At 55.5% G+C, this 1,135,679-nt stretch overlaps 10 protein-coding genes and 1 non-coding gene across 38 annotated transcripts in view; 8 read left to right on the forward strand and 3 right to left on the reverse strand.

The window, feature by feature from the left end:
* The first annotated feature begins 42,725 nt into the window (after nucleotides 1-42,725).
* On the forward strand, nucleotides 42,726-119,451 carry ANO1 (anoctamin 1). Of its 7 annotated transcripts, none has more exons than XM_027580751.2 (27): nucleotides 42,726-42,893; nucleotides 50,671-51,003; nucleotides 60,842-60,940; nucleotides 61,726-61,877; nucleotides 63,323-63,377; nucleotides 65,963-66,014; nucleotides 68,227-68,292; nucleotides 68,782-68,837; nucleotides 70,620-70,661; nucleotides 75,071-75,135; nucleotides 75,890-76,024; nucleotides 79,823-79,983; nucleotides 91,556-91,638; nucleotides 93,790-93,801; nucleotides 94,404-94,475; nucleotides 96,794-96,871; nucleotides 97,753-97,827; nucleotides 99,781-99,982; nucleotides 100,090-100,201; nucleotides 101,023-101,080; nucleotides 102,933-103,033; nucleotides 103,669-103,814; nucleotides 106,283-106,435; nucleotides 110,909-110,961; nucleotides 112,652-112,836; nucleotides 116,325-116,430; nucleotides 118,203-119,451. In XM_027580751.2, exons 1-27 carry the CDS (start codon nucleotides 42,786-42,788, stop codon nucleotides 118,443-118,445), a joined length of 3,003 nt encoding a protein of 1,000 aa, XP_027436552.1. In that variant the 5' UTR covers nucleotides 42,726-42,785; the 3' UTR covers nucleotides 118,446-119,451. The 7 variants fall into 7 exon arrangements, with proteins under 7 accessions (XP_027436552.1, XP_027436553.1, XP_027436555.1 ...); XM_027580752.2 differs by having other exon boundaries at nucleotides 42,734-42,893; nucleotides 93,793-93,801; XM_027580754.2 differs by lacking the exon at nucleotides 96,794-96,871 and having other exon boundaries at nucleotides 42,734-42,893.
* A 9,704-nt stretch (nucleotides 119,452-129,155) lies between these two features.
* FADD (Fas associated via death domain) lies at nucleotides 129,156-137,229 on the forward strand. Its single transcript, XM_027580234.2, has 2 exons — nucleotides 129,156-129,582; nucleotides 132,134-137,229. Exons 1-2 carry the CDS (start codon nucleotides 129,297-129,299, stop codon nucleotides 132,508-132,510), a joined length of 663 nt encoding a protein of 220 aa, XP_027436035.1. The 5' UTR covers nucleotides 129,156-129,296; the 3' UTR covers nucleotides 132,511-137,229.
* A 27,480-nt stretch (nucleotides 137,230-164,709) lies between these two features.
* On the forward strand, nucleotides 164,710-250,190 carry PPFIA1 (PTPRF interacting protein alpha 1). Of its 5 annotated transcripts, none has more exons than XM_027579922.2 (30): nucleotides 164,710-164,902; nucleotides 166,132-166,395; nucleotides 201,318-201,419; nucleotides 201,771-201,935; nucleotides 202,583-202,657; nucleotides 203,018-203,119; nucleotides 203,286-203,507; nucleotides 204,996-205,142; nucleotides 206,472-206,606; nucleotides 207,558-207,632; nucleotides 208,011-208,094; nucleotides 211,052-211,183; nucleotides 212,477-212,539; nucleotides 213,685-213,764; nucleotides 216,719-216,854; nucleotides 219,049-219,272; nucleotides 220,011-220,242; nucleotides 225,282-225,433; nucleotides 226,333-226,505; nucleotides 226,689-226,782; nucleotides 232,558-232,639; nucleotides 232,746-232,946; nucleotides 234,587-234,649; nucleotides 235,156-235,182; nucleotides 240,522-240,697; nucleotides 240,783-240,880; nucleotides 242,853-243,028; nucleotides 243,676-243,744; nucleotides 244,978-245,143; nucleotides 248,842-250,190. In XM_027579922.2, the coding sequence occupies exons 2-30, from the start codon at nucleotides 166,132-166,134 to the stop codon at nucleotides 248,865-248,867; spliced, it is 3,741 nt and encodes a 1,246-aa protein (XP_027435723.1). In that variant the 5' UTR covers nucleotides 164,710-164,902; the 3' UTR covers nucleotides 248,868-250,190. The 5 variants fall into 5 exon arrangements, with proteins under 5 accessions (XP_027435723.1, XP_027435724.1, XP_027435725.1 ...); XM_027579923.2 differs by lacking the exon at nucleotides 207,558-207,632 and adding an exon at nucleotides 247,563-247,633 and having other exon boundaries at nucleotides 164,711-164,902; XM_027579924.2 differs by lacking the exons at nucleotides 234,587-234,649; nucleotides 235,156-235,182 and adding an exon at nucleotides 247,563-247,633 and having other exon boundaries at nucleotides 164,711-164,902.
* Nucleotides 187,017-187,153, forward strand: LOC113915611. The gene has a single exon (XR_003517757.1). It is a non-coding gene; the product is annotated as a small nucleolar RNA SNORA42/SNORA80 family (small nucleolar RNA).
* A 10,328-nt stretch (nucleotides 250,191-260,518) lies between the features above and the next one.
* On the forward strand, nucleotides 260,519-292,031 carry CTTN (cortactin). 3 transcript variants are annotated; one of them, XM_027579836.2, is made up of 18 exons: nucleotides 260,519-260,648; nucleotides 264,699-264,796; nucleotides 266,736-266,822; nucleotides 266,929-267,002; nucleotides 268,681-268,810; nucleotides 272,262-272,372; nucleotides 272,950-273,004; nucleotides 273,743-273,853; nucleotides 276,443-276,553; nucleotides 277,058-277,168; nucleotides 277,991-278,101; nucleotides 279,375-279,430; nucleotides 281,903-281,972; nucleotides 284,063-284,211; nucleotides 286,575-286,664; nucleotides 288,728-288,872; nucleotides 289,616-289,687; nucleotides 290,821-292,031. In XM_027579836.2, exons 3-18 carry the CDS (start codon nucleotides 266,736-266,738, stop codon nucleotides 290,955-290,957), a joined length of 1,620 nt encoding a protein of 539 aa, XP_027435637.1. In that variant the 5' UTR covers nucleotides 260,519-260,648; nucleotides 264,699-264,796; the 3' UTR covers nucleotides 290,958-292,031. The 3 variants fall into 3 exon arrangements, with proteins under 3 accessions (XP_027435637.1, XP_027435639.1, XP_027435638.1); XM_027579837.2 differs by having other exon boundaries at nucleotides 260,595-260,648; nucleotides 264,703-264,796; XM_027579838.2 differs by lacking the exon at nucleotides 277,991-278,101.
* A 21,261-nt stretch (nucleotides 292,032-313,292) lies between these two features.
* SHANK2 (SH3 and multiple ankyrin repeat domains 2) lies at nucleotides 313,293-817,700 on the reverse strand. The gene is given in 29 exon segments (XM_027580403.2): nucleotides 313,293-315,245; nucleotides 324,835-327,244; nucleotides 328,634-328,654; nucleotides 329,524-329,635; nucleotides 330,744-330,874; nucleotides 336,956-336,976; nucleotides 338,368-338,376; nucleotides 338,668-338,748; nucleotides 339,325-339,460; nucleotides 454,116-454,240; nucleotides 455,920-456,002; nucleotides 489,103-489,178; nucleotides 562,329-562,442; nucleotides 570,011-570,180; nucleotides 582,139-582,454; nucleotides 635,490-635,556; nucleotides 675,758-675,835; nucleotides 685,182-685,298; nucleotides 695,936-696,024; nucleotides 696,027-696,059; nucleotides 696,062-696,101; nucleotides 697,124-697,215; nucleotides 697,218-697,274; nucleotides 718,662-718,770; nucleotides 720,931-721,002; nucleotides 723,983-724,186; nucleotides 742,791-743,004; nucleotides 791,451-791,551; nucleotides 817,320-817,700. Coding segments are annotated over 27 exon segments (5,541 nt in total). The 5' UTR covers nucleotides 742,998-743,004; nucleotides 791,451-791,551; nucleotides 817,320-817,700; the 3' UTR covers nucleotides 313,293-314,674.
* Nucleotides 817,701-854,258: 36,558 nt separating this feature from the next.
* On the reverse strand, nucleotides 854,259-854,725 carry LOC113915455 (U6 snRNA-associated Sm-like protein LSm3). Its single transcript, XM_035723108.1, has one exon. It carries the CDS (start codon nucleotides 854,723-854,725, stop codon nucleotides 854,417-854,419), a length of 309 nt encoding a protein of 102 aa, XP_035579001.1. The 3' UTR covers nucleotides 854,259-854,416.
* Nucleotides 854,726-948,465: 93,740 nt separating this feature from the next.
* On the reverse strand, nucleotides 948,466-966,120 carry DHCR7 (7-dehydrocholesterol reductase). 5 transcript variants are annotated; one of them, XM_027578763.2, is made up of 10 exons: nucleotides 964,313-964,402; nucleotides 960,758-960,883; nucleotides 959,978-960,106; nucleotides 957,450-957,553; nucleotides 956,689-956,911; nucleotides 955,121-955,211; nucleotides 954,138-954,351; nucleotides 952,123-952,327; nucleotides 951,187-951,318; nucleotides 948,466-949,809 (listed from the first exon to the last, which is right to left on the reverse strand). In XM_027578763.2, exons 4-10 carry the CDS (start codon nucleotides 957,545-957,547, stop codon nucleotides 949,345-949,347), a joined length of 1,428 nt encoding a protein of 475 aa, XP_027434564.1. In that variant the 5' UTR covers nucleotides 957,548-957,553; nucleotides 959,978-960,106; nucleotides 960,758-960,883; nucleotides 964,313-964,402; the 3' UTR covers nucleotides 948,466-949,344. The 5 variants fall into 5 exon arrangements, with proteins under 5 accessions (XP_027434564.1, XP_027434565.1, XP_027434568.1 ...); XM_027578764.2 differs by having other exon boundaries at nucleotides 964,275-964,354; XM_027578767.2 differs by lacking the exons at nucleotides 960,758-960,883; nucleotides 964,313-964,402 and adding an exon at nucleotides 966,031-966,120.
* Nucleotides 966,121-966,352: 232 nt separating this feature from the next.
* Nucleotides 966,353-1,005,287, forward strand: NADSYN1 (NAD synthetase 1). Of its 3 annotated transcripts, none has more exons than XM_027578761.2 (22): nucleotides 966,418-966,694; nucleotides 968,927-968,987; nucleotides 970,736-970,852; nucleotides 974,552-974,605; nucleotides 975,096-975,185; nucleotides 979,960-980,011; nucleotides 983,451-983,539; nucleotides 983,666-983,783; nucleotides 984,172-984,303; nucleotides 986,171-986,245; nucleotides 986,966-987,090; nucleotides 987,590-987,638; nucleotides 988,038-988,140; nucleotides 988,544-988,712; nucleotides 989,695-989,830; nucleotides 990,526-990,632; nucleotides 995,648-995,779; nucleotides 996,278-996,347; nucleotides 998,751-998,879; nucleotides 999,315-999,491; nucleotides 1,000,601-1,000,700; nucleotides 1,003,570-1,005,287. In XM_027578761.2, exons 1-21 carry the CDS (start codon nucleotides 966,610-966,612, stop codon nucleotides 1,000,649-1,000,651), a joined length of 2,121 nt encoding a protein of 706 aa, XP_027434562.2. In that variant the 5' UTR covers nucleotides 966,418-966,609; the 3' UTR covers nucleotides 1,000,652-1,000,700; nucleotides 1,003,570-1,005,287. The 3 variants fall into 3 exon arrangements, 2 of the variants coding, with proteins under 2 accessions (XP_027434562.2, XP_027434563.2); XM_027578762.2 differs by lacking the exon at nucleotides 1,003,570-1,005,287 and adding an exon at nucleotides 968,567-968,718 and having other exon boundaries at nucleotides 966,561-966,694; nucleotides 1,000,601-1,000,844; XR_003517349.2 differs by lacking the exons at nucleotides 996,278-996,347; nucleotides 1,003,570-1,005,287 and having other exon boundaries at nucleotides 966,353-966,694; nucleotides 1,000,601-1,000,844.
* Nucleotides 1,005,288-1,025,358: 20,071 nt separating this feature from the next.
* Nucleotides 1,025,359-1,038,048, forward strand: LOC113914511 (USP6 N-terminal-like protein). 4 transcript variants are annotated; one of them, XM_035722944.1, is made up of 9 exons: nucleotides 1,025,359-1,025,451; nucleotides 1,026,249-1,026,318; nucleotides 1,027,007-1,027,092; nucleotides 1,028,104-1,028,143; nucleotides 1,028,429-1,028,497; nucleotides 1,028,857-1,028,928; nucleotides 1,029,319-1,029,428; nucleotides 1,032,069-1,032,189; nucleotides 1,032,480-1,032,539. In XM_035722944.1, exons 2-8 carry the CDS (start codon nucleotides 1,026,253-1,026,255, stop codon nucleotides 1,032,163-1,032,165), a joined length of 540 nt encoding a protein of 179 aa, XP_035578837.1. In that variant the 5' UTR covers nucleotides 1,025,359-1,025,451; nucleotides 1,026,249-1,026,252; the 3' UTR covers nucleotides 1,032,166-1,032,189; nucleotides 1,032,480-1,032,539. The 4 variants fall into 4 exon arrangements, with proteins under 4 accessions (XP_035578837.1, XP_027435598.1, XP_035578838.1 ...); XM_027579797.2 differs by lacking the exons at nucleotides 1,032,069-1,032,189; nucleotides 1,032,480-1,032,539 and adding an exon at nucleotides 1,037,955-1,038,048; XM_035722945.1 differs by lacking the exon at nucleotides 1,032,069-1,032,189 and having other exon boundaries at nucleotides 1,032,480-1,032,528.
* A 59,481-nt stretch (nucleotides 1,038,049-1,097,529) lies between these two features.
* The window catches only part of OSBPL5 (oxysterol binding protein like 5), a 53,526-nt gene continuing 15,376 nt past the window's right edge, over nucleotides 1,097,530-1,135,679 (forward strand). For 6 of the 7 annotated variants that reach the window (XM_027579872.2, XM_027579873.2, XM_027579874.2 and 3 more), the window contains exons 1-6: nucleotides 1,097,530-1,097,652; nucleotides 1,126,839-1,126,995; nucleotides 1,129,186-1,129,268; nucleotides 1,133,985-1,134,065; nucleotides 1,134,351-1,134,452; nucleotides 1,135,442-1,135,645. In XM_027579872.2, the coding sequence (XP_027435673.2) occupies nucleotides 1,126,860-1,126,995; nucleotides 1,129,186-1,129,268; nucleotides 1,133,985-1,134,065; nucleotides 1,134,351-1,134,452; nucleotides 1,135,442-1,135,645 (606 nt within the window). In that variant the 5' untranslated portion in view covers nucleotides 1,097,530-1,097,652; nucleotides 1,126,839-1,126,859. Of the gene's footprint in view, nucleotides 1,097,653-1,126,838; nucleotides 1,126,996-1,129,185; nucleotides 1,129,269-1,133,984; nucleotides 1,134,066-1,134,350; nucleotides 1,134,453-1,135,441; nucleotides 1,135,646-1,135,679 lie in introns of those variants that run through there. The other variant, XM_027579875.2, reaches the window with a different exon arrangement.

Here is a 1,135,679-nt window from a genome sequence, read left to right on the forward strand (position 1 = left end):
AGAGTTTTCTTCAGAATGATAGCCATTGGGGAGCACTGCCTCACACACCTGTCTTTCCCTTAGAGGGAAACTCATTCGTTTGCTGGGGCCCCCACAGCAGGCCCCACGGACGGGGCTCACACGACAGACACTCACTGTCCCCGGTCCCGGAGCCCGATGCCCGAGGTGCAGGCGCGGGCAGGGCAGGGTCCTCCCGAGGTCTCGCTCCTTGTGTGTGGACGGCCCTGCTCTCCCTGGGTCCTCACAGGGTCGTCCCTCCGTGCGAGTCTGTGTCGTGATCCCCTCTTCTTACAGGGACCCCGGCCACACTGGACCAGGGCCACCCCGGTGACCCTGTTTTACCTCTGTAAAGACCTCATCTCTAAACATCCACCTTCTGAGGTGCTGGGGGTCTGGACTCCATGATAGGAGTTTGGGGGACACAGCTCAGCTGTAGCAGGGAGGTGTCATGTCAGCCGTGCAGCCAGGCACCCCAACTGCTCGCCCACGACCCAGCGTCCTCACATCCACCTACCCGGGGCTGCTTCTTGATGCGCGTGGGTTCAAGAAGGCTGCAGAACTGACTCCGCACTGCACATCCCCAGACGCGTGAGGGCCCTGCTCCACTCTCTGCGTCCCCGGCCTGTTTGACTGTCGTCTGTCTTTATAATGAGCGTTGTCGTTCGCACTGAGGGTGAAAGATCCCTGAGGGCAGAGGCGGTCTGTCCAGCTCTCTGCCACGCTCCCAGTGCCTCGACGTGCGTCTGCACGTGGTAGGTGCTCTGTGAGCTTGTACTGAATGTACAGGGAAGGTGCCCGGTGCCACAGGGCAGTGGAAGGAGTGTCTGGTGTAATATGTTGGGTGAATCTCAGGAAGGCCTCCTGGAGGGAGTGACCTTTCTGCTGACGGCTCACAGCATAGGTAGGAGTGAGTTGGGCAGAAAGGTATAGGAAGGGCATTCCAAGCAGAGGGAACAGCATGCGCTGAGTCCTGCAGGGGCGAGACCAGATGGAAAAGCTGAAAGATATGGAGTCTGGCTGGAACAGAGCAGGTGAGGGACGATGGCTGGATGGAACATGACCTTCAGGACTTGCATGGGTTCAGAACGTTCAGAGCCTGGTAAGCTAAGCGCTGGCTTTGGGACCCACCCCCATTTCTGTCTGTCTGACCTTGCAGCTTACAGAGGAGCAACCTGCCGTGTGCGGGCTGCACACACACCCAGGGTCCAAGGACCAGAGCCTCCTCCCGTCGCCTCTCTGGTGCTGGGGACATGTCTTTCATCCATTTTCAAAAAATTCTTTTTCCCCTTTCCATGTAGCTGGAAGGCCTCGGGTGCCTCTTCTAAGGAAATACGTCACAGCAGTGTTTTTTAGGTGTTTCCAAATTTTAGCACTTTAAAAGCATAAATATTTAAAGAAGTCCACTATTTGCCTCATCGATGAAAACCTCAGAGATGTATTCTTAGATCATTTCCTAAAAATCGGCAGACCGCAGAATGCTGACTCATTCCTGCAGTGTTCACACACCTCAAAGTTTCAGTAGATGGCCACGATAACACCGCAGTAAGCAGAATTGTTGCTATGGGAGGTATTTTTACTGGGGATTGATGTTCACCCATCCATCCATTGGTTCATAAATGTATCCACTCATACATCATCCATCTACCCATTCATCCATCCATCCACCTGCCCACCTACACAACCATCCATCCACCCATCCATCCACCCACCCACCCATCCATCCACCCATCTATCTATTCATCCATCCATCCACCCACCCATCCATCCACCCACCCACCTGCCCACCCACACATCCATCCAACCAACTATCCATCCATCCATCCACCCATCTGTTTTTCCATCCACCCATCCACTCACCTGCCCACCCACACATCCGTCCACTCATCCATCCATCCATCCATCCATCCATCCATCCATCCATCCATCCATCTATCTATCCATCCGTCTATCCATCCATCCATCCATCCATCCATCCATCCATCCATCCATCCATCCATCTATCCATCCATCCATCCATCCATCCATCCATCCATCCATCCATCCATCTATCCATCCATCCATCCATCCATCCATCCATCCATCCATCCATCCATCTATCCATCCATCCATCCATCCATCCATCTATCCATCCATCCATCCATCCATCCATCCATCCATCCATCCATCTATCCATCCATCCATCCATCCATCCATCCATCCATCCATCCATCCATCTATCCATCATCCATCCATCCATCCATCCATCCATCCATCTATCCATCCATCCATCTATCCATCCATCCATCCATCCATCCATCTATCCATCCATCCATCCATCCATCCATCCATCCATCCATCCATCCACCCGTCTATCCATCCAGCCATCCACCTGCCCATGCACCTGCCCACCCACACATTCATCCAACAAACCATCCATCCATCCAACCACCCATCTTTTTTTCCATCCAACCATCTACCCACCGGCCCACCTACACATCCATCCACTCATCCATCCATCCATCCATCCTTTCATTCACAACAGGCACTGTGGTCTCACTGGAGAATAAGACAAGTCCTTGCCCTCAGGCAGTTCACCGTCAAGTGGGGAAGACAGACAGCAGGCAGCAATATTTCATTTATTTCCAACATGGAAGTGAAGGAAAAGGCAGGTGTTTTGAGAGTTTACCAGCTTGGGATCAGGAAAACCTTTGTAAGGAAAAAACGTGGTTAAGCTGGAACCTGAAGGACTGGTAGGAGTTTGCCAGCCAAAAAGGTGAGAAAGTGTTTTAGGCAGAGGGACCAATAAGTGCAAAGACCCTGAGGCAGGAAGGTGCTTGGTGTGTCCAAACAGCTGAAACAAAGTCAGAGTAGCTGTGGCCATGTGGTCCAAGGCTGGAGAGGCCAGTGGGGGCCTCCATCATGCTGCGCCTTCAAGACCACACTGTGAATTTGATCTTAAGAGCAGACGGGAAGTGAGAGAAGAATGGCAAACAGAAGAGGATTATAATCAAATTTGCCTTTTTAAATCAAGTTTGAATCAAATACAGAACACATGGAGAAAAGTACACATCCGGGTGCATACATAGGGGTCAGCTTGGGCCACCATAATAAAACACTGTAGACCGGGCAGCTTTAACAACACGCATTTATGGTCTCTGAATCCCGGAGCCTGGAGTCTGAGATCCAGATCCACAGGGATCAGTGTCTGGTGAGACCTCTCCTGCAGACAGCCGCCTTCCCGCCTGGTCCTCACATGGCCTTCCTCCGTGCAGGGGCTGCGAGCGAACTCTGGTGTCTCTCCCTCTTCTTACAAGGACAGTGTCCTTAGGACTAGAGCCCAGTGCTTTTCACCTCAGTTAGACTTAATCTCCTCCTGAAAGACTCTTGCATCCAAATGCAGTCACCTTGGGGGTCAGCGCTTTGGCATGTGAATGAATCTGTGGGGACCTGATTTGGTCCACAGCAGGACAACTCAGTGGAGTTTCACAAAGTGAACAGGTCCCCCGAAACTGGCACTCGCATAGAGGACAGGCATGTGACCCCTTCCAGCCCCCGCCGCCCCCAAACCGTGCCTTCCAGTGCCGCACAGAGGTCTGCCCGTTTTTAACTGGATATCCGTGGAAGCGTGCGGCGCCCCCTCTTTGGTTTCTGGCTTCTTTCACGATGCGGACGTGTGCCCATGTTGCTCCGTGCCATTAAATTCATTCATGTCATTCCTGCGCAGTGCATTTGTGCGTTCCACCGCTGCGTGCCCGGCGTGGACTGCTGCGGCCATCGGGAGCAGTGCTGTCTGGTCATGCCTGTGTGGCTCCTTTGGCGAACTGGGGGCAACGTTTCTGGCAGGTGCACGCCCAGGAGTAGAACCACAGGTTCACAGACGAGCACAGGTGGAGCACTAGTGCGTTATGCCTCGCTGCTTTCCAAAATTGCTGCATCAGCGCCGTAAGAATGTTCCGGATGCTCCACATCCTCACCACCTAGTTGCCTTCTTTTTTTTTTTAAGATTTTAGTTATTTATTTGAGAGAGAGAGAATGAGAGATAGAGAGCATAAGAGGGAAGAGGGTCAGAGGGAGAAGCAGACTCCCCGCTGAGCAGGGAGCCCGATGCCGGACTCGATCCCGGGACTCCAGGATCATGACCTGAGCCGAAGGCAGTCGCTTAACCAACTGAGCCACCCAGGCGCCCCCTAGTTGCCTTCTTAAAGATCACTTTGGCGACCGCGTGGAGAACAGGCAGCCAGGGTGGGGAGGCCAGAGTTGGGGGCCAGAGGAGAGGGGGTGGTGGCCGAGGGGACCCGGACACACAGGCTGACGGCAGTTTGCAAGCCTCGTGCCCCTCGCTCCGTGTGCCTAATTCCATGAGCCGCCCCACTGCCGTGGAGGAGGCGTGAGCCGCTCTCCATCCCTGGGGCATTTTTGCTGTCCGCTCCTGGAGCTGTTGGTGGGGTTTTGCTGTTGTTGGGGACTGTTTTCTGAAAAGTCTTGAAATCCTCAAGGCAAGGAAAACGCAGGTTCAATGCTAGTGAGTTAGTTTCTTGGAAATTTTTCCCTGTCTTCTTTGGCCCAATTGCTAGATACTGATTTAATGAGGACTTCCCATGGGCAGGGCATTTTTTGGAGAAATATGCCCCCTGCCCTGAGGGGCGCTGTAATGCAGAGGGGCGCTAGGACATGGCCCCTGCTAAGGGTGGGTGGGACCTCCCTCGCTGCCCCTTGTGCGGAGCCCGCTGTGGCTCTGGGTCCTGGCAGCGCCCGGCCATGGCTCCCCACATGGCTCATGGGGCCACCCAGACACCCAGACAGCGATTGCTGTCCTTGCTCAAGCTCCGTCTCCCCGGCTCCGCCGACCTCCATCGGAGCTCACTGCCTGGGCTACCAACTGACCACCAGGAAAGAGGAGACCGTTGGCATCTTGTGATGCTCCTGAGCACCGGGGCGCAGAAGGACCTGGTGGGGGGGGGGGATGGGGCAAGGGCCAGACGACCCCACCGAGCTCAGGAGACGTGTGCACGGCCGCCCAGCCCGGAGGACGCTTCCAATGACGGGTGGTCCCCTGTCCCTTCTTGTGAGGTGGTGGGAGGATGACGGAATGTCACCTTGGAGCTGTCTGCTCTGATGATAATTAGAGGATGTATGGCTCTATTTCACCGCCCCTCCGATTTGCATGTTGGCAACAATAAGATGAAGTAGAGGAGATGCTCTGGGGAGCAGTGAGTGGTAGAGAATTGCAGTTGTCGGTCTGCACATTTGCTCCTGGATTTGGAGATGGAGGGAGGAGGAGGTGGTCTGAGCCCCCTCCATCCCTCTGCCCTACTTCAGTGGCTTGATTTCTCCTGGAGGGTGGAGGCGGACTCAGGATGCCGAGATGGAAAATGGTACGAAAGAGAGGAAACTAGGACACGCTCGGGCCCTGGCCTGCTACCTCCGTGCCGGGAGCTCCCGGGAGAACAGGGTGCCTGTAGATGGCAGCCTCGTTTGTCTCCCTGGACGATTTTCTGCCTGGGCCGCCAGCCCTGCAGAAGAATTGGGGGGTGGGTTGGGGGGGGCGGGTCAAGGCCCAGGCCAGGCTGGCTGCGCCCTGGACCCCGCAGGCAAAGGAGAAATGGAAGGAGCCAGCTTTTGGCTTCTGGCTTCTGGTACGTTCTCTTAGTGGTCAGGCCACGTCCTGGCCGCCCACCCCAGGGCCACCCTCTGTCCCCGGAGCACCCTGCCCTGCTTTCTCACTGCCTCTCACACTATACATCTTATTCCCCACTGCGGGCAAGAGTTTTTGTCTGCTGGGTTCACTGCCTGTTCTCTTGAAAGACGCCTGGCCCATCTTTCAAGCCCATCAAGCCCCCCCCCCCAACGATTGAGCCGACGGGTCCACAGTGCGCCTCGGGTCCTGGCAGGCAGGGGGGCCTCGCCGGCGGGCGAAGGCCAGGCGCCCGACCGCACTCTCTTGGTGTTCCCTCCCCCCGCCCCAGCAGCACAGCACAACATCTACACTATGAGTCATAAACGCAAACTCTTGGGGGCCGAAGGAGATTCTTTGAGAGCTCTGAGTCTGTTTCCCATTTCAGTGACGGCTTTTCCACATAAGAGCACATGTGCCTGCGCACCCAGCGCCCAGGGCCTCCGGGTGCTCGCCGGGTGCCCTGATCCTTCACTTCCCTCCGGAGACGCCAGCTCCAGGCCCCACGCCATGGCACCCGGGCCGGCTGCACCATGTGCGGACCCACTCCCAAGCGAAGATGCAGGGTGCTGCCCACGGAATACGCTGTGGCTCAGTGCTGTTGCGTGGCATTGTGCGCGTGTGTGGCAGGGAGACCTGTCCCTGCCTGGGAGCTGGGAGGGCTTCCTGGAGGAGGTGTGCCATTGCCATTCACGCATTTATTCATTCATTCAACCAATTCTGAGAGCCTGTTCAGAGGCAGACCTGTGCAAGTTTGTGCAGCAGCAGTTAAGCAGGGATTGGGGCGCCTGGGTGGCTCAGTTGTTAAGCGTCTGCCTTTGGCTCAGGTCATGATCCCGGGGTCCTGGGATGGAGCCCCTTGCCAGCTCCCTGCTCCGCGGGAAGCCTGCTTCTCCCTCTCCTGCTCCCCCTGCTTGTGCTTTCTCTGTGTCTGTCTCTCTGTCAAATAAATAAATAAATAAAGTCTTAAAAAAAAAGAGAGAAATTAAGCAGGGATGGAAACGGTGTGCCCATTCTCATGCACCTCAAGGCACAGAGGACAAAAAGACTTCCCCCCACCTACCCGCCCACAGGCATAAAATGTGAGGAGCGTCGTGCAGGAAAGTAAAGCAGGAAAACCATTATGTTCAAGGAGCAGAACTCCAGCAGTCCAGCGGGAATGGGCTCATCCTTTCCACCCACCCTCCGCCCCCCACCACTGCTACCTTCAAACCTGCTCTGGGTGTGCTGGAGCCCCGCTCACACCCGCTCACGCCTGCTCACACGTCTCACACCCGCTTGCCCCGCTCTCACCCGCTCACGCCTGCTCACACGTCTCACACCCGCTTGCCCCGCTCTCACCCCCTCACGCCTGCTCACACGTCTCACACCCGCTTGCCCCGCTCTCACCCGCTCACGCCTGCTCACACGTCTCACACCCGCTTGCCCCGCTCACACCCGCTCACGCCTGCTCACACGTCTCACACCCGCTTGCCCCGCTCACACCCGCTCACGCCTGCTCACACGTCTCACACCCGCTTGCCCCGCTCACACCCGCTCACGCCTGCTCACACGTCTCACACCCGCTTGCCCCGCTCACACCCGCTCACGCCTGCTCACACGTCTCACACCCGCTTGCCCCGCTCACACCCGCTCACGCCTGCTCACACGTCTCACACCCGCTTGCCCCGCTCACACCCGCTCACGCCTGCTCACACGAGCCAGACGTGCATATCCCTTCCTGTCCCGGCGTTCGGTGACATCACACGGGGAGCTGGGACCCAGCCGCGGCGAGGGGGCGAACGGCCACTGCCACAAACCGCAAACACTTTCAAGGCGATCTGATTCATTGTTTCCACCCACCACTACCTAGAACCGGTGCCTCCCAGCCCCCAGGGTAATTGTAGAGCAGGGCCCATGACTTTCTGGTCACTGTCATAATAAAAGCTTTCCCAGCTACGTTTAGTCACAAAAACTGGTCTCAGGAGGATAACTCGAACGTCCAGTCCCATGTAAGACTTCGCTTAAAAGCATGTTTTCCTTCCACCAGCTGGCCGGCCTCGGGTTGGAGGCCTGGGTGTGGGGAGGGGTGCAGCTGCCCTCCCTCCCTTCCCCACTGCGCTTCTCCCCCTCTCCCCACCCCACCCTGGGCCCCCAGGACCCCCCAGGGCCCCCCAGGACTGGGGTGAGCGGGGAGGGGGGGTGTCACCCAGCTGAACTTAAAATCTCCAGGCTGGGGTGCATGTTTGAAGCTGACTCTTTTGAGGGTTTTGTAGACCCAGTTGTAATGAAAACACCCCACTTGGACCCCCACCCCCGTCCCGAGCATCGGCAGCTGATAGCAACACGCAGGATCCCTTCACGGCGGGCAGGCTCCCTCCTAAAGGCCCACTTCCCACCCCCAGGCACCTGATCCACTCGTCCTCTCTGCTTCCATGTCCCCACTCGTAGTGGGGGGGAGCCCCCACTCAGCAAAGCCAACTTCTAAGTGCAGGTTGGTCACCCCACGCCCCCCGAGACTCCTTGAGTCTCCCCTGAGCCTCGGGCAAGGAGAGGCACCCCTCACTCGTCAACTTTCTCCCAAGAAACTCCCTCTCCTTGCTCACTGTCACTTCATCTCTGTTAGAGCCTCGAGGTTAGTGTCCAGCTCAGGGTCACCGAACTGGTGCTGGTCACCTTCTCGGCAAGGGTCATTAGGCTCGATCAGAACTAGACACCCAAACAAACGATTCTCCTCGCAGGAAAAGAGGGCAAGAACTGTCTCTCCTAGGAAAACATGCTAGCTCCTTAATATGCTTGGGGCATGATTTCTCTGAATGGCAATAGCTGCTCTTTATTAGGAGGCATCCTCGGAGCCGGGTGTCGCATGAGTGCACCTTTACAGACTTGTCATGCATTAGCGCCAGGGGATTCACACCCATGGAGATTAGTGCTTATTTTTCAGAGACGTAAGATGACTCGCCCAGGCTCACTCGGCTGCTAAAAGGGAACAGGATTCGAACCCCCAGCTCCCCGATTCTCAAGTCAGTGCTTATCCTCACCACGTCGCTATAGAATTATGCAGAAAATAAAAAAAAAAAAAAACAATCTGTGAAAAGATCAAGAAAGATGATAGGACTTTCAAATGTGTGGAATGCCGTTGTTCCACTCGGGGCCAGGGCTCTGGGCTTCGATGGGCATTTCAAGTGTCCGGGTGCCCCGTCTGGCCAGGCCGTGGGCAAGGCCCCGGGGTCCTCGCCAGGTGCTGTTTTGACCTACATTTTCACCCTCCCCTCCCCGTTTCTTTTTTAAGCTGTATATAAATTGCAGTTTTTAGAAAAAGGAGGGTTATTTTTTTTAGCTCTATCAGAAGAGATTAAACAGAGGCAGAATGGAAAATAAAGTATATTTTTAAATAAACCAACCGTTTGGTTCACATTGTCCCCCGGAACCTCTGTCCATTTAAAGCAGCTTCATTATTCTTAATGCGTCCACTTCCTCAGCCCGCTCCCTTGGTTTTCCCATGTTGATCGGCTGAGAAATCCCAGTGGTGAGATATATTAAATGTGGTCCAGTGGCCGGGCGAGGCCTTAGGAGCCGGGCTCTTGCCCAGGAGGGCTCCAGGGACGCAGGGTGAGAGCCCATAAAACCGTGACCCCACGGGGCGGGTGGTGGAGCCCCGCCGCTTCCCACCGCGTTGACATGGAAAGCGTGTGAACTGGATCCCAAAGAGCGCTCAGAATATTTTAAACCCGAGCTGCCATCACATGAGAGCTGGTTGCCCCAAAGACAGGAATGTCAAAACAACAAAAACAAAGACAGGGAGACAGAATCGAGAGCAGGTGTGTTACCCTGTGTTCTTAACAACCCAAACTGAGAGAACGCTGCTTCTCCCGGAAAAAATTTCCTCCTCTTCCTGGCCCTTTGACATTCCGTTTCACAGCAGAACAGCCAGAGAAAAGCAAGGTTTTCCGAGACTGGCGGGTGGATGGCCTGGTGGAGGGGGGCGCAAGACACCAGTTTGCCCTTGGGGACTCATTCAGAGGGGCTCTTCGTCTCCCTTAGCCTCTCCATTTTAACTAAAAGACTATTCTTCAGTCAAAAAACAAAACAAAAGAAAAAAATCCCATGAGGGTAGGGACTTGGTCTGGCCTCCTAGGAGGCTGCTCTTGTGTCCCCAGCACCCATAACAGAGCCTGGCACATAGTAGGTGCTCAATAAACGCTCAGTGAATGCACACGTGGCAGGATCCTCTACTGCATTCCTTTCCCCCACGCTGGGACCCGTTCACACTTAGGGGGTGCAGCAGGCAGAATAGTGGCCTCCCTAAGAGGTCCACGCCCTAATCCCGAGAACCTGAGAAAATCTTACGTCTACGTGTCAAGGAGAAATTAAGGTTGTAGATGGAATGAAGGTCGCTCCACAGCTGACCCTGAGAGGGGGAGATTATTATTCTGGGTGATGCAGGTGGCCACACGGGGTCCTCAAGCGTGGAAGAGGGAGGCAGGGAGGTCAGAGCCAGAGGAGACAGGAGGCAGAGGTTGTGGTGGCCATGGAGGAGGGGCCCCGAGCGGAGAGCTGCAGGTGTCCTCTAGAAGCTGGAAAAGGTGAGGAGACAGTGTCCCCTCGAGCCCCCAGAAAGAACATGACCCTGCCAATGTCTTGCTGTGGCCCAGTGAGACCCATTTCAGACTTCTGACTTCCAGAATTGTAAGATATTGAATGTGTATTGTTTTCAGCCCTGAAGTTTCTGGTGACTTGTTACAGAAGTCCCAGGAAACTCAATAGGATTTGGGGGCAAGGGCTTCCAAGGCTCCATAGTCCTGCATCTTTCGGCACTGATTTCCTGCTTCCTGGAAGACGGCAGCCCCTGCTCCTGGCCTCTGCAGCCGACCGGCTTGGGGGAGCCTGGATTAGACCAAGTGGAGTCAATCTCTTCATAGCCCATCTTCTTGCATATGTGAGGGATGCCCAGAAGGAAGGGGTGCAGTGCAGGCTTTCCCAAATTTGGGGGAGGTGGTGGCACACAGGGGTCACTTTCTTTTCCTCCAGGTGTGGGATTGAACCCAGCCCTGAGATGGCCCAGTCGCTGCCAGCGTCAAGGCTTAGGGAGGTGGCTTTTGTTCTGTTCCGGTTTCAGAGTCACAGACTCAGGCCCAGACTGCAAGACGTCGCATCTGGGAAGATCTGTTTATTTTAAGAAATACCAAATATTTAAACCATCACTAAATGGCTTAAAATAATAAAGGCTCTGTTAATGAACTCATTTGGAACTTTCCTCCCCAGAATTTGCATAAGAGTATGTGTCTACCCAGGCCATCTGGGGGCACCTCAAAGGAAGACAAGGAAGAAAACTGGCCTGCAATTAAAATTTGTGCTTTAAATTTGGGAGAGTTCACCAGAAAGACTCTGAACAAGAGAATGCAGGTGGTTCAGTGTGACCTACTCAGGATCATTTGGGTTATAAGTGACAAAAAACCCCATCCAGCTTGAGGCATAGCTGGATCCAGGGGCTCAATGTCTCCAGAGTTCCATCTTTCTCCATCTTGTGGCTCTACTGTTTTTTGGGCTGGGCCCACCTTCAGGCAGACTCTCTCTTGGTGGCCAGGTGACAGGTATACCTTCTAGTCTCCGCCCTTTGCAGCCCCAGTGGATGCTCTCCAACCAAGGGTTCCAAGGTTAGCTCTGATTGTCCTGATATGGGTCTGTGACCATCCCTAGGTGAGTCACTGTGGCCCAGGGCATGCTGAGCTGTGACCGACCAGAAGCAGTCTGCTTCTGAACCATGTGGGTTAAGAGACCATGCTGGTCAGGAATGGAAGCTGGGCAGAGGACCTTCACACTGTGGGCGGGGTCCGCCCCATAGAGAATAGCTCCTCTTCAAGGGGTTCCTCAGTGAAACTCAGTGAAAAATCCACAGTGGCCAAGACTTCTCACCCCTGACAGGTTTGATGCTGTGCCAAAAGCATCATCTACTTTAATTCTTGCAACAACGCTGGGAGGTCAAGGCTCATGGTCCTCTTCCCAGTTCACAGTGGAGGAAACTGAGGTTCAGAAACCTCAGTTCTGACCCAGGACCCCAAGTTCTTAGCCACCACCATTGCCAGCACCTTGTCTGAGCTGTGTCTGTCCAGGGTGGTGCACAGAAACCCAGGCGGGGCCGACAGCCGTGTTAGGGTTGGGTGTGCCCATGGCCAGAGCTGCTTCCACTGGGGAGGAAGACCTAATCTGAGCAGGTTCTCTTGGTTCATAAATGGAGGGACTTGTCTGCTCCTCCCGCAGAGACCACGAGGGGCCAGCAGCAACCCACACAGGCACTCAGAGGTCAGCAGGCAGGGGACAGGCAGCTGCAAGAACTTGGCACCGCGATGCTGGGCTCGCACGACAATGGGAAAGCATCAGACAGTCCCAGTTGGAGGGAAAAAAGACAGACAGCTAAAACAAAGGCTTCTCCGGGGCTGTTCAGGGAAGCAGACAGGCCAGAGTGGTATTTCAGAGCCCAACTTTGGCTTCAGATTGAAATTCCATGCCCGGTTCTCTTCCTCATCAGCTGGATGACCTTAGGCAGTGACTTCATCTCTCTGAGTCTCAGGCTCCTCATCCAAACAAGGGCATATGACAGCATATCCAACCTGTAAGGTGGTGGCAAGGATTAAACAACATCCAAAATCTTAGCACCGTTTCTGACATGCAGGAAGGACTTGATATCTGCTGGGATGAGGGTACTGATGATGGTGATGGAGATGATGGTGGTGATGGTGGTGGTGATGATGGTGGTGATGGTGATGGTGGTGATGATGATGATGATGGAGATGGTGGTGATGATGATGATGGAGATGATGGTGGTGGTGATGATGATGGTGGTGGTGATGGTGGTGATGGTGATGATGATGGAGATGGTGGTGATGATGATGATGGAGATGATGGTGGTGGTGATGATGATGGTGGTGGTGATGGTGGTGATGGTGATACTGATGGTGATACTGATGGTGAGGATGGTGATGGTGAAGGTGGTGATGATGGTGGTGATGGTGATGATGATGGAGATGTTGGTGGTGGTGATGATGATGATGGAGATGATGGTGGTGGTGATGGTGATGGTGGTGGTGATGGTGGTGATGGTGATGATGATGGAGATGGTGGTGATGATGATGATGGAGATGATGGTGGTGGTGATGATGATGGTGGTGGTGATGGTGGTGATGGTGATACTGATGGTGATACTGATGGTGAGGATGGTGATGGTGAAGGTGGTGATGATGGTGGTGATGGTGATGATGATGGAGATGATGGTGGTGGTGATGGTGATGGTGGTGGTGATGATGATGATGGAGATGTTGGTGGTGGTGATGGTGATGGTGATGATGGTGGTGGTGATGATGATGATGGAGATGATGGTGGTGGTGATGATGATGGTGATGATGGTGGTGATGGTGATGGTGGTGATGATGATGATGATGGAGATGATGATGGTGGTGGTGATGATGATGGAGATGGTGGTGATGATGATGATGATGGAGATGTTGGTGGTGGTGATGATGATGATGATGGAGATGATGGTGGTGGTGATGATGATGATGGAGATGTTGGTGGTGGTGATGGTGATGGTGGTGATGATGATGATGATGGAGATGGTGGTGGTGGTGATGGTGATGATGGAGATGGTGGTGGTGGTGATGATGATGATGGAGATGATGGTGGTGGTGATGGTGATACTGATGGTGATACTGATGGTGAGGATGGTGGTGGTGAAGGTGGGACAGCCTGACATCTCCAAGTGTGATGGCAACACCCTCAGTTGCACCCCCATTGGACACTATGGGCTTTTCCTGCTTTGTTTTTCTCCATAGCACTCATCGCTTCCAGACAAATCATACAGCAAGTGGTTTACACTCTGTCTCCACCACTAACTCGTAAGCCACAAGGACATGGGAACTGTTTCCTCGGCACGCAAAACAGGCTTTGCACATAGTAGGACCGCAGTGTATAATGAATCAATAGCAGTTGCCATTTCTGTGCCTGGAAGGAACGATGCAGACAGATCTGGGCAGGATGAACTGCTCGGGCCCACCTGCAGAGGATGGGTCATTCCCAGGAATGCTTTGATTCAGATGAACTTCTCATTAGGGGAAGATGGGAATTAGTGCTCACCTTTAGTTCAAAGTGGTGAAACTCCCACTGTTGCTGCACATTTTTAAAGTGCCGTCGTAAGCACACCGTGAAAATCCTCATCTCTGTATCATGTCATTTTGGCATTTGTGTTATTTTAAGTCATCTGTGTTTGAACCCCCGTGTTTTTCATTTGTATTTAAAATAATTAAGTTAATTACATCCGTGGAGTTAAAAAAAAAGTGGAAAGTATTTTTGCTTTCTTAAAAAATAGATTATTTCATTTAAGTTCAGGTACTACCCATTTCCTCTGTCAGAAGAAACACGTCTGAATAAGTAAGTTTACCAAAGGCAGACTGGTATGTTTTAAAACCTGTTGGGTGTAAAAATGAAGCGTCTCTCAAAGACAGACCTGCCACGTTTAAACTTCAACGACCTTTGAAAACTAACAGGCTGTGCCTACAGTTCAGTGTTTACCTTATGGGTCCTTCGTAGGTCCGTTCTCCTCCCAGCCCAGCCACGATCCTTCTCTGTTCTCGTTTCCAAAATGCTGAGCGAAGAGTAAGGGCAGGTGCGTGTGCCCTGAGTCCATGTGCATGCGGGTGCGTGTGCAAGTGGCATGTGTTTGGCAAGGTTTTCCGTATCCAGGGCAGCTGGAACCCAGCAGGTGCCCCTACTTCTTTGCCTTAGTTAGGCTGTTCCAGAAGTTTGCAAGATACAAGAGGATCCAGAATTTCATTGAATCAAAAATCCTTAACTGGTGCAGTGATGTTTAAAGAAGAGGTTGGTTGTGAGGCATTTCGTTTTGTTCCCCCACCAGAGGAATAAGTGCTGGGGGCCCCGGGCCTTCCTGTCCATACAGGCTTCAAGTTTTGCAAAGGCAGGCCGGTGCTGCCTCTCCCCGGCAGCCCCCGGGGCTTGATGCATGGAAGGCGGCGGTGCCGGGTTCTGGCAGATGGGTGAGCGAGAGGAGCACCTCCCGCGTGGTTTGCGTCCCCCTCCAAATTCACAGGGTAGGTGCTCCTCCCCCCGCACGCAGTCCGCTGGCTCATAACGTGGAGTCAACACCATGAGCTGGGCCCAGGTGGTCAGCTTCCACTTGAGGGTGGGAAGAGGTTCCACCCAGGGGCCCACAAATGGGGAAAAGTGTGCATCCAGAGCCCTCAGCAGCCCCTTCCATGGCTCATGGGCCCAACAGCCTATGGCAGGGCTTCCTAGAGCCAAGAGCCCACTGGAGCTCCTGCCGGGGCGGTGGGGGTAGCCTCCCCCGTCTCTCCCAGCACACGGTACTGACCGCGGGTCGGTGTGGCGCAGGCCTCCGAGAGGGTCTCCGGGTGCTCCCGCGGGGACTGTGGACTGGTTTCCTGTGGCCACCGGAAATGACCACAAACAGATGGCTTCAGCCACCAGAAATCTGTTCTCTCACCGTTTTGGAGGCCAGAGCCCCAAATCAAGGTGTCTGCAGGGCCATGCTCCCTCGGGACCTTGGAGGGCAGAGAAGTCCCTCCTAGCCGAAGGACCCAGAAAGTTTCACGGGCCCTTGGTGCCTGTGGCATCCAGAGGCTGGTTATGGGGGGTGACGGGAGGCAAGCATGGGCAGAACCCAAGGTCAGCTCAGGCACCACCATGCCAGGAGGGAGAGTCAACTTTCCTCCTCTCCTGATCAATGCGGTGTCCAAAACCAACATCAATTATTCATCATAAAAGGAAAAGGGAGGAATCATGCCGTGGTTTCTGCCCACCCTGTCTGCCATTTATTTTGTCGTCTCAGCTGCAAGGGGGGGTGCGAGTCCTGCTTCTAGGGACAGACCTGGACAGAGGTTGTGCGCTGAAGGGGAGAAACCTTGAGAAGATGAGCAGGGACAAAGATATTCTTTCCAAACCGTACACAGAAAAAGGTCGTGTTTTGGCACAGCAATTGTGTAAAGTATTGGGGCTTTTGCATTTCATAGGGTGTTAATTCAAAGAGGTGGAGGGAGAGCTCCGGGGCCCAGCAGAGAACGGGACCCCTAGGTGAGCCCTTGCGGAATTGACAAATGTATCATTCCACCATAGCCCAGAGCCAGAAGGGGCAGGATAACAGGATCTAGGGGCCTTTCTCAACTGAATGGCCTGATGTGAGGGGCCTTTGGGGGGGACTCAGGTGCTCTCAAAAGCTCTGATGGCCCGGCACCCAGCAGGCTGGACATCCTGGGTGAGCCTTCTCGCTCTCCCTGTGCCCAGGCAAGCCATGCACAGAGGGGTCCTGCTTTCCGGCCAGCCAGGACATGGGATGGGAGCAAGTGTGTTAGGTCCAGGAATACATGAGGCTTGTGTCCACTTCCTGTAGATTTTGTCACCAGCTAACCGTCGGCCCAAAGTTACAACACCCAAGGGCAGACTATGGGATGGGAAGAGCGAGGGGTAAGTCCCTCTGCCACTCAGGACGTACTTATGGATTATGACCCTACTGTGTGAGTGTCCTGGGCTGCCCATGACCAAAGACCACAAACTGGGGGCTTAAACCAACGGGGATTTATCCTTTTGTGGTCTGGGGGCCAGAAGTCCAAAATCAAGGTGTTGACAGAGCCATGGTGCCTCCAAAGGCTCCGAGAGAAGATTCTTCCTGCCTCGTCCAGCTTCTGGGGGCTCCAGGCATCACGGAGCTTGTGGCCTCATCCCCTCAACCTCTGCCTCTGTGGTCACATTGCCTTCTCGTCTTCCCTGCATCTGTCCTCTGTGTGTCTCTTATAAGGACACCTGTCATTGGATTAGGGTACACCTGAATAATCGAGGATGACCTTATCTAGAGATCCATCAGTTAATTATATCCCTAAATCACATCCCTTATTTCAAATAAGTCCATATGCATAGGTTGCAGGGGTTAGGATGCGGACATAACTTTTTTTAAAAATATTATTTATTTATTTTGAGAGAGAGCATAAGAACAGGAGGAGGAGGGGCAGAGGGAGAGGAAGAGAGAATCTCAAGCAGACTCCCCACTGAGTGCAGGGCCCAATGTGGGGCTCAATCCCAGGACCCTGAGATCATGACCTGAGCCGAAACCAAGAGCCAAATGCTCAACTGACTGAGCCACCCAGGCATCCCTAGGATGTGGACATACCTTCTGGAGCCACCATTCAAGCCACTCCCCCTGCCCACTGGTACGTGAGGTGTAGTCAGTGACTCTTCCTCTTGGGGATGAACACAGAAAGGGCTGAGGACCATTGTCCTCTTCTACACCAGCTCTGACATTTGAGTGCACTTAGTTTCTGATGTGTTTTCTCTCCCAGAGGGCGGGAGCCACGTCTTAGGCGTGTTGGTGTCCCAACATCTAAGGCAGCGATTGGTGATTTGCAGGCATTAAATAAATATCTGTTCACTGAATAAGTGAATGAGCAAATGAATGATTTATAAGACTCCTTCTCTCTCTCATCTGTCACCCTTAGTCCTGCCATCCTACCTGTGAAGTGGCCCCAGCTTCACAGGTGTCCTGAGGATGGCGCTGGGCGTCCTGCCCTGACTTCTGTCTGGCGTAGGCGTCTGGGCCCATGTGGCTCCTGCCAACGGAGATGTGCGCCAAGAGGGGAGGAGAATCTGGGAGAGGTGCCTGTGGGACACTCGGGCAGAGCCGTCAGGGAGGTCTTGGGAAGGAGAGGTGTGGAACTGGAGAAGAATTTGGACGTGGGGGTAATTAACATACAGGGGAGGCTGGGACAGTGGGTGAGACATGATTGCCCAGAGGAACATGCAAAATGAGAGGGTAGAGGGCCAGTCCCACATTTGGAAAGCAGGAAGGAGAGAAGGAGCCACAGTTGTCTGACCGGGTGGCCCAGTGGGAAGAGTGTGTCTTCCAGGGTCACACAAGCATGGCTGAAACCCGCCTCCACCGCATGTTAGCTCTGGGACCTCGAAAACTTACCCAGCCTCTCTGAGCCTCCGTTTTGACTTCGGAAAAGGCTTTTTGAAGACTAAATACATCCAAAGCATGTAGTGAAACACTTGCCAGATAGCACCATACTAGCTGATGTCTGCTGGGTGCTCATGAGGGCCTGGGCTCTGTGCATCATAATCCAACACTCACATCAACCCTGGGGTGAGCACAATTCCTTCGACTGGCTGGTGAGGACACGGGACAGTTAAGAGTGGTTATAAAACTTGTCTACAGCCACGGAGCTCATTTCGTGGCAGAATATTGGATTCCAGCCCTGGGAAAAAGCAGGGAGCTGTTCTCGTGTGCAAAAGCAGAGGGGGGCAGGTAACAATGGGGATGTAAGTGTGCACGCTGGTACAGCCGCTCAGAGTCCGGCTAAAGGCCCTGGACTGGGGAAGGTATTCTGGTGACAGCGGAATATGCAAGGACTCAGGACCATGTTCCATCCAGAACGATCAGGAGAAGTGAGCAGAGCTGCCTTGAAAGATTTGTGAAGAACAGGGCCATGAACGAGGTGTGAGATTCTACAGGCCTCAGAGAGCATAACACAGCAGAGCAGGCGAGAGCTATAAAGAAGCAGTCAGCAAATATTTAATTGAACAGAGAAAGAACTTTCTAAACATCACAATGCTAGGGGCTCGGTCGGTGGAGGGGGGACATCTGCCGAGCATGCGTGAGTCTTTGGCCAAATGCTGATCTTCCCAGACATGAGACAAAACTACCCGAGGCTGGGGCAAAAACCCACCAGAGAGCACCTCTGAGGACTCACGGGTGTCAGGGAATAGCTCATGTGCCCCCCAGCTGCAGTGGGGCATCCCGTGATACATGGGGCATCACACGGCAGGGTCGTCTGAAGGGTGTCACCTGGATTCAAAGCTGCTTTGCACCTGCACTGTCAAAGCATAGGAGCAAACCTTGAAGACATTAAAGTGATCCTGAGCAACTTAACTACATGCCAGGACAGAGTCTAACACTAATTAAAGGAATAAACAACAAAATCCAGCATCCAGCAACATAAAAATGCAAAGTTACGAAGCAAGCAGAGAAGCAGGAAAATATGACGCATCACTAGGAGAAAAAAAAAATCGATCAATAGAAACAGACCCAGAAGTGGTAAAATGTTGAGGTAAGAGGATTAGAATGGTAAAACAGCAATTAACAATATGCCCTGTGTACTCAAGAAAGTAGAGGGAATCATGAACAGATGAGGAATAGAATGAAAGGTTGAAAACAAGACCCCAGTGGAACTTTTGTGGTTGGAAAACACACAGAATGGGATTAACAACAAATAAGATACCACAGAAGAAAAGATTAGTGACGTTGAAGATGTACCAATAGAAACTCTTTAAAGCACAGAGGGAAAAGATGGAGAAAAATACACAGAACATCCGTGACTTGGAGGGTGATATCAGGTGGTCCCACATACAGGTAATGGAAGTCCAAGAAATAGAGGGGAAGGGGACAGAAAAAGCATTTGAAAAAACAATGACCCGGAAGTTTCCATCATGGGTGCAAACCACAAGCCCGCAGATTTACAGAGTTAATAAACCCCAAGCAGAAAAAACATGAAGGAAACACACTAAGGCGCATTATCATCAAACCACTGAAGACAGGTGGTAAAGAGAAAATCTTAAAAGCAGCCAGAGAAAAAGGACATAGTGTGTGCAAAGAGGGACAAAGTTGAGAGTTCGTAGACTTGTCACCAAAACATATGCTTTCAGGAGGCAGTGGGGCGACATCTTTAAAGTATTGAAAGAAATTGCCAACCTACACACCCAGCAACAGTATATTTCAAAATGAAGGTGAAATAAAGACTTTTTCTGAGTAACAAAAACAGAGAGAGAGTACTTACCAGCAAACCTGAACCATAAGAAATGATAGAGGAAATTCTTCAAGCAAAAGGAGAGTGAAAATGGATAAAATTCAGAAACACAGGCAGAGATGAAGAGCACCATGATTTACAAATAATAACCAGTATGTGGATTAATATAAGAAAATTTTCTCATTTTTAAAATGTCCTTGGAAAATAATTGACTGTTACAGCAAAAAAATAATAGTAATTTATTATTGGGTTTATGGTATACATGGGGGTAAGGTGCTGGACACAGAAGCACAAAGGATGGGGGACGATGTGGAAGTATGTTGCTAAACTATACATGAAGTGGTAGAGTAGTATTTGAGGGGAGACTATTCTAAGTATAAAATGTATATGTGAACCTAAGAGCAACCACTAGAAAAAGTGAAATAAAGTGATAGAACTAGGAAGTCACTAATAGAGGTAAAATGAAATTATACAAGTGCCCAACTAATCCGGAACAAAGTGCATGCCCACAAAACATGTAACAAGATGGTAGATTTATACCCCATGTTGATAATTACATTGACTATAAATGATCTATACAGTCCATTTAAAAGGCAGAGATTATCTATTTGGGTCAAACAAACAAACAAACAAACAAAACAAGACCTAATTGAATGTTGTAACAAAAGGGACAGAGACATAGCTTGAATTCCAGGGCTCTCAGTGGCCAAGTCCAGAATGACAGGAGTATCAAAATAAATAGTACAGAAACAGATTATAATTCATAGAGTAACAGCAAGCCATGTGTCCATGGAGTGGGGGAGAGAGAGAGAGACCTTTCTTACAATTGAATATGAAACTGTTAATACAGAAGTAGCTAATGCTAATGTTGGTGGTGAGAGTCTGATGAACGGAGTCTTTACACGGTCACAAGTATCTCCCCACCAATTTCCTACTGATTATCAAGGAAAAACAGTGGCTGCTCTGTATTCTTTGGAACTGTTAAGATCAAGAATGCCGGGGGGCACCTGGGTGGCTCAGTTGTTAAGCATCTGCCTCCGGCTCAGGTCATGATCCCGGGGTCCTGGGATGGAGCCCCGCCTCGGGGTCCCTGCTCAGCGGGAAGCCTGCTTCTCCCTCTCCCACTCCCCCTGCTTGTGTTCCTGCTCTCGCTGTCTCTCTCTGTGAAATAAATAAATAAAATCTTTAAAAACAAAAAAAAAAAGATCAAGAATGCCGGAGAAAGGCTGGGGAACTGTTCCAGATCAGAAGAGGCTGAAGAGAAGTGATACCTCCATGAAGTGCTTGGTCGTGGGTTAATTCTGGCTCTGCAGGGGAAGGCACTGAACGCAGGAGGCTTGGGATGGGATGCAGTCTGAACACAGACTGGGGACTAGGTGACGTCATTATCAGTGTAGAATGCCCGAATTTGGCAACAGCATCGAGGTGATAAAAGACACTATCTTTATTCTTAGGAAATACTAACATGCAAGCATTTAGTCCCCAACTCACTTTCACATGGTTCAGGAAAGAAATAATTGGCACTCCCAGTCCTAAGGGGTGCTGGACATAGAGGGGTACAAGATGCTAAGGTTTTCATTCATTTGGGGACGGGCCCTTGGAGAGAAGGGAATGCTCCTTACCTCACCATCCAGTCTTTTCTTACTCTAGGCTCTGCGATGTCTCCTGAGGTGACAGTTCAGACGCCAGGTTCAGGAGAGGGACAGGGAGTTTGCTTCCCAGATCACTGAGGTCCTGTCTTGGAGTGGGATCGGGCATGATACCAGCTAACATGGCCATGCAGGGAAGAGCGAAAAAGCTGAACACGTGAGAAAGGCGTGATGAATAACCATGAAAACAAGCTGGCGCTCACTGGGTTCTACAGGAAACACCCAGGGCTGGCCAGGCTGCTGTGGCCAACTTTCTGTTCTTTTAAATGACATGATAGCTACAATTTTACACTCAGTTGTCTTGGGACTGTCTTATTTCTGTTGTGGCCCTAACTTGTCAATAAAAGTGATGTTTCTATTTTAAATGTCAAAAAAAATTTTTTTTTTAATGACGTGGAAGCACCTGGGGTCTGCTGGGGCGCCCTGGGGTCAGTTTACGAGCTGCTAATTTCTTCAGCCATCGAGCATCGGCATGCAAAGTGTAAGCAGGACACAGTTTGTCACCTGACACCCATCCCAGAGACCGTGTCCAGAAGCGTGCACCTTGGGACCTCTGGATTCCAGACAGCTCAGCAGCACTTAACTGGGCAAATCAACACAAAGGGAAGGTTATGAGTATTGCAAAAGCGGGTCAGACATTTGGAGGATAAAAACACAACAGGGCTTATTGTGATTTCCAGCTTTTCCAGGAATATGGCAAATTAAGAGGAAGGAGACCACCGGGGATCCTGTGAGAAATGGCTGATTCCAGGTCCCAGGGTGGGAAAGGACCACTATGTGCCTGGAGCGTCTGGTTGCACCAGCTCGTGGCAGAGAAGCGCTCAGAGCTTAAAGGGTGGGCCCGCAAGACGCGGGGGCTGCCTTTGGCCACAGAGGATGTCCCTAGGGCCTCCAAAAGAATAATGATGTCATGCGGTATCCTGGAAGGGATTCTGGAACCGAAAACGGACATTAAGTGAAAGCTAAGAAAATCTGATTCAAGTGTGGACTCTGTTTAATAATAAAGCATCTAATGGGATCATTAATTACAACAAGTGTATCCACTAATATAGAATGTTTATGAGAGGGGAGCCTAGGTATGGGGTATCTGGGAACTCTGTCTTATCTCCTCGATTTTTCTGCAAATCTGAAACTATCTACTAGAAACAGCAACAAAAAAGTAAACATATGGAAACACAAGAAGGCTGGCCACAGTAGACTGAGACACATCAAAAATGCAAGAATCATGGAGCGGGGAGAAAGGGAAAGAAACCTAGCAGGGGGGAGGCCAGGATGTCGCAGCAGACCAGACAGAAAAACAGACAAAGGAACCCCTTCTCTGCACTCGGGACAGAGAAAGTGGACCAAAGAAGGACTTTTCACTCAGAATAACTTCTGTTTATCTTTTGGGTCTCTGGAGACTTTTTTCTCCCCTAAAAGCAAAGAGAGAAGACAGCATTTTCTGTCCAATTGTTGGAATTGTAATGATCCTTCCTTGTAATTCAGCATTCCTGTGACACTCTTTAAAATAATTTTGTTGATTGTGTGTGACATCGTCATCATAAATAAAAGCTGCAGGTAAAACTGGGCTGTGGAGGGGTGGACGCAATTAGAAAACCCCCTAGGTGTGAAGACTCAAAAGGGTTGCATTTTTTCACCTGAGCTGCAGCCAGGCCAGCTGAAGGAGAGGGAGCAGGGATCTTCCCCTGGAGTCCCTGGGATTTTACTAGCAATGCGCTTACAGGCAGTTCCTGGCTGGTATGACACTTTCTGAAACAAATTGTATCTTTGTGGAATGAATGTTTTAAATAATCACCAAAGCCAGTTTCCAAATACTCCAGCTCACAGGAATCAAATGAAAACCTCCCCAGCAGAAGTTACATTGAATCTAGGTATCCAAATTAAAAATAAAATAGCTTTTCCAAATATTTTGGTGAAAATAGAAACTTTCCGTTTTATGAGCTATTATTTTTGTCTTCCATCTGTACGCAAAGTAAAACAAAATATTAACGTTTAATTCCATTTTATTTCAACTGTTTAACTTTGCCCCTGAACTTTTAGATAAACATTTACCCGATGGATGAACTAGTGGATTTGAATTTTTGAGACATAGTAAACATTTTCCTATTTAATAATCTATCTAGTTTCTATAAACTGAATCGATTTATTAGATGTTTTAGCTTCTTTTAAGGTTGAATAAAGTTTAAGGTTCATGGAGAATGTTGTTTTTTTTTTTTAATATACCCGTTTCTATTCTATTCTTCCCCATCTTGCTTCCAAGGTGGTCATGGAAGTGCGTATCTTGTGTATTAAAAAAAAAAAAAAAAAGACAAACTCGTGTGTAATCAAGTTTTTGAGGCGAGGCAATGAGCTGGGTGTGGCTTATTGATTACATGTGAGATTGAAGGTCGGGAAATCCAAGACTTGAAATAAACTTTGCCCTTGGTTCTCCTCCCCTCCTTCTCCCCCCCCCCACCCCGCCCTCCCTCCTCCCCTCCCCACCCCCAGAGGTGGGCACAGACGGGCAGTTACCTCTCCCACCACTAGGTGCTGTGCAGCACCTGCTGGAGATCTCCACATTGGCAGCTGGTCTCTGCTCACCAGGAAATGGTACACCTGGGGGCCTTGTTGCCACCAGAAAGTGGACCAACGGGATTCTGGGCGCCATGCTTGCCAGTGGAAACAGGTTCTACTTGAATGTCGAGGGCTATGCCTTGTTTCTTCGTGTTTTTATGTGTGTCCTGTGAACACTTGGGCATATGCTTCCCGGACAAGCAGGATGTTTTTTTCCTGAACCATGACTATTCTTCACAGCGATCACCACTGCTGACGGCTTCTGACTGATTCCTGGTGGCTTGTGTTGAGAGTTGGCTGCGACACCTGGGAGGTGGAAATCCAAGGTCCAAAATGTGTCAAAAGCCCAGCTCAGCAGAGTAAGCCAGGACCTGGCATGAAATAAGATCAGGGAGCTCATATCACTACCTGCACCTTCCCAGGGCTCCTCATGTCACCAGCAGAGATGCAGGTGTCCTGGGGGCCTCGCACCTTGGAACTTCGGTGTGGCTGTTTTGGCTCTTTACAGCTGGGTGAACTTGGCCAAGTCACTTTGCCTCCCTCTGCCTTGGTTTCCTCATCCATCAAATGGGGATAATAGTCCCTGCCTAAAGGTTTTCTCGAAGAGGACCAAAAGAGTGGGTATGACGTGCAACACCTGTCACATAGTTGGTGCTGAATAAATGGTGGTTTGTTCATTCACTCGGCAGGTGGTGCTTGGAGCGCCTGCTATGTTCCAGGCACTGTTGTGGGCACTGGGGTTGGGTTTTTTAAATATTTGTGTTGAGTTGTCCTCACTAGACAAAAGCTAAAAGGTAATGGTAGAGATAGCTAGTCCAGGGAGGGAATGAATGAATGACGAGTGAGTGAGGAAAGGATGTGCCCACCTAGTCTTCTACAAATATGCATCTATCTGTGCTTTAAGCAACAGATGTGGCCCCTGGGCTGTTTGAGGTGTGGTCCCTCCATCCCTGCAGAGGACAGTCCGCATTCTGGGGCAGTCACTTGAATGTTACCTGGAGATTTTCATCCTGGACCCAGTCCCTTAAAATGGAAACCCGTCCGCCGGCTGGGGAGAAGTTGCTCGAGTCCGTAGCAGGTGTGATCACACAGCTGTTTCTGCTCCTGTGACAGGGTCTGAGTTGTGGTGGCTGCGCTGTTGACATCCGGGGGCCATGGCTCCTGCTTGCTCCTCACGTGGACCCCCCTTCCTCTGGTCCCTAGTCAGCCCCAAGCCCAACCCCATGTCTCCTTCTTCTGGAGCCTTCTTTGACTCTCCCCAGCCCTGGTGCTTCTCCCCTTTCTTGGCAACCTCTGCCCATGCCCCCCACCCGAAGGGTGCATTGGTGCCCACCGAGCTCCTTGCCGGGGAAATTGTTGCCCCACAAGCTGTGGGCCTGGGTCCTCTCTCCCAGGAAGCTCCTCGGGGTGAGGCCCACACTCTGCACCTTCTCCACCCATCTGGAACATTCAGGAACAGTGCACCCGGAAGGTGCCTTGCAGATGATGAGTACGTAAATGAGCATATGCCTGAGGTTCACGGCTCTGCCTCCCATTGGGGGTGGTTAACTTTGGAAAGCAGAAAGCACGCAGTATTTGTAGGTAGGAGACCTGGGCTCGAATCCTCCTCTGCCATTCACTGCTGTGTGACCCCCAGCGAGTTCATTCACACCTCTGACCTCGTTCTCATCTGTAACACGGGGATACTAGCAGGGTTAAGGGAAACTAAGAGGGGGGTGTCTGGAGGTTCTTAGGAGGATGGGGAAGTACCGCATGGCTGATAACCAGCACCAGCATGGTGCAGATACACCCAGTTCTCCTGCTGCGGGCGATTCGAGTTGTTTCCATTTGGGGCTGTGATGAACAATGCTGCAGAGAATGCTCCTGAGCTGGTCTCTTGGTGAACTCACTCATGCCCTTCTGCTGGGTGCCTGCCTCGGAGAGACACTGCAGGGCCCAGGACACACCCGAGTTTCCCTCGGTCCTTGCTGCCCGTTTTCCAAAGTGGTTGTGTTGGCAGGTGCAAGCCGTCCCTGATGTGTGGGTTGTGAGGTTTAGGCTTGTTTGTTTCGTTTTGCTTTGCTCTGCGTGTTCTGGGGAGTGCATAGCAGGATCACTCGTGGCTTTAATTTGCATTTCTCTGAGGAGTGATGGTGGCCATCACCATGTCGTGTGCACACGGGCCACTGGGAGTCTCTTTTAAGGAAATAATTTTGAATTGTGTTGTCTTTCTCTATTCCTTTGTAAGAGTACTTTATGTATTTTGGATACAAGTCCTTTGAGGTGATAATATGCGTGGCAAGTGTCTCCCCCTTCCACCCACCCCCCATCCATGGTCCACCTTGTCACTAGCTTCGTGATTTCTTTTCATCAGCATGAGTTCTCAATTACAATGGAACCCAACATGTCTATCCTTTCATTTTGGGGGACTGTTTTCTGGGCCTCGTTTAAGAAGTGTTTGTCCACCCTGAGGTCATGAAGATAGTCTCTCATGGTATCTTCTGGAAGCTCTGTTGTTTTACTTCCCACATCTGGAGTTGGCTTTGTGTGAGGCCCCTCTCTCTTCCTGTGATGGTCCTCACCCTTTGCTGGCTCCACACCGTTTACTGGCAAGATGGTCCTCTCTTCCAGCGTAGACTTTCCGTCAGTCAAATAACCGTGTGTTTGTCGGTCTGTCCCTGGAACTCCCCTTTGCTCCATGTGTCCATGTATCTCTCCTTGAACAGTCCTCCGCTGTGCCACTGGTGGTAGCTTGAAGTCTTCCGGTCACCGAGAACACGTCCCCTAGCCTGAACCCCAAATTGTTGTGACTGTTGTCGGCTCTTTGCATTTCCAGGTAAATGGTAGCATCCGCTTGCCAGTCTTCTCTATCCTACACACACACACCTCCGGACCGTTTGGTTGGGATCACGCTGAAGCTATGGATCAATCAGGGGAGAACCAACAGCTGTAAATATGGAGTCTTCCAGTCCACAGACACAGAATGTTACCCCACCGATGTACTATCCCATGGTTTTCTTTGTTGAAAGCATGCATGTCTTTTGCTTGTTCTTAACTGTCTAATTTTTTGATGCTACTTCAAAAGGCATAAATTTTTCAGATTCTGTTTGTTCCTAGTGTATGGAAGAATGTTTGACTTTTGAATGTTAATCTTGTGTTCAGGGACCTTGCCCAATTTATTTATTAATTCTGATCATCTGATCGTGTGTCGATACTTCTGCGTTCATCAGAATTATTAGTCTTTCCACAGAGCTGAATTTTAGGTTTGTTAATTTCTCCACGACACATTAGTTTTCTAAATCACAGATGTCCACACTTATCTGCATTATTTGGCTCCTGTGTTACGTTGATTTGCTGTTTTTTTCTAGCTTCTTGGTACGCACACTGAAAATCACGGATTTTCAACCTTCTTTCTGATTGTGTGCATTTTAGGGCCGTCCAGCCGTCTTCACCCGCAGGCTCAGCTGCATAAGATGATACGGGATATCGCCTCTTTGCCTCTCAGTCTTCACTGTGATGTCTTCTTTGGTCTGCAGATTATCTAGAGGAGCATCATTTGATTTCCAAACATTGGAGCCCTTTTTTTAGTTGTGTTTTTGTTACCAGTCTCTGTTTGTTTCCACTGCCCTCAGAGGACAAGAGCTCGGTACTCTAAAATGTGTTGAGACTGTCTTTACGGCCCAGCACGGGCCACTGAGGCACATGGTCTGCGTGCACTTGGAAAGTCCATATCCCATAGTTCTAACACATTCTTCTGTCTGCAGTCCTACCATTTGTGGAAGGCGTTAAAGTTCTGCAGTGACTGAGGATGTATTCCTTATTTCAGCTCCGTCGGGTTTGGTTTCATGTAGTGTGAGAAGAATATAATTGACAATTGCTGTATCTTTCTGCTGAGTTGGTGTGCCATTACGAAACATCCTTTTTCATCTCTAGGAAAGCTTCTTGCTTTGAAATCTACCGTATTTGATATTAGGATAACTGCACCAGCTTTTAATTGTACTTACATGGTCTATACTTCATCCATCTTGCAATATGTGAGCATTTAGGGTCTTTATATTAAAGTGTGTCTGCTGTAGATAGTAGAGAGCTGAAGTTTAAAAAAAATGTAGCCTGATAATGTTGTCATTTCATTGGGGTATTTTTTTTTAAATCTTTTTTTTTTAAAGATTTTATTTATTTATTTGAGAGAGAGAGAGAGAGAAACAGCATGAGAGGGGAGAAGGTCAGAGGGAGAAGCAGGCTCCCCGCCGAGCCGGGAGCCCGATGCGGGACTCGATCCCAGGACTCCGGGACCATGACCTGAGCCGAAGGCAGTCGCCTAACCAACTGAGCCACCCAGGCGCCCTTCATTGGAGTATTTAGCCCATTGATACTTAATATAATTGTTAATGTACATCTGGATATATACCCACCACTTACTCTTTGTTTCTTATTTGTCTCATTTAGTGTTTGGACTTTTTTTTACCTCCTTCTTTTTGATTAATAAATTCTTGTTTAATTCCAATTGTTCTTTGATTAGACAGCTAGCTAGCTGTACATTCCTTTATTCTTTTTCTAGTGGTTGCACCAGAAATTATGAAATGCATCCCTGGCTTTTTAGAGTCTGTCTTAAAATCGTGCTTTTACCATTTTTGAACCTTAAATGCCTTTCACTTCATTTATCTCTCTTCCCCTTTGTTTCATTTTTGTTGTGTATTAATTCTATTTATATCTTAATCCCACAGGATGTTATTCTTACTGGTTTAAGCAGTGGTTTGCTCACGCATTTGCTCTTTCCAATGTCCGTCCATGATGCTTCCATTTGGGGTTCTTTCTCTCCTGAGGAAAAAATCCCCGCACTGTTTCTTTTAGTGCGCGTCTGCCGGCCGCAGATCCTCTTAGATGTTGTTCATCTGACAATATCTTTATTTTACCTTCATTTTTGAAAGATATTTTCTCTTCACACAGAATCTTAAGTAGGTGGTTGTTTTTTCCAGCGATTTAAATGTGCCCTTTTATTGTCTTTGGCTTCCACCAGTTCTCATTTCGCAGGAAAGTCAGCCATTAGTCCTATGATTGATCTTTTGAAAACATGCTTCTTTTCCTCTGGCTGATTTTAAGGATTTTTTTTCCTTGTCCTTCATTTCCACCAGTTTTCCTATGAGCTGCCTATGTGTGGTTCTCTCTGTCCACCTCCACTTGAGGGTCAGAATGCTCCTTGTGTCCGTGAGGAGGGAGACCTCCCCTCCCTCTCTTCCCCCAGAACTCCCAGCACACCTGCGGGAGGCATGGTCCCCAAAACTTGTGTGTCTCTGTCGGTCCTCTCTGTGCTCCAATTTGAGGATTTTCTACTGGCCTCTCAGTTCACTGACCTCGTCCACTCTCCAATTTGCTGCTCTGCCCACCTTCCGAATTCTCGTTTGGGGCTTTAGAATTTCCGTCCGGTGCACCCTGCAGATTCCAGCTCTCCTACTGAAATTCTCCTTGCTTTCATTTGGATTCTCCAGCAGGTTAACGTACGAGTCTGATAACCCCCAACACCTGGGTCTGCCATTGGTCTGTTTCTCTTCTCATTTGTTTGTTGGTTGGTTTTGCTTGAGTTTTAATTATTTGACCCTGCCTCCTGGCACTTGCTGTAATTTTTCATGGAAACTTGGATGCTGTGCGTGATAAAGGGGATGGCTCTGGCCCATGCTCACCTCTTCCAAAGAGGATTTTCATGTCTTTAGTGGGCAGAAACGGACAGATCTGCTCGTTTCTCTCGGGGTTGGAGATGACTTGAGGCTCGACTTTGGATTTGGGGACACTGGGCTCCTGAAACATGGCCTTTCAGGGCTCTCAATTGTGAGCTGGCAAGTTTATAAGGACCCCCGCATCCCGAGGCGCCCCAGACTCCAGACTTGGCGTGGTCGGACAGGAGTGAGGTGGGGTGGAATGGCCCAGAAGTGGCTGTCTCTCTGCCGCCTTGTCCAGCATCCCCTCCTTGGGGCTTCCGTGGACTCTGTGCTCCTATCGATCAGGGGTTACTGGTCCAGCGGCATCACGGTCAGCTGTGTGCATGTCTGTCCTCCTGAGATTAGGGGGCCCCAAACCTAGCTGCCCTCTGAGCCCCTCAGAACGGCTGAAATCTCTGAGTGTGAAGACCAACATCTATATTTTGTAAAGCTCCCCAGGTGAAGCAGCGGCTATCCAGACCTTCACTTTGTAAATATCGGCCAAACTTTGCTGGGGTAGAAAAGTGCCATGGGCTGGAGGGCACCTGGGGCTTACTGTGCATTTGTTGAAATAAGAAGGGGAGGGAAGCATTCTGCAGGAAAGCGGATCCCAGCCGCTGATCCCACCGGAGCGGCCCCAGCTCTGGTGACCAGCGGCCTTGCAGCGAGAGCGAGAGCGGGCATTTTAGCGGAGTGATGTCTGCCTTTCTTCAAGATGAGAGTAAATTTATGTCAACGAAGGTCTTATCCCTCAGGCATTACCCTTTGCCTGGAAGCCCAGCCTTCCTGATATCTCACCCTGTTTTCTTGGTGTCTGGTTACCCGTGATAAGGAGAATGCCTTCACCCCATTGTGATTCTGCACCCACCCACCCACTTCCCCAGAACTCTGTTTGTTCTGGGGAAATACGACCTGGTCATATCAGGTCATTTCCCCCTCTTTGGGTCATTTTTTGTTGAATCAGAATTGGGCCACGGCCAAGACGAGGGTGTGACCTCAGCTGGCTCTGGGCCGGCCCTGGGGTGACCTCCCACCCCCACGTCACTGCCCCCTGGCCTCTGTGAGCCGGCTCCAGTTTCTCTCCTCCGTCTTGCTTCTTTCTCTTCTTTTCTGTTCCCTTCTTTGAGTCCTCCTTTATTTTCTCAATCTGGAAGCAAAAGCCTTCCCACTTTGGAGGATGGATGAACGCGGTGGGGCGTGGCCCGCTGACGTTCCCTCCCCTCCCCCCAGAGGCTGTTTCTATGGTGGGCGTGGCCAAAAGGGGTCTCCCGCCCCACGGGCAGGTTCGTGGCTCGCGGAGGGGGGGCACTTATGAAATACCACCCGGAGTCCCTCCCCGCTGCCTCGCGGGCTCCCTGCATCAGGTTGATGGGGTTGGAGCCCCAGCCCGCAGGGGCAGGTCTGGACACTCAGTAGACTCTGCGCCCGCGCAGCTGAAATGGGGGGGACCACGCTCAGTCCCCTACTGTCAGGAAGAACCCCACGACCCCCCTCCCCCCAGTGCTGGTTCCCTGGCCTCAGACCCGCAGATGAGAAGGAAATCTTCTCCAAAGGCCAGATGCTTATCTGAGAGACAGGTTTCTCCATCCCCATGTCGCCGGTTGTTGCTCTAAACCATTTCTCCTCCCTTGTTCTTGGTTCTATTTTTGCAGTGGAGAAATTTTTCAGATGGACACCCAGGACTGAGATGAACTTTAAAACTGCCCGCAGGGATCAGACAGATGCTGGCCCCTTCCCTGCTTGTGCTGGTGGCCAAAGTCAAGGCACTGGGCAGTGAAGGGCTGGCCCCTTCCCAGCCAGCCCAGCAGGAAATAAAAGGTTTTCCTTGTCCTCCTTCCCCCAAACGCCTTCCTCCTTCCCTTTCCTTTTGCTGTGGAAAGTTCTTTCCCTCTCTCCACATCCTTCATCCCCACCAGTCCACGGGCTTGATGCCAGTTGCCCTGTTTGCTTATTAAAATTATTTGGAAGAGAAAAGTCATTTACACCTTCGTATGAATTTGATCAGTAGTTTGCCTTTTCTTAGGATGTTTGCTTTCTGGGTCAGTGAAAAGCTTAGTGCCGCAGTATAGACATTCAGGGTAGTTACAGGAAACAGGGGTTAGGACAGGAGGGCCTCCCCAGAGTCCAGGCACTCATGCTCGAGAGCTGCTAACCCTGAGTCCTGGCTGAGTCTGCCCACTGCCCATGTTCCAGAACAAAGGACATGGCGGAGAGTGATTTGTGGCCCAACCAAGACAGGGCGTGGAGAGAGCTGGGGCTGGGCCGGGCAAGGAGCGGACGCACGGAGCTTCACAGGACAGCTGATTCTAGTCTGCGACGTGGTTGCTGCAAAGGAGTCACTGTGTGGAGCCCAAGCGCGGAAGCGGCTGGTTTTGGGGAACAGGTTCCCCAGGGGCAATCAGCCACTTCTGGAGTCCTCAAGAGCTCTGTGCTCAGTGTCATTAGCGGAGGACTTGTACGTTGTTGGGGGTCCCTGGCGGAAGTGCACAGCCTGAACCCCCTACTTCTAAGCTCCTCTCCAACCCAGCAGACTCGGAGCCCCTGCAGCCCGGCCCGCCCCTCCGAGCTCCTCCCGGCCTCTGGGCTGCCGCCGGGCTGTGGTCTCCACCTGGAATGTTCCTCCCTGGACCTCCTTTCTCAGGGCTGGCTCCTCTCAGCATACCGGCCTCTGCTTGGTTGTCCCCTCCCCAGAGAGGCCTTCACCGCTACCCGCCGTCCCGTACCACCGCCCACCGATATTCCTGCTTGTTCTCTGTCTGCCTCCCCGCCGTGTGTATGCCCCGCCGGAGCAGCGGCTCGTCTGCAGGGTTCACCCCACGTCTCCAGCCTGGCGCTCAGAGATGCTCGGCGAAGGCATGAATGTGCACCGTGTGAAGGAATGTGTGGCGAGAGGCAGGGCTGGGGCCCGAGGCAGGCCCCAGATGGCTGAGTGCTCGTCCTGTTCAGCCACATGTGAATCTGTGACAATTGTGATGATAAGGGGCTCTCACAAGCAGGCCCCCAGGCGCTCGGCTCCGCCCATGCCATCAGAGCGGTGACCCGTGGGGTGCAGGCACCCAGCTTGCGTTACGTGCGGAACCCATGCTAGGTGTCCTGGGTCCATTCCCACCACCCCAGCAGCCTGCCTATTATTTGGACCCGGACCCCAGAGCCTACATAATTTGTTCAAGGTCACCCTGCAGGCGTACAGGAACTTGGAGGGATTCTCTGGAAAGTTCCATTCCGATAGATGAGTTAACAACACTTCTCGAAGTCCCCTGGGAAGGTCTCTTCCATGGGCATTTATTGAGCACCTGCTCTGTGTCAGGCACGTTGTATCTTCCTGTCCTTGGTGATTTGGGGTGGGGCTGGCAGGGGCATCCTGATGTTGGCCCTGCTGCTGATGGTGGCCTGGGGAAGACTTCTGGGGAGTTTAAAATACCTCCAGGTGCAGAGATGCAGGCCAGGCCACCATGGTGACATTCTTCTCCCCAGAGGGTCGGGGGACCCCAGGGGCTACCCGTGGCACAGCCTCACCGTGGTCAGGCGGGAGGAGGCGCTGACTCCAGCTGAGCCCTGTCGTCCGGCTCGGGAGCACCCGCTCACCCCGAGGAACATGTGGAAGGGCCCAGAAGCAAGGAAGGGCCGTCCGATACCCAAGGGAGGCCGCTTTGCTGCTGGTGCTGCCCACGCTGGTCACCTCCGTCTGTAAGGACCTTGCTCTGCAAGGGTGCCCCCTGCTTGTGAAAAGAAAGCACCAACGCACATCGTTACAAATCCTTGTGTTTGTATCAAGACGGAGTCCCTGTTGCCGGTCCCGCTCCCCACCCCCCTCCAGCAAGGTCTCTCCTGAGTGGCTGTGAGTGCCCGCTTGCAGCGAGGCCCACGCTGGCCACCTGTAGGAAAGTGCCCGTCCCACTCTCTGGGCGCTCCCGGGCCCCTGCAGCCTGCTCTGGGGCACCCCGTATAGCCTCCCCAGCTCAGGTCAGCCGTGTCACGCGGGGTCATGGGTGGCAATGCCCCAGAGACAGCCATCTGATGGATGTACCCGCAGCCCTGCCCTCCCCTCCCGGCCCCTCCATCTCCCCCACCCTGCTGCCCACCTGGCTCATGCCTCCTCCTCCTGCAGGCCTTCCCCTGCTTGGAGCAGCTGTCCCCTCCCCGGCAGCTTCCTGGCTCCCCATGACTTCCCAGGGCTCAGCTGAGAAGCCACTCCCTCTGTAGGACCTTCGTGACTTTTCTCTCCCAGACCCTTTCCTACTTCTGTAGCCCATCGGTTTTGTTTTTGTTTTTTACTTCCCCGGGTGACTGTAAGCTCTGCATCTGTGTCCCTTTGTGTCTATGGCTCAAGCTCAGGGGCAGCTCTTAGTAGGACCTCAGGAACTATGCTGATGGCCCCAGCAGAGGGCGAGGGTGCCGTCCGCCTGGAGAGCCCGGCCCCTGCGCCTCCCCTGGCCAGGGCTTGTCAATGGTGCTTTTGCGGCAGCCAGGCCAGGGGCCTCCAGAGCTTTTCCTAGCTGCTCCATCAGCTTGAAAATGTTAAGACGACGACTTCGTCCTCCTCGCTCCCAGGAAGAACACGTGTGTGGAGATCTCACAGCCTCCAGTGACAAAGGCATAGGACAAACCCCACACAGGGGTTGTTTTGAGTCCGATAGAAGCTGGCCTGTCGGTACCAGTCCTCGCCCCGGCCCCCAACCTGGGGCTAGCATCCGGGGACCCTGGTGAAGTACACGTTATTCATTCATTCGTAATTTTGACAAACATTTTTACAACCTGCTGAGTGCCAGGCTCCACTAGGTGCTGAGAATGCAGCACGGAGGAAGATGCACAAAAGCCCACTCTCCCAGCGCAGAGAGAAAATAGGGGACAGGGTGACAAACGGACAGGTGCCAAGGGACAGAATCCAAAGAGGCAGCTTGGAGGCGAGGGCCAGGGGAGGCCTCCTGGAAAGGCGACATCTGACCTCACTCCCGTGAGGCTGTTAGCCAATGTCTGCTCTGTGCTGAGGGGGCCCCAGCAGTCGCCTTTGTTTGGGCCCCAGCGCCGTGACCCAGAGCTCCTCGCTCGAAAGCTGCCCTGCATGTCATGGGTGCGGCAGACAGCTGTCCAGGTCTGCGGGCCGGGAGGCTTTGCCTGGCCTTTCTACGGAGCTTTCCCAAGGGCGGGGTGGGGCTGGTTCGGCGTCCCCCCGGACAGCAGAATGTCCCCACCACCCCCGACAGACTTGCCTTACGAAATGATTTAAGTGCCTCCGCTCACACAGGACCCCGTCCATCTCTGGGCATGATCCCGAGTTTCTCTTTCCCTCTGTCTTCCTTTTGGAAGGAACTGGGTGCTCCGACGTCCCCCCTGAGGAGGGATGGGATCTGCTTTCTCTCCGGAGAGGTGGCAGGAAGGAGCCCCCGGAGCAAGGAGGGGTCTTAGTGCTGAGGTCAGAGGTCCGGCTCACCTCCAAATGGGGAGGAAAAGCAGAGACGAGGAGCAATGGTTACGAAAGTCACAAGGTGCTTGCGCTGAGACTCAAATGGAATAAAAAACAAGTGTGTTCCTCCCCCAAGGATTCCCTTGCTGCTTAGGGGTGGGTGGGGGAAAGAGAAAAAAAAAGCGGAGACATAGGGTTTTCCAGAAAGTCTGATTTCACACATAGCAGCCCACACACAGGGAGCAGGGGTGCTGAGCCGTGCTGGAGGCAGGGGTGCGGGCGCCTGGGAGGGGGCGGCCCTGGGGCCCCCTGGGGTGGGTCCGACCACAGGTCCTGGAGAGTCCGGGCAGAGTGTGGGGCCGTAGCCGGCGTAAGCTGCTGCGTGGATCTCAGAGCCACTCATTATGGCTACGTGAGGGAGGAGGTCACGCACTCTGGTCCATCTCTAGCCCCGTAGGGATCCCTTGGTCCCTGCTTGTCTGTGCATGTGTGCAAGGGCGAGTGCGTGTGTGTGCACGTGTGTGTCCTTACTAACCACACGGGACGGGGAACTGAGAGCAGAAGGATGGATTGCCGTTACGAATGCATTCTGCAAGACAGACCTCGGTGCTAGCGGGGACTCTGTCGCTCGCTGTCCCCGGCTCCGAGCAGTTTACTTCTTAAGGGAAAAGGCTCAGGGGCCCACACTCCTTGACTGACAGGCTCCCGTCTGTGCCTTTTTCCTAGATCCCTACAGCTACTTTTGGTGTCATTTTCAGGCAGGAAAATCTAGGGCCGGTGACTCACGCAGGGTAGCCTGGAGCTGACACCCTAGCCAAGGGGGTGAATTGTGCAGTTGATGGGACAATAACGTCTGGGGAGGGAAACAAAGCTGGGAAAGGCATGAGCAGGGTAGAGGTAATGGGGGGGCGGGCGGGGAGTGAATACGTGACACAGGCCTCTCCCTCTGCTCTGCCCCTCACCCCTGCTTGTGCTCTCTCTCTCACTCTCCCGCAAGGGCACGAGTGAATGAATGAAGGTGATATGAATGAATGTGCTCTCTCACTCTCCCGCAAGGGCACGAGTGAATGAATGAAGGCGATATGAATGAATGAGGGAGTGAATGAATCGCGGGTAAGCAAGTGAATGAATCCTCCCACCGGCCAGCGTGCTGCTGGCCCAAGAGCTGCAGTCACGAGCCTGAGACACCTCCTCCGGGGTGCCCACCTCCTTGAGCATGGGCCCGCGTCCAGGAGTCCCGAGGGGAGGCAGCCGGGTCAGATGCCCCCACCCCCGCGCACATAGCCCGGCTGGCAGCCTGTCGTGCCGTGTGCACTCTGGTGAGGCTGACACGGGGACCCGGGGAGGACGCCCTCGGGTGCACAGGGGGATTTGGGGTCCGAATAGAGAGCTCTCACCTCCCCCCACGTGAAGCCTGCGTGACCAGCCACGTAGGCTCTGTCAAAACCTTTACAAAGGTGCCTCCGACCGGCTCCTAGGCAGAAGCGGCCTCCTCTGCAGCGATGCTGGGGGCACGGAGAGCCAACAAGTCGGCCATTCTCCCTTGAACAATGGAAGAGCCCCTTGCAAGCCCATGGGTGACAGGGTGCGTTCGCGTGTTCCGTAAGATTCACGCTTTTCCTGCTGACGAGACTCAAGAGATTCATTCGGGTTCATCACAGAAACCTCAGGAAAATGTAGAGCAGAAAGGAACCGCCATGCAGTACAGGTTTTCTTTAGCAGTAATCACAGCCTTTGGAGCTAAGCCGTCCGATGAGTCGCCCCAACCCCGGGCGGCTCTGAGCCCTGGGAGCCGGCTTGCCTGAGCCCAGACGAGCTATCCGTGTCAACTGCACCCCAGATTGCAAACAGGTAAAATGCCTCATTAGTCGTTTTTATAGTGGTTACGTGTTGAAAAGATAGTATTTTTGCATAGTAGGCTACATTAAATATTTTCTTAATTCTGCATCATGATTTTACTCTTGTACTGCGGCTCCTGGCACGTCCCAGGTTGCTCGTGTGGCTCACTTCGTGATGCCGCTGGTCAGTGCTGTTCTTCGGGGTCCGGGAACCCCCTCCTTTCAGACGGAGAAGCTCCTTCAGGAAGATGAGGTCTGAGGCGCCAAACCTGGAGGAGGCTTAGGTCTGATCCCCAGAGTTGGGTTGGGGAGACCCGCTGATTTCTTGGGGAGGCCCCTGCTTCATTTGTTCATTTGTGTGTCCCGCAAACCTCGGACCATCGTGCCCAGACCGGCAGGCCCTGGGACACAGTGTCCACGCGGGGGAAGCTTGCAGCCCAGCAGCTCCACTGTGGGATGGGGACCCCAGACCAAGCAGAGGCCCAGACACAAACAGAAAGAAGCTGGCATGGAGCCATGCACACTTGGAGGCACGACCAGACAGCAGGGTTTCCCGGGAAAGGCCATTCACGGTCCCACATAAACCTGGACGAGCTTTTATTCCCATCTGGGGTGCCGTCCCGCAGGAAAGAAGGAGGATCACCCCATAAAGACACCTAAGCCTTGTGCTGTGTCCGGGGAGCACCGGCTTTGCCTGATCCTCGGGGGAACCGTATGAAGCCACACATGTGCAGGAGGATTCGCTCCAGCTGTAGCCAGAGCCTGCGAAGTCACGGTCCAGCCTCCCTGGAGCTGGGTCTTTGGGGAAATTAAGGGCAGTGTGTGGTCACTGACCCCAGGGGAGCCACACGGCAGGTGTGACACACTTACACTCCCAACACACACACGCGTGCGCATACCCACACACGCGGAGGATGCAGGGCCGTGGGGCAACATGGGGGAGACGTTCACACTCTCCACAGCGCAGGGATCCTGACTCCCATCCTGGCGGGGCCTCACCGCCTTCACCCCGAGCACCCCGTCCTTGTCTGTCCAAGGCGCCATCCACAGTCGGGAGGAAGGCTCAGGGGACAGCAGTTGAGTTCTCCTTGGGGAGATGGGCATCCCTTGGTCTTGTGGGGAGCTCTGGCGAAAGAAGGTCGCGAGTTCTCTGAGCCGGCTGGGCTAAACCTCTTCTCTTCTCTCAAGCCCTGGGAAGAAGAGTTAAAGCAGCAAAGGTTTCTTTCGAGGCTTTCCTTTTGAGAAGCAGGAGCCATGACGTGGAGTTTCCACACTGCTGGGCAGGGTGGTCTGGCGGCTGGCTCGGCCCGCGGCCAGGGGGGCGCGGGGGGCTGTCTCTGTCTCAAGCCCCCAGAGCGGGCAGCGTTTCTGATGCCCAGGCATCTATCAGGGGGATTAATGCCGTGATTCCCGGAGGGGCGCTGGGGAGGAGGGAGCAGTTTGAGACTCAGGCTGGACATCCCCCCCACACACACACTTCCAAAGAAAAGACCCTGGGAGGCGGGGACATCTGTGTGAATCCACTTGCAGATGGTTGTAATCACCGTAAGAACTCGAGTTAATGTTTGTAGAGAGCTTAGCACGGTGCTGGCTCATAGCAAGGGCTGTACCACTGCTCGTTAAATAAACACACACAGGGATATCTGTGGTGTGCCAAGGATGGGAAGGGGGCGAAGGGTAGAAATAAAGCAGAAGACGGGACCGTGGAGCAGAAATGAGCCTGAGCGCCGGGACGGAGCCGGGAGCAGGGACAACAGAACAGAGCCGGACCAGAGAGGCTTCCAGGAGGAGGTGACGGCTGGCTGAGGTGGCCAGCTTCTAACCCAGCCAGGGGTGCTTTTTGGGTTCTTAGGAATTCTCAGAGGGCAAGAATGGGTTAGCAAAACACATGAAGCATCTGAAAACACTCTGAAGGAAATAACGCCCAGGGATTCCGTTGGGGGAAAAAAAAAATCCCCCAGACAGAGCTTCATGCTTTGGCTATGCTCCAGAACTTTGGGCTGGAGGTTTCCATGCCCGTGGAGGCTCCCTGCCCGCTGCTCGGGGTTCTGACATCATGCGAGGGAAGGAAGTGACAGGAGTCCCGTTCCTGCCCACCCTAGCTCGGTTTAACGCCCCCAGGCTTGTCTCCCCCAGGGGAGGTTACACCCCCAGGTGCTTTTGGCACACGAGGTCATAAACCTGTTTGGCATCGTGTCCTCCCCACACGGGATGCCGCCGGACACTCGCAGGGGTGCCGAGCCAGCGTGGGGGCAGGACCGGGCCGTTGAGCTCACAACAGCCCTGACTCATGAGCAGCTCACTCCTTCCATGCGGTCTTCCCCACCCGGCTGCCCCTGTGAGTCAACACCTTATTTAGCACCTCTGAGTGCAGAGATCCGTACTGGGGAGAAAGCCGGCCTGTTGCAGGGATGGCGCAGCCTGGCTGTGCCCCATACTACCCCTTCCACCAACTGAGAGTAGCCAGGGCCACCTATGAATTTTGTGAAACCCAAATCTCTTACCTCCTATCCCTCTAGTTCTGTGTGTGCGTGCGTGCACGCATGTGTGTGTTGGATTCATGGAATGAGCCCTGGTTTGGACTGTCAGGAGACCCAGATGGAAAGCCAGATCTGCCTCTTGGCTGTGCCTGAAGCCAGGCCCATCGCCTCTCCGGGCCTCTGCACTCCCATCTGAGGATTTGGGCGATAAGATCAGCCTCCCGGGTCTTCCTGGAGAGTGCAGGCAGGGGCCGGAGGTAAGCCTAAGAACAGTGGCTCTCCACTGGGGGCGATTTTGCCCCCTGGGGACAGCTGAAATATCTGGAGACGTTTGTAGTTGTCGCTCTAGGAGGGAGAGGTGCCCCTGGCATCGAGTGGGTAGAGACCAGGGATGCCGCTGACCATCCTACAGGGCACAGCCTGGCCCCCGGGACAGTGATCCAGCCCCAAACGTCAGCAGTGCCATGGAGAAGCCCAGCCCCGGGGCACCATACTAGACGAGGCCGTGGCTGGAGTTATCCCTGACCCGGGGCTCACCACGGCCTGGCCAGGCGGAGGGCCTCATCCTGCCTCGCTGTCTAACGCTTGGTTTGTTCACCTTTTCGCCAGGGCCACCGACAGCCGGGGGAGTGCTGGGGCACGCGCAGCTGGCCAGGGCACAGAGAGAGCAAGACATTCCTTCTCGTGGGCAGGCGCAAAGAGGGGAAACTGATGTTGGGAAGCGCCCTCCGGGCCTCTTACAAGGGAGGCTCTCTCGTGGCTCGGTCCCCTGTGTCCCTTGTCACCCTGTGCTTGTACTCCTGGCGATTATTACAATGCCAGCAAAGACATAAAAGCGTAACAGCGGCTAACATCACGATAGCACGAGAGGGCAGCACGGTGGCAAGTAGGGTGAGCCATGAAGCCCAGAACTTCCCCTAATAAAATGTCCCATTTGCACTGATGAGGCTGGTTTTTACTCATTCATGAGCGGGGAATTAATCCTCTTGGTGAGATCTGTCCCTTTGGGGTTTTAATGATGAGAATCACTGAGTCCAAAAGCAAAAAGGGCAAAGCTGATGCAACAGTATTTCTAGAGGGCCAGTTTAGAAGCAATTAGCGACTCCGAGCAGAGACACAGTCCCGACAGGATGGCCCACAGGAGATGACGTGAGGCAGGAAACCAGCAGCTGAAATCATCACCAGACCGGGGAGGCTTTAAAGTTTCAACTTTGGGGAGAGCTCGGCAGAGAAGAATCCCATTGCCCTGCTTGGTTTGGGGGAATGTTGTTCTTACTTTTTGGTCCCTGAAATCCCAGGACCCACGCAGTCCCAGCCCAGGTCACAGTGCCCCGGGGATAGGATCCACCCCTGCTGGCCTGTCCTTTCTGCTCTGTGCAGAGGCCACCCTGCAGGGCCCCTCCGCCTGCCAAAGCATCTCCACGCTGTGCACCTGGGAGCCTCGGGGGCGGCAAGAGGACGCAGAATACAGGGAGAGGGGCAGAGCAAGGAAGTGTACCGATACGTAGCAGGGAAAGTGATGCTTTACGAGCAAGCTGGTGTCTGGATCCGCCTAAGTCATAAATCACAGAAGCAGGTGAAACCGGCTTCTTGGGCAAAGCCAGAGCAGGGAGGTCGGCACCGCCCTGCCTGAGGGATTGTCCCCCAATCTGCAGCAGCTCCCAGAAGGGCTCAGGCACCAGCCCCCCTCCAGAGCCCTCTCAGTCAGCAGTCCAGGCGTTTGGGAATGCCAGGGTACCTGGAATTGAGGAATCACCAGTTTTGCTCCTTTTTCACAAATCATTACCTCGGAGACTTCTGCAAGCTCCTTTGTCACTTGAAAATAAATTTAGAAAGTCAGTGCATTACGGTTACACAATCTTGGTTGTTTACCAACAAGGATAAGAGAATGAAGTTACATAATCCTGTGTGTGTGTGTGCGTGCGCGCACGTGCATGTGTGTGTGTGTGCATATGCCTCTGTGTGTGTGTGTGTGTGTGTGTGTGTGTGTGTGTGTGTGTGTGTGGTGTGATTCTTCCCAGCCTGGAAAGCTCAAACTGGCCTCAGCGTGGCAGAGGCCATGGAGGGCTGTTTGTGGTGAGAACTTGGCCGGCCTGGCACACTTCTCCAAACCTGCACTCGCCGTCCAAGATGCAGACAAAGGGTCCTTGAGGGCCACTCAGCGCCCACTGGCAAGGCTCGCCCCAGGACAAACTAATCTTACTACACCTCTTAAAATTCAAGAGGTTCACAAACTTGAGCCTAAATGACGGTGAGGGAGAAGGGAAGGTCACAACAATGACAAGATGACAGTAACAGTGGTCCCCACCACCCAGCCTCCCCCGTGCCAGCTGCTGAGCCCCAGCTTCACGCACACTGACGCTCACGGGAGGAGACGCAGACTCTGTGAGGCTAAGGACGCCTGACCCAGATCACAGGGCTGGAAGGTGCCAGAGCTGGAGCCAGACCCCACCCCATCAACCCCATCCCCATCCTGTCTGATTCCAGAATCCACCCTTGGACCCAAGACATGCTGATGGCATCAGCACCTTGCAAGACAGCTTTATGATCACTTCTGTAGGCCCGGAATGTTCCTCAGTGACCGTTTGACAAGCAGCCATTGGGCATTGAGTAGATGAACCCAGTGCAAAATGGGTAAAGGAAGCTCTGTGGTCGAGGTACAGACCGGTCCTTGGGCTTAAGTGCTTCAGTGAGGGGCAATCCAGGATGACTGCCTGGAGGAGGTGGCTTTCGGTGCACACCCCAAAGACCTAACAAGATGTAGGGAGGCAGAGGAAAAGGAGACTTTATTCCCACTGGGCAGAGTTGCCAGGGTGGCCCCTGGGGGCTACACCTGAGCGTGGCTGCTCCTGGAGACTTGTGTCATCCTCCTGCGGGGATGGTGGATTAAAAACCCCCCTGGGGAGCACCTCCCATGGGCCAGGTGCCTGCTCATTAGGGATGAAAGCAATCCAAGTCACTGGTCCGTCCCTCAGGGAGGGAGTAGAGCGACACAGGAGGAGTGCAGGCAGCTCTGCATGAACCCCAGGCCCCTTCCTCGTGCCCCTCTGCAAAGTGAGGCCCACGAGCCTGGTCACGGGACAGGAAGCTTACATAAATGGGGGCTCAGAGAGACGCGTACATGGAGGAGCCACAGACGGAGCAGGGCCAGCTGGAGAGGGTGGGCCCTCAGGAAGCAGGGGACGCTCCCTGGAGGAGGTCAGGTCTGAGTGGCAGCAGAAGTCCCCCAGGTCGAGGAGGAAGGGGCAGAGAGAGCATTCCCACGCCAACCTCTGAAGGCTCCCTCCCCTGCAAGGTGACCTGACACAAAGTGCGACGTTTGGAGACTTTTATTAAAGGTGGGGGCTGTTGGAAGTTTCCTCCCTGGGTTGCAACCTTGGCCACCCTCAAAAACTCCAAGGGGCACTTTCCCCGGTAAAAATAAAACCTGGAGGGGCCGCAGGCATGGAGCGCTTTCTTCTTGTGTTTAAAATTTCTTTGGAAAGTCTGAGCACGCGGCCGCCGCCCCTGCCCCAGCGCGCAGCAGCGCCCGGCCGCCCGGGGCCGCAGGGGGGCGGCCGCAGCGCGCGGGGCGCGGGCCTGGCGGGCGGGCGGGCCGGGCGGGCGGGCGGGCGGGGCGGGAGGCCCGGCCCCCTGCGAGCGCGCCAACGCTGCCCGGTCCGCCCGCAGAGGCCGCCGCGGCCGTGGATGCGGAGGGCGCGCCGCCCGGCCGGCCCGACGCCCAGGCGGCCGCGATGAGGGTCAACGAGAAGTACTCGACGCTCCCGGCCGAGGACCGCAGCGTCCACATCATCAACATCTGCGCCATCGAGGACATCGGCTACCTGCCGTCCGAGGGCACGGTGAGTGCGGGCGGCCGCGCCCGGGAGGGAGGGAGGCCGCTCACCTGCGCCGCGCGCGCGCGGGAAGGGCGGGGCGGAGGCTCGCGGGGTTCGGGGCGCGTGGGAGAGGGCCCACCCGCGGACGAGGCGCCCCCGTCCCCGGGGGCAGGAGGCTGAGCGTGCCACGGCTGGGCCCCGGGTGGGACGCCCCCTTCCCGTGGGTGCCGGTGGGCTCGGGGCAGCGGGGTGGGGGTGGGGGTGGGGGGATCCGCGAGAGGTTGGCGGCCTCCGCGCCCCACCGCCCTGCCATCCTCCGGCGACAGCCGCGCCCTTCTGGGGTTGGACCCTCCGGCGACTGCCTCACCTGCCCGGGAGCACGGAGTTCCCAGGACTCCGTGTCCCGCAGGGGACCGCTCAACGCCCCGGGGAGCAGGGGGACTCCGGTGGGTCCAGATTTGTTTCTGCGCAGGTCCAGTTCCCTGCCCGCGCCTGTGCCTGGTGCGCGGGGAAGCGGGTGCCAGCTGGCCACGTGGTTGGGGACCCCTATGCGGGGTCTGCTACCCCCACCATTCCCTACGGGGCCAGATCCAGAGGGCAGAGGGATCCTTGGAGGGCAGAACTGGCCAGTGAGGGATTTGGCTTAAAGTTAGAACAGTTTGCCTCAGGAGGGAAGGGCTGAGAAAGGGCCCCCGCAGAGGCAGAGGGGACCCCAGGGTGCTCAGTCTGGACCAGAGAACAGACTCCTTTCTCCCCCGCCGCCTTCCCCCACAGCAGCTGTCTGAGGCCCGGGCCTTGTTTCTTTGCTCTGACCTCGCCAGGATCCAGGCCTGCCTGTGCAGCCTCAGGACTGGAGAGCCCGGCCTTTGGGGAGGTGCCTGCGGGATGGAATCCTGGCGGGGTGGCTAGCTGTGTTCCAGGGAAGGCAGAGACCCTCAGGCCCTGCACCCCTTCTGCCGCCAAGCTCGCACAGAGATGCAGGGGGGCATTGGGAACCAGTGTGGATTGAAAGGGGTGCCTGCCTGTGATCGATGCCGTTGGCCTTCAAAGCTCAGAGCCATCATGTCAGCCAACACCGTGTGCTTGCTGTGCGCCAGGCCGCGGGCACCCACAGCAAACGAGACAGGGAAGTGTGCCCATCTGGGGCTGGGGGAGGTGGTGATGGAAGGGGGCCTGGGACAACGGCAGAGGGACACTTCCATAGCAGCCGGCCTGCGGCTGAGGATTAGCTCGCTTAATTTTCACAACTCTGTAGGGTCCGTGCTGTTTCGGCCAGTGAGGCCACTGAAGCCAAGAAGGGAGCCACCCACCCGCTGGGTGGAGAGCTAGCAGGGCCAAGACACAGAAGCAGGGGGCCGTGGGCAGCCTGCAGAGGGACGGACATCCTGGAGGAGAAGGAGCTGGTTATACCCGTAATGGGGGTTGGGCGGGGCCTCTCAGACAAAGACATCTCCCCTGGGAAGACCCAGAGGGGGGAATGTGGGGACACCAGTTAGAAGGCACGAGAGATGGTGACACCCAAGGAGATGGAAAGGAGTGGACATTCCAGAGGTAGATGGCATGCGACGTGATGACGGGGTAGACCTAAAATAAGGACTGGAGCCCTTATCAATGGTCTCTGGACTTGTAGTTCAGGAACCTGTTGCTTATGTGGATCCAGAAACTCTCTGTCTTCCCCAACCCCTGGCAAGGGCCACGAGGTCTGCAAAGACTTGGCCCTCCATTTGAGGTCTCCATGGTCTGGAAACACATAGACAAGCCCCGATGAGACTGTTGACTCTTATTTTGCACACAACCCTTACTGTAGGGAGGTTTAGGGGGCTGTGAATCGGGGGCACTGATCGCAGGAAGGACGGGTGGCCAAGCAGTGTCCTGCCAGGCAGACAGGAAGCAGCAGCTCTAGGAGCAGGGGGCCTGCAGGGCAGGCAGCATGATGGAGACAGCCTCCAAGGGCATCCCAAGCACAGCTCAAGCCAATAATTGTTGCTCAGTCATTACCCTGAGTCACCCGGTGAAGGCGGCTCTATGCAGGCCAGAGGGCGTGGGCTGTGTTTCAAGGAGTTCCCAGACAGGCGTCCATACGTGCCCCTGTGGTGTCCGTGGAGTTTAAGTTGGCCATCGGAAGTCCCAATCCCACGCAGGGATTGCATTTGCCAGCCAGCACCCCGGGGCCTCTCCTCGACCTGTCATTCCCAAATTCAAGGATAAAAATCACCTCATTGTTTCTGCACAACAGGGTGCAAGAAATGACTTCAAAAGCCAGGGACCAGGTTGAATGCAATTTATTTCACTGAGTTTTCTTTGTGTTTATCTTTGAGAGTTTCTACTTTCTTCCTGATGGTTGTCAGTGGCCCTGATCCGTATGCCCCAACAAGCTCAGACACCCCAGAGAGGAGTACCGGGTGCTGACTTCGGCCTATCTGCAAAGGAAGAGCACCTCTCTGTTTATCGGCAAGGGGGGACGACCTGTTTATAGGTTGTGGGGTGTGCCTGAGGAGCCTACATTGATTTGTAGTGCCGGTGATTTGATTTTACGATTGGGGGAATGAGAGTGAAGTTCCAAAGTGTGTTCAAAGAGTCCCCGAACCCGAAGAAATGTTGCAGGTTCCTGATTTCATTTTCCCCATCTTAGGAACAAGGGAATGTAGCAGATTCTCTGAGCATGATCGTTTAGAGGTGTCCCGGCTTTGGCTATTTCACACAAACATGTGACTTCAGCTCCTGGAGCTCTGGTTCCAAGCAAGAAGCCAGAGAGACAAGTGCTGGTTCCAGTCCAACATCCACGGTGTGGACACAGGGTTCCTTCCCCTCCCCTCTCAGAGCTGGGGAAGGGAGCCTGGAGAGGCAGATGTGGACCCGACGTAGACTACCCTCTCGCTGCCTGTGGCGTGGGGGTCAGTCCCGCTGCGGAGCGGACCTCTGTCCCCTGACGCCCTCCAGCGTGACCTCAGGAAGCCTCTTCTCTTCTACCGTATTTCCCGTCGTCCTCAGGGAAGCTCCTTCTGGGAGCACGTCCCGCCAAACACTCCGGGATGATCCTCAAAATACTTTCAGATCTCCCATGAATCATGTCTGCTCAAGACTTCTGTGACTCCAGTTGAGGGGACGTTTTTGTCCCCACCTTACAGATAGAACAGCTGAGGCTCAGAGCTGGGGAGCGTTGTGCTTAAGTTGCCGGCTGGGCTGGGCCTAGGCCACGGTGTCCTCGATCTGGTGGCCCCTGCCAGGAACCGTGCAGAGCCCAAGCTTCTGTCATTCGTGTGTACGTACATGCATTCATTCATTCTATAGCCACGTCAGAAAGACGGACAAGAGGTCCCCTGCCTTCAGGAAAGGGGCTGAGGGGCCACCTGCCCCTTTCTTAAGGATACGGTACGGAGAACATTTTGAAGCTTTTTTCAAGCTTTTGAACTGGAAAGTTATACATAGGGTCTAACCGGCATCCTTCCTGCTGCAAGTTAAATCGTTATCTCTTTGTCCTGTCCTGCACAAGGAAAGCACCCACTCCACTGCTCCGTGGAAGGGCCCCAGAGAGACACACGGCCACCACGGAGACTACCTCTCTGGCTCCCCCGAAACCCAGCTCAGATTCACTCTCCAGACCCTGGGCTCTGCCTCGCCTGTGTACGGTGTGGTAGAAAGGGACCCCAATCTTTCTGTTTAAAGGTTGCTAACCCCTTACACTTACTCAGATAGGATCGCCCCCATTTTGTAAACTAAGACCCAAACAGGGAAGCACCTTGTCCAGAAGCACAGAACAAATCAGGGACAGAGCCAGGCCGGGGAGGGAAATGTGGGACTCTCACGCCAGGGCGCCAGAGCTTTGTGCTGCCTCCTGCTGGCCCCAGAAGCACATCCAGCTCCCTTGGTCACTTAACAATCTGGATCCAGCACTGCCACCCTCTTTCACTTGTGGTCCACTTTGACCAGGAGATTGTCCTCCCCTAGTTCTTTATTTGTGCTCGTCTCAATTCCCAGTTAGAGCACACTTCTCTTGGGGGTTCATCACATGCCAGGCCCTGTTGTAAACTCTTTACATACAGAGCACGTTTTATTCTCCAATACATGGAGGATACAGAAGGATCAAGAGATTATACTGCGCACCTGGGATGGCATAGCTGCTCTTGGAATACGAATGGAAGGACAGTCATTGTGGATGAGGCCTCTGGGCCACCACCGCGCCCCCGGGGGGGAGGGAGATGTTTAGGGGATATGTCTGCTCTCCCCCAGGCTGTCAGGCCCCAAAGGCTCCTGAACGGGCCCCAGCAGACAGGTGGTCATTGTTCAGTTTTGAACCTGGCAACCTTTTCCTGTCTCACGATGGTGGAGGGTTTTTGGCTGTCCCCCAGAGTAATTTCCCTGCCCTCTCACATGATGGGTTCACTCTGAATTTCCTTCCCTCTCGCTAGGGGGTTTTTGTCCCACTTTGTTCAATATCAGCCATTATTCCAGCCAACCACGGGCATGTATGGGGCCTCCACCAGGACCAAGCCCTCCGTGTGTGTGTGTAGCAGGTTCTAGATGGAGGTGTGTTAGGGGCAGTCCCTGGCCCAGCTTCAGGGACCCCACCACCCTGCTTAGGGGCCCCTGTGAGTGAAGAGCTTGTGAATAGATGTTTTCAAGGCAGCCCCGGCCCAAGTGACCTGCACTGGCCAGAGGGGGCAGGGACCTCCAGAGCACTGGGGAGGCAGGATCTGTCCCCTGCCTGAGAAGCTAGGTAGGATCACAAAGCACAGAGAAGGGAGGCAGGGCGTGCAGGTGGGGAGTGCAGTGTGCGCAAGATCAAGGAGCAGGGGCGAGGATGTTCTGACTCCAGGTAGTCCCGGGGCAGTGGGGAGAAGAAGCTGGCGAAGGTGGTGCAGGCGGGAGCTATACATGGACGCCTGGCCCCGCTCGGATGATCGAAGGTCCCCATTTGGAAATAGGGATGAGCCCCTCGCAGAGGCACTGGCAGTCTGGGTGCCCAGGAAGCAGGTGTGCTCTTGCACCCTGCCCGCCCGGAGACCACGCGTCCACCTTGTCTGACCGCCTCCCGAGCCCTTGCCCTGCCCGGCAGCGGCTGCTTTCCCTGAGCACCCGCGGTGTCTTCCACACGCAGCCCCGGGTCTGGCTTTCCTGCCCACTCCCCCGCCGAAGGAGGGAAACCGCGGCTCCCCGTTCCCTGACCTTCCTGTGGTATGGAGGAGAACCAGTGCTTGTTGGCACTGGGATTGAGGGCGGGGGGGGGGCACAGTGTGGCCCCCAGGGGCCGGTCCTGCAAGTTCGAGGGAGCATCCACCCCGTACGGGCGTCCTGTGGCTCGGTCAGTCGTCCTGGCCACCAGAGGGGCAGCTTACATTGCCCTCCCATCTTGCAGAGGCGGATGGCGAGGACCAGAGCAGGTAGAGAATCTCTCCCAGGCCTCCTAGCTGGAGCGGGACCAAGCCCAGACTTATCTGAGGCCGCCCACTGCCCCACATGTCCCCTCCGCTCTGACCTTACCTCCTGGCTCTGGGAATGGTTGAGGCAGGACTCCCCCTAGCTGTGTCCTTGGGCACGAGCCCGGGAGAGGGCTCTTGGGGGTTGGCCGGAGGGGATTGAGCCCTGGTAGCACGGGCTGACCGCTTCACACATGTGAGCCCCACTCTCTCCGGGTCAAGTAGACCTACCCATGCTGCCCGCTCACCGGGTCAGGTCTCAGTGAGAGGACATGCCCCTTGCTGAGCAAGAGTGTTACCGTGGGGGGTGGGCAGCGCCCTGAGGGTGCAGACGGCACTCAGGGCTGGGCTCAGCCTCCCACCCATGCTGTAACCCGCCTTGCCTCGTTGGGCCTCCGTGTCCTCCCTGACAAACAGGAGAACCACTCTTTCCCACCTCTCCTGCAACATGACCCTGCAAAAGACACTGGGGTCTTCCGTGGACAATGTCCGGGGCTGGGCCTCCCTCCTCCCCTTCCCCCCGCCCTACACACCCGAAGTCTCTGGACGGACACCTGTAAGAGCGGGCCAGGGGAGCATCTGCACTGCGGGGTCCCGTGAAGACCACCAGAGCAGCACTGGATTCCGTGGTACCGTGGGTGGGCGTGGATGGCTTGCATCCAGCCGCCTGCCAGCTCCAGGTGCTGGTCATGCCCTGTCAGGCCGTGAGCGTCCTGAGACCAACCAGGGAGACTGAGATTCAGGGGAGCGACTCCCCCTCCCCCACCAGGGGTGAAGGCATCCAGACCCCACAAAAGGCCGTGTCCAAATGCCCCTCTCCCTCCTTCCCTGGGCAGATGCCGTATTGCAGACATCCCCCCCACTTCGCCTCTTTCCCTCTCCTCTCTTCCCCTGCCCCTGAGCCGGACATTTGGAAAGGTACCTGGTCAAATGGGGTCCCACCCCGAGGTGTCCTTGTTGCACCTTGGGCCTAACCTAGACGACCAGCCGTGGAGTAAGGGACCCCTGCTCCTTCTCCCAACCATGCATACAGCGCTTTGGAGCCCCTCGCAGCGGGGGCAGCCATCCAGGGCTCCAGGCGACCCTGTGGGGAGACCCTCCAGGCACAGCTCTGTCCCCCCAGCCGTGGGGCTCAGGGCCTGCCTTTAGCCACAGGCCGGCCTCACGCTCCGTGGGGGAGGGCCTCATTCTCAGATGACCGTGCATCTCTAGGACTGATAGCAGGAGTGGGGCGGAAGCCAGGGGATCAGGGGCAGGACGTGAGGCTCGGCTCTGAGGGCCGTCGGTGGTGTGGAGTTGCTGGTTAGAATACTTCCAGCATGATGTTATTTATTTTCTCTTATTGCTGAAGACCAGCTTGCTGATTAACCTCTCTGCCCTCGGTAACCAGCAAAATCCCACAGGAGTTCTAGAAATTCGGGTTTAGCGTTACCAGCAGCCATGCATGATTGCAACTGTGCAGAGGTCCCAGCTTTTCATGCGCAGGCCCAGATTTCTATCTCATTGGCCCCCCAACCCCCCTAGGCAGATAAGGAAACCTGGGCCCTGCCCCTACCTCTCGGCCCACCCCCCAGGGCACCCTCTGGTGCAGGAGCAGGTGGAAGCCACGTGCAGGGCGGGGAATTAATACCCAGGTGTGGGTGGATGGTCACCCAGCTTCCTCACCCTCTGGGCACCAGCAGGTTGGAGCCCAGCTGCCCAAGGCAGTGACCCTCTGTCGGCCCCTCCCTCTCTGCCTGCCCCCCCCCCACCCTCACTCTGGCCCCTGAGACCACCTCTCAGGTAAACCACTGAACCCAAATGCTCAACTCGGGGGCTGCTTTTGGGGGAACCCAAACTAACAAGCAGCTAGCTAGTGGCCGAGCTGGAGCCAGGTCAGGTGAGGGCCATCGTGGGCCCATGGCCATTTTGATATGACGTTGCCGTGCATGCTGGCCATTGAGGGTTGAGATTTGCAGGTGCAGAACCTGAGCTCGGCTCTGCGCTGCCCGGGACCCTGTGGGAGTGAGTAACAAGCACTTCTGGGAGTGGGGAGAGGGGTGGCCTTGCAGCTCTTCCTATTTTGCCTTTGCAAGCGGCCTGGTCCTTCCCAGCAAGCCTGATGCAGCTCCATAGAACCGGGGGCCCTTCTGAGCAGTGAGGCTCCGGCTTGGCCTCCACGTGTGATTGTGGCACATGTCTCCTTCTCCAGATGTCAGCTCCACGAAGACAGGGCCGCCGTGTGCACGGCTGTCCCAGCCCGGGACGGTGCTCGCGCGGGGGGGGCGTCCGGCACAGCTTTGCTGAAGGCGGGCGGGGTGGGTGGAGGAAGCGGTCCGGTTCGGACCTTGCTCCCCTCCACAGGCCCGGCCCTGACGGCCAGCGATTTGTCTTTCCCACCACAGTTGCTGAACTCACTGTCCGTGGACCCCGACGCCGAGTGCAAGCACGGCCTCTACTTCCGGGACGGCAGGCGCAAGGTGGACTACATCCTGGTGTACCACCCCAAGAGGCCCTCGGGCAGCAGGACCCTGGCCAGGAGGGTGCAGCACAGCGATGCCGCCCTGGCCGCCCGCGGCGCCAGGCACGACCAGCCCCTGCCGGGCAAGGGGAGCGTGGGGGCGGCAGGGGGCCCCGAGCCCCCGGTGGACTACCATGAGGACGACAAGCGATTCCGCAGGGAGGAGTACGAGGGGAACCTCCTGGAGGCCGGCCTGGAGCTGGAGCGAGACGAGGATGTAACTATCCCTGCGTCCTGCGGGCTTGGGGGGGTGGGCGCGCCCGCCGGGCCCCGCACCACCATTTCCAGAAGCCGGGCCCCGCACCACCATTTCCAGAAGCTGGCGTGGGGAGGGGCCCTTCTGGCTTTGCCGGTGCTCCGAGAACGGCTGACGGAAAGGCTGCTCCTGTTGAGTTGGGTAGTAACCGCTTATTGAGGTTTGGGGTTTGGGGAGCCCCAGACCTGCGCCTGCCCCCGCCGCCACGACATCTGCTCTGGAGGAGGTTAAGGCCTTCTCGGCAGTGACCTCCAGGGGCACGGCACTTCCTGCTCTGGTCACTTCCTTTCCTGGGAAGACGTGCCCCTGCCTCCTGGGAGTCCTCTTGGTGGCTGACCTTGGCCCTTCTCAGGGCCTCGGTTTCTCAGTCTGTCAAGTGGGGAGGTTGGCCTGGCTTGATCCCCGGGAGGCCCTGCTGCTCTGAAATCCCCTGACCATCACGCTGTTTTCAGGAGCACCTGTCCCTGGCAAAGCCTGAGAATCTTTCGAAGGAAAGTTTTCTGGGGAGAGTAAAGGGCTGACTCACTGGTGCACAGTGCTGCCTGGGTGGCGGAAGGCTTGGCAGTGGTGAGGAGGGGGACCTGGGCAGTCCCTGGGACAGGGGGTGCTTCTCTCAACCTGTCAGCAGGCTTGCTGTGCAGTCCGCTCCTTCACCTCTCTGTGCACGAGGGCGGGGGGCGGGGCTTCCTGCCGTGAGCATCGCAGGACACGCCCATAGCCCGCCACAGTGTCCCTGTGCGGACTAACCAAGAATCGGGGAGTCTCTACACCACAGTAGGAGGGTCAGCAGGCTGCCTGGGGGAACCCTGAGCCAACTGCAGGTGTTTAAAGTAAACTCTGGTTTCAGTTTGCTGTTTCATCGTGGAGAACCTCCATGCCCTTAAATAATGAACACTTTGGATCCGGTGATAAGGATGCCCTTGGGGTGCTTCGGCCAGCAGGCCAGTCAATGAAGGAGCTGGTGTGAGCTCTTTTTCATGGCACGTTGATAGTACCGGACCTGAATGCGCCCAGAACTGCTCAGTGGGGCCTCTTTCTCCGCAGACCTAGCGGCCAAGGGGTCTTGTGATGCACGCAGAGTATTTCTCTGGGTGGCCTTCTCCTTCCGAGGCTCGGTTACCTGGCGGATGTGGATTTCTGCTGCAGGAGTGGTCCCCGTCGGGGTTGCGAGGGTGTGCGAGCGTCGATGACCAGGCAGGTCCCGGTGAGGCTGCAGGGTCTCTCCCGCACACATGTGCGGGTCCTTCAGGGTCTTCTGTGACCTGACACTTGGCCCCTCGGGAGAGGGGAGCAGGCAGGTCTCTGACTTAAGGCATGGTTCCGCCCTGCCAGCCCCCTGCTTTTTGTGCAAACACTGCGTCACTCTGCAGACTCTGCCCCAACTGTTGACAGTTCACAGCTGGAGGAAGACACAGGCTCCGTCAGAGTCGGGAGAGGCCGCGGCGCCCCCGTGCGGAGCTGTGAGCTTGGGCTGTGGTCTGCACCTGCCTGGTCCGCTCCCTGAGGGATGCACTATCCGCTCCCCTCATTCTTTTCCCACGACAGCTTCAGAGCCCTGTGCTCGGAAGGTGCCCCAAAGTCTGGGAATTCACACTGGCCCTGGACAGATCCCAGAACCTCTGCCTGTCCCTCTGAGACCTGTTGGCAGCTCAGGCCTCAGTTTCCCCTTCTACAACATGGAGATAACAGTAGTATTTACGTCACCGGGTGATCGTGAGTAAAGGGCAAGGTGCTTAACATGGCAGATTCTCCTGGGGTGTTGTTAACATCAAATCATATATTACGGTTCCTATGGAGGGGAGAGAGAAAGGAGCCTTTCCAAGTCCAACCAACTGCAACATCCCACATACCTTTCTTGATACTCCATCTTCTCAACTGTGACTTGGAAATAAAAAGCCAACAAACATAGAGACAGCGGTTACTGTCACCACAGAACATCCAGATTTCCCAATAAGTGACCCGAGAATTTCATTGATAGTTTGGTTCTGTAGCTACAAGAGGCTTTCCAGCAGTTGACTGGGGCCATTTTAAAAACCAAAGCAGTACGGTGCACAGCTCCAGTCTCCAAGGTGGCTGAGGCCGGGGCTGAGCCGCACCTGCTGGAGTCCGGCGCGTCAGGAACTGCTTTACGAGGGCCACTGTAATTCCCGAGCTTTCATCTGACACGAACAAGGCCCAAGGCTGTTGGAAAAACCCTCCGTCTGTTGCAGCCTGGTGCTCTCCCCGCCCTCCGAGAGACAGGCAGGACCAGAACCTGGTTTAGAGGCAGCCTCCGAGGGGTGAGCACGGACCACTGCCAGCATGATTAACAGCTCATGGCTGTCGCCTTTATTTCGGGGAGAGATGCCCTGGCTAATGAACCATTCCCGGGGGTGTGCTCCGATTACAAGGAGTAGAGGGCTTGCAGTTTTGGAAATAGGAGAGCCCGCAGGAGAACCCAATTGCATCATCTTACCCGGTTTGAAGCAGGCCTGGGGCTTATGTGCACTTTCCTGGGGAGAAAGATCCATGCATTCCACCAGATACGCCGACGCTGGATGAAGGTGGAGAATCAGTCTTTAAAGCGGGGCTTCTCTGCCCTGGCGCCATTGCTGTTGGAAATTCAGCAGCAGCTCTTCCCAGTAGCACCCCAGGCTCACGATAACCAAAAGTGCTCCCAGATATTGCCAGATGTCCCTGGGAGCCAAGATCGCTCCTGGGTGGGGGGGGGGCCCTCTTGAACTCTGCTGGCTCAGCCTTCTGCGGCCATGACCAGGCGCACAGAGGTGACCTGCCTTTGCCCCTCAAGAGGCCAGTGGGTACGCCAGGCTGTGCAGCTCCTGGGCAGAGTGGGCCGCCAGCCCCACGCAGACGGGGCGTCTGTGTGCTTGCCTTTGACCCGAGTCTGGAGGTTTATTGTGGTGAAGATGTCCTGTGATGACCCCTGGAAGACCCTCCAGACTAAGGGCACAGGGCGGGCCGGCTCTTACTACACCAAATGGGTAGTGCCCTGGGGCAGCCATAGCGAGTGACCCCAGGTCAGGGACTTAAAGCAACCCAAATGGGGTCTCGCACAGTTCCGGACATCAGAAGTCCAAATTCCAGATCTCCACAGGGTTGGGCTCCTGCCTCTCTCAGCTTCTGGGGGGCTCCAGGTGCCCCTCCACCCTCGGCCTCTGTCTCCAAGCGGCCACCTTCTGTATGTCCATCTGTGTCTCTTCTCTTCCTACAAGGACACCAGACGTCGGACTTAGGGCCTGCCCTCCTCCCGTGTGACCACGTCTTAATGTGGTTATACCTGCAAAATCCAAATAAGGTCCCGTTCTGAGGTTCTGGGGTTAGGACATGGAAGTCTCTTTGGGGGGACCCCAGTCACCCCACCACAACAGCTGAGAGTGCACTGGAGTGGTTCTGTCAGGACTGGGGTGGCTCACGCAGGGGCCCCTGGAGGTGCCCACCGAGGTGCAGGCAGCGACTCGTGGTTGGGGGCACATCAGCGCAGGTGGTCTGGAGGGTGAGGTCCAGTCTTGGGCAGGCTGCCCTGCTGTAGGGCCCGGATGTGCCCAGGAACCCACAGGGGGGTCCTGTCAAAGCGCAGGCTCTGACTCAGCGGGCCTGGCCTGGGCCTGAGCTGTGTTCCTAGCCAGCTCCCTGGGTGTGCGGTGGCTGCTGAGCCCGGACCATCCTTGGAGAGGTGAGGAACGTGCAGGCCTCTTCCCCCCTGAGCCAGCAGAAGCATCGGCAGAGACGGGCCCACCCGTGTCCACCCAAGTCCTGACCCACCGTTGGGTACCCCAGAGGTAGCCCCACACAGAGCCCGGGCCGAGAGCCCGCAGGGCAGGGGAGAGCCACTCTCACTCATAACCCACGGGTACAGACAGATAGAGGTTGAGCCCGGACCGTGGGTCCCCCATCCTCCCCCTCCGCAGGCACCGTGGGCTCAGAGGAGCCCAATTTGAAAACTGCTTCCCAGACTCCCCGAAGAGAAAGACCTTGGGTGTCAAAACCGGCTTTGGTGCCTCCCTCCAGGGGGCAGCCCTGAGCGTCGATCTCACGCATGAGGGCCCAAGAGGGGTCCCGTGTCAGAGACCCCGGGACAAGATGACAGGAAGTGACAGGAAAGGAGGAGAGCGTCTCTCCGTCCGTCCCTCCGACCGCCGTGGGGGTCAGCTTCCGGGCTTCCCGCTAAAAGGAGGAGAGCATGTTTCCTTGCAACTGAAACCAGCATTTTTCAAGTCTGGCCTCAAAGCCTGCTGGACATTATTTATGTCCGTGGGTCACTGCCGAGAAGGCCACACACCAGAATCCCGGCTGTGTGTGCTGGGGTGGCCAGGGCCCACCCTGCCCCGAGGTTGAACTTGACCCCGGCTTTGGCAGAACTGTTGAGGCTCCGGACTCTGGGACCCTGTCAAGTCTGTTTGCTTTCATGCTGCCGCTCGGGGCTCACCCCTGCACCCAGGCCGGGCCCGCTGACGTTTTCTTCGCATTCCTGCCCCGGAGCTGGCGGGGGCCTCAGGCAGTAAGTGTTTCCCATCTTTGTTAGCGTGGATGTTGCTTTTCAAACACCAGTGAAGGGGAGCGGCTTTTGTTTCCAGACCAGGCTTCGGGGCGCGCAGCGGGGCCATGAGGCCGGTCTCCGAGGCCCCTATGCCCTTCAGACCCGCTCGGCCACTTCCTGGCAGCACAGCCTGGGAGCAGGTGGCTTCCCCTCTCTGGGCCTCAGTTTTCCCACCTGTGAAATGGAGGAGGTGATGGTACTTCTCTCCCCTGGGGGTGCTGGGCCAACGCTGGGGAAGTGAACACCTCCTTGCCCGCAGCCCTTGGGTTCAGGCTGCTTTTCCCAGCTTCCCTCCTGCCGGACGGAAATCAGATGGCAAATCTGGGCTGGGCAGGGCCCCCTAGTATGTGGAGACCCCTCGTGCACCACGCGGATGCCAGGTGACTGTGGCAGGTGGTGGGGAGTATTGCCGGGGGCACAGGAGAGGGAGGGGCCGGATTTCTTGCAGTTGCCAGCAGGTGTCCAAGGCAGGGGTCCGAGGTGGCTCTGGGGTCTGGCTAACTGTGGTGACAGGCACGGCCCTCAGCATTGGAGGGGCTGGAGGCAGACCCTCCTCACTGCCCCGGGGCATTGTGGGTGGAGGTCCTCGACTTGAGAAACCTGAGGTCCAGTTCTGACATCCCCATGTGTGAAACCAAACGATGGCAGATGGCCCGGGGAACTTGTGGGTTTGGAAGCAAACCCCCACCCCGTGCTGTGTGGGCTCCCTATCCCTGCTGTGAGATGGCGGTCCAGGAACGAGACCCCGTTTACAGGTGGAAAGAAAGGGCCTGAGGCTCTTTGGTGGAGCAAGGAGACCAGGGCCACAGGGCCCAGCAGGGGTGGTCCTGCCTCATGTTCTCTGCCCTGCAGCCCGTGGTGTGAACCAGTCCCCTGGGCCACTGGGCCTTTCACATAGTGGGGTGTTAGCTCGTCCTGAAGCTATGATTTCTCCATTCATAATTTCACCATTACACATTCATTTCTTTGGCCTTAAAGGTCTTATGTCTTATGTGTGTTCTGTTGAGGCTTTTATATACGCCGCCTGGCTTCCTTTGGGCTTGTCTTGGTTTTGCGGATGCACACTTTTAAAGTGAATTCTGGACATTCTTTTAAAGGCCGTGTCTTTAAAGCACCCCCAGAGACCATCACACGGCTCCCCTCGGGTGCCAGGGTTTGGGGATAAAAGCTTTGGCACCCAGGTTGCCGTTCTGATGTCCTCCTGTGTCCCCAGGCCTGTGGTGTGCCCGGGTGGGCTCTTTCTGGCTCATCAAGACCTCTGCCAGCTGGCTGTTAACCCTTTGGTGGCTTGGCGTAGTGAACCACGGAGGTCACAGAGGTCAGCACATGCTCGGGCCGGATCTGTTCCTTCCTGGGGGGCCCCCAGGGTGAACCTTGCCGGCATCCACGGCCTCTTCCCTCAGAGGGGCGGAAGAGCTTCGAACACATTCGTTGGGTGTTTAATGCTCCTTACAACACTTTTTTATTTCTGGGAAGTTCTGTTTGGTCCTTTTCCAGATTGGCTGTGTCATTTTGTTAGTGGCTTCCTGTCCTTTGCAGGACCTTTCTGTCCTGACGTTTATTTCTTTAAACAAGGTAAGCATCACTGGTTTGTGAGTCCCCAGGCTGAGGTGGCCCCTTGTGCTGGCTCTCCTCCTGGTGGGCCTGGCCCTGCTGCCCTGCCCTGCCCAGAGGGGGCCCTGAGGCCTGGGAGGACGGTGTCCTCGTCCGGAGAGGCTTGGGGCTTGCGTCCGTCACACATCTGAGGGCATTACAGCTGGAACCACCTTGAGCCAAGGTCACAGGCTGAGGTCCCGAGACCCACTGGGGCCGAGGAGTTTGGAGGCCAGGACCCTTCAGGGTCACTTCTACCTGCTCCCTCTCCTCCCTCCCCCTTGTCCTGCTCTACTTGGCAGCAGTTGCCCGTGTGTGGAGGAGGAGGGCCCTTTCTGGGGGTGTCTGGGAGGTCCAGCTCCACGGGGGTGGTCCTGGGGCTGCCTGGGAGCGGCCCCCACCTTGGTCGCTGTTCTGAGCCCAGCGGCGCCCTGTTCTTCCCTCTGGAGCTCCTTTGAGGCTGTGATATTTATTTTCTTTTATTTTTTGTCCCACATCCTTTATCGTTTCTCACGGGAGGGTAGATCTGAGTCCTCTACCTGCTTGTCACAGAAGCAGGACCGTGAATGACTGTTTTCTGGTGGTTTATTTGTCATGTATTCCTTCAGCATGTCAGGCGGGGGCCTGGGGTGTACAGATATCCCCGCCCGGTCCTTGCACACCTTCTGGGCCTCCCGCAGAGGCAGCCTCGGTTGGGTCCCCAGCTCACCTGAGCCTTGAGCGTGGCAGCAGCTCCACGAGCATGTATGAGGCCTGGTTGTCCCAGTGCAGGACATGACCGCGCCTGAGTGATAGAAGCCAAGAGATTGGCGCTGAAAACACAAACCCTCCCACAGGGCAGCCCTGACATTCCAAGGGCGCGGCTGCGGAGGCCTCCCTGGTGGCAGCGGCAACCTGGGCACCCCAGTTCCCTCAGTCAGGCCTGCGCGGCAGTCTGAGAGGTGCCCAGGTCGTGAAGCGGCCGGTGGGCCCGCAGGGGAGAGGAGGTGGTGCTGCCGGGAGCTCTCCGGGGAGCCAAGGGCAAGCAGAAACGGCCCACGGGTGGTCTTCACTGTTGCAAACCTTCCAGCGATCCCCAGCCTGCGCCTCAGCCGCCACAGGGGGCCGTGGCCAGACGATGGAAGCACGTGGTCCAGCCCATGGACTCAGGATGTCCAGGCCCACGGGTGGCCGTGGGGATGTTGGGGGGAGGTCCGGGGGTGCTCAGCCACTATGAATCCCCTGTGGGGGTGTTATGTTTGCTTCGTTTGTGACTTCCTTCTGAAAGGAAAATGCCAGAAATGGTTCTGGTCGGGTCACGGTTTTATGAGTTGGGCTCAGAATGGAGGCTTGAACACCCTCCATTTGTGCTGGGTAAGCTCCTGGCCAGGTGAGCACGCTGCCCATCCAGTTGGTGCCCGGGGGCCCTGCCCCTGCCCCTGTCCGGCCTGGCCCTCCCGGCCTTCACCCCGGTGGGTCTGTGGCCTCCCAGGTAATTCCACATCAGGAGGCCCAGACTTGGGGCCAGACTCGCAGCTCTGGGTGCCTGGCGGGGGAAAGGGGGATATAGCCTTCTCGTGCTTCCTTTCCGCTGGGGGCGGCTGCGGTCAGGCCGGGCACCACGTTTGAGAACATCCCGTATGTGTTTTTCCCGAACTTGTCCCACGACCCCTTTCCCAAATCCCGCCAGATGTTTCCTGGGAGAGACCTCGTTGCTCACGTAAACAGAGGAGCGTGTTTTCCCAGGCAGACCGGCCACAGGCACCAGCTCCGTGACCACCGGCAAAGAGAAATCTCCATGGGACTGGGAAGGATATATTTTGGGTCTTTGTGTGTGGGTGAGCAGTGCCCAGAAATAGACCTGGGTCTGGAAGGGGGAAAGGCAGGCTCTGCCGTGCGTGGGCTCTTGACGGTCACGTCTCCCTGCTCCAGGGCGCCCCATGAGATCGGCCCCGTGCCCGGTTGTCTCCTGGGCCGGGGACGCTGCCGCCTCTCAGATCCTGGTGCCCTCCGGGGCTTCCCTGAGCTGGGGAGGCAGCCTCAAGCTTGTTGGCCAAGGGTGACCACGCACATAAGCTGGCGTGGCCTCAGCTGCCCGGTGGCCAAGGAGATGTGGTCCGGAGCAGACCCTTCCTGCCAGCTGGGGGCTGGGCGCCAGGGCCCCCCCGACTGCGAAGCAAGTCCTATACTGCACAGATTTACAGATGACGGAATGGGCTCAGGGAGGTCGAGTTACTTGCCAGAGACACACAGGGACGGGACAGGGTGCCGACTCAGGCCACCACATCTCAAGGCTTTATCTGGTGCCCACTGGACCAACCCCTGGAGGGCAGCAGGAGGATCTGGGCTCCCCTCTCCCACAACCCCCGGGCTGGGTCCTCCAGCTCTACGCTGACATATGTCTGTCCACAAGCCTGTGTGCTGTGTGCCCAGCCCTGGGGACTCCAGGCTCCCCACAGTCTGCCCCGCACCAGCCCACTTCTGAGCCCTCACCCATCGGGTCTCTGCCCTGAGCGCCCTGGTCCTGGCTCGTTCCTTGGAGGCAGCTTCAGGCCCCAAGATCCTGGGCTCATGCTTCTTGGAAGCTCCTCTCACGGTGTAGACAGGCTCCCTGCACAAAGCCCTGCAGGGCTCTGAGCTGCAGATTCAGGGCCAGCACGGTGGTGCCCAAAGCTGTGTCCACCGGGCACCTGCAGATGTGACCTTGTTTGGAAGAAGGGTCTTTGCAGGTGTAAGTCAAGGGTCTCTGGGTGAGATCACCTGGGATTTAAGGTGGGCCCTCAGTCCAATGCCAGGTGTCCTCAGAAGAGAAAGGAGAGAGAGCTTTGAAACAGGGGAGAGGCCACATGGTGGCAGAGGTGGCTGGAGGGGCGTGGCCACAGCCCAGGGACACCTGGAGCCCCCTGCAGCTGGAAGAGCCAGGAAGGACCCTCCCCCTCAAGCCTCCAGAGGGAGTGTGACCATAAGGACACCTTGATTTCGGACTTCCAGCTCCAGAGCCATGAGAGAATGAATCGTTTTAAGCCAGGTGGTCACGTGTTACGGCCGAACTAGGACACCGAACCAGGACACTCGTCTAACGAGCTGGCAGAGTGTGCCTCCGCGTCCTCGCTCCGGAACGAGGACAGCGGTAGGGCCCACCCTGCAGGCTCGTGGTGAGGACCAAATGAGCAAGCACACAGCAGGGCATGGAGTGTGGGGCCTGGTGCTTTGTGAGCAGCCCGTGGGTCTCCACCTCCTCGCCATCGCTGTTCCCACTGTGACCGTTTGTGGCTTTCGTCCACATGTGGAGCGTGTGCCCTGGGTGGATGGACGCTATGGGAGTGGAGGCCCCGAGCAGGACTGGGCCTCATGCTGCGGCAGCAACAGAGGAGGCCTGTGGGCCTTCCTCACCCCTGCTTGGGGACGGGAGCTGTTGGAAGTTCCTCTTTTGTGGCAGTGCTGTTTGCACTTCTGCAAGCTCCCCAGGTGTTTTGGACCCTGGGACTCCTTCTGGGCCCTTCTGGCTCCTCGCCACCGTGCAAGGGGGAGAGTCTGACAGCGCCATGAGGCGGTGCCAGGAGGGGGAGCGAGGGGCCGCTGACAGCAGCCCCGCAGAGTGGCTGCCCTGTAGACCCAGGTTGTGCCCGTGGGGTGATGGTTTCCGACCCAGGGCTCTCCATGCTGACTGAGGCCTTCTCTCCTTCCTAGACCAAGATTCACGGGGTTGGATTTGTAAAGATCCATGCACCCTGGAATGTACTATGCAGAGAGGCCGAGTTCCTGAAACTGAAGATGCCCACGAAGAAGGTTGGTGCTTCTGTGTGGACGCCGAGGTCCATGCACCGTGCAGATGCCCGGCAGAGAGCGTTGCCAGGAGGGGCTCAGTGGGGAGAAGCCGAGTGAGCCTCGGCGTCACCCCCTGGGAGGGCAGTGAGCCCCCACGTCTTGATTATGGAGGGAAGCACACGGCCCCAGGGGGTCTTCGGAGATCCCAGAGCAAACCCACCGGGAGAGGGTGCGGGCAGAGGGGTCAGGGGAACCTGTTACAGATACAAACATGCAGAGACTTCCCGCTCTGGTTATTCCCACTCGTGTTGTCTTGGCTAATTAATCAGACTCCTGAACACATTGCTTAGCTTGCTGGGATTTTTCTTTTTAATCTCTGAACGCTTCCGGCTGAGAGGCAGTCTGACAGTGTGTTCCTGAGCTCAGCAAGGGTCCGTGTTTTCCTTCATGTGCAGAAAGGAAAGCAGGGGGGCGAAGCCGTTCTCGGGGGACAACCAGCCCCTGGCTCCTCAAACCCACTGAGCTCGTGTGGATTGCCTCTTTTGAAACAAAACAAAGTCCAGAGGCAGGTTTTCTGGGATGTGTTGTGATTGCATTTTGGAGGGGTTCTCTTCAAACTCAGGAGCTGGGAGTGTTTATCTGGAAACTGGGCGCGGAGGGGGCACTCTGCCCCCCGGAGCTCTGTTCCCAGGACATGCCATCTCAGTGGTGTGGGACAGTCCTATGACCTTCTGAGAGTAGATTCCAAGGGTCACGGCCCAGCAGATGACGCGGATGCGCCCCCCCCTGCCCGATCTGGTCTGCAGCTCTATCACATTAACGAGACCCGTGGCCTCCTGAAGAAGATCAACTCCGTGCTCCAGAAAATCACAGACCCCATCCAGCCCAAGGTGGCGGAGCACAGACCCCAGACCACAAAGAGACTCTCCTACCCCTTCTCCCGGGAGAAGCAGCACCTGTAAGTGGGAGCCCCCCCACCCCTCCTGGCTTGCCCCTTCCCGGAGGGCCCTGCTGTGTGGACCCCACAGTGTGGTACATGACATGGGAGATGCAGCTTACAGGACAGTCCCCTGAGGCCAGAGATGCTCTCCGTCCCCCCAAAGAAGTAGGGGTTTCAGCCCCTGAAGCACATTCTCAGAAGAGCTTATAGCTCTTGAGCATGGAAGGGGTTCGAAAATGATTTCCAAGATTACTGTTAACTGAGGAATTACGGGGTGAAGAGTCTCGTCCTCCCGCTGGGGACATTTAGGAAAACGTGCATGCGGCTTGGCTTAAAGCCCCGAAGCAGGGACCTGGGCATCTGCCCCGTCCCACCCAGTTCTGTCCCTCCGGGGACGTGTTCCAGTGAGAGGGTCTGGTTAACCAGGCCTCCTGAAGCTGCCGAGCTCTGGGAGGCAGGAACTAAAAAGCAGCCGCAGCTGGAGTCCTGAGGCTCCAGGGACGCGCAGCCAGCAGGGTTGCCTGGCAGGGCTGCCCCTGTTCTAGAACCTTCCCTCCTACCCTGCTCCCGAGGGCAGTGGGTCAGTAGCGGCTGCAGGCCTCCATGGGGCCTCACTGGACAGAGCTGAAGTGTGGGCAGTGGTGGGGACAGAGAGGGCCTGGGCTCTGGGACCCAGAGGGACACGGATGACAAGCGGGGGCGGGATTGGGGGGGTCTCCAGGATGCCCCTAGTCTCACGGGAGGTGGAGAACTGTTTCTCAGCGCAGAGCTGGGGCTTCTGCTCTGGTAAATGTCTTAGTCACAGGGCAGGGGCCAAGCCTGCACTCCGCTGTTATATCCTCCCAGGGATCAGAAATAAGATGTTTTTAAAAAGCAGCCCCCAGCCCAGCTCCTTATACTGGCTGCAGGACGGGGGCTCCCAGAGCGCCCTCCTTCTAGGACCCCCAGCGCCCCGGCCTCCCTTGCCCCTGCCCCAGCTACCTCCCTTGGCACCCCCTTGCCAGGCCTGGCTTACCTCCAGGCTCCGTGGGGACGGAGCCCCCCCTCCCCAGCTGTACCCTGAGTGCCTTGGGCACTGGGTGACCTCTCCCAGAGACGTCCCTCTGCCCTCAGGACTGAAACTGTGAAGTACGGGGAGACTGTCTTCAGTATTGGCAGTCTGATGGTGGGACGGACAGCATCGTCCCCATCCCCGGCAGCGTTGACGCAGAGACCAAGGGCATCATCAGAGGGAAGCAGATCCTTGGGAGGGAGGTGTGGGTGTGCAAGCCTCCCGGAGGGGGCTGGGGGAGTGACACAGACTGTTCCAGATGCCCGGGGTCAGGGCACACCTGGCGTTTAGAGGGAGTTGCCCAATGTCACGGTCACGGCTCACGGGGACCGTGTGTTTTCCCAGGGCCTTGGAAACCCAGAGAGCTGACTCCAGTGAACTGTGTGTCTCTTTCTTCCCAATATTTCAACAGATTTGACCTGTCTGACAAGGATTCCTTTTTCGACAGCAAAACCCGGAGCACAATAGTAAGTATCCCTCGTGGGAATCGCTGGCTCACCAGCAAGGTGGCTCCGGGGAGAAGCGGTTGATAATTTCATTTCAGCAGAACTCCTCCAGGTGGAAGCTGGCTCTAATTGTCTGTGACAGTGATAATTAGAATAATAAATCAAAGAGGCTGTGGGGGCCCCAGGGGAGGTCCCCAGTCCTCCTCCGCAGGAGGAGGAGAGTCAGGTGGAGCTGCAGGAAAGGGGCAGGGGGACTCCAGACCCCTCAGCACCTGTCCCTGGCCTCCCTGCCCTGGCCCTTAGTGGGGCTAGCGGGGCCCCGGACCCGGAGGTTCCCACGCAGGCAGGCCTGGCAGGAGTGATGGGGTGATGGAGGCAAAGCCATGTGGGTTGGGGCAGATTTCCGGGGCTGTGCCAGAGGAGCAAATGGAAGTTCGAAATCTGACCAGGCCACCCTGCCCTATTCAAGGTATTGGTTTAATGTTTATCCATCGGCCGCCAACTTGTCCACCAGCCAAACTGGGCCGTGCACGGCTCAGGACCCAACTTTTATCTGCACAAGAAATTAACCTCACAGCCAAGCTCCCCGCCCAGAAAGCCCAGCCTGGAGGAGAGAGGTGTAGGGCTGTGGGGTGGGGGGCAGCCACTTGACCTTGAGCAGATAACTGCCCCTCACGGCCACATCTCCAGGCTGGCAGGTGGCCAGGGGCGGGGATGGTGGTTCAGGTCGCATTGGTGAAGGGGGCTCAGGCCGCTGCTGGGAAGGCAGGTCGGGGTCCCATCTGCCCCTCTGTCCCCTCCCAGCCTCATGACCTGGGGAGGCACGGAGCCTGCATCAGAACGAGAGAATGGTTCTGGCTTCTAGCTCAGGGCAGCGGTGCACCTCCACCCAGGGCGGCCTGGGCACAGCGCGGTGATTTATATTACCTGTGTTACTGATTAATCTTGGCAATTAAATCTCATCATAATAAATAAGAAGGAACTCGTTTATGTGAAAACATCAGCCAGCTGGAGTGGCTCGGGGCTGACAGGTATCCATGGAGGGAGCACCTCCCTCGGACATCGACCGCTTGAGAGAACCATCCAGTTTCACTTTGTCTTCATTAGGAGATAGAGAATGAATGTGTGCCCCAGCCTTTCACATGATCTGGGGCTGCCAAAATGCTCCCCAGAGGCACGGGGCAGGGAGCAAATTCGTGAATTCACTCTTGCTCTTGCTGGGGGCTGGGGGGGAGTACATATGTGAATGGAAAGCTCTAGACCCCGTCTCACTGGGAATCTGCTATAAAATAGAGTTCAGTCCATGATCGCAAGTCACACAAAGCAGTTCTATCCATAAGTACTAACTGAACGATCCATTTTACCTCTGGGGGTCGGGGGGCCTCTCTCCCAGAGACCTCGAGGGCCGGTTTGTAAACTGGCCGATGCTCCGGAGAAACTGACAGTTCAGAACTTTGTCCTTGGGTAGTCAGGCCCCATGGTCTTGGCGACCTGACAGCATCTGGCTTTGGGGTGAGGTCATTCTAGGCAAAGGCGTTCCTTGCCTCCTTCCCCACACTCCTGGCGTCGGGGTCGCCCAGTGTGCAGGTGGGTAGGAGTCAGGATCAGCAGGAAGGGCAGGATGTGTTGGTCTTGGGACTCCCACCTTCAGCCTGTAGGCGCGAGGGAGCCATAGAAGGTTGCAGAGCAAGGTTTAGGATGTGGTCAGATCGGTTCGAGCGGGATGATGGCCAGCTGTGAGAGGGCAGGTGGAGGCAGATGTGGGCTTACAGGTGGTCATGAACGGGGCCGTGACCATGGCTGGGTGGGAGGCGGTAGTTCGGGAGAGTCAGCAAGGTCAGGATGGGGCCCCCCAGTTAGATTCGGGGGTACCGGGGAGGGGTCCGATGGCCTGAGTGGCTCATTCGTGCAGTTATTGGTGGGAGGGAGGGAGGAGGTAAGGGGTGCCTCTGCGGAGGAGGAAGGTGGCACCCTGAGACAAGAGCAGAGTGGGAGGGCAGAGCAGGGGGGTAGCAGCTGCCCTACAGCCACTTGGATCTCGGGGACCAAGTGCTTCTAGCAGAGGGAACAGCGAGGGTGAAGGCCCTGGGCCTCGGGAGAGGGTCTGGTGAGCGAGCGGAGCAGCGAGGAGGCCGGGTTGCTGGGCCAGGGCCGGACGCAGGAGAGCAGGTGCAGGGCCGGCGGGTGCCACGGGCAGCCGGTGCGGAAGCCGAGGGCTCGGAGAGAGGATCGCTGCTCTCTCGCTGCCACGGGTCCCGTGGCTCTGAATCCCAACTCCCTTTCCAGCCGGAAGGGAGGGTGGGCCCATCCCACGGGGCGCAGCAGACAGCTCTCAACCCCAAACAGCACGCCGTGGTCGGTGCCTCTCGGAGGGAAGTGAGAGATGCGGGTCCTCCCCTCCTGCCGACTCCTCCCTTGGACCAGCACACCCTTGGCGCGGGGGACGTGCATCCGTAGAAAGGCTCGCCGTCCGTCCTCAGAGGAGCGCGGGCGGCTGTCGCTGGTCGCGCTCGACCATGTCCCCTTTCTGGCCGCCGCGTGACCGTCGCTGCGTGCCCTGGCTGCCTCAAGTAACTGTCTGCCCCTCCTTCTTGTCTCTGCAACAGGTCTACGAGATCCTGAAAAGAACAACGTGTACCAAGGCCAAGTACAGCATGGGTGAGGACATTGCTGGGGCCTGAGCTCAGCGCTCCCCTCCCAGCACTAATCTTGCCTCCCATCACCTCCGTGGGAGGCGGGCAGCCGGTTTGGGGGTTTTTAGAAGGTTTTGATTTAAGCCGGTGTAGCTGCCAGGCGGGAGAACTGCTCCAGGACTGCGGGGCCGCTCTACGGCGGTGTGTCAGCCTCTCCCTGCAGAGGTGGTGAATCTGGCTGCTGGAAGCTGGAGGGGTGACCAAGGCGCCGTCACCCTCTGTTGACCCTTACGGTCCAGGGGGAGGGCGTTAGGGTTCCGGCCGGGGGTGATGGCCCAAAGCAGCTCCCCGTGGCTGGGAAGCAGCCAGGCATGCACCCAGCTTGGAGTGGAAGGCGCCCCGCCGGGGACCCACAGAGCTCCACACCGGGCCTTGCTGAAAGGCGCGTCCTCGGCAAACACCCCAGTTCCAGAACCTGCCACAAAACCAGCCCAGCTGGGCACCTCGCGTTCCGGTTTATAGCACACACCAAGCCACGGATGCAGAATTTTCCCGACCAAAGTGTGTCAAATCGAACCCCCACCCCCACCCCAGCATGGGTCCCCCGCCCACAGCTGCAGGCTGAGGTCACCAAAACCAAACACTTCAGAGCAAAGGAATGCCTTTTGCTAGGGTTCCTCCTTCTTAAGCTTGCGCACGCCCCGCTGAGAGCTGTGCGTGCCCTCCAGGGCCACGCAAGGGGTCGGTGCATCCGGGACGGAGGATCCTCGCACACTTGGCTTCCTGCAGAGGAGAAAATGCCTGCTGGGGCCGGTCGGAGAGCAGCAGGGTAGGGGAGTGCTGGGGGCCGGGGTCAGGCGGGCTGCAGGTTCCCTGGCCGGTGTGGCCGATGGCCAGTCACAGGGGCCTCTTTCTGGGCCTGCAATCTCTGATCCCGTGTCCTAAGTCGGTGGGAATGGGGGGGGGGGGTCCCATCCAGGGGTCAAGAGGAGCCCGGGAAAACTGTCAACCATAGGCCCGGCCCACCTTAGACCGAGCGAGAGCCTCCAGAGTGGCCCAGGTCAGCAGAGGTGGGAGGAAGTGTGGCTCCTGTTCCAGCCTCAGTCGGCCTGGAGATTCCCTGTAGGGTCCCTTCCAGTGCAAACCTGCATGGTTGCACTGAAGGTTTGCAAAGAGCCCAGGGTCTGGGGGCTTCTCAGCTAGAGTTGGTCCCTGCTCTGGGTCGTCTCCAGGGGCGGGCATCTCTGGTGAATCTGGTGACAGAGCAGATAGATCAAGGGTCCTCGTCTGCACCCCCACTTCACCTCGGTGCCTTGCCTGAAAGCCCTACTCACCTCCAAATTCACTCATTCAACTTGTAGCCAGTATTGATGGATTCTGTCACCCTCAGGGGATTTATGTTCTGGGGGAGGAAATAGATAATAACCAGAAAAGGCAGAACATCATCTTGTGGGGGTTAGGAAGGCTGCCAGGAGGATTTAGGAACAACGATCGGAAAAGGCCTTTCCGAGGAGGAGACATTTGAGCAGAGATCTGAAGAAAATGAGGGGTCCAGACCTGTGCAAAGGCCCTGTGGCAGCACCGTGTTGAGAGTGTTCTAGCAACAGTAAGGAGCCAGCGAACCTGAATCAGACCCACATCCACTTTCATTACAGATGAATTTTCATGCACGTGGGCTTTAGCTGGATGCTTCCACCTGTCTCTGGTTTGGATTTCTAAGCATCCCTCGGGTACCCTGGTCATTCCAGATCACTAACAGAGAAGATGATCTGTTTTTAAGTGGAGCTCAGGAAGACACTCTCCCACCCTTTCCCAGTGGCATAGTAAAGGGTGGGCCGGCTAGGCCACCGAGAAACCTACAAAGCCTCTTCGGCCGGGCTGAGGGTTCTGTGACCAGCAAAGGGCTCCTGGAGACTCTGGAGCAGCACTGGCCCCCGAGGGCATGTGCGAGATCAGGCTTCCAGGAGCCCCCATCCCCACGTGTGGCCGGCTCAGCCTTCCCTCCCCAGCACGGTCTCCTGGGGCCGGGCGCCGAAGGCACAGCTCCGGGTTCTGGGAGGCGCAGGTGACTTGTGTAGCGTGCCCAGTGCAGGGCCTGGGGCAGCTGTCAAGGCCGTGGCCACTGCTCCACCACCCCCCAGGCGTGCGGACCGCCATGAGCCAACGCTTTCTCCCCCAAATGCAGCTTTGGTCCTTTCAGACGTTTTCATGTAACTAATAGCCCGATGTACAAACAGGGCAAGGAGAGGGAAGAAAGAAGGACTCTGCCCTTTTAAATAAAAGGCGAAAATGTAGTAAATACGGTAAGTGCCTCCGCCCCCGCCCCGTGGGGCCCGCAGGCCTCCCCCTCGGCTTTCCCAATCAACCTAAAATCTAATTCCAAATTGTATGTGTGTTTTCCGACACATCAATTTTCCCACCCGTATTTTTCTCGTGATTCAGCTTTTCTAACCACTTGAAATCCATCTTTCTAGTCTGTAGGCTTGCCCTCAAGCAGGTGTGGGTAGTTGGTGAATTGCAGGCTCGGGGGTGCCTCCTTCCTCCCAGGCGTAACTGTCTCTTGGGGTTTCCTCTGTGTCTTCCTAATCCTGCCGATAGAGCATGTTTTTACCGTCTCCTAGTCGAACCCGGGGAGGAAACGCCAGAAAGGTGGCCTGGCTCTGTGCAGCCGGGTGCAGCGGGCTTTGAGAAAATTCTCGGCGACAGACACGGTCCTGGGACTGCTCTGTTGGCAAAGAGAGCGGCAGGAGACGTACCTGGTCCGTAATCCTCTCTCTCCCTTTATTTTTAAGGTATCACGAGCCTACTGGCCAATGGCGTTTACTCGGCCGCCTACCCCCTGCACGATGTGAGTAACCTTGACAAAGCACTCGCGCCTGCGTCATCGAACGCCCCAAATCCCCGCGGGCCACACCCCCAGGGAGCTCTCATTATCCTGCGGTCTCGGCTTCCTGCTTTGGCTCTCCTGTAAATGTCAGCTGCACCCAGGCCTTCCTGGCCAGACCAGGGGGGACCAGGCCCTTACACCCAGGGCATCTTTTCTTGCAGAGCAAGCCCACCGAGGCAGGGGCGTTTGTGGCAGGAACCCTGCCCGGGCGGGGTGTAAACCTTGTGGCCGGCCAGTCCACACAATGTCCCCCCCCCGGCCTGGGTCTCCCTGGCCGCCCCGCCCTGCCCCCACTCTGGCAGAGTGACTGGGACTCTGCATGTATCTATTTCTGCAGAGCAAGCGGCCAGCTTCCTGAGCTGGATCTCCAAATCCCTCTGGTATCCCCCGACAAATATAGCCTGTGGCCACGGCCGCGCGTTGGCTCCGTTGAGGTGCAGAGGGATGATTCTCTTCTTGTTGTCTCTATGGAAACGGGGGCTAGGGTTCAGCGGGGCACGGGAATGCACTGTGGGGCCCGAGCAGTGTGGGAACCCCAGACCGTGGGCCTCTGGAACGTTCCAAATGGGTGTTGCCCAAGGACTAGGAGCCACGGAGCAGGAGAGAGCAGAGAAGGGTGGGGCAGGGAGTCAGGGCACCCAGAGTCTAGTCCTGGCCACGTTCCCCTGCGGCCCCGAGTGGAGGCAGCCCCTGTCCCCTCTGTGCCTCGCGTCCCCATCTACAAGTGGGGAATGGTTCCCAGCAGGCGTCCAGAGGGAGCAGAAGTGAGAGGGCTTCCAGTATGACCTTGGATTGGAGAAACCCAATTGCCAGAACAGCAAAGGGCCATCCCTTCAGACCCCTGACTCTGACCTGCTCATTCACTGTGGGGAGCTAGGGTCCAGTGACCGAGCTTTCCCACCTCTGTGCCTTTGGGAATGCTGTTCCTTCTGCCTGCATGCTCTTCCCCCACTCCCCAGGGCCACACAGAGCCCTCCTTTTCCCCCTGCACGGGTGACTTCTCCCTGCCTCCCCTCCCCCCGGCCTCTGAGGTTCCCTGTCCCACAAAAACACCACTGTTTGGCCACCGTTCCTTGGTCATATGTCTCATGAAAGCCTTCGCGCTTGGCATTTTGTAGGTGCTCAATAAATGCAGTGTTGATTTGGGGCGTGTGGAGTAAGTTGCCTCGGCCAGTGACCTGCTGGGTTTTTAAGGGTAGGGCTCAGACCTCACGTGTCCCGGCCAGTGGTTCCGGCTGAAGGGGCCTCAGCCACCCTCCATCACCCTCCATCAGTGGGTGCTCACCCGCCCCACAGGCTCCAGGAATGCAGCCCCCCAGCCCCGCCCAGCCGCACTCACAAACTTCTGGGCCTTTCACCTGGTGACCCCTGCTAGATGTCAGGGCCACTTTGCTTCTCTGAGCCTCAGTGTTGCCATGTGTGAAATGGGAGTGTGGGTGCTCGCTGATCTCTGTGCACAGTGACCATAAAACCTCGGGCCCTCCGGGGGCCCTTGGGAGTGAAAGGGATTCCCACCTGGCAGGGCCAGATTCTGGGGCCTCCCGGCAGATGGGACAAACATTCACCCTATTGAAACAATGCAGAGGCTCCCGCCAACCTTCCCTGTCCCATGACTGGCTGCTGACTGGGGTTATCCTATCTGTGTTCGCGAGCGTGGCTGGTGCTTACGTTTGGAAGCATTGCGGATTTGAGCTCCTTGCAAGGTCTATCAGGTGGTGATAGCTTTCCTTTTCTCCTGAACAGGGAGACTACGAAGGTGAAAACATGGATTTCAACGACAGAAAAGTAAGTGGATGTAGAGCAGATGGAGGGCCGTGGGCGGGGCGGGGCTACGCGGTGGCCCATGGGGCAGCAACACTCCGGCCCCACGTCTGGGGGGACAGGGCAGAACTTCAGCCCGCTGGTGTGCACCCACCTCTCTGCATCTAAGAGGTGTCCGGGCGGGTTTTGGGGAACGTGTGAAAGCGAGGGTGTGTTTCTCTACCTTGGCCTTCCCCGCCGGCCCCAGAGAGCCACAGCCCCCTCCACACACTGGGGAGACTAGTGGACGTGGTTCAACCCTGTGTTTCTCAAACTTATTTGACCTGGAGCCCTTTCTCATGGAAAGGGTATTGAGCTGGTGTTCCTGGGGTTATGCCTCCGAGACACCGAGTGATCTGTTTATGGTTCAGTGCTCTCCCTGATCCTACGTACCTAGGCTCCCTGCGTCCCCACCCCCACCATGGCCACTTCTCTGTCCTCCTCACTCAGGAAGGTTCTTCTCTGCCATCCTGCCGTCCTGCACACAAGCCAGTGTCTGGCTTCCAGCCTCTTCCCCGCGCCCACTTTGCCCCCCCTCCCGCTTCCCAAACAAGTGCAGACTTCCTCCAGCTTGGGTGGGGAACAGACCTTCTGGACCCATTTTTGCCCCTCAAGAGCAGATCCTTCAGAGGCAGTGGGTAGAGACGCTTCCCTGGGAACCTCACAATGGTCGCCTTGTCCCAGATCTCGGGCTGGGAACCTCTGTGTATGGAATGTTCTCCATTCCTGCCTCCCGCCAGCCCCCCATACATGTTTTTAAACCTCTGGTACTGGATACAACTTGCCTGCCCGGGAATCCGGCTGAAGATGCTATCTGATTTAGCTCAAAAATGACATATTTGGTTATTTTTAGTGGAACATCTGGCATTCGTCTGAGACCCAGTGACTTGCAGAACCCCCCCCCAACCACCACCCAATTCAGTCCCACTGGAGAAGCACCATTTCCTCCCCAGGCCTGCCTGGGGCAACTCTGGCCCCAGAGTCCATCCTCCTTCATGCCTTTGGGCCCCTGTGCCAAGTGTCTGGTGCCTTCCCTCCACAGTGACCCCCTTTCAGGCCTAATTCACAGGCCACTGTGGCCTTCTTCCCACCCGCCTCCCTGTGCACCAGCCACGCTGACCACCTCACTAATCTGAGACTACTCATCTGGTGGTCACATGCTGCCAAAACGATCTCATTCACTTACTTATTCAGGAGCTACTTACTGGGCACCAGGCCCAGCAAACATGGCTCTAGGTTTGTCCAGACCCACCTGTTCCCTCTGCCTGGAATGCTGCCCACCCTCCATCCCCCCCATGCCCACTGAATTTAATGTACCAGCTGTGAGTACCAGGCCTGGCCCATGGGGGTAGTCCAAGAGCATTGGATGGATGATGGATGGACGGATGGATGGATGGATGATGGGTAGATGATGGGTGGCTAGATGGGGAGATGGATGGATGGGTAGATGATTGATGGATGGATGACGGGTGGCTAGATGGGGAGATGGATGGGTGGGTGACGGGTGGCTAGATGGGGAGATGGATGGGTGGGTGACGGGTGGGTGGGTGGACAGATGGAAGGGGGGGAGAGAGTGAGGAATGTTACAGGTAGGTGTTTGGGTTCTAACTCAGAGCCTTGGAGAACTTCTCATTCTCCCAAGTGGCTCCATCTTAAGTGACCTGGTTCTGAGTATTTTGCCTTTCCAGCCACAAAATTGGTGGCTCCCCCACTATTGGTCCCACCAGTGGCAGGGGAGTCCCCAGTGCCTGGCCCTGGATATGTCACAGGATGGAAAGGGGAGTGCAGTGAAGCCAAGGCCATTTTCCTGTGCCGAGCAGGAGGAGCACACGTAGGAATATGCTTAAGCAAAGAATCAGGCCAGGGCCAAGGCTGAGCATGGTCAGAACAGTCATAGACACTCGGGGCCCTTGGGAGTGGGAGCGTTCCTTCGTCCGGGGACATGGAGCGGGGCAGCTACTCCAGACGTGGATTGAGTTGTCTCCATCCCCATGCTGGGCTGAGAGCCACAGGACCCCGACCTGTCATTCCCTCTCTCCCTCCTTCCTTCCGTAGTTACTTACTGGAACCCTGTTATCTGCCCCAGGCCCTGTGTGAGGTTCTGGGCATAACGTGGACCGGGCAAACCTGGCCCTCATGGGCCTCCATTCTAGGGAGAGACGGCAAGGGGCAAGTGCATACACAGTAATTGAGGACAGAATCTGTGCCGTCGCGGGCCTGCCCAGCCGTGTGGGCCCAGGTGGGAGGTCTGGGCCGAGAGGTGCCGGTGGGTTGAGCCGGGCTCCCTCTGAGGTCTGGGGCCACTGTGCCCCGTTGGCCCACCCCAGGGCCTGACACCTCCCACCCTGCTTGCAAGGCTGAGGTGCACCTCGGAGCTCTGCCAACCATAACAGGGAAATCTTGACTTTGACTTCTCCACTCTGCCAGCTGCAGGGTGATTGATGTTCCCTTCTTGGCAGGAAGAACGCTCCACTGAGGTAAAGCGGTTGTGCAGAGAGCCAGGGTGTGTACCCCCAGCTGTCCCATGCACCCGTGAACGGTGGGCGCCAGCCAGCGTCAGTGGGCAGGCCCGGGAACGCAGGGGCCCGCGTGACGAGGCCGTGCCTTTGAGAAGGGCCTTCTGTCCCCCAGCCCAGTCTCGGACCCCCTCTTTCCCTCCCTCCTCCCTCTGCCCCCCAGCTCTGGTACGCCTCCTGGCCTGCGTGTGCTCAATATCAGCAGCTTGATTTCGATGGAGGGAGGAAGCTGCCCAGGTCAGTGATGGCCGCTTTGCTTTTCCGGAGGTGGTCTGTGAGCTCATCCAAGTTTGCTGTTTGCAGAGTGACACTGGGGGCTTTTCGTTGTCCGTGTAACCAGGCCTGCCTAGACGTGGCGAGCCCCAGCGCTGTGGCTTTCACGAGGCACAAGCCCTTGGGGATCCCCTCTGACCCGGGAAGAAGGACAGTCTCCACCAGAATAATGGAGGCCACAGGCTCAGAGAAGAGGGTCTGCCCTGGATGCCCAGCAGGGCTCAGAGGGGAGGGGGCCCTCCCAGGAGTTAGGACTCAGACTCAGAGCCCAGAATGCCCGCTGGAGGTCCAGCAGAGCCCACATTCCCGCCCAGGAGTGGTGTCCTTAACTCCCGCCTCTCTCCTCCGAGACAGAGGGGGGCCCCCCATGCACCCCACTTCCTCCAGAGGCCACCCACCAGCAGCCAGCCTTGCTGGTAGTCCTTCAGGACGTGGACCCTGCCGAACACATCCCGTCGTGGCACTTACAGAAAGACATAAAGTCAAAAGACAGCTCATTTTAGAGATCAGAGCAGATGTGTGTGTTGACTTTTGAGGAAATACAGCACTTGTGTTCTGCATACTATTTCTCAGAGCTGACTCCCTGGTCTGTGGGTGCAGGACTCCTCCCAGCGAGCCTTCGTGCACACCGTTAATTTTCGGAGAATTACCTAAAGATATCTGGTGCACATAAAGCCCTCAGCTCCGGACTGCGGGGAGGTGGGGGCAGGTGCATCTGTCAGCATGGGCTGCCGTAGAGGAATACGCCGGCCAGAGCCTAAACCGCAGGGAGCTCGTGGGGCGGTCTCCCGCCTGCCTCCCTCCCGTTCCCCGTCTGATGCCGGCAGGGGCAGGCGGCCAGGCACAGGGGGTCCCAGCTGTGTGACTTAGGCTTTGAGTTAAGGCTGGTGAAGCATCATTGACCCACATGGGTGGGATTTCTCTCTTAACATCACCAGTCCCAACATGGTATCTTTCTTAGGACACTCTCTGCATGTTCGTACAAGGTTTTCGATCCATCAAGCTCATTACCATCCCTGCCCAGAGCCCGGGGGGTAATGGGGCATGTGTAAATTTCATTTATTTCACTAAGCCGTGTTAATCAGACAGCCCATCTCAGGAGAGTTTGGAACGCCTTGCCACTGGTATTTCTCTGCTCCAGAGCGTGGTGGTCTCTGTCCTTTATAAAGAATGACACGGCGTCTGACAGGGACAGCCGAGAACCCTAAGTGGAAAAGTCTCACAGGGTCCAGCCATTTTAGATCAATTCCGGATCAGATCATGAAGAGCGAGGCTTCCATAATGATTCCAGAAGCTTCTGTCGCGTCTAGCCCGTTCTTACTCTGGTGTCAGCTCAGCTCCTACCGCCGATGGGTTCTGTGAGACCCTTACCGGAGCTGAAAGGTTCCTGTGGGTCTCCCCGGTCAGGACGGAAGCCCCGGAGCTCGGGGCTGTGTCCGCCGTGCTCACCTCTGGAAGCCCGGTGCCCCGCATGGTAGCCGGCACACGGCCGAATCTCAAGAGCTCTTTGTTGAATGAATGAATGATGTCCCTGTGAGCTGAGTACACCAGATCTGGGAAGCAAAGCTCCATTTCCACAAGCCCTCACCACTTGCTCTCCCCCAGCTCCTGTACCAAGAGTGGGCAAGCTACGGGGTCTTCTATAAGTACCAGCCCATCGACCTGGTCAGGTAAGAGAGGACCCCAGGTGCGAAGGGGTGGGCCTGGCTGCTCCGAGGCTGCAGGGGGCCAGTCCCTGGTTTGGACCGCACTGAATATTCAGCACCTGGGAACCTGTCTGAACGTGAGGAGCTTGGGAAGGGGGCCCCAGGTCCCCCGTAGGCCCGTAGACTCGCTGGCGGATGGGCTCTTTCCATCATGTTCACCCTCTTCTCCTGAATGCCCAGCCCCACTCAACCAGCTGGGTGGCCGGTGGGGCTCCTTGCATGGCTGGGTTGAGGGGAAGGAGAAAGCTGTCCTCTCTCCCGGGGCAGGAAGGGGAGCAGATATGTGTCCTGTGGGGAGACCTGCGGACTAGAGTCCAGCCCGTGAAAATTATTAACCCCCTCAAGGCACCAGAGATGCTGAATGTGAGGAGGGCTGGTTCTCTTGGTGCCTCCAGGCCGGAGTTCATTCCAGCTCTTACACTGAGCCGGGACTTGGGACAGAGCAGACGACCTCCCAGGCAGCCCACTGCGGACCCCCCCCCCCCGCCCCGGGCCTGGGCCTCACAAACAGAATGGCCCACCTTCCCGGGGTGCAGAAGGGCAAGGGGCACCCCGCCCCTGACGGCCAGGTCCAGAGCCCCCACCCACTCAGTCCTGCTTGGGAGAAGCCGGGGCCCGGTTCGAGCTGCTCCTTGCCGGGCAGGGAGGTGCCACACATCCTGCATGGGTTTGCAGTGAGCATAAGCTCGTCTCTGTTTGGCTTTGCCCTGCGGTGCAGGAAGTACTTTGGGGAGAAGATTGGCCTGTACTTCGCCTGGCTGGGCGTGTACACCCAGATGCTCATCCCCGCGTCCGTGGTCGGCATCATCGTCTTCCTGTATGGATGCGCCACCGTCGATGAGAACATCCCCAGGTAGGCGGGCAGCCCCTCCCTGCACATGCCCTCTGCTGACCGAGGAGCTGCATTCCTCCGGCAGGCCCTGGCCCAGCAGGTCCTTGAACCTGCGGGCCACCCCCCCCAGGGGGTGCGGAGCGCCGTCTGAGAGCGCAGACGACGGCTTTTCCAAAGCACAGACGCCCGGGAGACACTCTCTTGTCCGGAGGATGACGTAAAATAAGCATCCAGCTCCTTTTCCTTCTTGGGAGGTTTTTTGCCCTCTTTTAAATGAGTTTCTAATTCTTCAGTGACAAGGAACTTCAGGTCTCGTGCGTGGACTCCGCCCACTGGGTCCCTTTCTCCACGCTGGCTTCCCCTCTCCCTGTGGCCCCGGGGGGCTTCGCAGGCACAGGGCTGATGCTCCTGCTGCGGTTCCTCGAGGGTTACGTCAGGCATGGGGAGCTCTTGGAAGAAGGCCGGGGGCCCCGAGACGGCCTGGCCTTGTGCTGGGGTGTGGTTCTCCCAAAGTGGCAGCCAGAACATGAGTCAAGCAGCGGGAGCCCGGAGACTGTGGTCTTCGGTGGGCACGGGAGTGTCCTGTCTCTTCCTGCCGTGTGCCAGGGCCGCGAGCCCTGAGCCAGAGGTGACCGTGTTGTGTGTTCCAGATGACAGGCCCCTGCCTCGGTCAGGGACGCTGCTGCCTGGCCCGCCGGCCCTGCCTGCCACAAGCGTGCAGGCTCTCGGGGAAGTCCAGGGACATCAGTTCGATTATAGCTCTTACGACTCAGCCCCATGTCTCCAAAGCAGAGCCGCGGCTTGGAAAATTCATCTGTAGTCCCAGTCAGTAAGATCAAACAAGTCTCTCACCTGGCCAAGAGACCGGCTTATTACAGCTCCACAGCACAGAAAGGCCATATCCGGCAAACTTCTGTGTAAATGATGCTTTGATGCATGAGTAACACCTAAAATATTTCCACCCACCCGGGATCGAAACGTTAAAGGAATCTGGCTTACGTCCCCTCCAGGGCTATTTTGGGCACAGACAGAGCAGAGGAAGCTTAGTCCCCTTGTTGCCTAACGTGACATGAGACCATTGTGCTTGGGTCTGACGGTGGCCATCAGGGTAGCCCAGGTGTGATGCTGATTTAGTTCCAAAGCCCCAAGGGATGGTGACATGGCAAGTGGCAGGGGCCCCTGGGGGCTTCACCTCCCTTCCTCCCTCCCTACCCCACCCCCCCAAGAGGTAGTGCTGCCAGGAGAGCCTCAGCCAGGAGGCTCTGCCCGGGCACGTCTGCACAGCCAGGGCGCCGAGGTCCCCGAGGCCAGGCCAGCGCCACCACGTCCTGACATGTGGCCAGGGATGTGAACCACATTCACGGCGAATTCTGGACGCCCGTCCGACCTTGGCCTCGGCCGCTGCCCGGTTAGCGCCTTGGGCGAAGAAGGAGGTGTGTGTCCCCCTTGGAGTCTGATCCGTCCAAGTCTGTAGGGAAGCCGGTGGCCCTGCCCCTCGAGGTGCCGCCTGCCACTCCAACCCGGCCCATCCCCTCCAAAGAACAGACCTCCCATTCCTTGTCTTTATTTTGGCTGTGGGTGATGAAGGGCGAGGCAGAGGGTTTAAAACCGGCAAAAAAAAAAAAAAAGGCTTTTTATCTGGCTGGCCTTGTTTATGCCAACGGGGAGGCGGGCTGGGCGGCGGGCAGAGCTGCACAGTCTGGCCCCTGCCCCCCGCAGGGCTCTGGGCCCCCCAGCCTCTGGCCAGGTCACTGGGGCCCCAGGCAGCATAGAGACAGTGGGGGCCATTATCCGTGCCCCCCACACCTGCCACCACCCAGGAAGGGCCCTCAGGAGAGAGGGAGCTCAGCGAGGGGCAGGAAATGGACCGTTCATGACAACTGTCTGTGCTTGGTTACCCCCAGGGTAGTAACAGGGCTTCATGGGCATTCCCCAGTTTCCCCAGTGTCCCGACAGCATGGGCGCTCATTCCCAGCAGCCCCGTTCTACAGATGGGGAAACTGAGGCCCAAAGAGTTTGAGTCACCCCCCACCCCCCAACCACACAGATTACAAATGGTAGAGCCGAGCCCTAAAGCCCAAGCTGGTTGGCTCTGGGGTCCGCACAGCCCCACCGCCTGTGTGTGCCGGCCCTGCTCCCGCACACACGCACGTGCAGGCACGCGCACGTGCACTCACTTCCCCAGGTGCTCCGAGGCAGCAGCCTCCTTGCCACGATCATCATTCCACCTCCGTGCCTGACAAAGTGCCTGGCACACAGTGTTTTCATAGCGTAACTGTGAAGAGAGCCAGAATGCCCAACTGGCTGACACAGCGGGTCCCCGAGAGCCTTTCAGCAGGTGTCCTGCTGTGGGCCAGGCATAGCTGTGTGCATAAGTTCATGTGCATCCAGAAATAAGAAACAAAAATAACCCCCCCCCTTCAGCCTCTGGGAATGAGCACTCCTGCCTGGGGTCTATTTATAGCTCAGTGTCTTGTCCAAGTTAGCAGGAGGAGAAAGTTCAGGGCAGGTAGAGCTGGAAGCGCCTTACTCTGGCTCCTCTCCTCATCTCCCAGAAGGAGAAACTGCGTCTGAGGCTAAAGGGCCTGGCCAGGGGCACAGAGGGCAGGAATAGCCAAGGGAGGACCCAGGAGCAATAGGTGAGAGCCTGCGGTCTCTGGGCAAGTAGACGAGAGCCGTGAAGGAGCATGGCCCAGTCCCCGCTCTGCTGTGTGACCCTCAGCCACTTACTTCCCCTCACTGGGCTTACTTCTTCATCAATGAAGATGGGATTGTAATAGTCCCAAAAGCTGGTCCGGGCCAGGTGGACGCTCTTGCAGGCTCCTGCTCACACAGCTGACAGCCTTTGAATTTCGGCGTCTTCCAGTATCAGCAGGAGAGAGCCTGAGTGCCAGGGTGCTGGTGGAGGAGGGGAGGCGCTAGGCATCGTGCCCCTCCCCTCTGGTCCCTCCACAGCAGCCGGGCTCCAGCCCCAGACTGCATGTCTGCCCAGCAGGATAAGAACCTGTGTTCAGCGGGACCCACTGTCCCGGCCAGGCACCCCTCGGCTCCTGAACGAGCCCTGCGCAGTGGATGTCCCCCACTCCAAGCTGCCTGTCGATGTGTTCCTTCCAGCCCAGCTACCTGTCTCCCCTCTGCGTCCAGAGCGCCCCGGGAGGCAGATACCTGGGCAGCCCCCAAGGCCAACTGCCCCACAGCATCCCCACCAGGGCGAACGAGCCTGTATGCACCGTGCCTAGGACATGCAAGGGCACAGGAGGGCACAGCATATTTGTGGCTTCACCTGTTCCTCTAGCTGTCTTCCGGGGCCTTTTAACGTGAGCACCTGGGCAGCTCCCGCTATTAGAACAAGCCCGGACAGCACCCGACTATTAGAGGAGGCTGGCTGCCGACTCCCATACAGGCTGGGAGTCCTGCTGCCTCAGGTACCCACGAGAGGTGAGCGCTGACATGCCTCTCTCGGGCCACACCCAGGGTCGGCTGCGGAAATTGCAGACCTTGTGCAAAATGAAAATGCAGGAGCCCTGTCCGAAATCCTGAAGAATTTTAAGGCGGTAACAAAGAGGCATGAAATCAAGCCAAGGCCCTTCCTAGCACAGGTCAACCTGGGACTGCACGTACCACCTGTGTCTGAAGCCAACCCTGGAGAGTGTGGGGGGATGTGGGTGTTGGATGCAGGCGGCCGGCAGGCCTTCCCAAGGTCACCTCACCGCCCCCTGGCTTGGCACCAGCACCCTCTCCCACCCCGGCGTGGCTCCTAGTGCGGAGTCCCTACACGTCCTGGCCCTGGGGACCTACAGGCCGCTGTCTGTCTTCCAGCATGGAGATGTGTGACCAGAGACACAACATCACCATGTGCCCGCTGTGCGACAAGACCTGCAGCTACTGGAAGATGAGCTCGGCGTGTGCCACGGCCCGGGCCAGCCACCTCTTTGACAACCCCGCCACCGTCTTCTTCTCAGTCTTCATGGCCCTCTGGGGTAAGCAGAGCCTGGCCGCCCTGGGTCCGTGGGGCAGGGGTGACTTCGGCTGGGCTCCGACGTGGCCTGCCTTCCTCCGTGAGATTTCGCACGGCAGCGTTGGCCAGGAGTGAGCGTGGGAGGGAGAGAGTCGGGGGAGGCGACAGCCCGTTGTGTCTGCAGGTGAGGAGGCCCTGGGCTGTGTCCCGGATGCAGACTGGTCCTCCTATCTCTGCCTTACGAAAGGTGGAGGAGGGTGCTTTGCTCTTAGGAGCAGGCCCGCTTTCCTGGGACCAGGATCATTGACCCAGGAGAGCCCGGCAGCGCTGGGAAGGCCCTGGGCACGTCTCTCCTCGGGTCCTCGCAGCGCCCCTGCAGGCTCCACGTGCCCACTTTACGGGGAAGGACGCCAAGGCCCAGAGACAGCTGATGGGAGTTTCCCAGGGTCACTCAACTCCTGATGGAACGTGCGGTTTCTAGCGCCCATGCCCTTAACTCCTCTGCCACCCCAAGTCCAAGGCACACGGCTCATCCTTCAGGATGCTTCCCCCCTGCGGCACCTGACTCAGACACTGGGGGCATGAGAGGTGGGTGAGTGGTGCCTGGATGCACTTCTGCAGATGTTCTTGGATTATCAAACTGGCCCATTCCCTCCTCTGGGGCCCTGTGTTACCCCTTTGCCAGGGGAGGATTCAGGATTCGGGCCCTGGGCAGCAGCGTGCAGAGCTGTCCCATGGGTGCCAGAGCCCCGGGCCTTGCCCCCAGGGACCCCCATCTAGTAGGAGATGGAGCTGGACACAGAGAGGGCACAGGAGCGAAGGGTCAGGATGCCTGCGGAAGGAAGTCAGGACGGACTCCCTGGAAGAGGTGTGAGCCCCTCGAGCGGAGTTCTGAAGATGTTGAGGGCAGAGGTGCTGAGCATTTGCGGTGCGGGGACTCAGTGTAGAAACGGAGGGGCCTGGGAATAGCCCTGCTGCTGGGTCTCGGAGTCTCACATTGCTGCTGAGGGGCCTCTGCCCGGCTCTGCACACACAGCATCGACCCTGTGCTCGGTGGGCGTGCGACGGGCAGTGGTGGGCTGAGAAGCTGCTCGTTTTGCACATGGGGACAGAGGCTGCCACCGGTCAGCCAGGCGTGTACCTCTTACCGGTCAGTGTGATCTAGACCTGTGAGGATCGGGTCACAGAGATTTCGGTTCCGGTGCTCCATTGCCGAGCAGAAACGTTGTCAGTCTCGCACCAGAACCCTCAATTCGGGAGGATGTTTCAGAACCGCAGAACTCTCGAAGTCGGGACCCGGGCTTCCCAACTCGGCAGCTGCCCCGGGGAGGCTGGAGGCTTGGGGAGGTCTGTCATCACGGGAGAAAAGGGACCACGGAGGCAGAGCCAGCTTCCGTGGCAGGACAGGGCTGATGCCAGAATCCTCACCGGGCCTGAGCCGGCCCCTGCCCAGCCGGACAGCCTCCCTCCCTGCCCAAGGCGGTCTGTTCAGACTCGTGGTGTTCGAGCAAACTGTCAGCGAGGAGAGGGGGCGGCAGGTGTCCCTGGGGGGCTGAGGGTGCTGCCTGGCCCGGTCTCTCTGGAGCGGGGGGCTCAGGGTGGGCCGAACCTGTGTGGTTTGGAGGCGGGGGTGCAGAGGAGCTAAGAGGTGTCTCGGGAGACCCAGGAGGGGCGAGGAAGGCTGAGCGGCGGGACTGGTTCCTCAGTCACATTTCCACACTTGCTGGAAACCGAGTGGGGTGCGACAGGCAGGGCCCACCAGCTCTGGGACGGGTCCTGCTGAGGATGTGAGCCAGAGCATCTCCCCTTAGATGCTTGGCACCGACCACCCCACCCACCCACCCACCTTCCAATCTAGAGAGCAGCTTGGTGTCCTTAGCAGGAGCCCCTGCCTGTGGGTCTCCTGCCCCAAGGCCTCGTGCCCCAGGCCCGGCGCTGCAGCCCCCACCTCTGGCTGCTTGCTCGGGGGGTGGTTCTCCACAAGCACCCTCCACTGGGCCCCTGGCCATCTCTCCTGGCCCCTTCAGGGTCCGTGGGCCCATGTGGCTGCCAAGCCAGCACCCAGCAGTGGTCCGTAGGATGACCCGTGAGCAAGGGTGACCTGGCAGTGTTGGACACCTAAGCTGCCAGATGGCGCGGTGCCCCTCTGACTGTCAGCCCGGGCTGCCCAGTGGGCGTTTATACCCTCGGGACTCAGGCTGTGGCTCTCCCACCTCACCCTGTCATCCCTGGAAGTCTCAGCCTCCTGGGCTGTGAAGCAGGTGGCAAGGGTCAGAGGTGCTGGCTGCAGAGCCTCAGCCCGGGCTGAGCACGTAGCTGACTCGGTAGGGCTCCTGCACAGTCATCACACCCACTGGTGGCACTGCCTACCACGTGGGGCAGCGTGAGACGTAAAGATGTATGTGACTGTGCCTGGCCGTGGGGGGTCGGGGGTTCATCAGCCAGTTTTATGAAGTGCCCGTGCTCAGGGAAGCCCGGGAGGCAAACTGATGATTCCGCTGCTGTTGGAAGCTTACAATCCAGGATTCAAGCGGGAGCAGCATGTGCAAGGGCCCGGTGGTAGGCGTGTGGGACCTGGTGAAGGAGCCTGCCAGGGGCAGGGAGGAGGTGGGAAGGGTGCAGGGGGATCCCAGAGACCCAGCAAGGCCCTCTGGAAAGAACTCCATGTTCTCACCAGGAGGAATCAGAAGCCAGGGCAGTCGGCCTATGGTATCAAAGGTGTTTTTGTGTCTTATCCTTGAGTCAGAGACAGCAGGTTTACGTAAGAGGCAGCTTGGGAGGGAGTGGAGGGAGGTCTGACCAGCTCGGATGGGGACAGCGGCCAGGGGGCTCTTGAGACCAAAGTGAGCTCCGTGGCAGGTGTTTGGGCCAATGGTGAGAAGCCGGGATATCCCGAGGGGAGCACGGGGGTGGGGCACGGGGTGGCCACAAGGGGAAGGGGGCTGGTGGGAAGGACCAGAGCCACCTTCAGGAGACCTTGTCACCTCCCTCCCCAGCCCTGGGCTCCCCGATTTTGTCCCACCCATTCCCACTTGCCCCATGGGAAGCTCTAAGAGGAACTCAGCCCCCAGACTCCAGACTCCAGGCAACTACGCCTCCAAACCGAGGGCCCCCGACGGGGAAAGGACATTTTGATCATCACAAAGGACTCGGGCGCCTTGTTTCCTCTCTCGCGAGGACCATTCCCAGGGTGAAGAAGCTGGCAGGCGTGGCTGAGCGGGCTTCGTGTGAAGCCCGGGGGTACAGTTCCAGCCCCCGCCCCACTGTGAACCGGGGGTCTCGGCCTCCGGGTGGGGAGGAAGCAGGCCCCCTGCGTCGCCGGCGCACACACGTCCCCTGCGACCAGCCCCCCCCCCCCCCGCCCCCCGACAGAGTGTAACTTGCAGGTGCGCGGCCTGTCTCCTGGGCCAGGCACCACTCAGGGCCGCCTCTCTCCTGCGCGGTGAGGGAAGCCAGCTGTGGCCTGAGCTCGGTGCAGAACCGTCTCAGGCTCTAATTACCGGGCCTCCAGCTGAAAGCTGTCCGTGGCGAGTCGTGCTGCTGAGCCCTGAAAGCTCCCTGGGCTTCCGGCCATCGCAAGTGTTGTCTTGAGTACTAGCACCTTCGCTGTCCCCTGAAGGAACGTGCGCGGGACATGCGTGGGGCGCGGCACTTCCTTCTCAGGCCGTCACCCCAGAGTGGACGCAGGTCGTGCCCAAGTCTGACAGGGGCGGGTCTGTCGCCCCCCCTTACACCGCAGCGGTCAGGAGGGGGCGGGCCAGTCTTGTCCCTCGCTCGCTGGGCCCGGAATGGCCCTGAGTGCCTGCAGCCTGTGCACACTCGGATAATAGAGAGTATCCGGGACTGTCCGTCCACCCCGGCTCCCAGGAGCTCCTGCCCAGACTCACCCAGCCCTGCCCTCCCTCCCGAGTGGCCGCGGCTCTGGGCTCATCTGTCCCACTCGTCGGAGCAAAGGGTCTGGGCCCTAAAAGTTTAAAACCCAACAGCCTCCCCGTGGTTCTCACACTCGGTTTCCCACCCGACAGGACGGTTACCCCAGGATGAGGGTGCAGCAAGGGTGGTGCCTGGACACAGCGCCCTCGCTGGAGCTCCCTCTCAGGGGCCCACCCCACACTTGCCCGCCCCTGAGCCGGTCCGCGGGTTTTGCACGATGCACGCCTCTCCTGCCTCACCCAGTCCGGCTTTGCTTTAAAACGGCAGCAGCCCTTTTACCCATTTTTCCATTTGGGGGTTCATCTGTGGGTTTGGGGGAACACGGGAGTTCTGCTGAGAAGGTTTGAAACCTCTTTTCTCCAGCGAGGACCGGGGAGCTAGGAGAGGGACTTCGCGGCAGGTGCCTCGGGGGGTTAGCGGCGTCAGCGCACACGTATTGGCAAGGACAGGCACTTGGGAGCCACGGATTGTGCTGAACTCTGCCTTGCGAGGTGCAGGCCGCAGAGCGAGGAGGCGACACCTGTGTTCCAGGACGGCTGCTCAGAGCGGGAGACAGACGCAGGCAGAAGTAAGCATAGCCTCACAATGAACGCTGTCGTGTCTCTTGGAGGGCAAAGGCAGTCTTCCGAACGAGGCTGCGAGTGAAACTGTAGGTCACCAGCTCAGCACAGGGAGGGTTTCCAGCAGTGAGCACTGTGTCGTGCTAGGGAGGTGGTGAGCGCCCTGCCCCGGGAGGCATTCAAGCTGTGTTGGAGGACCGCTTGCTGGGGCTGCTGATCTGTGTGGTTCCACCGCCTGCCCTCACCTCTCCGGACCCTGTGTCCGCCGGGAAGCACCTCCGAGCCCCCCCACTGCCCTCTGCTCCTCATTCTCAGCCTCCCTGGCTTCCTCAGGACCTCAGCACTGGTCAGCTGTCCCCTACCCCCCAGCCTCTCGGGTCTGGGCCCAGGAAGCTCCCAGCGGAAACTGAAAGACCTGCTGGCTGGGTGCACAGCCTCCCGGGTCCCTGCCCCGAGCCGGGAAGGCTCACCAGGCAGCCTGCTCGAGCCCCCAGTGGAACTCAGCTTGCACAGGCTGCCGGCTTGACGCTTGGGTCCGAGCCGATACTCAGCCGGGTAGCCTCTGTACCAGGATGGGCGGCTGCGGGGAAGCGGTTAACGGCGCCGCCAGGTTCTGGGCCGGACCCAGGTTCAGACCTCTTAGCCCATCACCTAGCAGCTGTGTGACCTCAGGCAAGTGGCTTCTGCTCTCTGGACCCCAGGTTCCCCATTTGTAAAATGGGGGTAATAGTGCAAGCCGCCTGGAGCGGTGCCGGGGCCTCGATGGTGTTGTTCCTTGTGACATCCTTGGGGCCGTGCCTGGGGCCGGCGGTCACGTTGTGTTAGCTGTTACGTCGCTTCGGTGAGTGCTTGCTTATCGGAAATGTGAGAACAGCCTGGACCGAAGGAGGCTGGGGCTCAAATAAAACCCTGTGCTTAGGGGCCTCTGTCGGATATGTCCCTTCTCCCCCTCCGGAGGAGAAGACCCGCTTCCCTTACCCGAACCCTGCGCTCCGCCAGGCACTGTGCTGAGCATCGTAGGTGTGGTGACTCCTTAATGCCCCCAGTGACTGTAGGAGGCGGATAGCTTTATTGCCCCATTTGACAGATGAGCAAATCGAGGCAACTTTCCCAAGCTTACACCAGCACTGAGAGGCAGAGGCAAGACTCGAGTCCCAGCACTCTGGTTCCCCAGGCCCCGTACTCGGCCGCTTGTCCCTCCTCCCTCTGCCTACATGGTTAACCGGCTCTCGGTGACGTGCCTGCTCGACACAGGCCTTTCTTACTCCTGATGGAGGACCTGGACAGCTTCCTCATCTGTCCCCAAACACCCCTCTCTCCCCTCCAAACCCACACCAAGGGCTGACTGTGTGTCAGACCTTTGGGCAGGAGCCTGCAGAGGTGACCTCAGCGACGTGTCAGTAGCCCTGGAGGGAGGGTCGGTCGTTACTCTCCGATGAGGACACTGCGGCACAGAGAGGGTATGGCTTGCCCGAGATCACACAGCTACCAGATCTGTAGCAGACCCGACAAACTCTGCCCCAGCCCATCGGCTTCCCAGATCTAAACTAGCGCTCTGGACACCTCTCTCCCTGCAGACGTTTTCCAAGCTCTGTTCTGCGCCTTCCTGGGGGAGCAGAGGGTTTCCTGGAGCCGGTCGTGAGGGGCTGGCCGGCAGGGACGCCGCTCAGCCAACCAGTACCGCAGGGACTCATCAAATGCTGTGCGCCAGCTCCTGGGTTTGTGCTTTATTGAGCACCTACTGTGTGCAGAACAGCCCTTCCTAACACCCCGTCCTTGAGAGACAAACGTGATTCCATCCCCCCAGGATGTAGGGAAAGGGGCAGATCTGTGCCTCTGCTGGTTGCCCCCCCACACACACACCTCCTCTAGCTTCGCTTCCACCCTAGGAGACAACAATGCACCTGTCTGTCAAGTGCCGAGTTCAGTCCACACACTCTCATTTGGGGGAAAAAAATAACAAAAAAGCCAAACAGCTCCCGTGAAGCACTTCCTTTGGGAAAAAATTATTATAAATAAAAAATTATTATAAATCAAGACAGAAGCAACAGGAAAGAGCCTGCGGGGCTTGGGAGGTGGTGATGTGGTCCAAACCCAGCCGGCAGGCAGAGGGAGAGGGGGACGCCCCCTCGGTCCCCGGTGCCCGCGGCTGCACAATCGCTGTCAAGCATAATTATTAGAGATCTCAAGGTCGGTTTCCTTTAAATCCCTTATTCAGTGATTTGTTCATAGCCCTCCAGGGGATCATTTTCCCACTGGTATGTCTTCTTTCCTGTGTCCTTTCTTCTCCTGTCCTCCAGCTGCTGACGTTTCCGCGGGCACAGTGCCAGGGCCCTGGACCGGCTGCGGCCTGCACGGGGAGCGGGCGGGGTGACCAACCCCAGGCTCCAACCTCGAGTCTGCTCCCCAGTGGGGTCCGCTGGCCCGGGCACTGACACGTTGGTCCCAGAGACACCAGCTCACTGCCGCCTGCGATGTATGACGTTTCAAAGCCTCAAATAAGGTGTCACACAAAGCAACTTTGAGCCCCGTTTAGCTATTTGCTGGGATCAATTTTCTGAAATTATGGCATAATAATGGGGTTTTAACGGCTTGTCAGTTCCATGCAGAACAAAGGAGGTTGCTTGATTTGAGCCCAGCTGCAAGAAGCTGCAGGAAGGTGGCTCCAACCTTAAGGAGACGGTGGAGGTGTGGCTGAAAGCCCTCCCGGGGCCGTGCCCAGCCGAGCACCCCGAGCCAGGTGGGGGTCTAGCGAGAGCTAGTCTGGGGTTCTTGCTGGAACTCAACGGCCAGTGGCAGCTCGCAAGTGAACCCTTGTTCGCAGGGCACATGACGAGGGTGCCTGGCGACCCAGCAAGGCCTTGGTGCCTGAACCCCATCTCTTCCGAGAGCCCTTGTCGGTCCTGCAGCTCCCAGGGGGAGGCATCTCTGGTCCCCCCTCGGAGGAGGAGATGTGTGCGGCGAGCAGACGCTTGGGGTGTTGGGAGCCAGAGGTTTGAAGCTGGTCTCTCCTCTCAGGGACGGCATGTCAAGGAGGACGCGCCCCTGGGCTGGCGGAGTGTGAGTGGCCGAGCTCTGCCTGCCCCCAGGGCTCCGGGCGCAGGAGTGGGTGGCAGAAGTGAGACAAGACAAGAGGCAGATGGAGGGAAGTAGAACAGATGATGGCTGGGTCAGTGCTTCCAGACCCTTGCGTGCGTACCACCGGCCTGCCGGGCTCGTTGGGAAGGCAGATTCTGTGGTGCCCAGGAATCTGAGTGTTGGCCAGCTCCCAGTCTGCCTCCTCTGGCCCCGGCCTGTCTCAGTGGATTTACCAGGAAACATTCTAGCGGTTCCATATCGATGGAACCACACCCCACATGGCCCTTTATCCTATGGTCAGCCTCTTAACCAGACCCGGGAGAGATCCTTCCACGGGAGCCAGGCCCGAGGAACGCGCCTCCGTGGGGCTCCCCAGTGCCTCTGCGGGTTGAGCCGTGGAGTGCCCCAAGCAGGGGCACAGTCGTCAAGCCGCCTGTGCAGACGGGGCATCAGGGGCTGCAGAGGCCAGGTGGTCCTGTGCCCGAGGCCACACCTGGGCGTGATCCAGGGTCGACCCAGAGTCCGGCTCTCCCACCCGCCGCCTCTGAGCTACCCTACAAGAATGTGTTTGTCTAACATTGTGTTGTTGAAACAGATGTTTGAGGAAAGAATTATAGCTCAACCACCTGCTTCCGCCCTGGCCCGGACTTCCTCGTAGGTGTCTGCTGCCCTCTGGGCTCTGGATGCGGGGGCCCCGGCCTTGTCTCTGGGGCCCCCTTGTGTGGTCATCGAGGCTGTTTCTTCTGTATGCTGACCAGGCTCGGCCCACAGCTTGCCCTCAGGCGGGGGGGGGATGCCACCACCCCGGCCCCCGGCCAGTCTTGACACCGGAAGTCCTGGGTCCAGGTTTCTGCCACTTCTTAGCCGGTCACCTGATTGTGCAGAGCCTCATTTTATGCATCTGTAGAAAGGAGTGCGTTATCCCCACATGGAGGGCCTGAGGCTGGGACGGAGAGGGGGCATGCAGAAGCAACCCTCCGGCAGGGCCTCCAAGGAAAGCAAGGAAACCAGCAGGACCCACCGCCGACCACGTGGTTGGTATGGGGGTGGGGGCGCAGGAGCGTAGTTGCAAAGGACGGACACACGGACATTCACACTTCCTCCTGCCTTTACCCGGTCCCGTTACTCATGATGCCCTTTGAGCTGAAACGCGGGGCCTGCCCCCTGGGCTCAGCATGAGCCTTCACATCTCCACTCCTGCTGGCCAAGCCTGAGCTCCATGACCGGACCCCTTTACTCCAGAGCAGGCATGCAAACTCAGTGCCACGGAGTCCAGCAGTGGGGCGTGGTGGGGTCTGTGGCCAGGCGGAGAACGTGCACCTGAACCGTGACACCCAGAGGGTCTCTCCTCCGCTCCAGCCTTCCGGTACCAATGCTTCTGATTTTTAAAGAAGCAGAAAATTAATTATTTTATATAACACATCTTTATTTCTTAAACACAATCAAGCCAAACGAGGCTTGGCCGTGTACCACCTCCACTCCTGGCCACCAGGCTCCAGTCTTAGCCCTTGGCACAGATCCCTCTGGGAGAGGGTCCCCCCCATATCTGCCTTAAGATTCACAGTGCACATGCTAAGCAAGTGTGCCTGGGATCAAAGAGCGGCTGCCCAGCTGTGTGACCTTGGGCAACGTAGTCAAACTCTGTGCCTCCCTTTCCTCGTCCATTAAATGGCAATACAGGTTTGCTCTAATCGTCAGACTACTTAGTATGACTGTGGTTATTATTCCCTTAAAGAACATCAAGTTTCCGTACGGAGGACCAGTCAGTGCAGTGGTTACGTGTAGGTTCTGGGGCCAAATAGAATTCGGCTCAGATCCCAGGCCTGCTCTTAACCTTCAGTTGATGGCCGTGACATTTAACCTTCTGAGTCTCGGGGGTCGCTTGTACATCCATGAGCAGAAATCATCCCTACTGCATAGCGTCGTGGCAAGGGTCAGGTTGCCCGCGTCGGTGAATCCCGAGCAGGAGTGCGGCCCGTGGCAAGCCCTCATTATAGGGTAGCTGTGTTATCACACCACGGGTGGGTGAGGGGAGGGCAGGTGGCCCAGGAGATAGAGGTGGGGGAGGGGGAGGGCGAACGGGGGGGCAGGGACAGGGCAGGTAAACCGGCCAACCCCTGGGTGTGTGCAGTCAGCCCTCCCGCACCTTCCTGCTCTCGCTCGGCCCCAGGACTGAGAAGAGGGGCTGCCCGGGGCTGGCAAGGCCAGGACAGAGAGAAGGCGGGAGGTGCCTTCCAGAGCAGGGGTCAGGCCGACCTCTTCCATCCACCGCAGTGGCCAGAGGACATGTGGGAAGAGGCCGAGGAAACCCCCTCATGTCCTGCTCCTTGGGAGGTGGTGCAGCCGCAGACCGGCCTGCTCCCCGGACTGCTCCCGGGCCCGGCTTCTCCACGGCGGGCGTCTGGCCCTGCTGCCGTGCTCCCCATGGCACTCCTGCTCGGTGCCTGTCTGCTGAGTGCGCACTGGAACCCCACAGAGCTGCCTCCCTGCTCCCTTGCTTTCCCATTTCCCGGTAGGTTCTGCCAAGGGGAAGGCCGGTGGGAGGTCAGAGGGCGACCAAGGGGCGGACCAGGGTACCTCTCCCCACCTCCCCGTTTCCCGGCCTCTCTGGCGGAGCCTTCACCAAGCCTGTGGTTCTGACATCCGCAGGAAGGCCCTCACTCCGTGATGCTGGCTTCGCCTGGCTCCGGTGTACTGTGTCCCAGCAACCGGCACCACGCTGGCCTCCTGCTGTCCCTAATCCCCGGCCCTCTCTCCATCCAACCTGGCTTCTCCGCTCCCGCACGGTCGGGGCGGCCGGTCCCCAGGATTCAATCACCCCCACTCGAAAGACCTAGAGAGGCTGCCGTTCCCTGGCCGGCCCGGCTGGCTGGGCGGCTCATACTTTGGGTGCGCCTGCTGTCCCCAAAGACAGGAGATCTCGGGGGCCCTGTTGTCACCTCTCCTTCACGCAGAGGGGGGCGATTCGGACCGACGGAAGCTCTCTGAGCCCAGAGATGAGCCAGGCTCACATGCACTTCTTGCCCATTCCAAAGCTGCACCCGCTCCTGGCGACGGACCCCGCTGCTGGGCGGGAGCCAGAGCTCATCTCATTCCATCTGGACGTCACCGCTTGTCAGACAAGCCATTTGATTGCTCCTCCTGTGACGACTGTGAGGTTTCAGTAAGATCAGGTGATAGCTCTTCCAACGGTGTGGGCACCTTCCCGCCCAGGGGCCCTGAGCTCTCCTTAACGACAGGACCGCACCTGTCCTGAGCCCCCACCCTCAGCCTCTGCCGACTGTCCCTCTGGCCGGGGGAGCCTTAATATTCACCGATTCAGCCAGTTGCATCTCCACAGTTGTGTGCTCACGGGAGCCGTGCCCTCATCTGGTGAGCACTCCTAGCACCTGCCTGTGCTGGGCTGTGTGCCGGGAATCCAGATGGACGAGGCGGCGTCCCCGCCCCACACACCAGAAGGGCCCCTGGACCGGGAGAGGGGACACCGTGAGCGAGCGAGGTCCCAAGAGGAGTCGGGTTTTCTCCCGACGCTGAGGGGGATGATCGGGGGCTTCCTGCAAGTGGCAGCACTTGAACTATGTTGAGTCTATTGGGGATATGAAGCAGGATGTAGCAGCCAAGAGAATAGCTCGACAGCCAGACTGCCTGCAGGGACTTGAAGCTTGAGTGAGCGGCCTTGGCCCATGCCTCGCCCTTTGTGACCTCAGGACCCCCACCTGTGACCTGGGGTCCTCAAGATTGATGGAGCAGGATGTTAGGAGCACGGGCTCTGGGACCAGGCTGCCTGGCCCCTCACCGGCTGGCTGAGTAAACTTGGCCGGGACTTGATGACCCTGGGCCTGTTCCTTCATCTGTAAAATGGGAAGGTGAGCGTCCCTGTCCCGTGGCGTCTGCAGGAGGGCAGAACAGGTGGACTGGTGTGAAGTTCTTGGTCGGGCATGTCGGTACCTCACGGGCCAGATGGTGCCGGAGACGAGAGTGCCCCTCCGTCCTGGGTAACTTTGCTCTTTCTCCCGCCTACAGCCGCCACCTTCATGGAGCACTGGAAGCGGAAACAGATGCGGCTCAGGTACCACTGGGACCTCACAGGCTTCGAGGAGGAGGAGGTGAGCAGGCTCGTCCCCGCGCTCCCCGTGCCCTGTCCCGTCCCCCCGGTACTCAGTCGCTGGCTGCTGCCAGGGTGACCTTTTGGGGTCCGCTGGAGTCTTGGATCTTGAAGCTCCTGTGGACGCGTGCCCAGACTTGCCACGCAGACCCCTGCACATCGGGCACAGCCTGGCAGGTCTGGGAGGGGACCGCTGCCACCCCACGGCCAAGGCCCCGAGGTGGCCATCAGCCTTTGCCCCGGGTGCTGCACCCGCGCCCCCAGAGCCCGCTCTCCGCCTGCAGAGTTTCCTGGAGCCGGGCCTGGTGGGGAAGTGTGAGCGAGGCCTTCCTAAGAGGAGGGCAGCCAGGTGCTGTGCGTCTCTGTGTGCCAAGGAGAGGGGCGTCCAGGAGCGAGTGGCCATCGGGCTGGCAGGCGGACCCCAGCCCCAGGGCCCCTCAGGAGAAGCCTTGCCACTGCCCCATCCCCAAATCACCGGCTCCAGCCAGAATTCCTGGGGATGAGAGGGAGTAAGGAGGAAGACAGCTGTGGCCCAGAGCAGAGCTGTCAGGGGTGGCCCCTTGACCTCTACTCACGTTTACGAAGCACATGCTCATTTTTTATTTTTATTTATTTATTTTTAAAGATTTTATTTATTTTGAGAGAGAGAGAATGAGAGATAGAGAGCACGAGAGGGAAGAGGGTCAGAGGGAGAAGCAGACTCCCCGCTGAGCAGGGAGCCCGATGCGGGACTCGATCCCGGGATTCCAGGATCATGACCTGAGCCGAAGGCAGTCGCTTAACCAACTGAGCCACCCAGGCGCCCCTCATTTTTTATTTTTTTAAGTGAGCTCTACCCCCAGCATGGGGCTCAAACTCTCAACCCTGAGATCAAGAGCCGCACATTCCACCGACTGAGCCAGCCAGGTGCCCCCACCCAATGCTTTTTTTGAAGAGAGCTCTTGGGCACTTTCATCGTGACGTGGAGATCTCTTCCGCCGATTTTTTTCACCTTCCTCTTGCATGGCCCCCCACGACACATTCCCTCCTGGGACTGAAGGGCCGGGCACTCATCCGCCCAGGAAGCCGGTGTGCAGGCTCTGTCCCGACAGTGTCGTCCGTGGACGAGGGAGCGAGGGTCTGCCGCGAGAGGCGCAGCGGCTTAGCGACGGCAGACCTCGGAGGCCAGGCTGCAGAGTGCCCACCCGAATTGCCACCACCCTCGCCGTGTGACCTGGGGGAAGCCTCTGGGTCTCAGTGTCCTCTTGCCTCTCCTAAGTCCTCACTCGGTGGGGCTTGAGGGGCTCCTAAAGGAGCAGGAGGTCTGGAGCAGGGCCCAGCAGCAGCCAGTGCCCCAGACAGGTCACCCAGCTAGCCCCCTCCGGGCGCAAACTTCATCCACAGCAGGTCCCGCCGTCCCGTTCCACAGGTGGCTGCGTCCGCCGCTGTCCACCTGCGGGCGGCTCTTTAGGGGTGTGGCCACGCGCGGACCCCGACTCTCTGCCCCCAGGGCCCGGTCTGGGTCAGCCATCCACCTGGCCAAGCCGCCTTCCCTGTAACTGTTTCTATTAGAAAGATTCGAGTAGAACAAAGAGCAGTTATCTTATTATTTTAGAAGATTTAGAATGTCCTTTCCACCGTGTGGTCGGGGCGGGAGGGTCCCCTTTGTTTAACCCCCTGGGGGCCCCTCCCGGGATCTCCTCCCCCTGACGGCTCAGGCGCTTGGTTTTGGGGTGGTGATCAGAGCCGTTGGACACGGGTCCCCGGCGGGCCCCAGCAAGTCCCCCGAGTGAGCCTCCTGCCCCCCGTGGCTGGCCAGGGCCTCCTTGGGGAGCTGGTGACTGAGGGGAAGCCTCCCGGAATCTGAGCCCGGGGCTGGTGCCCGGCGCAGAGGGACGCCTGTGTCCAGCGGGCCGGCCTGTGGGCCCTTTCCCTGAGTCTCAGCCATCGTGCCCTTGGGGGCCTCCGGAACCCACGAGCCGCAAACGTGACCCACACAGTGGTGACGTCAGCCGGTCCCGGTTCCCCACATCCACCTTGGCCCCTGTGTCCATCCACCTTCTTCCTAGTTCTCAAGAAAATGAGCTCTAGAGGATGCAGCCTGTTTCTTACAAAAACAACACAAAGTAATGAAATCTTTTTGTTTTTGTTTTTACGTCCTGGTTTCCCGAAGGAGGCTGTCAAGGTTTGGATTGTTTGTCACTCCTCTATCTTCCTGTAGCCTGTCTCCCCGGGAGAGGGGCCTTCTCGCACACCGACCCGTCTGTCTGCCACGCGGCTCCCTGCAGCTCTTCCACCACGGGCAGGGGTCTCTGCTTCTCCCCCACCTCTGGGCCTCTGGTATCCCTCGTTCTTCTGTTCCAGCGCCCTTCACTGACCACCTCTGGGCTCCCCCGAGGCCTGATGCCTCTGGTCTGCCCGCGCTCGCTGACACTTCCTGGCATCTCTTCGACCCCCACGGCTCCTGATAGAACATTCTCGGGGGCTAGTTCGTGGCTGGGTGTTCACCATGAGAATGTGGGAGGCAGGGCGGGCAGCAGCCTCGCACAGACTACCTGCCTGCGGGACACGGACGCCAATGGGCTAGGGTTCCCAACCAGGGGGAGAATCCCGGACGGGCTGTGGGCGGGGGGTCCTAAACTGAAAATGATACAAGCAGCCAGCTACGAACTGCCCCCAGAGGGTGCCCAGGGCCAACGTAAGGACTGAATTTGTCATGTGTGCTTATGTCGAGGGCCTTAGACTCACACTTAACAAGGCTTCTCGCTGACTTGGTTTCTTTCACAGGACCATCCCAGAGCCGAATATGAAGCCAGAGTTTTGGAAAAGTCACTTAGGAAAGAATCCAAAAACAAAGAGGTATGGTGGCCATTGCCAGTTGGCTTTCCCAGCAATAAAACATTGTATGCACACAACAGTATAGACCAGGGCTCGGCAAACACCGTGTGCACGCGACAGTATAGACCAGGGGCTCGGCAAACACTGTGTGCACGCGACAGTATAGACCAGGGGCTCGGCAAACACTGTGTGCACGCAACAGTATAGACCAGGGGCTCGGCAAGCACTGTGCACACACAACGGTGTAGACCAGGGGCTCGGCAAACACTGTGCACATCAACGGTATAGACCAGGGGCTCGGCAAACATCATGCACACTAACAGTATAGGCCAGGGGCTCAGCAAACACTGTGTGCTCATCAACAGTATAGATCAGGGGCCAGCCCCCAGACAGGGGCCAGAGCATAAATATCTGAGTCTGCAGGCCTCTGTCAGAACTACTCAATTCTTTCTGTGGCTCGAGAGCGTCCATAGACAGCAGGTGAACAAATGGCCCTGCTTGTGTTCCAATAAAACTTTATCTATAAAAACAAGTAAGGGGCCAGGTGTGGCCCACAGGCTGAAGTTTGTCCAACTCTGCTATGGGTCTCTCTTCTTGATCTGTCCTGAGGGTCTCGCAAACCTCAGCCAACATTTCACCATCAAGAGCCAGGTAGCTTTGCAGCTTTTTTACAGGACACTTGACATTTTATTATGTCCACCCCTTGTGTTTGATGTTGAATTGTGAAATAGAAGGGTCTGCCCCACCAGGTCCCTGAGCAAACAGCCAACTCCTTGTTTCCCTCAGAGATGTGGGAATGAGAGGGAAATGTTTTGTGATGTTCTGAAGATCACCATCTTTTAATAATAAGCGATTTTCTTTCTCCCCAAATCTGTCATTCAAATTGGCTGTCTTATGTTCACAGCCTAAATTCTGGCAGACTTCTAGAGGTTTTTAATGAAGGTGTCTTATATGCCCTGGGACAAGCACGGAGCGCCCTGCTCTCCGGCAGCCTCTACCTGAGGCTGGGGAGGTTTGTGTCAGTCCTTGAAGGGTGGGAAACAGACGCTCCCTGAGCTGCCCCCCCACCCATGTTCACATTCACACCTCAGCCTCTGGGGCTGATCAGGCAAACCTCTGGGTTTATCTTTCTTACTATGTGGCACACAGGCAGGGTTTGCTGGTTCCAAGTGGCCAAGGATTGCAACTGCCAAAATCCCATCTGGGGGTCAAAGTGGGTGCACCACAAACTCCCTCTCCGGCCGCAGCTCCTGGGACGTGGCAAAAATCCAGCTTCGTCCTGCCTCAGCCAGGAAGGGGGTGCACCTCCCTAAACAGCATCTTAAGAGTCTGAGTGGCACTCAAGCCTGCAAATAACGACAAAGCATGAACAGCCGCCCATCCCCGTGCACGCCACCTCCTGAGCAGGCACCCAGCGGCCTCGGACCACCCCGTTAGACCCTCTGGACTTTATTCGTTCTCCCAAAGGGAAAGGCGTGGACAGCACCGCCTCAGAAGTCCTGCAGGCCTCCCCTGTGGGCCACTAAGACCTGTGTCCAATGGAGCATCCTCTGCCCCCAGCCTGTGTCAGGGTATACGGCCCCTGAGACAGTCCATCCACCCCATGGCTTTATGGTGGCTCCTCTTAGCGTGAGCACGGATGAGTATTTCATTCTTCCTTAAGGAGAAAAAGGCTCTGTGACACATGTCGGTCCATTTAAGTCCAGACCTTAACCAAGCCCGAACAGCACATCTGGCCAGCTGTGCCAGGCGCACCCCCCAGACTCTGCCACCCCACCTCTCGGCTGTGATTACCAGAGCAACAAGGGTACGGGGTTCCTTTGTGCAGTCCTCTGGGGGCGTCTGGCGGGCCATACCCCTCATCTCCTCCTCTGTGTCACTTGGCTCCCAGCTTTAGTTTTTGGCTTTAATTTTTCCCCTGGCAATGGTACCCAATTCAATTGCAAAAGAGGAGACCCCCGCCTTAGCTGGCACGTGAACCTGCCCTTCTAGGCGTGGCGTCCTCCGTGTCTGTGTGATACGCACCCTCGAAATCACAGTGGCCGCCTCACGGGGTGGGGGGCGGTTCAGAGCCCCGCCAAGCCTTTCCCCGGGGGAGTCGGCCTCAAAAGCCCCGTCTCCCGTTCCCAGACCTTTGCGCCCCCCCTTCCTTTAGAACGTGGGCGTCTGCCATCTCCCATGGGTTTCAAACGCCCGCAACCCATGTCAGCCTTGGTGGCCAGCAGAGCGAGGGCGAGCCCACGGCCACGGGGACACGCTGGGGGCCCGGGCCCCGCGGCTCCCAAGCCTCGGCACGCGTCACCCCACGGTGCTCTCTTGTTCCCTCCACCCGCCCTCAGAAGCGCCGGCATATTCCAGAGGAGTCAACAAACAAATGGAGGCAGAGGGTTAAGACCGCCATGGCGGGGGTGAAATTGGTACTTTTCTCTTTCGGGGGCAACGCGAGTCTTGACTGTTTGCAGACGATCAAAGTCCGTTGTGTTTTTTCCTCAACAAACTCTGAGTGTTGTATTATTTTTTTAACATCCACGTCCACGCTTCTTCGCCTTTCTGCCACACCCATGGAGCTGCGACGTGTGCCGAGATGTCACTGCATGGCTTCCGTGGGTCCATGGGGGGAGGAGCGAGGGGGAGGGGAGCTCGTGAGACGTGCTTGTCACGCCTGCCTGTGCGTGCTTCTCAGGCTTCCCGCTAACATGCATGCCGCCCGCCCCTGGAATGAGTGGCCTCCGGGGTGCCGCCCTCGTCAGAGTTCTCTGTCCTAATGCATGCGTCTCCGCGTTTTAAACTTCCACCCCCATTCATTCTGGAAAGATCCTTGCTACGTGGCAATCGGCGTTTTAACTTGTAACGCTAGTTGCTTGTTTTAGCTTGCCCCGCTCAGGAAAAATAACTATTATGGTCTGGGTGGCAGAGGGCAAAAAGATCTCGGATCTTCCAGCCTTCAGGCGAGGTTTGGGCCGGACGCAGGCGTCCCCCAAGACGCGGGGCTAAAGGTCTGATTTAGGAAAGCGTTTGGCACTGTGATGCCAGGGACGCAGAGGAGTCACGTTTTCAAACACGCGCATTGCTACTGTTCCCTGGCATCATGTGGTAGGTGATGAGACGAGACCCCAGACCCTTCCCTGGATGCTAGATGTGTGCTTTCACTCGTCACCTGCGGGCGTGTTTTCGTAAAGGTGTTTCCGAGTGTTTCTGTTGTCCGAGTGGTGCACGCGCACACCTGCCCGCGCGCACACGGTCTTCTCTCCACCGTGACGGGTCCCGCCAGATGACCCAACGTTGTTTCATGTTGCAGACGGACAAGGTGAAGCTGACCTGGAGAGACCGGTTCCCGGCCTACTTCACCAACTTGGTCTCCATTGTCTTCATGGTAAGTTCCAGAAGTCTGAGGTGGGAGAGATCAGGGCAGCCCAGGGGGAGACGGTGTGCTGCTCATCTAGACCAGAGTCAAGCGTCAACGTGACATTGGCTCTCATCCTAGGCTGTGGGGTAGGAGGAGGTTCCACTAAAATGGGAAGGGGCCCAGGAGTCTGCAGAGACTCCAAGGTCCCTATAAAAATGACTGGCCCCTTGTCCAGCCTGGGAGCTTTAAGTTAGAGTCCTGCATGGCCCCCCAGTCCTGTGGCCTGGTACCCAGGGCCTGGGGTTGGCCACCGTGAACCAGGGCCTTAGCCTGTGTCTCCCTGGGTCCCCACAATCCCGATCCCACCCCCTCCCACTGATGAGGAGACAGGCCGCTGGTCTGGCCCCTCTCCCCAGGCCACCAGGCCGGAGGTGGTGGGGCCAGGTGCCAGTCAGGCCTCTGCCCCAAGGGCCCCACTGCTCTGTGCGAACTCCACCAGAGGCAGGGGCTTGTCTTGGTTTTCCCTCATGGATGAAGCAGTCACAGCTCTGCCCCCCCTCACTCCCCCCTGCCAGGAGCTTCATTCGCTGAGCAAATACCGGTTGAGCACCTACAATGCTCTCCGCCCATGTTCCTTGTCCTGAGAATGCCAGGGTGAACCCACCAGCCAGACCCCTGCGGCCCTTTTAATCCAGAGGGGGCATTGCCCGCTGGAGGTCTCGCCTGTCGTGGGGGGCGCACCCACCCTCTGGCAGGAAGCAGGGGACACCTTCCTTACTGAGTCACCTCGGGGGCCGGCCGCCCGTCTGTACCTCCGCATGCTGGCACGAGGCCGCCTCTGAGGCCGGGGTGGTGCCTTCCCCTGGGAGGGGCCCCTTGGCAGGAGCAAGGGAGTTTCCAAGGAAAGCCCTCATTCCCGGAGCTAGCCAGGGAGTGTGGTCAGGGTGTGCCTGGGCTGCCCGAGCTTCCTGAATGGGGTGTGGCCACCGTCAGGCACCCACAGATGCGTGCAGAAGAGAAGGGGCCGGCCCCAAGTCTAAGACAGGAGCTTTCCTAGATTTCTGATGGCTGCAGTCTCCCCCGGGGCTGAGGCAGCCACAGCCTTTCCAAGCCGTGACCTGAGACGCAGCGCAGGCCCACGCTGCAGCAGGAGGGTCCCAGGAGCCGAGAGGGACCATCCTAGCAGGGCAGGGCCTGCTCTCTGCACCCCAAACAGGAGGAAGTGACACAGGTCACACAGAAGGGAATGGAAGGAGCACAGAGCCTGGCCTGTGCTGGAGTCGGGCGTGAGTGACAGCCGGGCACAGCCACCCTCCGTCCTCAGTGCGTCCTGGGGTTGGGGTCTGCCCGCATCCACACCCCAGTGCGGGACCGTGTGAGGACGAGGTCGTCTCCATGAGTTAGGGCCTTTGAGGAAAAGGGGAAGAAACCCAGGCAGACAGACCGCTCTGCACAGAATAAACTCTCCAGCCGAGCCAGAGCCCACCCCAGTCTCCCAGGTAGCCACCAGCCCGAGCTTTATGGAATGTTCTCGTCCACCCGTGGGTTTGGCCAGATGAACGATGAGCCAGGTGTGTGGGTGGCTCGTGAAGAAACTGGGAGAAGAGGCTCCAACTGTCTGTCCCAGCCAGGCCTGCAGCCCTACCCATGCCCACCCGCCTGTAGACCAGCACTCCTCCTGCTCAGGGCCACCCATGTTTTGGGGAGAACCCCTCCGCACCACAGTCAGCCTGACTCGCACAAGCCAAGCCAGTCCCTCGGGTTTCGGCCACTCGGTGCCCTGTTGGAGTCAGGGGGCAGGAGAGAAGGCATGGTGCCCTGCGGCAGGTTATAGCAGAGATCCTGGGCATGTCAGACTCGGTGGACTCCCCTGGTCAATCCCAGAGCCTGTCCGTGTCGGAGCCAAATTGCTGCAGGGTGGCAGGGGAGCTGGGCTCAGGGGTTTCTGATCGGACCTGACCGGCCCTCCTCCCTCTGCAGATTGCAGTGACCTTCGCCATCGTCCTGGGAGTCATCATCTATAGGATCTCCACGGCCGCCGCCTTGGCCATGAACTCCTCCCCATCCGTGCGGTCCAACATCCGGGTCACGGTCACAGCCACCGCGGTCATCATCAACCTCGTGGTCATCATCCTGCTGGACGAGGTCTACGGCTGCATAGCCCGCTGGCTCACCAAGATTGGTGAGTGCGCCTCCCTGCTGTGGGGCCTTGAGCTGCTCACTTACCTTCTCTGAGCTTCCTTCCCGTGAGAGCTGAGTACATGGTCACGTGCATCTCACTCCCTCTAGAGGTTCCAAAGACGGAGAAGAGCTTCGAGGAGAGGCTGATCTTCAAGGCTTTCCTGCTGAAGTTTGTGAATTCCTACACCCCCATCTTTTACGTGGCTTTCTTCAAAGGCAGGTAGGGACCGCGGTTACTGAAACTCACTGCGTTTCCTACCTCGTTCCTCCCGGGGCAGTAGAAGGCTCTCCTCCCCATCTCCCAGCAGCTGGGAGGCCCTGGGCCCAGGGCAGAGTATTCAGAGTGGCTCCCACTAACACTGCGCTCATGGAGGGGCCTGGCTTCTACAGGGGGTCCAGAGCAACGGGGACCCCCTCAGTAGGGTGGGATGGATGAAGGGGATTAGGGCCCCAGGAGTAGGTATAAACGGCACAGCCGTGGCCAGCCTGGTGTTCCAGGCTAGGAGTGGGGTAAACTCCATGCCCGGACCCTCTGAGCCACCCTGGGCTTGGAGGGGCTTGTGGCCCACCCACCAAGACTCCCCATCACCCTTCCTGCCTGGGGCTAGCAGGTCTGATCCCAGAACCCCTCTGAAGGCTTCTTCTTCAGCACCATGTGATTCAGTGGCCATCCTCCCACACCAGGGTTCCAGAGCCCCCCTGAGATCATCCGTGACCACGGAGCAGGCCCTCAGAGGTCTCCACCCCCCCCCCAGCCTGACGAGGCCATGGCAGGTGGCGCGGTCTGCGCTGGGCAGCTCTGCCTCCGTCCCCACGCCCGCCGCCGCCACCCCGGCCCCCTTCCCTCTTGGCTTCCTGCTGAGGTCCCATCTTGTCACGCGTCCGTGGGTCTGGGAGCCCCCGGAACACACGCCCACAGCACACCACAGTGGTCGTGTCTCAGGCGCTGGAAGCCTGGGGGCGCGCAGAGCTGACTGCAGCCCCCACGTCGGGGTCTCCCCGCGCTGCCCCTCCCCTCCCACTGCCCCCCGCTCGTTGCAGGTTCGTCGGACGCCCGGGCGACTACGTGTACATTTTCCGTTCTTTCCGGATGGAAGAGGTGAGCGCGTGCTCCCGTCCTGCGTTCCTAGGTCCGGGCGCACAGCAGACTTGGGAGAAGCAGATGTCGCGGACTAGCGTCTCCCTCCTCGGTGGGGCGACCCTCTGCTGCTGACCCGCTGCTGGGGCGGGGCTCTGATCTTATTTGGTGCGTCCATATAGCGTTACCCTGAAAGGAGAAAGTCTCTTCAGACTCACCAAAACAAAAGACTGACCCGTTTGATTTTTTGTTTGTTTGTTTTCTATAAGATCTTAAGTGTTGTTGTTGTTGTTTTTCGTTAAGATGGATTAATGAGGACAAGACAAAACTCAGCTTCATTCTTTTATTATAACAGGGGAATGAATGCCCACCTCTCTCCCCCTAAATCAGTGCTGGTGACCTTTGACTTCTGCTCAGCCTCTGCGGCCCCTGTGGGTCTGGTTAGTGCATCGGCCACTGGACTTGCTCCAACGGCCCCGCCAGACCAAGCCGGGGCTTCGGGGCCGCCAGGGCGTCAGGTCTCAGGGGAACTGGTCAGCATTGCCAACACCCAGAGTCATGCGGCTTACTGGAAAATAAGGGGTGGGTCTTCTGATAAAGATCCTGTGAAATGGGGTAGAGAGGATTGGGGTGGGCTTCAGGTACAGGGTGATCTGGCTGCCCAGGGCACAGCCAAGAGGTTCAAGCCCCTGAGGGCTGGACCCTGAACATCCCAAGACATGAGCCTCACCCACAGGAACAGATGTTTGCAAGAAGCCATGAAGTGCTCTCCCGTTTAGGTGATCTTGGCCTTTCTGTAAACAATACTATGTCAGATTCTTTAATGATTGGAGAGAATGGGGAAATGCCTCTGTAAAATAGAATGAAGCAGAGAACGTCATTTTTTTTTTTAACGAAACAGAGGCTTTCCAACATGAAATTTGTGGGTAACAGTATAAAAAGTTTTTTCTGGTCCTGTAGAGGGGTCAGCTGTCCCCAGAGGGACACCCAGTGTCCCTTGATCTCCAGTCACTCGGTCAAGTTAAGCCTCTGGCCCGTCCCTTGCCTGCCCACACCCAGCCTCAGGCAGGGGGTGCAAGCCCACCAAGGACAGGGACGTTAAGCCTCAGAGGCATGGCCAGCCACCTCACCATGTGGCTTTCCAACTGCACGGGCCCAGGCTGTCACGGCCATACAGGGCCCGTGGATAGGCAGCAGTGCGTGGGACTGGGCAGCGGCCCTGGGGGAGAAGGAGGAGCCCCTAGATCCAGCCCCACCACTGCCCACTCCCTGGCAAAGCACTCCTCTCTCTCAGCCTCGTTCCAGCCCTGACAGCCTGCAGGCAAGGTGCAGTAGCTTCCTGGGACCGCTGTAACAAAACACCCCAGAGCAGGTGGCCTGCAGCAACAGAAACATTCTCTTACGGCTCTGGGGGCCGGAAGTCCAAAATCAAGGAGCCAGCAGGGCTGCACTCCCTTCGAAGGCTCAGGGGAGGTTCCTCGGGCCTCGCTCCTGGCTTCTGGGGGCTGCCGGCACCCTTGGTGGGCCTTGCTTCTGGCCGGGGCCCTCCAATCTCCGCCTCTGTCTTTGCACGATCTTCTCTTCTCTGTGTCTGTGTGTTTCCTCTTCTTATAAGGACCCCAGGCCCTGCCTCAGGGTCCACCCTGCTCCAGTATGACCTCGTCTTAACTGGGTCACATCTGCAAAGACCCTTTTCCAACTAAGGCCATATTCTGTGGTTCTGGGGGTTAGGATGGAGACATGTCTTTGTAGAGGCCACGTTCAACCCGCAGCACCAGGGCTGACCTCCCGTCGCTGGGAGCTGCGGTCATCTCTCCAGGTGTCCACCATGGGCCAGGGCCGGGGTCTGATGCACCTGCTCTCTGTCCCACAGTGTGCCCCGGGGGGCTGCCTGATGGAGCTCTGTATCCAGCTCAGCATCATCATGCTGGGCAAGCAGCTCATCCAGAACAACCTGTTTGAGATTGGCATCCCGTGAGTAACGTCTGGCCTCGGGTCCCAGCGGAGCAAGGGGGAGATGGGGCCCCGGGGTGCCCTGAGGGCTCTTGTGGTGGTCTGGGGGACAGGTGAGGTGGGACCTGGGCCAGGCCGGGGCATCAGGAGCGGGGAGGGGGTGGGAACAGAAGGGGAAGGCAGGGCATAGCCACCCCATGGTGCACGAGGAGAGGATGGGGGCCCAGATGACCCCCTGCTCTGCGGCAGGCTGAGGATGCGGGGTCCTGACAGGCACCCTGAGACACGCATGGCCGCCCCCTGTGGTTGGCAGATGGAGCACCTAGAGGCTCCGCTTCTTGACCTTGTGCGCTCTGAGAACGTGTCCCGATCCCCCTCCAAGGCAGCCAGCCCACTGGAATGACCCCCACCCCGCCCCAAACCACTACGTCCGCTTGGGCCTAGCTGACCCCTGACCCTGTTGGCCCTCCCCGCACCCATTTCCTTATGTCAAAAACCAAATGATGACACTTGACCCCTGCCTCCTGGGGGGAGAGCACAGGAGATCAGCAACAGAGAAGTCCAGCTCAGAGAATTAGAAACACAACTTGGAGGCGAGGGGCCCTAGCGCCCCTCTTCCCGGACCCCCAACTGAAGTGACATCATGTTTCCCTCAGGAAAATGAAGAAGTTCATCCGCTATCTGAGGCTGAGGCGCCAGAGTCCCTCTGACCACGATGAGTACGTGAAGAGGAAACAGCGCTATGAGGTGGACTACACGCTGGAGCCCTTCGCGGGCCTCACCCCAGAGTACATGGAGATGAGTGAGTGGCGGCCGGAGGGGTCCCATCCTCGGGGCGGGGCCGGCTGCAGCCCCTTGCACAGAGCAGGCGCTCAGGAGGTACCCAGGGATGGAGCCTTGGCACCAGCAACTGTGTCGCTGGACAGGAGGATGCCCAGAGGTGGCCCATAACTCTCAGGGGGGTACCCCAGAGAGGACGGAGATAGGGCAGGTGCAGCCCACACGGCCACCTGGAACCCCCCACCCCTGCCTCCTCCCTCTCCTCACCTCCTGCGGCCATTCCAGCCACACTGGCCTCCTTGCTGTTACCCAGACTCCCAGAGCTCGTGTCTGCCACAGGGCCTTTGCACTAGCTATGCCCGGCCTGGAATCCTCTCCCCCTAATACCTGCATGACTCACTCTCTCCCTTTCTCCAGGGCTGTGCTCAGGACGTCCTCCTTCAGAGGGGTCTTCCTGACCACAGTGTTTAAAAGGGGCAGCCCCTCCCCTGCACCACTGTGACCCTCTGCCTCTCCCCCTGCTCCGATTCTCGTCACCAGCCTGAAATATACCTTTACCTCTACCTCCCAGCAGAATGGAAGTTCTGTGAAAATAGGACCTTTTTTCCCCTTCACTGCCATACCCCTACACCTAGAACAGATCCAGGTATATCGTTGGCGCTTGGTACATGTTGGCTGAGTGAACAGATGAGCAAGGGGGGCCAAGAAGACCCCTGCAGAGGGGTCCCAAAGCATAGGGCCCCCGGCCACCATGGACAGCACATTTTAAATGCTGGCTCTGGGGCCCACCCCCGATCTCTGCAGGGTGGGACTTGGGACCTTGTACTTTTAACAAATACTTGAGCAAACCCAAGGCCTCCTCTGAGTGTCGAGGGGCAGGGTGGCCCCATGAGCACTTCCCTCCTGCTGACCCAGTGGGTCCGTAGAAGTCACACCCAGCGTCCCAGATGATTGTTCAAGAAGCACCTTGCCGTTGACTCAGAAGGAAAAGAATCTTAAGACTTTGAAAAATGGAAATAGCATTGTGTTCAGATGACATTGTCTGTTTTCTCCTGGAACGAAATCCAAGGTGAACCAGAGGCGGACAGGCAGCTCCCTCACCCCTGCGGACCCCCGTGGACCCCCGTGGGCCTGCTGCCTCCCTGGCTGTCTGGTCTCAGCCCTGGGGCCCAGGAGGAAGGCCACCGCTGCCTGCCTGAGGCCAGTAGGAGGGCAGACACAGAAGAGCAGCCTGGGATTGGCTGGCAGACAGAGGCCCCCCCCCCCCAGATTTTAATTTCTACAGTGGCTGGAGGTCGCATCCCGCTTTCCTGTTGGGCGTGGTGAGACTCCTGGGCCAGGCCCCTGCCCACCCAGGGAGCAGCCCACCCTGTGACCCAGCCCTACCCCGTCGCTCAGGACACTCTCCTCGAGGACCGACTCTGCCGGGTGCCTGGAGCACACAGTGCCGGGGACTGACGAGAAGCGCAGCCTGGAGTGCCCCGGGCCCGGGCCATCTCCAGCTCCCCTCTCTGCTTCTCGGCTTGTCCGCACAACAGGAGGCAGCATCACTCGGGAGTGAGGACCCCACAGCCTCAGGCTCAGCGGCCCACGTGGAGCCCAAAGCCAAGCTTATCCGAAGCCTCCATCCCCGCCAGAGCCGCCTGCAGACACGACCGTGTCCACAGAAGCATCCCACAGAGGCCGGCGGGGCGAGCGAGAAACCAGCAGCCCGGCTCCCAGACGGAGGCTCCCACGGAGCCCCCCACCGGCGGCTCTAACAATGGCCTCACTCAGCCCGCCAGGCACACAGTGACATTCCGCCGGCTTCCTTGTTTACCACCTGGCAGGCAGCGAGAGCCCTGGGACAGGCTGTACGGTTCCTGAACCGGCCTCCCCCATGCTGCTCAGCAACCTTTACCTGACCTCTCCCGGGAGCCCGGCTCTGTGCTGGCCGCAGCATCCAAGGTCCAAGCCCCAGGGCCGGCCTGGTGACCATGAGGATGGTCCGAGAGGGGACACTGAGGGGGGCCAGATTGTCCTGGACGGTGGGCTCCGCCCAGCTCCTTCCCTGAGGTCCGACGGACACGCAGCAATACTGGCAGGCCCCCCAGGTCCCAGGAACCCCCCAGGAGCCCCCCACAGCTGCTTGAGACCCTTGCCAGCCCTGCATGGGGTGACCGAGGCTGGACCTTCATGCTCATGGGGGGCCTTTTCCCCATCACTGATGATTATCTAAGATTAGATATATGATAAGTGACTGCATGCTCGTTATTCAGGAGTCAACAGTGGGGTCCCGAGCGAAATTTGGAACGCTCCCCACAACCCCCTCCTGGCCCAGGGTCACCTGGGGTCATGGTGGGTGCATCCCAGGGTCCCTTTTATGCAGGTACAGGGGTGCATCAGAGGCAGGGAGCCAGCCAGACCCCGCCCACCCGTGTGCTCAGCTTGTGGCACGTGGGGACCCGCCGTGGCACTTCCGGCGTGCTGACCGCCCTACTCCCCTTGCAGTCATCCAGTTTGGCTTTGTCACCTTGTTCGTCGCGTCGTTCCCCCTGGCCCCACTGTTCGCGCTGCTGAATAACATCATCGAGATCCGCCTGGATGCCAAAAAGTTCGTCACCGAGCTCCGAAGGCCAGTGGCTGTCAGAGCCAAAGACATCGGTGAGTGACTCTGGGGAGCTGGTTCTGGGCACGTGCTGGGTTTGGGGGAGGTGGTCCCGCTCCCCAGAAGCTCGATCCAGAGCCGGCAGATTGGGGTCAGGCACGGGGTCCCCATGGGCTCCTGGACGGAGACTTGGGGGCTCGGCGTGGGGTTGGGAGACCTAGAGGCTCCTTTGCACCCTGACGCCAAACCCTCCACTCCTGAGAGAACATTCCGGAAAGTGTCAGTGCCTTGGGTGTCTGAACCTCTCGTCAACCAGCCGCACTAGGAGGTCCCCGAGGTGCGTGCGCTGAGGTCCTCGGCACCCCGCCCTCCTGTCCGCGTGGCCCCAGAGCACAGACAGAGCTGATGGGTGGGAAGCTCGTGTTAGGGGCTGAGTGGGTGCCTTTCCATGCAGTGTATCATGTAGTCATTCGACGTCCACAGATAGGAAAGGGGGGAGGAAGGAGCCCTCTCAGCGGCTCAGGAAGAGCTCTGTGTGGCTTGCCCGGAGGGTCAGGGCTGAGAGGGTTCGAACCCCCTGCCAGCGAGGGCTTCCTCATCACTGTGCGGGGGAGGCCTGTGCGGGGGAGGCAGGGGTAGAGGGACGGGGCACTTACTGGGAGCGCGACACCTAACCGTCTGGTAGAGGTATCACCAACGGGGAAGATCATCTCAAAGCGAGTCAACCTCATTCAGCCGGGACCCAGTTTTCAAGGTGAACGCAAAAAAGTTTATATTTAATCTTGAAATGAGATGGCAAATGCAAAACGACATTGATTTGAAGTCCTCTTTGACACGATTTTCACTGGAACGGCCCATCTGCACTGGTCAGGGGAAGACACAAAGATTGATGTGTTAGGGGTGTTGTTTGTCATTTTCCCCGAGATGAAGACAGGATGCCAGGGTGATAGGGTGTCAGCAAGGCAGACGTCATCTTGGTGAAAGGTGGCGGCTCCTCCAGCCCTTTGCCCTGGCTCGGCCTCGTCAGAAACGCCCTCGGCCGTCCCATGCCGCCTGTGTTCGTGGGGCTCCCCGGTCCGTGGCCGCCCTGGCCCCTGGTGGCACCGGGTTGAACCCTCCAGAAGTGCCATTCGCACCCTCACGCGTGGCCACGTGTCACACGTGTCGGTGATTCTGTCCGGTTTACCGCAGTCCCCGTTTGCGCCGTGGCGTCCGTGGAGACTCCTTCGGGGCCTGGCTTTGGGACGGGCTGGGGAAACTTGGTGCTCCATAGGGAGGGGTGCCAGCCAGAGCCGGGGCTCAAATATAGAGGTGTGTCTGTCACCGTCCGTCTATCACCCATCTGGACTGGGTGACCCAGACGATCGGCAAACTCTGCAAACAGACGCCCTCCCGGCTGGACTTCCCTGGAAGATTTTGCTTGTGATTTTAAGCGGTTTTTAAAACCCCTGACCTCACTGGCCCTCTGAAGTCCCTTCTGGCTCCCAGGAGCCTGATTCTGCCTCAGCCCTGGCTGTGGGGCGAGCCCCTTGCCCCGCACGCCACACCCCTGGGTTTGCTGCTTCTCCGGGTCTGAGCTAAGCTTGGGGATTCCATGGTCTCTGTGGGCCGCGAGGGCATCCTTCTCACCCGAGGCTAAGGGCGCTGAATTTGGGCCCCAGGCCGCATTCACAAGCCCCCTCCCCAGGTGAGCTCGTCATGCCCTGCTCTGAGAGTGAACCCCAGAGGGCTGTGCGTGGCCTTGATCGCTTCCTGGGCCTTTCGGCATCGGGTCCTCCAAGGAACCTCTAGAGGCTTGGGCAAATCTTCCGTCCCATTTTCCCGAGGGGGAGACCAAGGCCAGGTGGTTACCAACGCTGAGCTGGAACCGGAGACCCCACGCCCCCAGCCCTCCACCCCCGGGGACCACCCGTTCCTGCAGCGCCTCCACAGCAGACGGTCTGCCCAGAGAAGCTTACGTTGCACACCCGAGGCCTGAAAGGACAGGGGTGGACGGGGCGGCTGGCCAAGGCGCTGCCTGGACAGCCCTTGGGGATTCTGGAGCCCTGCGCCCAGTGAGAGTGTGGCCTCCCAGTTGTCACTTTGCCCTGACAAAGACCTGATTCTCAGGCGCCCAGAGGGCCCCGGGCGAGTCTGCGGTGGGTGTCTGCTTTGGCATCCTTGGCTTAGCAGAGCCCGCTTCCCCTGCAGCCTCGTCCTCAAACCTGCAAACCTCCCGGCCCTCCGTGCCTGTTGCGGGCGTGGTCCTTCCCACCACCGCCTCTCGCCTGCGGCTCCCCTTCTTTCCCTGTTCTTATGGGTCGGCTGCTCACTTCCTGGTTCCTGTCTGGTTGGTTGGAGGCATAATCTGCTCTTCTTTGACTGTAACCTTTCTCTGAACAGGCCTTTGTATTCCTCCTGTGATCCGTGTGGGCCCCGAGGGGACGCCAGGCCCCGGGGGCCCCCACAACCCGCACCCAGGGCGCCAGGGGTGGCTGGGGGAGGCTCCGGCTGGGAGGGGAGGCGTGGTGAGGCTCCGCTCCCTGCCAGTGGGAACCCGGCCCCACCTTCCCAGCCCTGACCTTTGACGGCTGTTTCACAAGCTTCCTGCGCTCACACTTGCTCTCCTGAGCCTCCCTCCCGCGTGAGCAGCCTCTGCCTGCGGTCGGCTCCTGCACATGGGCAGGCGAGACGAAATGCTTCCCTGTCTCGTTCTTGGAAATGGGGTCTGGTGTCCCCCGGGGACAGCAGAGACACCTGGAAGAGGAAGACAGCTCCCTCCCCCCCTTGGAGATTCGCACACAGGCACCCTGAAGGGTTTCCTCTTGTATCTGGAGACCATCGGAGCATGGTATGCTCTGCAGCGTGCGTCCTAATAATGCAGACGGGGTTGGGGGGGGGGGGGCGGTGACAAGACTCCCAGAGAGGCTGAGCCCGAGGGCCGGGGCTGGCGTCCTGGTTTGGCATTTTTTGAACAAGACCCCAGGATTCTTGTGTGGGGGTCCCACGGGGGATCTCGGGGCTGGACATAGAAACGCCCCAGGGCCTGTGCCGTAGGCTCTGCCCAGGGCTCCGGGAAGCTCTCCAGCTCATCCCACAGCCCGGCCTGGTCTTTCCCACTTCCCAGGCTCCCCTCCCTCCACCCATCGGCCTGTCAGCGGGGCAGTGGGTCGAAGACCCATTTCCTTCCCTCATGCTGCGCTCAGGTGGCGCCGCCTCCCCCAGGAGCCCTCTGCCCGGGCTCACCCAAGCCCCTGCGCCCTATCCCGGAGGTCTCAAACCCAGACCCGGCAGGGCCTGGCGGCAAAGAACAGAGCCACAGTGCACGGCCCGGCCTGGAGGGGGCGCCACGGTAGCCGTGGAGCCAAGCCAGCCCCATTTGGGAGCCAGGCTCTTTCAGAAAAGGCAAGTCCAGACTCTTAGAAACACATCATCCTGATTTGTAAACACCAGTCAGCGTCTGAGCCTGCGGCCTCCACTCTCAGGCCTCACGGGCCTGTGCTCCTGCTGTCTGCAGATGGGGGCCCAGGTGGCCCCCCAGCGCTCACGGCTAGGGCAGAAATGCCCACGTGTAGCTTCCCCGGCCGAGGGCCGAGCAGCGGTCTCCGCCCCGGACAGAGGAACCCCACCCTGCCACACTCTTCCATAACGACGAATACCAGATGCTCTCCCACCCTTTCTGGGAAGTGCTGGTTATCCCCATCTCAGCTGGGTCGGGGGCAGGGAGAGACCACCCGGGGCCGGGCTCTGAGGCCAGCAGTGTCCGTGACACGTGCCCGGCCTGATAGGGCCCAGCTGAGCCGGAGGAGGGGGTCAGGCAGGGGCCCTAACACGCCTGGCCTGCTCTGGGCCCTCAGATAAGGCCCTCCCTCCCCGGGCCCTGCTGGCCTCCTTCTGCTGGGGAGGCCAGGGGAGGACCGCCCATTTGTCTGGCTGCTGTGTGGTGAGACCCCTGCTCACCGGGAATTGGGTGCAGTGCTGGACCCCGGGGTGGCAGAAACGGGGGGCACCCAGACAGGAAGTGTTCTGCACCTCACTGATGTCAAGTTGTTATGCTCAGGTCGTGACCCCAGCATCCCCCACCCGGGGCCCTGGCATTGCTCTTTGACCCTGACATACGTTTAGGGGCCTGTCCCTAAATTCTTCTAGCACCGGAGGGACGTGGCAGGTCCAGGACACGGAAACCTCATGGGCTTGGTCTCCACTTACTCTTACGTGGACCCTTCTGGGCAGGAACCGCATCCAAATTGAATGTTTGTCCCTCTGGAAGGAAAGGTTTCAGGTTCACCGGAGAGGGCGCAGAACCACTCAGGGAGCAGTTGATTTGAAGCACCCCTTTTAGAAGCTACAGTTTGCCTCCAGACTCAGCTGCTGAGCCGGGAGCAGCCGAGGCTCTGTCATCAGCCACGATCCCCCCCGAGCTCCAGAACCTCTGCTGATTCCCACACATCTGACCACCAGGGACGGGACCTGCTCGCCTGCTAGCTGGGGTTCCTGACGGCCTGGTGCCAAGCCATCCTGAAACTGTGCTTCTCTCCCCGCCCCTCCAGGAATCTGGTACAATATTCTCAGAGGCGTTGGGAAGCTGGCCGTCATCATCAATGTAAGTGACGTCGGGGGCCTCTGCTGGACAGAAGTGCCCGTTGGGCTGCCACGGGGCTGGGCGCCCCTTCCAGGGAAGCCAGGTGGGGTCTCTGTCTCCAGCTTCCGTGCTGCCCCAGGCTGGCGAAAGCATCTCCTGTTCAGACATGTCCCTTGGTCATACTGAGGCATTGGGACGAGCTGTGGGTGGGAAGGACAAATTCTCCTCAACCTTTTTCTATAACCTTGAGCTAAATTCTCCAGCACGCCCACCCTGGCCCCTAAGTCCACTCCCTCCCCCAGAATCCTGAGAATATACAGAGGGAGAGAGGGAGAGGCAAAGACAGGGAAAGAGACAAAAACTCCTCCCTAGCCATCAGTCTGCTCTTATTTTTAAAAGTTAGCCTCGTCCCTTTATGTGAAATACATGCCTATTCTTTAAAAGTTCAGGAAATGCAGAAACACGGAGACGAGGGGGAGAAGCCTGCCAGCCCCCTCCGACACACACACACGCAGCTTGCTGAGGCCTCTGCTCCCCCACCAGCCTCCTGCCCGGGCAGCCCTCCTCCCTGGCACCTCGTCCACACCCTCCTGCCACATGGTGCCATCCTCCTGGCCTCTCCTACCCCTGGGCCTGCAGGTTAGGGGGGCGGTGGCGCCTCTGTCATGAGAACCAGCCCTCTGCCTTCCCTGCGGCCGCCCATCCAGGTCCGCGTGACTCTTACGGGGCCTCCGTCGCCCTGGGCTTAGCGGTCTAGCGGTCCCTAGCACATGCTTCAAAGCCAAGGCTGAACCCCAGCCATGCGAGGGAACATCAGACAGCCTCGGAGGTCCGCAGTGCCACCGCCCTTGTGACCCCCACCCCTCCACCTGCAGGCTGAGCCTGAGCCCCCGGAAGCTGACCCCTTGCACGCAGGCGGCTGATCCCAGGAGCAGACACAGCCTGGGGCCTGCACGCCCGCGATGCTGGGTCTGGGGACTGGGCCCCCACAGCACAGGAGGTGAAGCTCAGCCCCAAAGAAGAGACTTCTCGGGGCCCTGAGACACTGCCTTTCCTGCTGGGGGCAGCCTCCCTGCCCAGTCCAGGCTCGGAAACCCCTGTTAAAGGACTGCGGTGGGCAGAGCGTGCATCCCGCAGCAACAGCTCCTCATCCTGACCTGGGCAGGCGGGCGCAGGGCCCAAGGCGGGAGGGCACGTTTTGATCGGGGGTCAGTGCTGGGGACGGGGTGCAGCCGTCTGGAGCACAGGGGTGCTGTCAGCAGCTGGCAACCAGCTAGACCTCTCATGGGAACAACCAAAAACAGCTAGCATTTATTGAGCCTCTAGAATAATCCAGGCCCTTCTACGCTCTTTGCATGTCCCCAGAGACGGCTCTGGAATAGGATGAGCTGAGTCAGAATATCATCTTTCCACTCCCACGTTCCCTTTCAAGTATGCCAGGAAGGTGAAGCACGCAGAGCACAGAGCGGTTAGGTGACTTATCCAAGGCCACACAGCCAGGGAGAGGCAGCATTTGTCCCCAGGCCTTCCTGCTCAGGGGTGACCTGTTCCCTGCGCCCAGGCCCTCCCAACGTTCTGGTCGCCTGCCGACTCGTGGGCAGAGTGTCACATGACCAGACCCCAGGGCCAGGGCCACCCTGGCTCCCTTAGGGCGTGGCCCCACCCACACCCACCCGGGAGTCTGCACTCACCGCCCTGTCTCCTGGCCCAGGCGTTCGTCATCTCCTTCACGTCCGACTTCATCCCTCGCCTGGTATACCTCTACATGTACAGCGAGAACGGGACCATGCACGGCTTTGTCAACCATACCCTCTCCTCCTTCAACGTCAGTGACTTCCAGAACGGCACAGCCCCCAACGACCCCCTGGACCTGGGTTACGAGGTGCAGATCTGCAGGTATGGCCCTCGACGTCCCTTTCTGAAAGACACGTGTGGGTTTCTGGGAAAACCCCTCTTCCAGCAAGGATTCTTTCAGGGGCAAGTCACAGAATAGCTCAAGCTTGCTTCAAGGAAAAAAAAAAAAGTCAGGGTCTCAGTAGGAAGTGACTTATTAGTTCCTGTCATTAAGAAGGCCATGATAGCTTCAGGCATGGCTGGATCTGGGAGCTACAGTTTGCCCTCAGGCCCCTTCTGGCACTGCTTCCCAGCTTTGCATTCCTCCATGGTGGCACTGTGTTCTGGCGGGCAGTGAAGACGCCCTGTCTGCTTAGCTATCCCAGTGACAGAGTGTCTTCCTCAATAGTCAGCAAAAATCAGGGTTTAATCTCACTGGTCTGTCGTGGACCACGTGCCCATCCCTAAATGAAACCCTGTTGGCGGGGGTAGAGGCTAGAGCTGGGGCGTGTGCCCGGATGTGGGGTCATGGTCAGAGAGTGAAGAGGTCCTCAGGAAAACGGGAGTGCTCTGACTCGGGGAAGGGGTACTGGATGCTGGGCAGGCCAGCTGAGATGGCCAGACCTGTGGGGCCCCAGCTGCTGGCCAGACACTTGGGGTGTGCAAGGAGCACCCCAGGAAAGATGGAGGCGGGGCTGGGCGTGGGAGGCAGAGCTGGGCCATTCCCTGGGCCCCTTCCACTTGCGCCAGCCTGGGTTAGGGTCTGGGGACCCGGGACTGGCATTGTCCCTGCTATCCAGGGACCTCGGTGGAGATCGGTGTTAAGGGGGGATCGTAGTTGGAAACCCGGGTGAAGGGTGGACGCAGTGGGGTCACTCCAGGGGGCAGGACAACGTGGGCAAAAGCGCGGAGGTGGGAAGCAGTGTGCAGTACTCCAGCGGAGCTGAGATTCAGGACACAAGAGCTCAGGGGCCAAAGTTCACGTCCCAGAGCCCGCACGGTAAAGCCCGGTCCCTCCTGCCCAGGGAGGCCTGCTGGCTCCTCCTTGACACGGAGTTCCCTGAGGCTGGCTGGTATGTGTCTGTCACCTTGACTGAGGAAAGGGGAGTGGGGCACCTGCTAGTAGGGTCCAGGGTACCTACCAACAAAAAGTAACTTGCAGCGACGAGACAGGCCCAAGAAATGGGAAAACGCTCGCCCCGCCCCCCGGAGCCGTTGGAAAAGGGAAGCAGGCGCCCCCCGCTCGGGTGGCTCCTGACCGCAGCGCAGACAGCAGGCGTCCCCACTGGCCCTGAGTGACCCCGGCACAGGCACACGGTGTTCTCTTCCGCATCAGGGCGGGGACGGCACCTGCTCGGGACCCAGGAACGATGGGAGCCGCGTCTGCCAGCTAGACAGGGCGCTAACACCGCAAGGCCTGCACCCCAGCCCGGGTCCAGCTTTCCGGATCCCACCCACATGCACATAATGGGACCGAAAATCACAGGGGAGGCCCGGAATGGTCCGCTCCCAGCTTCGGCGTGGTCACCTCGGAGAGGGGATGGCCTGGGGAGCCAGAAGTGCAGGGGAGGGGGCTCCACACACCCACCCCCATCCCTCAGCAGACGCACGCTCCAGGCTGGTGCAGACAGGCAGCCCCCCACCCCCGGGTTTCCGCCCGGGACCCCCACACCTCCCGCGGCACCAACACTTTCCCTGCATCATCTCGACGCTCCACGCTAAGCGCTCAAGCTTGACCTACTTTGCTAAAGATCCTTTTTAGAGAAAGAATAGTTACAAGCAAAGAAGGCAAGAGATGTGTGGTCATCTTATTAGGAATTCCTCTGCATTGGTATTTACAGGGTTAGCCTCGGCTTCCGAGAACCGGACACTGGGTCCCAGACATTAGCTAAGGAAGCAGCTCCGTCCCATGCATCAGCCCAGGGTCCTGGCCACGTGGGGGAGAGGCCAGGCTGACAGAGCCGAGACCCATTTATAAGTGTCCCGTAGCTTTTACCCCCACAGAGTCAGAAGACCGTGGATCCGACCACTCTGCTCCCTGGGATTCGGGCTCCAGCCAGGCCCTCCCCCGGCCGTTGGCCAAGATCCAGCAGCGCAGGTCTGGGAGCTCCAGGCCCTCAGCAGCTGCGCCCGCGCAAGCTGCCTCTCATAGGAATCGGTGGCAGGAGGCACGGCACCCAGCCTGGCCTGGGGAGGTGGGTGTGTGGAGACCCAGAGCCACTCAGAGCTTCAGTCGCTGCCGGCTACCACTTATGTCTGCACTGAACCAGGTGCTCTCTCATCTGAGCCCCAGAGCCACCCCCAGAGGGGGCATTATGATCCTCCCCAGGGGCACGGGCAGGCTGGGTACCAAAGCTAAGCAAGGAAAACATAAGATCGTCTCTGATCGAGGTCAGTGCCGATGGTGGGAGCTGGCCTCTGGACAGGTCTAAGTGGGCTTTGAGGGATGCCTAGGAGTTTGCCAGGTGACCCCCCCCCCACCCCAGTGCAGCAGGCCATGAGCACAGAGAGCAAAGGGAGGAGCGAGCGTGCGTGGCCTCTGACGCTGGGAGAACAGGGGCTGCCTGTTCCCATCAGAGAGCAGGTTGTACAAGACTTGTGTCACTCTGCAGCTGGTGCCCAGATAGGATCGTTCCCAGGGAGGCCGATCCTATCTCTGGTCTGGCAGCTTAGCACCCCGCAGCTCCTCGGAGGCTCCCATCCAGCTCCCTCTAGGAGTAAAGCTCTGTGGGTGAGGGACCCTGTCGGCTGCGTGTTCCTGAATGTCCACCCCTGAAATGAGAGCTGGAATGTAGTAGCTGCTCACTAAATGCTTCTCATGTGACTGAGAGGGTGCCAGACCGAGGCCCAGAGGGGCCAAGCCACCGCACGAGAACACACAGCAAGGTGGTCACTGGTTCTGGGGCCAGGCCAGGGCTGTGCCGCCAGAGCCAGGTGTCTCCTCTTCTGGTCCCCCGCCCCCACCACCGGACCTCAGCGGCCAGCAGGGGTGCACCTACCACCCCAAACCCAGAAACTGCCCCCACTTCAAAGCTTATTCTGACAGCTTTGGGGAAGCTTTTCCCACACGTCGCCCAGGATCAGCCCCATTAAAGCCAACAGCATCCCCGGAATTTGGGGCAGAGCCGGAGGGCCTGGGTAGAGACAGGACCCCGGGTCGTCATCCTCACCCCGCTCCCACAGACTAGGCATCTCAGGACCTCTGGAAAGGAGGGGACGGGGCGCTCTGGGTGGGGGGACACCATGTGCTGGCAGGGCAGTGGACAGGAAAGCAAGGAAGATCACCTTCCGTAGAACGAGGGCCGGTGAGGGGGGTCTGCGGGGAGGGTGTCTGCCCCGGGAGGAAGGCGGCGGGCAGCGTCTACGCTGATACATCAGGGGAACGGGCGGACGGGTGTCGTGTGTGGATGAGGCGGGAAAAGCCGAGAAACTGCTGCCGGAAGAGAGGAAGGAGGCCGGTTTTCCCGCTGCCAGCTCGGAGCCGCAGGGCGCCGGCCAGCGTCCCCAGTTCTGCTTGAAGACCCCCCGTCGATTCCTGTCCGTCTCTGCAGGTACAAAGACTACCGGGAGCCCCCGTGGTCGGAGCACAAGTACGACATCTCCAAGGACTTCTGGGCCGTGCTGGCGGCCCGGCTGGCTTTCGTCATCGTCTTCCAGGTGTGACAGGCCCCATTTCCGGAAGGTTTGAGAAGCGGGCACCGAGGAAGCGCTCTGAGCCCAGAACGGGGTCAGAAGGCAGCAGCTGGCCCACGGTGGGGGCCTTGGGAGGCCTGGAGGCCTGGCGAGCCCGGGCCCTGTGCGGGGACAGGTCCCAGGAAGGCAGAGGGAGGGCCTGGGCCGGCGCCGACGGAGGGACGTGGACCTCTTCGGGGAAGGCGGGGTTAGTTCGATGTGAGTGGTGTTTACTGAAGGGGACGGGGAGGAAGGGAGCCCCGGCTCGAGTTCTCACCGTCTCTGTGTGGCAGGAGACGTCCGAGGAGGACAGGACCGGTACAGGCAGGGGGAGGGCAGGGGGCTCCTGGCCAACTCCAGCCCCCAGCCCGGAGCCAGGGCACCCAGCCTCACCTGGTCTCTGCGGAGGGGACGGCCTAATAACTGAGGCAAAAGTGATCCCCAGTGCCCAGGACCCGAGACTGGGGACCAGACTGGTGCCTGTAGCAGCTACAGCCCCAGAGCTGGAGGAGCATCCTCAGCCATGTGGGCCCCGCCGAGGTTCCGTTCAGGCATGTGTCCCTCACATCGGAATCCCAGGGACTGGGGTCAAGCCCCATCCCTGCCCTTTACAGAGTGTGGCTGTAGGTGGGACTTCGACCCCCCCCCGACGCCCTGCTGCCTCACTTGTCAGCTTTCCATCACCCTCTGCAGTGGGAACAAGTGTTTGGGGCTGAGTTTACAAGAAGCAGAGCCTGAGACAAGGATTCAGTGCAAGTGGTTATTAAAGGAAGCTCCCCAGGAGAGGGGAGGGAATGCAGCAGCAGAAAGGGAGTCTCAGCTGGAGACAGCCTTGCCTGATCCTGCGGGGAGCTCCAGAGCATGAACCCCAGCGCACACACGGGGTTGCCTCTCTTGAGGCAAGAGAGCGCCTTTGGTCTGCCCGTGTCGGCTGGGCATTGGCTGTAGTGTGTTCAGACCAAGAAGAGGAGACGGGGTTGGGGGAGGGGTGGATTTCCGTGGAAAGGAGGCAGCTGTGAGCATCAGCAGCCAACACTGGCCATAGCTGGGGTCTGGGAGCACCAGCCAGGAAAGGCGGTCCGGGGGGTGGGGGAGGCAGGCGGGTACCAGCGCTGTCCACCAGGTGACGAACAGCCAGATGTGCTAACAAGGGATCACTGGACAGAAGTTTTAAAAACAGATTTCAGTTCTTCCGTAAAAACCAATCATTTGCTCTCCGTGCACTAGAAATTTCTCCAGGGAGGGAGCGGACTTTCAGGGTGGCCCTGGGAGGCCTTGCAGGCTGGAGAAAGGCCTGTGGCATCATCAGAGACTAAGTTCCACCTGGCTATTTCTATTCTAACTATTCTCTTTAAAGCCCAACACCTGTTAGATTTGGTGATGCGTGACCAATCCAATCATCCCTTAAGCTTCCCAGACCAGGGAGTCAGAATTATTCAGAAACTTGCTACTCACTGAGCTCCAACGCTTTATAGAAGTCAGCAGCCGTCTCTGGAGGGCCTGCTGGCTGGTTTCCTGCCTCACTTATACCTTGGGGGAAACCGAGGCCAAGGGAGCCCAAAGTGTGTGTCTGGGGTCGCAGGCTAGGAGTGACAGGATGGGTGCAGTGGAGGTGGGTGCGGCGGAGGTGGGTGATGGGGAGGGTGGGGGGGATGGTGGGGGTAGAAGGCAGGTGGGGGCGGAGGAGGGTGCAGGGGAGGTGGGGAGCATCTCCTGCTGTCCCCCTCCCCACCCCCACACACTGACTCTCCTTGCAGAACCTGGTCATGTTCATGAGCGACTTTGTGGACTGGGTCATCCCAGACATCCCCAAGGACATTAGCCAGCAGGTGCACAAGGAGAAGGTGCTGATGGTGGAGCTGTTCATGAGGGAGGAGCAGGGCAAGCAGCAGCTGCTGGACACGTGGATGGAGAAGGACCGGAAGAAAGACGAGCCATGCAACAACCACGGCCCCAAAGCCTGCCTGGACAGCCCCGAGTACCCCGGGGGCGCCCTGTAGCCGCCCCTAGCCTCCCGGCCGACGGGCACCCTCCCCTAGCCAGGCCTGGTGGCTCCGGTGTTCGTCGCAAACCTGGAAGACCACCTTCTGATAGGACAACATTCTTCTGTCTTTTTTCTGTTTTTTCCTTCTTGTTTTTGCACAAAACCATATGCAGGGAATTTTTTTATCTTTAGTATTCAAGGTTAATCGAAATGATCGCTGGGGTTAGGGTGAGAACACACGGGAATGCGGGCACTTTGCAGAAACAATTCTTGGGAACCGCCGGTCTCCTTTGCAGTGGAAGGTGAACAGAGGCCTCCAGAAAGCGTCTTCTCAAATCCGCCTGAGAGCCTTTAGAGAGATTCAAGATGGGGTTGCAAAGCGTTGGATAAACGTCGTGCAGTCTTGGAGGGAGAGCGGAAAATCCAGAAGGCTCACCTGCCACCAGGTCGGAAAAGTCAGCTGGCTTTTCATCTTCTGTTTTTTGTTAGTTCAGAAACCGGGAGACATTCCGGCCCGAAGGAGAGGTGCCCTGGCCCTGTCCCTGCAGACGGCCTGTGAGCTTGGAATTTACTCTTGGAGAATCTCGGGGCAGCAGGTGTCCCTCAGAACAGCGGGTGACCCGCACCGTCGGGGTCCCCACCGTCGGCTGCACACCTGCCCCTCCCCCATGAGCCGGCCTCAGAACTGTCCATCTTCTTGGTGGGGCAGAAAAAAAAAAGAAGCAGAAGAAGAAAGAAAAAACCAGGTGGACAGAAAATGAGCAGAGAGAGAGGACCCCAGAGACATTTCTGAAGATGGCTTCAGGTTCCATGAAATCTTAAGGCGTCGGGAGAACATTCACAGCTTTAGAATATTTATTGGGTTTTTAAAATAATCAATTCTAGGGTGGATTTGCGGGTTTTTCTCTGTCGCTCCAAGGTGGAAGGAGTTTATTTTATTAGTTAACCAAATATCATCGCGAGGAATTTAAAACGCTGTTACTACCAAAGATTTTTATTAATAAAGCCTTCTATTTTGGTAATACTTCTCTATATTTTTACTTACAGGAATGTGACTGTGGGACAGTTACAATTTTAAAGCTTGTAAAAACGAGTCTCACAGATGGCGGGAGTGATCTAAATTTGCAGCCGTTATACTAACCAATTATCTGAAATTTCTCAAGCACCAAGCGAAACCTAAAAAACGTTTCATCGAAGGGAGAGAAGAGAAACGGGTTTGCCGTGAACGTGTGGTCGGCATGAGGGCATCCCCTTCAGCTGCCAACCCTGACCCTGACCGCCGTCTGTAGGCGTTTGCGACAGTCGGGGGGTCTGACGCTTCTAGTTTCTCTTGTACAGTAAGTAGTTGGAAATGGGGTTTTTGTATATAAATATTGTATTAAAAATTAGGTGATGACCAAAAATCCTTTTATGGAAACCATTTTTTTTTTAAAGTGAATGTACACAAATTCACAAGGACCGTGACTGAACCTTCCTGCAGCTAAATAAATTTGGGTACACACTGTGTATCCACTGTCTTCACTCGAACGCTGTCCATGTGACCTTCCCCGCAGGAAGCTCGAGGGGCTGTCCCCAGAGCGCCCTGGCTGAGCTGCAAATTCGGGAGGTATCATAGGCGTCCACATCCCTGCAGCGCCAGACACGTGAATGGTTTTGGATGCTCCTGGGACTTCATCATCTCTCTGTGACTGTGTGTATGCGTGCGCTTGTGTGTGTGTGCATGTGTGGACGCGCGGGCTGTGTGCGCACAGGCGTGCACTGGGTGTACCCATGTATTTGCATGGGCACGTGTGTGTGCATGTGTGGACGCGCGGGCTGTGTGCACAGGCGTGCACTGGGTGTACCCATGTGTTTGCATGGGCACGTGTGTGTGCATGTGTGGACGCGCGGGCTGTGTGCACAGGCGTGCACTGGGTGTACCCATGTGTTTGCATGGGCACGTGTGTGTGCATGTGTGGACGCGCGGGCTGTGTGCACAGGCGTGCACTGGGTGTACCCATGTGTTTGCATGGGCACGTGTGTGTGCATGTGTGGACGCGCGGGCTGTGTGCACAGGCGTGCACTGGGTGTACCCATGTGTTTGCATGGGCACGTGTGTGTGCATGTGCGTGCACGTACCTGCGTTTGTGTTGGGATGGGAGTCGTGCTCGTACCTTCCCAGCACCCTCTTCCACGATCCTCAGATTCCCACCCCTGGTCCCGCCAACCCAACACGGTAGCACTTAGGATTCCGTGGACCTAAAATGTCCCCAACCCTCTTGGGGACGCACCTAGAGTTGCCAGTGTTTTTGTGGGGGCAAGTGGGGACGCTTTTTCAAACTATCACCTCTGATCACCACCATTTCACGAAAGAAAGATATTTTTCACACCCAAAGCTAGCAAAGCCGCGCAGCCCTGCTAGCTGGGGACATTCCTTAGAAGCCTTCCGGGGTGATGCCTCCTTGCCCATCTCCAGGACAAGGGAGAGCTTTGGCGCCCCCTAGTGCTCGCGTTCCTGCGCCCTTGAGAAAAATCTCAGCAAAGCTCAAGCTCGCAATGTCCTGGTTACCCGCTGTCAAGAATGCCCTTCTAAAGTTTTGGAACTGCTTCCTTAGTCCAGACATGAAGGCAGCACCCGGGGGCAGCATCACAGGGACCTCCCCTCTCCATGGGTCCTCCCAGAAGCCTGTGAGGGCCCGTTTGAGAGATGAGCAGCCTCAGAGTGGGGAAGTGACCTGCCCGAGGTCACAGGGCTCCTTAGCACCTAAGCCAAGACTGGCACCCAAACCTTGTAGACATTCGTTCATACAACATTCAAGCAGACAGCAGTGGTCAAAACAGACCAGTCCCTCCTCCCCTCAGGCAAAGACTTCTTGCAGAGGGTGTGAGATGCTTAACCAGAAAATGGACCCCAGAACCAGATAGTGTCAGAGGAAGAAAGAGATCCTGATAAAACAGAACACGGTGTGACAGGGTTGGTCAGGAAGACCCCTGGAGGCTTGAGCAACAAGGAGCCAGGATGTCAAATCCTGGAGGAAGGCAGGACAGATCAGGCAGCAGAAGGGCGTGCAAAGGCCCTGAGGTAGCAGTGTGCAGACAGCTGACTGGAGGGGAGGGCGTGGAAGGAGGCAGGAGACAGGGTAGACGGGGTAGCCAGGACCAACTCACACAGGGCTCCCTGGCTACGTGGGGACTTCGAGCTTGGTGGCAGATGCCACAGCGGAGACTGGGTGGTTTTAACCAGCCCAGTGATGGGATTTGATTCACCTTTTGAGGTCATGGCAGCTGTCGGGGGCGGGGGTGGATTGCAGTGGGATGGAAGGGAAGTCAGAGGGGGGTGCTGCAGAAATTCAGGGGGCAATAGTAGGGCTTGGATGATGGTGGTGGACGTGGGTGGAGGAAAACCAAAAGATGATGTCACAGAGACCTGGGATCTGGCCGTGGAAGGACCCCCGAGATCAGCTGGTCGGCCGGCACTGCTATGTCAGACTGGAAGAATGAGGCCCAGAGAGGGTCAGGGCTCCACGGTGGTCACACAGCAAACCGGCGACACAGCCGTCTCTCGAACCCAGGCCCCACGGCCCCCAACGCTGAACATTGTCTGCTATTGGTCCCGGAGTGGTGTCGTGCCTGTCCAAAGATGACAGTGATGGGCCATGGCCTGCAGGGGCCTGAGGTCTGGGGCTGTGGGGCACCTGTGCTGGCATCTGCTTTGGGGATTCTGCTTCCCTCCCCAGGTGGAGGCTGCCATGAGCTGCATCCAGCCCAAGACAATCTCCATTTGATAGGTTCAGTGTTGGCTAATTTTTTTTAGTTGACTTAAAATATAAAAACCAGGCAAATCTACATAAAAACCCAGATTTGAATGTTCTCTTGAAAGTTCGAGCCACCTGGGCGCCTGGGTGGCTCAGTTGGTTAAGCGACTGCCTTCGGCTCAGGTCATGATCCTGGAGTCCCGGGATCGAGTCCCGCATCGGGCTCCCTGCTCAGCACGGAGTCTGCTTCTCCCTCTGACCCTCCCCCCTCTCATGCTCTCTCTCTCTCTATCTCATTCTCTCTCTCAAATAAATAAATAAAATCTTTAAAAAAAGAGAAAAGAACGAGCCACCTGCCAACACAGGCAGCTTTTCAGCACGTCACGTCCTCACGTGACAAGCCTCAGGCCAGGTTCCAGTCCTGGGATCCAGGACCAGCCGACAGATTCCCTGGAACAGAGCCTAGCCAGGGGGTGTGCCTGGGATAGGGCTGTCCCCACGCCAAGGCCAGATTCAGAGCCCCTAGTCCAGGGTGCCCACCTCCCCAGCCCCCACACACATTCACATACAGGTTCCCAGGAGGCATCTGTGTGCCCCTTAAAATAACCCCCTACCTGTGGTGTGTGTCCCCATACTCAGGCAACACTCATTTTCCTGTTCATGTTTTGTAAGAGCCACAGCGAAGTAAAAAAGGGCTAACTCTTGCCAAGAAACAGATCAATAAGAAGCACTGGTACAGTGCCAAGCACAGAGGAGGCAGCAGAAAGTGCTGAATGAATGAATAAATGAGGGAGGGAGAGATGGATGGATGGATGGATGGATGGATGGAAGGATGGATGGATGGATGGATGGATGGATGGATGGATGGGTGGATGGATGGATGGATGGATGGATGGATGGATGGAAGGATGGATGGAAGGATGGATGGAAGGATGGATGGATGGAAGGATGGATGGATGGATGGATGGATGGATGGATGGATGGATGGAAGGATGGATGGATGGATGGATGGAAGGATGGATGGATGGATGGATGGAAGGATGGATGGATGGAAGGATGGATGGAAGGATGGATGGATGGATGGAAGGATGGATGGATGGATGGATGGATGGATGGATGGATGGATGGAAGGATGGATGGATGGATGGATGGATGGATGGATGGATGGATGGATGGGTGGATGGATGGATGGATGGAAGGATGGATGGAAGGATGGATGGATGGATGGAAGGATGGATGGATGGAAGGATGGATGGATGGAAGGATGGATGGATGGATGGATGGATGGATGGATGGAAGGATGGATGGATGGATGGATGGATGGATGGATGGATGGATGGAAGGATGGATGGATGGATGGAAGGATGGATGGATGGATGGGTGGATGGATGGATGGATGGAAGGATGGATGGAAGGATGGATGGATGGATGGATGGATGGATGGATGGATGGATGGATGGATGGGTGGATGGATGGATGGATGGATGGATGGAAGGATGGATGGATGGAAGGATGGATGGAAGGATGGATGGATGGATGGAAGGATGGATGGAAGGATGGATGGATGGATGGATGGATGGATGGATGGGTGGTTGGATGAGTGTTTAGATGGATGAATGGAAGGATGGATGGATGGATGGAAGGATGGATGGGTGGATGGATGGATGGATGGATGAGTGTTTGGATGGATGGACGGATGGATGGAAGGATGGATGGATGGATGGATGGAAGGATGGATGGATGGATGGATGGATGGATGGATGGATGGATGGATGGAAGGATGGATGGATGGATGGAAGGATGGATGGATGGAAGGATGGATGGATGGAAGGATGGATGGAAGGATGGATGGATGGAAGGATGGATGGATGGATGGATGGAAGGATGGATGGATGGAAGGATGGATGGATGGATGGATGGATGGAAGGATGGATGGATGGAAGAATGGATGGATGGATGGATGGAAGGATGGATGGATGGAAGGATGGATGGATGGATGGATGGAAGGATGGATGGATGGAAGGATGGATGGATGGATGGATGGATGGAAGGATGGATGGATGGAAGGATGGATGGATGGATGGATGGATGGATGGAAGGATGGATGGATGGATGGATGGATGGATGGATGGATGGAAGGATGGAAGGATGGATGGATGGAAGGATGGATGGATGGATGGATGGATGGATGGATGGATGGAAGGATGGATGGATGGAAGGATGGATGGATGGATGGATGGATGGAAGGATGGATGGATGGATGGATGGATGGGTGGGTGGTTGGATGAGTGTTTAGATGGATGGATGGATATGGGTGGACGGACTGATGGATGACGGATGAATGGATGGGTGGATGAAAGGAGGGGTGGATGGATAGATGGAGTGATGGACATTTGGGTGCATGGATGGAAGGACAGATGGTTGGGGATGGCAAATAGACTGACAGCTGGGTCTTTCTGCCTCTGAGCTGAGGGGATCTCGGAGTCAAGTTGGCAGGGGTGTTGGCGGAGGAGGTAAGGGGTATGTGGAAGGCTCTGATGCCTCTGGACCACAGATATGTCCATGGCAGGCAGCTCACCCACTGCTCCCTCACCCAGCTCTTGGCAGAGGAGCGGGCGGTGCCTGAAACACTGACCTGGACCAGCCCAGGCATTTTAACCGCGTTTCCTCAGATGGGCTGGTGTCTGCTGCCCCCGCCAGGAGCCTGCCAGGGTTGCATCCCTGGAGAAAAGGCAAACCTTGTAGATGCTGAGGTTTCTGCCAAGTCATTGATTTGCTGTGTTCCGTTCTCATCCCCCCTTCTCTTCGCCCCTTACCCCTGCCCCCTCCCAGCTCTCCCTGCCCCCCCATTTTCCTGCAGTATGACATCCAGAAAACTGTACATCTTATGCGTGCAATAAACTTCCACACACACCTGTAGCCAGGACTCAGAAAGTCACACCCCCTCAGCAGCCTCTGGTCACCCCTCCTCGCCAGGTGGTGACCGGTCCTGTCTCGCAGTCCTGGCTTCCAGCCACAGTCGTGAGAGCCTGGTTCTACCTGCCGGTGGCTGCTGCCCTCTGCTGGCTGCCTGTGGGAGCTGCACCGGGGAAGGAAAAGCCGTAGCCCGCGGGGTCTGTGCTAATGTTCTGGTTGCTTCCAGGGACAAATGGCCACACACTTAAGGGCTTAAAACAACACAAATGTATTATCTTACGTTTCCATAAGTCGAACATCTGACACGGGACTCGCTGGGCTACAATCGAGCTGTCTGCAAGGCTGGACCCCCTCCACCATCTTCAAGCCAGCCGTCAGGGCAAGTCCTTCCCTATTTATGAGGACTCCTGGTTAGACTAGGTCCCCGGAGATAATCCAGGACAATCTTCCCAGCTCCAGACCTGGATCTTTATCACGTCTTCTTCCGCGTAAACTAACGTATTCACGGGGCTGGGAATTAGAATGTGGACATCATGGGGGGCCATTCTTTGCCCTACCATATACCCCTTTCCATCGTCAGGAAAGGGTCTTTTTCTTTGGAAGAGACTAACTACCCCCGAGCAAAGCCCAGAATCCCTGGATATTTGAGGAAAGCCTTCATCATAAATGAGACCGAAACAAAAGAAAAAGCACCCAGGGGAAACTGAAACAATACAAGGAGAAACAGAAAGGAAATGATTCTGCTCACTGTCCTCCCAAAGATCAGTTTGCATCCATGAAACCAACAAATGCTTTCTCTTTAAAATTAAAAAAAAAAAAAAAGACACAACGCCAAGTGAAACAAAATACATAAAATGGACTTGGTCAAAATTTTAAGCTTTTGTGCATCAAAGGACACAATCAGCAGAGTGTCAATCACAAAATGGGAGAAAACATTTGCAAATCGTATTTCTGATAAGGGACCCGTATCCAGACTATATAAAGAATCTCCTCAACTTAACAACAAAAGGGCAAGCCACCCAAAGAAAAACGGGCAGAGAACTTGAACAGACATTTCCCCAGAGTAGACAGAATGGCCAATGGCACATGAAAAGATGCTCAGCACCATGAGTCACCAGAGAAAGGCAAATTAAAAACACAAGGAGATCCCACCTCACACCCACTGGGATGGCTATGATCCAAAAACAGAAAGTACTCAGAGTCAGCAAGGATGTGGAGGCTGGGAGCCTGCCTCCAAGTGTCACATTCTGGCCGGAGAGATGGGTGAAAAATGCAGAGCAGGAAGCCAAGTATATGGTAAATCAGGAGACGAGAGACGTGCAAGGGACAAAGAAATAGGACTTGCCAGCAGGGGTGTGGTCTGACTCTCCTTGGTTGACCTCCTGCCTCGAGGGGCTCCTTCTCAGCCTCCTTCACAGACCCCTGCACTTCTCCTGAAAAGCTGGACACCACAGGGCTCAGCCCTTGACCCTCTTTTCTGTCTGCTCCCTCCACATAGATGACCTCACCTTGCAAGTGCTCTAAGTACTATACCAGTGAGGGCTCTCCAGACAAAAGGACCGTTAGGCTATATAGAGATCAATACAAGAGATTTATCATAGGAATTGGCTCGAGTGGTCATGGAGGCCAAGAAGTCCAAGCCGGGGACCTAGAAAAGCCAGGGTCAAGTTCAGTCTGAGTGTGAATGCCAGAAAATGGGGTGGGGGGATGGCGCTCAAGCAGAGAGTGCAAATTCTCCCTTCCTCCGCCTTTTTGTTCTATTTGGACCCTTAACAGATTGGATGATGCCGCCCGCACTGGGGAGGGCCGTCTGCTTCACTCAGAGCATCAGTTCAAATGCTCATCTCTTGCAGAAACACCCTCAGACACACCCAGAATCTGGTTGACCAGCTACCAGGCAGCCCTTAGCCCAGTCAAGCTGACACCTAAAATTAACCGCCACACACACATCTATCTGCTGAATACTCCCCAATTCACATCTCCTGCCCAGGTCTTGATTCCAAACCCTTGTCCTGTGCATGCCACTGTCCAATCAACATCTCTAGCAGGTCCTCCCCAACCCTGCTCTTGGTTCAAGTACCCTCATCTCTCATCAGGGTTATTTAGCTTCTACACAGTGGCAGAGTGACCCTCTAAAAATGTAACACCAGGTTCATAGCAGCATTATTCATAACAGCCAAAAGGTGCTGTTAAAAAAGGAACAACGGGCCAAAAACAGAGTCACTTTTCCCCACAACAGCAAACCAAGACTCCACCCTCTCCCAGAAATGTAACTTCAAACCAGACAATCTGGGGTTCCCTGCTGGGCACTAGTGAGGTGATCTGCATGATAGACCTCCACCTTCTCCCAAAGGAAGGTGACCTTGCCAGAACAATCCACTCTTCCTTAGAAAACTTCCTTTTCTTCCCCTTCTGTCTATAAAAACCCTCTGTTTTGTACACTCAGCTCCCCAGAGCTTTCTACTTGCTACATAGGATACTGTCTGGTTCATGAATTATTGAATAAAGTCAATTAGATCTTCAAATTTACTCAGTTGAGTTTTGGTTTTTAACAGTGGAAACAAAATGTCCATCAGCTGATGACTGGATATATACCAATGTGGTCCATCTGTTCAGTGGACTACTACTTGACTCATTAAAAAGGAATGGAGAACCATCACATGCTACAACATGGATGAGCCTTGAAAACATTTTGCCCAGTGAAAGAAACCAGGCACAAAAGGCCACATAGTGTATGGTCCCGTTTATATGAAATGTCCAGAATAGTCAAATCCAAAGAGGCAGAAAATAAAGTCGTGGTTATCAGGAACTGAGCGGAGGAGGAAGGAAAGGGAGTAACTGCTAATAGGTAGCAGGTTTCTACTCAGGCTGATGAAAATTTCTAAAATTACCTAATGGTGAGGCTTGCACAATCTTACAAATATACTAAAATCCTCTGAAATGTACACTTTAAATGGGTAAGTTAGATGGGTTGTGAATTCTGTCTCAATTAAATATTTATGTGTGTGTGTATATGTGTATTTATCTGTATATATATATATATATATATTTTTTTTTTTTTTTAGGACACCCGATGGCCTCACTCCTCTGCTCGCACTCTGCAGGGGCTCCTCTCAGGAGCAGTACAGCCGGGTCTGCACCTGGCCCGTGAGGCACCCTCCTAATCCACCCCTCCCCTCTCCTCTCTGGCAACCCCCGCCGACCCCCCTCTCTGCTCCAGACCCTTCGGTCCTCCAGGTGTCCCCGGAACCTCCGCTTTCAGTGCCTCTGCTGTGGCTGTGCCCCCGCCCGCACCCTTTCCCTTCCCCCAACAGCCACACACCTGGCCACTGGCCCCTGCACCTGGTCGCCGCACCTGCACCTGCACCTGCACCTGCACCTGCGCAGTGAAGCCTGCTCTGACCAACCCCTCCAATCGTGCCCCGCCCTCCACACGCCCCATCCCCTTATCTTCTTTGCCCTGGCTCTTAACTAACTTGCGGCCTGCGGCACGACCTTCTTATCTGTATTATGTAAGCTTGGGTACTGAGGACGTAGCTCCCGGCAGGCGGGCACTTCTCTTTGCTCCCAAATGTGTTCCCAGCACCTACTGCCTGGCACACAGTAGGCGCTCAATAAACTAAAAGCATTCGAACGCATAAATGACTATAAAAATGAAATATTAATGAACTCAAACTTTGCAACTTCAATAAACCTCTGAACCGTCTTTTCTGCCCAGGGAGCATTAAAAGACCCTTTGCACTCTCACAAATGTTAATAATAGAAGCATTTATCATCGGCATCCGCAGTGCAGCACTGCCCAGGAAACGCAGGTCCACCCTCTCAGCCCGCGCCTGCGTCTCCGGACCCCGGGGCCACAGTAGCCTCACTGGGCGGGAGATGGTCCGCAGGGCGCAGGCGCGGAAGCCCTCCAACCCGGCGCCGCGAGCTCCCCCGGGAAGCCCCCTGGCGGCGGCCGCGCGCCTCCCGGGCGGAAATGGCTACAGTCGGGCCACGGCCGCATGCGCGGGCCCCAGAGTTCTCGCGAGACCTCGGCGGAGTGGGCGTGCGCGTGGACTTCCGGTAGTGGGGCCCAGGAACCCCCGCCAGTGGCGCGGGCTGTGTGGCGGGGAAGCCCGGCCGCGGGGGCCGCGGGGCCGCCGGGCCGCCGAGAGGACGGTGGGGCGGAGCGGGGCACGCGCGGAGGGCCTGGCTGGGCCCCCCCGCGGCCCGCCACGATGGACCCGTTCCTGGTGCTGCTGCACTCGGTGTCGATCGGCCTGTCGAACGACGAGCTGACCGAGCTCAAGTTCCTGTGCCGGGGCCGCGTGGGCAAGAGGAAGCTGGAGGGCATGCAGAGCGGCCTCGACCTCTTCAACGTGCTGCTGGAGCAGAACGAGCTGGACTCCGAGCACACCGAGCTACTGCGCGAGCTGCTCGTCTCCCTGCGGCGCCAGGACCTGCTGCAGCGCCTGGACAGCTTCGAGGCGGGCGCGCCGGGCAGGGCCCCGCCGGAGGAGCGAGGTGGGCGCGGGGGGCCAGGGCCCGAGGGAGCCGGAGGAGGGGCGGGGCGGGGCCCGGGAGGCCGGGGGACTGACCGAGCCCGGGGGAGGCGGGGCCCGTGTGCCGGGCAGTAGCGGTGGCCGGTCCGCCGCGCCAAACCTCTCTCAGGTTCGATTTGCGCAGGTTTTGTCTCAGCACTCCTGGAAGACAGGTGAGCTGCCCACTTTGCAGATGGGAGAGCCAGAGCTCATAAAAGTTAACTTACTCTGGGTTGGAAAACGTGAAAACTCTCTCTCTCTCTCTCTCTCTCTCTCTCTCTCTCTCTCTCTCTCTCTCTCTCTCTCTCTCTCTCTCTCTCTCTCTCTCTCTCTCTCTCTCTCTCTCTCTCTCTCTCTCTCTCTCTCTCTCTCTCTCTCTCTCTTTCTTCAGTATTTTTTCTATCACCTCCCCCCCCCCCCTTCCTCCGGCTTAATTAGAAAGCATTCCAAGGAAAGGGCGTTGCTCACCTCCTCTGGGTGGGAGGAGCTAGGTGAGCCTGCGGCTGCTTTCGTTTTCCTTCTGCCTCTGGGAATGCCCCACTGTGCCCTTGACGCTGTCAGAACAGTACTGAAAATGTCTCTAGCCCAGCTGTTTAGTTTTCACGATATCCCCGTAGTTAGGTTCTGCTTTTCTTATTCATGTCTTACCAGCCGGAGGACCATGGCTGGAAGGTGAAGTGAGGAGCCTAAGATGCACAGCTCTTGCTAACTAGGACTGACCTGAGGCAGCCGTGAGTGGCTGGGTGGTATTAGCACCTAGGCCTCTCCGACCAGGTCAGTTCTGTGTGGCTTCCTACCCTGTGCTCGGGCATCCCCACTTTCCACCCTCACCTGGGGCTTGCAGAGGTTTTGAGGAGTAAAAATGAGACCTGGGTAGAGCAGGGCTTCTCAGCCACACCCCTGTGTTCTCAGAGCCCTGGGAGGGGGTGATGGGGAGTGCTTCGGGGACATCCTCATAGGCTTGAAGCTCTGGCCTGGCCTCAGTCCTTCGGTCACCAAAGGGAAAGGGTAGACCTCTAACAGCACAGGTGTTAACTCCGTTAAGACCCGTATATAAACGTATACACACGCTCAGTGCTGTGCAAACAGAACAGCACGTAGAAGAATTATGTTTTCAGGGACATTCAATGGAGGGGAGATTGTTGCCATAATACATTTAAAAGGCAGTCCACAAAACACAGATCAGAACATTTTAGATTTCTCTGTGTCCGTCTGTGTTTGTACGTGTGTAGATACTATGTGTTGCAGGAGAGTACACCAGAGATTGACAGGTAGGGGTGGGTTGATGAGGGCCCGTCCTGTATTACTCTCGCACAAAAGACGGGATAGCATCCTGGCCGAGTGGACCGGCACCTGACTTGTCAGGGTTTCGCTTTCTGGCTGTGCCGTTGTCTAGCTGTATGACATCAGGAAAATCACTTTGCTTCCCTGTGCCTCCGTTTCCCTCTCTGTACCAGTGGTCACAGTAACACAGGTGCCCACCTGCCCACCTCCAGGGGGCCGGAGCAGAGTAGGCACACAGACTGACGGCATCCTGGGGTTCTGTAGCTGAAGATACACGTTTGCGGGGGCCCTCCGAGCAGCATTTTGTCCTTCCTCTCTGCTTGCTCCCTCATTCCAGAAACTGCCTGTTAGGGTCGGTAGTGCCCCACTTGCTGGTCTCGGTCGTGACCTTTCAGCGGATGAGGACATGGTAGCCAGGGACCAAAGACTGGTGGTCAGTCCAGGCAGCTTCCAAAATAAGAATTGGGTTTTAGTGCCCTGGGGCTACCATACAAAAGACCACAACTCGGGGCCTTGAGGCAACATGGAACCGATTCTCGCAGTTCTGGAGCCAGAAGTCAAAGGTCACATTGTCAGCAGAGCCAGGCTTCCTCTGGAAGCTCTAGAATAGCATCCTTCCGCCTCTTCCGGAGTCTGGAGGCTCTGGGCATTCTGTGGCAAATGGCTCCATCTCTCCCATCTCTGCCTCCATGATCACACGGCCTCCTCTGCTGTTTGTCTTCTAAGGGTACTTGTCACTGTATTTAGGGCCTACCTGGATAATCCAGGATGACCTCATCCCAGGATCCTCCACTTGATCACATCTGCAAAGACCCTTTTCCAAATAAGTTAACATTCACAGTGCCAGGGATTTGAGGTGGACATAACTTTTTAGGGGCCACCACTTAACTACAGGGTAGGATGGGGGAGTAATTCCATTTCCTTCCTTTGGAAAACTCCCAGGCCCTCCCTCAGTTTCCCCCGCCCAGGCAGTTAGCCGCACTACCACCCGCACCAGCCATCCCCTCTTCAGAGGGCCACACCTTTTGGGCAGTTTTGGAGTAGGCTGGCGGCAGGACTAGAGGCCCCCCTTGGGTTTTCTCTGACCTTCCCCTGGCCCCTCTACTGCTGGGTGACTCCAGCCTCTGCAAGAGGACCTCTTGTGTCCCCAGCACTTAGGTCAGCACCAAGAAGCCCACTGGGGGGATGGGGTTGCTTATCTCCTAACGAGCTCCCCAAACTTTTGGTAAATCATTTTCTTCTTTCCCCAGACCTGCGTGCCGCATTTGACATCATCTGTGATAATGTGGGGAAGGACTGGAGAAGACTGGCCCGGCACCTTAAAGTGACGGACACCAAGATCGATGCCATCGAGGAGAAGTATCCCCGAAATCTGACAGAGCAGGTGAGGGAGTCGCTGAGAGTCTGGAAGAGCACCAAGAGGGAGGACGTGACAGTGTCGCACCTGGTGAGGGCGCTCAGGGCCTGCCAGCTGAACCTGGTGGCCGACCTCATCGTGGAGGATCAGCAGGCCCGCGGCCACGAGAACGAGGGCGAGAACGCGCCCGGTAGAGGCGGTGGCGGCAGCATCGCCGTGTCCCTGACGTCCTGTGACTCAGATGGGCCCGCCGTGGGGACCCCCTGGTGACCCAACTGCCCTTCTCCGGGGGCCCGAGGGCATCCGCACAGCCCGAACTTGGGTCCCCCCACCAAGGTTGACCAAGTGCCTCCGCGCACCGGTGCTGTGAAGACCTAGCAGTGAGCCAGGACGAGGGACCCCAGTGCTCGAGCCACGGCTGACCCCTCAGAGCCAGCATTCACTGAGTGCTTGCTCCATGCCTGGCAGGGCTTCGGGCGCCATGCAGATGCCTTCATTCGAGCCTCATGATCGCCCTTGAGGGGGAGAGCCTTTTGTCCCTGGAAATGAGTCTCTGCAGGAGGAAGTTTTGGGTCCACGCCCAGCACATAGAAGGAACGTCAGAGTCAGCAGTGATCAGTGTTGTTACTCCACAGGTGGGGGACCTGTGTGCGGTTGGCGGCTGGAGGAAGTCCGTAGCAGGGGGCGAGCTGGGGGTGGAAGCGAGGCTGTCAGGCTCCAGAGCCCACGCGGTCATCCCGGGTCACTCTGTTGCTGCCACAGTCGGCCAGAGGCTCTGAGGCCATCCGCATCGACCTGTACACCAGGGGATACCCGGTGAGCTCCTGGCCCTTGAGGCTGTCGGGAGGGGGTAGTAAGCCTGGGGGGATGGCCTGCGTTGGGACTGTTAAGTGCCCAGGGGTGATTGACACAGTCAGTGCCCTACAAACATCAGTCCTTAGCAATACTAGGACTTCTGCGATGCCACAGCTTATTACTGTTTTATGTCAAAATCACCGTTCTGATAACAGGGTCCTGTAATTTTAAAAAAGTGGTCTTTCTGCTTCTAAGGTAATCCTGCTAAAGCTTATTCCTTTACAGTGGGAAACTCCATATTACAAAGAATTTTACATTCCTATTAAGGATTCCTTCATTTCCCATATTCTCGAAAGTCCCATTGTGGTCAATTTCAGTACCCCTTGCCGCTTCTCTTAGGCTGAGCCATGAACAGGGTAGCTGGACTTCATAACAGCTCCAGGAGCCACTAACAAGGGGAGCATCTGCGCTCAGCAGACTGGTCTGCTAGAGGCTACCTTTCACCAGCTTCAGGCCCACCTGCTGCTGAAGGGCATCAGAGAGCCAAGTGGCCGTCCCTCGTTCAGGCCTTCCAGCTGTGACCTTGGGAAAGCCACACGTGATGTCATGCCGTGCCACCGTGGCCTTACATGGCTGAGGTCCTGAACACACTGTCCTGCTAAGCTATGGACCAGCCTTTGAGCCCCTGCACGCCTTCAGCAAGTACATGCCCATGCCGGGCATGGCGAAGGGCTGGGGCCACCACAGGAAATGAGAGAGACGTGGCCCTGCACTGTAGACCTCAAGCTCCTGGCCAGGAATACAAGTTCAAGCAGTTCACAAGCTCAGGGTGCCGCCGAGGCCCTGAGCCTGTTTCAAGCCCACACCGGCGCGGCCTGGCCCTGTGTGGTGCACTGTGCATTTCCCCACCTGCCGGCCAGCACCCCTGTTCTTCAGGCGGAGGGGCAGAGCTAGCTCTGTGGATAACAGACACGTCAGCACTGTCGATAAATGTCAGAGGCTTGGCTGACGGGTAGCTTTGGGAAGTAGGTTTGCTGAAAAGTACGTCCCTATTTCTTGAACAGAGGCAGATTTCAGAGGTTCTTCCATTCCCTCATGGCTTATGAGATAAGCTACTGAAAGGGTAAATGCCAGACATCCTGACATGCACCCGACGTCCCCCTGCATGCCTCTCACACCCGGAAGAAGCACCCAGCCGTCCATCACACCACGAGTCATGATAGAGGCTTTGATGACCTGTGATTTCTGCACCTGAAATTTTCCACGGCCAGCGAGCACACCGGGCCTGGTCCCCAGCTCTGCCACCAGCTCGCTCCTGTGGTCCGTCTCTCAGTCCTGCATGCTGTGAAGGCACCGGGTGTCATCCCGTACCACCCCCCACCCCCGCACTCACACCCCAGGACCTCCATGGAGAGCAGCTCCTGGCCACACGGTGAGGGAGACGGAGCTGGGCTCTGGAACACCGCACGTGACCTCCTCTCGAGGCTGAGATCTGATTCCGAGACTTGGAGAAGATGGTGGGCAAAGAGAGGCTCCATCCTGCGCCTGTAGGCCATGCCCGCCACCCATTTCCAGGGGCCCGGAGGTGGGCCGGCCCCCGTACCAGGGCAGAGCCGTAGAGCATGGTGATGGGCACCTGCACAAGCAGCTGCCCCCCAGCAGATGCTGGTGGAGCCAGATGGAGGCACCCGTTTGTTCGGCCAGTTCACACATCCGCGGGCCGGAGGCTTCCGCCCTCACCAGCACCGTGCGACACTTGGGGCGCGACAGCAGGACAAGCAGCCTGCCCTCAGGAAGCACATAGCTTCCCTACTTTGTGAAACGAAAGGGAAAGTGTAATGAAAGTAAACACAGGCCTATAGCAAAAGCACAAATGCGTATATGGGCACTGGAAGGGGAAAGATACACGGCAAATCTTTGAGAATGATTGTTTTTAAATGATATTTATACTTCCTATATTTTCTACATTTCCTGTAATGTGTTTTCATTGTCCACCAGATACAGGAATAGGTGTAACCTGGACTGTTTGGTGGGAGTGTCCCCAGAGAGCCGCGGAGCATGGGGTCCACCCCTGGCTCTGCCCCTTGTGGCTTCATCACCCTAAAAAGGGATGATTCGGCAAATATAAAGTGCTTGCCCAAATCTGTGGCAACTTGTTCCTCAGGTACCTCAAAAATAAGCAGTGACATTTCACCCAGAGCCGCGGAGGTTCTGTTCCTCATGATCTCACTACAATGGGGCCAGCCCGTGGCCGCTCGTCCTCAGATGTCGCTTGTCACTCTCACATCTGAGCATTTTCCCCACCGATGATTTGAAGCAGCGCTTCAAGGGAGAAGGTGTTCCGGGACGGGTCTGACTGACGTCTGATTGGAACTAGGACCTTTGTGGTGGGACCAGTGACACCCCGCCCTGGCTGGGGGGGGGTGGCTACAATTTTTAGAGGAATTTGTCAGGGCAACTTCACAAAAAAACAATTCATGTTCCATTTATATTTTTTGTAGGACTTTTTTTGTGAGAGTTGTAGTTCCAGTAAAGGTTGCACACAAGTCATCTCCTGAGAAAGACGGCGCAAAGGCCCAAGTGTAAATGCTTTGTGGGAGCTTTCAGGCCAGTGAAGGGGAGTTTGGCTGAGTGTTTCCTGGAAGAGAGGGCCAACTCCCTAGTCTCGTGCTCCCGCCAGGTTTCCCGGCTTCATACCCTCCCCTTCTGCCCCCCCACCCCAGCCAGCCCCCCTGCGCTGTGGACATGCATACACGTGGAGCCCTGTCAGGCCCTTCCAGACCCTTTTGAAGGTTCGCACTGGGGCAGGGTCGAGGCAGACCCTCCCCCGTCCGATCTCGTCTCCTGTTGCGTCTTCCTCCCTAGCACCGCAGGACCACGCCCTGTGTCTCCACCCCCACCCCCCCACCCCCGCCGAGCTGCACCTGTGAGGTCCCAGGTTACCAAACCCATTGTGTACTTGTGGTCTGTTGCTCAACCTCCGCAGCAGTTGATGCTTGTCTTGATAATTGCACGACATTTTCTCCCGCTGTTTCTTCCTCTGGCCACCGCATCGCAGACCCCACACCCCGTCCCTGCATGTCCAGAACCCTCTTCCCACTCAGCACCCAGGGAAGCCAGGCCCTTGGCCTCAGCCGCCAGGTCCCCGGTGCCTGCCACGTGGTTCTCTGAGACCCCAGACCCCTACTGTCAGCTGCCGAGGGGCCACACCTTTTGCCATGTAAGCGCACGTTCACGGGTCCAGGATTAGGCCGTGGGCATCGTGGGGGGTCAGGCATTATTCTGCCCATGGCACGCAGACTCCGTATTTCCCCCTGCCTGCGTCCACTTCTACACCTGGCACCACAATCCACCCAGTTGCCAAAGGTGCAGACCAGGCCCCCTCCCCCTTGGGTCTTGATCCCATGTATAACAGCCTCTCCTTTCCGCCCCCTCTCTTATCCCCCCCACGGAGCCCCATCCCTTCTCTCGAGGACCCCACCCTCCATCAGGCCCCAGACAAAAGCAGAATCCGACTACAGGCCCCTGACTGTTCTTAGCAACCGCAAGCTCCCTGCGTCTGTGTTAGTTTTGTGTTTGTATTTCCATGATACCGACTCTGAGTCACCTTGCTGACGGCTTTCTAGCCACGTGATGCTGTGCGTTATGTTGGGACCCGGCGGGCAAGTGGGACTTGGAGCGGCATTTGCTCACGTGAAGATGGCCAGTCACCCGACATATGCTGATGGAGACAGGACTTCCCTTCTGCAGGGAAAATTGGCAGTGGAGATCCCCTTTTATCACAGAAGCCCTGTGTCTTAAGTCCCCGACTAAGTGACATGGACGGCAGGAGTCACATGTGTGTGCTAACCGCATTAATTCTCACCAAGGAACAGAGACCGATTCAGTGCCTGAATGGAGTCCTCACTGAGCCAGAGCACGTGACCCGTGGATGGGAGCTTTCGTGGTATGGCTTGAACAGAAAAACATCCCGGGCCCTTTGAGTCACCCCAGGCATCATGCAGGTGCGAGGCCTCCTGAGTTCCCAAACCTGCCTGTCAATGTGGATGGTGGGGGTGTGTCTACCCAACAGTGTGAAGGCGCTCAGTGGCCCTCAAAAAATGGCTACAAGGGTAAATTTTGTGTACATTTTACTACAAAAAAACATACCTCGTATTAAATAAACTATGAATTTCATTGTGCTATTAATCTAAATTGTATGTGTCTTGTGGGTTTTTCTCTCCCTGATTTGTAATTTTACTGGCATTTTATAGTTTACGAGGCTCAGAAGCATAAGGTCCCATCTGACCTTATGTTTGTATATATTGAGGTAACGTGATCATAAATCCTGGCTCATCGCTGGGAGACTGGGTCCCTGCTACTCTTCCCAAAGGGGTTTCTGGCCGGAGAGACCCAGCTCCCAAGGGTCCCCAGGCCCCTCAGATCAACCTGCCTGGCAGCATCACGATGCACAGGAGGGCCACCCAGCCCCGCGCACCTCGTGCCTGAACTCCCCATCTGCAGTCCTTACTGGGCCTAAGGCCCTGCTCAGACACCCAGTCTGATGGCAGCCTTGTCTGACCCCCCATCCCCCAGGGCACATGCAGAGGGGTGGTCAGGCTGTGACAGTCCCAGCCGGGGCGGATGCGGGCAGGCCAGCAGCGTTCTCTCGGGGGCCAGGCTGCCCCTCTGTTCATCACCAATGCCAACACCCCCAGCCAGCGTGTCCCGCAGGGACCAAGCCCCAGGATTTGCCCTTCACAGGGTCTAGTCCCAGCGAGTTAGATCCAGGGGCCCCAGGGAGGTGTCTCCCACCCCCTGAGTCACCACAGGCCACCTCAAGGGTCCCTCTCTCCAGGCAGGATCAATGCCATGTGCCTAAGAGCACACAGCCCTTTGCTGCGGGCTGTCTGCTTCATTCATGCTCCCATTCATCCGTCTGTGCATTCACTCTGCGCTCTTAGCGGAGGGCCAACAGCTTTGACCTTCTAGCTGGGTGACCCCCACAGCAGAGCACCACCTCCAAGCCCCCTTTCTCACCTGATTAGACCCTCACCCAGGGTTGCTGCAAGATTCAAAGAGATGAGGTGCGGTGTCTGGGAGTGACTGGCACCTTGTAAAGATCACTAAATGTCATTTTAATGGTTTCTGAGTGACTATGTTTTAAAAGGACTTGCCCTTACACCAGCTTGGCTGGGTCAAAACACTCGAATCACAGGTTCCGTCCTGGAGGTCTTTGGAGGCACGGAGGTGCCTGGGGAAGCAGCCCCTGTGCCTCTCAGCTGGCTGCCGCGTCCTTGGGGGGTTTTATGTTCGGAGAGAGGAATCCCCACTGAGAGCCCAGACCATAAACCAAAGACTACAGAGAATGAGATAAATGTACATAGGTGGGCAAGGCTGGGAGATGTCATTTTCCCCAGAAGGCTGGCCTCTGCAGAAGGCTGGCCTCCAGAGTCCATTGCTTGGGTTCGAGTGCCAGCCCCGCTGTGTGGCCGGCTCTTAGAGCGCGGGGTGAGCCAGGAGGGAGGGCCCGTGACCCCAGCCCCAGCGCGGCCCGGACACGCAGCTCAGGGTCCCTGAATCAGCTTACTCTGCCCGGGCTCCCTGTCCCAGGAGCCAACACCTAAGCCCGTTTGCTTAGGTTTTCTGGGATTTGCAGTGACGGTGATCACCCAGGGATTTAGAATATGATAAAGGTGGTGTTTCAAGTTAGAAAAAAATTCAGCTGCAGGGTTGGGTGAGCCTGGGGGAGGTCATCAGGCACTTGCCTCACGCCTCCCATGGTGAGGTCCGGAGCCTGCTGGGGGCGCAGGAGGAAGCCGGGAAGCGAGATGGAGGGACAATGGCTTCTTCGTCTGGCACGGGAAGGAGAGGGCCATCAGACAAAAGACCTCACTCTGGCCACTTAGAGAACCGAGAATGTCTGCTTGTCCGGGAGAACATGACCGTCGCCCCAGCCCCTCATCCACGGTTTCCCGCCCCTCCTGTTTCTGCCCGCCTGCGGCGGTCTTGGCGAGGTGGTCCTCCTGCTGGCAGCCCGACGCCCCATCCCCTCCGCCGTGTCGCCGCGTGGGTACGAGGAGCAGGGCGGGGACGGTGCCAGGCATTTTGAGAGAGGGGCCCATTCACGTCACTTTCACTACCATATATTGTAACATCCCTTTTTGTTTGTGTGGCTGTTCGTCTCCGACTGCGCCTAACCTAGAAATGAAGCTTTATCCTAGGTGCGTATGGACAGGAAACGATATGGGGGGTTCAGTACCACCCAGGGTTTCAGGCATCCACGGGGGGGCCTTCAAGACTCCCGATCGATAGACAAGTTTGGAAGGCAGGCATTCATAGACGAAGGAACTCAAGTTTAGGGCAAAGAGCCTGTTCAGTGTCCTTCACCCGTTTGCTTTTCAACAAGTGTTTGCTGAGCACCTATGATGTGGTAGACGACACCAGCACGGGAGTATGTCATCCAGCTGCTTTCGCGGAACTTCCGTTCCAGCGGGAGAGACAGACAGACAGCCACATGGGATCCCGGACAGAGGGGAGGCCCGCGGGGCCCCAGGGGGGCCTGCCCGGGGCTGGGCGGACAATGGGAGGGCCAAGGAGCCTCTCTGGGCGAGCAGCTGGGAAGAGCAGGGATACGGCAGTCTCGTGGGGCCTGTCGCACGGACGGGAGCAGCGCGACAGGGGCCTCACGGGGGCTTGGGCGGCAGCGCCAGCTCTAAGGTTCCCTGGAGTGGCTTGCATGAGTCCCGGGGCGCTGCTAGTCCTCCTGAGGCCTGCAAGCCTCCCACTGCCCTTTACCACCTTGCCTGGCGACGTAACCCACCCCCCAAGCTCTGTTCCCTCCTGTTTCCCGCTTCTGTTTTGCAGCTAGAACCCGCCATGAGTTTGACTCCTGTCCTGAGAGCCAGGGGGAGCCTTGTAGAGGCCCCGGCCGGAGGCCATGCGATCAGATTTGCATTTTTCAAGCTCTGGCTGTGGGCTGGGCTGGAGGGCGCTGGAGGGGCCACGGGGCCGGGGCTGGGGGTAACTGGACTGGGCTGCGTGGAGGATGATGGAGGGGGGCTTGGGCGACCAGCAGGAAGGGTGTCTGGCATGCGTATGGGGCACGAGACAGGGAGGTGCCCTGGAGGTGCGAGGGGGCGTCCAGTGGGCAAAGAGGTGCAGTGCGGGGTGGCAGGAGAACTTCGTGAGTGTGTGGGTGCCGACTGTCCAGGGAGGCGCGGGGGCCAGACCCTTGAAGGAGAGGACGCCAGGCCTGTGAGGACAGGGAGAAGCAGGGACGCTGCACCTGCCTGCCACCCCCCACTCCCCCCAAGAATCTTCTGGAAGCCTGTTCCAACTGCAGATCCCAGACCCCATCCCCCAGAGAGTCTGATTCAGCCCTGGGTGGGGCCACGCATTGCCTCACCACTGCCTGGGGCCCAAGAACCGTGTAATCACAACCCTGAAGTAGCAGGAACTGTCCCCAGCTCCAGCCTCTTCCCGGCCTAGCTGCTCAGGACCACCCACAGACCGTGGTCCTGGCTCCTCTGGGGCCTCCCACCCCCACAAGCCCAGAGCCGTGGGGGACGGGGAGAGGTGTGTCCTGGGGAGGCAGGTACCCCTGGGCCCCTGGACCACTGAGCCCACCGTCCCCCAGGCTGGTGACGACACTCCCAGTGGGTTTGGTTTCTGTTTGGGTTTCAGGTCAATCTGAGAGGCTCTGCCACCCAACTGGTAAAACAAACGGGGTATGATTCACCCTCCTTCCTCCCCGGCTGTGCTCTCGGCCTCCTCAGGAAGGTATCACTGGCTGCCTCTGACACCCAGGGAGTCCCCACAGCTGGGCCCCAAGTCCTCATGATGCCATGTCCAGTGCTGGGACCCGTGGGGGGCACGGGAAGGACCCACTGAGGGAGGGATCGTGCCTTGGCCTGGAAGCGCTTACTGCCCCCTGGTATCGGACCCCCAATCCTGCATTTCCTGTGGGTAAAGTTGGGGCACTCCCGCCTTCCCCTAGGGCTAGCCAACGTAACACCTGGCAGTCCCACTGAGCTTGGTCACTGACTTGTTATCATGAGGTGGTGACTGCCTTCAGCCTTGGGCAGGGAGGCGAGGACTTGGGGATGAACAAAGTGTGGGGCCTGTCATTGAGGGGTTCCAGGTGTAACGGGAGAGACAGAGAAACAATGACAAGAAGGCAGCCCTAAGAGCCGAAGTGATTTGTCAGGTCACAAGAAGAGCTCGGACTAGAACCCAAGCTTCTGACTCCAAGGACCGTGCCAGTCCCAGGACACCTAACTGTGTTTCCAGGAAGGGGCCTTTTGAGTTGGGCTTCATAGGATAAGTAGGAATTTTCCAGAGGGTGAGTGGTTCAGGCATGGGGAAAGGGGAAGTGGAAAGGCCCAGAGGCGAGAAATCGGAGGGCTTGTTCAGGAGGCCGCAAGCGCATAGAGTAGTGGGGCTGGTTCCTGGCAGGCTGAGGGGCTGTTTGCAGCCTGAAGGTAAAGGAAAGGGCTAGAGTTTCTAGACAAAAAGGAACCAGTAACGTACTGGTAGCAGGACAATGACATGATTAAATGTGAGCTTCACTTTCTCGGCGATGAATGTATTTGTTCATCAGAAAATGAGAAAACAAAACAGCTAGATAGCTAGGGGCTGAACTTCAGCTTGGTCTGAGTCACGAGGGGAAACACGGAGGAATAGGTGCTACAGCTCAGGAAGGACGCGGTGCATCAGTTAAGGCTGTTACAGCAGCTCTGGTTGTTTCCAAGGTGCTTGGAGGACTTGCCTCTGGTTTTAGCTTCACGGGGAACCTGGGACTGTGGTTGAGGGAGGTGGTTTTCCCCTTGGGACGGGCGAGAAGTGCAGGTGCATGGGGGAGGGGCGGGGGTGGTGATGAGCACGGAGGTCTCGCAGTAGAAGGTGAAAGAGCGAGGGCTTCCGTTGCTCTGCTGGACCAAAAACCGGCCTGCCCTGCAGAACTTTCTAGTACCCCCACCAGCGCGGCAGGCCCAGAAAGTGGCCCAGTCCAGGGCGGGGGTGCAGCCTTTCCCAGCCAGCATCCTGTCCAGGGAAGGTGTCACCGCAGGCTGTCACCGGGGAGTGTCCCTGCCCAGCGCAGGAGCACCCCAAAGCTGAAATAACACTCGCGTGGGCTCCAAAAATACTCTGCTGAAAGCGCTAGCCAGCCAGCACTGGAAATAACCCCGTCTGCTGGCTTCCCGCCCAGAGAAGTCAGGGTGGAGGCAGGGAGCCACACTTCCGGTCCCCACACCCTTTTATTTTGGGCAAATCAAAGGCTCCCCCCAGGGGCTGCCTGTGGAGGGAGGGGCAGCACTGTCCCCTGCAGCTCTTGCTGGAGAGCAGTGGGCCCTCCTTCCACCCACCCACTGGCTCCTTTACCAGCTCATCTGCCCCGTCACCCTCAGGCGCCAGGCACCGTTCCAGGCATCAGGGAGCAGCCGGACCTCAGACCCCGAGCCCCAGGGGGGATCTGTTCTGCTGCTTACGTGCTGTGACACCATGGGGACCAGTGTCCTCTCGCAGTACAATGGGGACAGACCGGGGACAGGTCTACTGTGAGGACCCAAGGGGATGCGCGATGCAGACAAGGTCAGCACCCCACGGACCGCCCTCACTGGGCCTTGGCCGCACGCTTCTTTAGGATCGCCGGCGGGACTAGCTCACCCGACCCATGAGTTCCTTTCAGCAGCCTCCGACCCGCTGACCTCTGACCTATCCCCCTTTAAGGTCGCCGCCCCTGCTCCAAACCTTTCTCATTCCTCTTAGACCCAACGGCAGGCCCCCGCCTCCACCCTCTCCCACCATTGGCCTTGGCTCCCCGTGGACCCCCTTCTCCTGGCCTCCCAGCTCCTGTACCTGGCTCAGATGCTTTCTGTCTTCTGGAGCAAGCACCTGCCTCCTCCCCGGACCCCTGCCTCCATCTCTTCCTCCGTGGGGGCCCTGAGACCTCCTCCTGAGTACGGCGCCTGACCGGCTTGTTTTTCCCCAGTCCCAGCGCCTTTCCCAAATCACAGGGACCCCAGAACCAGCTTGGCGGGTTTGCCTTCGCCATAGACCACCTGCTCTTCTAAGTTACTTAGCTTTTTCTTTAAAATGACTCTCTTTCCTTGCTTAATTTTAAATTAAAGAGAAAGCGTGATGTCTCCACCACAAAAGGAAAGCAGCCTGTGCCAGACGGCCCTAGTGTCCCCAGTATCTGTCCACACCTTCTTTCCGTGAGGGCCCTGAGGTTTAGCCGAGGCGTGGCTGCCCAGATTCCAGGCCCATTTCCCAGCTCACCGTGCAGTGAGGTATGGACCTTCTCTGGGCTTCGGCATGTGGCTGGAGCGGCAGGTGGATGCACGCTTCAGCAGCCCCTTCTTCTTCCTTCTGGAACACAAGCATGATAACCAGAGCACTGGCAGCTCGGCTGGACCATGAGAGAAACAGCAAGAAGAAGGAAGGAGCCCAGGCTCCTGGTGGCGGGGGAGCCTCTCCGGCAGCCCTCGGAGCTTTATCTCAGGACTGCATTTGTTTGAGAGAAATAAACTTCTCTCACTGAAGCCACGGTGGTTTGGGGATTTCAGAAACACAGTATCACTTGGGGTCAGCAGACAGTGACTGTAGAAATGAATGAAAAAATAATATTCTGAAATTGTCGATGGAACCGGCTGCCCTTCGAGGCTCTGGACGCAAGGGCTGTTGTCTTTGTGAAAGAAGACATAAGTCGTCATTAGCCCGAGACTGTCTCCGTGTATTCAGGACTGACCAGTAATTCAAACGGGAGTGACTTTCTCACCATGTGACAGAGGTGGATTAGTGCCAGGTGCCTTACCTCACCGCTCCCTAAAACCAGCAGGCCGGACGCGGCCCCGAGGCTGGAGGCTCAGCGCGGCAGGAGAGAGCCTGCCTCCCTCAGCACCCCACCGACCGCCCCCACTTGCCTCCTGGGGCCACCGGGCCGTCCACCCTCCCCAGGGCCCCGTGTGCTCGGCCGTGATGAGCGGCCCCCCTCGGAGCCGCGGACGTGCCCGTCACCCTCCGGAACTCCACGTCCTGCCTCCGCCTCGGCCGCACGCCTCCTCCTCACGCCCCGCCCAGAGATGACGCTGGTTCATCATCTCGCACACATCTCTCAAGCCTTGCCGTCTGTGGCCATGAGCATCAGCTCCGGAGCCGGACCACCAGGCCTGCCTCCTGCTGGCTGGGGCACTGGGGGAGTTATGTCGCTTCTCGCGGCCTCAGTCCTGCCCATCTGTAAAATGGGCCTGAAGGGTTAAATCACTCAATATGTATCAAGCCCTTAGAAAAGAGCCCAGGACGGGCTAAGCCCCCAGGACATGCTGTTATTGTTATGTGTCAAGCGAGGGGACCACAGCAACAAGCCGGACGGGCAGGGAGTCCATTCTCCTGGGGGTGACGGGGTGACCTGCCAGAGCCTCTCCACACACAGCTTCACCCTGCCCATCAGCACGAGTCACGCTGTGCGGGGAAATCTATTCACCTTCGACTTCCGAGCGCCTAGCAGGAGCCTGGCATAGAGCAGGTGCTCAGGAAACAGGACCGACAAAGCAATGAGCCCCCCCACCCTCCCAGCCAGGTCCCCAACCTGAGCCCGGCACTGTCCCGTAGAAGGGGCTTCCAGTGGCGTTTACTTTACTCACGTTGGCGGGTAAGTTCAAGGGAGAAAATGTTAGCACTGTGGAGCCCGGGCCTGGAGGTCCGCACACTGGCTTTGGATTCGGACTCTCCTGTCTGTTTGCTGTGTGGCCCTGGGCAAGTTTACCGCTGCTCTTGAGCCTCGTCTTCCTCACCTGAGAAATGGGCTGACGGCCCCATGATCTGTTTGTGCAAGCAAACGCCGCAAGACTCAGTGGCCTGAGACACCGACCACGCTCCCGTCTCCTGGTTCCTGCAGGATGGGACTCAGGAAGGGCTCAGCGGGTGGTTCTGGCTGCGGGGCTCCAGTCCTGACGTGGCAGCCCAGCGCCCGGGCTCGAGGCAAGGGCGAGTCCGCAGCCTGCCCAGGGTCAAGGAGAGGGAAATGAGAGTCCCCTCTTTGATGGGGCTGTGGGAAAGTTCCAGAAGAGCATGTGGGAAAGTACACTCACGCTCGCCTCGGAGGGCTTGTGGGCGGAAACACCTGAAGGCTTTGCCACGTGCCCCGCTAAGTGATGTCTGCAGGCGGGGCAGCCCCGTTATTATCAGCTCGCTCTTGAAACCTGCCCCCGCTCCTCCTCCCCCGCCCAGGTCAGGTCGCATCCTGTTCGCGGCCCCCAGGAACCGTCAGGAGACAAAGGCCTGTTGGTTCCCTCAGGCTGGCCCGGCTGCTGGGCGGAGGGTTGTGTGGGGCACTTGGCCAGCAGCGGGGCCCCCACGCGGGAGCCGGGCATTCCCGTCGAGCAGGTGAGCTCACCTGACGCTCCGTCCCCACCCCCAGCGTGGCAGCCACTCCACAGGCAGATCCTGGCAGCGCCTTGCGCGTGATTCCCAGCCCCGCCGGCAGAGCGGCACCGAGTTAAGAATTTCTGCCTAAGGGAGACTGAGCGGCAGGGGCCAGAGGACGCCTCGCTGGACAGCGTTCCCGGCGTCCGGCCCGCCGGCCCTCTTGGTCCCTGGTCACGGAGAACATGAAAGGCCGCAGAGGCAGGGAACCCTAGCTTGGGGTCCCTTCCGTGACCCCCCTCACTGGGCTGAATGGTGTTCCACAAAAATTCACGTCCCCCTGCGACCTCCGAAAGGGACCAAATTTGGAAATGGGGTCTTCGCAGTGTAACCAAGTTAAGATGAGGTCGCCCTGGAGTAGGGGGGACCCTAAACCCAGTGACCGGTGTCCCTATAAGAAGATGAAATTTGGACAGAAAGACACACAGGGGAGAACATTGCAGGATGGCAGAGGTAGAGGCTGGATCCGTGCAGCAATAAGCCAAGGATCGCCAAGGACTCTCGGCACCCTCCAGAGGCTGGGCCAGGGGAGTGGAGCACGTTCTCCCCGAGAGCCTCCGGAAGGAGCCAGCCCTGCTGACACACGGGTTTTAGGACTGCTGGCCTCCAGCCTGTGGGAGAATCCCCCTCTGTTGCTCTAAACCACCACGTCTGGGGGCTTGCGCTCCAGCAACCAGAGGACACTCACACATGCCCTCCCGCCCCTCCGTCCTCTGTGCCCCCCGCTTGAGACCACCCACTCAGCTGCTCTCTCTGGCTCACCACCCATGGCGGGGAAAAAAGAAGAAGCCGTGAGTCTTTCAAAAGCCCATGGAAGACCAGATGCTGACCAAGTGTGACCGTGCCCACCACGTGATGGTCTACACAGGTCACAACTACGTTTACTCGTGCGGCTAAGAAGCCTTGCTTCGTGCATTCCCTGCCTCTGCTCCTTAGTAGAGTGGGATCACCCCCAGGAAAGTATCCGGGCCAGACACTCCACATCGGTCCCCTTCTTTAGTGACACACACCTGGGAGGAAACCTATGATTTTCTCACGGACAAAGCGGGACCCTTTGCAAGGCAAATTCCAAGATGGACTCACCATCAGGGGGCAGTGAGCCCTGGGTGCCAACCTTCTCAGGGAACAAGAATCAAGGGACAGACTCTCTCCTTGAGTGGAAAGAAGAGGGACGGGGCAAAGCCGGCTCTGTCTCCCTCCCCACCCTATCCCCCAGCCATCTAGATGGAGAACACCTTGATCCCAGCGGACCCTTCTGTACGGTCCTGTCACCCAGAACCGCAGGGTTCTCCCATGTTCCCCACTCTAGCATGTGGGTCAGGATCAGTGGTTCTGAACCTAATCCCCCCCTTTTGTGTTCTGGTAAAATGCGCATGACCTAGACCGGACCATCTAAACCATTTCAAATGGCATCAAGCACACTCACACTGTTGAGGCCACCAGCACCATCTGTCTCCAGAACCTTGTCTTCCAACACTGAGACTCTGTCCCCACTGCACAGTGACCACCCCCAGCCCCTGGCGCCCACTGTCCGACTCTGTCTCCGTGAATCCAACTGCACGAGGGACCCCGATGAGTGGATCCTACGGGATCTGTCCGTTGGTGTCTGGCCTGTTTCTCAGCACAGTGTCCTCCAGGGCCACCCACGCCACAGCGGGGGGTCAAAGTCCCAGTGCCCCCTTTTATGACAGGCATCACGTACCACCCTTTTCACCCTCCTGAAATGCGATTCTAGAATGATCTAGCACCCTGCCTCTCTCCCCACTAAATGTCGATAGAACCCGCACTCACCGCAACAAGCAACCCCCATCCTGCATTTCCAAACGCCCCCGTGCTCTCCTGTGTGGCCTTTCCTGAGGGGCCAAGTCTCCTTGCTCCTCGTCGCCTCCCTAGGCCTCGGGCCCCTGACACCCCCATAAAGGCTCCTCCTTGTGGACTTCTTTCCTGTAAGTAAATCAAATGTGCAAAAGGCTGCAGAGAGCAGAATTGGCCCCACACCCCATCTCGGCAGAGGCTCAGCTGGGAGCACCCCACAGATTTACCACCATCTTTAGCAATCACCCCCATTTCAAAGGTATGGAAATTGAGGCCCAGAGGAAAGGAGGCCCTGGGACTAATGTGCACGGTGTGCCTCCCAGGCACTGCAAACCGTCCTTACTGCTCACGGCTTCCCTAAAGAGACACGTCGTCCCATTTTACGGAAGGAAACGCTGAAGCTCAGAGAGGCAGGCTCACATCGCAGAGCTCCTTGGTGGCAAAGCCAGATCAGGAGCGAGGACTGCCAATTCTAAGTCGTTACAACCTCCCGGCCTCTGCAAGGAAGGGCCCAGGGGCTCAGATGCCGACAGCGGCGGCAGGGCCCCTGCCAGCCTCAGAAACGGGGCTCCAGCGAAATTCCTCTCTGCCCCCGGAACATGCCATGACTTCACTGCCTCTGAGCCTTTGTCTCTGAACCCCACCATGCCTACGCTCCCCACCCCATTTCTCCTCCTGGGCTGACAGGGCAGGTCTGGAGTTGGAGGAAACTCATTACAAACCCTAACTACAGACCCTAACATTGCTGACTTAGCAAGCTGTGGGACATTGGACAAGCTCCTGAACCTCTCCGAGCTTCAATGGCTTCACATGTAAAATGTCATTCTATTCAATACATGTTTATCGAGCTCCTACTATGTCCACGGCAGTCTGAGGATTCAGCAGTGGGGAAAGTGTGTTTTTTACTGTCTCTCCTTTTCTACCTTTTAAATGCTATATCGAATGCCAGTGATACTTATTTAAAATTTGTATTAAAATATTAATTACCAATGACAAGGGACCTAGGATAAGGGAAGGCATTTCACTCCAAGGGAGGGTTGCCGTGAGGATGAAAGGAGGTATCACACGTGAAGTGCCAGGAGGAAGTGATCATTAAGTTGCAGCTGTCACCAAAATGCTGCCCTCAAGTCCTCCAGTCTGCCTCCTACAGTTAGAGCTGACCCCCACTTCCTCTGGGGTCTCCTGGCACCTTTGTACTATTTCACCCATCCATCCACTCATTCACCCACCTATCCATCCATCCACCCATCCATCCATCCACCCATCCTTCCATGCATCATCCATCCATCCACCCAGCCATCCATCCATCCATCCAACCATCCATCCATCCATCCATCCATCCAACCATCCATCCATCCAACCATCCATCCATCCACCCATCCTTCCATGCATCATCCATCCATCCACCCAGCCATCCATCCATCCATCCAACCATCCATCCATCCATCCATCCATCCAACCATCCATCCATCCAACCATCCATCCATCCACCCATCCAACCATCCATCCAACCATCCATCCATCCATCCATCCAACCATCCATCCATCCATCCATCCATCCAACCATCCATCCATCCAACCACCCATCCATCCATCCAACCATCCATCCATCCAACCACCCATCCATCCATCCAACCATCCATCCATCCATCCATCCATCCAGCCAGCCAGCCAGCCAGCCATCCACCCACCCACCCACCCACCCATCCACCCATCCAACCACCCATCTGCCCATCCATCCAACCATCCACCTAACCACCCACCCATCCACCCACCCACACATCCATCCATCCAAGCACCATCCACCCAACCATCCATCCATCCATCCATCCACCCATCCACCCACCCACACATCCATCCATCCAACCACCATCCACCCAACCATCCATCCAATCATCCAACCATCCATCCGTCCATCCATCCAACCATCCACTCATCCATCCACCCACCCAGCCCCAATATATTAGGAGATAAAGACAATACGGTCTCAGTCCTTCCCCCCATGGAGATAACTGTCAGAAAGTATTTACAGCATCTGAGCTTTCATAGATCGTGTACAGAGCACATGGTGCAGATGAATGACTTGCAGAAAGGGGGCATTTCTAAGTTGACACCTGAAAGTTACAGGCAGGTGAAGATGGGGGACGTCCCTGTGAAGGGTAGGAGGTGAGAAGGTAGATGGAGAGTACTGCGGGCCTAGAGAAGTAACAAAGGACCTTGTAGGCCATTTAAGGAATTTGAACTTTGTCGCGAGAACAGGGTTAGAGGGTTTCAAGCAAGGAAGGGCATGATAGGCTCTGGTTTTGGAGCGATCAGAGCGGCTGCAATGTGGACAGTGGGTTGGAGTGGATGGGAGGCAGGGGCGAGCAGGAGTCGCGCAAGGAAGTCAGCTGGAAAGCGGGAGCAGAGATGGCCCAGACAGCAGCAGGTGGTGGGAGTCTGGAGCAGGGCACGGGTAGCGGGCTCAGGAGAACAGGCTGAGCTCTCCCCTCCACATCTCATGACATAGATTTTCACCCTGCTGCAAGATGAAAGAACGGTTGACAAACACTGTCTCCACCTAGCTTCAGCAACCATTAACATGTTTCCTGTTCTTTTGCTCTCTCTCAATAGGCAAATAACAAGACAGACAGGTTTCCTTTTTCTGAACATTTCAAAGTAAGTTGTGGCATGATGATGCTCTGGCCAGGCCCTTCGGCTGCGGCTCCTGGAGTAAGGGCACCTTCCATGTTAACGACAGATCAGTGTCACACTGGAAATTGAACAGCAACAGCACGAACTGTCCCGCCTGTGTTCAGACTTCCCCAGTGACTTCAGGGATGTCATTTACAGTTGGGTTTTGTCTTGAAGCCAAAGATCATCAAGTTTCCAGGGTTGCATTTGGTCACGTCTCTCTGGTCTCCAAGAAAGACGAGGGAGATGGAATGCACAGGGCTCGATGAGTCACTGGGGGGTCAGGTGGAGGGCAGGGAGGGGTCCGGTGACGGCTGGGCTCTGGCCTGGGCAGCCAGTGGTGCAATCCCCCAGATGAGCAGTTCCGGAGAGGGAACAGATCTTGAGAGAGAGGAATTGTCTGGCAGGCAGGCAGAAATGCAGGTGTGAAGTTCGGGAGATGGGTCGTGGCAGGATACAGAAGAGGGACTGCCTTAGTGTCCCAGGGCGGCCGTAACAAATGACCACAAACTAGGTGCCTTAAAACGACATCTGGAGACCAGAAGTCTGAAATCAAAGTGACGGCAGGGCCGCGCTCCCTCCAAAGGCTCCAGGGAGGAATCCGTCCTTGCCTCTTCCAGCTCCCGGTGGCTTTCAACAACCGTGGTGTTCCTGGCTGGCAGCTGCATCCCTCCGGTCTCTGCCTCTTCAGGGGCACGTGGCCTTCCTCCTTGTGTGTCTTCACGTGGTCCTCTTACGAAGACGTCAGTCACTGGATTGAGGGCACGCCCAACTCCAGCATGACCTCGTCTTAACTAATTACATCTCTAAACACATTATTTCTAAATAAGTTCATATCCTGAGTTTCTAGGTTGGTGTGAACTTGGTGGGGGGTGGGGATCACTGTTCAATCCTGGGATTTGGATGCCATTGCCCGGGGGTACAGAGGAGAGGAGAGGCGGCTTGGGACCTGGAGCAGATATGGAGTGTGTGCGTGTGAACGGGCAGGCGACTGGGGCCTGGCCTCCCGGCGGGTGCTAAACTCTCATCTGTCCCAGGTCCCCGATCATGGGAGAGGGCACCCCTGCCCACTGCTCACCCCATTACTCACCACCTTCACTCTCCATCCCTGGGACAGGGCCACACGTGCAGAGCATGGAGTGAGGAGTCCTAACAACAGTGGACCTGCCCCTCAAGGGACAATTGGCTGCAGGGACCCTTGCAGAGAGGACCCGGCCGCGTGATGGCTCCCATCCACCCCCGTCCCCAAGGCCTCCTTTTGATTTCTGCAGCTCCCAGGCCAGGCCTGCAGGGCGCGCAGGCTCCCGAGAGTGTGCTCTGGGCCCCTGGGAGCACCATCCCCTGCAGGCAGCGGCCCCACCGTGGACCCCTTGCTGCAGGCGGGTGGGGCGCCGCGTGCGCACCTCCCTTGCGTGGCCTGGCACTATCGCGGCTCCTGCCCAGCGGCTAAGGAAACCGAGGCACAGAGAGGCAGAGTCACCCACCCACGGTCACACAGGAAGGGGGATGAGCCGGCATCCAGATTCAGACCCAGGGCCTCACAGAGCCACAGAGAGCGTGGCTGGACTGCCCCTGCCACTCGTCCTCTTCTAACGGGCTGGAATGTCATTGGCCGATTCCAGGGGGACCGTGGAAGCCGCCTCGCCCCGGCCCATGGATCCGCTCCAAGGTTCCCGGGAGCTGTCTGGAGTCTGGCCTGGCCTGGAGCTCTGCCCTGTGCCGCCTGCGCCCGACGGGGGGACAGGACAGGGGCCTGGCGCCTGGGGTCCCGAGGGCAGGTGCGGACCTGAAGCCAGGTGCCTCCAGGCCTCCGGGCGGCTGCGATCTGGAGCGGGACGTTGGCCCTGCCGCTCAGCCTGTTTTTCTTGGCCTTTCTCCACCTTCTGCCCCAGATGGGCTCTGTCCAGGGAAGGCCCTGGAGAAACCCCTCCTGGCTTTTCCCAGTTCTCACTTGTGCCATAGCAGTGAGGGTGTCTGGGCTGGGCTGGTTTTCTCGGTCTTTATTAGAGGGTTTCAGGACCTTTCCCACGAGGGACGGAAGGCTGCTATCCCCGGCAAGTTGCTGCACGGCCAGTGGGAGGGAGCCCTCCCACACTCCCCGGGGGCCGAGCTGGTAGCTGGGGTGGGGTGGAGCCCGCTGCAGGCCGTGGGAAAGGGGGCCCCAGAGAGGGGTTGGCAGGGAGGAGCCCCTTCTCCCTCTTGTGGAATTTCTCTTCCCCAGAACTTTGCGAAGCAGGGATGAAGGGTGGAGTCGACTCCCCAGCCTGGGAGAATGCTCTCCTCCCAGCCTTTGGGCTGGCTCGTCTCTCCGCCCGGACCTCCTGCCCCACTCTCCTCACAGGACCAACTCTTACTCACCCTTCCTGTCCCGCCTTCAACGCTGCTTCTTCCAGGAAGACCGCCCTGCTTCCCCTGAGCCTGAGGTGGTGACTTCCCCTGTGCTCCCAGAATAGCCTCTACCCTGTCTCTCTACCCTGCTTTCTGTCTCTGCCAATGGCGTTTAGGTTCCTTGAGGGCTGAGGCCATGCCTTCCTGCCCACCTGGTGTCCTCAGCACCTGGCCTCACACAACATCAGAGGCTTGCAATAGCTGGGACAGGGGTCAGCCTGTTATCTTTCTCTCCCCTTCCCCTGTGGGGACGAAGCTCCCTGCCTCGCTGCCCGGAGCTCCCGCCTTCCCCCTCCCCCACTGGGACCCCATCCAGCCAGGAATGACGCAGAGGGCTTCTGTGCCCCACAGAGCAGAAGCGGAGAGGCAAGGGGGACAAAGGGGGCTACAGAGCAGGGGGACCTCCTGGAAGAGGTGACTCGATGGTCGGGAACTCAGGGACTGGCAGATGTCGGTCATGTGAAGGGACTGCTCAGAGTTCTGGGCAAGGAGGAGCAACGTGCAAAGGCCCTGGGGCAGGAACCAGCTTGGCAGGTTTGCGGGCCACACAGGCCAGGAGGAGTGGAGCCGGGCAAGCTGTAGGTCTTATTCCAAGTGTGTCGGAAGCCAGGCAAGAACGTGCTGTGACTCAGCCTGCAGGCCGGCTTTCCTGGCACCAGGGTGGCTTGCTGAGCTTGACAGCGCTTGGGGGACTCCCGGGGGTCCCACGGCCTCCCCTGCCCCGGCCACCTGGGCCCCCCTGCACGTGCTGGCTGTTGTTGGACATACCGGCTGCAGGGACCCACAGTGGAAGGCCCGGCCAGGGGGACAGCATCCGGAGAGGGCGGCGGGGGCCGCGGGAGCATTGCTCACCTTCCCATTCCCAGAGTTGATATGACCTGGTGAGAAGTAGGTCAGGGGCAGAGAGAACCTGTTTTTCAGCCACCCACAGGGATGTAGACGTGGCTCGATGAGCATTTTAGCCTTTGAGCGAAAGCGGCGAGGCCCGCCTCTGCCCGAGTTCGCGGCATTTACACAAAGACATGAGTTATATGGTAAAAAGGCATTAAGTCCTATGACAAAAAGGGCCATCCTGTTCCCTCCTAGTAGAGAGGACCTGACCTGCCGTCAGGATGCCGCCCTCCCCACGGAGTCCGTCCCGTCCCTGGGGGACCGACGAGGCACACCTACCGCTCCACTTCCCCCCACGTGACCAGTGAGGCAGGAAACTGAGGCTCAGAGTGCTCTGGAGACCGCCCCAAGCCACAGGCCAGAACGAGCAGAAAATGAGCTGAGCATCTGACTCCACGTCCCGCGCTATTGAAAATAATCCTTTTCGTGAGGTAGTTCATTCGCACAAGAGAACAGAGGGGGAGAATAAAGGGGCACGGACACCGCATGCCCCCTCTTCCCCCCCCGCCGCCTAAGACAGAAGTAAGACACGCCAGGACCCAGCAGCCCAGCTCCTGCCCTGGCCGGCGGCCACTCGGCCCCACGGGTCACCACCCAGATTTCACGTCTACCTTCCCCTCCTTCTGTGCCCCTCCCGCCGGGGGGCCCACTGCTTTCTGGTTTCACAGTGGACGGGATATTAATAGGGAGTTTGTGTTTCATGGATAAACACATAAATAGACCTGTATTCGGGTGTTTTAGCTTCCTCTAACAAACTAGCACACACTGGACAGCTTGAAACAACAGAAACATATTCTCTCACATTTCCGTGAGGCCAGGGGCCCGAAATCCAGGTGTGGGCAGGGCTTCTTCCCTGGGGAGGCTCACGTGGCCTTCTCCCCGGTGAGCCTGTGTTCGCTCCTTTTTTTTTTTTTTTTTTTTAAGATTCATTTATTTACTTGAGAGAGAGAGAGAGCAGGGGAGGGGGCAGAGAGAGAGAGAGACAGAATCTCCTGCAGACTCTGCGCTGAGCACGGAGCCTGACACAGGACTTGACCTGTGATCTCGACCTGAGCGGAAATCAAGAGCTGGACGCTCAACCCACCAAGCCACCCAAGCGCCCCTCTCCTCTTTTTCTAAGGGTACAGCCATTCCATGTGGGACTCACCCTAAATCCAGGATGGGCTCTTGACATCCTTAACTTGACCACCTCTGCAAGACCTGTGTTCTAAACCAGATTGCATTCACAGGGACCTGGGCTTAGGACATGGACATATCTTTTAGGGGCTTCTGTTCACCCACTACATAGAGGAATGTGCTCAAAAATTTACTTAGTTGTTGGGGTGCTTGATCAAACAGTTTAGGGCCCTGATAGAGTGAGGATGACCCTGGCACTGCCTGTCCTGGGGCGGGGGGACACACCTTGGGTCCCTCGGTACCCTAGCTGCTCAGTGGGGTGGAGGAGGAGAGATGTGGTCCAGGCTGCTGGGCGGTTCCTCGGGAGCCGGCTCAGGTTTAGGATGTGGACGGGCATGGAGAGGGGCAGCCGGTTCTTCCCATCTGCACCTGCCACCCACAGCGCCCTGCCCTTGCCCACCACCCTCCTCCTTCAGACTAGCCCCGACGGTGCGGTGCGGTTTGCCACAGCCGTTGGTCCTCCCTGCATCCTGTTCTGTCCTCTGGGGCATGTCTCCCCTTGTCCTTAGAGAAACGAGGAGGGTGATGACTTGTTTAGGGCTCGTCTCCCCTGCCTGGCAGGCCCTCCGGAGGTCACTGTGGACCATATGCATGAGATCCAGCGTGCGTGACCCAGACCCTTCTTAGCCTGGCCCAAAGGAGGCGGCTTCATCGGCAGGGTCACAGTGGGGCATCCCAGCAGCCCAGGAGGAAGGGATTAGTCCAGACGCTCTCGCTGGGCCCTCTCCTCCAGCCGCTGAGAGGACCAGGCAAGCCGCGGTCACTGTCCCTCGCCCTGTCCCCTTGGCTGGGCGGTCGGGAGGCTTCCACGGGCAGCACCTGCTCCACAACTTCACACCTGCTCCATATCGGAGATCAAGACGGAGGGACAGACGGCGGAGGGACAGACTGCTGCCCCTCGGGCCCCTTCCCTGCCTGCTTTAACCTCCTCTTGGCTCAGACTTGGGGAAGGGCTCCTCCCTCTCCGCTCTCTAACCGCCCACGTTGGGGAGACTGCAAATCCTCCTAGAGGTCCCACACGTTCTCCTTCTGCCTGATGCAAAAAGCCAAGCCTCACAGCAAAAAGCCACGGATTCTCTTGAACAGACCCTTGGCAGCGAAGCTGAAGCACCAGCGGGGAGGCAGCGCCCAGCCTGCGCATTCCCGGGCCCCACGCCGCAAGTCTGCCCGCTTCTCTGGGAATCTGGGAATCCGCTCTTGGAAATCCATTGGCACAGCTCTCCCAGTACAACCTCAGTGTTGTTTGTGTTCTGTTGGAGCTGTCTAGGTGTCGGCTGGTTGACTGGGAGGATGAAGCCCTCGCTTCTCCGGGAGCTCAGATGCCCCTTCCCTCAGCCCTGCCTCCCACAGCGGCTCCTAGTGTCTGGCCTGGGACCTCCGGCCTCTGGGACTTCATCAGGACCCAGGGACGCGGCAGCCTTGTCCGGCTCAGGAGAAGCACTCTTCACAGGTGGAGATTTCCGTCCTAATGATAATAATAATAGTAACAGTAATAAATCCCCACTCCCACTGTCCAAGGATCAGGCCTCTTTCCCTTCCTGCATTCTGAATCCCGGCCAGCAGCTTCTGAGAATGTTCTCCCTCTGTCTCAGCCAAACTGGAAGCCCTCATTTCCTCATCGTGGGGCCAGGGGAAGGCGCACAAGCCGCAGGCACCAAGCAAGGCTGGAGTCGAAGGCAGTGGGCAGGGGAGGAGGGTGCATGGGGGAGGGCACCCACATGGGACGGCTGTAGCCGGCTGTCGGGCTCCATTGGTGGGAAGCACGTCTGCCCCACACGTGGGGACATCTTTCTTCTCACATCGGATCTGACCCACCCAACTCTTTGGACCTAAAGTCACGTGCTACCTAAGGAGGCAGCCTGGAATAAGCATCCGATGTGTGAAAATCAAGAAAGCCCGAGAAAATCACAGGTTCCTCCCTAAAGATGCTGTGAACACACAATTAGAGGAAGTCAACAGCTAGGCTAAAGAAGTCGCCCGCCAACTACCCATCAAGGCACATGGTCACTAACTTGTCTCTCCACAGCGTTATATGAGGAGCATAGAGGGGCGTCTGCGTGGCACAGTCTGTAGAGCATCCGACTCAGGTCACGGTCTCAGGGTCCTGGGATCGAGCCCCGAGTTGGGCTCCGTGCTCAGCATGGAGTCTGCCTGGGATTCTCCCTCCGGGGCAGAGGGAGAATCCGAAGCAGACTCCCCGCGGAGCAGGGAGCCTGATGTGGGGCTCGATCCCAGGACCCTGAGACCGTGACCTGAGCCGAAGGCAGATGCCTAACCCACTGAGCCACCCAGGCGTCCCAATAAACCTAATGTAAAACTAGATATTCTTCAGGTGTGAGAGTGAAAAATATAATTTACTAATGAGGATTTAAGAATCTGCTCCCGGCTTGAGTGTTTCTAGATTCATTGTTACCAGTCCCTCGAGGCGGTAGAGAGCATCCCGCAGCCCCCGGCCCATCCAGTTCGAGCTCGTCAGCCGTCACCCGGAGACACTGGGGATGTGGGGGAGGGGCAGGAAGGCAACACTGCAGGTGGGGGAAGGACTGCCCCTAGCAAAGGGCCCTGCGGAGGCAGGCTGTCAGGGGCTGACCTGTGTCCCCCAAGCTCCTAGGTTGGAGTCCTAACCTCCAGCACCTCTAAATGTGACTGTATTTAGAGCTGGGGTCTTTAAAGAGATGATTTAAGGTAAGAAGATCTAAGGTCACTAGGGCGGGCCCTTATCCAACACGACCGGGATCCTTACACGAAGAGCGGATCGGGACACAGACCCACACCGAGGGACGAGCCCGGGAGGGCCCCGGGAGAGCACGCCGTCCACACACGAGGAGAGAGGCCTCGGGAGGACCCCGCCCTGCCCGCGTCTGCACCCCCGGCGTCGGCCTCCAGGACCGGGGGACTGTACATGTCTGTTTAAAGTGCCCAGACTGAGGGACATGGTGACAGTAGCCTTAGCAAACAAATACACAGGCGCCAATCGCAAGCAAAAAGTTTTTCAGCTTCCCCCATCTGTTGTCACATAAAATGCTAAGCCTTTGGCTCTAAATTAACTTGGTATTAACGGTGAAGGTTGACAACCGGGCTCTCCAAGACAGAGATCCAAAATTCACGTAAGAGCTCCTAGCTTGACAGATGGACTCATCAGTTAATTGACCCTGCGTTCACATCCATCTGCCACTCTGGCTTCTCCCCGGAAGCTCATTTCCTCTTCCACATAATGGGAGACGCAGGAGGCTGGAGAGGAGCCTGGAGCCACACAGTAGCCTCAAATCCTCTTCTTGACTCAGGGGATCGGCCGATGCGAGTCTGTCTCAAGAGCTGTCACTGGCCCGAACACACACTGTTTTCATAGCAGATGCAGATCTTTTGCTCATTCATCTCTTTCTCCACCTGGACATGCACCAGATTGTTCACCCGAAGATGCTCAAATGTGACACTCAGCTAGTGTTCCACGGAGCGAGGCCACTTGGCACGGCCTCTCAGGGTGCTCCTCTTTCCCGGTTATGGCAGCAATCATGGTTTCCAAATTCCCAACACATACTCACCTTTAAGGCTTGGGAACCTTAATCGTTCTGTAGCTTTCAGAACACTATATTTATGTGCTCTTAAATGATGAGTGACCAGAATACACAGGTTCACAGGTTTTCTGTAAAAAAAAAAAAAAAAAAAAAATCACAAACACATGGCTTCTTCTTCTTTTTAAAAATATTTTATTTATTTATTTGACAGAGAGCAAGAGAGCTCAAAAGAGCACAAGCAGGGGAATGGTCAGAGGCAGAGGGGGAAGCAGGGTCCCCACTGAGCAGGGAGCCCGATAAAGGACTCGATCCCAGGACCCCGGGATCATGACCTGAGCCGAAGGCAGATGCTTAACCGACTGAGCCCCCCACGAGCCCCCCACATGGCTTCTTCTCATTACAAACCATTATTTTGACAATATTACATATTTTAGTAACATGTGAAAATGACCTCCATCTGTTAGACATTTGATAATAGCAAACATTTAAAGAAGGAATTAACAAAAAAATAATTACCGAATACAAATCATTAAAAACACTTAAAGATAATTCCACAAATGTCTAGTACTTAAAAGGTGAGTTGCTCTATCTGATAATCTTGATCCTTTGTTTCATGACATATATTTCAGTCGTGGAAAAATTTCTTTCACTGGGCATTGATACTGGTAAATCTTTAGGAGTCTGTACAATGCATCATCAAGTTGGGCAAGAGCAGGAGTCCTGGCTGCTTTTTTTTATTATTATTGTGGTAAAAAAATGTATAACACGAAATTTACCATCTCAACTATTTTTAACTTCAGAGCTCAGTGGTCCGAAGCACATTCACATTGCACAGCCGTCCCCACCATCTGCCTCCAGAACTTTCCATCTTCCCAAACTGAACCTCTGTCCCCCTGAGACACCGACCCCCACCCTTCCCCCGGCCCCAGCACCCACCGTCCACTCTCCGTCCCTGTGAATTAACCACTCCAGGGACCTCTTCTAGGTGAAATGTGTCCTTTGGTGACAGGCATATTTCACTCAACGTAATGTCCTTAAGTCTCACCCACGAGGCCATTTTTTAGTGATGAAACTATTTCATCTGCTTGACAAGGAACCGTAGCATACAGTGAATATTCGAACCCTGGAAGATGCCCGCAAGTATAATGGGGGGGGGGGATGCAGATCCTGTACCATGTGGATCCCTCAGCAAGCGCCATAGCACAACGCGGAAGCAGGTACCACCGTTGCCAATTTAAGCTGGTCTGCTTATTCCTTAAAACACCACTCATTGGCTTTGTTTGAAGTAGGCTGTGTGTCCAAACTCATTAATATTTATTTTATTTGCAAGAATGAGTCACGACTGGCAGAGGCCGGCGGAGCACAGGCACCCCACCCCCACCCCCGTGCCACAGCCCCAAGCCAGCAAGACTGCTGCCGTCCCACGTGCCACGTGCCAGAAACGCCACTGGTCTGCAGCTCTCAGCTGTCAACCTCGCCCTTCTAGGTGACTCCACGTGGCAGCATTTCCCGTCCTCGCTTTGACTGGACCAACCAGTAGCCCCTTCGTGGTGATCAAGTTTAACTCTACAAAGACAGTTACCATATTTTTCCCTTTTTCCGGGTTTCTTTTTTCTTTCTTTCCTTCCTTCCTTCCTTCCTTCCTTCCTTCCTTCATCCCTCCCTCCCTTCCTCTCTCTTCCTTCCTTCCCCACTCCGTCTTTCTTCCTTCCTTCCTCTCTTCCTTCTTCTTTTTCTTTCTTTCTTTCTTTCTTTCTTTCTTTCTTTCTTTCTTTCTTTCTTTCTTTCTTTCTTATTTCTCTCTCTCTCTCTCTCTCTCTCTCTCTTTCTCTTTCTTTCTTTTTCTTTCTGGCTTTATGCTCATCATAGAGCCCAGTGCGGGGCTTGAACTCACGACCCTGAGATCAAGACCTGAGCTGAGATCAGGAGTCCAATGCCCAGCTGACTGAGCCAGCCAGGTGCCCCCTTCTTTCTGGATTTCTGGATGGGTCTTTCTGGCTATTTGGGGTCGGGAAACACATAACCTTCCCGAGAGACGGTGGGAAGAAATTCCTGTCTGGAAACACATTGGGCAGTGTCTCAGGATGTCTTGTGGCTTTCACAGCTGCCAGCCAAACATCCTCCAGGGCAGGCTGCAAACGGGAGAGGGCGGTGGCCTCAGGGCTTTCTTGGTCGCCACAGAAGAAAACCCCAGAAGATCCTGCAGGCTGTCCCTTATGTGACACTGATGAGAACAGGGGCCTGGGCCCTCTGTCAGCCTGTCGGGGACAAAGGCGGATGAGGTACCAGTGGACTGGAACCAATCCCGCTTCCCTGCAGGGGGTTGGGCAAGGCCCAGATACAAGGGCCTTCCGCTGGTGATGATCTCCCATCTAGCCTTTCCCGACTCACTGACCCCTCACAGCCACCCTCCGAGGCAGCACTATCATCCTCACTTCAGGAACGAGGAAACTGAGCCCAGAGAGGTCGAGCAACTTGCCTACGAGTACACAGCCATGGCCAAAAGAAGCAGAGCCGAGGTTTGAACCAGACCACCTAACTCCAGAGTCTATGTTCATGACTGTGTGAAAGCACTGTTCAAAGAGAGAAAAGGGCAGGGAGGTCACCCCGATGGGGGTCCAGGGCACTTAGTCACCTCTAATTTCCAGCCATGAGTCTCCCAAAGCCCCATCATGGTGGTTCCCGTGGCTGTTACTATCCCTGACAGATGAGGATATTGAGGCTTAGTACACGTTACCATGTACCTTGCCCGAGGTCAAGGTAAAGGTAAGGGCCTGGGCTCCAGCCTAGCCAGGAGGGCTTGAACTACCTCTATGGGACCTTCTCCCTACAATGGCTGGTCATTGTTATGAATGTAATGAACACAATGAAGTTGTCAAGAGACACAAGTTGCGAGAAGTTTATGACTTGCTTTTAAAATATAATCATATAGAAGAAGGAGACAGAAGGCTTCACGGCTGTGTAGGGAGCCTTGGGATGTTCCAGGAGCTGGAGACTCCCTGTGCTTGGCACGTGGCTGGGACAAGGTGGCCCATAGACCCTCACTGGGCATTGGAATCAGTATCTTGGTGGTCCAGCACTGGTCCAGGGGGTTTATCTCCAGCTTTGGGGGCCTGGGGACACCTTTTTGAGGGTGCATCAAGAAAACTATCTTTGGAGGCAGTCTGAGGTTCAAGCCCAGCTTCAGTGGAATCATAAACTGGGCAGGTAAGTTCATCTGTGGGGTCTCAGTGTCCTCATTGTACACCCGTGAGGGTCGAGTGAAGTTATATGGGGGGAAGGGGTCTCCATAAATGTTCTGCAAATGTGATTTTTCCTGTGTTCTCAGGGACGGACACACCTCAACCAACCTCCCAACTGTCTCATGCATGGATCAAAATTACAGACCTGGTTAACAATGAAGAATAGAATTGCCATGGCAACTGGAACACTCTGACTGGTGATCTTCCCAGCTCACCGGCCACTGGGATCTATCTCTGTCTCCTCCTCCGTATAGTAGGAAGGGTACAGGACGGATTGTGAATTACTTTGAGAACGAAACAAAAAAAGCAAGTACAATGGTTCTCTTTCTTTCCCTCTCTCCTCCTTTACTGCCTGCCACCTCAGCAGGGACACATGGGAAACCCAAGCAGGGTTGACGTAGTGGCTGAAGTCACCAAGCCCAGGGCCCCCCACCTCTTCCGCAGGCGACTGGACTACTTGGGCAGCACTGGAGACGCACTCTCCAGTGCTTACTCTTTGGTTGTCCCTTAAAGAGACCACTCCTTGGTCCCAACAGCATAGCCACTGGATCAGGAATCAAAAGCCCCTCGGTTTACTCATGGCTTCAGTTCCATCTCTGCTCTAAACTAACTGGGTGCCTGTGGGCGAATCCTTTTTGGGATCCAAAAGGAAACTGGACTTCAGTTTCTTCCTCTTGAACAGAGGGCGACATCTTCTGCCACCCACCCCTAGCTCAGACCTTTGCTGAACTGTATTGTCACACCCCCCTTCATTAGGTTGTTTTCCATACTCTAGATAGATTTGGGACACACCCAGATCTCTAGGACAGGGGCAAGGCCACACTCTGATCTTATAGGAATGCTCCTCCTGAGCTGCTTACATCTCTAGAGAGGAGAGGTGGCCCAGGTCATGTTCAAGGTTGACAAACAACTACATCATCCCGAGAGCTGAGCTGGTGGGCACATTTGTGAAGACACAACCCTAGGCATAATACTGAACCATCCCTCCCCTCCCCTCTCGTGTTACTGGGTTTTCTTTATCGAACCTTCAACAGGAGAGCTGGGAGCGAAACTATTTCCCCTGTTCATTTTTTCCTTATAAGGATGCCACCCAATCTCTAAAATATTTTTCGGATAAATACTTTGGGGAACTATTTAGTTGGGCTGTATAGATAGATACGTAGAAAAGGCATTTTAGCTTCCCAAAGGCCAGTTTTCATGATTCGTGCTTGCCTAGGTTTTACTAAAGGAACATTTGGGGGTGGGTCCTGCCTAATGATAGAAATAATGCGCATTCGTGATGAAGTATCTGGAAAGCACAAACTAGCACAAAGAAGGAAATGAAAAATACCCACAGTCCCCCGCAAAGACCACGGCCCACATTCTGACATATCTCTCTCCAGGAATATATAAGTGTATGTGTATGTGGAGAAAGGTGGAAAACTAATTGACTACGGTCAAATATAAGCATATATGTTTTTTACAACTTTGAGACTTAAAATTTAATTTCGTTTTTCAAAAATATTTTATTTCATGTAAAACTCATTTTCTTAAAATGTTATCACTTTGGTTAATAACATTCTAGAGTTTTTCAGATGCAAGACAAGAAATTTTACATGATACATTCTTCATCTAAACACATTTTCTTCTTTGAATTTAGGCTCACACTGTCTATACTTGTTTGTGACTTGCTTTTTTTTTTTTTAGTTTTTCTCCTTCATTTTAAAAATTAGAGCCTACTTCCCATACTAATAGACAGCTCTGTGAGTTCTGACAAAGGCATATAGTTGTGTGACTGCTGCCACAACTGAAATGTGGAATTTTGCCCGTCATTAGCTAGTTATTGAGAACACGACTATGAATGCCACCAAGGTTTCTGTCATTTGAAAGTGCAAAGATTTAATCAATCTCTCTCTCTCTCTTTTTTTTTTTTTTTTTGGCCATTTAAGTTGTTTACAATTTTCCTCTTAATGATTTTGCAATCTGGGGGAATGGAATGAAGGAAAATGAGTGAAATCTGGGATCTCATCTTCCTGGAGCTACACCAAATGGGCTTCTCCCTTCTCTGCTTGGAGAACTGCTCATCCTTCAAGACCCAGCTGAGATGTTCTGTCTTCTGTGGTCCCACGGCACTAAGTTACATGCTTATTAACCTAACATTCTAATGCTCTTTCTCCTCTCCCCTCCAGGCTGTGGACTGGGCCAAGTGATCTCTTAAACAGCTCTGTGTTCCCAAAACCTAGGCCATTGCTGGCTATGGAATGAACATTCCACAGGGTTGAACTAAATTTTCTCATTGTGTTGATTTCTTAGGAGACAGATACTTTATGGGTGGGGTGCAAATATGGGCTAGATGAATTAAGCTGGTACACTTGAGGAGAGCTGGAAATTTTCCTCCATTCCAGACCCTGAGTCAGGGGTGCAAATTCGTATTTATGTGTAGTCAATATTTATTCGATGAATGAATACATGAATGAAAGAAAGGTGTGGTCCTGGACCCTAGGGGAGAAAGCCAATCAGAGATAGCACCTGTTCTTGGTGAGCTCACAGTGGGAATCAAGGAATCCACCTTGGACGGGTTCACCTGCTCTCCATGCAGCCTTCACTGAGACTTGGGTTAGTTCAGGGGTTCCTCGCTACCTCACCAGCGGCATACAGGAGCCCAGTGGCGCCTGGCAGCAATGCCCTGACATTTTGGCCTGTAAAGAGTTTGTCCTGGAGGTGTCAAACCATGACGGGGGAACATCTGCTTTAATTTATTAAAGGTGTATTTATCATCTCTGTGTCTGCAAGATCCAGCACAGGACTTGGCACAAAACAGGTGTTTTTAAAAGTTTAAGTACAAAATATGAATATGAGTAAGGACAAAGATAAAACTGACCAGCGTTGGATTCCACTTGTTATACCATCCCTGGGGTAGGTCTGTGTCATTGTCGCATCCTACAGACGGGGCACTGAGTCGCCCAGCCCCACAATGTGGGGACAAGCCTTTGCTGGGAGTTGAACCAGCTGTGCCTGGCTCCCAAGCCTACGGCGCCCACGAGCCTCCACATCAAACGCCGCCCACCTGGGCCTCCGCAGGTACAGCAGGTAAGACTCGGTGAGTGGGCCCTGCGTAGAAACCGCGTCCTTCTGAGTCCGGTAAGGTTTGGTCTCAAAGAGGCTCCGATCCCGAGGAAGCAGCCAGCAGGTGAGTCGCGCCTGGGCGCGCCCTCCTCTAAGGTGTGTGGACGTGATGTCTGGTAAGGGTCTGGCTCAGAACCTGATGCACAGTATACGTTCGATAACGGCCTTTGGCGTCCCCGGCGGCTCTAAAGGGAGATCTGGGGGCAGATGCCTTCGGGGAGCTGCTACTGCCCGCAGACGACCCCCACCTGGGTGGGGCGTGGCGGGGGCGTGGCGGGAGCGGGCTCCTCCCGCACCTAGCCAATAGGAACCCGAGAGGCACGGCCCGCCCACCTGAGGGGGCGGTGCTTGCGCACTCGGCCTCCGCGGCGCTCCTCCCGTGGGGGCGGGGCCGGTCGGCGGCGCTCGGCGCTGACGCTGCGCCGACGCGCCCGACGTCGGGCACGTTGACGCCGGCGACGCGCAGCCGGGCCCGCTCCTCCTGCGCTCAGCCAGTGTCCGGCCGCGGGCCGGCCTTGGTGACTGGGGGCTGCGGGCCCGGGGCCGGCGGGCGCGGGCGCGGGCTGCCTTCGTCGGGCCCCGAGCTCGCCCGGAGCGAGCAGCCGCCCGCGAGCTGCCGCGGAGCCTCCTCGCCCGCTCCCGCCGGCGAGCAAGGTAAAGGAGCGGGAGACCGAGGCAGGCTCGGGGCGGAGAGGGGCCGAGGTCGCCCCGGGCGGGCTCCGGCCCCCTCCCCGCGGCGGCTGCGCGGCGCTCGCTGTCAGCCCCCCGGGCGCGGGGGCGGGGGCCCGGGACCCCGGTAGGACCCCCGGCGGACGCGCCCCGAGCGACGGGCTCCTGGGGCCGCGCGGCGCCCCGGTCACCCCGGTGGCCGGGTCAGCCCGGTCAGCCGGGCGCGGGGGCCGAGGACCTGTGGCGGAGAAAAGCCGCGACCAGGGCTGCGCTCCAGTTGTCAGCGGTTCTCCCCGCCTCAGGGTCCGGGGACTCTGCGGCGCCCGGCGCGGGTGCGAAGGGGGCGGAGGTCGTTGTGTCGCCGCCCGGCGCGCAGTCCTGGGCATCGCCTTCTCGGGGGGTCCGGCCTCGGGAACCGGCCCTCCTTCGCCTCGTGCCGGCGTTATGTTGGAGACACTTAATAGCGTCTAGGTTCTCCCCTTTCACTTTTCCTTCCTTCCTTCCTTCCTAGCCGTCCGCGGCTGTAGCGACCAGCTTTATGTTCGTTGTGAAAGTTTTCTTTCTTTCCTTTTCTTTTCTTCGGCTGTAAACTTACATAAGTTCGGTCGCCTGACCGTCGCACCTTGCAGCTATTGAAAAGCGCCTTTCCCGGCCCTTAACGAATCCAGTTCCTTTGAGCGCTCACCAAATCCAGCCCGAGAATTCAGGGAGCCGTCAGTCCTCCTCGGGAGCTGACTGCACACATTCCTGTAAGATGCCTGATGGATTTTGTACTTGTCAGTTTTACTGGCTGTATGCTCCTTCTGTGCTTTTCCTGAAAAATGATTGGGTGGCATGTGTTTTGACTTTCTCTCCCCCACCGGGAAATAGGGAAAAAAAAAAAAAAAAGGTTACAGAAGCACGGTTGTTTCCAACAACTAGAAAGTACGGCTTTGCAAACAAAATGCCACAGGGTTTGTTCTTTATGCGAGGGGTAGTCTCTGGGGTCTTTACCCTTCGCCGGTTATTAATGTGTTCATCTTGTGTGTTCCTGCACTCAAGATTCCTGGGTATATGTTTTCCCCGCTTATATTCAGAGTGTAACAGTCAGATCTGAGAATAATGAGGCTGTCTGTCAACCTTCGGTTTATTAGCTACACAGAGCTATAAAGTTGCAGTTTGTGGGAGCCTTTATTTTGCACTTAATGACTGGAGTCTGGGTCTTTTATTTCAAGATGATGTGCGAGGTGATGCCGACCATCAGTGAAGCAGAAGGCCCGCCAGGAGGAAGCGGGAGCCATGGGTCCGGCTCCCCTTCGCAGCCAGATGCAGATTCACATTTTGAACAGTTGATGGTGTCCATGCTGGAAGAGAGGGACCGTCTTCTGGACACGCTGAGAGAGACTCAGGAAACGCTGGCATTGACCCAGGGGAAGTTACACGAGGTTGGTCATGAGAGAGACTCCTTGCAGAGGCAGCTCAATACTGCACTCCCACAGGTATGGATGCTTTTCACCTGGAACTCTACAGATTCTTTTTTTTTCCCCCTCTCTAAATGTTTTTTTATGGTATCATCTTTCACGGTGTTCATGTTTTAGACAAGTTTGTGAAGTGGTTCTGGGTTTCGTAAGTCACATGCAGAGAGCGTTCCCGAGGGTTAAACTTCTGAGGGAGGAGGAACTCTGTGGTGCGCTTTACTTTAAACACCTCATAACTCTTGTTCCCTTCCTCGGGCAGCAGAAGGAACTGTCTAGATTTGGGACAATGCTCCGAAGATTTTGGACAAAGGCCATGAGGCATCCAAGCTGTGTGGTACCTTCCGTTCTATTGTCTCAGGCCTTTCTTGCTGAACGTGTGTTTCTCACGGATTTTACCACATATCTCCCATTTTCTAATGAAATTTAATGGGCAGATAGGATTGCTCTCACAGGAAAGATATTTTTACAGTCCACCTTCAGAAGAACACCTGTGTTTTATAAATGAACTTTGTCATGGGGGACATGAGACGGAGATTAATTCCGTCAGAACTTTCTCTTGGCTGATGAGAATAGTAAGCTTGGAGTGACACCAAAGTCGTTCATCTGAGTATGTGACATTTGGACTGGTGTTTCAGAGCCTCTTCTTGTGGAGCCGAGTGAGAACGTAATGATAGGTGAGGGGAGAATGTCACCCATGAAAGTGTAAGGCGAGTGGCACCGAGTGTGCGGGAGACACCGGGGTTACTTGGATGTTCACGGCCGCCTAGGTGCCACTTGACTTACCCATAATAGGCACCTTTGTGGTCCTTTCAGGTAGGCCTGCATAAGTACACACTTCTGCTCCTGCCATCCGTCTGCAGTGCTAAATTAGTAAATGAGTAATTGCTAGCCCCAATGCGTTTCTTGGCTGTAGTCAGTTCTCCTGAAAGATTGATAAGCCAAGCGTTTGCATTTCCTTTTTAGCAATAATAATCTGGCGTTCCTGCTGTAGTGCTCCTTTTCCATGGGCTCAGAGAACCATCACGGTCTTTCTCGTGCAAGCCTCACAAATTATGTAGTTCGTGTAGGTCAGGTTTTATTACCACAAGCTCAAAAGCATGGGCCAAATGGTGCTCCATCAGGATTTTAGTGTACTTGTAAATTTTTCAGTAGTTTTTGTTTGTTTTTTGCTTTGTGATTGTTACTTGTTTTAGTGTAATTTGAGGCCGTGCACTGAAGTGCGTATCAAATACTTAAGTATTTGATCATGTAGATTTTTGAAAGAATGAGTACACACGACCTAACAGAAGGGACAGGAGTTTTGTGCAGTGGAGGGTGTGACCCCACACCATTGCTCAGTGATTGTTTTATTTTGTTTTGTTTTTAGAGATTTTATTTATTTATTCATGAGAGAGAGGCAGAGGGAGAAGCAGGCTCCCAAGGAGCAGGGAGCCTGATGCGGGACTCGATCCCAGGACGCTGGGATCATGACCTGAGCCGAAGGCAGACGCTTAACTATCTGAGCCACCCAGGCGCCCTCAGTGATTTGTTTTTAGCTACTGCTCAGTGTCTTGTAGCCTGGAAGCTCTTCATTGAGTGGAGAGTGCAACACTGGCCACACCCACCTCCCTGGTCTCCCTGCCTCCCCACCTGAGCACCTCTCCACCTCCCTGGTCTCCTGGCCTCCCTGCCTCTCCACCTCTCCACCTCCCCACCTCCCTACCTCCCTGGCTCCCCTCCTCCCTGCCTCCCCTCCAGGCCTGAGCACCTGAGACCAGCATTTCAGAAACACAGGAACCATTAAGTAAACCGTTTTGGGCCTTTCCTTTCTCTGGTGTTTGACTCATGTTTGGTGGCTGATAGTGTGGCCAGATAGGTATATGAGTGAGTGCATTTGTACTGCTATCACGTTATATGAGCAAGTAATAATATACATTAACAAATCTTAACTACAACATCAGAAAAATTCACAATGCTGAGTATACATTTCAGAGACTCTTTTTACTTAGTGAGCACATGCTTGTAGCCACCACCTAGATGAAGAAATAGAACATTACCAAGTTTCCCAGAAGCCCCCTCCTACCCACTCCCGGTAACTCTGCCCCAAAGCTACCCATGGTCTTGACTTTTCGCCATTGATTGCTTTGGTATGCTCTTGACCTCATATAAATGAAATAGTCATTCAGCATTATGTTTATGAGATGCGTCTGTTTGGCCTCGTGTAGCTTTGTTCTTTCTCATTGCTGTCTAGTCCCTGGTGTGTGAAAATACCACAGTTACTCTTTCTGCTGGGCATGGGTATTCACAAATGCTGCCCCTGACTATTCTTGCTTGTTTGTTGGTACAGATATGTATACGTTTCTGTTGAGTGTGCTCAAAGCAGCAGCATCGCTGAGTGATGGCGTGTGTGTTTGTTCACCCCCCACGCACGATATGTGAGCACCCAGTGGCTGGCTGACCCTCGGTTTTGTCGCTTCTTGCATTTTAGCTGTCTGGTGGTTGTCAAGTGGTAGGGAGTGGAGTATGGTGTGAGCTTGCAGCTCCCCGACGACCAGTAAATGTGCAGGGGCAGGACTTCTCTGTGTGTGTTCATTGGCCACTTGGATATCTTCTTTTGTGAAATAATTGTCTCTTGCCTATTTTTCGATTGGGTTGTCTGTTTTGTTTTTATTGATTTGAAGGAGTTCTTTTTATATTTTTTGAATACATATATGGATAGCAGATTGTTTTTCATTCCCTCGGTGTATTTTGATAAGTTTGGTTTTTTTGCTTTCCAATGCAATAACCATTTTTATTTTTCTTGCCTTCTTGTACTGGGTAGGATCTTCAGTACAGTGTTGAGTAGAAGTGGTGAGAATAGGTGTCCTTGTCTCACTGCCAATACCAGAGAGAGCTTTCAGGATTTGACCATCACATATGATACCAGCTGTGGCTTTATTGGTAGATATTTTTTATCAAAATATGAAAATTCTCCATAAGTGATTCTTTTTAATGTGGTGATTTAACTTTAAAAAAATTTTTTTGCCACACTACAGTAATCCCAACTTGGTCTCTGTGTATTCTCTTTTTGCTGGATTCTATTGGTTAATATTTTGCTTAGGATTCTTTCATGTGTATTCATGAGAGAGGTTGGTCTGTAATTGTACTTTCTTGTATTGTCCTTGTTGGGTTTCGGTTAAGGCTGTGCTGGTCTCATAAAACAAGGTAGGAAGTGTTCCTTGTATATTCCCAGAAGAGTTTGTGTGAGCCTGATGTTTTCTTCCTTCAATTTTTGGAAGAATTGATTAGCAAAACCAGCTGATGTAGGGTTTTCCTTGTGAGAAGGTCTTTAATTGCAGATTCATTTTTTTATGTGGAAATAGGATTTTTCTGATTTTATATTTCTTCTTGTATCTATTCAGATAGGGCATTTTTTTTCCTAGGAATTTGCTTAGGCCACCCGAACTTTCCAAGTAATAAGTGTAAAGTGGTTCATAATATCCTTATCATCTGCAGAATCTGTTGTGATATTTCCTTTTAAAAATTCTTGATATTGGTAATTTGTGCTTTGTGTCTTTCTTAATCGGTCTTGGCTAGGGGATTATTAATTTTGTTAGTCCTTTCAAAGAACCAACTTTAGGCTTTATTGATTTTTTTTCTATTTGTTTTTCTATTTGTTTTCTATTTCATTAATTTGTTCTTTTTTTCCCCCATCTACTTTGTGTTTTGTTTGCTGTTCTTTTTTCTAGTTCTTCAGCTAAATACTTAGCTTGATTTTTAGCCTTTCTTCTTTTCCAGTATATGTATTTTAAAGCTATAAGTTTCTCTTTAAGCACATGTTTGATTAGCCCACAAGTTTTGATAAGCCAAATTTTCATTATCTTTTATGTAAAAATCTTTTCTAGTTTTCATTGTGGTTATTTTTTTATTCATAAAGTTTTTTAGAAGTATATCACTTCTCAAGGTTTAGGGGGATTTTCTAGTTATCTTTTTGCTGATTTCTGTCTTAATTCTATGAAGGTATCTGTCTTAGTCTTTTGGGGTTGCTATCACAAAATACCATAGACTGGCTGACTAATAGGCAACAGAAGTTTATTTCTCATAGTTCTGGAGACTGGGACGTCCTCAAGATCAAGGCATGGGCGGATTCAGTGTCCAGTAAGACCCGGTTTCCTGGTTCATAGACAGTCGGCTTCTCACTGTCCTCACGCTGCAGCAGGGGTGAGGGAGCTCACTCCACCCATGACCTGGTCACCTCCCGAAGTCTCCATGTCCTAATACCATCACCTTGGAGATGATGAACGGGGGGGAATGTAAACTGTTAATCTGTTGCAGTCCCTAAATATGACCTGCATAGTTTCAATCCTTTGAAATGAGTTGAGCTTTTCTAGTGGCTCGGTGTACATTAATTTTCATTAAGTGTTCCTTGGGCACTTGAAAAGAATGTGTATTGGTGGGAATGCAGTGTTCTGTGTTTATTAGTGAGGTGAAGTTTGTTAGTCATGTAATTCAGATTCTAGTAGACACATTAAATAAAGTAAGAAAGAGGTGAAAATAATTTTAAGAATATATTTTATCGGGGTGCCTGGGTGGCTAAGTCATTTAGTGTCTGCCTTCAGCTCAGGTCATGATACCAGAGTCCTGGGATCGAGCCCCACGTCGGGCTCCCTGCTCCTCGGGAAGCCTCCTTCTCCCTCTCCCACTCCCCCTGCGTGTGTTCCCTCTCTCGCTGTCTCTCTCTCTGTCAAATAAATAAAATCTTAAATATATATATATATTTTATCTAACACAAATATCCAAAATATCATTTCAGTGTATAATCAACATTAAACAATCTAATGAAATAGTTTACGTTCTTTTTATTATATTAAGTCTTTAAAATCTGGTTTGCATTTTATATTCGAGCACATCTCAATTTGGAGTAGCCACATTTCAGGTATTTACTGGCCACATGTGACTACAGATTGGACAGCCCAGCCCTACACCCTGTTGTTAGTTGTGTCAATTACTGAGATCTGTATCTGAGGTCTCCCTCTATGATTGTGGATTTGGCTCTTTCTCCTTTTCTATTTTCATCAATTTTTATGTAATTTGAGATTGTGTTATTAGGTCTGTTCAAATTTAGAACTCTTGTTTTCTTAGTAGATGGAACTTTTATCATGGAACGTTCCTCTTTGTCTCTAGTAATGGTTTTGGCTCTAGAGGTTACTTTATTTGATAGTTGTATTTGCCATGTCAGTTTTGGTTAGTTAGGGTTTACCTGGGGATCTTTTACTTTCACCTCTCTGTGAGCTTACATTTTAAGGTATACCTTTGTGAATAGTATATGCTTAGTTTTATTTTAATGAATTTGACTATCTTTATCTTTTGGCTGGAGTATTTGCTCTGTTTAAATATACTGACTGAGGGGCACCTGGGTGGCTCAGTGGTTAAGCATCTGCCTTCGGCTCAGGCCATGATCCCAGGGTCCTGGGCTCGAGCCCCGCATCGGGCTCCCTGCTCGGTGGAAGCCTGCTTCTCCCTCTCCCACTCCCCCTGCTTGTGTTCCCTCTCTTGCTGTGTCTCTCTCTGTCAAATAAATAAATAAAATCTTAAAAAATAAAAATAAATAAATAAATAAACTTAGGCCTCATTTAGTACTTTTACTATTTTCCTGATACTACTGTTTCCTTTGACACTTGAATGGCATTAAACTCCCCTCCTCCGTTTTTGTCAACGGTAATATTTTAAAATTTTAGATCGTTTTTGGCCCTGTCATCATTGCTTTGTGCTGTTAATACTGAGATTTGGGATGCCTGGTGGCTCAGTCAGTTAATCGTCTGCCTTCGGCTCAGGTCATGGTCCCAGGGTCCTGGGATCGAGCCCCGCATTGGGCTCCCTGCTCCGCGGGAAGCCTGCTTCTCCCTCTCCCACTCCCCCTGCTTGTGTTGCCTCTCTCTCTCTTTCTCTGTCAAATAAATAAGTAAATAAAATCTTTAAAAAAAAAACTTAAGATTTATTTTCCTAGTTACCCTTTTTGTCATAAAGTTGCTCTTTACTCCTTCTTTTTTTCATATTTCTGTCAAAGACTACTTTTCTTTTCCCCAAAGAACTGCTTTAATATTTCTTTTAGTTCATTCATGTCTGTAGTTGGTGAGTTGTCTCTCTCTTTTTTTTGTTTTTTGCCTGAAACATCTTTACTTTGCCTTTACTTTTGAAGAACGTTTCTGTCGGGCATAGACTTCCAGGTGGTGGTTATTTTTGTTCAGCATTTTACAGTGATCTTCTGGCTTCCTCTCTTTTTCTTGAAGAGTCAGCTGGCAGTTTTACCGTTATCCCATTGAAGGCAGTATCTTTTTTCCTCTTGTTACTTTTAACATTTTCTTTTTGCCTCAGACATTCTTTGAGTCAATGGCTTGGTTCTTTAATCAGTTTTGGAGAAGTTTTGACTGTATCTCTGTAGATATTCATTATTCCCCATTCTGTCTTTCTTCTACTTTGAGGGTTCCCATTGGACCTTTTTACCATGTCCCATGTGTCTTTTGGGCTCTTCTGTTTTCTAGACTTTTTCCTGCGACTTCTGTCTAGGTATTTTTTTTTTATATTACTGACCTGTCTTCCAGTTCACTGATTCTCTCTTCACCTGTGTCTATTCTGGTGACAAGCCCACAGATTGAGTTCTTAATTTTAACTGCTATATTTTTCAGTCTAGAATTTGTTTTGATGCTCTGACAATTTCCCATCTGTCAAGTATGTGTTTGAAAAGTTGATGTGTGTGTCTGATAACTCCAGTATGTGTCATCTCTCGGTCTGCCTCTGTTCTTTCTTCTTTTGGCCTATATGCTGTTATATTTGTCCATCCCTCCCTCCCTCCCTCCCTCCCTTCCTTCCTTCCTTCCTTCCTTCCTTCCTTCCTTGCTTCCTTCCTTCCTTCCTTCGTGTTGGATATTGTGTATGAAAAGCTATAGAGGCTCTGGGTGAGGCTGTCTTCCTTGAGCATCTCCTCTGACACACCCCAAGTGGGGCAGGTGTGAGTTACTTGACACTGGGGTTCAAGCTCTGTAAGCTGCCCCCCCCCCCCACCATGTAGCCCTCCAGGGTCTCCATCTGGAGGCCTGGAACATTTCCCAGCGCCCCTCCTTCTTGGCAGGTCCCGAAGGCCAGTTCTTGTCTCCTGAGCACAGGAGATGGTTGAAGGCTCAGCTCTCAGGGAGTGCTTGCAGAGTGCTGGGCTCACTTTCTGTGCCTCCCAGCTCTCGGGGATCTTCACCTTTAAGACCTAACTTGTTAGGCCTGCACTCGAATTTTGTCTTCCCGTACACTGGGAGCTGTCCAGAGCTCTGTTAGCCAAGACTTTCTTCTTGGCTTTCTGCTATGTTTTCTTTCTGGCTTATTGGTGTATTACCCCCCATCCCTGAGGAAAATCAGAATCGTCAAACACCTTAAGGGAGAGTGGCACTCTAAATATTAGGGTCGCCTCAGTGGGATCCCTTTTGTTTGGAATCTCCCTCCAGTTGTGGTTTCCTCAATATCTCTTTGATGCCTTCAAACAAACTTAAAATTGTGTTCGGATTTTCTAGTTCTTGGTGGGTTGATTAGAGACTATTTGTGTATATAACTGGAAGCGGGGGGAGACTGGCGTGCTCTCCATATCTGAAGCACATGTAGACGTCATGGTAAAAATGTCAATCATCATTATTTGGTACAGGGGAAAGCAAATCCACTAGTCCTTATGTAGTACCCATTGTTCTTTTCCTAATCTAAGTCTCCGGTTTGCCCATGCTCAGCCCACCGTGCATGGAAAGATGATGGGGTCAGCGGCCCAGCCCACCAGGTGCCCTCCTCCTCCCTTGCCCAATGCTGACCCAGGGTGGGCTTTGTGCTGACAGGCTGGCTGTGGCAGAGAAGGCTAAGGAGGATGAGATGGCTTAAGTGACACTTATTCTGTGACTTGATCACAGTGTTTGATCAGTGCTTTTAAAAATTACTGCTCATTTAGTCTTCCCTCCAATTTCATTTAAAGTTGAAAATGCAGATTTTATTCTTCCAAGTTGAGTGCAGTGATTTCACACTCTTTTTGTAAGCAACAAATGAGTTTCTTAAAAGACATCTCACCCAGAGAATTCCAAGAAAAGAGAATCTGTTCAGCTTGAATTGTGGGCAAAACCCCAGGTTTTGCCCATGTCTCACCCAGAGTCCGAATCCCTGGGAGAGTGTTCATGTAGGACTCAGAGCATCTTGAAGAGTGAGGTCTTATGAGCACAACTTAGTGGCAGGTAAGGCCACCTATGCAGGTGCGTTGATTGTCACCACAGAGATGTCTGCTAGCTGGCACCCGGACGGATTGGCAAGGGAGGAAGGTGGAAACAGAGCCTGGTCAGGAGGATGAGTCAGGGCCAGGCTCTGTGGCCCGGCAGGCCCCGGAAGATGCTAACACCGGCCACCACACTGGGAGAGGGACGCCTCTGCGCTCTGCCGTGCAGCCTCCTCTCGGGCAGAGAACAGCAGGCTTTTCTCAAGCACTGCTGTAATGCATAGTGGGGTGCAACGCTCCACCGTAATTTCATTGTTACTGCTCTTCACAGGGTTTGACCCTTTGCCAGGCTTAAGTTAGTACATTAGGGAGACTTTACCTCGTAATCCAAATGAGGTGAAATGAGCTAAAAGACTCCTCTGCAAGGGTAGGTTCTAGTAATACCCTTGAGTTTTGGTAGTCCCCCCTGACGGACTGATCTTCAGTAGGAGTAGTTGGCAGAACCCCTCTTGGAAGACTGCTTACTTCCATTGTTTGGTTTATGAAACAGTTCAGCAGATCCTTCAAAGTATTTGACCACTTGCGTCTTGTCAGCGGCACACTCAGTTTGCCTCTTTTTGCAAGCAGCCCTGTCTTCTCATCTTTCTGTGTTGCTGCACCTGTAATCATCTGTGCAAGACAGGGCCATCCACTCCTGTTGGGCGCCTCCATGGCTCGACCCCGTTCCAGGCTCTGGGTTGTGTGCTCTGGGTGCCTGTCCTCAGCAAGCCAGCATACCTGCCCCTTCTCAGGACAAGTTCTCGCTGTGAGATGCACCCGAAAGCATGAAGATGTCGAAAGGAAGGGCTGTCTGCTGGCACACTGTGGTCTGGGAGGGGCCTCTCGGAGGGGTCACGCTTGAGCCAAGGCTGAGAGAGTACTCTCCCAGCACTGCTACTGCAGGGACAAAGGTGAGGGGCAGGGACGAACTTGGCCTTGATTTAAGCCATGGAAACAGCAAGGTGAGGAGCCAGGTGTTAGTTGGTGGTTGGACAGAGCCTAGCCACATCAAGAGTTGGGTTTTCTGTTTTATTTTTTAAGTACTGCTGAGGGCCCAGGGGCATTGTGGCCTCAGGGGGAGGGATTGGCATGATTTCATTGAATTTTTTAAGTAGGCTCTACACCCAGCATAGAGCCCAACTCAAGACCCTGAGATCAAGACCTGTGCTGAAATTAAGGGTTGGACGTTTAACCCACTGAGCCACCCAGGTGCCCCCTGGTTGAATTTTTTAAAATCTTGAACTGATGCTGCATGGATAATGGGTTGGTAGTGGAGACAAGAGGGGACTCAGGGTAGACACCACTGGTTAGAGTAGTCCTTGCTAATGCATGGGTTGAGCTGTAAAGTTAGTGTGTTAGGCAAAAATTAAAACAGCTTAACATCACCCATCTCATAAAGTACAGAACAACGTATATTTTTATGTAATATACATAAATAGGTAATGTTAAAAGCAGTGTGCATAATATTTACATTTATGTGTCTAATGTATACGTTAAAGTATTTGGGTATGTATTGCGTGTGTGCCAGGCACTGTTCTAGGTGCTGAATATTCAGTACATAGTAACAGTTACCCAGCCCAGATATTGTTGTGGTTGCACAAAGAAAACTAGAAGAGTAGAGAACGTAGAGCTCAGTTTGAGCAAATGAAACGTGTGGACGGCGCGGCTGCAGGGTGTAGGCCAGACTCGGGGAGGCAGTTTTCCTTGGGAGGTTCCTCTGCCCTCTGTTCTCCTTCATGCTCTCCACTCCGGGTCACAAATGCCTTGCTTGAGCGCTTTGTGATGTACCTCCATTTGGACGGACTTCAGGCTCCTTAAATTCAGCATTGACCAAAACCATCTCTTCCCACATGTGTGCCTCTTCCTGTGAATTAAACTGTTTTCTACCTGGTTGGGTGGTCTGAAACCAGGGGGATGGCTTTGCTTCTTTCCTGCACCGTGCTCCCCTTCCGGTCCCTGTACCTTTCCTGTCTCAGAGGCCATCTCTGAGGACTCTGGGGATTTGGACCCTGTCTTCCATCAGGTGGAGTCGAGGAGGGGCCGACTCTGGTGGCTTCCCCGGCCCCCTGGCCCCGTGGCCCCGTGCCAGTCATGCTGTGTTGTGGGTAGCTCATCATGTGCAGATCTGTTGTCCTCCTGCACCTTCTCTGTAAATATGCTGTTCTATCTGAGAGGAAGGCCTTTCTTACTGACCTTGTCTTTTGCTTGCTAGCCCTTAGTGCTGGATACCACTAAGTCATTTGGTAACTGACTCTTTCTGGGGAACCAGTTTTGCCCTGTATATGAAGACCCTCAAAAATACTTGTATTCTGACTGAGCAGTTTTCCTAGTGCTGAGGAAAGTGTTCTTATCTAGAGGAAACCATGCTTACGCTATTTACATTTTTTTTTTAAGATTTTATTTATTTGAGAGCGAGCGAGAGAGAAACAGCATGAGAGGGGAGTGGGTCAGAGGGAGAAGCAGCCTCCCCGCTGAGCCGGGAGCCCGATGTGGGACTCGATCCCAGGACTCTGGGATCATGACCTGAGCCGAAGGCCGTCGCTTAACCAACTGAGCCACCCAGGCGCCCCACTATTTACATTTCTGATTAGTTAGGACATCCTAGGAGTGACACCTGCCAGTTACAGACCATGTGAAAGTGTGAACACTGTGTAATCCCCTTCCACCGGGGGCTTGACGCCTCTTACTTTTGCCCCCCAGCCTTCCCTCATTCCCTCCATGCTTGACACTACTTGGGGAGGCTCATGGTTTCCAGCAGCCCGTTCTTGTGGTCGGAGGTAGGAGTGGGCTACGGGGTGACCGCAGAGCTCTCTAACCTGCGGGGAGCCACAGGAAGTCCCCTGGGGGCTGCATCATCCACCCTGTCCTGTGCAGAGCGGGTCCTGTTTGGAAGCTGCAGAGTGGATTGTGCAGCGCTCGGTCCTTCTTCCCGGACTGGCTGACCCTCTCCGTGAAGAGCCCCCCTTGTCGTCCTTCTCCCCCTCGTAATGGCTGTGCACACTTGGATTTGTGTTTATTCAGTGATCACACTCAATTATCGTCATCATTCCTTAGATGCTCTGTTGTCCCTCTCATATTGGCTCCTGTGTCCTTTTGCCAAGGCCCTATTAGTCTTTGAACATTTCACTGTTTTCTGGCATACTTTGTCCCAGGCTCACTTTGTGTTTTTCCTGCCTCAGATCTGAAATCATTCCTCTGAGGAGCCCTGGTTCCTTTTAGTGGGGAAATGATGTTCAGAAATCTAAATGAGCTAGGTGTGCTCGTTGTCACTGGGGTTAGCATCTTGCTTTTAGGTCCGTTTTGGAGACAGAGCTAGACAAAAATATTCATTGAAAGAGAAACCTGGATTTCATATTGCTCTTCCCTTCACAAATTAAAACTTAATTTCCTCCTGATTTATTTTATATTTATGTTTCTTATCTATAATTTCTAGTGATGTCAGCATTATTTTCTTTATCCTATGATGGATATAAAGCAGTTTCAGCCTTCTAATACCATATTGGTATAATCATCCTACAGAGTGAAGTTTTAGAATGTCTGCAGTTCTTCTGGATCTTAGAATAAATATGTCATAAGACGATACAGTTAGAGTAATGGGTTTTAAAGCAGTGTGATTGGTCACATAACTGTACGAAATTTGATATACCATTAGATTCATTTGTTTCTGTTTATTCCTAATTTTAGGGTTTGGATTTTTCTTTTGGAGTTGTTTTCAAATACCTAAAGCATTTACATGGTTTAACAACTCTAGAAGAAGGCACTCTCAGAAGTCTTGTCCCCCCTGTCACTGAGTCATCCACCTTTAACCAGTGGGGTGGCCATGTGTCCTGGTTTGCATGAGCTAGTCCTGGGTTTGCCTGTTCTTCTGGAGCCATTAGTAACTGTGCCCTGTTTCACTCTCAGAAATGAGGCACAGCTAAAACTTTGTTGGCACTTGCTAATGCTCATTTAGAGATGTGGACAAAATGTTTCCACTTTGTAGGTTTTTTCCCTGTAGCTAGAAGCAAGCTCTTGGCTGAATTCTGCAGACTGGGATTGTGGTTCATTTGGCAGGCAAGGTCCATCCGTGGAGTTTTTGCTCTTGGCTGTCAGGGTCTTATTCTCATTTCGAGTAGGAAATGTCATCTTGCTCTGAAAATAAATTTGGGAAGTTGAAGCATATCTTGCATTTCCAAGTTTTTTTGCTTTGCAAATGGGCTAATTATCCCTCCTGCCTATGTAGTTTGAAACCTTTGCCAATGGTAGTATAAAAATTGATTTTGGGCAGTGGCATGCTGAAGTTGAATCGTGTGTATGAAAGTTAAGGTTCTCCAGGAGGCTCATCCATATTTCTGGGCCATTGATCTCTCTTGATATCTTAACCTGCTGTTAAGAAGCTAGGGCACACTCTTCCCACTCCTGCAAAATAGTTTATGGGGAAACGTGGATGGCAGTTCAGGTCGGGGTGTCCTGTGTGCCCTGAAATAAACAGAGAAGTGGCGGGGAAGATGGTTTTGACGAGTCTGAGTGTTAATTTGAACAGTCTGATATGCTGTGAAGGGCCCCATTGGCGACATCCGTGGATGCTAATGGTTCAGAAACTGTGCTGAACAGTTTACTGTGCTGTCCGTGGCTCCGCCCCCTCACCTCCAGCACCCACACACACTGCAGGGAGGCAGTGGGCAAGCTGGCCCTCCCATCCTCCTGCTGTTTGGGCAGCATTTTCCCAGAGCAGGTGCATCTCCCTCCTCAACCAGATGGATAGCTGAAAGCAGGCAGGCAGGTGCATGTCACCGCATCTCTTCTGTTTCGGCCTAAGTCTGCATGCTGCTCCCACCCACTCCCCCACGCGCCCCAAGCTCAGGGTGGTCTAGCAGTCTGTTCCCTGAGCCCAGGGCTTGCGTGCAGTCTCTCCCTCGTGACCCCATCCCTGAGCCTCCAGTGTCCTCATCAGTACGGGAGGGGCAGCAGCTTCAACTTTATTTAGCAGACATTTATGATTGTCTGCCACGTGCGAGGCACTGTCCGAGGGCCAGGAAGCTGGCTGTCTGGGAGATTCAGTAAGATGATAGCCCGCATTGATGGCCTCGAAGCCTCTGGATAGGGATCGCCTCACTGAAGCCTCTTCGCGATCCTGTAAAGTATACTTCGGAACTGTAAACAATACCGGAAAGCAGGTACCCTGTGTCATAGATGAAGAAACGGGGGCACAGAGAGGTTTGCGCGCCTCATAGGCTTTACCTCCTGCTTTACCCTGGCCTTGAAGTGGTCCTGGGCTAGGATGTCAGCGGGGATCCTCCCTTCTGGCGCCGCCTGCACACAGGGCCTAGGCATTACTGATGCACGCAGAACAGCTTTCTCATGTGGTGTGACCCGTGGGTCGTGCTCAGAGCCTGGGCTCTGGCCAGGCTCTTACTCTGCCAGTCGCCATCAGAGCAGCGTCCCGGGCTGTGGGGACAGTGATGTGAGTGTACCCGTGACGGCATCACAGCAGTGACTGCGAGCCACTCTTCTGCTAGTCCCCACTGAGCCGCATAAGGAAGTTTGGTTATGGTGAAGAGTGCTTCTCTTTCTGATTCCTGGAGGGAGCTGTGGCCAGTAGGGGAGAGTGCAAACAATACGGACACGTACAATGTACGCAGTCCTCCGCGTTCCCCGGGGCCTGCAGTGTGGGGTACCGCCGGAGAGGCAGCATGCTGAGGCTGAGCCACATGGGTGGCATTCCACGCCGTGGAGATAGAAGGTCTAGCTGCACGCTGCCCGGGTGATGGGTGCAGCAGGGTAGGGTACTGTGAGGACTGAGTAGCTGGCAGTGTTTCTGGGAAGGTGGCAGAGCCCAGTCCTGCTGTGGGAGGCTCTGGTGAAGCCGCTTGTCCACACGGCGCGTGTTCCCTCCCATTCACAGTCGGGCTCCGAGCGTGACTGGGGCCTGGGGCTGCCCAGCGCCGTCCCCACCTCCAGGAAGGCTGGGAGAGCCGGCGCCGGCTGTCATCAGCCTCCTCGGGCCACGTGCTGCTCCTGAAGGGTGGGAAGGGGGCACAGAGGCTGGGTGGCCAAAGTTGGTGACAAATGGCAACAGCAGGACTAACGGGATTGACAGTGGTGCCTGTAAAACTGAAGGATGTAGTGTAGCATTTACCCCTGTGGCTGGTGTTCGTGCGCACCCTGGCAGGGATGATCAGGGAGAATCGTTACGGCCATCTACCCTCCGCCCCAACTTCCCTGGGAAGGAAAATGGACACTTAGCAAATAAGGATTGAACGGGGTGGATTGGGAGTTTCTGCCTTCCATCGTGTCTTCTATTATATCACTGCCCTTTCTTACTCCCTTTCCTGATGCCTTTCGCTGCATTTTGAGCAGAAAGTACAAGAAGGGTCCACAGACAGGAGTGCTGCCTCTGCTGTGTGTAGTCACCTGAAGTAGTGAGGCCCGGGGAGGACAGAGTAGGCGGTGCTAGCGATGACACGTCCTAGTCGGAGGGAATGTACATTCCGAGGTGGTTTTCTTTTGCCAACTACTGAAATGCTTGCTCCCAACAAGGTTCAGTGGTGAATTGAGAGATTGCTCAAAGCGCATTCCCTGAGTGGCCAGTGCTGTCCTGTGTGTCACTGCACAGGACTGCTCCTGAAGGGGCACGGTGCTCTGATGAAGTGAGGTTTTTTTCCCAGAGAACCTGCAGTTGTTAGTAAGACAGCCTGTTTATGAGGCAGCCCCCAGGCTGCTCCAGCCCGTGGGCTGGCCTAGAAGCCTCCATGTGCTGCCCACAGGCTGCGTGGCGCTCAGTGAGCACATTGCTCCGAGTCCTCACTTGGAACGCGTGTCTCCTCTGCGCTGAAACACTCCGCGTGTTGCCTCCCTTGTCAGTTCACCTTGAGGTTCTCTCCTTGCCAGGCTTACAGGAATACCACAGCAAGCGGCCTGACACACAATGCTATCTTGAAGTAACTTTAACCAACTGTCAGTCATTGGGGCGCCTGGGTGGCTCAGTCGGTTAAGCGGCCGACTCTTGGTTTCAGTTCAGGTCATGATCTCAGGGTCGTGGAATCGAGCCCCACGTCGGGCTCTGTGCTCAGTGCAGAGTCTGCTTGAGATTCCCTCTCCCTCTTCCTCTCCCCCCACTCGTGTGCACTCTCTTTCTCTCTCTCAAATAAATAAAATCTTAAAAAAAAAAACAATAAAAACCTGTCTGTCATTTAGAGGGAGCTCAGATTGCCTGGTGCTTATGTCTACTCTTTGTGGGTTCCCTGCGCCCACACGGTTTTCCTGTTACGGAACTTTTGTGGAAAGAATTGAGGGAAAGGAAGCACTTGCTGCACAGAGACATGTGGAGAGTTGTTTTCATTTGAAAACACGCCCAGGACTAGGAGATATATTACCCCTCTGCTCTTTTCTGTAGGCCTTACCTTGGAGATGCGTCCACTTTGTGGGGTTAGCCTCCCCTTTGGAAGAGGAAACTACATTTGTGTCCTCAGCCCCATGTTTGTGATGTTCCTTCCCCACCCAGCCCTGCCTTTTGTCACGGCCTTTACACACAGTCCAGAGATGCCCCACTGCATGTTGAGTTCAGGGCTGTGATCTTCCTTCCTCTCTCAGCTCCCTGTCCCCCCGGCTTCAGTCCCCCTCCTCCTCTCTCAGCCCCCTGTCCCACAGCACAGTTTCCGTCCCTGTTTTCTTTTCCAGTGCCATTTTTACTTCCTTTTGTATTCCGGTATCCTAGCTTGGGCCCTTTGTGCCTCAGGCCAACACGGTGAGGCTCTGCTAACACCTTCTTCCTTTTCCAGAACATCCAGCACGCTTTCTGCCGCCCTCGGCTGAACCCAGACTTGCGTGGCCAGGTTTCCTGCAGTGTCCGTTCTTGGTGGCCACAGGGGCAAGATCTCTTTCATTTTGGCACTCACAGCTCCATGTTCTGGTGCAACTCCACTTTCCCACCCCCTTTCTTCTCCAGACCCCCTCATTCTGGCCAAACCAGTCTGTTCGCTGTGCTCCCCTCCCCTGGGCCTACACAGCTCCCTTGTCGGGAAGTGCCTCCCCACCTTCCCTGTGGCACACCCCACCTGTCTCTCCAGGCTTGCTGTGGGTACCGCTGAGGTTGCCCACTGAGGTTCAGGGGCTGTCCCTCCTCTCAAAGAGGATGGGGCCTGATGCCCGGGACTGCCTTTACTTTCTATTCTTTTATCTTTTCTCCACTGTTTAAAAATGCCATCAGTTTTAAGAAAAACACAGATGAAATAGTATTGAGTGTGGGGTGCCTAGGTGGCTCAGTTGGTTAAGTGGTTAAGCATCTGCCTTTGGCTCAGGTCATGATCCCAGGGCTCCCTGCTCAGCGGGGAGTCTGCTTCTCCCTCTGCCCCCCCCCCCCACTCATGCTCTCTCTCGCTTTCTCTCTCTCTCTTTCTCAAATAAGTAAAATCTTCCAAAAAAAATAGTGTTGAGCGTGTATCACGGTCATCCTTGATTGGCAGAAGGAGTCACAGAGAGAGCTCTCAAGGGTCTATGACCTCCCTCCCCCTCTCCACCCCCCTGTCCCCCACTTCAAGTCTTGGGGCCCTGCATACTGAACTCTTGGCCAGGGTGTTTTACTTCTGAGACTGTCTGGTCACATGTAAACTCAAGAATACTGTTGATTTGTCAGCATATGCAGATTTAGTGAGTGCTGAAATGACCCCGCCCACAACAGCCTGCACCGAGTTGGTGCTCAGTAGGTGTAAGGCGTCTGTGTGCAAACCCCTTATCATCCCACACACAGTCGGAGCTGGGGTGACTCGGCCGGCCTGGGGACTTGGTTTGGGTGCTTACCATCCTCTCGTCCCCTGAAGATAACATCCGTATTGAATTCTGAATCCCAAGCCACTTATTAACCCAGTGACCTTTGCACATCACTGACCTGCCTGGGCCTGTGTTCTGATTTGTAAAATGAGGTAATATGTGTGCCTTACAGGGTGGCTGAGAATAACATGTGGTAAAAGGTAGGAAACAATTTTGAAAACCATAAAACATTAAGCAAATATAATGTTATTGAAATTAATATTGTACCTTATAAGTACTTGGCATAGTATCTCAGACATCTTGTTTTTGCTAAGTTATTTGTCCAAATTAAAAGGGCTGCTCATTCTTAAGTTTGTGTATTTCTATCTACTAAGCTTAACAGAGCCACAGAGAAATTCCCCAATAAGGTTCCTTCAGTTATAGTTTTGTGCCGAGACCTTTTCATTCAGAGATATCTTCTTGATAAATTAGAGAGTAAAACATCTCTTTGGAAATACGGGTTTTACACTATTCCTAATTTTGGCTTTAGACTGTGGAGGTCAGACAGGCCATTTCTGGTCTCATACTTTAAAGACGGTTCCTTTATGTAACTGTAATTTCTTGGCATGTGCATAGATCTATGAACTTAAATATTTGAAAATGAAAATTATTTCATACTCCAGTGAGCAAGAACTGTGCCAAAAAGCACATACTCACTTTATTGGGAAGCTTGAAACATAATGTAAATATAAAGTAGACGTTAATGTACTTCATATTGTTTTCATTTTATTATTTTAGGGTGTTTTTAATTTTTTTGAAGATTTTATTTATTTCAGAGAGAGAGAGCATGAATGGGGGCGGTGGGGAGAGGGAGAAGCAGACTCCCCACTGAGCAGGAAGCCCGACATGGGGCTCTGTCCCAGGACCCTGGGATCACGACCTGAGCCAAAGGCAGATGCATTACTGACTGAGCCACCCAGGCCCCCTTTGGGTGTTTTTAATTTATCTGAAACTCTCTTTTAACCTAATAATGTAATGTTAATAAACAAAAACAAAAAACTCTACCTAGAAGATTCATTCCTATTTGAACGAAGGATTTCTGCACTAGCTTTTTTATTACATTGGTTTGATTTTCCCCTGCCCCCGCCCCCCCCAGCTCAGTTTTTAAAAATTTAAATGTAGGGGCGCCTGGGTGGCTCAGTTGTTTAGTGGCTGCCTTTGGCTCACGTCATGATCCCGGAGTCCCGGGATTGAGTCCCGCATTGGGCTCCCTGCTCAGCGGGGAGCCTGCTTCTCCCTCTCCTACTCCCCCTGCTTGTGTTCCCTCTCTCACTGTCTCTCTCTGTCAAAAAATAAATAAAATCTTTTAAAAAATAAATAAAAATTTTAACTGTAATGTTTTTGTCCATGAATATTTCAGTAATGTTATACACTTGTTTCTAAAATACATGAAATACAGATTTATACTAATATATGTGTGCATTCATATTTCAAATAGTCCTAATTGTAAATTACTTGTGTTCAAATACTGAAACGCTAACAACAACCAAAAATAGTTTGGTTTGCTCTTTAGCAGAAAGATAAAAGTATGTGAAGCAATACTTATACCTACGGCCCGTGAGGAGACAGCACCTTTTGCCTAAAAGACATACCTTCCAAAGAAGAAGGGAGCAATAGCTAAGCCAGCTGGACATTTAAACCGGAAGTCAGACGCACTTACCTTGTAAGGAAATGTGTCTCCTCCTAGGTGCACCAGGAGGAAAGAAAACATAAGCCCACATAAAAACTCGTTCGGGAGAGTTCACAGCGGCGTTCTGTGTGACAGCTAGAAAGTGGAACTGACCCAGATGTCCATCAGCAGGTGAAGGGGCAAGCACGATATGCTGTGTCCACACAGTAGAGTATTATTTAGCCATAAATGTGGATGAATCACTGCCACGCGCTGCACCGTGGGTGAACCTGGAAAGCGGGAAGCTGAATGAGAAAAGCCAGACAAGTCATGGAAAGTGATCAGATTTCAGTGCGGGCAGGCCAGGTGAGCCGTCAGGTGTGTCTGTGTTCTCACCACCTGGCAGTGCCTCTGTGGCCGGTACACAGACCACAGCCTCCAGCGAGATTTTCGGGTTCGGCCTTAAATGAAAGTGGTTTGGAAGTAGTGACAAGCAGTATGCACCCTCCCTAGTTGCTAGGCCAAATAGACTTTCTGTCTTTTAGGGCAGTTTTAGGTTCACAGCCAATTTGAGAGGAAGGTACAGAGATGGCCCATGTGCCCTGCAGCCTCCCCCACTGTGCGCATCCCCAGCAGGGCAGCACACCTGGCACGGTCTGTGAACCCACGCGGACACATCATCGTCACCCACGGTCGCTGGTTTACACCAGGGCTCACTCTTGGTGGTGCACATTCTGTAGGTATAGACAGATGTGTAAAGATCATTACAGTGTCATACAGAGTAGTTTCATTGCCCTAAAAATCCCCTGTGTTCTGCCTATTCATTCTTCCCTCCCTCCTGACCTCTGGCAGCCCCTGATCTCTTTACTGTCTCCATAGTTTTGCCTTTTCCGGAATGTCAAAGTTGGAATCCTACAGTATGTAGTCTTTTCAGATTGGCTTCTTTCACTTAGTAAGGTGCAGTTTAGCTTCCTCCATGTCCTTTCTGGCTTGATGGCTCATTTCTCTTCATCACTGATTACTGCTCCATCGTCTGGATGCCCCACAGCTTGTTCATCTGTCCACCTGCTGAGGGACATCTCAGTTGCTTCTGGGTTTCAGCAATTGTGGATAAAGCTGCTCTTAACATTTGGCATAGTATGTTTTTAACTTAGTCCATCCACAAATTTTAAAAAACACTGCGGTGGTGTTTTTTTTGTTTGTTTGTTTTTCTCCAAATGAAAATCACATTCAGTTTTTTGACAGAACAAGTTCAAGCTCACATTGGTAGCAGTGGCACCTCAGTATTCAGCAAAGACTAGTTCTGCAAGACAAGACCGGGCCCGGGGGTGACTTGCATCCCAGGCACAGGATCCATTGCGGGAGAGAAGTGGGGGTCCGGGATTTGCAGGTCCTTAGCGCTGCTCAGCTTTGCTGATCCCTGGGAGCAGGTAGGGAGCTGTGAGGAGAAGGGGGGACAGGCTCTAAGAACTTGAGTGCGAGATGCACAGGAAGCGGAGCTGGAGAACATAGGCTGTTCCATGAAAAGTTTGTCTGGAAGGTAATGGGAGGGGGTGAGGGGAGGCTGGGACCCCAGGGCGTCCTCTCTAGACTGGGAACGCTGAGCGTGATGTGCTCCTTTTCCATCTCATGTGGGATGCTGTTAGGAACCGAATTAACACTTGGTTATCATTTTAACAATATGGCAGATTGAGTCAGTCCAAACCCTGAACCCCATCAGCCGCCAGCTTCTGTGGAGTAGCTGGCTTCTGATGAGAGTAGGGAGTGCCTGGGGAGGGGGCTGCTGGACAAGTGTCGGCCACTCCCTGCCTCGAGGACTGGCCCGTTGATGGTGTGCTTATTTGGTTGTTTCACCTGTGGGCTGGGATGGGATGCAGGTGCCGCTACCCGCATTTGTAGATGAGTGACCCAGACGGAGAACTTAGAGACCGGTCTGAAGTCGTAAAGGTGAGTTGTTGCCCAACACAGAAGGATGGTAAATTACCTGAGGAAGCTCTTCAAAATACGTAATCTCATGCGTGCTGATGCACTGCTGGTGGGCCCTTCTCCATGGGCTTCTCATAGTGTACCTATGCCAGAGGTGCGTGCGTCCCCGAACCATGGCCCAGTCTCCTCACTGCTGGGCGCTGAGCACTGAAGGGGGCTGTACAGTGGGAAAAACAAAACAAAATACATATCTGCCCCGCCCCCCACCGGAAATGAAACCTCCAGGGCAGACCAGCTGGGGGAGCTGGTCAGGGGAAGACTGGCCAATTCACAGGTCTGAGGCAGAGGGGCAACCGTGTGTCAAGGAGCAGCATAGGAACAAAACGTGTTTGGGAAACTGGGTGAGTTGGGACCGTACGTTGTGCATGAGGCACAAAGCAATAAGCAAGGAGGCTGAAGAGAGAAGCAGGGACGGAGCTTGCAGAGCTGACTTCTGGACCCACCCCTCCAGACCAAGGAGACGTGGTGGTCTAGGCAAAGGAGGAGGCAGCAGAGACAGTCCAGAAGATACTGGTGTGAAGTAGAGTTGGCGTAGCCAGCAGTCCGTTAACATGGGGGGAGAGGAAGGAGCGTGTGCCCAGGTGTCTGGCTTGGACGGCTGGATGGACGCAGTCCTGTACTGCACCAGGGTGGAGAGTCAGGTGGGGACTGGCGCCCGGAGGACGCTGAGGAACTCGGTTTGGGGAAGATGGTTTGAGCCACCTGGAAGACATGGAGATGCATCGTGGGCAGGTGGACAGTTGCCCAGAGTGGTGGTGGGGGGGCAGTGGTGGCAGCCTGGGACACCGGTCAGGCAGGCACGGTGTGTAGGGTGGGCAGGGGACCGAGGATGGGATGAGCAGGGAGCACGGGAACAGGATGAGGCAGGAGCGAGTGGGAGGGAGCAGGTCAGGGGCTCCCCGATCAGGCAGGTGGAAGGAGTACTGAAACGGGCCTGGGACCAGCAAAGCTGAGGACGTCGCTGTGGTCTCAGCCAGAGCTCTCGCAGCAGCGTGACGGGGGCGGAAGCCGAGGTGCAGGGACTGGGAAGAGAGCAAGAGAAAGAGTCGGCGACTTCAGGGGAAAGCTGTGTGTCCCCGTGGTCTGTGAGCATCATGCTCGAGTCCTGTAGTTTTGCCATGTTTAGGAAGAAGAACAAGGAAGGGAGAATTAGTATTTTTTTTTAAATACAAAGAAAATGCATACTTAAAATTGAATTAAAAAGGAGTACAAATTGAAAGTCTCATTTCCAGCCCCCTTTCCCAGCCACAGTGGGTAACCTTCATCAGGTGGGTGTCCATCTGTATTTTGTCTTTTATACACATATAGAAAATACTAATATGTGTTTGCTTTTACCCAAATTGAGATCACCTTGAAATACCGTTCTGCACCATGTTTTTTTGGATTCAGATTATACAGTCCTCATTATTTCATCGCTAAATACTCAGTATGAGCATAAATTTTGTCAGTATCTGTTGCTTAAAGAAACTGACAAGGAAAAACAAATTATATATTGGAATTTTTTAACTTCTTATGAATTTTATTTTGATGCTTGCAAATACTAGTCAGTGTTTGAAAACCCAGTGCCACTGCATCCATAGTGGCTCCAAGTAAGTCTCGTGAGCCCGTGGCCCCATTCTACAAAGGTGTGAAGTTTGCCATTTTCTCTCTCGGTGTCCCCCGCCCTTTTCATATCCATAGATAGGTAGCTGCACATAACCTTTCTTTAAAAAAAAAAAAAAAAAAGATTATTTATTTTAGAGAAAGTGAGCAAGAGAAGGGGCAGAGGGAGAGAGGGAGAAGCAGACTCCCCGCTGAGCGCAGAGCCTGTTGTGGAGCTGGATCTCGTGACCCTGGGATCATGACCGGAGCCGAAATCGAGAGTTGGACACTCAACCAACTGAGCCACCCAGGCGCCCTTATACATGACCTTTCTGAGCATACCCTTAATCAAGACACTGGGGCTTCAGAACTTATGATTTGCTCATTCATTTTGGTATATAAACTTCCAGTTTTCTTTTCAAAATTTGGCATGCTTTTAAGCCTCAGGCTGAGGCAGATAGCTTCTACTGACAAAATAATCTAAGCCTGTTCAGCGAGTCAGTTTTTCAGGTGTTCCTTTCTGTTTGCTAAATTAGAGCGCATTTCTGTCTGTTGCACTCTGTGTCCCTACATAGAGAGGACATATATTATCTGCCTTCTGTGAAACTTTATTCTTGTTTCAGCAGGTTAGCAAAATAGTGAAAAGTCATTAAGAAATAAAATGGAGCCAGTGATGGAGAATGAAACCAAAGGCTGTGGAAAAGTAACTCAGGGTGACCAGGGAAACAGGGCAGGAGAAGGGAGGGGTCAGGACCTGGGGGGGGGGTGGCGGGGTGAGGCACCACCGCTGCTTTCCACCCAGAGTCCTCCTACTGGAACCACTGTGTTTGTCACTTTGGGAGCTGAGTGTCGAATCTGAGCCATGGGACTTAATTTAAAATTGGCCTGAGTGTGGATTTTGATCAGTAGTGTCGGTTTGTATGATCTGAACCTGTTACCCAGGTCTGAGCCTCTTGTCCAGAAATGACAAATATCAACATTTTCAAGCACTGTGTGAAATCAAGTTCTTAAACTGATTTTGATGGTTAAATGTTGCTTTTCTTGTCCTCAGTCCTAGGAATGTCAAACAGGAACACGAACCTGCTTTGCTCAGACTTATAGTTTATTAAAATGAGAATATTCCAGGGATTGTCATTATCTATTCAGTTTCAAAAAATACTTCAAACTTGGATTACAGTAAATAGAATGTCACTAGTAGTAGGTTTGGCTTACTGTGTTTCTTAAATAAACATTTTTTTCTAAAGAGGAGAAAGTGTACTTCTGCCAGGCCCATCAGTGCTGACCAGGTTGGTCACTCATGGCTCGTGTTGAGGGCTGGTTCTGCTGCATTTGGTTTTCTCCGCAGCAAGAATACAAACACAGTGCACATGTGAACATGCTTTTGGAATCTTAAACTTTGGAATTTCCTGTCGAATGTTTATCTGAACTCCTAAGTTTAAATTTGTTTGATACTTTTTCACTTGAATTCTTTTGTCCAAAGAGAAAGGTTTTTCTTTGAGTAAGCATAATTGTCAAATTTTAGAAATTCGTTTTCTGCCGTAGCCAAAACAGTGTATCATAGAATGGTTTGGGCTGTTGAATTTATTGTAAGAAACACTTATATTTAACCAAAATGATGGGAAGTAAATATATTTTCTTCATAGGTGAACAAAGACAGTTTGGGATTTATGAAAAATGTAAGGGACTTTAGACTCAGACTTATTTTGATGATTGGAGGAGTTACAGGAAAAGTGAGCCGATGCGGGTGTGGAGTGAGGGGCTTGTAGCTGAGTGTGGATGGGGCGAGGCGGTGATCCATCCGTTGCCAGGAGCCTATTGCCAAGATCCAGGAGGCTCTGCAGTGATGGGCTCCTCTTAGCTGGGGGACATGGGAGTGACCAGCTCCTCCTAACTCGGGCATGGGAATGATGGTCTTCTCTGAGCTAGGGGCTGCAGGAGTGACCAGCTCCTCTAGCCTGGGGGCATGGGAGTGATGGCCTCCTCCTGGTTGGGGGGGAACACAGGACTCACCCAGGAGGCTTTGCAGTGGTCAGCTCCTTGTGGCTAGAGCGTATTGGAATTTTGTTTTTGTTTTTGTTCTGTTTTTTTAAGATTTTATTTATTTATTTGACAGAGAGAGAGACAGCGAGAGAAGGAACAGAAGCAGGGGGAGTGGGAGAGGGAGAAGCAGGCCTCCTGTGGAGCAGGGAGCCCGATGTGGGGCTTGATCCCAGGACCCCGGGATCATGACCTGAGCCGAAGGCAGACGCTTAACGACTGAGCCACCCAGGAGCCCCGTGTATTGGAATTTTGGAGCACCATCTCACTCCTCCCAAGTGTTTGGTGTCTGCTTGTTATGTTTTGACTAGGTATTTCATTCAAAGCCAGTGAGATTTGTTCATAATAGAAGGACTTATTTTTAAAACACTGATATTCGACCCTCCTGGACCCACAGTGCAGGACCCCACCAGGGTGTCTGTGTTGTGGCCCTCTGCCCTTCTCATGGCCCCCCATCTCCCTCCCCTGCCTGAAATCCCACCACAGCCCGGCCAGCCGCTCGCTGCTTTCACTTCATTGTCTTCAGCGGGCAGGACTTCGGTGCCTTCTCCGCACACATTCCTGGCCAGTGACCCTGGGCCCCTCTCCCCCAGGCAGCTCTCACTCCCCCTCCCCAGAGTTCCTTGCCCGTCCTGTCTGCATTCCACTTCCAGTGGGCCTAGGAGAAATCCAGGGAGGACTCCCATAAATTCCCACACACATCTCCCGATCGGGCTGGGTGTGTGCCCCTGCATTGGGCAGCCCTTCCCGTCCCCGTGGAGGAGCCGTGCGCTCCCAGGACAGGCTGCCCGCTGCACTGCCCTGGTGCTCTGCTCTCAGCTGCTCAGAGTGGCCACTCGGCCAGTCCCCCCTCCCCTGTGTTCTCACCACAGAAGGCCTTTCTCTACCCCAGCTCTTCCTCCTTCTGCCCTCTTTCTCCGCGCCCCCCCCCCCCCCCATGGCTTTGCTGCCCCTCCTCCCATGCTCTGCTGACCTCCGTGCCCTCAGGCCTCCAGGCCCGCTGCTGCTCCGGAACCGCCGTGCCCACGGCCCCCACTGCCCTCCGCCTCGGCGGCCCGCCTCTCGGTGATCCGTCAGCTGACTCATCTGCCAGCATCCGCCGACCCGGGTGACTGTCCTCCTGGAAGCATTTGACCCCTGAGATGGCCCCTTCCTGGTTTCCTCCTGCTTGCTAACCGCTCGCACTCTGTCCCTCATTTCCCGACTGTTCGGTGGTGTCAGGCACCTGCTTGACTCTCACCTCTTATCTGCACTCAGTGCCTTCTGATTTGCCTATAGTGAGATTGCTCTCCCACTTCTGCCGATGTTCCCAAGAGCTCCGGGCTGGGAGCCGCGCTATCTACTTGATCCTGCCCCTGACTGTCTTATAATACCCCACATGGAGCACGCCCCAGACCCGACTGCTCCATCTCCTCTCCAGACGGGCCCTGCCCAGAGGCCTGTCTTCTCAGGAAGTGCTGACTGTCCCTTCACTTGCTCCGGCCAGAACTCTTGGAGTCCTCCTGGGCCTTGCGCTCTCTCGGATCCGTCAGCAGGTTCTCCTGTACCCGCTGTCCAGAAGCCACCCGCCTCCTGCACCCCAGCCTGCCTGCATTATGGCAGTGCCTGATGGGTCTCTCCACTTTGGCCCCGCCTTCGTACAGGGGATCCTTTAAAACTGATGAGGGGCACAGCAAGTGGCATGTTGGTTACTTGTGTTCCGTTTTGAAAACTGTCTGTTGACCTCCAGCTCTCCAACACGGGTCTTGGTTCAGACCTTCATTTCTCCCGGGGTTGTGACAGTCCTCCATCTGCGGGCCCGCGGCTGGCTTCTCACTGTTCACCTCTTCCTCCGCCCCGCTCTGGCACTGCTCCCGGGGCCTTCTCTTTTGATTCCACAAACTCTTCTGAGCACGCATGCCCCTGTGTCGAGCAGCGCCTGCGCTCCATTTTCAGGGCCCTCAAAGTCTGTAGATGCACAGCTCCCAGAACCTTGGGGATGAAATCCAGGTTCCTCACTGTGGCGCGCGGGGGCCTTCCATCTGGCCTCTGCCCACTCCCAGCCTCCCTTACCCCTTCCTGCACACTGCCCGGGCCACAGCCCACTGACCCCGTCCTCTGCTACCAGACGCCTTTGTGCTTCTGTGAAGGGGCTCTCACCTACCAGAGAGCTGGTTCCTGTTCTGAATTCAACTGCGGCGCCCTCTCCTTTGGCAGACCTTTGGAGCCGCATGTCTGCCTCCCACCATAGATGACCTCCATGCCGCTCCCATGGTAGCCTGGGCGTTTCTCACTTGGAGCACTGACCACACTGGGGTCATTGCTAGCTTATCTGTCTGTCCTGCAGCAGCACCCTGAGGAGGGGCCAGGCTCTCCTGTCTGGTGTTCAGCTAGAGTGGGCGTGCAACCATCTCTGGAATGAACTGTGGCTTCCAGTCAGGATGGCAGCATAAATTCACTCTTTGACATAGCTCATCTCCAAACAGCAGTGCAAAGGTAAAATTTAAATAGAGAAACAAATAAACCCAAATACATAGCCAGGCCCCCACAAGAGAAAAATCCCTTTCGTACAGGAACAGACTAGAAACCCAGTGTGGTAAGCATGAGTTGGCCAGATTCCCTGGCCTGCCGCGCTCCAAGCACCAAGCATGCAGGGGCAGCAGGAAACTTGGCTCCTGCAGGTTGGGGTAACAGGGACTGATGTGTCCAGAGAAATTAGAACTAAAATCAGACTCACTGTTTGGAGCTGGGTTTAGATAAGGTTTAGACCTTCCCCATGTAAGGTCACTGTCTCCGGTACACTGGGGCTTTATAGGAAGTTGTGGGCCTCAGGAGAGTAGGAAGCGATTCCTGGGCTGGGCCACACTGTCCATTGACTCTCTCACAGGATCCCCACTGTCCATAAGGAACAGGCAGCAGGAACCCTCAGTCACTGTGGAAACCGAGTTCTGGCCTGAGGCCTTGGGATGCTTGGAGGGGCAGTTGCTGGACACAGGGCAGGGAGGGAAATGCCAGCAAGAGAACCTGCTCTGGAAACCAGATCCTCCAGCTCCCAGAGTCAGCATCTACGGAAGTATGCGTTTACTCCATCTGCAGTCCAGCAAAACTGTCAAAATAAGTCTGCTTAAATGCTTAACCAGATAAATGAACATCCCTGAAGAGAAACAGGAAATGATAAAACAGAAACAGAAGTGAAACAAGGGAAGGGAGGGCATGGCAGAAAACCATCTAAAATCTAATACGTGAAGAAGGTATTGGCTAGCACGATACACTTTGGGCGGGACATAATCAGAGACCGAATTAGTGAATTGACCCAGATTGCTGCACCAGGGGACAAAGCGACCAAATAAAATCCGTGGCCCCGGCCTGGCGAGCCTGCAGCCAGCCCCCCCTTGGACTTTCCCACCGCGTGAATGATCGCGGATCTCACTGAGGCTAGTTTGGGTCAGGTTCTCTTTCACCTACAACACAAACAGTATTTTCTGATACAAGATCTCGATGATTAGATGCAAATCTCTCAACGTTAGGCATTGAATGACCTGATGGTCAGCTAGTTATTTACTGGAGGAGATGAAAATCAAAGTATTTGGCCTAATTAACTTTGGCACATAGGAAAGAAATCTCTGCAGCTCATGAAAGAGCGGGACCCGATGGGAGAATAGGGCCCCCCTCCCCACTGCTTCCCCACCGCTTCCGTGCTGCAGGCCCTCCCCCCAGCACTCCCCGCTGGGTCTCTGAGACGGCCCAGCACTCGGCCCAGCACTTGACACAACCTTTGTCAGGTTTGAGGACACGTTTGGATTATTCTCATATAGTTTTACTGTCCTTTCTTTGTGTTTGTGGCTCTGCCTTGAAATACTGAAGTCGAGTTGTCTGTGATCTATCACAGAAGCAGCCTTGTCTGCAAAGAGCAGTGTTGTGTGTGTGTGTGTGTGTGCGCGTGCGCGCGCATGTCAGGGAATCGTGAAATATATGCAGCCTTGTCTGCAAAGAGCAGTGTGTGCGTGTGTGTTTGTGCGTGTCAGGGAATCGTGGTGAAATATATATAAAATTTAACATTGCAACCAGTTGATTGAATAGCTGGATGATTTCACTGAAGGCCCCCTTGCCCCTAGCCTGGTCCCCTTGGGTGACCACACTCAGCTGCAAGACCCCCTCTTGTTGCAAGCCAGTTGCTCTGTTGTTTTCAACAGTGCTCTGGGGTATAAACGTCTCTACAAACTAAACCGATCAAATTCTGCCTCCTTCCTAGGAATTGTACCTGAAGTAGATGTTTGGTGTGTGTCCTAATCCTGGGAGGGCTCCTCCTGTGGCTGTCACCTCCTCCTCTTTCCTGCACACGCACCAGCCTGTCGTCTAGGCTGCTCTCTGCCCACTTGACGTTCAGTACGACCCCTCTGCTCTCCAGAGCACCTGGGTTTAAACTGGCCTGTGAAGCCCATTTCCTTTGGGAAGAGATGGGGAGCTATCTCTTTTGCTACCCTCCCCGCCCCAAATCTCTGCACCAGGCCTAGGGACAGAGGCAGCCTTGTCTGAACGACACCCCTGCTCCAGGAACTGAGCAATTTGGGGAGGGCGGGCAGGAGCCCGGGGCCTGGGGTCCTCTCCACCCATGCAACCACCATCTCCGAGACCAAGAGCAAAGATGACCAGGACTCAGGCTTCTCAGCCTGCCCCTTCAACCCAGGGTTCCAGCCTCCGTTCCCTGAGTGGGATTGGGCAGAACTAGGGAGCCCCTGCCTTTCCAGCACTCATGCCCGGGATGTGGCCTCTGTACGAGACAGGCAGCTGGGGCATGATGAGAAACACTGAAAGCCCTTGGGCTTGGGGGCTGGGGGACATGGGAGCCCCTGCTCTTGTTCTTGGCATGGGGGGTGGTGAGGGAACCGCATGCTCTTGTTCCTGGGGGGGTGAGGGAGCCCTGTGCTCTTGTTCCTGGGGGGGTGAGGGAACCCCGTGCTCTTGTTCTGGGGGGGTGAGGGAGCCCCGTGCTCTTGTTCTGGGGGGTTGAGGAAACCCTGTGCTCTTGTTCTGGGGGGGTGAGGGAGCCCCATGCTCTTATTCCTTGGGGGGGTGTGGGAACCCCATGCTCTTGTTCTTGGGGGTGAGGGAACCTCATGCTCTTCTTCTGGGGGCTGAGGGAGCCCCATGCTCTTGTTCCTGGGGGGGTGAGGGAACCCTGTGCTCTTGTTCTGGGGTGGTGAGGGAACCCTGTGTTCTTGGCTACAGCCTCTGGAGGGGAATCTCCACCTCCCTGAGCTGGGAGGAAGGGGGGGTCAGTTTGGGTTCAAATATTGTAGACTTGCCTTTCTTACTGAATCTTTGTAGATTTTTTTGAATAGATGTTTCTTCATTTGTTGTGTGCCACTGGATGGTTTTGGAGGCTTTGAATAGTTGTTTTTATGTAGGTGTGTAGGGCTTTTCATGCTGTGAAGCTGGAAGCTGATCACCCACAATTGTGGGTTTTTGAAGAAGAAACTCTGATTTAGGAGGTAGATTAGATAAAATGACTGTTAGCTTATTATACCCATGAAAGTGCTCAGTCTCTGTAAATTACCTGCCTCCCCACCCCCTCCGGTTTGTCCCCCTGAAATAACCCCATCCAAGAGAAAATACTGCAATTTTACTCTTTTCTGTTGTTGATTTTAACAATACTGCCGGTTCTTTTCATTTCCCATGCATGAGTACAGTTGACCCTTGAACAACTTGGGGTTAGGGGTGCGACCTGCCCACAGTCAAACATCTGAGTCTAACTTTGGGCTCCCCCAAACTGAACTACCGAGACCCTCCTGTTGGCCTTCCTGGTAGCACGAGCACTCGGTTAACACTTATATTCTGTGCTGTATGTATTATATACTGTATTCTTAGAGCAAAGTACGCTAGAGAAAAAATTTTAAGAAAATTACAAGGAAAATACAGTGACAGCACTGAGCTGCATCGATGGCTAAGTGTGTCGTCCGTTTACAAGATGACTTGTCAGTGCCTGCAGCAGCACTCTCTTCTGCAACACGCAGATGTTACACTATTACTAACACCAGACATCAGAAATGAGAAGATAATGTGAAAGGTTCCTGTTTATTTACAGGTCTAACAATTCATGTGTTACTACGTGTGATTGCTTTATGGTGACCTAGTGTCATCAGTACGATTACTTCAGCATAGCCTTGCCTGTCCACTAATGAATGAATTGTTATAAAACTTTTATAGCCTACAGTATTACAAACATACTCATAATGTAGTCTGCATTAAAAAACAATTGTGATAATAGGTTGATACACATTTTCTCCAATGATGAGAGAAGCATTCTGTGAGGTAATGTAATTCTTTGAAAGCAAAGTTATAAAACAACTGGCACATGATTAATTTTATGTTAAATCTCACTCACCTTGTCCCTGCACACTTACTGGATTTGCACACACAGCAGGTAAGTGTACGTACGCCATGATGGTTCTCTACTGTCCATCGGGTAGAGGCGGGTCATCGTAAAGGTCGTCCTCCTTGTGGCCTTCCCATGGAGGAGGCTGAGGAGGGGGGGGAGGCAGTGGGGGTGAATGAAAATGCTGGGGCAGCATGAAAAGCCCTACACACCTACATAAAAACAACTATTCAAAGCCTCCAAAACCATCCGGTGGCACCCTTGCTGTCCCAGGGGAGGCAGGCACACCTGGTGTCACTTTGTGGAAGTACATTTCTGTCTGACATTTTGCCTCTTCCTTTGTCTACAAATGTCTGTATATGCCTTGCCAGTACTCCCACCACGAGCTTCAGCTCCGGTGCCCGCACCACGGACGGGTCCATGTGGTACAAGAAGTCAAGCGCAGTCTTGAACAAGCGGAGCCCTCTCCAGGGTGCCTGATGTCACTGTGTTTTCTGGCACAGCGTCTTCTGAGTCTCCTTCCTCACCCCCCGGCGCTGGTCCGGAAGCTCTCCTCTGTCACGTCGTCCTCTGTTAACTCTGTGGGTGGCGTCTGTGAGCCCTTGAATTTCTCCAAGATCCACATCTCAAAACCCTCCATCCCCTAGCTTTTTTGCCATGTCCACAATCTCTTTTATGATTTCCCGCATCGGCTGTGTTGTAAATCCTGTGAGATCATGCCCAGCATGTGGGCCGTTTTCTCCAGCAGGAATTTATTGTTTGGGGCTTGATGGCTTTCACGACATTTTCTGTCACATCAGCAGCATCTCCGGTGGTGTAATCCTTCCAGACTTCCAAGGTGTTCTCTCTGTTGTGATTTGCTTTCATAGTGTTGACCGTCCTTTTCATAAAGGATCGTGTGTAATGAGCCTTGCGGGTCCTCATGGCCCCCAACCCACAGGCTGCATTAGAGACATTGTGCTCCAGGGCACATGGGCCACTTGGACACGTTCGATGTCGAGCTCGTGGGGTTCTGGGTGGCCAGGATATTGTCCCATATCAGAAGAACGTTAAAGGGCACTCCCTTACTGTCAGGGTACCTCCCAGGGTGAGGGACAAAGCATCAGTGGAACTGATCCTGAGAAAAGGTTCTGGTTATCCAGGTCTTCTTGTTGCACAAACAGAGGACTGGGTGCCGGTGTCTGTGTCTCCCCATTAAGCCCCCCAGGGTTAGCTTCATAGATATGGCCGGCCTGATCACAGACTGCCTCCGCACACGCGCTAGCTCACTCACCCCTTCCTGCCTTCCTCACGAATAAATGTCCCCCCAAAAGAGGGCACTTCCATGTGCGTGAAAAACCTGTGCAGGCGGACGTCCTGTCCTCGGTGATTTTCCCTCTTCTCATCTTGTCTCTCTTCTCTTCTCGTCTCTTCTCGTCTCGTCTCTTCTCGTCTCTTCTCGTCTCGTCTCTTCTCGGTTGAAGTATAGTTGGCATATGCAGTGTTACGTTAGTTCCAGCGTCTCGGTGACTCTCTCCGTGGTGTCTGGGGGATCGTCTGCTTCCTCTTGATGGTGGAAGCTGCTTCTCCCGTTAGCTTGACATGTGTTAGAGCCAGACCTCTTTCTGAAATTACCAAACCATCTTTTGCTGGCATTGAAATTCTCCAGCTTCAGATCCGTCACCTTCCTTTGGCTTTAAGTTGTCACGTAATGATTTCCCCTTTTGTTCGAAGATTCATACCAGAGTCTGTAGGTATACCTTCCTATAGCAGTCCTGCATCCAGAGAAAGGCTGCATCTTCAGTACGAGGCAAAAAGGGATTTCACCAAAACTGCATGGTTTCTGCGTCTGCCAGTGTAGCTGCAGTGACAACTTCATAAACCACCTGGATTCTCTTCTCTTGACATGGCAGCAGCTGCAGCTGTGACCTCAGTCTGCCGTACGTGTCAGGCAGTTCACCTTGTTCTTGTGACGCCTTGACTTTTCTCTGCTTCTTGGGAGCACTCCCAGCAGCACTAGTGAGGGCACTTCATAGGAGTCCCAAGGTGTTATTCAAAGTTTATGGTGTTGCAGTAAACACAACCAAAAATATGCAAGAACCACAAGAAATCACTTTTTACTGCGATACACAATGTACTGGAGAATGGAACTGCTTACAGGAGAGGATTAGCGTCACGGTGTTTTTAGCAGATTCTTGCCGCACTTGAGCTCGCCACAGTAGCAACGGGAGGTGGCACAAAATTATCACACTTGTACAGCATGTACCACCGTTAATTTCTTGCAGTTATGATTTAATACCGCATCTTCACATTTGTTTACGTTTCTCTTGGCTGCGAATGGCACCATGTATGGGACTGTTGAGTATTTGCATGTTTTATGGCAGCAAATGATAAAATAGGCTAGTACCCATATATATTTTATTCATTTATGACATGCCTTTTTCTTAAATTTTTTTAAAGATTTTATTTATTTATTTGCGATAGAGTGCGAGCGAGAGAGAGCAGGAGCCTGGGGAGCAGAGGGAGAGGGAGAAGCAGGCTCCCCACTGAGCAGGGAGCCCAATGCGGGGCTCGATCCCAGGACCCTGGGACCGTGACCTGAGCTGAACATAGATGCTTAACCGACTGAGCCACACAAGTGCCCCTTTCTTAATTTTTTGACATTTCTAGGCTACTCAGTTCATCTGCCAGTTTTTTCAAATTGTTGCAGATCCAGAACATTTTCCAGTGTGTTTATTGAAAAAAGCCAGATAGAAGTGGACCTGCACAGGGGCACCTGGGTGGCTCAGTCCGTTAAGCGTCTGCCTTTGGCTCAGGTCATGATCCCGGGGTCCTGGGATTGAGCCCCGCATTGGGCTCCCTGCTCAGCAGGAAGCCTGCTTCTCTCTCTGCCTGCTACTTCCCCTGCTTGTGCTCTCTCTCTCTCTCTCTGTCAAATAAATAAAATATTAAAAAACAAAAAAAGTTGGGGCGCCTGGGTGGCTCAGACGTTAAGCGTCTGCCTTCGGCTCAGGTCATGATCCCGGGGTCCTGGGATCGAGCCCCGCATCGAGCTCCCCGCTCCGCGGGAAGCCTGCTTCTCCCTCTCGCACTCCCCCTGCTTGTGTTCCCTCTCTTGCTGTCTCTGTCAAATAAATAAAATCTTTAAAAAAAAAAAAAAAGTGGACCTGCACAGTTGAAGCCTGTGTTGTTCACGGGTCAGCTCTGTTTCGGTACTGTATCATGGCTCAGTAGACTTTTGTGGACCAGCCTTGTGAAGTCGGATCGCAGGGAATGCTGTACATTCCGTGGTCGAGTTCCCTTTGAGCTGCAAAGGGTTAATTTATAAATGAACTTTAGGTATGCCACTTGTTTATAAATTGATTTTCTAGAATTGCTTAAATCAACCACTTTCTGTATTTTGAATGTCAGATTGTTAAGTGAACCTTTATTTCCTCCTTTGTCCTTTAAAGAGAAAACTCTTAAAATATGGAGATTCTTTGGCCGAAGACATTACTTATTGCAGAGGAGTTTTGCTTGTTGAAAAACTGACCGGAGAGTGTGTGTCCTCTTCCTTGGACACCCCACCTCTGTGTCTCGTCCCAGGGCAGCACTCGGTGTTGCGGGAGAGCAACCCCACAGCAGGGTGGGGGGAACCCTGGCATCACCTCAGTGACACTTCCTCTAGAAAGTTCTCTGACTACAGAAATAAATCTTCAGCTGTCCCTTTCCTCAAGAGGCCTACCAGCATTTGTGAAAAGTCTATTTTATATGGTCAATTTTGAGCCAGTTAGGGTTAACAGACCAGCTTTTGGGTGTTATCGGCCTCCTCCTGGGGCTGCTCCAAGCCCTGTGGTCTTCACAGACAGGAACTGGCTTAGGACAGGAGGCTGGGGATGAGCGGTGGCCTTCTCAGCCTAACGTTCTCCCCTCAGCAGAGGTTCTTTTTTTTTTAAAGATTTTTTTTTATTCATTTGAGACACAGAGATTCAGAGAGAGAGAGAGCATAAGCAGTGGGAGAGGCAGAGGGAGAGGGAGAAGCAGACTCCCCACTGAGCCAGGAGCCCGATGTGGGGCTTGATCCCAGGACCCTGGGATCATGACCTGAGCCGAAGGCAGACACTTAACCATCTCAGCCACCCAGGTGCCCCTCAGCAGAGGTTCTGAGTTGCATATCTGCAAGGCACCTGAAAATGTCTCTGTCCGCTTGGGTGTCAGGCCCCAAGCTCGGTAAAATACCTGGGACTCAGGCGGGTCATGAGGCGGGGGCTTGCGTGCGTGCGAGGCTCTGGGATGGCTGGTGGGCGTGGAGGCAGGGCAGTCTGCGTCGGCTGGGGTGGGCCGCAGAAGCTAAAGACCCCCCACTGACTCCCTCCGTTTTTTGTTGCCCCCTCCCCCAGGAGTTCGCGGCACTTACTAAGGAGCTCAACGTCTGCAGGGAGCAGCTCCTGGAGAGAGAGGAAGAGATCGCGGAACTGAAGGCAGAAAGAAACAACACCAGGGTCAGTAGGCGCGTCCTCGCTATTGGAATGCTGTCTGAGGGTCGCCTAGGGAGCGCTGTTTCTGTCTTTAAACTCAGGCACCATCTGCTCGATCGGCTTTTAAACACCTTGTCGACATTTCCCCGTGGAGTTGACCCTGACTGATGAGCTCAGCATTCTCATCCCTTGTTTGAGTCATGATGAGAACTAATGCTATTTTAACTCTTGAGGGTGCATTTCTCTAATTTTAGACTGAATTGAAGGGATTCACATTTGGTATAGCATGTGATTGAAAGGGGTTTTTGCCCCAAATTGAGGTATGAAGTTGCAAGTGCTCTTTAAACATGGTTTTACCTTGGCCTGTCCCACCAGCTGCTGCTGGAGCATTTGGAGTGCCTCGTGTCCAGGCATGAGCGGTCCCTGCGGATGACAGTGGTGAAGCGGCAGGCTCAGTCCCCGGCGGGCGTGTCCAGCGAGGTGGAGGTGCTCAAAGCCCTGAAGTCCTTGTTTGAGCACCACAAAGCCCTGGATGAAAAGGTGCCCTGAGCCCCAGCGCTTCTTGGTGTGCACACACTGTCAGAGACAAGCTTCACGTGTGTGTGTGTGTGTGTGTGTGTGTGTGTGTGTGTCTGCAGTTCACTTCTAATTTTCTCGAGCTCCTGTAAACACTTGTTCTGTAAGAAGACAGACTTCTGTATGGTTAAAAAGTAGTGGTTAGTGTAAATGTCTTAAGATTTATTATATTCTGTATATCGATTTGCCATTAAGAATTGGGTAATATAACTTAGGGGAAGACTTCTCTCAAATGTAAAAATTTAAAGCTGTTACAGAGCAAGTTTTTTTTTTTTTTTTTTTTAAAGATCTTATTTATCTTTTTAAAAGAGAGAGGGTGCATGAGCGGGGTTGGGGGGAGCAGCAGAGGGAGAAGGAGAAGCAGGCTCCCCGCTGAGCAGGGAGCCCGATGCAGGGCTCAGTCCCAGGACCCCGGGATCATGACCTGAGTTGAAGGCAGACGCTTCACCGACTGAGCCACCCAGGCGCCCCAACAAGCCAGTTTTCTTGACATTAACATCAGTGAAAGACATTGCAGTCATTCTGTCATGTTACCTTATGAGAATGGGACCCAAGGGTGATGTACGTTAAGAAGCAGTTAAACAAATACACACCCACCCCTCTGTTTGCAGGTGAGGGAGCGGCTGCGAGTAGCACTCGAAAGGTGTAGTTTGTTAGAAGAAGAACTGGGGGCTACACACAAAGAGGTAAGCTCCGTAAATCACCAGAGGATTTGGTTAGAGGGGTTCTAACGTTTATGCCTTGTTTTTATAAGTATGAAGCCTTCAGTGCTGGCCATGAGGCGTCACTGGTCTTTCTGACCAGCGAGCCACCCTCCCCGGCCACTCCAGTGACCAGCGTGCTAGGCTCTTCCTGCCGAGTTGCATGGTCCCTTACGTTCCCATCGTCCCGTTGATAGCACCAACCTAGTTGTTGACCTGGTTGTGTTCAGGCTAGACAACGTCGCTGTGTATTCTCCCGTCCCGTGTTTACAGCTTGTAGTTGCATCTTTCCAAGAGGAGTTTCTCTTTATCTCCTCACCCTCATATTCAGTTCTTTGCTTTTAGCTAATGATTCTTAAAGAACAGAATAATCAGAAGAAAACACTAACCGACGGAGTGCTTGACATGAACCATGAACAAGAAAATACTCCGAGCACAAATGGAAAGGCAAGTGCTTAGGCTTTCCCTCTGTCTTTCCCCGATGTCCTCTGCGCGCTCCTGAGAGTGGTGGAAGCCGACAGCCGGCATAGACCGTGGGCCTTGACTCTTTCCGGGAAGTGCTCTGTTCCCTAGCTCGGCAAACAAGGCTATTTAAGGATTTTTCCCCCACCAGAGATCTTCTGACGGTTCTTTAAGCCACGAGGAAGACCTTGCCAAAGTCATCGAGCTCCAGGAAATCATAGATAAGCAGTCGAAGGAGCAGAGCCAGATGAAGGAGCGCCTGGCCGCCCTCTCCCGTCACGTGGCGGAGCTGGAGGAGGACCTGGACACTGCCAGGAAGGACCTCATCAAGTCTGAGGAAGTGAACACAAAACTGCAGCGCGACGTTCGTGAAGTGAGTGACAGTAGACATTGCCGCGCTGTCGTCGAGCTGAATGTGGGGTGTTTGGTGGGACCCTTGTGTGTGGTCGTCTCCCCTCTGCAGAGTCTGACTGTCTGCGCTTACTCTTCGTCAGGCTCACGTTTCATTCCGGTACACGCGTCGGTATCTGTTGTGCTGCTAGTTCGCGGACAGTGACGTGGGCCTCCCCTGTCGGCTCTGCTGGGGGAGTGGTGCCGGCTGCCTTCTAGCTTTCTCACCTGGCTGCTCCCAGAAGGGTTATTTTTGAACATATATGAACAACATATATTCTTGAACGTCAGCAGTCAGACGCACAGTGAGAGTGGGGTTTGCTCACACCTGGGTCATCAGGATCGTGCTGTAAAAACGTGTAGACATATACTCATTTCTGGCAAACGTTTGTGCGTGTACAGTGATCTATGAGACTCTGATCATGTTTACAAAAACAGGTCAAGGGCAGGATACTTTCTCTGGCGCCCCCTCCTGTCACTCACTGTAAGCTGTCCTTTGTAGACCGTCGTCCTTCCCCCCCGTCAACCCCCCCTCCAGGAAGACCCTTTCACACCCTTGAGTGTGGATGCACAGGCTTACTTTCTGTGTAGTAGCTTAGTGTGGGTAATTTCATGGAAGAGTTTAAAACAAAGAAAAATATTTGCAGAAATTATGTAAGCTACTTAGTTAAATTACTCTTTGGCAAGGGTAGGAGATTCTGCAGCAGAGTTTAATATGCAGAGAATTTTGAAATTCTTTTTTTAAGACTCATCACTTTTAATATTAAGACTTTGCTGACATAAGTTCCTTAGTAAACAGGGAGGGACCTAAGATGAATCTTTAGGGTGGGGGACAGGAAGGGCAGAGCAGAAAGTTCTGGGCCCACTTTCAGTGTCAGATACCATGTGATAGAATTTTGCTGCAGGATTAGGCTTCAGAAGGTTGCATCTAATTATATCAGACTTTGAGTTTTGTTTCCATTTGTTAATAGTATTGCTTCCATTTTGTGGTGATTGGAGATTTCATCCAGCTTTTACACAGAGAAATGACAGCGTGTCTCACTGCTCTGTCTATGGAGAGGCCACTCCCTGATCTGTGAAAGCCCACTTGTATCAGGGCCAGTAGAGGCTGCGCCTTCACTGCTCACATCTTCAGCTCCTGGCAGTCTTGCAATGTTGGGATATTTGATTCCACGTTTCTTTTGTAACATCGTGTAGGAAAGAATAAGCTTGGTAAACTGAGTGGCCAGATGTAGTATTAAAACAGCTGAGTCTTTCTTTACTGGTCATGTAGGGGAATACTTGGGATATTGGAGGTAGGTATATTTTCATTCGTATTGGAGACAGTTGGCATCTCTCTCAATTTTTAGAGGACACTCATTTTATATTTGATTTGAAAATTAGGATCTAGTCCAGGTTTTGTGTCTGGTGTATATTGATGTTGTCAGCCATTAATTATTTGCCTTTTTTCCCCTTGAAATACTTGATGTAGGCCATGGCCCAGAAGGAAGACATGGAAGAGAGGATCACTACTCTTGAAAAACGCTACCTCGCGGCACAGCGCGAAGCCACCTCTGTGCACGACCTCAATGATAAACTTGAAAATGAGATTGCAAATAAAGACTCTATGCATCGGCAGGTAGCGGCTTTTGTTGAACTTCGTTCGACTTTTATTAATTACTAATAAAGTTCAAGACCTTTTTTCTGTGACTTTCATGTTGGAAATCAAGTCTCAATGTAAAATTTTTATGATCTTAGAAAATTATGTTCAAGAATGTGGGTTACTTCAACTTGCAAGTGTTTAATTATTTAGGATTTTATGTAACCTCAATTCTTTCTTCTGTTTTGTTTTCATTGTATGTTAATCTGTTGCTTGTTAGCATTTTTACCAAAGGAGGAAGGAGTGGCCAAGAGCGTGGAGGCTGTTGGCAGTTTGTTGGTACCTGGGATGGGGGTGAACGGCAGGTGCAGAAACGCAGTCTGTTGTGTGGACAGGAGCCTCCTGTGGGTTGGGAAGCCAGGCTGGCTTCTCTGCCTGGGTAGTCTCAGGTCATCCAGAGTTAAACAGGAAAACCAAATCCAGCCTCTTGGAAACAAAGTGAGTTTGTCTGATATGTTGTAAAGTGTATCATTGGACCCAAGTTAATAATAAAAAGTAAAATACTAGGAAGCCATTAAAAATTACATTTGTGGAATGCTACTTAAGAGCATGTAAGATGTTCTAAATAATGACCGTAAAAGGTAGATGACAAAATACTGCGTGCAGCGTGATGTATCTTCTTCTGAGGGTGTGTATATATAAACACAGAGATGCGCACAGAAGAAAGGAGGCTGCATGTAAGCAGATGTTTGCCTTTCAGGAACCTCAGCTTACACATGATTTTTAAAATTTCTTTAAAAAAAATCTTGTCTAAATTGTCTTCATTGAGAAAGATTTTTTAGAATGAAGAGTGTGTTTTTAAAGAATAATTATACATTTACAAAAATAACCTGACTAGCATTTCATTAGGCATCCTCTTAGAAGGTCTGTATTTCAGAGGAGGTGTGAGCTCTCTTGTGGTTCACATGCCTATGGTCTGCGAAAGCCGAGGAGTCTGATTATTTTTTAAGCAGGGTTAGGACCGAACCCTTCTTTCCTTAAGTTGTCAAGAAGAATGAGCAAGCTTCTACAGAGTATGGGTTTTCTTTAATGCATGGGAACTTTTTGCTTTTTAAAGACTTCGTTGAAGATCTTTAAGAAGAGCAATACTTTGGCAAGAGGTGTTTTGCACATTGAAATCGAGCCCAGGAAAGTGGGTGTATATTCCTCACAGGAAGAAAAGTTTTACTCTGAAGCAGCTACCAAAACAGTTGGCTTCTGTCAGGACTAATTTAGTAGATCTCTGCATTTAGATTTTGTTTCATTTTATTAAAAATAGAAACGGATAGAAGGTTGGCCACATTCTGATGCTTTGCCTTCCGTTCCTAGACTGAGGATAAAAACCGGCAGTTACAAGAGCGCCTGGAGCTGGCGGAGCAGAAGCTGCAGCAGACTTTGAGGAAGGCCGAGACGCTCCCCGAGGTGGAGGCCCAGCTGGCCCAGAGGGTGGCGGCGCTCTCCAAGGTGCTGCCTGGCTTTCGCTCGGGGTCCCGTGGTGGGGTTTTGATGTTGTTGGTGGTTGGATCGTGTGCCTTCCTTACCCTGTTCCTCATGTCAGTGTGCCTAAATCCACGAAAGAGCTCAGATCTGTTTCCAGTGCTATTTTGTCTGAGATCAGAACGCTTTTTAAATGTCAGGAATCATCCCCTTTTTTGTTATCCCTACGTTAATTTCCCTCCAGTTTTGTCAGGGATGTATACTGTTTCCGGTGGGCTTGATCTAAGGTTCACTGCTTCTCAGAGTCATTAAGTCAACAACTCAAAGCTCAAGATAGAAGCTTTGGAGAAAATTGGATAAAATAAGGGTAGGGGCGCCTGGCTGGCTCAGCCAGGGGAGAGCGCGACTCTTGATCTCACCATTGTGAGGTGAAGCCCCACGTTGGCATAGAGATTAGGAAACAGGAAAACCCTATTCTCTTTTAAAGATAAAGTAAATTTATAATAAACGAATTTTTAAGTAATTCACTCATGGGTTCGACAAATACGGGCTAGGCATGTGCAAGAGAGAGCCCAGCCCTCCCAGGCCTCACATCTGCGGGGGGACGCCAGCAGGCAAGGATGCAGTGTCCAGCTGCGATGTGGTAGGTGCTGGGGTTGGGGGGGTCCACGTGGGAGGAGGAAGCAGACCGTCCCTCCTTCCAGGGCCCAGGGAGCCAGTAGGAGCACGCCCTTCGGTACTTCCATCTCACCTGGCTCCAGTTTGCTGAGGGCCCGGGTGAGAAGGGCAGGACAGGCCCGGGTGCTATTCTTGAAGGCTGATTTTGGTCGGTCAGACTGCTTCGGGCACTCACCAGACCGTTCCAGAGAGTGAGGTCATTGCTAACAGCTGTAACAGCCTCTCCTTTGTGATCTGCGTGTAAAGTCTCCATTTCTTTTCTCCCCCTGTCATCTCTCCTGTCCCTGGTCGGCCTTGTAGTCTGACCTTTTGTCTTCTGGAAGCTCTGCTGCTAAGGAAGCTAAACTGTTCCAACTCACTTCCCAGCTTAGGAAGGTAGCATGTGTGCATTGCTCTGTGGTGCTTGCTGCTTCCTGCTGTTCATGCTGACTGAGCACAGGCCGTCTGAGGGTGGGGAGAAGGCCCCACCCCCGGAGACGGGGCCGGGCTGGGGAGAAGCCCCTCTCCTCACCAGAGTCCATCACCAGCACCGGCCAGGCCTGGGTCACCGGCGTGGGGAGGCCGGCTGCTTCACACTGTGACACCTGAGGCCGCACAGGGTGTGTTCCAGGCGGGAGGAGAGGATGTCCACGCCAGCCGGTGGGAGAGCCCGCGCAGAGCATGTAGTGCTTGTGGCTACCGCGGTCGCGCACAGCATGCTGGCATTGACGGGGGGGTGGTCGCCCGCTGAGCTGACGATGTTTTTGCCAACAGGCCGAGGAGAGGCACGGCAACATTGAGGAGAGGCTCCGCCAGATGGAGGCGCAGTTGGAGGAGAAAAACCAGGAACTGCAGCGGGTACGTGTCTGAGCAGAAAGGCTGCACGCCGGGCGCTGCTTGAGCACAGGGCTCAGGCAGGGGGAGGCGGTGCCTTGTTTCCTGCCTCTCCCCACCCAGACGCTGGTCCCCTTCTCGATTCTGTTAGGTGCAGAGTTAGTGGCCTCCTCTGCAAGCTCTCTGCTGGTGGGTGCACCCACCACATGAACAACGTTATGTCTGCATTGGTGGCGGGGGAAGAGACTGGTGCCCCCTGGGCAGTGCTGCCAGGGTGCAGGGACCCCATATCCCGCTGCTCTGACGAGCTTGTCAGTGGAACTGCTCCACGTGCAAATGGGATCTCACAGGTGCCCCTCAACCAAACTGGGGGTGCTGGCTGGGGGCCCCTGAAACTTAGGGGAAGGTGCGTCGTCCCAGAGGATTAGTCTGCTCGCCTAGGACATGACACTGAGGTCCTGAATTCAGGTCACAGGCCTGACCTCCATCCTAAAATACTGAGGTATCGCTCCGGACATAAAGGCATAGGTCAGGACGGACGTTCCTAAGAAGAGGAAACCCGAAATTGAGCTGTTATGGGAGGTCTCTGTCCGTTGAATCCCTGGAGAGTTTTCGCTGGAGGAGTTGCTCAGATGTCTGTGGACAAACCAGGAACAGACCAGGCCGTGGCCCTAGGCAGCTGGCACCTCGCCGTGGGCTGTCAGTCAAGGCCATGAGGTTTTGTCTTCACCAGAAATGTATGTGCTTGGCCAGGGGCTGCCAAGGGTCCCACACGAGCTTCTGGGAAGTGAGGATTCTGACTTCCGTCCCAGGGCTGCGTGCTGGTCAGCCCCTGCGCCCCCATCATGCACACACACGCGTGCACACAGGCAGGCGCTTGCCTCTTAGAGAATTAGACTTCAGCTGTTGAGGGGATGCACTTCATTACTTTTCAGGACTGGATTGTTGTTTGAAAGGACAGGTGTTGAGATGGGGATTCTTTTATAACTAAGGCAATTCAAAGTAATCTTTTAAGCTGTTTTGCTTTAAAAATACTCGAATGCTGATTCCTTCTTGTGGGGTGTGCTGGGTCATTTCCAAATGATGGTAGTCGCTGTGTGCAAGGCGTGATTCTCTGCTCCGTTTCATCCTTACAAGAAGACAGGTGCCAGCACTCATGTTTTACAGACGAGGCCAGAGCACAGGGGATTTGACTCTGTTGCCCACTCTGTGGTGCTTCCTTGTGGGCTCACTCCTCCTCCGGGGGCAGCGCGGCTGGAGGGCCCATCTGTACCCCGTCCCCGCTGCCGTCCGCCCAGGACGAGCCCCTGAGCCCTGTCCTCTGGCCCAGGTGATGCCCTCAGTGACTGTCCTGACCGCTGCCCTGAGTACTTCCTGTTCCCACGCCTTAGGTTTCGTCTTCCTTCAGGAGAGGGGGCAAACACAAGCTCTTTAAACCAGGAAATGGATGATGGTTTGATAAACACAGACCTGTCAACTTTGTTACTGTGTTTTTAAATTCCTTGAGGTAATTAGTTGTAATTTTCGAACGTAAGTTTTCATTACAGAACATTCAGGTGATGTAAGAACATAAAGAAAAACAGGTGAAAGTCTCTGTTGCCACTGAGTTTTTTCCAAAATTTCCCGAAATTTTGCTATGTAACTTGATTCATTCCCCTCCCCCCCCCCGAAACCAGACCCAAGCTTCTGTTTATACACGGGAAAATTCCTCCCCCTCCCCGTGTGTAAATAAGCTGATCCCCTTAAAAATATGCTCGTTCCTGCATGTAAATCTGCCTTCCGAGTCATCTGAGAGTTAATAACTCATGACATTCCCGCGGCCCCGTGAGTGCTTTGTTTAACAGAAACAATGGGACCTTCTAATTAATGATCTTGGGGACTTGTCCCTGCATTTCTCTGCACCGATACGTCAGTGCTGGTGCACGAGTGCCCCAAGGATGGCAGTGGGAGAGACCAGCCGAGGGCGGCACACGAGTGAGTCACGCCATTGGTCCTTGGCCCTTTGGAAATACTGATCATACCTTTTCTTCTTTTAAAAAAAGTTTTAAATTTAAATTCAATTTAGTTAACAACATAGTGTATTACTGGTTTCAGAGGTAGAGTTCAGTGATTCATCTGTTGCATGTAACACCCAGTGCTCATGACATCACGTGCCCTCCTTAATGCCCGTCACCCAGTTACCCCATCCCCCCACCGCCCTCCCCTCCAGCAGCCCTCAGTTTGTTTCCTAGAGTTAAGAGTCTCCTATGGTTTGTCTCCCTCTCTGGTTTCTTTTTTTTGTTTGTTTTTTTAAAGATTTATTTATTTATTTGAGAGAGCAAGAATGAGAGAGAGAGAGAGCACATGAGAGGGGGGAGGATTAGAGGGAGAAGCAGGCTCCTCGCCGAGCAGGGAGCCCAATGCGGGACTCGATCCCGGGACTCCAGGATCATGACCTGAGCCGAAGGCAGTCGCTCAACCAACTGAGCCACCCAGGCGCCCCTCTGGTTTCGTTTTATTTTTCCCTCCTTTCCTCTATGTTCATCTGTTTTGTTTCTTAAATTCCACGAGTGAAATCATATGGGGTATGTCTTTCTCTGACTGACTTACTTCCTTTAGCATAAGACCATCTATCTAGTTCCATCCACATTATTGCAAATGACAAGCTTTCATTCTTTTTGGTGGCTGAGTAATATTCCACGCACGCACGCGCACACACACACACACACACCGCATCTTCTTTATCCATTTATCTGTCACTGTTGGGAATGCAAACGGGTGCAGCCACTCTGGAAAATAGTATGAAAGTTCCTCAGAAAGTTAAAAATAGAGCTACCCTATAACCCAGCAATTGCACTACTAGGTATTTACCCCAAAGGCTATAAACATAGTGATTCGAAGGGGCACCTGCACCCCAGTATTTGTAGCAGCTATCCACAATAGCTAAACTATGGATCATACCTTTTCTTGAAGTTTGTAAACTTTTGTTTCTTCTCTCTTAGGCAAGGCAGAGAGAAAAAATGAATGAAGAACATAACAAGCGTTTGTCAGACACTGTTGACAAGCTTCTTTCTGAATCCAATGAGCGGCTTCAGCTTCATCTTAAGGAGAGAATGGCTGCTCTGGAAGACAAGGTGGGACATGGAGAACGTGCCCCGGGGGGCTCCCACCCTCCACAGAGTGCTCACGCTCTGCTCCTGAGGAGTAATGCAGAACAGCGGGCGACAGACATTACAGAAAGTAGAAATTATTCTTTGACGAGGAAACAGGACAAACTGTTATCCACTCACTGAATTGACTTCCAGCGTCCTGTCCTCACCCGACATGTGTGTATTACTCTCAGTCTAGAGCAGAGGTCTGTAAACTGGGTCTGTAAAGGGCCAGAATTGTAAGTATCATAGGCTTTTATTAATTGTGAATATGTGTAAAATAACCTCATGCTAGTCAATAATTATCACAAAAGTAGCCATAGACCGTAGGTGACAAGTGGGTGTGGCTGTGTGCCAGTGACCCTTGATTTCCAGCACTGGGCAGTGGCCGGATGTCGCCTCCTTCAGCCCTGCACGAAACTGTGTTCAGCCCTCAGCCGCGATGCTCCGGCTTCGGGGGCTAATTTCTGTCCCACTCATGAAGATGACACTGTAGGAGCCTAGTGTTACATAAGGGGTTTGATCAGCTGAAAACAGACTTTCTCCTTTTCCATCTCCTGTCTTCTCTCTTTTCATCTGGTTTGGAAAAAGTCTGAGCCTGGGCTCTTAACTGCTGTCATCTTGGAAATACCTGAGCTGTAACCGGAGTGAAGGAGTGTCGTAAAATCTATGTCAGAGAAGTTCTGATGGCAACAGTTGGATTCCAGCTTGATAAAATCTATTCTGGCTACAGCCATGTCCCTAAAGATGGGCCCAGAATCTTCCCTAAGATGGGCACTTGGAGTCATGCTCATTTCGGAGACACCAGTGATCACTGCTGATTACATGACACATTTGTTTTACGTAAAACCCATTATGAAATGCATAATTACCACATAGGGTGGTTGGTTACTGCACTTCTCCTTGATCAGTGGGCCAGCCTTCATGTAGGAATGTCTTTATCTTAGATTTGAATTATACATTTGAAACTTACTTCAGGATTCCCAAGTAACTGATGAATTACAAAGCCTAAAATCTAGTACAAACTGGTTTAACTGATTAAAATAAGCTTACTCTGTGAACTCGTCATTCTTACATTTAGAAAATCGATTGGTGAAGAAATTTTACACGGACTCATTGTTAAAGGCTGTGACGTCACTGTCCGCATTTGCTCTGCGGGCGTGTAAGCCTGCTCATTTTCTGTGGTACCATATTATTTTACACAAAAGCGTGGCCATACTATATTGCGTGGAACATTTTCAAGAACCAACACTAAAGTACTGTCTGTATCTTTTTCAGAATTCTCTATTGCGAGAAGTTGAAACTGCGAAGAAGCAGTTGGAAGAAGCGCAACATGATAAGGTACTTTCCTCTCTCAATCCTTTGGAGAGCCGCTGAGACGTGAGTGGAGCAGAGATCAGGGCTGTTACAGTGGCTGCATATGTGTTCCGGGGGTCACAGTACCCCCACGGCAGTCCACTGCCATGAGCTTTACAGCGGTCCTACGCGGGCATGGTTCAGGATTCGAGTCCTTTCTGGTTCATTCGAAAGTGAACTGTTCCCATAAACCTCTCATCTGGTGCAGTGCTGGCCAGCAGGAGGTTAACATGGGACATGTGTGTCATCTAAAATATTCTTGAAGCTGCATTTACAACCGTAAAGAAAAGCGAGTGAAGTTAGTTTACTTAACCCGATACGTGCGTGTGGCACACGGCTACTGCGTGGGACCGCATGGCTAGCGAGCTATTGGGTGACCTAAGAGTTCTGTCAGTTTTGCTCACTGTTTTGCGTGGACAGAAGTGAGGCTGGGCTACAAATGCTCTGTGCAAGACAAAAAACAGAGAAGTATGCACGGTAGAGAGTGAGCATTGTTCTCCCCACCACCCAAAAAGTTCTTCTTGCTACAAAATTAGTAATTATTAATGGCTTGGTGTTTATCCTCTAAAAGCTGGCTATGACTGAGACCTAACAACTCTTTGTCCACTAGGGTTTATGAAGTTATTTTGGTGATCTTTTTATGTTCACTGTAGGACTCTTGGAGAAACTTGATCAAAATTAATTGTTGGGTGTTTGTAACTGCTAAATTTATCCTGTTGTAGTTATGCTCAACGTTTGAGCACACGTGATGCAAATCATTTTTCCATATTTTTTAATTGACTCATCATTAGCCTACGGTGTTCGGTCTGTTTTGGGTGTACGGCACATGGATGGACTCACGAGTCTGTACGTCACTCGGTGCTCACCACCACTGCGGTCACCTCCCATCCCCATACAGCATCCCTGGCCCTGTGCCCTGGGCAGCATTTTCCATCCCCATGACTTACTGATTGTGAACTGGAAGCTTATACGTCTTTACCTCTCATCCCCTTCATCGATGCCACCCCCACCCCAGCCACATGCCCTCTGGCAACCACCAGTGTGTGCTCCGTGTTTAAGAGTCTGTTGATGCAGATCATTTTGAATCCTGAAAGAGATGACTACAGCGGATACCCTCTGCTCTTTTGTAGGATCAGCTTGTCCTAAACGTGGAAGCACTGAGAGCCGAGTTAGACCAGACAAGACTGAGAGGCACGCCCCTTCATCACGGGTATGACATGTACCAGTTCACAGAGATGTTCCAGATGAGGCCGAGGGCCGCTTCCCTTTGCCGTGCATATGACCCGAACCAGCGCGCAAATACAGACGAGATGAACCATGGGCCTGCCATGAACCAGTTCACACATACCTGTTTTAGCACCTGCGTGTACCTATAAGAGTGTGCCTTTGGTCATATGGAGCCAGGAGCTAGCTTAGTGGCAGGCAGGAGGGAAAGGTTAGGTTTGGGCACTAGGGGGACTGGGAATCCTGTCATTGACCAAGCTCACAGCTGCGGGCAGAGGTTTGGAAGGTAGGGAATGATTAGTTCGTGTGTGGGCAGGTGAATTTGCAGGCCCCCAGAGTGTGCCACTGCTGGTGTGGGGCCAGGAGGACGGAGCCCAGTGTGTCAGATGAGGGCCCTCTGCACCTGGGGGCAGTAGGCCCCTCCACGAGGTCACTGAAGTCACCAAGGGAGTGGCTGCACAGCCAGAATTGTGGGGATACCTTGACATTCGTGGGCTTGGCATAGCACTTACAGTTTTCTACATTTTTTTAAGAGACTGAAGGAGGATGATATGTAGTTGCCTTAAGCTATTGGGACAGCTCAGAGTTGGCGGCTGTGGGAGCGGGTCAGCCGGCCCGTGAGCCTAGCAGGTCGCCCCGCATCCTGCAGGTAGTGTAAGTGCTGTGAAGGTGCTGAAGGGTTTGTCGGCCCCATTGTAGGATGTAGTCATCACGTGAGAGTCACACTTGAACGAGAGCTGCTTCAGTAGCTGATTGACCCTCTCTAGTCTGCAGGAAGCCGGCTCCTGCTCGGATCGCAGGCGCACTCAGGCTGCGCAGGTGTTTCTGCGGTTGCAGACGTGGGCTCTCAGGAAGGTCGAGGGTATCTTGCGGCTGTCCCCATTGAGCCCACGTGTAGGAAGGAGGACACATCAGGGAAGGCAGAGTCACAGAGAGGCAGAGCCGGGAGCTGTCCCCGTCTGTGGAACCACCAGAGGGACAGCCTGGAGGAGCGCGAGGGTGTGTCGAGAGAGGGAAGTGTGCAGGAGGATCAGCGCACAGAGCAGGTTTGCTGATAGAGAGCCTTGCTGGTGAGAGGCCAGGGTCATGAGTGTCGCTGCTCGAGGGCTTGCAGATATGTGTGTGAGGAGGCCCGCGGGAGCAAGCAGGAGGACGAGGTGGGCACGGCACCCGCCACTCTTGCGGAAGTTGGAGTCCTGAAGGGAAGGGGCCGTGTGGGAACCTGAGGGGTGGCACTGTGGGACGGTGTGATGACAGAGAAGTCTGTGCGTGTCTGCCTGTGCTGGGTGTGCTAGCAAACGTGAAGGATAGAGGGGCGGAGGGAGCAGCCACAGTCACGGGCGGCTGTGTGGTCCGAGGACCGTGGGCAGGAGGCTGACGGAGGAAGGGGTGTGTTTCAAGCAGCCTCATGTAGAGGTCTCACCGCCGGTGGCAGATGAGAGGCCGGTAGGAGCTGAGACAGAAGAAGTGTTGCGGTGAGCACGGGCGGGCCATGGGGTCGGGACTGGAAAGATGGCTGGCAGCTGGCAAGTGCAGCCCCCCTGGTCTTGTTGGCGTGACCTTCTCCAGCAGGAAGATACAGTCTAGGTTGCAGAGACGGGCTTCCACACGCAGATGGGGCCGATGGGACAGAGCTTGGGGACACGACCGGATGCAGGGTGGCGGGCTCGGGAGGAAGTGAGCCCCGGAAAGGGGTCAGAATTCAGTGACACTCGTGACCTTCAGAGGATCTGTGAACCACCCCACATCACACTCGGGGGGGGGTTTTGTGCATGTAGCTACTGCCGATTTTGCCATGTGCCATGTCCGCAAAGCGGCTGTGCTCAAACTCCTGCTGAGCACAGGTGGGCGGCTTCAGGGAGCAGGGACTAGAGGAGGGGAAGGGAGGCTGCGGCCAGCAGCACCGTCCAGCACGCTGAATGAAGACGTTCCTTTAAAAGCCACAGGGAGGTGTGTGGGGCACAGGTAGAGGAGGCAGCCCGTCGGAGCGGCCCTGTCTGCAGACCACGCGGGGCGGCACCAGGGGTCCCCTCTTGAATTGACCTTAATCAGATGAGTGGGTCCTGTCGCCCAGGATCTTAAGGATTTCTGAAAACGAAGACAGTCGCTCCTCTTTCCCAGGGAGCAAGGAGCCACTGGACTCCGTGCCGGGGTCAGGGTGCAGGAGGTGAGGCTGGGGCCGGGTGTGCGGGCTGGCGGCCACCGCCCTCCTTCACTTCTGCTGACCAGTTCTTGTCCGGAGCCTTTCCTGAGGGGAGCCGCTAACGGCCCGCTTCAGCATCTCCCTCCTAGGTGCGCAGGGCTCCATCTGCCTTTCCTTGGACTTCTCCAGCCGGGGGAGTGGGTTGTCTGTCAGTCCAAGTGCACACAGGTCTGTGCTTTTGACGTGGAAACACCAGGTGTACTGCCAGAAGCAGTTCACGTAAGCTGCAAGTTGGGGTTCAGAAGGCTTCTGCCGCCGGTGCCCTCAAGACGCCTGTTAGTGGCAGGTGTAGGGATCCCTGTGGTCACTAGGCCTCACACCATGGGCCGTGGCACAAGTGGGACGCTGGCAGTATAAGGCCGGCGTGATGCGTCAGTGTGCTTCCTGGGAGAGAAGGGGGCGCGGAGATGCAGGACAGCGGGCCTGGGGCTGGGTTCTGAGCTGGAGAGCACATCCGCCCTCTGGCTCCCAGACAGCTGGGCCGTGGCGCGCTCACCTGTCTGTGCAGGGCATCTGTCTTGCTTTTCCTGGGTGTCCAGGTGTTGCACCTGCTGGGGCGGAGACACTCCCTGCAGAGCGTGAGCAATGGGCTATAGGAGCAAGGGGAACAGATGCCCTCCTTGGAGGCCTTTTTCTGTGAAATCATTTTCCAAACTGACAGGTTCTGGCTTGGCTGACAAAGCTCACAGTTCACTTTTCTTCCAGTAACGACCTTTTTTTTTTTTCCCGTGTTTCAGCCGACCGCACTTGGGCAGTGTCCCTGATTTCCGATTCTCTGTGGCAGACGGTCCCACGGACTCCTACAGCAGCAGTGCGGTGTTGCGGCGCCCCCAGAAGGGCCGTCTGGCTGCTCTGCGAGATGAGCCTTCCAAGGCAAGGGCCTCCGTCCCCAGTGGGCTCTCAGGCCCCCCCACCTCCATGAAAGTCACCTACCTTGTCCTCTGACTTTGAGGCTGTTCTGGAGTTAACACTGCTGATTGGTCACTTTCTCTTTCTCCTCACCCCATTCTTTTGCTGGCTAAGAATCTACTTTTAGGGCTTTTTTTCTTTCTTTTTAAAGAGTAGAAATGTGGATAAAGCATGACCTATGGTTAAGCACGGCACAGTGCCAATTAGTACAGTTTTGAGATGTTAAGAGTAAACACGTGTTCATCCTTAAGCAAAAAGAATTCACATTTGGAAGTTTACATACATTCATGCTTTTGGCTGGTCAGCAGCATGTGTCTTTATAGACGTGTCTGTATTTTGAGCGCTCGTCCTCATTGAATGACTTTGGGCCAGGCGTCACAGTGGCCCCGGGGCTGCAGCAGTAAGGACAGACGAGAGGCTGAGCTGTCTGCGTGTGGTGAAGGAAGGCCAGTCAAGGGAAAGTCAGATGCGTACATCTGTCAGGTATCTGCTGCTGTGTAACAACTTGCTGTGAAGCTTAGTGGCTTAGAATGAACAGTCAGTAGTTCACCGTGTGTGTGAACTTAGGAGGGTTTAGCAGGGTGTTTCTGGCTCAGGGTCTCCTGAGGTTGTGCCACCGGAAGGCCCACCTCAGGGTGGACGGTGCGCTTTCAGCTCCCTTGCCTGGCTGTGGTGGGAGGCCTCAGGTGCTCACCACGGGACCTCTCCACAAGAGGAAGTCTGTCTCCTGAGGTGAGGAAGACCACAGGGTCGTGGAAGCTAGCGTGGGGCCTCGGCCCAGCACCCAGGTCGGCGGGCCCATCAGACAGCCGGGGGACATGTCGGGTGGGCAGTTGGAGACTCCAGTCTGGGCCTGAGGAGGCCTGGAGAGAAGGGTTGAGGCCAGGACACACTTGTGGCGTCTAGAGGCACGGGCAAGATAAAGTCACCAAGTCGGGCGCCTGTGGATGGACCCAGGGTCCAAGGGTAGAGCTCCGGGCGCTCCCCAGTGCACAAGCGGAGACGGAGCAGTGACATCGAGGCAGGAGGAACCCAGTGCGCAAGGTGCTCAGGGGAAGGCAGAGCGGCAGGCCCGGTCCCACCGCTGGGCCGGGTAGCGTGGAGGTCAAGGGCAGTGGTGGACTAGTAGCATGGGGCTTGCTGGCGAGCTGGGACCGGTTCTGGGGGAGCCCGCTTGCGACAAGCTCCGGAGTCGGGGAGGCGAGGATGTGTAGACAGAGTAGGGGCAGCGTTCTGGGGAGCGGGTATTCTGGTTGGGAGCAGAGCCGCAGTGGTAACTGGAAGGAGCCCTGGGGTAAAAGTTCAGTGGTGTCTGTTTTGTTCATTTGGAGGGAGAAGGGAGAAAACATTTTTAGGCTGATGTGAATGAACTGGTAGAAAGTTGATTATCCGGAGAGAGGGCAGAATGATGTCCTTGAGTATGCGAGGGCCAGGCCTCGTGCCTACGGGTAGGGCTGTCCCCGGGGATGGGGGCGCAGCGCCCCGCTGAGAGTGAGGAGGGGACACCGCGGGTGTGGAGGGAGGAGGGCAGGAAAGCCCCAGGAGAGCCTCTGCTCGCACCCACGCACAGCGCTGTGTGCGGTCGGTCCTGTGTGTGGTGCCTGCGAGCACCCGCCTGCTCGGGCGGGAGGGTGTGGGCTCAGCATGTCGGTGCCTCTGCCACGTGAGGGCAAGTGCCGCATCTTCACTGCTCAGCCTCAGGAAGGGAGGGCGGGAACCTCGGGCAGCTCCAGGTCCCCAGCGTTGGGGGGGACACTGGTGAGACATCAGGGCCACTGAGGCGCACCCAGCCCCCGTGGGTTTCATGGGTTTTTTACTCTCCGTGAGAGTGGCTGACTGGCACCAAGATACTGTTTTAATTTTCAGATTTTGTTTCTGAGCTGGTCATTCCACCATGTGAATGACGTCACAGAAATGCGTCCACCGCAGGCATGAGCCTTGCAGGCAGTGTAGGTGATAGGCCGCCCCCCTCGCCCTGCGCCTCAAATACTGCTTGTTGCTCCACAGATGTCAGCAGCTTGCAAGGACAGCCCGTTCCCCATTTCTTTGGGCCTCCCGTTTGGAAACTTCTAGAGTTTCGGGTAGATTTCTTTGGAAGTTTCTGTAACTGCTATTGTTACTTTCCATCTTTGCTGAGATTCAGTTTTCTTATTTGTAGGTACAGACTCTGAATGAACAAGATTGGGAACGTGCCCAACAAGCTAGCGTGCTGGCGAATGTGGCACAAGCATTTGAGAGTGATGTCGACGTGTCTGATGGCGAAGACGATAGGGACACTCTCTTCAGTTCGGCCGCTCTGCTGTCGCCCAGTGGGCAGGCCGATGCCCAGACGCTGGCCATGATGCTTCAGGAACAGCTGGATGCCATCAACAAAGAGATCAGGTACACAGCGCCGCAGAGACGAGCGTGTCTGGGGAGTGGTATCACATTCAGAAAGTCTGGAACAAATACTGTGAATGCTTTCTAAGTGTCCCACGATAATAAAACGACTTTCATTCTGTTGTAAGAATTAAGTTTTGAGATTGCCCTAGATTATAACAGTTAACCAGGGGAGAAGAGTGTTCACCTCAAATTCCAAATTAGCAGAGAATGGTTGACGTGAATCCAGAAACTCAGAGGAGGCTGGTTGAAAATTCCATCAAATAAGACTTTTGTTTGAATTCAGCCTTAAAAAAAATCAACTCCACTTTTTCATCTAATCTAGACACCTAAGTGTTTTGGAATTCCCAGTTGCTTCATGGATTGGTTTTTCATTTATGTCAGGGTTCCCAATTTCCAGTTGAAGAATTTGATCTATAAACATGCAGCTTTGCTCTAAGAATTGTAAGATTTACATAGCGCATTGTGCAGGAAGAGAGTTGCCAGCAGGCCCCCATCAGAATTTCAGTGTACATAAGTAAAACCAGACATGAATGATGGGAAGCAACTTTGTAGGACTCAGTGGAAGGTTTATTTTGTGGTGTTCTAAAATCAAGTCTACTAAGAAGGTAAATTAGCGTTGGAGCGAGTGTTACTGGAGTCAGCTGATGGGAATACGGTCGAAGCAAGCAGAGATTTGTTGGACAAATGCATTCATGTGTTTGCTGGTGGAGCCAGGCTGAATGTGTGCTTTTGTTCTAGGCTGATACAAGAAGAGAAGGAGAGCACGGAGCAACGGGCAGAGGAGATTGAGAGCCGAGTGGGCAGCGGCACTTTAGACAGCCCGGGTCGGTTCAGATCGGTGGGCACCGCCCCCCCACACCCCACGTCCACGCTCGCAGGCCCCTCCCCTCCGCACAGCGGGCGCTCCACCCCGAGAAGGGGCCCGCACAGCCCCGCCAGGGAGGTGGACAGACTGGGGGTCATGACTCTAGTGAGTATTTACCAACTCTTCTGGCTGATGCCCTCCCCACCCCAGCCCCCTGACTTCTGTCTCAGACTCGACAGATATGCTTTGGTTTGGTTTTTTACCCAGAATGAAATCAAGTTCATTTGTTATGCTCAGAGGTTCAAGATATTTCAAACCAGCTAGTGTTTAATCACTCAGCAATAGCACAGGGACAAGTTAATTGTAGTGTTTGGATGACTGGTGTAGCATGTCATCATGAACCCATCAGAGTTTTTATTTGTGTAACTGGACAACACAGGCCTGCGCAGCTCGAGGGGGAATAGTCTCGTCTTCTAGGAATAGATGGTTTCATAAAAGTCAATGCAGATAGTCTTCGTAGTGTGTAGAAAACTTACAGAGGGAGTCACTGTTGTCCTCCTTTGCGTTAGAGATGCCTAACTGGAGGGTACAGGACGTACAGTCGAAAAGTAAAGCTTAAATTGGTTCTCGACGCGCTCGACCACGTGCTTGACGCCAGCTCTGTGCGTGAGGCCAGGATGGCACCAGCACAAGCCCCACGCCTGCACAGCTTCCTGCGGAGGCCCAGGGGCGTCCTCGCTCATCAGGGTCTGGAAACGCAGTGACCCTACGGTTTTCCGTGACAAGCGTGCAGCTCCAAAGAATGTTTTATAACTTCCCTGTGTGTGTAGCTTAGGTTTTATGAGCACGTTGCCTTCCTACGTAAACTCATGTTTACAGCATTCTGCTTTTCAACTGCCTTCTGTCTGTCAGAATCCTTCCTGTCCGTTTTTATTTTTAGCTGCATTGTTCGCCAACATGTAATTAAATCAGCTATGAATCACCGTAGCGGCATCTGAAGTGGTAATGAGTTGATTTTGTGGTATTCTGACATATTATTTTTATAATTCACATCATTAGCTAACTAATATTTTAAACTCTTTGACGGTTTTATTTGTGCTTTCATGCTTCCTTCCTTCCAGAGAGTTTGTAAGAGTAGTTACAAAAAATAGTTATGTTTATTTTTTTCCCCCGTTTTTGTGATTCTGTATGCTGGCTGACAGTGTATCTGCTTCCGTGGCTGGTTTTGATGTCCTGTCTCATCCTTTGGTTTGGTTTCTCACTGAATGCAGACCTGAGCCTCCTGCCCCGGCCGGTATTCGGTTCATCCAGCCCCATGCCGTAAGGCCCTCCACAGCATGCTCAGGTGGCAGTGACTCTGTGGTCCATAGTGTGTGTGTGTGTGGTCAGTCGTGGCTCATTAGTGTGGTTTCTGCTTGATCTTCGTTTCGCATTAAATAGTGGGGTTTTTCCTTCCCCTGGTAGTGATACATTTTAATTAGTGTGTCACTGTTTTATAGATGTGGAAAAGGGCATGATACAGGTGAATCAGGAGTGTGTTTATTCAGAGCTACGTAGGAGATACGTAACTCGTGTTTCGTACATGAAGAACTAAGGCGCTAAGCATAGATTAATGGAAGCCTGACACAAATGGCGTACGTTCTGGTTTTGATGCTTGTATTCAACTGGAAATCTCCTAAACTTACCGGCATGTGTACTTTCTGCCTTCACAGACTGGTTTTCACGTGTATGGAATCATAGAAGGTAGAGGTGCCACGTGCTCTTACGCCGGTGCCTGTTCTTACAGATCCGCACGGGACACTCTGCTTTAAACAATGCACTTATTTTTGAAAAGGTTTAAATCAGTTCTAGGTGAGGATTTGTCATTACCGTCCCGCAGGTCATTCCCCAGAGCAGGTTTGCTGGGTGCTGGAGTAGGTATGCAGGAACTTCTGCATCAGGCAGGAGGTTGATATTATAAAAGTGCAGCGTGGTTTTCAGTAAGGAAAACAGACTCAAGAAGAGTTTCGAACAGACAGCTGTTCAGTCCCTGTGTTGCGCAGAGTGCCGTATTTTAATTAGTTGTGTGTGTTAAAATGGAATTTATCTCCCCGTGTAATAATTTATAGCATTTCTCTAGTAAATCCTGAATAACCTATTATGTTTAAATTTGTTGTGGAAAAAAGTTCTATTTCCAGTTATGTTGTTCCTAAACAAGTTTTATCTCACTTATATCTCTCCTGTTTTTCTTTTTTAAATATATTTGCCTGTTCTGGTCCTTGAATTTCTAACTTCAGCATGTGCAGTAAATCTGATTTCTCTTCATTTCTTTGCATGCCTCTATCAGCCTAGTGATTTAAGGAAACATCGTAGAAAGGTAAAATTTTTAGTAGCGGAACATTCCTCTGTTTGTCTGTGATGTGGAAGAGTGCCCCTACTCCCCAGGAGGGCGCCCTAATCCAGCGCGCAGCATGCTCGTGCCAGGGGGTGCGGGGCCAGCGGCGCTCTAGTGTGGTGGTCACCCTTGCCAGCTGAGCTGGTCTTCCCAGAGCACCGCGACCGACGGGGGCGCTCTCCTTTCTCTCACCGATGTCTGCTCACTGTATGCTTACTTAGACCAGACGCCATAGTTTGGTTTTTTAAGATTTCATTTATTTGTCAGCGCATGAGCAGGGGGAGCGGCAGAGGGAGAGAGAGAAGCAGACTCCCTGCTGAGCCGGGAGCCCGATGTGGGACTCGATCCCAGGACCCTGGGATCATGACCTGAGCCGAAGGCAGACGCTTAACGACTGAGCCACCCAGGCGCCCCAGACATAATAGTTTTCAAAAAGAGAAATTCCCGAAGCAGAGCCATAGATTTGAGAACTGGGCACCACCAGCATAGCCGTGGCAGCAGTCAGAGAGCACCTGCCGCACGCCGGGGCTGCGCTGAGTGCTCTGGGAGCCTGTTTCTGACCCTGGCACGCATCCCTGTGAGGCACCGGTTATGTTGTGACCCCATTTCCCAGGTGCGGAGACCGGTGCACTACGGATTTGTCTGCCCGCCACCCGCATGGGCCTCGGCGCTTCTCCTCTGTACACGTGACCACGGGGCGGGCCTCCCCATTTTCAGAGGAAGTACAACTCATCAGGGGACAGGTCCTTTGACCAGAGCGTCTCCCTCGTAACTGTTGTGCTTTGTGTACCCCCACCCCGACCCCACCCGGCCGTGCGCTGACAGGGCGGCACCTTTGCTAGGTCGGGGGCTCGGTGCTAGGAACTGGGCAGCGACCGGGGGAGCCCCTCCGCTGCACAGACCGGTGTGGCCGTTTAGTGAAACTCCTGGGTTCAAGCTCCAGCTCTGTCACTGACTGTCTTGTGACCTGGGTGTGCTCTGCCCTGGTTTGCTCTCCTGTCACGTGAGGAGGACCAGGGGATCCTGCTCCTCGGGCCGGCCACAGACTACGCCTTTGTAAACACCGTCCGCAGAGACTGGGAGCCCACAGCAGAGCGGGACCCAGCACATCCTGAGTCGGCTGGCTTGCCTCTGCGGTTTTCTTAGGAGCAGGACTTTCTCAATGAAAGAAGGGGCGTGCTCCTGAACCCAGGCAGGACAGCCGCTCCTGTTGCTTGTGGTCACTTGAGCTCGCTGACTGCCTCTTGGAGGGGCATTGTTTGGAGGTTTTGGGGGGATGAAACCAGGTGCACACGCAGAGTGCCGGGTCGGCATGGACAGGGCCAGCACGTGCCGTGCACCGTGCCCCCCTCCTCCCCCTGCTTTTCCTCCTCATGCTTGGCGCTGGTGCGTGCTGGGCTAACTCCCAGCTCTCGTGGAGACTCCCCTTCTAGTCAAGGCTACAGCAGCCTGTAGGCACAAGTCTGGTGGGCCCCAGTGCTGGGCAGGGTACACTTCTCCTGGGAGCACAGGGGAAGGGCAGGCCTGGCTGGGGCTTGCCATGTGGCTTGGGCTGTGGCACAGGGCAGGCTTGCACTTGGAACTGTGTCTCTGCTGACCTCATTGTCAGCACAGCCCCGAGTGTCCCTCCCCCATCCTGTTCTTTTTTGTTGTTTTTTTTTTTTACAAATCATTGCTTTAACCTGGATTTGAAATCTTATCCCTGTTACTGAAATCTGTCCCTGTTAAATTTTATGTTGGTAATTTCTAAGCAGTTAACATAAACTTTTGTTGTCTAATGATTGTGATGGGAAATCAGGAAAGAACGAATGACTTATCCAGCTGTTGGTTACGGTTGTGTCCTACCTGAGCTCAGCCCCGCACGGTGCTAATGCGCATGGGTGTCCCCAAGCCCCTGCGCAGCTGCAGAGGTCCTGTTACAAAGCACCACTGGCTGCCCCAGTCTCACTGTTCCTACAGGGGTTTGCCACGCATGTCTCATGAGACCCAGCCCCGCCTTAGCCAGCCACAAAGCCCAGATCTGTGAGTGAGACCTGCCAGGTGGGGTTAAAGCGCAGGCCGGACCGGCCCCGCCTTCCTGCCTGAGGCCGCACAGATGCAACACAGAAAATAACACGGGCAGTCTGAAGGGGGCCGTCTTCTCGTGATGGCAGCCCAGGGTCACTTCATCCCCGCCCTGTGGAACCCGCTGTCTCTAGGCTGCACGTCCATCCTCAGGTTATAACGTCACTGAGAGACATGGGCCAGACACCTGTGTGGGGTGGAAGAGGGGGGTGCCTGTTCACTTTGAACTTGACCTTAGGGACTCCACAGCTTGCATCATTACTAGAATTGATGGATTATGGTACAGGCTATTTCTTTTTCCCCCCAAAACAAGAAGCTCTGGACAGTTTTGCACGAGAGGGTTCTGCACTCACCAGTGCTTGTTTTGAATGGCATCAGGGGATAAACACGTTCCTTCTCAGCACTCCGTCAGGGAGAGCTCCTGAGGGCCCAGTTTATAGTGATGTGGTTGGGGGCATGGCTCCAGTCTCTGCCATCCCCTACAGTGGCTTTCCTCGCCATGGGCAGCGCAGGGTTCCGGGGAGGGTGAGCTGTAGGCTGCCAGGAGGCTCGGGGAGAGGAGCGCCCTACACTCACATGCATGTGGGCGGGGGGTGTCCACGGGCTGCTGCTTACAAACAGGACCACCCCGTAGCACAGCCTCAGGCTGACTTGAGGCTTTTTGTACACCCCTAGGTTTTCAAATAAGGTTATGGCTACAGTTTAGAGCCTTCGTGATTGTTCTATGGTGGAGTGTCACTAACTGGTCTCCCTGTCTCCCCCATAGCTGCCGACTTCCCGCGAAGAGGTACGAGATGACAAGGCAACGATAAAATGTGAAACGTCCCCCCCTTCCTCCCCAAGACCCCTCCGCTTAGACAGGCTGCACAAAGGAGCGCTGCACACGGTCAGCCACGAGGACATCAGGGACGGCAGAAAGTAAGGCGCGCGCGGGCGCTGCGCACCCCACGGGAAACTCTCCGGTGCTAGTTTGCAGTTTTAAGAAACCCTTGATCTTTTCTTGGGGGAGAAAAAAAGGGCAGAACAATGATTTTAAAGAAATACCAGTGAATTGAGTAGAGTTTATGTGAACGATGTTCTTGGGATGCCTGCGGGAGCTCGGGGAGCCTTGTAGGGATCAGGCAGAAGACGCATGGCTGTTTGTGCAAAAGTCAGTTTGGAAAGAAAGGGCCTAAATGGTGTCAGCACTTTTAGGACGACTTCATGTCTTCAGAGTCTGCACACTGACTGTGGAGAACTTTCTATTCCCGATGGAGCCTGTGCCAGCGCGCGGGCTCCTGACGGCTCCTTCTGTTGGCGGCGCTCTGTGCCCTTCCGAGCCATCCAAGAGCCCCGCACTGTCCTCACACCCAGGCCACTCCAGTAGCCACTCTGTTGCTCATGCACCCCATTCCAGACCAGCACTGTTTGCGTTTCTGTTCCACGCCGGGCGGTGCTCGGGGAGGGCTGTGTGTGCCTCTGTGCTGTGGCCCTGTTCTCACCTCCGCTGGCTGCCAGGGAGGGCCTGCTCGGGGAGGAGCACAGCGCTCCCAAGGGGCAGCAGGGCCAGCGTCTGTAGGAGTGCCTTCCCAAGCTCTCGGCCCCTTTGGCTTGGCGCCGCAGCCTCCCTGAAAAAGAGACAGTGTCAGCCTCCTGGGGACAGCCCTCCCGGGGAGTGTTGATAGGAGCTTGTGCTTCTCACGTACTCTGTGAAGGCAAGACCTCAGGTTTGGCTGTGAAGTGTGAAGGAATATTAAAAACGCCGAGCATTCTAGGTCGCATGTGTGGGATGGTGTGCTGTGCTGAGCACTTGTTCAAGATCCTTTCCTGTCCCCAAGCTCCACAGGCTCACAGGATGGCCCCGTGAGCAACCCCAGCAGCAGCAACAGTAGCCAGGACTCGCTGCACAAAGCCCCCAAGAAGAAGGGCATCAAGTCCTCGATTGGCCGGTTGTTTGGCAAGAAAGAGAAAGGCCGTCCCGGCCACGCTGGCAAGGAGCCCACGGGACCAGGTTGGTGGCGCAGGCGTGCCCACTGTGGCGTGCGCGGGCACTTCCGTGTGCTGGCTGCCCGGGCAGAGGCGCCCTCGGAACTGCTCGCGCTCTGCCTGTGGACGCGCGTCCCCCTGACGGGAAGAGCCCGCACAGGGCCATGTCCGTTCCTCTCGGTACTTCAGTCCCTCTGCTTCCCCACAGCTGCTGCTTCAGAGACAGAAAACTCCTCTCAGGATGCCCTGGGACTCAGCAAATTGGGAGGACAGGCTGAAAAAAATCGTAAACTTCAAAAAAAGTAAGCATTTTTTATTTGTCATCTCACTGAGCGGCTGTCAGTTGCACCTGATTTTTAACCAACGGTTATTTATTAAATGTACCATCCAGCTGAGTGTAGTGTCCAAAAAGATGCACCTGAGGCCTTTATTAAACAGTACTTCCTGGAGGTGGTAGAGCACTTACGAAGTTTCGGAAGGACTCAAACCTGGGTTCCCCGCCCACCTTGGGAGTTGTCTTAGCACGTGTCGTGGTCTGCGCTCGGGGCTCGGCCTTGCAGCACTTGACTCTGAATCCTGGCTCTGGCCCCGGCCCATCTTGGGCCTCTGGGCGCTTCCGCTTTCTCCTCCGTACGTGGGAGCGAGGGGGGCGCTTAACCTCCCTTGCTCTCGGGAGCGTGAGATACACGTCTGTGTCTTTGTAAATATACACAGGATAAACTAACCGTACATCCGATTGTACGTAGGACTACAGCCTGTGAAGACTCGGCGACCAGCATGCAGAATTTGCTGTTCATGCCAGTCACCTGTCAGGAAATCCTCACTGTGTTGTCCTTCTTTCCTTCCCCAGGGGAGTCTGAATTTTTATCCTAAATAGATTCTCAGTTTTGTAGTCTATTTTTACACGTCAGTTCTGAATTGTCTTGACTCTGGAAACGAGTGATGACAGTGGGGACGGTTTCCTGCCGAGGATCTCTGGTGTTGTGATGCCTCGGGATAGGGCTGCGAAGGCACAGTGCTGACGCGTTTCTCTGGGACTTTCTGATCCAGAGCAGGTTGTGTGTTGGCTCACCATGTCCCAAACCAGAGTTAAGTGGATGAACTGGGTAAGCTGGGACCATATCTCAGTGATCTGACAACTGATGCTCTTCAACAGAGGAAGGCGGTGTGTAGTGTAGCAGGGAGGCGCAGGGCGTGAGCCCGGGAAGGAGGATGGGGCCGATGGCAAGGGGCAGGACGTGGCGGGCTCTGAGATGAACCTGACAACGGGAAAGGCATCTGGCTGCCCTCGGGTGCCCTGAGAGCCAGCACTGGTCTGGAGCCTGGGGCCGCATGTCCCGCCTGAGCCCACGGGACCCTCTCTGCTAGAGGCTGGCTCCCCTTTCGCCCCTGGAGTTGCCAGCTGGTTTCTCTTTGGTGAAATGTGCCTCATTTTAGTTTTCTTTTCAGAAGTCATAAAAATGATCTTGACTGACATACCGTGGATTCTGTTTCAGGTGAAATGCTATTATTTCTGTTGTTGCTCACAGTACTCTAGGAATACTCAGTCTTTTGGTTCTCTGGGAATGGAAATTTGTAGAAACCGCTTAACAGTGGTCTAATCTGAATGTTGCTATCTTTGAACTGTATAAAAATGTTTTAAAATATCTTGGGGAGTTGCCATTTGGCTGTGTGAAATTTAATATTGAAACTAGGCCTTTTGCTCCTGGAACCATGCTAGGAAAATTCTGTCCCTTAGATTTTGCTGATGTGTTTTATTTCACATCTTATACTTTCTGTAATGAAAACGGTAAGATTTGGGGCAGTGCCCTCTGGCTCTCACACCCCACTGCTCCCAGAAATGTGTATTTCACATGGGAGCATAAATTGGCCAAACGTTTCCTCTGTTTCCTGCATTTATTTTGTCACTGTCAGGAGGTATGCTAAAGTACTTGGCCATATGAGGACAGCCTTTATTAAGTTATTTGCCCCAGCATGTGATTAAATTTCACACTGCATGTGCGTGCTCGTGTGTGTGTGTGTGTGTGTGTGTGTGTGTGTGTAGGTTTTTCTGGAGCTGAGATGTTCAAATTGATGGATTTGGTTCTGTGTTACCATAGCTATGACTGAGTATCTACGGGTGGGTCATACCCCATACTCTGCTGTCATGCATGGCAAGTTGTAGAATGTACAGTTGACACTTGAACAACACAGGTTTGAATTGTGCAGGTCCACTTATATGCAGACTTTTTTTTTTATAAATAAAGTATAGCACTGTAGATATATTTTCTTTATGATTTTTTAATAACCTTTTTTTAGCTTAATTTATTAAAGAATGCAGTCTATAATACATGTAACATATAAAATGTGTGTTAACTGTTTGTTATTGGTAACAGTTCTGGTCAGCAGTAGGCTATGAGTAGTTAAGTTTTTAGGGAGTCAGAAGTTATTCTCGGGTTTTCGAGAGCTATGCTCTGCGTGGCTGGCAGAACCGTGGTGGGGGGGTGGGTAGGGCCCTGTACGCCTGCATCCGAGGTGCCGGTCTCAGAAAGATGAGGCACGGGGCGCCTAGGTGGCTCAGTCGTTAAGTGTCTGCCTTCGGCTCAGGTCATGATCTCAGGGTCCTGGGATCGAGCCCCGCATCGGGCTCTCTGCCCAGCAGGAAGCGTGCTTCTCTCTCTCTCCCACTCCCCCTGCTTGTGTTCCCTCTCTCGCTGTGTCTCTCTCTGTCAAATAAATAAATAAAATCTTTAAAACAAACAAAAAGATGAGGCCCGAGGCCTGTTGTCATACCGTATTTGATGAGCAAAGGCTCACGTGCTTCTTGTTAGGAAAGGCGACTTTACTGTCGTATTTATGTCCTAACTAAAAACACGTGTCATCTGTCCTAGGTTATGTGATTTCTCACATACATATGCCTGTTCACCATAGAATTGAGCAGATTTCTAAATGTCTTTCTCCTGCAACTCTCATTATAAGGCCGGGCATTCCGCATCAGTTTAATGTTAGAACAGGTGTTTGGAAAATCAGGTGTGTGGGTCTAGAGGGAAATTAGGTCGCAGCTAAGTCACCCCGCAGCACCCGTGGGGTGGCTGAGCCAGGCCTCTGCCCGTGCTCGACTGCCTCCCCTATCAGTGCACGGCGCAGAACACTGGACACCAGCGGGACCCAGGTGGTAACACTGGCACCCCTGTGGCAGGTGCAGGGCTCCTCCGTCTTCCTCCGCAGAGGGGGCGGTCCCTCCGGCTGGGCTCCCGGGCCATACACCGAGGAGGACACAGCCACAGTGGGGAGCGCGGCATCCGAAAGCGGAGGAAGGACGTAAATGACAGCAGAAGCCAGACAAGTCTTCTCGCCCCTCCAGGAGACTGGCTCGTAACCTAGGTTCTTCAGCACCGAGTTAGGGGCAGAGAAGCGCTGGACATTTCAGAGCCCCACGACCTCACGTGTTGTGTTTGAGGCTCTGGAGCTCGTGGCAGAAGAATTTTGTTTTCTGGGAAATTGACCTGGACAAGAATCCCTCATTTCCTTCCAGTAAACTGTTACCTATCATGCTTATTTTTGTAGTTGTAGTAAAGAAGGAGAAAACCGGTTGGTTCTGTCGCTCATTAGAGTGACCGTCTGGGTACACAGGCAAGTTTGTAAGTTTACACAGCCACTTAATTTATACCAGCCACAAATGAAGGAAGTTGGCTGTGTGCGGTAGGCTGTTCCCAGTGGCCAGAGAAAGAAACACAGTCGCTAGATCTGGCGGGGAAGGGGTGTGCCTGTGACAAGTGACAGGACGGCAGTGGAGCTGGCCCTGGAGTCCTGGGTGTGCCCTCCCCTCCCCGCGACGTCGGCGCGGCGTCCAGGGGCTCTGCGTCATCCACTGTCACGTAGGAGGCCTGCTTCATGTGGGGGGAGCAGTCACCCCTGCAAGAAGGAAGGGGTGCCAGTGTTACCACCTGGGTCCCGTTGGTGTTCAGTCTTCTGCGCCGTGCACTGATAGGGGAGGCAGTCGAGCACGGGCAGAGGCCTGGCTCAGCCACCCCACAGGGGCCCCGCCTTCCTGCTGGCTCCTGCATCCCTTTGCTGCATGGTCCTGTCTCCACTGCCTCATCTCAGTCTCAGCGGGACCACGGGCCTGAGCTCAAAGCGCATCCATATTAGAAAAGGCTTTTGATGCACAAATGGCCATTGCCAGGAGGAAGGTGCTGGTAAAGTCAGAATCATGTGCACCAACCTCCAGGTCATGGGATTTGTGGACTGTTTTTAACCCTATAGTCCTTGTTTACAACAAATAACTATTTCTGATTTTTTTTTTTTTTTTTTTATGTAGGCTCCATGTCCAGTGTGGGTCTTGAACTCACAACCCTGAGATCAAGGGTCGTATGCTCTATTGACTGAGCCAGCCAGGTGCTCCTGAATAACTATTTCATTTTAAAAGACAACGTGTGGCAGAGTGCCCTGGGTTCGGTCACTGCTCAGTGGATTTTGAGAGTGCAGGGCCTCTGAAAGGCCTTCTGGCCTAGGGCAGAGCCCCTCCTTGGCTGGGCCACACTGTTTAGGACTTAGCACCTGACCACGCTTCCGCAGCTCAGGCCTTTTCCCAGCCCATTGGCCAAGGAAATACTAGTATTGATCGTAGGGCTCACTTGGCTTAAGTAAGTGTTCACGTAAAATATAGCCACCATCTTTGAGAATTTGTCCTTAGGACACGGAAGTCAGCATTTAATTGAGCACGTTGATGACTTATTCCACCCAGAGAGGCCCCTCCTCTGACTTCTTCCGTGCAGTGTTCGGGCCACGGAGCAGGATGCCCACAGCCCGGGGGCCTCCGTTTCTTGGTTTATGAATAGCTTTGCTTATTTTAATGAGAAAAGTTTGCCTTTCCCCCACCCCCCAAGCTATTAAGATTTGTTGCCTTCTGGGGCACCTGGCTGGCTCAGTGGTGGAGCATGTGACTCTCAATCTCAGGGTGGTGCGTTCGAGCCCAATGTTGGACACAGAGCTTACTTTAAAGAAAAAAAAAAGAGTTGTTGCATTCTCTGATGTAATCATTCCTGCATAATTACAATATCTGTTACTCCAAGGAAACCCAAGGTTGATTAAAGGAACACTTACTTGAAATTTTATGTGAAACATTTTGAGCTTTAATTTTACGTAGATTTCACAGTCTCAGGAAAAGTCTAGTAATATTTAAATATATCAAAGAGCCTATGTATATCTTTAGAAATAACAGATTCACTGGACTGCGGAAATTATTAAAGAGAAATAACACTAAAAGTGACCTAGGGATTGAAAAATGCCTCAGGATGCCCCGGCACATAGGGTATACCGCCCCCAGTCCAACCCCACCTTCTCTGGGAGACTTTTCATTTTTAGGAAGAATTAGTGTCTTTCAGAAAGCCTTGTAAGGACACAACACAAAAAAGTAAGATAAGATTCATAAAGATTGTTGTGTTGCCCCTTACATAACTTCGTTATCAGTAGACGATCCTTTTTAAAGATGCTAATAAGGTAAAGTCATGGTTTGGGGGTTTTAGAGCCAAGCCTACAGAATATTTCTGGTGCTTCCTGCTTGCCGCCCCTGTGGGTGTTGGCTCCTGATGATATCTGAGTCTCACGGTCTGCCCTGTGTGCGCTGATATGCATGGTTGGGATTTAAATTTCCTGGGTATAAAGCCTGGGGATGAAACCACAGGATGACCCAGCATCTTAGCTTACAAGTACCTGATGAGCCTAAATAGCACTGTAGACTGGAAGCACCCAGCACCCGGCCATGACTTACTGGCCACATCAGACCGTTCCTGGTGCAAAACTCTGTGATGTTGTCCGTGTGGACCCCTTGAGGCCCTCACAGAGGCTTCTTGGCTCTCCTGGCTGCAGCTTCCTCTCCTACCCAGTTTTCCTCATTATTCAGATAGTCCCTTGACTCTCCTTCCTTGGACATGAAGACTGCTGGGATTGTTAATGTTGGCAATGAGTCTTTAATTCTGCCAGGAGATGACTCGAGGATACTTTTAGAAATGTGTAAAGAGAATAGCTCTGTTCAGCTCATTTTATATATGCATGCACTGGTGGGTCTTTCATGCTGAATCTCTTGTTGTTTGTAGGCATGAATTGCTCGAGGAAGCCCGGAGACAAGGTTTGCCTTTTGCACAGTGGGATGGACCGACCGTTGTTGTTTGGCTAGAGGTATATCTTTCTTTTCCTCTGGGGTGGAGTATGTTCCATATGTGAGTGTGTTCATCCATCCGTACGCTGTGCATAACCTTCTGGCCTTAACACTTCTTGTCTCCAGCTATGGGTTGGGATGCCTGCCTGGTACGTGGCCGCTTGCCGAGCCAATGTGAAAAGTGGGGCCATCATGTCGGCCCTGTCGGACACGGAGATCCAGCGTGAGATCGGCATCAGCAACCCTCTGCACAGGCTGAAGCTGAGGCTGGCGATTCAGGAAATCATGTCCCTGACAAGTCCGTCAGCCCCTCCTACTTCGAGAACGGTGCGTGTTTGCAGAAAGAGTGTACCTGCTGTTTCTGTTGCTTCTCCAGTTCTTACAAACATACCAGTGTTCCAACTTAAAGGTTTAGCATTCAGAAACATGACAACTTTTAATTGGTGACAGTTGGGGGGTTCACAGATCCTTTCCTGAACGTAACCGCTTGGCTGCAGTGTGGCTCTGTGATATAGAAATACGAGTTTTTAAAAGCATAGAAAAGTAACTATCTCTAATTTAATATGAATTGACCAAAAGTGAAGGGGAGAAAGCTGCGATTCCCCACTTGCACTGTGCCCAGTGTTTTACTGAGGGACGTGTTGGGCCCTTTCCGGGAGCCAGAGGCCCTGGGGGCTCTGAGCTGGAAGCAGCCCGTGAGTTTGCAGGCGCACCCCAAGCCTTGTCTGTGCTCGCGAGGTTCTGCTCCATGTGGGAGGACCGCGACCGCCCTTACGGGGGGCCCCCTCATGGAGTGGGCGGCCCTACCCTAATGAAAACCTGGATGGTTCCCGGGAGACAAGACAGGCCAAGCCCTGGTCTGTAGAGTGCGGGTTCTTTACGTTGGCTTAGTCCCCGCTCTGCTCTTGGTTTGCTCTGAGGGAAAACCCGATGGAGAGACAGAAGAGCCTCACAGATGTACTGCTCCGAGCGGCAGGTTAGGGCCCGAGTCAGGGCTTGCGGCCCCCCACACAGAAAGGGGCTGCTGGCTGGCTTGTTTCACTTTGTTTCTGGGGGGAGGGGTCGGAATGAACCGTCTGCGCTCTTACCTGTGGCCCAGGGAGCTCTGTGCTGGGAACGTTCTGTCACAGCATCTGACCGGGTCCCTGTGGCCCAGTTTTTTCCAGTTAGAGTGGCCTTTCTAGAAATGAAGGTGTAGGGTGGTTTTCCCAAAGTCTTTACGAACTGTCCGGTGAAGGCTGCTGCTCACGGATGGAGCCAGCGCACAGGCACGGCGAGCTGCCCCAAGCAGGGGACCGCACCGTGAGACGGGGCGCGCTCATTCCCGGAGGGGCCCGGCGGCTGGTACGGCGCTTTGCTGGGTCTCGGGTCCGCTGTGGCGCTTCAGTGGGGCCGGGATTTTGGCTCCTTGAAGTCACTGGCCATTGTGTTGGACGACGCCCTCAGCCCTGTGCCCTGCCTCTTGGGTTTCCCCAGACAAGGTTGTCCCGTCTGCGTGGCCCAGTCACCTCAGAGCACCTCCTGGGGACCGTTCGTTGTCCCACAGTCCAAAACTAGACCTGGGGACTGTGCTCTTTGTTGTGCTCTGTTCGGGTAAGACTGTAAATGTATTGAATAAGATTTAGTTGAGAATCATTCACAATTTTCAGAAGTACAAAATATGTTGTTCTTATATTTTGCATACCTCAGGTGGTAAGCTTGGCAAATGAAGTGCTAGGAATTATGGGCTGTTCTTGGGTTACTGACAACACAGTATTAGTATGGTGTGGTTATTCTTTATGAAGGGGGTGAGCTTGTTTTAATGTTCTGTCATTTTCCATACGGGCATCTAAAATGAAAAGGTGAGAAGAATGGCCTTTGCCTCCACCTGCTCCTTTTATGTGCCTGAGGCTTACGTATCTGCCACCTTTCCTCTTTGTCACTGCTTCCCTTGCCCTGGATGTGGTTGATCACTGGGGTCACCCTAGACCACAGGAAATGTCTGGTTAACGCACGAAGAGATGGAAACGCTCACAGCCACGCCACAAACGGTCAGTCACAGCCCCGAGCTTGCCCTCCCCCAGTGCTCCCCACCTAAGAACGGCACGATTCTTGGCTTTTCCTTGGGAAGCAAAAATGTCATTTCACATTAAATTGTTCCGATAAGTATTTCCATTAGGTATTAGTTAAACGTGTGAAATGGAATTCTATTTTAGATTTTTTTTTCAGGAGCTTAAAATTGGTAGACTCGCTCTATTTAGAATAGATTTAATTCCTGTCTCCTTTAAGGAGAGACATCAGTTTGGCGGTCAGTCTTCATGTTCTGGCCCTAGTTTTCTCCTTATATGGACGTGCTTGCCATGGGAAATTGGCTCTTTGCATGAGGAACTGGAATCTTTGGTTTTGCATGAGTTTTGCATGATGCTTTGATTTTTTTTTTTTAACTTTTTCACTCAAGTCACTCTGCACCGTCCCTACAATGTTAATTTGCTTGCATCACTAAGCTCACCAATACTAACAGTTATGTTCTCTTGCATTCCTAACCTCGTAACACCAGGAGGATGAGGAGGGAACCTGGGCTCAGGTTGGAGACTCTCTATAATATACTCTTCACTATGTGTACCGCAGCAAAAGAGCTGGAGTATGAAAGCTTGTAATTGACTTTTCTTGACATTTTGAACATCTTAATTTGTGCAGAATATTGTTGATGACTTAAAGCGTTAGTCAGAGCGAAGCATAGGATTAAAGAGTACGTCTCATGGACAATTTTGAACCTTTCTCATGTGGCACCGTGGTGGTGAACTCTGCGTGACAGAGATTACTTCGTTTAGCCACACGGCTGTCATACAGTGTGCCATGGCTTTGGCAGCTCCTGGGGTACATACCCAGCATGAGAGTTGGCACGGGGACTGTCCCTGCCTGTCTGTGTATCAGGGTGTTACTAAGTGGTGTCCTGCTGCTGTGTTGGTCAAGAGGCTTTCTTACTTGTGGGATTCTCAGAAATCAAGCCTCTCCTTGCAAAACGTACACTTGAATTTTCAGCTTCCTGGTTCTTCAGCTCACAAAAAGCTCTGTCACGACTGTTTTGCAGCCTTTATTTGAGACAGCTTGATGAAAAGCAGTGGTTCCCTATGTGTGATTCTAGCCCCATTGCTGCCTGACTCGCTGTTCTGTTTTAGTGCCAGATCGGAGGCTGCAAGGGCGCGGCCAGGAGGTTCTTCCCGAGGCTCTTACTCATGGCATCATGTTCAAGGATCTCAAAAGGATCATGGTATATCTGAAGAAAATCAAACTAATCTTAAATCTGAATTTTTCTCATTTCCAGTTGATGGTTGAAACAGCTGTTTTCCTCTATTTGTACTCCTAAAATCAAACCGATGTTATCGCTTTTTTTTTAAAAGCAAAAGAGGAGAGTGCTTCTAATATTCCGTGAGCTCCCTCTCCAGCCCTATGATTTAGGCACTCTGTGCCACTACTCCAGATAAATATCCTCATTAATCATTTAGCCTGCTCAGATATCCCTTTACAGAGCCAATAATGACCATCAGTGAATTAAAAAGGGTGCATTTCATGACTGCTTAAACATCGGTGTTTTACATTAAGGAGAGCTTTGGCAGCACCTCGGTATGAGATTCCCTATATCAGGGCGTGACTTGTAAGGTAAATCAGCTGAACGTTTGCTCTTTGCAGTGGAAACATAAACAAGGATGAGCCATGCCAATGACACCAGAAATTAGCCAGCATCGGCCTTCAGCGTAAGCAAGGACTGTTTCTGCTCCATCCCTCTTCTAGATGGGAGGAGAACGAAGAGGTGTCCTGGGTACAACTGCCACCTGCTACCAAGGGCAGAAGTCGGACAGTGTGCCTTCCACGTGCTATTACAGAGTCACCAGCTCTAAAGCCAAGGGCGAGTTTGAAATGCCCTTGGGCATTCAGGGCAAGAAAACATCAGGGTGTGGTCAAGTCGTCGATGCATTCACTTAGCAAGTAGCATCGGTGTGCTGTCTGTGCACACCAAGCTGCCTGCTATTGACACCTGCCATCATCCCTCCCATTTTACAGAGGTTACAAAGCAGAATTATATTTGTGATCATGTCAGTGCTGGAAACAATAGAGCCTGTGCAGTGGCAGTTTCTTGCAGCCCAGGTGTTCTCTGACCAAGAGAGATCCCTGTCATGTGCTTTTTCAGAAGGCTGTGACAGTAGCCCAGGAGGTGTGGGTCTCCTGGCTTTGAGCCTGGTTCCCCCAGGAGCTCACGTTATGGACCACTTAAGAAGTGGGACTAGAGTATGTAATGAGTAAACAACATTAAGGCGGGCTCTGCTCCCATGGAATTGTCTGTTTAGAAATTTCTTTGCATTTTGTGTCCAATTAAGAATACATAAACAGAGGCAAAAAGCAGTGATGGATATTCACACTCTTAAGTGTCAGGTCTGTGATATTGAGAGTGAGGTTTGAAAGAATGAAAAACATGACATTGTGACGATTTTCCAAGAATGTTTGCTGCTTTTCTCACTCATGGTTATTTAGAGAAAGTAGTGAAACTTTTTTTCTATCGAATTTGAACGTTCTTGTTGAAATTTGACTAGTTTCTTCTAGCTTGTTTGGTGTAAATAATAGAGTAGAGGCTGTATTTTCAAGCCAGAACATCGTGGTAGTTGAGAGTTAACTATTTCCAAGGATTCTGTAAGGCAACTACAGAATTCCTGTGACTGTAACTTAGCCTTCTTGGACTGAAGAACATCCAGCACCTTTGTTTGGATGTGTATACATGTACTTATAATGTATTGATTTCTTTTTCATGGCACAAATCTTGCACATATTCTATTAGATTTATCCCGAAGGGTTTCATCGGTTTTGATGACATCATAAATGGTATTTTTCAAATCTCCATTCCCAGCTCATTTCTAGTATTTAGAAATACAGTTCACTTTTCTTTATTGATCTTATATCCTGCAACTTTGTTAAACTCACTTTAGTTCAGATAGCTGCTCTGTGTTTGTTTTCTAATACTGATAATCACGTCATCTACAAATAAAGACAGTTTTATTTCTTTTCCAACTCACGCTTTTGATTTCTCTTTCTTGCCTTATCACCGTGGCTGAGAGTTCTAGTACAGTGTTGAATGAAAGTGGTGGGAGCAGACATCCTTAACTTTGTTCCTGAGTGTAGGGAAAATGCATACAGTCTTTTACCACTAAGTGTGCTGTCAGATCTGCATTTTTTGTAGAAGCCCTTTATCAGGTTGAGGCCGATGTTGTCTGTGCCTAGGTTGCTAAGATTTCAATGAATGAGTAATGATTTGGTCACACACCTTTCTCACATCTCTGGTTTTTCGTTTTAGTCCTTTGATACAGTGAATTTCTGATTTTTTTTTTTTATTATGTTAGTCACCATACAGTACGTCATTAGTTTTTGATGTCGTGTTACATGATTCATTGTTTTCGTGTAACACCCAGTGCTCCAAGCAATACGTGCCCTCCTTAATACCCATCACTGGGCTAACCCATCCCCCACCCCCCTCCCCTCTAAAACCCTGTTTTTTTCTCAGTCCATAGTCTCTCATGGTTCGTCTCCCCCTCCAGTTTCCCACCCTTCATTTTCCCTTCCTTCTCCTAATGTCCTCCCTGCTATTCCTGATGTTCCACAAATAAGTGAAACCATATGATAATTGACTGTCTGTGCTTGACTGATTTCACTTAGCATCATGTCCTCCAGTCCCATCCATGTTGATGTAAAAGTTGGGTATTCATCCTTTCTGATGGCTGAGTCATGTTCCATTGGACATTATATATATGGACCACATCTTCTTTACCCATTCATCTGTTGAAGGGCATCGCGACTCTTTCCACAGTTTGGCTATTGTGCACATTCAAATATTGACCCAACTTATGTTCCTGGGATAAACCCCACTTGTCATAATACCTTATTCTTTTAATTTATTACTAATTTGATTTGCTAATACTTCGTTAAGGAAAATTTGCTTCTGTGTCTAAGAGGGATATTTATTGGTCTGTAGTTTTCTTGAAATGTGTCCAATTTTGGTGTCAGGACAATGCTGCTCTTGTAGAATGAGTTAGATATTCCTTCTTCTTCACTTTTTTGTAACAGTTTGTGTAGAATTGGTAATTTTTTCATAAATGTTTGGTAGAGTTCACCAGTGAAGGCATTTAGAGTAGAGATTGAGTGTATGTGCACCATGTGTGCTTATGCTTGTGTGGTTTATAGCTACAAATTCAAGTTTAGGTACGGGTTACCTGTTTCTTACTGAGTGGCTCTCATAGATTATGTCTTTCATGAAATTTGCCCATTTTATCCAGGTTGCTTACAGCTGTCCACAGTTTTCCCATATTACCCTTTCAGTGCCTGTAGGGTCTGTACTGATGCCCCCTCTTTAATTCTTGATGTTGGTGATTTAACTTTGTTCTTTCTGGGTAGGGGCCTGTCAATTTCAGTGATGTTTATGAAGGTCCAGGTTTTACTTTCCTCATTTTATTTTCTATCATTTTTCTAGTTTCTGTTTCACTGATTTCTGCTTGCTGTGGATTTCATTTGTTCTTTTTCAAGTTTTTAAAGGTAGAACCTTACTTTATTGATTTATGACCTTACTTCACTTATAAGTACTTAATACTGTAAATTTCCCTCAAGACACTGCTCAAGCCTTGTCCCACAATTTATGATTGTGTGTACACTTTTTTTTTTTTAAGATTTTGTTTTTAATTGATCTTTACATGCAATGTGTGGGGCTTGATCTCACAACCCCGAGATCGAGTCGCATGCTCCACTGACTGAGCCAACCAGGTGTCCCTTGCATGTTCAGTTTCATTTAGTTCAAAATATTTTCCCATTTCCCTTGTGATTTCTTCTTTTGACACATGGGTTATTTGGAAGTATGCTAATTCCAAATATTTGGGAGTTCTCTAGATGTCTTTTTTTTAAGATTTTATTTCTTTATTTGAGAGAGAGTGAGAGATAGAGAGATGAGAGGGAAGAGGGTCAGAGGGAGAAGCAGACTCCCCGCTGAGCAGGGAGCCCGATGTGGGACTCGATCCTGGGACTCCAGGATCATGACCTGAGCCGAAGGCAGTTGCTTAACCAACTGAGCCACCCAGGCGCCCCCTAGATGTCTTTTTTATGGATTTCTAATTTAATTGTCTTGAGGTCAGAGGAGATATATTTGGTATGATTTTAGTCTCTTTGAATACATGGAGCTTTGTCTGTTTTGGAGAATATTCCGTGTGCGCTGCTTTTGGGTGGAGCGCTCTCTCACATCCATTGGGTTAGTTGAGGCTGCTGCTTCCGCCCTTCTCCATCTATGTGAGCCAGTCGTTTGGCTCAGGTGCTCAGTCCGTTACCAAACAGTGGGGGGGGGGGGGTGGGAGGTCTCCTGACCGTCTCTCCTCTCAGTCTTACCGTGTTCATCTCCTTTCAATTTGTGTTTTAATTCACTTTTTTAAACCTGATTTTGAAATTAACATGTTTTATTAAGGAAATACAGAAAACAAAATGTTAAAAATAAAATGAAAGCCAGCCAGAGATATTTTTACTGAGTAGACTTGGATTGATCCTTCAAACTTGTTCATGAGCCGTGATCGTTCTTTGTGGTTGTATCATTATACATGAAAACTAGCTCAGAGAGACAATGTGTAACCAGTTTTGTTGTGCTTTGGTAAATGTGTTAAATTCATTAGCACAAGTCATAGACTCTTCATGGTATAATTCCCTTTGTAGAAAATGTTACTAACAATTTAAGAGTAAATAGGAGATCAAATTATTTTGAAATTATAAAGAACAATGTTATTAGTTTAGCCTTTGAGAATAGGTAACAGATTGAAAGATCCAGTTTAAAAATTATTTAAATGACCCTTGTGACCTCTTCCATGGCTTTTCTTCTGAACTGATGTGCTTAATTATTGCAACCAGACCCTTGCCTATGGGGACATGAACCACGAGTGGATTGGCAATGAGTGGCTGCCCAGCCTGGGCCTGGCGCAGTACCGCAGCTACTTCATGGAGTGCCTGGTGGACGCACGCATGCTGGACCACCTGACCAAGAAGGACCTGCGCGGGCAGCTGAAGATGGTCGACAGTTTCCACAGGTGCGTCCCACAGGATGGTCCTGACCAATTAGCTCAGGGAGTTTGCACTGTTGCCACGGCTAACTTTTTTTTTTTTTTGTAATAGAAACAGTTTCCAGTGTGGAATTATGTGCCTGCGGAGGTTAAATTATGACCGAAAAGAACTGGAGAGAAAAAGAGAAGAAAGCCAGAATGAAATAAAAGGCTAGTACATTATGTGTAATGGATGCAGCATATTTCTGCTTCCCACGGTGCTAACAGTTCAATGACTGCCTATTAAAAAATAAAACTGGAAGGAAAAAAAATTAAAAATAAGTTAAAAAATAGCTGGCTCCGTTGGTGGAGCTTGTGACTCTTGATCTCAGGGTCGTAGGTTCAAGCCCCACATTGGGTGTAGAGATTACTTAAAAACAAAATTTTAAAAAGAAATTAAAAATAAATAAAATAAAAAAATCAGGAAAGGCTTTAAGTGGAGAAAACTCGTCTGGCATCATTACAGAGGAGGGAGGGATGAACTGTGTGCCTCTAAGACCCTCCCCTGTGCCCATTTCCTTGTGCTTACGTCAGTCTGTAAGGTCGGGGTCTCAAGGTAAGCATTTTTCCGGTGACCTCAGACATTTCATCTCGTGACGACACATGTCCTCTTTTGTTCAGAAATGCTGCTACACACCGCTAGATAGCAACAGAGCAGAGGTGAACAGGCCCCCACTGTGTGCTGCTTGGTGGAAGTCTGGAAAATATTGCTCTATCCTTGAGGGACCCGGAATAGAACAGTGTGGTTCTGCTCCCATGGCTGAGGGCGCAATGCAGGGTTAACATGGCATTTGGGCCCTAAAGACGGGGTGGGAGCCTCTTCTTGGGGTCAGGGGGCTGGCAGAAATATTTCAGGTAGAAAATAGGCGGGGGGTTTAAGGGGACAAGGGTGCTCAGCCAGGAGGCAGCAGATGCTCTTCTCTGCTGGGGAGCCACCCACCCAGGACACCTCTAAGTGAGCAGGTGTAGTAGTTTGCTTTGAAATAAGATGTTAACGATTAAGCTCCAAGTAAAATCTCCCCAAATTTTCAGTATAAAGAAATCACTAAGAATGGTAATAGCAGATGAGACCTCTTGACCAACTCTAAGCATATAGGTTAATTTATGTAATCCTTACGACCACAGTCCTGTAAGTGCTGTTTTTCATCTCTTGTCTTTACTAAGACAGAAATTAAAGATAAAAATATGGTTGGGGAGATGGCCCATTTGAAGGATACTCTAGCCATGATTGAGTTAGTGTGAATCACAAGAAAAACCATAAGCTACATTTGTAATATATGTTCTATACACACATAATGTAATACATTTAACATATAAATATAGTAATGATCTCTAAATATTTTATGGCTCTGTATGTGTGTGTGTGTGTGTATCTGTCCTTTTATCTAGAAAAGGAGGTGGGAAATGAGATACGCAAATCTGTTCCATTTGTTTTGTATTTCCATCTTAAATCTTTTCAGAGTTGACAAAAGCTGTCTTTGAAAGTAACTGGTGATCATCTGGATGTATTTTTACAGGGTGGCTATTTTTAGATCTCTACTAGAGCAAATTTAATAATTTATTATTTGGCATAAATACTAGATCTCCCCCCCCCCCCAAGTCTCTAATACGCTGGAGAATATCTTCCAATTTCTCTGTTTTTAAAATGCGATAACAAAAAGTCTTTGAGATTGTGAGGGGTTTGCGTTGAATCACAAGGTGCCCGGCTCCAGGGCCAACGCCTCTGATGGGAGGAGAGTATTTCAGAAGTCCTGAAGTCTGTAGGCAGCGCACATTCGTACCTGGTTGGGCATTCAGGTTCTTGGTGTGTCCTTTTGGTTTCCGAAGCCTGGGCCCCCATCGCTTTCTATTCTCTAGAAACTCGGTGTGTGTAATAACTTCCTTGCTCCAGGGCTCACTCGAAGGCTGAGTTCCAATAGGACGGTCTCCACTGGACAAGCCAAGGGCCAGGACGGCGGTGTGCGGGTGCAGCAGAGGCTGTCTGCCCACCTGGCAGTGCCCCCGGGGCCCATGCAGCTCGCGTCTTGTGTCAGGAACTGGAGGCTCGGGGCCTGCGGGTGGATCTTTATCCTGTGTTACGGGGCGAACGCGGTGAAACGAGCTTTCTGCAGCCCCTTTGAGCATTGTTTTCACTCATCTGCAGATGTGCTAGTTTGGAGCAATGATCGAGTGATTCGCTGGATCCTATCGATCGGCCTTAAAGAATACGCCAAAAATCTCATCGAGAGTGGCGTTCACGGCGCGCTGATGGCCTTGGATGAGACCTTCGATGCCAACGCCCTGGCGCTCCTGCTGCAGATCCCGACACAGAACACGCAGGTGATGCCGGCCACGCCCGCACCCTGCCCTCCCACCAGCACTGCGCTCCGCATTTGAGTGGAGGCAGAGAGAGCGTAACCAAACCCCCAGCCAGCCAGTCCTGTCTCCCCCTGCCTCATCCCTGATGCGGCGGCTCAAAGCCCACAGTGCTTGTTAGCTCCTCCTCATGTCTGCCTGTCCTTCCATGTCCTGGAGTAAACCACCTGCACGACACCTGCGTCCACGCCGGGTGCCTGTAGAGTGGCAGAGGAGAGAGAGATGCTCTTACTAAAGTGTGCTGCACGGAGGTCTCAGGAATTCTGTTTCTCATTTCCCTGTGTCCTTCTTTTTGATTCATGGGCTCACTGGAGAATCAGGAATGTTTTTATTCTTCTACAGAACATTGTATATCTTTTGCCAGTACCCTCAACCTCCCTACCAGCAGCGGCCTCCAGGGCACACTTGTTACATAATGTCCCAGGAGCTCACGGATCGCACCTCCCAAAGCCCGCGAATGCATTCCCCATTAAAACCCCTGACTTAAAGTACCCTGTGATGTTCACAGCGTTCATCCTTTGAGTTGTTTGTTTAAGTCTTGGTTTAAAAATAACTGATATGCTAACATCCTTAGCGTATCACTAAGGGGGGTTGTTTTGTTATGATTTCAGGCTCGTGCTGTCTTGGAAAGAGAGTTTAACAACCTTTTGGTCATGGGGACTGACCGAAGGTTTGATGAAGTAAGTTTTCAGCCTAAAGATTTTTAAATTTGCATTAAATGTTATATTTGGGGTCACCCCAAATATTGTTATATGTGGGGGCACCAGCCTGGCTCAGTTTGGTAGAGTGTGCGACTCTTGATCTCAGGGTTGTGGGTTTGGGCCCCACATTGGGTATAGAGATTACCTAAAAGTAAAATCTTTAAAAATAAATGAAGAAAGAAAGTAATTTAATACATATTTGTAGGAGCCATGTAGTCTGGATAACTCTTCCAAATGTGGAGATAATTTTACTTTACAAGTTAAGCTTTGCTCTTAATTTATTAACAAATGAGCTATTAAGAAAGCAATATTTTCACGACGATGGGGAGGTTTTTTTTTTTTTTTTTTTTTTTTAATTTCTGCTATTTAACTTTTGCTATCCTTCGGAAATGTTTTTCGCATCATAAAGCTTTGGTTGCAGCCGAGGCATAGAGTCTGTAAGTTGTGTTTTGGGACAGCTGGATACCTCAGCCCCATCCAGGGCCCCTTGTGCTCTGGCAGAATGTTTCAGAAGTTTATTTAAAAACACAGGACCCATTCATTTCTCCTCATTCGAAACCATGATTCATGTCCTCTCGCACCGCGACGTGTTACTGTCTCCGTCGCCATGCGAGCATTTGAGGGTGGCAGGAACAGGACACCTGCCGGGCACTGCTGGCCTGTCCCAGCCTGAAGACTGTTTTGAAGACAAAAATGCAGTATCTTACATAGCAAGAAGCTGATTTCTGCGGGATAAGAAGCGACACATGGTGGCAGAGAGAGCACACCCAGGTGGCCCAGGACTGTCCTGATTTGTGCCCGGCTGGGGTCCCAGCATGAGGGTGGCCCTGCCTCCTTTTACTCCCAGAAGTTCCCAGTCTGGGCAGGAAGTCTGATGTTATCAAAAATGGGGTCAGAGGGGCACCTGGGGGGCTCAGTCGGTGAAGCGTCTGCCTTCAGCTTAGGTCATGATCCCGGGGTCCTGGGATCGAGCCCCAAGTCAGGCTCTCTGTTCAGCGGGAAGCCTGCTTTTCCCTCTCCCTCTGCCTGCCACTCCCCCTGCTTGTGCTCTCTTTCTCTGTCAAATAAATAAAAAAAATAAAAAAAGAATGGGGTTAGATACATGTGAACAAAAATGCAGGGACAAGGACATTTTAAAGGGCTGGTAACTTTCCTGTGTATTTTGTCCTGTATTTTAAAGTCAGTCTTGTTTTCTGTCCTTTAATTTACCAGGACGATGATAAAAGCTTTAGGAGGGCACCTTCTTGGAGAAAAAAGTTTAGACCAAAGGACGTTCGTGGCTTAGCTGCTGGGTCAGCAGAGACTCTCCCTGCAAACTTCCGGGTCACTTCCTCTCTGTCCTCACCCTCTATGCAGCCAAAGAAGATGCAGCTGGACGGTACGTGATGCACCGTGCTCCCCCGCCCACCTGTCGGCAGCACGAGCAGCTTTTTGGCTGGAACGTTAATAGTGGTCAGGACGGCCTCTTTAATCCGTAACAAGTGTGTGGGGGCTGTTGCATGCCCAGGTTTACATGCTGTAAAATTAATCCTAACATCTGTGTAGAAAAGTTTTACAACGATACAGATATTTTAAGTTCTTATCTGGTTGAATATTAGTATATTCTTCCAACTAATAAAGCTAAGCAGCATGTGCGTCCTCAGAGCGTTGGACCGGCATCCACACTTACAGAGACGTGTTCGTGTGGCCTCAAGGGCTCTGCCCTCAGAGAGCAGCACAGGGGGCTTTCAGACCACGTCCCTTACCCCTAGGACTTTTCTCCACGCTGGAGGAGTGACTGAGTCCATGGTAATCGGCACAGTTCCCACCTTCGTCCTTGCTCTCGCTTGTCCGTGTCGTTATACGTTATAAGGGGACGGGGAGACGGAAGAAGGGGAGCCTGGCTGTCCTCAGAGTGTGGCTGGTCTTGTTGAGCACACCGGCTGTAGAGTCACTGTGTCAGATTGGGGTGCAGTTATCCCTGGACGGTCCCTCTGCTTCGAGACCACCGCTAGTGAAGAGTTGGCCGTGGTCTGCGGAGGGACCTCTCCGCTCTGACCGTGTCCCACTTAGTGACAGGATGGAGGGTCAGACCACCTGGGCTGGAATCTGGCTCTGCCATGCAGAAGGCGCATGATCTTGAGCACTGTGCCTCAGTGTCCCCATCTGTAGAGTGGTTGTCGCACGGGTGTCTTCCTCACTGATTGCTTGTGGCGGTGAGTCCTTCGCGGGAAGCTGTTGGCAAGTGTCTGGCGCATCCTGAGTGCTGTGTGTGTTGGCCGCGGGGGCCCTGCCGTCGTAGGCCTGTGACGGGCGGCCGCGCGCTCGCTCTCGGCGGACGTGGATGGACAGGCTATAGGGAAGGACGTGGTTGTAGAAGTTGTACGGTGTGGTTTTTACCATTTTCCTGCCTTAGCTCTGCCTGAACCTAGGGTTGTGAGTTCTGCTCTCGCTGCCCGCATACAAACCAGAGAAAAGTAATTCCTATAAAGCCTTTGCTGAGCTTTGAGTGAAAGCAGCTTATTGGGCAGCGTTTTTTTTTTTTAAGATTTTTTATTTATTTGAGAGAGAGAATGAGATAGAGAGCATGAGGGGGGAGAGGGTCAGAGGGAGAAGCAGGGAGCCCGATGCGGGACTCGATCCCGGAACCCCAGGATCATGACCTGAGCCGGAGGCAGTCGCTTAACCAACTGAGCCACCCAGGTGCCCTTGGGCAGCGTTTTTATTTAAAAAGCCATCTCTTCGCCAGACTTCAATATTATGCTTAACGAGGGAAAAACTCAACTTTTAAAAAAAAAAAATGGCATTTTTCTTCAAGAAGCCTGTAGGTAATTTTTATAGATTTTAGTTGTAACTTAGTCTTAGACTTCTTGGGCAGTCGGCCTGCTGTCCTGGTCTCAGCTGCTGTCAGCTTCGTTTCACAAGTCACCTTTTCCTTATTATAAATGTTAACAGCGACATTTGGATTACGGTTCAGGTAAATGAAACATAACCCTGGAAAAAGGCATAGGGAGCGTAGCCCGTGGAAGGTGAGCTCTTACCCACGTTGCTAACGGAGGCGGAGGCGGAAACCCGGCCCAGCGGGTGTTCTGGCGTGTCCGGGGGCAGCCACAGGCCTCCTGGCCCAGGGCCACGGCTGCCATCGTCAGCAGCCCCAGCTCTCTCCACGTGCTCTCTGGACCCAGGGCAGGGTACCGGCAGCCTGTGGGGAGACAGGGCTTGTAGTTGGGAGCAGCCCACAGCTGCTACAGAGTTGGAAAAACCTAGTGAGCCCCGCGGACGGTTTCTTGATAGAACAAAAGCATCTGTGGTGCGCGCCGTTTCCGGCTGGAAGGGAGGCTGGGCCTGGGCTTCCTTGGCTCAGTCGTCGTCCTGCACCTGCTGCCGGGAGGGTAAGGCCGTCCTTCTCAGACAGAGGGGGCAGCGGGACAGGCACCCGACTCCCTTTAGCGGGCTGATAATGCTCACATTGCTGCTGGGCTGCAAAAAAGTCCAGAAAAGCCTGTAAGTCTGGAGGCTTTCAGGAGAAACAGTCACCATGTTCATAGTTGTTACAATGCAGATGTGTGTGGCAGAATTGCTTTCCTGTCACCTGCTGCCCCACGGACCCCCGGGCTGCTCGGGGGTTGGGGACAAGCCCACTCGGTGACTCGGTTCCCCTCCTCGGGCGCCTCCGGTCCCGCTCGGAAGCCCCCGGGAGCCCCTCCGTGGGTGCTGCTGTGGGCGTGAGTGTGCGTGTGTGCTTGTGCGGCCGTGCGGCGCTCTGAGACTAACTGCATGCTGTGTTTGCACGCCTCCCGTCGTGGTCGTCGGAGCAGGTGGCGTGTCAGGACCTCAGAGGCTGGATTCTGCCACAGTCAGGACTTACTCCTGCTGACGCCTCCTGTAGGTGAGTAGCTGGGAGAGCCGGCCCCGTGAGCTCAGGAAGCTGACCAGACGCACGCGCACAAGCCCTCGGCGCCCATGGAGGGGACTTTGGTGTTCTGGATGCTCACGCTTAACCTAGAGAGGCTAGTGTGTCCTTGATTCTTAAGGGAAGAAATGTATTTCCATTCTTTCCTTAAACACAAAGATGCTGGCTCCCACATCTGCTGCTGTCTTCGGGGTGGTGGGGGGATGCAGGAGAGCACAAGAGAGCATCACCCGGCTCTTAGCTGACTGTCCCCAGCAGGTCACAGCCTCTCGGGCCTCAGCGTCTGCGTGCGCCTGGTGGGGCGCCCGGGCCACTGCTGCTGGCCGGCCTGCTTTTACAGATGCGGTCTTGAATGAATCAGGCCCCAAAGTATTGTTTCATGAGACTGTAACCACCGTGTGACACTGATAGCCTTTCAATTGGGAGTTTGGGGTTTTTTCCAAGATACTTATTTGCGGGAGAGCGAGAGCGTGCGCACAGGAATGCGTGAACGGTGGGGGAGGGGCAGAGAGTGAGACTCTCAAGCTGACCCTGCGCTGAGCCTGGAGCCCGATGCCGAGCTCGATCCCACGACCCTGAGATCACGACCTGAGCCAAAACCAGGAGTCAGATGCTCCACCGAGTGTGCCACCCAGACACCCTAAGGGGTTGGTCTAAAAAAAAAACCCAAAACAAAAACCAAGTGCATTACCACGAGAGGGGCTGAGTTTGTGAAATTTCGGGTGCAGGCCCGCGAGCCTGGCCCTCTTCTCCCTGCTCCGAGGGCCCTGGGGGAGCTCTGTTTGCTCTCACTGTTTTCCTGTCTCAGCCAGAATATGTGACTGTTGGGGGCTCCCTGCGGGCTCGGTCGGTGGAACAGGCGGCTCTGATCTCAGGCTCCTGAGTTCGAGCCCCACGTTGGCTGTAGAGATTACTTAAAAATAAAATCTTAAAAAAAAAAAAAGAATACTTGTTTTTTCCATCCTTTTTAAAAATTGGTTACTTTTGGACACAGGCCAAAATGAAGTCAATCAAAGGCCAAAATGAAGTCAATCATTGATAAGCAAAATGTTTGATGTTTTCTCTGACTTCTCAGAGGGGCTAAAGCGCAGGGCGGGAGGGGAGGTGTGCTGGGGCCTGCCCGGGCCCGGAAGTCACCGTTAGGTGACTTAAGACTGATTGTTTTGTTTGTTTTTCTTTTCCAGTTTACCCGCACTACTTCTACAGATGATCGTGCACCACTTTGAATCCCACAAAGACTACATTTTAAAATTCAACGGAATCTTTAATCTGTTAATACTTGTTATATGGACCCTGAGATATTTTATTACAGAGTTTTTAATTAGCGAAAAATTCATGAATACTATAGAGAAAATATTTTAGAATTTAATGTTTCTTATATTTATGTAAACTTATGACTTCATTTATATAGTTACTTACTTTTTCATGTATATCCAGGCTATAAATATCCTTTCAAATCAATTCGTGTTCTTATATCTAATTTAGTCTTTCAAATGAATGTACTGTAATGCTTGTATGTATAAATCCTATGAACAAATATAGGGCTTTTGTAAATTGTGCATTTATTGTAATTATCATTACTTAATTTGTTATTAATAAACCCTGACCGAGAGAAGGATTCTACCGCATTTGTAAAATCATCATGACACAGCGTGTGTTATCAAACAAAACCTAGCTCTACAACAATCATTTTGAAATCAGCAGACTTCATTTCAAGCAATTGTTGTTGTATTTTAATGACTGACCTTAACTATACTTTTTCTAGCAAGAAATGCTTTATACCATAGCCTGAACAGTTTAAAAATATCTGGTGTTAAATATCAGCTTCTGAAAATTTGGACTGGAAAGACTATGAAAATCTCTTAGGACTGGTGAACTCTTTATAGGCTTGTCCTGGTGGGCTCCGGCAGCCTGTGTTTAGCGACTGGCTGAAGCCGCGAGCTGAGGACCCTGAGAGCCTGGGGAGGGGGGGGCCCTGGGCGGGGGGCCTGGGTGCCCTCCTGGTGCGGAGCTCGCTGGCGAGAACTCTTAGAGGACCAATCAGGAAGCACTGCGCCCCCCCCCCCCCCCCCCGGAAATAATGTAGTGCAATTCTAACAAAGGCCTTACTGTTCTTATGGAAATCATCTTTTTACATTTGTTTGTAAACATGTTTAAAGAATGGACCTAGTCGTACATTTTTAGATTTTGATGAGATAGCCGTTTTGGATTGTATAAGTAGCAAATGTAACTCTTACTTTCTACTTGGCATATTAAAAAGCCAGCAAGAAATGTGTTCACATCATGGTGCATTATTTATTATGCAGCTGATACATAGATAGAAACGGCATGTCCTTACATTTGGTTTCTGCTTTTAATTTACTTGTACAATTCACTGTTACCGTCCTGTTTTTCTATTAATCTTTTGTGAACTTCCTGATTATGTAACAAAGTATGTACAGTCTACTTTTGAACTGTTTTTATCACAGTATTATTTATTGCTGTCTTTCAATACAGTCCTGAAGCATTTTCCACTGCCAATAAAGGATACTGAGAACCAGCTGCCGTTCTGCGCCGACTCTGTGCTTCCCCCTGTGTGGGCCCCCACGGCGTCTAGTGTGCAGAGCAGCTCGGAGACCCAAACAGCCCCCAGGTGCAGGTGTAGGATGGGGTGCCACCCAGAGGAGGATCGGGGGTCTGTGCCCTCGGTTCCGGAGGCGCAGCGACTCCATCTCACGGTCTCACTGGCCCCCTCCAGGGCCCGGAGGAGGTGGGGGAGCGTGTGCGTGTGCTCAGCACTGTTGCTCGTCCCCGGGCCGTCCTCCGTGTGGGCTTTACTCTCCTGCTGCTCTCCCCACGCGGTCACGAGAGGTGCCCAGGGCTGCGTCCTTCCACTTACCTCGGCCCCTGGGAACCGGGGTGGGGGGCGCCTCCTGCAGCAGGCAGAGGGGAGGGGGCAGGTGCACCAGCTCAGGCGGGGCCCACCCGACTGCAGGGCTGGAAGAGGATTCCCTGGGGGGTGGCCACCGCCCCAGCTCTCACGCAAGAGCTCGGAGGGTGAGCCAACTCTGGGACCCCCAGTGGGGGTCTCCTGGGGGGAGGGGGCGCTGAGCCCAGTGGCTGACACCGCCCACTGTGGCCCCACGGGGCGGGCCCTGCGAAGAACGTGGCTGGGAGTTCACCGTCCCGCCCTGCCTGCGCCACCAGCGCTGACCGCTCCGGCTCTGAGCGAGCGGGTCCTCCTCCTGGGGATGAGTCCGGCTGGTCCCCGTCTCCACCAGGCCACAGCTGGGTTCCCTCGCGTCTTCCTATGTCGAACCTGTGCCGGCTGAGCTTACCGAGCTCAGGGGAAGCCTTATTTTCTGCATTTCCTACTTCTTAGGCGTTAAGCGTGAGATCTGGAAGAGTGCGGAGACTCCTTGCCTTTTTAACCGCACATTCCGTTGTCCCCGACCACAGCCAGGCAAGCCTCGGGCATTTCTGGAAACCCAACTCGTCACAGATTCGTGAAGGTGCAGGTGTTTTATTAAAAAAATTTGGCGATTCCCTTTATGCCTGAGAGACAAACGTCCATTGAGAAGGAGAGCAGCAAGCGACGTCCGGGAGGTTCTGCTGCTCCGAGAAGGCGCGGGCTGCCCAGCTTGGGTCTGCGCCTCCCACACCCATGGCCCTGGGCTCCCCGTCCTCCCGCTGCCCCGTGCGCTCCCACTGAGGGCTCTTCCCACCGCTGCCCCAGAGCCCCTCGTTCGTGTCTCGCGTCGGGGGTTCTGGAGGTAACTGTGGGCTTGGGTTTTACTCCTGGCTGTGTGCGGACTCCGTCCTGGGCACGTGGACGGGTTCTCCAGCTCCTGTGGCTGCCGTCTCCACGCCGTCCTCCTGGCCTCGCTCACCTTCTGCCCCTCGTAAGAACACTTGTCAGGGGCCTGCCCGGGGAATCCAGGACGGTCTCCAAGCTCCGTCGTGTAGTTGCATCTACAAAGACCCCTTTTCCAAATGAAGCCCCATTCACGGGTTCCCGAGGTCTGGAGAGAGAGGTACCCGCCGGGGGACCGCCGGTCAGCCCGCCTCACCCTGGACATTTCTTCTGGAGGCATCAGGGTGGGAAGGACGAGCCCCACCCCACCCCCAGGGAACAGGACTGGTCACACAAAGGGCAGTGTGAGCGGAGATTTGGGGCGGGAGTGGCTCAGAGACTGGCCGGGGAGAGAGCGGAGGACTGTAAAATAATCAAGGGGAGCTCTGCGTGCAGACAGGTTTACTCGTTGTTGATCTTTGACCTTGAGGGTGCCGAGCATCGCCCCGCCACAAATTGGTGGTGGTGAAGGGCGGAGGGTGTCTCTGCTCTATTTGAAAGCAATTTCAATAACCACCTGGAGGTTATTGTGGAGGACCTGCTCAGGGCAGCCACTTGGATGTGCAGGGGAGACCCTGACGCCCCAACTAACGGTCCCGCCCGCCAGTGGGAGGAAGCAGCGCCCCCTGGATGCCGGCTGTGCTGGGGCGCGGGAGGCTGCCGGAGGCCTGTGTCCCATAGAGCCGCTGCTCACACGTGCAGGCACGTGGGGGGCCCCCCGGACGGGTTTCGGGGCGCACCATACGGACGGAGCTGTGCGAGGGCACCCTGACGGCCCCCACGTGGCCGCTGTCCCGAGGCCGGGCTGAGGTGGGGCTCATCTTGAATACTTTAAACAGGTCTCACCGGCCCTCCTCTGAGGAAGCCAACAGAACACGGTCCTCTGCTCACGATGAGGGGCAGCCACCATCCTGGGCTTCCTGGCTTCCGCTCCACGGCCCAGAATACTCTCCTAAAATTAAAAGCAGTTTTTAAAATGTTTAATTAAAATAAAAGTAATGTAAATTAATTTGAATTTTTTTTAATTAAACAAAAGCAGTGTCACCGAGGAATTGTGACATTACACAACTCACAAGGCTGAAGAGATTTGAGTCATCGGTTCTCCATCACCCGATTTTCTTTTTAATTTTTAATTTTTATTTTTTTAAGATTTTAAGCAATCTTTACACCCAACCCGGGGCTCGAACTCACAACCCCTGAGATGGTTCATGCTCCACCGATGGAGCCAGCCAGGTGCCCCTCTTTTTTAATGTTGTTTTTTTTTTTAAGATTTTATTTATTAATTTGAGAGAGGGAGAGAGCACAAGCAGGGGGGCTGGCAGGCGGAGGTGGAGGGAGAAGCAGGCTCCCCGCTGAGCGGGAAGCCCAACTCAGGACTTGATCCCAGGACCCCGGGATCATGACCTGAGCCGAAGGCAGACACTTCACCGACGGAGCCACCCAGGTGCCCCTTTAATGTTTCAAGCAAAGTAACAGCAGCCTCATCATTTCAAGAAAAACAGCAGCGGCTGCTGTCCTTGCTCCCGCTCCTCCCCTCCTGCCTTCCTCCTAAGTAACGTGTGCTTAGTGTGGGCTCCGGGCTCATCAATCTTAGGATTTATCTCCTGGCATCTCTTTAAGGGCGATGAGAATTTTAGCATTACTTATTGCCAGCCAAGTGGGTTGCTGGGATTGGAATTACAACACAAAGGGCACGTGGTACCTCTGTATTCCCCAGGTTTTATGGATGAAATAATAAAGTGCCTGGGATTTGCTTTAAAATAATATTGGGGAAGGGGCGCCTGGGTTGATACGTGTGAAGGCAGGATGTGTCCTGGAAGCAGTGACGTGTTAGGCTTGGTGAAGAGCGTCCCAGTTATGATGGACCACAGGTCCTTTGTGACAACTCCCATCTGGAGGTGGAGTCTAAGCCCTCCCCTTAAGCTTGGGCCGGCCTCACTGGCATGGCTGACCACGGGATTGTGCAGAGGTGACGCTCGGGGACCACTGAAGTGAGGCCATCAGAGAGGCCTTACAGAAACCAGCCCCCAAGTAGGAAGTCCAACCACCCAGGGACCAACCACCCTGCTGTAAGGGAGCCCAAGTGAGCCGCACGGAGGGGCCGTGGACGGTGAGACCCCAGAGGTTCCTCCCGTCCCGTTGGATGTGCCCGGCTCATAAGTGAGGGAGCCACACTGGACATCCTGGTCCCCGGAGACAGGCCAGGGAGAAAGAGCAAGAATCTCCCCCAACAGTGAGAACCAAGGCCCCAGACATACGGCCAAGCATCTGAGCCAGCCCGGCCGAGGCTCCACTGGAAACGGAAATGAGCTGCCCTGTGCCCTGTCCGAACTTGCCATCCCCGATGTCGCAGCACGGTACGCTGGTTGGTTTTTCTCATGAACTTTTGGGGTGCTTTCTTACATGGCAGCGGACGATTGGAACTCTGTGTCCCACACGCACTGTTACATGTTCTATTCTGCTGCCTTCTATTTTGTATGCTGTCTTTGCCCCCAGAAAATTGATTTCGTAATCCACTGAAAGATCACCATCTGCTCTGGTTTCTTATCTGCTGCGATGTAAAAATCCACCCCAAAACTTCATGGTAAAAAAACAACGATTTCTCGTTTCTCTTGACTCGGTGGCTCGCCAACCCGGGTGGACCCTGGGCTGCTCTTTCCCGGACTCCCCCACATGCTGCAGGCCGGGCGGGGGGGTGGGGGCGTCCCCGCTCACGTGGCTTGCTCACGCCCCACCGGGGCTGCTTCACAGCAGTGCGGCCTCTGGCTCCGGGAGCACAAGATCAGAAACGAAGGGGGCCCCAGGGCCAGACCCCTTGACGTTGTCCACAGAACTCACACCACATCATCTCCTGCCACATTATACTGACTAGAACAAGTCACGAGCCCGGCCAGGACTCGAGAGGCTGGAGAGACAGGCTCCAACCATCTCTGGTTGGGAAGCACAGCTAGGTTGCCCTTGCGGAGGGTGCGCTTGTGTCCCCCCCGAAACTCATATACTGAACCTAATGCACGATGTGACAGTGTTTGGTGGTGGGACCTTTGGGAGGCGCTCAGGTCCTGCGGCGGGGGGAGACCTCACACCGCTGCTCTTGTAAAAGGGACTCCAGGGAGCTCCCTTGCCCCTTCTGTCATGGGAGGACCCACTGAAAGGTGGCCGTCTGTGAATGAGGAAGCCGGCTCTCCCGATACCAATTCTGTAGACGCCTTGGTCTTGGACTCCTAGCCTCTAGAGCTCTGGGAAGTAAAGTTTCTATTGTTAGTAAGCCACCCCTTCTGCGCTTTTCTGGGACCCAGACACCAGGAGAGTCCCCTTGCAAAGAGGGGTGGACACGGGAGCATGGTTCCTAGAGACTTCCCATTTTTCCCCATGAGGTTCCTCAAAAAGTTAAAAATAGAGCTATCCTACAACCCAGCAATCACACTACTGCATATTTAACCAAAGGATACAAAAATACAGATTTGAAGGGGAACACGCACCCCAATGTTTATAGCAGCATTATCAACAATCGCCAAACTATGGAGAGAGCCCAAATGTCCACTGACTGATGAATGGATGAAGATGTCATGTATGTACCATGAAATATTACTCAGCCATCAAAAAGAACGAGATTGGGGCGCCTGGGTGGCTCAGGCGGTTAAGTGTCTGCCTTCAGCTCAGGCCATGATCCTGGGAGCCTGGGATGGAGCCCGCGGTCGGCTCCTTGCTCAGCAGGGTGTCCGCTTCTCCCTCTCCCTCTGCTGCTTCCCCGACTTGTGCTCCCTCTCTCTCAAATAAATAAATAAATAAATAAATAAATAAATAATCTTTTAAAAAAATGAGATCTTGCCATTTGCAGCGACATGGATGGAACTAAGTATTATGCTAAAAGAAATGAGTCAGTCAGAGAAAGACAATGATCTTATATGATCTCACTCATATGTGGAATTTAAGAAACAAAACAAATGAGCAAAGGGGGAAAAAAAGACGAAGAAACAGACTCTTAGCTATAGAGAACAGACTGATGGTCACCAGAGTGGAGGTAGGTGGGAGATGGGGATGAAGGCGTGCACCTGTTGTGATGAGCACCAGGTGAGGTATGGAATTACTGAATCAGTGTATCATACGCCTGAAACTAACATTACACTGTATGTTAACTGGAATTTAAATAAAAACAATGAAAAAATATTTAATCATACGTTTTATTAAATAAGTGAGTGTATTTTATGTAATTGTATCTCAATAAAACTGCTCTTGTGGAGCTAGGCGGCTCAGTCAGTTAAGTGTCCGACTCTTGATTTCTGCTCAGGTCAGGATCTCAGGGTTGTGGGATCAAGCTCTGTGTTGAGCTTCATGGTGGGCAGAGAGTCTGCTTAAGATTCTCTCTCTCCCTCTCCCCCCGCCCCACTTCAAATAAATAAGTAATTTTTTTTAAAAACCTGCTCTTGAATAATTTTCAACTCACAAAGCTGTTTTGAGGGGGAAAAAATGAAACACCTTCTATATATTTTTTAAATCTCACAATGGTGCCTGATAAAGCCAGGCTGTTGCCAAATGTTAGGCCCCTACTCCAGTTCTAATTTCCCTACTTAGCCTACAACACCCTCCTCCTTCCCCGTCACTCAGACAAGAAATCGCCTTCTGGAGCCTTCCATTATCTGGCTTTTTACTCTTTTTAATCACTTCGCTGTCAGATTTGGGTTCCTTGTGAGCTGGCTGGAACTCTCATTTTCAGGGGCCCTATGCACTTTGTATTGTAGACTCCTTCCTCTGGGGGAAAATTCTATTTTTACAAATGTATTGGTATCAAAACGAATACAGCAACTACATATGTTTTCCTCAACCTACAAGTTCCATTTTTTTCCTTCTGATTTTAAAACATTTTCAGAGCACCTGGGTGGCTCAGTCAGTTAAGTGTCTGACTCTTGATTTCAGCTCAGGTCAGGATCTTGGGGGTCCTGAGATGGTAGCCCTGCTAGGGCCCTGGCTCAGTGGGGTCTGCTTCTCTCCCTTTGCCCCTCCCCCCACTCTAATTCCTGCACAAACAAGTAACTCTGTAAAATAAAACAAAACATTTTCATGGGCCTTTGTGGTGGGCTGAAAGGTGGCCTCCAAGAAGGTAAATCCAGGGCGCCTGGTTGCCTCAGTCCCTGGAGCATGCAACTCCGGATCTCGGGGTTGTGAGTTCAAGCCCCACCTTGTATAGAGATCACTTATAAAACAAACTCTTTAAGGGAAAAAAAAAAAAAGGTAAATCCATGTCGTAATCCCTTGCACCTGGATACTCCCTCAAATGGCAGAGATGGGATTTGGTAAGGACTGGAAGAGCTTATCCTGGGTTATTCCGGTGGGCCCTGGGATTTGGTAAGGACCGGAAGAGCCTACCCTGGGTTATTCCGGTGGGCCCTGGGATTTGGTAAGGACCGGAAGAGCCTACCCTGGGTTATTCCGGTGGGCCCTGGGATTTGGTAAGGACCGGAAGAGCCTACCCTGGGTTATTCCGGTGGGCCCTGGGATTTGGTAAGGACCGGAAGAGCCTACCCTGGGTTATTCCGGTGGGCCCTGGGATTTGGTAAGGACCGGAAGAGCCTACCCTGGGTTATTCCGGTGGGCCCTGGGATTTGGTAAGGACCGGAAGAGCCTACCCTGGGTTATTCCGGTGGGCCCTGGGATTTGGTAAGGACCGGAAGAGCCTACCCTGGGTTATTCCGGTGGGCCCTGGGATTTGGTAAGGACCGGAAGAGCCTACCCTGGGTTATTCCGGTGGGCCCTGGGATTTGGTAAGGACCGGAAGAGCCTACCCTGGGTTATTCCGGTGGGCCCTGGGATTTGGTAAGGACCGGAAGAGCTTATCCTGGATTATTCCGGTGGCCCTAAATGCAATCCCACCTCTCTTTTTAAGAGTGGGGCAGCGGCATTTCGGGGACAGACACAGAGGTCATGGGCCGTCGGTCGGAGGCACACGGTGTGATGCAGCCACGAGGCTGGAAGGCGCAGGAAGGGTTTCTCCTCCAGCGCGGCCGCAAGGGGTGCGGGCGGGTTCACACCTCGACTTCCCTCGTGGCCGAGACTAAGGGCGGGTTTCTGGGTCCCGGTCCCAGCCCATGCTGAGGGCGCAGCAGCCCCAGCAGGTGCGCGCTGGCTCGGGGTTGTCCCGCGCCTTCCAGGGATGGCCCCCCGGCCCCCGCTCGGGCTCTGGTGGGCACCGGGAGCGTGCGGGCTCGCAGCGCTGCGGGAGAAGGACGGCGCGGCCGCAGCCCGGACCGCACCAGCCTGGGGTACAGACGCACAGCCCCCCAGGAAGCCTGCCGCCCGCGTCTGGCTCTCACTTCCCGAGGCACGGCACTTCTGGGGCGCGCCCGCATTCCTAGGTGAAGTCCCATTGGGCCAGGCCGGAGCACGTGCCCACACCGGCGCCAATCAGAGCCAGAGCATTGAGGTGCGCTGATTGGCTGAGGCCTGGGTCGTGGGCGGTTCCCTGGCCCTAGGTGAGGAGCCTCCCGCAGGTTGGACTAGAGGAAGGTGCGCGGGAAATGTGTAGGAAACCCAGGCGCAGAACTGAGGTATCTACGACTTTCCTAGTGAACGAGGGTGCTCTGAATAATTGCCCAGGCCCCGCAGGCGCCCACCTGCTGTGCGGCTTCAGGAGGCGGGGTGCTTGGCCAGCCTCTCGGATCTCCGTCTCTTCTTCTGCCTCCACCAACTTTCTCCCCCTGGTACTGTCGACTGAGGGCCCGCACTTATGGGGCACCACTCCCTGCATGCCCGGCCTGGGGCTGATAAAATGACATTCGGTCTCCATAGTACAACTCCAGGATGCAGGTGCTAGGTGCACAGCTGGGGAGACTGAGGCATGGAAACGCACAGTGACTGTCCACTGTCATGCGGCTAGTAGGTGGGGACGCTAGGGTTGTAGTCAGGTCCTCAACCTCCACGACCTTTGTGCGTGAGTACCCGTTCTGTCCTCAGTGAGTAAAATCCGCTATGGAAGACACCACCAAAAGGGAGTCTTCCCTTTAGTCCACCGAGCAACCCACACACCGCTGCACCGTGTGTAGTAATGATGGACGGGAAAACCCTTGAGTTCTTTCTCTCTGACCCCCGCTGTTCCCCCAGCGGTTCTTTCCCACCGCTGTGCCTCTGCTTGAATTTCTCCCTGTTCCTGGGACCCCTTTCCTACCTTTACCCCCTTCTCCTGCTTTCTTTTAAAGCCCCCGCTGAAGAGCCGTCTCACTGACATCACCTCAACTTGATGGTGCCTCAAATGTACCAAGTCAGTATTCTGAATGACCCCTCCATCTGGGCGCTTCTGTCTTCCCCCTCCTCACCTCCCTCCATTTTCCTTGTCTGAGCATCTAGGCAGGGGCTAGGGCCATCCTTTTATAAGGAGAGCTTTCAGACTTTAGAATGACAGAAGTGATTCTTGGATATTCTTTCAACAGAACTCAGGAGCCTCTGGTAATCATTTGATTCCATGGGCTGTGTGCCTTTGTTTTTGTCTGCACTATATCATACTTCGGAAGAAAACAGACAGCAATGCAAATAATTCTTGTCTGTAGATACACAAATTAGCTGAGTGTAGTGAAATACAGTTGACTATTGCCCTATGGATGGACTGGTTTTTGCAAATTCATTTCAGCGGTCCCTCGGCTTCTCCTTTGATAAGCTGCAAACATCTTACTGCTTCGTTCATTATTAGGTTACATAAAATCTTTGACATGCGTTCACTTTACAGGTATATGTGTTTGAAAATCACTTTATTTTTTTAAATTACCCTTTGACACCTGACATCTCCTTCCCCACCCCTAATCCATCCTCAGACCTGACAATTTAACTTTCTCAATGTCTCTTGTATCCACTTGCTTCTCTCCATCTTACTTGCTGCCACAGGTTTGCCTGAACCTTGTCCCAGGCTCCTACCTGGCTGTCTTCCCATCTATTCCCCACACAGCAGCCAGAGGGCTCTCATTATAATTCAGACTTTATGATGTCTCTTCTCTGCTTAACTTCCTCTAAGGACTTCCTATTTATTTTAGAATAAAGATCAAGGTCCTTGCTGTGTGCCCTGCCAACCTCTACATGACTTGGCCCCATCTTCCCCCACTGCCCTGCTTCATCACCCTACTTCTGCTACTCAACTTTCTTCAGTTCCTCTGCCTCAGGGCCTTTGCACATGCTGTTTTCTCTGCCTGGAGAATTCTTCCCTCCTGACCCCCTTACTTATACTTGGCCTTCAGATCTTGGTGCAAATGTTAATTGCCCACAGAATCCTTCTCTAGTGAGTTAAGGTCCCACATTGTCCCCAGTACAGTTTCACAACACTTTTTACTTCTTTACAGCATTCATCTTGTTTCCTAATTACATTATCTGTGTGATTATGCCTGACTTCCCTTCTAGGCTGGAAGGTCCCTGAGAACAAGGTCCATATTTATTTTGCTGACCATCTATTCTTGATACATATATGGCCTTCTCTGGATGGATAGATGGGTGGATGGATGGATGAGAGATGTCTGACGGATGGGTAGATGAATGAAGAGCAGATGGATGGGTGGAGACGGATGGATGGTGCACCGATGGATGGATGGATGGAAGATGTGGGTGATGGATGAAGGTTGGGCAGATGGATGGATGGATGGATGATGCATGGATGGGTGGGTGGAAGAATGGAGGGTGGGTGGATGGATGGTCGGATGGGTGGATGATGAAGATGCTCGTCCCCTAGCTGACCGACCATTACAGTCACCTCCTGTGAGTCCACCTTGCCTGGCTCAGTTTCCCTTTCTCATTCGGGGCAGTTCTAGGAATCCTAGAGCACCCCTGGGAGCATCTGCCCTTGAGCACAGGCCGAGCGGGCGCCCCCCGCACTTAACTCCGTAAAGAGTTGACTTCATTTTCAGGTCGGCTCCGCAGCCCGCGCACCGGCGGAGCTCGCGCCTGCGCCAGCGGAGGGCGCCGCCCGTGCCACGTGGGCGCCGGAGGCAGCTCCGGCCTGAGGGGCCCGCCAGCCGAGCTCCCAGGGCGCCCGCAGCCGGCCGCCCACCCGGAGGGCCTGGGGCGGGGCCTCGCCGGGACCCGGATGCGGCCCCGCCCCCCCCGCCGCGGAACCGGAAGTGGAGCCGGGCGCTCGGGAGCAGCGGGCGCGGCGGAGCTAGGGCCGGGCCGGACGGACCGCAGGCTCCGGTGAGCGAGCGCGGCTTCCTCCTGGCGGGGCTGTGGGGGCGGGGGGCGGGGGGCGGCTCCTCTGCCGGCTGCCCTGGGCGCCGCCAGCCCCGGAATGGGAAGGAAGCGGCGGTCGCTGCGGTCTCGCCGCTCTTCCGCTCGCGGTTTCGGGCGCGGGGGGTGGGGCGCGGGCCGGTCGCTGGGCTCCGAGAGGAGGGCTCCGGGCCCTGAGGGGGAGGGGGTCCGAGGGGAAGAGGCTGGGGCTGCGGGGAGGAAGGGGGACCGGAGGGTCAGACGGGGGTAGGGGTCCTCCGTCTGAGTGCAGGGTGCCTGGGTCCCTAGGGGGGAGCCGGTGAGAGCCGAGGGAGAAAGACCGGGGGTCTGCGCGGGGCGGGGTCGGCTGGGGTCCGAGTGGCCGGGGAGGGAGGCTTGGGCCCTGGGAAAGGCCGAGGTCGGGCGGGGTGGGGCCGGGGTCCGAGGGGCCGGGGTCTGGCGGGGAGAGGCCTGGGGCCGGGGAAGGGTCAGGGTAGGGCGGGGAGGGGCCGGGAGTCTACGCCCGGCGGGATCCGCCGGTGTCCTAGGGGCCGGGGGTCCGGGGAAGGGCCGGGGTCCGGGGTTTTCCGGTGGCCCGCACCTACGGGGAGGTTCTGCAATCAGGTCAGTTGGAATGCAGCGACACGCGCAACTGCGGCTAGTTGAGAGGCTCTAAATTTGGAGCAGCCCCTCCTCTGGGTGTGTTGGAAGTCACCAGAAGGGTTCTTTTGGGCTGTTTGTTGTGTTTCCATCTCTTGAATATTACGGGAGCTCGATCGCCCGACTGGAGGGTCGGGAGAAGAGGGGACAGGGCTTCCTCGGTCTGGAATCTGTGGACGAGTAGGGCTTCTGGGGGAGGAATCCCATTTTCTGCTGACCGCAGCTCTGGAGGCATCCCGAGTGGGCGCTCCCCTCCCTGGGACCGCCCCGCCAGCGCCCCATTTGGGTTGCGGCCACTTGGCCCGGCTGTGCTCTGTCAGGGGTTAACCCCCTGGGTTCTGGCCGCCTGGTCCGGCCCATTGGGCCCAGGGCTGGGAAGGGCTGTGCGTTGGGCAGGCCCCTGCTGTCCCTGCCCCCCTCTGACCGTGGGGTGAGTCACTGCCCCCGTGCGTGGAGGCAGCCCTGTCTCTCTCAGAAAAGCACTCCCATATCCCCAAGGAGCAGGAAGAGTCCTAAAGGCCACTTTCCGGTGCTTCAGAATAAGAATAAAGAGGGAGGGGGCTGCAGGGTTGTTTTTGATACTTTGTCTCCCAGTGCCTGCCGCTGACTTTTGGGTGGATCATTTTGATGGGCTCATCTTTTTGTAAAGCACGTCTAAGTGGTTCTGATTGGTGATTCATCTTTGTTGGGTGCGGGGCAGCCCAGGTAGGTGCTCAGAAAGGGTGTGGTCGCGGGCCTGAGTCATTGGGAGCACGGGGACTGCCTGGTGTGTTCCCCGGGCCCCCGCCGGACATGGCCTCCAGCACTGGCCTCGTCTTTCAGGTTTGCAGGTGTGCAGGCTGGTGCTCTGAGCAGACCCAGGGGAAGCGTGCCCAGGTGCCAGGGGGCTTTTCTTAGCAGAAGTGTGGCATGAGGAGTGGGTCTCCGGGCAGCTGTTTTGGCTCCTCTGGGCCTTGTTCTCTCTGCCTCTCTGCTGCCCTGGCGATTATGACCTTAATGGGAAGCTAATTCTCTCCCATCACCTGGAACCTTGTCCTGTAGAGTTTTCCGCTCGGTTTATATGGCAGCGTCCAGTGACGTCACACTTGTGTGGTCTTGATGAGTGAGTACGTGTGACGTTTGCAAGGAAGGTCTGTTAATGGTGAGGATTGTTTTCTGTTAACAATTTTATTTGAGATGCAGTTCACATACCGTATAATTCACGCGTTTGAAGGGTACAATTCAGTCGTTTTGTTGTATATTCACACAGTTGTGCAATCATCATCACAATCCACTTGAGAATAATTTTATCACCTCAAAAAGGATCCCTGTTACCTCCTTCCAATACTAGGTAACCACAAATCTACTTTTTGTCTCTCTAGATTTGCCAATTCTGGACATTTCATGTAAATGAGACTGTATGATACCTGGGGTTTTGTGTCTGGCTTCTTTCCCTTAGTGTGTTTTCAGGAGTCATTTGTGCGGTAGCGTGCCGTCAGGCCTTCCCTCCTAGGTGTTGCCAAATAACAGTCCACTGCATGAATGGATCACATGTACCTGCTGCATCACGTGGGCATTTGAGTTGTTTTTGCTTTCTGGCCATAATGAATAATACTGCGAGCATTCCTGTGTGAGGTTTTGTGCAGACATAAATTTTCCCTTCTCTTGGGTCTGCCTCTGTGGGTGGGGATCCCTGGGCCATGTGGTAACCGTGTTTAACCTTTTGACGACCTGCCACACTGTTACTCATTTTACTTCACACCAGCACTGTAAGGCGGTTCTGGTTTCTCCACACCCTCTTCAAACTTGTTGTTGTCTGATTTTTTATTTTAGCCATCCTAGAATGAGTGTTGTGGTAGCTCACTTGTGGTTTTGATTTGCATTCCCTTCATGGTTAATGATACCTAGTATCTTTTTGTGAGCTTACTAGCCATTTATTCATCTTTGGGGAAATGTCTGTTCAGATCCTTTCCACCTGGTTTTACAATGTGGTTAATTGTCCTGTTTATTGTTGAGTTGTCAGAGTTTTTTCTTTATTTTGGGTATATGATCTGAAAACATTGTTTCTCTCATTCTGAGAATTGCCCGGAGTCTCTTGCCCCTTGCCCGGAGTCTCTTGCCCCTTGCCCGTGTCTTTTGAAGCACACTGTTTCAAATTTTGTCCAATTTATCTATTTCCTCTTCTCGCTTGTGCTTTTGGTGTCACATCTAAGAGCTGTTGCCAAATTGAAGGTGATGAAAATCTATGCTTATGTTTTCTTGTGAGAGTTTAATAGTTTAAGCTTAGGTTTGAGATCTTTGACCTGTTTTGGGATTAATTTTTGTATATGGTGTGAGGTAGGGAGCCAAGGCATTATCTATCCTTGGGTCCAAAAACATACCCAAGCTTTTACATTTCCAGTTATCTCTGTGATTTTTTTTTTTTATTTAAAAATTTGAGGGGGTAGTAAATTGTTGTAGATTTGAGGCTCTCACTCGCTGCCCTTGGGTAGATTTTTATAGATGCTTGCTGATTACAGTAATAACCTCAGTCCCTAGCACATACTAAGCGGCCTACAGAACTTAGGGTTTCCAGAGGGGACTGAGGAGAGAGAAGGAGTGAATAGTAGGGTCAGGAACTCAGTAGGAAATTGAGCGTAGGGAGGGCTAGCAAAGCACCGTCCCTCCAGTGGTAACATGTGACAAGGCTGCAGGCTGACGCACGCGGCTCATGCTCGTGGCTGGCTTGTTCCTAGGGAGCGAGGGGGCTGGATCCCTCCGCTCTGTAAGGTTTAGCGGTACGGTGCCGGTGGAAGTTGTTGTCTCGTCCTCGGGAGAAGGTGGTGCGTCGGTGGCCCAGAGAAGTGGAGTCTTGATCGCCGTGCAGTAACTGTATCCGCTCATGAGAAGCGCCGCCCGTTCTGCGCTGCTCCCGCGTCACCCCGCTTCTCGTCCAGGTAGCCGTCACTGTGCGGCTTTTGTCTCCCAGCCACATCGTGATCCCTTCAGTTTTCCTTAGGTTATTTTTTTAAACTCACAGTAATAGAATTTTATTATTTTTAGCAAAGTCATAATTTAGAATGAGCAAAGAACGGAGACGTGTCAGGATCATAGCCAGCAGAAGATGTCTGCTAGTGATTGCAACAGTAATTTCTGTTTGCACGAAGAAGAAACTTTATACAGCTACAAGTCTTTTGAAACTGGCTATTTTCTGTATTTTCTCAGTGTGTCTGAAAATCGATTGAGCTTTTAGGTTTGTAAGATGCAAATCCTGCCACCCTCCTTTCAGATTTCTTTACAAAGCCTCGTGAAGCGTGGGAGGATGTCAGTTTCCTGAAAGGACCTGTGCGTACCAGGATTTGCCCAGACTGCCTGTCGGTACGCATCCTTCTGAGCGTTTTACTCTTCGTCTTTTTGCAGACAGAATCCACTCCCAAATGCCTGGAACTTCCTCACTGGATCACTGGGCTTTCCACAGAGATTCGTGAGCAGCCTTTCATCTTCAGCCGGAAAGAAAGGTTTGTGCATTGTGAGCATTCCAATCTTCTCTCCCCTCGGACTGTCAGGGTGGATCCCTGAGCAAGGAAAGGGGTGGGTGTTCTCCCTTTGGGTGTGCAGAGATAGGGACGGGGGGAAGTTGCGTTGCTTAAAAAGTAAAGTCAAGGGGTGCCTGGCTGGCTCCGTCAGAAGAGCATGCAGCCCTTGATCTTGGGGTCTTGCGAGCCCCACGTTGGGTGTAGAGATTACTGAGAAATAAGTAAGTTAAGTCAGTCAGTCAGTCCAGTTTCCAGTGTTGCCTGCGGTTTAGAAATAGCAGCGGGTTCCAGAAAACTCTGGAGTGGAGGAATAGGAAACATCTCTGTCCTGGGAGGAGCCGTCTGGCGTCTTGCACCTGTGCTGCGGAAGGTGGGAGGGGCTGCCCGGCAGGATGGTAGGAAGCCGGTACCAGTGCTCACCTCGCCCTCGGAGGCTGGCTTCCAGAAGGACCAGTGAAGATGGGCTCTGCTGTGTCCTCCGGATGAGTCTACAAAAGCAACGGGCAAGACCTCTTTCACCTTTGCCTGAGGGGGAAACGTGGCCTCACTGGTCCTCCCCAGAGACCCTGTCCTTCTGTGTGACCGTGTCCTCAGTGGTTGGAACCTCAGTGGCTTGAACTATGGGCAGCTGAAGTCCCACAGTTGGGTGGTCCCTTTCTAGTGTGGTGACACACTTGACTGGGAGCGGCAGACTGGGCGAATCAACTTTCGGGCAGCTGTCCCTGCATTTGTAAGTGGGCGCATGGAGACGGAGCATATCTGGTTGCTCCTCTCAGGGCTGAGAGTTTAGTCTGTTCGTTCTCTAAAATCGTGTCAAAAGCGGATTACATCTGGGAAATTCTTGCCGTGCCTGGGGACAGCCAGACAGAGGAGAGCAAGGTTTGCGGTGTCCTCGGGGACAGTGTTGATTCTCCCTTACCCAGGATCAGGTGACTGCTCGGGTGACAGCAACAGCAGTCCCATCTGGGAGCTTGAGAGCGCTATGAGGCGCCCCTCACTACCACCTTGAATTTGGACTCGACGCCCAGCAGAGCTGGGGTGGGGGTGGTGCGGATCGAGACGGGAGGTTCTCGGGCTTGTGAGGGGCTTCTGTCCTGTCTGAACTCAAGCCACAGAAGCTTTCGGTTGATCGAGTTAAAGTAATCTTCCAGGTGCTTCCTGGCCTAGGTGAAATTTTACTAATACTTCTGGGGAAAAGGAGTCCGTTCTTCTCAGACATTATTTTCTCTTGAAACTCTTAAAAGATTAGATTTTATCTTTGCAGTTAGGAAAAACCTTGTGCTGGGCAGCTGTGAAGCCGTCGTCCTCTGTGCCAGGTGAAACCGTCCGCTGGGGCGGAAAGGCGACAGGCCGTTCTCGGGACTGCCCAGTGTGGGAAAGGTTCACCGTTCACGTCCCGGGTACTTCCCCAGATAGATGGTGAAGCGACCCTCTCGTTAATCACTTGAAACATTTGTTCACTTGTCAGAGTCTGAGTTAGGGAAATCACTGTTAAGTGTCCAGTAAGTTCTAGAAATCAAAATGGGTACTTTTTTTTTTTTTTTTTAAACTGTGGTAATGTAGGCTTTACACTCACGATGTGGGGTGCTCTCCTGTTTGGTCAACGCTGTTGTCATGACTCAGTGCAGGATGGATGTATTCTTAATGAAGTAAGCGCATTCGTGACTTTTTTATTTTCCAGAAGATGTTCTCATTTGAGTTGAAACAGTATTTCCAGCGGGTGTTTCAGATGCCACTGGAGAACAGTGCTAGAAATGCAGCGTTCTGTTTCTTTTCTTTGTGGTGTTGTGGTCCGCGCGCGGGGCTGGTGGATGCTCCCTCGCCGGCGTGGGTGCGCCTCCCCGAGCCAGGTCGGAGTTGGGGTGCTGGGGGCCAGGAGCCACCGGCTCGGCCTCCGTGACCCCGCACACTGCTCTTTCAGATGTGGAAGGCTTCGGCGGGCCATGCCGTGTCCATCACCCAGGACGACGGGGGCGCCGATGACTGGGAGACTGACCCTGACTTCGTGGTATGAGTCACCAGCCCACCTTGGCTGTACTTCTCCCGAAAGTGGCTTTCCTCTGCTGTTCCTCTGGGTTGTGTGAAGTCTGCTGATCGTTTCTTCTTCTTTTCAGAACGATGTGAGCGAGAAAGAGCAGAGATGGGGGGCCAAAACCGTGCAGGGCTCTGGGCACCAGGAACACATCAAGTAAGAGACTTTCTTCCTGTTGGCGTGAAAATGGCCCCCTGAAAAGCGGACAGCAGATGGGGCAGGGGCCCTGGCCTCTGTCCCTCATGCGGTCCCTCCGTCCGCTGTGCGAGAAGACTGTAGGACACGGTGACATACTTCTGCACGAGCCTTGTATTTATGATTCCAGAGTCCACTCTTCCAGTAGCCGAAGTCTCCTCTCGCAGGACTCGGTCCCCTTCACTCCCTCTGCAAGTGGCTGGTCTCTAACACGCACCGTGTCTTTGAATGCCTTAGACCTGAAACATCCTCCCCCCATGATTTTCTTCTAACTTCACTACTTTATCACTGGCCTTTGGGTCCTGGGAGCTAGATTCTAGGCACTGTGTTCTCGCAAAAAGCCCAAAATAGGAGAACTGAGTGGTCGCCATTGTAGGAGAACATGGCCTTGTTCCTGACTTGGCCCTCCCTTGACCTATCACCTCTCTCGATGGTGTTTCCTTGTCAAGAAGTGTAGATAAAAGCAACTCTTAAAATGCACTCAGACTTCAGTGTAGGCCGCGCTGGCTTCAGAACGTATCCACCCTTTCCCTGCTCATGAAGGGCCATCCCTAACCCGGTGACCTGTGGTGGCCATTTGCACCATTTGTCTCACTTGGCCCCACTCTCTCTCAGGAAGATGAAGCCGTTCTTGGCTGAGAAGGAGGTGGAAGATCGTCCATAAAAGAGGGTGAAGTCTGTAGTGTGGGCATTTTAGACACGAGTGTCCATTCCTCCCTGACCTGCTGCGCCCACACCCTCTGCAGAAGCCCGTGGAGGGCGTCGAGGGAGGGCCCTGGGCCTGCCTGGAGGGGAGCCGGCACCGTCGTGGGTTAGGCCGCCTCCCGAATAGGTTAAGTCACCTATCTGTCTCCTCATTTTCTCTGTTCCCGTCGCTTTGAGACGGGTTGACCTTCATAGGAGCTCTCTGGTAGAGCAGCCCCTGGGACGGTTCTGGGTGCCCTGGGGTCCTTCAGGGGTAAGGAGCCGTGTTCTTGCTCCTTCTCCTGGGGGGCTTGGGGCGGGGGAGTGTGCCACTTCATGGTCTCCTGATGGTGACAGCTCCCTGACCTGCCAGGTTTTGACTACATCTTGTGATCTGTTTGACGATCCCCAGCATTTCAAGTAAAAAGTGGCTTTGGATGATAAATTCTGAAAGTCTTTCATTTCAGCTTTGGGTATTTACAAAGCTGGAGTATTTCAAGTAAAGGGCTGCTGTCTAAGTGCCTCACTGTCTTGGACCCCTTACCAGGGGTAAGGGACTGCTGACTTTGTTTCCCCTTCTGCTTTGGGTTGGGGGGGTGGCGCTCACAGAACTGGTTCTCCTAGTCCTGTTACCTGATGAAACAGAGAACCTTTTCTGTGTTTGAGAGAAAGTCCACGTTTCAGGATAGGTACTCCGGGGACTTGGGATGCCTCACTTGAGGTCCCCAGGTGGGTTTCTTTTTCCCCTTAAACTTGACTCAGAGAGCTGCTGGAGCAGGTGGGCCAGCAAGCAGAGGAGTCAGGAAAGCACAATGAAGGTGGGGACTTGGGGGCCCGGAATCACAAGATCGCAGGTTTGCGAGGATGATGTCCCCTGTCCTTGCATGACCTTCTCAGAGGTGAGGGTGCGCTTCCGTTCTGTCAGTTTGTTTGTATTTTCTCTCTTTCCTTCAAGCATACACAAGCTGAGAGAGAATGTTTTTCAAGAACACCAGACCCTCAAGGAAAAGGAGCTTGAAACAGGACCGAAAGCCTCGCACGGTTATGGAGGGAAGTTCGGCGTGGAACAGGACCGGATGGACAAGGTGAGGCACGGCAGCTGTGATGGTTCTCGATGAGCCCGTGGTCGGCAGAGCAGGGGCTCAGGCCTCCTTGGATTAAACGTTTTGAGTCAGTTTCTGGGAGCTGACTAGTAGGCCTCTGTTGATTGACCTGACTTGTAAACTGCTCCTGCTGTTTAGAAGCTCTTTTAGGATTCTTGTGGTTGCTGGGGTGTGGGTGACTTGTAGGGAGACCCAGGGGGGCTCCGGGCTTTGGGAGGCCCACCCTGTGACCCGGACAGAAGCCCAGAGGCATCTTGACTGCAGGTGTTGGCATGACCACTGCGCGCAGCTCAGCTTGCAGCCTAACCCAGACCGGTCTATGGACCGGAATCAAATCCGGGGGCTCCCTCGTTTCCCGCCACAGGTGAACGTTGAGCCAGCAGGTGTGCTGACGTCCTTTGTGCATGAATGACCTTCACACACGAGTCTGGCGCTCTGTGTGACACGGAGTCCCTGCCCACAGGCCAGGAGAGAACACTCCCTCTGAGAACCGTGGGCGAGCCTCCCCTGAGCCATCACCGGTCGCGTGTAGGCATCTGGGGACGCGGTGTGAGCGTTGTTGACTGAACACATCAGCCTTTGACAGCACTCTGAGTCTTCTCTGTCCTGTGAGGGAGCAGAGGAGCTCTGGAGGGCTGATCCTGCGGGAGAAGGCAGAGCAGGGGCCGTTGTATCCCAGGCTCCTCCGCTGAGGCAGTTCTTTACGTTCTCCAGACGTCCCTGTAGACGCAGATTTCCCAGTCTGAACAACGTGAGATTGTTCTGACCCAACAGATGTCTGCCTTCATTCTGCATAGAAGGGAAAGCATCGGCTGATAGCGAGTTCTGGTCTGTAATTCCAGACCTGTGCCCCCGCCCCGCGCCACAAGCACGGGTCAGAGTCCGTGTCCGAGCTGACGTGGAGTGACCCTGCTGGGTCACGGTGTACCTGTGGGCACCCCGAACCAGGTCCGAAATTTGCCTCAGCGGGAGTTGGGCCAAGTGCGAGCTGCAGGAAGGACACAGGGACATTTCCTGGTGGGACTGTCATTCCCGAAGACGTCTCAGCAGGGCAAGGGGAGGAGAATCGTCTCTGGGCTCCAGAACGGGCCTGGTGGCTTCTGCAGTGCGCGCGGACGAGAGCTCCGTGCACTAGGGACAGTGAAAGAACCAAGTAGGTAGAAGCCTTTCCCACCCCAGAGCGAGCCTGTGAGCGTGGGGTCGTGGGCAGTTAGAAATTCATTATCCATTTGGGCCCCCAGGTCTGGCTTGGAAAAATGACACACTGGGGACAATAAAGTATCAAGGAAGCACTCCGTGGCAGGAGCGACACGGTGTTCACTTCTGGCCCCTGCTGCTGGTGGAACTGCCCCTCCTGCCCTCCCAGCACCGGGCTTTCTAGTCGAGAAGCTTCCCTGAGGAGCCGCCCCCGCCCCCCGAGCCTGCAGCGGCCCTTCCCCTGTGCCTTCTCCCTGTTGTTCTCTGCTCGTCCTCCACATTGCCACCTTTCGGTGGAGGCTCTTCAGGGCTGAGACCTGTCCTCACCTGGTGCCTGGCCGGGTACTGTGAAGGTGCTCAGGGACGTCTTATGAGTGCACATGCTGCACGTCCCTGGCCGATATGTTAGCGGTCCCCAGACGGCTCAGGGAAACACCCTCGTGCCTCTGGGGCTGATGGAATGGGTGGCGCCCCTTAAAGAGGAACCTGGTGGGGATGCTGATGTGGCTCGTGGTTCCTCCCTCCGTGCCTCACTGCACACTTAGGCGAGGCTAGCTTGCAGCTCCTGGGGGCGTGATTGGAGCTGTTGTCAGCAATAATGAAGATTCCCAAACCAAATAACTCTTACTTGTAACTTGTTCTCTCCAGAAGCTGGAAAAAGCTCTAAGATCTCTGTGTTAAGAGTTGAGGACAACGTAGTAAAGACTTTCAGATTAAGACCCATCTCGGGCAGGCACGGATTTGCCAGAGGTGTGTGGTCTGGGCAGGCGAGGCAGCTGCCGGCCCCTGTCTGTGTGGCTTTCAGGCCCCCTGCCCTTCACTCAGGGTCAAGCTGGCCGCGGCCTAGGTGGCAGGCCTCACTCCTGGTCTCAGCCACACCCCGGCACTGGAGTGTGCATCCAGACGGTGCCCTGCCCAGGGCTGACCTCTGGTTACAAACATGACTTTTGTCAGTGGCGTCAGTCCATGTCGATGAACAAGTTTAGAAAAATTGCCAAGCTGTCACTCTGGCTACATTTTTAGAAAAGTTTTCTTAAAACTTCTTTCACTTCTTTCTGCTGAGATTGGCGCTGGGGGACCCCTTCGGCAGGCTGCACCTCACGGTTGCCCTATCGGCACTCTCTGGGGGGGGGGTCTTTGGAGGCTGCCGGTGGCCGGCGTGTCTCAGAGCTTGTTGATCAGTACTGACGTTGAGCAGACTCAGGGCGAGGAGACAGGAATCCAAAGATTATTCTGCTTACAGGAAGACTCCACTGCTCCTTCCCCTGGGATACGGCCAGAACGGAATCCTGAGTTGCCTACGGAGGGTCATCGGTGGGGCTGACCCTGCTTTAGTGCAGCCTGAACCCAGGTGTCCTGGTGGAGTTCCGGAGACAAGCAGCGGGCATTTGTGGGGTGCTTCCCGGGCGGTGTGACTGTCGGAGCTAGAAGGAGGGTTCAGATGTGCCGTCCCCGTGCTGTGTCACAGGGCCCCGCCATCCGTGGTCACTGTCCACCCTGGGGGCGGAGCCGGGTGCCGGGAGGCTGGGCAGGGCTGGGGGCTGCTCAGGGTTCGGTAGTAAGTGCGTTCAGCTTTGTGGGCCGTGGGGTCTCTGGCAGTTTCCTGAATTTGGTGGCTGAATCTCAGAAGCAGCCCAGTATGCAAATGAGGAGATGTAGCTGTGTTCTAGAGACTTTATTTACAACGAGCTGGGTACCCGGTGTAGCCCAGAGGCCATGGTTGACGGGGTCTGCACGGCAGGCGGCTGAGTTCGCCTCCTTCGCCGAGGGCCCATGTGGGGACGTGGTGGCGCCCGCTCCTTGCCTGCACCGGGTGCTCGCTTGGTAGACTAGTGGCTGGATGTGTGTCGTAACGGAAGCACGCTGTCCGCAGTTCTGTCCGTTAGCAAGGTATTTCTGGTCCCCATTCCCGCATCACGCGGTACCAATGTGCCTCGCTTTAGCCAGCAAGTAACTCGGGCCAGCGGTCTCCGTGGGCAGGCCGGGTGTCGCAGGCCAGGTTCGGGGCCGAATTGACCTCGGGGTCCTTGCCTTGTCCCCATTGCATCCAAAGGCCCCACCTGGCAGGGTCTCGGGCAGCTCTGGGGCCCCCTCTGCCAGTGTTCACACTGTGTGTATTTCAGGGAGGAGCCCAGCCCAGGCTGCGGGGGGTTGGTGCCGCATGGTCCCTGTGCAGGGGTGGCCGGTGCAGCCGGGCTGCCGGCAGCTAACACCCCCTCTCCACACCCTGTTGCAGTCAGCTGTGGGCCACGAGTACCAGTCAAAGCTCTCCAAGCACTGCTCCCAGGTAGACTCCGTCCGGGGCTTTGGAGGCAAGTTTGGTGTCCAGGTGGACAGAGTTGACCAGGTGAGTGAGGCATCGTGGGAACTAGCGCCCAGGCGATTGGGCCACTCTCTCCAGACTGGGGAGTCTGCTGGGACTGTCACGGTAGTACGAGGTGCCTCTGACTCGGTACTGTGGGGTGGGCGTTCTGACGGCAGGATTCCTAGAAGCACCTCCCCACCCCCCCCACCCCCGCCAGGTTCTGAGATGATTGGTTGGCTGGGCTAAGAATTGAGAACAGGAACGTGTAAGGATCTCTTGCCGTTTGCTGTTCTCGTGCCTGATGTCCGTGTTGCTCTTGGAAGAGCTCACGTGCAAAGCAAGGTCACATGCGGCAGTGGGTGTTGTCCCAGGTTGACATTGTGGGCTGGAAATCGAGTGGAACTTGCTGTGCAGCTTGGCCCGCACAGCCCACGGGTCCCTGGCCCCACAGATGTCAGACACCAGGGCTTTGGGCACTGATTAGACCTGCACCTGGCTTAGGAAATCGGAGGTCAAAAAATAACGTTCGTGTTTTTAAAAATTTCGTATGTATTGTGGATTCAGATGAACAGATTTGGAGGCATTTAAAAATGTGTTTCCCTTTTTGTGGTACCTGCAGTCTGCTGTAGGCTTTGAATACCAGGGGAAGACCGAGAAACACGCCTCACAGAGAGGTAAGCTGCGTTGTGCTGGGGTGGGGGCGAGAGCACTGTCGCCGGAGGGGCTTTCCTGGGCAGGGCTGTGCTCTCTAAGCATCCGGGTCGCGTGTCACCCTGACGCCTCCCAGCCTGTGGCAGAGGCTGCCTTTTCTCCCTCCGAGCGGCGTTGGCCGGGGAGAGTCCGGTCTCGGGCGTGGCTGGTGGAAAGCTCACTGTCCCCCAGCAGTGGAAACCTGAGCCCTAGCTCACTGATGCTTTACTGTGCCTGTGGTCCTCACACGGCGCTGGCTGACCTTCACGTCGTGCCGGTCTTGTAGAGCCTTTTTTGGAAACGGGAGCATGTCACTTTCTCAAAGCCTTTTTTGTGCATGGGTTTACTTTTGTGTCTTGCGTGTCATCGGGTGGCTCCGGGAGTGGGCGCTGTGTCCCTTTGGCCCCGATGGACCTTCCCCGTCCCTTCGGGAAGGGACGAGCTGCACAGCTTGCTTTAATCAGACGATTAATTGCCCGAGTGGGACCACAGCTCACATGTGCCGTTGAGAAAGACACGCCCCTCTCGCGGTTGCCGGGGACCGCGCTGGAGATGGAGTTGGGGGTCACTCGTGGGTGACCCTGGGGGACATTTTAAACCGGGTGCTGATATCTTGCTGAGTCCTGGCTCCGAAATGTTTTTGTCTTGCTCGGTCAACGAGCCGAAGCGACAGTTGAGCCTGTCACCGGGCTTCTTTACCGACTGCTGCCCTGTCTCCGCAGACTACTCGAGCGGCTTCGGCGGCAAGTATGGCGTGCAGGCTGACCGGGTGGACAAGAGCGCCGTGGGCTTCGACTACCAGGGCAGGACGGAGAAGCACCAGTCGCAGAAAGGTCAGGCCAGCGCGGCGCCTGCCTTCCTCCCGCTGTGTCCCGTGCGCACAGACGTCCGTCCGCACCGGGAGAATTTCTCCCCCGTGCCAGGCGGCTCATGGGACCCTGCGCGGCCTTTTTCACTGCGTGTTGGGGACGCTCTTGTCCTGTTCAGGTGAGCGTCAGGGCTTTGTCGTACGTCTGACCGCTCCGTCCCCGTCGTGCGGAGAAGCTGCAGACACGTAACCATTCCTCTTTAGAATGTGGAATTTAGGTCATTTACGATTTTTGAAGCTAAAAATCGACTACAGTGAATATTCTTGTCCCCGTGTCTCATGTACGTACGTGATTATTTAAAAAAGTGAATTTCTAGAAAAGGAATGGTAGGGTCAAAAAGACATTGAGTTTATTTTATTTATTTATTTATCTAAAAGATTTTATTTATTTGACAGAGAGACACAGCGAGAGAGGGAACACAAGCAGGGGGAGTGGGAGGGAGAAGCAGGCCTCCCGCGGAGCAGGGAGCCCGATGTGGGGCTCGATCCCAGGACCCTGGGATCATGTCCTGGGCCGAAGGCAGACGCTTAACGACTGAGCCCCCCAGGCGCCCCTAGGACGTTGAGTTTAAAATTATAGTGGCTACTGCATATTGTGCTCACCTGCCATGCTGATTTTTCCCTCCGTTGGGAATCCTGCCTGGAGAGGGGTGTCTCCATATAGGGTTTACAGATGCGGTCCCTCCCACGGAGGCCCTGGATGCCTGGTTCTTCTGCATTGTTTATTTCGTGTGGCCTGCATATTTAATTTTTTTTTAAGTAATCTGTACACCCAGCATGGGGCTCAAACTTACAACCCCAAGATCAAGAGTCACATGCTCTGCCGACTGAGCCAGCCAGGCGCCCCACACATGTAAATTTTATAATTTAAATTTTATATGTAAAAACAGAGGGCTCACGTCTTATTTAAAACCCTCGATTGCCTTAAGAGACAAAAAGAGAAGTCCCCCACTGGAGGCACGGCTGGCTGGGCATTTTGCAGGGACGCGACCGGGAGGCCTACGGGGCAGCCGGGCCTCTGCTTTGCCGTCGGCGACACTTCCTGTCACACGAGGCCTGCCCGCCTGTCCTGAGACCATGGCCCCGGCACAAAGTGTGTCGTGCAGAGTCACTTTCAACTCAGCCTCCTCTGTCCACTTGGGGCAAGCCTGTCCTCCGCTGCCCGGTATGGCACGCAGCCTGCGAATCGGGGCCTGCTCTCGGATCCGCTCAGTGCTATTGGACCTTCTCTCCTACGAGCCTGTGAAGAAGAATTAAAGCTGCCTCTGGGAAGTTGGGGAGCGGAAGGCAGAGCCTGTGGGGTAGACAAGGTTCCTCTACAGCCCAGGCCTCCCTCTGAGGGTCTGATCTTGGTGGTCTGTTCTGAGAGTGGCCCTGGGGGAGCCGTGCTTAAGTGTCGAGATACGTATGTCAGTGACGTCGCTTTGGGTAGAAGTGGTGGTGTTTCTGGAAGCTGCTCCGTGTGTATCTTTCTGCTGGCTTTAGTTGGTGAGGCAGAGCGACCTCGTGAAAGCTGGCCGCTACGGCTCCGGGGCTCATCTCACTCTCAGAAGCTTCATAACACACGTCTTTCTTTCCTTTTTATTTTTTTTAAATTTAAATTCAGTTAATTGACACACAGTATATTACTGGTTCCAGAGGTGGAGTTCAGTGATTCATTGGTTGCATATCACACCCAATGCTCAGTACCTCTCCTGCCCTCCTTAAGGCCCGTCACCCAGTTACCCCAGCCCCCCAGCTGCCTCCCCTCCAGCAGCCCTCGTTGTGTTTGCTGGAGTCAAGAGTCTCTTCTGGTTTGTCTCCCTCTCTGGTCTCGTTTTATCTTTTCCTCCCTTCTAGTGTCCTCTGTTTTGTTTCTTAAATTCCACATGTGAGTGAGATCATGTGACTGTTGTCTTTATCTGACTGACTTATTTCACCTAGTGCAGTGTCCTCCAGTTACATCCGTGTCCTCGTAAATGGCAAGATTTCATTTTTTGATGGTTGAGTAATACCTCATTGTGTATATGAACTACCTCTTCTTTATCCATTCATCTGTTGGTGGACATCTGGGCTCTTTCCGCAGTTTGACTATTGTGGACGTTGCTGCTATAAACATTGGGGTGCAGGTGCCCCTTCGGATCCCTACATTTGGATCTTTGGGGTAAATACCCAGTAGTGCAATTGCTGGGTCGTAGGGTAGCTCTGTTTTCAACTTTCTGAGGAAATGTTTTCCGAGTGGCTGCGCCAGCTTGCGTTCCCACCAGCAGTGGAGGAGGGTTCCCCTTTCTCCGCATCCCCGCCAACATCTAACACGTTTATTTCGTGATCTCCTTTGGAATGCAGGAAAGATAAGACAATTGTTAAAATCCGTCATACTGGCCCCTCTTCACGTTTCCGTTGTTACATATACAAATGACACTTCCCAGTGTTTCCCGTGTTAGTGATCTTACAGTGTGCCTGCAAGACTTTTGGTTTGTATCGTTTTGTTTTTAAGTGGGTGATAAGAGTACTGTCTCAGATCAGCTCACCGATTGTGTTGCTGCTATATAAACAGTACTTTTCTTGTTCGCAGATTACTCCAAGGGCTTCGGCGGCAAGTATGGCATCGACAAGGACAAGGTCGACAAGAGCGCCGTGGGCTTCGAGTACCAGGGCAGGACGGAGAAGCACCAGTCGCAGAGAGGTGCCTTCCATTTTCTCCTCTCCTCTCGCCGGCAGCTGGTAGCATGACGAGTGTTGGCCAGAACAGAAAGGGAAAGTGTCCCTGGGAACCCCTAAAGTAGATGCCTCTTTTTAATTAAATACCGCAGGTTGAAATATAGCAAGTCCACAAGCGCAGCTGTTAAATGAAGAAACCATATCCTGACGCGTCTTTGGCCCTGGCGCCCCAGCAGTTGTCCATACTAATGGCCGTGTGTCGCACGTCTGTGTTGTAAACGGGGAGACAGTGGTGGCTCGTGGGGCTGCTTTAGGCTGCGTGCCTTGGAGCTTCGTACGCGGGGTCCTTTGTGTGCTCATGGTGCTGAGAGCACAGATTAGGCTGCTTTTCAGACACAGTCGGCGAGGCCTCCTTCCTGCAGGAAGAGAGAGGACGGGTTTAGCAGGTTATGTGGGTCTCATCGTATCAGGAACACACTGCCCGGGCTCCCCACTAACGCTAGATTGTGGCCTTTTCTTGTGCGTGTAGACTACGTGAAAGGGTTTGGAGGAAAATTCGGTGTACAGAGAGACAGACAAGACAAATGTGCCCTTGGCTGGGATCACCAGGAGAAACTGCAACTGCACGAATCCCAGAAAGGTACATTTATTATGCCTACTCCTCCCGAGATCATTCCAGAAGTTTGTTTCCGTCCACAGGTCCATCAGTGTGCTACGTTTTTGCTACATTTCTGTCGTGTGTCATTTTTCTCTCCACCGTTTGGGGCTGTCCTGTGCTTGCCACATTTTTGAAATGCTCCCCAGCTAGCGTAGCAATGAGCCCCCCTTCGCCCCCCGGGAGCTGCTGATAAGGGGACACCGTGCCCGCCTGTGCTCCCGGAGCATCCTGGGGACGCTGCTGTCTGCCCGCGTGTGCATTCCCGTTGGTAGAGTGTGCCGCGGGGCGCTGCCTCCGCCTGGAAGCGTGTTCTCGTCAGAACGAACACCGTCCCTGGGACCTAGGCTGCAGGGTGGGGTGGAGGCCCCGTTGCGTGTGCCCCGGCTTCGCACCCGCCCTTGCAGCCAGCACCCTGGGAAGTGGGGCCGACCCGCGGGACCCTGTGATACTTGAGTACAACGTGTCTCTCTCTCCACACGCACAGAGATGCATTCTCGTGTCTGCAGCGCGGGTAGGACCCCAGAAGGAAACCTCAAAGCATGGAGTGCCTTTTCTGAATTATTTCAGATGCAGTCCCTAACCTATTTTCAGATCTTGGCTGAAGTGTTTCGAGTTTCAGTGTGTCCCGTAACCTCGGAGCCGACTTTGGCCTCTTCGTGAGCCCGGGAACCGGCTCCAAGCCCCTGCACTCTGTAGAGCCCTGCTTTCTAAACAATGTGTTTGATGCTTGCACTTGCTAATACGATTCTAACCAAACTGTGTTTCCTCTCTCGGTTTTCTCCACTGTTGCTGGTGGATTTTCAGATTATAAGGCTGGTTTTGGAGGCAGATTTGGTGTTCAGTCCGAGAGGCAGGACTCCTGTGCTGTGGGGTTTGATTACAAGGAGAGACTGGCCAAGCACGAGTCCCAGCAAGGCATAGTTGCTCACCAGCCCCGCCCCCGCCTCCCCTTCCGGTGCAGCCACCTCTAGCACAGACTTCAGGGGCTCAGCCTTCCGAGTTAGCCGCTGTCCCTTGTCAGGGGCACGTGGGTGTTCTCAACCCAGTTTTACGCTGGAGTGATTCTGACTTGCACCCCTTTCTGCCCCTCGGCCCCTTAGAACTTTGTGTTTGGTAAGATGAGTAGTTTGCAGGGTAATGTCCTCCTAACCCCGTAACATGACTAGGGGTGGGGCGGGGTGCCCAGCAACCTTCTCCAAGAGCTCTTGCTGCTGACCGTGACTGCTGGGAGTCACCCAGTGAGCTGTTTGGTTCCTCCTGGTCCCGAGCCTTCAACCAGAGGCAAGGTGGCAGCGAGGGGCCCGGGGCCGGCGTGTTCTGTGTGGTTTCTGTGTTTCCCTTGTGGTGGTGTCTTTGGCTGGGGTGGGGATGTTTTCTGTTTGTTTTTGTTTTTGTTTTTTGGGTGACACCATCTACGTATAAGTTCTTCACACAGAGCCAACAGCATGTGCTCAAAACTGAAAAGAAACGGGGAAGCTTTAGATGGAGATATTGGGACTCTGGCCAGTGCATTTGTCCTTCTTTAATTACCGTCCAAACTTGGCCTGAGTTCCGGGGGCAGAGTTCAGGCGTCCGGTGCCAGGGTCCCAGCGGGGCAGGAGCGTGCACTCGGGTCTGTCCGGCAGACGGCACGGGCACGGCCTTGGCTCTCTCCCGTAGCACCAGGGCTGCACGACGGCGTGACGGTCACGTAGATCTGTGTTGCGGGACATAAGTATTCTGCCGGTAGAATTTCCCCGTGGAATTGTTTTTCTTTCAAAAAGCAAGAGAAGCCTTCGGTTGAGCCTCCTTGTAGTGCTCAGTGGAGCAGGACGCAGGAAGGGATGCGGCCGGTCAGCCATAGCCGGCGGAAGACTGTGCTCTTGAAGCAGTGCATTCCCCAGCCTGTGCTGTGGCCTCCTCGCTCTCACTGCCTCCAGCCCTCGCCCGGCACCCCTTCTGTGCCTTGGGAGAATGCGGGAAAGCATGCACACGCCTCTTTTCTGCCTCGCGCCTGCCTGCTTCCTGAATACCATTGGTACAAACAAAACAGCCTTGCAAGTAAAGACTCATTGTTTGGCTGTTCTCGTTTCTTTCCGCGCTGGGTGCATTTTCCTGGGCTGTTTCTGGTTCTGTCTGCATGCCTCTGCTGGCCGCACTGTGCTGGTCCTCGACCTCAGAGTAAGTGTTGTCTTGTGCCACATTTCAGACTACTCCAAAGGATTCGGCGGAAAATACGGGGTGCAGAAGGATCGGATGGATAAGGTGAGTATTTCCAATCCAGGGCCGAGTAGTTTCTGTGGATAGGTTGGGGAATTTACGGAGCTCTTGCTGTGTGCTGCTCCGGGGATGGCCTCCGGTGGGTGTTGGCTCACGTGTTCAGAAGGACGGACCCTGGAGTGGTGCTTCCTGTGTGCCAGGCCTCGCCTCACGTGCCAGGGGTGTCCTGTCTTGGGCTGCACACGGCCGCTCCGTGAGGCAGATACTCTCCCTACCGGTTTTATAGCTGGGCGTGTGGCCGGACCACCGTTGGAACCCGGCCATTTAAACTCTAGGCCAACATGATAGGCCCAAGAGGTGTGGCTCTCTGAATTCAGCTTAGTAGTAAACCAAATTGGAAATTGGGTTCCTTGGTCACACGGGCCACGGAAGAAGAGCTCACGGCCACGCGTGAGTGCTGGCTCCACGTTGGAGCACGCAGACCCGGGACGTTGGCCTCCTGCGGAAGGCGCACAGCACAGTGTCTAGAGTCAGGGCCTGAGTGCTGGGCCACCTCCTACAGCGTGCCCTTGGGATTCCCCGTTCCTCTTGCCGGGGACTTTGTCCCTTCCGACAGCTTCAGAGCCTCAGCGGGTCGGTCGTAAGCACTTGTCGGATGGCTCTTGTAGCTTGCAGCCCGGCTACGTCAGTGTGGTGGGCCTACGAGCTCCACGCTGGGGACTGGGAGCGGCTCCGTCCCCTTAGTTCAGCTGAACGAAGTCAGGCCGTCCTGCCCAGTCCTGGGCCTGGCCCCTGGTCACTGATGACGGGGCTGGTCCTCCTGCAGTCCTGCTCCATGGGGCTCACAGCTGGCCACACAGACATCGTTAACCAGGGAACCCCGCCACGTGACCGTGTGTGGGCCCCGGGAATGAGTGGCAGGGCACAGACGTGGAACGGGGTGGGGACGACCCGGGTTCCCGTCAATGTGCGCAAGGGGTCAGAGCCAGGCGGTGACATGAGGTTGTCCCTGAGAGAGGTGGGTCCCTGGGACTTGGGTCTGCAGTGGTCCCTGGGGGTGATGGAAATGGGGGAGAGGTGTCCTGCAGGCTGGACCAGGGGACAGAGCAGGGTTCGTGTTGGGGAGTAGCAGCAGGAGAGGGTTCTGGTCAGGAAGGAGGAGGGGGGTCGTGGTGTTGGGGAGACAGCACAGCTGGGACAGAAGCCCCCAGGGTGGTGGCAGAGACGACCTCAAGCGGCACAGCGTGCTGGAGAACTGGCTGGACGGGGCGGTCACCCCTCGAGCAGCAGGGGGCCATCCGGAGGCTGCAGACACCCTCTTCGCTCCAGGCTGCGGGAGTGGGCGTCCGAGACCGTTCTGGAAAGAGGCGTGGCAGACATGGCAGTTTGGGCAGGCATCTGGGAAGAGGTAGAGGGTTTGTTGAGGGCAGCCCAGCAGCTGCACTTGGAGGTGAGGCAGGGATGGCTCAGTGACCCCTGGGTGTGCAGGCGCCAGGACTGGATGCCGCTGGGTTGGAAGGGCAGGTGGGGGACGGGGGGCAGCGGGCTGGGTCGCGTCCCCTGTGCCGCCCATGCTGCACCCCTCAGAGCAGCTGCTCACCCTCAGCTTCACGTGGTGGGTGAGCTTCAGCTGCTCGCCTCCTTTGGGCCCCCTTCTTCCTTGTTCTGTGTGGCAGAAAAGCAGCCGTGTCCAGGGTCCCAAACGTGTTTCTCCAGGAGGTGTTTACTCACGGGGAAACTGAGGATGGCCGGGGGGGCGGGGGGGGGGGGCCTGTGAGCCTGTCTGTGTGCGTCTGAGTCCACCTCTGGATGGACGGTCATCACTGCCCCTTTGCTGTGACAGAGTTGGGTCCCCTACAGAACAGAAAGCAGGGATCTCGCGCATCAGGCCCCGTGAGGTTCCAGCGTGACCCAGGGTGTTGTCCCTGGCAGAGCAGAGGCATCGGGGTCCCCGCAAACACGCAAGCCTCTCTCGGTGGCCAGGGAGGGTGGGGGAGCTTGAGCACATCGTCGGGTTATGACTGCACGAATGCCGATATGTGTTTTGGCGGGGAGGGGTCAGAGCAGTTTTAGCAGATAATGGGACAAAGCAACAGGTTTCCCATACACCCCTGCTTTCCCTCATGCACAGCCCCTCCTACTACCAGTTACCAGCACCGCCCCCCCCCCCCCCCCCCAGGGGGATGCGCTTGTTACAGCCCAGGAGCCTGTGCGGACACGTGTTCATCGCGCAGTGTCCTTAGATGATGTCAGGCTTTGCTCTTGGTGTCGTACGTTGTGTGGGTCTGGGCAGATGCGTGACGACACGTCCCCTCCGGTGCAGCATCACACGGGGTAGTCTTAACCGCCCTGTTGCCCTCGTGTGTGGGCAGAGAGGCGGAGGTGAGACCTCTGGGCACTCTTGGCTCTTTTGGAAGCTGCAGGGCAGGCTCCCACATTCGGGTGAGGTAGAAACCCTTGCAGGCTGTGAGGAGGAAGGAAGGCGCTCCCCTGATTTCCCCGCTTCTGTCTTGGTAGAACGCTTCCACGTTCGAGGATGTTGCCCAGGTGGCCCCTGCTTATCAGAAGACCGTCCCCGTTGAGGCAGGTAAGTCGTGGCCGACCCCAGTGCCGCGGTTTTCCCAGGATGAACTTCCACACCGTGGGTGTTCCCGTCGTGGGCACAGCGTGGGCTGGGAGCGAGGGAGAGCGCCCTTGTTCTGCTCACCTGGGGAGGGGGTTTGGCTGTGCCTTGACGGAAGGCCTGCGTGTCCCCGCGGATGCTCGGAGGCTCCTTTCGCGCGCAGCGTGTTGCAGCGCTCTGCCAGTGGGGGTCTGTGTGTGGGGGGGTGCCTCCCAAAGCAGAGCAGGGCCAGCCGCCCATCTGCAGGGGTCCCCCTCACTGCCAGGGACCAGGTTCTGGGAGGTTCTAGCGCGTGCAGATGCCCCTGGCTGGCCAGTCGGCCGCGGCTGTGATGTGAGGAGCGTGTTGCTCGCTTGTGCAGAAGCTGAAGTAGACACTTCGCCTTTTCTCTCTCTCTGGGCCCTGTGCCAGGCTGCTCCCAGCCTGTCTTCAGAGCTGGCTGCCACCAGAGAAGGTGCCCTCCACCCGTTTCAGCCGCATGGCCACACCCTGAGGAGCATTGCTGAGTTGGGGGAAATGTATAGAAAGTGGTAAATGGACGGTAGGAGGCAGAGCGTCCCCATTGTTTCCTGTGGATGCCCCAGGTCAGCGGTTCCCAGACTTGGGGGTCTCGGGACACTCTGACACTCATAGGGATCGTTTGTGGGGCTTTTGTCTCTTGATCTTTGCTGTAGTGGGATTAAAACACAAGAATTTAAGATTTTACTAATGCACTTAAAAACAAGGAAACATCATGTTAATGTCATAATACTATTTATGGAAAAAATAACCACGTTTTTGAAACAAAACACACGCAGAAGCGTGGCATTGCTTTGTGTGTCTGTAAATCTCCTCTCTCAAAGACCTTTATTCTTAAGCTGCTTCTGCATTCGATCTGTTGTGGTAAAGGATGTTTAGGAAGGAGCTCTGGACTCCCCCAGGTACGCTGTTGGAAAAGAGAAGGGCGTTACCCTAGCTGCGGCTGCTCCTTCACGACCCTGCACTGGGACGGGCCGTGGTTTCCTGGTGCTCCCAGCGGGTCCTCTCTCTCACAGGCTGCCACATGCTTCTGGAACACACATTGGACGTTTGCAGAGTACTAGACCGTTGAGTTAGCCGACTTCCCAATGTTGCATTTTTCATTCTGTAGTCTCCCCAGTGACGTTCATTCACATCATCATCAGTCTTACCAGAGTCCTTAATGGAACTGGGAAGTTGTCGTGCTCGGAGCAGATACAGGTTTTCAACCATTCTGATTTTTCTTGAAAGCTTGAATTTTCCCATTGACAGTAGATACTGTCGTGTTTTTTTTTTTTGTTTTTTTTAATGTTTTTTTGATTTATTTATTTCTGAGAGTCAGAGAGAGAGGCAGAGGGAGAGGGAGAAGCAGGCTCCTCGCTGAGCGGGGAGCCCCATGCGGGACTCGATCCCAGGACCCTGGGATCATGACCTGAGCTGAAGGCAGACGCTTAACCATCTGAGCCACCCGGGCGCCCGATACTGCCGTTTTTCTTGACATGGTAGACTGAGTTGATTCATTTTAGAGAGAACATCTGCCAAATACCAAAGATGCACACCCGTACTTTGTCAGTTGTTTCAGGGCAAAATGATGTTCCATGAAGAATCAGCGCAACTTGCAGCTTAGCGCACAAATGATTTTCCTCGAGACGGGCGCAGAATTTGCTTCTGTGGCCCCCTCCCACCCCCCACAGGGGATTGGCAGATGTACAGGCCGGGCTTGAGATTTACACAACATCAGTGCTTTGTACGGTGTCATCGAGGGCATCGTTAGGGAAAATGTATTTCTGCCTTCCTGAGTGTGTGCTGGTGAGAATCCAGGGCCATTGGGAGTGTGAAATACTACAGATACCAGGCTCCCGCCGTCTGGCAGTCCTCCAGGGCGCGCTGGAGATGGAGGCGCCGAGGCCGGTCTGGGACGGGCAGGCTGAGCCGGCCGCTGGGGGACGGCTGCCCGCGACGCTGGCTCCCATGGGGCGGGCCGCCCTGGCGCGGGGCCGTGACTGGGGGGACACACTGCCGCTCTGACCAGCGTGCATCTCTCCTCCCCTCTGTAGTGAACAGCAGAACAAGCAACATTAGAGCGAACTTTGAAAACCTGGCGAAGGAGAAGGAGCAGGAGGACAGGCGGAAGGCGGAGGCCGAGAGGGCCCAGAGGCTCGCCAAGGAGCGACAGGAACAGCAGGAGGCCCGGAGGCAGCTGCATGTGAGTGTGGGGCCCGTGGCCCGGACGGTTCTCCGCGGAAAACGTTGGAAGCCTAGTTCGAGGCTTTGCTCTTAGGAACTGTAACTGTCAGCCACACGCATGGCGGGGCCTTTGACCGCCAGGTACTAGCCGGTGCTGCTCCCGTGCCCGCCCGCCTCCGAGAGTCTCCCTCCGCGGAGCCCCGGGCCCCACGCGTGCCTGGCGGTCTCCGTTCTGACCTGTGGCCTTCTGGAAGCCCCTTCCTCCTGGGGAGAAGGCCGAGAGTACAGAGGGAACTCCCTGTGAAGGAGCAGAGCCGATCTCTACTTTCTTTTTCGACCCTCGCGTCTTTCTGCACCTGCATCTGTTGTGTGCGCGCGTCTTTGGCCTCCTGTCCGCCCGAGGAGGCAGGAACGGGGGCTGCCGGAGGAGAGCGGGAGCACCTGGGCCTGTCCCTTCCTCGGCCTCCTCCCCAGGCCTGGATGTCCGTGGCTCTGGTTGCCACCTGCTGAGCAGGCCGCCTGTGTCTGGGGCTCTCCTTGCTGCAGCCTCGCCTTCTCCTGCGGGCCAGGGACGGAAGAACCCACTGCCGCGCTCCCGGGTAGTTGTGGAGCAGAATCAGAGATAAAGCCCATGAAGTTCTTTTGTAAACCGGAAAGCTTTGTTCCGTTCCATAGACGTCTCCCCCCCCCCCCCCAAAATCAGTAGTTAGGGCTCTAAGGACCCCCATCGAGAGGGAACGGGGGACTGAGGAAATGAACGTGCCGTGGGCACCAGAGACGTGAACTAAATACGCCCCGAAGGTGGTTCCGTCACACGCCGAGTAAGAGCCAGTTTGTGTAATTACGTCTTGTTAATTCCGTGATAGCTAGAAACTTCCCAAGTAAGGAGCTCGCAAGTTAAGTTTTGTTGGTTGTTCGGCGCATGGATATACAGACTACAAGGCGTTTTTCCCGACAGCTCGGTCTCATCGAGTAATTATTGCCTTCCTCACTTTCTGCCTGCGCGTCGTGACTTCTAGTCCCGTCAGCATCTGGACGGCGCAGGACGAGCGGGCGGCTTGCGGACGCCTGTCACTGTGGTTCTGTCTGGCGCCTTTGCTTTCCCTTGTCTTGCTGTCCCTTCTGCCGTGTTGTCCTCCACCTCAGCCCCTACCCCTCGCCTCTGCTGGCCCCCGGGAGCCCTCCCCGCTCAGTCCTCACTCCAGAGTCCTCTGGGCCGTGGGGTGCTCCTGGTGGCGGTACTTGAGCACGAATCCACACGTGCTTGACTCTCGGGTCCTGCTGGCTCGCCGTGAGAATTATTCTCTGTGGCCAGCAGCTGTGAGAGGGGCCGTCCCAGACCCTCGTGCGGCAGCTCAGGTGCGAGTGGCAGCCCGGGTCTCGGGCCATGCATGTGGAGCCAGCCCGGACAGGACCCCTGCCCGGGAACACGCCCGGGCCTGGGTGTTTGAGCTGGGGCTGGCTCCAGGCAGCCTGTGAACCTGACTGTCCCACTGGCAGCCCGGCGGGGCAGAGGCCGGGGAAGGTTCAGGTCCTGCTTCCGCCCCGTCCTGGTGTGGGCCCCTCGCGGGCCTGTCTCTTCCGCTGTGATGCCAGGCTGTCCGCACGGGTTTTCTGGGGCTGCCATCCCACACGATCCCAGACTCTCCTTCAGAGCAACACACGTGGACCCTCTCACGGCTCTGGAGGCTCCAGAGGAGACCCGTTTGCTGGCCTTTTCCGGCTTCTAGAGGCGCCCGCGTTCCCAGGCTCGGGGCCCCTTCCAGCCTCTGTCTCTGTGGTGATCTCTTCTGATGGGTCGTTCACATGCCTGCCTCCGTCTAGAACCATCCCTGTGGTTATGTCGGGCCCACCCGGGGAAACTGGGATTGATTGTCTCCCACCTCCCATCCGTAAATGCTTCCATCGTCAGTGCCTTTGGCCTTGTGAGGTCGCCTCCTCCCGGGATCTGGGGTCTGGGGTGTCCGTGTCTTTGAGATTCCATTTTTCTGTCCACTACAGCCCACACTCTGGCCCCCAAAGATTCCTATATGTCCCACGTGCAGAACACACCCCATTTGTAGGTCCCCAGAAATCTCAGTCCCAGCAGCGGCAGCTCGGAACCTCAAGGTCCTCGTCTGGTCACCTATCCGAGGTCTGGACCTGGTACAGGATGGCAGCCTGCCTGCCCCCTGTGGTTTGCAGCAGGAGGACTGGGGGCCCCTGACGTCCTGGGTATTGATGATGCATGACCTACACTTCACCTTGTCCTTACGGTTGTGGGTGTTGAGTCTCCATGCTTCGTACTCCCCACGCTCTGCTCTGGCAGTGAGCGCGGTCACGTAAGCCTGGGTGGACCTTTTTCTGGTAGTCTTCTGACCGGCGTTTGCGTTTCAATTACAGGAGCAAGCCCAAGCCCAGAAGCCAACGCCCCCAGCCTCCCCGACTCCTCAGCCGGCTCAGGAGAGACCGCCCCCAAGCCCCGTCTATGAGGTTGGTGTTTTCGTTCAGTGTGCAAATGAGTCTGACTCCCCCCCCCCCCCCCCCCGAACGCATCCTTCCCAGGTCCATGCCACCGTGCATGGAGGGGTCCCCTACCCCATTCTGCTTGGTGCCCCCCCCCCCCGAGGGGACGGCCTGGGGAGGAGCCCTCGTGAGTGCCGGGGGCACGTGCCGCACGTCCAGCCTGTCTGTGTGCGCGGCTGCCCCCGCTGGCCTTCCCGCCTCCTGGGCGGGGCTCCCGATGCTGCGTCGACGATTTCTAGTTCATCTCGACTGCTCTCTGCAGCACTTGACGCTGGCCCCACTCCCTTCCGGGGACCCATTTCCCGGCCCCCAGCTGCCGTCCTTCCACACGAGCTGCCCGCCCCAGCTCTCCTTCCCTCAGTGCCTTTCGAACGCAGTGTTCCCCGGCGACTGTCCTTGGTCTGTAACCCTCGTTCCCGTCCTCGGTGCCTCGTGACCGCCCGCTCGCGTCCCTCACACCTGTCTTCTCTCCTGGGCTCCGAGTTACTGGGCTGCCCGCCTCCCTGCCCCCCGTTCCATCGCGGCTCTCTGCCGCTGCCCCTGTGACCACACCTGGCCGAGCCCTGCGTCTCGTCCCCTCTGCCCTGGCCACTGCCCTGGGCCCCCTGCCCGCCGCTCTCACCGGGACGTCCTCAGAGGCCTGGCTTGTGAGGAACAGAAGCTGCCTCAGCTTTGCTGACACTTGCAGGGGTGAGGTGTCCGGTAGCTCATGAGCCGGGCAGCTCTGGGCAGCAGGCCTGGGTCTCGGGGGCATAGGCACAGTGCCACCAGGGCCCTCTGTGAGCTGCTGCCCCCTCGTGGTGGCTGTGTCCTCCTGGACTCACAGGCACTGTGGCGTGGCCTTGGGGCTCGTGACCCAGTGGCAAGAGGGGCCTTGAGCCCTCTCCCCTTGTCCTGTTCCGCTGCTGGGCCGGTCACTGAGGAGTCGGTCCTTGGAGAAGGCTGGAGTGACTTGCTGTCCCTAGTGGGAGGGCAGGTAGGTCCTGTGACCGGCAGCCCAGCCAGAACCATGTGACACGCCGGGGACAGCGCTGCTGACTCGAGAGGATAGGGAGTAGGGTGCCACCGGGCAGGCCAGGGGGGGCTCCCCCCCCACCCCTGACCTGCTCGGGATCCGCGGGGCAGCCAGCGCAGTGCTCCCACACCATGACCTGGCCTCGAACCCTCAGGGCGTCCCCTGCACATCCAGCACAGACTTGACCAAAGAAGGCTCTGGGCCTGTCGCTCTCTTGCGGTTGGTCCCTTGAGCGGCTTGGTGCCTGGCCTGGATGCCGAGTTCCCTCTCCGTGGCCTCCCTAGTGGCTCTCACAGGCTGCCTGAGCCACGACGGCCCTTTGCCAGCGAAAGCCGGTGCCTGACCCTGCTGGTTCTTACTGGGGCATTTCTGCGTGTCCCTTGCTCTCTCTGAGCCCCCGACGGTGCCTTCAGATGGTCCCTGGTCAGAAAGATGGACGGACTAAAGCCACTTGCTTCTATCAGAGTCAGAAATCACGACAACTGTAAACAGCCCGGTGTCGATTTCCTGTGGGTGTCTGCGTTTGCCCCTGCATGGCGCACTGGCCCCTCTCCCCTTCCCCTGGAGGACGTGGGCAGACCCGAACCCGCCGGCTGGGGGTGGGGCTGCGAGGCCGCGCGGCAGAAGCACAGGAGGGCTGGCGGGTCCTTGGGCGCCTTGGGCAGCTTCGGCGGCCTGGGCCTTTACTCACGGGCCCACCTGCCCCGGGCCCTGGGTTTCAGCTGCAGGCACGGCTCGGGGCGGTGCTATTCCCCACAGGCCGCGTGGTTTCGTCGCTGCAGGACTCTGGGGTGTCGGGGGCTGTGACGGTGGGGTTGCTCAGCAGGAGACGGTATGTGGTCCTTTTAGCGGCGCTGTGCCACGATTAGAATCCGAGCGTTCTCAAAACGTGAGCAGACAGGGCCTCCTCACCCGCGGGTCCATGCTGCGACCCCCCTGGAACTAAGAAGGAGTCCTGTGTCGGGGACCCAGCGTGGGCCACAGGAGATGTCTCCTTGACCCTCCCCTTCCCCAGGACGCGGCTTCATTCAAGGCCGAGCCCGAGCCCGTGTACAGCATGGAGGCGGCCGACTACCAAGACGCCGGCAGCCAGCAGGGCCTGGCCTACGCCTCGGACACCGTCTACGAGGCCACAGAGGCCCCCGGGCACTATCAAGCAGGTACAGGGGGAGGGGCGTCCCACCAAATCCCTGTCTGTCTCTGCGCCTCTGTGAAAGTGGCGTCCGTCTCCCCGTGGCCTGACCCGCCCCCCCCTTGCTTGTGCTGGTGGGGTCCTCGTCTCCCCCGCTGGGAGGGCGCCAGAACCCTCTCCCCCGGGGCTCAGAATGGCCTCCCGTGGGCGTTCCAGGAAGGGCCCCGGCTGCTGCGGGGTGGTGGGCAGGGAGGGGTGTGAAGGAAGAGGTCCCTGCTGCTCTCCCTAGCAGCTTGGGGCAGAGCCCAGCTCCAGGAAGACAGAGCATCTTGAGGTCCTTAAAGGTGATTTCTATAAAATGGAAACATTTTATACGTGTTTCAGTGGGATGAACGCACAAGTCCGTCTCTCATCTTTAAAGATGAGGTTTCCTTCCCTATATTTGGGCAGATTGAGCCTGACTCCATCCGAGAGCACAGCTTAGGACAGAGCCTTGGCTTTTCCCCGAGTGCGACGTGAGGCGTTGGCAGCATGGGGCCCCTCCTCAGAGTACCAAATACGTACAGTTTAACAGCCCGTCCTCTGAAAGTTGCCTCAGTGCCCACCCAGATCGTCGTACGCCCCGGCTGGCGTCCGCGTTGGGAAGGGGTGGGTTTGCTCCGTAAACCCGGACTCCTTTCTCTTGCTGGTCGGTGCCCCAGGCAGGGCTGGCTGAGAAAGGCGAGGGGGCACTTTGGTTAACCCTCAGTTCTTGTCTCGGTTTATTTTCAGAGGAAAACACCTACGACGAATACGAAAATGACCTTGGGATCACGGCCGTCGCCCTGTATGACTACCAGGCCGGTGAGGGACCCACATTCCTACCTGCTGCTTGTTCTCCGCTGATGCTGCTCTTAGGAGTTTGACTCCCAGAGCGTTATTACAGTTTTTAAGAAGTAATCTCAAAGTTACAGAAACTCCCATTTTCCCCGCCATCTCTATGTCTCCTCGAACCTTTGGTTACTCTTAGCCACAGGGGTGCCCCAGGCCCCCCAGAGGCCCCAGTGTGAACTCTCCAGAACCGAGGACACTGCCCACCCCAAAGCACACTCCATCCTCCAAGTGGGAGGGTCAGCCCTGAGACACCGTGACGTCTGCTGCAGGTGCCATTTTTACCGGCTGTCCCAGCCACCTCTTCTCCCGTTTGCACCGGTTGTCTCTGATCCACCCCATGGCCTCATCCTGGGGTGACCCGCGGCCCGCCCGAGGCCCTGCCCCAAGGACAGGGTGGTCCCGGGAGAGCTTCCTGCTCTTCACTGTGTACTACGCGGAGCACACGACGGGCCCCTCCATCTGTCCCGCACTGCGGTGTCCCCACCGCCCCCAGTCCAGTGTGCGGGCCAGCATTTCTCCTGCTGCTGCTGAGGGCTGTTGTGTGGTCCTCCCAAGATGCTGGGCGTCTTCAGGCTGCCGGCCATAGCTCCAGGTGCACTGCCAGCCCCCGGTGGGGTATGCCCACGTCCCCCTCCCTGCTCGTGGTGCCTCCATCCTGCCCTAGGAAGAGCATGTGCACCTCCTGTTTACTTACACCTGTTTCCACACACTTGTTGGCATGGGTGTGGTTTTTGTGAAATTGGGTATCTGTAAATTTTTACACCATGGTACATTTATCCTTGTACTTGCCGCCCCAGCCGCGACCTCGGGCTCCTTCCTAGGCTCTCCTTGGCGCCTTGTAAGCACGCTCTCCAGTGGGAGAATGGGAGAAGCCTGGCGCCGGGGAGCCTGGGCATGGGCTCTGGCTCGCGTGCTCGGGGCTGATGTGTGCGGGGGAGGGCAGGGCAGCGGAAGGAAGGCCGTGCTCTGTGGGAAGGCTCGCTCTGCTGCCCAGCCGGGAGCCACCAGCCCCTCCAGCGGCTGCCGGAGCGCGCCCCTTCCAGCAGACCGGCCGGGCTCAGTGTCACAGTGTCACCCTCCTGTCTCTCTACCCTCTCCCCTAGCGGGCGACGACGAAATCTCCTTCGACCCCGACGACATCATCACCAACATAGAGATGATTGATGACGGCTGGTGGCGCGGGCTGTGCAAGGGCAGGTACGGGCTCTTCCCGGCCAACTACGTGGAGCTGCGGCCGTAGGTGCCCGGCGGGACGCCGGTGCCCGGATCGGAGGCTGCTGTACAAACCGCTTTTATATGTGATCCTTCTGCTGACGCTTTTGGAAATGCTCATGCCACAGAATTCGCTAATATGTTGTAATCACACGCCTCAGGAGGACTTGGGTAATCGATTTTACGCATTTAAGGCATTTTTCGTTTCTGCCAAATTGATTGTCAGAGCCACTTCAGGGACCCTCGGCTGTCCTGAGTGCTTGCTGTCCTCGCCCCACCGGTGGCGGTCGGGACCCCTGACACGCTGCCTGTGCTCGGACCGGCCTTGCGCTGTCGGGCGGGAGTCACTGTCCCCAGCAGAGGGGGGGCTGACGGGAGGCTGGGACTGAGACCGGGGGTGCAGCGGGTGGCGGCCTTAGCTCCGGGTGGGAGCGCCTTCGTGTTTCCCCAGACCTGCGCTCTTTCCCCTCCCTCCCTTGTCCCTCTCCTGACACCTGCCGCCAGGAGGGCCGCTCCTGTCGCAGCTCCTGTCGCGGCTCCTGCCCCCGAAGCAGCGTCACCCAGTGCTGCGCACACGGCCCTCCCCGGGCAGCCCCCGGCGGCCCCCTGCGGCTGAGCCCTGTGTCTGCTGGGTCAGAGGATGGCCCCCCCGCCGCGGGAAGGCAGGCGCCTTCACTGTCGTACCCTGCCAGAAACATTTTTTCCACCAAGGCACTCGTGTTTGTTGTGCCAAAATACCACGCATTTGACAGTCAAATGCGATCGATTGACTTGGCTAAAGAGTGAAGCAGAGAGTGAGTTCTCTCACCCAGGATGCTCCCCGTGGACGCTGCCTGGGAGCACATCACCCTCTTGAGAGCCGGGGAGGCCAGGTCAGTGCTGGCAACGGTCCGGGGCAGCCTTTCCGGAAGATTCTGTCGCGGTGTCTTGGGTGTTGGGGACATGAGCATCTACTTCCTCAAGTGCGTTTCTGCATAATCCTTGCTTTACCACAATTAGGTCGGGTTTTATATGCAATTATTGTATCTAAGTTTCTGTAGCACACATCATAGGTATGATTTTTTTTTAAATTAAATATTCAAAATAAACTTTTTTTGATCCATTTGCTTGCTGATGTTCCTCTGGTCTTGGTCACTTTGTTCCACTTAGAAGTTGGCTTCCTGACCCTTGATCTTTAATTTATCAGCTTTAGACAAACTAAAGATTCCCTCTTTAAGAAGCATGCTTCTTAAAGGGCACTTTTTATGAGGGGAAATGTATTTACACTCTGATGTTCTTTAGACAGGAATATCAAGCAAAATAGAAAACCCCATCTGTTTAAAAATCATTTTGGAATTAAGAGTTCTCACAGTAAGTCCCGAGGTGGTTATAGTGGGGCTGAAGGCACTGTTCTCTGGGGTGCAGTACCCTGAGGTTCGAAGCAGCCGCTGAACGTGGGGCATGTGGAGGCTGGCGTCGGTGTCATGGGGCCGACAGACTCCGTGAGCCGGTTTGGACCGCCCAGCCGGGTGGTCGTCCGCTCCCGGTCACGGCCTCTGCGTTGGGGCCCCGCCACCGTGGCGGCGGAGGGGCCGTGCGCACAGGCCTGGCTCCCCAGGTGCCGCGGGGGTAGGCGGGCCTCTCCTCGTGGACGTCTGTGTGGCGGGACGGGGCGTGGGGCCTTCCGGACGTGCCGCCCTCACCGTCCCTGGAAGAAACGGAGGGCAGCGCGGGTCACGGACGGTCCAGGGCCGTGCCGTCCTGCGTTTACGGGAGCTGGGGGGTCACTCGCCACCGCCGCGGGTCTGCCAGGACCCCCTGTGGGTGGGACCCTGCGGGAACTGTCGTTTGGTGGCTGGCCCGTGTCACTCGGCATCGCGTCCTCCGGGTCCGTCCCTGCTATGGCAGGTGTCCGCGCGTCCTTCCGGGCTACGGCTGTGACAGTCCATCGTGCAGATGGGCCCCGCCTTACCCATCTGTCGAGGAGCAGTCGGCTTGCCTCCACCATCTGGTGGCTGTGTCTCCCACCTCCCACCCACTCCGTCCAGCTGCCCACTGCCGCCCCCTCAGGGACCACAGTGGCCCGGAGCTGTCCTCATTCCTGTCTGCACGCCCCCTACCCTTCTGCCACACGTGTCTTGGGGACATCCTCCGTAGCCGCTCCTGGACCCCTGTTCTCCTGTGCCCTCGTGGTCCTGATGCTCTCTCCTGACCTCTAAACGTCAGGGTGCCCCAGGGCTTTGTCCTCGAGCGCGGTCCTGGTCTGTCGGCACCCACGCTTGGGGATGGCCCTGCAGACCAGGCCTCCCCCAGGATGTCGAACTGGCTTCTTGGCTTGGCTCCTGCAGGCTGGACTCCAGTCTCGCCCCAGGCCGGCGCCTCCCGCAGACCCTCGCTTCAGCGCAAAGGCGGCTGCATCCTTCCCTCGCGGATGCCCATAGCCTTGGAGTCGCCGGACTCCTTCCTTCTCCCCTCTGTCCCATCTGCTAGCAAGTCCTGCCGGCTGTGTCCTGAAGCACGGCCCGCCTTCCTGCTATCACTCCGTGGAAGTACTTCACCCCTTGCCTGGGTTATCGGGATAGCTCCCACCCGGGTTTCCTACCTCCTCTGGCCTCTAAAGATGTTCCCTCCCGGGCTGTGACTCTGGAGCAGCTCCCGTGTCCCCGGGAGTCAGGCCGCGGCCCTCCCGCTCTCCCTTCTGATGAGCCAGCACCGGTCCCTGCCTCAGGGCCTTTGCACTGAGGCTTCCTTCTGCCCAGGACCCCACAGGCTTACTCCCTCACCTCCAGCCAGTGCACTCTCAAGGGCTACCCTGGCCCCTCCTTAAAACTGCAGGTCTGAACCTCAGCGGGGCCCCGGTCGCCATCTCGCAGAAGCAACGTTCTGGAGAGTGGCTCAATTTCCAGACCGACTCACTGAGTCCTGTTTAATTCATTGTTCAATACAAACACCATACACTTTTAATCCAAAATATTTGTTAAATCTTTCTAGCTTCCCTCCCCCCCCCCCCAATCAATTCTGAAATCACCTTTATCTTGAGTATTGTTGCCTGAGACGGGGGCTCCTGTAGACCCGGGGTGGAAGGACGGGGAGGTGGAGGGTCCGGGGAGGACTGCACGCAAATGCTGGCCCCTTTTTAGTATTTATTTGACTGTTGCTGTGTTTGGCTTACGTTTCTTATATTATAAAAGCATTATGAGTTCGTGTCGAAAACAACGCAGGTAGTGCCATGAGGTCTGGCGTAAAAAAGGAAACCTCTTCCCCCTATGTCTTCTCTCTCACTCCCTGACGGGGATTTTGTCAATGATTTACGGGAATTTTAGGGACAAATTTCTCTATATACAAGCACGTGCACATATAACAAGTAAATTTTTTAAAAAGATTTTACTTATTTATTTGACAGAGAGAGCGCACGCACAGGCAGGGGCAGCAGGAGAGGGAGAAGCAGACTCCTCGCTGAGCAGGGAGCCTGATGCGGGACTCGATCCCAGGAGCCTGGGATCATGACCTGAACGAAAGGCAGACGCTTAGCCGACTGAGCCACCCGGGAGCCCCTATAACAAGTAAATTTTTTTTTTTTTTTATACACAGGTTCGCACTGTGCTTTGCTTTCTGCAACTTGCTTTTTTAACAAGAGATAGATTTTGTCCATCTTGGTCACATCCTCTTTTGTATCCTCTGTGTAGAATTTCACTTAGGAATGTGACAATTAGTCGAGCCCCACGGATAGACACTTTGCTGTCAGAGACGGCACCTCTGTCTCACTGCACACTTGGGTACAAGTATGTGGAGGAGGAACATTGAGAAGTGGGCTGGCAGAGTGCAGCAGAGACTGGTCACCTCTCCCCACTCCCTCTGACTGACCCTCCCAGCTGACAGCCGTTGTCTTCAGCGTTGCAGCCCAGTTGAAAGACGTATTTTTCCATCCCTTGCAATTAGATGTGGTCGTGTGACTGGCTTGGAAGTGAAACTTCGTTGTGGAGGACTTCTGGGAATGGTCCTTACAAAGAGGACTGACAGCGGGAGTATCTTTTGACTTCTTTCCTCCTTCCATTTCTCCTTTCTATTGTCCGGAATATAGGTGTGATGGCTGGAGCTCTGCCAGCTCTTTTGGACTATGAGGCACTTTGAAGGTACCTTCTCAGGATAGTGGAGCAGAAAGACAGAAAGGGCCTGGGTTTGTGACAACATCAGGGAGCTGCCACACTAGTCTTGCATGCTTCAGTACTTTTTTTTTTTTTTTTATGAGGCAGAGACAAACTTTTATTCTATCTAAACCATAATTATATTTCTAGTATCTGCTACAAGTGCAAACAGTTTCCAACTGACTCGCTAGGTCAATGAGTATGAAGTTTCCCTCTTGAAAGTTTTGCACATGAGAGCACGTTTCTTCTTACTTTCACCAAATTCAAGTATTATAAAAATTTCAGGTCTCTGACCATCTTCTAAATGAAAATGCATATTCTTGTTGCTTGTGTTTCATTTTACTTCCGGGGAATGGCCCCCTTTCTTTCCTTCCCTCTCCTTTTATCATCTGCTTGCTTCCTTTCTTACACACGCATAAGCGACTCACGACAGGCTCATGGTGACCATTCAAACAAGGACTTTCAATTCTGGAAATACCTGGAACTGGACATTATGATAACCTTCTTGCCATAAAATGCCAAAAACAGTACATAAATGGTAACCAACATCTTTTAAATGTAGAGCTGAGGTGGTAGGAAGGGTAAGAACATCCTCAGGAGCCAAACAGAAAGCTCGGCCTCCAGTCCTGATGAGCATGAGGTCATCAGTGTGCGGCAGGTGGAGCCTGGAGTGGAGGGGTTTGCCTGCACACAGGGCGGGAGGCACGGCTTGAGGCCCAGCGGGGTGCACTGCTGGGACAGAGGACCCCAACAAAGCTGGGGCCCTTAACGGAACATTGCCTCGAGGGAAGGGTAGCACGGTAAGCCTGTGCCCGTCGGCAACGCCAGAGATCCCAGTAACTTGTCTGTCTAGCCTGCAGGTCTGGGTAGGGAAAAAGAGGCGGTGTGATGTTTGGTCAAGATTTTGTTCAAAGGAGATTAACTGCAACTGATGAAGTGGAAAAGGCGAGCTTGGCAGAACCCCCTGAGTGGCGCAGAAAGAATAGAGGAGGACGTTAGGGCAGACATTTTCCCAAACTAGCTGCTGGGGGTGACCTTAACTCGGGACAGCTTGGTTGCCCTCTCACTGAGCAAGTAGCGATTTCCTACTATATCCCTGCCTCTTTGCTTAAGAACTGGGGATGCAGAGGGCGCCTGGGTGGCTCAGGCGGTTAAGCGTCTGTCTTCGGCTCGGATCGTGATCCCGGGGTCCTGGGATCGAGCCCCGTATCAGGCTCCCTGCTCAGTGGGCAGCCTGCTTCTCCCTCTGCCCCTTCCCCCCAACTCATGCTCGGTCGCTCTCTCTCAAATGAATGAATAAATAAATAATCTTAAAAAAAAAAAAGAATTGGGGATGCAGAGATAAAGAGACAGTCTCTGGACAGGGGAGGGGAGGCAGGGAGTGACTGCTGGTGGCTCTGAAGTTTCCTTTTGGGGTCATCATGTTCTGGCATTAGACATAGGAGGTGGTCACACAACATTGTGAATGCACAAAATGTCATCGAATTGTACACTAAAATGATAAATGGTTTAAAGAAAAGGAGAGAGGGCGCCTGGGTGGCTCAGTTGGTTAAGCGACTGCCTTCGGCTCAGGTCATGATCCTGGAGTCCCGGGATCGAGTCCCACATTGGGCTCCCTGCTCAGCAGGGAGTCTGCTTCTCCCTCTGACCCTCTTCCCTCTCGTGCTCTCTATCTCTCATTCTCTCTCTCTCAAATAAATAAATAAAATCTTTAAAAAAAAAAAAAAAAAAAAAAAAAAAAAAAAGAAAAGGAGAGAGACAGTCCCAATCCTGTAGTTTGTAGGTATAGGGACAGATAAAAAATCCTGATACCATATGAAAGGCAGGGGTGCCATGGGCATCAGAGGAGGGGAGCTGGGCAGAGTCAGGGACAGATTCTGGGGGAGGTCAGGTTTGAGCTGGGTCTTGGGGTGGCAGGGGGAAGCAGGGTGGTCTGAGCAGAAGGACAGTGTGTGAGCAGGGCCTTGATATTGCTGGACTCTCAGGCACAGGTGGGTATGGAGAAACACCAGAGCTAGCAATCAGGTCATAAAGGGCTTTATAAGCCAGTTACGGGGATTGGGCTTTATTCTGAGTGCACACAGGAGTTATTGAAGACTTTGAAGCCCTGAAGTGATCCCATCTGTTTTCTGGAAGGATCAGTTAGGCATCTGAGATGTCAGCGTGATACTTAACTTCTTAGCACCAAAGTCCTTAAAGATGAATGTCATAAATAAAACTAAAGTTTTAGAATTTAACCCTTAGTATTTCAAGGGTTATTATTACCTTTTGCCCTGTGTACTTGTGAAGGGAAAAAATAAAAATGCCTCATTCCATTTACCGAAAACAAAGAAAACACAGTATTACTTACGTTTGCTTAAAAAAAAAAACCATTTTTCAATTGGTAGGAATGTGGGGTTGGAATTGATACTGGGTTCTCTACTCCGTTCCGTTAATCAATTTATCTTTCCACCAATACCACACAGTCTCGGTTTCTGTGGCTGCACAGTGAGCCTGGAAATTGGGTGGACTGATTTCTCTCACTTTACTCTTCTTTTCAAAATTGTCTTAGCAATTATAGGTCTTTGCTTTTCCATATACATTTAGAATAATCTTGTTTGTATCTACGAAAAATCTTGCTGGGATTTTTTTTTTTTTAAGATTTTATTTATTTATTTGACAGAGAGAGACACAGCGAGAGAGGGAACACAAGCAGGGGGAGTGGGAGAGGGAGAAGCAGGCTTCCCGCGGAGCAGGGAGCCCGGTGTGGGGCTCGATCCCAGGACCCTGGGATCGTGACCTGAACCGAAGGCAGACGCTTAACGCCTGAGCCACCCAGGTGCCCCTTGCTGGGATTTTGATAGGAATTACACTACACTTACATATTGTCTTCACCATGTAGAGAGCCTTCAATATAGAAACATGGTATTTCCCTCCATTTATTTACATCTTCTTTTGTTTATTGCATCAGCATTTTGTAGTTTTCAGTATCTAAGTCTTATATGTATTTTGTCAGATCTACATCTAAGTATTTCATTTATTTTTGGCAGTTATGAACTCTATTTCTGTTTTCAGTGTGCACACATCCATTGCTTGTCTGTAGAAGAAATACAATTGATTTTCGTATATTTATCTTGTATCTTGTAACCTCGCTGTGCTCCCCTATAAATTCTAGAAAGTTTTTCTTGTTGTAGATTCCTTGGGCTTTTCTATGCAGACAATCACATCACCTGCAAAACGAGACCGTTTTATCTCTTCCTTTCCAGTCTCTGTGCCTTTTCTTGCCATATTGCCTTGGCTAGAATGTCTAGCACCATGTTGGCAGTGCTGACAGCAGATGTCCTTGTTCCCAGTCTTTGGAGGAAAGCGCTCAGTCTTTCCCCATTAAGTGGAGTGTTACCTGTAGGTTTCTGGCAGATGCTCTATTTACCCCTTTGTAACAGTATTGACTAGATGTGTCTTCCGGTCCTACCTTCACCCATAAACTGCAAGGACGCTGTCACAGCCGGCCTCCAGCACAACCCCAGTGCTCCTGGGATCGTGCCCCGGGGCAGCCCCTCCCCATAGAAGAGGGCAACCTGCGTAACAATAGGACGCTGGGAAAATGGCGGGGTGTCACCTCCAAATGTGAGTCATCATCGGAGACACTGAAGTTTCAGCCTTGCTCTCTTAGATCATGGGCTCTCAGAGAAGCTGGCCCTCCATCATGAGGAAGCTCAGACAGCCCTCAAGGAGCTGAGGCCTCCTGCCAACAGCCATGTGAGTGAGTCACCTCGGAAACGAATCCTCTGTCCCCAGAAAGTCTCGGTCAACACGTAAGCCGACGCCTCACGAGAGGGGCTGAACCACAACCACCTCACTAAGCGTCTCCCAAATTCCTGGCCTACACAAACAGTATGAGATAATCTTTACTGCTGCTTTAGACCACTCAATTTTGGGGTAACTTATAAGGCAGCAACGTGTAACTAGGGAGATGTTTGAGTTTCTTATTTGAATCCGGCAAAGAATGGGCATGGGCTCCCTCATAGAAAACGATGCTCGGCTGACGGGCATACGCTGGTACCTTTTTTGAGGGGGCGGCCGACAGGCCCTGCAAGGACTTATGGAAACGTATAGAACCACCTTCACCCCCACAGTTCTACGTCTAAGGATTTATCCTGGTTGTACGTGCACCTGTGCATAAAGGAGATGTCCTCCCATGCCCGTCTGCAGGGCCCGTGAGAGTGTGGAACATCTGTGCCAAGGGGCTGGGCAGCCGAGAAAGAGCAGCCCCCCCCCCCGAGGAACCATCACCAAGATGTGTGGGAGCTGACAGAGGCAAGCGGTCTTGGGGGCAGCGGTTTGATGATTTCTGGGAGCTCGGAGATGCCGAGATCCAGTCCCCAGGGAGCATCCGAGAGACGCTCTCACACAAGCACACTTGGGTATATTCACAGCAGCGCTGTTTGGTTTGGTTTGTTTTTTATTTTTTAAAAATATTTATTTGGGGAGGGGGAGGTGCAGAAGGAGAGGGAGAGGGAGTCTTTGAAGCAGACTCCCCCCACTGAGTGTGGAGCCCCACACAGGGCTCCACCTCACAACCCCAAGATCATGACCCAAGCTGAAACCAAGAGTCGGGCACTTAGCTGCCTGCACCATCCAGGCACCCCTTGGTTTTTAAATTTATTTTATTTTTTTTATTTTTAATGTCCAGCATTTATAATATGAGGGCCAGAGTTTTCTCCCCAACTCAAGTTTATACACTTTCGATCGGCTTGTGAGGCCAATAGGGATACTTCTTGTCTAATTTGGTTTCGGGGAAGACTTCATTCGGGTCCTCAATGGTTACCTGATCAAATGGAATTATGTTCTTCATCTTCTCCAACTCTTGTTCATATTCCTCAATCCTGGCCTTTGAGAGAGACAAAAACTCAGCACAGCTCTTCACATCGGCTTTTTCTTCAGCATCCCCCTGAACAGTATATCTGTCCTCGGGCATGGGAACCTTCAGGGCATTAAACTTCTCCAAGTCGTCTACCATGCCCAGCCTTTGCCACATTGGCCTTGTCGTAAGCCCCGTCGATAGCAGGTGGATTCTCGGGGAGAGTAGCCAACCTGGAGGTAAGCATCTCCTTCCAGGACTTCCGGGAGTTAGCAATGGTCTTCTGGTTTTGGGGTATGATCTCCCCAGAAGCTACCCAGCCAATGGCTTTTAGAGCAAGTTTTCACCCAGCCATCGTGAGATCCTTCACCGACCCCAGCGGTCCATGGTCCACAGCAGCAAGGAACAGAATGGGGTTCTCCTTGGTTTGTTTTTTATTTATTTACTTATTTTTTTTTAAAGCTTTTTTTATTTATTTGAGAGAGAGAGCACATGAGAGGGGGGAGGGTCAGAGAGAGAAGCAGACTCCCTGCCGAGCAGGGAGCCCGATGCGGGACTCGATCCAGGGACTCCAGGATCATGACCTGAGCCGAAGGCAGTCGCTTAACCAACTGAGCCACCCAGGCGCCCTCCTTGGTTTGTTTTTTAAATAAACTTTTAATTTTAGAATACCTTTAGATTTTATTTATTTATTTATTTATCTATTTATCTATTTATATTTTTTAAAGGGTTTTATTTATTTATTTGAGAGTGAGAGAGAACGAGAGAGAGAGAGCACAAGCAGGGGGAGCGGCAGGCAGAGGGAGAAGCAGACTCCTTCCTGAGCAAGGAGCCTGATGCAGGACTCCATCCCAGGACCCTGGGATCATGACCTGAGCCGAAGGCGGACGCTCAACCGACTGAGCCACCCAGGCGCCCAACCTTTAGATTTTTAGAAAGGTTGTAAATTTGATACAGGGAAATTCTTAAAATATTCCCTGCCAATTTCGCTTATGATTAACCTCTTGCTCAACCACCGTCCATCCACTTCTTCAAACTAAGAAATTAACATTGGTATAACACCGTTAACTAAATGACAGACTTTATTTGGATTTAAATTGTTTCCATGAATGTCCTTTTTCTGTTCCAAGATCCAGGATTCCACATTCCATTTAGAAAACATTTTTTTTTTTCTTAAAAAGGAGATGTATTGAGACATAATTTGCTTACCATGTAATTCACCTAGCTAGTGTACAGTTTAACAGCTTTTGGCGTGTTCGCAGAGTTACGGAAATACCACCACTGTCTAATTCCAGAACATTCTCATCACCCAAAAAGCAACCCGTGCTGGGCGGTGGTTACTCCCCATCCCCTCCCCCATGCCTGGCTCCCACTCATCTGCTGTCCATGTCTGTGGATCTCCCTGTTCCAGACATTGCATGGAAACAGAATTGCATGATATGTGGTAATTTGGGACAGGCTTCTTTCACTTAGCACGATGTTGGAAAGCTTTGTTTTTATAGCAAAAAAAAAAAAAAAATCTAAAGATCAACAGATGAATGGATAAATCAATTTTGATATATTCATATAGTGAAGTGTATTCCACTGTGAACATGAATGATTTAAAGCTACATCTGTCGTCTTTGATGAGTTTCAAAAGTAATATTGAAATAAATAAGCCAGTTGCAGGATTCATGATTGCCAATAATTATAATATCGATGATGATGGCGGCCACCACTTAACTGAGTGGCAACTAAGTGCCAGGAACTGTTCTCTTTGAGGACTGCTAATTGATCATACATGAAGTAAGAGATCACTTCTATAAGGTTTTAAAATGTGCATAATAGGAGTGCCTGGGTGGTGCAGTTGGTGAAGTGTCTGCCTTCAGCTCAGGTCACGATCTCAGGGTCCTGGGATCGAGCCCCGCATCAGGCTTCCCGCTCAGTGGGGAGACCGCTTCTCCCTCTGCCCCTCCCCCTACTCATGTGCACATGCTCCCTCTCTCTCTCTGTCAAATAAATAAAATCTTAAAAAATAATAATAAAACGTACATAACAGGGGCACCTGGATGGTGCAGTCATTGAATGTCTGATTCTTGGTTTTGGCTTGGGTCGTGATCTTGGGGTCGTTGGATCAAGCCCCAAGTCAGGCTCTGCTCACGGTGTGGAGTCTGCTTGGGATGCTCTCTCTCCTTCTCCCTCTGCCCCTCCTGCTCGTGCTTGCTCTCTCTCTCTCTCAAATAAATAAATCTTAAGGAAAATAAAACGTGCACACTACTCCGTGTTTTTTATGGACACTTACATAAGCGGTGAACGTACCAACATGCGTAGAGACGATAACCGCCACGTTCAGGGCAGTGACTTCCTCTGAGGTGGAAGGAAGGAGGTGGAATCAGGAGGAGGCACAAGGGGCTTCGAGCGTGTCCCTGTGATGTCTGATGTCAAGCCGGGTGGTGCCCACGGGTGTTCGTTTCAGTGCCCCTTCAGTGGGCCCGGCCCGGCATGCTTAATAATTTTAAAAAGAGCAAGACTAGTACAGAGCAGTGTGTAGAGTGAGCTATATTTGGGTTTTAAAAATTATTCATACGCATATGCTTGCAGATGTATGCGCAAGGCCAGGAAAGAATCACAAGGAGTCCTTAATAGGCACAAGCTCTGGGGGTGGGGCGCCCTGGGGTCTGGCGAGCCAGTGGGGAAGGGAGAGACGCTTTTTCCTGATCATTTTGGATTTCATACCATATGTATTTTTACCACTTGATTAAAAAGATTAACCAATCTGTCTTTGTTTATTCCCTTTGGCATGGGCAAGCCATTTCCCCGTAAGACCTCATTTGCCCCCACAAGTTCCTGGGGCCACCGGGATCATCGGTGCATATTTCAGATGAGGACACTGAGGGGCCCAGAGTTTGCACAACTCATGGACTGGTGGCTGGTTCCCAGGTGAGGTCCCACCTTGGACGGTGAAGCTTGGTGGGTGGCTCATCCAGGGCAAGTCTGTTGGCTCCTTGGCACAGGACGGAAGCGGCCTCAGGACCGTGGTGCCTTCCCTCTGGGCATTTGGCATGGCTAGATGGGCTGTTCTCCGAGGTGTCCCCTTGCAGAGTGGAGCGCTACACACTCAACGCTACACAGCCACATGGGACATGGTGGAGCTTCAGCTGTCCCCTGATGCTGCATCGCTGGAGGGTTTGGGGAAGGTTTATTTTGCAGGGGTTGCTTTAGAGAAGAGGTTCTCCAACTGTAGCAGGCATGGAGGTCACCCGGAGGGCTTATTAACCCAGGTTGCTGGGCCCTGCCCCAGAGCTTCTGATTCTGCAGCTGGGGAAGAGCCAAGAATCTGCATTTCTAACCAGGTCCCCAGTGACCCCGCTGCTGCTGGCCCAGGGACCAGATGTTGAGGACCCCTGCCTCAGAGCCTCCTCTCTGTACACTGTAGACTGATGGAGCCACAGGGGACAGTCCAGGGACAATCCCAGAGAGCAGAGGTACAAGCTGCCCACCCTCCAAAGGTCGCCTGTGTGCCAGGCTGGACTCCCACAAGCTGCAGCGTCAGCACCACGGTCTGCCACCCACCCCTCACCCACTCCGGTCGGATGTGGATGGTGGATACAAGGCATTGTTTCTCTAACTTCCCTTAAGACCCACCCCAGGAGGGTGTCAACCATATGGATTTAGGGCTTCCTCTGGTTTAAAATAAAATAAAAAGGTCCTGAGCAGACCTAACCAGTTCACCTCATGTGAGCAAAACTTAACCAAGCTCATATCGTGAACAAGAAAGCAGGTTGTTTATTTATTTATTTAAAAGATTCTATTTATTTATTTATTTATTCGACAGAGAGATAGCACAAGTAGGCAGAGCGGCACGCAGAGGGAGAGGGAGAAGCAGGCTCTCCGCTGAGCAGGGAGCCCGACGTGGGGCTCGAGCCCAGGACCCCGGGATCATGACCTGAGCCGAAGGCAGATGCTTAACTCACGGAGCCACCCAGGTGCCCCGAAAGCAGGTTATTGTGAATGCCTCTGATCATCATAAATGAAACCCATGTTGTCTCCCCCAAATGGTGTAAGATACTCCTATTTACCCAATTCCCTGCCATCTGGAAACCCCCAACCTAGTAACCATTCTTGCTTTATAAGCCACCCTGTAATGCCACGCCCCTGAGCTTCCTACCACTTTCAAATCTGAAATCTCCCTGTTTGAGAACAGTTTGTTTCTCCCTCAGTAAAGTATTCATAGAGTAAAGCTCTCAGAATTTTGACACTTCCTACTGAAACCGGATGCTGGGGAGGAGGCCTGGTAATCTTCTGCTCACAGACACCCCCTGGGAGCCGCAGGGAGGTGAAGTGAGCAGTTCCAGACCAGTCTCCCCAGCAGGGCCTGGGCCTTGCTGGAAAGGTAGAGTCTTTGTGCCCCAACCTGTTCCGGGGGCCTGAGCTGTACCTGGAAGCCTGAGAAGGAGCTCAGCCCCCCAAAGAATTGCAGCCTCCAGAAACGGGGCCTCAAGTCTCCAGGGAGGAGCCCTCACCCACTGCTGGGGGGAATGTAAAAGGTTGGCCTTTGCAGGAAACAGTCTGGTCGTTCCTCGACAGGTTCAACATGGAGTGAACACACGACCCAGCAACTCCACTGACGTCCGCCCCAGGGATCTGAAAACAGGGACTCAAATACATGTACACGTGTGTTCACAGCGGTACTATTCACAACAGCCAGAAGATGGAGACAACCCACATGTCCATCAACCGACAAAGGGAAAAATGAAGCGTGGTTTACCCCTCTGATGGAATATTCTTCACCCACAAAAGGTGTCACTCGCTACACCATGCATGACCCTTGAAAAAAAGCGTGTGCAGTGGGAGAAACCAGACCCAAGAGACCACGTGTGGTGTGGTTCCATTTACATGAAATGTCTGGAATAGGCAAATCCACAGAGACAGAAAGACTCCTGGTTGCCCGGGGCCCCAGGCAGTGGGGGAGAGGGGATGACGGGCAGAGGGCTTATCTTTGGCAGGACAGAACTGGACAGTGCTGATGGCCGTACGGCATTGTGAATGTGTTTAATGTCACTGGACTGTGTACTTTCTTCCCTTTTCTTTCTTTCTTTCTTTTTTAACGTAGGCTCCACGCCCCGTGTGGAGCCCAACTCAGGGCTTGAACTCACGACCCCAAGATCAAGACCTGAGCTGAGATCAAGAATCCGACGCCTAATCGACTGAGCCCCCCAGGCGCCCCTGGACTGTGTACTTTCAAATGCTCAGTGAGGAAGATCTACCTGGACACTCTTGTGACCCCACATGTTCTCCATTCACGTTCCACCTTTTAACACAGCCGCAACTTTGTTCCTGGCAGCGCTGTGCCAAGCTGACTGCTCCCTTTCCCGGGCCGCCTTGACTTGTAGGGATGGCTTTAGACACCACCGTGGCTCAAGGCCATGTTCGTAGACACTTCCGGGAAAACATCGGCCTCCCTGGTAAAGCGAAGCAGACACAGCGGACGTGGTCTTCCCCTCTTCTTCCTGACTTGGGACAGAATGTGATGTGTGGAGAGCCAGCAGCCTTTCGTTGCTGTGAGGCCGAGAAGTTGGAGGGAGAGGCTGAATCTCAGACGTGACCATGCTGAGCTGTTGGACCAAAGCCGGGGACCACCAAGGAGGGCCCTGCCCTTCATCCATGTCAACACCACACCCCTATCGGGAACCTCCCGTGGTAGGCGCAGGGCGGCGACCTAGCTGGAGGAAAGTCCCGCCCTCGTGGAGCTTACGCTTTTGTGTCCTACGGAAAGAACAAGGCACTTTCGGTTTAAGCCACTTTTAATGCGAGTTTCCATTATTTGCAGCCAAACGCTGTTTTTTAATACCCATCTGTTTCCAGGGATGGGGTGAAGATGCTCCCAGCTGTGTGAGGCGGCCCTGTCCAAGCGGCTCGCAAGCCCCGAGCCTCCACCACGGGTGTCTTACTCGCCCCCACCGGCTGCACCCCGTTCCCGCCCCCTACAGTGGGCGGGGCGCCCCAGCCCCAGCCCCAGCCCCAGCCCGCCTCCTGGCCCCGGGGATTGGCCAAAAGCCGCCCCTCCTCCAGGTGGCCAGTCACGATTCCTCTCCTTTGCCAGTCGTGATTGGTCCTCGCGGGGCACGTGCTCAGCGGTCCCTCTGCCAGTCTTGATTGGTCCATGCCTGGCATGTGATGCGGGGGGGGGCACGTGACCGACAGGCCCAGCGTCCTTTGCGGCCGAAGCGGCGCGCCAAGGCGGTGGCGGCAGGTGGTGACGGTGTACCCCTTGTCCCGGGAGCGAGGGACGTGCGGGCGTGAGACCCCCTCATGCCCCGTCTGTACCCTCGTCCCGCCAGAGCTGTGGTGGAGGCGCTCGGGGTCCGCGCGGCTGCCGCCTCCAGAGGCCAGGCCCGAGGTAGGCGCCCCCCACCCTGTCCTCCAGACCTCGGCAGGCCCGCGGCTGAGCCCCCTGTCCCCGCCCGGCCACCCACCGCCCCCTCCACCTGGGCAGGGCTCCCATTGCGGCTCCCGTAGCGTCCCTGAGAACTAGGTGGCTCTAGAGAGAGCAGGTGCCTGGTGTCACGGGGCGGGGGGCAGGGGGCATGGATGGGCGGGCCGAGGGCAGGAGTCCCAGGAAGCTTCCCTGGACGGGGAGGGTCAGCAGAGCGGCCGGCGGAGCCCTGCCGTCCCTGGGGGCCGTCGGGGAGTCTGTCTTCCTTACCAGGTGTGGGAGGCCCGGATCAGAGCTGCAGGCTCGGGCACGGTGGCGGAAAGGGTGCAGCTGCGGGAGGGCTGAGGCTGTGAGGGGCCGGGAAAGAGTGCACGAGCTGGGGCAGGCCAAGCTCCTGGGGCATCTCTTCCAGAGGAGTGTGTGTCGGGGTCGGGGGGCGTCAGTAAGCAAATTAATAGGCCAATTTGCGGTAGTAGTAAGGGCTGGGAGAAAGGAAGACGGGGAGATGAGAGAGTGGGGTTGGGACGAGCTCTTCTGTGACTCTGGTGGTCCAGGAAGCGGTGTAGACACAGGGGAAGACTATTCCAGATACCAGGGGGAGCCGGCAGAGAGGAGGCCCTGCTGTGGGAGTGTGGCTGGAGCAAGGTGAGCAAGGAGCAGCTTGGACGGACGGCCGGGCGGGCAGGGCTCAGGGGGCCCCGGACGATGTGGGCCGGGGACTGGAGGGCGGAGCTGGGGTCCACGTGGCTGTTTCTGTGTTGTTGCTGTGACTGCATCACAGCCTGCCCTTCATGCTGTATGCAGCCCTCTCTCTTTACGGTCTCCCTCCCTCCCAACCAGAAGGAGGCGTTACACTCTCCGCTTCCCGCACCCCCCCCCCCCCGCCCCGCCCCCGGCTGCTGCCAGGGGAAGCTGGCCGCCGAGCCTGTGTGGGAGGTGGGGGCTGGGCTTTCCTGGCCGCCCCGCCGCTGCTGAAGGTTTCAGGCCATGCAGTTCCCCCAGAGTCTTGATGTCTTTACTGGGACCTTTGTAGTCACATTTATAAACTCTTGCTTCAAAACGGAGCCTTTATTTTTAGCTTGCCCAGATGGCAGGCTCCAAGACCAAGGGAGGGAGCTGCTGCGCCGTTGGCTTTCTGTTACGCTTCAAAGCCGCGTGGGCCTGTCAGACTCATTTTCAAGCTCATTCTGTAGCCCTGTGCCTGACTCCTTGTTGCTCGTTCGCTTGGCCTCTCTCCTCTGCCGTTGAGGGTGATTGGGAAGGGGCAGGAAGGGGCTGCCCCAGTTCTGACTGGCGCAAGGAGGCCGTGGGGGGTGGGAGAGAACACGCTAGCATCGGGGTGGGGAGCTGTCTGTGCGGTCAGTCTGTGGTTGCAAGCGACAAAAGCAGGCTCTGGCGGACTTAGGCCACAAAAGAACACGTTGGGAGGTTGCTGGGTGGCTCAGGGCCACGAGAGGAAGAGTTGAGCGGGAGGGCCTGGGAAAGATGGGGCCCAGGGCAGCTCTGCTGTCTTGGTGAGGCCCGTCAGTCTTCGGGATGAATTGTCCCCGCTGCCTGTAGGTCGTGGCTGAGAGCATCCTTTCCTTACCAGTAAAGGAGATGGTTCATCTTTTCCACACTGGCCTCGTGGATTCTTGAGAGAATTAAAGCAGATGCCACATGTCACACATCTCTAAGCTGTGAGCCTTTTATAATGTCAAGTCTTTGAGAAAGCCTGTGATCCCGAGGTCCTGGCTTCCCTGATCCTGGTCGAGGGCAGTGGGGTAAGCAGGTTGCCTCTGAATTCAGTCTCCTCTTTCCACACCCTTGCGGTGATTCAGCTGGGAGGAAGCCCCACCTTGCCCAGCCTCCTGGGCCCCTGGCCCTGCACAAATGACTTTGGAGGGGCAGAGCGGGGGTGTGTCCTTGTCATCAGTGGTAGACCCTGACCCCAACCAGCAGTTCTCGGGGTGCCTGATGGGGGTTCTCTTTCCTACTGATGGACTTAGCCATGGAGGTTCTGTAGCAAATCCTGGTTCTGCTGTCACCGTGGACCGTGGCAGGACTTCACTTTCTGTAAAATGGGGCTGTTTCTACCGCAGGGCTGTTGGACACTCAGTGGGTGCAGTGCTCTGGATGGTTCCCCGGCGTAGAGTGCCCCCAGGAGATGTAGTGTTATTTCCAGCCTGTGCTACCTGTTGGGACCATGCATGGAAATAAACTGACCTCTGCCTTGTGCTGTGGTCGCTTCCCTGGCAGTTCAAAGGCTGCGTTCTCCTCCTGCTCTCTGGGCCCTGGGGTTTGAAGAACACGTTTAAGTCCTTGTAAACTCCTTGGCAAGACAGACTATGAGCGGGCGGGCAGTGGCAGGAAAGCTTGATGGCTAGGAGCACAGGACAGGTGTGCCGCCACCAGATGCAGCCGAGATCAGCTGTCTTCACGCTCAGACCCGCTCACCTGGCTGCCCTGAAGGCCAACCTGCGATTTCTCTGATCCTCATCTCCCGCGGGGCCCAGGGCTTGCCTGCCCATCCTCCTTGCCTGGTGCCTGTGGTTGGCGCTGGGGCACACCCCTTTGACTCGGGACACTTAACACGCTTCCAGCCGAGGCAGCAGCAGCATGTGGAATGGGGACCCCCAAGAAACCCCACCATCTCTCCTGAACCACCTCGTTCAGATTCTCGGATTATCGGCTACATTTGTGGCCTGAAATGAATAAGTTTGGGTCTCCAGTTGACTTTGGCCTGGTACATAGCAGCATCGATGCTAGTCTCGTGAGATAAACAGGCACAGCCTGCAGAGGTCCTTGCTCCCTTGAGACACGTGTTTGGCAGAGGGCCCAAAGACGTGGCGGTGGACACGGCGCACGGCGTGTACCTGTCTCTTGACGGGCTGAGCCATCTCCCACTGCCACTCCGGCTGTGATGACTGTGGCCCCGCAGGCCGGGCAGCGGCTCCTGAGGCACTCTCTACACCCCAGACAGCTTCTAAGATGACAAAGGCCCTTGCATAACTTGCAGCACAGGGAGTGTAGCTCCACTGGGCCAGAATTCGGGGACTTCCTACGTCATTTTACTTTCCAAAGAGAAACGGACTCTGTGCTGGCACTTCTTTCACTTGTAAACATTGGAAATAGTTCTGTGATGAGAGGCCTCAGTCACTATCAACAGATATTTTGTTAATTTTTAACAAAAGCTGAAAACAACACTGCTGACTTCGAGAAGCGGCCAACAAAGTGCCGCCGGGGCGACACGCCGCCCGGGAGGCAGGCGGTTGGCCAGGACTCCTGTCCTCTCTTCTGTGGGGACTCTCACGCACACCGTGTGTGTTAAGTGAAAGTGATAGAGCAGAGAGCACTTTTGATGGAAAATTAACTGATAACACACTCTTATTTCAATTTTCTTTTTATTTTTTAATTTAAATGACTGTGTATATTCCACAGTCTTAGGATGAAGGCTCCAGAATCATGTCTACGTCTTCTCAACATTTCAGTTCTCGAATCGGTTTTTACTTTACGTTGTGCATTGATATGGGCTTCTCAGTTCAGAAAACAAGGCACTAGAACTATTTTATCAGCTACATTAATACAGTGAAGATATATGTATCCTTTCATTAAATATACAGCATTTGAATACAATATGGTTTTATGCAGATCAGGTTCAAAACACCCAAGGCACACACTTTATTTTTTTCCTTTTTTTTTCATTTCTGTATTTATTTGAAGGCTCATATTAAAGTTTCAGAATTGCTATAAACAGAGAGTTCCAGAGTAGAAGCAATGGACAGTGATTGTTGTAATTTTAAACACAGAACGGTAAAGACTGAAATGCAGAGACATGTTACAGGAACAGTAAAGAAAGAAAGTCACAGCTACGGCACGGATTGGAAACTGAAGTGGTCAGGCCTGCTGGCGTCGGAGGGACCGGTTTGGAAATGACCGAGTCCCCACGGAGCGCGGCTGCACTGGGGGCAGCCGCGCTGTGCTCCCCCAGCGCCGTGGGACTCCCGCCTGCTTGGCGTGTACATGGAGAGGTACAGGTACAGACAGGTGCCCCGGGGCCCTGGTTGGTAAAATGCCTCAAATAAAGTACAAGTCAAAGAAAAAGTCTCCCGTTTTTTTCCTTAAGACAAACTGATACATGAACCCAGAAGAGGTCTAGAAGAAACCACTGGAGGTGATGGGGGTGGTTAAGGGCTGGGAGAGACCACCGGACAGTGAGGCGGGAGGCTTAAGGGAGGGTGAACTATGCAAGACAGGAGGATTCGAATTTTTCCTGAACATAGAAACACAGTGGCTGCCGTTCGAATGGAGAATGTGCCAACATAGAGGAAACTGTCCGGGAACTAAAGACATCAGGTATTCGTTGATGAGACCAGAGATGAGGTTCAGTGTTTAAAACATACTTCCCTACAGACAAAGGGATAGCCCATGTCTTCCCGGCTCAGTTCTTCGCCAAAAGACACAAATTCTCTTTGCCCCAAGCCTCAGGGCCTGCTTGCTGACCCAAACATGGCTGGCTGCACGTGAACCAGAGAGGCCACCCGGTTCTGCCACCCCACGGCCTGGCGGGAAGAAGATGAGCAGGTGGGGGTGTGGGGGACCCCCCCTCGGCGCCACCCTCACTTCCGTCCCAAACCAAAGGAAGGCCAGGCCTCAGCTGGGCTCTTACAGTAGAGCTCACGGACGTGCACGCCGACACGCACACGGCTCTGAAACCACGCGTGTCTCCATCTGCCCTGGGAGCGGGTGGAGGGGAGCCCGGGCGGATGAGCTCCGCAAAGGGAGGGCTCTTACTCTTCGAGGGAACGCGGTGCCTGGTCAACCTCGTGGAGCTACAGTGGTGACCGTGTCCGAGGCGCCTACGTCAGACTGCAAGTTGGCAGCTCCGGGTCCACCCGACAGCTTTCACTGTGTGCAATCAGAGCCACAGCCTTAGTGCAATCGTATATTTATTTCTCTTACAGGAATTTTGGTTGCCATACAAGAGATTGAAGGATCGGGAGGAAGTGCAAATTACAGGAGCTTGTTTTTTTGTTTTGTTTTGTTTTTTTTTTTAAATAAAGTTTTAAAAGGAATAAAAGCACAAAAGTAACAGCAACACAGATAATGCGAACACAAGTTACACAAACCATAGTGTGAAACATATTAGCTTCTAAAAAAACAAAAAAAAATTCGTTAATGGGAAAAAAAAATCAGTATTTGTGGCCCACACACACAAAGTCATTGCCAGATCACCTGGGTAATGCTTGCTTGTTCGGTAACTCAGAAAAAAAAAAAAAATCACCATTTTACTAACTAAAGTACCACAAATAATCCACTTTGTGATATGTAAAGTTCAGCAAATCAACAGTCACATTGAGTCATTTTATATTATATGAATTAACTTAAAATGTGCACAGACACCCTGGAGAAGGTGTCTTGGCAGGTATACATAATTTACATCTTGAGAGATTTTGGTTTTGTATACACAATGTTACAGAGACTAGGCATGTAAATGCAATTTATTTAAATTACAGTAGATAACAAAAGTTGATCTTGAAACCCGGAATAGTATTAACATGATCTTTATATGAGCAGTTTGACTTGGGTGCCACCATTGAGGTCATGGAATAGGGCCTGGTCCTAATGTGTCCAAGGGGGGGCGGGGAGGGAGAACAGTGGGCGGCGATCTCAGTGAGGAACTATTGCTTTGTGTAGCAACACCATCGAATAGGGCTAGAGATGGGTTCATCTTGGCAACATGGGTTACTCTGTTGGTCAGTGCAGGTTCTGCGGGGTCCTGCGACTTTTCTAGAATAAGACAAGGCAAAAATAAGTGACTGCCCAGCTTTTTTTTTTCTGTCTTGCACTCTGCTTGCTTCTGGTTAGTTGCCTGTGGCTTGGCGTCTCTCTAAGAAAGGGAGTGGCAGCCAAAGTCCAGTGAACCTAAAGCCACCAGGTGGCAACCTAGCAGCGCCTTCCCTTCCTGTCCTCTCGTTCTGGCGTGTTGCCTGGCACTGAGCGTGGAGGTAATGCTGAACAGGAGACAGAGGAGGGAAGAACCAGGGTGAGCGGTGCACTGACTGAATTTTGCTCTATCAATCACCAAAAGGAAGACAAATAATGGCCCAACCACCACCTTTTTGTTTCCTGAACACTCGGCAGGTGGCCTCAGTAGGCCACCCGTGGCGTCCCCAGCGCACCCCACGACTGAGAGACGGAAGGTGCACAGGACAGAAGCGCCTTTGTGTTCAATTGATTTCACGTTGGATCGGGGCATTCAAATACAGATTGCCCTGCAGAAGGGTTTGGAACACAGAAAGGTCCAAAACTCAGTTTCCAATTCAGGGGCATGTGGCTGGAAAAACTGTGTGTGTGTGTGTGCACGCATGTGTGTGGTGCATGTTTGTTTTTGGAGAAACTGCTGCATTGTGAATTGTAACCACTTTTGAAGAAATAATTGTCCTTCGATGACGAAGTTCTAGCAAAGATAGAAAATATAACACAGCTCTGCTGGTTCAGATGCATCCAAATAAGGTTGATTTAAAAAGGTCATACTTTTATAATTCCACAGAAATAGTGTTATTAAATCACAAAAGTTTTTTTTTCTTTAACTTTCTAGCACTGAAGTGGCACAAAGGCTGCCTAGTAGACCAGCCACTTTTTTTTTCTTAAAATATTGTGCTTATAAACTATCTGTACAACTATTTAAACTTGCAGTAAAGAAAGAGATTTTAAATTGCTAAATTTTATGTGTTCATTCTAGAGCTGTTCCAGACCTAATCAGACACTTGATTGTGAGCGTAAAGAAAAGAAAGGGGAAAAAAAAAAATCGTGTTTTTATAATTAGAGATGGGCTAGGCTAGTTCTGAAATCATAATAAAAGCCAAAACCTGCTGTTCGAGTTTCTTCCAAGTGTGGGAGAATGTGCTGGAGGCCTGGCTGGATGTCCGGTGGCTCCCCGTGCAGGTGGCAACCTCCCTTGGAAATCGGAGGTATTGTTACGGGGGGGGGGGGGGGGGGGGGGCGGGACTCCAGGGAGGAGAATGGGCACAGCTCAGGAAAGCCTTGCGAGAGGGGCCTGGCGCAGCCCGGGAAACCTCCCTGGCTTCCCTTCCTTCGTTTGTCTGCCTGCACCCTCAGCCTGTAGCCCACCGTGTGTTCTCAGCATGGGGTCCGGTCTAGACGCCGTACCCACTGGGTGCTCAAGAAGCCTGTTGTAAGACAAACTGGGGGGCTGCGTGGACAGTTGGAGACAGAGGGGGAGAGCCCCCAAGTACCATCTTCCCTGGCCTCAGAGAGCAGAGAGGCTGTCTCGGCAGAGATGCTCACCCTGGGCCGGGCTCGGACCTGACATCATGGCGCCCCACCCGGCTCCGGGGAAGATGCGGTCTCCTCCACCGCAGCACGCGCCCACCGTTCACCTCGTGTCCCACCCTCGTGTTAAAGTGGACGCTCACCTGCTCTGATTTTGCAGAATGCAACACACTTTCAGTTTAAAAAAGAATTGCGAAAGGCAGAGAATCCCCTTCTCACCGTCCTGGAGACACTCCTGGCAGATGACTGACTGCTCTTCCTCTGGAGGGGACTTGGGACCCAGGCAGCCACACACTGGCTGCTTCCCATAGCCAGGTCTCCCCTCCTCCTTGGAATCGTGACTTTGTGCTTTGACTAACTCCGTGTGACATCTGTTTGGCCACTTTGGAATTATGCTAATAGATTTGCAGAAATAAAGAAAGCTAAGCAAAGCTGGGCACGATCCCATTCAGACTCCCCACCACGACCAAGAACTTCATGGCCAGAGAACCACGGATGCACATTGCAGGAGGAGATGGGGTAAAGAATCCAGAGGAAAAAAAGATTCTCTACCTTTCGGGCACCAGACAGACAGGTCTGGGGTGTCTTACCGCAAGCAAAGTAGAGGAAAGAAAGGAGCAAGTGAGCTTTGAGTGCCCTCCTGGAGGCCACAGACTGAGGCGGGCCTGGGGTGGTGAGAGCTGCCCGGAAAGCAGAGGAGGGAGGTCTCAGGAGGTATCTAGAGGACACTGGTGTCTGCCTGCAAGAGCAAGGGTCCCGTGCTAAATCGACGGGGGCGTCCCTGGGACCGGGCAAAGTGAGGTCACCTGCATGCTGGGAGGCAAGCTGTGCCTCTTTCCGTGGTGGTAGAACTCCCTCCCCGTGTCCCCTGCTGCACAGAAAGAGCCCGTGAAGCCCACATGGAGAGTGGGGGCGTTTCAAGGCCTTTGCTCAGCCACACCTGGACACACTTGGCATTTCTTTGGGTACCAGGAGACAAACCCATGGAATGGGGTTGGTGCTCACAGACTGTGCTTGGCCGCCCAAATATTTCAGTAGAAGCCCATCTCTACTTATAACAAGAAGTCTGTAAAGGTAAAGAGCAGCCACCCTTATCTGTCCAGCAGCTGTTTCAAAGCCCTTTCTATGTTCATCCGGTGCCCGACCCGAGTCACCCCAAGATCTATTAGGTCTTCCTTCTGAAGGTTTGGTAGGTGACTGCCGTCAATCTCATTGTCCATGAAGGTCTCTTTATGCTCACCCAAGTTTAGACTTTCCAGCCAATCCGCCACGTCTGGTTTTGTCCACAGGTGCACAGGCTTAGTTGTAAAAGGCTTATTTGAGATTGGCTGTTGCAGTATCGAGGGGGATGGCGACCTGCTGCGTCCCGCCGGGTTCAAGCCAAACAGGTCCCCGGACGGGGGCTGGCTTGGAAGGCTAAAGACCTCTGAGAGAGTGGGAGAAGGAGCGGCAGCAGCAGCGGAGAGGGGGGCAGGCAGGATCTCTTTGCTCAGCTCTGTTGGCGACACCACAGGACTCGGGGCACGTCTTGTTCCTGAGGTCCTGCTCTCAAAGTCTGCGGGCCGGCTCTGCAGAGTGATGGGCTGCGAGGTCCCCGGGCGAACCGTGAAGGTCACCGTCGTGCTCCGCGTACCTGAGACGGTGCTCATGACCTCTGGACTTCTGAAACGGCAACAGAGACAAGTATCACAAGCCGCGTCACGACATGGGTCAACGGGATGCAGACCGCCAAGGTTGGGCGAGGCTGGGGGGGGGAAGACACTCTAGGGGCAGCCTCACTGGCAGTGAGTGGACGACTTGCCATGCTAGGACCGGGGCAGGGCAGAAGGGGGCAGGAGGCAGAGTTCTGAGAAGAAGCCACAGCACACCAAGGCGGCCCACTCACCTGGCCCCTCGAGGGGGTGGCTGCCGGGTGGGGGCGCCTGCACCTGCACCAGGTGAGCAGGGAGGGCCAGACCGGGGCGGCCCGGGAGGCACTTTTAAGGGCTCACTCAAAGACTTGAGGACGGGACCTGAACAAGGTCTGGCTCCCTGGGTGAGACATGTCTGGTGATGTCACCAGTACATCACCAGCATAAGCAAAGGGCAGCTTTTGCCTCCGTTTCGGCACGTAGAAGGAAGAACACCCTTGGGGAGAGACCCTCCCTCTTAACTGCCTGTCAGGCCTTGGGCTTTTCTGCTTGAAAGGACAAGTGCAGGGAAGGGTCCCTTGCAGGCTGGTCCTATTGCAGTGAGTGGGAAGCCCCACACCTACTTGGGGGCACTCAGGGTTTGAAGAAACCATCCACGGACCCTGAGAACAAGGAGTAACTTGCTAGAGTGCAGTCTGTACTGACCCAGGGGGCTAAACCCAGAACTGCTGCGACTTTGGGTCCAGTGTCGGCGGGGCCATTTGATTGCAGAATGGAGTGGGCGCGCCAATGTGTTTTCTCTCCCCACATGAAGGCAGTGTGGGAAGCTCAGTGTCGGTAGGTACGATCCTCACCAAAAAGCAGAAATCTGAAAGGAACCCCCTTCTCCCAAGTGGCCAGGGGAGTCCTTGGGAGTCCCCCATGTCCTTCCTGCTCTGGCCAGGCAGGTGAAGCCCGAGGGGTTGGAGTGGGGTACACTTGCGCCTCTGAAGCTCGGCCTTTACGGGCCTCAAGGAGACGCTGGATGACCTGAGGGGAGGAGACTGCATCTCAGTGCCAGGGAAGTCTCTGGTCTTTGTGCTCACCTGCACAGGGCCCCCTCCCGGGGTCTGGACAAGGCCCACGGGAGGCTTTCCAGCCACATACAGAGAACAGCCACGCCTCTGGGCCCTGGTTCATGCTCTTCTCTACTGTCCCCAAGTGGAAGGCGTATCCATGCTCCCAGCCCAACAAAGCCACAGCCAACAGGGGAGGTGGCAAGAGTAGTTGTGTGTTTCTTGTCTTTTGGGCTCATTCATGTGAATGTGGACCGACCACCCACCCCCTTCCGGAAGGATCCCTCCTACTATGGGTTCCTCCTCAGGATTTGGACTTAAGATGTATGAAGCCTGGCTCCACCTAACACCAGCGTAGGCACGTTTTAGCCTGTGAGTCTCCATGTCTTCATACGTGAAATGGGCTCCTCTCCCTCCCAAGTGGGGAGAGTCGGGGTAGGGTGTGTTCAGGAGTGCGTGAGGAGCCGCACAGGTGCTGCCATGGTGGGTGATGAAAATGGACAAGGACAGGGATGGGGGGGGCTCTGTACACGGAAGGGTGAGCTGGGCACGAGGCCCAGTCGGCCCGTCTTCTCCCTGGCTTTTCTTTGCTGCTGTGTGTTTTCTCTGCCGCTGATATGTGGGTACAAGCACCCACATGTCATGTCAGCTACCTGCGTGTCTCCAAGCTCGTGACACTTGTGCACCGGATGGCAGGCTCAGCTGCTTCAAGGACGGGGTGTGGAAGCAGCAGATGTAGAGGGGCCTGGGTGGACTCGCACTTCGATCCTGACACAAGCACTGCCAGGGGCAGGTGGATGCGACTGGGCCAGGGACAGCCACCCCCAGAGTGTCCCCATGTAGCTTCCTGGAGGGCCACGTGCCCTGGGTGGGATCTGGTACAAACAGGAGACTTCCGTCAAGAACCTCCGGGGCTTTGGGTGCCGGTTACTGGTGTACTGGTTATACTGGCCGGTAAAGGCAGCCCCTCCACCACTGCCAGGCTCGGTTACTCCAAATCCAGAAGTAGGAGCCCCGATGGTGCAAGCTGTAGGGACGGGGAGCCAGCACCTCTGGGACCTAGATCAGGTTCTTGAGAGAGGGGTGGAGCAGCAAGGGTTTAAGGGGAAAGCTGCACGTTCTGCTGCTCAAGTAGGATCGGAAGACCCACTCCACTTCCAGCTTGGGCCGAAGCGTGCGCTGGCGGGGAGTGCCGTGGAGTGTCCATCAAGGTGGCCCGTGCCCTCCCTGTGCCTGCTCCACGGCGCTGGGGCACCTCTGTTTTGGGAAGACTCATTGGTTCTGCTTTGATACAACAATTAAGCTAAGGTGGTTGAGTAGGCGCAAAGCCGCTCCATCCAGAGGTGATCTGAGTTGTTCATTAGGGCCTAGAACCTTTGGGGAAGAGACAAGTTTTTTGTAAAGTGGGTAAATCTACAAGAGCATCTTTGCTCAGCTGTTGCTTTGTAGTAACAGTCCTGATGTGCTTTTTCTAGAGGTGACACTGCATGGTGACAGTGCCCATGTCCCTGACTCTGGGTGACCCACCAGGGCAGCACAGTCAGGGAAGGATCCCCCAAGCCCGGGCCACACTGAACAGCGGGCACCTCCGAGCCAGAGGGTGGCCATCCGACTGTTTCCAGATAGCTGGGATGGTTGTTTTTTTTTTTTTTTGAAAAAGGAAAGCCTTGCAGGCAGCTGTGTTTGTTGCTGGAAACAAAGAGCAGGCTTTCCGCACACACTGGTGGGCGGGGGAGAAGGGGGAACAGCACACACCAGAAATCAAGGCAGTTTTGTGAGTGGCACTTACTTCTGTTCAGCATGACCCTCTTCTGTGAACACCCATCACGAGAGCACATGAAAATGACAGAATGGAATGGCTTGAGACAACACTGCAAAATTAATTAAAATTAAAAAAGCAGCTTTCTTTCAATGGCTGAAATGAAAGCGGGGATACAGATGTCGGCTGAGCATCTCCTGAGGCTGGTTCCCTTTTGGCCGAGGCGGCAGGCGGAGTGGGCAGTCCGCCTCGCTGGCCAGGACAGAAGATGAATACGGGCGTCGCTTTCCTGTTTAGAATGGGAAACTCACGCCCCTGCCTTCTCTGGCTTGGGACAACGTGAACGTGAAGGAAATTATCCAGGGAGAGCCTGGTGAGAAAGTGAGGATCACAGCATTGGGGGGACATGAGCCTGTGCCCGAAGTCCTCAGAGGAACAGCTCGTTGCTAAGACCCTGACGAGGGCTCCCAGGCCGTCTGTCCTTTGTCTTCTGCAGCTTGGCAAGCCTAAGTCAACATTCCTGGTGGGGGCAGGCGCCCCGCGGGTACTTGTGCTTTGCTTCAAGTCTCCACCGTGAGCCGAGAGCCCGGCAACTGATCATGGGGGAGGGTGCCAGATCTGGCCACGCGCTTGGGGCCAGCGGAAAGTCGCCGTGGAAAAGAGTAACCAGAGAGCCTGAGAAGCAGAGCGAAGGCCCTCCCCGGGCTGGCCCATCCTGCCCTCCTTCTCGGTAGCTTGATTCCTCTCGGTTCATCACGCTGACATTATTCACTGGATCCTCCTGGCTGTAGAGATTGGTACGTTGCTAAGCAACCACTGGGTTCCCGGGTGGAACACGCAGGAATCTGTCGCCCTGATTTAGAACACAGACACACGCACATGCACACACCCTCTCCTGGATCAGCGCTCTTTAGGCTGCCTTTTTAAATCAAATCCATATGGAAAACGAATTAAAACAAGAATTGAGAGCTGACACTCTCAGAGATGCGTCGTTATTTCATTAGCCAGAACCAGTTCACTGGGGTGGGGGAAGGCAGATTCAAGTGGCTTTTTTAGTGTGTTTACAGATTCCATCTGGCTCTTGAACAGCCACTGAATGTGGGCTAGAGGCTGCTCGGTGACACCGGTGAGCTGTGTCGTCCCGCACGCGAGCTGGGGCAGAGGCTCTGAACTCATTTGGCACCAGACTGTCCCAGGGTGACCGGCCCCACCTCTGTGTCTCAGTTACCAGGGCCTTCTCGTGAGGAACCCGTCTCATGTGGACATGGCACTTATTGCCGAAGTGCTCTTATGAAGTGGCCCTGGGACGGGAGGTGGGGAGGGCAACCGAGTCATTCCCACGCCTGCCTAAGGCCTGAGCACTACCCTGTGTCTCCCTGGCTCCACGCCTGGGGTGTGTTTGTGCCTCTGACACCTAGTCCTCATGGCCGCCATGAGCCCTGAGCACCATCGGGGGCCTAGGCCCACAGTCGGTGTGTGGTGTCATGGTTGCCCGAATGGTGGGCGGGTACTGTTTAGCTTGTGGCCCGATTGGCACGTTAAGTGACTGGGAGCGTGGGTGGGCACCTTGGGTCTGTCAGGAGCCGGGGTCCTCCTGCCAGAACGTTCACATCCAAGCAGGTCAAGAAGGCATCCCGTTTTCAGGGAGCAGCATTCACCCCCTGACGTGCTCCTGCCGACCGATCCTAACATCCGGACGGGCAAGTGAGAACCTAAGAACCACACCTGTGATCATGGGGAAAGGCTGTAGCCGGACTGGAATAACCCTCCTCGAATACTGTCTACAAGAAAACACACCAAGAGCAAATTTCACGATCTCCTGGGCATAGTGCTCACCCAATTATCTACCCTTCCGTTCACTGACATCGCCTTCCCATTTCAGTTGGGGGCTGTGAAATGGTAAAATCCCCGTGACCCGTGATGGCGTCGAGGTTAAGGGAATGCCGTTCGGCAGCTTCTCTTGTCGGCTTTGAAGTCCATGCTCTGGGACCACCTGGGCGGAGGTAATTTTTTAACAACCCAGACTGATTTATTTTAAAGCCAGGAGGCTCTCAGGATAATACTGCAGAGCCAGGGAGGCGCTGGAGGCACTGGTCAGGAGAGGGCGGATGCGGGGGGCCAGCTGTGCGGGGCCTCAGGAGGATGGCTCTCCTCCTCTGAGCCGGGAGGTGGAGGCCGGGCCAAGAAGAGCTGGGTAACCTAGAGGGGCCTTGGGGTCCATCTGATGTCATGCCGTCTGGACGGAAGCAGAAGGGAGACCCCCACAAGTGTATGTCCACTGCTTGCTACCCCAGCACACGCAGGGTGAAAACAAGACTGACTCTCCGCGGCCGTGGCCTTGCTGGACATAGAGCAGTGCGTCTGTCTTGCTCTGGAAGGGATGTCTCGGTTGTCTGGGCTGCCAAAGCATGGAAGTCAGGCAAGCGGAGGTGCCGTTCTGGGTTCCTTAGGCCCTTGGCCTCCGAATCTGCCCCTTGGTCTGCAGAGCGCAGGCCCCCTGGCCTCGCACGCGGACCCTGCCGCAGCCAGTGAAGGGCACCTGTTCCACCCTGAGAGCTGCTGCACTGGACGGCTGCCGGTAACCGTGACACGGAGGTCGGATCACGCGAAGCCTGGGACGGCTGCCCTCTTGCGGGACGCACACAGTCCCGCTCTCCCTCTCCACCCCGGGGTCTGCCAGCCCTCCCTTGGCATGGAAGGCATTTTCTGGCCTCTAGGCTTTGTATACGCTGTCCCCATGCCTGGCATGCTCCACTCCTGATTTTCTGCACATCTGGCTTTATTTCTGGTCATTCAGAGGTCACTTCCTTAAGGACTGTCACCTCCTTCCTGTCCATGTTGACTCGGACTTGTGAACACATCCCTGTTCCTTTGTATCACTTGGTGCGTTTTGGGTTTGTTCATTACTACTTGTCCATTTTCCCCCTTGAGAGTACAGCTCCCCAATGGAGGAGACACCTGGAATGTGTTCCAGTTTGGGGATGAGTCCCGAGGCTCAGCACAGCACCTGGCACGGGAGAGGTCATCGACAACTCTGCGTCTGCTGCCCAGCTTCCAAGGGCCCAGGCCTCTGTGGCTGTGTATCTCTCCTGCTGCTCTCCACCCTCAGGCCTGGCCCTGGGCTCCTATAAAACAGCAGCTCAGGGACTCCCGGCCAGGGGACTCAGGAGGCCCTGGGCCAGGCTGGGTTTCCAGGCTCAAGGATGGAGTGTCCCATCAGCTTCCCATCTGTGCCCTAGAGTGTGTGGGGGGGCACACTGGGCCACGTGACTTCAAGCAAACCATCAAATGCTCCACAATGGGGAGAAAACCACTCCTGCAGAGCCTTCCAATGCCACGAAATCCTCAGGGGTCGTAGCACCAAAGGGCTTTGAAGAGGAAAAAGCCCGTGCATGGGAAGGACATCCTTGCAGCCGTGGAGTGCCTTTACCCGCGCTGTTCTAAGGGCAGTGTGGCTGGCCATCTGCCTGACCGTGAGCTTCCTGGGAAGGGCTGGGGCTCTGCAGACTCCTCGCAGACGCCCTCAGACCACAGATTGCTTTGCTGTGACCCAGACTGACACTCTCTTCAAGTATGAGGTCACTTCTTGGAGAAACCAGGCTTTCCCCAGAGCTGCCTGGTGGCTCCTAACTTAGTGGGGTGTTCTCAGATGGGGCTGAGGAGGCACCTCCAACGTTGGTACTCAGGCAAGCTGCTCGACGGTGTTCTTGCCAGTGTATTTGTAGTCAAGACACCTCCAGACCCCGAGTCCTCTCTGATTTGGGGGAACAGACAGGAGCTGCGTGGCTCAGGTCAAATTTCATGTCCGGGGGTGAGCGAGGGTCTTGTCCCACCCTGGGCTCTGGTGAGAAGTGAAGAGTCTCACCTCCGTTGCTGAGCAGCACCCAAGGGGGCAGGTAACCCCAAAGGGGTGAGCTCCAACACTCAAGCTCTCTTGGGCGATTGAAACAGTTTCTGTGGAGAGAGGATTTATGCATGTGGTCGCTTTTCGTTCTCCCTAGAGAAACGCCTTTGCTTCTCCCCAGGAGGGTGCCCTGCGTGCAGGTCCACGCCTCACACTGCCCAGGGCCACTCCCAGCCGGAGCTCCTGGATGCATTTAAAAGTAGCAGGGAGCCACCCTGGCAGTTGATCTCCAAATGGGCAAATACCCGGGCCTGTCAACCAAGGCAAGACCCAGCAAAGGAGAGGCTTGCCCCCGGGGCACATGTGTGTGCAAGGGGGCAGGCCAGCCCCACCTCGGGTTGCGGCCCAGCAGCTGTCACCCACCTCACCCTTGTCAGCAGCCTCGTGGCCACAGCTGACATCTGCTTCGGGCTTTGCCCGGTGAGGCTGTGAAATCAGCAAAGCCACAGTAGCTGGTGGAGTGCCCAGTGTGGCGCTTGAAGGCGATGACCTTTCTCCTTGTCCTTGGGGCTCAGGGCCATCGGATGCCCAGGCCAACTCAGTGCCACCCTGAGCCGAGAGCCGAGAATAGGACGCCACCCCTGGGTGCTCAGCAGTGCCGGAGGTTGCCTGGTGACTGGCCTGGCCTACCGTCAGCCACCAGGTCACCAAAGAGAAGGGCTCCGGCATGCAGCTGGGCTCAGGCGAGCCACCAAGGCCTGGGGACGGCCTGCCTTCGGCGATCTCAGCCCTGCCGACAGCTTGGGCAGCCGCCCCTTCCTCCCGGGCTGATCCCTGGCTCCTGCAACAGCTCAGGAGTGGAACCCTGAGATGCTCCCTGGGTCGGAAGTTGGGTCTCGGCCTTCCGGCAGGGTACCCCTGGCCACCTGTCCACCTCTCTGACCTTCAGTCTGGTCATGTGCACACGGGAAATAATGGCAGGCCCTGCATCAGTGGTGCCTGTGGGGCGTGGTGCCTAGCGTTTGGGGAGGCCTCGAGAGATGTCGGCTGATGTTCTCATTGTAAGTGAACTGGGTTATAAATAACAGAACAGACCGGAGGTGGCTGTTCTTGGCATCTGAGCATCGCCTGGAGGTGGTCCTGCCGCTGCTCTCGAGAAATCCAACAGGATTCTGCCAGGTGACGTCCGCTCTGAGGCCCCTCCCACCGAGGGAAATGCAGGCGGGGAAGCCCTCGGGACACATGCAGCTTGACACCCACTCTCCCCACGCCCCCAGGAGCTCACCCAGTTGGGAAGGGAGTGGAGGTGGCGAGCAATCCAGAGGCCCCTGGATTGGGGTGGGAGGGCTCGGGGCAGCAGGTCTTAGGCCCAGAGCAGCTCTTGAGTCATCCCTTCAGACTCTACCGAGCTCAGACACTGGCAACGAGGGGAAGTGGCAGGCCAGGCCCTCAGCCTGAGTCCTGGCTCGGTCTCCCGCTGCGCATGGTATCCAGCCACTCAGTGCCCTGCTTCCCACCTGTGGGGAAGGGGTCCAATCAGTACCTGTTCCCCTGCACTCATGGGCCAGTGTTCTGTAAAATGTGAAGCACTGAAGAGAAAGCATCTTCTTTCTTGTTCTTTCACGTGATGTAGCAACAAAGAACTGTATTCTCACATACAGGGAAAGGGCAAAACGGGCCAGTTTTAAGATTTTCCTTTCAGACATTTGAGTATATAATATTTGTAGGTATGTAGGTGCAGACGTCCCCCAGAAATGGTGACTTTTTGCAGACTTTGTTTTCAACTGGAGGTATTATCTGAATGTCACATTTAGTGGATGGAGTGTCGTCCTGCTTCTCTCTACCAAGGCTGGTCAGTCAGTCATTTCTCTGAGTGTACTGGGAGCCATCCGAGTAATTTATTTACATCCACACTAAAGGGTAACTGGGAAAACTGGCTCTCGGCCCGCCTCTGCAGGTCCAACCACAGGGGGTGTCGCTGGTTAACGGACTGAAACGTTTGAGTCAAACGCCTGTCCAGAGGGAGCACGAAGACTCGTTAGTCAAAGCGACGAGATCTGGAAGCGGACAGCAGTGCGGGAGGCCAAGGAACAGCCGTGCGGGATAGTGAACGGAGTTGCGTCACGGGGAAGAACGCCCAGCACGGTGAGGGTCTGGGGGAGCAAACCGCTCTGGTGAGAATCACCCCAAAGCTCTAGGTGGAGAGCGAGGGGCCTGCTGTAGAGCATGGCATGCCTCGCCAGAGCCTTCTGGCTCCGGTCAGAAGTGACCCCTCATATTCTACCCTCAGCTACAACAGCAGCACCGTGAATGCTGCGTGAAACCGTGAATGGTCACCCCCGGCAGATGTGAATGCCCTCTTCCGTGATGCCTGCCTGCTGGGCTGGCGGGGGCGGGGAGGGGGGCATTTCCCTTTGAGCTCACTAGTGAAGCCACAACCTGGCACCTTCCCCAGCTCTCCAACCCGTCAGTGACCGAGGGAAGCGAGAAGGATCCATGCACACTTAACCACACGTTCACACACGCCACCGACCCACTCGCTCTCCTTTGGCATAGCTACTCCCTGCAACCAGCTTGGCAGAGCTCAGTTTTGGCTTCTGCGAGGCTCCAGGATGACCTTACAGGGGGTCCTGGCAAAGGTTTGCAGGACATGGAACGACAGGGACCAGAGCTCCTCTCTGGAAGCCACAGCGGGGCTGGCCTTGTGTGGCTGCATTTCACTACAGGTCTTCACTTGGGGAGTGCCGCCTCCTGCCAGGATGTCTGCAGCGTGTGCACTTTGCTGTGCCGGAGTCCAGGAGGGTGGGGTGCAACAGGTGCGGCCAGCACGAAGGCGTTATGGAGTCCCCTCGTCACGTCTGCTCTGGCTGCTCCCCAAGGGCCTTTCCTGGTCGGCCCTGACTGGACGAGGCAGGGAAGCCGGCACAGGGCAGTCTGCGTCTACACCAACTGCGGGACTTACCTTGGCGTGAGGCCGGCAGGCTTGGTTCCTGTGGGTGAATCCAATCCTTCCCCTGGCTTTGCTGATTTCTCTCGGTTCATTTGCTGCAGGATTGAGTTCAACTCACTGATCACGTTTGCCTTCGGGCCCGAGCGAATTGGGCTTCTGACCTCGGAGACGTCCCCCCACAACTTGGAGGTCCTTGGCGGCGTCACCTTCGTGGCCCCAGGCTGGGCGCTGCCCGGTGGCGGCGGGGGTGCCGGGGGAGGGATGACGAAGCTGTCCACGTCCTCCTCCACTAGTGCGTCCTGATAAAGTGCATTGCTTTTGGGAATTATGGGCTTCACTTTTGGCTTCGGAGGTACTGGGGGCTTGTCGACCGTAAATGCTTGCCCATCTGCATAGACTGTGCAGGTGTCCACGCTCTCCCCGCCTTCAGAAGACAGGGTGGACATGCTGGACACTGTGGAGATGGTGCTGGTCGTCTCGAGATGGTGGTCGCTACTGCTCCGGCTGTCCACCTCCTCGATCCCAGAGTCCGTGACCGCGTCAAAGTTCTCGGGGGGCGGCAGGAATGAGGCAGGCAGGCAGTTGGAAAGGCCAGCCGGCTTCTTGCTGTCTGCACAGTTGGCTGGTTGGCTGGGGTTCAACGAAGGGGACGGGGAGGCATCCTGTTTCTTCTGCTTGACCAGGTCCGTGAGAGCGGGGACAGAAGCGATGCGGTCATCGGGGATATCAAAACTGTTTGCAAATTCCAGGGGGGGAGGCAATGGCTCTGTAAAAATAAAATCCTCATCCAGATCCACGGATGCCAGAGGGGGAGGAGGAATGCGGAATGGCAAAATCACCGCCTCCTCCACGGAGCCCGCCGCCACAACGGTCCTGCCGGGCACGGTGGCGGCGGGCTCGGGGCTGGCGGAGATCTGTAAAGCACCTTCGGTTTCGGGAGTGCCTTCTGGCACCTCGGGCAGCGAGTGGTCCGGCTGGGCCTCCACATCGGCTTTCTCTTCTTCTTCCTGCAGCCGGTGGTCGGTGGTGGCTGCGTCCACGGTGTGGACCATCAGCAGGCCGGCTGACCTCTGCTGGGACGTGTCCACGATGTTGATGAGCATGTGCTTCTTGTCCTCGCCCTTCCGGTCCTTGCCCAGCTCCGTCTCGTACTTGTTCTCGGTCTCCTGCCGCCTCAGGGGCCCCCGCGTGTTCTGCCTGGTGACCGGGGGGAAGCCTGCTTCCACGCTGGGCCGCATTTTGGTATCGATGTAGAGAGGTTTGTGGAGGTCGGCCTTGGGGGCCTCCCCCTTGGGGCCCTGTTGGGACTCCTTCATGGCTCGGTCCCTTGCAGACAGCGCCAGGGCCAGCGGGGAGCTGGGGTCCAGCAGCCTGCCTGTGAGCGGGTGGACGTAATTCTCAGGGCCGGCCACGCTGCTGCTCTTGGGGGGCACAGTGGGGCTGCTCTCGGGGCCCTTGGCTTTGGGTGTGGAATTCAGCGGCCTGCCGGCCTCCCCCTGAGCTGCAGCCTCACCGCCACCCACCAAGTGGTTCTCGGGCTCCCTGGGTGGTGCCCCCAAGGTGGGCAGTGACAGTGGCTCAGCGCTTTCCTCCTCGCTGAAGCCGACCTCTTCGGGGAAGTTGGAGGAGCACACCCGGGAGGGGGGTGGCCCCAGACCCACATCCTCGTCCCCCAGGTCCGTGGAGAGGAAGGCCGGGGAGTTCCTCCTGGCTTCCAGCCGCTTCTCCCGGTCGCGGACGGCCCCGGCGATGGCGGCGGCGAAGGGGCTGCTGACGGTCAGGCTGTCGTCGGGCCGCAGCTGGCCTGGCTGCTCGGGGGCCTGCGGGTCGATCTCCGTGCTGCTGCCCTGACTGCTCTTCCCGCTGCTGCTGGTGGAGGGCTCCTTCACGATGATGGTCGGGATGGGGATGGAGCACGTCTTCTCAGGGCTGTCCTCCACATTGGACTGCTTCACCAGCATGCCCTTCCGCCGGGCGGGCTTGGCAGGGACGTACACGGCTTTGCTCGCAATCCTCCCCACCTCCGAGTATGGGTTTTCCGGCATCTGGCCCCTCTTGTTGCGGAAGTTGGCCTGGGCGGCAGCGCTGCGGCTGTAGAGGTCCTCGGAGTCCAGGGAGTAGCGGTCCAGCTCCCGCCGGTAGTACATCCCCTTGTCCCTCATCACCGTGGCCACTGTGTCCGAGCGAGCCGCGGGGGGCACCTTGGCAGCGGAGTTCTGATTGAACGCCGGCTTGATGGTCCCGTAGACTCTCGGCGTTGGGGACTTGGGGCAGTTGTAGGTGGTGGGGGACGGGGGCGGGGGGGACGGGGGCACGGACTGCGGTGGGGGGGGGATGTCCTCGGAGGTGTCCGGCATGGACAGGCTTCTGGTGAACTTCAGCATCGGAGGGGCCAGAAATTGCCGCTCTTCCTCCGTTATTCCTGCAAAGGAGAAGGCAGGCTTAAGTTTTAAGCCGTGACACGCCCCACCAAGCTCCTAGGTTTGTGTGACACGCTACGTCTGCACAAGCACAATGAACCACGGTGCACACTTGTTCACGGAACACAGCACAAGCCACCACGCCAAGAGCTTACGTGGCCTATCCGAGCCCCACCCCAGGAAAAGACAAAAAACAGGGAAAGGAAAGAAAAAAAAGAGAAAGGTGCTCGGAGGCATCGGGTGCGTGCTATCAAGATGTTCTGCATGCAGTGCCCACAGCAGCGGGTGGGAGGCACGTGCGAGGCCGGGCAGGTGCCCGGGGCCACGAGCTGCGTGTGATCACGTGGGCGTGCGTGAACACACCCTGGGGCTGGGCTGGGTCAGCACACATCTGTCCTGTCAGGATCGGCCAGGGCCCTGGGGCTGTTCCTGGCACCTGGGGGCCGTGCTGCCCATCAGAGGCCAGGCCCATGTGACGTGGGCGGGACTGCTGCTGAGGGGGCGTGAGAGCTGGCCTCGCCTGTGTGACAGGAGCCTGGTCGCCAGGGGACTGGTGGCTTGAGGGTGTTGGCGCTCCCTCAGGAGAACGGCTGTGAGGCAGAGAAGGCCCTTCTGGCTCTTCAGCACGCCCCTGAGGGGATGGGGCCCAGACTGCTCTTTAACGCAAGATACCAACCCCAGCCAGGAGCAGCTTCCAGAGCAAACCCTGGGCCACTGGCCTCAGGAAACTCCCCGGGTCCTAAGACCCTCTGGGCTGGGCTGAGGGGCCAGGCGCTTTCCACTGTCACCACTAACCCGGGTCAGCATTTGGCTGACTTGGCACAAAGTCAGGCCGTGCCCCAGGACCTGACCTAGTGAAGCAGTGCCTGTTGGGTGTGAATGTGCCGAGGGGCCTGGTGTGGTGATGGTGGACGCCTGGCCTCGCTGGGCCTGGCTCCTCTGTGTGGGTCGATTGGGTAGGGCTTACAGACTCTTTCCGATGGTCTGAGATATCGAAACATCAACAGAATGCACTCCAGGAAATGGGAAGCAGACACAGACACAGACAGGTGGGAGGGACTCGGGTCTCACACTGGGGTCATGCAGGGGCTCAAAGAGGTAACAGAATGAATTGCTTTGAATCAAAAGCAACTTTTAGGACAAACTACAATAATTTATTCCAATGAAAATTTCCATTCGATAAGGGTATTCTCAATTTAACGTACTCCTGTGGGAGGGTATTTGGGCATCAAACAGACGGATTGCTAAAAGGCCTTCTTCTTGACCATTTGCTACACGTGAGTTGCCTGACAGCGATGTTCCCAAGGAGTAATAATTTAAGAATACACCTTATAGAGTAAGAACAGGGGTTGCATTCAGATCACAGATTCCAAACCATAAGGTTCACTAACCTGATAGAAAGATTCTGCTGTCTGACAGGAGGAAATCAATTGTTATTAACCAGGTACAGAGCCAGGGACCCAATATGGCGTCTCCGCTAGTCTGCAGTGGCCCTGCGCGCCTGGGAGGGCGGGTTTCAGGAGCCAGATGGCACCTCCACCAGGGTCACTACCGTCTAGTCACTGCTGTGAGCCACCTCACACTGACAAAGGAGCCAGGCCCCCAAACAGCAATGTAGGGGGTACTTTCAGAAGTCACCCCGTGGTGTTCCCCAAGGGCCAGCCTGGGATGGCTGGGTCCGCCGGTGTCCCTTCACTGGCCCAGCTCCTCTGAGAATTTACGTGGTAAAGACAGTGCTGGAGTATCTCACAAAGGGGCTGCCTGGCAGGCTCACAGTCACTTCGCCTGGAAACGTCAGTAGGTGTCACTGGGACATTAACAAGGAGGTATGCAACTTTCCACAACACACCGTACATTGGTTTGTCCGAGTTCTAGAACCCGGCCCCACCACCCTCGGAAGCGTGTCCACCAGGCTGGCTTGCCCTGTGAAACGTGGCAGTTTCATTCCGGGCAATGTGGGTAACGTGGGGATTGCACTGAGCAGGGGACCCCCTCCACCTGCCACTCTGATCCCCATGGGGGCAAGGGAGGGGGCTTCCCGGACCACCCCGGTCTGCCCTCTGCCTCCCTCCTGACACGTGCCCTCTCACCCTGCTGGTGTTAGCACAGATAACGTGCTTGCAAGGCTGGATTTTGTTCCAGCAGGTTAGAAGGGTTCCAGTCTGCTGGGGCATTCGGAGGCCCCCGGTGGGTGGGCCTCGGGGGTGGCTCTGCCTGGGGGCTCTGAGGACTTCTCTGAGAGCCAGGGGCAACCTCTGTGGGTACAGGCCATGCTTCTTACCTATTGATTTCTGCCTTCGCATCGTACCTCGGGGGAGGCCCAGAAAAGGGCCTTTTGGGCTCCCGGGAACCGTGGGTGTCATCACGGCGATCCCCTGTCGTTCGTACACGGACTGCAAACCAGAGAGCCCAGAGTGAGGTGGGCCCCGACCAGCACCACCTGTGGCCACCAGGCCCAGGGGGTGTCACAGCAGCCCTGGGCAGCAGGCACCTGTCACCCGGCTTCCCATGCTGCTCCCAGCAGCCGAGGCTAACAGGATGCACCAGCTTCAAGGACCCAGAAGAGGCTCTCCCTGAACATTGCTCACTGGTTCCTGCCCTCTAAATGCCCTATTGGTTGAGCCGTGGTCTGGCCGACCAGCCCGAGAGAGGGGGCCAGGGCCGTTGCTGTGTAGGGGAACGCACCCAGAGGCTGGTGGAGCAGGAGCCTCTGTCTTCCTCCACAGGCCAGGTGCTGGTGTGAGTGGGCCAGCTGCTGGTAGGCCGGCCCAGCAGGAACCTAGGGCTTACCGCCTTCACTTAGGAAGCAGATTCCTGTGCAGCCCCCACCCAACCTGCCACTTCCCTGCACAGGGCTGCCGGCTTGCCCCCCCCCCCCCACCATGGCATCGGAGGGGGACTCCCGAGTCTGGGGGAAATGGGTGCAAGCTCTTGTGCATCTTGTGCTCAGACCCCAGAGGGTCTTCCTACCCACCCCATCTCCCCTGGGCTTGGGGCATCTGCCTGGCTCTCTGGGACCCGAGGCTGGGCTGGAGGGTGTCAGGGCCCGGGAGGCAGGGGCTTGAGATGCAGCCAGAGGCTGCAAACAAGGCAGGCAGTGAGGATGGTGGGCAGGGCCTGGGGGAGGGTGGGCCCATGAGGTTGCCCAGAGCTTATGGGAGCCTCTCCCCACTGGGGTTCTGGAGATGATGGGGTTCGCAGGGTGAGCATGTCCGCTGTCATTGCTAGCAGTTGCCTCTGTTTTAATGTGTGTCACACGAAGCTATCCTATCCAGCCGGCAGTGTTTACGGGGGAAACCAAGTGACTCAATGTGAGGTGGGTTCCGAGAAGGTACTAAGGAATTCTGACCGGGACACTCAGACCTGCCGCCAGGCAGAGACAGAGTGCAGGTGGCCAAGTCCCGGAGATGGTGAGGAGCACCCTGCCTGCACAGCCTGGAGCCCGTGAGCTGCCACCGCCCAGATGGCCCGCCCGCCATCCCTCAGGGCACAGCCACTCACGTTCATGTCCGAGACGGACGGGAAGCACCGGCTGGTGGGCCGCTGCTTGATGGTGGCCACCCTGGACTCCATGGCCACGTTATCAGCAGCGCGGGATGGCTTGGAGGCCGGGACTATCTCCTCGGGTTTATCTGCAATGTGAACATGATGTGGTAACAGGTGTCAGTGGTGAAACCCCTGAAACAACCAGGGGCCTGCGTCTGGTGAGGTGCCCGCCACATGTGCGCAGCCATTTCTGGGCTCTGGCCTTGACCATGCAAGCGGGTGCACGGCACCACGGCGTGGAGCTCGCATGCGTCGGTCTGCCACATGCACTCAACACCGTCACCCCCCGGGAGGCGCACGCGGACAAGACAGGGGACTAGACCCTCAGTGACACAGCCTTGGCCCCCGCGGCCCCAAACTCCCCGAAAGTCACGTCTTCACTGGAGCCACTCGATTCGTGCTGACGGGACTTAACTCTTGACTGTGTCAACTAAACCAATGTTTGGAATCTTTTTAAGAGCTCAGAGGCATGGCTCCTTTGTAACCAGATGCAGTTGTCGGGGTGTAAGGCCCAAGGCCCAGGGCTGGAGGCAGTGGGTGCAGCCACCTGGGCTATGCCAGCCACTCGGGGGTTCAGCTTGGGGGTCAGCTCGGGAGGCCGCTCAGGAGGCTGAGCCCGCACTGCCTGGGCAAGACCTGATTTCCCAACAGTACCACATTCTCATTTCTTTGTGAAAAAGAAAGTCAAGGGTTAGTTATGAGTGATTCTGACAAAAACTTAAGAAAATTTTAAAACTTAAAACATTAACTTTTTTGGAAAACTTGAAAACTTCAGCACATCCCAGAATTGCCTTGACGCCCTGGCTTTATCTGGAGGATGCCCAAGACCCTGCAGAGCAAGGGTCCTCAGTGGGGTGGGCCCCGGCTGCCCTTCCAAGAAGACCATGGCTGGGTTAGCATGAAGCCGGTGTGAGGGGAGCCTGGTGGGAACAGCCCGTTTTGGAGCTGGGCACAGCACTCTCCTTGTTCCCCCAAGGCTATCCAGGCCACAAGCCCAAGGCCTCCTAGCATCCCCAACCCTTTCTGGGGTCTGGTGACTCCCCGCAAAGTACATGCTGTTGCAAAGACCCAGGCCCCGAGCCGTGAGGTCAGCACGTGAGTGTTGGAGCAGACAGGAGCTCCGGGCATCAAGTCCATCCCATTGGGTGGGATAGCCACTTGTAACGGGGACTTCCAAAGAGGAGCTAGCCCCCTGGAAAAGCCCCCCAGAGCCCCAACTCTCTCAGAGCCCCAGACCAGGGAGGGGGTGTATGGGGCGGGGGGACCAGGGCCACCCCAGCCTCCCAGAGCACCCACAGGTAGGACTCTGACATCTGCTGGTAGCTGCTCACAAAGCTCCTAATTCCAGAGCTGCATCCTGGGTCAGGGGTCAGCAAACTACGGCCCTGGGGTCAAATCCTGCCCGCCGTTCTTGATCTGTGCAGACTGCTTATATTTTTAAGAGGCTATTAAAAGGAGGGGAAGGAGAATGTGCCACAGAGAGCCTGTGGCCTGCAAAGCCTGAAACTCTCACTGTCTGGAAAATGCCTGTGCCTGGCTAGGACCCTGCCCCAGTTCACATGCCACTGAGCCGCGGGCACAGGATTCAGGCGGAGGAGCTTCAGGGAGGCTGCCCCCCGATATGTGCAGGGTCACGCCTGCCTCTCCCACGTGAAGGGAAGACCCGCTCTTTCCCTCCGTCCTGCCCTGCTGTCCAGGCTGGCCTGCCAAGGGCATCTCCTGCTCCTCGTGGGTGCTGGGGATGCTAGTAAGCGTCGGCCCCTTAAAGAGAGTTGGTCAGCGACACCTGCCGCTCTGGGTCACTGTGTCCTCCTCACGGCCCCCAGAGCCGTCCTTCCCTCCTCACCTGTGCTCAGGGCCACAGAGGCGCCACTCACCCCGCCTCTCATGGCTGCTGCCCCTTTCTCTCCTGTCCTCCCCTTCGCTGGGTCTCTGTCCCTGCTGCTGTGCTGGGCACACCCCACGACCCCAGAAAGCTGCTTCCTCCAGGAAGCCGTCCCCTCTCTGATCTGGGCCGGGATTCCTTCCATGGCTGGGGTCTAACTCGCTTCTGTGCAGAGCCCCTGATGCTGCCTCGCCAGCCGGGCCACACTCCCTTGACCATGGCTCAGGGGCCTCCCGCGGCGGTGCTCTGGTGGCACTTGGTTAGCCTCCTTGGTCCTCATGGCTGTGCCTGGAAGCCACGGCCCTCGAGGAGGCTCAGTTTGCTTCTGCTCAGGTGCAGGGAGTCGGGTGTCCACGGAGCTGGGAGCCCGTCTGTGGGTCCAGCCTTCGATGCAGCACACGCAGCTCGGGTCGCTCCTCACGGGGGCCTCCGGGACATGGAGCCCAGCACATCCTGTGGGAGGCCCTGCAGGTGGAGCGCTGGCTGTGCCATCGGCCGTCGGGCAGGGAGCCTGGGGTGGGATGCTGTCCTGGGATGCAGAGCTAACCAGCAGCATCTTGGAGAGCCTCCTGTTTCTAGTTGTTGCTTTGGTTTGAACCCCCTTCCCCCTGCATGCTGTGGGTCTGCCGCGTGGTACTGGAGTACCATCTGGGTCTTCACTCGCCCCGAATACACAGGCTGTGATCGTGGAGCTTCTGGGCACGTGGCAGACACCCTAAAAACATGCCTTGAATGCTGGGCGTACACAGGTGAGGCCAAGGTCCCATGATAACAATGGTCCCTGGCGGAAGTTGTAAATGCCTCATTTCTCACCCTGATGAGAACCCGAAACAACCTGGATCTGAGATGCTGAAGGTCATGCAGTTAAAAACCGGGGACCAGGTGGTGGGAGCTGGGGCTCCAGTTGGGGTCATCCAGCCTCTCCGCCCCCCCACCTTGGGCCAGGGGTGCTGAGCCCTGGTGGGCAGTGGAGATCTAGGATTGTCATCAGAATTGTGGAGAAGCCCGGGCACTGTCCACACCACACTCACCCGCGACGAGAGGCCACCTTGTGTGGATAGCCTTGTCTTGGTTGGACACCTTGGCCTTCCTGCCTCCACCCAAATGTTCTTTGGAGCCAGAACAGCAGAGTGTCTTGGCTTGTGGGGGGTAAGGCTGAAAGGTCCTGCTGCTGCTTCGGTGAGAGCCACTTAGCATGGTTTGTGTGATTCGAAGGGAGAGAGACACTTCCCCAAGGGGCCTGCGTCCCCTCCTGGCTCCGGTCTCAGAGGGAGCCTGCCCGCCTGACTCAGGACCACTCAGCCCCCGTCTCTGAGGGCTTGTTTATCAGAACATGAGCCATGGCTGCGAGGCTCTAAGGATTATTGTGTTTCATCTACAAAAGCCAGGGTTTGGGTCTCTATTCAGGGGCTCCAGATGAAAAGGATTTATGAGTCCAGTCCTCTGCAGTCCTAAAATGAAATACTCTATGGCTGAAAACAACTTTCTAAGCAAACTTGCGGTCTGTTTGGAGGACAGGGGTGATGCTCACTGTCCATCAAGTGCAAGCTTCCTGGCAAAGGGACGAGCGCGCTCTAGGCGGGGGGTGGCGGATTTGGCAGCACGGTGAGGTCACCCGTGGGAACCAGAGCAGGGAGTCCCCGCCGCCCTGCCCAGGAGCACACGCTTGGCTGCAGGCAGGCTTCAACACAAGGCATCCAGTGCGCCCCGAGGCCTCCCGCTGCAGAAACCCATGCCCCACGAGCCAGACCTCGGGGTGAGACCCTGAGCAGGAGTTCCTCCGCAAGAGGAAAACACAACCACCACCAGCTGCAGGGGCTGGGAGCAGCAGCTGTGGCCAGCTGGGCCCCCTCTGGCTCAGTCTCCCCAGGAGGCAGGGAGGCGTGGGGACAGCCGCTCTGACCCCAGCGGGCTATTGCTAGCCCGAGGGCCTGCAGGAGTCCCCCGCCTTCCAAAGGACGGGCCTGTGGGTGTAGCCAGAGGCGCCAGCAGGCCGGGAGGCCGCGGTGAGGCCGGTCCCACCACCCGGTCTGGTTTGCACCCTGAGCTGCCCGGGGATGGGGGCTCTCCTGGTGGCCTGTTCACCCTAGTGCCCACGAGCACACTGTCTGGGGACTAGGGCAAGTCTTGGAAAACACTGGAGGATAAAAGCAAGGGGTTCTCGAGACAAGGAGCTGGAAACTGCCTGCAGCCAAAGCAGGCGTCAGCCTGGAGGGGCCAGGGCTGGGGGCTTCTCACTGCTGTGACAGTTTCCTGGAACTGAAATTTATTCTCCATCAGTCTGGAAGCCAGAATCCCCAAATCAAGGTGTCGGCAGGGTGGTTCCTCCTGGAGGCTCCGGGGGAGGATCCTTCTCGCCTCTTCACGGTTCTGGGGCTCCAAGCGTTCATTCCTGGCCCCTCCAACCTCTGCCGCTATGGCCTCCTGTGTGTGTGTCTGACTTTACCTCTCCTGTGAGGTCATGGTCATTGGGTCAGGGCCCAGCCCAGTCCAGTATGGCCTCATCACAAGTACATCGGCAAAGGCCCTGTTTCCAGATAGCTAGACGTAGATTTGGGGGGACACTCTTCAACCAGTATGATGTAAAGGCCTAGTTTCCCCTGATGTACACGGCTCCTCAGGAGTGTGGGGAATGCTTCTGAGGAGGTGAGCCCAATCACCCGGAAGAGAGCGGCAGGGGCATTGTGGTGGGGGGCAGGAGCTTCTCTGTAAGTCCACCGATGTCTGATGCTCCTCACTGTGTGAGGCCAGACTGTCCTCTCCTTCACTGCAGTGAAGGGCTGGGCCTGTCAGCCGGCATGGGCCCCTGGAGCCCTGCAGTGCACCCCATAGTTCCCCTGGGAGCTGGGTGGGTCATGGCCTCTGGGCCCTCTGGGGTCTTGCGTGCACACCAGCCTCCTGCTCTGGCCAGGGTCAGGAAATAGGAGGGAGGGGCACTCAATCTCGAATTGCATCCAGTCTTCTCTGCTGTTCAAAGCAGGGAGGGTCCCTTGCCTGTCCTCTGTGTTGATTCTGCTCTGGGCCATGATGGCCACAGGATTGTGACTTGTCTTTTCCCTCAGTCCGGGGTGTCTGGCTGCTGGAGGCGCCGCTGAGGGAGGAGGGTGAGTGGATGGGGCCTGGGGGGTGCAGGCCACGGGCACGCCCCGGACAGGGCCTTGGCCAGCTCTGTTACACAGTGCAGCTCCTGGGATCTGGCGCTGGGAGGTCTTCTTCAGGATGGCGTGGCACACAGTGGGGCGATGGCCTTGGATCAAAGGGGCGCTAAGGGACAGATGCAGTTCCAGGAAGCTTTCTGTGTCCTGGGCACCCACCCACCACATGGCTGACGCAGTGACCCATCCGGGAAAGGCCACTAGGAGTTTCCCGGGCAGCCCCTGGGGGTGGGGGGTGGAGGCCAGGGAGGGGAGAAAGGAGGTGCTCTTACTTGGCACTCCAGGACCCACGATCCTGCCCCCAGGTGCTGCCTCGGATTCTAAGACCCACCCCTTGATTTCAGCATTCAGAATACCGCCTTGTGTCTTTGCCTCAGTGCCAAAGGTCACGTGATAGGGTCCACTCTGCGCTCTCCCCGACCCCCAAAAGCAGTTTTGAAATTCTTATGCTTCTCTCAGTTGTTGGGGTTAGTTGTCTCTAGCAGCCAGGTGAGAAACATCCTAAAATGTGGATGCTGGGGAAGGAGGGGCCTGAGTCCATCAGGGCCCTCGTGGGGCAGGTGTCTCTGCTGTTCACAGCACGGCGACCGCCCCCCACCCCATGCCTGTTGCCAGCTCAAGCATAGCAGGCACGGCGCAGGCCTCTGGGAGAGCCAGGGGCTTTCCGGGCGCTCGAGGGGGGCGGCCCCTGCCCCCACCCCCAGCAGTGGCGGCCAGCAGTCAGGGGTCCAGCCCTCCATCCGGTGCCAGGGGCTCCACCGGCCTGCACCCCGACCACCTGTGTGTGGCCGTGGGCTGGACACAGTATAGAGGCTGCCGGCCAGTGGGGCCGGCCCGGCCGTGACAGCCTGAGGGTCCCACGGCCTTCACAGTCATGACGATGACACAGCTCTGGGGGAAAGCACAAGACGCTGTGGGGAGAGGAACCACGACGGGAGAAGCGAAGCAAGACGGGACAGACTGAGACGGGACGTGGTCCGGAGCTGGGCCCCTCTGCAGGCCCCGGCACAGGGAGGACACAACGCAGGGTCACGGCATCTAGACGCCACGCCGACAGCCACAGAGGGGTTCTCTTCCGGAGGGTGTGTGGGCGGGGGCTGGGGACAGACACCGGGCTCGCCCCTTACCCTTCTTCTTCCGGATGGAGGCTTGCAAACAGAAAGGGGAGCGTGAGTCTGGAGATGGCAGTGCTCCTCCACGGCCTGGCTCGGGGGCTGGGAAGCCTCACCCTCACCCGCAGCTCACGGTGGGGGGGGGGGGGGGGGGCAGACACGGGAGGCCAGGATGTCTAGAGAGCTGCATTTATGGCTTTCCCAGGAGCCCGGGGACGAGGTGACCTGCTCCGTCGACACGCCCCGCTGGTAAACCTGCTTCCTGGCTATGGATGAGGCACTGTCCCAGGGCGTCCTTCCTACTGCGCTCCCTGCCCCCGCCCCTCCAGCACTGTGCCAACGTGGCAGGTGAGTGAGAATGGGAGCTGACGGCAGGAGGAGCCCCACGACCCCGTACGGGGGGGAGAAAGGCCGTGAGACACTGTGGCCCCTTGGAGAAGGCAGGGTGGCATGTGCTGTCCGGTTTTAATGGATGGGCAACGGTTCTGTTGTCATCCCCACCGGTACAGGCCAGGTGTGGGGAGATGGTCAGGCTTTCCTGGGGGCCAGAAGAAGAGGGGCTTGTCGGGGGCTACCCGTTCTCGGCAGGAGGTGGGCAGTACCATGGCAGGGGTGCTGATTTCTAGAAGGCTAGGCCTCAGTGACCGGTGGGGGGTGCTAGCTGGGAGGCCGTTGGGGCCCGGGGAAGGACCATTTGGCTGTAGCACCGCACCCACCGTGGATGGAGGAGACCCCCCCCCCCCCCCGGCGCTGAGAATGCTGTGAAGAAGGGCTGCTCTGTCCTTTCTGGGGTGAGGGTCCAAAAGGTCTCCCCATGAAGGCTGGGATCAGGTGGGAGTGATGCCCTGTTCAACACCAGTGAGGGATGCTCAGACGTCACCCCGCTGGGCCAGCCGGGCCCGAGGGACAGGTTCCCTGCACAAGTGCACAGGTGCTCACCCTCTAGCACCTAGCGAGGCCCTCTCTGCATGCTCTGCACAGTGAGCCTGTCAGCCCACTCGCCACTTCCGTGTGGTCAGAGCCAGCCTCCTTCCAAATGTGTCCCTGGGCTCCATGGTGACGCCCAGGCATGACATTTAAGCAGCATCTGGGCGGCCCACACCGGCTCCAGGGTCCTCCCTCTCCCAGCAGCCACCAGTGCCACTGGACCCAGGGCCCACGAGGCTCTGCACGCTCTTCCCTGTCTATCCGACAGGGCCAATGGCTCCAGCCCTCCTGCTCCTTGCAGACTTTCTAGAACACGCCAGGAGCTCCCTACCCCTGGTGTGCAGCCTGCCAGGCCTGCCAGCCCTACCACTATCTACGCAAACCCCCGGGACGCTGCTTTCTGGTCTGAGCCGTGCATGGAGCACCAGTGAGGCAGATTTCGGTGGGGGGGCGGCTAGACAGCAGGGGAGCTGTTTGGGGGATGCTGTGGGGCAGCTTACCTTTATCCACTAGTGAGAGGCCCAAAAATTCAAAACAAAACAATGTTAGATGAGCCGAAAAGAGGTAAAGGCAAAACTAGTAACCACCCCCAAAGCCAGCAAGATTCCCACGGAGATGCCAACGTGGGAGCCGCCCGCACGGAGGGACCTGACGCCATTCCTGGGTGTCAGGGGCAGAGACCGGGGCAAGCAAGCAAGCAAAGGCCATGCACGGCCTGAGGCTGCGCAGAGGCCGGTTCCACTGCGTCCCAGGTGCTGGCAACAGCGCGGGGCTGGGCGGGCCAGACGGGCGACTCTTACCGAGCTCCTCCAGCTCCGAGGTCATGGACTTGGAGCGCAGGGTGAGGGCCGTGGTTGGAGCACGCTTGGGAGGCGGGGGAGCTTGAGGGGCAGATGGGAGAGACAGGTGTGAGAACCCGGCCAGGATGCTCCCGCCCCACCCCCACGCTTCCAGCACAACCTGGGAGCCAGTGGCCCTGAGCCTGCAGGGAAGGCGGGCAGGCGGGCGTCCCCCCGAGGAGGGGAAGCAGCAGTGGTCACCCACTGAGGCTCCCCTGGGGCCGCGATGGGTCGGGACCACCCTGCCCTCCCTGAGTGAGCACAAGTCCACGGAGGGGAGGCCGGTACAGCTCCATCGGCGCTGGGCCTGCTGGTGCCTAAGGGGACTGATGGTCCCGGCAGCCTTGCGGCCCCTCCCTGGCTGCCCCCCCTCCCATCACGGCAAGGACATGGGCCTCGCACGTGTCCTGTGGCCCCCCAGACCTGGGGCTGCTGAGCACAGCTTTGCTTGCTGCCACCTCTGTCCAGTGGGCAAGCCCACAGTCCTCTCTCAACCTCCCTTGTGGCTTCTTTCCCTCCTCTTGGAGGACCCGCCCCCCAGCGGGAGGAGATGTGGGGGACACCTGAGTGTGTCCAAGCATAGGAGGCTGGAGAGCAGGGGCGGGGTGGGGCGGGCACCTTTCTTCCTGGCGGTGTCGTCCGGGTCGAGATTCCTGGTCACCGTGACCACCTTGAGGACGAGGTGGTTCCCTCCCTGGCGGATCATGTTCACCACCTGCCGATGGCCGACTTTGACAACATTCTCGTTGTTCACCTGCAGGAAGACAGGGGCTGTGGGTGAGGGGCCTCGTGCGCTGAAGGGAACAGCACCTGCCCGCCCCCCCCCCCCACCCCCCCGGGGCAGCAGCAGCCCTGCCTCCTGACGGATGGATGGACGGACGGACAGTCAGCAGGCTGACAGCATGAAACCACTGTGGCTTTGGAACCAAAGGTGCTTTTGGGGGGACCAGAGGGAGGCCGCTGTGAGGGCTGCAGGCCACCTGACCGCAGCCAGGGGGCCCACCGTGCCGTGCGGGGCAGTTTCCAGCAGTTGGGTGGCCAGGACGCACTCTCATCTCACCCGAGGGCACTGAAGTGCTCACTCTGGCAGGCCTGGGGGAAAGTTCCTGGCCGCCAGCCACATGCGAAAAGCCAGACAGGAGATTTCCAGGGTCCCGGGGTGTGGCCCTACTGCTTTCCATTTTCACACTTAAGAGGAAACACTAATTGTTTCTCACATATTTTGGGAACACACATCACACTAAAACGGCCCATTTCCTCTGGGTGCTCCCTCCTGCCGGGGAGGCTGGAAAAGGCATAAAAGCTTGGCTGACAAGGCGCTAAGGGCCAAGGTCCCCGCCCTGCTCATCCAGGGACCCCAGATGAGGCCCCCACTGTGGCCACTCTGGTGTTCACTGAGCTCCTGGCCATGGCCTGCCCCTTGATTTCCATCTGTCCCCATGGCATTGGCAGGCAGAGGCGGGACTGAACACCCCCAGAGCTAGGCCCAGAGGCAGACCTGCTTTGTCCGCTCCAATCATCACTGCCGGCCAGGGAATGAAGACAGGGTGGACCGGGTGGGTGAGAGCACAGAAAGAGGAGGGATCTCGGGCGTTTGGGCTCCACGCCTCCAGTCCGCTGACCTGGACCTCTCCTGGGGGTGCTGTGGTACCTGCCATCCCCACAGCATCCAGGGTGAGCACCAGGCACGGAGGGGTGGCACAGGGAGCGAACCCACAGATGGCGGAGTTCATGACCACCCCGTGCACTGTCCTCCAAGAAAGAAAAGCCCCCGACTGCAAAGAACAAGTGAGAAGAACCTGATACCCGCCCCCCCGCCCCCCGCCGGCAACCGATGTCTCCATGTTGCCATACTTGCTGCTGCTGTGGATTCCCTAAAAACCTTTCAAGTGCAAGGTCGCCTCAAGCAGAGATGTTATCAGGCTTGGTGACTTCTCACTGTCCTCATACCCATGCAACCAGGTCTGCACACCAACAACGGGCACACTCTTCCCGGGGAGCCTCGGAGCACCCAGCAGGGGGACTCGGGGGAGGGGGGCACATTGTAGCCATTCTGGGCCTCTGGTATGTGCCCCAGAGAACTGACTGTTGCTCATTCATTCACTCATCCACCACTCTTGCTCAGAGCACCCACTAAAAGCCAGGACATAAGGGGTGATCCTGGCGGGTGGTCTGTCTCTGCCCCCTCATGGGGGGTTGACCACACATGTCAGTGAACAAGTGTGACTCCAGCTGTGCCGAGTGCCACCTAAGACAACAGGTCCAGGCAGGAGGGGATGGGGGGCCCAGGCACGGGCCAAGGGAGCCCCTCTGCAGGAGGATGGGTGCCCTCAGTGCCCCGGGCCCTGCCTCCTTCCACCTGCAGGGAAGCGTCTTCACCTTCAGCAGTCCTATCTGGAAAATCCCAGGTGTTCCTCCTCAGGCTGGGCACCCAAAGGTGGGAAGTGCGCTCCCAGCTGCTTCTGCTTCCCAGTGAGGACAAGTGTGGCACCTGCTCCGGGAAAAAAGGACCAGCTTCTCAAGCCTGCTCTGATGGTGGGCCCCTTATGCCCTCCTTTCCCCCACGCATCCTTCCCTCAACCAGCCCCATCTTAAGTTCCCATCCTGCTTTGGATGGAGTCCTTCCCCCAGAGCGAGAAACGTACCAAGGTCAGAGCCATGGGCTGTGTGGCTCCGGGCCTTTGTGGACAGGTGCATGGCTGAGCACTCTGACAGTGAGGGCACGGGGTGCCAAGTGCGTGTGTTGTGATGCCTACAAATTCCCTCCTGTCAGAAGCACAGGCAAAGGCACAAGGCAGCACCATTCAACTTGGAACCCACAAGACCAGGACCAAAGGAAGGACGGGACACTCAGCTACATTCTACTTCCCAGCACAGGGCGCCCAGAACAAGAGCAGAGCCCTGCTTTAGAATTTCCCAGCCTCAGAATTCAGTTTATCCCACAATGGGACTTTGGAACCAGCTACTGGCCCTAAAACAGATGTTCTGAACTGCGTGTGTGGTGACAGGAGCTTCAGAGACAGAGCAGGTGAAATGGTTGCTGCTTCCTCAGATGCCCGGTTTGGCATGTTGAGCTTCTATAGGGTTCCGGTGTGCCTCAGTGAGTACCTGGGCCTGCAATTCTGGCACGCTGCCACCAGGAGGAGGTATGTGCCACGATCACCTGCCACATTTGTAGAACGTTAACGCAAATCTGGAGGCTCCTGGGATTACAGCCTCAAAGAAGAAAGAAACGGGATTGTAAATCACGGATTCAGTTAACGGCAGGGCAGAGTAGCATGTCTCTCCCTTCATCGTTCCTACATACAGACATGGAGTCACGTAAGGAGGAAGTACACCCTGGCCACATCCGAGCGGAGGGCAAGAACCCAGGACTGTCATCCACCACGGTTCAGAGAACTTCTGTGAAGAACAGGAAGACAGGCCTTCCTCTGTACTTTTGTACTTTATTCTAAACCGTTCTCTTCTTCCACTCAAGTGGTTATTCCAAATATAAGACTCACACGTGCACACAGTTTAAAGAGACAGAGCGCTACAAGGCTTGTTACAAAACCCAGAGGACCCAGGACCCAGGGCCCACTTCTCAGTCCCAAAGCCTTCAGCTCATTCTCTCTAATCTATCCCTGTGTCTCTAAACATGCTCATGAAGTTCCTACTTGATGTTTACATTTTAGATGTTGTCTGCTGACACACCACAATGGCAAATGATGACTTCGCTTGGGTACTGAACAGTGGCAAATGATGACTTCGCTTGGGGTACTGAACGGTGGCAAATGATGACTTCGCTTGGGCACTGAATGAACAGTGGCAAATGATGACTTCGCTTGGCCACTGAACGAACGGTGGCAAATGATGACTTCCCTTGGGCACTGAACAAACGGTGGCGAATGATGACTTCTCTTGGGGTACTGAACGGCGGCACATGATGACTTCGCTTGGGTACTGAACGGCGGTACACGATGACTTCGCTTGAGGTACTGAACGGCGGCACGATGACTTCGCTGGGGGTACTGAACGGCGGCACATGATGACTCTGCTTGGGGTACTGAACGGCGGCACATGATGACTCCGCTTAGGGTACTGAACGGTGGCACATGATGACTTTGCTTGGGTACTGAATGGTGGCACAGTTGGCAGTTGTGGACAATTAATTCTCTGTTGTGCATGCACATGAGAGTGTGTTGAGCAGCATCCCTGGATTCTACACGCTAGCTGCCAGCAACATCCCCTTCCTCCCAAAGGTGACAACTGTGTTTCCAGCCATCACCAAATGTCCACTGGGAGGTCAGAGTCGCCCTCGGTTGAGAACCACTAATTCAGGTCTTTTCTCTCATTCTCCCCTCCCCTTCCCCAGGACTTCCACCCTCAGGTTATAGTTCTGTCATAATTCCAACTAGATCGACACTCAGGATGTACGTCACAACTGTGTAATAGCTATTCATAGCTAAGCCATATAGTATATCATGATTACTTTGTCTTTTCCCATATATTGTGTTTTCCCTGGGGCAAGATCATTTTCTATTGTTTGTGTGTTGGTTCAATTGTGTACGTACTTAACAGTAATTCCAATCCAAATACTTCCTAATTAAGTCAATCTCTTTTCAAAATCTTCAAATATGTTGGGTATTTTGCTAAGTTTATCTTCTTGAAGCAATTGCCCCCAAAGACTTCTGTTCTTCTCGGCACAATGTGGATTCGGTGTTCTCTATGCCTGTGTCCCCAGGATTCCTTTCAATTTGGTCTTGTGTTGGGGTCATCTGAATCCCAGACCCCCTGGATATATTGACTGTTACTTGGTATAAAGCCTCATTTTTGGTAAAGGACATTCTCTAGTTGCTTCCCAATGAAGGGAATTTGGGAGAGGATTTTTTTTTTTTTGAGACATTGTTTATTGAAAAATGGCTTTTTAAAAAAGATTTATTTATTTGAGAGAGAGTGAACAAGTGTGAGGAAAGAGAGAGAGAGAATCTTAAGCAGACTCCACACCCAGTGTGGAGCCCAATGCGGGGCTCGATTTCATGACCCTGAGATCATGACCTGAGCTGAAACCAAGAGTCAGATGCTTAACTGACTGAGCCACCCAGGTGTCCTGAAAATGGCTTTATCTGCACACTTAACTGGGAATCTGACTGGGTACAAAATTCAAGGTTGGAGGGTAAGGTAAAGAAAGCTCCTAAGACCATCTCCTCTGTGGGTAACACAAAGTCTGGACAAAAAGTCCCCTTACCCCCAAACTCAAACAAGAATGACTCCCTGAAAGCTCTGGGGTGTGAACTGAGGTAGGCAGATTTTGGACGGGAGTGGAAAATTGGAAGCTTTGGGCCATGAACAGAGTGTGATGCGGGTCACCTGAAGCTCTGATGAAAAACTGCAGCCTTTCTGGCTTGAGAAATCAGAGGGCAGAATGTGGGGTGGCCACAGCTGCCAAAGTGAGGGGAGAATCCCAGAAAAGAGAGAGCCAGAGAATGGCAGCTCCATGTTCTGTGTGTAAACTTTCCCCAGATCTCTGATGGATGTATGAACGGTGCTTGCGCAGTTGTAGATGAGGCTAAAGTGCCTGAACCTAAATTTGAGCTGCTGCTACTGCAGGCTAGACACGTTCCAGTTTGAGACTAACCAAGGTACTTACCAGCTAAACTGCGAACATCAACACTCATCCAAGGAATGTAACAGAATCCAGACTGTCACAGCATAATCTTCACAATATTCAGGATACAGTGAAAACCTACTTGATGAACCCAGACATGACTAAGAGGTTGGAATTATCAGACAAGGACTTTAAAGCAGCTATTAGAACAATACTCATCTCAGTACAGGAAAATACACATATTGCATAAAAGGAAGGAAATACCATCAAAGAAATAAAAAAAAATGTATAAAGAAGTGAGAATATTAAAACTGAAAAATACAATGTAAGTTAAAAAACGCACTGGATGGGCTTAAAAGCGAGATGGATATGGTGCAGCAAAGAGTGACCTTGAAGAAACATCAACAGAATTTATCCAATATGAAGAAGAAAGAGAAAGGATTTTCAAAAGTGGACAGAATCTTAAGGACTTGTGGGACAATGTCAAAAGGCCTAATATTTCGAGTCCTAGAAGGGGAAAAAATTGGAATCCCAGAACAAAGAGAGAAGATGAGTCAGAAAAAATATTAAAAAAAAAAATGATGGCTGAAAATTTTCCCAATCAGGTGAAGGACATAAATTTACAGATTTAAGAAACTCAGTGAAGGTGTGCCTGGTGGCTCAGTCGATTAAGCATCTGCCTTGGCTCAGGTCATGATCCTGGAGTCTGGGGATTGAGACCTGCATCAGGTTCCCTGCTCAGTGGGGAGCCTGCTTCTCCCTTTGCTGCCACCCCCACCCCGTCTCTAATTCTCTCAAATAAATAAAATCTTAAAAAAAAAAAAAGTGAATCCCGAACAGGATAAATAAAAAGAAAATCTCACCCAGGCACATTATAGCCAATCTGCTGAGAGCCAAAGGTAAAACGAGGAACTCTTCAAGCAGCCAGAGAAGCATGACACGTTCCTTAAAGAAGAACAATGATTTCGATGACCGTGAACTTCACATCAGAAACCATGAGGCAAGACTGTGGATCATTTTCAAACTGTGTAAATAAAATAACTGCCAACCTAGAATTCTATATCCAGTGAATGTATCTTTAAAGAAGGCAAAATAAAACATTTATAGATAAACAAAAACCATGAGAATTTGTTGCCGCAGACCTGCTGTTAAAGGCAGTTCTTCAAGCTGCGGGGGAACGACACTAGATCTTAGAGGCGTGAGGGTATCAGAAATGGTAAATACATAGTTGAAATACTAAAGATGATTTTCCCTCTTATTTAAAAAATAGTTGTGACTGAGGCAAAAATATCGTCTTGTGGGGCTTACAATGGCAGTAGATGTGACGCCTGTGACACTGCAGCATACATGAAGGCAGGAGTGAGGCAGACACACCTACTTGGTTGCAAGGTTGTTATATTTCCTGTGAACTGTGCAGTATGAATTCTAAGTGCCCTGAAAAGTGAAGGACGTATACTGTAATCCCAGAGCCCACCACTAAAAAGAACGTAAGTATGGCAAAAAGCCAGTATATTAAAATGGAGTGTTTTTTTTTTAAGATTATTTATTTATTTATTTGACAGAGAGCGAGCGAGCGACACAGCGAGAGAGGGAACTCAAGCAGGGGGAGTGGGAGGGGGAGAAGCAGGCCTCCTGCTGAGCAGGGAGCCTGATGCAGGGCTCGATCCCAGGACTCTGGGATCATGACCTGAGCCAAAGGCAGACGCTTAATGACTGAGCCACCCAGGTACCCCTAAAATGGATTTCTAAAAGTAGTCAACCAGGGGCACCTGGGTGGCTCAGTAAGTTAAGTGTCTACCTTAAGCTCAGGTCATGATCTCAGGGTCCTGGGATCAAGCCCTGCATTGGGCTCCCTGCTCAGCAGGGAGTCTGCTTCTCCCTCTGCCCCTCCCCGCTACTCTCTCTCTCTGAAATAAATAATCTTAAAAAAAAAATAAAAGTAGTCAAATAGTCCAAGAAAAGCAGACAAGGGGGAGAAGAAAAGAGAACAGATAAACAGAAACAAATAGACTGGTGGGCCCACACTGAAGGGCACCAATAATTACATTAAATGTTAAGGGGCTAAAAGTCCAGGTAAAAGGCAAATATTATAAAAATGGATTACAGAGAAAGATCTAATATGCTGTGTGTGCCCTTCAGGTACAAAGACACAGAGGTTAAAAGCAAATGAACACAAGGTTTCTCATGGATGGAGCGCCTATATTAATATCACACAAGAGAGACTTCAACCACTTGAGTAACAGTTTGGCAGTTCCTCAAAAAGTTCAACACAGCGATACGAGATATGAGATGACCCAGAAACTCCACTCTCAGGTATATTTCCAAGAGAACTGAAGACAGGCTCACACAAGTACCTGCACATAAAATTTCACAGCGTTACTCCTAGCAGCAAAGAGACGGGTATGGAGGGTGAGGAATGACTGTCAATGGGCGTGAGATCTCTTTCTGTGACAAAATGTTCTAAAATTAGACTGTGTTCATGGCTGCAAAATTCTGTGAATATACTAAAATCCACCACATTGGGCTACTTAAGTGGTTGAATTTTATGGATAGGAATTATATCTCAATAAAGCTGTTATTTAGGACAAGAAAATCCGTAGAGACATAGATGATCTGAACAAACATCTTGAACCAATTGATGTTTATGGAATAGTAACTACAGAACATACATTCCCTGGGCCACACAGGTCTAGTTTGGAAAGAAGTTTGCTTCAGGAGTTTGAAGGGTATGCTTCACTTACTTTAGTTTCCAGGTTTGTTCCGGAGGGATCTGGGGACCCCATCATGTTCATGGAACGTGCATCCGCTCCCTGCTGCACCCGCCCCCCCCCCCCCCCCCCCACCAAGGCTGGAGAGCCCCGCAAGATCGCCTCTCTGCTCCGGGCTGTCTGCGGTGTGCTGACGTGTGTGCCTCTGCCCTCTCCTCCCATGCTGGGTCGGGGGTGGGGGGGTGGGAGGCGCTCTTCCATTGGTACACTCATGCTCTTCTGTTCCGGAATGCTTCCTTCAACTAAGTTTTGGCCATTCATTCCTTTGCTTTCCTTTTCTCTTTGAGGCAATCTTATTCCTTCTGGACAGATCCTCCAATTTAATTATCTTTCCTCTTTAATTTCCCACATCTTCTCTTTCTGGAAGATTCCTGTCGGTTTTATCTTGTAATCCACCTGTCAGAGTTTTCATATTTGCTGTAGTATTTTTTTTTTTTTATTTTATTTTATTTTATTTTTTTAAAGATTTATTTATTTATTTTGAAAGAGTGAGAATGAGAGAGAGAGAGAGCACATGAGAGGGGGGAGGGTCAGAGGGAGAAGCAGACTCCCCGCTGAGCAGGGAGCCCGATGCGGGACTCGATCCCGGGACTCCAGGATCATGACCTGAGCCGAAGGCAGTCGCTTAACCAACTGAGCCACCCAGGCGCCCCTGTAGTATTTTTTTTTTAAAGATTTTATTTATTCATTTGAGACAGAGAGAGAGAGAGAGAGCATGAGCAGGGAGAGAGGCAGTGGCAGAGGGAGAAGCAGGCTCCCTGCTGAGCCAGGAGCCCGATGGGGGGCTCGATCCCAGGACCCCGGGATCATGACCTGAGCCGAAGGCAGACGCTTAACCATCTGAGCCACCCAGGCACCTCTGCTGTAGTATTTTTAAATTTAAGAGGTCTGATTTTGTTTTGTGACTGTGACTTGAAAAAGGAGTATTTTTTGTTCTAACTTCAAGGATGCAGTATCTCCTCTTATCTCACTGAGCAAACTCATAATACCTTTCCATACTCCTATTCTCCCTGCATGATCTGTGTCCTTCATCTCTTCCATGGCATGTTTGTTTGGGGCTCTATCTTCCATATTAATTCTTTTTTTTTCATAGGAAGCAGAAAAATGACTTATGCCAAAAGATGGCAGAGATAAGAAAGTCATCCTGAAAACATACTTCAGTATAATTCCACCGGGACAGGTACTCCCTGTGAACATGCTCTCCTCCCGACTGCCCCTGGAGTCTCATGGACTTGGGACAGTTTTTCGATACTTCGTCCATTCCCGTGTTGTGGGCAGGTTGGAGTCATCTGTCAGTCCCCGGGTTCCAAGGGGGAGAGCAACGTATTTCTTGGAAGAACAGCACCTTGTACATCACTAGAGTGCACAAACATTTTGCAGAGTCAGCGTACTTTAGGTTAAGCAGGCACAGAAATCATCAAAATGTAAAAAAGGTGACAGGAACGGATACTATGTTGTAGAATAAGATACTCACAAGTGGTGTGGACGTTTAAGGCAGCTGATGGCCAGAAGAGGTGAGTCAAAGAAGGTGTTCTGCGTTTGGAGGTGATTTTGCATCTAGAACTCAATGAGTGAGCACTGGGGAGCGGGGCTTCCTCCTCAAGCCAGTGATACTTGAGGTACCAGATGGTTCAAAGAGGGGTGGAGTCGGGCCAGAACTGCAATCAGCCAAAAGACACTGCAGTCTCTCTCTAAGATAAATAATAAAATAAAATCTTTAAAAAAAAAATGGGAGCTCCTGGGTGGCTCAGTCGGTTAAATGTCCAACTCTTGATTTTGGCTCAGGTCATGATCTTAGTTGTGGGATCAAGTCCTGCGTTGGGCTCCATGCTCAGTGCGGAGTCTGCTTGAGATTGTCTCTCTCCCTCTGCCTCTCTCCCCTCTTTCTCAAATAAATAATAAAATAAATCTTAAAAAAAAAAAAAGCAAAAGAGAGAGCAGTAAATGGAACAGGTCACCGGTGTGTTGATGATAATTCCCCGGGTGGGACCCGTAGGGATGAACCCGGGCACCAAGAAGCTGACGAGGGAAGACCCCAGAACACACTTATCATGACATGGAACACTGTGAGGCCCTTCATGCCCCGGGTGCCACCGGAGCTGCCAGCCCTGCCCTGCCGCCTCACTTTCTATAGTAATTCCTTCATCTGTGCACAATGCTCCCTGGCAGGCAGTGCATGTTTAGGAGCAGCCCCTAAGGAGTGCATTTCTGTCTGAGTCTGTTTTGTGAATACTGACAAGCTAACTCTAAAGTTTCTACGGAGGCACAAGACCCAGAAGAGCCAACTCAATACTGAAATCAGAAAACTGGTACCACCTGACTTTAGGACTTAGTATAAAACTACAGTAGTTGGGTACTGGTGAGGGACTAGACAAATCGATCAGCAGAACAGAAGACAGAGCACAGAAACAGACCCACACAGATACAGTCATTCGATCTTTGACAGACAAGCAAAGGCCATTGAGTGGACAAGAGACAGACTTTTCAACAAAGGGCTGGAACAATAGGACACCCACCTGCAAAGAAAAAAAAAAAAGAATCTAGACCCAGACCTTACACCCTTTCACAAAAACTTAACCCCAAATGGGTCATTGACCTAAATGTGAGACACAAAACTACAAGACTCCTAGAAGATAATGCAAGAGAGTATCTGCATGACCCGAGTCTGGCAATGACTAACCATTAAAGAAAAAATTGGTAAGTAGGACTTCATTAAAATGAAAACCTCTGCTCTGCAAGAGACACTGTCAAGAGAACAAGAAGAGCCACAGAGTGGGAGAAATTCTTTGTAAAACACAGATAATGGACTGGCATCCAAACACACAAAGAACTCTTAAAAGTCAACAATAAGGAAATAAGCAACCCAATTAAAAAATAGGCAAAAGATCTGAACAGACACTTGCCAAAGAAGACGTATAGATGGCAAATAAGCACGTAAAGATTCTCCACGTCATATATCATTAGGGAATCGCAAATTAAAACGACATACCAGTGCACACCTATCAGGGTGGCCCAAATCTAGAACGCTGATGCCAAATGCTGGCAAGGATGTGGAGCACTGGGAACTCTCGCTCACTGCTGGTGGGAATGCAAGATGGTGCAGCCACTCTGGAAGATGGACCGGCAGTTTCTTACAAAACCAAACATGCTCTTACCATACAGTCCAGCAACTGCACACCTTTGTATTTACCCCAAATAAGCTGAATGCCTATGTCCACACAAAAACCCACACACAAATGTTTATAGCGGCTTTATCCATAATTGCCAAAGCTTGGACACAACCAAGGTGTCCTTCAGCAGGTGGATGGATGAACAAGCTGTGGGACATCCAGACCAAGAAATATGATTCAGTGTTCAAAAGAAACAGCTCTCAAGCCGCAAAAAGACACAAAGGAACCTTACATGCATCTTATTTAAAGAAGCCAATCTGAAAAGTCTCCATCCATACTACAGTGTGATCCTAACTACAGAAAATGCTGGAAAAGTCAAAACCGTGGAGACAGTCAAGATCAGGGGCTGCCAGAGGATGCAGGAGGGAGAGATGAACAGGTGGAGCACATAGGAATTTGAGGGCTCTGAGCCTGTCATTCTGCCAGGGCTCTTGTATGGTAGTGCTAGACACATGTCATTTGTCCAAACCCATAGACTGTACAAAGCAGAGTGAACCCTGAGGTCAGTGGTGGACTCTACTTAATCATAACGTATCCATGCTGGTTCATGAATTGTCCCAAATGCACTACACCAGAACCAGATGTTGCAAGTAGGGGAAGTGGTGCGTGGGGTGGGGTGAGGAGGGAGTATACGGGAATTCTCTGTGCTTTTCACTCTCTTTTCTCTAAGTTAAAGCTGCTAACACCTAAAGTCTACTCATTGGAAAAGAAGCTCATTTCTACCATTTCTATTATGGAAAAAGTCCCTCAAACATGCAAAAGCAGAGAGGCAGTTACACTGGATGACTGACCGCCGCCATCTCATCCACCAGCACCAGCAAGGATGTGCCCGTGGTGTCCCAGTTCCTCCCTCCCCCACGCACCCCTGCCCTCGGCGGATCCTCGTGGAAGGAATTCCAGCTTCCTATCACCTCGCCTGAAGGCAGGTCAGCATGCTCTTTATTTAAAGATCCAGCCCTGTGGTAAAAACGGAATAGCCACAGTATCATGATCACCTCAAAGGGCAACTCGGATCGTCACATAAATGCCCTCTCGTGGCTGAGGTGGTCTCATGCCTGCGCCCATGTGCACGGTCGGCTTAGTGGAGTCATGAGGGCTATCCGTCGCATCTGGCTGGCATGTCACTTGTCTCATTTAATCTACCGGCTTTCTTGGCCCCCTGGGGACCCACATGTTAGAGGAACAAAGACGCTGCACCCTCCATTTTGCCCGTCACGCTCCCTCTGTCTTGCTGTCGGCTGGAAGTCGGAAGCTGGACCATGTTCAGGTGTGATCGGGGCAGGTGGTGCCCTGTGCCCCCACATCAGGCGACCCTGAAAGTCTGCGCGTTTTGTGTGGTAAGATTTAGTCGGAGGGGGTGGGTGTTCAGGGGTGGCCAGCCGGATCCAGTGCCCGTCTGTAGCAGCCCCTGGACTCTCTGCCTCTGGGGGTGTGAAATGGCGATATTCTACTGCTGTTCCGTCTCCTGTTATTAGTTGGAATAATTTTTAAAGAGAAACTTGCCTTTCTCAACGGTTCGACTGTCCCCAGGACACTAAGAAGGGTGAGCTAAATGCTTGTTTTTTTTTTTTTTTTTTTTTTTTTTTTACCAGTTTTCAGATTAATGAGTTTGTTCCTTCCGAAGCGACCCATTCTTTAAGAATTCAGGGATGTTTGAAAACCATTTTTTTTTTTGAAAACCATTTTTAATATATTTGAATCCGCTGCAGTGACTATCCTTTGTTTTTATTTATTTATTTTTATTTTATTTTATTTTTAAAGATTTATTTATTTGAGAGAGCGAGAATGAGAGAGTACACGGCGGGGGGGGGGGGAGGGTCAGAGGGAGAAGCAGGCTCCCCGCTGAGCAGGGAGCCCGATGCGGGACTCGATCCCGGGACTCTGGGATCATGACCTGAGCCGAAGGCAGTCGCTTAACCAACTGAGCCACCCAGGCGCCCTATCCTTTGTTTTTTAAACAAGCTTTTTATTTTAGAACAGCTTCAGATGTGCACAGAACTTGGGAGGGAGGCAGCACGGAGAGCTTCCCCGGGCCCCTCTGTGTACACCTTACATTAGGGTGGTGCGTCTGGAACCAATTTTGACATGTTATTATATTAACTGAAGCCTACGTCTATTCCGATCTCCTTAATTGTTACCCAGTGTGCCTCTTCTGTCCAGGACCCCATCCAGGACCCCACATTACCGTCAGCCGAGTCTCTTTAGACTCCTCTCGGCTGTGACAGCTTTCTGACCTTCTTTGGTTTTGATGACCTTGACAGTTCTGAGTCTGTATCAGGAATTTTGTAGACAACCTCTTAATCACAATTTCCCCCTCACGGTCAGACTGGGCTGTGGGTTTGGGAGGAGGACCCCATCACATCCGGGCTCATGCTCCTCACCTGACTCGTACCCGTGATGATGACCTTGCTCAACTGCTGGGGTGCACGTCAGGTCCCGGCCGTACTGTCCCTGATGGCAGGAAGTCACTGTGCTCGGCTGTACCTCGGGGTGTGGTTAAGGCCCATGTCGCCAAAAGCAAGAGCAGGGTAGCCAGCCTCATGAAGTTTAGGGATTCTTCTTCAGGGGAGAATTTGTCTATTCTCTTTCCATGTTCAGCTGTCTATTCACATCCGTAGGACTCATGGATATTCCTTGTGTTACACTTCGGGTTATAATCCAGAACTACTTTGTTTACTCAGCTGCTTACACTGTCCCAGCATTGGCCACCGGAGCGGCTGTGTCCCTGGGCCCTGCCCGCACGCCCCACGCTTTACTGCTTCCCTCCTGACGCCCCTTGGCTGCCCAGGGCCACTCTTCCCTTCGTGCTCCAGTTGTCCGGCATCTGCTCCGTGCAGCGTCTTCCCGGGACATTGTGTAGCTTGCTGCAGAGACGGGGTGTTTGGGCTCTGGGTGCGCATCTGCTAACAACCTCAACTGCAACTGAGAACAGGACTCGTACGTCTCTGATTTTACACTTTTCTCTCTTTGCTAAAAGTCTGGGCTCCTAATGACTGACGTGAAGGTAATGGTTTGTTTGCTTGCCCAATCTCTCTGCATGCGCGTCATCTGTTAATCAGCCATTACGATCATTAGCTTCAGGATAACAACACGGCGCCAGGACCAACGGTCTAATTACCGAACAGAGCTCAAGACTTCCTGCCTTCCGCTTGCAGCCGTATGCACTGTCGCTTGAAATGATTTCTCCATGAATGCCACTAATTTAATTAGTGGTTATGTTCATTTACATTATTTTGTTTTTGACTTTTTAAAATGTTGATTGGTGTTTTACAATTATGTGCAATTTTCACCCAATTTCATAATCTGATCTATGAAACAACTGGTACTTGGAATTCTTTGTCTTCCTCCCCCCGGGCCCCAGAGGCAGCACTCAATTGAAAAAAATGGGGTGTGTGGATGATCTTTCCACTAAAAAGAAGAAATGAGCAGATTCCTGTGTGTGTGGTGGGGTGCATGAGGGTATCTGTTCCCAGCCTGCACAGATGGGAGCATACCGGTCACACTTTTATGGACCTTGCCTCTTCCACCTAACAGTGCATCCTGGAGACAGCCCCAGGGCGGCACCTGGAGGCGTCCGTCTCTCCTGACGACACCCAGTTTTCCACCGTGAGCCGCCTCCGTGGTGTGTGCTGCCGTGTGCTGTACCAGTGTGTCCCTGGGATGCCTGTGCGGGGCCTGGGGTTGAGGGCTCTAAGGGCTCCTTGTGCAGGTGTCCTGGGCCCCGGCTTGCCTGCACCACCAGAGGGAGCCTGTGTGGGGTGCTTCCCCTCCGGCCGCCAAGGATCGACTGGACGCCAGGCTTCCAAAAACCGTGTGGCCGCCGTCTCCTGCTGTTTTGTCAGCGGTGGCTCTCCCGTGGCCTCAGTCAGCGGGGTCTGGGGAAAGCTGGCCCCTAGCGCATGGCTGCAAGCCGCTGTCTTACTGGACATTTCTCCAATCAAATCTGCAGACGCTTTCATATAGGAAACGGTGCGCATGGGACGTGATTCACAAGGTGCCGAATGGGGAGACTCCTGCCTGCCGCCCAGTTGCTCCCGCCCTCCCGGGGCAGCCTCGGTGAGTGTTCTCGTGTGTGCTCTGGGAGTTGTGCGAATGTGACGCAGTTCAGGTTGTGATTCTCCGCTTGTCTGCAAGCATGGTTCATTCCATCCCCGATCTTGTCTCCTCTGCTTTCCGGTGGCATGGTGTCAGCTCACGCCCTTCCCAGGGACCTGCGTCCCTCTGGACATGGGTCTCTGACAGCCCGGCCCCTCACCCAGCCTCGGGCATGGGCTGGCCGGCCACCTGCTCACACGAAGTCCTTCAAGGATGCCCTCAGCCTGTCCAGTCACCTTCTGAGCATGTTATTCCCTCAGTTACAACAGCACTGGAGGAGAGAGAAGGTCACCATCCGCTTCTCCGAAGTAGCCCTCTGTCGGAGCCCAGCCAGGCGGCCTCACCCCTGGGGCTTGTGCGGAGGAAGCGAAGCTGCCCCGGGGTTGGCCAGGTGCTTTGGCCTCAAATGCCACGCTCCTCTCTGGGCAGCTGGCGTGCAGCAGTGGGTGGGCTGCCCTGCCCGGGACTTCCTCCAGCCCGGAGCTCCACTCCACACCCCCTCAAGGAAGCTTGCGTGCAGCGCGGGCAGGCGCTGAGCAGAGGGCTTGCGTGCAGCAGCCAGCCGTGGGTGCAACCCCCTGGTGTGAGCCCAGAGCGTGGCTGCTTTCTTCCTGTGCTGCCCGACCCGCGGGGCCCATGCAAGCACCGTGGGGCGCATTTCTGCGTTCACTTGGGTTAGCCACAAAGCCGCATGCATGCGTGGATGGCGTGTCCTGTGCTGAGCACAGGAGCGGCTGGCCTCACGCGTCAGCATGCATCACGATGCTGAGATCCCGAACCACAGCAGGTTCTCAGTAAATATCTGGGAATGTGGAAACACAATGGGGGGTCCAACACATGCATTCAGGTCCCAGCTCCCTGTTTCCCAAGGGAGCAAGTGACCTGGGACCAGGGCTTTGAGCCCCGGCGGCTCCATCCACAGTCCTGGGAGAGTGAGCCCCCGCTGGTTTCTGCCAATCCCACAGGCAGGGGTGAGGACGGGTGTGTGACACCTGTGGAGGCAAAGCCAGAGGCTCTGCTCTCCTGGGGAGGGGCTGCTGCACCCCCAGCCCCACATCCCCCCAGCTCTTCTCTTAGGCAAGTGTGGGCTTGCAAGCTGGTCTTTCTGACTTTCTGATCTGAGCAGCCTTCGTCTCTGTTCTGCTGGGGGTCGGTCCTGTGAGGACAGGTGTCCGTCACTTCCTGTGCTCCTGCTGGGGCTGATCTGGGCACGAATCGGGGGCTTGGGGGGCTCTCAGCCCGTTCATTACCTTGTCATTCTCCTGGTGAATATGTCATTTCAGTTCAAGACCAGCAGCTTACAAACGTCACGTGGAGGCTGCCTGGCCGGGCTGGGAAGCCAGGGTGACCTTCTGTGACAGCATATCCCCCTCCTGGCCCCATCCCCACCTCCCAGAGCTGCCCTCCCTCATCGCTCCCACTCAGCGTGGCCACTGTGGCCAACGCCAAGGCCCCACGGGAGATTTTCGGGTCCAGAGGCCCAGGCTTACCACTGGAATAATGGGAGGGGGCCTGGCCGTGTCTGCAGCATGACTAGCGAAGCAAGATCAAGAGGGCACGTTACGTGAGCCCTTCCAATGTGTCCCTATGCTGAGGACTTTGCATGGTTCTGGCATCAATCCTATGAACGGCCCAGAACTTCTGCACGGCCTGGCCTTAGGGCTGCGGGTGTCCGGCTCTGCGGACACCTGCCGCTGGGACCCTGGTCAGCCTGACTTCCCACCTGCCGCGCAGGACGCTGGTGGCAGTCTGGTGTGTGCATCTGATGGGCAGGAAACATGTGTATCCCAGCCCATTCTATAGAAGGGAGGGAGCTAAATGCCAGTTCACTGAGGCTTCTGGGGGCTCAGTGGTCTGGAACGTGGTAGAAGGTCCCCTCCAGCATGGAGACAAGCTGCTGCCCTCACCCCACCGCATAGGCATCCATGTGCGTACACAGGCGTGGTCCACGTTCTGCCGGGAGCACCGGACGTCCCGACACAAGACAAGAGAACTTGGCATTTGGTGAAATGAAGGAGCAAAAGCCAACAGGCTCCCAGGGCAGGTCAGGGAGGGAGGCAGGGCCTCACGGTTGCAGGATAAACTCGCGCCAAGGCCAGGGCAGGACAAGGCAGGGGTCCATCTGCTCCCCAGCACCCCCTCCCCAGCCCCTGGGCAGCTCCTCTGGTTGTGTCGAGGTGGAGGTGGGGTTAAGAGCTGCCCAGGACGCCATCCTTCCAGCCCCCCCTCCCCAGGGCTCCTTGTCCCTCTGACGGAGCCCCCACCCCACCTTGTGGTCTGAGGGTAACTGGGACCCTGTGGTAAACCCATAGCTGAGGTGGCCCTGCGTGTGTCTGGCGGGTAATTAGCAGCCTGGGGTCTGGACTGGGCTCAGCTGTGGGCAGGCCTGTGAACAGTGTGGGCTGGGCTCAGCTGGCGGAAGGCAGATTACCCACGGGACGGTGACAGGCCCCACTCACTGTAGCCCCTCATGAGGCCCCCTCCCCAAGGAAGACTCGCCCAGCAATGCTTCCTAATGCTCCCCCTATCCTAACAGCAGGAAGACCCCCTTCCCTCCTCCCTTCCCTCCCAAACAGCCCTGGTGATGGGGATTTGCCCCTTCCCGAGGTACGGCATCTGTGGGAGCCCAGCTGGACCTCAGCTCACCTTCGTGCACCTGCTGGTTCCACCCTCCACCCCGAGAGCACCCTGACCCCCTCCCAGGGATGTGCCAGCCGCTGCAGACAAGATGCCCCCAGTGCTGCTCTGCATGATGTTCTGGACCTTTCCTCCCACTTGGCCTGGCTCCTCCAACATGGCCTTGAACTCTGCAGCCTTGGTCTGGGCTGGTCCCATGCAGGGCGGAGGGCCATTGAGGCCTGGTCCTCGACATAAGTATTACCTTTCCCGGACCACGTTCTCTACCAAGTTCTGCCGCCGCTCCCAGGACCCCTTGACTTAAGCCCTCCCAACAGGGTGCTGGTGGCTGGCCTGAAGGCAGACGCAGGCTGCCCCCTTCCTCTGGGTAGAGCCTGGACGTCATTCTGGAATAGCCCCTGTGGGCTCAGGTGGGCCTGATTCCGGCCGGGGAATCCTAAAGTGGTTGACTTCCCGGTGTGTTTAAAACAGTCGTTTTGCTCTTAAGTCAGAAGGCCAATCACTAAAACAGGATTCTAGCAGCTTCGCAACAGGACTAATGCGTATGAAGTCAGCCTGGGCTTCCGAGGGGGCGTCTCCTCGCTGGAGACGCTGCGTGGCCCCCCTGGGCCAGGACCGCACGGCCTCCTGCATCCCTGCTGCTACCCAGGCCACCTCACCAGGGAGGGGCAGCCCCGTCCTGGGCACTCGGAGCCCCGGCACAGTGTGCACATATCCGGCCCCTCCCGCCGGAGGCCAAGGCTGCCCGGGGAAGTGGCCCCTCTTGCAGGCGGCACCCAGGGACCGTGGCTGCGGCCAGGGCGAGGGCAGGGAGGAGGCTGTGGGGGCCAGGCCAGGCGGCCGGTCCCGGGGTCCTGTCCTGCTCTACCAGGTCTGCCAGAACTTTACCTCTGAGCCTCAGGCTCCTCGTCTGCACAACGGGGAAGCTGTGGACTGCAGAAGGGTCGGAGATTTCAGCCTGGGGCTGGACACGCCGCAAAGAAACGCTCCAGAAACGCACGTCGTGATTGTCACCTCTCAGCAGACTAGCTGGACAGTGAAACGCGGGCAGCGACGGACACAAAGAGACGGTCAGGACCCTGTCGCTGCCAACCGAAGCGGCGGCCGCCCCCCAGAGGGTCCCCGTGCCCTGGGGGCACAGGAGGGCCGACCTGCCCGTGGGGAGGCGCACGGCGGGGCGGCCGGGGTGCGGCAGGGAGGGCGCGGGCGTCGGCGGGTTGTGTAGCTTCTGGGGCTGGTGTAGAGGGGCGTCCTGGCTCCGGGCCACACAGAGCACCAAGCCATGGTCCCCGCTCTTCCAGAAAGTGGGGCTGGGGGCGGACATCATCCACTCGTGGTTCCGTGGAGCACATTCCCACCTCACAAGGGAGGGGCTGAGGACAGGCTGTCCCACGTCTGCCCTCCCTCCCCTCGAGGTGGTCAGGGAGGGGGCTGGCAGGGGCTCGGAGCCGGCTCGGGGCGTGTGTCATGCGCAGAACCTCCCATCTCACCAACGGCAGACCAGAGAAGGCGGGCAATTTGCCCCAGGACACACAGCCTGCAGTGATGGCCATGCGCTCGCCGTGGAACCAGGCAGTCAGGCCACGCCCGAGTGGAACCTGCTGGATCAGACTGAGGCTCTGAGTTTAAGTCCTGAGCACCTGCCAAGTTCTCCCCGTTGCACATTCCCACCGGCCGTGCAGGCTTCCGCTTCTCTGCATTCTCTGCAACCCTTGTCACTGTTCTCCAACCAGAGCCGTCCTGTTGGGCGTGAGGGGGCCTCTCCTTGTGGTGTTGGTTTGTTTCCCTAATGACCACGGATGTGGAGCGTATGCGGGCCTTGACGTTCATATATGCATCAGGAGCGGAGCGCTGGAGTTTGGGGGTTAAAGTTCACCATTTCCAGGTTCTGGGCCAGAGATGCATCTTCAGGGCCCATCACCCCTGTCCTTCCATTGATGATGCGCACTGCATCCGGTCTTCCGTACATGTGGGATGTGGGCACCATAAGGAAAAGGCTCGGTGGGAACACGAAACAGCGCAGCCACAAGGGAGAACAGTGCGCCCAGAATTACCATGGGATGCAGTGGTTCCACTCTGGGGTGCCTCCCTCAAAGACCTGAAGGCAGAGACTCGAACAGGTTCTCACATCCCCCGGTCCCAAGAGCCACAACGTGGACACCATCCGTGTTTGTGGATGAGGCGTGGTCCATGCACACGATGGGATACTCTCCAGGCTCAGGAAGGAAGGACAGTCTGACACCTGCTCTCACGTGACGTCACACAGAGTGAAAGATGCCAGTCACAGGAGGACAAATCCTGTAGGATTCTGCTTATGTGGGGGCCCCGGGGTCATCAGATTCATGGTGGTGGGCACCGGGGGCTGGGGGAGCGGAGGGCGCCGTTTCCCTCTGGGAAGGTGAAGCCGCTCTGGAGACGGATGGTGGGGACGGCTGCACAACAGTGTGGGTGCAGTCAATGCCCCGGAGCTGTGCGCTTAAACACGGCTCAGACGGTAAATTTAACGTTAGGTGTTTTTACCACAATTAACAAATATTTAAGAAAAGGGGGAAGGTGTTGGGTGCCTGGGTGGCTCAGTCGGTTAAGCGACTGCCTTCGGCTCAGGTCATGATCCTGGAGTCCCGGGATCGAGTCCCGCATCGGGCTCCCTGCTCAGCAGGGAGTCTGCTTCTCCCTCGGACCCTCTTCCCTCTCGTGCTGTCTATCTCTCGTTCTCTCTCTCTCTCGAATAAATAAAATCTTAAAAAAAAAAAAAAAAGAAAAGAAAAGGGGGAAGGTGTCGCTTGAGGTCCAGGAACCCATGCTGGCTCCGTGCGCGCCCACTGGGCGGTGGTGAGGTCAGGCACGCGGCGCAGCTCGAGCCTGGGGCGGGGGCGCCGTCCGCGGGGGGCCCTGGGGGCTACTTCTCCCCCACGTGGAGACCACCCTGAAAGGGGCAGCTGTCCCCTCTGCCACGGCGGGAGGGCCCAGCTTGCCACTGAATTGTTCACTTTAAAACGGTTAATTTTGTGCCGTGTGGATATCACCTCAACTTAAGAAAAAAGTATCCCTAAAACGGACACCGTGTCTTCTGAGAGGCTCACTGGTGGGGAGGCCCCATGGCGGCAGGCGCGGCTTCCGGCCTAGTGAAGACCGCACCCCAGAAGCCACCAGGAAGACACAGGCTCGTTGGCGGGCGGTTGCCACGGCTACCTCCAAATCCCACTGTATCAGTGTGACTTCACCCTTTGGGTGTGGATGTGGGGGGGCTCGGCTCTGGGGGGGGAGGGCCCGGGGATGCTCCCCCAGGGGGACCGTCTGTGAAGCCCTGGAAGCCAGAGCTGGGTGGTCAGGGGCCCATGAGGCGGGCACAGGGGGTCCGCTGGACTCCTTTCTGAGACTTGCGTCAGAAGCTGGGGTTTAAGGCCTGTGTGTGAGTCAGTGCATGCAGCCATGACGCAGTCCCACACTCAGTGTGCCCCGGGTCCCAGAGGCCGACACCTGAGATGCAGGCGCGGGCAGGGGGGGGTCCCCTGAGGCCTTTCTCCTCGTGTGTGGACGGCCCTGCTCCCCCTGGATCCTCACGGGGTCGTCCCTCCGTGCGGGTCTGTGTCCTGATCCGCTCTTCTCGTAAGGACCCCGGTCACACCGGATCAGGGCCACCCCGGTGACCCCGTGTTACCTTGATCACCCACTGAAAGACCCCACCTCCAGCTACAGCCACATTCTGGGGGTCAGGGCTTCAACATCTCTTGTGGGGACGCAGCTCAGCCCAGAAACACCTGGTTCAGTCCCTTTCTCCCTGGGTCTCTGAAGGTGCTGGCTGGGCAGGGTTCTGCGTGCCGCCCCGCACCTGGTGGTACCACGACCCCTTCACAGGGCGTCTGGCCAAGTGCTCCACGGCTGAGAAGGCCCTGTGCGCGCGTGCAGTGGTGGTGCACCTGCCGGGCCGGGCCCCTGCTCAGACGGCATGGGGAGGGCCTTTGAGGGTCCCAGCACCAGGCACGCTCTCCTGGTGCGTCCCCGAGGAGTCTCCACAGAGAATGGCAAGGAAGGAAGACACGCTGCATTGAAATGAGCAAGCTCTCCCGAGCTCTGCAAGTGCTTTTGTGGGCGTTTAAGAAAAAATAAACAAAACGTGCGCTTTCAACACCCCCAGATCTGGCCGCCTCCATCAGGTGGTAGGAGGGGGTGTCCCCGGCCCCCCGAGAGGGCAGCAGCTGGCCACCTGCTCTTGTCGGCTGCCCCCAAAGGCAGGCCTGGACCCCACGGGGCAGCCAGCGCCAACCCAGACGCTCTTCCCCACCAGCACGTGGCCCTGGGTGGCCCGATGGGAGCCGGAGCGGCGGGGCAGCGGCCTGCTGGGGACGGGTCCACGTGCAGACGTCACACGCGCCAGGAGCTGCCTGGGGGAGACCTTGAGAGAAGTCACATTCTCCCGTGGCCCGCCTTCTCCACCAAAGCCAGCGTGAGCCCGAGAAACAGCCCGTGGCAGACTGCCCCCCCCCCCCCCCCGAGGCCCACGGGATCCGGTCCCACGGCCCCGCCGCCCGCCCACTCTCCCGGCATTCTCTGCCTCAGCCATGCCGGCGCCTCCCCGTTCCCCAACGACCTGCTCCCACAAGCTGTTTTTTTTTTTTTTTTTTTTTGGTTTATGTGTACTTTTGTAAAAATTGAGGTGAAATTTGTATAATGAAAAATGCACCCTTTTCAAGTGCACAACACAATCAGTGGCATTTAGCGCCTCACAGTGATGAGCAACCACCACCTCCTTCTAGTTCCAGAACATGCTCAGTGTCCCAAAGGAGACCTTGTACCCACGGGCTGCCCCTCCCTGCCCCCCCTCCCCCCAGCCCTGGCAACCGCTCATCTCCTTTCTGTCTCCCTGGATTTGCCTGTTCTGGGCAATGAAGTCATGCAACATGCGGTCTGTGTGTGTGGCTCCTTTCACTCAGCGTCATGTTTTCGAGGCTCGTCCACGGTGTGGCGAGGGTCAGTGCTTCGCTCCTCTCTGGGTGCGCGCTGGCCCCTTGCACGGCTTCTGGCGGGCTCCCCAGACTCACGCCAGGCTCCATCTCTTCGGGAAGGAGAAGTAGGAGCGAGCATTTGCTGGGGGCCGTGCCAGGAGGGCAGGGGCTCACTGAGTCCTCGCTGGACCGGGAGGCAGCTCCTGTCACCATCCCCCCCTCACATACGGGAGCCACATGAGGGGTCGGGGCAGGACTCTTGGCCCGCCATCTGGCCCCGGGGTCCATGCTCTTGCTTCTGCGCCAGCTGGATGAGAGAAGGACCGCGTCCTGGGGCTGCTGGGGGCCCCGGATGTGTGACAGCCGTTCTAGTGTGTCACCCCCCCCCCCCGTAAGTTTCAGCAACACGTGGCCCCGCAGTCAGCTGATGCTCCGACTGCTCCCCAGAGCCCAGGCTGTTGGGTGCGCTGGGGGCTGGTGCTCCCTAGCCGCTCTGAGCTAACCCAGGCTGTGCTGCCAGGTTCACATCTGCCCAAGGGGTGCTGGGGAGCAGGGCGGCAGGCAGATGTGCGCCTTGGCCGGGAGACAGACTCCAGTGCCCCAACAGCCCTCCTGCCCCTGCTGAATGGGACGGGGCTGACACCGGGGGCGATGCTCACTGCCGGAAGAAGTTCCTGCAAATATGCTTCCTCCTTCCCTCCTGCCCATCACCCGTCTGTCAGTCCATCCATCCGTCCTCCACTGGCTGACCTGTCCCTCTATCAACCCGACCCGTTATCCATCCATCCGCCCGTCCGTTTCTCCCAGCTCCCCACCTATTCATCCACCTCAACGCTTCATCCATCCATCCGTCCGCCCGTCCGTCCTTCCATCCACCGGTCTATCTGATGTCCGTGAGGCCATCTCTGTTAAATCAAGCATTGTGTAACGTAAGCGTCCTGCCTTTGAAGGGCATGCAGTTCGGCATGAGGACGGCCAACGGGGGGGAGCCTGGGCCAGCAGGGCAGCAGGATGGCCCACTAGTAGGGAGCAGGGCTCAGCCCTCGGGAGCCCAAGGAGCATGGCGGGTCCTCAGGCCCTGGAAAGCCAGGCGAGGGTGTGGCTACTGGCGGGGGACCCGGGGAAAGGGGTGTGGCCCTGCATGACTGAGATGGGCAGGGTGGGGCCCAGGCCTGACTCTGCGCACACAGGCTCCCTCCCGGGCCATGGGGACACACCTGGCACCCGCAGGTTCAGGCCATCACACATCGCCAAACCTGCCCTCCCAGGGCTGGTCACCTGGGCTGAATCCTGCCCACGCCGGCTGGAGGACAGCGGCCCGGGAGACCCCTGTCGTCACCCCCTCTGCCCTGTGCGTCTGCCCGGCTCCCTGCAGAGATGTGTCCACGTGGCCGGAAGCCGGGGGGCTGGGCCAGCTGTAAATGACAGGGTGCGGCTGGGCTTGTCATGCTTCTTCTTTTTTTGTTAAAGTTCAAGTCTGTTGGACTGCGCTGAGCATGAGGTTTGGTCTAAAATAAACCCGGAGGTGCGTCAGTGTGTGGGCTGGCTCTGCAGGCTGGAGGCCGGCTCCACAGCGGGTGGGGGTGGGGGCTGGGGCCACCTGCTGCGGTGTGGTCCCAGGACTGTCACCTCCTGGGAGCCTGAGGGCAGAGGGGCCAGCCCCGGCTGGGAGTCGCCATGCTGGGGGGCTCGAGGACCCACTGCCTGGTGCTGGGTGGCCATACTCCATTTCCCCCATGAGCCCCGGGGGTTCTCAGCTTGGCTGGGGAGTCAGGCACCCCCAGTTTGGCTCTGACTTCTGCCCGGGAACTGTGGGGGCAGAGCAAAGCAGAGGAGCTTTCTCCCCCAAGGAGACAAACACAGCATTTCCTGAGTGCCTCTGAGGGGCTGGCAGGCTCCGTACTGCACCCCAGCTAGAAGAGGCACTCCCCACTGAGGCTGGGGAGGGGGCGGGAGCATGGCCTGCTCTTCTCTCCTCCTTCCCTGGGGGCTCCCAAGCCCTGGAGTTCCGGGTTCTAGCTTGACCACGTCTGGCCAGCAGGGGCCTGCTGGGGCAGCCAGGACCCTGGCCGAGAGCTGTCCTCCCATTCTTCTGTCCCACCGTAATCCTGATGTTGTTTGGGGCAGCAACACCCCCAGGTTCTAAAATGAATAATTTCCTGGCTTCTCTTGAAATTGTGCGGAGATGCATAGCACCATTCTAGCCAATGAGATGCAGGTGCAGATCTGCTGGGAATTTCCAGGAAAGTTTGGCTTTTCTAATATAGGTACCGATCTGTCACTTCCTTTGGCCTTCTTGCCTGGAATGTGGATGTTATGGCTGGACCTTCAGCAGCCATTTTGTGACAGTGAGGTAACAGCCAAGAGAATTTAAGCTGTTGCATCCCTGACCTGTTGAATTAATGCCTTTAGCTATCGACCTCCCGATTTAAAGACCAAATAAGCTCCAATTTGTTTTAAAGCATCTGTTTACTTTGGTCATCTTTACTCCCTAATTGATAAACTTGACAAAATATTGTCCAACTCAGAGGTTTCGTGTCCCTATGCCCTTGGGTATTGCTCTCTTGTAGCATTATGCTCACAGCCTTGATCAGTTCCAGAAGGATCGATCACTAATATACCCCAGCTCTTCAGGAAGGCTGGGCCCTTTCCTCTCCTCAGCCACGAGAAGAAACCCAGCTCTCCGAGACAAGACTGACAGCTCTGCACATCTCTTTCCTGATGGCTCTGTGTGGGCACACTTCCCTTCTCTACAGCCCCCAGCATGTGGACGGCGCAGCTGGGCCTGGTCACGTCACCCCGAACGTGTTTGCTGAGTGGGTGGCAGCTGGCCCAGGCGGTCAGGGGGTCCTGCTTGCAGCGTGGTACAGGGGGCATGCAGATAAGATGTGTGCCCAGGTGGTCCAGGGCCAGGGGAAGGCGAGGAAGACGCAGAGGGCCAGAGGGTGGCCGGGCATGGGGGAGTGGGCACTGGAGAGATGCGTGTTGGGCAAGGTGGGGAGGCATCCCCAGTGAAGTGAACAGCCTGAGGAAGGCCAGAAATAGCAGGAGGGGCCAGTGAGGGCTGTGGGAGGCTGGTGGGTAGACTGGGAGGGTTCCAGAGCGGACACTGTGGATAAGGAGGGGCCCCGGGAGGGAGAAGGAAGCCAGGATGATTGCAGTAGTCCAGGGCAGGACAGTGGTACCAGCTTCTCTGTCCGAATCTCTCCCACACCAGCAGGCAGCAGAGCCTGCCCCTCACGTGCCCTGAGCGCCCCTCCCCTGGAGCCCCTTGCAGGGGTCTCCCCAGTGACACCCAGAATCTAGGTCTGATGGACCGAGGAAGGCTTGATGCCCCCCAAAAATCCATGTCTGTGCCCTAACCCTAGAACCTGTGACATGTTTGGAAGAATAGTCTTTGCAGATGTAACTAAGGTAGGGATCTCGAGACGAGACGACCCTGGATTTAGTTAGGGTGGGCCGTGAATCCAGAGACAGGTGCCCTTAGGAGAAACAGAGAGGAGAGTACGCACAAGGGGGGAGACCACGCGAAGGCGGAGGCAGAGACTGGAGGGACCCGGCTGCCAGCCAGGAGTGAACGCTCGGAGCCCCGGAAGCTGGAAGAGGCAGGTAGAGCCTCTGGGGGAAGCGCGGCCCTGCTCACACTCTGGTTTCAGCCCACGATGCCAGGTTTGGATTTACGGCTTCCGGAACCACGAGAGAATAAATTCGGGTGGTTCTAAGCTCCCTGATCGGTGGTGTTTTGTTGTGGTCACCCCAGGACACTCACACACTCCTACTGCTGAATATAGTGAAGCATCGGGCACGTGGCTGGCCTGGCCTCCGTCCCCAGGGCCCCCTTGGTGGCAGTGGCTGGGTGGGCACAGAGCTGGGACCGTCGTCCTCAGCCCTGCCTTTAGGAGCCGTTGCACGGGGCACCCAGGGCAGTCACCTGCCTGGCTGGACTGTGCATTTACAGGCAGGTGGAGGGCTCTGGGAGCCCCTGAGGGTGGGTTCGAAGTGGCCAACACACCTCGGATTGCACTAAACCCAACCCTCACTCAGCCACCCGGTCCTGATCCAGCACACTCACATCAGGAGGGCAGGGACCCTGAATGTGGGGGAGTGGGCATCAGTGTGCCACCCCCCTCACAGCCAGCAGACCCCACGGGGCCCCTGGGAACAGGCATCCTCCAGATGGCCTCTCCACTCCTGCCCTGGGCAGCTCGGCTGCTGCCTGAGCCTTTGTCTTGGAGCAGAGCCGCTCACCTAGGCCCCCTCTGCATGGCATGTGGGGCCCCCGTGCCAGGCTCAGGATGGGACAAGGTCAGAGCGGACAGCTCCCATGGGATTCTGGGGGAGCGGTCCTGGCCCTGAGCTGATGGTGAGGAAGTGGCCCCATTACTGTCCCTTGAAACGATCAGTCATGTCTTGGCCTTAGCACTGAGTCAGGACAGAAGGAGGGAGCCGGGGTGACATTTCTAAAGCAAGAAGCAAATAGAAGAAACACATGGGGGAGCAGGAAGCCAGGTCACGTGTGTTCCAGTGATGGAGAGGCCCCTTGTGGACGAGACCCAACAGCCCCTGGTCAGAACAACTCCACGGGCAGCGCCAGCTTCCAGGGAAGAGCCCAACTCCGGAGAAGGGCAGAGCTCCAGGGTCACAGCAGTGACCATCTGTCCGAGTGGGGGGGACCACCCTGGGCGCTGTCTCAGGGCCCCATCCCCCTGCAACGAATCACTGGTCGCTCAGTTGAGAAGAGCCCATCAGCGAGGAGGTTCCTGAGCCATCCAGCCAGCGACACAAAGCCTGCAGGCACAACAGCCCCGTCTCTCCTTCGGAGCCTATGCACCCTTGCTCTACACACAGTGCTAACCGTGGGGCTAACTGGGGCCCCGCTCACAGGGGATGAGATGCAGGAAGTGAAGCAGGAGGAACGGCTGCACGGGCCAGCACACAGGTGGCAGACAGAAGGGCGGAGAGGACAATGGAGCTGACCTGAGAACACGGAGCGCAGAAGGTGGGAGCCGCAGAGGGCTCGGCCCGCACTGCGCCCAGAGCCGGAACCACGAGCCGGTGGCCCTGAGGCAGGGCCCTGTTCTGGCTCCAGGAGTCGGAGCCCTGACCCAGCAGGCCAGTTTCCAGGGAGGGTATGCGTTTCCTGGGGCCACCGGAACAAAACACACAGATGGGGCCTGAAACGGAGATGTACTGTCTCCTTCTGGAGGCCAGACGTCCAAAATCAAGGTGTGGGCTGGGGACTCGGGGAGATTCTGTTCCAGGCCCTCCCCTGGCCTCTGGTGGTTTGCTGGCGATCCGTGGGGTCCTCTGGTTTGTGGACACCTCCCCCATTGCTGCCTCCATGTTCGCACAGCAACTCCCTCCCTGCACGCCCGTGTCCAAACGCCCTGTTTCACAGGAACACTGATCCCTGCTCCAGGATGACCTCCCCTTAACTCGTCACATCTGCAGAGACCCCAATTTCAAATAAGGCCACATTCTGAGGTCCTAGGGGGTTGGGCCTTGGATGGACAAATCTGGGCAGGGGGACATGATGCAGCTCACAAGGGTGACTACAGACAGGCTCGGCTTTCCAGACCTCCCCGCCAGGGCAGGCCGGAATGGACTCCCATCCCGCTCTGCTGTTTTCAGACCGTGCACCCCGCTCTCACCGGTGAAGTCGGGGTGAGGAGGAGGAGGCTGATCCCTATGGGGCTGCACGCGCCATGTGAGAGTCCGCGTACAGCGCTCGGAGCGGCGCCCGGAGTGCGTCCGACAGCCGGGAGCTCTGCTTTATGATCGCATGATTTCCGGGAGGAAAAGCAAATGTTGCTGAGACCTCCAGATGTTCTCGGTCCCTCTGGAAACACCTCGGGGCTGGCCCTTTGATTTTTTATGTGTAACGGTGGTAAAATGCGTGCAACATAAAATGGACCGCTTTAGCCATTTTTAAACGTATCGTTCTGCAGTGTTAAAGTACGTTCACGCTGTGGTGAAGGACACCTCCGGAATGCTCCATCCTCCCAAACCGACACCCCAAGAAACACGAACGCCCACCCTCCCCCGGCCCCCGCCGTCAGGCTCCTCTGTCTATGGATGGGACCCTCCCGGGACCTCACGGAAGTGGGATCTTGCAGGATCTGTCCTTTTGTGTCTGGCCAGCGTCACTCAGCATCACGTCCTCCAGGTCCGTCCACGTGGGAGCAGGTGTCAGCGGGCCCTTCCTTCTAAAGGCTGAATAATATTCCGCGGTGTGGAGGGATCACATTTCATTTAATCACCACCCTCCGCCAGGGCTCCGCATCTGGGAGCACCTCTCCCTCCATCCCGCCAGACGGCAGCCTCTACGTCACCTGGACTCCATCGGCCCAGGGCAGAGGGCGGGATTCAGTATCCACTTGTCCCAGACCCACGGTCCTCAGCTTCGTAAACAGCAAAACCCCCAAACGGGTGGCCGCTGCAGTCAGCCTGGTGACTCCCCAGGGTGCCCTCCTGCCCTGGCCGCCTCTGCACTCGTGGTGGGGGGCTGGGCTGGGCGTGAGAGACATCCCGGGGGGGCAGGCACGGGGTCAGCAGGCTGGCCTGGGGAGGTAGCAGGCACTGAGGGCTGTAGCAGGGCTCTGGGTGTGCCGTCCAAAGTGGCTCTGAGAGCCCGGTGCACAGTCCGAGGTAGTGGTTTTCACCTAGAAGTGATGGCGCCTCTGTCCCCTGAGCCATCGAGCGATGTCTGGAGACATTTTGGTTGTCACAGCTGGAAGGGAAGCTACTGGACCTGGTGGATGGTGGCCAGGGATGACGCTAACATCCCACCATGCACATGAGGATCCATCTGGCTCCTCTGTGCAAGGCCACTGAGTCCCTGGAAGGGTCACGGTAGCCTACCGGGTAATTCTGAGCACCTACTGTATGCCTTGTCCAGGGTGAGCAGTGGAGGCAGGGAGGTTATGAACCGGACTGGGCAGTGAGTTGAACAGTGGTCTGTGAATAGATCTGTCCACGTCCTAACCCCTGTGAGCTGCAGATGTGACCTTATCTGGAAATGGGGTCTTTGCAGATGTGGTTCCGTTCAAAATCTCAAGATGAGGTCGTCCTGGCTAGTCTGAGTGGGCCCTGTTCCAATGGCAGGTGTTGCTGTAGGGGACACACAGGGAGGAGGCCGTGTGAGGACAGAGGGGCCCTCGGGAGTCTGAGGGAGTGAGGCTGGGTCCTCCCGCAGAGCCTCTGGAGGGAGCGACGCCTTCATCTCAGACTTCAGGCTCCAGAACTGGGAGAGAAGACACTTCTGTTGTCTGAAGCTGCCCAGCTAGTGGCCCCTGGTCACAGCAGCCCCAGGAGACTCATGCGGACCGCTCGCGGCCCTGCCTCTGGGGCCTCAGGCCATCAGGGCTCCCGACCCTCCCTGCTCCATCAGCGTCGGGACGGCCCTGCAATTCCAGGGCGAGCTGAGACGCTCCCAGGGCCTTCTCCAGGACCGCCCCGGCATGGCTGACCAATCCATTCTTAGGCACTGGGGCCACGCTGGTGGACGGGGCACAGGGGGAGGGCAGGGCAGCCCGTGTCGGGTGACCCGAGGAAACCTTCCAGAACCCACGACTGTCCCAGGGGGGGTGCCGCCCAGGCCACTGTGACTTCAGAGGTGGCCCTGTCTGGGAAAGGCACGGAAGCACTGCATGCCCAATTTGGTGTCAGTGGGAGGTGATCAGCAGACAAGCCTCTGCTCAGCAGGACTGCTCCCTGGGAGGGGTCATGAAGCAAGATCCTCGGGAGAGCTGCCTCGCTCCCCCCCACCCACTCTCTGCACCTCTTCCGGGGGGCGCCCAGGCTGGGGAACAACAGCAGGACGGTTCAAACCCTCGCCCTCCCTGTCCTGGGGCCGCCGGACAGTTCCACGCCTCAGTGTCCTCATCTGTAAAGTGGGGCGATCCCAGTGCCCAGCTCAGAGCTGCACGAGGATAAAGGGGCTCCCAAAGGTGGAGCCCTCCTGTGTGGGACCTGCTGGTACCAGCCCATAGCACTGTTGTTTGTTATGCACTGAATGCTTATGACCCCCCAAATCCCAACGTCGAAGCCTAACACCCCAAGGGGATGGGATCTGGGGGTGGGGCTTTGGGAGGTGGTGGGGGTCAGATGAGGTCATGGGGGGGGGTGTGGGTGTCCTTGTAAGAAGAGACTCCAGGGTGCTTGCTCTCACACAGCCAGAGGCAGGCATCCGCAAGCCAGGAGCGGGCTCTCAGCGGCGCGAGGGTGAGAGGGGCCCCTGCGCTCAGGACGGTCCTGGGGAGCAGGGGGAAGGCCACCGTTCTGCAGTGACTTGGGCATTCCATTTGACTGGAAACAGAAGGGGGTAGGAAGGCGCACCATCTGCCCCCGTGACCGGGAAGCCTGTCTCACCGCCACAGGACCGGACAATCTCCACCTGTCCTCAGCATGTCCGGCAACAAAGGAAGCATGGGAACGGGGTCACCCCAAGATCCTGCCCAGATTCTGAGTCGAGAAGGGACCCTGCAAGGTGCAAGGTAGGGGGAACTTGTGGTGGCCACCACGGGCGAGGCACCAGCTTAGGCTCCTGTCCACGACCTGGCCCGGGAGCCTTTGAGGGACTGCGTCCTTCGAAGTGAGTGGACACCAAGGAGCAAAGTCATGGGCTGCAGGGGCTGTGGGGCCCCAGGGCAGAGCTGCCATGTCTCCCTTTGGAGTGGGGCTGTGCCTGGGGGAAGGAGGCCCCCCCGCCCTGGGGAGGCTTCTCCCACGCACGCCCGGGGCAAGCAGAGCCCGCGAGGGGTGGGGGACACCGCGCCCACGGCGCTGCGCTCTGGTTCTGGCCCCTGCCTGGGCTGCCACATCCCCTTCTGCCCCGAGACGCGGACGGAAGTGGCTTCCGAAGCCCCTGAGCGCGCACCGTCTGAACCGCGAGTCTGGCTGGTCTGGGTCTGCCTGGTGCGGCTGAGCAGCCTCCGTGTGTGCATCTCATCTTCACGCGCTCGCGCTCCCGCCGCCCGGGGCCCGCCTCACCTCTGCTCGCCGCTGGCTGCCCCACCCCTGCGAGGGCATCTACCTCTCCGGTTGGGTGAGTTGCTGGAAGGGCTCACGAAACTCAGCAAAGTGCTTTCCTTATGCTTATCAGTTTATTATAAAGGGCACAACTCAGGAGCAGCCCAACGGAAGAGATGCAGGGGGCAAAGTATGGGGGTGCAGAGCCTCCCTGCCCTCTGCGGCTGCACTCCCTCCCCGCACTTCTTCTCCCCTCGCTTTGCTGTTTCAGATGCAAAGGAAGTTCCCATAGGTAGGCATGATGAACGGGATCCCTAGACTCAGCCCCCAGCTCCGCGCCCCCCCCACCCCAGAGGGAGCTAGCAGCGGGGTGGGGGTGGGGCTGCAGGGTCCCTTACTCTGGTGACCGGCCCCCATCCTGGAGCTGTCTTGGGACCCCCTCATGAGCCAGCTCGTTAGCAAACAAGAGACAGTATGTCCCAAAGGGTTTAGGGACTCTGTGCCAGGAACTGAGCACAAAGGCCAAATAGTTTATTAATAACATATGTATTAATATTTATTTTTAAAGGTTTATTTGTTCATTCACTTTAGAGTGAGAGAGCGAGCGAGTAGGAGCAGGGCAGGGAGAGGGGGAGGGAGAGAATCTGAAGCAGACTCAGCACTAAGTTCAGAGCCTGATGCGGGGCTCAATCTCATGCCTGCAAGATCACAACCTAAGCCAAAACCAAGAGTTGGACACTTACCCGACTGCCACCCAGGGGCCTCTTTATCTATATTTATTATGCCATTATGTCCTATTGTCATTGCCCAGATGCCCTGCCTCACTGCAGCCTTTCCCCTGAGCCCCTCCCCGCACTCCGGCGGGCGCCGTGCAGACCCCTGAGGGGCCTGGACCTCGGGGCGGGGGGGCAGGGCGTGTGCCTGTTGCCCTGCCTTGTGCTCTGGCCCGCTCAGGGGAGCACCCGGTGTGCACTCTCCCGCTGGCCCTTCCAGCTCTGGACCTTCCGGGCGGAATCCTGCCTCCGCCCCTCTGTCTGTTCTGCACCCGCCACTGTGTTCACGCACGGGCCCGGCTGCACCAGCGGCTTGAGTATGACCCTTATTCTCAGCCTCCAGGGAGGGACGGAGCCACTGGGGAAATAATAAGTCCCCGGTGACCCCAGTTTGCATAACTGACTTGAACGACGGCTTGCTCTCAGCAGCTGGTTTCCCAGCGCAGATGTCTCTGCTGATGGAAAGGATCCTCGGTCCCTGTAATGCTGTAGGTGGATAATCAAACGAACACCATTCAGAAGGGACAGCCCTGTGACCGGCATCCTTATGAGACGAGAGGCCGGGAGAAGACAGAGGCAGAGACGGAAGGGCTGTAGCCACAAGCCCAGGAGCGCCTGGGGCCAGAAGCTGGAGCAGGCAGCAAGGACCCCGAACCCAGCACCTTCCAGGGAGCACAGCCCTGCCCACACCCTGAGTTTGGACTTGGGGTCCCCAGGCGAGGGGAGGTAACTTTCTGTGTTAGTGGCCCAGTAGGCGGGGCTTTGTCCCGGTCGGCCCAGGAGGTCAAAGCAGGTGCAGCAGGTCACTTCCCCACGTGCGAACGTTCACACCTTCCCAGCGGGGTCGGGGGCCACTGTCCGGCTCGCGGAAATACTTATCTCAGACCTCAAACCAGCGAGCCCTCGAGGTGCCCCACAGAGTGAGACCAGCGACTCGGTTTAAGGCATCCACACCAAGGTGGGGCAGGCCCGGCGGCTTTGGGGGGAGCGGCCGCTGGACACCGGAGCCACACCCCTTATTTCTCCTTCATTCCGGTCGTCTTGCACCCCTTCAGGTGTAAGCCTTAAGACTGCAGACCTGATGGCGCAGGAAGGCACCTGATTTCTTTAGGAAACGGAAGCTGCCCATCTGCTCTGAGGCGACAAGCAGCAGGTGACCAGAGGGCCCTGCTGATACTTCAAAAGCCAGTCCTCCACCGCGGCCTCCTGGGGTGCCCGGGGCAGTGTGGTGAGGGCGTCGTGGGGACGCTGCCCCCTCTCGGGACTGGAGGCTCAGCTGGGACGCAATCTGCCCGAGGGGACTGGCCGTGGGGCCACGGACCCCACACGGGGCTCTGTCCGGAGCTGGGGCTGCTCCCTCAGGCTGGGGAGGAGCATGCGCATTCTCAGCACGGACAGGGGACCCTGCCCCAGAAAACCGTGTCCTTGGAAGGCCACCCTTTTCTGTGGCTACATTACACCGACACGTCTGGGTCAAGGAGGGAGTGCTACATGTCCTGTGTTGTCCTCCGGGGTGGGGACGTCCAGGCTCCCCAGCAGGGACGGGTTTGTAGACGCAGGAGCCCCGTTCCGCCCCTAAGCCAGCTGGGGCCTGACAGCAAAGCCAGCCACCTCCTAACGGCGCCTGCAGATTGGATTCATGGAGTGGCAGTCGGCCCGCCAAGACCCCGGGACACAGGTTCACGAAATCGCCAACGATCCCAGTCAGGGAGGCAGTAGGATATCTGTCCCCAGTGGCCATGATGCCATCCCCCACCAGGCTGGATGCTCACACAGCTATGGCAGCAGAAACACGGGCTGTCTTTAGCAGAAGAACCCTGGCGAGGCGTGGAGAAACGGGCATCACTGATGGGAACTGCATTTGGCTCAAGGCCGAGAATGCCCCCCGCCCCCGCCCCCCCCCCACCGTTCCCGCCTGCCTGGGTGGCGATGAGTGGCTGTGCATCAGAGGGTCTCGAGCCACACCGCTTCTCTGGGCCTTCTTTAGTCTAAATGGCACGGGGTGGGGGTTCTAGGAGGGGCTTGTGTGTTCCCAGGGGCACCGCTCACAGAGGCCCCAGGGCAGAGCGGCCTGGCTGCGGAATGGCAGGGGCTGGGCTGGTTGCTCCGTTGCCCCGACCCCGTCCCTTACCGGGAGGGACCCCGGGACAGCAATGGGACCCCTGTGCGGCTGGTCCAGGGCCCAGGGTGGCTGCAGGACAGAGCTGAGCAACTTAACCTCGCTGGTGGGGCAGAGACCTCGGCGGCCCTGGGGAGTCCCAGGGAAACAGAGCCCACAAAGAAGACTGTGACCCGCCTCAGGGGCTCTGGAGAGGCCTTCAGGGAAGCCCAACAGGTGCCGCGGAGCAAAGCTCCTTCAGCCAGGACACCCAGGCTGACGCAGGTGCCGTGGACAGGACCTGGCAGGCCAGCGGTGCCCGGGGAGCGTCAGTGGAGCGGACGGTGAATGAGATACGGGTCAGTCACTTAGTCCCATGAGGACACAAAGGTGGACACAAATCAGTGCATCGTGGGACCCTGGGAAGAGCGACACGGCCTGGGAGGGTCCTGGAGGGCTCGGGGCCCAGACCTCGGCCTCCAAGGTCATCACAGTGTCTCCAAATGCCTGGTTTGCTGGGGGCTTCAGGACTGGGGAGAAGCTACTGGCACTTCTGACTCGTCCTGACTCTGGTGTTGGCCAGATCAAGTGTTCTCGCAGGGGAAAAGCAAACGAAGAAACCTTCCCCCCACCCCAAGGCCGCCGTGCCTCTTCCTTTGCTGGTGTTCGCAAGTGCACGAGCCCCACACCCCCGCTCAGCTCCCTAACCCCAGCGTCTGGGTCGCACCCAACCTTGGGTCCATCTCCATCCTCCTCCTCAGCCCTTCCCCGTGCCACGCCCCGTCCCCCGATGGCCAGTCTGAGCCCCAGGAACACAGACGCGGTGGAGAGGCATGGCCTCTTATTTTAAATCTGTGGACAGAATTCTCAAAAAATCGTAACCCACCCAGATGTTGTACCTGATTTTTGCCCCAAACACCACCTGGGTTTTGCTAGTAATCATGTCTCCACAATGTAATTGCCCCAACCTTTCTCATTTGGGTACCACGATCGTGGTTCTGACCCCATCACTTGGGTTCCCTGGATGGGGTTATTTCTTTAGGTAGACTCAGGGTTTCTGTGCTCAATGCCCTCCCCACAGCAGCTGCAGGAAGAGAACCATCGCTGTAGACGACACGCTCGTTACCCCTTTGCAGCTCACACCAAGGGGAACCCGTGCCATCCAAGTGGGGACCCGTGCCTTCCCTCCCTGCATCACCTGCTGGCCGCAGGGGCATGTGGGCCCCACTGGGGACCCGCGGATGCGAGGTCCCCGAGGGGTGCTGGACTCTGAGATCTCCTGCTAAAAACGTGAGCACAACAGGGCACTGGCCTGGGGCCCGGGAGTCGGTGCTGCCTGGAGGCCGGAGGCCGGTGAGGCAGCCCCGGGGACCCGCCCGTCGCCACACCTGTGCTGCACACCTTCCCAGCACAACACACGGTGGGTAGCTGAAGGTGGGTGGGCTTCCTCCCTCCCAGGCTCTGCAGGCTTTCCTGGAGAGGGCTACACGCCTAAGGAGCACTGAATCTTTCCGTTCAGTTTCTGAGGTCCCAGTGAGTGGCTCGAAGCCCCAGAACAGCGAGACAGCAGGCGGTGCTCTGTGAGGCGGGCCTTGACTTTGGTTTTGAAGGATATCCTGACCTGGATGGTGACGGTGACCGCGGGGAGGGGAGGGCAAAGACAGGGGGTGGGGGATGGAGGGGCCTTTCCAGGGTGCAGCCCTTTGGGCTGGGAAAGACACACAGACACACTGAACAGCGGGCTGGCCCTTCTGGGAGGAGGGAATGCGGGAGAACCTGCTGTGGGAGAGTCTCCGGCCCAGGCCTGGCCTCAGGAGGTCCGCCCCTCGTTCCGGCCCAGGGCAGCCCTGGGAAGGCGCCCCGGAGGGGCCGGTCCCCCAGCGGAGCACCCCCGTGAGCCCCTCCTGGAGGGAGCGTGGGCGGAGGCTCAGGCTTTAACACCAAGCTTGGGAGATTTATAACTCCATTTAGCCTCCTGCTTGTCCCCATCATGACGAGTCATTTACTGAGTGCTTTAACTCAAAGCCAACAACTGAAAAATTAATTCCCAAAGCAAACGATTAACTCTCAAAGGGAATAAGATGTCTCCTTTCTGAGGCACCGGCCCCTGGGCTCTCCTCCTGGCAGGCGGTCCGCGACCTCCACCTGGGGGCACCTGGGGATGGAGGCTGCCCTTGGGCAGACAGTGCGTCACCTTGGACGGCCACCAGGGCTCATCCTGGTTGTTAATTACACCTGTGGCCCGAAGGTTCTCCCCTGGAGGCGTGCCCAGAGAGTGGATGCTGCCCAGCACGCGGTGTGAGCAAGGGCCAGCCAAGCCCAGCGGGACTGCCGTTGTTTCTCTGTTGCAGGAGACTGTTAGTGCAGATGGCGATCTGGGGTCTACTTGACCTCTCCTTGGACCCAGGTCCCACGATCTCCGTGCGGCTCTGCTCCGGCAGCTGTCACACAGTCCCACAGACGGGGCTCACCCAGCAGGATGCACAGCCCCCCGCTCCCGGAGGCTGGAAGCCCTGGAAGCAGGCGCGGGCAGGGAAGGGTCCCGAGGCCTCGCTCCTCGTGTGTGGACGGCCATGCTCCCCCTGTGTCCTCACGGGGCGTCCGTCCGTGCGAGTCTGTGTCCCGGTCCCCTCTCTTTATAAGGAACCCGGTCACGTGGGATCAGGCCCACCTCGGTGACCTCATATTACCTTAATCACCTCTGTAAGGGCCCCATCTCCAGATACGGTGACGTTCTGAGGTGCTGGGGGGGTCAGGACTCCAGTATATGAATTCTGGGGGCCCAACTCAGCCCGTAATAGTCTCCTGCACTTTCCCATCCTAGCTGCTTGCCGAAACTCTTCTCCTGACCCTGTTGCTCGATGGGACGTGTGGGGAGGGCCAGTGAACCAGGGTCAGGGCCCCCGATGCCCCCGTCCTTTTACAGATGGCTTTGTGATCTGTGGCAAGACACGTCTCCTCCCTGGGCCAGCCCGGGCACCATCCAAGGTCCCCTCTGCCTCTGCACTCTTGGGTTTCAAGTGATCTGGTGGTTTACGTGAGGTTCAAAGTCAGCGTGTGTGACGTGTCCTTTTATCAGTGAAACTGACTGCTAGAGCCGATGCCCCTAATGAATGGGAGCTCAGCCCCCTGCGAGGTTATTTCTCACCCAGGCGAGATCCTGAGAGGTGGCCGCTTGCTTCCACGGGGCGATCCAGGGTCCCAGGTGCTGCCATTTTCCACACGGAGTTTTGGGTTTGGGCTCCTCTGCATCCATGCGCTGGATGGATGGAGGGTGCGGAGGTGGCTTGTGGAGGTTTGGGACGGGCCACGCTCCCATTCCGTGGCCAGAGCTCAGGCGCCCGGGCCACGGGGTCCCGCTGTGTCCTGTCAAAGAAGAGGCTGCAGGCCTGGTGGACAGCAAGAGATGGTTTGTGCAGGGAAGCTGCAATGTGACTAAAGGGAAGGAGGACCTGAAAGAGCCGGGGCGGCCGCCGACAGGTTGAGGACCCCCGGCTGCAGGAAGGCCCCGGCGTGGGTAACAGGCTCAAAATGACCTCTCTGGGGTGGAAGCAGGTGGCATCAGCAGCCTGTGCTTTACGCCAGTAACAGCTGGGTCCACGCGCGCCTCCCCAGAGGTGCGGCAGGAGGAGAAAACACCGTGTCTGCGACCACCTCCTGATCCTGCTGATGAGAAACGCGCCTCCCTCCCCTGTCAACTGCTCCTAGGGGGGCTCCCGACCCCCCCACCCCGGGGGCCTGGCGTCCCAAGGGAGTCCTCCTCACGCAGCCTCGGAGGTCCGCACCTCACTCTGATGACGACTTCTGTGCAGACTGGCAGACGGCTCTGGAGCTGCTACTTGCCGTACCCTCTGGGTGACGGGTTCCCTGAGACTCCCCCTCTCGGCAGTGAGCAAGAAAGGCTTACAGACAGAACAACTGAGCAGGTAGTACAGAAAATTCCCACATACCCCCCCTTCCCCTGCCCGATGATGAACAGCTCGCATGGGGATGTGACTTTGGCCACCATGGATGAGCCATTACCGACACGTGGTTACGAACTGAAGTCCACGCTTTACATCAGGGTTCGCGCTTGGGGCTGGACGCTCCATAGGTTTTGCCAGGTACGTGACGACACATATCCACCACTACGGTGACACAGAGTAGTTTCCCTGCCCTTAGAGAGCCTCCGAGCTCTACTTGTTCATCCCCCGCCCCCGCCCCGACAGCCACTGATCTCTGTACTGTCTCCGCGGTCTTGCCTTTTCCAGAATGTCATAGAGTTGGAATCCTATAGCTTCCTCAGATTGGCTTCTTTCACAAAGCAATATGCATTTAGGGTTCCTTCATGTCTTTTTGGGGGTTGCTAGCTCATTTCCTTTTATAGCCGAAAAACAGTCTATTGAATGGATGTACCACAGTTTGTTTGAGGGACATCTCGGTTGCTTCCAAGTTTTGGCAGGGATGAATAAAGTCGCTATAAACACGCATGGGGAACCTGAGAGTATCTTTACAAAGCCACGACCATAAACATCTTGGCACCGCTGTTATGACTCACCAGGACCTCACAGCTTCCGTATTTCAAGGGCTCATTACATACAGGCATGGCCCCAAAAGCTTGACTCATTCACTCTACATTTGCTGAGTGCCTCCTGCTTGCAGGTCTATCCCCGGGACTGCGGACAGAGCAGTCGACTGGTCTCAGCCTTGCATGCATTACGGACAAAGAGCAGACAAACATACTATCATATAACAAGTCCCTGGGTCAGGGTTAAACCCAGGCCTGTCCACCCTAACGTCCCTGCTACTAACCCTCAAAGGAGACTGACAGTGGAAGGGTTCCACGTGGAAACTTCTGGAAGCATGTTCCATGGCGGAGCAGAGGTGAGGGAGCCCGGGGTCCAGTTGGCAGCCCTGGCTTCGAGGCCTGACGTGGCGCCAGGAGGCTCCTCAAGCTCTGTCCAGAGAGGCCAGGCTGCTAGCACCGAGGGTGAGGGCAGGGTGGCAATGACGAGCCCCTGCTTTCACGGTCACGCCCCCTGAGACCCCACGTGCTCGGCCTGGCCCTCCTGGAGCAGGGCCCCACTGGTGCTGAGATCCCCAGCGACTCCAAGGGGGCTGAGCCCAGGTCTGAGTCACTGCTACTTATTTGAACATTTTCCCCCTTCAAAATGACAGTCTTGGCAAATATATTAAATGCCAATTGAGAATAAATGCCACCAGGAAGTCTGATCATCCTTCATCTTAAGCAAAGAAATGCCACAGGGAACTAGGAATAAGGTGAAAGCGGGGGGGGGGGGGACCCTGGGTCCACTCTCTCTGGCACTCAGATTGTGGGGGCACGGCCGTCCGCCAAGAGGGTCTGCATCTTTCTGGGGGTTGGTGGAGAGGCATCGGCCATCCAGAGGTGTGCCGCGGAGCAGCCCCTCCCCCCGGCCCCAGCCCGAGGCTCACGAGGAGGGCTCCTCACTGCACACCTGGGCCTGCCAGCCTGGAGCTACGGCAGATGCTCATACCTGCCCCCTGGACAACGGCACAGGGGCTCGTGGCAGGCCCCCCCTGGAACCCGCATCAGGCTTGCCCCTGCACACACGTCCAGCCCAGTGCCGCTGTAGAGATGCTGGCTGGCCGGGGTGCAGGGCTCAGGCTTGAGCCGGACTGCCTGGGCTCAAATCCCAGCCCTGCCACCCCCAGCTGGGCAACCTTAAACAAATGCCTCACCCTCCCTAGGCCTTGGGTCCCTCCAACTGTAACAGGTGGACGGTCTCAGTGTCCCCGTCAAGGGATTCGAGGAGGGTCCACAAGAACATTCCAGGAAAAATGCAGCAAGGGGCTGGGCACTCGGGGGTGTCTTGGTCCACGGCCACCCCTCTTCAGAGAGAAGGGCTCTATGCTAGGCATGGGGCAAGCGAGCCAGGGGAGACGCGGCTTGTCCGCCCCTGTCCCGAGCGCGAGAGGAACAGCGACACACGAGGTCAACAAGGAGGCAGCTGGTTTCATGGAGGACGTGACAGAAGCAGTAACACGGGCACACAACGCCCCCCACCCCCCAGCCGCCGCCAAACTCGGCGTCTGCCCATCTCAGGACAGAGAAGCAGATGAGCACGTGCCCACCTCTTGTGTATTTTCCTTACATTTAGTGGGCTCTGTTTTTAAAATCGGTTTTAAGTTCACAGAAAACCTGAGCACCAAGTACTCGGCACGTCCTTTCCTTACACGATTGACCTGCTGCTCCGTGCCTGGCTCCTTTCCCTCAGAACCGCTTCTGTGGCGATCGTCCCCTAGCAGGACGCCTGAGCCACCTCGTCTCGAGACGGCACCGCCGCACACGCCTGCACGGACGCTGCGTGCTCTGTTTGACTCCCGCCCTCCCGCGGGTGCGTGGCTTGTTTCCACGAGCTTGTACTCCAGGGTGCAGTCCCGGCAGGGCAGAGGGTACTGGCATCTGATGTGTTAGCAGGAAGTGAGGAGCTGTCCTCCACAGAAGACACACCGGCACGGTCTCCCCCCAACATGTAAGAGAGCGCCTACTGCCCACCGCACTTCTGCCCAAACAACACACAGATGTGAAAAAGGAAGGAGCCTTGAGACAGAATGGCCCTCCTTGGGCCACCCATGCGCCGGGGTTACGCACCAGGTGGACTGAACGTACAGCATTCTCGTGGAGACCACCAGCCCCACCTCCCTTGTTGTTCTGTGTGACAGCAACAGATGGATCACAAACAGAAAATTTAAAACACCTTCATAATATCTTCAAAAAATATGAAATAATTAGGGATAAATTTGGCAAAAGACTGGCAAGACCTGTACACAAGAAACACCCAAACACTGTTGAGTCAAGTAGATGAGCCAATGCAATGGAGAGATTCCCCGTGACTTTGGGGCGGACAGCTCCATCCTGGCTGGGGAAGATGTCCATTCTCCTCCACGTCACCTATGGACTCAGCGGGATCCCAGCAGGCTCTTTATAGAAGATGACAAGCTGACTGTTAAATTCATATGGAAATGTAAGCTATCTCGAATAGCAAAGAATTTTTTTTGAAAAAGAAGACAAAGTTGGGGGACCGACTCGATCTATTTCTAGACTGATCACGGAGATGCAGTAATCGAAGACAGTGGGTGATGGAACAGAAGAGCGAGCTCAGGACTAGAGCCCTGTGCATCTGTGAACAACTGGTTTTTGATACAGAGCAAAGACAACTGGATGGAGAAAGGATTGTTGTTGATGTCTGGGCTCTCACTTCTGCTGGGGTTGGATGTGCCCGCCCCCCCCCCCCCCCTTTTACTCCTGGATAAGCCTGGGTAGAAAGAAGTTTATCAATTTTATCGCTATTCTCAAAGAACCAGCTTTAGATGTCATTAAGTCCCTATTTTTCTACTTTCTATTTCATTGATTGCTATGATCTTCATTATTTCCTTTCTTCTGCTTATGCTGGGTTTAATTTGCTCTTTTTCTTCCAGCTTCTCAGAGTGGAAGCTGAGACCATTGATTTGAGCACTTTCTCTTCTAAGCAAGGCATTCAGCGCTATAAATTTCCCTTAAGGACTACTTTTGTGGTGCCCTACACATGTTGGTGGGTTGTGTTTTCATTTTCATTCAGATCAAATACTACTTAATTTCCCATATGATTTTTAGTTTGCCCATGAATTATTTGGAACAGTATTATTTAGTTTCCAAGTATTTGCGGGATTTTCCAGACATCTTTCTCTTATTGGTTCTTAATACAATTCTACTAGGAAACAAATTTGTATGACTTGAGTACTTTTGAGTTTACTGACACTTGTTTTATGACTCAGAATATGGTTTACCTTGATAACTGTGCCCAGTGCACTTGAAAAGAAAGCATAGAGTTCTATAAATGTCAATTAGGTCAAATTAGTTGATGGCGTTGTTCAAATTTTCTATATCCTTCCTGATTTTCTGTGTACTTGCTCTATTGGTTATTGAAAGAGGGATGTTGAAATAGCTGATTGTAATTGTGGATCTTTTTCTCCCTACAGGTCTACCAATTTTTTCTTCATGTATTTTGAAGCTCTGGTATTAGACGCATACAGGTTTATGGTTCTTATGTCTCTCTACAGAACTCTTATTATTATGAAATTACCTTCTTTAACTCTGTTAACATTCTTTATTCTGAAATCCACTTTAATACTAATATGCCCATTGCAGTTTTCTTTTGACCAGTGTTAATGTGGTATAGCCTTTCCACACTCTTGCTTTTAACATATCTGTGTCTTTATAATTAAGGTGTGTTCCTTGGAGGCAAGCATCTTGGTTTTTCATCCAACTTGATAATTCTGCCTTTTAGCTGGGGTGTGTTTGTATCATTTACATTTAATGTGGTTATTAATATGGTTAGATTTCACTCTGTCTTCTTTCCATTTATTATTTGTCCTATATGTATTTTGCCTCCCTTTCTTTCCCTCTTTTTCTGCCTTCTTTTAGGCTAAATATTTTTCACGATTCCATTTTATCTCCTGTCACCTTATTAGCAGTAACTTTTTTAAAAGATTTATTTGCTTGAGAGAGATAGAGAGAGAGAGAGAGAGAGAGTGCACACGAGCCGGGGGGGGGGAGGGGAAGAGGGAGAGAATCTCAAGCAGACTCCCTGCTCAGCGCGGAGCCGGACAAGGGGTTCAATCCCATGACCCCAAGATCATGACCTGAGCCAAAACCAAGAGTGGGACGCTCAACTGACTGAGCTACCAAGGTGCCCCATTAGCTATAATTTTTTATTATTTTAGTAGTTACTCTAGGATTCACAGTATATATCCTTAACTTATAATCAAGTGATGGTCTATCGCCTCACATACAGTATAAGCCCTTACAGGACGATATGTCCATCCGTCTCCTCCCCACCTTTGTGCTGTGATTAGCATGCACATTACCTTCCCGTATGTTATAATCCCAAACTACTCTGTGGTTATTTCTCTTTAAAGTCAATGACTTTTAAAGAGATTTAAATAGTAAGAAAACATCTTTACATAGTCTTGTAGTTATCATTTCTGGTGTCTTCCTTCCTCTGAGTATTTCCATCTACTTTCATTCTCCTTTTACCTGAAGGAAGTCCTTTGACGTTCCTTATAGTGTGGCCTGCCAGTGATGAAGTCTTCCAGCTTTTGCACTTCGAAGAAGTCTTTATTTTACCTTTGTTTTTGAAGTAGCTCTGTTTTTCTTCCCTGTAAGTACTTTAAAGACACATCTCTGTGCCTTCCCCCTTGAACTGTTTCTAACACTGGATCTTCTGTCATTCTTACCTTTGTTCTTCGTATGGAATGTGTCTTTTCTCCCTCCAGTGGCTTTTAAGATTTTTATCTTTATCATGAGTTCTGAGCAACTTAAAAACTGTGTGTCTTGGTGTATTTTTTCCCCCTAATGTGTCTTGAGTCTCTTGCGTCTGTGAGTTCATAGTTCACCTGCAGTTTGGAGACATTTTCATCATTATTTCTTCAAATATTTTTTCTGTCATTCTCTCCACAGGATTACCTCCACTTTAGGAACTTAGACTTACATGTTAGGCTGCCTGAAGTTGTCCCACAGTTCGCTGATGCTCTGTTCTTTTTTTATTTTCTCAAGAAACGATGATTCCTTTTTCTGTGTCGCCCGTGGGATAGTTTCCTTCCTCCCTCCCTCCCTCCCTTTCTTTCTAAGATTTATTTATTTGAAAGAGAGAGCGTGCACAGGCAGGGTGAGGGGGAGTGGAGGGGCAGAGGGGGAGTGAGAAAAAGAGTCCTCAAGAAGACTCCCCACTGAGTGTGGAGCCCGACGTGGGGCTCGATCTCACAACTCTGAGACCATGACCTGAGCCGAAACCAAGGGCTGGACCTTAAGCGACTGAGTCGCCCACGTGCCCCTCCCTTGAGATAATTTCTAACGTTACTTCTTCAAGTTCACTGTCCTTTTCTTCTGCCATTAATCCCATGGTGTGTATTTTTCATTTCATCATAGCTTTCATCTCTGGAAGTTGATTTGAGTTTTAAAATTAAACACTTCTAAATTGTGGTAAAATACACATAACATAAAATTTGTCATCTTAACCATTTTTAAGTGTATTGAGTTTAAAGAACTTTTTTCCACATCTCTACTCACTCATGGAATACAGTTATAATAATTCTTCAATACCCTTATCGGCTAACTCTAACATCTGTGTCAATCCCTGGTCAGTTTTGATTGGTTGATTTTTCTCCTGACTCTGGGTTGTGTTTTCTGCTTCTTTACACCCCTGGGAATTTCTGAATGGATGCCAGACACTGCAAATTCCACTCTGCTGGGTGCTGGATATTTCTGTATTCTCGCAAATATTCCTGAGCTTTGTTTTGGGTGCAGCTAAGTTACCTGGAAAGGATTTGATGTTTCAGGTCTTGGTGTTAAGATCTGTAAGGTAAGACCAGAGCCATGATTAGTCTAGGGCTGATGACTCTCCCGTGTGAAGGCAAGACCCTCCGGAGTACCCCTCCCAGTGCTGCATGAATTTTTTTTTTCCCTCAGTCTGGTTGGGTAACAAGAGGCACTACCTCTCCATCTCATGTGGGTTCCAGACACTGTTCTCTAACCCTTTGGGTGTTACTTTCTCTAGCTTCTCACTGATGAGTGCACTGGTCTGTGCTATGCTGACCCTCTGTGCAGCTACTTCCTCTCCGGCACCACAACGTGCAAACCATGATGGCTCTGGGCCTCTGGGCTCTCAGCTCCATTTCTTCTACCCGAGTACCCTTCCACCCTCTGCTTGGGTTCTCTCTCCCTGCTCTGCAGCCTGGACGCTCTGAGCGGGGGAGGCTGGGGCAATCACAGGGCTTGTCTCCTCTGTTCCCTGTCTTTTCACTGTCATTTGTCACCCAATGCCTAGTCTCCACATTTCTTTTTTTTAAGATGTATTTATTTCAGAGAGAGAGAGAGAGAGAGAGAGAGAGCACGAGCAGGGGGAGGAGCAGAGAGAGAAAGAGAGAGAGAATCCTGAAGCAGACTCCACGCTCAGCATGGAGCCCGACACGGGGCTCAATCTCACAGTCCCGAGATCAGGACCTGAGCCGAAATTAAGAGTTGGATGCTTAACCGACTGAGCCACCCAGGCGCCGCTAGTCCTCACATCTCGTTTCACACATTTTGTGAGTTTTGGTTGTTTCCTGTGGAAAGGCAAACACAGCTTCTGTTTTCCCACCATGGCCACAAGTAAGTTTTTAATTTTTAGGTTTCTTTTTTATGGAAAAATCTCAAAGATAAACAGAACTAAAGAGAAGCACCACAATAAGCCCCATGGCCCTGGAATTTCCAGAATCATCCATCTTGTGGCATTCTTCTTACTGAGACAAAAATCACACTTCCCTGCTTTTAACCCACACTACCTTGCTTCTCACGGTGCTGACCCCAAACGGGAGTGGAGAAGCAGGCTATTTGCTCCTGCATGCCCCCCCTCCCTGCCCTCAGGTTCACTGGGGGTGAGGGGCCCCCGCAGCCTGAATGCCAAGACTGTCCACTTAGACTCATTTTGAAGTCTGTAATCACAATTGACAAAGATGCAAGTGATCTTGAAAGAGGAAGAAGAAAGGATGTGTTCCCTAAGGACTGAGCCTCACCCCACCCTGTCCTCCTTCTCATGTGTTCACGGACAGCATGTACCTGGCGAGACACCAGCTCACACCAACGCTGTGAGATCAGATGCAGGCCATTAACAAGTAATTCATTTACTCTCCATCGTACCCGCTTAGCAATCTCTTCTCTATTTCCTGTTCGGAGACCTTTGGAGGCAACCATCTGAATAATTGATTTGAGCAGAAAGCCTCAAGCTTTCGAAGCTTTTAAAGTCCCTTGTTAATTATCTGGACAGAAAGAAGGAAGAATCTCTACTCGGCCACACATCTGCTAAACACGATCAAAGAAATCCAGTCAAGGTGTTGGTTGGCTCCTTGGTTAGCCAGATGCATCATTTTCCTTCCGTGATGGCAGGATGTTTCTGGAACGTTCTCAGGAGCTGCTGAGTACCACTACCATTTTCGGGGGGGGGGGGCTGCTGCCCTTCCACTCAACATTCAGCACACTTGGCTACCACTGATGAAAAGTGGTCTGCAGAGCATCCTTGACTGGGATGCTGTTATGGGTTGGATTGTGTGCCTCCACCTCGCCCCCTTGAAATCATTGACACCCTGTCCTCAGCACCTCAAAATCTGACTGGTGTCCTTATGAGCAGAGGCTACTGAGACGCTTCCAGGGGTGCGCACACACAGGGAGAAGGCCATCAGCAAGCCAGGGAGAAAAGCCTCAGAGGATACCAGCCCCTCCAGCCTCCAGGCCTGCGAGAAAGGACTTTAGGCCGCGCAGTCTGTGGTGTTTTGCTACGGCAGCCCGAGCTGACAGGACGGGTGCTAAGCCTGTGCCCGTCGTGGGGAGGGCACGGAGGCTCCAGACGCTGGGTATGTATTTTCCTGCCAAGCGTTTTAAAACGGACCATACTATTCAAACCAAAACACCGTGAGGAGACAGGGCACCAAAGTGCGAGCAGTGAGTCCAGGCTAGTGAGATGGGTCCACGTGGTTTGTTCCCAGGAACTGAAGGCTGGGGGCACAAGCGCGAAGGGCTGTGAAGGCCAGGGACAGGCGGCTGGAGTAGGCTGTCCATCCTGGCTGGGTGGTTTCAGCTACGGGGTCCGGGGAGACCTCCCCACAAGAGGAATCTACAAATCAGCTTCTTCCACCAACTGCAGCTGCCGTCTCTTACTGGGAGGCACGCATCCCGGGAGGCTGGACGTGGGGATCGTTGGGGGGGAGAAACTGTCTCCAGTCCCAGGGTGGACCCTACTTCCTCTTTGAAAATCCCCTGGCCCTGAGCTTCAGGAGAGAAGTCAGGAAAAGGCAGTGCCGTGAAAGAAACAGCTGAACTGCCTTCCCTCTGCCTTGTCTCCCTGAAAGCTCGGTGCGGGGACCTCCGCAGCTGGCCGGAGAAAAACAATAAAGGCCATTCTGAAGAAGGCATTTAATGGGCTCTTGGAAGCGACTGAAATCCAGAGCTCCGTGGAGTCGGAAGGCCTCCGGCTGGAGAGGAGGCGCGGGAATTTCCCCAAGGCCAGCTCGCTGTGGAGGACGGCCACTGCTCCTTCTGGAGGGCGACCCACGCAGCGCCTCCTGGCCTGCCCGTTGCTGCAGGTGGAAGAGCCTCGCTCCTTCCGGGGATGCAGCGAGGAAGGGGCCGCGAGGGGCCGGCCAGGCGTGGCCTCCAAGGCTTGCTCCTGGAGCCACCCTCCCCCCACGGAAGCCCTCCCTCCCTCGTTCCCTCCCTAGTGGGGACGCGGCCAGGTGCCCCACCCCAGTTGGTGGCCACCCCAGTTGGTGGCCAGCGACCCCGAGCCACGGCCGGCGATGGCCCCGAGACCCCACGATACACTAGGCCCTCAGCGGACCCTTCCTCCAGGCTCGGGGGCAGTGCTTGCAGGGTCCCTGCCCCTGCCCTTGGGTGGCTGGTGGGATGACCCGGGGCGAGACCCCCGGGAGGGACAGGAGGGCCCCGTGTCCAGCTGTCCGGCGCCTCCCCTACTCCCTTCCTTCCTGCAGCCCTCCCACGTGGTCCCTGGAGGACGCGCCCCCCTCTGGTCACATGACTTCCACAAGACCCGGCCCTGGCCAGTCCCAACTTCCCGTTTCCCAGGCCACAGTCATTGGTTTAGGGGTGGTCATGTGACCTAAGCCAGGCCAATCAGGATCCTGCCTGGGTTTTTCTGCTGCATCTCCGGGGCAGGTGGTCCCCCAACTTTGGGGGGCTGGGGTGTGAGAGGCCACGTGGGCAGCAGGCGGGCGCCCAGCTCACGAAGGGAGAGACGGAGACCCACACCCCGGGACCCTTGCATGCAGCCTGCATCCGGGGACCCAGCCCTAACCGTTCGGTCAGCGGCGCACCTGCTAATTAAATGTTGGCTGTTGGGTCGGCCCTGACAGCTGATGCTGTCTGACTGTTTTCTGACCTATAAAAATGGCAGCGTCATGTGGCTCCCCTGAATGGTGAGGGGGACTTCTGTCACTGGCTGCTGAAAAGGCCTGAATGAAAATGGATTCTGTGGGTTGCTGCGCTGAGCCCCAGTGCCCCCAGCCCTTTGAAGCCCTTCCCTCTTTTAGAACTTGATGGGCTTCGAGAGGGGCTCGGTGCTCCTGTCCTTGATAAGGACTTAAAAAAAAAAAATTATGTCAGATCCCTAATGGCTGAACTTCAGGCCCCCAGGTGGCCCTGACCCCAGGATGGGTGCTGCCCTCTTTAGGAGGTATGGTCAAGGGCACCCTGGGTCTGCTGCTGGGGACCAGGACCCCTGTTCCATCACCACACTCCCCATGGAGGAGGGGTCCTGAGCAGTCTGCGCCTGCATTTCTCTGAGCTCTGCTGAAAGTCCTCAGACTGGGTGGGCTCCTTCCTGGTCACTGCAGCTGGCCGGCTTCTCAAGAGGGAGCACTGGGAGGCCTCTCTCAGCTGAAGGGCCGGAGGGCACCGGGAGACACCCCGGAACAGGTGCTCACTCGCCCCCGCGGCCTCCCGTGTAGGTCCCCTTTCGGAGTTACCCGTGTGGTTCCAGGGACACAGACCCTGTTTGTGTCATACAACCGAAGACAGTCCTGTGAGTGGATCCCAAGGAGGGGATGGAGGGGGGGAGGGCAACAGACCGTCCCCCAACCGTGTGTTCCCCACAGCTTTCTAGTTCTGCACAAAAGGAGACATGCCGATGGCCAATAAGCACACGGAGAGATGCTCGGCATCCTGAGCCATAGGAGAAATGCATGTTAGAGCCCCGGGGACACACCAGTACACACCTGTCAGCCTGTCGACAGTGAAGAGATGGGCCATACCGAGTGTTGGGAAGGGTGTGGGTGGAGCTGGAACCATGTGCACCGCTTTGGAAGACATGTTCCCAGTTTGTTAAAAAGTTGCACATTTATCTACCATGTGACCCACCTATTCCCCTTCCGAGTATTTATCCAAGAGAGACAAAAACATGTGTCCACAGGAAGACTCGAACATGAGCATTTACAGCCCCTTTCTGCAGCGCCCCAAAGTGGACACCGTCAAATGCCCATCAGCAGGAGACTGATTAACCAAATCATGGCACATCCATGCAAGGGAACATCAAACACCGAGGAATGATCAGGATACTCAAATCTCAGAATAATTACTCCGAGTGAAAGAAACCAAACAGAAAAGAGCCTAGACTGCGTGATTCCGTTCATGTGAGATTCCTGAAAATGCAGACCACGGTAGCAGAAAGCTGAGAAATGGTTGCCAAGGAAATGGGGGGCGGAGGGGGAGAGGAGGTGGGGTCACGGGAGAGCAGGAGACCTTTGGGGCAGTGGATGTATTATCTTGAACTTGGTTTCGTGAGGGCACGCGTATGTCAAAACTTACAATAGTGTACAATTTAAATATGTCACGTTTATGGTATGTCGCTTATACTTCAATAAAGTTCTTTGTAAAAAAGACCTCACACAGGATCCCAGGAAACCACTGCTGAAGCTGCCCCACGTGGGGTGGGGAGGTGTTGAGCATGAAGAGGATGCAAGACAGTGGGACCGGGACATGAGAATGACCTCTCAGCGGCCCCTCCAATGTTGACGGGATTAAGTTTCAAAGTTCCAGGAGCCGGTGCCCAAGTGCACGTGCCCTGCCAGCCCCAGTGCCCCTCCTGCCCTACACCCATCACCCGGGAGAGACCATTCCGCATTCTGTGTTAGCGGCTGCAAAGTGCTTCTTATTCTGGGAATCTGGGGGCACACCCCCTACCCTGGTGGCAGTGGGGGCTCCCTGGTAGCACCCCCCATCCCTCTGCGGTGCCTGGCCGACATCCTAGGGCACCCCGTTAGAGCCCTGGTCTCTGCATCCTCCCTGGGTTGACCCCACTCCACCGGGCTCTCTCTCACCACCTGCTTTAACACGTTTCCTGGCTCCAAGCTCTGCCCTGTTTGGGCCTCTCCTCCCGGCCCAGATTTCCAAATTCGCACAAGTCTGGTCTCCTCGGGCCCGGGCCCAGGCCCAGCTGCAGCTGTGCCCCCGCAGCTCAGTGCTGATGGAGATCTCAAGCGGTGCCTTCTTGTCTCTGACCCCACGGCGCATCGTGCTCACGAGGGCTTCCTGCCCAATCCTGCCAGGTCCTGCCTCAGTTTACCCCAGCTGCTCACTCTCCACCACGCTTTGGGGCCTTTCTGCTAGGGCACTGTCACTGGCCCCAGCTGTTCTGGCCCTTGGGAATGCCTTGGAGCACAGTGTTGGGCGCTCCATGCACATCCTGCTGGGAAGCTAAGTTCAGAGGCTATAAATACCTACTTCCCCACGCTGGGAGGCACACAGGGGGTGCGGGGGTCTTTGGACGCAGGAGAATAGGCCAACTTGATGCCCACCTCTGCCCCATGCCCGAAAATGCAACTTGGACTCTCGGCCCCTGGCTCCTGCCATGTTCACACGTTTCCACTCTGACGGGGGATTTCTGGCCATCGTCCCTCTGTTCACGAGGGGGGCCTGGCTTCAAGGGTCTCCGTGCCCTTTCCCGACTCAGTAGGCAGACCGCCCCCCCCCACCCCGCTGGGCAGGGAGTGTGGGGTTTACAATGCTGAGTTCTATAACATGAGCACATGTTACAGTATAGAAATAAGCAGACACACAAATGTTGGGGGGGTGTGAGATCAGAAGGGCAGAGACTCTGGGGGGCTGCACACCATTTCCTGACCTGTGCTCTGGGACACTCTGGTGGGTGGTGGGGTAACGGGTGGAGCCATCTGGGGAGGTGGGCTGGGCAGCGTGAAGTACGGGCAGTTCCTGCGGGCTCCTCGGAGCCGGGCCTGAGGATTGCTTCTCAGCTTCGACTGCAAGTCCCAGGGGCTTTGCCACGCACAGCCTGGCAGGTGTCTGCGCTTGGTCACTGTTGACCGAATCAACGGAGCACTGAGCCGTTGAGAGCCAACGAGGGACACTGTCTCCCCCCGCTCGTGAATGCAGCCATGCAGCCGAGTGTCCCGTGGGGCGGTTCTGGAAAACAGACTCGTTCTTGCCCACCGAGAGCCTGTCTGCGCCCCAGCACCCCTGGGGGCCCTTCGTTATCCTAAGTGCTTTGATTGCACAGGGTGGGCGGGATGACGCAGCCCACGGAAGAGGGTGGCCAAGCAAGCCGGGAACCCGCACTCCCAGCCCCAACTCTGCCCCCAGAACTAGCAATGATGGCCCCGAGACATTCAGTGGGACACACTGGGTGACCGAGGACGCTGGCCCTGCACCTGCCACACAGAGCACTCAGACCCGAGCCCCACCCCTCCGTCCAGGGGCAAGTGTGAACGGCGAGTGTTCCCCCTGCCCACCCCTGTCCCCATACCACGTTACCAAGAACCCTCTTCCCTCAGTCTGGGAAACCGAGACACTGACATGACCCCGCAGAGCCCAGAAGCCTCCAGGGGACTCACAGTCCCCACCGTGTTGGTCAAGAGAGCGGCACAAAACACGCTTTTGGAGGATGCCGGCATCTTGAAGCAGAACGAGGGTGTTGTCACTGTCCAGGACCCCGGAGCTCCGGGCTGGGAATGGTAAAGCTTCTAGCACATCAGGGACTATGGGAGGGAGGAATCTGAATGCATCGAGTGAGGGGACTTCGGCGGCCTGTGTTGCTGGCAGGACAGTCCGCAGCAGGCTGCTGCAGGCTGGGAGTCCCTGGGGCTCCCAGGGCAGCACTGCTGCAGCTGGGGGGGGGGGCGGTGTCCCACAACCTCCCAGAGCCTCAGTTTCACCATAAATGGGGCCCCCAGGTGCACAGGCTGGTTTTGAGAACACAGCCAGGTAAGGGCGTGGGGCACCCAGGGGCGGTGCCGGGGGAGCATGATGCCGACAGACACGGGATGCCGCTGCTCCCCAGTGGGGCGGCCCCGAGCACACAGAAACCAAAGCCTGTGCTCCTTGCCCTGCTGCGATGCCCCTGCAGCCCAGCGGGTCCCCTGCCCTGGCCGCTTGTGACCTCCAAGGGGCCCTGACCAACGTCCACAGTGTGTGACGTAGCCCACGAGCACAGTGACCTGGCTCCGGGGCCCAGCTCCCCTCAGCGGCCTGCCCATGTCCATGAGCCACTTGCTCATCCCCCCCTCTGCTCTGGAACATTCCATTTCCCAGAATGCTCTCCTCACAACCCACACCCCAAAGCTCTGTGGGACCTGCTACTTTGGGGGCCACCCAAGACACAGCTGAGGCCACCACACGGCCTGTGTCACCAGGGTCCTCTCTCGGACGCCAGCAAAGACCCGGACCAAAAGGAAGAGAAATGCAGGGCACAGCAGGGAGCAAAGCCCTCAGCATGGTGCCTGTTCTTTTATCAACCACCGGGGCTGAGCCTCAAGCTGTGCCGGGCCCTTGGGGCGCCGGGGGCGGACAGCGCACGGACCTGGTACCCATAAGTGGGGGCTGAAAGCACACGCCGTTAGTGGGTTGGAACTCCAAGCTCCAGCTGGGGTCACGATGGTTCCTGCGGAGTGTAAGGCCAGCAGGTGTAACCACGCTGGAGGGGCCAGTCGGGGCGGGGAAGGCACAGGGCATTGGAGGAAACGCCTTGGGACAAGGTCATGAGGACGGTGAATGTGCTCAGGATGCCGTGGGAAAGGCCAGGGGGAGGTGGGTTTAGGACCGGCCCCTCCAGGTGGGAGGAGAGCAAACAGGTGTAAAGGTCTGGTCCGGGATTTTAATGAGAAGAGGTCAGAGGGCGTCAGCTGTCCGGGGCCTTCGCTACTGCAACAGGTTCACCCTGCCAGGGCTGGGGGGGTGGGGGGTGGGGGGATGGGCGGGGGTTCAAGGCCAGGATGGGAGGGGCTCGAACAATGCCCAGCACACAGTTATGAGCTGCGTCGTGCTCCCTGAAGGTCGTGTATTGACACCTGACCCCAGCATCTCAGAACATGACCACATCTGGAGCTGGGGCCTTTACAGAGGTGATTAAGGTAAAATGGGGTCACCGGGGTGACCCTGACCCAGTGTGACCGGGGTCCTGACAAGAAGAGGGGATCAAGACACAGACCTGCACGGAGGGACGACCCCGTGAGGACCCAGGGAGAGCACGCCGTCCACACACGAGGACAGAGGCCTCGGGAGGACCCTGCCCTGCCCGCGTCTGCATCCCAGGCGTCGGCCTCCAGGGATAAATGACAGCAGCCTGAGCGAACACACACACACACACACGGCTCTACCTCCCTCTGCCTGCAGAGCGCTGCTTCTCAGAACAACAGGCTGAAGAAACCGGGACCCCTCCCTCCCGAAGGAAGTAGGAATCGATACTGCTTTCGAACTTTGACTCTAGCCACACACGGACGTGGTTTCAGGAAAGACACGGGCCCTCACGCTTGAGGATGGTGAGGTCTCAGGCAGGACATGCCGATCCTCTTCTGCAGCGGGTGCCGAGCCTGGACTCTCCCTCATGGACACGGGATGGCCATGTGTCCACAGTGATGTGACAGTGGGTGTGTGGTTGCCGCAGCCAGGGGCCTGGGATGGGTCAGGGGTGGAACCCTCACTTCGCGCATCATCGCTTATCAGCCAAGGGGCGGCCTTGTGCTCCAAGGCAAGTGACAGGGTCACAAATGTCCAGCTGCTTGCGTACAGAACAGGGAGCGATTCTAGTCCAGGCTCAGGGATAACTGAGGAATTGATTTCCACGAGAATGTTCCTCATGTGTGATGGTTTAGATCCTTGGGACGCCATGAGCTCAGAGGTCATCTACTGGGGCGATGATGCTCAGCCCTTTTCTTGCCTCAACTCGGGCCGGCGACCTTCCCATCTGCCCTTGAACATAGGTGAGTGTGAGCACAAGGCTAAATTTCCCTCTTACTCTGATTTATTAAGATTACTTCCGTACCCACCCCACTCCTGGTGCGTGAGGACTCCGAGGGTCCTTGGTCACCCCAGCTGCCCGCCGCTGCTCTGTGCTGGCCGTGGTGGAGTCCTCATACTTGTGAGCATCATTTCCAGTAAGTGAACTCATTAGGTGTGACTGAGCTTCTCAGTGAGGAACGGAGGTCCACCAGGAAACACGAAGGTAGGGCTTCTTCCCAAAGTGGGTTGAGTGCCCCTGGTGTGGGGCCCTGGGGCGGGGCAGGTGCTGGGACCCGGCCTCACGGCGGCCCCCATCAGTGTTTGTGGCTGCTGGGATGGGCCTGGAGAGAGGACGGGTGGGCGGGACCCACTGCCTTTGTGCGTCCACGGCTGGGTCAGGGTGTCAAGAACTCTTACTTAAAGGAAGCCCGAAGAGACCCAGGCCTGTGCACAATGACAGGAAAACACCCCTGAGCAGAGGCCTGCAGGGAAGAGGCCTGTGTGTACGGAGCACCTACGGGGTGCAGCCTCGGCGCTGGGCCTGGGTCTGTAAACTCAAACGTGACTGGTCCTGCTCACTGCCTAGATATCAGCCACCTGTCAGTGCAGACCCACCTCCACTGTGCGGCTGTGGAACTGCGGGTCAGCCTGGGTCAGCTCTTAACTGGTGCTGGGTGGCTGTGACCAGAGACCAGCTGCTGAGCCAATGGTCCTATGTGGAGGGTGGGGCCTGGGGGACCCCTGCCATTCTACGGGGAAAGACTTGCATCTGGGCATTTGGCTCTCTTGGCGAAAACTTACAATGAGCCCCAGACTCGCTCGGTGCAACCCGGTCTCCCCAGTCTCCCCAAGCCTGCCCTCTGACATCAACGTGCATCCCACACATTTTCCATGAGCCCCTCTGTGCCAGCCTCGTGCCCAAGCCAGAGGAGACAGACCACCACGGCCATGTGCACTTGGTGATAAGTGCTGGGCGTGGGGGGAGGGACACAAAACACAGCAGAGGGTGCACCAGACCAGAGGAACAGCACAGGCAAAGGCCCGGGGGTGGGTGGGAGCCAGAGCCAAAGGGAGGGCGGACACATAGGTTTCCGTGGGCAGCATCTGGGGATGGAAGAGCAATGGCTGATGAAGCCTACATGTGCGGGCTGTGTGGTGGTCCCCTCCACATGTCATCTCTCCTGAGACCTAGCAACCCTGGCATGAAGGTTTCCCTGGACCCTGAAGCCCAGAGAGGTGAAATGCCCCATTGAGGTTTGACTTGGCTCCTGGGAGAGCTCCAGCCCCCCAGCATCTCCAGGGCCTGTGCTGGATCCCAGAACCACAGGTACCCCCAGATCCTGCCATCTGCAGGTCAGAGGCCCCATAAGACGTCCACATCCTAACCCCTGGGGCCCGTGACTGTGTGATCTTACAGGGCAGGTGGGATTGAGTAAAGGGTGTGAGGTGGCCGGTGATCTTGGATGATCCAGGGGCTCATTGTGACCACAGAGCCCTTTGGAGAAGACAGGAGGGTTGGGGTCAGAGAGGGAGAGGTGATGAGGGAAGTGGGGGTGGGGGTCATAAGCCAGGGCATGCAGGCACCTCCAGAAGGTGAAGGCCAGGAATGACTCTTCCCTGGAGCCTCCAGGAGGAACGCAGCCCTACCGATGCCTTGATTTTTGTCCCTTGAGTGAGTCTGTTCTGGACTCGTGACCTCCAGAGCTCCAAGATAATACACAGGCGTTGTTTTAAGCCACTAGGTACGTGGCCGTCTGCCGCAGAGGACTTTACAAAAGCTACAAGGAGAGCCAGCTGCGTGGAGGACACGGCTGAGGGCTGACAGACAGGGTCTTCGCGGACCAGCCGGTCCCCTGGGTTGTTAATAAATGGCCGGTGAATAAACAGGCTCCCCTTTGTGCTTGAATACCTCTCAAGGCACAAGGCAGCTCACAGCCCTGCACTCAGAGAGGGGCCGGGTGCCCACGCAGCCACCAGCACGTCACCTCCGAGTGCCCCCTAATTTTCACAGAACCCGTGGCCTCCAGAACACTCAACCCCAACCACTGTCCACCTGCAAAATAAAGTCAAGCCACCGGTGTGCCGTGTGGGTCAGCAGCGTGGGTGCTGAGGGGCTTCTGATGAGAGCGGAGGGAGCCCGAGTCCTGCCAGGACCAAGGACAGCTCCTTGGTGGCGGCACAGTGGGGCTTGACCAAAAGCCACTTGCCCACCCTTCAGGCTGGCTGCTTCCGCCCTCTTTGTGGGGAGGGGAGGCTGCGGGGCCTTGCTGCCCTCGGTGGCCAGGATGGCCTGGGGGAACCCTGGCAGGCCCCCTTGTCACAGAGCCCACTGCATCCAGGGGGCCCTCAACGCGCACCTGTCCTGCGGGAGGCCGTCTCGGTCATCTCACGGGGGATGGAACATGCTCAACTAGAGGCAAGAGATGCCGAAATGAAGGACCAACAAGCTCAGGAGTCACCCGTGGGGACCTGGAGGGTGGCACAGTGGGGAAATCAATTCTCTTTTTTTGGAGGGCATGGGAAGAAAAGCTTTTGTGGTCACTGAAATAAAACCACAAACATGATGGTCATTCCACTAAATTACGAAAGCCCGGCTGTCTTCCCCAAAGAGGTCATCTTTCTACCTGAACAGCATATTCTGCATTACATTAGGGTTGTTTGGGGCTTTATTTTTGTTGTTTTCACTTCTAACCGATACCATAACTTCGATGCGGTTTTTTACACTAATTGTGGGCAAACCTGAGGACTGGTGCTCAGGGCGGCATGTGGGATATTAAAGGCGGGTTCATGGAAGGAACCCGCCTCAATGCCCGTTCTCCCATCTCCAAGCTGGGTGTCTCTGGGAGGCCACTTGATCTCTCTGGGCTTCTATTTAATCTCCAGTACAGAGAAGGTCCTAAAACCATCTCTCAGGCTAAGGCAGGCAAGGCTGCAATGTCAGCCCTGCCTCTCCCTGGAAGCTGTTGGTCAGGGAGTGGGGACAGCTCCCTGGCCAGGCCTGGCCTCTCCTCCCAGCCTGATAGCAGATGGAGACAGGATGTGGGGTCAAGGGTGGCCCATGCCTACTTTGTGAGATGTCCAGAGAGCCTGAGCAGAACATAAAGAAGGAAACGCCACCAGAGGAATGGGCCTGGGGGAGAGGTCAGCGGGGAGGAGCGCCTACATTCCTAAGTGGCGTTGTCAACATTCTGTCCCTCCAAGTCCCTTAACTCCATTAGCGCTGAGTGTGGTGGAGCCGGCCAAGCCCGGCCCCAGATCCAATTAGTTTAGGAACATATGTCTGAACATGACGACGAGCGTTGGGTGAGACTGTGTCTGCTCAGAATGCTCAGCGCAGGGGACCCGATCCGCTTCTCACGGTCCCTGTCTCGGTTCCCCGTGTGCCCCGGAGGTAAGCAGCAGGTAACGCAAGACAACGTATATATGAACTTACTTTGGTCTGAGGTCCAGGGAGGTTGGAGGCTGGGCAGTTGTCTCCCCGAGTCCCCGATTAATCAAGGGTGGCCCCTGAGAGACACTGGTCCCAGTGGATACCCAGCCTGGTGTCGGATCGCTGAAGGGGCTCTGCTTACACTGGCCACTGCATTTGCTGTGCAGGAATATGGCGGACCTTCAGAGCCAGCTGGGGGCTTTGGAGAATGTGGAACCCTGGCCCTATCCCCAGTCAGGCTTACTGGGTGGGTGTAGGCTGGGTGAGTGGGGTCCACATGTTGAATAAGCAGGAGATGCCCCGGGAACCATTGATGGAGCGCGCTCACAGGACAGCTTGCCCTTCCCATCCTCAACGGCAGTCCTGCGAGGCTCAAGGTGCTGCCATGTTGATGGAGGGACACTGAACGCCGAGAAATGCCCCGATAGCAGGTCAGCGCTGGTGCTGGCTGTGAAACCAAGTGGCTGGCTGACGGGGACACAGCAGGAGATTTGGGGTAAGTCCGAATGCTGCCTGGTCCTGGGGGAAGGGTGTGTGGGAGCTGTGGAGGCTCCATGGAGGAGGGGATCCCCCGGGGGACTCCAGGTGGCCTGAGGGTCTGCTGAGATGTGGAGGTTGGAGGTTTGGAGGACGAACCCCTGAGCCCTGCTGCCAGGACCCCGAGGGGCAGCACCAGAGCCTGAGGCTTGAGTTGGGTATTGCAGAGGTTGTACTGGATTTTGTATGGGAGGCACGGTGAATGCCACCTCACAGCCCCTCCACACTGGAACTGCCCAGGCCACAGCCAGCCCCTTCCCAGCTTGGGAAAACACAGCACGTTTTGTGCTCTGGCAGCCCGACTGGCCCACGAGTGGCCATGCGATCCAGGGGCAGGTCATCCATTGGTTGGTTAGCAGCCGATGCCAAGATCTGATGCAAAGAGCATTGCCTAATAGGCGGGGATGACTGACAGAGCCAGACGGGCTGGCTGCTTCTAGAATCAGAGAATTAGGGGCCAGTGATAATAGAACAATTAGCAGAGAGGAGCTGGGACAGCATTAGGGAGGGGCAGGGACAGTAGCCGGTCTGCAGAGCTGCCCTGATTCTCAGGCCACACTGTCCTATGATAATCTCCAACCCCAACTGTCATTTTTAAAAAAACTGGCTAGAATTTGTCCCGTTCTTTGTTCCTAGTAAGTGCAGGCTTGGTTTCACTCATCCATCATCCATCCATCCATCCATCCATCCATCCATTTACCCACCCGTCCATCAACCCCTCTATCTCTCTATCCATGGATGCATCCATCCACCCATCCACGAATCCCTCCCTCCCTCCCTCTCTCCACCCACCCACCCACCCATCGATCCCTCTCTCTCTCTATCCACAGATGCATCCATCCACTCATCTCTCCATCGAATGGTGATTTGAACTATCGAGTGAGCCCCTCCCCTGGGAAGACAGCAGGGAACAAGACAGATTTGACCCTGGCTCCACAGAACTCCTGGCCTGTGGAAACAATAACTAGACAAGTAAACCCAGTGTGGTGAAAGTTCTTAGAGGATTGCACAGGTGTCTGCCCTGGGGGTAAGGCAGTGGGGGCTATTCTAATTAAGGGGGGGGGTCAGGGAAAGCTTCTTTGAGCACATGACTAGAAGGCTTGGCTAGTGCCCAAGTCAGCCAGGAAGGGCAGGACCCCAAAGGCCAGAGAACTAAGAGGTGGTAGTGGGGCTCATCCTTCGGGTGAGTCTCCGGGCGTGTCTGAAAGCCAGGATACTATAAACTTTGCATCTTAGAGAGATCCCTGCTGGTGTGGGGTGCTGGGTGTATGTGAGGGAGGCACGTGTGGGTGGGGGACCCCCTTAGGAGGCTGCTGCGTTCATCTATTATTTTTGCTTCTCTTAAGGCAGAGCTGGAGCCGACGGCACGGGTGGTCCTGGGCCTCAGCTGGTCGCTCAGAGCTCGGCAGTGTGGGCACACAGATCTCCATGGGGATCTCGGTGGTTAATTCTGGGGCAGCACCGGTGTGGCTGACCAGGCAGCAAGTGGAGGGGACATGCATCGCCCCAGAAACCAATGGGCAAGACTAGGTATAAGGCACCTAAAAAACCTGAAAAAATGATTTCCTTCCTCAAATTTATTTCTCTGGACCCCTCCTTGCAGCCAGCACCGAGTATGGGGAGGTGTCCTGCAGGTGGCCATTACCTGGGACAGGTGAGGGCCGTGCCTTCCAGAGTGGGCGGTGCTTACAGAGTGTTGTCCCAGAATGCACTGCTGCGGAATACATCAATAATGCAGAAAAGTAACAGTCCCCCTTCCCCTCCTCCAATGTCACCCTCCTTCCCCAGGGGCGATCGCAAGCATCAATTTGAGTGGTATTATTCCAGACTTTTCTTCATGTATCTCTGGGCCTACGGATGAACACAGAAACAGGTAGGTGTTCTTTCTAATAAAATGAGGTCACTCTCGAGTCTGACTCCTGCGGCTTGCTCTTGTCACTTAGGACCCATCTCAGCTGTCTTGGCCGGGACACCTGGATTTCTAGCATCTTTTTCAACGGCCGCACAGTATTCTGTGGAGAGCCAAGCCAGGGTTTCTGAAGCCCGTTCTGTCGAGGGACACCCTGCCACACAACCCGCCGAGAAGGTCGTCTCCACTCTCTCTCTGAAGGCAGACTGACCCCCCAGAACCCCAATTAGGCAGGCCCGGCCAAGCCCGAGCCACAGGGAGAAGAGGTGGCCCTGGGGGAGGAGCCGGCGACGGTGGCATCGCTGTGGAAACGTGGGTAAGAGTGAGGGTCAGGGAGAGACACAGTTCGTTCGGGGAGTTCCGGGCAGCCTTCAAATCACGGACCGCAGCTCTTATTGATGTGGAAAAACGGTCTCCGCATGTTGTTTCAAAAAAGCAGGTTACAAAGGAGCGCCTGACAAGGAGTCCAATTTTCAGGGAGAAAAGGTGTTTGTGGGAAAGATCTGCAGGAAACACGATTTTCTGGGGCTCCCAGGGGCTACTGGGCTCCTCCAGGGGGCAAGACCGGTGCCCTTTGCGGACTCACTTCCTGGGTAAGTCATACGCCCGCCCCTGACAGGTGTTAGTGTTTGAAAACGGAAAGACAAAGGGGGGGGAGAGAGGTCTAGAGCTTGGGGGGGGGTTGGGAGAAGGAAAGCAGAGAGGAGGAAGGCAAGCCGGGCAAGGGGACCCAGGCGCCGTGCAGGCTGGTGCGAGCGAGTCACGGCGCCACGCTCGGCATCTTCCACGCTCCTGGGGACGTGTCCTCTTTTCTTTCCCTGAAACAAACAGCGTTTCAGAGCTCGGCTTCTGTCTTCACAAAGGGAGGGTTGCGTTTGAACATCTTTCAGAAGAGGAGGGGGATCCTGTTAAGACTCCCTGCGACCGTCGTTTCTCGGGAGGGCGGACCTGGGCGGCAACACTCTCCCCAGAACAGTTGAAAAATCCAGAGACAGTGAGACTCAACTTAAACAGGGGAGTAGGGAGACCCCATTTGCTGTGAAATCTCAGGTATTCTCAAAGTATCAGCTGGTGAGTGACGGTGTGCTGCCTCAGTTTCCCTTGTGGTCCCATCACAGGGCTCCACCCTCGGGACCTCAGCTGACCTTGATTCCTTCCCAAAGGCCCACCTCCACCTGCCATGCCATTGAGAGTCAGAGCTTCAACAGAGGGGTCTCCAACGCGTCCACCCAGTACCTGACGTCGGCCGGGTGTTCCCTCCGAGGTCACCCACGTGATCGCTCAGTCCTGTGGCCACCCCTGTCTGCAACAAGGACCCTTCTGGGCCCCCGCGCCCCCCGGGTGAAGCCCAGACGTCTCTGCCTTGTGTGTGCTGAGTGAGTCTCCCGGCCGCTGCCCTGCCCCACGTCTGCCAACAGCAGGTGCTCAGAAAACCCTCACGGCCACACGGGAGAGGGACTCCTGCCGGAAGCTGGGGCGATCTTGGGTGGCGGCCATGCGTGGGGCTGGGGAGGGGGCCCCGAGGCCACCTCTGCTGACCTTTGAGGGCCCTTTCCATGCCTCTTCAAACACGAGTACACACGTCCCAGCAAGCGTACTTGTTTGGCTGCAGGATATTTGGAAGACACATGTACACTTCAGCTTCCGCAACGGTTGGGCCAGGTGTGGCCCCTTTTCCAGGGATGGACTGCACCTTCCCGGTGCTCAGCGTGCAGCCAAGTGGGAAAACCTAACCTGTGAATGGTTTGTGTTTTTTTTAAAGATTTTATTTATTTTAGAGAGAGAGCAAGCATGAGTGGGGGGAGGGGCAGAAGGCGAGGAAGAGAGAATCCCAAGCCGACTCCCTGACGTGGGGCTTGATCCCAGGACCCTGAGATCATGACCTGAGCCAAAATCAAGAGCCAGATGCTTAAGAGATGTTGCCACACAGGCGCCCCGACCTAACCTGTCAATGGTTTTAAAATGAACGCTCAGGTGAGCAGTGGATGAAGTTGGGATATGGCAATTAAATGTTTTACTAATGTAAGTGGTCCCATTACCTTTTCTTATTTTGGATCCTTAATAGGTGCTTTCTAGATCTCTTTGGCTCTCGGGAAGCTAAAGAGCTCTTTGCCCAAAAGGGTCCTAGAAGGCGGGGGTGTCGTTTTAATGACCTGAGCCTGTTTCCCTGGGGGCATAGTGGTGGCTGTCCCCTCTGCCTGCCCCGCGGGACTTCCATGGAGGGATGTCGCCGCCGATGCACGTGCCCCAGGATGGCCTCTGCACAGCCTCACAGCCCCCTGACGATCTCAGGCAGGACTGGGGTGTGAGACTGATGCTGAGGGGGGCTGTCATGATTACTGTTCATATCGTCCGTTCATTCATTCATTGATTCATCCATCCATCCATTCACTCACTCATTCATTCATTCAGGTAACACGCCAGACACCCATCTGATACAATGATGAACAGCACACGCACGGGACCTGCAATGTCAGGCGTGGCGTGGACCCATGCGGCAGGGAGTGAAGAACTGCAGTCACGTGGCCCAGGGCTGCCAGGCAAGGAGAGGTTGGGACACAGGGGACACCCCCCACAGCTCCCGGGGGGGGGGCAGAGGACACACCCTGGCCTTCCTGGGCCACCCCGGCCACGTCCACAGGCCCAGCCACGCAGCCACACTCAGCCCCTGCGGTGCTGCCCCACCGGAATCCCCTCGACCTCACAGGCCTGTTCCCGCCTCCCTTCCCACCAAGACGGGAAGAAGCCTCCAGAGCCACAGGCGGTTTGTATCAACAGAAAATTGGTCCTTTTAAAAAGTGAGCGTGGTGCCCACCGGATGCCCATCGACGGACACGTGGATGCACGTGGACTCCATCCGCACAGTGGAATATCGCTCAGCCATAAACCCAGGCCTCGGCATGGCTGGCCCCCAACTTGCTGCCGGGCAAAGGAAGCTGGACCAAACAGACCACATGTCGTGCGACCCTGTCCACGTCAAGCGCCCAGAGGAGGAGACTCCATGGAGATGGAGAGCAGACTGGTGGTCGCCAGTTGGGGGGAGCAGGGAACAGTAGTGACGGCTGGCTGGCACGGGGTTCCTTGAGGGGCGGCAAGAACGTTCCAGAACTAGACAGAGGTGGTGTCAAGAACGTTCTGGAACTAGACCGTGGACGCACAAAATGCCACTGTAACGTCCCTCTTAAAATGGTTACTTTTCGCCTCAGTAGAATTTTAAAAAGTCGATGGAACACATGAGGAGCTGGGAGGGCTTCAGGCCTGGGGAGGTGGGTTGTCATTTTGGAGCCCATCTCCCGGGGGTGTCATGACCTGGAGACACTTGTGCACACTTCCCATCCCCTGGGAGGCTGGGCAAGGGGCCGGAAGCCCCCCAGCGTGAGCTGTGTGCCGGGGAGCAGTGAGATGCGAAGCCCCTCCCTCTGCCCTCCCACGCCGGCAACTGTGGGGGCGCCGGACACCCGCTCCTCTGCGCCCCTCCCCGCCCGGGCCACACTGCCCAGGGGGCGGGGGTGGGCACCGGCAGCCTAGCCACCCTGAAGCCCTCCCTGGCGCCAGCTCAGTCTGCCCGCATTTGTTAAAAATACACAGCACCATCTGCAGCAACATGTAATTTAATAAATTTATTTATAATGTGACTGAGCTTGTTTTAAAGATGAGCTTTCATCTCCGAGATGGGGCATCGGGGGCCGCCGCTCACCTGGCATGGAGCGCTCTCTGCCCGGGGCCACGCGCTCCGTAGACCAACTGCCCCAGGACGACCCCTCTGGGAAGGCGGAGGAGAATCACCCCGGCCCTGGGTGCACAGCCTGCACCCCATCCTGGGACAGACGGGGCCCACAGGCCCGTCCAGGACAAGAATCCTCACTCTGCGAGGTCTGATGGTGCCCCTCCCCCAGTTCATGCCCCCCAGAACCTCAGAATGTGATCTTCTTTGTAAGGAGGTCTCTGAAGTTATAGTAAGATGACATCACAGTGGAGTCGGGTGGGTCTCAATCTGAGGACTGGCGGCCCCATGAGAAAAGGAGGGGCAGCCATGAGTGGAGGCCGGAGGGGCTCGGCCACCGTGCAGGGATGCCCGGGCTTACCAGATCGTGGAAGAGGCAGGGTGGACCCTCCCCGACACCTCCCGAGAAACCAACGCTGCTGACACCTTCATGTTGGAATTCTGGCCTCCAGAGATGTGAGAGCATAAATGTGTGTTGTTTTGGGCTGCCGGGTCCGTGGTCCTTTGGTACAGCTGCCCCAGGGCACGGACCCCCCGCCCGCCCCCGCTCCGTGACCTTCCGTCCCACTGGCTCTGAGAAGCAGCTGGTGCGTAGTAGGTGCTTGCACAAATGTGTGGAGGGCCCGAGGGGTGCCTGGCTGTGTCCAGACCCTTTGCTGTCACACGGCCGGTCACTCGTCGCAGCCCCCTCTGGTCTACCTGGTGTCTGGGAATCAAAGGGAAGGGGCATGTCTGTGTGGTGGTTCTGGAAGAATCCACAGGCCACGGAGCGGGGACTGTCCGGTGCTTCTGAGGGACGGGCTGGGAGGTGGGAAGGGTTCCAGGGTTCGGGGGCAGAAGCAGCAGCATGATCCGGAGACCTGGCCTCGTCCTGTCTGGGACCCCGGGCCCTGCTATGCCCAGAGGACTGTAGGACTTCACAGAAATGAATAATGCCAGGAGCAGAGTCCGAATGTAGGTCCGGGGGCCCAGCGGGCACTGCCTGGGACAGACAGCAGGGACCAGGGTGCCTGAGGGCTGGCCAGCAGCTACTTCTCCACTGCTCCCTCCTGCATTCCCTCACCCCGTGTTTGTTGAGCACCTGCTGCCACGGGGTGGGGGTGGGGGGCTGTAAACATGAGGGGGTGGCCCCCTACCCACACCCTACGGTTTGCTTTCCACCAGGGTGGTGGGTACTCTGATGGGGCATGCATGGGGACTGGGGAGTCCAGAACTGGAGCCTTACCTGAGCTCAGGGAATCATGGAGGCTTCTCAGAGAAGGCGTGCAAGCTGCAACCTGAAGGCTGCAGAAAGCAGGCTGGAGGGACGCAGAGCCGTGTGTCAGGCCGAATGTGCCACGTGGGCAAAGGCCTGAGGTGGAGGGCAGGCCGGCTGAGAGCAGACCGGGGAACAGACGTGGGGCCTCCACAAGTGTAGGCACGGGGAGCGGACAGGGCGTCTCCTCCCTCCAAGGCGGGCAGGCTGAGCGGCTAGTGCCCACGCCCCGCTGTGCCCATCCACAACTGACACCCAACCGCTGAACTCTGCTGTTTGCTGAGGCTGCCATGGACAGACAGCGTGACTCACGAGTACGTGACAAGAGTTCTGACGGGGACGAGGGGGCTCAGAAGTCACCACGACCCTGGAGCGCGCATCCCGGCTGCCCCAGGAACCGCCACAGTCACATGACCTTGGGTTCAAATCCTCGCCCCACCGCAGCCCTGCCACAACTCTGCTCACCTGAAAATGCCCTGAGCTTCAGTTTCCCCACCTGTGAAATGGGAAAGCCTGCCCTCATGGACAGGAACCCAAGTCACATAATCCCTGCACCAGAGACCATCCTGCACTTCAGTGTCCCGGGGCCGCCATAACAAACTACCCGAAACTGGTGGCTTAGAAGAGCAGGAAGTCCAAAGTCAAGGTGTCTGCAGAGTTGTGTGCTCCCTAAGGGCGCTGGGGGAGGGCCCTTCCTGCCTCTTCCCGTTCTGGGGGCTCCAGGCGCCCCTCCAGCCTCCGCGGCCACACACCCCGCTCCTCCATGTCTGAGCCTCTGTCTCCGGTCTCTTACAAGGACACCGATGACTGAATTAGGGCCGACCCGGGGAAGCCAGGATGGTCTTGTCTTGAGACCTCGACGTAACTGCAAAGACCTTTTTTCCAAATAAGGTCCCATTCACAGGTTCTGGGTGGACGTGAGTTTTAGGGATGTGGCTTTTTTTTTTTTTTTTTAAGATTTTATTTATTTATTTGACAGAGAGAGAGAGTGAGAGCAGGAACACAAGCAGGGGGAGTGGGAGAGGGAGAAGCAGGCTTCCCGCGGAGCAGGGAGCCCAAAGTGGGGCTCGATCCCAGGACCCTGGGACCATGACCTGAGCCGAAGGCAGATGCTTAACCAACTGAGCCACCCAGGCGCCCCATGGGATGTGGCTTTTTGGCCACGACATGCTGTTAATGTTTGGTTTACTTCTCTTCTGTCTTTCTACGGCCGTGTGTAGATACAAGCCCTCCACCCATGACTGAGAGCTGTCCGTACTTGTATTTTGTATCGTTTTGGAAGCTCTGCACAGACACCCCCAGGCCCACTGAGGAAAGCTGATGACAAGGGCACCCAGTGTCTGCGTCCAGGCGCAGGCGGGCAGCAGGGGCTGCAGGGATGGGGCGTGCCGGGCATGAGTTCGCTGGCCCTGACCCGTCTCCCGTCCCATCACTACTGTCTGAGCTTGCTCCCCCACATCCCCAGGACTCCAAAGACTCCAGCCCAAAAAATGAGAGAGATGCAGACCCTCAGCAGACTTGGGAAGCAGGAGCCTGAGGACCAGTTTTCTCTCGACTACATGGTACGTTCGGAGCTTACTGGAAAAGCCACATGGGTGGTGGCCTGTGCAGCTGGCAACAGGCAGGACTAGCGATTTCCCTCGACCTGGCAAGGTCCCCCCTGAGATGTCACCTCCCGAGAGAGGCCCTCCTGGCACCCCATCCAGAGCTCTCCCGCAAGCCCACCCTTTCCGTCTGCTCGGCACACGGCCCAGTGCTGCCCCTCTGGACGCCCTGGGGGTGGCCCTTCAGGACCCCAGCCACATCCTGGACAGAGGCGCAGAACCGGTTCCTATCCCCTCCTGGTGGAGACGTGCTGTGGACGGGGTCCCCGGGAGGGGCCGGCAGAGCCTACTTTCAGCTGCGGGTGATGGAGTGGCAAGGTTGCGTCAGGCGTCCATTTGGCCGTGTCGGGTAAGTGAGGGGCACACGTGCACAACTCTGGGCAATTTTGTGCAGCCGGAGTGTAGGGTGTGCGGTGGTGGAGAAGGCACAGGGAGAGTCTGGAAATGCAGGCTACGGGGCCTTGAATGCCTGGGCAGGGAGTCTAGGACGGATCCACAGTTAGCACGAATGACTCAAGGAGAAATAAAAACCCAAATGGTCCCGTAACGGTGAGAGGAACTGCACCAGAAGGTAAAAATCTTTTTTTTTTTTTTTTTAAAGATTTTATTTATTTATTTGACAGAGAGAGAGACACAGCGAGAGAGGGAACACAAGGAGGGGGAGTGGGAGAGGGAGAAGCAGGCTTCCCACGGAGGAGGGAGCCCGACGCGGGGCTCGATCCCAGGACCCTGGGATCATGACCTGAGCCGAAGGCAGACACTTAACGACTGAGCCACCCAGGCACCCCAGAAGGTATAAATCTTTGCAGAAGGCAAATATGAGGCCCATGATGGCTCTCTGAGTAGGGTCGACCCATCGTGGAAGGAACAGGTAATTCTAACCTGAACGACGTTCTCCGAAGGAAAGAAAACGAGGAACACTCCCCAGTTTTTGTGAGATTGGCATAAGCTTGGTTCTTCAATCAAGACAAGTAAAGTATTAGATGGGAAACTTATAGCAAATCCTACTCATGACCTTGGACGCAAAACCCCTAACTGAAATAGTAGCAAATGGAAATTAGCATTAGTATTAAAAAGGTTACTACATCATGACAGCTGGGGTTGTCCTAGGAACCTCAGGCTGGACTACTAGACAATCAGTTAATGTAATTAATTAGCAAAGGAGAAAAGCCACACAATTTCTTTAAGTGATGCACAAAAGCCCTTGATAAAATTCAATATTCACTTGCAATTAAACCAAAATCTCTTGGCACACTAGGAAGGGAATGAAATGCTTTAACTTGATAAACTGCATGCCAAAAAAATCTAGAGTCAACAGAAATGTTGAAAGCATTTCTTTTAAGATCAGGAATGAGAAGTATTCCTGCTTTCATCGCTTCTAGTTAACATTTTATTAACAGGCCCTACCCAGCAGAGAGAGAAAGGAATAAGAGATACAACCAACAGATAAAAGATGGGAATTAATAAGAGAATTCTGCAAGCTGGCTGGGTAAAAAAAATCGATATGCTGAAGTCAGCTGCATTTCTAGCCACAATCAGCAGATGTAATGTTGAAAAATATACCATGAAACGACGAAAATTCAACCACCTAGGAATGAATCTAAAAACATCGCAGAAGCTCTTTATGGAGACAATTATAAAATCTGTTTGAAAGACATTAAAGATGACCCAAATAAGTGGAGAGAGAGATCACATTCTTGGGTGGGAAGATGATACTGTAAAGAAGTCAGATCTCTTCAGATTGGTCTATTCTGGGTCAATGCAATTCTAATAAAAATCTCAACAGGGTGTGTGTGTGTGTGTGTGTGTGTGTGTAACTTGGTAAACTGAATGAAAAATGTATATGGAAGAGTAAAGAACTGAAAATAGCTAAACCAACGTTGAAGAGGCACGGGGGGATGGGGTGGTGGGACTCGTTCAGATGACAACGAGACGGTGCTGGGATAGACAAAGGCACCCAAGACAGCCCAGAACCAGGCTGCACCCACATGGATGCTTAGCTCACGACTGTGCCAGCACTGTGGGTCTTGGAGAAATGCATCTTATCCCAGTAACCATGCTGGGAGAATGGGTTTTCCACGTGTGGGCAGAATGAGATTCAATCCCAACCTCACGCCATATACACACACACAAATGGATTCCTGGATTAAGGACTAACACGTGGGAAAGGTGAACTGATTAAGTTCTCAGAAAGTAAGGTTGGAAAATATCTTCATGAACTCTCGGTAGAAAACAATTTCTTTTTTAAGATTTATTTATTAGAGAGAGAGAGAGAGAGAGAGAGAGAGAGTGCAAGTAGGGGGAGGGGCAGAGGGAGAGAAATCCTCAAGCAGGCTCCTCACTGCTTGGACCCTGATGCAGGGCTGGATCCCATGACCCTGAGAACATGACCTGAGCCCAAACCAAGAGCCGGATGCTCAACAGACTGAACCACCCAGGTGCCCCAATAATTTCTTAAATAAGGCACAAAGAAGGTATACTTTTCCCTAGAGAAGTTTGATAGATTTATCTATGTTACATTAAGGACTTCTCATCATGAATAGAGTGAAAAGGCAAGTTGAGATGTAGTAAAGAGAACATACAACGAGCACAAATCACTAAGAAAATGATAACCTTGGGGCGCCTGGGTGACTCAGTTGGTTAAGCGTCAGCCTTTGGCTCAGATCATGATCCCAGGGTCCTCACTGAAAACTCAGCAAGACATGAGAACAAGCCCGGCAAGGACAAGGAGCTCCAAATGATTCATCAACGTCTGGAAAGACGCTCAAGTCCACGAATCACCAGGCATAGCAAACCGCAGCGCCTGTGGATGACCACATGGTGCCCCCAGACTGCCACCCCTCGAAGCATTAGGGCAGCTGGAGGGACTGCTGGGGACCGCTCTCTGCCACCAGCTGGGAAAGCTGGACGTGCGGCCCCCGTGATCCAGCAGCTGCTCTATCAGGAGGACGTGGACACCTGCAGTCCCGCGCAGGAGCGCTCGGGGCTGCCCCGTTCATGGCCACAATGCCCAGGAGGCCACCAACTGTCCATCAGCAGAACGGACACCTGCCATGGTAGCCACCCACAGCGCTGTGCCCCAAACTCCCACGTCACAAAAGCTCTAGAAACAAATTGCATTTTTGTTTTTGTAATTTGATTGGCGGCAAAACCTGGTGTGAACAGATCATCTGTGTGTATCCCAGGTGGTGGGAGCATCCACGGGGTTGACGTGGAAGAATCAGCAGGCTGGATCATGTGGGACCTACGCGGCTGGGATTGTACCAAAATGCACAGCCTCTTACATTTCATAAAATTTACTTTCTAGTGCAAAATGAATATATGCATGATGTATTCTCTTTGTTCTGAAATGCACTTGGCCCCATGGGCTCTGGGTAAGGGACAAAGGACCCATCTTGCCCCACAGTGGAGTCTTCTATGGCTGGGAAAACAAAACACACACAAACTACACACATCTAGAATAAACCTCAAAAGAATAATGATGAGCCGCAGAATCCAGATGGCATAATTCCATTTACATGAAGTCGCGAAGCAGGCAAAGGAAGCTTTGTTTGGTGATGTAGAAACGGGTAGTAAAGCCACGAGAAAAATCCACAGGAAGAAAGTGTCAGGGGGTCCACTCAAAGGCAAGGGCCCTGTTCTCCCTGCAACATGTCCCCCGGCTCCAGCCAGCACCTCCCCACTGCCTCCGGACATGGGACCTTAGGACGGAACCTGTCACCGATGGGCAACGGGCCTGGACTCCACTAGTCCAGGCCTGATCAGCCAGTGAACCCCAACTTTCCACCAAGAGCAGGCAGAGGGCTGTGGATGCCACCCAGGGTCGCTGCTGAGCCTCACCTTGCACTGCTCCTTGCTGCTTCTCCCAGCCTCCCCTCCTCTGTACAGCCACACTGCCCCCCTGGCTGCCCCTTGCATGCATCCAGACCCTCAGATCCACTCTGGTCGCTGGCTGGGCGCCCATCCACGGCTGCGGTGGCCTCCGGACCCAACGCCAACCTTCCACCCCCTTCCATGGGGAGCCCGTGGCAGCGACGTGGTCTGTCAGGACAGAGGGCCAGTCCAAAGCACAGGGGCCTGGGCCCCTCCCTTGTCCCTGCTTGCTCCTCTCCTGGTGCTCACGCCTTCTCAGACCTTTCCCAGGGTATGGAAGAAGTGTCACCTCCTCCAGGAAGCCCCCTAAGGCTCACCTACCCAAATCTCCCAGGGCCCCCCATTACTATCTCCATGCCCTGTCTGCTGCCTTCCTGGCTTCTTACAACGCGTGCTGTTTTCCTTTCTTATTTGCGCTCTCCCTCCTTAACTGATGAGCTAACTTATTGAGAAATATTTTTGTCACTGTTTTTGTCACTGTCACTGTTTTTGTCACTGTTGTCAACCCAGAGTCCACCAAAGCCTTCACTTAGTAGGAACACAAATCACTCTTGAGCAGATGAACCACTAATAACGATAATGACACCAAGGCACAGAGAGGTTGAATAAGTTGCCTAAGGTCACACAGCCAGTAAAGTCCTAGAACTGGGATCCAGGGAAGGTGCTTCCTCCATGTTGTGCAGCCTGGCCCGGGCCCGTCCTGCCCCCACCTGCACCCTCAAGCCTTGCGTTTTCACAAAAATCCAAGAGGCCCTGGGAAAACAGGGCAGCTGGTGGTGGGTGCCTGGAATGTCCACCCCATCGTCCTTCCTCACAGCCTGCCTGGCAGGTGAGGACACACGCTCAGAGCCCTCTGCTCACAGGGAGCCTTCCTCCATCCCAGGGTACATGCAGTGCGCCCCGCCCCGCCCCCTCAACTCTGGGGCCTGCAGTAATGCTGAGCAGATGGTGGTCAGTGCTCCACAGAGAGGGTCAGAGAAGCAGACTGACCTAGTAACAGTACTTATGCAAATACCGGAGCTGTGAGTGCTGTAGGAACGCCCAGGTAACTTCGAGGGGCCCGGGGGCGGGTGCTAGCTGCTGGCCAGCCTGGGGAGGAAGGGGGAGGGGGAGAAGGCGGCCAGCAGGGAGGGAGCCTGCCCCAGCAGCTGCCACCCCAGCTGGACGGACCTCCCGCCGTCTCCCCGCGTCTGCCCCAGCTCTCCCCTCTGCCCGGCTGCCCAGAACACCACTGAGCGCAGTCCCACCCTCGCGGGGGCTTCGGTCATCATGAAATGCAGCCAGACCACAGTGACGCCAGTGAGCACGTGCCTGTGACCTCGGCCGACCTAACCCTGGGGGGGCGGGTGCTCTGAGCACTCACGACGGGGCTGTCCGGCCCAACCTCAGGGCAGCGGTCACCTCCAGGGAAGGGATGGGGTTGAAAGACACGCAGAGGAGGGGATGGTGTTCCCAGGACGGAGAGCAGGTGGCCTGATGTGGCCTGGTGAACACGGTCCACGGGTTGGTGTCAACGCCCCCAGTCCCACCACCTGCCCCCTTGGCCCCTGGGGTCTTCCCACACCTCTGTCCTGTGTGCACATAGAAACTGGGGATCCCTGACACGCAGCACTACTTGGGGGTCCCGGGGACCCTCTGCCCTTTGATCGGTTTGGACAGTGAGCCCAGTAGGGCCTTTGGCCCTGGGGTGGTCTGGGAGGGGGGTTGCTGGCATTCTGGGCTGGGGTGGGCACCGAGATCACACCCACTTTGTGGACACAGACATGCAGCTTGGGAGATGGAGGTGATGGCCTGGTCACTGTGCAGGATGATGATGATGGTGCTGGAAGCAATGGCTGAGCTTCTCCCACACCGTAGGTGACATATTAACTATTACACATGCAGATCTACATAGATGTGGAATTTATCAATGTCCACGTGTCTCTATAACCGGGCCCCCTGAATTCTTACAACAGCCACCAGCTGGGTCATCATCCCCATTTCACAAATGACAAACTGAGGCAGAGAGCCTAAGGGACATGCTGGCAGAGGTCGAGGTGGGATTCAAAGCCAGGTGGTCTGGCTCTGGCCACTGGCTGAGTCCCTATCGGCATGGTGGCGGGCCTAGGGAAGCACGCGCGTGTACCCGTGCACACGCGTGCGGGAGGCATGAGGCCTACAGGGCTGGCTCAGCGGTTTGGGCTCCGTGCATTCAGCTGGAGTGTGGACAGGCCGCGGGGCGGTGGGGGTGGGTCCAGGTGGGAGGCCAGGGCGGCTCCCCAAGGACGGCGTGCCGGAGTGCCCCCTTCATGAGGAACGGCATCCGGCTCTGGAGGCCCTTTCCAACCAGCCACATCTTTGTCCATAAAAATGCCCTCCTAGACGCGCCAACTCTCAAAGTAAGAGCCATTCTTCGGGAAGATGTTCTTGCTCCGAGATGCTGGGTCACACTACCGCGTGCCCTGGGGCGAGTCCGTGTGCGCACCACGCTCGGATGCAGCCTGAAAATGCACCTGCTGGGGATGCACCCCCCCACCCCCGAGGCCACTCATTTCTAGGTCAGACACTTGACACCTGAGTTTTCCTAATGCCGCCAGCCTGTCACCTCCTAGTGATCAGCGAGCACGCTGGGACCAAAGAGCCAGGCTGGGCGGAGCTCCTGCAGAGATGTTCATGGCCGGCAGCCTCCAGTGACCTTATTTCTAGCAATTTCCACTCCAATTACCACTCGGTGAAAGCGCAGACGTATCGGGAAGTCTTCCATATCATATTTTCTTCCAAGGCGGCGGACAGAGGCACGGAATACGGAATGACTCCACGGTCCCCTGGACTCGGAGCGCAAAGATGAGTTACAGATGCAGACTTCTAACCCGTTTTGTGACGTTTTTCCTCCAGGAGCCAGAGCAGAGGGAGCCCGGCAACACGGGATGGCAGTCAGCCCCAGGATGGCAGGCAGGCTGACTCTGGCCCGTGGTCACCGGGATGGCCAGCTGGTGAGCCTGGCACCACGCAACGCTCCTGTCTGGAACCGCGTTCCAGAGCCATGGAGCACCTGTTCTGGTGACTTCACCCCCGCCCACTTCCTCTGCAGGAAGCACAGAGCCGTCAGGAGGAAACGCGAGATTTAAACCCTCCCTCTGAAATGATCTATTGTTTTCTCCCTCCCTGGGAGAATATCCTCATTCAGGAACTCTGGGAAAAACCCGCCGGAGGGCTGGGGGTCCCCGAACGGACCTGCCATGAGTTGGGCTGCTTCTGAGAGCCCCATTGTGAGGCGGGTCGGCTGGCCTGGGGAGCCTGGAAGATCGTGCTGAGCCACCCCAACACCATCAGATAATCCAGCAGAAAACCGGTCCGTCCCATACTGGAAACCGCCTCCCTTTCCTCACTCGGCACCAGGACTGAGAGGCTCGCAGAACAGCCTCGGAAGACCAGGGACGTGCTGCCGCCACAGTGCCTTTGCAGGTGCTGTCCTGACTCCTCTGAACATCCTTCCCCACAGCTCCCATCTAAGACATCCTACCCACTCTCTACAAATCCTAGCTTGCATTTACAACCTTCATGTGCAAGTCGCCTGGGATCTTGTTAGAATCCAGAGTCTGACTCAGCAAGTACTGAGTGGAACCAAGCCTGCACTTCTAACAGGTTCCTGGGCCGTGCTGAGGCTGCGGGTCCTGGGCCACATTTGGAGCCCAAGGTTCTAGAGCCCTGGCTACTCCATTCTTGCAGCGACCTGCTTGCAGACATCCTTAGGCATCCCAGGTCACACCGCACCTTACTGACCGCCAGCCTCGTGGGACCCTCTTCCTGGACTCCCATGCCCCTGGGGGCCAGACCTGAGTTCTGGCCATCGCCATGGCCCCCAGGACCCAGCCCAGGGCTGGGAGGTGCCAGATGCAGAGCCAGGAGGAGCAGACCTCATCTGTTGCCACCACCCAGAGTGCCCCCATCCCTGCCCCAGCCCTGTCCCTGTTACTGGGTCAGGCAGCAGCAGGAAGATGCTGGAAGGGAGGAGGGATGGGCAGCATCTCGCAGCGGCTTTGTTCCTGGAATATTCCCATCCCCAGACTCAGCCCTGGAAAGGGGGAGTCTCCGCCTCTGGCTCACTGCGTCTCGTCCCAGGCACACGCTACCCACACACTGCCGTGCACAGGTGAGGCATCCAGGTGGGGCTGGGGTCAGCAGGGGCTCGTGCTCTTGCCCTGCTTTCTCCACAGAGCCGGAGTCAGTGGGAACCTCTGGTCCACATAAGGGTCTGAGGCATCTCAGAGGAAGGCCACCTGCCAGGAAATATTCGGCCTAATCTCCCAGCACCACCAGTGCTGTGTGTCGTCTTCGAACCAGGAAAGAAGTAACCCTAGCCTCTGGGTATTGGCGACTTGCCCGGGTCAGACTCTGGGCCCCAAGGAGGTTTTACTGAATGAACTCGTTTCTGGGCTAAACTCTGTGCTGGGCCTCCCTGGAAGGTCAGAGATGCCCAGGACCTGAGGGCCTGATTGCTGAAGGTGCGCCCCTGGTGCCTGCCCCCTCATACTCCCTGGCTCTGGCACCTGCTGGCCGGTGTTCACTCCCTGTACCCCCTAGTCCAGGGACTTCTCAGAAGAAGCCTGCGGCCACCAGGCACCCAGGATCGGCCTCAAGGAGGGGCAGGTGTTCCCTCCTGGCCTGTCCAAGGGGAACACGGCAGCCACCGATCCCCTGCAACCAGGGGCCCATGGGCGTGTACCGCCGACCCCTGGCCTGATTCCAGGCTGGCCGATCCCTGATGCACGTCGGCGTGTGGTCTTGGAGAGTGAGGGTTAGGATGAAGGATGAGAGGGCCCGGCCATGCTCGGTGGCCAGGAGAGGTCATGGAGCGTTCTTTGTGCTGGACAGCATTTTAAGGTCTTCCACCCCAACCCCTCTTAGGAAGAAGAGCGGATTTCTAGTTCTGTCCTTGTGGGGTGGTTCCTAGTTGCTTTCTAGTTGACTCTGAACCAGAGAGGCTGAGTGACCAGCCAGGGTCCCAGAGGAAAGGCAGTGCCGGGTCTCCTGCCCACTTCCCACCGTGGTTTTTGCAGAAACAAAGGTCCATTTCCTCACATGCCTGTGCTGGAAATCTGAACGCTACCTCGGGAAGGTCTTTCTCGTGCCTCTCTTTGTGAAAAGGGGCCAGTTTTTCAGCCACTGGTGGGGCTGCATGAAGAGCTATCTCCTTAGTTGGACAGGTAGGGGGCCTCTTGGAAAGCTGAGCTCCTGGGGAGGGGACCCCTGGGCCTGGGGGGCAGGCCGGGTTCAATCACAGCTCTGCACTCTTGGCCCTGGAAGCTTAGACAAGCCACCCAACCTCTTTCTGAGCCCCGTTTCCTCGTCTGCACAAGGCGGTAACATAAGGGCCCCTCGCGATGGGTGCCCGGCCCATGCCTGGCAGCGGGGAACCCCCTGAGGGCTGCCCTGTCCCTCCCTCTAGGCCGCATCTCCACCGAGTCAGGACAGGGCGTCACTCTGCCCTGGCCGCTCTCTGCAGGGCTCGGCTCCCCACACCACCCACTTGGCCCCAGGCCATGGCTCACAGACACCCATTCACAACGGAAGGTCGATCGTACTCTGTATCATCTATTTACAGCAGATGATAAAACTTGATCTCAAATTACAAACCTCTCAGCTAAAAGCGGCCTATTACCCAAAACCTCACTCCAACGGCTATAAATAAACCTCACAACGCAGTCCCCAGGAATTCTCTGGAAGGATGCTGCACGGTTTTGAGTAACAAGATAACGGAAACGCACGCTGATGCTAATTAATTTCACTGCTCAGAGACAGCGCCCGGCCTTGCTAGCTGGGGTCAGCGGGGCTCGGGCGTGTGGGCCCGGGAGGCCCGTCCAGGGAAATGGGGCCCCGCTGCCTTGAGTGTACTTGCACTGTTCATGCTGGAGAGGGACCTGGCGCTCAATTCTCAGCCCTCCTGCCTGGACAGGCTCAGAAAGTGTTTACCAAACGAGAAAGAAACGCAAGGACACCTGGTCTACTTTTGAAGGCAGGTATTTTCCGAAAGCAAGAAGAGGGATCTGGGGGCTCTGAGGCAGAGGGCAAGGGCCCCCGAAGGCTGCTTCATCCACTCGAGTCCTGCCCCCATGGCAGGGCCACTCGGTGTGGACAGCCCAGCTGCGGGCCACAGAAACAGCCTGCTGGCCCCTCAGTAAGGCAGTCAGAGTGACCACAGGGCCCAGTGATCCCGCTCCCAGGGGACAGGCCCCAAAGAACCGAAAACGGGCATCCAAATACTTGGGACTTCATGGATGCACTATTCACAACGACCCAAGCAGGAAACAACCCCGGTGCCCGTCAGCACAAGGGACGGCACCGCGTGGTCTGCCCGCAGCGTGGAATGCTATCCGGTCCACAGGGAAGGAGGCACAGCTGCACAAGACAGCACAGATAAACCCCGAGAACATTCTGCTCAGCGCAAGAAGCCAGACATGAGGGGGCACTCACCGTGTGACCCCGTTCACAGGAAACGTCCAGAGTAGGGCAGCCCCCGGAGATGAAGAAGATCGGTGGTTGCCAGTGGCTGGGGAAGGGGGCCAGCATGACTGCTTGATGGGTACGGGGTTCCCTTTTGGGGGAATGAACAGTTACGGGACCAACAGAGGCCTCAGAGGGGATCGGGGGGCCCTGCGGTCTGGCAGCACAGCCCATGCTTGGATCTGGAGCCCGCACTCCTGCGCCTCCTACACAGAGGGCCTCGCACCCTCTGACTCCAAGGAACATGCTCCTGCCCCATCCGATGGCACAATGCCCCTCTGAGCCCGGCTGGGGGGCTGCTGGTGGCAGAAGCCACACCTCGCGGTCTCAGGCCAACCCCTGCCCGGCCTGGGGCCTTGGGCTTCTCACAAACGCATGCTGAGGCTCCGGACAGGGCCCCCCTTTGTGCACCTCCCATTTCCAAGGACAGTGGTTTTCGGAGCAGGCTGTGTTTGTGAAGGAACAGTTAACTTTTTCCATTTTATATTAATTAAAGACAAGCGTCCCTGCCACCCAGCGCTGTTGACAGGCACCTGTGGATGGAACAGGCCTGAGAGCGTCGAGTTCGCCGACGCGATTCTAGCTCAGAGCATAAAACGCGAGTGTGGCCGCACGCGCGGGGCACCCAGGCGACTCTGCGGCTCCTTCGGCGCTCTGGGTCTTTAAAAGTAGCTCTCAGATCCCAGGGCCAACAAACGAGGACCCACGGGGATCCACAGAATGCACGCCAAGAATTACCCAAAACTTCCTCCTCTTCACACTCCCTGATTCTGAAAAACAAAGGGTCCCTTAAAGATAAACACCACTCCTCAAGGGGACCTTTGGCACCCCGAGAAGGGCATTGGCCCGGGCGCCACAGTGATTAAGAGGCAAGCCTCCAGTCCGCAGGCTTCTAGAACCCAAGACCTGCCGTCCCACAGATGCCGAGGCTTCAGGATGTGGCCAAAGAAGCATCTTTGCAGAAACAGCTCTGGGGTTCTCGGGCGAAAGCTGAAATGCCGCTTCCCAGGCCGGCACTCAAGCAGCACGGGCCGCGAGGCCGCCGGAGGCCCCGATGGGAGTTCACTAATGGTGCCAAGGGCAGGTTCACGGGCGCTGCCGGGCTTTGGTCCTGTTTCCCCGGGGACCGTGAGGCAGGCCAGGGCAGGTCCTCTGCGCCTGTGCCTCCTCAGTCCCCGGCCCACTACCCCACCACCCGGATCCTGTCCATCACGGACCCCTTCGGCGCTGTGCTGTATTCCAGGGCAGAATGACACGGGAGACGGACAGAGGGCCTGGGGCCCGAGAGCCATTTCTGCATTGGCTTATCTTCTTGTGCTTTTCTTCGGTTCCCCACCAAACCATGGTTTTGAAAAGGCTAAAAGCACACAGAGGGAAGGGACCCGTTGGCTAGGGGCAATCCGGGAGGGCATCCTGGGGGAGGTGTCATCTGAGAATCCTTCATTCCTTTAGCCACTTAGGGAGGATTTCTAGGTAGTTGGGCACTTAGGATGAGCCTTCCGGGATGAACAGGGGATTTGAGAAAGTTGTCTTCGTTTCGACTGAAAATGGGTGGAAAAAAAAGAAAGGCAATTTTCAGTTCTTCTCCTGGGCATTTAAGGAGTGTGAAACCAGAGTGCTGCTAACAGGTGATCAAAAGCTTTGCTCCAAATCGACCTGCATGCCGCTAAAGACGGCAGCCCTCCAGGAACTCGGAGTGTGTGTTGTGGAAGGAGAGCATCCTGCTCAAGCTCCGAGGAGGAGGCAGCTGGGTGAGACCCGGGGTGCGGGCAGCCTGCAGTGTCCCCTATGGAACTGTGTGTGTCTTCATGGTGAGCCCACGGGTAAGGGCGGCGGAGGTGCCCACTCCTGGCTCTGAGTGTAGGAACACGCAAGCCCGGGCAGACGGGGAAACAGTGATTTTGATGGCCAAGGATGAGGGAGCACCTTGCATCCCGCTGACTGTGACTGTCTCCAGGTGGGGCTCGGCTGAGGGCACGGAGGCTTGGAAGATACACCTTCCCACTGACCAAGGCCCAGGGCACTGCAGAGAGCAGCCCAGGACAGTGGGTCTCAGGGAGCCCCTGCAGAGCGCCTGGACGCCCCCCACTTCACACCCTGCACCTGGACCCTGCCTCCTGGGCCGTAAGGAGCCCAGGCAGCAGGACGGGTACCCTCTGCGGATGGTACAAAGTGATCGTGCCAAGTGGGCTCAGGACCCCAGCTCCTGGGACCCCGTTGGCCTACCCGTCACCAGGGAGTGGGCCATCCACTCCGTTCCCAGGTACGGAGGGAAAGGCCAGTGTGGCCTTCATTCTGAGCCCTGCAGGCCCCTGAATTTCCTTCTTTAACTACAAGTATACACAGGCACCTATACCCCGGGAGACCCCCTTCAAGAGGTTACACGTGTATTCAGACAAACGCATGTTTTCAACGAGGCAGCATAGAGGATGCGTGCCCGAGGTTACACGAAAGTCTGCTGAAGGGACTTCTTGGCGGGGACGGCGAGACCCTGGCCGCCCCTCCCCTCCCCTCCCCCACCCAGGAAGCTGGAGTCTGCATTTGTTCCTTTCCTGCTCTGGCTTTTCCTTCTGGTGTAGGCCACTGTTCGTTTCCCGAAACGATAAATGGATTCATCTGCCTTCTTCTTTTTGGTGGGGGGGAGATGGTTTCATGCTTTCTGTCTTCCTCCATGGCTCACATTTTTCGCCCCACTCTGCTTCTGAGATTTCTCTGTGCTGCTGTGTGTGGCTGGCTAGTCCTTGTGTGAACACAGCGCGATTTCCTGATCTTTTCTCTTGTTAATAGATACTTGCATCGCTTCCCATTTCTTGCTTGTGTGAGCAGAGCGGCCCAGAACCTTTCCACGTGTGTCTCCAGGTGCACGCATGTGACAGTCCGTCTGCGGGGCGTGTGCTTCGGTTTTCGGGAACAGGGACCACTGCGTTCCAAAAAGGTTGCAATTTGGGGTCATTTTTATGTTTTTTTTCTTGAAACAAAGGGTACAACCCCGAGGAGGCTCTGACAGGCCTAGCTACGCGTGGGCGTGTTTGGGGTTAAAATGTGTCCCCCAGAAGATTTGTGGAAGTCCTCACCCCAGGACCTGTGAACATCACACCTTGTTTGGAAACAGGGTCACTGCAGATGTAATTAAGGTGTAAATCAAGAGGAGGTCATGCTGGTTTCAGGTGGGCCCTTCATCCAAAATGCCCGTGTTTGTATAGAAGGAAATGGACAGGACACAGAGGAGAACACCCTGTGACAACAGGCAGAGACGGTAGGGACGCAGATGCAAGCCAAGGATTGCCAACAATCATCAGAACCTGGAGAGGCAAAGAAGGATTCCCCCCCCGCCCCCCCAGAGCCTCGGAGAGAGGACAGGCCCCCAGACACCGTGATCTCAGATCCCCAGCCTCCAGAACAAGGAGACCATAAATCTCTGCTGTTTCAAGACCCCCTGTGTGTGGTCCTTTGTTACGGCCGCCTTGAGAAATGAATACGGTGGCATCCCGGGCCAGGACGTCTCCCCAACACAGACGGGCAGGCTTCCTGTGCTCCTCATTGAACGCGAGCAGGAGAGGTTGCATTCTGCACCCCTGTGGCAGAGGCTCGGAGAGAGGAGGCGGGAGGGGCAGCTGTTCTGCCCCCGGCCGGGCACTGTGCTCCGGAGGCAGAAGGAAGGAAGGAAGAGCAGGCTGCTTCCTTTCCCCCGGGCACGGCGCCCGCTCACGGATGTGCCGCCGGCAGCGTGTCGCGGAAGAGGTCTTCAGCCGGCGGAGGTGGGTGGCTCCCCACTGGCTGGGCCTGGAAGGGGCCACTGAGCCCGAGCGTCTCTGTCTACGGCAGCCCCTGCCTCGGCTCCCTGGAGGCTCTGTGGTGGGGACCAGCTCCTTTGGTGGCAGCTGCCTGCCCGGCACTGGCTGGGCCGGCAGAGAGGGAGGTGTCTGCCCTCTGGCTCCCTTGCTCTGTCTCCTCGTTGCCTGGTGGTGAGGGGAGGGTGAGCGAAACACACACCTCGGGGCCGTGGAAAAATAAAGAACAGGGTGGGAAGGCGCCGGGTCCCAGTCTGCGGGGGGCACTGAGCCGCCACGTCTGCTCTGCTCCCTGGATGGCCCCAGCCCCAAGCCCTTCAGCTTCTCGCTGGGGGAAGCCACACGGAAACACCATTTTTGCAGGTCTCCACGGTTCAGTATTGGCACTTGGCTGAGGTTCAAGCTAACAGACCCCTTGATCGATCGGTATTCCCTGAGGGTCCCGGGAGGCCACACCCTGCCCACGTTGGTAGGCCGGCCCTCGGTGACCCCACATTTGGGCCAAGCACGGCCAGAGGCTCGGGGACCGGCTCAGGGAACTCTGAGAGAGGCCTTCCCCAGCCAGGGAGGGGTGAGCCAAGCGGAGGAGAGATGTCCTAGTATTAGTGCGCCCAGGGGAGAGGCCGGGAGGTGCCTGGGAGGCAGAGGTGCTTCTGAGGGGCCAGGGTGAGGGTGGGAGGTGGAGGCGGACGGGGAGCAGGGCCAGGCCGCCGGGGTGGTGCAGGGGTGCTGTTTCCCCAGGCCCAGGACTGGACCCCTGCACTCAGCCCTGAGTCCTGAGCAAACCCTTCCAGGTGAAGACAGTTCACCTGCGGAGGAAGGCGGGGCTGGCAGGAGGGGCCGAGGCTAAGGGCCGCGGTGGGCGTGCATTTCCAGGCCTGGAGAGGCCCAGAGCCGGCCCCCTAGTGGGACCCACAGGTGAGCGCGTCCTAACGGGGCCTCCTGAGCGCCCTTGTGCAGGGAAACTTGAGGCCCCAGCCCTGAAAGAGGGACAGCAGGTTCACCTGCTCAGAGGAGAACCACGTGGCCCACGGCTTACGAACGCAGCCATCCAGCTCCATTAACACGACCCCGAGAGCAACACCAAACTGCTGGCTTACATTAGCCCACATCGAGATGCTCACACCACAGGGAGTGTTATTCACTGCTCGAGGTGGAAATAAAACCTGCCTGGACAACCAGCAGGCAAACCTCGGAAAGGCCCGGAAAAGCCCTGAGGCTGGCTCTCAGGCCTTCCAGTGAAAATGGACGGAAGTACCCAATCCTGAGAGTTATGCCAGGATCGGTGAGCTCTCGGGGGCCGGGCACCCCCAGCACAGCTGGCCCGGCAGACAACCAGGAGGCGGACGGGGTGCACCACTACCAAGCCACCCGCTATCCCGCCTTCCCGCCTGAGGCCCGGATTCTCCCTGGATCTCCGCTGTGCACCCAGCCCGGCCCCCGGGGCTGCCCTAAGTGTTCCCGCATATCACTCACTTAAGTCTTGCAACCCAAACAGGAGGGAGATGGACCCCTACTGTGGCTGCAACACATCATCACAAGTGCAACGGCTTAAAAACGACACAAAGTTATTCCCTCGTGGTTCGTCTTGGGTCTCGCTGGGCTGAGATCAAGGTAGGGGCAGGGCTGGCTCCTTCCTGCTCTTCCAGCTTCGCGGGGCTCCAGCGTCCCTGCGCTGATGGCCACACCACCCCAATGTCTGCCTGCTCCGCTTTCCCACTCAAATTCCCCTCTCCTTCCACTTACGGGGTCACCTCGATGACACTGGGCACGGGGAGGGTCCTGGATCGTGTCCCTGCCTCGAGGTCCTCAACTTCCTCCCACCTGCCAAGTCCCTCTGGCAACGCAGGCCACCTTGTCACAGGCCTGGGGAGACCAGGGCAGGGACTGGGGATCATTATTCAGCCGACCACAGGAGGCACTGGGCTTGGGAGGGGGCACAGCCCGGGGACCCCACAGGCTGGCACATCCAGGCCTCAGCGTGGCAGGGGAAGGACGTTGAAGCCCTCTGGACCACAAGGAGCTTTTATGCTGATACCTCGACTCAGCAAAGCTGGGGTCCATGGGTGCCAACATGCCCGACCACAAAGACCTGCCCCCGTGTGTTCCAAACACATGTGGCTTCACTGCCCTGTGCTCTGGTTCCCAGGCTTGGGTGGGCATGGGCCATAGCTCTGGCACTTACAAGCCATGGGGTCACAGGGGCTCCCAGTCTGCAGGCGCCTTGCCATGCCTCAGTTTCCCCATATGTAACATGGGGGTGTTTGTGGGGTTTCAGGATGAGGGGCAAGTTAAGCTCTTTGCATGGAGCTCTTCATAGGACTGATCTTGCGGGTTAGTGTCCTTATAAGAAGAGCCACCAGAGCCCCCGATCTGTCTCCACCCTGTGGGGACACAGTGAGAAAGGTGGCGGCATCTGCAAGCCAGGAGGAGGGCCCTCGCCTGGAGCCGCGTCCGCCAGCACCCTAACCTCGGACCTCCAGCCTCTGGCACCACGAGGATAAATGTCTGTTGTTTGAGCCTCCGCGTGTGGCATTTTGTTAGGGCAGCCATGACACCCACCGGGCCTCAGTGTCCCCACCTGTAACTGGGGATCACAACAGCACCTGCCCCGAAGGCAATGGGGGGGGTAGATGTCTGATTTCCCCTCCGAGTGCTCCTAGGGATTACAGAGGTGGGTGGGGAGCTCGCCCCCCAGTCTGCCTGTGACCTCCCAGGACGGCCCCCTTTCTGGTGAGACGTCTAACCTCGTAACCTCCCTCTGTCCCAATCCCTGCTTTACGGATGAGGAAACTGAGGCAGGAGCTTGGCCGAGGTGGCAGCAGGAATACGGAGGCTCCAGATGCCCTGCTGCAATCGGGGCCATCTCGGGGCTCAATGTCCCAGAATGACCCGGGCCGCGACCATCGGAGGGAGGAGACTCTGCCAGAGCACACGGGGGCCGGGGATTTAAGAGCTGTGACGGGGATGCGTGGGGACCACTGCCATGATCTATCCTGGCGGCACCAGGAAAATATCAGAGAAAACACCTGACTTACATCTGAACCGCAGAACAAAGTGTGAGGACAGGCATCGCTGGTGGAGGCCTGTCCGTCCCCCGCTGAACCCTTCTGCCCGGAGGGAGGCTGCGGGTCCCCCAGGGAGGGGAGACAGCATTTGAGGGGTGGGAGACCAGGCCCCAGGCCACCTGCCGCCCCTCCCGTCCACACAAGAGAACAGGGACTTCTGAGGTCTGAGTTCTCTGGGTCGCAGCAAACATCCTGCTTCTGTCCACACGTGCTGGGAGCTTCCAGAGCCGAGCCTCAGGCCTTGGGCCACCCTGCCGGGCTGCCCCGACATGTGTGTGTGGGTGAAGGTGCGTCACTGGGGCAGGGAGTGAGCCTCACAAGCATGGCTGGCCCCTTCTGGCACCATCCGGACCCAGCGCCATGTCTAACGGGCACCTCGACCCAGGGGGCACAAGGGGCTCTCCGCCTCCTGCTGCCGACCCCAGCACCCCCGTCCGGGTCTCCAAATAGGGCCTGACGGCCGCCCAGCTGTATGTGAGGAAAGCCAGCAATCCCCCCTCTGTGGGTTCCATACTCAGAACGAGCCCCTGTCCGACTTCCTCTCTCCACCCTGGTGTGCGGTGTGGAAACAGCCTCCCAGCAGGCCTCCTGGCCCCCGGCCGGAGGGTCCTGAGGCTGCCACACCGCCGTCCCACGAGTCCTGCCTAAACCAGGGGGCTTCAAGCGACAGAACCCTACTCTCTTACAGTTCAGGAGGCTGGAAGTCTGAGGTTAAAGCCGCCAGGGGCTGTGAGGGAGCCTCCGTCCCCTGCCTGTCCCCCAGCTGGTGGCTGTGGCTAGGGCAGCGGGTCACGGCTCTGACATGCATCCCTCCCGCCTCCGCACGGCCTCCGGCCCCCTGTGTGGGGCTCCTCTTCGTATAAGGACACCAGTCCTCGGATTTAGGGCACACCCTCCTCCGGGATGATTTCATCCCAAGATCCTTAACTGATGACATCTGCAAAGACCCTATTTCCAAACAAGGTTCCTGGTGGACATGAGTTGTGGGGAGACGCTCTCGAACCTACCACACCCTCCGATCCATTCTCCCCTGGGAAGCCAGTGCTGGGACGCGCACACCCAGCCCTGTCTTACCGCGGACCACACGGCCTCCTCACCCTGGAAGGAAACCCGACTTCCTCCTCATGGCCTGACCTGCCACCAAGACGTGGGGACCGGAGGCCTTTGCCCCCACTTGGGGAGGGACAGTTTTGAGTGTGCTCACCCTAGAGCAGGAGGCCCAGTGTGCCCTTGCGGGGAGGGAGACAGGAGGGCCAGCCCCTTTTGCCCAGAGCCTCCTAGGACCATCCCTCCCCAGGATCAGCAGGTGCCATGGCCAGGGACCTTCAAGGCCTTGGGAGGGGTGAGGCTGGGGGTGTTTGCAGGGGGGGTGGGCAGTGGCGGAGGCGGGCACCCCACTCCTTTCCCCGGAGTCTCAGGGAGGTAAGCGCACATCCTATTGGCCTCGCGGTGGGACAGACGGGGGCGGAGCCCCGTGCCGGCCAGCCCTGTCCCCAGCCGGAGGACACACCCCCACAGAGGGTGACGACAGTCCATCCGGCCTCTGCCAGGGCTCACTTGCCGCTCTGCCCGCTCTGCCATCCATTCCTGTCTTTCAAATAAATGCTCCTACGGCCAGCAAGACTGCTAGCAAAGAAAACAGAACAGGGAGCCAGCTTTCCCTTCATGCAGTGGGCCTCCGCTGGGCGTGACCGCCCCGCCCCCGCCCCAGGGGACATTTGGCACTGTCTGGGGGCCCCGGGTGGGCGGCGGCCCCGCACGTGGGGAGATGCCGCCTCGACTGTACCCCTTCCCAGCAGCTGGCCTCCACCTCTCCCGTCTCCCCGACAGAGGAACGGGCGGTGCCCCTACATTTGGCCCCATCCAGTGGCATGCTGGGTCACCTCGGCGAGCCGCCCTGCCTGCCCGGCAGCTCGAGGCCAAACTCCCACAATTCTGTGCTCTCCCTCCCAGCTCTTTCCCACCTGTCTCCCCGCCTACCAGCACCCCTGCATAGTCCTCCCATTCGGTGGCTCTCCACCCACAGCTAGCGTGACCTTCCAGGACATGGGGTCCCAGGCCACCCCTTCACCTGTGCCACCTGTCTGAGGCCCCCCCGAGCACCCTCAGTTTCGATGATCCTCGAGAAGGGCTCACAGGACTCCCTGAAAGCTGATACCCGTGGCTGCATTATTCCAGGGGAAGGACACGGATTACAGTCACCAAGGACACGGGTGGACGGGGCAGGGTGCAGGAGGGCGCACACGTGGAGCACCCGTGGTCTCTGTGGCATCGGGATGAGTTACCCCAGCATCGGTGCGTGACGATACACAAGAGTACCCCCAACCAGGGAAGCCCTGAGCCTCGTGTTTGCGGTTTTTCCTGGGGCCCCATCACACCCTGCCGGGTGGCTGACCTCTAGTCTCCAGCCCCGCCCGAAGGTTTGGGCAAATACGTGTACTCTCCAGGCTCTCCCGGAGGACAAACCTGGCGTGGAGGGTCCCAAACCCCAGGCAAACAGAGAAACTGCCATCAGGTGGGACCTTCCAGGACCCACAGATCCCCTCCCAGGAGCTGAAGGCAAAGCCCAGGCCTCTCCTGGGGTCAGGTTAGCTCCTCCCTGTGCGGGCCTGCCTCCACCCTACAGATGAGCAAAGGGAGGCCTGCACCTCAGGGGACCTGCTGAGGGATGTGGGCTGGGATGGGCTCAGCCCCTCTGCTCCTTCACCCTGGGCCCCCCACCTTCCAGAGGTCATTCCCATTCCCGCCCGTGCTGGGAGAAACACAGCCCACTGCTTGCCAACAGATGCAGGAGGCGGAATAAAAGATCTTTGTACAAAAAGGTAGAAGTAGGGCATGCTCGTGTATAAATGAGTAATGGAAGAGGAGCCATCCATACCCAGTCTCCCCCATGGAGACCGCCGGGGCAGCGGGGGGCCTGGGCCTTAGTGGACCCCTGCCTGCTCGCAGAGCCGAGACCTTCAGGCCTCTGGGGCCCCCCTCCCTTCCGGCTCCCCGACAGCCTCCATCCCAGCCTCCCATCCGGGATGAGCTTGGTACCCCGCACCCACAGTTGCTAGGAGACAGTTGCCCAGAGTCACAACTCAGCTGGCAATGGAAAACAACCCCAGCAATAGTTTGCCGGGCCCATTTAGAGAGACAGGTTCTGGTCCACTCGATGCCTCGGCCCCTTCGCAAACATTTCCAGCATCCTCTTCTCTGCGGTTTCTGAAGCACACTAAGCACACCGCACTCTGTGTTTAGCAGTGGTTACGAAGCAAACCTATCGGCCACTCTATCTGCACGGGATGTGGCGCGCAGCCTGAGAGGCTGGGAGAGCCCCGGGCTGAACCCCCCCACTTCTCATCACAGGCAAGCTGAGTGCTCCCGGCTGCCTCAGGACCTTGTCTCATCTGGTCAAACCCCACAACCTCCAGGCAGCTGGCTTCACCCTCCCTGCCAAGCCCAACGCCCCGAAGATTCACGGACACGTAGAAGAGGTTGGTGGCTCCTGCCTCGGGGCAAAGATCACACCTGGACCACGTCGCGGCATGCCACAGGCCCCGAGTGGCAGCCAACAGAGGGACCAAGCTGCTGGTCCCCAGCACATCAGCCCCCACACACCGCGTGTCTTGGGCCCCCCACGTAGGGACCCGGGGAGGCGCTTCGTCCCGATGCCACTCCTCACCAGCCCTCCTTCTGGTCAGCAGTTCTAGCGCTAAAAGCTCTTGCTTTGGCGTTCTGCAGTAAGCATTAGGGCTGTGCACCAGAACCCCAACTTTCTGGTCTGGACGTATGCAGGGTCACTCTCCCCACCCTCCCAAGGCTGTCTGTGGCCCATGACGGGGAGCCGAGGTGACGTGTGGCACTCCGGGCACAGCTTAGGGAGCTACAGGCTATCCGCGATGCTCCCCTTCACCCTTCCTTGGCCGCTGGCAACTACCGAAGATCGGGGGGGCCCCTCTACCAGGGTTTGTGAGCGAGGACGACATGCCACAGAGCGCAGTAGAGCCACGGGGTCATGACAGCGAGCAGAGACTACACCGCCGAGACCTGGGGACTGTGTGTCCTTGCATCTGACCCAGGCTGCTGACTGCTACAGGCTAGGCAGGTGGCACGCTCCAAGGGGCCCCTTCAAGTGCAAGGGGGGATCTCTTGAAGCTGAAGGTCTCACCAGGCAAGCCCACATTCGTGTGGTGGGCTCCGCAGGCTGAGCTGGGAGGAATGGAGCTTGGGCCCGATGCTGACGGGGTCAGTGGGTGTCCCTGGGAGGCGGGGGCTGTGCACGGTTAACCCAGGCTCTGGGGAGGGGAACTGAGCGTCAGGGGTGTTTGTTCTGTGATGCAAGGAGGAAGATGGGGCGGGGTAGCAAACCCACACACCCCTTCCTTCTCTTTCCTAGCCAGGCCCATCCCTGCCATACTTTTCTGGGCCTCAGTTTCCCTGTCTGCAAACCAGGCCTGGCCATTCCTGCTCCGCACACAGCCTGCTGGAGGCCGACAGGAAGGCCCCTTGCCCCTCAGGGAGCCATGGACCCGGCGCTAGGGCGGTGCTTCGCTATACAGAGTACTGCCACGGGAGCTCCTTCAGGTAGCTGGAGCAGCCCCCAGAGGTAGGTACCCAGCTCCAGAACAGAGGTCAGGAGACTTGCCCGACGCTGGCAGAGCTCAGTCCACACCCAGCCTCATGCTGCGTGCCCTGTGCCGGTTTCCTGAGCCGTGGGCCACTGAGATCTGCCTTCCCGCTGGCTGTGGGCTCAGCCCCCAGGTCGGGAGAGGCTGCAGCCCATGTTCGGTCCCTGTGCCCCCAGCATGGGCTCTGGGGAGAGACGCTTGACTGGCAGAGTGAGCAGGTGTGGAAGGAGCACTCGAGGCTCCAGCTAGGTAAACAGTCCCCGTTCTGGGGCTCTGGGCCCCAGCGCAACAAGGCAGTGTGTTCTGCACAATCAGAGACAGGATGTTCTTGAGAGAGGCTGCACAACTGTTGTGGTGAAGCGGAAGAGAAATTAATTTTAATCCTGCAGTCGATTCCAGCCTGAGCGGGAAGTGCTGGTGCTCAGGGAGGGCTGGATGCAGGTAGGCGCTATCTGCCGGGATCGGGCAGTGAAATGCAGCCCCACCGGCCTGCCTGGGGGACGCACAGCCTTCCCTGGGGACACTCCTCCATCTGCATTCCAAACTCACCTCTACATCCTGGCATAGCCAGACGCCCTGGCCCTGCACCCTGCCCAGGAGGTCTCCAAAATGTCTTTTTGGAGTCATGGTTGCATGGCACCGTAAGGTGCTTTAAGAATACGGCCTCCTGGTCTCCCCACCGGGAGCAGGACGTCCCCATCCTCAGAAGCAGTGAAGCCATTTTCCCTCCTCGGGCCCCTCCTCCTCCGCCACCCCAGGCTGTTGCCCACACCTGCAAAGGGGCAGGGAGAGGGGCAGTGGCCACACAGAAACCCCCTCTTGCAAACGTCCTGGACACTTTGATCTGTCGTTCCACGCTGAACGTGGTAACAGGATACAGCGTTGGGCAACCACCTGACTGGGCCCTGCCCCCTCTCTGGGCCTCAGTTTCGCCAGACGTAGCACGAGGGGGGCCTGGTGGTCAGCTCCACGGCAGACCCAGTCTGACGACACTCATTCTGTTCTCCTCTTGTTCCTTCCTCCAGGGACTCGGCCTCGCTGTGAGGTTGTTTGCTGCTAATCAGAGAGGAGAGAAGCTCACTAAGGGCTTCTGGAAAGCTGTCTACAAGGGGTGGGCCCAGCCTGCACCCCCTCTTGTTCCCGGCCCTTCTCCTTCTTGCTGCCTGGCACTCCCATGACCTGTCGGGGTATAACGGGCCTCTTGGAACCCCGAGGTGACCCCACCCCAACAGCCAGAAAGCCTGGTTCTTGATGGCTTCACGGGGCCTGGTATCGCCCCTGGGTTTCTGGCTCCAGAAAAATCACATGACCCCTTTTAGATGAGGCCTCTGAGTTTGCTCCCAGCGCAGGCTCTGAATGGGAACAACACAACTATGCCCCAGGGTCATACACATGCCTGTCATCATCCAATCCCCCATCTCACCCTGGTGGCCAGGCTAACTACGGTGTCCGGTGTCCGTGTCATAGCCAGACTCAGCAATGGCGAACAAAGCACCCTGATTTGGGGAGGGGGCTTCACGTGAGGGCAAAAGGCGACAGCTCTACGTGGAAAGAGACAGACCCAAAAGACACAGATTGTATGATTCCACTCACATGAAATGGGCACAAAAGGCAAGTCCAGAGACAGGAAGCAGATCTGGGAGTGTCTGGGACTGCGGGGCAGGGGGTAGGAGTGAATGCTAATGGGTATGGAATGTCTTTTTGGAGTCATGGTTGCATGGCACCATGAGGTGCTTTAAGAATAGGGCCTCTTGGTCTCCCCACCGGGAGCAAGACATCCCCATCCTCAGGAGCAGTGAAGCTCTGGCCCCAGCCTGGTGCCATAGATGGTACGGGGACTGTGGCCACCTCTCAGGGAACGGGGTGATCAGGGATGTGGGGGAGTACGCAGCTCTGAGAACTCACGAGGGATCCCTCGTGATGGAGAAAAGGCACTCCCCAGTAGTTAAGGGGAGGACAGTCTAGAGCTTTCTCAGACTCTTAGGTTTTTGCTCAAGTGGCACCTGATTCAAGTGAAACCTGAGAGGTGCTTGCTGGCGCAGTGCCATCGAATGTTCCCAGGGCCACGTGCACGCACGCCCTCTCCCCACAAACAAAACCCGATCCCGGTCCATTGCTCTCAGTGCGGACTTCTCTGTCATGGGGAGGGCAACCCAAGGCCTCCGCTCCTAACCCAAGTCAGCAAGGTCACTGGGTGGACCCCGACTCACGAGCCCCGAGAGCCAGGTGAGCAGGCCAAGCTCTGCACGAGGATAGGGACAGAGCGGGGCGCGGGCGCCCCCTGCAGTGGGCATGTCCTGACCTGGGGGTGGGGCGGAGTGCTTGCTGCAGTGGGCGTGTCTTGTGGGGGGACAGGGCGCTTCCTGCGTGACAGAGGTGGCAGGTAGGGGACAGTGTCCTCTGACCTGACCCTCCAGGCTGGGGCGGCCGTCCCAAGTGCAGGCCTCCCAGGTGTGCGTCTGGCAGGGGGTGCTGGTAACTGGATCACCCTCAGCTTGCTCTGCCCTCCCCTCCATCGCCCGCAGCCCCGCTTGGCAGACACGTCTCAGAAAAGGAGAACATTTTCCAAAAGTCTCTCAGAACCACATGGGGAGATGAACTGATTAGATTTCCCCTTATTTTTGAAAATAAATTTATGACTTTGAAGGCTTAATGTTTTCAAAGTACACTGACCATGCTTACTCTTTTCTAAGAAATGCTACATTTAGATGCCAGGCATGGTGATGCGATTTTTGTCCTTCCAGCGGAGCAAGCGGACCGCACCTGATCCCAGGGGCGGCACCCACACCAGGTGTCCTGGGCCTGAACAGACACAGGTGTGTGAAGGACCCGAGTTCTCAGTCCTTTCTTGACTCGATAAAAATCTAAATTTTTACTATTTTATAGAATCTCTTTTTACAACAAAATACTCTTCCCACCCCCATTTACAGCTGCTGTCTGGAGACCCTTGCCTCCCGGGTGTGGTGAAGGCACACCAAGTGTCGGGGGTCATTCCAGCACATGGCGGATGCTCAATAAATACAGTGTGTGGTGATCATTCTACAAAAAGGGAAAAAAAGAAAGTGAAAGGAATCTATTCAAAGTCCCCCCCCCCCACCCCCGCCAGCAAAGCTTACAGATAAAACTCACAGGTGTCTGCACTTGGCCCTAACTCTTTGTTTTTCTAGGTCATGGTGCCCTACATTCTCAGAAAGTAGACCCCAATTACAAAAGATGTTCTTCTCTAGCCTGACCACAACCCCCATCCAGGCCAGAGCCCCTTGGAGAAACCTGCCACCTCCTGTCTACCTGGCCAAGGGTCGGCCCCCTCCCCACACCTCCCATGGGCTCAGTTACAACCCTCTGGCCACCCTAAGGAAGGAAGGAAGGAAGGGAGGGAGGACTAATTTTTAAATTTCTTGAAATAAGGTACTGTTAATTTGGAAGGCAGCCGGGAGGGGCCGAGAGGACCAAAGAGAGGACAGAAGCAAAGGACACTGCTGAGCCACCGGTATGTGCAGAGGACAGAGGCCCTGCAGTCCCCAGGCCTGGGCACCCACACTGTGAAGCAATCTGGACATCAAAAAGAATAATGTCTGCAGCTGATTTAGACACATTAAATAGATATAAAGTCCCGAGTCCATAGTGATGTTGAGAGAGACAGAGACAAAGACAAATGGAGAGATGGAAACTGGGGAAGATAGACCTGCCCCCCGCCCCCCAGTCGAAAGAGGCAAACCAAACCAATCCCCTGGACACGAATGGAGTTCATGGAGCACCGGTTCCTTGCAAAGAAATTTGATAATGAAGAGGAAAGAATTAAGCATTTATTTTGCCTTCTTGTACAAACAGTGTTTCAGCCAAATAATTGTATTTGATGAGGGAACGCTCTTCACGATGGCAGAACCCCTGCTAATAGCTGTGGTGGGAGCATCAGGATGTGGGAACATGGTTTGCTGGCCCTGCTGAACTCATCAGCGCCTGCAGAGCCCACCTGGGAGAGAGCACCCCCCCGGCCCCGGGGTGGAAGCACAGAGAGGCTTCCCTGTGGAGGAGCCAGCCACTGCCGCCCAATCTCCGGGCCCCCAGTGATAGGAGGCATGGAGCACCTGGTCCCCTCCCTGCCCCTGTGCTGCTGGACCCAGCATAATGGGGCTGCAGGGCTCAAGGAGAGCAGGGGGGATGGAGCTAGCAAGAGCCATGCCGGGTCCTGAGTCAGAGTCACTGCTGTGACAGGACATTTCTGAGAGACCACGCTGGATGCTTAGGTGGGACACTGGCCTGGGGTCTCATGAGAAAGAGGGAAGTGATGTGACATCTGGGATTTGCTGAGAAAAAAAAAGAGAGAAAAGCAATAGCGAGATGGTCATGATTTCTTGGCTATGACACCAAAGGCACAGGCAACAAAAGAAAAAGTAGATAAATCGGATTTCCTCAAAATGAAAAATCAAAAGACAGGATTCCATCAAAAGACAAGGTCAACGGAGTCAAAGGGACCCAGAGAACAGGGGAAAATACTTGCAAATTATGTGTCTGAGAAGGGATTAATATCCAGCATACATAAAGAACTACAACTCAACAACAGAAACAGACAATTCAATTAAAAAACAGGCGGAGGGCTTGAATAGATGTTTCTCCAAAGCTGACGTACAAACGTCCAACAAGCACATGGAAAGCTGCCCAACTTGGCTAGTCATTGTGCAAATCAACACCCTAATAAGACACCACCTCACACCCATTAGGAGGGCTACTCTCAGAAAAACAACACGACAAGAGTTGGCAAGGATGTGGAAAAACTGGAACCTTGTGCGCCACTGGTGGGAACGTAAATGGTACAGCTGCTGCAGAAATCAGTAGGGCAGCTCCTCAAAAAATTAAACACAGAATTACCATTTGATCCAGCAGTCCCACTTCTGGGTCTATCTCCAAAAGAACTGAAAGCAGGGACTCCGACAGATATTTGCACACCCACATTCACAGCAGCCTTGCTCGCCATAGCCAACGGGAGGAAAGCCTAAGCGTCCATGGATAATAACTAGAGCCAAGTGTCAATGGATAAAAAGAATGTGGTGCAGCCACGCAATGAAATATTATTCGGGCTTACAGAGGAGGGAAATTGTGACATCTGCTATACCATGGATGAGCTCTGAGGACACGATGCTCGATAAAACAAGCCAGACACACAAGGACACATGCCGGAAGATCCCAGGGATGCAAGGGACTTGGCATGGCCGGACTCACGGAGACAGAAAGTAGATGGTGGGTGCTGGGGCTGGGGGTCAGTGTCTCGTGGGGACAGAGTTTCAGCTTGGGATGGTGGAAAGTTCTGGAGACAGATGGTGGGGACGGCTGTACAACAGGGTGAATGTGCCTAGTGCTGCAGAACCGTGCGCCTAAAAATGGTTACGATGGTATATTTTGTTGTATGTATTTTACCCCAATTTAAAAAATAACTAAAAAGATGTAATTGTGGAAAAAAAGAGGGGAGATATATGGAGCGAACGCAGGCTGTGACTTCCTGGAGGCCAGCTCTCCGTGTGGGTCTTCCTAAATCCTTAAACTTGGCCCAACCTTGCTCGAAAACCCCAGTGACGCCCCATCGCCCTGGGCCTTCCTGCAGCTTAAAAGGCCCTGTAGGACCTGGGCCCACCCATTGCCCCAACCTCCTCTGCCTTCCCCTGCCCCAGGTGTTCTAGAACATGGGGAACCCTTTCCTGGTCTGGGCAGGGCCTCGCGCTTGCCGCCCACTCTGCTTGGGCCCACCCTTCCCCAAGCCCTCCCTGCATGTGCAGATTTTAGTCCACACCATCCCTTCAGGGTCCTGCCATAGATCTTGCTGGCTGGCTTACAGCACCCCAGCTCCAGGGGGCTCCCCCATTCCTAGCCGAGCCCCTCCAGGGCTCAGATGTGATGCTCAGTACTGGTTTTCCAAATGAACGCACTTCACTTGAACCTGGTAGCAAGAATCCTGCCTTTTCAGATCAACAAGAACATCCACAGTGAGCTAGACAGGATGCCCGTGTGCCTGTGGGGGACCGGACCTCCCCCCCACCAGCACGTCAAGCCTCCCTTCAGGCCAGCACACACTGCATGGGCACGTGCTCACACAGATGCCACCTGGCACTCACGGGGCCAGGGCAGAGAGGAAGACAGGTGAGTACGCCAGCACCCTAGAGAGGGGGACCCGCACCCCCAGAATGCTGGGTAACCCCAGACCCTCTCACCCCATCCCCCCAAACACCAGGTAGCCCAGGGAAATCCCAAGGAGCGGCCGCCTTGGCACCCGGGACAGCCTGGAGTGTGTGACAGGCCCAGCCCAGTCCGCTGCAGCCTCGGAGCCTGGCTGCGGAGCCTGGGGCTCTCGGGGCTTCGCCCAGGAGGCCTGTGGGGGCAGGTCCATTTGCAGCAGTGCTCCCCAGCCCGCGAGAGGGAGCTGGAAGGCCGGCCCCGGTGCGAGCAATTTGGGGCTAATTTTCTCCCGCAAAGAGGTTGATCCTGCGGTCTGGTAAGTGCACTAATCACTGCACCCTGAGCTGGGCGCCTGTGCCCTCGAGGCCAAGGGGCGTGGATGGTGTGGGGCTAGGCTGCTGGCTGTGGGTGGAAAGAACGTGCTGCCAGGAAGGGAAGCGGGTCCAGGCAGAGGAAACCACTTGATCCCCAAGGACCCGCCAAGGCCTGGGCTCTGCCCCGGACGGGCCACTCGTGTGGTCGCTGAGTCCTGCACCCGCACACGCGCCTGACCCCACTTAGAGAGGAGGACATGGTGACGGAAGGTCCCCTGCTGACCATCCCTGAGGGGCTGGGATGCAGGGAGAGGGAGCCTGACTCTCTCCTCCCCTGCCCTGCCCCGCCCCTGGTCTACTGAAGTCAAGAAGGGGTCTCAGGCGGCTCAGAACAAAGGACCATGTGCTGGGCTGACGGAGGCTCCACGGGATCAGAGGCCCGCTTGTTAAGTCTGCTTAGAGTTTCTTGTATAATGATAATAAGTAATCATAATAAAATTGGAATAATCACCAACATACGCAATGGGAACATTTCCCGGACAAATCTTGATCTCTGGCTGCTGTGGACTACAGGTTTGTGTCCCCCCTAAGTGATGGTATTGGAGGTGGGGCCTGCGGGAGGTGACTAGGTCACGAGAGTGGTGCCCCCACGGATGGGATCAGTGCCCTTGTCAGGACCCCTTCGGCCATGTGAGGACTGCACGAACAGGGGCCTAAGCCCTGACTCAGGGGCACGGTGGGATGGAGTGGGGCCCTGTGGGCAGGGGGGGGTGCCCCCAGGGCATGCCCACATGCAGTCTCCCCAGACGACCTCTCAGCCCCACCTCGCCCCTCCAAGCCCCCGGAGCGGCCCCTCCGGCTGGAGGTCAGAGGGCCCCAGGCAGGAGACACCCCTGTCCTCCGTCCGCAGAGCACCGTCAAGGCTGGACCCCGTGATCCCCTGTGAACTGCTCCATCTCCAAGGGCCACGGCATCGTCACCTCTAACACAGGGAGAAGAATGCTAGGCGGAGGGGACAAGTGACCGGTGTCATTACTGTGGCCTCCTGGGGCATAGTGGGCCGGGTAGAACCTCTTTGCTCCTGTTTCACAATCTCAGCCTGCTAAAATCACACACTGGCTGCCGCTTGGCATCTCTCCCTAACGAAACGGAACCACAGACAAGGTACGGAAGTCACGGTGAGTTTTCTACAATGCGTTTCTCCTAGAAGTCTCTAACGTTGTCCAGCAGGGTGAGGACAGGGTCCTGCCAGGTCGGCGGTGGGGCCTGGCCGTTTGCTCTCCTTCCAGACGCCCAGTGAGCCGGCAGCCCCGGGCACCCCCTGCCCCGCGGTGAGGAGCGGCCCTCGGAACTCGAGTGCAAGTGACGCACACCCTTCCCTGTGCCCCCTTCTGCCAGTGAGATGTGGCGGAGACTGGTGACCTGGGCCTCCCCGTGTGGAGTGTGCGGGAGCCCAGGGCCGGGACAAGCCTGGCGCTCAGAACCGCGGCGTGGAAGACAGCTGGCTGCCCGCTGGGGACGCCCATTTGGGACTTGGGAGGAGCGAGGAATCAACTTCTATTGTTCAAAGAACAGCCACCATCCATCCTGATGCCCGTTTGTTACAGAGCCTCTCCCGGGGTTGAGGTTCTGCGGAGAGACCCCAACGCTAGCACGCAGGCAGCTGATCCTGGGTGAGGGTTCAGCGCCTGGGACTCTCAATGGTCTGCCTCTTCTGGGTGACTGAGCTGAGACCCTTTCTTGGGAGTTCCTGGGCTGGGGAGAAAGTCACAGGGCACAGGGCGCCAGGATGGGGAGGGCCAGAGGGCCAGGGGCTGGGGGCTGCCCCACGTCACCCGTATTCCTCAGGGAAGCTTTTCCAGCTCGGCGGGTTCACAAGGCTTTGCCATCAGGGTCTCTTTAACAGGAAACCCGACCAAGCCAACCCAATGCCTCCTCCATCATGCTGGACCTACAAACTGCTCGAGAGCAATGGGTGATCGGTCTGGCTTCCAGGGAGATTTTCGTGGTTGAAAATGCCACGGGCCTTAAAACTTTGATTTTTCCATTTGCTTCAAATTGAAATCTCTAACTGCAGGGCTGGGGGGAGTGTCCAGGACATAGGCAGTCAATAAGGCACCGAGGAAAGCCGAGCTGTGTCCCCTGCACCCACACCAGCTCCCTTCCTGTCCTCCCTGTGCCTTCTGGGAAACAGCAAGTGACACAAGCAGGACATGCATTTCCTGGAGATTTGTGTCTGGCTCGGGAGTCTCCCGCTGACGGTGGGAAGAGCGACACGGGTCCTTCCAGAGACCAGGAATAATGCAGCGGCAGCTCCCCATTTGAGAGTCATAACCTCACCATTTATCCCACTTTAACAAGGCAACGCACGCCCAGTGTTAAAAAAGTTGCATTCCAGGAGAGCCGAGGCCCCTCTGACTCCCTCACCCCCTCTCTCCTCCTCCTGGGTCACCCCACTCTCAGGTCTCACCGCACACATCGGGGTTCCCCAGAAAACTTCAGAGCGTGGAGAGTAAAGAATATTTTGCGTGCTTTTAGAGAATGCATATACGTGATCTACTACAGCGATGTTCTACATCCTGTGCTCCTCACTTAGGAATTCGCTCTGGGGATGGCTTTGTGTCCAAGGACTTACTGAGCACCTGCCTGGCCAGGTGCCTGCAGCTGCAGGGGAGCCTGGGGTCCCGTGGGGGAGGGGGCTGAACAACAAGGACGCAACGTGAATGTGACCCCTGTGTGCATGACAGCCCTGAGTGAAGGGAGGCAGATTAAGGGGCTTGGTGTGGGGGAGGGGAGGTGCACAGAGGGTCAGGGGCCTCGTCCATCCTGTTGCACAGCTAAGGAAACTGGCCGGGACCAGCCTGAGCTCTAATGGTAAAGCTTTATTGTTCAAAAAAGTTCATTTTTTTAAAGTCAAGAACATTGCTTTCCTTTGGGGTAAAGATACATATAACACAAAATGTGCATTTTAATTGCCTTTAAGCGCAGAGCTCAGTGGCATTGAGTATGTTCACACTGTTGTGCAGCCGTCCCCATGACGCATGTCCAGAACTTTCCATCTTCCCCTGAAACACCGGCCCCCATCCCTCCCTGGCCCCGACGCCCACCATCCACTGTACAGCCCTGAGTCACCGACCCCTCCCCCTCCCTCGGCGAACACCGTCCACTCTCCGTCCCCCTGAGTCACCGACCCCCGTCCCTCCCCCTGCCCCGGTGCCCACCGTTCACTCTCTGTCCCCCCGAGTCACCGACCCCCATCCCTCCCCCTGCCCCGGTGCCCACCGTTCACTCTCTGTCCCCCTGAGTCACCGACCCCCGTCCCTCCCCCTGCCCCGGTGCCCACCGTTCACTCTCTGTCCCCCCGAGTCACCGACCCCCGTCCCTCCCCCTGCCCCGGTGCCCACCGTTCACTCTCTGTCCCCCTGAGTCACCGACCTCCGTCCCTCCCCCTGCCCCGGCGCCCACCGTCCACTCTCTGTCCCCGAGTCACCGACCTCCGTCCCTCCCCCTGCCCCGGCGCCCACCGTCCACTCTCTGTCCCCCTGAGTCACCGACACCCGTCCCTCCCCCTGTCCCGGCGCCCACCGTTCACTGTCCCCCTGAGTCACCAACCCCCATCCCTCCCCCTCCCTCGGCGACCACCGTCCACTCTCTGTCCCCCTGAGTCACCGACCCCCGTCCCTCCCCCTGCCCCGGTGCCCACCGTCCACTCTCTAATGTCTGTGAGTCTGACGACTCCAGGGACCTCATGGGACTGGAATCACATGTGTCCCTTTCTCCCAGTGCTCCCCCGCCTGGACACTTTGGGGTCCCCAGCCCAGGGAAGCTCTTCCTCCGAGCAAGGTGGCCGTGCTCCCATTCCTGCTGGAAGTCAAAGAGGAAAGATGATCTTGGAGGGCACCCTTCGTAATGGGTGTCCCCTTAATGCAAGCAAAGCTGTAGAGAGGATGGCGTCGGAGTCCAGGCCCAGACCTGCTGGCCAGAACTCAGGCCGTCACTGAGCCCCATGGTCACCGTATCAGTCACCCAACCCCTCTGTCCGCGGAACGACAGCCTGTTCTCAAAACAAAAACGAAAACTGAACCAAACTGGAAAAAACAAAAAAACAACAAAAACAACCCACCAAATCCAATTGGACCATTCCATCGAGAAGGCTCGTTAAAAAGCACTCCTGGAAAATTAACTGACGAGAGCAAACAGAATTTCTTCCTGGAACAGATGAGGCTGAGCCAGACCCTGGGATGGAGACTGATCACCAGTCCCCTGCGGGTGCTGCTGGGGCCGGACTGCAGCCTTCACAGCAAGGTCACGATGCGTGTGCTGCTACCAGGCCCCGGGCTGAGTCACCTCCTGCTCAGTGACCGCCACGTCCCAGGAAGAGGCCACAGAGCCCTGGGGCGGGGGGCTGGGAGCCCAGTGCCAGGCGGCCGCCTTCCCTGCCCCGAGAGGAGAGCACACAGCATTCAAGAGCTAGCCACCCAGTGCTGGCCTTGGGTTCGAGTCCTGCCCGGTTTCTCCCTCCCACGGTTGGCATGCTCACCAAACCTCAATGCCTGGTGTGCAAAAGGGCACTACTGTACCGCCACCTCCTTCAGGAGGCTGCTGGGTGTGGAGGGAGGTCCTGGCACACACCAGGCGCTCAGCGACGGGCAGAGGGTTTATTATTCCCAGTGCTGTGTGGCCCCCAGCACTACGGGCTGGGGTCCAACTGCTGAGATGGCGGCTTTCTGGTCCCCCGTGTGGCCATGCCTCCCGAAACCGGGCCTTTCGGTGCAAGTGACTGAGGGTCTCAGGCAGGAAAGGCTGTTTCCCCGCCGGCTTTGGACACACCCTCGCCCTGCACGGCAGGGCAGAGGCCCTGGGGGGCTCATTTCCCCAGCATGCCCCTCTCCAAACTCCCCCTGCATTCCTATGTCGAAGCCCTAACTCCCTGTGTGATGGCATTTGGGAGGCACTTAGGGTCAGATGAGGTCAGGCGGGTGGGAGCCCCGTGATGGGATTCGTGTCCTCGGAAGAGAGACACCAGAGAGATGATCTCTTGCTCTCTCCGCTACGTGGGGACAGCAAGGAGGTGGCTGTCTGCGAACCAGGAAGTCAGGACTCAGAGGCCATGCCCTGTACAGGAGCTGCCGCCCCAAGACTTCCTGGGCAGAGGAGGGGAGTGCTCAGCCCCTGGACTCCGGGACCCCGTTCAGCCAAGCCTGGGGGAGCGGGAGGGACCCAGAGGTCCTTACAAGGCACCAGATGGCCACGCAGCCCTGCCTGTGCTTGGGACCAGGTCTGGATATGCCACAGAGCAGGAAATTCTGGGCCCCTTGGCCTCAGCTTGCCACAGGGTCTGGGTCATCGGCCAGGGGTATCAGAGAAGCTGTGTGCCCACACAGAACCCGCAGTCCTGCCTGAGGGTCAGGGCTGAATGGGCCCACGACAGCACAACACACAGGGTGAGCCGGGAGAGGCAGAAATCCGTCGCAGGTGCCCTGCACGCCAGGCAGGGGGTGGCTGGCTGCTGAGTCCACCTGCCCAGACATTTATCTCCCTCCTTCCTATATCCGGGACTCGAACCTTCCTTCAGGAGCCAGCCCACCCGCACTAGCGAGGGCATGTGACGCTGCCTGGGCAGACAGCACCTTCCATTGGTCCAGCGGGTCACGCGCTCAGCAACGGTCATGTGACCCGAGGCAGGCCAACAAGATGCTCTTTTCTGCTGGGGCTCCCCACTGACAGGATGAAAACCTGGAGCTCCTACGGACTGAGTCTGCCACCTTTGTGGGGAGAACCTGCTTGGACATGAAGCCAACGCAGAGATACCCAGAGCTGAGCGAGGGAGCAAGATCCTGGGGACACTGCTGAGCGCCTGGATCCAGCTGCGTCTGAAGCCAAACATCTCCAGAATTTCCAGTTTCTCAAACCAGTCAATTCCCTCTGCGTGCTGAGCCAGTCTGAATTGAGTTCCATCAGTTGTACAGAAAGTTCCAGAATAACACAATTGGGGAGCATTGAGGAGAATGGGTGCTCTTGCTTTGCATCCGTCCTTAACCAATTCCCCTTGATGCTGAAAGACCCTGCTCCTCTCACCTCCTCCAGGAAGCCCCCCAGGGATCTTCCAATCAGTTATGACCTCCCCATTCATGGACCTTCTCTCTGCTTAGATGGCGTCTCCCCTCAGGTCCTGACCTACTGCACTGTCTCCAGGTGGGTCTTGGGGCTGGGCGATGAGACCCACCCTGGAAAGATGTGGCAGGGCCTGCAGCCCTCTGGCCCTATGTCTGCCCCGAGAGCTGTGAGGGCCTGGGCAGGCCCGTGGTCTTCCTGAGCCTCAGCTTCCGTGCTGGGGAATGGGAGTCTCCCAGACCCGCCCTCGCGGGGACGCAGAGCTGTGACGGGAGGCATTCACACAAATTAGCAGCAGCAGATGGGGTGGCTCCCGTGGGTGACCGTGACATCGACTCTCGCAGCACACACAGCCCTGCCCAACTGGCTGTTGAGTCCCAGGGCCCGAGCGACTGTCCCTCCCTTGGAGCTGCTCCTGGCACCAGCTGCCCCCACTGCCCCTCCTGGACGCCGCGACCCACTTCACCTCAGGTGTCCTTCCCAGGCTTCCCCGTTCCTCCCACCTCTGGCCCCCTTGGCGGCCGCCCACCGATGGTCTCCGAGGTGATCAGCCACCGAAACCCAGGTGTCTGCCTGTCTGCACATCCCAACCTATGGTTCTTCTTGCCGTGCCCCCAGTGGTCACCTGGCTCCTCTGGTCTTGCCCTCCTTGGCCCTACCTCCTCCCACCCCATGGTGGAGAAGCTCACAGCATGGCCTCCAGAGCAGTCACCTGCCTGGAGCGCAGCCCGGCTCTGCCACTTGCTTGCTCTGTGTCTGTGGGCAAGTGACTTCCCCTCTCTGTGCCCCAGGCTCCTCGTGCAGAAAAAAGACCTGATGGGAATATTCAAATGAAACTGAGCAATAAGTGAGTTCGTGCATGGGAAGTCCTCCAAATGGAGCCCGGCACGCAGGGAGTGCTCAGGACACGGGAGCATTTCCCACTGTTACCGCCATTGCTGTGGCTCATTTATTTGCAGCCCCAGCAGACGCCGGCCGGAAGTGAAGTTGCTGGTGGCTTTGAATTCTGTCTCTGGGGGCCCAGGCCACCGCCCCTTCCTCTGCTCTCCCACGTCTCCTACCAGGACGGGCCCAAAGATGGCCATTTACGAGGGGCTCACTGAACGCCTGTTGCTTCCACCCCAGGCGGGGTCGGCAGTTTCAATAAACACAGATTTACTGCAGGACCCTGCAAGTCCACTTGGACGTGTGCACCCCAAAGAACAGAAAACAGGGACTGCAACAACATCTTGTACATGCACTTTTACAGCTGTATTATGCATGAGAGCCAAAGGTGCAAAAGACCGGAACGCCCATCAGTGGACGAATGGATACACAAAATGTGGTTTAATCCACACAACGGAACGTCATTTGGCCGTAGAAGGAATGGAGCTGTGATACGTGCTCCCCCGTGGGGGAACCTTGAAAACATTCCCAGCGGAAGGAGGTGGAGGGTGGGGGGGAGATTGGAAGTGGCTGCTAATGCGGACGGGGTGTCTTTTTGGGGGATGAAAACTGTTCTGGAGCTAGAGAGAGAGGATGGTGGCACAACACCGTGGGTGCAAGAAATGCCCCTAGATTGTACACGGTAAAGTGGCTGAATTGGTAAATTTTATGGTACATGTATTTCGCCACAATGACTAAGATCCACACGACAAAAAAAGATCTGCACGTGTATACACATGTGACCAAATGCATCTCTGAAAGACACGTGTAAAGAAATAAAAACCCGAGAAGATAAACATTACAACCAACAACCCTGTCTCCTGGCAGCAGCATCTGACTTTTTCCTCTGGCTTATCCATATTCCCAATGCTACCCGGGCGGGCATGACTTCCACCAAGCCTGAAGGAAGAGCACTCAGGGAAAAACCAGTCACCAGGCTTACAGGGGAGCAGAGTTTACTCCCAACCCCTAACATTTTCTGAGAGCAGAGGCACACATCCCCCTGGAAAGTCCGTGGGATTCGAGTGGGTATTGGGAGAGAGTTCTGGAACTTAGGGAGAGGGACTGGCTTAGTGTGGTTCTCTCTGATGGAAGTCAGCAGGCCCCCGTGTCTCTGTCCACTTTCCGAGGTGCTGACTGAGGGTGGGGTATGAGGAAGGTGGTCTAGCAGAGACGAACCACTCCCCTGGCACGGAAGTTTCCAGCATGTGCTCTCAGGGCGTCCTGCCGTCCTCATGGAGTCAGCTAACCCCTGGGCCAGGCCCAGAGCTCACCAGGAGCTCACCCATTCCTTCAACAAACATCAACTAGGCTTCTGCTCTGTACCTGACTCTGTTCTCCTGGGTGCTGGGATGACCCCAGGCTCTTGATGAGGGCTCTGCCCTCGGAGGGGACTCGGGCTCCGGAGGGGAGATGTTCAGCCCACACATCACGTGTTACATAAACTCCATGCGTGGCAAAGCCAAGAAGAGAAACGTCCCCCCCGTAGAGGCATGCAGTTTGTGGAGGTTTGTGCCCTTCAGACGAGGTTGGTCAGGGAAGGTCTGGAAGAGGAGGCGTGGGCAAGAGGCACCCGGAGTGCGGGAACCGAGTGAGCAGGCAGGGGCGGGGGGAGGGGAGGGAAGGGATGTGCAGGGGGGAGGTGGGGAGGCTGGGGGCTGTAGGGCCTTGTGGCCATGGTAGGAACTGGATTTTACTGAACAGTGATGATGGGAGTCTCCCTAGAGCTGGGAATGGAGCACAGACTGGGAGCGCAAGGGAGGACCTGGGACAGCAGCCCACGCAGGGACCGGACTCCCGAGTGACTTCTCAACTGAGCATGAGCATGAGCAGAAAGGCGGGGAGCTTGGAGGGTGGCACTGGGCCACGTGGGGGCTTTGTGACTCTGAGATGCTTTTTGACCTCCCTGGGCTTCACTTTCTCCACCTGAGAAATGAGGATGGTGTCACAACCCACCTCCCAGCGTTCTGGTGAGGCTTCGGGGAGGTAGCATGCACGGAGCACATAGTGGTGTGGGTTTAGCTGTGGGAGGACGATGCTAAAAGCACAGCAGGAATGGCAGTCGGTCTAATGCCCTTGCCTGGGAGAAATCCAGAAACTCCATTCCTGTATCAGGAGCCACAGGGCACTGGCCTGTCCTGGCACCGCCCTGTCTGGGCCCAGGGGTAGGTGCGAATGGCGCTGGTTCCTGCAGATCAGCACTCTCCTGCCTTCCCGCACTTACCATACCCCATCTCTCCAAAGCCCATGCTGGGCACCAGGGTCCTCACGGGGCTCACACCTGACCTCAGCATGGCAGGTCCCATGGGGGAGAGGTTCCTGGGCAATGACATCCTGCCTTGGCAGGGACAGGGACCTGGCCTGGTTGGGAAGGCTTGCATCCCTCCCAGGGCAGCAACAACAGCAGCATAATAGTAATGGTCCCTCTTGCATACACTACTTAGCTCATGCCCCGCCCTTTCTATGTGTCTCCCCACTTAACCCTGGGGAGGCTCTATGAGACAGATGCTCTTATTCCCCCTTTGCAGGCGAGAAAATCAAGGGGTTACAAGCAAGTTACACAACAGAGGCGCTGTGTAACTTGCTCAAGGCCACACAGCGCACAGCTGGCGCAGTTGGATTTGGACCCAGCAGGGCTGCCTCCTAGGACCATACCTTGAATCCCTGCTCTAACCCGCTTCTTGAGGGCAGTGGGCTCCGGTCTGCCTCCACCTCCCTTCTCCAGCCACAGAAGTCCCTGCTAAAACACTTGAGTGAGCTTGCCTCCAGTGACACAGTGACACTCTTGCCTCCAGAGTGAGTCCCCATGAGTCAGCTCTAAGGCCCTTCCTGACACGGAGGCCCCACCCTCTTCATCCTTCCTGGGCCTCCTGACAGTTCCCACACACTTCTAGGTGCTCCTGCCTCTGAGCCTTCCTCTAGGCTGTGCCCCCCCACCCCCGGTACCTTCCATCATTTCACAGACCCTGACTGTGTGCCTGTCATGAGCTGGGCTCTGGCTGGCTCCTTAGGTCAGTTCAGGCAGACACAGTGACATGCGTTGTGAACGGGTGTCTCGGGGACTGTCAGGGAGGCCTCCCTGAGGAGGGGCCACCAAGCAGAGATCTGAGGGTGAGCCAGTTACACAGGTGGAGGTGGGAGAGGGGTAACGGAGAGCACGAGTGAGCAGTGTGAGCAAGTGCTGGGGGTGGGAGGAAGTGTGGCACGTTTGGGAGACCAGGGAGAGAGGGCCAGGGTCAAGGCCCATCTGTCTTTCTGGGCTGGATGTGTGTGCCACCTCCCCAACTTGTCTGAATAACCCATCCCTTCCTCTCTGCCCCAGCCCTGAGGCCCAACAGAGGTTTCTGGGCTTCCCTCCCCACTCCACTTGGCCACTCAAGGGCAAAGATGGCCTCCACTCATCTCCATGACTGAGGGCTGAGCACAGAGGAGGTGCACTGAAAAGTATGTTATATGAAACCAAAGGTCCCACCTAGAGGGAATCGGAAATTTTGCCTGTGGGTGATTGGTCTCATGGCACCAAAGCAAGGAGGCCACTCAGGACTTTACAGCATCAGATGGTAACTATGGCTGTCCACTCTCCCTTCCCCAGCCCTTCTCTTTTTAACTCTTCTTATAGTTGGCGTGCACATACCCTAATTCCCAGGACTGACAAACTCCATCAATTAGAAGATCCGACAGGGCATTTAGCATGAGGCCTTCCTTTAGTTCATTTGCCAACCTAACCACTTGTATCATGAAACGCCCCACAAAAGGGCGCTGCAGACAGAGACAAATCAATGCTAATGAGAGCCTGCTGAGCATACTGGGAGGTGAGTGAGTGGGAAGAAGGGAGGGAGGGTGGGCAGGTGGAGAGGACCCAGGAGGGCTCCTTTCAGGAGAATCAAAAGGCACATCAGAGAACCCCGAACCAGCTCTCGCCTCACCGTGCCTCCTGCAGACCTTACCGCATGTGGACTGGGGCTGGGTCTACAGCATCCTCCTCGGGTTGAGAAAGATGTTTGTAAGATTACGTCTCAGTGACTTGAGACTTGCCCAGGGCATCAAGAAGATGCAAGCTTGGGAGTCAGCTCTCCCTGTGGGGTCTTTAGCATCTGTCTAATCTCCATCACCTGCAAAATGGGCATAAATGCCTACTTCCCAGGTGTGTCCATCACTGAACACAGGTTTTGGGGCCTCTGTTAAGCATCAAGCATGTACTGGGTGCTGGACACACAGTAGGGACCAGGTCAGCAAGCTCTCCAGCCTGCAGGGGAAGGCATCCTCATGAGGGAGATAGTTGATCACTCAACACATATGACGATTCTGATGGTGGAAGAAGCACACTGTGGAGTGACAGAGTCAGGGGCAACCAGAGGGGGCCCAGTGAGGCCCTCTGGGAAGGTGACGTGTAAGCCCAGACCTCAGTGATGAAGTGAAAGCCAGCTTAGAGTACAGGACGCTGCAAACACTCAACCCATATTGGTCCCTTCACCCCTCCTCACAGGAGAGATTTCCCCTACCAAGCAGACAGGCACTCTCACCGAAAAAGAAGCTATGGTGCCCAGAAAGGCCAAGGACACAGGATGCAGGGGTGGGAGGTGAAGGGAATGAGAGAGGAAGCACCAAGGCCTCCCACCAGGCTGCTTCTCCTGGGCCGGGGCGCGCGCGCGTGTGTGTGTGTGTGTGTGTGTGTGTGTGTGTGGCGGGGAGGGGGGGCGGCGGCATCCTCCCTGCTCTGTTTCAGCCCCATGGAGAGCTCGCGTAGCCAGAGGTTCAGCACCACGGAGAGCTCCCGGGAGAGGTTCAGCACCACGGAGGGTTCCTGCTGACCATGTCTTACTGCTCCCTGCCACTGACCAGCCATACACAGTTGCCCCGACTTAAACTGACATTCCAGGCCCTCCCTGGACTGGACCCAGTCACCCCCAGCTCCATAACATTCGGCCACTCCCCAAATCCACCGTGAATGTTCCTGACACACGGAGCTCTCCTTGGGACCCTCCCTCCTGAGTTCTACCTATAGAAACCCCATGTACCCAACTAAGCATGGTGCCAACACCATCTCTTGCACAAAGTCCTTTTCCAGATTTATCTCGGGGCCTTCACCATACCCTGCTTTTACCCCCTTCCAGACTGTGAGTTCCCAGAGGGACTGATTCTGATTCATGCTTTTCTCCCCACAGTACATGCCAGCCCAGGACCTGAATGAATGAAGTTGCAAAAGTGACTTGTACAATTGCTACCAATTGCTGAGATCCCACGCTGTCAGGAACCATGCTATGTGCTTCAAAGACATTTTTTATTTACAGTTTAAGAAACTGAGGCCAGGGGATGACAGCTGTGCTCAAGTTCACATTCAAATAGTCAAGTGACAGAGGCTGGATTCAAACCCAGATCACACAGCACAGCTGGTGCCCTTGACCATGGCTCTTTTTTGTCTCTATCCAACCCAGTGCACTGCCATCTGCCAGGCCTACAGAGCCTTGAGCACAGCAGCCGTGGTCCCCTGAAGTGATTCTGAATCTTTTTTTAGCCTGAAATTGAAATCACTGATGCTTCAAATTAGAACCCCAAAATGAATGAGCCAAGACTTCAGATCTGCAATAGCTAAGATGCCCGCATCTACCTTCTCAGCAGGATTCTGGGCTGCTCCTCAGCCTGGACCACCTGTTCCCAGTCAATATGGAGGACAAAGTGAGCTATTCTCCAGGCACAGAAGGGGCTATGGCTGGCTATGTGCAGGAAAGGGGTCCAGGCTCCCAGGCTCTGCCCAGAGCAGGGGCCTCTTTAGAGCCTTGGAGAGGAAAGACCCCAGTGCTATGAGACCCAGATAGTGAAGACCCCGGGGCTATGAGCCTCGGAAGGGCACAACCATTTGCCATGGGCACTGGCATTGTCTGAAGGCAAGTAATGGACACAGCTGCATTCCTCTGTGCTGACTTTTATTTGCTACTGAAGTCATCACTGAGAAGTGGACTGGAAGCTTAGACCCCAGCAAGGCTGGGCAGGGGGACAGAGAGGCAGGTCAAGATGGCCATGCTTACCCCCTGCATTGACCCAGGTGCCGGCAGCCCAGAAGCAGGGGAACTGGCGTGGGAGGCTGGCGGGGGGGCGGGGGCCCAGGCCTTTTCCAAAATGTGTACAGCAAGAAGCCACATAGCTTCAGAACAGAAATGCTCCACACTTGGAGAGACCACAGACAGCCACCGGGCCCCGCTTGTCTTTGACGTGAAACCAACAGAGCTTCACAACTGAAGTATCAATGTGACTCAAAGTCAGGAATTCACCGGTCGCCCTAGCTTCCTGCTAATATCAGCTGGCATTGGGTCTTAACTTCCTTATTGAATCAAATACTCGTTTAAAATTACTTGAATAAGATGTTAAGAATTTGGGGGGTGGGGTGGGTAGAGTTCCCAGCTTGGCCATGTGGGCACCAGAAGGACACGTGATGAGCCTCTCATGCTATCCCGAAAGGCAAGGCAGAGAAATGTGAGCTGGGTGGTGTGGCTGAACAACTGGGTAGAAGGTATGCTGGCACCACGGGAACCACAGCAGGGCTCTGGCCTCAGCCCTGGGATTTGTGGCTGGAGGGCAAAATGGGAATCAGGAAGAGAAATTCCAAGATTACCCAAAAGCCAAGACTCATGCCAGAACAGAACTGAGCAAGGCAGTGAGGGAGCGCCCTGGGAGCAGAAGTTCAAGCCAAATCTGGAGGTATGCCTGCCAGGGATACTTGGCTTGGGGGTGGGGCGGGGCAGGTGCCTGCACCAGCCGATATGTCATCCATGGAAAGGCACCGAGAAGCTACGGCCAATGCGCTCTTGGCTGGAATGTGCTTGGCACATGGTGACTGTCTGCTTGGCACAGGGCAGATGTGCTCTGTAACTGCTCCATGCTTGAGACGGTAGTGGCAATGATCCACCTGCCTTTATTATAACGTACGACGACTTGCTATTATTACTTGTTCAACTAACAGTCATTGGTTCCCTCTTCTCGGTCAGGCATCACGAATGACGGTGAAAGACAGGACGCTCGTCGACAGCAAACGCTGATGGAACGCTAACTCTGTGCCCAGCACGGCTGGCCCTCGGCCTTCTCCTAACTAACAGGACCAGCACTCACGGCAGTCCACGTGCCCAGAGCTCGTGGCACATAGCTCGTTTTGGTGACTGAATCCTCACAACCACCCTTTTTGCTGATGGGGACCCTGGGACCCAGGAAGCATGTGCTGATCAGTGATGTGCAGAGCGACTGATCGGCCATAACCTGAACTTCGTCTCCTCTCCTTCGTACAAGTTAATTTTGAAGCTGGGGGAGGCTGGCAGATTACCACTGGGCTTTAACAACTGTTCGTAGCTCCAGCCTGGTTACAAGTAACGGTTCAGGCAAATGTGTGCTAGAACCCGTGTTAGGTTTTTCAAGTCCCATTCTCAAGTAGCAGCCAAAGAAACATTTTATAAGATACTCAAACGGTCTCTCAGGAAAACACCGGGGCATCCCTCTTAGCGTCCTCATTTCAGTGCAAACTGAGATTATAAAACAGTTGTAGGCCATCACTAGTGCAAGCATTTAATACGAAGAAAAGTAATTAGCAAACTCAAGCATCACTTTTCAAGGATGAAGGATATTGCTGCCTGCTTTAATTGCAAGGGAAAACCTATTTAGGGAATTAACACAAAAACGAGATTGGCCACTTCAGGGCTAAGAAAACAATCACAAAAGCCATAGGAGCCTCCGGCAGGGCATCAGGTTGGTGAGCAATGGCCCCAGGAAAATAATTAACACCCAGGAAAGTGTTCTCGTCCCGAAAGCAAACAGCAACGCCTTGGCCACAGAGGCTGAGACACCACTCAGCTGCGTGTGACAGCTTCTTCAAAGGAATATCTTTCTATTTATGAAATTAATACCTGTCAGAAAAGTGAATGTTGTCATTCTGGAAAATCTGAGAAATAAACAAAAGTCTGAAATAAGAGACAATGATCACACACGACCCCATCACCCAGGGGTTAACATTTCCTTTCCTTCCCACCTCCCCAAGGCCTATTTTGGGGAGAGGTGGTATGATTTAGATGGTATTGTGCAGATAATTTTGGGTCTGCCCTTTTCACCTGATAGAAGTGATCAGTTCTCATTAGTATTGAGAACTCCTTGCAAGCCTCATTTTGAAACACTTTCTTGCGGATCCACAATGAATGCATGAGGTCCCCTTCATCATTTCCCTGTGGCCCCATCCCGTTATTCTGCTTCTGCTACACTGTGGTCTCCGCTCTGCCTGTTTTCAGTTCTCTCCCTCAGAATGGATTCCTAGATATAAAACTCCCTGATTCGGCTTCACAGCTCTTATTACGTACTGTCACATCGATTTCTAAAAAGTTTATGGCGATTTATTCTTTCACATAGCAACATATGAGCGCTGTCACCGGCGACGGGTATAGTAATGAAAAAAAAAAGGCATTTGCTAATTTGAAAATAAGAATTGGCAGCTCATCATCTGTTTTTCTTCTTCCCTCTGCCCGTTTAGACATCAAGCACATCAAAGCATCTCTCACGAACCTCTGAGCTGTGGCATCATGGAGTCAGGCAGCCCCGGTCGGAATCCCAGCGTCTCCACTCGCACGCTCCATGATGGTGGGCAAGGGATTTCACCTCTCTGTGCCCAGTTTCCTCTCACTCCCTGTGTCCTCATAACATGGGGAGGACAACAGATGCCACTTTCTGGGCTCACGGTGAGGGTCAGACAGCACTGTGGGGTGCTTGGGCGGAGAGACCCTCGGTCACTGTCTTGGTTGGTTGTCGCGAATGTCGTTTGCCCTTTTGAGGTTAACTGTTTAGTTGTATTATGAGCAATTCTCGAGATAGAGGATGTTTTTGTTTAAGGAAGCGATGCAAGCAACAAAACTGGGGTTTCGGGATGGGCAGTTTGTGGAAGGAAGACAGCCCTGGTGCCGCGACAAGGAGATGAGTGTGCGGCCTGCTTCTACCCTTCCGTTAGAATGCCAAATTAACAGGTTCAGAAAGCCAACATGACCAGGCCAGCTGGTCATCACCCTGCCTGATGCCAGAACCCTTGGCAGCATCACCGAAGTGTCCTAAAGATGCCATGCCCAAGGCCCTGCCTCGAGACTGACTCTGAAGGTGGGGGCTGGTAACCGGGTCTCTCTATAAATAGGACAGGTGGCTCTGATGCCCAGCCAGCTGTCCAGTGTGGGGAGTCCCTTGCAGGACACCAAAGGGACATCCCCAAACCTCCATGTCTCCTTAATTACTGGGGGCAAAACTGTCATCCGTGAGCCCTCTACAGCCTCCTTATGATTCCTCGTAAGTAGCCTCTCCTGCCCCATCTCATGGGGGTGGGGAGACCTAACCAAGATAATCTCAAGGAAAAGGTAAGATGAAGTCTTCAACAATCTGTGCCTGGAGGCTGATTCTCCCCCTAAACTCTTTACTTTCAATTCTCCGACAAGCTTCTATCATTAAGAAATCCAGTTCGAACTGGGTTTCCTGTTGTAACCAAAAGGGATGTGGGCCTTTTATCATTCCTGGCTGCTGGAGTCCTCATGCTTACATGCGATATGCAGGGAAAGAAAACCTTGCCCCGACTCCCCTGCTCACTTCTCCCCCCAGCCTGTCACTGACGCCAGGACCCACGTCTCTGCAAGCATCGCTCTCCCCGGAAGGACTCCGCCCCCACTGCCCTGCCCACTCCCACTGCCTCCTAAAGCTCTCTGGGAAAGCCCCAGAGGCACCAGGCATCCAGAGGATTCCAGCGTATCAAGCTGATCTGAAAGTGGTCAATACACACGGTCTCTGGAGCCCCCACGTTCAAATGCCCACTCCTCCTTCTCCACTTCTGAAATGAACTTTTATGACAACCCACACTAGCGCACTAGCACCCATCGATCTCACTGTAATTCCTGGTTTCACGATAACCTTTTACATGGAACTCTACCCGAAGCTTTTGCTTTTTGGCAGGAGCAGGGCGGGGGAAGGGGGGCGCGGTCAGCAAAGAGACAGTCCCAATGACAAAGGAGCAAACTCCTCCCCAGTGCTAAGGCAAGAGGGACGTAAATTCTGGAGGGCAAGCACCCAAGAAAAGCACGCACAGTAGGAAACCCTTCACAACAGGCGCGGGTGACACCAGCAAGATGACCAAGTCTGAGAAGGAAGAAGGAAGTTTTGCAGATGCTCAGGACTCTGAAGAGGAAAGATTCCCATCAAAAGTTGCCCCTTGGTCTCCATGTTCAAACTGCAGCATGCGTTTTTAAAGAGAATATAAACAGCTGACATGCTCTGAGTTCACTTCCAAGAGCAGGGAGAGAAGAAGGCTGGCCCAGAGGGACATGGGGCGACAAGGACAATTTGCCCTCACTGACGGATCTTTGCACGTGGGACCCTGCGCTTCACCAAGGCTCAGAAACCCCATTGATTCCAGGGATGGCTTCTGGCCAGAATCAAGATTCACCCGAGACCCATGAGTTTGTTCAGAACAACACCGCCCCCTCCCCCCTGAGGTTGAAGCTTTTCAGTGGAAAATGTAGAAAAACTGTCTGTTGGAAAATGCAAGCACCTATAAGGCTGTAAGTGATTTTACTATTCCAGGGGTGCGATCCAGTAGCTAGGAAAATGCCTCAGTAGAGATTCTCAAGTCTTTTTAATTCAAGCACCTAAAAGAGACTTTCTGAGTCCCTTGAGTAGCCTTGGAAATGCACTGGGTAGGGCAGGGTTCCAAAGGTCCAACCCCTTGGTCCTCCCCATTAGCACAGGACCCACACACACACACGGGGCGGGGGGCAAGGTGGGCTGTGAAGGGCTCACTCCTCCTGCAGGTCCCTGGGACACAATAACACCAACACAGCATTAATGCATCTCAGGGCCCACCACTCCTAGAATCCTAGAATTCAGAGGTTACCTCGAACATAGACCTGTTCCAAAATGGCAAATATATTTGCATATCAGAGGTTAAAAGCAATGTCCAAGGAGGTGCTCTGACAGCAGAAGTACACACACCCTTCAATGTCCCCAACTTCCACGGAGGCATCCATCTGACCGAGTGGCCTGCCTTCTCCGCCTGGGTCAGGCACGCGTTGCGGAGTGTCCACCAACCCAGCGCAGCTCTGCTTCCCCACGAAAGGGAAGGGCCCAGCACACGCTCCGAGGCGCTCCCACGTTTCCCTCACTGACTAGTTTATCAAGGAAGCAATCCCATGAGCCTCACAATGGGGCACATGCTTGTATCTGCAGCCTTCATTTATTATTTAAAACCAAGAACCAGCATCGCCTGTGTCGACCTATTGGAGCCTCTGTCTCTGGGTCTCTCTGTCTCTGACACACACACACACACACACACACACACACACACACACACACACACACACGGTGAGGAGACTTACATCACAACTACATCCTACAGAAGATGATTCAACCAGTCTCTGCATTTTCGTGAGGTTACAAATCGAGTTAACCCATGAAAGCGCAGCAGGTTCCGGTTTCCACCATTCTGGGTAATGCACCCAGGGTCTCAACCGAGCCAGGCTCCGACTAGTCAATAAGAATTTAAATTCAGCTTCCAGCAAATAAAACAGGACCAACACAAGATACCTGGAAGAAGGTAAAGCACCTTCTCCATTTTCCTTGGCTTGCTCTCCTCTATGGCATCCTTCCTTCCGGATTTCCTTCAGTCCACCAGCCTTGAGAGGCACTAAGGAGATCATGAGCAAACCGGAGCTCAGCAGCATCCTGGGAAGCTCAGGCATAAGGGGGAGACCGGCTCCCAGTGGCCAGCTCGCCAGGGTCTGGGTCTCCTCTGTGTAACGAGCAAGTGTCTGGCCCAGTGGCGGGGCCACCCTGTACCCACCCCTTCTACCCGCACGTGCAAATGTAGATGAGACAGGGCTCAGAATGCTTTTCCGAGAAACATGAACTCCCAAGGAGGGCCACTGGAGCGAACCGAACCCCTTAAGAATAATTTTTCCAAGGTACAACATGCTCTTTTATTCTTAATATTTCTAAAGAATAACAGATTCCTTTGCACAAGACTGAAAGTAACACCTAAACCCGCAAAAGGCAGGGAGCTCACATGTGCTCGCAGCTCGGACACCTCACACACACCACGGTGCTAACTCTAGCAAAAGCTCAAGAAACACGGCACTGGTGTCTAGTGGGATTCTTCAAAGGAAGAGAATGCTCTCTCCTTTCACCTACTAACAAAAGCTGTTTTTCAAAGCATCTGGATTTAATAATTTCCTTTTTGTGCCAGCTACCCATCTTGCACGTGCTCCTTGGTCTTTGAAGGCCATCATCTGCCTGGCCAGTTACTGCAACTTGCAAATCAATGGTCTCTCAGCCACCAAGGTTACAGACCTCAGGCAAGCAAGGGCCACAGCACAGCGCCCTCCATCCTGCCCTGAAGGCACAAGAATGGGCAATGGCCCCTGCTGGTGTTTCTTTGTACAGCTACAAGTGAACCACACATAGATCCATGTGCATCCCCAACATCACGGCAACCATGTGTCTCTTCCTTCTACCTTCTACTTCAAGACCAATGGCCGACTTCCACGAACATTTCCACCTCCCAAGAGGTACAGCCAAAGCCTTAAAGACAGTCCAAACACTTGAGTCCACAGGAAATGGCATCCACAATGGATGGACCAGGAAATAACCAATCAACATGGGCCCACGGCAGCCTCCGTGAGTCCCCCTAGGTCTGGCTCAATGGCTGCGCTGCTAAGACCATGGACCCCAACCCTAAGAGAGTCGGCGCTCTCCCCAAGCAGAAAGATATAAACACCCGTGTCCCTACCTCAATCAGGAAGTCCCCAGTCCTCAGTCCGGCTTGCCATGCCACCCCTCCTTCATCCACAGACTCCAGGTACTGCAGGGCTGGGAACGCTGGCGTTGGCGTGAATTCTTCAATGGGCGTATCCGCTGGGAAGACAAGGAATACCTCAGTACAAGCCTGGGTGGTGTTTCCAGGTTGGCAGCCCCAGCCCCTCACGGGCCCCTGAGAGAAAGGGGGTGTGTATGTCTCCCGTTGGAAGTGGGTGCTCCAGGCCTGCTCTCCCCTGGGAAGAGTCACAGTCATGGGTCAACACCAACTCAAGCAACGAAGCCAACTGCATTTTGGTGCCACCATATCTCTTGGCCTTTCTGTTAAAAACACTGAATAATATGCTCTGCTATACATGTCTTTATGTACATGCCTGTCATTTTCTTTAAAAGCATCAGTGACTAAACATTTTCAGTTCTAAAAATGGAAAAGTTCCCCCCATAACCACACAGAGCTCCAGAAACACCACACTGAACCACTTGCCAAATTTATATCTACGTAGACTCGCAACCAAGGGAATTCAACTTGGAGCATGGACAGATCATAACGTTGACCCAGTGGGTGGCTGTGGATTTGGAATCTGCTTATGAATTCCGTCTGCAGGGAGCCCGGCTCTCAGCGACCACTCTGCAGCCAGCACCCACGGGAAGGCTGGGGCCCCGCTCCTCAGCAAAGCTGAGCCTTGGTATCTGGGCCCCACATGGCTGCCGAGCAAAACTCCAGGGCAAGAGATGGACTCCCCTGGGTAGTTATGAGCAGCCAGGGGTGGGTGGGTGGGAGATGAAGATGACCCCAGCAGGGGGAGGGGACAACATCACTCAGACAGTCACACACACACACACACACACACACACACACACACACACACACACACACACACAGATGGGGACAGATTCATCTTTTCTTTCTCTCTCTGGACAGATGGCTCCTGAGCAGCCTGAGTTTTGGGCAGGTGGGGCTGCCGCCCAGGGAAGGAACCCTTTCCTAGCTCAGGTGCAGGACCCGGCACAGCACAGAGCCTCTGACATGAAACTTACACATGGCTTACCCACACACACGGTGGACAGATGTCTCCTCTCCTGGGGAGCTGATGCCATTTTGTTTTCTTTTGAAAGAGAAGCCCCCAAGTGAAGGGCTGGTGGGGGGGGTGCACTGCCATGGAATGCATCCCCGGAGCCCCCCACCCTAGGCCACATGACGTGTACGCTGCCGGCTCAGTCCACGGCAGAGGGGACCATCTTGCCACATTTCCTTTGCAAAGTCACCTTAGAGGCGGGCACACACAGACGCCGCCGCACTTGGAGCCAAAGCCCACTCCCAGAATGGGGCAGTTTCTAGATGTCTGAAACTCAGCACCGGGTCATTCTGGATATCTGAGACCAGGAGCTCCAAATCCAGCCACAGTTGGGCTGAACTAAACCACAAAATATAGATTAAACCCACGATTTAAAAAAAAAATAAAAAACAAAAAACGGGTGGGGGGAGGGAGAGAGAGACAGCGAGAGCTCGTTCAGAGCAATACTGTGTACAGAAAATTGAAAATATTCCTAAAGGAAGCCCCGATGTTTTCTGAGTACGGCAGAATATGTTAAAGAACACGGTTGTCTAGCAACCAAGTGCCCCCAGGAAGAAGGCTTCTTTCTGAGCCGGGGAGCATTTTCATACGGCGTGCACACACACACACACACACACACACACACACACACACACACTCACACACTCACTTCACACTCACACAACATGGGAACGCACCCAGACTGGGAGCAGCCGCTCTTACCTTTCGCCCCTCGGAGCACGAATCCAAAGCCCTCATTGTCCTTCTTCTGCAGGACCACTGTCTTCTCCTCAATAATGCAGTCACTGTAGAGAGAATTCCGGGGATAGCGACCATTATTGTAACCCGTCATCATCACCGTGGCTGATCCTCCGCCGGGGACGTTCATCATCATAGCCAATTAATCACCCAGCTCGCCGGATCCAGGCAGCATGGAGGAAACTAAGCAGCACAGGGAGCAGGAGGAGCGGAGGCAGCTGGGGGGGCCGGCGAACGGGATAGGCGGGCTCGGCACAATGGGGCTCGGAGGGGGGGGCCGGCAGAGGCAGAGCCGGAGCGGAGCCGAGTGAGCGGGAGGAAGGAGTCAGGCATGGTGGGGAGGCCGCCGAGCCATGGCAGCGCGGGCTGGCTCCGGGCACCCAGAGGCAAAGAAAGTAAGTGGCCCAGAGCTACCGGGCGCAGCAGAGCCAGGGTGCCCAGGCCGATGCATCTTCCAGGGGAGCCCGCTGAAAGCAGCCAGAGGAGAAATGAGGCAGCAGGTTTTTGTTTTTTGGTTTTGTTTTCCTTCTTCTTCTTCTTCTTCCTGAAGGGGTTTTCAAAAATCAAATTCTATCTGCTCTCCACACGAGCCGGTGCCGAGAGGCAGCGACCCCTCCCTCCCAGTCCGAATGAATGTGGTGTCCCGACAACCACCAGGGAGCCCACAATGCCACGGCAGCCGCTGCGCGGCGTCATCCAGCACAGAGAAACCGCAGGCTGGCGGAGGGGGCGGCCGGGGCGCTGCCGGGGGTGGGGGCTCCTAGCAGGAGGAGGCAGGTCACTCCAGCGACACCAAAACCATGGTGTCGAACGGCATGGGCTCCTTTAGGGGATGATGAGCCGTGGGGACAGGGAGCACGGGGCTCGGGGGCTACCCCCTTGGACAGACAGCCTAAAGCCCCACCGCCTGCCTCTTGGCACGGCATTTTTTTTTTTTTTAAAGGAAAGAAACCCAAAAGCTCCAACTTTGCTTCAGCTGCCAAAGCCTCCCATCATTTACAGTAAGGGCGCTTTGCCACATAACCGTCCACCCCCGGAGGCACCCAGGGGCGCGGGACGGAAGTGGACTTCCTGGCGGGCCACACGGCCGGGGCTGAACGATGGGCCTCCCTCCCCACCTTCCAGGGGCGGCCTCCCCCCAGGACTCGCTGCTGCCCCGGAAGTAAGTAAGTCAGCAGCTGGAAGGCCAGGCCACTGCGCAGGGAAGGAGGAGGGGCAGGATGCGACGTGGAGAGGCCTTCTCCAGGGTCCTAAGGGGCTGGCCGAGAGAGGGCTGCGTGCCCGAGGTCCTGAGGAATTCAGCAGGCCCCTGGCTCGGAGGGGGAGGCTGGGGGACACAGCTAGCAAACAGTGGGAGCAACGTGCGGACAGGCTGGAAGTCACAGGCAACTGAAGGTCAGCTTTGTCCAGCACTGGACTCACAGCCTGCAGGGAGCGCAGGGCCCCAGCATGCAGCCAACTGGGAGCAGCTCAGCCAACCCAGATCGGGCCCCAGGAGGACAAAGGACAGGGGTGCTTGGACAGAGCGATGGGCTGCCAAGAGTTTCCCAGCGCGCAGATGAGGCAGGGGAGCCTCAGACGGGTTGGGGGACACAGCTGGAGAATGTACACATGTCCTGATCCAGTCCCGAGCTCCTGCCCTTGCAGCGGACGAGCATGCAAAGGAACTTGCCAGGGTGACCCCATCTTCCAAGAAAGGGCTGGCAGAGTGCAGACACTTACTTTCACAACCGACAGCCCATGAAATTGGGGATGACGGGTCTAGGGTGGTCTAAGACTCGAGGAGGGGTTCTGTCCCCATGCTCTTGCTCTGCCTGCTACCCTGGGCACAGGGAGCCCCAGGGTCACACGGCTGGCCTGGCCTTTAGTAGGTGATGGGGCTCCCTAAAACCTCTGAACCTCACCCTCACATTATAAGGCAGTAAGAAGAAGCCATGGGGGTAACTGTGAGGTCAGACGGGGCAATTCCCAGGACGGTGTGGTGGGCCAAGGGAGCCCCAGGGAGCCATCAGCTGCCCCCAGAAATGGCAACAGGCTGGCGGTTAGCCAGGACCTGGGGAACCACAAGGCAGGAGGAACTGGGGGCAGGCAGAAGCTCTGTGGTGAGTGGACCCTGTGCCCGGCCGACCACCTTCCTGTCTCCAGGGAGCCTCCCCCGACCAGGACGCAGACCTGGCCTCCCTTCCCACCTGCCTTGCTTCCCGCTGTACTCCTCAATGGGGAGGGCCCTGGCCCGGTGGCTCCCTCGGGCACCCGCTTCTCTAGGGGAGGCTCACGAGGGCCGCGGCCGCTGGGCCCCACTTTCGCCCTCTGCATGAGCAGCTGCTGGCCAGCAGCCCCCAAAGCCCCAGAAAGACGATGCCTGCCCTGCGGGTCCCGAGCCCTATCTCCCCTGGGGGCACAAGCGGCCCCCGACACCCGCCACCTGTCTTGCATTCCAGGTGGCGGCCCTAACACGGGCTGACTCTGCCGGCAGGACCAAATGCCGCCTCGGGCTTCGTGTGGCTTGCAGGCAACCGTACGTTTCCTCCCAGATGTCCCCCCACGATGGGGAGCTACTTGGGGCCAGCACAACAGCACCCCGCCGACCGCACGGGGATGGTCTGCTGTGGTGGGTGAGGGGTGGCACTGGCATCGCACAGAACTTGGCTCCGATCCCAGCTGTGCTCTGACCCAAGGTCACTCTGACCTTCACAGCCTCAGTGTCCCACTCTGCAAAATGGGATGAGGAACAAAACACGCCCTGTGGGCCGAGGAGGGGTGGACGAGGTAACCCACAGCAGCCCAGGCATGCAGCACGTGTTAGGAACGGCGACCCTGCTCAGAGAGGGCTTGCACGTGCCAATGCCCCCCCCCTCCCTGGGACCCCTCCCAGGCTAACGACAGAGCCCCTCTCTGAGCCCTCTGAGTCCTCCCAGCGACTCCTCCCTCGCCAAAGCACGTCCTGACTCCCACTCGGGGCCGCCACCATCTTGCCCCCAATCCGTGTGGCTGTGTCCTGCTTGCTGAGCAAGCGCCCAACTCCTGAGTCTCCGAGCCGAAGGAGGATTCCGGTCTCTTCCGTCCTGCTTTACCTCAGGACCTAAGCAGCCCCTGGCCCCTGCCCCTCATGACCCCGTCTTACTTTTATTCACACACAGACCTGGGTTTGAATCCCAGCTCAGGCGTTTACCAGCTCAGCTGCTCAGAGCCTCAGTGTCCCCACCTGCGAAGCAGAGGCAGTAGGCACTTTGGAGGGCAGCTGGGACAAGGCCCCCTAACGGGGAAACGGCCATCTCGTGCCCAATCCCTTGGGAGACAGGGGTCCTGGATGGAATCACCACAGACGCCCACAGTGCCCAGCAAAGGGTACCGTGCACCCATCATGTCTGTGGGCTGCAGCAGAACAGGCGTGACCACAAGGTAGGGGTCGAGCTTGGGTGTGTCAGGGGAGGCGGCGAAGGAACACCGCCGGCCGGAGAAGGGTCTCAGTGCACACGCCTCCAACTGGGACAATCCCTGGATCCTGGGTCGCACCCAGAGGGCAGGAGCAGCTCAGCATCGTGGAGCGCCTCCTGCAGGCGGTGGGCTGGGCCCAGGCAGCCTGAGACACAAGCGGGAGGGAAGTCCCAGGCCGTTAAAAGCGGACGGTCTTTGTAGCAAACCGTGAAAAGCAGCGGGAGATCCAAATGCAAGTGTCGTTCCCTTGAAACAGGAGCTCACGTCTAGTTTCATCCGAACGGCACAAACGCGCAGCATTCCCTCTACCCCCACAAATCAGACTGGGCATTCCCACCCCCGGGCCTTCGGGAGGAACCTGCCTGGAGATGAGAAACTCTCAGAGGGCTCCTTAAGCTGGTTTATGAATCTAAAAGCGGTCTCAGGAGGACAGCCATGGCCACACGCGGAAGCTGTGGCAGGCGGACACAGCTTCTGCAAGCTGCCTCGGGAGCTGGGCGGAAGCCCCAGAAACCAGAGGCCATACGGCCTCAGCCCGGCCACTCTGGCCGCGCACCAGATGCACCCCAGACGCGTGGGAGCTGTCTTCACAGGGACACTGCCCTGGCGCCCACGTGGGCCCCACGCTGCTGAACTTGGTGCCACCTGGTCCCTGGGGACATGGCCTGGTGAAACCAGCAGCCCAGCCCTAGTGATCACCCTGCACCCCTGCTTTGCATCTGCCCCCTGCCCAGGACCCCAGTCACTGCCCGCCTTCCCGCAGGGTCCCCCCGGCTCATTTTCACTCCCTGAAACGCTCTACCGTTGGCCTTGTCTTTTACCCAAGTGCTCACACATGGGCCCTTCACGCCTCACCGCCTTGTGCTCTGTGTTCCCTTTGCCTGCCATGCCCTCCCCACCACGGGTCACTCACAGGCTCTCTGCCCTAGGCGGAAGCCATCCCAAACCCTCCCGACGACGGTCAATGTCACACACTCTCTCCCCGAGGGTGCCTTCGAGCCTGGCCCAAGCCTCTGAGGGGACCCTTCTCACCCACTAACCCATCAACTGTGGGCTCCTTGGGAGCAAACATCAATGCCTTGTTCCTCTCCGAATCTCCCTAGGTAGCACAATGCCTCTTCTTGGTGAGATCCTACCTAGGTTTGTTGGCTACACAAAAAAACGTAATCTGGACGGCGTCTTCAAATGTATTTTCTGAATAGGGTGGGTTTAATGAACACAAAATGTCCCCTTCTTTGCCAGTTTCCTGTAGCAGGAGCTGCAGAAGGCAAAGGGGTCAGGCATCTAGCCCCACCAAGTACAGTTGCGCAGGCTGTGCACAGTGCAACTACAGAGGATACAATTTACATGATGGCCATCACAGAACCCTGTATTTATTATGGTTATTTTGGCACAGATATAAGTAAAGTGCCTTGAGGAAGGGGCAAGCAACTTTTTCTAGTTCATACAAAGATGGAGTATAGGCCATTGGCTGCCTTGAAGAATGTAAGAGGTATCCATAGAGAACCACATCAAGACTGGGAGATGGCTCCATTTCAAAGCTCTCCCGGGAGCCACGTGGCAAAGATCACGAAAGGCTTCCGTGTTCTCACTCGCCCAGCAGTCCCACTGCCCACCACAGTAAAGAGTTTACTGAACTCGCTTGGAACAAGACGAGAGGATCATGGAAATCAGGACTGGCCACACAGTGGGCCCCGAGTCCCCACGCCACTGGCGGGCCTGAACACACCTCCTGGCATCTGACTAACAACACCACAGGTGTCCAGGCATCATGTGGCTTCAACTGTGGCCCGAGGTCCACTTTCTCCCAGTGGGCCCTGCCATGGGCCTACAGGGAAGGCAGCTGTTCACCTGGTCCGGGAGGAAGCAGGTGCCAGGGATGCCCACTGGCATTTAGGATTCGTCAGTCCCGAACAAGCTCCCTTGGCAGTGGTGCCTGATCCCGGAGGAGGGAGAGTCACAGGAAGCCAGGCCTGGGGTGGCCGAGATGTGCGAGCGCGCAGGGAAGGATCACGGCGGGCGTTTTAACCTCAAGCACGGGACTGTTGGGGTAGACCCGATGGCTCCCCCGGAGCCCTCCGGACCTGGGCTAGGATGGGACCGTCAGGTCAGACAGCTACATTTCTTCCCTGCTCCTGTTCCACAGGGACTGGGGTTTGGTGAAGTTCAGGAGCAGCCAGGACCAGGGGCTAAGCTACATTCACTAGTATATGAATGCAGCCATAACTCACTAAGTACCTACTAAGTGCCAGGGGATGGACTGGGTACTTGGCACTTTGCAGAGACCAGACCAGGCCCAGTCTGGCCCTTACGGAGACGTCAGGTGTGGTGTGTTAAATGGTGGCCCCGCAGAAGATGTGCTCAAGTCCTAACTTCCCGGGCCCAGGGCATGTGCCCTTGTTTGGAGACAGGGTCTTCGCAAATGTGTTTAGTTAAGGATCTCAAGATGAGATTCCCCCCTGGATTTAGTGAGGGCCCTAAAACCAACAACTGTTCCTTATAAGGGAAAAGAGAGGGAGATTTGGGGCACAGAGGCACCTCGGTCAGAGAAGCCAGGTGAAGACAGAGGCAGAGATTGGAGGGATGCAGCTGCAGACCAACGAACACCAAGGATTTCTGGCAAACGCTGGAAGCTGGAAGAGCTGGGGTAGGACCCCCCCGCCGGAGCCCTCGGAGGGACACAGCCCTGCCGACACCGTGAGCTCAGACTTCCAGCCTCCAGAACTGGGGAGAATGCATTTCTGTATCGTCAGCCCACGGTCGTTTGTTACAGAAGCCTTGGGAAACTCTCACACCGGGCAAGCGGGAAGACAAGTATTAACTCCAACAGTCACAGGAGTGTGCAGGATATGGTGCTGTGAGAACCAGGCTGGAGGACTTCCTGTAGGAGGAGGGGGGATGCAGGAGCAGGCGTGAATGGGTCGCAAGGCCAGAGAGGTTAAGAGGGAGAGGAGAACATTCCAGAAGGAGGTGGGACTACATGATACAGGTCCTGAGGCACACCAGAGAGAGGCCAGAGAGGCCCATCACACAGGGCCGTGGGTGTCGGCTGCCTGCCCACCCAGGGCCAGGGCCAGGGGATGCAGCCGGGTGGCGAGAGGCTGGGGTGGAGGCCCGGGCAGCCCCTGCTCGTCCCCAGCGTCACCCAAGAAGGCCACAACGAGAGAACGCCACAGTTCCACCTTCTCCCGCTAGCCCTTTGTGGCCAGGTCTGCGCGGTGCTGGAGTGTCCGACAACCACGTTTCACGATTCACGCTCAGGGTCGTCTGCTGGTGCTGCTGGTGACACCTGCCCCAAGCCACCAGCGTGAACTGGACGTCAGACGAGGCACCAAGGCGGGAGGGCGCTGTGCCCGGAGTCAGCAGGAGTGGGCACACACACAGGGGGATGTGCCGTGAGTTGGGCGGGCTGACCCCCTTCAGGGTTGCGGGAGTGGTGGGGAGGGGTGCAGAGCTGCCGGCTGGGAGGCAGCAGGGACATTTCAGCAATCAGGCCCTACAACCCAGCCCCTGATGGCCTCAGTGCTTTGTGGGGTCCCACAGACATGCTTGTGACCTGGAAAACAAAATCCACTGGCTGTGAAATCCGAAGAGCAAACAGCCACATGCAAATCGGTCCGTGCTTGAGTGTCTCTGAAATCTAATGTGGGGTCAACCTCATTACTCATTAAGTTCTGTATCCACAAACATATCACTGCACGCAAAAACCACGGGCGAGTCAGATCTTCTCAGTTTGAAAGAATTTTTGGGTATGCAGCTGAGGGCAAAGAACTCACAGGAGCCTCGGGGGAATTACCGCAAGGAGCTACTCACAGGCACATGGGTTCAAAGGCAAAATTCCCCAGATCATTGCAGAGCTTTTCCCCAGCGAGGTCCACCGCATGTGGGCCGTACGTATGGGCGGCGGGTCTGGGCTGGGACCGCTGGAGCAGTGGTGGGGGTCCTGGGAGGAGTCCCGTTAGGGAGGCTGGTGTATTTATTGCAAGGAGCGGTTGTGGGGGGGTCCCCGCCCTCTCCAGGGCAGTGAAAGGGAAGCCCGAGAGAAGCCTCATCTCGGTCACTCCCCTGGTGAACGCATTTCGGCGACAGCCTGATGCAGGCAGGAACTGGGACACTATTAGAAAGAGGGACCTCCAGGGATTGGGAATGACAGTGGCTGTCCTAGAAATTTCCAGGCTCTGCCAATCAGGAAGGATGAGGCTACACAGAGAGCCCGTCAGCTCCTCTGAGGGGGGTGCCGGTGGCCTCAACAGGTGTCCCAGCTGCACAGAGATGCCAGGCGCGGGCAGGCGGCCCAGATCACCACGGTGGTGCTGTCTCTAGGGCGGCACAGAGGGCCGCTCCATGGGCGGGCAGGGGCAGAGCCGGGGCTCATCCTTGGGAAGGCCTGGCAGCCGCAAGCAAGCGCGGGGGGGGGGTGTTCCCCGAGTCATCTGTCACTTGCCGCTAAGCTGCCTCCTCTCAGCCCTTGTCCACACTGGCTGCCACTCCCTGCATCCTGTTTCCTGCTTCCTGGTCGGGGAGTACCTTGTGTTGCCCTCTTGCCTACCCCCGCCCCATGCAAGCAAGGAGGCTGCCATAACTCCCAGGTGAGATGAAGCCCCACGTTCGGTGCCATCTTGGTGTGTTCTGAGACACAAGCTGTGCACGGCGCCTCTTACGTCACATGCAGGAAGTTAGGAGTGTGGGCAATTCATTCACAACTGACGCTGCTCCTGGCTCCTGAGAGCCCATCTTGCTCCACGGGCAGGGAGGCGGCATTTCACGGGGCACCAGTGAGGACATGGGCTCCGTCCCCATGGAGCCCACACACCCACTCAGCAGAGACGCACTCGTACAGGAGGATCTGCGGCTCCAGATCGGCAATTACGAAAACACCCTGCCTGATGTTCCTCCTCGTCGCTAACATGATAAGCAATACAAGTTTTTCCTAATAGAAGCAATAATGTGCAAAGAACTTGATTCAAATTAAATTGTCTCATTACTTTGTAATATATCACCCAAAAGCATTTCTTAAGTACTACCAGGCGTGTTACCTGCCAAGAGCGGCTGGTGCAGAAGACAAAGACACGGCCGAAATGCGAACAAAATAATGCGAACGGGAGGTGATCATCGCTCCCCGCTGGGAGGAAAGGAAATGGGGTCTAAAAGGGAAGACGGCCGCCTTAGAACAGGAAAGGCTTGGGTGGGGGCAACTGCTGGAAGTGGGGCCTTGGACAGGACCCTCGCCCACACTGGGCTTGGGTTTTCCTGTCTGTAAGATGGAAAATCAGAATATTCCAGTAGGTACTTGAAGCTTCCTGACTCAGAACGAAGCCTGAACCCGGGACTCTCACATACGATCTGTGAGCAGATGGGGTGACCCAGTGCTCTGGGCGGCCCAGGACACAGGGAGCTTTCAGTTTTTAAAACCAGGCTGGACCTGGCCAAGCTGGGAGGAGCTGGGTGCCCCCCCCCCATCACTGCCTGCAGGAGGGCACAGTACCCACAGCGCCACGAAACCTTCTCCCACGGTCTACCTCTCTTCCCCCCTCCCGGCCCGGCAGGCAGTGGGGTCATTCACGGTGGAGAGTCCATGAAGCTGGAGGGGGACAGTCTGCCCAGGGCCACACGGCTCAGCCAGTAGCAAGTTCTACTTGTAAACCTTTGCCTTTGGTCCTGAACTGAATATTTAAAAAAAACCCAAAAAGTCAGGGGAACAGTATGACCACCTGACATTTTGCTAGGAGTGCAGAAGGGGGCTGTTTGTGACTTTTCTTCCTGTGGTAATTACAGCGAGAGGCCAGGCCTGCCCCATCTGTTGGTCTTGAAACTCACCTAAAAAGACCACACTGAGTGGGCTATGGGCAGACCATTCCCAAGTCCCTCAGGGAGCAGTGGACTGACGTTGTCCACAGCTCTAACGCTGGAAGCCGTGTCCTTCTGTGGGAGCCAGAATGAACGTAGGCATGACCCTCCTGGCTTTGGAGAGGGGGGCTGAACTTGGGCTGGGTGAGGGGCTTGGGGGCCTCTAAGCACTGACCTCTAAGGTGAGAGGGCATGAGACACCCAGGCCAGGCCCCGGAGGTGCTGGAGGGTAGGGTCTGGCCATTGCTACCGTCTACCCCTAGACCACCAATCTCTTCTCACAGAATATCTTGTTTCTGTTCCCAGGGCTAATGCTTATAGAAGAGGTTGCCTTCACCAAAGGGGCAGTTCTAAAGTTGCTCAGAGTTTGAAACAGACACATTTTCACGGGGAGCACCTACATAAGTCCCTCGAAAGGGGCTCCGCAAACATTCTAGATCAGGGATTGTCAAACTCCTTCTGTGAAGGGCCAGAGAGTAAATATTTCAAGCTTTGCAGGCTCTATGGTTCCTGTTACAGCTACTCTCTCTGCTGCTTGTGGCTCAAAGGGAGTCCCGACACTATGTACGTGAACTGGTGGGGCTGTGTTCCAATAAAACTTTATTGACCACAAGCAGCAGTGGGTCAGATTTGGTCCTTGGGCCACAGGTTCTAAAATCCTGGCCTAAATGTTCTAAAGCCACCTGAATTGGCACAAATGATACGTGTATGTGAGTGCCTCAAAATAACTCCCCTGTGACCACATATCATAAAAGCCAGGAAAAGTCTTAATCCTCCTACACAAGCCATACTTACATCACTGTACATAGGTACCTAGTTTGACACGACATCTGAGCTTCAGAAAAGACCCAAGGAAAACACTTTTTAGAAATAAGGTCATCTATCAGATGCCCTAGAAAGACTCAGAAAGATCATATGGAGAATCTTCCCTGAAACACAAAGAAACATGCCCCTCCTTACGAGTGGAGCCAAAGCTAAGGAGGCCCAGCATCTAAGAATTGGGGCTTGAACGTGTGTGTGAATGTTCTACTGTTGAAACAGCGTGGTTAGTTAGGTAGGTGCCATGCTTTCCAATCCCCATTTCAATTAGTGGGCCATCTGCCCCATGAGAAGGTCTTCTGGGGCACGGCAGAAGCGTGCTGCTCTTGGAACACACTCTGCACGCTTGCTATATGCCAAACTCCTATTCATTCCTCAAAGCCCACTTCAGCAGCCACCACCTCCAGGAGAGCCCTGTCCCTCCCGCACGCCCGCTTCCTGGTGCTTCCCCCAGTCGCTTCCCACTATAGCGGCAGGAAGAGTCAGAGACTTACTCTCTTGGCCTCCCTTGCCATTATGGATGGTCACAGGATGTCGTTTAGCCCGATGTAACTCGAGGGCAAGTCTCCAGGGCCCTCTGGGTAAGATTTTACTTGTGGAAGAGATTTAGAGGGGGGGCTTCCTCCTGCCTTTTCTTCCCCTAAATCCTTGCTTGGGATTTGCTCTGAGAGCACGTGCAGCCATGAGGGAGGCGCCAAGAGGCTTGCAGAGATGCCGCCGAGCCATGGAGCGGATCCTAGACGTTCCCTCCTTCAGGCTTGCCACGGACACCTCGGCCACTGTGAGTGGGTTCTTGTTCTTTGCAGCCAGAAGCTTCCTAATGGACTTCCAGAGGCTGGAGCAGGGAGGGTGGGGAGGTTGCCTGTCAATGAGAAGATCCGAGCAAATGGCCAGAATTGGATGCTAAGACTTTCTGATAAATCAAGTAGCCTTCAAGCTCTGTTCTGGGTGGGAAAGCCTCATCCAGACCCCCTTCTTCTCCGAGGACTGCTCATTAGCTGCAAAGACTCAGGACACCCTGGTGACACAGACCCGAGGCCCCGCGCCACCTTCTATTTCCCAGGGGAAGATTTAATTACAACCCCTCATCTCAGATTGACTCAGTTCGGAAAGCGGAAGCTCCCGAGAGGTGGTTTTCTTGATCTGAGCCAAGACTGCTGTGCTGTCGACCGCACAAGGACTCCGAAAACACCCCAGCTGCTCCTCGGTCTGTGGCAAAGCTTGTGCGCTGTGTGGCGAGGACAGACAGACACAGTGGACGTGGGAACCTTCTAAAGCTCCTGTTGGAGTAAAGGATGTTAGACAGATGGGAGCTTCGCCCCCATGTGGACCGGCCCCTCTGATGGACAGAAGGGAAAACTGGGCGAAGGCCCGCACCTTACCAAGTCGATGGCGGGGCGAGGACTCTGCATCTTCTAATGCATCCTGCGGCCTGCGTGGCCAACATGGCCAACTGATGAGCTTTTGGTTCTGGAAAAGTGACCGAAACGGAAAGTGTCTGCTGTTCCGCTTGTCTCGCTGAGCAGCGTGCGTCTTCCTCTTGAAATCAGCAAGTGTCACTGAGCCTTCTCTCTCCTCCAAGTCCCAGGACGCTTGGTACTTCCCACTGGGCCGCCGCACACAACCCCGGGAGTCCTGGCCCAGGCAGGGCTCAGAGGTCAGACTCCTCTAGAGCTGGAGAGATGCCCCTACGCTCTGTTCCCCATAAGCCGCTGTTGCTTGCACTCACTTCTGCCCGTGAGCTGCTCCCCGAGGAAGAAGCTGTCTTACAGAGCAGGCTCTTGTCCCCAGCTGTGTGTCCCTCTTCTGTGCAGGACGCCCCCCCCTCCATCTGCTCCCTGCCACGCCTCTGCCTGAGTCATCAGGGCCATTTCCCACGGCATCTGGATAGAGCTGTCGGAGCAGGAAGTTGGCGAATCCTCCAGAGACGGAAGTCAGCCCAGCCGCCAGGCTGCAGATGGTCTGCGTTTCCAGGGGGCTTCCCGGTGTCTCCCCCTAACGTCCCAGTTCTTCAGGATTTCCCGATCGCCCGCCCCCCGCCACGTGCCTCATTATTCTTTATTAAAGCTGGAGTCCCAGCACATGGCCGGCCATTCCAGGCCATCCGTCTCGTCCTCCTTTGTGCTGGGGCTGCTGACCTGCTCCTCGCCGCTCCGGCGATGGTTCGGTGGTTTCCGCCTGCCCCGACCAGATCCTTTCTCAACCACAATCTGGCTCCAGGGGCCTGTCTCCAAGGCCAGGCTACATCTGTATTTGTTCTTCTCCTTCCTATCTTTAGATAGCCAGCCAGCTTGCGCTCCCCATTTACTACCCCCTTTCCCCAAATGCCCCAACACTGACTCTCCTCGGCCAGAGGATCTCAGGATGTCTGAGTTTATCAAAGCTGAACCACACTCACTAGGAACTTCCCTCCCTCCTCCGCTCCCCCCGCCCCACTACTGAGAAGACCACCACCGGTCAGCAGCAGGTGCCGAGACGCACTGATCAGTGCGAGTGTGGACGATCCAAAGGCCCCGTCTTCACAACATGCCCGGCACCGTGTGAAGCACCCAAGCCATCCTGCCTCTCACATAACAAACCTAGGAGGGAGGCACGGTCTTCTTTCCCACTTTACAGATGAGAAAGCTGGGGCTCAGAGAGGTTTGGGGACTAGCTAAAGGTCACATAGCTGCCGGTATGGGGCAGAGCTGGGCATCCACCTGAGATGCTTGGCTGCAGAGTCCTGCCTTCGCAAGGAGCCAGGTCCTCCCCGAGCACAGGGGAGGCCAGTCCTTTACCCATGGACGGAGGACTCGGGGACCCCGCGCCCCCCCGCCTGCCCGCCCTGGAGCCCCCCCCCGCCGCCTGCTCGCGCTAGAACCGGAACCTCGGGAGGGCAGGGTGCTGTCTGTCCTGCTGGCCATGCACCCCTCGGGGCCTGGAACGGTGCTGGCACACCGTAGGCACAGAGATTTCTTCTGTTGGTGACCTCAGGGGGTCCCCTCTCAGAGACTCGGCCTGGCCCCAGAGCTTCCCTCTGCTGTGGATATAGGGTCCACCACTGCCTGCCACCCCACCCCACCCTGGCGCCTTGTGCAAGTCAGAACACGTGCCCCTCCCTCAGGCCCTGACTTCTGTCTGCCAACACGCACGAGAACCATTTCCAAATCCATAGGGCCCAGGGTGTGAGTCTTGCCGCTGGGGGCTGATCAACCCCCACCCCCCCCCCCCACCCCGGGAGCCTTGCTCTTCAGGCCTCAGCTCGAGGCCGGCAGGTGAAGGGGCTGGGAGCGCAAGCGGGGGCAGTAGGCGGGTCTCGGTCCCGGAGCTCATCTGGGTCCTCGGGTGACTATATGGGTACGGGTGCGGTGGCTGGAGAGCGTTCCCCCAAATGCATGTCCACCCCAAACGTGGAATGGGGCTTCTTTGGAAAGGCCTCCAAGCAGGACTTGGAGTCTACTTCTTTGGAGAGTACATCTTTCAGATGTACTTAAGGGAAGGACTGAGGACAGATCATCCTGGATTTGGGGAAGGGGGGCCCTAACCCCAATGACAGGTACCCCTACAGGAGACAGAGAGGAGGAGAAAGTGCGACGTCAGAGGCAGACGCTGGAGGGACGGGACCACAGCCCAGGGACACCGGGGCCCTGGAAGCTGGAAGACGCAGGAAGGATCCTCCCCCAGGGCCCCCAGAGGGAGCGTGGCCCGGCAGCATTTTGATTTAGGACTTCTGGCCTCCGGGACTGGGAGAGGCCGAGTTTGTGTTGTCTAAGCTGCCCAGTGTGCGGTCATCTGCAGGGCAGCCCGGGACACCCATCGGGGAGTAAGTGGCGGGAGTGCGGCTCCGCACCTGCACCGGCTGCCCAGAGAGGATCCACAGGTGCTGGAGGCCAACGCCAGGCCGGAAGCCCCCGTGCAGGTGCTGGGGCCCTGTCCACAGAGATGGCCGTGAGAGTTCCCCCAGGTCTCTAGAGGTTCCTGGGATGGCCAGCTCTGTGGCCTGCTGTGGCCAGCTCCCCAGCAGGGCAGTGGTGAGGAGGGGTTCAGCCTCAGTGGGCCCAGCACCGCCCTGTGTGTCCTGGACGCAGGGTGGGCTCTGGGCTGGGGCCTGGGTGGCAGCAAACCCTGGCCCTGCTCCGGGGCAGCCCCAGCATGGCCTCACGGCCGTGGGGCATCCCGGCTTTTCCAGTGGGCACACGAGCACAAGCCTTATCCCCTATCCCACAAGCCTCTGGCAATGACTTGGGGTCCCAAGGAGGCCAGCGTGTGGGGTTGGGGACAGCAGGCACAATCCGGGAGAGGAGCTGGAGTGCCCAGGCCAGGAGAAAGGAGAACAGAACTCCCGCAGCCTCAGCTTCTCCCTCTGTGAAGTGGGCTGTCACTCCAGACTCGGGGGGGGGATCTACTCAAGGCTGACACTGATGAAAACCACCCGTCCCGGCGTCCGTTCTCACGGCCCCACGTCGCAGCGTGTGGAGGGCTCACAAACGCCCCGTACTAGTGTTTGCTATAGCAGCAACTGAACACGAGCCCGGTGGCTTCCAGAACACACGGGCTTCTGCTGCACAGCGGGAGTCGGCAGCCTCTCTGGCTAAAATGGTGTTGCAAGGCGGCCCCGGGGGCGAGGTGTGGGGGAGGGCACCTGCTTCTTGCCCTTCCAGGTTTCTGGAGGCGGCCTGCACTCCTTGGCTCATGGCCCCTCCTCCATCACTCCGACCCCTGGTCCTTATCACGTCTCCCTTCCCTCGGCCTCCCACCCTTCCTCAACCTAACGAGGACCCGTGTGATCACATTGGGGCCACCCCATATGCCAGGATCATTTTCCAATCTTAAGGTCAGCGGATTCCCTACAAGGTCCCCTGTGCAACCCTAAAGCCCCTTGAGCACGCGTCATGTTCACACCCCGGGATTAGGATGTGGGCGTCTCTGGGGGGCCCACTGTTCGGCGACCACGCCACTCCAGGCCCTCCACCCCACCCCGCCCCCCGTGAGACAGTGAGACAGACCAGGCTCATAATACAGGCTGGGGGTGTTTTCACCAAACCTCGCTGATGATGGGGTGACTCATCACATCCCAGGCACTGCCCCAGTGGCGATGCTGAGGGTGGAGGAGCCCGTTGGCATGGGTACCGCGGAACGAGCGGACAGGTAGTGCAGCACAAACCTTCGCTCGTTCTCCGGGACGTGGAGGAACAAAGCCTGGTCAGTAATGAGCCCGCACACAAGGACCACCGATGGGCTGGGGGCTCTGTGCGCACCTGCCCTGACCAGCAAGGGAACTGGGCCGTGGCATCGGCCGCTCAGGGGCATTTTGGTTTTTCTCCCTGGGAACCGGCACCAGAACCACCTAAGCCCTGCGAGCTCCCTCATACTGGGGTCGTCTCCTCTTGGCCACCTTTGATCCTGGAAAGCGCCAAGTAAACGGCTTTGGCACGGAGGCATTTCTCTGTGTTTCAGGTTCACGGTGCCTCGAGGACGAGTCAGGAAACACTGTGTAAGGCCCAGCCCAAACCCAACATGAGATGTGACAAATCCAGCTGGGGCTGGCAGGAGCCTCGTCTTGCAAGGGTGGAGTCCATCAGATTCTTGGGGCAGAAACTAATTAGATAAAGATGAACCTCGGACCCCTGGGGAGTTCTCCACAAGGGCTGAGAGGAGCTCATCCTGCATGTCCATCCCGCGACCATACTAGGGCTGGACCTGCCTGCGGAGGGGTCTGGGGCACGCAGGGTTACAATGTATCAGCCCCTCTGGGGAGACACAGCCCTTTACCTGGGAGCAGTGAGGGGGTTTCCCTGATCATTCTGTTCCCACCTGCGCAGTCCTCTTTGGTTTAAGAAGTGGTCCCTAACACAGTGACCTGGGGTGGGGGCAGGAAGAGGCGGATGCGTGCCCCTCAGAGAAGACCCATCCTTTCTTGGTCTGCGCCTCCCGGCTCTTGGTTTTCGTACAGAAACCCCCTCTCGATGTCTTGCACATGCAGGGCTCTGCTTGCTTCATGGTGCAGGTGCTGATGGCCACATGCCACCCGGATTTATAAGAACAGGTTCTGGGCATGTCGAGGTTGGAAAGTACGGGGAGAACACCTAGGATGTGGGAGGCATTGTCCCACTTGAGGGGCGGTTGCTTTTCCGTGTGGCAGAAACAGGAAACAGGAGCTCAACGACCTTGGGACAGCGTGAGCCAAACCTCTCCAAGGGCGAATGGGCGAGAGGCTGCAGGACCCCATCTGATGGAAGGACGCTGTCAGGAGCATGCAAGGTGTCGGGGGATGGCAGTGCGGCACCCCAGCTGCCTCCTGGGAGGAGACCAGCCGGGGAAGAGGAAGGAGGAGGTCATCCCCGTACACGGACGGGGGCTGGACACCGTGCGGCAAGTGTGGAAGCAGGGCCGTGTCTGGGGTGCCCGCTGTGGCCTCACATTTGCAGGGAAGGTCGCCAGGGCATTGCAAGAAGGCTGGCGGGCACAGCCAGCCCCAAGAGTGACCGCTTTGGAGCAGTGGGACGGGGGGAGGGGGGAGATATGCACTTCACACGCTTCTCCGTTCTCTGAAGGTCTCCAGACGGTCTTCTAGAAAGCCACTGACAGTGGGAGGGAGGGGGCAGGAGGAAGGAAGCCTGGAGCTCTTGTGCCCGCAGGTGGGGCGGTGGCCTGGGAGAGGCGGAGGGTGGAGGAGGAAGAAAGGATGAAAGGAGAGCTCTCCTGTCTCAGGAAGACGTGCACTCGCCCGAGGGCGGGGTCGGTCCCCGGGCTTCTGTCCTCACCCAGCTAAGGGTCAGGGGTCGGGGGCTGCAGCACAGGTGAGGACATGGAATTCCAGGGGGAAACAGTGGAGGGGGCGAGGCCGGGCCTCAGAGGAGGGGGGAATGGGGCAACCTCAGGCGTGGTCCTACCCCTCCACCCCAGCACGCCTGCCTCCCGCCTTAGCTCCCCAGGTCTCTTCCCAGTGGGGTCTCCGGTGAACCTTCCCAGTGGGGTCTCCGGTGAACCTTCCCAGTGGGGTCCACTTGATGCAGCATCCTGCCCCCCCCCCCCGCCCTCCTGCCCCTACATTTCTGCATCTGCCACCGAACATGTCACCCTCCAACCCTGGTGTGTTTTTGCGTGTGTGCAGGGCCTTTCCTGCTCATTCCCAGCTGCACCTGTGCCCGCGTGCTGCAGGAGGGCCCCGGGGTGGCTCCAAACAGCAGAAATGGTTGTCTCACAGTCCTGGAGGCCAGAAGTCCGATATCTGCTGTCCCTGGACCTAAACCAAGGTGATGGCAGGGTGCTCCCTCCAGGGACCCTAGGGGAGGCGCCTTCTGGCCTCTTCCAGCTTCTGGGGCCCCAGGCGTGTCCCTACCGACTTCTCTGCCTCCATGATCACGTGGCCACTCCTGTTCACATAATCTCCCTCTGCCTCTCTCCTAAGGATAGCTGGGCTGGCGCGCAGAGCCCCCCTGGATTAGCCAAGATAATCTCCTTATCTCAAGAACCGTAACTTAATCATGTCTGCAAAGACCTCCCCACGTTATTTTTTGCCGTATAAGCTGACGCTCACGGGTTCCGGGGCATCGTTGGGGGCCTTTATTCAGCTGACTGGACCCGCCAATCACTTAGAACAGAATCTTCCAACATTGACACATAGTTTCTCAATGAATGCTTGAGAGAGAGGCACAAAGCCCTGTCCCTGACCCTCACCCTTGGTAGCCACGTCCCCCTCTCCCGGGGTCTTTACCCATCGCTCCTGAAACGTGGGAAAGCAGCTCCCAGAACCCGATGCCACGTGTGGTCAAAGATCCACACCCTGGGTTTCTGAGACGGTCTGACTCATTATGTCACATGGTCCCCTACCAGGGAGGTGCAGGCTGCGCGGAGAAGGTGGGGGCAGGAGACAGACATGCCCCACCCCCCAGTGCCCCTGCTCACTCATTCCAGGAGGCGGCCAGGTGCCTCTCTGCCTCGCTGTCCCCATCAAGAACAAGCAGCTCTAAATGCACACATGGGAAGAGGGTGGACAGAGGTACGGCATGTGTGATTTCATGACTGGTTACACTGTGTGTGGAAAGTTGAAGCTAAGGACCCCAACCCTTCCTCAGTACGCAACTCACACCCCTGTCCTTGATCCTAGCCATGCCCCGAGGGGGTGCTGCCAGGGGACCCCCCACCTTCCCACGCAAGAGACCCAGACACTTGGCAAAAAAAGTGATTCAGGCACAGAAAGAAGCCACACTTCCAAAACACGGGGCGAGGAAAGCTCCCGACCTCCTGCGGGATCCCGGCTGTGCAAGCCCTCTGCCAACCTTTGGAGCTCAATTTCCCTGCCTCCTGGCCCCGTTCCAGAGCAGAGCTCTGCCCACCCCATCTCCTCCCCTTCACGCGTCCCCGAGCCCCTGCTCATCCCTCCTCCACAGGCCAACTGCAGGCCAGGAACCTGGGAACATGATGGCACCATCTGCCATGCCAGGCTTCCGGCCACCATGTCAGCCTCCACCTTGACTTTGACTCTCGGAGTCGGGCTGGCATCAGCACGTACCCCGAGGAGTAGAGACCCCAAGTGCCAGCTGGCAGCCACCCAGGGGTGCCTCCAGGGGTCCTGGAGCTGCTGGGACCACCTCCTGAGGCAGCAGGGGCACAGCAGGTTTCTCTAAGCTGCTCCTCTCTGAAGCCCCCGACGGGCCACATTTGTGCCCATCTCCTGGGGGCCGAGACGGGTGCCTGGCACTGCTTTCTGTCCCTGCCCTCCCTGCCCTGTGCTGCTACACCAGGCTGCCCGTGGCCTGCTCCTTCAGAACAGACGACCTTTAGGAAAAGGTGGGTTATTTTCTTTTTCAAAAAAACCGAGGTGCAATTGACATATCATAAAACTAACCATTTTCAACTGAACACTTCAGCTCATGTTTAATGCATTCATAGCGCTGTGCCACCACCCCCCGTTCCGCAACATTCTCACCACCCCAGGAGACCCCACACCTGTCAAACAAGCACGCCCCAGTGGGGTCATTCTTGAAGATGCGAAGGAAGAACGGGCCCTCACTGAACACAGTATATCAAATGTGGTCATAACACGCCTCGACATTAGGAAAGTCCCTTGAATCCCAATGAGACGGAGACTGAGAGCCCCTGGCCTGGGTTCAAACCTCGGACCTCCCCCTCTCTGCACAGCTTCATCCTCTCTAAAGTGGAGGGCACGAACGCATCCCTGCATTCGTGCCCTTGTAGGGCTGGGATGAGGAACGGGTGCTGAGGAGAGCGTGCGCAATGAGTCATGGAGCACGAGGAAGTGCCCAGCCTCAGTTTCCCCATCTGGGAATGGAGACAAAGTCACCTACCTCCCAGGAAGTGTGAGGTCCAGAAGCAAGAACCCCTGGAAAGCATGCTGCATGTAGTAGGTGCTCAATGTGTTGGCTCTGTGTTGGGGGAGGGGCTCAGGCAGATGCTGCCCAGGTGCCCCAGGGACCAGTCAGGGAGGGCGGACTTGAGAGGCGGCCCCGCATCCACCCCCGTGATGTGGAACCCGAGGCTGAGAGCCAGGAGGAAGGACAGAGCTGCCCCTGCAGGCCTACTCTGTGCAGGGTCCCGATGGGTGCTTTGTGTGCAGTGATCACAGTATCCCCAAGGGGGTGTGGATGAGGAGCCTGAGGTCCAGGCGGGGAGGTTGCCCGCCCACTGCTTCCACCCAGGAGAGCCAGCGGCACCAGAGCCCGGACCCAGAGCGCTCCGGGGCCACACGGCTGGCTCTCCACTGTGCTCTTGAGGCCACGCCTGGGACTGGCTCACGGGGTGACACAGGGGAGGTTGGACAAGCCCCCCCAGATGGGCCTCCTGACTTCCTGCCTGGGGCTCCCCAGCCAGCCTGGCTCTTGCCAAGGGATTCGGCTGGGGTGGGGGCTGGGCTGTGTGTACAGGGGCTCCTCCCAAGACCCTCTGCTCCTGTGAACTGCTGTCTTCCTGAGCACTCCTGTGCTGGCGCCCTGGTAAGCCTGGTGGGGGCCGGGGGGTCCCCGTGGAGGATGGTGTAGGACAGGGGCTGGGGCAGGGGTGAAGGCAGACACAGAATGTGCCAACGAGCGGACCCCACATGGGCAAGGGCACAGGGTGTGGTCACAGCAATAGGCAGGACAGAGGGGCCTGGAACCAGAAGGTGGGGGTGGGCTGAGGGGAGGCTCCTGCACACACATAAAGGCCTGAACTGTTCTGTGTCCAGGGCAGGTGGCGAGCATGAGGAATTCATATTTCAGAAATGCCATTGGGGTGGGTGGACTGGGAGGGGATGAAGACGCTGACAGCAGGGAGATGAGTCAGAGGGCTGAGCCCAGTCCAGGTGAGAAACATGGGGAGCACCCGAATACGGCCCTGGCTGCAACGACGGGGGAGGCTGTAATCCAGAGGAAGGGTAAGGGAAGGGGAACTGATGGCACGTGGGGCTGACCGGCTGCTGGGAGAGGCGGGTGGCTGGCATCTCACAGCTTGTTATGTCTGCTTTGGAAATGACTATGATCCACATGAAGAGGCCGGAGCACTGGCCTGCCTTACTCCTCCCTTCTTCTTCCCTCCCCTCCCTCCCTCCCTTCCATCTATCCAACCATCCATCCATCTATACACCCACTCATCTACCTACCCACTCACTCAGGCAACCATCCATCCACCCATCTACCCATCCGTCCGTCCGTCCATCCGTCCATCCATCCATCCATCCATCCACCCATCTATCCATCCATCCATCCATCTATACACCCACTCATCTACCTACCCACTCACTCAGGCAACCATCCATCCACCCATCTACCCATCCGTCCGTCCATCCATCCATCCATCCATCCATCCATCCATCCACCCATCTACCCATCCATCCATCCATCCATCCATCCATCCATCCATCCATCCACCTATCGATCATCCATCCATCCATCCATCCATCCATCCATCCATCCACCCATCGATCATCCATCCATCTATCCATCTGTCATCCATCCATCTATCCATTCCCCCACACACGACTCCCCTAACCCTGCATTCTCTGAGGCTTAAGCACTTGCCAAGCCCCATGCTAGGTGCTAGGGAAGAGGAGACAAGTCAGAGTTGGCTCTGTTCTACCCTGGAGGAGATGGACACAGGAAGTAGGGGTGGAGGGAGCAAAGACACAGCCATCTCCCGGCCCCGCCCCCCCTGGACCAGGTAGCACTGAGTTGGGGGATCTGCTCGCTTCTCCCTCTGGCTTCTCCCAAGTTGAGCACCAAAGGCCCTCCTGCTTCTTGGAGGAGGCGGGCTCAGAAGACCAGGTCTTCGGCCAGAGGTGGGGAATCAGCATGAGCATCTCCTGAAAGTTTACTGACTGCTAGGCACGGCCCTGGGAACACTTCCAGAACTGGCCTCCCCATATTCTCTTAGGATAGCACCCCCTTGGCATAGCACCTAGTTGGCAGCCTCTGGCTGAATTCTGAGTTTCAGGGTCCACAGTTTTGTCAAACGTATGTTCATTCACAGGTGACCGTAGGCTGGTTCTTTTGGCGGTTTCAAGCAGAATGTATAGAATTCTGTAACCAGAGTAGGCCTCGGGGGTGATAAAGCCATTTTACAGGTGGGGAGGCTGAGGCTTGCGCAGAGGCAGCGAGTGTCAGAACTGGGACCGGGACCCTGGCGTCTGAACTCATAGGCTCAGGCCTCATCAGGCTCAGAGCTGGTCCCTGGGACTTCAGATTAATACACCTAATTATGTGTTTGAAGACTGGCCCAAGCAGACTCTGAGCCAGGGCCGTGGGGCTGGAGAAGGCAGGAGGGAGAAGACATGGATCTTGGCTCCAGGGGCTGGGGCTAGCTCGGGTCATCCCTTCCTGGCTCTGCATTCAGTGGCTCGTGCTGGCAGCCTGAACTCAGATGTGGTGGGAGTATTCACACTGTGGACACCGGCAAAGGCTCCAAACCAGGGTGGAGGGAAGCAGGGGGTAAAGAGAGGCCACACCGTGCACGGCGTGTGGGGGCAGAGGTTGCTTTTGGCAGCTAGCATCACGGAAAACTTCACGGAGCCCTGTAAACCCTGTCCTTTGGCCGCCGGGCGGCTTGGGCACTTGGGGAGACAGCAGACCCATGTGCAGCTCCGGTGGGGAACAAGGCAGTCCTGGGGGCCGCGCAGGGGCTCGGCTGGTCCCGACCTGGAGGTGTGCCTGCAAGGCCAGCCCCTTCCTGCTCTTCCACTGCTGCTTCACCACCACCCCCACCCATCCGCCTGCGCTCCCCCCACCCCACACACCCACTCGCCACCTGGGAATGTACTAAATGCGGTCCGAGGATGCTCTGAGCCAGAAGCCTCCCTGTGGCAGGGGCCACTGGATCCAGAAAAAAGGTGCGAGGGCCTCCTGCCTAGTCCCACCAAAACGGGTGAAATGAGAATGAGTGCCCTCTCAGAACCTCAGCTTCTGCTTAGAGCCAGGTGACCCTGGGGTGTCTCCACTGGCTAGGCTCAGCAGCTCCGGGAAAGAGCCGCTTCCTCCACTCAGAAGATCCAAGGGCTCCCCACGCAGAGGATTTTGAGCTAGGTCCCTAGGAGACTCCTCCCATTTGTGAAACTCGCTGTGATTTGACTGGGTCTAAGCCTATCTCCAGCCAGAAGAATGTGCCCTGACCACAGTCTGGGAACACCAGCAAGGTCCAAAGCCCCCCAGTCAATCGCTTTACACCATGAAAGTGCTGGGGGACAATGGCTGTGGTGAAGTCAGACTACACTTAGCGTCTAACCACCGAGTCCTGGAGAAAGAAGAGGCCTCCCTTGGCCCAGCCAAGCCAGCAGCCGCTGTGTCCCAAGCAGCTCAGAACCAGAGTATTACCATGACATATACAAAGCGCCAGGAGTCTGCAAAATCATCTGTTAAATCTGAATCTCAAAGCTCCGTGATGGAGGCTCAATCACAGATCTTGACTTTCAGACACCAGGAGCAGAGTGAATGATCTTGTCTGCACCACCCCTACCCCTCCACCACCAGTCAGCATCCTCCACTTTCTCCACCCAGCCTGGCCCCGGCATTCCTAGGAACCGGTTCCTCTCATCCCTGCTTCATCACCTGGGCATCTGCGCATACCCACCACAAAACAAAAACACCCCCACCCTTGAAGTTTCAATTTGGACCCTACTATTTGTCCCATGATTTGGACAAGAACCTGCATCTGTCTGTTTCTGAGTTCCTGGGGTAAGGGGGGCAAGGAACAGGACTCCGGGCTTCTCTTGTTTTGGTGTTTGACCTGAAGGAACATGCAGTCAGCCTGGATTCTGCTTTGAGAGCAGCTCTTTGCAGAGAACTGCCCATTCACAGCTGCCTCCTTGTTCCCAAAGATATCCAGAAACCACTTCTCTCACCTTTAGAAGCTTACCCATCATTGAAAGGAAAGGCTCTTGGAACATAACAATGTGACTGTCAAAATAATAACTTACATAGACAGGCTGAAAGTTGAGTGAATAGAATAAAGGGCTGGCAGAATGAACCCAAATGGGCTGATACGGAATCTAGAAAGATGGAACTGAGACAGGAAGTGAGGGCGTTTACAAGGGAATACTAAAAACATCTTCTTAAAGCCGAAAGCCTTAAGTTTGAAGAAGCCCCCAGGATAGTGAACACAATGAACAAAGAAGAGACTTACACCCAGACCCATCATCATGACATTTCAGAATATTCAAGAAAAGTAGATACAATGAAGTTCTTAGAAGGTTTTGGAGAGGAAAACAAATGATCACCTACACTGCAGTGAGGATTAGACAGCACCATGACCCCTCACCAGCAATGAGCAGAAGCAAGACGACAACGAAGCGGTGCCTTAATAGTTTAGATGGAAAACTATTTTGAATCTGGAATTCTACAACACTGAGCACATTTGAAAACCAGAGATCTTTCAGACACGGAAGTTGACATTCCAGGGATCTTCTACTGAGGTTGTTAAACTTGAGTATGTGTCTCAGGAGAACAAGGCTAAAGAAATACCTCATTTACCCAGTAGCTCAATGAAGGTAAATCTCGGAATGATAATTGTGCACTGGGAACTGGGGGATGGGGTCCAAAGGGCAGGAGAGAGCTCCAACAAGAATGAGATGGGTTCTAGTGATATGGAAGAAAGAGGAAGATATTTTAGTGGCATACTGAAGAAAGAATTTCTCTTCCACAAGAATAAAAAACAAAGGCAATCGGAAACTTCAGGAAAAAACAAGCACTTCATGTGAAAAATCACGATCCTAATATTAAGCTAAACTGTGGCATTACTTTGAACCACTGATGGAGTTGAATAAAGAACCCAGTGGGTTCTGGTATTAGAAAGCCCCTTCTCATGGGTCTATAAAGAGGAACTACAGTCCTAGCCTTATACTTGGAAATGATGTAAACATTTACAGTATCATGATAATATAATGCTTTCCACTGGTTTTTAACTTCTGAATCCAACGTATAGACAGAACCTAGAAGACTTTTACAGTAAAGAATTAATGATGTTTTATATTGTTAAATTAAGAAACACAGGGACAGTCACAGAGTTAGGGAGGTAATCATCAGAAGAACAAAGCAAACCAAGTCAAAAGATACCACCTCACACCTGAATGAGTATGAATGGTTACTGTGAAAATATACAAGAAATGATCTAACTCATCTAACAATAGATAATCTAGCTAGAGGCAATTCTAACTAGGTAACTAGTTAGAAAGGCTATTGTCAAGAAGGCAAGAGATAACTAGTGTTGGTAAGGACATGAAGAAATTGGAACCCTCATGCACTGTTGGTGGGAATGTAAACAGGTACAGCCACTGTGGAAAACAGTACGGAGGGTCACCAAGAAGTTAAAAAATAGAACTACCATAGGATCCAACAATGCTACTTCTGGGTATTTAACCAAAGATAAATGAAAACACTAACTCAAAAAGATTTCTGCACCTCATGTTCAATGCAGCGTTATTCACAACAGCCAAGATATGTAAACAATCTAGGTGTCCGCTGATAGATGAATGGAATAAAGCAGAAGTGGTATACATACACAATGGAATACTATTCAGCTATAAAAAGAAATGAAATCCCATCATTTACAACAACATGAATAAACTTTGAAGGCATCATGTTATGTGAGATAAGTCAGAGAACAACAAATACCGTATGATTTCACTTATATGTAGAAGAAAGCAAAACATGGACAAGCGAAACAAAACTCACCGATATAGAGAACATACATATAGAGATGGGTGGTTGCCGGGAGCAGGGGCTGAGGGAGTGCATGAAACAGGTAAAGGTGGTCAAAAGCTATAAACTCTCCACCGTAAGAGAAATAAATCCCAGGGATGTAATGGACAGCATGGTGACTACAGTTAATAATCCTGTGTTGTATATTTGAAAGTTGCTGGGATACTACATCTGAAAAGTTCTCAACACAAGAGACAAGAATTGTAACGATGTGAGGTGACAGAGGTTAACTAGACTTGTCATGGTGATCATTTTGCAATTTGTACAAATATCAAATCATTATGGTCTACACTTGAAAGTAATATAATGTCATATGTTAATTATATCTCAATTAAAAAAAGAGAAAAAAGTAAAGGGGGTAATCACAGACGTAGGAAGGTAATCTTCTGAAGAATGAAGCAAAACAAGTACAAAGTGGTTCCTCTGCCAAGCAGAGTTGCATGGAGTGTGCTGGGCAGGAGTGGGAGACACGGTTTCCTTCCATTCCTAGCAGTATCTCTGCGGTTGGTTAAATTAATAACTTATTTTCCTACGTAATGAATGTCGTATTTGTATCAAAATTTGTGAAAGGAGCAAAAGGATTACCCTGAGAATGGATGAAGGGCGGGTGCCCTGGGGAAGGGGATGTGGACAAATTCCTAAGGGCGGACTTTGGGAAGCAGTGGGAGGAGGGGCAGAAGGGCAAAGAGCCCCCAGACCCTCATGACAGATTGAACGCGGGAGGGGAGAGGACCCTGGTCTCCCGGCTGGGCACCAGGTGTGCTGTTCATCATCATGGTGGCAGCAGAGGACAACATTTTTTAGGGGAAACCACTGGGACGCACTCTCCGGGGCTGTGACTCACCCAGCGCCATGTGCGTGCATATGGTCCCGCTGGGAGAGCCTGCTGGAGGGGCTGGTATGCACAGTTGTGCTGACTTCTTGTGTTGCCTGTGCCCAGAGATTCACCCCTCTCTTTCTTGGTCTCAAAAAATTTACAAATTGATATATACTTGTAAAAAAAAATAAAAATATGGATATGTACGGAAGAAACAGCAAAACTGCCTCATTCCCTACCCCAAAGGAGCTGCCCCGAGGGCTTCATCCTTAATCACTAGGCGCAGCCATAACTTAGAGAGAAAAAAAAAACAGCGTATGTTGCCTTACGAATCCAGCCAGTGAACATACTCAGGGATTGATGCCTTTTTTTCGAGTCTAAGGAATCATAAAAAAACACAGAAATATAAAATAATGATGGAGGAAGAGTGGGGGCAATCAGTGTTTCTTGCCATTCAGTTCTTACTACCTACACACTGAGGCAGTCTTCTGGAACACAAAGTTAGGGTTTCAAAGGAAAGCCAGCTACCCACACACGCGGTCCACAATTCAGCATCCCTCTGGATTTATATAGCGCGTGCCTCTAAGCTTTGAGCACTACACGCACATTTCCCCATTCATCCTGTCACGGACACCACCGGGGTTGGGGCCTGAGCTGCAAGTAGGACCTCCACTTTGCAAACAGGGTTGGGGGTCAGGGACTGAGGCACGGAGAGGGACAGCAAGTTGCCCAAGGTCACACAGGGTGCTAGTTGGAAAGTCAGGTTAAAAAACCTAGGACACGACGTTTACAGGGGCTTCTTACAAGGCTTCAGATAATGTGCACGCACTCTTCCCTATTCAGAGTCGGTCTCTGGAAAGATCCTCAGGAAACCGGCAGTGGGGTTCTGTCTGGGGGGGAGTGGGGGCCGGGAGGAAGGACGAGATCACGTCCTGCTCTGATGCTGGACCTGCACACTGTGCAATTTTTATTCATGCAAATATATTTCTAATCACCAATTTAAAAACATATACAATTGGACCATGACATCCAAGCCACGAAAGCAAGCAGCTATGGCACGCGGACGTTCGACTGGAGAACAGGCTCGATTTGCCACACTTCTAGGTCAGCTGGTCTCACTAAGGAAGAGGAATGACAGCCCATCCTGCTCTTCGATGCCTTCCCCGCGTGGTGCTTCTGAACACCGTCCTTCCGGGCGGGTCCAAAGCTGCAGGTGCAGCTTCAGCTGTTTGCCAACAATAGGGAAAGGGTCCAGTGCCCACTCACATCTGGTGCTCCTCCCTGGAAAACCCCAAAGAAGGCAGAGAGCCCTCTCACTGCCCACTTGCCCCATGTGTAATGCCTTGGCGGGTCCCGTCCCTTCTAACTACATCTTACACCTGGAAGCCATCTACCTGCCTTTCCTTACCCCTCCACCGGCCCGAACCATCACCATTGTCTGGCCAGGAAGGTGGCCATGGTCTCATAACTAGTCTCCGTTCTTCCTTCTGTTCATTCTCCTCCAGCAGGGTTACCCAGATCATGTCATTCTTCCGCACAAAACCCTCTAGAAGCCCCGCCACACGAGTGGGAGGAAATCCACCTGCCTTCCACAGAACACACGGTCCTTCTGTGGCATCACCCTTTCTACTCCCTTCCAGGCCACTGCCGCTTCTGCATGGCAGCTTCTCTTTTCCCCTCAGGGCCTTTGCACATGCTGGGCTTTCTGAAGATGGCTGATTCTCCTCAACTGTCAGGTTTCAAATCAAAACTCACTTCGTCACAGAGACTTCCCTTGGCTTCCTATATAAAGCTGGCCTGCCCCACCCTGCCCAAGAGACTGTATGGTGGTTCTGCTGATTTGCTCCATAGCATTAACCACTAAGTGGGATTCTCCAGTTTATTTATTTATAAACTTTGCGGTTTTCACTATTTAGGTTTTAATCTACATGAGGTCAGAGACTGTGCTTGTCTTGTTTACCCCCACATCCATAGCTCCCTGAATATTCGGGTTTTGATGAATATTGGTTAAATAGATGGACAGACAGATAGGAGGAGTGGATGGGTGGATAGTTGGATGGATGGACGGTTGGATGAGTTGGTAGATGGCTGAACGTGTGGTTGATGGATGAGTCGGCAGATGGCTGGATGGCTGGGTAGATGGTTGGTTAGTTGGATGAGTTGGTAGACAGCTGAATGGCTGGTTGATGGATGAGTGGACAGGTAACTGATGGGTGGATAGATGGATGGGGTGTATTCAGCCTAGAGTGAGAGCCTAAGGTCTCCCCTTCCTCTCCCAGGTAGACTTCTCCTGCATGCCCCATGCTAATGAGGGTAGAGATCCGATTTAAAACTCGTGGGAACTTGAGGCTCCCATTCCCTGTGTTGAGAAGTGTTTTAAAAACAACATTGGGGCGCCTGGGTGGCTCAGTCAGTTAAGCGACTGCCTTCGGCTCAGGTCATGATCCTGGAGTCCCGGGATCGAGTCCCGCATCGGGCTCCCTGCTCAGCGGGGAGTCTGCTTCTCCTTCTGATCCTCTTCCCTCTCGTGCTCTCTATCTCTCATTCTCTCTCTCAAATAAATAAATAAAATCTTTAAAAAAAAAAAAAGACATTGAAGGGGAGCCTGGGCGGCTCAGTCGTTAAGCATCTGCCTTCGGCTCAGGTCATGATCCCGGGGTCCTGGGATCGAGCCCCACACTGGGCTCCCTGCTCCGCGGGAAGCCTGCTTCTCCCTCTCCCACTCCCCCTGCCTGTGTTCCCTCTCTCGCTGTGTTTCTCTCTGTCAAATAAATAAATAAAATCTTAAAGAAAACACACTGAAATATCTGTAAGGTCCTGTGTACAAATGGCCCCAGGGTCTCTGCTTTCTGATCTTGGCCATGTGCCCACATTTCTAGACCCTTCCGTCATGTGCATGCTGGGTAGGTGGAGGGCTGGAGTCACTGGACCCATTCAACAATCAACAGGTATGTTTTTGTCAGACCGGTCTTGAGCTCTGCGTCCCCAAGCAAAGCTTTTGACACAAGAGGGGATGGGAAGGGGAGAACCGCCTCCTGACTGATTCAGAAACTGTCTACATTGAGTCTCACTTCCTATTGCATGTTCTTTAATTACATTTGCATCTGCAGTGGGGCGGCCTCAGCCATGAGCTGCCTGGCCAGACCGTCGCCCTGCCGCCTACAGCGGGTAATTGGCCCGGGTGCTGGCGCGCCACCCTGGATCTCTGTGGCTCACTAGGCCGTGTCTGACAGGAATTCCAAAATGGGCTAAATGATCTGCTGGCTGGTCCGTACAGTAGCATGTGCGGCCCTCAGCCAGGGCCCAGCCTTACCCCGACACCCTCTCAAGAGCCACACAGGCCAGCTGCTGGGTTGTGATGGTGGGTGGGCGCCACAAGCTCACTCGCCCCTGCCAAGTGTGTGGTCTGGAAGAGGTCAGTTCTGGGAGGCAGCGGCTGCCCCAGGCCAACCCCTACACCTTGTATGGAAAAGCCCAGACCCCATAACCCAGGTAATATCCTCACTCCATCTGCCCGACACACTCCACCAAGTGATGGTTCAGTCTCTGCCAATTTCCCCCAATCCCAGGCTAGTTCCACGGTCGGTCTCGGGCAGTAACATCTTCACTGTGGGACAGGGGGGCGGGGGGGAGTTCTGTGGGCACAGGCCCCATATTCCAGGTGACTGAGGGTCAGGTCCTTAATGTCACCTTCCTTCCTCCACTGCAGTGTTCTCCTGTGAAGTGGATAATGACACTGACTTCCAAGGTCACTGGAGGGTGGGCAGGCAGCAGCCGCGATCAAGGCGAGGCGCCGCTGGTACGTGGCAGGGGGCTCATAAAAGGCACTATGATCACTCACATCTCTTTCTGGGCAATGTGAGCCTGCGACGCGTCTGACTCCCCCACCCTGGGAAGGTGGGGGTTGACTCTTGAACCAAGGTCAAGCCCAGAGCCTTTATCATTTGCTTAGAAGCCACCCGTTGACCTGGGTGTGGCTGGATGTCCCTCTTCTCTATGGTCCCAGGCCCTGGCACCAAGCCAGTGGTCAGTAACCTATAAAATCAAAGTCTTCATCTGGGCACCAAAACACAGGGTGGGGCAGAGCCATCGGGGATATTCCAGGTTACCTGGTCCAACTTTCTGAGACATTCTGGAAAGAGAATGCCCAAACTGCTTGACTCCCTGCAATGATGGGGAGCTCATCACCTCCTGAGACAGCTCTGTTCTATCTCTGAACAGCGATGATGTCTCTGCACGCCTTCTGTGGGCCCCAGTTCATTCTGGTCCTGCTATCAGCCACATGAAATGCAACCCAGCCAGCCTGGCCCCGTGGTCTTCTCTTATCCTGGCTCAGTCAACTCAGGTCCTTCAACAGCTCCTCTGTGAGGAAGCCGCCTGGTTCAAATGCTGAGAGTTTGTGCACACCCCCCTTCATGCACACGTATGCACCCAGGGCAGCCTGCTGGTGGCTCTCTGCCAGCAACCGCCCTTGGGGGAAGAGAGCTTTGCAAAACCACAGCCTGCGGACGAGCCGTGGCTGTCGCGGGCTCTTCCCCAGAAGCCCCCCTCCCAGGCTGGATGGCCCTCCACGTAACCATGGCGACAGCTCTGGGCATTCTTGGAGCCTCAGGCACCCTCCTTCTTAGAATGGGAGCAAAGCATGACAGGCACACTGGCTGTGACCACGTGTCCAGGGTCCACTTTGACAGGCAGCCTCTTGCTGCCACAGAAACAATTCATCTGACCCAAAGAGAGACTCATCAGGAGAAGCCAGGGTCAGGCGTGGTTCCCTGGAAGCCACCAGCCCCTGAGCAGTCTCTCTCTGGGCTGCGCTGGTGGCCAGGCCAGGATCGTGACTTGAGCATTCAAGGTCAAAAAGTGGGCAATTGTTAGCAAGTTCTGGAAAGTCGGCCAAGCCCCTTAGGAGGGGACAACCCAGCTCCTCTGCTGGGCATGGGATTCCTGTCCCAACACCTCATGTCTATGACAGAGAGGTGGTTGGGACAGGTCAGCACTAACAGCAGGTCCTATCAGCAATTCCACTGCTAGATATACACCCCAAGGGATTGGAAACAGGTGTGCAAACCAATACTTGGGTGAGAATGTCCACAGCAGCACCATTTGCAAGAACCAAAAGATGGAAGCAACCCAGGTGTCCATCCACAGAGGAATGGCAAGCAAAATATGGCTTACACAGACGATGGAATAGTCTTCCACCTTAAAAAGGCGGGACATTCTGACACCTGCTACAACACGGAGGGACCTGGAGCACACTATGCTGAGCGAGATACGCCAGTCACAAAAAGCACCAATACTGTATAATTCACTTCTATGAGGTCCCTGGAGACACCAGATTCAGAGAGAGAGTGGACGGTGGGCACTGGGGCCAGGGGAGAGATGGGGGTCAGTGTCTCAGGGGGACAGAGAGTGGCCAGTGGGGGCCATGGAGGGATGGGGGTGAGTGTTTCATAGGACAGAGATTTAGTCTGGGAAGATGGAAGGTTCTGGAGATGGATGGGGGGACGGCCGCACAACAACGTGAACGTACCTAATGCCATGAGCTGTGCACCTAAAAATGGTTGAGATGGTAAATTTTACTACAATAAAAGGTTTAGAAAAGATGTACTGATCCTGCTAAAAATGGATGAACCTTGCAGACATTATTCTAGGTAAAGAAGCTACACGTGAAGGATCACGTGTTGTAGGACTCCATTTCCATGAAACATGCAGAGAGCCGGTTGGTGCATGCTGGGGCTGTGGGCAGGGAGAATCGGCATTTGACTGCTCAATCGCTAGGAGCTCCCTTTCGGGCGGATGGAAACGTTCTAGAACTAGACAGGGTGCTGGTTGCACGATATTGTGAATGTACTAAAGCCACCACCGCGCACTTGGAAATGATAGTGAGGTGATGTGAATTTTAACTCAGGAGAAGCAGAGAGACGAATGAAAGCAGGTTGGACCCCCACAGGCAGCTGAGTGTGCTGAGCACAGTCTGCGCTGCTTAATCACAGACCCGCCCGGAGGCCGGGGGTGGCAGGGCAGAGCCCAGGGCAGGGTGTCCAGACCTTTCCCCAGCCTGGCCCTAATGGAGGACGTGGTTTGGTGGGTTTCTCAGGAAGGGCCCCAGGGATGGCCGGCCAGCAGGGCTAGGAGCAGGACCTTCCCGCCCCGGCGGGTCTCATGGCCTGCGTCTCCTCCCTTTCTCTGAGTCACATGCTAACTCTCATTGAGGCCACCGTCCACTAAGGTTCTTTCTCCACACCCTTCTGGCCCCTGATGTAGGGAGACTTGCGTTTGTGACAGAAACGAGGGGTAGAGAAACCCGGTGCGTGGGGACAGGAAGAGCCGGAGAAGCAGAAGTAGCAGCAGGGACACTGGCCGGAAATGCGGCTCGTTTCCGAGCTGTCGGTGCCCTCGGCCAGCAGGACCCCAGCCTGCCTCGGCCTGCCCCGGGGTTACAAGGAGGAGGTGCCAGAGACCCGAGGACAACTCGTGCCCGTGTAGTGTCTGTGGGGAAGCTGGAACCCGTGCCCCGTGTCACATCACCAAAGCTCCACGGCTCTCCGCACGCACGAAACGACGCCCCTTTTGAACAAGAGTCAGAAAGCAAACCTGCCGTGCTCAAAGGCTCTGCCTGCTTGGTGCCACGCCTTTCGAGGGGGATGAGCCTTTCTCGTACAAAGGCTTCAACTCGGAGGCAGAAGGAAGAGGGAAGATGCAGATGAGACGGAACCCCAGAGCTACGGCATCCTGAAGATTCCCGTGGCCAGCTGCTGTCATCGCTGACGTCTGTGCTGCTCCCCCCTCCCCCACAATGCCCGGTCTTCCTCCTCCTGAACACCCCACAGGTGGACTCCAGCCCGACCCCAAACCTCGGGCAGCAGAGACCGCATCTTGGGCCGGTTCTCTGGAAGAGGGTGGCTTCCATAATGCAGCCCACGTGCAGGAGGTCACAGCGGACACACCGAGGGAAAAAGCCAAGGGGGTCCGAGGGCTGCAGGCAAGTGGGTCCAGAGCTTCTGCGGCACACAGAGCATCTCTGACCAGAGAGGGCCTGGCAGAGAAAGAGCCGAATCTTACCTGGTAGCGTCGAAGCTGTCGTATGAGCCGACTGTGTAGTGCCTGAACAGCTTCTTGCTGCGGTCTGCACGAGTTTCTGTACAGAGAGGGAAGAGAAACACTGTTTAGAAAAGTCACAGACCCCGAATGCAGAAACCAAGCGAGGCCGGCCAGACCTCACATTTATCTGACCTACGAAGCGCCAGACCCACTCTCCTGGGGAAAGATCTGGGAGGAAGAGAAGGCCTCGTTCTGGGAGCTGACTTTGCAAAATCTGAGGAATGCATATGAGCCCCACGGCTGACTTCTGAAGAGTCAGGAGCTCCATTCCAAAACGGAGGCAGAATCCTGGGTCCTGGGCTCGCGCAGGGAGCAGGAGGAGGCTCTCTGCAAAGAAGATGGCCCTGTGGTTTAAGTCGGGATGGCAGCGCACCTCTGGCCCAGGGAGCCCTCCAGAACGGTATCCTCAAGTGCTGCTGGGCCTTCCAGCAAATCTGAAGATGACCGCCTTTTGGGAGAAGAATGCTTATTGTTACTTTTCTGGTGATAGTTGCTCTTTCCTAAAAAACAAACAAACACACAAAACCCCAAATGTGATTCACGTTCCTAATTAAGCCCTCCGCCTGCTTCTCTTACTCAGCAGGTTTGGATGTAAATTTCATGGGACATGATATGAGCAATGCAATTAGATTTAGCAGATTGCTCAGGGCCGGAGGGAGAAAACCCACCACCACACGAATACAAGAAATTGGGCTGTGATTTACTGTTCAGATATCGACCTCTGCAAATAAAATCTCCTGGACAATCTCCTTCCTAAACCCTGGAAAAAACACAGAGAAATTATGGGATTGGCTTCAGGAAAATGGCTCAAAATCTCATGTAACTTCTGTAACCCTCTCTGTGGTCAATCCACATTCCCAGGTGAACGTGCTTGTATTTAAACCCCCAAAGCACACTTCCAGTTCAAAAGTGAGCGCACGTAAGCATACTGAGGAAGGTCAGCATAGTCCTTCTCGGCTCCTTTTATGCCCAGAGGCAGCTAGTTCAGCAAAAATGCATGCTCACCTTCTCTACAGTATGGAGTTGCCTTTGGGGGATGGGAGGAGTGGCTGTCCAGCCCAGGACTACATTTCCCAGCTTCCCTTGCACCCTGGAAGGGCCACATGAGCACTTCCCACCAATGGAATGTGAGCAATGAAATGGAACATTCCATTGCGAGGATGATGGGGGGGTCTCTTCCAAGCTTGGCATCTATGGAAGCCAGTGTGCTTCCCTACCCTCTCTTGCAGCTTTGCCCGGCTCAGAGCTAGGACCCCTGGGGTCCACAGGATGCTGGAACCCTCTAGGGTTCCCACAAGATGCCCAGGTCTCCGTATATTGAACTGTTGAAGTGAGCAACAATTAGACTTCTATTCATCATGCCACACTCAAAGGACTCATCGGTACAGCAGTTAACAATGGCTTAACTGATGTGCAGGCCGGGTCCTCTGGGACTTGGCTCCCACCTGTCTCCCCACGCCTTTCCCATCCCTAACCCCGACGCTCCCACAACACAAAATGTACAATTCCGTGAACAGCAACATCATCATCACCACTGTCATCGCAACACTAATTGAGCACTTACTGTATACTGGGCCCTGTTCCAAGTGCCGTTCCTATATTCCCTTCCTGGACCCTCATGACTCCCACTGAGGGGGTCTGCACTGCTTTGCAGGCTCAACCACATCCAGCCACCTTTCCAATCCCGCTCAGGACTTTCGGGGTTCCCCCCATGGGAGCTGGCCCCTCTGTCTCTGCTGCATCATCACTAACATTTATGGAGTCCTTCCCCTGTGCTACGGTCTGGTTGTCTGGGCTCAGCCACTCACTGGTCACACCAGCCCAGCAAGGGAAGTGGGACTGTGCCCACTTTATAGCTGGAGATGGTAAGGCTGTCAAGACAAAGTTACACATTCACGAAATGGCAGGGTCAGGATGAGTCCCCCAGCTGGAAGATGGGCTCCAGGCCCAGGCTCAGACCACTAGACCACAATAGCTGACCCCTGGAGGGGGTCCAAGTCCCCATGTTCTCTACAGTGCCTAAGGGTGGGGGCTTGCCTCTCTCTATCACACCGCACCCCCCATGCCTAACCCCTAGTAGATGCCCAGTGCAAGTGCTTGTCCACCTAATCTAAGTGACCTACCGTACAATTAGCAAAGAAAACACACCGTACACCACTGGAGTAGCCTGAGTACATGGGGCCCTCGCTGGGCTGGGCACTGGTCCAGCCAAGCTGCATGCACCTCTTCTGTGTTTGGCATCTGGAAGAAATGTGCCCAGATGTTTTGCGTCCTCCTGCCCTCCTTCCTGGCTTCCATAGCATGCATATGTGCAATTCGAGTCATTTATCAAGCCCACAGGGGAGACAGGTCCTGTGCCCCACATACAGGCACTAGGAGACTCGTGGGGGTGGGGCCTTAGCTCTGCAATCTGAGGCTCAGAATCCTGGGGATGGGGTGAAGACAGAGCCTGAGAACATGGACCTTCTGTGGTCTGGGCTAAGGGCGTCAGCAGTCAGATGACTGTATGAAGGACATGGGCCAGGCAACGCATCTGGCCAGCTCAGCCCTGTGACATCTGTGTGGGGGCCCCATATGCGCCAGGCCCTGAGGGATATGTAGGATTTGAGCCTCATTGTGTTACGCAGAGTAGCTCACAAAGCCACTGAAGGACCATGGGGACTGGCTGTAAGCTGCTATTCTTATTCTTAATTACCTCGCTTGCTTAAGCCCTCTGTAGGCAGCTCTCTGCTAGTTGTTTAGGGAAGTGTTGGGCACTGAGAGATGATTGGTGCAGGCCTCTGGCTGAAGTCAGAGGTTGTGGATTCCAGCAGCAGAGAGAACGCAGCGAATGTGTGTGTGTGTATGTGTGTGTGTTTCAGAAAGGGAGCCATTTCTAGGCTAGGTCAGTTAGCCAGTGGTTCCCAGACTTTGGGATTTCGTGGACCAATAAAATTTAAACAAAAGAAAGAAGAATTAGACTGACATAAGATTTACCAAGTTTTTATTTTGGCTCAGTAAGAACATTGAAAACAATAGATTTCCTTCTGCCACCTCAATTATCTTATTAGAGAAAGGAGACCCATAGAAAGACCTGCTTTATGAAAACCACCCACTACACAGGTCTTTCCTGTCCTCTGACTCCTGGACACAGTCACACTTTTGCTCTCAGATATGGCCCCAAAGATCAGAGAAGAGGTACTGAGGGACACATCATTGCCACCATTACCACCATCATGGTCATCACCATCACCATCATCACCACCACCACCATCATCATCACCACCATTAACACTATCATGGTCATCACCATCATCACCATCATCATCAGCATCATCACCACCACCATCACCATCACCACCATCACCATCATCACCATCATCACCAACATCATCATCATCACCACCACCACCATCACCATCATCACCATCACCCCATCCTAATCATTATTATTATTACAAGCAGCTCTACTAAGTTCTCTCTTCACTCCATTAAAATGAAGTTTTCCACCTTATTTGGCTTTTACACAGAACCCAGTGGTAACTGGATGCCTTGCTCCCGATTTACAGAAGTAGCAGAGTTCAGTGATGAGGGATGTGGGCTCTGAGGCTAGACACCGAATCCTGTGGACCTGCCCTTGCCTGGCCTCAGTTTCTGACCTGGAAAGAGACAAAGTGGGCTAGATTGCTCTCAGGATGCTTCCCCACTGTCACAGTGTGCCACTCATGACACCACCAGGCTTGGCCTCTGCTGGCAAGCTGGGACCTGTTATCATTGCACAGGGAGGCGGGGGCTGCTGGCCACCTGGGCTGACCCCTTCCCAGGAGTCACTGAAGCAAACGTCAGTCACCAAGGAAACACCATGGGCTGGGCAAAGGGGAGGAGAAGCCGGAGGTTCGAGGCCAGCCCAGCATCCAGGGGGGGCTGTGCCCCTTCCCCATGCCTGTGCTGGGAACGGCCCCCGTCAAGTGCCTCTGGGTCTTGCCCTGCACCTGCTCAGCACTGGGGGCAGGAGAGGAGGCACCACATGCCACACTGGGGGCTGAGGAGCCTGTGCTACTGTCCCAAACCTCCCAGAATGCCTTAGTCCCACAGGGCTGTGGCCAAGTGAGGTCTGTCTCAAAACCCCAGCTACAGGGCATTGTTAAGGGCAGACACTGGGGGGCTCCTGTGCCCATCTCAAGATTAAATAAAGGAACAGACCTGGGGCTCCGAGCGGACCCGAAGAAGGAAGGGGCACAGACCCTGTCCATCATTTGGATGTGGACACAGATATACACATTTGAAGACTGCAGGTTGGCTGACCTGGACACTTACACACCCACCATAGCTCACTCTGGGCTCGCGGGTGCGGTCAGAAGTCCACGAGTGCTCCAGAGGGTCCCAACAAGAGCCCTCAGGGCCCCCACATCTGCTTCTACCCCCATCCTGCACCATCACCCTCTGCCTTCCATTTGCATTGAAATGACTGGCCAGCCACACCCTTCCCAGTGCCTGTGCAAAGACATTCCCCTTCTCCTGGGCTGTGCCTCCCTTGTTCTTTGGGTCAGCCCTTACCAAATCCAGCCATGTGGTCAAGTGAGGCTGCTCAGCCCCTCCCGCACCCCCACCGCCTGGCCCTGGACTCCAGTGTTCGGCAAGGGAGCCTGGCCGGCTGCTCCTCTGACCACAGCAGGTGCCTGGCGCAGGGGAGGGGCACGTGACCCAGGACGGGACAATGGAGTCCTACTCTTGCTGCTGCTATTTCTACTTCTGATGCCACCGTGGGGGAAATGCTGCCTGAGAATGAGTCACACCGAGGACAGTAGAGGAGCTGGTGGGGAGGAAGTGACCGACTGCCCTGGTGACATGGTCCGGAGCCCTGCATGCAACCCACAGCTCTGCCTGACTGTTCAGCAATGTCGCTTACCATTGCTACAGCTGTAAAAGTTCGGAAGGATGCAGTAACGCATTTCATCGTTTGCCACGCTGCACCCAACGGCCAGGAAACAGCCCCCCAAGGTGTGGTGCATACACCGAGTTTGGGTGCCTTCATCCCTTCCCCGGGGAGAGGACCGCTCCCTTTTCCATGTGGGGGTCCTGGAGGCGCTACCTCTCGAGGGGCCTGGCACCCTCGTCACCACGAGAACAGCTGTGCCCCAGGCTGGCCCAGGCACTGTGCTGGACTCTCCTGGATCCCATCATTAGTACCGAGGGACCCATGGCCCACACAGGACCTGCTGGCTTTTTTCTGAGATGTTCTGAGGGCTGGGTGCTGAGGAAGGGGACCTTGGCTTGGTTGGAAATCCTTGAAATTAGTTTGGGTCAATGAGTTTCGAGAAGTGACCTATGTCACTTCTTGGATAGATGGAGCATCGAGTCCCCAGTGCGAGACCGCCCCCTGCCCCCAGCATTGATTTTTGCCCTGGGGCATGGTGACCAAAACATCTGAGATGGGGATTGCTCCATCAGCCTGGGTACCCCGGTGAGCCCGCTGGGATACGTGACAGACACGTGGCATGAGAAATAAACCTCTCCGGTTTTGGGTCATTAAGATTCGGGACCTGTTTGTTACTGCAGCTTCACCTAGCTGACTGACGCAGACTGGGCATGGCCTTCTCTCCCGCGGGAGCCCATACATTCCATGTTTTGCTCAAGCCTGAAGCTTCTTAAAGCCAAGAACCAATTCGTCTGCAACCAGGCCCCCCTCCTTGGCCAGCACCAGGCCTGGTGTTCATGCAGCAGATACTCTGCCATGTCTCCCACGCAGCAGTCCCTCCACCCTTGTCTGAGTGACCATTAGCTCTTGCCTGGACTGGTGCAGGAGCCTCAGTCTCCCTGCTTCCATGCTTGTCCCCCCATCTCCGATCTATACTCTCTATAGAGCAAAGGAGCTTTAAGAAATGTAAAAATTGGGGGGATGCCACTGTGCCACTTACTGTTTTCCAACAACTTCCCATGGAATGAGAGGCACATCCAAGTGCCCTTGGGGGACACAGGCCTGACACTGTGTGGCCTCAACTCCCACGACTCTCCCTCCTCCATCACCTCACTCCTGACATGGTAGGCACCTCATTTTTCCTTGCAAATGACGAGCTCGTCTGCACCCGAGGACCTCTGCACTTGCTGGACTCTCTCTGGGATGTGCTCTCCCCCCAGCTCAAATCCCACTGCCCCCTGGGAGCCCCGGCTCCTACAACACAGCCTGGTGCACAGAGACGGTAAAAACCCACGCCCTTGGCCCCTTGGCCCCTATTCACTGTTGATGGTTTCATGTCCTCAGGTCGGACGGTGACGGGTCGAGGCTGGAGCACAGCGTGCTGGCCCCTGCTCTGCCTAGGGATGGCTGGGGCGGAAGCAGCCTGCCCTGCACATGGAGACACCAGAGTTCTAGTCCCGACCTTGACGTGGACAACGTGGGCCCTCCTCACTCCGCCTCTCTGGGCCTCAGCTTCTCAGCTACAAAGCCGACCACAGGATGGAATGACCATAGTCTCCGACTTCTCGATGAGGCACCTCCCTTCCGCCAACCTTGTGGCTGGGGGCTAACCCTTTCCCAGGAGAGGGCCATGCACCCGGGCGACCCACACAGGCACGGTTCAGGCGGATGCACCCCGGAAGCGTCTTTCTGAGCGTGGCCTAGAAAAATCTACACTGAAAGAGAAGAGTCTAGAAATCCCATTCCATATACCTCTCGCGACTCGTGAAAGGGTGACAGATTGCATGACAAGCCTCAGAGTGTCCGCATTTAAAATAGCCCTTTACGCAGGGCTGCTGGGAAGAGGATCCGGAAAGCTCAGCACGGAAGCCAGGAGGGGGCATCTGGGGAGATTCTAATGGCCTCGGGTCCTCGAGGGTGACCGGTTCTGGAAGCAGAAACCAGGAAAGCAATGTTCTCAAAAAAATTTGCAGAGATTCGGAAGGGCCAGCAGGTAGTTCAGAGGCCAGTGTGGCGGGGACGAGGGCGCTCAGGTCAGGAGATGCCCTCATGGGGAGGCGATGCCCTCTTTGGGGGCGGCGCCCTTGCTCACGGGTGCCCATTCACGGGAGAGGCACGCAAGGAAGGGCACAGAGGCCTGCCTTTAACGTGGCAATCATGAGCGCAGCCCCTTGCCAGCTGCGCGGCCGGGCTGGAAAACGCTTCTCCAAGCCTCGGTTTCCTCATCTGTGATAGGGGCTGGCAGCAGGATCTAACAGCCCTGTGGGGACATGTGCACTTGTAAACGGACCCCATGCAGGCTGTCCGGGACAGGCTGTTATGTTGTGCTCCCGAAGTCCACCTTGGGCTTTCCTGTCTGGCCCCCCGGACAGAGGAAGATCCCCCCACCCTACAAACCGTAACCGTACGTGGGACCTCAGGAGCTGCCCATCAGACCCTTTCCTGGGAATAGGGAGCTGACGTGCGGGGGTCTCCACTTCCTGTCGGAAGCGAGCACCAAGGCCGTCACCATGGGGAATGGAGAGGGACAGCGGCAGAGCATGGGCGACCCTGCAGAGAGCCGGCTGAGCCGGCCCGGCTCCTGGCAAGGTCCATGCTGCCTCTGGACCCTGCTTTCAGAACCAGGGGAGGCTGGGCCACGCCTTCTGCCCTCAGGGTCCAGGAAAGTCCCTGCATCCTTACAATCGAGTATGTTCTTTCACGTAACCCAGCTCACGCAGGTTTTAGGGCTCTTGCAACCAAAAGAGCACGGTCTTCCAGCTTTTCTACTGCTCTGCACAGAAACGGTAGTGATCCAAGTAGACCGTGACCGTGTCCCCAGGGCCTGGCTTGGCGGCCTGTCCACTGCAGGGCTTGGGACACCCCTGTCTCCAGTTTGGGATACCGGCATTTACAGTGACGATCACCCCTCCGCGGCTCCAGATACCCGCAGAGCCGGCATACCCCACCATGGCCCTCAAGGCACGCCCACATCTCTCGATCACCTGCGGTCTCAGAGAAGTTAAAGTGATCAGACGAGGGACACTGGACCCACAAAGGGTTCTGTCTCCCCTCTCCATGAGAAAGAGCCTGGGTTCGGCCACGGGCCGGAGACTAACCGCAAGGACCGGAAACCCTTCCGGGCTGCGCTGCCTCAGTTCACCCGTCACGACAAGGGGATCACGTGGGATAACACACTGAGCTCTCCGTCCTGTTCCCCACGTGCTGTTCCCCAAATTTACTTGGTTTATGGACGACCGGCTCAGAAGCTGTCGCGAGACCACGCACGTGTCTTCAGGAAGAGGGACAGAGGAGCACTGACTTACAGCTCCTTTGCGGAACGCCGGGGTAGGTTTTCCAAAACGAGAAAGAAGAATTCAAGTTTGTGTGATTCCTGAACAGGCCAGTCCAGAGGTGAACGCAAAGAACTGAACTCCGTCAGGAAGTGCAGCTCAAGCCCCAAGAACACGGGAAGACGGCCCCGGGGTCGCAGGCAGGCTGGCACACGGCTGACTTCCTAGAACAAGCTCCAAAGGCCAGGGTGAGCGACGCCGGGGCCACTGTGAACCAGGAAGGGTCACTTCAGAGGCGGCACACGGGTGTCCCCTCCGGGCCGCGGAACGGAGCGGGAGAGGAGGCTACTTCTCTCCAGATGCTGGAGACAGCACTGCTCGGAAGGAGATCCTGCCAGGGGCACAGGAAGCTGCCACAGTCTGTGACCTTTGCCCTGGCCTCACCCCCTGGACAACGTCAGGTTCTACAGCAAAGGGACGCCATCCAGGGCTGGGACAAATCTAACTCCAGGAGAAAACCATTTCTCTACTGTGGCTGGAGGGGAAGCAGGGGATCCGACCCCCGGCTGGCGTGAGGATGGAGGGGCCACAGGAGCCAGACGGTGGGTGACCCACTAGAGCTGAGAGTGGCCCCTGGAGGGTGGTCAGCAAGGACACGGGGTCCCCTGCCCCGCAGACCCCGGGGACAGAGTCCTGCTGCCAACTCAGCGCGTGGGAGGCAGATTCTCCCCCAGAGCACCCGCTGAAGAGCCCACCCAGGCTGACACCCCGATGTGGGCCCCAAGACCAAGCACAGAAGCCAGGCGAGCCTGCCTGCGCCATTGACCGCTAGCACCACGAGCTCAACAGGTGGTGTTGGGAGCCACTAAGACTGCAGCCACTTACATCAGCACAGAAAATGGGCAGAACTGGGGTTTTGTTCATTCAGAGTTCTGCTTTCTATTTCTCTGACGATTTAGTTTCCATCCTACCAAAAGGGGAGGGAGAGACAGAGACAGAGACAGAGACACAAAAAGAAGGGACCGTGAAGCCCGTGATGCATCCTGTGACGCATCCTGTGTCCCTCCTTCCCCTGGAATCCAGGTCCTCTCTTGCCCCCCTTCTTGGCCCCTCACCCAAAAGGGCAAAAACTGCAGCGGGGGACACCTGAGCAGGGGAGGAGCCCTTAGCCCAGCCATCATCCAAGTTCTGGGTGCTGGGTGCCCCCTCCAGGCTGGCACCGAGTCAGATGCGGCCCAGCAGCCTCCTGCCACGTCACAGGGCTCCGGACGCCCAGCGGTGCAAGGTGGCTGGGCCGTCCCACTCCAAGCCCCCGGCGCTGTGCATCCACACGCCGCCCTCCCACAGGCTCCTGTGATCTCCAGCGGGTTTTAAATCAGACACCACTCAGGCTACACCCCAGGCTGGTGAGCCAAATGCAGAATCGGAACCACAAGGAGGAAAGAGATTACCAATGGGGATGAAGACAGAAATAACTTTTCTTTTTTAAAACCAAAGATGCCGACGGGCTCCTTGCAAAGCAGGAGAAGCAGAGAGGAATGCAGGGAGATGCTGGAAGCGGGCACAAAGGCAGGCAGGCTGGGCACTGGCGTGTGGGGTCGGGTCGGCAGGGCCGGCGGGGACCACCTCCCACCCTTGTCTGACTCCAGCCACCGCCGCCGGGCGTGGAGGTCGGGCCACACTTGCGAGACACTCACGGGGCCACAGAACTGCGACATGGAAGTACACTAATCCCACCCAGATCAGTGGCTAGCCAAGTTCAGGCGTTTATTCACGATATCAGCTGCAGAACATTTATGGAGCATCTCGTGGTCCTTGGTGTTGGCCCCGCAGGGGAAATGAGGACAAAAAGCAAGGACACTGTTCTGACAGCGGAGCGTGTGCCATGTGGTCTCGCAGCGGAGGGCGTGTTCCTGTCCTGTGGCTGTTGTAGTGAACTACCACAAGCCTCGTGGCCTACCACGACACACATGTTTTCTTGAAGAGGTCTGGAGGTTGGAAATCCAGCACGGATCTGACCGGGCTAGGATACAAGTGTGGGCAGGCTGTGTTCCCTGCGGGGAGGGGCTGGGCTCCAGGGAGAGTCCATCCCTTTGCGTCTTCCAGCTTCTAGAGGTGCCCGCATTCCTTGGCTCGGGGCCCCATCCTCCATCTGCAAGGCCAGCAGTGCCGGGCCGAGTCTTTAAATGCCATCGCTCTCGTTTGAACTGTGTGCCTCCCTCCCCCGCTTAGAGACTCTGCTGGGATTGCACAGGGCCTTCCCTATCCTGAAGTCAGCAGCTAGCAACCGTCACTCCATCTGTGACCTCCCCTCCCCTCTGCCAGGCCTCCGAACACAGTCTCGGGATCCAGGGATCCGGATGTGGACGTCCGTGGGGACCATGACTCTGCCCCCCAAAACCACAAAGAGACCATACCTCGATAGAGCCCAGTTGGGCCAGACCTGCTCAGAGTATCTAAATCTGAGTTAGTTAAGGAACTCAGAATCTTGCTTCCCGGTCAGAAAACCCACATGAAAGAGAAGTGGTTTGCCAGAAAATGCATTTCCCTGTTTGCAGCAGCAAGAGAGAGTGTGGCGTTCAAGTTCTGACTCTGAACGACGGCGGGAGCCAAGGTCAGTGCTCAGCTCCTCAGACACTCCACCTGCTCTGTACAAGTTGGGGGAGTGGTCCTTATCTCAGACGTGAGGTGGTTCGCCCTGTGCTTGGCAGCCCCCTGCATGATTCCTCCATCAACTAACAGAACTGGGCTCTGCACCATGGCAGCCCTTCCCCCCGCGCCCCCCGACACTTGGGTTTCCAGTAGCTGAAGCCACATCTGTGGTGGGTTATGGTCAACAAGCAACTGAGTCATTGGATTCTATTTATTCCCAGGTCCCCCAGCACTGCTCCGTCCGTCCCCAGCCTGTGCACACACGTGCGTGGTATGTGTCACCCGCTCCGTTCTCCCCTCCTCTCCAGGTTGGGGCACACCAGCCCAGCGCGGACACAGCTGGGCAAGGACCCAGTGGCAAGGTTTTCTTGAGTTCCCTTCAAGTTGGCACTTCTCCAATAACCATGTGCCCTGAGTTCCCTTAAAGTTGGCACGGGTGTGCTTGGGCACGGGGAGTGCCCGCCCCGCCCACCCTCCAGGGCACACATCCTGGGTCCTAAACACTCAGGCATCCTGTGGTCACCAAATCTAGGAACTCCAAAAGCCAGAGGCAAAGGCGAAGGTGTGGCACGTGGGCCGACTTTCCTTCCCTGATAAACAGCAATCACGTGTGAGAGCTGGACCCCCTCCCCCCACCCCCGCCGCAGGACTGCTGTGTCTTCTTAGCCATCCCCAGGGGACTGCTGGTCACAACTGTAAGCTCACAGAAGAGAGCTCAGGAATTACGCAGTGGTTGTGCTACTGGGTGAGCAGAAAATGCTTCTGTAATTATAACTTTACGAAGCAGTCTTTTTGCTCCATGGGGCCCCTTGAGGCCACGGGGCTTGTGCGCCCGTGCCCCGAGGCCCGCTGGCCCTGGCTTCATCCACCAATCCACAGGAGAGGTGAGTGTCCATGCCAGGTAGCCAAGGGCACCCGGGTGCGAGGGCTGTGGCTCAGCCGGGAGGCTCAGCCAACGGTCAGAATGTGGGACGACCCGACGGAGGGAGAGGCCAGCCCTCGAGACAGGGCTCGAGGAAGGGGACAGGAGGAAGGTGACCCCAGGCGCGGGGCGCATCACGCTGCCATCACTGTCCCCCTCCACGGATGGCGGTCACCTGTCATTCCACCGTAGGGGACGTTTACCTGGCCCTTCCCATGCACCATGCGCTGTTCCAAGTGTAAAACGCTTGAGCTCCTTTGGGGGGCCCCAGCTAGCCCGTCCTCCACTGCACAGGTGAGGAAGTGAGAGACATCAGGGCTGAGCAGGACGGGGGCTGCAGCCCCGGCGACCCAGCTCCGGAGCTGGCGGTCCTGCCCCGCCCTACCCCGCACACCTGGGCATGGAGTGCTTCCTCTACCCTGCCCTGAGCTCCTTCCTCCCCTGACACTCACCAGCACCTCCACGGGGGCCTGGGGGGCCAAGAGCACCATCTTTCCAGACTCCTTCCCGAACCAGCCCCCCCCAGGGCACGTCCCCCTTTCCCTCCTGGACCTTGGGATATCACAGCCACACTGTCACCTGGGGATGGCGATGACGTGGGGCAGGACAGATGGGTCTGCGCGGCTAGGCAAGGGGCTCCAGTGTTTGTCTCTGGAAGCCGACCCAGCACCGTCCCAAAGCCACATCTTATCTTTGGTCACCAACAGGTCCCCCCCCCCGCCCTCCACAAGGCAGGACACAGGAGGAAACCGAGGCCCAGAAGGGTGAATGGCATCCCCCAGTACGCTGCTCCCGAGTGACAGGAACTGGTTTTGGGCATTCCCTCAGCACCTCTGCTACAACCACAGAGCAGCGTCACAAAGCAAGTCTGTTCTGCCCACAAGAGAGTCAGGTGCGACAGACACTTTCCAAGGTCACCTGGCTCGTCCAAACCCTGGCTCCATGGCTAAAGGTCAGGGCACTGCACCTGGCCACAGCACCCCCATAGCCGTTTCTAAAGGACAAATCTCAGGGATGAAGAGTTCCCCATGGACAACGCCTTTTACAACGCTGGAGTTGAGAATCATTCGGGGATGTAGGAAGCTCCTGGAATCACAGGCTTTTGGACTAAGGACCTCCATTTGGGAAGGGGCAGGGGCTTGCCCAAGGTCACACCATAGGGGCCCTCCTCCCAACCCTCTGCTCCCCTTCCCTGATCCCCTGCGTTTGTGAGCTCGGGAGGTGCGCCCCCGGCACCCAGAGCTCAAGGTGGGGGGTCTGCAGTCCTGTGTCACCCAGCCGTCCCCATCTCGCAGCTCCTGGGCCTGACGCTGCTGGACGGGAAGCTAAGCCCGGTTCCTGGCACTGTCAACCGATCCCCACCTTCCCAAATTGGCTGTCAATGAGCTGGTTTCTACTCTGTAGTAATTAGAATTTTTTTTTTTTTTTAAATCGGCCCAGGCGGCTAAGTGGAAGCGTTTATACCAATACACAGAGCCGGAATGGGGCTTTTTCAGTGGAAATTATAGTCCGTAAAGGACCGGGTGCCCGTGTGGCGTGCTGTCACCGAGCTTGGCAGGCGTGTCCATGCCAAGGACGCCCCGTTTCCCTCCCTTTGCATTCGGAGAAGCCCTCACTGGCCAGGCGTGCCTGGGGGAGGCCGCCGCACCTCTGGCCCCAGGGCTGAGGGGGACCGTGGCAGAGGGGCAGGGTGTTCGAAGACAGGCAAGGATCTCAAAAAGACTTTCCTGGCCCTGTATCCAGCAGCTGGGCCCACACGAAGCAGAGGCCTGGTCTCTCTGTTGTGCCAGGACACCTGGATGGATGCTGGGCACGATGCTTCGCTTCCCTCACATGCGGCCTCCACCCAGGAACTGACCCCACAGAATGCCCGGTCTCAGGGCCCCCTCCCTGGTCGGCCCCCTCCCTGGCCTGGCACGGCAGCTGGTACCAAGCCCGCAAGAATCAGAGCCACCACTTGTGGAAGGGTGACCCAGAGCAGCTTAGGACACCCCTCCCCCCGAGGCAGGGCCACCCCCGCCCCCGCCCCCGCCCCCACGTGGCCCAGGGAGGTGAAGTGCCAAGGCCAAGGGCACCGCAAGCTTGAGCAGCAGAGCTGGATTTAAACCCAGGAACGGACTGGGGGCGGGAGGATTCTTTTTAGTTCTTTACGATCTTTTTTAGGGATGCTGGCAGCTGAGGTTTAGGAACTAGGACACGGAGAAGAAAGACCTGTGGAGCTCAAGGAAACCGCCCTGTCGTGCGGGAGGGCAGCTGGGGCCCTCCTGGCTTGGCGCCGGGCCGCCCAGCGGGCTGACCACAGTCCAAGGTCACAGGAATCAGTGGGTTCACCCCTGGAAGGGTCGGGGCGGATGGGGCACAGCAGCCCCGATGGCGCTAACAGATCACACGGAGACGCCCCCCGCCCCGGCAATGACCTTAGCCCCACTCCCTGCAACCCACCAACCTGCTGAGAGGTCAGACGACCCCCAGAGAGGTTACAGGCCCCTGACCGACACCAGGGTTGGGAGGGGGGTCCCTGGAGTCTCGACAGGTCATGGCTCAGGTTCTCTCGGCCCACGTGAAAGCGCCATCCGGGAGGGGGCTCTATCAAGGAGAGGCGTCTTCTCTGACCAGGTGGCCAAGGCCCCCACCCCCCCTCCCAGCCAGATTCTCGCGAGCTAGCGGTCTCCTCTCTGCTCTGCTTCCCTGAGCGGCAGGGAGCAGCCAGCAACGGCCCTCTGCAGAAGTTGAAGAAAGGAATGCAATCTGAAGATACATATGGTGTCTTGTCCCCCGTGTTACAATGCCGAAGGAGCACACAGTCCATTCGATTTAAAAAACCGCCCCCCAAACCCCCAAACTAAAACCCAAACGAGCCATGCTTCTTTGAAGGAGGCACACTGCCCTGTACCAGTCTGGGGACTTCCCCTACAGTTTGTCAGGTCAGAGAGGACGCAGGAATCCTGGACCATCTATGCATTTACACTGAACCGACTGACAATGCAGGTGCCCTCCCTCCGAGTTCACAACACTGCTTCCCAAGGCAGAGACGCCCGAATTGGTCTGAAAAACCCACCGGCCTCTCCACGGGGCTCTTGAGAACATGGAAAAGCCGTGGGGGCTCTTCTAAGAGCAACCGCAACGCCCGAGCCCTCTGGCACAATCTGACGGCTACTTTGATTTTCCCTTCCACACCGGGAGCAGGAGAGAGCCGTTCCGGAAACAATAGCCTTCTGTGGAGAAGCACAGCCACCAAGGACAGGGTAATTCTAACAGCCCACCAAGTGCAGAGCGATCAGCCTACACAGCCAGCCGCCCCGTCTGGGCAAGTGCCCGCAGGACCGCGATTCTGGCAGAGAACAAAGACTCGGCACACCACCCCGAAGCGGGTTTGGGAGGCGGCACCGTACCTCCGAAATGAACTTTCTTCTTGAACCGTGAATTCTCAGCCATCATCTGCAGCCTGGGTGTGACCATCTCACTCAGGCGGGTCCCGCTGCCGCGCTGGGTCCACGCGGGGACCGTGTCCCCGAAGCCAGCCTCATCTACTATTGTCTGTTAATCCAAGAGGGAAACAAAAAACAAAACAAAACAAAACAAAACAAAAAAAAGTTGCAGCCCTCCAGGGTCGAAATTGCAGAAGAAATAGGAAAAAGGACTCAGAAGGAGAAGAAAGATGGCTCCGGAGCGTTTAATCCACAGGGAGGCTCACAAAATTGACTTTTTGAGACCGCACATTGGATCGGCGGAAAATTCAGTTCTTTGACACAAGTTGTAAGCTCCAGATTGGAGCCTGCATCCTTCCACTTCCCACTGTACCAGGGATGGTTCTTTTTCCTAGTGCCGGTTTCCATGGCAATGCATCAGTCACTAGTCTAAATACGTACGGGTGAAGGACGCCAGGAAAGCCAGCACAATTATGCATGCCATTAGCGGGTAGAGGAAAATGGTTCAACCCGGCTATTAGCACGGGGCCGAGATAACACTTAGCGGCTTTGTCAGCCTCATCCCGGGTAACTGCTTTCTCACTTAGAACACTCCTCTGTCTTGGCACTTCCGGCCCCGCGTGCTGTGGAGGACAGCGGGCAGCCAAGTCCATCTTGGCCCCACGACCCCGCCAGAGGGAAGGGATCGCGTTGCAGGGAAGTGGGTCCTGGTTACGCCTCTCGCCGGACCCTGCGTCCCCCCAGAGGGAGGGGGGGTGGCTCGCGATCTCAGGAGGCAAGGAGGGATTTGGGGAAGAACATCCAGGGACTTGCTGCGGATTGGGTTTGAAGGCTGGAGGTGAGCAGCCGTAGCAGGAGGAGGGCCAAGGCCGTGGTGTGGGGCTGGGGGCCGAAACTGCCTCCCGCCCAGCGAGGTCCTCCTCCTCCTCCCCCTGCCCCGTGACCTCGCCTAAGAAGGGAGGTGTCAGCGGCAAGAACGGAGACCCTCCCTCCTTTTGGTCATTTGTCCTTGCTTTCTTTTCTTAAATGGCCACCATGGGCGTGCTGTGCGGCCTCAGACGAGACCCCTTGCCTTTCTGAGCTATAGGCTTCCTGTCACTGGGAAAAGGGGCCGGGAAGGTGGTGATTCTCAATGAATGTTCTCTGTATCCCCAGGAGCCGGACCCCGGCTTCGCTACTCACTGGCCTCCTGACCCGGGACAAGCTCCAATGCTCCTGGGGAGATGGAGATGCGAGTGAACGAACTGTAAAATGGGGTGCTGTTTTTACTGCTTCGGGGAGGAGCACAGACGCCCTGTCACCTGTACATGTGGTTGTGCTGTGGTGGCCCGGCCCATGCCGCCCAGAGTCACGCCTGGTTTGTGGTTATGACTTAGCCTTCGCATCCTGTTCACCCAACCTCGCTGGAATCAACGCCCTGAGAAGAATCAGAAGTGAGAAATCTGGGCCCAGAGAAGTTAAGCGACTGAGCCAAGGCCACACAGCCCGATGAGGGTGGACCTGGACCGCGGGTCTCTCGACCAAGCTCTGTGCCACCGTCCCACACCTCCTGCCCTGGCACTCCTGGGGACGGGGGGCGTTAGGTGCCCTGGGCTCGGCTCTCAGCTGACGGCGGGAATGAGCACCCAGGGCAGCCATGCTTGTGAAAGATGTGGGCCTCACACCCAGGACATCCAACGTGCGTCTCTACTTGGGGGTCCTAGCAAATCCTAAACCATCCCCTCATCCTGGTGGCTGGCAGCTCAGTGGGAGGCTATGGGCCCTTGGACCTACGTGGGTTCCTGCCTCCCCGGCGTCCTTCCTTCCCCCCTCGGTCTGATCGATCTCAGAAGGTCACAGAAACAGCCTGTGCCTGGCACGCGGGAGGCCCAGGGGGCCACTGCTGCCGCTCACTGGGAGGGATTTCAGTGGGAGGCAGCAGCGGAGAGACAGAGATGGAGGGTAAAAATAGCGCGGGCGGGTTTTCCACAACAGCACCGGCCCCCTTTCTACAGAGCTCAGCATCGCGCACACGAGCCCCGCACAGCCCCACGTCCCACGTCCCTCTGCACTTGGCATCTCAAAGGCTCGTGTCCTTGGAGGCACCCTGTCTCCCCAGGACGGTGAGGAGCTCATGGCTACACATGAAAGGGAGCCTCCGCCTCCCTCCACGTGTCCCCAGCTGGCCGCCGGAGAACCCAGAGCGCTGGGTGGAGGGCTTGCCCTTCCCGATCCGTGACCTCCGGCCTGGGTCTCACGCTCTCAGAGACGCGGCTTCGCCATCAGGAACACGGTGCGGGCAAGCCCGTGTCCTCTCACAAGGACGAACCAAAGCGACAGAATGCTAGACAGTGGGTCCACTGGGTGCACCAACGCACCTGAAAACGGCAGAGTATTGTGCAAACGCCACCACGTGGGGGCTGCCACCTGCCCAGCCGGTCCAGCACGAAGGTGGACGTGAAGTCACACGCGGGAGCGGACATTCTCCTTCCTGTTGCCACCTCCAGAGACAGCAAGGAATTAGCTCCGTGTCCTGTGGTCACGGTGCCCTGCGTCTGCATCCCTCCCTGATGCCCACGGGTGACGGGGCTGGAGGAACGCACTGGAACTCTGTGCTGTGTTGGGGACTGAACCGTGTCTCCTCTGTGCCCCAATTCGCACCCCGAAGCCCTCACCCCCCTGTGGGACGGTATCTGAAGGTGGGGACTTTGGGACATGGTCAGGGTTAGATGAGGTCACGCGGGAGGGACAGGCCCTGGTGCCGGGATTACGATCCCTGTAGGAAGCAGAACATACCGGAGTTCACTCTTGGCAAACCAGGAGGACAGCCCTCACCGGATACAAACCCTGCACGCCCGGCCTTCATAACCGCGAGGACGAACGTTGTCTGAGCCCCTGGTCTGCGGTGCTGTTACCCGGCCCACGATGACAGGGGATGGAGAAAGCGCTGTCGCCTGGGGGTCGTGGGGACGACCCAGCGGGCACACGTGCAGCATCCAGGGCTTCCTGTGCTGGGAGCGGCCCTCCTGCCCACCATGCATGGAACAGCCTTGGGGCTCACGTCACCTCCCAGGAGGGAGGCGTGAAGGCCACGCACCTGTGTCTCATTACCGGGAAACCAGGCAGGCCTGGCGAGTGTGCTCAAGGCCTGTGTGCATGCACCCACGTACACACGTCCGCGGGGAGGGACAGAGGACAGGCTGGGGTTTGGAATTCTCCTCTTCGGAGGAAAACATCTCAGACTCAAAGCTTTTTCCTTCCAGAGCCCACGGGAGCCCCATCCTCACTCCGACCCCCCAGGCCCAGGCTTCTGCCCGTGGGCTCTGCTTGGACTCTGCCCCGAGTTTCACCGCGGTAGCTTCTCTCAGCCACCCCCCTGTGCTGCAGGACCCTGGGTTCCTCTCCCCCAGGCACGTGGAGGCAGCCCGAGTGACAAAGGTCCCAGGCGTGCACCGCTCATCCTCCCCAGGAGGCCAGTCCCTATCTCGGGCTCTGTTTCTCTCACTGACTGTGGGCCCCTCACCACCACTCCTTCCCCCGCCTCGGGTCCGTCCTCAGTGGCTGTCGTCTGAATTTCATAGGTGACCCAGAGTTACATGCGCAAGTCACAGACCGACATGTCTCCAGGAGGCCACGGGCAAGGCTGCAGGCACACGACGGTGGGCGGCGGTCACCTCGGGCCCGCCGGACCTTACATGCCTGCAAACTCCACTTCGCAGGAAGGCTTTGCTCCCTCGGAGCGCAGCTGCAGGTGGAACAGGGCGCCGCTCTGTGAGCCGCCAGGCCTCCAGTGGTGGCTCCTGGGGAGTCCTGAAGGGCCACGGGGCTGAGCGAGGTTGTCCTGCGCTAGGAAGGCACTGCTTACAAGCTGAGGGCAGTCACCCCACACCACACGCCTCCCAAGGTCCCCACCCAACTCCAGGGTGCAGAAGGCCTTTTTATAAACGGTCTGAGCGTGCTCCTAAATCCTTGTCACATGAGGCACAGAGCGCGTTTGGCGTGGACTGAATCCACACGGAATTCTTCAGGAACGCCAGCGGCTTCCACATCGAGGGAGCATGTCCTGTTTGTCTGCAGCTTTGGCACAACTGCTCACAGGTTCCCAAGACTGCACCCCTGTGGGTGGGGCCGCTCGAGGGGTGTGGGCATATTCATGGACACCGGGACCACCACGGGGATTCTCTGTGCCAAATGTGAGACGCATGGACGTGATCTTCCTGCACAGTCCCGGGCCGCTTCCTGCCCGCCCGGACAGTAGGGTCGTGTGCTTTTGCTCCGTCCCCATCCTTCGGTGCTGTTGGGCGACAAGTGCAAGCACTGCGTTCCCCGACCCCCACCAGTGGCAGCAGGCAGGGTCTGGCGCGGGGAGACAGATCTGTCTGAACAGATCTGCGTGTCTCGCGGGGACGCTGCATCCGGCGGTGTCCACGGAAAGCTCCCACACACCTAAGGAACGCCTCTTTGTTCTTTATGCACCTGTAACACGAGGCAGCTTCCTGCAGTGGGCTTCCTGCAGTGACCAAGCTCTGGGTGACACCAGCCTTGCCGTTCCTCCCGCCCGTCCAATGTGTCTGAGACCAATTTCCCTTATTCCGTCCCCTCCGTTGGAAACACCGACAAAGGTGCTTGTTTTCTCCGGTGGGACGTTGATTGACATAGGGCGTGATACTAAATTTTTAGATGTATGTATATTGAGCATTTTTTACTGTAAGGTTTTCCCTTTGAAGATCATCAAAGGCTCCCTGCAAATAACCATTTGAAAAACGGGTGCGTTGTGTCTCTCGGAGCTGAGATGCGCAGAGCTGCAGCCAGAGATGGTGTGCACCGGGCTGAGAATGACCGAGCCGTAAACACCAGTCAAAACCTCCATCTCCACCTGCAGCATCTCTGGGTACGTGGTGGTTAAACCTGGAGGGTTGTTAAAGCATCTCCCCGATGAAAAGCAGGACTTGAGACGCGTGAGAAGCGTCAGCAGGACAGGGCGGGCTCTGGGGGAGTCTAAGCCTCCTGACAAAGAGGTTGGGAATACCAAGGCTTTCTGAAGGAAGCTGAACAGCTAGATGAAGCTCCCCATGGCCAACCACGAGCAAGCTCCAGCCTTCACTTTTCTGCCCGGTCTCTATTTTCCTTCCTGTGGTAGGACTTTTTACAAAGTGCCATCAACCCCATTCTGAGTTAAAAAAACATGCCAATGGCCCCTGTGGAGGACAGACCTGGGAGACCACCTCCCTGGTAAGAGTCCCTCCACGTGAGCGTGACTTGCTTCTACCAACAGAATATGGCTCATGTGCACACGTATGTGTGCTAGAGAACGTGTGTACTTCGCTTCACATGCACATGTGGGCACTAGAGAATGCGTGTGTACCTGGGCTCACGTGCACATGTGTGCTAGAGAACGTGTGTGTGCATGGGCTCATGTGTACACATGTGTGCTAGAGGATGTGTGTGTACCTGGGCTCACACGCACACGTGTGTGCTAGAGAACGTGTGTGTACCTGGGCTCACGTGCACATGTGTGTGCTAGAGAATGTGTGTGTACACGGGCTCACGTGTACACGTGTGCTAGAGGATGCGTGTGTATCTGGGCTCGCGTGCACACGTGTGTGCTAGAAAACGTGTGTACATGGGCTCACATGAACACGTGTGCCAGAAACACGTGTACACACACACATGTGTGCGTGTGCAGATACCTGTGCAGAAACTACTGCTCAGGGGAACTGCAGTGGTTGAGCACCTCCTCAGAATCCTTTGGGGGTCTCCGTGGGCCTGTCTCCTTTGATCTCATATCACGTGGTGCTTTAGAAACAGCAGAGAGCGAGCCGTGTAGCGGGTGCAGGGGGCCAAGAATTCTCTGAGAGATCCTGGCGACCACACCGGCACAGAGCCGTGCTGTGCTGGTGCACCTGTGCTCAGGTTGAGTCCGGGCAGCTCAGGGCAGGAATCTGTGCTACCCCTGCACCCAGAGAGCCCCACACGCTCAGTGCTTGGGAAGGAGACATCTCTTAAGAGCTAAGGAGCTGATGAGGCGGAGAACACCCGTTGGGAGGAGGTAGCTGGTGCGTTTATGCCCACTGACCCTATGGGGGCGGGCAGGCAGCCTTTGAAGATGAGTTAACAGAGACAAAGAAAAGTCTTTAAGATCGTAAACAACCAACCAAACCCAAATTTCAGACCAAAAGGAAGGAAACCAACACTTGCCGAGTGCCTACTATGTGGCATGAGCTCTCCTAGATTAGAAAAAGTAAAAAAAAGATTAGTATGTATTTGGAAAATGGTGCTTCAAAGCTCGATTCTTCGGGGGAAAATCCCGACACTGAGACCATTATAAAACTGTCATTAGCCTAAATAAGAGAAGCAAAAACAAGTCTACTGCGGAGCGTACTAAAGGAGCTGGTGGGTTTTTTCTTTTAACTGTGAGGAATTTTAGTGAGTAAATGTTTTCCTACAATATTCATAAATGCCACTAACACCCTAAACCAGCACCGTTTAACTCATTTGCAGCTGGTTCTGTGTCATATTTAAAGTGAATCATTTTGCAGCGTTCGGGGGCTATTACAAGCGCAGTGTGGTGAGAAGCACTTCCCTGGATGTCAGGGCGGGAACACAGAGATAGACTTGTCAGCAGCAGGGACCCAGACGGTCCCCTCCAGGCCTCTTCTCAGCTGCCACTCGCTGGGTGGAGCGCCGGGCTGACGGGGTCCTTATATAAGGACCCATCGCTCAGACCTGTGGCTCTCACTTGCACAACCTGCCCTCCTGGCATCTGCATCCGTGCCCCCGCCCCCCCCCCCCCCCCCCGGGGACTGAGCAGTCCCGGCGATGCTGACCCGCAGGTACGGCGTCAACAACACTGTGCCAGTCTGAGTCTGGATTTCAGGAGGCCGCACTCTTGAACGGAGCATGGCTGCCCTGTCCACAGGCCCCAGCTGGCTTGCTGGACAATGAGACACGCGTGGTCCAGGCATCCTGCCAACTGGCGGGTGGTCTGCCAACCATCGCTGGACACAGCAGATGGAGTCTGGCTGAGAAGAGCAGCGCCTCCCAGCGGAGCCGGCCAAGCCCGCTCTTTGCTCTACACGATTGTGCGACAGATGGTTGTGGTGCCCGCCACGGACAGCCGGGGCCACTCGGTGCGCAGCGAACGTCCCACGAGTTCCATCAGTTCCAAGACTCTGGGGTGGTCGCCCGACCCCGTGGCAGTGGTTTCACCGTCTGTGAGACGTCCAGCACGGGCCCTGCCCTTTCCCGGGGCTTCTGCAAGAGTCCCATCAGTGACCACAAACACCTTGTGAACTTCATAGCGCAAGGCAACAGGGTGGAAACGTTAGCCTTGGAAGGCGGTCTGGAGCATGGAGCATCTTTTTCCAGGGGACAGCAGAGCTTCCCGTGGGGTTCGCTGCGGGGACACGGAGTCTCCCCGACTGACTTCTGTGTACTTCCCGAGGTTTCTTGTGGCTGAGGTGGGGGGTCGTACGCTCTATGATGTAAGAGGCACCACCGTCAGGCAGCGAGCATCTCGGGAGCTGGTGCCCTAGAGAAGGTGCTGGAACTCTTGACTCTATGGCCGGGCCCATGGCCACGACCCAGTTCATGCCCTCGGGCAAGACTTCTGTCCTTGTTTGTAAAGCGGGTGCTGCACCCCAGCTCTGCACCCCCCGAGGAAGGCAAGAAGTGGAGAGGAGAAGAGCAGCTTGAACTTGGGGAACGCCCCGACTTATGGCTCCGGATAAAACACCCCTTCCTCGTAGGGAGGTTGGCTGTGCGCATACACGTTCAGCTGCTGGCTGGGCACAAAGACCTCTTTTCCACCATGACAACCTACAGGGGCCGTGGGCTGCTTGCACCCCTCTGTGCCCCAACATCGATGTGAAAAGGGAACCTATGAAGCAACCTACATGGGAAACGGAGGCAGAGGGGTCTCCTGACTATTTTGTTAGCTACTGTTCTTCAAGAGTTACTCACTGGGCTTGACAAAGGCATTTCCGTGTTTACTGTTCTGGGCTGTAAATGCTTTAAATAAGGAGAATAAAGGAATACACAAGCGTTCTGTGTCAGGGCAGGAACACGCAGGTGCCTCTGGAGTGCGCGCCTCCCTCCCGCTTCCTGTTTACTATCACCATAGAGACGGAGTCACGGGTAAAATCAGCTGGGAGGGAGGGCAGAGCTGGTTCCTAACACAGGGGAGATGCCCCCCTCCCCCGTCAGGCACCCTACCTGCTCGCTGAGGACATGGGGGTGTCCCACCCCTCCACGGATGTCAATGATGAGAGCAGAGGGGCGGCAATCCGTTCTCAGCCAGTGTGTGGCCCAAGGTGCTGTGGTCTGGGAGCGATCACGCTCAGCTCATCGGGTGGACCACAGCCCTCTGATGGCCACTTAGCTCACAACACCCTAGCAGCTGGCCCCCCACCTACTTGCCAGGCACGCTTGGGACACGTTGTTAGAAGTAGGGCCAAATCCTAGGGCTCCAAGAAACCCAAAACGAAAACCACTGCTCCAGGGCATCTGGGAGGAACGGGGCCAGGCTCGTCAGCTGGACGGGCAGAGAACATCTATTTCCACCCAATCAACACATCTGCCTAGAAACAAACAAGGTCAAAGCAAGTGCATTCACATAACACAGATGATGTGTGGTCTTTCCCTTGTTCAAGGCGCTGTGTTGGAATTACTAGGTCACCCCAAACTCAGCTTTCTTTAAAGAAAAAACAAGTTCCAAACAACTTTTAAAACCCCAAACAACTCTGCATTCAGACCCCCGTGCGTACCCTCTGCCCACGTAAGGGGGCTGCAGCCAACAGTTTCCACCAGGGGCTCGGGGAGATGATCCTCAAAGTGTGGGATGGGTGGGTTGGCAGGGGGTCAGTGCTGGCGCCGAGGAAGGAACGGAGCAGTGACAGGGGCTGTAGCGTGGAGGGGTCCCCAAGACACTCTGCTCAGTGACAGAAGCCAGACACATGTGGTCTCGTGCTTCGTGATGCCACTTATACACAATGTGCAGAACAGGTCGATCCACGGAGGCAGAAAGTGGTGGTCCCAGAGCCGGGCAGGGGGCAGGGGGCAGGGGGCAGGGGGCGTGCCCGCTCACGGGGACGGGGTTTCCCGTAAGCGCGATGAGCACGCCGCAGAACCAGATAGTGGTGGTAGTTGCACGACTCTGTGAATGTGCCAAACGCCACTGACTGTGCCCTTCCAACGGATGACTGTTACGGTATTCAAACAGTGTCTCCATACAGTATCATAAAGAAGCAACAAAGTGTGTGGGGGGGGGCATGCCAGTTGGCCTCGGTTCTAATCCTGCTCCACCAAGTACGGCTTCAAGACTCCGGGTGAGCCACAGGCCTCCCTGTGCCTTGGTTTCCTCGCCGGCCACCGTGCCCACCCCAGGCACAGGTGCGGGGCTGCAGACGAGCAGGAAGCTTCCCACCAGCTGCTATTACCTTCATTCCATTTTATCAGCTGTTTGCAGCAGGAGGCCCCTGGACCTGGGCCGGAACGGAACTCCCTCTCCGTGGAGCCTCCTGAACACATTGGAGCCCTCGTGCTGGGCAGGCATCTGCTCAACAAAGCCCTGCGCCGTGCATTTCTAGGCTCACAGTCGTCCCTTCCCTGCGCCTCCCCATGCCCTCCCTCCCCACCACATCCCTACTCGCTCACATCTCCCGTTTCACGAACTCTCCTTCCATGAACAGCCTCTACCTACCGCTGTGCCTTGGACCTCTCTTCTCAACCCTTCCTACTTCTGGTTGTTTTAGGGAGGTGGTAATCACATAATACATAAAGCTAGACATGTCAGAGTGGAGTTCACAGAGGGCACCCAGAGTCGTGCAACCACCACCTCTATCTACGTCCAGAATATTCTCATCACCCCAAAAGGAGACCCCGGGCCCGTTAGCGGCCACTCCCTGCTATGGACGGAATTGTGTGTCCCCGCCCCCCCATATTCATGTCAAAACCCCCACTCCCAGGGTGACTGCAGCTGGAGATGGGCCTTTATGGAGGTAATTAAGGTTAAATGAGTTGTGGGGGCGTGACCCTGGTCAGATAGGACTGGGGTCCTTATGAGGAGAAGAAAGGACACAGAGCTCTCCCCATGCGTCCACAGAGGAAAGGCCACGTGAAGACACAGCGAGGGGGGCCATCGGCCACAGGAAGACGACCCACCCCAGGAACTGAATTTGCTGCTACCTTGATCCTGAGTTCCAGCCTCCAGAGGAGAAAGTAACGTGCCCCCATGACCCGTCCCCTAAATTCCCCCGACCCGTGGTATTTTGTTACGCAGCCTACGCTGACCCAGATGCTCCCCATTCCTCCTCCTCCCCAGCCCTGGCAACCGCTCAACTGTTTTCTGGCTCCGTGGATCTGCCTATTCTGGATGTTTCACGTCTGTGGGACCACACAACACGTGGCCCCCTGTGCCCGGCTTCTTGCACCCCGTGTAATGATTTCGAGGGTCGCCCACATTGTAGCGGGCGTAGGGCTTCATCTCCCCTCATGGCTGCCTGGTAACCCGTGGTCTATACGGACTGCATTTGCGTAACCACCCCCTGTTGGTGGACACTCGGGTTGTTTCCACCCGTGGCTAGCGTGCATCGTGCTGCTATGAACACGGGCGTCCATGTACCTGTCTGAGCACCTGTTTTAAACCCTTCCAGGATCTCTTCTGTCTCAAGCCCTCAAAACGAGATTTCATGCGGCTCTCATTCAGGTGCCCGGCAGAGTGCACGCAGCAGAGGAGAGGAGAACAGTCAACATGCAGTCTTTGCTGGCACTCTTCTCCTTCCTCGGGGACACACTCCTCAGGGCGCCCTCTGGCCTCCCTCCAGCAGAAGCCCGGAGCCATCCCAGGAACGCCTGACCCATCACGTGGCTCAAGGGTTTCTGTTGAAACCCTTGAATGGCCCACATGTCAGAATGAAGCCCAGACTCTCACCGTGACCCACGGGCCCCTCTGACTGGCCCCATGATCCCCTCCCCAGCAAGCTACAGTCGTGACGCCCCCCGAGCGGGAATGCCCTCACCCCGAGTCCACGTGGCTCGCTCCCTCATTTCCTTCCAGGCTCAATATCCCGCCTCAGAGCGGCTGCCGCTGACCACACCCTGTACAGCCTGCTCTCCCCTTCCCTCCCCTGCACTCCCGCCCCTGACTCCCTCTTAATCCGCCGGCAGGTCCCTGCAGGTCCCAGGTGTGCTGGTGGCACTGCAGCCCGTGCCAGCCCCTCTTCACCGAATGAATGAACCCGAGTGAGCGTCTTCTGCATGTCGGGTGCCACCGATGGAGGCATGACTAAGCCCAGACGAGGGCCCGGGCTGCTGGGGAGACAGACGCAGAGCAGATCGTCACAACAGAGTGGGCCCGGTGGTGACAGAGAGACGTGTCATGCTCTGTGGGAGCAGCTGGCAGGGCCGTCAGTGATGAGGGCTGTGCCGGAAGTGCAGCAGGATGGGCGATCCCCACTGGGTCCTGCAGGATGAGTAGGAGTTTGGCCGATGGACAAGTAAAGGAAGGGCGTCCCAGGCAGGAGGAACAGCAGAGAGACCCAGAGTTATGGAAGAAAGTTGGCATTTTTTTCATGGAGGCAAGGGGTTGAAGGGCTGGTTTTAGTGACAATAACACTTCTTAGAACAACTAACGCTTCACGAGGATCATCTTGTCAAGTACTCACTCCGACCCTGTGTGGGCATAATGATTACCTTCATTTTAAGAATGGGGAGAGTGAGACCTTGAGAGGATCCCCCCCTTTCCAGAAGCTTCACAACGATTCGAAGCAGAGCCAGGATTGGATCGGGGGCTCGAAATGGCCACCACGGGCTCCTGGGGAGCGGGCACAGGGCAGGAGTCTACAAACCAGGGCTGCTTTTGTGCCGTAATGCATGCGGGGGTGGGGGGGGTAGCTGCGGCAGAGAGCGTGTGGCCCCGGCAGACAGGTATTTGCTCTCTGGCCCACCAAGGCACGTCTGTGGAGCCCTGGCCCTGCGGGAGGGCGATGAGGCTAGACAGGCGGCTGGGGGCAGCGGGTGCCCACTGGGACTGCTGGGGGGCCAGGTAAGAAGCAGGGGCAGGACGAGGGTCTGGCCGGGCCAGGCTTCGCTCCCCCGCAGGAAATGACAGAAGGAGACACACGGGCGGGGAGGGCGACTCCCCCACCACTTGCTACCGCAGGCACCTCTGCTGGGTCCAGCCTGCGCCTGGCCAAGGGGGCACCAGGAAACAGCAGAGCTGTGTCTCACCGTTGACCTGCTCCCGGCAGAAGGCAGGAGCGCAGTGACGGGGGACAGAGGGAGACCAGCTAGAGCCCAGAGGTCAATCAGCGGGAGAAGGGCGGGAGGAGGCCAGGCGCCATCCGAGCTGTGCGGCGGGGAGGAATGCGAGGCGGGAGGCACAGCTCAGGTGAAGGTACGGAGGCCTGAGCCCTACTGCCCCTGTGAATGCAGCCTTTTCTAAGTGAGGAGGTAGGTGAGCTGGTCGGCTTGGGAATGTTTCGCCTGATGCTTCTGAGCAGGTGTTGAAGAATCGGAACAATTAGGGTCTGAGAGCTGTCCAAGGAACGTGTGGAGGCCGCACTTGGAAGACGTGCCTAGAAGCCCATCTTGAGGTGAGTGACGGGGAGCAAGGAAGGTCCCTTCTCTCCTTGCCTAGTGCGGCTGCGCCTGCAGTTGGGTGGCCAGATCCAGTCGAGCTGAAGTGCAAGCTCCCCAAGGATGGGGAGTCCTTCAGCCGTGTCCTTGCTAAGGATCCAGTGGGCCAGTGCCAAGCAGGGCTGGGGAGTTAGCAGGCACAGCCTGGGCACCTGCCCGCTGGACGCCCTGGGACTGGGGCCTGTGTCCCAGAGGCTGAAGGGGCAGCCGCCAGCCCTGCCTCCTGGAGGCCAGAGGGCAGCCCGGGGACCGCCCAGCAGTGGAGGACCCCTAGGGAAGGACTTCCTGCCACCACGCTCCTCGGGGCTCCCCCCCCTCCCCAGGGGGAGGCCCTGCTGCGAACAGAGCACATGCCCACCGTGTGGCTGGAATGGCAGGCTATTTTAAGCAGTACATGAGGAGTTCTGTGTTACCCTGGAGATGGGGCGGATGCAGGCTTCGGCGGCCGCGGTGCATCTGGGCTCAGCAAGAGGCCTGTCCAGAGTCTGGGCTGGAGGGGCCACTGGTCCCCTCCATCATGGAGGCCAGCGTGGGAAGGCAGAGGTGGCTGTGGCCACCCCGGGGAGGGAAGCGAGCCCCAAGCCTAGCCCGGCTCTGAGGCTTGGCAGTAAAGGACCTAGCTGAACCCAGCAGCAGAGGAATGGCGGAGGCCCCTGGCCAGGACGGAGGTGCTCCCAAACCACACACCTGCAGGCACCTGCAGGCCCAGCATGACCAGCTGGTGGCTGCAGGCAGGATTGGAGGCTCATTCACTCATCCCGAAAAAAGTGACTGGGGGCTTCTCCCCAAGCCATGAGCGTCACCTTATTTGGAAAAGGGGTCTTTGCGGGGTTACCCAGTTGGGCCCTAAATCTAATGACAAGTGTCCTTGTAAGAGACAGAAGAGAGACACACAAACAGGGAGAAGCCACGGGCCCACGGAGGCAGAGGTTGGAGGGACAGGGTCCCAAGCCCAGGGCCGCCTGGGCCACCCCAGGATGCAGACGGTGAGCAACGTTCACTGAGGACATCCTTGGTGCCAGGCACACCCTGAGCACCTTACGGGAGGGCCCACTGGATGCCACAGAGCCCTCTGGGCTCAGGGGGCATTTCTGCCACCCAGACCATTGTATAGATGAAGACCCGAGGCCTTGAGGCTCCAGTGACCAGGACATGCCCCTAGGAAGAAGGGGACCTGGGGCCTGCAGCCTGACTTCAAGTTGTGCCCCGGGGCTGAGGCTTGTGCTTGACACCAGGATGCCGTGAGACCCCCGAGCACAGAGGGCTCTGGGGAGGGGAGGGAGTGTGGCCCATCGATGCAAGGTGTCACCGTGGCTGGTGCAGCAGGAGCAGGCTCGGGGCGGGCATCCCAGTGCGAGCCTCACAAGGAACGGTGTGGGCTGCTGCACGGCCTCACCTTCCGGAAGGGCCCGGAAACCTCCGCCGGTTTTACTCCACGCTGTCCTTCCTCAAACCTCAGTGACTGTGGCCCCGGAAGCGGCCACTCAGCCCCTCGTCCCACCTACGCGCTCTGACTCTTCCGCTCTCGTTCATGCTGTTCCCATTCCAGCTTCGGGGCTCCGCTCCAAGTCTCATCCTTGGTGACAATGGCCCTGGGCAGAGACCAGTGACGCCCACGTCCTCGCAGCTCGTCCCAACCCGTCTCAACACGGCCCCTGACCCACCCTGACCACGGTATTTTGTCACTGACTGCTAAGGGCTCAATGTCTGCGTCCCCCCAAATTTCTATGTTGAACACCCCTCAGGGTGGGGCCCCTGGGAGGTGGTCAGGTCAGATGAGGTCATGGGCGCGGCATGGTGGGATTCGTGCCCCTGCAAGAAGAGCTCTCACCCTCTGCCCCCTGGAGGCACTGCGAGTCCCGGCCTCCTAGGCCCCCCAGCTGAAATGGGGTGTCGGCCAGCTCTGTGGTCCCGAGCACCTGCCTCATGCTGGGGGCGGCACGGCGTGCTCCGGAGTTAACCCTTCTGTGCCTCCCAGCAGCCTCGTGGAGGAGGTGGGCCTGCGCTCCCAGTTCACAGATGGGGGAACCTACTCGTGCAGGTGACTGACACAGGTGGGGACCTGCCTATCACTGACCCTCAGTGCTGACATCCTCGTGAGAGCCACGTGGTATGTCCGGGGGAAGGATGAGCCGAAGGGCTCCCCGGAAAGTGACTGCGGGGACTAGGGTCCCTGAACTGTGGCGTAGACACCTGCCCTCCCTGGGGTCTTGGGGACCCAGTGAACTTGCCGTTGCATCTCCCCCCCCGCCCCGACCACTCCCCCAGGGCGTGACTGCTCACAGAGTGGTGGCCGTGTCCCGGAGGACGGGGTGACGCCCTGTGCTGGGGAGTGCCGGGGCAGCACCTGGGGCTGCTGACACCTGTGTCCTCCCCGGACCCCTCCTCTCCCCGACACTGCAGCTGATGTAAACGCTTCTCTGTGCTGACTGACCAGGGAGGCGGCCGGGCCCCAGATGGCGGGCCTGTGCAGGATAGCCAGCCCGGGCGGGGCCGCGGCCACTCCACCCACAGACTCCTGCAACTCGAACGTTCAGAGGATGGATGCTTCCAGAATACAGGCTCTGTGGGGCCGGCTTTCCTGCACACAGATGGCGAGAAGGCCTATCATTTGCTCCTTGTCAGTAACAAAAGTTGGCACACGAGCGAAAAAACAGAAAAAATCCATTTGTTAATCCAGCCCCACAGTGGAAGTGCGCGACGGAGACGGAGCGGCAGCAAGGGGCGTGGGGCGCTGAGTGGCGGCTCGGCTCCAGACCAGGCGAGGAAGTCCCCTCGGTGCCCAGGGCCACGGGCCAGAGCCGGGGCTCGCCGTGATACCAGCACCCACTCACATCCCCGACACCAAGGCCTGGGAGGACTGCATGGTCCCCCCGACAGGACCCCGAGGCCCAGAGAGGGGGGACTGAGCTGCCCGAGGCCACACGAGGAGTGAGCTCCCACTCCTCCGGGGTCGGAGACATCGGCCTAGCTCCCTTGTGCGTGTTCTGGCCAGAGGGAGGACGAGGGACCACCTGGAGCCACCCCGAACCTGGGGCTGGGTCTCAGGAGGAAGCTCCTGTCTTGGGGTCCCCTAATGGTCCGATTCTTCCCAGCCACAGAGAAGAGCCATACGTTCTGAAGTGTGCATGACAAAACAAAAGGTTCTTTGTCATAACGGATAAAGGAATTTGGTCAAGAGCCATGAATGTCCTCTTGGAACCCAATTCTAGAAGGAAGTGCCGGGGCCAGACCCCCGGTGCCCTGATTCTCAGCGCTCATGGCAAACCTTCCCCCTGGGGTCATGTGCTGCAAGCCGTGGCCTCTGAGAGCCCATGACAGGAACCTTCTGGAAGAGTCTCCGGTTTGGGTCTTGAGGGAGATTAATGCAGGAGGAGGGCTCGGGGCACCGTGGCCTGCGGTGTCCACGGCTGAGGGTCCCTTCCCTGACCACAGGAGCCTCGGTGGCAAGAGCAGCTTCCCACATCATGGGGTGGGCAAAAGTCTGCAAGTGTGTCATCTAGACTCCAAAGCAGCCATGGCATGCGTTCTAGGAGAGGCCTGGCAGAACTGCCACGGGTTTCAGAAACACCGGGAGATGCGGCAGATCCCTAAATCACAGAGCCACTGAAGCTTTGGGGGGACACAGAAAGATCCTGAGCCTGCCCTAAGTATAAACACATGACCCCTTCAGTCTCTACAAGGGAGGGTTGTTCTTTTGCACAGGCTAAGGGGGAGGGTGGGGATGCAGTGCGGCCTAGGGGCCCAGAAAGAGGGGGCCGCGTGGGGACCAGGATTGAGGGGAGCACAGCTTTCCCAGGGACTCTCCACGGGGAAGGCCACGCCAGGCTCAACCCGGAAGCCCCTGAGTCTGCAAACCTGCCTCTTTGGTTCTGCTCAGTTTAGGTCCAAATGCATCCTACTACTTCAAGAAATCAAGGGCAGAGGGCTGCTCACGAGCCCCCAGGCCCGCACACAGACCATCTCAAGACTGTGTGCAAGGCTGTGGGAGCTGATGAAGCAAATGCGCACCCTGCCAGAAAACCCAGTGCTCACGGGGGGTCGTGGTAAATTATGGCGAAGGCTGTGAAATCGGCACTACACACCCTCCGGTGATGTCCAAGGTCGTGCAGCTGACAGGAGGCTCCCAGGTCCACGCACTCCCTGCCCAGCAGCCTGCCCCAGCCCCCAAGAGGGCCCTGCTGCCACCCCACATGGTGATCCAGGACCAGGGAGAAATAGAACGGACTCTGCTTTCCAAGGAAGGGGTCCGTGGCCTGATAGAAGGGCTTTTGGAGCAAGCACAGAGACAAAGCAGTGTTTGAACAACCCTGAGGATTCGGATGAGCAAGGCTGTTGAGTTCCTCCAGCCAAAGCGGTGGCTTCTCCGCCATCTTGGTTCTGATGCCTGGTGGTGGGCCACGTCCCACTTGGCTTGTTGCCCAATGACCTACTGTGGCAGGTGTGTCCATGTCCATCAAGGGACTCGGCCAACCAATGACCAAGCTTCAGGGCACGTGCCCCAAAGGGCACACACGAACCCCAGACCCAGACCCGGCATGCCCTTCTCCCGCCCTCTTCTTCCCGGAGGAAAACAGAAGAGCAACGGGGCCCTTCCTCCTTCACGTGCTCATCACGAGCGCGGGGCCACAGATACAAGCCTTTAAGCCCAGACCGCCCCTTGCACACACTCGCCTCAGCCCGTTAGCCTCTGGGCCCACACTGAGGAACTGTCCTGTTTTGGTTCCACACTCTAAGCTCGTAAGGGTGACGTCAGCCAGGGTGAAGTGGGCCCCGTAGAGACTGCAACAGGATGAATTCCCATGGTGACGCCCCAACCTCCAGTATCCCAAACGTGACCAGATCCGGAGCTGCGGTCTTTAAAGAGGTGATCAAGGTACCACGAGGTCACCGGGGTGGTCCTAATCCCACGTGACCGGGGTCCTTACAAGAAGGGGAGATCAGGACGCAGACTCGTAGAGGGACGACCCCGTGAGGACCCCGGGAGAGCACGCCGTCCACACACGAAGAGCGAGGCCTCGGGAGGACCCCGCCCTGCCCGCGCCTGCACCTCAGACTTCCAGCCTCCGGGACGGGGAGACAGTGAGCGTCTGTCCTTGAAGGCCCCCATCTGTGATGTTTGTTATAGCAGCCCAAGCCGCCGGAGGCAGAGCCCACTCACATCCACCCCACTCCTGGTAAAGCCGCACTGTGCCTCAAAGTCCATTTACTTATTTTAATTTCTACTTTTTTAGCTGCTGTTCCAATTGTTTCTCTGCACCTATCACGTAGCAAGCACTTTACACACATTGCTTTACGCCTTCTGATAATCCTTCAAAGGGGCACGATCACCTGCATTTTACAGACGAAGAACAGAGCACTCAGAGACACAGTGATGGAACCAGGGCAGGAACCCAGGTGAGTCACGTACTACGATGGCCCCGACCGTGAGGCTTTCCCCTAGTGATTCCCCAGTGCCTAAGGAAACCCCCCTTTGGATCTTGTGCGCTGTTGGTGGGAATGTGAGCTGGTGCAGCCACCCTGGAAAACAGTAGGGAGGGTCCTCAAGAGGTTAAAAATAGAGCTACCCTATGATCCAGCAATCCCACTTCTGGGAATACATCCAAAGGAAATGAAATTGTTATATCGTGGAGAAGATCTGCGCTCCCCTGTTCGCTGAGCATTATTCACAACAGCCAAGGCATGGAAACAACCTAGGTGTCGAGGGACGGATGAAGAAGTTGTGCCATTTACACACAATGGAATATTACTCAGCCTTTGCAACAACATGGATGGACTTGGGGTGCTGGGCGAAATCAGCCAGACAGAGGAAAACAAATACCAAATGGTATCATTTATATGTGGAATCTAAAAAAAAAAAGAAAGGAAAAGAAGAAAAGGAGCTCATAGAGATAGTAGAAAAGTGGCTGAGTGGTTGCCAGGGGCTGGGGAGGGGGGCGAAAGAAATCGGGAGAGGCTACAAACCTTCAGTTGTGAGATGAATAAAGCCTGGAGGCCTAATTGTAACAAAGTGACTATAGTTGATAACGCTACTGAAACTTGCTAAGAAAGTAGAACTTAAATGTTCTCACGAAAAAAAAAAATCACATCCCAAAGCACATTTGCGAGGGGACGGATGTGCTAACGGACTCAGTGGGGGGAACCCTTCCACAACACGTATGTACACCCAACTGTCACATCGTACACTTTAAACACCTGACAGTTTTATTTTTTAGTGGAAAAACAAGTCCCCTTTCACTCAGCACGAGACACACTGTGTCTGGAAAGTCTTCGTGCCTTGAGTGGCTGCATCTTATGACGGACCAGCTACCACGTGTGCAAGAGAGGATGATTTCTTCCACGGTCAGGACGGAAGGTCTGGAAATCCTTTCCAAAGAAGTGCTCCCGAGGGCATTAGGGGTGTGTAGGTCAGAAAACAAAAAGTTGCGAAGGAAATATGCCAAAATGTCAACTGCGTGTTTCTGAAAAGGTGAAGTAACAGGTGATTTTTATTTTCTAAAGATGTTTTCTATGATGAACATACCATTTTTTTTTTATTTCAAGGACCTGATTCATCTATTTGACAGACAGAAAAACAGAGAAAGAGAGAGGGAGAGAGCACACAAGCAGGGGGAGCAGCAGGGAGAGGGAAAAACAGGCTGAGGAGGGAGCTCCCGCTGAGCAGGGAGCCCGATGCGGGGCTCAATCCAGGACCCCGATATCATGACCTGAGCCAAAGGCAGGCGCTTCACCGACTGAGCCACCCAGGTGCCCTGCCATATTATTTCTATGGTAAGAAAAAAACACCTAATCTGAGTTAAAAGACAATCACGGTATTCTATCCCCAGCACCTTGAATGGTGTCTGACACATAGTAGGTGCTCAGTGAATAGAAAGAAAGACCGGGCTTCCCTGAACCTCCCCTTCACACTCACACGAACAAAAACTCTAAAAACCCATTGCGCCGGGTTCTGTTGATGACCCAGCAGGGGCGGGAACATAGAGTAGTTGCTCAGTAAATGCTGATGCATCAGCCTGATCCCTGCTCTGTGTCGCCGAGGCCTGAGATTCCCCGCTACTAGGACCACCCACCCTTTATTTCCAGTCCCTGAGCGTCGGTGTTCTTTTCCCGCTCTCATGCATCCCGCAGTTGTAAACAGGGAGTAGTAGAAGCCCCCCCCCCCGCCAGGGCGATGGCGTCAGAGAGCCTCCCCCCGCCCGCCGCCAGGGCGATGGCGTCAGAGAGCCTCCCCCCCCCCCCCCGCCAGGGCGATGGCGGCAGAGAGCCTGGTATTGAAGCCCTCCTTCTCCTCCCCCTCACCCCTGGCCTGTTTGAGAGGCTCGGGCAACAACATCAGCCAGCCCAAGTTATTTTTAATCACACAATTACCCAGGGTCTTTTGTCACTTAAACAGTTTAATTGGAGCCGAAGCCCTCCTACAGCAGAGCTGCTAGAGGAAACGTCAGCCAGCATAGCCCGGCAGCAGCAGACGGACGGAGCTTGTCCCTGAAGCCAACCCCTTCCCTGGGGGGTGCTCCAGGCATCCAAAGCCAGTCTGGGCCCATTCGGCAGATGGGAGAGAGCAGAGTCCCTGCACTGAGGGGAAGCTCCTGGAAGACCTGCAGGTGAAGGCAAGTGGGGATCACATGGAGACAAGTCACCGTCGGAGACTATTTTGATGGGCAGTAAAGTAGAAGGGAGGAAGTTTATCTGTTCGGCCAAACATCTACCCACCCATCCTGTCTGTCCACTCATCCATCCATCCATCCATCATCCATCCATCCATCCATCCACCCACCCATCCATCCACCCACCCACCCATCCATCCATCCATCCACCCATCCATCCATCCATCCACCCACCCATCCATCCATCCACCCACCCATCCATCCATCCATCCACCCACCCATCCATCCACCCACCCACCCATCCATCCATCCATCCACCCACCCATCCATCCACCCACCCACCCACCCATCCATCCATCCACCCATCCATCCATCCATCCATCCACCCACCCATCCATCCATCCATCCATCCATCCACCCACCCATCCATCCATCCACCCATCCATCCAATCATCCATCCAATCATCCATCCATCCATCCAATCAACTATCTACTCAACCACCCATCAATCCATCCCATACATTCAACCATTTTTCACTGTGTACCTACCAGGTACTTTTTTCCACCTTCAGACCCACTCAGTTTCCCAGAGGTGTTGCCTACTCATCCATCCATCCATCAACCATCTTGTCCTTCTATCTATCCATCTGTTCATCTATATGTTCATCCATTGATCCATCTACCATCTATGCATCTATCCACCATTTATCCTTCCATCCATGAATCCATCTACCTACCATCTACCCATCTAAACAACTACCCACCCATCCTTCTACCCTCCCAGCCACCTAACCACCCATCAATCCATCCCATACATTCATCTACTGGGCACTGTGCACCTCTCAGGTGTCTTCTTCCACCTTCAGACCCACTCAGTTTCCCAGAGGTGTTGCCTACTCATCCATCCATCCATCAACCATCTATCTCATCCATCCATCCATCAACTCATCCATCCACCATTTATGCATCCATCTATCCATCAATCCATTCATTCACCATTTATTCATCTAAACATCCATTTATCCACCCATATGTCCCTCTATCCACCATCTATCCATCTAAACATCTGCCCACCTATCTACCACCCAGCCACACAACCACCCACCTATCCATCCCATACATTCCCCTGTTGTTCACTGAGCATCCAATTACCTTCTCTTACCTTTAAACCCACTCACTTTATAAAAAATGATGCCTACTCATTGATCCCAGCTGCTGGGAGTACTCTCTGTGCCCTCCCCACCCCCGTGTCTGGTCCCCTGCCAGACTTCTGACCTCCTCTTCATCCCACTCCTTATCACAACTTGAGTGTCTGATGCTCACCCCCTCAAACAAGGAAGGAAACTAACAGGACACCTACTATGTGCTGGGCACAGTCACTGCTGTTTTCTCACTCAGTGGTTCTCAAAGCCCATGAGGTACCATTTCCCAGGAGACAACCACCAAGGAGGAGAACAAGGACCGAGCGCTCGATGGACTCTGGACCCAGGACTCCTTCTACTACCCCTAGTGGCCCCCCGGGAAGAGACCCTCATGGTGGTGGACTCTGAAAAGTCTCAAGGACAGACGCAGTGTCTGCAGTTCCAGATTCCCGCCCTGGTCCCCACACTGTCCCAGCCGAGGGACGGACCTTGCTAAGTCTCCACTTCCTTCTCTGTAAAAATGGGAGAAGGACACTCATCTCTTGGGATCAAATGTCGCCTGCTGCTACCTCCGCTGTCCACGCCCAGGCAGCTGCAAGTTCTGCCCACTTCCAGCCACTAGAGACAACTGCTCCATCCCTAAGCCATGCCGTCTGTGGCCTTGCGGGCTGGGTAAGTAGAGACAGCTTCAGTTCTCACTGCAACAGAGCCCTGCCCCCTTCTCCCAGAGGTCTGCTCATCCCTCAGAACCCAAGCCGAGAGTCAGCCCTGAGAGAGAGGTCATGGCTCTCCAGGCTCGATTCCCTCCTGGAGTCCACCGTCTGGCCTTGAACCCACAGGGTTGGAGGAGAGGGCCAGGGGTTCCCTGCCCCTCAGGTCACTGCCCAAAGTACAAGCTTCGGATGCTTTTCTAAGGGAGGAATATGGTTTCTCTGCCCAAATCTGGGACTGTTTTTGGCAGATTTCTTTCACTAGGAACCACCTAAGACCAAATATGAACGGAACCTGGGGTCCCAATTTCAGAAACCGCACCCCATTCCAGGCCACCCACGGGCTTTCTCATGCCATGTGGCAGAACTCCCAGCATGACAGAGAGGCAGGCCTGGCCTGGGGAATGAATATTAGCACTGATCTGTTCTGGCTCAAAAGGACACAAACTTGGAGCGGTCCAGCCACGGCCACCCCACTGGGCAGCGCTGCTCGCTGGCCACCAGAGACATGCAGTGGAGGGGGGCCGGCCTGGAGGAAGGTCGGCTCGTGGCCATGCTCTGTCTCCCTGCACTGGGGTGACGGGCACTGATTTGAGAAAAGAAGTTTGCCTCAGGCCCGAAGGGGAAAACTGGCGTCTCTGATGATGCATATGTATCTTCTGAGCCCCATTCACAGCCTGGATGGAGTCCCTGGCTTCTGGCATCTGTGACTGTCCAGAAACTTCAGGCACATTTCATACATGGCTGCAGAGCTGACCAGATCAGAAAGGGAATCAGAGCTCGGAGTGGGAGAAGGGACCCCTGAGAAGCCATGCAGCAGTGTGTGGAGGCAAAGGGTGGGGCGGGAGGGGATGAGGGGGGCCCCCGGAGCGACTGGTCACCGCATAAGACCAGGGACATAAGCTGCAGGAGCCAGAACCGCAGAATGCTCTCAGAACGTGCGAGTCAGTGGCCCCTGAATTCATACGAGGAAACTCTAGTCCCTGGTGTGATGGTGTCAGGAGGTGATCATGTCATAAGTGGGGCCCCCATGATGGGATAGGTGCCCTCATGAGGAAAGACACGGAAGGCCTTTCTCTCTCTCTTTACGCCGTGACAACCCAGTGAGAAGGCAGCTGTCTACAAGCCGGGAACTAACCGGGAAGCCACGTCTCCCCAGGAACCACATTGGACAGGCCTTTGATCTTGGACCTCCCACCTCCAGGACTGTGAGAATAAACGTCTGTTGTTTGAGCCCCCAGTCTGGTGTTTTGTTACGGCATCTGCGGCTGACTGATACAGAGGAGATGTGAGTAGCAGACCCCGCCAGCCCCGCCTAGCTCCCCACCACTGCCCTGGCCACAAGACCAGTGGGTTCTGGCTCTGGAATGTCTCTCCATCATGCTTCCTGTCTTCCTTTCCAACAGGGCCACAGACTGTTCTCCGTGGTTCTCCAAGGCCCTACAAAAGCCCTGCTCCACCTTACCCTGGGTCATCCTCCTCATACGCCCATCAGACCATGCACCACCCCCTTCTACTGGGACAGTCTTTGCTGAGCCCCCAGGGGGCCCACAGCACCCACAGTAGCCATACCGAGCACCCATCAAGGTGCTCCCACAGAAGGGGGAAGAGGTGGGAGGAACGGAGAGGCAAGACCCTGGCCAGCCTCATTCATGCAGCTGCCCGGTGCCCATCTTCCCACGCTGCTTGGGGCCTGGGCCCAGGGGAGATGGGCACCACGCCCCAGGAAGGCCCTGCCCCCATGGGCCCCCACCTGGAGCTTTCCTGGACACCAGGACCCCATGCCCAGGAAACCCACTGGGCCTGGTCCCACACCAGACTAGAAGCCACCTTGTGTCTCTGTTCTGTGAGCCGGGGGCTGGCACCACACTCCCCACACCGCTCGCGGGGTTCCTGCTAGGACCCCACGACAGGAGGCTGGAGGAGGGGAAACACAGCTCCTCACCATCCTCCTGCTCCCTTCCATGTTCCTAGTGTCCTAGGGGCCACAGTGAAGGGCTGGAGCCCCTGGCATCTTTCCGCACCCAGCGCCCACCCGGCCGTGCCCCTGTAGGGGGCCCGCGGTGGTGGTGTGGTCGTGATGGCTGGTGGAAGTGCCAGTCCTCTCAGGGCCAGATGCCCCCACGCCATCGGGACACCTGCTGGGCCACATCTTTTCCTGCCAAGTCAGAGCCCCCCCGGGGCCACACGCCTGCAGGGGGTGCCAAGCAGCACCTGTGTGCCCCATCTAGGCCGAGCTCTGGGTAACCTGCTTCCCCTTGCCCCAACCCCAAGCAGTGGCACCTGTTTTCCGCAGCCCCAAATCTCAGGGGGGGCTTCAAGGTCCTCCTCGAGAGACTGAGCACATGGAGGGGCCACAGCCAGACCAGGTATGACAACAGAACTCTGACCTGTGATCTGAGGCACCCACTCGGGAAGCCAAACAGAAAGCTCTGTACGATGAGTCCCACACAGCCGGGACTTACTGATCTCTAACAACCAACTTCCCCAACGTCTGCCCTGCTTCCAGCTCAGGACCAACCAGAGAAGGTGCAGCTTGCTCCCCTGAGCGGATGCGTGGGCCCCACTCCTAGACGGCCTCCAGCGGTACACACCTGGGCCTCCTTGCCCATAAAGCTCTCCCACTCCTCTGCTGGCCTTTGAGCCTCTGCAGACGCCTTGCCAGCAAGCACCGAGCCCACAGCACTTCCTGCTCTCATCTAGGTGGTCTTCATCTGTCCCCACATTAGCACTGGCTACCCGAACTCCTCCGTCACCTGCCCCCTCCCGAACCACTTGGTTTCTGCTGTCCGATGGAATCTTGGCTGATGGCTGGCCCAGGGCACTGGCAGGTGAGTCACCTCTCCCAGGGGAGGAAGAAGGGTGGGCAGAGTGACCTGCATGACGGGCTGGGGGCACTGGGTGGGTCAGGACAGGGGGCTCCCTACACAAGGCCAGGCACTCACCCTTCTGGGCCCGTTAGTGTAGTGGGCTGAATGGTGGCCCCCAAGACCAACGGTGATACGTGGGCCTTAGAGGTGAAAGTAACCTGCACATCATTCCACCCACCAGCCCATGTTACAGTTGGGAAAATCAGAGCCTAAATGACTTGCCCAGGATGGCGTGGCAGACAGAAGGGTCCTAGGCCCTGGGTACCCAGCCCGGTGCCCAGCCCACCGCACCATACTGCCTGGGATGCAGCTCCCAGGATGTCCACAGCAGGTGCAGTCACACTCGGAGCTGCAAGGGCACAGCCCAACAGCGGGGGCCTCCCTCCAGATACAAGTCTCCATGAGGCAACGCAGTTCTCCGGTGGCTGGTGGAGCACGTCCCCCACAGATGTAACCCTGGAGCATGAGGTCCGTGTGCTGAGTGTGAGCGAATCAAGGGCAAGCACCTCTCCTCCAGAAAAGGTGGTTGCTCCGGTCCTGCCCTGCAGCCACGGGTGGATGCCTCGCCAATCTCAGATGTTGCCCGGAGGGGGGCCCCTAGAAGGGGGCGGGAGGACACAGCCCAGAATCAGAAGAACCAGTGCTTGGAGCGGGCCTCATGGGCACCTGCTCCAATGGCCAGACCTGACAGACTTTCTTAAAGATAAGTGTTTGGTAATATGCTACCCCACCGTCTCTTGAAATGAAATGCACAGGTCATATACCCTTCCTATATACATAATCTCAGTATATCAACTTCTGACTGTAAGATGCCAGCAAACTAGAAGGAAGTAGTTCACAATAAAATCATCTGCATTTCAACACAAAGCGCTTATACCTACCTATATACAGAGTCCCCACGAATGCGAAAGCCACAAATGCAGAATAAGCAGGTGACTCCGCCCAGCCAGCACTGGCACACAGGAAAGCTCTTGGTAAACTTCCAAATCAAAGTCCCGCAAAGGAAAGTTCTGCCCTCAGCTCGACGGTGTCAACAGCCACAAAGCTGTCATCACACTGGTGACAATCACAGCCCTCTGCACAATAAGGACAATATCCAGTCCCCCAGCAACCATAACCTTGGGATTATTCTGATGACAACACAGGAGCAGTCAGGTTGGCATGGGGGTGAGTTTCCACCTTGGGGGCTTTGCCCCAAAGGCATGGAGCAGGCAGAAAGCAGGGCAGCACACGCAGAACCCCATGGAAGCCACCTCTCTTCTGGCTGGAGAAATCTGAGAACGGAGCTCAGGCAGGCGAGACTGGTACAGGAACATGCAAGGAGAGTTTGGAGGGAAGACAGCCAGAGAAAGGAAGTCCCTAATTCTGGGTCTATCTGCAGGAGTTTCGGGCTCTGATCTTGAACCATTCATGTGTGACACACTCAAGTAAGTGAAGCAAGAGGTTATTGACCTTGGCACGGACCCACTGAAAGTGAGATGCAGCTTACAGTTCAAATCCAACCAGAGTAACCGTCAGCTGAAACACCACATGAAGATTCTTCAGCGGAATATAACAGAACCCAGAGTCTACACAGCAGCATACTCACAATATCAAGCAAGCAATCCAAGGCTGCTAGGAAAGTAGGACTCATTCTCAAGAGAAAAGAACGGATACATACCAAACTTGAGGTGATGCAGATGCTGGAATTAGTAGACAATGGCTTTAATGCTGTTATTTTAACTCTCTCACTGAGGCAAGGGAGATGTGGTTGCCATGTTCATAAGAAAGAACCAAGTGGAAGTTTTAGAAATAAAAAACACATATCTGAAAAAAATTCAATGCATAGTCTTAATAGTAAGATGGAGATGACAGAGAAGAGTCAGGGAACTTGAAGACAGATCAACGAATTTATCCAACCTGAAGAAGAGAAGGGAAGGTTGAGGAAAAAAAAAAAAAGCAACAGGGTTTCAAAGGACAATATAGAGAGATATATAGAACTGGGTAATCAGAGTCCCAGAGAACGAGGGATAAGTAAATAAATAAACAAACAAACAAACACTTTAAAGGAACAATGTCCTCATCACACACAAAATGTTTTTAGCTACATGAGGTGACGGATATTAATTAGATTTACTGTGGTGATCATTTTACGATATACATAAATATCAAATCATCCTGTTGAACATGAAACTAACATAATGTTATATGTCAATTATACCTCAATAAAAGAAAATGAAAAAAAAAAAAAAAAGGATGCAAACTTCCCAAATTTGATGAAAGAAATAAATGCACAGCTTCAGGAAGGCCAGCAAGGGTTTCTGGTTTCTGGAAGCTACGCACACCCCACCGCGTCTCCCCCAGTGGCTGCAGTTATAAAGCTCGGACGGATGTTGGAGCAATTATCTGAGGACTAAAGGAAACAGCAGGAGGCAGACTGGGGAAGGAGAGAAGACTTCAAAGCACCAGTGAACAAGCGGTGAGCTTCCCACCTATTTTTCTTCGGGTACAACTTGGCTGGACTCAAAAGTAGCCAGAAGACCCAGGAATGCATGCTAAGTGCAGATAAAAAGAGCTTCAAGAAGAGCCTTTTTTATTCAACCCAAGGAGTAGAACAAGGGAATTCTCATGTTCAGAGTGTGTGCAGGGAAGTCCTCCCTCGTATTCTTTATTGCATTTGCTCCCCACTGTGGCCCCAGGACACCCTGTAGTGGGGTGGCAGCAACAGACAATGGGTGATCATCAAAGCTCCGAGTGAGAGGAACCTTCTCTCTGGCCATAGGAGCTATGGTCCCGAGGACACAGGATGAATCCCCACTCTGCTTTCTTCCCCTCTGTTCACTTGCCACTTGGCTGTGGGTGAAGACACATGTGCCATAAGTCATGCAGGGCAGGGGACTTAAGGCCCCAGCTTTTCATCTGGAGGACTGCAACAGGGGTCCAGGGAACGGGAAGGTGGCAGGGAGACTGTGGTGAGGGGGGGCAGGGAGTGTTCATATAAAGTGGCACATGCGCACTTCTGGGCTCAACTCTAAGCGGTGTGTGTGGATCAGAACGTACACAGCATGCCAAGGATACTGAGAATGGCCACCCATCTCCAGACTGGCCATGGCGGGGGCATAGGTGGGGCAGATCTGAAGAGAAAGTGAAGGCTTTGGAAACTAAACTGACCTTGGAACCACAATCCATGGAAGGCTGGTTGGAACTTGGGGCCTCATCCTCACCAAGTCAACCTTTTCCATAGGATTTAAGCAAGACCCAGAGTATTGTAACGAAATATTCAAAACGTCCAGGATACCGGTTGACCTTATTTGGCATACGAAGAGTTATAAATACGGGAACTCTCAAAGGAAATGACAGAAAATAAAAATAACTGCTGGGTAGACTCAAAAGTAGAAGAAAACAAAGGGAAGAATCAGTGAACTTGAAGCGACATCAACAGAAAATTTTCAGTCTAACAGAGAATCACACAAACGTGCAGATTCAAGAAGCTCAGTGAATCCCAACTGGAATAACACAAGAAATCCATGCCAAGATATGCCATGTTGAGATTGCCGAAAAGGAAAAACAAAGAAAATACCCTGCAGACCGTGAGAGGAACGGGACTCATTTCACAGAAAGAACCACCATTCGAACGACTGCAGACTTCTCACAGGAAGCATGGAGATGAGAAGGGAGTGGAACAGTATTTTAGTAGTGCTATTAACCCAGAATTCCATATCCAGCGGATACCCTCTTCCAGAACAAAGCTTGAATCCAGACAATCTCAGACGAAGAAAAACCAAGAGAATTTGTCACCAGCAAACCAGCTCTGATGGAAACGCTGAAGGAAAATCCTCACAACGGGATGGAGGTGACAGCAGGCAGAAAATATGAAACGCAGAAACAAAAAAGGTGGAACGAAAGGGGTAAATACGTAATAGACTATTCTTCATCTCCTACGTTCTTTAAGGAATTTACAGCTGTTGGAAGCAAACATCATGACATTGTACGATAGGGTTGTTAATAACAGGCAGATTTACTACATAGGACAACAGGAGACGGGAAAAAGAGAACCAAACAATGGCCAGGTTTTCACATTCCACGTGCAGTAAAATATCAACTGCAAGTAAACTGGGGAAGTTAAGCATGTGCGTTGCAACCCACACCAACTGTACGTGCACCAAAAGCTCTACAAGTAGAGGTACAACTTCAGTAAGGAAATTAGAACGGAGAAGTAAAACATTCAAATCATTAAAAAAAATCAGGAGAGGAAAAAAGAGTAAGAGAGAACAAATATAAAACAAGTAAAACGGGAGCTACAGATACATACGCCTTAGTAATTGTGTTATACAGCCCAAGCACAAATAAAAGGGATGGTCAGAATGGGTGTGAAGAACAACACTCAATGCTACGCAGGCTCCGAGGAATCAACCTCATGTGTAGGGCTAGGTGAAAAGTAAAGGGACGAAGATTTATTGAACAAGCACTAGCGACTGGGGATAAACAGAACACTAAGTCATTCAACAGTGACAAGAAGACCAGTTCGCCGAGAAGACATGGTGTCTGGGGTGAGTATGCACCCAACACCAGAACTCCAAACCATGCCCCGCACGACCTGATGGGGGAAAGTGGACAAGCAGAGTCGAACGGGAAGCGCCGACATCCCCCTCTTAGCGATCAGCAGGACCGGTAGAGCGCAAGTCAGCAAAGCGGTAAGTGCCCCCAAAATACCATCAAAGGATCTACCTGACACCCAACAGAGTACATGCTGCTCTCAATGCACATGGAATATTCACCAAGACACACCGTAGCCTGAGCTATAAAAGGAGAAAAGAGCAAAATACATTCGAAGCACGCAGAAGGGAGGAACTAATAAAAACAAGAGAAATCAATGAACTGGAAAACAGAAGAACAGAGAAACATCAATGCGACTAAAGCTAGTTCTTTGCGGAGGTCAATAGGATTGACAAAATTTTAGCAGGACTGACAAAGGGAAAAAGAGACAGGAGCCAAATTACTGACCTCAGGAATGAAAGAGGTGCTGTTGCTACCGAACAGACCGTAAAGCAATAATGGGGGCCTGAAGGATGACTCTCTTCAGATACGGTTGACGGTTGAAAATGGATTGATTCTTTGAATGTCACAAACTCCCCGAACTCATCCAAGAGCAAATAGATCATCCAACCTTTATCTCTTAAAGATACTGAATTAGGAGTTTAAAAAAAAAAATCCAAAAAAGCCATCTTCAGACCCAAATGGTCTCACTGGTTGGAATGTTACCAACCATCTCAAGAAGAAACCGTGCCATTTCTGCACAATCTTTCAAAAACAATTTCTACGTTAACTTACGAGGGCTGCATTACCCTGAAGCCCAGACCAAAGGTGGCACGAGAACACCAGACCAGCATCGCTCACGATGTCCCCAACAGAACATGAGGAACCCGAGTCCAGCAACGCAGAGAGAGGAGAACGCACCGTGACCCGGGAATGCAAGGCTGGCTCCATAGCTGAAAACCAGCTGACGTAAACGACCATATAAACAAACCAAAGAAGAAACACATAATCCAGATGCAGAAAAAGCACCTGACAAAACACAGTGTGTCCCCAGGGAGAGGCGTACCCTGCTTCAGTCCTCACCACGGGATGCAGGGGCGGCCACGTCTGAGCTCCTGCAAGGAAGAGGTGGGACTTGGAAACGTGGGCTCTCTGGCTCCCCGTGGCCTCTGCTGTGGCTTGATCAGCGCGGACCAGTGAGGCTCCGAGGAGGCCTCACTGGCAGGACAGGGAAGACAAATTAGAAAAAACAAGGTGTGCGGGGCAACGCTGAATGCCTCGGAGACACGGCACGCTGCCTGTGAACATGGACTGAACTGCGGGGCTGGCAAGGGCCGCCTCAAACACTTGCGTTAGGAGGGCCTGGGGCATCGAGAGAGGCCAGTGGAGGTGGGCCGACCCCAAGAGGATGCTAACAACAGCTACTACGAGATAACAGTAATGATGAGCAGTAATAACAACACCACACCGGAGGTATTTGAAATGTCCTACATGACCCCCCTGCGGTGAAACCCCGGAGTCCAACCCCTTTACATATAATCAATACAGGATCACAGTAATTAATAACGGCGGTAGGATGCCTAACAGGGGTAACAACACTCACGGGCCCACCCTGTACCACGCACCACGCAGACCCTACCAGCCGAACGGGCAAGAGGCTATGGGAGTCACAGTCTCCTACAAGGAAACTGAGGCCCAGAGGGGCTGTAGAACTGGCCTGCATGACATCGTGGAGTTGGAGCACCAGCTCTGGGCTCGTGTCACCCACGACGCCCGTCTAGGAGGAAAACCCAAGGCCACTGTGCTCCTGGCTTTACTGGCTGAGATCGCTCGCTGTCTAAAAGGGCACGGCCACGTACAGCATTCAGAACACGATGTCCACCCTCCTACCGCTTCCTTGAGGAGGAGCATGTGCACAGGGCTGCCCCGTCCGGGCCCTGTGCGCTCCGGCACGGCACAGCCACTGTCCCTCGGCCTGTCAGCCTCCTGGACCCACTGTGGGCCCTGAGGCCGCCGGGTGGCTTCAAGCCTCCGATTCCGGTGACGGGGCCAGGTGGGCTCTGCTCAGAATATGAGCAGTGAGTACACGTTCCCCGCTGGGTTTGCAAGCGGAGGGAGATCCGCTTGTCCGCAGGACCTTCTCCTCCAAGATGCTGGCTGGAGACACACTCCGATCCGGCCCAGGCCCCTCTCTGTGGCTTCTGCGCCCAGCGGCTGCCATCTAGTGGCCTAGACAGGGAACACAGGGCCAGAACCGCTCCCGGGGAGGCCCAGCAAATTCAGTGACCGGGAGCCACCGTGCTGGGGCCTCCTGATGGGGTTAGGGGAATGGAGCCCGCGTTATGGCAGCACAGTTTCTGCACGGTGCTCCGATTCTCGGAAACTGGTGATCTCGGGAAGTGGCCTAACCTCTCTGAGCTCCGGATTCCTCATTGGTCACATCCTTGTTGCTCCTGGAGGCCGGTTCAGGCAGGGGGCTGACAACCTTCCAGACCCCAGACTGCAGGGCTCCCTTCCTGAGCATCCTGAATCTGAGCACAAAGATTCTCCACCTCAGATGCTTTGAATGGCTGCCTTGGGTTCTGAGCTGCCAAAGACCATTTGGTAAATGAGGGATAATGACGCTGCTAAGAGCGCTCGTGGGCCGTTCTGCAAATACACCCTGGGCCCTCCCAGGGGCCAGGCGCCGTGCTGGGCCTGGGGAGAGAGAGGGTAAAGTAAGGTCCTTCCTGGCTGCCCTGTGAGCAGGAGGCATGCTTGACTTCTTTGTGAGCCTGTCCCAGCAGGAGGCTGTCCCTCCCGCACGTGGGCAGGCCGCCATGGCTGCCTCTCAACTTGTCTCCCATCCCTGGGGCCCTCTTTGGGGTCTGGGCAGAGCCCACGGGGAGCAGCTGGGCCCCACTTCCTGTTGTTAGGAGAGGAGGGGGTACGGCTCGGAGCTGCCGAGGGCAGGGCCAGGCTGCACACACTCTTATGTGGATCAGCGTGGCATGCACACCGGAGGCACAGCGGACCCTGGGCCTGGGGGCCCTGGGGGGCCTGGGTTCAGATCCAGACCACGCGTCCTGGGCAGATGCTCAGCCTCGAGCCTCTGCGTCCCCATCTGTAGAACGGGACCCTCGTAACAGCCAGCGTGTGGGATGCTGGCGATGATTAAGACTGACGTGTGCAGCCGTAAGGCTGGCACATGAGAGACCACCCTCATCTACCCTCCGTCCACCCCTTCGCTACATAGCACCGAACAGGCCCCCGCTCCGCATGGGACAGGCAGGGGGCGCCGGAGCTAAGAGCAGGGCGCAGAGCTTCCGAGCTGTGCGATCTTGAGCAAGGCCCCTTCTCTCCCCGGCATCAGTGTCCTTACCTGTGGCCAGAGCGTACCCACCTGTGCGCCCACGCAGGAAGGAGTGAAGCCAGCGGACCCCAGCTACCGCCCCCGAGAGGCCTGCCGGCGGGGCCGGCCCTGGCTGAGTCTGCACACTGAGCGGCTGGGACCCTCAGCCCAGGCTCCCCCCGGGGGGGGGACGTACAGATGGAACGTCCCTCCGCTCTCTTTGGAGTCGGCGCTGTGGTTGCGCTGGTCGGAGCTGCTATGTGACGGCACCTGATGAAGCCCCGGGCGCCGAGGGTCCCACGGGCTCCCCGCGCACAAACCTCTCCCGCAGGCGGCCGCGTGGTTTCTGGCAGGGGGAGTGTGCCGCGTGTCCCCTGTGTGTGGAGCCTCCCCCCGCCTGCGTCCCCGTGAGAGCCCACAGATGTGAGGACAACCCCACGCTGAGAGCCACGTACCCTTCCGGAGGGTCGCCGGGCGCCACGGAGGGGCTTACAATGACAGGAGCGGATTCCCTTGCAGTCTGGAGGCGGGAACTCTGACGTGAGGTTGGGAGCATGGCTGTGCTCCCTCTGAAGGTGCTCGGGGGGGACCCTTCTGGGGCCCGCTGTGCCCTCGTGTGGCTTCAGTGGGTCGGCCTGTGCACAGCCCTGAGAGCCGGCCAGGGCTTGGCAAGGCCCTGCCACCACTGCCCCCTGAGCATGGTCACCTGTCACGGGGGAAAAGGGTGACCTCTCGGAAGCACGGGGTCTGAGGGGCGCTGGGGGCATGTGAGGGCTTCAACTGGACGGGTGGGAGTGGGGGCGGGGAGCGGATGGCTGGGAGCTGCCACTGAAGGGTGGCCAGAGTCGGCCTGGAGAGGGAAGCCGACCAGGTGGCCGGTCTCCCGGGGCCACCCTGGGGCCACTGTGTCTCCCTCCCATTCCAGAGAAGATGCTCCAAACCTCCTGAGTGCTCCCAGGTCACCGGGACCCTGTCAGCATGCAGATGCTCCTTCAGGACGTCCCGGGGGACCTGGGATTCTGCATTTCTATCAGGCAAGGCGCCCAGGCGGCCATGCGTAAGCGGCTGCTCTGTGGATCACATCTGGAGTAGCAAGACCTTCACAGATGGCCTTAGACTTGGTGACGCCTAGTGCAAGCTTCTCAGACTCTGACCTCACCCACCTCCCCGAAAGGCTGGTGAAAACACAGGCTTCCTGATTCTGGAGCCTGAGCATTGGTGACAAGTTCCCAGGTGACGCTGACACAGCTCTGCCATCTCAGGACGCGCATCTGGAGAGCCATGGCTGTCTCTGAGACTCCCCGAGGAGCTTCCAGCAGTTAGAAGACCCCACCCAGGCCAACTCAGTCAGAATCCAGGGGTGGGCTCTGCAGAGCTCCCGGAGGATCCTGAGAGACCGGACTCGCTCCTGCTTTCTCGCCCTCCGTCCGCCCAAACCTGTTCTCACTGACGCCTCATCTTCGAAGCAGACAGAACAGAGCAAAACCCCACGAAGTGAGACCCAAGCCATCACATCAGTTATCAGAATGCTGACTTTACAGACACAGCCTGACATCGGGGTCCTTTTAAGACGGAAATGGAAGGCCCATAAGAGTCCCTATCTTCCCAAGAGCCTGGGGTGGCGGGGGGCAGTTCTCCACACGCTGTCACTGCTGGGGTCTCAGGTGAGCCGAGGGCCTGTAAATTTGCAGTAACGTCAGATGTAGGGTGCAGTGAGGGGCATGTGCAGACCACCCCAGGGCACCCCCACTTTGGTCCAGGCAGTCACTGCACGGTAAGGCTGGTGGTCCACTATGACCCCCGGCCCAGTCCACGGGCCCATAGGAGGCAGAGGGCATGACTTCTTCGTGGCACATGCCATTCTGGATGGCCTGGCACTCTGTCCATCTTGGGGGCAGGTGCCCCTGGGTCCTCCAGGTAAGCCTCACTCACTTGGAGAGGCAGGAGGTGAGGGCACTCGAGGTTGCCCTGGCCCTTTGCACGGGTCACCTGAGTCTCACGCACCCTCATTTTTGCCTGGAAGGAGGAAGGAAGGACAGACAGGTGGTGGCCTTGTTCAAGAAACCCAGGAGGAGGCAGGAAAAACAGAGCGTCTTTCCAAAGACGTGGCCCGTGGCCAGGTCACGTGACTGCCACCTGCACACCACCAGGAGGCTCGGCCAGGCCACTTTTCCCCAGGTCACAGAAGCTCCCGCTCAGGTCAGGCCAGAGGCCCCGGGGAACATCCTGTCCCAGCAACAACAAAGCCGTACCATACCACAGTGAAACACTTCCGTCCCAGACACCAAGGCCCCCCATCCCCGCTCTGCCAGGATGCAGGACCTGAAGGGGCCGGTGCGGTGTCATGGGAACCCGGCGCTCATGCCCTGCCTCTGCCACGAAGTGGCTGTGTGACCCGGGACACGTCACCTAACCTCTCTGAGCCTGTTTCTTTATGTAGAAAATAGAGAGAAAACCGATGCTCTCCGAGGATGGGTCTAAGTTATCACGATGGCAACCAAAATAAGAAATCTTAACTGACGTGGTTTCTCAAGCACCTCTGTGTGCAGGGGCTGTAAGAGCTTTATAGTCACGGGGTCATTTAATCATCCTTGAAAACAAGGCTGTGTGATGGGACTGGTGCCATTCACATGGCACAGAAGGAGACACTGAGGCACAGGCGGTCAGGAGGGAGGGGTGGGGCCGGCATGGAGCCCAGCCGTCTGGCCGGACTGCCCCGAGGGCTGGGTGAGGTGACGTGGGCAAGGCCCTGCTCCCCCCACCCCCACCCCAATGCCTGCTGTGGAAGCCACACGTTCTCGGGACTCCACCCACTCCCAGGGCCCTGGGGTCGCTCAAAACCGGGTTAGGTGGACAGTGATCAGAGAAAGGGTGCCTGCCCCACCCGTGGCTCCCAGGCTGTGTCCCGGTGGCCAGCCACACGGGTCGGGGGGCAGATGCCTTCGGAGCAGTACGTTCCGCGTCCACGGCATGCAGAGAGTGCCCCATGACCCGGACAGTGCCCCGTGAACGGGACAGGGCAGCACGCCTGGCTCTGAGCGTCCTGCCTGCTGAGTCACAGGCACGCATGATGGACGTAAGCTTCGTGAATAAAGATAGTACAGAGGGGACCCGCACAAGACAGTGTGTTTCTCACCAGAATCACATCCCATGAGCTGGGAGGACCTGAGTTAGGCCAAGGGACCAGAAAAAGCACAGCCCCAGTACATGCTTACTCAGGACAGATGCTCAGCCGGCCTGGACTCCTGCCACTCTCCCTGAATGGGTGTGGCTTAGTGTCACCCACACACACCACTAAACTGCTTTTGAAAAGGGTTGGGTGTATAAAAGTCCAATGTTGGCATGAAATGGTATCACCACATTAAACTGCACATGGTTAATCAGGGCTGTGTGACCCATAAGCACATTTTTCCATCCTTCAGCTAGCCATCTGGTTATTAAGTCATGCATGAATCTACCCACCCACCCATCCATCCATCTACTCATGCATTCATTCATTCATCCATCCATTTACCCACTCATGCATTTATCTACCCACCCACCCAAACACACACACACCCATCCATCCGTCCATCCATCCATCCATCCATCCATCCACCCATCCACCCACCCACCCACCCAACCATTCATCCATCCATCCACCCATCCATCCATCCACCCACCCATCCACCCATCCACCCATCCATCCATCCATCCATCCATCCATCCATCCATCCACCCACCCACCCACCCACCCAACCATTCATCCATCCATCCACCCATCCTTCTTCTGTCCATCGCTCTGGCCATCCATCCCTTCCTCCACCCAACTGGCCACCAGACATCTGTTAGCACTGTTGTGCTGTAAGCTGGGTTTTGTGCTGGTAGGTTCTGAGGATTCAGCTCTCCTCCTTCCTAATAGATCTTCAAGTGCTGGGAGAAAGAGACTTACAGTCTAAACAAGGCTCCCAGGGAATGAGACCAGGGCAGCTCGGCTCGGGCAGGGGAGAGGAGAGTCAGGGCAGGAATCCCGGGGCATAGGAGCAGGGGTAAAAGGTAATTGGCAGTGCCACCTAATGTCCACTTCCTCCCTATGGGAAACACCACGGGCCACGTTAGTGTATGTTCTGTGACCAACTCCCTCTGAAGGGATGGGTGTGTGATCCAGGTCTGGTCAGTGGGTCCATCCTGCTATCCTTGGTCAGTACAACCAGGTCAAGAATGGACACGTGATGAAAATCAGCCCAGTGAAACTCAGTCCTGAGCCTTCTCTTATAATCTGGGAAAGAGGCACTCTCCTCTTCTGACAACTGCTAAGCCTGGTGCTGCTCTCAGCTTTCTCCACACGGCATGGGGAGAACCTGCCTCAGAACGGGGCTCACACAGATGAAACCCGAGAAAAGAGATGGAAAGGGAACCTCCCAACGCTCTCAGAGCACCTGGATCCTGCCAGGCCTGAAGCTATCATTCTTGAACTTTAAAGTCGTTAAATTCCCTCTTTGGCTTCAGCCAGGTTGACCTTGAATTGTATCATTCGTAACCAAGAGGCCGAACTGTTACAGAGGTAACGTTCCTTGCTTCGGGACACCGGCTCTGACCCAACGAGAGGTCCTGGAGTTCCGAAGAGGGTGACGAGTCTGATGGGGCTCTGGAACCCCCTGCCTGGGAACAGCAGGGTGGCTGGTATAAACATGCCCAGGCACGGACGCTCCTCGCGCAAGGCTCTTCCCCTCTACGGGCTTTGGTTTCTCCACGTGCAAAATAAATGGCGTGTTCCTGTTCCAAGCGCCCCAGTCCTTCCCCTGAAGGACACCTTACACCTTATGTCCCGAGCTGTCCTGGATGAGGTGGGGCTGGCGGGAAGGCTGTGCAGGCAGGGTGGGCATGCGAAGATGGTGCTGTGGCGGATGGCCAGTTGCCCACGCCAACATCTGTTCCTCACCCTCTCAACAGCAGGTTGTCTGAAATGAAGGCTACAGGCTTCCTTGAGATTGCATGATAGCCCAGAGTTGGGAGTATAGTGGACACTCTGCAGCCCCTAAAATGAGGGAGCGTGGTTTGTTTTCTTTCCCCCTTTCGCTCCTGGGATGTGGATATGACGGGTGGAATCTAAGCAGCCGCCTCGAACCGTGAGGCACCTGGCAAGGATGCTGGGGCAGCGAGAGAGGCAAAGAGCAGACCCCCCGTGGGCCTGGGGCCCCCATCCCGGCTCTGGCCCACCTTCCTCTGCCTCCAACGTGACAAGGAAACCTCGATCTCATCGAAACCACGGCTCTTCTGTGTTTGTCCTGTCGTGTGTGGCTGAGACAGACCTGAGCTGGTGCTGGCGTTTTGGAGAAACACGGGAGCGGCATGACGGAGATGCTCCAGCTGAGATGGAAGGGGATGGCAAAGGTGGGGACGGGTCTCTCCTCCCAAGCCCAGAATGCCTGGATTTTTATGCTAATGCAAAAGCATCTTCTTTATCAGCATTTCCCCAGGGTTTCCTTGCACGTGGCAGACCCTGGCTTCCATCCCTACAGCAGTGGCCACCGGTAAGCCACCACTGTCTCAGACGGGGCTCATCCCACGTTTAACCAAACGGTGGAGCCTCGCATGGCCGTGGATGCCCCCGAGCACGCGGGCAGCCCTGCCAGGCGCTGCTCCCGCAGGTGGGGGCCGTCCTCATTTGTTAACAGGTACCTGCCGATTTTCTTTTTGTTCCATAACAACTCCATTTTGTCACGCTAATTTTAGTGGTAATGTTTTTGTTCCAATCAGCAATCATTTTGGAAAAGTAGGCTGCTGGAAGAGTTCTTGGCATACAAAATGACAAGCAATTTTTAAACGGCATAAGACTGATGATTTTTAACCACATTGAATTCTAAATCTGTTTCGGGCTGGTTAACGCTCGTTACAAAATAACGAGCTGTCTCAAAGCGATGCCCCTAGCTCCAATCAGCAAGCATCCGTCCATGGCGGGCCCACAGTGTGGCGGGCCAGGTCCCGGGGAGCGGACAGTCAGGCAGCGTCCCTGCCCCGGGGAGCGTGTGGTCAGGGGACGGGGGCACAGATGCAGGGAAGCGCTGGGGGGCAGCTCCCACCTGGGAGCTGGGCTCTGTGCATGGAATGCTGGCCTCAGGGAAGATGCAGAGAGCTACCTCCCCTGCTCCCAGAGGCAACCAACCGCTGACTGCACTCTACAGCATCAGGATGCTTGAATGGGGAAAAGCCCGGCAGTTGCTCACAAACTGAAACACACAACTCCATATGACCCAGTAATCCCTCTCCTGGGTGTGTATCCTAAAGACCTGAAAGCAGGTCAGTGGATCCTTCCACGGGAATACGGACCACAGCACCATCCAGAGCAGCCAAGAGAGAGGGAACAGCCTGAAAGTGCGTCGATGGACCAATGGATAAAAAGGGCATGAAGCAGCGACAACCTACTATGTGGAAGGACCTTGATGACACTCCGCTCAGTGAAAGAAGCCACCTGTTACTGGATCCCATTTATATGAAATGTACAGAAGAGAACAATCTACAGAGGCAGGGAGTAGAGGCTGAGTGCCAGGGGGAGGAGATGAGGCCGAAGGGAACAGGGATGCTTTCTGGGATGATGAAAATGTTCTCCAGTTAGACAGCGGTGATGGCTGCAGAAACTCTTGAGTATTCTAAATTTCAGAGCCAACCACAAAATGATTAATTTTATGTTACACGAATTTCACCTCAATTTAAAAAAAAAAACTAAAAAAAAAAAGAAAAGATTCCAGAACATTCTGCCGGGGGCTCTGACTGGCCACCAGTGCCTTCCCTCCATGCCTCCACTCCTGGCGGGGGGGGGATATTATTACAGGTCATTTGGGCCTCTCCTGCCCAACTCTGCAGGGCTGAGACCCAGCGTGGGCCACCGGCTAGCGGGGCTCCTGGGAAAGCTGCCGAGCTTGGATCCTCGGTTTCTTCCTTAGTAAAATGGAGACAGTCGCACATGTGGTGGCCTGTCGTGTCTGTAGGGCAGGGGCCACCCTCTCAGGGGCATTCACTCAGTGAGCTGGCCCCACTCCAAAGCCTGTTCCCATGGAGGGGACAGGAACAGCTCACGTGAGGCCCCTGGTATCTCCTGAGTCTTTTCTCCAGATTTAATCCACAAGCAAAGGAGCGGCCAGGGTTGGGGCGGTTTCCAGGTCAGGACTCCGGCATCAGGAGAAATGAGGCAGAGGAGCTCGGAGGGGGAGGGAGAGGTGCCCAGGGGTAGCCACAGAGGCAGAGGGCCGGCGAGGTGGTAGGCTTGCGCTCACACCTGCTTTCCTAGGTTCTTGTCTCGGACGTGGGAGTGCATGTTCCCAAGGCTCCCCTGGGGCATACCTCGGCCGGGGAGGGCCTTCCCTTCGGCCTCTTTAGGCTTCTCTGACTCACTACCCTGGACTCCTGGAGCCTCCGTGCCTGTCCCTGCACACGGAGTTCCCAAACTGCAAAGAGCAGACAGCCAGACGTGCTGTGAGTGTTGCCACAACAGAGGCACGTTCAGGGGGTGCTGGGGAGAGGCAGGGAGAGCTTCCTGGAGGTGGTGGCTGAGCGCTCGATGGAGGAGCAGAGTTTGCCATGGAGAAGGGCATGCACAGAGGAGCAGAGTCCCGGACACTGGATCCCCAGTGCTGGCCGCACAGGTTTGGGGGAAGATCATTGTGCTCTCACGTTGCACACAGTGCTAACCCGGGCCCTGAGCCTTCCCCTGCCTGTGGCTTCAGGTGCCTTGCCCTGTGCATGCACCGAGCGGCCCTGGTCCTGCTATGGGGGAATGCAGCGGGCTCCCCACTCTCTCAGCAGGTCACTCTGGGCCCAGGAGGGCATGCTATGCAGCTGGACTGGGACTGTTCTTGCAGCAAGGCGTGCTGGGGTCCCTGGCTGCACGAGGAGATGCTGGCCGCCTCTATGGGTGTCCTCTGAATTTGCACCAGAGCCCAGCATGGTGGCCATGAGGGCTGTCTACAGGTGAGGGGTCCAAGTATGGAGACGGAAAATGACTTCCCCTGGTCACGTCTAAGCCAGGATCCCCACCAATGCAGAGGCATGAACAGCTAAGTAGCTGTGCCCCTGTGAGGAGCCCCTGCAGGTGGGCATCGGGGGGGGGGGTGTCACCAGGGTGACCCTCAGGCACAAAGGGTTGTCGGACACAACCCTGCCCGCTCAGCTGAGGGAGGCCCCAGGGTCCCAGACTCACCAGGTCCACCCCACGCCGAGGGCCTGGCCAGGCTCAGACCCCCACCAGCCCTCTCGGTGTCTGCAGGCAGGTCTCCAGGGGGCTCGCCCTCCTGCTGCCAACGTGGGAGCTGAGAGCCCTGTGCTGCGTGCCCACAGAACGTGCCAAGGCCCTGCTGGGAGCGGCCATCTCCACCTTCCCCTGAAGCTGCTTCGATATGGGCAGCCGGCCATCAGCCCCTGGGGCTCGCTGCGCTGGGACTTCATTCGGACCCAGAGAAGCCATTTCTCTGTCCTCACCTGTGACGCGGGGACGGGCTCTCCTCCAGGGAACCTGGGGCCCGCACCACTTTTCTGCCAGGGTGTCAGGGTGAAGGAAGGAGCAGGGGAATGTTGGCCAGGATACCCCTGCTCTGGCCTCCTGACTGGGGAGCTCGTGCCCACCCCGGGCGACAGGACCACCAGGCCCCGGCTCCTGGAAGGAGGTGGGGCAGCCCAGGAGGCGGCCGGCTGACCTCCTTTGCTCTCAGAACCGTCCCCGTCTGCATGACAAATGAGCCAGTCACGCTGGCAATCAGACTCCTTCTAGGACTGTCCACGAGAAGAGCTGGGAGCTTCCGGAACGGGAAATAGGTCAGATCATCACTGGGGTTTTTTATCTGTGCCAGGGCTCAAGGACAGCACGGCCCCAAAGCAACGCTGGAGCTGCATGTTCACCTGAGTTGGTGTTTGGTGGACACACTGCACTCAGAGCACAGGGCAGGGGCCCCCTGAGACTTCTCAAGCAGCACCCGGAATAGCATGTACACACGCGTGTGCAAGCATGCATGCGTGTGCAGACTCGTGTGTATACACGTATATGTGTGCACTCTGCAAGCATACGTGTGGATGTGCGTGTAAGTATGTGTGTAAGACTGGGTATGCGTTGATGTATGCACTCTGCAAGCATACGTGTGTGCGTGTGTGTGTGCATTCACACACGTGTAGGCTTGTGTGTATACATGGGTCTGTGTGCACTCTGCAAGCACACGTGTGCGTGTCCACGAGTGTATGTGTGCATGCACCCACGTGTAGGCTTGTGTGTGTACACGTGTATGTGCACACACACAAGCACACGTGCATGTGCACGTGTATGTGTGCATGCACACACGTGCAGGCTCGTGTGTATACGTGGGTCTGTGCCCACTCTGCAAGCACACGTGTGCATGTGCACGTGTAAGTATGTGTGCATGTACACACAAGTGTGCAGGCTCCTGTGTATACGTGGGTCTGTGCGCACTCTGCAAGCACACGTGTGCGTGTGCACGTGTAAGTATGTGTGCATGCACACACAAGTGTGCAGGCTCCTGTGTATACGTGGGTCTGTGCGCACTCTGCAAGCATGTATGCGTGTGCGTGTGTGTAAGGATGTGTGCGTGTGCAGCTTTCGCTTGCCCCTCAGTGAGGTCTGTGACCCTGAGTGATTTGACTGCCAGCAAGGAGAGGCCAACACGCACAGTGTTGTGCAGACGCAGGAGCTGGGCTGACCCCCTCCCCCTGATGGAGGCCAAAGAGGGGGACCAGCTGTGAGGAGGGGGTGGCCTCTTCGGCCCTGGGTGCTGGTACAGCTGCTGGAAGGCAGGACCCGGGGGCCCCCTCCGGTCCTGGCTCACAGGGAAGGTACCTGGGCCTTCTCGGATGGGCCGGCGTGCAGTAGGGGAGGTGAAAACCCCTCTCAGCCAGGTATCTGGGTCAGACAAAGCTCTGGCCAAGGGGAGAGAGAAAGCTCTAGTCTCCGCTCCAGGGTACTGGGTGTGGACTCGGAGCCTGGTGCCCTCTCCTTCTCTGCTCCTCGGGTGTCCTTCCGGGAGATGGAGCCGCCAGCCCAGCCCCATCTCTGATAACAGAAATCTTATAACACGTGCCAGGGGTTCATGGAGGCCGTCAGGGCAGCTGCTGACATCGCTAGGAACCTGTGCTCCTTATGTGTCTGAACTTCTGGAGCCCGTCAAGGTCACGGTTAGGCATGGCTAAGGTTAGCTGTTCGGCAATATGACCTCTGAGGCCCCTGCTGGCCCTAAAAGACCCACTGGGACAGACATTGCTGTGCACAAGAGGCCATGAGCTTGGGCCCCAGTGTGACAGCCTCCAGAGTCCTGATCTGTGAAATGGGCCCACGAGGGTGGGATGCTCGCCTTCTCTCCCGGGGAAGATACTGAGAAAACAACCTGGCACTTGGAGATGTTGTAGCCACTTGCAAACCAGAAACTCTGCAGTGATGACGAGGGACCCCGATTTCAGCTTCCGTGGACCTCCTCGCCTTAGACAAAGACTTGGTGCTGTTCCCCTCCCTGGGACTCAGTCCCTTCTCCCCACACAGCGAGTCAAGGCTCGCGGGCTTGTTCTCTCCCATCGCGTGACCCTCCACGGGTCCGGGAAAGGAAAGGAGGGAGGGGAACCCGCTGAGAGATGCGGCGGCTGGGAGCACTCTGGGTGCCTGATGAAGGAGGCGTCCAGCCAGGGAAATGCAGACCCCATGGAGAAGCCCAGCGGAGGCTCGTTTGCACACACGTGGAGTGCAGTTTCTGGAATCGGGTGAAGGGCACATTTCCATCTCGGCTAAATAAGCAGGGGCAGCCAGGGGGACCTTTGCAGTCCTTGGCAGCTGTGCCAGGATGGACCATGCTCCTGGGGGGCCTGGCTGCATTCAGCAATTATGTCTCAAACAAATCTGATCTAAACAACCCAGAGGAAGGCAGGGGGTTGGGGAACAGGAACTGATGCCGAGGCCCTGACAGGGAGTGGCAGCAGGTGGTCTGGGGTGTTGGTCAGCAAGCCATTGCAGTGTAGACCCCGTCCTTGGGGTTTGAAGGTTGCATAAACAATGCAGACTTCCTGGAGCCAAATCTTTGCTCCAAGCTAAGCTGTAGCAAGGACTCCCGAATCCACCAGTCTGGGCCAGCAGGAACCGGGGAGCCATGGCAGTTTTCAGAACCAAGTGCCTTTGATTAAAGATGGCATATCTAGAGGTGAAGGTCTCCAAGGACGCGCACAAAACGCATGGCTTCTGGTGCAGGATGGAGGCCCGCGGGCGCGTTTCCAAGCCCACAGGGTACGCCATGTGAGTTGTGGGACCCAGAGCCAAAGGAAAGTGGGGGGCTCCAGGTTCAAAGCTGACAAAGAATTTCAGGATGGCGGCTTCAGAGCGTACGGAAGTGTGGGGCCCCTTGCAGAGGCGGGGGTCACCGGCCCATGAAGCGAATCCCTGCTGATTTGAGAAAGAGCATACTCCATGTGCCCAAGGCCTGGCCCCAGGGGCCGTGGCTGCCCCTATCTTTAGGAGGTCACAGGCAGCTGAACTCTGAGAGGAAGGCTGGACAACTCTTGGAAAAAGACAGAAAGGAGGCAGTCAGGCTGCTGCCCTGGGCCTCTGCACATTTCGAGGGCTGAGGACAGGGGCGGCCTTGTGCCATGCGAAGTATCTATCTGGGCAGGCGGATTCCGGAACAAGCACCCGAAGGAGAAGCACGTAGCGCTTTAACAGTGAGGCTGCTCACGGAAGTGCTACCTGCAACAGCAAAACTTGGCGACAATGTCACGAGTTGGAAGAGGGCTAAACTGACGGCCACCGTCATGTCAAGGACAGCAGGGGTGGTCAAGGATTTGTCAGTGCCTTTCCAATGACAGTGTGGCGAGCCACCGGGACTGGTGTTCTGGAAGAGTGTTTTCAACCCATGATATGATGTCCTTTGTCGCTCGGGGAAGAAGGAAAGCAGGATCCGTAATTTAAAAGGATGCACTCGATTTTGCTTAATATACGTTTAGACTCACAGAAGTACCAACATCTCAGTGGTGATTACCAACATGGCATGGGGTTACGAGCGACTTTTATTTTCTCCTTTTATACCTCTCTCTACTTTGCAGACTCGCTACAGGACCAGACACAACGTGGATCATAATTTATCGCCTATAAAAGTGAAGAGCTCCCCACAGAAGTTAGGTAAATGGCCGGTAAGTGCGCAGAGGGGCACCCGGCAGCCCTGGGTATTGGGGAAACGCGGATGAAACCCACGGGGAGACACCAGCTCACAGCCACTCGGATGGTTATGATCCAGAAATGAAAAGGAAGAGCTGACGAGGGTGTGGGGAGTCAGAGCCCTTTCACAGGGCTGGTGGGAATGGGACAGGCAAAACCGTCTGGGAGGTCCTTGGAAGGTTAACCGTGGCGTTACCACGTGACCCAGCACTTCCACCCCGGGTATGCACCCAGGAGAACCGAAAGCAGGTGCTCAGACAGAAACTTGCATGGAAATGGCTCACAGCGGCACTCTTGACAAAAACCCCTAAGTGAAAACCCAAATGTCCATGTGATGAGTGCGTAAACAAAATGTGGTCTATATAAGGGAATATTATTCAACCTCAGAAAGAAATGACATTCTGATACGCGCCACCCCTTGGATGAAGCCCCAGACCCATTCTGCTAAAATGAACTGGTCACCAGAGAGCATCTGCCGTAAGGCTGCGTTCACGTGCGGTATCCAGGACGGTCAGACCTATGCAGACAGAGGGTGGGGCACGCTCACCCAGGCTGGGGGCGCGGGGTGGGGGTGGTGGCGGGCTTGTTCTGGGCTGAGTCAGCGGTGATGTCTGCACAGCCTTGTGAATAGACTAAAAACCACGGAACCACCCGCCCTCGCAGGGGAGATTTCATGGTATGGGAATTCTATTTTGGTTTAAGAAAACAGAAAGGTGGGTGCCATGTCTGAAGACCTTAGGATTTCCAAGCGATGCAAAGTGAGGCGAGAGAGGGGCCGCCCCCAAGAACTGATCTGAGGACTCGACTAGATGGACCACGCCGAAGCTTCGGGAAGCTGCATCTGCCAAGCGCAAGCACCGATTTCCAGTCCACGTCTGGGTGGCGCCTGGGTGGCCACTTTCTGCCCAGTCTCCTAGGGGCCCAGGCTCCTCCCTACCCCGGTTCTCCCCGACCCCAACCGGCTGGGAATGGGGGACATACACAGCGTCCTTCCAGATGCTCTCCTTGGCTACACGGTTTGTTGGAGCAGGAGCCCGGCCCTCACTTACCTCCTTTGCATATGCATGTCTTAAATTTCATCTGCCAGTGTGAGATTTCATCGTTCCCAGCATGCAGCCCCCATAAGCCAATGTTTATTCATTATCCCCAGTTCTGTTTCCTATCGTCTATTTCGGAGGAGCCAAAAACAACATCTTAACTCAATACAGAGCACCATATGATGGCTTTCGTTTTCCAAAACGAGCCACGGTGCACTCTGGGGTTGGGGGGATGGCCCTTGGTTCCCGCTGTGCCCCAGCAGAGGGGAGGCTCCTGGCTCTGGCTAGCCATCCTCAAACTGGGTGCCCAGGTGTCTATGGAGAGGCCTCAGGGCTGTCCTCACTAGTCTGACAGATGGAGGGTCAGCAGCCACCTGCATGCACCGGGAGCATTTCATTCACGCTACCATTTATAGGGCACGACAACATCTGTCTTCCCGGGCCCTTAAGAGCCCATACTGCTCATGGCATGGGCGAGGAGGACAGGTCAGCCACCCTTCCCGAGCAGGATGCCCAAACCCCAGTGCCACTGCACAGCTCCGCAGGGGCCGGGAGAGGCCTGCTTGCTAAACTCAGGGGACAGAGCAGACAGGCAGAGTCTGAGGCCACTACACATCATGTTGGCTGAAGGGAACTTCTCCCCGAATAATCTCCAGGGGCTGAAGCTCCAAAGAAACTCTGGCCTGAGAAGCCGACGATGCTGGTGTTTTCTTTGGTCTCATAATAGTCCACTGCCTTCCCTGCTGATTAGACTCTATAGTTTTGAATAAATCACAGTGTTGGAGAGCATTAAAGGTGGGAGGGTTACAAAACTGGAATTAGGGTTATAGCTGTGTACGAGAGATAGAACGGGTATCTACAACCACCCCCGTGCAAAGTGCAACCATGCGCCCATGCGCCCACCCAGCCATCCACCCACCCACCCATCCATCATACACCCTTCCATCCACCCATCCATCCTTCCACCCAACCCTCTACCCACCCATCCATCTATTCATCCAACATCCATCCTTCCACCCACCCGTCTACCCACTCAACAATCCATCCATCTACCCACCCACCCACCCACCCATCCATCCTTCCATCCGCTCACCCACCCACCCACCCATCCATCCACTCATCTATCCATCCATCATCTGTCCTTCCATCCACCCACCCACCCATCCAGGAAGTACTTTCTCAGCACCTCTTCCATTCCAGGTACCATGCTAGGTGTGGGGAACACCAGAGTCAGCAGCTGTAACCTGAGTTCTATGCCCTTGCGGAGGGCAATATACAGTGATCAACTCACCTGACAAACATGTATTTACACACTCATTTACAGGCCTTCTCCTTCCACCCCCTTAGCTCACACCATTTGTACCAATTAAACCTGCTCCATCTCAGGGCTCAGATCCCAGCCCATCTAACAGCCCACCTGGAAAGCCTGGAAAGTCGCTGAAACATACAGATCCCTAGGTCCCCCCACACATCCTGGCTTCACTGGGCAGGGTTGGAACCCCATTACTTTTTAAACGGCTGGGTTTAGGGCCACGTTCCGTGGGCATGTGCAGATGTGTTATGCAGGATGATAACAATCCAAGAGCCAATGTTCCGTGAGCATGCCCGCGAGCCAGACCATGCCCAGTGCTTTCCACCACGGGCTCACCGGCCCCTCCCAGCCATGCTGCGGTAAACACACTGCAGCCACTGCCGTCTCACAGAGCAGGAACTGGAGATCAGAGAGGCCAAGTAACTTGCCCAAGGCCACACAGCAGCTAGTTGATGGTGAGCCCCTGGTTCCAGGCTCATGGCCTTAAATCAGAGCCATGGACTCTGATGTTTGTCTCTTCTGTGGACCTGGCTCCGAGCCCTGTCTCCAGAACAGAGGACCCTAAGAGGCCTCTGAATGCTGGGGCATCAGCGTGCAGCCTGATCAGACAGGAGCCTCAGGACAGAGGAGACAGCCACTGCCCTCGACTCAGACAACGCAGTGGTCCTGGTGGGGAATGGGACGAGGTGGTGGGGGAGGACACCGCTCGGTTCACGGCTACCGCTCTTCAGCACGCTGTGAACTGAACTGCATCCCTCTCCCCAAAGCCCCTATATTGGAGCCCTAACCCCAACATGATTGTATATGCGGACCTTTGAGAATGCTGTTAGGGTTAAGTGAGGTTATGTGAGGTCATAAGGGTGGGGCCCTAATCCCATAGGACTGGTGTCCTTCTGAGAAGAGAAAGGGATATGGAGATGTTCACAGCCGAAAGCCACATGAGGACATCACCTACACCTGCAAGCCAGGAAGAGTCCTCACCGGGAACCCACCCCGGTGACACCTGGGTCTAGGACTTCCAGAAGCCAGAACTGGGAGAAAGAAATATCTCGCTGTTTAAGCTCCCCCGGCTGTCAGTTTCTCATCGCCGACCTGGCAGAATGACAGAAACCTCTTTCCTGCCCACCACCGTCCATACAGGTCTGGCCCCGGCCCAGAGCAATGGCCCTGCGAGGTGACTTTTCGAAAGGAGCTGCAGACACACATCCTGCAGCGGCAGGAGGGACATGGGGAAGGAGGGCGGGGCTGGTACCGGCATCACCAGGTTGCCACGGTAACCCAGGGCAGGCTGCCGCCACCGCTGGGAGGGGAGGGAGGGAGGGCCCGGGACCCCGGAGCGATGCCAGAGACCGAGACCGCCCCACCAAACCGGAAGCCACAGACAGACCTGGCAGAACTCTATCTCGGGGGCAAGGCTGAACGTGGAAACTGGTATTTAAAACACAGAGCAGCTGCTCAGAGACAACAGTGCGCACACACCGAAGAGGCGAGGCTCCAAGTGTATTTTAATAAAATGGCGTAAAAGAAAGACGAAGGGGGAAGCCTGCATGATTCTGCCACGGTTGTTTAACAAAAACATAATCATTAGCAACCAGGACAATGAGTCCTCATATTTATTTTATGTTCCGTTAGGGAACAGCTAGTAACTCCTTCGGAAGCTGGCTCTTTTGTTGCTTATTAATATTTTAGATTACAATTGTGTTAATGGAGTCATTTGCCTGTATTTTTAAATGTTCTAAAGATAACAAAATACATTCTATTTTGGAAGCACCGACCATATGCCTGTTGTGATATCTTGCAGAGCCTTCGTACGCACTGTGACAAATGGGGCTTCTGTTTCATACCGGAACCCCACTAGCTCCTGTCCCGATGGCTCTACCCGGAGCCGCAACGAGCACTGGGTAACAGCTCCTACCCCTTCTTTGTCTCCCCGGGAAGTGCTCGCAGCTCAGTGAGAGCAGGTCACAGCGTCGGCTCCTCTCCTATTCAAAGAGCCCAAATGTTTGGGCCTCCCTGCTGAAGGGATGTCTCTGGACGTCCACGAGGCTCTGCTGCCCCCCTCCTTCTGCTGGTCACAGCACCCCAACTGTCCTTCGCAGACCATCTGCCCACACTCACTCATCTATCCCAGGCCCAGCCAGTCACACTTCCTAAGCACACTCATCCCCCAGTTCTAGCAACTGGTTCTGCCCCTTTCCATGACCCAGGTCAACCCAATCAGGGCCAATCGCTGATGCTTGCCCAGCAGGCAGGAAAAGACGTGTTCTCTCTATGCTGGACTGGGACTCAGGAGGACTAAGCCCAGAGCTGTCAGGGACCACCCTGACAAGTGAGTTGGCCAAAGAATAAAGCTGTTACAGAGGAAGGAATCAGTGCCTAAAGATGGAGAGAAAGCGGGCGACTTCATTTCAACACCTGGATCCAGCTATGCCTGAAGCCAGCCCCTGGGTTTTTCAATTATGTAAGATAATAATTCCCTTTTGGGGGAAGAGGGTGTTGGAGGGAGCTCTGGGGTTTTGTCACCTCCAATTAAAAAAGCGATAATGAACAGAGTACGCCCCGGACTGGGATGGGAGAAGGAGTAGCTCTGGGTTAGAAGTTCAAAATCAGATGTCCACGCCAGCTCTGCCTTGGCCAGGTGTGGGATTCTCAGCAACCAGAGGCTAGACTTTCTTCTCCAACAGAGAGGCCTGAACCCTAAATCTAGGTTTTCTCAAACTGGGCCTAGAGACCCCATGTCTTCCCGGGGACACCTCAAAGTCTCAGAGGAACCTTTTATTCTGTGCTTCCATTTAGGGGATGCCCTAAAAATGACCCTATGCTTCTTTTTAAGAACAAAACTGTTCCAATCTAGTGGTTCACATTTTCATAGACAATTTCAGTTTTTATAATCGGGTGTTTTTAAATGTGGGAATGTTCCCTCTTTCAAGTGACCCACAGGTTTGCTGAAGCAGGAGAGATCCCGCTCTGAAGCCTGTCACTCTCACTCACAGGTTGTGCGACCCTGGACACAGTGCTCTATGTCTCTGGGCCCATGCTCCCTTCTGTGTAAAAGAGGAATGACGACACTTAGCCTGTGGGGCTGTTTTGGAGATGAGAAATGTCCGGTCCAGGGGCTGGTGCAGGACCAGTGTCACAGTGTTCTGTGATGGACCACCCCATGGTCTGCTAAGGACAGCAGTTACATGGACCAAGCCCACAGACCCATGATACCCACCCCCAGCACACACCTGTGAAATCTGTCCACCCAGTCATCCTGAAGGCCTTTGGGTGACCTGGGCTTTTTAATCAGGTTAAGTTCGGTTAACTGAGTTAAGGGGATTGTGTGGGCAAAAGGTCAAAGCTAAGCAACCCCAAAGCAGCAGGGCCGGGTTTTACAAATGTAGTTGTCCCTATACGTTTATTTCTAGTAAGAAGCTCTTCAAATCATCATTTTAAATGGGAAACCAGCATCCCCTGCCAGAGACAGAAGGTGCATTCACATTAAATAAGGTGGAAAGGGGGTGATGGGGTCACAGTCGAGCTGGCGTGCCATCTGCAGGCTGCCCTGCACCCATGCCTGCCTCTTCCATGGTAAGGAGAAGGCTGGTGACCACGAGAGCCACGTGAAAGGGTCTCCGGCCTCCCAGGGAAAAGCCTGGCCACAGTCTGGGAACAGATGTAGCAAATATGTATCGTTGAGAATGGTTTTCTTATACAATATATAAAGAGTGACCACAAATCAGTAATACACAAACGACCCTCAAGAAAAATGGGCAAAAGACCTGAACTGACACTTGACCAAAAAATGCAAATAAATGGCCAATAAACATACAAAAACAGTTCTCAAACTCAGAAGTAATGAGAGCAACACAAACTGAAGTCCTGTGTTGATGCGGCATGGGCGTAAGACCCACAGTGGAAACGGTCTGCCGGTAGCGCGTGCTGGCGAGATGTGGACGCAGCATCGCCAGGGACTAAAAGTCTGTGCTGCCCAACGCATCTGTCAAAGCCCTGCCCCTGATGGGATGGTATTTGGAGGTGGGGCATGTGGCAGGTAATTTGGGTCCATGGAGGTCATGAGGGTGGGAGCCCCACGATGGGATTAATGCCCTTATGAGAAAAGGTACCAGAGAGCTCGACCCTGTGAGGACGCAGTGAGCAGGTGGCCATCTGCGAGCCAGGAGGCCAACCATGCTGGCACCTCGACCTCGGACTTCCAGCCTCTAGAACTGGGAGAAATAAATGTCTGCTGTTTAAGCTGCCCTACTTGTGCTACTTGTTATAGCAGCGTGCACAGACTAATACGCACACTTAGGACGTGCCTGAAGGATCCAGAGGGACGGGGGACACACCCTGGCCTGACCACCACCCATCCTGGGGTATGAGGAAAAGAAGTGCAAACATGTTTACACCAGGGGACAGGGACTGCAGGTGGCCCTCCCCTGGCAGGACAGATGGACAAAACCCGATGAATGACTTAATGGGACGAAATGGGTACCCCGAGCCACTCACACAACCCAGGTATCACAGGTGAGGAGAGAAGCTGGACACAACACAACACACACAAGGTTTGATTCCACTTACAAATGGTTCAAAATTGGCCAAAACTATGCTACGTTGTCTAGGGATGCAAAGTAAGCAAGCAGAACTTTAACAAAATAAGGAGGCGACTGGCATGCAAGTCAGGGTGGGGTTAGCAGTGGGGAGAGAGTGTTCTGTTAAGAAGGGGTGCATGGGGGGCTCTGGGGCTGTTGGTGACGTGGGGCAGGGGTATCGTTTTATAGCCATTTGCTAAGCAACACATCATGGTTTGTGAGTTCCTCTCTGTGTTTGTTCTATTTCATGCAAAAAAATTAGAAACACAAGATCATGCAAGCACCAAACTGAGAACTGAGACATACAGGGGCAAAATGATTTTTCTCAAGGGCACCCAGTGTTGATGTCTCTGCACGAAGAGGAGAATGTGAGGAAAGAAGCAAAATTTCAGGAAATGGAAGAAGCAATCCAGGAGCTTCCCAGAAAGGAAGGTGAGGCTGGGTAGGCTGGGATAAGCGAGCACCTTCCACCTACACTGCCATGTCCCCACCTCCTGAGTGTGCCGGGAAGGTCACATGCATGACCCGTAAAAGCTAAGCTGAGAGGTGAGGGTGACAGGACGTTCCTGGGGACAGGGATCAAGACTCCAAGTCTGGAAAGACTGGAACAACACTGCCCGGCCTTGCAGCGTGCAGGTGTGATGTGCACCAGCACAGTCCCAGGAAATGCTGGGTGAGCAGAATACAGCCGCCCCAAGAAGCAGAGGGATCCCAGCATGGACCAGCGCCGGGCCACGAGGATGCACCAGGAGTTAAGAACATGCTGTCCTGCACCTGAGGTCTGGACCGCCCAGCTCCGTGGCCTTCAGGTGACCAGAATTTGGCTGTCTCTGGAGGCTGGGGACAGCGGTTGTTCATGTCACCTTGTCATCTTATTCTAAGTGAATGTGTTCGTCAGACTGTCCGGGCCTTCGTCTCAGAAGCTAAGATACCGTTTGCTTGGCAGTGACTTGGTTTTGTCATTTTCTCACACGGGGGGCCGCGGTTGCACAGCTTCTGCTTACACATGAACTGTGTCCCTGCAAATTGCACCCGCATGCTTTTGCTTTCCATACACTGACTCATCAAAGGGCTCCCGGTGATGATTTTGCAAATATTTTACCTGTTTCTTACTCGAGATCTGCCATCGGGGGCATGCCCTATCGCGGTTCATGTGTGGCATCCTGCAGAGACAGGATCAAGCCGCACTCCAACCTGACAGCCTGGACTTACGGATGGGGACGTGATGGAAAGTTGGAGGGGCTGCTGAGGTCCCTGCCGGGCGGAGGCGGCCACCATCCTTCCCTCCATCCACAGCGTGGGTCGGTCATGGTGGTGGTCAGTTCTAGGTGTCAACCTGACCAGATCGCAGCACCTGGCTACCGCCAGGCACTCGTCCAGGTGTTGCTGTAAAGGTGTTCTCTAGACGGCTCGCAGCACCTACAACCAGCTGACTCCGAGCAGAGGAGATTTCCTGGACAGCGTGGGTGATCAGGCTTCTCGAAGAAGAAATTCTGCCTCATGAGTGCAGCCAGAGCTCCTGCCCGAGGCTCCAGTCGGCCAGCCTGCCCTGTGGATCTCAGACCTGCCAGCCCCCACAGTCGCCTGAGCCAGTTCTTTATATGTACGTATACCTGTTATCTGTGCCCACGTTCACGTCCCTCTGTCCCTAGCCTCCTGAGGGGTCAGTCACCAGTAGTGGCTCCTGGCCGGGCACCACAAGGCCGAGCCCTGTGGCGTCCAGGTCCGACTGGTCCTTGACACTGGGAACAGAGAGGCAGTGGTGTGTGTCCCTTCTGAGCCAGAGGCCCTGTGAAGGCCCTTTCGAATGGGTGAGGCCACAGCAGGACGGAAGCTGCTGAGGTTACGGGCTCATCTGTTACAGCGGCTGACATGGCCCCATCTAATACATCCGGCTGGAACGCCCCCATCCTTAAGAAGCCTGCACGCTAGAAGCACAGGGGAGGGACACGCAATAACCCCAGGATCACCATGCCCGCCGCTCCGCCAGGAAGGGTGGCACAGCTCACAGCGTTAGGATTCCGAAGAACAGGTCACAGCCCAGCCCGGTGCGCTCCTGGGTGCCGAGACGTGGGTGTTTGTGCGTAATCGGGGAGGACAGTTCCCGCCCTGCTTCCTCCCCAGGCCGGACGAGCTACCACGGAGGAAAGCCTGTTGGAAACTGTGATGTCCCTAGAAACACACGGTCCTAAGAGACGAGAACCAAGGTTCAGAAGAGCAAGGGCTTCCCACACTGAAGACACAGGTCCTGACCTCTCCACACCACTGAGCCAAACGTGTATCAGTGAAGCAGCGGGAGACCCGGGGCCCCCACATCATTCTGCGGGGGCTGCCCGTGGCCCCTGATGTTCGTTGCCATATGACGGGAAATCAGTTGGTCGTGCTCAGCCCCACAAGGTGCCCTGAGCCACCCTCTGTGTGCTGTGGGTTCCCTGAATCACTCACCTGTTTCATTTAATGCATGAGTGGAATTTGCCGGCTAAACACTTGCTTTATGTGGGGCTCCCCAAAGAGAAGGAACATTCGAGGCCCATACCAGTCTGACTTGGTGCAGAGCGAGTGTGCTGGGGATGGAAACACGTGGAACGTATTTTGTACCATCTCCGGATTCTATGTATATTCCAGGTCTGCCAACTTCCAACATTTAAAAATGGAGGGTGGGGGGCGCTCTACAGAAAGTGCTGATCATGAAAAAAAATAAGGAAGTGAGACTTCGCTTAAAATTTTAAAAACTCCCTACTCCTTTAAGATGCAGTTGGAAAACAAAAGGTGAAGTCCAGGCTCGGGTAAGTATCTGCAGCACGTATCCGGCAAAGGGCTGACGGCAGAGTGCACGAGGAACCCCCAAATCCAGGAGTGGCAAGAGAAGTGGCCCGATTAAAGATGGACGAAGACGTGCCCAGATCCTTTGAAAGACGCTGACCTCGGGGAGCAAGCACATGGAAACCACGTGCCACGATCCTCCCCAGAACGTGGATGACGTCCACAGCACGACACCCGCCACACCCACAGGGCGGCCGCCCCATAGGGGACGGAAAATAGCAGACATGGGCCAGGATGTAGGGTCACAGGAGCCCCAGGAGACTCAGCAGCTGGGACGGCTCTCTGGATGTTTCCTCTGAAGCGAAAATGCATTCCTGTCTCGTGACCTTGCAGGCGTGCACCCAGCAATTTCCCGGGGCCAAAGGAAGCCATGTCTGCAGAAAGGCTTGCACAGAAACCTTCCTATGAGCCCAAATCGAGGAGCAACCCAAATGCCCGTCGCTGGGAGCATGAGTAAACAGAGTACCTTGGGCATACACATGTGACAGAACACTCTTCGTGGACAAATACGGACAGATCGCCGGTGCTTGCGGCAGTGTGGCTGACGATCGGCTGCGTGCAAGGCGGCCGGCCCAGGAGCGCGGGCTGCAGGGGTCCGTCTCTGGGAAATTCAACCAGTCACACTGGCCTCTGCTGCCAGAGCCCTGGGGAAGGCGCTGTGGCCGGGAAGCACCCGGAAAGAATTTGCGGGGTCATGAACGTCCGTCCTAAGCGTGCTCGGAGACACAGGCGTACACGTGGGTCAAAATGCACTGAACGGTGCTCTCCAGCAGGTAAATCATACCTCTACTAAAGATATCAGTCAACACGGCCCCTGGTGCTCAGCCACAATCTGAGAAAGCCCAAGGCAAGCAGAGCCTGGCGGAAGCCGCTCCAGAACCTCCCCACCCTAAAATCCAGCTCCGAGTCTGCTCCCCCTCATGCCACCCCCTCCATGCCGGGTTACAGGGCTGCCTCCTCCTCTGACCTGCTGCCTACATCATGCGTTCATAACTTAGCCTCCCTGGTGGACAGAGGAAGCCCCCCAAAGATACTCACGTCTTAATGCCCGGCACCTGTGAATAGTGACCTCACATGGAAAAAGGGAATCAGGTTGCAAATCAGCTTACCCTGCCCTGGCTTATCCAGGTGGGCCCAGGCTGACCACATGTGTCCTAACACGTGGGGAAGAGGTGGGAGGGGGTCAGAGACGTGCCGTGTAAGGGACGTGGCCACACTCTTAAGTTGGCCGGAGGGGCCACAAGCTAAGCATGTTGCAGCATCTAGAGCCCATAGACAACAAGGACACGCACTCTCCCCCAGAGCTTCCAGAAAGGACCGTAGCCTGGCCGACACCGGGAGCCGTGAGACCCACACCAGACTTCTGACCTCCGGAACCACAAGATAACGCATTTGCGATGTTGAAGCCACTTTGTGGCCATTGGCCAACACGAGCAGCTCCAACTCCTCCGATCCTTACGGGCAGCACAGACCTATGAGGTCTCGGGCTCAGGCCCCGCAAGCTGCCCAGGGCCAGGACGTACTCAGGAAACGTACGTGGGGTGACAGCGTACGGTGCCATGTTCCAGAAGGGTGTGGTACAGTCGCTTGGGGTCAGGGACTGGTTTGCGTGTTCTCAAGTTCCCCCAGGACACACGGCCAGCCCCCAGAACTGGCTGGAGCCCCAGAAATGTTGAACCCTGGGCTGAGCACCAGCCTGGGTAGAGAACGCCACGTTATCAAAAGGATGCCATCCTGCAGAGTGTTGTAAGGAGCAAAGAACGTCCTTCTAGGAATGTCACACCCAACAGCTTTCCCAAGATACACATACAAGCCGCTACCCCCGGGGAGCCCCGACGGAGGAGACCATCAGCCTGGACGAACTGCACCACGCCCACCTGCCCCGCGGACCTCTTGCCCCGGGCGAGGTGGGGCAGTGTCCGCAGGTGGGCGGAGAAGGCCCACAGCAGGAGAGGGAAGGAGGGGGCGCCAAGTGCCCAGCCTTCCCCGCCCTCTCTCCAGGAAGCCACGATTTCCTGGAGGCTGCAGGGAGCAGGAAGGCCCGGGTGACCCGCACATGTGTTCATCTGGGCTGCCCCCAGCCGGCAATGCCTGGCACCCACATGCCCGAGGCTTTCCAAGGGAAGAATGTGTGTTGGGAGACCAGGGGCACGGAGGCCGTGTAGCAGGACTGGAGGGGAGGGAGGACAGAGGCATTTGGCAACCTGGAAGGGGAGTCCTGCCCACAGGCTGTGGTCTTGCCCTTCACAGACCAGCGGGGCTGGGTGCGCTGCGTGCAGGAGAGGATGCGGGTGGGCCGGGGGCGGCAGGGCCAGGAGGTCCGGCTTGTACCGGGGGCTCAAGGTGTGCATCACCACGCCTGGGAAGGCAAGCTCTTACCCACCTGCTGCCCACGGACGCGCCCAGCCACCTTCCCCAGAGGGGAACACTCTGGCCTTCCCTTTCAAACCTAAGCTCAGCACGTCTCTCACCTCAACACCCCCACCATACGGCAAATGTCCCGGTTTCCCAGCTGAGCATCCCCGATGACGAGTCCACAAAGCCAGCCACGTGCAGGGGGGTCCACCGTGCTTCCCAGAGCACACATCCTCAGGACACCTCATTTCCCAGCGGTACAGGCCACGGGGCAGGGGACCACCAGCCGGCACAAGCAGACGCAGCAAAGCCACTGGCTGTGTGCTCTGTGAGCCTGGGGTTCTGCCTGATGCCCGCGGAGCGCACGCACGGACCGGGTTCACGTGCTTCCCTTTTCCCCAAGCACCATATTTCCTCCCAAGTCCATTGTATATAAATGATCTCCTCTTAACATTTTAATCAATTCAATCTTTTGGCAATAGATTTCAAAGTGGTTTTCAGCAAAGGCTATATTTGGAGTTCTGAGAGATGCTGAAGTGATCTCCCTTCGCGAACACCAACCACTTCGGAGTGGTGTTTACTGACACATCAAACCGTGTGGTTCTAACAGAGGGCACAGGAGGGCCTCGCGGTGAACGCAAGCTGCCCATGTGCGACATCGGTACAGGAGATCGATAACCAGCCTTCCAGATTCAGTCAACCCACGAAAGCCCTTCCCCGATGGCTACAAGGAACGATCCAAGTTTTCTGGAACATGTACTGAGCAGCCCCTTAACTAAAAGCTTCCGCACCGTCTTGCAACCTATTTCTGGTTTGGACAGAGCCCAGAGGAATCGAATCAACCTGTTTCTATGACAGAGAGAAGCCTTTGCTTTGAAAGGCCGCCTCTCTCCGTACGCAGGCACAGCCGGGTCCGAGGGCCGTGGAGACCGGCGCCTGCCGTACCGCCTTACCTGCCTGGCTGTCCTTGGGCCTGCACTGCACCTCCTCCACGCACTCGGCCGGGAACCACCCGATGTGGCCGCGGGCGCTGCCTTCCCAGAAGCCTCCTTCGCCGATGCTCAGAACTAGAGGCAAGAGGGGGAAGCTGTTAGCAGGCGGACTCGAGGGGCCTGGGGGTGAGCGCGAAGAGGGGATGGTGAGAGCGCGGGGCCGTCCCCCAAGCCTGCCCAGCCGGCAGCTCTGGTCCGTCTGCCAGCTGTCCACGCTTCCTTCAACTGTGGACGAGGGGACCCGGTGCAGTGTCCCTCGGAGAGGACAGTGCCGAGGGCGTGGACGCTGGGATCCCCAAGTCTCTTCTGTCCTTAGCATGCAAGCGCCGGCCTCCTGGCATCTTCATCTGACCCCACAAGTCCTGCGACTAGTCTGTCCCCCGTCTTGGTGTCCCAGTTGAGATGGCAGAGGGGAACCGCAAGTCACCACCCTTAATCATGTCATGTGTCACAGTGGTAGGGCAGGTCACCTCCATGGAAGGAAGGAATGATGAGGTCATGCGTGCCCCTTCCCACCTGGGGAAGGGGTCCAAGGGTCTGCCTGATCTTTTAGACCAGCCTGGGGAAAGACAACTGAGAGCAGGAGATGGAAGAGCAGCGAGGGGCTGTGTGCCGACCCCGCGCTCTGTCTCGCCTCGAGGCGAGGAGCACTGGTGGGAGGGGGGAAACTGGAGCCCTGCACCTGCCCATCCCCTCAGAGACAAGGGTGGTGGGCCTGTCCACCGGGGCCACTCTGCACCATAGAAATGGGAAGACATTTCTTGAAGCCTTTCCTCCAAAATTCGGCGCTGCCCCTTATACCCCAAGTAGCCCAGGTGGGGGGATGCACACAGCTTCCCCCAAGAATCCGGACCTGAGAGGGTCATCCTGGATGGAGCGCTGCCTGGCAGCAAAGGGAGGCCAGGCACCTGCCCATGTGCTGGATGGGCCGAAGCCACATGTCTGTCTACGTGACCCACAGGAAAGCTTCTTAGCCCCCTGTGCCTCGGTTCCCGCACATGTTGGAGCGGGATACTATTTGAAGCGCTGTGTGCGAGGGAGAGACACCGAACTCCGTGTGGCGCTCCTTCCCTGCTCACAACTTCTCTCCAGACGGCCCATCAGGGAAGACACACCGCAGTTTTGTGTTTGATGGGCACCGAGTCACACTTCCGAGCGTGTTCTCATTATTCCGAGACCAGCGGAAGAGAAGGAAGGCTGAGGGGCCCTGCCCACCGGGTCGGTTTCAGCTCCGTTAGGAGAGGGGGACATAGCAGCCTGTGTGCTGGATGCGGGGAGAGGCCGGGGGCGGGCCCAGGACATCCTCTGTGCCTGGTGAGCAAGCGCTAGACGGCAGCCCTCTTGGCAGAGGGAGGAGCAGAGGCACACGTGAGGGGGTGTGCGTGCGACTCTGGGTACCATCTGGAACATGCTACTATGTTTTAGGCCGTCGGCAAGACGGGCCCTCTGCCCTTAGGGAGCTGCAAGCGAGTCCTACAACCATGTATGCTGGGCCAGCAGCCAGACATCGGGCTTGCACACTTGGGCTGTTGTCTACCCACCTCCTCAGGGCACACCTGTGTCCAGGTGGGAAAGTGTGTTCCTTGTAAGTGAAGAGGGAGCTAGGTTGGGCTCACCCATAAATTGCTGATTTAAGGCACTGAAAAGTAGACTGAGAACGAACATAGTATCCACTCGCCCTACGCAAGCCCACACGCTCCGAGGCCGCAGCTGAAGCAACATGGTCGGAAGAGGTGCCCGTCCAGCTGACCACTAACTGGCTACTCCTCCGGGCCTCTCCCCTCCAGAGATGCATGGCCCTACCTTGTACATTGGGAACCAGTAAGTACTGGCGGCTAGCTTAGCGGTGTGGTCACCAGGCTTGGGCGGGACCCTCACTGCACGAGGTCCCACCCCCTCTGCCAAGCTCCGCCCCATCCCTGCCCAGGTCACTGAGGAAGGACCTACCTGAGTGCTGGGAGCAAGCCCCTGGGCAGGGACTGCCTCAGTGGCAGGGTTCCCCATTCTGTGCCAAGCCCCCTGTAGGCCATTTGAATTTTAAGCCATCCTGGGCTTTCCTCCACATAAGTATCATAAGGGGGATCAAGAGAAGAGCAAGCACACCCCTGTGCCTGGGGAACCCACATTTAGGGAGAGATGTGTTGAGCTATGCTTTCCCAGATGCACGGGCTCAGCGGTTCACTGGGAACATGAAGACCTCCCCTCCACAGCCGAGCAGCAAATATGTGAATACAGTGAGAGTCAGGGCCCAGCCAGGGAGCTGGGGGTTATCAGCAGGACCCCACCCCCTGGAAGTGGTGAGCTGGGTTTCTCTGGAAATCCTCCAGATTTCCTGCCCCCACTCGCCGGGCAGCCAGGCCTCCTGCCTCTGCTGTGTACCCGTTGAGATCCAGGGAGGACAATTCCCTTGGCTCACCTCTGGCTGCCCGTCTCCAAGAGCCGCCAGCCAGCCAGCCAGGCAGGATGCCAGGGCCGCACAGCATGGCCGGGAGGGAAGGAGGCCCCAGCCGAGCATCATGGGCTCCAAGGCAACTGCGAGTTGCCCACAAGGCCCACCCAGCAGTCTTCAGACGAGAAGTCCTTTGCATCCATCCTTTGCGGTGAAAGTCTGGGAACTGATTTCCATCACTTCTGTTCTCCGTGGGGGACTGGCACAGCTCCCCGCACAGCCTGCTCTCCTGCAGCCAGGGGTGGGTCCCAGCCTGGGACGATGCCCGTGGACATATGTGGAGAGGGGCAGATCCCCTGGTACCACTACCCACGGGGCTCCTGCCTGGCCCTGGACCTCTCTGCGGCGGCTTGGGTCCGCACCTCTGCCTTGAGCCACCTTCTCTCTGCCCCTGGCCTCCCCTCATCCGGGCCGCAGACTAGGGTCTCCTGTGATTCCACCTTTCACTGCCCAACCCCCATGGCCCCCCTATCCCCTGACCTGAAGCCCCCTCCTCTCCTTATACTTCTGTTTCCCATCCATGTCCAAGGGGACACGGGCTGGGAAGGAGAACACAGCCCAGGGCTTGGCTGCGAGCCTCCCTTCCCTCCAAGAGTGGTCGGTCCGTCTCCCTGTGCTGACTCCCCCTAGAAACCTGCCCCTGCAGACTTGCTGGGGGAGCCCGGCGGGACCTCTGGGAGCCTTCAACCCCCACCCCAGAACACCCTCCTTGGGCCTCCAACAAGCTCAGAGAGGGCCTCCGTGCAGGCCAGATGCACAGGCCACTGGCCCCCCGGGACCTCCAGTTTCCCCCCCCACCACGGGGGCCTCAGCCCCAGCCCCCTGCCCACCTGGTCTCACCTCTCGTCACCCCACAGCGTGGGACCAGCTTCAGTGGCCAGTCTGTGGTCAGCCCCACGGAGCCCATGGTGGGCTTCCATTTCCCGAACCAGGCATGGCTGGGAGGAAGGGGGTGTTTGTGCCATCCATGGCCCAAATCAGAGACCGTGACCGTGACTCACCCAGGTGGATGGCAGGAACGCTAGCCCCTCGATGGAGACCCAGCTGGAGGCTCCTACCTGTCAACGGGGATGCAGTACAGGGATGCGTGCACTCACTCCCACACCCGCACACACGCGCCCACACAGGCACACCCCACCAATTTGGCTGCGTCTCTGAGTATCAACACAGAGACAACCCTCCCACCTTCTGGATTCTTCCTTGTGCAAGCCTGATCTGCAGGCCACACATGCTCCTCAGTCAAAGCTCCCACAGGACAAGTTGGCCGAAGTGGGGAGCATTAAGGACAGCCTCGAAGGATCCCACACTTGGGAGTTTGAGTGCTGCCAGTGAGGTGCTGTGTGACTGTCCCTTTCCCATGGCCCCAGCGTAGTGGACACTTGGTGCCCTAATTGAGACACCTTCCCCAGGAGAGGCACCATCCCTCAGCTGTTGTGAAAAAGGCTGCCAAAGACTCATGGCCAACCCCTCTCCACTGAACTTCCTTCCTGACATGGGAGCCAGCCAGCTTAGCAGGTTATGCCCCGCTTCCCAGGGACTAAGCCAGGACATGGGGTGCCCTCGCATCACACCTGGGTCCGAGCTCCTGCCCCCCCTTACTGGCCCCAGCACTGCTCTGGGGACAGCCAGTGCTCAGTGAGAGGGAGCTGGGGGAATGAATGACGTCCTCCTTCCAGAGCAGAGCACACTGGCTGACTGCTGGGTGTCCAGACGGGAACACGTTGGGGAGAGAGCAAATCTGCCTCTCGTCTCTCTCCAAGACACGTCGCAACCACAAACATGGGCACAGCCAGGTAAAGCTGGTAGCAACAGACCACGGAGGGAGCAGTCGGGACAGACAAAGCAGGGTGGGGGGAGACAGCATGGGCTTGGGAGTCCAGGCCAACTAGATCTGGAGCCCCCAGCCCCTGGTCATCAGCTGTGGGAGAGTGGGAGGTCTTCACCGGGGTTACCGTGTCTGCAGAAGACAGGTGCTTGGGCTGCATCATGCCCCCAATGCCTATGTTGGAGCCCTGACCCCAAGCACCTCAGAATGGGGCTCCATTTGGAGCTGAGGTCATTACAGAGGTGATCAAGGTAACATGAGGTCACCAGGGCGGACCTGATCCCATGTGACCAGGGTCTTGCAAGAGGCGATCAGGACACAGACCCGCACGGAGGGACGACCCCATGAGTGAGGACCCAGGGGGAGGGCGGCCATCTGAGGCCTGCATCTGGGGCGTCAGCCTCCGGGATCGGGGGACAGCGAATCCTATTGTTCAAGCCCCCCAGACTGAGGGACTCTGTGACGACCACCTGAGCACACCCATGCCTTTGGCCCATAGCTGCTATGAGGTCCACGCAAAACCGTATGCAAAACACCCAGTAGTGTGTGCAGCAAACAGTAGGTGCTCACTGATGAGAGTCTCCACCTCTGGCTGCTCCTGTCACTATCTCTGACATACGGAGTCCCCAGGTACGAAGTGGCCAGCCAGTATCATGGCAGGCTCCGCAGGGTCTGCCAGCCTGGCCTGAAGCCCCGCGTGGGTCTTGGGGTGCAGGGCGCCGTGGGCCCGCGTGGAATGAAAGTCCAGGGCTGTGGGCCGACGGCATAGCCAATTTCAGAGCAGGGCCGGGCAGGGAGACCCGGGTGGTGTGTTGGGGGCCACGAGGGGCGGTGGGTGGGGTGCACACAGACATGAGAGCAGGCCCCAGGGGGTGGTGCTTTGCCTTCACACAAGCCGCCGGCCTCCCAGGGTTCAGGGGCTGACCGCACATCACCGCCCAACAGTAATCAGAGCTCTGACATGCAGCAGGTCCGGGGGGCCTGCCCTTCCCAGCTTTCTCAGAATAGCGGCTCTCCCGGGGGGCAGGGGGTGAGGCGGGGAGGGGCCGCGAGGCCTGGCCTGCCAGCTCTGTCAGGAGCGGGGTGTCCCCGGGGCCCCTCTAGGACGCTGTCCGCAGCTGTGGCATAGGGGTCATACCAGAAAGACGCATGGCCTTGGCAGCAGCAAAAACATTTTTGTCGCCTTCTGCCTGGGGCCCCGTGTGAGCGCCATGGCGGAGCTACCAGCCACCCTGTCTGCAGACGCAGCATCCTTGTTGGGGGGACAATCGGAAACTGCTCACGCGTCTGGGAGAAAGTCTACCCTGCAATGCGTTCTGGGACTAAAGTTTAAAATTGCAGGTGGTGTGAATTTCTATGTTTATACCTTGAATGTTAATAATGTAAAAGGTGACAAGAATATTGCAGTAAAGTTGACAGGGACAGCGCAGGGACTTGAACTTATAGGTGTGATGGGACATGGCCCTCCCAGACACCCCAAAAGGCAGCTGTACCCCGTGTGCGGTGGGAAAGGTGCCAGAATGTGCAGAGAGGCAGCCAGGCCTGGTGGGACGCCTGGGGGCCTGTGCGAAGGGAGCCGGGCCAGAGAGCCCCTCTCCACAGCCGGGAGCCTGCACCCTGTCCACAAGGCAGGGCTGTGGGTGGGGGAGGAGGGAGGGACCCGTGGGGAAAACCCTTAGCCTGAGCAGCCTGACGAACCAGAAAGATGAAGCCAGGACAAAGCACGCACCCCGGAGAGTGGGGCCGTCCCCACCCGGGAAGGAGCCTGAGCGAGGCCGCAGACAGCCTCGTCACATCCCCAACTGTGCGCAGAACAAGCACAGAGCAGCTCAGCTCAGCTGAGCTCCAGATCTGAGCAGGCCTGGAGCGGTCACCCAGGCAACCCACCCAAACGTAAGAAATGCCCACAACTTAACCCGCCTAACATCCATGACGCTCTAGAAGATCACGAGACACACGAAGACCCTGTTCTCACGAGAGGGCAGGAAACGGAGCAAGCCCAGCCCAAGGTGGCCTTGACTGCGGACTGCAGATGGGGACCTCGGCGTGCCGACCGCACCACGCCAGTGACCTAACACAGCATGTGCTTTCAGCAAGCGAGAAACCCCAACAGGGTAACAAGAAGTCTTACATAAAAAGAAATGATTGAAAAAAAAGAAAAACCAAAACATGTAGAAACTCTAGGGTTTGAAGGTGTGCCTTCTGAAATTAAAAAACGCACAAGATGGACTTAACAGTGAAGGGAACATTTCAGAAGAAAGGGTATTGGAAACAGATCAATAGAAGCGATCGAAGAAGAAAAATGTTGGAACGAACACGGAGGCCCTGGGACTTGCGCCTGCTACCAGATGGCCAGCTCCACGCGCACCTGGATGACCAGGAGGAGCCGAGAGAGAACAGGGCTCCACCTGTCATCAGAAACTTGCAAATGCCAGCTGAGGGCAGCTGGATTCGTGCAGGGCACAGACGAGGGCACGGGGTTACGAGCCAGCGCAGGCCTGGTGGCGACAAGGCGGGGCAGGCAGGATTTGGCCCTGGCCTGCCAACCTCTAAGGGGCATACCGTTTATCACCTGCTGAGTGTCTTCTGAAAGCCTGTCCTCAGTGACAGGGCCCACACACGGCTGGGCACGCGTGGTGTGCCCTTTCTTACTCTACCTGGAGAGTTCAGCGGCTTCCATGTGGCCTTGCAGCCCACACCTGCAGCTTTTCTACTTCCTCCCCACGGCCTCAACACCAAGGCCGACCTCCTGCAAGGGCCCTAATTATACCCACCGTCCTGAATGGCCTCACATACCTGATTTCCCTACTCAGAAACTATTGCTGGCTCCCCAGTATCCTGGGAACAAAGCCTAACTCCTTAGCCTGGCATTATTGGAGGCCTTCCATGCTTTTCAGCCACACTTCCCAGAATTCTGCTTTGGGAATCGTTCCCTCCAACCTGGTGGACTTCCTTCCAGGAACGCTGGAGGCCTCCGGGCTGTGCCGGACCCTCCCCCTAGACACGCCTCCCTGACCGCCGAGAAGACATGTCCACATCTGATCTGTGCTAGGCCCCGGCCCCATGCCACGTCTTCCCGGGGCCCTCAGGGCTTTCCTGGGTGGAAAGGAGCTCTGCCCCTTCCCCCTGCACTTTCTGCAATGGAATCTCATCCCCAACATGCATGTGCTCTTCCCTAACAGATACCAGGACGGCCGGCGAGCCCAGTCTGCTCCCCGTTCTGCCCTCCCAGGCTCCAGACGTCCCCCTCCAGGCCCCCTCCAGGGGCCCCGGGAAACAAGGCCTCCGATGCCGAAACCCCAACAGAGGGTCAGCTGAGGCGGAGGGGGCCCGGCCTGAGCCAGCCCCGGAAGTGGGGTAGACACTGACCTTTGACCCTGTCGCCGCGGTGGAGGGGGATCTCGCCGTCGACCTGAGGGTGGTATGGCTTGACGACGACGAAGAGCCTCCCCGGGACCGCGCTGTAGAGCTTCCGCTTGGGCTCCGGGTACTCGAAGGCAGACAGGGTGTCCTTGTTGGCACCAGGCAGGAAAGCCGGCCTGAGGGGGAGGGGCAGAGAGAGACCGAGAGGGTCACGGCCTGAGCCAGGGCACATCCCACCCCAGGCCCGCGGCCGATCTGTCCACGGCCAAGCCGTGGCGCTAGCTGTCCCGTGGGAGCTCCTGACTCTACACAGAATGAGGACGTGAAAATGCCCAGGGGCAGCGTCCGTGGTTAAGAGACTCAGGTGGTTCCAGCAAATGCGCTTCTGGGAACCACCCACGTTTGCACACCCTGTCCACAGTGGCTTTGCTCACAACAAACCAGGGATGGAAACAAGCCGAGGCCCCATCCAAGGATGAACGGATAAACAGTGCGGTCCATCCACACAGCGGACTATACGCAGCTGTAAAAAGGAAGGACATTCTGACACCGGCTAAACATGGACTGACCCCGAGCACATTACACTCAGTGAAAGAAGTCGGTCAGAAAAGGCAAGTGTTCCTGGTATGATTCCATTGATTGCAGGTGCCTGGAGTTGTCATGTTCCTAAGTAGGACAGTGGGCGCTGGGGTGGGATGGGGGTCGGTGACTCGGGGGGACGGAGAGTGGACGGTGGGCGCCGGGGCCGGGGGAGGGACGGGGGTCGGTGACTCGGGGGGACGGAGAGTGGACGGTGGGCGCCGGGGCCGGGGGAGGGACGGGGGTCGGTGACTCGGGGGGACGGAGAGTGGACGGTGGGCGCCGGGGCCGGGGGAGGGACGGGGGTCGGTGACTCGGGGGGACGGAGTTTCCCTTTGGGAAGATGTGAAGTTCTGGAGGCAGACGGTAGGGACGGCTGCACAACAGTGTGAATGTGCTTAATGCTACAGAATTCTGTCCTCAAACACAGTTAAGGTGGTAAATTGTATGTTATGTGCACTTTAACACAGGGGGCACCTGGGTAGCTCAGTCGGTTAAGTGTCTGAGTCTTGACCTTGGCTCAGGTCAGGACCTCAGGGTCAGGAGACAGAGCCCAGCATCGGGCTCCGTGCTCAGTGGGGAGTCTGCTTGGGATTCTCTCCCTCTGCCCATCCCCCCTTTCCCACCCACTCACACGCACACCCGTTCTCTCTTTCTCAAATAAATCAATCTTAAAAAAAAAAAAAAATCAAAGACCCTAGCGATGCAGAAATCGGGGCAGACCTGGTCTCTTGACATTTTATCTGTTCCACCATGTGCACCTGCCACTCCGGGTGAGGAAACCCCACTGTCTGAGAGCTTTCACGATCACACGAGCCACTGCCCCAGCTGCCCTACGGACTTCTCGGCAGACGCAGAGCCGCCTTCTTGCTTTCCGTTATTTCACAAAGAGCAAACGTTCCCACGCCCACGTCCGACAGTGAGACACGCCCCAGCCAGCCCCACGTGGGGCTATGCGTGCTCAAGGGGCAGGCTCACAGAGAAACGGGCCACGCAGTTTCCATGATGACATCCCCGCACCGTTGCTCCGGGAGGCCAGAGCCGGCCATGTCCAGTGGGGGAAAGAGAGCACGCCCACCCACGTTCTAACCAGGGACAGGCCCAGCTGTCACACGGGCTTGTCTTCCTGGGATGGGGGCTTTCAAAAACGCATGTGGACGAAAGCGGGCAGGAATTCCAACCTGGGGAACCACACTGGGGTCTTAGGAGGGGCCCACTTGTGTCAGAAACTCATGGCCACGAAGACCGTCACAACTGGGGGAGCCAGCCAGGGGAGCGCACGTCCACACATGCGAAGCTGGAGGCTGTGACACTGTCTACCCTCATGTACACTAGAACAGTGTGGAGAAGGACTGACCCCAGTGGCCAGAGCCCACCCAAACCCACACGGGGCAGAGGGTGGACAGGAACCTAGGCTGGTCACGTGAGCTTTCCTGGGTGCCCACCAGGGCTCAGAGACAGAGGTCCTCTGTTCTCATACTCTCCTACCTCCAGAGATGCTATTCCTCCCCCAGAGCCTTCTTTAACCAAGTTTAAGCCACAGACGGATGTCACAGAATCCTGCTGGCCCAGGTGGCCTTGCCCAGTGGCCCCACATGACCTCCTTGTTTAACCTCTCCTTGCCAGCCAGCTACAGATCAATGGACAAGAAAACCCAGATGTTCCCCGTGAGGGCTGTCCTGCATGCCCAGGCATGCCAGGGGCTCCTGGAGCAGGTGACTTTTGCAAGAGGCATGCTGTCCACGGGAGCAGTGTGGCAAGCCAGCGGAAGGGCAGAGAGGAAGGGCAGTCTGGGTCACCTGCCCATCATGTGAGAGAAAGCAGGAAAGCCAGAATGGCTCCGCCAAGTTCCCACCTGAAAGGAGACTGCCAGCCGCCAGCGGCACCTGCTCACGGTATGATTCATTCATTCAATTCACCTCATCTCAGCCTGACGCAGCGCTTGTTTGGCCCAGGACCGAGAGCTGAGAGGAGAGTAGGGAGCGGGGCATGCGGGGGGCCTCCTCCTCGGCTTCCAGGTGGGGGAGATGGGTCTTGGTGACTAAGGGGACCCAGTTTTTCTGCAATAGGCAAAGCAGCCCCCAGGGCCACTCCACCTGGACGCAAGCAGCTCAGAAGAGGCTTGGGGTAGGCAACGAGGTGCCAAGGTCCCTAGACCTCTGTACGCAGTGGTTGAACTGTCCACATGCCACGTCCGCACTGAGGGATGGCAGGGGTAAGACCCAGTGCTGGGGCTGCAGGAGGGTACATGTGCAGATACTGATGGAGGGCCCCGCTCCGGGCAGCTCTGACAGCCCCCCACGAGGAGGTGGGCCCCCTGCAATGCTCCCTCCCGGCATTCTCAACCTGTTCTGGGTTCTTCCCAGAAAGCAGGTCCCCACCCTCGGCCCCTCCCCCTGCCCGGGTCCCTTCCTATGTGGGCAGCACTGGAAGGCTTACTGGGCCCAATGGACAGGCCCACAGCTCCTGCAGTGTCTGGGGGAAACCAGGTGGGGAGCCCCTTGCCCGTGGCCCGCAGCTCCTGTCAAACGCAGGTGGTCAGGTTCAGATGGCTCTGGGCCACGTGCTCCCACGACCCCTCCAGGGGTCACAGAGAATGTTACTGAAAGCCAGCTCCCAGCGCCTGCTGAGCCAGGGCGAGGTCGCGAGAGGGACCGCCTGTGGGGTTGCCTCCCTAACCTAGAGATGCTCCCAGGCTGTCCTCCCAGAGCGTGTAGTCCTCAGGGCGGGTGGGGCCTGCTGCCCAAACTGTCTCGCTGTGCAGCCCGAGGGGGCTGTCCCTAGGACCACCTCTGAAAAGGCTTCCCTGGGGATGCTCCACGGGGTCCTGACCTGGAACAGTTCCCGGCCCCACAGTGGGGTCGGCATCCACGCCAGACTCCTGGCCTGCGAGGCCTTGCGTGACCAGCTCCAACGCAGCTCCCCACTTCATCGCGTGCTCTTCCCGGGATGCTCTCTGAGTTTCAGCTCTAACCGTGTCCCTTTGCTCCTGGACCGCTGCATGCAAACTGGACTCTGGCCCGTTCTCCGAGACCACGGCTGCCTGTGGATCCTATGGTCCTCCAGGTCACGTCATTCGTCCATCCAGGGGCTTATTTGATTATCTGATTCTAAGGACAGGGAGCACATCCGGCTTGTTCTCTGCCAGGAACCCCATGCCCAGCACACAGTGGGTCCTCGGCCGAGTGGATCTGTAGTGGCCACTGGCAGACCCCTTGGCCTCGGGTCTCCACCCGCTGGGTGACCATGGGGCGCGGCCCCTGCCGCCTGCAGCGCCAACAGTGGCGGCCGTGTTCGCCCCCGGCTGCAGGCGGCCACGACGTGCGCCCCGGCTCCGAGCTACGGAGGTGAGCTGCCATTGTAGAAAAGGCGCCTCGGTGCAGAGGCTCCCGGAACGGGCGCTTGCCCAGGCTGCTTGACCACCGTCGTCATTGAAAAAGCCAGCTTTCCACCAAATCAGACGGTTGATGAGAACTGTGATGGGAATCACCCTGTGTTTTGATGTGAGTTCAGGTGCAGTTTGGGCTGGGAGTGTTTTCGTAGTCAGAAGGCACAACCGTCCACCTCTGTTCCAGAGCCTCTTTCAACAGTGCACACGATGGAGTAAAAACATCAATTTCCATCTTAATGCTCTTTGGAGGCGTCAGAGTCCTTCCAGATCTTGTTTTATGGTATTTTTAAAGCATTCGTCCTTCGCAACCCGCTTTGAAAGGACAGTTGGAGGAGTAAAACCATTAGTAGGTCTGCTACCTATTTATTCTGCAGTGGAAACCGAAGCACGCCCGCAGAGCTTGCTGTTAAACGAGACATTCCCACCTTGGGGCTGAAACGTGGAAACGGGGAGCGGCGGGGATGTATTAACCCGGGCCTGATTAAAATGTCCAGCGGTAGTTAGCGCCTCAGCCTGACAGGGCGTGTGGACTCAGCACATCGGCGCCCTCCCTACACGCGGGGGGACCCAGGGGGCCAGCCCGTCCCACTGCGCGGCCAGCAGCCTGAGGGACCGTGATAGGTCACCACCCTGGGTCTTGGGGAGAGAGCATCATCTGAGCCACACTCTGGGCTTCTGGAGGAAGAGGAGTTGTGAATAATGGGAAGGTATAGTATGATTCATAGACCCTTTTTCTTTGTTGGCTTTCACCCCCCCCCACCCCCGCACCCGGCCCCGGACTTGGATACAAGCTCCTCGAAGGCTGTGCTGTTCATGACTTTATCCCAAGTGCCTAACGGTGCTTGGCACAAACTAGGTGCTCATTCACTCCCTGTTGGGCACATGAAGGAGAGGATGGCTGGGTAGGTGGGTGCAAGGATGGACTGGTGGATGGAGAGAAGCATGGGTGGGTGAAGACGGGGTAGACGGATGGATGGATGGATGGATGGATGGATGGATGGATGGATGGCTGGATGGAGAGAGGGAGAGGAGGAAGGACGTGCTGGTGGTATTTGAACCGGCAAAGTCGGGTTAGAGCACAGCTTTTTCTGCCCAAAGTTAGGACGAGAGGAAGGAGAGGAATGAGGGAAGAAGAGAGAGCAGTCAAAGCTTCAGAAGAGGCACCTCCCCCCATATGCACGCATGCACACGCACACACCACACACCGCATGTGCTTGTTCACTGTCACGGAACAGGGTTATACACTCATGATCTTGTCTCTAGCTAGTAACCTTGTATGTCTTCCTAAAACTAATAATGTGATTGCATGTCCATTTTCTATTTTTAGCTTGACTCTGAGTTGGGGGGTGATGGTATCTATCCGTCTACCCCTCCATCCACTCACCCATCCACCCATCCATCCACTCACCTGTCCATCCAACCATCCATCCATCCTTCCATCCACTCACCTGTCCATTCACTAACCCACCCACCCTCTTATCCACCTACCCACCCATCCACTCATCCATCCAGCCGTCTAACCTTCCATCCATTTACCCACTCAATCACCTACCCTCTTATCCATCCATTCATTCATCCATCCATTTAACCATCCTCCACTTATCCATCCACCCACCCATCCATGCCTCCACCCACATCCATCCATTCATCCATCATCCATGCACCCATCTACCCATTAATCCACTCATCCATCCAGCCATCCATCCGCCCAGTCACTCACATCCATCCCTCCACTTATCCATCCGTCTGTCCACCCACCTATCCATCTTCCCACTTACCCAAACATCATACTCCCTCATCCACACAAATTTCACAAGGACCCTGCCAGATGCCCAGCTGACCACTTACTACAGATGTTAGACAAGTGAGTTAACCTCTTGAAGCCTAGTTCCCCATCTTGTAAGAGGGGATGACCCACAGTGACTGGAGAATCCGTCAACAGGAACTACTCTTTGCAGGTGTTAAGGGAACATTAGCACCATTACCACTCCCTGCTTCTCCTGGAAGGGGGGGGTCACAAGCGGCCCGCGTCAGCCAGCAGCTTCCAGGTGGTACGAGTGTGTGTCACTGGGCAGAGAAGTCAAAGTGAACACAGCTGCGATCTGGGGAGCTCTGTGTCTTCAGCCATTTTGCAGATGGTCAGTTCCCTAACCCATCAGTCCATGCCTGGAAAGGCTTTGTCAAAGAACAGGAAGGAATTAGTCCCTCTAGACCAGAGTGCATCCATGGTTCTAGGTACCAGCAGTGATGTGCGATCCCCCACAGAAGCTAAAGCATCTTCTCATTCCAGGTTAATCCGAGCCTCACAAAGCCCCATTTTACAAATGAGAAAATGGAAGTTCATTCCACAAATAGTGACCTAGACACAGAGATACAGAGCTGACCTCACATCCTGGCTCCCTGACGCCAGCCCAGGGCTCCCTGCAGGCTCCTTGCTCCATGCAGTGATGAGCCCAGGGGAACCATGACCGCTCCTGCAAGGCAAGGCGTCTTACCCTCACAATGTCCGGTTTCAGGTGCTGCGTCCCGGGGCAGTAGGAGCCAGAGCCCCACGGTGGCCCAGGGTTGGTAGTGCCATCTGGGGGCACAGAGGGCCAGACTGGGGCTGCCCTACCCTGCCTGCACAGTGAGGATGGTCTGAAGTTCCCTACCCCAAACTGTCAACATTTCCTTGTGATCTGTCCAAGAACAGCCAGATGGAACCCCAACCACGTTGTTTCGGCATGAGAGCTAAATCACTGAATTCTCAGTATCAGAAAATTGGTGGCTGGCTGTGGGGTGACGTGGATGAGTGAACTGAGCCAGTTTCCAGCTACCCTGGGTGACCAGGGACCTGCCAGACCTGGGGTGTCCCCAGGTTCCTGGCTTGCTCGGGACAGGTAGAAGGACAGCGTTGTCAGTCTGGTGCTCTGATGAAGACACCGCCACGTCCAACCCCAAAGGTCCCAAGATCTTATCATCTGCTGCCTTTAAAAGCGCAGACCCTGCGTCACCCCCTGTGCTATCGGCACCATCCCCCTCTGCCTTGGAGCCAGGAAGACACGCAGGAATCCTCAGCGCCCACCGTCTTGCACCCTGCGCCCCCAGCATGGGCTCTGGGCTCGGCCCTGCCTCTGTTGTTCCGGCAACAGCACCCTACACTCCACAGCCTCCCCATGAGGCCCCGAGCAGGGGTCTGGGGATGGATGGTCATCAGGACGTCCCATGCGCCTGGGGCCCCCCCGAGGGATGGGGAACGGTTCTGAACGCGCATCCTTCCTCGTACCTCCCACTCTCTGCCCCAGTCACACTGGACCCCTCACCCCCCACCCCGATGCCCAGCTGGCCCACTGCTCTCCCCGGTTCGGGATCTCCCCTTCTCTATGGAGCCCCCTCCTCTCCCCCACAGAGCTCCGAGCCCTCAGGGGCTCTGTCAGGGGCGCCTGTGGCTCCATGCCCTCAACCACAGCAGCCCTGCGAGCTCACATGTCTCAATGCATGCCCTCAATGCCCTCACCTCCGGGGTGGGGACACGGCATTCGCCTCCGCGTGAGGAGCACCCGACACAGAGGAGGTTGGTCATTCATGAATTCACGCAACCAACCGAGAGAGCAAAGTCTGAATGTCCCTGAACGTGGAAGGAGAGAAAGCGGCAGGGAAGGGGTGGCCCGTGAGGTGCCTGGACATGGATTCCTCAGCAGCCAAGATGCACCTGCTCCCTCGGGGTGGGCCCCCTGGGCCTGGCCCTACCTCCCCACCAGGTGACAGACACGAACCCGGGCAGTCCCACTCCTCATGAATCCCTCCTCTTGACCCCCCAGTGACGTGACATTAGCGCCCCAGGCCGGGCAGTGCCTGCCGCACCCTGACGAACCCTGTCCTGCCGCCACCCTGCTGGCTGGAGCTCCCCCTGCCCCTCCCCCCCCCCCGACTCCCTTTCTGGGTCAGGACAGGCACTGAGGTCTCACGGAGGAAACCAGGTCTCTGCTCCTCTGGGGGAGCCACGCTTTGGTCCCCATGGCCCCAGGAAGCAGGGAGAGGGCTCACAGAGGTGGACAAAGACCGGAGTCAGAGGGGCACCACCGCACCCCTTCATACCCACAAGCCTGACAATGGGAGCCTCGTCTCCTGGAAGGGGTGTGCAGGGCTAGGTGGGTTCCCACCACCCCAGAACCTTCCAGGACCCCGCGGAAGGGGCTGCGGTCTCTGACTTCTGACCTGTGTCTCCACTCAAAAGGTTCTATTCTGTGAGCAAACCTGCTCTGGGATCTGAGGCCCTTGTCTTGGGCTGGCCTCCCTTCCTGGGTGCTCACAGAGGTGCAGGCGCTACTCAGGGGGGCACAGACTGGTAATATTGATGTCACCTTCTACCAGAGGGGCCCGAGGCACAGGCTCGAAGCTGGCCCGGTGGCCCCACACCTGGACCTTCCCTGGATGGCCGAGCCCCCCCACCCTGAGGGCTGCTGGCTCATCCGCCGTCTTATCCACCCGAAAACCCAAACACCTGCATGGCCTCAGCTTCCCATGGCCGGGTTCACGGAAATGAAGGTGACTTGCGTACGAGACTTTGTGGAGCCCCTGCCAGGTTCTGCCCAAAGGCTCAGGCTCAGAGGGAGGCCACCAGCCAGCCGCGGGCTGCATGAATCTCTCCTACACTCAAAAGCACAAGTCCTCCCCACCATGCTGAGCTAAACCCACCCAGGAGGTGCGCCCTTGATAAGAGGGTGACCAGAATGCTTCCTCGTGCTGGTGAGGCCAGGGCAGGCTGCTGGGTCACCGGAGGGGTCCTGGGCAACGGGGACGCAGTTCTTAGGGACCTGGACAAGGCACGCCAGTGGGCCACTAGAGGGTGCCACCGTGGAGCCTGGCACCTGAAGCTGGATTCCAAGGTGCTGCAGGTACATGGGTTCTGACCTCTGTGGGCCTTCTACCTCCCTGCCCGGCACTCAGGTCAGCTGGTTACGGAAGGCCAGCTCCATGGAGGACGCTGACCCTGCCCACAGCACAGAGCCCAGCCAGGGAGGGAGCCGGGCAGGGACTGGGGCAGCTGGGGAGAACTTGGTGCCCCTCCGCAGTCTTCCAGTCGGCTCCCGAGGGTTTGGCCACACTGATGTGCCCACCGTATTCCTGGCTGGGGTTTCTGGGGCCTAAGCTTGGCACTCAGGCAAATGGGCTCTGCCTGACTCTGGAGCTAAGTGTCCAGCATTCCCCACCCGAAGAGAGGCAGAACGCGGGGGACAAGGTGGGGGTGTGGAGCCAGGGGACAGATCCTCATGTCAGGAGGCTGTCCCCCTCTACTGGGCCGATGCGATTTTCTTTGCCTGGACAGTGACACCTGACCCCCTCCAGTGCCTGCCCAATGGGCCAGAGGGTCTTTCTGACAACCCAGAGCAGCAAACGCTTCTGGGGAGCCCCCGTGAGCCAGACACAGCCTCGGGACGTGCGGTGGACGGTTATCAAATTCAGCTTACTCCTCTCCTCCCAAACTACCAGCCCCACTCTTCATAGGAGGAAACCCGGCACCGAACAGTCAGGTGCCCTGGGCGGGCACACGGTGGGGATGAGCAGAGCTGGGACAGCCACCCGCAGAGGCAGAATCCGTAGATGGAGGGGTGTGCAGGGGCAGGGCCTTTCCCTCCGCCGCCTGGGGCTTCCTACCCCCACCCAGGGTTCCGCGAGAATCAGTAAGGGCTCTCGGGGCACCCCGCGGCACCCTGAGTCTGGCAACCGGTTTCCTCCTTGCAAGGGCCCCATGCGTCGTGCCCACAGCCAGGGTCCGCCTCCCCCAGGAAGGGGTTAAGCTCTGAGCTATGAAGACAAAGACTGAGTGGAGGGGTTCAGCCACCTCCTTGAGCCCCCACGAGGTCCAGGGGTGACGCTGTGGGTTCCGGTACCTGGCATCCCCCATTACCTAGGCCGTCCTGTATGGCCAGTTCTACGCCTAGGCGTCGTTTGAAAGGCCAGACCGTGGTCTCCCAGCCAGGAAGCAGAGAGCCTGCTGTGCGGCTCAAATGCACACCATTCCCTCACGTCCCCGGGGGAATCAGGTGCACCCGGCAGGCCCCTGTTAGGACAGGGGAGTGTTGGGGGAAGGACCCCGGGGCCCATCGCTTCTGTCACAGAGTGGCTTCCACCTCCAGCAAGGGAGCTGGACCCTGAAGAGATAGACAAGAGACAGGCAGGTTTGTTGGGGTGGGGAGGTAGGGGAGGAAGTCTGGACAAGACACAAAGGCAGGGCTCCTATCCGCGGCACTGCTCAGCAAGGCAGGGTGCCAGCCGGGCCAGGACAGATAACAGCCCCGCAACTGGGGGCAATCCCGGGGTCCCGGGCAAGCCTGGATGGTCAGTCCCCCTGCCCACAGCTCTGGGTGACAGAGGCAACAGAACCAGCCAAGTGCCTTTTTTGGGTTCGATGCGGACCTGCGCTCCACCTGAGGGCCAGCCTGGATTGAGCACGTACCGTGTGCCAAGCATGGGCACAAACTCACTCACTGAGTCTTAAAAACAAACCCAAGGGGCCAGTCTTTTCACGACACGCACTGTGCAGATGAGGCTCAAAGCGTGAAGTAAGTGGCCCAGAACACGTGCCTGGAGGTCCCGGCAGCAAGTGCTCCGGACAGCCGCTGTAGTGCCTCCCATGCACCCGCACAGGACACGGGGGACAGCCAGGCGGGGCCCCAGCAAGGCACGCTGGGGGCTTTCCTCCCTTCACAAGCACTGTTTTGTTTGCAGTGTTGCGGTCCCTGGCCACCCCGCCTTCAGTTTCTTCTTAGATTTCGTGCTGGAGGAAGGGGACACACTCTTCTCAAAATTATAGTCATAATTCCAGTGAACGGTGCAAAGTGGAATTTGCCGCCTCGGGGGAAGACTTTAATTTAGTTTTAAACTGTTCTTAGCACCTGGGACTTCTCCCTTGGGGTGACTCAGAGAGAGAATCTAGACCAGAGCCAGAAGGTGGATCTCACTGTTTGGAGGACAAGGCGGGTGGGCAGAGGCCGGGGCTGAGGTGTGGATGTGGGCTTGGGGCAGGCTGGCATCCAGAGCCTCAGGCCCGAGACCCGCCCCCCCCCCAGGGCCCGGGAGACGTGCTTCCCCTGGGCACGTTCTCCCGATCCGGAGACCTGGCCCACCTCTGCTCACCATCACAGCCGTCAGCCTTCTGCTGGGACCGTGTGAAACACCAACGCCCCCTCCCATCCAGGCTCCCTGCCTGCACCCCATCCCGAAGATGGAGAACCTGTAGGACAGAGCCCCCAAATAGCATCACAGACGTTATGAATGCCGGGGCATCAGCCAGCCTCACTCAGTGGGCCTGGTGCACCCAGCTGCCTTCAGAGGCCTGGGAGGGAACTGGAATGAACGGGGCGGAATGGTGACATGCTGGACCTAAGGGGGCACTGACACTGCACCAGAGCCCTGTGCAGCCGGGGAAACCCTGGTCAGCGGGCCCTCCCGGGCCACCGCGGCCCGAGGACAGAGCTCAAGGGGACAAACGCTGAGAACCCCACGGCGCAGGCGCAGGAACCAGGAACCAGGAGGGAGCAGTAGCACAAGGACCAGGGCCTGGGCCCGAGACGGAGCACAGTGGGACTGGCAGGGCCAAGGGCCGGGGCTGCTTTCATGGCTGCAGCCAGCCCCAAGCCCCGTACCCTGGGGCCCAGCCGTGAGCCTACCCCCGAGAAGTCCCATCCTTATGTGAACAATTCTGAAGGGGGCATGGCCGGGTGGAGAGCGTGCTGGGGAGACAGCAAAGCGGGGAGGGCCCAGAGCCTGAGCGTGAGCATTAATTTTGGATCAGGTGCGTTTGCAGTAAATGCGGCACTTGGAAAAACGCTTGGCAACGGGCAGGCTGGTGGCCTTAGCTCCCTCTCTGCTCACATTTCACTTTTAGAACCCAGAATCCAATGCACATGGAAGGAAAACGAGGCCCCAGTGCCAGCCCCAGCCCCCAGGGCCCCCCCCCCCCCCCCCCGGAAGCTCAGCCCTGCCCCCTACACCTGCCCTGGGCAGTCATCACGTGACCCAATATCCAACCTGGAGTAAAACAGGCATTCTGGCCAACCTCTGGGTGTGCCCCGAACCCTAGAAAGCAGGAGCCATGGTGCAGGGAGGGCTTCCTCTCCCGGTTCCCTGGGGAGCCCCCCCGGCTCCTCGCCAGCACTCCCCAACCCCCGCCACTCCTTACCCGACGTGCCAGGACTGCTGGGGCCTCTTGCCATCCTCACTGGCACCGCCCAGCCTGTTCAGCGACGGCGACCGGCTGCGGGGCCCGGGGGCGTAGCTCCCAAGGGTCCTGGCGGCCCCGTCGGGCTTGCCGGGCGTCTGCTGCAGCAGCTGGGGTGAGAGACTGCGGTGGGAGGTGGCGGAGCAGACGGCCCAGTCGGGGGTGCTGGTGTTGAGGTTGTTGTCACTGTTGGAGCGCAGCAGGACCCGGGGGGCGGCCAGCGTGTTGGGGGGCCGCCGCCGGCGGTTGGAGTACGCCGGGGCCTCTCGGAAGGGCACTGGGTCAGAGAGAACAAGGAGAGGTGGGTGAGTGCATGCATGGCATGGTGGGTGCAGGGTGGGGGCGCACGGAGCCCCCATGTGTGCAGGGCCCGCTTGAGTGTGCAGAGCCCCTGTGTGTGCAGGGCCCGCTTGAGTGTGCAGAGCCCCTGTGTGTGCAGGGCCCGCTTGAGTGTGCAGAGCCCCTGTGTGTGCAGAGCCCAATGCGTGTGCAGGGCCTGCCGTGTGTGCAGAGCCCCTGCGTGTGCAGAGCCCCTGTGTGTGCAGAACCCCTGCGTGTGCAGGGCCCACTGTGTGTGCAGGGCCTGCTGCGTGTGCAGGGCCTGCCATGTGTGCAAAGCCCACCCCCACACAGAAGCAGAGACAAGGTGGACACTGAGAACGTCTCCATTTCATGGAGGCTCAAGCGAATGTTTGAGATGGAAGGGGCTCGGGGTCCGCCTTCCATCCGGACCAGCATCTGATCCTTCAGCAGCCAAGACACGTGTGAGGGCCTCACGACGTGGTCAGGACACAAAGTTCCCCCCTCGCCGCCACCTGACCTTGGCCCCTGGTAGGGGCTGGACCAGGTCCCCCTGAAATTCATGTGTCGGAGCCCTAATTGTTATCTGGAGCTGGGGCCTTTACACAGGTGATCAAGGCAACACGGGGTCACCGGGCTCTGATCTGGTGTGACTGGGGTCCTTACAGGAAGAGGGGATCGGGGCACAGACCTGCACGGAGGGACGACCCCGTGAGGACCCAGGGAGAGCAGGGTCGTCCACACTCGAGGAGCGAGGCCTCAGGGGGACCCCGCCCTGCCCGCGCCTGCATCTCAGGTTTCGGCCTCCGGGACCAGGGGACAGTGCGTCCCACTGTGTGAGCCACCCCACCTCTGGGGCTTTGTCACTGCTGCCCCAGGGCATGCACAAGGCCCTCCGAGTACCCTTCAGCGGTGGTCTGCCTCAGGACCAAGCATGCTGTTTTCCCCACCCATCAAACCGGGGCCCAACAGCACGCAACAGGAAGGCGTGAGCACGCCTCATCTGTCTTCTAAGTTCTAGACCACAGGCGAGGCCCTCACTCTGCCGAGTTCGCGAGCCCAGGGACTCAGAATGAGGACACTGCCCGTGGGGACCGTGAGGTATCCACACTGCATCCACTCCAGGCTGCTCCGAGGGCTGGAGCCAGAAATAGAAAGTGTCCTTTCTCAGAAGACGCATGTCAAGAACGGTAGCCCTCCAGGCTGCCGGAGAACGTGCCGATGCCCCTGGAAGTAAGGGACGTGGGCTTCCTTCAAGCACCTGACCGCCAGGCAGCTTCCCGCTCACCATGGGATCTGCATGCTCCGGAATGAGGCTGAGCGAGCGAGCGAGCTCTCGAGTCCGTGCTGCCCGAGGCCAGACCAGCACTACAGGGCAGCAGAAAGCACACACCCTCCTGGGTGAGCTGGGCTGGAGTGGGAGTCCTAGTGTCTCGGAGAAGAACATCACGGGTAGTCCACCATCCCCACTGCCCAAGGTCAAAGGCTGCAGTGAAGCACTTCATGAAAGTGAAGGACAGGTGCACCCTTCCCGGAGCCTGGGCCCCCCATCAACCCTTGGCACTGGCCCATGACCACGCTGGGAGCAGAGTGCATCAGGGACAGAGTAGCGCGGGCAGAGATCCCGGAGGCACAGGCGAGCCAACGGGGAAGCAGCGCTGGCAAAGAGAGTGCTGGGGGACAGAGGTCGCTGGCGGAGCTCCACTGAGGCAGCTGTGACCCAGCGCACCCCCTCACTGCCTCGCCAGGATCCAGGGAAGTCCTGGGAAGGCAGAGATGGAGCCAACCCAGAGAAGCCACGCAGAAACGGCACGGGGCTCAGGACGCGCGCTGGGAATCCACGTTCCGAGCAGTTGGTGAGATTCTGGAATGGACGTGTCGGAGGTCCTATTTTTTACCCGAGGCAGCCTGTGCCCATCCTGACCTGCTCCCTCTGGGAAGCCTCCCTGGACACAGCCAGGGCTCTTCAGCAGCGGCTGGCATCCTGCTCTGAATTCCTCAAAGGACACGAACTCACCAGGGCCAGCCCGGCTGGGAGAGAGGCGGCGAAGGGAAAGGCCGGCGGTGTCCTCCGTGGAGCCCTGACAAGAGGCTGCCCTCTCAAGGGGCTCAGCCCACTGGGGAATCAGCAAGGCCTGGCCGCACCTGCTAGAAAAACCCTACTTTGGGGAATATCCCTGAGTTTGCATGTTGCTGGTCGTGAGGGAGAACCCCATCAGTCACTCCCTCTGGGCAGATGGGAGGCCAGAATGACCCCTGCAAGGACTGAGCGCTAAATCCTTTATGGTGTGAAAAATGCACCTGCGGGTGGGTGCTTTGGGGTGAGGTGACACCTGCCTGATGATGGGGTGGGGGGGACTGAGAGACCTCACAGCGGGCAAATGGCTGCACAGCCCTACAGGGTGGAGACCTTCCATGCACACAGACAGTCGGCTGGAGGACCGAATCACAGCAGGAAAGCCAACCCCGCTAGCAGACACATTAAGCAGGAAGGCAGACGGGGCCCTGGGCCTCCTGGACCATCCTCCCCGCCCCCATCACCCGCATCTGAGGAGAGGCCAGGGCTCACGGTACCCGTGGGGAGGGGACACCCCAGCTCCACAGGGACGCTCCCAAATAAGGACACGCGTGCATTCAGTGACATGAACTCCTGCCGAGCCTCCCTGACGAGACAGCTGGGTCTCTTTTTCTGACCGATAGAGCTGTAAAGGACTAATGCCCTTAACAGAAATTGGGGGTGGGGAGTCCTGCCGATGCCTCAGACAGACTCATGAGGGGAGAAAGGTCTATGAAAGAACAGAACGGACACCGAACGAACTAACATTTCCCTGCTGTGCACAGGTTCCCAAAACTGAAGTACCAGAAGATGAATCTGGGTTAATAACACAAGAAAATGAGTGTGGACAAAGGCTGTTCTTTATATAAATTCCCAAGACGCGGGCTGAAGCCGGCTTTCCGAGCGGGGGGGGCCTGTGCAGTGGTGGGGATTCAGGACTACTGCCCTGGGAAGATCAAGGGATGGGGGAGCCCTGCCCCTGCTCTGAGGATCAATCAGGTGGGGTACCGAACCGGGATCACAGAGGTAACGTTAGGGCGAGCATTCAAATGACAATTAGCTCGCTTAATTACCAGGACTCACGTTAAATTAATTCCCCACGTAAGGTAATTGGAAAATTTTTCCGTGTTTATTTTATGGCTTGGGCTGGCAAGCACCTTCCTAATTCCTCCAAAGTCACGTCTCCATAAACCCGATTTCATAAAGCAAGAGTTCTCCGACTGACAAAGTAACTGGAGCCATCCATGGAAATGTTGATTTTTTTTTTTTTTTTTTTGGCGAAAAGGGTAAAAATAACTCTTTTCCTGTCTGAAAATGATTAATATTCCACCCAACTGTTTCCTTCTTTCAGGCAATCTGCAAACTCTAAGTGGGTGGATATTTTCTTAGCTGTCTTCCATGTATTTATTTATACATATATTTTTTTTTCCACAATAGAGATCACACAAGGTATGACAAAAACCCTATGCACTCTCAGAGTCTGCCACGCCGCATCTGCATCCACTCCAGGAAAATGCCACCAGGGGACGGCCAACGAGAGCCAAGGAGTGGCTCGGAGAGCGTCCGCCCTGAGCCGGCACGGCCAGCAACGTGTCCTGACCTTCCTTGCTCCCGAGCAGGTGCTCCGCAGCCTCCGGGAAGCAGGCAGACCGAGGCAAAACTTCCTTTATTTTCCCTAGGACTTAGTTCCCAACGTGCCCTCCGGCACGGTCACCATGGAGGCACATTCCGGAATGCAATGTGCAAGGGGCTGGGGACTTGAGAGGACTGTGAAATAAAACCGCACCTTCGAGTGGGTTAGAATCCCAGACCAACTACAACAAAGCCCGAGGGCGCACCCGAAGTCATTATTCCCTTCCATGTGAGAAGGGACAACCAGCAATTTTGGGAGGGACCGGAGTCCCCCGCTCCCCCAGAGCATCAGTCAGAAATGGCCAATTCCCATGCACCGTGCTCCCGACAGCTCTTCCTTACCTTCCTTCTTGGTGAAGGCATTTAACAAAGACTTCATTTTCCCTCCGACTTTGGCAGCAGTCCGCTCATTATATAACCTTCTCGGATGGGAGGAAGGAGAGGGGGGCTGCCCGGCTCCTCGGCGCTGGAGCGGCTCGGACCCGGGGAGCGGCGGCGGCGGCGGGCGTCTGGGCACTGCGTGCTTCCGAGCATAGCTGGGCATGCCAGACCCAGCGTGCTGGTGACAAAGCCCACCCCATATTCTGTCTGTCAGCTGGGAACCAACCGTGCGTAGACTGGGGCTGATCTCAAGCCCTGCTGCCTCTGCCGGCACCCGTCATGTGAGCAGTGCTACTCTGCTTTTGTGATCAGTGCATCCGGGAGGAGGGCGAGCACGAGTCAGGCGTCCTCGAGCCCGCGGCCGGGGAACCCCGGAGGCATCCGCGAACCGGAGCCCCAGCCGTCTGAGCCAACTCAGGCTCTGCTCTGGCTGCCTCTGCTCGGATGCGCCGGGCGCTAAATGGAACGCCCCGTGCTTTCCGAATGGAATTTTTAAAGAAAAAGCCAAGTTTTCTCTAACGCCGTTTGTTTGTCCGCTAGCAGATGCGGTGAGCGAGTCAAGACGAAACACCCAGTTCCAGATAAACCTCACCAAACCAGACCCACATGAACTGGGCAGCCCTCGCCGGCATTCTGGAATTGCTGAGCGTGACCCAGATTTCCGTTGCAAGGAATCAGACACAAGTACATATTCCTTCTCCGTCTCACCCCATTGTGGTAATTACCCTGGAGGAAACAGGATTTCCTACCCCCCCCCCCTTCTCTTCCCTTTCTTTTTTTAAAGAGAGAGAGCACAAACTGCCCCCGAGCCCTGGTTCGCCCTGATTCCAGGCGGTGGATCAGAACGAGTGTCTTCAGAGCCCCTTTGCACGCGTCCCGAGCATTTCCACCCCGAGAGAAGTCTGGGAGACTCCAGGAAAGTCCTATCTGAGGAGCGCCCAGAGAAGGGGCCGCAGGCTTGCGGGCTCTGCGGCGGGTACACGGGGCTGTTTCTAGACAAGGACAGAGGGCTTCCCGAAAATGAAATGGAGCATCCCAGGGAGCTGGTTCCATCGCCCGATGCACCTGCTGCTCGGCAGTAATTAAGTGTGCGTTTTCTGTTGCCAAGAGAACTGCTTCCGAAATTAAAGAGAGAGAGAGAGATGATGAGACAGGATGAGGAAAAAGCAACGGGAACGTGTCAGTGGAATTCCATGTGGTCGACATACTTCGGGTCGACAAAAATGGCAGCGTTAGGGGTGGCAGGCATCTGCCTTGGAAGGACAGCCCAAGGGGCCAGATGCCTGGCCCAGCGGCCTGTCCATGCCTCGGGAAAGGACAACCAGGGCCCAGGTCCTAAAGCAGCTGCTCATTTAAGCATCATCTCCCACTGAACACCCACAGCACACCAAATCACTCAGCTGCAACCAAACTCAGTCCTAGGTGACCCCCTTGCCCCACCACGCCGGGTGGTAACTCCACACGACGGAGCGCAAGCCGTTTCTGAGATGTGCCCTAAGAAACGCATCTGCTGCTGGCACATTTTATCACCAGAGACCCCACCGACTTGCTCTCACGATGCATGTCCTTGGGGGGCAGAAGGCTGAACAGTTTCTGGACGCATCTCCCTCAGGTGTAGGGTGTCACCAACAAGGACACAGCAGCTTCCACTCGGGGAGACCAGTGCCGTGCCCGGGCCCCCGCCCAGGGCAGAGGTGCTGGGGTCTGCAAGGTGGCGGTGCCCTGATACATTGGAGCTGGGCTGGCCACAGGCCAGGTGCCCGCCCTGGCCGGGACGGGAGGCCACAGGGACGGCAGTGAGGGAGGCCCTCTGCAGAGGCTGGGCCCTGCCGCGTGAGCCCTGAGAGCTCGCCAAAGCGCAGGGAACCCTCTGGGAGAGTGGGAGGCTCGGCGCTGCTCAACCCTCCTCCATCTGTCTCTGGTCGATACCCTCCCAGAAGCACGGAGCCTCATCCTGAGCCAAGTTCCCTCGCCAATCCTCAGTGCCAGCCACAGAGGGGAGGGGTGTGTGCCAGGTTTGGTGGGGGTGGCACCTCGCCAAAGGCCACTGCTGCCTCTGGAGACATCCTCGGTGCCCCTGCTGTTGACCTTGGACGAAGGGCGTGGGGAAGGAGTGGCTTCCTGGGGCACGACTGTGAAGATCCCGCCTCTTTTCTCCCTCGAGAAGGCAGGGAACAAGACGGAGCCCTTTCCCTGTGCTGGGGAGCAGGAGATCCCCAGACAGCACTTACACGTGGCCCAGACGGGGAAGCCCCAGCAGAGCCTCCCCGTTGCTTGCATATGGTGCAACCGCTCCTCCCAGTGCACTTGCCCGCAAGCCGGAGCAGAGTCGGGGATCGGCGGGGCCCTGGGGCTGGCGCCGAGAAAGGAGCCTTGCCAAGACGAGGCCCAGAAGCCTATGACAAGGACTCAGGCCGCCAGCTGGAGGCAGAGGGGCCGCCAGGCTCTCCACACCATGTCCACCCCCCACCCCACCTGGACTGGTGAGCCGCAGGCTCTGTGCAAGCCCCGGATGGATGCAGCAGCAAACAGGACAGAAAAGATCCCCAGACTCCCTCTCGGGCTGCACGGGGGGCCGGTTAGGGGAATAAGACCAGACTCTGCACATAATAGGATTTGAGGAACTGCAGGAAACACCCCTCAGCCACAGGATTCCTTTCTGCACACGTCCTTTAATGCGCTGCTGGGCATCTGAGTAAAACATTCACGGAAACTAGGAACGGTCGCTCTGTTGGACTCATGTGCAGGCCTGCCGTGTACCCTGGGCTCTGCCCCACGGAAATCCCGCCTCCTGACCCCACCCACCTGGCCCATCTGAGGCCTCCTCCCCACTGGCAGGCACGCTCTCCTTGAATGCCTCCAGCGACAGGGAGCTCACTACCTGAGTACGAGGGTTCTCACTCTCAGACACAGGCTGCGGCCTCCCCACCACGGAGGTGAATGCCAGTGCTGGGCCCACATGTACGAGTCTCCTGTCCCTTCACACAGTGACAGGCTTATGCCTGGCACATACCAGCTGGAAGGGAAAGGCGTGGCACTAAAAGCACAGATTTTACCCCGAAAGACACACAGCCAGGTGTCTCCTCGGGGGCATTTTCCACTCTGCGCTCTGGGCCGTGCTTTTCTGTGCAAACCGTTACTGGAGATCGATGCGCTGGGCCACCTGCGACACCAGCATCAATGTGCTGTCTTTTATGCACATGCGCAGCTGAAGCCCGCCTGCCTGCGAGGCTGGGAGAGGAGGTGTCCTGCAGGAATCGCATCAGGTGGCTGTGCTTTGGGTCTGGACCCTCCCACCGTGACCCAGGGCTGCAGGGCCCGCACATCACGAGCACGGAGCATTCCTGCTGCCAGACACATGCTTGTCCACGTCAGTCTGCCCTCAGAAGACAGACAGACAGACATCCCGCCCTTCACGCTCAAACCACAAGGCCGCGGCACCCAGCGCTGACACCGGCCTCTCTGGAAAGCTGGGGGGCAGCTGGGGAGGAGGGAGGTCTGCTGCAGAGTGCCCAGGAATCCGCTCACACTGTCTCCATGTCCCGGACAAGCCACTGGAGGACACCTGAGTGGCTGGACCAGGATAAACACGGAGACGAAAGTGGAGGACGACATTTGAACACCCATTTCTCCCCAAGCCTTCCAGAGATCCCAGGATGGGTCTCAGAGAGCTGGAACCTTCTTGCGGAGGCCCCATCAGGCTCCCCGACTCCAGCCGGGCTCCCTGGATGAGCTGAGCGATGTCCACGGACGGGGGTGAGACTCCCCTGCCCCAAGGCCGTAGGCTTGCAGATGTCACAGCCCAGACTCCCCAAGATGGCTGGGGTGAGGCAGGTGGCAGGCAGAGGAAGTCGGGATGCTACGTGGTGACTCCATCCACCTGCTCGCCCACCCACCCCAGATGGCAAGTGAGTCTTTTGAGAAGGGCATGTTCGATGTCCATGGATGGATGAAAAAGCATGCGAAAATCAGATGGAGGCCCTTCCACACCCCTTCCAGGTGGAAGAGAATCACCCCAAAATGAACCCCGGCTGTCAGCCTCCTAGCCTGGCACTTCAGCCACCAGCCTGTCCCACCCAGCCCTATTCCGGTGCTAGCCCCTCGGTAAGAAAAACAAAATAACAAATACGTAAATAAACAATAAATAACCCCCCAAAGCCAGCCCTGTCCAGCCCCCAGCCCTCCATCCGCATGGGCCCTGCCCGGCTTCAGCCTCGGCGCCCCACAAACCTGCCTCGAGCTCTGATCCACCCTCCCAAACACTCCCGCTTGCACCCTTTATTTGCTGTGTCTTTTGACAACTGCCTGACAACAGGCTGAAAATAATTTCATTTCTCATATAAAAAAAAGGCTCTTCATACATCAGAACATTTCAAGGCGCTCTGAAGCCCTGGCAGGGAGGACACGCCAGGTGTGATAAACACGCCTCATGAAGAGTCTGTGCACCGGTGGGTTTTGGCAAAGGTGCCCGTCTGGTGCCCACGATCAGCCCGCGCCCCCCCCCCCCAGCCGTGGTCTGACGCCAGACGTGGAACCCCAGCCGTCTGACGTAGGGGCTAGCTCTGCATCTTACTTCCTCAGTGGCCATGGGCTGGCTAGGCGCTCCTGGCCTCAGTTTCCCCATCTGTAGGTGGGAATAACCCTTCTCATTCCCTGCACTGGCTGTGATCAGCTGAGCTCACATTTGAAGTGCAAGGGCTGGGGGGGGATGGTGCTGACCTTCCGGGGACAAGGCCCAGCCCAACCACTTCCCAGCTCTGCGGCCCCGGAAAAGTCACCTCTTACCTGTCAAATGGGGTGTGAATGGTGCCCCCTCCCAGGACGGTCGTGAGGATAAAGCCACACAATATTTGTGACAGTGCCTAGACTTCATGATTGTCGGCGGTCACTAAATGAATGCATTTAACTTCAAAAATCTGCCAGCGGAGAGCAAGGCCTTCTCTCCACCCCAGCCCTGCCACGTGTCTGTAAGGAGCCCTGATCCAGCCATGGAGAGACCCCTCCTCAGGGTCTTCAAGCTCCCTGAATGCAGGTTTGATGCCCAGCTCCCTCGTCACCCTGCAAACCAGAGGAGCTCCCTACAGCTCCGGATGTGAATGAACAGATGCATGAATGAACCAACAGAGAGAGAGGTGGTGACTCCCGGCTCCTATTTTGTTCTGAGCATCCCGAGGCACTTTTCCAGGTTCACCAGGCTGGCCTCTTCAGTTGTGCTGAAGCGCCCTGGGCCTGAAGCCATCTCACTTCTCTGTCCCGTCCTGCCCCCCGTCGCCCCCACCCCTCGGAGGCCCCTGGGCCCTGGAGGAGGCCTGCCCCGCAGAGCTCCAGGACACCTTCACCTGCCCCCCCCGGACAGGTGCACTGGACTTCGGTCAAGCTGGTGTCCTCAACGTCCTTGGCGTGTCTGCCCATCCCCACCTGGAGTCCTGCCTGCCTGGTGGGCTGTGGGGAGCCTTGGCTCATTCCGTCAGCCTTCCCTGCTGCTGGGGCTGGAGGCAACCACGTGCACGGCACAGAGCTCTGATTCAGGAGGATGGAGCTGGCGGGTGTGGACGAGCATCCTGTCGGGGAGGTGACAGCTCCCCAGAGCAGCCAGGGGCAGCCGGACAGCAGGCCGGCCTCCTTGGTGTGCTGGGACCTTCCTTTCGTGCGTCAACAAGTCGGATGGGTCCCTTGCTTGCTGCCGAGACCCCGGCTGATAAGAGCTGACGAGGCTGGGGCTCAGGCGCGAATTCTCCAAGACCTTGAAATTCCAGATGGTGCCTGCTTCCCTTCTCTTTTCAAGTGGCCTGTCCTCACCTCCTATTTGTGGGGGTGGGGAGAAGGGAGAGCAGCCTGGCATGGAGACGGCGCTGGGTAAACAGAGGGAGGAGCTGAGTCTATTTCTCCTTAATACAAACCTCTCCTCAGAGAGGGGGCCCATGGGGCACTGAGAGGAAAAAAACAAAACTCCAGAGGGTCTCAGTGGCCCACCAGCCACACCCAGCATTTTATCTTACAGAAGCTAAAACTGAATGCTGAAAGCGAGAGTGTGCGGCCAAGCCCGGAGCAGGGAGGCAGCAGGTCTGGGCAGTTGTGGGCTGCACCCGGATCTTCCTGCCCACCACCACCTCACCCCAAACAGCAGACCCTGCTTCCTTCCCGCGTAGCTTTAGATAACTGCAACCTTTCTCCATCTCACAATAATGGTTAAATGAATCATACTTTTATAAATAACACAAGATATAAAAAGGCATCTCGGCAATAATGCGGGGTTATCTTTGAACAAAGATGTAGGTGTCTGCAGCATTTGCAACATTCCTGGCAGCCAGGGCCATTGAGGGAAGCTGAGCTCCTGGAGGATCCATTGAGCCCCGTGGATAATCTGGGTGAAGGGCACCCGACGCAGGGTTCTCCGAAGCCCCACAGGGTCCGGGTCTCTTCCCGAGGATGGGTCAAGCTCTGCGCCCGCGGTGGCTGGAATCAGGCACCCAGCAGGTGCTACTCACCATTTTCCTGACACAGTGACTCGGGCTAAGGTCACAGGGGGCAGGGAGAAGGGCTTGGGGGTGTTGAACTGGGGGCTGACCACAGAGGGAGGGGTCCCCAAGGAGCACGGTGGAAGGATCACCCTCCCTCTATGCAGCTCGGCCTTCACCACCGAGCCCTACAATCAGGTGCCCAGCAAACTGCTCTGATCAGGAAGCGTGGGGGCAAGGGCAGCATAAGTCTCCTATGTGGCCCTTCTGAGCCTCTTTCAGGGGAAACTGAGGCTCAGAGTCCTGAGGCAAGCCACCTGCGTCCACTCAGCCCTGTCTGTTCAACAGACTCACCCTCAGTCCCCACCTGTTCCCAGATGCAGCGCAGCGTCCCCTGCGCCCATGCTCGTCCCCTGCGCCCCTGCACCCATCCACTGTGCCCATGCTCACCAGGCGAGCTCTTGGGACTGAGCCAGCACCTGCTACACTGCGGGACCACCTTCCTCCTCTGCAGGGCTCCCTGGGAGAGGCCCGGGCACATCTCTGAGTCCCTGGGGCAGCTCGGGGAGGCTGCTGGCTGACCAGATGGATGGGTGTGCGAGCACAGTGCAGGAACCTGGTATCCGCACCTCCACCTCTGAAGACCCTGGCACAGCTGCTGCCCTGCCCCCGTCACTCAGACCCAGCCCTGATCCCCAAGAATGACTCTAGAATGCCCCCCACCCCCGGAAGGGCAGGACGTCCGGAGGCTCTGGTGCAAATCTCAAAGTCTTCAGGGAATATGCCATTCCCCATCAGCACCAATCAGAAACGCCACTGTCACCCGTGTCACTGGGCTGGGCCACCCCCTTTCTGCAGGAACTGACTGACTGGCTCCTTCTTCCTGACGTGTTACCAAATGATGGAGTCTGAGCTGAGTCCTGGGTCAGCCTCTGACTCAAGGTGAGACTCTGTTTCCCCATCTGTAATGTGGGGAGGCTAAGCCCCGCCACGCTGGGCTCACGAGGTGTCTGAGAGGGCCCCACAGATGTGGGCTGCCTGCCAACTTCCCTCCCCTACAGGCGGGCCCAGTAGGGTGAAGGAGGGACTCCCCAGGACTCAGGTAGGAGCTCTGCTCGGTGTCCCACTGTGGAGTAAGGTGCCCCGAGTTCCGGAGGCTAGAGGCAAGCCCTCGGGGGCAGCAGGCTGGCACATTCACAGAGGGCCGGCTCACCCACATGGGGCCCACGGGAAGTCTGGCTCTTAGTTCTTAAGGGGGAGAGGTGGGGACCACACCTGCCTCCTGGAGCACCACAAGGTGCAGCAAAGCATGGGTTTGGGGAGTCAGGACTGTGTCCTGTGTCTGCCCCCTACCGCCTGTGACCTCTGGCACATCACCTCGCCTCTCCGGGTCTGAGCACCCACCCTGAAGGGAGTTAGAGCCGACAGAGCCCAGTGTCCACAGACGTGAACATCTGCAGAGTCCCAGGTGCAAAGGAAAGTACTTTCCACGGAGGACCCAGTGGGTTTGAGCCGCGGGGGAGCCCAGGGACCGGATGCGTCCACTGCGCTTGCTGGCTTCCCCATGAGCCACTGAAGCAACAGGGCCCCTGTGTCCGTCACAACCGACTGCTCTGGACACGAGGGACTGGACTGCAGAGGCAAGGCTCAACTTAACACTTGTCTCTCTCACGGGGGAACGACGGAAGTCTCCCCTCAGCTGTCTGAGATTTAAGCTGCTGTGTTCCACCAGGACCCCTGGACTCTCATCCTGCACATGCTAGTTCAGAAATCAGTCCAGGATTTGAGGGGGAGTTTATATGCAGATCTTGGGCTTTTCCCTTTCTAGGATTTCTACCCTCTATTTCCAGCCATTCAGGCAGCCCTGACCCTGACCCATAACCACTGAACTCTCAACTCAACTCACTTTCTGTCAGGGGGATCCCTCATTAATACGTATTTCATCCGGCAACTCTTTCGTCGAGGGTCCCAAATTCTGTCTGCCTTTGGTTTCCCGCCAAAGCCTACAAACCGTAGTTGCTATTTTGTCCAGAGTTTGCCCGTTATCAGCAGGACGGTACGTGTGACACGAGCCAACCCTGCCATTATTGGAAGACAGAAGTCATGGGCTCGTAAACATGTATTAAGCAAAGAAGTGCTCCCCTCAATCGCACACCTGCACACACACACAGTATCTAGTAGTGAGTGCCTGATCTCCACGTCTGCAGGTAGAAGCTGTGCTCAGCGGGGAGACAGGGCGTGTGTCAAAGCAGAGAGAGGCCCAGGGTGAGGAGGCTTGGGGGTCTTAGCCACCGACCATGTCCGTAGAGGCCTGGGGCAAACAACAGTTTCTGACACCACGGCGTCCTTATAGCTCGCCTGGGAGGCCTCGCAGACCCTGAGACAGTTTACTTCAACACCCCAGAACCTGACTTTTGTGAATTTTGAGTACCTCCAGCAGGTATGGCAGGTGCAAAGGCAGGTCCCCACCTTTTAGATCAAGATGTTACCTGGTGAGCACTTGCAAAGGTGCCAGGATGCCCTGGAAAGGGAAGCGCCGGTAACAGTGCTGAGCGGCAGGTCAGTCCCCACCTGGTTCATTGCCTCGTGAGCAGATCCTGCTGCAGGTTTGTATTTTAGGAACTAATTAAGCCTTGGTGACTGATTTAACCTTCAGATGAATTCCTTCCAGGGCTAAGCTGGCAGCATAGTTCCTATTAGGCACCATCATCAGGAAAACCCCAAATCCAGGAAGAACCCAACCCCAAAGGGCAGGGGAGCCGGGAGGAGGGGACGGCAGACCCTGCATGGGCTGGCCAGCAGATGAGTAGCCAGGGACACAGGGCGGAGAGGGCACAGACCCCTGGCGGCTTCCCGACATGGGTGATGGCACGAGCAATCCGAGATGAACAGAGCGAGGGGCTCTGAGGACAGAGGCAGCGTGGTTGTTCCTTGGACGTGAACCCCAGCGCCATCACCGTGGCTTCCCGTGGCTGAGCGCCCAGCCACCGCCGGGCCCGTTCCACGTGTCCTTCTCTCTACGGCCCAGTGAGGTGGTGGCATTCACGCCCGTCTTACAGACATGGAGGCTGAGACTCTGAGAGGTCCTGGAGCTTGCTCCCCCAGGCCTGCCACTCCAGGGCACTGCTGGCCTCACTGTCGCATCACCTCAGGATCCCAGCCAGCCAGAGGTGCCCCGACCCGTGGGTGGAGGGTGGATGCTCACCTGGGAGCCCAGCACAAGGCATGGCTGAGGGTAGGGGATGCTGAGTGAACAGGCTGACTCGGGTGTCTGTGGGTCCCCATCCTACCTCTGCTCGGCTGTGAGTCCCTGCCTCCCTGGGCCTCAGTTTCCCCATATGTCAAGTAGGGAGCCAAGTGGAAAGCCCGCTAATATTTCCCCTGGTGAAAAATCCAAGGACCTTGTCTGCAATGAGGAATATCCTTGTCTGAGAGGAGCAGAGGGTCCCCAGGGCTGACCAGCAGGACTTCAGGGGCATTAACATCACTGGTACAAGAAGTGGAGAGTGAGGAGGTCCGTCTCTCCCTCTATGGTTCCTACAGATGGGAGAGCACAGGAGGGCAGCCCACCAGGGCTCCTGGAACCTCAGCCATGAGGGTGGGGTTGGTCCAGGCACAGGGGACAGAGCTAAGGCTGGGGGGCCACATGGGGAGGCTGGTGCCTACAGATGCAGGGCCTCCTGGACAGGCTCCTGAGGAGAGGGCCACGGGCTCTCACCAGGGTCGCACTCGATCCCCGGGAACTGGGGCACTTTTGAGACTCAGGTCAGCCCACCGCAGGCCAAGGGATTTGAGCAAGCTTCCCTGGGACCTCGCAAACACCCTGGCTCACTCTGCTCTTGCTCGGAGATGCAAAAAAGCCATGGAGTCTAGGAATAAACGTGGAATGACCACAGCAGCACATGACGTAGGAGGTAATGTCCGTCTGTCTCGTGTCCACAGCACAGCAGGCGCCAACACCCGCCCTCGCTAGGCACTGGAGCACCCTGGGGCCCAAAGCGGATCAGGACCTTGCCTGAGGTCATGCACCAGCCAGAGGTGGGCTGGCCCGGAAACCGCGGCGTCTGCCCTTGTGCCGTCACTGACCCGGCAGCTGACCCCACACCCCGAGCCCTGCAGAAGGACCTGGAATTCCAGCCCTGCCCTGGGTGTCTGCACCAGCCCCCACAGAGTCGGGGTCTGTGTGGCCCGGGAGGGTCTGTGCCGTTGCGCTCCTCCTCCGTGGTGTCCAGCCCACGCATGGGGCAGCTTCTTACATGCCTTTCCACGCTTCAGCCCGACCCAGCCAAGTCGGGTCAGATCTCTGCTGCTGTCACAGCCCAGACAGCCATCCCTGAGCCTGCACCGGCCCAAACTATGCTTCAGCCCCAGAGGTGATGGCCGTCTGCCCTCAGGAGTGGCCCTCGTGTGTCCCCTGTGCTCCTCCTGGCCCGGCACCGTCCCTGCGGCATGTAAGCACGATCTGCATGTCTCCCCCATGACGCTGGGGCCCCTGCAGGCCGGGCTGGGACCCCGCCTGCCTCTCTGCGCTCTGCTCTGCAGCCCGCCCGCACAGAGGCCACGGATGGACAAGCGTGGCGGCAGGAATGTGCAGGTCACCCTGGATGGCTTGCGTGGCGCTGGCCCATCTCCGGCAGCAGCTTCTGTCCGGAAGACCTGAAACTCTCTCTCATCCCTTCCTGCCTTCACTTGACTTGGGACTAAACACAAGCTGGGAAGACAAAGCCACTGTGGGGGAAAGCGCTGTCCTGCATGGGGGGCAGCCAGGGCCACCCACGAGACCTTTCAGACACACTGTGGGGGAGCCCGAGGTGGCCAAAATGTGAGCCATGGAGCCCCGAGGCCACATGGTTACCACAAGGGCCCTGCAACCCGCCAGTCCTGGTTTAGTCTGCGTCGAGGTCTGGCTGTGCGACCCTGAACAGGTGCATGACCTCTCTGAGCCTGTAAGCGAGGCTCTGGTGGTGCCCTCTGCACTTGGCCCTTTCAGGGGCCCCTTCAGCTGGAGAGAGGCAGGCAGGAGGGGAGGGTCTGCAGCCCCGGCGCCAGCGAGCGCGAGCCCTTGGGCACTTCTGCACACCTTGCTGAGCAGAGTCCAAAATTCCGAGGCACACGGGCCTCTGCTTTACAGAAGCTGACTCCTCTGGGCAGCTAAGGGCTCATTTCATTCTCAGGGAAGCAGTCCTGTCTGAAAATTGCAGGAGGGCCATCTTGAGACTCACGGGGACAGCAAGCAGGGCTCCCGCTGCCCAGAGGTGCACCAGATGGCCCAGGTTCCTCCCTGCAACCCTCGCCCGAGCCTCAGACCCTGGCCTGGGATCCAGCCCCCAGCCAGGACCGGGGCACTGGACAAGAAGACAGGACGAAGTCCCCTGGCTAATCAGCAACCAGCCCAGGAGCTCACGTTTGAGAGAAAGGTGCCACAAGGGGATGCTTTCCGAATGCACAGCAGGAGGGCACTTCTCTCCCCCCAGGGAACATCTTTAGAGGAGTCCTTGGCCTGGGCGTGCAGGCACAAGAGAGGCCCCCAGGGGGAGGGTCAGTGACTCACACCTGAAACCCCAGGACCAGATCTGGGTGTGGAGCCTTGTTTATCTGTGTCTGGGATGGTGAGACGTGGGGAGAGCCCCAGTGTCGAAGGGGGACAGTCACAACGCACTGAGTCACACGGTCACTTTGTTACGCACTGAGTCACACAGTCACTTTGCCTGCCTCTGACCGAGCAATTATGTAAAAGGCCCAGGGGTGGGTGGAGAGGGGCAGCCACGGTTCTGGAAGCTTCCCGCCAGCTAGCATGACCCCCTCTACTGTGCAGGCTCTGAGGGGCTGGCCAGGCTGGTGATCTTCCCCTGATGTCCTAGTATGACTCAGAGGGTCGGCATCGCATCCGCACGGGCGGCTGCATGCAGCACAGGCGCCCTGGGCCTACACCCCTGTGTGCTTCCAGCCTCCAGGACCGGGAGACGGTGAGTGTCGGCTGCGTGAGCCCTGTCTGTGGGGTTTGTTCCAGAAGCCCGGGCAGAAAACAGCCTCCACAAATCCTCACAGGGGCCCATGAGTCCAGGCTTCTCAGCAGAACCTCTCCGGCTGCCCCGGCGTGCGCCTGTGGAGTTCAGATTTCCCTGGCACTGCACCCGGGCCTACAAACTCCATCATCTTGGATGAATGGCTGGTCCACCTTCATCCTCCCCGCGGCTTCCCTAAGGACCCCTGAGCCCTCCCAGGAAGGCACCGCAGCCCCAAGCCAGCAGCGCCCACTGCCGGCCCTCGCTCGTGTCTCTGCACAGACAGAATCTTCTACCACCATCGTCCCGATCATTGGAGGTGCCTCCACAGCACTGGCTGGACTCATGAATGCTCGGTTTAAAAAAACCCAGCCACGTCCTATTTCCTAACTGGGTCGACAGAGCACTCCCTTGAATAAAACTCGAGCTGTTCAGAGTTACCGCCATGCCATTCATACCAGAAGCCGTCATGTAGTTTTCCATCTGGGGGACGAAAGTGGCTCTCCCCAAACACTCGGCCTAGCCCCCGCGGCCAACCTTCCCAACGAGGAGACCGTTTCAGGTGTCACGCACACTTCCCAACCTGGCCGGCCACCCCCTGTGTCACGGGATTCGGGACACCCTCGGGAATTGGCGACAGGACATGTGGTCTTGCTCTTGACGGGGACACGTTCCTTAGAGCGGCGGAGGCGGGGTCCGGTTCTGACTTTCCTAAGTAACGCCGCCGCAAACATCTCCACACACATGCTACCTTCCTTCTCGCGGATCATTCCTCGGTTTCTATTCCCGGCAGTGGACCTGCCGGGTCACAAGTTCTGGACGTGTCTAGGGCTCTTAACACATATTTCGCAAATTGCTTTTCCCCCTTAGAGGAATACCTGTTTATACAACCAGGCAATTACAACCAGGTTTTTTTTTTTTTCCTTAAAAGAAAAAAATCTTTTCTGGAGTGAGAAAGAAGGAAAATGTGTTTCAACCAGGGAACAATACGTTTAGAAAAGCGAGAATATCAGCATGCTCGTAAGAGTGCTTATGCAGCGAGTGGATTATCCGAGGGGATACAATTCCACTCAAGACCCATCAAAGCCAGAACGGCTCCTCCTCGTGGGGGCGGAGAGCTCGCCTCCGCTACAGCAGCCCCCTCCAGACCTCCGAGCCAGTGCGGGGACGCTCTCCCGCCCCGCGGCAGCAGCCTCCAACGAGGACAGAGGCGGGGTGCCGGGAGGGGTGGGTATCGCGCCCTCCACCACCCGTGCCACTGTCCCCAGGGCACTGAGGCGGGACTGAGGGGGGACCCATGACACACGTCCCCGTGACAAACAGGAGGTATGTGACAGAAGACAGAGAAGCCCCATGAAATGAGGACTTGGACGAGGGCCTCAGCGAATGAACAGGCACCTGCCGTGATTAGAGAGAAAACACACAACCCACTGGTTTGCAGCTGAAGATGGACACCGTGCGAGGTGACGCTGGACACAACCCGCCAGCGTTTGTCCCTGGCTCCCTGAAGTCAGACAACATGTGGCACACAGTGAGGCAGGAAAGGGAGGTGCTGTGACTGGTCCCCGTCTCCCTGGGAAAATGTGTGGCCAAGGGCAGCCCCAGGGCCTCAGGATGCTCATCTGTGAACAGTGAAAACAGCGAGGGGATGCTGGCCAACACCGACTGGCTGGGCAGGAGGCCCTCCTTCAGCAAGCCCGCACGCGGGGCAGCGTGTCTGACTGCCGCACCGGCCCCACAAGGAGTAGTATTCCCAGCCCATGAGACCACGGAGGCGACTTCAGCTCAGAGAGGTTCAGTAACCCACCCAAGGCCACAGATGCAGGCCGAGGCTCTGGAGTCTGCGTTCTAATTTAAACCAGCACTCTCTGGTCCCTGGAGGGCCCGCCCCCCGGCCAGTGCCGTGAGCACTGAACAGGGTAACCCAGACGTGGAGGCTCTGGTGCAGGCCTTGGCTCAGAGGACGCGCTCAGGGCACATGATATTCTTTGGGGATTTATCTGTATTCACATAAGAACATTCTGCCATCCGGCCAGGTCTCACTTCTCTGCAATGAGGGGGGAGAACAAGACGGTGGCACCCTTCATTTTATGGATAAGGGGGGGTGCAGGAGGCACTCATGCAGGAGGAAGGGTCCCCACCAGCGCAGGGTCCTGGAAGGGTCTTGGGGAGACCACAGCACAGGCCTTTGCTCTAGGCCTCAGCTGTGTGGTCCTGCCGAGTCAGGGCACCCTACGGGAGGCCGGACCTCCTGCTGACTTGGCATGGTGATGGCCACATCTGTCAGCACCATTATGACAATGGGGTCCCCCAAACGTGGCCTTGTCACACGGGGCAAGAAAGCAATGCCATGAATCACAGCGTCCATCCCAGGAGCTGCTGTGTTAAAAATGCGGGGGGCGAGGGGGCATGCCTGGCTTCTAGATCATCCACCCAGGAGGGGACCGCCCCCGCCCCACCAAAGGGCCCTGGTAAGGGGACGGACTGGCCCTAAAGCCTGCCCGGGCATCTTGGAGCATATAGCAGTAGCCCCCCTGGGTCCACTCCCAAGCCCCAAATCCCAGTTCATCCACTCACAGCCCTGGGTTCAAGGCTGGAGCCTTGACGCCACACAGACATACCTGTAGCCTTCAGAGGGATGGACTGACTTGGCTCTGCCTGTGGGCGGGGAGCCTCCAAACCCCGAGAGCCAGCCCAGAGCCCACAGGAAGGCACGGACCAAAGCTGGGTAAGAGTAGAGCAGGATTTAGGGACTGGGAGGCAGGGCGGGCTAGGGGACCCGGCCAGCAGGGGGTCTGGGCTCCTCATGGCGCTGGGGTAGGGGTGGCTACTCGTCCACTTTCAGCTGCTGGAAAGTGTGTGAGGCCCCCTGCTCTTCACTTATAGCCCACGAACCAGAAAGAGGGCGACTCTCCCAGGACGGCCGTTTCTCCCCGAGGCCCTTAGCTACAGCAGTATTATTACTACTTCCTAAAAAAGAAGCCAGAACCCTGGATTTCTACATGAAATCTCCTGATTTGAAATGCCGACTCGTTGCTATTTTATCAAAATGTGTGTTACAGGATAGGTAAGAGCATCTGCCTGGGAGCCGCCGGGAATTTGGGGGCTGGGGGTGTGAAAGCGGCCCCCTCTCCGAGCACCCCTGCAGGGGAAAGCGGCCCCTGCCTGGCAAGCAGGCCTCTAGCGGCCCCGGGGTTCATTCGGTGTCGCTTTCCCAAAGTGCGTCCCACCGGGCTCTGGAGGCAGATTGTACAGTCGAGCTTGAGAAATGCTAGATCATGCAAACTTAGGGGGCTCCTTTATTGCAGGACTTACCAGGACCTTCAACATTCTAAAATGCATCCCCAGGGTCCAAAAAGAAACTAAAGCAGGCAGCGTTTCCAATGGGATTTGCCCCCCAGAGCTGTGTTTTACAGGGCAGCCATAGAATGCACTAGAACCCAGCACGTGTGTGTGTTCACAGCGCCGAAAGGCTGAGGAAGTGATGTGCACGTGCAGGCCATCGTGCACAGGCCACCCGCGGTAACACCTGGGGTCAGACCTCACGTTCAGAATCACAGCCCCAGTCTCATCCCCCGGTGGAAGCCCGACCCAGCCACCTCGAGACCACCAGGAACGCAAACCCTGACTCTGGGACAGCAGCTGGGCACAGGGGCCTGGGGCCACACAGACACTCAGGCCTCCCGACTTGCAGATCCTGCTCGGGGGGTTGATGGCAAGTCCCCGGAGGCCTGAGCTGTGTGCACGGGGTGGCTGTGGGGCGGCCGGGGATGGTCCGTGCTGCAAACAGCCTGGGCCCGGCGCTCCTGCGTGGTGAGCAGACCCACGGTCACCCCACTCGAGCCATCTGCACAGGACAGCGAGGTCGCTCTCCCCGAGGGGGCCAGAGGCGGAGGCAGGCCCGCCAGGGAGTGAGGGGCCTGGGCTCGGGCGGACCACGGGGTCCACGGCAGCATAACCTGGGTAAGCAACCACACCTCTGTGCTCGGGGTTGTCCTCCATCAAACGGGAACCACAAGCACCCACCGTGTGAGGATGAGGTGCTAAGACACACATCAGCTATTCCGGGCTGTTCCCTGGTGCTGGGTATTCCTACTAGGCTTCCCTGCCGTGAGAAGGAGCCCCAGCGAACAATACAACAGAAACGGCAAGCCAAACTCAGAGACAGCTGCCATTTATTGAGTCTTCAGTGATGTTCCCCCACGTCATCTTCTTTTTTAAAGAAATTATTTTTAATTGTGGTAAATGCACATAACATAAAATTTGCTGTTTTAGCTCAATGCGCAGCTCAGGGGTACTAGGCACATTCACACTGCTGTGCAGCCGTCCCACCATCCGTCTCTAGAACTGTCCACAGTCACAAATGGAAACTGTCCCCCTGAGCACTGACTCTCATCCCTCCCCCGGCCCCGGAGCCCACCGTCCACTCTCTGTCCCCGAGTCACCGACCCCCATCCCTCCCCCGGCGCCCATCACCCTACTCTCTCGTCTCAACGCGACTCCAGGGGCCTCGTGAGTAGAATCATACAGTATCTATCATTTAGCGTCTGCTTATTTCACTCAGCATTATGTCCCTAAACTCCGTGCATGTTACATCAGGTGTCAGAATGGCCTCCCTGTCTCCTGGAATCCTCACGACGGCATCAGGAGATTGATACTCATGTGGCCAGGCGGGCTCAGAGAAGTCAAGCAACACACCCAAGGTCACACAGCTCCACCTGGGACTTGACTCTGGAGATGTCTGCCTCCAGAGCCCCCACCCCAGGCACACTGCAGCCCCAGTGACCACGGAGCAGAAGGCAGGAGCATGTCCTCTCTGGATTAGTGACCCCTGAATTAGTCTCAGGGGTGGCCATGACAAATCACCACACCCTGGGCCTCCCTGATCAGCAGAAATGGAGGAAGCCAGAGGAGCAAACTGGCATCACAGGGCCCTGCTCCCTCCAGGGTCTCTGGGGGACCGTCCTTCCTGCCTTTTCCAGCTGCCGGGGCCTCAGTGTCCCTGGGCTGTGGCCTGTCCCTCCAGCCTCTGTCCTGTCTTCCTTCTGCGTATCTGTGGGTCTCTGTGCCTGCAAGCTGCCCCGCCTTTTCTATAAAGACACCGGCCATCGGATTTAGGGCCCATCCTAATCCAGTCTGACCTAATTGCAACAGAACTAATTAAATTGCAAAGTCCTTATTTCCAAATAAGGTCACGTTCAGAGGTTCTGGGTGGACGTGAATTTGGGGGTGGGGGTGGGGGGGCACGATTCAACCCAGAGAAATATCCCGGGAAGGAGACATCTCAAGGGTTAACACTGCTTGGTTGCCTCGGAGGGATGGGGGTTTGGGCAATTTTCATATGTGTGCACATTGTCAACTGCTTTGGTGTAATTTCTGTGAAGATCAAACATTACCTTTCTGTTAGGAAACATGAAATAAATAATAAATGAATGATCTATTTTTTGATAAAAAGCGAAATGATATAAAGGCCCAAAAGCACTTTTTACCATTCCCAAGAACGTTGACAAAAATCCCAGTGAGTCCACCCAAGAGAAGGTGACCAGTTCGTGGTTCTAGAAAGCTTGGTGGCTTTTTACTGTGGCCACCACAGCTACCCAGACGAGCCCCCCAGCAAGCGTCAAGCGAGCTCAGACAGAGGACTGAGTTGGCTCTCAGGGGCCCAGATCCAGCCCTGCACCCCGGGGTGGGCACACTCCTGGCGGGCTGAAGGGAGGGGGGGCACAGACCAAGGTCACGGCTCAGGCACAGGTGAGGCAAGGCCCCTTCCGGGAAGGGAGCTGAGGAAGTGTGCTGAACGGATCCACTCACACCCCAGAGGGGTCAACCACAGGCCCATAACCACAGAACGGTCAAGCTGGGAAAGCCTCGGTGCTCCCGCATAGAGAGCCCAGAGGGACGCCCTTGGCTGGGAGCAGGTGCGCAGACAGCAAAGCTGCGGGACCCCAAGAGCCCCACCCCTGGCCCATCAGCCCTGCCTCCTGCATGGGGTGTCCCACCTCACGGGGGGCCCGAGCGCAGGCCACTCAGTTTTGGTTTGGCAGAACCCAGCCCTACATGTCTTGCTGTCCCAGAAGTCTGGATGCTCCCAGTGACCCGTCGCAGAGAAAGAATGGCCATCTGGCCAGACGCCAACAGGTGCTCCTGTGGCCCCAGCTGTCTGCACCGTGGGCTCGACCGCTCACCACCAGCTGCAACATGAGGGATTAGCAAAAGCAGCTTGCCCTGCTCAGTCCTCCTCCCTGATCCAAACTGCGGGCACACGGACAGCTCGGGGGAAGCAGGCAGGTACTGAAAGCCCACAGGACCACGTCTCAGTGACTAGGCGGGGCGGTGGTTCTGGATGCTACCAGGTGTGGGAGCTGGGACAACTGAGGAGTTCCGAGCTGCAGCCCACCCTGATCACGGAGGATTGCAGGGCGCTCCCCTCTGGCCCCTGTGCCCCTCGCTCAGCTCCTGTCCGCTCAACCATGCAAACAACCTCTGCACACCTCTTCCTTCAGTCAGCTTCTCCTCCCCTCATCCAACCGAGGTCAGAGTCCCTGCAAATGAAGGCTCCCAAGAGGGCATCTGTTGGAAATCTTCCATGACTCCCTCTGCCTGGAGGGACCCCAAGACTGTTCAAGCCTGGCCCTGCCCATCTGCCTATTGTGCCACCCCCAACCTCATGCTCAACAGTCCTACCTGATCCCCAGACCAGCCAGGGCCAAAGGACACCACCACCTAGGGCCTGTCCCCAACTCCTCCAGCTGCGGACAATCCCAGACCCCCGTGAGTGATGATGGCAAGAGCACAGTAATGTGTGCTGAGCACTGTGGGGGGTCAGGCGCATTTCTAACAACTGGGCTTGTACTGACCCTCGTGAGGACCCGTGATATTGGGGGTGTACCTTATCGCCACGCAAGGCAGTCCCAAGTACACAGTACCTACCAGGGCAGAATTCCTCCACCACCTGTGTCTCCACAGCCCCTCCTTCTATGGACACAGGCTCAGTGGGCCTTTTGCTGGGCAACCCTGAGAGGCCCAGGACGGGACTGCATCGGGTGCATCCTTGTGGCCCTGGCAGCAAGCACAGTGCCTGGCCGGCCCTCAGAACACGCAGCCTGTGGGACTGGCCAACAAAACCCTGAGTGCCCTCACCCTGCAGGCTCCTCTTTCCGTCTCCCTGTAAGCCCCACACATGTGCCACACTGATTTACTGGCAGGATGAGCAGAACATTCTGATTACCAGGAATATTTCAGTAGTTAAAAAGGTCTGGGAAATCATCTATTTGACATCTCATTTGTGGATCAAATTAAGCCTGGCCAGAAGAGGCAAGTGAGCTCAGCGGATGCAGAAAGCAGCCACTCTGGGTAGAGAGCACTGGTCCCTGAGCAGCCAGAGAACCCAGAGCTTATCATGTTGCTCCCCTGGGTGTGGGCACAGTGGTAACAAAAGCAAGAGTGAAGGAACTCCCTGGTTCAAATCTCAGCCCTCAACCTCATAGGAGACAGAAGGGGAAGAATAACTAGCAGGAAGTCTGCCTTCTGTGTACGTGGCACATCCTCAGTATCGAGCACAGGATCTGGCATGTGGTAAGCTTGCAGCAAGTATGGAATGAATGCACAGATGGATGGGTGGATGAGAGGAAGAAGGAAGGAAGGGAGGGAGGGAATGAAAAATGAAGAATTGGGGGATGAGTGGATGGAAGAATGGATAGGCGGATAATGGCTGGATGATGGCTGGATGGATGGGTGGGTGGATGGACAGATGGATGGACAGATGGATGATGGGTGGATGGATGGATGATGGATGGGTGAATGGACAGATGGATGATGGGTGGATGGGTGGATGGATGGATGGATGGATGGATGGGTGGGTGGATGGATGGATGGATGATGAATAGGTGAATGGATGAATGGATAAATGATGGATGGATGGATGGATGGATGAGCGGATGAATTATAGATGGATAGATGATGGCCAGCTGGCTGGCTGGCTGAAGAATGGATGGCTGATAGATGGATGGGCAAATGGACAGATGAATAATAAATGGATGGGTGGATGGATGGATGGATGAGCAAATGGACAGATGAATAATAAATGGATGGATGGATGGGGGGATGGATGGGGGATGGATGTGTGGGTGGATAGGTGAATGGATAAATGATGGATGAATGAATGGATGATGGATGGGTGGATGGACAGACAGATCATGAATGGATGGGTGGATGGATGATTTATGAATGGATGGGTGGGTGGATGGGTGGATGATGGATGGATGATGGATGGATGGGTGTATGGATGGATGACTGATGGACAGATCGATGGATAGATGGATGAGTGGGCCAATAAATGGGTGTGTGGGTACACGAGAGGACAGATGAATGAAATGGAGAGACTGATGGGGAGGTGGCTAGATGAGTACTTGAAAATTACAATATTATTTATGTCAGGCTCTATGTTCACTTCCCTAAGAGGCTGCCAATAGGTGGCCTGAGGCCAAATCAAACAGCATTTCTTAATTAGTTACTAACATATACAAGTTTAAATATTTCATATACAAAGCCTGTAACCTTGGCCACACTTGCACAACTAGAGAATAGGATGGCACCCCGCCCACATTCCTGCATGGCACCTGACGGCCACAGCCAAGCCCACTTCCCCGAAAAAAGAGTGAACTCTCCAGGTCCTCACGGCTCCCCTACACTTTGGCGAGTTAGGAAGAAAGGAAAAGATTCTTTTTTTTCTACGTCTGTTTCAAAAGAGTAAAAAGACAGACCAGATGTGTTTTTAAAGACAATAATACCCTCTGCTTGGCTGGCTTCACCCATTTCCCTGCCCCTGCACGGTGTGTCTGTGACCTTTCTTGATGTATTATTTACTTTAAAGCAACCGTACAAGGAAGAATCTGATTCCCATGTTGTTATATTGCAGAGCCTCAAAGAGCTTACAAAAAAAAAAAAAAAAAAATCCCACCCAGTAAGCCAGTGGTGGCGCTAGGATTCAAACACTCACATGAGTCTGTCTGTGTGCAGAGCCCTCCACCCAGCATTGTTCTGCCTGCCCCCCAGAACCCCCCCACCCCTGCTCCAGCATCACTGGGATTTCTGCACACCCCCTGCCTCGCTAGTGGTCGACTAACGAGTCCTGTGGCCCACTCTGTCATTCCGAGTGCACCAGTCCACACGAGAGCCCTGTGCTCGCTGCTCAGGCTGCCAAGGAGCACAACAGGGAGATGAGTCCCAGAGGTTTGGGACCTGCTGGGGGAATCCTGAGAGCCCATGGCACACAATGGCCTTAGCACATGGCAGGAGAGATGAATTTCAATCCTCAGGCGTTCCCAAAAAGCTACCAGGACATAATTTCACAGCGAGCTCAGAGGTCCCGTTAATTCTGCTAAAAGTGGGATAAAGGGTGCAGCGGGAGGCATCGGGGACTCGGCGGCTCCGGGGCCAGGCGGGTGTCACACATGTCATCTCAGAGAGCTGCCATCCAGGGAGCCCTGTCTGACAGAACCCACCTGCTGTGGGGCTTCCCTGCAGCCCCTGGGGGCCTCATCTCGGAATCTCTGCTCTGCAGCTTGAGGTCTCAGGGCCCGTGGTAAGTCGCAAGACACCACGTGGAGATGGAATTATTCAAATCATAGCACACCCGTGACCTGTGCCTCTCAGCTTTCCTCCCAGCCCAAATGTGCTGCGAGCTCAAATTAGGGGAAGGCTTGTACCCAGCCTGTGCTCTGACAAGGAAGAGTAGAGTTCTGCTCAGAAGCCACCCCAGAGCATCTGCTTGCTATCCTCTGCTCATAATGCATTTTAAATGGAGCCATCAAAATTCACTGCCATGTTCATAGAAAATAACAGCAGCGATGGCCACGAAATTTGCATATGCCGTGCAGTCGGGCTGCAGGCTTGCTTCTTCCTTTAATCCTTAACACAACCCCGTCTGGTAGGCGGGGCAGCCAATATTGTACCTAAAACTACACGCATCACCAAGGCTTTCTTCAGTCCTCACCGGCCACCCAGCTGGGCTCGGCAGAAACGCAGGCATCACCCTGCATGCCCCAGCACAAGCAGCAACATGGATTCCCACCCAGGCTCTGGCTCTCCATCCCCATGCCCACTGCTCTGTGTCTCCCTGGACACTTCCATGTGCTTCCATGCTTCCCTTGCCTTCTGCAACTGTTTGCACAGCAATGAATGGGCTCTTCTTGAAAACAGAAATCATGGTGACTCCTCTGCTAAAAACCCTGAGGTTTTTCCATCATCTTTAGCACAAAATCCAGACTGCTGATTTTAGACCATGAGGCCCTGGGGATCCAGCTCCTGTCTCCAGCCTAATATTTCCACCACTTCCCTGGGACTATACACTTGCCATCCTGCTCACACCACCATGCTGACCGCCCCTGGGAGCCCAGAATATCCCAAACAAGCTTTTCCCCACCACAGGGTGTTGGCAGGACTTGTTTGCGGGAATATGCCACCTGTACACCTGCGCATAGGTAACCCTTCCACTGCACACATTCCGGCCCAAATGCCCCCCTCAGTAAAGCTTTCCTGGAGAATTCATTCTTACTTCAGAGGGGGCAGTCCATCTCCCCCTGTGATTTCAGCTGTCCTTTCCCCCACTGTAGCACAAATACCTAGCAACAGGGCCAGGAAAAACTTAGTACACACTGCAATGGATGGATGGATAAATGGATGGATGAATAAGGGGGTAGGTGGTTAAGTGGACAGATGGATGGTTTGACGGATGGATGGATGAATGGATGAATGGATGAGGGGATGGGTGGATGGATGGATAAGAGGGTAGATGGTTGAACGAATGGATGGATGGATGGATGGATGGATGGGCGGATAGATGGATGAGTGGATGGGTGGATGGATGGATGGGTGGGTGGATGGATGGATGGATGGATGGATGGATGGATGGATGGATGGGTGGACGGATGGATAAGAGGGTAGATGGTTGAACGGATGGATGGATGGACGGACGGATAGATGGATGAGTGGATGGGTGGACGGATGGATAAGAGGGTAGATGGTTGAACGGATGGATGGATGGATGGATGGATGAGTGGATGGATGGATGGATGGATGAGTGGATGGGTGGGTGGATGGATGGATGAGTGGATGGATGGATGGATGGATGAGTGGATGGGTGGGTGGATGGATGGGTGGATGGATGGATGGGTGGATGGATGGATGGATGGGTGGATGGATGGATGGATGGATGGGTGGACGGATGGATAAGAGGGTAGATGGTTGAACGGATGGATGGATGGATGGATGAGTGGATGGATGGATGGATGGATGAGTGGATGGGTGGGTGGATGGATGGATGAGTGGATGGATGGATGGATGGATGGATGGATGAGTGGATGGGTGGATGGATGGATGGATGGATGGATGGATGGGTGGATGGATGGATGGATGGATGGGTGGACGGATGGATAAGAGGGTAGATGGTTGAACGGATGGATGGATGGACGGACGGATAGATGGATGAGTGGATGGGTGGGTGGATGGATAAGAGGGCAGATGGTTGAGCGAATGGATGGATGGATGGGTAAATGGATAAGATGGTAAGTGGTTGAGTGGATAGATGGATGGATAGATGAGTGGAGGATGGATAAGGGACGGATGGATGGATTCGTGGATTGGTCATTGAATGGATGGATGATGGATGGACAGGTGAGTGGATGGATGGGTGGATGGGTGAGTGGATGGAGGGGTAGATGGATAGATACCATCACCCCCCAACTCAGAGTCAAGCTAAAAATAGAAAATGGACATGCAATCCCATATTAGTTTTAGGAAGACATACAAGGTTACTAGCTAGAGACAAGATCATGAGTGTATAACCCTGTTCCGTGACAGTGAACAAGCACATGCGGTGTGTGGTGTGTGCGTGTGCATGCGTGCATATGGGGGGAGGTGCCTCTTCTGAAGCTTTGACTGCTCTCTCTTCTTCCCTCATTCCTCTCCTTCCTCTCGTCCTAACTTTGGGCAGAAAAAGCTGTGCTCTAACCCGACTTTGCCGGTTCAAATACCACCAGCACGTCCTTCCTCCTCTCCCTCTCTCCATCCAGCCATCCATCCATCCATCCATCCATCCGTCTACCCCGTCTTCACCCACCCATGCTTCTCTCCATCCACCAGTCCATCCTTGCACCCACCTACCCAGCCATCCTCTCCTTCATGTGCCCAACAGGGAGTGAATGAGCACCTAGTTTGTGCCAAGCACCGTTAGGCACTTGGGATAAAGTCATGAACAGCACAGCCTTCGAGGAGCTTGTATCCAAGTCCAGGGCGGGGCGGGGGGGATGGTGAAAGCCAACAAAGAAAAAGGGTCTATGAATCATACTATACCTTCCCATTATTCACAACTCCTCTTCCTCCAGAAGCCCAGAGTGTGGCTCAGATGATGCTCTCTCCCCAAGACCCAGGGTGGTGACCTATCACGGTCCCTCAGGCTGCTGGCCGCGCAGTGGGACGGGCTGGCCCCCTGGGTCCCCCCGCGTGTAGGGAGGGCGCCGATGTGCTGAGTCCACACGCCCTGTCAGGCTGAGGCGCTAACTACCGCTGGACATTTTAATCAGGCCCGGGTTAATACATCCCCGCCGCTCCCCGTTTCCATGTTTCAGCCCCGAGGTGGGAATGTCTCGTTTAACAGCAAGCTCTGCGGGCGTGCTTCGGTTTCCACTGCAGAATAAATAGGTAGCAGACCTACTAATGGTTTTACTCCTCCAACTGTCCTTTCAAAGCGGGTTGCGAAGGACGAATGCTTTAAAAATACCATAAAACAAGATCTGGAAGGACTCTGACGCCTCCAAAGAGCATTAAGATGGAAATTGATGTTTTTACTCCATCGTGTGCACTGTTGAAAGAGGCTCTGGAACAGAGGTGGACGGTTGTGCCTTCTGACTACGAAAACACTCCCAGCCCAAACTGCACTTGAACTCACATCAAAACACAGGGTGATTCCCATCACAGTTCTCATCAACCGTCTGATTTGGTGGAAAGCCGGCTTTTTCAATGACGACGGTGGTCAAGCAGCCTGGGCAAGCGCCCGTTCCGGGAGCCTCTGCACCGAGGCGCCTTTTCTACAATGGCAGCTCACCTCCGTAGCTCGGAGCCGGGGCGCACGTCGTGGCCGCCTGCAGCCGGGGGCGAACGCCACTGTTGGCACTGCAGGCGGCAGGGGCCGCGCCCCATGGTCACCCAGCGGGTGGAGACCCGAGGCCAAGGGGTCTGCCAGTGGCCACTACAGATCCACTCGGCCGAGGACCCACTGTGTGCTGGGCATGGGGTTCCTGGCAGAGAACAAGCCGGATGTGCTCCCTGTCCTTAGAATCAGATAATCAAATAAGCCCCTGGATGGACGAATGACGTGACCTGGAGGACCATAGGATCCACAGGCAGCCGTGGTCTCGGAGAACGGGCCAGAGTCCAGTTTGCATGCAGCGGTCCAGGAGCAAAGGGACACGGTTAGAGCTGAAACTCAGAGAGCATCCCGGGAAGAGCACGCGATGAAGTGGGGAGCTGCGTTGGAGCTGGTCACGCAAGGCCTCGCAGGCCAGGAGTCTGGCGTGGATGCCGACCCCACTGTGGGGCCGGGAACTGTTCCGGGCAGAAATGGGGTAGGCAGTGGGGGCAACAGGATCTCACTTATGGTTCTTTTGGAAGACCCCTCATCCAGCTGCTGAGGTGGAAACTGCACTGCAGACAGAAAGAGCGGAAGCAAAGGCCCTCACTGGGAGGCTACTGCACTAGGTCTGCAGGATGACAGAACGTGAGCCTGGGTGGAGTGAGTGGAAATGGAGAAAAGTGGGGTAGATACATCCGTTGGATTTTAGAGACTGGACATAGGACAAGACTGGCTAATGGGCTGGACGTGGGGTAACCAAACAGGAATAATTGTAGGTGGCAGTTGGATTTCCCGCTTGGGACACCAGACAGATCATGGACAGAGAGGAATCCCGTGCTTAGGAAGCTGGGGACTTTGGTATTAGTCACACAGCATAAGAAGAAGCCTGTGGACGCCCTCCGGCAGTGGCCAGATGGGCAGCTGGATGCAGCGGCTGGGGTCAAATGCACCAGAGGTAAGAATCAGGAAGTGAGTGCACACACAGCCTCACAGTCCAAGAATAACAGGGCCGGGGGCCAGGTCCAGGTGAGGTGCCCAGGTGAGAAACAGGGACGTGGAGCTGACTCTGCTAAGACCCCACCCTCAGGACCCCGGTTGTAGCAGCAGATGAGCCACCAGCACGTGATCACGACAGGTGGGCAGAGGCCGCTCCCCAGGACTCCCAGAACTGGGGGCCATCTACGTTGGATGGAGGCGCTTGAGCAGGGCTTTTTCAGCCCCAGGAAATCCCAGAAGAACCCTGAATGCGGTCACATCCCACGGATAAACCTGACAGGAACACACAAGGTAGATGTGAAAAGGGAAATTTTCAACCCAAAAGCAAACAGATCTTTTGGGGACAGACAGTAGGTGACAGAAGTCTTGGGTCAGGAGGGGATGGCCTGTGGTCAGCTGCCCACTGGGACAGAGTCCACAGACGATGCCCTTCCCGGTCACTGTCTCAGCTGATCCAGGCCCTAACTCCGCTGACACCGCTTGCCCAGGTGCCCCCGCACACAGCCTCGCCTTCGCCTGGCCCACTGAGCGCCAGGAGGTCCTGGACCAGCCGAGAGCATCCTCTGCTTGGTCTCCTAAGATGCCAGCAAGTTCATGGGGGTTTTCCTTTCCTCTGGGGCTCGTCCACCTGCTCCAATGCCACGGCTTCATTTTCAGGGTCCCAGTGAGTCTGCAGGGAGTCAGGCTGCTGGAAACACTCAGTGGCCTGCCCTGGGAGTTCTCTTCAGACACCTGCCCGTTCCAGCTCCAGCCCCTCGGGCAGGAGCCACAGGGAAGAGACACCAAACACCCCGTTTCAGCCTCTCAGTCGTAACCGTCGGGAGCTCTACAGATTGAACCATGTCCTTCCCAAAATTCAAATGTTGGTGTCCTAACCCCCAGCACTTCAGGATGTGACCTTATTTGGAAATAGGGTCCTGTAGGGAGGTAGTCAAGTTAAAATGTGGTCCTGAGAGTGGGCCTTAATCCAGTATGACTGGTGTCCTTGCAAGAAAAGATTTGGACACGGACAGATATACAGAGAGAGGATGACCTTGCAAGGCAAGGACCAGCCTGGAATCGGCCCGTCCCCACCAGCCTCAGGAGGACTGAGCCCTGCGGACACCTGCATCATGGACTTCCAGCCTCCAGGACGGACGGCCGATCCGTGTCTGTTACTTTGCCAGGGCAGCTCTAGCAACTAACACAAGGAACCACAGGGAAGAGGCACTGCCCACCCCGACCCCCAGTCCTGGCTCCCCAGCAAAGGCAAGATCACATCCAGACGTTACCACTGCCCTCCAGCTTTCATCCCAGAGAAGGCCCAGGGAACAGGTACCTCCAAGGGGCCCACTGCGCTGGGCAAGTAAAAACCAGCTCTGCTGCTGTGGCAACCTTGCTGGGACCCCCGCTATTTGCACCGTGGAACCGGGGGCATGGGGTTGGGGGAAGGAAAATGGGGAGGAAGATGAGAAGACAGGCATGTCAGGGCAAAAACCGAAAAAAGCAAAAGACGGTAAGAAAGAACCCAGCTGCAGATTGTCTTGAGCCTGTGCGTGCTTGCAGAGTTCAGGGATGGCCACTGTGTGCTCGGCAATGTGCATGGGGAAGGGACGGTGGCCCTGGCCCTCGCCATCAGGTGAGCAAGCTGAGCCCGACAAGAAGTGTCCTGGGCAAGGCCGCCCAGTGACCTGGGGAATTCTCAAGGTAAAGCCAGCTGCTCAGGGGAGGGTCTCTGTCCCTGCCATGAACTGACTGTGTCCCCCAAAATCCTTACCTTGAAACCCTGATCCCGTTAGGATGGTATTTTGAGGTGGGCCTCTGAAGGTGATGCGGTCCTGAGGGTGGAGCCCTCTTGAATGGACGGAGCGCCCTTCTAACGAGGCCGGTGGTGTGCATGTCAGGAAGGCGGCCGGATCGCACCGGCACCCTGAGCTTGGACCCCCGGCCTCCGGAACAGAGATAAGGAAGTTTCTGTGGTTGGTAAGCCACCCCGTCTGGGGCACTTTGTCATGGCAGCTGTGTGAGGACAACCCTCCCGTGAGGCCCCTGGAGGGGGTTCGAGGGACGCCTGAGATGCCGGGGACAGCTGGAGGAGTCAGACCACAGCCCCACCTCGGGCACCCTGTGAGATTCAATTTCTAATCCCAGGTCTGGCTCACAGGCACGCCAAGAAACGATTAAACAGGAAAGATGGTGCCAAACTGGACGTCTAAATTTAGCCTGACAAAGAGCCTACCGTGTGTGTACATAGAACATCCCTACCCTGAAGGGACATAGAGAGGGCACCACAGGCCTGCATGACTACTTTATCTGCAAGTAAGTGAACTCAGGCGGCGGGTAAGTGAACTCGAGTGGCGGTAAGTGAACTCGGGCACAGCGGGTAATGAACTCAGGCGGCGGGTAAGTGAACTCGGGCGGCAGGTGAGTGAACTCGGGCAGTGGGTAATGAACTCAGGCGGCGGGTAAGTGAACTGGGGCAGCGGGTAATGAACTCAGGCGGCGGGTAAGTGAACTGGGGCAGCGGGTAATGAACTCAGGCGGCGGGTAAGTAAACTCGGGCAGCGGTAAGTGAACTCGGGCAGTGAGTAATGAACTCAGGCAGCGGGTAAGTGAACTGGGGCAGCGGGTAATGAACTCAGGCGGCGGGTAAGTGAACTGGGGCAGTGGGTAATGAACTCAGGCGGCGGGTAAGTAAACTCGGGCAGCGGTAAGTGAACTCAGGCAGTGAGTAAGTGCACTCAGGCCGCGGGTAATGAACTCAGGTAGTGGGTAAGTGAACTCAGGCAGCGGGTAAGTAAACTCGGGCAGCAGTAAGTGAACTCGGGCAGTGAGTAAGTGGGCTTGGACGGTCCTCCCTGAGAAAGCACGGAAGTTGTCCGTAGGACACCTGCATCAAGCCCAGCACTGAGGAGTGGCTTCCTCATTCCCCGATGACCCTGCGGTTTGTATTTTCAACGTTTAGAGAGAGCGCCTGGCCACCCAACAAAGATGAGGTCTTGAGTGGGATCCCTACCTTCCCCAAAGTGTGATACTGCTACCCCCAAGCTGCTTTCCCTGTCCATGTGTTCTCTATGAAAATGTAATAACTGCCTCGGTTCACTCATCTGCAAACGTTTTGCTTTTTATTTTAAATTTCAATGAAAATTACTTATTAAAATACTTTAAACGAACTGACTAGAAAGGATTAATTCGCATAAAGACGGCAAACAAAAGTGAATACATTTGTTACAATTAATTTGCTCCTTTATCATGCCAAAAAAAGTAACCAGTCAGAGAATTAAAATCCCATTTAAAAAGAAAAGGAGGGGCGCCTGGGTGGCTCAGTCGTTAAGCGGCTGCCTTGGGCTCAGGTCATGATCCCAGGGTCCTGGGATCGAGCCCCGCATCGGGCTCCCTGCTCGGCAGAGAGCCTGCTTCTCCCTCTCCCTCTGCCTGCCTCTCTGCCTACTTGTGCTATCTCTCTGTCAAACAAATAAATAAAATCTTTAAAAAAAGAAAGAAAGAACGAAAAGGACATCCCAGCCACATGTGGAGTTGTCCATGCAGAAAGCACGCCCAGAAGCTGCTGGGGCAGAAAATCCCATGGCTTCCCCTCCTGATGTTCCTTCCGCTCAGCTTTGCCGTTTGTGGAATACGGGGCGCTCCTAAATGACCCAGCATGCCCAATCCTGCGCCTGGCTGGCCACCCGCTCCCTGGGGGCCTTGCTGCACCCCCCACCTTTGCCTGCCTCAGCCACAGGTGGGGACACCTGGGTGGACAGCACGCATCTTCAGGTTTGCCCTCGAGCCCCTTGGAGACGTCTGGCACAGCCTCCCAACGCGGCTGGACACGAAGCGATTTTCTTCCAGCACGGAACCAGATCTGGTCTCCCCAAAGGAGCCCCAGAGTCAGCCGGGTGTTCATCCCTTTGCTCAATCATTCACAGAACCTGAGCACCTGCCCCGGGCCAGGTGCCACCCTGCCCCTGGCGATCCGTGGTCCCTGTCTCAGCGTGGCTCCCCCAGCAGCACCCGCTTCACCCCGGCTCTGTCCTTGCAGTTAGAGGGTGAGGGGGGTGGTCCTCCACTGCCCCTGGGCTCCCGCAGCCGTCCACACGTTCGAGATGAATCCTCTGCCCTATCGGAAGGGCCTGGGGTGGCCCCCCGTTTTCTGGATTTGCCTCTCCTGCACACATCATAAGGGAGCGGTCAGGGCACCCGAAGGCTCGGTCTACACCCTCCTGGCGGAACACTGGTACCGACCCTAGACGGCACAGCAGAAGACAACTCGGGGAACACACCTTGTCGGGGAGAGATGGCTTTGGAGGAGAGGAGGCAGGAGCCCCAGGCCACGGTTTGGGAACTGGGTAATTAGCATCCAAGGCCGAGGCTGCGCCAGAGCCCCCGGAGCCGCGGCCAAACCAAGATGGGGAACTGGACCAGGGAGCAGACGAGGCCAGGAATCATTCGGGAGGTAACATCTCGCTACAAAGAGTTTTGAAGTGCTCCTGTCTCCTGATTTCCCAGAACGACAACTTGCCGCATTCGTCAGTAGTGCACGAGCCCCAGGTTCGCAGCTGCCCTACGGATCTGAGGGGCGCAGCAGGCTCATGGGGGGCACAGGGGACATAAAATCACAAGTGGGATTTAGGCCAGAAGGACTTTTCTTACCAGTCCCTGAAAGAAGCCAGAAACAAACAAGGGCACCGATAAACAGGAGAGTCTAGCCATTACTAAAGGTCTGTTTTTGCTTGCGTTTTTCTGTGTCTCGCTGGCGGAGTATCAGCCCGGCCGCCAGGCGCAACAGCACACGGCTCCTGCTCCAAGGACAGTGTGCCCCCCACAATGGCAGAATGGAGCCCCCGAGGAACTCCCACCACCTGGGGTGGGCACCCCAGGCCATCAAGGCGCTGAGAAAGTACAAGGCCCCACACCTTCACTCCGACAACCTGCACCTAACATCCTCATTTCCCACAAAATGACCCTCCAGTCCCTTCCTCTGGGACCGCCAGCCCCAACGGGGCAGACTTGCGCCTCCTCCCGGTGCCAGGGAACCGCTCACAGGCTGAGAGCTATGTTCCGTCCTGCTGAGGAGGCCAAGACTCCTGCACAGCCTGGGGACTCGAGCTCCAGCGGCAGGCCCGTTGACCCTCAGGCGATCCCGTGGCACGTCCCCTCGGAAACCTTTCCAGAGGTGGTCCCAGGGACAGCCCCCTCAGGCTGCACAGTGGGACACAGCGCGGGTGGCAGGCCCCACCCCCCCCAGGACCAGGCACTTCGGAGGACAGCCTGGGGGCATCTCTAGATAGGGGAGGAGGGCCCTTTGGCGACCCCACAGGCAGTCCCCCCCCGCGCCCTCGCCCTGGCTCAGCAGGCGCTGGGAGCTGGCCCCAGAGGGGACGTGGGAGCGCGTGGCCCAGCGGGATCTGAACCCGACCACGTGCGCTTGACAGGAGCTGCGGGCCATGGGGGAGGGGGCTGCCCACCTGGATTCCCCCAGACCCTGCAAGGGATGTGGGGGCTCTCCGTTGGGCCCAGTAAGCCTTCCAGTGCTGCCCAGACAGGAAGGGACCCGGGGAGGGGGAGCGGCCAAGGGTGGGGACCTGCTTCCTGGGAAGAATCCAGAACAGGTGGAGAATGCCAGGGGGGAGCACTGCAGGGGGCCCACCTCCACGTGGGGGGCAGGGCCAAGAGCAGGGCCGGGCCAGGATTCCAGCCACGGAGGGACAAGAGGGCGGCCATGAGCGCTCAGCTGCTGAAGGGGCGCAGGCAGGCCAGCTGAGGCCGGAGCAGGACACACAGCCACCCAGGCTGCTCATTCGCGGCCCACGGGTCATAAATGCCACCCCAGGCCACCGGTGCTTTGGAGGACAGAGCCTGTAGATCTGTAGTAGCTACCACCAATCTCAGAGCCAGCCGGATACCCACACCTGACTATTCTGTGACATTATGCTGCCCCGACTTCATGGCCTCTCCCAGGAAGGGCACCGAGCGCTGAGCACCAACGCCCGAGGGACACGGCTGGTGGGCTTTGGGGGCAGCTCCCGCAGTGGCTGGTCCCCCTTCCCGCTCTTCCCGCACCCTCTATGATAAGTCAGCCAAGTTATGTAAACGCCCAAGACTCAGTTTCTCCATCTGTAAAGTGGGGATAAAACTCGAACGATGTTGAGTCCCTCCGGCACCACGGTTTCAAGCCAGGCAGGTAAATCTCACCACATCCACAACGAACCGACTGATTTGTTGTTATTTATCCCCGTGATACAAAGAAGACAACTACAGCACAGAGAGGTTAAATAACTTGTCTAAAGTCACACAGCCCATAAATGGCAGAGCCAAGATGCAAACGGAGAAGATGGGCTCCAGGGTCCGTGCATGTAGCCCGTGTGTTGAGCTGTACTGTGCCCACCCCTGGTCGTGTGGGTACAATCAGCACACCAGGAGGACACACCAGGAGGACGAGGAAAACCTTACAGCAATGGCCTGTGCCAGGTCGGGGCCAATCACATCAGGATGGGGGCCCTGGGGCAGAAAGTCTTGTCCTTAGCAGGCCCCTTCCACGATGCTGCCCGACTCTATCCCAGGCACCAGCGTCCAGGGACTGCAGCAGGTGGGGGGGGGGGGGGGCTCCCAAAGGCAGAGGCCCAGTCCAGGTGGGCATCAAGTGTTATTGGCTGAACTGTGTCCCCCTAAAATTTATCTGTTGAAGCCCCAATCCCCAGAAGCTACAAATGTGACCGTATTTGGAGCTGGGGCCTTTAAAAAGGTGATTAAGGTAAAATGAGGTCACCAGGGTGGGCCTTGATCCCATGTGACCAGCGTCCTTACAAGAAGAGGGAATCAGGACACAGACACATACGGAGGGACGACCCCCTGAGGGCCCAGGGACAGGACCCCACCTTGCCCACGCCTGCATCTTGGGCTTGGGCCTCTAGGACCACACAGAGAATAAATGTCTGTGGTTCACGTCCCCCTGTGTGTGGGATGGCTGCCCAGCTGACCAACACACTGCAGAACCCTATAACCCAGACCCATCCTCCAGAGCAGCAGGACTCCACGGGGACCCATGCCCGCAGGTCAGGGGGGCAGGGGACGCACTAGCCTGTGATTATCCCCCCTGTCGGGGCAGCCCATGTCAGGTGGCTCACCCCAGAGATGGTCAATGAGCTGGGAAGGGCAGAGTTGTGTGCGGACCTCTCGGCCCACCCCGGCCGGCTTCTGCCATCTCGCTGCCCAGCCAGGCTGCAGGGCCTGGGGCTCCTCGTGGCGCTTGGGTGTCCTACCCGCCCTGCATCCAGGCCTTGACGTGTCCTTGTGAGCAGAGGCCTTCCTTGGGGCGGGAGGTGGATCTGGGGCCCGAGGCTCTGAGCAGGGGTGTGGGGAGAGCTGGGCGGGACAGAGGTCAGCACGAGGACACGGCAGGCCCCGGGGAGCCATGCCACCCCTCGCTGAGGTGTCGTGCTCAGCCGGTCCAAGGGCGCCCCCCTCACACTAAGTCCACGTCTGTCTCTCACGGAGGCTGTGAGTCCTGGCAACCTCACCCCTGTGCCCCCCAGCCTCACCCTGCAGAGCCCTCAACACGTCTGCTGAACAAGCCAGGCAGGAAAAGACAGGAGAAGGGGAATCAAAGAGTAAATACGACAGTGTGCCCGACTGGGAGAGAAGAAACCCCGAAGATGGCAAAGCCAGGACACTCCGGCCACTCCCGGGGCCCTGTGGGCTCTAGTAGGACCTGGGGAGTGTGGGGCAGGAGAGGGCTGGGGTGCACAGTCAGAGAGGGAAGTCCTTGCCTGAATTTGACTGGGCGATGCTCTGAAGGCATCTGCGATTCTATGTAAGATTTCCATTAATATTTAAAGCAAAGATGCATCCCATCCCACATGGCAACACCACCTTGAAAGGAGCCCTTGCAACACTTCAGAGGTAGACCTGGGGTTATTTTTAGATCAAGAACCCTTTGGTTCATTCCACAAATGCAGACCCCCAGCGCCATCTCGGAAAGCCGCGGGGCCGGAGCAGTTCTAGTATTTTCGAGTTGCCTGGCTGTGTCCCGGGAACACGGGGCACGGGCAACATGTGTCATGAGGCAGCTGGTGGGCCCAGACAGGGTCCTGTAACCAGTCCCAGGAGGGTCCTGCAGGGGATGTGTGCATGATCACACCAAGTGGGATAAATAAAGACCATAAATAGATTCAAATCGGTTCAGATCACGTCTGACTGCCCATGAATTATGGAAAAGCTTTTGCTTTTGAAATCCTTTTTCGAATAAAGGGTGTGGATCCTGCACCTGTCTGCTGGCCGTCAGGTTGGCTGATGTGCTCCGCAAATGTGGGGAGGGGAGGGGGGCGGGGGGGCGGTGACAGTTTGCAGCGGGGACAGGCACACAGCGGGAAGGGAAGAACAAACATGCACATGATGAGCAAAGACACGGGAGAGGCTGTGAGGTGGGGCCCCGTGTGGAGGAGGGGAGGGGGCCAGGGTCCTTCCTGGAGGGGCACGCAGGCCACCGCAGGCCACACGGCCACATGGAGAGAGGAGAGACACCTACCCGCAGAGGTGCCCCCTCCACTGACCACGACCACGGTGCACGGGGCCACGAGCCATGTGGAACGGTGATCTGTCCCTGGGCCATGTTCAAACCAACTCTTTGGTGAGTCTCCTCCAAGCCCCAACACCTGTGGATGACTCCTTCCATTCCCAGTTTGGCCAATTAAATGTTGATGGGTAGCAACTCTCACCTCATGCTATCTTAATAGTCACGGGGCTCCTTTGCCCAGTGCTGAAATCTGGGGCCATGCTTGGGGATGGCAAAGAGCTTGGGATCTCCTGGTTTATCAAACAGAATGGAGCCCGTGACACCCTGAAGAACCCCGTTCCTTGGGGCAGGATGGGCACAATTTCACCGCTTATCCCCTCTACATATGCCTTAATCCCATACACCCCCATTGAGCCAAACCATTAGAAAGGTTGAAGGCAGTCACAGGCGCCTACAGAAAGGAGAAAAGTGGGGACCGCCCTCTAGTCCACGCGGCCCTCCCATCTTCCTGAATGGGGAGCCCCCCCCCCCCGTCAGGTGAAACCTGCAGTTTGGACCAATCCACTTTACAGGATAATGTTGGTGGCTCCCAAAACAAAGATCCATTGCCATGACAACCACGGCATCCCACCAGCCAGCCACTATTCTGAGACACCAAGCCACGAGCTTTACTTTTAAATGAATCTGATAAAATTTGCCTTGAACACGTTAACATTCTCTGACAAAAGTGGTGAGCACCAGAAGGAGGAACACGTTCCAACAGCTGACACGAGGCTCCCGGGGACAGTATCTGCTCAGAGACAGGAGGACGCAATGGCTGGAGACACATCTCATGGGAGCAAACCATGGAAACGGAAATGCAGGGTTCAGGCCAGAGGCGGACAGGGTGCCTAGCCCTCCAGCTAGCGGCTCAGGGCAGGTGGAAGATGCTGTCACCGTCCGGGGCTAGTCCGTGAGACACGCCGGCCAAAACCGCCTGGGGCATCTCTCCTCTCCAGCGTCACCGCCAAGAACCCGACGGAGGGCAGTGCCTCCAGCAGCCACCCAAACCAGCCTCCTCACTTTCTGTAAAGGAGAAAACCCAATGCAGAGACGCTCTCGATTTTCCCCAGCCTCGGCCGGTTCATGAGCAACTTTGCTGTTGTTCGTCAATAGCTCACGGGATTAGGATACAACATGGCGACACCAGGGAGAAGACAGAATTGGGTTGGTTCCCAGCACCAGCGGCCTGAGCCAGCGTACCCTCAGCGACACGGGCCGGCCAGCAACCAGAGAGACGGCATGGTCTGGGGTGGGGGGGTGGGGGGGGTGAGGCTTCAATACAAAGCTTGCTCTTGGCAGAACGAGGCATATACACACCTGTACGTCTCGCTCACTGTCTACAGGATGCCCACCCTGCACCAGGCTCTGCTAGGCGGTTCACCCATCACCCTGTTTCCAGCCACAGCCGTGCCCAGGTCTGAGCAACAGCGGTAACATTCTGAGGCAATCCAGAGATCCATCCCGTCTTGGTGGCCACCCCCCACATCCTGACTGCCTTTTAGCTTGGCGCATCTAGACACTGACAAAGGCCCTCACCACCTAGGCCTTGGAGAATTCCAGAAGGACTCAGAACCCCCCGCACCAGCTCTTGGTGCAAGAAGGAAGGTCGTCTGTCGGCAAGCCGTCCAGCCAGGTGAGTGGCTCAGAACCCGGTGAGATCCTAACCAGCCTGGCCCCCATGAGAAATGACCAAATACTGTATGTCTGCCCCCGGCCACAGGATCTTGCCTTTTCCTCAGCAGTACTTTAATTTCTGTAATGTGCACCAAAAAGAATACTGATAACTCCTAACGAAAGGAGCAAAATGTGCCGTTCTTAAAATGCTTCCCCTCGTGGAGCACATCCCCACCAAATCTGTCTTCCATTAGCTGGACGGCTGTGAGAGAAAGCAGAGGACATGATGGACGAGAGGCAGAGGCAGGACACCTGTGCCCGAACCCTGACCTCACACCAGCGAGCGGGGCGTGACCTTGGGTAAGCTGCCGAGATTCCCGAGCCGAATTCCTATAGCAAGCGTGGACCAGCCTTTGTCACCTGCCCTTCTGTTCCCTCCTGCTGGCCTCAGGACGACCATGTGGCCCCGCTGTGAAGGGTCCGGGCTCCTTGTCCCAGCTCTGGTGGGAGGCTGCCCCTCCAGGTCACGATGTTTGCCCTGCTTTGCCTTCCCAGCTCTGCCTCAGGAGACCCCGATGGACCTCCCCAGGGTCTGGGGCTCTTTCCTGTTGCTTTTCCTGGAGATGCCCCCTTCTTGGTGGCCTCGCGGGTCAGCCAATGGCCTCGGGACAGGAGTGTCTATCGGTGCCTATGTTTCATGCCTGCACCCAGTTGGGGAGGACCTAAGTCTCCTCACCCTGTGAGCCCAGATGAGATGGTTTTGTCTTCTTCTGCCTCATTTCTGTCACCTGCTGCCGCCCCATTAGCTCCTTGATGTGTCCCTTCTGGCTTGGCTAAAATCGGCAGCACTTGGGTGCACACGTGTATGAATTCTTTCTCTGAATAAAACCCTCCGAAAAGTCTTTCCACTTATGCTTATTGGAAACCAGAATAGAAACCTTTCCTGCATTCAACCGAGCTCCACCCGCGAAGTCTTCCAAGTGCTCAGCTCAGTTATGAGGCTCAGATACCCAAGCCCCATGGAGACCTTCAGGAGGGAACACTTACTTCTCTCGGGGCTCAGCCCTCATCAAACCAAAACCCTAAATGCAGCCGTGGCTCACGTCTGTAGGGGCTGCTGAGACCAGGAGAGACACTAGGCTGGCCCCAAGACCACACAGAAGATGGGGACGCGGGTCCTTCTGGCACTTGGTCAAATGCTTTTTTTTTTTTTGAGGTTCTACTACCCAGCTGCCTTTGCATGTTAATGAAAATTAAGATTTCTACGATTATTTCTGGACATGCTTGCCACCGTGGCTCTACACAGGAAGACCAGAAGTTCCTGGGGTGAGTGCCCTTCCCTAAGGGCCAGGCTCCCTAAGAGCTAACGGGGTCCTCGGCAGGACGGCAGGGGAGGAACTGGCCTAATCCAGGCCTCGTGTGGGGTCCTGCAGGGGCTCCAGGCCTGGTGAGTCAGAGACGCCACCATGGAGGGTCATAGCTGAGGGGTCAAAGCAGCCCCCAAATGCATCCCAGCACTGTCGCTGGGAAGGTAAAGGATGCTTCTGGCCTCTGGGGGTAGCCAGATGTTTGTGACGCTGCCGCCCACCGCAGAACATTCCATCTGCTCCAGCCTTCATTAGTAAGTACTCACCGTGCAGCCCTCCAGCAAAACCTAAGGACAGGGAGGACCGAGAGCCTGGTGTCCGGAGCTCCCCATCCAGCCCAGGGGATAAACGGTGTACCCCAATTTCTGTAAAATGAGCCACTACTCTGAGTGAGAAAAGGAACATCCAGCAAATGGGTCCTAGGGCCAGGGGATGACTCAGGCACCTTGGGGTGGGGGGGGCGGTTAAGGAAAACCAGCAGAAGAATTGCAAGGGTCTTTAAGGAGGGAGACGGGGCAGAGGTGCTCGGGGCAGGGGGGCAGCTTGAACACAGGACCAGTAAGCAGGTGGGACAGCAGCAGTCTGACCTGCATGGAAGGGCTGGGAAAAGAGAAGACTCGGTGGTAAGGGGGGGGCCCCTTGAGAACTAGGGGACTTCCTAGGGCTCCCCACCTCTCACCCGGAAGTGGACACGGTCTCAGCGGGGCCTGGGGGCACGTGCCTGGGCGAGCAGGGTGCCGTTCTGCTCTGGGTTAGGTTCTTTGTCCCCACGAGGTAGGAAGAGCAGCCTCGTAAGAGCCCCTGCCCCTCCAATCCACCGACTTCCCACCCAGCCAGCGTGGGGACTCGATGACAGGCATCTGGCCGAGCAGCACGCTTCCCGGAGCAGAATCCACGGGGGCGGCCTGGGTTTCTGGCCGGTCTGAGAGGCAATGCTGGACTCCACGTTGGGTCCAGGTTTCCCTGGGGTCACCAACTGTCACCCCCAGAAGAGAATTACTTCCAAAAACACCTTCGGATTCTATAGCTTTCACCAAGAAGGCTGGGGGTGGGGGCTCGTTTACGACAGTGGCTAATGTCCAAGGAGCCGACTGTCCTCTCTTCAGGAGACCCCACCAGGCTCTCTCTGCAGAGCGGGGAGGTGAAGGGGGAGCAGAGTTCCGGAACTCCAGAGCTCCTTCGGCTACACCAGGTCCTTTGTCATAGTGCACTGAATTCCTCATTGAGAAGCAGAAGTTTGAAAAACCTCAAACTGGAATCACCACCCCCAGAGGGACATACTGGGATGGAAGCTCAGGGACATGCAGGAGGGTGGGGGCGGGGGGGAAGGCGAGCGCCAGTGTGCGGAGGAGCAGGGGGGCTTCCGTGGGCAGAGGTGGGAAGCCCAGGGGATGGGCGGGCCGGTGGAGGGGAGCGGGGGAGCCCTCCTGCTCCACATCCTACAAGCGACAGACAACTGCCCCTCTCGGAGCACATGGACGCTGGTTTTCCTGGACAAAATGGCGCAGAGAGAAAGACCACCATGGCAGCGGCCCAGGGCTGCCCTCCTTGGAAGGTCCTGCCACCACCGCCACAGACTGCCATGGGGGCCGGCCATGGAGCATCAACAAGACGCAGAACGGGGCTGGGAAGACTGGGCTCGTCGGGGCGGAGGTGGGTTTGGGCTAGGTGGGCAGAACCCAGAACCTGCTCGTAGAGTCGGCCAAGGGCACTGGGGCGGAGGGGAGGACAGCCATCCCCAGGGCCCTGCTCAAGGCGGCAGCAGCGGCTCACCCACAGGAGGGCCTCCTCTGGTCTGGGTGCCCGATGGTCCAGCGCTGGGGAGCACGGGCGGGGAGCTGCCTGCTCGACCCCCACGAGGCAGAACTACAAATGTCTGGAGAACCCCACTCCAGCAGGGATGAGAGGAGGCATGCGGGGGGGCAGGCTTGTCTGAGGCCTCGGGAGGACCCGGGCACTGGACGGGCCTAGGAGATGCCCAAGGGTTAAGGACAACATCATACACAGAAAGGGTCGCTCTGGAGCCAGGGGCCTTGGTCCAAACCCCAGCTCCTTGTCAACTGCCCTCCGCCCCGACGTGGGACCCGTTCCAGGGCTCCGGAAACCTTGTTCTCCTCATCTGTGAACTGGGGGCAGTGCCACCTTCCCGCAGGGCTGTCTCTGTGATCCCATAACAGGCACAGAGTGCAATCCGGGCATTAGTGGGCCCAGAAACTGCATTAGCTGTTTTTGTCGCCTGTTACCTCCTCCTCCAGGAAGCCATCCAGACTCTACAGTCCACTGGGATTTAGTGTCCCCTCACGGGGACTTCAGCCCCATCCCCTCCCTCCCACAGGTGCAGACTTTCTCCATCAGCAGGGCACCTAAGACACAGGGTCCTGTCTGCACCGACCCCAGCAGTCTTGCCTGGGGCCTCCATCAGGAGCATGGTCTCGCGGGAGGAGAATGGCACAGTGTGGCAAAAAGCCGAACCCAGAACCCAGAGCCCAAGCGGGCAGGGAAAGGAGGGAGGAGGCCCAGCAGGGCTGCGGGAAGCAGGATGGAGCAGCAAAGCGAGGGGCCCCGGGGGCACAGCTCACCTCCCCCTGGGGCCCACACCCGAGGCATGGCTGCAGGTGGAAGAAACCAGAACCAGCCTGGCCCCGGGCTGAGGAATGTGCCTGGGCAACGTGGGCAGGGGGGAGGGAGGACCGGGGGCCCCGGCGGGAGGAGCAGGGCAGATATAGGCCAGTGGGGACTGGCACAGCAGCCCACAGCAGAAGGGGCACACCTCCCATGCAGCACGCCTCTGGAAGGGGGTCCACGCCTGTCTTCGTGCACCCCTGGACCACAGTGGTCCTCACCACGGGCAGAGGGCCCCAGTGGGAGTCAGAGGTGCACAGGGTCAGAGGCAAGCAATTGGAAACAACCCTCGGGCCCGAGCCCTTGTTTAGCGCCCAGTGAGAAGGGGGGGTGCACGGGAGGAGCCCAGCAGTAGGTGCTCAGGGTCGGGAGAGGAGCCTCCCGCCTTCGGCCAGACATAGGCCCAGTTCCCGCAGGGTGGGTGGTCCTCATGGGGGCCGCTGGGGGCTCATCTGGTCCGCCAGACCTTCCTCCAGACGCAAGGCCTGCTCATCGGGGCGCCTTAGGTCCTCAGAGGGACGCACATGCACAAATACTTGGGTGTGGTTTTCAGACTTGCTGGGCTTTGTGGGAGCACAGCCGCCTCACAAACGGGAGAAAGCATGCTTGGCGTTTCTCCAGAACTTCACCCAGAGGCATCCCCAGCTCAGAAAACCCGGCCACCGACGGAGGACCACCCCTCATGCCCCCGCTGCCTGTGGGGCTCCAGGATCTGATGGGACCGTGTGGGGTGCGGCGGGTCCCCCAGGCAAGACGCCCGCTCGCGGGAGCACAGACCACGGCGCCGTCCCTTCCGCTCTGCCTCACACTCCTTTGCAGGATGGCGGGGGCATTAGGCCGATTTCTACAAATGGCGTGGGCATGTTAGATCGAATTATTACAAACACCACGTGAGGCCACGTGCTACTTGTTATCGAAGGGGCTGGGGGCCTGACGTGGTTGGGATTTTTCAGGGCCTCTGTGGTTCAGGGTCTGGGGCTCCCACCCTGCTGCTGGGGATGGGCTGGGGTCGGGCTCTTCCCTAGGGGCCCAAACCGCCCCAGGATGGGAGGTAGGAACCAGAAGAGGCTCAGGTCTGGGGAAGAGTCAACCCAGAGGACGGGAAGGAGCAGACACATGGGCAGGTGGGAGGGTTCGCTGGGCACCTCTCATGGGACACAGTCTCCAGCAGCCACACCTGTCCACTGCACCATTCCGAGGCCTGAGCCGGCCAAGAGGCTGCTGGGGGGCGGGTGCAGGTGAGCCCCGGGGCGGAACACAGGCAGTGAAGACAGCACACATGGAAACATGCAGGCCACGGGAGGTCAAGGCTTCCGGCCACTGCGGCACCTCTCCAAGACAAAGACAAGTGTCCCTGGGCATAGGGAGAACACAGCGTTTGGGACAGACCAGAGACCTCAATGGATTCCCACGTCCACCTCACTGGACAGCGGTGCCAGAAGTCGGCCACAGGAAAAACCCCAACCCAACAGAACCCACGGGCAACTCGGGGCCGTCCCAAACAGGGTGTCCCTTTGTGCGTGTCCCAACCCGTGCGCTCTGTGCCGGGATCTGGGGATAACACTTCTAACCGGACGGCACACAGAAGCGGGGTGGGGGAGGGGAGAGTACCGCAGCAGCAAGCACTCGGCCGGCACTCAGGGAAACGCCGGACGGAGATCTGCCCAGAGCAGGACGGACGCAGCCCACAGCTCTGGTGCAGGGAGGGAGTCCGGACCGCACACGCTGCGCGGCTCCCTCGGCCCCACGGAGGCCGGAGACACAGGAACACATTCAATGTGGTGGGTGGCGGCAACGGGTTGCTCACATCCGCTTAGGCTGCATCATGTCTCCCTCTCTCCGCAACTTGCTCTGGGGATCCGGACAACAGCTGTGGGATCGCCACTCAGTTCTAGCTAACACGCTAGCCTGGCTTTCCCGGAGAAGGCTCCTTCCGGCAGCCCATAAAGGGGGAGACTCGGCACGGCCGACCCCAACCAATCTGATCTGATGAAAGAGCTTCAAATTTGGGGCTTTCCCCAGGACCTGCTGGCCCCACTGCCAAACACACAGGGTCCCCTATGTCTCATTCACGGTAAGTGGCATATCTTACAGTCACAATGCTTCTTTCAAATCAGATCTGGTTTATTTCACAGCAGGTGCGATCTGCCGAACAGGTTATTTATTTATTTTTTTTTAATAAAAGATCAGCGTGGGTTTTACAGCCTGTCTCACAACACTGCCCCCCCCCACAAATATTACATTCAGAAATCTGTTTGAAAACACCACCCCCCCGCCCAACATCTATACATATCGGAAGCGCAATTACACAGGCACGCGGTCTCGAAACCTAGCAACAGTAACCAAGTCGTCCTGAGTCGGCTAACCAGACACCCAGACTCACACACCAGCTCAATGTGCTTCCTCTTGAAAAACAAAACCCCCTCGCTTCTCTCTCCATAGCTGTGGAAGGACAAGATGTATGAAAACAAACCTTGTTCAGCTGAAGAAGAACAACCCATGCCATTCAGCGCATCTGACAGAGCATCTCCCCACAAAGCCGGGCAAAACACAAAAATCACAAACACTGGGAAAAATAGGTTATCCCAGTGCAAAGCTTCTCAGCTTGCAACATGCTTAATGTTTGCACGACCGTTTCGGACACAAGCTCCCCAGCTCCCCGGGAGCCTTGCTACGGGGACCGCCGTCCTACAGAAGCCATCACAAACGCCCCATTGGCAAAGCCTGGAAGACCCGGTGGTCTCATGTGCTCAGCCACAGCTCAACCCTGCAGGGCAGCAAGCAGGGATTAACTTTGGTGCTTGCGGTGGCTTTTAAACCATCACTTTCTCCGAGTCAGCACATAAAATAACCAAACGGAGGTCGCGTTTAATTTTTTAAAAGAGGAAGGGAGTTCAGAAAGAAAAAAAAAAAAAAAAAAAAAGCCACAGCACCAGTCGATAGCATGCACGCTAGCCGGGATGTGAGCAGAATGTTTCACGACAAGATGCAATCTCCCCTTTAAAGGGATAGACCTGCAACCACACGGCATTCCAGACCCGTTTCCGGATGCTACAGACCTCGGAGTGCCTGCTGATCACCTCACTGCTTTTCAACCTGTTTCCCGTCTTCCCCAAAAGCCACATCGGAGCGTCCTAAGTGCCCTGGTTTCTTGGTGGTGTCCGGAAAACAAAGGATCTGTCGCGCTGAGTCGGGGGGAAGGGGGGGGTGACTATTTGATGGTTTAAAGGGGCTTTTTGAGGAAGGCATCGCCGACTAGGGAAGTCAGGAAAATGTTTTGTGCTGCAGTTTGATCGCTCTGAAACATCAAAGTCGACCCCACGTCCCCACCCTCAGCTTGGAATTTGGGGATCCTTCCACCATATTTACATTCAGAAATGCAGCGCAACGCAATGCAGACAAAGGGGAGGCTTACCCTCATCCCCTCCGTCCGGGTTCCTGACCCGTGAGGCTGGTGCTCCAAAATAGTGTCCCAGCCCCACTGAGTGTCTAATCGACAAACTCTGTGGGTGAGCATCGTGGGCTGGTCCCGACCCAGAGGCAAGGGCTGCCAGCCTCAAGTTTAGGACACACATCCCCGTCTTCCAATGTTTCTCTGACACCTTGGGGTAGCTTATAAGTCAAGATTTAATGCAGATCATCAAGTAGAAACACAGCCCCATCCCATCCTCTCCAGCAACCCCACCACGATTCTGGAGGTGGACAAAAAAAGACAAAGGGCACGTGGGGACACGCTGAAGCCCTCGGGTACGGGACACCTGCCACCCCAGAGTCCAGGAGAAGACAGAGGAGTGGCCTTGATCTGGACAGACTGTGACAGCACCCTCGCAGGTCCCGAGGATGGGGGTCAGGGAGCTGAGCCACCAAAGCTGGAACTGGAGAGCCACGTGGCCACAGAGCCTGACCAACAGCACACTAGAGACCCTAGCATGGCTCCAGAACCACCTGGCGGGAGGGCCGAGAGGCCTGTGCAACCCACTGCCCACGTCTCCTCTCTCCGTGCCCCCATGAGCTCTGCCCCTGGACTCTGACCATGTGTGGGAGGGAGCACCCATCACAACACTCCGGCAAGCACATCCGATCCAGGAGCTCATGTGCCCATAACACGCGCTCTGCTCCCCAACACCTGTGACCAGGTGCCAGGAAAGTGGGTTTTTTTTTCAAGAAGAGACAGAGAGGAGAGGAGCTTAGAATGGGGACACAAGCAGTGGGGGGCCATTCACCCAACAGACATTTACTGAGGCCCTACTACATGCCGGCACTGCGGGGAAGGCCGACGCCGCCTGGCTTTGCAGAGGGGAGAGCCTCCAAGAGACAGTCATGCGGCCATGTGACTGCCCTTGATGGTGGCTGACGTGCCCCAAAGACATGCCTGCATCCCAATCCCTGAATCAACCTGAGAATCTCAAGACGAGAACATCCTGGACTTAGGGTAGGCCCTTGAGGGTAGGGTAGCCTTGTGCTGTCTCTGAGAAAGGAGAGGGGGTTTGAGACAGACTCGGAGAGCAGGGCACATGCAGCCACGCCAGGGACAGGAGACACACCGACAACCCGGCTACCACCAAAACCGGCGAGAGGCACGGACGGACCAACCCTGCCAACAGCTTGACTCTGCATGTCTGGCCTCCAGAGCGGTGGCGGAATACATCTCGCTTGTTCTGTGCCGCCCAGCTTGGAGCATCTCCTGACAGCGGCCCCAGGACACTAGCACATGGCCTGTCCTCACATTCTGAACCAGCCCGCCGGGGATGAAGGGCCTTGGGAAGCAGAGGTGGGGCGGCGCTTGGATGCCCAGCCTCAGCACGCTGGAGGCACATGAGATGGGGCCTGCAGAGGCCGCCCCAGGCCACTGAGTCAGGCTCCCTGCGGGGCGGCTCTGGGCATCTGTGCTCTACAAAGCTGGGCAGGTGCTGCTGGGCACCGGGGAACCTGGAGGTTTTGGCTGACGACCCAAGCCAGGAACAGGAATGGGGTGGTCCCAAGCTCTGTCTTGGGGATCGACTGCCAGGAGCCCAGAAGATGCACTGGGGGACACGTGGGGGACGAGAAGCGGCCAGGGTGGCACGCGACCAGGACATGGGGAAACGAGCAGATGCAACAATCCAAGAGGGAAAGTGCAGGAAAGAGTCTACTCTTCTGAAGTCATGTGCCTGGTAGTCTGTCCCACTCTGGAAGGGGCCGTGGGGTCTGCATGGGTCTTTTGCTCCAGAATCCGGGGCAGGGCAGCAAGGAGGGCATTAGCCCCGGTGGTCCACACCTCCTAGTGGGCCAGGCCTCGGACGGACCAAGGTCTCTCAATCCCCAAATTGGCATAGGGCCTGTAGGGGAGAAGGTGCTCGATGAAGAGTCACCATGGAAAGAAGTGACCGAGGGGTGACAGGGCTGCCATCTCGGGTACTGGCTGGTTCAGGTACCCCAGGGCCGTTCTCAGGAGGTTCCAGCATGGCACAGTGTGTGAAACCACAGAGGGAAAGGGGTGTCCCCTCCCGCAGCAAGAAGCAGATGGCTCTCCTCAGGACGCAGGACTTCCCCAGACGGGAAGGCACTGGAGCACCTCTCAGGTCTCAGAGCCAGGCCTCCCCCAGGGGCAACCTCGTGGAGGGGACCCTCACCCCGCGTGTCCTTGTCTCTCCCGCTCTGGGTCCCTTGGCCCTGAGAGCCGCTACCAGGCAGCATCCTGGGTCTGCAAGCTCTCCCCATGATCCTGGGGCTCAGGAGTGCTGCTGGTGGGCAGAGTGAGTTGTCAGAGTGGAACGTGGACGTCAAGGAGGAGTCAGGACGTGGGGAGGAAACCATCAGTTCCCCAGGTGGATGCTTGTTCTGGACCGTGGGTGAGGATGGGGGCCTGCAGGAACGCCATCTAAAATGGGATGCCTCCTGAATGGGGGAGGAGCAGCTTGCACACCCTGAGCTGCAAGCCTTCCCAGGCATGGCCCTTGTACACAGCGCGGGATGCTGCCCCTCCTAGACCCCACCACACACAGCATCCATCCACCCTCCTGCACGGGACCCGCCCTCCCGCACGGGACCCGCCCTCCCGCACGGGATCCTCCCTCTTGCACAGGATCCATCCTTCTGCATGGGATCCACCCTCCTGCAAGGGCTCCTCCCTCTTGCACAGGATCTACCCTCTGCACACCATGGGGTACTGTCCTTCCCAGATTCCCCACAACACACGGCATCTGCTCCCCTCCAGGAGCAAGGGTGGCCCCAGAGGGTCAGCGAACACAGGGCTGAATGGGGTTTTACAAGCAGTGGACAGCTTTTGGGAATCAGTGCACTAAGGGATATCTATGCGCACAAAGGACCCACAGGCTTTGTGTGCTCTGGTGCTAGTTTGCTCGATCAGTCAGATCCTTCATCAGGAGACTGAGAGGAAAGGAGAGGCCTCTTTTTTCCCTCCCTGGAAGTGCTGAAGGGACCCTGCAGGAAGCACAGATTTCCTTACCATCCGTCCCCGCGGGACACACAGCGGAAAAGCCCACAAGACAGGTACTGAGAGGCGCTGACTCCTGCCTCGGTTGACCGTAAAAGCTGACCCTGCATCTTCGGGGGGCCCCTGGTGGTCTTGTGAAGGCACAGACCTCAGTCCCAGCACCATGAAGCACGGAAGCTGCACAAGCCTGCGGCCGGCATCCCCACGACTCAGGAGGGGCTGCCCTTAGGAGTTTAAATAAGTCACAGGTCCGAATGGCTGAGTAGTGATTAAAACATATTCACCAGACCAACGGGTACTCTGTTCATAATCAGAAAAAAAAAAAAAAAAACCCTCAGTTGGTCCAGAGCTGTCTGCATCCCATACAGGAAAGATCATTCCACCTCCAGCTGGAGGAGACAATCAGGAATCTCCCTACTCTTTGTTTTAAAATCAGCTTGGCATCTCAAGGGACTTGGCAGCTCGTGAGGACAGTGAAGTGACTGGTCCTCATACTGGCGGTGGGACAGGCAGGGTCCCAGGGGTCTCTCGGTCCACCTCCCATCATCCTTTCTGCCGTGCGGCCCCATCAAGGCCCGTGCTCAGAACAGTAAGGAGGGCAGCCCCAGGCTTGCTACCACCACAGACCACTCAGCTCAGGAGGCCGGCAGGGCCACCAGAAACCCCTGCCCATGCTCCCTGCCCCTCCCGGGCCATGTGCCCAGCAGCCAACACTCTCAGACCTCAAAGCAAACCCATCCCCCCCACACTGCTCTCTTGTGTTGGAGATGTGGCGGGAAGGGGGAAGGGGGCTGCGGGCACCGCGCAGGCTCAGCCCGTTCCCTACATGGCGTGGCAGACGTGACGTCAGCGATCTTTATGGTGCGCTCACGGAGCTGCTGGTGAGGCCCAGGTGGAGGCCCGGGTCTCAGACCAACGCAGCGGTTTGCCCTGGCTCTCGGGAGGGACTCATGCCGGCATCAGGCGGGCCTTCGGGAGGCCCGGATGCTCCGCTTGGGGGGCTGGATGACGCAAGCAAAGCATCTGGCTCCGCACCCTTGTGAGAGTCTCAGACTCAGGGCGGGAACCGGCCACACACTGAACACGATAAAGACTCGACAGCCTGACACGTGGTCGCCCTCGCCCCCAGCAGCAAACACGGGGCGAGGGCCACAGGCAGTAGGAGACACAGTAGCCATCCGGGCGCCACCCCATCCACGGACTGGCGCCGTGTCCGAAAGCTCACCGCTGCTGGTCCACTGGGACTGCTCGCCGCTGCAGGTCCTCTGCAAGCCCGGGGCCGGCGGAAACAGGCCAGTGGGCTCTTCCAAGATGCAGGACTGGGCCCAGCCACCGGCAGGGCGACGGGGCAGGGGAGGAGCCCCAGACACAGTCCTCCTGGTTGGCACAAGGGGTACTAGAAAGGGGAACGGTCATGAGCACCACGGGGCAGAGGAATGGGCTCAGAGACGGGGGTCGGAGGGGGCCACTGAGTCTCTGCTGCACCTCGTTTAGCTACTATCTCTTAGCTTACATGGGAGCGTGCACAGGGCAGAATCTTCCAACAAACCCACGTAAGCTAGCCGCAAATTCGTTTGACTCACCAGGGGCACAGCAGTGACCTACGTGGGCCGTGTGCCGGGAGGGACGGGTACGTGAGAACGAAGATGGAAAAGTGGCCAGGACCACGCGTTGGGTTAGGTTTTGCTAAATGCGGACTCCGAGCCAGCCTCGTGAGGATCAGAGAAGGTGGGGAGCGTCTCCTTACCAGGCGGAGCCCTTCCTCCCCGAGCCTACTCACCGACATCCGTCTCCTTGTGGTTCTTGATGTACTCTGCCAGCTCGAAGTTGCCCGCGATGATTGCCACCTAAGAGAGCAGACATCGCGTTAACGAGTCTCGGCGCTGGCACACGTCCCCACCACCGACGGCCTTGCCCCACAAGCGCACCGTCACAATCCCCCGGCTTTAAAGCACGAGATGTCCCTTTCTCTCCAGTTTCATTCAGATATAACTGACACACAGCACTGTGTGAGTTTAAGGGGCATGACGTAAGGACTTGATGTATGTAGATGGCAGGAAGCTCACCATGAGGTCAGTCAACATCCGTCACCGCGCACAGTGACAAAAACCTTCTTTCCCCGTGATGAGAGCTTTTGGGATCTACTCGCTAGGCAACTTTCCAGCACACCGTATGGCATCGTCCGCTCCGGGCACTGGACTGAACACCACACCTCCGTGAACGGTTCACCTTCCAACTGGACGATGGTGCCTCTCGACCACCTGACCGCCCCCCCCGCCCTCGGGCCCCCCAACCCTGGGAACCACAAGCCTGAACTCTCTTCCTGTGGGTGGGGCTTTTAGATTCCACACCTCGGTGATCAGACAGTTTGTCTCCCTGTGTGACTCACTCCACTTAGCTCAATGCCCTCCAGGCCCATCCCTGTTGCCACAAAGGGCGGGGTCAGTCACAACTGATAAAAAGGCAGCCGCGGCATCCACCGGGCCCCAGACCCTCAGAGTCAAACACCGCGCTCGCCCCCTCAAAGCCCCTGGCTGTGTCACCAGCTGAGGCTCTCGTTCCACAAGAACCCACAAAAGAGCATGCCTCTGCCCAGAAGCCCCCGCGGGGACCACGGCACAGCCCCCAGTCCCATGTCCCGTGTTCCCGCCAGGCACGCCCGGGAGCCCCATCCTTCTGATTAGATGCGAGCCACTCCCCAGAAGCAGGGGGAAGGGACCCCACCAAAAAGTACCCGAAGCTCTTCATCAGATTTCAGTCTGGCAGGAAAAATTCCAGCCTGCGTGTGTGCAGAACACCAGAACCAACACCTATGGGAAATGGTCCCAACTCTGGCCCTACAGATCTGCGGGCTCAAGCAGAAAAGCCAGGCAGGAGGCCCCCGGCGAGACCTGAGCCAGGACCCATGCCGGCAGGGCTCCCAGCACCCCAGACAGGAGGCCTGGGGCCCAGAGGCCATGGTCTACACCCCCGGGGGAGCCAGGAGCTCGGGTGCCAGCCTCCAGACACACACATCTACGGTCCGATGGCTTTCGTGACAATGCGGGCGGGGGAGGCCTTATTAGCAAAACCTGATTTCCGGGAGAAGAAATCCTGCCTCAGTCCTGCAGCGTCCACTCCTGAGTCTCCAGCCGGCTCTCCAGATTTCAGACTTGCCAGCCCCCAGTCTCGGGAGCCAGCTCCTCCCAAGAAGCTGCTTGAATAGATGTGTCTCCAGCCATCAGGCCTACTGCCCGGGAGCATCGTGCCCGATGCCGCAGACACCACGGGCCCCAGAGCCCTGCCCTCGGGGGTGACGCTGGTTTCGGCTCCTGGGCACTGCCTCCTACAGCTCCCTGCCCTCCAAGGATGCCGCCGTGGCTGCCCCTGTCTACACCAGCCGGGGGAGGGGGGGCACGGGCAGAAGGCGGAAGGCAAAGACCATTCCAGGGGCAGCCCCGGTCTGTAGAGACAGAAGCAGGGCTGGACCCATCAGGTAGATGATGCTCCTCCGGCGACCGCCCACCCGGAACCCAGGCTTCCGAGCGTGGACCCTGGACGCGGGGCAGGGACAGAGGGGTGGGGAATGTGGCGGGCCATGCGCAGTGTCCACTGGCGCAGCCGCAGTGGGAAACGGTTTGTAGCGCCTCAGGGGGTAGGACAGAGTTCCCGTTTGGTCCAGCAGCCCCACTTCCGGCTCTAGACCCAAAGGGCCCGAACGCAGGTATGATGCTTAAGTTTTAGGTGTCACCTTGACTGAGCCACAGGGTGGAGGGGCGGGGGGGGTGGCCAGTCTGTGACTATGTTTCTGGATGAACCAGCGGACTCTCGGCCAAGCAGCTTGGGTGGGCCTCATCCAATCAGTCGAAGGGTCACAAACAAGCTGACTGGGAGGGAAGATGCCTGCCAGCCGGCTGGGCCAGCACGTAGGGGCCTTCTGACCTTCAGATGCAGACTAAAGTGCTACCTGTTCCTGAGGTTGAGCCTGCTGGCTCTCCAGCCGAGACTTACACCCTTGCTGCCTGGGGCCTCTGGCTTGTTACAGCTTCACGCCCAGACTCCTCAGCCACCCTGGTAATAACCCTTGATGCAGGTGTGCATGTGCATGTTTTCTGTGTGTGCACACGTGCATCCTACTGGCTCCGTTTCCCTGGGGATCCCGCGAGTGCAGATCTGGGTGCTGGGCTGAGGTGCCACTGACGTGGGAGCTGCTTGAGAAGTGCTGGGCAGAAGCTGGGAGCGGTCTGAGGGGCACGGACGGTCAAGGCCATTCCGAGGGGCTCGCACATGGAATCTCGAGGAAAGTCACAAATGGCTTGGCCGACTTGTGTCTGCGTCCTACGGATCTGCAGAAGGCAGAATGTGGGAGCGATGAATTGGAAATTTAGCTGAGGAGATTTCTACGCAGTGTGGTGGAGCAGGCCGTGACCTCCAGCTGCTTGGAGCGAGAACCGAGGAGAGGTCAACTGGGTAAAGTGAAGGAGGAATGGTTAAACGCAACGGAACCAGAACCCGAAGACAGGGGGACAGCCTCAGCCCATCCACGTTGCAAAAAATGAAGCAAGAGAAGACCACGGGAGCGGTGAGGCCGGACAGAGGATGCAGGATGACAGGAGCAGAGACCACGGTGGGAGCCGAGGGCGTGGAGCCGGGCTGTAAAGAAGGCAGGCTGGGGGGCCGAGTAGTTGGACGGGATGGGTTCCTGGGCTGCAAACGTGTACCATCCTTCAAGGGGGAGAAACCACCCCAAAGGGAGATTCAGACACTATCAGGCCCCTGCCTGGGTCTCACCAGAAGCCGTGGGGGTGGGACACCCCTGCAGCGCCAGGGGGAGGCCGCCGTCCCTGCGGGTCCGTGGGCCAGCGCACCGGGCCTCGCGGAGCTGGCTGCTGGGGACCCGACACCCTTTCTTCTTGCTCATTTTCTCCTCTGGAACGGAAACGTCTCCCACGTGCCGGTCTCGCTGCTACACACCGGGAGCACACAGCTGGGGCGCAGGTGTGCAGCTGGAGACGTACTTTGCCCGAGGATGAACCACACCTTGAGTCTCACCCGTACCTGAGTTGGATGATATTTAAACGGGACTTTGGACTTCAGAGACGGGGCTGGAAGGAGGTTAAGCCTCTTTGGGCTGTTAGGTGAAATCAACATATTTTACATGCAAGGAGGACATGAATTTGGGGTCCCGGGGGTGGGGTCTTCGTGTTGCACACGAAATATCTGCGTCCTCCCCTCCCCTCCAAATTCCTATGTTGAAACCTGACCCCCAGGGGAATGGTATTTGGAGGTGGGGTCTTTGGGGAGGTGGTTAGGGTCAGGTGAGGTCATGAGGGTGGGACCCCTGTCACAGGGTTTGTGTCCTCGCAAGAGGAGGGTACCAGAGACGCTCTCTCCGCCCCCCTCCCAACTACGGGAGGACGCTCACCAGCCCCCAGCCGTGCCAGCACCCTGATGTTGGAATTCCAGCCTCCAGAACTCTGAGAAATAAGCTGTTTCCGCCCCCTGGTCTGTGGGCTTTCGTTCCGACAGCCGGAGCCGATGAAGACAGCAGGGACCAGAGAGCTATCCGCACGCCCATGTTCACGGCAGCACTCCTCACAAAGGTGGAACCACCCCAGCACCCATCGACAGATGAACGGAGGAGCAAAATGCTATCATACGGTGGACACCATCCAGCCCTGGAAAGGAAGGGAATTCTGACACCTGCTACCATGGGGGCGGACCTGCAGAACAGGACGCGCCATGAAACAGGCCAGATGCAAACGAACAGATCCTGTAGGACCTCCCTCACGTGAGGTCCCTAGATTCATAAAGACCGAGCGCAGGACGGTGGGCGCTGGGGCTGGGGACGGAGGCTAGTGTTCCCTGGGGACAGAGCCTCAGTTCTGCAAGATGGAAAGAGTTCTAGAGACGGATGGTAGTGATGATTTCAGAGCAATGCACTGAATGCCACCGAACAGCTTAAGACAGCAAAATTTCCGGCTTGTGTATCTTACCGTGATTAAACAAAAAAGGCAAAATGCACCTGTGTGGACCAGCAGGAAAGAAGGTCAACCATGGAACATGATGATGCACCTGAACAGGCCAGCGGGTTTTGGAGAGATGCCTGGGCTTTGGAAGAGCCATCTCCCCCTGAGGCACAGGAGTGCCGGGATGATGGGGGCGGGGTGGGGAGGCCTCAGACAACGCCCACAGGAGCAGGGAGTACCCTCCGGGTTAGCAGGGCAGCCCTGGCATACCCCTCTCTGGCCACTCGCCTCCCGGTACCACCAGTCCCCAGAGCTCCTTTCTGCCAGGGGTGATGGGAGGCAGGGAGGTGTTGAGGGAGAAGCTGTGTGCAGGGACTTTCAATCAGAGAATCGGTCGCCCAATGTGCCCCCTCCCTTGGGGAGAACCTGTCCCCCACCTCCCCTATTCGTCCAGACCGGCCCCAGCCCCGTGCCCGATGTGAGACTGGCAGACAGGTGCTTAGAGGTGAAGGGCTCTGGCCCCAGGCTGCCAGACCTATACTGGGTGACCTTGAGCATGAGGGTTAATCCATGGGTCTCAGTTCTGTCATCTGTGAAGTGGGTTCGGTGTGAGGATTTGATGAGACACGCATCAATAGGGTTACAGCAGGGCCTGACACATGGCAAGCCCTAAAACAGGTGCTGATTATTACTGACTACCGCGGTGTAAGCGGCACGCGGCTCATGGCAAAGGTCCTCCACGCACGATCAGCCGCACACAAGTGCACGCCCACGTCCGCGCGGCACACCCGGGACCGCTGCTGAAAATAACTCCAGAAAGGACCAGAAACCAGCAAGTCCAAGTCTATTCTCCCCCCAAAAGCACTTTAAGAGCTATAAACTGAGTGAACCGTGCAGCTACAAAGCCACGTGCCCTGTTCCGGCCAAAATATCTGGGCCCACAATGCAAGTGAGAACAATCCAGACATCCCTTCGCGTTAACTGCCCAACTGTCTCTCCTGGATGATGTCAGGGCCAGGACAGTCCTCTCCTGCAGGAAGGGGCCACCCGCTGTCCTGCTCCATGGAGACATCCCTGCTGCCCACACCAGGCTCGGCACATCACGGAGTCCCGGTAAATGCTCTACGGGAGGATGCAGAGGGGACCAGGTCTGATGGCAGCGCCTCCACGTCATCCGGCAAGCCTGTGGCTGCTGGCCTGGTTGCATAAATAAGGTTTTCCTTGCTTACAGGTATACACGCCAATATTAATAATAAAAACCATAATACAGAGATATCAAGCACTTAAATGGACACAGTTTGCTCCAAGAGCTTTATAAGGATAGACCCCCGCTGATCCTAACAACTCTATGAAGTGGACACCCTTATCTCTGCCTGACATGTGAGAATACCGAGGCAAAGAGAGGTTAAGCAACTGGCCTGACATCACACAGGTAGCTGGTGCTGAAGCCAAGACATTTAACTCACGCCATTCCAGTCCAGAATCTTTACCTAATTATCACAGCACCGTGTACATCTATAAATAGTTTTCACTGACTATGGCATTTAAAAAGAAAGTTAAGTCGTAATGGAATCACAGAGGTCAGGCACGTTAGCAGAGAATAGCAGCACAAGGAAGACGAGAGGACACACCGTCCCCAAGGGCGTACGACCAGCCACACTGGGCAGGCTGCGTTGGCCGGGGACCACAGAATGTTCTGCAGTGACAGTGATCTGGGAACACAAATGCACTCTCCTGAAGGATGGGACACTACCTCGCAGTCGGAGGGGAGGGTGTGAAGACAGGAGAACCACGGCCTTCCTGGCTCGCGAGCCCCTACCCTCCCCCACCCCCCTCCCTGCACCTGCCCCCACCCCCCTCCCTGCACCTGCCCGCCCTCTCCCCCATCCCCACCCCCCCCCCCGACCCCTGGGCTGAAGAACAACTCAACAGCACAGACCAGGACCAGCCGTCTGCACACCACCCTCATGAGATGCAGGCGTCCAACCTGCAGCAGGTGTTTGGATCTGGAGAGACCAGAGGCTCGTCCCGACCCCTTCCTTTCTTAAGCCATCATCCTGCTTCCGTCCTCACTTGAGAACACGCAGAGGGTGCTGGCAGGGGCACCGGGAGAAGGCGCCCTGGCAGGGGCTGCAGGGGGTTCGGTGGACGATGGGTGATGAGGAGAACATGCCAGTCTCTCCGCACGACAGGCAGGATGGACATGGCAGAGGGGGAAGTCTGGAGCCGGGGCCCCTGCAGGGGTAAGGAAGAGAAAGCCCTGGAGCTGGCAGGCCTGCGTCCAGGGAAGGAGTCCCGATGGCGGGCGGCCCGTTCTGGGCCATGGCCCATGACCGCGGGCAGCAGACGGCCACCTCTGGAGCACACTGGTCATTCACACCAGACCGGTCCCCTCCGCTCTGAGTCACCCTGGCTCTCAGCTCCACACCCACCGTTGGGACGGAGTCACAGCCTTCTACAGACTTTTTAACCAAGAACTGTGGGACACAAGGCATCGGGGACTCGACTTCTCTGTGTCTCAAAGGAAAGGCAGGGAGGCCAAGGCCCCCAGGCAAGCCACAGGGAGCATGTCTGTCCCTGCTGGTGTCAGCCGCGACGTCTGAGATGGGGACCTCTGTCCCTGCTGAGGAGGCCCTCCTGAGAGGCTGGTGCTGAGACCACCGTGAGGAGGAGAGCCCATCACACCCACTGTCCGGCGCCCCCAGGGCCCTCTGCCATGGTGACCAGGCCACTGGGATCCCAAGGATGCAGGAAGGCTGGCAGGTGCCAGTGGGGCGGGCTGGCTGGCTGGATGGGTGGGTACATGGGTGGGCGGGTGGATGGCCTGAGCCCATAGAGGGTATTGTGTACACAATGCTGGGGTCTTCCAGGAAGCTCTTTGAAAGGGCTGCCTGATATAGGAAGGATAAAATAGATCCGCAGAGAGTTTCAGTGAGGGCCAACCAGCTCACTTTGCCTGTGGGGGTGAGTTTTCCTCCCTCCGGTCTCCCCCGGCCCTGCTTCCCCTAGGTTCTCTGTTCTCCTGGTGCTGCGTGATGCCCCCTCCGCCATGGCTCAGACTTTTCAAAACAGGGCACCGATGTCTGTGAGTTGCCCCTCAACCCCCCTTGCCCCCGGGAGCTGAGATCTGACACCTGAATTACTCCCTGGTCACAAGGGAGACACTGAGTCCTGTGGTCGGTGCTGAGAGTTCATAGGTAAGGAGAAAAGCCATCTTCAACATCTAGAAGTTTGTGATCCAATCAGTAGGCAAAGTCAGAGGACAATCCAGCTGGTCTACCTTCATCTGAATTGCGGAGCCCCAGCTGAGCATGGAAACTCCAGCCCGGTGAACATCCTCCCAGCTCCGTGGGGGGGGGGGGGGAGGGGGCATGACCCCGCCACCCCCTCTTATGCAGAAAACTCTTCTGCACAGCATTACCCAGCCCTCTGCCGTATAGAATATTTATGGTAGTCAAGCCGGAAAAAAGCCATAAAAAAACATCTGAGAGAAGCATAAAAGTTTAGCATTGCACACCAAAGAATGGGAGGTAATTATTTCACATCGACCAAATGCATCAACCCCCTCCCAGACGGATTTGCCAATAAAATGCAAATTTCTCCTCTGAAATAGCACCGGCTTTGAAGGACACTATTTGCTCCCGGAAATCTTGATAAAGAGCAAAGGGTTTTTCGATGTTTGCAGAGAAACAACCTTGGAGTGAGCAGCTCGTGTTGGGACCATCATTTGGAGAGGCATGAGCACTGGGGGGGCAGGGAGACGCCTCTACACGCCTCTCCGTCCTGGGCGCCCAGGGCGGAGACTGAATCGCAGGGATTATGGACGCTCCTAGGCTGCCTTCCACCGTGCTGTGACAACAATGAGCCTCGTGCTGGAGCTCACAGCAGGAACGGCACATTGCTCAGCACCCCGGCTCCCCAGGCATCGAAAGGCAGCATCTGACTGAATCCTCACGGCACACCTAAGCAGCGCCGCCGTAATTGCTGCCTCCCAGATGAGGAGGCAGGCGGTAAGAGCTCAAGGACATTGGATTTCTCCCTCACATACAGGCAGACCTCAAACGTTAGACCTTAAAGCCTGGGGGCTTGCAGCCAGGTGCCGCGCACATGGCCTGCCGGGGCTCTGGCCACAGGAGATCTCTAGCACCTCGGTGTAGGCACAGCCCCCTCGCTCGCAAAGAGCTGTGTGAGAGACATTAATAATGAGATGTGATTTGGAAGCAGAAATCCAGCACCATTTTCTGCAGACAGTGACCGAAGAAGGAAGGGACAACGGAGACCACCACACACTTGTGTAGAAGCCAGCTCAGGTCACCACAGCAAATACCACAGATGCGGCAGCTTAAACTGTGTAAGCGTATGGTCTCCCGGTCCCAGAGGCTGGAAGTCAGCAGGGCGGGGTCCTCCCGAGGCCTCGCTCCTCGTGTGTGGACGGCGTGCTCTCCCTGGGTCCTCACGGGGCTGTCCCTCCGTGCGTGTCTGTGTCCTGATCCGCTCTTCTTACAAGGACCCGACACATGGGATCAGGCCCACCCCAGTGACCCCATTTTTCCTTAATCACCTCTTTGAAGACCCAGCTCCAGCTCAGCCACATCCTGAGGTGCTGGGGGTCAGAGCTTCAACACAGGAATTTTGGGGACACAGTTCAACCCAGGAGACCTTGAGCAGAATGTCTTCACCTTCCTCACGGACGCGTGCGTTCTTCCAGCAAACATCCAGACATTCACGGCGGCTTGTGAAGCTCTCCCGCCAACACGGTCTGTCTACCGAGCTCATGAGGTTGGGGGCCGGGGGGTCACGTAGACATAATTGTCAGGGATGGAAACGCAGGAGCAGAAATTGCTTTCTGAGCCTTATCTTTACACAAAGGCTTTATTTCCCCCACCCCCAAGATTTTATTATGAACATTCTCAAGCGTACCCTCAAAACTGAAAGGACAGAGCAACGAAAAGCAACAGGATGCCCACCTTGATCGCACAGTTGTTTTTGTGCTGCTTGGGGTGGTGTGCGGGCACACACCTGCTCTTGCTAAACCCCCTGTGGTGCTTTCCTGTCTGAGGATCTCAGCATCCAGAGAGAAAAAGGACTTTCTCCGACATGTCATGGCACGACCAGACCAGCACTCATCCCCAAACAGCCTCTCATCCCCTCTCCAAGTGCCTCTCCTGCCCCCCCCCCCGTTGTTAGACCGTTTTTGTCTAGGGGATGGTCTGCACGGTGACACGCATAGACTAGAAGTTCACTGGCTGATCAGTGTGCAGTCTACACCCATCTTCTTAATTCAGGGGTGTGTGTGAAATGGGCAGGTTTTTTCAAGATTTTATTTATTTTATTTTAGAGAGAAAGAGAGAAGCGGGGGAGGGGTAGAGGGAGAGGGAGAGAGAATCTCAAGCAGACTCTCCACTGAGCAGAGCCCAACATGCGGCTCAATCTCATGACCCTGAGATCATGACCTGACCCAAAATCAAGAGGTGGACACAACCAACTGAGCCACCCAGGTACCCCAAAATGGGCATTTTTTAAAAAAAGATTCTATTTATTTATTTGAGAGAGAAAGAGAGCACGAGTGGGAAGGAGAGGGAGAAGCAGGCTCCCCGCTGAGCAGGGAGCCTGACGCGGGACTCGATCCCGGGACTCTGGGATCATGACCTGAGCCGAAGGCACACGCCTGACTGACTGAGCCACCTGGGCACCCCAAAATGGGCAGTTTTAAGTTACATTTGCCCCCTAAACACACTCACTTTTTCTTCACCTTACATTGCTCTCTGTAAAATATCATCAACTCTCCATTTTTCCAGGAGTCTGAAAGAACAAAGATTGTGAGACATGGACCAAGAACTGAAAACACCGCGTTGCTGGAGTTGCCGCTGACGGACCCCCAGTGGCAGCTTCCACAGGCCACGAGGAGACAGCATTTACCCAGAAGCGCCACGTCTTACCCCAAAAGAAGCAAAGCGAGAATGGCGGTGGTGGCGATCGGGCTAGGAAGGCACCCCAGCAGCTCCCGGCTTACCTTTCCACACCCATGACACCTCACCGTATGCAGCGAGTGAAGACAACTTAGTAAACTCAACGACATACATGAGAAGCATGCTCATGAGGGGCCTAAAGCCGGGAGCCGGTTTGGTGTTTCTACGGAATTTTTTTTTTTGATGAGCTTCCATGAGAAACCAAATACCCAATGTCATTAAAATTGCTGCCACGTGTCACACTGGGGAACGATTTCTGAGCAACAGACCGGAGCTGTCTCGTCAAAAAGCAAAGCTCCCCTGCACACCCGGTCCCACGGGGCTCCCTGCTGCCCAGTGTCACCTCCCAGTGTCGAGGACGAGCCACAGACCCACAGACACCCGAGCCCGGGTTCTGACGCCGCTCACTGTGCCCACTTCTCTCCGGGACGGAAAGGAAGAGGAAATGCAGAACCCTCTCTCCTCCTCCACCCCTCCTGTCCTGGAACCAACCTCCTAGTGTGCTTATAAATAAATTCAGGCTAGGCCATGTCCTTTAGAAGAAAAAAGACATCCAGCTTGTAATTAATCCCAGTGCCGCAGAAGAAACTTATTATATAAAGAGATTGTTCTTCCTTCTTTTTCCTTCATACACGTTAAATCACAGGTCCTCTTGTGGGAACACTGACCACTCGGGGAACACACTGAATACCCATCGGGTTCTAGCTGCGAAAATGGAGGGGAGGTACGTGAATTAAATTCAACATGATGAAATAACATAAAATTGCATTTTAATACCTTGAGGAATAAAAAGAAAAAATCCCGAAGACATTTCCTTTCTTAGGAAAAACCCAGGGAGAGTGACTTCAGCTCTCTGGAACCAGCTAGTAAACCTTGGCACCAAGAGGGGCCCGTTTTCCTAAACGAGTTTTTAAGATCCTGGTAAATAATTTGAAACCACTAAAACTCTAAGTCAAGGGCTCAGAGTTCCCCCTTTGGGTCTGGGGGCCGAAAGAGAGGATTCTGTCCTTAGCTCTGAAACCTGCCCCAGATGTCATGCCGAATAAACCAGGCCGCAGAACGCTCTGGTCCCAGGAAAGGGGAATTGGACGCACGCAGGACCCTGGCCCATCGGCAGCATCTGTGTTCCAACAGAGCGGTTCCTTCCACTTCCCTTCTGCCAACACGGCTCCATGGAACTGCGGGCCCCTAACTGCTCCGGGAAGGCTCACCATGCCTCATTAGGGAAAACAGCTACCGTCAGAATCCGTTCATTAGAGCAGCTACGTGGATGTTTATCGCTCTTAAATGAATCCACTCTTCGATTTCGCGTACTTACCCTGGTGCAGCCAGTGGGGGGGAAACCCTGGCCGTGGAGGATTTATGCTGGGGGCCGTCGGGCCTCCGAGTGAGTGACCACACATGCTCTGCAGCCCCCTTTTCCAGGACCCTGAGAAGGCACAGGTGCCCGGTTCCGACAGCAGCCCTGGGGGGCTCGCTGGGAGCCACAGGAACCAGACTCCCTGCTTTCCGCTCAGACGCTGTTCCCCCTGACTCTCTCCCTGCTCACCTGGAGGATGAGCAGCTGTCGGGCTCTGAGGGCGTGGTGCTCCCCAAGCCCGGGGACCAGGGGAACACCAGCCCCCACGCACCTGTTGGTCTGGGAGCCCTCAAGAGAAGTGCTCAGAGGAAGCCCTCAGAGGAAGACAGAACTCCAAGCTGGCACAGAGAGGCCCTTCAAAGAAACCGACGTATCTTGGAGGCATGTATGAGATGCCGAGTATACAAAGAGCAAGACAATTACAGCGTTCAAAGCCTCTGACTGTGACCCCGAGGAACCTTCTAGGTAACAGCGAGGTCACTGTGGAAATGCCCTCTCTTTGCTGCAAGGCTGCATTTCAGCTTCTGTGTCCCACACCCGCCCCTCGCCCCTGCCGGTCTCAGCAATGCCCCTCGAGGGTTAAGCTGACCGCGCTCGCCTACGGGCTTGTGATCAGCCTTCGGATGATTTCTGGGTATCGTCCTGCCTGCATGACAAGTTTGTCCTTGGTCTTGATATTACAGATCAAAATACTGATGTCTTCTTTTAAGCAGAGAATGTGGTCCCTTGGAGACACCCACGGCCCCTGGGACCCTAGTCTCAGCTGTGAGTGGCAGCCGTTCCGAGACCTGCCAGCACGTTAGGGTGCTGTACACATTCCCCAAAATCCCTTAGCAACTGCTTCCTCGTGCCGAACGATTTAATTCTTCCAGTCATGATTCATGGTGCTGTCTGTGGACAATAATGAGAGACAATAATCCCCAAAATAGCTGCTGCTCAGCAGAGCCCTGCTGTGTCCCACTTACGGGACAGCCCGGGGCCACACTAGGGGCGTCTCACCCCTACCAGGGCGCCCCTGGAGCCCCGCTGACTGAGCCCACCTGGGATGGATCCCCGAGCACACCCAGCGCGTGGCCTCTGCATTGGGGATGAAGAGGGAACACACAGGGGAGACGCTCCCCCACTCCCCCCAGCAGGCTGCCACCCCTGCCCGCCTGCAGGGGTGTGGCCAAAAGGAAGATGCGTCTTTCAGTTGTAAAATCAAGGTCATGCTTTACAGCCTTCTGGGCTCTTTGACTAAAATACAATCAAGTAAAACATTCATTCCTACAAATCAACTCTATTTTCACACCTGGACAGGCAGACGCCTGAGTGTGTGTCTGTGTGTTTTGTGGGCCTCACCACCACCCTCTCCCCCAGGTAGTGCCCCCCTCCCTCCCTGCCCCCGCCATTTTCTGCAGCAGAGGGTCAAAGAAGAAGCCACGCTGCCCACATCCTCTGTCCGTGTGGCCCAAAGCCACAGTAAGCGGGGTCAGGGACCTCCCATGAGTCCTGCAGGGCAGGTGAGCCCCTCAGCCGCCTGCCGACCTCAGGCACAGGGCAGACCAGATCTAGACAAGCCTGGGGGTAGTACTCAGGGGTGCGGCTCCAGGTCAGGTCAAAGGACGGTGGGAGCCGGAATACGGGAGCCCTGCTGACCCGTCACGTGGTCAAAGTGGATGGAGGAAGAAAATCCTCTGGCGCTTCCAGAACGCAAAGCTGGTGGAGACCAGAACTGCTAAATCCTGCCTCAGCTGTGTGTGCGCGCGTGCGCGTACACACACACACACACACACACACACACACACACACACACACACACACACACACACACACACACACACACACACACACACACACACACACACACACACACACACACACACACACACACACCCCCCCCCCCCGCCTGGTCCCTCCCGAGACAGCTTTCACGAGGCGGCACGGCAGGCCATAGACATGACCTCCAGAATTCTGGGAGGGTGATGATACAATGATCTACCCATCGCTGAGACGGCATGCGGTCCCCCCGCCCTTCCTGCGGCGGGCACCTCTGAATCTTTACAAAAAAAAATAAGAGACTAAGAAGGAGAGGGAGAAACGGTGGCTTCTTCATGTTTCCTTTGTTTTATAGATTTGACTTTAGAATGATGCAGATATTTTATATATCTATAAAAATTTTAAAAATATAAAAAGCGGTTGTTACAAATCAGAAATAAAATGAAACAAAATGAACCCAAATAATATTTGCACATAGAGCTGGTGGCATAAACAAATAGAGAAAAATGATTCCAAATGACTTCCAAACACAGACTTCATTGCACATCCCTAAGGGGACCTACTCCGATGACAAACCTAAGTTAAACCACTCAAGCATCACATTGCTGGTGGAGGTTGGCATTATCACCAGGAGAATTTTGCTTGTGCGCAAGGGAATAAACCAGGAGAACCAGAGCACGGCTGATGGAGACACAGAAACAGGACCAAGGTTTGGCAAAATCCTTGTCCCGATTTACTACAGGCAACACTGAGATGACTTACCATGTACATCATCTTTAAGATAAGATCCCTTGCACTTAGAATGTAGCTCCTAAAACCACTTGGTGCAAAAAGGAATGAGACGTCCCTGGAAAAATGGTTGCTTCCAAGTCTGAGCAAGAAATTTGCTCAAGGAGCATGCAAACTCTTGTCATGCCAGAAAATATGGAGGCCGTCCATGATGATGAGGTCATGCTCAAAAGGCTTATTAGGAAATGATATGGAAAAGCCTCCACTGAGCACAGATAGGTGTGATGAAGTGGCTAGAGGCAGGTGATCACGTCCCCAAGAAGAACAGAGCAGGATAAACAAAGACAACAGGCATCTCTGTTGAGCTTAGCTACCACTAAGACCCATCGTGCAGGGCCAGAGTGAAGAGAGGAGCTCGCATCCCACAGCTGTTTTTCCCTGGGATCATGGGCACATTCCCAACTCAGGGAAAGGGCTGGGAATCCCAGGCTGATCCCTGCTGGGTGCAGAGAAATCAATGAAATGTTTAGCATAAGGCAGGGCTAGTGAACAGTCAAAACTGCAGACCCGAAGGGCCAAAGTCTGGGTGGGAAGGAAGAGTGGAACACTGAATGAGACATTTAGCTGCTTTACCCTTCAAGACAAACATTTTTTAGGGGACTCTGAACCTGGGAGGGATAGAAGGCTAAGGAGCGAGGTGTGAGCACTGGAGTGCAGGGCCCACCAAGCAGAGGAGCACAGTGAGCAGAGCAGGTGCTCAGCTCAGAGCATCTTAGGGCCCCATTGTGGGAGAAGGAGCAAGCTGGGCTGGAATGAATCCTCACAAAACCAACCCAGCCTTGGCTCAGCCCCATCTGCAACCAGCCCCCCACTATCTACCTACTGCAAGACAGGGTGATCCTCTCTGAAAGCAAAGAACATTATCTTGAGTCTCTATAATTTTTTAAATACATGCCATGCCTGGCATTTTATAAACAATCACTAATCATTCCCAGGGACAGTGCCAGGTGTTGGAAAACAAAGAGAAAACCCAGTCAACAGAAACAGACCCACGGATGGTGCAGACATTTGCGTGAGTGGTTAAGAACTTTACAATAATATCTTCCAGAAAATAGAGGAAAAACAAGAGAAAATATTTGAAAAGAAGGATAATTTCACCAGAGAACTGGAACACCTAAAAAAGAATCCATTAAAGAAAGACCTAAACATGCAGCCTGAAACCATAAAAATCCTAGGAGAAAACGCAGCCTGTAATCTCTTGGACATTAGTCTTAGCAACACATCTATGGATCTCTCCCCTGAGGCAAGGGAAACAAAAGCAAAAGTACACTGTTGGGACCACACCAAAAGAAGAAGTTTTTTTACAGAGAAGGAAATCAACAAAACCAAAAGACAACACACTGAATGGGAGAAGATATTTGCAAGTATATAATTGATAAGGGGTTAATATTCTAAATATATGAAGAACTTAAACAACTGAACACCAAAACCCCCCCAATAATTCAATCAAAATGGGCAGAGGACCTAGATAGCCATTTCTCTAGAGAAGACATACAGATGGGCAACAGACACATGAGAAGATGCTCATCATCACTGATCATCAAGGAAATGCAAATCAAAACCCAATGAGCTATCACCTGACACCTGTCAGAATGGCTAGAATCAGAAAGACAAAAAAACAAGTGGTGGCGAGGATGTGAAGAAAAGGGAGCCCTCATGCACACTTGGTGGGAATGCAAGCCGGTACAGCTGCTGTGGAAGACAGTATGGAGGTTCCTCAAAAAATTAAAAAAAGAAATACCCTATGATCCAGTCATCGCACTACTGGGTATTTACCCAAAGAAAATGAAAACACTAATCTGAAAAGATATATGCACCTCTATGTTTACTGTAGCGTCATTTTAAATAACCAAGACATGTAAGCAACTCAGTGTCCATTGATGGATAAATGGATAAAGATATATATATACACACACACGTACACACACACGCACGTGCACACACACGCACACGCACGCGCACACGCGTACACACGCGCGCACATGTGTACACACACACGCGTACACACACGTACACACGCGCGCACACGCGTACACACACGTGTACACACACGCACGCGCGCACGCGCACGCGTACACACACGCGCGCACATGTGTACACACACGCGTACACACACGCACGCGCACACACGCGCACGTGTGTACACACGCGCACACGCGTACACACGCGCGCACATGTGTATACACACACACACACACACACACAGGCAATGGAATGTTACTCAGCCATAAAAAAGGATGAGATCTTGCCCTTTGCAAATGGGAAACAGAGGAGTCAGTGATGGAGGGCACTGATAAGTGTGTGTATGAATCTCTAAATGTGTCATCAAAGCTGGGAGATGAAGAGGAAAAACCTGAGTTCGTGATGTAAAAATACACAAATTACAATAAAATCTCCCTATGCTTTCTAAATTATAAGCAAAACTAAAAGAAAGGATGAATTTGAAAAAGAAATCTGTACTCTATGGCTGCTAAGAGTTACAATACCTATTATATTAGTATAAACTGATAATAAAGAGGTCCAAACCCAATCCCCAAAACAGGCAAAACCCAATGGGCAATCTTCATACGAAGGAGTCAACAGGTACCAATGGGTGGTATGAGCCATCAGATGTCGGAGGAGAAAGGCGGCAGGAGGGCCTGAGGGTCCCCCGAGTTCCTGGGAGAAGGCTGCGGATATGAGAGTGGGGACCTATCAGGTTTTGGTGTGTTTCTCCCACTCAGGTGGCTGCCCGCAACCCCGGCGTTCACCCCCATTACTGATCATTGTGTTTGAACCCCGACTGGCTTCACTCAGCAGCTCCTCTTTCCTTCCAGCCTTGGGCACCCAGCCTACGAGGAGGCAGACCCATCTGTCACTGGCCGGTGGCCATTCAGCAGGAGCCCGGAGACGCAGCAGTGAGCCCTGTGTCCACCGCAGTGGGGCTGCTGGTCACAAAGACGTCACCGTCACCACGGGGAAGGGACGCCAGGTCCTGGGTGCTGCTGGGAAATGCTTGCTTTCAGAGGTGCTAGGCTCAGCACCCCTCCCATATTCCCACCCAAGAACAGGGCGGCTGAGACCCCTGACTTCACATCTGAAGCATTTTCTATCTACCCAGAGGCTTCAGTGGGCGGCCAGGCCAGGAAGTTACATCGAGACGGTGTCACTACAGACCAGCTTTCTTCCTTGAGATTCTGGTGAGGACAGCGGACATCATATCTCTTTCATGCATGGTCTTTCTGTCCTTCCAGGTGGAGCCTTCATGCAGGACTGCCTTACGGGGAGGCCAGTCTCCTTTGAAACATGGCACCCGTAACAAACAACTCTGGGGTCCGGCTTACGTCTCCCCCCAAATTCAATGCTTTGAGTATACAGAGACAGCATCTTATGTGGTTTCTGTTCTCTGGCCATTGCCGGCCCCCAATCCTGCAAGGTCAGCTGGACCCTCCCGCCCCACCGCCATCCCGGCACGCAGGGGGCAGCTTCTCGGCAAATGGAATCGAACACCCTGCCCACTCCAGTGGTTACTCTCAGCTCCACCCCACCACTGGCAAGGAAATGTACAAAGCCCGCTCCAGAATGACAGTTTGCACCACAGAGGGAAGGTGTGTGGGGTTTCGCAGTGGGCCACTATTTATATCTGCATGAATCAGCAGCCCGAAGCTGTTTCTGTCAAAGAAGGCAATGGATAAATACATGACACATTTCATCAGTGACTTTATGGAATAAATATTTCTAAAGTATCCTGCTACACGGACGCTGAGCTAAGAAACACATGCATTTTATTAAAGACCACCCGTCAGAGTAAAGAAAACCCTTTTAAACCTTGTCCATGAGATGCCTGATAGCTGTGGGAACTGCCTGGATATCTTCGGGGTGACTGGTAAGGAAACTGCATGTTCATAAAACATGTCCTTGGGTCTCTTCTAGGATCCGAGCCCCGCCCCGTGCACCCGCCATCAACGCCAGCAGAAATCCTGAAATGTGCCTTTGCTAGGGCCAGACACTTAAAACCTAGTAGAAAAAAAAGAACTGAGGCAGGTCATTTCTCCCTCAGAGCGTCATGCCCATGTTAGAGTTGAAATGTAAAAGCAAACCCACCATCAAGATACCTAGGAATAAATTTAACCAAAGAGGCAAAGGATCTGTACTCAGAAAACTATAAAATACTCATGAAAGAAATTGAAGAAGACACAAAGAAATGGAAAAACGTTCCATGCTCATGGACTGGAAGAACCAACATTGTGAAGATGTCAATGCTACCTAGAGCAATCTACACATTCAATGCCATCCCCATCCAAATACCATCCACTTTTTTCAAAGAAATGGAACAAATAATCCTAAAATTTGTATGGAACCAGAAGAGACCCCGAATAGCCAGAGGAATCTTGAAAAAGAAAAGCAAAGCTGGCGGCATCACAATTCCGGACTTCCAGCTCTATTACAAAGCTGTCACCATCAAGACAGTATGGTACTGGCACAAAAACAGACACATAGCTCAATGGAACAGAATCGAGAGCCCAGAAATGGACCCTCAATGCTATGGTCAACTCATCTTGGACAAAGCAGGAAAGAAGGTCCAATGGAAAAAAGACAGTCTCTTCAACAAATGGTGTTGGGAAAATTGGACAGCCACATGCAGAACAATGAAACTGGACCATTTCCTTACACCACACACAAAAATAGACTCCAAATGGTTGAAAGACCTAAACGTGAGACAGGAGTCCATCAAAATCCTAAAGGAGAACACAGGTAGCAACCTCTTCGACCTCAGCCGCAGCAACTTCTTCCTAGAAACGTCGCCAAAGGCAAGGGAAGCAAGGGCAAAAATGAACTATTGGGATTTCATCAAGATAAAAAGCTTTTGCACAGCAAAAGAAACAGTCCACAAAACCAAAAGACAACTGACAGAATGGGAGAAAACATTTGCAAATGACATATCAGATAAAGGGCTAGTATCCAAAATCTATAAAGAACTTATCAAACTCAACACCCAAAGAACAAATAATCCAATCAAGAAATGGGCAGAAGACATGAACAGACATTTTTCCAAAGAAGACATCCAAATGGCCAACAGGCACATGAACAAGTGCTCAACATCGCTCGGCATCAGGGAAATCCAAATCATAAACCTCCATGAGATACCACCTCACACCAGTCAGAATGGCTAGAATTAACAAGTCAGGAAATGACAGATGTTGGCGGGGATGCGGAGAAAGGGGAACCCTCCTACACTGTTGGTGGGAATGCAAGCTGGTGCAGCCACTCTGGAAAACAGTGTGGAGGTTCCTCAAGCAGTTGAAAATAGAGCTACCATACGGTCCAGCAATTGCACTACTGGGTATTTACCCCAAAGATACAAATGTAGGGATCCGAAGGGGTACGTGCACCCCAATGTTTATAGCAGCAATGTCCACAATAGCCAAACTGTGGAAAGAGCCAAGATGTCCATCGACAGATGAATGGATAAAGGAGAAGTGGTATATATACACAATGGACTATTATGCAGCCATCAAAAGGAATGAGATCTTGCCATTTGCAACGACGTGGATGGAACTGGAGGGTGTTATGCTGAGTGAAATAAGTCAATCAGAGAAAGACATGTATCATATGACCTCACTGATATGAGGAATTCTTAATCTCAGGAAACAAACTGAGGGTTGCTGGAGGGGTGGGGGGTGGGAGGGATGGGGTGGCTGGGTGATAGACATTGGGGAGGGTGTGTGCTATGGTGAGCGCTGTGAATTGTGCAAGACTGTTGAATCACAGATCTGTACTTCCGAAACAAATAATGCAACGTATGTTAAGAAAAAAGAAAAAGAACAAGATAGCAGGAGGGGAAGAATGAAGGGGAGTAAGTCGGAGGGGGAGACGAACCATGAGAGATGATGGACTCTGAAAAACAAACTGAGGGTTCTAGAGGGGAGGGGGTTGGGGGGTGGGTTAGCCTGGTGATGGGTATTAAGGAGGCATGTTCTGCGTGGAGCACTGGGTGTTATGCACAAACAATGAATCATGGAACATTACATCAAGAACTAATGATGTAATGTATGGTGATTAACATAACAATAAAAAATCTTTAAAAAAGCAAACCCACCATCTGAGGGGCGCCTGGGTGGCACAGCGAAGTGTCTGACTCTGGGTTTTGGCTCAGGTCATGCTCTCAAGGTCATGAGATCGAGCCCTGCATCAGGCTCCACACTCAGCGGGGAGTCTGCTTGGGATTCTCCCTCTCCCTCTGCCCTTCCCACTTGTGTGCATGCTCACTCACTCATTCTCTCTCTCTCTCTCTCTCTCTCTCTCTCTGCCCTCCTTGTTCACAGTAGCTTTGTCTTATAAAGGCACTGTGAGCGCTGATTTAGAGACTCCTGAATAGGTGCTCCTAGGAGAGACAAAGGGCTAGGTCCCCACCAAGTGATGGACATGCAGCCACCTTGATGGGTGTGCAAGGACACCTGGTTTAACACACACAGTTTGTTCACTGACACTGACCTCATGGAAGCAGGGCTGTAGCTCGTGCCTGGACAAAGCTTAGCAGACACACGCCTTTTCTCCCTAAGGCCCATTCCTGTGCTCAGCATCACTACCCAGCTCTTCAGCACTATGCCTCGGGGCTGTTTTAAGCAGTTAAACACCAACGAAGAACACAGAAATGCAAAAAAAGAGAAAAAGAAGAAAAACACTGCAAGATTTTATTTTGGGGTTACAAATAAATTTGTGAGCAGGCAAATTCACAAATACAGCGCCTACAAATAATGTGACGGGCTAGAGGGGTTTGCAGAATCCCCTTGTCTCGCCACATTAACAAAAAGAGGCGATCCTCACTTTCTACCACTAATCACTAGGCCCTCATCTGTCTCCTGGTTGGTCCATCCCCACTGCTGGAGACAGAGAGGTGAACCAGTGGTTAGAATCTTCTGGGGCCGGGTACGGAGGGAGGGAGGGAGGCAGGCACACATCATATGCTTGTTAAGACACCTCAAGATGTTAGCTTCTCTGTTTAAAAAAAAAAATAAGAGCTCAGAATACAAAACAGACTCAGAAGAAACACATGGAGACAAAAGAGTCTTTGTACCTATTTTATAAACAGTAATGCTTCCCACAGTGTTAAAATGAGTAAGAATCCCGGAGCACTGACTCTGAATTCCATTTAAATATTCATGAAGATTCCGAACTCCATCTTCAGAAAAGATCTCACCGTTAAATGCCCCGTGGAGCCCTGTGTCGGCCTTCCCTCCTGTTCTGTGCTCTGGATCATTTCACTGCCTGGCTCAAGAGCGGTTAGACCGGACGGAGTGGGCTCGTCCTGTGGATTTGGGCCAAAGGGGGAGAAGCACTGCAAGTCAACACAAGGAAGAGAACCTAAGGCAGGAGACCCCCTTGGGAAGTGATGAGTTCCCCATCTCTGAAGGGGTCCAAGCAAGGGAAGCCAAGATCATGTCTAACTGCCGTAAGACACAGGCACAGTCCAGGTGGCCTTTGAGACCTTTCAGCACCATGAATCACATGTCCAGATTCACAGATGTTATAACATCTGCTGCCCCCTAGGAGGATGGCTCAGATTCCACAATTCCTTGGTCACTTTTAGGAGAGACTCCAGGAATCACAGAACTCTCCCTTCCACCCCGTGACCCAAAGATGTTTAGAAGGAAAAGCTGGTGGTCTCTTTGAAGGGAGAGGTCTGAGACAGCTGGTCGACCAGCCCGCAAGCCGAATTCAGTGAAGAAGAGTTCTCAGCGCTGACCAGGCATTGATCAAGGGCTTGTGCTTGGCAGTCCTAAGGTACGTTTGCTGAGGTGGGAAACAGAGGGTGGTTGTCAGGGCAACCTCACCCCAAAAAGGGCCTTCTTGCAGAATGATCCTGCATGGTCTCCTACTGGCTTTCATCTGGACCATGAGATAGGGTCCCAGGGCTTGGAACGGAGAGACAGTGTGTGGAGTACAGTGAGGGCATTTGCTTCAAGGCTGATTGATTGCCGAGACGGTGGGACAGCAGAGATGCTCTTTTCTCGAGGAGGAACCAGAATCCCCCAAAAAGCACTCACAGAGCAGAATCGAGACCAAGGAAGAAACACGTCACAGGACTGGTAAGGTGGGTCATGCTGGAGGGCAAGATTCAGCCGGTGGCCCTGAAGCCAAACGGGCAGTAGGACCACCTTCCAGCCCCCACCAAGCCTGTGCCAGAGAAGGGAGGGGAAGACGAGCTGCCGGGTGGTGCGGGTGACCAAGAGTGACAGCCGGTACCTCCTGGGTGGGTGGGGCTGGAGGACGTGCACACAGATCAATTGTAACAAGACTCCGAGGTGGACACAGACCTGCAGAGTGAGAGCTCAGATGAAGCTTCTAGAACAACAGGGTAAGAGAGGCACCCACAAGAATGCAATGTGCACAAGAACTGCCATTTCTTTAGTCTGTGTGCCTTCCAGCATGTGCACCCATGGTCATCGTTCATTAGCGCATATCACAGTAAGGAAATACGTTTTTGTGGAAAAGTCTGAGAGCATCATCGAGGGCAGGATACCAGCGCTTATGCTGGGCTCGGCCCCGAGGAGGGTGCTCGACATCACTGTGGTCTTATCTCTGATACAGGGTAAGGACAGGCTTTGTCTCAGGGGCTGTCATGGGGACTCGGCGGCTGGGACAGGAGTGCAAGTGTCCCGGGGCCACTGTAATGAGGAACAGACGCAGCAGCTTACAGCAATGCACATTTAGTACCTGGCAGTTCCAGAGCCAGAAGTCCTAAAATCAAGGCGACATCAGGGCTGGTTTCTTGTGAAGCTCTGGGGGAGAATCAGTTTCCTGGCCTTTTCCAGCCTCCTGTGGCACCGTGTTCCTGGGCGCGCAGCCCCTCCTGGGTCCACGATGACAGCAGCCCAGCGCCATCCATCAGCCGCTCTGACCTACGCTTCCTTCGCCATGTCTCCTCTCGCTCTGCCCCTCCTGCCCCTCGTGAATGACACGAGACCACCTAAGGAGCGCAGGCCCACCTGCCATATGTCAAGACCCTTAACCTGAATCACACCTGAGAAGTGCCTCCTGCCACAAAAGGGAACACATTCATGGGTTTGGGCGATCAGGATATAGACATCACTGGGGGGCCTCTCCTTGGCCCCCACAACAAAGAAAGCTGTTGACCCTGCTCATTACAGAGAAGCTGTCCATACCACCTAAGAGGCACTGGGATGAGGAAGGTGACGAGGGTGCTGACGAGGATGGAGAGCGGAGGTGAGCGCCAGAGAGTAAAGATCTCCACCGTCGCGGGCCACACGGTCTCTACGGCGTCTGCTCAACTCTGCCGCTGTCGCTCGAGAGCAACCGCGGAGAAAACGCAAATGGGTGCAGCAGTGTTCCAATAAAACTTTATTTAGAGAGATAAGGAAATGGGCCAAATGCAGTTTAAAGTTGCCAGCCCCTGATGTCGTGTTTTCCGGGCTCCAGTCATTCTACCTCTGCCCCGATGAGGCTTAGACAGCCCTGCCCGTGGCCTGTGAGTAGTAGGGCCTCCCGCTGGAAGGGAAGCGGGTCCTTCCCTGCCCCTCGACTCTGGCTCTGCCTGCTCCCTGCCGTCTCAGCCTAAAGAAGAGCCAGGTCTCCTCGGCCTGGGTCCTGGGACAGAGACAAAACCGGGACCAATTTTTCTGGCCGTGTCACTAGATGGCTGGACGCCAGTGAAAGGGTGGGGATGTTTGTTACCACACCATAACCTAGTCTGAGCTGACTCAAGCACATAACAAGTGCTAATCATTATTATTGCATGTTACTCCAGCTCTTTCTCAAGTACCCCACCTGGCTAGTGTGGGATGCCCAACTGGAACCACTCCCAAATCACCACCACGCCTGGGACAAGACGACTGGCCACGGGGGCTGATTTTGCTGTTCTAAATGCATTCTGAAATAGCAAGAACACAAAGAAGCCATCAACTGATTACACACAATAAAATTATATTCCACCATGGAAAGGCACAAAGCACGGACACCTGCTACAGTGTAGACGAGCCTCAAAAACAGTACGTTGAGCAAGAGAAGCCCACCCCAGAAGGCCATGTAGTGTAGACTCGATTTATATGGAAGAGAGACATCCACAGAGACGGGAAGTAGGTCCACGGATGTCAGGTCCTGGGGTCAGGTCGGGGAACGATGGTGGAAGGGTTTCTTTTGCGGGATCAAAGTGTTCTAACATTGAGAGTAGCGGTGGTTGCTCGTATCTATGAATACACCCCAAACAAGCTAACTGTACACGTTCCATGGGGGAGTTGCACGGTAGGTGAATTATGTCTTAATACAGCTGTTTTAAAGAAACACTTAAGGATGGAGCCCTTGGAAATTGAGGCCAGAGGCCACTGCCACTCCCCTCCCACCACTTAGAGGGACACTGTATGGGCTGCTCGGACCCCAGTCAGAGCTGTCCACTTGGCCACGGCAAGTCAGGACAAGGGGACTGAGATGCAGAACAATCATCTGGTTTGTGAGCTTTTTCCAGGTGGGGACACTGTCACCGGTGACCACGGGCAGTGTTTTCTGAGTCAAGACCTCACCTAGCCCTTCCAAAGGAAGAAGAGAAGTCCTGACATGCCCCTATGTTAAGGGTCAGCTGCTGGCTACCACAGTGTCACTGCATGGGTCCCCGATTGTGACAGCCACCATCTGCTGGTGGGTCCACCTCGTCTGCACAGATACACACTCTCAACTACCCTGATTATTTTTCCAAAGTGAAAAATCATCCTAACATTTTAAAGGAAGAATGAAAAACATCATCCATTTTCCTTCAAGGCTGTAGAAATCCTGGCAAGTCAAAATTAGCATGACATACATTGCTGTTTTAAAAAACTTTGAGTCTCTGTAGGCAGTATTTATTAGCCATTTCCATAAGCCCACTCGAAACGTCTTAGAATTACCATAATCTGACACCGTATCTTCCACCAAAAATGTCTTCTTCCAGCAGAAACCGTGATGTTCTTGGAAGAAAAGAAAACATTTTGGGGACATCCAGTTCTGGGCAAAAGTGTTGGTTCTGCCTTGCCGATGGACATCTTCACGACAAAGACCAAGTTCCTTTGAGGAAACAGAGTCATTGTCTCTCACAAGGGTTACAGGAAATCCTAATTTCCAGACGTACTAGTTCTTCTCTTAAACCGTGGCCTGTAGGAAGCGAGGCCCCATCTCGGACGCTCCAGAAACGGGATGAATAAGGACTCTTCAAATTCAATTAGTGACAGAAGCAACAGGGGGTCCTGCTGGGTCCCATGCCTGTGCTGTCCTGGCCAGGGGGACCACGGACATAGAGTAATGCACCCCATGGCAGGCAGGACCCCCATCGCTGGCTCTGCGCCCATTTCCAGGACACCAGTTCTGTTTTCCACTAACTAGAGCCACTATCCCAAGTCAGGCTGCCATGCCTCCCCTTCCCAGGCTGTGAGCAGCACCCTCTCCTGAGTGTTCGGTCTTGTGCTGGGACAGAGCAGAGCCAAGGTCAGAGGAAGTGGAGAGTCCGCCAGACCCTCAAAGACCCCACGTGGGGGCCACCAGCTGGAGGGCAGGGGTGCCCGTGCTTCCCTTACAACACTGTCCTGGTGGTTGCCACACAGACAAAACTATTTAAAAACACACAGTGTGCCACCTCACGCCCATGAGGACAGCGACCATATAAACCGAAGCAGAAACAAGGGCTGGCAAGGATGTGGAGAGCCCTGGGCACGGCTCGAGGGAACGTGACGTGGTGCAGCCGCCGCGGAAGACGGCACGCGGCTCCTCAGAAAATGAACCACAGGCTTTCCACGTGGCCCCGCAAGCCCACTGCTGGGGTGTCCACAGAGAGGCGAAGGCAGGGCTTGGAGAACCACCAGCTCACCCACGTTCACGGCAGCATTATTGCAATGGGAGCGCCCAAGGGTCCATCCACGGACAAAGGGAAAAAACAAGTCGTGGCCTGTCCACACACTGTCACTCAGCCTTAGAAAGTATGGACATTCTGACACCTGCTCCGACGCGGATGGACTCCGGGGACACGATGCTCAGTGAAATAAGCCAGACACAAAAGGACATATATTGTAAGATTCCACTCATATGTGGTCTCTAGAGTCTCCAGATTCACGGGGACAGAGAGTGGACAGTGGGCACCGGGGCCAGGGGAGGGATGGGGGGTCGGTGTCTCAGGGGGACAGAATTTCAGTTTGGGAAGGCGGAAAGCTCTGGAGACAGATGGTAAGGACGGCTGCACAACAGTGTGAATGCACTTAATGCCCCTCAACCCTGCACCTAAAAATAGTTAAGGTGGTAATGTCTACATTATGTAAATTTTACCATGATTGAAAAGAACTGAATTTCTAAATTCTCTTGAAAAGCCAGAAGACCTGGCAACATTGGATATGTGTATTTTACCACGATTTTTAAAAAAGCAAACGTGAAATAACATACACCACAGATGCTCGCTTCTTACTGCAGATCGAGAGTCTGTCCATGGCCCTCCCTGCCGCAGGTTGCGAGGGCCGCATGCATCGGGCCAGCCTCCCCTCCCCCTTCTCACTCTGTTTCCCACACTGCCCACACCTGTTCACTATGCGACCTTTGAGCACAGGGTTCCCAGCCTGAGAAGCGACCCTTCCCACCCACCTGCACGCGTCTGAGCAAAGTTACTCGGCATTCAGACGTCAGATGAGGTGCTGCTCCCAGGGAAGCCTGCTGGGCCCCAGACGAGGCAACCCCCAAATAGGCTCACCTGGTGCTTAGCACCCCTGTTGCAACCGTATTTTATCAAGTATAAGACAGCACACACGCATGATGCTCGCTGTTTTATGTGCCCAATGATGGAGAGGCTGCCGACACGCCTTCCCCAACACTGGGGAAAACTCTTCAGACCTCACATTGCTCATCTGGGGACAGTTCTGCCCATCGTGGGGAGCTCCTGTGGTTTCAAATGCAACTGATGACAGCTGTGACAGGTGAGCAGAGAGCCCCCGAGAACAGGTAAGACAGCCATCACTAAGTGGTGGGCGGCACGACCTTCCGAGGGAGTCGCTGTGGGTGCCCGGTGGGAGCAGGGGCTGGTCCTGCGGCGTGTCCCGTCCTCGGGACTCACTGACACCCAGAAGGCTTCGGGTAAGTACTCGCTGGACAACCAATGAACCTGGAACCTCAGGTGAGTGTCAGGGGCCAACTGGCCGAAGGGGAACCCTCACAGGTACCTCCCAGGTAAAGGGTGGTTCCTCAGCAATAAGAATCTCAACGTGGGGCCTCCTGCCTGGGGACGCACGGCATTTGCAGGAAGTCTGTGTTGCACGGGTGGGCGCCAAGCAGTCCCTTGTGCTTTCCAGAGAGCCCAGGGGGCTCCCACGAGAGCCCACTGGCTCTAGAGAACCAGGAGCAGGGACGGGGCTCAGCTACCGGCAGAGCCGATTACACAGTACATGCTGATGGGCAGGCGTTCTGCCATGGTCACAAGAGCTCCCCACGATGGGCAGAACTGTCCCCAGATGAGCAATGTGAGGTCTGAAGAGGAGAGGTCACTAAGGAGACCAGGACCAGTCATTTGAACAAGTAGGCTTAATTTCTAGAACTTTCTGTTCTTGAGCTGCCTGCATCTTGCGAGGGGCAGAGCTCTAAAATGGAGCGATGGAGGCCCAGCGTGGACCTGGGAGAAGGCTGGAGCAGCCTGTGCCAACCACCCTATTCCCCTTCCCCTGTATTCTCCAGGCAGACCGCTGGGTTTATTATCCCATTTCGCAAACTGAGAAACGGAGTCTTAAATGAGTGTGCAGACCCAATTCCGTGGCTAGCTGGGAGCCAAAGCAGGAATCACAGCCAGGCCCCTGGGCTCAGAGAACCCACAGAGCCATCCCAAATCCATCCCAGAAGGTCACCCATATTTCCAACACCCTAAAATCTAAGGCCACGACCGGTTCTGTTCCGTCAGGCCATAAGGATGTGAACTTACTCTTTACCCTTTTATTGCACGGACGAGCACACCTACTCTGTGCCAGGCCCTGAGCGGGGCACTTGGCTTCAACTGAGAGATGAATAACACACAGACTCTGCCCTAGACGATGCTTTTCCAAGACAAGTAAGCCCTCTGGGAGAAGGAGGCTCGAGAATGCTTGGCAAACTCCAAGTTCTGGAAAGCACAGCAAAACTTCGTCCTGAGGTCTTTCTTTGTAACGCTAACAGGCGTCTTAAGCCAGACCCCGTATTATGAATCGTTCCTAATAAAGCTGGGATTTGGAGCTCCCACCATGGAAAGCCTGCGGTGTCCCACTTGGGCCCACACCCCCTCCCAGCAGCACCAGCTGACCCACTGGTTGGCCTCGCTCCTGGACCCTGAGGGGTGAAGTCTTGCACTAATTGAGACCAATGTGGCCTTCCTAATGTCACAGCAGGCAGAGACTTCTCCCTCGTGAATAAACAGCGTTCTTTAAATGCCAACTCTCTAGAGCTTATTCTTAAACGTTAAAAAAAAAAAAAAATGATGGAGAAGAATCCCTCTACTAACACCAACTTGAGAGCCTCCAACTACCTTTAAAGCAACAGACAAAAGGAGTATGACCACCGCGTGCTTGTCTTTGCTATAAATTTATCTATTTTGCTGGCAATCCCATGGCTTCTGGTGAGCAGGCCGGCAGGTGGAAACCACAGTGGAAACAGTTCTCAGTTCTCAGCAAGAGAGAGAGAGAGAGAGAGAGAGAGAGTGAGCTGGCCAGGTCAGCGATGGCAGGGCATCCCCACCTCCACGGACCTGTCTGCCCCCTATACGGTCTCCTACAGAGAAGGGACCAGAGATTGTGAGCAAGGGAACACAGTGAAGACCCCAAATGGTGGGGAAATTACGCTGGCGCCCACTGGCGGTCCCTGACATGACTCAGTCAGCACTGAACATCGTGGAAGAAACGTCATTTCTCATTGCAACCAGCTCCTCGGGGTCCCTTTCCTTCCCTGGGATTTCTCGATCGGCCTGCCCTTTCTGGAAATGCTGCTGGTAGCTGCAGCATTTAAATTGGGAGCCTGGGATCTGTAGCAGGAGACAGGCAGCCCATGCTGCCCAAACCCCGGTTCTCCACCTGGCGCTGGAAAGTGACACTAGGCAACCCCGGACAAGCTAAGACACTGGGCGGAGGGACTCTGAGCTTCTGTAAAGTCATGGGATCGATGCTGCTTATGCCCAGGAGGAAAGCTGAAAATCACCCAACAGCAGATACCCAGAGGCATCCAAACTGAGAGGAGAACTAGAGGAATGGAGAGCACAAACGTCATATACAAGTCCCTAAGTCAAGTGGCAGAACACATGCCCAAGAAATCAGAACCAAACAGAAACCCCAAAGCCTTTCACTGAGAACTGCGGACTGGCTCTGTTGAGGACCCACCTGGGTGAACCCTGCTTGGTGCCTCAGTGCCTGAACGAGGCCCGCCTCCCACCCAGATGGGCTTCAGACGGGGGAACGGGAGGCCACGCCATCATTTGTCCCCTGCTGCCTCTCCGACACTACAACCTCCTCAGGGCCCAGGGAGCTGGGTGAGCCTGCGTGCCATGGACGACCCAGGCACCAGAACATTCTGGAAAATGGCTTCCTTTTGGCCACACGGACTTGGTCCTGGGACTGGGTGTGACTGTGACCCCGGCATGTGACCCAAGTTCTGTGCCTGGGCTGTGAGTGGGGACGTTACTGACCCTCAGCCCCAGAGAGCCTGGTGCTGGGGAGCTGCTCAGAGGATGCACGTGGCTCCCACTGTGGGCACCGAAGGCAAGCATGACAGGGAAGACAGGACGTAGGGAAACCAAGTCTGGGCCAAGACACAGCGTTGTCCCTGTTCAACTCAGGAGCTGACTGTATTTCAGGAACACAAACCCACTTGTTGGGTCAACCAAAAAAAGGCAGTTTGGGAGAGAATCTCATGAAAACCTAGCGTAGGATGTATGCCGCACCTCTCAGAAGCCAGGGGACCTCTGGGAGCCGCAGTCTACGTTGGCCGTGCGTGTGCGTGTGCGTGTGCATGTCCGTGCCTCTTACTGTCTCCTAGTGCATATCACCTCTTCGTTCCTCCATTCGACGTGCCCCGCCCTGGCCCCCCTTTGCTCCCCCAGGATCTGCGTTGCCAGAGGGTTCTTTCTGACCCCACTGGAAGGCCCTGGCTCAGTCCCAACGTCCTAGGGGGAACAGTCTGATTGGTCCAGACCCGGTCATTCTGCTGAGGTCCGGGTGGGAGCACAGCTTGGGGGCCTTAGGACAGGTTCTCAGCATCACTGATGGGCTGTCCCAGATATGTCTCTAAGCCCCGTAAGCCTGGAGGGGATGCTCAGAGGCTGAACCACACTGAGTGGGTAGGTAGAGGCAGGTAGACTTCCTGAATGTCATCCATGTAGTTACTGCTCTGGGGTTTATTTGGAAGAGCATTCCCCCCGCCAAGGAAGGGCATGTCCCTAAAACTAACACTCACGGTACCTCAAGGGGTAACAGAAACAAAGGCTTAGGTGAGATAGACGGAGACCCCGGGAGACCAGGATGATGTGGGGTGAGGGAGTCCTCTGGACACCCCCTTCAGGGAGGGGCCTTGAGCTTCCCAGAGGGACAGCAGTGAACAGCCAGCCAAGCTGGGGGCGGGGGGCCCCCCAGGCAGAGGGAATGGTGAGGCCTTATCCAGAAACTCTCCTCTGCTTGGCTACTGTCCTTCCCTCCTGGGGTGGGCAGAATAACTGCCCCCAAAAGACATCACAACTGAATCCCTTGGAGCCTGTGAATACAGGACCTTATGTGGCCAAGAAGGATGTCTGCAGACGTGATGAAGTTGACGATCCTGATATGGGGACACTGTCCAGGGTTTTCCAGGTGGGGCCTAAACATAACCACAGATGTCCTTAGAAGAAAGAGGCCGAGGGAGATTTGAATACAGAAGAGGGGCCCCATGAGCACACAGGTGGTGGCTGGAGGGGCACGGCCACACCTCAGAGCCCCGTGGAGCCCCAGAAGCTGGAGATAAATTTCCCCCAAATTGCTGTGTTGAAGCGCACCCCCCCATGGGTGGCACTCGGAGGTGGGGCCTTTGGGAGGCGGTCAGGGTCAGATGAGGTCATGAGGGTGGGCCCCGCAACAGGATCTGTGCCCTAGTGAGAGGAGGAGGGGCAGAACTCTCCATCCCGCATGCATGCGTGGAGACAAGGCCACGAGAGGACACGGCGTCCGGGAGCCAGGAGGCGGGCCCTCGGCAGCCACCGAGTGGGCTGGCACCAGGATCTCGGGCCTCCAGCCTCCAGAACCATGAAGGTGAACGTGAAGCTGCCCGTTCTGTGCGACTCCGCGCTGGCAGCCAGCACCCCCAGCCACGCCCGGGCCCACGGGTCACCATGACCGTCTACACCTCATCTGCAGGCCGAGAGCCAGCCAACTAGGACTGCATTTCCCTTGAGTAACAGCCATGTTTTAAAACCTGCTTTTCTGGATACCTGTAATTCATTCATCCCCACGTTCTGACGGAGGTTTCACTTGTACAGAGCACGTGTCCCCTCCAGGGGCAAACACACGGGGCCACCCGCTTCCTTTGTGTCCAGGTGACACCCGTCCCAGCGCTGCCCACCCCTCTGCGCCCACCAGGCTGGTGCTCCGGGCTCGCGCCAGGCCAGGGTTAGGGGAGCGCATCCTCCAGCCACGTGCATGGGAGGCTCGCAAGGGTTCCTGGAATACGGGCTCACAAGGCTCTTCCCTCAGAGTTTCAAGAGGAAGGACTCAATTCAAGGTCGACGAGCTTCCCGTGCTGCTGCTGCAATGTTTGACCCCTGATCTTTGATGCGGAAACTGGCTTTTCTCTCTTGAGACTTAAGAATCATGTTTTTATTTTTATTCCCAAAGTTCTGGGCTCTCGTGAGCCCTGTCCTGGCCGTGAGCCTTGGTTCCCGTGTCACCCTGGAAAGTCAGGGGCCTTTTTGATCAGGAATCTTGCGTCCTGGTGGGTGGCATTGTCTCGAATAACCTCTCTGCTAATTTCTTCTCTTTTTCCTGGTTCCTCTGGAAATTCCATCATTCAGATGTTGGGCACAGGTGGTGGTGACTCCTTGAATTTCTCTTGCCCATCTCCTCAGGCTGCAACTGTCAGAGGTCGGCTATGTCATTAATAACTTTCAAGAGCCCCTCAAACGCCCCACAGCATACACGCGGTCTCCTCCCTTCTTGCACTGAGAATGGTGTATGCAGTCTTTAAGTTCCCTTCTGGGCTCTGAGTTTCTCAGGTTCTATCCAGCATCTCTATTCCTGCTCTTTGAGTGTCTCCCTTTCATGTTGGGGTTTCCCCGAGCCGGCCCCAGTTTCCATCAGAAGCACCTGCCCACAGAATGGGGGCTCTGGGGGTGGGCTGCTCTGGTCAGCAGGAGGCCCCACAGGCTGCGTTCACAGGCGGGATGAATCACAGCACACAGGTTCCATGCCCCGGGGTGACAGCAAGTGCAAAGGCCCTCGGGCAGGAACGTGTTTGGTGTGCCTGAGAAAGGGTCAGATGTCCGGGCATCTGGAGCAGAGACAGCAAGCCAGGAGAGGGACTCGGGGTGCGAGGTCGGCGAGATCCCAGGCCGGGTCATACGGGCCTGGCAGGTCACGGCACATTTAACCAGTGCTCCCAGTTCCAGCCCCATGTGCATCCTCAACACGGCAGAGCCTGGCCTCCATGAGATCTGGCTGGCCCACAGCTCTTTCCACTGAAGGCAGGTTGGGGGGTTTTCCCCGCGCTATCGGGGCAGTTGTCATGTGCCCATCTGCTTCTGGGTTCCCTAATTCTCTTGACCTCTTTCTTCTCCACTTCCTGGTGCTGAGGACTGCTGACCCTGTCTCCTGCGTGTTTACAAACTGGCCGAAGGTGCTCACGAGCCTCTCTCAGCAAAGGGAGAGCGGCGCCTGCCAACAGACCCCTCTGGGCCCCACCCCGGCCTTGGCCGAGGGTCCCCTGGGCAGGAGTCTAGGCCCCCTTCTCCTCCCACCAGCTGCCTGTGGTGCATTCTCAGGGGCGCCCATCCCTGACTCCCAGCCCGCTGGTTTCCTTGCTGCTCTTCAAACACACCAGGCGCACTCTGACCCCAGGGCCTTTGCATGTGCCGGTTTCAGACCCTGGAAGGCTCCCCCCAGGGAGGTGCATGGCCCACTTTCTCCCTGCCTTTTCCGCCGTCTCTGCTCAGGGTCCAAGGCCATGTGAGGTTCCTGTCATGAAAGACCCTCCCCCCTTTCTCTCCACCCCTCTCCCTGCTTCACTGTCTTTCACGTTATTCACCAACCCTAACCTGTTACGTGTCTATCTCTTTCCTTATGAATTATCAGTCTGGCTGGCGTGTACCCCACGAGTATAGGCGTGTTGTGTTGCTCACTGACGTTGCTTCCCCAGCACCCAGAACAGAGTGTGGCTCTTACTGGGAACTCTGTGTGCTGCTTGAAATAACGAACTTGAAACCCGATTAGTCTCATCACAGATATGCACAGTGCTCCACCCTAACATTTCCAGTCACCCAAGTCTCTAGACCCTAATCCAGAAATACAACTTCCACGTGCTTGTTTCTATGGAACACAGAGTCTGAATCCCAGATAAGACTTACAGAAAAACTTAAAAAGAAAGTGTATGTAAATGAATGGCTTGCCCAACCCCTCACCCTACACAGGGGTGACAGGCTGCAGGGCGTGGAGGGGGGAGACCAGCCAGGCCACAGAGTGGACAAGTTGGGCCAGGGTGAGCAGGGAGGGGTGAGGGGGGCCGTGGCAGATGGAAAGCCTACTCCTTCCCCAAGGGGTAGGGCTGGGGTCCCCAACCCCAGTCAAATGCCAACTTGCACAAAGGCTGCCTTTCCTAATTTTTCAAGGGAAGCTGGAAGCCTGAATTTTTATATGAAATATAAATGTTGGCAAAGAATTTCATTTTTTAAATACCCTGGGCAGGCCACAGTCAAACACTCTGGGGTGATAGCCGTCAAACAGTAGCTGATTCCAGCCACAGGGTAAGTGAGAGCAGGTGTCCTGTGTGCCCTCCAGAGGGTCAGCGGGTCACAAGGTGGGAGGCAGGTACCCACGGCACCCAGGTCCTGCCTCGGTGAGCTGCTGTTGAACACACCAGACAGACACACCACAAGAAGAAAAGACAAATAAAAACAGGATCTGGCTGGACAGAAAAAAATAAAATGTTTCACCGCTCACCACGGCCAGGGCTGAGACGAAACCGACAAACCCTCCATCATCTTCAAGGGTCCCGGTGCTGCTTCCCCCGGAACATGCGCGGTGGGGGTGAGGCATGAGAAGGAAGCCTCGAGCGTCCAACGTCCCCAGGTGTGGCATCCCCTGGCATGTCTCCCGCGACCCTCGGCTGCAGCTCCAGCCCTGCTTCCCGGCTTCCAGGCCAGCCTGCTCCGCGCCGCTGATGACAGCAGGCCGCACCCACAGCACCATCAGGCCTCCCCCGCGGAGTCCTGATCCCCACCCCCTCCACCCCGTAACTGCTGTAATTATCCCCACTGCACAGGTTTGGAAGGGGCTGCCTGAGGGTCCCGGGGCGAGCGGCTCACAGCAACAGGAACTGATTCTCCCCCCACCTGGAGGTCAGAAGTCTGAAACCCATTTGTGGGCAGTGGTGAGCTCGCTCCAGAGGCGCTGGGGGAAGGACCTTCATGCTCCCCCAGCTGCTGGGGGCTCCAGGAATCCTCGGGGCCGTGTCCGGGTCCCCTCAGCGCTGCCTCCGTGGTTACGTGGCCCCTCTGTGTGTCTGTATGAACGTGCATTTAATGCTAACTTTGCAATTTCCCAATGTCCACTCCCATCACTTGCAGCATGAAAGACGGCACAACAGGAGAGATCCTGGGACCAGGCTCACGATGTCAGCACGGAGCGTGAGGTCATGGAGAAATCAAACTGTCCGGAGCCTGCTCTAAAATCCACATGGATTTCAATGACACGAGCCACTAGCGAGCAGTTTGGGTTTTGAGTCGCTCAACAAAGAAACAGATTCAGAAAAGCGCCCAGAGGGAATCAGGAACAGAGGTGCCCACTGGGTGCATTTACTCAGTTTCCCAGAGAACGTGCAAAACCAGACCAGACGTCCCTACAACGTCAGAGTGACTTTGTCGCCGGCCCGGCCCCCAGCCCAGAAGCAGCTGCTTCAATGACAGTATGATCAGAACAGACAGCACGCAGTCTTCGGCAGGGTGCTCATCACACCGTCTCGAATCAAAGGACGGATCCACCCGTCTGTCTACACCGCGGAATGAGTGAGCTCGACGGGAGCTCCATGCCAAGTACACGAGACGCGGGGTCTGAGGGACGACAGCCTCGGCTTCAGGAAAGACACAAGTCACTTTCATGAGCTCAGGGCTCCCCTGGGGGCTGTGCAAGGCCACAGGCCGGGAACCATCGAGTGAATCACAGAGCGAAGAGCTCGAAGACACGGAGAGCCATCATGAGACGGAACTTATGGGGATCTGCCTCCGGGGCAGCCACAGCCCTGGGATTTAAAACTCAATTCCTCGTTTCCTGCTTTGGCCTTTCTCCTGCTTGTATGTCCAGTGTGGTGGTCAAGGAGGAACACGGGGTCCAGAGGGAGCATGAGCCGTGGGAGGAGCCCCAGGAGGAAGGCTCCAGGGTGGGCGGGGCAGAGAGCTATGCCCACCGCAAGGCAGGCCACGCCACGGCCACTGTGCACCACCTTTACCAGCCCCGCCCACCCTGCCTTCACACTTCCTCCCTGCATGAGCACCGGACGCCAGCCCTCTGCAAGGTCTCTCCTTCCATGTCCCCTTCTCCCCATCCCCCGCACTTCTCTGCATCTGGACGTCTGAGCGGCAGCTGCCGGACACAGCCAGGGAACAAGACAACCATGACACACGTGGGGAGAAAGGCCGCCTCTCCCCACACGCACGCCAGGTGCTGGAAGCGATGCTGAAGACACCACGGAAGCCCCTTTCGGGAGGGAGGAAGGATTCATCCGTTCCCCCGAGCGTCAGCCCGAGGTGTGCAGGGACCAGCAGGACGTACGTGTGTGTGTGTGTGTATGTGTGTGTGTGTGTGTGTGTGTGTGTGTGTGTATTAAGAGATTAAGAGATTAAGAGATTATTTTAAGGAACTAGCCTGTGCGACTGTGGGGGCTGGCAAGTCCACGGTGTGTGTGTGTATTAAAAGATTATTTTAAGGAACTAGCCTGTGCGACTGTGTGGGCTGGCAAGTCCACAATCTGTAGGACAGGCCGGCAAGCTGGGAACTCCGGCAGGCTTTCTACATTACAGTCTTGAGCCCGAATCTTGTCTTCCCTGGGAAACCTGTTTTGTTCTGTTTTTTTTTTTTAAGGCTTTCCACTGATTAGAGGAGGGCCATCCATGTTACTAAGGAGGGTTAATCTCCTTTACTCTAAGTCCACTGGCTCTAGATGTTAGCCACATCTGCAAAACACCTTCATAGCCACACCCACACTAGGGTCCGATTAGATGGCTGGGTGCCCCTTGCCAAGCTCGCCCAGCAAACCAGCCACCACGGCTGTTCTCTCCCTGGCTGCCTGCACTCCAGCTTCACACAGACTTTCTATGTCTTCAGACTTCTTTCCTTTCTGATTTCACAATCAAGATACATTTGGTTTTTTTCTTTGTTCCCTTGACTGAGCAATCCAAAGCACAAAGGACCCCTGATGTCATTCACTCCATGGCAGGATGCAAGATATGCTACCTGTCAGAGGGAAGTGTCTCCTTCACTCCAGACCCCGGAGCGCTGGACGGGAGGTCAGGAGGCGTGGAGACCACAGACTCGGCCACTAACTTATTTTGCACTCCCATGCATCCATCTCTCTAGAATTCCATTTTGCCTATAAATTAGGAATAAAAATGCCTACCTCATTGGGTTGTCTAACATCAAATGAGAACATTCAGAAGAACATTTATGAGCTTTAAAATTCTGTGCACCAGGAGAGATTCGTCGTCACCACCACCACCATCACCATCATTGTCTTCATTTTCTTCACCATCACCACCACGACCATATTCGTCTTCATTTTCTTCACCGTCACCACCACCACCATCACCGTCTTCATTTTCTTCAAGGTCACCACCACCAAAATCACCGTCTGCATTTTCTTCACCGTCACCAGCACCACCATCACCGTCTTCATTTTCTTCACCGTCACCACCACCACCATCACCGTCTTCATTTTCTTCACCGTCACCACCACCACCATCACCGTCTTCATTTTCTTCACCGTCACCACCACCACCATCACCGTCTTCATTTTCTTCACGGTCACCACCACCACCATCACCGTCTTCATTTTCTTCACCGTCACCACCACCACCATCACCGTCTTCATTTTCTTCACCGTCACCACCACCACCATCACCGTCTTCATTTTCTTCACCGTCACCACCATCACCATCACCGTCTTCATTTTCTTCACCGTCACCACCATCACCATCATCGTCTTCATTTTCTTCACTATCACCACCACCACCATCACCACTTTATAGGTTGAATTTTGTACCCCCCCCCAAATTCAAATGGTGAAATCGTAACCCCCAATATGTTGGTATTTGGAGATAGGGCTTTTAGGGGAGTGATTACAGTTACATGTGGTCATACCGGGGGGGCCCCAACAGATGCATGTTTCTATAAGGACAGGATGGGACAGAAGACCCCCCCCACATGTGCACAGAGGAAAGGCCAGTGAGTAGTTTGCCATCTATTAGCCACGAAGAGAGGCCTCACCAGAAACTACATTTGTTGGCACCCTGACCTTACACTTCTAGCCTCCAAAACTTCGAGAAATAAACGTCTGTTCTTTACTCCGCACAGCCTGTGGTGTTCTGCTGTGGCCGGGTGAGCTGACCAAGGCAATCCCCGCCATCAGCATCACTGCCTAGTACACACCCAAGTAACAATGTAAGACCTTCTCCTCCTCCTCAAAAATCATCTCTCTTGGGATTCTCAAGCCCCTGCAGACACCAGGGTTTCTAGAAGGCTTCTCAGAACCCAGAGCACAAAGCCCTGCCTTGAGCTTCTGACTCAGTGGGACTGGGAGGCTGGGGTGCGTATTTGCATTTTCTTTCAAGTCCCGAAGCGTTGCTGATGCTGCTGCTTCAGCATTTGGATGAAATCATTAAGCAAACATTTGGCCAGATGAACTCGTGAAACGGTCCAAGATTTCTTAGTACAGCAGCTGAGGATCATGAGCGTTTTGCACGGAGCACTTCTGATCCCCTTAAACAACACAGCAAGCCATCATTCCCCCACACGCTCAACAGGAAGGGACTCTTCTTCCATAACTGGGAGGCGGGCGCTGTGAACGAGAATGAGAGCCGGGCACCTCGCAGGCGGGGATCCGCGGGCTGGATCACATCTCCATATCATTGCAGCACGAGGAGGCGGGAGACACGAGGGACGGAACCAGCTCCCAAATCAGTGGAGCCCGTCCGGGCATGCAGACCAGGCACCCCAGGCTCTGATTCCACCTGTTCCATGAGCAACCTTCGCAGGGCACAAAGTCCTATCATGCAACTGCATTTTGCATAACTGTCTTCCAGAACCATTTGGGCACTTATGACAGATAGCCCTGTATTGGAGTGGGTGCAGGACCTCTGCTGGGAGTGTGTACGAAGCATCCTGCCAGGACTCCCATAGGAGTGCCCCGTGCCAGGGAATCCCTGCCTGGGGGGATGGTTTAGCAGTAGGGACCAACAGGGGGGCCACCTATGTGCCGTCTGTCCCAGACGCCCTGCAAGGCTGCGTCCCTGGAGCATCAAGTGGCGGTCACAAGGCACTGCCCCAGAGAGTCAGAAAGGGCTCTTTTGTATTATCCAAGGATCAAAGGGCATCAGCTGTCCTTTTTAAGCAATTTAAACAATGTTTTGACTTGAAAAAAAAAAAAAAGGACCAATGACATCCATAATCTAGTGGCAAAGGAAATCTTTAAACGAAGACTACCACCAAGCCACAGCAAAGCCCAAAGGGGCAGACATGGCCACAAAGAAGTGGAAGGTGCCACGGCTCCCTCTAATCACCACTGGCAAGAAGACACTTTCCCAGAGAGTAACCGCAGTCTTTCTAGACCAATGAACAAACCAGAAAGTCACCTCTGCGAAATACTCCCATTTTGCTCTAACCACCTGAAAGCCATGAGATTCGAAACCACAATCCAGGCCCACCGCAAGAGCGAACTAAGTGAACTTTCAATGGTGCTTATTAGATGTTCTGCCCAGTGTTTCAATTAAACTGGTTCATTTTCAAGACATCAAACCTGTACTTATTAGTAATGCCTCAGAAGAGTATTAGGAAAACCATCCATGTGTGTCAGTTCTAAATTAAAGACCTCTCTTGGCTCAAAAAGATGCAAAAATTAATTCCAAATAAAATGACAGTCACTTAGACTTTCAGTCAAGTGGAGATAGCGGACAGTGTTTGCCATAACTTAATGCATTACCCAAAAAAAAAATTCGTTTCCACCCCATCAGCTGCATCGAAATCAGATGAGCCCCGTGTCCACGTGATGGGATTTTACTCGGTCATGAAGAGGGACAGAGCCCTGGCACATGCCACCACACGGACAACCCTTGAAACTGGTCTGCTGAGAGAAAGCAGCTGGACACCGAAGGTCACCTGTGGTGCGGTTCCTTTTCTATGAAATGTCCAAAACAGGCAAAGCCACAGACAGAAAGTGGATCGGTGGTTGCAGGGGCCCCGGGGGTGGGGGAGAGTGGGAAGCAACGGCTGATGTGTGGGGGCGCGGGGTTTTGTTTGGGGGTGATGCAATTCACATAGTAGTGATGCTTGCACAACATCGGGAATGTTCTTACGGCCACTGAAATGCACCCTTGGAAGTGGTCGAAACGGTCAACGTTGTGTGATACGCATTCTACCACAATTTAAACATAATTAGGACAGCAGCTTTGCACCCCGCCCCCGCCCCGTGGAGCACCTTGCCAACCGATGCTGGGCTAGGGTTGCTCCCCTCCACTCAGGGACCACAGGCCCTGTGGGGGTGCCAGAGATGACAGGCCGCCACCCCAAGACAGAGTCATGAAGGCTTTTCCACAGCTGCCCTCTCCAATAGCCCACAGAGACAAGTCGTTGGAGGGAACAGCTGACTGAAATGTGTCAGCAGCTCCGGCACAAAGAAGGGATGGCACCAGGAGCACGCAGCCTCCGAAAGCAGGCGACATCCCCAGCGAGACGGGCCCGCCTCGCGTCCAACACACAGGTCCGTGAGGAACCCCACATGGCCTCCCGCGACCGCGCACACGCAGGGGATGCTGGCTCTGAGAGCCCCCCACCTGGAACGGAGTCTGGCTGTTGTGGTTCTTCTGTTCCTTGTTCCCGCCCCGGAAGAGCAGCACTCTGGCACAGCTATCCTGCAGACGGAAAGAGAGAAAGCTGTTTGCGGGTCGGCAGCACAGACAGGCTCCAAAGGAACCGGCTCAGAGGCTCGGCTCCCAAGGGGACGTGCCCGGGTAAGGTCCCCAGGGTGCCCCTCTGCTCATCGGGGTGGTGAGGAGGAGGGCGAGCGGCCCCGCACCCTATCAGGTGAGGCTTAACTTCTGCAAACACTTTGGATGACTTGGCAGAATCTATACAAGTGTCTAATACCTGCATCCCGTGGCCAAACAATTCGACTCATTAAGACTGATCTATAGAACGTCTTGTGTGTGTGTATAAAATATATAACAAGAAAAATACCGGACGGAAAACACAACAAGAAAGAGAAAACCCGGAGGCAGCATAAATGTTGTAAGATAAGGGACAGTGGGAATGTATTCTAGAACATTCTTCACCTAGAAAGTTTTAGGAAAAAAACAGGTAGATCCACAAACCTGTAAAGAAATACACCAAGAACTTCCAAGTAGAAAACACAGACTTTCCAAGTAGAGAGTCTCATAACAATAATACAGCGTAACTCCATTTATGTTTGAAAAGCCTCAAGGGGGTGAATGAGCAGACTGTAAGCACCAGCAGCTGCCAGTTCCGAGAGGGAGTGACCTGGCCAGTTGGAACCAGGACTCCAGAGCCCTGCAAGACCCCCGCTTCTGCAATCTCTTACAAATGCTCCGTACAGCCCAACGAGATGCTCGCTGAAAAGTCCCACCATAAACACAAGAATAAATCCTCGCCAGGTACCGCCATTCATGCCCTCCCAGGTGGGACCCAGCCAGGGGCCCCCTCCCACCAAGGGAAGACTGTGAGTCAATATTAACCAAGCCTGAGACATGGTCCATCATTCTCCTTTTAATCAAGAGTCCACGTGAGATCACGTTCCAGAGCTATCTCAAAATTAAAGGGCAAACAGTTTGCTCAGCTTGGTAACACTCATACCTTGTGTGTGCAAACGTGTATGCAAATGTGTGTGTACACGTGTGTGCAGAAGTGTGTGGGAACTTGTGTGTAGAAATGTGTGTATGCACATGTGTGCGCAGCTCTGAGTATGCACGTAGAGGGCAGGTGTGTGTGGGCGTCTGTGTGCGCATGTGTGCATCTGTGTGCGTGTGTGTATGCATGTGTGTGCAAGTGTGCGTGCATATGTGTGCACGTGTGTGCGCAGCTCTGTGAGTATGCATGTATGGGGCAGGCGTGTGTGTGCATGTTGTGTGCGCAGCTCTGTGAGTATGCTCGTATGGGGGCGTGTGTGTGTGCATGTGTGTGTGTGCATAGCTCTGTGAGTATGCATGTATGGGGCAGGCGTGTGCGGGCTTGTGTGTATGCGTGTGTGTTTGCATGTGTGCATGTGTGTATGCATGTACATGTGTATGTATGTCTGTGTTGTCTGTAGGCATGTGTGTGCGTGTGTGTATCCACGTGTGTGTGCTGCTCTGTGAGTATGCACGTATGGGGGCAGGCGTGTGTGTATGCATGTGTGTGTATATGCATTGTGTGTGCATGTGCGTGTGCGTGCAGCTCTGTGAGTATGCACGTATGGGGGCAGGCGTGTGTGGGTGGGCTTGTGTGTATGCATGTGTGCATGCATGTGTGTGCATGTGTGTATGCCCGTGTATGCATGTGTGCACACCTCTGTGAGTACGCACGTATGGGGGCAGGCACGTGTGCGCTTGTCTGTGTGCATGTGTGTGTATGCATGTGTGTGTGTCCATGTGTGTGCATGCATGTGTGTGCATGTGTGCATGAGTGTATGGCTATGTGCATGTGTGTATGCGTTTGTGTGCATGTGTGTGCATGCATGTGTGTGTACGTGTGCATGAGTGCATGCCTAAGTGCACGTGTGTGCTTGTGCTTGTGTGTATGCATTTGTGTGCGTGTGTGTGCAGCTCTGTGCGTATGCACGTATGGGGGCAGGCGTGTGTGGGCATGTGTGTATGCAGGTGTGTGTACACGTGTCTGTGAATGTGCACACGTGTGGAGGTGGGCATGTGTGGGCACACGTGTGTAGGCATGTACGTGCACACTTGTATATGCAGGCATGGGTGTGTGCGGGCCTGTGTGTATTCACGTGTCGGGTGGGTGTGCGTGTGTGTGTGCAGGAGTGTGCACACGTGTCTGTGGGTGTGTGCACACAATGCAGAGGTGGGCATGTGTGGGCACACACATGTGCATGTGTGTAGGGGCAGGCGTGTGTGTGCACGTGTGTGGAGGCGGGGGTGTGCGTGCCAGTATGTGTGTAGGCACATGTGTGCAGGCATGTGTGCATGTGTGCACACATGTGCATGTGAGTGCATACATGTGTGCTCTGCCATCCAGCATCCCTGCTAGGGGCTGACAGGAAGCCCATTTTGTAGACAAGGCACCGGAGGCCCAGAAAGGTTAAGTGAAAGACCTCGGCTTCAGAAAGGGAGCACGAGAGAACACTGTGACCCAGAGGAGTGGCCACGGGGAAGCTGGCTGTCTCCCCACACGGCTGCTGGCTGCCGAGGTCCTCCTGGAGGTCCCTCTTCTGTGATGCACCAAGGTGCGTCTCCATCTGCTTAAAAAAGTCAGTCGAGTATAGACAGAGCAGCAGTCTGCATTTTTTTGTTTTGAGAGCCAAAGCATCAAGAAGAATATCATTTCCCCTGCCAATGATCTTCTCCGCAATATTTTCAGAGACACGTAAGACAACTACCCCAGCCTCCCCTTGGCAGCGAGGATCGCTAGGCTTGCCCCGCCCCCAGCCAGGCGGGCCATCCCTCAGGGTCACCACCTCCTGCAGGAGCCCAGGCGCCACCATGTTCGTTGTATACGTGAAGGAACAGACCCAGAAAGCACATTCGTTCATGCACACAACTAGTCGATAGAGAGTGTCAGTCTGGCCCCCGGGGACACAGAGCGCCGAGCAAACATGTGATGGAGAGAGTGAGGGCAGGTGGTCAGGGAAGCCCCCCGTCCCCCAGGAGTGGGTCCCTAAGCCAGCCCGAGGCGAGAGAAGAACTGGGTGACAATTAGGGGAAGTGTTCCCAGCAGTGCAAAGGCCCTGGTGCAGGCTGCACAATGTTGGAGCGAGGGGGCAGGGGCCTCCGGAGCAGTGGAGGGGCGCTCCCACCTCCAGACACCAGCTCATGTGCAGCGTGCACATCACTCCAGGCTCTGCAGGAGGCGCATCTGAGAGAAGCAAGCCCGGAGGGATGGCCAGTCGGGGGCGAGGGTGGCCGTCTGGGAGATGCCAGAGGCCAGGGCAAGGGTGGGAGGGGCAGCGGGGAGCCGGGGAGCCTGGGACGGAAGGGGCTGCGAGGAGCAGGGCAGCAGCCCGGACTCTGGAAGCCGCGGAGGGAGGGGCGCTGTTCACTCAGTGGGGAGGGGCCCCCTATGCAGTTTCCACAAGGCCTCTGGGCCGGGCAGGCGGCCCCACGGCCAGAGCTCAGGGCAGAGGTATTTTCTAGAAGGTATCCAAGGCCACAGATGGGCCTGAGGCCACCGCAGGAGAGAATGTGGGCCGGGGGCGGCACGTGGGGGTGGCCGGCTGCCCCCAGGGGGAGGGATGGAAGCCTAACGGGGTGGCAGGTGGGGAAAGCTCCCAGGAACTGCCAGGGAAAGTCAGTGGGGTCTGGAGACAAGCAAACGGGCAGATGGAGGACACGAGTGAGGCGTAACCAGATGCAGGTTACAGGTTTGCCCAGACGGCCCTGTCAAGGACAGAGCCAGGGTTGAAATTCTGGATTGCCACGTCCCACCCGGTGCTTTCATCTCCATGGCATGGAGCTGATGTCCCCGATGGGATTTACTAAATACTCCAAATTGTAAGTCGGGAACTCGCTTCCAGTTTGAACTACCCTCCGACACATGCCTGGGTGGGCAAACTCAGAGAACAGGTGAAGTGTCAGCATTGGTGAACAGCCAGGGTGAGGGCGGGAAGACGGGTGTCCCCAGAGCGGCTGGAACCCAGCCCCTTGGAAGAGCAGCACCCTAAAGACCACACCTGACCATGCCGTGGACCACGGCGCCTGTGCCTGACCTGGGCCCAGGGGAGTCCCGTCCCCACCCCAGCCACGGGCCACGGGAATGTGTCCCTGCAGCGTCGGGGCAAAGAAATACAGGGCGGGTTGGAAGCCCAGCTTTGCCGCTTACCAGCCGAGCTGCTGTGGACCAAGCATCCATCTCCTGACCTGTAGGAGAGAACGTCAACCAACGGCAGCCACTGAAGGCTCCCTGGAGATCTAAAGGGAAAGACCATGTGGACGCCCTCCTTCCACGACATACACACCCCCAGTGCCCCTGAGGATGACGACCCCCATGAGGGCCCCGGGGAGGCAACCACCGTGCTGACCGGTGCTCTGCTGACCCCAGAAGGGCCACAGAGACGCAGCCTGTCTCTTCCTAGCTTGGGTCTCCCTGGAGTGAGAGGCAGGGCTTATTTCTCATCCTCCCCACAAACTGGCCTGGCCTAGTAACCTTTGATATTTAAGACTCCCTCCATCCCTTCATTATCCGAGCCAGAAAAACAAACTCCAGGCTTCTTCCCTCCCTCTGGGTCTCCAGAAAGAGCCAGCAAGAAGCTGAGGGGCCTGACAGATTAGACACAATTTGCTGCTTACAGTCAAAGCCCTAATTAGTTGATTTCATAAGAGAAGGGAATATTATGATCAGTGTATTTTATTAGAAGTGTGCAGATGTGGTCTGCCTAAACTTGATAAAACACACACATCAAATCCATAAACCTGGATGCTTTTAGATTTAACAAGGAGAGGCTTGGCAAAGCGAATTAGCAGCAGCAGGACCTTCACCACCATCATCATGACCATCATCACCACCATCGTCATCATCATCATCATCACGAGCATCAGCACCATCACCACCATCACCACCATCACCATCATCACCACCATCACCATCACCATCATCACCATCACCACCATCACCATCATCATCACCATCACCACCACCACCATCATCACCACCACCATCTCCATCATCATCACCACCACCATCACCATCATCACCATCATCACCAACACCATCACCAACATCAGCACCATCACCATCACCACCATCACCATCAGTACCATCATCACCACCACCATCACCATCATCACCATCATCACCACCATCACCACCATGATCATCACCATCATCAGCAGCAGCAGCAGCATCACCATCATCACCATCAGCATCATCACCACCATCATCACCACCACCATCATCTCCATCATCATCATCATCACCACCACCATCACCATCATCATCACCAACACCATCACCAACATCAGCACCATCACCATCACCACCACCACCACCATCACCATCAGTACCATCATCACCACCACCATCACCATCATCACCACCATCACCACCATCATCATCAGCATCACCATCATCACCATCAGCATCATCACCACCATCATCACTACAATCATCAGCATCACCACCATGATCATCACCATCATCATCATCATCACCATCAGCAGCAGCAGCAGCAGCATCACCATCATCACCATGACCACCACCATCACCATCACCACCACCATCACTACCATCATCACCATGACCACCACCATCACCATCACCACCACCATCACTGCCATCATCACCATTACAGCTACCATTTACTAAGCATCCACTGTGTGGCAGACATACCATATGTTTGTTTTCTATTTTAAGCCTCTTAGCAACCCTGGCAGTTAGGTAGAATTATCCTTACTTTACAGATGGGAGAATTCATTCCCCAAGAGAGACAGGAGTTTGCCCCAGACAATAGAGCATGGTCATGGTCTAGGCCCCGTGGAGCCCAGACTGCCATGCCTCCTTGCACTGCAACTCCACCTCACTGTGGCTGCTTCCGGTTCCCTTCCCTAAATCCTATTCTGACTTTACCACACTGTGTCCCCACCCCTGGAGCAGTCTACTTCTCAACATGATTTCCTGGAGTGCTCTGTATGTTCGCCCTCTGACACTCCTTTCTGCTGAAAGTTGCAAAGCGGCTCCTCTAGTCGGCACTGAGCCCGGCCTGATGCCGCCACATGATGCCCACGTGTGTAGAAAGGAGGAGCACAACACATTGGTGACATGGGAGGACAGGGCTCCGGTTAGGGACAATGTGTGGTGCACTGTGGCCTAGACCATGGCCTTGCTGGGTTGCTGACCATGCTACAGAGGAGGGACACACAGCCTAGAGCAGCAGCAGGCTGATCTTGGGACCCTGGAGAGAGGGGACAGCGCTCACACGCCTACCCGGGCTTACTGACACACTGGGGGCAAGTCGCTCAGCCTTGGAGCAGGGAGTCTGTCTACACGTGTGTCTGGGGAGCGTGGAGACGCAGTCTTCCCCGCCCAGGCTGGGCAAAGTATGGCGCCCAGCCTAACTCACCTTGCTGCCTGTTTTACAAATAAAGTTTGATCGGCAAACAGCCACACTCACTCACCTCGGCGTCGTCCGTGGCTGAGTTCATGCTGCAGCGGCAGAGTGGGATGGCCGTGACCAGGCCCGCGTGGCCCACAAAGCCAAAAATATCTACTAAGTGGCCCTTTACAGGAAATGTTTGCTCCTAAAAGAAAATACCTAAGAGAAAAAAATACTCCCCAGGCACATGGGGGAGGGTCTTCCCGAAGCCATCGGCTGAGGGCTGGGGAGAGATGGGGGATATAGGCAGCGCCAGGCCAGTCACACCAGGCCCCGTCAACAAGTCAGAATGCGGACTACCAGACTGTTTGAACCTTCCCTAACAAAATACCACCGACGCTCTCAAAGACCGTCTTGTCCACAATTATTTCAAGTGACAGAAAACATTTCTTCCTGTCTTTCTTTTTTCATTCATGATAAATTATGCTTGAAATCTACTGGGGAAAATTAAGGAACGCTTTCCCCCTCTAAGGCAACGATTAAGAAGCACGTATCGGCACAGATGTTTTACCAGCCAAAGCCAAGTCTCACGATGTGCGTTTTTCTGAATGCGGCCCAGCTAGGTATCTCCATGGTCACAAAGCCACCCCGACGTCCAAAAAACACTGTGCAGCACTGACTGCCCGCGCTGCACACAAATCCCACCAATACGCTCACATTAAGGAGGAAGCCCACAGCTCTGCTGAAACACTCCCCAACCCCCTCTGGCTGAGCTGCTCTGCCGTGCCAGCCACAGAAGAGACCCTAAAAAATGGCAATCTATACCTCTGAGAAGCTGGGTCCAAGGGGGACAGGGTGCTAGGGAAAACAGGCAAGGCATAATAATGGCAGTTCACCCTGATTATCTTGCAAAGGGCTGCAGAGCAAACTACAGCTCCTGCTCTCAGGGGCTCATTAGGAGAAGGCTTGACTAAGGGTGGGATATCTGAGTTGGGTCTTGAAGGATGCACAGGAGTTTTCTACAGCAAAGAATCTAGGAGGGTTTCATAGCTGGAAGTAAAGTGGTTGGAGGGGTCTGGTCTTGGAAGGGCCAGGGAAAGGACCTAGGTGTAGACAAAGGCTGAAGATTTCACCCAAAAAGATGGCTTCGTTCTGGGAAGATGATGTCAATGGCAGAGAAGACAAGCAAAGTGCACACAGCTTGGGGGCCCCCCCGAAAGATCTCCCCTCTGTTCCTCCAGTTGGTAGAGCCCCCCACATTCTGCTCAGCTGTTTAGTATAGTGTCCAGACCCCACCACCCTCCAGACTCAAAGTTCCTTGAAGTCAGGGATACAAGAAGAAAAGAAAGTCGGAGCAGAGAACACCTCCGATACTGGCATCCCGGAGTTATCTTGACCTTGAGCCTCAAGGACACTGACCCTCCTTCCCCCCCCCCCCGCCCGAGCAGGTCCTGCAACCCACAGCCTCCTGGGAGCCCCAGACCCTTCCCACGGCCTCCACGAGCCTCTCCACCGTCTTCAGCCGCACCGCTGTGCCTCTCGGCGGGACCAGCAGGGTGCTCACACAGTCCAGGGTACTGCTCCCTCGCCGTTTGGGATTCATGCCCCTGGAGGCCAGGGATCATGTCCTACCCCTCAGGGCACACCAAACTAGCTCATCTCCAGCTTCCCTTGGTTTCTGGTCTAACACCGAAGAGTACGTGCTTCTTTTTATTCACGCTGGGGTTCCACTTGTAGGTACAGTCCCCTTCCCAAAAAGGAAAGCAGGGTCTTGAAGAGATACTCGTATACCCACGTTCATGGCAGTATTATTCACAACGACCAAGAGGCGAAAGCACCCATGTGTCCATCAAGGGATGAATAGGGATAAACAAAATGTGGTCCATCCACATAATGAAATATCACTGAGCCGTAAGAAAGGACATTCGACAACTGCGACGCATGGATGGACCCTGAGGACACCGTGCTCAGTGAAATAAACCAGGCATATAAGGGCAATTGCTTTAGGAACCCACTCAGAGGCAGTCCCCAGAGGAGTCAGATTCATGGAGACAGAGGTAGACGGTGAGCACCAGGGGCCGCGAGGGGGACGGGGTGCTTCTCGGGACAGAGTTTCCGCTGGGAAGATGGAAAGTCCTAGAAGGACAGCACTGCTGGTTGCACAGCGATGTGAACGTGCTTAATGACACGAACTCCGTTGTAAAGGTGGTTAAAATCGAAACGATTCCGTCACGTATATGTTACCACAGCTAAAGACCAAAAGCCCGTCGGGAGCGTGTTTGCACCCGCAGTGGTGGTAATTCGCCTTCGCTCCATGCTGGTCCGGCGCAAGTTTGGTGGGGTGCCAGACCGATCTCAGGAGCCCGGTCAGCCACGTCCCTGCCCCTCTGCCCTGCACATCCCAGCAGACGGCCACCCCGGGGCGGGCAGAGTTTGCACCTGCAGCTGGGGAAGATGGAAACTAGACGACCCTGGCTCCCCAGCTCGCTTCTGGAAGTGGACAGCATGGCGGTGCGGCCTGGGGACTGCTCCTTTCTCTTCCCCACAACTCAGCCTCCTCTCTGCTATGACGGCGTAACCCATTCTCAAAGCAGCAGCTGCCAAGGGCTGGAGGTGTCCCCCCAGCTTCCTCCCTGAAGCCCGAACCCCCAAGGCGAGCGATTTTGGAAATGGACCTTGAGGAGGGGTTGAGGGTCCAGGGAGGTCCTGACCTGACGGGACAGCGCCCTTGTCAGAAGAGACCGCAGAGTGCTCTTGCTCGCCCCCTGTGAGGACACAGAAGGCACCATCTGCAGCCAGCAGAGAGCTCTCACTGGGAAGGGAACGTGCCCGCACCCCGATCTTGGACCTCCAGCCTCCAGGACCATCTGTGGGGCTCTGTTAGGGCACCTGTGCTGAGCCAGACAGCACCCTGCAGGGCACTCAGCCCGGTCCCAGCGCCGGCACCCACACAGCCGGACAGGGTGTTGGGGGTGCGCACCCACCAGCGTGCCCGCACTGACCTGGTTGTAGAGGGCGCAGATGTGTAGGGCCGTGTTCCCCGAGGCGTTCTGGGCCGCCATGTCGGCCCCGTAGAAGAGCAGGTGCTCCAGATGCTGCACGTGGCCGTACTTGCAGGCCTGCAACGAGAGTCCACGCTGTCAATGGGAAACCCACACACCAGTCTCCAAGTTCGCCATGTGCTCGGCCGACCCAGCCCAGCCCCCGTGTGGGACCAGGACCCCAAATGCAGGGCCACCCACAGCGTCCTGAGCCTCAGGGGGACCATCAGACCCCTGGCTGGGATCAGGGTAGGGGAGCTCATCACAGGACCAAGGACTTATGCTGGCCTCCTGGACAGCAAGTCTGCGAAGGGCCCCAATGCTCCTTTCCTTTGGACCTGGGGACCCGACGCCCAGGGACACACGTGCTGTCTTCCTGCTGGCCTCAGTGACCAACCCCACAAAATGCAAACCAGGACACTCCATCTCTGGCCACACTTATCCAAACTCCCTGGACCCGAGAGGGGGCGTGAAAACAGCAAGAAGGGGAACGTACAGCCCCTGCTGTGTCCAGGGAAGGGAGCCGAGCCTGAACCAGGTGAGGGGCAGGCCCCATTGTTGCTATGAAATGTAACCCGCCCCTGAGGAGCGTTCAGGAGGCAGTGGGCAGGCAGCCCCACAGTGAGATTTCTCCCTCCCGGGGTCCTTCAAGGCGGTGATGTGTGCTACTCCGGAACCAACAAGGCTCTGGGGGCAAAGAGATCTGCACCTAAGTCATGGACCTTCCATTTGCCAGAATGTTCCCCCATGAGCCTATGTCTTCACCTGTAGACATAAACCGTACATTCTTATGAGAATGTTCTTATGAGAATCATGTAGGATAAGGGACCCCAAAGGGTCCACGTGTGGCTCGGCATCAGGCTAGCCCCTGCCCGTGGCAGCTCTCGGGGAGCCGGGAGGCCCCGTACTGTGACAGCTCAGCCGGGGTCCAGGGCACGCTGCATGGTACCAGGGCAGCCCACGACCCTGGGCGGGCAGTCAGTTCCAACCAGCCCCCACCCCAACCACCTACTTCCCAGCACCTCGGGAAAGGCCAGCGTGTGGCCAGCGAAGGACAGCACTGGAGGTGGGAGGGCCAGGGTCCCCGTGAGCGGTGACAATGGGGATGGGAGCCGGGAAGGCCAGGAAGCAGGTCGTGACCCACACTTCTCAGGCCGAGGGTGGCCAGTGAAGCCCACGGCAGGAAGGAAACAGGCCACCAGGGGGCAGGCCGGGCAGCTCTCCCTACCACGCATTCCGGATACCTGGGGCAGACTGTGGCACCTCGCCAAGGAAAGACGGCGGGAAAGATGCTCGAACTATTACTGGGACGAGCTTACACAGAGAACCCAAGAAACATGCACTTCTAACGCCACGTCCCCCGTGGAGCAGGCTCACCAGTTCACGAAGCAGGTGGTTACCCAGACATGGTTGCTGCCCGCCCTCCCCTCCCGTGGCAACAGTGCCTGCACTTCTTGTGGGGCCCCCAGCCCCACTCTCAGAGGTCAGGGGGCTGCCCCGCCGACTGCTGCTGTGGGCACAGCCCAGGGGCCTCCGCAACCCACAGAACCCCAGAGCTGCTGGGGCCCCCAGCAAAGGAGCAGGGCCACAGGGGCAAGAAAAGAAGGGAGGGCGGACAGATGTGGGGTCAAGGGCAGATGCACACATAGTCCGTGACAGGGCTCTCCAAGCTCCAGCCATGCCTGGACTCCTCGGGACATAGAGAGCCTGGCCAGAACTTCTATTTCCCGTTATACCAGTTTGAGTTGACAGCACTGTTCCTTAAATCAAGGGAGCCTGGGCTCATTGGCTCTCCCCAGAGGATGGGAGTAGAAAACCCCCATTTAGTGGCCATGACAGTGATCATTAATGCGGGCGAGAAATACCAATGGACGCTAAGGCCATCCGTGGATGGGGGATGAGGAAAGAGACTTAACAGCTTCAGAGACCCCACAAAATCCTAATTACAGGAGGAAAGAGAGAAGCCTGGCATTCTCCACCCGGCCGGAGGTCAGAGTGAACGTCACCGGTAATGGGCGAGGGTCACCACGTGCCCCCCAACAGGATGCCAGGAACGCGATATCCCTACACGAACACTCCTAAAATGCTCCTGCCAAAATGCACACCCTGGACCTCATCGAGAAGAAACACCGACCCAACCCAAGTTGCGAGGCAGTCTCCAAGCTGAGTGCCCCAAAATCTTCGCAGGGGTTCCCGACGGAAGGCTTCCATATGCGGGGTCCCGGATGGGATCCTTTCAGTATGAGGGACGTTATTGTGATGACGGACAAAACTCAAACACGGTCTGTGAGTGAAGGTATGTGGGGTTCTCTAGCATTCTAGCAACTCCTCTGTGCGTTTGAAACTGATAGAGTCCTTCACAATTTAGAAAGAGAACCTAGTCCTTGTTTGACACAAAGACCTCAAAGCTCACCAAAGTAAGAAATTTGTCCAGCCCCAAAATACGGTATGCTAACCCTTTCCCCCTTGAAACGGGCGTTGTGACTCCTGGCCTTCGAGAGACAGCTTAGAAGGGCTGCCAGAGGCCAGAGAGCTGAAACCTGACATACAGCACCCCTTACACTCCCGTATCTTAACCACCTGGATGAGGTGCTTTTTGGGAAATGCACGTGTGGGGGGCTCCACTCCACACCTACTCCCTGCAAATCTCCCGGGCTTGCGTGTTTGGAGAAGTTTCCCCAAGAGACCTCGGGGTTCATCCCAGCTATGCCAAACACCCGCCCCATCACTAGCCAACCACACAATTTGGTGGAAATTAGGGAAAAGGGTGCGCCTTCCTTCCAGCACTTTACTGCCACCTGCTGGACACCTGCTGTGACAAATTTACTACCCTAAGGGGGCAGCAGATGCTTCTGCATGATTCTGTGCCACCAACAAAATTACTTAAATCCACACCACGCTTAGGCATTTCTCCTATGTAAAGCATGCGCTTAGAATGTGAACGGGAGACATCTCCATCAAATGGTTCGAAAACAATGCATCATGTCAGCCCTCTCTTGGTCAGGAAGTAAGGTGCCCAGCAGTACGGGGACACTCTTGGCCAAACACACGCACACGTGGCTTGCCTGACTCGAGCCACTGGCCGCCCGACGGCCGTGGGCTCCACAGTTTCCAAAGGCCAGTAGTGGTCTTGCTGCCAGCCCGAAGGGGAATGGGGGAAATGTGAGAATGAGTGTGTGGATGGCAGGTCAACCAGGAAGCGGCCAGTTCTGTGTTGGCCAGGGTTAGGAGCTGAACAATGTCCTCCCAAATTCCTCTGTTGGAGCCCGGACCCCCCGCACCCCAGGATGTGACCATATGTGGAAAAGGGGACCGTGAAGAGATGATTAAGGTAACATGAAGCCACCGGGGTGGCCCTGATCCAGGGCGACCAGGGTCCTCGTAAGAAGAGGGGATCAGGGGACACACCCGCACGCAGGGACGACCCCGTGAGGACACGGGGGAGGATGGCCGTCCACACGCACACACGCACACGCACGCATGCACACACGCACACGCACGCACTCACACACACGCACACGCACGCACGCACACGAGCAGAGAGGCTTCAGGGGGGCCCCGCCCTGCCCGCACGTGCATCCTGGGCTTCAGCCTCCAGGACCAGGGGACAGTGCTTGTCGGTCGTGTGAGCCCCGTCTGTGGGATTTCATCAAAACTGCCCGAACAAACCACTACAATCAGTTCAGATCAACTAGTCTCTAAGTTTCAGCCTGAAATGACATATAAAATGTCATGCTAAGAATTCCAAAAGGGAAGATGTGTTTTGACACCTGCGGTAGCGGTCACTTTCCCTATGGAGCCCACAGCTTCTATAACATGAGTTCTGGACAGAAGACATCTCTTGCAGCTTCCCTGGCATCACTAGGGTAGAACAGAGGCTCCGACCGTGGGCAGAAGGTGGTGCCCCTGCCATCCCAGCCTGGGGTCTTCACCCCTTCCCTCCCCTCCTGCAACCTCCTCTCCTCTCTGCCCCAAGAATTAGGGCTGGTTGGAAAGACAATTGCTTGGTGGGCTTCAATCCCTCCGCAAGCCCTCCTGCAAAAGGAAGCATTGATTACTTCTCTGAAGGAATCCTTGCTCGTCTGGGTGGGGTAGGGGTACGGGATACGGATCTGACACCCTACGTCAGCATGTGGCAGACCCCCCAAAGCAAGGTAAGGCACTTCCTGTAGCTCCAACTGCTGGGGCTATGGGGCTTGGCCGCTCGCAGTGGGGGGTGGGAGCTGAGGTGACAGTGTGTTCCAGGCAGGCGTGCTGGCAAGCTCTGATCCCTCCACCTAGCAGCTGGGGGACCCCAGACTCTCAGACCCGGGGGGGGGGTCCTCATCTGTAAAGATGCAGACAACTGTGGCCTTCTGCATCCAGGGATAGGCTCGACCAAGGTTCTGTGGTCCCTGCGCCGATGGCCATAGGCCCTACTGTGCTGAGCCCAAACACCACAGGCATGCCATCCCCAGACCCACATGTGATGGCCCACCCCGTGAGGCCGGGGACACCACCATCCCTGACCTGAGACAGCATCTGCCCATCACGGCAGCCAGGCTTGGATGCTCCACTCCACATGAAGCCTCTTCCCAGCTCTGATTAGAACTGGCCACTCCCTGTGGGGGCTCCCCGTCCACGCCTGCGCTCACGAGAGTCCCAGGCTCCCCTGAACATGGGGGGCATCCCAGCGCACTAGGAGACCCTAACTTAAAGGAAGACCAGAGTCCACGCCATCTAAAGGCTAATGCCTTCAGCCAACCATATTCAGGGAGCATGTGTGATGCATGCGTGCAGAGCCACGCTGTGTGGCTGGGAGCCGGTGACGGGACCCCCCCCAGGCAGACCTGGCGCTCCCGGATGCCACGAGTACCCTCAGGAACCTCCCCGGGGCCTGTTCCCTGACCACGAGGACGCGGAGAGAATTCCAAGGACTTGGAGCAGAGAGCTGAGAGGAAGTGGGGATGAGCCTTGTGGGGGAGGGGAGCCATGGCCACAAACTGTTAAATTTCTGGGACGTCTGGGTGGCTCAGTCAGTGAAGCGTCAGCCTTCGGCTCGGGTCATGATCTCAGGATCCTGGGATCGAGCCCCGCATCAGGCTCCCTGCTCAGCAGGGAGTCTGCTTCTCCCTCTGCCCCCACCCCTGCTTGTGATCTCTCTCTTGCAAATAAATAAAACCTTTGGGGAAAAAAGGAATTCTTGAGGAAATCAGATGAGATCTATAGTAAGGCCTGTGAGCAAAGTGGTTAAGTGCTCTCTGTCACATACTATTTCTTTGTGACAAGGGCCAGGTGATGGTGATGATGGTGATGATGACCGTGACTAAGCAGATGAGGACTAAGACCATGACGGGGTGTGGCCGGGCGAGGACGACCATGACGGGGGCGTGGCCGGCGAGGACGACCATGACGGGGGCGTGGCCGGGCGAGGACGACCATGACGGGGGCGTGGCCGGGCGAGGACGACCATGACGGGGGCGTGGCCGGGCGAGGACGACCATGACGAGGGCGTGGCCGGGCGACGACCATGACGGGGGCGTGGCCGGGCGAGGACGACCATGACGGGGGTGTGGCCGGGCGAGGACGACCATGACGGGGGCGTGGCCGGGCGAAGGGGAGTGGCTAACTCACAGGCCAAGTCCCCGGCACTGACAACAGAAGGAGGGAACCTCCCTCCCTGAAACACAGTCAGAGGAACTCCGAGAGGGAGGGTGGGCGGGCGGGATCGAGCTCTCCCAGAGCCAGTACAGAGCACCGCCTGCGTGAGGGCGCGTGGGACCCCAGGGCGGCTCCTCCACGGAGCAGCTGTCCCCAGACTGGGGGCAGCCACCCTCTCCGGAGCCCTCAGCCTCCCATAACCAACCCTGGAGTCCTGACGCAGCCAGACCTGCAGTCCCCAGGCCGCGTCAGGGTGCAGGCAAGACGCACAGGGGACATCTTCCCCCTTCCCTTGATGTTCTTGGGCCGTGGGAATGTGTTTGGGTGTTTTTTTACTTTCTTCTTTCTGTTTCTTCGAATTTTCCACTCCTTCCATGTTGAATAGTTAGGGTAATCTGAAGAACAACTCGAGTTTGCAGACAAGCTGCATACAAAAACACGCGCTTCCACAGTCGGCCTGCAGGGGGCGGGTGTCCCTGGGCGCTGCGCGGCAGGTGTGGGATGGGAAGGGCCTCCCTCGACAGTTCAGCACCTGGCCTTGGCCTTGGCAGGAAGAAGAACCACCGCAGGACCAGTGAGCAGGCCTGGCTGTGGGCGCGCAGGATCCCTCCAAGGGTGCGGAGCCAGGCGGCTGGGAAGGAGCCGTCCCCACTCCAGGGCGCGAGGCAAAGGGACAGACGTCAAATGCAGAACCGCGGACCCCACAACTCCAAGGTGCTTCTCCTGCTAGCTCTGTGCAAAACCTGCCTCCTCTGTTTCCTCCTGCCACCAACGTGTGTCACATTAGGGGTGGTTTCTGTTTGCAAGACTGGAGGCGGTGGTGAGAGAGGGGCCGGGAGTGGACCCAGCCGTGGCCTTGGGCAGGTTATTCCCCCTCTCCGGGCCGGTTACCTTGTCTGAGTCATGGAGGCCAGCAGGTGTCTGCTGGGGTTGCTCCAGGGTGTGAAAGGTGGAGCCGATAAAGCAGATCAGGACGGCGTGGGAGCCGACTGAGTGCTGAGAATCTCAGAGGAGGGCGGCCGGTCTGATCTCTGCTTCACGCCTGCCTCCACCACCTCGTGGCCAGTCTCAACCGCGGCAGACGAGACAGCGGGGCTCGGGAGGCAGGGACTTCACCCGGAAAATCGAGAACCTCTAGTAGGAGGAACTGGCCTCCCAGGACGTTGTGGAAAAGAAACCCACCACCGGGGGACATGACACCATCCTGACGGGCGCCACGGGAAGCGGGATGCTCAGGCCTGGGGCCCCCCCCCCTCCAAGCTCAAACTCAGCACCAGGGACTGGGGCCCGCGCTCAGGGTCTCAGGGATGGAACCCGGCACACACGGGGACCAGAAATCACAGCTGGAGCCCACACTGCAGGAAGTGACCACCAGGAACGCCCCCCCGCCCACCCCAACACACTGATGCTTCTTCATCTCAGGGTGGCCAGGGGCCAGGCTATCACACGCACCAGAGGGGAAAGGGACACTGGTGGCAGGCCTCCGGCTGGTGGAGGGCAAACCCGGCCCAGAAACTCTCCAAAGCTGGGGCCCTGGCCGCAGGGTTCAAGCTCTAGCAACTCCACGTTCCCATCTACTCTATCCCTGACGCCCTGGCAGGTGGGGTCTTGCCGATGCTGGGGGGTCTGCCCTCCCCAGGCAAGTCAATTCTGACCACACAGGACTGGCCCAGAGGGCGGCTCTCAGACACAAACCGGCCCACACAGAGCCGTCACCGCCCCTGCATTACTGGGCTCACAGCCCTCACCGCCCCGCCTTACTGGGCTCTCGCCCTCAGGGCCACGGCCCACCTGCCCTGGTCAGCCCAGACAGCCAGGGACAGCCCCAGTGCCCCTGAGCCCCTGACGTTATCCAGACCAGCCACGCCTCAGCCTCTCCCAGCCTCTACAAAAATCACAGTGAAGGCTCTTGGCCCCATTTCCTCCCGCTCCTGCTGCCTCCTGACCCAGCCCGGTGCTTCCCATGTGGCCCCCCCCCCGCCCCATCAGCCCCTCCTCCCAGGATCTGTGAGTAACACACCCTCTTTCCAATGGCAGCCAAGTCCCGATCGGTTGGCCTCACTGTACCTGCGTGGTATTAAAACTACATTTCAAAACAGCGTTTGGGACAGGCCAGGAAATGACTCTGGAATGACCCAAAAGCACTCAGATGTGCAGCCACGGGGCCAGAGTGACAACGGGCAGGATGAACAGAGGAGGCTCAGCACTACACTCACATCAGATCCTTCCCACGGCCCGTGGGCGCCTCGGCCCGCTGACACCCACTTTATGGGAACAAATGGAGACCCCAGGGCACTCATCGCTACTCACTCCCCCGAGGGTCTTCTCCCTGGATGTGGGCTGGGGGCAGCCAGGAGCAGCTTCGCGGGGCCCCAGCTCACACCGCGAGACGGAACTGGACACCTCCCCAGGCTGCTGACGAGTCGGGCTGACCCAGCATGCAGAAGGCCAAGCGGGGTGACCTGCCTGCACCCACAGCCCACCTGGGACCCCTCGGCACGGCTCGGCCCTCTGACCACAGTGGTGGGGTGGGGGTCATGACCCCACTCGGACCGGCAAGTGTGTAAGGCCACAGTGGCTAAGGGAGATGGACAGGTGGCACTGCCCATCCGAGAACAGTTCAGAGACACCGCCCCCCATTCTAGCCCTTTCCCCTGGCCTTCCTGGGCCCTGCTCTCCCAGACCCATTGTCCACCCTCCTCTGCCCGGAGACGCTGACCCGGACACCTGCACCACTGGGCTCCCTGGTTGGCTGGCTCACACACAGCTCAGCCAATAGGATGAAGGACGAGAGAGAAGCCAGGGCAGTTCCTGCCCACAGCACCCCCTCCCACCTCGGCTATCCCTGCTCCTGGACCACAACCTCCTCTCCTGCTCTGGATGCACTAACGACTCTTGATCTGAGCCATCAGGTGGGTGCTGTTTCTTTACAAGACTGCAGCTGACACACCTCCAGCCCCATGGGTGCCAGGTGGGATCAGGGAAACCTGGGTCCTATGCATGGAAATTGGGCATCACACCAGGCCACTGGTACCAGAAAACAGGCAGCGCACTGGGTCTCTCGTATCAGAAATCAGGCAGCGCACCGGGTCACACGTATCAGAAATCAGGCATCACACCGGGCCACCCTTATCAGAAATCAGGCATCACACTGCGTCACCCATATCAGAAATCAGACATCACACCGGGCCACCCGTATCAGAAATCAGACATCACACTGGGCCACCCGTATCAGAAATCAGACATCACGCTGGGCCACCCGTATCAGAAATCAGGCAGCACACTGGGTCTCCCGTATCAGAAATCAGGCATCACGCTGGGCCACCCGTATCAGAAATCAGGCAGCACACTGGGTCTCCCGAATCAGAAATCAGGCATCACGCTGGGCCACCCGTATCAGAAATCAGGCATCACACCAGGCCACCCTTATCAGAAATCAGGCATCACACTGGGTCACCCATATCAGAAATCAGACATCACGCTGGGCCACCCGTATCAGAAATCAGGCAGTGCACTGGGTCACCTGTATCAGAAATCAGGCAGCGCACCGGGTCACCCATATCAGAAATCAGGCAGCGCACCGGGTCACCCATATCAGAAATCAGGCAGCGCACCGGGCTACCCATATCAGAAATCAGGCAGCGCACCGGGTCACCTGTATCAGAAATCAGACATCACGCTGGGCCACCCGTATCAGAAATCAGGCAGTGCACCGGGTCACCTGTATCAGAAATCAGGCAGCGCACCGGTCACCCGTATCAGAAATCAGGCATCACACCGGGCCACCCATATCAAAATCAGGCAGCGCACCGGGCTACCCATATCAGAATCAGGCAGCGCACTGGGTCACCCATATCAGAAATCAGACATCACGCTGGGCCACCCCTATCAGAAATCAGAGTGCACTGGGTCACCTATATCAGAAATCAGGCAGCGCATTGGGTCACCCGTATCAGAATCAGGCATCACACCGGGCCACCCTTATCAGAAATCAGACATCACGCTGGGCCACCCGTATCAGAAATCAGGCAGTGCACGGGTCACCCATATCAGAAATCAGGCAGCGCACTGGGTCTCCCGTATCAGAAATCAGGCAGCGCACCGGGTCACCCGTATCAGAAATCAGGCAGTGCACTGGGTCCACCCGTATCAGAAATCAGACATCACGCTGGGCACCCGTATCAGAAATCAGGCAGTGCACTGGGTCACCTGTATCAGAAATCAGGCAGTGCACTGGGTCTCCCGTATCAGAAATCAGGCATCACACCGGGCCACCATAACAGAAATCAGGCAGCGCACCGGGCTACCCATATCAGAAATCAGGCAGCACACTGGGTCACCTGTATCAGAAATCAGACATCACGCTGGGCCACCCGTATCAGAAATCAGACATCACGCTGGGCCACCTGTATCAGAAATCAGGCAGCACACCGGGTCACCCGTATCAGAAATCAGGCAGCACACGGGCCACCCGTATCAGAAATCAGACATCACGCCGGGCCACCCGTATCAGAAATCAGGCATCACGCCGGGTCACCCGTATCAGAAATCAGGCATCACGCCGGGCCACCCGTATCAGAAATCAGGCATCACGCCGGGCCACCCGTATCAGAAATCAGACATCACGCCGGGCCACCCGTATCAGAAATCAGGCATCACGCCGGGCCACCCGTATCAGAAATCAGGCATCACACCAGGTCACCGTATCAGAAATCAGGCATCACACCGGGTCACCTGTATCAGAAATCAGGCGGCGCACCGGGCCACCTGTGTGCAGAAAGCACCTGGCGCCAAGCTCTATCGGGGCCCCCAAGATGCTAGATGCACAGAGAGCTCCCAGCGCCTACAAAGGGTGTGTTCACCCCACAACTCGGACGATTACTGCCCTAGAAATGCAAGAGGCCTGCCTAATTTTCCAATTTCTCTACAGAGGTCAGAAACGTATGTTTCTAGGTAAATATCCCTGTTTTTAAACGCCGGCGACTACTCCAAATGGAATGGAACGCTGGGAGGGCGGCTGTGAGCCGCGGGGTGAAAGGCGGAGGGCAGGTGTGTTACGGGTGTGGCGTGCGCACCTGGTGGACCTCGTGCCAACCGTTCTCGTCCCTGCAGCACACGGCGGCGTGTTCGTGGAGCAACAGTTCACAGCAGTAGGGATCCCCCCGACGATCGCGGTGTGGTACAGCGGCGTGAGCCCTAGCTGTCTTTGTAATCAGGAGATGCTCCCAGCTCCAGAAGGGTCTGGAAAACAAAAACAAAACCACGGGTCACATGACCCTTCTGCAGGGAGTGAATCAAGAACGACGCATGGGGGTCACTGTCCCACAGGCCGAGGCTGAGCAGGCCCGCGGATCCGCACGTTTCCTGAGCCTCCCAGAGGGAAGCAGGGGCCAGCTTTAGGTGGTGAGGTTCCCGGCCCTGAAGTAGCCGGTGGAGCCCAGGCAACAGGACGCGCATGCATCCAGGATGTCAGGAGACGCTCTGCAGACAGACACGCGCCGGGGGCACGCAGGGACCTGCTGCACCCTGCTGACCCCCTCACCCAAAACCCCGTACCAGCTGAGAGCAACAAAGTGAGGGCGGCCTTTGCAGAAAGGGAAAAGCTGTACTATTCAACCTACAGCATAAAACCATCCCAGTTTGCGTGCTGAGGGCAGCAAAACTGGGGAGCGCTGTCACGAACGCTGGATTTTGGACAAAGCCAGCGGACGAGGTACAGCTGATGTGAACTTGAGAAATCCATGACTTCTGAGACAAGCATCGCCTTGGGGGTCAGCCCCCAACAGCGGGTCCCCCTCCCTCCAGGCCAGGGCTCTTGGGGCCCCCCACACATGGGGCCAGGGCCGATAAAGCATGCAGAGGGCCGTGGGAGGGTGAGGGGTGAAAGCACCCCCCCGGTTGGGCTTCCAGAGACTGGGGAGGGGGCTGGTGACAGCAACAAGGCTGGCTCAGGGCCTGCAGGTTGGGTTCGCAGCCTCCTCCCGGCGGGGTATGAGGGGGTGGCTTTCAGTGCTGCCCTTCCTGGCAGAAATCACAAGCCTCTGGCCAAATGAGAGGGACAGATGACTTTTTAAAACACCAAATTCTAAAATTCCCAAGAAGAGAGGGGTCGGGGGCCCCGACTAGACGTCCAAACCCGCGTGGGAACACAATTCGGGGTCAGCTCAGGTGGTTGTTGTGGATGGGGACAGGGAACCGGCATGGAAGCTGGGGATCAGACAGGGAGGGGGTGCCCCCAGAGGGAGAAGGGCTCCGGAATGTACCTTCAGGGCCACTTGGTTCCTGGCTCGGGCAGCTTTGTGCAGGGAGGTCATCCCATCTCTGGCGCGGAAGTCCAGGTGAGCCCCACGTTTCTAAGAGCTTTGATCACCTCCACGGGGTCGTCCAGCTGAGCAGCTAAGGTCAGTGGGGTCTCTGCGGGACCCAAACACATGCAGTTCAGAACCCGCACCGGGGATGGCCAAGGCACATGGCTCATGACCCAAGTACCAAGTCTGAAGTTTGAAGAACCGACCCCAAGGTATTTGTGGCGCCCACCCACCTGCTGGGCCCAGTATCCCCGTGCTCAGCACGGCCTCAATGGTGACAATAGTGGTGACGCTCAGGGTCCCAAGCAAATCAAAACAGAGGCAGAGACAGAGTTTCCACATTATCGCTTTGTGGGCAGCGGGTCTGAGAAGCTGCCCTCACTGCCCTCGCCCTCAGGACACAGAATCCCGCGGCACCATCCAGATGTTTACTGTGGGGAGCAGCAACCCACTGGGGCTATGGTTAAAGGTCCGAAAGGCAGAAGCCCGCCTTTCTGCATCTCAAAGTCACGACGTTTATGGCATCTTGGAGGATGCCCGGCTCAGGCTACAGGCACACAAAGGTAGGGGAGGTATGGAGTCTGCGCCCCGTGGAGGTCTGGGTCTGAGCAGGCAGAGACCTGAATGGTGTCAGCACGATAAATGACTGGCAGCAGGGCTGGGGCAGAAGCCCAGGGGACAGAACCATGGAGCCCACCCCCATGCGGACAACGTTGGGAAGGGTCCCCCACCGCCCTGGGCAGCCGACTCCGGACCAGTCTGTTGCTGGCTGTGATGGGGAGGGCAGTATTCGGTTAAAACCACCCTCTCTCCCGCTCGGTCACCCCAAGTGCCCATCATAGCCACTACCAAGCAAGGCGCACTGCCCTGATATGCTTCATCGGAGAGGCTTTTACCATCTAGAAAAGTGCCAAGGGCGATATGACAATATGCATGTCTCCAGGACCCAGAAACACTACTGGTTGATGATGAGTCGTTCTGACTTCGAGTGTATTTTGAGAATAAAAGAACTGGGGCATCTGACTGGGGGTGAATTCCCTTCTGACCTCACCCCGGTCGCGTCCCCGGCTGCCCCAGGAAGGACAACCGCATCATGAATTCAGCTCACCACCCCCATCTAGCCCTAAACCCCAGGCTTCTTTACCCGTAAAGGAGCACTGTTCTGAGGGCTCTTTAAACTCGCCGGGGGACTCACCCCGCACCTGGATGTCACTGTGAGGTGCAGGGGTGTCAGGGGTTGAGACGGCGTAGAGCAGGGCAGGAGCTCCACGTGGGGGCAGAAACGTGGAAATGGGGCAGACAGATGCAAACTTGGGGAGAGACTCCGCCCGCTAGAGCGGGGAGAGGGAGCTGTTGGGGCTTCTGATGACATCGGCGAGGGCTCAGGTCCTTGGGGGCAGGTGAAGGGCGTGGAAGGCCACTGGCATCTACACTTCAAAGTCAAATTTCCTACAGCAACTTGAGGAAGCCGGCCCCTCACGTATAAGGTCGATTTAGGCCCGATGCCCATCTGGGGCAACGTCAACCCTCAAGTGGTTAGGATTCTTCTTTCTTATTTGGCTGTGTCCACCCGTGACCATTGCAACTGGAACCCAGCTGGAGTCAGACCTCGGACTCCAGATTACAGACCCCTTCGGCAGAGCCAAACCCTGGGATGGTGTTGGGTACGTAAGAGCCGCTGAGTAGAAAACTAGGCAACCTGTTAATGGTAGGGTATCTTACGTACTTGAGGGGGTCCTCCAGCCGTCAGACAGCACCCAGGACAAGTGGTCCCTTCCTCAAACAGTGCGTCCTGCCCAAAGGATGCACTGCAGACTTGCCACGTTCAAACCTGACTGGGACCTACCCGGGTGAGGTTGGGTGAGCCCCCCCAGCTTACACACCCTTCAGGAAGGGGACGTCCAATGAGACCCCACATGGAGCTGATGGAACCATCCCAAGAAGATACTCATCCATCAGCTGCAAACACGTGGCCGTCAGGGGCTTGCACTGTGTGACCGATGACCACGTGCCCATGCCTCTAACGAGCTCGGGGCCCGCACTCACCCACACCACAATCCTCCAAAAACGTTCCTCAGTGTTTACATTTTGAAATTACTTCAATTTTAATAAATATACTGGAACCTCAACGAATATAACCTCAAGATGGTCCCAGTCTCTCTAACTGGACTGCCCAGTGGAGTAGAAGCTGTTCTCATCTTTTCAGACAGTCTCAAACACATAATAATGCTCTTGCCCGGACATGGCCAGGTCACATTTTGGCTCCAGCGAACGAGCAACCAAGCTTTGAAAGGCACCAGCAGGAGGGTCTGCAGGGGTGAGAAGTGGGGGACCTGGAAGCACGGCACAAAGACATTGGTTACTGGCTTCCAATCTGTCCAGACGTGGGGGCAAGGAGAGGGTGGGGGCTCCATGCACTGCAGCTGGAGTGTGCGCACCCCGGGCCCCTGGGTGTTCCTGGGAGCGTCCAAGTGCCAGAGAAACTTTGGAAACCAAACGTGTGGGTGAGTAGCGCCTCCTGGAGAAAAGGGACCGCTGTCAGCAAAACCCAGCTCTGCTCCTGGAAGGCTGGATGACCTGCGCAGGTCCCCAAAACCCTCTGGGCCCGTCTCCTTCCCTGTGAGGCCCAAATGCATGCGTCCTATGCTGGATGGTGCCCACCCCCAGGCATGCCCTCAGGGACTGCCAGCCAGAGCAGTTAGTTTCACAAAGAGACAAATTTTGCTCTCTTCATTAGGGCTTTTTTCTGTAGTTTTACAAGCCTATGCAATGACTTTATTACATTTCAATAATAAAAAAGTAATTTATAAAATGAACCATGAAGCCAATACTTATTAGCATTCCCACCCCCACCACAACTTGGACTGGCACAATCCCACAAGACTTTCTCAGCAAGACAGTCCCGATTCTCCTAGAATGTGGAGCAAAGCAAACAAACATTCACACACCTACTAAGTGCTCTGCCCTGCACTGGGGACTCTGGCCGCCCCAGGAGGACAATAAGGTACAGTATCCTTGAGCTTTCATAAGATAAGTAATAGGGAAATAGATCGCTGGATGAGAGGATGGGTAGATGCTTGGATAAGTGGATGGATAGATAGATGGTGAGATGAGTGCATGGATGGATGGATGGGTGGTGAATGAGTGAGTGGATGGACAGATAGATGGTTGAATGGATGAGTGAATGGATGGACGGATGGGCATTGGTGGGTGGATGAATGGATGGGAATGTGGGTGCATGGGTGGATGGATGAATAGATAAATGGATGGATGGATGGGATGGGTGGGTGGATGGGTGGGTGGGTGGGTGGATGGATGGATGGATGGACGGATGGATGGATGGATGGATGGATGGATGGGTGGACGGGTGGATGGGTGGACGGATGGACGAAAAGAGATGGATGGATGGGTGGGTGAGTGGATGGATGGATGGATGGATGGATGGATGGATGGATGGATGGATGGACAGGTTGATGGATAAGTGGATGGATGGATGGATGGACGGACAGGATGATGGATAAGTGGATGGATGGATGGATGAGTGGGTGGACAGATATAGAGAAGGAGAGACAGGAGGGAGAAAGGAAGAGAGAAAGAAAGAGATGGGTGAGTGAAAAGATGGGCAGGAGGGTAGGCAGATGGAGATCATACACATAGACAGTTAAAAATGAGTAAAGGAGGGGTGGAGCAAGATGGCAGAGGAGTAGGAGACCTAGATTTCGTCTGGTCTCAGGAATTCAGCTGAATAGGGATCAAACCATTCGGAACACCTACGAACTCAACAGGAGATCGAAGAGGAGAGTAGCAACAACTCTCTGAACAGAGAAGCGACCACTTACTGGAAGGTAGGACGTGCGGAGAAGTGAATCCGAGGCGATATTCGGGAGGATAGACGGCGGGGGAGGGGGCCTCCGTCCGCCGCTTCTGGCAAGTGCTAGAGCCGCGGAGCACAAGATCGAGACTTTTAGAAGTCGGCTCCGCGGAGGGACGTCGCTCCAGTGGCTAAGCGGGGGGTGGAATCCTCCCGGGACAGTGTGGTCTCAGGACCCTTGGGGTCACAGAAAGACCGGGGGTGCCTGAGGGCGGCAGAGCTCCCAGGGATCGGAGCGGGGAAGCCGGCTGCAGAGACGGAGCCGAGGTGCAGGCTCTCAGCTTGGGGTGGCCATAAACTGTGATCCACAGCAAGTCGGGCCGCTGCTCCTCCAGCAGGGACCCAACAAGCTGCAGATCCGGGGGGACTCCCCTTCCTCCCCGTGGAGGAGAGGCGCGGGAGCGCACCGCGGGGATCTGCTGGGTTTGGAGACTCCACACGGGGTCGGGTGCCAGAAATAGAAACGCTCGGTCACAGGCCGGGTGAGCACGGAGTGCAGCCGGAGACCGGGGACACGGGAGTGACTGCTTTTCTCTGTGGGCGCACTGAGGAGCGGGGCCCCGAGTTCTCAACTCCTCTGGGCGGAGATTGACAGGCCACCATTTTCACGCTGGTCCTCCAAAGCTGTACCGAGAGCTTGCAGGGAACAAAAGCTCCTGAGATCAAACCCGAGCAGCTTGCTTAGCCCGGACCGACAAGGGCGGGACAATTCCGCCTCCGGCAAAGACAGTTGGGAACCACGGCAACAGGCCCCTCCCCCAGAAGATCAGCACAAACAGCCAGCAAGCCAAGACCAAGTTTACCGATCAAGGAGAACGGGAGAACTCCAGAGCTAGGGGAATACTGCACATAGAATTCATGGCTTTTTTTTACCATGATTCATTAGTTCATCAAAGTTAATTTTTGTTAACTGTTTTTTTTTTTTATTTTTCTTTTTCCCTTTTTCAACCAACATCTTATTAATCCCTTTTTAAAAAAAAAAACATTTTCTATTTTTCATTTTTAGAGTCATATTTTGTCCCTTCATAGTAGTTACCCTTATTTTTGGCATATATATATAAGTTGTTCTCTCTTTAAAATTCTGAGATACAGTTTCTTCTAACAGATCAAAATATACCCTAAATCACTAGTGTATGGCTTTGTTCTAGTCTCCTGCCTGATCACATTCTCTCCCTTTTTCCTTTTTTTTTTCTTAAATCTTCTTTCTTTTTCAAACAACTTCTTATCTTATCAAGTCCTTTTATAAAATCTTTTATAATTTTCATCTTTACATTCATCTTCCATCCCTCATTGTATCAACCCTTATTTTGTACATATATGTCTTTCTTCAAAATTTTAGGAGGCACCTTTTTCTAACAGACCAAAATACGCCCAAAATCTAGTGTGTGGCACTGATCTATGCACTAGCCTGATCTAATTTGATCATATTCTGCTTTTTTTGTATTGTTCTGTTTTTGTCTTTATCTTTTTTTCTTTTTTTTTTCCCCTTTCTTTTTTCTTTCTTTCCCTTTCTTTTCCCCTGGTTTCAGGTCTTTTCTGATTTGTATACAGTATATTTGCTGGGGACGTTGTAAACCTGTTAGCATTTGGTTCTCTCATTCATCTATTCTCCTCTGGACAAAATGACAAGACGAAAAAAAATCACCTCAGCAAAAAGAACAAGAGGTAGTACCATCAGCCAGGGACCTACTCAAAACGGACATTAGTACGATGTCGGACCTAGAGTTCAGAATCATGACTTTAAAGATACTAGCTGGGGGGCGCCTGGGTGGCTCAGTTGGTTAGGCGACTGCCTTCGGCTCAGGTCATGATCCTGGAGTCCCGGGATCGAGTCCCACATCGGGCTCCCTGCTCAGCAGGGAGTCTGCTTCTCCCTCTGACCCTCTTCCCTCTTGTGCTCTCTGTCTCTCATTCTCTCCCTCTCAAATAAATAAATAAAATCTTTAAAAAAAAATAAAGATACTAGCTGGGCTTGAAAAAAGCGTGGAAGTTATTAGAGAAACCCTTTCTGGAGAAATAAAAGAACTAAAATCTAACCAAGTCGAAATCAAAAAGGCTATCGATGAGGTGCAATCAAAAATGGGGGCACTAAATGCTAGGATAAATGAGGCAGAAGAGAGAATTGGTGATATAGAAGACCAAATACTGGAAAATAAAGAGACTGAGAAAAAGAGGGATAAACAACTACAGGATCACGAGGGCAGAATTCAAGAGATAAATGATACGATAAGACGAAACAACATTAGAATAATTGGGATCCCAGAAGAAGAAGAGAGAGAGAGAGGGGCAGAAGGTATATTGGAGCAAATAATAGCAGAGAACTTCCCTAATGTGAGGAAGGAAACAGGCATCAAAATCCAGGAGGCACAGAGAACCCCTCTCAAAATCAATAAAAATAGATCAACACCCCGACATCTAATAGTAAAACTTACGAGTCTCAGAGACAAAGAGAAAATCCTGAAAGCAGCTCGGGAGAAGAGAGATGTAACCTACAATGGTAGAAACATTAGATTGGCAACAGACCTATCCACAGAGACCTGGCAGGCCAGAAAGGACTGGCAAGATATCTTCAGAGCACTAAACGAGAAAAATATGCAGCCAAGAATACTATATCCAGCTAGGCTGTCATTGAAAATAGAAGGAGAGATAAAAAGCTTCCAGAACAAACAAAAACTAAAGGAATTTGCAAACACGAAACCAGCCCCCCAAGAAATATTGAAAGGGGTCCTCTAAGCAAAGAGAGAGCCTAAAAGCAGCAAAGATCAGAAAGGAACACAGACAACATACAGTAACAGTCACCTTACAGGCAATACAATGGCACTAAATTCATACCTTTCAATAGTTACCCTGAATGTAAATGGGCTAAACGCACCAATCAAAAGACACAGGCTATCAGATTGGATTAAAAAACACGACCCATCAATATGCTGTCTGCAAGAGACTCATTTTAGACCCAAAGACACCCCCAGATTGAAAGTGAGGGGGTGGAAAACCATTTACCATGCTAATGGACACCAAAAGAGAGCTGGGGTGGCAATCCTTATATCAGACAAACTAGATTTTAAAACAAAGACTGTAATAAGAGATGAGGAAGGACACTATATCCTACTTAAAGGGTCTGTCCAACAAGAAGATCTAACAATTGTAAATATCTATGCCCCGAACATGGGAGCAGCCAATTATATAAGGCAATTAATAACAAAAGCAAAGAAACACATTGACAACAATACAATAAGAGTGGGGGACTTTAACACCCCCCTGACTGAAATGGACAGATCATCTAAGCAAAAGATCAACAAGGAAATAAAGACTTTAAATGACACACTGGACCAAATGGACTTCACAGACATATTCAGAACATTCCATCCCAAAGCAAGGAATACACATTCTTCTCTAGTGCCCATGGAACATTCTCCAGAATTGATCACATCCTAGGTCACAAATCAGGTCTCAACCGGTACCAAAAGATTGGGATCATTCCCTGCATATTTTCAGACCACAATGCTTTGAAACTAGAACTCAATCACAAGAGGAAAGTCGGAAAGAACTCAAATACATGGAGGCTAAAGAGCATCCTACTAAAGAATGAATGGGTCAACCAGGAAATTAAAGAAGAATTAAAAAAATTCATGGAAACCAATGAAAATGAAAACACAACTGTGCAAAATCTTTGGGATACAGCAAAGGCAGTCCTGAGAGGAAAGTATATAGCAATACAAGCCTTTCTCAAGAAACAAGAAAGGTCTCAAATACACAACCTAACCCTACACCTAAAGGAGCGGGAGAAAGAACAGCAAATAAAGCCTAAACCCAGCAGGAGAAGAGAAATCATAAAGATCAGAGCAGAAATCAATGAACTAGAAACCAAAAGAACAGTAGAACAGATCAACGAAACTAGGAACTGGTTCTTTGAAAGAATTAACAAGATTGATAAACCCCTGGCCAGACTTATCAAAAAGAAAAGAGAAATGACCCAAATCAACAAAATCATGAATGAAAGAGGAGAGATCACAACCAACACCAAAGAAATAAAAACAATTATAAGAACATATTATGAGCAACTCTATGCCAGCAAATTAGATAACCTGGAAGAAATGGGTGCATTCCTAGAGATGTATCAACTACCAAAATTGAACCAGGAAGAAATAGAAAACCTGAACAGACCTATAACCACTAAGGAAATTGAAGCAGTCATCAAAAATCTCCCAACAAACAAAAGCCCAGGGCCAGATGGCTTCCCAGGGGAATTCTATCAGACATTTAAAGAAGAATTAATGCCTATTCTCCTGAAACTGTTCCAAAAAATAGAAATGGAAGGAAAACTTCCAAACTCATTTTATGAGGCCAGCATTACCTTGATCCCAAAACCAGACAAAGACCCCATCAAAAAGGAGAATTACAGACCAATATCCTTGATGAACATGGATGCAAAAATTCTCACCAAAATACTAGCCAATAGGATCCAACAGTACATTAAAAGGATTATTCACCACGACCAAGTGGGATTTATCCCTGGGGTGCAAGGCTGGTTCAACATCTGCAAATCCATCAACGTGATACAATACATTAACAAAAGAACAAGAATCATATGATCCTCTCAATAGATGCAGAAAAAGCATTTGACAAAGTACAGCATCCTTTCTTGATCAAAACTCTTCAGAGTATAGGGTGAGAGGGTACATACCTCAATATCATAAAAGCCATCTATGAAAAACCTACAGCGAATATCACTCTCAATGGGGAAAGGCTGAGAGCTTTTCCCCTAAGGTCAGGAACGCGGCAGGGATGTCCACTCTCACCACTGCTATTCAACATAGTATTAGAAGTCCTAGCCACAGCAATCAGACAACAAAAAGAAATCAAAGGCATCCAAATCGGCAAAGAGGAAGTCAAACTCTCACTCTTTGCAGATGATATGATACTGTATGTGGAAAACCCAAAAGACTCCACCCCAAAACTGCCAGAACTCATACAGGAATTCAGTAAAGTGGCAGGATATAAAATCAATGCACAGAAATCAGTGGCATTCCTATACACCAACAACAAGACAGAAGAGAGACAAATCAAGGAGTCGATCCCATTTACAATTGCACCCAAAACCATTAGATACCTAGGAATAAATTTAACCAAAGAGGCAAAGGATCTGTACTCAGAAAACTATAAAATACTCATGAAAGAAATTGAAGAAGACACAAAGAAATGGAAAAACGTTCCATGCTCATGGATTGGGAGAACCAACATTGTGAAGATGTCAATGCTACCTAGAGCAATCTACACATTCAGTGCAATCCCTATCCAAATACCATCCACTTTTTTCAAAGAAATGGAACAAATAATCCTAAAATTTGTATGGAACCAGAAGAGACCCCGAATAGCCAGAGGAATCTTGAAAAAGAAAAGCAAAGCTGGCGGCATCACAATTCCGGACTTCCAGCTCTATTACAAAGCTGTCATCATCAAGACAGTATGGTACTGGCACAAAAACAGACACATAGCTCAATGGAACAGAATCGAGAGCCCAGAAATGGACCCTCAATGCTATGGTCAACCTACCTTTGACAAAGCAGGAAAGAATGTCCAATGGAAAAAAGACAGTCTCTTCAACAAACGGTGTTGGGAAAATTGGACAGCCACATGCAGAACAATGAAACTGGACCATTTCCTTACACCACACACAAAAATAGACTCCAAATGGTTGAAAGACCTAAACGTGAGACAGGAGTCCATCAAAATCCTAAAGGAGAACACAGGTAGCAACCTCTTCGACCTCAGCCGCAGCAAGTTCTTCCTAGAAACATCGCCAAAGGCACGGGAAGCCAGGGCAAAAATGAACTATTGGGATTTCATTAAGATAAAAAGCTTTTGCACAGCAAAAGAAACAGTCCACAAAACCAAAAGAAAACCGACAGAATGGGAGAAAATATTTGCAAATGACATAGCAGATAAAGGGCCAGTATCCAAAATCTATAAAGAACTTATCAAACTCAACACCCAAAGAACAAATAATCCAATCAAGAAATGGGCAGAAGACATGAACAGACACTTTTCCAAATAAGACATCCAAATGGCCAACAGGCACATGGAAAAGTGCTCAACATCGCTCGGCATCAGGGAAATCCAAATCAAAACCTCAATGAGATACCACCTCACACCAGTCAGAATGGCTAAATTAACCAAGTCAGGAAAACAGATGTTGGCGGGGATGTGGAGAAAGGGGAACCCTCCTACACTGTTGGTGGGAATGCAAGCTGGTGCAGCCACTCTGGAAAACAGTATGGAGGTTCCTCAAACAGTTGAAAATAGAGCTACCATATGATCCAGCAATTGCACTACTGGGTATTTACCCAAAGATACAAATGTAGGGATCCGAAGGGGTACGTGCACCCCAATGTTTATAGCAGCAATGTCCACAATAGCCAAACTGTGGAAAGAGCCAAGATGTCCATCGACAGACGAATGGATAAAGAAGATGTGGTATATATACACAATGGACTATTATGCAGCCATCAAAAGGAATGAGATCTTGCCATTTGCAACGACGTGGATGGAACTGGAGGGTGTTATGCTGAGTGAAATAAGTCAATCAGAGAAAGACATGTATCATATGACCTCACTGATATGAGGAATTCTTAATCTCAGGAATAAACTGAGTGTTGCTGAGTGGTGGGGGGTGGGAGGGATGGGGTGGCTGGGTGATAGACATTGGGGAGGGTATGTGCTACGGTGAGCGCTGTGAATTGTGCAAGACTGTTGAATCACAGACCTGCACCTCTGAAACAAATAACGCAGCATATGTTAAGAAAAAAAAAAAGAAGATAGCAGGAGGGGAAGAATGAAGGGGAGTAAGTCAGAGGGGGAGACGAACCACGAGACGATGGACTCTGAAAAACAAACTGAGGGTTCTAGAGGGGAGGAGGGTAGGGGGATGGGTTAGCCTGGTGATGGGTATTAAAGAGGGCACATTCTGCATGGAGCACTGGGTGTTATGAACAAACAATGAATCATGGAACACTACATCAAAAACTAATGATGTAATATATGGTGATTAACATAACAATAAAAAATTTTTTTTTAAATGAGTAAAGGAAAAGATTAATATTTGGGCTCACAAGTGACAGAGGGAGCACAACCTGTGCATTCAATTATCTTAGTGCTCTTTTCTAATATAAAACTCATTATTAAATTATCCACAATTGAGAGATCACACACCCCATTCCCTATGCCTGAATGCCTGATGCAAAACATCGCAAGTGGGAAAAACCTGGCTTCGCATCTGGAACCTTTGCACTCCAGTATGGGCTCAGCTGTGACTTGGACAGACACCTTGAACCCCACAGGGCCTGGTTCCCCTTCTGTGCTGCAAAGACCACCCTGTCCTCACTGTGGAGTGAGGGGCAACAGGGAGTCACGGCTCTGAAAGTGCTTCGTGATGAAAAAGCTCCCAATGGCATGAGGAGCAACAGGATCTACGGTGACAGCACAGGTTAAGACTCGCTGCAGCAGCTTAACATGGAGACAGACCCCCTCACAAGACATAAAAGGGACAATATTCCAGTGGAATCAGGCTTTTACCTTCACTCACATTAAGCTCACTTTCCCAAAGCGATCCATTTTCTGAAAACGTGTCTCTAAAACATGACACATCCCTTCTGTGTCACTGAGATTTCACCAAAATGCAACACTGTGGACGATGACCCAGGAAACACTCCTGACCAGGAGTTTCAGAAGAAGCCATTTGTGGCTGCGTTTGCTAACCCTCTAGGGGAGACATGGCCTCCAGCTGGAATATTCTAGAAGTCCACAAGATGGGGATGTCTGTTTCTCAGGGGACACCCGAGAAGAAAATCCAGAGAGGTGGGGCTACACCCCTGCCTTATCCCGGGCCCTTCTCTCCTCTGGGTCAGCGGAAATCTGATATGTCCTCAAACATTAATAACCTCGACAGCAAGAAGCCTCCCTACAGCATCACAATGCGCTCATCCCCATCTCTGTGACAAATCCAGGGACCTGAGACCACACTTCAAAATTCCCAAGGACCAGAAAGAGGAGATTCAGCACCTTCTTCCTCATTACCTAGATCTGTGGTTCCCAGACGTGGGCATGAATTAAGAATCCTCCAAAGAGCTCATTAATACAAAGAATGTGGACTTCATTCCCAGTGGTGATTTAACAGGACTGGTGTAGCTGAGAATCTGCACCTCTAACAGGCCGGCGGTCCACGGGACGCGCTTGGCAGGAGAACGCGGGTTCGCAAACCTGACGGCACAGCAAAACCACCCAGCCCCACACCCAGATACTGCTTTAATCGGTGTGAGGATGACCCTGCCAGTATCAGGACTGGTAAAACCTCCTTACGTGGTTTTCAACACAGGAACCACTGCTCCACTCCAATGCATTCCATGGACGAGCAGCATGGGCATGACCTAGGAGCTAGTTAGAAATGCAAAATCTCGGGGTGCCGGGGTGGCTCAGTCGGTTAAGTGGCTGCAGCCCCAGGTTGGGCTCCCCACTCAATGGGGAGTCTGCTTCTCCCTCTGCCCTCAACCCCCACTTGAGCTCACTCTCTTTCTCATATGCTCACTCTCTCAAATAAATAAATAAAATGTTAAAAAAAAAAAAAAAGAAAAGGCTAAATCTCTGGCCCCAGCCCAAATCTTCAGAACCAGAACTGACATTTTACCAAGATTCCCAGGTCACGAATAGACATCAAGTCTACAATGGGCCCAGAGCACAGTTCTCCCACCTGATCAGCTATGTGATGAGTAAACAAGCAAATGCAGAAAAATGGTGCTGTCCCTCATGCGGGTGTATCAATTTACAAATTATCCATGACTACGGGGAAAGTCGTCATCTGTTTAACAAATGGTGCCAGGACAATTAGATTTCCACGTGGGAGCCCTACCTCACGCCATAGACAAAATGTCACTCAGAACGGCTCATAAATGGAAAGGCTGCAGCTATAAAACTGTAGGAAACAACACAGGAGTACGTGTTTATAACCCTGGGTTAGGCGCGATTTTTATTTTAATTTTAAAAAGTAGGACACTGAAAGCACAGGCAACAAAAAAGAAACACATTGGACTTTATAAAATTAAAAACTTTGGTGGATCAAAGGACACCATCAAGGAAGTGAAAAGACCCACAGAGTGGGAGAAGGTATCTGCAAACCACATATCTGATTAGGGATTTGTATCCAGAATATATAAAGAACATTCACAACTCAACAAGAACAGACAAACAACCCAATCAAAACGGGGCCAAAGGATCCAGGCAGACATTTCCCCAAAGATATACAAATGGTCAAATGGTCAATAAGCACATGAAAAGATGCTTGGTATCACCCGGTCATTAGGGAAATGCAAATAAAACCACAGGGAGATGTGACTTCACATAAGATGGCTGTAACAAACAAGAGAGGTGACAGGAAGGTTGGCAAGGCTGTGGAGGACTTGGACCGCCCACGTACCGTGGGTGGGGTGCCAAAAGGTACAGCCACGTTGGAAAACAATCTGGCAGCTTCTCAAAAGGTTCAACACGGAGTTACCACGGGGCCCAGCGGTCCCCCGGGTGCGTGCACAAGAAGGATAAAAACACGCATCCACAGCAGCCAAGAAGTGTGAACAACCCAAGCGGCCCCAACTAATGAGTGGATGAACAAAAGTGGCCCATCCAATGGAATGTCACTTGGCCACGAAAAGGGACACAGCACCATCACACGCTCCCACCTAAATAGATGCTGACACCATGCTGCTGAGTGAAAGAAACCAGTCACAAGGGACCTCGTACTGTGCAACTCCACCTCTCTGTAATGCCCAGAGACAAGAAGTAGACCAGGGGCCGGGGGGGGGGGGGGGGGGGGTGCGGGGAGGGGGCTGCGGCGTGACTGCAGATGGGCACGGGGTCTCCTGTTTGGGTGTCCTAAAGACAGCGGCAATGGTACAACTCTGAGCAGGTCTTTAAAAAACCAGTCAATTGTACACTTCCAATGGCTAAATTTAGTGGTATGCGAAATGCATCTCAATAAAGCCTTACAAAACACAAAAACTGAATTTTATGGAAGTTACGTCTTCATAAAGTTTTTAATGAAAATTTATACACGCCTTATGGTACTAACATATTGAATATGCTGCAAAACAGACACAGACAAATGTTTTTAAAAGGAAGACAAAGTTTGGTGTTTCCGCCCTGCACCTCCTCTGTATAATAAAAGACTGGCGCATGCTCCAGGTTAAGGACCTCTGACTACTCACAAGCTCACCAGCTGACACACGTCCGCAGCAACCACAGCACCTGCTGTACCTGCTGAGGGGTCATGTACGTGCTCACGCGGCTGCCACCAGGGGCTCGAGCTCAGCCCTCCTCCTGTTCCAGCACCTGCTTGCAGAGTGCGTGGGGCCCGGGCTACCCACTGCCCAGTTACCACAGACAGTGGGGCAGGCGAGGACCGTGGGCCTGGAAGGCCCTTTGCAGGATGGACAGCTCCTGCGGGGACACACCAGCGCCTCCAGCGTTAGTCTGCATTCAACGTTTCAGGGTTAAATCATGCCAAAGCACAGACTCTTCCAGATATCCGATTGCAGACAAGTGCACTCGGATATCTGATTAACACCCCATCCCCACCACGGAAGAGAACGAGATCCACAGCATCTTCTCTGGTACATGGTCGCCGACAAGGAGGACACTTTCTCATGACGAGTGCCCAGGTGAGCACGAGACTCATCCAAACGACCCACAGGCCCCTGACGCCAGTAAGCAAGTAAGGAGGGTGGTGGCAGTTTTCCCCAAACGGTCGGCCCCTCTAAACATTCTGGCAACCGCTTCTCACAGGAGCCCACGAACTGGGGGGCTGGGGACGGGGGTGGGCATTGTTCTTGTGCTTCCTGCCATTTCCCACGAACGGAGGAATCATGACCGTCCTCCTGACGTTCTCCCAGACCACGTGCTGGAGAGGAGATGGCCCCACGCAGGTGCTTGGCTACAGAAGTTTGTGAACAGAAGCGGACACGACTCACTTTTGTGTGAGGAAATGTTCGACGGCAGGAAGGACACAGGAGGGAGGCAGGTGTGGAGAAGCTGGGAAAAGAACCGGGCCTCCTATTCCAGACACAACGCTCTGTTGCCAGGAGGAGGGATGGCCAGGTTTGGGGAGAGGAGGCAGACCTGGTCTGGGGAACCCCGCGGGCAGGGCTCCCCACAGCCCCAGACCCAGCCCTGCAGCCGGGTGCCCTGCTCAGGCCATCCACGAAGGCTCGTGGAGGCAGGAGGCACGTGCAATTTGCTTCAAGGTTGGACACGCTGAAAGTGGACGGTTCTTATTCCCGGAGGAGGGTGGGCAGCCGGGTGTTCTCTTCCGAGGGAGACTCGGGGGGACTCACGCGGTCTGACGCAGACACACGGGGCCTACCAGATCAGGAACTGGACAAGGAGAGGACCTTTTGAGCAAGCAAAAACACAAGCCTCAGAACGAGGAGAGAGCACTACAGACCTACTAGAATGGATACAACGCGGGACGCTGACGGCACCGATGTGTGGCAGCACCAGGAGCCCCCGTCCGCTGCTCGCGGGAATGCAAAACAGTGCACGGCTTCGGAGGGCAGTGTGGCGGGTTTTTACATAACCACACAAATGTTTTACCGTGTCTTCCAGCAATTGCCCTCCTTGGTATTCACCCAGCCGATGTGAAAACTTACATCCACACCACAACCTGCCCACAAAAGTTTACAGCAGCTTTATTCATTTTTTTTTTTAAAGATTTTATTTATTTATTTGACAGAGAGACACAGCGAGAGAGGGAACACAAGCGGGGAGAGCGGGAGAGGGAGAAGCAGGCCTCCCGCCGAGCAGGGAGCCCGAAGCAGGGCTTGATCCCAGGACCCTGGGATCATGACCTGAGCCGAAGGCAGACGCTCAACAACTGAGCCACCCAGGCACCCCTACAGCAGCTTTATTCATAATAGCCCCAAACTGGAAGCAACCAAGATCTCCTTCCATAGGGACGGATACCCAAATCTGGAGCATTCATATAGCGGACTACTGTTAATGAGAAAAAGAAAGCGCAATCACGCCACAAGAAAATATGACTAAATCTTGAATACATCCTGTTAAATGAAAGAAGCCAGTCCAGGGGTGCCTGGGTCTCAGGCAGTTACGTGGCCGACTCTTGATTTCGGCTCAGGTCATGATCTCAGGGTTGTGAGATCGAGCCCCACATCGGGCTCTGCGTTCAGCATAGACTCTACTTGTCCCTCTCACTCTGCTCTTCCCCGACTCATGCTCTCTAATAAATAAAATCCTAAAAAAAAAAGAAGAAGAAGCCAGTCTGAAAAAGCCACACTGCTTGATTCCAATTATCTGACATTCCAGAAAAGACAAAACTATGCAGGAAGTAAACAGATCAGTGGTCCCAGGGGCTGCAGAGACAGGCAGGGTGGAATGGGTAAAAAACACCGAAGATTGTTTTAGGTGATGAAGCGATTCTCTACGACCCTGTGCAGTGAACACAGGAATCAAACATCTGTCAAAATCATGAACTCCACAGCACACAGAGTGAAACTCAATGCATGCACATTTTTAAATGTTTTAAAAATTCATTGAGAAGACTGTGGGATCCTGGTTTGGAATGCAGAATGTGACAAAAGACTGGAACTGTATTACAAATGTAAGAAACAGCCTCACTGGGGGGAGCGGGGGAGGGGGGGCGGGTGAGGGGAATTAAGTGCCTTCCAGGTGGGCATGGTCTGCAAGACGAAAGGCGAAGCGAACCCAGGTAAAGCGCTGTGCTCTATCAGCTCACAAAGTGGCCTCTGACGTGTGGTGCAGGTCAGCAATTGTGAAACCACCATCACGGGTCCTGGGATTGAACAATTCGATAAACAGATGGCAGAGAGCAGCCAGGTGTCTCACTATCGGTGGGGAGGTGGTGGATTAGCCAGGGAAGGGACCACATGAACTCATGTGGCCGTGGATTGGACTGGAGACCTCAGTATGCACTCATGTTGAGCTGAATACAGATACAGGTGGTTACACACAGAAGCATTTGTAGATACACACATATTCACAAGTTAGTACACACAAATACTCGCGCGCGCGCACACACACAGTTTGGTGCTCCGGAAGTGAGTGCAACCCAAAGGCAATGAGCACACCCAGCACCCAGATCTTGGTTCCTACGACCATTCTCCAGTAAGAAGAACCAGGCTCCTGGACGACTGGCGGGCTCTAGGTCTGGGCAAGAAATACACAGGATGAACCTGGGGAACCTTCTAGTACCAGAAAGTAAGCAAGGGGTCAAAAACTAACAACCCACACTGAGGGTTCTGTCCAAGGGACTCAGGAGCCGCTGAAAGAGCTTCCAGTGGCCAGAGCTGGAGCAGTGGGAGCAATGAAATGAAGCATGGGGTCCTGACCCAGATCATGAATTAAATACTCATCAGTCCACATGGCTAGGAATAAGCGAGGGTAAATGAATATTAGAGTAAATAAATGAATGGGGGAGAAAAGGCAAACCTCCGTGCAGAATTCTGTCACACGTGTGGATACTCTGTCCTCGAGGACATGGCACTTAACTCCCCGTGTGTTGGCTGTGGGCTGTGCTTAGTGGCTTCCTTCCAAAGAGGACAGTCCATAAAGGGGAAAAGAGAGGGACCGTACAGCTGGGACATGATGCGCACCCCCGCCAGGGGACCAAGGCCAGCGTCACGGGGACCAGTCCGGTGCAGAGCACGGGCCCGGACGTGATGGGGTGGGAGGGCGTTTCACCCTGGGGTCCTCCCTCCAAACCCACAACCCGGTCTGACCATGATGCACACACCAGACAAACCCCAATAAGGGGGCTATTCCACAAAACGCCTGACCAGTTCCCAAAATGGCCAAGGTCAGTACAAATAAGGAAAGCCCTAGAAACCGTCACAACGAAGAGGGCTCTACAGTGACAAGACAGCTACCTGCTATGAGGGCTCCTGGGGCAGAAAAGGGACATTAACTACTAATAAACTATGAAGAAAGCATGCACTGTAGTTAATAGCAACCTATCTGGACTGGTTCATTAATTACAAAATGCTCCCTACTCTGGTAAGACAGGAATCAGGGCAAATGGGCTACGGGGTGCAGGTGGAACATTCTGGGATAGCTTCGTAACAATTCTGCAAATCAAAAACTGCTCTAACATCATGATTGCTCTTGTGTAGGCATTAAAGGCTCACAAGGCTCATGCTGCAGGTGATGGTTTGAAGGGACAATGCTGCTGCTGACCCGTCCCCAGCTGGCCCCCTGAGGAGATGCTCCTGACCACAGGGCCTTTGCCCATGGCCGTGTGTATGGCCATGTGTGCACGTCATGACATGGGTCGCTGTGAGGAGTGCCAGACTGACCTCCTCTGCCCGTGGCCAGCCCTGGCAGATGTCCCAAAGCCCAGGGCCCCTCCTGCGGGCCCTCGTCCCTGTGCTCACCCCAATTCCTTACTTGCTTGACAGTGCTCCATCTTCCTCGGCTACATGCACCTTAATGAGTCACCTAGACCCTTACTGAAACATGACCCTGAAATAATTGGATATTCTACCTGAGCTCCCATTTCAAGTCTCTCTGTACCAGGAAGTGCATCTGACCCGGCCAATGCACCTGGACCCCCTCCATGGGCGGGGGGCGGGGGGGGGGGCAGTCTTCCCACAGACCTCATCTGTGTGTCACCCACCCTCTGCACACTGACATTTACGAAGTTCCAGAACCATGTCTGCTCAAACTGCCCCTCTCCTGTTTACCCATCCAAGAAGCCCCGTCTGTTCTCAAAGCCAACGCTCGGAGGGGGCGCTGCTTCAGTGTACGGGGATCCAGAGTGTCCACGGAAGCTTCTAATTGGGCCGTGTGGGAGCTGGGAGGGGCTCCCGGGAGCCGGGCTGCAGTGACACGTGGCGGCGCGGGGCACGTCTCGGCACAGATGACAAATAGCAGCCTGACAAGCTGATGAGCTACCACCGCCCTGGAAACTAACTGCGTAATTGGATCTCCTAAGTGAAATCCAGACACATCACAGGTGCCCGGTGAGATCCACTCAATCAATGAAAATTCTATTTTTTACTTCTCAGTACGTTCCAAGAGTTGAAAGATGTTTCTGGCTTTATTAATACCCCTGGTGTTAATTGTTATTTGTTGTGCCTGGGCTTCTCCTGTGTTGTGCCTGGGCTTCTTGCAAGTTTGGGAACACAGTGTGAAATAAAAGGACTAAACTAATTTTTGCTCAGATTGTTAGTTTTATTTCCTCCCTCAGGGCTCAGAACACCACGCATCTTGTCCCAGAGGTTTCAGTCAAAGCAGGAGATGCGCCTCGAGACCCCGGGGGGCAAGGCTTTACATCTTCATACAACTTTTGCTGTTACTTATTAAAATTTCCACCAGACTAGGCATCAGTTATAGCTGTAATCACAGGCTGCTTTGTTCTCACTGACAGGCTGTTCCATGGAGATTTCTTTACCTCCTGTGCACCCCTCAAGCCGAAAGGGCTGCTTCCCCAACCTTGGGCCCTTGACACATCACTGGACCCTAACAGGTCCTCATGTAACTACGGCTATAATTATTAAGGGCCCTGGTCACGCTTAGGGTGACCAACTGTGCCAGTTTGTCCGGGACCAAGGAGATTTCCGAACGTGGGACTTTCAGTGTGAAAACCCAAGCCATCCCAGGAGATTCGGGACAGGTCGGTCACACGACCTCTTGTCCAGACGCAGCCCATGAGAGCCAACCATGGGTTGTCCCCGTGGGTCCAAAACAAGGAGAAAACAACACCTTGAGTTCCCGTTGTGCTGCTAACATGACAGGACCTTTCTGATGGATGACACTCCACATGTGAGACACAAAACACACACTGCTGGTGGATGCCCCGATGTTCCTGCCCCGCAGGTACCGTCATCGACGGAGTACCTCACATCGCTGTTCTCCCCTGACTCTCTGCGGCCAGGGCGCCTCTCCTTGGACTGCAACCTGGGAGCGCTCACCTCCCGTGGTTGCCATCCCACACGGATGGCTGTCTCAGACGTGTCACGGCTTCTCGGTGTGTTGGCTTCGGGAGGCAAATGGGGTCCCCAGGTAAAAGGCTGGCCCAAGGAGAAACCACAGACACACAACATCTCCACGTGTGCCCTCCGTGTCCCCCCTTGCCACATGTCCCATCTCCTGGCATCTCAGGCACCGAAGCTGTGGTCAGAAGTTAAACTGAGGAGACACACGCATCAGCGGTGAGCACGGATCATGGCACCGCCGCATGTGCTGGGCGGGGGCACGGCTGTATGGGCACAGGTGGGGTTCTGCCCCAGCTCCAGGGGTCAGAGGAGCCCCTAGCAATGATGAGAAAGCTTCATTCTTGAGCTGACACCTGCACCTGCCGTGGGCTCGGTAACTGAGCGGCAGGGCAGGACCCATGTAGGTGACAGTGGTCCAGGCACAGGGCTGGCCAGTCACCAGAAGTGGGGGAGGGGGCGTCGCAGGGACTGAGTCCAAGAGGAACGCTCTCCAGCCTGGGGTGACGAAGCTAGGGGGACAAACACCCCCAGGTGCCATGAAGACTACCTGAGCCCTCTCAGCCAGCCCACTACACAGGCTCTCGGCCAGTGACTGCGCTCTGCCCCAGGGGAAACCGGGCAATGTCAGCACACAGTCTGGCTGCCACAGCTCGGGGTGCGACTGACTAGTGCCTGGGGTGGAGGCCAGCAAGGCTGTAAACATCCTACAACCCAGGGACAGCCCCCCCACAAACAGCCATCCGGCCCCCCCCCACAATGGAGTACGATCCCCCACAAAAAGGAAGGAAATCCCACCACGAGGACAGCATGGATAGACCTCGAGGGCACCATGTGAACTCAGTCAGATGCCACATGATACCGCTTATACACCGAATCTAAAAGCACCGACCCCCAAAACACTGCAGACTGCTGGCTGCCAGAGGGGGGATGGGGTCAGCATGCCAGGTGGCCAACAGTACAAACTTCTAGTCACAGCTGAGACAGCAGATCTTAAAAGTTCTCCTCACAACTGTAACTCTGTGCTCACCAACGTTACCCAGACTTGTGGTCCTCAGCGCACAATGTAACCAAGTATCCAATCCCCAGCCCCAGCCTGAAACTAACACTATGTTACGGATCTGCCATATAGAACTAGGCGGGAGGGAAGATGAAATAAAAGTCAATGCTCATTTGGAATTGTTTAAAGAAGAAATTGTCCAGCCCCACGGGTGGAGGGCACTGAGTTCGGGAAGCTCTGTGCTATTCTGACCCACTAATGATGAGCAGCCCACACGCGTAAGGAGGTGGGTTTCCAGCAGGGGGAGCAAGGCAGGCGCATGTAAGCGCGTCTCCCACGGCGGACACAACAGCGCCACACGCCTTACCACCCATCCTTCATTCCTTCACTTACCCCACAGCAGTACACGAGCACCTACTGTGTGTCAGGCACCACGCTGGCTGCACACCTCAGCCCTTATCCAGAACTCACACGGGAGCAAGAAAGTACTTTCAAAAACCCAGTAAAATGGTAAGTGTTGCACGTGCGTGTGGGGTCTGATAACAGAAGCACGTTTTTGGACTGAGCCCGTGCTTCCTCGAGGCTTACCGGAGTCCTCCCCCACCCAGGACCCACCTCCAGTCTCCAGGTCATGGAAATTCGGATCCAGGCCTCGTTCCAGCATTTTGACGATCTTCTCCACCGAACGGTGCTGAATGTGGTCCATGAATTTTTTCAGATTGGTCTAAGGGGAAAAATAAAAAAACAGAAATGCCTTTACAGGTCCCAGGAAGGCTCCTTATAGGGTTCACTGCAGCCTGGAGAGGGAGCCATCCCTGCACGGGGCACGGCAGACCCACCAGGCAGGGGCTCACTGCATCTGGAGCCCAAGCACCAAGCGTGGAGTCCAGCACTGGGCAAATGCAACCAGCCTGTCTTGGATGAAGGTTCTAGAACTCTCTCGCCTTTCACATCTGTGCCAAGAGCCACGGGACATTCCTTCGCTTCTGAAAGGATGAGCCACCAGGACCACTTTGATAAACTACAGTGTCCAGGGTCCACCCCAGAGCTTCAGACTCCCATCTCCGGGGAGCGAGGCCCGAGGATTGACATTTGTGCTCTCTAATCTCTTAAGCAGCAGCTGCAATGCAGAGCAGATAGGGGAGCCTCTCGCTCAGCTAATCCGCTTTCTGGTGAACCCTGTGACTACGTGGACAGAAACAGGGATGCCTGGTCACAAAGCAATTCAAGGTGAAAAGAGACAATCACTTCCCGTGGGCTCAAAACGATCCATGGGTCAACCCTGGTGGGGAGGGATGTTTCCCCAGCTTAGCCTGGCCTTGTCTGTAACAGAAATCATGATTTCCTGCCATGGAGCAGACAGCCCCAGCCTCCTGAGGATAACCACAGTATCACGTCTGCCTCCATCTGAAGAAGCGAACTCGACACAGGCTGGCTCTCCACTTGCACACTCTACCTACATTCCAGAGCCAAAACTAACAAATACCCCAAAGACACAAGACACACTTGTAGAAACATTTTAGTAACTGATTTTTTTTTTAATCCAAAAAACACATTTTTATCTACACTTTAGGCCATCAAAAAAACTAGAAGCTTCCAGACCCTGGGGTTGAAACACCACCCTCCAGGCAGATTCCAGGGTTGGGCAGGGATGTGCATGAGGACCCAGAGAATGAGTTGTGCCACAAAGTTGTCATTGCTCAGAGGACAGTGGGGACACACCAGAGGGCAGGGAGCCAGGCAGAAGGGCCGCCAACAGCCACCTCTGGACAACTCGAGCACATTAGTAAATAATGGTGCATTATAATCCGTTGAGCACAATAAAAATCCATGCACCTGTTGTGATACAAATGGGGGACAGAACAAAAGGCGGGGGGATCCCACTGGTTGCAAACACCCGCTGGGGGCTCACAGCACCAGGTAAGCTCGCCTGGGCAGCACCAGGGTGGGCCACGGGCAGCATCCACGCAGATGCCTGACATGGCCTTTCCCTGCGTGCCACATCCTCAAGAATCCTCCTCGGCGCTAACGTGGGTGCGACCACGGTCCAGCCCCAGCACCCCGACAAAGGGGAGGAGTTCCTGCCCGTGGACATGCACAGCGAGCCCGACAAAGGGCAGGAGTTCCTGCCGCAAGTCCAGCCAGGAAGCCAACGCTCATGGACGGCAGCCCGCGGCTCCTGACCTCAACCCTCTCCTCCCTGCCACTGCCGGCCACGGCCACGGGTGGGCCTCAACTCCCTGCGGTTTGTGTAAACAGCTCTTTAATTGCTCCGTGTTCAATGTGACCTGTCTGTCGGCAGTGGTGGCTCAAAGGGCTTCCCCTCCTCTCAGAAACACCCAGGCGGGGACGTGCACACAGCAGCATCCCCTCTGAGGCTGTCCACGTGCAAGTTGTCACCCAGCATGTTTTCGTCACCCAGGAGAGCATGACCAAGTCCGGGGGCTCTGCTGGGGACCCAGGAGCGCGTGCTCATTCACGTGCTTTAGTCAGGCCCATGTGGGCCACGCCCACAGAGGACACCCGTGCCTGGGCAAGGCGTGCACCTTCAATACCATGCACACGTCCGAACCCAGCCTGTTCCAGAGCCCCGCCCTCGAGGAAACCTCATGCACCCCTGCCCGAGCCCCTACTGGCTTCATGGAGCACCCCTGCCCCCAAGGAGCCAGGCGGGCCTCGGGGAGTGATGGAGAAAGGAAGCCCGGCGCCCCTGCACATCCCGGGCCCGCCCACCACGATGTGCACGTGGCAGGTGCCCAGGGGGTGAGAGGGCACCCCCCAGGAAGAGGAGCAGGGTGCCCAAGGAGCTCCCCTGATCTGCAGAGATGGAACGCCACATACGAGACATGAGGCTGACGTGTGGAAGCCAGCCATCCCCTCCTACCTTTGTGTGCAGCTTGGCCAACTGCTTCTCGTCCAGATTGGATTGTTTATACACGCGCTTCTTGTATCGAAACTGCACAGGAACGGAAACAGGAAAAGAGAAGACACATGAATACGTCACAGGGTACTCCACGGAAACACGGCCTTGTCCTCAGTGACTTCACCGAAGGCTGGGGGCCCACAGAAAACTCCTCCTGCGTCAGGTAAACTCACCGTGTTCCTACTGCAGACACCTGACATCGCAGGAATCGCACCTGTGAAGGCCCGCGGCCACGTGGCTGAAAAGCCAGGGAAAGAAACCAGAGCAACCCGGGGGAACGGAGGAGTTGAATCCTCCCACCGAGAAGCCACGGCCGGCGCTCCTCTCCTGAGCCCTGATCGCGGTCCTCACAGCCGTGCGCGTGACCCCGTCAACTAACCAGGACGACTCTTCCACGCCCACCCCTATGAAGCCAGCCTGGTGAAGCCGGCGTCCCCGCTGCCGCCTCCGCCCGGGACTCTCAGCGACGTTCAGTCCCTCAAACACAGCGCCTCCCCGAGCCAGAAACTACACATTTCGCTCCGAGGCAGGGAGTGCCCAAGAGGAACCTACAGGTGTCAGTCTGCCTTGAACCCCAGCACCTGCAACTGATGCCCCGCCCAGGGGCCCCCACACCTTCAAGGGACACAACTGAAGGCTGGGGTTGGCACCAGGACTCGCACTCACTAAGATTCCCAGTCGAGGCATCTGCTCCGAGTCCAGCCCCAGCAGCGTCCCACCAGCTTTGGCCGGACACTCCCCGCTCCGAGACTCAGCTTCCTGATCTGTCTGTGAGCCCAGCGCCCTGGGCTGCAGTGAGCCCCTTGTCCCCCTTGTCTTCCCCCATCAGACCTCTGAGATTTCAGGAGTGCCTGGTAGTGATGTCGGGAGAGGTGGGGGCTCACTAGCTGACAAGTCTAACAGAATTCAAGTCACATGGACTTCTGGTTATAAAAATACACTAGGGCTGTGGCGCCTGGGTGGTTCAGACACTGAGCGTCTGCCTTTGGCTCGGGTCATGGTCGCAGGGTCCTGGGATCGAGCCCCGCATCGGGCTCCCTGCTCAGCGGGGAGTCTGCTTCTTCCCCTCCCTCCGCCTCCCTCTCTCTCTCTGCCTCTCATGAATAACTAAATAAAATCTTTAAAAGATATATATACTAGGGCTGCTACCGCCTCTTGGCAGGACAGGAAGTGCTCAGAGGGGGATGTCTGTTTCCAGAGTCACCAGCATTTCCAGCTCGTGGCCGCAGAGGGATGCAGGCCCTGGAAGGCAAACCCCTTCCTGCTGTTTCCTCCATGTTTCCTAAGCAGCCAACCACATTCTACCAAAATTCTCAGAGGCAAAGAGCTCACAGCCATGACTGCCCCTGAGGTGTGGAGCGCCAGGCCTGTCTCACTCTGCACCGAGGGTCCCCTGGCGGGACAGAGGCGCGGGGAGGCGGCTACGTGGAGGTACATCAGGTCTCTCACAGCAAAGGAGCTCACCAGCTCGTGCGTGGAGCACCTGGCTGGAGCCTCAAGCCCCCTGAGCAGGCACGACTCACATTCCCCCAATTTCAAAGCTGGGAACCTGAGGCCCAGAGAGGCTGGGTGGAGGACTCGGGCTGCACAGCTCCCAGGACTGGACCGAGCCCCCCGTGGGGCGATGCACACGGAGGAGCAGAGATGCTCTCCCGCACACCTCTCAGCTCGGCTCCCGGGACACAAGTGGCCAGACAGGACACGGGAGGGCGAATGCATATGCCTGCCCTTCTAGAAACAGCAGCGGCACCCTGCCCAGGTTACTGTGCATCCCCACGCCCTCCCATTCGGTTCTCGGGGGTGAGCGGGGACCGGCCAGAATCGCCTCCTCCAACAGCCTCCCGGATTAAGCGGAGGCTCTGGACGTCCTGGTCTTCTCGCCGGGCTTCACTGTCATTACAGAAATCACCAGTCCCTGAAATGAACCGTTCATTTACTGTTCCCAGTCTGTCACCTCCCACTCGAGTGTCAGCTCCGTAAGACAAGAACCCTGACACCTTGTGCCTGGTGAACATGCTTAGAAAGCGTCTGGTACCTAGGCCCCCAACAAGGGATTTTTTTCCCAATAGATACCCATTTTACGGATGAGCAAACTGAGGTCAGAACAGGGAGCCACAGGACGCCAAGTGGCACCCCGTCTTTTCCTCCACCAAAACCCCTCCCTCCGGGCTGACAACTGCTCCGTCTACATGGGGATCCCCAAATCTCAGCCTCGATGTCACTATCAGGCTTAGAAATGCGCAGATGAGATCCGGCCTTGGTCCGTGACCTCTCTGACCTCAGAATGATCTCCTCACTGCAAAGGCTGTAGAGCACACCAAGGTTGCTGAAGGGCCCACTACGCTTCCGCACGCACGGCGTCTCCCTGTCTGATGGGGCTGAGGTGAGCATCGTCACCTGCCGCTCACAGTCCCGCTGTGCAACACAAAAAAAGCCGCTTGCATGGCGGTCTCATACGTCACGGGGGAAGACCATGTGTGAACCTGGGGATGAGGCCAGCCGGGGGCCAGAGCGGCAGGGACTGGTGTCACACCATACATGGAAGTGCGTCCGGGTGCCCAGCTTGCATACTGACCCATCACACGGCAGGCCCATGGCCACGGCAGGTCTGGGCGCCCTGGTCATTCCCCTGCAAGAAGCTGGAAGTCATGCTTCGGGTCAAAGCTTAACGGGCCCTGGCCACCCCACACCCCAGGGCAGGAAGACCGAGTCGGGGAGGCAGACGCAAGCCCCATCCTGCATCCCCGGACCTGCAGGTCCCGGTGACATGAGCCTGAGTCAGACCCCTCGTGTGCACATCCCAAGATTTCTCCCCAACAGATTCATCCAATCCACAGTAAGGAACCAAAGGAGTCGGAAACTGCGGAGGTGTCTGAAATTCCCAAAACTAAGGGCCACCTCAAGACCCCAAGCTCACTTTTCATGTGGGGGTCATTTCCCAATCCAATTCAAATCTGGAGTTCCGTGAAGTCCTCCCCAGCCCCCACCCCATGTCCAGGCCACGAGGCAGTACCTCCAGGGAGGGGACGCCCTTGCCCACAGGCTGCGGGTACTCGCGCAGGAGCCGTTCCTCGTCCAGGAATTTCCCGTCCCGCCCGTTGCTGGCCGGCTGGAACAGCCCGTAGTTCAGGACGTCCTTCAGGCTCTGGGTCAAGGAGCACAGAATCCGCTGCTTCGCAACCCACACGGTGGCGTCCGGGTTAAACCGGATGCACTTCTGCAGGAAGGACAAGACACCTGGTCAGTGGCACAGCCCACGCCCACCCGGCATGTGGCCAGATATGTCCAGGTGTTTCCATCCAGGTCCTCTGCGCAGCGGGACCCCCAGCGTTCCAAGATGTCGCCTGGATGGAGACCCTGAGTAAATACAAAAGGAGAATGGCGGAGACAGAACCGTGGGCTTTGGTGGCCTTGACTCAGACCCCCGTGGCACCTGTGGTGTTTTTACTGCCTTGGGCCGCTCCTGCCCCCCGTGTGGAGCTTCTCCAATCCCAGCGCCTGTGGCAACAGGGCCGACCCCCCCCACCCACCCAACAGAGCATCTGGGGCAGCAGGTCTAGGTCGGGCCCCCACCTACACTTCTCACGAGCGTGAACTCAGGGAAGCACACTGTGATGACCGCGGCTCAAGCAAATTACAGCATGATTTAATCTTCACATTGGCGGCACGTCGACATCTCAGGTATGGACGGAGGTCTCCGCTCCTGACCTCTTGGATAGGACCGTCGGTGGCAAGCATCTGCTTGCCCACATGGACTCTGAACGTAACAGCCCTGGGACACTGAGCCCACCCCTCCCAAAGCAGAGAGGAAGGCAACAGTGAAACACAGTATGATTTAAAAATCCCATCAGTGGCCACAAGAGCAATTTTTTAAGATTTTCTTTATTTATTTTGAGAGAGAGAATGAGAGAGAGAGAGAGAGAGAGATTGAGAGAGCGAGCATGAGCTGGGTGGGGAGGGGCAGAGGGAGAGGGAGAAGCAAGCTCCCCGCTGAGCAGAGAGCCCAACATGGGGCTTGATCTCGGGACTTGGGGATCATGACCTGAGCCAAAGCCAGACGCTTAACCAACTGAGCCACCCAGGCGCCCCAAAAGCTCATTTTTCAAAACTTCAATAGTGTAGACAGAGCCTGCAAATCAATCACAAACTCTTTTCAAAAACCTAGCAGTGCCACTAAGAACCCGAAGGCCGTGCCTTGGCCACGCTCCCGGGTCCCTTCTGTGAGAGTCCACCAATAAGCCACAAAAAACATACACCAGGTCACATCCGCTTCTCACAGAGCCTTCTCGTTTTCTATTGAATTAAAATTATGTTCTATTGAATAGCCATCAGCAGGAGCTCAAGGGCTTGCTTTGTCACCGCAAAAACCTTCAGAAAGGACAGGAGGCTAGAACCAACTGTCTCCTGGGGGTTCTACACGCCCAGGGATGCAGAGGCCCTCCTCCGTGGGGCCTGAGCCTGAGCCTGAGCCTCCGGGAAGCTAGCTGCTCTCAACAATGAGGAGCGTTCAGCAGGCAGCCCAGAATCCCACCGCCCAGGAAACCTGACCCGGCAGGCATGAATGCTCCGTCTGTGCCTCGCCAGTGTCAAAGGCTGAATTCAGGGGTAACCTTGGAGCTCCTCCTGGGGCTACCAGGCTGGGTGGGGGCCAGCTGTTGGCTTCAGAGGCGCCTCATGACTGCCTGCAGCCCCGCCCAGCCCTGGCTGAGTGAGGAGAGGATCAGGAAACTTCAGCACAACAAACTAGATCTGCCCGATGCGACCAGGTGGGGCCGGGGATAACTCACCACTTTCTGTTTCGGGAGTCCCCACTGGCCTCCGGTTCCAACCACACAGACACTCAACTCAAATTCCCTTGGATACCAGCACCCTAGGAAGGCCTGGGGCCCCCGCACAGCGGCCGCAGCAAAGGGGCTATCAGCAGGTGAACACAGAGCGGAGCGCGGGCTGGGACCTGCTCCCAAGGAGACCCATGTGATTGCAGGTGATCGCGGGTGATCACAGAGTGCCCACTCCACTTTGGGCAGAGCCAGGGATGTGGAGTCTGTGTCCTGGGAGGGCCAGCCCTGCACAACGAAGAACCATCCCGCTCTAAGAAACATCAAGGCCCCATTCAGAAACTTCCAGAAGGAGCAGAAAGGCGCTTACAGCCCAACTGCTCACACTAACCTTGTGATCCTGGGCGAACCCACCAGCCCAGCAGTCCCCATTCCCAGGATGGAAATCACGGCACCTACACGTACCTAGCTCACAGGGCTGTTGTTAGGGTCAGAGAGAACGTAAATAATCCATGCCACTGGGGGATGACTGTGTCCTGCAACATGCTGACATCCTGACCACCTTTATCTGTGCATGTGATTTATGTGGAAGTAGGGTCTTGGCAGAGGTCATCAAGATGAGGTCATAACAGAGTAGGGTGGGCCCCAATCCACCATGACTGTGTCCTTACGAACAAGGGAAACTTGGACGCAGATGTGCACGTGCCACGTGAAGATGAAGGCGGAGACGGAAGTGTGCATGTACACGTCAAGGAGCGCCATGGATCACCAGCAGACCGCCAGCAGCTGGGGCAGAGGCCTGGCCCAGACGCTCCCTCCCAGCCTCAGGGAGGACCCAGCGCTGCCCACGCCCGGATCTTAGACTCCAGCCTCCGGGACCAGGAGACAATGTCTGCGGTTTAAGCCCCATCTGCAGGAGTGGGTTGCAGCGGCCCCAGGAACTAACACGCAGAAAGCTTCATCATGCCCGCCATCCTCTTGGAGGAGAGCTGAGAGGTCTGAGCACCTGGCTCCCTGGTTAGCCCTTTCCCTCCATGTACAGTGGGTGCTCCCTGCGTGCTCACAACCGCCACCAGAAAACCACAGTGCAGCCAGTACAGAAGGCACCAGACAAATCCGGCTTCCCTTGCTCACCTACCCCTCATGAACCCCCTTCCTTATGCAGCACCCTCCTTAGGCAGAGCCCACTGCAAGAACAGTCCCGACCTGGGTGATCCAATCAGGAGATGACAGCCGGAAGCCACAAAAACCACAATGAGCAAGCCAGCTCTAGGCCATGTTTCAGGCGGTGATGGGATGGAAAAGCGGAAAACAAATGTGCAACAAGCCCCCGAGGATGCCCCAAGGGAGGAGTAAGTCAGGGTGCCTGGGAGGGCACGCACACCTGGGACCCTGCCCTCGAACGAAAAGCCGCATGAGAGTCTGGGATGGACATTTCAGGTGGCAGGCTCAGCACAGGATCAGCAGGGGACAGATCTGGGAGGAGTGGCGAGTCCGGCAGGTAGAGCACCGACAATTTCCACCGTAAGTGACCTTTCTGCAGTCCACTCTCACCTGATGCAGTAGTAAGAGCAACTGGTACCATATTCCTGTCTCCCTACAGTGCAGTGAGATGGGTATTCTTCACAATCTGTTACAGGTACTCCCAGGTAAGCGACCTGCAAGAAGACTCACACAGTACCGGGGACACTGCAGAGGATGTCAGGAATCCCAGAGCCCAGCCACTGCCTTGAAAGGCTGCTTGAGGGAACACCTTTACTCCTCTAGCTTCTGGCTTCTGCACAAAGGGTCCTGTACCAGCACTGCAGCTGAGGGTCTTGCCCCTTAAGGAGCTCAGAGCCTGGTGGGAGAGGACAATGATGGTGAAGGTGATGGTGATGGTGATGGTGATGATGGTGGTGATGATGGTGGTGATGGTGATGATGGTGGTGATGATGGTGGTGATGGTGATGATGACGATGACAGTGATGAAGATGATTATGATGGTGATGATGAGGATGGTGATGATGGTGATGACCATGATAGTGTTGGTGTTGGTGTTGGTGGTGGTGGTGGTGGTGGTGGTGGTGATGATGATGGTGAAGGTGATGATGATGGTGGTGGTGGTGGTGGTGGTGGTGGTGGTGGTGGTGATGATGGTGAAGGTGGTGATGGTGGTGGTGGTGGTGGTGGTGGTGGTGGTGGTGGTGATGATGGTGAAGGTGGTGATGGTGGTGGTGGTGGTGGTGGTGGTGGTGGTGGTGGTGGTGAGGGTGATGATGGTGAAGGTGACGATGGTGGTAATGGTGATGCAGCTGTGGTTAATGTTTACTGAATCCTAATATGCCAAGAACTATACTAACTGTATTTACCTTCACCACAACCATGAATGAATAGTGTTGTCATTGTTGCTGTATATATAATTATAATTGCATAATTATGTATTTATATGTAATGAATACAATGTATGTAATGTACATTTACATTTAACAAATATGACTATTACTACTAATATAAAAACAATCATTAATATCATTATTCCCCGTTGGGGAAGCAGAGCCTCAGATTCTCACGTAATTACCCCAAAGCCACATGTCTGGAAAGTGGTGCAGATTCAGGGTGAACCCAAGTCGAGTCTGCCCGGCTCCCGAGTCCTCACGATTTAACTGATGCATTACGTCCTCTCCATACACACCTGGCCACCCTCAGATTATAAAATACTAGACAGTCACTGAGAACTTATGTTCAGCTCTCTTGTGGATCAGGGAGACACTGCCTTTGTTCCAAGGTTCCAATTACCTGTTAATTTGCCCCAATCTTGAACACTGACAGCTACAAGGGAGAAACAGTTTAATCTCCATAACAAAGGACAAAATTTGGGAGATTCTAAATAATTGTTTCCAAAGAAGTAAAATCTAGCTTCTGAGGTAGCTTTTAAAAATAGACAAAGTGACAAAGCGCTGGGCCCGCTGGTGTTGGGGAAGATGCACGGCGCATGGTGCCACGTAATGGTGATGGTGCAGTGCATGGCACCACGGACGTAAACCATGGCTGCATCTCCGGAAAAAGCAGAGGAGAGCCATGGTCTCCTGCCTACAGTCGGGCTTTGACGGCCCTCGGCAGAGCAACAAAGATTTTTACCCAGTATGAATTCACGACTGACATAAAACTGGGAACCAGCTCCTCAGCCTGACAACGGTGGAGTGGTTACTCTAACAGGGCATTAAATACAAAGGAACACGCCGACTGTGAACCTAAGCACACAGGTCAGGTTAACACACGGGGAATTAGACACCAACGGACAAATCAGTCACTCAAGTGTCCACTGTTGCTCACACGCAATCTAACAACCCGACCCATCGCAAACTGACCCCAGCCAAACCCCCATCGCAAACTGACCCCAGCCAAACCCCCATCGCAAACTGACCCCAGCCAAACCCCCATCGCAAACTGACCCCCAGCCAAACCCCCATCGCAAACTGACCCCAGCCAAACCCCCATCGCAAACTGACCCCCAGCCAAACCCCCATCGCAAACTGACCCCCAGCCAAACCCCCATCGCAAACTGACCCCAGCCAAACCCCCATCGCAAACTGACCCCAGCCAAACCCCCATCGCAAACTGACCCCCAGCCAAACCCCCATCGCAAACTGACCCCAGCCAAACCCCCATCGCAAACTGACCCCAGCCAAACCCCCATCGCAAACTGACCCCAGCCAAACCCCCATCGCAAACTGACCCCAGCCAAACCCCCAACGCAAACTGACCCCAGCCAAACCCCCATCGCAAACTGACCCCAGCCAAACCCCCCTCGCAAACTGACCCCAGCCAAACCCCCACCCTCTGCCCTATTCCCCACTCTTTCTATCCTCAGCCTCCTTCTCAATCTCAACGGTGGGACCACCTCCTATTCCAGAAACCCAGGAGATGCTCCTGACTCCTCCGTGGTCTGCAGAGGTTAACCTATGGCCTCGAATGCTTGAGCCCCCATCTGCGCCCCCACCACTGCCCAGCGGGCCCCCATCCTCTCTCACCTGGGTTACTCCAGCAGCTCCTGCACAGAGCTCACCTACATGTCTCTCAGACCCATGCCACGTCACCCCAGTCCCATCACCTGTGTCCCCTCGTGATTCAATCACTCAGATGCCTGGGGGCTCAGGGCCTGCACTCCCCCCCAGGGGACACAGGGAAGGAATGACTCTGGTCTGGACCCCACCTCCTTGTCAGGACATGTCCTGCATATCAACGCCCCCCTCTGCCCTTGCCCCAACCCCATACACATATGCACCTGCGCACGTGCACGCACGCACGCGCACGCACGCGCACACACGCACGCACGCACACATTCCAGCAATGCCAGACCACTCTCAGCAATTCTCTGGCACGCCGGCCTGGGCATGTCCTTGTGCACCTGTGCCTGCAGCTAACTGTCCCCTCCCTTCCTCACCTGCCGCCTGGAATCACTCTCACTCTTCCCAGCTGGGCCCAGGATTGACCCATTCTGGCCTCCCGCCAGGTGGAGCTCACCACTGAGTGTCCTAAACTGAACCCAGGGAGCTGGTCTGACTGCCCATGGAGCACAATCCAAGCTAATCGGCTGACCCCTGTTCCCCCCTGTCCAGCCCGTGGGTCAGCTGACCCCTGTTCCCCCCTGTCCGGCCCGTGGGTCAGCTGACCCCTACACTCCCCTGTCCGGCCCGTGGGTCAGCTGACCCCGCTCCCTCCTGTCCGGCCCGTGGATCGGCTGACCCCGTTCCCTCCTGTCCGGCCCGTGGGTCAGCTGACCCCGCTCCCTCCTGTCCGGCCCGTGGGTCGACTGACCCCTGTTCCCTCCTGTCCAGCCCGTGGGTCGGCTGACCCCGCTCCCTCCTGTCCGGCCCGTGGATCGGCTGACCCCGTTCCCTCCTGTCCGGCCCGTGGGTCAGCTGACCCCGCTCCCTCCTGTCCGGGCCGTGGATCATCTGACCCCCGTTCCCTCCTGTCCGGCCCGTGGGTCGGCTGACCCCGCTCCCTCCTGTCCGGCCCGTGGATCGGCTGACCCCGTTCCCTCCTGTCTGGCCCGTGGGTCGACTGACCCCTGTTCCCTCCTGTCCAGCCCATGGGTCGGCTGACCCCGCTCCCTCCTGTCCGGCCCATGGGTCGACTGACCCCTGTTCCCTCCTGTCCGGCCCGTGGGTCGGCTGACCCCGCTCCCTCCTGTCCGGCCCGTGGGTCGGCTGACCCTGCTCCCTCCTGTCCAGCCGGTGGGTCACGGCCTCTCCATCTTGCCGTGAGGGACAGACCAGCATGTACTTTGCCTTATGACATTTCAGTAACCATCACCCTTTGATCTCCTGGTGTGACACCCCAAATGCCGAGACATCCAGATCCACCTGAAAAAACCTCCCCAAGTGTCTGGGTTGAGCTGCGTGGCTTAAGATACAGAAAACTTTCAAGTGGATGTAATGACACCTCCAAGACCCCAATCAGAGTGGCTTCTCCCTTAGCTCCTGACGAGCAGTGCACTCGTGGCGGTAGGGTAGGGGGGACCTGTAAAATCCAACAGTGAGAGCAGCCTCTATGACCAACATCAGCCTCGGCTTAAGGATCTGCCCAGGAAGCTCCTAGAGTTCATTCAGGCCAGCTCCAGCTCTCTTCAGGTTTTCTCAGCCCCCAGAGGCCGACCCCCTACAGGGAGGCACATTCAAGCACAGGGAAACCATGCACATCTTCCTCCAGCCCCATGCGCATGACCCTACCCCAACACCCAGCCGATTAGCAGTCCTCCCTACTCCACACTACGAGCTGCAACATGAGAACAAGAGTGTGTATGTGTCCATTTCTTGGCACAGCCACACCGGAAGCTCCATAAATATTGATAGAACTGGACTGAACACAACATTCCAGAAAAAGAACACTCCCAGGTGACATAATCCAACACGAAGTAGGGTCTGGTCCGGACCACAATGAGGATGGTGGGAGCTGTCATGACCGAGGGCTTACTTTGCACCCAGGGCACTGTGAATACGGTATCTTGTTAGAATACAGCAAAGATCCGGAGAGAGCAGACTGTACCCATGTTTGCAGAGTTGTAAGCAGCACAGCTCTGGTCGGCTGGGTGGTTAACCTGAATGAAACTCCACCCTCCACTGGTAAAGCTCATGGCCAAACTCAAGTCTAAAAGGAAGACAGGGAGAGAAGCCTACTCTCAGGCTTGGTCAATGAGTTGTAGCTTTTCTGCAAGATGTGAGGCTAACAACCAAGAATACCAGGACACAAGCGAAAGAACACTGGCCTTGGAGACAGATGGAGGCAGACACCCAGTGTGGATCTGCCAAGTACACTGTGCATATCCATTTTCTAGGGCTGTCTTAACAAAAGAGCACAGATGGGGCTTAAAACACAGGCATTCATTGTCTCCCAGTCCTGGAGGCTGGAAGTCCAAGATGCATCCATGGGCAGATCTGGGTCCTCCTGAGGCCTCTCTCCTTGGTGTGTAGAAGGCTGTCCTTTCCCTGTGTCCTCACGGGGTCAGGCCTCTGTGTGTGTCTCTGTCCTGATCTCCTTTTAAGACACCATTCCTGGGGTACCTGGGTGGCTCAGTCGGTTAAAGTCTGCCTTTGGCTGGGGTCCCACGTCGGGCTCTCTGCTAGGTCGGGGAGTCTGCTTCTCCCTCTGCCCCTCCACCTACTCATGCTTTCTCTTTCTCTCTCTCTCGCTCTCTCAAAAAATAAAAGTCTTTAAAAAAAAAGATACCATTCCTATTGGATAAGGTCCCACCCGAGCAACCTCATTTTACCTTAATCATCTCTTTAAAGACCCCCCACCTCCAAATATACTCACATCCTGAGGTGCTAGGGGTTAGAACTTCTACACAGGGATTGGAGTAGAGGGACAACTCAGCCCATAACACTGCGACCATGGCCCAGTCTCTGCCTCACACTAAGCACCACATGCTCTGGGTGGGCCAGATCTGTGTTGTCAACTAACTCACACGATCCACAGAGGATCAAAAACTTGGTACTCTGGGGTCGTGTGCCCACCAATGCCCAAGTGGTCAGCCTACGAGGGCAGAAGGAGGCAGAAGCTGGACAAGACTGTTTTTTATTTGCAACAACAGGACAAGAGAATTTTATGGAAGAGAGTAAACTGCTCTCCAGATCTGTTCTGAGTCCTGTACAATGGGGGTGATGGCAGTGGTCATTCTGTGAGACCTTACAAGGGTCCGGGAGCATCTAGACAAAGCTTGAAAGAATGGTAAATATCATACTGCATAACAGATGCATTGTTATAATGCACTGTCAGAGGCCAAGGAAAGAATCATCAACAACTCAAGGCTGGACTGCACAGATACATTCGGTCCACCATCTCCAACACATCTGTTCGCTCACATTCCCCAGATGAGACTTTAATCTACTTCAATCCTTGACTTCCACCCAGAAAAAGTTAAAATCAATCAGAGGGAGAGCTGCTGAGGCATTTGGAGGTAGTGGTGCCAAGGGAACACTCCCTGCGTCACCCTGGACCAGCTCCAGGACCCAGAGCTGGAGACACAGACGCCAGGGAGAATAACCCAGCAGTATTCAGTAAGGACTCAGGATGTTTGGAAAGAAACCCAAGCTTCTGAGCACATCATTCATTGCAGAGGAGTGTGTTTCACATGTAAAGCTTCCTCTGGGTCACACTTTATGTGATTATCAGTCCTTTTATGATGCATTTTAAAAAGAGCCATCATAAACAGAACTTGCCAGGAGCCATTTTAAGGTGAATTCAGGCATGCTTGGGCCTTTAACAGCTGTTTGCATACAATCTGCAGGTTTGCACACCTCCGAAAAATACCCAACACCAAGGCAACCCAAACTGGGGCTGGGTAGGTTCCAAATGTAAGCGTCCAAAGGAAATGATGCTTTTTGCTGTGGACAAAGACCTCTCAGGCTGGAACCTGGGGCAGCAAACAGAGAAACGTTCTCCCAGCTAACACATGAAGCTTAAAATAAGGGATTTCTAGGGAAGAGGAAATGCTGGGTGACCTTGACTGAGAAGGTCAGCCTGATCTGAGGATGCTGAAGTCCAGGGGTCACGCTGGTGACTGTCGACATTTAAGCACTAATGAAGGATAAAGTGGCCATGGACTCGTATTTCCAATCAGAGTAAGAATTTTCAAACAGTAAGAGCCTCATCACCACCTGATGCTCTGTTGAAGTGGTGGGAAAACCACATGTGGTGGCTTGTTTTTAAGGGGCTAACTGGCAGTCCTCGGCCATTGTCAAGGGGACAGAACACAGAGGCACTGGCTCAGAATCCATCAGCGACTCATGCCCTCCTTGGAGGCGAGTTAATTCTCCTCTTTGGCTAGATGTTGTCGGGGCCGGGGCGGGGGGGCTCTGGAAGTAAAGTGGAGGAAGGGACATTGGGGGGGGGCGGGGAGAGGGATCACGTGGTCCTGACCCCCAACACATCTCATGTGCTCCTGGCGGTTAGGATTAGCGCTCCTGAGCCCAAAGAGGAACAAAGAAAGCTCAGAAGGGCTCCCAGACTTACACAGCTGTGAGAGGCGAGGTGCAGATCCCTGGGTCCCAGCAGCACACACAGAGCCATGGGTCAGCAGGCAGGGGCCGAGAAGTGGATGGGAGACAGGCAGGGGGCCGGTGGTAGATGTAGCACAGACACTGTAGGGTACAACCCCCCATCCATCCAGCGAGGAAGTGTGTGAAGAGAAAGGTCAAAACCGAGCGGGCAGGAGTCAGACCCAACAGGAGGAGTCACAGAGATCCGACCACAGAAGGTGCCGGAAAAGAAGCACCGCATCCTTGGGTTTAACACAGAAAATTAAATATTGATGGTTCAGGTCTTGGCACTGCCACCTTCTGGGTAATTCTTATCAGCCTGGGACACCGGGAAAGGAGGAGAGATCTGCTTCTCACCAGCGTGGCCTTTGAGCCGCAATGTTCTCAACACAATGCGGGATTTACAAAGCTTTTTTACAGAATGTATAATAATTCCAGACCAAAGCCACCTCCCCAAATGTTATTTTCTCAGAGAGATTTAAGTAGGTATTAAGTCGAGGCTTAAGCAGAAGGGCACAGCAACTCCCACATTTGTCACACGGGCTACGGAGACCCCAGCAAGCCAGGCCGGTCTCTCTCATATATAAAACATTAACCTAATACCCAACAGGAGATGCAGTGTGGAATCCTTACAACACACAAAACTGATGCTGGTTAAATAGGGTTTTTAGGGGTTTTTTGTTTTTTTAATGATGCAAATGAAAATAAAGCCCCTCTCGGCCTTCAGCCATCTGCATGTGAGATGAATAATAACCGACATGACCAAGGCTTCCCCCCTAGGCCTTCCCCTGTGTTTTAAACCCACTTACAACCCACTAGTTTCCTGATTAAAACCGTGAAGTGTAAACCACTCCATTTAAGGATAAGGAGATTGATTATCATCACCACACCACAGAGAAAATGGAGGCAGAGGGAAGTCGGGGGCCAGGCAAGAGGGGCTCTCTTTGGCCTTAGCAACCAATTAATGAAACCACAAGGAAAACCAGGTCCATGCCTTCCATCCCCCCCACCAAAAGTGATCCAAATGTGCACTACAAAGACATAGCAGGGTCACTCAAGCTAGAGGTCAAAGATCCAGATCATCTGCTTCTGTACTGCAAAAGGGATGAATGGGTGGATGGATGGAGGGAGGGATGGAGGGGTGGATGGATGGGTGGGTGGGTGGGTGGGTGGGTGGGTGGGTGGTTAGGTGGATGGGTGGTTAGGTGGATGGGTGGGTAGATGGATGAATGGGTGGCTGGCTGGCTGGATGGATGGATAGTGGATGGATGGATGGAGGGATGGATGGAGGGATGGGTGACTAAATGGATGGAGGAATGATGGATGAGTGGACAGATGGAGGGAAGGAGGAACAGAAGGATAAATGGATAACTGGTGAATGAATAATATTAAAAATATTAAAGAAAAGAAGTCTCAAAAATATACTGCCAGGGGGCGCCTGGGTGGCTCAGTCCTTAAGTGTCTGCCTTGGGCTCAGGTCATGATCCCAGGGTCCTGGGATCGAGCCCCACATCGGGCTCCCTGCTCAGCGGGAGGCCTGCTTCTCCCTCTCCCACTCCCCCTGCTTGTGTTCCCTCTCTCACTGTGTCTCTGTCAAATAAATAAATAAAATCTTTAAAAAAAATATATACTGCCAGGTGTTAAAAGTTATGAATGACATGCCCAGTATGATGCCAGGTATCTATGTTCTTTTTTACATAACACAACACTGTAGAGTGATCACTAATACATACAAACAGAGAGTGAGAGACAAGAGGGATTCACACTGAATTCATGACAGTGTTTGCCTCTGAGGAGAGGGGGCTGGGCATGAGGACAAAGGAGACTCTGACTTTATCAGGAAAATTTTAATCCTAGGATTAAAAGGTGACAAAATGCAGGGCACCTGGGTGGTTCTTGTTGGGTAAGCATCTGACTCTGGATTTTGGCTCAGGTCATGATCTAAAGGTTGTGAGATCGAGCCCTGTGTTGTGCTCTACACTGGGTGTGGAGCCTGCTTAAGACTCTCTCCCTCTCCCTCTGTGTCTCCCCCCACCTCTGCTCATGCACACGCTCTCTCTTAAAAAAAAAAAAGAGACAAAATGCTAACAGTATAAATTATTCATAATAGACACACTGGTATTGATATTATTCTTTGACCTGTCCTGTATTTTTAATTTTCTTAATGTTAAAAAAAATAAACAGCATCAAACCAAGATATAAGGCACTTCTCAGCCTCTTAGGGGCCTCCTTGGCAGGACTGGAGTCAACCCTGGGCCACACTGCAGGGACTCGAAGTTCTTGAAGGAAGAGCTTTATCACCATCATCTCCTTCAGCCCACCGGATCCTCTTGACTTTTGTTTCAGGGCAGAAAATGTGCTCAAGTCAGGGTCACGTACAAGTAATTTTCTAAGTAAGCCTGAAATCCCAAACCAGTTTCCTTTTGGTAGCGAACAAGCCGGCAGGAAAGAGCACGTTCCGAGACAGGAAGATCTAGAAACAAAATGGCAGCCTCAAAGACTGGTATATTTTTTGATGCAAGAGTTTTTCATGTCCGTGTTGCCTGGGCTACTGGATCATGTGTGAGGCCTCTAACAATGGCGTTTGAGGCACCAATGTGGTTAAGTGTTGGTCTCAGGGGAGGCAGTCAACCAAGGAAAGCATGGCTCTGCCTCCCAGTCCACACACTGCATGACTCCACCGACAGGGAATGTCCAGAGAAGGCAGATCCATAGAGACAGAAAGCAGGTGAGTGGTTGCCAGGGGCTGGGGGGCAGGGGGCTGGGGGCTAACCTCTGATGGGCAGGGGTTTCTTTCTGGGGTGGTGAAAATGTTCTAAGATTGTGGTGATGCACTTACTCACCTGGGAATTTACTAAAACCCATTGAACTGTACACTTTTAATAGGGAAATTATATCTCAATTTTTAAAAGAAATCTTTTTTTTCCCCCTGTGCTAAGAAACTATCAAGATGCAGGCATCACATTTAAGAACTTGCTGATGCAAGTGGCCACCTGGGTGGCTCAGTCGGTTAAATGTCTGTCTTCAGCTCAGGTCATGATTTCAGGGACCTGGGATCGAGCCCCGCATCGGGCTCCCTGCTCAGTGGGGAGCCTGCTTCTCCCTCTGCCCCTCCCCATACTTGCTCTCTCTATCTCTGTCTCTCTCTCTCTCAAATAAATAAATAAAATCTTAAAAAAACAACTCGCCAACACAAGTCACAAGTAAGGACCCTTCAAACAGCCAGAGCACATACTCGTGCAAGAACTACACCTGCTCCGATCTCATCGACTTGGTCATCAGGAGCCACACCACCCTGGATGCTTGCAGGAGACTCCCACCTGCTTCTACTTCCTTCCTTCCTCGAGGACCCCACCCCCCAGAGAAGCCAAGATCCCCCTTCTCAAATATTAGCCCTGAGGACACCCCACGCGGGATCAGCGGGGCAGGGGAGGCGCGCCGTGTCAGTATCGGATCTTTATCCCTGGAACAGTAAGAGCTCCTGGGGAAGGTTGACGGGACATGGTGGAACTGTGTTTACACCGCAAGCAGTCGCCTGGGGCGCTATGTGGGTTCTCCTGGTCCGGCGGGGTGGGGGGAGACGGCAGTATGGACAGCCTGGTCACAGAGATGGACAGGAGAGCCCGGGTCCGAGGGGTCCAGATGGTGCAGGACAGGACCTGGCGGTGGACTCTGGCAAGGGGGCCAGGGAAAAGGAACACTCGGGGTGACCCCAGGGTGCTGGCTTGGACAACAGAATCAGAGGCTCACAGCCAAAACGTGCAAACAACCCAAGTGGCCATCCGCTGGCCGATAGATGAACGAAATATGGTCCATCAGTGAAGTGCTCCTTGCCAATAAAAGGAAAGAAACACGGGTGGGTGAACCTCAAAACTCTTCCGCTGAGTGAAAGAAGCCAGACACGCAAGGCCACATCCTTGTACCATCCCCAGTGGTTCGGAATGCCCACAACAGGGTGACTACAGAGACAGGACGCAGGCTAGTGGGTGTCAGGGGCTAGAAGTGGGCAAGGTTGAGGGGCAGGCAGGTGGCGATGGAAGATCCCACACCCAGACGGGGGCGATGTCTGCACAACTCGGCAAACTCACTCAAAATCACTGAATAGGTATCCTTAACATGAGTGAACTTTATGGCTTGTAAATTACACCTCAATAAAGTTGTTTCTTTTTTTTTTTCCTCTTTAAGTGAACCACTAGCTGAGAGAGGGAACAGCAGTGGGAGCAGACGTGGGGGTCAGAGAGAGGAAGAGAGGGTCCGGGTATCCCATCCAGGCAACGTTGGGCTTTCAGTGAGCAGGTGTCAAGGGAGAGTGAGCTCCGCCCCCTGGATGGTAGGTCAGAGCTGGAGATGCGTCCGTGGCCATGGCCGTCCCTCACTCAGACACGTGTGGGAAGAATCCCAGTGAGCCCTAGGACTCCAGAGCTTCACCCGAGAGGTGAGTAGAAGGCAGAGAGGTCCCAGGGGAGAGCAGGGATTCTGGGGAAAAAACTCTGGTTTGGATGGGACACAAGCCCCTAGCAGAGTGGGACCAGGGAGCCAGGCATGGCCCGCCGGCGCCTCCCCCAGCGCAGCCCCCACGCCGCTCAGCCACCCAGGGCCAGGAAGCCGCGGAGAGAGCAAGGCAGGGGGATACCCGACCCACAGACCCTCTGGAAAGACAGTCCTAAGACAAACCCTTGTGGAGGGGAGCCGGGAGGTGACTTGTTCCCAGAAGCCTGGACCTCATGAACTCCTACAAGAAGACACACAGTGCTCACCTCCCGAGCGGCCAAGAGCAAGGAGTTAGCCTGTACCCACCAACGTGCTCAAATATGGAGCTTTTCAAGGCAGAAAGCCATTCCTGCCCAGGCCCTTCAGAACCTTCTCTCATGATGGGTAGTCTCTGTAGAACGAGAGGCCAACAGGGAGCAGTAGGGGCTTGATTCTCAGCTACCAAACGAGGAGAGGGGCTCAGAGATGGCCAAGACGGGTGAAGAAGTCCCAACATTCAAAGTCGCAGAAGACCTCAGATAAGACCAGATACAGTGCCGTGTCTGGGAGAAAGGTGGGGAAGGGGTTAAAACCCGGGGGAGGAGGAGGTGGGCCTCTGTGCCACTGGCATATTCTAGTTTGATCCTCAAGGATAAGTGGAAGGCCAAGGTCACTTGGAAACCAAGCATGTCTGACAGTCCATTTGGAAGCAAGTGATAGACGGCGGAGCGTCCCCACTAGCTGACGTGAGCGGTAGAGAGGAGGGCAGAGCAGGAACGCAGCAGGCCGCTGCTTTGCGGGAGGAGTTTGAGCACGTGCGAGAGAGAGAGAGAGAGAGGATGGATGAACGGCAATAAATCGTCTTTGAGGGGATCAGGATCACAGCTCAGACGCTTTTTCCTAAATGAAACACCAAAGCTGAGATACGTAATAAACGGAAGCATCGGTAAAGCAAAGGAGGAGAGAGAGGGGTCATTCTCCCGAAGCACCTGCCAGGAGGTGGCCAGTCCCTGCACCTCTGGCGACTCGTCCAGATGGGTTGTGGTGGACGTGACGGACACGGGGGATGGCGGCTGCCACCGAGCAACTCGGGGCCAAGCCCTGGGCAGGGGTGGGCGCTGGGGCTGGCGCTGTGTGCCCCCAAGGAGACCCCGTCACGGGCTCCTCCCGCCCTCCCCGGGATGGGCCACAAGGGGCGCGGTAGAGACCGGACCGCCATGCGCTCGGGGCCAGCTCTGTCCCCACTTCCCTCAAAACTATAAATAATAGAAGAACGGTAGCTTGTATTGATTTTCACACTTGCCACTCGCTTAAAAGGCCCGGTTTGCTGGCCGGTCTACACTCAACCCCACACTGAGCCCTTCGTGTGTGTGCAGCGATCCAGAGCCCCCCCTCCCGCCCCCGTGCGGTCCCCTGCACGGCCCTGTGAACCCCGACCGGGAAGGACTCTGCTCCTCAGGCTTCGAGGAGCCCTGCCAGACACTCCAGCTCAGAGGTGGAAAACTTCCTCCCACTGGAGGTGTGAGACTCAGGGCAGTAGTCACTTAGAAGAGACAGGTCCAGACCGCACCTGGCGGGGGGGGGGATGTGCCGGGGACAGCAGAGGGACAGCCTCCTGGCTCCTCGAGACACTACCTCCCCTTGGGCGGGCGGACACAGGGGTGACAGACTGGCACAGCAGGTCCCACGGCGCCTCTGGGTGGGATTCCAGGGTCCATCTCGTGTCCCCGGCTCCGGGACTCAACCTGGCAAGGACCCACATGCAGGGACAACGGCTGCTTTGTTGCCGGGGTTCATGCCCGTGGGAGTGCTGGTCTCAGCCTCCAGGGGCTTTGTTCGTCTTAACAAAGTGAAGAGAGGTGATCTTTAGAAGGTTCCGGAAACAATTATGCTCCTGAGAGTAGAGACCAAACCCCTGGTGGACCTTCATTGCTGTGGGCCTGGAGAGCAGGTGTCTGTCATTACCGGCAGGTTCCTAAAGCCTCTGGCACAGTGGACAGAACCCACCACGCCACCCGCCAGGAAGAGTGGGCCACGGGCTTCCAGACCAGCTCCCGCTACCCTATACCGGCGAGAACCCACGTCGTGGTGACTTCAACGTCCCACGCCCTTACTCGCCACCCATGGGGCATCGCAACAGCCACGACGGCAAAATGGCCTCTCTCTCCGTTGTCACTGGTGAGTGTCCTCCGGGTGTGGGCAGTGCCCGCTCTGACCAAGGAGACCGATCAAGGTAAGAGATGCTCAACAGGCACTTGCTGTCCCCCAGTCCTGGCTGTGCGCCCTGCCTGACTGGCTCACTTCACGCCCGCAGGTGGGTCCCAGGCTCGAGACCTTTCGTGCCGTTCCCCAAACACAAGGCAGACAGTGGGGGGAATGTGTGTGGCTCTGAGCCATCTCGGATGCACCCGACCCCGTGCCGTGCCTTCTGCAAGGCTGCCCATGGGCCACGTTCCCCGTGGACAACGAGCTGCAGAAACTAATCAGGCAGCGAGTGAGCACATGCAACACCAGCTTCTGGCGGGTTTGGAGGCTCCGGGCCGTGTGTCCCAGGCCACCTGCTTCTCACCGGTCCACCGGGACTGGGAGGGCATCGGTGGGGCCTCTGAGGGTGGGTGATGTTCCGTCTCCTCGTCCGATGCTGGTTACACGCTGGGCTCACTCTGTGATATGACAATGCTCCCAAGTGCTGCCCAGCTCGGGCTGTCCCACAGACTCAGAAGTAACACACGTGAGGACCTTAACCCGGCATCCGGCCCATGGAAAGCGTGTAGGAAGTCCCCAAAGGATGCACTGGCGCCGATCCGGGACCCGGGGTTTCCCGCAGAGGGACTGTATCTGCGGGACGCTCAGCATCGGGGGCAGGAGGAGATGAGGAGAGCTCGCCCACACATGGTCTGAGCAATAGACAGACAGCACTGCTGACAGCTGCCCGAGTCGGCCAGAAACAGCCCAGAAATGATGAAGATGTGCTACGGGAGAAGAGGAGAGGCGGAAACCAAACACACATTCATCCGGAGAGGATGCACCCTCGGTAAAAGAAGGAAGATCTACAAGAGGAAAAGAAGAAGCCACAAAACCTAGTAAAAAAGAAAGTTAAGAGAAAGAAAGGAAGGAAGGGAGGGAGGGAGGGAGGGATTTTCAAGACAAGTCGGCACAAGGCTGGAAATCAAACAGAAAGCCGGAATCTCAACCACAATCCAGCAGGAATTACAAGGGACAGAGCAGGATGGGTCCAAGTGAACACACCATGAAGGAATGCTCGAGAACATCACGGAAGACTACGAGGAGAGGCGCCGGGGATGAAGGCAGATACGGAGAAGCCCAAGGGTGCGTGGTTGCTGTCCCTGAAACAGAGACCCCAACCCGCAAACCGGAAGAAGGAGCAGCAGGTGAGAAAAGCTCCCAGAAACGAGGGGCCAACAGCATCTGTGGAGGGGGAGTTTTCCCAGAAGCGCGGAGCGGCCGGCACCACCAGCAAGGGCCCACAGACACCAAGCAAGCACGCAGCAGGACACATGCCAGGGCCGTGGGCAACGAGAAGCCCCGAGGGCTACCAGGGGCCAACAAAGGAAACGGCATGGGGCCCAAGCCTTGAGAGACAACTGGGAGTCAGCAGTGGGCAGCAAGGGCAAAGTCAGGCCAGACAGAGCTCATGTAGCTCAGCAAACGGGAAAGAGCTTGGGACACGGGCTCCCTGTACCACCGAGCACAGAGCCGCAGGGGAAGAGGCAGGGTCCTCCTGGGCGCCGAGGCCCCACCTACTAATGCGTCCACTGTGGGCATCTCCTCCACAAGGCTGGTCCCTGTGCCCTCGAGGCCTGGCCTCTGCCCTGCACATAATACATGCTCAGTAAGTGGACCACGGCACCAGCGGCATGCTATGAGGCAGGCAAAGGCACAGCTGATGGGAAGGAGGGCAGGGCAGGGCAGGTGCACAACGTGCGGGACGTCACCCACCAGGACAGGCCGTGCAGGAGGAGACCACAGGCATCCTCGAGCCCAAGCCACGCTGGGTACTGAGCAGAAGTGAGCGAATGGGGCCTACCGTCTGCTGCAGGTCCTGGATGAGGATGCGGATCACCAGCGTGTTGCCCTGGCTCTCCTCCGTCCTGGTGGCGCTGGGCTTCTCCGCCGTGGCCCGGATGGTGTCATAGATGGTTTCTTCTTTCGAGCTGTCCGACTCTGACCCCACGGAGTAGTCGGAGACGCTCTGGGCCATCTCGTCCTCGCTGGATGTCGGGCTGTGCGGCATGGCTGCCCTACGTGTGTAAGGAGCAGGGGGAGGAACACAACGGGGCATGTGAAAACTGCACACGGAAACCCCAGCGCTCAGGGCAGACTGGCGCCTCAGGTGCACGGTCCTGCACCTGCTGGTCTAACAGCTGGCAGGGCTACCGTGCGTGATGCACGCGCCTCTAGAGGTGGGGAGAACATGGCACCCCCAGCTGCTCCCCGGAGCCAGGACCAGGAGGCAGCCAGGGCGAGGACGGGGCCCCGTAAGCTCTGCCCCCAAGCTGGGAAACCCTGCATGCACAAGGAGCCATACCTAGCGGTGGCCACGACCACAACTTACAGGGATCCACCAAAAGGCCATGGGGGCAGTTTGAAGCCTTCCAAGGTAGGAAAAGAAGCTACCTTCTGTTTTCCTTTGAAGACAGAGCAGCAGGAGAGGAAGAAATGCAAGCTTTGGGTCAGAACGGTACCAAGTTCCTGCTTAAAACCCCTCTGCTCCAAACACAGAGCAATGATGGGTAACGTGTAAAAAGAGAACAGAAAGGCAGGGCCAGGCTCAGAAGGGAGATAGTCCCAGGGCCCAGGAGTCCGGCAGAGCCTGAAGCCATGAGCAGGCTGACTTGGGGGATCCTCAGGGGGATCCCCAGGGGTCTGTGGCAGCTGGGAGTACAGTTTCCCCACCATCAAGTCTAACAGAGATTCCCCAGCAGAGACCAGGTCAGGGCGCTGACCGTGGCTGATGGAGAACACAAAGAAGGACGTGGACATAACTCTGGGAGGGACGCTGCCCAGGGACACCCCCATCTCTGCGGGCAGGCGTCCGGGAAGGTTAGGGTAAGGGCCGGTGTGAGCTGGGGATGCCGGGGAGCTGGCAGAGGACATGCCAAAGCAACAAGTCCACTCCAACTCTGTGAAAGAGGTCAAGGCCCTGTGCATGCAGAAAGTGGGCAGGGGTGTTCCTTGCAAGAAAGGGGCCATCCTGAGCAACCAGGGATGGAGGCCACCCCGACTGCTGAGGGACTGCCCGGTTTATGGTATCCTCCCACAGAGGGCACAGCTTCGAGCAAGAATGAGTCCCCTACACATGGAGGACCCTAAAACAGAATATCCAGTGATTTCCAGGAGGGAGGGGGAGGGAGGAGCTCACCTGCACATCTGCCCAGGCTCCAGGCCCAGCAGGTGCTTGGGTGAGCATCCCCTGCTCTTGTGGTTCATGAGCAGGGGAGGCTCAGAAAAGTCCCGGGGGGGGGGGGGGGGGCAGGGCACGGTTCACCCAGCGACAATTCTGTGTTCATCGTGAGAAAACGGACACCCACTGTTTATTTCCAGAGTTCTGTTTAACGACAGCAAACGCACGCTGGAGCTAGAAGCATCCCACCGCTCTGCCCCGCAGGGCCAGTCCTGGGGTGCCGGCAGCCACCAGGGATGCTCCCATCTCCATCCCAGACTTTCCTGGGGTCACCAGACACCCAGGTGCACACAAAGCCTAACAAAGCAAAGGAGCTACTCCAGAAATGCACGCCCTCCCCAGGGGAAGGGCAAGACCATGACTGGGGTCAGGGACTCCCTTCCTGCCGAGAGGATCTGCACCGTCTCTGGGGAAGGGGCCAAGATCATGGGGCCCACAGAGAGTTTTGTTTGGCCTGCACAGGGTTTTAAATGTCTAACCTAAAGATTCCATACGCAAATCCAGATTTCTGGTGTATGGTGACCATCAGAAGGCTCTGCCCCGTGACACCCAGGGGCAGGGACAAACTCCAGCAAGCCCCCCACAACCGCCCCTTCACGAGCATGCCCTCTCCAGGTCCACCTCAGGCTCTCCTCCCTGACATCAGTCACCTTCCTGGTCCTCCTGCCTTGAGTGTGAGAGCCTGACAACAGATCCATCCGTTCACTCATGCTAGCCTCTGTGCCCTTCTGGACCCCCCACAAGACCAGACATTTGACTGGTTTGACTGGCCCGGTGACCAGTCAGGAGTCTCAAAGAGCAGATCATCCAAATCACCCAGGAAGATTTTATTTTTTTTCAATTAAAATTTCCAAAGCTAACCCCCGTGTGCTTAGGAATTAAGATTTCAGAGCCAATGTGTCTTTTCCGTATTCACTGCCAGACGCCTTTGTGAGCTCAGCTTCATGCCTTCCCAACCACAGGAGTGCAAAATGTGGTGAGGGACAAGACAGCGGTGGCTGGGGACAGGATCTGGGTGCTCCCGGCTCCACCCTAGCAGGGTCCCCACCTGCCTGGCTGCGACGGCTAGCGACGACATGCTCCTTCTTGCCTTTACCATCTACCCGTGGAAAAATAAGTGCCGGGCGTAGTTACACGGCATAGGGTAGGCACAGACTTTGTAACATATGATACAGTAACAGCTATCATACAAAAATAATATAACAGTGTACAATCATTTCTATACTGCGTCTAATTATAACATGTTAAAACAAATAACGTAAACATTCACGTGTAAATATGTTAAAGAATCGCATACATGTAATTATCTGCAACTATGTCCCAGGTTCCAAGGAAGTGTATCCTCTAGAACACTGGTTCTTCATCCTGGCCCCAGAAGTTACTTGGGGAACCTTTAAAAAAAAAAAAAAAAAGAAAAACCCGAGCGCCAGAACTCTGAATGAACTGGTCTGGGACACTGTCCCTGGAAGCTGCCATGGGACTGTTAGGAGAAGCACCTGCAGCCGAGCGCAGGCTGTCCCTTCACGAGCTTGGCAGGAGCACAGACTGGAGGGCAGGGGCGTGGAGACACAAACCTGCCTTCTCCTGGGCCGGAGGGGCAGTGGCAGAGGCGCGGCGCTCACGGCCTCAGCCGTCAGCATGGACGCAGGTGTGCGGTCCAACACGAGGGGCTTCCTGTAACTTCTTCCTGCCCCGACGGGGGTAAGTTAGCCCAGAGCACCTTCTGCTCCAATAAAGAACCGCATCTTCCCCCCTCACCGCCTGTCTGTGCCTCTTCCGAACCCAGCAGGGACCAGGGGACGCACAGGGGACATGGAAGGTGGCCTCACACTCACAGGAGGGGATCCCTGTCTAATGAGGAGTGACCTGTCAGGGGATATACCGGGCACAGGTGGAGGCAAACGAGGCCATTCCCGGCACAAGGGGTCCGCCGGCTCTTCTCACGAAGGATAGGCACTGGCCCCTGAAAGCTCACGGTTGGGGAAGCTCAGGCCTCAGTGTCTGCATTTGGCAGATGGGCAGGTGGACAGCCCCCAGAAGAACGTGGCACCATGCAAGCACGTAGCCTTGCACGTCTGAGACAGTTCAAGAGCAAACAGGATGCTCCGAGCCCCCAAGTTACCTCCTCATGTGGCCCCCGCCACAGCCCCTCGCATCGGCCCAGGGCTGACAGTCACAAAAGGATGTGTCTGCCACCAAAGTGCGGGTGCAGAAGGTCCCACTGGACGAGTCCAAAGAGGAAAAGGTGGCCACCCGCACACTGGTCCTTTGCAGGACAGCCCAGGCGCTCAAGGCAGAGATCTGAGCAGAAGGTCTTGACCTTAATACGGGGCTTGAGCAATGAGATCAGCAGACCCATGGGAAAAGCAAAGCCCTGGGAAAACATGTAATCATTAACTCCCAGGCAGGACTGCAAGGCACAGGGTCACCAGGGCCAGGGAAGAGAGAGGGCACCAGCGACATCTGCATTTCAGATAAACCACAAAAGCATTTTCTTACAAGTATTTCCCAAGTATTGCATGGGACATACTTACGCTAAAGAATTATTCATTGTTCATCTGAAACTCAAACAGGACTGGGTGTCCTGCATTTTGTTGGGGGGGGGCAGAGAGGCCATACGGGCTCTTCACCCCACGGTGAGGGGGGGCAGGCAGGCTCCGAAGACAGCCGTGCCACGAAACCCAGCTTCCCTCGGAAAAGTCAGTGCCAGGTTGGAGGAGGGAAGGTTACCTGGCACCCCTGGCAAACATTTCGGCATCACCGGCCTCTGGGGTGGGGGGGGGGCTATAAAAACACAGGTTGGTAAAGTGCAATGAACCCCAGAACACGTTTCTCTCACCTGCCCACCCCCCAGCCCAGGTGGCTACGAACAAGGAAAAACAGAAGTAATGACAGTAAAGGCCATTTTCACAAAGGCTCCATATTTTACCGCTAGAGAGTTCTGGGAAAACATGAAATTGTTCCAAGAAAACATAACAACTTAAACTGGCTCCTGAGCCCCCTGACACCTCGGACGGGGCGGAGGGGGCAGCTAGTTTTCCTGTTCACTGCTTCCACCACCACGGCGAACACAGCAACACTGACCTGGGACATAAGACGCATTAAAAAACAAAACAAAAGAACTGAGAACCTCCCGACTGGAGTGGACTTCATCAGTTAGAGCTGCAGGCCCGTGAAGATTGCAGATAAAAATGCAGAGGTCCTGCTGGCTCTGGCTTAATCATATACACACATGTATTATATGGGGGGGGGGGGTCAGAAAAGGGTTTTTTCTCAAGTGGAGTCTGCAACAGCACTCCACGTCTGTGACACCCAGGCCTCAGGATTGGTGACTACTTGCTCACAGCGTGCACTCAAATGTCTACAATTTACTCATCCGCAAGGCAGTGAGACCCCCAGGGGGCTGCACGGGGTCCGCGCATGGACACTGAAACTCGGGGCTGGGGCGGCCCCCACCGCACCTGCAGGAACAGGCTGTCACACGCACAGTCTGAGCAAAGGCCATGGGCAGGGGCCTGCAGCGAGTGGGGGCCAGGGGCAGAGAAGGGCAGCCCGGGAAAGGCGAGGAGAGAGAATCGCCACCTCCCCAGGTTATCCTAGCATCTCTGCAAGCACCGTCCTGAATAAACTCTCCCTTCCGTGCCCGCTGCATCCATGGATAAACGAGGTCTGTCTTCTACCTCCTGCCGCCTGTTGGCACCACCCCCTTGAGCTGGGCTCCTCCCTCTGGTCCCCCGGTGTCCTTCCCTCAAGCCTGTGGCTCCAGCCCAGGTTGGGCCCGATGCCCCCCACTACACAGATCCGCCTTCCACTTGACTCAGAACCTGGGCCACACCTGCCCGTGAACCACCCACCCTCAGCTGCCACGGCCCAGCTAGTGCTCCGAGAACTAATCCCACGCACACACGCTTGCCACGGAGCAGACGAGACACCGATGCAAAGCTTCTCGTGCACAGAGTACTAAGACGGATGGCTGTGGCTGGAGGGACCACGGATCCGAGTGCAGATCTGTAGCTCATGCCGGTGAACAGACAGAATGCTGCTGACAGCCAGGCTGCGCATCCTCGGAGAGATTGTATTTAGACAGAGAAAAGTGGAAGCCAAATGTGAAAATATAGCAAAATCGTAAAATGTCTCATTCTGATGATGGACATATAGTTGTTATTATGTTTTTCTACCTTTCTATAGGGTAATAATGTTTTTAATTAAAAGTAACTTTTAAGAAACCCAGTGACGATGACCTAAGGTCTGTCTGTAATGGTCTTTCCAACACAAGTCCCTGATGAATCAAGTCTACTCCAAATTCTGAAAGGAAACGGGCAGGCACGAGGGGCACCCAGCGGGGTCCCGGGCATGGTGTATGCTCCTGGAAAGGCTAGCGTTCTTGCAAGAATGTGGGTGGAGGGGGTCATTATCGCTCCTGACTTAAGAGATAGGGTCAGCCGGTAGGGGACACGGCCCCCAGTCCTTCCTGAGGCTTCGAGGAAGGGACAGGACAGACCCGATACCAGCAGGGCGGAGAGCAGACCTGCCCTTGGAGCCCCTCCCGGGAAACATCCAAGACAACCCACCTGATAAGGGGAAAGCAGGGTACAGCCCAGGGAAGGGGAACTCAGGTTAATTCACCCCCGTCTGGGCACCAGGCACACCCCTCTTCAACGGGGAGGAGGGGTGGACAGCAGGCAATATGCAAACGATTTGCACTGATGTATATATTTGTATATATATTTTTTAATGCCTTGACCTTAATTTTCACAGCAATCATCGGTTCATAGGAAGCCAAGCCACCAGGACAGAGCTCCCACACACTCCCTCTGCCCCCACTCAGTGAACAAATGTATTATTGTTCGACTGCTTCCTCAGGCAAGCTTCCTGGGTTTTCTCGCTTGGACCCTGACCCACCAGGGGAAAGTTCAGCTAGCTCCTAGTCTCCGGCTCTCACAGACCGGTTGCACTCAGGATCTGAAATGAAACGTAAAATCCAAATAGCATTCTGTGGCCCAGACGGGTAGGGCGCCCCGGATAGTCAGGAGCACATCCCAGCCCCAGCCCCTAGATGGGCTCCCTGCAGTGAGCTCTGGCCAGCAGTGCACTGGGAACGCCCCAAGAGGGCGGCATGGCCTGGGTCCTCCTGCCGGATGCACGCTGACCTGCCACCACGGAAGGCGGGCAGCAAGGCCGGCTACCCTAGGCGGCTCCAGCTTGGGCAGCGCTGTCTGTGGGGCTTTGCACGGGGTGGACACACCTTCTAGACGATGGGTTACCAGCAGTCAAGTCCAATTACTGAGTCTGGGAACTGGTCGCATCAAACAAAATTACAGAGCTCTGAGATTTCTAGGGGGAAACGGAATGCCACAGAGATCTGAAAACTAGCATGTGTCTGGTTATGAAAATGCTTTTATAATTTCCAACCTCACGCTGGGCTCTCGCCAGCTTTCAGGGCTACAGCCCAGCATCAGAAACTCCGGGTGGGGTGGGCCTCCCTCCACATGCCACGTCACTGGCCTGGGACACCTGCTGCCCTGTGGGTGAGGCTGCAGCTACCCCAGTCCTGCTGTCACCTGCAATGACAGTGTTTAAACTTCAAGACGGGTTTTCTTTAATTCCTATTATTGCAACGGCTGTGGGAATCCAGGTATCCTCTGCACCCACGACTTTGATTTTCCTAGGAGAGGGTCTGGAGGAAACACCTTTCCCCTCTGGGGAGTTTAAAGCTGCTGTACCGACCTCCTGGTGGGAGACACTGCTGTCTGCAGGCTCCCTGGGAGATGCTCTTCCTGCCCCCTGCCCCCAAGACGCCACGCTGCCCCTCGGCCCAGCTCCATCCCCTGAGATGGCCCCTTGCCGTGTGGACAATCATGTGCAAACACCAAGCGTGAGAGTCAGTTCTAAGCAGCCTGGCCAAACCCCACAGCGCAATCCGCGGACCCAGAGATGTCCATCCTCGGGCCTCCTAATAAGCTCAGCCAGTCCCGGGGCTCCCAGCCCCACCTGGGACCTGGAGCAGGAAGGAGGCTGTCCTTCACATGCCCCAGGAGGGGCAGGTGCTCGGCCAGGGCTGGGAATGGGTGACCACTCTGACACTGCCATCCGGCTTTTCTCGGGAGCAGAGACTTCTTCTCTGTGAGCAGCGCCCCTGGAACACCCGCCCCTGGCCGCCCCAACACCCGGCTCCGCCCGGCTCTCAGGGCCCAGTGCAGGCCACAAGCATGGAGCCACCTTCCTCCCGCACCTGCTGACCTGTCTCCTCTACCTCCTGCAATGCTGCAGGGACGGACAGACGGACAGATGGACCGGCGGACGGGAAGGACAGTGTGAGCCGGGGACACGCTCAGATAAGAGCCTCCTGCCACAAGGGCCATTCTGACTTCACTTGTGAATCCCCTGTTCCGGGAGCCAATACCACCTCGTCGGGCTTTGCTTTACGGCGCTTCGCAGACACCCCGGACTTTACACATGGCAGGTCCGCGGGGACCCTGGCATCCACAAGTCTACCGGCGCCATTTTTCCAACAGCATTTGCTCATTTTGTGTCTCTGTGTCACATCTGGGACTGCAGCCTCTCCAAGGTGGGCCTGTGTCCACGGCAGCGGCACGTGGTGTCTCAGGAACGTGTGATAGCTCCAAACGATCCATGTGCCTCCAAACCCTGTGTCCACAGAACTCTAAGTAGAACAGGTGGGCAAGGAGGTGCCAGTTCTCTGCACTGACATCTGAGCAGCCGAACTGTGGCTTGTTTTAAGTTCATAGAAATAGTCAATGAAACCAATTTTTCAGAAAACTGAATTTAAATGTTTCTGTTTAAATTACTGTGATTTGAAATTATAATGTTCATGAATTTTAATTTGTATTTTGACTTTTAATGGATAATTTGAAATCTTTCGGTGAGATCTATCCTTTTTGGAATCTTCTGAAAAACGTTTAAATTTATTTTGGATGGCCATTTTCACAAAAATTCATCTACATCCTGTAGACATTAATATAGTAAGTTTTTAATTATTTAGATTATGTTCTCAATGGAACATGAATTATGTGAAAACCTGGATTATAACAACATGCATAGTAATTTTGCTAAACAGAAAGCAAGACAAACACATCTTACAGAATATGTAATAATTGACAAATGGTGTTTGAAATGGTAAATCCCCACACTTTTAGAATTTTGTCTTTATGAGGGTGTATCTGTGAAAGCAGGTGAAAACATAATTTTATCTAACAGCTTGCTAGCTTGATGTATCATTTTAGACAGGAAACATGTGGCTCGGAGGGGGCCTCAGCGTGTGCCCCTAGCCCCAGCCCCAAACATCATCAGACAGGTCAGCCGAGGAGGGACAATGACCGCTCCCCACACTGAGCACTAAGGGCAGATCACGGCCCAGACCTTCACCGTGCATACAGCCATGGGGAAGCTCCCGGATCCCCCACCGGGGGATCCACTGGACCCAATGTGGGGCGAGGCCTGGGGTCTTTGTCTGCCCAGAGCCATAACAAAATAACCCAGACTGGGGGCTTCCATGACTGACATTTATCTCCCACAGCCCCTGAGGCCAGAAGTCAGAGATCAGGGGCAGGACAGTGTGATCTGCTCCTGGTGATGACCCCCTTCCGGGATGCAAACGGGGCCCTCTCGCTGTGTCCTCACATGGAGGGATGGAGGGAGGGAGGGAGGGAGGGAGGGAGCCCCCCCCCGCCGTGTCTCTTCTTATAAGGACGCTAACCTTCCAGCTTCAGGGCCCCACCCCTATAATGATGTCACTTCACCTTAATCACCTGCTTAAAGGCCGCATCTCCTAATATAGCCTCACTGGGGTCCGGACATCCACACTGGAATTGGGGCGGGCATAAACATTCAGTCTTGACCACCAGGGAAGGCCTGCCTGCACTCTGGAGACCCCTGCCCCTGCTGGGGGGCCGGGCCTGGGGCTGCAGCAGTGGGCGTGAGGGGAGCATGCCCAGTGGGCGCCCAAGGCTCCAATAAGGGGGGGATCGTCACGTGCTCAGCTGTGCTGTGTCACCCAAAGGGGCAGGCAGTCGTCAGGATTCCCAACACAGCCAAACACCCCAGCACACAGGAAGATCCCGAAACACACCTCAACACCAAGAAGGCGGGGCAGGCAAACAGGTATGAACGTGTGCTCTCTTGTGGAATTCTGTCAGAAAGAAGCCATGGTGGGCGCTGTGAAGTGTGCAAGACTGATGAATCACAGACCTGTACCTCGGAAACAAATGATACATTATATGTTTAAAAAAAAAAGAAGAAGAAGAAGATAGCAGGAAGGCAAGAACGAAGGGGGTAAATCGGAGGGGGAGACAAACCATGAGAGACGATGGACTCTGAAAAACAAACTGAGGGTTCTAGAGGGGAGGGCGGGAGGGGAATGGGTTAGCCCGGTGATGGGTATTAAGGAGGGCACGTTCTGCATGGAGCACTGGGTGTTACAGACAAACAATGAGTCAAGGAACACTACATCAAAAACTAATGATGTAATGTATGGTGATTAACATAATGAAATTTAAAAAAAAAAAGAAAGAAGCAGCCTTCTAAGTACCTTGCCCCATGTTTCGATCGGCTTTCTCAGTGAAGGGTCCTGGGAGTGGAAGAACCGCATCCTAGATGGGTGTGCATTCCTAGATGCATCGTCCATGAGAGCGTGCCTCCCAGGGAGGCTGTACGGTGTGCACCAGGGCATGCGCACGCACTCCGGGGGTGCCGGGCCGGGACAGCGGCACCCGGTGCGGCATCACTGCACACGTGTCCCAGAGCCCTGACGGCAGCCATGCAAAGGGAGAGCTCAGTGAGTGCAACAGACTTGGGGTCCTTCCCAGACACTCCTCAGGGCTGTGTCTCCAAGCACTGCAGCATCCGGGTGCCGGAGGCTGGGAAGTGAGCATCCTGTCCACCACCCAACCCGCTCCCTGTCACCTCGGGGCAGACAGGGGCAAAACCACTCGCTGGACAGGGTTTATAATCTATTCCAGGCATTTTTCAAGCAGATGGACTTTGGAGATTTCAGTAACAGCCAAAGGAAAGCCGTTCTCAACCAGCACGTGGGACAACATGAAAAGAAAGGAGAAACTGGTTCTGGAACGGGTTTCCTCCTCGCAGGGACCCCTGGCTGGTGGGCCCGCCAGGGTGCTGCCTGCTTCTGAGCAGGTGTGAAAGACGAAGCTCCAAATACCTCCACGCAGCCGACCCCTACACTGCCCGCAGAATTTGCACCCTTCCGTGCATCCGAGGACTGAGTTCACTCTCTCGGAAATACCCAGCTGCCTGTACAAAGACGTAAGGCTCTGCTGAATCCTCGTCCTTGACCGACCAGGCAAGCATCCCTCAGAGACATGCTCCCGCACAGCCACAAGCTAAGGGTTCCACTAAAACAAGGTTATCCGCCGTCCAAAGAGTTTACCCCTCTCGAAACAGAAACACACACGTGCTCATGTTTTATGCAAAGCTGCAACATACCCAAACGCCCCAATGTGCTGGGTAGGGTCCCCCAAGATTCACATTCACCCAGAACCTCAGAACGGGACCTCACTTGGAAAGAGGGTCTTCGCCGATGTGATTAGCTAAGATGAAGTCACAGCGGACGGGGTGGACCTTGAGCAGTGACCCGTCCGTTCAAGGAAGCCACGTGAGAATGCAGACAGCACCCTGGGGGAAGGCCCTGTGAGGCTGGAGGCAGAGGCTGGAGGGAGGTGCCTCCCAGCCAAGGAAGGTCAGGGCTGCCAGCCATGAGCTGAGACAGGCAGGAAGGACCTCCCCCAGGAGCCTTCAGAGGGAGCTCAGCCCTGCAGACACTCCCATGTTGGCCATTCAGCCTTCAGAACAATGAGAGAACAAGTCAGTGCTGCTTTAAGCCACCAGCCAGCTGGTAATGGACGACGGCAGCCACAGGCAACTAGGACACCGAGCATTTATACTCAAGGGAGTAGCACCTTCGATACCGTTCTTATCTCTCTGTGGGCAATATGCACACTGCAGTCCAGTCCTGGTATCTTTTCAGAATAAGGGAACAATCATCGGAAAGATATTCACCACTGACATTTATAAAACGCCCTTAGTAGCGTCTGGCTGAAAGGTGGCAGAGACTAGAAGAGGCAACAGAAGGATACAGGCTTTGGGGGGAAACACACAGAACTGGGGTTCAGTGCTGCAGCCCCGGGGGCAGTGGGCAGTGACAGGACGTCCCCACCTGTCACTCACTCTTCCCTCTGCCTATTACCCTTCTTCGCCTCCCTCCTCCTGCCCCACAGACGTGCCCTAGAAATGCCTTCCCTGATCACCCTTCCTTCAGCTAAACACACACACGTGCAGAGTGCGTGCTTCTTCAGCTACATCTTCCGTCTTGGTTTTCATTAAACTCGCGTAGTGCTTATTTTTTACGTCACTACAGGAGAGCTGGGACAAACCCCGCTGCATGCACTGCCTCTTCCTGAGCACCTGGTCTGACTGAGTCCACACTCGAAGAATAACAGACAGGCACAGGTACTGGACCGTGGTGGGGGAGCAGCCACGGCAACAGACTGGGGCAAGACGGTTCTCTCCAGAAAATGCAAAACTGACAGTGCTTGAGCCACGAGTCATGAACGGGAAGCCACGGCTGCCCATGGTGGGCATGGAGACAGTGAGGCAGGGAGAGGGGGGTGTAGAGAGAGCACAGAGGGAGGCGGAGAGAGAGAGGCAAGAGCAGCGGAGGGACAGACTCGGAGCAGGTGGAGAGAGGTGAAAACAAGGACGCACTGGGGCAGAACATGAGAGAGAGAGAGACCTCCACGTCCAGGGAAGGCAGAGGAACAGCGCTGGACACTGGCTCCTGCCTGGAGCCACCAGAATGTGCTAAAAATGTATGAAAAAATGTGTTTCAAAATGCAGGACAGCCACACGAGAGACAGGTAACAAACGAGGTGAGCCCTATGATTGCCCCCAGCTTACTGCCTTCACAGGACTTCTGGGCCATCGAGAGAAAAAGGGCCACCCGGTGAAGATGGGGGGGTTCCTGGTGGAGCAGTGGGGCTGGGATGCAGGGCGGCCGCGGCAGCTACCTGCAGGGCAGGGAGCAGGGAGGGAAGACTGGACACGAAGGCCATGGGAGATGCGCAGAGGGTCCCTCTGCATATTCCAGAGCATGGGATCAACACGTGCATGTGACAAACCTACCGGGGACCGGGGAAGGAGGCATCTGAAGGGTAAGAGGCAACAATACACATCAACCACACAGGTCCTGGAATGTGTTGTTCCCACCAGCCAACCTGGAAAACCTCACAGCTCAGGAGCACTGAACACACAGAGCAGTTGGCCTCAAGAGTGGGAAATAGGCCAGGACTAATAAATGCTGCCACGATCCCACTGAACACACACTGAAGGCAAGACATGAAAGGACCAAACTGTTTTTAAGTAACTTAACTGAATCCCACAACAAATGTCAAGAATGTTTATACATGGGGCACCTGGGTGGCTCGGTCGTTAAGCGTCTGCCTTCGGCTCAGGTCATGATCCCAGGGTCCTGGGATCGAGCCCCACATCGGGCTCCTTGCTCAGTGGGAAGCCTGCTTCTCCCTCTCCCACTCCCCCTGCCTGTGTTCCCTCTCTCACTGTCTCTCACTCTCTGTCAAATAAATAAATAAGATCTTTAAAAAAAAAGAATGTTTATACATATTCAAAAATATACAGACTCAAGACAAAAATCTGCAATTCACAATGTTTAACAATAAAAAAGTTACTAAGTTAATCAAACAATAAAATTACTGGGCATGCAAAGAAGCAGGAAAATATGACCCGTGATGAGGAATACAATCAACCAATCAAAACTAACCAAAAACTGATGCCTAGCAGGCAAGGCACTAAAAGTTATATTAACATTATATTCTTTATGTTCTAAATAAACTCCCAAAGATGAAACTATCATATCTAAAATGAAAAATACACTGGATGGGATTAGTGGCAAATTAAACATTGAATAAAAAGATTTGTGAATTGAAGACAGAGCAAAATGAAACACAGAGAGAAAATGGCAACAAGTTATAACGGAAGAACAGATTATCAGTAAGCTATGAAACAGCTTCAAGCACGTACATATACATATATAACGTATATACACGTTAATATATATATAACGTATATATAATTGGAGTCCCTGTCAAAAGGGGGAGGAGGTACAGAAAAATTGTTTGAAACTATAGCCAAACACAAATTTGATGGAAACTATAAATCCACAGACTCAAGAAGCTCAATGAAACCCACACAAAAGAATCATAAGAAAACTACACTAAAATGTGTCACAGTAAATCATAACTAAAGATAAAGAGAAAAATATTTTTTTAAGATTTTATTTATTTATTTGAGAGAGAGAGAGCACGCAAGCATGAGCAGGGAGAGTCGGAGAGGGAGAAGCAGGCTCCCTGCTGAGCAAGGAGCCTGACGTGGGGCTCGATCCCAGGACCCCAGGATCATGACCTGAGCCCAAGGCAGACGCTTAACCAACTGAGCCACCCAGGCACCCCAAAGAGAAAAATCTTAAAGGCAGACAAAGGCGGGGGGGTACCTGGGTGGCTCAGCTGGTTGGGCAACTGTCTTTAGCTCCAGTGATGATCTTGGAGTCCCAGGATGGAGCCCTGTGTCAGGCTCCCCACTCAACAGGCAGTCTGCTTCTCCTCTCCCTCTGCCCCTCCCCGCTTCTGTTCTCTCTCTCGCTCACTCTCTCTCTCTCAAATAAATAAATAAAATCTTAAAAAAAAAAGCAGACACAGGGTTAAAAACATAAAGACATTTTACATCTGGACCGCAAACTCAAGAATGATGGCAGATTTCTTGTTCGAAACAATACAAGTGAGTGGGCGATGGAAGAACATCTTTCACGTGCTGAAAGGTAAAAATGCAGAACTAGAATTTTATGACCGGTGAAAACATCTTTCAAAGATGACTACTTTCCACACATGTAAAAGCTGCAAGATTGCATGACCAGTGAGGCTTCCCTATAGGAAATGTTAAAGGAGAGACCTTGGACAGAAGGAAATGATAACCAGATAAAAATATGAAATGACACAAGAGAATGAAGACAACTGGAAGTGATCGTCGCAGGGGTAGATATATGCCTTTTCTTATTTATTCACTGATTTATTGACTTATTGATTGGGGGAGGGGCAGAAGGAGAGGAAGAGAGAATCTTAAGCAGGCTCCATGCCCAGCACAGAGCCCCACCAGGGCTTGATCTCGCGACACTGAGATCATGACCTGAGCCAAAATCAAGTCAGACACTTAACCAACTGAGCCACCCAGGCGCCCCATATGCTTTTTCTTATTTAAACCTCTTTAAATGACAACTGACTTTTAAAAAAAATTTAGTGTTGGGTTTATAAAATACTTGAAAGAAAAACAAATGACTGTTATCACAGAACGGAACCAGACGCTGGAAGTATGTGACTGGAAGGTTCTCAGACAGCGGTGGTGTGATAGCACGCGAAGACAGGCTGGAATAAGATCAAAGTTTTTACTAGACACCCTTAAGCAACCACCGAAATAACAAAACACAGAGTTGCAGCTATCTAGTCAACCAAGGAGAGAAAATGAATCACAAAATTCTATCAGTGAAAACAAAGGCAGAAAAAGGTGAACAGAGACCAAATGAGATGAGCAGAAAACCCACAGCAAAGTGACAGATTTAAGCCAAACCATTACCACTTTCACATTAAATAGGACCCAACTCTGAGCTTTCTATAAGAAATGAACGTTAAAAATAAAAATAGCTGAGGGGCACTTGGCTGGCTCCATCAGTGGAGTGTGCGACTCTTGGTCTCGGGGTCGTGAGTTTGAGCCCCACATTGGGAGATGACTGAAAAATAAACAAACCTTAAAAAAAAAAAGGAGGGGGGCGCCTGCATGGCTCAGTTGGTTAAGCGACTGCCTTCGGCTCAGGTCATGATCCTGGAGTCCCAGCATCGAGTCCCGCATCAGGCTCCCTGGTTGGCAGGGAGTTTGCTTCTCCCTCTGACCCTCCCCGCCTCATGTGCTCTCTCTCTCTCAAATAAATAAATAAAATCTTTAAAAAAAAAAAAGAGGGGGGTTTAAAAAAATAGCTGACAAGTAAAAGGGTAGGACAAGGCGTATCACATTAATACGAATCAAACGAAAGTCAGAGTATTACACTATGTTTATCAGAAAACTGAAGAGAAATTCTGTAGGGCCAATGTCACCCTGTTACTAAAACAACAACTTGTCAATATCTTTCATGAACATAGATGCATGAGTCCTAAACAAAATTTTAGCAAATGAAATCTGACAGTATATACTTCATGATCAAGGGTGATGCACATCAGGAATGCAAGGTTGATTTAACATTTGAAAGTCAATATAGTTGACCATATTAACAAACTGAAAATAAAAACCATATGACCATCTCAATAGCTGCAAAAACAGCTTCTGACAAAATGCAACATTGATCCGTGACACAAAAGCTCAGCGGAGAAGGACCAGAGAGAAACTTTCTCGGCCTGAGAAAGGGTGTCTCTGAAGAGTACACAGCCAACATCACGCTTTACAGTGAAAGCCTGAAAATGTTCCCCTAAGAACGGGGACAAGACAGGGATGGTTGTTCTCACAGGTTCTGTTCAAAAACAAAACATCCTGATTGGAAAGGAAGAAATAAAGTCTCCATTTGCAGACGACGTGATTGTTGGTGCAGGAGATTCTCTGGAATGTTCGCACAAGCTAATAGAACCAGAAGTGATTTTTAGCAGGATCAGAGGATGCAAGATGAATGCAACACAATCCTCTGTGTTTCTTTCTTTTTTTGTTGTTTTAAGATTTTTATTTATTTATTTAAGAGAGAGAGAATGAGAGCGAGAGAGCACATGAGAGGGGGAAGGCTCAGAGGGAGAAGCAGACTCCCTGCTGAGCAGGGAGCCCGATGCGGGACTCGATCCCGGGACTCCAGGATCATGACCTGAGCCGAAGGCAGTCGCTTAACCAACTGAGCCACCCAGGCGCCCCAATCCCCTGTGTTTCTATATAGCAGCAGTGAACCCCTGGAAATTGGCGTTTAAAAGCAACACCATTTAGAATATCAACAAAAAATACAATAAGCTTAGGGGAAATCTGATGAAGGATGTAGAATGCCTACATGCTGAACACAGCAGAGGGAAATAAAAGGTGTCAGTGACGGGAGACTGCCTTCCCAATCGGGCCCCCAAAGTTCAAGTTCGCGCAAGCCTCGGTAGGCCAATCAGGGAGCCAGCGGCACAGGACTTCCGTAGAGCTGACGACCAGCATCCAAGTGGACAGCCTGCAGCGTGGGCATGACAAGGCATTCTGCTGACTTTGCCAGGGACAAATGTTATGATTTCCATATCGCACTTGCAGAAAAAAAGACTGACCTGGAAGCAAACAGCTCTGGGTATCCCTTTTCCGGACGTACCTGTGAGCAGGTGTGTCCCCTGCCCCACCAACACCTTGTTACTTATAAGGGAAAACCACAGGGTACAAAAAAAAACGTGCTTTTCCTTATTTAAATGGACTCTCCCTGCTGGTGCCCTTGATCAATAGGTACAGGATGAAAGTCAAGAGGACAGAGGAAGCCGTTTCCACGCAGAAATGTGGAGGAGGCAATGAGCGTTGCAAATTTATGGCGTGGGCAGTTAAAATAGCTTTTCCTAACAGGGTAGGAGTGGACGAAATGCGAGAATAAACCCACCTAACAATGCTTCACATAGGAAGTCCGCAGCCCAGGTTCAAGTTGCAAAAACTAACCAAAAAAACAAAAAACAAAAAACAAACCCAATGCTCAGTTCCTAATTAAAATAGATCCAGGCTTCTAGAGAACACCTACAGATGGCATGTTTGAGAAAGCCTGTCAAGCCACACCAATAAACCACACCACACCAGCCCACACGCCAAAGTGAATCAACTCGTGTCAGCCCAGGAACGTTAAGCCTCTAGAAAATGCCAGAACCACAACAGGCCAGGACGGACACTCTGGGCACCCACCACCTGTAACACTCAGGCACAGCACTGCAGAGACATGGAGACACCATGGGGGGACAGCTCACTAAACAGCACCCCCTTCCCTCTAGGGGAGCCCCAGGCACATCTGGCTACCTCCTGTATTTTTCACTAAGAAGCAACCTTCCACATCCACATGGCAGACAGAAAATGGGGAGGGTGGGGAATTCATCCATAGGCATTTTTCGATGTAGCCGAGGAACAGCACCTTGACCGTGAAAGAGCACTTCCTCCTGCAAGTTGGCAAAGGTTCAAAATGTCACTGTAAAAACATGGTGCTGATTCTTTTCAAATTGTGGTCCACCCTCACGAGCAAAGAAGCCATCCACGGGCAAGTGGCACATGGCCTTGAAGAGCAGCAATTGCAAGTGCAGGATGTGTGGCCATGGACAGTGGCAGCAAGACCCCCGGGGCTGCACTGCGAGTCAAGAGTGGCCCGGGCGGGCTCAGGCTCAAGAAAGCACTAGCAACTGTCGGATGAATCCAGCAAAGGGGCCACCCAAGGCATCCACTAGAGGGGACGTGCCAGAATCTTCCATGTCCAGGGCAACTTCTGATGCCTTCCGAATTAATGGAATTAGCGCAAGACAGAAACCAGAGCTGTGAGGTGGCATACGAACCACGGGTTCTCAGATCTGGACCCCACCAACCCCTCCGGGGGGCTTTCAAATGTTCCGATCCCGAGGCCCACCGGAGTCAGATCTGCTGAATCAGGATCTCTGGGGGGGAGGGGAAGGAAGAACTGGAATTGTAGGCGGAAGTCGACCCCAAGGATTCCCATCTGCAGCCACATCAACACCATGGCTGTGTTCCAACCTGCCAGGAGGATCGGGGACCCCCTGCAGCAACCCCCCCAGGGGCCCTAGGTGCCAATCCCTCTCCCTTACGGGGGGTGCCTGTGAAGGTTAAAAGGGTTTTGTCTTCATGGAGGCAAACAAAATCCACTTTCCTGCCATTTCCAGGGACTGAGGCTGGTTCTGCAGCCTTCTGGAGGGCTGAGGCCTTCTCCTCCCACGAGACAACCTTCGTTCAGGGAAACAGAAACCTTCCGGCCCAGTGTGGTCCGATGACAGGCTCCCCACATCTGCAGGGGTCTCCTGCATTTCTGCCCATCTGGTGAGGGGAGGTACTGACCCTCTCTGCCTCAAGAGCTGTCCCAGTTCCCTGGGGCTGCTGGACACAGCACCACAGAGCAGGTGTCCATTCTCTCACAGCCCTGGGGGCCAGAAGTCCAAAGTCAGGCTGTCGGCAGGTGCCCTCTGGGAGCTCGGACAGAACACCTGTCCGGACCTTTCTCCCAGCTTCCTGAAGGTAGCCTCCGGGGCTGGCTGGCCTGTAGACGGCTGTCTCCACCCTGTGTCTTCACAGGGTCTTCCCTCTGTGTCTGTGTTCTAATCTTCTCTTTTCATAAGGACACTGGTCACACTGGGTCAGGGCCACCCTAATGACCTCATCTTGACCATCTGCAAAGACCCTCTTTCCAAGTAAGGTCACGTTCACAGTGCTGGGAGTGTGGGCTCCAACATGTCTCGGGGGGGCCCAATCCAACCCAGGACAGAAGAGACGGGAGCCAGGACCGGCACGCTGAGTGTCCAGAGTAGCAGCCTCAGTTTCCCCAAGTCCAGGGCTTCCCTCCCACAATGCGGTCCACTGTGTGTGGTCCCTTCCGGCCCGGTCTGCATCACCGTGGGGAATCTGGGCTCCAGGAACCAGGACAAAATGCTGATGTTCTGCCTCGGCTGCCACGGTGAGTGATACGCTCATCTTTATCTCTGACCCGGGGGTTTTGTGTCTTCTGCTAGCAACATGAAACTGCAGCCAGCTGACATGTTCTTGACACCATCCGTGTACCCCGGTTACAAATTAAGGCACTGTCCTTAATGTTTCAAACCCCCCCGAATGCTAGCCGTCCCTGAGACCCGGCCACCTCGCCTCCTTGATTGCTCTCCAGACCTGCCCACGGCCTCTCACCTTCCCTGCTGCCAGCACTGAGTGTGCACCACCCTGCCCGCATCCACCCAGTCGCCTTCCCACCATGCACCTGACAACCGCCTGGACCGCCTCCAATAGCCACGCCTCCAATCACAGCGTCAATGGGGAGTGCCCCAATAGTCAGGGCAGGTCCGGCTCCTTTGCTCCATATCACCAGCAGATGCGTGGCTTCCCATCAAAGTAGCAGACCCCAATCGTCGAGAACACTAACTGAGGACTATATGCTGTACATGGGTTATCTCACGGAATCTAGACAACAATACCAACGGGGACATCTTACAGACCTTGCGTGGAAATAAAGGCACAGCAAGACTGAATTGCATCCCAAGATCACATGGCTATTGGCTGATGGTGGCAGGATTCAAACCCACTGGCTGACATCAGGAACCACAAGGTTAAATTGCAAACTGCAGCCTCCCACTGACAGTTTGTATTAAGCAGACGTTAGGGTTGGGATCCTGCCGTGGATTCAAGGTGGCCACACACTCTGCAAACTCCACCCGTCAAGAGGGGAACCTTACTTCCCATCTCCTTGAACCTGGGTCAGTCCAGTGGCAGAACACGGCAGAAATGAAACCACGAAATTCATGCAGCTGAGCCTTCCGGGTGTGGGCTTCCATCCTCCCCGCTCACAACGCTCCACCTCCCACAAGGCAGCTCCCACGTGAGGAGTCCCCCAACCCTGAACACATCCTGGACAGAGGGTCCAGACTTCCGGAGCAGAGTGAGTAAGGCTGGCTGATCCCTGCCTGAAAGCCCAACCCAGCCAAGGCACCTTCAGCTCTGACACCCGGCCCAGCAGCCCTGGGAAGCTGCCACAAGGACCACCAGCACCGGGCAGAGGAACTCCTTGGTGTGTCTCAAGAACAGGAGGAAAGCAGCCCTCACCCCACACCTGGGCCCTCGCACTCCCTCCCCAGTCCTGAACCAGCAGGAAGGCCTAGAAAAGCCCACACAGTTCTCCACGTGCCAGAACACACCCGTCCTTCTGCTGGCTGAGGATTTCCAACCAGGACCCACATGGGTCCTTCCAGAAACAGAAAGCTCTCCCTCTGGGGAGGGAGACTTCTGCGCAGGGTACCCGGAAAACACAACTGATATTTATAGCTGATGTCTGGGAAGGCACAGGCATGTGAATAATTGACAGACAGAAATAACAGACCAGATGAATTGCCCTGACAACCAGGTACAGCGGTAGAGACGATGAAATTAACTATACCCAAAAGTCAAGATGGAACAGGTGCAGGGCTTGAGTGCACCCTGCGGGGGCCCCGGAACCCCATCCCTCCCCATCCCTCCAGCCACCATCCACCCATCTGCCCCACCTCAGCGGCCGAGGGCCCACCATATTCCCGCGCCCTGCCTGGTGCTGGGGTCCCTGCAGTCTCCCCGGAGCCTGCCCTTTCCCACTCTTGAGATGGGAGGGCGCCCAGGATGGGAAGGAGATGGCAGTGACCCCAGGTGGAAAGAGAACAGACAAGACTCTCCTGATTGCAGGACAGATGCGTCCAACGTTCTGCCTGAAACCATCAAGCTCTCATTTTCTCCACCACCTCTGTTGCAGGTCCTTGTTCTCAAGCCTCCTCTTGAGCACTCTTCGGCCTCTCCCAGTCTACCAGCGGGCACCCTGAGGCCTCCACGGTTCTATGGGTACCATCCACTTCCCTCGGCCCCATGACGGTATCCCATTCCAGACTTGGTGGCATTAGCCCAGTGCCTGGTGCATCCCAAGTCATCAATCAGTGTATACGTAAGGGGTGAACCCCATGTACCTCAGAGAGTATCACCCCATCTTCACACATGAGCCCAGTGACGCCCAGAGAGGGCACGTTGGGAGTCCAATGTCACACAGCTGGTGGGTCTCAGAGGCCGACTCTGAATCCAGACCTTCCTTCCAAAGCCTTGACTGCTGGGCCCGCGGCTTCTCTGGGGAGACACACGAGGCCAGAGCCTCAGAGCTAAAGCCTGGGGCTCCTCCATCACACAGATCTCAAAGCCCAGAGCCTGGGGAGGGGCTGGCCCCCGGGTTAGAAAGGAGAGCTGAGCAGTCAGACCCAACTCCAGAAGCAAACTGAGCCTCCAGCGGGACGGTGCATCACAGCAGCGCCTGCCAGGAGGGCACCTTGCTCTCCCCAGCCTGGCACAGACCACATTTTCAAAGACGCTGCAGGAGGGCAAGATGTAAGCCAACCCGCATCAGGTACATCCAGGTGCGGCCCACCCAGAGGGCCGCCTGAGCACGATGAAAAGCCCAGCCGCCTGGAAGCTCTGTGCCCCGCTGCCCCAGCTGCCGTTCCTCTAGCCCACGCTCTTGTCTGAGCGGGAGAGAAATGCGTTGTCAACTCCCAGGGAGGCGTTGGTCACGGCCTCAGAAGGCTGTGTTCTCCCTGCCTTTGGTCAACAACTGGGCCCCGGAGATGTGGGGTCAGTGTTCTGCTCCTGAGGTCCTAGGGGCCAGGAGCCCCACAAGGACGTCTGTGCCACTTCTCAGAGAAAGGGACAACGGGTCGCCGCTGCCTACAAGCTGAAATGTTGGGACCAGTTGGGGGTCGATGGTTACAAGACAAAGTGCTAACGATGAGGGCAGAGGCAACATTCTGAGGGGAGGATGGTGAGTTCTCTGTTGGCTTTATGGAGTTTGAGGGGTGCATCAGTCAGCTCCAGCCGCCATAACAAACACCACACATGGAGAAGCTGCCACGACAGACATTCACTGTCCCCAGGTCCCGGAGGCCGACGCCCGAGATGCAGGCGCAGGCAGGGCGGGGTCCCCCGAGGCTCCTGATCTTCTCTTCTTACAAGGACCCCAGTCACACTGGATCAGGACCACCCCACTGACCTCATTTTAACTGAATCACCTCTTCAAAGTCCCATCTCCAGATACAGCCACATTCTGGGGCTTGGGGGTTAGGGTTCCACCAAACACATGAGGGGAACACAGCTCAGCCCGCAACAATGCTGTTCCCTGCGGCATTTCATGCTGGGCCCGTGCTGACAACACCCCAGCATCGATGGGCCCGTGCCCACACGTCAAACAGAACAGCCGTTCGCACCATAACGCACACACACGATGCTGCACCCCGATCGCTGGCGGGAATCCAGTCTCCCTAAATATGACACGGTGACTCCCCCAAGCTGTCCCCGCGGTTAGCACCAGGACCAGAAGAACCCAAACCTTCACGAAGAAACCCTCACAGACGAGAATCGCAAGGCACAGGTTAAGAACACAGCGTGTCCCACCCTCAATGGAAGTATCAGGAAAATTCCTTTATCAACCCAATTGTATACTTTGTGCTTTCAGTCATTACTAGAATGTTCACTTACAAATGCAAACTGCAAGGAAATCTATATTCATTAAGGCTTTCTTTTTTCTCGAGATTTCATCAAGCCACCAGGAGGCTATCAGCTCACAAAGGGGACGGGAAAACGCAGGACCCAGAGAATGCAATCAAGCCTGCTTAATTAAGTCATACGCGGGGGCGCCCGTGGAAATAATGAAGTGCCTTTTATAAAACATTACAGCTTTACTGGGGGGGGGGGGCGTTCCTTATCAAACATAAACATCCAGTTCAAACAAAAGCTCACTCTCCCTTACCACCTCAGAGAAGCCTGCAGAACCACACCGGGTTACCTGGAGAATACTGGGGGGGAAAGGGAAACAAAATCCTTCCAGTCTCCCAGAGACGGAGCCTCAGAGTGCGCTGGAGGCCATCAGCACCGCCTCCGGCTCTGAGCTCCCTGCCTGGAGGCCTCAGCCTATTTTGGCCCCATGGCGCCTTACTCCTTGGGGAGAGACACTGCCACACACAGGCGACCACAGATACTTAGCATCTCTCAGCTTCGGAAGCTGGAAGTCCCAGATGGATGCTGATGGGGCAGATTCGCCGGTACACCCGCTCCAGCCTCTCTCCTTGCCTTGAAGACCACCACCCTCATCTTCATGTGGCCTTCCTCCCGTGGGCGAGTCTGCCTCCAAGCTTCCCCTTTTACAAGGACCCCAGTCACGCTGGATCGGGGGCCAACCAGTGGCTTCAGTTCACCTGAATCACCTCTGTGAAGGAGCCAGCTCTGATGCGGTCACGTTCTGAGGCGCTACGGATGCCAACGCATGAATTCTGGGGGACACAACTCGGCCCTCAGGCGCGCCGTCGGCAGGAGCGCCGGGCCCAGAGCGGCGCTGTTCCTGCCTTCCAGGGAAAGATCCCCAGGCCTTACTGACACCGAGCGCACCACCACCAACCGCACAGCCAGGTGTCAGACAGCTCAAGGGAAAAGCTTTTGTTCCAGGGGGTCATCAAGACGGCGTCTGAGGAGGTGGGTCCACAGGTAGCTGAGCCTCGGGTCCGACGAAGCGGCAGGCACCTGCTGAGTCAACGTGGCCCGGCAGCAGGGCCCGGCAGGGCTGTGGAGGGCGGGCGACATGCCCCCTCTGCTTTGGCCCCCAGCCTCTACCTTCAGCTGCGCACAAGCCACCTTAACCGACCACACCTCACACCTCGAGGTTACGCACCTGCTACCCTTCTTAAATCACACGACGTGTTTAAACTTGAGTTTTATTTAAAGAGGAAAGCCAGAAGCACGCCAGACCGAGACGGGACACAGGTCATTTCCAGGCAGAATGCAGGATTCCAGGACCAATGAGACCTCAAGAAGTCACCCTCACCGGCATGAAGGATCTGACACCATGGCCCTAAGGTATCTCCAGAGCCAACCCGGGCACTACTTAATAAGCCTCAGGAGAACCGATGAAATGCCAAACCGAACCAAGCAAGAGAGGAACTGAGCTTCAAACTTCCTCACCACCGACTCTGAGGGCAGGTTCAAAGCGGGTAGGATGATGCAGGCTCCTGTGAGGCGAGCAGGACCCAGGTCTCTGTGAAGGGGGCCGACCGAGAGCGCCACATGCAGGCGGGAACCCAGGAGAACCCCAATCCTGACTGCGGGGCTGGTCTGCGTCCTTCACGGGTCAATGTTCTGTGGTCCAAGAAGGCTTAAGGCCAAGGAGAGGCGTGAAGATAGGAGCCAGAGGCACCTCACCTGTTTTGCTCGTGAAATCCAGAAAGGAGGTTTCGTTTTACACACTGCACCTGTTAATGCTTGGTACCGAGGAGCACCTGACAAATTCACTGTGTTTTCCCACCAAAATACGCAATGCAACAGCAACAGAGTAGTAAGATTTTACATGGGAGGCGTAAGACCGTTTTTAAGAAAGTTGAAAACATTTCTAGGATGTTTCAGAGAACTTAAGATTGCCCCTATTTTCAGTATAATTAGACTGATAAGAATTACTTGCATATTTGAAATGGAATTTTTGGTGAGAATTTAAGGGAATTCGAGTTTGTGAGATCCCACTACCCTCAAAGGCTCACTCTTCAGGGACTGTGAAATCAAGAAGCTTCATAAATAGAGTAACAGTTGTAAATTAAGTTCTTGAGCTTTAAGAAAGTTAAGTTCTTGTGCACCTCTAATAAATGAAATATCAATTCTAAAATCGTAAGTAACCAGATATTCTCTTTGCCGGGTGGGAACCTCCACTCGGGCACGGATTAGACACTGGCGTCAGCACCGCTTGCCCTAAAGACAAGCCAGCCGTAGGGGCTCCTGGGGGGCTCAGGTGGTTGAGCATCCGGCTCTTGATTTTGGCTCAGGTCATGATCTCAGGGTCATGAGATCCAGCCCCGCGTTCAGCATGGAGTCTGCTTGAGATTCTCTCTCCCTCTGCCCCTCCCTGTGTTCGTGCACGCTCCAAATAAATAAATAATATCTTTAAAAAAAAAAAAAACAAGGGCCATGCAGTATAAAGAGAGATGAAGGTCCGTAAGTCCCAGCTCAGGACACCTGTCCATCCCGCCTCTGGCTCGTGTTGAAAAGGAGGGTCTCCAAGACCCCGAAAAGTCCCCCAGGCCTGCCAAACCAGGACTCTCCCACCCAGTGCTCAGAAGGGTCCATGCGTCTGTCCTGCACGTACAGGAGTGCATCCGCAGCACGACTCCCTCTCTTCTAGGTGCCTGGGGGACCCAGTGAGCAAAGCCAACAAAACTCGCTGCCGAAGAGCTTCCATCCTCCTGGGAATCAGCACTGAAGGGAGTCTCGTGAGTCGGTGTCATCCAACACTGTGTGCTTGAAGCCCCGGAAACATTTCGTTCGCCTGAGCAAACCGCCGGACCTTTCTGGGGTGGGGAGTGCGGGGTCGGGGCAGGTTCCAAGAGTCAGGAATTCCAACACACACCCCGCCCTCCAGCCAGGCTTCACGAGCCGCATCTCGGACGCACTGTATTCTCAGACCGTCTGGATCCCCGCCCGGGCGTCCGGCAAACCTTGCCTCGATTGGACAGTAAATCTTGAGGCCAGGGACCCTGCCCGTCCGAGGCTTGGTCCCCACCCTCCAAAGACAGCCTCGTAGGCGCCTCATAAATAACCTGATCAACTGGAAGGGAATCTGTGAGCGAAGACTCCCACCCACGCTCAACCCGAGGAAAGGGCATTTAAAGCAGAGCCCCGGCCATGCAGCGTCTGCCCTCCTGGGTTATGAATCCTGTGGGTGATCCAAGCAGAGTGGACGGACAGTGGGGCACCCTTCCCAGCGCGTCTGTCACCCCAGTGAGGATCTCAACCCCGGGAGGGGGCCTGCAGCCCTCGGGTAAACCTCCTGTTCTGCCAGCCAGATGCCGGCCAGGGACTCTTGAGGAGTTTCCAAGAGAGAAAGGGAGCCGCAGGCCCTTCCCAAGACCTGCGGGGAACCTTCCTCCCTCCTGAGATCCCCCTGAGCTCCGAGGGGAAAGCGCCCCTGGCCGGCACCAGACCCCCTTCCTCCCCCAGCGTTGGAGAGCTAGGACCACACTCTCGGGTCCAGCCATGTCCTTTCATGAAACTAGAAGGCAGAAACCTCGTGCCTACGAGCAGAGTCAGCGGAGGCCCTGGGGTCCGACACCCCGGCGACGCACAGCAGGCTCATCCTGCTGGGTCCAGCGTGTTCTGTGACATTCCACCAGGCACTGAGCATGGTGCGCGCACCCACTTCCTCAAATCTCAGCAATTCATGCCTCGGCCACCTGCCACCCGCCCACGCCCGACACAGGGCCCAGGCGTCACCAGCACTGGGGCCCAGAGCCCGTGATGGGAGGGACCAGAGCTGGTGGAAGGAGGGGTGTCACTGGCCCTCGGGGTGCTGCCACTCGCTGTGTGACTCTGAGGAGGTCCCTAGGCCTCTCTGAACCTTAGCCCCGTCGCCTATCACGCGGAGCTTTGGTTCTCCCTTTGCGGCATCGGAACGGTTAAACCGGCCGACGTCCACGCCCTGGGTTTCTGGTTAAACCGCAAACACCACCGCGGAAGTCAGACTCCAAGGACGTCACCTGCAGCTGCCCAAGACAGCCGTGCCCTGCCCAGGACAAGCGGACCCCGTGGCCACGGGCGGACTGGATTGGCGTGGTCGGGGACAGTGTCACAGACATTAAGGACACAAGAAGACAGCAGAGTGCAGGCGGGAAAGCCCCTGCAGAGAGACTGGCATTTCACTTCGAAACACATTCTTCCTAAAGGCAGGCACAGCTCTGCCTTCTTGGGCGCTGGTCTGTGTTTTTAAGGCTATTTTTTCTGAGCCGTTTTAGATTCACAGCAAAATCGAGGGGAAGGCACCAGGACTGCCGATGCCCCTCTCCCCATCGGCACCCCACCAGAAGACATGACACATCATCGTCACCCGGAGTCCACAGTGGACCTCAGGGGTCACCCTCGGCTGCGTGTGTCCCGTGGGGTCGGACAGACGCGTGATGACGCGTGTCTGCCACCATGGCGTCACACGGAGTGGGGTCCCCGCTCTCTTCCTCCCTCCCTGCCCTCCAAACCCTGGCAACCACTGACTGCCTTTCCCGGAACGTCACAGAGTTGAAATCACACAGTGTGTGGCCTTTGCAGATCGGCTTCTCTCACAGAGTCAGACTCATCCATGTCTCCTCCGTGACTTTTCATGGCTTCACAGCGCCTTCTGTTTTAGCGCTGAGCTCTATCCCACTGTCTGGATGACCCACGGCTTGTTTGCCCATCCACCTGCTGAAGGACATCTCAGCAGCCTCCAAGCTTCGGCAGTAACGAAGAAAGCTCCTATAAACACCCACGTGCAGGTTTCGACATGGACACAGGTTCTCAGCTCCTGTGGGCAAATCCCCCCGCGTGTGACCGCAGGATCACTGGATGGACTGTCCCCATCGTGCAGGGTGGCTGGCTGCCCTGTCCTGCATTCCCACTTGTGGGGAGTGAGAGTTCCTGCTGCCACTCAGCCTTTCACGTCAGTGGCCCGGACTTTGGCTGTTCTCATAGGTGTGCAGTGGCGTTCGGTTTTTGTGGGGTTTTTTTTAACATACAGTTCAGTGGTTATAAGCTGTCCTGTGCAACCAGCATCCCCTAATTCGAGACCACTACTGTCACCTCAAAGGGAAACCCCATGCCTGTTACCAGTCTTGGCCCACTCTGGCCTCCTCCCAGAGCCCGTGCCTCCCCCAGCCACTCCTGCCCACGGCTGCCACTGGCTGCTGTCTGTCTCTGTGGGCCCGCCTAACCTGTGCACTCCATATAATGTGTGCATTTCATTTCATGCAACGTGTTACCTTCTGTGTCTGGCTTCCCTCACTGTCTGAGATTCGTCCACGTTGCAGCAGGTGAGAGCGCTGCATTCCTTCTACTGTGTGAATGATATTCCTCTGAATGGATGACCACATCTGTCCATCTGTTCATCGCTCTTTCACAGATTTATTTATTTATTTGGAGGGGAGAGGGGCAGAGGGAGAGGGAGAGAATCCCAAGCAGAAACCCCGCTGAGCGCAGAGTCCAACGTGGGGCTCAATCTCACGACGCCAAGATCATGACCTGAGCTGAAATCAAGAGTCAGACACTCCACCAACTGAGCCACCCAGGCACCCCGATCCATTCATCTCTTGATGCACATTTGGGTTATTTCCACTTCGGGGCTATTGTGAATAGTGCTGCTGTGAGCATTCACATACAGGTTTTCAATTTCCTGGACGTACGTGCGTGAACATGCTTTCATTCTCATGGCTGCATGCCTAGCAGCGGGCCTGCTGGGTCCCATGGTGGCTCTGTGCTGACCCCTGAGGAGCGGCCACGTCTCAGCCACCCGTGTCGGTGTGGATGGACGGCGGCTGTCCCTCATCTGCTGTCACGCGTGCTTACCCACGACACCCACCCTGTGCTCAGATGCACTCACCCTCAGCCAGACCACAGAAAGGCAACAGTGGCCGCTTAGGAAAATGAATGGTCCTTAAACATTTCTTCCAAGATTCAGTCAGTTCCCAGATCTCTCTGAGGACAGCCTGTGGACGCGCGGGTTACTCTTCCCCACACCGGCCCCAGGACGCCCACGAAACCGCGCATCCTGAGGCAACCACACAGAAGGAAGCACCCCACGTGTACGAAGTCACGGTCCCCGGAAGAAGAGCGTCCCCGTGAGTTCCAAGCACGCACACCTCGTGATCTCAGCTTTGCTGAAAGTCCAGCAACTGTCCCCATTCTACATAGAAGAAACAGCTCGGGACAGCTGGGTGGCGAGTGGTTCGTGGCTGCCATGGGGGTGCCATCCGCACCCCGCAGACAGACTCCATGGGGAGAGCCCCTCCATCCCCCTAGCCCGCAGGGAAGAGTCATTGCCTGATGGGTAGAAATGAATTTGGGGATGGGCTGGGGCTGTGACTCGAAACTCCTTCCAGTCACCCTAAACCGAGGAACCTTCTAGAAGCTGCCAAGTGCCTTCGCCAACGCCACATTTCAGGGGCACTTCTCTGAAAGGAGTAAGACCCCTGATCCACAGGACACTGACCGCAGTTAGGAGTATTTGTACAAGCACCGGTGCATCTGCTTGTCTGACCACGCTGCTATGTAAGGGGCAAGGACTGTGCCCACATGGCCCACTGGGTACACAGCAGGTGCTTAACCACGGAGGAGTGCTGAGTGTGGGAATGGCGACCCAGCCGCGAGGGTCCAAGGGGCACAAAACGACTCCCTGCGTTTAAGGCAAGGCCTGACAATGCTGGTACCAGCCCGGCCGCAGCCTCTGTGCTGGGAACCCAGCCCCGCCCGGGGGGCTGCTGGTTCCCAGCCTCACCCCTAGTCTCACTCCACACCCCCCACCCCCTGGGGCCCCAGGCTGCTAAAGGAACAATAGCTCAGAATGTGAGAGAGAGCAGACAGCACCGTCAGCCCCCCAGGGGTTCAAACCCATGTACCTTAGCAGCACACGTGGGGGATGGGCAGTGCTTACTGACCCCATTTCAGAGGTGGGTAGACCGAGGCCAGAGAGGTGAGGGTGTTCCAGGCCCCCAACCAGGCAGAGGCAGAGCGAGAACCCAGGGCCCCCAAATCCATGCTCAGCATGCTCCCCATCTCAGGCAGCCCCCCCACCAGGAGCCTGCATCCAGGTGGCCCTGCACAGGTGTCCAGGGAGGCCACGCTGGCCAGCTCCACCGCCTGGAGAGGACAAAGCACAGAATGACCTTAGGAAAGTGCCCGAGGCACAGGTGGGCCAGAGCACGTCAGGGTGGACCCCCAGGGATCTACTCCTCTCCACATGGGGCTCCCAGCCCCACCTGGACCGCCACACAGCCCACTGCATGTAACGGCCACCGTCTCGGGTCAAGACAGAAAGTGCAGAAGGTGAAAAATGAACGTGGTGCTGACCCAGGTGTCAAAGCCACGGCCCAGGAGGCCGGGGAGCCAGACGCCCCTGGAACGGCCCGCACCAGCGCCGGGGGACTTTGGCCGTTTTCTGTTCTCCAAATTTTCCACAGGGTAACTAAAGTTCTATACAGAAAACACATGAAAACCCCCAGATCTAAGTGACCCCAGACATCCGCACAGGGTGGGGGTGGCCGTTAGAATCAGGTGAGCCTGGCATGGGGTCCCTGGGATGTGACATCGTTGTCCCCCACCTGCAGGGCTCAGGGAACGTCCTGCTCGCTGAGGATGGGCTCAGTGAGTTATTAACCACTTTGCTTTTCATCACCCACGGCCGCATCAGACACTGTGTACTGACTGGTCTCCATGGCCCCGGACCAAACGCTTTGTCCCCCATCCAAATCATCCCAGCTCTTGCCAATGCTTCCTGGCCCTCCCAGGCTGGCAGTGAAGAAATCACAGACCAGGGAGGCTCAGCTCGCCCTCCGTTCCAGGGACCTCCATCTAGTGGGACAGTGGGGGTGCCGCGGGGTGGTGACAGTAAGTCACTGCAGGAAAAAGGCCAACAAGGAGACTGGACACAGGGGAACCTCACCAACAAGGAGCCCAGCCCTGTGTCTAAGTAACTAAAGAAAAGGGGGGCTGGCCATGATGAGTCTGGACCCTTCCTCAAGACGCAGTTGGTCCTCCCTGACTCTTCCAATGGAATCCTTGTACTTTGCAACATTTGCTCCATGGAAATTTCAGGGCTGGCACTCGTCACCCCAAAGACTCCGATGGGGTTCCTTCCCATCCCACAGAGTGATTCTATCAGGGCCTCCACGGGGACCTGGACGTGGCCAGAGCCTCCCGGACACGGCCCCAGGAGGATCGGGCAGGTCATGAGAGGAACCTGGGCCCTTGGGGAAGCTGAGCTTGTTGGAGACCCTCAAGGAGGAGGCAGTGTGTGCGTTCCAAAGAAAGAAACTAAATGCGGAGACGACCAGCCCCTGGGCTCACCCTTCAGGACTCCCCATTCAGGGCCCGGGTCTGTGGGCGAGGACAGAGGGAACGGGACTCCTGTCTCCATCAGCACCACGCCAGTGACTCCAGCTGATGAGGGAAAGGCAGCCATAGGCATGCATATGGGGGCGAGTCCACGAAGGCAAACCCACCCGTCTGCTGGTGACGGTGACGAGACAGCAAACCCTCATGAGTCGTCGGGGCTCAGCATGTGCTAACAACCCAACCTCCCAAGACCCCTGCCAGGCAGGGAGCGAGACCAGCCCTACATCAACGAGGAGAGAGAGGCTCAAAGAGAAATAAAAACCACCTACGCCAGGAGCTGCTACATGGAAAAGCAGCAGGACGTGGTTGCGCACGGCACACGGGACAGCCTCTCTTCCAGGCTGTCCCGCGGTGGCGGTTAACTCAGCAGGCCTGAGCCGCCCAAACCCAGCCCGTTGCAAAGACAGGCTAGGCCCCTGGCCGGCTCTTGGGAACAATCTGCCTGATACAGCGTCTTTGCCCCCCCACGAGGCCGTGGGCCACATCCCATCGCTGATGCCGACAGAGTGATTTGTGGCGGGGGGGGCGGGGGCGCTTAGCCCATCTGGCCCCAGCTTAACCTCTGGAGGGACTGGACACCAGGGTCAGCTGTGCCTGGTGACCAACCCCCAGTAGGATCCCGGGACTCCGGGCTCGGGTGAGCCCCCCCATCTGGCCACAGTTCACACGGGCTGTCGCGCACGGCTGCTGGCAGAATTCAGTACCGCGCCCGTAAGACCCCAAGGGGAGAACGGCCGGCCACTGGCGCCTGGCCTCTCCAGACGGCCACGTACCTCGGCTGATGTTAACCTGGATCCTCCCGCCGTGTGAACTGTAACAGCTTCACCGAGTTCCGTGCCTCCTTCTAGAAAATCGGTGATCCCGAGAGTGGTCTCGGGGACCCCGAACGTAAGTCCGTCTGCAGCTGTAATCCTAAGGAGCAGACTCCACGGCAAAGGTGGGGAAACTGAGGGCTGGACTGATTTATAAGAACGTAAGTTGCTTTGTGATAACTGTCAGAAACATCAAACGAACAGCAGAGAGATGATCCCAGGAACGGCTGCTTCCATGGTGACCAGAGGACCAGGGCCAAGCGCATGCGACTTCTCCTGGGACAGCAGCTGCTTCTGCAGGAGGAATCCCACAGGCAGGTAAGAGGATCCGGTGCGCATCCCATCTGGGCGGCCCGGACGGCTGTGAGGCGAGGCTGTGCGGGGAAGGACCTGAGTCCCCACAGTCAAACTCCCGGGTGACAAGGCACAGAGGTCTCTCTCCTCCCCTCGGCGGAAGCGAGTGCAGCAGGACGGCTGAGGCAGCAGTTCTTGACACAGGCCCTCCCGGGCATTTGTCCCGTGCCGGCCAGCCCTGCACTGCTAGGGGAGAGCAGAACTCCTGCTCGCCTGCGCCCCGTCTCCTTTCGAGATGGCTCCCGTGTAAGCCAGCTCAGACTCACAGAGAAGAGACCAAGGACAAGCGTCATGTCCCCACAAATAGTCCTTCGTCTATCCATGCTGCCTACAGACCCACACAGCCCAGGATCCCAGGAAGGGGCTGGATGCACATGCCCTAGAGACACCACCTCCCCACTGGCCCGTCCAAGGGATGCTGACAGGGATGCCAGGCAGAGGAATGAATGTCTGGACCTGGGGCTGGGGACGTGGGACCCTGTCCCTCCGAGCACAGAGCTAAGGGCAGGTGGGAGACAGCCAGCCTTAAGTGGAATCAGTCTGACGTCTGTACCCCACTCTGCTCCCCTTTCCCACAAAGGGAGCCCCCGTGGGGTGCAAAAGGAAGAAGCCAGAAGAGGGAAGACCCTGGGTCCCCAGGGCTCTTGGCGATCCCACTCCAGGAGGCCACGCCCGCCGGGAACCCGGAGTCGGTGCCGAGTGTGACCAGAAGCATCCCAGGTCCTGGGCTCTCGCTGGTGCCACCTGGAATCCACAGTCACGGCCTCTGTCAGAGGATGTTGCCCCGGGGGGCTCCAGGCTAGCCTCCCTGGCCCCAACCGGGGTCACACCCCGCCTGAACTCGTCCCCAGCCACAGCCCATGCTCCTGCCAGGGTCTCCGACTTCCAGCCTCTTTACTCCATCCTGGGACCCAGAAAAGGTGGCACGGTCCCGCAGGAGGTGGGCGGGAGAGCTCGGCCACAGCGTCCCTGGGGCGTCACTGGCCCCCTGCCCGCACCCCTCGAACAGAATTCTCCCACCAGGTCCTCGCACACCTGTTTGCTGGGATTAAATGTAAGGAGGCCCATGTCAGATGTGCACAGGTTCCTGAAACAGGGGTGGGAAACCTTTGGATTATGTCTACATTCCAGCAGGAGGTACATTCCGGAAAGGGGCAGGTCTGCCAATGCTGCCTCCCCTGACCTACTGAGTCACCCCTACGCATGCCTGGAATTCTGGACTAGAGACAGCTATCCATTAGCTGGCTGGTGGCTGGGGAGTGGCAGAGTCTGCAGGGGAGTCCAGAGGGCCGTGTCCAGGGTCACTGTTGGTGGCTGAAGGGAGACCTGAGGCCCAGCAGGGCTGCCCTTAGACTGTGGCAGGGGGAGGGGCTCCAGTCACCATGAGGGTGTCACCAGCCCCGTGCCCCATCCTGGGGGACCCACATCTGACTTCAGTCCCTGTGCCCTGAGCCAGCCCATGCGGCACTCTCCCTGTCCCCTCACGTGATGGCTCCATGAACGGAAGAGGGACAACGACCCAATGAGCTCTCCAAACCAGCACGGGCCCCTGCATAGTCAGGCGTTTGCTCCTATGCAGGTGGGAGGTGCGGAGGGACCGTCCATGCCAAGTCTTCGGTGCTTTCCTTAACTCCTGGCTGGTGCATTTGCAGACACTCCTCCCCATTCCCAATCCCATCTGAGAGACATCGCTGCAGACAGGGGCGCTCTCCAGAAGCACCGGATGGGCCTGAACCACGTCTCCATCTGGCGGTGGCTGGATTTCCCTGTGCCTTTCATGCTCTGCGACTGTGAATCCATGCCATGAGCTGAACCCCCCTCTGATAACACCCAGGGAGGATTCACGCGGAAGGCGACCGCGCGCACACATGGGTGGGATGGCCACGCAGGAGGGAGCAATAAACAGAGAAGAAGAAGAGAAGCATAAATATCCAGAGAAAGTGGGAACCCACGGCGGTCCTGACCATGCCTCTGATCTACTTCCACGTGCACAGGTGTGAAGACACTGCGACGTCACACAGCCTCTCCCCTCGCTTCCCCAAGACCGGGCACTACCTATGCACATGGTAAGTCTGTAATAGGATAGAGACATCACTGGGAGAAATGGACAGATGGAGGGAGGGAGAGAGGGTGGGAGGGAAGGAGGAAAAGAGGGAAGGAAGGAGGGAAGGAAGGAAGGAGGGAAGGAAGGAAGGAGGGAAGAGAGAAAGGAAGGAAGGAAGGAAAGAAGGAAGGAAGAGGGGAAGGAAGGAAGGGGGAAGGAAGGGAGGGAGGAAGGAAGGAAGGGGGAAGGAAGAGGGGAAGGAAGGAAGGAAGGAAGGAAGGAAGGAAGGAAGGAAGGAAGGAAGGAAAGAAGGAAAGAAGGAAGGAAGAGGGGAAGGAAGGAAGAGAGGAAGGAAGGAAGGGGGAAGGAAGGGAGGGAGGGAGGGAGGAAGGAAGAGGGGAAGGAAGGAAGGAAGGGAGGAAGGAAAGAAGGAAGGAAGAGGGGAAGGAAGGAAGGAAGGGGGAAGGAAGGAAGGAAGGAAGGGGGAAGGAAGGAAGGAAGAGGGGAAGGAAGGAAGAGAGGAAGGAAGGAAGGGGGAAGGGAGGGAGGGAGGGAGGGAGGAAGGAAGAGGGGAAGGAAGGAAGGAAGGAAGGAAAGAAGGAAGGAAGAGGGGAAGGAAGGAAGGGGGAAGGAAGGAAGGAAGAGGGGAAGGAAGGAAGAGAGGAAGGAAGGAAGGGGGAAGGAAGGGAGGGAGGGAGGGAGGAAGGAAGAGGGGAAGGAAGGAAGGAAGGAAGGAAAGAAGGAAGGAAGAGGGGAAGGAAGGAAGGAAGGAAGGAAGGAAGGAAGGGGGAAGGAAGGAAGGAAGGAAGAGGGGAAGGAAGGAAGGAAGGGGGAAGGAAGGAAGGAAGGAAGGAAGGGGGAAGGAAGGAAGGAAGGAAGGAAGAGGGGAAGGAAGGAAGAGAGGAAGGAAGGAAGGGGGAAGGAAGGGAGGAAGGGAGGGAGGAAGGAAGAGGGGAAGGAAGGAAGGAAGGGGGAAGGAAGGAAGGAAGGAAGGAAAGAAGGAAGGAAGAGGGGAAGGAAGGAAGGAAGGGGGAAGGAAGGAAGGAAGGAAGGAAGGAAGGGGGAAGGAAGGGCGGGAGGGAGGGAGGAAGGAAGAGGGGAAGGAAGGAAGGGGGAAGGAAGGAAGGAAGGAAAGAAGGAAGGAAGAGGGGAAGGAAGGAAGAGAGGAAGGAAGGAAGGGGGAAGGAAGGGAGGGAGGGAGGGAGGAAGGAAGAGGGGAAGGAAGGAAGGAGGGAAGGAAGGAAGGGGGAAGGAAGGAAGGAAGGAAAGAAGGAAGGAAGAGGGGAAGGAAGGAAGGAAGGGGGAAGGAAGGAAGGAAGGAAGGAAGGGGGAAGGAAGGGAGGGAGGGAGGGAGGAAGGAAGAGGGGAAGGAAGGAAGGAGGGAAGGAAGGAAGGAAGAGGGGAAGGAAGGAAGAGAGGAAGGAAGGAAGGGGGAAGGAAGGGAGGGAGGGAGGGAGGAAGGAAGAGGGGAAGGAAGGAAGGAGGGAAGGAAGGGGGAAGGAAGGAAGGAAGGAAAGAAGGAAGGAAGAGGGGAAGGAAGGAAGGAAGGAAGGAAGGGGGAAGGAAGGAAAGAAGGAAGGAAGGAAGGGGGAAGGAAGGGAGGGAGGGACGGAGGAAGGAAGAGGGGAAGGAAGGAAGGAAGGAAGGGGGAAGGAAGGGAGGGAGGGAGGAAGGGGGAAGGAAGGAAGGAAGGAAGGAAAGAAGGAAGGAAGGAAGGGGGAAGGAAGGGAGGGAGGGAGGAAGGGGGAAGGAAGGAAGGAAGGAAGGAAGGAAGGAAGGAAGGAAGGGGGAAGGAAGGGAGGGAGGGACGGAGGAAGGAAGAGGGGAAGGAAGGAAGGAAGGAAGGGGGAAGGAAGGAAGGAAAGAAGGAAGAGGGGAAGGAAGGAAGGAAGGGGGAAGGAAGGAAGGAAGGAAGGAAGGAAGGAAGAGGGGAAGGAAGGAAGGAAGGAAGGAAGGGGGAAGGAAGGAAGGAAGGAAGGAAAGAAGGAAGGAAGAGGGGAAGGAAGGAAGGAAGGAAGAGGGGAAGGAAGGAAGGAAGGAAGGAAGGAAGGGGGAAGGAAGGAAGGGGGAAGGAAGGGAGGGAGGGAGGGAGGAAGGAAGAGGGGAAGGAAGGAAGGAAGGAAGGAAGGGGGAAGGAAGGAAGGGGGAAGGAAGGGAGGGAGGGAGGGAGGAAGGAAGAGGGGAAGGAAGGAAGGAAGGAAGGAAGGGGGAAGGAAGGAAGGAAGGGGGAAGGAAGGAAGGAAGGAAGGAAGAGGGGAAGGAAGGAAAGAAGGAAGGAAGAGGGGAAGGAACGAAGGAAGGAGGGAGGGAGGGAGGGAGGGAGGGAGGGAGGGAGGGAGGGAGGCAATGTGGATTCCACCAGACAGAACACTGCAGAAAAGGGCCGTCCCACTGGCCAGGACCAGCTGCCCCGGACCCTGTGAGCCTGACTCCTCCCCAGCCAGGTCCGCTTGTCCTCAGCTCTGACCAACCCTCAAGCCGGCATCTCCCTGGAAGCCAGCCCTGAGCTGGCCTTTCTGGGAGGCAGGCCCTGGGAGGGGGCACAGGGCACTGCTCATCTCTGTATCCGTTCCTGTAGGTTCTATGAATTACCCTTCCCCGAATTTCAACTGATTCCATTAACAAATCAGAGACAGAGACCGGGATTAGAGCCCTAGGGACATGCTGGGTTTGGCAGTCTGAAGGCTCCCCAGAAAAACTTCTGAAGGCCTTAAAGAGTCTAAAATCCAACTAAAGAAAGCTGCCCTGTAGTTCCAACTGTCCCATTATCACTGTATTTTAACCCAGGAGGGGCGCTGAAAGCAAATGCGGCTGGAAAGGCACCCTGGAGGGCTTGAAGTGGGTGCCGCTGGGTGGTGGGACGTGCCAGGGCAGGGGGCAGCCATCAGGGAAGGAGGGAGCCCCAGGAGAAGTGAGAGCAGAGAGGACGTGGAGATGGCCAGGGATGAGGCTCAGGTCCAAGGACGGGAGTGGAATCCCTGCCCCGTAAACCCTACTCCTCCGGGGCTGTGTTCCAAATTCCGGGGCAGTCCAGCCGCCTGAGCAGGGTTCGCCCCTCCCCTACCCCGCGGAGTCCTGGGCAGGTGCTTGGGACACGGCAGCGAGCCGTGAAGGAGCTCCCGAGACAGTGAGGTTGGCATAACGGAAGGGGCAAAGGGCGTCCGGTGGGAGGTCAGTAAGACACCAGCACAAGCCCCAGATGTTAAGTGCACGACACAGTAATGCAAAACAGCCAGGGATCAGGGGTGCGCGCACACGCACGCACACACCCTGAGGGCTCAGACAAGAGTCTACTGCATTTTGGCGTATCACGGGCCAGGGAGATTACGACAAAGAAATCTTACAACGCGGCTGGGATGGCCAACATTTTATTTCCCCAGGGCAAGATATTTTAGGAAGCAAGATGCACCATGAGCACCAACCCTAACAGGAAGGTCACTCGCTCCCAGTGTCGGGGAGAAAGTCAACACAGAACATGGCCTGTCCTTCAAATCAAATCCACGGAGCTTCACGTAAAGCTCGCTCTCGGGGGCCGGGTCTCTGCATGTCACCTAGGACTGGGGGAAGCTGGTTAGGAACTGGTGGCCACAGGGGAGCCTGGACGCTGGAGGCCAAGCCCATCCCCAGGGCACGAGGACGGTCTCCACAAGGTGTGGGTGAAGTGCATGGAGCCCAGGGTTGGGGGGCTACCAAGGGGCTGTTCTAATCCAGAAGCCACACCGCAGTGCGGGGGGGGACCCCAGCCAGGCCAATCAGGACGCACATCTCCCTTCCCACCCCCAGAAAACCAGAACAGCACAGATGCCCCAAGCTATGTGCGCGGCTGACTCAGACGCCGCTTTGCTTTGGAATGACCCCGCAGAGGGTGCTCTGGCTCAGGGACCCAGCCAGGCGTAGCGTGGGTCAGGGTTCCCATGTCACACAGAATCTCCGGTGTGCCCCGTGTCACGGAGCCCCACTCACGGACAGAGTGTTCACAGGACCACGGCATTTGGCAGGTGTGCACACACCAACACACACATGCACACACACAGACCTGGTTCCTAAACCTTGGACACAAATTCCCAGAACTCCTGACCCTCTCACAGAGCTATGAAGCCCCACAGCAACTCCCTTGCAGCAGGACAAGCTCAGATTCCAGCCCAGCACCAGCTCATCTGGCCGGTGGCCCGGCACGAGACCCTCTCTGCTGGGTGCGTCCCTGCATCCTCAGACAGCAATGCTCTGGACGCAAGCTTCTTACATGGGGTCCCCCAACACGGCCCCTGCCTCCAGCTGCTCGGGGAGACATAGTGGGGGGCACCCCTGCCCCAGATCCTGTGGTGTGGGCTCTGTAGGGGGAACCAGGGAGTGGCGGGAACCTGCCAAAGACTGTTTAGACCCACATCCTCACAAACTCATCAGATTCTCAAAGAAGTCTGTGACCCCCACATGTGAAAAATGGCTGGCTTAGGTAACTTCCACGGGCCCTTTCGACGGTGAACCTCAGTCTGAGGGGGTCCCCAGGGCTGTGCTGTCAATCCGCCCTTAGTAATCTGTGGTTAAGGTCCAGGGTCACCCCTGGGAGAAAATCCCTGGGTGCCCATAGTGCTTCACAGAGAACGTGCGGGTGGAGATAAGAGACCCCCTCTCCCCAGCCAAGGACATGGGAACAGGGAGGGGTAGCGGACAGAGCAGGGGGCCAAAGCCCAGGGGCGGGGCCACGTGGCTCTTCTCCTTTGGAAGAGACAAGTATACATGAGTATTCACAGAAATATAACTTTATTTACATCCGGCCTCGCCTGACTTCTTTCTCACCGGCAGGCTGTGTCCCTGAGCCCCGTGAATCCACCCGCACACGGAGAAGACCGGCTGGTAACTCACCCCACCCAGTTACCCCCACCCACTTGGCGCGGGCTTCCGGAGAAACCACATTCCACCCCAGCCCCCGGGCCCTCCCTGCTGCAGAGAACTCGCTAGTAGCCCCAGGGCTGCAGGTAAAGATCTCAGCGAACAGAGACGGGACGTGTGGCTGGTGCCCTTTCCTCCCTTGCACCTGGGATCCTGGGACCTCCAACCCTGGGACCCGGCTCCTTGGGGTCACCGCAGCCCTAGAAGCTTCCCAACCCCGCCCGCGGTCACTGCTCCAAGACTTCACAGGCCAGGTGGCCTCCCTGGGACTCCCTGGCTCTCCCATCCCTGAGACCCGCCTGCCGGGACATTTCACCAAAATGGAGTCACACAGCATGTGCTCAGCCGATTCTCCTCCTTCTTCCTCTTCAATCCACTGTTGGGGAAAGCTCTGTCCTTGCCCAAAGTAACCTCTGCCCACGGCTCTGAATCACTTCAAAATACGAGAAGGTAACAAACCTGAGCCACTGTAGCTCGGTGTCCACCCCAAAGCCACTTGTTAGGTCCTTGGCTTTTGCTAAGGTCAGACGGTATTTGAAAACCATATTGTCTTTTTTTTTGTTTTGCAAAACCCCAACAGAAAACACCATGTCACGTGAAAAACATTCCTTAGACTGGAGTGCCAAGGAAAGTCTGCTCTCCAGATGAATTACTGTCAGACAATTGGCCTTTGTTACCCCCACCTTTCCCTTTTCACCCTGGCTACCAGGAAGCCCAGGGGTAAGAACCACATGTATGTGTAAAGATGCTCTCTTGTGGGCGCCTGGGTGGCTCAGTTGGTTAAGCAACTGCCTTCAGCTCAGGTCATGATCCTGGAGTCCCGGGATCGAGTCCCACATCGGGCTCCCTGCTCAGCAGGGAGTCTGCTTCTCCCTCTGACCCTCCCCCCTCTCATGCTCTCTCTCTCTCATTCTCTCAAAATAAATAAATAAATAAAATCTTTAAAAAAAAAAAAAAAAAAAAGATGCTCTCCTGTCCCAGAGGTTGGTCTTAAAGACCCCTAAGGGTTAGAACAGAGTTTTACCAGTGGGGCCTGCAGCAGAGTCATCTGGAAAGCAGGCTAAGAAGACAGATTCCTAATGAACTAGATTCTTAGGGATGCAGTCTTAGAATCTGCAAGATGCCCGGGAATTCTTGGTCCTCGGGTCAGGCTCTGCGGTCACAGTGAAATGACACAGCGCATCTCCTAGGACGAAGCAGGCCTTTCTGGAGAAACTGATCTAGTTGTTGTCTTCATCCTTGGGGAGAGGCATGCGCACAGCCTGGGTGCTCTCGGCAGGGGCCGCGGTGAACGCAGCAGACAGGCAGACTGGGCACGAGGGGCCGGCACTGCTGAGAGATGCTGAAGCAGTCAGCCCTTGGCTGAGATGCCCAGGAGGCTTCACAAGACGAGCACAGTGAACGCCAGCCCCATCCCCGCACCTCCTAACCCAGTCCTCACGGGGCTTCAGCAGTTTCCGGGAAGAGTCCAGTCCACTGGAGAAGCATGCCACCTCCCCGACTCCGACACCCAGCCTGGGCTCCCCTGCGCCCCAGCTTCCCCACCCCAATGGGGGCTGCAGATGTGTCTTTCCCCAAGCGCCTCACTGGCAACCAAGTCTGAACTGGAAGGAGGAGGCAAAGGGGAGGCCGGGAGGGAAACCCAGGGGTCAGTTTCTCCACCTCGATGCCCCAGGCTGCAGCTGCAGCCCATGCAGGCCCAGGGAGCACAGTGCCCATAGTGCTTCACAGAGAACGTGCGGGTGGAGATAAGAGACCCCCTCTCCCCAGCCAAGGACATGGGAACAGGGAGGGGTAGCGGACAGAGCAGGGGGCCAAAGCCCAGGGGCGGGGACAGAACCATCAGGGACGTGGGGCGTGCCAGAGGACACTTCTGGAACCCCAGCGCTGACCTTATGAGCAGGTGGCCTGGGGAGTGTCCACCTCCTCCTGCCTCCGCACTCCTACAGTAGCGAGAACCACCCATCGCAGTGTTAGGACGGGGGGCTACGACGTGCCCCGAGCTCACACGTGAAGATCCCAGGAGGCCAAAGCAGACAACGGGAGAGAAGCTGGCCCACCAGAAATACACGAAGTAGGAGGAGGGAGCACAGGGGCTCCAGGTGGCTCCTTGCTCCGGAGGAGGCCGGGATGAAGTTCTCGAAGGCAGCTGGGGTGCCTTGCTTGTCTGTGGAAGGAATCTTTAAATGCACGGAATGCTCTGGGGCATTTCCATGGGAGTGTCCGGCCCCAGCGTGGACACAGGAGCCAGCATGTCCCCAGTCGTGCTGAGAGGATGGAGATGCTCAATGCCCACCGGTGGTGCTCAGGCAGGGCCTGGCAGGAACCAGCTTGCACACGCTGGGCCCTCTGTCCTCAGCCCACTCCCTCCGGAGGCTCTAGGGGAGGACCAATGCTGTCTCTTGCAGCTCTCGGGGGACCAGGCGTCCCTGGGCTTGTGGCCGCAACCATCAGTCTCTGCCTGGGGCACCACGGGGCCCCCCTCTTCTGTGTTCCCTCCCTCCTGTGATGGCTTAAGGGCTCAACTAGACAATTCAGAGTAATCTCACACAACCTTAACTAATCACACCGGGAACACCTTCACTGTAGAAGGTAACACGCCCAGGTCCCCAGGGTTGGGACTTGACGGGACTTAGCGGGCACGCTCAACACCCCCGCCCCGCCACGGTTGCCGCTGGTGGTTCCTAGACTCCGGGGGGACTATAGTAACTGAGGGTCACCTCCTTTACACAAGCTCAGAGGGGACACGAAGCTGGGACTCCATCACCCTCACCGGAGCTGCACTGCCCCTGGGGAGGGGCCCGTCGCCTGCCCCCCCATGTGCCAGACCTGGGCTGAAGCACTGGGACAGAGAGGGGCGAAGCCGGGGCGCTTTCGTTCACCGCGCAGAATGTGCACGAAGGCACAGCAGACGCCTTGTCTCCGTCCCCAGCAGAGCCAGACCACTATAAGCTGGCCTCCCGCTCCTTGGGGGCTCACACACAGGGGGGCAAGCAGAGAGCCCTCTGGTGGCACAGCATTGCCCCTGCCTCATAGATGGAGCTACGGCAGGTGCACAGGGTCCCACAATCTCACAGATGCACCACAATTCCTCTCCGATGCCCCGGGCAGGGGGGCATGAGGCTGGTGTCGCTGTTAGCATCCCCCCCAGTCCAGCTCCAAGCCCAAGAACCTCTAGCTCCAAATCTCTGGAAATCCTAATAACAGTAGCAGAAAGAAAAGGATAAAAGCCAGCCCTTAGAGTTCTGCCCTGGAGGGGTGTCCCAAAGGTGGCCCTGGGGCTCCCCTTACAGGCTGTGGACAGGAACACAGGCCCACCTCGGGAAGGAGCCTGGTATCTGCCCCTCACCTCTGGGCCATGCCCCATCTCAGCTCTTCTGCCCAGCACCAGGGCTTCTGGAGCGAGGACAGGAGGCACAGTAGAGGGGCCTTCCCTGCTCTCATTCATCAAAGGCTGCCCGGCCCCCGCCCTCCTGCTCCCTCGGGTAGACCCCCCCCCACTACAGCTTCTGCTCCGTGCCCTCGCTGGTCATCATGTGCTCCCGAGCAGCTGGACGGTCTGCACAACCGGTCATTTCCAGTTACATTTTGGTTTTGTCCCATTACGACACCAAGATTCCCTTATTGCTGTATTCCCCTTTTCTGGAAATCATAGTTTATTCCAGTTTTTCACTATCATAAATTGTGCCAAGCTGAACATCCTTAGGTTTGCAAATACATGTCACTCTTCCCTCAGGTTAATTCCCAGGGCGGGCTCTGGGGACTGAGGAGGGCGCCCATCCTCCTGTTAAGAGGGATGTCTATGCTACCCGAGCAAAGGAACGTGCCAGCTCCTTGCCGCGGACCGTTTTACCATCACATGGGCCATTCGGGGCATCGGACCCAAAAGCATCTCTGAAACGCAAGAGCCTCCATCTGGACATCCCCACGATGGGGCACCAATGGGGGCAAAGGCCCAGTGGGGGCACCTGAGCAGCCCCTCTGCACGTCTTGAGCAGGTGTGATCTTCCCGTTCTGGGGGCCGGGAGCCGGCCAGCTCCCACGAAAACAGCTCTTCAAACAAATCATCTGCATCGTGTTTTTCATTTTCTGTATCTTCTCATGTTCTGGCATCTCTGGAGTAGGGGGTGCTGACAGACCCGGGGCGGGTGGAGGGGGGAGACTGCCCCGCCCAGGCCAACGCCGCACGGGGCACACGGCTGATGATTCAAAATGGACTCGGCAAGACCCCGAGCAGACAGCACCGTGCGCCCAGCAGGACGGCCAGGATCAAAGACAGCCGGTCACCTGCGATGGCAGGAGCCCTCGGACAAAGTTTTCTGCAAGGCGAAATGGTTCTCCCACTTGGGGGAATGGTCCGGCGGCTCCTGAAAGGTTAAACCCGGAGCTGCCTCGAGATGCGGCAAAGCTATTCTTCCCAGCTGCGCATTCTGAAGACACGAAAGCCCACGTCCACAGGAAGCTCATCCAGGGACGTTCGTGGCAGGCTTACTCGTAACGGACGTTGTAGCGGGAACGGCGCAAACGTCCACCCCAATGAACAGACACGTGGCATGAGGTGCATCCATCACTGAGAAACAGGAGTGACACCCTGACACCTGCTCCAACGTGGACAGTCCTGAAGACGCTGTGTGGAAGCAGCCAGACACGAGAGGCCACACAGTGTGCGACCCCACGAAGGTGAAATGTCTGGAAGAGACAAGTCTGCACAGAGAGAAGGCAGACGGCTGGGGGCGGGGGGCGGGGGAGGGGAGGTGACCGCTAACGGGCTCACGGGGTTTTTTTGCGGGTGGGGGGAGGGCGATGAACACGCTTTAAAGTTGATTGTGGTGAGGACAACAGAGCAGTGTGAATGCACAAAAAAGAACTAGACTGGTCTTCTCTTTAAACGGGAATGCAGGGTGGGTGAATTACATCTCAATAAAGCTATTTCTTAAATTTTTTAGACCGAATCCGTGGTGCCCCGAGATGGGTGCATGGCCGCAGGGTCCGGCACATTTACCTGCCCCCCAGTCAGGTAGCACAGCGCTGCTCCGCACAGGGCACCATGGCCCCTGAGCTCCCTGACCTCCAAGACCTCTTGATGACCAAGAGTCATATGAAGAGCAAAAGACCCCGTGAGCAGAGGTACGTTACAAACAGAGCGCTGGGCAGAACTAACTGCGAGGAAAGCCTAGAACCAGCTCTGTTTTACGGCCATCTCAGCCCTGCATCATGAGCCCGGCTCTTCCAGTGGATACTGGGCCTAAACGCCTCCCTGCACAGCACCCCAGCAAGAAGGAGCACCCCGTCCAGGGTCAGCACCCTCCACAGACAGAAGCAAGCCACATAACTTAACCAAGACTCTGTGGGCTTCAGACCAGGAGGCCACCAGATGCCACCATGCTGTGTGCCCGTGCCCCTGGGTTTTGTAGAGAGTGAGCTGGTCACAGCCTCCCATCAGAGACCCACTGCTAGCTCTCAGCACTCAACGTGCCCAGATCATGTAGAACGGGGCTGGCAAGCATTTCTGTGAAGAGCCAGCTAGGATATATTTTCAGCTCTGCAGACCACATGGTCTGTCACGTCCAGGACGCTGCTGGAGCGTGAAAGCAGCCCAAGGTGGCATGCAAGGGAGCAGACGTGGCTGTGTGACAATAAAACTTTATTTACAAAAGGCAACCTGTAGACTGGGGGAAACGATTTGCAAATCACATGTCTGGCAAGCGATTGATATCCGTAGTATATCAAGACCTCCTATAACGTAATAACAGAAATCAAACAACCCCATTGGAAAATGGGCAAAGGACTTGAATGGATATTTCTCCAGAGATAGAGGGATGGAGAATAAACCCAAGAAGGGATGCTCAGCATCCCTAGCCATCAGGGAAACGCTAATCTAAACCGCGGTGAGATACCACTTCACATGCACTAGGATGGCTATGAGCAGAAAGACAAAAAATGTGCTGGAAAAGGATGCGGAGAAACCGGGGCCCTTGTGCACGGCTCCTGGGAAGGTAAAACGGGGCAGCTGCCCTGGAAAGCAGTTTGGCGACTCCTCTAAAGCCAAGCAGAGTAACCGTGTGACCCAGCAAGCCCACCTCCGGGGGCATCTCCAGAAGAATGGAAAGCAGGGACCTGAACGGATATTTGAACATCCATTTCCCTAGTAGCACTCATCAAAACAGCGAAAAGGTGGAAGAAAGAGACCCAAGTATCCACAGACAGATGCGTGAATACACAAGACGTGGTCCGTCCACACACTGGACTGTGACTCCACCTGAACAGAGGGACACGCTGACACCTGCCACAGCGTGGACAGACTTTGGGGACGTGATGCTGAGTGCAATAAGCCAGACACAAAAGGACAAATACTGCAGGATTCCACCCATATGAGGTTCCCTAGAGTCTCCAGATCCATGGAGACAGAGAATGGATGAGGGGCCCCCGGGGTTGGGGGTGGGGCTGCCTCGTGTCTCAGGGGGACATAGTTTCTGTTTGGGAAGATGGAAACTTCTGGAGACAGATGGTGTGGACGGCTGCACAATAGTGTGAATCCACTTAATGCCCCTGAGCTGTGCATTTAAACACGGCTAAGCGGTACATTTTACTCCACGTGTAATTTACCAACGTTAAAAAAATAAAGTACTGACAAAAGCAGAAGATGGGCAGGATTTGGCATGTGAGCCAGGGTTTGCCGAGCCCTGACTCAGAATCACATGCCCTGGCCCTTGATTCTGGAGCAAACACTTGAGCATGGCTGCAGGAGGCGGAGTTGTGGCCTGAGCCGCGCACTCACAAGGCCCGTATGCCGTCCCCCTTCACCGCACAGGACGATCACCCAGAGCATCAGAAACCCTCTCTGCCATCTGATTAATCCCTAGGGGGTGTCTGATTACACCCACAAGCAGCAAGGATAATTTGAGGCCATAACAAAGAACACTTGAGGCAAACCAAATCCTTGAACTCATAAGCTAGCATCTCAGGTCACCTGTGAGAATTCGCCACAGAGAGTAAATTAATCGTCACTGTGAAGTGCAACCCTCTGCCACTAGTGATGTGACATCCTGGCTAGTCACTGAATTGCCACTCAAGGGTAATGTCCTGTTCTTCCTGCGTGGCAGCAGGGCTGGTCGCGGCCTGAAGCCTGAAGCCCAGAATCCACGCGGATTTACATGATAAACATCTCCCCGCAGACGATGCTGCATCCAGAGCGCGGGGGATGCCAGGCGCCCACACGGGGGCCGCACATGATGAACGGAGGCCCGTAGGACATCGGGAGGCCACTGAGGAGCAGGGTCCCTCGGTGGCTTCCCGATGAGGCAGCACTGGGGCGCGTGAGGACGTAGGACGGGGCAGCTGGCAGGGAGGAAAAGGAGACCAGAGGAGCCTCGGCCTGACCGATAATTCTGCCCCTGCTCCACCACCAGCCCAGGACCCAGCACTGCCTGGCCCACAACGTCCCAGCGAGGGAAAGCCCTCTACACCCACAGCACAAGGGCCTCCAGCCATCCTGCCTCCGGCCGAGAGGCCCTGGGATGCTCTTTTCGGGCTAGTCTCTCCATGAACGGCCACCCCCTAGAGCAGGCCAACTACCACTGGAGATTCACCCCCAGCCTTCACGAGGGGCCCAGACTGGCTCTTTCCTCCTTCCTTCTTCGCCTTGCGTGGCAACGACCCCACCACTGCAGGGGTGGGGCCTCTGAAATCCAGTGCTCCCCACCACTGGGGAGCCAACAGAAGTTCCCTAAGAACAGACTCAAGGCCCAGCCCTGACAAAGGACTTGCAGAGAAACGTCCACAGGGTAGCCCACCACCACAGACCCCGGGATGGTGACAGGCCAGAAGTCCAATCAACCGGCCAAGTGTCCTTTTCTCAAGAAAACCCAGAAGTAAGAAGCCTCAGGGATGTTCAGCCTGGTCCTGAACTAATGCGGCCCGGCTGGCCTGACACTGACGTCTCCAAAGGCAAGAATGATGAATGAGCACGTACAGTGCGCAGACCAGGGTTCAAAGCCAGGTGGTTCCTGACAAGGGAACAGCATCGGGCATCGGCTGGAGACAGAGAAAGGGGAATCCCAGCTCTGCCGACTCGGCCGTGACAGCTGGGGCTGGCACGTTCCTCCACGGAGCCCCCCACCAGAATACAGCTGGGGCTGGCACGTTCCTCCACGGAGCCCCCCACCAGAATACAGCTGGGGCTGGCACGTCCCTCCACGGAGCCCCCCACCAGAATACAGCTGGGGCTGGCACGTTCCTCCACGGAGCCCCCCACCAGCCCCCCGCCCAGCCAGAATACCCCTCTTTGCCCAGGGGAGGGGCAGGATGCAGCGCAGAGCACGCAGAGGACTGGCACGGAAGGGCCTGAACAGGGGAGTTTCAGGCAGGACTGGGAGCAGTGCTCCCAAAGCTGACGGTGACCACGACCAGGATGGGGCAGTGGCTCTGTCACTTGGCTCTTGCCTGCTGTATTTATATCCCCAGGACACACACATTCTCACTGGGGTCTTGGAGGGTGAAACAAATCTTAGTGTTTTTAAGTAAAAGGTATAGACATAGAACAGGCCCACAGACAGATCTACAGCATTTTGCAGTGTTAACATTTCACTGGAATGGACAATTAGGAAAAAATGTCTAAAAAGTCTTCTCGGATGGGCAATTAAAAAAGAGAAGTTTGAGAAACACTGTCCAAAGGGGTTTGGGCCTCCCGTACCACCCTTGATGGTCCCCGGGTGCAGGGCCAGGAGACAGGACACGTGTGCTCTGCCCGGGCTGGACTGAGCTACTCTGTGCCCACGTGGCTGTGAGTGAGGTGTGTACCTGCTGGTGACCACGTCCTCCCGAGAACGGCAATGACCTCGCTCTCCTTGTGCAACTGGTCAAGGTAAGATCCACATGCGGGCAGGACTCAGCAAATGCCCGTTTTTAACCACAGGCTGCACATGAAACCACGCCAGCAGGGCACACAGTAGATGCTCAGTGAAACAGGCGCTGGGCACTAGGCCATGAGCGCAGGGCATGCCTTGACTCTGCAGAAACACCAAGCATGGGCTTCCTGCCATTGTTCCCTGCCCCCAGGCACAAATGGGACCCCCCCCCCCCAGGGTCCATGCAAAAATGGGGCAGGGATGCTCAGAGAAGCCCCCTCATCCACCATCGACCCTTACTTAGACGCACTGGCTGGGTCCAGCATGGGCACGGCAACAAGGAGCAGAGAGGAAAAGGCAGGACTGGGGCCTCAAGCTATGGTCCCGTTAAGTCCTCTCGAAGTCACATCAGCTGGTGACCAAGGGGCAGCTTTGTTTCCCCAGGCTTGAGGACAACCCCATCCACCCTCTCCCCATCCTAACACAAAACCAGGGGCCCGACTGCAAGGAACTGACCATCCTCTGGCCACGATGCAGAAGGGGTGAGAGGTGGACCACACCATGACAGGGGTGACTGGCTCGCAGGTGAAAAGGATGAGGAGGAAATGCTCAAACTCACCAGAGGTGTTGGCTGACTGGGCCCTACAGAAAAGCTTCTCAGAACAGGAGCTGTCTGTGCTCTGGTGAGCCGAGGCGCGGAGACTGGAGGGGCTTCCAGAGCTGGGAAAGACAAGAAAACCAGGACACAGTCAGACAGAAGCTGTCAAGAGGCAGAATGTTAAAACTCCAAGTGGATGCTGATATCTCTGAGCCAAAAACTAGAGGCTGCACTTATGCTTCCGGAAAGATGGTGTAGGCTACTTTTCCCGATTCCTCCCACAGAGTACAGTTAAAACACAGGGATGCTGTACAGAAAACAAACATGAGACTCTGAAAGGGGGAGAGAAGGAGGAAACCTGGCAAGGGACCAGGAACCCTGAGGAGCGGCACGACGGGTCAGGTCTCTGGGGTGGGGTTTAGCCTCATCCATCCCAGACGTGGAGCTGGAGAGCCAGAAACCCACACACACCAGGAGAAGCAGACAGAAAGCCACCACAAATGACTGTTCTCTCTAGCCAAGGGACCAGGAAAGTGGCAGCCTAATGAGACAATGTGTTAAGACAATGACCACTCAACAGACACCCCAGAAAAACTGGCGCCCACCAGGCCCACGGCAGCAAAGGCTGAGGGGGGTGCCCAGACTTCTAACCTGTGTGGCTGTAATAGGCACCCCAAGCCCCCAGTGGGGTGCTGTCAAATAAGCCAAAAAAAGGAGCTGGGACTTTCTTCCCCACCGGGTGGTAACAAATCCTCCTCACATTCCACTATATTGGTGCAGGTAATGCGGGGAGCCTGGGTTTCCACACCCACTGGGCAGTAACAAGGTACCCCTCCCTCACCCCACTGGACTGGTGTCAGGAAAGAGCAAATGGAGAGTCAGGACTTTCTCCATCACCAACAGAAATGAGTCCCCCCCACCATGGTATTGGTGGGGACCATGTAGAGAGCAGGAGCCCCCAACCACACCGGCAACAACAAGGAGCCTCCCCACTGGAGTAACGACAGAGGTCAACTGGAGAATGAGACTTCTGCATCCACCTGTCAGTGACGGGGCAGCACCCCTCCTCCCCTGTGAGAGCCATGAGAGAATGTCAGCGGAAGCAGAGGCTTAGGAAGACCCACAGTCACACATCATCATATGAAAATGTACACATTTCCACTGAAAATCATTCATCATCCCAAGAACCAGGAAGATCTCAAATAGGACAAGGACAACCAATGGCTGCTGAAAATGAGGTGACAGAGATGTTAGAATTACCAACAAAGAGTTTAAATAAAAAGTCACAATAAGAAAACTTCAATAAGCAATTACGAACATGCTGAAAACAGATGAAAAACAAAGTTTCATAAAAAAAACCCAACAACATCAAATCTCAGCAAAGAAGTAGAGACAAATAAGAACCAGGTAGAAATGTTAGGAGTGAAAAATGTAGTAATTCAAACAAGCAGCTCAGTGCACGGGCTCGACAGCAGGGAGGGGACGGAAACAACCCGTGAACTGGAAGACAGACCAACAGATATTACCTAAACTTGCACAAGAGAGAAAACAGATGAAAAATTAAAAATAAACAGAGCCTCAGGGACCAGTGAGCCTATAACTTCATCAGAGTCCCAGAAAAAGAGAAGGGGGAGAGGGATCTGAAAAAGTACTCAAAAATATAACAATTGAAGGCATCCCAAATTTGGGAAAAGACATAAGCCTACAGATTCAAGAAAGTTTATCAAATCCCAAACTGAATAAACCCAAGGAAATTCACACCAAGATGCATCATAATTCAGGACGCCTGGGTGGCTCAGTTGGTTAAGCGGCTGCCTTCAGCTCAGGTCATGATTCCAGGGTCCTGGGATCGAGTCCCGCATTGGGCCCCCAGCTCGGCGGGGAGCCTGCTTCTCCCTCTCCCTCTGCCTGCCGCTGCCCCTGTTTGTGCGCGCTTTCTCTCTGACAAGTAAATAGATAAAATCTTTAAAAAAAAAAAAGATGCATCATAATTAAACTTCTGAAAACAAATAACAAAGAAAAATCTTGAAAGCGGGCAGAGAAAAATGATACCTTATGTATAGTGGAGAAATAACTGGAATAATAGTGTATTTCTCATTAGAAACTATGGAGGCCAAACACAATATATTCGGAGTAATGAAAGAAAAGAACGATCAGTCTAGAATTCTATATCCAGCAAAAATATCCTGTAAGAATAAACAGAAAATCTAGATATTCTTAGATTAAAGGAAACCAAGAGAATTTGCCATCAGTAGACCTATCCTAAAAGAATGCCTAAAGAAAGCTCTTTAAACAGAAAGGAAACAATAAAAGAAGGAATCTTAGAACACTGGGAAGGAAAAAAGAACACATTAAGCAAAAATATGAATAAATACAATAGGCTTTTTTCTCTTCTTAAGTTTTCTAAATTACGGTTAACAGTTGAAGCAAAAATTACAATGCAATCAGATTTGGTTCTAAATGTATGCAGAGAAAACATTTAAGACAGTTAGGTTGTAAGTGGGGGAGGGTAAAGAGACATAAAAGAAAGTAAGGTTTGTATATTTCACTCAAACTGGTATCACAGCAGATACATGTACAGAATATAATGTCTAGAGCAATCACTTAGAAAGCTATGGAAAGCTCAAAAATAATTACAGGTAATCCAAGTGGAATTCTAAAAATATTCAAATGACCCACAAAAAAGGCAGAAAAAAGGTAACGGATATGAAAAACAGAGAGAACATAAAACAAAAAACAAAATGACAGACATTAAGCCTTAACACATCAATAATTACATTAAAGCTAAACGGTCAAAATATACCATTTAAATGACAGAAATAGGCCAAATGGACTAAAGAGATTTTAAAAGACCCAATTATGTTAGGTCTACAAAAATTCACTTCAAACAGATACATAGTCAGGATGAAAAAAGATATGTAAACATTAACCACAGGAAGGTAGGCATGGCTATATTGACATTAGATAAAGTAGACTTCAGAACAAAGAAAACTACCACAGAGAGGAACATTATATAGTGACAAAACGTCAATCCACCAGGAAGAATAGCAACCTTAAATGTATATGCACCAAACAACAGAGGAGGAAAATGTGTAAAGCATAAATGGATAGAACTGAAAGGAAAAAGAGACAAATCCACAATTACAGCTGCACATTTCAACACCCGCATCTCAACAACTGATAGATAACTAGACAGAAAAGTCAGCAAGGATGTGGAAGAGCTCAACCAACAGATTCTAAGTGATATTCCTAGAACCGTCCACTCAATAACAGCAGAATATACACTCTTTCCAAAGTGCTCATGGAACATATAGCAAGACAGACCATGCCCAGGGACACTAGACAACCTCAACACATTTAAAAGTGAAATCATACATAATGTGTTCTCTGACCACAACTGATTCAAATTAGAAATCCATAACTGAAAGGTGACAGAAATCTCCAAATAGTTTAAATATAAATATAAGCACACTTCTAAATAATTCATGCATTAAAGAAAGAATTTAAAAGGAAAATTTTGTAAATACATGGAACTGAATGAAAACAAAAAAAGTAAAGCATACCAAACTTTGTGGGACACAGCTAAAGCACTGATAAGACAAATATTTAGAGCACTAAATGCATACATCAGAAAAAAAGGAATAATCTCAAATCAAAGTCTAAGTTCCTATCTCAAGAAGTGAGCAAAAGGAAAGGAAAATAAATCCAAAGCAAGCAAAAGGAAGGATATAATAATCATAAGAGTGGAGAAAACTGAAAACAGAAAAATAGAAAAGAACAATGAAACAATGAGCTGGTTCTTAATAAAAAGTCCATAAAATTGACAAAAATCTAGCAAGACTGACAAAGAAAAGAACAGAGACACGAATTACCAATACCAGAAATGAAATGAAGATACCATTACTGACACTGGAGGAGTGTTTATTATCAAGAAGATAGTAAAGGAGTACTATGAAATACAAACTCTCTCAACTCATCCAAAACGAAATAGGTAATTTGAATAGCACTTATAAGTATTAAGAAAATTGAATCCATAATTTTAAAGCTCCCCATTTTGGAATAAAAAATAAACCTCTAAATGGTTTCACTGGAGAATTCTGTGAATGTTTAAACAAGAACTAATACCAATTCTACATACTCTCTTGAAGAAAACAGAATAGGAGGAAATACTTCCCAATATATTTTAGGGAACAAGTATTACCCTGATACTAAAACCATATAAAGAGAATACAAAAGAAAACCATAAGTTAATATCCCTTATGAATATAGATGTAAAAATCTTAAACAAAATTTTATCAAACAAAATTTAGCAATATATGAAAAGAATTATATATCATGACCAGTTGGGGTTTATTCCAGGAATGCAAGGCTGGCTCAATATTTTTTTTTTTAAAGAATCAATATGGGGTGCCTGGATAGCTTGGTCAGTTGAGCATCCAACACTAGATTTCAGCTCAGGTCATGATCTCAGGGTCCTAAGAACGAGCCCTGCATCGGGCTCCACACTCAGCAGGGAATCTGCTTGAGGATTCTCTCCCTCTGCCCCTCCCCCAACTCATGCACATACACTCTCTCTCTCTAAAATAAATACATATTTTTAAAAAATCAATCTATGTAATACACTATTTCAACAGGCTAAAGAAGAAAAACACACAATCATATCAATCAATGTAAAATGAGCATATGACAAAATTCAACCTCATATCTATGACAAAAACTCTCCCCAAGATAGAAGGAGGGGAACTTCCCCAACTTGATAAAGTGCCATCTGCAAAAGCTAAGAAGTCTGCTTTCATTACCCTCATTGAACTTAGTGGCAGATGTTCTATCAAATGCAGTAAGGCAAGAAAAGGAAATAAAAAGCAAACAGACTAGGAAAAAGAAACAAAACTGTCCCCATTTTCAGATGACATGATTGTAGAAAATCCCAAGGAACCTACTAAGAAAAACAATAAGTGAGTTGAATGAAGTCCCAAGATTTAAGTCAACATATAAATGTCAACAGTATTTCCATATGCTGGCCATTAACACCAAAATTTAAAATACAACACCATCTACAATTGCACAAAACTAATGAAATACTGAGGTGTAAATCTAACAAAACATGCATAAGGCTTGTCTGCTGAAATCTACACAACACTGGGGAAAGAAATCAGAGAAGATCTAAAGAAGAGACATACCACATTCATGGATTGGATAATTCAACATAGTCAAGATGTCACTCTTCCCAAATCGACAAACAGGTAGAATGCATTTCAAACAAAAACTCAGCAAGTTTTTTGTAGATATAGGCAGTATTATTCTAAAACATATGGAAAGGCAAAGGAATGAGAATAACTAAAACAAACTTGAAAAGGAATAAAGTGAGAGGAGTCGTCTGCCTAATTTCAAGACTTACTATGCAGTGACAGTGATCAGGCTATGTGGTCCTGGTGCAGGAATGGGCACGCAGATCAACAGACCTCAACGGAGAGCCCAGAAACAGATGCACAAACAGCCCAGCTGATTCTGGACAAAGGTCTAGAAGCAATTCAGTGGAGGAAGGACAACCTTTGCACAAATAGTGGTGAAGCAACTGGACATCAACAGGCAAAATAATGACCATAACCCAAAATGGATCAGAGACGTAAGTGTAAAATGTGTACTATCAAAATTTCAGAAAAACAACATTTTCTCATAGGAGGAAAATCTTCGGGGTCTAGGACGAGGCAACCAGTTCTCAGACTGGATGTCAGAAGCACAAGCCACACACAGAAAAAATGGATAAACTGGACAAGTCTCTTGTCCCTGAAAGACTTGTTACGAGGGATGAAAATACAAATCACAGACCAGGAGAAAATGCCCGCCAACCACGTAGCTGACAAAGGACTAGAAGCTATAGTGAAAAGAACTCCCAAAACTTAACAGCTCAGTTAAAGCATGAATAGAAGACGGGAAGAGACACTTCACGAAGGATGACAGCCAGACGGCGGATTGCCAAGGGAAAGACGCTCAACCCCGTCACCACTAACAGAATGTGCATCAAAGCAGCAAGACGTCACTACGCACCTGTCCAAATGGCTAACCTAACATCAAACGATGGTGTGAGAATGCAGAAACTGGACTGCTGGTGCGGATGTTGAACAATGCAAGCTTTCGGGGAAAATATGTCAATTTCTTAAGACTCTAACCGTGCAACAATCATATGACCCAGAGAGTTTGCACTCAGGGCATTTGTCCTAGAGAAATGAGGGTGTGTGTTCAACCAAAAACCTTACACACTAACGTTTGCAGCAGTTTTATTCACAACAGCCAGAAACTGCCAATAACCCAGATGCCCCTCAAAGGCTGAGCGGTTACACACGCTGATGCGTACGTGCCACGGAGGCACGTGGACACACACAGCAACCTCTGCAGCTACGCCCAGGGAGGAAAGCCAATCCCGAAAGCCAATCCTGTGTGCTGTGGGATTCCACTTTGCACAACTGTCGCAATGACAAAATGACAGAGATGCAGAGCAGATCAGCGGCCCGCCTGGGCGGGGAGCTGGGGGCAGGGGGCAGGGGGCAGTCTGTGGCTAAGAAAGAGCAGCACAAGGGATGCTCCCGGTGCTGATGGAAATACTTGTATCTCTGCCGCATCGTTGCCAGCGCCCCGGTCATAAGAAGGCAGTGCGGTTGTGCAGGATTTTGCTGCTGGGGATAAACTGGGTAAAAGGTACAGGGGGTTATGGGGGATTAACTATCTCTGTGTTATTTCTCACAACTGCAATGATTTAACATGGAAAAGGTTTATTATTTTTAAAAGCACACGTGGAAAACAAAACAAAAAGCAGTTAAAGAGAGTTACCGTGTGACCCAGGACACGAAATTCCACTCCCGGGCTATGCCTAAACCCAACCAAAACCACACGTCCACACCAGTGTTCACCGCAGCACTATTTATAATAAGCAAAAAGTGGAAGTAGCACAAATGTCCACCAACTGATGAATGGATCCATAAAGTGTGGTCCAGGCACGCACCGGAACGCCGCTCAGCCGCGAGAAGGCAGGAAGCTCGGGCACATGCGGCAGCATGCGTGAGCACATGCTGTCCGGCAAAACCAGCAGTGAGTCAGAAATGACCCTGTGCTACAAGGGCGGGGGGACGAGGGGCATGCGAATGGGGAGCAGCGGCTAATGGGCACAGGGTTTGTTTTGAGGGGGGTGAAAATGTTCCAAAATTGATCGTGGTGATGGCTGCACAATCCTGTGAATATAAAAGGAACACTGCGTCGGACACTTAAAGTGGGAATTGTATGGTCTACGAAATACATCCCAATACATTGCCAGAAACATGGAAGCACTGAGACCGGGTTCTAGGAAATTTTAAAAGCATCCATTTCCGATGATCCTCCCTGGGCCCCACAGAGAATAAGTAAATTACTGTTGAACTATTTAAAAATGTTAGCCTTCTGCCGTCTGCCTTTATTTTTAGAAGTGCTCATCATTTCCAGGGAGATGGAGAGCATAATTGTGCAGCGTTTCACAGGAGCGAGCGGCCCCCACGTCCCGGGCCAGGGGTGGGAGCCGGGGGCCGGCCCAGGCCCCAGGAAGTCGACACCGGCCGTGCACCCCAGACAGACCCAGCCTGGCCCAGCCCTGGGGGCCTCTTCTAGAAGGCACAGTAGGGTCACGGTTTCCGGAGTCGATCTGCCTGATTGCACAGCCCGCCGGCTGCCCGTACTCCCGCTGATTCTAGAACGGCAACAAATAACGATGCCATCCCAGGAGTGGTGGGATTAGATGAGGGAGCCCAGGGCCCCACACGGAGCCCCCACAAAACAGGGACATGTCAACGCCCTCCTGGTGTCTCAAAAAGCAGCTGGGAGAGCCACACACGGCACCTCCTTCTGGAGCGGGGAGTTTGAGGGTCCCCATGTGAAAGCCAGGTGCTAAAACAAAAGCCTGTGTCTGCAGGCTCACAGCGGCGCGACCATGGCAGCCACGAGGCCGAAGCAACCAAAGGTCCGTCAACAGATGAATGGGCCGCAAGATGCGGGCCAGCAGTGCAACGCAAAGGGACGCGGCCCTAAAAAGGAAGGGGGCCCGGGCGCACGCTGCGGCAGGTGAGGCTCGCCAACCTGCTGCCACCGGAGAAGCCAGACAAACGATCTCATGTCACACAAGCCGCGGACACGAATGTCCAGAACAGGCACAGCCACACAGGCGGAAAGCCGACCGGTGGCTGCCGGGGCCCGGGGGAGGGGACGCGGCTTTGGGACAGCGGGCGGGCGCGTGCCCACGTTTCCAGGGTGAGGACGGCGGAGGAAATCTCCCACCTTCAGCCTCCACCCCAGCTGGCCTCCGAAGGTGACTTCACACCACCCGCGGCAGATCGCCAGGGTGCGGACGGACACCACCTCCCCGTAGTCTACATGGGGCCGAAGCCCAGCAGGCAAAAATGTGGCTTTATCTGATTGCCTCCTCCTCTGATAAGGAAACCGAGGCCTGGGGTCACAGACAGGACCTGAGCGAGGTCCCCTGAATGCCCCTTCTGCCTCTTCCTGCCCTGCCTCCTCATCTCCCTCCAAGGGAAATCCGAAAAGCACGATGGGGCAGGAAGGTGACCGTGGGCCGGGGGGGCACACATGCATGGTGGGGCCCCCACCACATCCACAGAATGCTCTTAAATCTCCTGTGCCTCCTGTGCTCAGTCACCACACGATAGGCCAGGTCACGTCGGCTTACTCACGGTTACCGTGTACAATTATTCAGGAGCCATGTTAAAATATTAATCGCGCCTGCACCGTGACCAAAGCCCGAAACCCAACCTGGCAGCGCTGCGGGGTGTGCGCGAGCCTTCTGTGATCCGAGGACAAGAATGATGGAGCAGCTGGGAGGGACAGCTCAAACAGGCTAACAAACCCGCCCCAGGGTTCCCTCTCGGCTAATCCGCTCCTCCTCCCTGGACCTTCCATCCAGCAGAGTCCTCTCCCAAGGACCCGGGACTTGGGTCATTCTGCTAACTTTGGCCAAATCGGAAGAGCAAAGCACAACAGAAATGCGATGCAGGAGGAGGACTCAGCAGCTGGCTCTCTCCCGCTGCCCCTGGGAACCCCGAGACCAACGGGAGACCGAGCCGGGCTAGGCTGCCAGGTGATGAGACAGATCAACAGCCAGTCGACCCCCAGACACGGAGTGAGACCTGCCCACCACCTGAACACAGGTGGACTCAGCAGATCCCAAGAACGGTCCAGCTGAGCCCTGCTCAAATCATCAACTCGCACACTCATGAGATAAATAAATCAGGGGCCCACTGCTCGTGGGCCAAACCCAGCCCTCAGCTTGTTTTTGTAAATAAAAGTTTTATTGGAGCACAGATGTGTACATTCATTTACACATTGCCTTTGACTGCTTTTTCGCTACAACAGCAAAGTTGTAGAGAGAATGAATGGCATGCAAGTGTCAAATATTTACCATGAGGTCCTGAAATACAGTTTTACCCCAAGGTTTACAGGGGTTGGTTATGCAGCAAAGGTTAGTTAGCTGACACAGCCCTCGATTTAATCGTTACTTACTCGGTGGGAGTTGCTATCTCTATTCTCCAGATCAGGAAACTGGGGGATCACAGCAGTTAAGGATCAAGCAACACCACAGTCACCGGTGACGCACAGGCAGCATGTGGCAAAGTGGATTTCACCCAGGTTAGTCCAACAGCAGAGGCCCTACCCCACCATACTGCAGGCTTCCTAGAAAGGACTCTCTATCGAATTACTAACTTAATGAATATCCCCTCTCCTCCTAGGCCCCCTCTTCTCCAGCTTCAGCAAAAGATGGCCGGTTAAAATCTAGACTGAAAAAAGCACATCCGTGTCCGGAAAATCCACGTGAGGGCGGAGAAGGCCCACACAGTCTACCACCCCCCAGCCCACCGTTCGGAGCTCCAGGGGGATGGACGATGGAAAGTCTGCCCCACTGGGAACCCCCACGGGACCCTCCCTGTGACAGAGAGACTGCCACCTGTCACCTCTACCAGCGCACACGGGTGACAGAGCTCAGGGGGCCCCAGGGCCAGCAGGGAGGGACAGAGAAAGCCAGACAGAGAAAGACAAATACCGTATGATCTCACTCACCTGTGGGATCTAAATAAAAAACCAAACTTAACTCACTGACACAGACAGCAGACTGACAGTTGCCAGGAGCAGGGGGTGGGTGGTGGGCAAAGTGGGGGAAGGGGGTCCAGAGGTACAAACTTCCACGTATATGATAAATGAGTCCTGGGGACATAATGCACAGCAAAAAATAAAAATGTTTAGTCAAGCCACTACAAAGATATGGTTTATGCTATGTGACGGCGCTGTTCATAGAAATACTTAATAAGACTTTATTTATTATGATGTAATTAAGCAAGTAAGCCTTGTAAAGAAATCATTTTTGTCTTAAAATGTGGGCCATCACATATCCGGACAGATGGTCCATTAGCTCTGAGGCATTTCCTTTCTCCGGGCAAAGCACTAAGCCCTCCCTGGGCCACTGACCGCGCAGCTGGGCCCGGGGAGTCCTGCAGATTTCAGGTGGCCACGTAACCCCAACAGTCTCGGGGCAGTGAGGACACCCCAGCATGGGCACCCCAGCATGGGCACCCCAGCACGGGGCAGAAAGCTGTCTGAACGTCTAGAGCCAGGAATGAGTGTTAAATACTATTCCCAGACTTCAAGTAAGAACCTAATTCTTTAGGAGAGTAAACCCCGAAACTCTTTCACTTGTTTTGTCTACGCGGAGAGTCTCGGGCCAGGGGCAGGGGCAAGCCGCTGGGCCCCAGGGGCCTGGGGCCCACCATGAGACCCCCTAGGACCCCGGCCAGGACTCTTGGCCTTCCCGAGGCCCAGCATTTCCAGCCTCCCGAGCCTCTGGACACCAACGCTCCCGACCCCCTGCCCTCTTGGGGCCAGGAGGGGCGTTGAGTCCCATCCTGGAGTAGAGGCTGCAGGGGTGGAGGGCCTCACACCTCCCCCTCCTCAGCCCCAGTGAAGACTCCTGGCCGCTAAATCACAGGAAGCTCACCTACAGGAAAGGGGGCTCTATCTGAGAACAAGACGGGGCGTGAGTGGGAAAAGGCGGGAGGGCCTGGGGGGGCAGGGGACAAGACACAAGGAAGATGATTTCACCCCCATTAAGGAACGCTACAAACCACTACTGTCCAACAACCATGTAACTCGAGCACCAAATGTCATTTTAAAGGGTGGCCACGTTTCTAAAATCAAAGAAAAAGGGGCGCCTGGGTGGCTCAGTCGTTAAGCGTCTGCCTTCGGCTCAGGTCATGATCCCAGGGTCCTGGGATCGAGCCCCGCATCGGGCTCCCTGCTCAGCGGGAAGCTTGCTTCTCCCTCTCCCCGCCTGCTCATGCTCTCTCTTGCTTGCTATCTCTCTTTCTCTCTCTCCCTCTCTGGCAAATAAATAAAATCTTAAAAAAAAAAAAAAAAAAAGCTGCTTTGAAAGCAACTGTGACCACACAGTATGCACCCTAGAGCCGGGATCAAGACACCAACATAAGTGAAGAGTGAGCCCGAAACCAGGCCCCATACAAGCTTGGGAGCTGCGCCCACGACTGGGGACGGTGGACAACGCCATCGGGGGCTGGGGCGGATCACTCTGTGGGGAAAGAGACAGATGGGATCAGAACAAGAAAAACAAATGAAAAGCAAAACATGGCGATGGTAGAAGAGAGCACAGGAGGTGGGTGACCCGGAGGAGAGAATGCACACAGGAAGATGGGACTCAGACCGCATCCAAGTGTAAAGCCTCTCCACACCGCAGCCTATACGCCGCAAGCTAAGTGAAAACACAAGCCAAACCAGATGGAAGGTGTATCCAGAATATACAAAGAGTGTATATTCTTTGATATTCAAATCAGCAAAAAACAGACAAACGACCCAAGGTAAAGAAAATGGAATTCGGGAAATTCAGGACCGGAAAGCTGAGTGGCCCATGAGCTGGGAGATACCCAGTGGATCCAAGGAAATGCAAAGGGACAGAATGTCCAGTCCCGCCCATCGGGTCTGGCCAAGCAGAAGGCAGCAAGCTCTCACACCACAAGGGTGGGACTACAGCTTGGCACAGCCCCCCTGGAGAGCAATCCGGGGGATATCCGTGAAAGCGGGACCCCTGCCCCCCAGGCTGCAGACCCTGGGAAGAGCTGCCCTGGACGAGGACGTTCCCTGCAGCATAAGCTGAAAGAGAAACAGAAAACAGCCTCAGAGTCACCGGGCTCGGCATTCCACGAAATACTACACGGCGGCAAAAATGCACAAACTAGAGCTACGTGAGGACACAGGAGAGTTTTCTAAGTAGCTATTAATCACAATGCCACCGAGACAAAGCTTCCAGGGAGCAGGCGTGCCCTTGCCCGCCTGCCCCCGCCCCGCACGGCCACCCCAAGTCCCACCGGACCAGCAAACACGCCCCAACACTGGCGGCTCATCAGATGGGTAAACAGCACATTGCTCAACCAGCCCACGTTTCAGGTCATGAGGCAATCAATCAGAAAGCACCCGATTAGTTAATGAGCTACAATCTGCAGAAGACATTCTCCTCTCCTTCTCCCTCTGACACAGCACCATCCCCGGTCCCGCCCTAAACCTGGGCTGAACCCACACAGGGGAGACACCAGGTTCCCAAGAAGCAGCACGTGTCCTCCTGGGGGAATGGGAACACTGGCAAGGAGAAGAGTCATACGCCACAGCTTCTCCAACATATGGGGTCACCCCTTCTTTGTCCCCAGACCTGAGCAGAAAGGTGGGCCTCTTTCTGCTGGGTGAGGCAAGTGGGCAGGACAGTCTCAGCTTTGGAATCCCAAGACCAGGTGGGCCTTGCATTGGTCTTTGCTTTAAAACGTGCTTTTGAAAAATTTTCATTTATTTAAATTCAATGAATTGACATACGGTGTGTTACTAGTTTCAGAGATAGAGTTCAGTGATTCATCGGTTGCATATCACACCCAGTGCTCCTTACATCACGTGCCCTCCTTAATGCCCATCACCCAGTTACCCCATCCCCCACCCACCTCCCCTCCAGCAACCCTCAGTTTGTTTCCCGAGATTAAGAATCTTTTACGGTTTGTCTCTCTCTCTCTCTGATTGCGTCTTGTTTTGTTTTTCCCTCCCTTCCCCTATGATCCTCTGTTTTGTCTCTTAAATTTCACAGAAGAGATCATATGATAATTATCTTTCTCTGATTGACTTATTTCGCTTAGCATAATACCCTCTAGTTCCATCCACATCGTTGCAAATGGCAAGATTTCCTTTTTTGATGGCTGCATAATATTCCGTTGCAGATATATCCCACATCTTCTTTATTCACTCATCTGTCAATGGACATCTGGACTCTTTCCATAGTTTGGCTATTGCGGGCATTGCTGCTATGAACATTAGGGTGCAGGTGCCCCTTCGGATCACTACATTTGTATCTTTGGGGTAAATACCCAGTAGGCAATTGCTGGGTTATAAGGTAGCTCTATTTGCAACTTTTTGAACCTCCATACTGTTTTCCGGAGTGGCTGCACCAGCTTGCATTCCCACCAACGATGTAAGAGGGTTCCCCTTTCTCCACATCCCCGCCAACATCTGTCATTTCCCAACTGGTTCATTTTAGCCATTCTGACCGGTGTGAGGTGGTATCTCACTGTGGTTTTGATTTGTATTTCCCTGAGTAAAACGTGCTTTTTGAAAGCAGGAACTTGAACAGGAACTTGCACACCCGTGTTCACAGCAACGATATTCACAAGAGCCAAAAGGCAAAAGCACCCGTGTGTCTGTCCACAGAGAAACGGATAAACAAGACACAGTCTGTCCACACAATGGAGTATTACTCAGCCTTAAAAAAGGAAGGGCATTCTGACACCTGCCACAACACAGATGGACCTGGAGAACACGATGCTGGGCGAAATAAGTCAGACACAAAAGGACAAATATTGCAGGATTCCATTGCAAAATAAGCCAGACACAAAAGGCCAAATATTGCAGGATTCCAGGTCCCTAGAGGAGTCAAACTCACAGAGACAGAGAGCAGGATGGTGGGTGCCGAGGCTGGGGGAAGGGAGTTAGTGTTCAATGGGACAGAGTTTCAGTTTGGGAAGATGGAAAGTTCTGGAAACAGATGGAAGGGATGTTGCACAACAATGTAAATGTGCTTAAAGCCCAAGTGGGATTGATCCCAAGAATGAAAAGTTGGTATGACATCCAAAAATCAATGAATGCAATGCCCCATATTCACAGAATAAAGGGCAAAAGGGAGTTGAGCATCTCAACAGACGTAGAAAAAGCACTTGGCAAAATCCAGCACTGCTTCATGATAAAATGCTCAACAAACTAACAACACAAGGGACTTTCCCCAACCTGATCATCGGCATCTACAAGACACCCACAGCTGCCATTATAGGCAACGTTGAAAGACTAGACATTTCCCCCTCAGAGCAGGAGCAAGACACGGATGTCCTTTCTTGCCACTTCTACTCAACATTGTGCTGGAGGTTCCAGGCAGGGCAAGTAAGCAAGGCAATGAAATAAAAGCATCCAGGTTGGAGAGAAAGAAATAAAATTTTCGCTATTTGTAGATGACATAATCTTGTATGTAGAAAATCCTAAAGAATCCACTGAAAAATTAGAACAAACATGATCAGCAAGATCATAGAATATATGATCAATATACAAAAAATGAACTGTATCTCTACACACTAAGAATGAACTATTTGAAAATGAAATTAAGAAACTAAGTTCATTTACAATATTACTAAAAAGAATTAAAGTTTTAGGCATAAATCTAACCAAAAAAAGTGGAAAATTTATCATCTGAAAACCAGAAAACATTTCTGAAAGAAATAAAAAGACCTAATAAGTGGAAAAGCATCTTATGCTCATGGGCCAGAGGACCTCAGATTGTTAAGATGGCAATACTTACCAAAATGAGCTACAGACTCAACACAATCCCTACCAAATCCCAGCTGGCTTCTTTGCAGAAGCTGATAAGCTGATCCTAAAATTCATATAAAAATTAAAGGGATCCAGAATAGCCAAAGTATGTTGAGAAAAGAAAAAAAACTAGGTTGGAATACTCACCCTTCCTGATTTTAAAACTCCACTACAAAGCAACAGTAAGTGCCACAATGTGGCGCTGGCATAAGAATGAACATAGATTGGGGCACCTGGGTAGCTCAGTCATTAAGTGTCTGCCTTCGGCTCGGGTCATGATCCCAGGGTCCTGGGATCAAGCCCCATGTCAGGCTCCCTGCTCAGCAGGCAGTCTGCTTCTCCCTCTCCCGCTGCCCCTCACCCCACTTACGTTCTCTCTCTCACCCTCTCTGTCTCTCTCTCAAATAATCTTTTAAAAAACAATGCAAATGGATCATACACCTAAATATTTAAGAGTTAACAGCATAAAACTCTTAGAAGAAAACACAAGCATAAATTGTCAGGACCTCAGGTTAGGCAAATCCTTCTTAGATGTGACACTAGAAAGAATAAGTAACAAAATAAAAAACAGATGGTCTCCATCAAAATGTAAAATTTTCATACCTTCTACAACACTACAAACAAAACAAAAAAGGCAACCCAAAGAATGGGACAAATTATCATCAAATTGCATATCTGAGAAGAAGCTTATACCTAAAGAATTATTATAACTAAATAATAAAAGGAGCCCTCCAAAAAACAATTAAAAATGAGCAAAAGATCTGAAAAGACATTTCACCAAGCAAGGTATACAAATGGCCAACAAGCACATGAGAAGGTGCTCAGATTATTCATCACAGAAGAAATACAAATTAAACAAACAGGAAGATGCCACCTCACACCCTCCAGGATTACTACACTCAAGAAGACAAATAGCACGAACTGGTGAGGAGGTGTGCGGAGGAGAACCCCAGAACGCAGAGTGGTCCACCCGCTGTGGGAAACAGCCTGTCAGGTCCTCAGAAGGTAAAACATCAGGTCACCACGTGACCCAGCACTCCCAGTTCTGTCTGGGTAAACACCCAAGATCGATGAACACACGTGCCCACATGAAAACTCATATGCTGATTCGAAAAAGCCAAAACGTGGAAATAACCAATACGTCCATCCACTGCCGTAGGGATGAATACAATGTGATGGATCCATACAACAGAGTATTATTCAGCTGTGAAAAGGGAACAGGGTGCTAATATGTGTTAGAACACAGATCACAGATGAACCTTGAAAACAGTATGCCGAGTGAGTGAAGCAGTCACAAAAGACCACACACCACAGGATTTCACATCTATGAGATGTCCAGATTGGGCAAATCCACAGAGCCAGAAAGGAGGTGAGTGGTTGCCAGGGTCGAGGAATGTATGCAGGAAACGGGGAGCGAAGACAAATAGGTTTGAGATTTGGAAGAGGGGTGAATGACGAAAATGTTCTAGAAGTGAGAGTGATGATCATGGTTGCACAACTCTATAAATAGATTAAAGACCATTGAATTGTATACTTTACATGGGTGATCTGTAAGACATATAAATTATATCTTGATAAAAATACTGTTTAAGATTTTATTTATTTATTACAGAGAGAGAGAGCAAGGAGAGGGGCAGAGGGAAAAGGAGAGAAGCTCAAGCAGACTCTATGCTGAGCACGGAGCCCAACACGGGACTTGATCTCAGGACCCTGAGATCATGACCTGAACCAAAATCAAGAGTCAGATCCTTAACCAACTGAGCCACCCAAGCTCCCCAATACTTTACTTTTTTAAACAAGTCGAGAACAGCGCCTGGCATGGAGGCATCCATCAGCAGTGCATGCCAGGCACTGCCTCAGGCCCTAGGACATACCGACACACAGGACAGACAAGGGGCCCGCCCTCCTGGACTTGCTTACAGTGGAGGGAGGTGGGGAACTCACATGCAAACCAACACATGAAACCATGAATTTCGGTCTAGATGCACAAGAGAGAACCAAGGTGAGGACACTTGTCCACACCTGCGTGGGGTCTCCTACCCTCCAGTGCCTCCTACCAGCCCTGGGTCCCCTTCCCACAGAGGCAGCAGTAAAGAGGTCTACTGAAGGGTTAGCAACACGTCCTCTCCCCTGGAGAAGGCATCCCCCTTCAGCTGAAGCCTGGGGAACCTCGAGTCTCCCTAGGGCTGGGGGGGGGGGTGGGCAGCGCCACGGGTGTGTCAACCCTTGCTCTGGGGGCCTTGTGCATTCATACTACTCAGGAACCAATGCCCCGGGGCACCTGGGTGGCTCAGCTGGTTATGCAACTGCTTTCAGCTCAGGTCATGATCCTGGGGTCCCGGGATCGAGTCCCGCATCGGGCTCCCTGCTCAGCGGGGAGTCTGCTTCTCCCTCTGACCCTCCCCCCTCTCATGTGCTCTCTCTCATTCTCTCTCTCTAAAATAAATAAATAAAATCTTTAAAAAAAAAAAAGAACCAATGCCCCAGAACACTAATAATCAGCCATACTGAGGGACAGTCTCCTCCTAGGGCCTCCCACCTCCATCCCCTCTGTGAGCGGATGAGCAGGAGACACCTGTCAAGATATGTTCGGACACCATTACAAGTTCAGCCGAAAAGGTCTACCTGTTATTTACAGTGTAAAGAAGCTACTGAAGTTTGCAAAGAAGATATGAGGCCCCTGACATCCTGGCCTGGCCAAGGACCATTCAGCAACAAAGCATCTTAGGGTTTAATCTGGAACAAACCAAAAACCAGAACCAGAACTTAAACCACCCTTAACCCCAGGGCCCAGTCCCCAGTTCTGCCTCCGCGAATGGCATAAAGACGGGCAGGGAACTCCCGACTGTCAGAGCCTTACTGTGGACAGAAGGGACGGGGGCAAAGCAGGAACAGAATGTAAACACAGGTAGGCGCTCTGTTCCGCGCTCGGTGACAAACGCCCACTTCATTGACAAACATCTCTCCAAGCTTGAGAGGAGTGGGGGCCGGATGGAGGCAGACAGCGGTGGGACCCCCGCCTGCAGAGGGCTTAATCTCATTTTTCTTTAAAGACTTTATTTATTTTTTGACAGAGAGAGAGAAAGCACGAGCAGGGAGAGTGGGAGAGGGAGAAGCAGGCTGAGCAGGGAGCCCGATGTGGGGCTTGATCCCAGGATCCTGGGATCATGACCTGAGCCGAAGGCAGACACTTAATGACGGAGCCACCCAGGCGCCCCTAATCTCATTTTCAAAAGCTGAAACAGCCTCCTGGCCTGACCAGTGTCAGCAAAGGAACCGCCTGGGTCCCCAGCTGTCATCTCCGCAGAGCTGAGCTTTTGGTGACCTCAGACACCTTCTACAGTAAGTTACACCTTTAATAGCAAAGGGCCCTGCCCCTATCAGACCCCAGCAGTGGACCGAGCCAGCTGCCTGCCTCCCCTGAACGTGGATCCCACCACCCTAAACTCTGCATCCGCAGGCCTGTCCCTTGGGGCCGGGGACCCCCCAATGACCCCCTGCAGCCACCAACTAAACTTCACAGATGCATCCTAAACAACAAGAAAAGGGACAGGTGTTGCTGGAAACATCCACCCGGCGAAGCCAGCTTTTAAACCCACACCCTGTCCAAGCGGCTGGTCCCAGGCCTCTTCCAGGGGTCCTCAATGTGTGGCCCGGGGAGCCCTGGGGGCTCCCCGAAGCCCTTTCAGGCCTCTGTGAAGTCAAATCGTCCTCAAGAATACTAAGGCATCTTTTCACTCGCACCCCTCCCAAGTGTGTTGTGGGGTTTTCCAGAAGCTGCACACATGGGATGGACTATGGCAACAGGCTGAGTGCAAACAAGGCAGACACAAGAATCCAGCCATCTTCTGCTAAACCAGACTCTAAAGGGGCTTTGCAAAAATATAAGTCATGCCATGCTTCTCACCAAAGTTCTTCTTGTTCTGGAGAATAGCTGTTTTTCATAAAAATGTTATTGACATTAACATGAATGGGTTTATAACTGTCGTTTTTAAAGGCATTACTATTTAAATATTTTTACTTCTCTTTTCAAGTTTTAAGGATACATACCCGAAGATACAATGCACATGAACAAAAAGCTCTCTGGGGTCCCTAAAGAGGGTAAAGGGGTCCTCAGACCAAAAGTTTGAGGACCCCTGTGCACCCCCCGTGGGGGAGGGCAGGTACAGGTGCAATTCTGCATGGCAGAGCAAGCAGCTGCCCAGTGCAGGGTCCTGGCTCGGCCGCGTGACCTTCAGCCGTCAGGTAAATGCCCCCTGCCTTGGGCACCTCCCTGGAGCGCGGGGGCCACATCCTGAGTACCCATTTCTCAGGGCCATGAGGAGGACGGTATCTGCATCTGGAGAGCAGGGACCAAGGTGCCCCATACACTCACTATTTACCAATATTTTCATGATATAGTCACTGAGACGGCCCACTGACAAAGAGGCAGAGGGTCCAGGGCTGACCCTGGTGTCCCCACAATATACCCCCTTAACCTGGTCCAAGTGGGTGTCCATCTCCCGCCACCCAAACACACGGGCAGAGGGAAGGAGACAGAAGAGCATCCATCCAGCAGGAATCCTGCCAGACTCAGCCCAGAAGCCCCTGCCAGTCCCTCGGCTGAGAACCCCACCGACGTCCCCGCGGGCTGGCCCAGGTCTGAAAACCTGAGTGAGGCCAAGAAAGAAGAGGCCAGCTAGACCGGCTTGTGGCTTCATGGAGCCGACCCGTGCACGCAGGAGGGAAAAGTCTGGAGCCACCAGGGCTGGCTGGTTCTGCACCGGTGATGCCTTCCAGCCAAGACAATCTTTTCAACAAACAACCCCCCCAGGGGTGACTCCACATCCGGAGCCCCTTCAGGACCCCGAGACCCAGGTCCCTTCCTGGGGCCCAGTCTGCCTGGGGCCCTGCTGGAAGCAAGGGACAAATGCCTACAATTGGCCAGGCCCCCTGCGCAAGACAGTGGGAGCACAGAACCCATGGAAGTCAGGAAGGAGAAAGATTGGGGGGTGGCATGCTCTGTGTTCTTAGGGGTGCGAGACAGCAGACAGGCCCCGCTGCCCCACAGGGCATTCCTGCTCCCCGGGGTCACAGGCTGGCCTTCAGCTCTGCTCAGGATGTGTGACCCTCTCCCTGGGCCCAGGCCCTCCGGGGCCCACCTGGTGGCTGCATCCTGCCCTTTTGTAAGCATCCCCGGAAAGCACCTGGACCTCCGCCTAGGCTCCCTGCCCCTCCCCACCCACCCCCCCCCCCGCCCGGTAATCTGGGTGCGGTTTTGGAATTTCTCAACCCAGGGAGGGAGGGGCCAGAACCCCAAGTAGAGACACTTTGGAGCAGAACACCCAGTCTGCAGGACTTGGCTCCTACGGAGCATTCAGGTGGCATCATCTGTCACCTAGGTGTGCACAGCATCCCCAGCTTGCGACTCACCTGCAGGAACCCTGAGGGTGGAGCAGAATCTGGCCCATTTCTCTCTCCTCCCCCCCCCCCGGGGGGCTTCGAAGAGGAGTGTGGACCCTTCACAAGGGGTCAGTCTGAAGAGAACCAGTCTCCAGGCGCTGCTTGGTGTACAAAGGCCTCAGGGTCCTGCCTCCCCAGCAGCCCCTCCCACCTTCAGTCCCCTCCAAACCCCAGCGGAGACAATGAAGGGCTCCCGATACCAAACACAGGAAGGTAGTTCAACCAAGTCTTTAACGAAAACACCAAAAACACCCACCGCCCGCTGGCTGAGACGTCCGTTCCCAGGAGAACGGTGACAGTGTTCGAGCTTACTGCTTTCTCGATGCACACCTGATTTTTTCGGATACTTAGGGACTCGAGGTCACAGGAAAAGTTTTTTAAAGTCAATTTATGTACATCTTCCTTGCAGAGAAACATGCTAGATGGAAGAATAAAAGACCGAGCAGCATGAAAGTCTATTCCGTTAGGATGACGCTCTTTGGGGGGAGTCACAGTAGACCCTCAAGAAGGCAAGGGAACGATGAACAGTCCCCAGACTCCACCTGCTTGTCAGGGAAGGGAAGCTGCCACCGTCCCTGGTGCTTTAGACAGCAGAGGACACAGCTCAAGTTGGCCGACGGTTACTTTTAAAGTGCCAATATTTACCTCCCAGACGAGGCTCTCCATCTTCTGCAAATATTTAAACCTATGAAGAATAATTTTAGATGTTGACTTAAAAACGCATGAGAAGCCTCGTTCGACGGGTACGGCCAGAATCAGGGGTGGGCATGAAGGCGTCCAGGGCGAGATCTGGTCAGCTTTGGGGCACGGAATGGTGCAGGAAACACCAAAGGGGACACAGAGTTTATAAAAACAATGCTTTTAGGGAGCTGAGAGGCAAAAAAAAAAAAAAAATATATATATATATATATATATATATCTCTTTGAAGAAACTTGCCCTGCTAGGGGCAGCCTCTGCAGGTCTGCAATGATTATCCACCTAATGGATGCCTCCCGGTGAGTCTCCTCCGCGACCAGCTCGACTTGCTGACCATCCTGCCCGCCAAAACCTTGAGCACTGCTCAGAGTGTGCTCCCAGGACTCCTGAGGGTGCAGACCCTCCAGGGGCTCCAGTCCTGCCTCTCGGGGCCGCAACCGGAATTTCCAGGGGAACGGCCAGGAGCCCCCGGCCCCTGCGGCCCAGCGTTTGAAATCTGCAGTTTTCACATCAGGCGCTCATGGCCTAATTCAATGCACACACCCCTCACCGAGCCACCCTGAGAGTCCTTGACAAGCCCCACAAGGACAATTTTCCAATACTGTCCCGGCGGGACACTGGGCGCAGGCCCCACCGCTTCCCTGCCCTGACATCTAGCAGCCAATCACCGGGAGCCCTGCTCTCCACTGCAGCTGAACGCAAACTCCTAGCAGCCCCGCAGGCTTTGATGGGCTTGTCTCCCAGAGAGACACACGGGCCTCGGCTGCACACCCAGGGTTCCGACCCTGAGCTCTGGGCAGGCTCTCCGATCTGCCCCAGTACTGGGCTCACCTTCCCCTTCCCCCATTAAGACTGGAAACCCGTTGAGGGGGTAGGAAGCCTCATGCCAGATACTAACTCATCCCCCAAAGACTGACCTCGGGACGCCCACTCGAGACAATGACAGTCACTCCAAAACATTCCTTGAATCTGCTTCCAAAGGGGAAAAAAAAGGGGCCTATCACATCAAGAAGTCTGATCAGAAACTCTGGTTTTCATTCGCTGACCGTAGCTCTTTCCCGAAAGCAGTTACAAGAGTAATTGTCTAACCAGATGACTGTTCCTGCTGGGTCAGCTGCTTGCTCACCACGTGTGTGTGGCGAGCACAGGAGACCAAGCTTGGGCTGGGCTTGCTCTCCCAGGCTGCTTTGCAGTCCCAGCTGCCCGACTCCCTAGCTGTGTGGCCCAGACCTCCTACAGGTGCTTCTATATACCCCATCCCCCTCCTCTCCCAGACCGGGCTGGGGACCCTCTCTGCGCCCTACAGCACCCAAAGGTCACCTCTATCACAACCCCTGTCCCACTGTGCACGAACTGACCCACCCCTTCCCTTCCCCTGCCCGCCTGGAAGCTCCCGGGGTGGGGGTGGGGCAGCCCCTGTGGCCACCTCCCAGCCTGGTGCTCAGGGCAGGTCCTCTGAGCAATACGCAGAGAAAATCTGATATACCCTAGATCACGTCAGACCCCCAGAGAAGGGCAGGCCCCACAAGAGTCACGCAGCTTGGGGCTCCAAGCTATAAGCCCTGCACATGGGTGAAGGGCTGGGGACTCCAAAGAGTTTTTTTAAAACTGGCTTTTGTTTGGGGCACTTTCCTCCCCACCTCCTTGGTGAAAGCAGAGAATTCAGTAGGTTTGTGGAGATGACTTTGAGGAAGGAAGATCATAAATGTCCCCACCCCTCGGCCCCGGGGCCTCAGGACAATTGGAGGCTCCAGGGGAGGCTGCAACCGAACATTTCCTCCGGGCTTTCCCGGCCACACCCCTCCCTGCCGCGGGCTCCCCAGGGAGGGTTTCTCAGCTAGGCCAGTCTCCGGCGGGGCTGGGCCTGCAGTTTACACAGCAGGAGCCCGGAGTTCCTGAGAAATGAGAGTTCACGGGTCAAGGGGCTAAGGACGCAGATGGGGGCTTTACCCCCAGGCTTCCTATGGAGTAGGAGGCAGATCTTGGCCTCCTTAGCAACTCAACTCCCAAAACTGGGCCCCATTTTGGAAAGCCCCCATTACTCATCCGAGATGACAAGGACACCAGAACTCTATAGGACTCAGACATAGTCTCAAATAACGCCAGTAAAATAATCACTTTTCTACAAAAATCCATCTTTCCTAGGGTTTTCCCGCATATCAGTCAACTCTTGCATGTTGTTCTTAGTTTCCAGCTTTTTCTTCCACCTTGCTCCCCCACCACGGATGGAATAAATTGTGATGCTATCTGAGGACTGCTTTATCTCCCTGCTGGTGGCATGCCTCACATCTGACCCTTGACCCTGGATGGCCAGGGCTCCCTCCAGAATAGGGCCCTCTGGGGGCCCGGATCAAGTCACCTGCAGAAGGCGACCCCTACAAATCAGCTGGGGGGAGGGGGCTGCACAGAGGCCCAAGAACTAGCTCAAGAACTTAACGACAGCCCCTAGGAAACTCTCCTGAATACGAATAAGGCTTTCTCAAGCAAATTACACTGGCCAAGGGTAGGCGGGAGAATCCCCCGCCCCCATCCCCAAGCGCGATCGGATTTGTTCAAAGCAGCCCAGCGCTGTCAACAATGCCCACCGGGAGCTGCCTTCTTAGGCAAAATCACCTTATTCATCAAGCACTCCTGTTGATACTTGAACCGTCGCAGCTCCTTCCTTACCCGCCCAAAGGAGCCCCTGCCTTTTCACCCAATTCCTCCTTGGAAAACCAGAAATTCCTCAGCAGGGTGAGGGCACCGGCTTCCCCTGCAGACTAACGCCCAGCCAGTGTAGGACAGCCTAATTCCTATTCAGACAAGGGTCTCCCTCTGGCCTCCTTAAGGATACCAGCACCTGGGGGGGCAAAACTCCACCTACCGCTCATTAACAGCCCCTAGCAAGGCCATCTCGACTTCACCCCCTCCATGACCATGGAACCCCCAGTGGGCACGACTCTCCAGGCCAGGGCAGCCTTGTTACCGCCCCCAGCAGTGCGACAACTGGGGTCTCAAATGCAGTCGCCCCCCCCGGGGTTTTTTCTGGACATGCCAAAACCCCCAGATCCAGCAGGTACTCCATGACTCTCATGTCACAGCAGGGCACCTGGATCGAGGCTGAATCCTGGGGTGAGAGCCACTCCCGGTGGCGCCAGCGGCAGGGTCGAGGGGCAAGTCCCAGGTAGAGATCAAAGAGCCGCCGGCAACGGAGGGCTTCCGAAATTACCTAATTCTTGGGAGCTTGATTTAATTAGAGAACTGACCTCATTAATTCGAACTTGAGTTTCGAACAAAAAAGAGGTCACGAAACCATCCAATTTACTACCTCCAATTTCCAGGTGGAAACCACTTCATTTCTGGAAGGCCTCTGAGGACTCCCAGGACCGTGCCCACAGCTGCCGGCCCACCAGACCCCCAAGTACCGCGACCTAAGCGGCCCAAGCGCCATCCTTCCAGCCGCCCAGGGTCGCTTTAAAGGCTCCTCCACGAACTCCATGGCCAAGAGCACCGGCCTCGCCCCCTTTGGACGCCCCCAGCCCCATGGAAACACAAACCTCGCCTGCGTGCCCGCCCTCGAATCCCGCGCGGAGCCGTGGAACCCGCGCGACCAGGTCCACCGAGGGGCCGCACCCTCAGAACTCGGGCGGCGAGGTCCACCCCGGCCCCTACGCTCTCCGAACACGGACGGGGAGGTCCACCCCGGCCCCCGCGCCCTCCGAACCTAAGGGCGAGGTCTATCTACTGCGGAGCCGCACCCTCCGAACCCGGGCGGCGTCGAGGGCCACCCCGATCCCCACACCCTCCGATCCCGGGCGAGGTCTTCCACGGGGGTCGCACCTGCTTGCGCAATCCAGAGGCCCCAGCTCCGGTGGCGAGTGAGCGGTCCGTGTCTCCTGGCGCGCCCCGCTCCCCCGCAGCCCTTCGGAGGCGCCCGGGCCGCGGGCTGCGCGGGCGGAGCTGCCCGGCCGCCGGGAGGACGGATGCCCGGGCGAAAGTTGCCAGGGAAACTTGAGCAACTCGAGCGCACCGGTGCCAGCCTCCTGCATAATTCACGGGTGGCGGCGGCGGCGGACCTGCACCAGCCCGGTCCCCCCCACATACACACCAACCCCGGCCGGGGCGCGCAGCGGGCAGAGGCTGGGCACCAGGAGCCGGCACTGCGCGACCCCGGGACCGGAGGGCCCGACCCGCGACCCCCCCGGCCTGCGCCAGGTGCGCCGGCTCCGGCCTCCCGGAGCCCGCTGCTCCAGCGCGCGCACCTGGATCGGGGCTCTGTGAGCTGGCTCGGGGCTGGGTGACCGCTGCAGGGTCTCTGGGGACCCTGCGACCGCGGCTTGGGTCCCCGCCCCCCGCGCGCCCCCTGGCGGCCCCGAGCCCGCTCCTCCGCCAAGCCTACGGACCCAAGTCCCCAGGCCGGCGGGTGGCGACCGAGGGCAACCAGACCCCGGGCAGGCGGTGGAGGTAGGTCTGTGTTGCCCCAGCGGGAGGCGCGGGGCGCGCTGGGGGTGAGGGGATTCGTGCACCAGGGGGACAAAAAAGGTACTCCTGCGCTCTGCGCCCACGCCTCTTCCAAAGCGTTTTAAACCTGCCCCTACTCCCAAGGAAGCCGGGGGGGGGGGGGAAGACGGTGTCTTTACAGAGAAGCGACCCCCGACCGGACGCTCGGAACGCTTTTCTCAACCCCCCTCCCCCGCTCCAATGGGTTCAGTACTGCGTTCACCCGGTAGTTGGTGTTCCTGTAAGCCAGACGCACCCAAAATGCAGCCGGTGAGCAGGGTCGGGCGCCCGGGGGCCACCTCCCGCCCCGCGCCCGCAGCTCCCCGTGGCCCCCGCCGCCGCCTTACCTTGCTTCCGCGGCCGCCCGGGAGTCGGGCGGGGTGAGAGCCCCCGGGGAGGGCCGACGGCCGCGCGCACCTGGCTCCGCCACGGGGACCCGAGCGGCGCCGCGCCCAGCCCGGCCCGAGCGCCGGAGTCGCTGGAGCCGCGGCCGCTCAGGTGTCGGGGGGAGGGTGGGAGCGCCGCGGCCCCGCCTAGCGCTGCGGCCCGGGCGCCGGGCTCCTTGCGGGGGCGCTCGGCGGTCCCTCCCCTCCGCCCCGCGCGGGCGGCTGGGGCCGGAGGGGGTGGGGGAGGGGTCGCCTCGCCGCCGAAGGGCGCCTGCGGCCCGGGACCCGCGTGCGCGGCCCGCCCCGGACCTCTCCCGCGCCGAGGTCCGCCGCCCCTCCGCACCTGCCCCGGCCGCTCGGGCCCCGGCGGCGACTCGGACACGGCGCGCGGGGTCTGTTGTGGCAACCCCGGGAGACGGCGGGCGCCCGGGGCCGCCTCCGCCCGCCGCCCCGCCCCGGGCTGCGTGGCTCGCCGCCCCCCTTCCCGGAGCTAGCCCTGGGACCAGAAAGTCCTTTAATTTTGTAAAGCCCCGTTCGCTCTGCGCGATTATCCCGAACGCAGCCGGCTCCAGCCCCAGAGTTTTTTATGTCAGTAGGATTCAGAAATGCTGAGGCCGACCGCACCGCACCCTGTTTGCAGAGGAGATGAAAACTTTGTGCCTGGGCGATACGCCGCCATCTGCCTCCCAGGCCACCTTCCACCTGGGCGCCTTCCTTCCAGCGACCCCACTGCCCTCCCAGCCAAGGAACGATTCAGGGTGAGGGTAGGGGACTAGAAGCCAACCGCTCAGATGAATCCGAGAGGCAAAAGGCAGCCTCCGGGGACGCCCAGGAATCCTGTTATTATCCAGGGCTTGGGGATTGCCAGGTTTGCCAAAACCCAAGGGGGGCTGTCATGAGCTCTGGCCCCCAGCTCCCACTTGTGATGCGGTGGATTTACTCCTCCCAGCCTGATGCATGAGCAATTGGCTAATAACTTCTCAAGCGCCTACTAATTCACTGCTAATCGCCCCAGCTACGGAGGTTTCTGTGTCCTGAGTTTTCCAATGTTCTGGAAGAAGGGAAAGCAATTCCTGCCCAAGATCTGCAGTGTGATTTGGGGGGCTGTGGGGGGGCCGGAGGGGGCGGTGTTGGGGGCACAAACACCACCCTCCAGGCTGTGGGGTAGAACATGCTTCCAGTATAGGAAGGCTTCCATTATACAAAACCCACTCTGTGTCTCCCCAGGAAAAAAAGGGAGAGTCCATAAATACATTTTTATTTTTATATATTTATAATGTATTAGGTAGGATATACATACTTTTTTAAGTCAATCTTACCGAACATGCCTGAGAGATTTGCATGGGCCAGTGACTTCAGCACACCAAAGGCAAAGTTAAATATTTGCTCTAGATACTTTTTTTTCCCCCTGCTTGCATAATTGTCCCACATTTCAAAGAAGTCTTTAAAAGCACTTAGGATAAAAAAAAAAAAAGTTGTGTTTGGGTCCTAAGTATTTCAGGACACACGTGGAGCAAATACTGGAAGTCAAGGGCAACCGCCAGATGCCAGATGCAACCTCCTTTCTCTCCTCTGCTTCCTTAAGCATGAGACTTAATAAAATGTTTGTTGAGTGAGTAAAGGAGGCCATCAATCAAATAATAATAATCCCTAAGCGGGAAGAACGAGGCCCTGGCAGGATCCAACAAGCATAATTTCTTGGACATGGAAATGGGATCCTGCAGCGGGGGAAGAGGGTAGGTCAGCAGACTGTTCCCATGTTCTCAGGGTTTGTCAGTGGCAGATCCAAGATGTGGCTTATGGGGGGGGGGCTTTATCTTCCCATAACTTACATCAGACCCCGTGACCCCAAACAAATCGTGTCATCTAAACAAAGCAGTGTGTTTGCCTACAATTCTAACTCAAAGAGAAGTCCCCAACATGTCACCGCCTCCAACCAGATCCCCAGCCCCCAAACGCTCCTCCCCAGATTTCTAGGACACCCTGAGGACAGCAGAGGGGGCAGCTGGCTATCTATACTGCAGTTGTGAACACATTTCTGGGCTCCCCACAGAGGGCTCAAGTGCCAAAAGCATTCTGCTGTCTTCAAGAAACACTTCCCCAGGGACTCAGGCCTCCACCACTCTGTCCACCCAAGGGGGCTCCCCTTGGCCACCCCTCCAGTCCTCGGATCTGTTTGTTGCCTGGCAACAGCCCTCCGTGGGAGCACCATCTTCTGACGGGTTGAGGATGCATCCTGCTACATCCCAGTTTCTCTGTGTCCCTTTAGGGACATCCAGTTCAGCCTTGTGCTTTGAGGCAACATCCCTCAAGTCAAGAGCGTCCTGTGAAAGGCTCAGGACTGAGGACCCTGCAAAAGCACCTTGTCAAACTCCTTCTGGCTGGCTCACTGGGTGCGATTTCGGGTTTCGGGGCACACCTTCTCCCCTGACAGCCTGTCCCTGCTGCGGTCTGGGCCTTCAGGTGGCTCGGGGAGCCTGTCAGCTATCTTGTCTATGGTGGACCCAGGGTGGCCCGTGTCATAAAGGCACCTTGCTTTAGTTTCAGTGTAGGGAAAGGGAAATCATCTTTTTTGCTTCTTGATTTCAGACCTCCCTGTTTTTGTTTCTGTAAGCTGCCTTTTCCTGGGTCCCCCCCCCCCCCAACAAACACGTATGATGATGTTGGAATGAGCTTGCAGGAAGGTATCTGTTTTCCCATTTGAGGAGCTCTTCTTTACTATAAAACCTGAAGCAATCAGCCATCGGTCACAGCCTTTATGGGCTGTCCACTGAGCACAGAGCGCCCCAGGACTTCCCAGAAAGAGTACCTATTTTACAGAGTACTAGAAACTGGGACACGGTACTGTTAAGAGAGGTGAAACAGAACCAACTTCTCTGTCCTGGGAAAAACATTATAAATATTTTGTGGCTTAGATTAACCCAGATGCTCATGGCTTGCAGCAGCAGGCCTGTCTGTCTCCAGAGCAGCTCCTGGGTCTGGGACCTGGAGGCCAGCACTTCTTTAGAGCAGTATGCGAGGGCTGCCCAAGTGGGAGTAACCCAACCCCACCCTCCAGCTTCCAGGTGGGAAGCTGGGGTGCAAGGAGAGATGGGGCTTGCCCAAGGACATGGGGTCAGAGCCAGGTAAAGGCAGGTGTGCACAGGTGAAATCAGGTAAAGGCAGGTAAAGGTAGATACTCCAGCCAACAAGTTTGCCTCATCCCCCTATCCCTGCCAGATTCCCATGTTTTTGCAATGTTTTTCTACATGTTTTCCACTACAACAAGAGGTCTTTTCCCTCATGTTACCCCGCACATCAAATATTGGACAAATCACTCATTTCTCCATAATTGTATAACAACTTCGAGCTCAGACACAAACTTGATACTATAAATACTCCCAGATCTTACAAATCCCTCAACTCCTCTGCAGGCGCCTCCCACATTGCCCTTCTGTATCTCCACAAGACGTTTTACTACTCTCCATTAATTTCCGTGAATTTATGTTTCACGGATTTGTTTTGAAAGCTTCCTGAGAAGAAGTGCTTGATGTCTGGTCATAAGAGAAGGGGCTGCTAACAGCGGGAGAGCGGAAGGCAAGTTTGCTCCTCTTGGAATCTGATACCAGAAGAGGGGCTGGTCAGGAGCTTTTCTTGCTGGTCTGGAGGAGCAGGGAGCAGGAGGAGAAGGGCCGGGGCTCTGCCCTTGAGGCCTGCTTCCAGGTCCTAGAGACTTCTCCAGGCCTCCTGCACCTGCCAGTGCAGCCCAAGGAGGGGAGGAGTCAGCTCCAGGGGCTGCTCTCCGTCCCGGTGCACAGTCCCAGGGGCCGCGTGGGAGGCTGGGAGGGGCGACGCTTAGTGCCACCAGCCGGCCCCCAGTCCTGCTGAGGGAACCTCCACAGCTTCTGAGAAGTGCCGCTGGTGCCTCCCTTGCTTATAGCAGAGACCTTGACAAAACCCTTCTATTTGGGAGCTTCCCCCCCCCCCGGGGGCTCCCCTTCCCTCCTCCCTCTCTCCTGCTTCCAGGGTCAGCTCTAATATGGCAGGCAGCCTGTCCCCAAGTCCTGGTTTCAGGCCCAGCTTTCTGGGGAAACCCAAAATGACATGTGGTTCTGTGAGACGTCAATGAGGCCCCGTCCAGTCAGGGACCGTTGGGGCTGCCCTGGAGATGAGGGAAACTGAGGCCAGCATGAAGTCACGCTAAGGTGGGAGAGGGTTTGCCAGTGCAAAGCTACGCCAGCAACTTGATGCGATTATTGCACAACCAAACCTACCGGAAGGTCCCCTTATGACCAGCTTGGAGACCCTTGGGGTTTGCTTCGCAAGCAAACAAATAAGCAAACCTTTAAGGTCACCAGCGGACAGAATAGAGCAGAGCTTTGAAACAACAACATGCATGACAGAGTGAGGGCTATCCCAAAAATGCTAGAAGGCTTCCATGTTAGCAAATCTATCAGGAGTTACATCTGACCCAATAAACCTCCTAGTTAAAAAAAAAAAAAAGGAGTGGTTTGAGAATATTTTAATATTGTTCAGTTTTAAATATGAAACCCAAGCCAGCATCATGTTCCACGTGAAACACTAAATCCTTCTCATTCCATCCAGGAACAAGATCTGAGGGCCAGCTAATGTCGCCATTACCGAATATTTCTCTGGAGGTGCCAGCCAATGCAACTGAATAAGAAAATGCAATAAGAAAGGCTAAGTATTTTTAAAAAGAAGGCAAACATATCATTTGGGGAGGCCCTGTGATTTTCCAACTGGCGGAACTTAGGCAAGTGTCCTATGTCTTTTCCAGTTTCCATTCCTGTAAAGTGGGGAGAGAAGCCTCACAGAGTTGCTAAAAAGGTGAAGATAGTGAACGTGTACAATCTTCTGAGAAGCGCGCCCCGCAGGCGGCCAGCACAACTCACCTTCTGGAGAATCACTACCTCTGCTGCTCTTAGACGGGGCCTGTCCATACCGTGGAGCTGCAATTCTCCCTCTAAACAACATTAAATTCAAGCCTCATATTGGCATGCAGTTTATCTGAAAGAATAAACATGCAAAAAAAATGTAAAGCCACTTATATCTAGAACATAGATAAGACTAAATTAAAAAGGCAATCCAATAAAAGAATGGGCAAAAGATTTGAGCAGACCTCACCCAGGAGGCCATCAACACGGCAGGCAAGCATATGGGAAGGTGCCCAATTTTATTAGTTGACAGAGAGAAGATAGGCCCACTGTGAGATCAATTCCCATTGGCCATAAGGATGCTGGAGAGGACACAGGTCCTTGCACAGCGGGCACTGCTGGTGGCCTTGGATACAACCACCTTGGGGAGTGGTTCTGTGGTGTGTGCTGGGACCCCACCACTCTACTCAGAGGTGCACACCCGGGAGCAATGAGCGCGTCTGTGCACAGGAAGATGCGTGCAAGAAGGCTCACAGGCTCAGCAGAGATGGGAAGGAACAGTGGCACCACATTCCTGCAAGCAAAGCCCATCCCCAACAACAATGGATGAACCCCTGCCGCGTGCAAAACACAGACTAATCTCATAATTGGCACGTTATGTTGAAAGAGGCACATACTGTGTAATTCCATCTCTATAAGGTTGGAAAACAGGCAGGAATGATCTATGGTGTTGGACGTTGGCACTCGGAGGGAGACAAGGGGGATTTCTGGGTGCTGGGAACACGCTATCCCTCCGTCTGGTGTCCCTCCGTCTGGGAGCTACTCGCGTGGGTGGGTTCACGCTGGGAAAGTTCCTCGGGCCTCGAGGTTATGATTTATGCCTTTTCTATAGATCAGCTAGTCTGTGATAAAAATTGACCTCAGAATAGCAAGAAAAACCTCTAGAAAGAACACAAGTGAAGGAGGCCCAAAATTAAATATACTGAAAAGCTACGGTAATTACCAGGAGTTCACTGATGGCGTTGACGGTTGACGCAGAAATGAAAGGAGCCTCACCATGGCCTCCTGTCTCCCCTTCCTCCGGATTTCATCGACACCACGCCTCTTTGACCGCCTGCTCACGTGGAAGCTAGAGTGTGATCTGGGCATTGGAGCTGTGTGCTTCTGGGGGGCCTGGGGTCTCCTTGCTCACCTGGACCTGTGGCTCCCACGCACAGCCTGGTGCTCCGTATGCACCCAGCACACACCCAGCTCTCTTCCAGAGAAGAAAGGGAGGGAGGGACAGGGTGGGGGGCGGAGAGCCCAGGATGGAATTCAGTCTGTCATAAATGTGCTTTTAAAAATGTATAAAAAGGAGAACTAAGCAATAACTGGTGTTTATTGGCCCAGCAATTTTTGAGAAATACAGCCAAATCTCTAACCCACTCCTCCTGACAAAGATAAATGACACAGATTAAAGATGTAGCCATTAGGGGCACCTGGGGGGCCCCACTCTTGGTTTCAGCTCAGGTCATGATCTCAGGGTCGTGGGATCGAGCCCCGTGTCAGGCTCCACCCTCAGGGGAGAGTCTGCTTGAGATTCTCCCTCTTCCTCTGCCCTTACCCCCACCTTAAATGAATAAATAAATAAAAGCTTGTTTTGTAAAAAAAGATGTAGCCATTAAATGCAAAATAATAAAACATCAGAGAAAGCCACAGATGATTATTCTCAGAATTTCAAAGTAGGGAGAGTTGGAAGGCCTTTCTAAACATGTCAGATATTCCAAGGGGAAAGTTGAAATCAGACCACGCGGGAGTTAGGGCCTCTCACGGGACACCAGCACCGGAAACAAAATCAAGCAAAAGGAAGGGTGAATGGCCAGAGAACATATTTAAACCTACACATTAAAAAGTTAACACAGGGCGCCTGGGTGGCTCAGTTGGTTAAGCGACTGCCTTCGGCTCAGGTCATGATCCTGGAGTCCCGGGATCGAGTCCCGCATCGGGCTCCCTGCTCAGCGGGGAGTCTGCTTCTCCCTCTGACCCTCCCCCCTCTCATGTGCTCTCTCTCTCTCAAATAAATAAATAAAATCTTAAAAAATAAAAATAAAAAAATAAGTTAACACAGATCCTAAATATATAAAGGATATTTACAAAGTAGACATCTATTTAGAAAGTAATAGAAATCATCAGAAAAGCCTAATTGAAGAATGGATAAATAACAGAAAAAGGAAAAGTTACTTTAAAATATTAAAAGGTGGTAAAATCTTTTCAACAAATGGTACTAAGAATAGCTGAACATCCACTTGGGAAACAAATAAACCTTACGCTTTATAAAAAAATTATGTCAGCATGATCATAAGTCAATATAACAGATCAAAGCTATACAACCCTTAGAGGAAAAGCAGGAGAGAAACGTTTTAGTTTGGGGTCAGGCACCGAGGTCTTAGCGACCACAGCAAAAGCGTGCACCATAAAAGAAAAGAAAATGGGTAAACTGGAGCTCATCAAAGTTTAGACCTTCCGCTCTTTCAAAGACATACTATAAAGAGAATGAAAAGTCGCATCATAGACCGGGAGAAAATCCTTGCAAATTGCGGGTCTGACAAAGGACTTGCATCTGGAGTACTCCAAACAACAGTTCTTGAAACTCAGAGCTGATCAAACAGGCAGCTCAGCACAGACATGGCAGGGGACTCGGGCAGCCCCTTCCCCAAAGAAGAGGTACAGGTGGCCAGCAGCGCAGGAAACGGTGCGCCATGTCATTAAGCATCAGAGGAACCACACGCCTCTTAGAATGACTTCAAGGAAAATAGTGCCGGTCAGGACGTGGAGAATTTGGACCCTCCTCCCTGGCTGGTGGTGACTTCACCACCTTGGAAAGCAGCTTGGCAATTCCTCAGCAAACTAGCCTATTCGGAAAATACGCTTTTATATATGTGTGTGTATAACCCAGGTGTTTATCCGAAAGAAATCACACACTGTGTTCACACCACAACCTGTATGACTATTTGTGGCTCTATGCCAGGGACCCAGGGGTGTCCAGGACCCAGCTCCCAGAGCCCCTCACATGCCTCAGCCCCTCACACCCTCCCTCCGCCATCGTGCATCCAGCCTACCCCCATCCCCAGCAGGTGCATGAATTCTGTCCTCCGTCCATCCCCACTAGCAGTGAATCTCCTCCAGCTCTGGCCCCGCTGCCTTGCTCACGGTCCACGGGACTGGTCCTCCCCTGCAGGAACTCGTGGGCTCCCAGCCCCCTGGGCCAGGTCCAAACTCCTCCTGAGGGCCTCAGGGGTCCCCACCTTCTCACCCCCCAACCCCCCCCTCACCCCGCTGTCCTTACCCCTCTCAGGAGTGGCTCCCCCTTCAGGGAAACTTCCTGTTCTGCCCCTGTCTCTGTTCCTGTCCCACCCCACTCGGTGGGACGGAACTTCGATCCTCACTGAGCCCCTACCCTGCTCTCCCTCTATTGGCTGGAAATCCTGGGGCGCTGTCTTGACCGGCTTGGGTGCCCATTCCCAGGTCCCCTCACATCTGCAGAAGGCCCAGTGGATGTTGGAGCTCGGGGCAGGTGTTGGAGGCCGAAACGTGGGGGGAAGGCAGAGACCTGGCAGAGAAGGTGGGTGGCAGGTGTAAGAAGCAAGGAGAACTCCGGACCCGTCCCCCAAGGTTAGAGGTCACAGAGAGGCCTTAACAGGGCTCAGCAGCTCTGCCATCCTGGTGGCCTCAACCCCACGTCACTCTCTCGAGGCTGAGCCCTGGGGAACGGCTCCCACCGTGGCGCTTTCCAAGGACAGGAGCGCGTGAGGAGCCTCCGATGGCCCAGGGCCAGCTCACGGGTCACGTCCTCTCCCCTCGGCGACCTCCTCCAAACCAAGTCTCTGAATTAATTTAATGGAAGAAACTCAGCCACAAGGGACCCCAGGGTGGCGGGGGCAAATCCGATACACATTCTGGCACGAAGAGCTCAGAATCAAACACAGAAAGGAGGCTGGCATTTGCCACCTTCCTCTCCAAGAAAAGACATTCCTAAACACGCACGTGGGACACGCGGTGTGGTGCCCACGAGAGAGATGCTTGTTGACCACACAGATACGGGGCCGCGACGCACTAGCAACAACCCCACAGCAGTTCAATGTGTATGAATATGGAGTGTTGATTTTTTGTCAGGAGAATGGACTTCTAGACAACCCCTGCTCTGAAGGCAACATTTTTAAAGAAAGCAACATTTTCTCGGGTTAAAGAAGGAAGTGATGGATATAGCAATGCGTGCATCTCGTCTGTGGCCACCGTCTGGGAAGCGGAGGGGGCCGCTTGGTAGGTTTCCCACTTTGCAAAAAGCCTTCTTGCTTTGCCCTTCCCTAAGTCAGAGTCGAGGAAATTAATTCTAGATGGAAGAGGTAACAGAAAATTGAAAGAAAATGTCAAACAGTAAATTATTTGACTTCCACCCGAGTCTGATTGGCTTTTCTGCTGACAGCCTGGGGTTGGGGGGGTTGGGGGGGCTCCGAGCTACTCACTCCGCAGGAGGGGCAAACAACGGGATCATCTCATCAAAGGTGATTTAGCTTCCCTCTCTCTAGACAGGGCCTGCACGGAACCACAGGGTGCGGGGCAGGAAAGCAAGGTGCCTCTCCTGCATAGCACCTTTGGATGGGACTGGGTGTGAGGTCCTGAGACAGGAGGCCATTTCGGGGGCTCTGCAACCTGGAGTCTGGGGGAGCCTCAGAATCCCTGCCGAGGGGCCTGGGCCCTGCTGTTGGCCGGTGTCTCCCCCGCCCGGGGCGGGGGCTGTAGACCATCACCCTGTCCAGGGCAGGCCCACTGTGACGGGTAAGCTGGGGCCAGTGCAGTGCTCACGACTGGGGAATCTGGGGCCGTCAGCCACGCGGACACTCACCAGCTCGCAGACTGCTGGGCACTGTCCTCCCTGCCTGCCCTCTGCCATCATGCGGCAGTCCGTCTGCACCTGCTATTAGCTAGGTGGCCTGGACTCCCCTGAGACCTAGCCTGTGTGCTCCAAGGCAGCCGTGCCCTGGAAACCCTGCTGTACCATCTCGCAGGCCCCACCGTTGGTCAAATGCCTCCTACAGATTGACTTCAGACGTGGGAACGGCCGTTAGCCACTTGAGTGGGGGCAGAAGCGCGGAGCTGGCAGGGCCGTGAGACGGCACACACCCCCATCACCACGCATCTCCTCCCTTACCCCACTGCCTTGTTCCGACATGCACTCGATGCCCCACGGACTGAGTGGAGGTCTCAGGAGTCTAGGGTGCAAGGGATGCTCTACAGTCAGACTCCTTGTGTTCATGAAAACCATGTAATTATTATTATTATAATGACATTACTATTATTTATAATTGCTGTGTTATTGTTACAATGCTACTAATATAGTGACATTATTATTTATTATGATTATTAAAATAATAGAGTTAAAGAATACCAAATTTTGGTCAAGGCGGACAGTAAAGATAAAAGCCCGAGCATCCTCTTGTCGGGAAAACCACCTCTCCCTGTCTCTGTGTGCCACCACCCCCACCCCCAGGCACATTTCTGGGGTGGAGGGAGGCTTGAGTTTGGGAGGAGGAGGAGGGAAGGGAGGGGAGGGGGGCTGAGCCAAGCTTCTTTGATCCCAGAATCTCTCTGGTTTGTGTTATGGACAATGTCAGCTGATGCTAATTGGGTGCCCTGCAAGTTTTGGGACCTCAAAACCACCCCGCCCACACCCCCTCAACAAAACAAACATGAAATTGTGTTGTTGTTGTATGTTTGGCAAAACAGGACAGTGGAAGAATGCATTGCAAAAGTCTGGAACACGGAGAATGGGAGCCGCCTGAACGGCGGGCTAGCCCGGTGTGTGGGTCCAGCTTGGAGCCGGGGCCCGCTGGGTGATCTGGTGCCTGAGCCCTGGCTCCTCGTGTACCAGCTGGATGGTGCTGGGGGGCCGGCTTGGGCACGCTGAGCCCGATTCCTTGTTTGTCAAAGAGGGACGATAATAGTATGTATTTTGTTGGGTTTGATGAGGGTAAATGAAATGAGGCATAGAAAGTGGCTTAGCACAGAGCCTGCCACATAATAGATGTGCAGTAAGTGCTAGCTCCTGGCATGATGAAGACTGGCTGAGAGAATCAGATATTTAATCCAGAAATAGAAGCCTGGAGTTGGCACGGGCGCTGCCACCAAGCCCCTGGGGAAATGGCGTATGGAAGCGAGTTAGACTTTGCCCAGCTCCTGCTGGCCACGTACCATCCATGGAACTCCAGGCTGGCACTGAGGGGGTTCCATGCACAGACCTTTCAGTGACGTGAGGTCAGCAGCCCGCGACTGTCCTGCATTTGGAGCACACTCTCAAATTCAAGAATTTGGGGGCGGCGCACGTGAGAATGGGAAGGACGGATTTTAGAGCAAGTTTCAGAATTCTGAGAATACACATTTTTTTTTACAAGAGTAAATTGAATTGATATTTCAATTAAATTTTCAATTAACGTTAATTGGATTTTTTTAAAGATAGTAAAAGCTGCCCCCCTCCGCTCTTGCTGATGGCTCTGCCAAGTGGCTCTGTGTCTGCCCTGAGCCCATGTCCGTAGGTACTCAGGAGACCGCCTGGGAACAGTCTGGGGACCCTGGTCTTCCTCGGCGCCCGCCTGGCGATCCAGCTACACTCTCCCTTCTCGTTCATGGCAGCTGTGTCTGTTTTCCACCTGCAGGACCCCTGTGACCCAGCATTCCACCCGAAAGTGTCACCCCTGTGCCCAGTGCTGCTGCAAACATTCATTTCATGGTTTGCTGGACAAAAGGCGGGTGGTCCCCGTGGTGCCTGTGGGGACGTGTGGGGGCAGCCCCCTGGGAGCCCACTCAGGCTTGCGCGGGACGCTGGACTGGGTCCTGAGGAGCACGCTTGGCCCTGGGATGTGCTCGGGTGGGGCTGGGCCGGGGCCGCTGTGCAGACTGGCAGTGGGGATCCTCGTGGGGCTGGAGCGGTGAGCAAGAGCAGCTAAGGTCTCGCTACCCCGACGCGGGGGGTGCCTGAGGACGGAAGAGGGTTTCAGCTGGACCCTCGCCCCACCCAGAGATCCTCCTAAGCCCCCTTCATTAGCAATGATTTAACACTCTTGCCGAACAAGTGTTTGCCTTATAGGCTCTGGCATTAAAGATTAATTGACTCAGTAATAACGTAAAATTATGAAATGTGCATTACAAGGAATTATAACCAGTCCTTCCCTTAACGGCTCCTTCTCAGCTTCTTTCCATGGATTCCCCGAGTGCCTTTCAAGGCTGACGCTGCATAGGGTTTCCACCAAGAGCACTGCAGGCCAAGAGAGGACCGTATTTTGCCACTGAGAAAGGCACCGAAGAAAGTCGAGCGCGGAGCCTCATAGCCATGCACTGAAAACACAAACAGTTGTGGAGGGTGCAATTAATTATTTTAATAACAACTAAATATAGATTACTTCCATACCTGATTTTTTTTTATTGTATAATGAGAGCAGGGGCAGCTTCAGAGGCTCGTGTAGGTATGAGTGTTTGTCGCCGTGTGTGTTGTTAAAAATAACAAATTAAACAGAACCCATGGTTAAAGAAATAAAGGGCAGCTAGGTGCGGTGGCTTCTTGGCCAATTCAAGGATCTTTATGCCGAGGGGCAGGAAGAGAGGCAGGAGCTCCATGGACGGGCCCCGGGGCTCGTGTGCAAAGGCGAGGGATGTGTGTGCCCGCGGGTGGCTCCGTGAGGCAGGACCGAAATGCCGTCCCACTCAGAACTCGTGACTTTCTTGGCAAGACTTCATTGCAGCACTTTGTTGCTTTATTCTTAACGTGACCTGTCTCTCCGAGTCCCGGGAGTAATAAGCAGCAATGCTGCTGTAAACCACCCCGCCCAGCAAATTGCGAGGAAGTGCTGATGATCCCTGGACGGGCTGGGTGGGGGGCCTGGAGGCCAATGGGGCTGCTGTGGCCTGAAGCTGGGGCATTGCCCCACACATTCCACTGTGGGTCTGATGACTCTCTGGAACAGCTGTTCTCTATGTGCCACCAAATTGTCCAGCAAAGGAAGAGAGGCAGGGGAGACACCCCCCCCCCCAGCTCTCCTTTGCCTTCATGTTCTGTTTCTGCTCAGGCCTTACTGGCCAACGAACATCGTGTGGCCACGTGCAACCTCAAGGGGAAAGGTAATATTCCTTCTGCGTTCAGGAAGGCAGGAAGAACCACAGATGGGATTGGCTGCCCCCCATAAAGCTTGTATGAGACCGTGTTTTCTAGAGAAACGCAGGGTCAACTTTCCTAGGGACTAGGGCTCCCACCATGGATGGATTGTTCTGATACTGGTAATTTCTTCTCCCTGGGAGCACACAATCTAGTCCGCTCCTGTATCAATAAGAGAGTGTTAAAATCACACATGTGCACACGCACACACACACACACGCTCCTAAACCAGTGGCATGGGAGTCTCCCATGTGGACGAGCTTGGTCTCAGGGTCAAACAGACCTGAGTCTGGGTCCTGCCAGGTCCCCACCAGTAAATTCTAAACCTCAGTTCTGTCATCTCCCAAATGGGATAACGATGACCACCTCATCCAGTTGTGCTGACAAGTCAGCGAGATAATTTGAGTAAAAGGTTCAAAGTAAGTGCTCAAAAGGTGAGATTTTATTAGCTATTACCATTGTTGGTATTAATAGGGTAAACCACATTCTACTCGCCAACGTGCACAATTCAAGTCCAGAAAACACTGTGTAGCAAGAGCTCAAGAACTCATGCACCAACCACAGAACATCAGCTCAAGCGGTTGGTCTCACGCCCTGCTCTTGCTCAGCAGAACCCCAGCGTCATTTGGTCATTTGTTATTTCTTTCCGCACAGTGCCCAGATGATATTGTTATTCTGAAAATAGCTACTGTACTCCACTCTCCCGCCCCACCCCACCGCCCCTCCGGGGACGGAGGGCACGTCCCCTTCCCGTGGCTCTGGCTTGCTTTGTTCCATGGAATCTGGATGGGACTGACCATTCTGAGCCCACACAGGTGCTGCACCCTCACACATCCTGATACCCCGAATGTGGCTGCCATATGCCAACTGGCCTGATCGCAGACCCACATTCAGCTTTCGTGTTAAATGAGATACATTCGTTAACACAGAGCAATGTCTCCAATTTGTAGGTTGAAAAATGGCTAGTTTGAAACTATTTCTGTTGTTATATATGTGTTCAAACCTCACCTGCTGCATACATCCGTAGATAACACAAACATACGTGAACATGCGTACTAAAAAGTTAATGATATTTGCCTCCTGATTTGGGGAATTAAGGGTGATTCTTCACAAACATTGTTTTGCATTCTTTTTAAATTATGACATTATTACATAGAGGTTAAAAAAAAAGTCCAAGCCTGATCAACAGGATATCCATGAGAAAAGCCTTTTTCCTACTGTGACCCCGAGTCTCACTTATCAAAGGTAATGGTTCCATGGTGTCATTCTAGAAACAGTCCCCATATTTTCAAATGACTCCAATTCAACATGTAGCCAAAAAAAAAAAAAAAATACAGTTCAATTAGTGTCTCAGTGAACAGACATAATGTTCTAAAATAATATTATATTTACTGAGTGTACTACATGGAGCTAATCTCTTTCTCATTAAAATTATGGATTAAGTTGTAATCCCCACATTTCTACAAGAAAAATGAAGTCTTTGTACACTTACTTGTTTACCTAATTGAAAGGTTTGTATTTAGCTTTGAAAAAAGAAATCCCAGTTAATGCGAGAATTCAGGATTGTTCATTCTGTCATTAGATCCATTTTTAAATCTTTATTAAAGGATTTGAGAGAAAGGAGAACATTCCTTCAAGGTCTGTTTGGTTCTCCGACACTCCTGGGCCTGCCCTGCAGATTACGGATTCTTCCATTCTAGTGGGATTTGCCGTTGAGTGCTCAAGCCACGTGAATGGAAAGGGAAAAAAAATGTCCCTATTAGGTTTTCTGGAAGTTTATTGTGCGTTCATTTCTACGACACAGATATGTTATTCACAGAGGCAACCGAGGGGAAATAATTAAGAAGAATCCAGCACAGTCAGTGTAGGAACCAACGGACACGTGAGGGCAGGTTCCCAGAACATATGTGTCCTTTTCCTGGTGGAGAGTCTCTCCTAGTTTGAAAGAGTTAAGTCATTGAAATTGGCTAATTTATCTGTGGAATGTGACCTGTCCTGGGTCAGGGGAGGCCCCAGGCTCCCCGGAAGGCGGTTTCACCGTCTGGGGTGGGAAGGGCAAGACCTGGGGAGCACAGTGTGGCGGCCCAGCCCTGTCCAGTAGGAAAAGTCTCTGGTTCCTGACATCCTGCCTTCAGTGGCCCCTTTCTGGGACTTTCTCAATGATCCATAATCTCCTGCTGGCCTCCCCTTTCCCGGAAATCCCACCCACCGGGCTCTGCCTTGTCCTGGATCTGGAAAACCGATGGGTGGGGGACAAAGAGCCCAAAGATGGGGGAACTGGAGTCAGAGCCTTGACCACGTTGGAAAACAGTGTGGCAGGTTCTTAAGAATTGACACACACACACACACACACACACACACACACACACACACACACACACACCGTATGAGCAGCCCCTCCACTGCAGGCGCTTACCCCAAAGAAATGAAAGCTCACGTCCACGCAAAGACTCCTGCATGGACGTTCATAACAGCTTCATCTGTGTGTCTTCCCGACAAAATCTGGAAGCAACCCAGTTGTCCATCAACAGGTGAATGGACAGGCAAAGTGCGGTAGGTCCACACCACAGTCACAAGGCAGGAATACAGAGGAGTGAGTTGTCTATACACACAGCAATCTGGGTCGATTTCAAAATAAAGATGCCCAGTGAACGCTAGCTCAAAAACAAAAAGAGGGGCCATACTGCACGATTCCATTTATAAAAATGTCTAGAAAGTACCAGCAAGCTCTCTAGTGACAGGAAACAGGCAGTTGCCTGGGGTCAGGGTTCTGTGGGAAAGAGGGACGCCCACGGGGTGTGCGGGAACTTTGAGGGTGAGGGGTGTGCTCACCATCCCAATGGTCCTGACGGTTGTGTGGGCGTGCACCCATCGTCCTCACGTGTGGACGACGTTGCCCCTCAAGGGACACTGGAGACATTCTTGCTGTTGCACCTGGGGGGCCGCTGCAGGAATCTAGCAGGTAGAGACCAGGGATGGCACTAAATACCCTACAAGGCACGGGACTGCCCCTGTAACAGAGATTCTCCAGCCCCAAACACCAGTGGTGATGAGGCTGAAACCCTGGTGTGTGGATGTGTCAAAGGTAGCAAATAGTACCCTTGACAAATGGCCAGTTAGTTGTATCTCAATTCTACATCAATAAAGCTGTAAAACAATGAAATCGCAGCCCTGCTGCTTGCTGGCTGGGTGACATTCGGTTGTCACACCACCTCTCCTATAGCCGGTTTCCACTCTGCAGGATGGGGGACAACATTTACCTCCCAGCGCTGTTTAGGATGACACGAGCTCCTGAGATGTGAGCGTTTGCTGTGTCAGGCCCGTGGAACTGACTTCAGCCGTCAGGTGAGGAACGGCATAAATCACCCAAGGAAATGACATTTCAACTGGGCCCCAGTCCTTAGAAAAATCAGTGGACCAAGTAAAAACAACCTCTGAGGGTTCAGGTCATGGTCCCCCGCCCGTGGGGCAGGGGGAGGGGGCGGCGTGGGGCAGGCAGTCACACCACCTGTCGGTAACAAGGACTTCGGGATGACCTTGAGTCCTGGCTCTCAGTCTGGCCCCCATGGGAAATATGACCCTGATATGATTTATGTAAAAGTACATAGACTGTGGGGTTTTTTTAAATATTTGGCCAAGGTTATTATTCACTGGGCTTCAGCCACAAAAACGCTCAAGGAAATTGAAGAGGCTTGCAGATCCAAGGAAGCCCACCTCTCTCTCTCCCAGGCCAGCCCTGAGTCTGGGCTTTGCGTCCAGTGGAGCTGTGTGCGGATTACTGATGCTGGAGACCCGGTCTTCACGGCCTTATCCCTGCCGGGCCCCCCTTGCTTAGACTCAGTTGCACCTTGAGGAAGACAAACAGGAAAGCAGCTTAGGAGACAGGGGTGCGGAGCCCTCAATCAGCTCTTTGTTGGCATGGGAGGGGGTAAGAAAGCGAGAGGCGCTGGCTGCAGGAACACAACGCCTTTGTCTTGACGCAGTTCCTGGTCCAGGTCCCGTCGGAATCCAGTGGTGGGGGAAGCGGGGTTACCTCCCTGCCCTGTTAAGCCCAGTGGCATCCTCAGGCACCCTCTGCTCCCGAGTGTGTGAAGAATGGTCTGTTCCCCCGGGGATGGCAGGTGGAGCAGGGAAGGAGGGGTGCAGGCAGCTGCTGGGTCCCCCTTTTCCCTACGAGATGCAGCAGGCTCTGAGCACATCTGAAGGGAGGCAGCGACACGGGAGGGGGCCCGGAGAACCCCAGAACCCCCAAGCTGTGTTCCTCTGGGAACATGGAGCCACTTCAGGTCCACTGGGTGATGTGAGAAGCTCTCCCTTCTGACCATGCCCAACACTTGCCCCAGAGCCTTCACTGTCTGCAGAATAAATCCCCAAAGCTGCAGGATGGGGGAGGAGGCTGTCAGCCCGGCCCTACCCCCATAATTCATGACCCTCCAGGCTTACACCCTACAACAGTCCAGGGAATCAAATCCGCCCTGGAGCATCCTGTCTTTGCCTATGGTGTTCCCTCTGCTGACCATGCCATCCCCATTTCTCCTGGGCAATTCCAACCCTGTGCAGTCCTCAGGGTTCTTATGGGATGGTATGCCCTCCAGGCAGCCCACCCTCATGCTTGAGGCTGAGTGACATCCCTGGGCGCCACCCATCCTCCATTCTCCCACCATTGTGTTGACAGCGGGGCTGGGGCTGGCCGTATCTGGCAAGGGTCCCTCTCCCCAGTTAGCCTGAGACAGAGCCCATATCTGGGTCACTCTGAATCCTCAGTGTGGGGTTCAGGGCCTGGGGCTGGGAAGTCCTCAGCTGCTGTGTGCTGAATACATGCTCAGTAAGGTTTGAAGGAAACTGGCTTTCTTAAGGGGACTTTATAACCTCAAGTATCAGGCAGAAAGAGGGGGCCGCCAGTGGATGGCCAGCCAGCCGTGGAGAAGGGATGCCAGCTTCTCAGGGCTCCACTCAGCCCCCTGGGTCTCCAGGCCCTTTGAGGACAAGGGGTGTCATCGAAGCTGATGGGGTGCCAAAAGCATGGCTCGGAACAGGCCAGGCTGGTTGGGTTGGTTGTGTGGGGCAAGAATCAGGAAGAAGGGGTTGTTCTTCATAATCCAGCTTGTTTATCCAACGAACAATAAAACAGGGCCCGATTGTTCGGAGATGCCGGACAGAGTCCGTGAGAGAGACCCCACTGGGCCGAGAGGTCTGTGCAGGAATGCACAGAGCCTGGGAAACATGGATGGGAAAAGGAGCCCGCTGTGAGGACACAGGGTCGGGGCCCAGGGCGGTGGGGGCCTGAGTGGCTGGCTCCGGCTTGAACGGGCAATTCCTGTGCATGTTGTCTCAGCTCTGTGGTCAATGATGTCACCTCATGTGAGGGTCAAGCTTAGGTGCCAACCAGACTGGGTCACGGTGGGAGGGACGGGGGCAGATATTTGGTCAAACGTGATCCTGGATGCGTCCGTGACGGTTTCTGGATGAGATTAGCATTTGAATCGGTCAGTCAAGCAGATTGTCCTCCCATGTGGGTGGGCCTCATCTGATCAGTTGAGGCTGAATAGAACAAGAGGCTGCAGGGGCGCCCGGGTGGCTCAGGCAGTGAAGCGTCTGCCTTCGGCTCAGGTCATGATCCCAGGGTCCTGAGATCGAGCCCCACATCAGGCTCCCTGCTCTGCGGGGGAGTCTGCTTCTCCCTCTGCCACTCCCCCTGCTTGTGTTCTCTCTCTCAGATAGATAAATAAAATCTTTAAAAATAAGAAAAGGACAAGAGACGGAGGAAGGGAAGATTCTTTCTCTCTGCCTGACTGTCTTTGAGCTGGGACTTAGGTCCCCTGACTTTGAACTCAGATTCGGACCGGAGCTTGCACCATTGGCTCTCTTGGGTCAGGACTTTGAGCTAACTCCTTATAATTAATGCTTTTTTACACACACACACACACACACACACACACACACACACACACCCGTCGGTTCTGCTTCTCTGCACCATGCTGACTAATACCCCGGAGTCCCTGACCTTGCCCACGGTGGGAGTCCTGACCCCATGGGAAGCAGCCAGCGCTACAGATGAACCCCCCAGCCCCCACCCCACTGTCGATGGTGACACATTCATGAGCAGCACGCCACAGCCCAGGGAGCATCCCGGCCACCCGGAGACTTTCTCAGCTCCAGCAAGGCCACAAGCTCCTCTCTAGGCTCCCACCTGTGAGCCATGACGGTGCTGAAGTTGACCTCAGCCGTCAGCTGGAGCCACGCTGCCCAGGTGGGAGAGGTCATTCCCTCTGGGATGAAGGTCATTCCCCCTTGACTGTTCCGCCATTGTCTACACGCTCTGCTCTGGCCGAGGGGGCTTCTCACCCGGTCCCCCCAGGCATTGCAAGGCCTCTAACGCACGACTACGTCTTTGTCTCCCGTCTGTCCCCTGTGCCAGGGATGGGGCTGGATAGATCGAGGGTGCTCAGGGTATGATGTGCAACGGAGCCTTTCCACCCCAGGACAGGCTGAGCTGGTGAACGTCCTCACTCACATCTTCCACAGAAATAAAGTGAGAACCCACACCGTGCCCTGGCTTCATGCGGAAGATCTGCTAAGTTCCCACGGTCGATAAGACCCGGTTGGTCCCAGGTTCCTGCAGGCAGAGAACTCACTTCAATGGGTTTAAGGAAAAACACTGAATTATTTATTGATTCATGAATCTGGAGAAGTCAGAGATGAATCAGGACAGCGGGACCCCAGGGCTCGGTTTTCGTGCCATTCCGTGTCTGGTTTTGCTGGGCTCACATGAACTCTGGCGTCAGGTGTGCCTCCTCTTGTGCTGTCCAGGTGCTGCCCACAGAAATGGGTTTATACCAGGTGGATTATGTCAGTGTCGAACATTTTCTGGCCCCCTCCAAGGGCCCATCCCTGCTGGGGGTCACCCTCCGCCCCCCCCCCCGATGTTAGGCTTGGCCAACGGAGTGCGGGTGCAGGTGACCTGTGCCGTTTCTGAGCAGAAGCTTCGGGGGCCTCCGCTCGGTTCTGCCACGTGGTTTTCTCCTTGCCATGAGGCCCATGGGTCGCAAGCCCAGCAGATGGGCTGCACCTGCAGCCCCAGACTGAAAACAAAGGAGACATGGAGCAGAGCTCTGGCCGACCAGCATCGCACACGACTGTGGGTGACACGCGGACTTCCACTGCTGGAAACTGCTAGTCTGTGAACCCACGCGGACACGTCATCCTCACCCACAGCCCACACTTTACACTGGGGTTCACTCTTACACTGGGGTGCACTTTTTGTGGGGGATGGGCTATACATGAGTAATGACATGTGTGCACCTGGATGAGCGTGGGCCCATGACCAGTGTCCTTGTAAGGGAAGAAAGGAGACGGTCACATGCAGATGGGGCAGAGGCTGGAGGGATGTGTCTACAAGCCCAGGAGCACCAAGGGTGAGGCAGCCACCAGAGTTCAGGAGAGAGTCCTGGAGCAGACCCCCTCCAGCCCCCGACAGCGTCCAGAAGGAACCAACCCTATGACACCTTGGTCCCAGACACCTTGGTCTCCAGAGCTGTGAGAGAATCGGTTTCTGTTCTTTTAGGCCACTCGGTTTGTGGCCGTTCATCTCGGCAGCCCCAGGACACTGGCACACCCTGTGACAATGGACAGGAAACCCCATGTAAAGTGTAGAACAGGGGAGGCCCTCCTTGCCAGCTAGCCTCCACCCAGAACCACTTCCAGAGGGCAGATACAGGAACGAAACGTGCATGCTGTTCATCTCAACAGGAAAACTAAAGAACCAGCAGGGAGAGGTGGCCATGTGGCACCCATAAAAATAGGAGAAACGTTGGATTTCACAGTTTTGCCTGTTCTGCTATACCCAGACTCCATGATCGATGAAGATTTTTTTCTTTTTTCTACCCAAAAAGAACATTTTGTGTCAGCTCAAGTTTCTAAGGACCAGAGAGAGGCAGAAGGCATCATCCCGAGCTCCCCCCAGCCAGCGAGGCCAGTGGCCCCCCGCTTCCCCACGGCATCAGCAGCGTCCCGGGGCGAGCTGGTGTCTGCTCACCCCAGGAAGGCTGGGTTCCGCTGCTGCTGGGAAAATGGAAGCCACAGGTGCTCTCAGCACCAGCTCCGGGAAGTTCTGGAGAAAATGCAGCCAGGAGGTATGAGCCCAGGGATGGAATTTATCAGCATCAGTGGTCTTTCCTGGAGATGAGCCTTTTTCAAAACTGCATTATCTTAAGGAGCATAAAGAATATTTCTAAGGACACGTTGGCCTCCGCCTTTCAGAGAGATTCCGTTCACCAAGGCCAGTGCCTGGCCCGCCTCTGCCGCCCACTGTTGGCAAGGGCGCAGGGGCAGGGGAGAGAGGGAGTGGTGTTGGGGACCCTGGGAGTGACTGCGGGCCCTCCAGGCCCCCGACACCCATCCAGCGTGCCCCAGCAGCACAGCATTATTACCCGCGGAGAGCCCAGCCTGGGAAGCCGGGAAGCGGCAGGGCAGTGACAGCAGAGGAGGGGCATGAGCTCCCCCACCTGGAGGCCCTCCTTCCCCCGAGGGGCCTGAAGCCCACTCGCTCCATCGTCCTTCCTGAACGCGGGTTGTGACCGTGACAAGGCCACGCAGGAGAGCGAAACCACGCAGTTATCCTGGAGAGAGGGCGTTCTAGAGGGGGCTGTCCATGTGGCTGCTCCCGGGGTGCCCCTACCGGCGCCCGGTTGATGGAGGCCCCAGGAGAGCTCCGCGGCACGTCGGGGCAGCCCCCGCGCGGAGCAGCTACTCCCGCCAAGAGACGCAGCGGGAGCGGGAGAACATGCCAGCCACGGCTGGAAAACACTCCCACCTCTGAGCTGGAAACACTGGCGGGCCGCTGCGTGGGTGCCTCTGGGGGACCCAGTGTCATCGGTTCGGTAAGGGGGGGTGACTGCAGACTGGCGGCTGAGCTATGGGACGGGCCGCCAGAAAGATGAGGTGCCTGGAGCGCCCCCTACGGGCAGAGCCTCCCGGGGCACCTGGTGGGGTTTGAAGAGCCCCTACGGGCAGAGCCTCCCGGGGCACCTGGTGGGGTTTGAAGAGCCCCTACCGGCAGAGCTTCCCAGGGCAGCGGGCGTGGTTTGCAGAGCGAGCCCGGAGGCACCTGGAGCGCCCCCTACGGGCAGAGCCTCCCAGGGTAGCTGGTGGGGTTTGCAGAGCCCCTACGGGCAGAGCCTCCCAGGGTAGCTGGCGGGGTTTGCAGCGCCACCAAGTGGAGCCTAGAGGCACTGGCGGCCCCCTCTCCCCTCACGGGGTTACTCTGGCTACGGCTTCACGCGCAGCCTTCCCTACAAAACACCACCCTTTGTTTCTGCCCAGAAAGTGTCATGCAGTTAATATCCTTCTTCCAAATGAAGATTTTCTCATGCTCTCCCCAAAATGAGGGGCTGCAGGAGCCCCCACTCAGTGTGTCCATCGGTGGGAGGTGCTCGCAGTACACCTGGGACCACGCCTGACATTTCTCAGATCCGGTCACAGTCTGTGCTCCTTCCCCAGCTGCTGTAATAAGGTGCACACTTAGGGGCTTCAAACAGCACGGATTTATGTTTGCAGGGCGTGTTCATTCTAGAGGCTTGAAGGCAGAATGTATTTCCTTGCTTCTCTGACTTCTAAAGGCGGCCCCATTTCTTGGCTCCTGGGCCCTTCCTCCATCTCTAAAGCCAGAAATTGTGCATCTTCCCTCTACTCTCTTCTGAATCCCCCAGGTCTTGTCCAAAGTCTGACACAGCAAGAGGCTCAGTAAATACAAGGCAATGTATTATAAATGCAGGTGTGCACAGGTCTGTCTATTCCAGGAGATTATAAGTATTGGAGAAGACGTGCTGTGTCTGCATCACCAGGCGGACAGCTGCCCCGATCAAATCCAAGCATGATAATATCTATGTGCCCAGAAACGGGCATATCGAAGATTAATACATGTTTTCCAATAGGATTAAATTTCTTTGATAAAGCACTCAGAATGTTAACACATTGCTTTGTTAAGTAATGTTCCAGAAGACATACCCTAGTATTAATTAGTCCACAAATTATCAAGGAGTAGAATGGGAAGGAGGGGTTGTGTGAATGCACAAAACATGTTGTAGGAGGCTCCCTGGTGTGCCCCAATATAGCCTAAGCCCTAAGCACAGGACCCATGAGTGTGACCTTATTTGGAAATAGTATCTTTGCAGAGGTGATTAAGTTCCAATTCAAAGATGACAAGTGTCCTTATGGGAACTGGGGCAGACCTGGAGACAAGGAGGGGAGGGCAAAGGGAAGACAGGCAGAGCCTGGAGTGACAGGTCTCTTACAGAGGACCCAGGGTCCTCCCCAAGAGCTTCCAGAAAAGGAGCACAGCCCCGTGGACACCGTAGTTTGGACTTCTGGTCAGAACTGTGAAAGAATCAACTTTCCATGTCTTCAAGCCACGTAGTGTAGCCACAGAAAACTAGCACACGTGCCTGGTGGGACATAGACCAGATGAGACGGCACAGTGAGGGGCCCCCCTGGGGCCATCGGGCAGCAGGGGGACGTGTGGGGAGAGGTGGGCTCAGGAAGAGGGATACGTGCCCCCAGGAAACACCTGCCCTTCTACACTGTCCTCCTTGCTGGGGGCTGACTTGGGCCAGATGGACCCAGCTCAGGAAGGGGAGAGCCGGGATCTGCAGGGGTCCCCGTTGGGGCTGAGAAACTGTGTGTACGAGCAGGGCACTGTTGAACTCCCGGTCACACTGAAGCCTGCCTCCAAGAGCAAGGAATTTCAGGCGTATTCATCAGGCGGGAGGGCCTGGGTCCTCACAGCCTACACAACCGGACGTTCAGGGGACAGTGGAGGAAACACAGCTGTCCCACCAGGCACACCCCAGAGTGTGTGAACCCACAGCCCCACACAGAAGGTCAGTGCTGAGAATCATCCAGAATGTTTCCTTCGGATCAAGGAACAAGGAGAAAATAGGACAGCGATCCCAGTGGCAGGGAGAACGGAAGAAGCACCGGGGAAAGGTGGCGTCCCCACCCTTCGCGACACTGGAAAGCGCTCCCTGAGCAGTCAAGCCCTCCAGAGCAGCATGGACATGGGGGCCTGCGTGGGGGAGCACACAGCCTAACAAGACCGCCTCAGCGCCCCGAGTAGATGCGCCCTTCCCCTGGAAGCCAGGAGCACCGCAACAATGACCGTGAACTTGCGCACAGCATCTCAGCGGCTCTAGGAATGGACATCTGAAGAAAGACCTCACTGGGGCTTACTGGCGGCAGGTGGGGGTGGGAAGGGGTCTGTCCCGCAGGGACCCTGCTGCCAGGCATCCCTTCCCCGCCCCCCACCACCCATGCACCATTTGGGTGACAAGCACATTTTTTTTAAATGAGGCAACCTTTTCAACAAAACATTTAAGGTCACGTGTTGGCCAGGCTCCATGAGAAGCTGTCATGGGGTAAATGCGAAAGCCAAGGGCAGGCCGTCCATGTGTCATTCCGCTCACGGCACACTCACTGTAAGAGCCCCAGAGAAAACAGACAAAGGGTGGCCCCCTTTCTCATCAGTCGGCCCCCTTCCATCTCCAAGGGCTGCAGGATCTTGAACCTCACCTCAGAATCCCGTTGCGTCCTAGTGTGAAACCACCCCGGAACTTAGGAGCCCAACACCGTGCGGTGTCCTTTTCTCTTTCCTGCATGATGGGGGTGACCAGCTCAGCTCGGGGTTCCTGGTGTGTTTGCAGCCAGCTGCTGGCTGTGCTGGGGTCCGTCCGGGGCTCCCTCTCTCCCAGGGCTGGCGGCTGGCGCTGGATGCCGCTGCAGGGGTGAACTCCAGCCCGCACCTCCTCCGGGTGGCCCAGGCTTCCCCACGGCATTGCAGTCGGTCGGCTCCCACGGGGGTAGGCAGGGCCAGCCAGCAGAGCCCCGGTGCTGCTTCTGACCTAGGCTCAGAGTCCTGCAGATCCATTGGCCCCATTCTTTTCTTAATAAGCCAGTCACTAAGACGACCATTATTCAGGGGATGGAAATGAGGCTGAGGCTCCCGAAGGCAGAGTGTTGAAGAAAGCGCGGACATGTTTTGAAGGAACCCCTTCTTTCGCTCTGGATTCTGTGGAAGGAAGTGAGGTGGGTGGGCTGTTACAGACAATACCCCAAAAAAAGCCTCTTGGGAGAGAAGAGCCCACAGGGATGGCCTGTGACCCGGTCCCGAGCCTCAGTCTCCCCATCTGTGGAGTGGGCTGAGCCGGCAAGCAGTGGTCTTTCATGCAAACCCAGTCCTCTCTGCTGGGGGCCCACGCTTGTACCCACCGACAGCACGCTGAGAATCTTTGCCCACTTGAACACGGTTCCACGCTCGTAGAGGTTGAAACACATGTAGCTGAACGTTTCATTCACGATTAGATTGTTACTGAACTAAACCAAGCTCTCGGTCTTCTGCTTCACGTGCAGAATGGCCAGAAGTCATCTTTGCCTGGTTGCCCTCAGCTGCCCCAGGCGCATCCTTGCAGGGCTCCTGTGCTGGGTGCTGAGGAACAGGGGCAGGCCCAGCCTTTCCTCTCGGGAGTCCAGGTCACTGCAGCACCCACGTGGAGTGCGGGGTGGGGGCCTCGCCTGCCCCGCCATCCAGCAAGCAGGAGCTGCTCGCCATGGGCCCCTTGAGGTGCCTGGGGGATGCCGGGAAGCAGAGCAGGGCAGGGTGGGGGGCAGGCCCTCCCACACCTCCTGCCCCTGCAGATAGCCGCCCCAGCCGGGGGACTGAGGGGAACTCACACCCGCACCTTTCCCTCTAGTTGCGAGCAGTCTGCTGGAGATCAGCTCCTTCCCCCACCCCCCACGATGGCCCATGGACCAGCTCCTTCCCCACCCCCCACGATGGCCCATAGATCAGCTCCTTCCCCACCCCCCCCCGATGGCCCATAGATCAGCTCCTTCCCACCCCCCCCATGGCCCATAGATCAGCTCCTTCCCCACCCCCCACCGATGGCCCATAGATCAGCTCCTTCCCACCCCCCCCATGGCCCATAGATCAGCTCCTCCCCACCCCCACGATGGCCCATAGATCAGCTCCTTCCCCACCCCCACGATGGCCCATAGATCAGCTCCTTCCCCCCCCCCCACGATGGCCCATAGATCAGCTCCTTCCCCACCCCCCACGATGGGCCCATGGACCAGCTCCTTCCCCACCCCACGATGGCCCATAGATGCTCCTTCCCCACCCCCCACGATGGCCCATAGGACAGCTCCTTCCCCACCCCCCACGATGGCCCATAGATCAGCTCCTTCCCCACCCCCCCCCATGGGCCCATAGATCAGCTCCTTCCCCACCCCCCACGATGGCCCATAGATCAGCTCCTCCCCCACCCCCCCCATGGCCCATAGATCAGCTCCTTCCCCACCCCCCCCAAGGCCCATAGATCAGCTCCTTCCCCACCCCCCCCATGGCCCATAGATCAGCTCCTTCCCCACCCCCCACGATGGCCCATAGATCAGCTCCTTCCCCACCCCCCCCCCCGATGGCCCATAGATCAGCTCCTTCCCCACCCCCCACGATGGCCCATAGATCAGCTCCTTCCCCACCCCCCACGATGGCCCATAGATCAGCTCCTTCCCCACCCCCCCCATGGCCCATAGATCAGCTCCTTCCCACCCCCCACGATGGCCCATAGTTCAGCTCCTTCCCCACCCCCCACGATGGCCCATAGATCAGCTCCGTCCCCACCCCCCCCATGGCCCATAGATCAGCTCCTTCCCCACCCCCCACGATGGCCCATAGATCAGCTCCTTCCCCACCCCCCACGATGGCCCATAGATCAGCTCCTTCCCCACCCCCCCCATGCCCATAGATCAGCTCCTTCCCCACCCCCCCCATGGCCCATAGATCAGCTCCTTCCCCACCCCCCCCCGATGGCCCATAGATCAGCTCCTTCCCCACCCCCCCACGATGGCCCATAGATCAGCTCCTTCCCCACCCCCCCACGATGGCCCATAGATCAGCTCCTTCCCCACCCCCCACGATGGCCCATAGATCAGCTCCTTCCCCACCCCCCACGATGGCCCATAGATCAGCTCTTCCCCACCCCCCCCATGGCCCATAGATCAGCTCCTTCCCCACCCCCACGATGGCCCATAGATCCAGCTCCTTCCCAACCCCCCCCATGGCCCATAGATCAGCTCCTTCCCCACCCCCCCACGATGGCCCATAGATCAGCTCCTTCCACCCCCCCCGATGGCCCTTAGATCAGCTCCTTCCCACCCCCCACGATGGCCCCATAGATCAGCTCCTCTCCCACCCCCCCCCGATGGCCCATAGATCAGCTCCTTCCCCACCCCCCCCGGATGGCCCATAGTCAGCTCCTTCCCCACCCCCCCACGATGGCCCAAGATCAGCTCCTTCCCCACCCCCCACGATGGCCCATAGATCTGCTCCTCCCCACCCCCACGATGGCCCATAGATCAGCTCCCTTCCCCACCCCCCACGATGGCCCATAGATCAGCTCCTTCCCCACCCCCCCAATGGCCCATAGATCAGCTCCTTCCCCCACCCCCCGATGGCCCATAGATCAGCTCCTTCCCCACCCCCACCATGGCCCATAGATCAGCTCCTTCCCCACCCCCCACGATGGCCCATAGATCAGCTCCTTCCCCACCCCCACGATGGCCCTAGATCAGCTCCTTTCCCCACCCCCCACGATGGCCCATAGATCAGCTCTTCCCCACCCCCCCCATGGCCCATAGATCAGCTCCTTCCCCACCCCCCCCGATGGCCCATAGATCAGCTCCTTCCCCACCCCCCCCGATGGCATAGATCAGCTCCTTCCCCACCCCCCACGATGGCCCATAGATCAGCTCCTTCCCCACCCCCCCCATGGCCCATAGCTCAGCTCCTTCCCCCACCCCCCCACATGGCCATAGATCAGCTCCTTCCCACCCCCCCCATGGCCCATAGATCAGCTCCTTCCCCACCCCCCCACGATGGCCCATAGATCAGCTCCTTCCCCACCCCCCACGATGGCCCATAGATCAGCTCCTTCCCCACCCCCCACGATGCCCCTCGGGCATCCATAGATCAGCTCCTTCCCACCCCCCCCCCCATGGCCATAGATCAGCTCCTCCCCACCCCCCACGATGGCCCATAGATCAGCTCCTTCCCCACCCCCAACGATGGCCCATGAGCTGGCAGATGAGTCATCTTTGATCATTACTGACTGATTCCTGAAGCAGCGTGTTTGAGGGCTTGCTTGTTCCATGCTTACCCAATATACCCGCCCTGTTGTCCCACAACCTCCTCTTAAAACTCACCATTAATGGACCTTCAGAGCACCTGCCCAGAGAAGTCATAATCCAGCCTTTGTGGGTACGGCCCCGAGTCAGATAAAGGACACCACCACTGCGGGGGCCTCATGCACAGTCACTTGGAAGCAGAATAAGGCCTGCTGGTGGAATCATCTAGAAGGAAAAGGCGGAGCTGGGTAAAGCCCCGCAATCCTGCTTTGCTCTGTGCCACAGGCCCCGCGTGGTGAGCAACAGAGCGAGGCCAAGGCTGCAGTCACATGGGGCCCCCTGCAGCTCCGATCTGGAAGGTGGTTCCTGACCTTTGACTCACCAGGGGAGGGAGGTCTGGAAGAAAGCAAGCTGGGCTGCTGTCCAGGACCCTGCGTTTCAGCCCCAGGCTGTGACCTTGCGGGAGCGTCTTCACCTCTGCTGTCCATTCTGTGGCCCATTCCATGGCCCGTTCCATGGTCCAGGAGGCTTCCTGTTCAGCAGGTGTCACTCCCTGCCTTGTGGACACAGCATGACTCTGCCCTCAGGCCCCTCACTCTAGGAGGAACAGTGACAGATGATCGCATAATTAATTAAAGTCATGGTAGATTCCCCATGGCAGCCCACAGGTCTTAGGAGAGCGCACGCTGTGGACATTCACCGGCTGCCCACCCAAGCATCTGCTCCGCACTTCCTAAGCACAGCCAGATTTTCCCTGGGGCGGCCCTGGGGTTGGCTGGGACTGGCGCTGCCGCCAGCCAGGGTTGGGTGCCCATGGAGACAGTCCGTGTGATGGGGCAGCAGTGGGCATGTGACCAGATCCAAGGCAAGCAGTGCTGAGGTGTCCCCTCTGCTGTGGTAGGTAGCATGGGGATGATCAGTCTGGATGGAGGTAGGGATGTTGCGTGGAGGCCAGGAGGCCAGGATGTTGCTGTGTATGCCGGAAGGCCGGCGACGTAATTCTGCCCAGTGCGAAATGAAAATGCGGGGCCCCTTGTTCAAGGCAGGAATAAAGTGCCATTAAGGCACCGAAATCTCAAGCTTTCCCCTGACTTCCACAGCCTCTCTGGTGACTTGTCTCTCGATGGCGCTTTTTAAATCACAACCTAATATTGTTGTAAGCAAAAAAAATTTATTTTACATTTAAATTGTTAGCAAGGATTTTAACGTTCACCTTTATATCGCTTGAAGCCAGTTTTATTTTTTTTAAAGATTTTATTTATTTATTTGACACACAGAGAGAAAAAGAGAGAACACAAGCAGGGAGAGGGAGGCAGAGGGAGAAGCAGGCTCCCCTGCTGAGCAGGGAGCCCGATGCGGGGCTCGATCCCAGGACCCCGAGATCATGACCTGAGCTGAAGGCAGACGCTTAACGACTGAGCCACCCAGGCGGCCCACATGATGCCAGTCTTAAATGCAAATGTAAGAGCATTTAACTCGAGCACGGAATCACAGAAATCACATTTTGTAGCTCACACTTACATGTGTGGTTTGCTCTTATAACACAAAACCGACTCCACAGTTTTATTCCCCACCTTGCTCTGTGCACGGTGTGCCAACACGCGGCCCTCGGCGTACCGATGAGCCAGGAGGACTGGCCGGGGAAAAGCTCTGTGAGCCCTGATGGTTCCTTCCCTTCAGTGTCATCACTGCAGTGTTAACTAACACAGGAAAGTCATGTGAGTAGGGAAGATGGGAGACGGGCGGCTCTGGGCTGAGCCGGGACCCCTAAATTCTTGTGTTGAAGCCCCAATCCCGGTGTGACCGCCTGTAGACACCCAGTCTTAAAGACGTAACTAAGGTCAGATGGGGTCACGGGGTGGCCCTGCTCCCGTGTGACCGGGGTCCTTACAAGAAGAGGGTGTCAGGACACAGACCCGCACGCCAAGGACGACCCCGGGAGGACCCAGGGGGAGCACGGCCGTCCACACACGAGGAGAGAGGCCTCAGGAGGACCCGCCCTGCCCTGCGCCTGGACCTCGGGCTTTGGCCTCCAGGACGGGGGCACAGTGAGTCTCTGCTCTGTGAGCCCCCCCTCCCAGGCCACGGAGACTCATACAGATTCCTGGTGGTTCCGTCTTAGAATGCCATGTGTTCCTCCCGCATTGGAAACAAGTCCTGGCTTAAGCGTGCAGCGTGGCCTCTCAGGGCGGGGACGTCTGCAGACGTGACACACTGACCTTGCCCTCGCAGGAAGTCTAGCTAGATGTCCACGCGTCCCCGTGGGTCCCCCCCTGAATTCTGTGCTCGGGGCATCACAAACGCTGTGCCAGGAGCATGACGCGGTGCCGGATGTCATACTGCTCACCTCTCCACCGTCACGCTCGTGCCCCCCCATCTCAGCTGCAAACACAGCTCCAAGGTAGATTATTCAGAATTTCAGGACAGTGACGGCAGCTCTGAACCGGGGCGGGGGCCCTTCTAGGCACGGATTCTGTGGGACTGTGTGGGTCGCACGCCCGTGAGGTCAGCCCCGGGTCTGTCCCCAGGGAGGGACGTCACAGCTCCAGGACGAGGCTGAAAATTGGGGCAGGGGAAGGGGGGGTCCAGAGAAACCGCCGCAGGCCACATCCTCCAGCACTCTGCTCTGCACCTCCAGCCACGGGAGCCATGTGCTTTGAATCGCTCAGATTCAGGCTCCTGCTTCCTGCGGCACGAAGTTCCCGAAGGACAGGACCTGGCCCCCGGGGGCCTCAGTCTCCCCATCTGTGGAGTGGGGATGCGGGTCCCTGCCCTACCTGACAGCTGGTGGGGGTGCTTTGTGAAAAGCCAAAATATGGAGAGAGAGGCAGGCATCACTGTGCACAAAGCTCAGGATGCATCAGATCATCACGGTAACGGTTCAGGAGGGGCGCCCCTAATCATCCCTCCTGTCATTCTGGGAGCATCCGTTTCAGCCTCACCATGAACTCCGGCACCGGCGGATTTTGAACCCTGACCACCCTTCTTGTGCACAGGAGAGGGACCCCTGGCTGCTCCCAGCCACCGCCCAGGGTCTGACCACCAGCAGGGTGAAGGCAGGGATCTGGGACCCGGGACCCCAATCAACATTCTCATTAACGTTTCTGAATTTCACGCTGCCCTGAGAAGTGTCCTTGAAAGAACTTGAAACCAAAAGGCAAAGACCGTTGTATTAGTTTTCTGGGGCTGACAGCTTCCCACATGCTGGGGGCTTAAGACAAAAGACATTTATTCTCTCACAGCCTGGGGGCCAGAAGTCTGAGATCAAGGTTTCAGCAGGCAGGGCACTCCCTCCGGAGGCTCTGGGGGGATCCTTCCGGCCTCTTCCAGCGTCTGGGGGCTCCAGGCATCCCTGGGCTCGTGGCCATGTCTGTGGCCACGTGGCTGCTCCGCTGTGTCAGAGTTTCCCTCTTCTGTCTCTTACAAAGATACTAGTCATTGGATTTAGGGCCCAGCCAGGTGATGCAAAATGGTGTCATAACAAGATCCTTAACTTGATGACATCTGCAAAGGCACTTTCCCCAAATAAGGCCACATTCAAGGTTCCAGGATCAGGACAGGGACATGGGGTGTGAGGGGACACCAGGCGGCCACCACCACACTGACTCGCTGCTGATGGCCACGGAAGCCTGGAAGGAGGGCTCGGCTCCACCCCAGACCCGCTCTGGCCCAGCTGCCGGTGTCAGAAACACCTGCTCTGAGGCTCCCCAGCCCGCGTGGTGGGGCGACACTGCAAACAGAGCTTCCCGGGAACCGCTGCCCGATCTCAGTGTCCTGAACGCTGCTCATCAGCCCTTGGACTGCAAAGTGGTTTCTCCACTGGGCATGATGGCCACTTGGGACCAGGTCATTCTCTGTGGTCGGGGCTGTCCTGTGTGTTGGAGGATGCTAGCCGCTTCCCTCACCCACTAGATGCCTCCCGATGGTGACAATCCACAGTGTCTCCAGATACTGCCAAATGTCCCATGCGGGGACAGAGTCACACCCACTGGCTGTATAAGGAATGGTGGAAACAGCCGGACATTGTGGAGTCTGAAGGACGGACCTGCGCTGACCAGCCGTGGGACCCTGTGCATGTTCCAGAATGTTCTGAGCCTTAGGTTTTGGTAATAGGGCTATGAATGCTCAATGGGGTTATTGTGATAGCGACGGGCACTGTGTGTGAGAGACTGTCACAAAAGAAGTAGCTGCTCGGGCGCCTGGGTGGCTCAGTTGGTTAGGCGAGTGCCTTCGGCTCAGGTCATGATCCTGGAGTCCCGGGATCGAGTCCCGCATCGGGCTCCCTGCTCAGCAGGGAGTCTGCTTCTCCCTCTGACCCTCTTCCCTCTCATGCTCTCTCTCTCTCATTCTCTCTCTCTCTCAAATAAATAAATAAAATCTCAAAAAAAAAAGTAGCTGCTCAAAAAAAGGCATGATACGTTTGGATTTTGCATATTTTCCAAAGTAGGGCGTGCTATGTGGGCCTCATGAGCCCTACACCATGCACAGTCTCAGGCACACAAAAGGGGCTCACTCACTGGGGGCACATCAGCCCATATGATCGTCTTGTTGAGAGGCAACCCGACTCGCTGGCCCGGCCTTCTGGAGGCCTGACCCCCAGCCGCTGAGATTGACGGTGTCCCTTTCTCCACACCATAGACACGGAGGAGACCCAACACAAAGCGGAGGATGCCCCCCCGCAAGGGGGCTAGGGCTTCCTTAGAATCCTCAGGCTGCCTGGGGGCCCCCTCTCTAAACTTGCCCTCCATTTGCATTTTGAGAAGATGCTTCTGGAATGCTGTGGCTGGCTGGGCCACTGTCCCCAGCACAAATAACCAAGGCGGTCCTGGGAACTGGCTTCCACCCAGCTGGCACCCCAGACAGGCAGACGCCCTCTGACCGGGCCATTCAGGATGACGTTGGACTGGGGCCACGCTTGTCTTAAATGTCCTTGCGCCACCCGGGATGCATGAGAGAGCGTGGGGTCCGCGTCTCCACCTAATTCACCCCGTGGCGGGGTCGAGACAGGACATAAAATCATAGAGGAATTAAGGATTTCTTTAAAAAATCCACTATATTTGTATGTCATGGGTATTGTCTTCCTTTTTTTTTTTTTTTCCTTGAACAGATGGCACAGGATCTATCCTCTTAACAGAATTTTAAGTGCACAATCTGGTGTTGGTGTCCAGGCACACTTTTGTACGGCAGGTCTCCAGAGCTGATTTGTCATGTTTAACTGGGACTGGGGGTCCCGTGGCCACGCCCCCCGCCCCTGCTAGCACCCACCGACTCTCTCTCTCTAGGAGTTTGACTATTTTATAACTCATATAAGCAGGATAATGTAGTATTTGTTCTTTGGTGACTAACTTATTTTCACTTAGCATACTCTCAAGTCTCATCTACCTCACTGCAAATGGCAGGATTTCCTCTTTCATGACCGAGAAATATTCCACATTATGCAACAACCACTTTTTTAAAAAGATCCGTATATCTGCTGACAGACATTAAGTTGCTTCCATGTCTTGGCTGTTGTAAATAAAGTTGCTTTGAACACAGGTGTGTAAATGCCCCTTCAAGATCCCGATTTTAATTTTTTGGGGGGTCAATACCCAGAAGTGGGATTGCTGGATCATACAGCAGTTTAATGTTAGATTTGTTGAGGACCCTCCATACTGTTTTCCACTGCGGCTGCACCAGTTTGCACCCCCACCAACGGGGCGCAAGGTTCCCAGTTTCTCCACATCCTTCACCAATGTTTATTTTTTATTCTTTTGTAATGGTCATCCCACCGGGTGTGCCTTGGTATCTCCCTGTGCTTTTGGTTTGCATTTCCCTGGTAATTAGTGATGTGAACATTTTTTACACACCCATTGGCCATCCTATGTCTCCTTTGGAGAAATATCTGTTCAAGCTCTTTGCTCATGGTTTAATCAGGTTTGGGTTTTTTTTTTTGTTGTGGTGGTTATTGAGTGGTAGAAGTTTTTTTATGTATTTGGGGTGTTAACTTATCAGACATACGGTTTGCAAACATTTTCTCCCATCCTGTAGGTTGTCCTTTACCTTGTTGATGGTCTCCTCTGCTGTGTAGAAAGTACTTTCTTCCATCTTTACAGTTTTGTCTTTCACTCACCAATATGCACTTAAGATGCCTCTGTATCTTTCCATGGCTTGACAGATTATTCCCTTTTATTCCTGAAAAGTGTTCTTTGGTACTGATAGGTGCCAGCTAGTTTTTCCACCACCTATTGAGAAATGTCTTGATTGCTTCCAGGTTTTTCATGATTATGACTAGGACTGCTATAAACATTCACGTGCAGGTTTTTCGGCATAGACGTAGGTTTTTTAATCATTTGGGTACATGCAAGGAGCGCAACTGCAGTATTGGATGGTAAGACCATGTTTAGCTTTGTGAGAAACTGCCGAACTGTCCTCCAAAGTGGCTGCACCACTTGCGTTACCACCAGCAAAGAAGAAAACTTCCTGTTGCTTCAAGTCCTCGCCAGCATTTGGGTGTGGTCAGTGCTCTGGATTTTAGGCATTCTAAAAAGTGTGACACGGTATGGCATGGTTTTAATTTGCATCTCCCTGCTGACAAATGATATTGAGCATCTTCTCATGTGCTTTCATATGGACTGAAAGTTTGTGTTTCATAAAATTTCATACACTGAAGCCCTCCCCCCAATGCAATGGGGGGGTGGGGCCTCTGGGGGGGTGATTGGAGTCAGATGAGGCCGTGAGGGTGGGGCCCTCACGATGAGCTCAGTGCCCTTTTGAGAAAGATGTGGAGAGATAAGATCTTGCTCTCCCCACAGGGAGGAAAGGCCATGGGAGGACACAGCTAGAAGGTGGCCATCCACAAGCCTGGAAGACAGGTCTCCCCACCGCCCAACCATGTGTGCACCCTGACCTTGGATTCCCAGCCTCCAGAACTGTGAGAAGTAACTGTCTATTGTTACAGTCCTCCATCGATGGTATTTTGTTATGGCAGCCTGAGCTGGCTGAGACGAGTCTGCCATCTATATATCTTTTTTGATGAGATGTCTTTTCAGATCTTTCACCCATTTTTTATCGCCCATTTTTAAATAGGGTTATCTTTTTTCTTATTGTTATATTTTTAAAATTCTTTGTATGTTTTAGATACAAGTCCTTTATCAGAAATGTGTTTTGCAAATATTTTTTTTTCCAGTCTGTGGCTTGTCTTTTCATTCTTTGCAGGCCAAACCTTTTTAGTTTTAAGAATATGCAACTTACCCAGGGGCGCCTTTCTCCATGAATTGCCTTTGTACCATTATCAAAAATCCGTGGACTGCATTTGTGTGGGTCTATTTCTGTCATCTTTGTTTGTTTTGTTGACCTATGCATTTATTCTTTCACCAATGCCATACTGCCTTACTTCCTGTAGCTTTTAGTAAGTCCCAAATATGAGCAGTAGGAGTCCTCTTACTCTTCTTCAGACTTGTGTTAGTGATTCCAAGTTCTTGGTCTTTCCGTATAAATTTTTGAATTGGTTTGTTGACATTTGCAGAATAGTTTGCCCAGATCTTGATCAGGACTGCACTGAATCTACATATCAAGTTGAAAAGAGCCGGTATCTTAATGGTTTTAAGTGTTTCAATCCATTAACACAAATATCTTTCCATTTTTTTCTCTTTCCACTAGTGTTTTGTAATTTTCTGCAAACAGAATCCAAACAGAGTTTGTTAGATTTATATCTAAGTATTTCATTTTCAGGGGGCTGTTTTAAATGATATATATTTTTATTTTTTATTTTTTTAACAGATTTTATTTATTTATGTGAGAAAGAGAGAATGAGAGAGAGAGAGAGAGAGAGCATGAGACAGGGGAGGGTCAGAGGGAGAAGCAGACTCCCTGCTGAGCAGGGAGCCCGACGTGGGACTCGAGGATCATGACCTGAGCCAAAGGCAGTCTCTTAACCAACTGAGCCACACAGGTGCCCTGATACTATTTTTTAAAATGTCAAATTCCAATCACATATTGTTGTTATAAAAGAGATCAATTGACTTTTATATTGACATTGTATCCTGGGAATTTCCTTATCTGTTCTAGGAATTATTTTTGTAGACTCTTTGGGGTTTTCTATATAGACAATCATATCATTTGAAAATAAAGTTTTATTTTTTCTTCCCAGTCTGTATACCTTTTTATTTCCTTTTTCTTGTCTTATTTTCATTAGACAGAACTTCCAATACAACGTTGAATAAGGGTGGTAAGAGAAGACTTCCTTGCTTTATTCTGTTTTAAGGGGAAAGTGTTCAGGCTCACATTACTGAAAGTGACACTAGGGGTGCCTGGGTGGCTCAGTCGGTTAAGCATCCAACTCGATCTCAGCTCAGGTCTTGATCTCAGGGTCATGAGTTCAAGCCCCATGCTGGGCTCCATGCTGGGCGTGGGGTCTAGTTAAAATAAAAAAAAGTTAAAGTGACGCCAATGTGACGTTAGTGTAGGTTTTCCCTTTTAGGTTAAGGAAGTTCCTCTCTATTCCTAGTTTTTTGGGAGACTTTTTTTTTTAATCAAAAAAGGAAACATCAAATTTAATTTAAAGGAAAAAAATCAGAAATTGAGAAAACAACAGAACAAATCAATTCCTGAATAAAAGAGTTCTGCATCTTGGTGATCACATTTATTGAAAGGGTTGGAAAAAAATTAAAATGCCCTTTAGCGTAAGAATTTTTTAGTTATCCGCAAATCAACTCGTTTCAGGAGTGGAAGAATCCTTGGTCATTTCTTAATATCAAAATTTACGCAGGTTTCTCTTTTGAATGTCTTCTACATTTAAAGAGGCAATCATACAAAAGCTCCTATATTCCATACATGATAAATTCTTTGTTTCAGCCAACTCTTAAAGGAGGGGCAACTAGTACAACACCATCTCCCTGGACAAAAAGCATTGGAATATTCCGTTTTGTTGATTTATATATCTCTTCGTATGTTTCCTCATCAATTTCTATAGTAGTCACAGTTTCTTCCACATCTCCCAATATCATATTTAAGTGCTGATCATAAGCATGTAATCTGCCTCGAAGCTCTCTGTCATTTCTCATTTTCACATAAATTCGCTCATTCAGGCTGAGCCTGATGAGATCCAGGGGCTCTTCTACAGTGTTGGTAGTTTGTTGCTGGTCCATGTCATCCGCCATGTTTCAAACCCTGGGCCTAGACTTTTTATCATTAATGAGTGCTGAATTTTGTTGAATGTTATTTCAGCATCCGTTAATGTAAGCACATGGTTTTTCTTATTTGGTCTCTTAATATGATAGATTGCACTGACTGATTTATGGATGTTGAAATGGCCTTTCATTCCTAAAACAAATCTCTCTTAATTGTGATGCATTATCCTTTCTACAAATTGGTGGATTTGGTTTGCTAATATTTCATTAAGGGTTTCTGTGTCTATGTTTATGAAAGAAACTGGTTTCTAGTTTTCTTTACTTGCAATGACTTTATCTGGTTTGGGCATCTAGGTAATGCTGGCCTCATAGAATGAGTTGGGAAGTTTTCCCTCTGCTTTTTTTTTCCTGGAAAAAATGTGTGGAGAATTGGCATTATTATCTTCCTTAGCTATTTCATGGAATTCACTAATAAAATTATCTGGGGCTTGTGCTTTCTTTTTTGGAAGATACTAAAATATTGATTCACTTTCTTTAGTAGATACAGGTCTGTTCAGGTTATTTATTTCCTCATGTGTGAGTTTTGATAGCTTGTGTCTTTCAAGGAATCAGTCCATTTCATCTCAATCATCAGATTTTGGGGAATAGAGTTATTTACAGTATTCCTGGATTATCCATCCTTTAATGTCCATAAGATCAAGAGTAAAGACCCCCTTTTCATTTCTTTTTTTTAAAAAGATTTTTATGTATTTATTTGACACAGAGAGAGAGATAGCGAGAGAGGGAACACAAGCAGGGGGAGTGGGAGAGGGAGAAGCAGGCCTCCTGCTGAGCAGGGTGTCTGATGCAGGGCTCCATCCCAGGATCCCAGGATCATGACCCAAGCCAAAGGCAGACGCCTAACAGCTGAGCCACCCAGACGCCCCCCCTTTTCATTTCTGATACTAGTAATTTGGTCTTCTCTCTTTTCTCTCAGTTAACCTAGCTAGGATGTTACCAGTTTTACTGCTATTTTCAAAGAACCAGATTTTTGTTTCTTTGATTTTTCTCTATTATTTTCCTGTTTTCAATTTCATTGATTTCTGCTCTAATTTTTATTAGAGTTTGTTAATAAGTCTTCTTTAGGTTTATTTTGTTCTTTTTCCTTTAGTTTCTTCAGGAGGACACCAAGATTATTGGTTTTTTATCTTTCTTCCTTTTAATAGATGCATTTAAATTCCCTCGAAGCACTGTTTTCATGCCTCCTGCATGTTTTGATGAGTTGCTTTTTCATTTTCATTTAGTTCAAAATATTGTAAATTTCCACTGAAGCTTTTTTTTTTTTGACCCAAGGGTTATTTAGAAGTGTGTTATTTAATTACCAAACAGTTGAGAATTTTCCAGCTATCTCTTGTTATTGGTAGCTATATATTAATTCCACTGTGGTCTGCCAGCATACTTGATATGACTTCTATTATTTTAAATATGTTCAAATGTGTTTTATAGCCCAGGATATAGTCTATCTTGGTGCATGTTCCATGTAATGTGTATCCCGCTATTGTGGAATGGAATATTCCATAAATTTCAATGTGATCAAGTTGATTGATAGTACTCAATATCCTTACTGATTTCCCTGCCTGCTCGATCTGTAAGTCTCCAACTATAGAGGAGATTTGTCCATTTTCTCTTTTAGAGCTATCAGGTTTTGACTTATTTTTTTTTAAGTAATCTCTACCCTCAACGTGTAACTTGAACTCACAACCCTGAGATCAAGAGTTGCACACTCTTCTGACTGAGCCATTCAGGCACCCCAATCTTGCCTTATTTTTAAAGCTCTTCTGTTAGGTATATACTCAAGTAGGATTGGTATGTTTTCTTGTGAAATTAATCCCCTTATTGTTATGTTGTCTATACTCTGTTAGGCATATACTCATAGGTATATATACATACCAAGTAGGATCAGTATGTTTTCTTGTGAAATTGATCCCCTTATTGTTATGTTGTATACACTCTGTTAGGCATATACTCATAGGTATATATACATACCAAGTGGGATCAGTATGTTTTCTTGTGAAGTTAATCCCCTTATTGTTATGTTGTATATACTCTGTTAGGCATATACTCATAGGTATATATACATACCAAGTGGGATCAGTATGTTTTCTTGTGAAATTGATCCCCTTATTGTTATGTTGTATACACTCTGTTAGGCATATACTCAAGTAGGATCAGTATGTTTTCTTGTGAAATTGATCCCCTTATTGTTATGTTGTATACACTCTGTTAGGCATATACTCATAGGTATATATACATACCAAGTGGGATCAGTATGTTTTCTTGTGAAATTGATCCCCTTATCATTATGTTGTAACCCTCTTTATCTCCCATCAATATCCATGTTCTGAAGTCTGCTTCGTAAATTAATGTAATTTACGTAACGTAAGAAATTAACGTAGCTACTTCAGCTTTCTTCTGATTGGCGTCATCATGGTATTTCTTTCTCTATCCCTTCACTTTTTTCCTACCTGAATCTTTATATTTAAAGTATATTTATTATGGACCACATATAGCTGTGTCTTGTTTTTGTTTTTTTTTTTAATCTACTCTGGACAATCTCTGTCTTTTAATTGGTATATTTTAACCATTCACATTTAAGTGATTATTGATATATTTGGATTAGTATCTCTTATGTTTGTATTTGTTTTTTTTGTTTGTTTGTTTGTTTCTCCCCTCCTTTTTCTGCATTTTCTGGTTTTTCAACTGTATTTCTTTTATAAAAGCTTTTAGTGGTTGCCCTAGAGTTTCTAATATTAATTTTAAACTAATCTTAGTTCGCCTTCATGTATACTATAGTACTTTGTGTCTAGTGTTGGCACCTTATGTTATTGTTTTAAAGATATCTTTTAAAACAATTAAAAATAAGAAAAATAAAAGACTTTATTGTATTTTTACGTATTCCTTCTCCTCTGCTCTTCTTTTCTCTGTGTAGATCCATGCTGCTGACCTGTATCATTTTCTGTCTGAACAACTGGAAACATTTCTTGTAGGCTAGGCTTGCTGATAATAAATTCCCTCAGGTTTTTTTTTCTCCCCTGAGAAAATCTTTACTTCTCCATTACTTTTTTCCCCATAAGCAATTTTTCTTCTTCTTTTTAAAATTTTTATTTTGTAGAGCAGTTTTAGGTTTCCAACAAAATTGAAAGTACAGAGATTTCTGTATGCTTCCTGCCCCCACATGTGCATGATTGTCAATACCACTCACCAGAGAGTACCTTTGTTGCCAGTGATGAAGCTACATAGACACAGAAGCAACTCAAAATCTACAGTTACTTTGGGGTTCACTCTTGGTGTCGTACATTCTATAAGCTTAGATAAAAGCATAATGACATATATCCATCATACAGAGTATTTTCACTGCCCTAAAAATCCTCTGCTTTACCTGTTCATCTCTCCACCCTACTCCATTGCTGACAACCACTGATCTTGTGACTGTCTCCACAGTTTTGTCTTTTCCAGAACATCATAGGGTTGGAATCCTACAGTATGTGGCCTTGGCTCATGGGCTTCTCTTACTTAGTAATATGCATTTATGTTTCCTTCAAGTCTTTTCATGGCTTGATAGGTCATTTCTTTTTAGTGCTGAATGATATTCCATGGTTTGGAAGTCCCCCAGTTTATCCATCCACCTGCTGAAGGACATCTTGGTTGCTTCCAGATTTTGGCAATTATGGATAAACCTACAAATATCCAGGTGCAGGTTTTGATGTAGTGGTTTTTTTTTTTTTTTTTTTTTTTTTGACAGAGAGAGACACAGCGAGAGAGGGAACAGAAGCAGCGGGAGTAGGAGAGAGAGAAGCAGGCTTCCCGCTGAGCAGGGAGCCCGATGAGGGGCTCGATTCCAGGACGCTGGGATCATGACCTAAACTGAAGGCAGACACTTAACGACTGAGCCACCCAGGCGCCCCTTGATGTAGTGTTTTTAACTCCTTTGGGAAAATACCAAGGAACACAATTGCTGGATCGTGTGGCATAATTACATTCAGCTTTGCAAGAAACTGCCAGCCTATCTTCCAGAGTAGCAGCCACACCATTCTGCATGCCCACCAGCAGTGAGTGAGAGTTCCTGGTGCTCCACATCCTCACCAGCATTTGGTATTGTCACTGTTCCAGAGTTTTGGGCATTCTAATAGGTGTGGAATGGTACCTCGTTGTTGTGATGTGCATTTCCCTGACAATGTAGGATATGGAGCAACTTCTCATGTGCTTATTTGCCATCTGTGTATTTTCTTGGGTGAGGTGCCTGTTCAGGTCATTAGACTATTTTTGAATCAGATTGTTTTCTTATTGTTGAGTTTTAAGAGTTTTTTTAAATATATATATTTTGGAACATAGTCCTTTATCAGATGTATCTTTGGCAAATATTTTCTCCCAGTCTGTGGCTTGTCTTTTCAGTCTTTTGATATTGTCTTTCACAGAAGATTTTAATTTTAATGAAATCACACTTATCTGTTATTTCTTTCATGGGCCATGTCTTTGGTGTTGTGTCACCACACCCATGGTCATATAGGTTTTCTCCTGTGTGATCTTTTAGGAGTTTTGTGGTTTTGCATTTTACATTTAAGCCTGTGGTTCATTTTGAATACATTTCTGAAAGAACATAAGGTCTGTGTCTAGTTTCATCTTCTTGCCTGTGGACATCCACTTACTTGTTCCAGCACTATATGTTGGAAAGACTGGGTTTGCTCCATTGTATTGCCTTTGCTTTTCCCCTTGATCTATTTGCCTATTCTTTCATCAGCACCACACTGTCTTTTTTTTTTTTTTAAGATTTTATTTATTTATTTGAGAGAGAGAGACAGAAATAGCGAGAGGGCACAGCAGGAAGGAGAGGGAGAAGCAGGCTCCCTGCTGAGCAGAGAGCATGACTTGGGGCTTGCTTCCAGGACCCTGGGATCATCATCGGAGCCGAAGGCAGTTGCTTAACTGACTGAGCCACCCAGGCGCCCCAACACCACACTGTCTTGGTCACTCACTATAGCTTCACAGTAAGTCTTGAAGTCAGATAGTGTTGTCCTCCAACTTTGTTCTCCTCAATACTGAGTTGGCTCCTTTGGATCTTCTCTCTCTCTCTTTTCTTTCTTTTTTTTTTTTTTTTTTTTGGCCTCCATATAAACTCTAGAATCATTTTGTCAACATCCACAAGATAACTTGCTGGGATTTTGATTGGGATTATGTTGAATCTATAGATCAAGTTGGGAAGAACTGACATCTTGACAATGTTGAGTCTTCCTATCCATGAACATGGAATATCCCTCTGTTTATTTAATTCTTTTATTTTGTTCACCAGAGTTTGGTGGTTTTCCTTGTATAGATTTTGTACATATTTTCTTAGATATATACCTAAGAATTTCTTTTTTTGGATGCTAACATAATGGTGTTACTTTTTTTTTTTTAATTTCAAATTCCACTTTTTCATTGCTGCTGCATAGGAGGGCCATCGACTCTTCATGGCTTGTATCTAATAATTGTGCTATAATCACTTCTTAGTTCCAGGAGGGTTTTTTGTCAGTTCTTTTGAATTTTTTCTCCCTTACTTTTAAAGGATAATTTTGCTGGACAGTCTTTTGCTAGAATTCCTTTGAAAAATTTCAGTGTATTAAATATTTCACTACACTCGCTTCTTGTTTCAACCCTTATTAATGAGAAGTTCACTGTAATTTTTATCCTTGTTCCTCTATAGATACGATGTTTTATTCCTCTGGTTTCTTTCAAGAATTGTTTTGTGCCTTTGGATTTCTGCAGTTTGAATATGATGTGCTTAGGGGCGTGTGTGTGTGTGTGTGTGTGTGTGTGTGTGTGTGTGTGTGTCTCATTAATTTTGGAAAGTTCTCTGCTGTTATTACTTCAAATATTTCTCTGCTCTGTTCTCTCTTCACTTTTAAATATTGCAATTACACAGTTCTTATATGTTCTGTTCTTTTTACATTTCTTTTTTCTCTTTGCTTTTCATTTTGGGAGGTTTCTGTTGCCTGATCTCCACATTCAGATTCTTCCCTAGGCTTTGCTGCATCTACTGATGAGCCCTTGGAAGGCATTCTTCATTTTTGTTACTGTGGTTTTTGCTTCTAGCACTTCCTTTTGAATGGTTCTTAGAGTTGGCATTACCCATCTGCTTTTACATGTTGTCTACTTTTTCCATCAGAGCCCTTAACATATTTTTTATAAAGATTTGATTTATTTATTTGACAGAGACACAGCGAGAGAGGGAACACAAGTGGGGGAGTGGGAGAGGGAGAAGCAGGCTTCCTGCGGAGCAGGGACCCCGATGCGGGGCTCGATCTCAGGACCCTGGGATCATGACCTGAGCCGAAGACAAGATGCTTAACGACTGAGCCACCCAGGTGCCCCAGAGCCATTAACAAATTAATCATAGTTATTTTAAATTCCCTGTCAGGTGATTCTAACATCTGTGTCATATCTGAGTCTTGCTCTGACAATTGCTTTGTCTTTTCAGATTGTGTTTTTGTGTTTTTGCTTCTGGCCCAATCCTGTAACTCTCCTCTTTTCTTTCATACCTGGCTTACCAGCCCATGCCCCCCTCAGACCTTCTGCCTGCATTCTAGAAAACTGACCAACACCCCTAGCCTGACATGGTTTATTTTGTTTTCTTTGCTAGTAAACCCCCCCCCAAAATCAAACAAATAAAAACTCCAGCCCTCTCTGTTTTAAGGAGAATGAGTTTGATGTCACTTCTTTCGCCTGAAGGAAATTCAAAGGGATCATAGTCTGCATGCAAACATGCAGAAAGTACTGTGTGCCAGGCACCTGTACCCCCACAGCCACCCCAGGAAGCAATCTCCATCACCGCCCCCTTTCTCCCCAACTAGAGTGTACAGCACAGGCCACAGTGACTAACTTGCTCAAGTCCCATAGCTGGTGCTGAGCTGGGCTCCGGCCCAGGCCCTACACCCTTACCTGTGAGAGAAGAGGTGGCTCTGGGCTGGGAGGATGCCCAGGTTCTTCTGAATCATCACCTCACCCTTGCCTCACACTTCATCACAGTTCTGGCCCACAAGTGAGGAAACCAGGGCGTCTCCAACCATCTGAAATCACACAGCTGCCTACTCAGGCCTGGAATGGCCCCGCAGGAACAACATCTTTCAACTTAGTTCCCTAAGCCTGGTTCTGTGCGTAGAAGTGCTCAACACATATTAATATTCAAAAACTGTGCCTCAACATATGTTGAGAAGTATGCAATAGATGCCAGTGACAACTCTGTTAATCATAGGAAGGCTGGGTGCTCCATACAAGCCCGCCACACATTAACTCGCGATGCAACTAGACTGACATGTGAGCCCCTCGCTCCACCTGGGCTCTGAGCTCCTCAAGGGCAGGGATGGTCCCCAAGGGCAGAGACAGTCCGTAGAGCAGGGACCGTCCATGTGCATGTGCCCTGCTGTTTCTCCAGCACCGCCCTCCTTTATTCTATAGAGGTGATCCCAAAACAAAACACTGAGGAGAACCATGAAATCGTCAGGTATCCTTAGACCGGTTTGCAAGTGGTGGTGCTGGGAAACTAACACCAGAAGCCAGGATTTCAGGAGTTTGGGGGTTTTGTGCCTGCACGCCCTTTCTCCCAGCCCGAGGTGCCCCCATGTAGCAGGCCTGCTCGCCTCTCCCCTTTGCTTATAAGGGGCTTGAATGAGATGGTGACGCAGAAGCCCGATGCCTCAGTCAGCTTAGGCTGCCGTAACAAAACCCCACACACCGGGGTCTCGTATTTATTATCAGACATGTGTCTGTCACGGTCCTGGGGGTGGCAGTCCCAGGTCAAGGTGCCGGCTGATTTGGTTTCCGGTGAAGGCCCTCTTCCTGGCTTGCAGTTGGCGACCTTCATGCTTCAGTCTCACGTGGCCTTTCTCTGAGCACACGCAGGGTCAGGGGAGAGAGACAGACAGATGGACCAACAGAGACAGAGAGAGAGAGTGAGAGGCATCTTTGGGGTCTCTCTTTCGAGGGACACTCACCCTGTCTGATCAGGGCCCCACCCTACGACCTCTTGAACCTATTTACTTCCTTACCCCAAAAGTAGCCACCCTGGGGGTCAGGGCTTCAACATATGAATCTGGGGGACACAGGCGTCCTTCGTAACACCTAGTGGTCAGTGTGCACACGGTGGCTCTTGAGCACAGGTGGGCTGGTGGGTGGAGGGGGGTCTCGTCCGTGCAGAGGTCAACGTGAAGGGCAGCACAAGAAGGATGGGCTTTGAAATCGGAATCTTCCGCTCTCCACCTGATTTGGGGAACACCGGTAGCCTCCCTGCCTCAGTTCCTCTCCCTTAGAGTGGAGATTCTACCATCTCCCCGTTACGGGAGCCCCTGGGGCCAGGCTGTGTGCTGAGCGGCCATCAGCGCCCATGCTGGGTCATCCCGAGCACCAGGGACAGTGTGGGACGAGGGGGGTGGCATGCACAGGGAGGCGTAGGGGCTGGGCCTTCACTTCCGTAGTCCAGTGGGACCGCCGGTGGGGTGACCTGGCTGCTGTGGACAATTTCTGGAAGGGAATTTTACCCCTTCTCATCTGTGGACCACCTGCTGCAGCAAATGACAACCGCTTTGAGAGAAATTACCAGTCTACTGTGGAAGCTCATCACAGTGACAGGACCGGAAGCACTGGGTGACCTCTAGGTCACCAAGCTTCTAATCAGTTGTCACGTGAGCCAGGCCACAGATGGGATGGGTGGCACGGGTGACTGCTGTCGAGTTAGGCTCGGGAGCAAAGCATGTGGGATGATGTGCCTGTTTCTGGGCCTAACCAGCTGCTTCGCCGGGCGTGCTGGTGCTCACCTGCTGGAGGAGATTCCGGGGCTGGGAAGGTGGACCACTGGGCCTGCTCCCTGAGCTCTGTCTCTGCTCCCACCCCTTGGCCCACAACGCCCTCAGGCCTCGCCCGGAGGCCTGGGTCCCCACCCAAGGTGATGGTGCCCTTCCTGCTTTCCCAACACAGAGCCTCCGGTTGCAGAACTGTCCAGAAGCCACCAGCTCCTGAGAAAGGACTCCCGGCCAGGGGATCAGAGGATGGAGCATGAACCTGGACTCTTCCTACTTGAGTGGCTGGACCAGCTTCCGTCAGACGCTCCCCGAGCAGGTTGAGGAGCAGAAATACGACCCTTTTTAGGACCTGTCTCCCCGTGCATTTACAGCAGATCCGAATCCTAACCCAGAAGCGTGGAGGAAATCCCACGTCTTCGAGCATGACCTCCTGTCTGGGGTGTAGGGGACTGTTGCGGTACATCCTTCCCCTCGTTGCCTCCTCCCCTGCCCCCCTCCCCAGTCATGCCGCTGGGGGTGCTGTGGCCCCCACTGCTGCTCCTGGGTGCTCGAGGTGGGGCTCTGCGAGGCCCAGAATGGAGGGTCCAACCACCACAACCCCAGCTTCTTCCCCATCTGGGGAGCTGTGCCCCTCCCCTCTCGCCCCACCCCTGCAGGGGACACCTGGCCTTATCTCTTTATCTCCACAACGGCTTCCCGTTGACGCCCAGCGGTTTCTGACTCCTGCCCTGAGCTCGGTCAGGGCCAAGGGGAGGGCAGATGGGCGAAACAGACGCCAAGCGGCATCTTGTGCAGGAATAGTAGGTGAACATTCGCTGTTTCTCTAGTCGTCCGTCTACCCATCCTTCCGTTGGTAACAGCACACGATGTTCTGGGAGAAGCCCCCATTCTCAGCCCAGCCCGGCCCCGACCCTGCCTGAGGCGTCCACGAGAGTGGTCCATAGGACGTGGCAGCTCTCACCCGACCCAGATGTGTGGCCGGAACGGGAGGTGAATACTGGGGGCCCGAGGCTGAGAAGAGCCAGTGAGCGGCCGGTCGCGGGAGGGCACGGCCAGGGCTGCCCTGTCCACCGCCCCATCGACCACTGGCGGACAGAGCCCGAGGGACGAGGGGGGCCAGGGCAGGGTCAGAGAAGTCTGGAAGGAGGGCTGCTCGGCTGGAATGTGGAATCGATCTCCCTGAGCCTGGAATGGGCCTGCAGGGAGAGATTGCAGAAGCCGAGTGAGAACCTGCTGCTCACGGGAAGTAAACAGCATCGCTAATTTACGGCCCTGGGGCCCGAGGCTGCCCCACTGCAGACCTGAGCTGGTCACTGCTCCCTTGGCCCGTGAATGGGTCTGTGAGCCTCCTACCCTGGGCTCTCGGCACCCGCCATTGCCGGGACTCAGTTGGACGACTGCACACACACACACCCCCCCCCCACCATCCAGAGGGTACATTTTGGGCCATGTTCCTCCCCACACGGTCAGCAGATGCAACGCAGAGCCGGCCTCCGTCCTGTGCCTCCAGCAGGGAGCACAGACAAGTGGCCACCACCCAGGACTCCATGAGCCTCAGGGACGCAGAGTGGGCCCGTGTCTGATGGAGCCCGCCTGTGCCGGGTCTGCTGTGTGCTGGGCAAGAGAGGGACGGGCAGGGGACAGGATGTAGGAGTCGCCTGGGGCGGCCGCAACAGATGACCACAAACCAGGCAGCTTACAACAACAGAAAGTGATTCTTTCATGGTTCTGCCAGCCAGAGTCTGAGACCACGGTATCACAGGGCCGCGCTCCCTCTGGCGGCTCTGGGGGTGGGTCCTTCTTGTGTCTTCCAGCTCCTGGGGCCCTGGCGCTCCCAGACTGTGGCCACGTCCCCCCGCCTCTGCCTCCCTGGTCACGTGGCCCCTCGGTGTCTGTGTCTCAGACCTCCCTCTCCTTTCTCTTGTAAGGACACAGTCGTTGGATTTAGGGCCCCCCACCCCCAGCCCAGGACAATCCCGGGTGCTCTATAGGGTATAGAGATGCCCTAGGTGTAATCACACCTGCAAAGACCCCTTTCCCAATAAGGCCTCACTCACAGGATCTGGAGGGCGGGACGTGGACACATCCCCGGCCACTGTCGGGCCGTCCCTCCCCACGCCCCCTCGACTGGCCTCTGAACGCTCTGTGGCCCCGGCCCCTGGCCCTGCTCCCCACTGCTCTCCTCTGCTGAGGTTGTAAGGACCCCAAATGCTGACACCTCACGATCCCCCCCACCCTGCACCCCTACCCCACGTGTTGTTTCCAGATGTTTCCACATCTGTGTACCTGATGAGGCCATGCTCAGGGCACTCCCTGATTGTCCCCAAATGGAGCTCTGGGCTCAGCCCACGGCTCACCCCCCGCCAAGACCCACCTTCCTCACTCAGCTTCCTCCTCAGTCCCCACCAAATCCCAGACTGACCCATCGAAGGACCTTTCCCTCCGTTGCATCGTCTGTTACAGTGTGGCCTCTGTAGAGCGGCTGCCCTTTGATGCTTAATACCCAGATTAGATTCACTGCATTCCCTCCTTAAAATCTTCAGGAAGCTTCCGGCCTCTCCACGACTCTAGCCCAAATTCCTTACCGTGCCTGTCAGGCCCTGTGGGACCCTCCCTCCCTGTTGTTAAGGATCTCGTCTTCCCCCACCCCCAGCACTGACGCTCCTGCCTCCTGGCAGTGCCGCACACAGCCCAACCTCAGGGCCTTTGCACGGATGTTCTGCTGAAAGTGCCATGCTCCCTACCTCTGCCGGCTCCCTGCTATCCGGGCCCCCAGGCTCCCCATCGCCGCACCTGCCCCTCTCCTGCATGGTGGTCCACACAGGTTGTGGTGACAGGCTTCTTGGCATCTTTGTCACCTTTTGCCACTAGGGGTTCCACGGAGGTCACACGCGGGTGCTCAGTGGCCCCTCGGGTGAGTGGGTGAGTGAGTGGACACGTGAATGGATGATGTGGCTGGGAGAAGCAGTGACAGTGAGAACGCCCAGGGCAGAGGCCGGTGTGACAGAGTCCCAGACAAAAACCTGTGCTCGATGGGGTGTGTCAGGACCTGCAAGATTCCAGATCCAGTATTCACGGGAGCTGCCGCGGGATGGCGTCTCTGAAGTCTGAGAGGCACGGGCAGCACAGGAACCAGAGTTCAGATGTTCACGAGCCCCTGCTGAGGGCCGGGCGTGGCCCTGGGGGCTGGGGATGCCGCTGTGAGGACAGGGGCCCCGCTCCCTGGATGCCCACCTGCCAGACCAGGAGTCAGAAGCAGCCCAGCCCCTCCTGGCTCCTCTCCCTTGATGCGGATCCCTTGCCTTTGGATCTGCATGGTGAACTCTGTCTCTGCAGTGGACGTTGGTGCCCTGCGGGGACGTGGTTGCCCATCCCGACTGCCGGGAACGGAGCCCCACCTCTGCTCTCCGGGATTCAGCCTGGGACCCTCTCTTGCCCCACTCGCTGTCTCAGCCTTGGGACCCTGTTACCTGGATTATAGGCCTGACCCCATCCACTGGGGCCCCACCTGCCTGGACTCCCGCTGGGGCTTCGACCCTGTTTCCGAGCCTCTCCTTGCTCAGCAGGAAGGTGACCATCCCTCGCTTGCACGGTGCCTGTGGGGACCAGAGGAGCCCATGAAAAGTGCTTTTCCTAAGACCACCGATGACCCCCACGTGGCCAGATGCCAGGCAGCCCTCAGTCCCCCCGCGTGAGCCCCTGTCGCCTGTGGTCAGAGGGCTCCCAGGACGCCACCTGTCCTGTGTCCGTCCCACCACGTCCAGCATGAGCTGCCCAACCTGGCCGCCGTTCCCCGGGCAGCCTCTTCTTCCTTCCTCTTAGGCCCGCCCTTTCCTCTGGCCATGGCACGTCCCTGGCGCTGACAGCCAGGCCACGCTGCCAACACCACCCAGACCTCCCTCCGGACCTCCAGACGCATGCACCCGCCTGCCCGTCTCCATGTGGATGGATGTCCAGCCCTGCGTCCCGCGGGACCCCAGCTCCGCTCCTGACCCCTCCGCTCAGCGGTTCAGCTGCTCAGGCTGAAGCGAGCCGCTCATTCTCTTGTAGCCCACAGCCAGTGTGGCCTCCACTTCCGTCGACTCTGCCTTCAGGACAAATCACGGATGGAACACTTCTCTCCAGCTGCCACTCCCTGGGCCCAGCTGCCCCGGCCTCTTCCTTGGGTCAGTGCAGTGACCCTGTACCGTAGAGAATCTCTGTGACACAGCTCCCAGTGTGACCCTTTAACAGGTAGGTCACATCACATAGGGCTCCTCATTTCTCCCTGAGAAAAAGCCAGCGTGCTGACAAAGGCCCACCAGGCCCCCACCCTGGTGTGCCCTCCCTGACCTCACCTCCTTGTGCACCCCAACTCGCTCAGTCCCAGCCCCCCCACCTCCTTGCCCTTCCCCAAACTTCCCAAACATGCATAGAGTCTTTGCGTGGGCTGTTCCTTCTGCCTGAAACACTTCCTCACACCACCTCACAGCCTGTGCTCACAGGGCACCTTCTCCAAGAAGCCTTCCCTGACCACTCCGTTTAAATGTGCCAGCTGTACCCCGACACACACTTCGGGCCCCCTGATCCCGCTGTCCTGTCTTAGCTTGGGCTGCTGTAAATGACAAATTTATTGCTCGCAGTTCCGGAGCTGGAAGTCTGGGTTCAGGGTGTCGGCGTGGCCCGGTTCCTGCTTGCTGACCACTGCCCTCCGGCTGTGTCCTCACGCTGCGGAGAGCGGAGGTGTGGGGGCGGGGATCGCCTGCGGGCTCCCAGACGACGGTGGCAGGCAGCCGACGCTTGATGCCTGTTCCGGGGCATGTGCCGCGCCCTTCGTCTTGTGCCAGGGCGGCCTGGAACGTGCTGCCTCGGTTGGCCCACTCTCCAGCCACTTGCCCGAACGTCGCTGCTGGCGCCCGCACCTCATCCCCGTGCGCATGCCCGGAGGGCCGCCTGGGTTCTCGCTCCTCGAACAGAGACGGATGGAACCCCTGACCTGTGATCCGATTTTATGCTAACGCACATTTTCTTTTTCCTGGGAAGAGGGTCAGTTCCTTCCATCAGCTTTTCCAGAAGCCCTCAGGGGCCCAAACACTGAAACCATTGCAGAGAGAAGTGGCCCCTAACAGCTCACGAGCACCTGCTGCGCGCAGGCCAGAGCTGCGAGAGCTCCTTAGTGGTCTCCATTTCTTATCTGCAATTTCTTTGATGAACAGAAAGCTGTGTGAAATTCACATGCACAAGTGGATGGGTTTGGAGGTGAGTCTACACCCCCGAGACCATCACCCCAATCTACTCCATGAACCTGTCCCTCCCCTCCAGAGTCTCCTGCGGCCCTCTTATTAACTGTCATTGCTATCGTTACTATTTTGTGATAAGAACACTTAACATGAGATCTACCACCTTAGCAGCTTTGGAAGGACAGAAGTCTGTTTGTTGACAGCAGGCCCTGCGCCAGGTCAGCCCGTCTCTTAGGACTCAGTCACCCTGCAGAAATGACACTTTCTGCCTTCGGACTAATTCCTCCTGGTTCCCCTCATCTCTTGGATGCAGGGATTAACCTGTCTGTGATGAAGAGGAGGCCAGCGGGTGCTCAGGGGCAGACCCGGGGAAGTCCTCTTCTGAAAAGGGATGGAAGGTGGGGCTCCAGGGCTGTCTTCGTAGACCCGGGTGCCAGCCTGTGGCTGAGCTTGTCAGTTGTCTCCTGCCACTGATTTAGTCCCTGCCTCGGCCCGGGGAGCAGGGAGCCGCGTCTTCTCCACCTGTGCCCTGGGAGGACCCGGCAGGCTCCAGATGCAAAAGGCTGTGCAAATCCCGGGGCTCCCCTCCAGCCATAATGCCAGGCAGCCCGTCCTGCTGCTCAGCCCCCACACCGGAAACCCACTGAAGCAAGGGGGCAGAGGGGCTCCCTGCTCTCCAGGGGTTCACTGCCCTGCGGGGCCCCGGGCCGGAGCCGGGCCTGACGGTGCCCTCTGCTCAATGGTCACTGCGGCCAGAGCTGGGGCCATGGCAGCAAATGGGACCATCTAGTGCTTCCCTGGACTCTTAGCCCACATTAAGGACATTAAAAGCCCTGTGGCTTGATCCTGAAGATAGATCCACAAAATTGCTGCTGAAATGAGATGGGAAAAGATGGGCCAGCGCTTCTCTTTGCTCTAATCTCCTTAGTCAAGCTCAATTTGGTGTCCAAACACGCCCGAGGCAAGCGCTGCATTTTGCTGAAGAGATTTAGAAGGGCAAGGTATGAGATTATGCAATTTCCTACTCGGAAACATGTGCATAAATCTGCATACCATATGCATTATTAAAATGGATCACAAGTTGTATAATCAACTCAAAGCAATCGGTTTTTGTCTTAGTGTGTTTTTTAGTCATTTCCTACAGATGAAATGAATCCCACTACCTGGTAGCTCCACAACAGATTACCCTGACAACCAGCTGGCGACCTTTTCGGGAAGGGATGAGTCCCTTGAATCTGAGATTCAAGGTGGGCAGGGGTCCCAATACCGACAAGTAGGCTTTACGAGGGTCGGCGCCGCGCCCCTTTCTTGCTGGGAGTGAAGAGCTAGGTGAGCAGTCAACACCACGAGGGACACCGGCTTGATTATCCCCTTGGTGCCTGGTACCGGAATCTGTGAAATGGGCACAGTTTCACCATGTGCTTCCATTCTCCCGCAGGTTGCTGAGCAAATTTCCAGGGTCATCAGGCAAGATTTCCTCGCAGGAAATAAGCACCACTCTAAATTTAGATTTTAACACAAGGGATTTGGGTCAGCTATGGCTGCAAGGCCTGGACTCGGCCTCTAGGACAGGCTGTCGGGAGAAGTTCATAGCCAGGGAGGTGGCCAATCAGGAGGCTGTCCTTGGAAGCACGGATCTCTAGAACCTTCGACTACTGCCACCGGCACAGCCACCTGTCAACCCGAGTGAAGCCAGCGGCCAGACTGCAGGAGCCCCACAGCCCCACGCGCCGCCCACCACAGAGGCCTGCGCAGTCCGAGGCTCACACAGGTGTATAATTGGAGAATGCTGACTTGCATACGGTACCTGATTTGCATTCAGAAGCCCAACGGCAGGAGCACCTGGGAAATGTAGTTTGTAGCTTTCTGGCCTCTGCAAACACAGGAATCCGGCCCAGAAGGCAGCTGGAAGAGCAAGGACGAATGCACCAGGCCCACCAGACCTGGGGAGCGGGCACTGCCCAGACCATGAAGGGGTCGTGGCGGGTCTGCTCCCTCCAGCTCTAACAGCTTTGGACCGACGGCATTTCCCCGTACCATGCCTGCTCTCTGGTACCGGAGCCACCCTGTGTAGGGGGATGGGCAAGCCGGGCCCTGCGGTCAGACCGGGGCTCACGTTTGGACCCCACCTTTGCTGGCCCCGCGCCAGGGCAAGTTACCTGAGCCCCTCCGGACTGATGGGGCGGGGCCGGGAATGTCTCTCCAGAGGGAGGCCTGGGGGAGGCAATGCTCAAGTCATCCCTCCTGCATGCAGTGAGTGCTCGGTACTCGGGAACAGTGGTGGACAGAGGGAAACCAGGGCCTGGGAACCTGGGGGTGAGCGTGGCACTGGACAAAAAGCTGGTCTGGAATTGGGAGGCCTGCGGTTTGGACCTTTCAGAGTTGTTTTGAAGGAAGTTTTTTCCCCCGCTCCCCCCCACTGTGAGACAGCCCCTGGATCCCATAGCTAAAAGCCCGCCCAGCAGGACAGCCTTTGCACCAGGCAGAGGTGGAGAGCCGGGCTGCACCCCAGGGGACACCTGCTCCATCTCTGCCGGGCTGACCTGAGTGCAGAGGACGGCCACTTCCAGCCCCAGCTGGGCTGCCCATGCTGAGCAGGGCCCGGATGCTAGCATTCTCCTGCCAGCTAGACCGGGCTGTGGCCCCAGGAGTGCCGTCCTGCCGGCCCTCTGGCCGCTGCTCTCTGTCGGGCCCCTTAGCCAGCCCTCTCTCGTGGTCCGCCCCCCCCCCCCCACCTTGCCTTGGCTGCCCAGCAGATCCCAGGGAGGCTCCCACACCCGGGGCCTCGTCCTCAGCCGGAGCGGGCTTGGAGGCTCTTTGCGGTTCTCCGGAAGCTTGTCAGAGGGTCCTCAAGTGGAAGCGGCTGTGAGAAGCCGTCTGCACCAAGGCCCAGCTGGGGCATGAATCCCCGTGCCCAGCCCCGGCCCCTGCAGCAGGAACCCCCCGCCCCCGCCCCAGTGGGGGACTCGCTGCTTCCCGAGACCCCTCATTCTGCCACAACCCGACCACTGGCCGGAACAGGGCCACCTCCTCAGCCACACAGACTGCAGACATGTGGTGGGTGAGCTGCCTCCTTGGCTCATGGGCCCCTTCAGTACTAGAAGGTTCTACACACGGAGAGGCCCTGGTGGTCCTGAGCGGGGATGGAGCCCGAGCCAGACTGCACTACCCAAGCCAGCGGCAGGATGTGGACAGGTTTTGGAAGCCCTCTGCTCGGGGGGAGGATGGGACCAACAGTGCAGGGGGGTCACCAGCTTTCCAGAGGTGCGACGTGCCCGGCCGTCGTCCCGGAGCTGGCCCCGGCTCGGTGCTCGGCTGCCCGGTTGCTGTTACACCGAACTGAGCCGCCAGCCTGTGGCTTCAGGCTCATTCACTCTTTTGTGACTGGGGGCCGCTTTCCAGGGAACCCAGTTTTCATACTCCCCTGAACCAATTTAAATCCAGGCTCAACGGTCCCTGCCTTTCCTTGCTCCTGAGGCCACTCTTTCTGCATCCATTGCTAACACTCTGCCTCCCCTCCAGGGTCTGGTGCTGGGAAGTGAACATCTCCACGCTGTTCTGAACTCTAAGCTCAGAGCCCAGCTGGGCTCTCACCTCCTTTGTCCTGGACATAATACTCCTGTTAATGCAGCCCGGGTTTGGGGTTGACTCATGCCGTGGCTGACGGCCTGGAGCCTGTAGTCAATCCCACACGGGAAGGTGAGAGCTCAGCCTCCACGATAGGACGGAGGCAGCACTCTCTGCCAGTGCAGGCTTCTACCAGCTGTCCTCTGGGGTCCTTCGGTCCTCCTGAGCTGGGGGCCTCTGGCTGGGTGGAGCCCGCCACCTCGGTGGGCTGGCTATCCTGCCTGTCCTGGGCAGAGCTCAGGCTGAGCTGGGGCCTCCAGGGGCGAGGAGGGAGAGACAAGGTGGGGTGAGGGGTGAGGGATGCATCGGGCATATGGCTGCCCTCTGGGGGTTCACACAGTGAGCGGGTGAGTGTTCATCGGCTAAGCCACCAGCTCAGCCCTCTGGGAGGCAGGGACACCGCTGATTTTAACAGAGTAGACATCGCAAACCCTCGCTGTTCCAGACCCTAAACAGAACCTGGAAGTTGGAGGACAGACCTGGAAACTTGTTCTGTGGCCAGCAACCAGCAGCGGCCCCCGGAAGACAGCTCCGGGGAAAACATGACTATTTGCCGCACTGAAGATCGGTGCGTTCGCCATGCGCAGGGGACAGAGAAGCGACACTGGCTGCGAAAAGTGCAGACAGATCCCCAACTTGTGCCGAGCTGCAGTGGAGATGTGATGATGTGAGCCGAGACCCAGAGGTCCTTCTCGCCAGCTTCCATTTATGTTTCTGGGAAAACCACCGAGGAAATACGGGACACCCAAATGGGAAAAACAAACTCCGAGCAAGGTGCACATCCAGGGACACAACGGTGAAATGGCAGCGTGTGGTGACAAGCCCCTTCGTGGGTGTTTCCCTGAGGAGTTTCCGTCTGCGGGGTGAGCATCTGCCATCCAGACTGGATGGTCTGGGGAACGAGGGCAGCGCCACCCATAAGGAGGCGGGGGCGACAGGTGTACGGTGGGGACCATCTGGGCAGACCAGAACATACGGCTGCGGCTTAGCTGTGTGGTCCACAGGTTTGCCGGGATGACGAGACACCCGACCAGAAGGGGGTGTCGCTGTGGGGGCTTACGCCTCTGTGGCCCACTTACTCATTCCACGGGCAGCAGTGCCGGAGATATGCCCTGCAGTTGGAGCTCTAGCTGTGTGGCACTGGGGGGGGGGCGGTGTCAGGGGGGAGCAGAGCCCATGGCCCCCCAGCCCACCCAGGAGCCCAACCCAGGAGCCAGGTTTACTGAGGGAGAGCAGGTGAAAGGGAGAGGATGGGGGTTCAGACTCGGGCTAGCTTGGACTCCCTTCAGTTTTCCAGCCCGCGGCTCCCAGCGGCGCATAGAGGACAGCTGCTGGTGGTACAATTTTTCTCCGCTCGCGCCCAAGACCCTTGGCTTCCCGCCTTCCTGGGAACTGGGCATAGGAATGTGGCCCGATTGAGCCAATCTGGTGTCCTTGTCCTGAACCACTTGACCTATCAGGTGCACCTGCCCAGAATCACGTGGCCCATCAGATGTGACTGTCCCGACCTTTTTAGCCAACCTGATGCGCCGCCCCTGAACTCCCAGCCAATCAGATGCATCTGCCCCGAATCATTTGTCCGGTCAATGTGCCGTAACCCGGGCCAGCCTGCAGGTGTCCTGGCTGTGACATCTGGCACTCAGGGTCCTGCTGCCGCCACCTCACCGGACCAGTTCGGCAACTCCTACCGCAGGGCTTTGGAGCAGCATTCCCCTCCCTTCTGACAGTGTGGCCTGCTGCCCTTTATTTTAATTTTTTTTTCTTTTGAAGATTTTATTTATTTATTTATTTGAGAGAGAGTGAGTGGGAGGGAGAGGGAGAGAGAATCTGAAGCCGACTCCACGCTGAGCGCAGAGCCCCACGTGGGGCTCGATCCTATGACCAGGGGATCTCCACCCGAGCGGAAACCAACAGTCAGAGGCTTAACGACTGAGCCCCCCAGGAGCCCCTGGCCGGGATTTTTCTAATAAATTTCTATTCTGCTCATTCTAGTCAGAATCCATTTTTCTCTTGCTTACAACTCAAGAACCTTGGGTGCTTGGCTGATTGAGCTAGAGTAATTCTGACCATTCTCTGAGCCTTACGTGGTGATCTTCAAAGTGGGACAAGGGTCCCTGCCCTGCAGGGTTTGGTGAAAATGTGCCCTTTCTGCGAAGCTACCCCGCTCAACACGAGCTTGTTAGATTACTTATTAAATTGGTCTCCTCCTTTCTGTGAAGAGTTTAACATTTGCAGAAACAAAAAGTCAACCTTCAGAAACAGTATGTCAAACGCATTTAAGCTCCCCCGTGAAGAGCTTTGCTCCCCAAGCAGGGTTACCAGGTAAAGTACAGGGCAGCCAATTACGTTGAAATCTCTTTTAAAAAAACGCATGAAGTATGTCCATGCGATATTCAGGACATGCTTATACTAAAAAATTATTGGTTGTTTTCCGGAGATTCCAACGTACCCAATGTCTCATACTTCTGGGACCACCCCGCACCTTGGCCTCCTCTGAATCTTCACAAGGTACATTTGCTTCGCTTTGGGGGACATCTGCGGACAGCCAAATGGCTTTTATGAGATGCATCCCTGAAAGCCCGTTGCCTTTGCTCCAGAGCTTATTAAGACGAGCCATTTTTTCAGCAGTGAAGAGCACGCACACCCAGCCGTGTTCCAGAATCGATGCGGTCTCAATAACGAGATTGCAAACATTGTCACGTACTCCATCATCAGGAGCCCAGTATGAAACATAAACACCTTTCTGGGTCATTAGGGCTCATTTTCGTGTTCCAAAGAGCCTGTTGCTCGGTGCCTGAGATCCTTCCTGCCTGTGGCCCGGCACCACTCAGCACAGACTCATTACGCACTTACTCTGTCCGAGCGAGCCGCTGCCGCAAGCAGTCATTTTCCAAAGAGGAAACACATGTGCCTGGAAAGTCTCAACACCCTACTTTCCCTTCAGACAGACACGGAAGCTTCTTCTTGGTTCTTTTTTTTTTTTAAGATTTTATTTATTTGAGAGAGAGAGGGAACACAAGCAGAGGAAGAAGCAGAGGGAGAAGAAGGCTCCCCACCGAGCAGGGAGCCCGATGCAGGGCTCGATCCCAGGATCCCAGGGATCATGACCTGAGCCGAAGGCAGACACTTCACCGACTGAGCCGCCCAGGCGCCCTGCTTCTTCTTAGTTCTAATGCATCACCCAGAGGTGAGGAAGGGAGGCCGTTTCCCAAACCGTGAGGCCTGGACACACTCTCCCTGGGAAACGTGGCGCACAAAGGGTACAGCCTGGTGGCTGCCACATGGGTCAGCTGTAGCCAAGTGGAATCAGAAAGGACCCCAGCCTGTTTTCCTCCTGACTCACGTAGGATCGCCAGCCGTGACTTGAGCCGTTCCTGAAGCAGGTATTGGGAACTTAAAGGAGTCTACGGCCTCTTCCTAGGGATCTGGGGAAGCACCGTGGCTACTACCTCTTGGCTAAGAAGACAAAGCAGCCGCATTTAAAGGCAACGCCTGGGAAAGAGGCTGTCCCGGAGCACGATTTGGGCTCATTACTCTAATTGCTCCCTGGGCTCTGTGAATATATCCTATATGTAAATGACCATTCCAAAAACGAGTCCCCACTGTAGCTGACTTTCACGTTGCCCAAAGGGCTGCTGGCCTCCCAATATGGACCATTCCGTCACTGGTCCCCTCGGGGACATTTGCTGTGCACCTGCCGAGCCTTCTGTGCTGGGTGCCGGGGCTGCCGCTGTGACTGAGCGTGGGACCGAGAGGGGCCCCCGCCGGGCAGCTGACGTCTGGTGGAGGACAGCATGCCAGAGCAGACGCTCTACGTGACCTGTGGTGGACGTGGCCACCGTTATGAACAAGCAGCTCTGGGGGTGTCCGTGACGGGTGCTCTGGTCAGAACCCCGAGTTATCTGTGCGTTGCCCCCTCCTGTCCCCTTCATGCAGCCTCCACGGGGCCTCCTAAGTCTCACCTTAAAACATAGACGTAGTCGGTCCACGTTCCTCCATGTCCACTGTCAAGTCTGTCCTGGGCATCGACAACAATCTCCTGACAGGTCTCCCCGGTTCCTCCTCACCGGACACTCTCTCCTTACGATGACCAGAGTGATCTTTTTTAACACATGACCCAGATCGTGTCCCGTCTCTACTTAAAACTCACTGGTGGAGGGACGCCTGGGGGGCTCAGTCGGTGGAGCATCCGACTCTTGGGTTCAGCTTAGGTCATGATCTCAGAGTCATGGGATGGGGCCCCGCAACGGGCTCCACACTCAGTGGGGAGTCCGCTTGAGATTCTCTCTCCCTCTGTCCCTTCCCTGACTCTCTCTCTCTCTCTCAAATAAGAAAGTAAGTAAATAAACAAATAAAACCCACCAGTGGCTCACCATTTTGTGCAGGCAAAATCCAGACTCCTTGCCTGGGCTTACAAGCCCTATAGGCTTCAGCCTGGCCTCTCGTCCCATCCTCGAGGGTATTCTTCTTACCATGTCTCCATGGGCTTTGGCCAGCCACATGGTCTTCTGTTCTGCAAACAAACCACACTCATCCCTACCTCAGGGCCTTTGCACAGGCTGTTCTGGCCATCTGGTGCTCTTTCCTGGCCTTCACATACCTGGCTCCTTTGTCTAATAGGTCTCAGCCAAAAGACCATTTCCTCCAAGAGGTGGGCTGCTCTCTACAAAGCATCGCCTGACTTAGGTGTTTTATCTACCTGTTTGTTACCTGTCCTTCAGTGGTGCGTGTTCTATCCCGACCTCTGCAACACTGTCTCGCACGCCGCAGGTGCTCCATAAACAGGCTTGCCCTAGCGATAGGATGGGAGAGCATGGACGTTTCTGGTGGAAGTTGTGTCTAAGCCGACACCAGCAGGTGGGGAGCACGTTCCAGGAGGAAGCAACAGTCTTTGCCAAATCACTGGTGAGGGAAGTGGCTTCGGGACATCCAGGAAATGGGAAGATGACTGACATGCAGGGCGCAGGACACAGGGTCACTCATTCAGATGTGGCTTGAGAGGCAGATGGGTCGCACCAGGCAGGGCCTATTGGCACACTCCGAATTTCAGCCTTTGTCCAAAAAGCAATGGAGAGGCACTGAAGGCTTTACAGAAGGGAGTGATCTAACCCGCTTTGCACTTTACAAAGGATGGCTGTGTGGAGAATGGAGGGGAGGGGACGAGAGTGGGGGCCAGCAGAGCAGCTGGGGGTCCTGCAGCCACCAGGCCCGAGCAGGTACTCGCACAAGAGGTGCCGGACTCAAGGTCTGCACTGGAGGAGGTAGAGGCCAGCCCAGGAGGACCTGGGGAGGGAGCAAGTCAAGGATAACCCCCGGTCTTGGTCGTCCACAGCCAGGAGGAGTGTGCTCTTACTTCTCCTGGGAATGGGGGCTGCAGAGGGGTGAACATGTCCTCCAGATTCCTGTGTTAAAGCCCCACCCTCAGGACCACAGGATGTGGCCGCATCTGGAGCTGGGGCCTTTACAGAGGTGATTAAGGTAAAACAGGGTCACCTGGATGGCCCTGATCCCATGTGACCGGGGTCCTAGTGAGAAGAGCGGATCAGGACACAGACCTGCACGCAGGGACGACCCCGTGAGGACCCAGGGGGAGCAGGGCCGTCCGCACACGAGGAGCGAGGCCTCCGGAGGACCCCGCCCTGCCGGCACCCGGACCTTGGGCTTCCAGCCTCCAGGATGGGGGACAGTGAGTCTCCGCCGTGTGGGACTGTGTCATGGCTGCCCCAGCTGACAGATGCACTGATCCTGATCCACAAGGAGACAGAGAAAGATGGGAGGGAGCAAGAGAGAGAGGCAGAGAAGCCCCAACCGCCCTCTCTCAGCCAAGCTTCTTGAAGAGCTGACCCCATTCCCAATTCCTACGACCTCCCCTCCCAGTCCTTCGGCTTTTCTGTTGGGATGCGGTCCCCGGCATTCCTAGCCCTGTGCGCTCACCCTCCTCCACTCGCCCCTGTCCTCAGGCTCTGCGGTGGGCTCCTGGCCCCATCGGTTGTCACCAGGCTCCTGTTCCTGCTCTTGCTCTCTGGCTCTGGACCCTCGCAGGGCAGGGACCCCACGCACGCACGAAGGCTCAGGGGGCCGGTCTCCAGCCAGGTTCTCCCTTCAGACTCAGGCACCAGCCCCCACCCCCCGACGCTCACACCCAACCTGGTGTATCCTCTCCCCCCAGCGCCCTGCACCGCTCCCTATTTCAGGGATAATGTCACTGTCCCCCTGAGGACCCATGATGGAACCCGGCGGGACCCATTCTCCTCTGCGGTTGACCTCTGTGTCCTCTGAGCCACCTGCTCCTTCTGCAGAGCTGGGGTCGGCATCTTGTCCTGCGTCGAGCCCGAGGCTGAACCTGAGTCTGTGCCCGAGCCCCGTGTCTCAGCCGTCCCTGCTCCCTGTATCTGAGCCCCTCCCCCGAGCCCTATACCTCCGCCGTACCTGCTGCGCCCCACCCGGTTGCCCCCCCCGGGGGCTTTTGCTTGGGATCTGGGGGGTCCCTGAGTTTGAACACTGCCAGAGTTGTGTGGCTTTGGGCAAGCCCCTCGGCCCCAGCCTGCTCTTCCGTGGGACACACGGGACATACTGTCCCACTCACAGAACACAGCGAGCCCCGCCCAGTCCCTGGTGCTCCCTCACCCTTCTAGCCCCTCTCCCCTGTGCCCTCTCTGCCCCTGATCTGGAGCTCACTCTGTCCAGATGTGCAGAGGCTCCTGCCCGTGCTGGGCTCAGTGCTGCACGCACATTTTTCTGGAGGAAGCCACAACCCGCGCCAGGCCGGGCTGAAGGAGCCCAGTGTCCACCCGTCCTTGATGCCAAACCTGCTCATTGTTCCCCTTGCCCACCCGAGTGCCCTTTCCCCTGAGTGCTCCCCAGGAGATGATGAGCCATTCCCAGAGGATGCATAGGGTCCCAAATCTCTGCTCTCAGGGAAAAGGGTCCACGCTATCTTCCCAACCGGGAAGCTGGAGCTGAGAAGTCCAGTTAACAGAGAGTAGCCGGCTGCCGCTGACACAGAGCTGGAGGACCACCCTCCTCCGCAGCCTCCTAATCAGGGCGCTCACGAAGGGCACAGGGAGGCTATGATTTAAAGAAGGGAACCAGGTGGCCCTGAGCTGTTTGCTCCGAGAAATTAACTCAGGAAACTGCCATGAGTCATCACAGCAGAGTGGACCCATGCGGTCTGCTGTGACTCGGGGAGAGGGAGCTGGGGCTCCGGGGGCGGGAGTGATTCCCCACAGAGTCCCTTAGCCTGCAGAGAGGGCCACACGCTGGTCTCAGCCCCCATGTGCATACTGAGAGCTGGAGAGGGCCCCCCGGCTCTCTGTGACTCCAGGTGTGGTCTGTGGACCGGCAGCTCAGCATCACCTGGAGCAGGCCCGAAAGGCCCATGCCAGGCCCATGCCAGGCCCAGCCTGGGGAAGAGCACACGGCGCCCGGCCGGCGTGGCATCCAAAAGTGAACAGCAGAGCGAATGATGTCATTCTGCTCATCCAGCAGTGAGTGTTCGGGTGGACTAGAACGCGGGCCGGATGCGGGGGTGCGGAGGGAGGAAAGGTTAATGTGGCCAGCGTGTTGATGATGAATAGAACACGGCCCCAGCCACGGAGGGCTCGTGGGTTAATTAGCTCATACCTGTGGCTTCCACGATTTCCCAGCCGCCTGTACCTCCCTCTCCGGCTCACAGTGTTGTGCCTGTGTCCCCGCCCTCTTCGGTTTGCTCCTCACCGCGTGGCTATGGTCAGCCATCACACGGGAGCTTATTAGAAAAATTCATGGACCCATGAATCAGAATCTCTGGGTGTCGGGTCCAGGAACCCAGGTTTTGACAGGCTTTCTGGGTGATTCTTACGCACCCTGGCTTACGGAGCCCTGGACGGGGTGGGACCTTTCTCCTCACATAGCAGCAGCTGAGGGACGGTGTGGTAATCCGTGACATGCGCGAGCAATCCGCTCAGCCCTCCGAGGATGCAGACGTGGCCCTCGCGCTGGTCGCCGTGTGTCTTCATGATGGCCGAGTCACCTGTAACACTGATGTGCGCTTCAGACTGCAGGCAGGGAGGTGCAGCCCATGTCCCAGAAGCTCCATCTAGCTCCTCCACTGACACGCTGCTCACCGTTCTGTCATGTGGCTTCACCTCGCAGGGGTGGGAGCTGGGAAACAAAGCTTTTCGCTGGGCTGAAGGCCAATGCCAGCCCCACTGGGCTTCTGTTGCAGAAGAAGGAAAGGTTGGGGTGGGCAGGCCACAGCCCTGGGAATACCCACGCATGCCAGACGCCCATGACCCTGTTTGCTCTGTCCTTGAACGTGGCAGGATTGCTGTTCTCTCTTCTTGGGGGAGTGGGGAGTGTGGCGCAAGGTCTGACCCATGAGCTGGGGGTAGAAGTAGGTCAAGCATGTAGGTCAAGCTGGCATGGGACTCCGGAGCTCCCTCCCCCTTTGCCTGGCATCCGGCAGCGCTCAAGGACACAACCATCCCATCTCCCCAGAGGGACGATGGGGAGCAGAGCCTCCCTGCTCATTGTCCCTGACCCCTGTTGACAGGTGACAGAGATGTAATCTGAGCGAGAAATTATTTGGCATTGTCTGAAACCACTGGGATTTGGGAGATGTTTGTTACTTCAGCATAACCTCGATTATCCTGACTGATACAATTCTCAGCCAGTATTACAGTCCATAAAATGACTTCTTTTTTTTTTTTTAAACTGTTTCCTTTTCTGCCTTCAAGTTCTTGTCTATTCTTCAGAACTCAAGCTGCTCCTCTGCCAGGCATCCTGACCTTCACAAGCTGGGTTGGCCCATGTCTCTGCTCTTCTTTGCATGGGGCCTCTGCCAGAGCAATGTCTCCCTGGTTGTCAGTCGCCTCCATCCCAAGCTCCTCTCCCCACACTGAGCTTCTCAAGGGCTAGACTGGGTCTTATTCATGTCTGTCTCAGCTCCAGAACAGTGCCTGGCACATAGTAGGCCCTCAAGAGAGGTTTGTTGGATTGAACTGAAAGAGGGACACATATGGACAGACAAGTGTACCTAACAGTAGACTGTTCCTGCCCACTTGACTTTGCTCACACCTCTTCCTCTCTTGCAGTGTTGTGTTTCATTTCTGAGCCCCCGTCGGTGCCTATCATGCTTCTATCCACCTGTAAGAGAGCTGTCTCTTGTAGAGAAAGCAATCAATCATCCAATGCATATTTATTGACAACCTACTATTGCCCGGTACTCTTCCAGATTCTGGATATACGGTGGTGCACAAAACGGACAAGAGTATTTATATTCTACTGCATAAGATGACAATAAAAGTTCATCAAGATGTCATATAATGGGAGATGGTGCCCAATGCCATGAACAAAAGCTCATAAGCAAAAGGGTTGGAGAGAGATAGAAATGCTGTTTCTTTTTCTTTCTTTCTTTCTTTCTTTCTTTCTTTCTTTCCCTTCCTTCCTTCCTTCCTTCCTTCTTTCCTTCCTTCCTTCCTTCCTTCTTTCCTTCCTTCCTTCCTTCCTTCCTTCCTTCCTTCCTTCCTTCCTTCTTTCTTTCTGAGAGAAAGAGAGAGAAAGAGCGGGAGCAGGGGGAGGGGCCCTGAGACCATGACCTGAGCCAAAATCAAGAGTCAGTTGCTTAACCTACTGAGCCACCCGGCGCCCCAGGGGTGCTGTTTCTAAAGGAAGCTGAAGAAAAACCACTTTGGGTAGGTGACATTTGAGCTGACGCCCAAAGACAGAGAGCAACTCCCTGCAGGCATCTGAGGGAAGACAGGAGATGTCTGGAGCAGAAACGGCCTGAGGTTGGGAAGGCATGTGCAGGTCGCACGCCAGGAGAGCGGTGAGCGCAGGGGAGGAGGCAGGAGCATGGGCTGGAGAAGTAGGTGAGGCTGCAGCTGGAGGACAGATTGGGCTCAGGCTGCCACCAGGTCACGCGGGGGGGTCTATTTAAGGGGAAAGCCCACAGGATTAGTTGATATATGGATAAAATGTGGGGTGTGGGAGAAAGAGGAATTAGGGACTGCTCCAAGATTTATGGCTTCAGCCGCTAGTGACACTGGGGAGCCCAGGGAAGAACCGGTCTGAGGGGTGGAGAGTGTGCACCCCACGCTCTCTTGGACATGCCCCGTGTGAGACTCCTGTGAGGTGGCCTGGTGGCCGTGGCGAGGAGGCTGGACTCACCAGCCTGGGGCCTCTAGTGGAGGGTGGGGCTGGGGACGGAGGTCAGTCTTGGACACCTGCAGTCATGAGGTCGGTGGCTGGACAGGACCACCGGGGGCTGTGGGCAGAAAGGCTCAGGGATGGAGGACATGTCTGGGGCAAGGAGCAAGCAAGCACACTAAAGAATGCTTTAAAAAGGCAAAAATCATGAGTCTCATGAATGTAAAATGAACAGTGAAGATTCTGTTTAACTCACGAATGACCGAGGGGCCAATCAGATGTTACAACCAGTCTGCAGGAGATTCCCACGAGCATCATGGACACACTTCCCTGCACCTCGGCCAGTTCTAGCCACAGGGCAGGACCAGTCCACTCCAGCACGCACCGTGGATTTGTGTTTCCGTGGACAGGGATTGTTCGTGTTATTCTGTTTTCCACAAGAATTCTTGGCCACTCTTCTCTGCAGCTTATTAAATAGCTCAGTGGGGTGAGGCTGGCAGAAAGGCGCACCAGACACCAGTCTCGGGGACGTGGTGGCGTCACCACTGTTAGTGGCCCTTTCTGAAGTCCTCCCTGATTTTTCCGACACGGAACTTTGGTGTCTCAGAGCCACATGGGGAGAGCGTGTCCGGAAGGGGGTGATCGGGGAGTCTGGTGGGGTAGAGAAGGAGACATGGGAACTGGCAGGTGTGCGGTGCGGGGCCCGTGATGCTGACAAGGGGTTTGGTGCCGGGCAGGGAAGAAAGCCTGCTTGCAGGTGGCGGAGGTGCCGGGCCGGCGAGTGGGGTAGATACCTGCCGGGAGGGGAATCCGTGTCCTCCATCCTCACCTGGAGCAGAGAAGAGCTCAGAAGGAACAGCTCTCGGGGCCCAGGACTGCGCTGGAGGTTCTTGTCATGGGATGCACCCCTTCTCTCAGAAAACTTGGATCCAAGCAGCCATAGGCCACCTGCCCCGTGAAAGAGAGATTAGCACCAAAGCAAAGCACTGATTCCAGATGGTGCTGAGACCGTGAATACCGTCCTTCTTCCCAAGCTAAGCTTCGGGCGCCCACTCCCAAGGGCTGAGACGGATCTGCAGGCTCCGGGCCAGGGTGTCTCCTGTCCTCCCCCCACCACCACTGCCCCCAGCTTCCAGGTCCAGGTCCCCCTCCTGCCCTGTCCCCACTGCTCCGAGCTGGCTCAGAGCGAGGGCCCCAGGGCTCACAGCTATTAAGAGCCTCGGCAGGATGGCTCTCTGTAGTCTCAGCTCCAAGCTCGGCTCTTTTAGCTACTCTGGGCTGCCCTGTGTTGCCAAGAGAAAAACGTGCTAGAACATACCGCCACGCTTGCCCCAGGTGAAGCGTGGTGTTTTGTAGATGTGTGATTGTGCCGGCGCTCACCTCAGAGAATTGGCTGTCACATCGAGGGGTAGCCTGGGGGCGGGGGGAGGAAGAGGCCCAGGGAAATGCCAGAGGATGGGAAGGCGTAAGGCAGCCTGTCGGGGAGAGCGGTGGGCGGGCAGACGGGGCAGCAGGGCGGCCTCGACCCCAGCCGGGACCTCGGCTCCCGGCACGTTCTCTCATTTTGAAGCCCTTCGTAGAACAAGAATCTTGGGAGCTGGATTTTCTCCCCACTCCATGGAGGAAACTGAGGCCTGGGGCTTGGGGACTGGACTCATGCCCGGCTCAGTGCCTGACCCAGGCTCTTATCCCACTGAGGCCTCCCAAGAGAGCCGTGGCTCGGCCGGTGTCACCGTGAACCTGGAGCCGGGTGGGACTTTCGGGGAAATAACGGTTGTTTCTGCTTTAAAGGAAGCAGCAGTGTGGGCGGAGGCCATGTCGCCCTGTGGCGATCCTGCAGTGGGGACCCCAGCTCACCGCCTGTGTCTGAGCATGACAAGGCACAGGTGCAACCCAGGCTGCAGTCCCCTGTGGTCCCAATCCAGCTGGGGCTCGTGGCCCCCGTTCCTGCCACAGCGAGACCCATAGCCCTCGGCCGACCTGAGGCCGAGCCGACGTCGTCACTGGCTCCCAGCCATGTCCAGGCGAGCCCTGGCTCAGGATGACAGGCCCAGGCCCAAGGGTGCCTGAGGGGCCTCGGAGGAGTGGGAGGGGCCAGCCACCGTGACTTCCCTCCCTCTCCTGCACAGGGCCCACAGTGACCCCTGTGCCGCGTGCGTGGGCGGCAGCAAACTACTGTAGCCCCGAGCGGCAGGTGACGAGGGCCCACGTGGAGCCTCTCGGACGAGCCAGACGCAGGGCCTGGGGAGGCTCGGTCACCCCCAGGGGTGAGCTCAGGACCGGCTGGAGCACAGTTGGCTTGCTCAGCCGGATGGTCACGTGCCCCGCACCCCCCCCCCCTGGTCTCCTGCTGGGACGTGTGAGCAGCCCCGGGGGGCAGCAGGGCTGCAGAAGGCAAGGTGGAGGCAGAGCCGTGAGCCCGGGCCCCCGGGGGCTCCTGGATCCCACACCCTGTCCCAGAGGCCTCAGGGTTTCTTCATGGTTCTGCAAAGTTTACAGGAGAAACGAGGGTTTAAAATGGCACGTTCCCCTGGCTGGCGATGGGAGGATCTGGGCTTTCCCAGAGATGCCCCGCCGACATCCCCTCCCCTTGTCAGGCCCTATCGCCGGCCATCACACTCCCCTCGGGCGGGCGGGCTGCCCCCTCTTCCCTCTGATGTGTCTGTAAAGCCAAGTAGGATGCGTGTGCACAAGTCACGTGTGTGCACGTTCGTGTGTCTGCATGTCACATGTGCGTTGTGTTGCATGCCATGCGTCGTGCATGTGCGCATGTGTCATATGTGTGCAGGGCGAATGTCATGTGCATGTGCACGTGTGTTATGCGTGTTGTCGTGCGTCCATGTGTGTGTCGCGTGCGCACGTGCCATGCGTGTATGTCATGAGTCGTGTGTGCACACTGTGCATCGTGTGTGGTGTGCCGTGTGGAAACACGTGTCATGCGTGTGTACCGTGTGTCATGTGTCGCGTGTGTGCACGCGTGCAGGTCATGTGTGCACACACAAGAATATGCATGTCAACCAGCGCTGAGGGGTGCGTAAGGACAGACAACAGTCCCCACCCCCTCCCCACTCCTCAGAGGCGTCTGCTTTCCACTCTTAAGTCTTCATGCATCTATGTCATCTATACTTCTGAACAAAACCACTGCTTTCTTGGCAGCCCCTTGATCCATCAGTTGTAGGTGACATCTGCAGAATAGTTAGGCGTCTACCTCCCTTTTTGCCAGTGATTTCTCTCCAAGTGGCGGCCTCCCCGATTTGGGACAAATCATTGCTCAGGATCTGCTTACTGCAACTAGGTAAACATCGTTTGCTTTGTGAGTCAAGCGTGATTATGTTTTATTTTTCTGTCCCTGCCCCTGACACCCAAGTCCCCTCGCTCGGAGGCGGAGGCCACCTCTGCCTCTCGTCTGTTCGAGGCTTTGCCTCCAGGCGCTGGCTCCCTCGTCGCTTTCCCGCGGCAGGCTGCCTGCTGTGGTCGTGCGTGCGTGCAGTCCTCCCTCTGTACCATGTGCTGTCTGAAACCCAGCTCACGTCCGCCACCAGTCTTGCCCAAAGCCTGGGTTTGATCAATATTTCATGATTGATGAAGGGCATCCTTCCAGGGTGTCATGGCGAAGCATCTCCGGAACAGTATCCACCCAGGTGGTGCTCTCAGAAATCCGGAAAACGGGAGAAAGAAGGCCCCTTATTGTCGTGGGTTTTGGCAAATATCTTTCACTTGGTGTGAACTCCACGTACACGTGGCCTGGCCCAAACCCTGTCTCCCAGGAAATGTCTGGGATGAGGAAGAACCATCACCAAAGCACCCTGAGTTCTAGGACTCATAAACCTTCTGCTCTCTTGGATATTGATTGTTTGTCTGAAGCAAGAGACTTTGCCTGGGTTTGGGGCATGATCGACCAAGCACGAGTAGAAACTTGTGTGATTTCAGTTGTTTCTACCAGAATTTCCCCAGACAACCTCTGCTCCTGCCTGCAGATTTATGGGCAGCCACGTCAAATCAGGGCATAACATCCCCTTGGGCCGGGAAATGCCAGCCTCCCGTGGAAGTGCAAACGGGGCCATCCTTCACGACTTTGCCAGATTGTTCTGCCCCAAAGCTGCTGGTAACTTCTGTTCTGTCTTCAAAGACCATTTAGCCAGGTTTTTTTCTCTCTCAAAGAGTTTGAAGTACTGAAAAAAAGATCCCATTGTGAAAATGTCATAGGATTTGGAGTTATTGTCTTAGCTTATTACCAGCTCTCGAGATGAGAGCTTCAGGCTACAGAATTAGGGCCTTGCTATTTTTGATGTCCCCATTTCTCAAAATAGGTGGTGTGTGAGCAGATTTGCTGGCCCAGATTGCCCACCTGGGCCCTTGGGTCTGAGAGCACCTGCCGTGAGTTTCAACCCCCCTGCTTTGCCCGAGTCCATGCAAGGGGCCCCCAGCTTTCACCAGACCTGGAGGGGCCAGACGCAAGGTAAAGACTCCTCCCAGGATCTTAGAAGAAAAAACTGCTTGGCTTTTTTGACTAGTCTATAGAGTGACACAGAAAATGCAGTTTTCTGATAAATGTACAGGCATGCTCAGAAAAATATGAAGTGCTAGTGTTCTGTGTGTAATGAGGACTCTGTCCCAGAGCCAGCACACTGTGCTTCCTTCGCCTGAAGCTCCCGCCTTTTCCCAAGCTGGTGTGGCTGCCCTGGGAATCAGAGAGTGGCTTGTTGATGGAGGTAATCAAGTGGCACTTGGAGGGCCTCATGGAGGGTGTGACAAAGCGACCCCAAGCTTTGGTCCAAGCACTCCGATCGAACGGTCCCTACATTCCTGTCCAGTCCTGAAGGCCCTGAGGTTGAAGGGGTCAAGGGCAACGTTTTCTCAGGCTCAGCCACCGCGGTTCATGCCCTGACTCCCTGATCCCTGCAGTGGGGCCGCTCAGAGCAGGTGCTTGGTACAGTCTCCCACTTTGTCCCCACAGCCCCTTCTCTCGGGTGACCAGGGCCCAAGGACGGGGACTCGGTTCAATGGCATTAAGGTGCCCCGAGCATCTACCCAGAACGAGGCCGGCCGTGTGCAAGGGGCGCATAATCTAAAGCAGAAATGGGACAAGCAGATGGCCCTGAGGGGGTCCCGAACTGACCCTGGGCTTGTGCCTGTGAGCTTCCAAGGCAATCTCCGCCTCCTGGCAGTTCTCGGCATCCGTGGAGACACAGTGCTCCCTGAAACATCAGGCAGGGAGAGGGCAAGGGCTTTTATAAGATCCGCCAAATGACGCGGGGCGTATTTGCTGGCCCCGTCCTCCTAGCTCCCTGGCCATCTTAGGAGGTTCTTGCTTCCTTGACAGAACACACAGGCCCGCAATTATTTTATTTATCTGCTGATTTGTTTTCGTCTGCATCCCCCACTTAGAAGCCCCATGGGAACGAGGACTGTGGTGGTTTCGCTTCCCCGGGGCCCGAGGGGAGTTCTCAGAGTGCAAGCACTGAGTGGATGGATGCAGTTTTAAACAAATACAGGGCTTTTAAAAGAAGGTGAAGTTTGACCTCAGATGGTTCTCTAGAATATCGGCCGCTCCACGACAGTGCCAATTCTGTGAATCTTGCTGTGTGTTCTGGGGGGCATGCGGCTGGCCTCTTTGTCAAGGAGCCTCAGAGGGGCTGGAGGGCATGGATGTGAGGGGGGATGTGGGCGGGGATGGGGGTGGGGGGTGTGGGGGCAGAGGAGAGGGGTTGGAGATGGAGGGCAGGAAGCAGAGTTGCGGAGGTCCCCGTCCTACAGGTGATGTCAAGGACAGTCCCTTCCCTACTCCAATTTCCCTCATCATTTCCTCTTTGACCCACAGGTCATTTAGAAATGTGTTGTTTCACATTCAAACACTGGGGTTTTCTAGGTGTCTTCCAGATATGGATTGATGCAGAAGGCAGCTGGGATGTGCCGGATATCTATCTTGAAACAAAGAAACTCGACCTTTACCTCCCATTATACACAAAAATAAACTCAAGGCAGATCTAAATGTACAAACAAAAACTGTAAACCTTCTAGAAGAGACACCTGGAGGATATCTTTGTGACTTTGAGGTAGGCAAAACACTTCTCAGACAGGGCATAGCAAGTAATAGCAACAAGAAAGTTAAATTATTAGACTTTATCACAATCGAAAACTCTATTCATCAAATCAAAAGACGCCATTAAGAAAATGAAAGGAAACCTGCCAACTTGGAAAAGATAGTCACAAAATATTTATCTGACAACAGACATGTATCCAGCATATATAAAGAACTCCTACAACTCAATAATAAAAAGACAAACAGCCCACACAAGAATGGGCCAAGTATATGAACAGACACTTCATGTGGCTGTCCGGCACTCTCTGGGTGTTTGCGTTCATTCACCTACTGAGCGTCTGATGTTGGCACCTGGTTTTCTTGGCCAACCACTCCTCCTCTGTCCATGTGGTTGGGTGGAGCTCACTCTCCCTTCTGGTCCCTGAAGGAGGCCATCAGAGTTTCACGTTCCTATAATGCAACGTCTGCTCAGAAATGGGCACACAACCCAATCAGAGCCAGGAAGAGTCAATTCCAGGAGTTTCTTCAGAACCTTGGGAGAGACAGTCTTTCACCCCCTAGTCCCAGAGCTGCTACTGGCCAGCATGCTACCCAGCAGAGCCAAGATAGGGAGCAAAATCAAATTCCAAAGATGTTGCTTGAATCCCTGGATCCAGCCTAGCCTGAAGCACAATGTGGTAGATTGCAAAAATGGCCACACATTCTTCCCTTCTCTGTAAGCATGCCTCTTTGCATTGTGACCTTCGAGTTTTCCCCCAGTCAAGGGACCGAGTCTACTCCTCCACCTGCTTGAAACTGGGCTTGACCTTGTGACTTACTCCGGCCAATGCAGTGGTGGCAAATGAAGCACCAGCAGAGGCTGGGAAAGTGCTTATGCGTAGGGCTGCTCTCTCTTGCTGCTCCTGGGCCAGCCTGCTAGACGGCAAGACATGTGGCCCTATCGCCCCCCCATCACCCCCCAACCGCCAGCACCAACAGACAGCCAGAGCCAACTGACCATCTCATGAGCCAGGTCCCCAATTTAATGGTCCCGGCTTATGGCCAGACTGCCCAGCTGACTCAATCTCCTGAGCAATAATTCAATGATGGTGGTTCTAAGGCACTAGGTTTGGGGATGGTTTGTTACCCAGCAAAGGCTAACTGATACACAAGATCAATGTCTGGAATTTTCAGTTACACAAGACAAAGAAATCCCCTTTTTCCCTCTGGCCTTGTTTAGTTGGGTTTATAGCCCTTTCAAGGAACGAACTCAAAGTCTGAGCTGCTTCTGCTTCTCCACGTCATCCTGGCAACGGCTCAAGGGTCTCATGCAAGCATTTATCTAAAGCCTTTTTTGAATCTACATATATGTGTGAGTCTCTCTCTCTATATTAAAATCAGCAAACATTTAGATTAACCCAAATCTTATTCATGGTGTGGATGCCTGTCGACAGAGTAAGCAAAAGAGAATATTCTAACTCGGTCCCTTATGCCAGCTCCCATCACACCTGGTCTTTTCACCTGCCATCCACCACCATCTTGTGCTTTTAGGCCAACTTCTGCTTCCTGAAACCTTCTAGAAGTGTCTTCCCAGTGGCTGATGATGTGTGCAGACTCAGAGGTGATATGTGCATGTTCTCTCCCAGGTCCTCTGAGACGACCCATTTCCTCTTCAATTCTGGGACAAGCTGGCCTCACCCATTAATCATGGTGACCTCACTCAGTACCTTACCTTCCTCCACCTTGAAGCAGAGGGAACGCCAGGTCATGTTGGACCTGAGAGGTTGGGAGTCTTCCAGGCTTGCGATTGGTGGTCTCATCTGGTGGGGGCTTCCGCACCTGCCCCTCCATCTCCCAATGGCCCTTTGCTGATAGCCGCCCACTCTGAGTGGGCGTCCACAGCAGCATCCCAGAGGCCGGGCTCACCAGGGCCAGTGCAGCCAGCTGACCGGGCAGTGGTGGCACCAGGCCCTTCAGGAGGAGAAAATGATGGGCAGCATCTCTAAGTGACAGCTGATGCAAGGCACTCACTGCTGTGAGGGACGACTACCCACCTCAGGTGCTGGGAAACCAGTAACACCAGGAGGGGGATGCTCTGGTGTGGATTAGACCGGTTCCCAGTGAGGGCCGCACGGTCCCTGTCACCCTCGGCAAGGCCAGTCTCTCCACCAACGGCCCCCTGTCCCTAAGGGACCCTCCTCTGCCTCCCAGCCCATCAGCCCACTGGTCTGTCTGGTTCCTGAGCTGGACCCATGTCTGCTCTCTGGGGATCCATGTCTGTCTGGTCCAGACGGGAACACTTCCATCTCAGGCTTGGCTGTCCAACCCCCACCCGGCAGACTTCTGTCACTCCACATCTGCAGGGGGAGCCAGGCCCGAGAGATGTGCTAGCCCCTCCTTGGTGAGGAGTCCTGAGTTGGGAGACAGGGCAGAGCCGGGGCCATAACCCACGGTGCCTGAGACCCCGGAGGGAGGAGCTCCACAGTCACACCTGGGATATAGTGGGTCCCCCGCCTGCAGTTTGCACCCTGGTTCTCTGGGGAGAAGCAGTATTTCCAACGGTGGGATGGGACAGGAGCCCTGTAGGCTTGGCTAGAGGGGAAGGGGCCTTTCCTGCGGCTGGAAAGTCCGAGGCTGACCTCAGGATGCTCTGGGGACGTGGGACAGTTGGCACAAGGAAACGGATGGGTGCAGTGACCCAGAGCCAGGGACTGGGGACCAGAGGCGCCAGGGCCAAATTCCAGCGCTGACGCTGGCAGCTGCACCCACAAATTCTCCTCCTGGGGGCTTGCTTTTCCCACTTGCACTACAGGATATTAGTATCTCCCCATGAGGACATGTGGGGGTAAAATGAAAGGCATGGCAAGCACCCAGCTGAGCCCCCAAGTATGGCGCGATTAACAAACGGGAGATAATACAATTGTCACTTGATATCATCATTGTCGTCACCGTTCTCCCTGTTCCTACAACCGGTCTTGGGACCATCACCCAGCAGGGTAATCATAGCCAACATGTCTTAATTTGCGAAACACCGTACAGGTGACCGAGCATTTGGTCTCCTTTGTTGGTGACATCACACTGAGGGAGCAGCGTGGGCCTTGCGCCAGCATTTGGAGGGGGGGACTGAGGCTCAGAGAGGTTCGGCTGCTGGTCCCAGGTCACACAGCTGCCCATCAGTAGAGTCAGGACCCGAGGAGCCTGTGCCTTCCGGATGGAATCTGTCTCGGACCTGGGCCCTTCTCAGCCTGGACTGGGCAGGGCAGCAGCTGCAGGCTTCCCAGCAGTGGGACTTGTCTGCTTCGCTCTGCTTATTGTGAGCTCCCAGCCCGGGCATGATGAAGTGCGTCATTAGTGAGCACAGTTATCTTCATTAGTGCACACCACGGGCCTCGTCATCACATTCATAAGGGGAGCCTTGCACTGGGGGGAATACAGTGGGAGCATCCCGAGTCTGCAGAAAGGCAGTGAGGAGGGTTCTGGGGGCAGCAGCGGGAGGGGATCCCGCAATGAGGGGGGTGTCTCCATTACAGCATCCATCTGCCTATCTGCTTCCAGCTCTACTCTATCCCTCATCCACCTACCTACCTATTTACCATCCATCCATCCATCCATCATCCATCCATCCATCATCCATCCATCCATCCATCTGTCCATCCGTCCATCCATCCATCCATCCATCCATCCATCCATCCATCATCCATCCACCCATCCATCCAGCCCCCATCCATCCATCTGTCTACCCATTCATCCATCCAGCCATCTATCCATCCATCCATCATCCATCCATCATCCATCATCCATCCGTCCATCCAGCCATCTATCCATCCATCCATCATTCATCCATGCATCCGTCCATCCGTCCATCCGTCCATCCATCCATCCATCCACCCACCCACCCATGCACCCAAACTATCCCTCCATCCCAGGTGCCTCTACATGGGTTTGGGGAAAAGAACAACAGTGAGGCCATCCGTGCAGGGGGTCAGAGAGCCATGACCTGACCCCTCAATCCGGAGGAGGGCAGTGACTTTGGTGAAGGAGAAGTAAACCCCCTGAGCTGCTCAGTTTGCAGGAATGTGTGCTCAGAGGGCCTTGGAGGTGTGGTTCTCACAGGGTCCCTTCTGGGGAACCTAAGTTAAACCTGAGCGTGGAAGGAAGAAGCCCGGATTCCGCGGGCAGATTTGGATCCTCATCCTCCGAGGGCTGGGTGGGGTCGCAGGAACCATTCTCTGCCTCGGACTTCCTCACCTGTTCACCTGTACCACCCACCTGGAGGGGCCACCTGAGCCAATTGCCATGAAGGTGCCTCCTAAGCCGAATGGGGCTTATGAGCCCCACACTCAGGCCCACCAGTGCTGGTTCAAGGGCAGCTTGGGCCACAGAGCGCCAAGTCTGAGAGGGTCCTCGGCTGGGGCTTTGCCTAAAACCAGCCAGCAGCTCAGAGGGAGGAGATGGGGGGAGGCAACAGCGTGCACACCTTTCAATAATTAAACTACTTGTCTTTTAAGACAAAGAGCAGACTGAGGCCTGCGGGTCCCCTCGGAGGCCCCATGAGCCATTTGGGAAGGTCCGCAGGGTGTGAACTTTACCAGGTTGATGTGAGGCTATCTGTTGAGAGACAGAAGGGGTTGGATGCCCCGCCTCGCAGGCCGGCTGCTCACTGACTCCCCGGCCAGGTTCCACTGACCTCGGGTCTCTGCTCAGAAGCACAGAGCGCGGTCCGGCTGGGAGTGGCAGGTGACTGCTGGGCCAGGAGAAGGGGCTTGGACATCTGCCCCCACATCCTGGGCAGCTGAGTCATCTTGGGGATCCTGAGCCCCGTGCCCTCGTGGGGTTGAAGTGGTCTACGTGTCTAAAAAGCTCTTGGCACATTTCCCGGCACAGGGCAGGCCCTCGGGAAGTGTGACTTCCTGCTCGGGCTCGGGTCTGAGGGCACGGGCTCTTCAGCTGAGCCCCGGTGTGGGGGCTGGCGGGCTTCACGGGGCTCTGGACCAGCCAGTGGAGCCCGAGGGGCCTGCGGTGGAGCAAGCCAGGGCGCCATCAAATCCCCGAGCCCTCACTGTTGGCCCAGTGTCAGCATGGCACACACTTCGTACGTATCCCTCATTCTCACAGCCCTGCAAAGGCCATCTCGCTGTCCCTGGTTCGCGGATGAGAACGTGGGTCCAGTAGCTAGATCCAGCGCCGTGCCTGGGAGCCCAGAGCTGAGTCACACCCTTTCTTTCCGCCCCACACGCCGCCTGCACACCTCTCCTAACACTCTGCTTTTGTTTCTTGGGGCCCTCCCGGCTCAAACCCTCCGATTCTGGGAGGCCCAAAGCCCTTAGTGGGCACACTGTCCTACCCAGGCCGCTGGGGGCTGGGAGGGGCCGCCGATGGCAGAGGGGTTAGCCTGGCAGTCAGCCCCGGGGAAGGAGCGAGGAAACTAGTCCTGACATCCGCGGCCGAGGCCAGACGGACAGCTGTCCCACATCTGGCAGGCCCTGGCCCACTGAGCCGGATGGGGACAGCGGTCCCTCCTTGCGCCCTGCCCCCACCTCATCCAGCCTTTCTGTCTCCTGGGGGAAGACAGGACTGGTAACCTGAGAGCCGCACCAAGAGGAAGAGGCTGCCTGAAGCTAACCAGCAGTGTGTGCATCACCCAATGGCATCACTGTCCCCGGGACGCTGGGCGTCATTTAGGACACTTGCCCAGCACGTGGCCTTCCTCAGGGCTCCGTTTCCTGACCCCTGCTATGGCACTGTATGGCAGGCCGCCGTGTGCCCACTGCAGACCTGCCTTCCCGCAGAGGAGGCTTGCGGGGGCCGCTGTCTGGGGCCAGACCAGGGAACGTCCCGGGAGGGCAGAGCCCATCGGCTCTGGGGCCGCTGACAGCAACGTGGGCTCCTCAGTATGTCACTCCCTCCGCATGGCACGGCCGTCCTTACATGTGCTCTCCCGATGGTTGCCGCTGACGCCGTGTACCCGGAGGCTCGAGCTCTGCTCCGGCTCTCCCTCTGGGTGCGACTGAAAGCTGGGGCCTCGCCCCGAGGGAGAGGGCTTCCTTCCGCCTGCCAGGTGGCGCCCCGCGGCCTCTCATGTTTGCACCTGAACCCGAAATGTCGCAGGGATGCCTTGAAAGGGGAACTAGGTCTGAGAGACTGCCTGCCAGCCTTGCATGCACCCGGGAAACTGAGTCTCAGGGAGGCCCAGGACCTGCCCAGTTGCCCAGGGAGTCTGGGGGGGGGGTGGACTTGTACCCAGGGGCCTCCTTCCACTGCCCCTACTTCCCAACATCATTGCTGTCTCTGTGGCTTCGCTGGCGGCGCGGGGAGGGTTGTGGCTGGATGCGGAGCCCCCAGCGCACATGTGAGGATCTGTCTACCGGCCAGCTCTAGCCCGAGTCCGTCCCCTTGTGATCGATCACACAACAGGTTAAGTCAGTGACAACGTCGCGAAGCTTTTGCGGCATCACCATGCACAGCCTGTACCTGGGGGTGTCCTCAGGGTGTTCCCAGGGTCTGGGATTGCTAGCTGGGACTGGGGACAGCTGCTGGCCCTCAGAGAGGGCAGAGGAAAGGCATGCACATGGCGCTCTTGGACCCCAGAGCTGGACGTTGCGCTGGGCACCTGGCAGGCTACATCTCCTGGACCTCCCCGGGGCTGACGCTGTCCCCAGCCTGCAGATGGGAGAACAGCCTCGGGGGGGGGCTGGGATGTCCGAGTCCCCTGCCTGCAGCGCATGAAGCCACAATTCATATATGGGATGGCTGGATTCGACTCTGCTTCCCCGCCTAGGACGACAGCCAGCTTGCCCTCTCTCAGCCCCCAGCTCTTGGTGGAAAGGGCTCTGACTTTGGCACGTCACATTGCACGGAGGTATCCGCACTCCAGACCTTGGCACCTGGGCAGCCCGAAATGGATCCCACATTGCCTGCCACCCCTCCCACCCACAGCGCCCTGGCTCCTGGCCTGCCATGCTCACCCATCCACCCGCCGAGGCCGGGCCCCTCCGGCGGTTAGGGGGGATGAGGGGCCGAGCAATGGGGTCTGCGCTCAGCCAGGGTACTGCAGGGACTGGGCAAAGCAGTGGGACCTGGATGCAGGGAGGGCCCTTGAGTGTCCTGGAATTTCCCATCAGAAAATGAACCAGGCCCAGTGCTCAGTGAAACCATCATTACGACTCTCTTTCAGAGAAAGATTCGAAGCTACACGAATACTCCGGGCAGCAGTGGTCACTGTAAGTACAGTGACCTGCACTCTTAAAATGTTTACCGGACCCACCCCGGAGGCCGCCCGCCTGCTGGTGCATGCCCAGGCCCCACGCTGCGCACACAGGCCTGGCCTCCATCTCTGGACACTGCGTCCTGCCTTGGCCTTCCCCAGAGCATCCTCCAAGCTGCTGGAAAGTTGCTCTGAAATGCAAACCTGACCATTTCACGTGCCCCATTGGTCAGCGTCCTTGCAGGATTTTACCCTGAAATGGCTCAAGAGCTCAGACTTTAATGAAAGTGTGGGTTTTAGAACTTGGGGCAGGGCGAGGGGACAGGCTGGGAGGCACCTGCCAGGGGCCGCTGTCACCACACTGGGGGGCAGCTGGTGGCATCAGGCGCCTCAGCACCACGGAAAGAGCTCCATCCACAGCCTGCCTCCCTCACCTCACTGACCGGTCCCTTCCCGGAGACTCAAGCTGCATGAGCCAGCGGCCCCCCAGCCCCGCCCCAGCTCCGTGCCTGGCCCCTAATGGGCTCGGAAAGTTTGCCGAATGCGGGATAACCACACACCACACCAAGAACGACAACTGACGTTCACTGAGGGACAGGGGTCCCTTGTCCCACACCTTCTCTGGCAGTCCTCACCCTGCACCGTGCTGGGGCCACCGCTCTCAGTGACGGCCGGGGAAACTGAGTCCCGGCAAGGCTGCACCTCCCTGGGGACTGTCCTGGCCAGAGATGTCCCTGGGTGCTCTGCCCTCAGGATGTTTGTTGGGAATGTGCTTGTGCTGCCCACCCCTCTTTAAATGCACAGAGACACCGAGAGGCGCGTGCGCACGCACACACACACACACACACACACACACACACACACACACAGGCACATGGACACCCCTCCTCCGGGGCCACACCAGCACACCCGCGGTGCCTTCCCACACATGCTGGGAGACAATGGCCCTGCCGACCTTCACCGGCTTTGCAAAGTCAGGCTGGAGTGGCACCTGCAAACCTTGTGTCAGGGTGACACCTACTGGCGGGCTAAGCACAGGCACCCTCACTTGTGCAGAGGCCCCGGGATCCCAGTCTGGAGTTGCAGGCCTGGGACAGTCTGCATTTCCAATGGCCCGAGGGTGTTGTCCGCATGGCACCAAGCTGGGTGGAAATCCTCCAGCAAAGACTATCTTCGGAGAGCAAGACAGACTCCAGGCTGCTGGACCGGGCCCCGGGAGCCAGGGTGACCCTGTTCAGTCCTCGCTGCATGCTGGGGTAGCATCTCCCTGTGTGTCCTCCAGGCCTCATGGCCTTGTTGTGCTATTTGGACCAGGTCTGGGAGACGCGGGGTCTGTCTGGTGTCTTGGTCTCGCAGGCAGGAAATGGAAGCCGCTCCGAACCGAACGGTGGGCACCCGGGCTCATGCTCTGTAGGCCCGGCCTAATGGCCTCCCCGGGACAAGGGCTGGGAGACGGACGTGAGTTCCTGCGGGCAGGCTCTGCGGCCCCACCTGGGGCTCGTGAAGCTCACTCAACAATAATTGTGAATAGGGCTGGGCCGGGGTGGGGGGGCGGCAAAGAGCCCCCACATGCCTGCGCAGCTCACTGGGGAGCCCAGGGTGGCCGCTCCTCTGGGCTCACCGTCTGGCAAGCAGGCATTTTCAGAAGGAGAGCTAGACATCGCCTTTCACACGGTCCCTGACTGGTTTGGATGCACAGATCGACGGGCCGGTGTCCCCGGATGTGACCAGCGAACAGGGAGGGCCCACGTGAGGTGAAAGAATGCACAAGCAGACTCCTCATGAGTCTTTGCTCCAGCAGGAACGACTGATTTTAAAAGTGGACTCTGGTCAGGGTCTCATTGCTGTGGGACCAGATCCCCTGCCAGGGAGCAGGTGCCCAACGACACACCTGGATGATGTCATAGCTTCCAGAGGCAGGACAGGGGTGGACTCTGCTCCCTCACGCCTGTGTCCACAGCCCTGTGCAGATGGCAACACACCTCTCACACCCATCTCCCCAGGACCCGTGTCCAGCACCTGAGGGCGGGTGGGCCCACATTGCCATGCCCGTTTGACAGATGGGGAAACTGGGTCTCAAAGGACAAGCCCAAGATAGAGCTGGGACTCGAACCCAGGCCTGCAGATGCCAGGGCAGGTGCGGGGTTGTTTATAGTCTACACCACAGCTGCCCCCAAAGAGGGTCCACCACGAGGCCACTCAGTGCCCGCCACATGCACGCACAAAGCACGGGGGGCTTCCCAGCCCTGGCCCGCCGAGTGGGGTGCACCCGAGGCCTCCCGCAGGCAGGCTGGCTGCTGCAGTGAGCAGCCCCCAAGTCTCAAGGCTTAGAGCTCGCTCTCTCTCAGGTCAGGCCGCCTTCTGCACGCTGACTCAGGGCTCCAAACCGCAGGGTCTCGGGATCCTCCTCGTGAGAGGTCCGTCTTGCAGAAAGCTGGGCGAAGCGCCGGGCTTCATTGTGAGCTGGCCGCCTGCGGTTAATTCTCTCGATACAATGTGCCTCCGTTGTGAATCGGCCTCTCGGGCAGATTGCTGGTCAGCCCCTCGCCCAAGGAACCGGCTTCTTCTTGGCCTCCCAGCCCTCGCCCCCCACCTGCCCTCGCCCCGCAGGGCCCGGGCACCAGCCAGCGCTCAGAAGCCCCCCCAAAACTCACAGCACAGGGGGCCCTTGTCTCTGCGAGGAGAGCTGCAGCCCCATTGGAGGAACTGTTGGCCTCTGAGCAGGTGATTCAGGAGCCTCCTGCCCCCACCCCCCACCATGGGCTCGCTGAGGCCAGTCAGGCTCTGTGATGGGGAGGGAAGTGAGAAGAAATACAGTGACCCCAACATTCTGCCTGAGTCCTCCCCTAAACTCTCAAAAAGTCCCTGCAGTTCCCGACAGCATCGTCCGGTCTCCCCCTGGCACCTGCACCAACGCAAAAATACCGCCGGCTGATTTCGGGTTTGGAAAGCTTTCGATAAGCGTGCTTCGTGTGGCGTCTTTGCTGTGTTCGGACGGGGGCGCGTTTGCCTTGGGGGGACCCGGAAACTCCAGGACGAGGGGTACAGCTTCCCAGAACGTTCATTCTCCTCCGACTCTTCTTTGGAGGGAGAGCTAGGTCATTTAATTGGGAAGCAATTTCAAATGTTTTACCCTAAATAGCTGGAGAGGAGTACTAACTGCACACGTTTTAAAGAGAAGACATGCGGTTTTAAAGACGCTTCTGTGTTGCAGCAGCTGCTTTGTACTCTGCTCTCGGATCCTCAGGGGGACAGGCTTGTCCCCCCCGCCACTCAAGGATACAGTACAGAACTCTTAACTCTGGCCACCTGCGGTCCGTCAGGTCCCGCACCAGTGCCGCCCTGTGCCCTCTGAGCGTCACCTCCCCAAACCCAGCCCCTGGCAGGCACCACCTACTCTGCTTCCTCAAGTAGGACTTTTTAGATTCCCCATGTAAGTGAGATTGTGCGGCGTCTGTCCTTCGGGGTCTGGCTCAGTTGGCTCAGCACCGCGTCCTCCAGGCCCACCCAGAGTGCCACCCAGCTTGTCAGAGGCACGGATGGCCACCACGGTTACTAAGACTCAAGGTTACTATGGCGACCTTGAGCCTTGAGCGAGCCCGGGAGCAGAGGATGCTGGCATGTGCATACCGAGCCCTTGGCTCCCACCTCCCGATGACCGGGGAGATGGTGTTGTCAACCCAGGTAGCCGGCCAGCAAACGGGGGCTCTGCCGGGTGACCTGGCTTGCTCAAGATCGTGTCCACACTGAGTGGCAGGGCTGGAACTCAAACCCGGGTCCGCCTAAGGAAGAGCCAATGCCCTTTTAGATCCACCAGCCTCTGGGCCACATTAGCAGGACGTCAGCAGGGGGGTCTTGCCAATAGCACCCATGCCTCATGGCCGGCCACCCGTCCTTGAACTTGATGGAATGTCTTTCAGACACGGCCGTCTCTGTGTTTGCTTGGAGCATGGCTTTTTATACCAGAGGGTCAATCCGCACAGCCCTGGGGCCATCAGCCATCCTTAACCGCTTTTAGACCGAGAAGAAGGTTCCAGAAGATGAACACCATGCAGGTGGTTGGGGCCCTACTCCAAATGCAAATTTCATTTTCGGGTGTGATGTCTTAGTTACCGGAAAGCAGAGACTATTCTGCCCGTGACCATTGTAATTCTGCCAGGGAGCGATCTGGGCACAGAGTAGGAGAAGCGGTCCCGCAACTTGGTGGTTTAAAAGAACAGCAATTTATCAGCTCGTAAATTCATGCCCCAACCGCAGGCTGGGCCCGCCGGGTGGTTGTTCTGCTGGGCTCGGCTGGGGTCACTCCCCGTCTGCAGCCAGCTGGTGGTTGGGGGTCCACAACCACGCTGGGCAGCTGGTTGTGGACTGGCTGAAGGTCAGCGGGATTTAACGGGGTTACCAGGCTCTGTGTCTCCAACCAGCCCAGGCGTGCCCATTGTCTGTACGGCGGTGGCAGCATCTCTGCCGTACAGGGCAAGCTGACCAGTGCTTTTTGAGGCCTGGCTTGTTTCATACTTGCCATCATCCCAGGCTCGTCACAGGATCAACCGATATTCCAGGGTTGGAGAAGTGGACTCTGCCTCTTGGGGGAGGGGCAGAATGTGCGACCCCCGCCACAGTGGGTGTTCACAGGCATTTTCTGGGGTGCTTTCTCATCCTGGGCGTTACCCACCGGCGGTTGCACACATCACCATGGCCATAATGGTCATGGTTCATTTTGTGGGGTTTCTCTCCCATAGACAGTGGCTAAGACTCCTCCCCCGCTCCCCCCCCGCAGCAGGAATTATGGCAGGTGTTTCTGCTTCCCCAGCTCCTAGCACAGGGCCTGGTGAATGCTTCTTCTGTGCATATTTATTAAACATGTCATTGAATGTGTTGAATTGAATTGGATATGAAATGGCTGCAGGTGAGTGCGTTAATTAGACCCAGGATCTGAAACTCCAGATGGGCAGAATACAAATGAGTAGAGCTTCTTAGAAGCATTTCCCCAAACCTCTCCAGACACCTGCCTTGCACCCGCAGAGCTTCCGGCGGATCACCAGTGGGCGGGGCTTCCAGCCTTTCTCGGGTCATAGCCCCACTGAGAAGCTGGTGAACATGATAGCCCTTCTCTCAGAAGGGGCGCCCCTGCCTTCCCTCTGTTGGGGCTCAGTTGCGGAGAACAGGGTCCACGCCAGCTGGTTAAAATAGGAAGGAATTACCAGGGGTTAGTACAAGACAAAAGGGAGCATTACCAAGGCTGAGGAAACGGATTCTGAGCTGCAAATTCGGGAACAAGTTTGAAAGCAAAACTGAGCCAACAAAGCTCTTCGTCTTTGCTAAGGGGATGTCACCTGCTCAGCTGGGAAGCTGCCGCTATATTCTCGGGCTCCAACGCCAGGCCCCCACTGCTACCATCAGAAAGTCTGGAGACTGCTCCCAGAAGCCACCCGCTCAGGTGCTTGCCTGTAAGAACTTCAGCGGCTAGAGCCCCTGCCTTAGATGCACTTCCAATTAGATGCAAGTGTATCCGTTACTAGCACTTGAATCACAACCTGCCCACTTGTTGCAAGGCCTTCTGGGACATGCAGACGAGGAAGACACCAGAGAATGTTAGAACAGGCCCCCCGACCTCCACTCCCACCTGCCTCTTTCTCCACTTTCCAAACAGCCTCCGCTCCCCGAGGATCTGGCAGATCAACCCCAAGTCAACAACTTTGAGGTCCAATAGCTGTCATGAGCAAAAATCAGTGTGAAATCCTTCCTTAGAACAAAGCAGGCCATATGGCGAGGGTATGGTAGCTGGGTCTGAATTTCTGAATTTGGTAGTGCACTGGACGGAGTGGAGCTCAGGGTTATACTTTTTTGTGTTTGGAGAAACCAGTTCTGGTTACCCGTCTTTCCAGAGTGCCGCCTTCCAGACGCCCAGCCTCCTGTTCACAGCCGACTGGAACAGATGTGAGCTCTTGTCTAAATTTACCCAGAAGGAGGGAGGAAGGGGGAGTGTGGCCCATTTTCAGACAACGTGCAGGTGAGAATCATCAGGGCACAGACACGGGGCTTTTGCAAATGCGGACCCACTAAGGCTTGAGCTGGCCAGGGACAGAGATCCTCTGATGGGCTCAAACAGGCATGCAACACACTCTGGAGGGGCCCTGATCTGGGCAGGTTTGGGGAGGGGCAGTTCTTGAACTTTCTACCCCCAATCTGAGCACCTTAAATACACTTTTAGTCAACTTATTAAGTCCATCTGTTGACTAAATATAACAATATTTATTTGAGAGAGAGAGACGTGTGGTCCCAGGACTGATGAGCAGAGGGAAACTCAGAGCTGACCTGCCCAAGCTGAGCCAGGACTTCAAGCTCCCTCTTCTCCATTACTCCATCCTCCTTCAGAAAGAAGGTTGTTTTGTGAAAGGAGGAAAAGCCAGTGATGTCTCAGCTGCATTACACAGACTTTTTCATTAAATTTCAGGCTTCCGTCGCTCTAGAGGACCCCAAAAAGGTTTCCATGCGCCTGAGATTGTGACCTCACCCGACGTGCTGGCCCCCTGCGCCCTGTGCCCCACCGCGAGCTCGGGCCAGACCGGTGCTCCGCCCCCCTCCTCTCTCTTCTCCGGACCACCGAGCCGCTGGCCAGCCCATCCCTGCAGCTGGCAGGGAGCAAACGGGAAGGCTTCAGTAATACTTGTCAAGTCAGCTTGACCACTATATGGCATGGTTTTTATTTTTAAACTATCTGTTTTCCTCATAAGGTATGCCCCTTCCTTCAAGGGCTGCATTCGCAAATCCAGCATCTTCTATAAGGGAGCAGCCTTGTGATGGGGAAGCCTTGTTGTACGCCGACTTTGGCCAGAGTCAGAGGACGCCTTGACCATCACCTGGGTTTGGCTTATTTTGGAGACCAGGATCTTCCCTAGGATCTCTTCAGGGTCACACGGTGTCACGCTCTGTTTGAGAATGACCAGCCCTGAGCAAAGACTTTAACAGATGAAACATGAAGAGATGACAGTGTTGTCCTTGTTTTAAAGTAGTGAAAACCATTTACTTATCAGTTTCCACCGCTAAGCTTCCTTCTCCCCACGTCTGAGAAACTTGAGGATGACACAGCCCTGAGCATGCTGCAGCTCCATAAAGCCATCCGCAGAACTCCTCTGAACCTCAGAACATTTTCTGCATTTCTCATAAAAGCACAGCACCTGGCTCGCTATAACTCTTGGTAAATATTTGGTGATAACAACAGTAATGACAACAGTTGACATTTATTGAGCACCAATTACCCAAAAGGTGATTTTCTAAGCCCCATATTTTCCCCATTTTGCAGATGAAGAAACTGTGCCATATCGGAAGTTAAGTTAAACTCAAGGTCACAGAGCCTATTTGAAACAGGCTTTAGATACACACAGTTTGACTGCAAACCTGTGCACTTATGCAGCATGACCTTAGTATTTAGTGGATCAGTGAAGATGGAAGAATAAATAGGTGGATGGTAGATGGATGGATGGTTGGTTGGAGGGAGGGATGGATAGATGGGTGGAAGGAAGGGTGGATGGATGGATGGATGGATGATGGGTGGATGGATGGATGGATGGATGAGTGGCTGGATGGATGGGTGGGTGGGTGGACAGATGGATGATGACAAACAGGTGGATGGATGAAAATAAAAAGTAGAAAGCAGTACCCTTGTATCATCTCTAGACCGACCTCTCTATTCCTGAGCAGCCAGCACTGAAGTGCACAGACTTCAGTCTGTGACTTCAGTCTCCCCAGCTGATGCAGGAGGCCACTGCAGCTCTGCAGTGGCCTCCTGCATCAGCTGGGGAGAGGTGCTGAACTTGAAACTACAATTGGGCCAGGAAGCCCTGGAAGTAGCAGAATGGCTCCCGTTGAGACTTCCTACCACCCTCCGTCATTGCTGCTGCCCAGGCAGGAGCATCAGAAGACCTGAAGTCAAGATGACCTCCTGGGGAGTGACTGCCCTAGGGTCTGAGCTGCCCGTAGCATGTCACACCTCGGGCTGGGACTGAAAACCCAGCTGAGGGTGAGGACTGATTCTCCAGGAAGAGGAAAGTCATCTGGAAGCTGAATTTATAATTACTTACTCCAATCTCTTAACTGGCTTTTAACAAAGCAATTTTCAGCATCCAATTAAGTCGTAATGGACTATTAGGATCACTAATTGTTGTGTATTTAATAGAAACTTACGCTCGAGTAGCTATTATAAATCACTTGCTGGATGCTGAGAGTTACACTGCTCTGGGGAACCCAGGCAAGCCAGATTTCTGGGTACATGTGTGTGGAGTTCATTACTGAGGACTCTTGACTCATTGAGATATAAATATGGATAGTTTTCCCAGTAATTGCTTCTGACTATGCTGTCAGACCCTGTCTCACCGCTGCTCTTTCCCATCAAACAGCACATAATCTGGGTTAAGAGCTCACCCTGATTCTACTGCTGTTTAGATACTTCTGGTTACTGAGGAGAAGATACCAGTCAACTGCCTGGGATTGAATCTTAGCAGTGTGACCTCAGGTGCTTCCGTGTGCATCCTCTAAATAGGGATCATTGCAGCTCCTCCTTCTCCCACGATTGCAGTGCAGACCAAGGGAGGTAACATGTAGAGGGCGGGCATAGGGCAAGTTATGCTTTTATTAGGGCTGAGGCAGCCTCATTATTTTTTCTGCAACTTGATCCTGTTAGTTTTAACATGTTAATGTCCTATTTGATTCAGGCCTTTCTCCCTTAGTACCCCTCTCCCACCTGTTTTAGCCATGAGTTTTGCTCAGGCAAAGTAAGAAATGGATAAATGGATGTTTGGATGGGTGGGTGAGTGCAGAGAAGAGGAGATGGTTGCAACAATGGTTGGATGATGGATGGGTGAATAGGTGGATGAATGGATGGGTGGATGGATGGATGGACGGATGGGTGGGTGGATGGGTGGATGGATGGATGGATGGATGGGTGGGTGGATGGATGGGTAGATGGGTGAGTGGATGGATGGATGGCAGATGGATGGGTGGGTGGATGGGTGCGTGGGTGGGTGAATAAATGTCATATTTGATTCAAGGTCTTTCTCCCTCTATGTCTCCCTCCCACTGCTCCAGCCCTGATTTCTGCCAGGGCAGTAGCTGCGTGAGGAGAGTGGAAGGGTCTGTTAACATCGTGCCCCACCCTCCTGGCTGCACTGGGTAGTCCAGTGTGCATGGGGTGGAGGGAGGGGGAAGAGACGGCTCCTTACCTGACTGTCCGGGATGAGGACACCATCCCGTCCTCAGTCAGTGTCGCTGCTGTGGTCTATGGCTGTGGTCTGGCTGTGGGCACTTCCTGTGTGACTTCTATGAGCTCTCACCCCTACCTTAAGGGATCCCTGCCACGCAGCTCCTCTGGGAAAGGAGGTCCCTAGTGAGACTCCACATTCCATCACCTCTCATTCCTGGCTCTGAGGGGCTCCCTGACCCACACCTTACTTTGTGGTCCCCAGGAAGTCTGAGTTTCCATCTCATCCAGCCTCTGAGCCCATGTGGGCCCCCAGGCTCAGGCACGCCCTGTCACCTGTACCACTCAGGGCACCGAGGATAGTCCATGCCTGACAGCCCTGGACACACAGCAGGAGGGGGCTGAGTGACACCCAACTGGAAGACAACATGCCCGTCTGCCTTCCAGACACGTCCAGACTATGTGTGAGTTCTGGGTGCCAGGGTTCCTGGCTTCAGGGAGGAGAAGTGCCCCCAGCTCATGGGGGCAACGGCTGGGGCAGGGGACGGTGGGGTGGGTGTGCAGGTGGCCTTAGACTTTCCCCAAACCCCGCCCCCAGGTGGTGGCCCAGCAGCCTGGGATCTTCCAAGCCCAGAGACCTTGGCTTCTTTCCTTCTCAGCTGCCCCTGTTCAGCTGGAAGCCCCTAATGCCATTCTGTGGAATGTGTAGGTGCCAATGTCTGGACACCGCTTCTGGAACAAAATCCTCCACTGCCCTGCTGAACCTCCTGGAAGATTGTGGTAGTGCCCTCTTGAACTATGCCGGGAGGAAACGGCACGGACGGTCTCTCCTGGGGGCGGGGCTGGGAACTTCTCGAGAAGGCCCTCCGGGGCTCCACAGACAACTTAACGCTCTCCACACCTCCCCATTATTCCCATTTGCACGTTCTGTCCTGAGAAAGCAAGCTCCAAGCAGGCTTTGGGGACATGCTTGGAGGCTGTAAGCCGAGAACAGCCCAAGAAGCTTGACCAAGGGGGAGATCCCCATGTGGAGAAGACCAGAATCGGAGACAGACAAGCAGACAGATACCAGCCCTACTTGAAGATCCCCAGCCCCAGGACATTGGCCGTTTCTGGCACGTGCAGGCCTGGCCGCCTGGGTGCCCAGGAAAAGCCTGGTTCCAGCGACCCTGCCGCTCCTTGCATTCTGGTAGCACTCTATTCTTAGTTTAAAACCCTCTCGGCTCCTGCTTCCCCAGGAGGACTTTCCACCACCCAGGTGAGACGTGGTGCCTTTACAGGACGTGTTGGTAGTGATTTGTTTCTCTCTCGCCACATGGCACATGGGGTGGGAATACGCTAACCTCTCTGAGCCTCAAGCCAGCATCCCCTGCACCCCAGAGTCTCTCTTAGACATCCACTCGCTGACTTCTGGGGAGGCAGGGACAATGCTTTTTCATCTCTTCATGCTGAGCATCCAGCGTGGGACCTGCTACAAGTCAGTGCTTGCAGACTTTTGCCAGAAGATCGGGAGAGCAGATGTAGGAAAAGGACCTGGGGAGCAGAGAGTGTTCCTTCCATCCAAGCCCGCTGCTTGTTCTGACGGCTGAGATGTGGCTAGAGACAGCCATGCCACAGCTGTGAACAGCTGGCTGGAGGCACTCTCAGCCCGGCTGGTTCCGACCCTGGGGAGCTGGCACAGAATTGCAGTGCTGATGATGAAGATGTTGAAACCTGGAGTGCTCCCAGGGGCCTCACACCGAGCCCTTCCTCAGCAAAACCTTGCAAAACCTGCTAGTTGTGTGACACCCCCTTTCACCGATGGCAGAACAGAGACTTGAAGAGGGGACATGAGCTGTTCTAGGTCTCTCAACTAGATTGTGCCTGAGTTGGGACTCCAATGTAGGTCCTCCTGATTTGACCCTGCCCGCCCCACAAATCCTTGTGGAATGGGGCTTTTTGCAAGAATGAGAGAATGAATGAATGAAACCAATCCTCAGGAGGATACATGCCCTAAAGCTGGGTATTCGGAGAAGAACATCTGAGACTAAGCCCCAGTGCAAAATAAGAATTCAAATATAGACAAGGAAAAGGTTAAAGTGTCCCCCACAAGTCATGAGATTGTGTCCCAGACCTTGTCTGCCTTAAAGAATCATCTTTAATTACAAACTAGATTAAATAAAAGTTAGATTTACTGGCTTTTCAACAAATGAGTCCTCATATGGAGTTCGGGCTCAGCTGGTTCAAGCCGTTGGACGAGGCTGGAAATTTCCTGCAGCTTCTTGTCTTCCAGCACCAGCTTTGCAGATAGGAGTTCTGATGCAGTTGGACTTCTTTCTTTTAGAGTACAGTTGCCAGATTTAGCAAATAAAAACACATGCCATGTTTGGAATATGCTTATTCTAAGAGTTGTTTGCTATATTTCTGAAATTCAAATTTAACTGGCATTCTGGATTTTTCCTGGTAGCCCTACTTTAGAGTTTACCTGTTTGCTGTTTTTTCTCTCACTGCATCTAGAATTTATTCATCACCTTCGATGCTCAGAAATGTCATCAGATGGCATCCGTGTGTGGGACTCTCCCAAGGCTCCGTCCACACGGAAACCTTGTCCTCGGTGGGGGAGCTGCTCCTCCACCGTTTGCGGTCCTTACTCTCCCGTGTTGATCACCCCCTGCACCCCTACAAGGTTTATCCACAGATTTGAACTCCCCATCATTGTCTAAATGACCTTCACCAGGTTGATCAGCCTGTCTTAGCTTCAGGTCCTGAATCATGAAATGGGCTTTCATAAACCAGTCTAAGAGCCGGGCGCATGAGGATTAAAGCCGCTGAAGGACACCAAGCCCCTCGCATCCTGTGTGCTCTGGCGGCCGCCCTAAGGGTGCCCTCCTGAACCAGAGCATCTGCGCTGTCCTTCCCTGTGGGATGGCACTTCCCAGTCCCTGAGGTGGTTTGGGGTCGTATGACTCGTTCTGCCCGATTAACTGAGCAGATGTGCCCTGTGTCCCTGTCTGGCTGGAGCGTTTTACGGCCCATGAAAGACCCACCAGGGCGCTTTTATGCTGACCCACAGTAAATGACAATGTTCCAGACAGCGTCTGCTCTGTCGGCCAGATTCTGGAGTGAGGATGATGCAGGAGAGAGCCCCACAGGCCTTCCGTGGACATGCGGCATGGGTAGGAAACAGACCTTGGTTTATGGCCCTGAGCCTGGGGGATGTTCACTACTGCCACACACTTAGCCATGCTGACCGGTCCCCAGGGGTCCGCAGAAGTCCCCTCCCCTTCACCACCCTGTGTTAACGAAGTGAGTGCCCTGTGAGCAGTTCCCAAGATGTTGCAAGCCTTGGCCAGGCAGAGAGCACCTGTCCTTTATTGATCCCTTTCACGCAAGTCTGGGGAGGAAAGGTCCTTCTTCACGTTCGAGTTGGTTCTGAGCTCTGAGCAATCCAGCCAAGCTGGGGCTCAGCCTGGAGTTGGCGTTGATGGGATCCACAAAGCCACAAATCAGAGGGCTCTCCTACTGACGATAGAGGCACCGATGTCCCTATACTCCTTGCTGGTGACCCACATGTCCTTGAAGGTGGAGGGCGAGCACAGGATGGAGCCGCCCAGCCAGGCGTTGTACATGGAAGAGGGGCAGGTGGACACCTGGGGAGGGTGGGGGAGGCAGAGGGAGGGGAGAGCGGAAGAGGGAGGCTGGGGCGGGGGGTGAGGGAGGTGTGGAGGTGTGGAGGGGTCGGGGGGAGAGAGGGGAAGAAGCCAGAATCAAACTACTACTCTAAATTTGGGACATACAATAGCAGTCCCTGAGCAAACCTTGTGGTTTGCTCATTTCTTCCCTCCGGGCAAATACAGGTTATTCCAAACATTGAGGATGCTTGTCTGTAGCTTTAAACAACAGGATGAAAGAGGCAAGAGCAGAAAGGACGCCCCCTTGGCCCTTAGGCTCACTCCAAAACACATGACACATCTTCAAGTTATCCAAAGTCTATGTGGAAGGCATATGGGTTTTGTAGAAAAATTAGAAAATACAGAGGAGCACAACAAAAACCACAGGCAATCAAACAACCTGGGCAAATCCCTGCCATTTCCCACTCAAGCTCAGCACTCACTGACATCTGCCACGTGAACATTCACCTTCGATTCTGGGAGAGAGCAGTGCTTCGGACCCAAGTCCGGACCCCTCTGCGCTGGGAGGAGCCAAACATCACCACGCCCATTGCCAGGTGGGACCACTGCGGCTCAAGGTTCAATGCACTTGCTCAAGGACAGGCAGTTGCCATCCTCACACGTTCTCATACTTTCCTGAAGGCATGTAGATACACCAAGCTAGGACAGCCTTATTGTTCTAAAACAGCAAGGCAAACATGTGGCTGCAGAGTCAGCAGGGAAAAGGGATTTGGAGCAGAACTTGGAAAGCCCACGGTCCAGGTGGATGTGGGATGAGGGAGAATGAGTTATTAGATTCAGTTACTGTCACTCGCCAGCTCTGTCACACCACAGAACCCTGCCTGGCTGGGAAGCATCTGTTGCTATTGGTTAAGGAAAGAAATATTTGCAGAAATTTTAAAGAAAAAAAAAAGAAAGAGTCAAAAGGGAGGGAAAGAGCACGTTCGGGGTCAGGCATCGGGCAGAGGAGAGAGCCAGTCCCCGGCACCCTTGAGTCCCCACCCGTCTTTGCTGCCACCAACAGGCTGTCACCTGGACGAGTCACCTACCCCATCTGTGTCTTCTCTGAACACACACAAAAGCAAACAAAAGCCTGCACAAAATTTGGATGGTTTACGCATTCAGAAGAATGCAACACGACCAACAGAAAAATGGCCAAAGGGTTGAAATAAGCAAAAATATGCTAAAAAAAGAAAGAAAAGAAAAGAAAAAGAGGAAAAACCACAGACAACTGGGAAACCTTTGCGGAATGAGTCACCTTCAGTAGTCATTATAGAAATACAAATGAGAACAATAATTTGCTTTCCATCCATCCAGTTAGGAAGGGTCTTACAAACCATGGCGTCATGCAAAGCGGGTGGCGGAGACAGGGAGGGTCCGGCGTGCAGTGATGCAAGGGCTAAGTCACGGGGCGAGGGGCACCGGGCCTACCGTCAGGGCCACCGTGGTAGGGCTGCACGGTGGCAGGTGGTGGCCACGAGGTAAACACAATGTAACAGTAAGCAGGACAGACTTGCAGAATCACTGGGTCTCACACCTGAAACTAATGTAACACTGTGTGTCAACTATACTTCCATTTCCAAAAAGGCAGAAGTAAATAAATAAATGAAGAGCACCACACCATCCCCAGGCCGAGCAGACGCGGGTACACTCCCCTGTGCCCAATGGCCAGGAGACTGGCTACTTCCGGGCGCAACTTAGGCGTAGGTTCAAACAGCCACAAACTGTGCACACGTTTCTGGCTCAGGAAACCCACATCTAGAAGTGAATCCTAAGGGGGAAAAAACCATTCTAAAGAAATAAGGGGAAATCATGACCCAGGTTTTCTCCCAAGCACGTTGTTAGAGCAGGCTTCGGGCTGTTGGAAGGAATGATTATTTTCCAAGCTGGCCCCATGGGAACCAGCTCTCCTCTGAAGGGGGATGAGCTCCTTGTAGGGGCAGAACCCTTCTCTCCTTCAGAGGAAGGGTTTAATGCGCTGCATGGACGCTTCAGTGTGCTCTGTCTCCCGTCCCTTCCAGGGAGAATGCGGGCAGGAGGGAACCAGGCGGTGGCAGGGCTGAGTCCCGACACAGTTATGGGAAACAGGTGTACCTTCCAGCTTCATACAGGGAAGTTTCTGAGGACTCAGAAGAGGGGTGGGTGGAAGAGCTTGGTCCGCAGATCAGCCCAGCCGAGGGGGGGGGGGGGGCAGGACAAAGCCCACGGCCAGCCGGCCGGATTCCCATGGTAGAGGTGTCAGGTCACTTTGCACACAGGTGGGGGTGACACTCCCATTTCTTCCATTCTGGGCTAAGCCGTATTCTCCCTTTGCATTTAGTGAAGGCTCACTGCGGGCAACAGCCCCGAGAGCCAAGAGGAAGGCAGTGACCGGCACCCAAAGGGTGTGGGGCCTCCACAGAGAGGCTGAGGGTGAAGGATCGAGACGTCTCGTGCAACAGAGTAAGGGGGCTGCAGGCTTCGGGGGTGACGAGGCAGGCCCACGGTAGCTTCCCAAGATCAGGGACATCTTTGCATGAGCTTACGCCCATGGGAAGGACACTGCAGACTCAGGAACTGCGTGGTGGGGACACTTGTCTAACAGGAACGCATGTGACAGCTAGCCTTTCGGGAAGAGGGCTGCACGTGTGGGAGGAAGGGAGGGCGGGTCATGGTTTCCTGTGTTCTGCGCCTTCTGCGAGATCCATACAAAGAGGGCTGAGACCACGCAAGGAAGAGAACTTGCTCGTGTGCACTTGTGCTAGCTGGTGAGTCTGCCCTTCCTCGGGGTTCCCGATTCTTCCCTGTGACTCCCCAGTGACTGCCTACTCCGGGGAAGGAGGGGGAGACGCTGCCCAGAACACGGTTGGCGGCCCTGCGCTCACTCTCAAGCTGTGCCCCTGGCTGGGCAGGGAGGGCGGGTGGGGCTCTGGGCAGGTAGCAGAAGACACGCTGAGGACTGAGCCAGAAAGTTCTCTCTCTCTCTCTCTCTCTCTCTGAGAGGGCCCTGCCTACGAGCAGATCTAAAGTCCCGCTGGCGGGGATGGGGAGCACAGGGAATGAGGGATTCAGTCCCTCCGCGCTTACTGCCTCTGGACCCTGGGACGAGGGTCTTGCAGAGTGTCGTGCAGAGTCCCTGGAAATGGTGCTGACGGGTCTGGAGGGACAGAAGTTCCAACATAGCAGCTCAGCCCCTGCCCCCCGGGTGTGCTGAGTGCCCTCACCTCACCCTTCCTTCCAGGGAGGAAGCAAAGGGGAGCCGTGAGCATGGGCCATGGGGCACCAGGGGGCTGGCTCTCCCTGGCAGGGGCTGCCGCAAGCCTGCAGCAGAAGCGCCCATGAAGGGCACCCATGTGGCTGGGAGCCTGCAGCCTGCCTGAGGCCCGGCTCTGAGACAGGACACCTTGCGCAGCAGAGGCCGTGAGGCCAGAAGGGAGCAAAGAGCAAAGCTGGAGGACAGCTCAGGGGAGGGCGGCCCTCGGCCCAGGGTCATGGAGGGGGAAGGACCCGCCAGCCGGGCTGGGCTTGTGCCCGAGCTGGTTCGGTGCAGTTACAGGGCCGGATGAGAAGGTACGCTCTTCACTGTGCGAATGCGGCCAGAAATTCCAAAACTGTGACCCAGACTTTGCTTATATGTTTTCCGCCAGGACCATGAACTACTTTCCTAAAGAGAAAAAAAGAAAAGCAGTTTTGGAAAATGGGGTTGAGAAGAAGTCAGTCTGAAGGATTCCGAGTCCACGCCATTCTGGAGAAGGCACAACCAGGGGACACAGCAAGAGGACCGGTGGCCACCAGGGCCAGGCCAGGCGAACGGGTGGACACGGCCCTGGCCTCAGGGCAGGGGGCGACTCTGTGTCATAGTGTCACCATGGACACCGGGCATCACACATCCCTCACACCTGTGGGGTGTACAGCCCCGAGAGGAGCCTTCCCTAAGCTGCAGACCTCAGTCGGCCATGACGCGTGGATATCGGTTCGTCTGTTGTGACAAACTCGCCCGAGCGAGAGGTGTGTGGCAGGGGAGACGGCGCGTGCGAGGGGCAGGGGAGGGACGGTACATAGGAACGCTTGCTACTCACTTTTCCTGGAAACCTAACACTTCCCTAAAAAATAAAGGCCGTTTATTGAAAACTAAATACAGACATAACGATTTTACATGGTGGCGAGAGGAGGGCGGGAAGCCCGCGCAAGGGCAGAGCCGGGCAGGGTGACCGGCTTTCCTCCAGCCTCTGGGTCTTTTGCACCAGCCCCGGAACGCGATCTGTGTCTGCACCAGCACCTCCCCTCCCCCTCAGGGCCGCCGGAGCTGGTCCTCTTGCCACTCTACGCCCCTCCCTGAGGTCCCCCTGGCCTTAGAGCCCCTCGCCCCCGCCGAAGCCTCCAAAGGATGCACCCGGAGCCCCCGTCCCACCTCCAGACTCCGTAACCGTCCTGGGCCTGCCCGCGGACAGGTGCCCCGCCACTTCTCATCGCCCCCAGCTACTGGTCCGGCCGCCTGCCCCGCCGCCTGCCCCGCCGCCTGCCCGGCCGCAGGGACGGCAGCCCCCGCGCCCCCCCCCCCCCCCGCTGTTCAGGCGGGACCGCTGGGACACACAAGCCACCTCCTCCCTGGGGACCCGTGCCCTGCCCCCACAGTCAGCCCTGCCCGCGGCAGCCCCAGCCATCCTTCGGGCTGGCTCCGCTCAGGGCAGAAGCCGCACACAGCCTCTCGGACCGCGCTCCTGTCTCAGCCCCCCGGCCAGCCCCTCCCAGCCCTTCCTTCTGGAAGCGCACCCCTGGGCCGCCGCAGGGGCTGCTCCCTCTGCCCCAAGGTGGGCCTCAGATATCCCGGAGGCTCCCCTGCTCCTTCAAGCATCTGCTTGCCGCCTTGCCAACCCCTCACCCGTCCTTGCCTCGCCGCCCCCCCTACCCCATGGCTGACAGCCCCCAGGATGTTGATTCAAACCATTTACGGCTTCCTCCCCCGACTAGAATGTAAGCCACGGATTCTCCCAACTTTCGTGTACTGATACCTCCCCAGGCCCCCGACCACGTGCCTGGCACACCAGGAACCCTGGTGTTCTAGAAGTATCTGTGGAATGAGCCCAGGAAGCCCCTGAAGGGTGGGCCAGGGGGACCGTACCCTCACGTTAACGGTAGGGGAGACCAGGGCGGATATTTCCCTCTGCATCCGGAAGCGCAAGCCGGAACAGGAGCCGTTGCCGCCGGACAGCACGATGTGGCCGAAGGGAACCTTCCAGAGGGCAGAGCTGCAGGAGCTGATGCTCTGGAAGGCCTTCATGTGGATGCCTGGGCCATTTCTCCCTGTCAGGGCGGGCAGAGGAAGACAGAGGCTCAGGGGCCAGACGCTAGGCCGGCTGCACCCTCAGGCTCTTTCCTCCCAGTCGAGGGCTCGGGAGGCACCGACTGAGCTCCGAGTGCGGCGGGCGGACCCTGGCACCTCGACCCCAGGGCCCTTACGGATTTCAACAAGATGATGTGTGCAACTGCCCAGCACAACCGTGGGACGCAACAGCTAATGGCTGAATAAATATCAGTTCTCTGCCCTCATCTGACATGATGTATATCCAGATGTTACCGATGATTATTCATTTTTTACGCCACAGTATCGATTACTTTAGGAAATGGATGTCCTTGCTCAGGTGGCCTGAAAAGTTATGCTGATTACTCCTTTTTAAAAAAATGTTTGTTGATTTTTGTATTGGGGTATAATTGGCACACAACATTATAGTAGTTTCAGGTGTACAACCGAATGATCTGATATTTGTATATATTGCAGAATGATTGTTGACCTAACACCCTTTCTGGACTCGTCATTAGTCCATATACATAAAGTCTGAAAAGGCGGACCTTCTGGAATCGTCCAGGACGTGCCAGACCCAACAAGCATGAGCTTGGGCTATGAACACTCCACTCTCATCACAGTGTTGGCTGTGCCCCTGCTCACTGAGATCTACCCATACTTGGAGGACAATGTTCACACTGTGGGTGAAGAACTCCCTTCGGTGACGGTGGCATGTGTCCACTTAATATTTTGGGGGCATGGGCCATGTTTGAAGCCTTTATCCCCGGAACAGTCCAACGGGGAAAGCAGAGGCAAGCCCAGCTCCCCCACACTGGGGTAAAAGCCATGTCCTTATGGGGTATGAATCCCGGGCAATTGGCTTGGGCTTTTTTATTCCCCTCTGTCCCTTATAAATGTCACCAATTATTCTTTTTAAAAATTGATTGCAGGAAATAATTGGTTTTCCGTGATGACCTGGAAATCTTCCCAGTCAGTGGGGATTTTACAATCTATCACTTTTTTCCTGTCCTGCCATGCCTGCCGGGGAGCTTAGCCAACTCAGTGCTCGTTTAAGACCTCTAGATCCCTGCGGCTGCTTCCAGAGTCTGGCCATTGTAAACAGCGCTGCAAAGAAGGGGTGGTGTGTATACACAAAGGAATACGACTCCGCCATAAAAAGGAATGAAATCTTACCATTTGCAGCAACATGATGGAGTTAGAAGGTGTAATAATAATAAGTGAAATAAGTCAGAGAAAGACACGTACCATATGATTTCACTTGTATGTGGAATTTAAGAAACAAAACAAATGAACAACAACAACAATAACAACAAAAAAAAAAACCCCAGAGAGACAAACCAAAAAACCAAGAAACAGACTCTTAACTGCAGAGAACGCACTGATGGTCACCAGAGGGGAGGTGAGTGAGGGGTAGGGGAAATAGGTGATGGGGATGAAGGAGTGTGCGCACCTATAGTGGTGAGCACCAGGTGACGTCTAGAATCGTTGAATCAGTATATTATATGCCCGAAACTAATACAACACTGTATGTTAACTGTACCAGAATTTAAAAAAAAAAATCTCTAGATCAACCAAACGTTTAAAGTACCTTCCAAATCTCTGGTTTCAGCTCTTCTTGCTTTGTCTCCATTTGTATATTTCAAGTTATTTTCTGAATAGGTAGAGTATGAACAACACATAATGGGAGAGAAGTTGGAAGATGTATAGTCCAACGTAGAACCCAGATGTATAGTCCAGCATAGTCTAGTGTAGAACACCTGACAAATACTTGGTGCTCTGCACTGGGTTTCCTCGTCTATAACACAGAACACTGTCAGATGCGGGAGGATTGAAGGCTCCAGCCCATGAACAGTGGTGGCCAAAGTCACACGCTTAATAAGTGAGAGTTGAAGTCACAGGAACCTTTGAAACAGGCACCAACTTGCTATTCAGAGCAGCGCCCCCTCCTGGCTACTGGGCTCCGTCCCCCTTACAGTGGCCCCGCTGTCCACGTCAGGGCTCACCCCTGGTCCCTTCCTTCCCCTCACCCATGATGTCTGCCTGGAAAAGCCCTTCGGGACAGAGGAACTTCTCCTGCCCAAGGGTGATCTCCTGGCCATCGGGCAGCTGATACTTCTGTGTGTAGGAAGGAGAGTCAGCTTTCAGTTTTTCCTTGTCGAAGTCCAAAGCCACATAGCAACATTTTTCTTTTATGTCCCAGATGTACTCCCAGTCACCTATGGGGGAAAGGCAAAGGAAAGGGCGTGACCCGAGATGGTTCGCAGGAGCAATCTGTCCCCAGGGAGCATCTTCCTGAAGACTCAGCGACTCGTGGTGGGGACACGGCGACACAGTCGTAAGCCCATTCCTGTGCCCGTCTCAGATCCCAGCACCTCTTGGTCTGTAACATGTGCTGGGGACCCGGGCTTGCGGACAAGAATGGTAGAGCAGGGATGTCCTGAACTAAGATGTCAGCATTTGGAAAATGTCTGCATTTTATGCTGATATCCTACTACGTATGGTGTGTGTTTTTAGGGGGTTGGAAAATCAAACCCAGTCTTGGTATCTATTAAAGTAGGGGCTGCTGTGCATGCCCCCATCCCCACCTGCTGTGAATGTTGGCTGCAAACAGCTCACAGCTGCCCCCTCCTGTGGAGAACCACCCAAGCCGGCCAGGCCCCCTGACCTGGAAACATCTGGAAGGTCACACCCTCCCACCCACCTTCTGGGGGGCTGACCATGGGTTTTAGACCCCGCTATGTCTTTTGGTGTTATGGTTTTATATTTTGTCTATCGTTGCTTTTGAATTTGGATCGGAGGTCCCAGCACCTGCCCGCCTAGACATCCCCCAGAGTCTCAGCCCACTGACATCCGACTTCGACCCCCACCCACTCCACCTACACCGCTCTGCCTGCATCTGTCCTGTCTTCCTCTTCCCAGAACCCTGCCGCACCCTTCAGTTCCTCCTCGGCTTCTTTCCCTCCAGAAACTGATGTTGTTGGCCACTCTCTTCTCTCTCCCTGGCTTCTGGGATGTTGGAGATCAGGAGAGTTCCTGATATTTCCCCCTTCCTCACCTACTTTGGGCTTTGGTGAGACAAACGCAGGTTTAAATCCCACCTCTGCCATTTACCAAGCTTGGCTTTAGGCCAGTTCACTCTCTTGTAAATCTTCCCTTTCCTCGTCTTTAAGAATGGGATTAATCTCCACTCATGGGTTGCCGTGCAGATGGGATGACGTAATGCACACAAGATCTTGCTAAGCGTGAGGTGTCAATAAAATTGACCTGGCCGATACTTCTCACTTCCCCTTGCTTTCTTCCAATTGCTGCTATTCCAAAGGGTTCCGTACTTTGTGTGGCTTTGGACACAGACCTCTGGCCTGGGAAGATCAGGAGGTATAATGCAGGACCGTAGGCTTGTTGGGAATGTGTGTCATGCAAGGGATAAGGCTGGGAATCCAGCCCAGGAAGTGGGTGAAAAGTGGGACAGGCACATCCTCATCTGGAATCCCTTGGTTCCAGGTGATACACCTGCTAGTCATGTGATGTTGAAGTCACCTACTCCTCCTAAGCCTCTTCCTCTTACAGTGGAGGTAAGTGAGCCCCCTCAGGGTGTCATAGCATGAAGCAATGACAGGAAGTATGGGAAGTGTTCGCTCAGCCAAGGGTTTTGCACAAAGTAAGTACTCTGTAAATCTCAACCCATCATCAGTCATCATATCATCCTTATCCTCACCGTCATCCTCACCATCATCATCATCCTCACCATCACCATCATCCTCACCATCATCCTCACCATCACCATCATCCTCACCATCACCATCATCCTCACCATCACCATCATCCTCACCATCACCATCATCCTCATCCTCACCATCATCCTCATCCTCACCATCATCCTCATCCTCACCATCACCATCATCTTCATCCTCACCATCACCATCATCACAATCACTAAATATCCCTAAATACCGATGGAGTTGTTTGGAAAGCTTGAATCATGTTCAAGTAGCCTAGGCTAAACCGAGGGCTGTAGGTTAAGTAAACCAAGCAGGATACTACACCCCAGGGACTGGTTCACCTGGCTAAGAATAACAATGCCCTACCTGTGCTCACCAATGAGTGCCCACTGTCTGTCAATAGTTGCAGGAGGTACAATGTTAGGTCTTGGCCTGCCGTGTCCATCTGGACAGTCGACTGATGCAAGGACAGCCATCAGTGATGGGCACAAACATGTCATTCCTTCTCCAGATTCAATAGTTGTTCCTAGACAAGAGAACACACCAGCATCATAATGCAGGGTGCATGACATCCCTTATCACTTGTCAAGTCTGCGGGAAGAGGTGGTAAAGGGGATATAATTGGAGGGGGGAAAAAAGGGCCTGGGGAGCAAACTTCCCTCTGTAGGGGAGTGTGCTAGGATAAAGCCTACCCAGATCAGACCAAGGGCCAACTGTTTTGAACAGAAAACCTGCAAGTATTCTTATTAAACCAGACATATAAACATTAGCAGCAGTTGCCAAAGGGTAAAAGAGGAAGAAGAATACTCTGCTCTTAACAGCTTTTTCCCTAAAAAACTGTGCATCGATGCAGGCACTGGGAATCTTTGGGTGGCACTTGAGTTGTCAAAGAGGCTGGATGCAGTGGAGGAGGCATACGTTTTAGCAAAGCAAACCACATCTCTCTGTGCTAGTCCAAAAGTTGTGATGTGGTCATGGAAATACAGGCTTCACTTTGTGTGAAATGGTGATTTGTGAAGCCGTCCAGAGTGGATCAGGGATCTGGCTGGTTGGCTTCTTTCACACTGGGATCTGGTAACCAAGGACTTCATATTTAAAATGAAGCAAAAATGAGTCAAGAAGACCTCCTCATCTAGCTAAGGTAGGAAACAAAGAGTGGGTCCCCCCATACACACCGGAAACACCTAAAACAAACATACAGGAAACAATAGTTTTCAAGATATTGGACATCAAGCAACAAAGGATGGTCTCAATGATCCCTGAGAGATAGGACATCACAAGGAAAGAATATGGCAGACCATGATCCCTCACGAACACAGACACAAAACTCCTAACCAGATTTTAGCAAATGTATGCAAAAGATAACATCTCATGACCAAATTGATTCTATCTCAGGAATGCAGGGTTGTTCTAACATTCAAAAATCAATTAATGTAATTCACCATGTTAAAGAACTAAAAGAGAAAATTCCACACGATCTTATCAGTAGAGGCAGAAAATGCACTTGACAAAATCCAACATCCATTCATGATTTAAAAAGAAAAACACTCTCATCAAACTAGGAATACAGAATAACCTCCATAAGCTGAGAGAGGACATCAATTAAAAACCTACAGCTAACAATGCACTTCATCATTCAGAGAGACTGAATGATTCCCCACTGAAGTCAGGAACAAGGCAAGGATGCCTGCTCCCACCATTTCTATTTAATATTGTAGGGGAGATTTCTAGCGAGAGCAACGAGACAAGAAAAAATAAATAAATAAAAAGCACCCAGTTTGGACGTAAAGAAGTTAAACTATAGACGACATGGTTGCCTAAGTAGAAAATCCTAGCAGCACTAATAAATGAGTTTAGTTAAGGTGCCAGGATACAATATCAGTATACAAAAGCCAGTTGTATTTCTATATACTTACGCTGAACAATCAGAAATTGAAATAAAGATACCATTTATAATAGAATCAAAATATATGAAGTACTTAGAATAAATGCAATGAATGATTTCCACAACTTTTACACTGTGAACTGCAAATCACCACCAAGAAGAAATTAAAACACCTAGGAAATATACCATATTTATTAGTCAGGAGACACAATGTTGTTAAGACGTAAGTTTTCCCCAGATTGATCTATAAATTCAATGAAATTCTGATCAAAACCCAAAGATACTTTTTTGGTAGAAAGTGACAAAATGATTCTGAAATTTATATGGAAATGCAAAGAACCTGGAATGGCCAAAACGTTATTTAAAAGAAAAAAAAAAGAGACCAAAGGTGTAGCTCTAACATCTTACTTCAAGACTTATAAAGCTCCAGTAATCAAGACAGTGTGGTATCAACCTACAGGCGGACAGATCAATGGGCCAGAATACAGGCCATAGCGATAGACCCACACATATATGGACAACTGGTTTTCCCAAAAATGCATAGGGATAATTCGATGAAGAATGCAGGGTCTTTTCAACAAATAGCATGGGAACAACTGGACATGTATGTACACGCTAAAAAAACCACTTCATTCATGCCATACGCCATACACAAAACTGTATTCCACATGGATCACAGAACTAAGTGTAACACTGAAAATTATAAAACTTCTAGAGGAAGTCATAGCAGAAGAGCCTTGGGTTCAGCGTGTGTTTCTTAGATATTATACCAAAAGCACGATCCACACACACACAAAAAATGGATAAACTGGACTTCATTGAAATTAAAAACTTCTGCTCTTCAAAGCACATGGTGAAGAAAATGAAAAGCCAAGCCAGAGACTGGGAGCAAATCTTTGCAAAACATATACCTGGCAAGAGACTTGTACTCAGAATGCAAAAAAGAATTCTCAAAACTCAAAGATGAGCGACCCAGGAGCATATGGGTGGTTCAGTCTGTTGAACATCCGACTCTTGATTTCAGCCCAGGTCATGATCTCAGGGTCCCGGGATCAAGCCCCACATTGGGCTCTACACCCAGCGTGGAGTCTGCTTGTCCTTTTCCCTCCCCACCCCCCACTTGTGCTCTTTCTCTTTCTCTCAAATAAATAAGTAAATAAAATCTTTAAAAAAAAAAAAGGTGAGGAACTCAGTGAAAAATTGGCAAAACATTTGAACAGACACTTCACCAAAGTAGACATAGGGGTGGCAAATTAGCACATAAAGGAATGCTCACCATCCCTGCTGGTCAGGGACCTATAGGTCAAAACCACAGCAAGATGCCCTCTGCACCTGCTAGAAGGGCTACCACGGAAATGACTGGCCACCCCACTCTCACGTGGCTGGTGGAATGCAAGCTGGGCATGCAAGCGCCCTGGGAGCTAGTTTGGCGGATTTTTTAAAAAGTTAAAATACTCTTACCATCTGACCCAATCATTTCACTTCTAGGTATTTTTCCCCAAGTGAAACGAAAGCGTATGTCCACGTAAAGACTTATAGACAAATGTTCACAGCAGCTTTATCTATAATAGCTCCCAACTGGAAAGAACCTGAACGTCCATCCACAGGTAAAAAATCAGCAAAGCATGGTGCATTCACGCAATGGACTACTGCTTGGCGATAAAAAGAAATGAACTATTGATACTAGCAGTAACACAAATGAGTCTCCTAATAATTATGTTGAGAGGGAAAAAGCCATAGAAAAAAAGAATACATACCCAACAACATTTATACAAAATTCCAGAGAATGCAAGCTCGTGTCAGGATAGATTGCGGGGGGCAGCATGGGGAGTGGGGGGAAACGTTTAGGAGTATCGGATACGTTCATTATCTTGACCTTATCATGAGGGTATCCACACATCAAAACTTCTCAAATTGCATGCCTTAGGCACACTGACTTTGTCATGTACCAATGACACCTCGATAAAGCTGTTAAGGAACACGGGAAGCCAATTGCTTCTCCTGGAGGTAGGAAAGGGGAGTTAGGAGGAGGGCTGTACAGGTTGCATCTTGTGGACCCTTCTCTTCATTTATTATTTGGCAGGGAGGAAGGGGACATGTGTGGGCTCGCGGGGCTTCAAGAGGGCCACTCAGTGGAGGTCTGGCCAGAGGCGTAGAGAGAAAGGACTCCCTGGTTGGCTAAGTAGAGGGCGGGCGCGTTGAACGTCTCAAACAGGATCTGTGGAGAAGCAGTGGGGAACACTGGCAGCCGGGCCAGTGGACAGAAGAGCAGGTGGCTCTTCCGCTACTTCTGGGGAACACGGAGCCCACCTGCAGGGGCACCTGGCTCCCCCGGAAAGCCGGACAACGGGGTCAGGGAGCATGCTGCTCTTCATCCCAGCTCTGCCCCAGGAGCTGCGTGACTCTGTTTCCCCGCCTGTTATGAGGGCTCACATCCTTCCCAGGGACCTTACGGGGCAGACCTAACGGACTGTCACAGGACTGAGGGGATCGCGTCATCTTCTGGGCCACCACGTTACCACGATGGGGATGATGCCGAACTCCCAGTGCCTCTGTGAAACCAGCATTGTCCTCTCCACGCTTTTGTTCTTTCTGCTCTTGGAGGATAGGCAGACTTTACACGAATCCCAACACTTGGACTTGGGATGATTTACTTGTTTTATGATACAAACCACGAAAGCTATCAGTTACTACGTGTTAACTGCATGCCAGACACTTAGTCCAGACATGGCTTGGTCAAGAACACTGTCCTAGGTACTGACTGTCCACAGGGTGGAAGACGCAGACAGGGGAGACACATCCTTGCTTTGGCTGCCCATGGCGCCCCACCCCGAGGTATGGACATTGACCGTACCTCGTCCACACGGGAGACCAGTGGACAAGAATGTTATAGGGAGAATTGTCAGGTGGCAGGGGTGGAGGCTGGGCACTGCCCCCACGAAGGTGGCTGAGCGAGGGAATGATTCTCCTGCAAGATGGTGACACTGGGGTCCACAAGATTTCGAGTTTCTTTGGATGGGGGGACCAACACGCAGTCCCTCGGACAACCGAATGGCAAACTCCGTCAGGTACAGCTCCAAGTCTGCCAGACGGGGCCACCAGAGGGTTGTACCTGGGGACAAGGTGACAGCCAGCTGGAGCTGTTGGGGGCATCTTATGGATGGCCAGTGGGGTGGTTAGCTGGGTTTGGAGGGATCCCTGTGGATTGGCTCCCAGGCATGGGGCTGTCCCTTGTGGTTTGGTACCCAGGTCTGGGGCAAATAGGGCAGGTGTACCATGGCCCTGGAGTGGGACGGGACTATAAGGGCAGAGGCTGGGGTGTGGGCTGCTCAAGAAGAGAACCAACTGGCCTCTAGCAAAGACCTCAAAACCCAGTAAAGACAGCACTTTAGACAACAAAATTGCACAGAGCTGGGTCCACCCCTGAGTGTGTGACTCGCCACGAGGGTCACAACACACCTGTCTAGGGGCAGCCATCTGTGGGGGCTTTAGGATTTACCCAAGAGAAGAAAAAACACGTGTTCATGCGAAGACTGGTTCACGCCTATTTGCACCAGTCCCCAGGCTGAGACCACCCAGATGTGCATTTGCAATGTGACATGTGGACAGCCAGGTGCCTGGATGCAGGCACCACCTTGAAGGACAGAGGGGTGGGCACAGCAGCGTCTGTGACTCTGTGTCACTCTCCGGTGCCCCCGGAATTGGCATCCTGGTGGAGGAGGTGGGGCATGGACTCCAGGTGGGAGAACAGCCTTTGTGATCCAACTAGAGACCCCACCCCCTGAAAACACAAGAACAAAAACCAACCTCCGCTCCCCTGGCCTGGCATGAGGTCACAGAGCTCGGAAGGGTCTTCAGGGATCCTGTGGTCAAACTCCCACCTTACAGATGAGAACACTGAGGCAGCATTTACTGAATGCTCATCAGGCTCTAAGCAAGGTGACCCGCACTTCATGGCATTGACTCATCTCGTTTCCGTGACACCCCCCAGCATGCGACCATTATCATCCTTCTGAGGGGGAAATTAAGACACCACGAGGACAAGGAATCCACCCAAGGTCACACATGCTGGGGGAGCCAGGGCCAGAGTCCGGCTCCTCCCTGCACCCTGGGCCGCTCCCCCCACTGGCTTCTCTGCTGGGACCTGGCCCCCGACATCCTGCTAACGCACAGGCTTATTCTGGGAGAAGTCCGCCCTGCACTTCTCAGTCTGTTCCAGCTTCCAGAAGGCTGCCTTCCATCTGCCTGCAGAAGCTTCCACCTTTCTTGAGCACTCTCTGCCCTGGCCTGTAGCCAGAGGCTCCCCTTCCCTGGGCGACCCACTGGGTTCTACCCATGGGGACCCCAGAAGGAGGTCTGAGGGAGGCGGGAGATGGGATGCCCCTGCTCCCTCCCTGCGGGTCCCTCCAGGGCCACAGCTCCTGGCAGAGGCCCTCTCAGGGCTGCGAACCACCCATGCTCTGCCAGGTTTAAGGGGCAACGGCTCCCCATTACCGGCCCAGAGCTCTGCACCTTCTCCTATAGCTGTTTTAAAACTTGGGCTCACCTTGGTATGTAGGCTCTTCAATAAAGTCTCACCAGAATTGCCCGACGTGAGGGTCCCTTTGTTTTCCTGCTGGGATCTCGATGTAGTTAGAGGGTGAATTCAGAGAGAGCCAGGGCAGAAAGGCAGGCAGGCAGTGGGCCAGGGCTGGAGACAGGCTGGGTGGCCGGTGCAATATTTTGTGTGAGGGTTAATTTTAGGTGTCAATTTGACTGGGACATGGGGATCCCAGACATTTGGTCAATCATCATTCTGAGGGTGTCAATGAGGGTGTTTTTGGGCAATAGTAACACTTAAATGGATAGACTGAGTAATGTCCATTACCCTTCCCAGGGTGGGCGGGCCTTGTCCAATCAGTTGAAGGAAGATCTGACTAGAACAAAAGGTTCCAGCCTGCTGACTCACCCTGCAGATCCTGGGACTTGTCAGTCCCCATAATCACATGAACCAATTCCTTAAAGCAGATCTGTGTGTGTGTGTGTGTCCATCCCATTGCTCTGGAGAACCCTAAGACACTCTGAGGGTGGCACATTCCCCTCGAGCGGGGGACGACCCTGCTTCTCTCTTGTCTCCCCAGCTCACTGGGTCCCTGACGAGCACCTGCTGTTTTCAGACCGGATACCTGCCATTTCAAGGCCGTGGGCTTTGTGCCCCTGTCCGCGTGGACCCCAGCTGTGGCCCACTTCTGTGATTTCCCTGTCCACGTGCAGAGGAAGATTCATCGGCCCCCTCAGGGCTCTATTTTCAATGAGGCACAGCTCACACCTGTGCTCTGATTGCTGGAGCTCAGTTTCTGGGCCACGGAGCAGGCCTCCACCATGTGCAGGTGGTAGCGCAGGCTGCTGGCTTGCCCTTTGGGTCACTGCTCACTGCAGGAGACGCCACTGGGCTCCAGGGGCTCTGAGCCAGGTGGTAGAAACTTGTTGCTTGCTTAATTAGCTCATGGATGTCCTCATTAGTTGTACCTGGATCCTGGACAGCCAGCGGCAGCCCCTGCAGCCCCCTCCCCACCTGGACCCCCTCCAGCCCTAAGGAAGACTCTGCCGCCTCCGGGGAGACACGCTCTTTTCTCCACCAGTCTGTCCTTGATGGCCTCTGAGAACCAGTTTGATCCAGTTCAACCTGGTCAATCCGATCTGCACTCACCACCAACTCCTTCCTGGGGGGCAGGCCCAGGGGGAAGCTGGGAGCTCTCGAGTCAGGGTTGGACCTCCAAACAGGCCCCACATGTAGCAGGACTGAGGATGAGTCTGTGGGGTCAGGTCTTGAGGACCCAGCGGGCCTCCCAGCCACCTGCCCTGTGACTTTATTCCAACTACTTCTGCTCCTAGACTCTCCCCTGTCTTCATCTGTGCCCAGGGACTTGAATTGCCCTGCCCATAGCCCGGCTGTCAGGTCTAACTGAATAAGTCACATTAAACACCTCGCCCCCCGCTGACCCCTTGGTGTGCTCTTCCGTGGTAGCCATCACGCTCACCGCTAACATCAAAGGGGACAGATCTCTGCTGTGTCGGCATCTCACTCAGCAAAGAGGTGATGCCCTGAGGGCATTCCCAAGGCTCAAGAAGGAGGCCAGAGCAGCCACCCTCCCCGTGCTCCGTTCCCCGACCCTATCGCCCACCACCTGGCCCCTTACCTGTGACGTCTTCTCTTTGTTTGATATTATGTTTAAAGGCAGTTCGGTCACCATCAGAGGATGCTGCTCTGGCGCGATGCGGAGCACCTGGTAGAAGGAGTGATGCCAAATCTGTGGCAAGAGAGGGCGATACGGTGACACCGTGAGCCACGGCCGATCTCCTGCAAGGGGGACTGATCCTGTCTACACCGCAAAGTGGCTTGTGCAGTAGCAGATGCAACTGTGTGATTCACTATGTGATTCACAGGAGGAAAGACAGCATGGCTGCGGACAGGACACAGATCCTCCATTTGTGTACCGGCCTTGCGTCCGGGAGGGGAGCAAATGAAGATGCCTGAGGCATGGTCCTCGTCTGATGGAGGGTGGACTTGAGCCCCGAGACAGGACAGCGGGGAGCATGGCACCAGGTGTGTGCCAAACAAGCGACTTGACTTTATGGGCTGTTTCCTCATCTGTAAAACGGAGAATGTTCCCTTCCTCCTAGAGATCATGAGGACATCATCGAGGACCAAATACGACATTTGTAGAAAGCCTAGTGTGTTTGTTTCCTGTGGCCACCACGAGTGGCTTAAATTATAGGATTTATTGTCTCCCAGCCCCGGAGGCAGGAAGTCAGCCAGGCTGGGTCCTCCCAAGGCCTGTCCCCTTTTGTGTGGACGGCCGTGCTCTCCCTGGGTCCTCACGGGGTCGTCCCTGCGTGCGGGTCTGTGTCCTGATGTCCTTTTCTTATAAGGACCCCGGTCAGAGCATATAAGATCCCACCCTAGTGACCTCATTTTACTTTAATTGCGTCTTTTAAGACCCCATCTCCAAAATATGGTCACATTCTGAGGTGCTGGGGGTCAGGGCTCCAACATAGGAAACTGGGGGACACAGTTTAGGCCATAGCACCCAGCAGAGTGCTTGGTGCACAGTACGTGCTCAAGAAGCAATGGTTACTTACTCTGGATAAAGGTCCTGCCTGCCTCTGGGGAGAGAGGCTCCATGGAGAACCGAAAACAAAAGTGAGCCACACACTCCCTGGGGGAAGTTCAGTGGAGGAAGCGTCTCAGGAAAGGGGGCACTGGTGCAAGGCCGTGGAAGCTCAAAGCAACATGGCGCCCAGCAAACAGCAAAAGCCAGACAGGTGGGCTCGTGGCCGGATGTCCAGCCACTGACGGACAGGAGCAGGGAAGTGGCATGATCAGATGTAGGAGAGGCACTCAGTAGGCCATGTGGGGGTGAACTGGAAGGGCGAGGTAGGAGGGCGGGCACCACGGGGGAGGATTGGTGCAATGGCCCTGGTGACCGGGCAGGAACTGAATCAAGAGCTGGAACCAGCCGAAGACACACTGGAAGTCAGCTCCACTGGGGCTCAGTGACTGCACAGGGGAGGTAAGGGGAGGGTGGAAGCCACAGCCCGGGAGGTAGCCTGGGTCCTGTAAGCTGATGGGCTACACGCTCCAGAGACCTGCCTACACTGCTTCAGTTTCTGCATCCCCTGTGACACACTAATGGAGGGTTACAGCCAGACCCAGAGCCGACACCTCGGCTGTGCAGATAGGAAGAGTGTCTGTGAGGGACACTCCCACAACCACCCTCTAAGATGGCCCCCAGGGATGCACACCTCCTGGCATCCATGCCCGGTGCAGACCTTTCCCACACTGAACCAGGACTGGATCATGCAACCTACAGAGTATGGCAAAAGTGAGGGCATGTGGCTTTCAAGGCTGCATCATAAAGCTGTGTTGCAGCCTTCATGTTGGCCCCCGTGATTGTTCACTCTGGGGGAGGCTAACCACCATGCCGTGAGGACATCTGAATGGCCCCGCAGAAAGTCCCCAAGAAGCACCACCTTCCCGGCCACACGGAGTGCTGCCTTGGAAATGTCTCCTCCAGTCCCAGTCGAGCCTTCAGATGGTACGGCCCCAGCCGACTGACTGCTGCCTCACAAGAGACCCTTAAGCCAGAACCACCCAGCTGAGCCACTTCCAAATGCCTGACCCACAAAAACTGTGGCCATCGGTGTTTTAAGCCTCTAAGTTTTGGAGTGGTTTGTTATGCGGCACCGATAATTAATCCATCTTCCTAGGCAGCATGCAAGCTCCAACCATATATGGAGGACCTGATCAGAACCTTCAGTTACTAAGACAGGGGCGCCTGGGTGGCTCAGTCATTGGGCGTCTGCCTTCGGCTCAGGTCATGATCCCGGGTTCCTGGGATCGAGCCCCGCATCAGGCTCCCTGCTCCGCGGGAAGCCTGCTCCTCCCTCTCCCACTCCCCCTGCTTGTGTTCCCTCTCTCGCTGTGTCTCTCTCTGTCAAGTGAATAAAATCCTTAGAAAAAAATTACTAAGACAGAGTGGTCCAAATAGCCACATTCATTACATCCGTACTGTGCTGGACTAAAGAATTTTATTCTTATAGTAAAATATATATACCATGAAATTGATCAATCTTAGTGGCATTACATTGCTGTGCAACCACCACCACCACCCGTCTCCAGAAATTTTTTTTATTGCCCTCCACTAGAACTCTGTCCCCCTTAAACACTAACTCCCATTGCCACTCCCCCAGCACCCACCGTCCTACTTTCTGTTTCTGTGAATCTGCCAACTAAGGGTGGAATCATACAGTGTTTGTCCTTTTTCTGTCTGGCTTATTTCACGGAGCATCCTGTCTTCAAGGTCCAGTCGGGTTGTCGTGGGTGTGTCCGAATGTCCTTCCTTTTCAAGCCTGAGTGATAGTCCACCATAGGTATACGGCACGTTTTGCGTACCTACCCATCTGCTGATGGGCACCTTGCTTGTTTCCAGATCTCGCAAACAATGCCGCACTGAACATGGGTGTGCAGATCTCTCTTCCTGTCCTTCTTTTCAGTTTTTTAAACTTTTGAGGAACCACCATGCTGTTTTCCACAGCGGCTGCACCATTTTACGTTCCTGCCAGCCATGCATGAGGTCCCAAGGCCAACACGTGTCATCTTCTGTTGTTGTTGCTGTTTTTAAATGGCCATCGTAAGTGTGGAGCTGAGTAGGGACTTCTTGTCCATCATTCCTTTAATCCTCACACCAGTGCGATGTGCAAGGAAAAATTAGACCCCTTTCTTACAGATAAGGAAACGGAGGGCCAGGGAGGCGGGTTACTTGTCCAAAATGACACAGATAATAAGTCATAAAGACAGGATTCAGGCTCAGGTGTCTGACTCTACAACTCATGTGGTTAGGAACGGGACATAGTGCCTATAGGGACCGAGTGCTAAGAGACGCCCGGAGAGCCCTGGAGGCTGGGGCACCTCCCACCCCAGGTGCCTGGCTGGCAGGTACGCCACTGAACGCCCCGTGAGCACGTTCCCCGCCCCCCAGCCGCCCCAGCAAAACCTGAGCCTACCTTCTCCATGTTGTCCCAGTTAGTGATGGTCGCCCGGGAGATGGGATATTGCAGGTTAAGCTCCCCTCGCTTTTTCTGAGCCTCGTCTCCGATGAACCAGTCTTCTTCTTGCATCCCCACCAACGGATTCTGAAAGACACAGGCCAGGACAGATCTGCTCTCAAGAGGGACTCCCCTCCACTCGGCTCCCATGCGTTGGTGCCTGGTGAGCAGGGGCCAGGAGCCATGATGTGCTGCTGGGGGACAATTTCAGGTCACAGTGCTGGCAGCGATGGCGTCCTCAAGCTTGTACCCGATTTCAAGATGCTGCTAAGAGGTTTTAGCGAATGATCTGCAAGGTAAGAGGCTCCCGAGGACACTGGCCTTGTCCACTTCGCAGATGAGTCACCTGAGGGCAAGAAAGAGAGAGACAGAGAGGCGGTGGAGGAAGGGAAGGGGACGGGAGGGGCACCGGCTTCTCCGTGTGCTCTGGAAAATCGGCAGAAGGAGGGTCTACAGGTTAATTGAATTTGTGATTCTTTAGGAAGATGAACCTGGCTACTTTCACGGCCCAGGAAACCATTTATTCCGTCATTCAGAAGGGATTCGACGGTCGGGCCGCATGTAAGTCTGTGTCCACCAAGAAGCCGACACCAACCCAGGATGAAAAGTGTGTGGATCGTATCAGGGAATACACCTGTGTGAAGGTAATGGGGAGGGAGCCTGTCCGGGCAGGGACAGGCAGCAGGATGGCGTGCAGGTCCGAGCCTGGGCACAGGAGAGAGGGCAGGGGGGGTGTCCCAGCACGCCATGCAGGTCGGCATGGCTGCTGGGGACTTTAACCAGTCGCTCATGAAAGGAGCCCCACGTTTCCCAGAAATGGGTCTGTTGGGGTGTCCCTGCCATGCTTATTTGTTGGCGAAGAGCCGTCTGTAGGAAGCGTGGCCTTGGCGTCGGGCTGCAATTGAGCCCGGCCGTCATGGTGCAACGCATTTCAGAGAAGGGCCCATTCTCGAGGCCGCCACAGCTCACGCGCACAGAGCGCTACGTGGTGGGCGTTTGTCTTTGAGGCAGAGGGGTTTGGACTGGGGGAGAAGTGCGAGCCAGGAGACCCGGGGCAAGCTGCCCGTCTCCGCTGAGCTCCATCTCCTCTCCGTCCCATGGAATGACGTCTTCCGTCCCACATACCCCACGATGGTGCTGCCGGGGCAGGGAGTTAAGGAGGACGCCAAGGGGAACGCACTTCATAACCTGAAAGGACAGGCTGACGCCGAGGACCGTCCGTGCCGCCCTGCCTCTGACACTGTCCTGCTCAGCCAAATCCTCCTGTGTGAGGGTGGGGGACAAGGCAGGCCCGCCGGGCGGGGAGGAAGAGCGTCGCCCTGCCGGGAGGCACCGGGCTCGTGATGGACTGCGGGCCTGCCTCTCTGCGGCCACGGGGCCTCCCACGAGCGGTCTTGTGGCCAGCCTGCCACCAGACCAAAGCGCACGGGAGGGGCCGTGGAGATTGGGAGTCCACGCGGAGCGTCCTGTCAGGTGTGGACTCCTCTTAGGGATGGAAACTTACCTCCTGCGGCCCAAGGCCTGGGAGGGTGGTGGCCGAGGGACTCGAGGGACCCAAAGCCAGAAAACCCCATGCGCTGAGGTTCAGGTGGGTTGTGGACATTCACTGTGGTCCCCGTTTCTATTCTGGTGAGGAATTTGATCGTTCTCACTGTGATTTTATGCTTTATCATGTGTGTAACCTATTTCATATATAATCCTGCTTCCCACTCCTTGTACAGTTAACAGGGATTTTTTTCCTCCCCTGGGGCCGTGGACTATCCCCGTGGTGCAACATCCAGCTTTTGCCTTGTAGGACCAGTTACCACTCTCTTGGGACAAGATATGCCATGCCAAGGATTTCAAACAGAGGGACCGAATGTGGGGCTTTGGTGACACAATGTGGGGAGTCTGAACGAGCCAGCAGGGAGCACTGAGGTGCCCAGAGAGTAGGACCCCAGGATCGTGGGGTGGAGAACAAGGGGCAGCAGGGAGAGCTCAGAGGAGCCCACACGGAGCTGAAGAGGGCGCCGCGCGGACGGTGGGGGAGGGTGGGGGAGGGGCAGGAGGGTGGGAGGGTTGGGAGCGCGCAGACCCTTGGCACTGCCCGTGGGTGTGAACGGGGCAAGAACCCAGCAAGGAAGACCTGCCCCCTCCTGCTACCTCCCAATCTGCCCCTAGTGGCCCAGATTCGCGGCATCTGTCGGGGAGCATTTGATGGGGGTGTCCCAGCCCAAGAGTCACAGAGCCAGACGAAGTTGGGGCCTGTGGACAACAGGCAGAACCCAGCTGTAGTGGGTTGAAGGGTGGCCCCCAAAAGTTGTGTCCACATCCAACCCCTGGAACCTTTGTGGAGGTGACTGTGTTCGGAAATAAGGTCTTTGCAGATGTGGTGAATTTAAAGCTATTGAGATAAGATCCTGGATTATTGGGGGGGAGGAGGGTTAAACCCAGTGACAAGTGTCCTTGTAAGAGTGGGGACAGAGACCAGAAGAGGAGGGACCGCGTGGAGGCTGAGCAGAAGCTGCAGGCGACCTGGCCACGAGCCCAGGGGCACCAGGAGCCCCCAGCAGCTGGAGGAGCAGGGAGGACTCTCCCACCAGCGCCACAGGCCCTGCCCACGCCTGGATTGAGGACTTCCAGCCTCTAGAACTGGGACAGAAGAAGTTTCTGTTGTTTTAAGCCATCAGCCCGCGGTCACCCGTTACGGCCATCCCAGGACACTCACACTCATCACGGTCACCACCCTCAGCATCGTCTCCATCGCCACCTCACTGAAGTGACGGCCAAACGGGCACGCATGCTTCCGTTAACCCCGTTACGTGCAAGAGGAAACTGAGCTCTAGAGGCAACTTGCCCAAAGTCACCCGAGTGCTGAGGCAGGGCTGGTGTTTGGATGTGGGTCTCCTGGCCCCGCAGACCCACTCTTCAGCACTAAGCTCTGCTCTCTCAAAGAAACAGGCCCGTCAGCTAGCCAAGGGGCCAGGCACCTGCTCTTACCCACTTAGAGAGGGGCGGGGAGGCTCGCTTTCGGCCTCCCAACATGTCACAGTTCGGAATGTCCGTCTTAACCCGAGCTGCATGATTAGAAACGCTGCCATTAATTTGCTCCAAGTGATGCAGGGCCCAGGCGTAGGCCCCCTGGGGCCCCGTGATATTTGGGGTTCTCCACGTGACCATGCCGCTCCCTGTCACGGATGGGTAAACTCCCCAAGGACAGTGACTCCGCACCAGGGCCCTGAACTCGGCAGGTCCAGCCTCTATCACTTGCTCACACAGGGATATGCACAAGTCCCCTCTCAAGCTGTCGGTTCCTCTTTAGGGGGAAGGGCCACTGTGGGATCTACCTCGTAGGGCCACCAGGCTCATGTCAACCCAACGAGTTGAGTTGAGTTGTGAGCTCACAGCTGCTTTGGCTGGGAGAGGCGCGGGGACGTGGCAAGGCCCCCAGGAAGGAGGCGGGCGACCACCTTGCAAAGGCCATGCGGGTCTGGCCGGCGGAGCTGGAGCCCGTCCTATCTGCCGCCCCCAAGGAAGGCCCAGAGGAGGAGCGCAGCATCCGGCCTGCAGACGTGGTTTAGTCTGCATAGGCTTTCTAGAAGAGTGAGTTACCCTAACATCTGGACACAAAAATCTGAATTTCTTAGACACCAACTTGCCATATGAGCCAGCAATCCCACTCTGGGGCCGCACCCCAGAGAACAGAACGCGGGGCCTCAGGTGGACATCGGGACGCCCACGCCCACAGCAGCGCTGTGCACACCCGAGGTCGAAGCCACTCGCGTCGTGCCGAAGTTTCCCGAGGATGGTGGGGAACATGGCCAGAGGGGCCTTTGTGCCCGAAAAGCCCACCTTGCTGAAGCCTGAGCCATAGTCACAGACGAGGGGCACGTTCATCGTGTCGTGCGTGACCCGGATGGGGCTGCAGGAGACACAACGTGGTTATTCATGCCATTTGCAAGGTGCTCGAGCAAGGGGCAGGGGCTGTGCCGGGGGAGACACGGGCTCAGCACTCAGGGCAGTACAGGTGGCTCCCCGAACCTAGAGGGGGTGGGGGGGTGCCAGGGTCGAGCCACTGTCTGGGTGCTGAGGGCAGGTTTCCATGACCGTGCGTGCATGGCTGCCTGGAGAAGGCGGGCCTGGGGGGCCAGCTCCTGGGCGAAAATGCTCCTGCTAGGACTCAGCCTCTACTGGTTTCTGGCACGGCCCGTGACTTGCTTCACAGGAGGTCCTCTTGCCCATTCACTGAGCCAGAGACTTTGGACAGGGAGACCCCGGGAGGAGCCGGTGGCCCTGGTGGTCACTGCCGGGCTCCCCCTGAGCCCCCCTTAAATCCCACCCGCAGACCCTGCTGGCCTCCTGGCCCCAGGGTGACCCTCACCCCTCCCCTCCCTTTGCTTCCAGATATCTCCTTTATGTCTCTGTAGGTTTGGAAAACATGAGAAAATACAGAGAAGAAAGTCACGATCACCCACAGCCCCACCACCTACAGCTGCCTTGTTATATTTTGAAAATTAGTGCAGATCTATTATATGTGATTTTTTTAAAATTAATTACCCTCAGAATAAACCAATCCATTTTCTCTTTTGAATATTGCATTTTAACGAGATCTTTATCATCACATTTCGTCCCTTTAAGGCGGTTTTCATTACTTTTTGGGTAGAGAACGTCTGTGTATATATATTCATCATGGAAAATAGAGCACACTCTGGGGGGAGATAAAGCGCTCCCCAGACCCTACGAATCGCAGATGGCCATCGTGAACGCAGGGTATTTGCCCTTGCAGTCCTTACGAACCACAGAGAGGTCACTTTCTCTCCCGTGCTCTGAGGACAGCCTCATCAGGGGCAGCGGAGACTTCGCAGGGTTGTGATTTGCTGTTCTTGCAGACACGACTTGGCCAGACCCTGGATCCTCTCTCAAGGAGTTCCCAGCTTATAGCAGAAACATATTCGTGGTTTTTTTTTTTTCTCACCATGCACACACGTTACGCCTATTACAGAGGAGACGTTTCATCTGTGGTTTCATATTGGACATTTTTCTCGACATTTTCCGCATTCCCGAGTCACCAGGTACCACATGGATGCTTTCTGTGAGTGCAGAGCCCCGCACCAGCCTACTACGATTTGACCATGCCCGCCTGGGGAACGCTCGGGCCCTGGCAGACTGGCCTCCCCTTTCCACAGGACCCCAGGGTCGCACCGGCAGGGGCATGGTACAAGCAGCTGGCCCCGCCCACGCTGTCCACCAGGCGCTCGTCGGTCACACGCCACTGGGGAGCTGGAGGCTGGTGGCTTGGGACGGGGGGTGCTTGACCTCTCCAAAACCCACGGCAGCAACGGTATTCAAGTGTGGGGTGGTTGCGGAGGGAAAGGGCCCATGAGGGATGTTGTGGGTTAGTGTCCCCCCAAGAGAAGGCATGTTGGCATCCTGACTCCCGGCACCTTTGGAAATAAGGTCCTTACAGGTGTAATCAGGTTTAAAGGAGGTCATGCGTAAGGGCAGGCCCTCATCCAATGACTGGGGTCTTTTTTAAGAGGAAGAAATTGGACACAGACAGGAGAAGGTCATGTGGAGACAGAGCATCGCTGGAGTGATGTGTCCACGAGTCCGGGCATGCCCAAAATTGCTGACAACAGCCGGAAGCTGGGAGAGAAACCCGGAGCAGATTTTCCTCCCACCCCCAGACGTAACCAGCCCTGCCCTCACCTTCATCTCGGGCTGCCAGCCCCTGGGACCGGGACAGAGTGCACTCTTGCTGTTTTAAGCCCCCCAGCGTGTGGCAATTTCTTACTGCAGCCACGGGACACTAACAGAAGGGGCCCTCACTGCTGTGAGAAAGGGGCCGCATCCCCGTCTTTCCGGGCCCTTCTCATCCTCAGACTGCGGCTGGGACGTGGCCCCCAGCCCAGAGAGGGCTTTCCAGAGTGGTCACTATGAATCCCTTCATTCTGCCTTATTTCTCTTCCCGTCACTTGTTATACACTGTTGGAAGGAACACGCTCCTTTTTCATTCAATTGGACATTTTCTTTTAACTTCGCCCGAAGATTTTAGCTCTGCACACACGAGGCTCAGCAGAGAAGCTCCAACGCATGCATTCCTGGGGGTGGCGGCCCTCCTTTCTTCCTTCCCTCCCTCCCTCCCTTCCTTTTTCCTTTGTTTTACTCTTCTTGATGAACTGTTGCTCACCCGCGAGTAGCTAAGCCACTCAATCCTAAGTCCAAACATAACTCAGGTAAACGGCATGGGGCGTGCGGCGCCTGTGGGCCTTGCGGCAACACGTTGGGGACAGGAGCTGATGGCGGGCTGGGGTCAGGCGCTGTGATCTCTGCAAGTCCCTTCTTGGAGTTTCAACACTTGCAAATTAAAAGCGAGACATCAAGATGACCAAGATGAATGTGGATCTCCTCGGCATGACCAGCTGAGCCTACCGCTGGCTGGGGAGCCGATGATATTCCGGCGAGGGCCAGAGTCAGCGCACGTACCTGCAGAGCTCACTTGACCAGGAGAGGCGCGCTGAACTGAGAGTGGGCCCGGTCACAAGTGCACGGGTGCTCCAGCCACGTGGGTTTGGGCTAAACCCGTGAGCATTTACTGGTGAGCTCGGTTTTCTGTCTGGCGCACATGGACAGTGACACATGCCTCATGGGTGCTGGGTTAAGCAAGCACCATGCCTGGTCCCTAGGACTTGTTCAACCAACAATAACAATTATCATTACGTAATCAGTTGTGATCTGGAAATCAACATGTCACGTAAAGCTATTGCACATTAAATTTCTAAACCATAATCGCCACAAGCAAGTTTCCTGGGGTGAGATGTTTCGTGCAGTCCCCCAGGGAGTATGCGGAGCTGCCCGAGGGGGTCCACCTTCAGCTCAGGCACTGGGGAAGACGGGCTCTTGACCCCATATCCTGACCCCAGGCCCAGCAGGAGAGTCCAGCTGTTCAAGTGAATGAGCCCTGCATTTCCTTAAATAAAGGTGAAAAGTGGGCAGATAAAGTGGGCAGCCTGGAGCGACAGGGCCTGGAGACCAATCAGCATGGCTCTGGTTCTTGAAGGCGACTCTCTGAGCAGTTACATAGCTTATAATGTCCAACTCCCTGCGACAAGTGATATGGGTTCTGAGCCAAGCCATGGACTTCCTTTATCAAGTCAGACTGATGTGGTATGAACTGCAACGTGGGGCACCTCCATCGGGCGCCCTGGGCCTGACCACCCGCCTCCCTCCACTGTGGATGTAGGAGGAGAGGTTCTTCCTGCCTGTGACTTGGTGAGCCTGATGGGTCCTTTGTCTGCTTGAGGGGTGTGACCTCAGAGAAGAGCATTCGTGTAAAGGCTTATGTTTTATAAACTGTAAAGTGCCATACACAGCTGGACAGTGACCATGATGAGAACATCAAGGACTTAAGCTCAGGATATTTTGAGTAATTTCAATTTCCCAGATGAAGGAGGATGGGGTGGGTGAGCGTGTGGGGGGTGGGGAGTGGTCTAGAATGGAAGACAGGTCAGTAGGCTGAAATATTTGGAGGGACTTGTGTGAGCCGCAGGATGGATAGACATATAGATGTGCACAGAGATACGCAGATACATGGATAGATGCACAGACAGACATGATCATTTCTATCCTCACATTTCTTGCACATCTGAGCTCAGACGACCACATCTTCACCTAGTCCATTTGTTAAAAAGGAATCTGTCTCAAGACGGTCCTTACAGAAGAGGAGCGATGGGTCTGCTTCTCTGCACAGTTTCTAGAATCTCAGCTCCCTTTTGTAATAATACATAATTCAGTCCCATACATGCGTATGGGACCCCGACTCAGAACATTACTTTAGCAGGTGCAGGAGAAGGTCGGCAGAGCCCTCCTTCCTCCCCACCCCCCCATGGAGCCGAATCATCCCTGACGCCTCGGGACAGGATTCGTCCTCATGGGAAACAGATAGGTTGGGCAGAGTGTGGCTACTGTCTCTTTTTCTTATGAAAACGATATCAAACTCCCTGCGGCGGTGTCCCAGCGAGAGGCCACATAGAGCTGGAAGGGACCAGAACATGCAATGCTTACACACTTCCCATTAACAGTCCTTCCTTTAGTGGGAAATCACCCTGACTGGCTTCCAAGGTGTCTAACAAAAAGTGGAGAGAAACACGCCCCGGATGACTTCACGGGGTTATGATTGGCTGTTCTCACAGACACAACTTCAGGCTTGGGGCCAGACCCTGGATCCTCTCTCAAGGAGTTCCCAGCTTATAGCAGAAACATATTCGTGTTCTTTTTTTTTTTTTTAAACACTTTAACTCATATGATAAGGACTATAAATAGGAGGCAACATTGTGAGTTGGCTTTGGAAGATCTGGCCAGATTCCAGACAAGGGAGCAGACAAGCCAAAGCCCAGAGTCTGGGCTGAGCGGGGCAGTCCTTGGAGAAGTACATGAGAAGCATGTTTCAGATGGTCTCGAGTGTCTTCAATTCCTTATGCCCCCACATCTATCGCATCTGTTCGGTTCGTTGAGATGTTAACACCAGCCGCCACACGGAGAGGACTTGCCCGTGCAGGACGCAGGTCTAAGTGAGCTCACATAGGCCCCCCAGCACCCCTGTGGGGCTGGGGGTCACCACTCTCAACCTGTCGATGAGGAGGTGGGCACAGGGGAGTAAGGTAAGATCTCCAGCTCCTGAGAGCTGCAGAGAAACTCAGTCCCACGCAGCTTGAATCCCTATATCCCACCTCTCCATCTGAGCGCTAAACTGCAAACAGCCATCAGTTCTCTGCAGCTTCTCTTGTTAAAAAGGTGAGCCTATTTTCCTGCTCTTAAATTTGGGCTGGATTTGTGACTCCTGTGACCAGCAGCATGTGATGGAGGCGGGTAGCATCCATCAAGAAGAACTGTGAGCCCCCTCTTGCTGTCCTAAGACTACCATGAGCAAGAGACTGAGGCAGCCAGCCAACTGCCAACCACCTGCCAGACAGGTGCAGGATGCCATCTTCAATCACCCAGCAACAGGTGACCCACCAGGTGGCCCCCAGTGCACCAGAGAGGCCAGACCAGAACACGCACCCAGCCGACCCACAGACTAATGAATAATAATGAGACAGTTGCTGCTGTAAGCCACCAAGTCTTGGCACACTTGTTATGCAGCAACCGGTGACTGATACACTCTGCTACACTTCCTCTGTATTCTAAATAAATGGTCCTTCCCACACCCTCTGTGGCCTGCTGTCGACTGGCTCAAAGTCCCACCTGCTCACCAGTATATAGCACACGGAAAACACAGAGAAGCCAAGGATATTATCAGAAGTCACATAGTGATGGTCTAAACCAGGGGTTGGCAAACTACAGCCCCTAAGCTGAATCTGGCCCACTGACTATTTTGTAAATAAAGTTTTGTTGGCGCACAGCCATGCTCATTCACTTACATACCCCCTGCGGCTACTCTGGGGACCACCACAGCAGAGCTAAGTAGTTGAGACAAAGCCTAACATGTTTACTATGTGACCACGTATAGAAAAAGTTCGACAACCCCTAGTCAGGACTTAATTCCCTCAACACTATGACATTAGTTCTGAAAGTGTGGCCCCCAGACTAGCAGCATTTACTTCACTCATTGGAAACGCAGTCCTTGGTCCTCACCCCACATCTACGGAATCAGAAATGCTGGGGATGCAGGCCAGCAATCTCGTTTTAAGAAGCCGTCCAGGTGATTCTGATGCCCACTGCTTCAGGATAAGACACCACAGCGCAACCACCTTTGATTCCAGAAGTGGGGTGTGACTGTTGATTCCCCAGCCTAAAAAGCATTTTCTTTCATTCTCACCGCCCAGCCCCTTGGAAAGCCGTAATTCCCTTGCAGCCTTATTACCCTAACTTAATCTGCCCTCAGCAAGATTCAGGACTAGCTCAGAATCACCCAGCAAAACCTGCAGCCCCCGGGAGCCTGACCGAACAGAGGTGTCATGGGAGTGATTTGGTGGCTGAGGAGACTGAAGTCGAACCTTCCCCAGAACCCTCTGGAATGAACGGACCATTTATAAAAGGCATACAAGAGGCTTGGAGTGCTTTCGTGGTACAAAATCAGTCAGAACAAACCCAAGCCTGCATATTTCAGTAACAAAGTCTGCATGAAGTAACCAACTTGCCTCGGTTTGTCTAGATTTTCCCTAGTTTTCACATGGAAAGAACCGAAGACCCGAGTCCAGTGGTCCCACAGGTCCAAAGGCAGTTCCAGCCAGTGTGGGGAAGCAGGTGCGGTTCCCGCCAGCCTGGGGCCCTGGCACATCTGAGCCCCCAGTGCGTGGGCGTCCCGCCGGATCCAGTACGCCTCAGGGAGTCTTCGGCTCTACGCCACTGCGTTCCTGGACCCCATCTCCACCATCACGCTGTCAGATGTCATGTCTCCCATCCGAACCATGAAGCCTGACTCCCTCGCAGGGCATGATCCCACAGGCCGGAGATCAGATCTGAGCCGAAACCAAGAGTGGGACGCTCAACCGATGGGGCCACCCAGGAGCCCCGTGGTTAGTTTTTAACCACTATATAGTATTCCAGATTCTTCTGTAGGGGGTTTATGTTCATTTGAGCCAAGGGGTGTGTTTGATAACAACAGAGGGATGACAAGCTGCCCTATGAGGAGAAAGATGCCCCCTTACCTGGAGGACTTCATGGGGTACGCAGGGTGGGGCCAGAGCCAAATTTAGGGGAGACCCAGGTGAGGCTCAGCCCCACCATGTGCCCCTCCGAGCACGCATCCTCTCCCCCAAACAAATGTTGGTCAATTATTTAAATAACATGGCCTGAAGGGTCATTGGCTTGTTCCCCTAGGATGTCGAGGATGTCGAGCTTCCAGAGGACCTCAGGTTAACATTTAAAATGATGCGTTCAGGGGCGCCTGAGTGGCTCAGTCCGTTAAGCATCTACCTTCGGCTCAGGTCATGATCCCAGGGTCGTGGGATCGAGCCCTGAGTTATCAGGCTCCCTGCTCCATGAGGTGTTTGCTTCTCCCTCTCCTTCTGCCCCTCCCCACCACTCATCCGCTCTTTCTCTCTCTCTCAAATAAATAAATAAAATCTTAAAAAAAATTTTATTTTTTTATTTATGTTTATTTAAACATGTATAATAAATACATGTTTATTTGCAGGAGTAATACATGTCAGCCCCACAGCTTTCCAGGGAGTGTGGAGTCAGCAGAAAGCTTCTACTCAGTCTCATCCACCCAGGATCCCAGGTCCTGGCCCCAGATCACACATAACCCAACCAGGACGGGGCACGCCTCTGGGACTCTAGATTTTACCCTTCGTTTCTTCATTTCTTCGTTTCTTCTTTCTTTCTTCGTGCCAAGCAGCCTAATTTCCTGGGTGCCCTCGGTGTCCCCTGGTGGCTGCTCACCAGACCACAGCTCTCACGGATCTGGCTCTCAAGTCCAAGATCCAGAAAGGTAACGGTTTCACATGCTATCCCTTCTGAAGCGAAGTTCGTATTTCCCGCTTTTCGATTTAGCCCTAAAACAATACATAGTCACTTGACGAATATTTTTATTTTTTTTCAACTAACATCTTGTTTTATTAAGATAGAAGCATTTTCAAATATATGTGTGGACATGTAAGGAAAGTTCCATATACTTAACTGTGAGAAAGAACATTTTGTAGACACTGTCTTTCAACCAACATCTTCTTTCATGAAGATAGAAGCGTTTTCTTTCTTTTCTTGAATTTAAATTCAATCAGCCAACATACAGTACATCATTAGTTTTTGATGTAATGTTCAACGATTCATTAGTTGCATATAACACCTACTGCTCATCACATCACTTACGAATATTTTTAAATTTGTTTTAAATGTAGTGGTAAACGGGAGAGGTGGTTTTAATCCTGTTGTATTTAACGAAAAAATCCAGTTCTGCGTCCTGAGGGAGTACAGGGATGTGGTCTCGGTCCTGTAGAAGCCACGAGGCTGTGTAGGGCAGGGGTCCACATGCTATGGCCCACGGGCCAAATCTGGCCCCACTCTCTGTTTCAGTAAATAAAGTTTTATTGGGACACAGCCATGCCCACTTGTTGACATACTGTCTGTGGTTGCTTTCTCACTATGATGGCAGAGTTGGGTAGTTGACAGAGATTCTACCACCCACGAAGCCTAAAGGATTTTCTAGCTGCTCTTTTCAGAAAAAGCTCACCTGCTCCCGGTTGAGTGGGTTGACAGAGACACCTGCAACAGTGAGCCGCGGTCAGCCTGGAAGGATGCTTCCCGTGTGGATGTCACTGCCCATCGATCCATTCATTCGAAAAAATTGCTGCAGACCTACTGTGTGCCAGACGTTATTTCTGGCTGGAAAAGATTCCCAGTATTTTCAAATTTGGAGAGCTCTGGAATTTTCAGTTCGGACGAGAGTCATACCAGTTACCAGCATTTTCCACCCAAGGCAGCTCCTCACTCACTGTTTCAGGGCATCAACCCCCGAGCCCAGGGTCCAGACTGAAGGTTCGCCCCTCTCCCCGGGCACAGACCTCCCCCTCTGCTGGCCCCACCTCCACCACCACAGGCATGTCCGGATGATGCAGGAGGCGAAATTCATCTTCTGTCCGGCGTGTCAGTGGTGAGGTTTCGATTGCGGCCTGGCCCAGTGCCCATAGGAGGCGACAGGGAAGCGAATATTGGCAAAATCCGCCCCATCGAGAGCTTAGACCTCAAGGGATCTCCTCGCCTCCAGAGGGCTGCCCTGGCTGTCCCTGGCACAAATGCAAACACTTGTGAATTTCAAATGTGTCTTTGGGAGGAAATTCCAACGTAGTTTCATTTTCCAGGGGCCACTGTGGTGTGAGCCGCATCTGTCACTGAACCCTAGTGTCTGCGTGGGCTTGTCGGTCCGTGTTAGTCATGGTGACAGAGGCCCAGCCACTGTCCCAGGTGTCCTGCTGGGAATCCCCGACTCTGGGACCTGCGCACACACCCACAGAAATTTCCAATCCCAAATGACTTTAGAGTGAACGGGGTCGCAGAAGTACAAAAGTCATTTGGTTCAATTCCCACCCGGAAAGAAGTATTTTTGGGTTTTTTTTTTTTTAAGCAAGCTCCACACCCAACGTGGAGCCCAGTGTGGGGCTTAAACTCATGACCCTGAGCTCAAGACCTGAGCCCAGATCAAGAGTCGGATGCTTCACTGACAGAGCCACCCAGGGGCCCCAGGAAGTCTTTTTTAAAAGTTGGAGGAAGAAGGTGGAAAGAAGCATCAGTAGAAAACACAAAACTGTTGATTTTCAAACAAGAGAAACATAACTCCCAAAGTGCACATAGCTTGGGATTCTCTGAAGCCCTGGGAGTGAGCGTCCTCCCTCTTACTTTTGCGTTCCCTGGGAAGAGGTGTGGCATCTGTGGGCCCGAGTCTCATGGGGTTTTGCGTTTGTTCAGCGACTGTTGGTTATGCTCAGTGACATTTTTCTCTTCCTATCGAAAAACGAAGAGGAGCCCAATAGACCTTAATTAAGCAGTGAAGGCATCGCGACCACAGCAGAGCTGCTCAAACAAAATGCTGCATGAAAGCCAGCACCGTGCCCCCCCCACTGGCCTCCCTGCCCCCCCTTCACTGGGGAACAAGTGCTCCACCCAATCGGGCTCCCCGGTCACCTCCTAGATCACACCATTAATAAACACACAAGCACCTCTACGGGAAGGTATGAAGCTGCCTGCCTTCCTAGCCGAGGACGCCGGGCCGGTGTCAGGGAAGCTTGCCCTGGCGTCCCAGGCCATCATGACGCACCACAATGGCACTGTGCTGTAATGCGCTCCTGGCCTTGGCCCTGCCCCCGGACAGCAGTCGCAGCCTGACACGGCCCCACGCGCCACCTTTGGCTGTTATGTGCGCCTTCCTACTGTCCCTGCGTCCTCTCTCCTGGTTGCTCTGCAGCTAGTGGCCTCCGGGAAGCCGTCCTGCCGCAGGACAGCAGGGACCCCAGTCGCCAGCCTGACCCCTAGCGGCCTCCGCCTGGGATGGAGAACCCTGGGAGCTGGACAGAGAGCCTGACTGCTGGGCAGAGCTGCTCGGCAGGGGAAGGTGACACGCTGGAGGAGGGCCCAGTGTCCTGGCCTGGACAAGCCAAGGACAGAAGAGGCTGTAGGCCAGCTCGGCGGGCACCCTGATGGAAAGGACTGTGCAGCCCGGGTGCAGACAGGCGCGGGCATGGCCCAGCGTGGAGATCCCAGCGGCGGAGCTGAACTAATAAGGGGGCTGGGACACCTGGACTCCGTATGTACCTAGAGGCGCGGTGACGTTGCTTCTGTCCGTCGGCACGCAGACACAGGGGACACAGTGGGGGTGAGCAGCTTAACAGCCTTGCTTCTGTGTGTTGAGGATCCCGTTGCCATGTCCACAAACACCCCAGAATGGCCCCCTGGCTGCTGACTCCCATCCCCGGGGCCCAGAACCCGACGGGAGAAGTCCCCCTTCCCTTTCGATTTGCGGCTCCAAGTGCTGGGGGCTTGGAAACAGAATTCCATGCCAGACGCTTTCCCCAGGGACCGGAAATTCCGGAATAGATAAAAGGCTATACACAGAAGCCGGGCGGGGGTGGGTGGGGAGAACTCACGGCTGGCAGTTACGTGCAGGCGTTCTGGCGCGGGAGGCACAGCTCACAGCTCCCAACCCCGCTCTCACCTCTCGCCTCGGCCTGGACAAAAGCACTCAGACTCGGAGCGGCGTGTCCTCCCACCGGAGAGGCAGAAATGCAGAGCATCCGGCGGCTCTCCCGGGGTTGGTGTGAGGACAGCATGAGTCACGGAAAGGACTTGGAGGAAGTGGTGCACACCATGGGAGCACGGGCTCTGGGCCACCCTTCTGTCCGTCTGCGCGGGGACCCTCTGTCCTGCTGCCGGCTCCCTCTGCACAGAAAGTGGCTGCGGCCGCTGCCCCCTGCCCAGCTGTGTGTTCCGGCCCACAGCTGCCCCCTCCTCTGCTGGCCCGAGCGGAGATGCGCCCGGCTTCTCCCCTTTCTTCATGAAAAGATGTAACGTACATACGATAAAGTGCGTTCGCTTTAAGGGTGCCGGGCCGTGAATTCTATGCTCGCCCGCACCTGTGCAATTGGATCAAGACACAGAGTATCCCAGGCCCCGGAAGGTTCTGCCCGGTCCCCTTCCACATCGAGCACCCCGCTGCCCGGCCCTGGAGGTCTCCGCTCTTCGGTCGCCGGTGCGGTAAGTCGAGCCTTTCCTTGGAGTTCAAGGAGATGGAACCATAACGGCGTACGCCCTGGAGTCTGGCTTCTGCACGGTGAGCGTCATCACGTCTGGGCGGCTGTGTGGGTGTGTGGCTTCTCTCCACTCTTGGGCACTCTTCTGTTGCCCGGCTGAGCCTCGGCTCGTCCCTTCCACTGTTGACAGACGCTTGGGTTGTTTCCATTTGTATTTTTCCGGTTCATGAACAGTGCCGCCGTGATCGCTCTTGTGTGTGTCTTTTGGGGAGCATAAACCTTTTGTCCCCGGGAGAGCAATCCAGAGCAGGAGTGCGCGGACGGCTCCCGGGACACACGTACGCTTGGCTCTGAGAGATGCTGCCAGACGCTTTCCCCAGGGACCGGACCCCCTGCACCCCATCCCATGTGAGGACGGGCCCCCTGCTCCCCACATGCACCAGCGCGTGGTCTCTAGGCCCCTGGAATCTTTGCTTCTGGGGGAGGTGACCTGGCTCATGGGGGTTGTGTTGGCATTTTTCTGATGACTAATGGTGTTGGGCACATTCTCATAGGTCCCCTGGTCACGCTGCACTCACTTCTTAATTTTGCGTGTAATGCTCTACTCCACAATGCTGGGTCGTGGGCTGGCCTTTCTCCTCCTGACCCGCTTCCAACAGAGCCTTCCCCCAGGCAAGAAAGGGAGATGCAAGAAGCAGACAAACCCACGCCTGGGCCGCTGTCCCTCCTGGAGCAGCCTTCTCCCCGTGCACAGCGGCATGGAAGCCAAGCCCCATGGGCTGCTGGCAGCACATCTCTGGGGTGGAAACCAGACCCCCTCCCCGAATTTCCTTTCCTCTCTGTCCCAGCCACATGCAGCATTCCTGATCTGTAATGAGCCCCGCCGAGGGCTTCCTGAAAACTAACATTGAATACAGATACAGAGAAACCAACGATGAGATCAATCCAGCGCCCCACCACACAGCTCTCAGCAGTGTTAGCACCCGGGTGCATCTATGTCTTCCCTGCACGCATTTCATGGAAAATTTTTCTTATTAATAGTACTTGTAAGTTCCAGGCTGAGTGGGAAGGCGGTGGAGGAGGAAGACGCTGAGCTCACCTCCTCCCACGGATGCACCGAAGCTGCAGCAACCCGCATGTGTAGAGCCAGTCTCTCCGGGAGGAACCCGACGGCCAGCAGAACAGCTCGGCCACAGCGAAAGACATGCAGAGGAAGCCACTTCCAGAAGCGTAGCGGGGGCAGAGATGCAGGCTCTTAGCAACCAAACCCTCAGCACGGGGACCTGCGGGCGGGGGGATGTCTCGGCATTGAGGTCCTCCCTCGAAGGGTTCAAGCCCCACTCTGGGGACCCCTCTGGGGATCTGGGGAAGATGAGCCCCCATAATGTCTGGCTTTGAAAATCAGCGGGACTGCCCTCTGGAAGAGCCGGAGGGCTCCAGGAATGCACGACCCCGGCCGTACAGGGCCAGCGCGCTCTGTCGCGCGGTCCGAGGCCCAGCACAGAGTCAGCGGGCAGAAGAGGCACTCGGGCCGCTCGGGAAGGACATCTGTTTACGGACTCATTTCCGGACCTGCACTGGAGGTGCGGGGATCTGTGGGAACTTGCTCTGGGAGCAGAAGCGCGGGCGCGGGCAGCATTTTCTCGTCCGCCTTCAGCACGGCGGCCGCGGGAAGGCGCCTGTTCTCACCCTGTCCGCCTCCCTTGCCAGCAAGGGCTCGGCCTGCCCTGGCGTTGCCCTGCAGACCCGTCCCGTCCAGCCTGCCCACCCCAGCAGCCTCCCCTCCACCCCGGCTCTGGCCCCTGGGAGGAGGGGGCCGCCCTGCCCACCAGCGGGCCTGCAGTCACGGCCGGCCCCGCCCCTCAGCGCCCCTGCAGCAAGGGAGGCCCGGGCACCAAAGGAGGACCCGCGAGCCCACGCGGGGGACAGCCCTGGGGCACCTGCTGCCAGTGCTTCTGAGACCCACGGGACGCCTTCCACGGCAGGCCACGACCTTCCTGTGGGGAAGCAGACTCCCCGCCGAGCGGGGAGCCCGATGCGGGACTCCATCACCATGACCTGAGCCGAAGGCAGTCGCTTAACCAACTGAGCCACCCAGGCGCCCATAAATAAAATCTTAAAAAAAAAAAAAAAGAAATCCGTGTCCCCCTTCTGTCGATGAGGTTTAATTTAACAACAGGATTATTGCCTTAGGAGTGAATAAAGGAGAAAAAGTGAGCAAGACATGACAGAGGGTGGGGTGCCTGAGTAGGGGGCCCCCAAAGATGTCCACGTCTTGATCTGCAGAACCCGGGAATGTCTCCTCACAGGGCGCAAGGCACATTGGCAGCATGATTACCTCAATGACCCTGAGGCCGGAGATGATCCACATGGCCCCATGTAATCACAGATGGCCACGTGAGGCAGGACACACACGGCTGCAGGGTAAGAGGCAGGGGCTGGAGGGACCGGGCCATGAGCCAGGAGCACCAGGAGCTGGAAGAAGTAACAGGAACCCCCCCCCGCCAGGAGCCTCCCGGGGAGCATGGCCCCGCTGACGCCTTGAGTCTCCTAAGACTCGTTTGAATTCTTCACTCTAGAACCGTGAGAAAATAAAGTGGTATTGTCGTCAGCTCCCAAGCGTGTGGCCATTGGTTACAGCAGGATTGCGAACGAACATCCCTCTACCTCTTGCTGGTTGTGTCGCTGGGGATGAGTTGCTTTAAACCCTGAGCCTGTTTCTTGGCAGAATCAGCCTCCCGAAACAGGGCCAGCAGCCTGCCAGCCCTCAGGGGGCAGAGCGAGCGCTCACAGGGACCATTCTCTGCCTAAAGATCAGAAAGCAGGCTGGTGGTAACATTTCCCCGCACACTGCTGGAACGAGTAAGGTGGGTTCCGGGAGAGGGGCCGTTGTCTTCCAAGGCCCCGTGGGGAGGGGGATGTGCCACGTTTCAGATCCTCCTGGACAATGGCCCCTCTAAACATGGCCACGGGTTCCTGCACCAGCCCTGTCCTGGAGGCGGCTGACACCTGGAGAGGCCCAAGGGACAGAAGCAGCCTTTCCCAGCGTGGCACCACCGGCCACGAGCCTTCAGCCCACCTGGCTCTGGGGGTCCAAGCAGCCCCTCTCCTGAGGAGGCAGAAGGCAGGCCGCGTTCCCGAAGGCCCAGGGTCTGTGGCTTCACAACTTCCCTGAGAATTTCCCATACTTTGTAACCAGCGCCTCACAGAGGCCCCCATGATCCGATCTCACTGTGCACGGAGGTGGGGCTCCTGGGCTAACCCTGGGCTTGCCAGAGCCGGGCCCTCTTCTGCACAAAGTGAGGGCAAGCCTGGCCTTGCATTTGCTGAGGGTGCTGCAGAAGGATCTACCTGCAGTCCAGCTCAGAAGTGCTAACACAAACACACAACACTGGGCTCGTGGACAGAGACAGAGCCAAGGTTTGAGCCCAGAACTCTTCTACAAATTCAGCCTGAGAAGCCCTCCCAAAGCAAGGCAGGAAAATAATGATTGCCGCTACTTTTCAAATGGGAAAGCCAAGGCACAGAGAGGGTAAGTCACCTGATCTAGGTCACACAGCTGTTCCACGGCAGAGCCAGGGCAAAAGCTCACAACCAGCCCACCCCGGCCTCCTCGAAATGAATTCACTCCATGTCTGAGAGAAGGAGGGGTCCACTCCACTCAGGGCCCTCCACGACAGTGGCTCCCCAGGCTGGTCGGTATTCAAATCAGTCATGGGACTTGTGACAAACACAGATGCCTGGGACCCCGTCAGCCTGGGGGCTGGAATGAACGGGCAGGGTGAGCGGCAGCGTGGATAACCACTCTCCAAGCCAGCCTGGGTGGGGCCCGTGCTTGCTCTCATCCACTGGGCTGTTCGGGAGGTCACCTGCCCATTCAGCCAGTTCCTACTGGAAGCAGGGGAGACCCTGCCCGGCACCAAACACCTCCCCCCCGCCTGTAGCCCCCTCCTGTCCAGTTTCTCCAGGCAGAAGGCAAGGCTGGCACCTGCTGCCCAGCATCTCTGTTCACTCCTTCAGGCAGGCAGGCTGGGATTTCTTCCTCGGGTGCATGGAATAGACGCCCGCTCCCAACACAATAGCCCCCAGAGAGCTGGTGGTGGAGCCAGGCTGGCACCAGTCCCTGAAATCCCCCTGGTGAGTATCCACAGCTCTGAAGCGGTGCCCGAGCAGCTCATTAAATGCGTCTTGGGTGCCCCTTCTATGTACCAGAAACCGAGCCCCTGTGTACGGTCAGGCCCCATCGGGAGACAGAAACCCACACAGAAGTTTGAACAGGGGAAGTTTAATATAAAAAATTATCGGATCTACTAAGGCAGTAACGTTTAAAGAGAGCTTTCAAGAAAATCCTAGGGTTGTGGGCAAATGCCCAGGGTAAAAAAATTCACCTGAAAGGCATCCCCTCCCCGAGGCTGGGATTCAGCTCTTTTTGGAGGCCCCCCGGATGGTGCACAGGTGTGCTGGGTTGCCGGAGCCAACATGGGCGGTCACCAGGCAAGCAGGAGGAAACCCTGCCAAGGGCAGGCAGGCTGAGGCCAGTGGCCGGATCCCAGGGGGTCGGACACCGGGCGCCGCGGCCAGTGCTGGGACGTCCGCGCGCTGTCGACACGCGCCTTGGACGTTCCCGCACGGCTGTGAGCAGCAGAGAATGCAACATCACTGAAACTAGAAAGAGAAGCCCCCTCCCTCCTCCGTGCAGAGTCCCTCAAATTTAACATCAGCCAAGGAGAGATGTCTACAGGGTCCGGTCCACAATCGCAGAGCGGGTAAAGAAGAGCGCCTCTGGAGCCAAGGCAATAAGCTGATAACTGCAGCACCTCTCGTATCCACGGCCCCCCTTACGTCGTGAGGGTAAGTGACAGCGAGCCAAAGGCGTCCGTTCCATGTGGGACACCAGTGCGTCCGGCCGCTCGGGCTCCCAACACACAGGACAAACGCGGGCATCACGGGCTGCCCGCGGGTCGCCGCACAGAGACCGTCGTCTCTGCTGGTGGCATAAACCCTCGGGACCACCCCCGGGGACGAAAGAGGAGGACACGCCAAGCGCCACGCTCTTTCCATTTCTGATGAAGCTCCCGGGGGGGCGGGGAGCCCCAGCAGAGCCAACTCTCATGCTCTGCCCAGACCCTGGGCGCTTCTCCCGGGGGCGGGGGGCTTCAGAAGACCCCGGGCAGCAGGCGGTGGGGTACGGCCGCGGTGTAGCGCTCCCAGTTGCTGCCGTACTTGCTGGCACAGCGGTGCTCATCCCGGACACAGCGGTGGGTCAGCAGGATGGCCATGTAGACGAGGTAGAAATACGGCAGCAGGTGGCCCCCGCCACAGGCCAGGCAGTACGCCAGGCTGCCCATCAGGTCGCCCGTGTAGTTGAGGTGGCGGGCCACGCCCCAGAAGCCCGACACCAGGAGCTTGCTGTGGTGCTTCTGCCCGTCGGCCGACGTGTACGTGCACTCGATGACCTTGGGCTTCCTGCCCCAGATCAGGCAGCGGCCGTCGGTGCGGCGGAACAGGTCCTTCTGATGGTTGGCCATCCGGAAAATGCAGTAGCCTAGCAGGCCAAGCAGCAGGACGCCCACGGCATGGGGGGTGGACAGCTGCACCGGGTGGTAGACCAGGTACAGGCCCTGCAGGGAGATGGGGAGCATGGCCCGAGGTCCGACGCCGCTCTGCCCCCCACTAGCCGCCCCCCCATGTCACGGGACACCTGAGGGAGGGCCTGCAGTTGCCAACAGCATGAGGACCGAGCTCGGTGCCCCTGTGGCTCTGCCCAGCCCCGACTGAGGGGGCGCTGCCCTAGTTTTTCAGAGATGTCTGGGGTTGTGCTCAAGGCCGCCTCCCCTAACTGGTGTGAACCCAGGTCCCTGTGGCTCCCCAGGCCAGCACTTCGATACCTGAATTTCGTGGGGCAAGCCAGGCCTCTCCTGAGGACTCTGAGCCCCCTCTGAGCCTTCCCCTCCGCGCCCTGGCCCGTTGTCCTCCATCCCGAGTTTTCTCGCCAGTAAGACTCAGCAGGTGTCAGCCCACCTGTCTGGAATGTTCTCTCCCCCGGCCTCCCCACTCTGCTCTCAGCCCGGCTGTGGTTAGCTCTGGAGGCATTTGCCAACTGCCCGAGGCAGGCCGGGGGCTCCTCCCGGGCCCTCTCTTGGGAGCCGGCACCCCCAGTTCCCCCCAGCACCCCCTCCCTGCACCAAGTTGCCCGTTCCCTGGCCTTTTGCAGCAGCCGTGAGCCCGAGGGGGCAAGAGCCCACGCAGGTCTCCTCTGCTCCTGCATCTCCAGCACATGCCTGGTGCCGTGCAGACCCTCATCAAGTGTTTGAGGAATAAAGGGAAGAGAGAAAACCTCTCATCCTTCAACCATTAAGATTTGATATGAATATAAATACCTGCCTCCATCCACCCAGTTCAGCCAAATCACTCCTTTTTACCCAAAGTCTACACCATATCACCTTTTTCTTTCAGAGTCACATGCTGAGCTGTGTCCCCCAAATTCATCTATTGGAGCCCTAACCCCCACAACCCCAGAATGGGTCCATATCTGGAGATGGGGTCTTTAGAGGGTAATCAAGGTAAAATGGGGTCATGGGGTGGCCCTGATCCCGTGTGACCGGGGTCCTTACAGGAAGAGGGAATCGGGACACAGACCCGCACGCAGGGACGACCCCGTGGGGACCCAGGGGGAGGGCGGCCGTCCACACACGAGGAGCGAGGCCTCGGAAGGACCCCTCCCTCCCGCGCCCGCATCCCGGGTGTCTGTCGCCCCAGCTCCCCCTCCGTCTATTGTATTTGTCACGGAGCCCAAGCTGACTAATCCACCAAGCCTCCTTTCTTCCTGGAAACAGGGAGCAGCCCCCCTCCTCCCGCCCCCCGGGGCCCCCAAGCACACCACGTGTGCAGCGCTCAGCATATGCTCAACTGCGTCTCCTGAGGGCAGCCCCGCACATGCGCAGGGACCAAGTGGCCGAATGTTCTGTGGGGCCGCGTCCCGCGCCCCGGCCCCTCACCTGCAGGGTGTACAGGTATGGCAGCCAGACGCAGTCCCCCCAGCCCAAGTACCACCCAAAGTGGTCGTGGCAGATGTCGATGGTTTTCAGGTACCAGGCTTCGTTCCAGAAGAAGTCCAGCACGTAGATGGCCTGCAAAACAGGAAGAGCCATGTACCGACCAGGGGGCACCCGCGGGGCCGGCTGGAAAACCACAGTCTTGTAGACGAGGAGGTGGCACCTGCTCCACTGGGTGGCTCCCACGTTTCCGCCACGCCTGGGACACGGGGCGGTATGGGGGTTAGGTAAGGGGGCCCTTATCCTCAGAGAGTCTGGAGAAGTGGGGCACCCAGCAAAGCCCCGGAAGGTGACGCCAAGGCTGTGGAGCTCCAAGAAGAGCAAGGTCGCTCCCAGCAGAACGGCTCGGGACAGCCCGCAGGGAAGGAGCCCTGCATGCCAGAGTCCACGCCGGCCCGGAGGCCCTTCACCCGCAGGCCCCCCAGGCTGTGCCCCCCCCCCCAGCTGCCCCTGCAGCACCGAGACACCCATAGCGTGGCCAGCACGGCCAGTGACCGGTGTCCTACGCAGACGGGAAAAGGTGCAGATGAATCACTGTTCCTCCTTCCCACCTGAGAGCCACGGGGGCTGTGTGGGAAAAACACTTCGGAGACCATAAATTGTGAATATGGGCAGGACCCCGGACAGGCTTGGGCTGTTAACACGCGTCCCCTGGGAAAGAGGCCCTGGGCCAAATGAGTCCCCAGGGTGAGCGCAGCACCTGACCCGCAGTGACAGGATCCATCCCCACGTGCTCACTCACCCCCTCCCCAGAGATGCCCGGGAAGGGGGCCGACTGCCTTCTAAATGCAGCGGGCTAACGTTTCTCAAAACCGATCTGGCCTCCAGGTTTTCCCGGCCCCCGGCAAGCATCGGCACCTGCATCCCTTTGGCCGCTACCTGCAGGACGTTGACCAGGACCATGGCGTTGGTCACCTGGCCGTAGAGCTCCTGTTGCTTGGCCGCAAAGGACAGGTTGATGAGGGTCCAGGCGACGATCCCGGGGCGTCCGTTGAAGAACAGCTTGAAGTCAAACCACTTCCCAATTCGGGGATTAAACTCAATGCCCATCATGTAGTTGTAAAAGAAATTGCCTGTGAATTTGCTTGAAAATAGAAACAACACATACATTTAGCCAGGGAGCGCGTCCCATACCACAGGGCCGGTGCGTGCGTGGACACGGTGCCGAGCCCGGCCCTGGCATCAGCATCAGCTGCAGAGGCGCAGGCAGACAACACGCCGGGCCCTCCGTTTCCCATGGCCTCGCTGGCTCTCACTTGGCACTCAGCTCCGGCTCCGCAAGAGTCACCCTGAGCTGCTTCCCAGGCTGGGTGGGGAGTCTTCCCTTGAACAGCCAGGCTTCTCCCCACCCTCCTCCAGGTCCCCTGAGGCATGGCCCAGGTGAGCCGCACAACTGGCTTAACTGCATGAAGATCTTCGTTTGCACGCGGCTGGAGGTGACTCACAGGGTGCTCGGGCCCCCACGCGCAATTGAAATGATAAATCTTGCACAGGTAGAGAGTGAGTAAAAGCAGCATGCTCAGAGCCAGGTGCCCGGCTCCAGGGCCCACCATGAAACCCTGCTGGACATCCATTGCCCTGGTTCCTGACCCCAAGGCCCTCTCCAGGGGTGACCAGACAATCAGCCAAGATGACTAACGTGGAGACCTTCCTCAGGTAGAAATTGTAGACACACAGGGATTTCTGTGTTCATGAGAAGAACATTTTCATGTCCATTTCCCTCAGTTATAGTAAGTAAGAAAGAGCAAAATACACAAAGTCTACAACAGGTCACTGATTATAAAGCACTGAAAATGACTCACATGAGCCACAGAAGACCAGCCTCATTACCTAATTACCACACAAGTCACAAAGCACCATCATCCAAAGACATTTTCCAAGAGCAAGAGTTAAAGGAAACACATTTTGTCTTTACTTGGGGCCCTAAATGTATCTGAGACTAAAATATAGGGCCCAAGCACAAGAATCTTATTCATGACCACCTACACCCATCTACAGGAGGAACCAAATCAATATCTGTTGGTGGAGGGAGAGATGGATGGAGGGATTCAGGGAGGCAGGGATGAAGGATGGGGGCTGGAAAGGCGGATGGGTGGGTGGGATGAATGGGTGGATGGGTGGGCAGTTAGGTGGACGGATGCATAGATGCGTAGGTGGGTGGATGGGTGGGTGGGTTACATGGTGGGTGGATGGGTGGGTGTGTGGATGGGTGGGGAGGTAGGTGGATGGACAGATGGATGGGTGGGTGGTTGGATGGAAGGATGGACAGGTGGGTGGGTGAGTGGATGGGTGGGTAGATTGGGTTGGTGGATGGGTTAAGTGAATGGGTAGGTAGGTAGGTAGATGAACGGTAGTTAGGTAGATGGATGGATGGATAAATGGGTTAGAGGGAAGGGTGCATGGGTGGATGGATGAGTCGGATGGATGGGTGGGGGGGTGGATGGATAAAGAGCTAGATGAGGAGATGGCTAGCTGGGGGGCTCACAACTATCTAACCTAAAGCTTCCATGAGATGCCACCCACCAGTCGGGCTCTCCCTGGGAAGCTCTTACATTAAAGCCACTGAGATAACAAGACTCCTCACTAAGACCGTTGCAGGCCACACTCATGTGCCAGCGATGGAGGCAATGGGCGGCCTCTCCCACGACAGCCCTACCGGTGATGACTCGGCCGAAGATGGACTCGGCCATCGTCCACTGCATTCTTCCTAAGGCAGAAAAAGCCCCCTAGACATTTAGAAAGGTTGTTCCCCAGAATCAAACAAGATCCGTTAGGCATCTCCATCAAGGATTCTCAGTCCTCAGAGCTTTACGACCTCCTATCCCAAGGTCGTAGAGAAAGGAGTGGAAGCATCCACGTTCCACTTTAGCTTGACCAGCTTCCGAAGAACGTACCAGTCTTTGGCATTGGTGGGGAAGAAGTAGCCCTTGATCATGGCAAAGGTGGAAACAGCATAGCCGAGGATGTTGGCGCACCACAGCAGTGGTATCCAGTTGTCGAAGATGATGGTGGGAGAGAACCAGGACTGGAAGTGAGAGTTTGCAAACCAGAGAAGGTGCGTGATGAGCCACGCTTGCAGGCCATTGATTTCATACTTGTTGACAACCCCTGTGGAGGGAAGATGCAAAAATCAAAGTGTTTTCCCGACTGAAACAGCAGCTGGCCCAGGCCCTGCCTGCTCCAGGCCTGTCTGGGGACACCAGGTTGCAGTTCTGAAGCTGGTCAGCTTCTGCCCTAACTTGGGCCCCTGGTCAAAATGCCAGGAGCACAGTGATACTGTTGGCTCCAGGATCAACTGCTCCTGCTTTCGGGGTCCTGGGAAGAGGCAAAGGGCACTGACTAGTCCTCTGGTTCTGATTCTCCTCGGCCGAGCACAGGCCAGGTCACCAGGCTGCAGTTTGCAAGAGAGTGAGGATGCCCCCACAGTACTTGTCGGGAAGCACCCCATCCTCCCGCTGCCCCGGGAGCCCTCTGCAGGCAGGGACAGGGCCGATTCCACCTGCAGGGCTCCTCCTGGCTTCTTGGTGACCGCAGGCAGCTCTGCAGTGCCCCCTAGTCCCCCAGCCTGGATGCAAGTGGCCGCTGCCGCGTTCTCGGTGGGGAGGTGCTCCAGCAGCCGGGTTACGTCATCCAGCTGTGGGGTCGGGGCCGCTCAGTGCCCTGTTTGCTGAAGAACGTGATCTTCAGCCTCCGGGCCGCCTCAGGCCCGGGCTGCCCTGGACACCAGCAGGGCCCGGGCGGCAGCAATGCCCGAGCGAAGTTCACTTTCATTTTGTTGGGGAGCACACTCGGGGGGTGGAAGCAGCACAGGGCTACACGGGCCCCATGAGACAATGAGGCAGGGAGAAGAGAAGGGATGCGCGCGGGCTCAGGTTACCTGCGGGGGTCACGGCGCCCTCTTGAACGCCTCCCACGTAGCCCGGCAAGAACTTATGGCAGAAGTCAGGAAGCGCCACGTACAAAAGCACCTGCAGTGGAGATTGAAGGCTGCGTGACCCGCCGCCTAGAGGGCCTGGCTCTTTCACCCAACCTTGCCTTTGTTCATTGACCTGACTCACACAAAAGCACCACACGAATGGCAGAAATCCTGATTTTTGGTCGGTTAGTCCTTCCAGAAGAGTTCGTGGCTCTGGGAGCCCTGACCGCAGGCCTGGTGGGACTCTGAGGGCGGTGGTGCCCCGAGCAGGAAGCTCATTACTGCCTAAAGCAGCAAAGCAGTCTCCCCCCAGGACAGCGCACGAATCCTTCCCACGCACATTTCTGGGGCCATTTTAAAAAGTGAGAGAATTCACACGCCATACAATCGCCCTTTTAGACCCTTCCCGGGTCATTTAGTGCATTCACAAGGTCGTGCAACCGCCGCCACCATCCAGCTCCAGAACAGGGCCATCACCCCCAAAGGGAACCCCACCCCCATTTAGCAGTCGCTCCCTGTTCCCCTCCCCGTACTGGTCCCCAACAACTATTAACCCGTTTTCTACTTTTTCTATTCCGGGAGTTTCATATAAATGGAATCATGCACCACGTGGCCTTCTGTGCGTGGCTTCTTTCACTCAGCGAACGTCCTCAAGGTCCATCCCTGCCAGAGCACACGTGAGTCCCCACCCCGGTCACGGCTGAGTAACGTTCCGCCGCAGGGATGGACCAGGCTTTGTTTTAGCCACTCATCCACTGACATTTCTACTCTTAGGCTATTGTGACTCAGGCTGCCCCATCTCGTTTTTCACCCAAAGGGGCCAAGAGACCGAAGTGAGAGGGACCCTGGAGCCCAGAAGCCAGGACCCTGAGAAGAAACTGCTACTAAAGGTGGGAGCCTTCCTCCAGGGAGGAAACCCAGGGTAGAGCTGGGGGCTTCTCCCGGTTCTGTCTCCCTGGATTCAGGTAATAAATAACCCTGCCTGTTCACCAGGTTCTTGGTGCAAACAGCCCCTTCCTGGTGAACTCCCTCTGGTCTCAAAGGCCAGTGGGGTCACAACACTTGGCTGGGAGCGTGCAGCCACCTGCTGGGGACACGGGCCGTGGCTTTGCCGAGTGGTGTCTCCTGTAATGGAGAGCATCCCTCCGGGGGCTGGAATGCTCCTTCCCATGGGCTGCTGTCAAGGGAAGCTTCCTGTTGGGCACAGGGCTTCCCGGGGCCAGCCCTGCCTCACGGCCTCCCACAGCGTCTTGCTCCATCCTACTACGCATGCCCCTGCAAGGCTGCGTGGGGTCCTGAACTGCGGGGCGCCTCACCCCGCATGTGGGTCAGACACCGTGATGCCGCCAGGTGCCTTCTATCAGAAGACAGAGCTAAGTAGGTCAGGCTCCAGGTAATGCCCTGCGGGGTCCTGGGAAGCAGAATGCCAACCTAAGCCGGGGCTCCGTTTCCCAGACAAACGGCCATCCCAACAAGAGGGGCGCTTGGCGCCCACTGTGCCCCAACGACATTAGCCAGGGAGGGCTGACCTGGAACGTGACCCACAGGGTGTAGAGCTGCGCTGCTTTCTTCGTCACGGATGGAGTCTTGGCCCAGATGTCTGAGAGCCGAGCACGCCCGGTGGCGACGTCCAGCACGGGGGCCGTCAGAGAGCAGCTGTACTGGTCACACGCCATGATGAAGTAGTACACAATGAAGGGCGCGAAGAACAGCAGAGCGATGACGCTCGCCAGCGAAAACCAGTCCACCTCCCTGCAGCAGCAGACAGCAGGCGGTCACACGGGGCCTGCCTGGCCCTGGGACCTTGCAGACAACGCTTTCTGTACAGGCCCCGTTGTTCAAAGTAGCCAGGGCCTCAGAGACAGCTGTCCGCTCTTGGCACAGAGGCCTCCCCATTGCCTGGAAGAGCCACTACACGTGTGTGCTCTACCACGAGTCGCACGGAGGTTGACAGATCCGTGGGCACCCACAGAAAGCCCAGAGCCTGTCACCCACAAGGCCAGAGGCTTCCCGGTTCTGGGCAACGGGGCTGCCCACCCCCTCCCAAGTCCCTACACTCTCTGGCCCAAGAAGGACAGAGACAACTGTGAGCTTCACAGCCAGGACCAGCCTGTTTTAGTCAGTGTTTCATTTCTTCTTCGATTCCTCACATTATAAAATGGTTAACTGCTTACCTTTCACTAGTCTTGATGATAAAAATTTTATTTAATAGGTCTCTAAAATCCCAGAGGCTGGCAACCTCTAAGACCTCACCTTATTTTCTAGCTGGGAAGGCTGCCAAGATTCTTACCAGGCCCGGCCCCACTGTCCTTGAGTCGCGGCCCTGCTGTTGGCGATGCGGTCTGGGCTCTTGGTTTTGGAAGCATCGTGTAGGGATTTTGCAGCCATTGGGCCCTGAGGGAAGGAGATACATCCCGCTCAGATCGTCCCATGAAGAAGAGCCACCACATCTCCCTGCCACACCTGCCACTACTCATAGACTCTGCAGGACTGGTCTCTTTCACTCACCTACTCATGACCTCGTCCTGACTCCAGACAGGGAAGAGATGAGGGACTGTGCTTCAGTCTCTCCTACCTGGCCCTCCGACATCTCTTGAGTCAGTCTTCAGATGGTGGCAGAATGCCCTCTTACCATGTGAACCAGGCCATCCATGTTTCAGAAACCTCTTGCAATCTGCTCCTGCCTCCTGTCTTCCCCACTCTCTCCTCACACCTTCTAATCCAGGCGCCCAGGATCTTTAACGATCCTTGAATATGGTTCATTTCATTCATGATACCTGTTACTTCTGCTAAGAACATGCTTTGCAGGTCTCCTCATTCAGGTCTTTTGTAAAATGTCCCCTCCTTAGTATGACTTTTTATTTTTCCTGGAGTTAATTAGTGCCCCACTTTTTCCATTTGCTAAGGTTTCTATGCATGTCCTAATTTTTTTTCTGAATACTCTAACAGAGCTATCATACATTTCAGCAATTTTTCTAGATACTCTAACACAGTAATGGATCATTTCCATTCTCCCTCTCCCCTATAGCCATTCATCTTGAACCAATGTACAAGCCAGTCAGCCAATTCACATTGCCTGCACCCGAGACCCCCTGCCAAGTCACTCTCCCTGCTACTTTATTTTCTTAATAACTCTTTTCATCATGTAAAATGCTTTTTTTTTTTAATTTGAATGCATGTCTATTGTCTGTCTCCCTCCATTAGAATGTAAGCTCCCCAAGGGCAGGAATCATGTGTCCCATTCATTGCTCTACTACCAAGTCCTAGAACACAGTCTGGTACATACAGTGCATTCAATAAATAATCACTCTACAAAAAAAGGAGGAATAACTGAACTTGTCTATGGGGGAAGCAGTGACATCTACACTTCCAGAACAAGTTCTAATTGTGAAGTTTTCCAAATATCAATGATAAGAAAACACAGTATTAAAACGCTTTTAGAGAAAAATCCAGAATTAAGAATCATACTAGCAGTAAGTTAGATTTTAGAAGACAACGATGGAAAACTTTAAAAACTCTGAGGAAAACTGTTTTGCAGCCTAGAATTCTATTCCCAGATTAACTATTATTCAGAGGAGATGACACAGGATCCAAAAGAGCTGCTGAAAGAAAGCCCAATGAAAGGACAAGGGGATGAGAGCTGTGCAGTGCACCAGACAGTAACAGTCCACACTGGTACTAAAGGAATGGCTTTGGTGGGAGGGAGAATAGAAATGATGAATTTTATTGTGTTAGACTGTGAAAAATTATTGATAGTATGACAGCTGTATTACAGCATTCAGGGGAAAAAAAAATAGTGAAAGATGCATAGAAACCTTAGTAAATGGAAAAAAAGAAAGAAAGAAAGAAAGAAACCTTAGTGAATGGAAAGTGAGGCAACCATTAACTCCAGGAACCATAAAAAGTCATACAAGGGGGAAAAAAACCCAAACCATAATTATAGTGCATTACTTGGCTTAACAGTAATTAATAGCAACTTCATCATAACAATGTAATACCTGGCTATCGACTGACTACTAGATGTGTAGGATACATAAAGCTTAGCGTGACAAAAGCAAATTATTTAAAAATAAGCAGGTAAAAACAACAATACAAAAGTCACTAAAATAATGAAAAGCATTTGTTTCTGGGAATTAGGACTATGGGATGAAGTGGGGAACTGTTTATTTTACGTGTAAGTCTTAAAAGCCACTGACTTGTTTAAAAATGTGAACATGAGTTACTTTAACACAAATGTACATTCATTAAAAAAAATTTCAGCGACAAAAGACATTTTCATTTGTAGTGTGGGAACTGTAGCCACATCACTTAATTTAATTTTCACAGGTAAGTTTATGGAATGTCTGCCTATGATGTACAAAGCAGGATGAAGAGTTCCTTATGGACCATCCATCTCTACAGCCCCGAAACAGAATACAGAGCTTGGTGCGTGGGAGTCACTTTCACTGAACCTGGCAGAAAACTGGAAAAGGGCCAGATATGTATAGGCTCAGAACTAAGTGTAAAAAGCCAAACAGAAAATGCTGCTGAAAGGAAAAAGTGTATCTTCTACAGATTCAAACAAGCCCAAATAAATATTTTGAGATTACAGAGTTCATTCACCCAGGAGTCTCCTCTGTCATGAGCACCGAATCTTGTAATAAACGGGTAGGTTATATCCTCGGAAACAAGTAGCCAGGGGAGAGGGAGGTGTTCGGGGTATATTTTATTTTATTCCTAAGACTCGCAGACAGGAGTTGATGTACCAGCTGTCTTTACTTTTTCAAGCTAAAAAGTCACTGTCTATGCCCATGAACAATGGTGCTAAGACACGCTTACCTCCAATGTCTTGTCTAGGGGTTTCACAGCAGAATGGAAGTGTTCCTTCTTGAACGGGCCTCTCTAAAATCTCTGGATTCTCTTAATTCAAAAGGCCCACTTGATCCTCCTCAACCCACTAAGAAAGTCCTGCAGGGACACAAAAATGATGAAGACGTTCAGGGAGCTGACATTTCAGGATTGAAGGCAGATAAGGACCCAAATGGCATTTATTCAAGGCCTACTGTTGGAACCAAGTGAGAAGTGCAAGCCCAAGAGCTTAGGGTTCAAAAGCGGAAGACACCCCATGGCGGGGGGGGGGGGGAAGGAATATTACCACCCCGCTTCTTCGCCTAGCACACACAGTGTCTGGCAAATAGTAAGTATTTAATGATAATGGGGGGATTGAACACAAGTCTGCATGGCAGCATCACCTTGGACATGAGCCTTAGCATAGGCAGATGCAGACCTGATGAGTAGCGATGAACAGAAAGGTATTTTCTTTGAAGACTTACACCAAGCAGCCACATATGCATCTGAAACATTTCTAGAAGCTTGTTTGTGCCACCAGCCTGAATCAAGCCCCCTGGAGTTCGCACATTCCATTGGTACATTCTGGGAGCCAGTGAGAGCCTAAGAACATGGAGCAGCACTGAGAGTGATCTGGGCTTGGAGCCTGGCTCTCTGCAGACTCTGCGGGACCCGGTGACCTTCCTAAGTATCTTGGGTCATGAATGCCTACACATGTGAGGATCTGCAGTGGTTGTTAAAGCTGGGTGAGGGAGAGTTAGTGTCCCATACCTGGGGATGAAGACCAGCCAGGGAAGGGGATGAGGCTTTCTGACCGCCTGCTCAGCTCCCTCGACCGGTCTTTGAGTTCCACAGGCTTGGTGCGTGGGAGTCACTTTCACTGAACCTGGCAGAAAACTGGAAAAGGGCCAGATATGTATAGGCTCAGAACTGAGGGACAAAGGGACATGGCCCCGAGGGTTTGAGGATGACATAGTAGAAGTGCCTGACCCTAAGCTTCTGATTGCCAAGGCATTCATGGCAAAGACGTCCATCTCAAATAAACATACCACGAGCTGCTTGACGCAGCTACCAGCCAAACAACCAGAGAAGGAACCAGGCTACTCCCACCTGTAAGTCCCCTTTCAGAAAGCCCTAGGTGACCAAGACAGCTGACCACCGCAGCGACCTCCGTTCTTGCCGTGCCCTTATTCCCACTCTTATGCTTTAAACTGGCCAATAAAGAGTGAACCCATGAAACCCCAGACCCCTACCCTTGACCCCCATGAAGGCAGAGCCCCAGGCCCACATACACCCTCTCTCCCCATGACCTCACTGTGGCTCTGAGCATTCTGTGTGGCCTCCAGGACCTGTGAGTAATAAACCTTGCTCGTCAGAGCTCCCCAATGGTTGTTGCTGAGGTGCACCCTGCAATCATAAGGACCACTAGGGCTGGGCTAGCCATGATGGCCCTGGGAGGGAGGGGGCTGCCCCAGTAATACAAGCCCAGGAGGGTGCTTCAGGCATTCCCAGACCACAGTATCACTATCTACAGGCAGAGACCCACACAACAGATGACTTACACCCCTTAGCAGCTTTTTGGCACACTGAAATTTTAGAAGTTTGGGGATGCTCTAGACACCCAGGAGCATGGCAGAGGCTTCTGGGGACTGGCACAGGGAATGTCCTGGAGGCCCCAAGGTCACCACCAAGGCTCTGAGTTCTCAGCAGCACAGATTCCTGCTGCCCACTTGGAATCCAAGTTGTGGGACCACCTGCTAGGCCTGTTTCCTCATCCACAAGCAGCTGTCACCTGCTTACTCAAGGAAATGAGGTCATGGCACCAAGTGCTCAGAGCCCTCCCTGACCCCATCGGAGTTCACCTAAAAGAGAGCCAGTTATCGCCAAAAGGATCCTCAGCACCCTCAGGCCTCAGAAAGGCTTAGCTGGGCTCATGCAGGGCGTCAGGGTGAGGTTCAGACTAGCAGAGGTCTAAGGGCCATGCAACCCCAAAGCCAGCCCCAGAGAGTTCTGGTTACCCCCTGCACCTAACCATGCTGCTACCTGGTGGCTTAAAACAACAGTCTTTTCATCCTTTCTCATTGCTTCTGTGGTTAGGAGTCTGGGGAGACTGGCTAGGCCGTTACAGGTTGGGGTGTGCCAGAGCGGCTGTCTTCATGTGGCCTCTCCTTGTGGGCCAGCTAGGGCGTCCTCACAGCCTGGTGGCTCAGCGCCATGGAGAGAGGTTCAGGGAACCAGCGAGGGTTCCAGCAGACCCCACGGAGTTGTACCGCCCCTTCTGAGGGCCTGAGGAGACAAGTGACAGCACTTCCAGCACATTCTATCGGCTACAGGGAGTCCCAAGTCCACCTCCTTTCAAGGGGAAGGGAATCGGGCTCCACGCCTTGATGTGGGGATTGCAAGATATTAGAACACAAGATACTGTTGGGGCCATCCCTCGATGATTCAACCTTTACAGACAGTGGCTGTTTACTGAGCATCTACGGAGTTCCAAGTGCCCAATATCTTACTGAGTTCTTGCACAGACACCGGAGAGTAAGCATTACGACGTCCCTTTTACAGATGAGGAGGTTGACATGAGCAAGGTGGAGTGCGCTCTCTGCTCACTCGGGCCCCTGGGGATGGAGGTTAATGACTTCTGGGGGTGGACTGGAGAAAGAAGAAAGGCAAGGACCTCTACATTCGAGTTCTAAACTTGCGTTACAGTGAGCATATATTTGCAGCTTTGGGAGCGCAGAACCCTGGAGCCACGGTCAAAGCTGCAGCTTACCCTTTAGAATCAGGGCTCAGTGTCTCTGGGCATTTCTTTCCACCTAGGGCACATGCCCACTTCTGAAGGCCTCGGAAAGCGCCCCAGGAGTGGCTCTGCTGGGTCCCTGTGGGCCCTCAGTCCTCTCGAGGTAAGCCAGGCCAGAGCCTCCTGGCGCCAAGAGCTTGGGGGAGCCACACATCTCCAAAGCAGCCCCTACATTTGGAAGTGAGGCTTGTGAACTGTACCTGTGAGTTGAGGGAGTGACAACTGCAGAAGGCCCAGGGTCAGGGGGCGGGGCTGGGGGGGGCTGGGTTGTAGAGAAGCTGCAGGTAAACCAAGAATCACCCCAAAGATCAGTCCCATCATGCTTTGGGAATGGTGGGGGGGATGCATAGGTGACCTCCCGACCCCCATTCAGCCACAAATGTTCCCAGAATTGCGGGTCTTAGGACTCCAGGAGCTGTTTAAAAACTCTTTTCGTTATTGCTAAATCATTTTATTACATAAGTCTGTTTTCCGGAAAATAGGAAAAGAACAGCTGTATCCCCATCCCTGTTTAAGGTTTGGGTGTGTAGCTTTTCAAGTAGTCTTTTTAATGACAGCCTTATCTCCCTCCTGCCCCTTTGGCTGTGGCATGCCAGGGGACTTGTCTCCATGTTGAGTCCATTCGTTTTAACGGTTGCCACGTATCCCACCGTATTAGTGCATCATGACTTATCCGATCCTCTTACTGGTAGTCATTAGGTGTTTCTGGTTTTTGCATGTATATACAGCAAGTCATGATGGGAGTTCTTGCATCTGCATGTTTACATAGCTGTCTGAATATGTCCAGGGATAAACTCCTAAAGGTAGATGTTGCGTGGACAGGTAGGTTTACCTGGCCTCTAGAACTGTCTTCACAGCCAGGAAAGCAGCTGCCCACCCCCTCACCGATTCTGATGTTTATCATTCTTTTTCATCTCAGGTTGACTTTGGCAGGTCTGTATTCTTCAGTCCCTACTACTCTTGGATTCACAAATTCCCAAACCAGACCGCCCCCCCCCCCCCCCCCGGCTGTTCAGATAAGGTTCCAAGAAATGTTTCCGTATTCGAATAGTACCTGGCACAGCCCTCAGAAAAATTACCTGTTATCATCATAGTTATCTGAATTTCACTACCAGGCCTCTCCATGCCCCACGTTTCCAGCTCCCCCTCCCCCAACCATCCATATATATTTTTTGAGAGAATACACAACATTTTATTAAAAAGAAATTCGCCAAATTGCGCTCAGAAAGAGCGCGTCATTTTCTGCTCCCACCAAGAGTACACAAAAGGTCTTTTACGCTTCACTGAGCAGCCCACTCCCTCGCTGCCCGTGTCTCACATCTGGGCACCCAAAGTGGCGCCCGGTGGGGCCCAGTTCCTTTCTCTTTACCTAAGGAGCTGCAGAATGGGCCAAAGAGGGCACCGGTCCTCAGACCGGGGCGCTTCTGAGAATAGACCACCGCCGGCCGCTCACCTGGGCGCCCCCCACCTGCACGCACCGCGCTGGCTCACCTGGGCGCCCCTAACCTGCGCGCACCGCGCCGGCTCACCTGAGCGTCTGGCTCCGCACCCACCTGCGTCCCCAACTCCTGGCCTGCTGCCGCCCCCCACCCCCGCGCCGGGGGCCTAGAGGGGCCGCCCCGAAGCTCCGCCCCCAGCATGACGTGATGCGATAGACGACCAATTGGAGGCGGGTCCTGATAGGCCGGCGTCCCTGCGCCCGGCGATTGCTCGCACGCCTCGCCCCACCCCCTGAGCTGACTCCGGACCACCAAACGCACCACTCGGCGGCGCTGGGGCGCGGGATTGACGGCCGAGGGCCCGCCCCGCGGACCGCTGGCTGCCGGAGCGGCACCCCGCACCCACGCTAAGCCCCGCGGAGCACGCGCGACGGCCGGCGCTCCATCCACCCAATGGCCGCGGGCAAGTTGCTTCCCCTGCGCCCCAGTTTCCTCTTTCTGCAAATGGGGCTTCCAAGGAGCGCAGCAAACACTTGCTGAGCATCTGATGTGTCAGGCCCTGGGTCCACAGCAACCCACAAACGGACAACATCCCTGCTCCTAGGGGTCACGTCTACTAGGGGCGGGGCGAGAGCAATAATCAATAAACAACAATCAAATAGGTAGAGTGTCAGATGGTGAAGGTGCTGTGCAGAGGATTAGAGCAGTTTGATTTGGGGGTGTCAGGGAGGGCTCTGCTAGGAGGCCTGGCAGGTCTGGTTCCCCCAGAAGTGAGGGAGATGGAGTTTCGGGTCAGGATCACACCTGTGCAGAGATGAGGGGGGGGGGAAGGAGCAGCAGCGCTGGAAAGAGGGAGAAGTTGAACTGCCATGCAAGCCCAACTGGGGCCAACACAATGGGGCAGATAGGAACCCACGACAGTTGTCCCGCTTGGCAGGAATGCCCAAGCCACATACATACTCCTGCCTCCGGAGACCAGCTACTGGACAGGGCCACCCTTGCAAGGACATGACATTGGGCAGGGCAGCTGTACAACCCAAGCAGCCCCTGGAGGGGTGGGCAATTGAAGGTGTCTGCTGGCCCCACTCCCAACATTTGGGACAAAGGTCTTGTTTGCATAGGGATCTGATTGGCACAGCTCTGTGTCCCTCACAGAGAAACATTTTTTCTGCAGTTTTTTATTTTGAAAAATGTCAAACACACAAACCAGTTGAATATATACTAAAGTGAGCACCCATATACCTAGATTCAGCAGCTGCTAAGTTTCCCACGTTTAATTTCTTTACCTCCCTCTCTCTCTGTATCCACCCCCCACTTTTTTCCCTGAACCATTAATTAGCCGCAGGTGATGTCTTCTTCCTAGATACTTAAGCAACCACCTCTTGCGTTACCAAAATAAAATACATTACACTTTGGAAATTTTGTATCAACCCAATGCTATTATCTAATATATTGTTCATATTCAGTTTTCCCCCATCGTCCCATTCATGTCCTTTATAGCTGTTTATTAAAAGTCAGGATCCAATCGGGAAACCACTCTGTGCGTCAGGTGTCAGGGCTCCTTAGCCTTAATCTGGAGCACTGCCCCCGCCTTCCTCCCCTCCCCTCCCCTCCCCTCCCCCCTTCCCCTCCCCTCCCTTTCCTTCTTCCAATTGTCCATCAAGAACAAGCATTACTTTAGAGACGGGGAAAAAGTATTTTAAATGTGAAAATGTTTATGACAAAAGCAGCATCGCAAGTCGGGAGAAGACGGACTGTTCAATGACAGAGTTACTTATTCATACGGAAAAAAAAAAATGGATTCCTACCCTAAATGGACGAAAGAATGAGCTTTAAGAAAAAGCGAAAGCCTGCCGCAGTAGATCGAACGAGCGCTCCGGTGAGAAATGTGGCAAGAGCACAGCGGCACTCCGCCCGGCGGCGGCACTCGTAGGCCTAGGGAAACGAGGCGCGGCCGCACAGGGGCCGGCTCTCGGAAAGGAACCAGAGCCAGCGCGCGCGCGCGTGGGCGCGGGGCCGAGGACGCCCTCCGGCGCTGAGCCGAGAGCGCGTGCTCTACTCCCGCAATGCAGCACCCAACTGCAGAAAGAGAATGAAAACGACGGATCTAACATTACGAGGGCAAACAGCCAAGTTGAAGGAGCAGGTTGGGTGCAGTTTGTGGGGAAGCGTGGAATAAAAGAGTGGAGTTGCGCTCGCTGCGGGGCTGGCCGCCGTCCCCCGCGGTCGGTGGCGGGGCTGCAGGAACCCCTCCCGGCTTCGCGGTGGGGCGGAGGGGACGGGCCTCCCTCCTGCGCAGGCGCGGCCGCGACTCCGCGGGCTCTGCGGCCCAAGGCCGGCCAGACCCCGCGGGAGGACCCGGAAGAGCCCAGGCCACCGCGGCCAGGATGGGCCGGAAGGTGACCGTGGCCGCCTGCGCGCTCAACCAATGGGCCCTGGACTTCGAGGGCAATTTGCAGAGGATTTTAAAGAGTGAGTCTCGGGGCGGCGGGGTGGGGGGAGTGGGAGAAGAGGCCTGGACAGGCTGGTGGGACGGGGTGTGGGGAGGCCGGGGTGGGGGGGGAGCGGGGTTCGGGGGGGGAGTGGGGACGCGGGGTGGGGGGAGCGGGGGCACGGGGTGGGGCAAGTGGGGCCGGGGTGGGGGGGAGCGGGGTTGGGGGGGGACAGGGCGTGAGGGGGGACGCGGGGTGGGGGGAGCGGGGGCACGGGTTGGGGCAAGTGGGGCCGGGGTGGGGGGGAGCGGGGTTGGGGGGGGAGTGGGGACGCGGGGTGGGGGGAGCGGGGGCACGGGGTGGGGCAAGTGGGGCCGGGGTGGGGGGGAGCGGGGTTGGGGGGGGACAGGGCGTGAGGGGGGACGCGGGGTGGGGGGAGCGGGGGCACGGGTTGGGGCAAGTGGGGCCGGGGTGGGGGGGAGCGGGGTTGGGGGGGGACAGGGCGTGAGGGGGGACGCGGGGTGGGGGGAGCGGGGGCACGGGGTGGGGCAAGTGGGGCCCGGGTGGCAGGGTCATGGGGTGGGGGGGGGGGGCGAAGGTCCAGGCCGGCCGGCCCCTGCTTGCTTGTGATGCACACACATCCTTGCTCTGTGGAAAGTCGCAGCCCTGGGCTTGGGGACAGATAAGATGATGCGTAATGACAACCCCCCCCGTAAGTGCCCAGGCCCCCCCCCCGAATTGGGGGTGGTTTACTGTTCCTGGTGGGACCCATGGTATACACTCGTGGTAGGAAAAGCGTGGCTGCAGAGGCAGAGATGGAGACGAGAGGCTGAGGCTTATCTGTCCTCAGATACCTCTGGGGTCCAGTGTGGCTTAGCTAGGGCTGAGATGCCTGAGAGGTGCTGAGTTGTCCATGTTTAGAGGCATTTAAGGGAAGAGGGTGGTCAACCACCAGCGAGGATGTCGTGAAGAAGTGTCCCACGGAAGGTGGTCTTGTTCCTAACTCAATTTCCGCAGCTTGCCATCAACACAAGTGATGGGGAGTAAAGAAAAAGTTGCTTTATTCAGGAACCAGGCAACCTGGGAAGATGGTGAACTAAAGTGTCAAAGTCCATCTTTCCCATCCAGAGGGAGCCCGAGGGTTTCAAAGGGGACGGTGCAGGAAGAGGGAGGGGGGCTGCATGCAGGAGAAGCAGGTGCCCAGATGGCAGTCAGATGTGGACATGACCCTGAACGGACTCACTGGCATTGCCACCCCCACCCCCCCCAGCTGTTCTCGAATGCTGTCAGAGCTCATCATCTGGGAGAGTCAGGTCCTTCACTCCGTGAGGCCAGTGGTCTGCAAATCTCAAGGAGAGTAGGTTAGTTCTGCTACAGATCCAGGGACTTAGGTCAGCAAGCAAGGAGCATGTGAGCTTGAAGCAAGTCAGACTTTAAGACAGACGGGAGTGCTGTTACCGTGTCTGGTGCCTAGAGACTGTCCTGATGGGTAGACTTTGGGAGAAGCCAGCCCCTAGAGGGAAGCAGAGTACGGGGTGAGCCTGCAATCTTAGAGACTAGGGTGTGGTTGTTGCGGGGGGGGTGGCCCATATAGTGAGCCTTGGCACCAGCCCATCTGTGAGCATGAAAGGTCCAACTACTCAGACCTACAGCTAGAGTGGGGCTGTCCTGGGCCACCCTGCAGGTGTGCTCACCCCATGCCGTCTTGTTCTGAGCTGCTCCCTGCAAGAGTTTGCAGTACGAACAGGAGGATGCAAGAGAGGGCATCTTTTTAGCCACGTACCCCAGACCTTCAGCCTCTTTGTTTCAATCTCAGTCGGCTTACATCCTATCAGAGCACAGAGCATATCTAGTTAGAGCGAGGCAGTCGGTGGCCAGAGCTGTCTCTGTTCAGGTGGCCTCTCCTCCACAGGTGCACGTTGGGCCCTGCTGCCCCAAACCAGAGGTTGCCAGTGCCGCTGTAGGCTGTGGTCCTTCGAGTCCTGCCCTCTCCCTGCACACGGTCTTCCACATCTGCCTGTTAATGAACTACCAGGGTGTGGATGCTTCCTCCCCAGTGCTAAGGTCAGCCCTGCAGGCCCTGTGTCTTATTTCCTGCCTGTGTAAGCAGGGTCTCTGGGAGAGCCCGTCCTTGGCTGCATGGGGTCAGGGAGATCACTGAGTGCTTTTGTTTGTGGTTTGGCTTTTTATCACACCTATTACAGCAGTGTTTTATCTGCCTCTGACCACGGTGTAGGTGCTGAAATTGCTCCTCTCTCTCTCTCTCTCTCAGGTATTGAAATTGCCAAACGCAAAGGAGCAAGATACAGGCTGGGACCAGAACTGGAGATATGGTGAGAGCAGAACACACAGACCCCGCAGGGCGGGCAGGTGGAGGTGTCCGCATCAGCTCCCCACAGCGGAAACACGGGGAGGGGGGTGGGCATGCAGAGGTGCAGACGTGTGGGCCTGTTGAGGGGCATCGGAAGCCCACGAGTGGGCCCGCTTGATGCCTCTGAGCCAGAGTGCCCGGCCAGGCTGGGCCGGCCTGGAGTCCGGTGTCGGGTCACTAGAGGAGCAGGGACTCGGCAGCTGGACTGATACCCAAGCCGCGTCTGCTGGCCACCACCCTCCCCAGGCCCTCCCTCTCACGTTTGGTCACAAGCACGTTTCACTTACTGGTCTCGGCATCTCCCCACAAGTGGGTGTGGGTGATCACTTCCGCTCTGCCCGTTCGAGGTGATCGGGAAGCCAGTTCCTCCTTGTCCCGTATTCAGAAAGAAGCAAGTGTCTTAGGAGCTACGGTTCTTTTGTGACAGATGTCAGCTGCCCTCTGGGTTCCCACGTGTGTACAGGTCCTGGCCATTTGTGGGATCAGAAGTTCCTCCTCAGGCCATGTCCCTGCTTTGGATTCTGGGCTTCGTGTAAACAGAAAGTCTCACCTCCCAGGAGTCTTTGTGCTCGCCCTTGAGGCCACTCCCGTCCTTTTCCTCGGGAGCCGGACTTCTGTCTTTGGGATCCCGACTTCAGCTCGGGCTGTGTGTCCCGTGGTAGCCAAGAGCATTTGCACCCTCACTTGACCTGCTCTTCAAGACACTGCTCTGCCCCTGGGGTCCTGGGGTGTGTAAATGAGCTCTACCCCTGAGCTCCTGGCTTGGTGTTTGTGTTTTGTCTGTTCCTCCCACTGCAGGGCTGCCCTCAGCAGCCCAGTCCCCCTGGCATAATCGCTGTCCAGACGCCTCCAGGTTAGGTCCTTACCCCTTTTTCTGTGCCGTGCTCTCCCCACACCTGGCCCCCAAATCCGGACCTGTCATTTTATGAGGCGGAGGGTGTTAGTTACAGGATCGGCAAGCTGGGTGGCCTCAAACAGCTGGAACTGACTCTCTCACAGTCCCGGAGGCCAGAGGCTTCCTCCAGAAGCTCCAGGGGAGGATCCGTCCTGCCTCCTCTGGCTTCCGCTCCCACCCCTCGTCCTGTGGCTCGTCCTGCCTAGCTCCGTCCTCACGCGACCCCCCTCCGTGTCTCCTCCTCCTCCTGTTGGATTCAGCACCTGCCTAGGTCATTCAGGCTCATCTCATCTTTAGATCCTTAATAACCTCTGTGAAGACCCTTTCCCCAGTACGGTCACATTCACGGGCTCCGGCGGTTAGGAGGTGGACACAGCTTTTTGGGGGACGCCATCCAGTCTGCTACCAGCAAAAACCACAGCAAAAACTAGGAGTCGCTCTGTGAGTGATAATGGAATGATATTAATGATCTTCCGTGTCTGAGGAACATGTTTCTGTAGGTTCAGCTTTGTAGATCAATGTGATTTTGGCTACGTTAAAAGTTAAAAAAACGTCCACAGGCAGACACGTTGACACAAGAGATAATCTCTTGTTGTAACTTAACGCTAGGAAAAAAGAGCCTAGGGACAGAGGTTTCTTCGTTTCTGGGGAAATGCGTCCTCTTTTGTAGCTGTGATCCTAACTCTGGCTGCACAGTGGAATCGCTGGTTGCACCCCTGCACGTTCTGACCCCAGTGGCCCGTGGGCCCCTGCCGCCCCTCCCCACTCCCCCAGTGTGTCTCTGGGGCTCATCCGCCTGCTCCCTTCCTCTGCAGTGGCTACGGGTGTTGGGATCATTACTACGAGTCGGACACCCTCTTGCATTCGCTCCAAGTCCTGGCTGCCCTTCTGGAATCTCCGGTCACTCAGGATATCATCTGTGACGTGGGACTGTAAGTGCCAACGCGCACATCCGGGAAGGCAAGCTCAGAAAACAAGGAAGGTTCAGGGTGCGAGCTGTCGTACCTTCAGGGATGCGGGATCTGCACGGTTCAAAGATACAAAAGGTCTTACGTTGAAAAGTGGGTTTTGTACGCCCCCCAGCCTGTAGACCCCTAAGTCCCCCAACGGAGGCAGCTCTAGGAAGCAGCTTTTACAGGTTCCCCGAGAAGCTCCTGCCCGTGTGGGAGCACACCGTGCATAGTGGGAGCATAGTGTTTACCCCGTCACACATATGGAACTTTCTTCACTTAATGGTAATTCTTGGGATGACACCACATCACTCCACATCAACACGCAGACCATATGGTTCCAGATGGTGCAGTTTCCGTAGGTGCAGTTGTACATGGCGTAGGTATGTAGGGGTGGGGTCCACAGGCACAGGTGTGTAGCGGCCGGGTACGTAGGCGTCGGGGTCCAGAGGAGCAGGTGTATACGGTGCGGGTATGTAGGGGGCAGGTTCCATATGGCGCGGGCACTTAGGGGGTGGGGTCCAGGGCCCAGGTGCGTAGGGGTGGGTTCCACAGGTGCAGGTAGGCGTGAGCGTAGGGGGTGGGGTCCGCAGGTGTAGGTGTATATGGAGTGGGTGTAGGGGGCAGGGCCGATAGGCACATGGGTGTAGGGCATAGGTATAGGGGCAGGGTCCCCAGGCGCAGGTGTGTACGGCGTGGGTACGTAGCGGGCGGGTCCCCACGGGCAGGAGTGTACGGCGTGGGTACGTAGCGGGCAGGTCCCCACGGGCAGGAGTGTACGGCGTGGGTACGTAGCGGGCAGGTCCCCACGGGCAGGAGTGTACGGCGTGGGCACATAGCAGGCAGGTCCCCACGGGCAGGAGTGTACGGCGTGGGTACGTAGCGGGCAGGTCCCCACGGGCAGGAGTGTATGCGTGGGCACATAGCAGGCGGGTCCCCACGGGAAGGAGTGTACGCGTGGGCACGTAGCGGGCAGGTCCCCACGGGCAGGAGTGTACGGCGTGGGTACGTAGCAGGCGGGTCCCCACGGGCAGGAGTGTACGCGTGGGCACGTAGCAGGCGGGTCCCCACGGGCAGGAGTGTACGGCGTGGGTACGTAGCAGGCAGGTCCCCACGGGCAGGAGTGTACGGCGTGGGTACGTAGCAGGCGGGTCCCCACGGGCAGGAGTGTACACGTGGGCACGTAGCAAGCGGGTCCCCACGGGCAGGAGTGTACGGCGTGGGTACGTAGCGGGCAGGTCCCCACGGGCAGGAGTGTACGGCGTGGGTACGTAGCAGGCGGGTCCCCACGGGCAGGAGTGTACGGCGTGGGTACGTAGCGGGCAGGTCCCCACGGGCAGGAGTGTACGGCGTGGGTACGTAGCGGGCAGGTCCCCACGGGCAGGAGTGTACGGCGTGGGCACATAGCAGGCGGGTCCCCACGGGCAGGAGTGTACGGCGTGGGCACGTAGCAGGCGGGTCCCCACGGGCAGGAGTGTACGCGTGGGCACATAGCAGGCGGGTCCCCACGGGCAGGAGTGTACGGCGTGGGTACGTAGCGGGCAGGTCCCCACGGGCAGGAGTGTACGGCGTGGGTACGTAGCGGGCGGGTCCCCACGGGCAGGTGTGTACGGCGTGGGTACGTAGCGGGCGGGTCCCCACGGGCAGGAGTGTACGGCGTGGGTACGTAGCGGGCGGGTCCCCACGGGCAGGTGTGTACGGCGTGGGTACGTAGCGGGCAGGTCCCCACGGGCAGGAGTGTACGGCGTGGGTACGTAGCAGGCGGGTCCCCAGGCGCAGCTCATACGGGTGGGATTCCGCTACTGTCCTGTGTGTGGGCCATCCTTGCAAAGCCAGAGCCCCTCAGTGGGTTTGTGTGTCGTTCCTGTTTGTATCTCCAGGTCCGGTTCTGCCTGTGACGGAAGTAGAGCCATGTTTGCTTTCCTCTTAGCGCAGCCTTGCGTGTGCCCACCACGTCCTTCCACGTCGCTGTGACATGTGTTTATTGGGGCCTCATTCCAGCAGCTCACAGACAGGATTTTTTCTTCTTCTTTTTTTAATTTGATTATGTTCTGTTAACCACCATACATTACATCATTAGTTCTTGATGTAGTGTTCCATGATTCATTGTTTGTGCGTAACACCCAGTGCTCCACGCAGAACGTGCCCTCCTTAATACCCATCACCGGGCTAACCCATCCCCCCACCCGCTCCCCCCTAGAACCCTCAGTTTGTTTCTCAGAGTCCATCGTCTCTCATGGTTTGTCTCCCCCTCCGATTTACCCCCTTCATTCTTCCCCTCCTGCTATTTTCTTTTCTTTTCTTTTCTTTTTTAACATACGTATTATTTGGTTCAGAGATACAGGTCACAGATGGGATTTTTAACCCAGTTTATTCATGTTTATCATGATTTTGGATGTTTCCTATCGCTGCTGTGACAAATGACTACAAACGTAAGACACAAAAGCAACACAAGTTTTTTGTCTTATGTTTGTGGACATCAGAAGTCGTCTGAAAAATGGTTCAGCCAGGCTGGGTCCTGGAGGCTCTTGGGGAACAATCCTGCTTGGAGAGGCCCCTGCATCCCTTGGGACCCCTGGTCCACCTTCAGAGCCGGCAGTGGTCCCCCACACCTCTGCTCCCCCTCTGACCCCCGCCTCCCCGTGTAAGGACCTGGTGACTACGTTGAGCGACCCAGGTAGTCCAGAATAATCTCCCCATCTCAGGGTGTGCAAAGCCCCTGTCGCCATGTGAGGGGCTTACACTACAATTCCTGGCTCCAGGAATTAGGACGTGGACGTGCCTGCGCCTCCTGATTCAGCTGCCGCAGGGGCGTAGGCCTGCTCGGGCCCTCTTGTCTCCCTCTGGGTTTCCCTTGTATTTGGTTGCTTTTCTGTGCTCCGCTCTCTTCTGTTGGCTTGGAGTTTATAATCCTACTTTTTAAAAAGATTTATTTGTTTATTTGAGAGAGGGAGAAGGAGGTGGGGCAGAGGGACAGGGAGAGAAGCAGACACCTCGCTGAGCTGGGAGTCGGGTGCGGGGCCCGAGACCATGACTCAGGCCGAAATCAAGCATCAGACGCTCAACCGACTCAGCCACCCAGGCGCCCTATAATCCTATTTTTATTTTTCTGGTTTTTATTCTTAAAACATCAAGTCATACTTATAAAGATATTTTATTTTCACATCTAATATTTATTTGGACACATAATAAGATTCTAAACAAAACAGTAATTTTATCGTGACGTCCTTGATACCTGGCCAGCTTCCCCATAGCGGGGCGCCCCGCTTCCTGCAGAGGACACAAGGGGGGAGATGTGAAGCGCGATGTCTGTGGGAGGGGTCCAGACAGAGTGGTGGGCAAATGGAAGGGGTGCAGGCCACAGGTCAGGAGGTGCTCTGAAGGAGAACCAGGAAGGCGCTGGGGCCGGAGAGGTGACACGGTGACAGGGCTGCGTGCAGATGGGGCGGCAGCCACTGGAAGGTCTGAGAACGTTCCAGGAGAGAGGAAGAGCCCTGAGGGAATGATTGCGCTCCACTGGAAGAGTCTCTCCTGCTTTAGAGCCTATTCCAGGGCAGAAACCCTCTGAGAAAACTAGAGGGGAGACTTCTGCTTCTCCTCCAGGGCTCGAGGAGGCTTCGTACTAAAACGGACATAGGATTTTGCTGTTCACAGACACGTGTGTGCCCCCTCTCTCCACAGGCCTGTCATGCACCGGAATGTCCGCTACAACTGCAGGGTGATATTTCTCAACAGGTAGGTGGCGGTCGGGAGAGAGTGCGCGGCGCACCACCTCCCCCAGGCTCTGCTGCTCTGCGGCGTGGTCCATGGGAACCGCATGGTCGCTGGAACTGCATGCTCCCTGGGAACCACAAGGTCGCTGAAACCCATGCTCCCTGGGAGCCACGTGCTAGGAGGCAGCTTCCGGCAATGTCCGGTCCTTAGTGAGGGCCGACATACAGGCAGGTGACCCAAGTGTCACTGCTTCTCCTGGCCTCTGCCCACCACGGTCACCTTCGGGTATTAGAAGGAGAGAGACCCCAGGGTACGGCTGCTGCCGTTCAGGGGAGGGTGGTGTGTCCTGCTCTCCTGGTGGATCCCGGATGTCAGCTGCCCGCACAGCTCAGCACACCTGCTGGGTCTTGGCGGCTCAGTCATCATCCACCGTCAGGGGAGGGTGGACCTGTGGGCTGCCCCTTGTGACTGGGTGTTCATCTCAGGAGCCATTCTGTTTTCCTCCCTGTAGGAAGATCCTGCTCATCAGACCCAAAATGGCCTTGGCCAATGAAGGCAACTATCGGGAACTGCGCTGGTTCACCCCATGGTCACGGAACCGGTGAGTCCCCGGTGCCCCGAGCAGGGAAGCACGGGTTGTGGCCTCTCTGCGGATGCTTGTTTCATGTCTTCCCTGGGCAGAGTCGTGGTCCGCATCCTGGGGGAGTTACGTGAGAATTGGGGGCAAGTTCCTGACATTTTAGGTACAGCTGTCTTGAGGCTGATGGTTACAGTACAGCCGATTGATTACAGAAAGGTCATCCACCGTGGCCCATCGGGCATCTCATGTCCGGAGTCATCCTGTACTCCAGGGTGTCCACCGCAGCCTCGGGCTGTCCTTTGCATGGCAAGTGGTGCGGCAGCCTGCCTGGCCTCCCCCGTAGGTAGTCTGTGACAGCCTTGGATGTCTCCTGACTTTGGCAAATGTCCCCTGGGGGCATGGTCACCCCTGGGCGCGAAACCTGTCCGCTGTTCTCGCTGGGATTCCCGGTGTTTATGTGGTACTGGTGCTGCTGCAGGTTCAGCTTTCAATGTTGTGTCCTCAAATGCTGCATAGTTGTGTGTAGGAAAACTTCGGGGTTTTCTGTACTTTCACCACCCTCTTCCTGCACAGTTCTGTGGGACGTCTCGCTGTCCTGGGCTGACCAGCCCCCTGCATCACTGTCTGTGACGAGTTGCTCATTTGCTGGCATGTGGCTTCTAGTATATTCCCGAGGTTCCCACCACCCCCTTCTGAGGTTGACTTCCAGATCACAGTTTACTCTAAGAGGTTATAATCAGGACAGCCAAGTGGGAGAGATGCACGGGGCGGGCTCTGGAGGTGCACTGCTCTCCCCGGATCTCCACATGGTCGCCAACCCAAGAACTCCCCAAACCTCATTCTTTGCAGTTTTCTGGAGGCTTCGTTACAAGGCATGATTCATGAAATCATTGGCCTTTGGCCACTGAACTCAACCCCCAGTCTGGCTCCCTCCCCAGGTCTGGAGGTGGGTCCAAAAGCTCTAACTTCCTGATCCCTGGCTTGGCTCCCCTGGCAACCAGAGGGCCTTTCCCACTGGCACCATTAACGTAAAAACACCTTTACGGCTCTTATCTCCGGAAAATCCAAGGGCTTTAGGAGCTCAGTGCCAGGAAGACCAAATATATTTCTTATGATAAATCATAACGTCCTACTTTCTAAGCAACGATCCACCAAAGGTGAACTGTTTAACATCTTGCCTGCTTGCAGACGTCTTTGTTGGACTCGTACACGTGATGAATAGTTTTGCAGAATTAAAAGAAAAAAATCCTAGGTTAAAAATAACTTTTCTGCATGGTTTTAAACGTATCGTGTATAGGATTGCCTTTGGCTTGTGCTCTTGCTGGGGAGAAGCCTGGCGCTACTCGGAGTCTTCACTCTCATGTGATGATTTTCTTTTCTCCTGGGCACGTGGAGAAGCTTCTCTTCATCTTTGGTCTTTTAAAATTTTGTTATATGGGCCTTGGTGTGGGTCTTTGGGCCCTCGTGTGGGGCCCTCTGTGGCCCTCTGACGCAGAGACCCTGGTCCCTTAGTTTTGGGAAAGGCTGTCCTTTCTGGGTGAGTTTCTGTTCTATTTTCTGTTTCTGGAACGCCTCTTGACCGGGGATTCGATTTCCTGGACCATTTCTCTAGTCGTCTTAGCTTTTCTTTCCCACATTCTAGAAGGTTCCATCATCTTACTCTCTGTCTCTACTGAAATTTAAATTTAGCTATCTTATTTTTCATTTTGAGAGCTGTTTCTCATTTTCTCATGCTTTCGTATGTAAAGCACCTTTTTTGAGCACCCTCCTTGACTGACCCGCACAGGGGCTAGTTTGCAGCCCTTACAGAGCAGGTGTCTCTGGAGTTGGGAGGTCAGACCTGCCTCTGCCACTCAGCTGGGCCACTTCGGGCCAGCAGAGCGACCCGATCTCTCTGCGCCTTGGGGACAGTCACGGCGGTGATCCCGTAGGGCTGTGGTTGTGGGGATGACAGAGTCTGTGTGTAAAGCGCTGAGCGTGGTGCGTGGCAGGTGTTGACATGGCATCCGTGTCCTTGTGGTTTCCTTGGTTCTGAGAAGGGTGCTGGCAGGTGGTGGGGACCCAGCAAATATTTGCCGAATGCCCAAAGGTTATTGCTCAGGGATTTAAATGACTCCTGAATCAATAAAAACAGAAAAAATATTCAGAGAAACTCAAACAGAAAAATAAAGGTACAAAGAGCAAAGGAGAAATTTGATAGAAGCAAAAAACAAACGTGTGAATCGATGTTGGATATTGCTAGAAATCAGGCCGATATCAACAGGCACCGTGGTGAGATTTCTTCCTGTGCCCCCCAAGCGGTAAAATTAAAAGGTTGGAGAGTGCCAGGTCCTGGTGAGGGCACTGCTTTAAGGGGTCTTGTAGAGGGCAGCGCCCCCCCGCCCCCGCCGTGTGCCTTGAGCCTGTGGGCACCTCACAGGGATGAGGCAGGGGTGAGGCGGGACATCCACAGCAAGCAGCAGGGTGTGGACAGAGTGGGGACAGTGTGAGTCACGTCAAGGCCGAGAGCAGGTGCACCGACCGCCGGCCATAAGGGTGCGAAGCTGCTGGCGGGGCCATTCCTCCGCGGGCAGGGCTTCGTCCGTGCTGGGCCTCTGCTGTCCTAACCATGTGTGCCCAGTGGTTTTGACCTGACCATCAGGACTTTAATTTTTTTAAAGATTGATTTATTTATTCGAGAGAAAGCAAGATTGTACGAGCAGGGGGAGGGGCAGGGGGAGAAGCAGACTCTCTGCTGAGCAGGGAGCTGATGCAGGGCTCCATCCTAGGACCCTGGGGTCATGACCTGAGCCGAAGGCAGACGCTTAACCATCTGAGCCACCCAGGTGCTCCTACTGTCGGGACTTTAATTTTGGGAACATTTTCAGAGGCCTTTGTTCTTTGCTCTTCTTGTCCAGGAGCCTTCGATGTCGGCCATCACAGGCCCCAGTCTTTCGTCTGCTCTCTGCCCACGTACCTGTATTTTCCCTTGGGGTTCATTCCCCTAAATCTGTCCTCTGTGCCGTGCTCGCAGGAGGCTCCGTTCTTCAGATCTGTGCACGTTTGCAGTTTTTCAGATCCTTTTCACCGTTTGCAGGCTCGCTTTTTCTTTTTCCACTGTCTGATCGTCTCTTCTTTGAGATCTTTTATTGGGGCATGTTGTCTCTGAATTTCCTGGGAGTCTGGGATCGCCCGTCTCTGTCGTGTGGTGTGTGGGCCTCATGGTGACTCCCTCAGACGGTCGCTCTCATGATTGTGCCCCTGGAAGGGGTGGTGGTGGGCACCGAGCTGGAGCAGCCGGCTCACACTTAGGCACCGTGGAAACGAGAGACTTTTACTCTCTGGGCGCTGTGCCAGTGTGGTTTCCATAACTGGGCATGTTACTTTGTCCCCACCTCGGTAATGACCACATGACAGTTCAGGTCTCCTAAGACAACAGAAAAAAATAACCTGGGTCTTGACTGCAGGAAATTTAAGAATCTGCTCATTTCCCTTATGTTTTTAGATGTACCCCCAGGTTTAAGCACAGTGAGACAGAGATCACAGGGGCTCTTGTAGCTCCTTGGGGGTGGAGAAGTCTTGCAATCAGCATGGCCAAAACTGGTTTCTTGGCAGGAGTCCGCAGCGAGGTTTTTTCCATAGGATGTTGGCTGGGAAGAAAGGGCATCCAGCTAGAGAAAGGCTCAGGCCATGCAGAGGAGTCAGGTGTGGGGACCGTGGGAGGAAGTCGGACCAGCCTGAGCTAGGCTTTGGGTGACAGGCTACAGTGCGGGACTTTTACTCATGATATTTTGGCTCTTGATGAACCCTGGAGAAGCTCTCCGGCCACCTACGAGGTGCTCACTGGCTTTGGAGCAGAGAGTGGTCATGGAGGTGAGCCCATACCATCTCCTGGTGGTGTTGCTTTCGTCTGGTACTCAGTGGGTCTTGGTGGGGGTGGAGGGGAAGGAGAGGAAAGGAGAAACCTTGGTGGGGGGTGGGGGGTCTTCCCCTTAAAGAGAATTTTGACATAGTGACATCGCCGAGAACAAACCTGCCCACGGTGGATAGAGAGTTCACTGTGGGATGGCAGGGCGGCTCGGAGGTCAGCAGTGTCGAGTGTCCCTGTCCCCGTCCTTAGCGCAGGAGAGAAGGCAGCACCCTCCAATTTCTGAGCGTTACAATTTAAGTAAAAGCTGCTAAAGTCATCCTGGAAGGTTCTTGTGCATTTCTCAGAAAGAAAAAAGAAATATACGTAAATAAACGTTTTAGTGGTGCGTCTTGTAACAGCCTATTTGAGGTCGGATCTGTGAACCCTGTATTTCTTACATTCTAGCTCTCCGCGTAGCCCCTTGGGAGGCCTTGTACCGAAGTTGTGTATCAGACTCTGTCTGTCTTGTGCCGTCGGGAGACTATCATCTCGGTGATAACATGGGTTTGCAGTTGTGCGTTGGGTTAATGCAGTGTGATCTTTCGGACTCAGAAACTTTGATCAGGAATTCCAGCTGGATTTCTCCCTGGGGGAACGTGCCCACCCTGTAGAGAATGCCTGTGACGTGTCTCAGGAGCTCTGGACAGCAAGGCGCAGGGAAGCCGAGTCGGTCGGAGCCCCCTGGGCACCATGGTGTCCACAAGGAAAGTGCACCGGAGCTTTCTGTGTTCACCCTACATGCTTCCCTTTCTCTGAAGGGATAGTTGAGGCACGTGTGAGCAGCTGACAGCCCTCTGCCGATTCGTGGGTTCAAAGCTCCCGTGTTGGCATTTGCTCGCATTGGGATGCCATCTGTCCTGCTTTCCAAGATGCTCGTCCTCAGGTCTGTGGTGTTTCCCTCCCCAGGCAAACAGAGGAGTATTTTCTCCCCCGGATGATACAGGACGTGACAAAGCAGGTGAGTGTCTGGGAGTAGATCTCATTTTCCAGCCAGATGTCACTGTTCTAGGCTAACAGGGCACCATGTGGGGCAGGACCGTTCGGGTCAAGGCCCCAGAACCCACCCTGACTGGTGAAGGAATAAAACCAAACAAGGGGAGAGATTCCTGTGCAAGTAGGGAGGCTGGAACCCCGGGGCGTGCTGGGCGCCTCCTTTCTCTTACGTCAGTGATGCTCTGCCTGTTCGTGCCTCTCTCTCTCCTCCAGCTCACCTGCTGGGATACCAGGGGAGCTGGGGTACTCCGGGAGCTGGGGGAGGGGTCCCCCCCCACCTTAGCAGGCTCTTTCTTTTTTTTTTTTTTTTAAGATTTTGTTTATTTGACAGAAAGAGACACAGCGAGAGAGGGAACACAAGCAGGGGGAGAGGGAGAGGGAGAGGGAGAAGCAGGCTTCCCACCGAGCAGGGAGCCTGATGCGGGGCTCGATCCCAGGACCCTGGGACCATGACCTGAGCTGAAGGCAGACGCTCAACGACTGAGCCACCCAGGCAACCCAGCGGGCTCTTTCTTGCTGGGACTGCTGCCCGGGCCAAGGGACCACCCAAGAAGCCAAGTTTGGGCAGGGGGAGGGGTTCTAGTTACAAAACTTTAGGAAGACTTTACGTGGTTCCCTATTCAGTCTGAAGAACCAGCATTGGACATCTGTCATGTGTTTTGGACCTGGCTGGCCCGGCCTTCAGAGCTGTGATCGTCCAGCCTGATCTGGGGGCCGCGTCCATCCTCTTCCTACGGGAAGCTGCTGGGGTGACAGCTGGAACCCTGTTCTCTCCACTTCCCACAGGTGGTTGGAAGCCGGGGCACAGAGGGGGTGCTCTAGGGGGGCCCTGACTTCTCTAGTTCTGCCTCAGTTCCCATGCTGGTCGCCAGCTATATTAATTTGCTCAGGTTGCCATAAAAAAGCACCTCAGATGGAGGGGACGTTGTTGAATAACAGATAACTCTCAGTCCCAGAGGCCGACGCCCGAGGTGCAGGCGCAGGCAGGGCGGGGTCCTCCCGAGGCCTCTGTCCTCGTGTGTGGACGGCGTGCTCTCCCTGGGTCCTCACGGGGTCGTCCCTCCGTGCGGGTCTGTGTCCTGATGTCCTTTTCTGGTAAGGACTCCGGTCACATGGGATCAGGGCCACCCCGGTGACCCCGTGTCACCTCGATCACCTCTGTAAAGGCCCCAGCTCCAGATACGGTCAGGTTCTGAGGTGCTGGGGGTCAGGGCTCCAACATAGGAATCTGAGCAGGACACAGTTGAGCCCACAACACCGAGTTCTCTGTACCCCTAATGACTACACTCCAGGTAGCTCGTGGCGATTTACAGAATCTCTCCGGTGGAGGGGTTCGCAGGGATGCGGCTGGAGCTTAGGGACGGACCTGCGCTGGAGCACGGTTCCTCTCCCCGGATTCCCACCAGGGCCTGGCTCCATTTGCCTCTTGGCCATCAGTGGCTTCCTCCTGCCTTTTCCCTGGAGGACAGTGGCCGCCCTGGCCCCCGGATGGAGGCTACCTCTGCTTGGGAGCTGGACTGTGTTTCTGGCACGAGCTTTGATTCGTGAGCGAGGCCCTTCCAGAGGCCAGCTTGGGCTCGGCGCCTCCTGCGCAGACAGGGATGGGCACGGCTGAGGTTTGGGCAGGGACTCCCAGCCAGGTCTGGTCACCTCCGAAGTGACCTGGAAACTCATTTGACCATGAACTGCAGCAGTGAGCACGCTTTGAAATCGTCGTGACCCAGAACAGACTGTGTGTGTGTGTGTGTGTGTGTGTGTGTGTGTGTGTGTGTGTGTGTGTGTGTGTGTGTGTGTGTGTGTGTGTGTGTGTGTGTGTGTGTGTGTGTGTGTGTGTGTGTGTGTGTCTGAAACAGACGTGTCTGCGACGGTCCTGACAGTAGGATGTGTGTGTGTGTGTGTGTGTGTGTGTGTGTGTGTGTGTGTGTGTGTGTGTCTGAAACAGACGTGTCTGCGACGGTCCTGACAGTAGGATGCTCCCCATTTCATTCTTCTGGGATCGCAGTATGTCCTAAAACCCATCCCAGTGGAGATGCACTAGGCTGACGTGGGACAGAGTCTGCAGTTGGAAGGGTTTTGCCTGGTAGTTGATTGAAGGCCCGGGTAACGGGATTAAGGTTCAGGGGTGTGTCCAGGAACAAGGCAAGGACAGCCCAGGACCCGCTCCATGTGGACAGTTCAGGCCGGGGGGTAGTCAGTGAGCGTGGCTTCGGATATATGGTTTACCAGCCTGTTGCTCTGAGCTTTCTCACGATTTGTGGATTCCAGCCGTGCCCATGTGCTCACGTTTGCCAGGAGTGCAGGGGCGCTGCAGTCCCATGGCGGCCAGCGAGGGTCCTGGGTTAGGGCTCTCCTCACAGCCACAGCGAAGAGTGAGCTTGTCCGGAGCAGGACGCATCAGAGAAGAAAGGGCCAGGTTTACACTGTGGCTCTCGCCGTCAGCAGTAAAGGGTGTCGAACTCACACATCAGGGAGCCCAAGCCAAGTGTTCTAGGATGTGTTCCAGGCCTCGGGATTATTTCTTGGCTGAACAAGGGGATGGCACTTCTGTAACACTGGGATGAAGGGAGGTAGCCAAGTTGGACCGAGGCTGGCCTGTACCAGAGCGTCAGCGTGCCGCCGCAGCCTCCCACACCCACGTGACCCGTCAGCGCGTGGTAGGCTCAGGGCCTCCTCAGACTGTCTGGCAGCCCGGGGTGGCTCTGCCCCTGCCCGGGGAGCTCCCGCCACGTGTGGCTTGTAAATGTGGTTCTTACTGATGGACACACTTGCACTCTGGCCCTGCCACTCGGGAGCTGGGTGACTTTGCTCAGGTTTCTTAAATGAGCCTCAGGTCCTTCCAGGCACAGGGGTGGGACCACCTGGTCAGACTGGTGAGAGTGTGGGTGACGCAAAAAAGTGCACGGTGCCACGGCCAGCTAAATGAGACCATTTACTCTTTTTTTTTGTTTGTTTTAAGATTTTATTAATTTGACAGAGACACAGCAAGAGAGGGAACACAAGCAGGGGGAGTGGGAGAGGGAGAAGCAGGCATCCTGCCGAGCAGGGAGCCCGATGCGGGACTCAATCCCAGGACCCTGGGATCATGACCCGAGCCAAAGGCAGACGCTTAACGACTGAGCCACCCAGGCGCCCTGAGACCCTTTACTCTTAATAACGAAGATGACCGTGGGGATTTGTGCCAAGGAAACTTGAAGAGTGGAGTGACAGTTTGTCACAGCCACAGTGAGCCCTGCAGCCACGCAGAGCACAGCATCCGGCTAGTGAGCTTCCCTGTGGTGCCGGGCTGCCCGGGCTGGGAATGCTCCCACGCTGGGGCTGGGAGGAGAAGAAAGGCAGCGAGGTCAGGGCGCAGCCCGGACGGACCATGGCCGAGGGATCTCGTGCACTTTGTCCTCCGACTGCAGGAGACGGTGCCCTTTGGAGACGCAGTACTGGCCACCTGGGACACCTGCATCGGGAGCGAGATCTGCGAGGAGCTCTGGACGCCCCACAGGTCAGCCTCGGCCCCATGTGCACGGCAGCCCTGGCGGCGTGGCCTTGGGCTGTGGAGACATCGGGGCTGGGAGGGCAGGGCAGGGCGCGCAGCCTGTCACTTCCTGTCAACCGCCTCTGCCCACAGCCCGCATGTGGACATGGGTCTGGACGGCGTGGAGATCTTCACCAACGCCTCGGGCAGCCACCACGTGCTGCGCAAAGCCCACGCCAGGGTGGATCTGGTGACCATGGCCACCACCAAGGTAGGTGTTGGGCCACGAGGCTGGAGCGTGCATGCTGCGAGCTGGCGCCGCGTCCCACACGCCCGAGTCCCCAGAGCCCAGGCGGCAAGGATGCGTGGTGGGCATCGGTGCCCGTAGTTGTGGCCCGTGCTCAGCAAACGTGCACGGGCTCCTCTTCTGGGGCCCCACCTGCCTGACCTCCTTTAACCCTGGCCGCACCCCAGGGAGGCAGGCGCTCCTACCCCTGCCTGTAGAGCAGGGCACCTGGTTCGCGGCGTCCAGTGGCCACGGGCTCACACCCCCAGGTCCCCGCTGCGTGCAGGCAGTTTCCCTGCAGGGGCGCTATTTATGGTGTGGCGGGAGGGCCGAGGAAGGGCAGGTGACATCCCGCTGCCACTCGCGTTTTCAGAACGGGGGGATCTACCTGCTGGCCAATCAGAAGGGCTGTGACGGGGACCGGCTCTACTATGACGGCTGCGCCCTGATCGCGATGAACGGCCGCATTTTTGCGCAGGGGGCCCAGTTCTCCCTGGACGACGTGGTAAGAGTGAGCTCACGCACGCCCCTGGGAGTGACTGCGCCAGGGGGAGCAGGCTGTGTGGTGACAGCAGAGCAAGGGACCCCTGGGTCCCCCGGGAGGACGTGGAGCTGGAGCCGCCTCGGGAATAAGCAGGCACCGGTCCTCACAGCGAGGAGGGGCGTTTGGTGGGGGGCCTCATCCACAGGAGTGGAGCAGAGGGGAGCTCGGTGAGGCCACTTGAGACCCACTCGCTCTTGCCCACGCGTCCAGGCGTGTGCATGTCAGCTATAGGCCTGACACCACCCTGCCCCCACGTCGGAATGCTCAGCTGTCTTCAGGCCAGGTCGATGTGGCCCGGACACTGGGCCGCATGTCAGAGCCGCGGGCACCTTGCCCAGGACTGATTGGCAGTGGACTGGGGTCACCTGCACCAGGAGAAGCAGGCGTGTGGGTCCCTGCAGGCTCTGGGCCCCAGCCAGGCCTCAGGGCTGGATACCTGGGGATCTGCAATTTAAGCACATACCCAGGTGATCCGTAAGCACACGAAAACCCGAGGACCGTTGCCACCCTTTTCCCCGAGGGGGCTCGCAGGCTGGAATTATCTGATTTTGTCCGAGCGTTCAGGGAGAGAGAGCATCACCATCCTCGGGCCATGCTGTCCTGCCATGTCCTCCGTGATCCGCCCAAAATGATCAGAAGAGATCGCGTGGCGCACAGAGCCGTCGCACAGAGCGGCAGAGTTGCAGACCATGCCCTAGGACATGCTCCTCGGGGTCTTCTGAACCTCGTGGGCTGGCTGGCACCGTGGATGCCTCGGTCAGGCGTTTATGTTGATGCTAACCTGTTTTGGGGAAAAGTGGAATGGGACCTTCTTCTCATGAAAAAGATTCAAGCCAGAGTTTTTGGTTTTTGTTTTTTTGTGGCTTCACTCTTCCCTTGGCTTTTTCACGTGGAAAGTACGGTGGCTCACCTTGGTGGCCCATCACTTTGGGAAATGACAGGAGGACCGAAGGACAGATGAGCTCCATTTTCTGTTTCTCTCTGTGGAAGTGTCCAGCCTGGGTCGGGCCCGGTGTTGACAGCGGCAGATGCCCACAGGCCTGTTAGCAGGAGTGTCCCGTGTCACGCAGTGGTGCACAGGACTAGCTCCCGCTGCCCCCGACTTGCATGCAATGACACAGTATTCTAGTGACATAAGTTGGCTAGGAGTATTTTTTATGAAGATAGGAATAATATAAATGAGTTCAAACTTTTTCTTTTTTACTGTTTTTTAAAAGTTTATTCTTTTTCTGTCTTGTGGTATTTTTTATTCGTAATACTCCTGTCTCATCTGGCTGCGAAGGCAGGGACGTGTCGCCGCGATCACACAGGCAGCACATCCAGGCCCCTGGCGCGGATCGCCGGGTCTGTGGCTCCACCTCTCTGCCGTACGCCAACCCGGCCTTCCTCTGTGTGGGCTTGGATCTGGGCTTGCCTCTCCTCCTGATCACAGGGTGGCTGCAGCAGCTCTGGCCATCTCATCTCCACACAGCCACGAGTGAAGCAGAAAAGGGGCCCTTGTTCCCGAGAGTCGTTTTAAGAGGGGAGAAGCTGTCTCAGAAGTCCACGGCAGAAGCCCGCGGCAGAATCGGGTCCTGTGCCATGATTGAGGCTGCCACGTGTCTGAGTTCACTGGGGGCTCTGGGGGCAACAGTGAGAGGGAAGGGCTTTGGGTCAGCAACAACACTGGCTGTCCCCTCTCCCTGGGCCCCTGGGAGCCCACAGGTCCCCAGTCCTGCCTTAGAAGGCGTGACTCTGTGCAATTTGGCACACCCATGAGAACAGCCAAATCACATGTGCGAGTGGGAGAAACAGGAGACACGCTTTCTCTTTGAAACCCCTTCTCTAGGAAGTCCTCACCGCGACGTTGGATTTGGAGGACGTCCGAAGCTACAGGGCGGAGATTTCATCTCGCAACCTGGCGGTGAGTTCGTAGGGACACACGCTGGTGCCTGACAACGCCCGGGGACTCTTCTTAAATTCTTTATTTACTGATTGCGTTATTGAGCTGTTATTCCCGTGCCACACCACGGTGCGGTGGTTTCGGGCATCCTCATGGGGTTGTGCAGCCGTCCGCACGTCAGCACAAAAGAAACTCAGAGCCGCTAGCCTCGCTCTGCAGCCCCCTCCTGCCCCGCACAGCCACCAGCCTGCCTTTGGTCTCTGGGTTGTGGGCGTTGTACGTACATGAAATTTCATCTGGCTTCTGTCACTGAGCACAACGTCCACAGGGTCGTCAGGGCTTCGTGCCTTTTTACAGCCAAACAATGGCCCACGGAACGGGCGTGCTACACAGTGATGATCCAGCCGCCGCTGAGGACACGGGGACCGTGTCTGTTTTATGTGATGAATGATGCTCTCCAAACGTGTGTACGAGATCCCGTGAGGACGGTTTCTCTCGGGTGTGCACCTGGGAGGGGAGCTGCTGGGCCACACGGCCACCCCGTGCGTTCATCTGGGAGGGACTGTCAGACCATCCACAGCAGAGGCCCCTCCACGTCCGAGGCTTCCAACACTGGGTCCTATCTGTCTTTCTGACTCCAGCCATCCTGCTTGGAGCCACGGCACCACTGAGGCTCTGAGGCCCGTTCCCAGGGGCTTGCTGCTGCGGGGGCGTCATGTTGTCGCAAATCTCCGTCAGCAGGCCAGCAAGGTGAGCCCCTACCCCCGCGTGAAGGTGGACTTCGCCCTCTCGTGCCACGAGGACCTGCTGGAGCCGCCGTCAGAGCCCGTCGAGTGGAAGTACCACAGTCCCGCGGAGGAGATCAGGTGGGCGGCCTCTGCCCACAGGGAGGGAGGGGGTGGTGCTGGTCCCGGGGCACCATGCCAGGGGGCAGGGGCCAGAGCAGTGTGGGCGGCTGGTTCCCAGAACCTGCCCGGGGTGGCCATTCAGTGAGGAGGAGGCCGTGCGGCATCAGGGTTGAGGGCGTCGGGGGTGCAGCCAGTCGGCCTGGCTTCTTCACCCAGCCCTGCCACATCCTGGTGCTGGGGCCTTGGGCACAGAGGCCCTGTTTGTCCTTTCCTTTTCGTGTCTTAGTTTTTCTGTTTCAAAATGGGGCCAAAAGATCATCACCTACCTCCCAGGGCCATCGGGAGACAAAAATGCATTAATTCCCGTGAAGCGCTTAACACAGAGACTTGGTGAATCGGGAGGGCCCCTCCCCCTGGCAGTTCTGCTTGGTGCTGCTCCTGCCTGGGCCCCTGCCCCCAGGTAAACTGCAGACCGGGTCAGCGGCTCCCAGACCTCACGTGTCCCCTTGCTCTCCAGCCTCGGACCCGCGTGCTGGCTCTGGGACTTTCTGAGACGCAGCCGGCAGGTAAGATGTCCAGTGCTTGTGGTTGATTCCATGGCAGCCTAGGGATTTTCTTTTTTTCATGCTGCGTCCATCAGGAGCTTAGTCTATGTGAGGCAGAGGCCAGAGGGCACACGGAGATTTGGCTCCATCTCTGGAGTCCTGTCTGATGACACTCAGAGTGATGAGACAGCATCCCCTGCTGGTCCCGTGCACCTGATGTCTGTACTGGGCAGAGCGAGTCCTAGATGCCCTTTACAGCCCTTCACGGCGAGAGGGCTCTTTTCCTTCTGGAAAACCCATCTGAAATGTGTGGCGCATCTTTGTTCCCCTCCACCGTCTGTGGGTGGAGCTGGGCTAAGTTTGGGCTGAGTTGCTCCTCCGAGGCTCTGCTCACACCTGCCTTTGGTTGGCCCGTTCCAGGCCGGGTTTTTCTTGCCCCTGAGCGGCGGGGTGGACAGCGCAGCCACCGCCTGCCTCGTCTACTCCATGTGCCACCAGGTCTGCGAGGCCGTGAAGCACGGAAGTAGGTGGCGTCCGCTGGTCTAAGCAAGGTTCCAGGGGTGGGGACTGGGCTGAGGAGAACCCCGGGTCCTGGCCATCATGGGGGAAGGAGGCTCTGCAGATGTGCTCAGATGTCCCAGCAGGACCTGGGGACAGCAGACCATTAAAGCCCCTTCTTGGGGCTCGGGCCCATGTGGCTGTGTCCATCAAGCCCTCCGCCCGCTGCTGGGCGCTGGCAGTGTGGCCCCGGCCTCGGGCTCAGGCAAACCCGGGTCAGAATCCTCCCCCATGCACCCTGTGTCGAACATCCCCTTGGCGTGCCCGCCAGAAACACGAGGGAGAGGCTCTGTAGGTGGAGACACTGCTCTGAGCCCCGTGCACAGCCAGGGGCCGCTACCTGCTACCCGCCGTCTGGTGGTTTTCAGACCAGGAAGTGCTGGCTGACGTCCGGGTCATCGTGGACCAGCTCAGCTACACCCCCCAGGACCCCCGGGAGCTCTGCGGGCGTGTGCTGACCACCTGCTACATGGCCAGTGAGAACTCGTCCCAGGAGACGTGTGACAGAGCCCGGGAGCTGGCCCGGCAGATCGGAAGGTAGAGGGGGTGGCCGGCACTGGGGGGCTGCTGCGGCGGGACCCGCGCCACCTGAGGCCCCGCCCAAGCCCACACTCATGCTTAGATGCGTGTCCAGGGTTGAGCAGGTTGCTACGGTCTCTCGTGAACCAGGTTTTAGGGAGACCATTTCCGTTCCACCCAGAGCCTAGCTGTGTCTGATTGCCACCCGTCCTTCCCTTCATCCTTGCATCCTAGGCGCCAGCCAGCAGGGCTCGTGGGCGCCCCCGTGTAGGAGCCCGGGACCCCGCTCACCGCTCTGGGGAGTGTGCAGGCTCTGTGCTGGCCGCTACCCTCTCCCACCCAGTGGGCTTCCTGTACCTGGGGAAGGGGGAGGGGCGGCCTCTCTCCCGATGGGGCGCCTCGGTCCATTCGGGCTCTTCGTTTCTTCTGCCGCTTGGGGAACAGTGCAGAGCTGCCCGTTGCCTGTGCCGAGCTCAGCTAAAGCCCCTAAGCCGTGCTGCTCCTGGCCGCGTCCCCCAAGGAGCTGAAAACGGGCTCAAACAGACATTTGTGCCCAGGCTCACGCGGTAGCCCGAGCGCAGAAGCAGCTCGAGCTGTTGGGTGACAGATGGATGAGTAAACGAGATGAGTTCTGAGCAGAGAATGGGGTATCTGTCAGCCTCAGAAAGGAAGGACCCTCTGACACCTGCTACCTCTTGACAACCCTGGAAAATGTGATGCTCGGTGAAATCCGCCAGGTGCTAAGCATCAGGGACCACGGGAATGCCCAGAATAGGCGACCCTACAGGGACAGAGAGCAGGGCGGGTGCAGACGGGCACCAGGCTCCCTGGGGCGCAGGCGCGTTCTGGAACCGGATAGAGATGCCGGCTGCATAGCACCGTGAGCTCACCCCGAGCATGCGCTTTCACACAGCTGGAATGGTGAATCCGGGGTTACGTGTGTTTTACCACATGTGCACGCACACACCCGTGCACACCCACCCTGCCCTTTCCCCGGCAGCCACCACATCGGTCTCAACATCGACCCAGCGGTGAAGGCCGTCATGGGCATCTTCAGCCTGGTGACGGGTAAAAGGCCTCTGTTCGCGGTTCACGGAGGAAGCAGCAGGGAGAACCTGGCCCTGCAGAATGTGCAGGTGAGCCTCCCAGCCAGGCCCTTGTCCCCGCGCGGGAGCCGCAGGGAGCCCGGGGCCTCATGGACAAGGCTGAGGGTGTGCGTGCACCCGTGTGTGAGTGTGCAAGAACTAGAGGACGCAGGGTTGTCCGAGAGTGCTGCCTGGGTGGAAGCTTGTGTGCTTGCGTGTGAGTGCACAAGCGTGTGCGTTAGAGGTGGTGGGGGAGACATGCACACGCAGGTGTGAGGGTTCTGCATCTTCAGGGAGTGGCTCCACACACCCCAGCTCTGGGGCTCCCGCAGGGGAGCCAGACACTGGCTGGTTGGTGGAGGAAAAGAGGGACCCTGGGCTCCAGCTGCTGTGCGCTGTCCCATCTCTCTCCCTTTTCTTTTGGTCACAGCGGCCTTCCCTCCTCCGGAAACGCTGGCTGTGAAGGGGGTGCAAAAAGGGGCCGAGATTTCTCTGCAGCCCCATCCCGCCCGGAGCTCTCTCGGCTCCCCGGCTCCGGGTCCGTCTGTCTGGGATACGGTGCCGCCCGCCACGCGTTCCTGAGTGTCGTGGCAGCGGTCAGGCCCGGAGGACCCTGCTTTCTCTGGACGCTAGAAATCTACGCTACTTGGAGCCCCTTTCCCTGGAGCTGTATGGGGGGCAGGGGCCAGTGTGCGTGTGTCCTCCCATGTCCAGCATAGGGTGATGTTTCCTGTCGTGTCCCCCAGGCTCGGCTAAGGATGGTCGTGGCCTATCTCTTCGCTCAGCTGAGCCTCTGGGCCCGGGGCGCTCACGGTGGACTGCTGGTGCTCGGATCGGCCAACGTGGATGAGAGGTGCGTGTGCCCGACTCCCGAGCACCCCAGATCTCCAAGGGTGCGTGCTCCCCAAGACGGTGTTTCCAGGCCCCCGCCCGTTCTCACTGCGTCTGCAAGACACACATTGTGAGGGTCACATCACCCCGCAGCACAGGCCATGTCATTACTTCAAACCTTCCCGATGACTCGGATGTGGAGACAGGTCAACACCGTTTCCTTCTGGCTCCCCACCCACCGGCCCGGCTCAGACCAGCTGCACCCGCCTTGGGGCTCTTCCTTTGCACTGGGTCTGGAATCTGTCTCCCCACCCCACCTCTCTTGGTTTCACCCATCTCTCTCCTGGGCAGTTCCTCTGCGTCCTAGGTCCTTGCTCTGTCCAATTTTCACTCCCAAGCAGATATCTCATCTCTGATGTGGATTTGAAATACTTTCTTGTATTGCTCACTGGTTGAAAAAACTCAGAGTCTCTCTATTGTTCTCTAGATAAATTTCAGCTGACTGTTAGGGTGAGCAGCGGAAGCTGGGAGGACTCCTCCAGCCTTGGTTTCTCCGTTTCTCTCCGGCGGGCCTTGTTAGCAGAGGGGGCCAAGAAATGTATCTGTCACTTATTCATCTATTCATCTGTGCATCAGTCCATCCATCCATCCGTCCATCCGTCCATCTGTCCATCCACCCACCTGTCCATTCATCCATCCATCCGTCCATCCGTCCATCCACCCACCCACCCACCCGTCCATCCATTGTCCCACTCACCCACCCATCTGTCCATCAGTCTGTCCACTCATCTGTCATCCATCCATCCATCTTTCTAGCTGTATCATGAGTGTCTTAAATCTTTCTACGTCCTTGCACGTCTGCAAACGTGTTCTTCGTTAAGTATTATTGTACTTTTGGATCCTATTTCCTACTTATGACAATTTGAAATTAGCACCCTTTAGCTGGTAAAAAATTCTCCCCATTCTCGTTCACATTTTGTCAATTTCCATTGCTTTTTTTGTTACCTCTGGTGTTTCTGTAAGGAAAGGATTTTTCAGGTGGAGTGTGACGGCTGGTGCATATCCCGAACCTGATGTAGTTGAGAATATTGGTGTGTTCTGTTTTGCTTTTGAACACGAGTTTGACTTGTCATGTTTGATATGGTGCCACTACCATAATTATTTTATTGCAATATTTCCCATCACAATTCTTATCCGTTGTCTTCTGGAATTTAATATTTAAGCAAAAAATAACAGTGATTTTTTTATTCCAGGGTGGGAATGGGCTTCTGGGTGCTTAAAGCCAGGCTAAAAGCTAGGCCTCTCTTACGGGGACATAGAAGTCTGTCTACAGCTGCAGAAACTTTTCAGTTGTGCTTCCCCTGTTGTCTTTGTTTCCTGTCCCCGCTGGGACGACTGTCCCTCGCTGCGTCCCTGTCTACGATCCCTCCGTTGCTCACATACCGGGGTAGAGCCTCCAGTCTGAGTCTCTGCTGTGCTGGTTCTCGTTTAAATGTTACTTCTCATCCTAACTTTGGTTCCGTTGCGTTCTGATTTGCTCACTCAAGGAATTGATAAAACGTGTGCCCCATGTCAGGTGCTCTTCTTGATGCTGTGAAAAAAACAGCAAACTAATTCCCATTTTATTCTAGTGGAAGGAGACAGGTAATAGGAAAACTAATCACATATGTAGGAAGTGGAAAGCCTACAGAGAAAACCAGGGTAGGCGCGGGGAGAGTTTGGGCATTTGGGCTTGTAAGTAGGGTGGCCAGGGAAGGCCTCTCTGAAAAGTTGGTTTGTAAAGGAGGAGGGGAAATGCAGCCAGGAGAACAGCCTGTGCAAATGTCCTGTGGTGAGAGCCCACCGGGACAGAGAGTGGTTGTCACCTGTCTGCAAGCCCCATCTTGTCCGAGGGAGGTCCCGGGAGCCCAGCTGGGACAGGTAGGAGGAGAGTGGTGGGTGAGGACCGCGGGTCGGCTCTTTCTAGAAGTTTCACCTGCAGGAGAGGGGAGGTGCAGGGTGGAAGCTGGCAGGAGCAGTGAGACAGGGGAAGGTGTTTTCTTAAGGTTTGATGAGAGAGGTCTAGCCGTTGCTGATGAGGAAGGGGGACGTGGGTGGACAGCTGCTGTGCCGTCACGAGGTGGGAGCGGGCGGCCAGGCGAGGGGCCGGCTTTATTGGGAGCCCAGCTAGTGTGTCCACGGAGCAGCAGGAGGCCGCAGAGCTGACGGCCCAGATGCGGGTGGGGGGGGGGGTATAGGGTCGGGGCTGCGACTGCCCTCTCGAGGCAGGAAGCAGTCACCAGCCGAGCGGGGGTGCGGGGCGGGTGGTGGGCATTTGAGGGGAGTGGTGACGAGCGAGCGAGACAGGTCAGGGAACCAGGCGGGCAGTGCCAGCCCTAAGGACGCCCCGGAGGTGGGGTTGCACTTTGCAGCCAGCCGTGTCCAGCTGCATATGCGTGTGGAGCATGGGAGCCGGGCAAGGGTGGCAGAGAGAGAGGGACGCGGGAGCTGAGGAGCTGCAAGGAGAGGTGAGGAGGAGTGAGCACGCGGCAGAGGCCGGGTAAGCCACAGACTCCGCGTCCTGGTGCAGTGGAGCCTGCAGGAATGAGCCGTCACCCCCGTGTCCCGTGATCCGCTGGGAGACGGACCAAGCATCGGGCCATACTCATGGCTGTGGTTGATTACAGCCAAAGGTTGTAGAGTGGAAGGCACATGGAGAAAACCAGGCCCAGGCTTCCAGAATCATCTCCCAGGGGAGCGTCACCAATGTGCTTCCTCCCCCGGCCACACCTGTGACAGCAGGGAAGCGTGTCAGAGACTCCGTGCCCAGGGGTTGCGCCGGGGGCTGGTCACATGGGCACCATCCCCCTGGCATGGACCAGGCTTTCACTCCCAGAAGGAGAGCAGTGCTTAGCACCAACCAGTTCACGCTGCCTGGGGGGTGGGGCCGGGGGACGGCAAGGCGTGCTTGGCTCCTGGTGTATTTTGGCATCACAGGGAGAACCGACAGGATTTGCTGGTGGACCAGACGTGGGGTGAGGATGCCCAGGCCAACCCGAGCCACCAGAAGGACGGACTGGCGTTTGGCCAGATGTGGAGGCGCAGGAAGCGGGTGGGGAGCTCAGGGTCCAGTGCCGGGAACGTCGGCTTTGACACGTCTTCCAGACACGCCCACGGAGGTGTGTGGTGGGCAGTCATACGGGGATTCTGGAGCCCCGGTGTGAGCCGCACCCCCAAATCTGGAAGTCTGCAAACGGCGAAATGCCATTTAAAGCTACGAGGGCAGCTGGGCCTGTGGGACTGAATGTTGACAGAGAAGGGAGTGGGTCGGGGGGCCCAGATTCCGATACGAGGAAGCTGCCGCTGAGCACCCAGCCGGTGCGCTTGGAACCAGGAGGACAGGCGCCCAGAGCCGGGCAGAGGGGCTGTTTCGGGGTGGCTGGTGCTTGTCACTCGGGTGGGGAGTGGGGAGCACTGGCGGCTTTTTACTGGAGAGGCCAGGGCAGGGAGCTGGCGGCGAAGCTCGAGAGAGAGCAGGAGGGGAGTGGACGCGGCCCCGAGAGGTTCGGCTTGGGGGGCAGGGGCACATGGGCCGAGGGAGGACAGGAAGGTGGCAGCCGTCAGGCGTTACCTGTGCTCACGGGAGTGGAGGGGGCCGGCTGTTGGAGCCCGTGAACCTGCCTGTTAGCGCGCTGTCCCAGCCGAACATTGTCAGCTCCCGGTGCTTCTCGGAGCAGGCTGGAGGAGGCACACGGTGGGATGGAGCCCATCGTCCCCTCTGGCCAGCAGACCCTGTCCCCACTCAGCCGCCCCTTCAACAGGAGGGGGAGCGGTGGAGCGACCACCTCGGGGTGGATGGGAGGAGCCCCACTCAAGGCAGCACCAGGTTTGCCTGCTCCTCTGTTGGGTGCTCTGGGGGTCTTACGCCCGAGGCCCTGCTCTGTGGCAGGAGTCTGGAAGAGGAACGAGACCTGGGTCTTTCTCTCAAGCAGCAGGAGGTCAGTTGTGAGGGTGGAGGGGGCCCCATGCTCACGGGACAGGTGTGTTTTCAGCCAGACCGGGCGCAGGACATCAGGCAGAACGAGCAGCTGTTTTGGTGCTGGTGTCGAAGTGTGGGCTTGGGCGACACAGGCAGAGGCTGGGCCTTGGAAGGCCACCAGCAAGGGGGCCCAGGGACACATGGCGGGGTCGGGAATCACCTTGTGGGAGGGTGGGGGCGGTGGGGGGGCCTGGGGATGTGGTGGAGAACTGCTGTCCAGAGGTGGGTGTAGAGGGAGGCGTCCCCTGGACGGTGTGGGTAGCGAACGACCAGGGAGTCAGTGGCCCAAGCACAGTGTCCTTTCGCCATTCGGTACGAACCCAGTTCAGTATGGATCTCACTGGGCTAAACTCAAGTTGTTGGCAGGGCTGGTTCCTTCTGGAGCTCGGGGTCCCTCCCTCCCCCAGCAGAGCCTGCGGGGCAGCATCTCTACCCTCCTCCCGGCTCACAGCACCTTCCGGCCCTGCCGCCCACCTTCCTCCTAGACCCGTAAGGATGCTTGTGAGTGCATTTAGGGCCACCTGACAATCCAGGATGAGAGCCTCACCTCGAGGTCTTCACCTTAATCCCATCTGCAGCCCCATTGGCCTTGGGGTCCCATGTTCACAGGTTCTGGGTAGAGGTTGTGGGTGTGTTCGGAGGCCACTCTTCAGCCCCCTGCAGGAGGTATCTGGGAGGAGGAACTCACAGGCATGGGGAGGTGGCCCGGCCGCCATGGGCTCAGCCCTCAGCCCCCCATTCTGCCAGCCCTGGCCTTCAGACATGCTGCTCCCAGCTGGACGCCAGGCATTCCCAGGTCTGTCTCCCGGCTCCCACGCCTTCTGAGGAGTGCCAAATACCTCCCCTTGGTCATCTGCCGCCTCGGCCCCTTTGCGGACGGCTCCGGCTGTGCCAGGCGTGTCTGAGACCCTCCAGCTGGCCGAGCTCTGGCTGCGGGTGTTGACAAGGGCTCGGACCCCAGGCAGGATCTGCAGCCCCTCAGGTTAGCCATGTGGAAATCCTGTGTTCTATCCCCATAGTCTCCTCGGCTACCTGACCAAATATGACTGCTCCAGTGCGGACATCAACCCCATCGGTGGCATCAGCAAGACGGACCTGAAGACCTTCGTCCAGTTCTGCCTGGAGCGCTTCCAGCTCCCTGCCCTGCAGGGGTGAGTGCCGCCCGCGAGACCACAGCTGCACCCAGCATCGGCCCCTTCCACAGCTCCCTCCTGCCTGTTGGAAACGGTCCCGCCCTTCAGCGGGCACTTGGGGTGCCGTGACCTGGCAGCTCCCTTCGCGTCAGTGCTCCCCTGGGCCCCCCAGGGACTTTGGGCGATGTCTTTAGACCTTGTAGGTGATGGTAGCAGTGTGCTCATGGCATCTAGTGGGTAGGTGCCCCTAGGTGGCCTGCATCACCCAGGACGGCCCCACAAGAACGCATGACCTGCCCGTGGGGTAGCCCCTGCCGTCAGTTCTTTCCCCAGGTCACAAAGCCCCCCGACATCCACGTCTGTCTCCCCAGGAAAGCCCAGCCCCAGCTCGGGGTTGACAGGGGTATTGCTGGAGACCAGTCGTTGCGCCTGGGACAGTTGGTTTGGGGGTTTCTCCCCACGCTCACGAGCTCTGTAGTAGCCACCACGGCTAACCTCCGTGTGTCTTGGCCGCAGCATCCTGGCAGCACCAGCCACCGCAGAGCTGGAGCCTTTGACCGATGGACGGGTGTCCCAGACAGATGAGGTAGTGCTGGTGGCTTTGTCACCGTTCCCCATCTCCCTGCTTCCTCATGTCCATGCTGGGCTCTTTCATGGCCTCCTTTCTGCCCCAAGCAACCAGGGAGCCCAGGGTTCAGCGCCTGTCCCGCTGCTGACCTTGGACGTTTCGATTCGGCCTTCTTGAGGCTGACCCCCGGGCGGAGGGGTGAGTGGGGCAAGTCTCTTGCAGGTAGCAGGGGCGCGATCTCACAAGAATCACTCTTGACCCTGGCATCCCATGCTGGCTTGCAAGCGATGAGGGCCGGTCGGGGCCATAGGCTGGGGTGTGCAGCTTCCGTGGTCGAGGCTGGAGTGGCCGTGAGCCGTTGCAGAGTCTGTGACAACTGACCGTTCTGCCTCCAGCGCCTTTGGACACAGAGATTTACTTGTGCTCATCCCAAGAGTTTGTAGATTTAGTCTTGTATTTAAGGCCGCGACCTGGTGGGGGTAGTTTTTGTGTGTGGTGTGAGGAAGGGATCCCACTTGGCCGTCTTGTTGAAGAGACAGCTCTCCCGCGGAGTGTCTCGCCATCCTGGTGGAAGTCAGTTGGCTGTAAGGGTGTGGATCCATCTCCAGACTGTTCCACTGACCTGTGTGTCCATCCCTGTCCCAGAACCGCACTCACTCAGTCACCGCAGCTTGGTGGGAAGTTTTGATATCGGCAAGTGGGCGTCCTCCCACTTTGTCACTCTCTCAACGTAATTTTGGCTGTTCTGGGCCCTCGGAATTTCCATATGAATTCTGAGATCAGGGTGTCATTTTCTGCCGCACACACGGCGCCAACTGGGATTTCCACGGCAGGTGCGCTGAGTCTGTAGCTCGATTTGGCAGGTGTTGCCCCCTGAGAATATGAGGTATTCTGAGCCCTGGACGTGGCATGTCTCCGTCTTCGCTTCGGGCCTCTTACTGTCTCGACGTTTTGTAGCTTTCAGAGCGTGAGCGTGCACTTGTTTTGTTATTTATTTCTAAGCATGTTACCTTCTTTGTTCTCCCGTAAATGGAATTGTTTTCCAAGTTTCATTTTTGGGTGGTTCGCTACCCTAGAGAGATCGGTTAGGTCTAGTCAGTTTGTAGGTTTTGAGTTTTCTCTCCCCTTGTTGGTTTTTTGGTCTAGTTTTGTGCATTATTGAAAGTGGGGTATTAAATCTCCAACTATTATTGTTGAAGCTAGGGAATTAAATGTTGCACCAGAAAATATTCACCTCACGCAGAGGAAAGCGGTAAAGGAGGTCCGTGGCATGACCCGCTAGGCCCTGGGGCTCAGCGGTGAGCCAGCTGGGCCTGCCATTTTTATGTGAGGCCCCGGGACACACAAGCGGGAAGTAACCATGAGGGCCCCAGATGGCTCCTAGTGCTGCCCACACATTGACCCGGGTGACCCGAAGGTGGCCGTGTCCCTCCGATAGGGGTCAGGACAGGCCACCCCAAGGAGGTGACATTGGAGCTGAGGCCTGAGGGAAGGCCAGGGTGGGCAATGGGGAGTAGGGAGGAGGGCCTGGTCACAGGGGGTCCTGGTTGGAGGTGAGGGCCGTCCTGCCATGCCATGAAATGTCAGCGTCACCATCTGACTCTCTCATGTGGCTCTGGCTGTATATTCTGGGGCACAGTGGGAGCTGAGGGGGGATTAGAGCAAATACTGAGAAATGCAAAAGGGGCTTGTGTGAGCCTCAGTGTGAGGCTGGCTCTTTTGAGCCGGCCTGGGGCGTTGCGTGGCCAGTGTGACCCAGGTATCTGTGCTGAGCCGTCTGTCCTTAGGAACAGCGGGCTCCCTGGGGCGGGGAGCAGGGCCGGTCTGCAGGGGGGCCCTGCCTGGCCTTGGTCCTGGCTTCGGCCTCCTGGGCCTGCTGGAGCCAAACCCACCGGCCGGCACCTTAAACGAGAGGCCCGTACCTTCTCACCATTCTGGAGGCCCAGAGGCCGAAATCAGGTCGTCTACAGGCCACGCTCCTGGCGGGACACTCCAGGGGAGGGTCCTCTGTCCAGCTCCCCGGGGCTACCTGGGCTTCAGCCACGCCCCCCCACCCTGTCTTCATGCAGTTTCTCCCCGGGCGTTCTGTCTCGTATAAAAGCCCCCACATCCAGGGCCGTCTCATCTCAAGATCTTTCACTTAATTACATCCACAAAGACCTTTGTTTTCCCAAATAAACCCACAGTTTGCAGGTTCTGGGGTTTGGAGCATGGACAGAGCTCAGTCTGTCACAGCCCTCAAAACCAGGCTGGTCCTTTCTCCTAATGCCGGCTCCGTGGCACCAGGCGGTGAGGGGGAGTGAGCCCATGCTCCTGCTCGTGGCCCCGTGGGGACCTGCCCACCCCCAGGTCTCAGGTCCGTGGGCACTGGGGCCGCAAGCTGTCCTCCAGCGCTGGCCTGCTGCCTCTCCCTCTCCGCAGGGGGACATGGGCATGACGTACACGGAGCTGTCCGTCTACGGCAGGCTCCGGAAGATCGCCAAGGCCGGGCCCTACAGCATGTTCTGCAAGCTCGTCACCATGTGGAGAGACGTGTGTTCCCCGCGGCAGGTACGGCACGTGCGGCGCTCGGCAGAGGGGGCCACAGACGCAGTGCCCGCGGGGGTAGTCTGGCTGCCAGGAGCGACTCGGTGCGCCCTGGCCTGGAACGGAGGCGCTCTGTCGCCCGCGACACAGCACCCCATCGTCGGCTCCTCCGACTGGGGCCCCTGCCTGCTGTCTGGCTCGCAGTCGGGCCCGTTGGGGCTCACACGGTGGTCCCCACAGAACCACCTGGAAGCCTCATGCCGTGCGTCTTCCTGCGCACCCCGCTTGGGTCCGCTGACGCGGCGTCCTGGGGCGCTGGGGCGGGAACGCACGCGGGACGGCCCAGCCAGCCGCCCGGGCGCACATCCGTCCACCGCTGCCCTGGGGGAGGCTGGCGCGCAGGGCTGGTAGCTGTGCGGTGTGATGCGGGCCTCAGCCCCGCGTGTCCTCGCCCACCAGGTGGCCGACGGAGTGAGGCGCTTTTTCTCCAAGTACGCTGCGAACAGACACAAAATGACCACGCTCACACCCGCGTACCACGCGGAGAGCTACAGCCCCGACGACAACAGGTTCGACCTGCGGCCATTTCTGTACCGCGCCGGCTGGCCCTGGCAGTTCCGCTGCATAGAGGATGCGGTAAGTGGGGCGCAGGCGGCTCTTCCCCGTGTCCGGCGTCTGTGGGGGAAACACCGGCTCGCTTCCGCTGAGGACCGGAAAGCTTTCTGTTTGCGGCGATGGTGTTTACTGTCCTCATGTCCGCGAAGGGCCAAGTGTGTGCTCTTTGTGCCGTGTCACTCAGCGAGCAGCCGTGTGGATGCGGGGCCCGTTGCCGTCGCTTCCAGACAACTCCAGGATCCAGACAGGCTCTCGTCTCCTCATCCCCCCCGGCTGCCCTTTCCTTTGCTAGTTAATAATACAGCGAAGGAAGGATTAGCAGGTTCAGTTTAGTAAAGCAAGTCCCGCCTTCCCTTCCCAAGGCCAAGGGCAGGAGCCAGGCCACGGGGCACGTGGGACCGCCCTTCCTGGCGCAGGTAGTCATAGCCCATGGGAGGGAAGCCGGCCAGTGGGGGGCCCTCGATACACTGACCGTGACAAGCTGGGACGCGTGCAGAGTTGCGCCGGCGATCACGGCGGGACGGACGGACGCTCCATCTGTCTGGTGGCCGAGGGAGGCGTCTCTGTAGATGACGTGGATCTGGGGGATGGACCCCGAGTCAGACTACACATCCGGGCCGTGGTTCTCGGGGGAGGGGTCACCCCCAGGGACAGCAGGCCTTGTCTGGAGATGTTCCCGGGGATGGCGTCTGGGGTGGGGTCTGTGTCATTGGCATCTGGTGGGCAGAGTGCGGGGACACTGCTGGTTTCCAGGGGTGCCCAGGACAGCCCACCTCCAGACGAGGTATCAGTGAGAGGTGGGGCTTGGCTCCCCCACCCGCACTCAGCAATGGGTTCCCCCAAATCAGGAGTGGGGTTCGGAGGCCGTGCAGAGGTAGACCCCTCAGAAGACACACGTAGGTAGAGATACAATCTGCTGTGGTCTCTGCATCTAGCAGGGACGACCGTGATGTGCTGAGGCACGTCCTCCCAGACTTGACCAGTGCACATGCTCTGCATCCTTCCCGTGTCCTCAAGCATCGTGGGTACTGCCTCACGGGCTGCTCATCCAGTCCCGTGACCACCACCCTTGCTCGGTGCGAACCGGTGTGTTTTGACAGCGTAGACATTCGTGTGTCTTGTCCGTCCAGGTTCTCCAGCTCGAGAGCAGAGGCCGTCAGGACCTGGATGGTGTTGACTGACGCCGGCTCCTGCCTGGAGGGCCCCTCCCGCAAGGGTCCCATATGTGAGGTGGGCCTCGCCAGTGACCGTGAGCAGGGGCTCAGCCACCCCTGCCTGGAGCAGCGTGCCAGCATCTTGTTTCACATCTCACGGGACAGGGATCTGTTCATTCTAGGTCCCTACAAAAAGGCTCAAGTAAAGAGAATGTGATTTCTGGGAGCAGAGTCTATGTATGTGGTGGGTGGGGATGAGGAGCCTCCTCTTTCATCCCCTCCTAAGCCCCCCTCAATTCCTAGGATCCTCTCTTGGGGGCTAAGCCCCAGGGGATCGCAGCCTCCCTGGTGCAGAGGGAAGCTGAGATGGGATTGGCCACACTCACAGTCCCCCTGTTGCTGGGGAGAGAGCACAGTCAGTTTGGGGTCTGTGCTGCTTTCCCTGCCCAAAAGCCTTACCAAAGAAAAGAAACTTGTAAGCAAGAAAAGAAATTTATTGGTTAACATGTGGGACAGTGCAGGGCTTGTGATGGCTTCAGGTCTGGCTGGATCCAGGGTATGCACATGTCCTTAGAACTTGGTTCTCTCCTCCCCCTGCCCTGCTCAGGTCCTCTGCCTCTTCATGCTCCACATTGGGGCGCTACGGCCCCAGCCCTGCGAAATCCCCGGTGTAAATCCAGCAGGAAATTAGTGTGTGTATTTTCCTGCTGGGTCACACGCCCATCCCCAAACCAGTTAGCTACAGCACAGGGGCCCCCACAGAGGACCAGGAGGTGTTAGAGAGGCATGGAGAGTGGGTGGTGGGTCCCCAGACAACACACAGCCTTCCTGTCTGAGGCGACCGTTCCCAGGGGTGCTGCCATGGGCTATGGGCCTGCAAAGCCTGTGGGTAGACCTTTCCCTCACCTTCCCACAGTGACAGCAAAAGGCCCGCTAAATACGAATCAGGCTGCGCCGAAGGTGTGGGCCCAAGCAGAGGGAGCGACACATCTCTCTCCTTCCCCAAAGGCTGCCCCCATAAGATGGTGTCCATTCCTGGAATCCAGGGCCCCCCGCAAACCCAGGAGCAAAACAGCCATTCATCCCCCCAGCCCCAGAGGCCCATTATTTCGTGACTTAAGCCAACCTGAAGACAACCTTTTACACAGGGAAGCAAAGCCATTTATTGCTCATTCCCAAAAAGCCTTGGCCTCAGAGACCCAGAAGCCCATTGCTACGCTCTGAATGTCTGAGTCCCCCCAAAACCAGATGTCGAAATTCTAATCCCCAAGGTGATGGCGTGAGGAGGTGGGGCCTTGGGGAGGTGACCCCAGAGAGCAGGTTCCCGGCCTTATGAAAGAGGCCCCAGAGAGCCCCCTGCCAGGGCCTCACCGGAGCACGCCAGCACCCCAATCTCCGGCTCCCCAGCCCCAGAACCGTGGCTCATTCCCGGTGTTTCCGAGACACCGTCAGGGTGCTTTTCCTAAAGCCAAGAAGCAGTTTACTCTTGGAGGAAAATTCAGTCCTCCACCGGGGAGGGTCCAGAAATAAAGACCCAACAGTCAAAGCTCCTCTGTGAGCCGACATGGCCCTGGGGACGCTGAGGGCGGTCTCCCTCCTCGAAGGCTGGTTGCTGGCGGAGCCGACAGTGCAGACCCACAGGCAGCTCTCCCTGACCCTGTCGGCGGCCCCCCAGCGTTGGCCCAGGGGGGTGGTGACAGACGAGATCCAGGAGATGTGAACGTGGGGTCCAGCAGCTGAGGCGGGGACCCTCGTGCCACTTCGCCCCCTGAGATGACCGTCAGCAAGGGGGACGCAGTGCAGGCCTCATCACCCCACGGGTGTCCCGGGCAGGACGGTGCCCTCGCTGACTCCCTGGGGAGGGAGCAGGCACACCACATGACATCGTCGGGCCCCCCCCGGCTACAGGGTAGTGTCCCCCTAGTTACAGCGTATGTCCCCCCAGCTACAGGGTGGTGACCCCCAGTTATTGTTCCCAGTTATAGGGTCGTGTCCCCCCAGCTACAGGGCGGTGACCCAGTTTAAGACAGTGTCCCCCTCGTTACAGGGTAGTATCCCCCTGGTAATAGGGTTGTTCCCCCCAGCTACAGAATAGTGTCCCCCCAGTTATAGGGTAGAGTGCCTCATTATAGGGTAGTGTCCCCCCAGCTACGGGACGGTGACCCCCAGTTATGGGGTTGTCGCCAGAGCTCAGCTAATGAGAAGCCAGCAGCTTCCTGGCAGCCAAAAGTGTGTCTCTGAGGGATCCTGGCTGTCTTCAGAGCAGGCACAGACAAGACCCAGCCTGTTTCTTGGAGAAGAGAATGAGGCCTCGTGGCAAACACAGAGCTGGCTCAGAATCTCAGGGACCTCCTTGTGTCCCGGGGACACTCCTGAGCCCCAAGACCCCCTAGAGCCTTTCTCCTCCCCTCCGGACGGTCCTGCAAGTTTCGACAACAAAAGCAATCTGAGGGGCCTCGGAAGACAAGGCTCATTGCACAAAGGGTTTATCGAAGCAGCCAAACTCGTGACTGGCTTCATGTTGTCCTTCCAGACAGAACTCCGTCAACAAAGATTTCACTGGAATCCTAAAGACAAAACTAGAATTTTGGAAAACGTTGCATGTTGCATCCAGTGGGGTGAACTCCTTAGAAGTCTAGGAAGAAAACCTGTAGTAAGATCCTAGAACATGCCAGAAAAATGGGCAAAGCTGAAGGGACACCCCATTTCTTTTTTTTTTAATTTTATTATGTTAGTCACCATACCATACATTATTAGTTTTTGATGTAGTGCTCCATGATTCATTGTTCTCGTCTAATACCCAGTGCTCCATGCAGAACGTGCCCTCCTTAATACCCATCACCGGGCTAACCCATCCCCCTACACCCCTCCCCCCTAGAACCCTCAGTTTGTTTTTCAGAGTCCATAGTCTCTCATGGTTTGTCTCCCCCTCCGATCCCCCCCAGGACACCCCATTTCCAAGGGGCCAACCTACACCCAGAAGAATTTTAGCAGCATTACTTGTGCAAGACTGAAAACGAGCAGAATTTTAAGACAAAGGTTGAAACCACTGACTCTCCACGGTTGGCAAGTGTGACCCTACCAGCCCCCTGACGAGCTTTCCAAAGGGTGATTTGACAATAGGCTGAAAAGACCCAAAGATGTGCATTTCACATGGGAAGTCTGCTCCAGCAATTTGTCCACGGTTTCTATATGAAGGGGAGGCTGTGACGGGACTTACTCTGCAGGTGCCTGACTTGGTTGGGGTGCTGCTGCTTGCTGACCGGGAGGTGTGACTTCTGCCAGGAGATCGTCGGGCCCACTTGGGAACTTGCCACCCGGCAGGGGGGCTGTCCTCTCTGTTCGGCAGGGCGGGTGCCACTCCCCTGCCCTGCCTCCTCACCCAGGGTTCCCTGGAGACCCCCGTGAGGGGTGCCCTCGGTTTCTGCCTCCCGATGAAATAAATGGCAGGGTTCACAGCGCTGTTGATGGAAGACAGGAAACATCATGGTGAATGAACCCTGAATCCTTGAGGAAGAACTTGGTACTGAATCGCTCAGGACAAAACTGTGGATTGTTTCTGCCTCTTAGTGTAGACAGAATGAGAGCCTGTATTCATTTTTTTTAAGTAGACCCCACGCCCAGCATGGAGCCCAACATGGGGCTTGAACTCAGGACCCTGAGATCGAGACCTGAGCTGAGATCAAGAGTCAGACGCTTAACCCATTGAGCCACCCAGACACCCCTTTGTGCATTTTTTAATGGTGGGTTTGGTTAGGTATTTATTTTAATGTGTGCGATACATACATAATAATATAATCAGCACAAGGAACCCATGACATTCTGTTGCTCAGAATGGAGCTAAGAGGGAAAAAAAGCAAGTTGACTTAAGGAAAAATATTAAATAGTAGTACCCGTGGTCCCAAATGTGCAGCAGTGAGACCAGCAACACACACACACATCTGGGAAATGCCTATCGAGGCAGCACGCAGCACGCAGGCGTGGAGTTCTCGGGACGAGCGCGGTGCACAGCGCCGGAGCGCAGCCCTGGCGCCCTCGGCATCTCTACCCGCAAATGAGCTTTCACTCCCAACTCGCCTTTCTGCGGGTCTTGGTGCTTTCATAGACACCAGGCGTGATCTGATGGCTTTCCCAGGCGGTTCAAGGTCCTGTTCTCATCCCCAGTGTGCCCTGGTGGTGCCCTGCGCAGTCCCTCTCTGGGACCCACTGCCGTCGGAGGGACGGAGAACCGGCTTCCCTTGGCCTCCGATGTTTAAGGAACTTTCTCCGCTTAATTGGATCTTTTTGTCCCTGGGGCCCCCGTAGGCACTAGAATCTAAACGTCTCACAATCTCATATCAGGAGAATGATGCACCTCTCATCCGGAAACTTTTTTAAAAGTAAATGAGCTTTCTATTTTAGAACAGTTTTAGGTTTGGGAGAAAAGGTGACAAGACCGTAAAGAGTTCCCGTAGCCCCCCTGCCGCTTCCCCCACTATTAATCTCTTGTTAGAATTAATAAGCTGGTACTGATGATTACTCATTACTAACCAAAGTCCATTAGTTTATTCGATTTCCTTAGTTTTTCCTCAGTGTCCCCCTCCTGTGCCAGGACCCCCCGTCCGTTTAGACATCCCGTCCCCGCAGGCTGCTTTCGGCTGCAACAGCTTCCCGGACTGTCCTTGTTCTTGATGACCTGGACAGTTCCGAGGCAGACGGGTCAGGCACGCCCTAGGACGCCCCTCAGTTGGGGTCTGTCCGGTGTGTGTGCCACAGTCAGACTGGGCTGTGGGCTTGGGAGGAGGACCCCAGGGTGAAGCGCCCTCCCACCCCAGCGCGTCGGGGCCCGAGCTCCCCACCTGACGCGTCCCCATGACGCTGGCCTTGCTCACCTGGCGGGGTGCGCGTCAGGCCCCCACCACACCGTCACTCTCTCCCCTGCTGCGTACGCTGCGCCGTCGGGAAGGAAGTCACTGAGCACCCACGCCTGTGAGTGGAGAGTCCACACACACTGCTCGGAACTCCTCCACCTGGAGATTCGGGTCTTCTCCCCCACTCGTTTCTTTATTCCACTATTTATCTGTATCGGGGAACTTGTGAATACTTACACTTGGATCACAACCTGATTCTGTAGTCTGCATTTCGTTGCTCTAATTGTCCCAGCTCTGGTCACCGGGCGTCCTGTCGGCTGCCTCCAGGTCACTCCAACAGACCCGTCAGTGTGGATTCCTGGTTTCACGTGTTCTGACTTTCTGGCTCTTGAAGGTGCCCCAGGCTCGTCTTGGGTATTTCCTGCTTCGATTCCAGAATCAGACGTCCACCCAGGAGCGGCTGGTCCCTTTCACTGGGGAATGGTATCAACAGCCCCGATCAGGTGCAGATGTCCCTGTTCTGGGGGTGTCATTTCTCTGGGGCCCTCTCGTGGACGAAGCCGGGAAACGGACAGCGTAGACCAATCCAGCATTTTTAAAATTCACGCGTACAGACTTAGTACCCATTTTCCTCTCCTTTCCTTTCATTGGAACCAAGACAAAATCAAACTTTGGTTTTATAGTAGCTGTCTAAACAGGAAATATAGTAGCATAATTCACCATATTAAGCCATGACGGGAAAACAACAGGTGGTCATATCTGCAAGACGCCGAGATGCTTATTTGGTGGAACAGAACACTGACTTACAATTTGAACGATAATAAGGAATAGAAGGAAACTCTTCAACCTGGAGATCCGATGTCACGTGCGATGCAGTTGAAATCAAATCAAGAGGTTAATGCTAATAGTGAAGGTGCTGAAGGACCCAAGCCTTGCTGTCTCTGGATTGCGGACTGGGTAGTGACCTCGTGGGCACCCCCTTCTTTTGCCCCTGGCCATGCCAAGGTCAGTCACCTTTGGACTTGCTGCAGGTCAGGCCCTCTGCTGCCCCACCGTGTACGGATTCATCCTCCCTACGTTTCTCAGACACCTGACGCACCACACCAGCCACGCATCCCGTCCAGCGCCTCACCCACGGCGGGAGGTCTCCCCATCATGCTCCCCAGCCGGCTGGGGCCTCTGACTCTGTGTCGCCAGCAGACAGTGGGCGACCCTGCTCCAGACCCCGTCCCAGCTCTAGCTCGCTGACCCACTAGGGTCCCCGGGGAAGCAGGCTACGTGTCAGAGGGCTGCGTGTAGGAGGTCCGTCAGGGGTGCCCCTGGGGAAAGGAAGGAACTTGAGGGGAGAGGAAGGAAGGAGGCTTGGCAGCAGGAGAGCTGGAATATTCTGCAGTCTCCATGGAGGCCACAGCTATGGGTAGGCAGCTCAGAAGCTGGGCAGCCCTTCAGCAACGCCTTGATTGGAGCAAGAGGGCCAGACCTCTACCCCCAGGGTCCCATGCAGGCTGCCTGGAGACGGGCATGACCTGGGGGGCGGCACTCTCCCCAGCTGAGTCTGTGTGCCAGGGCCTGACAGCTGGGGGCTTTCAGCAGGTCAGGGAGACACCCCTTCATCCCGGGAGGATCTGGGCAGTACCCATGTGTGTGCACCTCAGGGTTGTACTTAATGAACTGAATCTTAAAGTCTGACCACCAGCACTTTCAAATAGGTGGAACGCCTCAGCCCGGTCATTCAGACACATTCTGGCGCCCCTTCCTGATCATTCCACTGCATTCAGAGTCACGCCTACTGTCTCATGGTTATTTTTCTTTCGTTTCCCATTATTTTTCAATGCAGTTCTTGATCCAATAAATTGATTCCATGAACCCCCAGTGGGTTACAGTCTGCACTTTGGAGAACACCCTCACATAGAATTCAAACTGCATTGTCCCCGTGTGTCCCCTACTAGGCTACTAAGGGCAGGGCCTGACTTTGAAAACCCGGCATCCCTTACGCCCAGCTGTGTGGCACCCGGCAGAAGTCCCGTCAGCGTTTTAAAATCTAAGCTAAGTTCCTAAATCTAATCTCATCTAAGTTCCTCAAATCTAATCTGAGAGCTCTTCCCCGTGCACACAGACAGAACATTTGGATAAAACGTGAGAGCCCACCGGGCGGGTCCCTGTGGTCACTGCGCTGAGTCCCACAGACAGCCCGACCACCAAGGCGGGGTCGCAGCGCCAGCGCCCAGGAACCGGGACGACCACGCGGCCTGGCTCCCTGGCGTCCACCCCGGCCACCTGCAGTCCACTGGCCGGAGACACTGGTCACACGTGTGCTTTCTTGGAGTCGTCCTGAGCAACCGGGAGACCCAGCTCGAACACACACGGACCCTTACAGGACGAGAAATAGTATATTTCTTAGGTTGATCCCGGGCCAAAGTCTTCAGTGAGGTCAGCTCTGCCTGGGTCGGCCCGCATGGGTCACCAGAGCTCGATCTCTCTCTCTCACTTCTCTTTGTATTTTCAAAAATGGAAGTGTAATTGACATACAATGGCCTGTTGGTTTTGGGTGTGCATCAGAGTGATTCGATATCTCTACACATTATGGGACCTTAAGTTACTCGGGTATTACCGACTCTGTTCCCTGGGCTGTACTTTGCATCCCTGGGACTTGTGCCTCCGTTGGTCCCCTTCATGGTTCTGCCCACCCCGGGGAGCCACCCATGTGTTCTCTGTATTTGTGACTCAGTTTGTGTTTTGTGTTGTCTGTTTGGTCCCACCTACGAGTGAAATCAGACGGTATTTGTCTTTCTCTGTCCGACTTCATTCACTTGGCATCACTGACCCTGTAACATCGCAAGCGGCAAGATCTCGTTCTTTCCTACGGCTGAATGATACACCGCTGTGTGTTCACCACATCCTCAATGTTCAGCCATCGCTCCCATGGCCGGCTCTTGTGAGTGGTGCCTCCGCGAAACAGAGATGCTGAGACCTCTCTGGGTTGGGGTTTTCGTTTTCTTTGGATAAATACCCCAGAGTGGTGTTGCTGAGTCCCTCGGGTCTGCTTCCGACCCTTTTGTTTCCCTTCTTAGCCGGTTACCACTACGTAAACTCACACGAGGCAGAGACCCCTCCTGATCTATTCGCAGGTCCATCCTCTTGCGCCAAAAAGAAGTTTATAGGACAGATGGTGCTCCCTGAGCATCTCAGGCATCTTCCGTGGCGCGGAGAGAACTGAACATCCGTGGACGAGCTTCGCCGAAGGGAGATGATCACAGGACCCGGTGAGCCTCCAGACCGGGGCGCCGGAGGCAGGGGACAGGGTGTCAGGGCTTCTGAAGGCCTCTGTCCCCGGCTCTTGCTTCTTCACTGTGTTGTTAGTAGTCGGCTATGCCCATGCCCTCTGCCGTCGTCTTTTTGAACTATTTATTTATTTTAGAGAGAGAGAGAGCGCCTGAGCGAGAGGGACAGAGGGAGAGGGAGAGAGAATCTCAAGCAAGACTCCACACTGGCTGCAGAGCTGGACACGGGCCTGGATCCCACGACCCTGAGATCATGACCTGAGCTGAAACCAAGAGTCGGACGCTCCCCAGACTGAGCCCCACCCCCTGTGACGTGTTGGGGACACAGTGGTCAAGAACACCTGTGTGCCCACGACCTGAGTCTCCTGCACCTGGAGAGAGGCATGCCTCTCTGCTTCCCAGGTCCGGGCCTGCCGTCCGTGGGGACGACTGCAAACACGCCCCGCTGCAGGGAAGTGCCCGCCCTGGCAGCCAGCACTCTCCTTTGCCTGCTCAGACGCCGGCATGGGCCGGAGCTCAGCGCCTGTGACCCCGGCCGAGCCTCGCCCGCCGCCCTTGCACCGCCGTCTGGGGCTCAGCGGGGATGCCACAGGCATGCGTTTGCAAGAGACACCACGAAGGTCCCCAGAGCGGAGCCTGTCCAAGAAGAGAGCTCAAACCCCAACCCATGGGGCTCCAGCATTGCCCCAGTTACAAAATGACCAGTCTGTACAGGCCCAGGGCTGCACCCACAACAGGTGGAGGCTTTGGGATGGGGAGGGGCATAGGACAGATGACAAATCAGGGGAGCTCTTGGCAGAGGGGATGCCCTTACCCACTCGGATATGCAGTTAATTTTCCGTTTTTCCTAAAGAGGGCACCAAACAGCAGAGGCTGATCTAGCCCAAGAACATGGGGACGGGAGGAGGTCTGAGGCCCCAGATCACTGCTGGGGGACCATTGCTGGCGTCCACGCACCTCGTGTCCCCCACCTCACCCCACCCCACCCCAGTGAGCCCACGGTCTGGGGGAAGCTTCCCCGTGGGGCATGCCCCCTTTGTCTCCACAGGGGTGACCAGAACACAGGGAGCCCAGCCTGGAAGAGTCCATGGGCTTCTCCTCATGGCCCAGGCCTCAATCGCCGTGACCCTTCCCACGAGTGGTCTCTGTGTCTCTGCCCCCCCCCTTGATGTCCGTATCCTCCATGGTGAACAGCGTCAACCCTGGGGAGCATCAGGGGAAAGCCGCAGACGGAACCGCTCCAGGGGGTGTTATCGGAGGAAGCCAAGGTGGGGAGGGACCAAGGGGCAGCTGGTGTAGGCCCAGTGGAGATGCCGGGCTCCGCTCACAGTGTGGGGGCCCCCTTCCCACAGAGCCTGGGGTGGACATGGGCAAATGACATCCCTCCTCTGAGCTGCGTGCTCCGTAAGGCACACGCAGGAAAACCCAGCCCCTTCCGCCCCCCCACCCCGGGCAGAAGCTGCTGTAGCAAACGGCCCATTGCTCATAATCGCGTGCAGCTTTCACGGGCTTGCAGAACAAATGCCCAGTCTGCATGGGGCCCAGCTCCAGCGTGCGGGGACTGGGGCTTCCCAGGCACCTGCAGACCCCAGGCATCATCTGCAAGGCCGTCGTGGCGCTGTCCCTCTGCCAGAGCCAGCCTCAGAGTCCGTCCATAGACATCCGTCTGTCTGTCTCTCCTGGAGCGAGGCTTTGTTATGCGTGTCCCTGGTTCTTACGCAGATGTGGCTGGGGGGCGGGGGGGCTTTGAAACCAGACTAACATTGTCCAAACTCTGGCTCAGCCATTCGAGGCTGTGTGGTCCTGGGCAAATCACTCTGCTGTTCTATTTCATTTCATACAAGGGGAGGATACAGCTGGCATTTCAAATACGAAGTGGCTGCGAGGGTTAATTAACCTTATGAATACATAGGGCTCGTGGGATTTTATTCACAAGACATGGAATAATCAAACAGGAGGGCTAACAAGGCTGTTCCTGAATTGCCTTTCTTTTGTCGAATGGGACAGATTCTTAAAAAAAAAAAAAAAGATTTATCTATTTAGAGAAAGAGAGACAAATTCTTTTTGCAAATTATCTTTCCTCTGTAGGGACTCGGTGGTCCACAGTTTTCCTTGTCTTTTCACTGTTGCTGGTCTGATGGAAAGTCAGCTTCCTGAAGAGCTTTCTGGAATCTCCCACCCGGCCAGTCTCCTCCTGCTGCTTCTCCCGCTCCGTGCCTCACCCCCAGTCCCCGAGCTCCGCACTCCCAGGGGGTGACGGGGTTCCTGACAGTGAATCGGTGAATCGTCACCTCGCGATTCCGCTTCTGTGTTCCAGTGCTTTGTAGGTAAAAAGCACTTATAATCCCCCTTTGTGATTTGAATAAATATCCATCCCCTTTAACTTACACACCCTGTATTCCAGCCTCATTGAGTTTAATCCTGTCACTTCAAGCTCTCCTGCAAGGGCTGGGGCTGACATTCCGGGATGTTGCTTTGTGGGCATCGGTGCTTGCTCTAAACCCTGGCTATTTGCACATTTCATTCCATGGTGAGCAAATGATAGATAGAACCCACAAAATGTTTTTATTCGTGTTTTATTTGCATTTCTCTGAGATTTACTCTGGTGCTGAAGACAGGACGGCTCTGGCCATCCTTGATGGCTAGATAACATATGCTCTCTCTTTGTGGGTATCATTTATCAAAGAATTTTTAATATTGTATGATTCCTACATGTGCTTATTCAATTATTTGCACTTGTCCAAAGCAAGGAAGATTGGTTAAAACCTTATGTTAAGCTACCGGGCTGTCTTTATTCCCATATCCCACGGCTTTTCGCTCTGTATTCTGTGACGCGAACATTTCACGAGTGTGTGGAGGAGACCGCAGGCTGACACGGCAGAGCGAGAAATGCACACGAGGCTTCGCCCCAAGGTCCTCACCTCCCCATTTCCCTTAGCTCCTTAAATGTGAGGACATTAGTCCTTTCTTGATCGCTGGAAGTGCGAATAACATGTCCACCATCTTCATTTGTTGTTGGAATTTGCTTTTTTTAATATTATTATTGCCATGCAAAGCATTTTTATATATTTTGAGTTGATCAGCCTTTTATTTTATGGCTTGCATGTTTTGAGTTATAGTTATGAAAGCCTTACATATATAAGACAATGTAGAAATTAAGCTCTATTTTCTCGTAATGATATGAAATGGTTTCATTTTTAAGCATGTTCACACTTGATCAACTTGGATCTTTTCTAGTGGACAGTAAATTTTTTTTCAAAATTTTTCCCTCAAATTCCTAAAGTACTCAACTTCTTTTATAGGTAGGGCTAGTTAGCAGCTAGTCTCGGGAACCTTGAAGTATCCGATCCGGTATCGTTGACTATAACCACAATGCTGTGCATCAAATCTGCAGGACTGCTCACCTTCAAATGAGTTCATACCCTCTGACCTGCATCGCCGCCGCGCCCCCACAGACCCTCTGATAACCATCGTTCTGCTGTCTCTCTAAGCTCAGTTTGTTTAGATTCCAAATACAGGTGACATCACACTGTATTTGTCTGGTTGGTTTCACTCAGCATAACACCCTCAAGTTCCATCCATGTTGTCACAAGTGGTAGGATTGTCTTCTTTCTCGTGGTTGAGTAATATTCTGTTGTGCGTACACACCACATCTTCTTTATGCATTTGTCCACTGATGGACACCGAGGCTGTTTCCACATCTTGGCTCTTGGGACCAGTGCTGTTTCCTTGCAAACACAATAGAAAGGAAGATTGTCTATGATTAAGAAGACTAAATCATATAAAAGTATCAATCCTCCCCAAACTGATTCCATGTACTTCTACACAAAACATCATTTCCCTCCTTGAAAAGCTTTTTAAAAATTTATATGGAAATGCAAATGGCCAAACATAATCGAGGCACCCTTGAGGAGCTCTGGACAAAGCTCTAGAAACTTAAACAATGTGGATTATTCATAAGCATAGAAAACCCGATCAATGGATAGGACGCTGGTTTGGACCCAGACTCGCTCATGGAACAAGTGCACACAGATAGGACACGCTGTCAATGGTGTCAGGACACTGGGCTTCCATAGAGAAAAACAAAATGCAGGGGCGCCTGGGTGGCTCAGTCTGTTAAGCGCCTGACCCTTGGTTTCAGCTCAGGTCATGATCTCAGGGTCCTGGGATCGAGCCCCATGTAGGGCTCTGTGCTCAGCAGGGAGTCCGCTTGGGCTCCTCTTCCCCGCCCTTCCGCCCCTGTCCCCTGTGCTCTTTCTCTCAAATAATAAACAAATCCTAAAAAAAAAAACAAAACAAAACAACAAACCGCAATGCAGCTTTTGTCTCCCCTACATACGAAATTCAGTTCCAGAAAGATTGTATATTTACATGTGACATGTAAAGCCATAACAGCTCTGAGAAGGCAGTGTATGACAATATAGTTACGACACTGGGGAGGGAGTGGGCCCTGAAGCAAAATGTGAGAAGCCCTAAGAAGAGAAGAAAGTATGGAGAGATTTGAATATTGTCTTAAAGTTTTTTAAAAAATTTATTTGGGTAATCTTGTTATGGAACCTGGACTAGATCACCCGGCGGAAGAACCAAGCAGCACCTGGAGATCTTGGAGGACAGGAGGTTTTTCTAACATCGGCAGGCCCAGAGGAGAGTGGTCTCCAAAGGTCTGAGCCCCGAGCACAAAGGGGGCAATTTATACACTTCTACTTCCGCATACTTGGCACTTTTGGCGCGTGCGGGAAGCGGGGCAGGGAGAAGAACCCGGAAGTGGCAAGGACTGGGACTCTCTGGCTGGTTCGGTCGGCCATCTTAGGAGGCAGATTTTCCTTATCATTCCCCGCTTTGATGCCCTATAAGCACCTAGTTTAGAGGGCATCACTCTGTTTGACTCTGAGGGTTGACTGCAAGGCTTGGGGTGAACACGGACTTAATCATAAACTTAACAGCACACCAGGTAGCAGAAGACCAGGACTGACGGGGGCCAGGAGAACCATGGCGAAATACGCTCAGGAGTAGACAGCAGAGGGCCAGTAAAAGTGGGATCTATGACCTTAGGTAGAAGCCTCTGGGGGAAAGTCCAGTCAGGACGGGCAACAGTGAAGAGTCCGACTCCCAAGATGAGGGAAATCACACGGATGAGAGCCAGGGGCCACGGTGAGCAGGTGTCCATCAGTCGGTGGGGTCTCGTCGAAGGTGAAGCCGGACTGGGTTCGTGAAGTCTGGCTGGACTCTCCACTGGCGCGGCGCCTCGTCCAAATGACGAGCTTTCTTCTTTCTTCCAGGCTTTGACCCAAACGGAGTCCCCCGTCTGGAAGGAGTGTACCCGAGACCCTAAGGAGATTGGGGCCCTCTCAAAGGTGTACTTTTGTAATTTATTTAGGGTGGCCCCCAGGGCCTGAAGCTGCTCCTTTATCCCTTTATCTCCAACCTGATGCAGGTTTCCTGGAAGGGTCCCCAGGCACGGGGGAGGCCATCCATATATTAATTTGAATGGGGAGAAACCTGATGTCCCGGGCGTGCAGCAAGCACGCAGGAGAGCTAGGGGTAGCAGATCTGGCCATGGGAGGTTAGTCTCCTGAACAAAACTTTGCTAAGGTTCCCTTGAGGGTACGATTCATTTGCTCTACTTTTCCTGAACTTTGGGGCTGGTAAATGGTGTGGAGTCTCCAGGTGATGTTGAGAGATTTGGTCAAGAAGACCTGTGCAATGTCTGCCACAAATACGGGTCCATTGTCACTATGGATTGTTAATGGTGGGCCGAACTGGGGCATGATCTCCCGCAAGAGGACTTTAGCTACTTCCTGGCTTTGCTCCGTCCCGGCCAGGAAGGCTTCAACCCACCCAGAGTATGTGCATACTATTACTAGGAGATATCTGAACCCTCTGCTCGGCTGCACATCTGTGAAGTCTACCTCTAGATATTCGAAGGGGGTTGCTCCTATCCTCTAGACACCTGGTGGGGGCTGTGGTGCAGACCAAGCATTATTTTTAGCACATGTTATGCATTGTTCACTCGTTGCTTGGCATAATGACGGCAGTTGACTGATGTACTGGTGCTTCTTGAGAAGGGCCTCTAATGCAGGTTTTCCCAGATGAGTGAGTCGATGGTGTTCCTTGACTAGATGCCCTCCAGTTGCTCTTAGAACGAAGATGCGCCCATCTGGCATCATCCACCATCCCTTTTCAGTCAGGGTGGCCCCCTCAGCCATGGCCCATTCCTTTTCCTTTCAGTGTAACTGGGTGGAGGGACTTCTTCCAGGGCTGTCAGAGCCATGGTGAGGGAAGGGGCTCTGTGCATGTCCTCACTGGCTGCGGTCTTGGCTGCCCCATCTGCCAGACGATTTCCCCACGCTATGGGGTCATCTTCTTTCTGGTGTCCCTTACAGTGCAGGATTGCTACTTCCTTTGGAAGACAGACGGCTTCGAGGATTCTCAGTATCTCCTCCTTGTTTTTGATAGCTTCTCCTGCGGCGGGTAGGAGCCCCCTTTCCTTGTAGATGGCTCCATGTATATGTACAGTAGCAAAGACCGGGACTCGGTGTAGATGTTGACTCGCTTGCTGTCACTGAGGGTGAAGGCTCGGACTAAGGCATACAATTCAGCCCATTGAGCTGACCATCCAGCTGGTAATGGCTTAGCTTCTAGGACTTCAGTGGTTGTGGTTACTGCATAACCCGCTTTCTGGGCACCCTCTTGTAGGTAACTGCTGCCATCACTGAACAGCGTGAGCTCTGGATTCTCATGGCTTTATCCCACAGATCTGGACGGCTCGCGTAGACTTCATCAGTCACCCCGGAGCAGTCATGGTCTGGTTCCCCCTCTTCCATGGGGAGAAAGGTTGCTGGATTTAATGTCCTTACTGTTTCAAGGGTGACCCACGGGTTTTCACAGAGGAGCCCTTGGTATTGTGCTAGCCAAGAGTTGGAAAGGAAGCGGTGTCCCTGTGAGGGACACAACTGCATGAGGGACCTTGACGTTAAGTTCTTGCCCCAGGTGAGTCTGTCCACCTCCTTGATGAGTAGGACTGTGGCTGCCAGCACCCTGAGGCACGGTGGCCATCCCGTTGCCATGGGGTCCAGCTTCTTTGACAGGTATGCAACTGGCTGTCGCCAGGGTCCAACAGTCTGGGTGAGTACCCCGAGCGCTATTTTTTCCTTTTCAGTCCAGGCGGGGGTTCTCGATCTGGTCTCCCTAAGAGATCGTAAAGGGGTCTTGCTATTGCTGAGAACCCACGGATCCAGCTGCGGCAGAATCCTGCAGCCCCTGGAATTCTCGTAGGCCCCTTTTTGTCTGGGGCTGTGTCAGGGAGATGGTGATTCTTTTCCTCTCTGACCCTAGTTGTCTTCACCCTTGGGTGAGGAGGAAACCAAGGTATCGGACCTGTTGTTGGCAGATTTCTGCCTTCTTCCATGAGGCTCGGTATCCCGGGTCTGACAGGACCTGTAGGAGGGTCTTGGTGCCTTTTGTGCAGACTTTTTGTGTGTCACAGGCGAGGAGGAGTTCATCCACATTTTTTTTTTTTTTTCTGAGCCACTTAGGTGCCCCCAGGGGTTGCTTTTGAAACACACAGCTTCTGGGATATTCCCCCCATCTCACCCATTTTGATTCAGTGGGTTTGCAGAGGCCGGATAGTATTACACCCAGTGCTCATCACAACACGTGCCCTCCATAATACCCATCACCTGGTGGCCCCAAACCCCAAATAGTTGCCTTTTTAACAAGGTCCTCTCAGGTGACTCTTATAAAGGAGGTTTGGAAACAACGTCTAAACCTTGCTGTTCAGAGTGCCGCCAGGGGACCAGCAGGATCTGTGTCACCTGGGGTATCTCGTTTAAATCGCAATGTCAGCCCTACCCCAGACAGACAACCGGAATCTGCCTTTGAACAGTGTAGTAGCTTGGCTTTTGATCTGACCTCTTCTCGGTTTTCATTTTAGTAGGGTTCCTCCCCCGACTTCCTTGCCCCAGCCCTCTCCAGAAGAGCCAGTGTCCCCTGCCTCTCCCTACCTGAGACCTGTCCCATCCCTGGGGGATGCTCACCGCAACCTCCCACCACCCAGAGACGACAGGGAAAGGTGCTCTGTGAAGCTAAAGAACCTAAACAGCTGGAGATCTTGCCTTGTTAGAGAAGGCCGACTTGACTCCCAGGTCCTCCGACCTCCGCAAATTCCAGACCCCCAGGCCTGTCTCATGATCTCAATTTTGGTTGCTCCGCTTTGTCTCCATCAAGTGTTCTGAAGTATTTCACACATGACTGGGCTCAGGCAATTTGGCCAGACCTGTTCAGAGACCCCATCTCCTCTTGCCTTGGGTTCAGTGGGAGGCTAGTGTGTCTGGTGGGCTCAGAGGTTATCTGAGCCCCAAGTTTGCAGAATACGTCCTGGCCCAGGAGGGGGATGGGGCAACCAGGCAGATAAAGGAATTCATGTCGGACCTTGTGGCCCCCGAGTTCACACTGGTGAGCCTGGTAAAAGGGCTGCTGTGTAGCCTGCATCCCGGTGGCCCCAAGGACGGTCGCAGTCCTTTTGCTGAAAGGGCCCCTGGGGAGGTGACAACAGAGTGCTCGGCCCCAGTATCAACCATAAAAGTCCCTGGTTGGCCCCCACCTTCATTTTGACTGTGGGCTCATGGGGGCCAAGGAGGAAAGAGCCCGGTCCCCCTCAGTCTGAGTCCATTCCCGCAAGGCCTATGAGGTCCTCCCCTCAGGGGTTCTTCCTTGTAGTGGCTGGGCTTCTGAGCCTTTCCCCGGTTGGGACATTCGTTTTTCCAATGCCCTTTCTCCTTACAGGAGGCACATTGATCCCTTGCCAAGGGGGTTCTGGGTCTCCCCCCTTTCGTTGGTTGGGATCTCCCTGCCTTTGTGTCATCCTTTTCTTTCAGGGCAGCGGCAAGGAGGCTGACTTTCTTTTTCATCTTTTTGTCGGCTTCCCTTCCGGCTGCGACCTCCCTGTTCATGTAGACCTTATTGGCAATCTCTATTAGCTGGGTGATGTTCATCCCGGTGAAACCCTCTAGTTTCTGAAGTTTTTTTTTTCTGATGTCTGGGGCGGCCTGAGCCACGAAGGAGGAGTTTACCATCTGTTGGCTTTCCTGTGCCTTGGGGTCAAATGGAGTGTATATCCTGTAGGCTTCACATAGTCTTTCATAGTAGTCCCCAGGGGACTCCCCTGGTTGTTGAGTGACCGAGGATACCTTAGTCATGTTCATGGGTTTCTTAGCTCGTCCAAGTACTGCTGTGCACCTTTCATTCTTCTCCTCCTTTCCTCTGTGTTAAACAGGGTGCAGAGTAACTGTTGGCAGTCTTCCCAGGTTGGCCGATGAGTCTGGAAGACGGATTCTATGAGGTCTTTCCAATTGTGGAGGTCAGTGGTGGAGAAGGGCTGATAATATATCATGGAACAGCTGGGTTGGACCATCCTGTCCTCATCGCACCTCTTGGGTTCCCCTGTCTCTCATACCAGCATTTGGAGGGCGCTTATGTCCAGCCTGGGGTGCAGCCTGGCTGCTGATCCTGGAGAAAGTGGATCCTTTGGGCCTGGGGGCACTGGTGAAACCGACGGCAGTGGAGCATCTGGAACTGAAGGGCTAGGTGTAGACGGTCTTGGGGGTATGTATGGTGGGGGCAGGTTCGGTTCGTAAAATAAAGATGTCCTATATACAGGACATGACAAATGTTTTCCTCGGGATCTCCGGCTAGGATTTGTGGAGACTGGGGCTTTTGCTGATTTTCTTTAGATCACTTGGATGAGGCAATTAAGATCCTGGCCTGTGCCTGCCTATTGCAAGCGAATTGTACCCAGTGGGGGAAGGGCCTGAGCAATTCCTAGCCAGGAGTCAATGTACGGAAACTGGTTAGGGTGTCCTGGTTCTCCTGTCACATAGGGTTCTCAACTTGCCAGGGTTCATCCTGACTCCATAGTCTCCCGAAAACCCCTTCTTGAAATTTTGGATCATGGTCTCTAGAACAGTAGGTTTACTCTGCCCTGACCCCATGGTGATGTCCCCGTGCGCGGTGGCACAGAGACAGACAAAGGAGGGGTGCCTCCTGAGATGAGGAGACCAATCGGATGCCCGTCTGGCCATGTCCCCAAGGAACTTAGGTGAAGCTTAGCCGTAGTGGTCTCAGCATTGTGACTTATGATCAGAAACTATTCCGATGCCACCACAGACCGTGTGCCATTCACCACAGAATTGCAGATGGGCCCACTCAGACTCTGTAGGTTCTGGAGAACTTAAGGGTGCCCGCCTGTGGAGTCACAGGATCAGTCCACTTGAGCAAGCCAGGTCGGACTGCACATTCACTCACACATTCACACTCCAGAAGTTATTACATTCCCTCCCTGGGAATCCCTACCTGAGAGACCTCTAAGAGGTCTCTGGGAGGTGATCAGGCTCCCCTTCCACCCCAATGGGGGTGGGTCTGTCTAGGTCCTGGGCCCCAGGCCCTACCAGAATCCAACATCGGGAGCAGGGTCCTCACCTGCCAAGTCTCCTCAAGTCTGGCAGGAACAGCGGAGCGGGGTCGGCCCGAGGTGACCGGGGTGGGAGACTGCCAAAAATTAGGTAGGGTGCGCATTCTCCCTTACAATCCCTCATCCCATCACCGCCCTGCTGTTGCCCCCAAACTGGTGGCAACAATGGGCCAGCGCTGTTGGGTTTCCCGGTCAGGGAAACAGATGTTACGGAACCTGGACTGGATCGCCCGACGGAAGAACCAAGTGGCACTCAGAGATCTTAGAGGATAGGAGCTTTATTTAATGCCAGCGGGCTCAGAGGAGAGTGGCCTCCAAAGGTCTGAGTCCTGAGCACAAACAAAGGGGGCAATTTATACACTTCTACTTCCGCATACTTGGCACTTTTGGCATGTGCATGAAGCAGGGCAGGGAGAACAATCTGGAAGAGCCCTGGGGCAAGGACTGGGACTCTCTTGCTGGCTCGGTTGTCCATCTTAGGACACAGATTTTCCTTATCAATCTCTATATCCAACATGGGGCTCAAACTCATGATCATGAGATCAAGAGCCACATGGTCCACCGACTGAGTCAGCTGGGCATCCCAAGAATATATTATAGTGCAAATAAGCAACAAAGTTGTTTTTTTTTACCCAAAATCTATCAAGACTTCCTTTAAAACAGAAAAGATTATTGATTTCTGAGAGACAATGTTGCAGAAAAGTGGAAATACATTTCAATTAAATGTCACTGTGAGCACTAACTAAGCAGAAAATAAGGAACGTAGGTTCATATTTTCCATCATACTCAGAAACAAGTCCAGATAGAGTATACACAGCAGTGTGCAAGGCTCACGACATTAGAAAATGATGTGAGAAATTGTCTTCACCTCCTTCCTATAGGAAAACATCCTCCTTAAATAAGTTGCAAAAATCAATAAACATCAAGGAAAGATGACCAAACATAGCCGTGCTGATATTGAGCACATCTGTTGATCAAAAAACACCGTGAAGTGTTGGAAAGTCAAGCCACGGGCTGTGAGAACTACTTGCTGCAGACACAGATGATAAGAGACGAGCCCCCAAACATCACGCAGGACAACACCACCCCTTGAGGGCACAGGCAGAGTCAGCTCAATGTCACATCCTTGAGGCTGCCGAGGGAGCCCAGCACCACAGGAGAGCATGCAGGGTACATGCCTGTGTGCTGTGGACATTCGTCGACGTTGGCAGCAATAGCAGAGACCTCAAGATTTGTTTTCCGACTTCTTTTCCTACAAGCCTGCCAAGCTTGTGATATACTGTTGTTAAGATTTTTACATTAGCAAGGTACTTACTGCCAGAGACTTAATCAATATGGATACAAGTCAGATGTCAAAACGAGAATTCAGAATAATGATTATAAAGATACTAGCAGGGCTTGAAAAACACATAGAAGACACTAGAGAATCCCTTTCTGGAGAAATACAATAACTAAAATCTAATCAGGTCAAAATCTACAAGGATATGACTGAGATGCAACCAAAAATGGAGACTCTAACTGATAGGATAAGTGAAGCAGAAGAGAGAGTCAGTGATATAGAAGATAAAATGAGGGAGAATAAAGGAACTGAGAAAAAGAGATAAACAACTACTGGATCAGGAGGGGAGAATTCGAGAGATAAGTGATACCATAAAGCAAGACAATATTAGAGTAATTGGGATCCCAGAGGAAGAGGAAAGAGAGAGTGAGGGGAGCAGAAGGTATATTTAAGCAAATTATAGCTGAGAACTTCCCTGATCTGGGGAATGAAACAGGCATTCAAGTCCAGGAGGCATAGAGAATCCCCCTCAAGATCAATAAAAATAGGTGAACACCTCGACATATGATAGTGAAGCTTGCAAATTTCAGAGACAAAGAGAAAACCCTGAAAGCAACTTGAGGCAAGAGGTCCTTAACCTAAAAGGGTAGAAACATAAGGCTGGCAGCAGACCTGTCCACAGAGACCTGGCAGGACAGAAAGGACTGGCATGATATATTCAGGGTACAAAATGAGAAAAATATGCAGCCAAGAATACTTTATCCCGGAAGGCTGTCATTTAAAATAGAAGGAAGGATAAAGAGCTTCCAGGACAAACAGAAACTAAAAGAATTTGTGATCACAAAACCAACCCTGCAAGAAACAATAAAGGGAATCTTTAGTGACGAGAGAGCCTAAAAATATAAAGATCAGAAAAGAACAGAGACAACATAGAGAAACAGTGACTTTACAGGTAATACAATGGCACTAAAATCATATTTTTCAATGGTTACTCTGAATGTAAATAGGCTAAATGCTATAATCAAAAGATATAGGTATTAGACTGGATAAAAAAGCAGCACCCATTGATATGCTGTCTACAAGAGACTCATATTAACCCAAAGACACGAGCAGATTGAAAGTGAGGGGGTGGAGAACAATTTATCATGTGAATGGACATCAAAAGAAAGCTGGAGTAGCAATACTAATATCAGAAAAATTAGATTTTAAACCAAACACTTTAATAAGAGGTGATGAAGGATACTATATCATACTTAAAGGGTCTATCAAACAAGAAAATCTAACAGTTGTAAATATATATGCCCCCAACTTGGAAACAGCCATTATGTAAACCAATTAATAACAAAATTAAAGAAAGAATTTGATAATAATACAATAATACTAGGAGATTTAACACCCCATTCAGAGCAATGGAGAGATCATCTAAGCAGAAGATCAACAAGGAAACAAGGGCTTTGAACAAAACACTGAACCAGATGGACTTCACAGATATAGCCAGAGCATTCCACCCTAAAGCAACAGAATACACATTCTTCTCCAGTGCACATGGAACATTCTCCAGCATAGGTCACACGCTGGATCACAAATCAGGTCTCGACCATTACCAAAAGTCTGGGATTATTCCCTGCATCTTTTCAGGCCACAATGCTTTGAAATTTGAACTCAATCACAAGACAAAATTTGGAAGGAACACAAACAGATGGAAGTTAAAGAGCATCCTGATAAAGAATGAATGGGTCCACGAGGAAATGAAAGAAACATGAAAAAAATTAATGGTTACAAGTGAAAACAGAACTCTTCAAAACCCCTGGGATGCAGCAAAGGCAGTCCTAAGAGGGAAGTATATAGCAATACAAGCCTTTCTGAAGAAATAAGAAAAGTCTCAAATACACAACCTAACCTTCCACCTAACTGAGCTGGAGAAAGAACAGCAAACAAAGCCTAAATCCAGTCGGGGAAGAGATAGGAAAAAGATTAGAGCAGAAATCAATGAACTAGAAACCAAAAGAACAGTACAACAGGTCAACAAAACTAGGAGCTAGTTCTCTGAAAGAATTAACAAATCGATCAGCCCCTAGCTAGACATATCAAAAAGAAGAAAGAAAGGACCCAAGTCAATAAAATCATAAATGAAAGAGGAGAGAGCATAACCTCTACCGAAGAAATACAAACAACTCGAAGAACATATTATGAGCAAATATATGCCAATAAATTAGGCAATCTGGAAGAAATGGATGCATAGAAACTACCAAAACTGAAACAGGAAGAATAGAAATCCCGAACAGACCCATAACCAGCAAAGAAATTGAAGCAATAATTAAAAATGTCTCAACAAACAAGAGTCGAGGACCAGATGGCCTCCCACTGGAATTCTACCAAACATTTAAAGAAGAATGAATACCTATTCTTCTGAAGATGTTCCAAAAAATAGAAATGGAAGGAAAGCTCCCAAAATCATTCTAGGAGGCCAGCATTACCTTGATCCTAAAACCAGACAAAGACCCTACCAAAAAGAATTACACACCAATATCCCTGATGAACATGGACGCAAAAATTATCACCAAGATACTAGCCATTGGATCCAGGAACCCATTAAAAGGATTATTCACCATGACCAAGTGGGATTTATTCCTGGGCTGCAAAGTTGGTTCAAGATCCACAAATCAATCAATGAGGTACATCACATTAATGAAAGAAAGGACAAGATCCATAGGATCCTCCCAAGAGATGCAGAAAAAGCATTGAACAAAGTACAGTATCCTTTCTTGATGAAAACTCTCTGCAGAGTAGGAATATAGGGTACATACCTCAATATCCTAAAAGTCATCTACAAAAAGCCTATAGCAAACATCATTCTCAACAGCGAAAACCTCAGAGCTTTTCGCCTAATATGAGGAGCACAACAGGGATGTCCACTCTCACCACTGTTGTTCAACATAGTACTGGAGGTCCTAGTCTCAGCGATCAGACAACAAAAAGAAATTAAAGGCATCCAAATCAGCAAAGAAGAAGTCAACTTTTCACTCGTCACAGATGACATCATACTTTATGTGGAAAACCTATAAGACTCCCCTCCAAAATTGCTAGAACTCATCCAGGAATATAACAAAGTGGCAGGATATACAATCGATTTACAGAAATCAGTTGCTTTCTCTACTCTAACAAGGAGACAGAATAAGAGAAATTAAGGAGTCAATCCCATTTACAATTGCACCAAAAACCCTAAGATACCTAGGAATAAAACCTAACCGAAGAGGTAAAAGATCTGTACTCTGAAAACTCTAGAACACTTATGAGAGAAATTGAGGAAGACACAAAGAAATGGAAAAACATTCCATGGTCGTGGAGTGGAAGAACAAATATTGTGAAAATGCCTATGCCACCCAGAGGAATCTGCACATTCAATGCCATCCCCATCAAAATACCATCAACATATTTTGCAGAGCTGGAACAAACAATCCTAAAATTTGTATGGAACCAGAAAAGACCCTGAATAGCCAGAGGAATGTTGAAAAAGAAAAGCAAAGCTATTCAGGGTCCACATTAGAGGATCACAACATCTGCGAAGAATGAGAGTTTGACTTCTTTGCCGATTCGGATGCCTTTTATTTCTTTTTGTTGTCTGATTGCTGAGACTAGGACTTCCAGTACTATGTTGAACTGCAGTGGTGAGAGTGGACATCCCTGCCACGTTCCTGACCTTAGGGGAAAAGCTCTCAGTTTTCCCCCATTGAGAATGGTATTCGCTGTGGGCTGTTCACAGATGGCTTTTATGATATTGAGGGATGGACTCTCTATTCCCACACTGTGAAGAGTTTTCATCAAGAAAGGATGCTGTGCTTTGTCAAGTGCTTTTTGTGCTTCTGTTGAGATGATCTTATGGTTTTTGACCTTTCTCTCATCAACGTGATGTACGTCCTTGGTTGATTTGCTAGCAGGGGGCAGCGATGGGGGTGGGCAATAGAGATGAAGAATATTAAGAGCTCTAAACCTCCAGTTCTAAAATAAATAAGTCACAGAAATTTAGAAAGTAAGCAAGGGAATAGAGTCAATAATGTTGTGATAACTTTGTACAGGGTTAGACGGTGAGTACACCTCTCCTGGAGAGCGCTGAGTAATGCACAGACTTGTCCAGTCACTAAGTTGTACTCCTGAAACAATGTAACATTGTGTGTTGACAAGACTTCAGTAAAAATTAAAGAAGAGGGGTGTCTAATAGAAATCACAGTGAGTCCATAAAGTCAATTAGACAGCCGTTCCAAATATGAAGGCACCTCTGCAGAGATGATAAAGATTTCTCAAATGCTCTTCGATGTTAATTTTTAAAGAAATTTCTTTAGCTATTTGACAGAGAAAGAGCTCGAGCGGAGGAAGGGGCAGAGAGAGAGAGACTCTCAAGCAGACTCCCAGCTGAGCCCAGGGCCCAACACAGGGTCGATCTCTCCACCCTTAAGATCATGACCTGAGCGAAAATCAAGAGTCAGACACGCAACTGACTCAGCCACCCAGGAGCCCCTCAAATGTTCTGACGTGGACCACGCATGCTGTGAACCCTTGGGGGTGGGAGGGCATTTGTGACACACAGTCTGCCTAGAAGGGCGGGGTGCCTGGAGGACCTGAGCATGGGAGCTAAGGAAGGTGGGATGGAGCCAAGGCTCCCCTTCCCACCGTGCGTGGTGCCAGGACCCTCCCCGGGAGCGTGACCTTCAGGGGCAAGGGCTAGTGCTGACGGACCCCACTGACGTGCATTGATGATGCGGGACCCCACTGGTTGGAACGGTGGCGCCCTGGGGTTCCGCCGCTGCCTGGCGCCCCCTCGGCTCTGTGTCCACAGGCAGTTGGATGCACTCGCACTCTCTGGCTCTGGCTCGGCCTCACTCACACGGACCCACTTGCCCCACGACCCCCGTGTAGACAGGAGGTGCGGTTCCCACAGCGACAGGTCACAGGTGAGTGTGCACTGCTCCCCGCTCCCTTCGGGCCGCTATGGGGGCTCCGGGGGGGGCGGCGGCGTGGCCGCCCGGGCGGTGGCCAAGGACACCGGACCTCCAGGCGCTGACGGTGAGCCGGCACGTGCAGCCCTTCCACAGCTCCATGGGGGGAGGGCTGCCCCCCCTGCTGCCCGGGTCCTGGCCTCCTGGGCCAGGAGCCAGTATGCCCCTCCCCAACAGGGACCACGAAGCCCCTCCTGCTCTCCCCCACACCCCTCCTCGGCCATTCACCATCCTGGCATCCAGGGAGGGAGTTTGTTCTTACCCTTGCTGCAAAGTTGTTCATGTGGATGACGTCCAGCTCATTGCTTTTTGCCTATTGTCGCCTGTGCCTGTGGGATCTCAGAGACACCTCTGACCCCCCCAAGCCCGCAGGAACACTCGCTGGCCAGCTGTTCCAGCCAGCCTCGCACTGCCAGCCCCGGGCTGGGGGACCCCACACCAAGCATCAGGTCAGCAGTTTACCGGAGCCTCCCAGACCCCCCGTGTGCTCCTGGTAACGGGGTGCAGAGACCCTGTCATCTCGGTGTGAATCATGTCCAAGGACAGTGACTGGGAAGGAGTCTGGGGGTGGGAGTGCCACAGAGTGGGAGCCCGCGTGTGATCCGCCAGCTCAGCAAGTGTGCCCCCCTAGAGCTAGAGGGTTTCCTCCACTCTCGGCTCAGACAGAGTGGGGATCGGCCCCCAGAGAGCAGACCCCTTTGTTCTCTGGAGGTTTTCATGTAGGGTCCTATTTGGATGTTTTTGGTTTACAGCACCATGAAAGAGGACCTAGAGACCCTGCTGGTCTTGGAACGGGCCAACATCATAGCCAAATACACTCAGGTGAGGCCCAGAGAGGGACCATCGACACTAGGAGCACCCACTGCAGGGGTGGGGCCCAGAGCCTGCAGGCACAGGGGAGGCCCAGGTGGGCCCAGAGCCAAGGATGGCCCCGTTCAGCCCAGACAAGGCCCAGAGTCGTCAGGAACAAGTGAGATCTGGGGGAGGGAGGCATAAGTAACAGGCGAGGGTCCATCGGGGATCCAGGTCGTCGGTAGCCGATGAGGCCCAGGCGGGGCTCATAGGCAGCAGGTGCATGGGAGGCCCAGGCGGGGCTCATAGGCAGCAGGTGCATGGGAGGCCCAGGCGGGGCTCATAGGCAGCAGGTGCATGGGAGGCCCAGGCGGGGCTCATAGGCAGGCCGGAGGGCTCTGACCCAAAGGGAATCCTCAGCAGCAAGAGCAGTTATGTCCCAGGCGGGGATCAGAGCCAGAGTCCAGCAGAGGAGACCCAGGTGGGTATTGTTGCCCGTAGGAGCGGGGCAAGCCGGGCGGGGATCATCGCTGGGAGAAGCAGGTGGGGCTGTCAGGCTGCTCCCGTGGGGCAGACAGGTCCTGCCTCTCCTGCTGGGCCATTTTCAGCGGGTCCTGGGCTCCCTGAGGATGCAGGGGAGGGAGGAGCCGTCTGTTCCCTCCTTACCCCCATGCCCCTGGCTCTGATAGGACCCCCACCACGGCCCCCTCTGTTTCAGGCACACCCAGCAGGGTCTCCACGGGACCCATGGGAAGATGCTGAGCTCTCGCGGTGCAGGCTCACGGACCATCATGGCTTTCGGCAGTGAGTCACCTGGGCCCTCCTTCCTCCATCTCAGGGCGGGGATTGCATTTGCAGGAATGCCTCTCTGGAGGCAGGACCCAGCTCCCCAGCTCAGGGCTTCGACCCCTGGAGCCCTCTGACGGCTAGAGTCTGGCCTGGGCTGGAGTTGAGAGACCCAGGAGGCAAACCCAAGAAGTGGACAGGAATGGAGCTGGGCCTTGGAGGAGTGCCCGCCATGCCTACTTCGGGGAGGCCCCGTGTCTGCCTCCTGCATTCAGACGGTGGGTCCAGTCAGTTCAGCAGGGGCTCCAGAGGGTGAGGGGCTCTGGGACGGTGGCGTCTTTTCTGTAGGAGGGCGGTCTGGTCTGGGGCGAGGGCGGAGGGGTGCTCCTGGGTGATACCGCCCGGCCAGGGCCGCCACAGCTCCTGGAGTCTTCCACAGGATGGCAGGAAGATGCCAGGGACAAGGCCAGGTCAGGGAGGGAGGGTGCGCAGCAGAGGGAGGGGCCGGCCAGCCTGGGCAGGAGGAGGGAAGAGGAGGAGGAAGCTGCCCTGCGGTGGGAATGAGGGAGGGGCACAGCACAGTGGCCTTGGGACCAGGGAAGGAGGCAGAGATGGGCGAGAAGGACTGAAGTGACCGACAAGAGGGGTGGCGGCAGGGGACAGCAGGGGTGATGGCCAGGGTGAGGGAGAGGCAGGCTGGACGCTGAGCAGCAGGCCCTGTGAAGGTGTGGGGTCCTCAGGCAGACGGGCCCAGGGGGCACCGGCTGCACCGTACAGGTCTCAGGCTGGCCCATCCCAGGACGGGGCAGGGCACCTCGTGCGGGCTGCTGGGATGCCCCCGCCCGGCCCACCTGCCGGCAACAGCCCTTCTCACACCCCCAGGCAGGACGCTGCCCCGCTGAGCCCAGGCACCTGGCAGCCCCTGTCCTTCCTGGGGTCAGCTCCCCCCCGCCCCAGGGCTCCTGGGCTGAGCCTTGGGCTATGGGGCCAGAGGCCCGGTCCTCAGGCTCTGCTTCTCTTGCCTTCCAGGGAGAAGGAGATGCCCAGCCCCAGCCCCCACGAGGCAAAGGTACAAGCCTGTCCTGGGGCTCGGGCAGGACATGCTGGGTGGGCATGGGGCCAGAGGACAGCAGACCCGGTCCCCAAAGCGGTCCCAAGGGCTGTTTCACCAAATCCCCCGTCCCAGCACCTGACGCGCGGCCGGGGCGGCGCCTGATCCCCAGAGCCGCAGTCAGCGGGAGCGGCCCATGCCCCTCGGGCTCTCTGAGTCTGTTCACATGAAGGCCCCTGGATGCTGCCTGGGCGCCGTCTACACAGCGGGCGGCTCATCAGCTGCCCCCTTGTCTTGTTCCAGCAACTTCTCCAGGAGACCCGGAGAGCCGACAACTGGGAGAAGATGCTGCAGAGCTGGGGGCACTACCAGGTCAGCGAGGAGGTGGGGCGCTGCGTGCCCGCAGACAGCACTGTGTCCCGACGGAGGGGGGGTACGGCCCTCAGCCTCCCCCCGACCCCACGAGAGTCCCCCTGCCTGGGGAGAGTCTGCTGTCCGAGACCAAGTCTCCCCAGGCCCAAGGAGGACACCAGAGGGGCCGGCAGGTCAGGGTCACCGCCCCCTCCTCCTCGTGGGAGACCCAGCCGCTCTGGAGACGCCATGGAGCCAAGGCCAGAACCTTCTAGAGGCCTCGTGCTCCGGGGACCCGCGGAGCCGTCCCTGGCCTGGCTCGGCAGCGCCGCCTTCTGTCCTGGAGATGCAGCATCGGCTTATAGGGGGTCCCTCCACAGGTGCGCGGTCAGCTGTGGGCCCTCCTGCTCGATACTGAAAAGGTGAAGTCCACCAAGCGAGGGGTCTACGAGGTAAGCCCTTCCACCCCCAGCAGGCCATGGCCCTTGGATGAGGCCTTGGCGGGAGCTTGGGGGAACCCGTGGGGAGAGGCGAGCTCAGGCCCCAGGCTGGTCTCAGTCCTGGAGGACAGGCCCCTGTGCGGGGGGAGGGGAGGAGCGTCGGGCTGACCATCGAGAGTTCCCTCCACGCCCAGGGCTGCTGAGCTCCAGGCCTGATGCGGGCATCACGGGCATCGGTGGGCCCGTGTGCGGGGGCCCTGGCCTCAGAGACGAGGGAGGAAGGCGGTTTCCGCGGGACACACTCATGGGGTGGCTAGCAGCGCTCCCTCTTCGGAGGGCAGCTGGGGACAGTTAGGGTCCCGTGTCCTGAAGCTGGCCCCTCCTTCCCGGTTCTGCCCACAGAAGGTGAAGGAGCAGGCCCAGCTCTTCTCCAGAGACATCAGGCAAATTGACCTGGACGTGAACCGGACCTTCCAGAACCACGTCATGTTCCAGGACCGCTATGGGGTCAGGTGAGGCTGCGGGACAAGCAGGGTCCAGGGCCCCAGGGGTCAGTCCGAGGGTCAGGGGTGGCCCAGGGAGCTTCTGGGTGGGCAGTGCGGGCTCTCTGAGGAGAGGGGGCACGTTGGCAGCAAACACAACCCGGCCGTAGGGAAACGTGCTTGGGATGACCCAGCGGCCCCCTCCCCGGGTCTGCGGGGCCGGGACGGGGCCCCGCGGCGTCCCTGTGTGAGCGGAACCCCCAAGGCTGGCGTGGAGCTGCTAGTGAGGAGCCGGCGACAGAGGGCGGGGGCCGTGGGGGGGGGCGCTGCGGGGCCGGGGGCCAGGCAGCACAGACTCGGCTGGACAACGACACACATGGACCGATGAGGGTCGCCCGGCTCAAAGGGACAGCCACTCTTGGTGTTTTTCTGCATGTATCTGCATTTGATGGTAGATAATTGACACTGTTTGTACAGATCAGTGGTATGATGAACCCCCAGATGCCGTCCCCGGTCCAGCCCGGCTCCTGTGCTCACCACACGCCACCCCAGCAGCAAGTGTGTCCCAGCAAAGCCCAGACCTGAGGTCGACACTGTCTATAGTCATCTCAGTATGCACCTTAGAAAACGGGGGTCCCCGATGGATGTGTGCCCCCCACACCGGCTCCAGCCTGCAAGGATTTAGTGCAGCCCCTTAGTGTGCAGACGGTGTTGGCGCCTCCCCGGCCCCCGTCGGGGTCTCTGGATGGTCCGTCCTCCTCAGGAGCCCGGGTTTGGTGTTGAGCCGCCGGGTGTGGGGGAGACCCTGACGATGTGGGGGCCTAGCGGGAGGGGCGGGAATGCAGTATGCGCCCGGACCGGTGGGGTGCAGCCAAATCGCCATGGGAGGAGCTCTGTCTGTGCGGCCAGCGGCTGGCGGTATGCTTCACAGCCCGGGGCCCCGGGGAGGCCGAGCTGGAGGCCGGGAAGGCCGGCGCCGAGGAGCCGCCAGGCAGGCGTGGACTGAGCCTTCCAGGGGACCGTCCCCAACCCGTCTCATGAGGAGACGTCGACATTCCTCCACGGAAGGGGGTGCCTTGTACCCCGGAAACTGGGTGGCCCCTGCGTCGGCCTTGGCCCTCAGAGGGCGGCCGCGTCACGGCTGACCTGTGACGCCTGGTCCAGGGCGAGCCAGCCTCCAGCAGCCTGAGGCCCCCAGGCACCACCCCAAACATCCATCCCCCTGTGACCACTGCACTGCGTGCCTCACACAGAAGGGCCCCAATGTGAGGGCGGGCCCTGCCCGGCGACACACCTGGGCACAGGATCGTGAGGTTTCTATAATGGCCTCTCGGTAAATATTCTCCACTTCAGCCGATCTGCCCCCGACCTCGAAAGCAGCCTGTTCCTTCTGTGCACTCGGGCGCAGCGACATTCCCATGTGGGGTTCCAGGTTCAACCCTTACCGCGTTAACAGGGTGGTGGTAACGCATTCCGGGCATTGGAAAACCAGAAGCCAGAGGAGGGTCGGGCCGTGGACGTGGAGGGGGAGGCTTGCAGCGGAGAGAAAAGGGCAAGAGAGGAATCGTGGACAAGCTGGAGTTTATCTCAATGACAAATGTGCCCTCTGCAAAGACAGCATTCAGAGAGCAGGGAGGAAAGCTACAGAGCGGGAGAGATACTTGGAATGGCGCATCTACTGCGGGGCCCTTGCAGACCGAGAACAAGCAGCTCTGTGATCGAACGCATGACCCGGCACACAGTGGACACAAGACCTGAACAGACACTTGAGCAAAGAAGATGCGCGTGCGCACACACACACACACACACACACACACACACGCAATGTGCATTCATCCAGGGTGTGTGCGGGGACAGAGCTGAGCCTTCGTACCACCGCGGGACACCAGCGCCCGCCACACGCCCCTGTCACGAAGGCTGGGGGCAGGGGGAGCTGGGGTGCAGCGTCATGCAGCCACGCTGGAAGGCAGGCTGGCGGCTTCTTATAAAGCTGAACAGAGCCTCACCATATGCCCCAAAGTGCTCACAGTTATCAACCCAACTGGTTCGAAATCTTTTATCCAAGTAAAACCTGTGTGAAGGTTCTGTGCTTTATGCACGACGACTCAACCTGGAAGCACCCAAGCTGCTCTTAGGTGAACAGACACTGGCAATCCAAAACGGGGACTACATCAGGGACACACAGGACCACGCTACGGACGCACTCGATGCCATGGAAGCACCTGGGCTGCGCTTGGCTCGGGGAAGGAAGCCAGATCGTGTGGTTGCGCTCACGGCACCAGGAACAGGCCAGACCACGGCGGGGAGAGGCCTCGGGGGCTGCGGTGAGCAGGGCAGGGGGAGCGCCTGGCCACCAAGGGGCCGTTCAGGGTGGGGCGGCGGCCCCAGGGCTGGAGGGGTGAGCTGGGGGCTCAGCAAAAACCCAGGAGCTGCCCATCCCACAGTGGGCGTTTTCATGGAGGCAAACAGCAGAATGAAAATAAACTCCATCCCACGGTATGTCGGAGCTAGCTGCCGGTCATTGTGTGGAGACTGGACCCCGTAGACACGTCAGCCACCGAGGTGCGCTGAAGACCCAGGTCCATGGGGCTGTGTTCTGCACCTGGCCGGCCTCACTGTGCGGGTTGCTCAGACAGGAGCAACCCACCCTGCTCTCCCTTTCCTACGCAGCAAGCCCTGTCCCATGTGCTCTCGGCGTATTCCATCTACAACCCCGTGGGTCTCCCCGCCGCCAGGCCTGCTGCCCCGCGGGTGCCCTTCGTCCTGAGGATTCCTGAACAACCAGGACACGGTCAGGACTCCAGCTCCCATTGTCTCAGGGGCACGAGGGAGGGGCTCTCGACTCTAGGACTGAGGCCAGGGCTGGGGTGCAGACCTCACCGGGTTGAGGAACGGCCCCTGAGTCCCGGAGCACTGGGGCTGCCAGGTAGTCTAGCGAGCACCGCTGTTGCCCTAAAACTCGGGGATCGATCCTGAAGGGACCAAACTGGGAATCAGAACCTGAGCAGGGAGGGAGGTTCCCGTTACCCTGACCTCCACCACGTTGAGGTGGCCACGTTCCATCGGGGTTGGCTCTTGCAGGAGGTGGGCTACTGCCAGGGCATGAGCCAGATTGTGGGGGTCCTGTTGATGTTCCTGTCCGAAGAGGATGCATTCTGGGCGCTGGCTCAGCTGATGACCACGGAGAGGCACGCCGTGCATGGTAGGGGCTGGCAGGGCGCCTGGATGGGAGGTCAGGAACGTGGCAGGGATGTCCACTCTCACCACTGCAGTTCCACATAGTACTGGAAGTCTTAGTCTCAGCAATCAGACAACAAAAAAAATACAAGTCATCTGAATCGGCAAAGAAGTCAAACTCTCATTCTTCACAGATGATGTGATATTCTATGTGGGAAAACTCCACAGACTCCAACCCAAAATTGCTAGGACTCATCCAGGGATTCAGCCAAGTGGCAGGATACAAAATCAATGCACAGAAATCAGTTGCATCACTGTACATCAACCATGAGACAGTAGAAAGAGAAATTAAGGAGTCGATCCCATTTACAATCACACCAGAAACCCTAAGATACGTAGGAATAAACCTAACCAAAGATATAAAGGATCTGGACTCTGAAAACTACAGAACACTCATGAAAGAAATTGAGGGAGACACAAAGAAATGGAAAAACATTCCATGCTCATGGATTGGAAGAACAAATATTGTGAAAATGCCTATGCCACCCAGAGCAGTCTACACATAAAATGCAACCCCTATCAAAATACCATCACCTTTTTTCACAGAAATGGATCAAATAATCCTAAAATTTGTACAGAACCAGAAAAGGCCCCGAATAGCCAGAGGAATGTTGACAACAGCAAAGCCGGTGGCATCCCAATCCCAATCCCAGACTCGAGCTCTATTACAAAGCTGTAATCAATAAGACAGTATGGTACTGGTAGAAAGACAGACACATAGATCAATGGAACAGAATAGAGAATCCAAAAATGGACCCTCAACTCTAGGGTCAACTAATCTTCAACAGAACAGGAAAGAATATCCAATGGAAAAAAGATGGTCTCTTTAACAATGGTGGTGTTGGGAAAATTGGACAGTCACATGCTGAAGAATGACACTGGACCATTTCCTTACACCACACACAAAAATAGCCTCCAAATGGATGAAAGACCATTAATGTGATACAAGAATCCATCAAAATCCTAGAGGAGAACACAGGCAGCAACCTCTTTGACCTCAGCTGCAGCAATTCCTTTCTAGACACATCTCCAAAGACAAGGGAAACAAAGGCAAAAATGAACTATTGGGACTTCATCAAGATAAAAAGCTTTTGCACAGCAAAGGAAATGGTCGACAAAGCCAAAGACAACCTCCTGAATGGGGGAAGATATTTGCAAATGTCTTATAAGATAAAGGGCTAGGATCCAAACTCTATAAAAAACTTATTAAACTCAACTGCCCTCCCAAAAACTCCAGTCAAGAAATGGGCAGAAGGCATGAACAGGCATCTCTCCAAAGAAGACATCGTAATGGCCAACAGACACATGAAAAAGTGCTCAACACACTCCACCTCAGGGAAATACAAATCAAAACGTCAATGAATACCACCTGACACTGGTCAGAATGGCTAAAATGAACAAGTCAGGAAGCAACAGATGTTGGCTAGGATGCAGAAAAGGGGAACCCTCCTACACTGTTTTTGGGAATGCAAGCCGGTGCAGCCATTCTGGAAAATGATTCCTCAGAATTTGAAAATAGAGCTACCCTATGACCGAGGAATTGCACGACTAGGTATTTACCGCAAAGATATAAACCTAGTGATCTGAAGGGGCACCAGCATCCCAATGTTTATAGCAGCAGTGTCCACAATCACCAAACTATGGAAAGAGCCCAGATGTCCTTCGACAGATGATGGATAAAGAAGATGTGGTTCATATATACAACGGAATATGACTCAGCCATCAGAATAATGAAATCTTACCATTTGCAACGACATGGATGGAACTAGAGGGTATTATGCTAAGTGAAATAAGTCAATCAGAGAAAGACAATTATCATATGATCTCACTGATATGTGGAATTTAAGAAACAAGGCAGAGAATCGTAGGGGAAGGGATGGCAAAATGAAACGAAATCAGAGAGGGAGACAAACCATAAGAGACTCTTAACTCTAGGAAACAAACAGAGGGTTGCTGGAGGGGAGGCGGCTGGGGTAACAGGGTGTTGGGCATTAAGGAGGGCACGTGATGTCATGAGCACTGGGTGTTACATGCAAGTGATGAGTCACTGAACTCTACCTCTGAAACTAATAATACACTATATGTTAATTGACTTTAAATAAAATAAAATATATATATTTTAAAAAGACCTTTAAAGAAGTATGAAGGGGAAATGAGGTCAAAGAGTGGGGTTCTAATTCAATCTGACTAGTGTCCTTCTGAGAAGACAAAGGGACACCAGGGGTGTGTGCGCTCAGAGGGACAGCCCCGTGAGGACCTGAGCACAGCCATCCACACACGAGGAGAGAGGCGTCGGGAGGGCCCCGCCCTGCCCGTGCCTGCATCCCGGGCTTCAGCCTCCGGGCCCGGGGGACAGGGAGCATCTGCTGTGGGAGCCCCGTCCGTGGTGGTTCACGTTCCCAGAGCAGACGACCGCACACGGTCATTCAGCTGGGCTCCACAGAAGGCTAACTCCTGAGATCAGCACCTATGCTGTGTGTGCATGGATTTGGGGTCGTTACGTGGGGCTGGCCCTTCTGTAAATGCTTGATATGGACTCTTCTCCAGCTCCCAGGACCCCCCCTCCCTCATAGCCATCGTCCATCTTCCCACACACCACGGGCTTCCGCACAAAGCCACCAACATGGAGATGGCAGAAGTATTTTTTTAAAGATGAATCTTGGTAAGTTTTATGAGTAAATGGGTTCTGAACTGCCACAGACATTAGGCAAATCTCCATCAAGTTAGACAGAGAGGCTTTACGTTCAAAACACTGATACATGTCCTGCGCCCCCGTTCTCGTTTAGAGGGGCTCCCCCGGCGAGCGTCAGCCACAGTGACTGGCCGCGTGGTGCATTCGGAGAAGGGTCTGGGCGCGGGTGTGTGGGGCCTTCTGCCCCCTTCTCTTGGGGATCCGACTGCCTGCAGGGCATGTCCCCCCAGCTCTCTCCACTCAGCGATAAAGCACAAGAGACGAATCTGGCCGCGGGTGCCCGAGCCTGCAGGAGGAGGACTGCGCTCACCCCTGGGGAGAAGGGCACCAAGGCAAACGATAGGGGTGACACCAGGGTGCCCTTGGGCCGTCGGGGAGTAAAGAATGAAGGTGACCTTTTAGTGGCTTTGCTCTGATGCCCGAGTAGGCCTCTTGGTTGACCTCGAGAGACTTATTTGAAATTAATTCAATAACTGATTGAGCGACCTATGGAAATTAATGGAGAGACAGCGATGTCTTCTACTCGCCTCCTCTAAGGGCCCCGCGGCAGGCCGACCAGAGCTGAGAAGGTCCGCCCCAGCAAAGCACCACAGAATCACCCCGGCCTCGGGGAATCCCACGTAAGGGTCTCGGATTTGCAAGAACATCCACATCACTGCAAAACAGTGCAGCTCTGCTCACGGCAGGAAGGACTGTAGCTCATGGGGGACTAGGGCAGAGCCACCCCGTACGGTCCCCTGTCCCCCCAGAAGGCGGGGGTTCTGGCTGGGCCCCCCCTCGGAAGTGGACGTCCTCCTCCGCTCAGGGGCTCCGCCAGTAGGAACGGAGTGCTGACGAGTCTAGCGGGTCAGGGTATCACGAGATGCTGAGATATGAAGCCTCAGATAAAGGTCCGGGTCTGGATATGCACGTGGTCTCCCCACAGAAAGGCCCAGGGGGCACGGGGACTTGATTACTCCCTGGCAGGACCCCATCCGCTGCGGGGTTGCCTAGAGCGCTCCCTGACTCCAGGGCAGGCCTTTGCCATCTCGGGACACGGGCCTCCGAGGTGCCAACACCAGAAGACCACCCAGGTGAGGGGAAAGATCTCCCTGCCGGCTTCCATCTCAAGCCACCTGAACCCAGAGGCGTCTTTGCCTGGAGTGTCGGGAAGGTGCCCCTGAAGATGGACAGGAGGGGGTCCTGGCTTTCCCCGGCCGGCGGGGGTTCGGGGTCGGCCCGTTAGAAGCAGCGTGGGAGCTCCCGCACACCCAGGCTTGGGCTGGACCTCCCCGGGACGGCGGCTTGGCTCCGCTGACCTACGCTCACATTTCCCAAGTAATGTGAGTCCCCTGTTGGGTCTCAGGTACTTCTGGGGGCAAGCCTTGAGCCGCATCGCGTGAGCCGATGACATCTGAGTCTGCTCTGGGCTCCTCACTGACCTCGGGGGCCGACAGCAGGCAGCACGGGGCCAGTAGTCGGGGACGGGCCCAGGCACTTTCACCACAAGCGGAGCCACTGACCGGAGGGGGCTTCGTGATCCTGGCGAGAGGGCAGAGTCTCAAACACCGGGCCGAGTTGGAGCTGGGCCCTCAAATTCTCCTGAAACCCCAGTGGGCATCGATATGTGCCTGCAAACCTCAGGATCGCCAGTAGGAGAGTTGTACGCGTATCGCGTGCTTTTATCAGCTCTCAGAACAAAAGTTGTTCCAGAAGCTTCTGTGCCCCAGATGCCTGCAGCTCAGGGTTGCAGAACCCGGAAGCTCTCACTGCTTGAGACTTCAGGTGGCTTCATCTGTTATGTTCTTATACTACTGTATCCACCTTTTCCAGCTGTCCTAACACAGTGCCACCGACGGGGCTCACAAGGCAGGCAGTCCCTGTCCCCGGCCCCAGAGGCCGACGCCCGAGATGCAGGCTCAGGAGGGCGGGTCCTCCCGAGGCCTCGCTCCTCGTGTGTGGACGGCGTGCCCTCCCTGGGTCCTCTCCCCGGGGTCGTCCCTGCGTGCAGGTCTGTGTCCTGAATCCCCTCTTCTCATCAGGACCCTGGTCACATGGGATCAGGGCCACCCTGGTGACCCCGTGTTGCCTTGATCACCTCTGTAAAGGCCCCAGCTCCAGATACGGTGACGCTCTGAGGTGCTGGGTGTTGGGGCTCTAACATGAGTTTGGGGACACAGCTCAGCCACAACAACAAGCTTTAGACAGATGGGGACACTGAAGCAGCAAGCAGACAGCTACGCACCCGGGGGTACCAACTGGGGCAGCCTCAGCCTGGCTCAGACCACCTGCTCCAGCCCCGAGCAAACACGGGCCCTTTCCTCAGTTGCAAGCAGGGCGGCTGGCGTCCCGGGACTGCAGGGGCTCCCAGGACGTGGGATGTTCAGAATTACACGTGAGACGCGCCAGGCTAGCAGGGACAAATGGCTCACTCTCCCACAAGACCCAACAAAGACCCGCAACAGAGAGTTTTGAGCCAGGCCTGTCGAGGCTGCTCTGGTGCAGGGCTCAGGTGCATGTCTTCCTTGGGACCCCAGGAGGCCCCTTCAGGGGTGCAGAGGCCCCCGAGCTCCCCGAGGGTGACTAACCAGTGGGGGGCCCTCAGCAGGCGCCAGGCTTGCTAAGGTACCAAACCTCTGTTTTCTCAGGGTGCGCCTGGCCCTGCATGGACCAGCTCGACCCCACCTCCTCCTGGGACCCGGATCCCCACAGTGAGGCCCAGACCAGCGTCCACGGAGCCGCGGATGAGACAGGGAGCTGGCGGTCCCCGTACGTGGAGGTGGTCCTCCCCCTCGTGGTGCTCTGCAGGGTGGTGGGCAACGGCTGGTGGCCTGGCTTGTCTGCCCCCACGTCCCTACACCACCTACTCCCTTCGGGGCACCTGGGTGGCTCAGTCGTTAAGCGTCTGCCTTCGGCTCGGGTCATGATCCCGGGGTCCTGGGATGGAGCCCCGCATCGGGCTCCCTGCTCGGCGGGAAGCCTGCTTCTCCCTCTGCTGCTCCCCCTGCTTGTGTTCCCTCTCTGGCTGTGTCTCTCTCTGTGTCAAATAAGTAAATAAAATCTTAAAAAAAAAAAAAAAAAGATACAACCTATTCCCTTCACCTGGCCGCTGCCCACAGCCTGGGCCTTGACTGCTCAGCTCTCATCCTGCTGGAGAAAACCCTGGGGCCGCAACCCCCGGGGGCATCGCACGGGGCCACGGTGCTGGATGCGGTCGCCCGCTTCCCCGACACGGCAGGCCTCTGTCTCCTGGCCGCCGTGAGCACCGAGAGCTCCGTGGGGGCCACTTCCCTTCCTGGTGCCGCCGCCGCCCACAGCGTACCTCGGCGGCCATGAGCGCCCAGAGCTGGTCCCTGGCCCTCTGTCTGCACGCTGGGATTGAGGGCCATGCTTACCTGGAGAAGGGCGCCACGTGCAACAGGCTTCAGGAAGGACTGGTGGCATTCCCCCTCCTCCCGTGCCTTGTGATGTGTGTGTCCAGCCTGACCCCGGGCTTCCGAGCCCCCAGCAGTGTTCCCCCACCAGGACCTACCTGGCCATCCGCATGGTCATCGTCACCATCTTCCTCTGGGGCCTGCCCTTCGTGGTCACGATGCACCTGCCATGGCAAGAATCCCTGTCCCTGGTCTTTGACCTCCTCTTGCCCGTGTCCGGTGTGGCCATGAGGGCTCTCCCAGCCCTCCACTTCCTGGCTTTACACCTCGGCAGGAGGCGGTGCCCGGGGTCCCTGAAGGCCCTCCTCCAGCGGGCCCTGCTGAGTGAGATGGAGACGTGAGGGGCGGTGGGACGCTCAGGGCTCTGGTCTGCCAGCTGCAGGGCCGGCCCTGTCACGAAGCTAGGGGACAGGTGCTCTTCTGACCAACCACGCCTGCGTGTGCTCTCAGGGCCGCCGAGCCACAACTGCCCCCTCTGCGGATGACTCTTGTCTCCAGTCCGCCCCCCGCCCCCCGACCCGGGAAATCCCCGGAGAACGGATGGGATGCAGAGCGGTGACAGAGGTCCTGCATCCTCCCTCGGTCCAAGGTTCTGCCTCTGTCGCCCCCGCCCGTGCATCCCTCCTGTCTCCCAGACGGCCCGCCTCCAAGTCTCCTTCCCCCTCAGCCTCCCCACCCCCCTCCCTGGAAAGCCGGGAAACACCCCACGACAGCATCAGCCTCGTGGCCAGAATCCCACCGTCCTGTCCTCGGGGATCTTCCCTTGCTTCTGTCATGGATTTATAGCATTTTTAAAACTCGGTGAGAAAATGTAACGTATGCCACGACAAGGATGTGAAAGCCACACTGTTTTCCTTGTGGCCTGAAACCCAGCCAGGTTTGTAAACCATGCTGATCACAGCGCCGAGCGATGCGCCCGGTCCTTCCAGATACAGGATTGCCGCACGCGCTAAAGCCGTTCTTGGGATCTCTAGATTCCGACGAGCTTTGCCACGTTGGTATTCAGAGCCTACTCTTCTCGGCCCGCTGGACAGGCCCAGGCGGAGCGGGGCGGCTCAGGGCGGCCTATGGGTTTGCTTTCCGTCACCCCCGTTTGATGACCGAGCGGCAGAAACCCCATCAGCCTGCCGCTCTAGCTAACAAAGTCCCACAGACGCCGTGGCTTCGCCAACAGAGATTTATTTTCTCGAGGTTTTGGAGGCAGGAAGTCCAAGATCGGGGTGCCAGCACAGGCCCTTGGTAAGGGCCCCTCCCTGGTATACGGCAGCCGCATTCTTGCCAGTGAACCCCACCCCCACCCCCACCAACAAGGGCACCGATCACGTCACGGGGCCCCACACCCCTGATCTCCTCCAAGCGCAATCATGTCCCCAAAGCCCCGCCTCCAAACCCCAGCAGGCTGGGGGACAACGAGCAGCCACAGCCTAACACCACAGAGCGGGCGCTGGAACCCAGCAGCGCATCTCCCGAGGCCCCTCCAGCCTCCGGAAGCCCTGGGCCAAGGTGTTGGCAAGGCTGGTTTCTGGAAAAGCCCCCGTCCGTGGCACACAGCGCTGTGTCCTCACACCGTCATCCTTTTGCGTGCACCTTCCTTGTGTCCGTCCCTCTTCCAGAGAGGACCCCAGTCCCACTGCACGTGGACCCACCCCGGGGATCTCCTCTAACTCTAGTCACCTCCTTAAGGACCCCATCCCCAAATACAGTCACATTGGGGGGTTAGGGCTTCAACATACGAAGGGGAGACGTGCAGATCCCGAGTCTGCCTTCCCATCAATGATCTAAGTCTATGCTGATGTGGGTCCTTGGTGGAGGGACGCTTGGGTGCCCTTGGGGTGGAGACGTCCCACGGCCCATTCCATGTTAGCATGTAATAGATTTTTATATCAATCACTCGATTCGCTTCTAAAAGGGAATTTAGTTAGAAGTGCGTCTCATTTTGCATCTTTGCGAGTGTCTTCACTGCCTGGTGTAATAGGAGAGACCTAGGCCCTCACACCTGTGTCCGAGCTTGATGGACAGGAGGAGTGGGCAGGTGGGGGTAGCCCCCTCCCCCAGTTCCCTGGTTGGGGGTTCCAAAGAGAGATTCTCAACCATGAACGCTGCAGCCCACCAGGACTGTGTGTGTGGCCACCCAGGGAGGGGATCAGCTGGCTCCTCGAGCTCACCTAGACAGGTAGACTGCCTTTCTCCCATCTTTCCCTGAGCATGGTGAAGAGGATCCCAGGGCCGCCCGAGGAGACCAGGCGGGGGGGGGGGGGGGGGGTGTCAGCCCTCGGGGGCAGGGGACGTATTAATCATGTTTTGCATTTTCTATATTTTATGATGCTTTGACATCTGGGGGCCTTGAAGACTTGGGGAGGGTCTGTCCCTCCCAGAGTTATCCAGTGCCCAGAAACAGAAAACAAGTAGCCTGCCAGCTCACCTTGGATGTGCAAACCACCCGTGTCTTTCATCTGCTTCCTGTTATGAAGCTCCTGCAGTTTGGGACACTATCCCCCTGCCCTCATCACCCCAGGGCCAGGGACCAGATAACTGGGGACCAGGGCTACAGCCCAGAGCTCACTGAAATCATTCAAACTATCCAGTCCTAAGCCTGCTCGGCTTGCCCATCCTGACTCAGCCATTCCTTTCGACGAAAACCACAATAGACACCTGGTCCACACTCTCCTCTCATCCCCTGTGCCTCCAGACTGACCCTGCGCTTTCCCGTGTGGCCCTGTGGGGCACGGCGTGGCGTGGCCCCCTTCTTTTCGGAGCCGTGACTAATGAACTCTCCTCTCAGACGCAGTGTGTCTCTGTGTCTGTCACCTTAAGACACCCGACCAAAACACATCCTGGGTGCATCTTGACACAGGGCTGGGGGAAAGGCAAGGCAGAGACCTCGCACCCAGGTCAGGTTGAGCAGGGGACCCTCCCAGGGGGCAGCTGAGTGAGGGAACAAGAGCCCAGGTGCTTTGAGGGAGGGGCAGGCTGCCTTGGGGAGTCGGGCCAGGCTGTGGGATATCTGCACAGGGGTGGGAATAGCAGCAGGACAATCAATCAAGTAAGCTACTATCTCAAGAATAATGGGAGTCAAGCTTCTCACGTCAGAGAAGGGCGTTTCAAATATGGATGGGGGAAACTGGAATGAACCCTATTTTGTTAGAATTATTAGTATCAGCGTAAATTATAATTTTTAATTTATGTATAAAGAGCAGTATAAATATAAAAGATATAAAAAGATAGAGAAATAGATACACATGTAAATGTTTGTGCACGTGTGCACACTATATATATCTGCACCCTTTATGTACACACACACACACACACATATACTCTGTCCACTGAGAAGGTCTGGATGGAGTATTTGGGTGGAGGAAGGGAGTGGGGAAAATTCCAGTAGCTTTATAAGACACCCAGAAGCCAGGTCTTGGCTTCTAAACACCATTCTCCACAAAAAGAAAGCAGAGTCCTCCTCGGAGAAATGGCTCATGCCAGAGCTAGAGCCTGTAAGGGATCTCGACAACCTGGCTGTGCTGGAAATAAGAAAGTACTTAAGGAATTTGAAGACATGTCAAGTGGACCCCAGAGCCAGCTCAAAGGGGCTCCCATTGGCCAAGTCAGGAACAGAGAGTGAAAATAAATCATCATTAGTAACAGAATTTATAACCCATGGAGCAACATAGGAAAAGGTGACTACATGCTGACATGCTAACATAAATAAATGATTGACTCAGTGAATGTCAACAAGGAAGAAGATAATTCATCTCAAAATGCACTCTTGCAAAATATTTATGAATTGCGAAGGATAAAAGAGTATCGTGACACCGAGGGCCTGGCAGACACCACTTTGATCAAGCCACTGGGGTGAGCACCATCAGTCATGGACAAACCAAGATGGTGGCCCCAACAGGATGCAGGAGAAGAACCCAGCCTCACTTCTGCGCCGTGCCTACCAGAGACACAAAACCCAATTCCGGTCATGAGCGAACACCACACAACACAACCTGGAGAACATCTCACAGGATAACTCAACTGTAATCATCAAAACATCAAGGTCATGGAAGCTGAAGAAAGATGAGAAGCTTTTCCAGAGCCAGGAAGACTAAAGGAATGTAATTACTCAAATCCATGCCAACTCGGAAGTAAACCCTTGGATGTCACACATGTGGTTGGGACCTTTGGCATAACTTCCATGGGGTCTGCCCATCAGAGGACAGTGAGAGCAACGTTAACTTCCTGCTTTGAAATCTGGCAAATCCTCAACAAGTGAGACTCGGAGCCTCCCTGTGGCCCAGCAGTGCCCTTCCTGGGGACGCACCCGGGGTGATTGAAAACCGGTGTCCCTGCAGAATCACAGAGGGGAATGCTCATAGCAGCACCATTCACAACGGCCAAAAGACGGAAACAACCCAAATGTCCATCAGCAGATGAATGGATGAACAGAACGTGGTAAATCACACAGTGAAGTATTACTGGGCCATAAAAAGAGAGGAATCCTGACACCTGCTACAGCATGGACGGACCTTGAAAACATTCTGGTCACAAAAGAAGTCGGACAAGAAGGCCACGTATTGTGTGATCGCATTTCTACAAAATGTCCAAAACAGGCAAGTCTACAGGGACAGAAAGTAGATTCGTTGATGCTTGAGGCTGGAGGTAGGGAGAGACCAAAGTCTGGGGTGAGAGCTAAAGGGTCCAAGTTTTTTTCTGGGGTGACACTCATGCTCTAAAACTGATTGTGGTCTTTGTCGCATAACTCTGGGACTGTACCAAACCCCCCTGAATTGTACACTTTGGATGGGTGAATTATATGGTAGGTAGATGCTATCTCAATAAAGATGTTCCAAAAACGGCGCCTGGGTGGTTCAGTCGTTAAACGTCTGCCTTTGGCTCAGGTCACGGTCCCAGGGGCCTGGGATCGAGCCCCGCATCGGGCTCCCTGCTCCGCGGGAAGCCTGCTTCTCCCCCTCCCACTCCCCCTGCTTGTGTTCCCTCTCTCGCTTGTCTCTGTCAAATAAATAAATAAAATCTTTTTAAAAAAATTTTTTAAAAATTAAAAAACAGATGTTCCAAAAAATATCCAAGTAATTCATGACACGAACAGAATAAAAGACAAAAATCATGGGATCATCTCAAGAGATACAGAAAAAGCATTTGATAAAATTCAGTATCAGTTGATGATAAAAACCCTCAGTGAACTAGAAATCAAACAGAATCAAACGGAACTTTCTTCATCTGATACAAAAACCTGTAGCCAACATACTTAATCTTGAGTTTATTACCAATGCAAGGATGTTGCATTCAGCATTTATTAGAAAGGCTGGCAAGTACAGGCCAGAACGAGAAATAAAGGAGTAAAGGGAGAAGCAAAATCATTACGTGCAGAAAATCCAACCATATGTACAAAAGCCCCAAACCTCTGTAAAGGATCTATTAACGTTAACGTGTGGATAGTCCCTGGATACTCTCCATGGATAACTACAAAGTGAAGTTTAGAAGTAATGTTATTTATAATACGAAGGAATAAATTCTAAAATAATCAAATACTTCGGAACAAACCTCTTGGAAGACGTGAAGGACCTCGACACCCAACATACAAAACGTGGCTGTGGGAAATCACAGAAGAGCTTGGCTCATGGAGGAGCATGCTGCTGTCAGGGATGGGAAGACAGAAAAACCTACAGATGCCCACGGATTCTCCCTCCCCGCTCCCATGTGGTTCTACACCCAACACAGCGGGGTTCCGGGTGGCTCGCTTTCGGGAGGGGGCTGGTCCTGAGAAGCTGCAGGTCTTGGTGTGGTTAAAAGGTCATCGTTTTATGGTGGACTTCTGCTCACGGGCTTCTCAAATTCACAAGGAATAAAAGCAATGAAGCAGATGGAGAGCCCAAGTTCGGGAAGTTCACCGTGGATGGGAGAAAGGGAGTGGAAGGCGGGGCTGTATATACAAGAAAGGATTGGTCATTTAAAAAAAAAAACAAAACTCGTCTTTTCACTGAGCTTGTAGCCTTTAATGACACCCAGAAGCTACTCACATGCCATGTTTGGGGGTTTGGGACGTCAGAGTGGGAATGCGCCTGCTCCCAACACACTGGTTTTCCCCTCACACACTGGATGCTCCGGAAGGAGGCTCACCCTGGGGAGGCCCAGGGCGACCGGTCTGGCTGGCTGATGATGGACGGGAAAGCCGGACACCCCGGCTGGAGAATGAGAGCCAGCTGCAGGCCGTGGCTCCACCCCCAGGCCCCAGAGAATTTCCTGGAGGGACCATGAGCCGTGGGAGGCCCAAGGAGATAGAGGTCTCCCCGGGAGGAGCCCGAGCGGATGTGAAACCAGACTTGTCCTGGTTTCTTGGAAAGCTCCAAGCAGCGAAGCTAGAGGTGTGGCTCTTTCTGGCCCAGCTCCCAGACCCGGAGGCACCCACTTGGGCGCCCTGGCCTCGTGCACAGAACCCCCGGCGGGGGGGGCAGCCTCTCACCGTCATCGGTATCCCAGCTTTGCGCCGTCCCTTCAGCCCACGGCTCCAAGCTCCCGAAGGTGGCCCACCCCTCGGGGCCATCCCCTCATGTGACACTTCCTCTTTGCTCCCAGGTCCTTGGAATTCCCCCAAAGTTCCAAGAAGCACAGCCTCGCACTTAAAAGGATGTTTGTTATTTTTTCTTTTACTGAGAATGTTCAATTGTTTTATAACCAGAACTCTTGTCAACACATCTGGCTCACCACATTCTTGTTTCCAGAAGTGAATGTCCACCCCAGCGTTTGGGGGAGACTTCAGAAATCTTCAGCATAAAGTCTCCACGGGCACGTTTTCTGTGGGTACATTTAGGACAGCTTCTCCATATGTGTGTGGAGACCGGAGTTTGGGAGGACACGCCCCGTCTTCCTCCTCTGAGGTCACATCTGTGGCCCAACCCCCTGCTGGTTCCTGGAGACACTGGAAGGCAGCAGAGCTGAGGATGGACATCAAACCAAGGTCCACCACCCGCCAGCAGTGTCTGAATTTCACACCAGGCTGCAAAGGGGAAATGGCTCCTCAAGACCCAGGAACTATTTTGTTGAACGACTAGAATGTTCTCGGGAGCAGGTTTCCACACCTGGCACAGAGACCTCGCCTTGGAGTGAAGTGTGTCTTAACCTGGGTTCCCCCCCCCCGGCTCCTGCCCCGCCCAGAGCAAACACTGAGATGAGGATTTGGGCGGAAGTGGTTTATCCCGGAGGTGATCCTCGGAGACTGGGATGAGTTAGTAAACAAGATGGTGGCACGGGGGGAGCATTGAGTTGGCCACCGTGTGGGCAGCTGGGATGGACCCACCAGAACCTTCGAAAGCCTCTCAGAATTGTCTACCCCAGGCCTGAGAGAGAAGAGTACTTACCCACCGACTAATCGTCCATCACTTGAGGACCACCCCGGGGTGTGTTAACCCTCCCATCCCACCGGGCTGCCGGACCCCAAGTGGGTTCCTTCCTGCTTCCCACATCATAAAGACACTGCTTGGACCTGGAATCAGATGTGACAGCGGGAAGATGCGGGGTAAGGCATAAGAGGTGTCTGAGCCAGTCTGCCCCTGGCACTATTCAGACCCATTTGAACCCTGTGTTAAGTCTGACCTGTTACTGAGCCTTCATGGTAGCAGCCAACTGGACTCTTCACTGAAGACAGTTCCCAGGGGCTCAGGGTCTGCTCCCCAAGGCCATAATTAATATTCATCAACTCTGTTGTCCACCACTCACTCTGCATGTCTCTATCTAGTGGCTACTTCCCCAGCAGGGTGACCCAAACCTTCATCCTTGAGGAGTCTGAGCCCGTACTGACCCATGATTGCTGGGTTCTCCGTTCACGGTCTCCCAGCCATGCTATTTGCCACTGCTTGAGAGTGCACGTACCTCCTTACCGCAGACCACGTCTCCTTCCACACAACATGGGCCCGATGCCCGCAGCTCTGTCCGCTGTGAGAACTTCCCTCCCCACTGTCTTTTGTGGGTAGCCCTTGGTAGGGCTATGCTGCGGCAGCCGTTCATGCTATGCTTGGACCAACATGTTAACCTCTCCATGAACAAGACCCACGTCTTCCTTCTCCATCATCCGGCCTGGGGGACCACCTTCAAGTGCCTAAGTGTGAGCTGAAGTAAAGGCTTTAGTGACATGGAGGTCTGAGCCACCTGATCCTGAAACTTCCTGGACCCCCTGGATCTGCTCATGCCCAACCCCAAAGCACCGCATCGGCTGAGGAAGGATTGCTGCCCACCTGGCTGACATTAGGATTTGGGGAGTCTAGCAAACCCCAGGCACATGGTCACTTGCTAGCCTCTGGTCAGGCTCTCAGCCTCGATTACAGCCCAGGGTGCCCTGGGAGCTGCTTTCCGAATTTTGATGCTCTCTTCCACGGAAGGCCCATCCTTGCCCCACCCTTGTTCCCTGAGGAACCCGCAACATCCTGCCTGGCCCCACCTGGTAGAAAGAAAGGAGGAGTTGCCGGGTCCCCGGGCACTGCCTCTTCAGCTGTGCTAGGGACGACCCTCCAGAGCAGTCAAGCTCTTATCACTCAGCCACCAGCCGGCGAGGGCTCCTGCTGATCTCCTTTCCTTATAGGACTACTTGTAATCCTCTGTTAATCATAGTTACAGTAAGTCCCCTTGCAGCCTGCAGCTTGACTTATCTCTTATTGGTGGCCTTTGATAAACAAAAGTGTAGATATTGAATGTAGTTGATATTATCACTCTTTTCCTATATTTTGCCATTTCTTTGTGATTTGCCTGATAGCTCTCTCTTCCGATCCTGAGGCCACAAGGATATCCTTCTGTATATTTTCTTCTAACAGCGTTAAAGTTTGGCCCTTCACATTTAGGTCTCCTTGGAGCACGTATGGAATAAGGTACGGATCAAGACCACTTTGCCCAAATGGATAACCAAGAGTTCCACCGTGGTTCATCAGCTAGCCCCTCCTTGGCCCACGGACAGGCCATCCCACCCACCGCATATCACTGCTCCACGTGAGGGTCTGCCCCTCAGCTCTCCTGTGGCCTTTTGTCTGTTTCGGCTGCAGCCACACCTCTGATGGATACAGCCTTGGAATGAGTCTTGTAGGATCCATGGGTCCTGGATCTGCAGGCTAAGATGAAGTGTCCCCTGGACTCTTGTGGCAGCTAGATGTGGACAGAGACACTAAGAATACTGTCACTCAGGCCTATAATACACCCCAAAACCCTTCCCCTGTAACTCCCACTGCCTCACTGAGATAACTGGCCGCCATCCACTCGTGGACAAGAGTGAAGAGTTAAGGCCAGTCCTCCAGTCCCAGTTTCTCGTTACCATATAACAAACGCCCCTTAAAATGGCCCCAAACAATGGAACTGTTCTGTTATGCTCATGGATTCTCTTGTTCAGGAAAACAGAGCACAGGAAGGGTGGATGGTCTCTAATTCACCGCATCCAGGGACTCAGCTGGAAAGACGTACATGCTTTCACACTGAACCCACCACACCTGGAGGAAGCTCAAGGCGCCAGTGAGGGAAGAGGCCCCTAGCCAGGGGCTGCAATCACCCGGAAGCCTCTTCCCTCACTGGTGGGCGCCCTGGCTGGGATATCCGGAAGGCTTAGTTCAGTGGGGACAGTCAAGTAGCATGCTTACACATGGCTTCTCCACCTGGCTCAGTCTTCCCCATTTCGTGGAAGCCTCAGGGAAGTTGAACGTCGTGCATGGGCTCAGGACTCCAAGAGCAGGTGTCCCTGCAAACAAGGAGGAAGCTTCCTGCCCATTTTGGACCTGGCCTCAGAAGTCACATGGTGCCACTTTGGCCGTGCTCCATTGGTCAAAGCCACATAGACTCAAGGAAGGAGGTACATACCCCATCTCTTGATAGGAGAGCTGGTAAAAAACACTTGTAGCATGTTTTAAAGCCACCATGTGTCCATGTACACCCACATGGAAAGAAACACCGAACACAATTGACAAGGTTTTTTTCTATCCAGAAGAATAGAAGCACCCCTTAGATTCTCCTTGCAGGAGCAGGCCTCACCTCATAGAATCAAATGAGCAAACTGCCTTCAATTCCCTAGGATGAATAAAAAGTAGAAAAGAGAAAAACAAAAACAAAAACGGGCCATTGCATTTGGTGTCTGTCCCTCAGTCTTCCAAGAAAATGGAGCAAATGAATCAGACTTTCAGAGAAAAGCTTTTCTCTGGCTATAAATCAGATCCAATCAGGCCAAGATCCTACCTCTCGTGATGTAGTGACCACAAAAGGAGAAGTCCCCAGCCTCCTGTTTCTTTCCATGTGAAGCAATAACCAGTGGCACAGCAAGGCGACACTGGGAGAGACGTGAAGGCCTGGGCAGAAGACAGGACGCTCTCAAGCGAGTGGGAGTCACGGCAGCTGACAGGAAAGGGAGAGTCTCCGAAACTGTTCTTTGGAGAAGGGCAACGTCTGAGCCTTCCCTGGGCAGTGAGTGAACAAAGCCCATCCAGGGTCCACGGATGGGAGACACCGTGCTCCCCACACTGGGGGCGGGACCACTTACGGGAAGCATCGAGTCGAAACGGTGACTCCACTGAGTCCCGGGCTTGGCCCCGTGCCGGTCAGGAAGGATGCTCAAAGTCGGGGATGACTTCCGTCCGTGCAGGGTCAGGTTGCAAAATTTACTCCAGTCCCCAAGCAAGGGCTCAAAGACACAGCTCAAACCGTGTCAAAACCAAGAAAGGAGGAGTACACCGACATGGAAAGAAACACCGAACTCCTTTGGTGGACCCTTTCTTAGATCCCCGCGTCACTGCCAGTCTCCTCACTGGGGAAACCTGAGCCCAGGCAAAGTTCTTGCCGGCCACACGATAGTTGCATTTAATATTCTAGCCCAGTTATGGTCCATTAAAATTCCCTGTCCGGGGAGAGCAAGTACTGTAATTGGTGAGTTTGCACCAAGTGGATGTGTCACCTATAACACCAACGGGAGATCACACTGATTGTATTTTTGCAAGGCACACAATTTGATGATGCCATGCTTAATTTTAATGCTTCTACGTCTTGGGAAAGGTCACCAAAAAGCATGAATTTCCATTGCTGGGGGGCAAATGGACCTTTTGAGGTTTGGTGGAGATGGGGCCAGAAACAGAAGGTGGGACTGCCGTAAAGACAGTGCCTGGAGGCAGGACGTGTGGGGCCCAGAGTGGGGCTGCACTGCCCCCCCCCCCCCCCGGGCTTAGTTCCAGCCCCACTGGGTGTGCTGCACATGACCCTGGAGGCAGGGCGGGAGTGAGCAGGGCAGAGCGCAGCCCACGGTCAGCCCGCGCCGCCGCTGACAGCCGCCGAGTCCGACTGTCGGGATGTCGGAGTGGGGGGTACTGGATATGGGATCCACAAGGGTGGGATCGGGTGTGGCTGGTGTCCTGGTGATTGCGCCCCCGATAGTCTGCAATCTGGAAGGAGGAAGTGCGAGGCAGAAGCACAATGGACAGCCGGCGGGAAGGAAGGCAGAGCCCACGGGATGTACGTGGGTTTTTTTTTGTTTTTTTTTAAAGATTTTATTTATTTATTTGACAGAGACAGACACAGCGAGAGCCGGAACACAAGCAGGGGGAGTGGGAGAGGGAGAAGCAGGTTTCCCGCCGAGCAGGGAGCCCGATGCGGGGCTCCATCCCAGGACCCTGGGATCATGGCCTGAGCCGAAGGCAGACGCTTAACGACTGAGCCACCCAGGCGCCCCGGGATGTACGTGTTGTTAATCTTCTAAGTGCAGGACGTCGCTCGCCGTTCCTGAGACTCCTTCTGTGTCGGTAACCATTCCCAAAGCAACGGGGTGGCGATGCTCCCGAAAGCTCCTGGTGGCTCTGACCTTGCTGGCCCTGCAGTGAGGAGCGCGGGGTTTGGAGTGAGTGAGTCCCGGGAGTGAGTCCCCGGGAGCCCCGGCCTCTCAGGGCCCGGACGTGGTGTTCTGGACTCCAGAGGCTCATTGCTTCCGCCTTAATCTTTGAGAAGCAATAAGACAAAATTTGCTTATTAAATGGCTTCGTCCTGGCTTTACTGCCAGCCAATGGCCACGTGGTATAAATAAAGGAGTCGCGGGACAATTTCCCCCAACGATTTATGTGGACAGTTTTCAAACCCGCAGGAGAATTAAAAGAACAGTACAAAGAACACCTGAATACCTGTTCTAGATTGACTTACTGTCAACGTTTTGCTCGCTCTTTCTCCCAACACTTTGAGGGTAAGTTGCAGACATCTTGACACTTGACACAAATCTAAACGCTCCAGCGTGCAGCCCCCTGCCACGGCCGCATGGCTACCACACTCAGGGTGGTAATTCGTGCTGGGAACTAATTCCCCCTCAATTCTGGGCTGGCCTTCTGGCCAATAACACCTGGTGGAAGTGACATTGGGGACACCCATGATGAGGTCATGAGAAGCCTCGTAGCTTCCCCTGGGTTTCCCAAAGCATCCCCATCCTTGGAGCCCTCACCCTGCTGGGAGCAGCCCACGCCACAGATACTGCAGGTAGGAGCTCCTGCCAACAGCCCCGGTGGGCTCCCAGACAGTCCACATTAGCGTGAGCAAGCCATCCTGGACACCCGACCCTGTCGAGCCTTCAGATGGCTCCAATCCCAGCAGCCCATCTGTCTGCAATCACAGAGAGACCCCAAGTGGGAGCCACCCAGCTGGTCCAGCCAACTCACAGATGAGTCTAAGGTTTGGGAAGGTTTGTGATGCAGGGACACATGGTAGAACATTTCCCAGTGGGTTCCAGAGAGAGGCTGTGGAGGGTACGTTGGCAGGCCCTGGGAGCTTGCCCCAAGAGCTGACCTCTAGATGGACCACACCCTGTGGCCATGATCGCGGGCAGGGCAGGTGGTGACCTGGAGAGTGACCTGTGGACCCTGTGTGAATGGGCATGGGTCACATCCGTGAACCCGCTGGTGAGCTCCCCAGTGAATCTGCATTTTCCTACCAACACCTTCTGGAGTCATTGCTACCAGGGAAGTGTGCCCCCCAAAAGACATTCACATCCCAGAACCTGCGGATGTGCCCGCTGATCCCATAAAATCATGGCTAAATGGCTTGAACCATGATCACGAGGAAATTAAGAGCAAAGTGAAAACTGGACAAGATCCTTCTTGTGAACATTTTAAAACTCTATTAAACAGCTCTTGAATGATACGGGAAATAAAATCCAAAATTTCAGAATTTCCGAAAAACAATGATAATGAAAGCACTTCGTGTGAGGATCTGCGAAATGTATTTAAAACAAGGCAAACAAGAAATTCTATAGTTTTTAATACTCACATCAGTGAAAAAAAAATGAGTGAATTAACTTCTCAACCAAAAGAGACAGGAGGGCGCCTGGGTGGCTCAGTTGGTTAAGCGACTGCCTTCGGCTCAGGTCATGATCCTGGAGTCCCGGGATCGAGTCCCGCATCGGGCTCCCAGCTCGGCGGGGAGTCTGCTTCTCCCTCTGACCCTCTTCCCTCTCATGCTCTCTATCTCTCATTCTCTCTCTCTCAAATAAATAAATAAAATCTTTAAAAAAAAAAAAAAGAGACAGGAAAGAGGAACAAAGGAAAGAACAAAGTAATCATAAATACGAAGGAAAGCACCCAAAAACAGAAAGCGGTCTGCAGGGCCCCCTGGCCCCGCTGCGGGAACCCCTAGGGTCAGCTCTGTCCCACTCTGTGCACCGTCCACACTGGGACAAGCTTTGGCACGTCTCTGGTGAGGGGTGGGCACTGATCCCCCTCCTCTGCGGCCTGAGCCCACCCACCATCCCCACACCCCTCCCCAGAGTGCAGGCTGAATCCCCCATCCTTCTAGCCTAGCTAAATCTGACACTGCCCCCTGCCCTGGGGCACTGACCACTGGGTCCTGGGCAGAGGCTGACTTTGGCCTTTTAACTCCAGAGGGCGCCGGCATGGGCGGGTTACCCTTCTAGGAGCCACTGGCCAAGCAGGGAGCCGAGCTTCCAGACTCTACCAGGCAAGGACAGCCTCCACTCCTCACCTCCCCGCCCCTGCACGCCGCCTGCTCTGACCTCAGCCAGTGTCCTGACACAGGCCCAGGAGGGAAGGCAGCTCAGGGGCCAAGGAGGCCAGGCCCCAGGCCCAGAGCCAGTGCCCGCCCACCCAAAGCCCCCACCGCCAGGACCCCAGGAGCCCCGGGAGCTGTTCTGGCCAGGACAGTGTTCCCGGGAACAGCACGTCACTGGTCCCCAATCAATCGGGCAGCCAGTGGTTCCCAGGAAGGGTGTGGGACCCTGACCCCCTCTCCGGGGGCCTGGGAAGAGGGCTGCTGAACCGCCACGGGCGTGTTTAAGAGCACGGGAGAGCGTGTCAGCCAGGGGCCCAGGGAGCCACCCGCCATCCCCACCCCACCCCGACTTGGACCTAAGCGTGACAGTTCCCGACCTGCAGGGGCATGTCCTGGTCACGTGAGGCCGGCTCACGGCTCAGCAAGTTAATTATCGCAGAAGGGGGAAAACAGCAAAAATATTCAACCCCAAACATGAGATCTGCTGGACTGGTATCTTTTCTTCATGAAAATGCACAGTTCTGGGGCGCCTGGGTGGCTCAGTCGTTAAGCGTCCGCCTTCGGCTCAGGTCTCGATCCCAGGGTCCTGGGATCGAGCCCCGCATAGGGCTCCCTGCGCAGCGGGAAGCCTGCTTCTCCCTCTCCCACTCCCCCTGCTCATGGTCCCTCTCTTGCTGTGTCTCTCTGTCAAATAAATAAATAAAATCTTAAAAAAAAAAAAAAAAGAAATGCGCAGTTCTTCCAGAGCCCCCCCCCCACTCCTCCCTCTCTGAAACCCGCTCCCACCCACCCTTCCATCGGCACCGGGGACAGGCCAGCGGACAGGGGCTGGTTCTCACGGGTCTGGGGTCCCGGGGGGTCTCCACTCAGCCATCCCCCCACCCGCTCCGTGTGACCATGATGGGGGCTGAGCTTGGTTCTTGTCATGAAGGGGTGTTTTAGAGAAGACTCTCCGACAGCCACAAGAACTACAAGTAAAACCACCGTGTGTCAAAAGTCTTCATGTTGGGCGCAGGATCGAACCTGAAACACGCGTGATGGTGTGCCAACTTCACACGGAAGCTGTGGAAAGCTGAGCTTTAGGAACGGACCCCCCCACCCCCCCGCCCCAGACCGGGATCGGCGCTGGAGGCAGCAGTGCTGAGTGCTGGCCCAGGGCTCTGGTTTCCGGGCAGGCGTGGGGCGCTCCCGGCCCAGCAGGCTGTTCCCGGGGGAGCCCGAGGGAGAAAGAGCAGAGCCTCAGACCCGGGTCCCCTCTCCCTTATTTCTAGTCGTATTTCCGAAGCTCTGGGCTTTGGGGCTTTGCTGATCCTGCAGGGACTGCCCCTCCCAGATATAGGGACCTGCTGCCCAGGAGCGTGCTTTTCAAAGGCAAAGCAGCCCACGCAGAGCCCACAGGCCCGCTGCACGCCAGGCCCCCCGTCTCCTGCCCCAATCAGCCCAAGGCAGGTCTCACACAGCAGGACAGCCCCTGGGTTGTTCAAACTGGCCTGCCCTCAGCCTGGGGCTGCCAAGTGCAACTAAAACCGCAGGAAAGGCTCCTCCCTCTGCCTCCTGACCAACCAGTGGCTTCCCGGCCGTGGTCCCCGCCTCCTCTGACAATCGTCCCCCGATGTGCTGGCCTCACCACCGCAGGTAACAGGAATGCCCACGTTCAGATACGCCCTCCCCACCGAGCCCCTGTGCAGGCTGGCCAGTGGCTTTGTGTGGTGCTGGGGTGCCCTGCAGAGGACACCCGGCCACCGGCCTGTCGGTTGCACACACGGTTCACATTTTTAGGCAAAGTGCAAAACTGCCGGGAGCTGGGGAGTCGGCAACCTTAGCCTGGGCTCAGGCAGGCCACCTGTGTTATGGAAATGAGCTCGGAGCCATTTGAGACATACTAGGACAAAACAGGCCGGTTTCCTACATAATTCCTGACACTGAGTGGGTGAGCTCAGTGAGTCTCCAGCAACTACAGAATACAGTCCATGGAAAAGGAAATCCCTCAGCAGGAATGTTTCAGGCCACGTGGCTCTGCAGAACAAAATTTGGAAAAGTATTTTAACCCCAAAGAATCTGCTGATGGCTGGGACCCCAGGGTCTGAGGCCGGCATGTGCACGGGAAGGGGGGGGGGCTTGGGAAGAGGGACCAACCTCTGTGGACCCAGCCCCAGGCGAGGCACTGAGCTGTACACCAATGGCCAGTCCAAGAAGAGGGGAAACTGAGGCACAGGGGTGTTAGGTCCTTCTTTCACAGTCACACATCCAGAAAGGGTCAGGACATGCCCACAGCTCCTGCTTCCCACACATCTCTGCGACAAACCAAAGGACTCAGTGGAACCACCCAGAAGGTGTGGCCCAGCCCCGCTGGACGTGGGGTCCCCAGTCTGCCGCTTCCTCCCCTCCAGGCACCGGGCGGGGGTAGGGGGCACTGGTGTGCAGGATGGGCTGAGGAGGAAGGCGCGGGCCAGCCCACACTATCTGGACATCTCTGAGTTCATGCCTGTGAACCAGCAGCACACTCCTCCCATTTCCAGGGAACTGGCCCGGACACCCTCGGTCCAGCCAGCTGGGCCCCAGAGGACACGAAAGGATTTAGGGCCGGGCGGGTGGTGAGTAGAGCTGCTCCAACAGACCTCAGAGAGGCTCCCAACAGCAGGTGAGAAGACTCGGCGCCCCCCCACCCCTCCACCTGCTCTGCCCAGGTGAGGAGGCACTTCCCCGAGGACGCTGGGGGCAGGCACTGGGACATGGGGCTGGGGAAGCAGACTGACGTGGCTGGCGCTCTGGGTCCCCATGTGGGTGAATGGGCAGGTGCACCTGCTCTGAGAGTGCGGACGGGGGCCATCCCAGCCCGCCGTCCTCCCCAGATCCTTCCAGGCAGAGTGCCCCCCCCCACCGCCTACCACCGAGCACCCCTCAGGGCCTCCAGGGTGGGGGACTTAGCAGGAGTGGGGTCCAGGCCGTCCTGGTGGGAAGCCAGGTGCAGAGTCCCCGACGGAGGAGGCAGGAAGCCCCTCCATGTGAGGGCCACACGGGGGTCCCTTTGCCAGCAGAGACCTGTCCTGCCCCTTGCTGACGTCTGCCACCGTGCAGGGCCCTGTAAATCTTAGGTGCATTCCGTGGAGACCCTCTAGCCAGGAGGAGAGCAGGGCCCGGACCGGCCAGCCAGCATCACCTCGAGTACACCGCACTAGACGCGGCTTACTGCGGAGTCTGAGGCCTGAAGGGTCAGGCATGGGGCCAGGAAGGGAGGCTCCACCTGGGCTGGAGCCCCTGGAGCTGGGTGATGCCCCCTGCCCCCCACCACCTCCGATTCCCGCTGCCAGCACCCCTGCCCGCCGCCGAGCCAGCCAGGACGTTGGGGCTCTGGAGCACCTTCAGCAGTGTGTTCCTCTACCTCTCCCTGGCCGTGGGCCTCGCAGGGCTGCTGGGCAACGGGCTGGTCCTCTGGCACCTCGACCTCCACATCGAGAACGGCCCCTTCTCCGCCTCCGCCCTCCACCTGTCCGCGGCAGACTTCGTGTTCCTCGGCCGCCAGGTGGGCCTCTCCATGGCGCAGGCCGCCCCGGGCCCCGGGACAGCGTCTACTTTGCCGTCACCTTCGTGGCCTTCCCCGTGGGGCTGTGGCTGCGGGCGGTTTTCAGCGCCGAGCGACTCTCGCCCCTTCCCGACCTGCACCAGCTCAGGCCGCAGGCACCAAGGCGCACCTGGGGAAGCAGGGCTGAGGAGAGGTGGCCCCCCAAGGCCCACGAGGGGGGCTGGACGGATGGGAGCCCGGGCGCTGGCTGTGCCGGCGATGTCCGTGCGCGGCGCCCCCTAGGGCCGTGCTGTTGACTTTCCCTTCGCGGGAGGGGCGTGGAACCGGCCTCGCCCCCGGCCCCCGGACGGCCGCGCCCCGGAGCCCCCAGCGGTTCCTCGGCGGCCGCCAGGTGGCGCTGCATCCTCACCAAATGCGCCCCGAGTGTGCGGCGCGGCGTGGGCTCGCTGCGGGGTTGGGGGGGGTGCGGCTGGGAGGCGGGAGGCGTCGGCCCTTCCGGCCCACCCCCGCCTGAGCGTCCCGGACATCCTGCCACCTGCAGGATGCTCTGGCCCGCAGCCCCCATCCTTAACCTCCCCACCTCCCCGGAAGCCTGTGCTCTTCCCACCCATTGCCCCATCCCCGCCCGCTCCCTGCAGACCCTGCCCGGTTCGCCCTGGGGCTTTCCTCGTGAAGGAAGCTCACAGGGAGGGACAGGGAGGGACAGAGGCGGGGACCAGGGTAGACAGGGAGGGGGGAGGGAGGAGGGGAGGGAGGGACACGAAGCCATGCTTTTTAGCTTTCAAAGTGCAAATCCTTTTATGTATTTTCTGACGATTAAAAAGAAGAAGAAGAAGAAGAAGAGATGCCCCACAGCCCCAGCCAATTGTCTGAGACTCTGTGAGAACTGCTGAGATGCTCCCGGAGTCTTGTCCCTCAGAAAGTGCATGAGCCTGTTAACAGAATTCCCACAGCCTCTGTGAAGGTGACATGATTGTTACCAATATTAAGCAATCAAGATCCGTGGCTACCTGAACTAAATGAAACAAAAACTGAGAGTGTGTGTATCTCTGAGTGGGGGGAAGGGACAGAGAGAGAATCCTAAGCAGGCTCCATACCCAGCATGGAGCTCAACGTAGACCTCCATCTCATGACCCTGAGATCATGACATGAGCGGAAATCCAGAGTAGGACCCTTACCTGACTGAGCCCCCCAGGTGCTGGTGCTGGATGCTTTTTGATAGTAAATGAGAGAAAACCCAAGAAAAAAATGTTCATTGTGCATTAAGTCATGTGTGTCTCTTGGAATCGAGGACACATGGCCTTGACCCAATTAACATGGAAAATGAGCTTCTCTACATCACAACGTACTGTCAGAACTGATATGCTATGTTGGACAATATGGCTGGATACAGTTTGGAATTTAAAAAAAAAAAGAATAGGGGGCAGAATTTCGGCTCTAAGTACAGAGCCTTCCGATCAGACTTTACTCTGCCTACAACGTCCCAGGAGGTCTCTCCACGTGGGGAGACTTCCATGGTCTACAACTGCGAATGCCCTCCTTACTGACCATGCTCAAGAATACCAATGGCTGAGAAGAAGCTGCAGAAACCTCTGGTATAACTCCCTGCCAGCCAGTCTTCCCTTTCACTGTGCAGGAGCTCCTATGAACTCTTTCAAGGACTCAACGAAATAACAGCTATACAACCGCTTTGTGAATGGTCATACACCAGGCAAAGTTAACTTGTTCTGCCTTGTGGCAGGCCACCGCTAAGTGATCTCTGAAGGGCAAGATGAAACAAATTCTGTTTATATCACGATTTGCCTCCAGACAACTCTTGGGACTATTGTAAGCATCTGCACCTGTCACAACAAAGCCTTTTACAAGCACCAGGAGATCTGTTTTAGAAGTTGTCAGTTTTTTCACCAGAAAAGTGCTGTGTTGCTCACTATGGGAACTTCAGGGGACATTAAGAAGAGGAAAGAAGGAAGAATCACCACCCACACCCCAGAGGCACCTGCTTTTGCAGGTTTTCCGTGCCTGGGGCGGGGAGGGGGGTGGGGAGGGAGGAAAGGCTCTGGCCACACCAAGCCCCCCCGCCCCCGGGCCTGGTCTTCCCCAGACCATGCACACCCTTGATGCCAGCAGGGGGCGGCACGCACTGTCAGTCTGATGTGATGTGGAACCAGGAGCAAACGGCCAAGAAAGAATTCTTGAGACAATTTTGGTGCAAAAACTTGGTTTTATTAAAGCACGGGGGCAAGATCCCTGGGCAGGAAGGGCTGCACTGGGGTTGGGAGGGGTGGCGATCTTCTACTTTCAAGTTGGGAGGGGCAGAGATAAAAGACATTTCCCAGAGGATTTTCATATGTTAAAGAAGACCCTCAGGATCCCGGAGGTCTGGCTATTGTCAGGCTAAGATGCTTTTTGCCTCTAGCAAAGCATTAGCGTGAGGCAGTTGGGAGTTCCTGGAGGTCACTCTGCCTGTCTCCCGCGTTTGTCTTTGGGCTGCAGGTTGTAAGGACATTTGATTTTATCTACATTTCTTTTGCCTTTGTTCTCCTCGTCCATCTAAAGGCCGGCCTGCGGCCTGCGGAGGGTGGGTGAAGCGCCCCGAGCCCCGGGAGGTCGGCGAGGCTGCTTTGTGGGTGGGATGGGGTGGGGTGCATAGGGGCTGTCATTCTTGTGACCTTTCTTGGCAGACCCCAAAGAGGGGTGTGGCCTCATTCTTGGAAGGGCCTAGGAATGGGATGAGCGTTAGGGGAGCAGTTCCAGAGTTGGGGTGCCCCAGGATCAGCCCCATCCTCCCCGCCCTAGGAAATAGCTGTGGGCCCCCTGTGGGGCCCTCCATCTGTATTCCGGCAGGGACAGGTGGCTAGCAGTGTCTGGGACTCGTGATAAACAGCCCAGTCTAGACAGATGGGGAGCGTGGGAACCTCTGGCCAGGAACCCGCTGCTGCATTGTGGGGACACCAGCCTGAGCCCAAGCAAGCCGGTGAGCGCCCTCGGTCCTGGAGGGACAGGGCTGTCACTGCGCTGGGCTCCCATCCTGCTGGCACCTCTCTAGCTGGATGACCTCCAGCAAGTCACTTGACAGCCCAGAGCCCCAGTCTGCAAAGGGGGTGGAGCAATGTCTCCTTCCAGATCTGATCCAGAGCAACAGAGGCAAGAGAGCTTGTCCTGGGGAAGGGCAACCCCGGGTGCTGTCCGCCTGTCCTGACCTTCAAGGCCAACTGTACCGCCTCCCAAATCCAGCAGAGCTCCAGATGTCCGCAGCCAGCCCTGACCTCGGCATCTCCCCACGCCGCCATGCCGCTCTTGGCATGCCCCCCCCAGCCGTCAGTGGGCACCGTGGTCTCTGGTGTGCACCTGCCCTGGCTGAGCACTCAAGGTGACCACCTGGCCCCCCGAGACCCCACCTCCATCGCAGTACCTCGTGTCCTGCGTCCCTAGTCGCTCGCATGTCCTTGTCTCCCGCAGCTCCCTAGACAGTGAGCTCTGCAAGGCAGGGAACAGGTGACTTTATCCACTGCGGCCTCCCCTGTGCTGGGGGCTCAGACAGACCGGAGGAGGGGCTCAAGGAGCATTTGCTGAACCATGGACACAGGTAGAAGGGTGAATGACATGGTCAGAGAATCAATGATATGGATGAAGTGGGGTACTGAACTGAATGGAATCCGACCCAGCTGATCCTGAGTTCTAGAACCTTCCCGGCCAGCCTGAGTACTGACCACTGACCCTAACCCTGAGCTGGATGTTGGTTACGGGGGGGGGGGGAGGGCGGGCAGGCGGCTCCCTGCAGAGTCCAGCCACCCCAGCCCCTCAGCCCCCCTCAGCCACACTCTCCCCTTCCAGCCAACAGACATCGTTCAAGCCAACTCCGAGCTGGGCATTGGACGGGAACCCAAGACTTGGATGCACCATAGTGTGGCCCCTGGCCCCACGGAGTTTGGGGTCTGGAGAAAGGACAGACATAAACACTGGTCAGAGATAGCTTGTGAGTGAGGGTGTGCACTTAAGTGTGCGGAGGGTGTGCACTTAAGTGTGCGGAGGCTTAGGGAGGTGCCCCAGTTTGCCCTTGACAATCCCAGTTCACCCACATTGCCCTGGTGCCTTTAGCATGTTCCTTTGTTCTCCCAAGTGTCCCCATGCGGATGACAAATCACCCGGTTGCCCTAGCGTCAGAGGGGCATGGAGGGTCACATATCCCCACTCAGAAAGCAGGTGGGCTTCCAGCAGAAGGGGTATCTGTCTGAGGCTCACAGAGGTAGTGTGTGGTGGGGTGAGGAGGAAAGGGCTGCCATGGGTGGAGGGAAGTTGGAGGCCAGAAACGTGCACCTGCTGTGAAGAAGAGAAAGATGGCGCCCTCCGTGGGAGGCTGCTAGCAGCCGGGCCCCAGGGTGGGAACAGGCGTGTGCCGGACAGGCGACAGAGGACACCCAGGGCAAGTGGGCACAGGCACACGAGTCCCCTTCCTCCCAAGTCTGCCTTTCCTGTGGCTCATCTCGAATTACGTGTGGCTGGTCTGACACGGTGATCAAAGCTCCGCGGTTTCGTTTGGTTTGGTTTGGTTTTCCCAAACGGATATCCAGTCGTCCCAGCCACGTTTGTTGAAAAAATTTCCCTATTCTCATTGAATGACATTGGTGCTGTTAGTGTAAATCAGGGCGGGTCTATCCCCGGACTCTGTTTCCCTGCTCTACTTGTCTGCCCTTCTGCCAACACCACCGTGTCCATGACTGTGGCCTGGTCGTACGTCATAAAATCACGTGGCCCAAGTCCTACAACGCTCTATTTCTTCCTCGAGACCTGCACTTCTGCATACGTTTTAGAATCAGCCTGACAATGTCTTCAAAAGTCTATGGAAAATTTTATTGAGATTGCATTGAGTCTGTTCAATTATTCTCTAAAACTCATGGACAACGGGCATCTTAACAATAGGGAATTTTCCAATTAACGTGCACAGTTTACCCCACACACCGCTTATTTCAGTATCCTATTTCAGCCAGCTCTCTTTCGCCGTGGGTACCCTGTACGTGCTTTGTAACCGTTCCTAGGTACCTGAGGTTTCGAGATGCTATGTGGGATAACCTTTGGATTTCATTTTCCAATTGTTCGTTGACAGTTTATCGTTTTTTTTAATACTGATCTTGATTTATTATATCATCTAACAGCTATCCTGCCAAATTGCTAAATTTGATTAGTTCTGATTAGTTCTAGTTGTCTCTTTGAAGATGACTTAGGATTTCCTATGTACACAATCACATCATTTGCAAACGGAGATAGTCTTTCTACTTCCTCTCTGTTTTGGCCAAGACCTGCCACACCATGTTGAATAGAAATGGTAGACGCGGGCCTCCTTGCCCTACCCGCTCTTAGAGGGAAGGTGTCATTGTTTTACCATTAAATACAAAGTCACCTGTAGGCCTTTGCTTTATGCCCTTTGTCATGTTGATGTTGATATCATTCCCACCTCTTCCTAGTTTTCTGAGAGTTTGAGTTTTTATAAATCATGCACGGGTATTGAATTTTATCAAATGCTTTTCTTCATTTATGAAGACAACAATATAGGGGCGCCTGGGTGGCTCAGTCGGTTAAGCATCCAATTCTTGATTTCGGCTCAGGTCATGATCTCAGGGTCGTGAGATGGAGCCCCACGTTTGGCTCTGCGCTGGCCGTGGTGCCTGCTTGAGATTCTCTCTCTCCTTCTTCCTCAACCTCTACCCCCTCTCCCTCTCAAGGAAGGAAGGAAGAAAGAAGGAAGGAAGGAAGGAAGGAAGGAAGGAAGGAAGGAAGGAAGGAAGAAAGAAGAAAGAAAAGAAAGAAAGAAAGAAAGAGAGAGAGAGAGAGAGAAAGAAAGAAAGAAGAAAGAAAGAAAGAAAGAAAGAAAGAAAAGAGATGAAGGAAGGAAGGAAGAAACCTGATATATGAAGGCTATGCTATGGTTTTTCTCCTTTAGTATGTTGATATGGTGAATTACACTGATTCATTTTCCAAGGCTGACCTTGTACTCCTTGGATAAACCCCACTTGCCCAATAGTGTGTTGTGCTCTTTACATATCAATGGACTTGATCTGCCAATATTTTTTTTAAAGGCTACCTTAAATGTGAGATTTACTTTATTTTTATTTTTTTTTAAGATTTTATTTATTTATTCGACAGAGAGCGACACAGCGAGAGAGGGAACACAAGCAGGGGGAGTGGGAGAGGGAGAGGCAGGCTTCCCGCCGAGCAGGGAGCCCGACGCGGGGCTCGATCCCAGGACCCTGGGATCATGACCCGAGCCGAAGGCAGACGCCTAACGACTGAGCCACCCAGGTGCCCCATCTGCCAATATTTTGATAGGGGCATCTGCGTTTCCGTTCCTGAGGGGTGTTCTCTCACTTCTGGATAATGTCCTTGTCAGGTTGGGGCATCAGACTTACCCCTCCTGTTCCCTTCTCTCTAAGCGTGTCACTGAGGCCAGAATTACTTCACCGGATGAGCCCTCCGGGTCTAGACTTCTCGTGAACGGGGCTTAAAACACAGTTTCAATTTCTTTAACATATAGAGGGCTATCTAGGTTCCCTTTCTCTTTTTCCCTTAGTTTCAAAAAGTCTTATTTTTCAAGGAATGCTTCTATCCCAGCCAACAGGAATTTAGCCTAGAACTGGATACGACGCGCCCCATCCCCTGTTACGGTGGGTCATATCCATGCCTGTCTCTTTTGTGCCTCCTGGGGGTAATCTGTGTTTTCTCTTGAGTTCTTGTTCGGTTTGATCAGTATCCTTAATCCCTTCAGGAGAACCAGCTTTCCATTTGGTTGTTTTTCTTCTGTTGTTTGTCTGTGGTCTGTCCCGTGGGCTCCTGCTTTGTGTTCATTACGTCTTTCCTTCTACTCCCTTTAGAGGCTTGAATTCCCTCTGCTTCTTCTAGCTTCTTTGAGTTAAGTGGCTTAGCTCATTTCTTTTGCATCTTTCCTGCTTCTAGGAATGTGCATGAAAGCCACGGTTTCCCCTTCAGGCACTGCCCCACCTGCTTCCTATGGGTCTCCGTTCATTATCTTCGAATTCAAAATATTTCCTCATTTTCTTTGTGATTCCTTTTAAAAGCACATCACTGGATTTCCAAACAATTTAGGGAATTTCTCTCTACCTCTGTTTTGTTGTTGGTTTCCAATACAATTCCTTTGTGGTCTGAAAACAGACTGTCCGTCCTTCAGTTCTTTGGGGTTCATCGAAACGGGTGTGTGGCCCGGCTGGCGGCCGCCTGGGCACCTGTTCCGCACGCACATGGAAAGACTGCGCACTTGTCCTTGTCGGATGCAGTTGTCCAAAATCTTCAACGAGCTTGATTTTCTAATTAATGTTCAGCTTTCCCACATTCGTACTGAGTGGTTTTATCTGTTTGTCATATCAGTTACTGAGGCAAGGGTGCTAAGATCTCCTCCAACCGTGAGCATGGAATTTTTCCTTTTCTTTCTACCAGGTTTTGCTTTTAATATTTTGAAATCGTGTCATTAGACCTATACCCATTTGGGATTATTATGTCCTTCTGATGAACTGGCCACTTTCTCATGTGAGGATCTTAAAATATGTCCTGAGATTATTATCTACTCTGCGCATCCGAGCTTCCCTGCCTGGAGGGAGGCACCGCTCATCCCTTGGAAGAATGAAATGGGCTGAAGCAGACATGATGAGGTGTGGTGCAGCCCCAGGTCACAGGGGGCACTCTGGCTCGTGCTGGGGGAGGTCATCGGCTGTGTCACGCAGCCTGTGAAGATGCCCCCGTGGCCGGGAACTAAGGCCTCCTGCCAACAGCGGGCTGGGAGCTAGCGGCCAAGTGAGCACGCCATCTTGAAAGTGGACGCTCCAGGGGCGCCTGGGTGGCTCAGTCGTTAAGCGTCTGTCTGCCTTCGGCTCAGGTCATGATCCCAGGGTCCTGGGATCGAGCCCCGGCACCGGGCTCCCCCCTCGGTGGGAAGCCTGCCTCTCCCTCTCCCACTCCCCCTGCTTGTGTTCCCTCTCTCGCTGTGTCTCTGTCAAATAGATAAGTAAAATCTTAAAAAAAGAAAGAAAGAAAGTAGACACTCCAGCACCAGCCGAAACGTCAGGTGACCACAGGCCTGGTCCACAGCTTGATGACGGCAGTCACGTGACAGACCCTGAGCCAGAGCCACCCACAGAAGTCCCTCCCAAATTCCTGACCTACAGAAGCTGTGAGATGACTAAAGTATGTTTTAATGATTAAATAATTAAAGTGATTAAATGCTAAATTTTAGAGTACTTTAATTCTTTAAAAAAATAAATAAAAAATAAATGCAGTGTGTCTCTTGTAAACAGCATATTGTTGGGTAGTACTTTCTTTATCCAGTGTGAAAATCTCTGCTTTTTAATCAGAGCGTGTAGTCCCTTTACATTTAACCCAATTATTGACATGGTTGGGTGCCAGCCTTCCGTCTCCTCACGTGCTTCCTTTTTACCGCTCGTGTTCGTTGCCCCACTGTTCTTCCTTTCTTGCCTTCTTTTGGATTAAAAAAATAATGTTTGGTGTTCCATTTTATCTTCTCTATTGGCTTTTTGTTTCTATTCTGGCAGGTTTCTCCCGAGACTATGACACGCCCCTTTAACTTACCACAGTGAATACCTGGGCACGTCACAGACAGTACAAGGACCCTGCAGCAGCGATCAAGTCCGCCTGCACTTCTCCAGCCCTTTGGGCTGTTGCTATATATTTTATTTCTGCAAAGATAATAAACCCCAACCTACATTTTTATTGCTCTTGCTTTAAATGGTCTGTAGAATTCTAAATAAATTAAGAAGAAAATATCCATGCATAGTCACCACATATTTATCATCCCCAATGCTCTCTATTTCTACTTTCATCTGCATTATTCCTCTTCAGCCTGAAAAACTTCCTTTCTTACTTTGTGTCTAAGGACCACAGTTTCTCTCAGCTTTTGTCTATCTGAAAATGTCTTTACCTGCCCTTTGTCCTCTAGGATATTTTCCTTGCATATAAAACTTAGATTAACAGGGTTGTTTTCCTCTTTCTCTCTCTCAGCATTTAAAAAAAATGCCATTCCATGGCATTTGGCTCCCATAATTTCAGAGGATAAGTCAGATTTAATTATTATCATCAGTTCCCTCAATATAATATGTCTTTTTTTCTCTGGGTGCTTTTGAAATTTTACCTCTGCATTTCAGCAGCTTGACCATAAGATTAAATGGGGTTGTTTTTGTATTCGTTCTACTTGGGCTTCACTGAGCTTCCCAGATAATGCCTCCCCAACGATGCCTACACCCTTCGTAATGTAAATACTCCACAGGTGAGCATCGATGACCAGAAGAGACTTTTTTTAATCATACGACTATATACTGCCTATAAGAGACACAGTTTAAGGGCGCCTGGGTGGCTCAGCCGTTAAGCGTCTGCCTTCGGCTCAGGTCATGATCCCAGGGTCCTGGGATCGAGGCCCGCATCGGGCTCCCTGCTCCGCGGGAAGCCTGCTTCTCCCTCTCCCGCTCCCCCTGCTTGTGTTCCCTCTCTCACTGTGTCTCTCTCTGTCAAATAAATAAATAAAATCTTAAAAAAAAAAGAGAGAGAGACACACTTTAGATTCAAAGGCACAAATAGGTTGAATGCAAAATGATTTTTCATGCAAACAATAACCAAAGAGAGTTAGAGTGGCTATGCTAATACCAGACAAAATCGACTTTAAGTAAAAAATTATTACTAAGGACAAACAAGGACCTTTCTTTGATGATGAAAGGATCAGTCCATCAAAAAGACACAACTATAAACACATGTGCTTGTGGGGTGCTGAGCAATGCTGCCTCAAAGACATCCAGATCCTAATCCATGCAACCAGTGGCTGTCACCTTACATGGTAAAAGGGACTTTGCAGATGCAATTAAATTAAGGATCTTGGGAGGGGGTTTGGGGTTCCCTGGGATTATCTGGCGGTCCCAATGTAATAAGGACCAGGATCCTTATAAAAGAGAGGCAGGAGGACTGGAGAAAGGAGGGAGCAAGAAGAAGATGGTGGAAACAGAGTTGGAGAGAGAAAACATACCAACAGTTGTACGGATGGGATGGCCACCATCTCACTGTCCTCCAGCAACGGAGAAAGATCGCTCATCTCCTGGTGGCTCTTACAAGAGCGCTGATCTCATCACAAGAACTCCATACTCACAACCCAGCTCCATCCTAGAAGCCCACCTCCGAATACTGCTGCACTGGACGTTAGGGCTTCACCATATGAATTTGGTCCGTAGCAGCCGATTATGGTCAGAAGGAGGGAAAGGGGAGGGATCCAGGCCTATGACTTACAGGTAAATCGGCAGGACTTCACCATAGGACAAGTAGGCTGGAGAGCTGGTTTCTTCCTTCCATAGGTGCCTGTACCTGAGCATACTCCCCCTCCCAGAGAAGAGGTCCCCAAGAGTTGCCATCACTCCTCCCAGCATGCACCCCTGTGTCTTTGGATGCTGAGTCTGCTACACTCAGCTCTATGCACCTTGCAGAGTAAAGGCCTGACTCCAGGCAGGAGCTGAGAGTTTGCAGAGTTACTGCAGGTGTTGGACCTAAGGGAAAACTGCTCTCAGGTCCAGGGAGGCCCTCTGCTTGGACCCGTCCTCCCTCTGTGCTCTTGTGCAGTCTCCTGGCATCCCACCCACCAGCCGACCTTTGCCAGCCAGAGCTTCCTGGGGACCTGTCTGTCTACGTTGGACCACCCTGTAGCAACCCAGGCACCAGGCAGAGACTTTGAAAAGAGACCCAACTCCTCCAAACTCACTGTCTGGAGCTGCTGACAAGAACACTTTGCACCCTGGAGACCACCCAGCATCTCTTTTGGGCAACTGGGACCCTGCTGGGCCCAAGGGCTCAACCAACACAACACAGGGCCAGAGGTCAGCAACTGGTGACCTACAAGCCTGCAGACGGGTAGCTTTTCTGGCATTCACAGGGATTAAATACAATTTAATTAGTTGTCAGCGCTTACCAATTGGGGAATTTCACATCAAAATCCAGATTTCTGGCTTCTCCTGAATGTCAGAGACTGGCAAACCTCACCCGCATTTCCAGCTGACCACACAGGTAGGGCTGGAAGGGACTGGTCTTGTGCAGGTACGCCTCATGCTCCCCAAGGGACCCCTTCCTTGATGTCACCCTGAGCCCAGACCACTCTTCACTGACTGAAGAGAAAAGTGAATGGGTCTTTTCACTCCTATCTTTTTGGTATAATGTAGGGAGAAACAGACCTAGAGACCCCCAAGAAAAAAAATAGGAGAGGGTTCATTTCTTTGCGGTTGTGAACATTCCTTCGTGTTGAATGGGCAACAAAAAGTACGTGGCACTGAATTCCCCTGCAAGGATAAGAAATCACCCCACTGGATCCCCTTTGTTGTACAAATGGAGAAACTGAGGCCCACACAAAGAGTGCCCAGCCTCAGGTCACGTGGTTGGGCAGCGGCAGAGCCAGGCCCCCTCCCACAGATGTGTGAGTGCATCTGTGACACTGGGAGCCACGCACCCTGGGGGCTTGGAGGAGGACCCTCCCCGTCTCATCCCTGCAGGGCCGGTTAGAGATGACCTGCCTGCCTTGCAGACAACTGTGCGGGCCTTCTGGCAAGGGGGCAGGAGGTGGCCTGTGGCCTGGCTAATGGCCTGCAAGAAGGGGAGAGGCCACTGCAGAGACTCCAATTAAGGACATTTGGTGGCTTCCCAGGGGAGCCAGGCCCTGTTTTGCCAGAGAGACCTGGGAGCCCCGAGCAGACAGATGGAGAGGAACCCCTGCAGCCAGCAAGACCAGCCTGGCCGAACTTCCTCCTCATTAGCGTCTCTTTAGGACACCACTCACCATCTGTGCCCAGGGAGAAGGCCAACCCCGTCATAGGGCAGCATTCCTGGAACAGAATTGAGGATGGGGTTATTCCCTGCTCTAAAACATTGCCTCCACTGACCCTCATGGGGTCTGAAATTCCACCATTAGCATCACATTTGGGGGTAAAGTGGGATAAACTGACGGCAGAATGGAGATTGGCTCCCAGGGCTGGGCTGGGACCAGGGCTGGCCAGAAACCATGAAGCAGGAAGAGCAGATTTTCAAGGTTAAATATGGTCCCAGCTGCCATGCTAAGAGGACCCTTGTGGGTCCCACAAGGCCTCCAGGAGACCCTAGGGTCACTGATGCCACCTTGCACCAGGGACCTGACATGGCACCCTTTCTGTTTCTCCATTACATCATCACCATCACCATCATCACCATCACCATCACCATCGTCACCAACACCATCATCATCGTCAACATCATCACCATCACCATCGTCACCATCATCACCATCATCATCGTCACCATCACCACCATCATCATCGTCACCATCACCATCATCACCATCATCACCATCACCATTATCATCAACATCACCACCATCACCATCATCACCATCATCACCATCGTCATCATCACGATCATCACCATCATCATCATCACCACCATCACCATCATCACCACCATCACCATCATCATCATCACCATCATCACCATCATCATCACCACCATCACCATCATCACCATCACCATCATCACCATCATCACCATCACCATTATCATCAACATCACCACCATCACCATCATCACCATCATCATCACGATCATCACCATCATCATCATCACCACCATCACCATCATCATCATCATCACCACTATCACCATCATCACCACCACCATCATCACCATCTTATCATCATCATCACCACCATCACGATCATCATCACCACCATCACCATCATCACCACCACCATCATCACCATCATCACCACCACCATCATCACCATCATCACCACCACCACCATCACCATCATCATCATCACCATCATCACCATCATCATCATCACCACCATCACCATCATCATCATCACCACCATCACCATCATCATCATCACCACCATCACCATCATCACCACCACCATCATCACCATCATCACCACCACCACCATCACCATCATCATCATCACCATCATCACCATCATCATCATCACCACCATCACCATCATCACCATTACCATCATCACAATCACCACCATCACCATCATCACCATCACCATCATCACCATCATCATCATCACCATCATCATCATCACGATTATCACTATCACCATCTTCTTCACCATCACTCCTCCTCCTCCTCAAGGCATCCCCAACTCCTTGCCAAGGATGAAGGAAAGAAGAAGGAAGAAAACCATCCCACACCTCCACGCTCTACATCTCAGCTCATGACCTGCCCTACATCACCTCTGTGTGCCTCAACTCCCTCCCCGACCCCGTGCACACACATAGTCTACTCCACTGGTCCAGTCTCTGAGTTCCCTGGATTTGACCTCAGTCATCTCTAAATCCTAATCTGATGCTAGCCTACTCCGCAGGCATACTCACCTGTTTGCAAGCTCAGATGAGCATGGGCATCAGGAGCCATATTCTAATTCGATATTCCCTATTTCGGGCAGAGGACTGTTAGGTGCTCAGTAAACACCAGCAGAAGGGGTGGAGGGTGGGGAAAGGGAGGGGAGAACAGAAGAGACGGGGTGGAGGGAGGGGGAAAATGGGGGAAGGAAGGACATGGAAGGGGGAGAGGGAAGGAGGGATAGCTGAAGAAGAGATCAAACTTTCCCTCTTGGCTGAGAGTCCCAGATTCCCTGGAAAATGAAAGCTTTCCAAGCCACACACAGCTTAAGGGCCTCTGCCAAACCCTATGGTTCTGAGAAGTTCCCTTCCTCAGAAAGGACAAAATGTCTGCCCTTTGTAATAAAAGGAAACCAAAAGAAAACACCTCACCTTGCCCTTCCTGTTTATCAGACTGGCAGTTTCCCTCTGTTCCTCTGTAAACTGATGTGCATCAGAGCAAGGCCGCTTGAACTCTACTCCAAAGACTCCCGGCTTCCGGGTCCACATCGCAACAAGGCGTGGGTCCCAGAGAAGGCCTTGGACGCCCACAGAATTCTGATGGTTGCAGGGAGCTTGAGACGGCATGTACCTGGCCCGCTCAGCTGTGCTCCAGCCCAAGGAGCAGAGGTTCAGACCCCTGCCCCCACACCTGCTTGGGGTGAACCCCTCCCTTGGTGGGAGTGGGCCATCAGATGGCCCTATACCCCACATTGTCACTGGGACATCTGGAAGGTTCTAGCTGGCTCCTCCCAGCCTCTATTTGGCGCACAGTCAAGGCTTCTGCCCTGGGATCTACAAGGAGCTCTCAGGGGCAAGTGCTGGGAGCCCCTGGCTCCAGCTGATGTGTACAGAATATCCTAGAACAGCAAGAGCCCCCTAGGTGGATGAGACGGACATGAACCTGACAGGTATACCCCCAGGCCAGCATCTCTGAAGCGAGGACAGTGCTGCTTGGTGTCTCTTTGGGAGTTAAGACGTCATGGGCCTGGCCGGGGGGATTGTCAGCCTTCACTTCTCAGGGTTGGGTGTGGGGTGCCCAGCCCCGCTCCTGTGATTTCAAGCCGCCATGATGTCAGGGTGTCCCAGGGGTCCTGCAACTCAGCCTGGTGCCTCCGGGCATCACCTTTCATCAGAGGAGCCTGTGTAGGGCAGGTCCCAGTAGAGACCAGGGCTTGGAGGCTGAGGGTAGGGCAGCCCACAGAGCCTCCCCTTCACTGGAGCCTGTCCTGGGTCTCGAGAGGCCACATTGTGCAGCTCTGAGCCTGAGTCAGGGCCTGGGGGCTCATAGCACAGACTTGTGTGGGGACAGGCTGGGGTTCTACTTCTGGAAAGGACTCAGCTCCAAAACGTCTTCGCTTGTGTGGGAGAGTGAGCTCATTGCTTGCGTTCCAACCCACCTCCCCACTCCTGCCTCTGCCAAGCTGCCCCTCTCCCAGAGGGGTCCTAGTGCACCGGCTGCCTCCAGCCTCACTGGTCTCAAAATGGGAAGTCACTTGCCTGGCCTACCTCATCTCAGCCACATCTCCTGGCAGCCCCTCTGAGTGCACACACACGTGTACGCACTCTCTCCCTGCACCCCACACCCCGAAGGTCCCCACGAGCCTCCTTCAGCCACGGCTGCCGCTGCCCTCAGGGGACAACGGACACAAGGCTGGGGCTCACCTTCATCTGAGACATGCCCTCAGTGACCCGGGATAATCCAGGGAGACTCGTAGGGACTCCGTGTCCACATCTGTGAAACGGGAGCTTACAGCCGGCCAGGAAGCCTTCTCATGAGGATCAAATGAGAGAAAGAATGGTTCACAGTGTGTTTATTGAGCACTTGCTACAGACCATGAGCTTCATTGAATACATCTCCCTAAAGAGATTCACTCCACATCCCCACGAGGTCAGGTAAACTGAGGCACAGGGAGGCTGAGGGACATGCCCAGAGGGTGGCAAAGTATGTCAACAAAGCCCAGGCCTTGGACCCCCAAGGTTTTCTGCCTCCACCTCAATGTGATAAGTTTGGGCACAGGAGCAGACCAGGCAGGGCAGAGGTGGACAGGAGAAGCTCCGGCCACCTGGGCCAGCCGTCTGAGCCCACCACCACCCCAAACCCTGAACCCTGCAGCCCATGGGCCACTCTGGGCCAGCAGCAGAGCTGAGCGTGTTAAAGAGAGGCTGGCCCCGGGAGGCAGAGACACCCAGAGCCGGGACCCAGGGGTGGCGTTGCTGACACATTCCAGATGAAGACTGTGCCCCATCGCCCCCTTCCCTAGCTCCCACGAGGAGTCACCTGTATGTTGGGGACCTGCCGCTCTCCCACCCAGCTTCCCAAAAGAGACCTGTGAATTATTGCTCCCCTACAATGCTGCAGGCCTCCCCTTGGGTCCGGCCGGGCAGGGGAGGGGTGGGCAGAGCAGGACCGGGCTGAGATGGATGGGCTGGCCCGGGGAGGGTGGACAGGGGCCAGGAGGAGCAGGACCCGCCTGGGCTGGGCTGGCTGTGGTGCCCGGAAGGAGCGGGTTGCCCAAGGGCATGGGGAGTTACACTAGAGTGCAGGTGCCCCTGACCTGCTGTGTGACCCGGGCAGTCACCCACCCTCTCTATGCCTTGGCCTCTGCCCCAGGAGGTCATGTAGGCGCCTGTCAGGAGGGTCTTCTGGGCATTTCCCTGTGTCATCCCTAAGCAAACCTGCCAAATAGAAGGCAGGACTGCGGCGCGGGGGCGGGGGGGGGGTGTTAGGTAACACCCCAGCGTGTCCCTCATGCACCTCAGAAGGACACAGCCAGGGCTGGAAGCAGATCTGCCCGGCACCCGGGAAGTGGCTTCAGCGGCTGGTCCTGCTGGCAGCTGGGGCTGCAGGCTCCGGAGGGTGCACGCGGAGCAGCTGTGCAGCTCGGATGCTGCTCCCCTCCACAACCCCTGGGAGCGGAGGGCCCCTGCAGTGACCCCCTGACCCTGCCCAGCCACCGGCCACGCACCCTGCTGCGCAGCCCCTGAAACGCCTGCCTGTGGCCCCATCCCCAGCCACCAGGCCGACACTCAGGAGCTGCAGGGCCCCCCCACCCCCCCGCCAAGAAGAGCCCTGGCTAGGTGCACCGGGGTCCGTGGCACCAGGAGAGCCTTCTGCAGGCTGCCACAGCCCGGGTGACAGGCGCTGGAGCTGAGGAGCCTCAGGAGGACCAGCCTGGAGTGGGGAGCAAGCCGGCGCCCACATGCCCTGCTGCACGGTGAGTGCCGCCCGGGGAGGGGGCTCCCCTGGGCCCGCGGGGAAGGGGCTCCCGGCAGGCGGGGGTGGTGGGCGCTGTGGATGCTAGACTTGGGGATCTGGAGCCGTGTGGGGAGGGGCCCAGGGAGCGGCAGGTGGCGGGAGCGCCGGGTGTTCTGCTGACTTCTTCCAAGTTCCTGGGGGCTGGCTCGCCCGGCCAGGCTGGTACGAGCTCTGCCCGCGGCCCCCAGCAGCGCCCAGAGGGCAGGGACCTGCGTGGGCAGCGGGGCCGGGCGGCCGTGGGATGCTGCATTGCGCCCACAGCCCCGGCGCTCGCTGGGGCCAGCGCCATCTCCAGGGCGTCTCGGCTGGCCGGCCCCCTCCCCGAGCAGGGAAGCCGGCGGGATGGGAACTTGGCGACTTGTCAGCAGACACGCGCCCCCTTCACGGTCACTTGTGAAGCAGAGCGCTCTCCCTTCCTCAGTGCCCGCGACTTTCCTCTTCTTTCGCTCTCACCAAATTCTTTTTAAAAAACCAGACTTGAAAAAAGGGCATTGGGCAGAATGGAGGACGAGGCTGAGGGGTGCTCAGGGTGGTGGAGGGAGTTCCTCTGGACCTGGGAGCACATCGTGGGGTCTGCAGCCCCAGCTCCCCTGGTCCCTGAGGCCGGCAGGGGCAGGGCGTTTGTAAAGAGCTGAGCTCCGGAGACACAGTGCTGGGCCCAGACACCCCTCGCCCTGGAGGAAGCCTGGCCTCGGGCCTGAGATCTTCGGGAGAGCTGCCCCTCAGCCTGAGGTCCAGCCCCCCTCCCCCGGGCATCATGGAGGGACAGTGTCACCTGAAGGATCCTGTGTGGGGCAGTCGTGGGTCACTTGCCGGTGCTCAGAAGGAGCAGGTGCAGGTGCAAACCCAGCTCCCTCCCGGCTCCGTCTTTGGGTGAGCCCCTCACTTTTCCGAATTCTGGCCCCGGATACATCACCAGCTGCCCGGGATGGTCGGTCGGAGCCAGCCTTCCACTGCGCTCTGTCCTGCGTTACATAACGAGAGGTGGCCACAGCCCGGGGCACGCGGTTGCAGAACCTGGGAGAGGAGAGCACCATTAGTGCTCACAGGGGCGGCAGTGGCCAGCCGAGGCCCTCGGTGGACCCTTGGGGAGAGGCTTCGGGCTGGAGCTCTGGGTTCCCTGGTGAAGAGCTAGTTAGACTGGGCTGGCCCGGCACTGGGGCCCGGTGGGGACTGAGCCCCAGTTTAGCTTATTCCCTGCTGTGTGTCCTTAGCAGGTGCCCACCCCTCTCTCTCTGCCTTGCTTTCCCAGTCTGCGAAATGGGGGACAGTGGTGGTAATCATTGTGCCCAGCCGGCCGTCCTTGTGAGAATTGAACGAGCCCCTGTGTGGGGGGTGAGGGATGGCGGGCATGTCCTGACACGATGCTTCACGTGTGCTGGCTGTTGTTACTGGGTATCTAACTCAACAATCATTAGCTGTGATGTGTGTCTTCTACTCATCTTTGCGGGCAAATGAATTTATGTCTCAGGCAGTTATGGGGCAAGACAGGCTTATAGGGGTGAAATACAGTGCCCCCAAGGCCAGGGGCTTAAAGCCCCTGTGCTCAGTGAAATGCCCCCTAAATGCAGGGCTACACAGAAGCCTCTCTGTGGGTACACGGTGTCTCTCTGAGCTCTGCCCCCAGGGCGGCTGACCACGGGGCCATGCTCTGCAGCCGCCAGCCCGGGTCTGAGCCTCTGATCCCAGCAGGTAAGATCCCTCCACCACCAGAGGCCAGCAGGGGAGCCACCCAGACTTTCCCATAGGAGCTTCCCGGCCTCCGCAGCAAGGGGACGTCAGGTCCGCTCAGCATCCCCGTCCCCTGAAGGAGCCCCAGGCTGGGTGGTCTCCGGTCACCCTCTCAGGCGACGCTGTGTGCAGGTCCCAGGGCTGGACCCCACCTGCAGCCCCTCAGGGGACGCGGCTCCCAGTTCCTCGACATTCCCACTGCCTCTGGCTGCTCCTCGCCCTGGCCGCCTGCGTGGAGGAGGTGAGGAGAGGAATACTAAGTAGCAACCTCACACCCTCAAGTTCTGCCCCCGCAGCCAGGGAAGGAGGAGAGCGGCCCAGGATGCAGGGCACTGTGCGCACAGCCTGGCGGAGGCAGAGGCTGCAGGCGCTGGTCCTGTGCCCCTCCCCAGGCCGGCCCCTCCCTGCCTCTTCTCCTGCACAGAACCCACCCGTGGTGATGGGCGGGTTGGGGGGCCTGGGAACTGACAGGAGCCAGAGAAGGAGGTGGAGGTACTAGATACTGGGGGGGGGGGGCGTTGTGAGCGATGAAAGGGGGCTGGACAGCCCCAGGCTAAGCCTCCTGGCTGGGCTCCTGCCTCCACTCCCAAGGAGCCCCCGTCAACCTCCGGGTCCCACACAGGCCCTGCTGCCCAGACCTCCCCCCACCCCCTCACCGCCTCCTGCCTCCCCCCTGCCCCCAGGGCAGGCTCTGGCAGGGCTGCCTCCTCTTCTCCCTCCCCTGGGAGAGGCTGGGGCAGACAAGGGCGCCCAGACCCTGCCAGCCAGAGGAGCCCGCTTGCTGTCCAGCACCAGGGCGACCCGGGATGTGTCCCGGGGACCTTCTGGGCCTTGGTTCCCAGCTGACGAACTTCACATCTCAGCTGGCTGACTGAGTCAGAAGCCAGCATCTTCCAGATGGCCGTCCTTGGCTGCCCCATCCAACCTTGTCACAAACATTCCCGTCTTCCAGACCCCTGCCCTCTCCGGAGCCCTGGGTCCCCCCGGCTCTCCCTCTCCTGTCCCTCGGGCTGCCCTGGCTCCTTCCCCAGGCCCGGCTGGGCCCCAAGGACTGGCTCTGCAGGAGGGTGGCTCACAGGCTGGGGAAGGAGCCCCCTACCTCACAAGAGAACCACCTGAGAGACCGGCCCTTTCCTTCAGTCAGGCTTGCTCGGCGCATTAACAGCAAGGGCGCGCCAGACCCCACGTGGGACCCGCATCCCTTCTCTGACCAGCAGCTCCTCTGTCTGTCCAGCCATGAATATTTTTACCAAACATTTATGGGCCCTGTTCCCATGTAAGGTCCTTCGGCGCCAGGAGACGCAGGCAAGAGCTACACGAGGAGCCCCAGGGGAAAGACTCAGGGCAGATGGGTAACAAATCAGTGGGGTTTGCGGTCTCCACCGCCCCAGCCAGGCCCAGGGCCAGCAGCTTGCAGGGTGCTGTCATGATCACAGTTCCTGAGTGCACTGTCCCCCGGGGCCCCTCCTTCAATCCCCACAACCACCTGTGAGTAAGGGCTTCAATGACCCCATTTTACAGGTGGGGAAACTGAGGCATGAGACTATTTGTATTAGTTAGCTAGTGCTGTGTAACAAATTACCTCAAACTTAGCAGCTTAAAGTGACTCCCAGCTACTATTTCCTGAGGGCTGATACTCCTGGCAGACCTGCTGGGTCCTGCGCTCGGAGGCTCACAGACAGAAATCAGGGTGCCGGCCCACGGCTCTCCTTCTGCAGGCTCGGGGGAAGAATCTGTTTCCACACTCCTCTGGGTGGTTGACCAAATTCAATTCCTTGCAGCTGTCGGACTGAGGTCCCATTTCCTTGCTGGCTGCCCGCGGGTCCACCTGAGGCCCCCTGCCACGTGACTCCTCCATCTCTAAGCCAACCACAGACTCCTCGGGAGCCTGCTCCTCAGTCTCCGACCCCAACCCCCAGACCCAGCTGTAAGGCCCACCCAGAAAATTTCCCTCATAAACCCAAAGTCAACCAGTCAGGGACCTCAATCCGCAAAGATCCCTGCTGCAAGTCACGTGATGCCATCGTGGGAGCCATGTCTCTCCTACTCGCATGTTCCCACGGCGAAGGCGGGGTCATCGGGTCCTGGAACTCTGCCAGCCCCAGAGGTTCAGTCACTTTCAAGGTCAAACCTGTGGTCACCAACGGAGGAGGCCGGGCTCCAGGGAACCAGCCCACCAGGGAGGGAGTGCCAAGCCCAGGCGAACAGGCACCAGGAGGCACATGCGTGTGGGAACCCCGGGGTCCACGTCAGAGCACAGAGCGTGGCCTGGAGAGCCAAGGAGGAGGCCAGGTGTGAGGGGAGCAAACACCCTGGCTGCAGAAGGGGGGCACACAGGGCCTTTGGGCTCACACCCGCCTCCAGACCCAGCATGTGGCTGTCCAGACAGGCAGCCAGCCGAAGATCCTGGGAGGTGCCGGGCAGAACTGAGGGGGCAGAGACCCCTGCTTCCTAGGCCCAATCTGCAGCGGTTCTTGGCGAGGCCAGGCCTTCGAGAAGAGGCCTGGCTGCCTCTGCTGCTGATGAAGTTTGGGAGGAAGGGGGTGGGGGTGGGGGGCTGCTGGGAGAGGGTCTCCACATTGACATGACTTTGGGAGAGCTGCTGCCCCTCCATCTGTGGGTTTCTTGTCTGTCCGCTCAAACGGCCACCCAGGAGGTAGGGCCTCTCTGCTTTGCTCCCCACGGGGCTCGGGGCTTGCAAGGTGCACACAGCGCTTGGTCCAGGGCCGCGTGGTAATGACACTGGGACTGACCAACTTTGAGGCCACCACCTGCCAGTCTACCTGCAGAGCAGACTGTGCTCCCAGGGCTCCTCCGGAGAGAGGCAGGCCAGCAGACGGGGCCAGGCCCACGCAGGCCAGCCTTGTCCTGGGCCCGAGCTCCAACAGCCCCCGTACCCTGGGCAGTGGAGGCCACAGCTGCAGAGCTCGCAGCCTCCTGCCAAGAGGCGGGGGTGGGGGGCAGCTGCCCCCCTCGCTACCCTGACCCCTGTAGGCTGTGATAGCCACAGGCCTCCAGCAGCCGTCCTTGTCAGGTGTGTGAAGGAGAAGGCAGGCGGCGCAGGCCTCCTGGCACAGATGGAGCCTGTCAGCTGCCTTAAATTACAGCTCGCCCCCCAGCCCGCAAGGCTGTCTCCTCCCTCTCTCCTTGTGCAGCCTCTCACTCATTTCCCTCTGCCCCACCGGGGTTCTCGGCAACATCCAGAGGGTGTGGGACTCGCGGGTGGGCGCGGGCAGGGATTTCTATGGCCTTGGCAACAGCAAGGAGGCCTTTCCAGGTGCCAGGCCCCGGGCTCAGGGCTTCCTGCAAATGCCGTCGCTGAACACTGGTTGGACCACCTTGGAACGCCCCCCTCCACCCCCAGCCGCGAAACACCCGAGGGGGTCTGGAGAACAGCATGGGCACCGTCCCAGCTGGAGGGGCTCCCGGTCAAGCCGGAAAACCAACAAAGTCAGGAGAGCTGGACGGGTGGGAGCAGGGGTGGGGTGGGGGTGCAAACAGGTGTGAGCAGGGGGCCAAGAGCTCAGGAAGCTACCAGAGGAGGTGGGGAGGACCTGGGGCCCAAGGCCAGGCGGGATCCCTGAGCTGCTGAGCCCCCTGCCCAGCCCCTCTCCTCTCTGGCACCTGAGACGTTTCCTCCTTTCTCCAAGACGTTTAGGAGAAGGGCCACGTTTAGTTTGGCCAATCACAGGCCACGTGATCACAACCTGGCATCAGGGCTCTTCCCACACCTGCCTGTCACCTGTCCCCCACTCGTAAGCCCCCCCGAGAGCCTTGCCAGAGCCCCGGGATGCCTCTGTCTTCCACCTGTACAGAGGTTGTGTATCCGCGTCCTGGGGCGGCTGTAACCAAGCACCACAGATGGGGGGCTACCCGTCGGGCATTCAGTCCCTTCCAGACCCGGGGGCTGCAAGCCTGAGATCTGGTGTCCGCAGGGCTGCTTCCTCCTCGGGGCTGAGCGGGAGTCTGGTCCAGCCGTCTCTCCTGGCTCCTGGTGTCCCAGGCCGGCCGCTTGCCGCAGGGGAGCTGAGCCAGCAGGAGATGCTCACCTCCCTCGCCAGGCCCCTCTGCCAGCCCCAGCCCCACACGCCCACAGGGAGACGTCCCGCCGGTTGTGGCCCGTTTGAGAAGTCCCTGGGTGGCCCTGGCCTGCCGGGCAGGGGCAGATTCCAAGCTGGCCTGTTCTTGCCGGTGTGAGGAGGCTTTTCCTCCCCACTTGTCCCTGGAGCAGCTTCCCTTCTTCCCAGCAGAAGTCGCTGTGGGGTAAGGTTTGCTAACCCGGTCCCTGGAGGTTCCCTTGGGACCGCGCAGGGAAGAGGTGGGCGAGGGAGGAGCAGGTGGGAGGAGGTGCAGGTGGACGGGGCTGAGAGCCGCGGGAGCTCGGCTGGAGCCAGAGGCTACCATGCTCACCAGGCCCGTGCCCGGCCGCCAGGGAGCCCAGGGGGCAACTCTGAGCTGATGGCACCAGTGAGGACCGTTGTGCCGGACCAGGGCCATTGTCAACACCGCTACCCACCCATCCTGACCACTGAGACGCGCGGAGCATTAATGGAGCGCCTACTGCATGCCAGGCACAGGGCCCTGCTGTTCATGAGCATTCCCTCATTGAACCCTCCTAAAAGCCTGGCCAAGGAGACGGTGTTCAAACTTCCCTTTTACGGGACGGGGAGGCTGGGGCTCAGCACTATAACCGGATGAGCTGTCTGCTGGAACGAAGCCTCAGAGAGAGCTGATGATTCCTCCGCACCTTTCTCCACCCCCTCGCTCACAGCTATTCTCCCAGGGAAGAGATGCTTATCATACATCTCCGTTGGATCAAGATGATTGAGGTTTTGCCTCCCGGGGAGAATACAGAGCTTCTTAGTGAAAGACTCCAGATAAGCTACTGGCAATCACTCACACGCTTAGTGTGAACGAGCAGGTAGCATGAGGAGCTGTTAGGACCAGGTCCGCAGAGCCCTGGGTATCCAGGAGCCATCAAGCATATACAGAGAACCTCATACCGGATTTCAGGGGAGCTCCCTAAGTACGGGGGTGCACCCCGCAAGAGAGCCCCAGAAGGCAGCAAAAGGCCGGCCGGCCCTTCAGAAAGAGGAGCGTCCACCCTCAACGCTGCCCACCATGGGACCAGGTGCTACCTGGCAGGGATGCCGAGATGAGCCCCTGGTTCTGCCTGAGCGTTCCCTACGCTCCGGTCCCATCAGGGGCGCCTGGTCAGCCTGGAGGCAGGGGAGGGGGCTGAGGGGTTGGGGAGGTGAGGAGGGTGCAGCAGAGAGACCAGAGCCCTACAGACACGTGGAGCCCACCGGGCCGGCCAAGAAGGCCGTCTCCATCCCCAGAGGTCCTGCGGGAGGGTCCCCTTTCTGCCACTCCTCTCTCTAGGCGGGAAAGGGGTGGCCTAACCTGGGTGGGGGAGGGGAGGGGTAACCGTTCCAGGACTGCCCCCCATCTCCCCTCAGCCTCCTGTTTGTCAGGAAGGACCTGACTGAGGCTCCCTAAAGCCCTACCCTGGCCAGGAGGCCAGCAAGTGCCAGAAAGAACACACGGGCCAGTGGGAAAGAGTAGGGCTGTCTGCAGGCCTGGGGCGCTTCCCGGCCAGTCGTCCAGTCCGATCCCCGGCCACACCCCTCATCTGTGGGGCTCCGTTCCAGCCGCGCCCCGAGTGTGTGTCCCCGGGGCTGGGGGCTCCTGCTCGCTGTGTGCAGGGCCGACAGCAGACGCCACCATCCTCCCCAGAGGCCAGCTCTCAGACACACCAGCCTCCCCCCTCCTCTCCGGGTACCAAGGGGGCCCTGGTGACTTTCTGGGGTAACAGAGCCCTGGTGGGTCCCCCCTACTCCTCCCTTGCACCCCCCCACCCTGAGCCCAGCGCTGAAATCCCAGCAGCCCACAGGGGTGGGGGGAGACGACCACTCGCAGTGCTTTGCTCCAAGTGACCTATTTCTAAAATAGAGAGGCGTTTGTGCATGCGTTGGGGAGGGGGGGGATCATGTGCCCGCACCCACCAGGCCTCCCGCTTCTGTAAAAGGAAGTAGCCAAGTCCAGCCAGGCTGTCCCTCCCTCCCCGTTCCTTTCCATTCTGCGCTCCTCCAGGGTCGGGGAGGACCTTCATGCCCCAGAACCTGGGGGTCTGGCCTTCAGTGCCCTGGGCCCTGGCTCAGCAAAAGAGCCGCGCTGTGCTGTTGGTGGTCCACCTGCTGTGTGTGGGGCTGGGGGCTGCCCCAAGGACCCGACTCATCTGCCTGGCTGTACATCCACATTACCTGGGGCACTTGCCCAACTCCTGAGGCCTGGGCCCGCCCTGCCTGCCACCAGTTACAAGCACTCCCTGGGGGGGCCCTTGGGGGGGTCTGGGTCAGGCTTGTAGGCTGTCAGGGAGGGGCTTTATGGGAGGAGGTAGGGACTCCAGAGCTCAGGAGACCAATGACCTGACTTGGAAAACAGGTTGGAAATGAGGAGGAGGGGGCTGAGCGACCACAGGGGGGCCGTCTGGGGAGCCACCCACAGAGAGCCGACTCAGCCACCAAACCTCCCTGACCAGGACCAAAGGAGAGTACAACATCCCAGGACCAAGGACATCGGAATCCCCTCTGACTCGCCTGCTGGACGTGGAGCCCTGCTGAGCCCCCCCACCAGGTCCTCTCGAGAACCTGACAGATGGGGGTGCCGCCCCCCTGGGGCTCACGGCCAAGGGACTCGGGGGAGGCGAATGAGCCAGGGCATGCCTGGGAGGGCTTCCAGGAGGAAGTGAGGCCGGAGCCCAGAGCTGCAGTGGAAGCCGTGCAGGCTGGGAACAGCGCGTCCCCGTGGAGGGAGGATGCCAGGCGCACGCCAGGCTGAAGGACGTGCCTTTCCGTCACTTTATTGTTTTCCTCTTAATATTCTTGGCCCACGTGCAGTCAAGTCCTGGCGTCAGCTCCCACATTCACACCCCTTGGCTTCATTGAGAAGCTGTGGGTTCCCAAACAGCTCTCAGCTCTCCAGGCCTGCTCCCTTCCTCGCTGGGAGCCACCCCTCTGCACCTTCCGCTTCCAGCACAGATGTCCTCAGGAGCCCCCGTTCCTAGGTTGAGTGAGGGTAAGAATCACCTGCTAGCCAAAAGTACCCACCCCGTGGCCCCTCCAGGAATGAGTGGGTCTCGCCCAGGACCCTGGAATCTGCATTAGGTGCTCTATGCTGATGAGCCCCCAGATCCTGGTAGCAAAGGCTGCCTCTCTGTGGGCGCATGTGGGGCCCGACCAGCCCTGCGGACGAAGCCAGGCCAGTAAGCGGACACACCTCTGCTCCACCAGCCCTCTGCCCACGCGTGGGTATTTAGCCAGGACCTGCTGCTACGCGGGTGTGCACAGACCACCCCCCCACCGCCCCCACAGCTGAGCATGGACACGCGCGGTAGGGCCCCGGGCTTCCGGACGCGTCTCCCGGGGGTCAGACGCTCGCCTTCATGCGAAGGCTCATGACAGCAATGACCCAACAAATAAAAATGGTGATAGTCTGGTTGCAGCAGGAACGCAGACCCCAAACTGGTCCCGTTCTGTCCCTCCTACAGCCGACGCTCGAATGCAGCAGACGAGCTACTTCTCTGTGTGACTTGCCTGCACTCTTAGGAAACCGCATTCCACTGTGCCTTTTTTTTAGACCTGATGCTCCTATTTACGTTGACATCAACTACACCACGTACATTCCTAAACCTGAACTCTTTGAAATCCATGGTTCCGTTTCAAGCCAAGTTTATTTTCATTAATAAAAATCTTCAGAAAAAAGTCTTCAGTGAAGAAAGTCCCCCTTGGACACACCTTCATCGTAGAATCCTGGAGCTGGAAGGATGCGCTGTCACGTCCCATCTTCCCACCCCAGAAGGCAACGTCGCCTGCGTGGGAGGCTGACACCGCTGGCTCGCCCACACAGACTCAGGAGTCAGCAGTCGAACTCTTACCCACTGAGCTGGCTGCAGCCTCTGAATCCTTCTAGAGAATGCACTGGGCCCTGGTTCTGCCCCTGGGGTCGCTCACAACAGGGCAGCACTTTCAAGCATTCCACTTCCCCACACACAGCCCACCCCTAGGGCTCTCTTCTAGGTCCACTCCTATTTATCTGTGTCTTTCTTTGTGCCCACTGTTGATCTCAAGAGCTCAGGTGGGCTTAAGCAGGTTACAATACATCGGTATCATCACCTCCTATGATACACGCACTATACCTCTGTTAATGTGACCTGAGAGAGAGAGAGAGTGTGTGTGTGTGTGTGATCTGTATCACGTGCCCCAGTAACAAATTAACGAGATTCTCCTTCAGATAATATTTGGATTTATTAAGGTCCCTGGGTAAGTCCTAGCCTGAGGGTCAGTGTCTGGGGAATTTGGGAGCTCACAGCCACCGGCACCCAGGCTTCTCAGCTCACCTGTTCCCATCACAATGTTCATACTTACCTGTGCACATGCAGGGTCAGCCACCCCCACACCTAGGAAAGGCACCCCTCAGACATATAAGGAATCAAATCCTTCCTTTGTCATTGGGGCTGTGAGACCTCAGGCAAGTCACTGAACTTCTCGGAGCTTCAAGTCCTCATCCATAAGCTAGCAAATGGGTGCCACGGTGACAGCCCCCAGCTGGTGGGCACACCAGTAGCTCCCCATAAGTAGCCTCTCCCTCCTGTCTCCCGGGCTGTGTCATTCCCATAGACTTGACCACTCATCAATTCTCAGTAGCTGTGGGGTCCCAGGGATGACCCAGCTGTAAGCAGAAGGCAGGTGTCCCCTCCACTGTTGTTGGAAAGGGGGAGACTAGAGAGAGAGAAACCCCAGGCAGATTAGGTGCATATCGTGGGCCATGGGACAGCACCTCCAAGAGCTGAGTTGATTGAGGGTTTCCAAGCTATGAAATCATGTCTTCCTGGGCCACGGTTAGTGAGCATTTTTTTTTTTTTTAAGATTTTATTTATTTATTTGAGAGAGAGAGAATGAGAGATAGAGAGCACGAGAGGGAAGAGGGTCAGAGGGAGAAGCAGACACCCTGCTGAGCAGGGAGCCCGATGCGGGACTCGATCCCGGGACTCCAGGATCATGACCTGAGCCGAAGGCAGTCGCTTAACCAACTGAGCCACCCAGGCGCCCGTTAGTGAGCATTTTAATTGGATTTCCAAGCCCACCCATCCCCAACCAAGATGAATGGCACCGCCTGGTCCCCCAGCACTTGTCCACTGACATGACAGAGAATTACTTACCTACTGGCACTACAAGCCACAGATCAGACTCAGAGATAGCAAAGCAAGCCACAGCAGGTGCACGGGGCATCCGTGGAAGCCCCTCCTCCCCATCAGACTCAGCTGCAAGGTGGCCTGTTGTGGGGCCAGCCAGGCTAGGGGGCTCCTCCCCAGTGCTCTGAAAGGACCTTGCCAAGACCAGCCTGCTGGACGTCCCTGCCCATCCTGAGACCTGAGCACGGAGGCGTATTGCTCTGGGTGACCCTTCACTTCCCGGGGACACCCTGCTGGCTCCCCTCCAGGCTCCCCCGCACGGGGTGTTATGCACGAACCAGCCAGGGGTCTCTAGAGAAACAGAATCAGTAGGGTGTTGAGAGGTTTATACAAGAGGAGACTTGTCGTAGGAATTGGCTCACGCAGTTGTGGAGGCCGAGAAATCCCCTGATCTGCCGTCTGCAAGCTGGGAAGCCAGTGGTGTGATTCAGTCTGAGTCTAAAGGCCTGAGAACTACGGGGTCACAGGTGTAAGTCCCAGAGTCCGGAAGCCCAAGAACCAGGAGCTCCAACCACGGAGGGCAAGGGAAGATGGATGCCTCAGCTCCAGAAGAAAGAAAGAATTCGCCTTCTTTCACCCCTTTGTCCCATTTGGGCTCCCGATGGACTGGATGATGCCCACCCTACTAGTGAGGGCTGGTCCTTTACTCGGTCTGCTGAATCCAAAGCTGGTCTCTCAGAAACACCCTCCCAGACACACCCAGAGTAGCATTGTGCCACCTGTCTGGACGTCCCTTAGACCAGTCAAGTTGACGCATAAAATAAGCCATCACAATGGGCTTTTGTGAACATTTGTTTCTTCCCTATCTGCCCTGGCCTAAGAATGAACGTGTGAGTAATGAAGATGCCCTGATGGTTCACGTGCTCCGTGGATGTGTGCGGGGACTCAGGGCAAGCTGCTCCTGCTCCCAGTGAGGGTGCCACTCCTCCGACAGTTGCCGTCCATCCTGGTGGGCGTGAAGTGGTCTCTCCCTATGGCCCTGATTTGCATGTCCCCGAGGATCGGTGATGTGCAGCATCTTTCCGTGTGCTTATTGACCATTTGTATGTCTTCTTTGGAGAAGTGTCTCCTCAAGTACTTTGCCCATTTTTGAATCTCGTTTGTTGTTATTGAGTTGTAGGAGATCTTTATATATGCTAGATATCAACCCCTTATCAGATATGTGGTTTGCAGATATTTGCTCCTTCTGTGGGTCGCCTTCTCCCTCGGGGATGGTGATCTGTGATGCACAAAAGTTTTCAATCTTAATCAAGTCCACTTTATCTATTTTTTTCTTTTGTTGCCTGTGCCGTTGGCATCACATCCAAGAAACCACTGCCCAATACGGAGTCACAAAGCTTTTCCTCTGTGTTTTCCTCTAGAGGTTCTATAGTTTCAGCTCTTATGTTTAGGGCTTTGATCCATCTTGAGTTAATTTCTGTATATGGTGTGAGGTAGGGCCCAACTTCACTCTTTTGCATGTGCATGTCTGGTTCTCCCAACACCATTTCCTGATAATCCCCCCATTGAGTGGTCTCGGCAGTCTTGTTGCAAATCATTTAACCAGATATATGAGGGTTTATCTCAGGGCTCTCTACTCCATTGGTCTGTACATCTGTCTTTATGCCAGAACCGCACTGTTTTGATAACGTAGCTTTGTAGTAAGTTTTGAAATCAGGAAGCATAAATCCTCCAGCTTTGTTCTTCTTTCTCAATATCGTTTTGGGTGTTGGGGGGTCCTCGTGGTTTCATATGAATTTTTGGGTGGACTTTTCTATTTTCTGCAAAGAAGTCATTGGGATTTTGCTAGAGATTGTGTTGAATCTGTAGATGACTTTGAGTCGAATTGACATCTTGATGGGCAGTTCCTTTTTGCCCTGGACCCTTTCCACCTGCCAACCAGGTATAGAGTCCTCAGGGAGAGAAGACACCGCAGAAAAGCAGAGAAACTACTTTTCTGAGTCTTGACCTGCACAGTCCATTATAGCAGCCGCTAGTCACACCGGCCCACTCAAACATGCCAAATTCATTAGAATTCATTTCCCTGTCGCACAAGCCATATTCCGAGAGCTCGGCAACCACACGTGGTTGCTGGCCACCAAACCGGCTCACACGGCTTACCAGACATTTCCATCACTTCAGAAAGTTGGGCTGAATGGTGTCATCCTAGACTTTTTGTTTGTTTTCTCTCCTCATTCCTGCAAAGGAAAAATGAAAAAATACATGAAATCATCCTGTCACCAAGTCTGAGAGTAAAAACCAAATATGACCATTTTCTCTCTTTTAAGGCAGAACTACGAGATGATTTTTTTAAAAAAAGAGCATTTTCAGTTCAATTGTATCTAAATACACTTTATTACCTGAACACATCGAGATTTACAAGGGTTAGAAGGGCTAGCTAATTGTTGTTACTACGGTGACTCGTGTAGTCCGTTTGCCCAGAATTAATTTGCTGAGCATCTCCTGCCTGGGCTCATGTGACATTGATTGTGTGTTCTGTGTGGAGCTGGAATCGAAAACTGGGAAAACAGATCAATTCAGGGGCCAGAGAGCTACCACAGAAGAGGTGTTTGCATTAATTTCAGGGACTTGGGCCTGTGCGCTCTTCCTTTAATATGTGTGATAAGTGAATCCACCGGATTCAACTGCGTTGTTTCTGTTTGAGGAGGAGTTGCCTTCGTCCCATGGGACACATAGAGTTGAGCAGGTGAGTTTCCCATTTCAGGTGACCCTATGTTGGAGAACACTGGGCTGAAGCAAGACATTTGATTAAAAATACACAGTAGGGAAGAAATGGCGTCGACCAAAGAGAAATAGATGATCAGTTACTGATAATTTAAGACTGAGACTTCAAACCGTTACCAACGTATTCCTTTTTCAAGCATAAGTGATGCACATTATACTCTTCTTCCAGAGTTCATCATTGTGATGCGCTCTGGCAAACACCGGTTATTTCTGTGGTCTGTTTCTGTGTTAGATTGTTTGTTTGTTTTTGTTTTGAGTCTACATGGAAGTGAGACTGTACAGTGTTTGTCTTTTTCTGACCTATTTCACTTGTTGTAATACCCTCTGGGTCTGTGCATGTTGTTGAAGATGACAGGACTCCATTCTCTGTTATGACTGAATGATATTCCATCTCGTGTGTGTGTGTGTGTGTGTGTGTGTGTGTGTGTGTGTGTGTGTGTTTGTATACCACTTCTTTATCCATTCATCTGTCCACGGACAATTAGATTGTTTCCAAATCTTGCCTGTTGTAAATAATGTTGCAATAAACAGGGCTGCAGATATTTTTGCAAATTAGTGTTTTCTTTTCTTTTTATTTTTCAGATAAATACCCAGTAGTGTGATTATTTGGATCATAGGGTAGCTCTATTTTTAACTTTCTGAGGAACTTCCATGTTGTTTTTCAGAGTGGCTAGACCAGCTTGCATTCCCACCAGCCATGTAAGAGGGGTCCAGTTTCTCCACATCCTCGCCAAAACTTGTTTCTTGTGTTTTTGATTTTAGCCTTTCTGTCTGGTGTGAAGTGGTATCCTATTGTGGCGTCGATTTGCATGTCCCTGGTGGTGAGGGATGTTGAGCATCGTTTCCTGTGCCTGCTGGTCATCTGTGAGTCTTTGGAGAGAAGTCTGTTCATGTCTTCTGCCCATTTTTAAATCATGTTCGTTTTTTTCATAATATTAATCTGCAGGGAGTTCTTTATATAGTTTGGCTACTAACCCCTGTTGGATGTATGGTTTGCAAAGATCTTCTTCCGTGCAGTAGGTGGCCTTGTTGTTTTGTTGGTTGTTTCCTTTGCTGTGCAGAAGCTTTGGTTTGCTGTAGTCCCGCTTGTTAATTTTAGCTCTTGTTGCCCCTGCCTGAGGAGACTGGCTTGAAAACGCATCGCCAAGACCGATGTCAGAGAAGTTGCTGCCTCTGTTCTCTTGTAGGAGTTCTAGGCTCCTGGTCTCACATTTGGGTCTGCCACCCACTTGGAGCTGATGGGTGTGTGCTGGGAGGTAGGGGTCCAGCTCCGTTCCCTGCATGTGGCTGTCCAGGCTGGACTTCCGTAAGGTGCAAGAGGCCCAAAGTGGAAATATAAAAATCCGCAGTCTGAACGGGCTGAGATTCTTTCCACAAAGTAGGGCCTCAAATAAAAATCAAGGCAATTATGGTCAGTTGTTGGAGGGCAGAGTTACAATTCTGATGGAGGGTGTGGACGTTGAGGAACTGGTTTTCATTATGAAGCAGGAAGGAAGGAGGGGGAATGGTGGACGCTGGTGGGGCCCACGGAGGACTTCTCTGGAGTCTACCTCTAACCCCAAGGAGCTGCAGGGGCTGCGGGCTCAGCGTGGCCCTGCGTGTACCCAGGGACAGGAGACCCAGACCCCGTTCTCTCCTTGCAAAGACCATCCTCGACAGCCCCACCTGTGTCTCCCCTACCTTCAGTGAACGGATGAGGATTCCCCGGTCCTCCTGTGGTCGGCACCAGGTGGCTGCACCCACTGCCCCCTCCAAAGCGGAGCCTCCTGCAGCAGCCCCGTCCCCCCAAGTCTGCCCCATGCCCCTTCCTCTTCGGCTGACAATATAAGGTGTGAGCTGCAGGGCTGTGGCTCGCTGGCCTGTCCCCAGACACTCCCAGGCCCTGGCAGCTCAGGGGAACAATGACGGTGAAGGGCCTGACTGCAGCACACACCCACGTCTGGGGACAGTGCCAGGTCCCCCTCCAGGAGCTGTGTCTGGGAGGACTGCCCCACACTCGTGGCCAAACTCCTCCGGAGAGGGCCAGATGGAAGGCCCCTCAGGCCTGCAGTGACAGACACCGCTTCTCTCCCAGCCCAGACAAGGCTGTGGTCGTTCCCTGGCCAAGGCACACAACGGGTTCTGGGTACACTTTCAGAGACTTCGAAGGCATCGACGTTCATGCTCGTCCAGCTTCTGCCCTGCTCTCTGCAGTCCCATGGGCAGCCTGGGCATCCACGGCTCCCTTGTCCTGAGCTGGACCGACGGAGCTGTCACCCCAGCCTCGGCGGATGACCTATGTCCAGAGGCACCCCTGTGTTCTGGGAGCCATACCTCTGAGGGCTTTGGTCCCCTGGCCTGGCCCTGGCAATAAGACCCCAGGTAACCAGGACTGGAAGCATCTCTGAAAAGGGCTGGAGCTGATCCTGCACACGCCGGGCCCTCCCCAGAGCCCTTACAAGGCCTGGCACGCGTCTCTGTGCAGGCCAAGCCGGTCCGGTCCCCGGTCACTTCGTTCTGATGTGCAGACCATACTTACTTTCAAATTGTTACTTACCAATTATGTGTATACACTTTTTCATTGTTCCACTGACATGCTTTTTGAAGTGTAATTATATTCTGTAAAGTCTATCCTTTTCAGGGGATAGCTGTAAGAGTTTGGACAAATATGTAGAGCTGTGTAACCACCACCACAGTGAGGTGAAGAACCGTTGCGGCAACCCTCAGGATCTTCCTGGTGTCTCCCCGTATGGTCAGTCCGTCCCCAACCCAGGCCCTGGCAAAAACCGACATGCTTCCTGTCCCTACACTTTGCCTTTCCCAGAACATCACGAGAATCCCACCGTACGTAGATGTTCACATCTGGCTTCGTCCCCTTGGCGTGCATTTGAGATTCATCTGTGTTGTCGCGTGTGTCTATGATTTGCTCCTTTGATGGTTGGCTAGTTTTCCACTGCAAGGTGTGGACCAAGGCTTATGTATTTGTCCACATATATGTGTGTTTACTTTTGCGTGTGGATATCCAACTGTTTCACTACCATTTGCTGGAAAGATTCTCCTTTCTCCATTGAATTGCTTTGGTATCTTTGCCAAAAGTTGATTGACCATATATGTGTGGGTCTGTTCCTGTGCCGTTGATCTTTGCGCCTGTTCTCCTGCCAATACTGCACAAGACTGATTTCTTTAACTTTAGAGTAAGTCTTAAAATCAAGCAGTGTGAGTTTTCCAATTTTTTTTTAAACAGTTTTGGCTATTCTAGTTACTTTGATTTTCCACGTAAATTTTAGAATCAGCTTGTCACTTCCTATACCAAAAAATCCTGCCAGAATTTGGATTGAGATTGCACTGAACCTATTGACCAGCTTGAGGCAAATTAACATACAGTATTTAGTTTTTCTAATTCATGAACGTGGTATGTCTCCATTTGTTTATGTCTTCTTAAAAAAGATTTATTTATTTATTTGAGAGAGAGAGTGCTTGTGGGTGCCTAAAAGTGGGGGGGGGGGCAGAGGAAGAAAATCTCAAGCAGACTTCCTGCTAAGTGGAAGAGGGGTGGGGGGTGGGGGGGGCTCAATTTCATGACCCTGAGATCATGACCTGAGCCAAAATCAAGAGTCAGAGGTTTGGGCGCCTGGGTGGCTCAGTTGGTTAAGCGACCGCCTTCGGCTCAGGTCATGATCCTGGAGTCCCGGGATCGAGTCCCACATCGGGCTCCCTCCTCGGCAGGGAGTCTGCTTCTCCCTCTGACCCTCTTCCCTCTCGTGCTCTCTATCTCTCATTCTCTCTCTCTCTCAAATAAATAAAATCTTTAAAAAAAGAAAAAGAGTCAGAGGTTTAACTGACTGAGCCACCCAGGCACCCCTCTTTATGTCTTATTTGGTGTTTTTCATCAGTGTTTTGTATTTTCAGCAAATGGACTTTTTGCATATTTTGTTAGATTACATTTAAATGTTTTATGTACTTTGGTGTACCAAAGGTAGATGGTGATTGTGACAATAATGGTGGTAGTGGGGATGATGGTGGTGATGGTGATGATGGAGATGATGATGATGATAGGAGGAGAGTGAGTGAGGGGCGCAAACCCTGGATTCACACCCTGTTCTGACTCCAAAGCCCAAGCTCATTCCAGCATATCATACTGAAATCTTTATAATCCCCCTTCCAGCATCCTCTATATCAGTGGCTTTCAACCTTTTAACCTCAGGATCCTCTGCATTTAAAAAAAAAAATTATTGGGACCACAAAGAACATTTGCTTCTATAGATGAGTCTCTCAATGTTTACTCTAATTTTTAAAAAATATATTTAATCATTCATTTAAAAATAACAATGGAAAACCCATTGTGCTAATATAAATAATGCATTCTTTATGAAAACTAACTATATTTTCCAAAATAAAAGTATTTAGTGGAAAGAGTGGTATTGTTTTACGCTTTTTTGAGAGACTTTTTAATGTCTGGCTTAATGGAAGCCAGCTAGATTCTCACATCTGCCTCCACGTTCCATCTATTGCAATATCACATGGTTGTAACCTCTGGAAAACTCCCCTGTAGGTTGTAAGAGAATAAAGGTAGAGAAAGGCAAATAGCATCCTGGAAGTATAATAATTGCTTTCGTGGGAGCGCCTGGGTGGCTCATTCGGTTAAGCATCTGCCTTCTGCTCAGGTCATGATCCCAGTGTCCTAGGATGGAGCCCAGCGTCTGGCTCCCTGCTCAACAGGGAGCCTGCTTCTCCCTCTGCCGCTCCCCCCCTGCTTGTGTTCTCTCGCTCTCTCTGTCAAATAAATAAATAAAATCTTTTTTTAAAAAAAATTGCTTTCATGTTTTGGGCCCCTGGAAGGTCTCAGAGACCCCCCAGGAGGGTTCCAAGTGCACACTTTGAGAACTCCTGCTCTAGATCCCCCCAAAGCGAGTTAGACAATCACAGCGGAGGGGTGTCCTGGTGCTTCTTCAGGAGCAGCAAAGGCACCCCAGAGCTATGTGTTCTCGGTTACCTTCCCAGGATGTTGCTGGGCTTCTTGTTTGCCTCTCAGTGGACAAGTTATGTCTTCAAACCAAAACCCAGCCCTACAAGAGAGTGGTTGGTGAGCGGTGTCCCGTTGAGGGGAGCGGCGAGTGAGCCCACCACCAGAGCCAGCACTGCGAATCTGCAAAGCCACCCTCCCCGGGACAGGTGTCCACGTCCCAAGAGGAAAGGGCAGCACCCCGCTCAGTCACATACACCCAGCAACCGCTCTGCCTGCAGAGTCCCAAAGACAGATCCCGCCTCGGATACTCTTCTTTTAGTGCTCACTGTCCGTGTGTCAGCGGGCAGCAGCTCCAGGCCCATCCCGGACATGGAAGAGAGGATGTGCCAGATTCCCCATGGGTCTCCCAAAGGCAGGCTGTAGAAAGCCGGCCCTTGGCCCCAGAGTGGGCTTGCCAAAACCCGTGCCTTGGGATGTTGGGTCACCCCCAGCAGAGCAATGCTTACCAGACAGAGGGGCAGCCCCCAGGGAAGACTCAGGCCTTCAGGGCTCCAGGGAAAGCCCTCCCTGCTCATTCTATCCTCTCTATCACTGGGCAGGGAGGGCAGGGGATGGGCATCCTGTCTGGATCTGCTCTCGTCAATGGCTTCCAGGACCCTGACGCTGTGTCCTCACATGAAGACTCAGAACAAAAGCGTTTAGAACAGGAAAGAAGTACAAGGTACCATGGACTGGCTCAGCAGTACAAGCACTGCAGGTGTTCGACGGTTAGCTGCTCTAGTGGGGTGACGTGTGTCCCCCAGAAAGACACGTCCACATCTGGACCCCCGGTACCTGTGAATGTGACCTTATTTGGACCTAAGGTGTAATTGCAAGTGTAGTTAAGGGTTTCCAGATGAAATCATTCTGGATGATCTTGGTGGACCCTAATCCAATGACTGTGTCCTTATAAGAGACAGGAGAGGGGGGTTCGAGATGCTGATACAGGAGGTGGGCAGGGAGAAGGTCATGGCCGACAGAGGCAGAGGTTGGAGGGATGCATCCACAGGCCGGGAGACGCCAAGGATTGCCAGCACCTCTTCCAGGTCCATCCCAGCTTCTGAACACTGCTCTTGCCGGGGGAAGAGGTCTCTAACAGGCAGTAGAAGTCCCAGCTCAGCTGCAGGTGGGCCCTGTGGGAGCCTGCGGCTGCTGGTGAGTGAGCTGGCCCTGCCCTTCCGGGCATCGTCCACCCTCAGGGCATTTCCCCATGCCCGCCACCCCACCTCGCAGCTGTGCCCACCGCGGTCCTTCTCGCTTCTCAATGCCGACTGCTCCGGAGGATGCTGGCTGCAGGCACTCACCCCATGCAGGAGGGTCAGAGGACGTGTCTGCTGGCCCGGATTTCCACCTGCCAAGAACCGACCCTTAGGCGTGCACAGGGGTCCAGGCACGGGTACATCAGCACGTCCACTGGCACTTGGCACCCCTGCTTCTCATGAGCCCCCAAAAGCCACGCCAGCTTCCCCAGAGTCTGGATATGGGGGTGTGCCCTATAAATAGCACCTTCTTGTCCCCCCAGGTAGGAGAATGAGAACTGTCAGCAAGAGAGTAGGAAATTACCATCAGGTGTGTTTGCCTGGCCCCTGGGCTCGGACGTGTCTTTCTGGAAGATGGGTACGTGTGCAAGAGAGACAGACAGAGGAAAAAGAGGGAGGGCACGTGTGAGGGCCACGCAGGCAGCAGGCCTGTTCAGGGAGCCCCAGCATGGTGGCAGTGCCCGCCCCCCCCCTCCCCCCCGCCCCAGCCTTCCGAAGGGAGATTCTGCTGCTGGACTTCCCAGGTTTCCCCGAGAGAACAGAAAACGGCCCCTGCTTAGCCCCGACACCTGCTGGGTGACTCAGCTCCTGAAGACATCAGCACACGGTGTCTCCGTGGGGAGAAGGAGAGCCACGTCAAGGGACATGGAGCCTCCCTGCTCCTCCCCGGGCCCCCACCTCCTGCTCCACCTCCCACCGTGGGAGCTGAGGCGGCAGACACCAGTCCCACCCAGTCTGGAGGAGTGGAGAGGGGGAGCCTGCCTCCTGCCCCAGGGAGGGGAGGGTGGGCCACGACGCCAGGGGGCCGGCCTCAGCCTGTTCCCAGCTGCCTGGCCCGAGCTGATGGCCTACCCTCCCTGCTGCGGGGAGAATGGTGACCCCCACCTACGGGGAGCAGGGGATGCAGGGGGGTCACACGCGGAAAATGGGAACACGGTGCCAGGCACAGAGTGAGAGACGGATAAATGCCACAGTTGTTTTTATGATTAGCTGCTGTGTTCTGGAGACCATGCAGGCTCCAAATTCAACATAACACACCGCGTGTGGGGGTTACCTCAGTCCCACGGCCCAGGTGAGGAAACAGACTAGGGAGTGAAGGGTCTCACAGCAGAGACGCTTCCAGAGCTGTCCCTGAGTGGCTGGTAAGTTCTGCAGGCCACGCCCCCGGGGTGGACTTGCCCTTGGGGAGCAGGGAGGGCCGATGGGCCCAGGCTCACCTGCCCCGCCCAAACCTCTAGGTTGTTCCATTGCTGCCCAGAGTAACAGGATCAGGGCCCAGCTAGGAGTAGGGGATCCCACGCACACCCGTACGACTTGGGCCTCTGTCTCCACTGAGCTGAAAAATGGGGAGAAATCGTACTGCAGCCTCTGCTGGCTCAGAAAGCGTAAGTAAGGATGCGCCGGCACCGCACCTGGCTCAGCCCCCCCCCCCCCCCCCCCCCCCCCGGGGACCTCGGCCCGTCAGCGCCTGGCCCTGCAGAGGCCGGAGCCCCCGGCAGTCCCTCCCTGCAGGCACCCGCTCTGAACCGGGCCCAGGTGTGTTCTGTTGTGTCTGGCTACCCTAACCCTTGCCAGGGAGTTTGTCAGGTGTAGCGGGAGGGGTGGGGGCTTGCAAGGGTTGCTCCCTAAGCCTGACTAACTAGGGACAGGGTGTAGAGGCTGGAAGTGAATCCTCACTCACTGTGAGAGCTTGGTGACTCACGTCCCTGCTCTGTGCCTCAGTTTCTCCCATTTGTCAAACAGAGCTGATCACAATAGCGCCTGCTTCATATGGTGGCTGGGTGGTTTAACTGAGTCAATGTGTCTAGAGCCCCCAACATGAGATAGGGTGGGGGTTTGTCAAAGGAGATCTTGGGGGGCTGAGCAATCCCCAAGGACCGGCCAACCACCCAGAACGAAGGCCTGACCCCAACAGTTAAAAGTTTCTTCATTCCAGAGCAGGGATTCTGGGACCAGATTGTTCCTGTTACAGGATGCAGTCCTGAGTGGCGACAGGTACCTAGCGGCATCCCTGGCCTCCACCCACTAGAGGCCAGCAGTACCCCCCCCCCAGGTTGTGACAACCAAGGACGTCCCCAGACATCGCCAACGCCACCTCCGAGGGGAGGCTGACATTGCATCAGGCTTAACTTTCAACTGTACCCTCCTTGCCCAGGAGTGAGGTCCACATGTGCAAAGGCACTTGTACACATCTTGCTTCTCACGGGCAGATCTGTCTGACCCTAAAACCAGAACTGAGTAAGAAGTCAGTGGCTCTGGTGTAGAGACACTGCAAGTTCTTCCGGGGTTCAGCTCAGAAGTCGGCTCCCACCCTGGGGACGCGGGGATGCTCAGGCCAGGGGAGGAAGGGAAGCCACTCCTGTTGGCCCCATTTCCAGGTGAGGAAACCAAGGCAGAGCATTGCAGGGCCTTGCCCACACCCCCACGGCTCCTAGGCAGCTAGCCCGCCCCGCTCTGCTCAGCCCCGAGCCCCTCCTCAGTGTCGTTTCCTGCACCGACCACAACACACATATACCACCTCCATTTGACAGGTGGGTAAGCTGAGGCCCGGAGGAACAGGTCACCTGCCCAGGGACTGAGCTGCTTTCTGGAGCATGCTGTCTCTCCAAAACCAGGCAAGAAACTGGAAGGGGGGCTTTCTGGAAGAGTCCAGTGCTGTTTCCAGCAGGGTGGCACCTTCCTTGCTTTCCATGCAGCCACTTGCTGATCCATCCCAGTGAGCCTGGCTCCACCCTCTGACCCACTCCCCCCTTTGTCACCTTGGGGGGGGTCATTTGACCAGGTGTCCCTTTGACCTCTGCCCTCAGCAGTCTCATTTCGTGAAATCACGCTGGCTTCAAATAGCCAGCCACACCGGTGACTGGAAACTTTCCCTACGTTGGCCCCTGAGACCTCTGCCCCAGGGGAGAACAGCTTTGTTTTCTTCCTCAGTCCCCTGTGCATTGGCCCGGCAAGGAGCAATTTGCCGGGCTCCGGGCCACCACAGCCCAGCTTTGTGCAGAGGCTTCAGAGAGTGAAGAGTAGTCCCGGCCAGTGTCCGTCAACCCCCGCACAGTGCACGGAGCAGACCCTCTTCCGAAGGGGGAGCCACTTGTCACAGGCCACTGAGCGGGGGCCCACTATGACCCTGAGCATCTTGTCTGAGCAGTTCTGCATCCGAAGGCCTTGCAAGGTGACTATAGGGTGGGAGCAGGCTTGTCCTGGGGATGAGCTCAGAGCAGGCCAAGGCAGTACCCCACCTCCAGCCCATGGCCCCTCTGATAACCATCAGTGGCTGGCGCTTCTGTGCCCCCGGGGGGACCACCACCTGGTCTAATGGGTGCGCATGGTGCTGAGGCTGGGGTAAGGGGTTTGGTCCAGGCCACCCACCTGGCTGGTTGGGGGCAGAGCCAAGGTAGACAATGGCTCCCCCCGCCCTGAGTGCCCTCTCCAGTCCCAGGGCCTGAAGGGGACCCCACTGGGCAGCCGAATATCCCAGGCTTGTCCCACAGTCCTGCCTGGTGGTCCTGCTGCATCTGCCTGACCATCAGGCTTGGCGGCTACTCTTGGCCCAACATAAAATGAAACGGTGGAAATGCACCTGTGGGCCAGAAGCTTCAGACGTGGGAAAGGAGGCTGGGGCTCAGCTGAGGATCAGCCCCATCCCTCGGAAGGGAAGGGACTGAGTGAGGGTTTCCATTTGGAAAAGGCTCTGTGCCCTTGCATGTCCTACCTCGTCTGGGGATGCCTGGAAGGGGCCCAGTTCACCCCGTCTTGGCTTCCGAGGGTAGATGCTATCCAGAGGCCCCTGGCAGTTCTGAAGACTGAGGTCCTAGCGCGCCTCAGCCTGGGGGGCCAGGGCTGGGGAGACCCTGGGGCCAGCGAGGAGCTCACACCACTTTAGGGCCTATAGGTGAGGGGTTGGGGAAGACCCTCACCTCCTCAGCTTCCACCCACAGTATGAGTGCTTTTCTACACAGGAGGGCCTCAGGGTCTAAAAAGGCCTCTGGGAGCAGAAGGATGAGGGGGCATATACACAGAAGGAAATCTGCAGGAGGGTGGGTTCCCAGCAAGAGTCCTGAGGAGGAGGTGCTGTTAGAAACATGAGGTGTGACCTAGGGGTCCTGTTTAGCATACCTGTAGGACAAGGACAAAGGGCTCTGGTTTCCGGGGTAACTCATGTTCTGGTGGCTTCTGTCGCTAGAGGAAAACTGATGACAATTTCTGGGTCCCAGGGAGAGAGAGGGGGCACCCTGGACTGTGGCTAGGGTGGGCTGGAGGCCACCAGGCATCTGTGACCATGGCACTCTCTCGCACCGTAAACGGGAGGACCCCTCCAGGCTGCCCCTGACCCCACCTCGGCTCAGCACCATCAACCCGGCCCAGCGGCCTGAGCTGCGGCAGCGGCAGCGGCACACCAGACCCGGCCAGGGAGAAGGGGGGCAGTGGAAGCCTGGGGTCCCTGCGGCACACCAGACCCGGCCACGGAGAAGGGGGGCAGTGGAAGCCTGGGGTCCCTGTGAGGCGCTCCAGCGCCACGGATCCCGCCCGGGGTTTTCTGGCCGCCGAGCCCTCCCCCCCCCTCCCCCCTGCGGCCCCCTCCCTCCTCCTCCCTGCTCCTCCCTTGCTCCTTCCTCCAGCGCCCTCCCTCCTCCCCGCCCCCTCCCCTCCCCGATCCCTCCTCCCTCTGCCGCCGCTCCCTCCCAGGGCTCCGCGGTTGGATCAGTCCTCTGGCATTTCCTGCAGCCGGGCCGCGCCGCCAGCTGAGCTCCGCGCGCCCGGCCCGCCGGCACCGAGTCGCGGCACGGTAGGGGCAGGGGCGCGGCGGCCGGGGAGGGCCGGGGTCGGCCGGGGAGGCGGCCGGGAGGGCGCGGGGAGGGGCCCGGCGGGGCCGCGGCCGAGAGGGCCCGGAGCGTCCGGCGGGCCGCCGGCGGCCGGCTGCGGGGGTCGGGGAGCCCCGAGCCGCGGCTCGCGGGGGCCCGGGGACTTGGGCTCAGCCCGGCGCGCCCCGACAGCGGCCTGGCGGGGAGCCCCCGGGGGGCGCGGGGCGGGTCGCAGGCTCGGGCGGCCGGGCCGGGGCGCGGGTGGGGCCCGACGTGTGGAGCGGCGCGTGCCGACCGCTTCCCGCTTGTCGGGACCTCGAGGAGCGGGGCCTCGGGGGTGGGGGGCCTGGCCGTGCGCGCCCCCAGCCCGACCAACCCTGGGTCGGGTCTGCATCCCGCGTCTGGCATCGATCGCCGCTGTAGGCTCCTAACGCCGGCGGCGGTGTCTGGGCCCACAGAGTGGGAGGCTGCCTGGGCTGAGGGCGGACCCCTGCCTCACCCACCACCCACAGCCACCATCTCTAGGCCACTGACACCCTAAAGATAGGGTCGTAGCAAGTGTTGGGGGGCGGCAGACGTGAGTCTACCGGAGGGTCCCCTGCCCCTGAGGATCCCCGGGAGGGTGGGAGGTGTGGGGGGCGTTGTGAACAGCCCCCGGGGGGTCACTCACCAGCATGGGCTCCCCAGGCACTGCCCCTCCCCCTTGTGGGCTGCCTGCCCTCAGGAGCCAGCTGGACTTGGGATTTGGAGTGTCTGGGGCTGTGGACAGGTCCTCGGGTGAGGTAGGCTTCTCTGCTCCACACATCCTTGAGCGGAGCCAGGCCAGGCCTTGCTGGAGCAGCTGGTTGGATTTCTGCTCTTTTGCCATCTTGGGATTTTACGAACTTGCTACTCTGTCTACACGAGAATTTAGATACATGTTTGCCCTTCTGCCTGAACCCCTTCAAAATGCCTTTGACAGGTGGGCCGCTGGGATTGTCCCCAGGTGCAGCCCCCAGGCCAGGGACAGGCTCAGGGTGTCACAGCTAGGGACGTGGGCACAGCCTCTGGGTTAGATGTGTGTGTCCTTGGATCTGCGTGTGCGGTGTGGATCCAGGTCCCAGAGCGCAAAAACCCTGCCCGCAGCAAGAGCAGGCTGAGTGGTCTTTCGGCTGTGTTTTTACTCCCGGTCCTTGGTTTTGCGGGGCCCTGAGGCTCCTCGAACTTGACAGGCTTTGCAAGCAGCAGGCAGTCCAGGGGCATCTGAGGGCCCCCCTTCAGGCTTCAAGCTCCCGAGCTGCAGATCCTATTGTCTGCGGCACGTGTGCGGGGCAGGGGCCGCGGGGTGCCAGGGAGGAGGCATCCAGTGTGTCTGTCTGCTGTGTCTTACCAGGCTGTATTTAGAAAAGTGACAAAGCAGATGGGCCAGGCAAGGGCCCTCTGACCTGCCTCGTCATGGGGAGTGGGGGGGGGGGCTGTGCAGAGGCCTGGGCAGGGCGTCCTGGAAGCCAACCGAAAGCTCCTCCTTCCTGGGCCCTGGGGTTCGGGGTCTGCGACGAATCTGTTGTCTTCAAAGCTCTGCTTCTGGTTCTTGACAGAACGCCGAATGCAGCCCTTCCCCCTTAGCATGGTATTTACTATGCTGAGAATGTCCGGGATCCATGTCTGTCCTGAAAGCTCTCTTCCCGGAAGCTTCCTGAGCCGGGAGAGTAACCTGACAGGCTACGCTCGCTCTCTGAGGGCAGAAACCCTCCGTGAGGAGCCGCTGGTTTAAAGACTCCTGTGTGTCTCTGGCAGCTGTGTTTTGGGGGCTTGTGCTTTCTGCCAGTTCTGTGGTTGAGCCAGTGTGAGTGTGCATGCACGCACACACGCGGTGTGCAGGTGGAGGGGATCTCACTTAAGGGGACAGAGGCACGCCCCGCCCCCTTTTCCATTTGTTGTCCCAGCGACAGGTGTGCAGCCGCAGCTGAGAAACCGTGCAGACCCAGCTCTCAGTTGCAGGAGTGAGGTCTGAACCCCAGGATGGGGGCTGCAGAGGGCCGAACACAGGGTTGCGCAGTGTGCGACAGGAGGACCCAGACATCCTGACATGAAGGGAACTGTCAGACGTGGTTCCCCCGTGGGGCCCCTGGGTCGGGTGCCTGGGAGTGGCAGGGTTGGGGTTGTGCAGAAGGGCAGTGCCACTGTGACCTCCCAGTGGTGGCCAGGTGTGCTGCCCAGGAAGGTCCTCGAGCTGCTCACAGCCGCCCCGAAGGAACAGGGTACTGTTCTGGGGGCCGGATTTGCCCCGTGACCTACCAAGCCTACAGGTCTAGGAAACAGAACTTACCACCAAGGGATGAGCCCTCTGAGGCTTTGCACTGGCCTGGGCTGGGCTGGTGACCCTCACGGGGCTGGCCGCTCGTCTGGGGAGATGTCTAAGCAGATAGTGGATCTTCTGCAGGGCAGGGTAGTGATGGTTGTTGAATACAAAGAACTTGGACTTCGGAGCGGGTGCTTCCGAGCCTGGGCCCCGGGAGCGTGTGCGGCCGGGTGTGAATTTGGCTTCTGCTGGCTTGGCGTCTCTGCCAAGGGGAGTGGGCACCAGCCGTGTGGTCAGGACCTGCCCATCGGGGAAGCAGGGCTCGGGCAGGGCCAGGGGCAGAACAATGGGTCCGGCCTAGAGTTCTTTGCCTAGCAAGGTAGCTGGGGAATAAGCCGCCCAGAGCAAGGAATGTTGCAGGCCCAAGGTGTGGGGCAGCCCGCAAGAGCTTTAGGGATCCACAGGGAGGGAGTCCCCACAACCAGGATCACAGATCCGGGAGATGCGGGAGCAGGGGGTGCACGATGACCCCTGGGAAGGGCCTCGGAGCTGTCCGGCCTGGCCCTGGGGAGGCCCAGGGCCACCGAAGGACTAGCAGCATTGTCTAGGCCATCAGGCCAGGGAGAGACAATCCCCACCACTCAGGACAGGAGCTGGTTGGGTGGCGCTAGGGGCTCTAGGACCCCCAGGGGACCTTTGTTGTGACTCTCCAAGCCAGTCGTTCGCTAGCCTCTCTTCTGTCCTGGGCTCTCCTCCAGCAGCTCAGACCACACCAGCCACCCAGCAGGCTCCAGTCTTGCCCTTCCGGTCCTCCAGCCAACAGCCAGCATGATCTAAAGTATAGACTGCATCACATGGCCTACCTGCGTAGAGTCCTCTGTGATGCTCACTGATCTCCGAATAATTCCAGACTCCTTTCTGGGCCCCACGAGGCCCTGGGCAGCCGGGCCCCTGCCTGCCTGTTAGCTCCCCCCCACCCCCGTGCTCCTGTGCATGGCCATCTAGCCCCAGGCCCAGCCTCTGTTACTCTGGGGCCTTTGCATTCCCTGTTCCCTCTGCCCTGGGTGCTAATGCCAGCCCTCAGCTCGGGTGTCACGAGCCCCTCTGTCCCTGACAAGGTGCCCATTCCAAGGTAGCTGTGCTTTGTTTTCCTAGCAACACTGCTCCGTGTCCAGATTACCTCCATGCTGTTTGTTTCATTGAATGACTAGATGTGGAGAAGGCAGCTGGCCCAGAGCCAGGCCCACGACGGGCGCTGTTAGTACGTGTGGTCATCGTGCCCTGTTGCCTGACTGTGTGCTCAGGCCCTGGGACGTAGTAGGTGCCCTGTGCTCACATGAAGCCATAGGGTCGTCCTTGTCCAGGGAGCCAGCGTCTTGAGCATGATGCTCGTTCTGCACCCCCAGTCCGGTCCCTGGCTTCCCTAGATGGCTCACCTTCGAAAGGCCCAGCTTGCTGCCCTGCCCAGGGCGCCTGTCCTTCCTGAATTATAAATAGAGTGCATGCAGTGGCTTACCTGGGTGGGATGCCTGCTAGTGAGGTGGACGTCCCCTCTGATCCTGATGGGAACGAAGGACTCAGGGGGAAGATGAGGCCCCTACAACTGAACAGAGTCCATCCCATGACGGGGAGTTTTTTATGAGGCGTAACTGAGACCGGCAGGAGGGATCTGGGAATACCCCGTCCCACAGGTTACTTCCCTGTCTAAGGCCACGGGAGTCTGGAAACCAGGCACAGGCCACACTCTGCTGTGGAGACAGGCAGGTCCCCAGGGAGGCGGAGGGAGGAGAGGGAGCGGGGCCCCCACGGGCCAGCAGGCGGGCAGGGTGGCACCGTTGTCCCTTGGATACAGCCACACTGGGACCCGTGGCTTGCACACAGGGAAGGGCGTCCAGGCCCAGGGGAGGGAGCTCCTGTGGTGGTGTCGTCCTGCTGCCTCCTGGGGTGAACGGGCACTGGGAGGTCGCTTAAAGGGCCAGCTGGTGCTGAGAAGGCTGGGGGGAGGGACGCCCATGGGATTTTCCTGCCTGCCTATCGGGTCGAATCCGGCAGAGGGCCTGTGGCTGCACATCAGGTTCCCTAGGCCACAGCGGCCTGAGGGGACCAGTGAGCAGCAGAACAGCTAAATGGGAAGGCCGATCTGCCCTATGGGACGGCCCCCACCCCACTTGTCAGGAAGGCCCCCAAATCCAGAGCCCTGGGCCGGGGGGCTGGACGGCCACACTCAGACCTGAAGTCCGCACGCTGTGGGACGAGAACCATCACCAGGGACCTGCGCTGCCCGCAGAGCCCAGGAAGAGCCCTCCTGCCGTTACTTACGGTGTGAGCGGAATGTGGGTTTCTGTGCCTCTGCTGTTTCAGGAGACCGCTCCTTCGCCGGGGAGTGGGGGTGGGTTTCCGGCTCTTCTCGTTTGTACCCTGGAGGTGGGGAGGTCTTCGGGATGCCCAGGGGTCTGGGGCCCTTGCCAGCATGGCCCTCCCCATGGGCCTTGGGGTTGTGGGCTCCTCACCCCAACCCTGGGAGTCGGGATGGGTGCTGCCCTACACCTCCCGCTTGGACCCTAAAGACCAGAGTGGCTGTTTGCGTTTGGAGCACTCTGTTTCCACCTCTCTGCAATGGCCCCTTGAACAAAGCCCTCTCGGGGGGCCTCTGGCTTAGCAGCGTAATCCTGTACTGGGGAAACCCTGGGGAGGGGACAGAGGGGAGCCCTGGAGCCCTGTCCCCCCCCCCCCCCGGCCCCACCGAGCTGCTGCGCCGGGCTGAGCAGGGCAGTCACATGGCTCAGCGGCCTGGATTTGGAGCCGCAGAGATGTATGGACCTGGGGCATCAGGGTGGGGGTGAAGCTGGGCCGGGGGCTGAGGGGTCGATGGTGTCAGGGCAGGGCCCACGGTGGATTTGGAGGCCTGGCCAAGGAAGTTTTGGCTCAGGGATTCTTAGCCCCAGGTGCTGGGGGCGGCAGTCTCTTCGTTGACCCAAGGCCAACTGCACAGTAGGACCGTGGGGTGCTGGGGAGGGGAGAGGAAGCTGGGACTTTGCATGGAAGCCAAAAGCTGAGCCATAGGTGTGGTGAGGTGGAAGGGGGAGGGGCCTGTCACCTGCATCTCTCTGCCTTAGCATATGCTGTTCCCTTGCTCAGAAAGCTCTTCCGACCCTAGGACAGACCAGATGGTTGGGGAAGCTCAGGCCCGGCCTAGCACCTTCTCTTTGGAGCCTGTGGTCTTCGGGGTAACCTTGCAGGAGTCCACCTCACCCCCTCTGTCCTTTCCCTTCTTATTGTGTCGGGCCTCCTGCTCCTGGTCTGACCCCCTCCCATCAGAGCCCCCCTTCCCTGGCTCCCGCTTCCCACTCACTGGGGAAAATGTCATTTGCTTTTTTCCTGGCTGGTCGGTGAACTGCTGCTTCTGTTTGCTTGGTTTGGGTGTTTTGTTTTACGTAGATAGCTGGAGCTCGTTAAGCCGGATACCCCGGTCTGTAAACACGGCCTCTGCAGAAGGTGCTCCAGACCTCCCAGGGGGGCTCTGTGGATGCCCAGCGCCTACTGGTTAGGATGTGGGCTCCTCGGTCCGCACTGGCCGGGAGTCCCTGCCCCCCTCTGACACATCTCTGGCCAGAGGGGCCCTGGGCAAGCCCCTGGAGCTCCAGGCCTTGGTTTTCTCATCTGTGAAACGGGCGTCTCAGTGGTGAGAACCGTGTGGGAAGTGCAGGGCCGGCCCACAGTGAGCACAGGACCCAGCCCACCCTCCTCTGGGTTGAGGTGCTGCCAAGCCGCTGGGCTTTGGAACAGGGAGGGACCGACTCCTTATCATCAATTAAAACTTTGATTAATGGCTAATGCTTGTGAAATGTTTAAACACAGGAACCACACAAAAGAATACAACCAACCCCCACTCGACCAAGGTTGTACTGTCTGGTTCTGCTGCTTCGGGTGTAAGGCCTGGAAGGTTGAGCAGAGCACGGGCCCTGCTCCCCTGAGGCTTTCCCAGCTGACTCGCCCAGCGGTGTTTTTATGTTTTGACTATATATGGATGCCTCCGCAAACAAACGCAGGCTCCTCTGGCTGCTGTCCCCTTCATATAGCCTCTCATTCCTCGTCATTCTGGAGTTGCAGAGAATTTGCAGAAACACATATACGCAGCCTTTTGCAACTTCTTTTGAGCGGCACAGTCATAAGCCATGAGTCCCTGCTCATCTTCCTTGCTTTGTGTAAGGAAGGCACGGTTGACTTCCATTCTCCCGTCCAGCGACGTTCAGCTTGTTTCCATTTTATTCCATTTTATCCCAGGAGCGTGTTTTGTGTTCGGGTCTCATTGAGCACATGGGCGGGAGCTGCTCTGGGCCGTTGGCCTGAAGTGGGGTCTCGGGGTCTGTGGGTGCACACCTGAGCAGCCCAGCTGGATGTGGCCAAGTGGCCACTGGTGATGCTGTTGGGGGAGGGGGGAAGGGTCGGGCTCCCCCCCCACCCAGCAGCTGAGGCAAAGGACACATAGCAAGTGTGGAGCTTACGTCACAAAGCTTTGTGCATCGGGGGTCTTCCCAGGGCCCAGGCCCAGGGTGGGTGAGCAGGGGCTGCGTCTCTTAGTAGGGCGAGGGTCCTGGGCTCAAGGCGTACTTTCTTAGCAAGTCTGCTCACTCTCCTGGCGCTGGGGTCCTACCCCCTGCACCTGTCCCCGAGGAAAGACCAGGGGCTCTCCCATCCCATTGGAGGGAGATACCATTCCCCCGCCTGCCCTCGGCACGGGGCTGCAGGCTGAAGGGCTCTTCCCAAGGGGCACACGCGACAAAGACGTTTGCCAGGGTCCCCCAAGGGGTCTCTCGGTGACCAGCACGCCCTATTAATTAGAAACAGCAGATACATGTAACATGATGACTCTAGCTGATGACATATTGTAGACTTAAAATATGATAGGAGAGTAGAACTTAAACCTCACCTCCACAAAAAAGATGAATACGCAAAGTGACAGATGTATTAACTGGATGGGGGGAGTCCTTTTAGAACACGTGTGGATGTGGAGTCATCATGATGTGTGCTTTAAGTATTACAATTTTATTTGCTGATTATACCTCGATAAAGCTGGGAGCAAAAGTAGCCTGACCCAGAGCCAACCAGGGTCCGGAGAGCTGAGGTCCAGCTGAGTTCCGCTCTGAGCCGGTCAGAGCACTGAGGCCCCCAGGTGGAAACACACGTGGCCACCAGCCGAAGGTGCGTGATGAGGGGCACGTGAGGGCCACACCCCAGACCACGGTGTTCCCCTCCCTCCACAGTGGCCCTTTTGAAACCAAACGTGGCCTTTCCTCCAGGCTGGGGGTGGACGATGCACCAGTGGGCCATGAATGCCCATGTTCGCTGACCTCTCTCTAGGGCAGCTGTGTATGGAGTCCTCGGGGGCCCGCCAGGGTCGGCCCTCCTGCCCTGCTCTCTAGAACTCTGGTGGGGGCGAGGGGGGGTCTTCCAGGTCCCCTGCCCCTCCCTTATCATGCCACATGGGCGGCTGCTGTGTGGCATCCTTGGCCCGGCGGTGTGGGGGGAGGTGGACACCTCCCCCCACACTCAGAGGAGGAGGGGGTGCTCAGCTGCAGTGCCCACAGTACCTGCGTGGGGCCAACCACGTGAGCTTCCTAAGTGGGGCCTCTACTCCGCAGAGCCCTGCCCAGAGCCCCAATGGCAGCAAAAAAGGGGGAAAGACGTTGTCCAGGCAAAGCGGACGTGTGTCCATCACTCTTGGTGTGCCGGCTGGGCGGGGGGGGGGGGGTCCCTCTGGTGCGTCCCCCACGCGGGACCACCGCGGGGCCCCCGTCAGCCTGTCCTCCCCCTGCCTGCCAGAGGGCCGCCTGGGCCGGCGGGCGGCTTTTACACCACGATGGAACGCATGGCAGGAGAAAGACACGCAGGCAAATGACTGTCCTCCCAACCCGATCCTTATTTTGAACTGTGTCTGCTTCTCAGTTTATTTTTAAATCTCAAAAGCACAAGGAACGCGCTGTTTATCTCCGGTGCGCCTGCTCGCCCCAGCGTGGCCATCCATCACGTCCCAGCCTCGGGCCGCCCTGGGCTGCCCGCCGGAGCCCGAGTAACCCCGCAGAGAGTGCGGCCCTCGGGGACCCACTCCTGCGGGGCGGAGGGGGCTTGCCCCACTGAGCAGCAGACCTTTGAACACATTTAGTGGAAATCTTTCCAGAATGAGTTAACACCCACAGGATGCCTGGCAGCCTTAAGGTGTGGGAAGTCATTTAACCCTTTCCTGGCAACAATTCATTTTACAAGTGATGAACATTTTTTGAAGGGTTTGAGATGAACTCTCTTTTAACCCTTTGAACACACTGATGCAGCAAGCCCTACCAGCATCCCTGTTTGATAGACGGGCACACCCGCACTCGAAGAGGCAAGAAAACCTGCCCGAGACCACCCAGCGATGGTGCTCGAGGCGGCTGGGAACCATCAGGCCACTTGCCCACCCCACCCCCCCGACAGTGCGGGTGGGACTGACCGTCCCTCTACTAAATGGCCCCAGACTCCTTTTATTATGCTTCTTGTTGGAGGGTTGTTGGTTATTTTATTTTCTTCTTTAAAAAGCCTGTTTCTGCTTCTAGCCTGCTCTTGTTGAGGCAACGAGATAAATAAGATTGTCGGAAACGTGTGCAGACCACGAGAGCGAGGGGCTGCTGCAAGATGGCCTGAGATCTGTCTGCGAGTCGCGAGCGAGACCGCGAGCGGAGATACTGACTTAGTTGCTGAGAGGCTTTGTTCTTGGCGTGCTCCTCATTCTCGCCCAAGGGTCTAGCGGGGACCCTCACGGTTGTTAGCAGCAGCTGACGGGTGTCCGGTGCTCACTCGGATGCAGCCCTTCGGTGTGGTGCACAGGTGTCTGCTCTGTTCAAGCTCGGGAGAGGCCCAGGGGCTGCCGTTTTCCGGTGTGAAACCAGGGCTCAGGCAGTCCGTCCCCCACCCGGCCAGCCAGTGAGCGCCAGAGCCCCGGCTTGTCCAGAAGCTTCTCGGTCTGATGCCGGCGGCTTCGCATAAAATGTGGGCCAGGGAGGGGACTGCGGAACAGAGGTGTGGAGGGCCAGCGTTTCCAAGCAGGCAGGACTCAGGCTCGGACCCTACAGGTGCAGTGTGCATGGTGGGTCTGCTTGGTCGGGGAGGGCAGGCGGGGCTCCGCCTGGGACTGGCACCCCAGCGGCCCCAGGTTCTGACCCAGGTGATGGGTACGGTGCTTGTCCGGGCAGCTCGTGGAGCCGAACGTCTGTGTGGTTTTCCGTATTTACATTATATTTTATGGCTGAGACCCCGGGAATCGAGGCTGGGCCAGCTCCGGTGGAGGGAGCATGGGCCCCCGGCCAGGCCGGGACCCCACACTCTGAGCGGCTCCTGGCATTTTCAGGACAGCTTCCGGGGGGCTTTCTGTGGCTTAATTTGTCCACAGCCGCCTCTACTGTTACTTTAAAGCGTGGCTCTGTGAATCCACTCGCTTCTTTTTACATAAGCAAATTTGTCTCTAGAAAGAACCTTTCAGTTGTTGCTGCAGCTAGGAAATCCTGTCACCTGTAATACAGAGCAGGGACAGAACGAAGCCAGCAGCTGGTGGTCCCACTGCAGCAGCCCGGCCTCCCTGACAGAGGTCGGCAGGACGAAGACCAGACTCTCCTCCTTGCCGTGGTCAGGAGGCTGGAAAGAGAATGTGAAGAGAGGGGCGCCGTCCCCAAGGCCAGCGAGGGGCAGTGCAGCCACTGTCTCCAGCTCCGTCGGCTGTCCGCGCACACTTTGGGGTGCGCAGGTGATGAGCGCATTTGGAGTCTGGCTCCAGGGGCAGCGGGAGCCCTTGGTGGCCCATTCCAGCGGCTTCCAGGAGCTGGCTGAGTGGGACGGACGGGCTGCCGCTCGGACGGCGGGAGGTGACCCCAGCCTTGGGGCCGTGGCGTTGCTGCATTGCCTGGAGACCCCTCCCCAGGTGACAGGCTGGCATCTATGGAGTCAGGGGCCCGTTTTCTGCTGGGTTTATGCTGGGATGGTGCCTCAGCTGCACGGGGCTGGGAGGGGTGTGTGAGGCGGCTCGTGGTGGCAGGGTGGGGGGGCGGCGGGGCAGGGCAAGGGGCTGATTTGGATGTGCCCCAGACGGGGAGCGGGGAAGGGGGTTGTGTTTGAGCAGAGCCGCCTGCTCTGTGGAGTGGTCCCTCTCCTCCAGTCTGGATAGTGTCCAGCGACAGAGGGGCCTCAGCCTCATCCTTGGGGCAGAGGAAGGAAGCACCCACTCAGCTTCCGTTCAGGCCGTCCCTGCTCACAGCTTTGACCTTGAACTGAGGGCCTGTGTGCCACCAGGGGCTACTGTAACAAAGGACCACACACCGGGGTGGGGGGCGGTGGCTAAAACCACAGAAACGTAGTCTCTCCCAGTTCTGGAACCAGGAGTCCAAAATCCAGGTGTGGGCAGGGCCCTCTCCTTCTGGAGGCTCCAAGAGAGGACCCTTCCTGCCTCATCCAGCTTCTGGGGCTGTAGGCGTCCCTGGGCTGGTGGCCACATGGCCCCAGCCTCTCCCCCTGTCTTCACGGGGCCCCTCCTGTGTCTCTCTGTGTCCTGTTCTCATGCAACAGCATAGTCATTGGATCGGGCCCAGCCTCCTCCTGTGGGGCCTCATCTTCACTTGGTCCCATCTGCCAAGACCCTGTTTCCAAAGTTTGGCCACATGCACTGGTCCCAGGGCTAGGATGTGGGCATATCTTTGGGGGGGGACGACACTATTCAACCCAGGAGAGAGTGACCACAGTGGGCAGCAACCAGGAGCTCGCTGCAACGCAGAGATGGGAGAGCTGGGCTGGGCTGACCGGGGTGGTGGAGAGGAGACAGATGGTTCCGGAAACACGGAGGTGACACAGGTATGGTCACACCATCTTCCCAGCGATCTTGGGTGTGGGCCTGGGGGCTGCCTTGTTTTACACATGAGAGGCAAGGAGCCAAGCAGGTGCCCAGAGCTGAGCTGGGAATGAACACAGGGTGTGACCACTGGGGGGATGTCCCCACAACAAGGGAGGAGTTGTGCCCTGCTTCCCCTGCACCAGCGTGGCCAGTGGGTTTCCACAGCACCCACCCCCACTGGGCACAGACCACTGGCCCTGGCACCCAGGGTGCGGGAGACTGCAGTCTTTGGCCTCCTGGCCCCTGACCTGCCCCTGAGACGTGAGCCCCTCCCAGCTCACAGCTCCTCACGTCCTGCTGCAGCAGCCAGCAGGGCCTGGGCGCGTTGGGCATGCCCACATCTGGGCGGCATCACAGTTCTGCCCCCAAGGCTCCAAGGCCGGGAGGGGGGAACCCGAGGGCAGAGCAGCTGTGACCAGGGCGCTGGGGACCAGAGCACATCCTTCAAAGGATGCCACCTCCAAACGGAAAAGGACAAAACAGTGCTGTCTCCCCTGGGACTCTGGGCCCTGAGAACAACTCCTTGGTGCCCCTCTGCCGGGCGGGGGGGGCTGTTTCGGGCACACACACATGCACATGCACACACTCTCGTAGTCCCGAAGCCCCTTGCTGCTCAGATCCGGGGCGCTGACACCGGGGCAGCCGGGCTAGTGGGAGGCATGGCGGCTGGTCGTGTCACTCCTGATTAGCTGAGGGTGTGTGGCCATGTGCAGACATGCTGTGTGTGCCTGCATGTGGGTGTGTGTGTTTGGGGGAGGGGCGGGTGCACTCAGGGTGGACAAGGGAGCGTGAGGACCCCACACTCCTGTGCGCCAGCACCTGGCCCCCAGAGCGCACAGATAGTGTCCAAGGACCAGGCTGGCCGGCTCCCCAGGCTGCCGGGCGCCTGGCCGGGGCAGTGGCTGCCCGTGGACACGTCAGGTCAGGGACGGGTGGTGATGATCAGACAGGGAGGAAGGGAGAGGAGGCAGCCCTCGCCTGGGGGGAGCTCCGACGTGTGCTGGGCAGGGGTGCTCGGTGGCATTGATGACCTGCGGGGACGGGGGGGGGCTGTTGGGAATCACACCTGCCCTGGGCAGCCAGGCGACCGAATGTTAGGGCCGGGGCCTTGGAAAGGGGCTAAGCTGAAGGCCTGGGGGTCCTGCCGGTGGCTCTGCAGCAGGGCCCTGGCTGGGCTGGGTTCCCAGCCACTGGGGCGTCCACGTTCTCGGGGGGCTGCAGGCCACAGGGCGCAGGCCACGGGGACGCTCAGCGGTGGCCACTTCCTCCCCCTCCCCATCGTGGCTCCGCTGGTTCTGGCTCTTCAGCACCTCCCCTGTCTCGGGGAGGGTAGGGGGCCCTTCACCCAGCTGGCTGTCACCTTTTCGGCAGAGGTGCCTGGCTCCTTTTTAGTCTTTGAAACTCTGAGCCTTCCTGGGGGGGAAGGGACTCAGATGTGCTCATTTCTTCTCTTGCTTTAAGCCTTTTAAGAAATTCTCCCTTTACGCCTTCAAGAGAAAGCTTTTAGCGTCTCCTCTTTCGCTGTAGAGCATGGAAAATGTCAGATACACACAGAAGCAGAGGGGACGGCGGAACGGGGGCCCCCTCGGCTCCCCACTGTCGCTGACGCCATCCCCAAAGGCGGCTGCATCTCATCCACCTGAATGTGGTTTAAAATAGCCCTCTGTGCTCATCCGCCCACCCCCACGTTGCCCTTCTTGTGCCACCTGCCTTTATCCCCGCCGGCAGGGAGCGAGGCGTCCGAGGAGCGCGGCCCGTGTCGCAGGAGGGGTGGGAGGGCGCGGGCCCCCCAAGGCTCCCCTCCAGGTTTGCGCCCCGTTCCCAGGACAGGGCCCCGAGGCCATCCACACCCAACGCTGCGGAGCACAAGGCAGCGGGGAAGGTTCTGGAGGTCGCACCCCAGAGACCCCTCATGAGCTTGAGGAGCTCCCGGTGGCGTAGAGCCCACCCTCCCAGAAGACGCCGTTTCCTCCCTCCCAGAGTGGTGGGCTTGTGGGGCCAGGGCCCCCAGCCTTTGCCCACTCTGGTGCCCCGCCCGGCGTACCCCCAGTCTGTTCTTGGCCACTCAGGCGAAAGAGAGGCCAGTGGTTCAGCCCAGTGTGGGTACTAAACACCTAATGTATACACATCCCGGTGGGTTGGACCCCCCCCCCAGGAAGCAGTGATTCGCGCCCGCTACGTGCCCAGTGCTGGCTGGGCACTGGGCACCCAACAGGCAGGACCTGGCCCCGGGCCCTCCCGCATCCTCGGGCCCCCTGCCAGGCCTTCCCTCCCGCATCCCCCACGCCCCCCATGTCCCCCGCAGGATACAGCGCCTCCACTTCTCCTGACTTATTTTCGGCCTGGTGATGGCTCCGCTGGGGGCGTTTTCCTACTGTAAAGCCACACGCGCTCATTGTGGGGCCCGCACAGATGGGGGAGGCCCCTTGTCACACACACTGGTTTACACACAGACGGATGGCGACAGTCCTTGTCATCGGGGGCCCCCCGGTGCTGTGCGCAGCCTGCTCCTCACACTTGGCGCCCCTCGGAGCCCCCCATTACAGATGCCGATCCTGCTGCTCTCCTGTGGCCACATTTAGTGTCCTTGGCACGACGCTCCTTCACTTGCTAGCACCCAGCTGTGCGGGGCGTTTTCCCTCTGGAAATAACACCGCAGAGCACGTCCCTCACGCAGATCGAGGGCATGGGATTTTATTCCCGATGCTAAATCTTTGGAAGTCGGATCACTGGCTTAAAGGATCCGAGCGCATGATGGTTTGCCTCATGTTTACAAACAGCCCTTCCTCTCTCCCTCTGTCCGTCCATCATCCGCCGTCCACAGCGCCTACCTCTGAGCTGGGCCAGCGCTCAATGCACTGGGCTGACCTGCAGAGTACAAGGGGGGGGTCCCCAAAGCAGAGTGCTTCCCACCGACCAGCAGACCGCGATCTGTCACTGGGGTCCGGCCTCGGTCTGTGACGAGCCTCCCCACCCCCCACCCCTGGGCAGCTCAGGGTCAAGGGCAGCCCCTCACCAGGCCCTCTGGGGACACACAGTATAAGACATGTCCAGCCTGAGGGCTGCAGCTGAGCACCCCTGCTCCAGCCTCTGCCAGGCTCCGCTCGGCCCTCATTCTCCCCCCCCACCACCCCGTCCAGCCCCCGGCCCCGGGCAGGTGCCCAAGGCTCCGCAGCCAGGACGACACCCACCCCCGGTGCCCTCGGGGCTGGGCGAGGCATGCAGCTGGTCACTCGTGTGTGTTGGTGGGAAAGCCGCCTCTGCCAGGATCCGCAGTCTCTTCCCACTTTGGAGCTGGGAGGAAGACTCAAGCTCATCAAGTCCAGGTGCCTGCATTTGCCTTGGGGAAAACTGAAGCCTGGGGGGTCCCGTGAGTGGGCAGATTCCCCAGGAGCCGTGCTGGGGCCCAAACCCTTGCTGGTCTCGCCCAGCCTCGCCCAGCCACGCTCGCCATCCCCCCCCCACCCCCGAGGAGGTGCAATGTGTGTATTCATCATGGGAGACAAGGCAGGGGGGCACCTCTGTCCTCCGCTGAGCCACGTCTGAAATCCCAGCCCCTGTGCAAAGGAGCATGGGAGACGGGAGTAAACAGAGGTGCTGCCCCCCCACGGTGAGGGGGGCTCCACGTGGCCTGATGCTTTGCGGTCTGTGCTTCTCTGTGCCAGATGCTATTTCCCAAGCCCTGCAGGTGCCCCCACGCTCACCCCACCTCCCCAAAAGAAACCTGCCCACTCCCAGGAAGCCCGGCACATGGCCGGTGCCCACCGGCAGCTGAGCAGTCCTGCCAGAGACGCGTGGCCAAAAGTACGGTGGAAACCCAGTGTGGAATCAGACAGTCAGGGCCAGCACTGACACCCTGTCTCCGGGGTCCAACCTCCTGGCCTCCTCCCAGGCTGGACGCTCTCTTTGCATCTTCTCTCACCCCTACTCTCAAGGGCCCCCCAGGTCCACTTCTAAGGCTCCCTTTCCGCCCTCCCACAGAGAGCACCCTGGCTCCCCACCCTCCACGAGCTCCAGGTGACGGCCCAGAGAGAGGTGACAGTCGGCCCTCTGGGCTCCTGAGGCCGAGGTGCTGGGGCTGGTGTGGCCCGGGCCAGGCAGCGGGCAGGCCTCTCTCCAGGAGGCCCGGTTCACAGATGCGGCTGCACCCAGGGACCGTGTTTGGAGTGTATTTTCTAGCTGATTCCTGGATAGCTCCCAGCCCACCCAGTCCCCTGAGTGCACTGGTGTTTGGCACAACCTTCCTTGTGACAAAGTAAAAGCATGTGATGAACCAGCACCCATTCCAGAAGGTCCTGGGCCCCCTCCCTTCCCCAGCCTTGGAAGTTCTCACCAGTAAGATGTGCAATTGCTCTCAATGGCACTCAGTTCTTGCTGGTTTGGGCAGGGTCTAAGGGCTCGAGTCTGGGATACCACCTCCAGAAGTTGGCTTCCACCTGGCACCGACCCCCGGGATGCACAGGCCCCGATGAACATGGCCGTTCCCAGCTGCGGGGTCCCGAGCTGGTCCTGGACGGACAGAGATGGCCAGGCTCGGCACCCAGGGAGCCATGCTGGCTCACCGGAAGGTCCCAGCGGGGGGGTGGGGGTGTGTGTGTGTGACAGAGAGCTGAATGGGGAGGTGGGCCGCCATCAGGGCTGGAGGAGGGCGTGGGTGGCGCACCACTGTCCCAGGGACCCACACAGATGGCGTGACCGAAGGCATGGATGAGTGAAGCTCCCTGGCTTTGGGGGCCTGGTGCAGGAGCAGGCCAGCATGAATGGCCAACACCTTCCAGGGCTTGCTGGGGCTCCTGGTAGAGGGGTGGGGGCGGGAGGTTCTGGGGCTTCATGCAGGGGATGGTTGGAGCCCTGAGGAGGTTAGTCAAGGGGGCAAGGGGGTAAAAGTTGGCTCTGTTAAGGGTGATCGGGGGCAGTGAGGGGAACTGGTGGGTCATTGGCCTAACCCAGGTGAGCGCGAGGGGCCTGCACAGGTGGAAATGGGGTGAGGGCCAGGTGGGGTTCCTGCAAGCAAAGGGGAGCAGCGCATACCTGCCCGTGGTGGTTGCATCATGGCAAGCCCCCTTCACCCCCATCCCGAAGGTCTCCATTGGGCTGGGTGACCCTGAAACCCTGCAGGGAATTGAATGGTGACCTCCAAAAAAGATAGGTCATAGTCCTAACCCCAGGACCCATGAATGTGACCTTACTTGGAATTTGGAACTTACAGATGAACCAAAGTGAAGGGTCTTGGTATGAGGTCATCCTGGATTATCTGATGCACCCTAAATCTAGTGACTTTTAAGAGTTGGAAGAGGGAGTCTAAGACAGACACATAGGAGAGGGGCCACGTGATCTTCAGAGGCTGGAGGGACGCAGGCACAGCCTGGGGACATGTGGGGCCCCAAGTGCTGGAAGAGGCAGGAAGGACCCTCCCCTAGAGCCTCCAGCAAACGCAGGGTCCTGCCCACACCTGCAGTTCGGACTTGCAGGCTCCAGAACTAGGAGGGAATGAACTACTGCAGCCAAGCCGCCCAGCGTGTGGTCGTCTGCACGGCGGCCCCAGGACACTCGTGCACCCCCTCTTGGCAGACACTTGTTAGTTCTCTAACAAAAGCCTTGAGACCCCGTGGAGCCGCCTCCCCCACCAGCCACCTGTACTGTCAGCGGCGGACACGGGGCCTGGGACTTGGGGCTTGCTGCGTGGCTTCTCACCTGGAGGAGGAGGAGAGGGCCCAGGCCCTGTGGTGGAGCCCACCGGGCCTAGTGCCTCACTTGCGCTGACCATCGTTGGCTCTGGGGGGATGTCCAACATTCTGCCCTGGTTAGAGAGGAGAGCCTGGAGGGGTGGCCATGTGCTCTCCCCATGGGGGGCCCTCCCACACACCGGATGACCCAGGAGTCTGACCCCAAGTGGACGGGGGAACAACTGGGAAGCTCCCCCTCCCCGAGCACCACCCCCAGGGGCTGGGACACGCTGTCCCTTGACACCGAGCTGAGGCTCTTCTGGACTGATGCAGGTTCCCAGGGCTGGGTTCCCTGGGGCGTCCCCGAAGGCAGGCGTAGATGGGGGGACCGACCTGGCAGGCAGGTGTCCGTAAAGACCATCCTGACCCAAAAGGACATGTCATGACCTGGGCCAGCCTCCTATCACTCTTGGTGTCATTTTTAGCTGTCACCTGCTGCTCACGAGGTGACTGTTGGTGCTTCATGCCTTGGAACTTGTCATCTCCTGGTGTGAGCAGTGTGTCCAGGAACAGACCGAAATGTAGGGCTCAGAACGTTGGGGAGAAACCTTGCCTTCTTATCTCCCCTGGGGGTGGTTTCTTAGCCCTGACAGCTGGAGGGGGGCGCCCAGCCTCAGGGACCCGTCTCTCTAGAGGGTCTCTGGACCCTTCTCCGTGTCTCAGTGACTCCACCGGACAGCTCACAGGCGGCAGGATTTGGGGCTGGCTGGCCGCCGCTTCAGCATCTGTAAAATGGGGCTCAGCATGCCCACCGCGCTCCCAGAGACAGGGTGGTGGGTCCTGGGTCAGCGCCACACGGCTTGGGGTTAGCCAGGGTCCCACAGGGATGATGCTCAGTTGTGAAATTCAGCTTTTTAAAGGAGACACGGCGCCCCTCACCAAAAGCTGCTGGTGCCATGTTCCTGCACACCGCCCCCCAACCCCGTGACGGCCCCGCAGAGTGGTGGGGTTTCGTACTGTATTGCTTTCGTGGTTGAGTACGCGTCCCTGTGTGGACGGACCGCTGTGCGCTTCCCCATCCATCAGCCCGCGGGGAGCTGGGCTGCGACCACACTTTGGTTGTCTCGAACATGTGTGTTCACGTTGCCGTGGGGACCTATGTTTTCATTTCTCTCTTGGCCTCTTTGGGGACCCTCGGCATGCCCCCCCCGCCCAGGTTTCACGGGTCGGGCCGTGACACTTTCTCAGTGGGAAGCTGGGCGCCCTCATGTGGGCTTTGCTCAGGGCTGGGGATGGTAGGCTCCTGGGTCCAAGGAGTGAGGGGGGCTGGTGGCCGGGCCTCGGGGCCTGCGTGCTTGGCTGCCACATCCTGGAGATGTCAAGTCACGTTTCGGGACCGCCCCCTACCGTGGCAGGTCAGGAAGAGGGTGCTTGGCTCTGTGCCGGCCTGGTCCTGCCGGACTCGCAGGCCCACTTTCTGTGCCAGACAAGTGACTTCTGACGGAACCGGTTTCCCTGCACGCCACCGGGGAGGGGCAGGGGCAGCCGGGACTGTGGGCTGTCCACAGCCTGCCTCGGGGTCACCGGCAGCTGCTGCAGTTGGTTACCCCAGAAGGGCCCAGAAAGTAGGGCTCCCCTTCACGCCCCAGCAGCTGCCTGCCCAGCTTGGGGGCCTGGGACCACGCGAGACCCCATCGACTTCACCCAGGAGAGGTGCGGACAGCCGCTCCCCCGATGAGTGCAAACCCACCGGGCCCGGCTGCACCGGGGTGGGAGTGTGCAGCACATAGTAGGTGCACAGGGCTGTGGGAGGCCGCCACAGTTGGACCCACTGCATACAGAACTTGGAAGTGGGGGTGCAAAGGACAGCCGTTCCCCCAGCAGTGTTGTGGGCTCTCCTCCAGGGCCGGCAAGGCTGGGGGTACAGCAAGGAGTCCGCAGGCGGTGGCCCAGAGCACGTTCACTGTCCCTGGAGCTCCTGTTCGGTTCAGTCCCAGCAGATGTGGGGTGGTGCCAGGGGCCCAGCATCACCTGCCTCAGGCGAGCTGGGAGTGGGGGGCCTCCCCTAACCGGCCACGTGCCCTGGGCCAGTCAGCCCCTTCTTGGGGCCTCAGTTACTTCATCTGTGGAGTGGAGAGAGGACAGGAAAAGGGAGCATTTGGGGTCTTTCTGCTTTCAGGACGTGGATCCTCCCAGCCCCTGGACAGAGTGGGAGGCAGAAGGGGGGATCGTGCCTGCCACCCACCTGCTGACTCATTCAGCATCCGGTGCCGGTGAGGACACAGTGCAGGGGTGGCGTGTGCACGTTGGTGGAGCGTCTGCCTTGTGAGAACTGGGACCGATCGGTAAGGAGGGAGTTTCCAGTTTATACAGAGGAAGGCGGGGGTGCTGCTCCTCTAAATGAGCAGGTGGGGCACACAGGACCAGTGTTAAGGCTGGGAGAGCCTGAGTGCCACTTGCAGGAGCAGAGGGGACAGCTCGGGGCCACTGTTCTGCTCCGTCCAAGGCAGGGAGGTGCTCACGCCCAGATCGGGGGCCTCGTTCCCTGCAGAGGCGAGATTGGGGGGTTGGTTAGGAAAGGAGGCTTCACCCTGACCTGGGGACCCATCTGGCCATGGCTGTGTGGAGTTCGAAGCCGGTTGGCATTGAGGAGGAAGCCATAGAATTGTACCCAAACGGGGGGCCGTCGGGCGTATGTCTTCTCTATGATGTATTTTTAAAGAGTTAGTTCTTGGCATAAGTTCAGTTATGTTGACCCGGACTTCTGATCACGCTTCTGTCGACCTCTGCCCTCTGGACGCAGGAGGCAGCTGCAGCCGGAGAGTGGGGAACAGGGCAGGGGTCTGCAGAAATCCCACAGTGTTCCAAGGACATCCCACCTGGACCGTGCCCGAGGCCGGTTCTGGAACATGACTGCAGTGTAATTACCGCGCGGCGTCCACGAGCCCGGATATCCCCGGGCCGCCAGCAAACCGAGGGTCCCCGCATGCACGTCTGCCCAGCCACCCGGTCACTCCAGCTGTGTCTGGAGCCCACCCCTCAGCCTCACGGCACCAGAGTGGTGGCTTCACCGTGGACGGCTCCCTGTGCAGGGAGACTCTGCCGGTTCCTGCGGGCCCTGGCGCCGAACCTTCCCGGGACCCCCGTGCTCCTGAAACGCCAGGCTTCCTTCTTTAGGGCCTGGCGTTACCCACAGTAGTGGTTCACGTGTTTTAGCAAGCAATGTACCCGACTGCCGCCGCCTCCCCACCTGCTGCACTTCTGTTCTCACGGTGGGGCCCCCGGCAGTGATGGGGGCAAGAAGAGCAGCATGATGTCCAGCTGTATTGGTCAGGGCTCTCCTGGTGTGTGTCTGTGTGTCTGTGTGTCTGTGTGTAGGCTGCTGCAAGCCCAGAGGATGGCGAGCCGGGAGCCCCCAGCGGCCCCCCAGTCGCTGGCTTGATGCCGTGGGAGGACATGGCCCATCCCCGGGGTGCAGGCTGCCCCCCTTTCTGACTGGAGAGGGCCCCGAGACCAGGCTGGGCTGGTGGACGTGGTACAGTCACGAAGCTCCGGTTACATCCCAGACCCGGCCTCAGGCACAGCCCAGGTGGGATTTATGTTGTGGGAAGACCCCTTATGCCCAGCAGCACAGGACCAGAGGCTGTGAAAAGGGGGTCCCTCAAGGTCGGGGTGCGTCCCCCCGAGCGTGTCAGGGCACCGAGCAGCTTGGAGCCAGGCAGGCTGGCATTTAATAAGATGACCCACGACAGCCCGTGAAAGGCCACCTTTCCCTGGAGAGAGGGCGCAGAGCCACCCGGGCATCCCTGTGGGCCTCCCCATCCTGAGATGCACAGAGTAGAGCCTGGCCATCTGACCAGGGAGGGCCCGCTGGGACCACCCCCTCCCTCCTCCTGAGGGCTCAGCCTGCTGATGGAGTCCAGCATGGGGGGCTGTGGAGGGGGCCTGGGCTGGCTTCCCCTCTGCACGGCGAGGTCCTTGACAGGGCTGCCACAAGGTGGGTCCCTGCCTGTGTCCTCCCCCGACTGCTCAGCCGAGGGCTGCTGCCCCCTCCCAGGGCCCCAGCAGGGTTTGGTCCTGGCCTCAGTTCCGCCCCCGCCGCCGCCCCTGCCCCATGTCCTTGCCCTTCTGTTTGCTGGCTCCTCCAGGGAAGGGCCCACACGCTTACCTACCTGCTGACCCCAGAGTCACCGACAGGAGCCGGGGCAGAGGGTCCCGTGGGGGTGGCGTGGGGTTGGGCAGTGGGAGAGACCGAGGTGGAGGGGTCTGGAGGAGAGTGTAGGCTTGCCCGAGCCCCCGGGCTCCCCTGGGGTCAGCAGTGGCCCACCTCCCTCGGCCATGGGCGCCCTGCCGTCTGCAGCCCCGGGGTCCCAGCCTCGGGGACAGTGAGGCGCACGTGAGCTCCAGCTCACAGCAGCCCATGGCCCACTTTGTCCAGCTTTCTTGTCGGAGCTGCCCGCCCACACTCGAGGCTCCAGCCCTGCAATGAGGGAAGATGAGCAGTCTTGGCAACAGACGGCGGTGTGCCCCACTTTGGCCACGTGCCCCCCTGTGGCAGCCGCCTAACTGCTTGTCTGTCCATCCCGCTACCAGGGCAGCAGCGGCCTGTGGGGATGGCAGAGGCCCCCCAGGTGTGCCGAGGACTTCTAGACAGAAGCCAGGCCTCCCCCCTGGGCAGGGGCGGTGAGAGCATCTCTCCTTGAAGGGGGCGTGAGGTCACTCTGGGGCCCAAGCCCACCTCCGTGCTTCAGATGTGGACGCTGAGAGTGGGCCAGGGACCCCCGCAGGCCCAGATCTCCTAGCTGGGCTCCTGATGCCCCCTCCCCACCACGCCCCTGCCCCAGAGAGCACCCCCCCCCACCAAGCCACAGTCTGTATCTGAAAATCAGTCCCCTTTCCATCAGGACAGTGAGCAGGATCGGGGAGGGACATGGTGGGGTCAGGCCTGCAGGGGACCACGTGGAGTCCTGCCAGGGGACCGGGGCCCCCTAGAACTGGGTGGGAACAGTATGCTCCAGGGAGTGCAAGTGGGCGGTGCCCGGGCCGGCTGACCAGGGCACTCAGCACGCAGTTGGCCAGGTGTCGGTCAGGAGGCCAGGTGGGCGGGTGCCAGGGCCCGGCCCTAACCCCCAGCCACATGACCGGCTGAGTCAGCCTGGGAACACCCAGGCCAGCAAGCCACTTCCTGCCCCCTCCCCAGGGCTCAGCCACATTCCACGGCCATATCTGGGAAGTGTCGGGGGGGGGGCGGCTTCTGCCCCCCACCCCCCCAGCCTGGCCCCTTCCCCTCCTTTCTGGCCCTGGGCTCAGCCCTCCGAAGTACAGAAGGGACTCAGGGCTTGAAGGAACAGCACCAGAGAGGGCCCAGGAATGGTTCACGCCACAGGGCCTTAGAGTAGCCCTTTTCCCTCTGGGGACCTTGGTTTCTGCATCTTTAAAACAGGATGGTGAGGTTTGCACCGCCCCCCCCTCCACCTCTCGGGTGCCATAAGCATCACATCCGGTGGGATAACACGTATGAAGGGGCCCAGGGGCGCTTTGAGGGTCATCAGCACCACAGAGGGACTGGAGACACCCCAGCTCCAAAGCCCCTTAGGGCCCGAACACCAGTCCAGAGGCGGGATGGGCGTCGGGTGACCCCGGGGGACCAGCTCCCACACCCCAAAATGCAGTCCCGTGGGGGCTGCTCACGTTGCCCAGTTTGAGCCCAGGTGGTCGGCGCTGCCCGGGGACAGGGCCTCAGCACGCTTCTGGAACCTCCTGCTGGTATGTGCTCTCAGGAAGGGCCGTCGGTGCTGTGCTGGACCATGCCGTGGCCTCCGTGGGGGGGCTCTGGAGCCCCGCGTGGCTTCCCATCAGCAGGGTCCTCATGGTCACAAGGCTTGGGACCTGCTGACCTCTCCATCGGCTGGGAGGTTGGAGAACCAAATGGGTGGCCTGATGCTGCTTCATCCCTGAGCTTCTCTGTGATTTCGGGGCGTTTTCCCCACAGCCTTTTACAGGCCACTGGGCTCAGACAAAAGTGCATGGCCAGACCACAGGTACCTGCTGCTTCTGCTCCCCCCAGTGATCGAGAGGAACCCTCCCTTTACAGATAGGTGCTCGGAGATACACGCGGCTAGCGGAGGTTCACAGCCGTCGGAGACGGGGCTTCTCCCCAGCTCCGTGCCCTCCCCACACCCCTGTGGCTTGGTGGGAGGAGTGGGATCAGAAGCGTCCCCCCACTTCTGGGCCTGTGGGGGGGGGAGTGAGTCCATTCTGTTGGCTTCTGCCGGATTCCTGCTCAGTCTCAGCCCTTCCCACTGAGAGCCGAGGCTTGGCGAGTTTTGGCCCAGATAACCGGGCTGTGCGTCCTGCCTGTGGAGCCCTGATAAGGCACCAGTGACCTTTCTTTATAAGGATCCCATTATTCTGGCCCGAAGGTGGGTGTCTGGGCGGTGGTGGAGGGGTCGGTGCTCAGAGGCAGGAAACTGCCTAGGAGGCAGCTTGCGGTGGGGGGCAGGGCACTGTGCCGGCTCCCGGGGGGTGGGGGCTAGGGTGGGCTCCGTGCCCGCTCCCCGGACCTGCTGTCGGCCAGTCGGCCTCAGCTCAGCATCAGAGAGCCTGTCACCTGGCAGGTACCCAAACAAGTGTTCGAACTCAGGGACGCAGGGCTGGCCTGGGCCTCCTCTGGGCCAGCCCCGCGTGGGACCCATGGCCCGTGGATGCTGGGGGGCTCTGGTGTCCCAGGTGGGAGACCAGAGAGAGCGCCCCTGAGCCCTTGGGCAGCTGGAGCCCAGGCCCGGGGAGCCTCCCAGCGGGCGGGGGGGGGGGCAGCTGCCCACCGTGGGTGCAGCCCCAGCTGGGGGTTGGCTCCACGGCCCGGGTTGTTGGGGGGGGGCGTCTCTTTCCTCATGGCTCCTTTCTTCAGCTCTCTCTCCCTCCCCTTGGGCTCCGGGGATGGGGTGGCTGCCCTCCTGTGGGCCTGTGGGCCTTTAGCTTTCATCGTGAGGAGCCACCACCTGCCCAGCATCGGGTTGATGGTCCCGGCAGCCTGGCAGCCTCCTGGTGCCAGGCCCCCACCTCCACCCTGCCTCCTGCTAGTGCCCAGAGCACAGGGCTTGGTCCTCGGCTGCACCAGGCTCTCTAGCGCTCACAACCGCACCTGGCTTGGCGGGCAGGCAGGAACAGGGCTACTTCTCCAGGGCTACGTTGGAAATCCGCCCCAAAGGGACCCTGGCCACCACTCTGAGGACCCGCCCCGACCTGCAGAAAAGGAGGAACGAGCCCCAGGGGTGTTTGTCGTGTGGCTTTCATCCACCCCAGGGAACCTCTGGGGTCCCCAAGCCCTGAGCCATTCTGTGAGCCCCTGCTCGGGGTGTGCATGGGGTAGACAGTGAGCAGGACAGACGGACGCCACCCCCTCCTAGAGTGTGTGTCCTATGGGGAAAGAGAGTTAGTGAGAAAGGAACACCAGGGAGAAGGTTCTGGAACTCCCAGTGCTATGTGGAGAATTTGCCTGTGTGAGATGTAAGGGGGGGCCAACCCTCTGGGAAGTGACATTTAAGCTGAGTGTGGGAAGGACCCCACCAGGCGGAGATGTGGGCGAGGGCATTCCAGGGAGGACGTTCCAGAGCAGAGGCCCTCGGGCACCGGCTCTGCGTTTTCCAGGGACAGAAAGGGGCCCGTGTGGCCGGGAGAGTGAGTGGGAGGAGGGGCAGGGTCGTGGAGGGGCTGGAGGAGCAAGGGGGGGGGATTGAGTCTGGACCGGGTTCAGCCACTGGGGACATGGGACCTGGATTTACTTTTACTGTGGACGAAACGGCATCCACTCCCCAGCACCTCGCCCCGGCCTGGACCACGGTGGAGAGAAAGCACCCAGTGTCCACCGCAGCCGGGGTGAGCAGTGGGAAGACCGAGGGAGGTATGAACTCAGCAGAGCTGTGTAGACCCTGGAGCACTACTGAGTAAGAGTGCTGCCCTCCCTGTCTGAGCGGGTCAGAGGGGGCTCACGGGGGCCCAAGCACTGGTGTGGGGCGTCAGGACAGAGGAATGTGCGCTGGTGCACACCTGCACTGCATTCGGATCAGAGGATGTCCGCGCCAGCAGTTGAGGCATTTGAATGTCACCTCTGATGGGTCTGATTGTTGGGCTAATAGGGAGCAAGTGGGAGGGAAGGAGGGGTAGCAGGCTGCTCAGCTGACTGGCTGGAAAGATCCATGGAGGAGGGAGGGAGGGAGGGAGGGATGAGACGTTGGGTGGACAGATGGTGGATGGATGGATAGGTAGGCAAAGGGCAGATGGGGGATGGATGGTGGATGGATGGTGGATGGATGGATGGATGGTGGATGGATGGATGGTGGATGGATGGTGGATGGATGGATGGTGGATGGATGGATGGTGGATGGATGGATGGTGGATGGATGGTGGATGGATGGTGGATGGATGGTGGATGGGTGGTGGATGATGGATGGATGGATGGTGGATGGATGGATGGATGGTGGATGGATGGATGGTGGATGGATGGTGGATGGATGGATGGTGGATGGTGGATGGATGGTGGATGGATGGATGGTGGATGGATGGTGGATGGATGGATGGTGGATGGATGGTGGATGGATGGATGGTGGATGGATGGTGGATGGATGGATGGTGGATGGATGGATGGTGGATGGATGGATGGTGGATGGATGGTGGATGGATGGATGGTGGATGGATGGTGGATGGATGGATGGTGGATGGATGGATGGATGGTGGATGGATGGTGGATGGATGGATGGTGGATGGATGGTGGATGGATGGGTGGTGGATGGATGGTGGATGGATGGATGGTGGATGGATGGTGGATGGATGGATGGTGGATGGATGGTGGATGGATGGATGGTGGATGGATGGTGGATGGATGGATGGTGGATGGATGGTGGATGGATGGATGGTGGATGGATGGTGGATGGATGGATGGTGGATGGATGGGTGGTGGATGGATGGTGGATGGATGGTGGATGGATGGATGGTGGATGGATGGATGGTGGATGGATGGTGGATGGATGGATGGATGGATGGTGGATGGATGGATGGATGGATGGATGGTGGATGGATGGTGGATGGATGGATGGTGGATGGATGGCGGATGGATGGATGGATGGTGGATGGATGGATGGTGGATGGATGGCGGATGGATGGATGGCGGATGGATGGTGGATGGATGGATGGTGGATGGATGGATGGGTGGATGGATGGATGGTGGATGGATGGATGGTGGATGGATGGTGGATGGATGGATGGTGGATGGATGGATGGATGGTGGATGGATGGTGGATGGATGGATGGTGGATGGATGGTGGATGGATGGATGGTGGATGGATGGTGGATGGATGGATGGTGGATGGATGGCGGATGGATGGATGGATGGTGGATGGATGGATGGTGGATGGATGGCGGATGGATGGATGGATGGTGGATGGATGGATGGTGGATGGATGGTGGATGGATGGTGGATGGATGGATGGTGGATGGATGGTGGATGGATGGATAGTGGATGGATGGATGGTGGATGGATGGTGGATGGATGGATGGTGGATGGATGGTGGATGGATGGATGGTGGTTGGATGGTGGTTGGATGGATGGTGGATGGATGGATGGTGGATGGATGGTGGATGGATGGCGGGATGGATGGATGGATGGTAGATGGATGGATGGTGATGGATGGTGGATGGATGGTGGATGGATGGTGGATGGATGGATGGATGGATGGATGGATGGTGGATGGATGGATGGTGGATGGATGGCGGATGGATGGATGGATGGTGGATGGATGGATGGTGGATGGATGGTGGATGGATGGTGGATGGATGGATGGTGGATGGATGGTGGATGGATGGATGGTGGATGGATGGATGGTGGATGGATGGTGGATGGATGGATGGTGGATGGATGGTGATGGATGGATGGTGGACGGATGGTGGATGGATGGATGGTGGATGGATGGTGGATGGATGGATGGATGGTAGATGGATGGATGTGGATGGATGGATGGATGGATGGTGGATGGATGGTGGATGGATGGATGGTGGATGGATGGATGGATGGATGGATGGATGGATGGTGGATGGGTGGATGGTGGATGGTGGATGGATGGTGGATGGATGGATGGTGGATGGATGGTGGATGGAAGGGAGAGAAGAGAGGTGGTGTGGATGGGGATGGATGGAGGGATTGTATACGGGCAAGTGAACGGATGGATAAATAGTTGAGTGGATGATGGGGACGTTGGGTAGATGGAGAGATAGCTAAGTGGGAGGGATAGGTAGGCGGATGGATGGTGGGAAGGGAAGGAGGGAGGGTGGTGTAGACGGGTAGATGCACGGCTGGATGGATGGGTGGGTGGAGGGGAGGGAGGGAGGGAAGGAGGATGGGGTACATGGGCGGATGGTGGAGCTCACAGACCAGAGTTCCATGGCCGCTAGCAGTGCTGGGAGAAGGCACGCGATAGGGTCTGAGAAGGCAGCCAGGATCCTCGCGGCCCTCCCCACTGTGCCCTGGGTGGAGCCGGCGCAGACAGGCCAGCGGGGGAGCCGAGCCGATCTCAGGCAGTGTGGGCAAGACTTAGCCCCTAGGGGAGGCGAGGCTGCAGGTGAGGGCGGCCTGCCTGTGCCTTCAGCCCTCCTCGCTCGCCTGGGGGCCCCTCCAGGTCCAGTTCACGTCTGACTCACCCGGCGGGCTGCAGGCGGCCGCGGACGCTGACGAGCATGGCTGGCCTAGCAGTGGGTTTGCTGGAAACCAAGCCGAGGCCGTGGGAGTGCCGGCTGGGAGCCAGGCTCTGCAGTCAGTCCCAGGTGGCTCAAGCACGGGCATTGCCACTTAGTAGCTGCATGACCGTGGGCCAGGATCCCAACCTCTCTGAAACCAGTTTCCCCATCGGTAAAAGCTAACAAGCTTAGCCAGGTGACAAGGTTAGGAAGGGAGGGGCTGGACGGGCTGGGAGCCCCTCACTCTGACCCCAGGCAGGGGGCACAGAGGAGGGTCTTGGGTTGCCACGGAGGCCCGGGGGGGGGCCCCCTGCCCACCCCGAAGCCCCGCCCAGTCCCACTCTCCCACCCTGTCACAGCCAGAAAGGCTCTGTGTGTCCCAGCCCCACCCTGGAGGGCCCAGGGCCTTGGGAAGAAATGGGGCCTTTGTCCTGGGCTTGGCTGGAAGCCATGGGCCCACGCAGGGAGGCGGCCCACAGCCCCAGACCCGGAGGAGAGGTGGCTCCGTGGGCCTTTCCGGAGCGGGCCCTAGGGAGTGGACAGAGCACGGGACCAGGAGCCTGAGTCCCTGTCTGCCACCACCCCCAGGCCGTGACCACAGGGAAAGGCCTTCAGCTCCCCGAGCCTCGATTTCCTCATCTGTAACATGGGCTGACGGCTCTGGGGACTTATGTCACTGGTCACCTGCTTGCGCCAGGCCTGGGGGGACCGGGCTGCAAGGGGGCAGGGATCCAGGAGGAGGCCCAGGCCCGCTCGTGAGCGGTGGGCTGTGTGGGCTAGGCCTGGGGCAGGAAGGAAGCCCATTCAGGAGTGCCCAGGGCTCGGGCAGAGTGTGAATCGGGGCACACCTGGCTTTAAGCACACCTGTGTCTCTCTCCGAGTGAAGCTGTTGGGGCGCTAGCAGCAGAGACCCCCGAGGAGGAGCCGAAGCAGAGGGAGGACAGACCGAGGGGGTGTGGGGGGCAGGGTCTCAGGGCAGCGGGGTCTGGTCCCAGGCCAGCTGCCCCTGGTGCTCTGGGCACCATCCACTCTCTCTAGGCAGCTCTCGGCCACCCCCACCACCCCCCCCCCCCCCCCCGTGTGCGTCAGCGGCCATCTCCCCACCTAGAGCTGTCACCAGGGAGGGAAGTTCTGGTGGCCGGGCATGGGTCAGTGGCACGTCTCAGGTTCACGTGGCCATGGCCAGGGTTGACAGAGCCAATTTAGTGCTGGGCCTGGGGGCGGGGTGTTTCCAGAGAGAGGTGCCTGCCACACCCACGAGGGGCTACACTTGCGCAGGGCTGGTCTGGGCGGAGCTTCCGACCCGGGCTTGGGTGCAGTCCTCCCTCGAGGGCCCTCGGAAGCCCGGGCACGGCCTTCCCTGCGCTGACCACACCCCCGCTGGTCCGCAGGCCCCCCAGGCCCTCCTCATCTGTTTCTGAGACGTCCCAAGTGAGGGCCTGACTATAAGACGGGGTGACCCCTGCCACTGACCCCCGACCTGTGAAGTGCCTCTCGCCAGGGTGGGTGGGAAGCTGCCCGCCGGCCCCTAGGGCCGCCCCTGCTCTCCACGTGGGTGTGACCGCGTCTCTTCCTTCCCTCCAGAAGCCTCCCAGCGCCCAGGCCATGAAGGAGGAGGCCTTTCTCCGCCGCCGCTTTTCACTGTGTCCGCCTTCCGCCACCCCCCAGAAAGTCGACCCCCGGAAACTCAGCCGGAACCTGCTCTTCGGTGGAGAGAATGAGCTCTACCCCCTCAGCCCAGGTCAGTGCCGGCATGGGCTGGGGCGGCCACCGGGACCTGGGTCCCCCCGGCTCTGTGACCTCGGGCAGGTCCATTCCCCTCTCTGGGCTATCCTGGCTGTAGGTGGGCGACAGCCTTGCTCAGCTAACCGCCGCCCAGGTGCTGGTGCTGTGCAGTATGAACAAAGCGCTAGCAGGGCATTGAAGCCCTGGGACCTGTGGGGCCAGGTGACAGCCTTTTGGCCGTGGAGGTCAGCAGGGGGCTCCCTCGCCCGGGCTCTGGGGGCAGCTGGTCGTTGGAGAGGCAGTGTGGTGGGGCAGTCCCAAACCTAGCCTCTCAGGGCAGGCCGCCTAAGTCCCAGCCCCACTTCTGCTGGCTGGGTGACCCTGGGCCAGGGGCAGGACCTCTCGGGGCTCGGCGGTTTCCTCATCTGTAAAATGGGGATATTAGTACCTCCTCCTAGCTGCAAAGGAGTCCCGGGCTCTGAGAGGGAACAGTCCAGACCGGGAGTGGGGGGCTCTCATGCCTCTGGTGGATAAAGCACTGAGCCCACAGGGCACAGGGTCCCCTGCACCTGCTGGTGCCTTCCCGGTTCCAGGTGCTCCCTGTGCCGTCACCTAATTCCTCACTGGCCGCCCAGCAGAGTCTAAGCTGAGCGCTCCCTGCGTGTCTGTGACTCCTGCCCCCAGAGCGGCCTGCCTTTCCTCCTGTGTCCTGGGAGACCTCACCTCCTCCAGCCCGCCTGCCCCTCGCCTGCTGCCTGCCTTGGGAGGGAGGACAGAGATGCCCGAGCCCTTCCCAGCTGCAGTGTCTGTCCTGCACCTGGAGACTCCAGCAGAGCCTCAGACCGACACACTGTCAGGACTTGGGGGGCTTCTGGGGACCTCCCACCCAAAATCTCACAAGCAGATATGGAAACAGGCCACGTGGCATGCGCCTCGTCAGGTGACATGGGCCAGGGGCACGGGACGCCTGGGGAAATACATCCGACCTCCGTCTCTGCTGCCGCGTCTTCTCAGGAGCAGGGGGAGGGAAAGGATAGTCTCAGGGGGCAGCCAGGCTCAGGGGTCTTTGGTCCCCAGGGCGGCTGGCCCATGCAGTGCAGGACCCAGCAGGTAGGGACCTGCTCCAGGAGGAGAGGGGTGTCAGGTCCTGGGGGCAGGGGTGAGGAAGGGGGTATGGACGGAGGAGACGAACCGGTGCCCGCCTCCGACTGCCACAGGCCCCTGGTCCTCCCAGGCCAGCAGGCGGCACCCACACAGAGGTGACAGCTGCAGGACAAGCCCCCAAGACAGGGGCCTGGAGGGAAGTGCAGAAAGCCGCCTGCTCACCCCCAAGCCTGGGCGTTGGGTGTCGGGGCACAGGGAGCTTTGCGGATGCAGAAGCGGAGGCAGCAAGGAGGCCTCCCCGGCTGGGGCAGGAAGTCTGTGGCCCCTGGAGTGGCCGCCGTTCCGGGGCCTTTCCTGCCCCAGGGGAACCTGGGTCCCCGAGGACGGAATCATTTCCTCAGGCTGGCTTCTCTGCAGAGCACGATGCTCCACCCCCAGCCCCCCAGCCCCTTCCCAGGGCTGTGGAGAGTGGGTGTGCAGAGCCCCCGCCAGGGCTGGCTCTGTGGGCACCTGTCCTCACTGCCCCGCCAGGATGATCCCCCCTTTCCCAGTGTGGGGACCCGGCAGTAAGCTGTAAGGTCTGAGCCCAGCCCTCGTCCCCCTGCCCGTAAACCTGAGCTTTGGCAACCCTCTTCAAAATAGATGGAGCTAGGGAAGGGTGACTGTTTCCCCCCAGACTGAATCCAGACACCTGCCAGGTCGGGGTACAGGGACCGTGTCCGGCTACCTCCCTCCGAGAGCCCAGCTCCCAGAGGGTCAGGGCGGGAGGGAAGGCTAGCCGTGGTCCGGGCACCCTGAACCCGCCAGGTGCCTCAGAACCTGGACATCGCAGTCTTCCTCTGAAAGCGGGGTGCCTGGCCTTATGGGACCCCAAAAGACATGCTGCACCAGCGCCTCCAGGTGCCTGGGCTCCTCCTACAGGTCGTGGGAGCTGGGCCTCCACTCCTGGGTCCCTCCCTGTAGGGACCCTGGCTGGTGTTGTTAGATCTCTCAGCTGGTGTCCTGCCCTGCCCAGGAGGGCCGTGTCTCACTCGGGGCGGCCAGCCGGAGGGACCAGCCCTCCTGCCGTGCCCTGGTCCCCACTCTGGCCCCTCTCTTGCAGGGAAGGACACAGAGCCCAATGGCCCATCGCTGCCGAGGGATGAAGGGCCCCCGACGCCAGGCTCTGCCACAAAGGGGCCACCGGTAAGAGCCTGGCCATGGGAGGACACTCAGGGACAGGGAGTCTGCCCAGGGGACAAGGGAAGGTAGCTTGGGGGGAGGAACGGGGCACCGGGCCTAGCCTGCCACCCCCAGCCCGCATGTGCCAGGAGGGGCAGCTCTGAACCCCGCGTCTGGGGAGGCTGGGACGACAGACAGAGTCACAAACAGTGCTTGTTAGTTGGTTTATTGGAGCCCCCTTCTGGGCATAACACAGTCCAGGGAGGCTGGGGACTGGAGAAGGCTGTGGGCTGCTCGGTGGCATTTAGGGACAGGAAACACTGTAAGAGGAGGCCTTGGAGTCCTTCTGTTGTAGGGAAACCACCGAGGGTTGAGCCTTCCCTCCCTCTGCCTTTGCCTTGCTGTTCCCTCCACCAGGTGCGCCCCTCTGCAGAGGGGTGCTGAGTTCTGGAAATGCACACACACCCCCCACCCCCACCCCCTGCGTGCTTCCCAGACCAGCCCCTCTTGGCTCCGGCCCGGCTGTGCCACTCCAGGCAGAACCTGGGTCCCGGGAGGGTGCCGAGGCCCCGGGCACCGCCTGCAGGGTTTTAGGCACACCCTTCTGTTCCCCAGAGGGTCTCAGGCCGGGGCAGCCGTGGCCCCTACACACTGACGGAGGTTGGTGGCTCTGGGTTCTGGCAGTGGGGCTGGGGAGCAGCGCAGACAGACCCCAGGTTCACCCCCTGCCCAGCCACCTGCCGCCCCCCGTGTGATCCCGAGCGACGGCCTCACTCTTCCGGGACTTCATGCCCTCGTCCATCAAAGGAGGGCTTGCTGTGGTTCTCACGGTCTGTCCCGTGTCTGCCTCACAGGCGGAAAAGAAACCAAACCTTTGGTGGGTACCCCCCACTCTGGAGCCTGCATTTCCTTTTTCCCTTCTTGGGCCCCAGGGCTGCCAACTGCTGCAGGAGCAACCAGAGCATATTTATTTACTGACTTATTTTTATTTAATTATTATTTTTTTCTTTCTTCATTGCAGTAAAATGGACATGCCTCAAATTTACTGACCTATCCGTCTCTAAGTGCACAGCTCAGGGGTAGTAAGCACATTACCACTGTGGTGCAGCTGTCCTCCATCCATGACCAGAACGTTCTATCTCCCCAGTCAAAATTCTGTCTCATGAGACACCGACCCCCATCCCTCCCCCGGCCCCGGCGCCCACCGTCCACTCTCTGGTCCCTGTGAATCTGGAGACTAAGGACCTCGTGTCGGGAATCCTGCAGTATTTGTCCTTTCATGACTGGCTTATTTCACTCAGCATCACGTCCCCCAGGTCCATCCACACTGTGGCAGGTGTCAGCGTGTCCTGCCTTTTTTAAGACTGAGGAATATTCGTTGCCTGGATGGACCACATTTTGTTGATCCATTCATCCGTCAGTTGGCACTTGGATTTTACTTATTTTTTCAAGATACAAGCTTCTGGCATAAAAACGCCAAAAACATAGTTGTGTCCTTCTACAACCCAATATAACATACAAACACCGTCACAAACATGTACTTGGTTCGAACTTCAGATCCCATCCATTCGGTAATTAGGTCTGAGTGGCACCTGAGCTGCACGCAGGGCCGTGGGCGCAGGGGGAGGGCGTGAGGAGAGTGCGGTGTCCTGGGGGGGGAAAACCGCTCCAGACAAAACGAGTTAAACCTGCAACACGTCAGAGCCCGGGGGCGGGGGGAGAAAGCTCCATACACCCCCAGATTCCTAAGGGCGACTTGGGGCTGCTTTGAGAGACCCAGCCTGGGAAAAGACACAAGCTAATAGAGGTGCTGTATTTTTTGTGCAGTGAAATTCGGATATTCTAAAACCAGCCTTTTTAAGTGCCCAGTTCAAGGGCATTCAGTGCGTTTGCCGTGCCGTGCAACTACCACCTCTGTCTAGTTCCAGAACATTCCCGTCCCCCAGCCCGAAACCCCGTCAGAGCCTTCCCCGCCCCCTTACCAGCCCCGTGGCCCTGACGCCACCTCCCGTGTCCGTGGACTTGCCAGTTCTGCACATTTCGTGGCGATGGAATCGTGCAACGTGTTCTGAGAGTCAACCCGTGTCGTGGCATGTAGCCGTGCCCTGGTCCTGTTTAGGGCTGAGTCATATCCCAGGGGTGGATGGCCCACCCCTGGCTGGTCCATTCACCTGCTGGTGGGCATCTGGGCTGTCTTCATTCTTCAGCTCCGGTGACCGTGTTGGAGCCCCTAAGAGCTCCCGGGATTGTGGGCCAGGTGGTCACTCCGGGGTCACGTGGAATTCACAAGCATTTTGTATTTAACTTCTTGAGGAGCTGCCAGACTCCCCCCCACAGCGTCTGCACCATTTTACGACCCCACCGGCAACAAGGGAGGGCTCCCCTTTCTCACAACCGCACCACGCTTAGATTCTCTGGGTCTTTCCTTAATCGCTGTTGTAGTGGGTCCCAGTGGGTATGCGGTGGTGTCTCTCTGTGGTTCTGATTTGTGTGTCCCTAATGACTGATGATCTGTGCGTGTGCCTCTCGACCATCATAGGACTCCTTTGGAGAAACGTCTGTTCAGGTCCTCTGCTCATCTTTGAATTGTGTTGTTTGTCCTTGTTGTTGGGTTGTAAGAGCTCTTTATATATGCTAGACACCAGATCCTTGTCAGGTGTGATTGCAAAGGCAGCTCCTGTTCTGTAGGTCGTCCTAAACGGCTTCTGGAAGTCACTTTCAGAGGTTGTGTGTTTGTGGTCAGACGCTGGGGGTCCTGGCTCTGAGCCGTGCTTCTCGAGTGTGAGTGCGCTGTGTTATCCCGCTGTGTCTTGATATGCAGCAGCGTGCAGGAGGGCGCCGAGGGACCCAGGCTGGCCAGGGTCCCCGGGTGCCCCTGAGGACAGAAGAGCTGGCGGGCAGGGCTGCAGTGACCGGAGCCCGAGTGGCCTTGCGGCACTGAGGCCCACAGGGATGCAGGGCACAGACGCTCCATCCTGCCTCCAGGCCCCCAGGTCCCCAGGCCCCGAGCACACCTGGAGGGGAGCTGGGCCTCAGGTTCACTCACTCACTCACTCATTCACTCACGCAAGATGCTTACCAGGCTCCCCGCTGCCGTGCCTGGGGTGTGCTGGGATGTCCCTGCCCTGGGCGGGCGTTGTAGACGACAAGCATCCTGGTCCTCGTGACTGTCATCACAGGACGTGCTAGGTGGCCAAGGGCAGGTGTAACGTCCTCAGGTCCGAGGCCAGCAGGGCCGGGGGGCTGTCTTCCCCCTGGGGAGTGGCTGGGTGGGGCCTGAGGAGGGAGCAGGGGCTTCCCCGCTCCAGGGAAGAGCATTCCGGGCTGGGGGCACAGCCTGTGTGAAGGGGGCTGGGGCACCCCCCAGGAGGACCTCCGGGAGCACCTTTGTGGGTCAGCCCCGGCCCCCGGAGACCTGCCACCGGACAGCGTCTGGCCTACACTCTGCTTCAGCTCCAAGTCTGCTTCTAGAGCAGAGTCCCCACCGCAGCCGCATCCCTCCTGCGGTGTCCCAGCTCGGCGCCTCGTGAGCTGTGTGACCCCGGGCAGGTTCTGAGCCTCTCTGAGCCACAGTTTTCCCATCTGCGGGATGTGGAGGATGAGAGTGAGCCCCGGCTGTGGCAGCTCTGGGGCTCATGGGTGGCCTGCCTCTCCTTTCCACCCCCAGTGCCCGACGCCGTGCCTGGCACATGGCGCTGTGGGGACGACCGGCCTGCCGGACGATGTGAATCCCAGCCCTGCCGCTTCCTGGCTCGCAGCCTCGGGGAGCTGCTTACCCTCTCTGGGCCTCAGTTCCCCATTCAGTCAAATGGGACAATGACTGGGCCCGTGCCTCCTGCAGGCCGTGGGGCTCAGGCTACCGGGCCTTCCTCCCTTGCCTGGGGGCTCAGGGCGGCGCTGGCGATAACCCCCCGGGCACGCCGCCCAGAGAGCAGGGCCGGGTGGGCCGACTCTTTCTGGAAAGGACCGAGGGCGAGTCTGAGAGCAAGTCTTCGCGGTCACCCAGGCTCTGTCTCAAGTACTCACGCTGCCGTCACAGAAAAGGGAGCCACGAATCATACGATTTTCATGTCTCACAAAATACTATTCTTTTGACTTTTTTTTTCAACCATTTAAAAATGCAGAACTATTCCGAGCTCACAGGCTGAACAGAAACAGGTGGAGGGCAGGATTCAGGCCATCCTTTGCTCTGCCCTGCCTCTAGCCCCTTAGTCCTGCTTCCTCTCCTGGCTACCCTTACCACCCCCAGGCCTCAGTTTCCCCATCTGTTAAAGGACCACGGCCCCTTCCAGCCCCAGACCCCTGATTGCTGCTCTTCGGTCCACAGAGCGCGTCCAGCCCTGTCCTCGGTCCATCTGGCTCCCCGCAGCCATGGGCAGGCCCCGGAGAGCGTCCGGGCATGGGACCTGTACTCAGCAGCAACCAGGGCACCGGGGAGGAGAGTCCGCACTGCAGTGTGGCCCCCCCGCCCAGAGGCTGGGCACATGGCTGGGGCTGGGGTGGACGCTTCCCGGGCACTTCTGAGCTCCCGCCCACATGCTGTGCTTGGCTACCCCGAGTCCTCCATTCCTGTACCCCCCCCCCCCCGGCCTTGCTGGAGAGCCGAACAGAGGGTGTTGCGCGGTGAGGGACAGGAGCACCCTTCTCAGATCTCAAGCCCCGCCGGCCGCCCCCCAGGCCTCCGCAGCCCCAGACTGCACACTGAGGCCCTTCTGCCCCCCACTTGAGTCTCTCTTGCAGGCAGAATACAGGCTGTACAATGGGTCCGACAAGGAATGTATGTCCCCAACAGCCAAGGTCACCAAGAAGGAAGCTCTCAAGGTGCGCATGGGCCCAGGAAGGGGACACAAGTATGTCATGTGCCAGAGGAATGGGCCGGTGAGGTCCACCACGCCCCAGCCTGCCAAAGGGAGGGGGCAGGCCACATCCTGGCCACCTCCCGCCCCCCCCCCCGCCCCCACGTCCTCTCCTCTCTTCTCCCGGCCCCTGTCCTCACCACCCCCCACCCCGGGCTGGACCGTGGGGGCATGGCGGGTGGGAAGAGCCGGGGCAGGGGCCAGCCCAGGCCTTGTCCCTTGACCTGCCCGCTGGGTGCCCGGGGTCCAGGCACAGAAAGAGAACTACCGGCAGGAGAAGAAGCGAGCGACGAAGCAGCTGTTCAGCGCCCTGACGGACCCCAGCGTGGTCATCATGGCTGACAGCCTCAAGGTAAGCGGGGCAGGCAGGTGTGTTTCCCGGCTTGGCCACCTCCGCGGTCAGGAGGCAGTTTGGCGTCTTTGGGACTGTGATCCGTATCAGTGTCCTGCGGCGGGCCCTGACCAAGGACCACGAACTGGGGGCTTCGGGACCCACTGTCCCCCCAGTTCTGGAGGCCAGCGCCTGACATCGAGCTGTGGGCAGGGCCCCCGGCCTCCGGAGGCGCTAAGGGGGGACACTTCCTGCTCCTCCAGCTTCTGGGGGCCCCGGGCTTCCCTGGGCTACTGGACGCGCCCCTCCACCCTCTGCCTTCGCGTGGCCCCTGTGTGTCTGTGTCCACATGTCACCCCACTTCAATGTGGCCTCATCTTCACCTCCTTAAATCTGCAGAGATCCTCTGTCCAGTTGAGGTGGGGGTCCCTGGCCCGTAGATGGGGTCCCGGGATGCGCACGGAGCCCTGAGCTGGGGCACGGAGTGGGGGAGGCTGCACTCTGCCTTCTCAGGTTGGGGTTCAGACTTCACTGAGCCCCGGGGACTTGTCTCCATGCTCCCCGTGGTGGAGGGAAAGCTGCCGAATCCCAGGGTTGCCTCAGACCCCAAGCAGGACAGGCCTATCAGCACCTGGTCATCTGCCGAGGCCCTGGGCCCCCGTGGGCTCCTTTCCTCCCCCCCACAAAATTACGGATGAGAAATGAGGTACAAGAGTGAATTTTTTTCTTTGGAATGAGAAGAGAAATGACAGGTTTCACGATTTGCAGAGCTGACGACAGTCACATCTGTGGCTGGCTCCTCCCAGGACCCCGGGAGGGCCTTGACCCTGGCCTTGAGCCTCCCCAGTCAATCCGTTCCTGGCTTCAGTGCATGTCTCTGGATCCGCTGTCATTTATGTGCTCCTTGTACCAGCTAAAAGAGGACTCTGCCCGCCACCCAGCGCCGCCCCCACACTGTCCAGGTGCCCCTAGGGTGTCGGCCTCCCCGACAGCGGCGCCCCTCCCCGCAGATCCGGGGAACCCTGAAGAGCTGGACCAAACTGTGGTGCGTGCTGAAGCCGGGGGTACTGCTCATCTACAAGACGCCCAAGGTGGGCCAGTGGGTGGGCACGGTCCTGCTGCACTGCTGTGAGCTCATCGAGCGGCCCTCCAAGAAGGACGGCTTCTGCTTCAAGCTCTTCCACCCGCTGGACCAGTCCGTCTGGGCCGTGAAGGTACGGGTCGGGCCCCGGGGGCGGGGTGAGGCCT

This window comes from Zalophus californianus, chromosome 11 (assembly GCF_009762305.2).
Source record: "Zalophus californianus isolate mZalCal1 chromosome 11, mZalCal1.pri.v2, whole genome shotgun sequence".
NCBI lineage: Eukaryota > Metazoa > Chordata > Mammalia > Carnivora > Otariidae > Zalophus > Zalophus californianus.

Excerpts from the sequence above, each read along its gene's own strand:
- ANO1 (XM_027580751.2), top strand. The coding sequence starts at position 42,786 with ATGAGGGTCAACGAGAAGTACTCGACGCTCCCGGCCGAGGACCGCAGC. Across the intron at positions 103,815-106,282 it reads CCCAGAGTACATGGAGATGA|TCATCCAGTTTGGCTTTGTC; the intron begins GTGAGTGGCGGC and ends CTCCCCTTGCAG. Across the intron at positions 110,962-112,651 it reads AGCTGGCCGTCATCATCAAT|GCGTTCGTCATCTCCTTCAC; the intron begins GTAAGTGACGTC and ends CTCCTGGCCCAG.
- FADD (XM_027580234.2), top strand. The coding sequence starts at position 129,297 with ATGGACCCGTTCCTGGTGCTGCTGCACTCGGTGTCGATCGGCCTGTCG. Across the intron at positions 129,583-132,133 it reads GGCCCCGCCGGAGGAGCGAG|ACCTGCGTGCCGCATTTGAC; the intron begins GTGGGCGCGGGG and ends TTCTTTCCCCAG.
- CTTN (XM_027579836.2), top strand. The coding sequence starts at position 266,736 with ATGTGGAAGGCTTCGGCGGGCCATGCCGTGTCCATCACCCAGGACGAC. Across the intron at positions 268,811-272,261 it reads AACAGGACCGGATGGACAAG|TCAGCTGTGGGCCACGAGTA; the intron begins GTGAGGCACGGC and ends ACCCTGTTGCAG. Across the intron at positions 289,688-290,820 it reads CCTGTATGACTACCAGGCCG|CGGGCGACGACGAAATCTCC; the intron begins GTGAGGGACCCA and ends CCTCTCCCCTAG.
- PPFIA1 (XM_027579922.2), top strand. The coding sequence starts at position 166,132 with ATGATGTGCGAGGTGATGCCGACCATCAGTGAAGCAGAAGGCCCGCCA. Across the intron at positions 201,936-202,582 it reads ACAAAGCCCTGGATGAAAAG|GTGAGGGAGCGGCTGCGAGT; the intron begins GTGCCCTGAGCC and ends CTCTGTTTGCAG. Across the intron at positions 243,029-243,675 it reads TCCCGACACAGAACACGCAG|GCTCGTGCTGTCTTGGAAAG; the intron begins GTGATGCCGGCC and ends TTATGATTTCAG.
- LOC113915455 (XM_035723108.1), bottom strand. The coding sequence starts at position 854,725 with ATGGCGGATGACATGGACCAGCAACAAACTACCAACACTGTAGAAGAG.
- LOC113914511 (XM_027579796.2), top strand. The coding sequence starts at position 1,026,253 with ATGAAAGAGGACCTAGAGACCCTGCTGGTCTTGGAACGGGCCAACATC. Across the intron at positions 1,027,093-1,028,103 it reads GACCATCATGGCTTTCGGCA|GGAGAAGGAGATGCCCAGCC; the intron begins GTGAGTCACCTG and ends CTTGCCTTCCAG. Across the intron at positions 1,028,929-1,029,318 it reads CCAAGCGAGGGGTCTACGAG|AAGGTGAAGGAGCAGGCCCA; the intron begins GTAAGCCCTTCC and ends TTCTGCCCACAG.
- DHCR7 (XM_027578767.2), bottom strand. The coding sequence starts at position 957,547 with ATGGCTGCAAAATCCCTACACGATGCTTCCAAAACCAAGAGCCCAGAC. Across the intron at positions 956,912-957,449 it reads GGACAGTGGGGCCGGGCCTG|GGAGGTGGACTGGTTTTCGC; the intron begins GTAAGAATCTTG and ends CTGCTGCTGCAG. Across the intron at positions 954,352-955,120 it reads GGGCGCCGTGACCCCCGCAG|GGGTTGTCAACAAGTATGAA; the intron begins GTAACCTGAGCC and ends TTCCCTCCACAG.
- NADSYN1 (XM_027578761.2), top strand. The coding sequence starts at position 966,610 with ATGGGCCGGAAGGTGACCGTGGCCGCCTGCGCGCTCAACCAATGGGCC. Across the intron at positions 974,606-975,095 it reads AGGGTGATATTTCTCAACAG|GAAGATCCTGCTCATCAGAC; the intron begins GTAGGTGGCGGT and ends TCCTCCCTGTAG. Across the intron at positions 988,141-988,543 it reads CGAGGCCGTGAAGCACGGAA|ACCAGGAAGTGCTGGCTGAC; the intron begins GTAGGTGGCGTC and ends GGTGGTTTTCAG.